The sequence below is a fragment of the Microcebus murinus genome, chromosome 20 (assembly GCF_040939455.1).
Source record: "Microcebus murinus isolate Inina chromosome 20, M.murinus_Inina_mat1.0, whole genome shotgun sequence".
Taxonomy (NCBI): domain Eukaryota; kingdom Metazoa; phylum Chordata; class Mammalia; order Primates; family Cheirogaleidae; genus Microcebus; species Microcebus murinus.
This window is the reverse complement of record NC_134123.1, coordinates 19,664,191-20,707,354: the sequence shown is the minus strand read 5'-3', so window position 1 is coordinate 20,707,354 and position 1,043,164 is coordinate 19,664,191. Positions and strand designations below refer to the sequence as shown.

The 1,043,164-nt window shown below is 45.2% G+C and overlaps 21 protein-coding genes, 1 non-coding gene and 4 pseudogenes across 43 annotated transcripts; 14 read left to right on the top strand and 12 right to left on the bottom strand.

Moving 5' to 3' along the window:
• Window positions 1-13,790: 13,790 nt before the first annotated feature.
• On the bottom strand, window positions 13,791-46,541 carry UTP4 (UTP4 small subunit processome component). Of its 4 annotated transcripts, none has more exons than XM_012742401.2 (17): window positions 46,358-46,541; window positions 45,424-45,584; window positions 42,871-43,062; window positions 41,920-42,004; window positions 39,951-40,040; window positions 36,269-36,480; window positions 31,180-31,351; window positions 30,983-31,074; window positions 28,909-29,005; window positions 26,724-26,788; window positions 25,497-25,619; window positions 24,849-25,005; window positions 22,583-22,689; window positions 20,502-20,597; window positions 17,500-17,685; window positions 15,488-15,598; window positions 13,791-13,992 (listed from the first exon to the last, which is right to left on the bottom strand). In XM_012742401.2, exons 1-17 carry the CDS (start codon window positions 46,539-46,541, stop codon window positions 13,876-13,878), a joined length of 2,247 nt encoding a protein of 748 aa, XP_012597855.2. In that variant the 3' UTR covers window positions 13,791-13,875. The 4 variants fall into 4 exon arrangements, with proteins under 4 accessions (XP_012597855.2, XP_012597856.2, XP_075851861.1 ...); XM_012742402.3 differs by lacking the exon at window positions 46,358-46,541 and adding an exon at window positions 46,225-46,340; XM_075995746.1 differs by lacking the exon at window positions 46,358-46,541 and adding an exon at window positions 46,225-46,242 and having other exon boundaries at window positions 45,424-45,530.
• Window positions 46,472-55,452, top strand: CHTF8 (chromosome transmission fidelity factor 8). Its single transcript, XM_012742412.3, has 4 exons — window positions 46,472-46,546; window positions 54,375-54,432; window positions 54,698-54,815; window positions 55,219-55,452. The coding sequence occupies exons 2-4, from the start codon at window positions 54,410-54,412 to the stop codon at window positions 55,450-55,452; spliced, it is 375 nt and encodes a 124-aa protein (XP_012597866.3). The 5' UTR covers window positions 46,472-46,546; window positions 54,375-54,409.
• Window positions 55,449-57,932, top strand: DERPC (DERPC proline and glycine rich nuclear protein). Its single transcript, XM_075995747.1, has one exon. It carries the CDS (start codon window positions 55,449-55,451, stop codon window positions 57,093-57,095), a length of 1,647 nt encoding a protein of 548 aa, XP_075851862.1. The 3' UTR covers window positions 57,096-57,932.
• Window positions 57,798-70,405, bottom strand: HAS3 (hyaluronan synthase 3). Its single transcript, XM_012742404.3, has 4 exons — window positions 69,907-70,405; window positions 65,576-66,211; window positions 62,535-62,636; window positions 57,798-61,616 (listed from the first exon to the last, which is right to left on the bottom strand). The coding sequence occupies exons 2-4, from the start codon at window positions 66,209-66,211 to the stop codon at window positions 60,693-60,695; spliced, it is 1,662 nt and encodes a 553-aa protein (XP_012597858.2). The 5' UTR covers window positions 69,907-70,405; the 3' UTR covers window positions 57,798-60,692.
• A 13,887-nt stretch (window positions 70,406-84,292) lies between these two features.
• TANGO6 (transport and golgi organization 6 homolog) lies at window positions 84,293-256,323 on the bottom strand. 2 transcript variants are annotated; one of them, XM_075995744.1, is made up of 18 exons: window positions 256,172-256,323; window positions 246,867-247,507; window positions 244,461-244,577; window positions 242,498-242,639; window positions 239,988-240,124; window positions 236,446-236,608; window positions 233,703-233,785; window positions 219,131-219,243; window positions 216,869-217,045; window positions 213,276-213,408; window positions 210,363-210,551; window positions 201,357-201,491; window positions 188,683-189,198; window positions 185,826-185,883; window positions 148,187-148,327; window positions 126,292-126,443; window positions 117,139-117,252; window positions 84,293-85,054 (listed from the first exon to the last, which is right to left on the bottom strand). In XM_075995744.1, the coding sequence occupies exons 1-18, from the start codon at window positions 256,266-256,268 to the stop codon at window positions 84,878-84,880; spliced, it is 3,285 nt and encodes a 1,094-aa protein (XP_075851859.1). In that variant the 5' UTR covers window positions 256,269-256,323; the 3' UTR covers window positions 84,293-84,877. The 2 variants fall into 2 exon arrangements, with proteins under 2 accessions (XP_075851859.1, XP_075851860.1); XM_075995745.1 differs by lacking the exon at window positions 210,363-210,551.
• Window positions 256,324-260,917: 4,594 nt separating this feature from the next.
• On the bottom strand, window positions 260,918-332,491 carry CDH1 (cadherin 1). Its single transcript, XM_075995743.1, has 16 exons — window positions 332,325-332,491; window positions 331,396-331,510; window positions 285,642-285,868; window positions 282,185-282,328; window positions 281,907-282,062; window positions 281,030-281,174; window positions 278,969-279,144; window positions 278,574-278,702; window positions 276,816-276,998; window positions 275,011-275,255; window positions 271,429-271,574; window positions 269,062-269,286; window positions 267,949-268,176; window positions 265,812-265,942; window positions 264,431-264,574; window positions 260,918-262,675 (listed from the first exon to the last, which is right to left on the bottom strand). The coding sequence occupies exons 1-16, from the start codon at window positions 332,370-332,372 to the stop codon at window positions 262,466-262,468; spliced, it is 2,652 nt and encodes an 883-aa protein (XP_075851858.1). The 5' UTR covers window positions 332,373-332,491; the 3' UTR covers window positions 260,918-262,465.
• Window positions 332,492-356,494: 24,003 nt separating this feature from the next.
• Window positions 356,495-399,027, bottom strand: CDH3 (cadherin 3). Its single transcript, XM_020282516.2, has 16 exons — window positions 398,869-399,027; window positions 398,538-398,658; window positions 374,644-374,729; window positions 372,290-372,415; window positions 371,907-372,062; window positions 371,660-371,804; window positions 370,513-370,688; window positions 369,735-369,863; window positions 368,318-368,503; window positions 366,678-366,919; window positions 365,490-365,635; window positions 364,612-364,836; window positions 361,331-361,537; window positions 359,116-359,246; window positions 358,581-358,727; window positions 356,495-357,311 (listed from the first exon to the last, which is right to left on the bottom strand). The coding sequence occupies exons 1-16, from the start codon at window positions 398,914-398,916 to the stop codon at window positions 357,102-357,104; spliced, it is 2,481 nt and encodes an 826-aa protein (XP_020138105.2). The 5' UTR covers window positions 398,917-399,027; the 3' UTR covers window positions 356,495-357,101.
• Window positions 358,635-678,333, top strand: SLC7A6OS (solute carrier family 7 member 6 opposite strand). The gene is made up of 6 exons (XM_012742364.3): window positions 358,635-358,639; window positions 670,601-670,801; window positions 670,923-671,201; window positions 673,719-673,925; window positions 675,219-675,339; window positions 676,632-678,333. Exons 2-6 carry the CDS (start codon window positions 670,610-670,612, stop codon window positions 676,760-676,762), a joined length of 930 nt encoding a protein of 309 aa, XP_012597818.2. The 5' UTR covers window positions 358,635-358,639; window positions 670,601-670,609; the 3' UTR covers window positions 676,763-678,333.
• On the top strand, window positions 410,255-410,365 carry LOC142863025 (uncharacterized; annotated as a pseudogene).
• On the top strand, window positions 410,631-410,739 carry LOC142863026 (uncharacterized; annotated as a pseudogene).
• LOC109729770 (large ribosomal subunit protein uL5-like) lies at window positions 414,914-415,537 on the top strand. The gene has a single exon (XM_020282518.2). The coding sequence runs from the start codon at window positions 414,952-414,954 to the stop codon at window positions 415,483-415,485; it is 534 nt and encodes a 177-aa protein (XP_020138107.2). The 5' UTR covers window positions 414,914-414,951; the 3' UTR covers window positions 415,486-415,537.
• ZFP90 (ZFP90 zinc finger protein) lies at window positions 453,875-476,263 on the bottom strand. Of its 3 annotated transcripts, none has more exons than XM_075995734.1 (5): window positions 475,984-476,263; window positions 475,751-475,818; window positions 462,167-462,293; window positions 461,725-461,820; window positions 453,875-457,583 (listed from the first exon to the last, which is right to left on the bottom strand). In XM_075995734.1, the coding sequence occupies exons 2-5, from the start codon at window positions 475,781-475,783 to the stop codon at window positions 455,929-455,931; spliced, it is 1,911 nt and encodes a 636-aa protein (XP_075851849.1). In that variant the 5' UTR covers window positions 475,784-475,818; window positions 475,984-476,263; the 3' UTR covers window positions 453,875-455,928. The 3 variants fall into 3 exon arrangements, with proteins under 3 accessions (XP_075851849.1, XP_075851850.1, XP_020138106.2); XM_075995735.1 differs by having other exon boundaries at window positions 476,006-476,263; XM_020282517.2 differs by lacking the exons at window positions 475,751-475,818; window positions 475,984-476,263 and adding an exon at window positions 472,606-473,018.
• On the top strand, window positions 547,260-628,398 carry SMPD3 (sphingomyelin phosphodiesterase 3). Of its 2 annotated transcripts, none has more exons than XM_012742357.3 (9): window positions 547,260-547,523; window positions 602,513-602,581; window positions 614,310-615,851; window positions 620,621-620,696; window positions 620,791-620,946; window positions 622,863-622,952; window positions 623,056-623,119; window positions 624,963-625,119; window positions 625,452-628,398. In XM_012742357.3, exons 3-9 carry the CDS (start codon window positions 614,526-614,528, stop codon window positions 625,551-625,553), a joined length of 1,971 nt encoding a protein of 656 aa, XP_012597811.1. In that variant the 5' UTR covers window positions 547,260-547,523; window positions 602,513-602,581; window positions 614,310-614,525; the 3' UTR covers window positions 625,554-628,398. The 2 variants fall into 2 exon arrangements, with proteins under 2 accessions (XP_012597811.1, XP_012597812.1); XM_012742358.3 differs by lacking the exon at window positions 547,260-547,523 and adding an exon at window positions 602,318-602,408.
• PRMT7 (protein arginine methyltransferase 7) lies at window positions 629,479-670,570 on the bottom strand. 3 transcript variants are annotated; one of them, XM_012742352.3, is made up of 19 exons: window positions 670,435-670,547; window positions 668,704-668,838; window positions 666,268-666,445; window positions 663,563-663,599; window positions 661,542-661,691; window positions 654,847-654,955; window positions 647,944-648,056; window positions 644,292-644,533; window positions 643,887-644,067; window positions 639,409-639,536; window positions 638,944-639,079; window positions 637,866-637,949; window positions 637,462-637,509; window positions 636,678-636,767; window positions 633,030-633,191; window positions 631,822-631,896; window positions 630,803-630,963; window positions 629,935-630,031; window positions 629,479-629,693 (listed from the first exon to the last, which is right to left on the bottom strand). In XM_012742352.3, the coding sequence occupies exons 3-19, from the start codon at window positions 666,360-666,362 to the stop codon at window positions 629,523-629,525; spliced, it is 2,079 nt and encodes a 692-aa protein (XP_012597806.2). In that variant the 5' UTR covers window positions 666,363-666,445; window positions 668,704-668,838; window positions 670,435-670,547; the 3' UTR covers window positions 629,479-629,522. The 3 variants fall into 3 exon arrangements, with proteins under 3 accessions (XP_012597806.2, XP_012597807.2, XP_012597808.2); XM_012742353.3 differs by having other exon boundaries at window positions 668,704-668,813; XM_012742354.3 differs by lacking the exon at window positions 668,704-668,838 and having other exon boundaries at window positions 670,435-670,570.
• Window positions 678,334-678,944: 611 nt separating the features above from the next.
• SLC7A6 (solute carrier family 7 member 6) lies at window positions 678,945-712,824 on the bottom strand. Its single transcript, XM_012742361.3, has 12 exons — window positions 712,696-712,824; window positions 710,892-711,011; window positions 707,644-707,696; window positions 701,713-702,271; window positions 690,336-690,461; window positions 687,729-687,873; window positions 686,908-687,031; window positions 686,580-686,683; window positions 683,277-683,373; window positions 681,449-681,598; window positions 681,163-681,346; window positions 678,945-680,756 (listed from the first exon to the last, which is right to left on the bottom strand). The coding sequence occupies exons 4-12, from the start codon at window positions 702,233-702,235 to the stop codon at window positions 680,662-680,664; spliced, it is 1,548 nt and encodes a 515-aa protein (XP_012597815.1). The 5' UTR covers window positions 702,236-702,271; window positions 707,644-707,696; window positions 710,892-711,011; window positions 712,696-712,824; the 3' UTR covers window positions 678,945-680,661.
• A 2,534-nt stretch (window positions 712,825-715,358) lies between these two features.
• On the bottom strand, window positions 715,359-734,766 carry PLA2G15 (phospholipase A2 group XV). Of its 2 annotated transcripts, none has more exons than XM_075995742.1 (6): window positions 734,683-734,766; window positions 722,969-723,125; window positions 720,361-720,479; window positions 720,017-720,115; window positions 719,336-719,560; window positions 715,359-717,175 (listed from the first exon to the last, which is right to left on the bottom strand). In XM_075995742.1, the coding sequence occupies exons 4-6, from the start codon at window positions 720,096-720,098 to the stop codon at window positions 716,664-716,666; spliced, it is 819 nt and encodes a 272-aa protein (XP_075851857.1). In that variant the 5' UTR covers window positions 720,099-720,115; window positions 720,361-720,479; window positions 722,969-723,125; window positions 734,683-734,766; the 3' UTR covers window positions 715,359-716,663. The 2 variants fall into 2 exon arrangements, with proteins under 2 accessions (XP_075851857.1, XP_012597802.2); XM_012742348.2 differs by lacking the exon at window positions 734,683-734,766 and adding an exon at window positions 727,067-727,269.
• Window positions 734,767-734,968: 202 nt separating this feature from the next.
• ESRP2 (epithelial splicing regulatory protein 2) lies at window positions 734,969-745,771 on the top strand. Of its 3 annotated transcripts, none has more exons than XM_012742331.3 (15): window positions 734,969-735,403; window positions 735,493-735,621; window positions 737,190-737,303; window positions 737,415-737,529; window positions 737,898-737,996; window positions 738,226-738,280; window positions 738,353-738,460; window positions 738,538-738,670; window positions 738,752-738,794; window positions 738,946-739,247; window positions 739,362-739,574; window positions 739,679-739,877; window positions 740,028-740,214; window positions 740,520-740,685; window positions 740,765-745,771. In XM_012742331.3, exons 1-15 carry the CDS (start codon window positions 735,212-735,214, stop codon window positions 740,852-740,854), a joined length of 2,145 nt encoding a protein of 714 aa, XP_012597785.2. In that variant the 5' UTR covers window positions 734,969-735,211; the 3' UTR covers window positions 740,855-745,771. The 3 variants fall into 3 exon arrangements, with proteins under 3 accessions (XP_012597785.2, XP_075851853.1, XP_012597784.2); XM_075995738.1 differs by having other exon boundaries at window positions 738,350-738,460; window positions 740,112-740,214; XM_012742330.3 differs by having other exon boundaries at window positions 738,350-738,460.
• Window positions 741,809-859,486, bottom strand: NFATC3 (nuclear factor of activated T cells 3). Of its 5 annotated transcripts, XM_012742321.3 has the most exons (11): window positions 859,080-859,482; window positions 826,728-827,862; window positions 824,461-824,623; window positions 801,028-801,227; window positions 800,140-800,312; window positions 795,739-795,879; window positions 789,370-789,425; window positions 787,792-787,918; window positions 776,171-777,178; window positions 755,551-755,654; window positions 745,237-745,335 (listed from the first exon to the last, which is right to left on the bottom strand). In XM_012742321.3, the coding sequence occupies exons 1-10, from the start codon at window positions 859,180-859,182 to the stop codon at window positions 755,554-755,556; spliced, it is 3,207 nt and encodes a 1,068-aa protein (XP_012597775.2). In that variant the 5' UTR covers window positions 859,183-859,482; the 3' UTR covers window positions 745,237-745,335; window positions 755,551-755,553. The 5 variants fall into 5 exon arrangements, with proteins under 5 accessions (XP_012597774.2, XP_075851851.1, XP_075851852.1 ...); XM_012742320.3 differs by lacking the exon at window positions 755,551-755,654 and having other exon boundaries at window positions 741,809-745,335; window positions 859,080-859,481; XM_012742329.3 differs by lacking the exons at window positions 745,237-745,335; window positions 755,551-755,654 and adding an exon at window positions 747,746-749,127.
• Window positions 765,380-765,543, bottom strand: LOC142862968 (U1 spliceosomal RNA). The gene has a single exon (XR_012913861.1). It is a non-coding gene; the product is annotated as a U1 spliceosomal RNA (small nuclear RNA).
• Window positions 833,150-834,313, top strand: LOC105858923 (protein farnesyltransferase/geranylgeranyltransferase type-1 subunit alpha pseudogene; annotated as a pseudogene).
• A 5,300-nt stretch (window positions 859,487-864,786) lies between the features above and the next one.
• DUS2 (dihydrouridine synthase 2) lies at window positions 864,787-935,340 on the bottom strand. 5 transcript variants are annotated; one of them, XM_075995740.1, is made up of 18 exons: window positions 935,218-935,340; window positions 920,971-921,150; window positions 920,363-920,448; window positions 892,807-892,948; window positions 887,563-887,608; window positions 885,178-885,269; window positions 883,976-884,019; window positions 882,461-882,521; window positions 880,831-880,878; window positions 875,289-875,354; window positions 875,037-875,107; window positions 872,980-873,066; window positions 871,504-871,672; window positions 869,256-869,377; window positions 867,868-868,017; window positions 866,631-866,718; window positions 865,582-865,655; window positions 864,787-865,354 (listed from the first exon to the last, which is right to left on the bottom strand). In XM_075995740.1, the coding sequence occupies exons 4-18, from the start codon at window positions 892,930-892,932 to the stop codon at window positions 865,117-865,119; spliced, it is 1,482 nt and encodes a 493-aa protein (XP_075851855.1). In that variant the 5' UTR covers window positions 892,933-892,948; window positions 920,363-920,448; window positions 920,971-921,150; window positions 935,218-935,340; the 3' UTR covers window positions 864,787-865,116. The 5 variants fall into 5 exon arrangements, with proteins under 5 accessions (XP_075851855.1, XP_075851856.1, XP_012597793.2 ...); XM_075995741.1 differs by lacking the exons at window positions 920,363-920,448; window positions 920,971-921,150; XM_012742339.3 differs by lacking the exons at window positions 920,363-920,448; window positions 920,971-921,150; window positions 935,218-935,340 and adding an exon at window positions 904,794-904,932 and having other exon boundaries at window positions 892,807-893,059.
• Window positions 904,931-906,791, top strand: DDX28 (DEAD-box helicase 28). Its single transcript, XM_012742334.3, has one exon. The coding sequence runs from the start codon at window positions 904,946-904,948 to the stop codon at window positions 906,575-906,577; it is 1,632 nt and encodes a 543-aa protein (XP_012597788.2). The 5' UTR covers window positions 904,931-904,945; the 3' UTR covers window positions 906,578-906,791.
• On the top strand, window positions 922,218-934,185 carry CES2 (carboxylesterase 2). The gene is made up of 12 exons (XM_012742332.3): window positions 922,218-922,392; window positions 927,757-927,961; window positions 928,867-929,008; window positions 929,590-929,723; window positions 929,805-930,063; window positions 930,790-930,885; window positions 931,166-931,306; window positions 931,429-931,509; window positions 931,773-931,917; window positions 932,323-932,460; window positions 932,978-933,050; window positions 933,487-934,185. The coding sequence occupies exons 1-12, from the start codon at window positions 922,317-922,319 to the stop codon at window positions 933,671-933,673; spliced, it is 1,677 nt and encodes a 558-aa protein (XP_012597786.3). The 5' UTR covers window positions 922,218-922,316; the 3' UTR covers window positions 933,674-934,185.
• A 1,563-nt stretch (window positions 935,341-936,903) lies between the features above and the next one.
• LOC105858924 (eukaryotic translation initiation factor 2 subunit 2 pseudogene) lies at window positions 936,904-938,118 on the top strand (annotated as a pseudogene).
• Window positions 938,119-947,195: 9,077 nt separating this feature from the next.
• Window positions 947,196-963,572, top strand: CES4A (carboxylesterase 4A). Its single transcript, XM_075995578.1, has 12 exons — window positions 947,196-947,479; window positions 951,838-952,039; window positions 956,486-956,627; window positions 956,709-956,842; window positions 957,128-957,281; window positions 958,757-958,861; window positions 958,949-959,279; window positions 959,417-959,430; window positions 959,529-959,669; window positions 960,170-960,250; window positions 960,623-960,776; window positions 963,388-963,572. The coding sequence occupies exons 1-12, from the start codon at window positions 947,422-947,424 to the stop codon at window positions 963,477-963,479; spliced, it is 1,608 nt and encodes a 535-aa protein (XP_075851693.1). The 5' UTR covers window positions 947,196-947,421; the 3' UTR covers window positions 963,480-963,572.
• Window positions 963,573-979,764: 16,192 nt separating this feature from the next.
• Window positions 979,765-1,035,829, top strand: CBFB (core-binding factor subunit beta). 2 transcript variants are annotated; one of them, XM_012742621.3, is made up of 6 exons: window positions 979,765-980,134; window positions 980,375-980,461; window positions 986,164-986,280; window positions 1,012,200-1,012,316; window positions 1,019,973-1,020,068; window positions 1,033,798-1,035,829. In XM_012742621.3, exons 1-6 carry the CDS (start codon window positions 980,057-980,059, stop codon window positions 1,033,864-1,033,866), a joined length of 564 nt encoding a protein of 187 aa, XP_012598075.1. In that variant the 5' UTR covers window positions 979,765-980,056; the 3' UTR covers window positions 1,033,867-1,035,829. The 2 variants fall into 2 exon arrangements, with proteins under 2 accessions (XP_012598075.1, XP_012598076.1); XM_012742622.3 differs by having other exon boundaries at window positions 1,019,973-1,020,099.
• The last annotated feature ends 7,335 nt before the right edge of the window (window positions 1,035,830-1,043,164 follow it).

Below are 1,043,164 nucleotides of genomic sequence, written 5' to 3'. Positions count from 1 at the left end.
TACCCCACAGCCCCCCGAAAAAAAAAACCTCCTGACCTCTACCGTGCAATTCAGAGGAGGTGCCCGGGCACAGAAAGCAAAATCCGCTCGGAGAAGCACTTTGCAAGCCTGCAAGCCTGGGTGGCACGTTCGTTCTTGCATTGATTGGTTCATACTGAGCGCTCATACTGCACATACTGAGCGCTCAGGCTCCTTTGAGGTCCCGGAGATAAGCTGAGTAATATGTACCACAGCTGAGCGCTTGCGGTTTCCTAGGGAAGGAAAACGCTGAACCAACCAGCTAGGTGTGATACTATGTGGTTAAGTGACAGGTAGGAGCCACCCCCAGCAGAATAAAAAGAACAGTTGGCTGGACCTGAGGTCGTCTTCACAGAGGTGACAATGGAGAGTGCACAACTCAGAGGGAATCTGTATCAGTCAGGGTTCTCTAGAGAAACAAATCAATAAGATATATACAGATATGTAAATGTATTACAAGGGATTGGCCACAAGATTATGGAGAGTGAAAGGTCCCACCATCTGCAAACTGGAGCCCCAGGAAAGCCCAAAGGCCTGAGAACCTGGGGAGCCAAGGGTGTAAGTCTGAGACTGAAGGCCAGAAAAGGGGTGGGAGTATATGGTGTAAGTCCTGGTCCCAGTGCCCAGACCTGAGAACCGGAAGCACTGAAGTCTGAAGGCAGAAGATGGATGTCCCAGCTCAAGCAGAGTGAATTCACCTTTTCTCTTCTTTTTTATTGTATCCAGGCCCTCAACTGATTGGATGATGCCTGCCCACATTGGTGAGGGGGATCTTCTTTACCATTGAAATGCTAATCTCTTCCAAAAACACAAACACTGACACAATATAAAAGAATGTTTTGCTAGTTATCTGGGCATCTCTTAGCCCAATCAAGTTGACACATAAAATTAACCATCATAGGCCAAGACGAGTTGCTCACACCTGTAATCCTAGCACTCTGGGAGGCTGAGGCAGGAGGATTGCTTGAGCTCAGGAGTTCAAGACCAGCCTGAGCAAGACCAAGACCCCATCTCTACTATAAATGGAAAGAAATTAGGCAAACAACTAAAAATAGAAAAAATTAGCCGGGCACGGTGGTGTATGTCTGTAGTTCCAGCTATCCGGGAGGCTGAGGCAGGAGGATTGCTTGAGCCCAGAAGTTTGAGGTTGCTGTGACCTAGACTGTCGCCACGGCTCTCTAGCCTGAGCAACTGAGTGAGACTCTGTCTCAAAAAAAAAAAAAAAATTAACCGTCATAGGTGGACACTTAAGAGGATGCCAGAATTCCAATGGGAACAGAGCATAGGGTCAGTGGAAGTGGCAGGATATGTGAAAAGCCTCATATAATAAAATATCGAAGAGTTCAGAATTAACTTTGGAGATCTGACTCTACTTTTTTTAGAGACAGGATCTGTCTCACTGTGTTGCCCAGGCAGGAATGCAGTGGCTGGCTATTCACAGCTGTGATCCCACTGCTGATCAGCACATAAGTTTTACCTCTTCCATTTCCCACCTGGGCCAGTTCATTCCTCCTTAGGCAATCCGGTGGACCCCTGCTCTTGGGAGGTCACCGTATTAATGTCAAACTTAGTTCAGACTCCTGATCGGCATAGCATACTAAAGGCCATAACCGTTAGGCTCAAGCGATCCTCCTGTCTCAGCCTCCCAGGTAGCTGGGACTACAAGTGTGCACCACCATATCCAGCAATCTGACTTGTGTTGGGACAAGTGTAGATGGACATCCCCAGAAATTGTATGGAAAGTTCCATCTCTAAGGTAATTTTTGGAGCCTATAACTTTCATCAATTCACAGAGAGGTCCCAGGACCAAAGGCCATGAGCCACTGCTGTGCACACTACAGAGCCTGCAATGGCTTTTACCCAAGGACATTGGTGATGCAATCTATCCACTCCAGGGGCTGGAAGAGCTGAGGAAACCAAGGGCCATCCGCATTAAATAGTGGTGAGAAAAAAAAAAAAACAAAACTGAGGGCCAGAAAGCCAAAGATTCTGGCGCAAACCCCTAGTGAGAAAGGAGAGACAACTCAGGTCTCCCAGCCTCCTGGCCCAGTGCCTTTTTTCACTATACAGCATATCTCAGACCTCCAAAATGAGGGTCCAGAAACCACACTGCAGAGAAAGCAAGCTCTCAGCAAACTCATGAGATCACGGTGTTCTCTAATTTTCCTTCCACAGTAAAATCAAAATTCCCATGTTTTCATTTGGGCAGGTTTGGGGACAAACAGAATGTGCACCAATTCCCATAAAAGGGGCTGCATACGTGCTTGCTGATAAAGTACACGTTGAGGCTTGGAAACCATGGCCATGTACCACTCTGTGAATACACATTCATGCGCAGGCAGAAACTTCTGAAAAGCCTCCTCTACCAGGAGTTAAAACAATAAAAATAGACGCTGGGAAGCATCCAGGGCCCAAATGAAGAAAGAATTCAAGATGAGAAATGTATCTTACCAAAAAAAAAAAAAAAATCATTGCAGCAGAATCCTCTTTGCAATTAGTAGAGCAGGATTTTCCAAGTTGCAAATGCCAGCAAAAGCTCAACCCTCCAGTCCTCTCCTAAATCATCTGCCTACAGTGAGGCCAGCCCGCTGTTCCGGCAGGTCCCAATGTGCCCAAGTGCACCTGCAGTCACAGATGTTTCTGGCTTTGCTCCAGCTGAGGCGTGAGCCCCCAGAGGCCTGAGTTATGTGAAATTTCTGCTTGTTAGAGAGTATTTCACAGCTGATTCCTTAGAGTATGAGCACTATTTTTAACACTTGTGCATTCGTAATCACCCAGGGGTTGGGCGCTCGAGGACACCTTTATTAGCAGAAGGAAAGTGTTGGAAATTCTTTCCAGGAGTATCAAATCCTTTCATCAAGAGAGTTAGAAAAACTCACAGATCTTCCAACTAATAGTAAGTGAGGGCACTTACATAAGATAGCAAATTATATAAAATATTTAACCCTGGGAGTAGAGAAGACAATGGAGATTGGTATGTGGATTACTTGGGAATTTTTCCTTTAAAAATTATTTTTAAATATATCCATTAAAAAATTCCCAGATTATCAAGGTGTATTTATAAGGCTCGCCATCAGAACTCAGGTGAGCTTTTCAACATTCTCTTTCATCAGTACTTTCAGATGGGCCAAACTCATCCAGTGTTTCCCAATGATGCACATTGTCTAAGTCAGGCGTCCTCAAACTACAGCCCGTGGGCCACATGCCGCCCGACTAGGACATTTATCCGGCCCACCAGGTGTTTTTGCCACAGCTGCCTGTCCTGCTTAGCAGCCCACTCGTCCCAAGCCCACAGTGCGCACTCTCCAATAGCCTGAGGGACAGTGAACTGGCCCCTTGTTTAAAAAGTTTGAGGACCCCTGGCCTAAGTCCTTCTTTGCAAACACCTTCTGTTCCCTTTGACTACTTTTCCTTCCCAGCTAGCAAGATCTCATTTCAGCTTTCTGAAAAACCAGGTTATTGAGATTTTTCCTTTGAACGATTTCATTCTCTGTCTAGCTGGTCTGCCCAAGTAGATTACAAACGACAGGAGGACAGGGACCACCCATCAACTTCTTTTTATTTCCCATTATTCTAAAAATATTGCCTTGCAGAGAAGGAACTCATTAAACCTGTGATTGATTGAAATACAGTGCCTCCCGCACTGTAGTCCTTTCAAATAATCCCTGCGAAGGTTATTGGTTTCTTGCAGAGTGAAAATTACCATCTAGGAAATCTCAAGTAGTCAGTGGAAATCTACTTACTGTGGATAATGAAATCTGAAATAAAAAGAGTACACATCTGTTTCCACGGTTTCACAAGGACAGCAAGACAAGCTTCGATAATTCTTTGAACTGGCATGTTACTGTATCTGCCTCTAAAAAAAGGAAATGGCTGAGATAATTCCTAATCACCTTTTGTTCCTGTCACTTATCAATATCTATTGTCCTTTGCTCAAGCTGTCACCTTACTGTTTCTCAGAACAGGCAGGGATCGCTGCTACTGTAAAATGAGGAGATTGTATTAGCTCTCTTGGTTCTATAATTTCATCCTACAGTTCTGAGATTCAAGTTCTGATTCTGTGCTCTCTCAAAACCCAACGGTCTTTTTTTTTTTTTTTTTTCTTCTCCCTCGTAGTAAATGTATAGTATAGCATGATAATTAAGAGCATGAGGTTCAAATACAAGTCTGGTCACTTTCTAGCCATATGACAATGTTCAAGTCAGGTCACGGGCCTTCATTTCTTTTTCAGAAAAAATCAGATACCTTCTAAGACTGGTTGTGAGGGTTGCGTGGGACGAGGTATGAAAAGCATTTAGCAACACCGTACCTGTCACATGGCAAGAGTTCCAAACAAAATACCCGTTCCTGGTATTATTACCTGTTGACCTTCAGCAGGAGAAACAATAAAACCTTTGGTAGAAACTCTCTAACTGAGAATCTATACTTTATCTAGGAATGAGTCTGCTATAATACCACTTGTTTCCAGGCTTAAAGGGCAAATGGCCAAATTAATTTCGGTGACAAACAGATCTTGTATAAAGCTGCACTTCAGTTGAAAGGGAGTATATATTGCCAAGAGTCCATCAAAGGAAAGAATTAGTGGGTCTGGGGCTAGTTCCAAGGTTTGAGTGTTGTGTAATTTCATAAGGAAGGAGGGCCTCAGGCAAAACTGCAGCCCTTAGCAAGCCTGAAGGTCACTGCCACAAAGGCAGCCTGATGCCAAGGAAACAAAAGTGGAGCCACTCAATTACTATTTAAAAGAGGCCAAAGGGAGAAATAAGCTTGTAAGATAACCAATCCGACTTTCACCTTTGAAAATGGATCCATGCATAACTCTCCTCTAGTTAGAAGACAGTGAGATCAGTTATCCCTTTCAATGGATAGTAACGACTTTGCCTTCCAGGAGAAATAACCTATATTTCCTCCCCAGGACAAACATGCAGTTTAAGAGGGAAAGGTGCACATGTCCTTTAGCTGATGCAAGCATATTTTTAAATTCATCCCACTAAGATAAATCACTATCCATCTGAAACCCGCAAAAATGGATTAACCATCTCATGCCGTACGACTGTGAAAACCCACATCTGCTAACCACATTCCTAATAGGAAGCAGCTGGTGACAGTTTTGTAGCGCTGCGACTTTTTAAGGAAAATATTAGCAAGGACATACTAAGCAGAAGTTTAGTTTCATTGAATCCACTTAGTTATGGAAAATCACCAATGTTTTTTATTGACGATCATGGAAATTACATAATTTGCCATGAAATTCAAATAAGGTCTGACAGTAAAAGTCCACTCTCTCCCAATCACCAGTTCCAACAGAATTTCCTGTGCCTTACAACTTTGTAGTCTTTAACTCCCATTCTTCATATACCATCGAATACTAAATCGTGTTTCTTGACACCTATGCTGTATCTAGGCTTTAGTCCTACAGCTTTAACTCCCTTCTGAGTTAGTTAATTAGTTAGTTAATGCAATTGGGGGCCTGGGGACCCCTTTGGAATCAGCCACATGATGTGGACATGTCTCAGACAGACAGATACTTGGGTATAGATCAGCACTGAACCTTGGCAGCTCACAAAGTTCCTGAAGCCCTTCCATGGGCTTTGGTATGGGCTGAATTATTGTGTCCCTCCAAATTTGTAGGGTGAAGTCCTAACCCACAGTACTTTCAGAATGTGACTGCATTTGGAGATAGGATCTTTATGGAGGCAATTAATTTAAAATGAGGTCATTGGGGTGGGCCCTAATCCAACATGACTGTTGTCCTTACAAGAGATTAGGACACAGACACATGCATACAGGAAGACCATGTGAAGACATGGGGAGAAGATGGTCATCCAGAAGCCAAGGAGAGAAGCCTCAGACCCCTTGCTCTCGGATGTCTAGCCTCCAGAACTGGGAGAAAATAAATTTCTGCTGTTGAAGCCATCCAGCCTGCTGTACTTTGTCCGCGGCAGCAGCAACAAACTAATATAGACCCCCGGCTGAGAACCTACACAACAGCCTGCTTTTTACCTCCCTAACTTCCAGTCTCTTATGCCCCTTCCTTACACAGATGGGCATTTTTACCGTCATTCCTTTCAATGTGTCAGTGACTCACAACTATGTTTTCCACTGAATGAAAATTCTTAGCCACAGATTGTAAGGCCCACCCCAACTGGTCTTATTTCTCACTACATGTTGGCTTAGCCTTAGAGACTCTGAATCCAAATCGACTTGTCTTTTCCATACACTTTTAACTGTTTAGCTTCCTTCCCTCTGTGGAAACTGCTCTTAATCTTTTCTAGGGACCTCACCAGGTTCCTAGTTACTAACAATTAGGGAAGCTGTCACCCTCCTGATTTTGAGAAATGTATGCTCTCAGCCCTCCGGTAGGCCCTGCCTGCTCTTTCAGCCTTGTTTCCTCCATTTCCAATACTTCCCGTGTTTCAACCACACAGCATAGACTCTGCTCTATTGCTTCAGGCCTTTGCACTGGGAATGCTCTAGGAATTCATTTTTTCTCCTCCCTTCTCCGTGGCTAATTTCCACCCATCTCCAAAAGTTATTAGCTCAAGGACCACCTTCTGCCTCCAACCTCATCTAAGCCTACTGGTTAGAAGTCCCCACTCTGTGCTCCTCTCTAATATAGCATCAGTTGGGTTTGGCCAATGGGAAGCAATAAAATAAAAAATAAAAAAATAGGCCGGGCGAGGTGGCTCACACCTATAATCCCAGCACTCTGGGAGCTGAGGCGGGAGGATCCTTTGAGCTCAGGAGTTCGGGACCAGCCTCAGCAAGAACGAGACCCCCATCTCTACTAAAAAAAATAGAAAGAAATTAGCTGGACAACTAAAACAATATATCTAGAAGAAATTAGCCAGGCATGGTGGCGCATGCCTGTAATCCCACCTACTTGGGAGGCTGAGGTAGAAGGATTGCTTAAGCCCAGGACTTTGAGGTTGCTGTGAGCTAGGCTGATGCCACGGCACTCTAGCCTGGGCAACAGAGTGAGACTCTGTCTCAAAAAAATAAAAATAAATAATAATAATGTAGCATCATGGATCTACTTGTTTCTCTCCCCAATGAGGCTGTGAGATTCTTGAGGGCCAAGAGCATATCTTTCATCTGTTGTTGGTGCATAGCATTTAGTAGGCAATCAATAAATGTGTGTTATGTATTAAATTCTATAACTTCCTAAAGACTAAAGACTGGCACAAAGCTAAGCCCGAATATCTAGATCTGTACTGTTCAATATAAAAGCTATTAGCACATATGACTATTTAAAATTAAATAAAAAATTCTGTTCCCTCTGGGAGGCTGAGGGTGGAGGATCGCTCAAGGTCAGGAGTTTGAAATCAGCCTGAGCAAGATCGAGACCCCGTCTCTACTAAAAATAGAAAGAAAGCAATTGGCCAACTAAAAATATATAGAAAAAAAATTAGCCGGGCATGGTGGCGCATGCCTGTAGTCCCAGCTACTCAGGAGGCTAAGGCAGAAGGATTGCTTGAGCCCAGAAGTCTGAGGTTTCTGTGAGCTAGGCTGATGCCAGGGCACTCTAGCCGGGGCAACAGAGTGACACTCTGTCAAAAAAAAAATTCTGTTCCTTAGTTACACTAGCAACATTTCAAATGCTCAGTGGTCACATGTAGCTAGTAACTATCTTATTGTATAGCACAGATACAGAACATTTCCATCACAGAAAGTTTATTGGACAGTGCTAATCTATACTATAAAATATCTTAAAGTATGAAAAAGAAAAAACTAAAAAAAAAAAGGAGAAAAGGTTATGAATATGCAATTTATGCAATTAGCCAAACACATAAAAGAGTGAGCCACCTCATTACTAACCAGGGAAATGCAAAATTAAATGAGATGCTATTTTTTACCCATTAGATGGGCTAAAATTAAAGTCTATTAATACACTGGTGAGGTGTAAGGAAATGAATGCTTTCAAACACTGCTGATTGGAAAATAGCCAGTTTGAAGGGCAATTAGAAGGGAAAGAAAATGGGCTAGTATGAGCTAGCACCGCCACACCCACAATTAGCCTGAGAAACACTCAACCTGAGCACTGGGAGACAATGTTCTAGGTTGTTCATTACAATACTATATATTGGGCCAGGCATGGTGGCTCGTGCCTGTAATCCTAACACTCTGGGAGGCCAAGGTCAGAGGATCAATTGAGCTCAGCAGTTCAACACCAGCCTGAGCAAGACAGAAACCCCCATCTCTACTAAAAATAGAAAAAATTAGCTGGGTGCAGTGGTGTGCACCTGTAGTCCCAGCTACTTGGGAGGCTGAGCCAGGATGATTCTGCAGCCTATGAAACGAAAAATCCTGTGTGTACTATGCATTTGTGTATCATGCCATGATAATTCACCTTTACGATCAAGTCCCTACAACAAAGAGAGAACGAGGGAAGAACCCTAAGAATGCTGCCTTGGCCTCTAACAAATCACCGTGTGACCATGGAAAAAGTCACCCCTTTTTCACTTGGTATCCATTTCTACCACTATAGAAGTGAGGCCAAAAGTCACGTGTGTTTTCTTTTATAAACCTCTGTTTCTGCTTCTTCCCACTCTAATAACTAGAACAGCTTCACTTTCATCTGTAGCACATATTGTGGTTCAGAATTAAGTTCTATCTGAAGGTTTTTTTTTTTTTTTGAGACAGTCTCACTCTGTTGCCTGGGCTAGAGTGCCGTGGCCTCAGCCTAGCTCAAAGCAACCTCAAACTCCTGGGCTCAAGCGATCGTTCTGCCTCAGCCTCCCTAGTAGCTGGGACTACAGGCATGTGCCACCATGCCCGGCTAATTTTTTCTCTATATATTTTTGACCAATTAATTTCTTTCTATTTTTTAGTAGAGACAGGGTCTCGCTCTTGCTCAGGCTAGTTTTGAACTCCTGACCTTGAACAATCCAACCGCCCTGGCCTCCCAGAGTGCTAGGATTACAGGTGTGAGGCATCATACTCGGCCTGAAGTAAGTTTTTTTTTTTTTTTTTTTTGAGACAGAGTCTCGCTTTCTTGCCTCGGCTAGAGTGAGTGCCATGGCGTCAGCCTAGCTCACAGCAACCTCAAACTCCTGGGCTCAAGCGATCCTCCTGCCTCAGCCTCCCGAGTAGCTGGGACTACAGGCACAAGCCACCATGCCCGGCTGATTTATATATATATATATATATATTAGTTGGCCAATTAATTTCTTTCTATTTTTATGGTAGAGACGGGGTCTCGCTCAGGCTGGTTTTGAACTCCTGACCTTGAACAATCCGCCCGCCTCGGCCTCCCAGAGTGTTAGGATTACAGGCGTGAGCCACCGTGCCCGGCCTGAAGTAAGTTTTTGATGCTCAAAAGAAAGCTTAAAAAATCCTAAAACTAGATGGCTTCCTCCTTCCACTATTCTAAGATATTAGGTTTTTTTCAGTCTAATTAGCTATATTCTCCACAGTAAAGGTGAATTATCCATTCCAAAATCAGACTACGACTATTAGATTATTGAGTATGAAATGTCCGATTTCCTTAAGTACTACATTTGACAGTTGATCTGACATTTCATTTTGACATTTCTTGTTTTATTTTTATTGTAAAGGTACATCTTCATTCTTTCAAATGCACGTTTGGCTTGTGATTATCTTCTAATTTTTTTTTTTTAGAGCAATTTTTGTGAAACCATGGGTAAGTCAAAACTTCATGTTATTTTCAAATATGATTTCTGTCGTGCAACCAATGCAGCACAGACAGCTCGAAATATCAAGAAAGTGTTTGGAAAGGATGTGGCTAATGAATGCACAGTACATTGACGATTTGAGAAGTTCTGTTCTGGTGATTTCATTCTTGAAAACAAGCCACGTGGGTGACCAGAGACCAAGGTGGATAATGATGAGCTGAAAGTTGTCATGGTAGCAAATCTGTCTCAACCTATGTGTGAATTAGCAGCAAGGTGTGATATTACTATTCCAACAATATTGGACCATTTGAAACAAATGGGCAATGCAAACAAGCTGGACAGATTGGTACCACATGAATTAAATGAACATCAGAAAAGAAATCATTTCAAAGCTTCACTTTCTTTGTTGTCATGACATAAAGGTGAACCATTTCTACACCATATTGTTATGTGTGATGAAAAAAGGATTCTTTTTGATGATCTTAAGTGTTTGGCATAATGATTAGATAAAGATGAAGTGCCAAAACACAGTCCAAAACTAAATATTCATCAAAAAAACCTAATGGTGTCTGTTTGGTGGTCCAGCACTGGTATTATCCCCTACGGCTTCATGAAACCTTAGATCAATTACAGTGGCTGTCTATTGGAACTAATTGGATGAAATGATGAGGATGTTGTGATTAAGTAGCTGAGGTTGGTCAATAGAGACAGGCCAATCCTCTTGTAAGACAATGCTTGACCCACATGTCACACAAATGCTGCTCAAACTACCGAAGCTGGATCTGGAAACTCTCTGTCATCCACCAGACCTTGCACCAACTGACTACCACTTCTTCTAGGCTTTGGACCACTTCTTGCAAGGAAAAATATTCAATTCTCAACAAGCTACTATTAAGATGGCAAAACCGTGTTGGTAGTTTAGGCACATACTTCAATTGTACTGCTTCTTGTTTTAGATATAATAAACTGAACTTTTGATTAGAAATCATATATTTCATATTTAATGACCTAATAGCTAATAAATTAGAAAAGTGATTTTTTTTTAAGAGATGGGGTCTTGCTATGTTGCCCAGGCTGAACACAAACTCCTGGGCTCAAGTGATCCTCCCTCCCTAGCCTCCCAAAGTTCCAGAATTACAGGTGTGAGCCACCATGGCCAACCATAAGAATTTTTAAAGCATTTGAGTCTACCGTAGGCAAAAAAGACCTTCCCTAGGCTGGTTTCAAATAAAAAATGTTCCACAGAACCCAAGAATGAGCAGGGGTTGGCAAAACGCCCAAAACAGAAACATAATACCAAAGGTGAAACTATCTTAAACATCCAGTTTAGGCTGGGAGTGGTGGCTCAAGCCTGTAATCCCAGCACTTTGGGAGGTCATGCGTTCAGGGGCAGCCTGGGCAACATAGTAGGACTCTTGTCTCTACAAAAAATAGGAAAAATTAGCCAGGCGTGGTAGCACGAATCTATAGTCCCAGTTATTAGGGAGGCTGAGGCGAATGGACTGCTTGAGCCCAAAGGTTTGAGGCTGCAGTGAGCTATGAATTCTACCATTGCACTTCAGCCTGGGTGACAGAACAAGACCCTGTCTCAAAAAAAGAAAGATAAATAAATAAATAAATATGTCTAGCTCACAAAAATCTCCAAAATAAATATACCCTGAAACACAGGTACTTAGGTGTTATTTGATATTTGTTTGCCTTCCCTTCTACCAATTCTCTTAACTTGCCCTAATCAGTTTCTGTTTCATTTGTATTCAAAGTTTTCTACTTAGGAAGAATTTCAAGGCCCAAGCACTTACTTCCCATACCATTTAAGGAAGTTCACATCACTGGCTGGAAATATGGCAAAGGAATGCTTTCTACTTTCAGAAGTTTTACTTCTTTATTCAGACATGCCCTGTCAGAATTACATCCTTCACAACCCAGAAGGTTTTAGAATATGTTTAAAGATAAGTAAGTCACGTTGTGAACTAGATTCCAATTAATAAGGATTCTCTGAATTATAGCTCTACAACCAGTGCAAAGCAAGTGAGTTAATATTTAAGGCATCCTGGCCTCCATCTGTTCACAAAACATTCCATGCAGACTAGTGACTTGAGCTTTGGTTTCAACTACACAAAAGACCTAAAACACTTTTTAGGAAGGGCAGGATCTTCTAACTCATTGAAAAAAAAAAAGGTCATTCAGAGTCTAGTTGAATACAGATTGCGAAAATATGCCTGACTTACAGATGGAAATTTATCTAATAAGAGGAAAGTTATTTTACATAGATGACCTAAAAAGTTGTAGCTATTTGTTTAAATTACTCCTATAGGGCCGGGCATGGTCACTCACACCTGTAATCCTAGCACTCTGGGAGGCTGAGGGGGAGGGGAGGATTGCTCGAGGTCAGGAGTTGGAAATCAGCCTGAGCGAGACCCTGTCTCTACTAAAAATAGAAAGAAATTAATTGACCAACTAAAAATATATATATACAAAAGAATTAGCTGGGCATGGTGGCTGGTGCATGCCTGTAGTCCCAGCTACTCAGGAGGCTGAGGCAGTAGGATAGCTTGAGCCCAGGAGTTTGAGGTTGCTGTGAGCTAGGCTGACAGCACAGCACTCACTCTAGCCTGGGCATCAAAGTGAGACTCTGTCTCAAAAGAAAAAAAAAATTACTCCTATAAACAGGTGGGGCAGAGGAGAGGTAGCATTCATTAGAAACCTTGTTGTATCTGTTCCCTCTGATCAAACATGAAATAGTCTATCCTTACGTTATAAATTACTGGGCTGTGTTTCTCTTATAACCTCTCTGTTAATTCTTCTCCCATACATCTACCTTAAATTTTCATTTAGTTCCCCTTTCCAGATTGAAGGGTGGGGTTCATCCTAGCAAAAATGTTTTTCACCAGTACTTCATACGTGATGTCATCAGAACCCACATAATTCTCTGTCCATACCTAAGCCTGCCATCCAACAAACAAACAAAACCACACATACTGGGTTTCCACAGGCTTGCAAAAGAATACATCCAGTGAGATGGGAAAGAAATCTAGAAATCTATCTGCTTAGTTCAGGTTAACTATAATTCTTTACTTTCTAATTTAAAGATCATATTAAAACTGGTTAGTTAATAACACTCATGGGAATAACAATGTTAAAGCAGGTAGAAGAAAACAGGAAAGGTGACATATGATCAGCTCACAGGTCCTTTCCTCCACTCCCATTCCCTAACAAAATCCTGCCCAATGCCTCCTTACTTTTTTAGAGACTGGGTCTTGCTATGTTGCCCAGGCTGGAGTGCAGTGGCTATTCACAGATATGACCATAGTATAGCTCACTGCAGCCTCAAACTCCTGGGCTCAAGTGATCCTCCTGCCTCAGATTCCCAAGAAGCTGGGATCACAGGCACTGGCTAATTTTTCTAAAGACCGGGTCTCCCTCTTGCTCAAGCTAGTTTTGAACTCCTGGCCTCAAGCCATCCTCCCACCTCAGCCTCCCTAAGTGCTAAGATTACAGGTGTCAGCCACTATATCCAGCCAGGTCAGCTATTATCCCCATCCAGAATCCTAGAGACAACTGCTGAGTTGATTTTCTGAATTGGATGACTTGAAGACTATCTATTAAAAAACAATCCAACCCTAAAAGAAAGAAAGAAAAAAGAAAAGACTGTTAATGGAACGAGTAACTCAAGACTTTTTTTCCTTTTAAAAAAATTAACTGCTGACCCTCAAAGGTCGAAGGCATCTGTTTGTTAGGTGGCACATTCCGTCCCTTATAATGCTGCAGTTGAATTCTTCCTTGAACCCTGAGTCTGAGCATGGCTATTAGTGTCAGGTGGTCTTGAGTATATAATCACGGTCCCCTGTCCTCTCGGGCAAGGCTGGGCAGGTTCCCGTGCCTTTGCCCAGGCTGCAGGCTGCAGATAGGGAAGGTCATCAGTCTTCTGAAGCCTTAGTTGTATGCTAGGGAATAGAGGGCAAATATCTTTTTTTTCTGAAAAAAAATCATGGTCTACGGAATAAACCCTATAAAAGCTGGATGAGTTTGTAGTTATGTAGAACACTATCCCAACTGCAAATACCTCAGAGCTTCCATTCACTTTCATTGAATGAAAGGAAATTACTGTCCGTTATTTCGGAAGATAACATGTCTAATGACTTGTTCTCAAGAATAACTGTTTTATTACCATGATTTGTGAAAAGTAATAAGGTAGACAGTTCAAGGAAGGACACAGTGCCCTGTTTTAGGTTCCAAATTTCTTCTTTTTGATGGGTGGTGGGAGCTGAGCGATGATGTCATCCAGGGGTCGTTCTACTGCTACCAGTGTTCTTTCATCCAAAAGATCCAAGAAAAGCAGAGGCTGCAGAGATGATAATGATTACATCAGGAGTTAGGCTCCAGGGCTAGTCCAAAATAGAATAACTAGAGCTAAAAGTTTAGCCTAGTTCATCAGAAGCTGAACTACTCACCAAAAAAGATGAAAAAAAAAATTTAGCCTAGTTCAAGGCTGAAGTGATCTAAATCTCTGACAATATTTCTTGCCCTCGAACTTCAAATAGCCAGAAAGGCTGGAGCATGTATAGATGCATTTATTCATCCATTTATTTAGAGATTGGGTCGTGGTATACTGCCCAGGGTGGAGTACAGTGGCTATTCACGGGCCTTAGGGTCAATCAATACATACTACAGCCTCAAACTCCTGGGCTCAAGTGATCATCTTGCCTCAGCCTCCTGAACAGCTCCAACTACAGCTCAAGGCTGGGGAGCTTTTAACTGAGTTCATTCATAAAAGTTTTCAGGAGGATTTTTCATGTTTCTTTGGACAGAAAATCTGTCATTCTCTTATTATCTTAGGTATTGATGTTAACTGAGGGCTTTAAGACCTAAATTCTTGACAATTGGCAGGTTACAAATGCATCAAGAAGCTAATCATACTTGAATAATTTATAGATTCTTCTTAAAAAAAATTCCTGTAGACCCCTGAGAAAATGTTCCAAGACCCAAAAGGAACTTCAATCTGAGAAGCATGACTATGGAGGCTTCTTTCTGAGTTGGCCCAAATAGCTAAAATATCATAAGCTCAATAGATATTTGTTTGTTTGTTTATTTATTTATTTATTTTTTTCAGACAGAGTCTCACTTTGTTGCCCAGGCTAGAGTGAGTGCCGTGGCGTCAGCCTAGCTCACAGCAACCTCAATCTCCTGGGCTCAAGCGATCCCACTGCCTCAGCCTCCCAAGTAGCTGGGACTATAGGCATGCGCCACCATGCCCGGCTAATTTTTTGTATATATATATATATATATATATTTTTTAGTTGGTCAATTAATTTCTATTTTTAATAGAGATGGGGTCTCGTTCAGGCTGGTTTCGAACTCCTGACCTCGAGCAATCCACCCGCCTCGGCCTCCCAGAGTGCTAGGATTACAGGCCTGAGCCACCACGCCCAGCCCCCGATATTTGTTTTATATACAATGAAAAGCCTAGCCCAGAAAGAAGACAGTCATGACTTCTGTTTGCTGGAAATTTATCATATGGAACATTCTCCAACTGGAAGTCAAATTTAAGAGCCAGTTTTCACACTAATAAAGGTCCCACTTGAACATCATCATTTCTCATTTAGTTAAGTATGATGCATTTTAGTTAAGTATAATGCACCTGCCTCTTACCTAGTGAGGCAAGAATAATGAAATACACACAAGGGACAGACAGCCTCAGAAAGGTCACTTGTCTCCCTCAAACCAGGTTCTCTATAAGTAAAATGAAGGTGCTCTTATTTTCCTATTATGGAGCTCATTACATTTTCATAATATTACAAAGGAACCAACTGTCCAGAATACAACACACCATGTTTTACCTTATATATCTTAGAAATTTTAAAGGCATGGGCCGTGCGCCTCCGGACGACATCTGATTCATTCATGGGAGGAAGTGGATTGTAGAGTAAGGTTTTGTCACTTGGAAGGGGCTAAAAAGAAAAAAGATACACTGTTTATTTTTTATTTTTTAAAATATATAATTATCTTTTACTTTTTTTTTTTTTTTTTTTTGAGACAGAGTCTCGCTTTGTTGCCCAGGCTAGAGTGAGTGCCATGGCTTCAGCCTAGCTCATAGCAACCTCAAACTCCTGGCTCAAGCAATCCTCCTGCCTCAGCCTCCCGAGTAGCTGGGACTACAGGCATTCGCCACCATGCCCGGCTAATTTTTTCTATATATATTAGTTGGCCAATTAATTTCTTTCTATTTTATAGTAGAGACGGGGTCTCGCTCTTGCTCAGGCTGGTTTCGAACTCCTGACCTCAAGCAATCCGCCCGCCTCGGCCTCCCAGAGAGCTAGGATTACAGGCGTGAGCCACCACGCCCGGCCTATCTTTTACTTTTTTTTCTTTTTATTTTTCTCTAACATTAAAATATATAGCTGATGAAGGATATACTGTTTAAATCATAACTTTTATTGGTCTTCTATAGACCAAAGGGCTGTGGTGGTTTTTCAGGCCAACACCATCTTCCAACCATCATATCACATATTCACTACCTTCCTGACTGTCCTTACTTCGGGAAGAGAGCTACAGCCACTTTTCAGCCACGCTGCAGAGGGCAGGAGTACAAGGCAGGAAGAGAGCTTGGTGCTCCATGCTGGCAAGATCAAAGGGCCCAGCTGGGGCTTCTGGACAGTCTCATCAGTCACACTTTGTCAGAGAGGAAAAAATGGCATGTGCAGGAGCTCAGCCCACGCAGGCTCTGTGCTTTCTAGACTCTCCCCTAACCAACTCACAGACTGGCTAAGTGACTGAACTTCTCCCCAGGCGAAACCTCAACACAAACCACCCCCGCTGATGTCACTGACACCTTGAGAGATGGCCTCTGGCTAAACAAATGATATTTCATCTCTGACTTCCTTGGGAAATTGCTCTGCCCAGTGTAAAGAAGTGATGGGCTTAAAACCAACGCTTGGGAAAAACGATCTGGGCTGAGTTACAAAGAGGCAAGCGAGTGGGAGGGGCCCTTCCTGTATCACTCGTCACGCAGAAGGCACTTGTCAGCCAGCTCTGCTTCCCACACCCAGAGGACGTAGGGCCCATGGGATGATTCCAATGACACATCCCCATGCACACCTCTTTGGAGCCATCTGCTGCTTTCCCCATGTTCCTTCCACCCCCACCTTCACAGATACACAATACGCTGTGTTGGTTGTAATCTGGGCCCAAAGTGCACTCCAGGCGTGGCCACAATGCTCTTAGGAAAGAAAGTGCCTGCCCAGAAAAGACATAAATTCTCGGTGAATCCAAACAGAGGCTGGCAAAGAGGCTGGGATCTAAAACCGAAGAAAACGCTCACATCCCATCTAAATCCCAGCCATGAAGAATGGAATTTTCCCAGCTGCACTTTTGTCAAGACATTAAGACCAACTCCTCAAGCCCACAAATAGTCTTTCAGTATATTCAGCCAAGAAGTACGGTGGTCAAAACATCAGCCTGTACCTCCTTTAATGAAGCCATGTTACTGAGGCATTCCAGAGTTCCAAGACGAAAGCGAGTCAGGCAAATCAATGGTGCTCCCTGACAAGGGTCACCTTCTACATACAGAACGAATCACTTTCCTACATAAGCTTATGTACTCATCGGAAAAGTAGAGAAACAGTCAAATCAACAAAAAACCAGTACACAAAGACCAGCCCTTTCCCTGAGAGCCTCTTGAGCTTGGGAACACAAGTGAGGAAATCTATAAAACAAAAGCTCCTCTACTCCAAAGAGTATACTAGGAACTTTATTCTGATTCTCCTCCCTCGATCTCATTGTACTTGTTGCTTTGAGAACTTAAAGGTTCCAAAGTAAAAAGGATGCAGTGAGGTAGCAGGGAAGAACTCACCAAGGACTTGTCAATGATGCAGAACATGTAGGCGTCATGGAGGAGGATGTGCATTGGTCTCTTGGGATGAAAACTGATGTGTGTGATGGGAGTGTCCCTTTGGAGCCAAAGGTGGTGGAACCCCTGCTTCTGGACAGCCCGGCTCCACTCTGTATACTGCTTGTCTGGGATGCTATACTCGAATACCTGGGAAAGGACATGACGCAGTAAAAGTGCAGGCTGGTACCCAGAAAGAGGAGCATTACCCAACAAACCCTGACTGTATCTTATTCACACTTATGCTTTTGCACCATTTTTTTTTTAAATAAAAAAGTGTTAGGCCGGGCACGGTGGCTCACGCCTGTAATCCTAGCACTCTGGGAGGCCGAGGCGGGCGGATTGCTCGAGGTTGGGAGTTCGAAACCATCCTGAGTGAGACCCCGTCTCTACCAAAAATAGAAATAAATTAATTGACCAACTAAAAATATATATACAAAAAATTAGCCGGGCATGGTGGCACATGCCTGTAGTCCCAGCTACTCGGGAGGCTGAGGCAGGAGGATCGCTTGAGCCCAGGAGTTTGAGGTTGCTGTGAGCTAGGCTGACGCCACGGCACTCACTCTAGCCTGGGCAACAAAAGTGAGACTCTGTCTCAAAAAAAAAAAAAAAAAAAAAAAAGTGTCAAATGGAAATTATAGAATAAAAGAGAAGTCATCCTTCAATCTTGACATCCCTCTTCCTCAAGATTTTTTTCTATTGTTGTTTATTTTTTAGAGACAGGGTCTCATTATTTCACCTAGGCTAGAGTGCAATGTCACAATCAGAGTTCACTTCAGCCTCGAACTCCGGGTCTCAGGCAATCTTGCCTCAGCCTCCCAAGTAACGGGGACCACAGGTACATGCCACCACACTTGGCAGATTTTTATTTTTTGTAGAGACAGGGTCTTGCTATGTGGCTCAGGCTGGTCTCAAATTCCAGGGTTCAAGTGATCTTCCTGCCTCTGCCTCCCAAAGTGCTGGGATTAGAGGTGTGAGCCACTGTGCCTGGCCTGTTTACATCTTTTCAGAAATATTTTATATACACAATACATATTATTGTGTATCTTGCATTTTTTCATTTTGTGTTATATCATAGAGACTGACCCTTATCCATAAGTATAAATAGCTCAATTACACACCTTTTCAAGAACACATAATAATCCATTACTTTTATGGATGTATCATACCGATTAATGCACATCACACTGTTTCCGATCTTTGGCTACTACAAACAAGGCTGCAATGAATCATCTCTATGTAAATGTCTTTCTGTACAACTGAAAGAATAGATGGAGGAAGAACTCTTAGAATCGAAACTTCTAAATCAAAGACTATGTTGGTTTTAAATTTTTAAATGTATTGCCAAAAAGTCCTTCAAAAGGCTTACACTAATTTACACAATGTGTCAGAGTGCCGCTTCCTTACACACACACATAATACTGTGTATTATCAACTCTTTCATTTTCCTAATCTAACAGGTATAAAAATTTCCCACCAGATTTAATGACAGAAGCACGTGAGGGACCAACTGACAGTAAAAGATGTCAGGTGCACATTATCATTGGGTGTGATAAGGGCAAGGATATGGCTTCACTAATCTTTGAGTCTTTGGTCAAGGACTCAAATCTATAAGACCGAAATGAGAGATTTCCTTTTTTGGATAGAGTGTGTATGTGTGTGCATGTGAGTGTAAAAACTGCTCATAAAAGTAATAAGCACCATTTGCCTAGCAGTCAACTTAAAAGTGTTTCCTAGATCACATTTAATCTTCAGTGGCTCAGCGAGGTAGATGTTATCATCCTCACTTTACAGATGAAGATATATTTGCTATTGATAACTTCATAATATGTTCTCACGCTCACGTATTTTAAAGATCTTCCCCTTACAACTTGGTGTGGCAAAAAGCCGATGAAGCTGTAATTTTTGGCTAAGATGAGGTACCTGATTTCACTAGGGCCTGATTTCCTCATCTGCAAAAGTGAAGGTGAATTATTTCACCTTTTAGTCAGTCACTTTCAACTCTCAAAATCTTTTTTTTTTTTTGAGACAGAGTCTTCCTTTGTTGCCCAGGCTAGAGTGAGTGCCGTGGCGTCAGCCTAGCTCATAGTAACCTCAAACTCCTGGGCTCAAGCGATCCTGCTGCCTCAGCCGCCCAAGTAGCTGGGACTACAGGCATGCGCCACCATGCCTGGCTAATTTTTTCTATATATATTAGTTGGCCAATTAATTTCTTTCTATTTATAGTAGAGACAGGGTCTCGCTCTTGCTCAGGCTGGTTTCGAACTCCTGACCTGGAGCAATCTGTCCGCCTCGGCCTCCCACAGTGCTAGGATTATAGGCGTGAGCCACTGCACCCGGCCTCAACTCTCAAAATCTTATTCCACCCCATATCCAGTTTAACACCTGGGCCCAGGACACCTCTCATCTAAAGTACTCAGAAAAAGGAGTACTTCTAAATTCTTTTGTTGTTGTTGTTCCCTTTCCTGGGCTTGGTATCAGGCTGATACTGGCTTTGTTGTAGAATGAGTTAGGGAGGATGCTACGCAACAGTTTCAGTAGGATAGGTACCAGTTCTGCTTTGTAGATCTGGTAGAATTTGTCTGTGAATCAGTCTGGTACTGGGCTTTATTTTTATTATTGTTGGGTGGCTTTTTATTGCAGATTCAATCTTGCTACTTGAAATTGGTCTGTTCAGGATTTCTATTTCTTCCTGTTTTAAGCTTGGGAGGTCAAAATTCCTCTATCCTCTTCTGCTTCTTTACTCTAAAACTTCAGTGCTTCCCCTTTCAAACTGTGCCCCAGCAAACCAATGGATACTGCTGGCCTACAGTGAGCCCAGGCTATGCATAAAGCTTTGCTTTATACAGGAGAAAAATACCTTTATATCCTCTAACACCTTCAAAGAAAAGTTCCTCTAAAGTTGTCCATTATCTCAAGTTACAATCTGGCAGCAAGAAAGTAGAAAACACCAACGCCTCTCTTACCTGCTGGTCCGAATGAGCGATGACAAGGTTGTTGGTACTGGGGGCAATGGCCAGAGCAGTCACTGGGAAGTTGTAAGCAGGCACTGTGCAGTGAAGCTGGGAACAAATAACAGACACAAGAGGCAACTCTGTATGATACCTTCCTTGAAAGACTGAAGGTCTAGGTTAGTTGTTTTTTAATAGCATTTCTTGGCCAGATGTGGTGGCTCACGCCTATAATCCTAGCACTCTGGGAAGCCGAGGCAAGAGGATCGCTTGAGCTCAGGAGTTCAAGACCAGCCTGAGCAAGAGTGAGACCCCATTTCTACTAAAAATAGAAAAAATTAGCTGGGCGTGGTGCTGTATGTCTGTATTATCAGCTCCTCAGGAGGCTGAGGCAGGAGGATCACTTGAGCCCAGGACTTTGAGGTTGCTGTGAGCTAGGCTGACGCCACATCACTCTAGTCCAGACAATAGAACGAGACTCTGTCTCAAAAAGAATAGCATTTCTTGGAACTCAAAAGAGTGGTAGTGACCTTCCCATAAACTTCAAGCACTTCTCCAAGCAATAAACTTTAATTTCATCTTTTATAAATAAATGCATGTTTGCTTACAATACTGAGAGCATGTGCAGAGAACTCAGAGTAAAGCTTTTCCCTCAGAGCAAATCCATCTCTATGAATTGTTCATAAATGTCATTGAACAGGGAATCTACAGCTCTACACTGGGTTTAAAAAAATTAAGGCCTAGGCATGGATATTTATGTATAATTGCACAGCATATGCACATTACACACAAATACTTTGTATTTTATTTTATTTTTTGAGACATTCTCACCCTGTTGCCCAGGTAGAGTGCAGTGGCATCATCATATCTCACAGCAACCTCCAACTCCTGGGCTCAAGAGATCTCAGCCTCCCGAGTAGCTGGGACTACAGGATCATGCCATGATGCCTGGCTAATTTTTCTATTTTGAGTAGAGACAGGGTCTCACTCTTGCTCAAGCTGGTCTTGAACTCCTGAACTCAAGCAATCCTCTCACCACCTCAGCCTCCCAGAGTCTACGATTACAGGCGTGAGACACTACACCCAGCCACAAATACTCTTTAAATGCTAGGCAAGGCTCAAAGACAAGAGCTCAGCACAGGCTCCTGCCACAATATAATAAAGATTAAGTTAAACAGTAACAGGCAAACCCATTAAGTGTTGCAGTTTGGGATTGTTCTGTAAATTTTTAATGCTTACTGCAAATTTTGGGTAGTTCGCATTCTGATTTTTATGATGAAGATGAGGACTTGTAAAAGATCATTAGTGACTCAATGTACGAATGACAGTATCATTACTGATTAGTAAAAAGTTTTCCAGGCCGGGCGTGGTGGCTCACGCCTGTAATCCTAGCACTCTGGGAGGCAGATTGCTCCAGGTCAGGAGTTCGAAACCAGTCTGAGCAAGAGCGAGACCCTGTCTCTACTATAAATAGAAAGAAATTAATTGGCCAACTAATATATATAGAAAAAAAATTAGCCTGGCATGGTGGCGCATGCCTGTAGTCCCAGTTACTCGGGAGGCTGAGGCAGTAGGATTGCTTGAGCCCAGGAGTTTGAGGTTGCTGTGAGCTAGGCTGACGCCACAGCACTCACTCTAGCCTGAGCAACAAAGCGAGACTCTGTCTCAAAAAAAAAAAAAGTTTTCCCAGTAGTCCTTTTTCAAATGTCTAGCTGTTTAATGTAGAAACACCTTAACTTTATAAGGCAAGCCATGAAAGAAACACTTATTACCTACAACTATTTATCTGTGTATTTTCCTACCCAAAATATAAACATAACCTAGATGTGGATTCATCATCCACAAATCCTTCATTTCAAATTTATAGGCATAAACGGTTTCACTCTTTGTTTCATTAACTGATTTTAAAGTTACAGAGTGTATACCTTTTGGGTTGCAAAAATGTAAACCAGGATTCTAAAACTGAAAAAATTCTTTGCTAAAAAGAAAAAAGTCCAGTAAATTTCCAGGTCCCACCAATCTGCTCTGAATCGTGTAACTGCAGGGTAACTGTCTCCTGTACAATGATTCACACTTCTATGAAAGCCTAAGCTCACCTTTAGCTGTTTCACATTGTAGACGTGGACTCCAGCACTGGTCCCTGATGCAGCTAGCCAATTCCCATCTGGACTGACTGCCAAAAGACACATGGCCTCCACGGTCCCTGTGAGGATGGAAGAACAGTTAGGTCTCTCAATTCATTCAGTGTCCACAGCCAGCCCTGCCCTGGAGACGATGGCAAAAGCCAGTGAGACCCTCAGAGTTTAAAACCACTGACAGGATAATTTGTTGATACCTTTGCAAGTTAGTTTGAGATGATAACCTGCCTACCTTTTTCATTTAATTAGCCACCCCTCATGTAAAGAGTATGCAAAGATAAAATTGAAGGTATCACTTGCTCAGGCTGGAATAACATGGTGCCTACTATGGTAACAAAGAATCAGAACTGCATCCACCACTAAAATCTATACTTAAAACTTATTGTTTCAAACCCTTTCCTATAAAATCTTTTTAAAATTTTAATTTTGTAAATTGACTTACAACAACTGTATATATTCATGGGGTGCATAGTGATGTTTGAATACATATAATGTATGTTGATTAGATATGGGTAATTATTAATAGCATATCCATCCTAAATGCTTTTTTAATCAAATTTATGAACAGATAGCAAGTTCAACAGATATCTTTGATTTACTAGGTACCTGGTGTATACTTAGCAGTAAGGGAAGATGGGCAAGTATGAACCATCTTTGTCATCTAGGGACTTTAAATCAGTCTGGCAACAAGAAGACTAGTGTAGGATAAAACTTGGACACTGACGCTATATGCCAAAATACATGCTGTATATAACGCCCCCGAACACTGAAAAGGCTGCTCAAGGATGAGCGGGGATGGGTAGAAAAGGGTGGAGAACAGTGTGAGCTAAGTGAAAAGGACTGGAATATGCAAGTTTAGAGGCTAAAGAAACCAGCTGGACTTCAAGGGCAAGTGAGATCAGAAAGGAGGAAGAAATAAAGTCAAATCCATAATGCAGAGCTGAATTTTAACAAATACTAACTGTAAGGTAAACAGTCTTAAATAAAAACATTTACAGTTACTCATTAAAAATTGTCAGTTTAATTTATCTGACCCCTAACTTGTGGGTTTCTTTTTTATGCTTCTGTACCAGCTTATGAACAGTGACAGTTGAAGTTTTAAAGAGTTGACTTTCCAGGCCGGGCATGGTGGTTCACGCCTGTAATCCTAGCACTCTGGAAGGCCAGGGCAGGAGGATCACTTGAGGTCAGGAGTTCCAGACCAGCCTGAGTGAGAGTGAGACCCCTGTCTCTACTAAAAATAGAAAAAACTAGCCAGGTGCAGTGGCATGTGCCTATAGTCCCAGCTCATCAGGAGGCTGAGGCAGGAGGATCACTTGAGGCCAGGAGTTTGAGGTTGCTGTGAGCTAGGCTGATGCCACAGCACTCTTGCTCTAGCCCAGGCAACAGAGTGAAATTCTGCCTCAAAAAAAAAAAGAAAAAAAAAAAAGAAAAAAAAAAAGAAAAAAAAAAAGAAAAAAAAAGAACATTGACTTTCCAGGTTGACAGAGTCTAAATGACAGGGAAGCAGATACAATCCAGGGCCAGAAAGAAGAAGGCAAGGACCATGGGAAGTATCCAAAGAACTACCAGCTTAAGCTGGATACTAAGTCTAAGTCCTCATCAATAAGCAAGTTGGCTACACACAGTCACATTCGTTCATGTACACGCATGTTCTCCAAGAACACTGAGAAAGCATCATGAACACTAAATGAACACAGATAATGAAATTAAATGAACATAGGTGATGAAACTGAATGCCTATTACAACACAGGTAGGCCTATGGCCTATGGAAAAAAAATTTTTAACATAAATAAGAATTTGTATATATAAACACTTTTATATAAACAACCAAAAAAGTAACATGCCCACAAAATACATACAAACACATACTGTAATATATCGAAATATTAATGGCAGCTATTTCTGGGTGGCAAGATCACACATCATTTTAACTTTCTTTTTGTTCTGCTAACAAAACTAAGGATGATGAAACTTCTCTGGTCCCAAATAAGGAATCAAAAACTCAGTGAGAAAAGAGTAGGTGTGAGGAACATTTCAGATCTCATCTAGTGTCTTCATCTGCCAGATATGTCCTCCTACTTCAAATTGCAAACATGTGAGTGAATGTATTTGCAGAGTGGGAAGAACATGAGGGAACCCCCGACAGTGAGGTTTAAAAGGGGAAAAAGTCACATATCAGACACAGATAACTCTCCCTGTGGCCAGTTACCAAATTCCCACCTGACAGAGGCTGGAAAGCGTGCAGGTGCTTGAAGCTTCCTTCCACCAGCTGCATGACATGTAGAGACCCTTGATTTGATGCCACAAATAGCTTTGTTGAATCTTCAGAAAACAAGATCTGAAGGGCAGAGCGAAGGAACGCTGGCATTTTGGAAACCTTTGGGTGGAACAACGTTAGAAGCTAGTGAGAAAGGAGTCAAAAATCATCCCAGCCAGGTTCAAACTACATTAATGCTTCCTGTCCCTAAGCAAGCCAAATGACCCAGGACCCAGAACACTGGCATGCCCACAGTAACCTATATACCCCCTTTACATCTCTTCAGTAAATACCAAATGCCCTATCGTGGAAATGACTAAGACACGTACGAAACCACTAAGAAAAACCTAAACTTTACTGCCTCTAGGGCACCCCCTGCCCACTCTCCTAAATTGATTATGTTAATTCTAAATGGGAATATAAGATTGTTTTGTAACAACTGTCTTCAAATAGCTTTTCACTGAGCAAGGATTCGCATCCAGTTCATTTCCACTTCTCTCTCTCTCACACACACACACACACACACACACACACACACACACACACACACACACAGATCACACATTTAGGAAGTTTCTTCTTATGTGACCAGACGTTGGGCCATTACTCACTCTTTTGAGGCTTATGTTGTCATGTTCATAATTCAACCGACAGAGAAAAAACCGAGAAGCTGTAGAATAGGCTATCCAACTTCCGCATGGAGAGATAGAGCTGCAAATAATGTTCTCAGGACCCTGGCAAGATTAAGAATCATGATGAATGTTCAAGTAAGACTTCATATGACGAGGCTCACTATGACATGACTCCTCAAGCTCTTACCACTCTGGACATATCCACAAATACCTGCACACAACCCCGACACTCACATTCTGTGTCGCTACAATTATTTCAGAGGCAGAGCACCTAAATGGTGTGGGGCTTTGGAAATCCAAGAATGAAGGTCTATCTTATCTTGGCCCTTTTGGTACTTTATAGATAGTCTCATACCAAACTTCAACCTTAGAAACATGAGCAGAGAGGCATTTAATGCAGGAAGGCTTGGAAGGCTAGATGATTTGTAGTTTTGTTTATGACAACCTTCTTTAAAGAAATAGTACTTGAAAACATTTGGAGAATAAAGAAGAAAGTTCAGTGTATCAATTATATAATTAAAAAAATTCACAAATGAAAATGATGATTTCTCAATATATATACAACTCTGTCTCACACACGGACTGGGGGCAGGGAGAGATACAGAGTATAGAGGAAGCTACATAACTAAGTAAATAACAGTAATTTCAGGATAGGAGATTAGAATTAAAGAGGTGGTCGAGTACATAAACTGTCAATATTGTTTAAATTCTTTACAATGAAGACTGTATTCAGAAATATTTGTGTAATTAAAATAAAAAATGTTTTAGAGAAAGATAACTGTTTTACAGCATTAATGTAAAAAAATATAGACACATACACACGGTTGGAAATTTTTTCTTGGAAGGGTATACAAGAAACTGTTGGCAGCAATTATATCTGGAGAGAACAGAGGAGGGGGTATAGGGTGTGGAGGAGACTGATTTTTGATTTATACTCTTTTGTACCTTTTGAGTTTTTAAAAATATGCATGTTATTTTCATAATAATATCAAAAGAAGAAAAACCAATTTCCTGTATGCATTCATAATAAATTCTAATAAACTCTGCCCAATTTATAATCACAGGAAACCCAGTTCTGGTGACACAGCTCTGCATTCAAATGGTTTTAGAATTTATACAGTTTATGATGTGAAGTAACCCTGAAAATTCAGAATGTGAAAAATGTTCTGGATTTCAGGGTCTGAACACACAGTTAAACGTCCTTACCTTTGTCTTGAGGTGCAGTAAATGATCTGCATTTTTAGAGAGTGGAAGGGTATCCCCATTCTTGCCTGAAACAAAAAACTTTCCTTAGTGTTTTCTTATCAAAGAAAGATTATTTGCACATTTTTTCTTGTAAAAAGTCACTCCTTGGTAGAATGGATCTCTACCCAGTGGGAAATCAGAAAAATGGCTTTACTTAGAAAGCTCACAATTTTTGAGGGGGTATATGAAGAGAAAAGCAGTGAGTACTTCCTTAGCTTCTATCCTACGATATATCATGAATTCTCTGAAGCTCTACCCCACAGCCAGGCATGCAGGTGGGTGGAAAGAGTTTGCATGGCCTCTATTTTATTCCACTACAAACAAGAGGACACAAACATTTCCTTAATAGGTCACATAAAATGCCACTAGGCTGTCATTCAGAAAGATTCATGTGACTACCTTTTTCATGTAGGACCATCACTACCATTACATCTTGTCACTTTTTTTTTTTTTTTTTTTTTTTTGAGACAGAGTCTCACTTTCTTGCTCAGGCTAGAGTGAGTGCTGTGGCATCAGCCTAGCTCACAGCAACCTCAAACTCCTGGGCTCAAGCAATCCTGCTGCCTCAGCCTCCCGAGTAGCTGGGACTACAGGCATGCGCCACCATGCCCGGCTAATTTTTTTGTATATATATTAGTTGGCCAATTGATTTCTTTCTATTTATAGTAGAGACGGGGTCTTGCTCTTGCTCAGGTTGATTTCGAACTCCTGAACTCAAACGATCCGCCCGCCTCGGCCTCCCAGAGAGCTAGGATTACAGGCGTGAGCCACCGCGCCCGGCCCATCTTGTCACTTTTTTGTTTGTTTGTTTTTTTTTTTGAGACAAAGTCTCGCTTTGTTGCCTAGGCTAGAGTGAGTGCCGTGGCGTCAGCCTAGCTCACAGCAACCTCAATCTCCTGGCTCAAGCAATCCTTCTGCCTCAGCCTCCCAAGTAGCTGGGACTACAGGCATGCGCCACCATGCCCGGCTAATTTTTTTTTTTATATATATATATATTAGTTGGCCAATTAATTTCTTTCTATTTATAGTAGAGACGGGGTCTCGCTCTTGCTCAGGCTGGTTTCGAACTCCTGACCTCGAGCAATCCACCCGCCTCGGCCTCCCAGAGAGCTAGGATTACAGGCGTGAGCCACCACGCCCGGCTATCTTGTCACTTTTTAACAGCCTGTTTTCATCTCAGCCAAGCTAGGGCAAACCATGATTCTTCAACCCTCCCCTCAACTATATCCTGTAGGACACAGCATAGAATCTTTTTTTATTTTTTGAGACAGAGTCTCGCTTTGTTGCCCAGGCTAGAGTGAGTGCTGTGGCGTCAGCCTAGCTCACAACAATCTCAAACTCATGGGCTCAAGCAATCCTCCTGCCTCAGCCTCCCAAGTAGCTGGGACTATAGGCATGCGCCACCATGCCCGGCTAATTTTTTCTATATATATTAGTTGGCCAATTAATTTCTTTCTATTGACCGGGCGCAGTGGCTCACGCCTGTAATCCTAGCACTCTGGGAGGCCGAGGCGGGCGGATTGCTCAAGGTCAGGAGTTCAAAACCAGCCTGAGCGAGACCCCGTCTCTACCATAAAAATAGAAAGAAATTAATTGGCCAACTAATATATATAATATAAAAATCAGCTGGGCATGGTGGCTTGTGCCTGTAGTCCCAGCTACTCGGGAGGCTGGGGCAGGAGGATCGCTTGAGCCCAGGAGTTTGAGGTTGCTGTGAGCTAGGCTGACACCACGACACTCACTCTAGCCTAGGCAAGAAAGCGAGACTCTGTCTCAAAAAAAAAAAAAAAAGAAATTTCTTTCTATTTATAGTAGAGACGGGGTCTTGCTCTTGCTCAAGCTGATTTCGAACTCCTGACCTCGAGCAATCCGCTCGCCTCAGCCTCCCAGAGTGCTAGAATTACAGGCATGAGCCACCACGCCCGGCCTGAATCTTAAACTTTTACAAGATGATCCAGTATCCTGCTAAAGATTCTAACACTCTAAATAACTTGTTTGCTTTATCTAGTGGGTGGGAAAACTGTAAGTTACAATGGACACAGAAAAATCTACTACAATTTTTCTGTAAGCAGAACTGTAACTACAATTCTGATTTTTGGCTTCTGTCTCGAGTCTTCTGATTGGGAAAAACTTTCTCCCACATTACCTGTTGCAACTGTGGATCCTAGTCTCCAAAGTTCCAAGTGATGAGCAAACTGGAAGAGGAGAAGCTGCCTTTTCTTGGAACAGGAAATGAGACGTCGCTGTATTCAAGAATTGAAAAGTTGAAAATAAGCCAGTGTCACCTATTGCCTCAGTACTAGATATACCAGCAACATCTTAGTACCAGCAACATTTTGTTCTGTTGAAATCTATTTCCTTCATAAGTATCTCCTAAGTACTACCGTATGCCAGGCACTATCCTAGAATCTAAGAACACAAAGGTAAATAAAAACATAGCTACTGCTCTCAAGAAGCTTCTAGTCTAAAGGGTGACACAGAATTAAATATCAATTACATTTCAGTATGCCAAGAAATTTTAACATGGCAAAACATATGTAATGAAAAAAAGCAGAAAGGACGTCTAGCTTTGTGGGGGGCAAGACAGAAGCTCAGATGAAGTTCACTAATAAAGACTAATCAGGCAAAGAAGGCAGAGCAGGATGTTCTAAGGAGAGAAAAGGCATGTGAAATAGCTCAAAGCTCAAAGAGCATTCAAGATAATAAGCAAAGTCTTTCCAAATGGCTAGCCTGGATGGGGTGCTGCAAGTGTGTGAAAGGAGAGGTGAGAGAAGCAGCTAAAGGGCCAGGGATAGACCGAGAAAGGTTCTGTAAGCCACATGAAAGAATCGGTGTACACTGCAGGCAACAGGGATAACCAGAGGGGCATTGAAGCATGGAGTGATGAACAAAGCTGCTTTTTTTGAGACAGGGTCTTGCTCTGTCTCTGTTGCCCTGGGTAGAGTGCAGTGGCATCATCATAGTTTACTGCAACCTCAAACTCCTGGCCTCAAGCAATCCTCCTGCCTCAGCCTCATGAGTAGCTGGGACTACAGGCACCACCATGCCCGGCCCAAAAGTTGCTTTTTAAACAGATCAATGGAGAATAGGCTGCAATGACACAAATGGAAATAAAAGATGACCATTAGGAAGCTACTGTAAAGGAATTCAGATGAGAAAAGACATTGATCCAACTGGGACAATAAAGCCAGGCACAGTGGTGCACGTCTGTAGTCCCAGCTAACTGGGAGGCTAAGGTGGAGGATGCCTTGAGCCTAGCAGTTTGAGACCAGTCTGAGCAATACAGTGAGATCCCATCTCAAAAAGCAACAATAGCCAGGCATGGTGGCTCCCGCCTGTAATCCTAGTACTTTGGGAGGCTGAGGTGGGAGAATTGCTTGAGGCCAGGGGTTCAAGACCAGCCTGAGCAACATAGTACCTCATCTCTACAAAAAATAAAAATAAATAAAAAATTTAAAAAGTTAGCCAGACACGGTGGCATACACCTGTAGTGCCAGCTACTCAGGAGGCTGAGGCAGGAGGATTGCTTGAGCCCAGGAATTTGAGGCTGCAGTGAGCTATGATGACGCCACTGCGCTCTAGCCTGGGCAACAGGGTGAGACCCTGTCTCAGGAGCAAAAGAAACAAAAACAACAAAACAAAACAAAGACAATGGCAGTATAGACAAAGAAAAATCATTCAATTCCAGAGATAATGAGGATTATGTCCAACCTCATCAAAGTATATACATTAAATATTCACAGTTTTTATATATCAAATATAATTTAGTAAAGCTGTTGAGATATATGTACATGTATAAATATATATGACATAAATGAAGAGGCAGGCTCAGTAAGGTTTATTGGTTGAATGGAATATGAAGCAGGTGTAGGGGACAAGGTTTACTAGCTTAGCAAGATGGTACCACTTAGATTGGAACACTGAAACCCTGTTCCCACCCAGAATAATAGGACATACCTTAAAAACAAACAAACTTCCCCATAAACCACAACTATGTAGAAAAGGGAATGATTTCCTCAGAGAATGAACTTAGGATGGTGATGCAAATCTCATGCCCCCCAGAAATGTCTGCAAGAGGCTTGCCTTGGAAACAGAAGGAAGACGGTAGCTATGGAAAGTCTCACAAATTTGCCCAGTAAGTGTGAGCTGTGTTCACAGTCTAGTGGGACAGAGGGATGAGGGGATGGGAGATGAGGGGCTGGCAGGGGGGTGATACTTACATGGGGAAAGGTGATCTTTCGGAGAGCAGCATCATAATTCTTTACTTCTACCTTCTCCATGAGAGGACGAATGACTAGATGGGTGTCGGTGCCTAGGGCAGGGGAAGGGGAGAAGGTATGCAGAATTACAAATCCTGCATGAAAATAACCAGGGACAGATAGAGCAGAGAGGCAGCCTCACAGGAAGTGGAACCCACCTCCAGATATCAGAGCTGTCGGGCTGTGGGCCACAGCACGCACGTCGTGAGTGTGATGCTGGAACGGTTTTGTCCGCACCCACTGCTTCTCATTGCTGTTGGAAGTCACAGGGACCAGCTGAAAATGGAATACTGTCCCCTCGGCTGTGCCCACCACGAAACTGTCTTCTTGCTGAGGAATTAAATCATAAGGGAGGTACATGTGATCAAAACAGGGTGCAGCTGGAAAAATATTCCCTGAGGTTTTCTGTCTGGGCAGCTTAAGGGGAAACTTATGCCCAGAATTAGAAAAGAGGTTATAGGGGTCTTTTCCCCCATAAGCTAACAAATCCAACAGCCAAGCAAATTCAGACATAGACAAGGCGCACTCTACTGACAAAATTATTAATAACAATAGATAACTCTAACTGTTAAACTTCACATATAACTAGACCTCATTAGAATAGCAACCAAAGAGATAAAATACCTAGAAGTAAACTTAACAAGAAATATACTAGACCTATCTGAGAAAAAATTTAAATCCTCCTAAAGGATATAAGAAATGACATAACCAAAGAAATCCATACCATATTCTTTAATAGGAATATTTAATACAATAAAGATATATTATCACTTAGGAAATGTGTGAGTTTTACACAAATCCAATATAAATACTGATAGTCTTTTATTTGGAACTAGAAAAGGTGTTTCTTGGCCGGGTGCGGTGGCTCATGCCTGTAATCCTAGCTCTCTGGGAGGCCAAGGCAGGCGGATTGTTTGAGCTCAGGAGTTCGAAACCAACCTGAGCAAGAGCGAGACCCCGTCTCTACTATAAATAGAAAGAAATTAATTGGCCAACTAATATATATATATATATATATATATATATATATATATATATATATATATATAATTAGCTGGGCATGGTGGCACATGCCTGTAGTCTTAGATACTCGGGAGGCTGAGGCAGAAGGATCGCTTGAGCCCAGGAGTTTGAGGTTGCTGTGAGCCAGGCTGATGCCACGGCACTCACTCTAACCTGGGCAACAAAGTGAGACTCTGTCTCAAAAAAAAAAAAAAAAAAAAAAAAAGAAAAGGTGTTTCTTTAATTCATATAGAAAAATAAAGAAAAAAAAAGTCCAAACCCACAATACAAACAAAAAACCCCAACAAGAATAGTAATGAAGGTATTGAAAGCAGGAACTCAAACAGATACAGTGTGAGCATCCCTGGATATGAAACCCAAAATGCTCCAAGATGTGAAACTTTTTGAGCACCAACGTGAGATCTCAAGTAGAAAATTCCACACTGGACCACATAGTCAAAAACATTTTCTTTTTTTTGAGACAGAGTCTCACTTTGTTGCCCAGGCTAGAGTGAGTGCCATGGTGTCAGCCTAGCTCACAGCAACCTCAAACTCCTGGGCTCAGCGATCCTCCTGCCTCAGCCTCCCGAGTAGCTGGGACTACAGGCATACACCACCATGCCTGGCTAATTTTTTGTATATATATTTTTAGTTGGTCAATTAATTTCTTTCTATTTTTGGTAGAGAGGGGGTCTCGCTCAGGCTGGTTTCGAACTCCTGACCTTGAGCAATCTGCCCGCCTCGGCCTCCCAAAGTGCTAGGATTACAGGCGTGAGCCACCGAGCCCGGCCCATATCTCTTTTTTTGTCTTTTTTGAGACAGAGTCTCACTTTGTTGCCCAGGCTAGAGTGAGTGCTGTGGCATCAGCCTAGCTCACAGCAACCTCAATCTCCTGGGCTCAAGCGATCCTACTGCCTCAGCCTCCCAAGTAGCTGGGACTACAGGCATTCGCCACCATGCCCGGCTAATTTTTTGTGTATATATTAGTTGGCCAATTAATTTCTTTCTATTTATAGTAGAGACGGGGTCTTGCTCTTGCTCAGGCTGGTTTTGAACTCCTGACCTTGAGCAATCCACGTGCCTCGCCTCCCAGAGTGCTAGGATTACAGCGCCACATCATCTCTTAATCCTTCAATAAGTTACAAGTAAATATAATTTGCCCTATCAGGAAAAATTCAGAAAGACTTTGAAATGAGCAAAGAAAAAAAAATACTAGCGTCCTTGTTTAGTGAGCCTTTTGATTGTGTTAGAGCTATTTTATTAATATAACTGTTGTACGAGTTATAGAAAATTTAGAGGATGCGAGAAAGATTCTTTTCCACAGAAATCCACAGAATTTTGCCTGGTAGAAAGCAACTGATTATTGCCCTATGGACACAGTTTTGCAACAATTTGTAAACTCAGCATTCCTGATGGCCTTATATAAGCATGTTCTTTGACTTCTCTTTTGAACTGCCTGAAATATCTTACCAGTTTCCTCATTAATGAATTATAGAAAATCTCTGAGACATTTTCAATTATGTTTGTATGAGTCAGGATTTTAACTTTCTTTCCCCTAATCATCATTTAATAGCCCTTTACACAGATAAAGAAACTGGAGCTACATAGGTTTAGAAACATGACAAAGAAATAAAACCATGTGCTTCCAAAGCCTGTGCTCTGGGCACACCACACTGCCCCAACTTTCTGCCAGCTCTCTTGAGGTCCCTTGCAGGTACAAGATGGTGGAGAAGAAAGGTAACCATATCTGAAGGACAGCACATAAGGTGACCCTGACCCACCTGTCCCTCAACTCTAAAGATTCTATTTGAAAACCATTAGCCCAAGATGAAAGTGGAGATACAAAGAAGCTTAGGAACTCACTCTCCCCCACCTCCAACTGTTAGTTCATTTAATTTACAAAAAATAATAATTTAAAAAATGGCAGTTTGTTTACAGTCCCACCCACAGAGAGGGATTTGGAAGGCCTCTATAGGTGCAATCATAAAAGAATTGAAAAGGAAACAAAAGAAAAGAAAGGGGCTCTCTTAGGATGTCGCAGGAAGGAAACAAAGAAAAAATCAAACCTGGAAGTGGGGTGGGGAGTTTCCCAAATTAATCAAAGAGTAACCATTTCACACAAAGAAAAAAAGTTACCTCAGGACTGACCTCTAAATGAAAGCAAGTATTTCCTTACAACTCCCTGCAGGAATCAGTGCTCACCTCCTAGATGAAGGTGAAAGACATCTAAGAAGATCAAAGGACTGGGTATTTGCCACAATTCACTCTTTAGCCCATGAAAATCCATTAAAAATAAATCTAAAAAATAATCAGCTGTTCTGGCAAGAGAGTATAATGGAGAAAAAGCCTTGAAATTAGAATCAGCTTCAAAAAAGATGTGAAAATGATAATGACAATAGCACACTCACTCTGTCAGACAACACTTAACACTTCACATGCACTGTCCATTTAATCCTGCCCCGAACTCTACAAGCTATGTATTTTTTTTTAAAGAGGAGGAAACTGAGGCTTAGAAATAAGTAACTTAAGCCAGCAAGACATGTAGCTAAGACTCAGCTTCAAACTGGGACTGAAACCCAAGTCTACCTAATTCCAGAATATGTGATAGGCACTCTTGATGGCTAGTATTTGTACAATTGTATATTTCAATTAAAAAGAAAATAATGGGAGGCCGAGGTGGGCGTATCACTCAAGGTCAGGAGTTCGAAACCAGCCTGAGCAAGAGTGAGACCTCGTCTCTACTAAAAATAGACACAAATCAATTGGCCAACTAAAAATATATATAAAAATTAGCAGGGCATGGTGGCGCATGCCTGTAGTCCCAGCTACTCAGGGGGCTGAGGCAGGAGGATTGCTTGAGCCCAGGAGTTTGAGGTTGCAGTGAGCTATGATAACACCATTGCACTCCAGCCTAGGTGACAGAACAAGACTCTGTCTCAAAACAAAACAAAACCTGTCAGTTTATATGTTTATAAAATATAAATTTTATATTTAAAAAAGCACAGTGTCATAGTTTAATTGGCAGTGTTTTTTCTTTCCCATGATGACAAAATAGTGTCATGTCTTACAATTATTTGTTTCTAAGATTCAAGGCAATACAGTAATGTAAGGACATTGAATGAAAAAAATCAAATGGTATACAGTACAAATTAAGGCTGAATTCCCAAATTCCCTCTCTGGAAATTATCATTAGCAATTCTATCTTTTCAAAGATATTCTATGCATATACCAGTAAAACTGTTTATACAACTCTGCTCCTCCTTTTCTTATATACTATCATGTGCTGTATTAATACACTGTAATACTGTTTTACCTTTTCCCCTTAACAATATATCTTATAAATTGTCCCATAGCAGTAAATATACATCTTCTTTGTTCTTTGGAGCAGCTGCATACATAATATTTGAGTAGGTACACTTTAATAACTAAGTCTTACGTATAATTACAACTGCTTTGGATTAAAACTCTTTTAAAGAGGAATTTCTCCCACTCATTTTAACTTAGACCACTATATGTGACACCTAAATACTTTTACAGGGCTTTAACATGTATCAAATTGTTCTCATAGAAAACCTGTGAAATGGGCTAGAAATATTTACAGGCAAGAAAAGAAGGCATGAATGAACTCTATACTAGAAAATGGATGTCCACACTTAGGATGGTACATAATTCTCAAACTATGTAGGTAAAGAATAAAAGATCTAGTTAACAAATCTCAATACCACTTTCTGTGGCTCACTGCTAAAATACCCAAAGGTTTCTGAATTAGAATTCATGTGACCTAAAGTAAAGAGGCACACTTGTTTCAACACAAAGCTACCTGAAGCTTTTTCAAATAGGAGAAAAGGAATATTTTCAAAATCACTATAAAGTTATTCTCTAACATCCCAAAATTGTTAGGAAACAGAATAGCAGTTGTACAGAGAGGGAAACAGGGGTTTTCAAGATTCTTCTAGGCTACTTGTGCCTTATCTACAATCAGACTGAATGAACTCTGCGTGAGGAGTATCTCAAAAAAAATCCCTCTGCTAACTTATTTTTTAGAGAATCCTGTATTCTCTAACCAGTTGTTAGATACCATAGAAATGACATGGGTTTCAGATGCATTTCCCTAAACTAATCTTCCCCCAGTATTACATCAGGATGTGACATCTAAGTATTTTTACAGGGCATGTGACTAACCCTGCTTTCTCTACTCACCGCCTAGGCTGTACATCGATCACTGAAAACAAGGGCTGTACTCACGTCGGCTACGGCAATGGACTGCACGTCAGCATTTGTGATGAGATGGCTCTTCACAAGCGTCCCAGTAGCTGAATCCCAGAACTGCACTTTTCCAGCAGAGTCTGCACTTATGACGGTGCCATCAGACAAGAAGGCAACAGCCCACACGATACACTTCCGCTTAGACACGCCCATGTACTGCCTGTCCACAATCATCTTATGAATAGTGCTCCCTGAAAAATAAGAAAAATACACATTTGGATGATACCTATTTCTCCTTTAGCCTTTTAAAAACTGCCTGTGGTGTGCATAATATGGTAAGTTAGCTGACCAAACACAACCAGCCAGCAAAAAGGTAGTTCCAGTCTCGGAACTCCAAAGTGGCTACCTGAATAAAAGTGGAGGTGGAGCTGGATGTGGTGGCTCACGCCTGCAATCCTAACACTCTGGGAGGCTGAGGCGAGAGGATGGTTTGAGCTCAGGAGTTCAAGACCAGCCTGTGCAAGAGCAAGACCCTGTCTCTACTAAACACAGAAAAATTAGCTGGGCATGGTGGCATGCGCCTGTAGTCCTAGCTACTCAGGAGGCAGAGGCAGGAGAATCACTTGAGCCCAGGGGTTGGAGGCTGCAGTGAGCTACGATGATACCACTGTACTCTACCCAGGGCAAAAGAGTGAGACTCTGTCTCAAAAAAACAAAAAGTGGAGGTGGGGTGACACGAAGAGGGTTAAGTGGGGAGAAGGGACAGGGAGGGAGGGAAAGAGGGAGAGAATGAGAACAGACACTCCTTTTGGGGAGGTGAAATGGAAAGACACATTTGGGACATTCACTCAAAGCTGGACAACCGCACAAACATATTACACTCTGCTCTTTCACAAAACCCCAGAGGAAAGGGAGAGAAGACAATAGTGACAAAATTTTGAGAACTGGAAAGCAGACATGAAGTGGTAACTGACTCAGCAGAGCCCTGAAACTAAGTCCCAAGTCAGCAGTGAAGAAAGCCAGGAAGCCACCTGATTTATACTATGGAATCCTCAAATGACTCAGGAGTTGGGAACGGCAGATACTCTAGAAACATAGGGAAAAGTGGGGCTTCAAAGGAGGGATCAGTTGAAAACAAGTTTAAGAAACTGTTAGACCCATACCACAAGAAACTGGGCAGCTCCCCAAACCCACCTCTACAGAAGGCTGGGACTTTCTCTCTGCAGAGGGTTACCAGGCACAACCGAGGGTGGGAAAGTGATATGAATAACAGAATCAAGTGCCACTTTCTAACTGAATGTTGAGAACTCCAGTTTTCTTTTCCTTAGAATGCCAGGCTTATACTCACCACCCAGGGAAATGAAAAAGCCTTTGTGGGCATATAACTGGCAAAGAGAAAAGATCTAAAGATCCTGGCTTCAGAGGTTCCCCAGATACCCAGTCTAGCCAGGTCATTCTTACTGACACCCGGCTCAGTAAGCTCCACTGATGTAGTCATGAGAGTGATCACCAGACATGTGAGGAAAGCCTTTAATGGGAAAGGCAGAGGCCAAGCAGACTAACAGAAACAAATCAATGAGTAACAGGGAGGGAAGAGGCAGGGTGAGGAATGCTTGACAAACATTAGTTGCCTCAGAAAGAGAAGAGTTTGTGTATAATGAAACAAAAGATAATGCTATAAAAAAGAAGATTTAGGAAACAAAAAACCTCTGGAAATGTCAGAATGAAAAAACTCAAAAGGACTGAAAGGTAAACATGCAAACTCTCCCAGAGGCATAGTAACAAGCCAAAGAGACAAAATATGAGAGTGAAAAAAGGAAAGAAAATTAGAAGAGCCAACATCCAAATAATAAAATTCCAGAAAGAGAAAATGGTGAGAAATTTATCTTCAAAATAACCATAAGAACTTGCCTCAGAACTGAAGGATATGGGTTTTAGATTACAAGAGCCTACCGGGTGTTCAGAACAATTGATCCACAAACCAGGAAACACAATTATTAAATTTCAAAACAGTAAGGATAAAGGGAACATCATAAAAGCTCCCAGAAAAAAAAAAAAAAAATCCCAGGTCCTACACAAAGAATTGACTCTGAGAATGACATCGGACTTCCTAACAAAACTTGAAGCTAAAAAGACAGTGAAGCTAGAGCTTCAGAATTCTAAGGGAAATTAATTCCCAACCAAGAATTGTTCCTCAGAATCTACCAAAGGAATAAACTAAGAAAGGGAGTAACAAAAATGAGGGATCCAACAGAAAAGCAAAGGCCCAGAATGACTGAAAAATCAGGGCTTCAGATCTCACAGTGGTACAGCAGACTAGAGTGGCTAAGCTAGATGGGAGTAGACCAGAAAGCTCTGGCAGAGACTTATTCAAGAAGATAAAAGTGGCAGAAAGAAAACCAGATGCATTTGAACCTTATTTACACAACTGGAAGAATTTGGGGATAAATCAGTGAGACAAGAGACAGACATAGAGACAGTTTTAAATGGTAAGTCTAGGCCGGGCGTGGTGGCTCACACCTGTAATCCTAGCACCCTGGGAGGCCGAGATGGGAGGATTGCCTGAGGTCTGGAGTTTGAGACCAGCCTGAGCAAGAGCAAGACCCTGTCTCTACTAAAAATATTAAAAACTAGTTGGGCGTGGTGGTGAATGCCTATAGTCCCAGCTACTCAGGAGGCTGAGGCAGGATTGCTTGAGCCCAGGAGTTTGAGGTTGCTGTGAGCTAGGCTAATGCCTAGGCACTCTTAGCCTGGGCAACAGAGTGAGACTCTGTCTCAAAAAAGAAAAAACCCCAAACAAAACAGTAAGTCTACAGGAAAGAAAAGGTAATTTACTATATAAGTAGTATTTTTGTAATCTTAATAATAAAAACATTGACTACTAATCTGAACAAAGTTACAACATAACCATACCGTGAGAATCAGGAGAAAGTGTGAATAAGAAGGTTAGGTCACAGAACTCAGTAAATAACGGTCTGAAGCTAAAAATCAAAATGCACAATCATAAGCATGGTAGGTACTGTACAGGGTTAAATACCAAAAGAATCAGCTAAGAATCACAAAAGGCTGTCTTTCAGGAGTGGGGAAGGGACAGAGGGACTTCTGCTTTTCTGTAATAAGCCTTAAGGAATTCTTTCTCTTTGACTATGTGCATATATAATAAAATAAAAATGAAATCAAAAAGAAGGAGGGACATGTCAGATTCCTCAAACTCCTTACCTCTGTATCTTAGATGGGAGTAAAGACATGTCCACCTAACAAGTTGAGATGAACTTCATCAATGAAGGATTTTATTAGCCAGCTTTCCAGGCCAAGAACAGAAAAGGTCATGGCTCTCTACTTTTCTGATCTCATGTCTCACCTATTATGTTACCAAGATTTTATGTTCCTCAGTGAAAGAAGCCCATTTTCATCAAGGACTAGGATATGTAAGTAGCTATTCTACTGATCATTCATAGTAAACATAGTACTGGTCGAGTTTAAATTTTATTGTGAATTCTTATCATGAGGAAAAATACCATATCCCATGGAAGAACCAAAATTCCCTTAAAAGCAGCAGTATTCATCAAAGAAAGAAGTGAAATTCACTGCAGACATTTCAGACGGTTAAAGACAGATAAGGCCCTAAGGGTCACTGAAAGCACGACAAGGGCTCAAGCTTTTGAAAACCCAGAAATGAGAATCTGACCCATACCCCAAATGAACTGAGAAAAACAGTCACCTGATTTGACATCAAACACACTAATGTAGTCTATGGAGCCAGCTGCAATGTGGGTACCAGAGGGATGCCAGCTGAGACTCAGGATACGACCTTGGGAGTTGTACAACAAAAAAGAAAGTGACATACACATGAATATACAGCAAAGGGTAACTGAGCCATCCTCCCACCAATTATCCGCACGGCTAGCTAGTGTTCTACAGTCTGGGCTCTCTCACCTACTGACTCCTCTGATGCAATGTTTTTTAACAAACGACCAACTTTACCCCAAGATTCACAATGAAGCATTTGATATTTACTTTTGTAACTTACAAATAGTTGAAGGGAATGTAAATAAATACAACCTTTTGAGGATGAGCTGGTAGTAATCTAATCAAATTTAAATGTACATGTGTTTTGGCCCAGTAATTGCACTGGGGATTGATCAAAGAAAAATACTGGCATGAGTGTCCAAAAATATGTAGATACAAATATTTACTGCAGCACTGGTTATAGTAATAAAATAAAAATTAACATCTATCAATAGGAATTAGATTAAGTAAATTATGGAACACCAAAAAATGGAATGCCATGCAGACTGGCATATCACAAAAAGGTATCTGGAATGGATCAAATGAAGAAACAAGCTGAAAAACAAGGCACAAGAATTCCTCTGTATTTGTTTATGTGAATATACAAAAAGCCTAGATTAGTTTCAAAATGTTGCCTACAGAGTGGAAAGATACTTATTTTCCATTTTCATCTCATTCGCTAAATGTATGAAAAATTAAAAGTATCATTATCACCTCTGTAATTAAAAAAGAATATGCAAAGGATACTAAAAACAAGAATCTGATTAGCAAGGGATAAATATTATTCATGGACACAGGGAGTACACAGGATAGTTACTACTCTCTAGAAGTGAGGTCAGCAAAACATGGCCCACAGGCCAAATCAGGTACACTGCCTGTTTTTGTAAACAGTTTCACTGAAACACAGCCATGCCCATTAATTTAAGTATTGTCTATGGTTGCTTTTGCACTACAGTGACAGAACCAGCAGAACCTATGTGACCTGCAAAGCCTAAATTAGTTACTACCTGGTCTTTTATAGAAACAGTTTGCCAACCCCTGCTCTCGAGGATCAGTTTCAATTCAGGTCAGGTGGAGCCCAGGTATGGACAACTGTTCACAAAACTCCCCCATTCAATTATTTTTTATATATTATATATATATATTTTTTTTTCCCCATAAACACTATTGGCCCATATACCCCCATTCAATTTGAATGCACCCAAAGGATTAAGAACCATAGTTCCAATGATGAAATTCTAGTCTCAAGACTTAATGTACACTTGGCCGGGCGTGGTGGCTCACGCCTGTAATCCTAGCACTTTGGGAGGCCGAGGCGGGCGGATTGCTCAAGGTCAGGAGTTCGAAACCAGCCAGAGCGAGACCCCGTCTCTACCAAAAATAGAAAGAAATTAATTGACCAACTAAAAATATATATACAAAAAATTAGCTGGGCATGGTGGTGCATGCCTGTAGTCCCAGCTACTCAGGAGGCTGAGGCAGTAGGATCGCTGAGCCCCGGAGATTGAGGTTGCTGTGAGCCAGGCTGACGCCATGGCACTCACTCTAGCCTGGCCAACAGAGTGAGACTCTGTCTCAAAAAAAAAAAAAAAAAAAAAGACTTAATGTACACTTGTTAAAACTTCACAAAAATAAATGATAACAAACTGACTTCCACAGAACACTAGCTTTCCTATTTTGGATTTTTGGTTTTCTGCATTATTACTTAACCAGGCAGTCACAACTATCCTAGACAATGGGTAAAGCCTGGGCTAGGGATGGCTTCTCGCACATACCCTGTACTCAGATAAAATTAGCATAGAGATAAAAATATTACCTGGACCAATGGGAAAAATCCCATCCCCAGTGGCAAAGAAATATAACTTCTTATTAAATACTGCCCCACCAAAAACAACCCTTACTTTTCTGCCGATCAAAATTTCTTTCAAACTGGATTTTGTCTGGAGTGATTTGAAATAGCTTCACAGATCCATCTTCACAGCCAACCTATTAGTGAAAAAGAGGTAGAATAACATTAAACATTTTATAAGACTAATAGGACTAAACATACATACATACACACATATAAATACATTACTCCCCTAAAGCTACTACTTGCCCTGAAAAGGGAAAACAGTTTGTGAGAGAAAAATGTACTGATATCAACAGCCTTCACCTTCATAGTCTACCCAGAAAACAGGCTGATATTAGGAGTTCCAATTAGTGGCCCAGTTCCTGCATATGACATGGAATAGAAGCAGGATTTCACAGCATGCCTCTCCTAGATATGGCCTAAATAAAAGACCTATTAACCTTATAACCTAAATAGTGATGTCTTAAGATATTATACAAATTAGTGCAAATTTAAAAAAGAATCACAGACGCATCACAGAAAATTAAATCTCTGAAAGCACCCATTCTAATGGAAATTGTACAGGGGGGAAAGTCCCAGACTGTGCTCAAAAATTTTTTGAGAAACACTCTGCTGAAACAGTTTTAATATACTACTGTGCATTATGAAGCTACAGAGGAATTTCATATGCTGTATTTCTGAAATGAAATTTATCACAGAACACAAAGAATATCAAAACAAAAAATAGTCTCTACATCTTCCAATTCCAAAGAACATAGTTTGGGCAATGATGAGCTGAACTAACCCTTCCATTTCCTGTATGAATAAACAAGGCCCAAACTAGCAGCAAAAAGTATATAAAAGGACAAGGGATTTTTAAATCCTTGATATCAATTCCAATCTTGTAGTTGGGGTTGCTACATGCCATAACACAATTTTGTTCTCCTATGAACACAGGGAAGGCAGTCTTAATGGGCACAAGAGAAGTCTCGGTATGAATTACCAATACTTGCTTACTGACCAAAAGTTGAGAGCCACTGGGGTTGGTAGTCATGCTCCAAATAGGTCCTCCAAAGGCATCCACAGCATACTTGATGTTTAGTGCCTGTAAGTCATACTCGATAATCTCTCCATTGAGCCCAGCACTAAAGAGTCGCTGTCCTGCTGCCCAACACAGAGCTTCTGTAGCCCGAGATTCATGACCTGGGAAAAACTACAGAAACACCACAATTTCTCAACCTACCACAAATTCATCAGCTGCCAGTACTGAGTCGTCACATGCAACACAGTGAGAAGTACTTCCCCATAAATAACTAGCACAGGATTTTGGGCTATCAGAAGATCACATCTACTGATACTTCCTTTTTATTCAGATTCAAATTTCAGTTACTTTTATACAGTTGTTTTTTTTTTTTTAAGAGATGGGGTCTTGCTTTGTTGTCCAGGCTGAAGTGCAGTGGCATGACCATCGCTCACTGTAGCCTTGTACTCCTGGGCTCAAGGGATCCTCCCACTTCAGCCTCCCAAGTAGCTGGGACTACAGGCATGTGCCACCATGCCTGGCTAAATTTTTTTCCTTTTTTTTTAGTGAGAGGGTCTAGCTAGGTCACCCAGGCTGGTCTCAAACTCCTGGCCTCAAGCAATCCTCCTGCCTCAGCCTCCTGATTTGCTCAGATTTACTCGGTCTTGTTTCTTTTACTAAGACTAGTTCAGCAAAACCTTTACAGCTGAATAAAGTATATATTCAAGTTTAGTTTGATGTATCTAACGGAATTTGATGCATCCAGTTTTCCAAAAATTAATGCAACTATCTTGATTAGGTAATGCATTCACAGGTATGTATACATACATGTGAAATGATATTAATGTGTATACTTTAAATACATGGACCTTCCTGTGTGTCAATTTTACCTGTAAAAATTTCCTAGCATTCAAAAAGTTTTCCTATCAAGGCATTTTATTATTATACCTGCTTAACACAAAAGGGACTAAGTTGGTATAATTTTTCCTATTTGAATGTGAAAAGGCGGAGATACATATGAATTCAGCGGTTTCCCCAAATCACCAGTCAATGGTATGAGGAGAATGTAGGTCTCCTTATTCCTATCCCCTACTCTTTTCACCCTAACATACTCATTTTTTTTCTTGCTCTGAGAGAAATTAACAGAGCTGAGCAATCTTAACTCATAGGGAAGGGAAGAAGGAGAAAGCAGACGATTAGACCAACTTAATTAACTGTTGAAGAATAAAGAAAACAGATGAAAAAGACAAGAAAATGAGGGACACTAGGTGAAGAATGGTTGACTTATTCATTCATCAAGCATTAACTCAGCAGTGGCTTTGGACTATGCACTTGCTAAATGGAGAATACAGCTATAAACGTCACTGACATGGTTCTTGTTCTCATAAAATTTGAAGTTCAGCATGGAAGAAAGACATGCAACAAATACACAAATTACATAATTACAACTGTTATAAATGACAAACAGGAAAATCACAGACAGCAGAGTGCAGCAGAGCATGTTTTTCATACTACAGAAGGTAACTTGTTTCTGGTAGGCAATTTTTAAACTCCTATTAGTTCTTCAGGGGCCAGCTCAGAAAGTCATCCCTTTCCAAGTTTACTAAACCCACATCTCAGGTAAGGTAGCTCTCCATTAAGGTTCTATTCATGTGCTTAGCTTTATCATAAAATTTATTATACTGGCTGGAAACTGTATTTATCTTTCTGCCACTGGTCTTTGAAATCTCTGAAGGTAGAGTCTCTGACACTTGTTTTAATGCCCAGTATTTGCCACTTACTCATTTAGAAACATTGATAGAATGCCTAAATTCCAGATACCAGACTGCTGGGCACTAAATTCACTCATTTACCCATCTGTGCATTTATATCACAGTGCCTAGGGCATATTAGGAATTCAATAATCGTGAATTGAATTAGATGTTGCACCTGAAGAAAATCAGTAATCAGTGGTGGGGGCAGAAGGGGGGGGAGTGCTGTCTAAAAGCCCTCTGTGTACACCCAAAGGATATTTTACCAAATTTAAAAATCTCTTTTTCTCCCAAATATAGGCACGTAGGTCTACATTCTCTCAGACAGATGCACTTAGGAATCCATCCTCCTGCCATGACATCACCAAAAAGTTTCTGATATTAAAATGTTTCATTTTTTTCTAAATTGGCAATGAAGTGGATACTGATACTCCCAACAGGAAATGCTGCCTTATCAAAGCTACATAGGTGCTGAGACTGATAATATGTATAGCAAATGGTCCTGCCAACTTTCCTTCTTGTTGTGACTGAATGATCCAGCAAACCTCTGTTTCCAAATGACTGGCAGTGAGATGCCACAATTCCTTCTAACCAACATTACACAGATCAAAACTCTGGGCTTCTCTCATCAGTCAGACAAGAGATCTCATATTTGCTATAGAAGTTCGGCAGTACTAAACAACTCCATAGGGGGTGACAAGTCATTTCATCACTTTGAATACAAAAGACATACAAGTTTTTGTACAATTAAACTTAAAAAATTAACATCAGAAACTGCACAACAGGCTCCCAAAAGACTTACTTTCTCCTGAAAGTAGTTTGCTGACAAGTTATAAATTTCCACAGTCCCATCTGTTCGTGAAACAGCCAATCTGTTTGACTGGTTATTGTAAGCCACACAGCGGATCCCTGATGGAACATAATTAAAGAAACGTACTCGGTGGACCTTAAATTCTCCCATTCCTAGGGGGAAAGAAGAGTTTCACTGTTAAACGTCAGAAGTATGTCACATGCAGTATTCGTTTCCTCATTATCACTGCTCTGGAAGGAAGGCTCCAACTATTACCTCACTGAAGTTCATTCCTAAGTATCTAACTAATGATACACCATACAAAAATCTATCAATCTTCAGAAGCTCAGAATGGTTTGAACAGTAAGGAGGCTTCAGCAAAAAATAAAAAAGGGTCCTTCTCCATAGCTCAAGAATTCCAATCGTAGGGGGCCTAACAATCTGCATTTTTGCAAGCACCCCTACCTGGCTCTATTGCATGCTAAGTCTGCAAATCACAGACCTAAACTAAGGTTTTGACAGTGGGGCGGATGGGGCGGACAGGACCGAACTCCTACAGAGGAGGAAGCAACAGGACCTGGTCTGGCGTCTGTCACCTACCCTACTGCCCTCCTCCCAGCCCGCCAACACGTGCTGGGCGAGGGTAGAGACCAGGTCAGGCTCTCCTTCCCATTCACCCACCTTCAAGGTGAGGAAGCCGCGGGCGTTCGGTCTAACCTGGCCCGGCGCGGCCGCACTAAGAGGGCATACTGCAGCGCGCGCGAGGTCTTTGCCACCCCTACCCTCTCCCGGGGTCTAAGGACGAGCCCCCACCTGGCCTCGGGACAAGGGGATGGACGAGCTCCGCGGGTCGCCGAGTTCGGACGGTCCGCACACCGTCCGACGCCCCTCCCCCACACACGGTTCCCACTCCCCTTCCCCAATCCACCCTCGGCCCCGCACTTGCCTCTCGCGGCGCCAGCCTCTCTCCGCCCCGGCCACACGTGCGCGCGCGCTCTCATGCTCTGCCCCGGAAGTGCTCCTGGCTCAAGGCCGGAAGTGCGCAGGCAGTGCTCGCGGCGGCGGCGACGGCGGCGGGAGGTTCGGTTGTCGCCCGTTGGCCGCGCGGCGCCGCGTTCGGCGGCCGCCATTGCAGGTCAGGCCGCGGGCGGGGGGCACGGGAGGCCGCGGGGAGCGAGGGGCGAGCCGGGGATGTGGGCGAGGGCGCGAGGGAGCGGGAAGCTAGGGAGCTGGGGCCGGGCGGGGCGCGCGGCTCCGGGAGAAGAATGGCGAGCGAGGGGCGGGGAGCGGCGGGGCGGGGGAGGGGCGGCCGGGAAGGGGGAGGGAGGTGGGGAGGACGGCGCAGAGGTGGGGGCGAACCCAGCGGGGCCCCCGGGGTGGGAGGGCTGGGAATCGTGGGGGGGGCGGTGTGGAGACGGAAGGCGGAGGGAAGGAAGGGAGCGAGCGGGGCGGAGTGGGAGAAGGGCGGAAAGGGTGGCCGAGCTCGGGCGGAGGACGGAGAAGGGGGCGGCGCGGGCCGAAACCTCGAGGTACGTGTGGGAAGGGGCTCTTCCCCGGGTTGGGAGGGAGCCCAGCCCGCGAGGGTTGCGGGAGCGGAGTAGAACTGGAAACAAGGGAGTAGCGGGAATAGCTGAAAGGGACTTTGGTGGGGGTGAGGGTGGGACTATGAGGTTTGTTCCAGGGAACGTTTTAAATCAAGGGAGGAAGGCTTCTGGGAGAGGAAATTTGGAGGGTGATTAGAGAGTGATTCCAGGTTCTTTTGTGGGTGAAGCCGAGAGTGAGTAGGGTGGGGTCCTGCAGGAGCGAAGTACTTAACCGGGAACAATTTGGAGAATGAGGGTGGTAGGGAAAGGACATTTAATCTTTGGGAGGAGGGTGAGTGGTTTGGAAGATAACTTCAGTGGGGGGTGTGGAGGAAGGTAGTTTAAAGAGTAGTTTCCTTGGGAGATAGGAGGCGGGGTTAAACAGCTTGTAACCTGGAGGGGGTTGGAGAAGAAGGGGGTAAGAGGATGGAGAAGTCCCAGAAAGTGGGCGGAACTAGAAATAGGAAGTGGCTCTAGTTGAAAGGGTGGGAGGGGGCCAAGGGAGAGGGTGGAGAAGATGGGGGCGGATGGGAGGGGAATTTCTTGTAGAGGGAGACCCCAAGCTGGGCTAGAAAGGAAGGGGGGTTGGGGAAGATAGAGGGCCTTAGCAACGAGAGGAGGAAAGGTTTAGATGGGGCTGCAGAGTAGCAGAAGATGGAGAAAACTGCAGTAACTCAGATCGACTGAAGCCATCTTTTCCACCCATTGTCAACAAATACCAGTAATTGATTCCCTCCGACTTGGGAATCCTAAAATGTGATGGGAAGTACGACGTGTATGCATAGCATCCACATACGTTTTTGAACACACTTCACTAATGAAAAGTTTGGAAGCATTCAGTTCCACTGACTCTCAATAAACCCCTTTTTGGAGGGGAGCAAGGTTCTCATTTAGAAACAGGATTTTAGACTTAAAAACCCGTGAAGAGACAACATCCTCTTTGAAACTAAGACCATCCGTTTCAGTCAAAACCACAATAACACTGCAAATAAAATTAATCTGTATTCGGTTGCATATAAAATGTTTTGAGTTGTTTATTTGGTGGAAAGGCACATAGAGAAACTCATATTTAGAGAAATGACCTTCCAGAACTTAATCCCAGAAGCAGTTTGGTGAACCATGACTGCCATGTTTAAATTCTTCTCCCATTATGTGAACTTGATTTTATTCTGATGACTTGCTGCTTTAATAGGGTATTTTAGTCCACTATAAGCATTAAAATAATAGTGTAGTATTAAGACATTCTGTTGGAGGTATACTAAGAAAATACGTTCCTCTGGGCAATCAGTAGCTTAACCCTGAAGTCTTACCTTGTGTCAGATACTATGCTAAAAGCTTTATATTCATTACTTCATTCTTAGAACAACCTTTTGAGATAGGTGTTTTTATGCCTAACTTATTGGTAGGAAAACAAGCTTATGAGGTTAAACGACCACTGTCACACATAGCATAGGTGGGAGAATCGCACAGTCCAGGTCTGACATGTGAATGCTTCACTGCATCCCTAAACAAAATGTAGACCCTGGGACCAAACAAAAGCTCAGCAAATGCCAACTGTTGGCCTAAAATCTTGCAGATGTATTTTGTGTCAGGTATTTAATTTTTAAAAATAAAAAATAATTTTTACACTTTAGCATAGTTAATTGTTAAGTAATTTCAGCCCAATATAAAAAATAATGAATTTTTTTTAAATTGGGGATTGGGAAATTGAAGCCTTGATTTCTTTAAAGAGAAGATACAAAATGGAAGGAAAGGTTTTAATGAAAACAATTTATGAAACATTGTCTAGCTTTATTAAAATTTATTCATAGTGAGGTTAAACCATTGAGTCAAAGCTCCTTGTTTTGTTACAAACTATATGTTTTGTTTAACTGCATATGTATCACACTTCTGGCACTTTTTTTTTTTTTTGGAAGGCTGTTACCATTATGAGGATCATTGCTCACTCTGTTCTCCATAAGAGATTAGTAGTCTTTAGCAACTGAATTTTTAACAATTCAGAGACCATAGGATAAGATAATTAAATTTTGTTGAAGATTAAAATGAACCTATGACAAAGAATGTCCTGTATTCTCCTGGCTTATTTTTCCTCACACCTAAGGAACAGAAGTTTAGGGTACAGTGAATCCTGGAGGTAGCTTTGAGTAGATTTCTAAAAGTTTTTAAAACCTTAGTATTATCAATTGGATATGCTAAAAAGTGAGCTTGTTTTTAACTGCCTACCCCACATGTACTAGCTTGGTGGCATAAGATCTTAATAGATTACTTATGTGCCATTTTGTAAGAGATAATGTGAGAATGAGGCTAATACTTGTAGAGCACAGGGAAGTTCTCATACAGAAATGCTCTATGAGAGGGGGCTGTGTAAGAAGAGAACTGCAAGAGGGGCCATATTTTGGAAGGGTTAGGGTTCACATCCCAGCTCTACCACTTATCTAGTTGTGTGACCAGTTACTTAATGTTTAACCTCTAAGCCTGTTTCCTCATCTGTAAAATGAGAGTGAGAAGACCAAGCCTACATACATCAGGTTGGTTGTCAGGATATAGTGAGAGAATCCAGATAAGTTTAAAAGAGGTTGGCTTTGAGAAATGAAACTTTTTGTATTGTAAAGTTAAGGCTCCCTGGACTTTTCTTAAGAAATCAAGTGGTGCTTTGATTTGTCAGGTTCTTTACAATAATTGTAATATGGTTACTAACTTCAAAGTAGAGAGAAACCAAATGATAGTTAAATATTAAGTATATCCCCAGTTGGTCCAATTCCAGCCAAAGCTTTTTGGGTTTTGTTAGGGTTCCCCTTATGGGTCTGGATTGGTTCTTTGAACACTGGTTCCTTTAATGCTCTGTGATTTGTTCAGGGGCCTTGAAATCATCTATACCACTGAGAAGCAACTGTTTTGACTTTACTTGGGTCCCCCAAACCAATCCCAGGTCTTAAGACTAGGGATGATCTGGGGCAAGCCTAGATAAGTAACATTTCTAGAAAATTTGAAACCAAAAAAAAAAGGCCCCCTTTTTTTTAAAAATGGGAGTTAAAAATGTATGAAGTGCTTTAAAAAAAGGTTTACATAGTTCAAGTCATTTGACTAATTATGTACTACAAAATTATTTAGTACATTTAAATGTGTAAAGGCCCAGAAAGATGGAATAGAAAACTTTTTCTCCCTTTTATGAGATTAGGGACAGAGGACATAATAATTTATTGCAGGGGAAAGAAGTGTGGTTTTCTTAAACCTTCCCATCTCCAAGGATACACACTAGTTGTGGCCTGTGAGACTGGTACCACTCTGAAATATAATGAACTTAACCTTTTTGAAAAGCTACATCACAGAAGTTTCTCCCTCGCTCTAATCAACCTGGTATTATTGTTCCTAACTAAAGACATGTTAGTCCTATCCAAATCTGGGATTGAAGTTGGCTCTTAAAGAGTTGCTGGGAGAGCTCTTCCACCGACTTCCTTTTGGTGTCGTGTATTTATTAAATTTCACATGTTGCTCTTTATAGAGCTGCAGTGTCTCTCTAAAGCCAATGTTAGAACAAACAACTAGAAATTGCTCTAGCTGTCTTGTAGTGTTATTGGAATGAGTTGAAACTGAAGACTTAGCAATCTTTTTCTTATACAGAGAATTTTCATTGTAATGTTATTATATTTGTTAGGACTTGGGTTATGCTTCTTCCCCACCTCTATGTTTTTCTGCTTTCTCCCTACTCAAGGGGATGGGAACAGATTGGGCTGCATGTTCTCATATGCTTTTTAATCAACTCCACATTAATGGAAATACATATTTCCTGCAGCCTCCATCAGGTGTGTCTGCAGAACACACCTGAAGCACCCAGGTATCCCTGCCTACCCTGGCCCTAAGAACAGTTGCTTAGAGTAGAAATCTCAAGGAGCAAGAAAAGGAATAATAGAATTCAGGTGTTATAGGGTATTTTAAAGTGCTAACATAGAACTTTTTTATTTTAAGATAGGGTCTCTGTTGCCCTGGCTAGAGTAGTCACATGATCATAGCACACTGTAACCTTGAATTCCTGGGCTCAAGGAATAGTCCTGCGTTGGCCTCCCACGGAGCTAGGACTACAGGTGTGCACTACCACACCTGGCTAATTTTTTTTTTTTTTTTTTGTAGAGCTGGGTCTTGCTATGTTGCCCAGGCTGGTCTTAGACTCCTGGCATCAAGGTATTCTCCCAAAGTGCTGGAATTACAGGCGTGAGCCACCAAGCCTGGGCTAAAGTAGAATTTTTTTTTTTTTTTTTTTTTTTTTTGAGACAGAGTCTTGCTTTTTTGCCCAGGCTAGAGTGAGTGCCGTGGCATCAGCCTAGCTCACAGCAACCTCAAACTCCTGGGCTCAAGCGATCCTCCTGCCTCAGCCTCCCGAGTAGCTGGGACTACATGCCTGGCTAATTTTTTCTATATATATTAGTTGGCCAATTAATTTGTTTCTATTTATATTAGAGACAGGGTCTCACTCTTGCTCAGGCTGGTTTCAAACTCCTGACCTCGAGCAATCTGCCCGCCTCGGCCTCCCAGAGTGCTAGGATTACAGGCGTGAGCCACCGTGCCCGGCCTAAAGTAGAATTTTTAAATTCACTGAAGGGATGCCCTCCCCTACATTTCTTACATACTAGCTGGTAAATACACCCTCATGTACATAAATTGCGTAAATGTAGCCAGATCAGACCATCTAGTGGTGGGAACCTGTAGTCTTAAGGCCATATGGGGTCTTCTAGGTCCTTAAGTGTAGCCTTTTGACTGAATCCAAATTTTACAGAACAAATCCTTTTATTAAAAGGGGTGCAGGAGAGAAAGATGAAGCTTTTCTTGCCTCCTTTGGTTCTTAAAATAGAACAATCTTGAAATCAGAAGGCCTACCCTGCTGGGTTTGAACTTCATTTGTATGTACATTTGCAGCATCCCAAAAGGTCTAGCACAAGACAAGTTTACCAGCCTGACTGGGTATAGAGCAGGATGGTGAGGTTGTAGGCCCCAGAATTCTTATTTTCAAGAGCATGGCTAGATGTCTGCCAGTATCAACAGGCAGGCAGGGTCTCCTGCATCCATGTGTAAATGTGTGTGTGGTCACTGAAGCTAGGGGTTGGTGTGCAAGTGTAGCTATTTAGTCCTGGTAACCAGACATCTATTTTCCTTTGCCCACATAGGCTACTATTCTGAATTCCTGTTCCAGCAGGAGACTGTCCAAGAAATGAGGAATACACTGGAAATATTTCTGCATCCTCTTTTCTTGAATGGTCCACACGTGCCCGTTTCAAGCATGTGGTCAAAGGGCTTAAAGATCGATTGTGGTTGTCAGGAAATAGGCTCTGTCTCCTTCTCTGTCCTGATCTTCCTAAAACATGTTGCATACCTATGTGAACAACCTTATTGCCTTTATAAAGCCACCTGTATTTTACTATGACTTACAGTCATCCAGGAAAATAAACTACATCATCAGTCATCAAGAGCTTATTTGCAAGAACTTCTCAATCTCTGAATTATTGAGCTGTTCTAGATTCCTGGCTAAAACATACCTACCATTCTTTAAATTACAGTCAAAATTATGGTGATGAAATGCTGATTTGCTTATCCCACCCTCTAAAAAATTAGCTCTTCAGCTCAATAGAACTTAGAGTCTTTAAAGCAATTTTGCATATATTATATTTGGTCTTCAGAATAGTTTACTAAGTCATAATCTAGGTCTCGGCCCCATAGTCATTAAGTGACTTGTGTATGATCCACTCAACAGTACACACTTATAGGCAGGAACCTGAATTTAGGCCTTATAATTTTGAAGTGTTATCCTTTCTTCAAGAAACCTTAGAAGGATTTTAAAAGTGCTTTGGGTTCTGTTGATGGTAGTGGTTGGGGCCTCTCTATTTGAAGATCTTTGCCCTCTGAACTAGTATATTACCCCTTCTCTGGTGGTACCACAACCTTTGCTGCTGCAGAAAGTCTGGCTGATTCAGGGCCAGTTGATTTCCTGTTGCCCTTCTGCTCTTGCATGTACTCAGTGCCTGCCTCATGCCTTGATTCCTTTTCATTCACCTTGGCATTTGGTTTTCTCCTTTGGGAAGGCAGAATTGGGTAGTGATTATGAATGTACATAAAGTCAGGTTGCCTATGTTCCTATCCTGGCTCTACCACATAACAGCTGTGTACCACATACAAGCAAGGGACTTAATCTGTGTGTACCTCAGTAAGCTCATCTGCAAAATAGGGATAAGTACCTGTATCATAGAGGTGTCATGATAGTGCAATGAGATACCACCAGTACCTCACAGCATCCACTCCATAGTAAAAATTCAAAACATGTTAGCTGCTACTTACATTGGGATTTGAAGTCCAGTAAGTTGACCAGTCAACTTCACGTTCCCAAAGTGTGTTTGCTGCTCTAGGAGTAGAGGCTCTGCCATACTATAAGGCTGCTGGCAGTGTACTTCTCCCTGGAGATCTAAAATGAAGACTAACATACCAAGAAAGAAACCTGTTTATATTTTAATCAGGTATTTGCTAAAGCTTGAGCACAATTATACTTTCCATACTATACAGTTGGTAAACACTGGAGTAATAACCTTCCACTAAACTTCATATATACATTGGAAAGACTTAGCCAGAAGTTATAGTTTGGTTTGCCATCCCCTAATCTCCCCTGAATCTATCCTTACCAGGAAGACACAAGTGTAAGGGGAGCCAGTTGTCTTCAGGCAAAAATGTCCCACTCTAGTCCCTTCTTATAAAGTACTCCAAACTTGCCACCAGGTGGTGCTGTTGTATCAAATGAAAGTATTTGAAGTGTTGGGGTATTACTGAAGTGAAAAATATGAGAGTCACTTCAGAAGTCAGCTTGCCATTCGCTAAAGTTGTCTGAAGGACATTTCTAGTTCTCTTGGCCTTTTTTTAGGTTAAAGGGAGGCCCTTTGAACCAAGAGATACAAGATAACCAAAGTGGTGGACTTAAAGTCATTAACAAAAAAGCAAAATCTAAAAGAATTCATTAGTTTTTTAGACATATGCAGGACACAAAATAGGGTATCCTTGAGAAAGGCAAGTTAAAGAGCATGCATGGTCTCTGCAGTGTAAGTCTTGGGTTCACATCCTCTTTGACTTAGTAGCTATGTGACCTTGGACACAATAATGACACAAAAATGTTACCTTTTTTTGCTACAGTTGCTCTAAAGCAACTAGCTAAGATGATCTTAAGAAACCGTAAATATATAATATATATCTGTAAAAGAAAACTTCCATCATATGGTGCTGTTAGGGGACTAAAGCACTGAGAAAAGTACTTAGCACCCAGGAAGTAATATATAAGTAATATATATCAGTTGTCATTATGATTATCCTAAATCATGTGTTTTTTTTTTTTTTCTTTTTTCTCTACAGCTTATTTTCAGTTGCTTTTTAAAGACAGAAAGCTCATGGTGCAAATTGTTATTTCTAGGTAAGTACATTTTGAGATTTTTAAAATTTAGTGTGAATTAATTAGGGGTATATAGGTTTGACATTTTTGGGGAAGAATCAGGGTCCTCAGGTGCATCTTGCACAAATCCTTGCATTTTGATTTCTAGTTCAGTGCCTAGCACTGCCCAGTTTCCCAAGTACTTACATTTAACACAAGAGTTCGTTTGGGCCTTGAATGGTGGTGTAGGACACTACTCATCCTTCACCCCTCAAAAATATTATAACCACCAGCCCTTTGCTTGCAGTGCGGGGGCTGGAGGCCTGGCAGAATGGGTGCTGATGGAGCTACAGGGGGAGATCGAGGCTCGCTACAGCACCGGATTAGCTGGAAACCTCCTGGGAGACCTACATTACACCACTGAGGTGAGGGGGCTTTTCTTTCCCTGCCTAATGCCTCAGAAAAGCAAGCTACACCAAGGTGGTGCTCCCAGGACCCAGAGTGAGGACTGCCCTCAGGTTTGTTATTCAAGATCTAGCTAATCCGCAAAGCTATCTGCTTGTTCTCCCCCACCTCTGCAATAACAGGGAAATTGAGCTTTGAGAAATCTGGAAAGGTCACATTTCTAAAAGCAGAAATTCTCTTACATGGGGCTAGAAAGAGTAAAAAGGACACATGGGTGGGTTGTCCAGTGTGGCTGCTCAGAGAGGTTAGAGCCAGAACAGGGAGTGGAGGTGCCAGCACTGCCTGCCAAGAGCAGCTTTAAAGGCACGTGAGTGTTACGGCCTTGCCCTGAACCTCAGGCATCTCGTTCTTGTTCTGCCAAAGGGAATCCCTGTGCTGATCGTGGGGCATCATATCCTGTATGGGAAAATCATCCACCTGGAGAAACCTTTTGCAGTTCTTGTCAAACACACTCCTGGGGACCAGGAGGACCAGGACTGTGATGAGCTTGGCCGAGAGACTGGCACCCGGTACCTGGTGACAGCACTCATCAAAAACAAGATCCTTTTCAAAACCCGCCCCAAGCCCATTATCACCAACGTCCCCAAGAAAGTATGAAAGAACCCCGGATTTTCCCTAGAGAGCGGCCTACTCCTTGGACTCGTGCTCCACTGCCACCTCGAGGACGGCTCGACGGTTCCCTGGGACCACAGGGGGGTCCTGCTCTGAACACAGGCCACCCACTGGGTGTGAACTCGGATCCCTTTCTCATGGCAGCCGGTTCTCTTGGTGGAAATTTGGCCCCATTTCCAAGGAACCCATCTCCTTTTCCAACTTCATCAGGCTCATTGGCTTCAAATCCAGCACCTTTCCCTGCTGGTGCTCGTGACCCAGGCATGGCTTCTTTTCCAAGAGGGATGAATCCCACTGGCACAGGTGCAGTTTCTTTCCCAAGGCCAGGTGGCCTTTTGGGCCCAGGCCCAGGCCCAGGCCCGGGCACGGGCCCAGGTCCAGCTCTAAACCCTAGAACAGGAGCTCTTCCAGGTCAAGGGCCTCTGTCTAACCCCAGGTTAGGAGGTCTCCCAGGCCCAGGTCCTATGCCCAATCCAAGGGCAGGTGGTCTCCTGGGAGCAGGTCCTGACCCCAGAAGTGGCGGCCCTATGGGCCCTGGATCTGGACCCAACCTGAGAACAGGTGTCCTATTGACCTCTGGGAATGGTCCTCCTAATCCTAGGCCAGTTGGCCTGGGCCCCGGACCAAGTCCCAATATGAGATCAGGCTTTTTAGGTACAAACCCTGCTCCCAGGTCAGGTATGTTTCCAGGTCCAGGCCTTGGGCCCAACCCAAGATCAAGTGGCCTAGGTCCAGGTCTTGGGCCCAACCCAAGGGCTGGTGGCCTGGGCCCAGGCCCTAATCTGGATGCCAGAGCAAGTGGCCTCTTGGGTACAGGATCTGGTCTTAATTTAAGAATGGCTGGACCTCAAGGCCTAGATCTTGCCCCCATTCTAAGAGCAGCAGGTCTTTTAGGAGCAAATTCAGCTTCTTTTTCACAGGCTTCTGGAAACATGGGCACAAACCCATCTTCCATGGCAAGAGTACCTGGCCCCATAGGCCCGAACTCGGGTCCAGGCTCTAGGGGAATGGGCCTTCCGGGGCCAAATCCCTCTCCCATGTCAAGGGGCCCTGGCCCTATAGGCCCTAATTCAGGTCATTTCTCAAGGCCAGCTGGCCCCATGGGAGTAAATGCCAGTCCCTTTCCTAGGGGGGTAGGTTCTGGGGGACTGAACCCAACTGCCTTCTCTCAGTCTTCTGGCACATTGGCCTCAAACCCAGCTACCTTCCAAAGGTCTGCTAGCCTCCAGGGCTCAAGTCCAACAGTTTTCCCAAGAGCCTCTGGGCCACTAGGCCCCAACCCAACTAACTTCCCACGGGCCACTGGCCTGCAGGGTCCAAGTCCAGCTACTTTCCCAAGGTCTACTGGCCCATTAGGCCCTGGTCAAGTTGCTTTCCCTAGGTCAGCTGCTGGGCACCTGGGCTCTTCTCCAGCAGGCCCTGTGGGTATCAACCCAGCTCCTTTTGCAAGGCCAACTGGGACCCTGGGTCTCAACCCATCTTCCTTTTCAAGGATGAATGGCCCTGCAGGCAAGAGTTTGGTCCCATTTCCTAGAGTGGGGAGCCTCCCTGGCACAAACCCAGCTGCTTTCCCCAGACCAGGGGGTCCAATGGCTGCAATGTACCCAAATGGAATGTTACCCCCTTAAACACTGTTTTCCCTCCAGGACCACCTTGGTTTCCAGGCCCTGTGGTTCTGGGCAGGGGCTGTCTGTTAGGTAAAAGGGTAGATTGGAGCTACAGTCTGAACAACATAGCTGGGGCTCAAGTTCAGATGAGCCATCTTTTTCCTCTGCTTTTTTCTTTACTGAAGGTGAAATGTTATTTGTGGGATGTGAACTGCAGCAGGTGGGAATAATCCTAGCCTTGAGAGAAAGGATCTCCAGCCTTCCAGAAGCCTGCTGTGCTTTTGTCCCACAGCTTTCTGCCCCTTGTTTCTTACTAGTTTCTTGAATTGTTCTTGTGGACTTTTCCTCAGGGATACATGGGCCTGCAGGTCCCAATTCATATGTAGTCCCCTGCTCAGCACTGGAGAATCAGCTCACTGCTCTCTAGAAATGTTGCATTGGTGAATGGACCATGCTTCGGTAGCTCTGACCTGGGCAGCTTGGACCTGGTCATCCTCTACTGCCATACTTTTCCCTGGGGGCCTACACACAGAACAGGGAGGTGGACAACCACTTTAAAGACCCATCAAATGCAGTTTCTGCTTGACTGACTGGGCCTGCAGCTCCCTTCTCCTGGGACTTAAGAGACGGCCAGATTTGAGGCTCCTCTACTCATCCAACTCCCTCTTCACTGGTATTCCCAATCAAAGAACCTCAAAATTTAAACTGATACGGATGGGAATATGGGAATTGGGGTGGGGGTGGGGGATGAAGGGAAGAAATCACTGTGCTTCGTTCAGCCTGACATAAAAGGATGGTTGGTGTTTTTCCTGCATTGTATCTTTTCTTACTGTTTCTTTAATAAATGGGACGAGAGGGCTGCTGCTGTCACTCCATTTTGTTACCTGTTCTGTAGGGAAGGAAGTTTACTCTGGCTTTTCATTGTTTCAGCTTGGCCGCAGTCTTACATTATCTGCCAGTTCAAATGCTTTTACTCCAGGAGAAAGCAAGCTTTGGTTTTTAGCCTTAGCAAGGGCGCTCTCATCTGCCAGTTATTTCACCAAAGACTCTGCCTGTACAATAAAAGTTAAACCAACATGAGTATGCAGGTATCAGGGTGGGCCTACTGTATCCCCCAGTCCAGAGGCAGCTGTCACAACTTTTCCTACTTTTAAGTCCCATTGACAAAGCTGTTTCTACCTCAAGTCCCTCTTTTGGAACTAGAATAAAGAGCTAGCTTTTATTAAGCACAAAGGAGATAGCTCAGATACCAGTGTTATGTGAGAATCTTTATTTTGACAAATAAGTGCAGTATAAAAAATTTGACCTGAAAAGTAAAAAAAAAGCAGGTAAAAATAAATATGTTTACAAATTGTAGAAACAATACAAAAGAGGATTAAAATTCTCAATGAGGAAAACCCAAAATGTGTCCAATTGTATAAAGGCTCTTCCCTTGCAAGAAATGGGGATAAAGCTGAAGACCCAGTTTGGTTTTGCTGCTGAAAAATGTACAAAATAACTTAGAAAAACCAGTCGAGGTCAAACGTTGTGAGCCCACTACCTATACCTGCCTATTTTTGATATGAGAGGAAAGTTGATGACCACAGTGCAAGGCAGAGCTGGCGGTAGGACAGCCAGGAGTTCTCCATCCAGAGTCCATCATCCTACATTAACTTTCAAGTAAAAGCTGAAGAAAAACAAGCCCTTAGTGAAGTCTGAGCTCTGCAGTTGGCTGACCGGATTTCCTCCATTGTAGTGCTCAAAATAGTTTACTTCTTGGCCAGGAGAAGTGCCTTTAGCAAATGCCTGTTGTCTCCCAGCCTTCATGGGTTGGGTCTGACATCAACTCCGGGCCTGTGTGATGTGGCAACTGCTGGCTACACCTGGAAAACCCTTGGGTTCAGGGGAGATGAAGGAAAGCACCAGGGTTTGCCCATCTGTGGCTCAGAGCACACTTTGTTTCTTTGTGGGAGGCACCTGAGTACACTGGAGGCTTGACCCCTCAACTGCTCTCCCCCTTGGTGCTGGTTCTGAGGGGTTAGCTGGCCCCTCTGAAAATGGATGTTTTGAGAGAGAGAGCAAGCAATCCTTAAGTCAGAGGCTTATAGTCAAGATCCCAGGTTTTAAACTCAAATGCTGATAAGTCTGTGGGTTGCAAGTCAATAGAAAATGGCTTTTCCCTCACTGTCCAAAAGTAGCAGAGGGAAATCAAACAGCTTCAACAGACACGAAAAAGCAAGAAACCTTAGGTTGTAGGAACCAATTCCATCTCCGAGTTTGGTTTCTGGAAGGATGCTTGCAGACCGAGTGACTGTCTGCAACCTGGCTGTAGAATTCCCTGGAGAAGCCACCGAGGAGAATGGACAGTCTCAAAGATAAATAGCTTGAATTTGAGGGTTCGATCTGGAAGCACTGGAAAGCTTTCCATTGGAGTTGATTGTCAAGAACAGTAGCCTGAAAGTCATGCATGCTAACCCAGCTGCCAAGGACTCTGTCCAAACAGCTCCAAGACTATAGCCAATTTGATCAGAAGCTCTGAGCATTTCCCTTATGTGCTGAGAGCAGAGGATCTTGTAAGAGCCCAGGCTCTGCTCCACTTGCCACCTTGAAAAACTTACCCCTGATGACAAGGATGGAAGAGGTGACTACAGTTACACTAAAAAAAAATGTGCCTTTGAAGAAAGTGAAGTGAGGAAAATCTCTTTGCTTCAAATCAGAGCTGAATTTGAGAGGAATTCAGGAGTATACAGGTTAACATACTTAAGACCTTACTTCCTTTTTAAACATGTTGGGGTTTAATCTTCCTGATGGATGGCTAAAACAGTTTATCTCCCCAGCAGAGATCACAGACAAGCTAAGAATTCATCTAGAAGTCTGAGCAATTTCCAAGTGGAACACCCAAGGCCTCCATATAGCCCATGGCCTTTAGCACCACCTCTTTGTTCTTCCTGGCAAACTTTTCTTTTTAATATGTACTTTTAAAAGCAGTTCAGTGCTAACTGCCTGCTGGTTTGGTTCATCCCTGGGATGTTGAGATGTGGAGTGGGGTACATCACATCAAAGCACCATTCCTGGACCCTGTTTTCTGATGCCCAAAGATCAGGCTTTGGAGCCTTGCATCTCAGGCGCAATCTTATTGCATTGATGACTGGGGGGTGGGGGGATACTAGCTGGCCTAGACCTCAGTAGAAATTCTCTTACCACCTCTGGTTGCATTCAGATTGGTTGGGAAGGAGAACCTCTTCCCACAGGCTGTTGCTGCCAATGCTCATGTACCTATCAGAAGTTGACACTGAATCGAACTTATTTGGTTTAGCACACTTCTGAGTTCCCTCTGGATCCCAGGAAAAGTAGAGTCTTTCCCAGAGGCCATTGCTTATGTGCAGATGCAAGCAGACAGGCAGCCTGAAACCATACAAGCCCCCTCTGCTCTTAGCCTGAGAATTCAGTGTTGTCTCCTCTAAGTAGAGCTGCCCAGGCCATACTACAGTCACCATTCTCTTCGTTTTAGATTTGTCCTTTGGACCGTTAAGAAATTAAAATACAACACTCCCTCCTCCCTCCCACCCCATCTTTTTTCTTTCTTTCCCCTTCCCTCCCTTACCCATTGCACTTTTCCCGCTCTGCTTGGGGGCTGGGTCACACCTCAGCAAAAGCCAAGCTATACTGCTCTGGCTTCTTCCCGCATCTCCGGGCAATGATGGCCAGATACAACATGAGGAGGGCCACCCAGTAGCAGCCATACAGGATGGCCCCGGAGACAAGGAAGGCTAGCTCCGTCTCGCTGAACAGGTCCTGGCAGTAAGCTGTATAGGCCAGCCCACCCAGAAGAACTGCCACCCATATGGACACAGGGATGAGGCCAATGAAGTTCACCACGATGGTTTTTCGGCCAGAGGTGCCCCAGCCAGACTTGTTGATAGTAGCAATAGCAAAGATCTTGGCTGGCAGGAGGCTGGACATGTAGAGAAGGGAGTAGAGGGACATGAAGATCATCTCCGCATTGCCTCGAAGGAAGCAGGCATAGGTAGCCTTGATAATGCCCACCAGCTGCACCGTCAGCAGGAAGAGGAGGATGTTCCAGATGCGGCCACGGTAGAAGAGCTGTATGACCGTGGCAATGAGGAAGAAGGGGAAGAAACCTGTGACCACTGATTCGTAGGTCATCCAGAGGTGATGCTTATGGAACCAGAGAGAGTTGTAGAGCCACTCCCGGAAGTAAGACTTGCTCCAGCGGGTCTGCTGGTTGAGCCACCGGAGGTACTTAGTGGGGGTCTCTGTGAGGCACTTGGAGCGTGCTGTATACTTAGTTCGGTAGCCAAGGCTCAGGACTCGGTTGGTGAGGTGCCGGTCATCCCCAAAGCTGCACTTGCTGCCTAGGAACTTCTGATGGTACCAGTCCTCCAGGAATTGCTGGAGGAGGCTGTTGCGGTACATGCCCAAGGGCCCACTAATACACTGCACACAGCCAAAGTAGGACTGGCAGGCCCGCTCCACGTTGAAGGCCATCCAGTACCGCACACTGCTCAGGAAGGAGATCCACGAATCATACTTGTTGAGGATCTGCAAGGGAATAGAGATGCTGGGCCTCCTTACCTAGGCATATAAGCCCCAGAGGAGACAGATGCCAGGGACCTTGAGGCCTCCCTACCCTGGGTTCTGTGGCCTATTGCTCAAATTCCTGATCGTCAGTCCTAGCCCTACTGGAGCTGGGAAACCTGAGGCTCAGAGGAGCCAACTACACACATACTGTCCCCAGCACCTGTTCCACTTCCCTAGTGTGTCATCTGCACCGATTTTCCCAGCTGAGTTTCTCTGGCAGTCAAAGCCATCTTCAGTTTCAGGAGGCAGCTAATGGTGGTGGCAGAGAAAAGGGCTTGAGAAAGATGCACTACCCCAGCCACATGTCCTGACCCCCGTACAGTTGGAAAGCTTCTAGGGAAGACATGGTACGTTGTCTGCAGTATGCTCTGGAAGACCTGGCCCCTTATCCTTACCATACTGCCCACAGCTCTTCAGCCTATCTCTAAGTTTGGAGCTACTGTTGTCCTGTATCTCAGGCACAATCTTATTGCACTGATGACGAGTTGTTGGGGGTGTGAGCTGGGGAAGGACACTAGCTGGCAGAGACCTCTCAGAACTTCTTCACCACCTCTGGTTGTGTTCTGATGGAAGACCAGCCAGAAAGAGTACCCTCTAGGATCTATGGCCTTAAAATGCTCTGCCCCTCCCTGCACTATAGGCTCTCTCCATACCTTCTGATTCCCCCCCCCCACCCTCCATATATGGAAAAGTAGGGAAGGGGTTGGGTGGCAAATGAGCTGAACCCTTTGATACCACTGAAAACTGTCCAAGGGGAACCTTCCCCCAAATACTAGGAAGAGGAAGACAAGATGCCCATTTCCCAAGCGTATCCCTGTTGGATTAGGAAGCAGGAAGAGTTCAGACCCCTACCCCCAGAAATCCCTGGTTATTTCTTACTTGGACATCTCCGCCAACTCCCCCTACTTGGGGATCCTCCTCCAGGACTCGAAGCATCTCGATGGTGCAGGCTGGATCCAGCACAGTGTCGGAGTCGCATACCTGCAGAGGGAGCGGTGCACGGTCAGCCCATTTTGACCTCAGGCCTGCACTTCTGTGTGCACACCCCCCACCACTAGGCTGCGCCCTGCCTGAGTGACATAAACCCCTCTTACATGACTCACTTCCAGCCACTAGCAGAAGACCTATGCCAAACAGAAGGGGCCAGAAGAAAAACAGGAAAGTAAGGAAGAGTTCCAATACCAGGCTTGACAGCCACTAGGATCAGAGAGAGAAACCCAGAAGACAGGTGCTAGGCCTGGAAATGGATAAGTGCCTAGCACTGGGCAAGTGTTTAGCTTCTACAGAGCCAGGCTCCACAGAAATGATCTCCAAGTATTTCTTTGGGGTCCTTGGACAGGGGGGACCAAGTCACTGACATCAGATGATAGGCACAGTAGGCTAGACCATGGCTAGCAGACATTCCTCAGAAGGCCAAGAAATGGCTCCTTCAGAGGCCACTGCCTGAGAGTATCCCATAGGGTTATTAACAAGGTCCCCATTTCAGCCTCCAGCCTCTTGGACAATCTGCAGCCTAGTGGTGAGGCTGTATCTACTCACAGGCACCTCTGTGAGACCACAGCCTGGCTGCCAGGCCTTCTGTGCGCCCTCCACACACTCCTTTGGCCGACTCTCTGAGCCCAGGGCACAGTGTGCCCAGCGTTGCTGTTGCCTGGAATCTGCCCTAAATGGGCACAGACACTGGCAGCAGCTGCCTCCAGTCAGCCCCAAGGCTCGTAGTCCGATTCTAACAGCGATCCTATTATCAGTTGAACCTGGGCTATGAATGCTTACCCTGGTGGCTGTCTTTTCTTGATGAACCTTGTCTGTGTTCTAAAAAATTACTTGAAGTAGTACAAGGAATCTAGATAGCCATGGGGGCAGGGTGGTTTACAGACCCCTTATTGAGCTCTGTGGTCACTATTCTCAGAGCAGAGGACATTATCCAGAGATTAACCAAAACCCTGTTCTGCAAAAGCCTAAAATCCTTTTACTAAAGTTGCTGAGTAAGAGTCCATCAGCCTGCAGGAAGGAGACTGCCTCCAACTCTCCCCAGTTTTCTCTCTCCATGTTAGAAGGCTACGGGGAAGTCAGGCACAGCCATCAGCACCAGGCTGGGTCCCTCACATGTGCTCCCTATCACCCCACCAGATAGATCTTCATGTCCCAGTCCATGCCTGGGAAGGGCTCAGGGAGCCACCTTGGCTTACAGGCCAAGCTTCCCAGTGCTCTGGTCTCACTGCCACTCAACAACCCTCACCCAATCTTCATATGCTGCTTTGCTTCCTTCACTCCAGGGAGGCCTTTCTAGCTGAGGAGGGCTGGGGAAGGCGTTCTTATGCTGCCTGGGCACCCCCACTGGCCAGAACAAGGCTCTCCCCCACAGAAGGAACGATACCCTCATCAAGGCTGCTGGAAGACAGGCTGAAATCCATCAAGTGTTCACTGGCTGTAGCCCAGGGCTGCCTCAGGCAGGATTCCAGGGCCATAAAGAGAATGGCCTGGCTCAGGGGTGTGAGCCTGTTTGCTGCTCCACCAGCACACACAGATGACACAGAAAGGGACATGTGTGGCAGAGGTTTGGGGGGATCCTGTGCTTCAAGAGACTAGAAGACAAAGTCACATGCCCACTTCGAGGCTTGAGCATGTGCAAGGGCTCAAGGGATTTTCTTTCCCTAAGCGTTTAGGTCCCCAGGAAAGTTTCAGAGAGGCTCCCCACAACCCAAAGTGAACCAAAGAATCAAACAGCTCTTTTAGGCTCTCATCCCTCCCTACAGGGCTGAGGAGGTCCTCACATGAATACAACTTTCAAAAAAGCCACCACCTCCCAAATCTGTGCAAGCTAATTTTCGGTGGGTACACTACAGAAAATGTAAATGGCATTAGAGGACCCGACATGTTACCAAGATGGAGTTGGTACACAGGTGGGCTACCAGAACAGTCACTGTGCTTTCAAGCATTTACCAAGTGATGGGCAAAACCCTCCCCTGGCAGGTGTGGAGAAGGGCAGAGACAGGCCGTGTAGATGCTGGGAAGAATTCTGGAGCAGAAATCTGGGGTCCTGGGTCTTAGTTTCTACTGAAATGTGTATTAAATTTTGTACCAAAATGTGTGAGCTTTAATCACCATTCTAAGTTTCATTATTTGAAAACTGAAGCCACGTTAACCTTGTCAACCTAATAAAACGTCCAGGTGTGTGTCAGTGACCACCTTGACCAGCAGCTGGGCAGGATTGGTTCAGGGACACAGCCCTGCCAGTGTTGCCGCAAAGTGAAGCTGGTGTGTCATTCACACCTTGTGCCTCCATCTTCCACCTCCCAGACATGATTTTGACACTAGGAAGAGGGCGATTTTGGGGCCCATAATTAACCCATTTTGAATGCTTTGGAGCCTGACTTCTTTTGCTATTCACCGTACTTCTTTATGAAGAGGTTCATCCCACGTTGTCCGTGGTGAGGCAGTATTGTACCACGGACAAGAGCAGACTTGCTGCAGGCCATCTGGGCTCAATCCTGGTTCTGCACCTTACTAGCAGTGCGACATCAGGCAAGTTACTTAGCCTCTCTGTGCTTCGGTTTCCCCTTTGGTGAATGGAAATAACAACAGTACTTATCCTCTAAGAGTATTATGAGGATTGAAAGAGCTAATGTTTGAAGTGCCTACATCTGCACCTGGTGTGAAGCGAATGCTGCGCACCTGTTTTATCACTGGGACAGCAGTGAGAGATCTCTGTGACCAGGGTCACAGAGCTACATAACAGCAGAACCAGGATTCCAACCCAGGACCGCTGTTCAGAACCATTATACCTTGTTGCCTTCAGTGCACAGGAAGGGTATAAACAACACAAGGGACCCAAATTGCAGCCCAGATTCCTGGAGGACAGTATGCCCGGCTGGCTGGACATGTCCCCATGTACACACATCCTAGGGAGACACCCTTACCTGGATGTAGTCCACCGAGTCGCCAAGGGCCTTGAAGGCGGTGTACATGACCTCGCGCTTGCCTCCCCACTTCTGCATGATGCACGAGAAGGTGCTGGCCCGCACCACGTCCCGCACGCGGTCCATGCCCTCCTGCAGGCTGGCCTCTGTCTCACCCTCACCAGCCTCGTGGAAGTTGCTGCGCCACACAAAGAAGCCAGCTTGCTCGGTGCCACCTAGCACCTCATGGAAGATGTCCAGCATGTAGGCGTCCTCCTGGCGATTGCCATCTACCACCATGACCACCTTGAGGTCAGGGAAGGCGATGCGCTGGGCCGAACGCAGGCACTTGCGCAAGTAGTCAGGGTCCTCCTGGTACGCAGCAATGCAGAGCGCCACTGAGCCCCGCCGCGGAGAGGGCAGCTTGAGTGGCCGGCCAGCCCGCCGCATGCGCCTGTGCTCCAGGAAGGCAAACAGGCTCTGGATGAGCAGGTGCAGGCCCAGGATGGCCCCGTAGAGGCCGAAGGACAGGTAGTGCTTTTCTGTGTGGATGAACTGGTAGCCTGTCACGTAGGCTGCCAGGATGCCACCCAGCACTGCCAGGGCAAACAGGCTGGTGCCCACCACACGCAGGGCTGTCGTCAGCTGCACCGGCATCTGGCAGGGGAAGACAGGAGAAGCGGGGTCAGGCAGGCGGCAGCAATTCCAGTTAATGGGAACTATGGGTGTTCTCTATGTCTGGCCTGGAACAGGGGAAACAACCCACTAATAAAAACCAATTACCACTTACTGAGCGTGACTAAGACTTGTAGACTCAAAGCCAGACTATTGGAGTTCAAATCCCAGCTCTGCCACCGGCTATCTCTGTGACTGCTTAGTTATTTCATCTGTAAAATGTGGATTGAAATACTAACCTCACAGCACCTTTGAGGGTTAAATGGGTGACATGTGTAAAGCACTTAGACTACCACTTATTGTGAGACAAGCCAAAGTCCCAAAGTGAGTTATGTGACACCTGGTGGCAGGTAAATGGAAGAACTGGCATCTGCCTGACGCAAAGCTCTTAAGAGGCAAGCTTCAGTGGGGTGCACCTGCGCTGCAGCGATGGGGGAGGGGCAGGGAGGCGGCCAGGGGCCTAAGAGTGTCTCTGTACCCTGTACCCGTCCTGCGACGACAGGGTAGTCACCAGTAAAGCACAGCTACCCTAAGGCCCAAGAAGAAAGTCGGGGAAAAAAAGAAACTGCAGGAAACAAAGGGAAGGGAGAAGTCTTCCCTTTCTCAAGGCAAAAAATCAATAAGAAACTTTCCCCGGTGTCTCACCTTTTTCTCGTTTACTTGGGAGGCAGGAAAGAGAAGGAAAGGATGCGGGGAAAAGCAGACAGGAAAAAGGAGGGAATGAGAGCTGGGGGTGTGGACAGCTTTCCCGGAAGCCCAGCTCTTTAGAGCACCAGTGGGACTGCAGCCACCACTGCAGCAGCCTGGAGAGGTGGCTGCCTGGGGAACCCCAGCACGGCATCTGTGTGTTCATCCCCTGCCCGGCAACGCTTGTCAATGACGCCAGGTTTCTGTCCGCAACCAAGTCAGGGCTCCTAACATCTGCCCTGTTGGAACTGGCTGTGTTTTAATGAGAAGAGCCCAAGACTTGGCACCAGAGACTTGGCCTTGAGACAAGCTCTACTACTTCCTGGTTGCCTGACCTTGCCTGGGCTCTGAGACTTAGTCTCCCCATCAGTGCAGTGGGGGCTCTAATGGTTTCCTGCTTCACATCTCAGGTAAATCATTTCCTGAAAATGGAAACACTTCAGCCCTGAAGAGCTACCCGAGTGGGGAGGCTGACTGTGGTTTCCACCAGAGCCGGTGGGGAGGAGGATGTGGAACGTTGGTAGGGGGTAGACAAGGCTGACAAGGACTGGACTGCTCCCTGCCCTCCATTCTGACCCAGGCCTTCTCCCTGTCTCTTCTCCTTGTCCCTTGCCTGACCTGGAGAACCCCATTTCCACCCCAGGTCTACAGACAATAACATCTCACTTCCAGAGCTTTGCTCCAGCTCTAGGTCTCAGGAAATCGAGCCCCCAACACAAGCACGCCTTCCTGTCAGGGGACACCTCTCACATAGGAGTGAGGAACACGCAGTCACTGCCTAAGTCAGCCTGAGACTCAGGCACCAGCAGCCTTCCAGCAGCTTCAGTCCGGAAAGAGCTGTTTGTTGGCAGCCTCGCCTCTCCGGGAAGCACGGCCCCCGGCGCTCTGCCCCGCCATCCCCGGGAGCTGGCCGCGAGCTTCCTCTGCAGAACTCCCAGCCCTCCCTCATCCTCCCCCACCGCATGCGCCTGCAACCCAGGGGCCCCCCAAGCCTGCGTCCACGGCCCTGAAGCGCCCTGTCCCCCTCTGGAGCTTACGCGGCGAGGGGGCGCTGCGGGGCCCCCGCTACCAGCCTGCGCTCCGGGAAGGGGCAGGGGGGAGCGGAGGCCAGCCCAGCAACCTGCCGGGTGCAGGCACCCCGCCTCGGCGCAGTGCCGGAGGCGGTGCCCACCAGGTCAAAGCAGCTGGGAAGGCACTCGCCACGCTTCTCGCCCCCACTTGAGCCTCACCTTTTGGCAAAGGCGGCGCCGGCCACACCCACGTGCCGGTTTCCCACGACCCAGCCGGGAAGGAACGGAAAACCCAAGAAATCACTGTCGGACCAGGCGTTGCTTATCTTTCCGGGGCCCCAGCTACCTTGGCAAAGTGTGCCTGCAGACAAAGGCAGCATCCCCGGTGTCGCCGGTCCCCTCCTTCCCCGGGCGGGACCCCTCCCCCGCAGGAATTAGAGACATTACCCCCATTCCCCAGCCTCCCCGCTAGAGGACCCAAGAAAGTCCCGCAGCAGGATACCCCACGTGCAGTCACGCGCTGGTTTGGGCTCTGTTTGAGGGTCCCCCTCCCCAGACGGGGGCTGTGTCACCCCAAGCCGGCAGAGGTGAGGAGCTGATCCTAAACCGTGGACTGCCTTTCGTCCCCACACGCTTTGCTCATCCCGGGGAACGCGGCCCCCCCAGGCTAACACGCAGTCGCGATTCAAGGGCACGAGGTTGGGGGCGCTCCTCAAGACCGGCCCCCGGACGACGAAAGGAGAAAACCCGCCAAGGACGCACGCCTGTCTATCCACACACACACCCAACTTTGAGGGGCCGCCTGGTCCGCAGCGCCTCTCGAGCTGACAGGTGCGCCCTGCCGCGGGGCCCACGAGCGGCGGAATGGAAACTTGTGCGCAAGGCGGGGGCTCCTTCTCTAGCGCCCGGCAGCCCTCCGGCCCCTCCGAGCCGGCGAGGGAAGGGGAGCCCAGGCCAGCAGAACAGCCTGCCGTGGCCCAGCTGACCCGCAGGAACCGGGGCGCCAAGTATCTCGGTGCCCCGACAGGTGCCAACCCCGGGCGAGCGCGGAAGGCGGGGGGTGGGGGGGGAGGGGCACTCCAGCAGCCTCGTGCCCGCACTGTCCACCTCCTAATTCATTCACTAACCGGGACTGCAGGGGAGAGGGGAGGAGAGACCGGAGGAGAGGATGGAGGAAGAAAGGGAGGAGGGGTCAGTGGGGAGGGGGCTGCAGGAACCGCGCCGGGAAGCCTGAAGCCGCCGCAGCCCCCAGCCCGCCTCCCAGCGCCGCACGCGGCGCCCGCAGGGCAGGGAGCCGGTGGGGGTACGGGGCTCGGCCAGAGGCACCCCGAAGCCTAGCGCGCCCGGGTCTCCAGCGCAGCCCCCGTGCAGCCCGCCCCTCCGAGGTGGCGGGCCGGCGAGCCGGGCCCGCGCTCACCGTGCCGCCGGCTGCCCGCGCTCCGGTGCTCAGCAGGCCCGCAGCGGCTCCATGCCCCTCCTCCCGCTCCTCGCCGCCGCCGCGCCTCCCGCCTCGGTCGCCGCCGCCGCGCGCTCAGACTGACGAGCGCCGGCCCCGCCGAGCCGCCTTTAAGTACCGAGCGCGTCCCCGCCGGGAGAGGCGCCCTCCTCCGGCCCAGGGACCGGGAAAGTTGGCAAGAGTGGGAGGGCTCCCGAGGGCGCATCCCCTAACCGGCTCGGTCCGAGGAGCTCCCAGAGCCGGCGCTCGGCGGGGACTCCAGGTCCCGCGTGGACGCCGCTCCTCTGACTCGCAGAGGTTCGCATTCTCCGCGCCCTCCTGGAAACTGGGTTCCGCCAATGGGGCTGAAGGCCGAGCTGCTCAGCACTCGCCCCGGGGCCAGCTGCCCAAGGGAGGTGGTCATTGTGCACAACCTAGAACCTGAAGCGTGGTTAACTTTAAAGACAACACGTTGGGACTTCCAAAATTCTTACTCTCCGTCCCCGCCCCCACGCCCCGCTTTCTAAGCCTCAAAACCTACTCACCCTGCAAAGCGGGCGAGCCGACAGAAATCTTCCCCGACTTCTGCACGTGAAGGATCTGTTCGCTGTATGGGGTTCCCTACAACCAGGATAGCAGAACCTTCCTGCTGGCAAGGAGAAGAGAATAATTGTCAAATATAAAAAGGCTGGTCAAAGAAGGTGTTAACAATTTTGACAGCTTAGCTTTGAATTCCGCAGTGGGGCGCTGATGACTTTAAGGCTGTTTGCAAAAGCTGCAAATGGTTTTGCAGGAACCTTGGGTGTCTTAAAGCCAGAACAATTCCTATTCCTCCTCCCCCTTTTTGCACCTTTATTTACGACATGCATGACCCCTAGATTCCCAGCTGACCTTATCTCCTGTAGATTCCAGGTACCTAAAACATGGTTCTAGACCACAGTGAGGTGGGGTGGGGTCGGGAGACAGGGGAGTTTCTATTAGAGGAAGGAAGGGTAGAACCAGCTGAAGACACTGACTTTTTTACATCTCAAACTTTTTTTTTTTTTTTTTTTTGAGACAGAGTCTCGCTTTGTTGTCCAGGCTAGAGTGAGTGCCGTGGCGTCAGCCTAGCTCACAGCAACCTCAAACTCCTGGGCTTGAGTGATCCTTCTGCCTCAGCCTCCCGAGTAGCTGGGACTACAGGCATGCGCCACCATGCCCGGCTAATTTTTTTATATATATATCAGTTGGCCAATTAATTTCTTTCTATTTATAGTAGAGACGGAGTCTCGCTCTTGCTCAGGCTGGTTTTGAACTCCTGACCTTGAGCAATCCGCCCGCCTCGGCCTCCCAAGAGCTAGGATTACAGGCGTGAGCCACAGCGCCCGGCCTACATCTCAAACTTTTAAGAGAAATTCTAATTAAAGACTAGTAAAGAAATGAATTCACATGTCCTCCAAACACCCCTGAGATAATTTCCATTACTTCCCAAGTTGTGATGAATCTGTACGCACCTGGGTTGCCATCTATAAGTTGCTCCTCTCAGAAGTCTTAGGGACTGCCCACCCTCACTCTGGGCCACTGAGCTCACTCCTCAGTCCCAAGCAAGCAAAGACCCCAAGCACACCTACTCTGTCCACTCCCATCTTGCATTACAAAAATCAAATTATTTCACACTTTTGCTTGAGAAAATCATTAATGCGCTATAGGGTTTAAGGATGTATTTTTCAAACTAGTATTGAATCCACAATGGGAATGTTTTGACCTTCAAACAACCTGAGGGGCCCTACTAGAGCCCCTCGTTCATAAAAGTACACAGAGATGGAGAGAAGGGCTCTGCAGTCAGACAGCCAGTCCTGCCACTGGTTGTGTGGCAGTAAGCCCCAGGGTGTTCATCCCAGAAATGGGGTTGTTAAGAGGATTGTTGCGAGGTTTGAGAGGTTGGCTGAGAGTGAATGCTCAGTAAATGTTAGCTCCAGTTAATCTCAACCAGAGAGTGGCATGTGTGTCCATGCTATGGATTCTACACGCCCACTCTTCTAGAGCTGCCGTCCCTAGCTCTGGCGCTGCCCTCCCCCCATGAAACCGGTCCCAGTGCCTGGTGCCAAAAAGGTTGGGGATTGCTGCAGAGCACTCAGTGACAGGAAGTTCAGAGATCAGAGTCTGAATATATGAAAAATGCCTTGTGTCTATTGCATTAGGGACTCCCAAAGCCCTGGACCACTTCCTCCACATCCAGAAGCATCACAGAGCCTAGAGTTGCCGGAGACTTGAAGATCTATCTGATCCTACCTCTCGCCCACATTTGCAATCTGCAAAATTTTACAGTTGGGAAAACCACCAGGGGCTGGGCAGGGGCAAAAATGAGTGCATGTGTCTGGTGGGGAGCCAATGCCCCACTTAGAGGACCATGTCCCTGTGGAGGGAGCGAGGGCCCAGCATGGCCAGCTGCTGTGTTGCTAAGAGAAGCCAGAAATCCAGATTTTTTACGGGAAATCTCCTAAGTTTAAGTGTTGGCAATTAATTCAAATGTTGAAGGGAAAAAAACTCACTCCGTAGGCCAGGCAAAATGTGTCTGTGAGTCATATTCAGCCAACTGGCTGCTTATAAGTGACCTGTTTTGAAGCTCAAGGAATGGAGCAGCCAGTTTGGAAAGATCCTTTCTGTCCTCAGCACAAGAGCAACACGACTTCTCTGGGCGCCCATTTATTTCCCTGGGGCTGGTCCAGGATCATCTCATGCTTAGTTTCTAAGGTTCTAGTGTCCCATAGGCTTATTGCTTGTACTACTTTGCTGCCTCCAGGAAGTTTCCCAGGCGGGGCTGGTTCAGCACAACCTCACTAGTCAATTAGAACCTCTGAAATGAACAGTAGGTCCAGATGCAACATCAGGACAATAAGCGCTCTGCCCATGCCAATTGGCTTTGCTCCCTAAATGGCTTCCCCTGGGGAGCAAACTCCCTTTTTCTGATCTGCAGGGCCAGGGACCTGGTGTTATCAGGCAGATAAGAGAGTCTTTACCTTTGTGGCAGTCTATGCCAGGGAGGATTTGCCCATAATTAACATCCAGTTTGGTGCCCTATTTGCATTCATCCCTGCAGGGGTAGGGGGGTAGGGGAGTATTTAAGGGACTGATACAATAAAGCTCCAGTTTATCTCTGCTTACCACTGGGGATTTAGAAATAGGACTAATTCCATACCCAATCACTTAAAAATGTGAATTCAGATGTTGCTGAATTGGCTTTTACACAAGTTCCAAAGGATAAGCCTCCCTATTTGGCTCAGTAGTAGAAGATTCGCACAGCACTTCAACATTCATTTGCAAATGCTGAAGACCTGCTCTGAGCAGAGAATGGTGCCTGGGTGCCCAGAGATCCCAGGCTAGCCCCTGCCATCTAGAAGCTTATCCATTTTGAAGACAAAGTTGAAAAATTAAGTCCCCATACAAGACAGTTTATGATTAAATGTTGATGAGAGAATCCAACTAGAAGAGTTTGAGAATTTCAAGAAAGAGATCTCTGTGAGGTGGAATGAGCTGGGTGGAGTTTCATGGACAACTCTTCTAGAAAGGTGAGAGCACTGTAGGTAGGAAGCATGGCTTACATACAAGAGTGGGTATAGGAATGGGTGAGGGGGGGGGGTTTAAAGAACAGCCAAGAGAGGCTTGGATGAAATAAGAAATTTATACTAAAGAACTTCCAACGAGGCCTGCTGTACAGGAAGTGCCTGATAAACTCTAGCTACTAGGAGGATCTGGGGACAGACTGTGGAGGGCCTTGAGAGCCCGAATTGCATCTGGCAGCTGATGGAGAATTACTGAAGATGTCAGAGCAAGGCAGTAACAGGTTACAAGTACTGTTCTTTGGGGATGGCTGAGCTGGTGGCATTTTGGGGTGAGGGCTAGGAATGGGGTACAGGAGATCTGTTAAGAGGCAGGTAAAGCAGCAAAGGCCAAGAAGCTGCCATGAGAATTGTGGGTGCAGTCTCCAGGAGGTGAAGGTGAAGAGGGCAGGCAGTGCCAGCTGCCTTGAGCACGACCAAAGAGAGGTGGAGGAATCATCGAGAGAAAGGGACTTCTACAGTTTGGAGAGTTGAAAGGGCCTTTCTCAAAGCTTTGGAGGCTTTGAGGTAACCGAGAGTTGACAGTTCCACAAACAAAAGATTTCACCTTTCAACTAATTTTCCAAATCCAAACTCATGAAATGCTCAAATACTTTGCACCAGTAGGAGTCCGCCCTTCAATCTCTCTGTCATCACTGGTGCTTGAAGCTGCAGAGCAACCTTGCCAGGGCCCAGGTGCTCCATCAGTCCCACTGATCCGCTCTGCTGTCCCCTAGTGAGTGGCTTGAGCAGGGAGGGGGTGGGAGAGGAGGGGCACCGAGCTGGAGCTTGCCCCTCACCCTCTGCCCTCACGCTTCAGTGCTCCTCCCTGGCACCCAGCCCGTGACTTCTAGCAAAGCCAAACAGAATGGGGATGGCAGCCAAGCTCCCCGGGCCTCCCCATCCCCTCCAGGCTTCATCCCAGCCACTTCCCCCAGGGCTGGCCACTGTGAAAACCTCTTGAAGCTAATGAAGGTGACTTTAAAATGGCTTCCCAATAATAGCAGGTATGTTTCCCCCAGCTGACTAAACAGGGCTTTCTCTTCAAGGCAGCTTAAGCTGCAGTACTAGTTAATACATAATTCAAAGTGGAAAGTGTGTGCCTTGACTACAGCAAGGCAGCTCCTACCAAACAAAGTTGTCCTTTCATAACTTTCCCCTCTTACTGACAAGCACTCTGCAATCAGCACCATTTCTAGGTGCTATGTTTGAAGAAGCGGGCTTAAGGACTTTCTGTGCTGCAGGTACAATGGTTAGATTTTTAACTCCAGTCTCTCTCTTTCCTTTGATGGAAGAATCGTTTTCATTTCAAATTAAGGGGCCTCTGCTCTGCTGGAGGCAAAGCGGTCGGGTTCTTTTATGCTGGCTTGAAGGTCAGCATTTGCAGGGCACGCCAGACTGATAACCGAATATCAAACCAGACCTGGAGATCCTTTTCTTGGAATCCTAAACAGAAAAAGCTCTTCCCAGCCATGTTTCTTTTCTCTCCCTCTCCTCGGAGAACATAGGAAAAAAAATCCAGAAGGCAATTTTCAACCACAATCTACCTTCTTGGTGAAATATTGTACAGCTACTAAAAATTCTGTTCATGAGGTAATTGGAGGAATATCCAAAAAGAGTTATGATGCAGTGTTAGAAATAAACAGGATACGAAATTGTTACATATGAATAACTACATTTGTTTTCTTTACAATTCTATAAATTATTAATAAAAGGCATGAGAGAAATTTATCCAAATATTATGATCAGGTTTGATATTAAGATCAGGTTTAGAGCCAGGCGCGGTGGCTCACGCCTGTAATCCTAGCACTCTGGGAGGCTGAGGCGGGCGGATTGCTCGAGGTCAGGAGTTCGAAACCAGCCTGAGCAAGAGCAAGACCCCGTCTCTACTATAAATAGAAAGAAATTAATTGGCCAACTAATATATATATAAAATTAGCCGGGCATGGTGGCGCATGCCTGTAGTCCCAGCTACTTGGGAGGCTGAGGCAGCAGGATTGCTTGAGCCCAGGAGTTTGAGGTTGCTGTGAGCTAGGCTGATGCCACGGCACTCACTCTAGCCTGGGCAACAAGCGAGACTCTGTCTCAAAAAAAAAAAAAAAAAAAAAAAGATCAGGTTTAATAGTATATTAATAGGTTTGATACTATATTAAGATTAGGTGATAGAACAATGGATTTTTTTTTCCTCTTTACCCTTTTCTCTGAAGTCTCTGGATTTTCTATTAATAAGTATAATTTTGTAATAAATGAGTATTTTAAGGCCAAGTGTCATGGCGAGCTCCTGTAGTCCCAGCTACTTGGGAAGCTTGAGGAAGGAGGATTGCTTGAACCCAGGAGTTTGAGGCCAGCCTGGGCAACATGGTGAGAACTCTTGTCTCTTAAAAAAGAAAGAAAGAAAAGAAAAAAAGTATTTTCAATGGCATGAATTTTGAGCTCACAGAATTTCCTTTTAAGCTGGGGCTGGGTGTGGTGCGGCCTATATCACACGTGGGTTCATGTGAAAAAGGTTTGGCAACCTCCATCTACAATGAAAGCAGTAAATAAAGTTGGGAGGGCCAGGATATAGGATTAGTGGTAGCCCAAACACAAGTGATTTGCTTTATTTAAATCCCTCCCACTGTTCCTTTGAGAGAATCTAGCCTGGAAAGGGGGAGTATGTAGAGCCGTGCCAGCTCCTCCGGCACCTTTGAGTGAATTATAAAAGGCACATGGCTTGGCTGGCATAGCCCAGCCGGTTACAGCCACCACTCGCTTCCCCAGCCAGGATCACGGTGATCCTGGGTAAGGGAGGGAGGTGCACGGTAAAGATGGGCTCTAGGAGCCCCCCTAAAAGGATGCTTTTCCTGAAAAAAGTATTTCCAAGGATGATGATGTCAACAGCAATGCCTTCCTGCCCAGGGAACTCCCAGGGACAGGTTCTCTCCTTTGGGTGTTGTCAACCTACCCCCACTCAAGTACCCATGGGCATGTCTACCCAAAACGCGCACATCACTCACTGTGACATACTTGTGTGCGACACACTTCCCCAGACCTTGGCGGGACACAATCCTAGTCTACATCCAAGTTGCTAGATCAGCAGGAGAAGAACAAACCGCTTAAGGTAATGTTGTTCCAAATTAATTTGGCTCTTGTTACAGTAACTTAACCACAATTCTTAAGTGTGCTGGCACTTCTGCTTTATGTCCTCTTTCTTGATTAAAGACATCATTTGTCACTGTCATAGAAGAAGTCCAAAGCTGGACCCTCTATAAAAGCAGGCAGAGAAGAGCCGAGGGTGGGGGCAGTTCCCATCAGAGCCTTTGTGGGGAGGGACCCCCAAAGTAAAAGACTTGCAGAACTTTTATTTTTTGGCTAGGACACTCCCCTGCAATGCGAGCGAGCGCACACACACACACCCTTTTCTCATCAGATGAGCCAATGCAGCAGCAATGTAGTGGTTCTCACGTCTGGCTGTTGGACATTAGACTTTGAAAACCTGGGGAGCTTTTTGAAAAACACTCAATGCCTGAAACTCATCCCAGATCAATTTAATCTGGAATCATCAGGGGCGGGCCCCAAGCTTGAATTTAAAAAACAAGACTCCCCAGGCAATTTTATTGTGCATGCATTTGAGGGCACACCCTGAGGGTTGTCTTCAGCTGAGATGTGCAAGTGCATTTCTGGCATGGAGAGCCCAGTGGCGGGCCAGCAAGTCAGGCAGTGAGCTCCAGAGCTCCCAAGCAGAGTGTCCATTTCCCTGTAGCACCAGGCCTGCCACAGTACAGGCACCTCTTTGAATGAACTGACCTTCAAAACTTAACAATGATCCATCAGTCTTCCTCATATTAAAAAACAAACAAACAAAAAAAAAACTTAACAATGAAATAATGAGCTAGCAAGCCAGAAGGAACAAAGGAAAAGGAGAAGGATATGGATTTGAACTGGAAATGAGGTGGGAAAGCCAGGGAGAAACACAAGAGAACAGGACCAGATGGGCACGGTCAGTGCCCAGGTCTTTCCAATGCACCTGGAATTGGATTTCAACATCGTTTTTCATTGACAAAGGTGCTGCCTGCTTTTTTGCAGGAGAAATGGGAAAACCCCAGCCAGCCCTTGTCAGTGGGAGGACAGAGCTGTCAGAATGATGAGCTTTCATTATCTCAACCACAGCACTTTTGCACTCTGGGGGCTTTCCCTGCTGCAAAGGATGGGGCAGGGTAGTCTCTAGAGACTCCAGAGGGGTCTGAGCTGCTCTCTTTTGGGGAACAGAGTCTCCATTACTCTCTTTTACACAGCCATGGTCTTGGCCACAGAGAAATACCCACATAACTGATGGCGCAGCCTTGTTCTTTGAAATTTCTAAACACCACCACCACTGCAGCCCTTTGAAACATCAGTATCACCATTCTCTTCTCTTAGCAGACAGTGTAATCCCAGGCTGGCCTTTCTCTAGGATTAATACAGTAGCCACAGGTTTTGAAGTTTTGCAAGTGGTGTGTGGTCCAATAAAGATGTGTACGTGGAGGGGGCGGGGAGCTTGTGCTTGCCGCTTCCGAAATGCAGAGCAGGCGGCTTTGTTCTCCCCTGCCCAGGTGGCTACCAGTGTGTGTGATGACTGGGGCTGCGCCTTAGGAAGGCCCCACCCAGGCGCTGTTCTGAGCTGGCTCGAGCTCTCCAGGCAGACAGTGCAGATGAAATCTGATGTCACTGAATAAACCACTCACAGGCCGGTGAGCTTTCCTACTTCCCCAGGGGAGAGGTGTTCCTGGGGCTCTCCAAAACTGCCCTCTCCTCAAAGTGACAACTCCTGTCCTCAGCCCTTCTGCAGCTCTGTGCTGGACACAGGGGCTGGCCGCCTGGTTGATAGAGGAACTAGGGAGTGAAGGAAGGAGTTTCTCTGCAATCCTGCACTTACATCTTCCCTCTTTGCTCTGCTTTCTCTTTCTAAGATTTTACCTCTCTGGGCCTTATTTTTCCCTTCTCCAAAAGAGGGCCATTAATCTAGTCTCTTTCTCCTCTTGCAGGGATGGTAATGGATAGAGTTTTGTTTTGTTTTGAGACAGGGTCTTACTCTGTCACCCTGGCTAGAGTGCCGTGTTATCATCATAGCTCACTGCAACCTCAAACTCCTGGGCTCAAGGGGTCCTCCTACCTCAGCTTCCCAAGTAGCTGGGACTATAGGCACATACCACCATGCCCGGCTAACTTTTTAATTTTTTGCAGAGATGGGGGTCTCACTATATTGCCCAGGCTGGTCTTGAACTCCTGGGTTTAAGGGATCCTCCCACCTTGGCCTCCCACAGTGCTGGGATTACAGGAGGGAGCCACTATGCTCAGCTGGGAACAGAGCTATTAATGTATATATGCTTTGAGCTTCTTGGAAGAAATAACAGTTAAAATAATACACTGTTATTCTGAAAATGAAGCCCTGTTTACAGAAAATGAAAGGGTTAAAACAACAACCTTCACAGAGGACATTTCTGGGCTCTGGAGTTCATGGGGAGGCTTGTTAAATTTTCTATGTTGCACACTTGCGACATGGCTCTCTGCCTCCTCTGCTCCCAGGAAGGCAGTCTTAGATGTTTCCGACCTTGGCCACCCTATAAAAGAAGAATAAGCCTTTCAATAAGCAATTTACCAAAGCTGCCAAAGTACAGGATCAAGTAGACTGGGGAACTTTAACAAAACCTCATCTCCAGCTTCTGGGCAAACTATAACGTAAGGTCAAACACAAGATGTGAAACAAGTTCTAGTGTCTGAGATTGGGTTGTGATGGGTTTTTGTTTTGTTTTTCTCCCCCCGAGACGAGGTCTATGCTATGTTGCCCAGGCTGGTCTTGAACTCCTGGGTTCAAGCAATCCTCCAACTAGCTAGGGATATAGACATCCACCTTAAGCCTGGCTTAAGGTTGGGTTTTGATGCACAAGGACACTATTTTTAGAAAATTAGGGGTGAAGTTTAACTTGATGTAGGTAATCCATTTATACAAGGAAGGAACCACTTTCTTTATCTTCACTTACACTAAGAACAGATTTTACAATTTGGAAACAGTATCTATTGGGTAGCAGCAGCATAGTGGTTAAAAGCACAGCCTTTGGAACCAGTCTGCCTGGTTTGGCCACTTTTTACCATATAATAGCTATGTAATCTGGGACAAGTAATTAGCCTGTGGTGTGCCTCATTTTTCCCATCTGTAGCACAGGAATAATAATAATACCTATCTCACAGGACAAGGTGAGGATCAAGTGGATGAATATGTGTCCAGTGCCCAGAAGAGCATAATAACTTCTTCACAGTGTTCACTGCAATCATGATTACGATACAGTGGTGGAGAGCTACAGCCACCATAGGTCCCAGGCTTTACAGGATGCACCCAATACTTTGAGGGGCCCTCAGGTCCCATGTTCTGAGTCTGGTTTGGAAATGTGGCTGCTACCTCAGGCGTCCTCCAAACCCCATGAGAAGGTAGTCAGAGTCTTGGAGATGAGCATCTGGTAAAAGCCCTTTTTAATAGCACTGTAGAGGATAAGGACTCCTCTCCAGGGTGAGTACTTGTAAGTCACTAACTAGTCCTTGTAGCAGGGGCATGGCTGCTGGTGAGAGAATTTGCAAAGGGCATTTGTGCCCCTGTTGATTTCCCAGTCCTGATTTATTCAGGGAATGGTATCAACATTTGCTTTGGAGAATGAAGTTGCATTTCATGGGTATTACAACAATGTCACCTGAGGATGGGGGAATATACATACTGGCACAAACTTTTGAAGGGACATTTTGGTACTTGCATTTAAAATTTATACCTTTGGATCTGGCATTTCAATTTCTTAAGATTTAATGTATAGAAACACTTCAGTGTCTCCAGTATGCAGAGCTATGTTTGGGAATCATTGGAAATTAGAAACAACTCAGCTGACCATGGGTGGACAAATGCTTAACCAAGCTGCAGTTCACCCAACACTGGATGACGAGCCATCGTCACCAAGGAGAGGGTCTGTAAGTGCTGATATGAGTGTTTCCAAGTTATGTGACTAAGAAAAAAACATACAGAACACTTTGTATGACAGTAAATAAAATCTGGAGGGATTATGCACCAGTTTGCCAGTGGTAATCTTGGGGTAGGAGTTGAGATTGTGGGAAATTTCTTTCTTTGGAAATACGGTAGCTATTGGGTAGCAGCAGCATAGTGGTTAAAAGCACAGCCTTTGGAGCCAGATTGTCTGGGTCCAAATACTGGTTTGGCCACTTCTTACTAGCTATGTAATCTGGGGTAAGTAATTAGCCTCTTGTGTGCCTCAGTTTTCCCATCTGTAGAACAGGAATAATAAGACCTATCTCACAGGCCCAGGTGGGGGTCAAGCAGATGACTATGTGGCCAGTGCACATATTACAAGGTACATAATCATTACATGTGTTATAATTCATATGACATATATCACCTGTACACACACACGCATGTACACAGCAGCCAGGGCACCGCACCTGAGGGCTGTGCCACTCTTCGCCCTCACGAGGAGCAAGGGGCCAGCTCAGGGGAGCAGCAGGCAGCCTTAGCATGTGTCAGTGGAGCTCAAGTGACTTCTTTGTGGGCCCCACGTGCTGGGGTTCATGTGTGCACAGGAGCACCAAGTCTGCACCTCAAACTGGACTCTGCTGGAAAGGCTTTTACTTCTATACTAATTTTGGGGGCAGAAGCGCCACTGTATTCAGCAGATGTTCAAAATAGTTCATGGAGGGTCTTCCAATGTGGTAAAGAGGATCCTGGCTGGGGCCCAGGAGACTTGGATCCAAATCCCACCGAAGGGGGATAACAATAGCTCGCCGCCCTGTTCTGCACGGTTGCTGGGAGACTCGGACAAGCTTGAGGATGGAAAATGACTTTCCAACCTAAAGGAAACACAGAGCAACCGATCTCGCTACTCTGTGTTCCACAGGGACTGCAGCATGTCCTCTGGGGGAGGGGCACACAAACTGAAGCCTCCTGATAGCAGGGAGCGACCGAGCCACTGTGAAGAACTCTGGAAGGGACAAGGCAAGACCCCTCAAATGATACGTTTCAGCCACTCCAGGACTGCCAGTGAGGGTCACCTCCCTGCTTCCCCTTGCTGGCTGTGCAGAAGGCACTGAGCACAGCCTGAGCCCCACCAGCAGGGAGGAGGCAGCAGCGGGTACCGTGAGCCCCGACACAAATCCCCAACCCCCAAGCAGAGATTCAGTTCCAAGCAGAGCGGCGCGTGGAAGTCAGAGGTGCTGCAGACTGCAGTGAGGCTGCTGCATGTGACTGCAGCACGTCTATGGCTGCAGAACTTGCCGGAGGACACAGCCAGGCCCTCAGAGGTCAAGGCTGCTGCTGGGGGTAGGGGAGTGTGCAGAGAAGACCCTCATGGTCGGGGAAGAATGGTTCCCTCTCACAGCCCACCCTGGAACTCTGCTCCTGTTTCTAACGCTCTCCTCCTGCCATAGAAACGCCAGCTGAGATTTGGATTTCTGCGCAAAGACTGCAGAAGCCTATCTGGTTTTGTACAGGTCAGATGAATCATCTCCCAAATTATTCTTATCGGTTGATCCACTTTCAGAGGTTGTCGCCATCCCTCCAATGCGGCAAACCGGTGGCGAGAGTCACAGGCAGGTGGCAGGCAGTGCTTCGATCGGTCACCTCTCAGACAAAGAGACAGCAGGTGCACGGACAGAGGGCAGGTCCACACAGTTGCTTTCCCCTTTCTCTTTTAACCAATGAGGAGAAACTGCTGCCGCTGGAGAAGAGGAGCTGTGACAACGCAGGGCAGCCGGGGCCAGGTTGGGGGGTGCTGTGGAAAGGGATGGGGCTGCTGCTTCCTTTTTACTAAGGAAGAAAACAGTGCCTGGGTTTGGTTATACGCGTTTCCTATGTCACAGCATTTATCATCTTGGCCTTAAAGCACTTTCCAAAAACAAGCTGAAAGGGCTTCAGGTAAAAATAGGTCTGTGGGCCAGGCACGGTGGCTCAAGCCTGTAATCCTAGCACTCTGGGAGGCTGAGGCAGGAGGATTGCTCAAGCTCAGGAGTTCGAAACCAGCCTGAGCAAGAGCGAGACCCCGTCTCTACTATAAATAGAAAGAAATTAATTGGCCAACTAAAAAAATATATATAGAAAAAATGAGCCGGGCATGGGGGCACATGCCTGTAGTCCCAGCTACTCGGGAGGCTGAGGCAATAGGATTGCTTGAGCCCAGGAGTTTGAGGTTGCTGTGAGCTAGGCTGATGCGACGGCACTCTAGCCCAGGCAACAGAATGAGACTGTCTCAAAAAAAAAAAAAAAAAAATAGGTCTGTGGATGCGCCACCTTGCTCACGGTGGCCCCCAAGGTTTGATGGGATCACCCCTCTCACCTCATCCCCTCCCTTTCCTCTTGCTATGCTCGAGCCACTTGGCCCCACCCTCCCAAACCTGCCGGACCCTTGCTGGCCTCTGGGCCTTTGCACTTGCTGCCCCCTCTACGTGGTGTCCTCTCCCACGAGGAATCCCTGTGGCTGCTCTGTCACCTCCTGCTGATCCTCACTGGAGTATCAGCTTCTCTATGAGGCTGTCTCTGGATAACCTGTCTCGACTTGCAGCCCGCACCTCACATGATCCTCATTCTCCTTCCTGACTTTATTTTCTTTATAGCATTTGTCACTTGACATTCTAGCTTTTTTGTCCTGTTTAGTGTCTGCCTCCCTCCCCCTGGGGTAAGGGTTTTGTCTGTTTTGCTCACTGCTGTGTTCTCAGGGCCCAGTGCAGCATATGGCACATAGTAGGTGCTCAATAAGCTACTGTCGTTGCCTGTGACTTGCTTCCTGACCCTCCAGTCCCTGGCCCGCTGGCTCTTACGCGTGCATGGGTGGGCAGAGACGTAGGACAGTAAAGGAACAGAGGAGAGCGGGGGGAACAAATGGAGCAAAGGGTAAGGGGGCTGTTAGGAAGTGTGGAAAAGTATGTGTGTGGAGAGACGATAAGGAACAAAGCGAAAATTAAGAGATTTCTGATTGCTAACAGAGGACTTGTAGAAGGGCAAGTTTGTGCCAAGGAGGAAGAAAAACAAAGCAGAAGGGAAACTCTCCAGAACGTTCAGGAAGTCAAACCTGAACAGGCAGCAAAGCTAGGGCAGAAGCTGGGGGTTTGGCTATAGCCAGGGCTTTGGGCCCCTGCATGTCCCTGCTATGGACAGTGGGCCTGGGAAGAGGAAGAAGAGACCAGGAAGGGAAAGAAAGGAGGCCAGGAGGGCTGGGGCTGAGCACAAGTCCGAGTGAGTGTTACAGGGCAGTCTGGGTGACAGGCGCTGGGCAGAGGAGGAGTTGAAGGGGAGGGGCCGGGAGAACCTAGAGAGCACAGTGGTGGAGAGGAGGCAGAGGGAGAGGCAGAAGGGGGCTCTAAGGAGATGAGATGGGTGGGGGTGGCAAGTAAGGCATGCCTCTTAGGCTCCATGGCTCACACCTGTAATCTCAGCACTTTGGTAGGCTGAGGTAGGAGGATCGCTTGAGGCCAGGAGTTAAAGACCAGCCTGGGCAACATAGCGAGACTCCATTCTACCAAAAAAAAAAAAAAAAAAAAAATAGCTGGGTGTGGAGGTGCTCACCTGTAGCCCCAGCTACTCAGGAGGCTGGGGCAGGAGGATTGCTTGAGCCCAGGAGCTTGGGGTTCTAGTGAGCTATGATGACACCATTACACTCTAGCCTGGGCAACAGAATAAGACCCTGTCTTTAATGAAAAAAAAATCTTAATTAACTGGTAAATGGCTATGTTGTATATAAATCCTTTAGTCACTTGAGTTTTCAGAAATTGCATTTTGGTTTCCCTGGTCTGGTCACTTCGGAGAGGATAAAATCCTGTAATAGAATTCTGTACTGAGCCCTGCAACGCTGAACCGATCAAGGAGCTCTGGGTGAGCCTTGTCAAGGTGTTGACAACAGGGAAGGCTTATCTGGAGCAGCCAGCCAGTTTCTTGTTTGTGTTATCTCTTTTAGCTGCAATCAAAATGCAGTGGCCAAATATATATATATAAATAAAGCGAGACCACAGTGCTATATCTGAAACTGTTTCACTAACCCTGGCATCGGGCCACCACTGTGCAACATACTTTCCATCCTGCCATTAGTGCTAACCATTGTCTAAGCATTCATCTTTCTAAAAAGGAGCAGAGGACGGAATGCAGGATATAAACTCTCTGAGATGCGTGTGGCTCTTTACTCCTGATAATCAGGACAAGTCTAGGCAAACAGGAGACGGAGGAGTGAACAAAAATGGCCCAGGAGCACAAACAGGGCTTACTCTTCTTCTCTGGAACATTCTTTTTGGGGATCAAAGCCTCTTCCACTCCATAGCTTTCCATCTCAACACCAGAGGGCCAGATTCAGACCTGCTGTCCTTTCCAGCCAAGATAATTTTATTCCATTTTGCATGTGCTGATAATTCTTCCCTTCCCCTCCCCACCGCCAACCAAGCCAAGGCTGACTAGCGCTGTCTGCTCCTCGTTAATACAAGGAAGAATAATCTCACCATGAGAGCACATCGAGATATGTGACATGTAGGTGGCCAACCTCTTCTCCTCAGGTTGCAAGAGAATGGCCAATTTATCAAATCCCACTGGTCATGTTAAGATACACTTCCATCAGGTAGATGTCCTTCCTAGATTGCTACAGGATCTGATCTTCAATGCAATCAGGAGAAAAAAAATGCTATGGGACAGTGAAGAATGTGTAGATTAATGAGATTTGTAATCTTTTTTCTTTTACCTGCATACTCTTCAGGCTAGATGCAGGATGGCTAAATAGATGTTTTAGGAAGGTCAGCCTGAAGACCCAAGTGACTGGCATCATAAGGCCACCTCCAGGGTCAGCCATCTTGCCAGCTACAAGGAGGCAGCAGGGCCACCTGCTGGAAGGCCTGGGCACTGCTATGGCTGCTGCTTGGTCCCTCCCTGCCTCCTCTATGTCCTTTGAGACACCGTCTAGGGCAGGACCACGATCTTTTTCTCCAGCTTCTGGGGTGGGAACAGGAAGTTTCTCATTATCTCATCCAGCTCTTCCAAGGCCAGCTGGGCATGGAGCTTGGCCACGTCATCGGGCTCCACACACACCACGTGCTTCAGCAGGTGGTAGAGATCCGTGAGGACATCCTTCAGCACCTGGGGAGAGAGACAGTCATGACCATCTATCTACTGTCCTGTGCCAACATCTCTCGTATGACTCAGTTGCATTCTCCGGTCTGAAGAGTTCTGTGAGGCAATACACAGGCTTCCTTGAGCACTTGTACTGAGATAACTTCCCATTGTGTTTCTCAGTCACCCCGAAGCTGCACCATGTGGCCTTTGGGGCTGCTGCTTCCCTTCTCTCTCAGGCCCACTTATAGATCCCAGGCCCCTTCCTGCAGTTCCAAAGCACAGCAGTGACCTCAGGACCACAGACAGGCAAGACTGACCAGATACGGTTGTGCCCGGAACAACCGATTATCAGCATTTTCCTTACTAGCTCCCCATAAAGCCCTGTGCTGACACCCACAGAACAGGCATCTATCTTACGAAGCCCAGGAGGCTACTTCTTCAGCCATCATGCCTTTCCTTGCCCCTACTTTTAAAATTTTCCACCCATTTCCATTTCCATGCTCTTCCCCCACTCACTATATATATATTTTTTGCAATTGCAACTCTGCCATGGGGAGCGAGAGGGGACTTCGGAGACAGGCCCACACCCATTCCTCACGACCAGTGCTCTGATGTTACATTCTGATACGGAATAGGGAGGGTGCCCAAAGTATCGGCTCCCAGGCTCTCCTACTCCTCCTGGCTTGGGAGCTAGAACCTCTAGCAAGAAAAGGGTTCCAAAGGAGCAGGGAAACAGGGTAAGGGGACATACGGACTATCTGGTCAAACTAAGGACAGAAGACAACTGGGCCACAGGGAGTCACATGTCTGTAGTTCCTTGTGAAGTTACTCCTGGTTTAGGGGTTTTTACCTCAAAAATGACTATTTTGGGGGTCAGGTACTATACTAGGTGCTTTCCATATAATATCTAATTTTTATGCCAATCATATAGAGGAAGGTTATTAGACCCATTTTATAGTTGAGGAAACTGATGACTGAAGAATTAAAGTTTCTCAACTAAAAAAAAAATGGTGGAGCTGGGTTTCTACCATCCAGAGCCTGTGTTCTTATTTTTTATTTTTATTAGAAAGATAATACAGTACAACAAAGCATGTATGAAAAAGTAAGGCTCTTCCTCCTCCAGGCTCCTAGTTTCCTTTCTCAGAGGACATCGTTCTTAATTGTAAGATATATTCTCAGTTTTTACAAGCATATTTGTATATATGCTTCTTTTCTCTCTCCTTTTTTTTTTTTTTTTTTTTGAGACAGAGTCTCACTTTGTTGCCCAGGCTAGAGTGAGTGCCGTGGCGTCAGCCTAGCTCACAGCAACCTCAAACTCCTGGGCTCAAGGGATCCTCCTGCCTCAGCCTCCCAAGTAGCTGGGACTACAGGCATTCGCCACCATGCCCGGCTAATTTTTTGTATATATTAGTTGGCCAATTAATTTCTTTCTATTTATAGTAGAGATGGGGTCTCGCTCTTGCTCAGGCTGGTTTCGAACTCCTGACCTCGAGCAATCCGCCCGCCTCGGCCTCCCAGAGAGCTAGGATTACAGGCGTGAGCCACCGCGCCCGGCCTCTCTCTCCTTTTTAAAGCACAAAATATAGTTTATACTCTGTTATGTACCATGATTTTCCCCCCACTTTACATATTTTGGAAATTTTTTGTATAATTGGCACATATGGAAATAACTTGTTTTTTTATGGTTGCAGACGATGAACGTAACACAATTTATTTACCTACTCTCCCAAAGAAAGTCGTTTGTTTTTTATCTTTTTCTATTGCAAATGTCACTGCAATAAACATTCGGATACCTAAGTCTTTGCAGACATGTACAAGTGTCTTTATAGGACAGGTATCTGGAAACAGAATTTCTGGGCCAAAGGGTAATGTACATTTAAAATCTTGATAGATATGGCCATAAAGGTTGCAATAACTTACATTTTTTCTAATACTATGAAAATTCTTGTTTCCTCATATTCTCATCAGTGTCATGTTTTATAAACTTTATCTTTGCTAATCTAGTAAATGAAAAATAGCATTTTTCTGTTTTTAATTTGTACCCTTCTAATAAATACATAAAGTATTCATATTTTTTTCATGGTATGTATAACTGAACTTCTTGTTGATTTCTAAGAGCTCCTTGAAGATGAAAAAAAGAGATCTACTATGTATCGATTGTAAATATTTTTCCTGGATTGGCACTTTTTCTTTGTGAAATATTTTTTTCCAATGAAGAAACTCACATTTTTTCATATAATTGAATTGATCAGTTTTTTTACATTATGGTTTCCAAGTTTTGTATTTTGCTTAAAAGAAATAGGGCCTATAGGCTGGGCGTGGTGGCTCACGCCTATAATCCTAGCACTCTGGGAGGCTGAGGCAGGTGGATCGCTCAAGGTCAGGAGCTTGAAACCAGCCTGAGCAAGAGCGAGACCCCGTCTCTACTAAAAATAGAAAGAAATTAACTGGCCAACTAAAAATATATAGAAAAAATTAGCCAGGCATGGTGGCGCATGCCTGTAGTCCCGCTGCTCGGGAGGCTGAGGCAGAAGGATCCGTGAGCTAGGCTGATGCCACGACACTCTAGCCCGGGCAACAGGGTGAGACTCTGTCTCAAAAAAAATAAATAAATAAAAGAAATAGGGCCTATAATCTTAGCCACTATACTATGCAATGTTCCTTCTATTTATTAATCATTCTACCTATCTGCATCAAGTTGGGTTATTTCACTACATGCAGCATCTCTGACACTAATTGGTTCAAGCGGGCTTTAAAAATTTACCTCCCACTATTTTGGAACTTCCAGAGTTGGCTGAATATCAATGCCTGTGCCAATGTATAATTTTAAAAAGAAGGAAGATCAGAATAAAAGCAATAGGAAAATATAGACATTAATCAATAATTTTATATAAAAGCCATATCATTATTATATATGTATATTTATTATGTAGAGTATCATATATAATAACCTATATACTATAGATATAGACTGTCTCCCTCAAAATACATTGCCCCCTGAGGGAAAAACTATGGAAGGGGTGGGGGGAATCATATACCCTTTTGTGTCTTTTTTTTTTTTTTTTTTTGAGACAGAGTCTCACTCTGTTGCCCAGGCTAGAGTGCCATGGCATCAGCCTAGCTCACAGCAACCTCCAACTCCTGGGCTCAAGCAATCCTACTGTCTCAGCCTTCCGAGTAGCTGGGACTACAGGCATGTGCCACCATGCTCGGCTAATTTTTTTCTATATATTTTAGTTGGCCAATTAATTTTTTTCTCTTTTTTTAATAGAGATGGGGTCTTGCTTTTGCTCGGGCTGGTTTTGAACTCCTGACCTTGAGCAATCCACCTGCCTCAGCCTCCCAGAGTGCTAGGATTACAGGCGTGAGCCACTACGCCCGGCCTGTGTCTTTTTAATATTGTATGAGTGTATTATCTGTTAAAAAATAAATAAGTTTACATTTAACTGAATTAACTACTAGGTAAAGGTCATTTAACAGGTTAAACAGATGTAGAACCTACCCTTACAAGGTTTATGGTGTGTCAGGAAGATAAGAAGACATGCAGATAAACACAGACAATACATTTTGTTAATCTAATGAACTGATGGGCACCTGGATTTATTCCACATTTTGCAATTGTAAATTGTGTTGCAATAAACATTCAAGTGCAGGTGTCTTTTTGATAAAATGGCTTTTTTTCCTTTGAGTAAATACCTAGTAGTGGGGATTGCTGGATCAAATGTTAGGTCTACTTTTATTTGTTTTCTTTTTTTTTTTTTTTGAGACAGAGTCTCGCTTTCTTGCCTAGGCTAGAATGAGTGCCGTGGTGTCAGCCTAGCTCACAGCAACCTCAAACTCCTGGGCTCAAGCAATCCTCCTGCCTCAGCCTCCCGAGTAGCTGGGACTACAGGCACGAGCCACCATGCCCGGCTGATTTTTATATTATATATATTAGTTGGCCAATTAATTTCTTTCTATTTTTATGGTAGAGACGGGGTCTCACTCAGGCTGGTTTCGAACTCCTGACCTTGAGCAATCCGCCCGCCTCGGCCTCCCAGAGTGCTAGGATTACAGGCGTGAGCCACCGCGCCCGGCCTAGGTCTACTTTTAGACACAGAGGAATGTAAAACTTCGTGGAAATCAAGCAGAAGGGAGGGGGGGGAGAGGGACAAAAACCTACCTAATGGATACAATGAACTCTATTTGGGTAATCGACACATGACTCAAGTATTACAGAAGTGATACACGAAACAAAAACAATTGTGCCCCCTTAATATTTTGAAATTTAAAAAAAAAGAAAGACAATAAGAATAGGATAACAAAATACCATAGAATAAAAAAAAAAGAAAAACAAAACAAAACAAAACAAAACAAAAAGAATAGGACATGGTAAGGGTCCCAAAAGAACAGAGAGATAGTGTGTGATGACACGTCAGAGGAAAGAAAGGTCACATTTGAGGAACAAGAAGTGAGCTGGCGATGGTGGATGGAAGTGATGGGAAATGGCCAGTGTGGTAGGTATCAAGCATGTGGACTGGGCCCAGGGTGCCCTGCGTGTTCCACCCAAGTCCACTGAGCATGTAGCACTACATGTCTTCGACTTGCTACAGGAATAAACAAAAAACCTTTAACAGACTTAAACCTAAGGCATGAAACTATAAGAATTCTAGAAGAAGAGCTTGGAAAAACTCTTATAGACATAGGCCTAGCCAAAGAATTTATGAAGAAGACCTCTAAGGCAATCACAGCAACAACAAAAATAAATAAATGGGGCCTGATTAAATTAAAACAACTTCTGCTGCACAGCCAATATACCATGGAATATTACTCAGATATATAAAAAAAAAAATGGTAAATTAATGCCTTTTGTAACAACCTGGATGGAACTATAGACAATCCTTTTAAGTGAAGTATCACAAGAGAGAGTGTGTGATATGGAGAGTGTGTGAATGGAAGAACAAAAACCACAAGAACTCACAACACTCATGCACACGTGTGGTAGTAAAATTCAATGGAAATCAAGCAGGTGGGAGGGGGAAGGAGAGGATGGGTAAATTCACACCTAACGGATCACAGTGCACACTATCTGGGTGACGGACACACTCATAACTTTGACTCAGTCTGTACAAAAGCAATTCATGTAACTAAAACATTTGTATCCCCTTTAATATTCTGAAATTAAAGAAAGAGCCTTTCCATTCTTCCATATTCTTGATCAGCACGGTACTAGGGAGTGGGAGGAGTAAGGCAGGAGAAAGGGCCACACAGAACAAGCTCCTGGGCGTGTGCCTTTCCCACAGCTGCCCACCCTCTGGCTGCCAGGGCTCTAGGGCCACCTTTCTTTCCTTGTCTCAGGAAGCTCCTTGCCAGCTCAGGCCTTTGAATATGCTGTTTCCTCAGCCTGGGGGAACTATTTTGCTTCCTCTTTAACCCAGGGTTCCTACCTGTCAGCCTAAAATGCTACTTCCTTAGGGATTCTTTCCCTGACTCCCCACCTAGCCAAGGCTCTCGCTCTTCCTGTAGTTCTGTTTGTAACACCATTCATTTATAATTTAAATAGTTATTGTATAATTTAAAAAATGTTTTCCTTAGGAGATCATAATAACTATTGACAACAAGGCCACACTTGCCTTTTTCACTCTGGTGTGGCTTGCGTGCCTCATAAAGTGACTGGCACGTGGCTGATACTGAAAAAAATTTATGAATGAATAAAGGCATGCATGCATGCTACTCTTGCCCAGTCTCTCACTTGGTAAAAACCAAAAATTCTAAGAATGACTATTGAAGCAATGCCAGACAATCAGAGCTGGCTTCATGGGTATGTGAGCTGTGCAGTCACACAAGGTCCCAAGCTTAAGAAGGCCCATGTTTGTTTGGTTTAATGATCTGCTATTCCCATCTTAAAATTCTTTTTTTTTTTTTTTTTTTTGAGACAGAGTCTCGCTTTGTTGCCCAGGCTAGAGTGAGTGCCGTGGCGTCAGCCTAGCTCACAGCAACCTTAAACTCCTGGGCTCAAGTGATCCTTCTGCCTCAGCCTCCCGGGTAGCTGGGACTACAGGCATGCGCCACCATGCCCGGCTAATTTTTTATATATATATCAGTTGGCCAATTAATTTCTTTCTATTTATAGTAGAGACAGGGTCTCACTCTTGCTCAGGCTGGTTTCGAACTCCTGACCTTGAGCAATCCGCCCGCCTCGGCCTCCCAAGAGCTAGGATTACAGGCGTGAGCCACAGCGCCCGGCCTTAAAATTCTTTTTTGTTGTTGTTTTTTGAGAAAAGGTCTCATTCTGTCACCTGGGCTAGAGTGCAGTAGCATCATCAAAGCTCACTGCAACCTCAAACTCTTGGGCTCAAGTGATCCTCCTGCCTCAGGCTTCCAAGTAGCTGGGACTATAAGTGCACGCTATGATGCCCTGCTAATTTTTCTATTTTTTTGTAGAGCTGGTTTTTTTTTTTTTTTTTTGAGATGGAGTCACACTCTGCCATCTGGGCTAGAGTGCTGTGGTGTCAGCCTAGCTCACGGCAACCTCAAACTCCTGGGCTCAAGTGATCCTCTTGCCTCAGCCTCCAGAGTGGCTGGGATTACAGTCACACGCCACCATGCCTGGCTAATTTTTCTATTTTTAATAAAGACGGGGGGTCTCGCTCTTGCTCAGGGTGGTCTCGAACTCCTGACCTCAAGCAATCTTCCCGCCTCAGCCTCCCAGAGTGCTAGGATTACAGGCGTGAGCCATCTCGCTCAGCCTGAGATGAGGTCTTGCTCTTGCTCAGGCTGGCCATCTTAAAATTCTCAATAATCTTATCTTTGAACTTGTGTTTTTTTAAATGAAGGCCAATGGGACAATGGAGCATTAATGTCAGCAGAGGAGATGCTGCAATTTGAGCCTAACGTTCTTTGGCGGCACATTTGCACATAGTGTTCACCTTGTCCCACAAGCACAGAATTCTGGTGGATTCACAGTGTGTGGGAGGCTTGAAGCAAGTGCAAGGTAAGCGTGTCGTTACATTTATCACAGCACAAATGGAGGCCATGCCAGGCCCGAGAAGCCACACTTCCCATTGAAACTAGAATGTGCTTCGAACACAGAAAGAAGGCAATGACTTCCTAGGAAATACAGATGGCCAAGGAACCCTACCGCGTCCTTTCTTCTCGTTTACTTCCCTGTTTTCACCAACCAGTTACACTGAAGATGATAACAGAGCAGGGCAACCTACAGTTCTTGCTCCTTTCAGTCCTTTCTTACTCATCAGCAAACCGAAGGTAGAGCGTTGGTAGAATGTGCATATATCAAGAAGTAATTAAATAAAAACGCTGAGCCCATGTTGCGTGGAGTTTCTACTGCTAAGCAGGAAATACATATGCATGTACAAGCTTCAGAATACATATTGTGTAATTTCAGTGATTCTGCAAATGTTCTCCTATTTGCATTTGAAATTGGCATTGCACAATACAAAGATGAACAGCAAAATTCATGCTAATAATTTAATATTTTAATTTTTCTCTAGCAAATAATGAAGACCAGGATAAGTCAAGAGAGATGCTGTGAAAGGAAAAAAAAATGTATTTTAATACCATTAATGGTACTTTTTTCCTTTTTTATTTTTAACAAGGAAACCTGCATTTTAATTTTGTACTGGGCCCCATACATTATATAGTCGGCCCTGCAAACAACCCTCAATGTTCCTTGCTCAGTGTCACCATGTTAAGTGCCTGAGTCCTGTGAGCAAACCTCACAAAGATGCTGCTCAGTCTCTGCTGGGCAGTTATCTCCTGGGCCTTCTCAGAGCTTCTGAGACACACGGGAGTCAGGTGCCCTAGGCCAGCCATCTAACTCTCGGACATCGTCCCCATTACCCTTTCATCACCTGTCTCTGGGTGAGGAAGTCCAATCTTTCCTTGAGGCTGGCAGCGTGAAAATGAGATGTTTCCGGAAAGATGACGACTCCCCGCAGCGGCTGCCTCATGCTTACTCACCCATCCGATAATCGTTATTAAGGCCTGACAGCGTGCCCAGGCAGTGTGCGGGTGATAAAGAAGATGAATAATGCACGAACCCGCCCCTCTGGCTGCGGCCGGTGGGGACACAGGCACACACACCCCGCGTGGAGCAAGCTCCACACGCGTGATTCTGCGGAAGCGGAAGTGAAGGAAGTCATTTCTGCCTTTGGAGGTGGCTGGGGGAAGAGGAAATCTCCCTGATATGTGAACGGGCCTTCACTGTGACATTTATTTGTAGCCAAAGGGTGGCTCCAAGGAATGGCATGAGGATGCTTTAGCGAGTCCCCTCAGCCCCAAGCCACCTCGCAGAAAGGCAGTTGCTAATTCAAACCAGCATGCCTGCCATGCAGCTCCAGCTTAAAGCCATGTCTCTTAACACTCTGTCCAATGGGTTACAGCCCTGAGCGTATCATATACTATAGAAATTCTAGAAGTGTCACTGTTTATTACAAGGTCATCTTCTTTTTTTCTTCTAGAAGAATCTTTCACCTAGTCAGATATACCTCAGAGATTTTTTTTTTTGCTTCAGCTTCCTAACAGTCACAGTAAGGTTAGCTTTTACGTGTTAAAAAGGGAAGCTCTGAAGTATTCCTGGTCTGGGTAGGAATTTTCCCCTGGGCACTGCTGTGTCCTTAAAATAACAATAGTGCTTGTGCAAACACCACTTCATACTTGTGGGGTGCTGAGCCTCTTGTTATCAGTTACAGGATCTCCTTTTCTGGTAACTGAGTGTTAAGCAAAGGCTCCTTCTTAATTAATGGGTCTATTTTAGCAACCCACCCTGGTATAGCTTCTCCCCAAACCCTGTAACTCTCGGGATCCCACACATCACAGGACTTCCTCTGGACTCCCCGAGGATCAAAGCTTCCTGCCAGCCAGGGATTCTCACCAAATCCCATGGATCAAGGGCTGAATACAAGGAGAGTTCAGAGGTAAAGTTATTCACAGGAGCCGCTGTGGTGGGCAGGATATAGGCAATCCCACGCGGAAACCTCTTATTAAGAGTTCAACACACCTGCCATTCATCCCCCAACTGTATCAAGGCCCAGAGACTCCAGGGAAAGGTGGAGGGGGTATTGGTGTGAGTGGGGCGGGTGGTGTGTTTCACCCAGAAGAGAGCTAGCTTAGCTGATTGCAGCAGGTGGCTGAAATAAACACATTCTCCATCTGAGAAGCTCTTAGGCCACGGATATTTTAAAGTATAATAGTACCCAGATTCCTAGTCTGAAACTCTTTGGAAGGGGTAGGGTTCGGGTTCTTTATCAAAAGAATTTAGAGAGCACATGTGACACACACAGGTATACACACTCTCCTTTTCTCTCCTCCCCCCTCCCTCTCACCAGATGCCACGTTCCAGAAACACACAAAAAGCTGATGCTTCAGGGACAAGGGCAGTCTTTAGGGTTAGATGTGGCTGAGAAGGGACCAGAAAAGGCATGGCAGACGGAAAAGGGAGCAGGACTGCCTTGGGCACACAGGTGCTTGTTCAATGCAAAGGCAGGAAGACAGTGTTTGTCTCTTTCAATGAGCTTGGCCTGGAACATCCGTGCAAAGGGGTTGTTCTTTGAGTTAAGAACAAAAGAAGAAATAAATGACAGATGCCTTTCTTCTTTTTAATTCCTAAATTTCTTTGTTTGATTTTAAAAGCCACAGAACCACAAGCCAGAATATCTGGAAAATAGAGGAAGGTAAAAAAAAAAAAAGGCTCCAGTTAGACCACCTCTTCAACATAAGCTTCATTAGTAAAGACATTTAGGAATGAGTAGATTCATTTACACTTTACATATTATTTTAGTATTTTAAAAGTCATTTACATTTCAAGGTGATTTTACAAATGGAACTTAGGTGAATGAAATTGCTATCTATCTATCTATCTTCTATCATTATTACATGGAATCAACAAGACATCACACAAATGGTCAGAAACATGACATTTAAAGAAATAAGGTCTCTGGAAAGATATGCTCTAGCAGAGGCTTTTCAGTCTATAATTTCTTAATACTTAAGGGGAAAATGCCTTGCTAAGTATAAAAGGCTAAAAAAGTTAAATGCTAGCATATACTGTACTTAGAAATTCAATCTTCTACAGAACCAATAGATGAGGCAATAAAAAGATCAAAAGGAAAGAAAACTGAATTCCATACAATCCTATCAACCCTCAATTGTGGCTCCTTTTGTGGCTCAGAAATAAATAAGTATGAGGCAGAGAGACAAAGACGGGAATAACAGGGAAGTCAGACATGAAAATAGAAGGCAGGGCAAGACTGGGAAGGATGTGAACTGGAGTTAGTGGCTGGAGATTATCCCGGCAGAAAAAAAAGATTCTCCAGATTGGGGCCCTGAGGAGGAGAAGACCCCAGAATCCAACCAATTCTGTTTAAAAACATGTTGGAATAAACAATAGGTGTGGTATGAACCTGTCAGAAAGCTACAGTCCAACTTCTAAGCACCCTAATTTTGACCACTATTCGATTCCATGGCTGAGGTAAGCAAGAACGAACAGTTATTGAGACTAGTTATGGGGCAGAGAGTCAAGGATCATCAATAGAGACCAGGTCAGCAAACATCTCCCCTACTGTGTACAGGGGAATAGGCTAAGTGCTCTGAGTGAAGAGGGAGCTCACATTGTGGGGGCGGGGCAGTCCTAATGGACTGAAGGCAGGTGAACTGGGAGAAGTGAGCCCTGGAGCTCCTAAGTACTAGGCAAGGAAATTGTGAGCAAACTAATTCACCTCTTGGAACCACTGATCTCATCTGTAAAATGGGGAATTAATATGGCCTCCTTTTTTTTTTTTTTTTTTTTTTTTGAGACAGAGTCTCACTTTGTTGCCCAGGCTAGAATGAGTGCCATGGTGTCAGCCTAGCTCACAGCAACCTCAAACTCCTGGGCTCAAGCAATCCTTCTGTCTCAGCCTCCCAAGTAGCTGGGACTATAGGCATGCGCCATCATGCCCGGCTAATTTTTTGTATATATATGTTTTTAGTTGGTCAATTAATTTCTATTTTTAGTAGAGATGGGGGGGAGGGTCTCGCTCAGGCTGGGTTTGAACTCCTGACCTTGAGCAACCCGCCCACCTTGGTCTCCCAGAGTGCTAGGATTACAGGCGTCAGCCAACACACCCAGCCACCATCATGGCCTCCTTTTAAGGTTTATGTAAGAATTTATGTCTAGAAGCCAGGCATGGCGGCTCATGCCTATAATCCTAGCACTCTGGGAGGCCAAGGTGGGGGGAATCATTTGAGGTCAGGAGTAAGAGACATGAAGAGCGAGACCCCGTCTCTACTAAAAAATAGAAAAAAATTAGCTGGGCGTGGTGGTGTGCCTCTGTAGTCCTAGCTACTTGGGAGGCTGAGGCAGGATCACTTGAGCCCAGGAGTTTGAGGTTGCTGTGAGTGAGGCTGATGCCACTGCACTCTAGCCTGGGCAATAGAACGATTCTGTCCACCGCCCCCCCCCCCAGACGATTGATGTCTATAAAGATCTAAAAAGAAGGGCTTGCAAATGGTGGGTGCTAAGAAAGTGCTGGTATGACAGTCTGCTCCAGGAAGACTGTGATCTCTGTGAAGGACAGGACTGTGCCCATCTTGTTACTCTTAACATCACTAAGGCCCAGAACAAAGCCTGGCACATAGCAAATCTTTGAGGAATGAATGAATGATAATGGTAGTTAATCCTTATATAGTACTTGTTATGTGCCAGGTCTGGTTCTGGCCATTTTATCTACATTAAGTTACTTAATCTTCACAACGACATGAGAGAGGTGCTATTATTACCTCCAGTCTGTCCAGGGTCACACAGCTAGTCATAGGCAGAGCCACGATCCAAGCCCCGGCAGCCTGACTCTGGAGCCAGGGTTCCTTATTCGTCATGACACTCTACTGCCTCTCAGAGCGCTTATGATTTTCACGCTGTGATGTGGGGAGCGTGAAGCACATATCCTACCTACCTTACAAGTTTGGTATGGGCATTGAAAGAGATAATGTAAGTGAGGGTATTTTACGATCATTAGCAAAATGATCTATAATTCAAAGTATTATTATTAATTGTTATTACCACCACACTGAGAAAATGTGAGTTGCCATCAAGGGGCTAAGAACATTCGAGGAAAGAAAGGCACAGCTCTGAAAACAAAGAACAGAGAGCAGAGGCAAAAGAGGAGTCATCAAGCAGATGAACGTAGACAAAGGGGAATTATTATAGAAGGAGTGGGAGGTGGTGGACAAGAAGGGAGATGGATTTAATGCAGTCTGAGTGCAGTTCCAGGGCCGGCGTGGGTCAGATGATGGTGGCATCTGGAACACTCTGATCGTGTTACTGCGCAGAACGCAGAGCATCAGGGAGAATTCTGCTTGGCCAGCAGAAAGGAGCCAGACTCTGAGGTCTTCAAGGCCAGGGGCCTTTCTAAGATAATGGGCAGAAACAAATTGGGGAAGCAGAATGCAGCAGACAATCCAGACTCCATTCAGGGAGCTGTGGCCTGAAGAAGAATGCTTTAATGATAAAACCCAAACTTTCACTTTGATGGGCCTATGTAAAAGAAATTAGGACCAATTCAGACCCAAAGACCCGGCTTTTGAGACACTTCACTGAAAACCTCGGGGAGGTCAGCAAAACAAGGCAGGATTACGATTGTCTAAGAGATTTCTACCCATGCCTGACGGACAGAGAATCTCAAACACGCTGAAGTTCAGCGCGGCATTTTTATTAACCAGAGGTTATTGAGCTTTTCAAACACCTTTTATTTTCAAAGTATTTTTCTCTGCTAGACCTGGAGATAAATGCCATTTTTACTTTTTCTGGATTGTGTCTGGCTGTTAAACGCAGATAGCATCTCAAGTGCAAGTTGGAGATGGGATGGGAAGGGGATGGAGGGGGGGGGAATCATGCATGATTTTTGCTGAAGAATAAGGGAAAAAAATTTAACTGGTTGAATGCCAAAAATGCTACAGGGACGGAGACCTACTAGGTAGTTTAGGGACAGAGATGAAGGCTGTGGCTAGAGGTTAAGCCCTAGGAGGGATGATAGCTCAGGGCTCCTACACAAAAAGTAGGCAGCCAGACTTCCTGACACCTAACTGTGTGTGCTCCTTGGCTAGCGTGTGCTGAGGCATGCTGCCCCGGCTTCCAGGATTCGGTGACCAAGCAGGGACTGGAGTGCCACCCGCCGTGGTGGTAGGAGCAGCAGAGGCAGCATCTTTCAGAAAGCCTTTAAATAGCAAACTGAGGACGGCGGCAGCTTTCCCACACCCCCGCAAGCCCTGAAATAGAACAAAGGCATCAGGGAAAATGGCCAGAGTGTGTGCAAAGGCAGCAGGCTGCTGCTTGCGGGAGAAGAGACGGGGAGCGCCGTCCTAACAAGGTGATTATAACCCGGCTTTGAAACTGTACGTAATTACCACACAGCCCTGTGTCCTTTCTGCACCAAAAGCCACCAGCATGAGACCAGAAAGCACCTGAAAATAGCTCACTACTACCATTTCGGTGTTTACTACCTTTCAGTCGCTGTGCTAAGCCCTTCACACACATCATCTCATTTAATCCTACGAGGCAGGTATTATTAGCTGCAGTTTATGAATTAGGGAAAGAGGGTTTAGGGAGGGTTAGAGATTTGCTCAAGGACAAATAGCTTAGAATTCAAACCTGCATTGGTCAGGTTTGACTCCACAAACCTTGCTTTGAAATATGTGCATTAAGAGGAAATCCAATATACAGGAGGATACCATCCAGAGAATTTGATCTTTCTCTTGGGCCAATTTAAGTTGTTGGCTGGCGAGAGAGGAGGAGGAGCAGCAGATGGGCTAGTGGCTAACTCCAAAGTTTGGGTTTCCTTTGGGGTGCCAGTTTGCTCTGGGGACACCCTGAATCACCCCAGGCTTACCCTGGTTACACAACTGCAGGTCTCGCTTGAGTCAGCCATGCCTCTGTGGATCTCTATGGGCAGGGGGAGTGAAGGACACAGTCCTTGGGGCATTTGCTCAGGGGAACTCAATGCTCTGTGCAAGATGATTCAGAAACATAAGGTAGATCAAAGGGCAGAAAAACCAGAGTCACGGACACATTGGAGGTCCTGGCAGGGTTTGCATTATGTGCTAATACATATGTGGCATGGACCAGACTGGAAAAAGCAACCCCCCACCTGTATCAGAAAAGTACAGTGACACTGCCTAGGGTGGTGCATACCACTGCCTCTGGGCGATACCATCATTCTAGTTAGTGAGTCTCCACCTTTGTTGCTCATTAAAATCCACCAGAGAACTTTAAAAATGCCTGGGTCTCATCTTGCACCTAGGAATCAGAATCGTAGGGGTTAGAGCTCAGGCTTTTAAAAAAATTTTCTTTTTATGCTGCCCAGGAAACTTTAATGATCTAATCATAAGGATGTGGTAGTGCAGGATGGTAGTAAAAGCAATGGATAGGAGACTTAGTAAGAGACATGCCACGGTCTCACAAGGAGAGGTCACTGTCATGGCTCTTTGCCTATGAAAAAATCTAAGCATCATTGAAAGGCCAAAGTGATTTAGACATAACCTATTACATTTGGAATTTTATTTTTTTGTTTTTTTATTTCGGCATAATATAGGGGTACAAATTTTAAGGTTTCAAAAAATGCCCTTTTCCCCCTCCCCCCACAAGTCTGAGTTTCCAGTGTGACCATCCCCCAGATGGTACACATCTCACTCATTATGTATGTATACACCCGCCCCCCCCCAACCTGCCCAATACCCTATTACTGTAGTTCTTATGTGTCCACTTAGGTGCTGCTCAGTTAATACCAGTTTCCTGGTGAGTATATGTGGTGCTTGTTTTTCCATTCTTGGGATATTCACTTAGTAGTATGGGTTCCAGCTCTATCCAGGAAAATACAAGATGTGCTATATCACCATTGTTTCTTAGAGCTGAATAGTACTCCATGGTATAAATATACCACATTTTATTAATCCACTCTTGGATTGATGGGCACTTGGGCTGTTTCCACAGCCTTGTAATTACGAAGGAATTTTCTTAATTATCAAGAATAAGGTTTTTGTTTTCTAGAAGGGGGATAGTCAGAATAATTTTTGACCCACAAATCTTTCCCCCAAAATATTAAAAAAAGTTTTTTCTTAAACATGTGTATATGAGTATGATTCTGAAGACAGAGAATTTCATAGGCTACTGACATGCATTATGTAGGAAAATGAAGAGATAAGATAAATGCAGCTACCTCTTGCTAGGGCAGCTGCCATTATGGTAGAAACCTCTGCTCAGATGGCAGGAATTAAGGGAAATACATGTGCTAAAATTTTGACAGCTAAATATATATATATATATATATACACATATACACACACACACATGTCTATATATATAGTGTGGAAGGAGCTAAATTTTGAAATGCAGACTGATTCTGGCTGCACATCAATATTCATTCTGTCACTCTGCCTCAGGACTCCTTCTCCCAGCTGATTTTGGGACAGCATGTCTACAATCCAACTGCAGCAACAACAACAAAAAAACTTTAGGTGTTTCCAAGTAAGGAAGCAAAATTCCCTCCTTAAGAGAACATGTTTAGACAAGTTTGGCTCTTGGGAAACCTCATACTGGAGGAGTTTGGAAGTCCCAGAATTCCCAGTTTAAGATCTAAGGAGTCTATTTACCGTAAAGGGAGGCACAAAGAAATTCAAGAGAAATCTTCCCTGCCTCTTATAGAAATGATTTCACACACTCCTAAACGAGGCAATGTGCTAGAGCTGGGGAATGTAGAAGTGAATGGAGTGTTCACAGGGACTTATGGTTTCTGGGTGACACCAGACATGTGAACAAATCACTACAGCATCTACTCTAATCCTGGGCCAATATGTGAAGGACTGTGGAGCCTGAGGAGGCAAGGACTAATTTTATCTGTGAAATCAGGAAGCTTTTCATAAGAGTGTAACATTTAAGTTGAGTCCTAATGGATGAATAAAACTCATCAGATGGGTGGATGGAGAAAAGAAGGCATTTGAGGCATAAGAAACAGTATAGAGCAAGATGTGCCAGCAAGAAACAGTATGGCAGGTTATTCTGGGTCTGCCATGCAGTTCTCAGGGCATAAGAGGGGAAGTGTGGGAGAGAAAGTCATAGAAGGCAGGTGGGGCCAGATTATGAATGGACTCATCTTTATCTTATGGAGCGCAAGGAACCATTAAAAAAAAATATTAATACCAGCTGGGGACTGGACTTCAGCAGATTTGCATTTCAGAAAGGTCTCTCTAGTTGTAATTTTCTTACCATCCTGGGTAACCAAATACCTGTTAACCTGGGAGCATTAGAGAGTAGAAGGAAGTCTGGTGGTTAGGAAGAGGAAGTCCTAGGAGCTCAGGTTTGCCCCAATACCTCTGTAACGGTTCACCGCTTCCTCAAGTACCAGCCCAGGCCAGTTCTGATCAGTTCTTTTGGAACAGCTACGCTGGCAATTATGACAGCCTGGTGTGCACTCAAGTTCTCCCGCTTGCTGGCTGTGTGACCTGAGCGTCCAATGTAAACTTTTTGCACCTGAATTTTCTTATCTGTAAGTTATTAAGAGTTAATCTGTAAGAGTTATTAAGTTTATTTATTTCACAACGTTTTTTAGGAGGATTCAGTGAGATACAATGTAAATAATTTAGCACTTTCCTTGGCATACAATAAGCCCTTAATAAATGTTAGCTATGTTATTATTAAGGGCCAACCTCAGAGAACACGGAATTTAGTTGGCGCAGATTTGCTATGAGCAAACCAACTGTGGGGTGATGAGCAATGGGCTGGAACGGACTCCAGAGCATCAACCCAGACTGTCATCTCAAGTCACTCCAAGGAGGGCACAATTAGTCAGAACTCCTCCCTTTCAGTTGATGGAGTAAAAATAAATGGGTTTTGTAACCCAGAGGCCCATCTGATTATCAGTATAATGACTTTCTGAGGAAGAAGTAATTCCCGAATCAGGCTGCAGGGCAGGAGGAAAAGTTCCAAGACTTTGGGACTCCCCAGCTTGGCAGCCTTAAAGGTGACTGTTCTCCTTCAGTCCTTTTCCGCTCCCTGCTTTTCCCAGTTCTGTGTACATTACGGGAAGTTTCCGGATGGTGTAGTCTGTGGCTGGACTGTGCTTTTGGCAAGAGATAGGGGAACATGAGGTAAGGCAGAAGAAGCAGCTGAGGTTGTTTCCTGCCTCTGCTCTCTTAAGAGTTCACATTGGCAGGTCCTGGGAAGTCAGGTCACCTGGGTCCAAGGTTAGCCCAAACAGTGACTCTCCTGTCAGTGTGCTGCCATTCTCCTTGGTAGACGCAAATATGCCATGAGGATGCAGTCTGGCCTGTTTGCCTTTTGGATATCATGGTTTCCAGGATCTGAAGCAGCCTTCTGTTAGCCACGATCTGTGCAGGGAATGCCCGTATGATTGAGTTTGAGTCCCCCAGGTGAGAGGGACATAGAAGATGTGAGTATGGCCACTCTGCTTAAGCCTGGGACATCCATCTCCTCTTGCCCTCCATCCCCCCGACATTGGCACTCCTGGTTCTCCAGCCTTTGGACTTGGGCCAGGGCTTACACCATTGGCTTCCCTGGTCCTCAGGCCTTAAGGTTTGGCTGGAACTACACCACTGGCTTTCCTGGGCCTCCAGCTTACAAACCGCAGATTGTGGGATGTCTCAGCTTCTGAAATCATATGAGCCAATCCCTCATAATCAATCAATCCATCAATCCCCTTGGTTGTGTTTCTCTGGAGAACCCTGACTAACACAGTACCACTGGTGGGGTATACAGAAGCTGTGGCATCACGGGCGCTGACAGAAACACAGAGGCATCACCACAGCATGACAAAGCCGGAGAGAAAGTAGCCAGATGACAACATGGTAGCAAAAGCAAACACCCTCTTATAGCCATCATTGCAGAAGAAATAAGGGACACCCCCTGGGGGCTCCTAGAACCAGGTGGGGAGAAATTTGAAGGGGCTGAAATTAGTGTAGTGGGGGCCTGTGGAGGCAAATAGGGGAAACAAAGAAATGTTGGTTTTTACTATTTTTTTCAGCTTTACTTATTTTTTTAATTAAAAAATAAAAATTAGGCTGGGCATGGTGGCTCTCGCCTGTAATCCTAGCACTCTGGGAGGCCGAGGTGGGAGGACTGCTCAAGGTCAGGCGTTCGAAACCATGCTGAGCAAGAAGGAGACCCAGTCTCTACTATAAATAGAAATAAATTAATTGGCCAACTAATATATATAGAAAAAATTAGCCAGGCATGGTGGCGCATGCCTGTAGTCCCAGCTACTCGGGAGACTGAGGCAGCAGGATTGCTTGAGCCCAGGAGTTTGAGGTCGCTGTGAGCTAGTTGACGCCACGGCACTCAGTCTAGCCTGGGCAACAAAGTGAGACTCTGTCTCAAAAAAAAAAAAAATAATAAAAATTGTATATATATAAAAAAGAAGATGCGAGTATGAGCTGTACTGCCTAGGCTCATCTGCTGCTCTGCCGCTTATTAGCTGTTGGACACGTTACTGATCTACTTTGTCCTAGTTTTCTCATGTTTAAAATGGGGACATTAATCGTAAGTAAATGAGATTATTATGAGGATTAAATGAATTAATTCATGTAAAGCACTCAGGTATAAATGCTATCATATAGTAAATGCTAAATAAAAGTGTCTTTGTGTGGTTTTAATTTATACTCTATTTTTCAGGAGTGCAGCTACCACATAAATTGAGAGAGAGAGGGAATATTTTGATTTGTTTAGAATTTTCAAAGAACAGTTTACCATTTTGGAAAATTAGACTACTCAATATCACCCATGGTACCCCTGAGTTATTAGCATAAGAAACCTGAATCAATTTGTATTTTCAGCTATTATATTCATGGTGATTTTTTTTTTTTTTTTTTTTTTGAGACAGAGTCTCGCTTTGTTGCCCAGGCTAGAGTGAGTGCCGTGGCGTCAGCCTAGCTCACAGCAACCTCAAACTCCTGGGCTCGAGTGATCCTTCTGCCTCAGCCTCCCAAGTAGCTGGGACTACAGGCATGTGCCACCATGCCCGGCTAATTTTTTATATATATATCAGTTGGCCAATTAATTTCTTTCTATTTATAGTAGAGACGGGGTCTCGCTCAGGCTGGTTTTGAACTCCTGACCTTGAGCAATCCGCCCGCCTCGGCCTCCCAAGAGCTAGGATTACAGGCGTGAGCCACAGCGCCCGGCCTCATGGTGATTTTTGATATAAGAGCAACTGAATCATTCATTATGTCTTAGAGGTGGCCTAGACAGTTTATACATTAAAATACATATCATTTTATTATAAACTATTATCCTTTCATTTCTCCTTTATATTACAATTGGGGTATTATATTGATTTAAAAATATGAATGCAGGCCGGACGCGGTGGCTCACGCCTGTAATCCTAGCACTTTGGGAGGCCGAGGCGGGCGGATTGCTCAAGGTCAGGAGTTTGAAACCAGCCTGAGCGAGACCCCGTCTCTACCAAAAATAGAAATAAATTAATTGACCAACTAAAAATATATATACAAAAAATTAGCCGGGCATGGTGGTGCATGCCTGTAGTCCCAGCTACGCGGGAGGCTGAGGCAGAAGGATCGCTGAGCCCCGGAGACTGAGGTTGCTGTGAGCCAGGCTGACGCCACGGCACTCACTCTAGCCTGGGCAACAAAGTGAGACTCTGTCTCAAAAAAAAAAAAAAAAAAAAATATGAATGCAGGTTAAGAAGTTATAAATTTTATTTCAGGAGAATAAAGGGAGCACTACAGAATATGTAAGAATGATATGTTATAGTAAAAGCGCATTGGGTCTAATGTGGGGAAAGGAAGCTGACAGAGTAAATTTTCCAAATCCTGGTGCCTACTTTGTGCCCCACCTCACCTTAATGATAGTACCTAAGATACCTAGGAGAACAAGACAAACCTTGTTCCTGATGAACAAGATGAATGAGGGAACGAAATAAGAGGAAGAGGAGGGAAGATACTATATTTCATTAGCACTTGGCCAACACAAGTTACCAGTAATAACTGGAAATGGGTGCTAATTCTTCCTGGCATTAGCTTTGGAATATTATAACCACAGTCTCTTCATGAGCTTGGGTTTCCTCATTCATAAAATGAGACTGCTGGATCGTTTCCCAAAGTATCTTCCATGGAACGTTATTACTTGGCATGCTTATGATGACAAAAGGGTTCCTCGGTCAATGAGTTTAGGACATTGCTACAGGACTTCTCAGACTCCTTAATAGGCTACCATGCCCTGAATCTCTAAGAGGGGAATATATAGTTGTATGCAGCATAAGCAAATTTTTGTGAAATAGAAATTAAACAGTCTCTAAGGCCTCTTGTAGTTCTAACATCCTAAAATTCTGTAACTCTGATTGTTTAAATGAGAGGATTTTCTTGGCCATTTTAGGTCAGAATAAGAAGGGTAAGGAGAAAGCTATCCTACAGAAAACAGAATATCCTAAGTCTGATGCAGAAGAGCAAGACAAACCAAGTTCTAACATATGTAGATCTATGTAAATGATTATGCAGAAGAGGCAGAAAGGGAGCAGTTTTAAATGTTAGGGTTTCCAAACTGTCACTTATGTTATCACTAGAAAAGGTTGAACGTTTATAGTTTAGCTATCCTCGTAAGGTAGTGAGTCCTAATCTTTACCATCACTATCGTCATATGGATGTGGCCAAGTGACTGTTGAGGAAATCTACGGGCTTATTTCCTAGTCCTATGCGCTGACCCCAGCCTGACCTCTCACAAACGGCTACGGTGGAGGCTGACCATGATTTTTTACGCAAACCTGCAATCCCATATGCCCCACCCGGCCCTGCCAAGTTGGTTGATCTGGAGATAGACATGTGATCTTAGCTGGAACATTAAGTCTCTTCCCTGGAATTTTTGTATTTGGGGCCAGGGAGAGAATCTGAGTGTTGGATGTAAGATAAAAAAACATGGGGCCACTGACAGTGGTAATATTGCTGCCATAGAAAGAAAGCTGGGCCGGGTGCGGTGGCTCACGCCTGTAATCCTAGCACTCTGGGAGGCCAAGGCGGGTGGATTGCTCGAGGTCAGGAGTTCGAAACCAGCCTGAGCAAGAGCAAGACCCTGTCTCTACTATAAATAGAAAGAAATTAATTGGCCAACTAACATATATAGAAAAAGTTAGCTGGGCATGGTGGCACATGCCCGTAGTCCCAGCTACTCGGGAGGCTGAGGCAGAGGATTACTTGAGCCCAGGAGTTTGAGGTTGCTGTGAGCTAGGCTGATGCCATGGCACTCACTCTAGCCTGGGGAACAAAGTAAGACTCTGTCTCAAAAAAAAAAAGAAAGCTGGACTCCAGGACAGGTGAATAAAGCTGAAATACAAGAGGGGCAGAGATAAGAAATGGAATATTTGTTGGTGATTCTAAGAATCACTGACCCCTCAGCTCTATCTCTGCTCTTCCCACAACGTGGTTGTTGAGTCCTTCTTTGGAAGAAACAGGCTAACATGTTCCCTTTGCCTACGCTAGTTCTGACTAGGTTTCTGCTGCTTAAAACCAAAAGAGCTCAGACTATAGTCACACGGGCCCTTCATATCTACTTTCTCCACCAGTAAAGAGGGAAGAATGGAGGCCACCTCCCAAAAGCTGATGGACTAAACATAAGTGCACACCACTGCTCTCTTCTAAAACCTCACCAAAATGACAGTAAAGGGATAAAAAATGGCATTAAGTTACCAGAACAACAAAAAAAATAGAAATAGCAATAAAAGTTTCGAAAGCAGTTGGGTGAATCCTAGAGTTATAGTCCTGATTTGCCCAGAATAGTACATTTTATTCCTAATGCTCTGATATAATTATTAATAGTATTCTTTTTTAAAAGTGTCCTGGTCTGGATGCTAAACTGACTTATTAAACCTAAGAAGCCCAGAAGCAAGCCTGATATGCCATAGAAACTCAGAAAAGTTCAGGAGTTGATGATGCTGTGCCTCTTAAAATAGGGCTGACAGAAGCCCTAGTTGAAAATGTATCTCTGCCTAGTGATCAGGTGCCCTGAAGCCTCTTCTAGTCTCTGCATCCAGGTGACTACCCCTCCCAACCACAGCAGAGCCTGGAGTTTTATCCTTTGGAGAGTAAAACCAGAAAGACTCTTTTTTTTTTTTTTGAGAGACAGAGTCTTACTCTGTTGCCCGGACTAAAGTGCCATAACATCAACCTAGCTCACAGCAACTTCAAACTCCTGGGCTCAAGTGATCCTTCTGCCTCAGCCTCCTGAGTAGCTGGGTCTATAGATGTGTACCACCATGCCTGGCTAATTTTTTCTATTTTTAGTAGAGATGGGGTCTCGCTCTTGCTCAGGCTGGTCCTGAACTTCTGACCTCAAGCAATCCTCCCGCTTCAGCCTCCCAGAGTGCTAGAATTACAGGCGGGAGCCACCACACCTGACTCAGAGAGACTCTTGATAGGGGGACATCAAGTACAGGTACAGATGAGAGTGCCACATTATAAACAGGAGGATTAAGTGAAAGTTTACATACTGAATGGTGACACCTCTATCCTCCTTCCCCTCATCTTTCAGAACCCTGTAGCCAGGCTTCTCTACATAGGAAACTAGAAGATTCTTTTACACCAAGGCCTCCCCAAAAGACTTCAAGATAATCATAGTATGAAGTCTCCCAACAAAAGGACTTGGCCAGCTTGCCATCCTCTTAAAAAGTCCACCTAGGCTAGGCGTGGTAGCTCATGCCTGTAATCCTAGCACTCTGGGAGGCTGAGGTGGGAGGATCGCTCGAGGTCAGGAGTTCAAAACCAGCCTGAGCAAGAGCAAGACCCCGTGTCTACTAAAAATAGAAAGAAATTAATTGGCCAACTAAAAATATATAGAAAAAATTAGCCTGGCATGGTGGTGCATGCCTGTAATCCCAGCTACTTGGGAGGCTGAGGCAGGAGGATCCCTTGAGTCCAGGAGTTTGAGGTTGTTGTGAGGTAGGCTGACACCACGGCACTCTAGCCCGGGCAACAGAGTGAGACTCTGTCTCAAAAAAAAAAAAAAAAAAGTCCACCTAGTCCATAAATAAGTACTTATACACAGAATGTCATCAGCTTTTAAGTGCTCTGTCGTTAAATCTTGTAGTAGGCTTAGAAAATAACCAGTCCAGACAAGAGTGAGTGGGTGCAGGAGACGTGGCTCCAAGAAGATGAAGCTGTTAGTTTACTTGATGTGTCTGAAACATTTAGGAAATTTATAAACTTGTAGCAGAGATTGGGGATGAATTGATGGTAGGTTCATAGAAAGGTAACAAATGTAAACATGAAACAATTGCTAATTTCGGAGAAAATCAAAATTCATCCAAGAAAGGAAGTGTAACCATAGTATATTACATAGCTGTAGATAATAGTTATAGTTATAATATAGACACTGAATTCTGACAAAATAAAAACTATAATGTAACTAAATAAGAGAAAGTAGGGAAGGGGAACGTATATATTTGTGGGGGCATGTTAGTTAATCATAATAACTAACATATATTGAGCTTTTAGAACCTACACATTCTAAATGCTTTCCATAGATAACCTCATTTAATTCTCACAACAACCCTATTAAGTAGTACTATTAAAATTCCCATTTTATAGACAAGGAAATTGAGGCACAGAGAAGTCAAGCTATTTGTGCAGGGTCTGCCTGCCAGCAAGTTGCAAGGCTGGGATTCGATCCCGGAACTGCTGGCTCTAGAGTCCACGCTCAAAGCCTGAGCTACTAGACTCGGCTGCTGTGTTCAAAGGTTGAATGAAGGCCAGTTCTCCCACTTTAGGATCAGAACCACTGAGGGGGTGACTTTTACACATTAGATCTAGTAGGAAGTCATTAAATGAACTGAAAAACCAAATAAAAGGAAAGACACTTCCCATGCATTCTGTCCCTTTACCTCTGACTTCCTGTCTGTGCTGTATCCCACCCTGCTCTGGTCCTAGTCCCCATCTGGCCTGGACAGATAGGCACAAGGTAAACTAGGACACAGGCACTAAGTCTTCTGTAGTTGGAAAGGGACGGTGTCATGCACAAACCGTTTCCTTTATTTAGCCATGCTTTGCCTTCTCTCGCACAGGGAAGCAGCAGAGTAATCTCTGACTGCAGAAATGTCAGTGAGACCAACATTCATCACATCACTAAGACAAGGCTTCTGCCATCAGAGTTCAATACTGAACTTAAAAAGAAGAAATTAAAAATCATTCCTGGGTGGAGGCTTAGCTTTAGCCCAGAATCTGACTAGGCCATCAATTAATAATGAATCCCAAACTCCTCCCCTGACGATGCTTCCAGGTTTTGCTTATTTTTGAAGAAATGACCTGAAGTTAAAATTTTTTGTCACCTTGAAGGAATGAATTCTAAAGCCTACTACTGCCCTTTTGTTACAACAGAGGCGTCTGTTTGTTGTTCTAACATATTTTGCTCCTACTCTGCAAACTTATATCTTGCTCTTGCTCTGTAAAACTATCTTGTCTTTCGTCAATAGACTTCGTTTCAGGCTTCTCTTACTTTTGGTGTGTCTGGTCATTCTTCAGCCAAGAGCACACCAGGAATTGAGAACAAACAAACTACAAACCCACATCTTGAGTCCAGGAGTTAGAGATGGCTCAACGTAATTGTCTAGACAAGGGTCACAAGCTTTTCCTTACCAGAGATAAGGTGGACTAAAACTATCAATTATTGTTAAACAACAAAAGCCTGAAACCATGACGTATGACAGACATACTGGTCACGTAGACCCATGCCTAACTGCCAACCTACACCTCTAAAAAGCCCTTTTCTGCTTAAAGGCAGGATGATGGTCTTTTGAGACACTCATCTGCCCCCCTCCCTGTTTGCTGGCAAATTAATAAATTTCTTTTTCCTTTTCCTCAAAAAAAAAAAATAAATAAATAAATGAAAGCCTATTACCAATCTCCCACTAGACAGAGTAGAGAATAGATTATTCTTTTGTCATCTAAAATTGGGATTAGATGGAAGAAAATCTGCTCTGGTAATTAATTACCTTTTAGCATTAAAAAGGGAGAGAGTTTCAATATAAAATGCTGCCATACTTAGTCACTTTAAACCCATGTGCAAAGTTCTGAAGTACTTCACAGTTTTTTTTTTTTTGAGACAGAGTCTCACTTTTGTTGCCCTGGCTAGAGTGAGTGCCGTGGCGTCAGCCTAGCTCACAGCAACCTCAAACTCCTGGGCTCAAGTGATCCTCCTGCCTCAGCCTCCCAAGTAGCTGGGACTACAGGCATGGACCACCATGTCCGGCTAATTTTTTGTATATATATATTTTTAGTTGGTCAATTAATTTCTTTCTATTTTTAGTAGAGACAGGGTCTCGCTCAGGATGGTTTCGAACTCCCAACCTCGAGCAATCCGCCCGCCTCGGCCTCCCAGAGTGCTAGGATTACAGGCGTGAGCCACCGCGCCCAGCCCACAGTTCTTCTAAGAAGTCAACCTTTAATAATGTTTTGTCTGTCATTTGTTTTGGTTTTTGAGACAGAGTCTTGCTCTGTCTCCTGGGCTAGGGTGCAGTGGCATCACCATAGCTCACTGCAACTTCAAACTTGAGCATTGCTTGAGCCCAACTTCCTGGGCTCAAGCAATCCTCCTGCCTCAGCCTCCCGAGTAGCTGGGACTACAGGCATATACCACCAGGCCTGGCTAATTTTTCTATATTTTGTAGAGATAGGGTCTTGTTGCTGTTCAGGCTGGTCTCAAATTCATGGCCTCAAGAAATCCTCTCACTGTGGCCTCCCAAAGTGCTAGGACTACAGGTGTGAGCCACCACGACGGGCCAACTTTCAATAAACTATGTACAGGGCTGCAGCAATAGTCACCTAGACAAATCTAAAATTACAGTCAACCTCAAATCACTCATTGTTTTTTTTAAGATATAATTTTTTTCTATCATATATATAGTCAATTCTCATTATTCATTGTAGTTATGTTTTATAAAGTTGTTGTGAGCTGGGTACAGTGGCTCACAACTGTAATCCCAGCACTTTGGGAGGCAGAGGTGGGAAGATTGCTTGAGCCTACGAGTTTGAGATCAGCCTGAGCAACATGGCAAGACCTTGTCTCTACAAAAAATTTTTAAAAATTAGCTGGGTATGGTTGTATGTGCCTGTAGTCCCAGTTACTAAGGAGGCTGAGGCAGGTGGATCACTTGAGCCCAGGAGGTCATGGCTGCAGTGAGCCATCATCATGCCACTGTTCTCTAGACAGGGTGACAGAACAAGACCACTCTCTAAAAATGAATAAATCAAGTCACTGTGAATGCTGCATCAGCAGATATTGAACCATTGTTCCTGGGGAAAATACAGGGTTTGGTTTCTGAGAACCTCTGGTCTTACCAAATCACCTTTTTTTTTTCCTTTGGAGACGGGGTCCTTCTGTGTTGCCCAGGCTGGCCTCAAACTCCTGGGCTCAAGTGATCCTCCCGCTTCACCGTTCCAAGTCGTGGGCCCTATAGTCGCGTGCCACTGCACCCAGCTTTACTCATTTAAAAAAAATTTTTTTTCTCTTTGTTCTTCACATTAGATAATTTTTATCACTCTATCTTCTAATTCACTTATTCATTCTTTTCTTGGTCATTTCCATTTTACTTTTAATTTCATTCAGTGATTTTAAAAAAATTTAGATAATAGGGCCGGGCGCGGTGGCTCACGCCTGTAATCCTAGCACTCTGGGAGGCCTAGGCAGGCGGATTGCTTGAGGTCAGGAGTTTAAAACCAACCTGAGCAAGAGCAAGACCCCGTCTCTACTATAAATACAAAGAAATTAATTGGCCAACTAATATATATATAAAAAAAAATTAGCCAGGCATGGTGGCGCATGCCTGTAGTCCCAGCTACTCGGGAGGCTGAGGCAGCAGGATCGCTTAAGCCCAGGAGTGTGAGGTTGCTGTGAGCTAGGCTGACGCCACAGCACTCACTCTAGCCTGGACAACAAAGCGAGACTCTGCCTCAAAAAAAAAAAAAAATTTAGATAATATAGTTTTTAGTTCTAGAACTTCCATTTGGCTTTTTAAATTCATCTCTATTTCTCTTCTAAGATTTCCTTTTTATCAATTGCAAGAATATTTTTCTTTTACTACACTGAGCATAATTATAATATCTGCTTTAAAATCCTTTTCTGGGCCAGGCATGGTGGCTCACACCTGTAATCCTAGCACTTTTGGAGACAGAGGCAGGAGGATTGCTTGAGGCCAGGAGTTTGAGACCAGCTAGAGCAAGGGTGAGACTTTGTCTCTACAAAAAATAGAAAAATTAGCCAGGTGTGGTAGTGGCACACCTACAGTCTCAGCTACTCAGAAGGCTGAGACAAGAGGATCACTTGAGCCTAGGAGTGTGAAGCTGCAGTGAGCTATGATGACACCACTGCACTCTACCTGGGGCGATGGAGTGAGACCCTGTCTCAAAAAAATAAAAAAGATCCTTTTCTTATAATTCCAACATCAGGATCATCTTGGGTTGGTCTCAGCTGATTCTTTTTTTCCTTCTCGCTTGTGAGTATGTTCCATTTTCCTGGTTTTTCATATATTGAGTAATTAGGACTTGTGTCCAGGACATTATGGATGTTAAATTATAAAGACCCTGACTTCAGCCGGGCGCGGTGGCTCACGCCTGTAATCCTAGCACTCTGGGAGGCCAAGGCGGGCGGAATGCTCAAGGTCAGGAGTTCGAAACCACCCTGAGCAAGAGCGAGACCCCGTCTCTACTATAAATAGAAACAAATTAATTGGCCAACTAATATATATAGAAAAAAATCAGCCGGGCATGGTGGCGAATGCCTGTAGTCCCAGCTACTCGGGAGGCTGAGGCAGGAGGATCGCTTGAGCCCAGGAGTTTGAGGTTGCTGTGAGCTAGGCTGATGCCACAGCACTCACTCTAGCCTGGGCAACAAAGCAAGACTCTGGCTAAAAAAAAAAAAAAAAAAAAAAAAAAGACCCTGACTTCTGTTCTTTTCCAGTGGGTGGTCTATTTTTGTTTTGAAGCAGGCAATTATCTTGCTTGGTTCAGAGGTTAGCTAGAGAAGTAGGCAGACGGAGTTTGGAATCCTGTCTGGACTATTCCCTTCCAGCATTGCCCCTATTTCTCCTGCAGCTATAGTTTCCTCAGATTCAATCTTTTGGTTTCACAGGCCAGAAAGAGTGGTCTTTCCACCCCAGTGCCCCTACTGTATTGTATGCCTTGCCAAGTATACCTGTCTCTAGGTTAAAAGCCAAGACAACAGAACTCACGTGGACATTACCTCTCCTCTAAGCACAGACTTGAATAAGCATTTGCCTGCTTCTAACCCCTCTCCAATGATTTCAGGGGGCCCTTCATAATATTATGTCCAGAGTTTATGGGTGTTATTTGAAGGAGGGCCAATCTGATAGGCCATCGCTCAGTGACTACTGCCCCAATTATTGTCTTTGGAATGAATTTATGAATATGGATGCTCTATACATTTACGATACTTAAACAATTCACCGTGCAAAGCTCTAACATGGTCAGAGCTGGGTAGTTATGCATAATTTCTTCACTCTGTTGCTTAGCTCTTCTCATGTTGAGAAGGGCTTTTCTCAACTCTGAGGCCAAAAGAAAGCACAGGTCTGACCATATCTCCTCTCCTGGGTATTTCCTAGTAAATTTGTTTTTCAGCAAGGGTGAGGCAGAATGGGTTTAAAGGTGGGGATGGGTGGGAAGTGGGGAGGTGGGGAGAGTGGGGTTCCTTTTGGCTTCTACTAGGCTTTAGGCTATGTAACAGATATGGTCACAGGCCGAAATGAGGCTAAGCAGAGAAAATAAGTTTTTCAATAAGAAAGTGATCACAGCATTTCCCTCCAATGTGGATATTGTGTTGACTGCACAAAACTCTGGCTACTTGCAAATGGGAAAGAGGTAAAAAATACCTCGTGAGTTAAGGGTGGTATTTTCCCTCTCTGATCCCAATTTATCTCCTGATCTTCTGAACCTCTACCTCCTTTTCAAGCTGCCATAACCACAGAGGTCCTTGGCAGGCACAACTACAAGCAACAGAGAATTCCCCACAACCTGGCATTATCTTTTGGTGCTCTATAGTCTGAGAGATGATGATTAGAAGGAAAAAAAAATATGTAAAACTTCATCAACAAAGTGGCATTTTCATTTCAGCTGTTCCTGGGGGCAAAACAGAGCCATAAAGAGAAATCCCAGATTGGAAGCTTTGTGGTTATCTCCGCTTCTCATTAACATGCCCCTGATTATAATCACACCTAAGATTACAAGATTTAACACACCTGGTCTCAAGGATGCACCGGGAAAGAGGAAATCATATATTCATCCCATCTCATTTCCTTTTCTTTATTCCCTGAGTAAGCACAATTTACAAGTTTAAGTGAGTGCACACTAGGAGTGGATTGGAGAATAGGAGGCTCTTCATTCACATGGCTTTTTGAAAATGACAAGAATCTTCAATGGCCACAAATTATTTTCATACTGGTGAGACAGACGAGCAATGCTGCGTTCATTGGCTACAGGCAGATGTGAGAAATCTGGATACAGTTTCTATTTCTTCTCTGACTTTACTAAGGACATTTTCCTCTGCTTTACATACACACTGTCTCTCACTCTCACAGTAAGGGTGTGTGCACTTACGCAGTTTTGTAGATTTCTTTTAATAGGGTTGTAATTTACATTTTAAATAAATTTTTATTTTGAAATAATCTTAGATTTACAGAAAAGTAGCAAAGACAGTACAGAGTCCCTATATACCCCTCACCCAGTTTCCCCTATTGTTAACAACTTGCACAACAATGATATATTTGCCAAGAGTTTTGTAGATCTTAACAATAGATGAAAAACGCTGATCCTTCTTAACTCCCTCTTGCACAAGAGCATCTCAACAAGAGCAGTGTGTACCCTGTATCGACTTATTTAATTATACAAATCATACACGGTCGCTCATCCCCATAAGGTCCTAGGATCTAGAAAATAACCTGGAACCTCCAACCCCTCCAGGTGAGTGGTCCCAGTTCCTGAGCAATTCTCTCTCTACAGAAGGTTTTATGAGTCAGTCAGGTCACTTTCCCGTTCCCCTTTGCATCACTATTACTTGCCTATCCAATGTCCATTTCCTGCCATCTTCCTTGCTGACTAATATTCATTTTGTTCAGAGTAGCAATATGTCAGCTAAATTTCCTGTCGGGCTCCCTTGCAGCTAGTAATTATGAATAAAATTATGTGAGACAGTTCTGGCCAATAAAATAAAGTAGAAGTCTGGAGGGAGGGTGGTTCTGAGAAACTTTTCTAGTTTCCCCAAAAAGGATTCAAAAACATCTAGGGCTGCCCTTCTCCCATCTTCTTTCTTACTCATTTAAATCAGTCCCAATGATCAGAGCTTAAGTAGCTATTTTGTAGTCATGATACAAAAAGGCCATGAGGATTACAGAAATATCAGTGCTGTGGACACTGAGCTGCTAAATATCACCTACCTACATATTTCTTGTGATGTAAGAAAAACAGATCCTTATTTTTTTAGGCCATTCCAGTTGGAGTTTTTATAACTTGTAGTTAAACATGTTCAGATAAACTCGTTCAATCCAAACCTTAACCTACACAAGGCAGAGGAGAAGGGAAAGAGATGTAGCTGCGCGTAAAGCACAGGAAAGTGGCAATTTGGAAATTCAATGGCCCAGCCACTGAGCTGCAACAACAGCGGGGAGGTGTTTAAACACAAAATGTGGCTGTGTCAGGAAGGAAGGGGATAACTAACGAGTCCATGCTTGTACAAAAATGGTGTCAGAAACCTGATATGGTGAAATTCTAGCATAAAGAAAGCCTGTGTGTATGACAAAACAATCATTCTTAATAAAGGCTTCACTGACACTTGGTTAAATACCAATGTGCCAGCCACAGACGAACATTGTGGATGCTGGAAAGTGAATTATTAATGCAAACTCTCGGCCGGGCGCTGTGGCTCACGCCTGTAATCCTAGCTCTTGGGAGGCCGAGGCGGGCGGATTGCTCAAGGTCAGGAGTTCAAAACCAGCCTGAGCAAGAGCGAGACCCCGTCTCTACTATAAATAGAAAGAAATTAATTGGCCAACTGATATATATATATAAAAAATTAGCTGGGCATAGTGGCACATGCCTGTAGTCCCAGCTACTCGGGAGGCTGAGGCAGAAGGATCACTCGAGCCCAGGAGTTTGAGGTTGCTGTGAGCTAGGCTGATGCCACGGCACTCACTCTAGCCTGGACAACAAAGTGAGACTCTGTCTCAAAAAAAAAAAAAAAAAAAAATGCAAACTCTCTGCATGAAGTCAGCCGGGAATAAGATTCCATTAAAATCAAGAAGAAAATTAATTTAGAGGTCAGTCACACTTAGCACACATATGGATATATACACTTTCTTCCTGCACTGGCCATACACTGGGGAGAAATCCAGCCAGACCTACTTGAAGGAGGAAGAAGGTTTAATTTATGCAGCAACTAAAATCTCATGGATTGAACTCAGCTAGAAAGGAAACATCTTATAGGAGACCCTTTATTAATTCAGTATGAAAACTTAAATGAGTCAGGAAGAAAAATCACTAAAATTCAAGCTACAGAGGCAGGGTTAATGTGTTCCAGCCTGCTCACCTTGGAGCCTGCCCTTATGAGGAGAATGCCAGGATTCAGGACCTCAGTCTGTAATAGGTGTCCTCAAACTATGGCCCGCAGGCCACATGCGGCCTGCCGAGTACATTTATCCGGTCTGCCGGGTCTTTTTGCCTCTGCTGCCTGTCCTGCTTAGCAGCCGACTAGTTCCAGGCCCACGGTGTGCATGTGTGGAATGTGCACCACACTCTCCAATGGCCCTCCAACGGTCTGAGGGACAGTGAACTGGCCCCCTGTTTACAAAGTTTGAGGACCCCTCGTCTATAACCTCATGCTCTGGTTTCTCTGCAGCAGTTAGTGTGTAGTTTGTGCACTATGTTAACAGAGGAAATAGAGACTCTTATTGATGATGCAAACAATACCACTTCCTGTTACAAAATCCCTATTGACTGATTCATTTGCATGAGCCTATTTAGGGAAAAGGTTTGAAGCTTTCCCAGGTAAAAAGAAGACTTACAAATAGACAAAAAGCAAAGCAGTAGAGAGAGAAGTTGCAAATGGTGAGAGACTGACTTACCTCGGTAGCTTTCTGGCTGAGTCCGCGAAGCAATAGCACAACCACGTGGACAGCAGCTCTACGCACTTGAACTTCACGGTCTGTTTTAGCCACAGCGATCAGACAAGCTGTTACCTAGGAAAGTGAGGGAAGAAGAAGTCAGTAAGAATCAGGGTTGCACAATTTCCTATAGCCTTTCCAGTGTGTTCCACTTATTACACATTCATCGAGAGCAACGTGGCTTAGAAAGGAGTGGATAGTTTCCTTATCCTCAATAAAGAGGGTGAGATCTAGTGGTAGACATCTTGATGCAGTCGGGCTTTTCTGGAAAAGGACAAAATCTGGCTTGGAATTCAGGAGGGAGATTAGGGAGTGGGAAGGAATATGTGTCCTGTATAGAATATGTATTTTTAAAAAGGTACGGTCAAATGCAAATATTTCCGCAAAAGTGGCAAGAATTGTTACTTGTCCTCCTTTAAAAACATTGAACGATGGAAAAAAGATGGTCCAAAAGAAAGATGCTTCTAGAGACTGAGGACCATGGGGACTTAGCAAAGGAGGCTACAGAGTACAAGGCCTGCCATGAAGATGAATGTACTGTCAATGAAAGTTTCAGCCCAGGGATACAGAAACACCGAAATATTCAATGTGATCTTCTTCAGTATGTCCAGACATCCCAGTCCTACAAATCTAGTGTACACCCACGTGAGTCAGCAGGGGCCAATTTCAGAAACTCTCTGCCTGGGCTTCTTCATTTGTGGAATAGGTCTTTCTGTGCTCAATTACTTTGAAAGACAGTTCTATAACAGCAAAGAAAGACTAGAAATTACTTGCAAAACATGGTGCCGTTAGATATATAGCTAATAATTATATGTCATAAAGTGATACAGGTTGGGCGTGGTGGTTCACACCTGCAATCCTAGCACTATAGGAGGCTGACGTGGGAGGATCACTTGAGCTCAGGAGTTTGAGACCAGCCTTAGCAAAAGTGAGACCCTGTCTCTACTAAAAATAGAAAGAATTAGCCAGGTATCGTGGTGTGCACCTTTAGTCCCAGCTACTCCAGAGGCTGAGGCAGTAGAATTGCTTGAGCAATTCTGAGGTTGCTGTGAGCTAGGCTGATACCATGGCACTCTAGCCCAGGTGACAGAGCAAGACTCTGTCAAAAGAAAAGAAAAGAAAAGAAAAGAAAAGAAAAGAAAAGAAAAGAAAAGAAAAGAAAAGAAAAGAAAAGAAAAGAAAAGAAAAGACCAAAAAGATACAGTTTCTATACCCTGTACCAGCCACTCTGCCCCTGCTTGGCTCCTGGTAGGCACAAAAATATTCTAAAATCCTTTTATTCCATCTAGATCATGAAAAAAATAAATAAGATCTTAATAATAAGATACAATAAAAACCAATAACGACCAGAACAAACCCTTCTGAAACATTCATGCAAAATTTAAAAAGAAAATATAAATTTTGAAAGTGTGATAGATGGCAGCAACAATGTGAACGTACGTCTAAATTATTCAATTTGTCTATCACAAACTTTTGTTATTGGATTTACTGTGTGAGTGTATTTCTTGGCCAACAGTACAGGAATTTCTAACCATGATAAGAAAATAGCCAGATTGTGTGTTTGGAAACATGTATAAATACATATTATGTTTAAAGAAAGGCGAATACAGGCACAAATGAGGAAATAGGCTTCTGCAGTAATATTAACTATGCGGGTTGTATTTTTCACAGCTTTCAAACAGTTGGGCATAGTTCAAAGTGTTTAATTAATCAGTGATGGCAGAGAGATTAGAAGTAGCTTGTTCTTAAATATAATTGCATCTGTGATATACTGGCATTTAATCAAGTTGTATATCTATTAGACAAACTTGCAGCTTGCAAGGGAAATCCCAGAAAAGCTTGACTTTTGGGGGACTGTTTTCAAAAAGACTCAGCGAGCTACCTCTGCCTTTGACCTGGGCCCCTCTGACCCCAAGGGCCAGTAGTGGCTTCTATGCCTCTGGCATTAACAGTAAAAACGATTCAGTCCTAAGAGGAATTCCTTGGGTGACCTCCAGACAGGTAACAATATAATAGCTACCTCCACTTTCAGGCTTAATATTTACAAGGTAAGGGCTGAAACTGGAGAAACAAGTTAGAGCTAGGTCTGAGTCCTTCTCAACCCAGGGAAGTGGAGTTTATGCAGTCTGATAACCAATGTATGAAAGCCAGCCCAGGGCCATGAACGAACAGAGGCTCCCAGGCATTTTGCCTGTTCTCTTGTAGGTTTAGCTTTGGACTCATGCTTTTTAGCTTTGGACTCATGCTTCCATGTTTGGCAGACCAAGCCTTCCTGGCCTCGAACCCTGTTGGAGTCTGCCTTTGCCACCTCTGCTGGTCCTTGCTATGCTGAGTGGGGTCATGCTTGCACCTCAGCTTACACCGAGGACAGTTGGGCATTCATTCCACCATTGGGATATCCAGGCAGAACATCTGGGTTGGAAAAAGGATTTCCTTTCAAGGTGAATTCTTGGATCCCTGTGCCACCTTGAAGGTATGACTGAGAGGAGCTGGTTATGACAAGCCCTGCTGAGATCAGCTGGAATATAACCTCTTGCTTGCTACAGTCTGTTAGTGACTTATGTGCCAGATGTACCAAGCTCATAGGCAGTCAGCCATCCAGGGCAATCAGGAAGAGTGTTGGTGAATCTTCCTCAACACCTCTGTCACAGGACCAAACCCTGTGACATGTATAATGGTTGGTCATGCAAAATGCTTTGGAGCATCAGAATTTTAATATAGTCTTGCAGATACCATCAAGAGATAAGAACAGCCTTCTTTAGTTCAGGACAAGCTCCCATAGCCAGCTCACAATGCTGCCCTCCTGCAGGCCAGAGGGACAGTCCCCTCATCCAACACTGGAAGCAGGGAGGATAGATACATGGCCACTCTCTTCTGTCTACCCAGCCTGGAAAAGTCACTCCACGGCTGGTCTCTCACCTCCAACCCCAAGGACATACTCAACATTGTGTTCCACCTCTAAAAGGACTTGGTGAATGACAGATAGATGATGTAAGGTCTTTACTAATTTATGAGTTGGTGTAATATTTCTATTCTCTGTGTCTAAGTCCTCCCAGAGGGCAGAAATCCATTCGATGTGATCTTCATGTCACCTGCCCTGAGGGTCCATGTACCTATTCTAATAAACCCTGCTATGGAAGGCTTTCTCTTCACTGGCTAAATCACGTGAATCATAACTACTTCTAAAATCCATACAGGAGAAGCATGATGATTGCTTTGGAAACACTAAAGGTCAGTTTAAACAATTTAACACTTGACGGGAGCCAACAGAAATAAGGAAAAACATCACTCTCCAAACAGCTGGCACGCACCAAACATAACCAGAACTATGTCAATAAAGATAACACAAATGGTGAGATTACCAAAAACTGACTTTGGAAAATTCCAGGCGAGAAGGTAACCCAAGTTGAGGTATGTAGCCAGGAAGCATGACTTCAATTTTCCAACTGTAGCTGTATCCCTTTTCCTAAAGCTTCATTTGTCAAAGTTCAGCCAGTCTGCTAATTGTTCTGAAACTAGACTATCTGTAAACTAAGAAACCTTCCCAGCAAAGGTGGTGTGACCACTAATTATTATGAGCTGGGCTTACTCACTCAGCCTGCCATGAAAGAAGCCATGGCAGCTACTCTAGCTTTCTTGGGGTTTGCCAGAACATCTTCCTACATGCTCATCTCAGGAGTTTACAGATTCTCAAATTGTATGAGCCCTGTCACTTAGAAAATCATACTGATCATGACAAACCTGGTGATAAATTCCTATCATTCAGTGGGATCAGAAGCAGTAGCTTTGTACCAGGTCTCAAAGCTCAGGTGTGTGGAATTCTGGGCACCACATTAAAAGGAGACTGTTCCATGGTCTTGTCATCTGGGACGCAGCTTATCTGCTGTACTGAGGATATACCTCTTGCTATGGTTCACCTAAATCATATTTACTTCTCATAGAGAATGATAAAGATGAAAAAACCAATCAAGGCCAGGTGCAGTGGCTCACGCCTGTAATCCTAGCACTCTGGAAAGCCGAGGCAGGATCGCTCAAGGCTAGGAGTTCGAAACCAGCCTGAGCAAGAGTGAGACCTCGCCTCTACTAAAAAATAGAAAGAAATTAATTGGCAAACTAAAAATATATAGAAAAAAATTAGCCAGGCATGGTGGTGCATGCCTGTAGTCCCAGCTACTTGGGAGGCTGAGGCAGTAGGATCACCTAAGTCCAGGAGTTTGAGGTTCCTATGAGCTAGGCTGACACCATGGCACTCTAGCCCAGGCAACAGAGTGTGACTCTGTCTCAAAAAAAAAGAAAGAACCAATCGAGATTTAGTTTTGAGCAACAGAACTCTTGACAAGAACAAGGAGAAATTGGGAAAAAAATAATAATGCTCTCTATACAGGTTAAATCTTGACATCAACAGAGGGGGAAAACCTGAAATCCCAGTACGAAAACTGGAAGGGTTGAGCCTACCTTTCATGTTCCTGCCCCCAGCTGCCACCTTCACAGCACAGACAGCGCCCAAACCTGGGCCACCCGACAGTCAGGATCACTTTCTCCAGGGGCCCAGGAGCTGCAGCCAGAGAGGAGGGGCGCTGGTGCCCCAGATCAGATCCTATTAGAAGGGACTACAGTGGCTGCTTTAATTTTATATCAAAATAGATTATGCTTCTCCTCTGCCTGGCTAACACTTGATCAACATGCTCTTCTTGACACCTTGTCCAGTGTTGGCTCTGTCTGATCCCTCTGGGCCATTGTCTATTTGCTCCTCTGTGTTTCACACTCTACTGAAATTTCCTTCAGGGAAGAGATTGGGTCGTTTACCTGTGTCTTCTAGCATAGCCCGCCATGACAAATGCTCACGAAGGAGAATTCCTTCAGTTTGCAAAGACAAGCGTCCCCAAAGTCAAAGTTCCTACTCCACCTGTACACACTGGGGCTAAGCAATTTCGAGACTATAAAAGGGTTCAAGAGCTTTCATGCAACACTGAAAGAACTGTCACAGAGGAAGCCACAGTAATCTTATAAAAGAAGTTAGATCATTTCGTTCCTTTGCTCTGACCTCCCATCTTACACGTAGGCAAAGCCAAAGTCTGCACAAGGCCCCACTCGGCCACTACCTTTCTCATGCGAACTTCTGTGATTGTTCCTCTTATCCTCTTCTCTCGGGCCACACTGGCCTTGCTGTTCCCTGGCATGTGCAGCCTACACCCGCTTCCGGTTCTCTGTATTCGCAGCTCCCTCCACCTGGAATGCTCTCCCCTAGGTATCTGGATCAACCACTTGCTTTCTCAGGTCTTTGGTCAAATGTCACTCGCCATCTGAGTCATGTATAATAACAAGCTCCCTTTGAGCCCCTTCTCTAGTCCCAACTGACACAGAGTAAGTATTCAGTAAATATCTGTGGAGTTAATTAACAAAGGAATGAACTACTTAAGAGCCATGCCAAATACCCCACTCTTTCCATGTGAAGGAACTGGAGTTGTTGGACTACAGGAGGACTCAATGGCTGCAATACTGAGACTGGCAGGTTCATACTTGCCACCCAAGGTAGCTACCACCCAAGGTAGCTGGTTTGGCACTGATGACAAGGGAAGCGTGGGATGCTACATAAGAAAGAACATCTAAAAAGAAGAGACAGAAATTATATGGGATGAAAACTCTCGGTTTTTCAAATCAGAGGGAATATATTGCCTTCTGAAGTCTCACTGCTGAAAGCAAGCTCTATTGAGACAGAGCTGTGTGACTCTTCCTGTGTGTAGCTTTTCTCCTATGGCAATTCTCTTCAGTTTCAAGGGCACCAAAACAATCTTATAACTGAACTGGAAACAGTTATTGAGAGATAAGATAGGAGTGGTTAAGAGCAGAGATTCTGGACCAGCCGTCTGCCTTCAAATCCTGGTCCTGCCATCTGCACGACCTTGGCAACTTAGTGAATTTCTCTGTGCCTCAGTACCTTCTGTGAGGACTGGATCAGTTGACATATCTAAGGTACTCAGAAGAGTATTAACACTAGGTGCCGAGGCTCATGCCTCTAATCCCCACACTTTTTGGGAGGCTGAGGTGGGAGGACTGCTTGAGGCCAGTAGTTCAAGACCAGCCCTGGCATCATAGTGAGACCCTGCCTCTATAAAAATAAGAAAAAAAAAAAAAAACAAAATAGCTGAGCGCAGTGCTTGACTGTAGTCCCAGCTACTCAGGAGGCTGAGGCAGTAGGAACCCGTGAGCCTAGGAGTTCAAGGCTGCAGTGAGCTATGATTGTGCCACTGCACTCTAGCCTGGGCAATAGAGCTAGACCCCTGTCTCAAGAAAAATAAAAAAAGAATATTAAGTGCTTGCTGTGCTCTTATGACTATTTTTTAAACGTGTAGGGACTGGCCTTCCCAACCAGCATTATCCTCTTCATTCAATATTGTATTAATCACTTAGCCAACATTTAGCACCCACTATATGCCAAGCACTGGGATAAACACTAGGGGGTATGGAAAGGTGAATCAAGATTGGTTCTAGGCCAGGTGTGGTGGCTCACCCTGTAATCCTAGCACTCTTGGAGGTTGAGGTGGGAGGGTCACTTGAGCTCAGGAGTTTGAGACCAGCCTGAACAAGAGCAAGACCCTGTCTCTACTAAAAATAGAAAAATTAGCTAGGCGTGGTGGCTCGAGCCTGTTGTCCCAGCTACTCGGGAGGCTTAGGTAGGAGGATCGCTTGAGCCCAGGAGTTTGAGGTTGCAGTGAGCTATGATGATGCCACTGCACTTTACCTGGGGTGACAGAGCGAGATTCTATTTAAAAAAAAAAAACCCCAAAATTGGTTCTGCCCTTGTTGTGCTTACAATTTATTAATGACCATGAACACTGCTGGGACTGAAGCTACTGACACAGTCCAGGTCTCCAGGAGTGGGGCAGGGTCAGTGGACAACAGGTTCACCAGGTGGGTCCCCCATAGCAGCATCTCCTTGCCTCATATTTATGGCTGAAACATAAAGGAGCTCCCAGGGTCACAGGCGGTGCTTCTCTTTCTGTTGGCACCCATGGGAGGCTAACAGCCTACTACCTATTTGCACTTCATTCCCAAAGGTTAAATAAGCAATGCTTGACTCTTGCTGTGAACCCGGAAGTAATAAAGTAACAAGGTCCTTCATAACGTGGCCACTGCCTGCCTCCCTTGCCTCAGTTCCCGCCACCAACTCATGCCCCACCCCACCTCTTCACTCTAGCCGTTGGCATCTTCCTGTAGTTCCTCAAACACATGGGGCTGTCCCACAGCCTTTGCAGGAGTTGCTCCTTCTGCTACAATGTTCCCCTCTGGCTTCTCGGCCTACCTAATGTCTACTTGTTCTCCAGATTCAGGTCCAAGGGTCTCTTCCTCCAGGACATCTTTGTCAATACCTAAATATGCTCTCCCAGCACCTATCCCAATGGACTGTAATTGTAATTATTGATTTCTGTGTCTTCCACCAGACTGCCCATGCCCAGAAAGCAAGGTGGTATCTGATAGGGTTTTGTATTCCCAGCCCCTAACAAAGGGCCTGACATATTGCAGGTGCCAGAAAAATGACACTTCTTGAATATTACAAAAATTGTTTTAGCTCAATCTTCTTAATCAACCAACCCAAAAAATTTCTCTAATACTTTGGAGAGTAAATCAGACACTGCCACTGTGCTACAGTTTCCTTGAGAGAGAGGAATGGAAGAGTTTAGGTAGTTAAAAAGAAATACAGTCTCAGTGTTTGGGTTCAGACATCACAATATTCAGGTACTGTGCAGGTTCATTAGTTTTAGAAAATGTATGGGTACCATCAGTCTGAGCTGATCCACTTGGAGATCTTGGGGAGATTTTTCTGCAGTTCATGGCTATGTTTAAGAAATGTTTTTGTGATGCTGGCATAACTCTGAACATACTAAAAACCATTGAGTTGTATCCTTTAAATGGGATTATAGGCATGAGCTATAATAATTGTATAGTATGTAAATTATATCTCAGTAAAGTCATTAACAAAAATAATCATACTTGGGTTTGGTTCAGATCATGGTCCAGCAGTTTGTTTTAGCTCATGGTTTATGGTTCAGTTTGCTTTGATACATTGAAGAAACCAAGAAAATACAGGGAAAAAGAAAATGTGGGAACTATTTTAGTATTTGCCCCAGAGAAGTTATATTGAGGCCCGGCTGGTTGTTCACACCTATAATTCCCACACTTTGGGAGGCTTGAGGCCAGGAGTTTGAGACTAGCCTGGACAACATAGCAAGATCCATCTCTACAAAAAATTTTAAAAATTAGCTGGTGTGGTGGTACCTGCCTGTAGTCTTAGCTACTTGGGAGCCTGAGGTAGGAGGGTCGCTGGAATGTTATAGTAAGTTGTGATCCAGTCTGGGTGACAGAGTGAGACCCTGTCTCTTAAAAAAAAAAAAAAAAAAGATATATACTGATATACTGATGGTGAAATAAATACAAGGTTGCAAGGCAAAGGTAAATTTTAAGAGGCTAGAGAAAGATACTCACAGAGGATAACAGCAGGATGCACGTTTCATTAAATCATAAACTCTGAAGCCAGGAGGAGCTTCCAGCCTACCACCTTATATGGCTGTTACTTTGGCTGTGCATGCATCCTTTTGACTGTCATTTATGGAGTACCTACTGTATACCAGGCACTGGGTCTAGAGTGGTGACCAAAATCTTTTCTGGTAAACAGCACCACTCCCTGAATACAGGGTGCCGGTGACCAAAGAGGGCCGATTAGAGTCTCTGCCTGAGAGTTTTCTGTGATTAGAAAGATAAGACTCACATACGGCCCAGAGGTCCAGGGTAAAGTTCTGTTTACCCTTCCTCAAGGGTTCTCCAATTCTGTTAATTACATCGGCATCTTTGTAATACATCATCTTTTATTGCTTAAGGTAGCGTCAAATGACTTCCCGTCATTTGCAGCTATCAAATTCTTACTAATATAACTTTCAAAACACATATACAGAGACCAATAAAGCCCAGGGAAGTCAAACAACTCCCTTGCCCTGTCTCACGGGGAGGTAGCAGCAGATCTGGAAAAGGAACACAGGTCTCCCGACTCCCAGTGCCAAGCTGCGTCATAGGTCTAAGTGAAAATGAGCTTTAGATAAAGGAATCCACACACGGTACCTCATGAACCACGGAGCCCAGCAGGAAGTCCAGCCTCTGGCACAGTTCTCCCAGGTTGGCCAAGCTGCTGGCCCTGTGGGCGCTATCTGGATCTCTCACTCCCCGCAAGAAGGTGTGGATCAAAGGTTCTCGGTACTTTGAGACCATGTCTCCTATAGAAAGAAGGAAGAAATACAAATCTTTTAAAACAAATTTTTAACTTCTTAAAGAGGGAATAATAATGATACTTCCATGGTACATTGCATGATGTCTTATTCTTTTTAAAGTACTTACGTAACCATGCTCTGGAAGAATATCTCATAACAGGGAAAAATATTCATGATATATGGTTTGTGAAAAAGTAAGTAGAACCCCAGTTTCAAACTAAAAATCTACATAAAGAGATAAAAGATATGAAGAATATATTTCTCATAATGTTACTATCAGTTGTCTTCAGAGAGTCAAGATTATAGAAACTTAAAAAAATGTACATATACATACAAGAAAATGTATATCTCATAAATACATAGCTGGATAAACTTTCACAAACCCGACTCATCTGTCTGCTGACAGCCCATGGAGGCACAAATAGCAAGTGTGGCCCCTGGGCTAGACCCCAATCATCAGCCCAGCACTTCTCCCACACGATCACACTGCCTGCTTGGATAAGCAAATTGAGTGAAAGATGATCAAGGCATCTGGGGTCCTTGTCAAAGAAAGAATTATGATTTATTCACTCATTTGACAAATATTTATTGAAAGTCCTAGTATGTGTTATGTACTGTTCCAGATGTTTAGAACAGGACAGCAAATAAGAGACAATGATTCCTGCCCTTGTGGAGCTTACATTCTAGTATAAATTACATAAAATGTTAGAGGGTAATACATGCTATTGGGGGAAAAAGCAAAGAGGTAAAGGGAATAAGTAATAATAGGAATGGTGGCAGGCAGACTTCAATTTTTAAAAAGGTGGTCAGGGTAGGCTTCATGGAGCCGCTAACATGTCAGGTAGAAAGAAGACTAAAAGTTGATCATGACATTGAGTAACAATCTCACCGCTGACTTTGACAAGAAAGGTTCTGATGGACAGGTGGGGATGAAAGCATGATAGAAGTGGATTTAAATCACAATGGGAGAAAGAGAATAGCACACAGAAAGATTGCTTGAGATCTTCTTTTGGAAAGCGGAGCAAAGAAATGAGGTGAAAGCTGGTTGAGGAAGTGGGGTCTGAGATGGTTTTGTTTTGTTTTTAAAGAGAGGAGAAATAGCAACATGCTAAGACATTCAGAATTGGACTTCTTTTACATATGTATTTCTGTGTATGGAAGCAACTTCTTCCTCCATCAGTATGTCAAGAACTCAAGCTGTTTTGTGGCTTAATCTTGGTTCTGAAGCCCTAGTTTCAGAGCCCATGTGTAGAGCACTCCACCTATAGCCTTTTTGTGGCCCTAAGGATACAGGATGTCTATGTGGTGACAAAATGGTTTCTGAAGAATTTGTTTAGTCACCTATTATTATTATTATTGTTTTGACACAGGGTCCTGGCTCTGTCACCCAGGCTGGAGTACAGTGGCTTCATCATAGCTCACTGTGGCCTCTAACTCCTGCACTCAAGCAATCCTCCTGCCTCAGCCTCCTGAGTAGCTGGGACTACAGGCATGCACCACCACTCTCTGGTAATTTTTCTATTTTTTGTAGAGATGTGGTATGGCTTTTGCTCGGGCTGGTCTAGAATTCCTGGCCTCAAGCAATCCTTGTGCCTCAGCCTCCCAGAATGCTAGGATTATAGGTGTGAGCCACTGTGCCCGGCCTAGTCACCTATTATTAATCGCCAAAATGACAGCCTATACTGAACAGTCACTGACCTGTCCAATCAGGCCCAGTTCAAACAACACTTCCTTTGGGGAACCTTCTTCATCCTCTTAGTCACCTTCAATCAGTCCTCCTTGAAAGTCCCTGTACTTAAGTCACTTTGGCTTAAATAACATTTGTCATTAATACCTTGATTCCTGAATGTTTTAAGCCTATATTCTTCCCACAAGACTATAAATTCCTTGAGGGTAGAACTTAGACTGCTTCATCTCTGATCCCATCAGTTCTTAGCAGTCTTTGTATATATTCAGTCCTGTGCGGCATAAAGATGTTTCCGTCAATGGCGGACTGCCTACATGACAATAGTCCCATAAGATTATAATTGTGCATATATAGAAACTCAGTATGTGGCACTTGATACTGCAGATCTGCAGATCAAGTAGGGAAAATAACTGATGTTCAGTAATGATGCTGGGACATTTAGTTTTCGATATGAAAAATATATATAAATAAAAATATATATAGCATCTAGGTTTGTGTAAGTACACCCTACGATGTTCACACAATGATAAAATTGCCAAACAGACACGTTTCTCAGAACGTATCCCTGTTGTTAAGCAACACAGGACTGTACTAGGTACACAACAAATGGTAATGTTGAATTGAATTCATTCATTTATTCAGCCAAACATAATTATGTGCTAGGTACCACGTTGATTTTCTGGGTACACAAAAACTGATAAAACATCACCTTTATACCCTTTAAGAAGCCCGGAGTTTAGGCGATGTGTATAGACACAGACACACTGACAGTGATAGTGCTGTGTGTTAAATGCCATCATAGGGTCAGGTAGGGCTTGCTTAGACAGCATCACTTCACTAATCTCAGCTCCTTGGAGGGAAGAGGAGAAGGTTGGTTTTTTGTGTTTGTTTCTGTTTTCCCCTCGAGGTCAAGAACACAACGTACCTTCCATACAGTATAAGAAAAAGGTGAAGGAGTAATTTCTTCAAAGTGCACCCAGTTCCTAATACCCTACGTGCAGTCATAAGCCTCACCCTCTGCCCTGTTAATATCAACATATGTTGCCAAGATTGAATCAGTGGTGACTCAGCCACAGCCCATTTTCAGAATGGAAAAGAGGGGACTTATGCATACTCTAACCCACTCTTCACATTCCCAGCTTTGGTTTTTTTTTTAAGACTGAGTCTCCCTCTGTTGCCCGGGCTAGCGTGCTGTGGCATCATCATAGCTCACTGTAATCTCAAACTCCTGGGCTCAAGCAATCCTGCCTCAGCCTCCCAAGTACCTGGGACTATAAGTACATGCCACCGTGCCTGGCTAATTTTTCTATTTTTAGTAGAGACGGCGTCTCACTCTAGCTCAGGCTGGTTTTGAACTCCTGAGCTCAAGCAATCCTCCCACCTGGGCCTCCTAGAGTGCTAGGATTACAGGTGGGAGCCCACAATTTTGGTTATTTATCCTAGAGAGGTAATTACATATATGCACAACGGTATCTGCATAAAGACTTTCCTACAGAATTGTAAGAGTGAAAAATGAGAAGAAATAAACTAAACATAATGGAAGTGGTTAGATAGCCACGGTTTACCCATATTATAGAATACTACGCAGTCAGTTGTTATAGGGAACAGGGCAGAATTAGATACACTCACATGAAATGTCTCCTCAAGACACTGTCAAGCAAAAGAAACTAACAGAACCAGTATATTCCATTTATGTATGTAAAAATGCATACACAACTTCTCCCACTATTAACAAACCAAACTTACAGATTTAAATATGTAAATTAAATACACAAATACAAAGAAAAAAAGAAAGGATATACACTAACACAGAGAACTTTAACAACTTGTCTGAAGAGTAAATAGAGCTGGGCTCAAACAAACTGATGATTAACACCTACAATATACTGCATTTAAGATACTTTCAACTAAAAGTAAAATGTACTTTTCTACGTTTGTTGTAGTACATTCTATGTCTGGAGTTAGGAAGAGGCTTGCTTGCTCTGCAGCGGGATAAGTGGGTCCTGAGTTAAGAGATCTGTGTTCTCACTTTGGCCCTACTGCCAATGAACAGGGTGACCTTGGTCAATCCACTTCATTTCTCTGGAGCAAGTGGGAGGAGCCAGTTGGACAAGATGACTTCTCAGGCCCCTCCCAGTGGGAAGTCTGAGTTGATGAGTCACTTTTGGTTTGGTCATGGGGAAAATCAGATTTTGGAGACTAGGGAAGAAAAGAAAAAGCATACATTCAAGAGCCCTGGAGTGGGAGGCTGTTATGGTTAAAGGAAGAAGGCTCCTTGTCAGGAAGGAAGGGAAGGAACATAAAAGAAGTTTGGAAATCCGAAGAGAAGGGAAATTACAGGTTGAGAGTGCCCGAGAAACAAGTTCATATTACTAATGTAGGTATTTAAAGTTAAACATAAATGGAAAGAAAACACACATTACGTTAATTTATCAAATATTGATTAACTATATATACAATGTGCCAGGTGCTATGCTAGGCCCTGGGGTGCCAATTATAAACAAGAAAGACACAGTCCCTGTCTCCATGACATCCACAGCCTGATGGGGAAGAGGAAAAAAACTGACCACACAATAACAATGGAGTGGGATTTGCCAAAACGATACAGAGGTTTTTATGAGTAATGTTTGATCTGGTTCCTATGCTATTAACAACAGCTCCAGTACTATCTTGTTCACTCAGACTCAAAAGCATGCTGTTCTTTTTGATGCCTCCCTCTGTTACTCTTGAATGAGCCAGTTCACTTATTATTATTCAATCCTCATTTACTTCCGTATAGGACTTGAGGCAATTTGTAATAAGTAATATTGAAACCATGTATCATTAAAATAAAGTATTTTAAAAGCTCTACAGTAAGTGAGAGGAGGGATGTAAAAATGGTTACTGCAAATGAACCCAAAATTTAGTTTAGCAATTCCTGGTAGCTACGGCAGAAAAGGAATCGGAACACAGCTTTGATTATCCAATAAAAGGAGGAATATCAACGCATTAGGAGAGAATAGCTTTAGGAAGAACATGAACAGGTATCTCATTCCTTCATCCAGCAAATCTCGAGTGCCCAACAACATTGCAGGGTCCCAGTGTTCTCAGTACTGGGTACAATACAGCATGAAGAAGAAAGCAAACTTCTCATCGTCATGGAGCCTCCTTCTCAAGGGTGAGGAAGACAATAATAAAGAAATAAAATTTCCAGCAGCAATTAAGGCTAGGAAGAAAGTTAAGGAAGGTGGGAGCTTGAGAGCAGGGCGGGCGTGAGGGCTCAGGGAAAAGCTCTCAGGAGAAGACCTCAAGGAACAAGTTGTGTGAAGACCTGGGGGAAAAGCGAAGAACAGAATGGACAACAGAAGTTTTATATTCAATATAGAAATCACTGGACTGTTTCTTATACTGACCTACCATATAAGTCTAGAACATACCAAGACATTAACAACACCACAGCTTAATGTTCCATTTATGTAAATTCCTGCCCTGAGGTTCATTACTTATTTCACAATGAACATCCATTAAACTATATGCTCTACCAACTCACCCCCCACTATACTCAAGGAGCCAGTGGGAGGGTCAGCCTCTCTAGACCCTGCACTGTGCCCAGGCAGCTGCCTCTGGGCCCACTTGCTGTTGGACTGGAAGAGCTGAAACACTCACTCCATCCACTCTGAATTTCTCTAAGTGCCTTGCCATCATCTTCTCCACAGTCTGGATCTCCAGTAGGCCTCACATACATAGCCTAGATCTGTCAAACCTGGTCTTCTTTGGGTATTTATAGCTTTGTCCCCATTTCCTGGGGCTCTGTTAGCCTCTGACTGATCTTCCCTCCCCTTGCTCCTATCATGCCATGTGACTTAGGTCTCAAGACTGTATTGTATCTCAGGCTTCTCCAGGTGGGAGTCAGCCAGATCAGCTTTCTATGGAGAACAAAATGAATGCACGTAGTCTGCACGTAGTCAAAGGATATAGCTTCCAGGGTTGCAATTTGACACAGGCATTGAATTTAAAGATCCTGCATAAGGGGTTCTTAATTTGAGCTTTAGGACTCTATATATGTCAAATTTTTTTGTGTGCATCTCATTGGCATTCTTCCATTCTTCTTTGCAAACAGCACTCTAATGCTATTCAAATACCCACCTTTTGCCACCTTTCCCCATGTGATTCAGGCTATGGTCTTAACTGGTCTAAGTGAATCATGGTGGACACCTCCTTTGGATTGGTCTAGGTATGGGCATATGACCCAGTTCTGGACAATGAGGTGTGAAGGAAAGTCTTCTGGGAGACTCTGAGAAAACTCTTTGCCTTTGACTAATACAAGGATATTAGAGTTGCCTTGAGTTGCTGCAGCCAACTTGAAGCCATGAAGGACTACAGGGTAAGGCCTATAAGCTGAGGCTGGCAGAGCAGAAAGATAAAAAGAATATAAGTCTTGAATGCTAAAGTCTTGAATGCTTCATTATGCTAAAGAATTACCAATCCTGGACTTTTTGCTATGTGTGATAATTCATTCCTTATTAAGCCACATGAGTTGGGAATTTCTGTTACCTGCGGCCAAAAGCATTCTAACAGATATAATATGAAAACTGGAATGCTCTTTAAAGTCGTAGAACACTTCTATGTCAGTTCTATGCCTATCAATATGAAACACCAGAAAAGTCAGATTTGTCAAAACAAAAGAATTTAAGACAGTACATATTTTTTAAATGACTTGAAAAGTCGGTTTTATAACCAAAGTATAACAAAAGAAAGAATTAAACCCAATACTTTTCTTTCTTCTAATACAATTTTAACTGGGACAATAGTCTGTTGTACAGTATGATTCTTGTATCAGCATATATACATATGACTTTCCCAAAGAGCTAAGTCATCTTTATACATTTGCCAACCTATTTTTAAAAAAAGATGAGTAACTATTTACAGTAGTAGCTTGTGTGAAGGGGTTATATGTTGAGTATATTTCCCAACTATTGGTTAATCCATTTGATTATGAATTAAAATCTGGGGCTCTGGGATGCCTACTACTATTCTTTAGTTTGTGATTAAGCATACAAAACCACAATTATCCCACGCAGGAGGGTTTTCTTGGCTTTTTTTTCCTTCGTATTTTTCTTTACTCAAATGAGATATTCTTATTGCTTTAGTAGAAACTTATTTGAACCACAAGCCTCCAATACCCTAATTTACTTTTTGTCTGGAAGATGGCATACATTTGCCCCCTGACAAGGGCAAAAATTCATTACTATCTCGTTGTTTCCTAAAAAATATGCATATTATATGGCTTTTACAAAAAATGGTATTAATTTCCAAATTCCCCCACCCCCATTTTCAGAAAGTACTCACCACAGACTACAGTATTTAGACTAAAAGATATCCATGAAACTGAAGTTGGAGAGTTTACCATCTTTTCCTCAGGCATTTCCAAACAGCTTCAGGGAAATGAACATAGTAAATCCAAGCCCACTTTTACACACTTATTCAAGTATTCTAGTCAGTGGGGTTTATCTTAGTCTCACTCTAATGGCTTTTACTTTGTGCAGCAGTAATGACAACACCTGGCTCTTTGCATCTCCGTATTCTTTTCAGGAAGCCAGAGATAATCAACCTTATTGAGAAGCAAACAGCTGTGTGTTCAAGAAAGCCAGTGAAGGATCTAGATTTGTTGGAATAAACATGATAAAAAGGAGCTGCTGTAGAGGGTGAAAAATCAAACGCATATGAAAAGACAGAGCTGAAAAAATTTTAACCTGCCTGCGATTTGCCTGTATCAATTATGGCATTGTGAAAAGATTCTTTTAACAAATTAGGATTTGGAAGATTTTTCATCAAGCTTTTCAATGGTACTTTGAAGCATAGATTTCATTTATGTATATCAAATCCCCCCTTCTTCCATAAAGGATGTGAGATACTTGCAAGCAGAGACAATTACATAGTGGAGGGGTGCTATCAAATCTGAATTAACACAATAAACTTTTGGAGTCAGGCGATCTGCTGATTTGAAGGGCTCAACCATACCTGTAGTTCACTGAAACCATTCATAAAAGTAAAATTGAGAAAAATCAAGTGAGAAGAAAAATTCCACTCTTGGCCAAATTCTTACACCATCCTTTTAAAACTCTATTAATGAATGGGGACCCTCTTCCTTCTTCCTTCTTTCCTATCTCCCCTATTTCTTCTTCTTCTTCTTCTTTTTTTTTTTTGAGACACAGAAATGAACACAGGTAAAACCATTCCTAACCCTCTCTTCTGTCTACCAAGAGTACGAAGTAACTAGGGAATATCCTATGCTGTTGGTAAAGAGGCTGCTGGGTAAAACCAATTATATTTTCCAAAAATTGAATGATCACTTACAGCCAGCACTGCTCTGTAATCAGAAGTTTACATATATTCTGAGTGATATTTTATTCCAATGTTTCTCAAACACAAACATGTGCACAGAAATTGTGCAGTGCAACTTGATTATAATGTGGATCCATCATTAAAATAAAAACACAAAATTTTTAAAATGCTTTTAAAGAATTCTCAGACCTCTGAAAATATATCAGAAATTAACCCCTAAACTCCAGTTTAAGAAATATCCTTCCATCTAGCCAATTCAGTGAAAATATTTAATGTGTACTCACTGTGTACAAGGGACTCCATGGGGCACTGAGATTTAGAGATGAAGGAGCTGTTTTTGTTTGTTTGTTTGCTTGTTTTTTAAAGTAAGTTTTGAGGCCGGGCGCTGTGGCTCACGCCTGTAATCCTAGCTCTTGGGAGGCCGAGGCGGGCGGATTGCTCAAGGTCAGGAGTTCAAAACCAGCCTGAGCAAGAGCGAGACCCCGTCTCTACTATAAATAGAAAGAAATTAATTGGCCAACTGATATATATAGAAAAAATTAGCCGGGCATGGTGGCGCATGCCTGTAGTCCCAGCTACCCGGGAGGCTGAGGCAGAAGGATCACTCGAGCCCAGGAGTTTGAGGTTGCTGTGAGCTAGGACGCCACGGCACTCACTCTAGCCTGGGCAACAAAGCGAGACTCTGTCTCAAAAAAAAAAAAAAAAAAAAAAAAAAAAAAAAGTAAGTTTTGAGAGTGAGAGGGGAAGAAGAGGACTGAAGAATCTATTTTTCAATAAAGCAGGGAAAAAAGAAGCCATATATAAAAATATTCACATACTAGAAAAGAACAGGTCTACGTACATAAGCAGAAACTGCCTTCCAAAATTGCAGAGACTAATTAGACTTGGGGCTATCTCATAGATGATTCACAATGGTTGCTCCCCTCAAACACGAAGAGGCAGGAGATCTGGATTCTTTGGTGATGTGCCCAGTACAGTAACCAAGTCCTGCCTCCACCACCAGCTGAGCATAGCCCAGAGCTTTCTCACTGCCTTGACAATGGCATTGCTCCTACAGGCTCTTCACTCCCTTATTTGTCAGTAAAAGATGGTGCTGTGAGGCTGAGGAGGGAGGATCTCTGGAACCTAAGAGTTTGAGGTCAGCCTGGGCAATACAGTGAGACCTTGTCTCTTAAAAAACAAAAAACCTTCTAAATTTTCATTTCTTCTGTTTTGTTTTTAAAGATCAGTGTAATTTAAGTCTCTTAACAGAGGCAAGAAAAATATTGCAGATTTAGACTCTTGGAGGTCCTTACGTATAGTGAGCCATGTGGTCCAATATCCCATCTCTGGGTACGGCTGTGTCAAACCACACTTGACAAATATTAACCCAGGGATAGTTAAGACTTCTGCCAGAATTTAAAAACCTTTGTGCTCCGTCCGGCCTTTTAGTTTTGGCCAATCCAAATCTCTTTTGCTCTTTATTTCATTTCCTCTTATGGACCAGTGAAGATAGATATCTGCATAGCTGTGACCCTTAATCTTATCTTTCCGGACTCCAGATCTCAATTACGGTGTTTATATCCCCCCTGTAATCTTACTAGTTCGAGTATGTTCTTCCTTTCTCCGGGACTGCACTTTCCGTACTTGCAGTTTGATATTAGATATTTTGAGGGGAACAAAAGGTAAAGGTGTAAAATGGTCAAAGGATACAACACATATTTTTAACCGGCTCCATGAACCCTGTTTTATAATCCTCTCCCTTAAGCAACTACTTGACCCTTTGCGTTGTTTCCTAGAAATGATGGACTGGAACTCTTAGCCTCAAGTGATCCTCCCCCCTCTGCCTCCCAAAGTGCTGACATTATAGGCATGACCCACCGCACCGGCCTGAAATGGTGAATTTTCTACAAGGCAAAGGAGTTGACATTCTGAAGGCTCCAGGGCAGCTTTCCTGATGCCAGCACTCACCACCTCCCTCCACCTGCTCCAAGGCACGTGGCCCCTCCTTAAAAAGCCTGTGATTTCCCTTAGTGGAAGAGACTGGATTTGAGGCAGCTTTTCCCGTTCTCCTGACAAGACATCTATCTGTTGCAATCCTGGTTGTCTCAATAATTGGATCTCTGTGTGACTACATGTTTCATTTCACCAAATCAGTTACTGAAGAAAGGGATCCATGGGTGGGGGGTGAGGGCTAAAAATGTACAATGTCCACTATTTTGGTACAATGGTACAATGTCCACTATTTTGGTGATGGGTACAACCCAAAGCCCTGATTTCAGCATTATACAATTCATCTGTGTAACAAAAAACACTTGCACCCCCTAAATCTACTGAAATTTTAAAAAGAGAGAGAGAGAGAGATCCAGATGAACTACTTTTCCTCCCATCTTAGCTTCCCATTCATTTGGGAATTAGAGTGTGCAGGTCCCTAGAGGAGACACCCGGAGGACCACGGGCCCTGGCAGCAATACTCTTGCTGATCCAGGCCACGAAGAAACAGGAGACACAATATAGATCTGACTCTCTTCATCTTCTTCATGTGCCTTTTTTTTTAAAGTCAGGAATAGGAATCTGAGATGTGCCCTTTTTTGTCCTTGCTAACAACAGCTCGTTTTTCCTGCATTTCAAGGCCTAGAACTCTCTACCTCACTACCAAAAGAAATACAGTAGAAGAATTGACTGGTTTCTTGCAACATCTCACAAATAACAACTTATTGCCACGTGTGGGCCAGAGTTGACAGAGATTACAATTTCTGTCAAGGTCAGAAGGAAATTAGATTGACAAAGCAGATCCAACAGGCAGGATTTCCTCTCCAAAAGCCATTTAGAGAATTAAGTAACTTAAATGCAATTAATTTTTGATGACATCATTAAAAAATTCACAGGTAAATTTTGATCTATTAATAACAGTTACTTTTGCAGCCTTGAATTTTCCCAGCAGCTTGGGGGAATCATCTCTTCTCTAACCGCAGTTTCCCTCTTTCTCCACATAGCCTTTTATGAACAGGAGGGACATCTTAATTAATATAAAATAGGCAGATCCAGTGCAGCCCAGAAATAAAATGCTGTAGAATAAAACAACGTTGTGTGTGTTTATAAGCCTCTTTATCTGCAAAGTACTTTTGTGCCTATCATCTTGTTTGAGCCTCACAAGAATGTGAGGTAGGTAGAGAAAAATATAATTAACCCTGTATCACACATGCAAAGTAGAATTTGAAAGAGCCCTATCCTAGGTTTCTGAGAGGCAGGCAAGTTCTCAAAACCAAACTCCTATTTCCCAGGCAGAGGGCTCTTTCTACAGCCACCAGGACTTTTACTTGGCTCTCCATTAAGAACAGCAGGAACTTCCGTTCTAAAACAAAGGACGTAAGTGTGGCCAACAGATTGCCCCACATCTATGACATTTCAAGGTCTTTGCAATTTTCATCTTTCTTTGTTTAACTGTATAAGGCATACACAGAAGAGAAGCCAGTGACTTAAGTCTTAATATGGTGCATAAACAATACGGTACAATGGGAATAAGTGCCTCTAGTCTATGGGCAAACAGCAGAATTATCACTTAATAGTCTTGGTGAAGGGCTGGAATCCTATTCATTCTAGCCTGAAGAGAAGGAAAAATTCCCCTCTTCTTTCCCATTTTCAAAAGTGGAAAGAACTGAACACTTCCGATTTCCTAATCACAAGAGATGACTGATAAATGGCCTTGTGAAAGCTGCTAAATCCCTGTACTGATGCACATATTAGGCCACCACAGAGTGTTGGAGCCAAAGCCATCTTCTGGTCTTGATGGGGCTTGCCGGGCAGGCAGGTCACAGCAGTCACTGGGCAGGAATGCTGGGTAGTCCCCACATAGATTTCCCCCTACCGGTGTCTACATGTCAGGACTCATTTTCCTCACCGAGGCTAATTATTGATCTGCTACTTTTGTTTTTTCGTTCATGCTGTTATCCTCTTTAAGGTAATGTAACCAAGAGGTGATCCTGAACTAGCAATAGGTTAGCAAAGACTTCAGGGGCTAACCTTTCATGGTCACACACAGACCACACAAGCAGAAAGACTTGGATGCAAATTGCATGCAGACACTGTACGAGGCTTAGATATGACCATGGGAAAATCCCCATGGGATGAATTATTAAACAATAACAAAAAACTTATTACTGGGACTACTGTTAGAGCAAGTAACCTACCAAGAATATTTTGAAGAGTGAGGCTTTCTTGCCTCTGAATATTTCTTCTATTAGCAAACTGTGTTGCCTCATATTTTATTTAATCATTTGAACTTCATTCCTTTAGATAGCCTTCTTATTAAAAATGCAAAATAATCCCAGGAAAAGCAACACAATATGAGGCTGCCATCCACCCCTTAGTAAATATTAACATACTTGCTACCTCCTGATTGTAGGCCAAGAAAGTGTGAGAAAGATTTGAAGGTAGAACAATTTCTGAAATTTCGAGCAATGGTCAAATTTGGGTAAGGACCTGCAGAGGGAAGTTTTAAATGATGGGAGAAGTGCAAAAGAGGCAAGCACTACTTTATACTTCAGCTTGCAAAAGGATGTTTTCTTTCTTTCCATTTCTTCAGAAAACAGAGTGATGTGCAAATAACCACCACAGATAAAAATACCTTTTAGAGTAAAACAATGTACAGGAAATGCTTTGTATCAGTGGATTTTTGGCAACTCAATGAACTAAAAGTAACACAGCAACAAAGTTTGAAACAGGAGATGCCAAGACCTCTACAGTTATGTATTAACTAGGTTACTCATTCCATCTAAATAGCTCATTGGAACTCCAAGGTTAGTTTAATTGGTGAATAAGCTTTCAGTTTACACAGTCACCCTACCAGGAAAATCTACAATAACTGACTCTACCTCCTGTGTTACTGATAAAACAAACATATTAAGTTTTCCTGAAAGGTGTGCTCCAGACAGTAACAGTCTCCAGAAACTTTCTGGAAGGATGAAATTAACAAAGTCAAGTCTAGAAATGTGATCTCAATGAAGGAAAAGTTCCAGGTTTGTGGTAAGTTATTTTAAAAGATGAAAGAAGAGAAAATTTAGATATTCTAAATGAAGGAGACTCTCTTTACAATTCTGTAATCATTGAAGTATTAAAACCATTCCAGTGATTTAATTAATTTAATTTGCCACATAAATGTTCAAACTCGTTAAAGCATGCCCAAGAGTTAGCTAGTCTCATAATATTGACAAACATAAATCAGGAAGCCTGGGTCTGAGACTGTAACTTCATGTTTAAATTATTAACAGATCAGCCCTCAAGTGCTGTAAGTCAATTCCTACTACATCAAATCCAACAAGAGGGAAATTAAGTTCTATTTTCTTCCTAAAGGGAATACTATATTTCAATTAGACTGTTGGTTTACTCTCTTGCAAGTCCATAAGTTGAAATGAATGCAAAAATCTATTTCAAAACCTGTAAATGAAAGAGAAAAACCAGGTGCTTCACTATCCAGTGTTCTTTCTCATATATACTGAAGTAGAATCCAGATGAATGCTTTAATTTATTCTAAATTGGAATAGAGGAGTGAGATGAGAAGAAAAAAGTATGAAGACACTGAAAATAAAAATAACAGCAGAATAAAATGCTGAAACATCTCAGTATAATTAGTTATCTTTAAAGAAAAGACCCCTTGCCAATGGCATCTTGTATCTCCTGAGCCAGGGATTCTTGCAGCTGGTGATTTTTAGAAAAGAACTGCAATATCTATGCGAATCTATTTAAAGAGATCTAATTATAAAAGGTAAAGATTTCTGCTTCTTAAAGTAGGATACAAAGCTTGATTTGGGGGGAAAAAAGGACATAAGAATGATTTGGAAAGATGAATAACTCCTAAAGCAAAAAACGAAGGGCTGTCAAAGAAACATATGTATGTACTTGAATCTTTGTCCTGGGGCAGGACAGGATGATCACACTTTTTACTGGATGGAAAGGCTACTTACTAGGGTTGGCTTTTGCCTTGGTAAAATGAAGGAATATGATGTACTCACTCAAAATAACAATAATAGCAACCAATATTTATTCACTCCTTACCATAAAAGATACTGAATACTTTATCTACATTATCTTATTTCATTTCATAACCACCCAATCAGGTAGTTACTATAATTACCTCCACTTGGAACAGAGAAGTTATTAACTTGTCCACTCTATTAAATGTTAAGAATCAAGATAGGAACTTAAGGAAGTTATGACTATAGGGTCACAGTGCACACCTCTGATACAGGTAAAACGCACTCCAAGGTTAAGTCCATATGTCAAATTCTTATTTATCTGCCCAATGGCTGCCACTGTAGATGGTTCCAGCTCTCTAATTTGGTATCTGGCAACCCCACCACAGGAGTTAATATAGTGGTAAATATATCTCTATAATGATATTCATATATTTATAAGTGACTTCATTTATATTATTCCATTTGAGCCTCTCAATAGCTCTATGAAAATAACAGTTGCTGGGTGGATTATAACTCCATCTCCACTAAATGTTAAAAAAATGACAGTCTCTCATTTCTTCCTCTGAATTGCCTATAATATCTACCTTTTCTCACCATTCTCACAGACAATCCTCTAATCAAAGTGCTCCTCTCTTTGTGCCAAGGAATACCACAACCACCCCCTAGCTATCTCTCTGGCTCCAGCCTCTCCTTTCCTCAGCATCTTTCATGCCCCTGCCAATCACAAACCTACACATCTTGCAACACGCTACTTCCTGCAGGAATCTATGGTGATTCCCATATGCCCATCACGTCAGTCTAGACTCTCTGTGGTACTTTCCTCCATCCACCCCCATGTAGCTGTACTTCCCCAAAGTAGGTAGCCAACACAACCTCTTCAGGGAGACAGGTTAAGTCTCAGTTCTCTATCCTTGTCACATGATCCCACTTCTGTTCTGTTCTCATGTTTCCTTTCTTACCTGGGGACATCTTCTTTCCTTCTTTCTCACATGTAATCCTTAATTTGAGATTCACTGTCATCTATTGGCCCAACAACATCCTAATAGGTCTCTCTGCTTTGAGATTTGTCCCATTCTAAGTTGTCCTTCAGAGTGACCAAAGAGATTTTGCTAAAACGTAATTATGATTAATTACTCCCTCCCTAAAGTCTTTCAATGGTTCCCATTAAAGTCAACCTAGGCTGGATGTGGTGGCTCTGGCTCATGTTGGTAATCCCAGCACTTTGGGAAGCTGATCCAGGAGGATGACTTGAGGCCAAGAGTTTGAGACCAGCCTGGGCAACATCGTGAGACCCTGTCTCCACAAAAAATAAAAAAAATTATCAAGGTGTGGTGGTATGCACCTCTAGTCCCAGCTACTTGGAAGGCTGAGGTGAGAGGATCACTTGAGCCCAGGAGTTCAAGACCAGTCTGGGCAACATAGGCAGCCTCTAAAATGGCACCCATTGATCCTCATCTCCTGGTATTCATGTTCTATGTAATTCCCTATCCTTGAGTGGAAGCTGAATTTAGCAACTCATTTCTAACAAACTCAGTATGACAAAGGTAATAGGAAGTCAACCTTGAAATTAGTTTACAAAGTTACATCTTGCTTGCCCTTCCTTTCTCTCTTGCTTGATTGCTCTTGTGGAAGGCAGAGTTCATGTTGTGAGCTGCCCCGTGGAGTAGCCCAGGTGGCAAGGAATAAAGGGTGATTACTGGTCAACAGTCAGCAAGGAGCTGAGCCTTCAGTCCGACAGCCTGCAAAACAACTGAATCCTGCAACCAAGACAGTGAGAGCTTGAAAATGGCTCTCTCCTTAGCTGATTCCTCCATGTGACTACACCTTGACTGCAGCCTTGTGAGAGACTCTCGGAGCAGAGGAACCCAGCTAAGCCATTTCTGGACTCTTGAATCTATAAAGACTGTTATATAGATGTTTGCTGTTTTAATCTACTACATTTTGAGGTAATTTGTTCTGCAGCTACAGATAACTAATAGAGAATGAAGTATTAAAGATAAGGAGGGAAAAATCAAGGAAACAGAAAACTAAAAACAATACAGAAAATTAATTAAACTAAAAGCTGGGTCTTCTAAAAAGAAAGTTAATGTAATTGATAAACTCCTAACTAGATTGCTCAGGTAAAAAAATAAAAGAGACGAGGCATAAATTACTAATATCAGGAATGAAGGAAGGGGATATACAACACAATAAATCCTATAACCATTAAAATGATAATAAAGGAATACTATGAATAATTTTATGCTAATAAATTTAAAACTTAGATGAAATATATAAATTCCTTAAAAAACACAGATTAACAAAACTGACTCCAAAAGAAACAGAAAATCTGAATAACCCTATATCTTCTAAAGAAATTGAATTTAAAAAGTTTCACATATAGAGGAACTACCAGATGGCTTAACAGGTGAATTCAATACAATTTTAGAAATAAACATTACCAATCCTATATAAACTCTTCCAGAAAATAGGTGAGGAGCCACTTTTCAAATTGTTTTATGAAGCCAGCACTGCCCTAATACCAAAAGCAAAGATATTAAAGGAAAACATATACCAAAAAGAAGCAAAACAAAAAGGAAACAAAACTTTTCCTTGTAATATCTTTGCTTTTGGTGGAGGATGAAGAATTGATCATTGGTTTTGTTAATATTTAGTTTGGTAAGAGAATGTTCGGGATGAAAGTCCCATTACAGTGACTTGGGAAGAGCATGGGAAGGGAAGAAGCAAGTATAGACAACTTCTCTTTTTTTTTTTTGAGACAGGGTCTTGATCTGTCTCCTGGGCTAGAGTGCAGTGGCATCATCATAGCTCACTGCAACCCCAAACTCCTAGGCTCAAGCCATCCTCCTGCCTCATCCTCCCAAGGTGCTAGAATTACAGGGGTGAGCCATGGCACCTGGCCACATACAACTTTTTCCAAGAGTTTTACTCTGGAGGAGACCAGAGAATTAGAGCTAGAGTTGGAAGAAGATATGGGGTCAAGAGAGGTTCTACTACATATAAGAAATCTTACAACTCAATAAAATAAGAGAAATAGCCAATTAAAAAATGGAAAAAGATCTCAACAGTTACTTCACAAAAGAGATAAATAGAAAATAAGCATATGAAAAGATGCTCAGTATAATTAGTCATCAGAAAAATACATATTAAACCCATAATGAATTGCTTTGATGAAAGTACACTGAACACTTTTCCATCTGGTAACCGAGGGGGAAAAAAAAAAGAAAGAAAAAAAAAAACCACAATGAGATACCACTATTGACCCATTAAAATGGCTAAAACTGAAAAAAACTATTGATACTAAGAGTTAGAGAAGATATAGAGCAAGTGGAACTCTCATACACAGCTAGTCAGAATGTAAAATGGTACAACTACTTTGGAAAATAGTGGCAGTTTCTTATACACCTACTATATGACCCAGCAATTCCACTCCTAGGTATTGACATGAAAATATATATATATACATTCACACAAAGATTTGTACCAGCACATTCGTTCATAGCAGCTATACTGATAATAGCTCAAAACTGGAAACAACCTGAATGTCCATCCATAAGCAAATGTATGAACAACTTCTGGTATATTCATTCAAAGCAATACCATTTAGGAATAACAAGTAGTGAACTACTGATATAAGGAATGTGGATAAATCTCAAAAACATTATGCTAAGGAAAAGAAGTCAGACACAAAAGGGCATATACTGCATAAATCCATCGGCATGAAGCTCTAGAAAAGACAAATGTGATCTAAAATAACAGGAAGCATATCTCTGGTTACCTGGAGTGGGATGTGGAATGGGAGAATAACAAGGTATAATGAAACTTTTTGAGATGATGAAAATGTTCTATATTTTGATTATGGTGATGGTTACATGGGTTTATACCAAACCTCATTGAAATGTACACTTAACAATGGGACCATTTTATTGTATGTAAATTATACCTTGATACAGTTGATTTCAAAGAAAGCAAATTACATAGTAATTATAAATAAAAAGATTCTGTTTTTGTAAAAGAGGGGGGGAAAGCCCATATATGTTTGTATATATCTGTATGAGTACAAAGAAAGGTATGAAAGATACATACCAAACTAAGTAGAGACCAAACCCGTCTCTACTATAAATAGAAAGAAATTAATTGGCCAACTAAAAATATATAGAAAAAATTAGCCAGGCATGGTAGTGCATGCCTATATGGGAGGCTGAGGCAGAAGGATCGCTTGAGCACAGGAGTTTGGGGTTGCTGTGAGCTAGGCTGATGCTATAGCACTCTGGCCAGGGCAACAGAGTGAGACTGTCTCAAAAAAAAAAAAAAAAGAAAAGAAAGAAAAAAGAAAAAAAAATTTCTGGTAACCACCTAATTAGAATGCCCTTGAGGTATTTGATTATGATCCTGTGAAACAAATTTTGTTGAGTAAGATACTTCTAAAGGTGATTTATCTATTTCATCATTCCTTGACTAGACTTTTAAGTTAATAGAAAAATATTTGTTTTCTTAAGACTTCCTTTTCCCCCATTGCAATCAGGACAAATGACAAAAGAACGCAAAAAAGAGGACTTTCTTAGCCCATTCAATTTGAAAGAACATAATTCTCAAGATTTTTTTTCTATTTGACAACGGACATAGCAGATGGCTTAAAAAGCCCTATGTCACTCACAATTTTAGGAAATAATCTGCCAGTATATAAACAATTTAAAATAGAAATAGCCTTTGACCTAGTAATTCTACTTTGATAAATAACAATCCAACAGAAATAAAGGTTCCAGTGCTTTAACATGTGTATATATACAAAATAGACATACGTATACATTTATATAAAATATGTTTTTATTAGCACACATACATGAGAATTTATACTGCAGTGCTGCATACTGCAGGAAAAAATAGAAAAAAGTGAATGCTCATCCACGGAGGAAGATTGTATAAGTGGTGTACAAATTGTGGTACATCCATACTGCAAAATATTATGTGGCTGTTTAAAAACTCCTCCCCTCATTTTAATTCCTAGGCTAAGCCAATTGGAACTCACAGTAGCCCACTAGACACATCCAATTATTCAACTTTTCCTTTGTTTTCTACAAGTGGCTGGAAGAAGGTGGTTGTCAGAGCAGAATTTGGGACTAAATTTGTTCTTCTTTGGACAGACGACAGGCTTTCTAAAGTCAGATACGGGCTTCATCCTGGAGCTACATGGGCGGGTAGAGACCTGGGATCATGGGTTGATTACTGCTTGGATGAACTTTGAGCAGGACAGAGTTGTATACTGTGTAACTCCAGGGCATGCCATTCATACAAGGATGACCCTTGGAGTCTGTACAACTGTGAACAAACTGCCTAGCTGTATGTTGCAGCCTGGGATTTACCCAACACATCTGAGTGATATTATAAAGCAGAAATAGGCCGGGTGTGGGTGGTTCATGCCTGTGATTTCTAGCACTTTGGAAGGTTGAGGTGGGAGGACTGCTGAAGGCCAGGAGTTTGAGACCAGCTTGAGCAAGAGTGAGACCCCGTCTCTACAAAAAAATAGAAAAATTAGCTGGGTGTGGTAGCATGCACCTGTAGTCCCAGCTACTCGGGAGGCTGAGGTAGGAGAATTGCTTGAGCACAGGAGTTTGAGGTTTCAGTAAGCTATAATGATACCATTGCATTGTAGCCTGGGTAACAGAGAAATTCTGTCTCAATCAATCAATAAAATAAAATTTTTTTTTTAATTTAAAAAATAAAAAGCAGAAACAGAATGGTCCATAAGGCTTTAGAACAGAGTATCTCAACAGGGCCCTTATTGACATTTTGAACCACATCGTTCTTTGCTGTGAAGAGAGATGTCATGTGAATTGTAGGATGCTTAGCAACATTCTGGACCTGTTCCAACTAGGTGCCAGTAATAAGCTCCTCCACCCAGTTGTAACAACCAAAAATGTCTGCAGATATTGCCAAATGTCCCCTGGGATGCATTTTTGAGGGATATTTCTCCCCTTACCCCCTATTTGAGAACCACTGGTCTAGAGGAACAAAGAAGAACTAGGTAGTGTTTGTCTACGTTTGCCAAAGAAAAAGATACAGGTTGAGTATCCCCTATGCAAAACACTTGAGATAGAAGGGTGTTTTATTGTTGCTGTTTTTTGCATTTTGGAATATTTGCTGAATACTTACCAGTTGAGCATCCCTAATCCTAAAATCCAAAATCTGAGATGCTTCAATGAGCATTTTCTTTGAGTGTTATGTTGGCGCTCGAAAAGTTTTGGATTTTGGAGCATTTTGAATTTCAGATTTTTCGATTAGGGATACTCAACCTTTATTGTATACGTGAGAAAGGAGTGTAGTTTACTGTACATTAGAGTAATTCCCCAGGTAATCTTACAAGGAAATATCCCCACAGGTTTATTCCCTTTTCCTTTAATTCTATTCACCAAGTAATATCTCAATTACTTATTCAATATCTTGAGCACAGTACTATTAGGAAAGTATTACTAAAGAGTAAATATGTTATGGTTTTAAAGAAGTTTTTAACAATATAATACATACAACAGTCAGTCCAGAGGTTATTGTCAACATTGACGTTGGACCCATGTGAGGAAACAGATGGAAAAACATTTGGAATGATTGGTAATTTAACAATGTGTTAAGATTACATTTCTAGAAGTACAAAAAACCCCTGAATCACTCCTTAAATAAAAGAGACTAAACCAAAATCCTTCCACAATATTTTCAACATTGAAAAGTAGAGATAACAATATATAAAGCTGGGTGCAGTGGTATGTCCCTGTAGTCTCAGCTACTTAAAAGGCTGAGGTGGGAGAATTGCCTGACCCAGGAGTTCAAGTCCAGCCTGGGCAACATAGCAAAACCTCGTCTCAAAATTATATAGATGGATAGATTCATAGTTACATAATTATGGTTGGGAAAGCCTTTCTATGTAAAGAGAGAAACCATAAAGGAAAAGATAGAATTACCTACATCAAAATAAAAAATTATTTCAAAAACAAAATGAGAGCCGGGCCTGTAATCCTAGCACTCTGGGAGGCTGAGGCGGGAGGATTGCTCCAGGTCAGGAGTTCAAAACCAGCCTGAGCAAGAGCGAGACCCCGTCTCTTATACTATAAATAGAAAGAAATTAATTGGCCAACTAATACATATATAGAAAAAATTAGCCGGGCATGGTGGCGCATGCCTGTAGTCCCAGCTACTTGGGAGGCTGAGGCAGGAGGATTGCTTCTGCCCAGGAGTTTGAGGTTGCTGTGAGCTAGGCTGACGCCACGGCACTCACTCTAGCCTGGGCAACAAAGTGAGACTCTATCTCAAAAAAAAAAAAAAAAAAAAAAAAAAAAAAAGGCCGGGCGCGGTGGCTCACGCCTGTAATCCTAGCACTCTGGGAGGCCGAGGCGGGCAGATTGCTCAAGGTCAGGAATTCAAAACCAGCCTGAGTGAGACCCCGTCTCTACCATAAAAATAGAAAGAAATTAATTGGCCAACTAATATATATAATATAAAAATCAGCCGGGCATGGTGGCTCGTGCCTGTAGTCCCAGCTACTCGGGAGGCTGAGGCAGCAGGATCGCTTGAGCCCAGGAGTTTGAGGTTGCTGTGAGCTAGGCTGACGCCATGGCACTCACTCTAGCCTAGGCAAGAAAGCGAGACTCTGTCTCAAAAAAAAAAAAAAAAAAAACCAAAATGAAACAAAATGTGAATAAAACTAAAAGACAAGGAACAAACTGAACAAAATACTTACAACATAAATGTCAATGGTTCAAGATATTTAAATATACAGGAATGGGAAAACTCACCTAACGCCCTGACAATTCGCATCAGGACTTCTCCAACTTTCATTCTGGTCTCTGGCGTGTGCTTGTCTTTTCCACCATCATATTGAGCCAAGAGGTCTGGCAAGATTCTCTCAGGGTACACATCTGAGAGCACGGCAACCCCTGGGGTTGACAACAAAAAGAAAGGATTCATTACTGTTTAGGATTAAAAGGCAAATAAACCCAGACATCCTGTGACGGGATGAACACAGAAACATTGAGACCGCCTCTGTAATCCTACCAGCAAGGGCTGCCCTTTATTTGCAGAGATGACATATGGAGTGGAAAGAACACGGGCCTGGGAGTACAGGCTCCTGGTTTTCTGCGGTCTAGTCCAATATGATCTCTAAGGTCACTGCCAGCACTGACATTCTATGATCTATGGATTATAGACTCTTGAAGCAGAGGCTAAATGATTATATATCATGGCAGAGATTCATTCAACAGCAAGGAAAGACTGTATGGAAGGCCCTCTAGGGAACCTACTGATTCTGGGACTCTCAGTTTGTCCCTGCCAACAGGGACAATACTAGTCAGCAACCAAGACTACCAAAGCACAGCAGTGCCTACTGCCTTGGTGGCAGCTCTCCATGCCAGTATCATTTCTCTCCATAAAACTGCCAACAATGAGAGCCATTTCCACAAGGAAACATTTTCAGAGCATTCTGGGCATGATCAGTACTAGGCCTAAGCTTATGGCTGAGTTCCCAGATCAACAAAACCAGGGAAGATCCTGCCCTTGAACCCCTTTCCTAGGACTTGTTGATCCCTGGTCCCATCCATGCTAGCACCTCCTAAATGTGTAAACTGCAGCAGTGTTGTCATGATCTGAGCCAAACTCTGTACCGAGGAAGCTTTAAATATGACCCAAGATGGAACCAGAACAAAGCCACTGGTCTCCAAAACTATATAAATACAAATTTTATTATTCAGGGGTGAGGGAAGGGGTTACATACTTTAAAGAGAACAAAACAAAGTAAAGAAGGAAACGGGGGTTCCAGAACGTATCCAGGCCAAGGATGCTTCTCACTACCTCTATCTCAACCACTCTGGTGCACATCTCTGGTCTGGACTTTCCCAATAATTCCCTAATTGGTTTCCCTGCTTCTACCCTTTACCCTCATTGCAGCTGGAACAACCTGGTTTAAATCATAAGTCAGGGCCCTTCATTCTTCTGCCTCACTGTTCTTTAAAATATGTAATCCCCGTACCCCCCTCTCCCGTGGTTTCCCTCTCCCCTGAACATGAGCGGTCCCCATCCCCCATCTGCCTTTGTTCTCTCCCTCACTCACTGTCTCCAGCAACTCTGCGGCCTCGGCCTCGCTATTCTGCAGGAGACAGAGATCTGCTCCTGGCCCATGTCACTGCCTCCCTGCCCCTCTGCCTGGCTGCTGCTCCTGCTCCGGGTAGGTTTGTTCCCAAACCCCCATCATGTCTCTGTTGACAGGTCACATCTATCACACATAGAAGTGCAAAGCCTCCTCCCCTGCCACTCTTTATCCATCTCCCCCTGCTTCATTTTTCTTCTTAGCACTTCATGTTATGTGACATGTTATGTATGTCCCTATTTTTTGTCTGCTTTCCTCCTTGGAATGAATGTGAGCTCTACAAAGTCAAGGATTTCATTCCGTTTCCTGCTGTATGCCCAATGCCTTGAAGAGTGCCAGCACACGGCAGGTGCTCGATAATTACTTGATAAATGAATGAATGCCTGAATGAAAGGGGTGAAGATACAGTCATGATATAAATTTCAGGAATTAAGGAAGAGAGGCAGCGGAGGGAGTAATATAAATGCTTCAGAAATCTATAATTATTTTCACCAGAGTTTACCATTCTCCTGTTTAAACTGACAGCCTTGCAGGCGAAGTCGACATACTGTTTTCTATGTCACAGGTTGTGATTCCATTCCCTTATAAATGACATACATGCTCGCTCCTCAGTGGGCTCCTTAGCCGCCACATCTGGTGAGCTGTGAAGGCAGGGCGCCTGCTGAGGGCTGCACCTGTCTGCCCATCTTCTTTCCTGCTCTCCCCACTGCCCCCCTTTTCTTTGCTTCCAAAGAGCACGGCATGTGGCCCTAAGCCACGCCCTGCTGTATGTGGGCTCCATTTTATACAAACATAAGTTCTGCTCTTTTATTTATTTATTTATTTTTTTTGAGTCAGACTCTCACTCTGTTGCCTGGACTAGAGTGTTGTGGCATCAACCTAGCTCACAGCAACCTCAAACTCCTGGGCTCAAACAATCCTTCTGCCTCAGTCTCCCAAGTAGCTGGGACTACAGGCATGCGCCACCATGCCTGGCTAATTTTTTGTGTATATATATATGTGTGTGTGTGTGTATATATATATATACACACACACACACATATATTTTAGTTGGTCAATTAATTTGTTTCTGTTTTTAGTACAGATGGGGTCTTGGAAGTTCAAGGTGGAGTAAGTGGCTTGACAAAAGAGTAAATGAATTCTATACTGAGGGAGAGAAAGGAAACAGCTTCCACATTCTAAAAGAGCCCCAGAAGAAAAGTGAATTGGTAGATGGTAACTGCAATTCTGGCAGGTGTTGTATCACTGATATATTATAAGGCCTGGCGTATATTATAGATCTGCAGCTATCATAACCACCTTCTCCTCAGAAGTTCAGGAATTTGGTAGATTTGTTTCCTTTTAGGAATATACTTGTGACTTTATAATGGAGACGGGATTTGCTTTATAAATCCCATTTTTCTTTTCTTTTTTTTTTGAGATAGGGTCTCAAAAAAAACCTGTCACCCAGGCTGGAGTGTAGTGGTGTGATCACAGCTCACTGTAACCTTGAATTCCTGGACTCAAGCAATCCTTCCACCTTAGTCCCCCATGTAGCTGGTACTACAGGCATGTACCACTAAGCCCAGCCAATTTTTTGAATAAATGGGGCCTTGCTATGTTGCTCAGGCTGATCTTTAACTCCTGGCCTCAAGTGATCCCCCCACCTCAGCCTCCCAAAATGTTGGGATTATAGGTGTGATCCACCATACCCGGCCTATACCTAGCTTTTCTGAAATCCATCCATTACCTAAGTCCCTACTACTGTTGTTTATTCCTATCTTCTCTCATTAATCCTTAGCAGAGGACAGTTATTTAGTTATATGAACACATTTGGCCAAATGAGCTCTTAACTTCCTCTCTGCAGTGGACAGACGTGTGGTTGCACACAGCATCGACTCTTCTGATAACACCACTCTGGTGTTCCTTTGGAGAAAGATCCCTTCCCCACTCTCAGTCTGTGTGGTTTGAGTGGGCTAACTAATCACTTTCTCTCCCTCTGGGTGTAAAGTTATATCCTAGGCTGGCCAATTAGGATATTCCATCCCATCCCCACCACAATGGTTGGATAAGGAGCAGGCAATGAGACTGGGTCCTGGAGCCCATATTGAAACTACTGGGAAAGATAAGTGTTCCCCCTGGTCTATGATGAAGATATTAACCTGGAGCTTCCAGTGGCCACCACGTGGAAAAGCCCACCCAAGAACGTCACCCAAGCTGGAGAGTCAAGTCAAGAGAGAGAGGGAGAAAAAGGAAGAGATCTGACAGCATCCTTTGAGCCCCTGGATCCACCTGTACTTCTACCCACTGGACTTTCTGGATACAAAAGCCAATAAATACCCTTTTGTGCTTATGCCAGTTTGAATTTTTTTCAACCAAAGGAATCAGATTAAACAATTTTTTTTTCCAGATTTTTTCGTTTTGCTTTTCCCATACTGTCAAACTTTAAACTCAACCAGGGAGTTTAAGTTCTCCCAACCATCCAGAAAAATGTTGCCAATACAAAGTACAGTTTCCTTGCTTCCCACAATCCCAGGTATAACAGCAGCTGTTTATCTTCCTGTTGGGCTGCTCCACAGACTGCTGCCAAATGGCCCGCCACTGTTTGAGTTTTACCTTCTAGGATACAGTTGCCACCTATGAGTTCATAAAATCCCTACAGGATAAGGGAAGTTCCCTCCTTATCCACCAGGCAGGAAAGAGAATCATATATCATGCTTAATACCCTACAAAAACTAAAGGGATGAGATTTTGTGGGGCTGTTTTAGTGTCTTATTTGAAAAGTTTTCTAAACTTTGACACGCTGGAGAAGCATGGCCATCATTTTCATGTGACCCTTGGCCCCTCACGCCGGATAATTTCTCTGTTATTTGAAAATCAGGTAATTTCTGGGCCCGAACAGGCTTCAAGGAAACATGACACATCAATCTGGCAATAAGAATGAAATGATGGTGTAAGGGAGAACTCTTCCTGCTCTGATCGTGGGAAGGTAACTACATATCTCAGGATATGATGTAACAGATGAGACATACAGAAGGTAAAAGTGAATGCAAGCTAGTGAGAGTTCACAAAAGCATTCTGACCTGTGTTTGGGGGCAAAGCATAGGATATTGGAAAGTCAATGCAACTGAAAAATTAATATTAAAAGAACTTCATGTAACAAAGCATAGACAATCAACTTTGTAAAATAACTGTTTTTCTCCCCGAAGACTTTCATTATAAAGCCAGGAACATATTTTGATCAAAACAGTGTTGACTTCAGGATGACCCTCAGCATGCAGACCTGCAGCAGTAAAAGCAGTTTAGGTGTCGTCTCCTTATAAGTAGTGCTCTTGCATTACAGAAAAGATAATCCAGCTCTAAATGTCTTTGCTGACTGGCTCTATCCCAGGAACATGTTAAGCCATCCGCACTTCAGAACTAACATGCCTCATTCTTCCTGGGTAGATGACAACCTCCCAAATACCTACGTTAACCTGGAAAACCACCTACTCGCTCAAACCTCACACGTATTGAGAAACCTAAAAACCCACAGAGATTGTATAATTCCATTTACATGAAATATCCAGAATAGGCAAATCTATATAGAGAACAAGTAGATTTAGTGGTTACCTAGGGCTGTGGGAGTTGGGAGAAATAAATGGGGAGTAATGGATATGAAGTTCCTTTCAGGGGTGATAAAAACATTCTAAAATTGGCAGTGTTAATAGTTATACACCATGAAAATATAGTAAAAACCACTTAATTGTTCAATTTAAATGGATGAATTATATGGCATGTGAATTACATCTCAAAAAGTTGTTATAAAACATATGAAAATATATTTCATATCTACCCTTTTAGGTTTTTAGAATAGAAGAAAAAGGGAGAAAATAGAATAATATAGTACATCTTAAATGTAAAGGGAAATCCACGGCCAAGAGCAAAGTATAATATCAGCTTTCTTTTTGTATCCGAATCGTTTTGGTTGTCCCTGCAGAGTGAAAATAGAAAGAAGGGGAAAATGACTTGTTATTTGTGATTTGAGTAAGAAAAAAAACCAAGTATTTCCCATTTCATAGAAGGTCTTGCATTTATTTGTATAAACATGTTGCATTACATTTAAAAATCCTAAATTCTGTAGTAAGCCAGAAATTCAACTCTAGAAATTTATCCTAATAGATATCTAGCATATGTAGAAAATTACTTATGTACAAAATCATCACTGTAGCACTATTTGTAATAGAAAAGACTGGAAACAAAGTATATGTTCATCAATAGAAAATTGATTAAATTATGGTCATCCATACAATGGAATATAAAGTATCCATTGAAAAAATGAAGTTTTTAAAGAACTCTTACGGAATGAATTCTAAGATCTATTGTTAAGTGAGAAGCAAGGTACAGAACAGTGTATACAGAATTCAACTATTAGTGTACAACAGGGAAATACTCATCAAATATTTCTAAAAGGATACACAAGAAACTAGTGATATTGGTAGTTTCTGGGGAGGGAAATTGGGTGACCAGGGACAGATATGAGAGAGACTTTTTATTCTGTATCTTTAAGTATGTTTTGAATTTTTATTTTACTTTTAATTTTGTTTTTTTTTTTTTTTTGTTTTTGAGACAGGGTCTCGCTTTGTTGCCCAGGCTAGAGTGAGTGCCGTGGCATCAGCCTAGCTCACAGCAACCTCAAACTCCTGGCCTCAAGCAATCCTGCTGCCTCAGCCTCCCGAGTAGCTAGGACTACATGCATGCGCCACCAGGCCTGGCTAATTTTTTTAAATATATATATTAGTTGGCCAATTAATTTCTTTCTATTTATAGTAGAGACAGGGTCTCACTCTTGCTCAGGCTGGTTTCGAACTCCTGACCTTGAGCAATCCGCCCGCCTCGGCCTCCCAGAGTGCTAGGATTACAGGTATGAGCCACCACGCCCGGCCTAATTTTGTTTTTTTATTTGACAAATAATAATTGAACATATTCATGGGGTAAACAGTGATGTTTCAATACATATAAATGTATGATGATCAGATGACGGTGATTAGCATATTCATCACCTCAAACATTTATCATTTCTTTGTGTTGGGAACGTTTTGAATTTTGAACCATGTAAATGTATTACCTATCAAATATAAATAAATAAAACAGAAGTTTTTAAAACATCTGTGATAAAGGTCGTGGTCATTTAAAATAGAACAGCCTCTTCTAGAGGTGAAAATATAAAAAAAAATTTGCTTCAGTTCTGTGATGTTCCATGAAACAAAACAGTAAACAATAGACTAAATTAATAATAAAAAAAAATTTGCAACCACACACGGCAAAATGACCAGAGACATTTTGGAATCATCTTCTTCCTAAACCCCACTAAAGTGACAGTTAAGATACAAAAAAGGTATAAACCCACCAGCAAGGAGAAAGAGAATGGAATAGGGTTCAAAGGCTGAAGTCTGGTAAACAGAACAAACCTGGAGCAAAATAATATGTGTTTAATAGAGCTGTTGGATCATTCGGAAAAATTTAGCAATAGGTACATAGAAAACTAAGCAAATGTACAAGAAAGACTGATCACTGTGCTAGGCTCAGGAATGAATAACAATCCCATAGTCAGCAGTCAATGCTGCCCAATGATGCAGCCAAAAGTTGTTATGGGAAATGGCAGGAGAAGGAGTCTGAGCACGTGTGTACCTGCTACATGTGTACTAAGTCCACATCTAGGCCGGGCATGGTGGCTCACGCTGTAATCCTACCACTCTGGCAGGCCGAGGTGGGCAGATCGCTCAAGGTCAGGAGTTCAAAACCAGCCTGAGCAAGGGCGAGACCCCGTCTCTACTAAAAATAGAAAGAAATTAATTGGCCAACTAATATGTATAGAAAAAAATTAGCTGGGCATGGTGGCACATGCCTATAGTCCCAGCTACTTGGGAGGGTGAGGCAGGAGGATCGCTAGAGCCCAGGAGTTTGAGGTTGCTGTGAGCTAAGCTGATGTCACAGCACTCTAGCCCAGGCAACAGAAGTAAGACTCTGTCTCAAAAAACAAAACAAAACAAAACAAAAGTCCAGGCCGGGCGCTGTGGCTCACGCCTGTAATCCTAGCTCTTGGGAGGCCGAGGTGGGCGGATTGCTCAAGGTCAGGAGTTCAAAACCAGCCTGAGCAAGAGCGAGACCCCGTCTCTACTATAAATAGAAAGAAATTAATTGGCCAACTGATATATATATAAAAAAAAAAATTAGCCGGGCATGGTGGCACATGCCTGTAGTCCCAGCTACGTGGGAGGCTGAGGCAGGAGGATTGCTTGAGCCCAGGAGTTTGAGGTTGCTGTGAGCTAGGCTGACGCCACGGCACTCACTCTAGCCTGGATAACAAAGCGAGACTCTGTCTCAAAAAAAAAAAAAAAACAAAAAAACAAAAGTCCACATCTAACATACAGAAAATGAGTAGATCATGTCCAAAATTTTTTAAATCAAGACAAATCTGTGTAAGCATTTTATTTAGAAATGGGGAAGTAATTACCAGAAGAAACTACATTAAAAAGGTGTGTGTGGCCGGGCGCTGTGGCTCACGCCTGTAATCCTAGCTCTTGGGAGGCCGAGGCGGGCGGATTGCTCAAGGTCAGGAGTTCAAAACCAGCCTGAGCAAGAGCGAGACCCCGTCTCTACTATAAATAGAAAGAAATTAATTGGCCAACTGATATATATATAAAAAAAATTAGCCGGGCATGGTGGCGCATGCCTGTAGTCCCAGCTACCCGGGAGGCTGAGGCAGAAGGATCACTGGAGCCCAGGAGTTTGAGGTTGCTGTGAGCTAGGCTGACGCCACGGCACTCACTCTAGCCTGGACAACAAAGCGAGACTCTGTCTCCAAAAAAAAAAAAAAAAAGGTGTGTGTGTGCATGTGTGTGAGAGAGGAAAAAAATGGTAATATCTGGGGATTTGAACTGGGGGGTAAGAAATAGGGCAAGGGACAAGCTTTTTGACTCTTTAAAAACTATGTTCAAAGTAACTAATAAGAATAAATTTGTTTAAAAATCTCTAAAGAAGATAAGAAAATGTATATTAATCTATAGTGGAGGCTCTAGTTCCAAAGAAAAATGAGTGACAGGCACAAAAAAATTTTCCTTGTGATTAAGAAAAGATAATCACCAGTCTGTGATTGTCCTCCCTTGCAGCTCTAAGTCACAAAGATAAGAAAAGAAGAACTCTGAAGAGAAGGAAATACCACCCTTTAGCGGGACACTTCAGCTGTTACATTTGAGACCTCTCATTATGATGGAAACTAACAATAATTTCAGCTCTAAGAATCCAGGAAGTTACACAAACTGGGGAAGTTGGTTATTAAATCAAGGAAGTATGGGGAACTCGACTGAATAGCTGGGCTGTCTTTGTAATTAGAATAAATGATAACATCTAGCATGCCAATTTGATGTTAGTTTCTCTGCTCCAAAGCTGTGTTAACTGTGGATAAGCCCCAACAAATTTATAAAGGTTCAGGATGAGTAAATGTTACTCAGGCCTGAGGAAAACACAGGGTTAGACTAATGAGCTGGGACGGCTAACAGTGGAGGATTTGTAAGAGCCATACCCAGTGTTTATCTCTTTAAATCAGGGTCCAAATAACCTATTAGAACACTAAGATAATGCAAACATATATGCTTCAATTGTTTTCTAATTCCCATTATGGAGGGAAAAAAATAAAAATGTGTGAATAATCTATATTTATTGATAGATGATAGATTTACTGATAGATGATATTGAAAGCTATTTGGATCATAAAATATTATTAATAAATAAAAACATAACAGCAAAGACACGGTTTTCAATATGCCAAGCAGTGTCCTAAACACTTTACATTAATTTATCCATTTAATGCTCCTAAGAATCCTTTGAAGTAGGTAATGTTAATATTCTTTGAGGGAGAAACTGAAGAACAGAGAAGTGAAAAATATGGCCCAAGATCACAGAGCTGTCACATGGCAGGGCAGAATGGCAAATCTACCTGTCTAACCACTCTGCTACACCACAGCCCTCCTGCCAGCAGTGCCTAGCAGAAAATAACTACCACAACAGTACTCGCTTTGCAAATCCTACCCCTAAAGATAGCAAACCTTACATTTTCAAGGACATAACATAAGCCTCACTCCATAAAATTTCCTTTCTGATGGACTCCAGCATATGGAGAGGGACTCCGCACTCTGCAGCCCACAGGAGCAGCCAGGCATCCTCCACTGGGTCTGGCTGGGCTTCATAGGGATTGCTTTGTTCCTAGTTGATATCTTTATTTAGCGTGTGAAAAAAGGAGGTAGAAATGCTGATGAAATTCAGAAATGATTCTAACTTGAGGTGCTGCCTGCCAACATTAGTGATGACAGTAAAGTCACAGAAAAGAAAACGGAGCCAGGCTTGTAGTGGCTCACGCCTATAATCCTAGCACTCTTGGAGGCCCAGGTGGGAAGACTGCTTGAGGCCAGGAGTTTGAGACAAGCCTGAGCAAGAGCAAGACCCCTTCTCTACAAAAAACCAGAAAAAAAATTAGCCAGGCGTGGTGGCACATGCCTGTAGTCCCAGCTACTCAGGAGGCTGAGGCAGGAGGATAGTTTGAGCTCAGGAGTTCGAGGCTGCAGTGAGCTACGATGATCCCACTGCACTCTAGCCTGGGTGACAGAGCAACAGAATGAGACTATCTCAACAACAACAACAAAACAAAAAACAAACAACAAAAAAAGGAAAACTTGGATTTTAATGAGTTTCACCTTTTTAACTAGTGACTCTCAAACACCTCCACTCTACAGCATCTTTATGGGCTATTGCAAGTCTCCTAACTTTCTTATTCTACTCCCTTCCCAAACAAATCAAATCAAATAAAAAATAGCACTGAAAAGCGTATAGTCAGCCTCATTAGGGCTGCCTCTATCAAATACTGGTAGATCATTCCAGAGAGGAAGGAGTAAGAGAGCAGAGGTCAGAAAAACTGTGCCTCCACAACACTATGATGATGGAGGCTTCTGTTGTATGCATGAAATAAAAACAAAGCTGCCCTAGTACTCACTGAAGGCATAAGGAAGGAAGGAAAAGAAAACAGCAATTAGCGCAGCTTTGAAAGTAATCACTGTCCTAAGGATTCAGAGAAACTTACATATCAGCTGATCTTGAGTGAGAAATAAAGAGGAAAGATGTCATTCCTTTAATTCACTTTATGGAGTTTTCAAATCATGAAAAGCACATCAACATTCTCTTTATGCTATCAAAAGAAACGTTTACTGGTGAAAAGAAAAAGGGGGGGGGGCTTCCGATATCCAAGAAAACTACAAGCAGTTCTCCATTCCCCGAATCTAGGTAAGAAAATACATCACTTTTTTTTTTTTGAGACAGAGTCTCACTTTGTTGTCCAGGCTAGAGTGAGTGCCGTGGCGTCAGCTTAGCTCACAGCAACCTCAAACTCCTGGGCTCAAGCAATCCTATGCCTCAGCCTCCCGAGTAGCAGGGACTATAGGCATGAGCCACCATGACTGGCTAATTTTTTGTATATATATTTTTAGTTGGTCAATTAATTTCTTTCTATTTTTAGTAGAGATGGGGTCTCGCTCAGGCTGGTCTTGAACTCCTGACCTCGAGTAATCCACCCGCCTCGACCTCCCAGAGTGCTAGGATTACAGGCGTGAGCCACCACGCCTGGCCTACTTTTTACATCTCCTCGAAATCCTGGGATGAGTAGTCCTGGTAGAAGGAGTAGTACTGCCTGAACTTCAGGTTCATTTTTTCTGTAAGTTTTCTACTGACATTTCACCTCAAGCCTATGCAAAGAGAAGCTGCAGAATCAGCAAAGCTGACTGAGGCGTCAAGTTCTCACTAGTTTAGAGACAGCCAAAGACTCCTAGGGGAGTTGTCACCTGGCCTAAAGCTCTGGCAATAAAGGCTGATCTTTCACATCCTCCAGTGTCCTGAGAAAAGCTAGTGGGCTAGGAGACCTGCCCTGATCCTGGGGTACCAGCCAGGGACAGAAGCAAAGGAGAACTCTTTCTAAATTTTCCTTTTTTTCCTTAATTAAGCCCAGCAGATGCCCTGATGAGATGATTAGGCAAGTCTTTGTGATAGGTGCTCCAGGCTAGCACTAGCTTAGAAAAAGTAATTGTTGTGAAATCAGCAACCATGACGTGTAGGACTTAAAACTGTAGTGTCATATTGAAACCAAACAAAACTACTATTAAAAAAACCCCAAAGGTTTTTTTTCTCCTAAAACACACACACACACACACACATAAACGCTCTGCCTATAATTTCAGGGGCTTACTAGACCTACTCACACAAGGGTCCACACAAGGGTTAACTTGAATTTAACCCCTTAGGTTAAAATCCTGTGCTAAGTAGTGAGTACAGGACACCTATACATAGAGGGGGAAGGAAGGCCTTTAAATAATTTGCTTCCATGATCAAAAGAGCTTGACTGGTTTATTCTCTGATGATATAAATAATACATGGTCATCGTAAGAGATTCAAATACTACAGAACAGTGAAAAGAAGAAAATAAAATAAAAATCACTTACAGGGGATATGGTAGGATAGAGGAGTGAAAGCTAAGGAGAGTAGGTTTCTTTTTAGGGCAATGAAAATATTCTAAAATTGATAGTGGTGATGGATGCACAGCTCTGTGAATATACTAAAAGCTACTGTATTATATATGTTAAAAGAGTAAATTATATGGTATGTGAATTATATCCCAATAAAGATGTTTTTTTAAAAAAAAAATCACCTGAAAATTGCACCTGTAGTCCCAGCTACTCCGGAGGCTGAGGCAGGAGGATCACTTGGGGCCAGGAGTTCAAGGCTGCTGTGAACTATGACCCCACCTGTGAACAGCCACTGACAACAGAGCAAGACCCTGCCTCACCAAAAAAAAAAAAAAAAAAAAAAAAAAAAAAAAAATCACCTGATATCTGAAATCAACACAAACATTTCGATGTGTTCTTTCATAGACCACACTTTGAATAAATATACACACACATACTGTTTTTACTGTGGACTACTTTGTCTTATTTTAGCATCCTTCTTTTTTACAGAGGAATGAGAGAGGCTTACTCCCCCAGTTGGCTTGGCTTTTACATTAGATAATCTGAGGTGGTCTAACGATGACACTCAGAACCTTACAGTAATATTATGACTTGGGGAGGCAAGACGCATAAAGGCTTTCTTTTAAAATTGACTTCAGTTAAAGAGAGGGAAAGGGGTCAATTTTTAAAAAGCAGTTATATAAGAGTATATAGAAGTAATCTACAGCTATGGCATCAATCATAAAGTTTGGAAAACAGCTTTAAAATGCAGGCAACGGAAAGAATTCTTTCATGCATTCATGTATTTATTGGGTGCCTGCCATGTGCCAGGTTCTATGACTAGGTAATGTTACAAATGTAATAGGACAGTGCCCGTCTAGGGAGAGGAGACGAATTAGTCAATGATTACAAGATAGCGTGGGTTGATACTGCGTGTTCTGGCACAATGAAGGCACACGGATAGGGGAGCTTCAGAAAGGGTGTGGAATAGGATGGGGCTACCTGGAGACCAACAAGTGAGCCGTGTTGCAAAAAGCACTCCTCACCAGAAAGCTGCCACTGGGACCAAGAGCCATTTGCAGAATTATTCAGTGTGGAAAAAATCTCATAGGCTTTCTTAAACAGAACTACTATACGCATCTACCTCCAATGTATAACCTTAAGGTAATTGCTCAAAAAGAAATAACTGGCCCTAAGGGTACAAACATTTCCAAAGCCACATTTCAAAAATGTTCTAATTAAATTTCTCACCAAGAGTGCTCAAGAGTACCTCTTTCACTACACTTGGCCAGCACTGGCTATTCCCATAAAAAAAAAACACAAAACCAAAACAACAAAAATCTTTGTTCTTTGAAATGGCACCCAAAATTGTATTAATAAAATAACAATATGTTATTTTAATCTGTATTTCTCTGCTATTGGAAAAGTTGAATATTTTCTTAAAATTGTATTACTTATATGAATTCCTCTACCAGAAATTGCCTATTTATGGTTTTTATCCTTTTTACCTACCAGATATTTTTCTTATCAATCTCTATGAGCTCCAACAAGCCATGATTCTTGGATGTATAAAAAAAAAGAAGAAAAATCTCTATGAGCTCTTATGTAGTAAAGACATTAACTGTTTGCTTGTCCTTTTAAAACAAACCAAAAAAAAGTTGAGATATTATTCACATACCATAAAATTCACCCTTTTAATGTGTATGATTCAGCAAGTTTTAGTACAGTATATTCACAAAACAAAGTTGGGCAACCATCACCACTAACTAATTCCAGAACATTTTCATCACTCCATAAAGAAAACTTCCACCCATCAGCAGCAGTCACTTTCCCTTTTCTGCTCAAACCCCTCAGGCCTAGGCAACCATGTATCTATCTCTATAGATTTGTGCTTGTCTTTTTTTGCTTTGTTGCCCAGGCTGGTGTACAACAGCCCAATCATAGCTCACTGCAGCCCTGAACTCCTCAGCTCAAGCAATCCTCCCACCTCAGCTTCCAGAGTAGCAAGGACTACAGGAGTGCACCACTACACTCAGCTAATTTATTATTATGTTTTTTGTAGAGATTGGGGTCTTGCTATGTTGCCCAGGCTAGTCTTCAACTCTTGACATCAAGTGATCCTCCAGCATCAGCCTCCCAAAGTGCTGGGATTATAGGCATTAGCCACCAAGTACCCAGCCCTATGCTTGTCCTTTTTGTTGCAAATCTTTTTTCTTTAATTACATTTGCATTTTAATTAAGGTTGTTTTTCATATAAATAAGCTTTAAAGTTTTAGATAAAATCTATTAATCTTTCTTTTCTGTCTTCTCTATCTAGAGACTAAATACTGTGTCTCCGTGCTGCATTCTCCATAATTTCTTCCTTTGTACTTTCTGGTCCATTAAGTCTCTCTTCAGCTGTGTCTGCTACAAAACTCATCCACTGAGTTTTTATATAAAGTTATTTTACCTTTTTTTAGATGTTCCATTTGGTTTTTCAAATCTGTTAGATCATTTTTTGTTGTTTCCGATACCCTGAAGATATTTTCAAGCTTACCTTATATTTCTTTAAATACAGTAAGCATGTTTACTTCATAATTTGTGTGTCATATTTCCAGCATCTAACATCTTCTGGCACTTCGTTTTCTTGTGCTTTGTTATTTTGTGACTATGTACTAGTTATTAGCCTTAAATAATTATTACAGGGAAAGGGCAAAATGGGAAGTTATTGCTTAATGGCTACAGAGTTTCTGTTTGGGGTAAAGAAAAAGTTTTAGAAATAGTGGTAATGGTTATACATTATGGATATAGGCCAAGCATGGTGGTGTACAACTGTGATCCCAGCTATTCGGTAGGCTGAGGCAGGAGGACTGCTTGAGCCCAGGAGTTCAAATCCACTGTAGGTTAACACAGTGACACCACCGTCTCTTAAAAAAAACCAAAAACATGGATATAAATAATGATACAGAACTTCGCATTTTAAAATGGCTAAGATGGCATATACACATATATAAAAAACCACAGTAAAAATAGTTTTAATTAAAAGATTTAAAAATAAAAATAAAAAATGATAATGGGGATTCTTTGGAATCCAGGATGAAGGTGCCTTCTTCCATAAGAAATAATGCTTTTGTTTCTGCAAGACTCCTATAGACACTACCAGTGTAGAAACATTTAAAACTCTAATTCTCTCCTTGAGATTTCCTGAATCCCAATAATGCAAATCTGCAGGAGAGGTGGTTGGTTTAGTGATTACAGCCTCCCGGGGATAGGTTTTCTTTCCTTATTCCCTCCTGCTCTGCTCAGTGCCAAGATAGGTCTACTCTCAGTGCCCTGGAGTGAGGTGAAGGTACCTTGGATTCACCTGAGGGTGATTCCTTTGGGGTCTAAGCTTAATGGTGGGAGGGTTTTCTATGTTAAAGTGTTTTAAATATGTTACCCTCTAAGAGGGTTGTTTTTAGCTGAGCTATCTGATCATTACTGTAAGGGGAAGACAGAGATCCATTTTCTTATAGAATATGTATAGTTTGAATTTAAGATTTAATGTTTTAATTTACCTGATAACTATGGTGCATGTTAAGGTTTCTGTGTTCTTAGTAGCAGTTAACATATCAGATTTTCCATTTATAAACTGTCATCCTAAACAAGTATTTTCACTTCTGAGTTCTTCCTTTACATTGTTGTTTCACTGACTTCAACTTGGATTGATTTTCACATTTTCATGTACAATTTTTTGACCCAGTGACCCAACCGATCCTCTCAGCAAGGTAATAAGTGTTACATGCACGAGCTTCTAATACATGCTGGTGAAAGATCAAACACCACCGTGCCACTGCAGAATCAGAGTTACGAGTAGAGCAGGGTAGCTCCATGAGCTGTCCTTTCCCTCGTATGTCCCCTGTTATGAATAGCATCTGGATAGACACATGCTAGAGGGAATTCTGCTGTTAATTTAACCATTTGGTTGCTGAATTACAAGACAAGAAAACAATAGATACGTTCTCTGACTTAATAATTTTGCAAACTGAATCACTTTACAAACTAAATATAGAAAAGTTATTATTATGGTCTGGTTTCTAAGCAACCATTTCATTAAGAAAAGCTCCACTTGGGAAAAAACATCTGTTTGTCAGCAAGGTTTCTGCTGTGATCATATATTTCACGGTGAAAAAGCCATGGTCACTCTGTGCTGTAGTAATCCCCAGTTGTGAAAAGGTCAACAGGGGGTACTACAACAGAGGGAGCCATCTGTTTCAATCTGTACCTTGTTATCATGAAACAATTCGGTTTCCCTAAACAGCCATATAATTTAAAAAACATGCTCTTCTTAGTGTAAAAGCAGTAACATGTTCATACTAGAAAATGTGAAAAAAATCTAAGAGAAAAGGCACAAAGGACAATAAAAGTCACCTTAGTTTTTTGATACCTTCATATTAGATCTCATCTGAAGATGGATCCATAGCTAAAAAATTACTTGAAGACCATTGGCCTAAAATAACTCCACATGTTTTTACCATTTTCATTTGCAATCAGGAGGATGTTTTTCATAATGGTTAAGTGGTATATGTTAGACAACCAGGTTCAGAGGCTTGTACAGATATCCAAACATTCTCATTGCATTTCTTGAATATAGGCTTAACGACAGAGTATTCTCTGTCTGTGGTGAGGTAAGGAAGGGTGTATATACTGCAGGGCACATGACATTGTATAAAACTTCCTCAGAAGGCAGTAGATGGCCTAAGACAGTGAGTTTTTAAATCCTTTTTTTTTAAAGCAGCAGAACCTTGTTTTTACGTGATATATTTAGAGGGGACTCAGTGAAAGAGAGAAAAGCAGAGCCATCTGGTTAGAGTGGGCTTACATGGTGCCCGAGACCACTCACAGGTTTCCTTCCTCACTGATCCTAAGGGGCTGGAGGGCACAGGCATTCATGCAGGTATTCCTGTCTGCCTGCTCCCCACTGCCACAGTCCTGCTGCTTTGCTGTGTCTGGAACACTCTTCCTTCCCTTCTTTTTTTTTTTTTTTTTTTGAGACAGAGTCTCGCTTATTGCCCAGGCTAGAGTGAGTGCCATGGCGTCAGCCTAGCTCACAGCAACCTCAAACTCCTGGGCTCGAGTGATCCTTCTGCCTCAGCATCCCGGGTAGCTGGGACTACAGGCATGCGCCACCATGCCTGGCTAATTTTTTTTATATATATATCAGTTGGCCAATTAATTTCTTTCTATTTATAGTAGAGACAGGGTCTCGCTCTTGCTCAGGCTGGTTTTGAACTCCTGACCTTGAGCAATCCGCCCGCCTCGGCCTCCCAAGAGCTAGGATTACAGGCGTGAGCCACAGCGCCCGGCCCTTCCCTTCTTAACTATGTTAATTCTTAACCATCCACCAGATCTCAGCTAATGTGTCACATCCTCCTTCCCCTCTCTTTCAGGTAAAATGTCCCTAACACAGGCTCTGTAGCACCACATATCTTGTCTTCAGAGCACCTGTCTAAGCCACACTTTACATTTGTTTGTATGGTTATATGATTACTAACTGTCCTCTTCCAATTGTAATCTCCATGAAGGTGGGGCATGACTGTTTTTCTCCATGATATACCTAACACAGTGCCCTTGAACACAGTAGTGCTCAGTCAATATCTGTGAAATGAATGAATAAACAAATTTTTTTTTCTTAGAGACAGAGTTTCACTTTGTTGCCCAGGCTACAGCGAGTGGCATGGCGTCAGCCTAGTTCACAACAACCTCAAACTCCTGGGCTGAAGCAATCCTGCTGCCTCAGCCTCCTGAATAGCTGGAATTACAGGCATGTGCTACCATGCCCGGCTAATTTTTCCTATATATATTAGTTGGCCAATTAATTTCTTTCTATTTTTAGTGGAGATAGGGTCTCGCTCTTGCTCAGGCTGGTTTCGAACTCCTGACCTCAAGCGATCCTACCGCCTTGGCCTCCCAGAGTGCTAGGATGACAGGCGTGAGCCACCGGGCTCGGCCTGAATAAACAATTTAAACCATTAAGAAAAAAACTCAATGGACACAGATAATATTTTATAATTCTCTTTTTGTTCCTGTCTAAAGTCATGTTATCGATAGTGGACACACTGGCCAGGCCCAGTGGCTCGTGCCTGTAATCCAGCACTCTGGGAGGCCGAGGTAGGAGGATTGCTTGAGCTCAGGAGTTCAAGACCAGCCCAGGAGTTTGAGGTTGCAGTAAGCTATGATGATGCTACGGCACTCTACTCCAGGTGAAAGAGCAAGACTCTGTCTCAAAAAAAAAACCTGAACACAAAGCACAAAAGTACTTCCAAAACAAACAGCCTTCTCCTAAGAAAGAAAACCTCGGCAACCATGCCCTGGCAGGTGGACAGAAGAAATGACCCCATCAGGTCTTTGGTAGCTCAGTGTCTGTGATTCATGCCCTTAGGGTCAATTCATTCCCAAATTTCAAGCCTCTTTAGGGACAGCAGATATACCTTAAGGTCAGGAAGCAAAACCAACTGTAAAAATCTAAAAATGAATTGCCAAAACTGTACAGACACCATTTAAGTATACTCTCCCACCACTGTCCAAGATCTCAACGTGACAAGAGAGGGGGAAATTGATGCTTCATTCAGTAAAAAATGTTAAACATATGATTCAGCAACAAAAGGAACTATGTCAGGATTAATAAAAAATTATAAGTGGGCTTACTGTGTGTGTGAATGCCTTTGGTGATTGTCTTAATCACTTCTGGTGAGATTTAAAAATTTTAATTTGTATTCGAAGTAAAGGGTAATGTAGGCTGCTTGCTCTTTAGCTTGGGGAAAAGCAAAAGCAGGGTACCTTGTAACAGAGGTAAAGGTCTGAAAAAGGGGAACAAAAAGAGACAAGTTGTCTCTTTAAAACCCCCCACCCTTTTTGGGAATCAAAACCTGCTTTCCTTTCTGAGGCCAGTAATCAAAGGGGCAAAAAGTTGTTCTTTGCTGTTTTTTTTTCTAGTATCTTAAACCATAGATGGCTCAACAGAATTGTTCAAGGGTCACAAGATCATCCCCACCAGAAATAAGGTCCACGGAAACCACCAATTACAGTGAAACAACAATATCTTGAAGCCATGACATGTGACACAGGTCACATAGCCCCCAGCCCAACCTCTGAAAAATCCCCTTTTAAAAAGCACTGTTTTTCTGCTTAAAGACAGGATGGTGGTCTTTTGAGAGGCTAGTCTACTGTCTTCCTCATTTGCCAGCAAATTAATAAACTTCTCTTTTCTTTTCCTCAAACTACTTGTCTTCATTCTCCATTTTTACTGATTCAGCCTTGGGGACGAGTACTGAACTCTGGGTAACAACCCCTCCTCTCATTAACATCCCCTCCAGCTGAACACTCAATGTAGCTCCAGCGAACTGGATGGATTCCTTGAAGAGTATGCGATGCTGTGCTTAAAGATAAGTCTAAAGAGTAACTTGCTATTTTACTTCGGAGCTCTCTCATCTACCTAACTTGTCTTCAAATTCAACTTTACTAAAGAAACGGTGGCTCCAGGGCAAAATTTAAATAGCTGTTCTATAGGGAAGGCACTGAGACCTTCTTTTTCTTTTCTTTTCTTTCTTTTTTGAGACAGAGTCTCACTTTGTTGCCCAGGCTAGAGTGAGTGCCATGGCATCAGCCTAGCTCACAGCAACCTCAAACTCCTGGGCTCAAGCGATCCTGCTGCCTCAGCCTCCCAAATAGCTGGGACTATAGGCATGCGCCACCATGCCCGGCTAATTTTTTGTATATATATTTTTAGTTGGTCAATTAATTTCTTTCTATTTTTTTTAGTAGAGATGGGGTCTTGCTCAGGCTGGTTTCGAACTCCTGACCTCGAGTGATCCGCCTGCCTCAGCCTCCCAGAGTGCTAGGATTACAGGTGTGAGCCACCACACCCAGCTAAGACCTTCTTAGTACCTTGTAAAGTAGACATTTAAGCAACCATCCCTTTACCCCAAGGTTATCTCACGGTTACCTTCTTGGTCATGAATGCTGCCTCTGTGACAGCTAGTCTACTTGAATAGGAGATGAAGGAGATGATTTGAAATGAGCCCTGGAAACCATGAAATTAAGACATATTTAATTGCTTCCCTGAAAATGTCAAGATCTCCTGGTTCCATGGCTTAACTCCACTGTCTGCAAGAGCAGAGGCCATGGAGTTTTGAGAAAGGTGAGAAAATGAAATGGAAAGATGAGGGAAGTACAGAATGGTGTAAGGGCCTTGGCTGTGGAGTTGAATCCAGACTCCATCACTTGTTGGTTGGCCAAGTAACAGCCTCTGGACCTTGGTTTGTGTCTGAAAAATGCGGGATGAAGATACTGACTCTCATGGGATTGGGGTGAGGAGTAAATTAAGGTTATATCTGATATATAGGTGGTACTTAATAAATCATTAGTGAAAATAAGAGCCAAGGAAATATGAGTCATAACCATCCATAAATGAGCATGCCACTTTGAAATCTAGGAGGCCCATCACCAAGACATTACTGGTGGGCTGGTAACAACAAAGGCTCCCTAGAGCCCACACAGAAAAGCCCAGATGCCTTGACCTGGCGTTCCAGCAGCTTCCACCTTCCAGCCCAATCACATTCCTCACCTTCATGCCCACTTCGCTCTGCTAACAACTTGAGCTGCTGACCCTCCTTTATACTTGATCTGCTCTTGAACATCTTCCTCCCTTTGATTTTCCTTCGACTTCAACCCTCCCACCCAACCTCTAATGTCTACATCCTACCCATCTATCCTTTCACAGTCCTAAGGGCTCCATGAAAAACTACTGTTCTTAATTTTTTAAGTTCATTTTTTTGTTTTATAAAGTATATAATTAAGTTACTTTTCGTGTATTTATAAGGTCATACAATGATCACCACTATCTAATTCCCAAATATTTTCATCTCCTCAAAAAGAAACCCCATATCCATTAGCAGTCACTCCCCATTCCTCTGTCCCCTCATTCTCTTAGCAACTATTACTCTATTTTCTGTATCTACAAATTTGTCTATTCTGGACATTTCTTTATAAATGAAATCATACAATATATAGCCTTTGTATGTGGCTGCTTTTACTTATCACGTTTTCAAGGTTCATCCATGTTGTAGTATAAATCAGTACTGCATTCCTTTTTATTGCAAAACAATACTCCATGGTTTAGATATATGAGATTTTATTTATACATTCATCAGGTGATGTATATTTAGGTTGTTTCTACTTTTTGGCTTTTTTTTTTTTTTTTTTTTTGAGATAGAGTCTCACTTTGTTGCCCAGGCTAGAGTGAGTGCCGCGGCATCAGCTTAGCTCACAGCAACCTTAAACTCCTGGCCTCAAGCAATCCTTCTGCCTCAGCCTCCTGAGTAGCTGGGACTATAGGCATGCACCACCATGACCAGCTAAGTTTTTCTATATATTTTTAGTTGGCCAATAAATTTGTTTCTATTTTTAGTAGAGACGGGGTCTCACTCTTGCTCAGGCTTGTTTCGAACTCCTGACCTCAAGCAATCCACCCGTCTTGGCCTCCCAGAGTGCTAGAATTTTTCTATTTTTTTTTTTTTTTTTGGAGACAGAGTCTCGCTTTGTTGCCCAGGCTACAGTGAGTGCCATGGCGACAGCCTAGCTCACAGCAACCTCAAACTCCTGGGCTCAAGTGATCCTACTGCCTCAGCCTCCCAAGTAGCTGAGACTACAGGCATGCACCACCATGCTCAGCTAACTTTTTGTATGTATATTTTTAGTTGGTCAATTAATTTCTTTCTATTTTTAGTAGAGACGGGGTCTTGCTGAGGCTGGTTTCGAACTCCTGACCTCGAGCAATCCACCTGCCTCGGCCTCCCAGACTGCTAAGATTACAGGCGTGAGCCACCACTCCCGGTCTACTTTTTGGCTATTATGAATAATGCTTATATGTAAGCTTTTGTGTGGACATATGTTTTTATTTCTTTGGGGAATATACCTAGGAGTGGAAGTGGTGGTTCATATGATAACTATGTTTAACCTTTTGAGAATAGGCAGACTATTTTTCAAAGTAATGGCACAATTTTATGTTTGATGAGGCTGTAGAGAAATCAGAACCCTCGGTTCTGATTTCTCTACAGCCTCATCATTTGTATTATTATTATTTTTTTTTTTTTGAGACAGAGTCTCGCTTTGTTGTCCAGGCTAGAGTGAGTGCCGTGGCGTCAGCCTAGCTCACAGCAACCTCAAACTCCTGGGCTCCAGTGATCCTTCTGCCTCAGCCTCCCGAGTAGCTGGGACTACAGGCATGCGCCACTATGCCCGGCTAATTTTTTTTTATATATATATATCAGTTGGCCAATTAATTTCTTTCTATTTATAGTAGAGACGGGGTCTCGCTCTTGCTCAGGCTGGTTTCGAACTCCTGACCTTGAGCAATCCGCCCGCCTCGGCCTCCCAAGAGCTAGGATTACAGGCGTGAGCCACAGCGCCCGGCCACATTTGTATTATTAAGTAAGTTATTTTTAAATGTCATTTATTGACATCAGAAATACAAGTCTCAGAATTTTAAAAAAGACAAAAAGCAAAAACAAATAAAAGATACATAAGTCTCAAAAGTTCTATCCAGAAAGCTATATGTTTCCCTAACTCACACTTTCAGGAAACTGCATAAATCCCAGGATTGAATTCTGAACCCTCTTTCTCAATGCTCCTAAAACAATGCTGATATCCTCAGTACTGAAACATTAATGACCACCAGCAGGAAGAAGAGTGGGCAGTGTGTGAGGTAACACATACACTGAGTCCACCGTGGAACATGAGTTTCATTGTATCATCAAGATACACACAGAAATTGCTTAAAAATTAACATTTGACACATTGCCAAATAAGCAAAACAAAACAAAAATCAAGTAAGTATGAGATCAGCATATTTATTAAGTCATACAAAGGATTGATTTATAGTGAAACCATTTTCCACAGGCAGGCCTGGTTCTCCTATAACTAAGACTATGAGGAAACTCATCTCTTATACCTTGGAAACAGGAACAATGTGGGCACTATGATTCATTATTCTTCCCTGTGGCAAGAGCATAGTCATCAGAAGCAGAGAGAATTAAATTCAAATCCTGATGCTGTCACTTAGTATCTGTGCCACTTTGGGCCAGTTAACCTCTATGAGCCTCAGTTCCCTCATCTGTAAAATGGGGATAATAATTCCTAACTTGCAGGGTTGTTGTCACTGGCACATAATAGACACCCAATACATACTAATTTCTATATTACTTACTACCATTTCCCTTACATCCAGGAAAATCTTAGAAAGTAAAAATAACTAATCATGAAGTAGCCAGTTCATCTTACATGGGAAACTACTAAACTGCTAAATATTCTGATGCAATTTGAATGTATCAATCTTTGATCGATAGAGGAAACCACTGGACAGATATTCCAAAAATGAAGATAGTGTAAAACTCATGTGTTCTGTACTTTGAAATGCAATCTCTAACTTGGGAGAGGGAAAGGAGACACCATATATCACCTGGACTGTAGTAAAATAAGGTACAAGAGACTGGGAATCCCTGCAAAACAGGGTGGTTCCAGTTCTACCATTCTCCCAATTTTTGTGACTGTGGGCAACTCAATTCCTCATTTATAAAAGAAGTATTATAATAATATCTATTCTTACTACATTTCAGGCTTGTTGACAGAATAAATGATTTCTATATGATTAAGCATTATTCAATTTTAATAATTACTGACAATCAGAATCATAATATATCTTTTTATTTTAAAAACATAACAGTAGGGCCAATTTCTAACATTATGTGAAAAGTTCAAAAAAAATAATACAATATACTAGAGGGAAAAAATACGATTTAGTGGCCAAGAACAAAGCTCAAATTACTTGCTATGTAATCTTGGAAAAAAGACTTAACCTAAGTTTCAGAATCTTTAGCTATAAAATGGAGATATCTCACACCATACCCAAAAATTGACTCAAAATGGATCACAGACCTAAACATAAGAGTTAAACCTATAAAAGTTTTGGAAGAAAACACAGAAATAAATCTTCATTATCTTGGGATAGGTCATGATTTCTTAGAAATGAAACCAAAAGTACAAGCAACGAAAGAGAAATTAGACACCAACAAAAGTAAAAGCTTTTGTGCTCAAATGATACCATTAAGTAAAAGAAAAGACAATCCATAGGATGGCAGAAAATATCTACAAATCACATATTTGATAAAAGACTTGATATATTTAAAAACTGTTATAACTCAATGATAAAAAGACAAATAATCCAATTAAAAATTAGGCATAAAATCTGAATAGACATTTCTCTAAAGATGATTTACAAATGGACAATAAGCTCATAAAAAAGATGCTCAACATTATCAGTCATTAGAGAAATGCAAATCGCAATGTGACACCACTTCACACCCATTAGGATGGCTCTGTGAAAGTTGATCATATGAACTGGGTCATTCTTATTATATGCAACTACAATAGAGTCAAGAGACTAGGGGAAAAAAAGCATTCAGAACATGTAACATTACTCCCAAAATATAATTCTCTACAAGCCTGGCTGATGAATCTCACTGTGGTAATCTAAAACCAGTTTTATCCAACAGCTACTGAAACAACCTGCGTGACTCTAAGACTAGTTTTACCCACCAATTGCCCTCACTCACCAATCAGAGCTTGCTAGCTTCCCAAAACTTTACTATTGTCAATGAACTTTCTTTCAGAACAATATGTAACATTTCTCCTTTTTATAACACCTCCAACTTTCTCTTTGTTCTTCAGACATACCAAAGACCACTTGTTCTATGTGTATGCCCCAAATTGCAATTCTTGCTTTCCAAGTAAAACATTTTAAACTTGGAGATTTGTCTCTATATTTTATTTGACTTTGACATACTTGGTGTCAGAAGTGGGATTCCAAAGCCGATTCATCCTCAGAGAAAAATCACCAGCCCTTAGAACTATGGCATGAGGTACACACACTGAGGTCCTCCAAGCCCCCCACTTCTGTGAGTTGCTTCTTTTCCCCCTCTCTTGGACCAAACTGATTTCGGTCATGTTCTGTCTCATTTGGGATTTGTTTAGAGGGATCTTCCCCCCGTCCTGTCTGAGAGGGATCTTTTTCCCTCTGGTTGGGAAATCTCCTGTTGGGAGAGGACTCTACCTCCTGGCAGACCTCAGCTGGGAGGTATGGGTGAAAAGATTTTTTTTTCCCCTTTGCATTGAGGCACTGGTGAAGAGATTTTTCTTTTTCCCTTCAGCTGTAAAAGGTGGTTTATGGTTCTTCTCAGTAAGTATGTACTTTATTTTCTGTTAGCACTTGTGTTTAATTGACTTTTGTATATTCGGCACTTGTGTTTAATTGACTTTTGTATATTCAACATTAAGACAAATCACCTAGATAAATTTAAATTTAATTACAAATGGGCTCTCAAAGTTCATAGACATGCTGTCTCAGCATGGTTTGTGTTGCTATACAGGAATACCTGAGGCTGGGTAATTTATAGAGAAAAAATATTTATTTGGTTCATGATTCTGATGTCTGGAAAAGCTCAACACTGGGCATCTGGTGAGGGCCTCAGGCTGCTTCTACTCATGGCAGAAAGCAAAGGGAGCTGGCATGTATGAAGGTTACACAGCCAGAGAGTAAGCCAGAGAGCAAGGAGGGAGGTACCAGGCTTTTCAAAATAACTAGCTCTTGAGGGAACTAATAGAGTGAGAACTCATCCCCATTCCCAGAGAAGGCATTAATCTATTCAAGAGGAATCTGCTTCCGCAGGGGCCCCACCTCCAACAATGGAGATCAAATTTCAACATGAGATTTGGTGATGACAAACCAACCATATCCAAACTATAGCACATGCCAAGATACTTTCTGGGACTCCAGCTGGTAACATGTTCAAACATTACAGGGATCATTCAAACAGTCTGTTGTTCTTAAAACTAAACTAAAAGACTGCAGCTATAAAATCACACACTGCAAACAAGACTCATGTCTCAATTAAAGAAAGAAAAAAAAAAAACAAACCAACATTCAGGACTCTAAGACTGCCTTGCTACACAATACTGTCCCAAAGTTAGCTGAGACTCTTTCTTCTCTGGGGCTTTTCCCTCCCCTTCTTACAATTCCTCCTTTTTATCCTTCTCTAAGTTAAACTCTCTTTTTCTAAAACTCCTCAGCTATTCTGGTATACTGACTATTTGAGTAAAAACACTTAAAAACCAGCAGATATTTAAAAAACCCACCTTGACCTTTATGCTGTTTCTTAAAAGAAATTGAATACCCATATAAAAGATCCTCTCTCTTTATAAAAAGGAATGACAATACTCTTTTTTTTTTTTTTTTTTTGAGACAGAGTCTCACTCTGTTGCCTGAGCTAGAGTCCAGTGGCATTATCATAGCTCACTGCAACCTCAACTCTTGGGCTCAAGCAATCTTCCTGCCCTAGCCTCCTGAGTAGCTGGGACTATAGGCATGCACCACCATGCCTAGCTAATTTTTCTATTTTTTGTAGAGATGCAGGTCTCACTATATTGCCCAGGCTGGTTTTGAATTCCTGACTTCAAGTGATCATCCCACCTTGGCCTCCCCAAGTGCTAGGATTACAAGCATGGGACACTGCTTCTGGCTAAGAATGACAATGTTCTTATCTTCATGGACAAAAAGTTGAGACCAAGAAAATACTGTACAGAGCTTATTAAAATAACTTTTATATTTTGGGGCCCTTCAGATATTAAGTCACATTTTTACAGTCATCTATTCTTTTCTTTCTTTTTTTTCTTTTTTGAGACAGAGTCTCACTCCATTGCCCCGACTAGAGTGCTATGGCATCAGCCTCGCTCACAGCAACCTCAAACTCCTGAGCTCAAGCAAGCCTTCTGCCTCAGCCTCCCAGTAGCTGGGACTATAGGTATGCACCACTATGTCCGGCTAATTTTTTCTATATATTTTTAGTTGTCCAATTAATTTCTATTTTTAGTAGAGACTGGGTCTCGCTCTTGCTCAGGCTGGTTTTGAACTCCTGACCTTGAGTGATCCGCCCACCTCGGCCTCCCAGAGTGCTAGGATTACAGGCTCAGTGAGCCACCACGCCCGGCCTCATCTATTCTTTTCTAATCCAATATATTGGTAAATGACTCTAACTGAATTATCCTAAATTTGGTTCACAGCCTTTATAAAATTGCTTATTAAAAAAAATTTTTTTAAGTTTAGCCTTATCCTAATTTGTCAAAAATTTATATTCACCTATTTTTTTATAAGTTCATATTTTACTATCTCATGACTAGAATTCTAAAATAAAGCTACAAGATCTTTATATATATTTGAATTTGTTTTTACATATATTACACACATAATAGTATATGTTGCATGTTATATCTACATAATATCTGATATAGTTGACCCAAAATCCCTTAAAATTTTTTTCATTTAAATAAATGGGAGCTTATTAAAATATATAATAATTAACCCTCATTTCTTTTTAGTTCACATCACTTAAATAAATTTTGAATAAATTAACTGGTTTCAAAATTGTTAATAAAATAAAATTAAAGTCAGACACAGTGGCTCATGCCTTTAATGCCAACACTTTGGGAGGCCAAGGTGAGACGACTGCTTGAGGCCACAAGTTAGAGACCAGCCTGGGTAATACAGTGAGATGCTGTCTGTAAAAAAAAAATTTTTTTTTAATTAGCCAGGCCTGGTGGCACATGCCTATAGTCCCAGCTACTCAGGAGGCTGAGGTGGGAGGCTGAGGCGGGAGGATTGCTTGAGGTCGGTCAGGAGTTCGAGACCACCCTGAGAAAAAGCAAGATTTCCATCTCTACTAAAAATAGAAAAACTTAGCCAGGCATGGTGGCACATGCCTGTAGTCCCAGCTACTCGGGAAGCTGAGGCAGGAGGATCGCTTGAGCTCAGGACTTTAAGGTTACAGTGTGCTATAATTATGCCACTGCACTCCAGCCTGGATGAAAGAGTGAGACCCTGTCTCTAAAAATAAAATTAAATTAAAATTAAAACATCTTTAAAATTGCCAATATACATTTTTACCTGGTTTATTGGTGAGTTTTATATTTCCCTCTGCTAACTGTTTTAATGTCATAAAGCTAAATACCCAGGCTATACCAAAATGATCTTTATTTATGCAATTCTTTGATAAATAAGATTAATTTGATATTGTTAATTTAATAAAACAGCTACATCTTCTGAGTTAGCAACAAAATATCCATGTATTTAATTTGTAATCACTTGATATCTAATAGGCTATAAAATTAGTTTAAAAAAATTGTAAGACTAAGACTATGGGTTTTAAAAACTGATAAGAAAACTAAACCAGTCCAAAAGATTCATAAAAATTAGGCCTCGTAAAAAAAGTTTTATGTGTGATTAGGCTGGGTGAGATTTTTAAAAATTATTTATGTGTTTTTCTAAAAATTAAACATTAGTGTCAGGGGTATGCTGATACAGTACCAGAATCTGGTCCTCTGTATTTAAAACAAGGTTTTCTTGAAATATTAATGTGCTCTTAATAAGATTATAAGAGATTTTAATTTTTAATTCTAAAATCTATCTCTTTAACAGCTATCTTCTAAACTACAGAGAGTTTCTGTTTCTGCCATTTCTTCCTGAAATTGATTTAATTCCCTAGTTTTGGGTCAAAAATGCTGTCCTCTTCATTTAAAATAGTAATTTCATTTCTTGAGGTATAGTTTTCCTGTTAAAATTTCTCAGATTCATATCTCAGAGGTTCAGCTTTTTCTGTATCTCACAACATGTGATCTTCAGATCATACATCACTGCCTTCAGCTTGTTCTACCAATAAAAAGGCCTGAGATAGTAACTCTCTCCTTCAACTTTGTCATTAGCTCCTGTGAATTTTTTCTGTGCTTCTACCTCTCTGCTCTTAAGGTCTGATACCAAAATGTTTTTCTTAAAGGTCTAAAAAAACCAATGTTTTCCTCCAATACAATTTGATCTATACTCTTGCCTTGCTTTGATGTATGTAAATTGTTATACTCATAACCTTAGACACATTCTTCCTGTGTCTGATTAAATTCAAGTAACCTCTTCATCAAGTTCAACTTCCATGTTATTTAAATGTGCTTCCTATGACAAAAAAAATTTTACATTTTTATCAAGATAATTTTCTGCATTGCCTCTATTAGGTTTTCGATTATTTAAAAAAAAACTGAGCTTTAGCCGGGCGCGGTGGCTCACGCCTGTAATCCTAGCACTCTGGGAGGCTGAGGCGGGCGGATTGCTCGAGGTCAGGAGTTCGAAACCAGCCTGAGCAAGAGCGAGACCCCGTCTCTACTATAAATAGAAAGAAATTAATTGGCCAACTAATATATATATAAAATTAGCCGGGCATGGTGGCGCATGCCTGTAGTCCCAGCTACTCGGGAGGCTGAGGCAGCAGGATTGCTTGAGCCCAGGAGTTTGAGGTTGCTGTGAGCTAGGCTGACGCCACGGCACTCACTCTAGCCTGGGCAACAAGCGAGACTCTGTCTCAAAAAAAAAACAAAAAAAAAAACTGAGCTTTAAAAGGGTTAATGTTTTTACATACACGTAAATTTCTATATTGCTTTTAAAGTCTTCTGATTATCACTCTGGTTAAACAAATTACTATTATTTGACAATGACCTGTAATTCTATTTTGATCAAGTGTTTTGAGCCTTTTAACATCTCTAATGAAGTCTTCCTCACAATCAAACCAAGTCTTTTTGACCTAAAATTAACTCCAAGATTTTCCAGTTGTCTCCCTAAAAAGCCTCAAAAGATAACATCTCTCTTCTTAGAAAAATGTTAAATGATTAGATTTCTTTGGAAAATTATATTTAAAAACATTGTCAAATAGTTAGTGATCTAGATCTTCTTCTAGTTACATTTATATATACATTGTTGATAGAAATGTTTCAAAAATTACATAAATCCATAAAAATCTGTTATGAGTCAAAATTCTAGTGGTTACCTTAAAATGCTACATATAATAAAAATAACTAAATTTCCTTGTCAATTATAAACTTTTGTCAATTTTTTGACCATGGCTATTCTAAGTTTTTGTCATCCACAGTTATTGTTTTATTTTATTTTTTAAAGACAGAGAGAGAGTGTCTGGCTCTGTCACCCACGCTGGAGCCAATTGTAGCTCACTGCAGCCTTGAACTTCGGGATCAAGCAATCCTCCTGCCTCAACCTTCCAACGTAGCTAGGACTCCAAGTGTGTGTCACCACACCTAGCTAACTTTTTTTAAAAAATTTTTTGTAGAGACAGACTGTTGCCTGGGCTGGTCTTAAATTCTTGGCCTCAAGCAATTCTTCCACCTTGGCCTCCAAAAGTGCTGGGATTACAGGTGTGAGCTGCCACACCTAGCCACACACAGTTACTATTTTAAATTCTTCTCTAAAAATATTTATAATCAAATTGATAAAAAAGTTAATTACATGAGATTAAATAATAAAGATGTTTTAATAACTTTTATTGAAAACACTGTTAAGTTCTTTACTCAAATGTTTATCTTCTAGAATTAAAAAAAATTTTCTCTTTTAAGCAATCTATAATTTCCAACAATTTGATAAAGTGTACCTTAGTAAACAAAGACAAAAACATTTCAGTTTTTTTCTCCTTACTTAATTCCTCTAAAATTCAAACACTATTTCTAAATATGCTTATGACAATATGGTTATTTACATAAGTCCAATAAAATTGTGCTCTCTCTTTATAGAAAAATGCAATTAAAAATATTGGTTATATTACCAAGGCTTTGACTAAAATGTCATATTTAAAAATATACATGAAATGCTTGACTTCAAGGGTTCCCAGCCTTACAGTGAGTAAATAAAAACTGTCACTTCCTGGCAGGCCCAGAAACTATAAGACTATAAATAAAACCTAAAGTCTGCCTTGGTCTGGCTTCCTAATCTCAAGAGGCTTTTAAATTTTAATATTCCTATATGATCAATGTAAAAAAAGGTATGTTTCAAAAAAAAAGCTATAATACACCTTTATTAGATTATAACTCTGTATATTTTGTTTTGAGTTCTTGTTATCTGCCTATAGATTAGACTAAGTCCTAAATTCTTCTAAGTTCCCACAATCCAATTTTCTTCCATAAAATTAGTAAAATAGGAACTACTGTTTCTAAAGCCTTATAAGTTAAAACTAGATAAATTTTAAAAAACAAGTCTTATGCCTGATGTATGGGCCACTCAGAAAGTTCACCAAACTGATACCATAAGCAGAGGCATTCACACTACAAACCAGGATGAAAAGTTGGCAGTTTGTCAAAATAAGACCCTATATCATAATGAGACTCTTACCCCTCTTACTGATACTTTTTTCATTTGATAATGAAAGATAATGCTATCATCAAAATTTCATAATCAATATCTGCTAGAAGTAATTTGACAAAACCTGACCTAAAAATCCTTTTAGTCCATCTAGTGGACAACTTGGACAATACTCCTAACACAAACTTTTGTTCGAATTCTCCTGGTGGTCCATTTATATGAAACGTCTAAAATAGGCAAATCCATAGAGACAAAAAATAGATCAGTGTTTGCCAAGGGCTGGGGGAATGAGGAATGGGAAGTGACTGATAATGGGTATGAGATGATAAAAATGTTCCAAAATGAGATAGTGGTGATGGTTGCACAACTCTTTAAATATACTAACAACCATTGACTTACACATTTTAATTGGGTAGATTTTAGGTTTGTAAATTATATATCGAATGAAAAGTTTTAAAAAGTAGGGATAATGTCTACTTCCCAGAACTACGTCAAGAATTTACTGAGATAGCACATATGAGATACATTCACTAAATGCTCATTTGTTAATTACGTAGTATAGAAACCAGGTCAGGACATAAAAGAAATCTTCCTATTTCCAGGACATAAATGGAGATGATGAATTTCACAGGACTGCATTCCAAATTTCAATGCCAGATGCAATTATATGATCCTTCAAGAGATAGAATTATTTTCAGTTAATGGTTTCTCAACTTTATTTGAGGTAGAAATCTGAGAATGAAATAGAGAGTTCAGTCCCTGACAAGTTAAGACTTGTAGTCCTGCTCAGTTTGAAACTCTGTAAAAACAATTTCATCTTGTATCTACCTTCCCCCTTCCAGGCCTTTTGCCTTCCCTCCCCTTGGCTTTTTTTTTTTTTTTTTTTTTTTTTGCCAGAAATGAAAACTCTTTTCTGAAAGGAAAAGGGTGGAAGAGCTAGTGTGATTTGTTTGGGCCTGTCAAGATGTCTAGATTCTCTTCACTCTACACACACTGGCATACTTTCACCTCCCATGCTTGGCTCAGAGCCCAAGTGGGTTTTTTTTGTTTTTGTTTTTTTAATGAGCCTGATAGTTTTATCCAAAGATCCTTTTGACACTTAAAGGGATCATTTGGATCCCCCAAATGCAACTGTTGCTTTCAAAATACCCTTTAAATAGCTGAAAGTGACTGAGAGGACACATAGCAGAAAAAAAAAAAATCTGGCTATAATACCTTATTAAAGAATAGCATTTATTGATGACATTTTATTACTGAACATCTATTTGAAAACTGAAATGTGAAAGGTACCCAAACATATAATATACATTATGTGACTCTCAAGGACACATTTTAATTTCCATTTTGGAAAAGAGAAGGACTTCTACCTTTTACCTTACATACTTGTCATTGAAATTTTCAAAAAAAACAATGAGAATGAATTACTTGTATAATAATGGTAAAAACAATGAAAAAAGAATATACAAGGACTTAAAAAAAAAAAGGGAGACATTTAATCTTGGTCTGTTTAAGACTAAGTCCTCTATCTGTAAACTCTGTATGGTAACTGGAACTCAACAACGTTGTATCTAATCCTCTAATTGAAGAAGTTGCTACTAAGAACCTGGGAGCACCTGCTAGAACAACTAAGTCAATCACCACATTCTCAGTAGGAAGAAACAGATACACACACAGTTTTTCAGAAGATTAACATTTAATTCATAGGGCATTTACTTCTTAGATTGTTGTAATGAACAGATAATATATACATCAGAAATTCCTAAGTCGGGCATCAATAAATACCTGTTTATTTAATTCTCCTCTAGTCTCTGCCTAGACTACAGAGATAGTTGGTGAAAATTTATAAAAGAAATCCAGAATATCAATTAATTAAGCAAAAAACATACTGCAACTTTCACACGGAGCCATTTAGTCAGCCTAGAAAAGGAAAACTTTAAACACACACAGTCCCCACAACTACATGCTACTCAAACCACAGCCAGGCATGCCTTGTACTGCAGGACAAGTGGCTGGTCTTATCTGCCTGGGAGTCCAGAATGGCTTTGTTCCTGGAGTGCTTTTGGCCTGGGCAAACTACATTGGTGATGCAGGTGGGAAAATTCATTTCTTTTCTTTTTTAATGGGAAATTCACCTAAGGCCTTGGCTTTTAAGTGCATGGTACAAATACCAAAAACATCAATTAGTTCAAACTTGTCTATCTGGGGGAGCTAAGAACAGAAATTATGCCTCTACCTCCCATGTTCTTCATTGCCAAATTAGCTACTAACTGATTTGCACACCAATTAAAATTACTAAAAACAAACACAACACCAACAGTTGCGATTTTATAGCAGACCCTAGAGGCTAATGAGCTCCATGGGTTAATCAACTAAGGCGTTTATTCCAAACAGCAATGTTGCCAAATGAGAATGACATGCCACCACTTCTCGAAAACCCAGTCCTAAAAAAAAAATCAGTGAGAAACATCTCCTTGATAGTATTCTAGTTTCTTGGGAAAAGTGCAGGATGACTTATTTTCTGAGACTTACTAATTATAGGCATAGGAGGCTCTTGCTTCGTTGATTTTATCTGAGTATCACTCATGGCCATATGGTCCTGGGTCCTGTGAGCCCCAGGGCCTATCTCAATTCCTGACCTCTTCAACCTCTCCGCGGCAGGTAATATTTTCTCTCTTAAAACCCTTTAATCTTAGGGATTCTGCTTTTACCTAGCTGTCCTTTTACCTCTTTTGGGTGGTCATTTTGTCTCCTTTGAAGAATTCTCTTTTTGGTTTTTAACCTAATCACAACAGTTAAGCTGAAGTGTTTTGTATACAGAAGGTATACGATAGATGCTTGTTGAATAAAGAAAGAATCCCAAGGCCCAGGCCTTCATCACTGTATGCTTTCCTCTCTGCCTGCTCTCTTAAGCTTCAAATACTAAGTCTGTATAGAGCATACCCCAAATTAAACCCAGAAAGAACTAGCCAGTACGAACTCCACGTGCCTCTGTGCCCTGTGAGAACTTTGCCTTTGAAAAGTAAACAGAACACATCAGTGTGAAGAACTGTATTACTGGTGTCAATTCTTTACCCCTCCCTACAGCCATGCTCTTTGCTATGTGACTTGGCAGTTGTCCCACTGAAGCAAGAGAGTATATTTCTCCACTCCTTAGACTTTTGAGTTGGCCCACATGACTTGCTGTAGCTAACATAATAAGGCAGAAGTGACAGATGCTGCCCTAAGCTTAGGACTACGGAAGCCTCTGGTGTACACTTCTCTCTGACACTTCTGCCATCGCCATGAGAATACATGCCCTGGTATGTCGCTGATCCAGGGAGGATCAGGCCCACATGCAGCAGAACCACTGCAGCTGGCCTGCTAACCTGCGGTGAGAAGCAGAGCTGCCTAACCAAGCCCAGCCAAGAACCTTACTGGTCTACAGATATGTGAGTGATAATAAAGGGTTGACGTTTTACACCACTGACTGTTGGGGTAGTTTGTTAAACAGCAATGACTCACTGATAGAATTAGCCTACTCAAGCTTTAGATTTGAGATGTTACACAGATCGCTGCATTATTGCCTAGTAATCTAACAGTAGAAGTAACAGTGACTATTATGATGATGACAACACTAAAATAATATTTGCTAACACGTATTGATCATTGATCACTATGTGCTAAGCACTTTCAAGGTTTTAGCTCATTTAATCCTAATATTAGCCCCCCTTTTATATATAAACTTTTTATCATAGATTACAAAATTATTGAGAAGATAATACAGAGAGTTTCTATATACAGGCAGTCCGGGGTTACGGATGACATAGGTTCCTAAGAACGTCTTTAGATTGGATCTGTAAGGAACTCGGATCCTTGATGAACAGTGCACATATGGTAATGACAATAACAATAATAATACAGTATAATACTGTAATAATAACACTACTCCTGTACTGTAATAATAAGTTACAGAAACTATTGTGCTCTTTCTTTCAATTCAAGCAAACAGAACATAAAAAAAAACTTATACAAAACATTTAGGCCAGGCACAGTGGCTCATGCCTGTAATCCTAGCACTTTGGGAGTCTGAGGCAGGAGGATCATTTGAGGCTAGGCAAGAGTGAGGCCCTGTCTCCACAAAAAATAGAAAAATCAGCCAGGTGTGATGGAGTATGCCTGTCATCCCAACTACTCCGGAAGCTGAGGCAGGAGGATTGCTTGAGCCCAGGAGTTTGAGGTTGCAGTGAGCTATGATGATGCCACTGCACTCTCGTTCAGGCAACAGAGCAAGACCCTAGCTCACAAAAAAAAAAGTTTAGATAGGAATATGAGAAATTTCAAAAATGAATATTAAAAGTTAACATCTAATGTTGCATCAATGTCTGCTTACTGGAAGGGGCATTTTGGAGGCAAAAAGGTAGCTAACATTAATCGGAAGATGATGATGGAGATGGTGCTGGAGAGGTTGGAGCGGGAGCTGGGGGATCAGGATCTGATTCTGTCGCTGGAGGAGGGAGCTCACCACTGAAGTCAGTTTCTTAAAAAAGGTAGCTAGGGTTATTTGCACAGCCTTTTCCTTTTTTTCATCATAAATGGCTTTGCAGCAGCTGATGTTCTCACTAACTGCATGGTAAACCTTTGTAAACTGCTCAATGTTAGGATCTTGCTCCTCAAGCTTAGCAAATCCTGCTTCAATGGCGCAAAAGGCTTTAGCTAATTCCTTTGTCATAAACTTTCTTGGCTCTGGATCTTCTGATTCTTCATGTTCTAGTGTTTCTATCGGCTGCTCCTCTATCTATCTATGGGACTAGCCTTAGTAGAAAGATGCTGCACCAACGAACCACTTACTCCATGCAGGTTTGTTTACAAGAAGAAACTAGTTTCTGAATTATTAATTATTTAATCATAAATCATCCTTCTGGGAGCCCTGGGAACCCATTTGTAAATACAGAATGCCATAAGTTGGGTCATCTGTAACTCGGGAACTGCCTGTAATCCACACCCAGTTGCCCCTATTACTTACATCTTACATTTGTATGATATATTTGTCACAATTATTGAACTAATTGATACTTTGTTACCAACTAAAGTCCATAATTTATTTGGATTTCCTGGATCTAAATGTCCTTTTTCTGTTCCAGGATCCCATCTACCATGTTACATTTAGTTATCCTATCTCCTTGGGCTCTGACAGTTTCAGCCCTCTCCCTTCTTATTAAATTTTATGATTTTGTTTAGTAACAGCTTTATTTAGGTATAATGCATATATCATACAATTCACCCACTTGAAGTATACACCTCAATGGTTCCTAGCAGAGTCAGATTTGTACAACCATCACAATCAATTTCAGAACATTGTCATCACCCTCCAAAAAAATCCCATACCCTTTAGCTATCCCCTCCAACAATTACTCCCTTACCCCCAGCCCTAGGATATCACTAATTTACTTCTGTCTCTATAATTTTGCCTATTCTAGACATTTCATATAAATGGAATCATACAATATGTAGTATTTTGTGACCAGTGTCTTTCATTTAATATGTTTCTAAGATTCATCCATGTTTTAGCATGTATCAGTACTTAATTAATTTTTAAAGCTGAATAATATTCCATTGCACATATACCACATTTTGTTTAGCCACTCATCAACTGATGGATGTATGGGTAGTTTCCACCTTTGGCTATTATGAATAATGCTGCTGTGAACATTCACATACAAGTTTTTGTGTAGACATATGTTTTCATTTCTCTTGAATATATACCTAGTAGAAGAATTGTTGGGCCAAGTGGTAACTCTATGTTTATCTTTTAGAGGAATTTCCAGATTGTTTACCAAAGTGGCTATACCATTTTACATTCCCATTTCGTCCCCTTTTCAGAGATAAGAAATTAAAGCCCCCAGGGAGTAAGTACTTTTCCAAAGTCTATACAGCTGAGAATCGGGAGAGTGGGGCGGTGCACCCAGGTGGTCTGCCTCCAGAACCCCAGCTCTTAGCGACCATGCCACACTGACAGAACCAGGGAAACTGAGTTAATTCTGACTTCTCACCATGTCTGGGGAGGGCACCTAATTCTCTGCATGCTCTCTAGATTTGGAATCCACAAACTAATGGGAGATGTGGAGAACAACAAAGAATCATAAAAAGAGAAATAAAATTATCGCAAAAAATTTTTGATGAAAAAATATTATTAAATACCCTGAGATTTCTTGAGCTTAAAGTGAGAGCAAAGGTGTAAACAGACAGTAGTCAAGTAACATAAAAGGTTAATGTAATAAGAGCTCATGTGTGAGCCATTCTTTACCTCCTTGAATTAGAAAAAATGGAATTTGATCTACAAAATTATAAATAAACATTAATAAAAACTTCTTCATCATTATAAGACATTGAAACTCTACAGTGATCATTTAGGAACCCTCCAGGAATATTATAATTATGACTTAAAGTGTCCTAGCTAGCAGGCAGAAAGATGGATAAATTGACCAGCAGTGGGTGGCTCTATGATTGTAGAGATTTTGTGCAAACATGACTCAAAGTCTTTATCAGGACTAACTTACCCTGAATTGCAGACAGATATACAAAAGTGTCTTCATGTTCCAAGTTCTCCAAGAATATCTGGAACGACAAAATACAGCAATAATAAGATTCACAAAGAGCAAGGAAGACTTAAGAGACCCTCTTATCAGCAGCCTCAAAAGAGTAAAATGCTTTTCTTCTTGTTTGTCTTAGCTAGAAGCCAGTCTGACTTAGAGTCTTATGGGGAAAATGGTACATGTGCTTGAAGTCCCAGTTTTATAATAGTTTAAAAAAGGGTAAAAATTGAAGGAGATACTTGTATTCTTGAAGTAGTCAAGTATATACCAGCAGTAGTTATGGAAACGAATGGAAGAACAATCCTAAACATTTTTCCACTACATCCATGGTGAACAACATTCCCACATAAGGCATGAAAGCTACAGGCTGTGATAACACACACCAGGCAAGGCTTGGGGTTATGTGCAAATGATAGCACATTTGCTACAATTGGATCCTTTTTTCTTGCACTCACAAAGCATATGGAAATGCAAGTGAGATAGAGATGTTGTTACTGAGATAACTTTGAATCTATTCTAATTTATTGTTTAAAATCTTGCAAATTTCAGCACTTCGATTGACATTAGTAACAAACTACTCTCATTATCTCTCACAATTTAGTAACCCATCAGGGAGTGTCAACTGCAGTGGGTTATCTAGTGCTTATCAAGAAGATACTACAGTGACATGTTAGGCTTAGGCCCCAACATGAGAGCCAAGAAAGGCAGTGGCCCTGTGCCCACATTCCTCTTGCTTGGTGTCTAGGGGAAGGAGAGGTGTCTGCGCCATAAATAATGCCATGCCTTTTGCTGGCACAGTGATCCTTGATATTAACTTGATGCTGCTGGTCTCTACATCTTAAGTATGTCAGGGAGAACCTCAAATTAGTTCAGTTAGAAAGATGGCCAAACTGGAAGGTGTGGGGATCATGTATGGAGTAAGGGAAGCTAAATCCAGGGCAATGGCCATTGGAATAAAGAAGATGAGATACATCTGAAAGACTTCTTGGAAAAAATAATTGACAGGACTTAGTGACCAATTATATATGGCAGATGAAGATTAAATGAAATTAAAGAAAATTCTAAAGATGTTCATAGCATTCACTTTCTAAATACGTGAGTCAAAGGATATTTTTAATAATTATTCAAAGAAGATATGTATTTGAGGTTTTCAGCAATATATATATATATATGTATATATATATATATATATTTTTTTTTTGAGACAGAGTCTTGCTCTGTTATCTGGGCTAGAAGTCATGGCATCAGCCTAGCTCACAGCAACCTCAAACTCCTGGGCTCAAGGGATCCTCCTGTCTCAGCCTCCCAGTAGCTGAGACTACAGGCGTGTAAAACAATGCCTGGCTAATTTTTTCTATTTTAGTTGCCAGGCTAATTTCTTTCTATTTCTTTAGTAGAGATGGGGGTCTCCCTTTTGTTGAGGCTGGTCTTGAACTCCTGACCTCAAGCAATTCTCCCCCCTCAGCCTCCCTGAGTGCTAGGATTACGGGCGTGAGCCACTGCGCCCAGCCTTCAGCAATATTTTAATGACAGCAAAACCTTGGCACATTTCTGTGCCTCAGTTTTCTCATCTACAAAATGGGGGTAATACCAATATTGTAGTTGTTGTGAGGATTAGAGACAATATAAGGTATATGGCCTGGCTCAATAAATAGCAGTTATTATACAATTGGTTCTAATACTTTAGTGATTAAAAATAAATGTTTTTGATTAGAATTGTAATTCTTAGTCTAATAGCTAAGGCATACAAAAGAGGTTGTTATCAACACCATCATCATCATAGTTGAGGTTCAGAAAGTTGAAGTGACTTGGCAGTAGTCTTTAGAACCTTTGCTCTTTCTTTCTTTCTTCTTTTTTTTAGAGACAAGATCTCACTCTGTTGCCCAGGCTGATGTGCGGTGTTGCCATCATAGCTCATTGCAGCCTCAAATTCCTGGGCTTAAATGATCTTCCTGCCTCGGCCTCCCGAGTAGCTGGGAGTACAAGTGTGTGCAACCAAGCCAGGCTAATTTTTTTTTTTTTTTTTTTTTTTTTTTAGAAACGAGGTCTTACTATGTTGTCCAGGCTGATCTCTAACTCCTGGCTCCAAATGATCCTCCCTCTGTGGCCTCCCAAAGTGCTGGGATTACAGATGTGATCCACTGTGCCCAGCCTCCCCTTGCTCTTAATCTCTAACCTATACTGAAGTCAGGAAAATTTCCACAAAAGGGAAAAGATCCCCAATTAAGCATATATTAATATGCTCCCCCATAATTCTACAATTTATTATTTTTTTTAATTCTATAATTTAAAGAGCAGCTTTTCACTGTGATGAAGTGAAAAGGAGGAGGAGACCCAGTTCTGTCCAATGCCCCTCTCAAAAAGGACCCAGCGAAAACACGTGACTTACCTGGGCAAGGTCACAGTGCTGAAAATAGACTTATTTACCACAAAAGGCACTCTCCTATTGCTGGGAATTTGCTCATGTTGTCCCACCTCCCTTTCTATCATCTGCTCAAACTTTACCAGTTTGTTAAGGCCATGCTAAGATCTACATCTTCCAGAAGGTTTCAACTCTCTCTTTTTCTTGACTGCCCACAGCATTTCTTGCATGCGAAAATGTTGGCAGTTTGTTCATGTCAATTAAGTAGTCTCATGTGGTCATCTAATCATTCCTCTGTCTAAATGTTACCTCCTCAGAACAACTGTAAGTTTCTAGAGGATGGTAGAGGACAGTGCCTGACACTAGGCCAAGGCTCCAAAAATATTTGAGTTGAATTAATGGCTCCTGGACAGCTGCCCCTGTCTGAGCCCATGTGTCTTTACAGCACATTCTACTTACCTTGAGAAGCTTCTCTTGCATCTCAAGGGCTTTTGCTTCTCTCTGTTCTATCCAGCGGGAAAGAGTACGCAGGGCAGCAGCCCGTGTTGGAATCTGAGGATCATAAGCTGATAAAAGAACCTCTTGGAGCTGCTCTGTGGTTATGCTTGCAGGTTTCTGGTTTGCTGCACTGCTGGGCTCACTGACCCCCTTGGGAATGAATGGAGCACTTGACGGCAGGCCAGTTTGGGGGGACTTCTCATGGCTTTGCTGTTGTTTGACGTGGCTCTGAGCTACGTCAGTGTAGCTTTCGTGACTGGTTTGCTGCTGCTGTTCTGTTTTCTCTTCTGGATCTTTTTTGTTCAGGGTGCTGTGGGCGGCCATGCTGACGGCCTCAGTGGCAAAGGCTCCGTGGGTAGAGATGGTGATGCGGAGATCAACAGCGAGTTCCTGGATGACGGGGTCAGGGTACGTGTGGGACACCTTTTCCAACAGAGGCAGCAACTGCTTCAGGACAGCAAAATCACTTGATTTCAACTACAAGATGAAATAAAAAATGCCAAACTCAAATGAATATAGCAAATGTTAATATGACCTAAGTACCAGGAAACCTATTCTGAGAAAAAGGGGGCAGGGATCAAATCTTGTTCATGGTGTAAACAGCGTATTGCCTGGGTCTTGCACTCAATAACTCTTTATTGAATAATTATAGCTAACATTTATTGAACACTTACCATGTATAAGTTCCTTTTTAAGTTAAGGCACACATATATACACATTCATATCCCTACAATATGATTACTTTTTTTTTTGAGACAGAGTCTTGCTCTGTTGCCCAGGCTAAAGTGCCATCAGCCTAGCCCACAGCAATCTCAAACTCCTGGGCTCAAGCGATCCTCCTACCTCAGCCTCTCAAGTAGCTAGGACTATAGGTGTGTGCCTCCACACCTGGCTAATTTTTTTTTTCTATTTTTAGTAAAGATGAGGTCTCACTCTTGCTCAGGCTGGTCTCAAACTCCTTAGCTCAAGCAATCCTCCCACCTTGGCCTCCGAGAGCACTAGGATTACAGGCATGAACCACTGTGCCTGGCCTGATAACTATTATTAACTACATTTTAAGCATGGGGAAACTAAGGTACTGATCAGTTAAGTAATATGCCCAAGTTCACAAACTAGAAGATAGTAAGATGTGAACTCAAGAAATCAGGATCATATACACAACCACAATGAGTAAGATGTGTAACATTTGGGGGATGGACATGCTTGAAGCTCTTACTCAAGGAGGGCATGGGCAATATATGTAACCTTAACACTTGTGCCCCCATAATATGCTAAAAATAAAAAGATTAAAAAAATAAAAAAAAAAAAGAAATCAGGATCAAAGCCCATACTCTTACTCAATAAATAAATAAAGCAGTTCTAAATTACATGATCTAACATGGCCAGTCAGTGTCCACGCACCATAGATCTGGAAAGGATTTTGAGGACAAGTGGCAGAAGGGGATTTCTCTAAGAAAGAAGGGGTTAAAATTAGGCAAGATTTTATTCTCTATGGAAGCTTTGTTTGAATAATGTCATATGCCTTACTAAGAAAGGTGTATGTGTAGTTAATGACAAGCAAGAATCAATAGTAATACTTTTCTGTTTGAAAATACTAGAGAAATAATCACATGAGGTTTCATTAGGCCCTGAAAATTTGAAAACCTCTTAAATCCTTTTTGGAACAAGGCAAGGTATTTACTACTTAATGATTCACTCACTTCGTTATCCAACCAACCAACAATTAACCAATTAACCATTTTCATAGAATATATTTAACGTTCTTATTTTACTCTGTAAGTCTAAAGAATTATTATTGTTCATCATCCTCACCACTGTCTTCCAAGTAAATGCAAATTTGAGGTATAGGTCAGGTTTGTACCTATAGAATGTCACCACACACCCAGATTCTTTTTTTTACACATTTAGAAACTAATGCAAAATCAAGATAAGGTAGAATTTCTAGCTGTGTAACATGTTAGTTTATCTTCATGTGTAAGGTGATTGACATTCTGATGTTACTACATCTTAAGAGAAGAAGAGAATAGGTATGTACAGAGTAAAGGTATATGATATCTAAGAAAAGGGTCAATTTTTTCTGTAATCTATGTGGCACAGAAAAAGACATTTTAGAACAGTTTTACTAGTGTCATTATGCTAAACTTTATTCACTGCCTTTGTTGTATCGTGGACTTTTTTCTTTTTAAGCATCTGAAATGAGAGTATCTGCTTCTATCTACAGTCTATTTGGCCTATTTTTCATTTCTATTACATGTAACAATTTCTTCTAAAAAAACTACCAAGACAAATAGATCAATGGAACAGGACAGAAAGTCCAGAAATAGACCCACACAAATACAGTCAACTGAACTTTGACAAAGAAGCAAAGGCATTCCAATAGAAAAAAGACAGTCTTTTCAACAAATGGTGCTGGAACAATTGGCATCCACACACACAAAAATGAATCTCGATACAGACCTTACACCTTTCACAAACATTTACCCAAAATGGATCATAGGCCTAACTGTAAGACACAAAACTATTAAACTCGTATAAATTAACATAGTAGAAAATCTGGATGGCTTTGGGTATGGCGATGACTTTTTAATTAACCACACCAAAGTCATGATCTATGAAAGAAATAATTGATAAGCTGGACTTCATTATAATTAAAAACTTCTGCTCTGCAAAAGACACTGTGAAGGGAATGAGAAGACAAGCCACAGAATGGGAGAAAATATTTATAAAAGACATATCTGAAAAGGATTAACAACCTTAAAACTCAACAATCAGAAAATGAACAACCCGATTAAAAAAATGGGCAAAAGATCTGAACAGATACTTCACCAAAGAAAGCTGGGCGCAGTGGCTCACACCTGTAATCCTAGCTCTCTGGGAGGCTGAGGCAGGTGGATTGCTCAAGGTCAGGAGTTCGAAACCAGATGGAAAACAAGCATACAAAGACACACTCAATGTCATATGTCATTAGGGAACTGCAAATTAAAACAACAATGAGATATCACTATACATCTCTTAGAATGGCCAAAATCCTAAACACTGACAGCACCAAATGCTAGTGAGGCAACAGGAACTCTCACTCATTGCTGATAAGAATGCAAAATGGTACAGCCACTTTGGCAGTTTGCTACAAAAACTAAACTCACTCTTACCATATGATCCAGCAATTGTGCTCCTTGGTATTTACCCAAAGGATTTGAAAACTTATGCCCACACATGGTTGTTTATAGCCGCTCTGGTCATGATTGCCAAAGCTTGGCAGTAACCAAGATGTCCTTCAGTAGGTGAATGGATAAGTAAACTGTGGTACATCCAGACAACAGAATATTATTCAACACTAACAATCAATGAGCTATCAAGCCATGAAAACACATGGAGTAACTTTAAATGCATATTACTAAGTGAAAGAAGCCAGTCTGAAAAGGCTACTTACTGTACGATCCTAACTATGTGACATTTTGGAAAAGGCAAAACTATGGAGACAGTAAAAAGATCAGTGGTTGCTAGGGGTTGGGGGAAGGGAGGGATGAATAGGCAGGACACAGAGGATTTTCTTAGGGCAGTGATTTTATGTACCAGAATGGTGGACACGTGTCATTATACATTTGTTCAAACTCCTAGAATGCAGACCGACTTCTAATGTAACTGTGGAATGTAGGTGATAATGATGTGTAAATGTTGGTTCATTGATCATAACAGATGTACCATTCTGGTGAGGGATATTGACAGTGGGGGAGGCTGTGCATATGTGGGGGCAATGGGCAGATGAGAACGTTCTGTACTTTCCACTCAATTTTGCTGTGAACCTAAAACTGTTCTAAAAAATAAAGCCTATTAAAAAATCTTTTCTCCCTGTTTTCAAACTACTTAGTCATTTTGAGAGTCATCTTATTCAATGGGCAGCTTCTCTTATCATCATGAGCAGGTAGCTGGATTCTGAATCAAACAGTTTATAAAGCAATTAAAATTATACATTCTTTCACCTTGATAAACCTATAGATTTCCCACTATCAAAATAATAAGGGAAATCTAAGACTAGAGGTGCCTACTATTTGTTGGCTATGATATGAGCTATGATAGTGTCACTGCACTCCAGCCTGGGCCTATCTCAAAAAAAAAAAAAAAAAAAGAAGATATGGAAATGCAGATCTTTTTAAAAAAATGATGAATTCATCAAATTAATCACAGCCAATATAAAGTAAGGTCCATGAGGGCAAAAAGGTACTTGGTGTATATTTATTGAATGAGTTAATTCTAAGACACTCTCAAACAACGTGGTATGATAGAGGCAAGCATTGGGCTGTGGATCTCGGATTTGTACTCAAGTTCTAGCCCCACAACCCTGAGCCTCGAAGGCCTTACCAGTAATAAAATGGGACTAACACTTGCCCACCCTGATTGGCTAACTCAGTTCCCCCTCCTTTGCCGTCTCCCACTGGAAAGCTGGGTGCTCACTGCACTAGCCTTCCTTGCAGGTAAGAGTGGGCAGGTGACCCTATTTTGACCAATGAATATACAGGCAAATCTGCTGGGGAGCTTCTGGGAACACTTTTGTTTTCCCTATGAAAAGGACAGTTGTAACTAGTGCCATCCTTTCTTCCTGCTTGTTCTGATCTCAAATGTAATGCCTGAAACTATGAAGCCATCTCACAAACAGAAGGCAATTAAGTAGGATCAAGCATAGCCAACGTGCCAAAGTTGAAAAGACAAAAAAAGTGATGACAAAGTAAAAAGACAGAAAAATCTCAAGTCCTTGATGATACAGGAGTAGCTGAGTTGCTAGACCAATACCAGCAATTGCTTAACTGCAGGCTTCTTGTTAAGTGAGATTATGAAACCATATTTGTTTAAGCCACTGTTAGTTGAGTTTTTGATTACTTGTAATAAATACACTTCTGATAATACCTACCTAGTAAAAGGTTAACTGTGAGACTCAAATAAGAATTTTAAAAGCTGTAAAACCTTACACAGATGCAAGAAAACCAAATAGCAATCACAGTATACAAAGTTCTTTCACACACTTTATGCACATGGTGGTTGAGTAAAAACTCACTGTCCGTGTGTTACATTAAGAACACTAGAAAGGTCTTAAGGAAATAAATAAATTAATCTTTGTACCTATAATAGCAATGTACTTAGCTCCTCCCTAGTTTCAAGTCCTAGAATGTACCTAAGAAAAGAAGTTGTATGAACCCTAGAGTAAAGCTCAGATCATAGGAAAAGATAAAATGAAAAAATAATAAATTATCATAAAAGTTATATTTTGGAATAGAATGACTAAATCTTTGCCTAAAATTCATCCTTTAATATTGATTCCTGCCATTGATGTCACAGTTGTCTTCTGGTGGTCCTGGAGGATTCTGGACCTTTGGAAGCATTAGGATCAAATGCTTCTAATGATTTAAAAGAGACGAAAAACCTTTTTCACAGGCCACTGGTGTCAACAGAAATCACTTTGTAGAAATTATATAAAGCTCTGAAAATCTTTAATAAGGTGTACAAATGAACACAATGAAGACAATTCTAGAAACAGATGGTTTAATCTCCAAAGCAAAAAGAGGCTGAGCATGGTGGCTCACACCTATAATCCTAGCACTCTGGAAGGCCAAGGTGGGAGGATCGCCTGAGTTCAGGAGTTCAAGACCAGCCTGAGCAAGAGTGAGACCCCTATCTCTACTAAAAATAGAAAAATTACTAGTGTCACATGCCTATACTTCCAGCTACTCCGGAGACCGAGGCAGGAGGATCACTTGAGCCCAGGAGTTTGAGATTGAGGTTGCAGTGAGCTAAGATGACACCTAGAGCAACAGATCAAGATGCTGTTTCCAAAAAAAAAAGAAAGAAAGAAAGAAAGGCTTAGAGGGGTCTTTAGTTAACTGGAAGGTCATAAGGTCATTTTTAAAAAGTAAAATTAGAGGCACTGTACTTTTCACATGAGGGGTTTTTTTTTAGCCAGTTTAATCACCTATATATAAGTGATTGAACCTTCCCTCCACCTCAGGGAAATTCTGAGAAAAGTTTAGATCACCTAGTGGATAAGCAAGCAAATGCCTGTGGAAACAAGAAGCCTGGCTTTCCTCTTCCCCTCGCCACACATGACTAACATTTACAGCACTCCCTTGGGTGTACCCGGAGCTGAGGGTTGCTCACTCTGTGTGAGGACAGTGTTTCTGAACTTTTCAAAGCCCCATGCCCTTTGGATAAACAAAAACTTCCAAGCCTTCTTAGTTAGAAATTCACCTTTCTTTTCTCCCTTTTATTCTTTCTTCCTTCCATTTATCCATCAATCCAAAATCTGTTTATTAATTCGTACCGTGGTAGATTTACTAACTATGGCAAAAAGTGAGACATCTCTGAAGTCGGCTGCTTGAAAGCAACAGTAATTAAGAATCATTGCTCTTTGAAGTTCTATAGAATAGTCTGAAATATGGAAATTTTTCCAAGCTGTCCTATAGAACACCATCTCTAGCTAAGTGGAGGAGAGAAAGGGCAGCATTCCAAAAGGAACTGAGTCAACCACTTCACCTTGGTCAGCATGCAAAAGGTTTCCGTGGCTCTTCCCTCTCTCCCTTTCTTCCACTCTGCAGCAGACGTCCTAGTTTGCTTACCACTACTTCCATCCACCCCAGTCTCTAAGCATTTGGGAGGATTCTGATATACAAGCCAACAACACCTAAAACACACCTATGCTCAGGGCAAAGTTTTTACCAAAGAGTCTGAGCAATGGCCTTTGGTTAAAGACACAACCTAAGCTAAAGACCCCTGCCCCTTTACAGGAGAGATGTACCTTTTGTCTTCCAGTAATGGACTCCCAGCCCAACAGAATCTAGATTTAAAGAACCAGAGCCCAGCTTTTTTTTTTTTTTTATTTTTTTTTGAGACAGAGTCTCGCTTTGTTGTCCAGGCTAGAGTGAGTGCCGTGGCGTCAGCCTAGCTCACAGCAACCTCAAACTCCTGGGCTTGAGCAATCCTTCTGCCTCAGCCTCCCGAGTAGCTGGGACTACAGGCATGCGCCACCATGCCCGGCTAATTTTTTTTTAATATATATATCAGTTGGCCAATTAATTTCTTTCTATTTATAGTAGAGACGGGGTCTCGCTCTTGCTCAGGCTGGTTTTGAACTCCTGACCTCTAGCAATCCGCCCGCCTCGGCCTCCCAGAGAGCTAGGATTACAGGCGTGAGCCACCGCGCCCGGCCTCAGAGCCCAGCTTTGAATTGGTAGGCTCTGCTGCCTCCCTGGAACACTATGGTTTTGTTTTTTTCCTAAAGAAGGTCTAGAATGGTCTTCTCAGCTTTGTGTAGCAGTGCTTTAGAGTTGTGGACCCCAAGCCCCCACCCGTGGCCTGTTAGGAACTGGGCCCCACAGCAGGAGGTGAGCAGCTGCGAGAAGCTTCATCTGTATTTACAGCCGCTCTCCATCATTCGCATCACTGCCTGAGCTCCACCTCCTGTCAGATCAGCTGCGGCATTAAATTCTCATAGGAGGTGGAAACCTACTGTAAACTAAGCATGCAAGGGTTCTAGGTCACACACTCCTGAGAATCTAATGCCTGATGATCTGAGGTGGAGCTGGGGAGCAGCTGCAATGCGGATTATCATTAGCAGAGAGGTTTGACTGCACAGAGACCATAAGAAATCAATTGCTTGCACACTCATACCAAAACCCTATCAATGAGTAGCAAGTGACAATTAAACTGCAACTGGTGGCAGGCTTTATAGTGGCAAGAGAGTTGAGTTACTTCAATTGTACAGCTGCATCTGGTGACAGGCTTTAAGTCAGAATCTGACACTTATTTTAGTCCATGCATGGCCTGCCCATTATTTTATTTACCACTTCCATCCGCACCTCTTTCCCACACTGCACTCTTGTCTCGGTCACAGTTTTGGTAAGCCCACAAGATAACCCTAGCAGAAATTAGTAAAAACAAATGTCACTAGCGAGCTCCTTTGAAAAGGAGGAAAGACCCAATGATGAGACACCAGAAGACTCTAAGACTGCCAACTAAATGAAAGCTGCATTTAAAGAACATACCAAGAGTCCTACTTAAATTATAGGTTCATTGCAACAGGTGATTCACATTCTCCAAGCCCATTTTGTATGATATGTGGCGACTAGCTAGCCAACAAAGCCATGAAACCTTCAAAACTGCTTTGCCACATAGAGACCAAACCCCTTGCATTAAAAGATAAGCCTTTGGAGTTTTTTGAAAGAAAAAAATGTGAACACAAAGAACAGAAGCAATTATTAAAGGCCACCACTTCATCAAATGTGTCTGCACTGAGAGCATCACTCCTAGTGGCTAATGCATTGCCAAAGCTAAGAAGACCTTTCCTATTGGTGAAGAGTAGATCCTGCCTGCTGCTAAGGACATTTGCCATGAACTTTTAGGAGAGGCTGAAATTCCAAAGGTAGCACGTGTTCCTCTTTCAGTTAGCACCATAACTAGACAAATTGACGAAATAGCAGAAGACACTGAGGCACAATTGTTAAAGAGGATTAATGAGTCACCATGATATGAAATCCAGGTTGATGGGTCTACCAACATTGACAACAAGGCAACAGTGCTTGTTTTTGTACGACATATTTTTCAGGAGGATGTGTATTAGGATATGTTATGTGCACTTTTGTTGCCAACCAACACCACAGCTGCAGAACTATTCAAGTCTTTGAATGGTTTATGTTCAGGAAATTCAGGAAAACTGAATTGGTCATTTTGTGTTGGTATATGCATGGATGGAGCAGCTGTCATGACTGGACGGCTTTCTGGTTTCACTACTCGGGTCAAGGAGGTTGTTTCTGAATGTGAGTCTACATACCATGCCAAACATAGACAAATGCTGGCTAGCCAAATGTCACCTGAACTAAACAACATTTTGCAGGATGTGATTAAAATCATTAACCACATTAAAGTACATGCCCATAATGCACATCTGTTCATGTGAGGAGATGGTCGCAGAGCACACGTCTTCTCTTATACATAGGAGATGGCTTTCTAAAGGTAGATCACTGGCCAGAGTTTTTGAGTTATGAGAGCCATTCCAAAGATTTCTTTTGGAAAAACAGTCACCACTGGCAGCACATTTCAGTGACACAGAATGGGTTGTAAAACTTGCTTATTTGTGTGATGAACTCAATCTGTTACTTCAGGGAAGAAGGACAATTCTGTTCAACTCGGCAGATAAAGTGGCTGCATTCAAAGCCAAATTGGAAGGCTGGGCACAGTGGCTTATGTCTGTAATCCTAGCACTTTGGGAGGCTGAGGCGCTCGAGGTCAGGAGTTCAAAACCAGCCTGAGGGAGACCTCGTCTCTACTAAAAATAGAAAGAAATTAATTGACCGACTAAAAATATATATACAAAAAATTAGCCGGGCATGGTGGCGCATGCCTGTAGTCCCAGCTACTCAGGAGGCTGAGGCAGTAGGATTGCTTGAGCCCAGGAGTTTGAGATTGCTGTGAGCTAGGCTGATGCCATGGCACTCACTTTAGCCTGGGCAACAAAGTGAAAAGCCAAACTGGAATTATTGGGGTGATGAGTGAACATTGGGATTTTTGACATGTTTCAAACATCAGCAGAGATTTTGAAAGAGACTGAGCCAGGGCCTTCTTTCTCCCAGCTGGTGCATGATCACCTATCTCAGCTTTCAGAAGAGTTTGAGCATTACTTCCCAACCACGAAAGACCCCTGAACTGGGAAGGAATGGATCCTCGACCCATTTGTAAATAAGCGAGGTAAATCGACTTTGTTCATGCTGTAAGAGGATCAACTGCTTGAGATCACAAATGATGGTGGGCTTAAAAGTATGTATGAGACAACTTCAAATCTCCATACGTTCTAGATTAAAATCAAGGCAGAAGATCCTGAGATTGCCACAAAAGCACTGAAAAGCCTGCTTCCATTTCCAATATCCTATCCTTGTGAAGCAGGATTTTCTGCAGTGATAGCAACCAAAACAAGATTATGGAGGAGTCTGGACATAAGCAACACACTTTGGGTGTCACTGTGTCCCATCACCCCCTGATGGGACCATCTAGTTGCAGGAAAACAAGCTCAGGGCTCCCAATGATTCTGCATTATGGTGAGTTGTATAATTATTTCATTATATATTACAGTGTAATAATAATAGAAATAAAGCGCACAATAAATGCACTTGAATCATTCTGAAACCATCCCCCACAACGCCCCACAGTCCCATGGAAAAACTGTCTCCCATGAAACTGGTCCCTGGTGCCAAAACGGTTGGGGACTGCTCTTTAAAGGACCCAGTGGACCCTGTAGCATCATGCAGACATTGCTTCTTGAGGGGACACAGAAAAGTTACTAGCATAATACTTTTACTGATGACCAGCCCTGAAATTTAGAAAGAGTTTGGAATTACAGTTGCCTTGGTAGCAGTCTTAAACCTACACTTTTTCCAAATTAACTCTTCTTCCCAGACACAATGTTATAATAATTGTCTTAATTAGATAAATTACAAAGAAAAGGAAAAAAAAAATGTTCAGATGCTGTTAGATTCTGTTTCATTACCCAAAATGACAAGTCCTGTTAGGGGTTAAGTACAGTATAATGTTCTAGACTAAAGCAAAAGATGTTATAGCCTGACAATGATCAACTGAAAACAAAATTCAGAATCATAACTTTCTTTTTTAATATAAAGACAAAAAACTCAGCATTATATTATACAGCCACTTATATAATAAATCCATGAATCAAATAGGAAAAAAAATTAATAGATCTACGGCAAAAGTATAGGAGGTGACGTGTTTATGTTCACTTAATTAACTGCAAAGTCAGAGGAAGCCAGGGTGTAATCAGTGAGTCAGGATGGCTCACAGAAAGGCAGGGACAAGCAGGGGATCCACATTTACATCAGTCAGATGAGTCTCCCTGAGAACACGACTAACGTACATGGCCGGCCCCCCAACAACGGGTGTCTAGAAAGGAAGATGGAGATTTCTGTAATCTATTTTCCATTTGGGATCTGGTGTAAAATGATAAGCGTTAAAGAAAGAGAACAAAAGAAAAAAAAAAAGCACTCTAAACTAATGCAAACAAAGACTATTCAAATTAATACTCAACCAGAAAAACAAAATCAATTTAACCAACTAAATCCAATAACAATACATCTTAAGAAAAACTATTCCATTGGTGGTCAGGTGTGGTGGCTCACAGCTGTAATCTTGGCACTTTGGGAGGTCAAGGTGGGAGGATCCCTTGAGGCCAAGAGTTTGAGGCCAGCCTGGGCAACACAGCAAGACCTCATCTTTAAAAAAACAAACAAACAAAAAAAACTATTCCATTAGAGAACCCTTCCTTGCTAATTCTAACAGCAGGGATATAATATGGCCGTAGAAACTGAACCAAAAACTTTTTAAAAAAATTACATGGGGAATATAAAATTAATCTACCAAAAGATGGGCCTCACATTAACAACAGGGTCAAATAAAATTCCTTTTCCTCCTAAGGAATGCCATAGAGAGGCATATTCTTATATATCAAGAATCAGATCAGATTCGAATCCTCGAACTCAAAAATCTATTTCTAGAGGGTTCTCTACCCATTGCTAAGGGTTATGAGCAGGCTGATTTCAAGCTGGATTTCATAATACTTGCACTAAGCCTTTTTTGCTCTCTTGCAGTCTCCCAACTTAACATGGTATGTAATTAACAAGTCATACTCACGCATGACCTAGCCCTTGCCTATCTTTTTCCCTTGCTGGCACTACTCTTCCCTTTGGTCTCTACAATTCAGCTACACCAGCCTTCCATCAGGGTCTAGTATACCAAGCACTTTCCTGCTTACGAGCCACTGAAACATGATGTTTTCTTTAATTGGGAGAGCTTCCTCCATCTGTACTATACACACACTTAAATTCCTATTAATCCTTCAAGTCTTAGCTTAACCTTACACTTCCTCAGTGGAAATCTTCCCAGCCTAGGTTAGAGACTATGTTCTCTTGCTACCTTCACTTCTCTTAGAGGCACTTGATTCAGTTCTAAGTATATTTAGTGTCTCGCTCCCTTACTGGACTATAAGCTTCATGAAAGTAGGGACTCTGTCTGCCCTGCCCACTGCTATAATCTCCGCACCTTAGCTCAGTATCTGGCACATAACAAGTAGGTAGTAAATACCGTTTAAAGGAATAAACTTAAAAATTACAAATAAAGTATATAAAAGACATATACACTTCAAAGTGGGTAGAAGCAAATTTTCACATGCTATGTGATATGGGTTGAACAATGGATCCTCTGCTACAATGGAACTATTCAAAGTAGATGGATCTTAAGCAACCAGCAGGTTACTAAAGATTTCCCCCTGACTACAGTAGTAGAAACAAGGACTGTGCTTTGGGGCAATCAGGATAGAGAATCTGCTGTTAATATTTGCCTCAGATACAAAATACCATGCTAGATGTTTCCAAGCTTGTATCAGGTAGGAAAGGATCCTGCCCTTTTGACAGTGAAGTCTATTCAGTTGACAGAGTGGAATAATTTTCTTGTCCTCTACTTTGGAGATAATTCTAATTATCCTATGTACGATATCCATTCTTAATTCTCCCAAGGATACGGAAGAGAAGAAACAGGTATTTTGCTTCTCTTTTCCCTCCATTCAAGTTTGGCTCATGTCTACAACTCACCTGGACAGCTCCTCCTAGCATGACGGCCACCAGCCCCATGGACATGCTCAGTGTCTGTGATTCCACAGTACTTTCTGTCTGATGGGCCAAGCTTGCACATGCTCTCTGCAGTGTTGCTGCTACAAAGTCCACCACCTACCAAAGAAGAGAATTTAGAATCAGTGATGAGCAAGAAAAAAAAAATTTCAAAATTCTCCTTATATCTTATGTCTATGTACTCATCTTCTTCTTCAACATGATTATAGCAAGAACTATCAAGAACAACTGCTACTGTGTAGCAGGCATAATGTTGGATTTTTCCCCCCACATTTACAGCTTCATTACAAAGGATACAGATGAACAGCCAGATGGAGAGATGGATAGGACAGGTGTGGGGGCAGGAGTGCAGAGCTTCCATGTCCTCTCTGGGCTAGCCACCTACCCAGCACCTCCATGTGCTCAGCAACCTGGAAACTCTTAAGTGTTTTATAAGCATGATCTCACTTAATTTTCACGTCAACTCTATTAAGTCAGTACTATCATCCTCATCATGAAATGAAGAATCTGAGACTTAAAAAAAAGGTTATTTGTTCGAGACCATTTAGTTAATAAATAAGAAAACCTACTTATACTTTCTCACATGTTTTAATGTACTAATCCAATTTCCTTTACTTTTCATGAATTTTGCCAGGAAATTAAAGATGAAAATGATTTATACATCAACTCAAAATAGATCACAGACTTCAATGTAAAATGCAAAACTATAAAACTCCTAGAAGATAACACAGTAGAAAATCTAGATGACCTTGGGTATGGCAACAATTTTTTGGATACAATACCAACACCAAAGGCACAATCCATGAAAGAAAGAAATGATAAGCTTGACTCGATTGAAATTAAAAATTTTTGCCTGCAAAAGACCCTATGAAGAGAATACAAAGAGAAGCCACAGACTTGGAGAAAATATTTGCAAAAGCCATATATGACAAGGGACTGTTATCCAAAATATACAAAGAATTCTTAGAACCCAAGAATAAGAAAACAAAGTCTAATTAAAAATGAGCAAAAGATCTGAAGACACACCCCTCAACAAAGAAGATATACAGATGGCAAATAAACATATAAAAAGGTGCTCCATGTCATATGTCATTAGGGAAATGCAAATTAAAACATCGTGAGATACTGCTGGACACCTATTAGAATGTCTGAAATCCAGAACACTGACATCACTAGGAATGCTGGTGAGGATGTGGAGCAACAGGAACTCTCATTCGTTGCTGGTAAGAATGCAAAATGGTACAGCCACTTTGGCAGATAGTTTAAAAGTTTCTCACAAAATTAAACATACTCTCCCCATACAATACAGCCATTGTACTCCTTGATATTTACCCAAAGAAGTTGAAAACTTATATCCACATAAAACCTGCACATGGTAATTTACAGCAGCTCTAGTCATTATTGATAAAACCTGGAAGTAACCAAGATGTCCTTCAGTAGGTGAATGGATATATAAACTGTAGTATATCCAGACAGTGGAAGATTTAGCACTAAAAAATGAGCAGTCAAGCCATGAAAAGACATAGAGAAGCCCTAAATGTGTATGACTAAGTGAAAGAAGCCAATCTGAAAAGGTACATACTACTGTATGATCTCAGCTACATGACATTTTGAAAAAGGCAAAACTATGGAGACAGTAAAAAGATCAAGGATTGCTAAGGTAGGAGAGAGGGAGAGAAGAACAGGTGGAGCACAGAGGATTTTTTAGGTGGTGAAACCATTCTGTATGATACTATAATGGTGGATACATGTCATTATAAATTTGTCCAACCCCATGGACTGTACAACACCAAGAGTGAACCCTAATGTAAACTATGGACTTTGGGCGACAATGTGTCAATGTATTACAGGATCATCAGCTATAACAATGTACCAATCTGGTGGAGGATGCTGCTAATGGAGAAGGCTATCTATGTGCGGGTGCAGGGGACAAAAGGGCAATCTCTGTTCTTTCAATTTTGCTGTGAACCTAAAACTGCTCTAAAAAAGTAAACTCTATTTATAAAAAAACGATTTTTGCTTTCTGGCCATCTCAGAGAGTCCTAGATCTGTTTCTCAAAAGGTTTCTTCCTCAGGGATTTATTTTCCCCTACATTTTAACAGTCTAATTGCAGTAAGCAAAGAATAGGGTAGGAGGTGTTCAATTTTATCTAGAAGCAGGTGTCCTCAAACAATTTCAAACAGATGACTAGACTCATTTTTTAAAGTATAAAATATTTTAGAGTATTAAGATTATTTATATTCAAGATGTTACATAGCATTTGGCTAACAACTAAGCTTTAAATGGAATTAATTTGGTCAGCATCATTTTAACTGCATTTGGATTAATCACCTTAAGAAGAAACACCTTTGAATAAATGACTGCACACACATACACACACACAGGTACGCACACACAGATGAATATTTAGGATTAATGACTCAAAAGAGAGAAGTCATCTTGGAAATGGGAAGACTCACATAGGTCATAATAAGCCTCTAAATACCATGCAAGCTTGCATGTTTAACTCTCTGGACAAATCACATGCTGTGCTAGAATCTTTATTGCAAGCTTAAAGTCAGAAGAATGGCTTGTTAACACTTGTCCTTGGAGGAAGGCAGGAAACTACAAAGGTTATTAAAAGTTCCATTTACTGAAATGAACAGTTCTGGTTATGGCAATTTTTACCACCCTCTCCAGGCCCAAGACTTTATTGATACTAGAAGTTAAGGACACTGGTCCTTTCTAGAGAAACTAGGTAGAAACTGTTTCTACCTGCCAAGAGTAGAAACACTCCTGGTTTATATTTAGTTTCTGTTTCAGCACAAGTTGTGTTAAATTACTAGAATTAGTACTACCTAGCCTTCCAAATTTTTCTAAGTTCTTCTGCTCTATATATGTATGTATATTTTTAAATGTTGTCAAATAAGAATGATTTTTTTTTTTTTTTGAGACAGAGTCTCACTCTGTTGCCCGGACTAGAGTGCCGTGGCATTAGCCTAGCTCACAGCAACCTCAAACTCCTGGGCTCAAGCAATCCTTCTATCTCAGCGTCACCATGCTTGGCTAATTTTTTCTATATATTTTTAGTTGGCCAATTAATTTCTTTCTATTTTTAGTAGAGACAGGGTCTCACTCTTGCTCAGGCTGGTCTCAAACTCCTGAGCTCAAACAATCCACCCGCCTCAGCCTCCCAGAGTGCTAGTAGAATGATATTTTTTAAAAAGAAACTTTGTATGTTTGCATGTATGTAAAAAACAATTGGGAATTGCTAACTGTAAAGTGAGAGCCAGCTGTGACTTTTGTCTATGAAGTACCCTTTCCCTAAACATTCTTGTAATACCAAACCACCCTTCCCTACCCATTTGGTCAGCAGCTTCCCACTACTACTCATTTCCTGTAATTTTGATGGGGCTGCTAGCCATAAGAACAGGTACGTGACTAAAGCCTGTTCTAGAATTTATGCATGTTGCAGGGAGTGGAGAGAGACTTTCACTTTTTACCTAGAACTTTTTATAAAGGTACATAATTTAAAAAGCCAAATAGTCCTGAAACTTCATTATGAAAAATAGCAGTGCCCTCCCTCATTTCTTCCCACCTGATTCTGGCTCTACCGAGGTAACCACTTTTCATTATTTAGCTGTTTAATTTAATAACAACATTAAACATTAACTCTTACCAGGCACCATTCTGAACATTACAGGTATTAACTCACTTAATCCTGACAATAATCCTATGAGGATGCATAAACCTGCTGCCAAAAATACTGACAGCTGAGTAGAAGGGGGCTAGCGGCCTCAACGTGATCGTTGAGGATATAGACTTCAACTTGAGCCCCTTGTTTTTCAGTTTGCTTCTCCCACTCATGCTCAGAGTCCCTTGGGTTCAGTGTCTCTAAAGGATAAACCACCTTTCAGTGGGAAGAGGAAGTAGCTGTACATAGTGGAGGAAGGAATGAAGGGGTCTACTGAACCCTACCCAGGCTTTCCCGCTGTTTTAAGCTCTAAATGCAGCTCCATCTTTAGAACTTATCTGATGCCTCCTGTCCTTCCAGGCTCCTGCAGTGTGAAGTAGCTTGCTCCTTTTTTCCTTTTCCTTTTGTTTTGTTTTGAGACAGTCTCACTCTGTTGTCCTGGGTAGAATGCAGTGGCATCATCATGCTCACTGCAACCTCAAACTCCTGGGCTCAAGCGATCCTCCTGCCTCAGCCTCCCAAGTAGCTGGGATGACAGGTGCATACCACAACACCTGGCTCATTTTTCTATTTGTAGTAGAGACAGGGTCTCACTCTTGCTTAGGGTGGTCTCAAACTCCTGGCCTTGATCCTCCTGCCTCTCCAAGAGAGCTAGGATTATAGATGTGAGCCATCACGTCTGGCACTTTTCCTTTTTAAAAAAAAAAAATATTTTAACAGCTTTAATGAGGAATAGAGGTTTGCTTCTTGTTTTGCCATGCAGACACCAAGCTTCCCAATTTCTCAAGTTGCTAGATCACCTACTATTTTCCAGTTTCCGAATTTTGCTATTCCCTTTTATATACTGTTTCTTTTCTCCTGCTCTGTTGGTCCTTGAGGTTTCCAGAGAGTTCAATACTCTGTCTTTAATCAGAAGTACCTATGTTTTTACATTATGTACCTCTGTGTCATTTAAGTGTTTTTACAATGAGCATGTGTTACTTATGTTTAAAAAATTTTAACATCTGAAAAAAGAATTGCAGTGACCCAATTATAGAAGGGAGCAGAGGATGGTAGTTTTCTGAAAGGACAGAGAAAAGAGAATCTCACTCCACTGCATTGACACTGGCCTCCCTGCTGAACCTACCACATTCCAGGCATGTTCTATATGAAACACTCTTCCACTAGGCACCTCAATGGCTCCCTCCTTCCCTGCCTTCAGATCTTGGCTCAAAAGTCCCGTTCTCAGTGAGGCTCTCCATGACCACCTATTTACCATACTCCTGTTACCATCCCCTTTCCTTGTTCTATTTTTCTTTCTAGAAATTATCACCATCTACTATACTATATGTTTTGGTTTTTTTTTTTTCTTTTGAGACAGACTCTCACTCTGTTGCCCAGGCTAGAGTGCCGTGGTGTCAGCCTAGCTCACAGCAACCTCAAACTCCTGGGCTCAGCAATCCCCCTGCCTCATCCTCCCAAGTAGCTGGGACTACAGGCATGTGCCACCATGCCCGGCTAATTTTTTCTATATATGTTTCACTGGCCAATTAATTTCTTTCTATTTTTAGTAGAGACAGGGGTCTCACTCTTGCTCAGGCTGGTTTCGAACTCCTAACCTTAATCGATCCTCCTGCCTCTGCCTCCCAGAGTGCTAGGATTACAGGCGTGAGCCACCACGCCCAGCCTATACTATATGTTTTTGCTTTCTTGTTTCTCCTTCCCCCTATATGACTACAAGCTCCATGAGAGCATAGATATGTGTCTGTTTTGTTACTGCTGTGTCCCTGGTGACTAGAAGAGTACATGGCACAAGTTGATACAGACTTGTGAAATGAAGTTGGTGCAGGGCTCTGATCAACACAGATCAACCACTGCACGCCTCACTCCTCTCTGCACCATCACACATACTAATGTGCCATCTCCCAACCCACTTCATTGAATATTTAATCTTTTACCCATAAATACCTCAACATGTATTTCTAACAGATAAGGAGATTTATTTTTTATATAACTAAAATACCAGGATTATAGGCAATAAGAATTCCTCAATATCTTCTACTCAATGGCTCATGACCGTTGCAAAAATGTCTTTATACAATTGGTTTGTCTGAATGAGGATCCAGCTTCTTTTTTATGCCATTTATTTCATGAAGCTGGGTTGTCATTTGTACTAAAGAATTTCCCACATTCTGGATTTAGCTGATTGCTTTCTCACGGCACTGTTTAACTTTCCCCTCTATCCCCTGAATTTCCTTGATTGATTAGATTCATGTTCAAGTTTATGTTTTTTGGGTTTTTTTGGTAAAAATCTATCCCAAGTGGTGTAGCATACTTCCTACTGCATTACATCAGAAAACACATACTATCTGCTTGTCTGCTTATGATGATGATGATGCAAGATCATTCCATGCTGAAATATTTAGGAAAATATATGCTGATATCTACATTAACACTGAAATGTACTAAAAATAAGATGCATAGAAGAATGAAAACATAGATAAATATGTCATAAAGCAAGTATAATAAAAGACTAATGGTAATATCTAGGTGGTAGGTATACAGGTATTAACCATAAAATTCTTTCAAATTTGAAATTTTTCATAATAAAATAGTGGGGGGAAAAGTATCAATCAGTTGGCTTTGGCATTTTGGCCCTAATACCTTCACTATAAAGTACTCCATCAATAGTCCATCTGCTGGTTTGCACAGACATTATGATTGTTAGCAGATCTGTTATTTCATTAGAGGGTTGTAAAATGTAATTTTCTAGTTTCCCTTTTGAATTTTTTTACCCGTTATTCTCCTATAAAGAAAAATTTTCATTGAGTATTTGGTTGCACTGAAATACAGTTCCCACAGGAAAGACAAGACAAATGCTTTATTCTTCCCCTTTATTTATCAATTTATAAAATAATGAACTGATCCCCTCACAATCTCCAAAGATGTCCTATGAAGGTTGTTTTCTTTTTTGACTCAGATTTTTATATCTGTGTTTCAAGCCATTGCAGGCATTATTCTTTTTAATGATCATAAGTTGTCCTGACTATGGCCAATGGGAGACCTTTCAGGATGGCTCCTGAGTGCTATTGACATGACCCCATTAATCTCAGTAGCTTCCTTGCATTAAGGCACAACAAGATGCCTGGAGGCTTATGATGTATGATTCTTGCCCCAGACCTCAAATCAACATTTACTCCAAAGAACTTTGAATTCTTTTAGTAGAAAATGGTATTTAGAAACTATAATCTGGCACTAAGGATGCTTATTGCTACTAGGTTGTCTTTCCTTCTTGGGATTTACAGTGGACTGAGCTAGGAAATATCTATAATACATCTTAAAAAGAGAAAAATAAATCTTAACTTCATACTAATACTTCCAACTGATGTATTAAATACTATGGAGTTCTAAGCCAGGCATGATAGCATGTGCCTGTAACCCCAGGTACTCAGGAGGCTGAGGCAGGAGGATTGTTTCAGCCCAAGAGTCCAAGTGCAACCTGGGCAACATAGAGAGACCCCATCTCTTTAAAAACAAAATTATAGGGTTTTTACTCTAGTTCTCTATTTTATAATTCTTTGTTATGCTAAAAATAGTGATTTCTAATATTAACAAAATTACTTATAACTTATATTTTTATCCATATGTGTTGTGTGTGTTTCAAAATAATATACCAATATTATCACTAGAAGCAAGATTACTAAATGCAATTTAATATTTCCTTGTGGCTCTGTGGCTCTTTTTATCCTGATACATTTTAACCTTAGCTGAAGGATAATTTTAATGGGACAAATCATGTTTGTACCAGCCTGAACCATTGTTCCTTAATTAGGAGTAAACGGAGATAATTGCACAAGCTCAAGTCATATCAGTTTTGAGACCATTTCCCCTTCCAACTAGCATCCTGAGACAAAGACATAAGGTCTGGATGAAAGTCTTCAGGGAACAGATATAAATGCAGGAGAAACAAATCACCCTACTGAGTAACACAGGGTCAGTGAACTGAAGGAATAAGAGGCCAGGAAAGAAATCATGAACATAATTCTCATTAAACAGGCACGACAAGTCAGAGCTGACAGGCAGCTGCAAATTTTCTCAGCAGGAGCTATAGCGAAATGCTGCTTAGCAACACCCGAAGGCTGATGACAATGACGACGATACAAAGAGCTGGAGAATTGGATTTAAGCGTGACAATCATACCATCTTACAACTGACTATTCACCAACCGAGCAACATGAAATTCTGGTAAAGTGGTAAAATATGGCGACCACACTGCCTTTGCTTTATGACTTTTATTTCCGATGTTTTTAAAAGGTGGTAAAAATAATGTCTGAGCCAATACCATTCAGGCACTGATTCACAGAGTTATACCATCCTGAAAGCATTTTTTTAAAAGCATCTTAAAACTTCACAGGATATTGTAGAGATAAGCTGTGAGTTAGAGCACCTATAAAATTCAAGGTGATCTGGTTATCATCAGTGATTTTTTTTTTCCAAATTTGAGTTCCTAATTCGTCTCAACTTTTGATACACATTAGAATCATCCATAGAGCTTTTTTTTTTTTTTTTTTTTTTTGAGACAGAGTCCCACTTTGTTGCCCAGTCTAGAGTGAGTGCTGTGGCGTCAGCCTAGCTCACGGCAACCTCAAACTCCTGGGCTCAAGCAATCCTCTGCCTCAGCCTCCCGAGTAGCTGGGACTACAGGCATGCGCCACCATGCCTGGCTAATTTTTTCTATATATATATTAGTTGGCCAATTAATTTCTTTCTATTTATAGTAGAGACGGGGTCTCGCTCTTGCTCAGGCTGGTTTCGAACTCCTGACCTCGAGCGATCTGCCCGCCTCGGCCTCCCAGAATGCTAGGATTACAGGCGTGAGCCACAGCGCCCGGCCCATGGAGCTTTAAAAAGAGAAAGATGCCCAGGCTGTAATGCAGATATGCTGAATCAGAATCTCTAAAAGTGGGCCAGGTATCGATATTTTGAATAGGTAATCTTATTTGCATTCAAAATTAAAAACCACTGTGATATAAAATAAAAAATTTTAAAACAGTTCTCAAAGCATTATGTGCAGGAGAACCACCCCTGGAGCTTGTTGAAAACGCGGATTGCCAGGACCTAAGAAAGTTTTAGATTCAGTTGGCCTGGGGCAGGCTCAGTTATTTCCATGTTTAACCAGCATTCCAGGAAATACTAATGACGATGTCATCAAACCATATTCTGAGCAGCATTTTTGAGTATTTTTTGGAAAGAATGTAAAGAAACCAAAATAGACAAATACCACCAGGCTGGGGTCCTGGATGTGGCAACCACTGACCTGAGTGATATTTGTAAATATCTGCTCGGACACACTCTCGCACAGAACAGCCATCAGCTGCAGGACAAGCAACTTCCGCTCCTGGCCTTCCACAAGAGTCTGGTGTTGCTCTAATTCCAAGAGGCTTTTGTTGGAGAAGGGCTTAGTTTTTAACTCTGCTTCATTTTCCGTGGCCACGTGAGTCAATTCCTACAAGCATGGCAGGAAAGAAAAAGTGAAGAAAAAGCGAACGGTACTAAGGCCTTCACAAACATTGCTAGAAAACTCTATTTGAAATGCATATTTAAAGAAATTGGCTGGGCCAGGTGAAGTGGCTCACGCCTGTAATCCTAGCACTCTGGGAGGCCGAGGCGGGCGGATTGCTCGAGGTCAGGAGTTCAAAACCAGCCTGAGCAAGAGCGAGACCCTGTCTCTACTATAAATAGAAAGAAATTAATTGGCCAAGTAATATATATGGAAAAAATTAGTCGGGCATGGTGGCACATGCCTGTAGTCCCAGCTACTCGGGAGGCTGAGGCAGTAGGATTGCTTGAGCCCAGGAGTTTGAGGTTGCTGTGAGCTAGGCTGATGCCACTCTAGACTGGGCAACAAAGCCAGACTCTGTCTCAAAAAAAAAAAAAAAAAAAAGAAATAGCCTGTTTTTGTTGCAGTGTTATCTGTATTAGCCCAGAATAGGAGACAACCTAAATGCCTAGCAAAAGAAAATAAATAAATTGTGATGTATTTATTATATCACAGCAGTTTAAATAAATGAACTAGATCTATATGGACATCAATATAGATAGATCTCAAAAATACTGTTCAGTAAAAAATGTAAATTGCAGAATAATATGTACAGTATGATACCATGTACTCAAAATTTAAAAATTTCATAATAAGGCTGGGCACAGTGGCTCATGCCTGTCATCCTAGCACTTTGGGAGGGTAAGGCAGGAAGATTGCTTGAGCTTAGGAGTTTGAGACCAGCCTGAGCAAGAGCTAGACACGTCTCTGAGAAAAACAGAAAAATCAGCCAGACGTGGTGGCAAATGCTTGTGGTGCCAGCTACTTGGGAGGCTGAGGCAGGAGGATCCCTTGAGCCTAGCAGTTTGAGGTTGCAGTGAGCTATAATGATGCCAATGCACTCTGGCTGGGGCAACAGAGTAGACTTTGTCTCGAAATAAAATTTAAATAATAAATAAAATTTCGGCCGGGCTTGGTGGCTCACGCCTGTAATCCTAACACTCTGGGAGGCTGAGGAGGGCAGACTGTTTGAGCTCAGGAGTTCGAGACCAGCCTGAGCAAGAGCGAGACTGTTTCTACCAAAAACAGGAAAACTTAGCCGGGCATGGTAATGCATGCCTGTAGTCCCAGCTATTTGGGAGGCTGAGGCAGAAGGATTGCTTGAGCCCAAGAGTTTGAGGTTGCTGTGAGCGAGGCTGATGCCACAGCACTCTAGCCTGGGCAACAGACTAAGACTCTGTCTCAAAAATAAATAAATTTAAAAAAATAAAATTTCATAATAAAAAACACATACACACACAAAGAACTAGTATGACAAACTTTTTACTTTATCAATATTTTTATGATCTCTGTCAATAGCCTTCCTTGAACTGAGACCTCAGACTACCTCACATCCTCAAACTCCTATTAGAGGCTATATGATGACTTTGGTACAACACTTTTCCTCTAAGATATTTGGAACTAAACTTCTAATCAATAATTTATTACTGTGGGTTTGGTAGGCTTTTCATCTGTGCTTCAATGTTGTAAATTTCCTTGGGAAATGAAAACTTTAAGTGTCCTAACAATTAGGGCTTTACCAAAGTAACTTACAATTTGGGGCAGTGGTACTCAACTGTGCCTGGGCAATTTTGTTCCCAGAGGACATTTCACAATGTCTGGGGACAGTTTTGGTTGTCATAATTGGAGAGTAATCTAGTTAAGAGAGGTCTGAGATGCTGCTAAATCTCCTACAATGTACAAGACAGCCTCCCCACGAGAAAACATTTATCTACTCCAAAATGTCAATAGTGCCAAAGTGGAGATACCTTCTTTTAGAACAAAGCCCTTTGATCTGTTAGTTTGTTTTTTTAAAACAATCTTTTTTTAAAAAATATGAAATTAGGAGCACATCCCCTTGAAATGTCATTTCGAATGAGTGAATGGGCATGGGGATAGATGTGACCAAGGAGGAAAGAAAGCATGAGAAGTGTCCTGTGCTTTAAGTTCTAGAAGTGTTAGCTCTGCTTCCTTCCTTGCATTCTCCCATACCCCTATCAACCTTAAACTCCACAGACAGTCTCCTAGAGCAGACGCTTTATTTAGGGGAAAGAGTGGAGAATGCAGAGCTGGAGGTCACCACCTTATGATATCAGATAGTGCAAGTAAGGAGTAACATTATGGGGTACAAGTTGTACAAGTTTCCATTGGAGACGAGGGCAAAAGGAAGCACAACCACTCGCTCTAAGAAACAAACCTGGAGAAGGCTTAAAGTGGCTACAAAATGAAATGAGGGAGGCAGAATTGCTAAATCTCCTTTCCAAATACCTGACAAAACAACAGTCAGAAAGGATAAGGGATTACCCTATGGCTGTAAAACCTGCTATTAACTTCAAAAGAGTTCTTACTGTCAACATGGAGCAAAGATTAACCCTTTCATAGAGCAACAGCTCTCCATTGTTCATCTCTACAATTTCAGCCAGTCACCTTGGAAAGTAGTTGGATCACATGAGTACCAGTGAAGATAAATTTCTTCTTTCTACCAACCCAAGGCTACTAAAAAGTAAATTCCTGTTTGTTCTCTGATCGTTTTCCCTAAATTATGACCTAAATTTTAGGACCCCAAATTATGAATGGACCCCATGAAAATTTTAAGGGTCTCCTGGAATTACCCCTGAATAAAGCTGATCAGGAACTATATGTAGTTCCTACCTTCAAACAGAAGATGAAGAAGTCTCCTGCCAAACCACATTCCTGGCAGTGGGACAACAAGTCCCCAAGATGTTCCATCTGGCCCTGCTCTGAGGACACTTTCTGGTATAGGGCTTCATCTTCATCTTCATCACTGCAATGCAAGGTAAGATTTATCTTGGCAGTGTCACCCAGAGATACATATTTTTTAAACCCCATAACAATTTTCTAAATTAACATGTCATTTCCATACAGTTAATCATTAGAAAGATCTCAGAAAATCTGTTTAACTTATTTTTCTATTTCTCCATGCTGAAATAGTATTTATTCTAAGAAACTAGGCTATTCTGTCCTGCACAGTCAGTTGCTCAAACAGGGAAAGATTCAGGAAGAAAGTGACTTTTAAGATGGATGTTAGCCAGTGGTGCATGCCTGTAATCTCAGCTATTCAGGAGGCTGGGAAAGGAGGATCGCTTAAGCCCAGGAGTTAGAGGTTGCAGTGAGCTATGATGATACCACTGCACTCTAGCCAGGGAAACAGAGCGAGACTCTATCTCAAAATAAAAATAAAAACAAAATAAAATAAATTTGTAAAAGATGGATGTTGAAGAAGTACTATTATTTCATAAATCACAAAAGGAAGGAGAAGTTAAAGTAGAAGTTGCATACAGATATTCTAGTTCTTGAGGAAGAACAGAAAAAGAGAAGGCTGCAAAATGAGGTCACATCACGGAGGACCTTGGATGTCATTCAAAGGCACTTGTCTTTTTTCTAAAGGGTTATGGGCAGTGAAAAAAGACACGATCATCATGGGCAGAGATGCAGTCAATCTTAACTAACATGAATCAATTAGTTGAGATAAGAAAATGCATAAAGGTTCAGAAAAATGAGTAGGTCGAATGTGATTGCCAAGTAATAAAATTTGGCTGAAACAGTGCTATGATTACTGCAAAAAACCAAGAAACTTCTCAAGATGTGCTATGGCTTTTAGTGTTAACTGCATCTGGTAAGTGAAGAGACAAAGACACAATATTATTATACCATATCATGTAAACAAATATAAAGGCATAGAAGATGTACTAAAAATCAAGACACGAAAATAATATAAACAGTGAATAGGATAGTGGTTGATTTTTTCTTCTTTATGTGTTTTTGTATTATACAAAGAACATATGTCGCTTTTGTGATCAAAGAAATAAATTTTTTTCAGACTAAATTGAAAAACGACAGATGTTGTTTCATCTCAATGAAAAGTACAATTATTAAAGTTAATTTGGCAGACCATCTCACTGGGCAAGATGTCCCAATTTGTCAGTTTACAAATAACATGGCCTTCATACTACTCTAGTAGAATGAATAACCTATACATTTAGCTTAGGATCATTTCCTATATTATCCCAGAGTCTCCCAGAGTCCTCCGGATCAGTCATGTTTTCTTTACCACGTTGTATGTTAGAAGAAAAGTTGAAATGTATAAACAACACTTCTAAGTTTCTGTGAGCCATCCTGATCATCAAAAAGAAGTATTAATACTACGTTCAAATACTCCTAAAAAGACATGGCAACAATTATCTTAAGAAGCACCATTTTACTAATGTTCACTCTTAAAATTTCAATGATAGTCAATTCCAAATAGTTATACTTAGTTCCATAAAGGTAAAAACTCTGGATGATCCAAATCTAAGCTGTTCTTATAGAGTTTCTTTAATCAAACTTTTAATGGATAACTGGCACGGGGCAGAATGGTAGAATGAAAGGTAAGTGGTGATTCAGACCTTGACCCTGGCCTTGGGGGACTAGGCAGGACCCTTAGAAAAAACGGTAATATCACATACACACTATTCTCTGGCGTAATGGTTGTCAACTTTTCGGAAACAAGCTATGGACCGAAAATAGCTATGGACAAGCTATTTTCAGAAAAATCCATGTGTGCATGAAAACATTTTTGTGTATATAATTTCAAGAGGATTTTAGACCCTTAGAAGTCCATGCAGAGATCCCGGCCTAAAGACCCATTGCTTCTGGCAGTGGAGGGAGATTCATTCAATCATGGCCTATTCATTTCTTTTCCTACTATGAAGAGAAACTATAGTTTCAATAAGAAGTGTGGATTTTGACATACAAGCACTAAAAACTGCACTAGAGATTTATTAAGATAAGCAGTAAGTTCTAATTATTAAGTTGGATGTTGTAAAATTATATAGTCACTAAATTGCAACCAGGTAAAACTCATTCCAATGTGTGTTTTTTTTTTTTTCTGAGTCAGGGTCTCACTCTGATAATTCTGTTTGTAGCTATGTGTTTTCCTATTTTCCTCAAGTCCATCATCTTAAGAGGGTGTGTGAAAACTTTACGAAAGTTAACCATGAACATAAAATTAAATTTGAACACTTCAACAAACAGCAGCACTTTGAACGTGATGTGAAATCCAAATGGAGCAGCTGCCACCAGTTAAGTACTGTATGGGCTATGATCAACAGGAATTTACATCCTTGGGTGATAACATCCTACACAGATCACCCAGAAAGTGGAAATAATTTAACACATTGACTGCCACACTAGTAAAAAAAAAATTTTTCCCCTGGGACCTTACTGTTTTATTAAAACAAAATGATCCTTTCTAATTTGTCTTTTTGTTTTGAGACAGAGTCTTACTCTATTGACTGGGTTAAAGTGAGTGGTGTCAGCCTAGCTCACAGCAACCTCAAACTCCTGGGCTCAAGCAATCCTCCTGCCTCAGCCTCCCAAGTAGCTGAGACTACAGGTATGTGCCACCATGCCTGGCTAATTTTTTCTATTTTTAGTAGAGATGGGTCTCACTCTTGCTCAGGCTGGTCTCAAACTCCTGACCTCAAGCAATCCTGGCTCAGCCTCCCAGAGTGCTAGGATTACAGACGTGAGCCACCGTGCCTGGCCTAATTTGTTATTTTTTATTGTTTTCTGTGCATGAGTTATATGCAGTGCAATCCACATTTTTAGAATTAAACTGTCAATATTAATTATAACAGTAAGAACAGCAACAAGTAAGATTTTCACAAACTACCTTCAGGGTTTTGCTTCATGAGGCCCCAGACTCAAAACTAGCCTGAGTTAAACACAATTTACATGACAGTCAATGTGTTAAAATATAAACCTATGCGATATCAGAGAAATAAATTATCCACTCCACTAACATTTATTAAGCACTTTCTAATCGATCCCTGTGAGAAACAAACTCCCATCATAAAATAAACTATCAGACAATTTCCCTTGGGAATAAGTCTGACTATGAACACACATACACCATTTTGAGAGTCAGAAGGCAAACTGGATTATTATGATGTTAAAGGGGAACATGGGTCTGCCTTTTGCTCTGATTCCCTGGTAACGACCTGACGTGATGCAAACCTGTGAGGCTCCAGTACACTGCACCTACTATTAGCTGGCATCTTGGAAAAAAACCTGGAGGATTATTTAAGACTCACATTTCATTTAGGGATTATAAATAGCAAGTGCCTGGGCCGCTTACGGTTCTGGTTTCTTTTCTGTCAGCGCCCCCTAGTGGTTGAGTAGCAGAATGGCCTTTCAGGTAGAAAATCAAAGAGAGACAGACAGTAATGGATGGGTGGACTCACCTAATGGCCTCTTTGACTGTAATCATAATGCCACCATGAGTGGCAGCTCTAAACTGACACAGAGAATGGAGAGAGGGCACAGCTTTGTCCAACCCTGCAAGTCCTTTCAGGCTGGCAATTGCCTTCTTCCTTTCCAGCTTTCCCAGAATCCATAATAAGATCTCTTGGCAAAGTGACCTGGCAGAAAAAGCAGTTATGAATGAGCCTGTCATCTCACTCTATGTATCTAACAAGCTAACACAAAAAAAGAGACTGTCAGGTTCCACTGCATTCTAAATGCTGGCATGATCTCCTGCTACTGAGATGCAGGAGTGGAAAGTATGCTTCTTGCGAATTTCAGAATGCAAATAACCTGAAATTCAATGAGTGACTGACTAATCCTTGGCTCAGAAGCAACCCTGATATGCCGCATGAGCCCCACATGATTTTTTTTTTTTTAATTCCAAGTGTACTACTGCCTTTGGATAAAGCACTGTGAAAGAAAGCATACATGGATACCAATCGCCTACTATCAGTGGAACCAATAGCTGGTGACCAAAAAACAGCATACCAACAAAATGCTACTGATTCCTCACCTCCCCCTTATCTGTGCCCATCAACTAGGAGAGGAACGGAATCAGTGTTCACATCTTCCCTGTCAGTCTCTGATGAGGATATGACAGTAACTATGAGGACTTGGGCTTTAAAACTAAAATAAGTTATTACATGGACTGTCCTTTGTATCCAAAGTCACATAGGCATAGCCTCCACCTCCCACTGCATTCTCTCGTCACTGACATTGTGGCTGTGGGCTACATGATGTGTTGCCCCAAAGGTGAAGAACCAAAGGCAATACATAAGCTTTAAATAATAAGTAAGATCAAATGTTTTCCTTTACCACTGAGCAATGGTAGCTACCATTTACTGAGCCTCCTATTTGCCAGGGACTGTGCTAAACACTGCAATGCTGTGGTCCCTGACCCCCATGACACAGAACCGGTACTGGTACATGGCCTGTTAGGAAGGAGGTGTGCAGGAGGTGTGCAGGAGACACTGAGCAAAGCTTCATCCCTATTTACAGCCACTCCCCATCACCCCATCACTTGTGTCACCCCCTGAGCTTGGCCTCACAAACCCCCCCCTCAATAGGTGGAAAAACTGTCTTCCATGGAACCTGTCCCTGGTGCCAAAAAGGTTGGGGATTGCTGCTTTAATGCATGTCTAGCCTTCACAATAACCCTGTGAAGAAGGTACTAGTATTGTATATCAGGTTACATGTGGAGATTTCCAAACACCAAAAATCAGAATTCTCGGCCGGGCGCTGTGGCTCACGCCTGTAATCCTAGCTCTTGGGAGGCCGAGGCGGGCGGATTGCTCAAGGTCAGGAGTTCAAAACCAGCCTGAGCAAGAGCGAGACCCCGTCTCTACTATAAATAGAAAGAAATTAATTGGCCAACTGATATATATATATAAAAATTAGCCGGGCATGGTGGCGCATGCCTGTAGTCCCAGCTACTCGGGAGGCTGAGGCAGAAGGATCACTCGAGCCCAGGAGTTTGAGGTTGCTGTGAGCTAGGCTGACGCCACGGCACTCACTCTAGCCTGGGCAACAAAGCGAGACTCTGTCTCAAAAAAAAAAAAAAAAAAAAAAAAAAAAAAAAAAATCAGAATTCTATAGGACTCTAGATAGGATATAAACTCTTACCTGGAAGAAGAAATGACATAAATTACTGTGAAAATAGAGCTAATACATAATGAGTCCTACTTAAATTCTATTATAAAAGAGTATTTTCTGGATGACTAAGAAATATTTTCCTTCTAAACAACACCCTTCATCACCAACACTGAATCCCAGGCTAAATTACAACGTGCTACATTCAGATCCAGATTTCTCAAACTTGTTTTATAACTCCTCATAAGGTCATTATGATCCCTCCCCTATTTCCTCCTTTCTAGACACGTAATTGCAGTATTTCTCACTGATCAAACAGTGGCATGCTTACACACGTCAACAGAGATTTTGTCTCTGATGTCTGGGACAGAGGCGGAGGAAAGTCATTCTAAAAACCGTATCCAATCCCCTGCTATCTACAAAATTCTGGTTTTTTTCAAGAGGAACAGAATAAGAATGTCCCAGTGTCTTCCTGATTTTGAAAGAAAATAATTTTAAAATGGCTTAAGTCTTATATTCAAAATAGGAACAAAAACAACAGACAAAAAAGACTTCGCAATTTATAAACAAGATTCTATTTATAAATGAATAAGGTTCCTTTGATGGTTTACCTTATGTGCGACACACTCTGCTTGGTGAAACAGTAGAGAAGAAAGAGCAATCCCAGGACTGGAAGCAGGGAATCCAGCAAAACTGTCAAAGGTTCATTCCCGACAACGTACACCTAGGGAAAAAGGAACGGTGAGAAATACCATGACTGCAAGGCCACAGCAATGGGAATCACTCACTAGACACTTAGCAGGGCTTGCATCTTATCTTAAGCAATACCCTCCTCCTAAAGTGTACACTTTTATTAATAGCTCTAAGGATGTGCTCGGATATGGCGATGAACCCATTTAGGTGGCAGTTTGGTGGAAACAGAGAGGCTGTACTGGAGCAGCAGCCTTTCATGTGTGCAGCCTGAAGAACTGCCCACAATGGGTAAATTAACCCATTTTCTGACTTCTTTTTTTCCTACTTTTGACTGAGTCACCTAATCTGCCTATTATTGGCCTATACAATAACTGTCCTATAGCTGAAGGCTCTGCTGTTAGAAACTAGGGAATAATTACTACCAAATAGAAAAACTTATAACTAGATTTGAAATAAAACAAAACACAACCCAAAACGTAGCACTCTTAAGATGTGACTGCCACGTGGGTAGGTCCTACTCTCTCCAATTCAATAAATCTTCAAAGAAATTACACTGTGCACCGAGATCTATGCTGGCTTTTACATGGTTAAATGTGTGAAGATGCTGACTTTTATTAACAATAACTGGCCAGGCACGGTGGATCACACCTGTAATCCTAACACTCTGGGAGGCCGAGGTGGGCGGATCGCTCAAGATCAGGAGTTAGAAACCAGCCTGAGCAAGAGTGAGACTCTATCTCTACTAAAAATAGAAAGAAATTAATTGGCCAACTAAAAAAATATATAAAAAGATTAACTGGGCATGATGGCGCACGCCTGTAGTCCCAGCTACTCAGGAGGCCGAGGCAGAAGGATCACCTGAGCCCAGGAGTTTGAGGTTGCTGTGAGCTAGGCTGAGCCATGGCACTCTAGCTAGGGCAACAGTGTGAAATTCTGCCTCAAAAAAAATTAATAATAGTAACTATGTTACATATTTTATTTGTACCTTTCAATAAGGCTAGTCACAAATGCATTCAATTCAACAAACTGTTACTGACCACTCACTGGATTCAAAGCACTGTTCTAGGTATTGCAGTGAATATAAAAATGAGTAAGAGTCATTATCCCTTGCATTGCTTGTGATATACAGGAAGAATAAAACAAGTAAACCAATTATAATAATCAAAATAATAATTCAAAGCAGATAGAGTAACTTAAGAAGGGCAAAACGTTATTCAAAACTCCAATCAAACACAATAGGACTTCAAAAATGTAATTCTGTTGTAATAATCTAATTAAAACCTGATAGTATGGACAGTAATAATGATAAAAAGGAGAAAGAATAGGAACTGACAGTGATTACACTCTTAGTACATGTTTCAAGAACTATGCTAGATTTTTTACAGGTACTATGCTAGATTCTTTAAAGAGCTCATTAAAATTATAACAATTTCACAAAGTTGGTATTAGCAGCCCCATTTTAAAGATGAGGAAAGGAAAGCTTAAAGAGGCTCTTTGTTATAAAAGGAATTTTGAGGTAGAAATCAATACTGTTTATGGGAAACTAAAGGTTACTGGAGGCACTTTTACAAGCTGGAAAAATCTCTGTGCTTTTCCAGAGAACCTTGTCCCTTTAAATCAATTCTAATTTTTCACACCCCTTAAGCCTCCCGACTCCTGTGTGGAACCAGCTTCCTGTGCATGATCTAATCTCCATAAGCTCGGCTGAGTGAAGTGCCTTGCAAGGCAGTGTTCAGAAGTAATATGCAGGCCTAATCACCATAGCACCAACTGCAGGAGGTAACAGAAGAGATTCCCCCAGATAAGGTAAGGGCCTATTGTTTGGCTCTGGATCCTGTGTTCTCAGAGGTAATCCCTGCGGAGCCATCCTTCCTTCCCAGCATCTTTTGTAAAACAAAACAAAAACCCTTAAAAATAAAAAACAACAAAATATAAATGGAACTAAAGCTTCATTCCTTATTGACTTGATAGGGCCAAAGCACTTCAAACTTTAAAAAAAAACTCAATCGTGCACATTGCTCAGGGTAGTATATGTTGCTGTTGATGAATTCCTCCAATTTTTTTTCTCTTCTTCCTTACACTTTTCTATAAGTCTACACTTTTCTATATTTTTTTACAAAGAACAAGCACTACTTTTATATTTTTTTAAAAAACTGGCTCTGTGGACAATGGTGAACAAAGTACCTGCTTCAAAGGAGCTTGCATTCTAGGCAGGGAGACAGGCAATAAATAGTAACTATATGATCTCAGGTAGCAACAAGTGCTAAGAAGAAAAATAAAACAGGTTAGGCCAGGGTTGGTGGCTCACGCCTGTAATCCTAGCACTCTGGGAGGCCAAGGCTGGAGGTTCGCTCAAAGTCAGGAGTTCGAAACCAGCCTGAGCAAGAGCGAGACCCCGTCTCTACTATAAATAGAAAGAAATTAATTGGCCAACTAATATATATAGAAAAAATTAGCCGGGCATGGTGGCGCATGCCTGTAGTCCCAGCTACAGGCTGGGCAGGAGGATCGCTTGAGCCCAGGAGTTTGAGGTTGCTGTGAGCTAGGCTGACACCCACGGCACTCACTCTAGCATGGGCGACAAAGTGAGACTCTGTCACAAAAAAAAAAAAAAAAAGAGTGAGACCCTGTCTCTACTAAAAATAGAAATTAATTGGCCAATTAATATATATAGAAAAAAATTACTCAGGCATGGTGGCACTTGCCTGTAGTCCGAGCTACTCGGGAGGCTGAGACAGAAGGATTGCTTGAACCCAGGAGTTTGAAGTTGCTGTGAGCTAGGCTGACACCACGGCACTCTAGCCTGGGCAACAGAGTGAAACTCTGTCTCCAAAGGAAAAAAAAAAAAAAAAAAAAGAATAACCTTCATCAATTCACCAACTAATAAGTTCACAGATAGGAATACAGACATGGGAGGGTTTTTTCTCCCAAAGTGGAAAGATTTAGAGATAAGGTCTCCTTTTAGTTCAATTTGATAAATGATTTTTTTCTACGATAATTCCAAACAAAATTTCAATGTTTTCTCCTTGATACATACACAATTGTCACTTCCCTTCCAACACTAAGAGTAAATTCCTCCTTGCAGTGAGCCCAAATCTACCTCCCTTTAAATACAGTCCAGTACTTTATGTATTATAGGGAAAATGTATCTAAGAAGCATATCACTGAAAGTTTCCTTTTTAAACAGTATAACTATTGGGTATGCCTCATATAGGGTAATTTGTAAATATTTCCACTGACCAGTTGTGTGATTTAACACAAGTCAACTGACTTCTCTGAGTCTTAGCTTACTGTAAAATAAGAAAGTCAGACTTGACTGCAAGTTTGCTCATTTTCCTTAGACCCTTTTGGTATCTCAGTCATTAAGAGATAAGACTAGGCCAGGCATGCCTGTAATCCTAGCACTCTGGGAGGCCAAGGCGGGTGGATCACTTGAGCTCAGGAGTTCCAGACCAGGCTGAGCAAGAGCGAGACTCCGTCTCTACCAAAACCAGAAAAAATTAGCCGGGCATGGTGGCGCATGCCTGTCGTCCCAGCTACTCGGGAGGCTGAGGCAGCAGGATTGCTTGAGCCCAGGAGTTTGAGGTTGCTGTGAGCTAGGCTGACGCCATGGCACTCTAGCCAGGGCAACAGAGTGAGACTTTCAAAAAAAAAAAAGAGATAAGACTAATTGAAAAAAATTAACCACTCCTGCAAAAAAGTGTGAAACAGCTGAAACTTCAACTTGACCAAGATGTAACAAATCTGTAACCCTTTCTCACATGCTTTCTGTTCTTCTATCAGTCCTGAAGTTAGCACTTTAAAGATGAAATCCCATTTAGCCGAAAGGTTTTCTGGTTACTTGCCATAGCTGTACAACTAAGGATCACCAAACAAAGTACTGAGAGAGGGGAAAGCTGAAGCAGGGAAGGGAGAGAGAGACTCTGAAGGTATGGTTTCGACTGTTTGGCGTGAGGGTAAGTGAAAGGGTGCTCTGAGGAGAAGCTGAACTTCCTTATCTACCTGTGGTTTTCCTAATATCAGCAGGAAGGAAGAGCTGAGGGGCAAAATAGGAGTGATAACCACGGTGGCTCAGAATAATTAGACAAAGCTATAGACTGGTACCAATGATCCAGTCTGGGGATTTCCTTGTTCCTTTGTGAGGATTTCCTTATTCTTTTCTGACTGAATGTTGGCTTTCTCTCACGGATTCAGCCACGATATGAGGCGTCTGTGGTTAAGCCTCACAATCCCTCTTCTAAGCTTGGAGGATCGCTCTACAACAAAAAATAGATCCATATTTCTGGATTTTCTTAACAATGAATCACACACTGCTCGAACTCTTTGTCTACTTGACTGGGAGCTCCCAAAAGGCAGTAGTTGGCTCTTAAACACTTCTGTATTTGTAAACCTGGCAAAGCATCTGCATTCAGTAGGTACTTTGTAAATGTTTTTATGACTGGCTGAATCAAAGAATAAATGAACAAAGTAGATTGCTGTTTGTTTTCCCCAAAGCTCTATTATTGTGAAGAAGATACAATGCCTTATGCATTTGCATTTTTTTTTTTAAGCTGTAGCTAAAGACTATTCAGTCAGTGCTAATTAACTGAACAGAATCATAGAACTTCAGCCATGGAAGGGAGAGCAGACGGAACAAAAGAAGGCTGGGTTTTATATTGGTTTGTGCAGTAACTATCTTCAATATCTAGAGGACGGAATTATTTTTCTGGAAGGATTAAGTAGAGATTTAAAAGAGAAAGAAAAAAACTCAGAGGAATAAAAATGGACAAAAGCACTAAGAATAAACATACGTTTCTGTTTCAAAGCAAACAAAACAAAACAAAAAGGAGTCCTCACATGCTCCATTTCTCATCTTGTAGATTTTCATTCTGTTGTTAAGCACGTCTCTTAGAGACCATTGCAGAGTAGATGAAAGAGCACCAGGAAGTCAACAGGCAGGAAAGTGGGGTGTGAATTTTGTCTCTGCCACCTTTGTGATTGTCCCAAATCACGTTATGTGAGTGGACATGGATGAGACATCTAAACCTCTCTTGATCTCAGTTTACTCATTTATAATGTAGGCATTAAGCAACTGTCATAAGGATCAATTAAGATAACTCATGTTAAGTATTTTGTAAAATACATAGCCTTGTGCAAATGTTAAATTTACTCCTAAATATTTTATTATTTTTTGAGGCTACTGTAAGTGAAATTATTTTCTTAATTTATGGCTCTGGGCTGAGGACAGGTACCGGTCTGTGGCCTGCTAGGAACCGGGCTGGACAGCAGGAGGTGAGCAGTGGGTAAGTGAGCAAAGCTTCATCAGTATTTACAGCCGCTCCCCATTGCTCTTATCACAACCTGAGCTCTGCTTCCTGTCAGATCAGTGGCAGCACTAGATTCTCATAAAACCACAAATTCTCCTGTAAACTGTGCATGCAAGGGATCTAGGTTGTGCACTCCTTATGTGAATCTAAAGGGCCGGGCGAAGTGGCGCATGCCTGTAATTTGAGTACTCTGGGAGGCCGAAGCTGGAGGATTGCTTGAGCTCAGGAGTTTGAGACCAGTGTGAGCAAGAGCGAGACCTCGTCTCTACTAAAAATAGAAAGAAATTAGCCAAACAACTAAAAACAGAAAAAATTAGCCAGGCATGGTGGCACATGCCTGTAGTCCCAGCTACTCGGGAGGCTGAGGCAAGAGGATCGCTTGAGCCCAGGAGTTGGAGGTTGCTGTGAGCTAGGTTGATGCCACAGCACTCTAGCCCGGGCAACAGAGTGAGACTCTGTTTCAAACAAACAAACAAAAAAAGACAGAGAGAATCTAAAGCCTGATGATTTGAGGCGGAGCTAAGGAGGTGATGCCCCTTCCATCCCAACCCTCCCACCCTAGTCTGTGAAAAAACTGTCTTCTATGAAACTAGTCCCTGGTGCCAAAAAGGTTAGGGACCACGGTTTTATAGGGATGTATTAATACATGTGTGGAAATAGAAACATGCCAGTCCTATTTGGAATCAAGCTGACTGAATCCTAACACTGAAATTCAGTACAGGCTGGAACTTGATTTTACCCCTATTAAAGATTCAACTGCCTTCTAAAACATTACAGTGATCCTTTTGATAGTAGTGTTCCAGAACTTCTAGTGTACTTGCTGAGTGTAATTAAGACTTGTGAGAAGAAAAAGAACAAGGCAAGTTACCTAATATAGCAAGTATTTTGCACTGTGCATGCTTTCAGAACATATTGCATAAAACAGTCTTTTTAAAATTGAGTTTCCGTGAACCAAAAGGGAATTGACAGTTTTTCGAGCACTTATGTGCTACAGTATGCTATGAACCTACCAAAAGTTACCTTATTTCATCCCTACAACTCATGTGTTAAATAAGTTACCTAAAGTCACATGGAGGCCAGTATGGTGGCTAACACTTCTAATCCTAGCACTCTGGGGGTCCCAGGAGGGAGGATTGCTTGAGGTTAGGAGTTCGAGACCAGCCTCAGCAAGAGTGAGACCCATCTCTACTAAAAACAGAAAGAAGTTAGCTGGGCAACTAAAAAATAGAAAAAATTAGCCAGGCAACTAAAAATAGAAACAGAAAATTAGCTGAGGGTGGTAGCGAGTGCCTGTAGTCCCAGCTACTCGGGAGGCTGAGGCAGGAGGATCGCTTGAGCCCAGGAGTTTGAAGTTGCTGTAAGCTAGGCTGATGCCACAGCACTCTAGCCCAATCAACAGAGCAAGACTCTGTTTCAAAAAAAAATAAAATAAATAATGTCATATGGACAGTCAACTTTGGAGCCAGATTCCAACACAGGTCTGCATGGCTCTTAGGTCCAGGTGCTTTCTGCTGCAGTATACCACAGAGCCTAAGCCCTACTAGCATTCAGAAAAGCTAACATCTGCAACTCTCACAGCTTTGAGGGGTACTTCTTTTGGTCCTTTGCTTATATTATAATTCAAGGCCACAGTTCAATTATACACGGAAATTTCCAGAAAAAAAAATGATTGCCATTAAGGAGAGGCCAAGGTGAGAAAGAGACTAACTTTTTGCTATAAAGCCTTTGTGCTTCTTAAATTTGTACCATGTGCAAATACTATCTTTTGTAAACACAGAAAAGGAGAGTGAGAGAGAGAAGGAAAGACTGGACTAGCTCTGCCACTCAATGGCTGTATAATTTTGGAACAAGTCACTTCACACAATCTGTTGGATTTAGTTTGCTTTACTATAAAATGAGGGGTTAATTTGTCAAAAGCCATAAAACGTAGAGCACCGAGAGTGAACCCTAACGTAAACCATGGACTTTGGATCCTATTGATGTGTGTGTTGGTTCATCAACTGTAACAAATGTACCACTCTGGCATGGGATGTGGAGAGTTGGGGAGGCTGTCTGGGGACAGGAGGTATATGGGAACCCTCTATACTTGCCACTCAATCCTCCTGTGAAGCTAAAACTGCTCTTAAAAAAATAAAGTCTGGCCGGGCGCTGTGGCTCACGCCTGTAATCCTAGCTCTTGGGAGGCCGAGGCGGGCGGATTGCTCAAGGTCAGGAGTTCGAAACCAGCCTGAGCAAGAGCGAGACCCCGTCTCTACTATAAATAGAAAGAAATTAATTGGCCAACTGATATATATATAAAAAATTAGCCGGGCATGGTGGCGCATGCCTGTAGTCCCAGCTACCCGGGAGGCTGAGGCAGAAGGATCACTCGAGCCCAGGAGTTTGAGGTTGCTGTGAGCTAGGCTGACGCCACGGCACTCACTCTAGCCTGGGCAACAAAGCGAGACTCTGTCTCAAAAAAAAAAAAAAAAAAAAAAAAAAAAAAAGTCTGTTAAAAAAAAAAAAAAGGAGGGGTTATCCTAAATTATTTCTAAAGTTCCTTCCAGTTCTAAGATTCGAATTTACTCTGTAAATCTAATTTAAAATTCAGAAAGAGGAGTCAAATGCCCAATCTGACAGTCACTGTAATTAAAAATCCATTAAGATTAGATGGGGGAAAAGACTTGGATAATTAAAGTCAAGATTCCCTGAATCTGGAAACAGAGAGATAAAATGGAAATGAGAATGTAGAAAATAAACTAATTAAGTATCTTCTAGTCTTTCTCATCCTAATATTGCTTCTGCTTTTAGGAGGAGTCTCGAGAAAGTATTGTGAAGAATACTAAAAGGGAATATTTTCTCCCCATTTCAGAATTTGGCCAGTCCTCTTAATAGCAACAAAATGTCCAAATAAAAAAGAATCGCAGGCCGGGTGTGGTGGCTCACACCTGTAATTCTAGCACTCTGAGAGGCTGAGGTGGGAGGATCACTTGAGCTCAGGAGTTCCAGACTAGCCTGAGTGAGAGCAAAACCCCGTCTCTACTAAAAATAGAAAAAATTAGCCAGGCGTGGTGGCACATGCCTGTAGTTCCAGCTACTCAGGAGCCTAAGGCAGAAGGATAGCTTGAGCCCAGAAGTATGAGGTTGCAGTGAGCTATGATGATGTCACTGCACTCTAGCAGGTAGACAGAGGAAGACTGTCTCAAAAAAAAAGAAAAAGAATTGCACCTGTCTTACCCTGTCCTACCACAACCTATCTGTGTATAATCCAGGCCTCTGTTCACCTCTCTAGGCAAAGAAACACCCCATAAATCCCTCTCATACCAGGGAAGACAAAAGAATTTATACATTCTAGGGATTGGGCCCCAGGCAGAGTCAGAGAGGAGAGAAGGGAGCCTCTGGCCTCAGAGCTATCTGAGCTGCATATTCTCTTTTTTTTTTTGAGACAGAGTCTCACTGTGTTGCCTGGGCTAGAATGCCCCGTGGCATCAGCCTAGCTCACAGCAACCTCAAACTCCTGGGCTCAGGCAATCCTTCTGTCTCAACCACCTGAGTAGCTGGGACTACAGGCATGTGCCACCATACCCGGCTAATTTTTTCTAATACATATTTTTTAGTTGACCAATTAATTTTTTTCTATTTATAGTAGAGACGGGGTCTCACTCTTGCTCAGGTTGGTTTCGAACTCCTGAGCTCAAATGATCCGCCCGCCTCGGCCTCCCAGAGTGCTAGGATTACAGGTGTGAGCCACTGCACCCGGCCTGCATATTCTCTTTTTGATTTAGCTAATTGACCAGGTGTAGGGTACATATTTAATACATAGAAATGAGGAGAATTATTTGTGCAGATGAAGAAAAAGTGACTATGCCAAGTTTTCAGTTCAATTTAACTGTACCTACATATACACCTGTATATGGAGAACTTTCCCCCCAGCCCAGCAGAGCTATCATAACCACCTGCTCCACTCCCTGCCGGCACGAGGGATATGGGTGCAACAGGCCTTCCCTTGTCATAGTTCCCACCATAAAATTTTCCTTCACAGAGTTGAGGGTTTACTCCTATAAATGCTAAGACGTATTTCTATTTTAATGCTTTCAGAAGGAAGTATTTCTAATGTGCAATCCCTCCTTTTAAAACAGAGTATCTTGAATATACCAGCCCCAACAGACTTTGCTTTTCAAATGAGGATGGCTTTTTTGGGTAGTTTTTCTGTGTCTTTTTTCTTTTTCCTCTCTGCTAGCATTCTCTTGTAATTGTACCTTAGCCTAACTTCGAATTTGTTACTTCTAATTCTGCTGTGGTTTTAAAAATCAGATAACTATTAATAGTTTGATCGGGGTGGTGTAGAACATAAAGATGACACTGGCTGCTCCACCCGGTAGGCAGCAGTGATAATGAACGTGACACAAGATGCCGAATTGGAAATGTCAAGTGAGGTGCCAAGATAAAATAGATCCAAAACTCCAAAGTAAGACACCAGGGTAAGATGAGAACTGGTTGGGGACTATAAACACTCCTCTTCCAAGAAAAGTAAAGACAAGGATCAAAGTGTGGGGATTAGGCTGACCAAGAACGAGACTCTGTCTCTACAAAACATTTAAAAATTAGCCAGGGGTGATGGTGCACACCTGTAGTCCCAGCTACTTGGGAGGCCGAGGAGGAAGGATGGCTTGAGCCCAGGAGTTTGAGGTTATAGTAAGCTATGATCAAGCCACTGTACTGTAGCATGGGCAACAGACTGAGACTCTGTCTCTTTTAAAAAAAAAAACTACGCTAAGTGAAAGAGGCCAATCACAAAAGACCACATAATGTACAATTATATTTATATAAAACGTCCAGAATAGGCCAATCTAGAGAGATGGAAAATAGATTAGTTACTTAAACATTTGTAACCCCATAATATTCTGAAATTCAAAAAAAAGAAAAAGAAAATAGATTAGTAGTTGCCTAGGGCTGGAGGAAGGGTGGGGAGAATGGGGAATGATAGCTAATAGATATGAAGTTTCTTTTAGGGGGGACAAAAATATTCTAAACTTACATTGTGATGATAGTTATACAATCCTAGGAATATACTAAAACACTGAACTGTACACTTTAAATGGATGGACTGTATGCTGTATGCCATATGAATTTTATCCCAATAAATCTATTAACAAGAAGAAAAAGAGAGAGAGAGAGCAAAAACAGCTGGAAATGTTCCCAAATGCTTCTCTAAGTTTAAATACCCTCTTGTTACCCAGTGAGCTGCTGGATCAATTCACCCATCCCAGATATTTTCCTTATTTCCTGCCTTTGAGCTGTACTCTATAATTTAGCATTAGCAAAAAGCTAATAAAGACAACACATCCTTTGTTGCTAAATTTCACAGTGTTTACCATTTTCCTTCAACATACACATTTCCTCTGTTTCCCTACTGCAGCTGGGCTGCCAAAGCCTTGTGCAGAATAATTACCCTCCTCCTACATCTCTCCTGGTTCCACTGCAGCCCCAGTCCTTGGTGCATAATCAGCGACTACAGCAAACTGATGTTTTGCATGCCTCTCCAGAAGGTCTTAAATTCACCAAACTGTTCACCAAACTATGAGTGGTTCCTCCTCTACTTTTGGGGGCAAGAATAGGAGAAATGGCAGGATTCACTATTTCCAGATTTCTGTCTCTATTTTTCAGTGGATAACTCCTCTAATAGAAATTCTCTGTTTTGTGATTTTTTTTCACCTCTAAAGGAAGTTTATTGACTCCCAAGGAATCCTATGAGAGCTTTGTATCAAAGTTTAGTTACAATTAGTCCTACCCCTGCCATGACAGTACTTTCAAATCTTTCCAACATTCCATACCTAACCATTTAACAGTTTCTTATCATGTCGTTCCTTAGATGGGACATGATCATTCCGATAGTTAGTAGGGCATTGTCCTCTAATTCAGAACATTTGCTTTCTAGACTGCTCTATGTAATTTCTTACCTTTCCATAGTCTGAAAAGTTCTTGCCTGCAAATATTCAGAACAGAATATAAGACCCACCTTCTCAAGAGTTTATAAATGAGGCATTAAACAATAACAACAGCATGATATCCACACAGCTACCATGTCATATTTTATCTGTGAGCAATGTAGGTTCATATTCATGTGTCAGGTCAACCCTGTAAAGGGTATACTTCAGTTTTTTAAAATAGTAAAATTAAAGGGTAGTAAACATTTCACTTTAGAAATAAAGTGAGTGCTATGGAGAGTGAGTTTACATTTTATATCTGTGAATTTATTAGTATCATTTAGAAGGCTTAAAACAAAACAAAACAGAAGCATCTGCCTTCTTATCTGAAAGAGCATGATTTCAAGATTCACTATATATCTTCATATACTGCTGGTGGGATATGAAATGGTGCAGCCACTTTGGAAAATAGTCCAGCAATACCTCAAACAGTTAAACAGAGAGTTACCATATGCTCCAGCAATTCCATTCCTAGGTATGTACCCAAGAGAAATGAAAACATAAGTACACACAATAAATTGTACATGAATGCCCACAACAGCATTATTCATAATAACCAAAATGTGCAAATAACCCAAATGTTCATTGACTGATAAATGGATAAATGAAATGTGTTATGTTACTATAATGGAATAATACTTGGCAATGAAAAGGAATGAAGTATTTGCAGCCACCAAAGCAGGAAAAAAAAAAAGGAGGTGATATCAATATTTTAAAAAATAAAATAAAATAAAATAAAGGAATGAAGTAGTGCTTGATGCTCCAATATGGATGAACCTTAAAAACATCATGCTAAGTAAAGACCACATACGGTACGATTCTATTTACATGAAATCTCCAGACTAAGCAAATCTACAGAGACAGAAAGTGTTACAGATCAATGGTTCCCCAGGGATAGCAGCTGGGGGAGGATGGTGGAGGGATCCAGGAGTGACAACTACGTGGTGTGCGAGTTTCTTTTTGAGTATGAAATGTTCAAAAATTAATTGTGATGATGGTTGTACAAACCTATAAATATACACAAAGCCAAAGATTTATATACTTTAAATGGGTAAACTATATACTTTAAATGGGTATGTGAATTATATCTCAGGAAAGTGGTTAAAAAATCTACTCTATATCCAAATTTCCATCAACAGATGAACAAAATGTGGTACATTCACACAATGGAATGTTACTTAGCAGTAAAAAGGAACAATATTTACAACCACCTGGATGGACCTCAGAAACATTATGTGAATAGACAGAAGCCAGACCCAAAAGAGCACATACTGTATGACTCCCTTGCATGAAGTATCCACAAAAAGGCAAATACACAGAGGCAGAGAGCAAATTAATCAGTGGTTGCTGGGGATAGGACAAGGAGCAACTACAAATGGTACAAGAGATCTTTTTGAGATGAAAGAAATGTTGTAAAATTGTATTGCAGGCTGGGCGCGGTGGCTCACCCCTGTAATCCTAGCACTCTGAGAGGCCGAGGCGGGCAGATTGCTTGAGGTCAGGAGTTCGAAATCAGCCTGAGCAAGAGCAAGACCCCGTCTCTACTATAAATAGAAAGAAATTAATTGCCCAACTAATATATATATAGAAAAAATTAGCCCGGTATGGTGGTGCATGCCTGTAGTCCCAGCTACTTGGGAGGCTGAGGCAGCAGGATTGCTTGAGCCCAGGAGTTTGAGGTTGCTGTGAGCTAGGCTGACACCACAGCACTCACTCTGGCCTGGGCAATAAAGCGAGACTCTGTCTCAAAAAAAAAAAAAAAAGAAAAAAGAGATATGCTAATAAAAACCATGATGTATCCAACAGATTGTCAAAAATTCCCCAGAAACAACCCAAATGCCTATCAATAGAAGAACAAATCAATAAGTGGTGGTATAGTCATACAACAACATTGAGCAGTGAAGACAAGTGAATGAGAGTTACCCATGCTATGATACCATTTAAATAAAATTTAGGCTGAGTGTGGTGGTTCACGCCTGTAATCCTAGCATTCTGGGAGGCCAAAGCGGGAGGATTGCTTGAGGCCAGGAGTTTGAGACCAGCCTGAGCAAGAGGGAGACCCCATCTCTATAAAAAATAGAAAACTTAGCCAGGTGTGGTGGCACATGCCTGTAGTCCCAGCTACCCAGGAGGCTAAGGCAGGATGATTGCTTGAGCCCAGGAATTTGAGGTTCCAGTGAGTTCTGATGACACCATTGCACTCTAGCCAGGGCGACCGAGCAAGACTCTCTCTCTCAAAAAAAAATTGAAAGCTGTTTACTAATGTAAATTTTTTTTTTTTTTTTGAGACAGAGTCTCACTGCATTGCCCAGGCTAGAGGACCATGGCGTCAGCCTAGCTCACAGCAACCTCCAACTCCTGGGCTCAAGCAACCCTTCTGCCTCAGCCTCCTGAAGAGCTGGGACTACAGACATGCGCCACCATGCCCAGCTAATTTTTTCTATGTATTTTAGTTGGCCAATTAATTTCTTTCTATTGTTAGTAGAGACAGGGTCTCACTTTTGCTCAGGCTGGTTTCGAACTCCTGACCTTGAGCGATCCACCTGCCTCGGCCTCCCAGAGTGCTAGGATTAAAGGCGTGAGCCACCACGACTGGCCTAATGTAAATATTTTCAATAGTAAAATATTGTTATAAATTTATTGAAATAAACTTTAAAGAAGAATATTTAGCCCAACTCCATCTAGCCCTAACACAATGGATTTTATTTTTTTCTAAAAATATATATATCACATATATTTATAAGATTGTAGTCATAGAGAACATACAATTTACATTCTTATTTTTCATTTTCATTATATATTTAGGTAGTCATTTGTAGGATTCATTTATTGAGACTTCTTTATGATGGTGATTACTATCAAAAGTTATAAAGTAGATTCAATATTATCTTCTACTTTTCGGAAGGCTACAGTAGTGAAAATGCTTCTATCAATTTCTTCAAAAGACATGCTTCATCAGGGGTATGTGCCAGTTGGACAATCTAAACTGTTTCAACATTCAGAGTAAAAGATGAAATTAATAGGGTTTCAAAATATATCTGTTTTTTCACTTAAAAAGGTCAGCTTATAGTTTCTAGTTTCCAAAGTGAAAAGATTTTGACAGTGAGGAGCTTAAGATTAGTCATTACAAGTCTTAAAGTACCAGGTAAAAGGCAAAATTATCTTAAAAGATTAAGTACAAATATTAGCTAAAAACATTAGTGACTTGAATTACCAACCTTAAACACATCCTCAATACATCTACTAAGTTCTTCCTCTGTCACCAAAATGGTCCCTGGTCCCATGTCACTCTCTGGAATCTCTAGAGAAGAAAAAATAAAAAAATAAAATTACTCATATTTAAGCACCTCACTGAATAGAAGAGACCAAGCCTAAGGAAGAAAGTTTTACTAGAAAGATGGTTGAGTAAGTAACAGCTAAGATCAGAAAACCAACATGGTTACCATCACACAATACACCATTCATATACTACATTTCATGGAATCTATGATGCCACTGATTTCCTGATCACTTGAGTTAGGGGCTGCAGTGAGTTACGATCATGCCACTGCACTCCAGCTTGAGTGACAAAGAGAGACCTGAACTCAAAAAAAAAAAAAAAAAAAAAAGAATTGCTAGACTCTTAACACTAAAGGCAAACAGAAATAATACTTCTGTATCTGTGTGAACATGTTGAAAATAAAAAAAATAAAAAAAAAAGAAATAATACTTCATGTTTTGAAGAATATACTGATTCTAGACTAGATTTCTGTCACATAAATAAGGAATTTTAATTATTTACTCAAATATTATGCTTATCATGTCTGAATAATCATAAATTTCACTTTACCAAGATTTGCACAAGAGCTAGACTTCCTCCATCCCCACCCACCTTACCCATCCCACCCTATACAAACCTAAGAAAAATCTATACTACAAACGACTTCTATACGAAGCCTACATAGAACTAAATTTGGTTTAACTATAACTTTTATTTCTTCCTTTTTAATATTACAAAACTACTATCTAGACAGGTTTTCTTACTCACTAAAAATACTGAAATGATAGTCTGTATCCCAGTATTAAATTCAATGAAGCATGAAAACATACTGAGGGAAGTAGTAAAAATGTCAATCTTTTAAGAAATTAAAACCTAGCTAAACCTGCTGGCCAAATGTGGGAAAATTTGAGCATTAAAATGAATGACAGGAAGGTTTGGGAACGTAATAATGATGCTGGTTTTTTAAAAGGGATGAGGCAGAAAGAAAGAAAAGGTCTTCTTTATAGGAGAATACCAAGCAACAAATTAGAAAGAATAAAAGAAACAGAAAGTCACCATTTTTAGGCAAGAACCATCAGTGGATACTAAACCTCAGTATGAAAGACTATTGGGAAACAGGATATGCACACAGTCTCAGACTATCATCCCACAGATTACTTATTAATTTATTTTAATTAATTAATAATTAAGGGAGGGAAGGTATTTTCAAAGTGAAAAAAATCTGGCTGCTACCACCTTAATTAAATGATCAAATTTAACATCACTAATAATGGGATTAATTGATAATATATGCCTCCTGATATGATGCACTAAGGAAAAAAACATCATATATGTAGTATTCCTGCCAAAATGTTTAACCTGGATCTAATTTTGAGGAAACAATTAAACAAATACAAATTGAGAAACATTCTACAACCTGGACTCTTTAAAATGTCCTTGTAAAAGACAAACAAAAGACTAGGGAACTGTTCTACATTAAAGGAGACTAAAAAGACATAACAAGAAAATGCAATGCATGATTCTTGATTGGATTCCAGATTTTAAAAAGAAATAGCTATAAAAGAAATTATGGAAACAATTATAGAAATTTGAATAAAATTTGTATATTAGATGACAGTATACTATATCATTGTTAAATTTCCTGAATGTGCTAATTGGGTTGTGGTTATGTAGGAGACTGACAGCTTTCTTTGGAGATGCATGCTGAAGTATTTAGGCATGAAGTATCATGATGTCTGCAACTAACTCAAATGCTTAAGAAAAAATATGTTTGGGTGGGGCATCGTAGCTCATGCCTGTAATCCTAGCACTTTGGGAAGCTGAGGCAGGAGAATAGCTTGAGGCCAGGAGTTTCAGACCAGCTTGAACAACATAGTGAGACTCCATCTCTACCAAAAACAGAAAAAATTAGCCAGGTATGGTGGTGTGTGCCAGTAGCTCCAGCTATTCGGGAGGCTGAGATAAGAGGATCACTTGAGCCCAGGAGTCTGAGGTTGCAATGAGCTATGATGACACCACTGTACTCTAGCCAGGGCAACAGAGTGAGACTCTGTTTAAAAAAAATAGCCAGGCGCGGTGGCTCACGCTTGTAATCATAGCACTCTGGGAGGCCGAGGCGGGCGGATTGTTCGAGGTCAGGAGTTCAAAACCAGCCTGAGCAAGAGCGAGACCCTGTCTCTACCATAAATAGAAAGAAATTAATTGGCCAACTAATATATATATGGAAAAAAAAATTAGCCGGGCATGGTGGCGCATGCCTGTAGTCCCAGCTACTCGGGAGGCTGAGGCAGCAGGATTGCTTGAGCCCAGGAGTTTGAGGTTGCTGTGAGCTAGGCTGACGCCACGGCACTCACTCTAGCCTGGGCAACAAAGCGAGACCCTGTCTCAAAAAAAAAAGAAAAAAAAATATATATATATACACACACATATATATATATATATGCATATATATATATGTTTATGTGTATACAAAGAGAGAAAGAAAAGGCTGTGACCAAAATGTGAACAATTGGTCAATCTAAGTGGAATGTTTATGGGTAGTTCAATGTACTCTTCTATAAACATCTCAAAATAAAAAGTTGGGGGAAAAAGGAAAAACTAAAGACATGGAAATGCCACAGATTTAAATTATGTAAATCAAAATACTGAAGACGGTCCTTTGTCCTTTAGAAGAACACCAACCACCAGACTTGCCCCTTTACCTGCTGTATTCAAACATCGATGGAGAGGAGCCAACACTGGCTGAAGCAAATACTTTGCTGCCAATTGTGGGCGTTCTCTTGACATAGTTAGAAAGGTAGTGGTGGCAACTCTCTGAAACTGGCGTGCTGTCAATTTATCTTGAAAGTGAAATAAATCCAGAATCTATAAGAAAAACTACATGACGTAAATACCACGCTCTTTGCAAAGGAACATGACATTAGCTAAAAAGGAAAAGCATTAAGTTTTTTAAGTCAAAAAATAAACTCACTGCAATAACACTGATGTGATAGAATCGTTTTCTAACTTTAACAACCCAGTATCAAAGGGTAGGAGAGCTAAAGAGGTGGTATTTTATATTAAGCCAGTCTGTTGCATTAAAAAAAAAAAAAAAATAAGAGGTGGTATTTTTATTAAATAATTTTATCAAATTTATAAAATATATGATGATTATAGATAATTGGAAAACAAAGATTTAAGAAGAAAACTAAAATCTTCCCAAATCACCATAAACATTTTTGGTATGCTTTTTCTAACATATATATTTTCTGTATAATTCCTTTTTATTTTTTTATTTTTTTGGAGACAGAGTCTCACTCTGATGCCCAGGCTAGAGTGCCGTGGTGTCAGCCTAGCTCACAGCAACCTCAAGTTCCTGGGCTCAAGCGATCCTCCTGCCTCAACCTCCTGAGTAGCTGGGACTACAGGCATGCACCACCATGCCCGGCTAATTTTTTCTATATATATTTTAGTTGGCCAATTAATTTGTTTCTATTTATAGTAGAGACGGGGTCTCGCTCTTGCTCAGGCTGGTTTTGAACTCCTGACCTTTTTTTTTTTTTCTTTTTTTCATTTTTTTTTCTATTTTTTTTTAAGACTAGTCAAGTGCAGTAGTGAGGAGGGGGGAAAGTAGTAGAACAAGGAGTTCAATCTGTAACTGACAGTGAACAATCACGTGAGATAACTCACTACCTTCGGACCAGCCTGAACTCCTGACCTTGAGTGATCCTCCTGTCTCAGCCTCCCAGAGTGCTAGGATTACAGGCGTGAGCCACCATGCCTGGCCTCTTTTTTAATTAAGACTACACACACTCTGGGAGGCCGAGGCAGGAGGATCGCTCGAGGTCAGGAGTTCTAAACCAGCCTGAGCAAGAGCGAGACCCCGTCTCTATTAAAAATAGAAACAAATTAATCGGCCAACTAAAAATATATATACAAAAATTAGCCGGGCATGGTGGTGCATGCCTGTAGTCCCAGCTACTGGAGAGGCTGAGGCAGGAGGACTGCTTGAGGCCAGGAGTTTGAGGTTGTTATGAGCTAGGCTGACGCCACGGCACTCACTCTAGCCTGGGCAACAAAGTGAGACTATGTCTCAAAAAAAAAAAAAAAAAGACTACACAATTCTCAGTATGGTATATTGCTGAAACTTTCTCATATTGCTATAAATTCCTCAAACAATATTATATTTGACCTGTAAAGATTTATTATTCCCTAATTTCCAGACATTCAGTTTTTAATTCTAATTTTTAAAATTCAGTTTGTTTTTTCTAATTTTGCTATTAGAAATAGCATTGCCAAATGAAATTACTGGCTCAAGGCATATAAATATACTTGGAATCTGAGGAGTCTGCTGTGTCTGAAATATCTCAGACAAGAATCTATTTTATTCTCAAAAATAAACATTTATCCTCAGCGCTTGTGAGTGGGCAATCCCAGTATTATTATAGCAACCAGTAGAAGAGTTCATTTCTGATTGCTGACTTAAAAGTGAATCTTGCATTTTTTGCAGACAAGAGAATCTTCTGCCTAAAAACAGTATGTGATCTCAGACACTGCCCAAGATTCAGCAACCCTGAAACCTGTGACTTAATTTTATTATTTTGTTAAGTACAGATATTATAGCTATCAGTTTTAAATAATATTCGTCAATGCAAGTGATAAATATATTTAGCATTTTTCACTGTAAGACTGTGATATTTTGTTGCCAGCCATTCTTTGGACTGTACTCGAAGAGATATATCTTACATCTAAAATCATAGGGAGTAATGATTAAAAAACTCCTTCCACATCTTTCATCTATCAGATTAGTAAAAATCAAAAAGTTTTGTAATAGACTGTATAGGCAAAAGTGTGGGAAAACAGGTACATAAACCATATCTATCAAAAATGTAAATGCATGTACCCTTTGAACCAGTAATTTCAATTTTAGGAATAGTAATTCTTCTATGTGTGCACAAAGATTTATGGATATTAACTGTAGTATAATTTGTTACAGCAAAAAATGGAAACAACTCAAATGTCCATTGAGAGTAGGTTGATTTAACAAATTATGGTACATTAATAGGATAAAATACTATGTACCCATGAAGATGAATGAGTAACCCTACTCGAAATGACTATATATGAAGTGATCTCCAAGGTACACTGTTAAGTGAAAAAAGCAAAATGAAAAACAGTGTGTGCAGCATTTTATCATTTGGATAAAAATTGGCATATATATACACATGCATTCACATACACACATATAATAACATATGCATAATGCAAGAGTATCTCTGGAAAATAAACAAAACATTAATACCAGTGACTGCCTGTGAGGGACCAGAGAACAGGGATAGGAGGGAGACTTACTTTTCAGTTTACTCTTTTGTGCTTTTTAAATGGTGTATCATGTTAATATACCTTGTTTATTTTACTTTCATTTATTTTTTTTAGAGACAGGTCTTGCTCTGTCACATAGGCTGGAGTGCAGTGATGTGATCATAGCTCACTGCAACCTTGTACTCCTCCTGGCCTCAAGCGATCCTCTTGCCTCAGCTTCCCGAGTAGCTGGGACTACAGGTGCATGCGACCATGCCCGGCTAATTTTTAACCTTGTTTATTTAATACCTACTTTAAAAAAACTAATTAAAAACACACAGAAAAAGACAATGAACAAGATGAAACCTTAGTTTCATATTCCATCTCTGAGAGCAAGCTGGGCTACTTAATAAGGGTGAGGCATTCTTAAACTGAACAGTTAGTCTCTTCCACAGGTTTTTATTCACTTATGAAGAACATTCCTCACTGAACAATAAACAACATTATACTGTTTTTACCTCAATGTTAGAGGAACATTAAAAGTCCTCTTTTGGTCAGGCGTGGTGGCTCAAGTCTGTAATCCTAGAACTCTGGAAGGCCAAGGTGGGAGGACTGTTTGAGCTTAGGAGTTTGAGACCAGCCTGAACAACAGCAAGACCCTGTCTCTACTAAAAATAGAAAGAAATTAGCTGGACAACTAAAAACATGTAGAAAAAATTAGCCGGGCATGGTGGCACACGCCTGTGGTCCCAGCTACTTGGGAGGCTAAGGCAGGAGGATCGCTTGAGCCCAGGAGTTTGAGGTTGCTATGAGATAAGCCGATGCCATGGCACTCTAGCCTGGGCAACACAGTGAGACTCTGTCTCAAAAACAACAACAACAAAAAGAAATTAAAACAATAAAATTCCTCTTTTAGTAAATAAGCAGATAATCCTCAAATGGTCAAAAGAAACAAACAATTTACCTGGGGACAGATGTCCCTGTAGTAACTTTCTGGTGAGAGTGACTGTTGGGGACAAGAGGCCAAAATCTTTGCGATCTGGTCACACTTCTTCCAGTCGGCAGCCGTCGCCTCAGCATCACGCCCGCCGGCTGCCCCCGCTGGCACAATGGGGAGAGAATCAGAAACTCATGGCAGTGCCCCATAGATAAATCTGCCTTAAAATTTAGGGTAAAGAGCATTTCTTTTCTCTATTTAAAATGGTTTATGTTTTCTATAAGATAATCTACCCCTCCATACTTTCCTTTTGACGCTAGTTTCTAGGAAGTTCAGACAAAAACTAGCATTTAATCATCGTAATGATGTTATTCATATGACTTGAATACTAGCTTCTCAGGGTTTATTATTATTACTATCATTATTCTGTCTGCTTGTATGTATCATTTCATTTAAATTGCCTTAAACCACAGCCATAGAGTGGCAGGGACCAGATTTACCCTACCATCTTAAACAGTTATAAAACTGGAGAAAATATATAAACAATGTTTTTCAGACATTGGACAACAGGCAGCCCAGGGTACTGATCCCTGAGAGAAGGGCAGCAAACAGGGTGAGCCCTAAGACAGCCCTAGCTCACAACCTGAAAAGAGGTTTCAGGCACACCAAGAGAAGCCCAAACAAAGCCGAGCTTCTTGTTGAGTTGAAGAAACATAGTTCAGAGTTCAGGGCAAGATACCAGAGAGGAGGAAGTTATGGAGAGAGTTCCGAAGATTTGTAGAAGGATCTTCTCTCAAGTCTTTGGTAGAGTATGATCTGTGTATATGTGAGAGCAGAATACCCAAGGCTGGGGCAAGAACCACTAGAAAGGAGTAGATGGAACACCTCCCAGAGTTTATAAAGGGCTGGGAATAGTTTGTGTTCCCACCAGCCATCATGGGAAGAACTCCCAATATACAGGGTATCAAGCAGAATCCTCAAAAGTGTATTGCTGGCTGGGTGCGGAGGCTTACGCCTATAATCCTAGCACTCTGGGAGGCCGAGGCGGGCGGATTGCTCGAGGTCAGGAGTTCGAAACCAGCCTGAGCAAGAGCGAGACCCCGTCTCTACTATAAATAGAAAGAAATTAATTGGCCAACTAATATACATATATAAAAAAATTAGCCGGGCATGGTGGCACATGCCTGTAGTCCCAGCTACTTGGGAGGCTGAGGCAGAAGGATCGCTTGAGCCCAGGAGTTTGAGGTTGCTGTGAGCTAGGCTGATGCCACGGCACTCACTCTAGCCTGGGCAACAAAGTGAGACTCTGTCTCAAAAAAAAAGATACAACTATATTAAGGGGATGGGAGGATGGGAAGTACGTGAGGGGGAATGATGGCAGGGTTGTGAAAAAGAACAAAATCCTCTTTCCCACATAGTGAGAAATTAATATATGACACTTAAAACTAAAAAATTAAGAAGCTGCTGTATATTATAGTTAGAAATATAGAGATATAATATCATTCTTGCCTGATGTCTGTTAAAAGAATATATAAATTAAAAGAAAAATATATATATATATATATATAATATCAGAAGGAAACCTGCTAAAAGAATTGAAAATGCTTGCTTCTGGAAATGGGAAATGGATTGGAATGCTGCCAAGAACTGCTATTTTTCACCAGAAGCTTTGTAGAGCTATTTGACTCTTTTTTTTTATTTTTTTTTGAGACAGAGTCTCACTTTGTTGCCCAGGCTAGAGTGAGTGCCATGGTGTCAGCCTAGCTCACAGCAACCTCAAACTCCTGGGCTCAAGTGATCCTCCTGCCTCAGCCTCCCAAGTAGCTGGGACTACAGGCATGCACCACCATGCCCCGCTAATTTTTGTATATATTTTCAGTTGGCCAATTAATTTCTTTCTATTTATAGTAGAGACGGGGTCTCGCGCTTGCTCAGGCTGGTTTCGAACTCCTGACCTCGAGCAATCTGCCCGCCTCGGCCTCCCAGAGTGCTAGGATTACAGGCATGAGCCACCGCGCCCGGCTATTTGACTCTTTAAACTGTGTGCATATCTAATTTTGTTTTAAAAATCAAACAAAAAATATACACTAAAAATTACCTCCATGTTTACCATGATAATTAACGTTTTTCCTATTAATAAGGACAATATATTAATAATTGGGGAAATGACTCTAAAGCTTTATCTCGAAGTTTGCATCTCAAAGGTACCTCCAGCTTTAAGAAAACTATTTTATATTTCACATTTTCTTTAGGGTTTTTACTTCAACTTTCTGTGCGATGTTTTCCTCTGATAGCATAAATTATTTGAAATGCCTTACAATATTGCTCAACAAGACTAGCAGCGCATCACAACTATTTTAGAAAAAATAGCAAGAGAATGAGTTTCTTTGGACAAGAAGCTCCAAGTTTAACCTCCTCAAGCTCTGCAAAGACATACTTTAGTTTCAGTCAGGTAGATACTAAAGACCAATAATTCATCTCGGACTCTGACTCAAAGGAAAATGATACCAACGTAACAGAAACATTTTATGTCTTACCACCTGCTCCTTCCAAAATGCCCCGGACCACTGCCTGAACACCATTGGGTCTCAGTAACCTTTCCGAGAGCAGCTGCCCACATAGACGCCGAAGCCAAGCTGGAGCCCGACACTTGACCTGTGTCTTCGCATCGGTGCAGGACTGAAAAAAGGAAGAAGGTACGAATTCTGAATGTCAATGAAATAGATATGATACATAGATGTTATTTTAAGAACTACTGATTCATACTGACAACAGTGTGCTATTCAGACTTGAAAAGAGCAACATTTTCTCCTCTAAAAAAAAATCCTCCTTTACAAAATGTTCTTTAGCATTCCTTTTAAGAAAGTAGAAATATAGTGAAGAATCAATGAAGTTTCAAACTCAGACTATCCTGAGCAAGAGCAGGACCCTGTCACTACAAAAAATAGAAAAAATTAGCCAGGCGTAGTGTTGTGTGCCTGTGGTCCCAGCTATCCGGGAGGCTGAGGCAGGAGAATTGCTTGAGTCTAGGAGTTGGAGGTTGCAGTGAATTGTGATGATGCCACTACACTTTAGCTGGGGCAACAAAGCAAGACTGTCTCAAAAATACAAAAAAAGAAAAAAGAAAGAAAGAAATAGACAAACACATCAGTGAATAAAATGTAGATCTTGAGAACACAAATTTAATGCAACCAATCTCTGAATGCAGTCCTGCCAATCAAATCCAGCTTCCAAAGAAGATTCTCATGAATGGGGGATTCACAATAATGAGGGAGCACGCCAGCCCTTGCCTCTGGGAGTCAGATTCCTTCAAGGGCTCCTATTTGAAAGATCTGTGGAGCCACCACGAACAAAACAGACTTCTTGTTCCTTATTTTGGGCTAGAACATTGACCATGTTGCTATCAACGATTGTACTTAACTATATAAGCATCAAAATTAGTGACAGAAATATTTAACCCTAACTTGCCTGTCCTTTCTCTTTCACTGGAGGATTAATAATTCCCATTTACTGAGGGGATTATGATATGCCAGGCACTGTGCTAAGTACCTCCCACATAATCTCAAAAGGGGCACTGTGATTATTTCCATTTTATGTATAAGGAACCTAAGGAATAGAAAGGTTTACAGACTCATACGTCCGCATGGTGGGCTTGAATCCTCGTGTGCTGAACCCCAGGACCTCTGATTTTCACCATGCTCTTAGAATACATTCAGTTTAATCTGGCAAACTGTGAACTCATTCATAATAGCGGAATGTGAGGCCAGAGAGGTCTAATGGAAGGTTCCAGTAAGATTCCAGGAATGAGATGAAAAATGACTCAACTAGGAGATGTCTTTGTAGCCAGCTTCAGCTGGTCTTGTTCCCGACCTACAGCAATTCCTTTGGCACCCTACTCTTTACACACCTAGATTCATAACTAAAATTTAGGTACTAAAAGCAAACAGACCATTCCATCTAAATCATCAAATTAAATCATTTAAGATCATTATTTTTAAGGAAAAAGAGAAACTATCTTATGCCTAGTAGAGTATATACTATTATGTTTTCCAAACAAAGGAGCAAAGAATAGAACCAATAATAGTTCAAGTTCTAATTTCTTGACTTCGAATACACACTCTATTCAAAGAATAAGGTGCCCAAATACTTCTGCCAAAAGAACATATTCCCCAACAGCCAAATATTAGTTTAAAAAAAATCAGATTTAGAATGCATAAAATATATCATATCTAAAATTGCCATAAGCCTTAAAAAAGTGATCACAATATTTCTGGGAGAAGTATCCATTATTCTATTAAAGAAAAGGTCTTTTAAATTATCCTAAGCATCAGTGTCACTTAGTTTTATAAATACCATTGAATGATCTAAAAGATGAAATAAGGCTCAACTATTAATAGATCATTAAACTGGGAACTAAAGCTACCTAATTTTCCAGGAGAAGACAGCCCAGCACATGTTATCATTGATGATCCACCCACAAGAGTCCCTGGGCCTGAATACCTGGGGTGGTCCTCCCTGGAGGATAAGTAATTCTCGGACTGCTAAGGGCTGATACACTTGATCCAACATGTCTCTCAAGGCCTCCGTGGATAGGGTTCTTTCTTCTTCAGTTAAAACCTAAAAGACATATGTACCTGGCTTTAGTGGAGTACAAACAAGGCAGGCAATAGAAGGTAATGTTTTACAACAGTATACAAAAATGCTTGTGAGGGGAGAGGAAGGAAGGCTTCTATCCACTCTTGATTTCCTTTCACATGGAGGACGCTGTGCTACCATAATGAAACAGCCCTGGCTCTTTCTCCCTCCCTCACTCACTCCACTTCTAGGGAGGTTATGTGACTCATTAGTGAGCATGGAATAAACTCACTTGTTGAACAAAGATGGCATGCACCGCTCAGCTCATTCCTCTTCTTTGGGGAGTGAGTACACATTCTGTTCAGCTCTTCCTTGCTGTGTGTTTGACAGAGGCCTATCCCCTGCTAAGGGGCAGAAGGCACTGCAGTTTTCCAGTGCTCCTTAAACTGAGTGAGTAGTGACAGTATCTAATTCTGGAGAGCTCTGTTAGGAAGATCTGCTTCCATCCATAAGCTGTACCCTCCAATTTTGCCTTTATGAGCAATAGAGGTAACATTTCGACTTTTCATCTCTCTCACTCATTTTAATTCATTCAGAACTTAGGCAACAAAAAGGGGTGCTATTTGGGAAGCACCCTGGAGCCCCAACAGTGCTATCCCCTTTGGTAATTACGAATCACAGTCAAACAGTCAGGGTCCTGCCTGTTACCACTTCACACACTGAGTAAGGGTGCTACTCAGAGCAGCAGTTACTGGTGGTTCTTTGTCCAGCTTCATTAACACAAACCCATCATGTTTCCCCCCTTCTCCTAACTCTTCCTTCCACTTTCCCACTTGGTTCTATCTGTGTGTTTCCCTGCTCTTTTCTCTCTCCTGCCTAAGACCCCCGGAGCACTGCTCAGCCTCAGTAACAGTACTATGACCTGTCAACCCAGATCCCCCTACCTTAGGGAAGTGCAGGCAGCAGGCATTGCCAAGACACACAGCCTTGTAGGAGAGATGAGGCATTCTGTTGCTGTAACATAAAGGCACTGGGAGAGCTCATGATTTTGTGCCACTGCATGGGTGGTAATGGCTGTCGGGAAATTGTTTATGAACACAGGCAGGAGAGTAAATAGAAAAGGAGAAGAAGCAGAAAAGGAACAAGTATGAGGGTGACAGAGAGATGAGGGCATTGTGAGACCCGGTGGTGGTGGCTAAGGAATCACCCTGCATAGGAGCCACACTCACCTCTGATGCATTTATGTCTTAACCCCTTCTTCTGGCTAGTTCCTATGCTGATGCCAATGGTCCTCCTATGCAGGAGGTAGGTATGGGTTCCTGTTCTGTCATATTTATAAGTCCTAGCTCCCCAGTCAGTGTGTGAGTTATTTGAACAAAAGGACCATGTCTTATGTTTCTGTGACCTCCACAGCAACTTTTGCAGTCCAGGAACTCAACTGCTTACTGAGTGACAGCAAAAAACAGGCATACACCCCTAACACCTAAAAATAACAAGGCACACAGAGTTATGCAGTGTACCAGGTACTCTACACACCTTATCTCACTTTAATCTACCCAAGAACTGAATGAAGGAGATATGGATGGTTTGATACTAATATTAGTGGTAACTGCTTTTTGATAAGCACTACTAGGAATTAGGTTACTTTATACACGTTATCCTTAATCCTCACAACCACCTTCCAAGGTAGGTATTAATATACACATATTATGAAAGAAGAAACACTGGGAGATCGAGGCGGGCGGATTGCTCGAGGTCAGGAGTTCAAAACCAGCCTGAATAAGAGCAAGACCCCGTCTTTACTACAAACAGAAAGAAATTAATTAGCTAACTAATATATATAGAAAAAATTAGCCGGGCATGGTGGCTCATGCCTGTGGTCCCAGCTACTCTGGAGGCTGAGGCAGAAGGATTGCTTGAGCCCAGGAGTTTGAGGTTGCTGTGAGCTAGGCTGATGCCACGGCACTCACTCTAGCCTGGGCAACAAAGTGAGACTCTGTCTCAAAAAAAAATAAAAGAAGAAACAGAGGCTCGAAGAAATAGCCTACAATAGCTATTCTACAAAATGATAAGGAACAGGTGAAATGGGCTCTCCATTTCTGCACAGCTCTCTCCAGGTGTGCAGAGGACTAGCACCCAACAAATGAAACCTGCAACCATCTCCCAAAAAAGATTCATTTACCCACTGGATACACTTTGGCATTCAACAGACATTCTAGATCTAATCAGCCCTTTTCCAAAGAACTAAGACTTGTCATTCATCCATAAATATATACACATACTCACACATGCATACACACACAGTCTCTTTCTCTCTCAATGTAGATGTACCTCTTCCGCAGGTGTTAGTGCTTGTCTTTTGGTTGGGCAGAATCCCAGTTGGCACAGACCTGCTGCAATGTCCCCGAAATGGCGGCAGAAAATCAAGCTCCCCAGAGACGCATGCTGAGCAACATTCAGAAGGACCCTGCAGCTGGCGTACAGTCTCCGAGGTGCAGCAGGGGCAGCATCGAGACATACCACATCTTGAACGACGGCACCGAACTCAGTCCTGCATCTCAAAGGGACTCCAACACCAGGCAAGAGATAGGGACAGACACCTAAGGTGACGACGAACTGCAAAATGGACTGGACTGTCTTCTGCTGTGAGACGCTAAGTGCATCGGGGCTCAAGGCAGGAGCAACTTCCGGAGTCCTAGGGTTGGGTTTACCTGGATTGAAATCAGCTGCAAGGCAGAGCATGGTTTCCTTCAAGCACAGCAGCAACAACAAGGTTTGAGAAGTAAAATTCCAAGTGACATCCTCAGAGTTTTGTGGCCACTCTGCCTTCCTGGCAATTTCATCTCTTAGAAGTTTCAGTTTCTTCCACTGAGGATCCTTCAGAAACTTGTCCTCCAAAGCAGACAGGTTAGATTTTAAAGTAGCCAACAAGACATCATGTTTTGTGATCTGTAGTGAACTTGAGCCTGATCCTTTTAAAGGAAAAAAAGGTCTTTTACATTTATTTTATTATACACATGGAACACAAACTGTACTTCCCTCTGAGTGAAATGCCTTGCCCACTCAGTTCATCCCCTAAGGCCTGGCTCAGCTGTCACTGGCTCTGGAAAATTTATCTGGTCTGTTTCCATTCCCCACATATTTTGAAAGCAGAGACTTCCAAAATATGTATTTTCAACAGATACCTATTTTCCTACAGAGTATGTTCTCTGTTCACCATGGCATTAAAACAGAAAGCATTAACAACAAAATATCCAAAAAGCCTCAATGTTTAGAAATTAAACAGTATACTTCTAAATAATCTACAGATCAAAAAAGAAATTGCAAGAGGAACAGAAAGGATTTCAAACTAAATGCTAATGAAAAACATCAAAATTTATGAGATACAACTAAAGCAGTGCTTAGAGAGAAATTTATAGCTGTAAAACTTACATTTGAAAAGAAGAAAGGTTTAAAGCATAACTAGGGAAATTTATGAACATTATGCTAAAAATTTAACAATGTAGATGAAATGAAAAAATTCCCTGAAAAATACAACTTACCAAAAACTGTCATATAAGACAAAATAGGACATCTAAATAGCCCTATATCTATTAGAGAAATTAAATTTGTTATCTAAATATCTTCCAAGAAATAAAAGTCCAGGCCTAGATGGTTTCACTGGCAAACCATTTAAGGAAGAAATAACATTAGTGTTACACAAACTCTTTCAGAAAATAAAGGCTAAGGAAATGATTCTTTATTTTAAGAAGTCAACCCTGATACCAAAACCTGACCCTAAAAAAATCACAAAAAAGAAAATTACTTATTAATATCCCTCATGAACCTAAACTTAAAAATTCTTAACAGTATAGATGGCAAATAATCATATGAAAAGATGCCCAATATCATATGTCATTAGGGAATTGCAAATTAAAACGAGACCCCCATAATATGCTGAAATTAAAAAAGGATTAAAACAAAAACAACAACAATAAGAACAGGCATGGTGGGAGGCCAAGGGGAGAGGATCACTTGAGCTCAGGAGTTCAGACCAGCCCGATCAACAGTGAGACCCTGTCTCTACTAAAAATAGAAAAAATTAGCCAGCATGATGGTGGGCACTGTAGTCTCAGCTATCAGGAGGCTGAAGCAGGAGGATTGCTTGAGCCCAGGAGTTTGAGGTTGCTGTGAACTAGGCTGATGCCACTGCACTCTTGCCCAACCAACAGAGTAAGACTCTGTCTTAAAAAAAAAAATGAGATACCACTGCACCCCTATGAGGATGGCCAAAATCCAGGACACCAGGACACTGACAACACTATATGCTGGCAGGGATATGGAGCAACAGGAACTCTCATTCACTGCTGCTGGGAATGCAGAATGATATAGCCACTTTGGAAGACAGTCTGGCAGTTTCTTAAAAAGTTAAACATATGATCCAGCAATTGTACTCCTAGGTATTTATCCAAATGAGTTGAAAACTTATGGCCACACAAAAAAACTGCATATGTATGTTTATAGCAGCTTTATTCATAATCACCCAAAACTGGAAGCAACCAAGATGTCCTTCAAAAGGTGAATAAATTTTTTAAAAGACAACATAGTGAATAGATAAATGAACTGTGCTTCTTCCAGATAACAGAATATTATTCAGTGATAAAAAGAAATGAACTATCAAGCCACAAAAAGACACGGAGGAATCTTTTTTTCTATTTTTAGTAGAGACAGGGTCTCCTTCTTGCTCAGGCTGGTCTCAAACGCCTAACCTAAAGCAATCCTCCCACCTCAGCCTCCTAGAGTACTACAATTACAGGCATTAGCCACTGCGCCCGGCTGACAAAGATTTTTTTTATAACATAAAAAGCATAAAACATAAGGGAAAAAAATTGGACTTCATCAAAATTTAAAACTTCCCTTCAAAAGATACAATTTAAGAGCCAGGCATGGTGATGCATACCTATCATCCCAACTACTCAGGAGACTGAGGCAGGAGGATTGCTTGAGCCCAGGAATTCAAGTCCAGCCTGGACAACACAGCAAGAATAGCAAGACTCTGTCTCTAAAGAAAATAAAGGAAAAAGATATAATTCTAAAATTGAAAAGGCAAGCCACAGATTGGGAGATATATATGACAAACAAATTGATTCAGAATATACAAAGAATGCTGGCCAGGCACAGTGGCTCACACCTGTAATCCTAGCACTCTGGGAGGCCAAGGTGGGAGGATTGTTTGAGCTCAGGAGTTCAAGACCAGTCTGAGCAAGAGCAAGACCCCATCTCAATTAAAAACAGAAAAAACTAGTCAGTGTGATGGAACACGCCTAAAGTACCAGCTACTCTGGAGGCTGAGACAGGAGGATCGCTTGAGCCCAGGAGTTTGAGGTTGCTATGAGCTAGGCTGACACCATGGCACTCTAATCCAGGTGACAGAGTGAGACTCTGTCTCAAAAAAAAAAACAAAAAAAATGTTTATAGCTCAATAAAAAGACAAGCCAATAAAAAATGGACAAATTATTTGAACAGACTCTTCAGAAAGGAAGATATTCAAATGACCAAGTACATATGAAAAGATGTTCAATATCATTAATTATCAGGGAAATGCAAATTAAAACCACAATGCGATACTGCCACACACACACACACACACACACACACACACCAGAAAGGCTAAAATTTAAAAAGACTGACAACACCAAATGATGTGAAGCAACTAGAACTCTCATACATTGTTGTAGAACTATGGCATAATTAGAGCACAGTTGGTCTGGTAGTTTCTTATAAAACCACACTATTGCAGCAATGTGTACAGCTCTTGACTGGGGAAAGAACCAAGTGTCACACAAAGAATCGGAGAACAGCCTTTTATTCTTCCACAGCAGGATCAGCACACCTACTGTTACAGCTCTCTTGCGGTCTTCTGGTCTTCTTCCCTTCTGCCCCCCCCCCATTCTCCTCCTTTTATACCCCTGGTAGGGCTCAAAAAGCGTCCAATCAACTACAAGCTTTAACATCCAATCAACATCAAGCTTTAACATCCAATCAACAACAAGCTTTAACATCCAATCAAAAACAGTGGGATTCAAAAATTACCCAACCAGGACCACGCAAGCAGGGTGGCCGGAAACAGGCAGACCCACGTGGGCCTGGCCACATTCCAAAATGTGGGGCTGCAGCGGCATGCAGCGGGGCTGCTCTCTGCCCCCGCCTGGCCCCAGCAGAGTGACCTACAACTGGCCACCCACAGCGCTGGCCAGTGGGGATGGGGAGCCGCAAGTGGCTATGTCCCGGTGCCCGATATTTTCCGTATCAATACAAACAGCTACCCTGTAATCTGGCAATTCTATTCCAACATACTTACCCGAGAAAAAGTAATACCCATGTCCACAACAAAGACTTAAACAGGCAATACTAATCTATGGGGTAAAAAAAACAGGACCAGTTGCATATAGGGAGCAAGAGTGGGAATGATTAGGAAAGGGCAGGAAGGAACTTTCTGGGGTGATAGTAATGATCTGGATCTTGACATAAGTTTGAATTACACAGGTATATGTATTTTGAAAACCCACTGAATGGGATAGTTATTATTTGTGCATTTCACTCTATGTAAATTTTACCTAAAACAAACAAGTAAACCACAAAAAAATCCAAATAAATGTTGAATTCTAGCTGATGTTATAATGCTGAAAGGTAAGGTGTACTCATACCTGCAACTCACTTTGAATGCATCAAGAATAAAAGAATAAAAAAGAGGAAGTGATAAATGGCTAGAAATGTGATAAAGCAAATATAATAATATTTGGAATATTTGGAATCTAAACGGTATGCTGAAGGGTTTTCACTGAAGGGTTTTCACTATACAATTCTTTCACTATACAATTCTTTCAACTTTTCTATTTGTTTATAAAACCATAAGAAAAATGTTGAAAATATAAATAAGCACAAGAAACAACACACCTCAAAACTAGTTAATATACCTTCTAAGAAACAAATTAGAAGGAATCAAAATGTAATTGATGATAACTATGTTCAACACTGCATTATTTATAACAGTATAAAATTAGAAATGTATATCCAATAACAGGGTTGGCTGAGTAAATTATGGTCTACTTGTATCCAACATACTATAGGTGTGAGGTACTTATTTTGTTTAATGTCTTTCCACTGACTAGAATAAAAACACCTTGAGAACATGGATGTTGATTTGTTCTATTCACTGCTGTAATTCTCTTTGCCTGGAACAAGGCCTGACACAGAGAAGCTGTTCAATAAATTGTTGTTGAATGAATGGATAATGGGTTATTTTGCAGCCATTAAATGATGTTGAACATTATTTAATGACATGTTCATAATATATTCTAATATGAACAAAGAGTATATGAAACACTATATGAGCAAAAGATAACGAACAGTTTATAGCAAAAGAAATGCAAATGGCCCTTAAACATGAACATATGATCAATCTTGCTCATAATAAGAGAAAAGTAAATTAAAACTATACTGAAATACCACTTCCCATCTACCAAACTGGCTAAAATCCAAAAGTTTTATAACACATTCTTTGGCAAGTCTGTGGGAAAACACACACTCTCATACATTGTTGGTAGGAACTAAAATGGTACATCCCTAAGGAGGGAAATTTGGCACTATCTAGCAAAATTACGTAAGCATTTCTCTTTGGCCCAGCAATCCCACTTTTAGGAATCTATTTGATAGAGACACAGGCAAAATGCAAAATGACATATTCACAAGCGTGACTCTGTCTCAAAAATAAATAAATTAAATTAAATACAAGTGATGATCTTTGGGTGATAAGGTTATGGATCTTTTTTTTTTTTGCTTACTTATATTTTTATTTTTTTCTACATTAAACAGGTATTGTTTCTATTCTAAAAATTATAAAACAACATGTAATATATGAGTCCAATTTTTACAAAAATAAAAATAATATTTTCTAGATTGCCAGCAGTGGTAATCTCTGAGTAGTAAGACTCAGGTAATTTTAATTTTGGTTTCTGGGGTTTTTTTCTTTTTTTGCCTTTACTACGGTAAACATTAACTACTCCTACTTTTAAAAAAGAACAATAATATTGTTCTTTAAAAATAAGCATCAAAAGAGTAAGAATTTTCCACTACTTCTCTAGGACTTTCCAGGGCAAGTGTTCTGACCCACTGGCATGACTATCTGGTCCCTTTGGCTAATATATACCTCAGAAGGAAATGAGTGCTCTATAGCTTGTTGCTACTAACCATTAAGATCACTAACTAACCTCTGACTTCCTGTGACTTTATAACATCTTTGAACCCAAATTTGGGACACAAAGAAAGTAACTTAAAAGCTCTTAGTGAAGTTTTTCAAGAGCCCCTTTAATGAAGTAGTCTTCTCTGCCCTCTACTGGTGATGAAATAAAATCCACTTGAAAACAAATAGAGTCATTGCCTTAAAGCAGCAGCTCTCAAAGTGTAGTAGTGGAGGGGCCTGGGTTGCCAGGGGGTTCCCAAGATCCTCTCAGGGGGTCTGCAAGGTCAAAACTATTTCATAATAATACAAAGTCAGTGCCAGGCACAGTGGCTCACACCTGTAATCCTAGTGCTTTGGGAGGCCAGGACAGGAGGATTGCTTCAGCCCAGGAATTGGAGACCAGCCTGAGCAAAAGCAAGACCTGTCTACAAAAAAAAACCAAAAACCAAAAAACAGAAAAAGTTAATTGGGCATGGTGGCTCATGCCCACAGTACCAGCTACTATGAAGGCTGAGGCAGGAGGATTGCTTGAGCCCAGGAGTTTGAGGTAGCAGTGAGCTAGGCTGATGCCACAGCACTCTAGCCCACGCAACAGAGAGAGATTCTGTCTCAAAAAAAAAATGAAGAAAACAAAATGGGCAGTCTGGCTCCAGTACCTGAGTCCTTGGTCAATACACTATACTACCCTGTTCAACCTCAGAAAGTACCATCTAAAACCATCTGTATCACACTTCAGGAAATACTGCCCACAGGAACAATATTACCTATTCTTCCCAATTACCAATTTAAATGTCTAGGCTTCGTGACATTTAAAAGCAGATTTCACACCTTATGTGGTACTTTTTATTAAGTTTAGGGTATACTTTTAATTAAGTTTTTATTGCTTGTAAAGCAATATGGTGTGAAAATATAAGTGTGACACAGCTTCATTATTTACATGTTATTGGGATTTTCAGCCCCTTCTTCCCCATGTAATTCAAATTTCATAAAAAGGTTAATGAATCTATATTTGGTATGGAAAGCTATTTTTTTTAGCAAAACTATTGCTGAGATGGCTGGCATTTTTAATAAATAAAACTTCACTTTTTTTTTTTTTTTTTTTTTTTTTTTTTTTTTTTTTTTTGCGACAGAGTCTCACTTTGTTGTCCAGGCTAGAGTGAGTGCCGTGGCGTCAGCCTAGCTCACAGCAACCTCAAACTCCTGGGCTTGAGTGATCCTTCTGCCTCAGCCTCCCGAGTAGCTGGGACTACAGGCATGCGCCACCATGCCCGGCTAATTTTTTTTTTTTTATATATATATCAGTTGGCCAATTAATTTCTTTCTATTTATAGTAGAGACGGGGTCTCGCTCTTGCTCAGGCTGGTTTTGAACTCCTGACCTTGAGCAATCCGCCCGCCTCGGCCTCCCAAGAGCTAGGATTACAGGCGTGAGCCACAGCGCCCGGCCACTTTTTTTTTTTTTTTTTTTTTTTTGAGACAAGAGTCTCCTTCTGTCACCCCAGGTAGAGTGCAGTGGCCTCATCATAGCTCACTGTAACCTCAAACTCCTGGGCTTAAGCCTCCTGCCTCAGCCTCCTGAGTAGCTGGAACTACAGATGTGGGCCACCACATCTGGCTAATTTTTCCCATTTTTAGTAGAGACAGTGTCTCACTCTTGCTCAGGCTGGTCTCGAACACCTGAACTCAAGCATTCCTCCTGCCTTGGCCTCCCAGAGTGCTAGGATTACAGGGGCCACTGAGCCTCTGTCCATCATGGACATCTGAGTACTCATTATGTACAGGTATTTTTCAAATTCTCTCAGTAGTTAATACAATAAAAGGAAACAGCAGGCAGACTCATACAATATATAATAGACATGTAAAAAATAGTATAATTTTACCATACTAAATTATTATTTTTCAAATAGGAATGATCGAATTCCCATAAATTCAATGAGTACATGTATATAAGTCCACCACATACTCCTGGAGATTAGAGTGTATTCTATAAATGAAGTACATTATATGTGCTTTGTGATAGATGATTACTTCCAGGCTTTTTTTTTTTTTTTAATTTAATCTTGTTCTCAGTTGTGTTGCAGATAGTTGCAGTTGCTAAACAAGAGACCTCTTGATTAGCAAGTTAAAACTGTATTTTGCAGTTTGACCCTTAGTTGGGGCAACGTATTTATCATACTTTTAGTGGAAGAAACCTAAGTTCAAATTCTACCATTTACTAGTCTGACATCTAGCAATTTCCAATGTACCTGGCCCTTGGTTCCTTCATCAGTAAAAATGGAATATAAGTAATACTTATCTCATGAGATTGTTAGGAGGATTAAATGATATATACTAAAACAGCATACAGTGGGGACTGATACTTAGTAGGCACTCATTTACTTTTTTTTTTTTAAGAGACAGTCTCCCTATGTAGTCAAACTCCTGGCCTCAGGTGATCCTCCTGCCTCAGCCTCCTGAGTAGATGGGATTACAGATGCAAGCCACCCCGCCCATCTCATTTACTATTATTAATAATTTCTTTTCACTTCCTACCGGTGTGGTGTAAAGTCTGCAGGAGTTTTTGCAGTTTGGGGTATATCTCAAAATTGGAGACTGGTAACATCACCTCATGGCCTTTCACGTTCCCTTACCTTGCTAATCCTACAGGTCTCTTCCCCCAAAATATACACTCCAATTATAAGTAGGACTCCATTTCTTGTGTCCTTTCTCAAAGCTCCAGATAACATCAGAGACTCTATACTGAACAGTTTGCCTTAGTCTGAGAAGGGGGTTCACTAGATCTCGGTCCTAGGTCCGTGTTCTGCCCCTAATTTGACCACAAGGTTTGGGGCAGGTTACCTAATGTCTTCAGTGAGCCTCAGGTGTCCTCAGTTGTACAAAGAGAATGAAAGCCTCATCCACTCCCAATGTCTCTTCAGATTCTGAATCCTTAAACACTCTCCCTAAACCCAGCTTAAACGTCACTGCTTACGATTTCTGGACTCCTTGCAATTTTGCACAAATCTCAAGCGTCTACATTAACCCCTGCGCTTGGGAAGCGGTTGGGACGTCACTTTACACACATGATGGGCGCCTAACGCTCTCTGAAAGGGTTTCCGCAGTCCCTACCTAACAGAGTTGCAGTAGGGACTGAATGAAATAATGACCCCAAGGCGCTTAACAGTGCCTGGCACAAGGCAAGCGCTCAGGAGATGGTGGCTACGTCAGTATTCAACGGACCTCGTGCCCTCCATGAGCCTCGGTTTCCTCAAGGATGAAATGAGGCCGGGCACACAATGCCCAAAGCCCCCCAGTGGCGGGGCAGAGGTCCCAGAGAGGGCCCGAGGTGCGCACGCTGTGGGAGGCTGGAAAGCCCTGGAAGCCTGGCGGCCCTCAGAGTCCCGGATCCAGCCTGGCGCCGAGATGCGTCCTCTCACCTCCCGGGCTCAGTAGCAGCTTCAACGCCTCCAAAATCTGATCCAGACTGCACGTCTCCAGAGCCCCGCTGCCCACAGCCTTTCCCGCGGCCGCCATGACTGGAGTGGAACTCGTCGCCTGCGACCAGCTCAGGCACCTCAGCGGGCGGGCGTCGGCGCCATGTTGAGTGTGGCAGGAGGTGCCTCCGCGCGCCTGGGCGGGGCCTGCGGCGTGGGGCGGGGCCTACTCGGTTGGGAACACCCCCTTCACATCCCAATTTTTTTTTCCGCCCCCCCTTGACTCCTCTGGTAGGGGGAACCCCCAAAATGGCTAACATAACCTGCCTACACGAACAGAAACTCAATATGATTTCAGAAACTCAATATGATTAACTGCTATATAAAGGAGAATGAAGAGAGAAGTAGTTTATCATAAAATAATATGTATTTCAGCATGAAAATATTCAGGTACCAAACACTGGCAGACATAATGAAGTAGATAGATGTTTGCACCTACTTATAGTGAAGTATGATTAAATAAAACAACATTCAACTGAATTTGCTAAATTTCTTTATAAGCGACATTTAAAAATAAATACTAAACATAGACATACACGCATACATATCCATTGTGTTATGTACAATAGCTCCAAATGTTACTATTGGTAGTGCGACTTTTTTAAATGGACTCGGTAAAATTCCCATTAAAAGTTTGGTCTTGGCCGGGCGCGGTGGCTCACGCCTGCAATCTTAGCACTCTGGGAGGCCCAGGTGGGTGGATTGCTCCAGGTCAGGAGTTCCAAACCAGCCTGAGCAAGAGCGAGACCCCTGTCTCTACTATAAATAGAAAGAAATTAATTGGCCAACTAATATATATAGAAAAAATTAGCCGGGCATGGTGGTGCATGCCTGTAGTCCCAGCTACTCGGGAGGCTGAGGCAGCAGGATAGATTGAGCCCAGGAATGTGAGGTTGCTGTGAGCTAGGCTGATGCCACAGCACTCACTCTAGCCAGGGCAACAAAGTGAGACTCTGTCTCAAAACAAAAACAAAAACAAAAAAAACCGTGTTCCCCAACATTGTGTATATGTAAAACAGAACGGGATTGAGATTCAGGTCATCAGAAACAGATTTTTCATCTACATAGATCCTGGCAGGACAGGTTGTGTTGTGTTGTCTGTAAGTCATGTTACAAACACAGGATAACGTTTCTCAGAGCAGGACTTTCAATATGCCTGCTTCTCCCCTCCTTAAAAGTCCATCATGCTCTCTTGTCATTGTCACTACCAACTAAGATTACTGAAAGTCTTGGGAAGCAAGATGCGCTCCCTACGCAAGCCCAAGCCCCTGGGGAAAGAAGCTGTTCATTTACTCCTTTCTCAACGCCCACACTCCCCTGCCCCCTGTCACTCACGTAGTAATGTAGCTTCGCATACAGCTTGGAAAGCACACAGATGTCAAAGGCACTGGCTTCAGAAATGTCCCTGACCGCAGTAGCCTCTACCACGTTGCAAAGAGGATTTTTTTTTTGGTTATCTGGGAAGCAACGACCGAAAGGGAAAAACGTTCTTGAAGGTGGAATAAATGATATACAAAATTACTACAGCGCTCATTTCTTTGTGCGTATTCCCTTCCAGGCTGTGTCATTAGACAATTTTTGCTCCATTGTGTATGGGCACAAGTTCCTTTTGGAAATAAACATTTTTTTTTCCTCCTCAATTTTCTTCATATGGAAACAAAAAATTTTAAGGTTATTTTGAGATGCTAAGCATTTAGTGAAATGGGCAAAAAGGACTGTGTGGGAAAGGCCCACGTCTAAGGTTTGTGGGGATTGGGCAAAAATACAAGTGGAGGCCCTTACACGGTAAGTGTAAATATTTCAAAGTTAGAAATCAAACTAATAGACAGTTAAATAAAATGTTGTTTATCTTCCTATGTTGAAAAGTATATTGGCCTGGCATGGTGGCTCACGCCTGTAATCTTAGCACTCTGGGAGGCCAAGGTGGGCCGATTGCTGGAGGTCAGGAGTTTGAAACCAGCCTGAGCAAGAGCGAGACCCCGTCTCTAATATAAATAGAAAGAAAATTAATTGGCCAACTAATATATATATAGAAAAAATTAGCCGGGCATGGTGGCACATGTCTGTAGTCCCAGCTACTCGGGAGGCTGAGGCGGGAGGATAGCTTGAGCCCAGGAGTTTGAGGTTGCTGTGAGCTAGGCTGATGCCACGGCACTCACTCTAGCCTGGACAACAAAGTGAGACTCTGTCTAAAAAAAAAAGAAACTAGAAAAGTATAGCAGGTTTGATCTGAGAATTCTGACTTAGACTCAGAGCTCCACGCTGGCCGTGGCAGAATGCGGGGAGCTAGCCCCCCTACTTCTGGCCTGGCCCTTCTCACCATGCCTCCATCCTGCACCGGGAGGGTTTGGTGTGGGCACCCCAGCCCTGTCCATTGAGGTTCTGTCTACACTGCCCCAGCCCCAAGCAGAGCACTTGGCTGCTCCGAGGCTAGCATTGCAGACTCGCAGAGCACTGGGCACCTTCCAAACCAAGTGGAGAGACCTGCATAGCCCAGGAGGGAGGGCTAGACAGGGAATTCCAGGCTCTCAGACTAGAGGATGAGGATTTGGGGTGGGAAAGTCCCCCAGGCCTGGCAGATTTCTTGCTCTGGGGTAGAATAGTGCAGGAGGCCATACGGAGCCTCCAAAGCTTGGGCCCGGGGTGGAGGCCTAGCAGCCCAAATCTAAGGGCAGTGCTGGTGTGCGATTTATTTACAAAAGATGATAAGAGGATTTCCTTATCCTGAGAGCTGAGAATCCTTTTATCCCGAAGTATCACAGGATGTGGATGTCATTGCTTTTATCTTTCAGGCTCTATAGGCTCAGGCACTACAAATTCACATGCATCATCTCAAAAACAATGTCATAAGATCCCATAAAAATTTTTACAGCAAAATAATATATCCCACGAGGAACACAGTGCCTTTTACTATGTGTGACAGGATGTTGGAGGGCTGTGTAGGGCCTATGAGGTTGCAGGGTAAGTGGGACCTGTGTCTGAACAAAAGGAAACATTCCCAGCCTTCTTCAGGCCTCAAGTCATTCAAATGTACCCTGTTTTCTTAGAATTTGTTATTTAAGTGAACGGAATTTTAGTTTATAGGCCTTGAACCCTGGTAGCCCCTTCCTGGTTGCTCTGGGCAGCTTTGTTAAAACACAGAAGTACAACTGGGGGACCCCCTGTAATATGTTGTGAAACACATTACAACCAATACCCACAAGAGCTGAATGTTAGGAGACGGGCTGCCCCTCTGCAAAGAACCAGATGAGGATGTTTAGGACACACACACAGAGGTCTGTATTTGTGTAAAATGTGTTCCCTTAATTTGAAGTCGGCCAACAAGGAGCTCAGAACCAGGATCTCAAGGCAGGCAGCTTGGCTCCCGTGTCTTGGCATCTAAGGAACCAGCTAGAGGGGGGGCAGCCTTCTGTCTCCCTGGCCTCCCACGCTCCCAGGCCCCCACTGGGTGCAACTGTTTTCTCCTTGGCCCCTTTCAGAAGTTAACATTTTCCTGCTGGTACAGTCCCTTGCACATCATAGATACTCTAAACAGTTTAATTTTTATTCCATATAGAACCATTTTATTTACTTCTACTTGTCCTCATTCTAGTTTCCCTGACTTTTAAAAATTGTTTTCAAATATAAAGTTTTACCAATTTTAAGTGTGCATTAAGTACATTCACACTGTCAAGCAACCATCACCACTGGTCATCTCCAGAATTTTTTTATCTTTCCAAACAGAAACTCCGTACCCATTAAACAATAACTCCCCAGTTCCCTCTCCCCAGCCCCTGGTAGCCGCTATTCTATGTCTCTATGAATTGACTATTCTACCACACGTAAGTGAGATAATACAATATCTGTCACTTTGTTTGGCTTATTCCACTTAGCATCATATTTTCGAAGTTCATCCATGCTGTAGCACATGTCAAAATTCCCTTCCTTTTTAAGACTAATATTCTATGTATGTACACATTTTATCTATTCATTCGTCCCCAGTTTCAGCTTCATTTGGGGATGATGAAACAGTTCTGAAGATGGATAGTGGTGATGGCTGTACAACAATGTGAAGGTCCCTAATGCCACTGAACTGTACCCTTAAAAATGGTTAAAACAGTAAATTTTACATTTTACCACAATAAAAAAATTATCTAAAAAAAAAAAATTCATACTGCTCCAGAAGAGAAGGTGTAGGCCTACACTAGGGTTTCTTTACAGTGGCGGTATGACATTTTGGGCTGGACAATTCTTTGTTGTGGGGGCTGTCGTGTGCATTATAGGATGTTTAGTGACATGCCTGGCCTTGATGTGATGACAGGAGCACCTCCTCAGGTATCTCCAGAATTGTCAAATGTCCCCTGAAGGAGGGGCCACAATATTCCCCACAGAGAACCACTGATCTGCACTAACTTCCCTGACGAGGTGGATATTGTGTGAAACTTTGTCCCTCAGCTCAGCCCACAGTCATCTCCCATTGACACGGGAATTTTCTTGGTTTCACATGCCACATGGGTGGACATTCTTCAAATAAAATTACTTCGTGAATGTAGTTTCTCCCACTTTTCCCCCAGGAGGACAGAAAGTTCTAGAGAAGCCATTTCGGCATGAAGCTTCTTTCTCCATATTTTGACTAAGCTCATCACCCTCATCTATCTATTATCTTGCCTGCAGCTGGGGTGGCATCAAATAAAACAAGTGTGACAACGGTTTAACAAAATTCTTTAATAAAATTTATAAAAATGTATTTTTCAGAGTCATTTTCTCAGCCTGCATTGTTTTCCTTTTCCATCCCCAAAGAAAATATAAAATTATTAGCACCCACACACATATACATTCAGAACTACATGACATTCTCTATACAGAACTACGTCAGATACAGTTTCAATGGAGGATAAATCAAGATAATTCCAAGAAGTGATTGCAGAGTTGATTCTTTTCTTCAAACACATCTGACAGACAGTAAAGCTATTTCAATAAAACTCTTCCTGGCGGTTGTCAAAAACTGAAATTTGCATTTTGAATTTTAAAAAATTCCAAATTAAGATCCTCTCTACCCCCCACCCTCCCCCTGCTTAATACCATGAGAGCAAGGTTTTCTTCCTGCTCCTAAGAAAAAAATTGGAATTTCTAAGATTCTCAGTTTTCTATGTGCACTTGGAATTGGGCAAGTGTGTTCAGATCAGCGAGCATTTTCTATAAACATGATCAAAGGTAGGCACTTGGGGGTTCTGGGCTCCAGGAACAAACCATGCTACAAGGATCCTGGATGGCGAATACATGTTTGAGAGTCCTCCATTCTTCCAGAACTTTCAGAGATGAGGTAGATCCACCTCAATCATCTTGAGCACCAGTTTGCTCAACTGCCAGGCTCGAGGACAAGGTCTCCTGCCACGCCTAAGCCCACATTTCCTATTTCCCCTCTGTCTTTGGCTGCAGCACTTTAGGCACTATTCTGTGTCTCGGAACATATCGCTCCTTTGTTTCAAACAAACATTGAAAATAAAGTGGCACCTGAAAACTCACCACCTTTTCTGGCCGTGCCTCCCCATTTAGAAACAAAGTACCCCATAATGACATTCACATAATAAACAGTCTTTCTCAGAACGAGTCGATGAGTACCACGCCCAGCTCGAGTTCTGTACTCAAGAGATGAAAAAGGGAAACCATGAAAGGCCTTTGGAGTATACAATATCCAGTCAAGATGTGGCCAAAGACACAAGCCTGTTACCCTAAAAGGGCTCGGTAATTTCTGCACCAGAGAACTCCCATCTGGGTGAAGCAACAGAACTCAGGAGTAAGAGCGGATGTTAGAACACGGGACACCAGTGCAGTGATGGGGGAGGGAGGAGCAAATGAAAAAAAAATTTTTTTTCTTAATAAACACAAAACAACAGAACTAAATTTCCTTTTAAAAATGAGGCAAAATCCCTTAAGGATATCTGCAAGTTGCTGGCAGAACCTTCTAAGGCTGAAGTTGTCCTTCTGAAATATTAAAATTGGGGGGACTAGGACTTCATCACCATGCAAGAAGCGATGAAAAAAAAAAAACAAAACAGGTTCAAGGAATAGGTCAAACCCTTTCTAAAACACACAGATCAGAGATAATAAAGTGGAAATCAGAACTATCCTAACTGCACCACTGATCAGCCTCTTGTCCCCCGAAACTCAACTCCAGGGAAGAGAGCTGAAAACCCACCAGCAACATCATCTCTGCATTTTCATCACCTAGGTCTAGGGACCCATCTCTCGAGTCCCCTAGTCATCCTCGCCGCCACCGTACATGTCTGCCAACTTCTTGAAGCGACTGCCCCATTCATTCAGGTAGTCGTAGTCCTGGTCCCGGTCTGACTCCTCAGAGTTCAAGGAGCTCAGACTGGCAGCTTCAGAACCGCTTCCTTCATAGTCAAACACGAGCAGAGAGTCGTAAGGGGGCGCCGAGGGGTCGCCATCAGCCGCCTTCAGATTCTAAGGAAGGGGAACAAAAGGGTCTTTCAGGAAAAGGGAGGGGGGCACACCTGTCATCTCAGGTGAGAAATCTTCCCTCGCTGCTTCAAGGAACATGTAAGACGTGGCAGCGCACCCACGCTGTAGAACACCACGGGGCAACCAAACGCCAGCATGGTACATTTATACAAACTGGCACGTGGACATGACTTGTTGTTTGATGGAAGGGGGAGGTCAGAGGAAAATGTGCAGAAGGTTTCCCCCTAAACCAAAACGGTAAATTATATGTAAGCAGGGGAGCTACCAGCACCAACCAATCGGGATGAACAGAGGCTGAAAACAATAAGAACAGGTACACTAGTACACACAGGCTGTATTTCAGCCCAGAAAGGTCTAGAAGGATGAATGCCAAACTGTTAACAGTTAATTCTGGGGAGTAGGGGTGGAGGAATTGAGGAAGAACGTGTATTTTTTTAATATGGATATTTTCATAACTCATATATTTAAAATAGCATATTATTTTTATAATTTAAATAAAAACTACAAATAAATGTGATCACTTGCAATGAATGTGAATGGAAGGAAAGGACCTAAATCCAGATGTATCTAAAAGGGATGCTTAGGCTGGGCACAGTGGCTCAAGTCTGTAATCCCAGCACTTGAGGAGGCTGAGGTGTGGGATCACTTGAGGCCAGGAGTTCAAGACAAGCCTGGGCAACATAGTGAGACCTTATCTGTACATACGTACATACCTAAATACATAAATAAATGGGGATCATTAAACTGGTCCTTTATGTTCCTTGCTTTCTCCAAGGATCCTGTAGCTAGAACAGATGTGGCTCGATCACTTCTAACACTGCTGTGTCTCGTATAGTTCTTAGTGACAATAACTCCCATAGGAAGCGCTCAAGTAAAACCAGTCCCCACCACGAAGAGGCACCGGGAGTCTCTGGATCATCACACAAGCTCTAAAATCATTCCAGTAACTGAGCAAGTGATTAGGTAACATAGTTTAAGAAAATAGATCCTGCCAGACTATTTCTTTTTACTGGGTTCCTTCTCATCTTACCCTAAGCTAATTAATTTAATGATTTATTGTTCTCCCTTACAGATAGGGATGATCTTGTGGCAGTTCTGGCCAGTAATATGTTGGACAAACTTCTTTCTTGAATAAAAAGACAGTTTTTGCTAGAAGAAAAGTTTTTTTATGCTTTGCTTTGCCCTTCATAATTCTTCCTAACTGGAATACAGACCCAAGGCCTAGAAGTTTGGCAGTCATCTTGTGATCATGAGACCACAGGCATGAGAACAAAGATCTACATGCTAAGAAAGGTGGAACAGCCTGATGCACCAGCCTAGACTACTTGCCGCTCTTCTTATCTGCACAAGGTAAATCTATTCCTACCTGTTTCAGCTCCTCATATTTAGAACTGAATGCATTTCTGGCATATACAATATGGATGCTATTGTTCTTGCACTCAGGTAGATCTGTGGTACACATTTAACATTATACGGGAACACGAGGGAAGCCATTAGTGAAACTAAACTGAATTTATGAATCTCTTAGTTTCATTTCTAGATCTACTAAATTATTTCAAGCAATTTTTGGTTTTTGCCATACAGACTTTTGCAAATTCACTAAGACCAATTCAAAGTGCTATTACAGTTTCGAGACTCGGATGAGACATAAAGACTCCTTTTCTCATTTTTGACGCAATTGCTCCTTTCTGAGTTTAGGGATGAGTTAGTTGTGCCTTGGTTTTTGACTTTACTTACTTCATCGATAAAATTCCCAATTTCATCAGGATTGGCAGGGCGGGGACGATACTGGGGCACGCTCATGAGCGTTGGCGCTACATCATTGCGAGTCACTTCAGGCCGAGCATCCAGGCCCCTGTGCAACTGGCTCAAGTCAAAGTCCTTTGGAGCAAAAGACAAAAGTGTCACAAAGAGTAAGAATCAGTCACCTACGCAAGGCTCTGTTTGGTTTATAGACTATATGATTGCATCATGCCTTAACTGCCAACTGTACATTTACCAGCACGTGCCCAATTTAATGTGAAATGACCATTTTAAAACTAAAAGTCTTCCAAGCAGCACTAGCTTGCTGGTACAAAGGCGAGACCCAGACACAACTTACAGCTTAGGGCCCTTCCGCTAAGCTCTGCCTAGACCCGCTGAGCCTTAGCCATCATGTACATTCTCGTGAGCCTATCGGCCCCCGCTAAACCACGAACGCACGAGAAAGACACGCATGTTGTGAGCCACTGAGATTCTGGGATTTTTTTTGCTGTATTGTATTGTAAATAGTTAAAACTGGAGGGTAGGTGGCTCACTCCTGTTATCCTAGCACTCAGGGAGGCCAAGGCGGGCAGATTGCTCGAGGTCAGGAGTTTGAAACCAGCCTGAGCAAGAGTGAGACCCTGTCTCTACTATAAATAGAAAGAAATTAATTGGCCAACTAATATATATAGAAAAAATTAGCCGGGCATGGTGGCGCATGCCTGTAGTCCCAGCTACTCGGGAGGCTGAGGCAGGAGGATTGCTTGAGCCCAGGAGTTTGAGGTTGCTGTGAGCTAGGCTGATGCCACGGCACTCACTCTAGTCTGGGCAACAAAGTTAGACTCTGTCTCAAAACAAAACAAAACAAAAAAACTAGAGGGTAAGATGAGTTAAGATCATCTCCAAATTCAGGGGAAATACATAGGGTCTAAAGAGTTCACACCCACAAGCCAGAAACATTTTAGTCCAGTTAAAAACTTAAGAGAAACAAGATATTAAAACAGATCACATGCTTTAGGTCAAACAAAATTTGACTGAGGTTCATGTCTTGAGAATAGCAGTGAGGAGGGCAAGCTGTGGAGCCAGACGACTTGGCTCTACCGTTCCCCAGCCGGGTGACCTTGGGCAAGTTACTGAACTGTTCTGTGCCTCATTTCACTCATCTGAGTGCAGAACAGCAAGTGATCAATAAGTGTTAGCTGTGTTGGTGATGATGATGGTGGCCAATGACAATGTCTATTTTCTTGGGTAAGGCCTTAAAAAAAAATAGTACACAAAGTGATGCAGAGCTATTCCAATCGTCTGCCATCTCCTAGTCACTGCTTCTTCCAAATAAAGAGATTGCCATTGAGCCACCATCATTTTAAGCACCCACCTGGTCCTCTTCTCCGCCTCCTTCTTCATCATAGTAATAAACGTTGTCCCGGGTGTCATCTTCGGGGGGCAGTAAGGGCTCTTTGACCACTCCTCTCCTCCGAAGAAACAGCAGGAGCAGCAGAATCAGGACTGGGGTGGGAGAGAGTGATGAAAGAGTGATGAGAGCCACAGGAAGGCGAGGAAGGCGGAAGCAGCGCTGCCGCAGAGCACCCTGCCCCGCATGCCAGGCAGGCGACAGTTACACAGCCACCGGCTGCCTTCAAAACACTTGCAGATGCCAATGCGCACGGTGCTCACGTCCCTGAAGTTAATACAGATGCAGTACGACATAGTGGACAGTGACATGTGAACTCAAGGGTGGTATTTAACTTGCAAATGGATCTTAAAACCAATCGCTGTCGTCTCTTCACATCTGTGGGAACATGTATCCGGCAGAGGAAACAGTATGGGCCAATCCCGGAGGCAGGTGCATGCTCGGTGTGACGGAGGGATGGTGAGGAGGCCAGCGTGGCTGCAGCAGGGGGAGCCAGGGGGAAAGAGGTGCAGAAGAGGTGGGGGGGGGGGGGGCGGGAGGGACGTGTGGCCCACCGTAAAGACTTTGAAGCCACTGAAGGTTTGTGAGCAGGGCTGCTGGGTCAGCCTAAATGTGACTGACAAATGCATATTATTCTTAAACAGTTGGGGGACACATACTATAAAATTACCTGGTATGTTCCTTATTTCCTCTTCAGATAAAAATCATGTAAACTAGCTTTAAAAGGTTTAGTCCTGCTGCTTCCTCTGTCCTACAGAGCCCACTGGGGAACCTTCCCGAATGCCGCTCTGCCTGTCTGAACTCTATCAGCGCCCCTGGCCCATCTACTTACATCTTCCACAAGACCTTCCTTGAGGCTGAATTGTAGCCTTTTCTGACTGCAAAGGCACTTACTTATGAGCGGCACCACTCCTCGCAGTCCCTAAGTACATATGGTCTTCGAAGGCTTTCTAATTGACTTGCTTTTAGAAGCCGTGAGGGCATCTTTGTCACCCTAGAGCTCCCTCCCACCCTAGGGCTCCAGTTACATCAGCTTTTCCCCAGCAACCTCTTTCTCCTCATACTTTTAGTCACTGATACTCACTGCTTACCCCACAGTCCACCTGACCCCTGCCAATTGTTTGTTTTTTTTTTTGAGACAGAGTCTCACTTTGTTGCCCAGGCTAGAGTGCGTGCCGTGGCATCAGACTAGCTCACAGCAACCTCAAACTCCTGGGCTCAAGCAATCCTCCTGCCTCAGCCTCCCCAGTGGTTGGGACTACAGGCATGCGCCACCATCCCCGGCTAATTTTTTCTATATATATTAGTTGGCCAATTAATTTCTGTCTATTTATAGTAGAGACGGGGTCTCGCTCTTGCTCAGGCTGGTTTCGAACTCCTGACCTCGAGCAATCCGCCCGCCTTGGCCTCTCAGAGTGCTTAGGATAACAGGCGTAAGCCACCACACCCGGCCCCCCTGCCAAATTTTAATCAGGCACGTGGTCACCCAGTTAGCATGGGAGCTCCCAGGCTCCCGTGCAGCTAGGTGTGGCTGTGTTTGGGCCAATGGGGTGTGAGTGGAGGTGACGTGTGCAATTTCCAGATGTGTGGCTTCCACTTCCTCTCTCACTCCCCCTCCAGGATGGAACACAGAGGTGGTGGTGGTGCCCATGCTGAGGAGGACAGCACTCCAAGGCCTGGCTACTCTGCATGTGGCCCACAGGCCTACAGCATCAGCGTCACGTGGGAGCTGGTGAGAACTGCAGAATCTGAGGCCCCACGCCAGACCTCCTGGATCAGAATTCTCATTTTACCAAGAGGCACGGGTGATTTGTATACACTCAAGTTTGGGAAACACAGACCCGAAGGATATAAAGAAACAAAAGAGAAGGAACTTGGGTCCCCTGTTGACTTCATGGCACAGGGCTGCCTTCTAGTGTTGGACCACTTACCTCTGAAACAGACAAACTTCTATTTGATTTAAGCCACCGTACTCGGGAGTGTCTTTCTTATGCCAGTTTAACCTGTATGCTCACTAATGCAAGAGCAAAAATCGTCTGTAGCAAACAAACCTCCCCCATTTTAAAAGTCAAAGGCTGAAACACCTGCGAGCTGCACTTACTTAGCAAAGCAAGAATTCCTCCAAGAATCCCCAGAATGGCAGGAACTTGCATTCCTGCTGCAACATATGGCGACTTCATACAGTTGCTGATGGCCCCCTCGCAGTCGCACACAGAGACATCCAAGGTGGTCACCTGGTCTTTGTTCTGGCTGTCTGAGAGCCTGAGATTGATTTTGTATTCACCGATCCCCAAGGTTTTCTTTGGCTTCAAAATGATAGACTCTTGGGCTGGAGAATGAAATAAAAAGAAGTGATGGGGCCAGAGGAAGGAAAAAAAGCTCATTCTGGGATAAAATTAGTAGGGAACTAAAGACATTTCGAAGCTGGGTGAAGAGAACAGAGCTGCTTGGGTTTTAGACTCCTGGGAAGTATGCTACAAAAGATGCCAGAAAAGGAAAGAGACCTTTGGGTTTCTTTTTTTTCGAGACAGAGTCTCACTTTGTTGCCCAGGCTAGAGTGAGTGCCGTGGCATCAGCCTAGCTCATAGCAACCTCAAACTCCTGGGCTCAAGCGATTCTCCTGCCTCAGCCTCCCAAGTAGCTGGGACTACAGGCATGCGCCACCATGCCCGGCTAATTTTTTGTATATATATTAGTTAGCCAATTAATTTTTTTTTCTTTTTTTTTTTTTTTCTTTTCTTGACTCCAACGTTGAGACGTGATAATTTCTATTTATAGTAGAGACGGGGTCTCGCTCTTGCTCAGGCTGGTTTTGAACTCCTGACCTGCAGCAATCCACCTGCCTCGGCCTCCCAGAGTGCTAGGATTGCAGGCGTGAGCCACTGCACCTGGCCTAATTTTTTCTATATATATTAGTTGGCCAATTAATTTCTTTCCATTTTTAGTAGAGACGGGGGTCTCACTCTTGCTCAGGCTGATTTCAAACTCCTGACCTTGAGCGATCCTCCTGCCTCAGCCTCCCAGAGCGCTAGGATTACAGGCGTGAGCCACTGTGCCCGGCCAGGAAAGATACCTTTGATGCGATGCCTCAAAGGCAGAAGGGACAAGGAACCAGACATCAAACGGAAAGGTGGCGTCTGGAAGTTGAGAAGTGGGGCAAGGGGGAGCCAGGGCAGCCAGATCGATGTTTCCGAAGTTCAGCTCAAGTACCCACCTGCGTCACTGTACTCGATGGTCCAGTTGACACTTGCCCCGTGTGTTAGTTCCGCCGTGAAGGGGGAAGTATTGGGGGGAAGGTCTGGGTCGATGATGTCTATGACACGAGGCTCTGGATTCCTGTGGCAGAAGGACATAATCCGAGGTTCTGGTACGGGGGCGTTGTCATTCACGTCGGACAGGATCAGGAGAAGTGTCCCTGTTCCAGTAGCGACTGGAGAGCCTGAGGGAAAATATAGAGGAAATGTCACAGCTCAGGAACGGTATGCCCCCACTGCCTTGTCCTGGCGTCAGGGGCCTCTCATCAGGCCCCCTCCCCCCTGGCAGCCCTGGAGCCTCCTGTCCTGCCAGTCCCAGGCGCCCTGCACTGCCAGGTGGCCAGGCTCCTGACGGTCTGAAGTAGACAAGGTTATTCTCCACTTCGATAACAATTATGCAAGTTACTCCTCACACCAAGGACACCCTCCTTCCTCTTCTTCATATTCATTCAACTTTAACTTCTCCCAGAAGCCTTTATGGCCCACCCTGCCTCCATTGTTCCCCTCCCCCCACCAGTTTTCCTTTTTCTGAACTTCTGTGCCATTTACGGTCATTATCAAAGGGGCTGAGCCTTTTTAAATCAGGGCAAGTTGCTTTTCAAAATAGATTCGGAAGTTCCCACACACACTGTTTGCGTTTCTTTCACATCCTGACACAGCACCAAGCATATGGTGGCAGGAAAAATAGGCACCCAAGGGACCGCCATCGATATTATTACATGACAGGGAAATAATAACAGCAGAGGAGTCTATCTCAAACCTATACATACTTCTTGCCTCCACAGCAAGACTGCTGTTGTTGTTGTTTTTTTTACCTTTTTATCAAGTGAATTTCTTTCTTTAACAATAAGCATGTAGCATTTAAAATGAACTTTTAAAATGTTTTTTGATGACCTAATAGATTCTTTCTTTGCTCAAGCAATCCTCCTGCCTCAGCCTCTCAAGAGTGCTGGGATTATAGGCACGAGCCACTGTGCCAGGCCCTAATAGATTTTCTGAAGAAACTTCATTCTCTTCTTAGACATTACATTACAAGGCACGCACAATCCAAGTAATCATTCAGAACCACCACACCTTGGCTATGGTTATTTAGGCCAGAGGGTCAGCAAACTAAGGCTTTCTGGCCAAATTAAACCACAGCTATGCTCATTCTTTTACAACAAAGACTGTATGGCCTGCAGAGCCTAAAATTTTTACCCCCTAGTCCTTTATAGAATAACTCTGTCTACTCTTGGTTTGGGTGCCACTTACCCCAACTTACTCCCAGGCCAGGCCAAGGAATCTCCATGTAGGCAGAGGCAGCTGGCCAGGATAGCATGGCAGGCCGAGGCACTGGGCTAGCTTTCTTTAATGCAAGGGTGCTCTGCAAACAGAGCCCCACTACGGCCTTGCTTGCCTTGTCTGCCACATTCTAGGTTGTCAAACCTAGAGTTACTACTTCGTGAGGTTGGAGAGTGAGAGAGGGGAAAGAGAATTACCCGTGGGAAGCTAGCAGGTCTCCTTAGAAGTGGTTCTGATTCTGGAGATCTATCCAAGGGAGATACTCATGCACAGAGGCATGCACAAGGATGTTTACTTATCACGCACGAAAATAATGAACCACTGGGAACAACCCCAACGTCCTTTAATATGTGAATGATTAAATTGTGCTATACTCAGATAACATCTTATTAAAAAGAGATCTCTAATGTGCCACAGTACAGCTCTATGTCTTAAAGGCATACTGTCAAGTAAAAAAATAATAATAATAATAATAAATAGTATTTTAAGACAACCTTTAAGACAATGGTTTCTATAATAAAATCAGATAAAAACAGCTCTAAACCAGTTTCATAATAAACTATATTTCTATATGTATATAAATATATTTAAACACAAAGTAATAGTCTGGAAGGATCCACACCTAACTGATGATGCTGATAGTGGTGATAAAAGTAACGACAGCCCTTATCCAGTGTGTACTATGTGGCAGACGCTATTGTAGGTGCATTTACGTAAATTAGCTCATTTAATCCAGATGGGGTATTATCACTTTGTCAGATAAAGGAATATAAAGGGACATAAAAATTAAGTAGTAAATCCAGGGTCACGTGGGTGTAAAACTTTGGACCTGAGACATAAACCGCAGTGGTCAGTCTGGCTCTCATGGGGAAGGCATAGGGCTCATGATTAGAGAGGGAGTGGTGAAAAGGAACTTCTACTCCACCCATTTTATTTGAATTTTCAACAATGAGAATGCCTTTGCCTAAGAATAAAAGAAAAAGAATGACCTTCCACCTCCAAAAGGGTGGGGGTGAGGAAGGAGCTAGCCAGCAGGGCGCACCTACCGTTGTCCGTGGCTATGATGAGGGCCGTGTACGTGCTGTTCTTCACATGAGTGACGTTCTCTCTGTCCAGCTCATGCCGAGTGGAAATGGCACCAGTTTCCGGATTAATCTCCAGCCAGCCGGCAGTGTCTCTCCAAATCCGATACCTGAGCAAGCATGAGCTCTCGTTTAGAACAAGAACGGTCAACAGCATGTAGCTGAAGGCGGCTAAGGTTCCTTTTTGTTTACAACGTTTTTATTTTGAAAACCAACAGTTCTAAAGAAAAGTTGCCAGAATAGTATGACGACCATCCACACACTTCACCTAGATTTACCCATTGTTGATATTTTGCCACAGTTGCTTTCTCTCCATATATGTTGACATGCACATCATTTCTTGTTTTGCTGAACCATTTGCTAAGGAATTGCAGACATCGTGTTCCTTTCTCATAAATACTTCAATGTGTTATCTCTTAAGAACAAAGGCATTCTCTTACATAACTACCATCTGATTTTCAATTTTAGGAAATAAGCCTTTGGTAGAATACTATTATTGAATATACAGAATATATTCAAATTGTCAATTTCTCCAAAAATGTCCTTTTTTTTTTTTGAGACAGAGTCTCACTTTGTTGCCCAGGCTAGAGTGAGTGCCGTGGCATCAGCCTAGCTCATAGCAACCTCAAACTCCTGGGCTCAAGCAATCCTGCTGCCTCAGACTCCCAAGTAGCTGGGACTACAGGCATGCGCCACCATGCCCGGCTAATTTTTTTTTTGTATATATATTAGTTGGCCAATTAATTTCTTTCTATTTATAGTAGAGACGGGGTCTCGCTCTTGCTCAGGCTGGTTTCGAACTCCTGAACTCGAGCAATCCGCCCGCCTTGGCCTCCCAGAGTGCTAGGATTACAGGCGTGAGCCACCGCGCCCGGCCCAAAAATGTCCTTTTAGCAACCCCATATCCTGCCAGATTCAGGATCCAGTGGAGGACCATACATGGGATTCAGGGGCATGTCTCTTTAGTTTCTACTAATTTGGAACCATTCCTTGGGCTTTCTTTTCTTTTTTGACACTGACGCTTTTGAAATGTGCAGGCCAGTTGTTTTGCAGAATGTCCCTCAACTAAGGTTTGTCGGATTTCTCCCTCATAATGAGATTTAGGTTACCCGTTTGTGGAGGGGACACGAATACTACAGAGGTGGTGCTGGATCCTCCTCAGTGCATTTCATCAGGAGGCACGTGATGTCTGTCCTTTTATCGGTGATGCTAACTTTGATCATGTGGGTAAGGGAAAAGTCACCAGATTTCTTCATAGTAAAGGTGTCTTTTTTGCTTTTGTGATTAATCTGTAATCTGCGGGGAGATCATCTGAGAATATCCTGTTCACCAACTAACTGTAGCATCTATGGGTAATTCTTGCCTGGAGCAATGATTACTACAATTCTTATTTATTTTTAAAAGCAGAACTCTCACCAGCTCCCCCAAAGAGTACAGCAGTTTTCAAATGGTGGCAACATGCCAACTCTTCTCCTGCCACGAACATTTGGAGATTTAGGTTGATGCACTGACTTAGGGGTGGGCTGCATTACTGGCATTTCGTGGGAGGTGCCAGAGAGGCTAAGAGAGATGTACTGCCCTATTATCTACTGGAGTCACAGAAAAGCTCAGAAAGGGAAGGGGCTCTAGAAACCTGTGGGCTTGACCCCACTTTGTTAGAAGAGCAAAGCAGTGAATTACATAAGGTGCTCTTTGTTCCAGGGGAAAGGGCCTCTATAAACACTTTTATATATGGTCTCTGAACTGGTCCCAGTAGATGCTTTGAACTATTTGTTTCACTACTACAAACTAAGATATCAACCCAGCCTGGGAACCAAGGATCCATCACCAAACAAAATCCTACATTACTGTCTGTGGCTTTTCACTATTCCTTTAAACTCTGATTACCAGGCCTAACAGTTTAGACCACCTAGAAATATCCCCTGGCTTCTTTTTTTTTTTTTTTTGAGACAGAGTCTTGCTCTTTTTGCCTGGGCTAGAAGGCAGTGGCATCAGCTTAGCTCACAGCAACCTCAAACTCCTGGGCTCAAGCGATCATCATGCCTCAGCCTCCCGAGTAGCTGGGACTACAGGCACGCGCCGCCGTGCCCAGCTAATTATTTCCTATTTTTAGTTGTTGGGTGAATTTCTTTCTATTTATAGTAGAGATAGGGTCTCACTCTTGCTCAGGCTGGTCTCAAACTCCTGAGCTCAAGCAATCCGCCCACCTCAGCCTCCCAGAGTGCTAGGATTACAGGCGTGAGCCACCGCACCCGGCCTATCCCCTGGTTTGTGACCAGTACATTGACCGCATGTATAAAATTAGAGTATTTCCAAGCAATCATTATGATTGGTTGGTTTGTATGTGTTTTCTGCATCTGTGGCTATGATTTACATTATAGAGGTGTCTTCAGTTTTAGAAAGAGAAGAAGGGGGGTGGGGAAGAAAACAAAACAAAATAAAAAGAGAAGGAACAGGCCGGGCGCAGTGGCTCACGCCTATAATCCTAGCGTTCTGGAAGGCCACGCTGGGAGGAAAACTCAAGGTCAGGAGTTCGAGACCAGCCAGAGCAAGAGTGAGATCCTGTCTCTACTAAAAATAGAAAGAAATTAGCTAGGCCGGGCGCGGTGGCTCACGCCTGTAATCCTAGCTCTCTGGGAGGCCGAGGCGGGCGGATTGCTCAAGGTCAGGAGTTCAAAACCAGCCTGAGCGAGACCCTGTCTCTACCACAAAAATAGAAAGAAATTAATTGGCCAACTAATATATATATATATAAAAAAAATCAGCCGGGCATGGTGGCTCATGCCTGTAGTCCCAGCTACTTGGGAGGCTGAGACAGAAGGATCGCTTGAGCCCAGGAGTCTGAGGTTGCTGTGAACTAGGCTGACGCCACGGCACTCACTCTAGCCTGGGCAACAAAGTGAGACTCTGTCTCAAAAAAAAAAATAAATAAAAAAATAAAAATAAAAAAAAAAAAAATAAAAAATAAAAAAAAAAAAAAAAAAGAAATTAGCTGGACAACTAAAACAAATATATATATAGAAAAAATTAGCTAGGCATGGTGGCACATGCCTGTAGTCCCAGCTACTCAGGAGGGTGAGGCAAGAGGATCAATTGAGCCCAGGAGTTTGAAGTTGCTATGAGCTAGGCTGACGCCGCGGCACCCTAGCCTGGGCAACATCTCAAAAAAACCAACCAAATAAACAAAAAAACACAATAAAACAACAAAATAAAAGAGAAGGAACAGTAAGCTGCTTATAACACCATGTATGTAAATTCAAATCACATTCCTGCTACACTACATGAGCTCAAGGAGAGCAGGCACATTAGATCTAGAATAGTTCTCTGTGGAGGGACAGGAAAAGGTATAGGGAACAGGGGTAAAAGAGAATAAAAAATAAACTAAACAAGAGAAAGGTCTTGCAAAAACAAATGATAATAAAATGCCTATATGAACTATATATTATTCATATATATATATATAAATAATGACATATTTGTTAAAAAATTATATATACATGAAAATACCCAGTTGCTGCAAGTCAGTTGCAAAATCCTCACACTCACGTTATCTTCTGCTCCATAAACCTGTCTGGCTCCAGGGCTGTGTAGGACGTGATTTCCAGGCCCACACCAAAGTCTTCAGACACTTCCACTCTCTTCTCCGGGGGCACAAAGATGGGGGCTTCATTCACATCCAGCACGTCCACGGTGACAGTGGCTGTGGAGGTGGTCAGAGTGACCACAAAAGGGGCCACATTCGTCACTGCCACGTGTAGGATGTACTGCTGCTTGGCTTCAAAATCCAAGCCCTAGAGAGCCGGGGGGGGGGGGGGGTAATAAGATTAAAAACAAACAAACAAGCAGACAGGTCGGGGCGCAGTGGCTCACTCCTGTAATCCTAGCACTCTAGGAGGCCGAGGCGGGCGGATTGCTCAAGGTCAGGAGTTCGAAACCAGCCCGAGCAAGAGTGAGACCTGGTCTCTACTATAAATAGAAACAAATTAATTGGCCAACTAATATATATAGAAAAAATTAGCCGGGCATGGTGGCACATGCCTGTAGTCCCAGCTACTTGGGGAGGCTGAGGCAGGAGGATCGCTTGAGCCCAGGAGTTTGAGGTTGCTATGAGCTAGGCTGACGCCATGGCACTCACTCTAGCCTGGGCAACAAAGCGAGACTCTGTCTCAAACAAAAACAAACATTTTGTGTTGGTTAAAAAGGAAAAAAAAAAAAAAGAAATCCTTAACTGTTGCTTTTTTTGGTCAGTAATATACCGGTGGTTCTCAAATCTGGGTGCTCACATGCTCAAGAGGAGGTCAAAGCTCCGGGGCTATTCCAGAATCTATTAGCTCTTTGACTAACTGCAACAAGCCACTCCCCCAATTTATTAGTTTTCAAATTTTCTAAGACATTTTCCAAAAACAGCAGCCCTATTTGCCCCACTTCTGAAATAATTCAGCAAATTTGAGGCCAGGCACCATAGTTCACACCTGTAGTCCTAGCACCCTGGGAGGCCAAGGCAGGGGAGGATCGCTTGAGAACAGGAGTTGCAGACCCCCCTGAGCAAGAGCGAGGCCCTGACTCTATCAAAAATAGAAAAAATTACCCTGGGAGGCCGAGGCGGGCGGATTGCTCGAGGTCAGGAGTTCGAAACCAGCCTGAGCAAGAGCAAGACCCCGTCTCTACTATAAATAGAAAGAAATTAATTGGCCAACTAATACATATATAGAAAAAATTAGCCGGGCATGGTGGCGCATGCCTGTAGTCCCAGCTACTTGGGAGGCTGAGGCAGGAGGATCGCTTGAGCCCAGGAGTTTGAGGTTGCTATGAGCTAGGCTGACGCCATGGCACTCACTCTAGCCTGGGCAACAAAGTGAGACTCTGTCTCAAAAAAAAAAAAAAAATAGAAAAAATTAGCCGGGCATGGTGGCATGAGCCTGTAGTCTGAGCTACTCGGGAGGCTGAGGCAGGAGGATCACTTTAGCCCAGGAGTTTGAGGTTGCTGTGAGCTAGGCAGATGCCATGGCACTGTAGCCCCGGCAACAGAGTGAGACTGTGTCTCAAAAAAAAAAATTCTCTCTCATTTGCAAACTGGAAATGGGGGAGGGCGAGGCAAATGTTTCTGGGAAAGAGCCTATTAATAGCAGGCAGTACTTAGTCTTCAATTTTAGGATCTTATGTAGGAGCTTTTTGACTTCTCACATGAGCCTCATGACCATCAGCAAATGCCACCTGATCCATCATATTGTGGGACAGCCACCCCACCCCCACCCTGCCAATGGCAATCGACTTCTCAAGACACTAGGGGACAAGGGAGTGGACCGTTGCCAGGGTGGGGGTTTCTGCATCTTGCCAGGCACCACACAAACCTTTGCTGTTTTCAAAATGCCATCGTTGGTTACTGGGTCTGTGGTGACAACAAATTGTCCCTCTTTATCATTCAATATGGTGTACTGGGCCTCCCAAGCCGGAGTACCGGGGGCATCGGCGTCAGTCACTTTGAGGGTGGTGATGACGACATTGGCCTCGTTCTCAGGCACCTGACCCCTGTACTGCAGAGAAAAGGAAACCACGGGTCATTATGACACGCTGAGACTGGGCATGGAGCGGGGTCTCAGGAGGCTGACGGAGTCCTTTCTGAGCCCGGAGTCCTTTCTGAGCCCCAGGCTTTGAGGAGAAGAGGTGACGAAGAGAAGCCAGGGTGTGGGCACAAGTCTCGGAGGCAGTGGCCACTCCATGAGCAGCCCCTTGTTCCATGCCAGTGAAGCAGGTAGTACTAGAGAACCTTCCTCCATGAGCACCACAAACCGCTCTCTAAGGCCCTGGCCACCAGAGCCCCTTAGCACACACCGGCCCAGGTGCTGACTGCGATCTTAGTCAAGTGCAAGACACTGTGGTTTAACCATTGTTCACCCCAGCCCCTGCCCCCATCTGCTCTCTTACCAGCTATCTTTATAAAATAGAAGTCTGGTCATTACAATCCCCTGCTTAAAACCCTTTCATGACATCCCCTTGTGTTCAGGATAAATTCTAAAATTCTTAACTCGGCCTACAAGGTCCTGTAGGTCCTGCTTTAAGTTGGTTACTACACTTGAGTGGCGCTGGCTGTTTTTTCATATCTTCCTGTGCATCAAGCTTTTTCTCGACTCAGGGCATTTTGCACATGCAGATCCCTCAGCCTAAAATACTTTTCCACCTTCCCCGGTCCCACATTTGCTTGACCTTCTTTCAAGTCTTACTAGAAATGTCACGTACTGTCTTTGTGAAGCTTTCTTATACTCAGTGATTAGGTTAGGATGGCAGATGCTGCAAATTGCCCAATAAATATCCATTCTCTCCTTCACTTAACTATACTGTTGTCAGCAGCAACGTGTCCACCTCCGATACTTCGCTTCCCAGTCTCCCTGGGAGATGGCAGTTGCCAATGAGATGTAAGTGAAACTTGCAGAATGGGTTGTCACAGAAATATGTCTTTGATCAGAGAACCTGGCTCGGCAACAATGCACTTTGTGCCCCATGCCTCCTTCCTACAGAGCACAGACAGACCGACTGGGGCTCCAGAAGCTCTTTTGGGTCACAAGGTGACATTGAGGATAGAAGCCTTGTGCTAAGGATGATGGACCAGCACGGCAAAGGAGGCTTGGTCTTTACTGACAGGGTAGACCATGTAGCTCTGGACATTTTGTGACATAAGTATTCATTAACTCTCGTAAGTTGGCTAACATCTCCCTAGCTAGACTGTAAGCTCCGTGAGAATGGAATCCTTGTCTGCTTTGTTTGTGATTCTATCTCCAGTGTCTAACACACTGCCTAGTATAAATTTAGAAAGTATTTGTTCGATGAGTACATAAAACCCGGTAATATCTGCTACAAAGATGTGCAACATGAGGACATGGATTCAGCAGGTGCCATGGGCAAATTCACAATCCTGTGGCTCCAGATCAAGGACGGAACAAAAGCATTCAAAGACAATGGCCACCCCAGTATGCTTGCTTCTGAGTTTAAAGTTAACATTCACTAGTCTGGGGAGAGTTTTCAGAGAGTTCGCCCAAGAGCAGTCATGAAACTCGGTTCATGAACAAAAAAAGGCCTTTCCCTGGAAACCGCGTAAGGAGTTGCAGAATTACCGTGGTGGGATTGAAGACGGGAGGGTTATCGTTGGTGTCGGTGACTGTGATCACAGCTGTTGCGGTTGTGCTTAAGCCGTCACCTTGCAGGTCAGCAGCTTGAACCATCAGGGTATACGTGGGAAATGTCTGCGGAGAGATGGACACACCCAAGTGAGGACCAAGACTGCTAGCCACCTGAGGCCCAGCCCACTGCACGGATTATGTGATCATCTGATTAAATGTCAGCCTGCCTGCCTTCTAGGCACAGAACCTCTGGGCAGATATTTTAGGTGCAAAGCGTAGACCACCACCACACTAACAACTGGCCGCGGCAGAGTTTGCATTGTCTACGGGATTTAACTAATACGCATCTGCCTCCAACACCCTCCGTCTGGGTCCTTCTGACGCCTGACCTCTCGGTCCAGCCCAGCAGTGACCACGCTGATGACTCCTGTGTCCCGGTTGATGGTGAACATGTTTTTGTGAGGCAACTTGGGCTCTTGGTCGAGGATGGTATAAGCAATGGCGGCATTGTAGGTGTTCACGTCGTCGTCCGCGTCTGTGGCGGTGACCTGCATCACGGAGGTCCCTGGAGGCGTTGGAGGACAAGGTTTAGTCAGGCTGTGCTTTGGGACCTGGTCAGTACTATCAGCCCAACTCTGCCCTGAGTGAGAAAGGAGGGGACCAGGGGACGGTACCAAGTCACAGTCTCTCCGTTCTCCAATTTCTAAAATTCTTCCCCAAGTGCCAGGGGAGGAAGAAAGCATTACACAGAATGTGCAGAAAACTCCGCCTTCCCAAAACACACTGGGTGAGGGTGAAGTGGGCAAGGGTGTGGGGCATAAACAACCTCGAAATATAACATTTTACTGTCTCTTATGTTGAGGGAATGGTGTGTAAAATTTTTTTTAATTCTAGTATTTTCTGCAGTTGGCTTCTCAGCCACAGGTTGCATGAAAAACAATGGTCATTTGAGGCTGGGCGCGGTGGCTCACGCCTGTAATCCTAGCACTATGGGAGGCCGAGGCGGGTGGATTGCTCGAGGCCAGGAGTTCAAAACCAGCCTGAGCAAGAGTGAGACCCCGTCTCTACTATAAATAGAAACAAATTAATTGGCCAACTAATATACATAGAAAAAATTAGCCAGGCATGGTGGCACATGCCTGTAGTCCCAGCTACTCGGGGGGCTGAGGCAGGAGGATCGCTTGAGCCCAGAAGTTTGAGGTTGCTGTGAGCTAGGCTGATGCTATGGCACTCACTCTAGCCTGGGCAGCAAAGCAAGACTCTGTCTCAAAAAAAAAAAAAAAAAAAAAAAATGACAATGGTCATTTGAGATTAGTGCCTTTAAGGTGGAAGAAAACATTCATACACATGTGACTGACAAAGGACTAGAACTCAGAACATCCAAATAACTCTTAAGACTCAATAGGTACAGCTGTTATATATATTTCAAAAAAAAAGAAAGAAAGGAAAAGAAAACAAGGGCAAAAGACTTGCATATACAAGTCATAAAGAAGAAAAACTCAAATGCCTGGCAAACATATAAGACGATTGGCCCGTCAGTAATTACAGACACACAATTTTAAATTGCACTGAGATATAACTATACACTCAACAGATTGGCAGACCTATAAAGTCTAACAATTCCAGGATATATATTACTGGTGGGAGTATAAATTAGTTCGACCACCTTGGGAAAGTTTGTCACCATTTATGATAGTAAAGTTGAACACATGCATATCCTACAAATGAGCAATCTACTATTATGGATATATATCCTAGGGAAATTCTTATGTATCTGCACCAAGAGACATACTTATGAATGTTTGAGAGCACTGTTCATAACAGCAAGAAACTGAAACAACCTCAATTTTCATCAACAGTAAAATAGGTAAAGTATTTTACATAAATATTAAAATAGCCATGTAAGAGAATACCATGCAGCAATGAAAATGAATAATCAACTGCTATGGGCAACCACATAGAAGAACCATATGTGTATAAAGTTGAATGAAAGAAGTCACAGAAATATACATATAGTACCATTCTGTGTATATAAAGTTTGAAAAGAGGTAACACACAAATGGTAAAAGATAAAGAAAAGCAAGAGAATAATTACCCCAAAAGTCAGGGCAATGGTTTCCCTTATGGAGGAGAGAAAAGAAATATGCTCAAGGAAGGTGATGTAGATGTTTAAGGTACCAGCAAGGATCTATCTCTTAACCAGAAAGGTTGTCCTTAAACTGTTCTTATTTTATGTAAGTTTCTGTAGGTAGAATGTTACACACACACACACACACACACACACACACACACACACACACACACACACAACAATGGCTTCCAAGCTCTGTCCATTTGAAGCATAACTTCAGTGACTTAACCCCAAGCTCCAGCCTTTGGGGTTGGACAACGCTTTGGGGTCCAAAGAATCTAAGGGTCTTTCTGGGTATTTAGCTCATGATTGGATATACCTGGAAGAGCACCCTCCATGACAGACCCCTCAAAGACCTCCTGGGTGAACTCGGGCCTGTTGTCATTCTGATCTGTCACCGTGATCACAATCTCCATCGGGTCTTCGACTGCCTCCCCATTCGATGACACAGCATGAGATAAGAGCTGAAAGAGCCAAGTGGGGGTGACTTGAGCCCTGACGAGGAAGAAGAGGCAGGAGAAGGGGTCTGGCCAGAGCAGAGTGGGCTCTCCTTGGCCTCCACTCCCTCCCCCTCTCTGAGACACCCTGGCAGAGAACTGCTCCCACAAATGAACTGCTGCTGCTTCAGTGAAGTCATGACAAAGGAAGACCCATGGGCTAGAGAACACGCCCACTAGGTCAGCCCTCCCAATTCCCACCTGAGGACCGGGACACCGAGCCTAGAGAGAAAGGTGGAGGTCTAAAAATCTCTGACTTACTTTATGCAGGGTGAGACTTGCTCTGTCTACCCCAGTCTGCCGCTTCCCCCAGCTATCTCTGAATTTGGTGTCAGAGCGTTACCTCCTGGCTTCCCTGAGCTCATGTGGCTGCCGAGTCCCAGAGATGGGTTTTCTCCCTTATGTCATCACTGTCCTCTTCCTTTAGGTCAGAGGCTTCCAGCCCCCAGAACAGGGTGACACCGTGGGTCTAGACTTGTGCATGACGCATGAGGGCTCTCCTCCCTTTTTTCCCAACAAGGAAAAAATTAACAACCCCAAATTGTCCCAGGTACTCCTGTCATTTCTCCTTAGCAACAGGTCAAGAGGTGTCAAGCTCCTCACATTTCCAGAGCCTCTGATCTGGGGATCCACATGGGTTGACCAAAAACCAATGGATGGATGTTACCCCATTATCACAAGCTTCTGAGAGATACTCACCGTGTAATTGGCGATGTTTTCTCTATCTAGAGGCTCCGTCACCATCAGCCATCCTGTTTCTCTTTCGATAATGAACACACCAAGGGGTGGTATGTCGGCTCCTTGGCCGGTGATGCTGTAGAAGACCTTGGTTTCTTTGTCCCTGTTGGATTTGATCTGAAGACAAGAAAGAAAGAAACGGAATTGGCAAAGAAGGGTCCCAATAGTGGGTCTTTTCCCTCCTTTCCTTGGTCCTTTTCTGCCAAATCCCTCCCACAGAAATAGAGAGCTTCTCTTACCTGAACCAGACTTTTAGGGAACGGGCCTTTTTCATTTTCTGGGCAGCTGATGGGAGGGATGACCCAGTCTCGCTTCTGTCTTCTGAGACCGCGGCGGGAGCCGGGAAACGTGAGCACTTCCGCGTGGGCGCCAGAGGCAGGGTCCTAAAAGGAAAGGAGACGTAGAACAACAAACCAGATGATTCAGGAGAGATATGTGGGTTCTAACAGTCCAACCTGTCCAGCCAGTGTCCCCAGTCTAATGAGGGCAGCGTTTGGTTTTTTAACTCAATGACACATTCTCTTATCAATGACAAATTATGTATACCCGCCAAAGTGGACAGCCAAAACAAAACCCAATGAACTCCTCTGCTATCTAATGAAGACCATGTTCTCCTTTTATCCTTCTTAGGATCTAGAGTTCAAGTCAGTTTACATACACCAATTACAGGTTTGAGGGGTTAATATTATAATTTACAAGTTATTTCAAGCCTATACAACATGCCTTTTTTTTTTTTTCTGAGATAGGGTCTCAGTCTGTCACCCAGGCTGGAGTATCATCATTAGCTCACTGCAACCTCAAACTCCTGGGCTCAAGTGATCCTCCTGCCTCAGCCTCCTGAGTAGCTGGGACTACACTATGTACAGGCACGTTACTATGCCTAGATAATTTTTAAATTTTTTTTTTTTTTGATAGACAGGGTCTCCCTATTGCCCAAGCCGGTTTCGAAATCTTGGCCTCAAGGGATGCTCCCACCTTGGTCTCTCAAAGTGCTAGGATTACAGGCGTGAGCTACCACGCCTGGTCAATCTGTCATTTTTAATAGCAACATTACACATAGATGATTTAATATCAGAGCTTATTCAATAACTCGATATTCAGGTGTTTTCTACTTCTTTTATGCTTTTCCTGGGGATATAGGTCCCCAAAGTGGAGTTACCAGCCAAAATGAGTATGTTTTGGGAATTGGTACTAAGAACTGCTCTGTGATCAATACAAATCTCTCAACGTCATTGTATCTATATGGTTTCCATTTGTTATAACAGAAGCTGTTGAGATGGGAACCAAAACACCCTTTGGGACTTGTATTGAACAGTTTTTGTTTGCAATAAAGATAACCTTATGCACATGCAGGGAAATAAGAGAGCCGAAGAAGAAATGAAAATATCTTCCAAATTGTTTAAGTGTTTTAAAGTAATTACCGGTAACGCAGTAAAGCTTCCAGAGGAAAATTCCATCTCCCACCTGCCACATGAGAATACTAACTCACAGTTATTGACCACTGTTTGCCAAGTTCGACTCAAGCCCTGTTTCCTGGCTTTTATAAAGTTTCAAGACGCACAAATACATGTGCGATGTCACCAGGCATTATCACAGACCCCTTCCCCAATCCTGCATGCTGGCCACATGTGCACATGTGCATACACACACCTATGCCTTCTCTCCCCTCCACATCCTGGTGTTTGTCTCCAAGGGCGGGCTCTGGAGCTAGGCTGCCTGGCTTTGAATGCTCACTATGACACCCCCTTGTCCACAGTAGATTACTTAACTTCTTTGTACCAAAGTTTCCTAGTGTCTAGAATGGGGATCATATTAATTAGTAGCTACCTCGTAGAATTGTCGGAAAGATTAAATGAGATGTTGGTATTGCATATAAAGCACTGAGAATAGTGCCTAAACATAGTAAGTGCTCAATAAATAACGAAGATGATTGTTGGACTAGTGGGAAAACAATGATTTACGGTTTTATTGGGATTTGACCCCAGCACTGGAACAAAGTATGAAGCTGACCATCAACACTGTACCCTAAGCCTGAAAATGGCCATTGCGCACAGCCATGGTGAGCAAACGGGCATTGATGAATGAATGCAAACTCATGTGCTATATTGAAAAGGATGACAAACAGCACAGCATGCCTTACTGACATCAGGATGGCAGGATATTTTCAGTCAATGATAATAATGATGAATGTTGTGCTGGTGAAACATAACACTAACATTTTCATGTGTGAAATTGTGGGGAATCATGCCCAAACACACTAACATGGAATTCATCCCTCAGAAAAGCAGGATACCAGACTGAGAAAACTCACCTATACAAAGTGAAAGAATTAAAAACTTGGATCTATTTTTATGCAACTTAAAAGAAAGGTAAGATAGATTTCTACCCCCTCTTCTTCTTTATTTTGCATAAATCACTATAACTTGGGGTTTTATATAATATGTACTTGAACCCAATCCTGATATAACAGATATGGAGACAGAGGCAAAATTAGTAGAAGTGGGCAGGAAAAATTGAAGACCCAAGTTGAAAACTGTCTCTTGGTCATAAGAGACGCACAGCTGCCCAGCAAGAACTCGCTGTGCTGAGCTTATTCACATGAATGATGATCAGTTGGAGACTTGAGTCAGAGGGCTATGTTAATACAGTTCTGCAGTACTACGTTCCTCATTTTTCTGGTCTAATTACACCAGGGAGAAAAATCAGATCTATCAGGAGGACTATTAAGTTCCAAGAATCTCAAGAGACTTTGGGCGGAAAAATAGACGCCAACTTCAAAGGCCTTAGCACTTACATACAACACATTCCACACTTCCAAGCCAGTGAACTGGATACAATTAGAATCTCCCCCAGAGACACATTTTAGTAGGAAGCAGCACAGAAGCAGTTTGGAAACTGGCAAAGGCGTTTGGCTTTGGCAACAACCCACTGAAACATTCTTGCCAGGAACCTAGGCAGATATACATGCTTCCATTCCAGACCTATGGCCAGGCCCGGCACATGCAACGGGGAAGGATCTTATGGAGGTTATGGTCCAACGGGGCCAACTTCTTTGCGGAGACCCTCCCCACTGGAAACACGAACAGCAAAACCATCAGAGACTCGGCCTCTTGTGCATTCTTCCTCCAAGAGGAGCGTGATCAGAACTAACAACTACTGAGACTCATTATACGCCTTGCATATTCCTAGCATTTCACATGTATTAATTCATCTCGTGCTCACTGTCACGTCCATTTCACAGATAAGGACATTCAAGCACACACCTGTTAAGTATCCCCTCCAAGGTCACTCGGGTGGTAAATGGCAGGGCTGAGGTTCAATCCCAGACAGTGTCCAGGCCTTTGCCCATTCTTCTATACTACCTGATCCCCACAACTCAACAACAACCCAAACAAAACAACCCAGCAAAAATTATCTCACTTAGATCAACACTTCTCAACGAGGGGTGATTTCCTCCTCCCCAGGGGCTACCCGGCAGCACGTGGAGATATTTTTGGTTGCCATAACTGGTGGAGGTGATACTGGTGTCTAGCCAATCAAGGCCAGGGATGCTACTAAACATCCTATAATACACAGGACAACTCCACACCACAAAAAAATTATCCAGACCAAAACATCAATGGTGCCAAGGCTGAGAACCGGGATTAGACAGTAGACTAAAACAACAGCAAACTTCTAAGAAACATTCCAACGTACGTGACGGTCACGGTCATGGTTGCGGTGGTGGTCCACTGGCTTCAGCGTAACTTTGGTGGAAAACTTCCTGTGGGTGGAGTCCCAGGCGTGGACGTGAAAACTGGTCTCTGGATTGTGAAGTTGGAGGGGCCGTTTGACTGTGATCTCACCATCCGTGCCCACTTTGAATCGGGAGTCGTCGGAAAAATAGACTGTCCTCGGCCGACCAGTGCATCCTTCAAAACTCACTGCAGGGCAGAAATCACAGAGATTAGGAAATTGGGCAGGTTAAAGATGTCTCCAAAGGGCGACCTTAATTCACCCACCAAAAGCCTGACACAAAAAGCAAACACAGGCAAAGCAAATCATAATCTGGCGACAGAACAACAAAGCTATCAAAGGAGTCGTTATCACCAGCATATGCTTCACAATTACAGGCCATTGTTCACGGTGGTCTGATTTTTTTTTTTTTTCCTCATCTACTTGTCAACTGAAAACAGCATCTTGTATAGAAAGGAACTTCTCTTTTTCAGTATCAACAAGAGGGGCCTTCCCTTTGGATGCCTCTTGCCAATATGAAAACAGACCATTAAAGTAACAGAGACAGAGCTGGCTGCAGTGGCTCACACCTGTAATCTTAGCACCCTGGGAGGCCAAGGCAGGAGGATCACTTCAGCTCAGGAGTTCGAGACCAGCCTGAACAAAAGCAAGACCCCTGTCTCTACTAAAAATAGAAAAAGTAGCTGGGCGTGGTGGTGCTTGCCTATAGTTCCAGCTACTAGGGAGGCTAAAGCAGGAGGATCACTTGAGCCCAGGGGTCTGAGGGTGCAGTGAGATACGATGACACCATCACACTCTAGTCCAGGAGACAGAAACAAGATAACTATTGTGTCCAAAAGTTAGAAAGCTAGAGTTCAACGTACAGTGAGCTGCTATGGATAGTCTACATTTAAATAAATCGTTTAAATTTAAACAGTGACAGATAATAAGAGAGAGCCAGCATGGCACAACGGTTAAGAGTAGAATCTGGACCAAACTGCCTCAGTTCAAGTCCCAGCTCTGCCTCTTACTAGCTCTGTGACCGGGGGCAAGTTATGTAACGTCTTTGTGTTTCAGTCCTCTGTAGAATGAGGTCTGTGATAGTATCTATAAGGGTTGTTTTAAGATACATAGAACAACATCTGGCACGTAAGAAACATTATTTAACCTTTATAAATAAAACAAATCTAACTTTGAATAATCATTGATTCAGCCACCATAACTATTCCACAAAAGACATTGATAAAAGTCAATAGTTACTGAGTGCTGATTACAAGCTTAGTATCTGGGTAAGGGTACTAAGGGTACCCTGTACTAAGGGTACTAAGGGTAATACCTGTTTGCAACCTGAGGCATAGAAGAGAAACTGATCACTGTCAGTTTAGCGAGATAATGAAGGTTTCATAGGAAGCAGTCTTCAACCTGACCATACAGGGTGGTAGGACAAATGCTAAAGACAGAGAAGGACTACTTAGGTGGAGGAATATGACCAATGGCTCAGAGACAAAGCAACTTAAAGCTTTATAGCTACTGATATTAAAGTATTAAAACTTTAAAAAGTATTAATACCCAAAGCTGGAGAAGCTATGGTAAAAAGAGTCTACACTATATTTCAGAATTCCAAAGGACTCATTCAATAGGTAGCCACCAAACTATATATCAAAAACACTGTGTTGAACTATAAAGACAAATTATAAACAAGACAGATAAAGCACCTGCTCTTATTGAGCTTACTCTATTGAGGAAAAGATAGACAAATACAGAAACCAGTACTTTCAGGTAGTGATATGTGTTAGACACAAAGGAATTAAAATATTATGAAAGAGGATGATACAAGAGTGACAAGGGGAGAGTTTCCTGAAGCCATAACTTATGTTAAATGTTGAGGGCAGGCCTTTCTGAGGTACAGGAATCTGAGCTGGGACCTGAAGGAGTCAGTCTTACAGGAATCTGGCTCGAGAGACTTCCAGACAGAAGGGAACAGTTGGCAAGACAGTTCATTCTAGGAAATTCTCAACTTGGCCTGTTTTCCTCCCTTTCAAATAATTGTCCCTCATCTCTCCAGTGGAATTTCTATTTCATCCAAGTGTTCTTTTGTAAAAATTCCAGCTGTTACACCCATTTTACAATGCTAGACACCTCAACAATCATGAGGATCAGTTTTCTGCCAGAAAGCCCTGAAGCCACCTGTGATAGCCGGGCTGCAGTTTTCATTAGTTCCACCAGGGGTCACTCTTGCAAACATTTCTTGCAAACAAGAGAACAGCACTGCTCTGGCCAGAGAAAATAAGACCAAATACTTGCCCTTGGGGTGAGAGGGTAGGTATTTAAAACCATCAGTTGTCTTCATTTTTAAGGAGACACTGAGGCTCAGACAGGTTAAGAAATGTACCTAACATCCCAATACTAATAAATAGCAGAGGTGGGATGGGCCTGTAACAGGGGTTACTTAGTCTCATGGGTGGCTCTCTCCCACTCTCTTTCTCTGTCTGGAGAGACCCTGTTAAGGCCTTGGCTATTTTTAGAGGATTCTGCCTCCAAACTAAGATCCTAAGGGTGGCAGAGATCTTAGGCCGCTCATGTAGTAGCTGGGAGTCTGCTATACCTGGCAAATAAACTGAGCAACTAAACCAAGAAAGTTAGTTCACAGGAAGGGAGCTTGGTCCTTGCCTGACCTTCCCTCACCTAAATTTGTTAAAGGAAAAAAAAAAATCCCCTCCAGGCCCTTACTCCTACTATCACCCTTTAGGCTGGGTCTACAAGTCATTTCCCAAACTGGAGAGGAGGAAGATAGGGTGAACAAAGAGCAGCTGTAATAAATGGCGGGAAGATAGGAGACAAGAAAAACAGGCTGGAGCTGGGCGTGGTGGCTCACACTGTAATCCCAGCACTCTGGGAGGCCGAGGTGGGAGGATCCCTTGAGTCCAGGAGTTTGAGATCAGCCTGAGCAATAACTGAGACCCTGTCTCTACAAAAATAGAAAAATCAGTCAAGTGTGGTGGTGCAAACCTATAGTCGCAACTACTCGGGAGGCTGACGCAGGAGAATCGCTTGTGCCCACAAGTTGGAGGTTGTAGTGAGCTACAAAGAAGCCACCGCGCTCTAGCCCAGGCGACAGAGTGAGACTGTCTCAAAAAAAAAAGTGTGTGGGGGGGACTGTTCGCAGAGTCTGCAACTGGATTATAAACCCAGATTCTGCAGTGTTCTTGCTGAGTGGCCTTAAGCAAATTGCTTTACTGTATGGTCCTCAGTTTTCTCTACTGGAATATGAAGGACTCCAGCAAAGGTCGAGCCTACCTCTCTGGGTTTTTGTGACGATCACCCAGGACAGTGAATGTGATCACATCCTGTGAGCTGAAGAGCGACACAAGTGGAAGAGATGACTATTCTTTCTGTGCACTTGGGTAGACAAGCTAGAAGACAAGTTCTTGCTAAATGAACAGATGAGCTGTAACATGACAACAGAAGCAACAAAAAACACAAAGTCCTTAAAGGATGGGCATTTTGAGTTTCAACTAGGAATTTCTCTTCAAACTAGCAAAACTAGATGCTTTTCAAAGAACCCTCCCCCAGCCCCAGCAGAAGTAACGGGGCAGCCAGGCTGTGTCTGGGGGCTTGTCAGGTAAGCAGAGAAGAAGAGCTGCCCTGAATTCCTTTCCCTAAACGGCCCAAATCTGGGCAGTGAAAGTTGAGACAAGCATGATTGGACTTGCCAAGTGTGGAGGCCTAAAAAAATGTAAATGGTTTTGCAAAATAACTTGATGCAAGGCACTTAACCTGCTTTGGGGCATCGTTAATGGTTGGCTAAGCCCCACCCTTTGAGAAGTGACAGGGAGCCCCAACCTGAATTTCCAGGTGCTCATTAAAACTCATCTCTTCATGCAATCTGATCCTCCGGACTGATAAATCGGAAATTATAGGAAAGATTGAGGGGCTCTCCAGCCCCAGGAAGGCTCTGGGAAGCCCACTTCAATCCTAGCAAGGGATGAGTTATCTCTGAGCCTCAGCAAACTCTAAGGCCAGCAAGTAGGAGGAAACCAGACAGACAAAATGTCAAAATTAGAGGATCAGTACATGGGGACTGGGTATATTTGAACATTGTCATGATAAAAAGTTAAGGGCCAGGTGAGGTGGCTAACACCTAAAATCCCAGCACTTTTGGAGGCGAAAGTGGAAGGATTATTTGAGGCCAGGAGTTCCAGACCAGCCTAGACAACTTAGCGAGAACTGTCTCTACAAAATATTTAAAAATTATCTGAGCTTGGTGGCATGTGCCTGTAATCCTAGCTACTTGGGAGGCTGAGGCGGAAGGATGACTTGAGCCCAGGAGTTGGAGGTTGAAGTGAGCTATAATCGTGCCACTGTACTATCTAGCCTGGGCAGTAAAGCAAGACCCTGTCTCAGAAAAAGAAAAGAAAAATCAAAACCATCTCTTCCCTGTAGTCTACATAGCAAAATAATAAACTTTCTAAAAGAAATTAAGAAAAAAAGAAGCATCTGTTCATGTCTTTACCCACTTTTTAATAGGGATTTTTGTTGTTGTTGCTTATTTGCTTGAGTTTTTTAAAATTTTTTATTATTTTTAATTTTTTTTTTATAGCCTTCCAATTCAGCTGCATGCTTGAGTTCTTTATAAATTCTGGTTATTAGCCCTTTGTCAGATGTGGAACTTATACATATTTTCTCCCTTTCTGTAGGTTGTCTATTCGCTCTGTTGACTGTTTCCTTAGCTGTGCAGAAGCTTTTTAGTGTAATCAAATCCCATTTATTAATTTGTGTTGTTGCCAGGATTACCATTGAGGAGGTCTTTTGCATAAATTCTTTGCCTAGGCCCGATATCTAGAAGAGTGAGCAAAAGATATAAGAGAAGCTTCTCAAAAGAAGAAAGGCCAAATGGCCAAGAAACATATGAAAAAATGCTGAACACCACTGTACTAATTGTCCAAGAAATGCAAATTAAAACCACAAAGAAGTATCACCTTACCCCAGCTAGAGTGACATTTATCAAAAAATCCCAAACCAATAGAGCTGGTGTGGATGCAGAGGGAAAGGTACACTTACACATTGTTGGTGGGACTGCAAATTAGTACATCTCTGGAAAACAGCATAGAGATTCCTCAAAGAACTAAAAGTTGACCTACCATTCAATCCAGCAATCCCACTACTGCGTATTTACCCAAAGGAAGTCATTTTATCAAAAAGACACTTGCACTTGAATGTTTATTGCAGCGCAATTCACAATTGTAAAGATGTGGACTAAACCCACATGCCCATCAATTCATGAGTGGATTAATAAAATGTGGTATATGTACACCATGGAGTACTACTCAGCCATAGAAAAAGACGAATTAATACCTTTTTGTAACAATCTGGGTGTAACTAGAGACCATTCTCCTAAGTGAAGTCTCTCAAGAATGGAAAAACAAACTCCACATGTACTCACTATTAAACTGGAACTAACTGATGAGCACACATGTGCACAGAGGGAAGTCAAACTCAGTGGAAAGCAATGGGGGTAGTGGGGGGACAAAAACCTACCTAATGGGTACCATGAACATTATTTGGGTGACAGGCACACCTTCAGCCAGGACTCAAGTATTACAAAAGTGATCCATGTAACCTATAACATTTGTGCCCCCTTCATATTTTGAAATTAAAAAGAAAGAAAAGACAAAAACACCACCACCAACAAAAAGACAGTCTAGAACAGTATGAACTGTACAACCAGAGTTAACAGTAATTGGGGTGGAGGTGAGGGGAAGGTTGAAAGAAGTGGGGTTGATGTAGTTATGGGAGGCAATTTTTTTGTTTTTGTTTTTTTTTTTGAGACAGAGTCTCGCTTTGTTGTCCAGGCTAGAGTGAGTGTCGTGGCGTCAGCCTAGCTCACAGCAACCTCAAACTCCCAGGCTCAAGCAGTCCTACTGGAACTACAGGCATGCGCCACCATGCCCAGCTAATTTTTTCTATATATATCAGTTGGCCAATTAATTTCTTTCTATTTATAGTAGAGATGGGGTCTAGCTCTTGCTCAGGCTGGTTTCGAACTCCCGACCTCCAGCAATCCGCCCGCCTCGGCCTCCCAGAGTGCTAGGATTACAGGGATAAGCCACCATGCCCGGCCTTGGGAGGCAGTTTTTTAAAAAAATGCACATTTTCCTTATACATCTTTGTATTATACTGTTTGTTAGAATTGTTTTTTAAATGTGATTTAAAAAAAAAAAAAAAAACTAGGCCAGGTGCGGTGGCTCACGCCTATAATCCTAGCACTCTGGGAGGCTGAGCCGGGTGGATTGCTCAAGGTCAGGAGTTCGAAACCAGCCTGAGCAAGAGCGAGACCCCGTCTCTACTATAAATAGAAAGAAATTAATTGGCCAACTAATACATACATTAAAAAAATTAGCCGGGCATGGTGGCACATGCCTATAATCCCAGCTACTCGGGAGGCTGAGGCAGCAGGATCGCTTGAACCCAGGAGATTGAGGTTGCTGTGAACTAGGCTGACGCCATGGCACTCACTGTAGCCTGGGCAACAAAGTGAGACTCTGTCTCAAAAAAAAAAAAGAAAAAAAAACTAGTAAGAATGACTTTTTAACACACTGTGACTCTTGAATGTTGTGATTCATCATTCTAGCCTGTCTAGTAGTAGCTTTCAACAGAGGGCCCTGGAAAAGAGGACTGAAGTTCAACGACAAATTAAACTGAAGTTCATGGGAAGTTTTTGGTCCTGAAGCAGTCTTTGAGCGCTCAGCAACTTTCCTTGCTTGGAATTGCCATCACGCTGTGCGACAGTCCCCACCGATAGTATCCCATTTTTTCTCCTCCTCCCACTGGCCCCAGAACTGGAATGTGAGTGGGTAGACAGTCTCAAAAGCATCTACATATTTCTAGAAGGTGTTGGGATTGAAGGACAGGGGCCTGCTATCAAAGGCAGCTAACCGTAGTTGAGTTATTCGGTAACCAGCGGGATAACCCCAGTCTCTTAGAAGCAACTGCTTGACAGTAGCGTTTTGCCCACAGCACACACAAAGGGGCACATTATGGACTGTCTCCCTGTCATCAGACACGCATTCCCCGCAGCTGACAGGAAGCACACTGCATTTAGCTTGATTGCAAGGACCATTTGAACTGGAGCGCTCAGCCTCAGGAAGAGAAAGTCCCACAATACAAACTGGAGGACAAGATCAGAGAACCTTCTGGGGCTCTTGGTGGCCATGCTGCCACTGGGTACCCCCAAACTAAAGGCTTCAGTTTCCTTCCAACTTAAATACTGGGGATAAAAGACAAGAAGTTTAACTTGATGGATGAGAGGTGCCCTGGGGCGACAGACAGCCGCATTTAGCTAGCTGGGAGGTTTTGGTCTCGCAAGTTAGGAGCATTGTACAAAATATCTTTCTAGGTTGACCATTTTCTTAGATGACACTGGGTAATTCTTGAATGTGTTTTTTTTTCTTTTTTTTTTAAACCCAAAGCCTTGGAAGAAGCATGTGTTCTTTTTTTAAACATTTTTAAATATATATTTATTTATTTATTTTACTGATAAGGTTTCACTCGGTCACCCAAGGCTGGAATACAGTGGCACCATCATAGCTGACTATAACCTCAAACTCCTGGGCTCAAGTCTTCCTTCTGCTTTAGCCTCCCCCAAGTAGCTAGGACTACAGGTGTATGACACTAGGCCCAGCTAATTAAAAAATTATTTTTGTACAGATGGGGTCTCGTTATGTTGGCCGAGTCTGGTCTTGAACTCCTGGCCTTAAGTGATTCTCTCGTCTCAGCCTCCCAAAGTGCTGGGATTATAGGCATGAGCCACTGTACCCAGCCCATGTGTTCTTTTGTTTGATGTTGATGAAATTGGTGAGCATTACAGGTTTATTGAGAACCCATGCTAGCAGAAAATGTAATTTTACATTTAAAACAATGTGAGGGAAAGGACAATCAGGCCTCTGGTTTGTTCCCATTTGGGACATGTTGAAGAGGATGTTCAAGTTCCACTGGGAAGACTGACCGTCTCTTCCGCTCTCACAAGTTTTTAACTGTACACGGGTCCTTTTGCTACTGAGAACCATGGGCAATAACAGCAATCTAATGTCCTCGTTACATACAGCAGCCCTGTGAGGTATGGATTTAGCATCCCTTGTTTATAAATGAGGAAACCGAGGATCAGAGAGGTGAAAGGACTTGGCCAAGTCACACAGCGATGAAGTCAGAGAGGCTGTATGACTGTCAGGACTCAACCTCCTGGACTAACCACCAGGCAGCCGGACTCTTAATTCTGATGAGCCATTTGTGAGACTGCTAGCTGCATAGACACCAGGAAGTCAGTTCACAAAAAAAGAACGGGACAGTTGGAGAGCAACTAGAACGAGAATGGTATTATAGCAAAAGCATCGTTGTACACACTCACTCCCTGTCTCTCCTCTGATGAACAGTTCCAGGCCCCATAAAAAGCTTAGGATATTCTACAGCACGCAAAGGAGGACGTCTTGAACTTCAGATTCAAGAATGTTCTCCTTTATGTCATCACTTTGCGTAATAAGCCAAAATCAGTCAGAGTTCCTCTAAACAGCCAGCTTCAACCCCAAGCATTTTTCCGGGGAAGATAAGCAGCTTGGAACATCACATTGCACAAGTACGGCTCCCAGCGCGTAGCCCAGGGCAGCGGCTGAGCCACCTGCACCCCTTGTTGCCAGGCAGCTCCTGGGGGATCTGCCTGCATGAGCTTATGAGGTGTTTTTCTAATCACCCCTCCAAAACATCCTTGCCCAGAACAAATCATACATGGTCTCTGTCTTCACTAACTTACACCCTGAAGACACATGTCAACAATGAGCATTTCTTAAGCAAGAAGCAGGAGCGAAGTCTCCTTGGCTTCTGTTTCCATCAAAGCAAATGAGGAATTGGGGGACCATGGGGAGGGGTACAGGGAGAGAAAACAGTGAGGTCAAAGATTAAAGAAAAATTAGCCCAGGCCCATTAACCCATTACTTCCCAAAGGGGAGTAAATAAAGCCAAAAGGGGAAATCGATCTATCGCCCTTGACTTTTCCCCGCTTGTTTTAAGGTTACTCCTGCTCCGGGTCATTCCTGCAGTGGCAGTGAGTGTCTCTTTCCTTTCCAGGTCCTGATTCTGCTTGGGCTAATGCTGTTTCCTTCTCTGAAGACAAACACCGTAAATATTGACCAGAACCAGCCAGGGGCAAAGGTAATAAATGGCACTTCTGAAGCTGGTTAAAAGCCAGTGCAAACATGTTTACAGTTTCACATTTGTGTGAGTGGGGTCAAACTAAGGTTCAGATCCCAGCTCTGTTTCTTAGGTGCTACCTAATTTATTTTAACCTCCTTTGAGCATCAGTTTCCCTACTCTGCAAAAGGGAGACATCCCTACCTCATTCCTGAGATTGGCCCAACAATTCTTTCTTCAGCAAACCTTTCCCAAGCCCTTACTCTTGGCCAGGCATGGTTCTAAGGCCTGAGAGACACAGCAATGAGCAAACAAGTCCCTACCCCCATGGGGCTTGCATTCCAGTGGAGAAGAGACAATTAACAAGTAAATTAGTAAGTATCAGGAATGAAGAGTGTCATAGAGAAATATAAGCAGGTAAGGGAGTCCCAAGGGCTTTATGCAAAAGACAGGATAACTTAATAAACAGCATTTAGGGACGGCTTCACAAGGCATTGGAAGAGCCTGCCCCAGCTTCCAGCTGCACCCAGGAGTGAGGGGACAGCCATGCAGCAGTGTGGGCGGAAGCATTCCTAGGTTCTACTCGAGGACTGACACCTGTTGTGTGCCTGCTGGAATCACTAGTGGGTGTTCTAGTGGAATTAAAGTAACTTTCGCACCAGGGCCCCACACAGGCCTGTGGGCAGGGGTAGCTCCTGCCCCTTCAGTCCAGAAGAGCCAGAGGGCCTTCCCATTTCCCATGCCCTTCTTGACAACACGGCCAGAAAATAACTCAGTTTTATATCATTTTCCTTTGCAGGCCTCTCCCAGACCGTACAAGAACAGCCAGTGCCCATTGACAAAAACCTTAAAAAACTCCTGCCTGGCCAGGGCTCCAGCGGGCTGGGCGAGGGGGAGAAGCTGGGCTACTTGTCTGCTCAATTCCAGACCAAGTGCTTGGTTTCATTTTTCCAGAGTGGTGCACTAACTGGCAAGGAATCGCATCTCAATTCGTTTTAAGGGGGCGAGGGGCAATTGAACTCCATAATGGCAAGCAGCTGGCAGCAACATCTGGCCTCCTGCAGAGGTGGAGGTAGGGGGGACTTCTTCCCTTCCTGGTTCGGGGAGGGAAACTTGTTTGGTTTCCTCAAACAGAACAAGGAGCACGGGGAGGCCCTCTGGCTCCCACACCACGTCGGGAGGGCTTCCCTGTCCCAGCTCTGGCTGCGTGCTAAATACACCCGTTCCTGCCTGCCTTAGTACGGAGGCCATAAATGATCATTCTCATGGGCTGTGGCCCAGGAAACATTCCTGTGGCCAGGAATGTTTGGGCAACTCCAGGAACTGTTTGCTTATCGATTAGAAAGAAAAGGCTCCTGCTTACCTCGTGCCTGCCCACTTTTCCTTTCTGTCGGGTTCCAGAGGCCAGGGAGGCCCCATGTACTGAATTCCAAAGCACCTAAATCCTTCCCCTACCAGCCTCCTGCAGACACCTCACAGAAAAGGGCAGCAGACAGGCCCGAGAGGTGGGGGACTGGGTCCAGGGCCCTGATGTGGTGCCGAAGCTTAGATTTCCACTTGTGAAATAAAGCACTCACCAAAACACTGCCTAACATGGTTTCTGTCCAGGGTCTAACACGTGCCGCACATAAGACTCTCCTGGGGCGCTTTTTACAAACACCCAGACCAGGGCCCTGCCTCAGATTAACTGGATCCAGATGTCCAGGGCTGGGGCAGTAGCAGCTAAGGGGGAGGGGTTTATTTTGGGGTGATGAAAATGTTATAAAATTGATTATGGTGATTTTGCAAAACTGTGACTATACCGAAAGCCATTAAATTCTACACTTTAAATGGATGTTATGTATGATATGTGAATTATACCTCAATAAAGCTGTTACCAAATTAAAAAACGAAAACCAAAAGCACAAAATACTCATGAGCCCATCCACACAGAGAAACCACGGCTAACACCGATTATGTGCTCTTCAGAGCGTCGGATCCTAGTCCCTTTCCTAACTCACTTACTCCCCGTCCTCCATCCCTGGATATCCTGTTTCTCTAAAATGAGGGTCTGGACGTTATTATATTTTTAAAGATCTACCTGTCCAATTTGCTTAATTTTTCACATTTATTCATTCATCCTAATAACTATAAGGTTATTAGGATGAATATAATATGGCATAGCTACTCAGCAAGAAAAAGGAACAAAACACTAATAAGCCATTCACAAAAAATTACAGAGCCCGTTTATATGAAAATTCTAGAAAACTGGAGATAGAAAACAGATCAATGATTGTCTGGGGCTGGGCTGGGCTGAGCTTGACTAATGTGGGGCCCAGGGAACCTGGGAGGTGATGAAGTGCTCTAAAACTGGTTTATAGTGATGGTTGAACAGCTGTATACATTGATATAAATTATCTAACTGCACATTTACAGTGGGTACATTGTATGATAAGCTACATCTCAACGAACCAGTAATAAATACAGTTATTAGGGTCTCTTAAGGAGGACTCCATGAGTCAAAGTCCCATAGTTCAAAAGGGACACAATCCAGGCACCCAATAATGGCAAAACTATGAAAAAGTGGAGATGGAAAAGAGAGGACATAATAATTCTTATTTTTTTAGACAGAGTCTCACTCTGTTGCCCAGCAGCCTAGCTCACAGAAGCCTCAAATCCCTGGGCTCAAGTGAACCTTCTGCCTCAACCTCCCAAGTAGCTGGGACTACAGGCATGCACCACCATGCCTGACTAATTTTTTCTGTATATTTTTAGTTGGCCAGCTCCTTTTTTTTCTCTTTTTTATAGAGATGGGGTCTCCCTCTTGCTCAGGCTGGTCTCAAACTCCTAAACTCAAGTGATCCTCCCACCTTTGCCTCCCAGAGTGCTCGGATTACAGGTGTGAGCCACCATGCCTGGCCTAGACTTATTCTCTATAAAAAAAACAACCCAGATACAAATAAGTACCAATTTAGGGCCATAGTCCCAAGCGATGGCTGACACAGGAAAACTGTTGCGGAATTCGGAATCTTTGAATCATTCAATAATTCAAGAACAAGATCTGGAAACCTCTTCTACAGGGAATGAATATGCAGCTTGCACCACATCCAAGTGTGGGTTGTGCTGAAAAAGCTGGGACCCTCTGCCTCTGACATTTGGAACAAAACTCCTAAAACAGCCCGAAAGAACAGCTGGGAGCCAAAGCTGCAGAATTAGGCATTTCCCACAGAGTCTCCAGGTCACATGCATTTGCAGATGACTCCACAACAAGTGCTCGCTTGTCTGATAGAGCTTACAAGAGGAGGCCTTTTCCTTTTTAATGGATGCTAGCATCATTTTTCATTACCGAGAACAAGTAAGCATTGATGGGAAAGGCAGCTGCTTCCAAGAGTGTTTGCTAAATCTACTCTGACCGCTTGTCAAGGTAACTGCTCAGCCCATATGTGCCTCTGCTCGGGCAAATAATAAAACAAACCCCACAACCCATGTAGCATCCCTCCAAGTGCCAAAAAAAAAAAAAAAAAAGAGGCAGAAATGTTGCAGACTGGAGTACTTGAGCCAAGAATTCCAAGTGGGAAAAAAATGATGAAAATTAGAAAATAAAATAACATGAAGAAGACCAACCCACAGATACCAGATGCAGAGTTTGGTACGTGCTGGGGTACAGCCACGGGTCACTCGCAAGGTGTTGTGACACCCGTCTCAGGAGTGGCTCTCAAGCTCTTTACTTTCCTGGTTGCAGCTCTTGCAATAAGACTCCATGGCCCCTTTACCTGGCCTGTTCCCATTTTCCACTGTGAAATTGGAAAACCCACATGCGTGCAAAATGACGTATGTAAAAGGTTATTCACTAAGGCATTGTTTATAGTAGCAAAACATGGGAGATGACCCAAATATCCATCAATAGAGGATTAGTTAAATAAATTATAGAACTTCCTTACAATGAAATACTCTGTGGCTATAAAACAAATGAGAAAGCTCTTTACTCATCGCTGTGGAATGCACTTCAAGACATATTGTAAGGTGATAAAAGCAAGTACAAAACAGCACTATGTTTTGTGTAACTAAAAAGAGGGGGATAAGAATAAATGTTCATATTTGCTTATATGTGCATACAGAAACTTTAAAAGAAACTATGTGAGATTATAGGTATGGGGGAATGGTGTCATTGGATCAAAAGTAGGGGAGGTGGGAGTAGAACTTTTCAATGTATACTTGTTAGATTGTTTGATTTTTTTCCCCAGCCATGTGAACACATTACCCATTCATAAAGTTAAAAATAATTGTTCTTGCAACCACAGTCAACAGGCATGAGAGTGAAAAGTCATCTGCTTGAAATGATGGCACAAGAGGGCGAACGGGCCCGGGTACCCTGATGACATTGTGACACTGCTGGACCAATCCTGGGCTGCCTACCTCTGGGTAGGGTGTTATACAAAGAAAACAAAACCCTTAAACTGTTTAAAAAAAAAATTGTAGACCATGTGGAAACTACTTACTATTTACTTTACAGGAGAAGAATTTATATTTTTGAAAATGTTCAGAGGACATGGGGAGTGAGTAGCAGGCCGATCAGAAGTCCCCTGCCAGGGGACTGCGACCCCTCTGAGAATCCCTGCAACACACGATGCAAGAGACCAGCGGGAGGGGCCCCTGTGGGTGCTGGGAAAGAGAGTGACGCACACGTGACTGGAGGAAGCAAAGGTGCTGCAGGCAGAGGCAGTGGTCAGCTGGTCTAGAAGAAGAACGCTGGATGCCAAGTCAGGTGACCGGATTCTCTCTGCAGCGCGCCAGGCAAGCCCCTTGCATTCTTTCTGGGCTTGTTTTCTCTGTAATGCACAGAGGCTGAACTGTACCAGCAAAAACGTGCAGCTCAAAGGCCTTCTTAGCTATCACGGCAAGTGGGAACCAGTATGACTTTTTGGGAGGACACTCTGACCACGTTTACGGATTTTACATGCTTGCACCCTTTCTTCCGGCAAAGCCCATTTTTAGGACTCCATCCCGTAGACGGACTCCCACGTGCAGATATACAAGGAGAGTGATGACAGGCTTGTTTGCAGTGGCAAAAGATAAACACAGCACTGACAGAGGACCAGTTAAATAAATGCTGGGCATCCACTCAATAGAAAATAACGCGGACATTAAAACAGATGAGGTAGCTGTTAAATAAGAATCTTATATTCAAAAAAGCAAAATGGGATAGAGAACAGGCTTAGCATATCTTCAGAAGGATACCAGAAGCTGGTGACACTGTTTGTCTTAGGAGATGAATCGCTGGTAGGAGGGACACTTACTTTTACACTCTTTTGTACCATTTAAACTGGTTTGTGTTTGTTTTCCTATCTTAACATAAACATTTTTCTTTTCTTTAATGAGAGGGCTGAACCGAAGCAGGGATGGATGTTTAGTTGACTGTAACCCGTGTGATGTGGCTTCCAAAACCCCCAATGCAGACTTCAGTTGCATTATCAGAAATGAGATACTCAGGATGTGGGAGACGACATGGTCCTGTTCTGTCTGAGTCTATTTGTGGTTTGATAAGTACGTTCTCGGGGCTGCAATCTAATGATCTAAGTGATGGATGCTGTTTTTCCTTCCAAGAGTCATGCTTTAAGAGGGACACTGACCCATGGAACTGGTCCAGGGGCAAAGGAGCAAGGATGGTAAGTGGCTCTGGGTGGAGTGAAGGTCAGACTGGGAGAGGAAACTGGCTCCTTGTCAAGATTTCCGGGGGTCTGGGCATGGTGGCTCACGCCTGTAATACCAGTACTTTGGGAAGTGGAGGCAGTAGGATCACTTGAGGCTAGGTGTTTGAGCCCAGCCTGAGCAACACAGTGAGACCTCGTCTCTATTAAAAAAAATATATAGAAAAATCAGCCAGGCATGGTAATATGCTCCTGTAGTCCCAGCTACATGGGAGGCTGAGGCAGGAGGATCGCTTGGGCCCAGGAGTTTGAGGTTGCAGTGAGCTATGATGATGTCACTGAACTCTAGCCTGGGTGACAGAGCAAGACTCTGTCTGAAAAAATACATATAAGATTTCTAGGGCTGACTCCAAGAAGGATCAGTCACAGTGGCACCAGGGGGTAATATACGAGCAAGCAGAGAGTGGAAACAGTAGACAACCCGAGAAGAGAAAGATGTTTCTTATGCTAAGAGCTGACCCCAAACAGACCGAGACTGCCAGCCTCCCGAACGCCCCTCCCTCAAAGTATGGGCACAGATGGCTTCGCCAGGTGCTGCCTCCTAGAGCACTGACAGCCAGTGTGCAAGCTTGGAGTCTAAACACATCTACACTTTAATCTGAATTGTGCCTCTGACCAGCCACGTGACTTCAGGTAAATTAACTAACCCTTGAGTCTCCGTTTCCTCTTTCTAAAATAGAGAGAATGGTCACTACATGCCATAGGTCATTGGGGAAATTGAGGAGAGTTTCTATGTGGTGAGCCCTCTAAGTGCTACTGCTGTTGTTATGGTACTATAGGTAGCATTTGTGGAACTGGAAACTTCTGCAGCTGCCTCGGTGGCCAGCCTGAGGACAGGCAGGGCCCCCCTCCACCCTACCCTCCGTGGGTGTGTGGCCTTGGGCATGGCAATGACCCCAAGGGACTAAGATCCTATCAGTGCCTCCCTCTGGCCTCAGTCTGCACCCTCAGGATTTGCCACTCCTGCCTTTGGGCGTGGTGGCCCCTTACCAGTGGGGGGCGCCGGTGGAGCCAGAGGGATATCTGAACTTGGGAAAGTCGATCCTTCTCCACCCTTCCCGATCAAAGCTTTGGCGCTTTGGCGTCTGCTCACGCCAACCACTCCCTTCTCAGGCCACCTGCAAACATCTCTGTGGCCATGAAAGGAAGTTTCCCAGGTTGTTGTTCTGCTTTGCCTGACCCCAGTGCTGCTTGAGGCTTAGCAGCGAGCACCTGGACCTGGGCCAAGGTTTGGGTCGGCGAATGGGCATGGAGGAAGGCGTGGGCCCCCGAAACTTGGGGCAAAGGTGTGGGCACCTGTGGGAGGCGCCACAGCCATGGACAGTTTCTCAAAGGGGACTCATCCCAAAAGAGGGTCTCTGGATCAGAGACACACTTAGGGGTTAAATGGGTAGCGATGGGTGTTGGGGAGGAGGGTGGAGAATGAAAGGGAGTCAACTGAGGCCACAGTGGCTGGTCATTGCCAAATCCCCCACCCCCTGCTCAAACCTCCGACCTGCAGATAAACAGCTCCAAGTTTCCTGTGGGCGAGCTTTGACTGTTGTGAATAATAAAATACAAAACGCAGGTGGGGAGCGGGGCAGGGTGGTTAAGATGGGGGATGAGAGGAGTCGTGGAGACAGCCAAGCATCTGACGCGTCTTTCTCCACAGACCCAATTCACCTCTGGGCTGCTGGACGTTGCGGTCGCTTCCTCACAGCCTTCCGGCTCTGCACGCAGCGAGCTGCTGCAAACCAGCCTCTACTCTACGCAGGGCCCTCCAGAGGCTCCTCGTTTCTCCCAAGACACTCCCTGGAGTCAGGCCCCAGCTACTTGTGACTTTGTCACTCTCTCTGCTCCAGCCAACACCGGGATACGGCTCCTGCCCCAGTTTGTATTTGCTGTTCCCTACGCCTGGAATGCTCTTCCCCAGGGGACCAAGTGGCGCGTCCCCTCCCTCCCTTCCAGGAGGTCTCAGGCTTACCAATCTTTGCTCCAAGGTCACCTTCCTGCAGGCCCAATCCTTGACCTTGAAATGGCACCCCTCTGCCTCCAGCACTCCCCCCCTTATCCTTCTTCCCTGCTTGGTTTTTCTCTCTAAAGCGAGTTCCGCCCAGCAGAAGAGGGGCAAGGACGCCCGTGAGCAGCAGCGCCCACCAGAACTTCCTGAGTGTTTGTGAGCCGCCCAGCACGGTGCCTCATCCTAGGGCTTCCTGCCCACAGGTTACCCATAACCCGGGAAGCCCCGTGCACAATCGCTCATTAAATCTTCACAACCCCCCCTGGGGAGCAGGCACTGCCGTAGCCCCACCTTACAGGTGAATAAAGCCAGACTCACAGGGGTGGAGTGATTTGCCCAAGGTCACACGCTGGCAAACAGTGGAGCTGGGAATTGAACTCAGGCCTGCCTGACCCCAAAGCCGGTCACCTTGGCCTCCACCTCACCCTGCCGCTCTCACCTCTTCCCTATGATGTGCGTCCCCCTACCATTCTCTCTGCCTCTTCGCTCCCTGCACAAAGTCACCAAATGGGGGTGGCGGGCTCCAGATGGGAACAGTTGGTTCTCCAGACAAGTCACCGCCGCCCCCCCTGCCCCCCTCCAGCTGCAGGTGGAGGGCTAAAGTGCTGATGGGGCAGGCCTGCACTGATATCCAAGCAGGCCCATTTAGCCGGAGCCCTTGGGGATGTCAATAGCACAGGAACTGGTTCTAAGAGCTGTAAATAAGTTGACTCAACACCTTTGGCTGGTGATAGGGCTTGTGGGCCCTGGCCAAACCTGAAAGGCCACCTGGCCACTCCCAAAGGCCCTAATTTGCTTAAATAAGAGCAAAACCTTTGGGTGTTAACTCCCAGAGAACTTCCTGCCTTCCCACATAAGGGGGCACACGCCTGGGGAGCCAGGAAGGGAAAAAGCTCTCTGCCCCTCAATCAAGTTTACGAGAAAACTGCTCATTAACTAAATCAGGGGGCAAAAACCTGCCACGGATGCCAGCTTGAAATATTTTCCCTTTTCATTCTTAATGTGCCGTTTCTGCTGACTGGGCAGGAGTTCGGACCAGTCAGGCTACAGCTTTCTCTTTTATTAAACACCCTTTTAGCCATTAGCTCAGGCTCTTCTGGAAAGCCCGCCTGCGCTGCTGGATTACACAATACATCACGCTTATCTTGGCTGCCCAAGTGCTGCAGCAGGTAGGTAGCTGTGGTTTCCCAGAACCCCTTCTGCTGATGAGAAGGCTGCAAACCAAGGCTTTGCACAGAGGGCGGGGCCATGGGATCACCCGGGCTCAGGTTGTTTACTGAAAGCTCAGGACAGGAGCTCTACCAGCCCGAACAGGAGTCGTTTCACTCATGATCATGTTTTTCCCCTTGGCATTTTTAAAAAATTGAGATATCATTAACATAACACAAAATGCACCAACTTAAAGTGCACGGTTTCAGTGGTTTTTAGTATATTACCTATATTATGCAACATCACCACTTTCTAATTCCAGAATACTTCCATCACCCCAAGAAGAAACCCTGTACCCATCAGCGGCCAGTCCCAATTCTCCTCCTCCCCCAGCCCCTGGCAACCAGCAATCTACTTTTTCTTGTGGATTTCCCCATTCTGGATATTGCATATAAATGAAATCATGATACGTGGCCTTTTGTGTCTGGCTTCTTTCATTTACTGCAATTTTTTCAAGTTCATCCATGTTGTAGCAGGCATCAGTGTTTCATTCCCTTTTATGGCCAAATAATATGCAATTGTATGAATATATCACTTTTTGGTTTATCTGTTTATCAGCTGAAGAACATTTGGGTTATTCGTACTTTTCGGCTATTACGAATGATGCTGCTTTGAATGTTCACGTACAATTATCTTGGGTATATACCCAGGAGTGGAATTGTCGGATCTCATGGTAATTCTATGTTTCACTTTTTGAGGACCTGCCAGCCTGTCTTCCACAGCAGCTATATAATTTTGCATTCCTACCAGCAGCGCGTGCTCCAATTCCTCCATGTCTTTGCCAACACTTGTTCTATTTGGTTCTGTTTTCAAATGATACCCATTCCTAGGAAGGGTCCCTCATTGTCTTATTGTAGTTTTACTAATAATCTTTTAAGGAAACAGGTCCCCTTTTCTAGAATATCTCCCTCAAAACAAACACTGCTTTGAAGGCAACCTTGGGTAAGGCCTTTGGTGGTGGCAATAACGATCATCATTATCATCATAGCAACAGCTAACACATGCTGTGGCATCCTACATGCATGCTCCACTTGACAGTACTATCATCTCCATTTGACAGATGAGAAAACTGAGGCACAGAGGGGTCAAGACACTTGTTCAAGGTCACATAACTTGTAAGTTACTGGAATGACGGTCTTGACCACTGTGCTTCATGGAGGGTTTTCTGAGGATTAAGTTTGTTGAGAAAGCCTGAAACACAGGAAGCACCAGGCCAACACACCTGAAGGCCACCCTAAACTCACCCAGGGTAGCTCTGGTTTTCTCTCTCTGAAGCAGATTGTGATATAAGGCTCAAACGCACCACCGTTACATTTGTGACAGGACAACAAATTTGGGAGGTGTCTGACAACTCTGAAGTCAGACCTGAATTGGACTTTCGGCTCCACCACCCAGACCTACTTGAAGGTAAGTCACTCACCCTCTCTAAGCCTGAGCTTTCTGTCTACAAGATGGGTCTAATGGCAACCTCCAAATCATAGGATTGTCATGAGGATTAAGTGAAAAAATATATGATGTAAAGGGACCCGCACAAACCTGACAAACAAGCCTGTTGGATTTTATTCATGGGCTGTTTTGCTGAAAACCGTGCATAACTCAAAATGAGCTTAAGTTTTTCTGCCTCAGGAACGAGCCACCACACCCAGCTAATTTATTTATTTATTTATTTTAGAGATGGGGGTCTCACTATGTTGCCCAGGCTGGTCTCGAACTCCTGGCCTCAAGTGGTCCTCCCACCTCCAGCCTTACCCTCCCAAAGTGCTAGGATTACAGGCATGAGCCACCGTGCCTGGCCCCCTTTTCTTTTGAAAGCAATATGCTGACACCAACAGTTTTGTTTGCCTTAGAGGCTTCAGATGTAGAAATGCCAGCTATGCCTTATTACAGGGAAGGGAAATATAATGTCTTTTAAAATTACAAACTTGAATTCCATGTAGCTGGTGTGTGCATGCATAGAGTTTATGGGAAACCCATGTGCTTATAAAAACAGAAACTTCTGCCTGCTCCTAGAATCCAACAGATGCTTCAAGCTCTATTCCCAAAGCGGGAGAACAAAAGGAGGGTGGAGGTTAATGGAAAGCGAGACCACCACCCTCTCTTCTCATGTTCCCTACTGCGTACACAGGGCCGGGAGAAGCAATGTCTGAAACGGCTTGCATTTGAGAGTCTATAATAAATAAAAGACATTCTTGGAATAGTTGGGCACTTTTGAAAACACAGTAAATGTTAGATGATATTTCAAATTTTCTTAGTTATGATGATAGTATCACGGTTCAGAAGGAGTGTCCTTATTCTTAGGAGATGCAGGCTGAAGTATTTAGGGGTGATAACATGTCATCTGCCATATATTAATACTTGCAAATGGCTCATAAAGTGTGTGTGTGGGGGTGTGCACAGATAAGCAAATATGACAATATTAATTATAAAATGAGGGCGTTGGGAGGGGGGAGGAGAGGATAGGCATATACACACCTAATGGGTGCGGTGCGCACCATCTGGGGGATGGACATGCTTAAAGCTCTGATTCAGGTGGGGCAAAGGAAATATACATAAGCTAAACATTTGTACCCCTATAAAAATATGCTGAAATAAGCCTATGACTGTTCTCTCGCTCTGAATGCAGACAGAACCTGTTGCATAAAAGATGCTCAGTGGATATTTATTGGATTTTCCTTGAAAGGTCTATGGCTTATTAATCTTAGTGGACTTATGAAAGAGACTTATCCTTTTCTCCCAAGAGGCTGGGGAGGGGCAACGATTGCCAGAACCCAAACTGTAAATTAGAAATGAGGCTTCAAAGTTCTACTGGAGGCCGGGCGCTGTGGCTCACGCCTGTAATCCTAGCTCTTGGGAGGCCGAGGCGGGCGGATTGCTCAAGGTCAGGAGTTCAAAACCAGCCTGAGCAAGAGCGAGACCCCGTCTCTACTATAAACAGAAAGAAATTAATTGGCCAACTGATATATATATATAAAAAATTAGCCGGGCATAGTGGCACATGCCTGTAGTCCCAGCTACTCGGGAGGCTGAGGCAGAAGGATCACTCGAGCCCAGGAGTTTGAGGTTGCTGTGAGCTAGGCTGACGCCACGGCACTCACTCTAGCCTGGACAACAAAGTGAGACTCTGTCTCAAAAAAAAAAAAAAAAAAAAAAGTTCTACTGGAGCCCCACCCTTCCAGGCACGGCATGAAGGGGATAAGAAAGACAGGACTCTGTCCACCAGGAGCCACCTGATTAGGTAGTGAGCAAGGCAAGGACATACACTATTGGACATTGTGGGGCAACAGGGGGCCAATTCTGAGATAAAGAGCCTAGACCCTGAGTCCCTGTGTTAGGGCCACAGTAGAGTAGTAAGTGGTTAAGAGACCCGGGCCAGAGGTCAGCTAACCTGAGTTCAAACCCCAGCTCCACTTATCAACTATGCCACTTTAAACACATGCCTCCACCTTCCCTGCCTCGATTGTCTGTAGAACAGAAATAGTGATGATCTCTATTTCCTAAGGGGGTGGGATGATTCAATAAGTTAATCCATGTGTCAGACACTGAACAAAAGCTCAGTGGACATTAGCTGCTATTCCAGGGTTGGGGGGAAAAAAAGTCAGACAGAAGCTGGAGCAAGAAACCACAGATGTACGTAGCAGCCAGAAAAGGTCTGGTTTAGCTGGGCTGAAAGGCAGGACATTACAGGCAGGAGCCAATGTCCACCAAGCAGCCATCCCGAAATCCTTTCTGACACAAGAGCACCGCTTAGCCATGGCCACTGAAGAAAGTGAGACCTATTGTTCCGGTCTCCTACACATCATTTCCGAAAGACAAAAGGCCTCCGAGTGATGGGCAAAATTCCCTGTTTCACCAGAAGGATGAATCAGCTGAATGGACTGGTGTGCGCTGCTTCATCTTGCGGGAAGCTGGCGGATGCAGGGGCATTTATCTGTCCTTCCGAAAACACCATCTAATCCAGAGACAAGATCTGGCCTCTGCCCACGCCTCCCACCTTGTCACCCACCAGGCCCAGCCACACTGGGTCTCTCGCCCCTTTGGCACACTGTGCTCCTTCCTGCCTCAGGCCCTTGGGCCTCACTATTCCTCTGCCTGGAATTCTCTTCCTACTGTGCTCAGACCACCAGGGCACAGCACGCACTTCCTCAGTGCGGACTTGTTAAGGGCTAGAGGCGGCGCCCACCGTCCCTCCCACCCCAGTCACTCCCTACCTCATGTCTATGCTTTATATCCTTCCTAGAATGTGCCACTCTCAATCCTTATTTATCTCCCTGTTCCCTGAAAGCACAGGCCTGGGGTACCACCCTCGCTGCAGTGTTCCACAACCCGGCCCCAGCAGGCTCTGAACAAACATGGCCTGACTGCTGTCTGCCTGCAGGCAGATGTGGACACATTCATCCACCATAAACATTCCTTGAGTGCCCGCTGTGTCAGGTACCGGGCTCCAGGAAGGATGGGACCCAAAGGAGATCAAAGTATTTATGTCTGAGGTCCTTCCAATCCCAGGAGAAGAGTAGTCAGAGGGTGCTTGGCAAGGGACATTTTTAGGCTGGGAGGTAGAGTTCCCTGGAGCACACATCCGGTGGTAGCCAGTAATGCTCTCAGGTGGCAGGTAGCAAGCTTACCAATATAGGCCAGAGAGGGGCCTGGGCCAGGAGGCCCAAGAGCCCTTCCAACTCTGAAACTTTATGATTCTGAGGCAAAGGTGAAGGAAACAACACGAGAGGGGCCAAGAAAGGACACAAAACTGACAGGGAGGAAAGATCTCCAAGATGGATCACTACCTGGGAAGAGCCAGGTGCATGACAGGAGACATAAGATGCTACCATTTTGTTTTAATGGTGGGGGTGGGGGAATGAATAGTATTCTTATTCATTTATTATATATTTGGATTAAAAAAATTTTCTGGAAGAATGTAAGAAACCAATAATAAGGGCTACTCATGGTGAGATGGGGCAGTGGTGGGTAGGGGGAAACTGAACTTGATTAAACCTGACTTCCATTATGTGACTGTAATGGATTGCCCACTCCAAAAAAAATTAACACCTTTAAAAAAATGTTTTATATGGTGGCTCACGCCTGTAATCCTAGCTCTCTGGGAGGCCGAGGCAGGTGGATTGCTCAAGGTCAGGAGTTCAAAACCAGCCTGAGCAAGAGCAAGACCCCGTGTCTCTACTATAAATAGAAAGAAATTAATTGGCCAACTGATATATATATATATAAAAAAAAATTAGCCGGGCATGGTGGTGCATGCCTGTAGTCCCAGCTACTTGGGAGGCTGAGGCAATAGGATCGCTTGAGCCCAGGAGTTTGAGGTTGCTGTGAGCTAGGCTGACACCATGGCACTCACTCTAGCCTGGGCAAGAAAGCGAGACTCTGTCTCAAAAAAAAAAAAAAAAAAAAAAAAAAATGTTTTATAGAATAAAAAAGGATGCCTATACTCTCTATGGTGACTGTGATGGTATCCTTTGAACCCTAAACGTGGGAGCCAACAGGGCAAAATATGTTAATCATGAAATTACATTTGCAGAAGGTTTTCTACAAGCCCCTTGATAGGCTGTGGTGCAATTTAGACACATCTTATCAGAAGCAGCCAACAGACATTTAAGTAGGTATGGAAAGATCATGGTCTTGAACTATACATAATGTACATACATCCAAATCTATCTAAGAAGCATTTAGATTGGCATATATTCATAGTTGTTATTGACACAGATATATTCGTAAGGAATACAGAAATGAGAGAATCAGCTATGCATAGGCATTCATTCATTCCAATATCTGAGGACCTGCTGTGACATTAAACACAATCTAAATCTCTTTTCTTTTAGTTATCTATATTTTCTAATGTTTTCCCCGGGACAAACATATATTAGTAGTATAATAAATACAAATGGGAAGTCTGAGGTATTAAGAGGTGTTTATTATTCCAGAATTACAGGGAGGCAAGAGCTCTCTGGAAAAACTGGATCCCCTGCTAAGGCACAGATTTATGCCTAATACATAGAAGCCTAATCATGCAGTGATCTTTTTTTCCTATTTGTTTTGACTGGTAGGGAGCTCACAGTCAAATTTGCGGTCTGCTTTTAGCAGAGATCTAGGTCTTGTGGCAAACATTTTGCTACTCAACATTCTTCCTGTCCTCGTATCTTTTAACCTTATTTTTCCTTTGTCCATTTCCTTATCCCTATCTGAGATACAGACATAGATATTATGTATGTGGGTGCCCCACACCTTAAAATCCTTCGCACTCAGCAGAGCGAGGTTGAAATAAACAAAGCAAAGAAACAGACCAAGAAAGACAAAAGGTTCATAATAAAGGCTTGAAAAAGGAAAGTTCTTGTTAAGGAAATCAGATAAAAAAAAAAGGAAATTTAAAAAAAAAGGAATGTTGTTTAGGGAAGCATTGGCATCGTGGGAAAGAGAATCCTTATCTCTAAGCAATCCCAACTTTCCCATTATTGGAACATCACAGTCTAGAATGGAGCAAAGATGGTCGAGTTCATCAGGTTCCATCACGAAGAGGATAAAATAGCCTTGAGACTGTCTAAATAGCAGATCTTCATGTCACAGTAGACCACAAGCTATATGAACCCCTGCGGGCCTCAGTTTCCTCATATAAAAACAGAGTCTACAACTCACTACTCCCACAGAGTGACTGGGAGAATTATATGTTACCATATAAATCCTTTGGGCAATGCCCAGCATATAGTAAGAGGTATGTTAGTGTTAATAACAATAGATCTTGTATTTTGCAGTTATTAGTAATAACCACTAGCATTTCAGAGAGCCCACTGCACGCCTGACATTCAATATTGCTCATCTCATTTAGTCTTTCCAATAACCTTATGAAGTAGGTCTTGCTGATCCCATTTTGCAGAGGAAAAAAAGTTTTAACAGAAAGACAGGATGACTTTGAAAGAAATCCTACTATTGGTCCCTTGAGTGTTTGAGCAGTCTGAGCCCATTTTCTCAAGGAAGGGAAGCTGTGCGTCCCAGCAGTTAGGTACAAGTTGGGAATCCTTGCCCTGCCACTAAACAGCCAAGGGGGCCTCCCTGAGCCGCAGTGTCCTCATCTATAAAATGGGACGATATAAAATTATGATAGAGTTGGTGTGAAAACTAAATGTTCTTACATCTGTAAAACCAAGTGCCTATCAATAACTGAAGGGTTCTTGATTATGACCTTTGGTTATTTGACACATATTGAAAAGATTACCTGAAAACAAGGCACAAAATACAAGAAGAAACTAGATCTGACTACAGCAGGGAATTTTTCTATGAGAGGAATATAAATCTTTAAAAATCATTAAATACCTGAAAGTCACGATATGTTCAGAAATACTTAAAAAAAAATTAAAAAGCAGATAAATCACCCGTCTGGGGCAAACTTGTTCAATAACAGGCTAAGACAACCTAAAGGGTCCTCAGGTTCATGATTAATCACCCTCTCTAAAATTATGGGAATGCATTTAGAACCAAATAACTGAAGTGCTTCATACATTGGCTGGATCTGTTACCAAACTCCAGATGGATTAATCATAAACCAGCCCTCTACCACCAAAAAAAGATGTAAAAAGCAACTTAACTCCCCATCGACAGCAAGGAAAAGTCCCGAAAATTCTTCCTAGGCCCAACCTAAAACTGAAACTGCAGCTGCTTATCTCCACGTCAGATCTGTTTTCTGCTCCAGGTTTCAGGCTGGCTTTTCCCAGACAGCAGTGGGATTTGGGATACATTTTAATTTTGGGCTGGGCAACTCGTAAATTAGGGAGTTGTGTTTGCAGATTTATCAAAATGATGCCTGAAAAAACAAAAAATAAACAAAAAAAAAAAATGATGCCTGAGTCCAAAGCCAGGTCCAGTCCCCCTCTGGGCTGCACTGTCGGGACCCCCCAGGCCCTGGCAGCCCGGATGGCTGAGGATCTTGAACACAGCAGGTGCTCAAGCGTGATCTGAGTGGAAGAATGAATAGTGGCTGAGAGGCTGAGTGGACAGACGGAAGGGACGCCTTGGCCACTCAGCTCTCCTCTCCAGACACACTGATTCTCCCCCACTGTAGAGTTGGCGCTGTCTGTCTTTTGCTGGCACGTATCTGCTTCTTCGAGAACATGGGGGGAGAGTACATGGCCCTCAACTTCCCTCACCTCTGCCTTCCTTGACAGACCCTGACATTGGTTCCCCTGTTAGACTGGTAGTTCTTATCAGAGCTGAGCCCTAAATGCCTTTTAATTTTTTTTGAGACAGTGTCTCACTTTGTTGCCCAGACTAGAGTGAGTGCAGTGGAGTCAGCCTAGCTCACAGCAACCTCAAACTCCTGGGCTCAAGCAATCCTGCTGCCTCAGCCTCCCGAGTACCTGGGACTACAGGCATGCGCCACCATGTCTGGCTAATTTTTTCTATATATATTAGTTGACCAATTAATTTCTTTCTATTTATACTAGAGATGGGGTGTCCCTCTTGCTCAGGCTAGTTTCGAATTCCTGACCTTGAGCAATCCACCCAATTCCTGACCTTGAGCAATCCACCCTCCTCGGCCTCCCAGAGTGCTAGGATTACAGGCGTGAGCCACCGCGCCCGGCAAGATGGACTTTTAAACTCTGGATGCCTGGGAGTAGGGGCACGTGGGGGAGTAAAAAAAAAAAAAGGAAAAAAATGTGAATTCCTGGACCCAGCCCCAGATTCATACGTCATAATCTGTAGGGCTACCGGCTGCATTTTTACTTAGTTACACAGGTGGTTTTCAAGCACATTAAAGACAGAGTTCTTCCCCTCCCCTCTATAGCAGGGTTAAAATGTTAGGCTGAAAGTAGCAAACAATTGCTAATTGATGAATCTGCATTTCAAAAGACGGAGCTATCTGGGGTCCACATTCCTAGGAGTAGGGGAGGAGCACGGAGGATTTTTGTCCGCCCCCTCCCCAGTGAGGTTTTATTTCCTTCCTCCACTTCTAGATCTAGCATTCTTCTTCCAATTCCCTCACCTTTCCACAGCTGCTTCCTCAACTGCCCCAGCACCCTCTGCAAAGCCAGTTGTTCCTCTCTCCGAACCTCAATCTCTTCCCCAGTAGAATGGGAACGGGGCAGTAACAGAATGTGAGCTGCAACCCCCACGCCTAAGACTCCCGCGTTGAAGCCAGTGGCAGGGCTCGCTCGGTAGCCCAGAGTGAGTTGAAGTTTTGGGGTCAGCGCCTGGCTGGTACTAAGCACGCAAAAACACTAGTAGCTATCAGCATCGCCTCTCCTCAATGTAAAACACAGAGGAATTGGACGCTTTAAATTAAGCTGCTTTTTACAATCGGTTATATTCAGGAAGCAAATGGGGAAAAGAGAGGAATCAAACTTTTTAAAGCTCCTTGACTGTTTCAAAAGATGGCCAGAGAGATCCCATCTAAGCTTAACTGCAGGGGCTTTTTTGTTGTTGTTGTTTTTAAGAGGAGGAAGAACAAAATCTGACTGAAAAAAGTAGAGTTTTGGGACTCAGGCTCCCTCCTCTCCATGACAATGCACTGCTTGGAAGTCCCCAACAGAAGGAGATAAGCCACCACACCCTGGGGACCCAGTAGCCAAATCCTCCCTCAGCAAAAAGCCCCTCCTCAAAGGACTGGAGGGAGAGCTACATGCCAGGCACTGAGCCCCAGGCAACTCGGCCGGGCCACACCCCTCCCTCTCTGCAGGGAGCGGGAGGAGGACAGGCCACCCCTGCTCTCCAGGCTCGCCCAGCTTGCTAGCCTGGGGCCACCAGGGCCCGGCCCAGCCAGCCACGTTAGAGTCCCTCGGTGGCCCTGTTAGGCCCTGTTGGCCTCAAAGGCCAAGCAGAAAGGGCCGAGGGGGAGTTTCCTCATAGCCCCCTCATAGTCACTCTCCCGTAGTGACTCCAGGGCCCACAAGCTTAGTTTCACCCCTGCTATCTGAGTCACCATCCACACACAGCCTTCGTCATAGTCCCAGCCGCGGGGATCTGCATGGGAGAGGTCGAGCCCCACCCGCCTAGACTTAGGGCAGCCCCCTCTAGGGGCCGCCTCCCCTGCTCTCCTGGCCCCCCACAAGCCACTCACCACCTCAGGCCTGGCCTCCCCACTCCTGTCCCCCCCCCAGTGGGAGCCTGGCCAGTTGTGCCACCCACACAGGTCTTACCCCACCTGGACTCTGAACGCGCCCATTGTCTGATAACTTGGCATCACAGCGTTTTCCACCACCCCTGGCTCGTCTCCAAACCCCTCAGGGACAGGAGAAGGTTTGCCACTGACTCGGAGCACACAGCAGGCACCCAATCACCGCGCTGAGAAGGCAGTCTGGGTTGGCTTTGAGGTGTTTGTGGTGGTCTGTGATACTAAAAACACCTTATCGGCCCCTGCAACGTGGTTTATGCCTGTAATCCTAGCACTCTGGGAGGCCGAGGCGGGAGGCGAGAGGATCGTTTGAACTCTTCAGGAGTTCAAGACCAGCCTGAGCAAGAGTGAGACCCCATCTCTACTAAAAAAAAAAAAAAAAATAGAAAGAAATTAGCTGGACAACTAAAAATATATTTAGAAAAAATTAGCCGGGCATGGTGGCGCATGCCTGTAGTCCCAGCTACTTGGGAGACTGAGGCAGGAGGATTGCTTGAGCCCAGGAGTTGGAGGTTGCTGTGAGCTAGGCTGATGCCACAGCACTCTAGCCCAGGCAACAGAGTGAGACTCTGTCTCAAAAAACAAACAAAAACAAAACACTTTCTACAGGTGAAAGAGAATGAGTGTGTGGGGGGGGGGGAGTTCCATGGACCCATGGGCGAGTTATCAAGGAAGGGCAGGAGACAGCATATGTTACAGAACAATTCATATTTCTATTTATGGAAAACTCCAATTTAATAAACCCACAAATACTGGCACGCATGTTCTATAAACGCATAGAAAAATGTCGGGAGGATACACACCAAATTGTCATAACACAGGCACTTGAGGAGGGGAGGGCATGCATTTGAGTGTCTGAATTTTCTATTTCAGATCATTACTCAGGTTTTACCTGCCAAACAAACGGCAAACACATCTAAAGTAGAAAAATAATATGAGTCCCACATACTCGGCATTGTCTTATTCCATCTATACCTGATCTCCCCACCTATCCAGACACCTCTGTTTCCATCTGTAACCACGTCGGTGTGTGTATCTGCTGGATCAAGACACTCACCCCTTTTTTAAAACATAACCCCAGTCTATTACTACTATTATGACGTTTTTAAAAACCAAAATGCTTTCCTCAAATCCTGTCTGTGGCATTCACAGAGTTAACTGGTTTGCCCTCTGCCCCACCTCCCATTCCCACCCTCAAAGTGATGACGGAAAAATCCTTAGGTAGTAGTTTGGAAAAGGAAAAAAATAATAATTAAAAGGAGCCCATAGGGTACGGCCTGTAGTCCCAGCTACTCTGGAGACTGAGGATGAGGTGGGAGGATCGCTTGAGCACCCGGGAAGGCCAGCCTGGGCGACACAAGGAGACCCCACTCCCCTTCCCCCCAACACACACAAAGGAACCTAAGAAGCTCTGAAAGGGCTACTTGCACACTTCTGGCCCTTGCCTCAGTTTAGCCATTCAGATTTTAAAAGGAGCCCAAGGGAACCAGTAGCACCCTTTTTATTCTGGGATTTCAAAAGAGGGGACAGGATCTTGAAATTCCATTTACCCAAAAGCCCAGAAGTGCTAAAGAGCTTTGAGGCTGCACAGGTCGACATGAGGTGAGATTCCTTTCCAGGCCCAAGTGATGGATCTAGAAGGAGGATATTCTCAGACATGGAGCTGCTGAGCACAGAGGGGGGAGGGGGAGCTGGCCAGGCGGGTATGGGACAGCTGGGACACACGCCTTTTCCATTCCAGCTCCACTAGGTGTGGGACCCTAGTTAATAAACAGCCTCCAACCAGTCCGAGCAGAGCGAGACCTCGTCTCTACTAAAAATAGAAACAAAGTCATTGACCAACTAAAAATATATAGAAAAAATTATATTTGCGGAACCCAGGAGCCAAGAAAAAAAATAAAAAAATAAAAAAAAATTAGCTGGTCAAAACCAGCCTGAGCAAGAACAAGACCCCGTCTCTACTAAAAATAGAAAGAAATTAATTGGCCAACTAAAAAAAAAAAAAAAAAAAAAAATTAGCTGGGCATGGTGGCGCATGCCTGTAGTCCCAGCTACTCTCGAGACTGAGGCAGGAGGATTGCTTGAGGCCAGGAGTTTGAGGTTGCTGTGAGCTAGGCTGACGCCATGGCACTCTAGCCAGGGCAACAGAGTGAGACTCTGTCTCAAAAGAATAAATAAATAAATAAACAGCCTCCAGAAGCTTCTGTTTATTATCTGAAAACAGAATTGTCATAGCAGCTACCTCTCAGGTTTGTATAAGGGTTAAAAAAGCAAGATCATACATACATAAACAGTTAAGTACTCAATCCATAAATGTTGCAATGAACATTGTGGTTATTGTTTAACAACAATATTATTATTCTAGTTCTGACACCTACCAGATGTCACCCAAACTCACTGAACCTGCCAATTCATGTACAAACTAAGAAACTAAATGATTCTTAAGGTCCGTTCTAATTCAGACCCCAAAGAATGGATTTTTTAAAATGTACTTTCTCTATGAGTTTAGTGCTAAACTTTCCTCTAGAAGGGGGGTTCTGTGAGGGCTGCAGAGACCTTGGAATTCAGTCTCTAGAACAGGGTTGAGGCAGCAGGGACTACAGTGGGGGAGGCAAGACAATACTGAGGTGTCCACCAATGGTCCAGGCGGCAGATGTGGAAAAGGGCTGTCAATATTCAAAAAACGCCTGGCCAGTGCTTCAACCCCTGCTCAGAAGTCTTACCCAAGTCCCTCCTGCTGCACTTTCTGCTCCATTTCCTTTTTATGCTATTCTCCGGGGGGTCGCAGGACACCCTTTACAAGAATTTAAAAAAAGATTAATTGGCTCTCAGCTGTCTCAAAAGGCCAGCAGCAAAGTCAGCCACCCCCTAAAACTCTGGGCCCAGGGAAGGCTTAAAGGATCCTGAGAGGGTCCTTTAAATGGGGAGCTGGGCGGGGCCACCTGCAGCAACCAGCTCACCAATTTTGGTGAAAGAAGCTGCCTGTGGCCTGAGACTAATCCTCATCCTAGTTCATGCATCCTCAGCAAACCTGAGCACCTCTCCCAGTGGCCAGGACTGGCTGGGGGAGGAATCTATCCCATTGGTAACTATCCCAGAGCCGCAGAGACTTCCATATCTACAGACCTCCTGCTCATAGCGTCTAAAATGCTCTTTTTTTTTTTTGAGACAGAGTCTCACTTTGTTGTCCAGGCTAGAGTGAGTGCCGTGGCGTCAGCCTAGCTCACAGCAACCTCAAACTCCTGGGCTTGAGTGATCCTTCTGCCTCAGCCTCCCGAGCAGCTGGGACTACAGGCATGCGCCACCATGCCCGGCTAATTTTTTACATATATATATCAGTTGGCCAATTAATTTCTTTCTATTTATAGTAGAGACGGGGTCTCGCTCTTGCTCAGGCTGGTTTTGAACTCCTGACCTCGAGCAATCCGCCCGCCTCGGCCTCCCAAGAGCTAGGATTACAGGCGTGAGCCACAGCGCCCGGCCCTCTAAAATGCTCTTGACATCACCTGTGACAGTAAACGATCAAAAACAGCCACTATCCATTGGGAGCTGACTATACAATAGAATAGTATACAGCAGCTAAAAATAATGAGGACAATCTCCAAGATACATTGAGTGAAGAAAACAAGGTACAGAACAGTGTGTATGATGTTCTAACTTTTGTATTAAAAGTTTGGGGGGGGGGTGAGGGGATAAGAATCTACATTCCTAATTCAAAAGACACTAGAGAAATATATAAAATAATAACAATGATCATGAGGAGATCTGGGCAACTGGAGTTCTCCAGAAAAGCACCAGCCAGGTACAGGTACACAGGTGGTAGCTTTGGGGTCAATAGACCTGGGTTCGAATCTCTGCCTGCCACTTCCTAGCTCTGTGGTCTTGGACAAGTCAGTAACTCTGAGGTTAGGTTTCCTCTGTAAAATGGAAAAAAATGCTAAAATCACGTTCATGGGCTGGTTCACCCGAACAGGTTGTGACTGTCAACTGGCGTAGATTGCTGCATGACGGCACACACAGTTAGCAGCCCTTGACGGGTGTTTGGGCCAAAGGGATGTCTTAGATTTGGGGAGTCAAAGAGCAGAGAGAGGAGGGGATGTAGCTCTTCCTCATCCTCACCACTCTTGGCAAGTCTCAAGCAGAAACATCTAATAATAACAACTAATTTTTCTTTTTTAGAGAAGGGTCTCACTGCGTTGCCCAGGCTGGAATACAGTGGCACAATCATAGGTCGTTGTAACCTTGAACTCCTGGGCTCAAGTGATCCTTCTGCCTCAGCCTCCCAAGTAACTGGGACTGCAGGTAGACCCCACCTCACCCGGGCCTAAAAATTAAATCAAGAGTGTTTGCATCTGGCCGGGCGCACTGGCTCACGCCTGTAATCCTAGCACACTGGGAGGCCAAAGCGGGTGGATCACTCAAGGTCAGGAGTTCGAAACCAGCCTGAGCAAGAGCAAGACCCCGTCTCTACTATAAATAGAAAGAAATTAATTGACCAACTAAAATATATATATACAAAAAATGAGCCGGGCATGGTGGCGCATGCCTGTAGTCTCAGCTACTCGGGAGGCTGAGGCAGAAGGATCACTTGAGCCCAGGAGTTTGAGGTTGCTGTGAGCTAGGTTGATGCCATGGCACTCACTCTAGCCTGGGCAACAAAGTGAGACTCTGTCTCAAAAAACAAGTGTTTGCACCAGGTACGGAAAGCGCTTTACATATGTAACTCACTGAAACCTCATTGCAAACCCGTGCAGCAGGGACCTCGTTGACCCCCTTTTTACAGGGGGGAGAACCGAGGCACAGGAAGATTAGGTAACTTGCCCAAGGTCGCATGGCAAGTGAGGGTCCAGATGGGATTGCAATCCAGGCAACTCTGCTTGCATGCTGCCTCCCCAATGCATCTCCGCTCTCTGGGGGAGCCTCAGAGAGACTAGTTCTTTCATTTCAGAGGGCAAAAGAGAAATAAATGCCAAAGAGTCAAATCTCTGTCAAAACCAGAAATAAAAGCTCACACCTGGCAAGTGATATGTGGTTTCCTACGTTGAACAGCCTCCCAGGTCTTTAATTCCCAAAGTCTTAAATACTCCCGTGGCTCAGGTGAGAGGATTAGCAGCAAGAAGAAAAAGAGAGTGAAAAATCATAACTAAATTCCAAGTCCAAAGAAAAATCAGCACAACTTCATCGGAGTTACAAAATCAAAGACTCAAAATGACAAGCTCTGAAACGCCCAACTGCAAGGAGTAGGAGAGGATTTCTTTTTAAATGCAGACTTGAGGCAGGAAGGCAAAAGGTACAGAAAGTACACCCACAAATCCCATTTTCTCCGGAGAGTCTAGTCATGATTACAAGCCTGGGAGTTGGGGGAAGGGAGTGGTAATGCAATCGGCCATGTGAACGTCACCACACAGCTGTGAAAGCCGTCATTTCTCCTAAACTCCTTAGTAGGAAGCAAAGAGGGAAGAGATCTAGGGCCAGTATCTCCCGGGACTGATGAGTAAGAGCTGGCACCTAAGTACCTGTTACTATGAAAGGGTGATGTCACGGCTGATTCAGCCTTTGATATTGAAAGACCTCAGTGAGACAGGCCTCTGTCCAATGGTGGTGACTCAGGGGCCCGCCCCACCTGTCAATAAATTAAGTGCCCAGGTATTTGTCCCGCTGCTGATTCAAGGGGTGACGTTCTCTGATATGAAAGCCACTTTTCCCCACAAACAAGTTGGTCATCTTGTTCCCTTTGCAAACACTCCCACACAATCATGGTGAAGAATTTGTGGGGGAGGAAGCCTGCGGTCTTTGAAAGTCCTCAATGCCGAGTCCAGGCTTCTTTCTAAGCAGCGGTCCCGGGACGCTGGCGCACACGCTCCAAACGAGCGAACAAAAGTATGCCCGAGAGCTCATGATGCCCATTTGGGACAATCTCATCCCTCCGCCATAAGCAGCTTTGGAAAACTAGAGTCAGATTCCTCTTGGGCAACACGCCAAGGGGTGGGTGGGGTGGCTTGAAAAGAGCATTAGATTCTGGTTTGAATCCAATACCTATTTAAGGAGATACGGTGACAATTAGCCCGCAGGATGATTCCTCTACGAAATGCCTGGCCAGACAAGAGCCTTTTTCAAGGGCACAAATAAGGACTTGAAGAATATGGAAGTCTAGTCGCCTCAAGACACAGTCCAGTTCTAATATCTACTGAGCGCCTCACTCTCTCTTTCAGGTTTTTATTCAAATGCCATTCTTCTTAGAGATAAGCCCCGCAAAGTCTCTCCCCCACAACACGCATAGTCTTTATCACTCTTTCTGATGCATTTTTTCTTCCATAGATCAATGTCCCTTGTCCCCTGCTGTCCCCTCAATTAGAAGAGAAGCTCCATGAGGGCAGGACTGTTATCTGTTTTGGCTCCTGCTGTATCTCCAATACCTAGCAGAGAGCTTGGCAGGTGCCAGTGAATGGACACTTGAATGCCCCTGTCATCTCAGACCTTCAGAGCAAAAATGATCCATCCCCAGGCTGGGCTTGGTGGCTCACGCCTGTAATCCCAGCACTTTGGGAGGCCAAGGCAGAAGGATCAGCTGAGGCCAGGGTTTCGAGGCTGCAGTGAGCTATGACTGTGCCACTGTACTCCAGCCTGGGTAACAGAGCAAGACCCTATCTCTAAAAATACATAAATAAATAAAAATAAACTATAGGATACAAACTTTCTTTAAAAGAAAAAAATGATTCATCCCCTTCACCTGGCTGGTCTCAGATGCCTTGTTAGTTGCCTTTTCCTGCTGTAAACAGCACAGCCCTTATGGCCAGGCATGGTGGCTCACACCTGTAATCCCAGCGCTATGGGAGGCCACAGCAGTGGGATCACTTGAGGCCAGGAGTTCAGTACCAGCCTGGGCAACACAGCAAAGACCCCCGTCTCTACAAAAGAAAAATTTAACAACAACAAAAAAGAGCACAGGCTTTGGGGCCCAACAGCCACTGAACACACAGCCAGGCTCTCCTACTTCCTGTCTGCCGGACACACCCGTGCTGTCCACAACTCACCTCTCATGAGGCTGTTGTGGGTTTAAAGGAGACAGCATAGGAGACAGCATACGGAAAGAGTTCAATACTAGTAAGTACCAGTTAATACGTTGTTGTTTATAATCAGAAGAGAGGATAAAACAACAAATAATTTTTTTAGTATGTCTCAACTATTGCACGAGACATACTTATACTAAAAAATTAGCCGTTCAGAAGGATCACTCGAGCCCAGGAGATTGAGGTTGCTGTGAGCTAGGCTGACGCCACGGCACTCACTCTAGCCCGGGCAACAAAGTGAGACTCTGTCTCAAAAAAAAAAAAAAAAAAAAAAAAATTAGCTGTTGTTTATCTGACATTCAAATGGAACTGGGTACCTTGTACTTTTATTTGCTAAATCTGGCAACACTACCCATCAGGCAGTATCTTCCCCAAGGCAGAGTGATCTATCTCACAGAAAGATTTATAAGGCCGGGCGCGGTGGCTCACACCTGTAATCCTAGCTCTCTGGGAGGTGGGCGGATCGTTTGAGCTCAGGAGTTCGAAACCAACCTGAGCAAGAGCGAGACCCCGTCTCTACTATAAATAGAAAGAAATTAATTGGCCAACTAATATATATAGAAAAAATTAGCCGGGCATGGTGGCGCATGCCTGTAGTCCCAGCTACTTGGGAGGCTGAGGCAAGAGGATCACTTGAGCCCAGGAGTTTGAGGTTGCTGTGAGCTAGGCTGATGCCACGGCACTCACTCTAGCCTGGGCAACAAAGTGAGATTCTGTCTCAGAAAAAAAAAAAAAAATTTATAAGCTATGGCCCTACACTACTCTCTCAATGAATATCTATTGATCAGATGGAATTTGGAGCTGTGAGATTTTTATTTTGGCTAAGATCTGATTCAGCTGGCCTTAAATATTTGTCCTGGAGTTTTTTTGCATCTCTCAACAAGCTCCTTCCAGGCTCCTCTGGCCCTGCCAAGAACTGGAAGAATGAACACCGGGTCTTGAACAATTAATGGGCCTGGAGGATGCTGAGATGCCAGGTGGGAGGTGTTGGGTGTTTCTGGGAGCCTTGCGAGGAAGGTGTTACCCAGACACTGGGAAACCAGATGGCCCTGGCGGCTCAGATATCCGTGTAGATTTTGATCTGGTGCTTCCTTACACCCAGAAGTGTGGGGCAGAAACGGCTCATCCGACCTTTACACTCCGGACTGCAAGCTGTTTTGTGACAAGACAATTAGGTAAGGTTACACCAGGGGTGTGCAGGGCTCGGAGAAACTTGGGAGTGCCAAGCAGAGACACATGCCCTGGGAATGTCCCCTCCTCCTTGTGTCCCTGCCTATAGAAGAAAAGGCCCCAACTTTAAAAAAAAAAAAAAAAAAATCACTACAGTGAAATATCCTCTAGAAAGAAAAGATGCACAAATCTGTACATACATCCTGAAACATCATTCATTCGCTCATTCATTCATTCAACAGTTGCTTACTGCACACCTATTATGTGCCAGGCACTGTTCTAGCTGCAATACAGCCCAAGCACGACACAAGACAAAAACCCCCGGCCTTTAAGTTCCATTTCTTTAAAAAACAAAAAGTTCAAACCCCATCACTCTGACTGCAAGGTGGAGAAAAGACTGGGCTGGGGGCGGGGCAGGGAGACCAGAGAGGAGGCTGCTGCACCGATGAGGGTGAAGACACAGAAACTTCTCTTTTGGGAACAGAGAAAGTGCACGGCATTGTAGAATGCCAAACCACAGAAACAGGTGCTCCTCTTCTTTTTGAACTTGGCTAGGCAAAATAAATCTCAAAAGCTTTTGGCTTGTTATGAGCTCTCCTAATTACAAAGCCAGCTAATTATTATCTAGAACTCGGCCAATTATCCCACGGGGTCCTGAGCCGGCCACTGTTTATGATCTTGTTCATGGGGAACAGGTTCAACCCTTCCAGGGTTGCCCTATTAGGTCCCGGCAGTAACATCTGAGCTCACAGGGATCCAGGCATGTTCTCCCTCGTTGGCCAGCAAGATCCATCGCCAGATGTCTGCCTGGCTCAAGCACCTTGCTTAAGTCCCAGTTGGAACATGAGTTTGTGTGGGATAGTTTCCCTGTCGCCATACCTCCAAATCTTAAATGCCAATATAGGTGGATTTTCCAGAACTCAGAAAGTTGAAAGAGACAGAAAGGAAATGAAGTGCTGTTCAGCTCACGTATATTTGGAAATGAAAGTCAAGAGGGAAACAGGCAGAAAACCGCCCATAAGCAGAAGAGGCTGAATTCTAGCATCATAATTAAAATTAGTGAGATGCATAAGGTATAAAGGCAGCTTTTCCAAAGTGAAGGAGGGAAATCCTTCTCTGCAGAAAGGTGAATCAGAACCCGCTGGAGGTGCTGAGTTTGGTACAAGGCAGGAGAGGGGGGCTGGATAAAACACAGGTGTTGGAAGATCAAAGTCCTGGGCGGTAGCCCCAGCTCTGCCACTATCTGGCTGGATGACCAGGACAAGTTGTCCAGCCTCCTGTTTCCTCTTCTAGAGTGGGGGATAAGGACAGTTCCCACCTTGCCACTGTGAGGATTAGCTGTCAAGACTTCAAGGCCCTGGGCAGGACCCACCCTCTAACACCCAGTAGATAACAAATATTTGTTTTTTATTTGTTGGCTGCCTTTAAGTAAACACTCTCCAAATAAACACCTATAAAGTGAGGATATCACTTTATCCTCATTTGTAAAGTCTCTAAAAAAAATCTCTATCTATTGACACAAGATTAGAGAAGAAAGACCATGGTCCTATACAAATTCTTATTTAAACTTAACATTCTCCAGACTCCAGATCTGACATTTCCAAATGCTTCCTTGGTAACTTGGTAACTCCATGTCTGGGTCCTTCAGACACTCCAACTCAACAGATTCCTAACCAAGAACTAATTTTCTCCCCTCAACTTGTGCCTCTTTCTCCTCTATTCCCACTGTCGGTACAAAGAAACATTCTAGAAGCTGCTGGAACTACTTCTTGGTTAGAATCAGTTAGGTGCTGAAAACCTTGAAGTCTTCTCCCACATCAAGACTATTTTGTCTTCAGAGAAGCAGGCACCACCAACCACCTCTCCCAACCTCTGGCTTAAATCATCCACTGGGACAGTGGAAGACAGGCTGTCTCTAGATGCTGATGGTGCAATTAACAGTCCTTGTGGAGGGCAACATCTGTCAAAATTATAAATGTACAAACACTGAACCAGCAGGCCCACCGTGGAAATTCATCTTGCAGAAACACTGGAATGTGTAGAAAAGGACAGTACTGCAGGTCATTCCCCGCAGTACTGTTTCCTAAAAGACAGGACACAACCCAGTGTCCACCTATCAGGGACTGTGGCGCATTCATACCATGCAGCCACAAAAAACAAACAAACATGGAAGTGGTGTGTGTGGGAGGAGGGGGAGGGAGAGAACATGCAGATATAGATATATTGTTGGAAGAAAAACAAGATACAGAACAGTGTTGTCATATGTCATTCATTATAAAAAAAGGATCCTATATTATGAAACATACATTGGCATAAAGAAATAAGACCTTCTTTTTGAGACAGAGTCTCACATGTTGCCCAGGCTAGAGTGAGTGCTGTGGCATCAGCCTAGCTCACAGCAACCTCAAACTCCTGGGCTCAAGCAATCCTGCTGCCTCAGCCTCCCAAGCAGCTGGGACTACAGGCGTGTGCCACGATGCTCGGCTAATTTTTTGTATGTATTTTTAGTTGGCCAGTTAATTTCTTTCTATTTTTAGTAGAGATGGGGTCTCACTCTCGGTCAGGCTGGTTTCAAACTCCTGGCCTTGAGCGATCCTCCTGCCTCGGCCTCTCAGAGTGCTAGGATTACAGGCATGAGCCACCGCGCCTGGCCAAGACCATTTTTGTACCTCCATAAAGAAATCCCGAAAAGGGCCGGGCGTGGTGGCTCACGCCTGTAATCCTAGCTCTCTGGGAGGCCGAGGCGGGCGGATTGCTCAAGCTCAGGAGTTCAAAACCAGCCTGAGCAAGAGCGAGACCCCATCTCTACTATCAATAGAAAGCAATTAATTGGCCAACCGATATATATATATATAAAATTAGCCGGGCATGGTGGCACATGCCTGTAGTCCCAGCTACTCGGGAGGCTGAGGCAGAAGGATCGCTCAAGCCCAGGAGTTTGAGGTTGTGAGCTAGGCTGACACCACGGCACTCACTCTAGGCTAGACAACAAAGCGAGACTCTGTCTCCAAAAAAAAAGAAAAAAGAAAAAAAAGAAACCCCGAAAAGGATACACAAGAGAGGAATAAAATCAGTTCCCTGGGAGGAAGTAGTTAGTTACCTGGGCCTGGGGAAGAACTGGATAAAGAGTGGACAGGGTGGGAAGGGAACTTTCCACTGGCCATAGAAGACATGTACAATTTTTTTATCTATATGAAAATATGTATGGAAGCTTGCTGCAACTGCCTTGTCCTTGGACCCTCTCCCCACTACCCTCATCCGCCACTCCCACTTCCACACGGCCTTCCTTATCTAGGAAGGCAGCTCCAGCCTTCTGCCTCCAGCCACACCTTTAGGGACCCACTTCCTCTTCCTGTAGTGCCCTTTCCCTTTCTGTGCCTGATTCTGAGTCACCGAAGCCCCGCAGGTGAAACTGACCACTCCTGATGTCTTCTGAACATTGTCCCACCTCAATGGCATTCTCAGATGTACTGGAATTACCTGCTAGGGGCGGTCTCTTGCAGAGGCTTTCTGGACTCTCCCTGAGGGCAGGGGACAAGTATTATGTCTGAGGACACTAGCTACTTCTCTGGGTCCCCCATCCCCGTCCACTTCACTAGCAGCCACAGAGCTCTCCTTCGTGGGCACAGCGAACCACCAGCCTTATCCTCGCTGACCAAGGGTGCCCTTGGATCCCTAGCCTCCAGGTGCCCAGACCCTGGCTGGCACCAGGTATTTACTCATGCCACATCTAGCCCCTGGGCTTGTCCAGGGCAATGAATTGGGTGGCAGCAGATACCTGGAGAGCTTTTAAAAATGCCAAGGCCAGCACCCCACCCTAAGAGAGGGCTCAGTGAATTGGCAGGAGGGCCAATCTACAGGTACAAAGTGTCCCAGGTGATGTGATACTTAGCCACCTGGGTGAACTCTGTCTCAGGGGTTGGGACAGAGCATTTTTGGCAATTGGGGGAACAAACAAGTAGCCTTAAGTATGTGTACTACGAAATACTTTTAAAAACCAAGCAGAAGTTGGCAGGCTCAAGGTCATCCTGACTTCCCCAGCCCCAGCTACTCCTTGCCCCACTCCTCCCACCCCGGTTCTAAACACCATCCGTGAGCAAGTCTCCTTTCCAAGCCTCGGCAAACCCATTTCAGCCCACCGTGGGCACCCTGCACAGTGGCAAGCAAGAAAAAACACCAGTTTCCTCCTTTTCTAACAAAGGCACTCAGTCTAGTCACTGTTTGCTGGGCAGAGTTTGCTTAACACAGAAGCAGGCAGAGAGAGGAAACCGGTTTGACTGGTTTGCTGGGTGGGAGGGAGGCTGAGTAACTTTTGAACCAAAGGTAAAACGTGGGAGAGTCTCAGCACCAGGTCCTGCAGAGACTCCAATATTTGATATTCATGGGCACTTGACACAACACCCTATGATGTCTCAGCACCATTATGCCCATTTTACAGATGGGGAAACTAAGGCTTAGTGAGGAAAGTCCTTGGCCAGCATTCCTACGCTGGCAAGGGACACTACCTGGATTTAAATCTAGGCAGTCTAACTCAAGAACCTTCTAAATTTGGGGGGGAGATGCTACCAAAAGCTTGAGGGGAAAGTGGAAGATTGGAGATTGAGGCAGACAAGAGGAAGAAAGGGGAAGAGAAAAAGTACAGAAAGGGAGGGGGCCTAAAGCCCTCCTAACAGTAACGAGTACAAGCTGGGGCATAGAAAAATGAAACTGAAATTAACAACAGAGAGCTAGAAGGGAGCACCACAAATTTCTTTTTAATTGGCCAACACTTATAAAAATGACTAGCTACCCTCCCATTTCCAGATTCCCTTTTGAGGTCTCCCCTCTCTGCCCTCCACAGCTTTCAGAGGGAAGCACCGAGAACACGCTATCCCCAGGACACGCTCAGCGCTGCAGCTTGGCCTCAAGAGCCACCGACTGGGTGCACAGCCTTCGCGAGCATTTTAGAAAGTTCTAGCAGAACCACCTCTTCCCTGTCCGTTTACAATCAACATCAAGGGCTGGTTGGAGAGCAGAGAGAGTTTGAGAGGGAAAAAAAAATAAGCCAGGGCGGTGATGTATTTGTGTGTCCATTCATTCGTTCAAAATAGTATTTGGAGCCTCCCACATTCTGAAGAAATATTAGCCACCATTCAATGATTCTTTCTGCTTCCTTTCTTTATGTTTGTTCTCTTGCATTTACGTTCTGTATCTGCTGCTAACCCATAATGGGCACTCACATTTGTGAACTCAATGAAGGAATGTGCATATTTAATTCTCACTACAAACCTGTAACTATTACCGTCCCCATTCTACAGCTGGGGAAACTGAGGCTCATCAAAGGAAAATGCCTTATCCAAAGTCACATTATGTCGTACCTGAAATTCAGACCTGGCTCTTTCCTGTACTTCCTCACCGGTCCACCCTAACCAGCCATAAATTACTCATTGCTTTCTTTCATGCCCCTCCTTGAACGCCTCGTGGCCTCAAAGGAGAAGGGGTTGAGTGAGGAGGGCTGGAAACCCAGCAAGGCCAAGTCTGGCTTGTGACAGGTGCCTCTCGGGGATTTTAGGGTTTTGGCAGCTTCTGGAAGATGTGAGGGCTGATTGCTTCCGCGTCTGGCTTATCTGGGGCTACTCTTGGAAGGGAATGTGTAATGGACACTAAGGTGAGCCTTTCAGAAGAAAAAGCTCGCCCAATAAAAAGCCGTGGAGAGCCAACAGGGATTTCCATAAACACCTGGCAGAGAGGGCGGCAGCCTTCCTTAAGTGGCCTTGCAGGGCCAGGGACTTTTCTGCCTCTGCTCCTCCTGAGACACAAAGGCAAGGGCAGGAGGGTGGCCCACTATCTCTTTCCCAGTAAGCTCTGCATCACCCTTGTCACAGACATGAGTAATCGGGGGAAGTGAGTTGTTTAGCAGGGGGGTGGGAGGGGTAGGTATCTGATGATGTAAGGTGATCCCCAAAGCCATTTCCCTGTTTGCTTTTTTAACGTCCCGTTTAATTAGGGAGCCTGCATACTAGTTTTCACCACCTTTCAGCACATCCTTTAGCAGAGAGGGGAAATGGGCGTATTTAATCCACACAGGTGGGTGCCTGGGAACTAGGTCAGCCCATCGAGCAGCCAAAGCTCAAACCCGAAATACAGCACTGTTTGTCCGAAGCCAGATTGCAGAGGAAGCAAAGGCAGGCCACCGTCACTTTAAAAGCCTGCCAGCTTGTCTTTTGTCCGCACCTGAATCAACTTAAAGCTGTGGGCCATAGGCTTAAACTTCTCTGAGCTGCGAATCAGTCTAATAGCCCAGGTTTCTCAGACCAGTTGTGCTAAGAAAAAGGAAAATGAAGGCTGGGCGCGGTGGCTCACGCCTGTAATCCTAAAACTCTGGGAGGCTGAGGCGGGAGGATCACTCAAGGTCAGGAGTTCGAAACCAGCCTGAGCAAGAGTGAGACCCTGTCTCTACTAAAAAATAGAAAGAAATTAATTGGCCAACTAAAAATATATAGAAAAAATTAGCCGGGCATGGTGGTGCATGCCTGTAGTCCCAGCTACTTGGGAGGCTGAGGCAGTAGGATTGCTTGAGCCCTGGAGTTTGAGGTTGCTGTGAGCTAGGCTGACGCCACGGCACTCTAGCCCAGACAACAGAGTGAAACTCTGTCTCAAAAAAATAAAAATAAAAAATAAAATGTTCCCCATTCTAGATTCAGGAGAGAAACCAATGGAATAAATTAAAACCCTCTTTGTGCCTCTACAGCTACCTGTGACAAACATGACAGTTCCATGTTTTCAAATTCCCACGAAGCAAATTCGTCACACACACACCCCCATTTCCCTGCACTGTCCAAAGAGATTGGGGCCACCTTCCCAAATCCCCACTGCCTTTTGAAATCACAAAGCCAGTTCCTGAGGGGGAAGAAGGTGTGGTTTTACTATCGGGACACTTCCGTCCTGGGGCGATTCCACACTGGACTGGTACAAAGAGACCGCATAGTCCAAAAATGCCAAAAAAGGTAAGTATCAGGAAATCTGTTGAGTGAGGGTGGGATCTTCAGACATAAAGGGAACTGGATGCAGCCACAGGAGAAGCCTGTGGAATCTGCGTGGAGGCTGCCTCTCCCACCACAGCCACCAGCCACACCCCCAGCCCCGACCTGGTTGACCTGGTTTGGCCCATCTCCATCACCACCACCCCCTCTCAGGGGTCCCATCCTATCAACACCTCTGTTCTCTACTTCACAGGGATGCTAATTCCCCAAACATCTTTTTTCTTTGTTTTTTTTTTTTTTTCAGACTATGGAAGAGGAAGAGAAGGGGAAAGAGGAGGAGAAAGACCAACTGTGGGTCCTTCAGCAGATTAGTGAACTGCTTTATATGCCTCAGTTTCCTCGCTTGCAAACAGAAATAATAATTAGGCCCGGCTCGGTGGCTCACACCTGTAATCCTAGCACTCTGGGAGGCCGAGGTAGGAGGATAGCTTGAGCTCAGGAGTTTGAGACTAGCCTGAGCAAGAGTGAGACCCTGTCTCTACTAAAAATAGAAAGAAATTAATTGGCCAACTAATACATATAGAAAAAATTAGCTGGGCATGGTGGCGCATGCCTGTAGTCCCAGCTACTCGGGAGGCTGAGGCAGGAGGATCGCTTGAGCCCAGGAGTTTGAGGTTGCTATGAGCTAGGCTGACGCCACGGCACTCACTCTAGCCTGGGCAACAGAGTGAGACTCTGTCTCAAAAAAAAAAAAACACAAAGAAATAATAATGATGCCCACCCTCCAAGGGTTCTTGTAAAGATTAAATAAGATAAAATATGTGAAGCATGTACCCCACATTCTGGTGCAAAAGTGTATATATTAGGCACTGCTATTAGTAATAATCATTATTCTACAGGATTATTATTAATAAGTCATAATATTATTATTGGTTAGACACAAGAGCTTAGAGGGGGGAAAAATAAAAACCAGGCCAACCCACCCTCGGCACCGCCAAATGCCTTGGTGCAGGAAAACAAAGTGGCCAGCACTTGTATTGGGACACCTCATACACACACTCAAACATATGCTCTGGTTTCTAGCCCCTGGCCCACTCTCCAAGGCCGGATCAAGTGTGTTTCCTCCCAGAAGCCAGTCCTTGCTGCCCACTGAGGCACCAGAACATCCCAGGCCTGGGATGGGCAGGCTGGGCCGAACATCGAGTGGACACCCACTGAGTAATGGCAGGGCCACCGTAATGTCAGGTGGACAACTATTCCTTTCTGGTCCAATAGAAAGCTCCGCAGCACACAGACGCATCTCAGAAAAGCAAATATGTTTCATCAATCAAGCTGCAGTTTCTCTTTGGAAAAAAAAAAAAAAAAGGCCACCCACTGTTGGAACAAATTCCAAAGTTCAAAAAAAAAAAATTCTAAGACAACAGCATGAATTGCTGCTGATTTTTCACATGGCCAAAGACTGGAAGAATAAATACAGTGGAAGTGTTCCCTCGGGGGAATTGTGGGTGATTTCTTTGTTTAAAGAGTATTTCTTTTATCGTTATGATACTCCCCCATCAACCAAACTCATGAGGGAGGAGGAGAAAGCGGTATGCTACGAAGTGAGCACCTGCGAATCAGCGAAACCAGAAGAGAAACCTACCCCTTCCCTGGCTCCCATGCCTGGGCAACAATGAAGGGAAACAAAGCAAACTCTAGATTATCACAGCGATAAGCCTAGAAGTACATGAGGTGTTTGTGTGCGTTTTCATCCAGAGTCTGAGCTACCATGCTTCTTAGGGGGGAAGGGAGGGATCATTATTCCTTGGGGGAAACAGTACCTGTATCAAAATGTTTTCATCTATGAACAAAAGCCACATCCCTGGAAACTAAGAGAGAGCTCCTCCTCAGTCACCCAGACATGGGGCCTGGGAGTCAGATGCCAGTTCGAATTCCTGCTCTGCTGACCCTGGGCAAATGGTCGTCACCCATCACCCTCCGAGCCTCGATTTGCTCATCTGGAAAACGGGAATATTCCTGCGCCACCTTCCCACCCAGCAGGTTTTTGCAGTCTGAAATGGACTGCCTCTAAAGTGGCCAGGGCAGGATGAGAAACCCAGAGGGCCTCTAACAAGTGCCTGGCACCTCTGCTCCTTTATAGTATACTTAACCAGGCGGGGCTACCCGCTCAACCACAGTGCTCAATCGTGGTAAAAGTTTAGATTCCTAAACCTGAGTAAATTCCAGTGGGGTGTCGTTTGAGCCCCGGAAGGAGCTGGCCCGTTGCAACCCACGGGCGTGGGAGCGCAATTTCTCGACCCGATCGCAACCCCACCCCACTCCGCCCAGGGACACCAGCGGGACGCCCTCACCTCTGCCCAGGACGCGCCTTCTCTCCAGGTGCCGCCGGGGGACGGTAAATGTGTAGCTGTCGGCGCCAAAGCCGGGTTGGCAGGGCTCTGGCTCCTGGCACAGCCACGATGAGACCTGGCGGGGGGTGGGGAGAAAGGTATGGAACTGGGGTGACCTGGGGGGCCCCTCCTGCCCACACCGAAACCAACGGCGCCGCCCCTCCCTCGCTCCCGGCGCCGGGACTGTGGGAGGAGCCCCCACCCAGCCCCGGGCGGGCAGCGACCTCGTCCTCCCCGGTCCCGGGACCTGCGGCCGCCGCCCCCCAGGAACTCCAGGAGCCGGGCCCGCCGGGTCACCTCCTCCGGACTTTGCCCACCTGCCTTCCTGACTCCTTTTCGTTGGAGACTACTCTTCCTGCCCCCACCTTCCTTAGACCCGGCACACTCCCACCCCCAAGTCGATTTCCTCATACCGAGGGGCGCTCCGACCGCCTAGGACGCCGCTTCTTATCCCGGGGCCCCCGTTCCTGTTTACCCGCCTTTCTCTACACGGCAGGTGCCTTTTATCTCTGCATGCCCCTTTCCTTACCTCGGGATCGTCCCTACACCTGGCTCCCCCTTTACTTGCACCGGGGCGCCCCTTTTCCACACCCCGACCCCCACCTTGTCCGCGCCCCACCGCCCGCCCCAAGCACACACGGCGGCCAACCCGAGTCCCCGGAGCCCGCAGCGAGGCGCCCCAGCCCGTAAGTGCCGGAGGGGCGGACACCCCTCCCGCTCCCACCGCCGCGGGGTCCCGAGCGCGCGCGGCTTCAGGCCGTTCCGGCCCCTTCGACCCAAACTTTCTAGGAAGAAGGGAAGCGGCGAGGCCGGGAGGGAGGAAGGGGCGCGCGGCCGGGCGCGGACAGCGGGGCCGGGAAGCGTCGCGCGCGGCCAGGGGCCCGCCGTACCTGCAGCAGCAGCAGGAGCACGGAGAGGCTGCGGCACGCGGGGCCCATGGCGGGCTGGGGGGCCGGGCGCGGGCGGGGGCCGGGTGCGGTCGGGCCGGGCCGGGCTGGGCCGGGCAGGAGTCTGAACGGAGTTCCGCGAACCCACAGGTGCTTTGCGGCTCCGGACGCCACTGAGCCCGGCTGTGCCGCGGCCGCCAGGTGAGCCTCGGAGGCACCGCCCCCGGCACCGCTGATTGGCTGAGGATGCACCTGCCGGCCGCAGCCAATGAGCGGCGCGGCGCGGCCCTCGGCTTCCTCCGGCGGGCAGGGGTCGGCCCGCCCACGGCCCCGCCCCCGCCTCGCGCCGACCGGGTGACCCACTGGTCTGCTTTGGTAGGGTCAGGGTCGGGCGATGGACCAGGTGCATGATTCTGATTCCATCAGGTTCCAGAATCCCAGGCCCGCCGGTGGCTCACTGAGACCTGAGATCAGAAAGGACTTTACCCTTTATCTAGTTCTTTAAAAGCAAACAAACAAAAAACCAACTAAGTCTTTTTAACTTTAGGGCTTCATGGGTTAGTGAATCAGCAAATCGATCCATTGGGTCAGGACCACCTATGGAAACCTCAACTTCTCCACAGGCCACACGGGAATAATGATCACAAATGCCTCCCTATGTTGCCGTCAGGCTCCCATACAGTTAATAAGACCAGTGTTCTTCTTTCTTTCTTTCTCTCCCTCTTTCTTTCTCTCTCTCTCTTTCTTTCTTTCTTTCCTTCCTTCTTTCCTTCTTTCTTTCCTTCCTTCCTTCCCTCCTTCCTTCCTTCCTTCCTTCCTTCCTTCCTCTTTCCTTCCTTCCTTCCTTCCTCTTTCCTTCCTTCCTCTTTCCTTCCTTCCTTCCTTCCTTCCTTCCTTCCTTCCTTCCTTCCTTCCTCCCTCCCTCCCTCCTTCCTTCCTTCCTTCCTTCCTTCCTTCCTTCCTTCCTTCCTTCCTTCCTTCCTTCCATTTCTTTCTTTCTCTCTTTTTCTTTCTTTCTCTCTCTCTCCTCCTTTCTTTCTTTCTTCTTTTCTTTTTTTTGAGACAGAGTCGTGCTCTGTCGCCCCAGCTAGAGTGCAGTGGTGTCATCATAACTCACTGCAACCTGGGCTCAAGCGATCCTCCTTCCTCAGCCTCCCAAGTAGCTGGGACTGCAGGTGTGCACCACCACGCCTGGCTAATTTTTCTATTTTTTATAGAGAGTGGGTCTTGCTCTTGCTCAAGTTAATGTTTCTGGAGCCATAAAGGCTCTGTACAGACATGAGGGAGTAATAAAAGTAACAATAGGTGCTGGGCATTGAAGGTTACTGTGACAAGCTCTATGCTAAGCATTTGACATTGGCCATCTCGTTTAAGCTCAACTCTAAACAACCAAGAGCTGTGCTGTTATTCCCATTTGATAGACGGGCAACTAAGGCATAAAGAGGTTGAGATCAGTAAGAGGTGGTGTAGTACTGGAACCCACCTCCCTCCAATTCCAGGACCCTTTATTCTAAAAATTAATTAACTTCATCTCACGATGGCCCCAGAGAGTCTTTCAGCTGGAGCTGCAGTTTTCAATCTGTTTTTTAATGATGACCTGGAAGAGACCTTTAGAGATCCCCCAAACCTGTTATTTGCAAATAACTTGTTCAATGTCATATAGAAAGTCAATGTCAAAGCCAACACCAGAACCCAAGATCTCCTGACCCCCAGATTAGGACTCTTAATGTCAGTCACACCACATCTACCACCATCTTCTCTGGAGAATTCTATCCTCAATAACATAATTTTGGTAGCAAAAGCAGAATACCCAGCTACTCAGGAGGTAGGAGGATCACTTGAGCTGAGGAGTTTGAGGCTGAAGAGAGCTATGATCAGGCCACTGTACTCCAGCTTGGGCAACAGAGTGAGACCCTATCTCTAAAATATATATATATATATATATATATATATATATATGCCAAAAAAAGAAAAAAAAAAAAACGAATGACAGGGACTGGGAATCAAGGGTCCCGGGCAAGTGGCCCCTGACACCTGTTGTCCCCCATTTAAACAAAAAGAAACAGAATAGACAGACAAATGTTAGGTCAGACAACTTCCCTGCCTGACTGCCTGGGACCAGCCACATGGGTGCAGTTTGGTTACCCTGACAAGGACGCCTTCTTTCCCATCATCCTCCAAGCGTGATCAGAAACACAGAACAGAATGTGGAGCCAGCCACTCCCTGGCTATGTGACCTTGGGCAAGTCAGCGTTCTCATCTGCATAAATGAGTTGACAGAAGCTAATGCAAAAACAATCGCTAAGCAGGGTTCTTGGCCTGTAGTAGCAACTGCTCAATAAACATTTGCAGTGGAAGTTGTTCTTTTGAAAGGCCAACCTCCTATTTCCCTTCCCTATGGGGAAGGTCAAGTTTGGAATATTTTATTCGGAGCTAGAGGGGAATGTGAGCCGATTGAGGGCACATTCTCAACCGCAGAGGAGAGAGATTGCCTCCAACCCAGGCACTGTTTCCCGTTAGCCTGGCCCCCCCTCCAACCTGTGCCCTCAGTTTTAATGGGTTTCCAAGCACACACCCAGGCCTTCGGATTTCTGCTTCTTGGCTCCTTCTGTCTCTTAACCCACCAGGAGGCTCAGAGGGAAAAGGCTCCGGCATTTCCTTTCCCACCAAGACTCCAGACTGTGCATTAAACAAGATAATGGAAATTCAGAATGAGGCGTTTCCCCCAGGGGGCAGAAGTGTCCGTTTACTTTTTTCCTCCCAGTTATGTAAAAAAAAAAAAAAAAATTTTTTTAAGTACATCAAGAAGGAACAAAAATACATATTTTATACCAGCACTGGGCCCAGGGAGCCTTTCGGGCTTTGCTTTCTTCCACCCAGCAAGCCCTGGCCTTGTAACTCCACAGTGACTCGCATCGACTCTTCCATTACTCTCTGATAATTCAATAAAAAAGGATTTTAGAAAACAATTAGGGGCACTGAAGCCAGGTCAGGCCTGAATAGCTCTTCAGACTTCTGTGCAAGTCCTTCTCCAAGCTCCAGGGAGAGTCAAGAAGGGATGACACCACCGCCACCACCGCCAGAGAGGAGGGAACACAAAGGGGCTCCCTGTGGAGGCGAGGCTCTGTGCGACTGTGGGCAACACAGCGATGGCCTCAGTTTCCTCTTCTATCAAACGGGGACACCTTGTTATTGTGAAGATGCAATGAGCCAGTGTGGGTGAGCCTGTGCTGTTGATGTGGAGCTAAGCTGCAGACAGCCATCTCTGCAATGAGTTGTGCCACGTAAGTTACTTTATCTTCCTCGGCCTCAGTTTCCTCATCAGTAAAATGGGGATTTTTTTTTTTTTTTGAGACAGAGTTTCACTCTGTAGCCCGGGCTAGAGTGCCGTGGCGTCAGCCTAGCTCACAGCAACCTCAAACTCCTGGGCTCAAGCAATCCTCCTGCCTCAGCCTCCCGAGTAGCTGGAACTACAGGCATGTACCACCATGCCCGGGTAATTTTTTCTATATATATTCGTTGGCCAATTAATTTCTTTCCATTTATTGTAGAGACAGGGTCTCGCTCTTGCTCAGGCTGGTTTTGAACTCCTAGGCCTCCCAGAGGGCTAGGATTATAGGCGTGAGCCAGGGCACCAGGCCGGTCATTTGCATTTTGAAGAGGGCTGAGGGGACAGGCCTTGCTTCTTTCAAAGGAATGACAGCTTTGGAGTTAGTGAACTTGGTCCGGGGCTCTTAACTTGGAGTCAGAGGATGGGCTTCTTGGGGAACAGGCGAGGGGGAGGGCAGAGGGAGTATCTATGAACACCCTGAGATTGGACACAAACCTGTTGGTGCCAGGTGACAAGGCCCATTGCTTTCCTTAGCTTTTCAGCTGGGGAGAGGAAAAGGCAAAATCCAAGAGTTGAGATCTCTACTCTGAGAGGCCGAGGTGGGTGGATCGTTTGAGCTCAGGAGTTTGAGACTAGCCTGAGCAAGAGCAAGACCCTGTCTCTACCAAAAATATAAAAACTAGCCAGACATGGTGGCGCATGCCTGTAGACCCAGCAACTTGGGAAGCTGAGGCAGGAGGATGGCTTGAGCCCAGGAGTCGATGATGTCACTGCACTCTAGCCTGGGTGGAGCAAGACTCTATCTCAAAAAAAAAAAAAAGGAGGTGGGGAGGTAATAAGAATGCCACACTGAGAGGGGTGCCCCTCCCCAGGACTCTGCCCAACTCCCAGCCGGCTGGGGAAGGAATCCCCCGGGACATTGGAATTGCTGGGCTGCAGCCAGATCAGGCTCCCGGCTGGGTGCGAAGAGGAGGCTCCGTTCCTGCAGCTCCTGGGGGCGCCCACACCTCTGCCCGGCTGGGCCGCCTGCCAGCGTGCAGGGCGGGAACTGGATGGGCCGCTCAGCCGCCGGTTAAAACGGCGGTGACTGATTGACAAGGGCCCCGCCCTTTGCGTCTCAGCCACTCCCATCTGCAACGAGCAGTTTTATTTCAAACACAAAGTAAAGACAGCGGTGTAACGTACACTGTGTAGACTACAATGAAACCCCATGGATCTATCACCCAGGGCCAACAATTGTTTTCTGTAATTTTTATAATTTGTAAACTTTGTACCAAATCTTGTTTCATCATTCTCCCCTTGCATTTTTATTTTTGTTTATACAGAATATTTTAAAACTAATCCCAGAAAACATGTGAAGTCCCCTGTAAATATTGTGGTCTGCGTCTTGAGAAAGACATTTTTGTAAACATGACCCTCATACCATTGGTAAAGCATCTAATAAAATCCATAATAATTTTTCAATATGGTTGAATGGCTAGGACATATTTTTCTTAATTTTTTTTTTTTTTTTTTTGAGACAGAGTCTTGCTCTGTCTGATAGAGTACAGAGGCATCATCATAGCTCACAGCAACCTCAAACTCCTGGGCTCAAGTGATCCTTCTACCTCAGCCTCCAAGTAGCTGGGACTACAGGTGCACACCATGATGCCCGGCTAATTTTTCTATTTTTAGTAGAGATGGGATTTCACTTTTGCTCAGGCTGGTCTCAAACTCCTTAGCTCAAGCGATCCTCCCAGAGTGCTAGGATTACAGGCATGAGCCACCACACCTGGCCTTATCCTTCTTTTTATTCTCTTTTTTTGAGACAGAGTCTCACTCTGTCACCTGGGCTAGAGTGCACTGGCGTCAGCCTAGCTCACAGCAACCTCAAACTCCTGGGATCAAACCATGCTCCTGCCTCAGCCTCCCTAGTAGCTGGGACTACAGGCATGTGCTACCATGCCCGGCTAATTTTTTCTATATAGCCAATTAATTTCTTTCTATTTTTAGTAGAGATGGGGGGGGGTCTCGCTCTTGCTCAGGCTGCTTTTGAACTCCTGACCTTGAATGATCCACCAACCTCAGCCTCCCAGAGTGCTAGGATTACAGGCGTGAGCCACCCATGCCCAGCTGTCTTCTTTGTTTGTTTCTATTTTGATATGATTTCCAGACTTACAGATTTTTTTTTTTTTGAGACATTCGGTCATTTGTCCTGTAGGATGCCCTACATTTTGTATTTGGTGAAATGCATCCTTGAAGTGTCATTAAATGTGTTCTTCTATCCCATATGTCACATACACTAGTACTCAGACATAAAGGCTTGATTTGATTCAGATTCAATTTTTTAAGGCAAAAATAGTTCGTAAGTGGTGCTGGTTGCTTCCCAGCACCCAAGAAATAGGTTAGCTGACTTTTAGGATGCTAAGATTCAGCCGGTGTCAGCAGATCCCTCCCTCATCACGTTCTCCATCAGCCCTGCACCCTGTGGCTTCAGCACTGTGCTGATGGCTGTTCAGATCCATTATCTCATTAGGACAAACAACAAGCTTTTATTAATCATCCCATGGGCCAGCCATTCTGCTCAACACCAGGGACACAGAAAGAACCAGAATATGGTCCCTGCCCTAAGAAGCTCCAAAGGTAGTGAGGGATGCAGACACATAACCATTCACCCATTTATTGGTTTGTTTATTGAATGCCAATTGTGTATCAGGCATTGTGCTAGATGCCAGTAATCACATTGCAGTGTGTGATAAAAGTGATAGCTACTTGGGCCGGATGCAGTGGCTCACGCCTGTATTCCTAAGCACTCTGGAAGGCCGAGGCAGGTGGATCATTTGAGCTCAGGAGTTCAAGACCAGCCTGAGCAAGAGCAAGACCCTGTCTCTACTAAAAATAGAAAGAAATTAATTGGCCAACTAAAAATATATAGAGAAAAAATTAGCCGGGCATGGTGGCACATGCCTGTAGTCTCAGCTGCTTGGGAGGCTGAGGCAGGAGGATGGTTTGAGCCCAGGAGTTTGAGGTTGCTGTGAGCTAGGCTGATGCCACAGCACTCTAGCCTGGGCAATAGAGTGAGACTCTGTATCAAAAAAAAAAAAAAAAAAAAAATTGGGAATTGCTTGGGAGGAAATCTGGGAAGCCCGACAAGGACACTAAATTCTTCATTTTCCAACAGATATTTCTGTAGAGGGGGAGATTTGGGCCGAGTGGGGAGTTCATAGTTATTCATTACATTATGATGCCTTATAACTTACATATGTGACATATTGATTCTCTTTATATTTCCACTAATATCTTTTTAAAAGATAAAAAAAGCAATGAGGGCAAAAGAAAATTGGAGGCACACAGTGAATAGACAAAAGAAAATAGATGTAGCAAAAATAAAAAATGATTTGGTCTCTTTCTGGACAAGTGCCCACTTGCTCTGACTACAGTGAGAATTTAACCCTTTGGGATCTGCCTAAAATGAGGGAGGAGGGTCTGGCAGTAAAAAGTTCTGCTATTTGCCACAGTACGGATGATTCTTGAAAATGTGATGCTAAATGAAAAAAGTCAGTGACAAAAGACCGCATGTTTATGCAGAATTGGCAGATCTAGGGACCGGAAGGAGATGAGTGGTTTCCCAGGGCTGGGGAGGAAGTTGGGATGGAGGGAAATCGTGAGTGGCTACTAATGGGTAAGGGGCTTCTTTTAGAGGGTGATGAGTATGTTCTAAACTTAGGTTGTGGTGATGATTGCACAACCATGTAAAACACCAAAAAACATTAAACTGACCACTTTGAATGGGCGAATCGCATGGTATGTGAATGATATCACAAGAGAGCTGTTTTTGCTTTTGTTTTAAGGAGGAAGAGTCTTGCTAACTGCAGGCTAAGTAGAGAGGTGACTTTTGTAGCCCTCTATCTGCCACTATTTGTTATTTGTTTCACAGGCTGAATAACCTGGAAGCCTTTCTTCCATGTTCATGTTGTAATAACAACAATAAAAATAATAACGGTTCTCATTTGTATATCCAGGTGCTATGTTCCAGGCCCTTTTACTTGTATGAACTCAGACATCTCTATGCAGAAGATGCTATCCTAGCCCCACTTGAGGAAACCCCAAGGTGATGTGATTTTCAGTGGCGAGTAAGTGGCAGAGCTGTGATGAGCCCATCATGGGCCAGGGACTGGCCAGCACCAGCAAGGCAGAAATCTATCCTGAAGGTCACCATCCCCTCCACCGTGCACAAAGAATGACCCAGCCAACCCAGTGCTAGGGCGACAAACCATCCCCATGTGCCCGAGACCAAAGGCTCCTGGGACGTAGAACTTTCAGTTCTAAACCCAGGAAAGTCCCAGGTAAACCAGGATGAGTTAGTCCCCTTACCAGTGAGCGAGCACTGATTGACTGCCCACCCCTACAAGTGTGTGTGTGTGTACACACGTGTACACACATGTGTGCTCACCTGCTCATGTATACATGGAAGGGCCATGTCTTAGCCTTGCCAGGTTTTGGAGGAGAGGAGGGTGGAGCTGGCCAGGCTGAAACCAGACAGGCAGGTGGCAGGATCTTGCCCCCAGGGTGGAGACCTCCACAGCCATAAAACCTGGGCAAAGGGCAGGGTTTCCAGTGCAGGCCTAGAAAGTTCCAGAGTCCAGATTCAGAATGAGGGGCCCATAGTTTTCCAAAGTGATTCATTTCTTCAATTACTCACTGATTCCTCCAGTGAACCCTCATTTGCACCTGCCACATACTGGTACTAGTGCTCCTCCAGGAGCTTTTGCTCTACTGGAACAAACAGACAAGGGAACCCGGGATCCAGGAACCAGCGATTTATAATCCAGGGCAATAGGCAAGGGTGATATCTACAAGGGCGGAGCCTGGGCCCCAGGCCAATCAGAATGAACGCCAGCCAGTCACGCCAGAACAGCGGCCCAGGCCCCATGCTCTGCCGGAAGCAGCTCTTTACCAACTGACTTGGAAAAATTCCAATACAGTAATTTAGCAACTAGAATAGGTGTTTCAGTGGTCCCAGTTGGGGACTAGCTCTGGTGATGAGTGAGTTGGGATTAACCAGGCTATGTCATGGAGAGGCACCGGGAGCTCAGGGAGACTTCCTGGGAGAGGTGACATTTAAGCTGAGTTAGCCAGAGTCTTATTAGCAGTGGACGCCACCTGGGCAAAAGCCCAGAGGGGAGAAGTGCTCAGGCTACCTGGAAAAGGCAGAGGCGGGAGATCAGACTCAAGAGGCAGGTTAGGACCAGGTGGGGGTAGGGGCGAGGGCTGTGTTAATCATGGTCCTGGGAGCAATAGGGAGCCACTGCAGGATTTTAACCAGGGGGTCACCAGATCCAGTTCCCAACTACCCCCAGGGGACATCAAGGGATCTTTTTTTTTTCAAAGACAAGAACCTAGGCTCAGAGAGGTTAAAACACCTGTTGGGTATCACACAGCAAGTTACACTTGGCATAAATGGAACTACTCACTTCTAGACCATCTGTTCCACTACGTATTGTATGCAACAGAAGCTGCCTGCTTGTGTATGGAGCCTTAGAGTTTGCAAAGCACTTTACAGACGACAAAGCACTTTCCCATCCACGCTCCGTTGATTTCGCACAACACCGTCACAGGCAGTGACATCCTTGCCGTTTCACTGGGGTCTTGAAAGTAGTAGTAGTGAAATCCTGATTCAATTTCAAGTCTTTTTTTTTTTTTTTTTTTAGTAGAGACCGGTCTCGCTCTTGCTCAGGCTGGTCTTGAACTTCTGAGCTCCAACGATCCACCCGCCTCGGCCTCCCAGAGAGCTAGGATTACAGGCGTGAGCCACCGCGCCCGGCCCAATTTCAAGTCTTAAGACTCCTCCTTCATTGCTCTTTCCCCTCCACCATGCTGTGTTTTGGCATTTATATTTGTCACTTTGGGTTGTAAATACCAGAAACAGAAGTGCCATGAGTCAGATGTGGTGGCTCATGCCTGCAATCCCAGCAACCTGTGAGGCTGAGGCAAGAGGATCATGGTGCCTTAGCAAAAAAAAAAAAAAGGGGAGGGGCGATGGAATTTGAATTTGATGGCTCATGTACTAAAAAATCCAGGGATAGATGGACTTCAGGCATGGATGGCTGTGTTGAATAAAAAAACTGGTTCTGGGAGGCCGAGGTGGGCGGATTACTCAAGGTCAGGAGTTCGAAACCAGCCTGAGCAAGACCCCGTCTCTACTAAAAATAGAAAGAAATTAATTGGACAACTAAAAATATATATATACAAAAAATTAGCCGGGCATGGTGGCGCATGCCTGTAGTCCCAGCTACTCGGGAAGCTGAGACAGGAGGATCGCTTGAGCCCAGGAGTTTGAGGTTGCTGTGAGCTAGGCTGACGCCATGGCACTTACTCTAGCCTGGGCAACAAAGTGAGACTCTGTCTCAAAAAAAAAAATAATAAAAGTATACACTATTATTTAAATCATATGTATATAGGTGATACATTATACAAAAGAAGCAAGGGAACAACAACAAAAAATCTTGTGATTACCTTGTTAAAACACTCATAAGTATTAAATCACTATGAAGAACTTTGGAACAACAACAAAAAAGAACCAAGGGGAGGAAAAACACAAACATCAGAAGGTGGTTAGATCTTGAGGAAGGAGGGGTGAAATAGGGAAGGGTCCCATAGATAATATATCATTATGTTCTATTCCTTGCATTGGTGAAGAGTTAAAAATAAATGAGTCATCAATGATGTCCAGTTTAAAAAAAATAAATGAGTCTGTGAATGAAACTGAAAACAGAGCATGCACAGACCATGAGAGAAATGTACTATGAATCAGGGATTATGATTAATTCCATACATACGAAGTGCGTTCAAAATTAAAAAGTACAACTTCCTCTACTGTCCCCCAGCAACCCTCTTTCCATCCCCGGAGGCAACTACTGTTATCAGTTCCTGCATATCTTGCAGGAATAAACTACCTTACTCACTCTATTCTAAAGAGTAACCTGAGTTCTGACCCAGCAGCAGTTCAAGGTCAGCCGACCACATCAGTAAATAGAGATCCTCAATAGCATTTTAATGGCTGGATAACTTCCCGCTATTTGGATGCCTATCATTTATTAAATCAATTTCCTTTTTGATGGACCTGGTTTTTTCCCAGTGCTTATTCATCTTTTTTCCTTTTGGAGACAGGATCTTGCCCTGTCTGTCGCCTGGGCTACAATGCAGTGGTGCCATCACAGCTCACCGCAGCCACGAACTCCTAGGCTCAAGCAATCCTCTTGCCTTGGCCTCCCAAGTAGCTGAGACTACAGGTGCGTGCCACCACGCCTGGCTAAGTTGAAAAGGTTTTGTAGAGATGGAATCTCACTATGTTGCCCAGGCTGGTCTCGAACTCCTAGCCTCAAGTGATCCTCCCACCTGGGCCTCCCAAAGTGCTGGGATTACAAGCATGCCTGGCCTAATGCTTATCCTTATAAACAATGCTGTGATGAACTCCTTTGTATACACAGCTTTGAGGAATTACATGGATAGGTCTTTAGGATAAATTTCTCCAAGTGGAGTTGCTGGGTCAAAGATTACACGCATATTTCGGTTTTTCAGAGCCATATATTGGGCCCACCAGCCAGGAGAGCGCTGGCAGCAGGCCTGGCACTGTGAGGTCTTTTGTTTCTAAAGCTCCTCCGGAGCTCATTCATCAGCAAATCAATGTCAGCCATTCCCAGGACCTCCCTGCGGGGCAGCAGGAAATGGGGTGGCTTCTCAGGGTAGAGAAGAACAACAAGTCTTTATTAAAACGCTATTCACCAAGAACGCTTTATTAATACAGACCTTGGCCTTGGTCTTGGGCAACTCCCTGCAGGCTGGGCTGGGACTGTCTCCTCAGGGAAGATGAGCTGGAGTCCTGAGCGGGGCCGGGGCTCCTTGAGCTTCCGCCCGAGTTCCCCTCGCTCAGTTCTGCGATTGACCCCGTAGAATGGGTAGCAGCTGGGTTCTGGAGCCAGAGCACCTGGATTCTAATCCTCATTCCTCCACTGCGAGGAATGCTTGGGAAATGCCCGGTGTCTTTGAAGACGGCGAAATAACACTGAAAGTAACGATTTTTTCCAACACTGGTGCTAGCTACTCCTCGAGAAAGCTGTGTAGCTTTGGGCAAGTTTAGAACCTCTCTGGTTTCAGTTTGCCTCTCCGTTAAATGGGGCTAATAGCATCCCCCTCATGGGTTGGTCTTGATACTTACGTGAGTTAATACACATAAAGCACTCAGAGCGCACATGGCATGCTGAAAGTGCCCTACGACTGTGACCTACTGCCAGGTACTTTCTGTGGACCAGACCCACAGCCCCGGCTCTCACGGTGTCCTCAGAGTGGCGGGGAGATGGATGGGTGACGAGTGCATGAATGCAGGTGCTAAGGAAACTCTAGTAGGAGGGATGCCAAACCTGGAAGGCTTCCTGGAAGAAGTGACATCTTGCAGGAAACATATCGTTTATACTCAAACGCAGAGAAAGAGTTGCTTTGAGAGCCTAGTGACCAGCCATTAACTCCCTTTACTGGGAACATGAACATGGGACTCAGAGAGAGACTTCAGTTCAACAGTGCCTGGGTCCCAGGTGCTCGGTGCTTGTGGGGAGGGTGGGGACTGGAGGTAACAAGGCAGAGGCCTCAATGAGCTTAAGGTCTACCTGGAGAGAGGAGCACGAAACCATGAAAACTGGCCCCTGACGAGATCTACTGGAGGAAGGAACAGAATGGCGGGGGAACAGCTCATGGTGACACTCCCGGGGCCGTGGAAGGCTCTGCAGAGGCAATGCTTATACAAATCAGCCAGATGCCGGGAGGGACGGGTGAGCAGGAAGGGCACTCCAGGTAGGGGGAAGCGTGCTGGCAAAGGTGGGGCAGCAGGAAGCCATATCCCAGGAAGGGGGGCTTGTCCCGTGTGGCTGGGTGACCTACACCTGGGGACAGGGGACCGGCGGGCAGGAGCTAGGGCTACAAGGTCATCTAAGGCCAGGATCCGAAGGGCTTCCAATGACATGCCACGCCATTTGGCCTTCGTCTTGTAGGTCATGGGAACGGAAGAGAAGCAACAGAAGCGTTTAAGCAGAGAAGGGGCACAAGATCTGTGTCGCAGGAAGGTCACTCTGGCGCAGACGGGGGAGGCTAGTCCTCGGGAGGAAGGGAGCACAGCTCAGAGGCCCCTGACACGTCTCTGTAGGAAATCTGGGGGTCTGGCCCAGGCCAGGGGAAGGAGGCACCAAGAGGAGGGTGGAGTGTCTGTAAGCATGTCCGAAATGCTGGAAATCAAAATCCTTACCTTGCTCCCTAGTGGTTCACAAGTCAAGCTAATATCCCTGGAAAATAAACCTGCCCCTACCCCAGCCAGCAGGAACAAGACCAACACGACATGCTTGCTGATTAGCATTAAACTTTTCCCCTTTATGGAGGGTCAATTGAATTATTAGGCGGAAAGAAGAGAAAGACATATAAAAGTGAAAGTGATTTAATTTTATAGTTTTTCCTTAGTGGAAACAATGCATGGGATAGGTCAGCATTTCAAATGTTTTTCATGGGTCATAAAGTGTGATCCACTGAAAACAATCTATTTTTTTCTTTTCTTTTTAAAATTTTTCCCCCTGCCTCCCCTCCCCAGCCCCCCCACTGAAAACAATCTTGACTTCATTTCTACAGACGGAGAGGGAGGGTAAGGGGGGTGGAAGGAGGGGAGGTCACAGGAGGAGGAGGAGGAGGGGAGATTGGCTAGAGACAGGCGGGTGCTGCCCTGGGCCAGAGGGGCTGCTTGAGAACCTTGCAACTGACAGATCCAGAGTTTGACTCTCAGCCAAGGTCCTCGCTGCTCTCAGCCTCAGTTGCCTGGCCTGTCAAATGGGTCTCATCACCTCCTTCCCGTTGGCACAGAGAAATGTTAGTGGATCCACACCTCGGAGAGATCAGGTGGCTCTGGCCACCCGACTGGAGTCAAATGAAAGAAAGTGTCCAGGCTGGGCATGGTGGCTCACGCCTGTCATCCTAGCACTTTGGGAGGCTGAGGCGGGCGGATTGCTCGAGGTCAGGAGTTCGGAACCAGCCTGAGCAAGAGCGAGACCCCAGTCTCTACTGAAAATAGAAAGAAATTAATTGGCCAACTAAAAATATATGGAAAAAACTAGCCGGGCATGGAGGCGCATGCCTGTAGTCCCAGCTACTCGGGAGGCTGAGGCAGGAGGATCGCTTGAGCCCAGGAGTTGGAGGTTGCTATGAGCTAGGCTGACGCCACGGCACTCTAGCGTGGGCAACAGAGTTAGACTCTGTCTCAAAAAAAAAAAAAAGAAAGAAAAGAAAAGAAAGAAAGAAAAAGAAAAAAAGAAAGTGCCCAGCAGACTTCCAGGCACTTAGAAGGCTCTTAAGACAAGGGCTGTTATGATTGTTGTTATTATTATTCTAGCTTTATGGACGATGCAATTGTTGAAACCTCCGTGGACTCCTTGCTTCACGGGATGGCGCAGGGTGGAGGGTGCTCTCTCGGAATTTCCACGCAGGGCTGGCCCAGTGGCACCCCCAGTCCGTCACCGAGCTCCGTCACTTCTGGGTCCCCACCATCTGGTGCCCAGGCGCTGACACAGCAGGGCCCCCTGCTCTCTGCCCCTCAGTGCCCTCCACTGAGGCCTGCCCCCTGGCTTTTACTTCTCTTCCTGGGAAACCCCCAGGGGAGGAGGAGGAGGAGGAGGTGAGGAAGATGCAATTCAGGATGTGAGTTCCCTGTGGGGCCACCACTTCTCCTTTGTTCTTCCTCTTCCTTCCTCGCTGGCTGCTGCCAGCTTCCCTCTCCTGCCCCAGCAGTGGGCGGCGGGGCAGAGGCTGTGGGAAGCTGGCACCAGTGCGGTCCCCGGCCCGGGTGCAGCCCAGACCCGTCTCCGGCAGCCACACCTGGGTGTAACCTTGCTGCGGCTCCACCTCCGAGTCCCGCAGGCACCTCCACGTGTCCAAAGTGCTCAGAACCTGGCACTGCCCTTCTCCGACCTGTCTCCTTCGTTTCAGCAAATGGCACTATCATCAGCCCAGTCGCCTGGGCCGGACACCTGAACAACATTGTCGCTGACTTCTTCCTCCCTCACTGCCCACGTCTGCTCAGCCAGGGAATCCTCCCAAATAGCCGGGAATCCAGCCACTTCCTCCCCGACCCACCGTCCTCCCCCTCTCCCTGCTCCCGCCCAGGGGCAGCCCTGGCTCCCCTGTGTCTGGATTTGGCTGGCAGGAAGAAGGGGCTATGGGAGCATCAGTCCCCCAGTTCCCTCCCTGCCAGGCTGTGTGGCAGTGCCACATCCTGTCCTGCACTTTGTCGTGTGGACCCTCCTCCAGGCCTCCAGCCCTCCCTGGGGTCCCAAATGCCATTTCCTCTCTTGCCCCGTTAAGAATAGGGCTGTCCTGGCTTCCCGTCGGCTAGTCCGGGGTTGGTCACCCCAGCAGAGTGCTTCTCGACCTGGGGCAATTTTGCTCCCTGGGGACATTTGGCAATGGGCAGAGACATTTGTGATTGTCACCACTGGGCTGGTGTCAACACTGGGGTGCTATTGGCATCAGTGAGTAGAGGCCAGGGAGGCTGCTAAACACCCTGCAGTGCACAGGACAGCCCTAGCCCAAAGGATCATCCCTCTGAAATGTCACAGTGCCTGCGTGGAAATCTGCAGCCCTGCCCGCCAGTGTGGCCAGTCCCTCCGCTGCCCCCGGAAGCTCATCTTCCCGGCTTGTCTCTGCCTCTTGCCTGTGCCAGACAGGTCGGGACTCCCTCTCCCCCGGCCCCTCTCAGATCCATTCTCCGCACAGAAGCTGGAGGGCTCTCCCCAACCCTTAACCACTCTCGTGACTTTCTCTCCTATTCTTCTAGACTTATGTTGTCTAATAGGGTGGCCACTAGCCACATGTGGCTATCTAGATTTAAATTTAATAATTAAGTAAATTAAGGGACCTTGCCAGTGGTTCAATGCCTGTATTCTTAGCACTCTGGGAGACTGAGGCAGGAGGATTTCTTGAGGCCAGGAGTTCGAAACCAGCCTGAGCAAGAGCAAGACCCCCATCTCTACCAAAAATAGAAAAATTAGCCAGGCATGGTGGCAGAATCTTGCTCTGTCACCCTGGGTAGAGTGCCCTGGCATGAGCCTAGCTCACAGCAACCTCAAACTCCTGGGCTCAAGGGATCCTCCTGCCTCAGCCGCCCAAGCAACTGGGACTACAGGTGTGCACCATCACGCCTGGCTAATTGTTTTTCTATTTTTAGTATAGATGGGGCTCACTCTTGCTCAGGCTGGTCTTGAACTCCTGAGCTCAAGCAATCCTCCTGCCTCAGCCTCCCAGAGTGCTAGGATTACAGGTGTGAGCCGCTCTGCCCAGCTGCAAGAAATTTTTTTTTTTTTTTTTTTTTTTTTTTTTTTGAGACAGAGTCTCGCTTTGTTGCCCAGGCTAGAGTGAGTGCCGTGGCGTCAGCCTAGCTCACAGCAACCTCAAACTCCTGGGCTCAAGCGATCCTCCTGCCTCAGCCTCCCAAGTAGCTGGGACTACAGGCATGAGCCACCATGCCCGGCTAATTTTTTCTATATATATTAGTTGGCCAATTAGTTTCTTTCTATTTATAGTAGAGACGGGGTCTCGCTCTTGCTCAGGCTGGTTTCGAACTCCTGACCTCGAGCAATCCGCCCGCCTCGGCCTCCCAGAGAGCTAGGATTACAGGCGTGAGCCACCGCGCCCGGCCAAGAAATTTATTTTAAATAAAAAAACATTAGCAACTTATAAATGAAAAACCTGCATCATTTGCTATCACTACAAAGTAAAAATACGATCACGACATAACAATGTCTTCCAGTTCTAAGCCTTCTTTCTCTGGTTAAAACAAAGAATGAAAGTTATTAAAGACTCAGACTTGCTAAGTGCAGAAAAAGGACTCTTTCCTCAATGCAAGCAGGACTGAAAGAAAATTGAAAAGGGAATAGCCTTTTTCTCTGTGGGATTCAGTGCCATTTAGTATATTAAAACCTTGCTCATGTATCACCTAAAATGATCTCACATCCCGCCCCCTGGGACGGAGCCCACCTTCTAGGAAACTGTGGCCCTGTGGCCTGGCCAGGACAGACAACACGGACTTCAGCTCCCACCGGCTTCAGTTTGCCCCTCTGTAAAATAAATAATCCAAATGACGCTGACAGCTGCTGCCAGGGTTAAATGAGATGTCACATGGTGTCCCTTGATTGTCTCAGCTCTGCTGCTTACCATCTGTGTATGACCTCGGGTAACTTTACTTTACCTCCTGGGGCCTCGGTTTCCTCAGGTCCAAAATGGAATCTGCTTTGGAAGGTGGTAAAGCACCTTTATTGGATAAATATTTATTGAGCACCTACTATGTGCCGGGCACCACTCTATGAGGTGGGGAGACAGCGGTGCAGAAAACAGACAAAACCTCTGCCTTCACAGGGTTTATATTCAGAGAGAGGAGGAAAGGCGCCGAGCAGGACAAACTAAAATAGAAAGTACAGTCTGGGCCGGGCGCGGTGGCTCACGCCTGTAATCCTAGCTCTCTGGGAGGCCGAGGCAGGCGGATTGCTCAAGGTCAGGAGTTCAAAACCAGCCTGAGCAAGAGCGAGACCCCGTCTCTACTATAAATAGAAAGAAACTAATTGGCCAACTGATATATATATAAAAAATTAGCCGGGCATGGTGGCACATGCCTGTAGTCCCAGCTACTCGGGAGGCTGAGACAGAATGATCGCTCGAGCCCAGGAGTTTGAGGTTGCTGTGAGCTAGGCTGACGCCACGGCACTCACTCTAGCCTGGGCAACAAAGCGAGACTCTGTCTCAAAAAAAAAAAAAAAAAAAAGAAAGTACAGTCTGGTGAGAAGTAGAAAAAATAAGGTGCAATTCTAAGGTGGGCAATCAGAGATGGGACTACAGGCATGCACCACCATGCCCAGCTAATTTTTTGTACATATATATATATATATTTTTTTTGGAGACAGAGTCTCGTTTGTTGCCCAGGCTATAGTGAGTGCTGTGGCGTCAGCCTAGCTCACAGATTTGAAGAAGATTTGAAGAAGTCTTGAACTTTCTAAGCCTCAAACTGCTCATCTCTAAAATGGAGTCAATCATATTCATCCTAATATAATCTTTTTTTTTTTTTGAGACAGAGTCTTGCTTTGTTGCCCAGGCTAGAGTGAGTGTCGTGGCATCAGCCTAGCTCATAGCAACCTCAAACTCCTGGGCTCAAGTAATCCTTCTGCCTCAGCCTCCCGAGTAGCTGGGACTACAGGCATGCACCACCATGCCCAGCTAATTTTCTATATATATATCAGTTGGCCAATTAATTTCTTTCTATTTATAGTAGAGACGGGGTCTCCCTCTTGCTCAGGCTGGTTTTGAACTCCTGACCTCAAGCAATCCGCCCGCCTTGGCCTCCCAGAGTGCTAGGATTACAGGCGTGAGCCACCGCACCCGGCCTGTACATATATTTTTAGTTGGTCAATTAATTTCTTTCTATTTTTGGTAGATATGGGGTCTCGCTCTTGCTCAGGCTGGTTTCGAACTCCTAACCTCAAGCGATCCACCCACCTCGGCCTCCCAGAGTGCTAGGAAGAGATGGCGTCTTGAGCAGCTGGTATTTGGGTGCTACCTGAAGTAGGTGAGGAGGGCGAGAGACATCCACAGGGCAGGAGGCCCCAAGGAAATTTGGTTTTGACTTGGAGTGAAACTTTAGCATATTGCCAGGCACGTGGAAAGGGCTTAATTCACGGACACTCTAAGAATTATTATTCTTGTGATTAGTTAGCCTCGTGTTCCGGGGGTGCCTTGGTCGTCGGTCAGGTTGCCGGGGTAACACACAGTGGCCTCTCCTGCCCTGCCCCGTCAGCAGCCGGCCCTGGGTTACTGGAAGGCAGCAGGGACAGGCATGGCTGGACCGGAGCCAGGCATTCCTGACCCACCCACCCTCTCAGATTCCCCCCACACCCGCCACACCCCTGCCGCTTGCTGGGCAGTGGGCACAGGGAATGCTGGGGCAGCTGAGGGGACGGGAGGCGCCCCTGCCCCCCTCACTTGGGGGCCGAATGAAAGCCACAACAATAACTCTGGCAGTGACCGCTGACTGAACCTGAACCGCATGTCAGGGCCAGCGCTGGACGCTGAGAACCTCTGCAGCACCCGCAGGGCCTCCTGTAGCCTGTTAGAGAGGTCATGCTGGCGAGTCACCCCTTGTCTGTGACCTCCAGGGGCTATGCTCTTAACCAGGGCTCTGCTCTGCCATACAGGGGGGGTCCTCTCTGACAGGCTCCCAGGCCAGTCCCCGGCCCCCAAGAGAGGAATCTTGCAGGTCCTGCCACCAGCTCTGCCGCAGCGGCAGGCCCAGGCAGGCCTGCTCGGTCCTCCTCGGTGACTGCGATGCCGCAGAGGAAGAATCAGGTTTCGCCAGCCCCCAAGCAGCTGAGTCAGGCCTTTTCCCAGGACTGCGGGACTGGGCCTTGCCCTGAACTTGGCCTCCAGCCCCGGGTGGGCACCTGGGCCCCAGTCCTCACCTAGCCGACCTCACCTCCAACTGCGCTCACTCCCTCACTGTGCTGCAGCCAGGCTGGCCTCCCTGGGGACCCTGGGGACCAGGCCAAAGGGCTCCCTTCTCCCTCGAGGCCTTTGCACTTGCTGTTCCTTGTACCTAGGCGTGGTACCTGCACACTCGCTCACCGATACCCTCCAGTCTCTGCTCAAATGCCGCCTTCTCATCCAAGCCTCCCTCGGCTACTAGGACTGAGCCCCCAGCCCAGCACTGTTCTCCTCCATAGACGCACCCAATACTCTACCATCTGCTTTACTGCTTCGTCTCATTTAAGGTCCGCCTCCTGGTGAGGACCTCTCCCTTTGACTGGGCAGGAAGGGCCTCTGCCCTGCCCTTCTGCCTCTCCCCATGGGGCTAAGGAAACCTGTCCCTCCTGCCTGCCCTCTAGACCATTCTCTGCCCTCCCCAGGTCTGTCCTGAGGGCAGCCAGCACCGCCCAGGTGCAGCCCAGGCTGGTCTCGAACTCCTGGTCTCAAGTGATCCTTGCACCTTGCCTTCTAAAGTGCTGGGATTACAGGTGCGAGCCACTGTGCCCATAGAATATCTTTTATTTAACAGTTTATGACCTTAACACACAGAATATGTGGGCCCTACACATATTTTTGCCCAAAGGCCCCATAAGTTAGGGCTGGGATTTTTGTGTGTTTTTTTTTTTTTGCATTTCTGTCTCCCTAGCACCTAAAACAGCACCTAGCATAGAACTCGTGCTCATTAAATAGTTGTTCAACAAGTGAATAAAAGCCCCAGGGTGGTGGCCATATATTTAAGGGGACCCCAGAAGTGGCTGGGAATGCTGTGGCTTTTCTGTGTCTGGGTCACAGAGGCTCAGGATGGGGGGGGGCCCCTTCTGCCCTGGGGAGGGCTGTAAGTAACACCTGAAGGCGTCCCTACCGCCTGCCTGCCAGGCCCCACCCGAGCTGGAGGGTTTTATTCTAATAGTACAAAGAGCCCGTACTTGGGAATCAAAGAGACCTAGATCCCAAAACTGTCTCTGTTGCTTCCTGGCTATATATGGCCATTAATCTGACTCTCAATGTGCTTTAAAAAGAGAACCATACTGTAATCCTAGCACTCTGGGAGGCTGAGGTGGGCGGATTGCTCAAGGTCAGGAGTTTGAAACCAGCCTGAGCGAGACCCCATCTCTACTATAAATAGAACTTAAAAAAAAAAAAAATATATATATATATATATAAATTAGCCGGGCATGGTGGCGCATGCCTGTAGTCCCAGCTACTTGGGAGGCTGAGGCAGGAGGATCGATTGAGTCCAGGAGATTGAGGTTGCTGTGAGCTAGGCTGACGCCATGGCACTCTAGCCTGAGCAACAAAGTGAGACTCTGTCTCAAAAAAAAAAAAAAGAGAGAGAGAGAACCATAAAACTCTCCCCCTATGGTGGTGACTGCCTCCACGTATGTGACAGGCATGGCCAGTCATAGTGCAATAAACATCTGATGGCTGCTACTGCTGCCACCACCACCATGGTTCCTTACAGGGCACGTGGCAGCTAGTGCGACTGTCCCATCCCAGGAGGCACACTGGCGGTAGCTGCAGTTCGGGTGAATGGCGCCCTCTGCTGGACCTTTGGGGAAACCACAACCACCCTGACCAAGGATGCTCGCAGAAGTCTGGGAATCTCCAGAAATTCCTCGTGCGGGGCAGTGCAGTCTCCGCCCAGGGTGTGAATGTACAGGCAAAGGAGCCATAGCTGGCCCTGCCAGCCCTTCAGCCACCACAATCGCAGTAATGACAACCATAATGCTTGTAGTGCTTGTAGACAGGCATACCCTTCTGAGCACGTTCCATATTGCTCCCATATTTTACAGAGAAGACTGAGGCACAGAGAGTTTAAGTGACTTGTCCAAGGCCTCATGTCTGGAAGTGCCAGGACTTGAACTTGTGCCCTGCCCCACACCTCCTTGCTGGATTATTTTGGTGGGAGGCAGGAGATAGGTTCTGCCTTAATCTGAAGGGAGTTGGGCCCGTGGAATTTCCCAGTGAACCTGGCACTGCACACACGGTGTGGGCTGTGACAGGGGCTTCCCAGGGTGACAGCCCCCACCCTTTCAATGGCAGGCTCACTGCCCGGCTGAACTCAGGGCCCCTCCCTGGCCGGCCACTCCCTAGCAGTTCCCTGGCTGGGCTTCCTCCCTGTGTCCCTTTGGGGGCCTGGGGTGGGTGAGGATATCCATGTCTGGTACCATGCCTGGCACAGGGGCTGGCAATTCAGGGCCTCCGCTCCTCACCTACCTTCCAGGAGTGAGAAGGACCCAAGGTCCTTAGGCCTCGTGAAGGCCTGGGCAAAGCCCATCTGGGTAGACAGGTCCTATCTACAGCCCTTCGGGAGGAGAAAAGGGCTTTGGGGTTAGTGACAAAGGAAAAGGCATGGTGTGAGGTGAGGCCTGGGCGCTGAACCATCTCTGTCCCCACTGCAGGGGACCGAGGGAGTGCTCTCTTTCCAGCCTGTCACTTTCCATCTGTAAAATGACAGGGCTGGATTGGGGCAATTTTCAAGCTTCCCCGCATTTGGGGTCCATAAGGAGACACACTGGGAGGCTGAGGCTAGAGAGAATCTCTGGGTACCCCCACCCCCTTCTTCCAGCAAAGCTCCATTGTTATTAGCTTTTCTGTTGGACTTGGGTTCTGGGACTTTGACTTTTAAAAGTCTGAGAAAAAAAGATCACTTAGTAGAATGAGCTTGAGGGATCCTTTGAGGACCAACCAGTCATCCAAAACTGACCCCTCCACTCAAGGCAGCCATGACTTCGACCGGGACCATGCTCCCCCTCTTGCACCCCCAGCAGATTGGGGAACTGGCTTTGAAGCTTCTGCAAAGGTGGATATTCCAGGGTGTTCGACATTAAGGGCAAAAAAATAGAATTACTGATGTCCATGGATGGTGGTGAGAGTAAAATGACAACACGTCCAAGTTGCATGCCCTGGGGACAATAAGGCAGTCCCATATGCCCTCTTATGGAAAGGTTTAATGCAAAGTGTGTAATGCATGAGGCTAAAAACACTGGGAGGAGGCACACCCAGCTGTTGAAGCGCTGCACGTGAAGGGTTAGCAAGTCACGCATTCAGGGGGTCCTAGTTAGTACGTTAGGCCACATGGCTTGTTTATGGGCAGTGTCACAGCCACTGTGACTGGTCAGCACTGGTGACTTCTCACTGCAAATATTCTGACTTCTTGTTACAGGCCCTGAAGACCAGAGTCCCAAGATTCTACGTGCAGATGAGAAGCAGGCCCAGGGCGAGAGAGTGACTTAACACGGTCCCCATCACAGAGCCCAGGCCCTTCTTTCCAAGCTACTTAAGAGGCTGGTGACTGGTTCCACTGCCAGGGGAGTCTAGATCCATCAACAGAGGCCAGGCTAGGCCAGGAAAGGCTGCTTTTCCTCCAAAAATCTCAGGGGAAAGCCAATCTGAGCAGGAGTTGTTTGCTTTTATTATTAGCCTCAGCCGAAGATGGGGTTTCCTGCTTTACTCAGATTTCTCAGGGGGGAAGAGGAAGAAGATGAGGGGCAGCAGGTGTCTACTGGCAGAGACACCTAATCCTCCCACAGCTCTGTTATCAGCGAAACTAGCAGGAAACCCAGGCTGCAACTCAGTGGCAGGAGGTGGGAGTGGCAGAAGGTGGCTTTGGTCCAAGGGTGCTGGGGACCAAGGACAGGTGAGTTTTCTTATCCTACTTCATTCCCTTTTTTTTTTTTTGAGACAGAGTCTCACTTTATTGCCCAGGCTAGAGTGAGTGCTGTGGCGTCAGCCTAGCTCACAGCAACCTCAAACTCCTGGGATCAAGCAATCCTCCTGCCTCAGCCTCCTGAGGAGCTGGGACTACAGGCATGTGCCACCATGCCCGGCTAATTTTTTGTATATATATTTTTAGTTGTCCAATTAATTTCTTTCTATTTTTAGTAGAGACGGGGTCTTGCTCAAGCTGGTTTTGAACTCCTGACCTTGAGCAATCCGCCCGCCTCAGCCTCCCAGAGTGCTAGGATTACAGGCTTGAGCCACCACGCCCGGCCTTCATTCGCTTTTGATTTCCCCATCTCCAGGGTCTGAGGGTTCAGGGCACCCTCAGCTTCATCCTTCAGCCTGGGCAGCAAACTGGAGTGGGCATGACAACCACGCTGAGGGCTTGCTGAGGCCCCGCAGGGCCCCGCCCCGAGTCTGAGTCAGCAAGCGATGCTCTGGGCGCAGGGTCTGTCTGGGAGCTCCAGGGCCTTGCAGAATGAGACACTCTTGTGGGGAGTAAACATTTATTTCCGTGGCAGCGGTTCCTTCTGCTTCACTTCAGATTCTTTTCTTTTGATTAATTGCAAAGAAAGTCTTGCACTTCACATTAGCAAAGATACAAATGGTCTTGAACTCCTGGCCTTGAGCAATCCTCCTGCCTCCCGAAGTGCTGGGGTTACAGACCAGAGCCACCACGCCCTGCCTATAGACACTAATGGAATTGTTCTAGCGCTGCTGCCACTTCATCCTTATTTCTGCATTCGTGCCCTCGCATTGTCAGGAATGTCCCGATGTCGCTGAGATCCTGGTTGGGTTCTCTAATTTTCTGTTTTGCTTGATTTTGATGACCAGGTGTCACATACGGCACTGCGGAGAGGGAGCAGCCACTGTTGCGGGAGAGACCTCACCTGGGCTCCGGTGGGGCTCAGCCCGAGGGTGAGGAGGTTAACGGTTCTTTCACACAGGAGGGCAGCTCTGACTTTGCAGGGAGGAGGGCGGAAGTTTTCCCCAGTAAACCGGGGCCTGGAAGCTAATCCTGCACTTTCTCTACCATCTGGAGGATGCTGGGGTGAAGCCAGCAGAGTTAAGAGAGCCTCCTCCCTTTTCACAACTCTGGAAATTCTAAAAACCATTGAATTGCACACTTTAAATAGATGAATGGTATGGTATATGAATTAGATGCCAATCAAGTTTTTTTTTTTTTTTTTTTTTAAGACAGAGTCTCACTCTGTTGCCCAGGCTAGAGTGAGTGCTGTGGCGTCAGCCTAGCTCACAGCAACCTCAAACTCCTGGGCTCAAGCAATCCTGCTGCCTCAGCCTTCTGGGTATCTGGGACTACAGGCATGTGCCACCATGCCTGGCTAATTTTTTCTATATATTTTTAGTTGTCCAGCTAATTTTTTTTTTATTTTTGGTAGACACAGGATCTCGCTCTTGCTCAGGCTGCTCTTGAACACCTGACCTTGAGTGATCCTCCTGCCTCGGCCTCCCGGAGTGCTAGGATTATAGGTGTGAGCCACCATGCCCAGCCTAAAGCTTTAAAAAAAGAGTTTACTCCTCTGGCACCTCTGGGAAAAGTTCCTTTAATAAAAAAGTTCCGGTACATTTACACGATTGTCATCACCCTTCATCTATAGCACACGATGGGGAAAATGAAAAAGGACAACCTAAACACGCTCAGTATAAAAAACGTAGTGATCCATCCGAGTAGGGGGTCTCGGGGCCTGGAAATCAGAGCGATGGCGGAGCGGGTGACCCGCCTCTAACTCTTTGAAATCAGCATTGGAAATATTCATGTTGTACTAAGAGGTGGCCTCTTTCTAAGGAGAAGGGTCCATTCCAGAGACGAGGTCAGCCCGGGTCAGAGCAGGCCCAGGCCCAGGCCACGGGGCTGAGCATTTGGTGGCAGAAGAGAGACTCCCGGAAACGGCGCCTGGGGCGACCCTGACCCAGACGGGAGGTCCCAGCGTAGGCTGCCCACACCGTGCACTGTGAAAGGCTCGGAAACCAGCCCCTCCGAGACCCACAGCCTCTCCCCTCCGAGTCGCTAGAGCCACTTCCCGACAAGCTCCAAAGGCCTTGGCTGACGGGTGGGGGGACGGAGACCCCCTCGGAGATGCCGCTGTGGCCTGAAGTTTGGTCCCCTGCCCCGAGGCAGGTGGGCGGGCGGCCTAGTTGTCCTCGCCACCGCCGTACATGTCCGCCAGCTTCTTGAAGCGGCTGCCCCACTCACTCAGGTAGTCGTAGTCCTGGTCCTGGTCCGAGGCGGAGGAGGTGAGGGAGCTGAGCGAGGCGGCGTCCGAGCCGCTGCCCTCATAGTCGAACACGAGCAGGGAGTCGTAGGGCGGCGCCGTGGGGTCCGTGTTCGCCGCCTTCAGGTTCTGCGGGACAGAACGGGGTTAGGAGTGGCGAGGTCTCAACTCTTCCCAGCCTCGGGCCTCTGTGTCCTCGTCTGTGACGCCACCTCCCCTCCTTTAAGGTTTTTTTTTTTGAGACAGAGTCTCACTTTGTTGCAACCTCCAACTCCTGGGCTCAAGCAATCCTCCTGCCTCAGCCTCCCAAGTAGCTGGGACTACAGGCATGCGCCACCATGCCTGGCTAATTTTTTCTATATATATTAGTTGGCCAATTAATTTCTTTCTATATTTTATAGTAGAGACGGGGTCTCGCTCTTGCTCAGGCTGGTCTCGAACTCCTGACCTTGAGCAATCCGCCCGCCTCGGCCTCCCAGAGTGCTAGGATTACAGGCGTGAGCCACCGCGCCCGGCCTCCTTTAAGGTTTTGAAAGTTGAAATGAAACAATCTGCACGGAGTACTTAGCGCAGGGACCAGCAACGTAGCAAGTGCTCAGTGAAGAGGCCAGTGGCCAAGGGCAAGGGCTCTGCGACGGGACAGGCTGAGAGCCAGAGCTCAGACCCCACGTGCTAGTTTTGTGACCTTGAGTGAGTCTCTTAACTCTTCTATGCCTCTGTCTCCTTGTCTGTAAAACAGGGACGCTTCATATAGTTTGACAGGAATATGTAAACATATGCAAATACATGTAAAGCACTTATTAGAACGGTACCTGGCTATCACGGCTATCATTACCTGATAAATGCTACACGCTAGGTCAGTAGTTCTCAAACTTAAATTACCTGCAGAATCTTTTATAAATTCTGAAGCCCAGGCCACACCCAGAGCAATTAAATGACAACCTCTGGGGATGAGGCAGAGGCATCAGTGGTTTTTGGGGATCCCCAGGGGATTCCCTTGTGCGGGCAGGTTTGGGAAGCCCTGTACTAGCACTGTTCTAGATGTTGGCTCATCTACTCCCTGGAGTGACCTGTAAGAGGTCCCAAGCTTTGCTCCCTACTGGAATCACCCGGATCTGTAACAATTCAAACCCAGGTTTGGCTCGAGTATTCTAACAACTACTGCTACTTTTGTTGAATAAATTAGTCCTAATTGTTCTAAAGCACTCTGCAAGTTAGGGTTTTCTGGAAGAAGAAACAGAACCCTAGAAGTTACTCAAATATGCCAGAGGTTGCACAGCCAGTTGGCGGAGTCAGGATTTGAACCCAGATGTGAGACTCAAGCCCATACTTATTCTCTGTGCTGCTGGTGCCAGGCTTGAACAAAGGGGTGCCCAGGGCTGGCCTGCCACGCCTCACCTCGATGATGAAGTTGCCGATTTCGTCTGGGTTGGCTGGCCGAGGACGGTACATGGGGGTGGGGATGAAGGTTGGCGCCACGTCGTTGCGGAGAACCACCTCGGGCCTGGCCTCCAGCCCCCGGTGGAGCTGGGTGATGTCGTAGTCCTTTAGGGAAAGGAAGGCGAGCGTGGGACTGAGAAGGACACCCCTCCCCACCACTTACATCGCACCCCGCCCCCACCCGTGGATGCTCCGGTTCCCGGGTGGGTCTTAGAAGACATGAGTTTGGTGGTTTCGGGAAGCCCTAGTTTCCACCCTCCCTGTCCTCCTCAAATTAAGCACAGGCTCGAGGTTAACCTGCCTAGGGCCAGGGAGACTGCAGCGATGGGCCAGCCCCCTCTCAGAAGGGGAGCATCGGGGCTCGATCCTGCATGGAGACTCCACGCCAGGGTGTGGCCAGCACAGCTAACGCGATTAGTTGATTGACCCAACCGTCTCTGCCAGTGGCCTTGGGGGCACCCACCTCCCGTCCCCCAGACCACCCATACCCCACCTGGTCCTCTTCGCCGCCCCCTTCCTCGCCATAGTAGAAGACGTTGTCACGGGTGTCATCTTCTGGGAGTAGAAGGGGCTCCTTCACCTTCCGCTTCTTTCTCACCAACAAGAGGAGCACCAGCAGGAGCACTGAGGAGCGGGGGGATGGGTATGAACATGACACACAGGGCCAAGCCCCCCAAAGCCCTCTGAGCCCCACCTAACTCAGACACTTCTGCTCAGTAGCCAGAGCTCAACACTACCTGCACCTGCCTGCACCTGCCTGCACCTGGGAGACCCCAACACCTCCTGAAGGCTGAAGAGCTGGCCCCGGCCTGTGTCTCCCCTTCCCCATCCCCCAAGTTCTAGCAGCTTCCACTTAGGAACTTTTCCTCGCCAGGCACATTCTGGGCATATACATGGCTCTCACCCTTTAGGTCTCAGCTCAACATCACACCCTCCTAGAAGTATTCTGACTTTATTGCCCTACCTACAATGCTGTCGTCCCACAGTGGTGGCACTGAATCTTAAGCAAGATAATGCAACTTGATATGGAGCCCTAACTTGAACTTAGGTGTAAATGCTACGTTGGAATTTTAAGACAGGGACTGGCTTCTAGTGACGTGGTCTGAAAGGCTGGCGGGCTATTTGGACACGAGGGGACTGGCTGCTTTCCCTGTCCTGACTACACCCAGTTAGCCACATATTAAATTCAGAGGGCACCCCCTGGCCTTGTCGCCACGGCAGCTCAATGTAAGAGGACACACCACATTGCTCAATGGCGTTACTTTTGTGCCTGTTGATGGAACCACTGTCTCTGTCGGGCCAGACGAGACTGAGCTAGGCTTCCTTGGGAGTCCAGGATGTACGGCCCTGTGGGCGAGGCTGTAACCCCCTCTCCTCTCCACTGAGGCCGGGGCCCGTGCGCCTAGCTGCCTGCTGCCATCCCCACCGGGACTGACAACCCTCTCCCCACTGTCCCTCCCCAGCTGGGAGATGGAGCCTCCACGCTTCCACGTGCTTAGGCCAAGAGCCCTGGCATCACAGGTGGCGCTCTCCCTTGTGCCACAGACCAACCTGAACTGACTCCACCTTGAAACAGGACCCCCTCTCGCCACCGCAACGCTGCCGTCCTGGTCTGGGCTGCCAGTCCCCTTCCCACCCCTGGTCACCGCAACAGCCTCCTAAACATTTCCCTGTCTCCTCCCCTACCCCAGAGTCGGGGAACCTTGCAAAATTTCAAATTCCATCACTCCTCTGCTCAGAACCTTCTGATGCTGCCTTTTGCACCCAAAGTCCTGACAATGGCCCGCAAGGCCCAATGTGATGTCCCGCCGTGCCCTCACCTCAGTCACCTCGTTTCCTAACCCTCATCGCTCCCTCATCTATCCCAGGTCTTCACCTGAACATCCCCTCTCAGCAAGGCTTGTCCTGCCCAGACCCCCTACCCCATCCGGCCACTCCATCCCCCTCCCCGCTTTCCTGTTCTCCATGGCAACGCCCATTCCTCTGCCAGACTGTCTGCTGCCGGCTCCCTGTGCCACCACCACCGGAGTGTGAGCCCCCACCAGGGCAGGGACCAGTTCTCGTGCTAAGTGCTGTCCCCCAGTGACTGAGGCAGTGCCGGGCGCACAGTACACTAACTAAAGCTCGCTCTTCTTGTTGCGTTTTTATCTGACACGTGTCTTCTACGTAAGGACCAAGTCAAAGTGGAAAAAGCACCTGTGATAGGTTCTACCTTTAGAGCAAAGAAATTTATTTTTAACTAGACACGTCTGCCCACTGGACCAGTGGTTCTCAAACTCTAGCGTGTGCTGGAACACCCTAGGGGCACTCATTAAACACAGATGCCTGGGCTCTATCCCAAGGTTTCTGAATCAGCAGGTCTGGAGTGAGGGCTGAGAATTTGCCTTTCTCTATTCCTGGCAGTGCTGATGCTGTTGGTCTTTCAGAACCACTGCTCGGGCTCTAGATGACTTAACAGCAGGGCCACATCTGTTTGCTCACCAATGTGTCCCCAAAGCCTGGCACATTCCAGAAGCTCCAGAAATCCTACTGACCAAAAAAAAAAAAAACCCACGAAAAAACCTACTGACAGAATACTGCTCCTAGAATTAAGAGTTTAAGGAACAGATGGGGAATATTGGTGGCCCCTTAGTCCCAGAAGTTCAGGGGAGAATCAGACATTTTAACTCCGCTGTCCTCAGAGAGAGGGGAGGGCGCCAGGTACTCACGTAGCAGAGCCAGGATAGCCCCGAGGACGGGGAGGATAAAGCCCCCCTTCCAGGGTTTGGGGCAGCTTTCCACGTGGCCGTGGCAGTCGCACACGGTGGCCCTGATCACCGTCAGCTGCTCCTTGCTGCCGTGGTCAGACAGAGAAAGGTGCACGTCATATGTGTCTTGCTTCAGGAACTTCTTCAGGGACAAAGCCACTGTGTCACCTGGGGTGGACAGATCACGTATTAGCCACGGGATACTCGGCGGTGGGAACTGAGTGTACACCGTGACGAAGGACTGAGAACATGGGCTCTGCGTGGGCAACAGCGAGAAATGTTGCAAAAGCACACTTTGGCCAAGTGATAAAAATTATTATTTGGCTAAAGCAAAACTCACCGTCATGGAAAGACTTACTGGGATAGAAAAATAAATTATTTTTGCTGTTATAATACCAAATATATTTATACCTCAACTATATCATTGAATTGCAATATACACAACAGCTATATTTCCAAGTGAGCACTCAATTATCAATACATCCAAACACACGTGACTTGGTTGTGTGGTTGGTGGAGCTAAACAGAACAGACAGGATGGCAATCCGTGTCATCACAGCACTAGTGACTGCACACAAGTTCAGGGATGTCAGAAATGAGGCTGCAACAGGCACTGGGCTAATTGGCCTGCACAGGCCCAGGGGCAGCAGGGTAAGCGCAGAGCAGAGACAAGGCCTGGTGCAGCCTGCACAGTGGCACCTCTGGGGAGACCGTGCTGGGGACAGGGTCTGTGTCTATAGGTGAGGAATATAGGGTCGGTGTTGTTTTGCAAACAGGCCTTCATTGTAGACCTTTCACAAGAGGGGAGCCGTTAGCTTGGGTGGAACATTTTTCATCACATAGGATTTCCCCCCCATGTTGCAGGGTCACACATCTGTGTAGTGCAGTCACCAGGGCGATCAAAAACAACCCCTAAGTTTCTAACCCACCTGTCCCAGGCTTGCCCGCCTACTTCAGCACGGACATACGGTCATTTTCAGTTAAAATGCTCTGCACACTCGCTGGCTCCTCTTAGTGAAAAGACCAGAGGCGGAACTGACTCTGTTCCCACTCGGCACTGGCTGGCAGGGGTGGCTCTGTGGACTGAGTGTTTGGTCTACCATGACCGAGGCCAACAGGGGACATGCCACCAAAACATCCTACCATGCTGTACGGCTGACTTCCAAGTAGCTGCTGCTGATGGTGACAGCGACTAAATAGACGCTTATCACATGCCAGGCCCTAATCCTCACCACGACTCTAAGAGGCAGCTACTGCCATTATCCTCATTTTACAAATACAGAAATTGAGGCTTGGGGAGTCAGGTGACTAGCACGAGGTCACAAGGGGTAGAGTCTGGATTAATTTCCCTAAGAACAGGACAAGGGCAAATAGAAAAATGAAATTAAAACCAAGAACCAGGTATCAATACTCTTATCAGACATTGGTACCACTGGGATTTGGCCACGATGCTCACACTCGAACAGAGCCACCAGGTCTGCAGCTGTGGGAAACAATGGTGTGGACGGTGGCTGCTCTATCTACTGAGCAGTGACACACCAGACAAGATGCTTTTAGTGTATTCACGTATTGATGATCTTCACCTTAACGGTATGGAAGTAGGTACAAATATTGAACCCATCCTACAGATAAGGAAACTGAGGCACAGTGAGGTTCAGTAACTTGCTCACAGTCACGAAGCAACTAAACGGAGGAGTCAGGTCTTAAACCGAAGCAATCTGGCCCCAGAGTTCACGTTCTTATACGGTATGTTCAAAGAGGAAAAAAGTGGCTTCTAGGCCACAAGGGGTGACGGGACCAACCTGGGCTTCTCAAGAGAAAGGTGCTGGACAGATTACCCCCCAATTACAAAAGTCAGAAAAATGAGACCACGTGGGTGTCTGAAGCAGGTCTCCTGCTCCTTTCTGGGCTGGCCTCGGCAGCAATGACAGAAACTGGGCATTTGGTTTCTTTGGTAGGAATCTGAATGTACTGACACCCCATTTCCCTTCTTCTGGGAGACCCCAGTTCCAGAAGGATGGGGAAACACTTTAAACCAGGGCAAGGCGGTGCTTCTCCAAGAGCTTAATTGCCACATGAGGCTGGACCCACCTTTCTCTTGCATCCTGGGTCCTCACCCACTCGATACCAGTAAGACCCTTCTCCAGGTCTCATGACAACTTAAAAAAAAATCACTGAAGGCTAGAAGCTCTGAGCTGGTGGATTGGTAAGAGCCAGGACAAGGAGGCGGATGGGAGCAGTGCTGTGCGGGGGGCCAGGTCCCTGGAGGCAAAGCCTGGCTGCGACTTCTACTACTCACCTACTCTGCGCCCTTGGGCGTGCTATCTAACCCCTCCAAGCCTCATCTCATCTGTAAGTAGGGATTAAAATACTGACCGCAGAGTTGGGTAGAAATATTAAACAAGGAAAAGAGGAAAAAGCATTTTATATACCACCAGGGCTCAAAAAATAGTAGGCAGTAGAGCATTACGCTAAGACAGACTGCCTGCATTAAAATCTTGGTGAGGCCGGGCGCAGTGGCTCACGCCTGTAATCCTAACACTCTGGGAGGCTGAGGTGGGTAGATCGCTCAAGGACAGGAGTTCGAAATCAGCCTGAGCAAGTGGGAGATCTTGTCTCTATTAAAAATAGAAAAAAATTAATTTGGTCAACTAAAAATTAGCCGGGCATGGTGGCGCATGCCTATAGTCCCAGCTACTTGGGAGGCTGAGGCAGAAGGATCACTTGAGCTCAGGAGTTTGAGGTTGCTGTGAGCTAGGCTGACGCCACAGCACTCACTCGAGCCTGGGCAACAAAGTGAGACTCTTGTTTCAAAAAAAAAAAAAAAAAATCTTGGTGACACCATTTCTTTGCCATACAGCTTCTGGCCAGATATTTAGACTTTAGATTCTATAAGCCAGGGTTTCCTCACCTGTAAAGTGTGTGTGTGTGTGTGTGTGTGTGTGTGTGTGTGTGTGTGTGAAAGAGAGAGACAGTAGCAGCCTCTTTGCAGGTTGTTGTGGGATGAGTCAGTTTTTCCACTGGCACAGAAAGGTGACTGGGCTGGAATGGTACTTTGGGGTCCTGTGGAATTCTAAAGGTTTCCACTAGGTTGTTACAAAGCATCTATTGAAGCTCTGGAGGAGACTGTTACCTCTGTGACCCACACGATGCTGGACAGGAGCGTGTGCAGGGTCCTGGTACAGGGCAGACGCCCACCCGGCAAAGCTGCCACCCGCCCGCCACCCCCACCCGTGAGCTACCTTTCTCATTGACCTCTGCCGTCCAGTGGATGTCCGAGTCGTGTGTGAGCTGGGCCTGGAAAGGGGAGGTGTGGGGGGACAGGTCCTTGTCCGTGATGTTCAGCACTTGGGGTACGGGGCTTTGGTTGCAGATGGTGATCTGCTGGGGCTCAGGGACCGGGCCGTGGTCGTTGACGTCGATAAGTGTCAGCAGGAGGGTCCCCGTGCCCGTGGTGGGAGGACTCCCTGTTCACAACAACACATGACCTTTCAGCACCTGCCCTTGGTCGGGCTGATGAATCAATGTTAAGCTCCCCGTGACCGACTCCACCAGCCCCAGGAGACTACTTACCGCCCACCTCTAAGCTCGCAAGACCTTCCATGCCTTGGCTTTCAACACACAGCAGATACTTGCCGATCAAGCCATCATTCTCCCCACTAATGGCACCACCACAGTCACATGGTGAAACCAGTCATCCTCAGGACCAGTCCCTGCACTCTGCTGCAACAGGTCACCTGCCTGCAGGCCTTGTGTCACTACGGCTCAAGTAAAACCACTACGGTGTGATGTCACTAATCACTCATGGCACTTTCCAGGCAGCCCCTATCTGTCAATCACAAGGGGAAGCTGACGGGTCAATTCAGGCTCAGTGAACCGAAAACTCAGGCTACATGGAATCTTCAGAACGTGTCCTAAGTCTTGGGTTTTAAAGAAACTGGAATCATGGCCAGTAATCTGAGGCCTGGACTTAAAAAGACTCCTCTTAAAGACCCCTTTCACCCTCTGGACGGGTCTACAGCTGCTTCCCTGACACACTCTGCCTGTGGAGGGGACACGCTGTGTCATGTCACCTGGGAACCAAAGGTGGCCTCTGTGAAAGGGTGGAGGAAGCTCTCACCATTGTCCGCGGCCAGGACGATGACCTCATAGACGTTGTTCCTCACAAACTGCTCATCCTCGCGGTCTAAGGTGCCCGAGGCAGTGACCTGCCCGCTGTCTGGGTCCATGGCCAGCCACCCGGCTGGGTCTCTCAGGATATGGTAGCTGGAGAGGGAAAGTTGAGAAGAGTCACACCCGGAATACTTGGAATTCTGGTGTCATCATTCAAGGCCTCCTTGTACTGCCTGGCAGATGGACTCTGGGCTCCTAGGCAGGATCGTGTGGAAACTGCGTCTCACCTGTGACAGGCGCCTAACACAGCGGGGAGGGGGGTCCCAGCAGGGAGATGTGAGAGAGTGAGGAAACACCTGCGTGCTGAGCCCCTCCTTAAGAGTCTTCAGCCTCAAGGAGGGTAGGAAAAAGAGGTCCTATGCAGGGGTGACATTCGAAATATCTAACCATCAGCCAGGCACGGGGGCTCACGCCTGTAATCCCAACACTTTGGGACGCTGAGGCGAGAGGATCACTTGAGGCCAGGAGTTTGAGACCAGCCTGGGCAACATAGCAAGATCTTGTCTGTACAAAAAATTTTTTAAATGAGCCAGGTGGCCGGGCGTGGTGGCTCACGCCTGTAATCCTAGCACTCTGGGAGGCCGAGGTGGGCGGATTAACCAAGGTCAGGAGTTCGAAACCAGCCTGAGCAAGAGCGAGACCCCGTCTCTACTATAAATAAAAAGAAATTATTTGGCCAACTAAAAAAATAATATATACATATTACCATGCGCCGGGCATGGTGGCGCATGGCTGTAGTCTCAGCTACTCGGGAGGCTGAGGCAGCAGGATTGCTTGAGTCAAGGAGTTTGAGGTTGCTATGAGCTAGGCTGACGCCACGGCACTCACTCTAACCTGGGCAACAAAGCGAGACTCTGTCTCAAAAAAAAAATAAAAAAATAAAAATTAGCCAGGCATGGTGGTACATGCCTGTAGACACAGCTACTCAGGAGGCTGAGGCAGGAGGATCGCTTGAGACCAGGTTGCAGTATGACGGTGTCACTGTACTCCAGCCTGGGCAACAGAGCAAGATCTCGTTTCAAAAAAACAAAATATTTAACCATCTTTTTGGCAATTAGAACAAATGCTGCCCATAATAAACCACCCATCTGGCTGTACCAGTGCGTCTGGCTGACTGAGGCCAGCTCCCAAGTACCTGATCTTCTGATCCTCCTTGTCAGGATCCTGCGCAGTGTAGACGCACACAGGCTCCCCGGTGGAGACGCCCTCCTGGACCTCGATGACTTTGGAGGGTGGGACAAACACGGGTGCCTCATTCACATCCTCCACATGCACCACTACGGTGGCCGTGGAGGTTGGCAGCTTCACCACAAAGGGAGCCTCGTTGGTCACTGCAACGTACAGGGTGTGCTGGTGCTTGGCCTCAAAATCCAAGCCCTAGGAGAAGAGGCAGGAGGACCTGAACCGCCACGTTGACCGAGAGGAGGTCTCACGCAGCGCAGTGGGTGTCAGAGGAAAGACCCAATACTGGGGGCTTGAGGTCCCCACCGGCAACAATGCTGCCCCCTCCTTGTCCCATAATGCCTCCTGCGTTTCCTGCGTGGACATCTAAGGGGACCTTCAGATCATCCCAAATGTAACTGGATTTGTGAGCCCTAGAACATTGATTCCCAGTGGGGTGGTGACAGCCCCCAAGCGGTGTTTTAGAAACTTGTGGAGGCATTTGTAGTTGTCATCATGACTGAGGGATATCACTGCCATTTACAGGCTGGGGCAGGGGTGCCACGTCCCACAGCATTACAGACATGCAGCACTGTCCCAGATCTTACGTGACTTGCCAATATCCCCCTGAACATTCATACATTCGTGGATGTGAAAAACCTGTTTATAATTAGAGTCTGGAACAGGTTTTACACGTGAACAAAGTTTTGGGTGTGCTTTTAATATATACTTAATTTTCTCAGGAATGTAACTTCTGAGAGCTCATAATTAAATCTGTTCACGACTTTCTCAAGAGTTGTTTATTCACTGTTCTGAAAAGACATCAAGACCGCTTGCAGCGTGAGTCACCGGGGGACACATGGTACCCACTGCATTTGGATGATTCTACAGAGAGATGCAGGTAACCGACCACTTCATTATGTTTTCCAGTGTAGTTGTGCCCAAAAGTTGACATACCAAAATATTTTAAATGCAGTAATTTTTTTTCCTGTAAATTTCTCTTTTCTTTTATGGTTAGGGCATTCTATTCTTCTAGAAATTACGAGTTAGGTTAGTTACATTAGAAATGAACTCCACCAGCCTGAGCAAGAATGAGACCCTATCTCTATTAAAAATAGAAAAAAATTAGCTGGACAACTAAAAATATATAAAAAAAATTTAGCCGGGCATGGTGGCGCATGCCTACAGTTCCAGCGACTCGGAAGGCTGAGGCAGCAGGATTGCTTGAGCCCAGGAGTCTGAGGTTGCTGTGAGCTAGGCTGACGCCACAGCACTCTAGCCTGGGCAACAAAGTGAGACTCTGTCTCAAAACAAAACAAAACAAAAAAATGGACTCCATTTCACAATGCAAAAGAGGCATAAAGTGTTTGTTGCAAAATATGGGGGAGTGAATCTGAAATAATCTTTAAAGCATTATATAAAATACTGCTTTATGAACTAGGCCATGCTTCATAGTGAAGATTAGGCCAATTTTTTTTTTCATTCTTTTTTTTTTTTTGGAGAGTCTCACTCCGTTGCACAGGCTGGAGTGCAGCGGGCTATCATAGCTCCCTGCAGCCTCTGACTCCTGGCTGCCCCGGGAATGGCCCTTTACTACAGGCCAAACTGACTCACCTTCCTGGTTGTCAAGATGCCCTGGTTGCTCTCAGGGTCGGTGGTGATGGTAAAACGGTCACTGTCGTCACCTCCCACAATGCGGTAGGTGGCGTGCCATGCCGGTGAGTTGGGGGCATCCAGATCGGTCACTGTCAGCCTCTGCACCTCGTGGCCCACTGCATTCTCTGGCACACGGGCCTCGTACTGCCAACATGGGAAGCACAGCACAATCAGGGCAGAGAGAATGACCATCCCGAGAGCCTGTTCCTCTCTGCAGCATCCGGGAATCCTCCATCCAACTCCAGGGGAGCCCCACGTCCTGTACCCTTTCCTGCACCACAACCCACTGAGCGGGTTTTCAGGGCATGTACAGGCGCAGAATGTCGCGGGCATCAGCCCCACAGGGGCTGAGACAGACCACCCCAATCTCGGGCCAGCTGTCCTCACACGAAGGGGCCCAACTCAGGCATCTCACTGGTCTGTGTGCCCTGCCACAGGTAGCTACCTAGCTAGCCGAGATCAGAAAGGTAGAAAGAAGGTGGCAGGAAGGGTTAGGTGCCTGATCGTGCTGGGGCACTGACCAGGAACTTCCCTGGAGGTTCTGGGACAGATGGCAAAGACTGGGAAATCGGCTGCTTAGAGCAAAATTTTAACCTGGGCTAAATATGTTCAGCGGCCAGAGCAATCTAAAGATGGAAGGAGGAGTGTCACCTTGGTTAGCACTGAGTCCTTACCCACTAGGTGTGCAAGCATTCACTGGGAGAAGGCCGGCAGGTGTAGGTGGGAGGCAAGTAAGTTTTCATATCAATATTTTCACATCAAGCACATATTTACAGGGCATTGTGTTAAGAAATGTACATAGCTTATTTATTTAAAACTTGGAACAGGCCAGGCGAGGTGGCTCACGCCTGTAATCCTAGCACTCTGGGAGGCCGAGGTGGGCGGATTGCTCAAGGTCAGGAGTTCGAAACCAGCCTGAGCAAGAGCGAGACCCCGTCTCTACTATAAATAGAAACAAATTAATTGGCCAACTAATATATATAGAAAAAATTAGCCGGGCATGGTGGCGCATGCCTGTAGTCCCAGTTACTCGGGAGGCTGAGGCAGCAAGATCGCTTGAGCCCAGGAGTTTGAGGTTGCTGTGATCTAGGCTGATGCCACGGTACTCACTCTACCCTGGGCAACAAAGCGAGACTCTGTCTCCAAAAAAACCCCAAAAACCTCAGAACAATGCAGCAGGCATTATTGTTACCTCCTTTTCACAGACTAGGAAATGGTGCACAGAGAGGTTAGGTAGTTTACCTAAGGTCACACAGCTAGGAAGTGGTGAGACGGGGACTTGAAGCAGTGCAGGCTGGCTCCAGAGTTTCAAGAGAAAGGAAGAAACTCAGTCCATAATTATCTGATGAGGGAAGAAGGAAGGGCGGAGCATTACCTTCTGGGGGTCAAACACGGGGGCGTTGTCATTGGCGTCGAGGATTTCCACTACTGCCACTGCCGTGGTGGTGGAGCCATCCCCGTCCATGTCTGTGGCCTGGATGGTCAGCGTGTACTCAGGGACTTTCTGGGGAGAAAGAGGGGAGAGGGAAGCCCCTTGTGAGTGCTGTGTGAGGGGTCCCTCACTGGGCTCCGGGAAGCACAGCCTTGGGGGGTGTGGACTGGAGGGTGTTTGTCCCTCTCATGATGTTCTCTCGACCCCCTGACCCACCCCTGCCCACCGCCAGAAGGAACGGGAGCAGAGGGTGGTGCTGGGGAGGGGCCTGCGGGTCCGAACAGTCCTCCTGGGCCTGTCCTGGGGAAAGCTGGGCACTGCCCCCGACCTCTGGCTGCTCTAGAATGACAGCTTCCAGCGGGTGTTTAGGGAAAGGTGTTAATTAGGAAACAGGAGGCAACTCCAGTATTTGTGGAGCTAATTCTACTTTATAGCACACAAGGGACAGGTTTAGGCAACGTGCACGCTAAGCGAGCCATTCCAAGAGGAAATGAGAAAACCTCCAGAAAACATCAAAAGTCTGCACTTTGCAGCTGCCTCCTGGGCCTCAGAGGAGATGCACGGAGATTGCCTGGCAGCTTGCGAACACAACGGCGGCCACCCCAGCTGACCTTCGTCCCATGGTTCTGCCTGCACTTTGGGGACAGGGACAGGAGTTTCTGCTCTCAGAGCCAGGCCCTAGCCTGAGTAGGCAGCACTCTCGCTCCTAAGGGCTGCTCACCTCCCGGTCCAGGCCACTGGAGACCACGCTGATGCTGCCTGTGCCCCGGTGGACGGTGAACATGAGCTCATGCGGGTCCTTCGGTTCCTGGCTATGGATGGAGTAAGCGACCACCCCGTTGTAAGTGTTGATGGCATCGTCCTCGTCCGTGGCCGTCACCTGCATCACAGAAGTGCCTGGAGAGGAGAAGGGGTGAGTGAGCACCTCTCCCTCCCAGCTCCAGTTCCAGCCTCGGCTCCTGCTGGAACTCGGAGAGGCTCCGCCCTGCCGGTCAGCCTGGACCCACCTTCTGATCTTCGGCAGAGATCGCTAGGTGGGGCCTGTATTCTAGACTCCCCTCCTTTCTTAGAACACAATCCTCATTTCAGGCTGGGCAAAGGCCCACCTAGGACAAAGACCATTTCTCATCCCCTCTTTTTTTTTTTTTTTTTGAGATAGAGTCTTGCTTTGTTGCCCAGGCTAGAGTGAGTGCCGTGGCATCAGCCTAGTTCACAGCAACCTCAAACTCCTGGGCTCAAGCGATCCTCCTGCCTCAGCCTCCCAAGTAGCTGGGACTACAGGCATGTGCCACCATGCCCGGCTAATTTTTTTCTATATATATTAGTTGGCCAATTAATTTCTTTCTATTTATAGTAGAGATGGGGTCTCGCTCTTGCTCAGGCTGGTTTTGAACTCCTGACCTCGAGCAATCTGCCTGCCTTGGCCTCCCAGAGTGCTAGGATTACAGGTGTGAGCCACCGTGCCCGGCCTACAAGTTATTTCTAATTCTCACGATTCTTTAAGGTTGATATCCCTGTTTTTAGATATTAGCATTGGGGCTCATGGGTCAAGAATATGCCCAGGGTTGCAGCCAGTAAAGAGGCCAAGATTCAACCTTAGATCTTTGCAGCTCTGAAGCTAGTGGTTCCCAAACTTGGGTGATCGTCAGAAGCTCAGGGGAATTTTCAAATATATAGATTGCAGAGCTCTACTCTGCGATCATTCTTATTTAGGAATCTTGGCATGGAGCAGGGAACCTGGATTTTTAAGAAGATCCCGGGTAATCTGATGCACAGCCAGGGAAATCAGGTGTGGTGGGATCTGCCAGCACTTGAGGGTCTGGGCCTTAAGTGCGGCCCCAGAGCAGTCCCTTCCCCGGCCCTCTTACCGGGCAGTGCCCCCTCTAAGACGCTCCCTCTGAAGACGTCCTGGGTGAACTTGGGCTTGTGGTCATTCTGGTCCGTGACGATGATGGAGATGTTCATGGGCTCCTCCACTGAAGCACCATTCTCCGACACGGCGTGGCCAAAGAGCTGTGGGCACACAGGTCGGGGGTCAGCCTGGTGCTAACCTCACCCCAGGCCCCGGGCCCCACTTCTGAGGGGCTGTTTACACAGATGCTGAAGGCTACTTGCCTCATACTTGGCAATCTTCTCCCGGTCCAGCGGCTTATTCAGCAACAACCAGCCCGTCTCTTTCTCTATGGTGAAGACACCCTCAGGGGGGCTGTCTGCCCCGGGCCCCGTGATGCTGTAGAAAATCTTGGTGCCTCTGTCCTTATTCGATTTGAGCTGGAAGCAAAAGAAAACGGCAGTTGATGGAGTGACAGATATCTCATGATGCAGCAGAGAATCTTCTGCGGAGACATGGGGAGGGACACTGGCTCATTAGACCTTGCTCCTATGCGAAAGAGGCTTTGCTCTGTAGGCCTGGGCACTCAGGAGCAAGAAACCGCACACGCAGGCCTTGGGATGGGGCCTACAGCCGCCAGGGACTCCCAGGGAGAAGGCAGCCTTACCTGGTTCAGCTTCTGGGGGAAGGGACCCTTGCCGTTCTCAGAGACAGATATCGGCGGGACCACCCATTCTCTCTTGCGTCTTCGTAAGACACGTTTGGATGGGGAGATCTTCAATGCCTTCTTCTCCTGCAAGGAGAAAACACCCCTTAACCCAGATGCACAAATGGCTGGAACAAGCCCAATACCATCTCACCTACCGGAGCTAAGGATTAGGAGAGAAATCCAGATGGGCCTATTGCAAAAGGAAACTTGGAAATAATCTAAATGTTCACTCATAGTGGAATACACTGGAATACACCACAGCACGTCCATCTGGTGGGACACTATGCAGCTCTAAAAATGAGAATGAGGACACCGTCTGTGGACTGACAGGGAAAGATCTTTGATACATACTGTTAAATGAAAAGATCAAGGTACAAGACAACTGAACATAGTTTAGTATGTTCTTTAACAAATACTTACATAGTACTTAATATGTGCCAGGCACTGTTCCATCTTTTGTGTAAAAGGTAGGAAATAAGACTACATAGTCATATCTTCCTATACACAGATAAGTCTGGGAGGAAACAGAAGAAACTAGTAACAGTGGTATCTGTGGAAAGGAGGTGGGCATTGTACTGCTATAATATACTGGTAAGCACACAAAAAGATACAGACATGACTAATATGTTAGTTTTTATGTAAAAGAAATGAGGGGAAAAGGTTTTTTAATATCTGCATATATACAAAATATGTAACATATATACAATATAAATAAATATGTAATATATAAGTATATAATATAAACTCTGGAAGGAAAGAAACTGGCAACAGTGAGAGAACACCCTTCCCTTTGAGGGGAGGAAAGGGCTTTAGAAGATGAAGACAAACAAGACATAATTTATTGCATAAATTTTTTTTTTTGAGACAGAGTCTCACTTTGTTGTCCAGGCTAGAGTGAGTGCCGTGGCGTCAGCCTAGTTCACAGCAACCTCAATCTCCTGGGCTCCAGCAATCCTCCTGCCTCAGCCTCCTGAGTACCTGGGACTACAGGTATGCACCACCATGCTCGGCTAATTTTTTCTATATATATTAGTTGGCCAATTAATTTCTTTCTATTTTTATAGTAGAGATGGGGTCTCGCTCTTGCTCAGGCTGGTTTCCAACTCCTGACCTCAAGCAGTCCGCCTGCCTCGGCCTCCCAGAGTGCTAGGATTACAGGCGTGAGCCACCGCACCCGACCTTTTTTTTTTTTTTTTTTTTGAGACAGAGTCCGGCTCTGTTGTCCCAGCTAGAGTGCAGTGGCATCATCATAGCTCACTGCAGCTTCAAATTCCTGGGCTCAAGTGATCGTCCTGCCTCAGCCTCTTGAGGAGCTGGGACTACAGGTGGGCAGCACCACGCCCAGCTAATTTTTCTGCTTTTTGTAGAGACGAGGTCTTATTCTTGCTCAGGCTGGACTCAAGCAATCCTCCCGCCTCAGCTTCCCAGGGTAGCTGCTAGGATTACACAGATGAACCCCCACGCCAGACGCCGGGCCTTATTGTATAACTTTTTAATATTTTTTTATTTTTGAACCATGCAGTTATATTAGCTATTCAAAAAATTAAAAGAAACAGGCCGGGCGTGGTGGCTCACGCCTGTAATCCTAGCACTCTGGGAGGCCGAGGTGGGCGGATTGCTCGAGGTCAGGAGTTCGAAACCAGCCTGAGCAAGAGCAAGACCCCATCTCTACTATAAATAGAAAGGAATTAATTGGCCAACTAATATATATATATATACAAAAAAAAAAAATTAGCCGGGCATGGTGGCGCATGCCTGTAGTCCCAGCTACTTGGGAGGCTGAGGCAGCAGGATTGCTTGAGCCCAGGAGATTTAGGTTGCTGTGAGCTAGGCTGACGCCATGGCACTCACTCCAGCCAGGGCAACAAAGCGAGACTCTGTCTCCAAAAAAAAAATAAATAAAAAAAATAAATAAAAGAAAAGAAACAAAAAAGTGTGGCCAAGTGCTTCGGGTCCATCCTTCTAGAGGCTCGTGGGACTAGCAGTCCTGTGTTGGAATTGCCCTCACTTTTGGTTAACCTGGATACTACAGGAAATGAGGAAAGGGCAGTAGGAGAGGAGCCCCGAGGGATGAAGGACTCTATCGATTCCTCACAAGGCAGCCCTTTGCCCCACCGGCCTGACTCTCTGGTGCGCCTGCTGGGTGGTGAAGCACTACCCTACTTAGGGAAGCATTCGCTCTCACAGCTGTGGGCAGCTGAGGGCTAACACCCCTCCCCTGAAGGGTTAATTGGGCTGTGGCTCACGGCGGCGATCTAGGCATGCACAGAGAACATCTTTCTTTTGTCCTGCAGGTGGACATGGGGTTTTACCTGGACCGTCTCGCTGTTTAGCACAGTGAAGTCGTCGTCACCAGTGCTACGCCGAGCTGACTCTTGACCAGCGCAGCCCAGGAATACTGTGGAGAAGGGAGAAAGAGTAATTAGGAAGTGGGTGGAAGGCTTCTGGAAGTTACCAAAGGGGAGACTACGATCAAGGATTGTTACCAAGTGGCTGAAGACAGGGGACCTGCCTGACTTCCTCTAACCAGCAGTGTGACCAATACAAGTGTCAGATGGGGCTTCCAAGTTTGGTCTCAAGAGGGAGGACCACCTCGGGGTCACTTTGTGAGCCAAATCCCTCTTTGTCCATGAGGCCAAAGAACCAAGATCACAGACATTCAGCCATATCAGCCCCAGGCGGCCTCATAGGACATAGGGTTGACTCTAGGTCATAGCTAGAGGCAGAAGATTTTCTGAAGGCCACGGGTCTATCTACACACAATATACATCCTGTGGCCCGCACAGATCGCTCTGGACAACCTTTGATTGTTTCAGTTTTGTCATGCTCCTTCCTTCAGAATCTCCTCACTTGCCTACCCTAAAAGGAGTACTCCGAATTAATAGCTACCATTCCCCAGCCAGAGAATGGGCCCATTTCATCCTTATAACTACCCCAGCAAGGTCGCTCTTAGTCCCTTTTCAAAGATAAGAAAACAGGTTCAAAAGCCAGGTCTGTCTAACTCCGAGACACACACTAGAAAGTATTCACAATCAATGTTCTTACCTGCCCTTCCCTGTGGCCCAAGCATGAAATCAGGGAACCCGCCGGGAGCCACACCCTGGGCCCAATCAGCGCCACCCTCTGCCGGGAGCTCACGCCCTCGCTACGCTGCAGCCTGACAAGGACCACAGGACAGTATTGTGCCTGCCCGTACAAATGCCAGTGTGAAGGCTCCCAGCTGTCCTTTTGGAAAGGCTGTCCTTTAGTCTCCAACTATTATTATTTTATTTAAAAATAATCCTTCCTTAAAATAAGAAAGAATAACAGAGGAGGGTTTTTTGTTTTTTTACAATAAAAGGAATGTGGACATGATAAAGTACTCATATAGTATGTTAGAGTATATACTGGGCATAGTGGCTCGTGCCTATAATCCTGGCACTTTGGGAGGCCAAGGCAGGAGGATTGCTTGAGGCCAAAAGTTCAAAACCAGCCAAGGCAACTTAGGGAGACCCTATCTCTACAAATAAAAAATTTAAAAAAATATTAGTCATCTATAGTCCTAAATATTCAGGAGGATCACTTGAGCCCAGGAGTTTTGAGATTACAGTAAGTTACAATCCGGCCACTACACTCCAGCCTGGGCAACAGAGTGAGACCCTGTCTCTGAAAAAAATAAATAAATAAAAAAATAAAGGATTTATATCCAGAATATGTAAGAACCCCTAAAGCTCAATAACAAAATATAACCCAATTTTAAAAACAGGCAAAGAAACTGAAAAGACATTTCTCCAAAGATACAATGGCCAATAAACACATGAAAAAGATGCTCAATATCAGTAGTCATTAGGGAAATGCAAAGCAAAATCACAACGAGATATCACTTCATACCCACTAGGATGGCTATATTTAAAAAAAGGAAGATTAAAAATGTTGACAAGGATCTGAGGAAATTGGAATCCTCACACAATGCTAATGGGAATATGAAATGGTACAGCCACTATGGAAAATAGTTTGGCAGTTTCTCAAAAAGTTAAATATAGAATTACCATATGACCTTGCAGTTCTACTCATATGTATACACTTAGAAGAACTGAAAGTAAGCACTCAAACAGATATTTGCATACAAATTTTTATAGCAGCATTATTTACAAGAGCCAAAAGGTGGAAACAATTCCAACTGCCCATCAAGAGATGAAGATGTGGTAGTACAAACACACAGGGGAATAGTATATAGCCTTTTATTTTATTTTATTTTATTTTATTTTATTTTATTTTATTTTATTTTATTTAGAGACAGAGTCTTGCTCTGTTGCCCAGGCTAGAGTGAGTGCCGTGGCGTCAGCCTAGCTTATAGCAACCTCAAACTCCTGGGCTCAAGCAATCCTGCTGCCTCAGCCTCCCGAGTAGCTGGATACAGGCATGCGCCACCATGCCTGGCTAGTTTTTTTCTATATATATTAGTTGGCCAATTAATTTCTTTCTATTTATAGTAGAGACGGGGTCTCACTCTTGCTCAGGCTGGTTTTGAACTCCTGACCTCGAGCAATCCGCCCGCCTCGGCCTCCCAGAGTGCTAGGATTACAGGCGTGAGCCACCGCACCCAGCCTGTACACAAATTTTTATAGCAGCATCATTTACAACAGCCAAAAGGTGGAAACAATTCCAACTGCCCATCAAGAGATGAGTAAACAAGATGTGGTACAAACACACAGGGGAATAGTATACAGCCTTTTAAAGGAATGAAGTTCTGACACATGCTACAACATGGATGAACCTGGAACACATTATGCTAAGTGAAATAAACAAGTCACTAAAGGTTACCAGTTTCCACTTGGGATGAAGGAAAACATTCCAGAGATGGATAATGGCGATGTTGCACAACACATTCCAGAATGTACCTAGTACCTGTTTACTTAAAAATGGTTAAAATGGTAAATGTTATGTTATGCATATCTCGTCACATACACAAAGCTAGAAGTCTGACGTGGGAGTGTAAAACGGGACAATGGCTTTGGAAGACGGTCTGGCAGCACCTGCTGATATATGCAGTCCCCAAGAACCAGCAGTTCCACTGTGATGCACAGACCCAACAAAAATACATTCACCGAGAGACACGCACCGTAATGTCCACAGCAGCGCGGTTCATGTAATGGGCTATACTCACATAATGAAATGAATCAACTAGAGGGACATGCAGCAACATGGGCGAATCCAAACAACTTAGGGTGGAATGATAAAGCCAGATACCAGAGAGGACATATGCATGCGTGTCCATGATTCCATTGATATGAAGTTCAAAAACAGGCAGAGCTAATCTGGGTGAAGGAAGACACTGGCCATCTTTTGGGCTCAGTGAAAGGAAGCGGGAAGCAGGGCTCAAGGACCGTAAAGAGCTGGCTTTGGTTCCCCAGAGCCCAGGAGCTCACGTACACAGGCGGGAGCCTCTGTGGGAAGGTAGGAATGTGCCTGGCAGAAAGAGAAGATTGCTTAGGAACCAGCCCTGCCTCCTTGACGACATCCCCACTGAGGAGTCCTGGGCTGTGTCACGCTTGGCCAGTGGGAAGGGAAAAAGGGATCTAGGCCTGATTCAGTTCCAGAGGGTCCCAGGGGCCACAAGATCCGATCCCCAGGGTGGCCACGCCCGTTATCTGCAGCGCACAGCTCTGTAGTTTCATCTTCTGAGGGATCTTGCTTTGCCTTAGCACTAGAAGGACCAGGAATGACATGTGGCAAAGGCTAAATCATCTTAAACGTAGGGCAAATGTTAATCCATGGGGCACTCGCACCATGGGTTATTTATCCAGCCGTGCAAGGTGACACTTACGGAGTTTCAAAATAGGGAAGTTCTTATGCTAACAAAATATGTAGAAGGCAGAACTACATATAATATTAACCTATAGTAGCTGTGCAAAGAAAAAAGCCAGGAAGAAAACGAACCTTCCCGATGATTAGTTATCAGCTACTTATTTTCAAATCTCTTGCTTTAACCATTTGGCCATGACTACCTGCTAGCAACTTTTCTTAACTTTTCTTTAGGTCCAAGTCTTCTCTTAACATGAACTGTGTCCCCCCAAATTCATATGTTGCAGTCCTAACCCTCAGTACCTCACAGTGTGACTATATGTGAAGACAGGGTCTTTAAAGAGGTAATTAAGTTAAAATGAGATCATTAGAGTGGCCCTAATCCAGTATGACTGGTATTTTTAGAAGAAGAGGAAATTTGGACATAGTTACAGAGGGAAGACCATGTGAAGACACAGGGAGAAAATGACCATCTGTGAGTCAAGGAGAAAGGCCTTAAAAAAACCCAACCCTGGCCGGGCGCTGTGGCTCACGCCTGTAATCCTAGCTCTCTGGGAGGCCGAGGCGGGCGGATTGCTCAAGGTCAGGAGTTCAAAACCAGCCTGAGCAAGAGCGAGACCCCGTCTCTACTATAAATAGAAAGAAATTAATTGGCCAACTGATATATATATATATGAAAAAAAAATTAGCCGGGCATGGTGGCACATGCCTGTAGTCCCAGCTACTCGGGAGGCTGAGGCAGAAGGATCACTGGAGCCCAGGAGTTTGAGGTTGCTGTGAGCTAGGCTGACGCCACGGCACTCACTCTAGCCTGGACAACAAAGCGAGACTCTGTCTCAAAAAAAAAAAAAACAAAAAACAAAAAAAAAACCCAACCCTTCCAACACCTTGATCGTGGATTTCTCGACTCCAGAATTGTGAAAAAGTAGGTTTCTGTTGTTTAAGCCACTTAGTTCACAGTACTTTGTTATGGCAGCCCTAGCAAATGTGCACCCATCTCAAGAGTCAGGAATCCCTCCCCTCATGAATCATTACTAATAGATAACATTTATATACTTTCTTATTTAATCTTTACCAAGCAACCTATGGAGTATATTTTTTAGTGTCCATTTTTTTAGATTGGGAATCTGAGAACTTAAACAAATTCATTCCAGTTACACGGCCAGGAAATGGAAAAGCTAGAAGTAGTACTCAGATCTGTCTGAAGCCTGAGTCATTTTCTTACCCACTATAGTTATACGGTCATTCTGATATACCTGAGAGCCTTTTAATTTCTCCGTACCTCCCCACTACCTATTCTCCACCTCCCCCTATGGAAATAACAGAGATTGATTTTTAGGTGCCAAGTGAAGCAGTGTGATATTTAGAGAGAAGCAGTAGAGGTGTGGGTAATAACAGTACCTCCTTATAGGGTTGTTGTGATGATTAAATGAGAATAAATGTAAAGGGCTTAGCATGGTGAATGGCCCATCAGAGGCATTTTGGAAGGGTTTCCTGTTCATAAGATTAATGGAGACAGAGACCCCATTCTTATGCAGGTGCCGATATTAACTTGATCCTGGGTAAGATACTATAATTCTCTGGGCCCCAGAATCCATTGTTTGCTGGAGCTTTGAGTCTGAGGCCTGCCTTCCCTTGGTTTGAAAGAAAGAAAAGCATGTTACTAGGTGTTTATGATGTAGTGGGACCAACACATCTTCTTGATGTATTAATAGTAAGAAGAGTAAGAAAAGCATAAAGGAAACAGCTAAACTTACTAGATGATTCAGCATTTAAAGCTGTACCAAGGACCCATGTAAAAGTCCCTCAAAGATCTGTTAGTTGGAAACATCAGTGTTGATGTGGAACTTGAATTAACTTATTAGGAATTTATATTTTCTCATTTGGAAGATGGAAATTAGAACTCACTGAGCCACCATGAATATCATACAAGACAAAACCCAAGCATGGATTTGTAAACCCCTAGAAGTTCATACGGCATTATCCGCCATTTACCACGTGCGGAAACTGGGGCCCAGAGGTGAGAAGACTTGCCCAAAGTCAAATAGTTGATCAGTGGAATCAGCAGCCAGGATGGTCAGGGTCTAAAGCCACGTGATCCGGAACAGCTTTCATTCAAGAACTTCTTAAGTGCTTCCTATGTGACTATGACATTCTCCTAGATATACTAGGGACACCCTGGGAACAAAAGTGTCCGCTCTTGAGTATCTTTAAATCCTTACAGAATATTCCAAATCACCTTTCCTTAGCTATCTACCAAACTAACCAACAATGCATCATTGTAATTCATGTAATTGTAACTGTAATTACAATAGCAAAAGTTAAGATACGACCTACATGTCCACCAATAAGGGATTGTTCAACTTTGTGCTATGGTATCGCCTATATAAGCGAACACTAAGCAGGCATTAAAAAAAGCTAAAAAAAAGATGAGGACGCTCCTATTTCACATCTATATGAAGAGATCTCTAGTATATATTAATTTTTATTTTTAAAAAGGCATAGTAGAATGTATTCTGTGCTAATGTTCGTATTTTTAAATTGTATTTGAAAAATACCTTTGGAAGGCAACCCAAAAAACTGGGCTTATGAGTAGAGAAACCAGCAGCTAGAGACAGGGATGAGATACTTTTTATGGTATATGCTTCTGAATTCTGACCCACAGGGCTGCATCAGTTATTCCAACACTGATAAAAAATGAATAGTCACTTTTCCCATTCTTTTTTTTTTTTTTTGAGACAGAGTTTCGCTCTGTTGCCTGGGCTAGAGTGAGTGCCGTGGCGTCAGCCTAGCTCACAGCAACCTCAAACTCCTGGGCTCAAGCGATCCTCCTGCCTCAGCCTCCTGAGTAGCTGGGACTACAGATGCACACCACCACATCAGCTAATTTTTTCTATTGTTAGTAGAAATAGGGTCTCACTTTTTGCTCATTGCAAATGAGCAAATGTGGCTGGTCTGGAACTCCTGAGCTCAAGTGATCCTCCCGCCTCGGCCTCCCAGAGTGCAGGATTACAGGCATGAGCCATTGCGCCTGGCCTACTTTTCCCATTCTTAAAATAGTCCTCTTCCTAAGGGAAGGTCTTCAGCGAGCAAAGGGCTAGCCAGATAATTCTGTCAATGATTTCCTTTAATGATAGACTCTCAATGAGTTCTCCAATCCTCTCCCACCAGGTTCCCCAGCAGGAGGCTAATGGATTGACTCCCCTATTACTTAGATCAGGCGTCCTCAAACTACAGCCTGTGGGCCACATGCGGGTGTTTTTGCCCGTTTGTTTTTTTTTTGTTTTTTTTTTTGAGACAGAGTCTCGCTTTCTTGCCCAGGCTAGAGTGAGTGCCGTGGTGTCAGCCTAGCTCACAGCAACCTCAAACTCCTGGGCTCAAGTGATCCTCCTGCCTTAGCCTCCCGAGTAGCTGGGACTACAGGCACGAGCCACCATGCCCGGCTGATTTTTATATTATATATATTAGTTGGCCAATTAATTTCTTTCTATTTTTATGGTAGAGACAGGGTCGGTCTCGCTCAGGCTGGTTTTGAACTCCTGACCTTGAGCAATCCGCCCGCCTCGGCCTCCCAGAGTGCTAGGATTACAGGCGTGAGCCACCGCGCCCGGCCTGCCCGTTTGTTTTTTACTTCAAAATAAGATATGTGCAGTGTGCATAGGAATTTGTTCATAGTCTTTTTTAAACTACAGTCCGGCCCGCCAACAGTCTGAGGGACAGTGAACTGGCCCCCTGTTTAAAAAGTTTGAGGACCCCTGACTTAGAGCCTTAATTCCCAAAACTCTAAGAGCTGCCAGTCCCCCAAGGTGCCAGGAAGCCAGAAATCCTCTTCTTTCTGTCTACATAATCTGCCCCCCAGGAGTATACAACACTGCTACTCTGTCTGCTGGCACATGCCGACTATTACATGGTTCCAAACATTTGTGGCACAGTCATCTGGGCTGCCCATCTATTCTTAGAAGGACAGTATTGGCCAGATGTGGTGGTTAGCACTCTGGGAAGTGGAAGCAAGAGGATCGCTTGAGGCTAGGAGTTAAAGACCAGCCTAAGCAAGAGCAAGACCTTGGCTCTACTAAAAATAGAACAATTAGCCAGGCGCCAGTAGTCCCAGCTACTGGGGAGGCTGAGGCAGGAGGATTGCTTGAGCGCAGGAGTTTGAGGTTGCTGTGAGCTAGGCTGACGCCACAGTACTCTAGCCTGGGCCACAGAGTGAGACTCTGTCTCAGAAAAAAATACTTGGATTCAAATCCATATAATGCTGCCAGTTATCTATTGTGTGATTGAGCAAATTATGTGAGCATATGGCAGCACAGTTTGCTCATCTGGAAAATGGAAATAACACCTACCTTCATAAAGTTACTGGGAGGAATAAGCAAGAGAGTGTTCACGCAGCACTGAGCACCATGCCTGGCCCCAAGTAAGTCCTCAATAAACAGTACCTTTAGCCTACTCACAAGTAACCTAGGTTTCTGACTCAAGTCCCAGCCTATCTATCTATCTATCTATCTATCTATCTATCTATCTATCTATCTATCTATCTATCTATCTATTTATTGAGACAGAGTCTCACTTCTGTTGCCCGGGCTAGAGTGCCACGGCATCAGCTTAGCTCACAGCAACCTCAAACTCCTGGGCTCAAGCGATCCTCCTGCCTCAGCCTCCCAAGTAGCTGGGACTACAGGCATGTATCACTATGCCTGGCTAATTTTTTCTATATATTTTTAGTTGGCCAATTAATTTCTTTCTATTTTTAGTAGAGACAGGGTTGCACTCTTGCTCAGGCTGGTCTCAAACTCATGACCTTAGCGATCCTCTCACCTCAGCCTCCCAGAGTGCTAGGATTACAGGTGTGAGCTACCAAGCCCAGCCACCCCAGCCTTTTTATACAGCACAGAAAACTCCCCTCTCTGGGAAGGAGCTAGCTACAACCATATGCTCTACCTGCTGGAGGAAGCAGGTGAAGGGAGAGGGAGACACGCAGACCCAATGAGCAGGATAGTGAGCTGGCTCGGTCTGCACTTGGAGAGGGCTGTTTTGCAGGGGTGCTATGTGGTTTATTGGGGGAGGCAGGGGGTGGAGATCTCACAGACAAGCTGACCTTTCTAGGGAAACTTGCTGGGGCACCTGTAGGAACATGAGCAGTCTTTTCTGCAAGCTATGAGTCACAGAGAGGCTGGTAAATGCTAAGCCCCGAGGCAGAACATTACAACTTCCTCCCAGAAGGTTCCTGGCGCCGCTGGCTAGTATCACCGGATTCCAAAAGAAATTGATCCGAAACCAGGTCTCATCATCACTCACCCCTCTTCTATTCCACCTTCTAATAGCCAGTGAAGTAAACTGATCCCTATTACTGACTACAGCCTGGTTCCATAAGGCCACACACCTTGGCCAAGTCATGGAGGCATGAATGGGCTTGTGTCAACCTCTTGCTGGGACAAACTGATGAGCAGTGATGAATGCATGGAACAACAGTTCCAACCTTAAAGCTGGAAAACAGAGGCCTAAGCATGGCTATTACTTCCACACCCACCTGGGACCTCAGACAAATTCATTTGGCTTTAGCCTGGGTTTCTCCCACAGGGTTCTGAATCACAAGGTCAAGGAGCCTGATGGAGAGGTACCTGTTGTACCAATATAAACTGACAGCTTTCAGCACTGAGCCTAAATGCATAAATCCTAGCATATTATTGAGGAAGGTAAAAAGGGAGTCAGTATCCTGAGACTGCTTCTAGAGAAATTAATAACAAGAAAAGTCAGAGCTCTGCATATTTGTACTAAACAGATGACATCCAATGGAACCAGCAGTCCCTGGCCTATGTTCAAAGTTCTTCTCTTAAGACCATCCTGCCCAACCTAGCCTCAGATCCTGAACTGGTACCACTGTAAAACCTGGGCAATTGGGGGGGGGGGGAGAGCTGTGTGTAGGGGGTAGTTTTAAAAATAGACATATAAGAATTGATGGATACTGGGCTGAGAACCCATTCTTCTTATGTTCCAGGCCTGCTTTGAGGTTGGAATTGCCTAGATACATCCAAATTCCCAAGGGAACACCCTTGACGGTCAGGAACTTGTCTTCTCAGCCATGAATGACATGGCTGTAGCCCAACGTCCAGCCTTAGTGGAAGTTAAATTCTGGCAAAATAAAACCACCCATCTCTCTGGGGACAAAATATCCAACAAGTGATCAATCTCAGCCAGTTTCTCTGCTGATCACTGGGCAATTTGACTGGAAGGGAAGCTTGAACATGTTGCATCCAAAAGGTAGATGAGGGAGTGGAGGGAGAGATTGCCTAGGAAGTCTCTATTCTAGCTTGGTTTAGGGACACATTTAGCTCATAAAGCAAACAAATTAGTCCTGATAGCTACTACTTCCTTCTGTTAAGGGACTGGAATAAGAAGGTACAGGGGGAGGTATGTGCAATTGACTTGAGAGAGGATTCTGGGTAAGAATGGTGGTTTATGCTTATAATCCCAGACTTTGGGAGGCTGAGGCAGGAGAATCACTTGAGCCCAGAAGTAGGAGACCAGTCTGAGCAACATAGCAAGACCTCTGTCTCTACAAAAAATTAGCCAGGCATGGTGGCACGCACCTGTAGTCCCAGCTACTCGGGAGGTGAGGCGGGAGAATGGCTTGAGGCCAGGAGTTTGAGATTACGGTGAGCTATAATCAAGGCACTGCACTCTAGCCTGGGTGACAGAGTGAGACCCTGTCTCAAAAACAAACAAGCAAATAAACAAAAAGAAGATTCCGGCATTTTCCTCAATAAAACTAAAATTATGAAAAAAGTTCACCTACTAAGAAATACAAATTAAAAGGACAAGTACTATGGAATAATTAGGAACTAGGTGCTGCTATATATTGCTAGGGGCAGGGGAATGTAAATTGCCACAACCTTTCCGGCAATTAAGAAGCCTTAAATAAGCCTTAAACAATATTAGGAATTGTTCCAAGATATCATCCCAGATATAACAAAACCATACCTGCAAGAATGTGCATGACTCTTGCTTAAACAGAGTAAAAGAAAACAAGGTCTCACCAACCTAACTTTCAACAGAATAGTTATTAATAATTATGCTATGCTACAGTTGTTCAAATGTCTAATCTACACAGCCTTAAATATCATAAAACCTACCCAGGAAAAAGTGCTCTGTGGAGAGGGAGAAAAAAAAGCAGGTCACAAAACAGCCATTTATAGCATAAGCCCCATAATTATAACATAAAATATTAATAGTTTTATACTTGTACCAAAAAAAAAAAGAGAGAGAGAGAGACAGACCTGGGGAGAGATTGGGCTGGCCCCTGGTACCAGGAAGGTGGTCTGGCTGTCCCCAACCACCAAGTGGCTTCCAGGCATGAGAAGACCAAGATGGCGGCTAATGAGCAGAACCTGATCTGAGGGGCCAATGGGGAGAGCGAGGCTGCAGGCAGCAAGGCATGCTGGGGGAGCCTGCGCCTGCTGAGAGGTGCATGCTGGGATCCCAAGGAGGCTCCGGGCTATTTGATTCACAGGGAACCACCGTGGGGCATGCTGGGATTCCATTTCCTTAGCCAGGCAAGCTCCATCCACTAGGGCCTGCAAGAGCCCCGAGTGTCCCTCACAGGGGCCCAACCCTTCTTCCCCAGAGCTGCAAGCAGAGAAGGTGGAACCGCCACCATGGAGGTGGTCATCACCAGATCACCACAATCAGGGACACTTAAGGAGTCGAGCACAGTGCTGGAGCTGAAGTGCTTAGTCAAAGGCATTCTCAAGTGGCTGCCCATGGAGCAGCGGCTTCAGCCAGCTCCTGGAGGACAACAGCACCCTGGCATAGTGTGTTTACATCTGGCAGACGGTCCCCATCCACACACTCTTCACACTGGACTGTCTCGAAGATGAGGCCCTAGGCTTGGAGCCCTTCTCCAACTCACCCAAGTGGAAGCAGCTGGATTACTAGAGAGGCATGGCTGGGCTCAGGCCCTCTGCCTCAGCTCAGACTTGGGTGGAAAGATAGCGAAATGGAGTTGGAAGGTCTATTTAAAATATTCGTTTGAAAATGCAAAAGCCCTGTATGGGCCATGAGCCCATACACATTGGCCTTATAGCCTTGGACAAGTTATTTAATCTTTAAACTATAACAGTGAGCACTCAATAAATGTAAGCCCTTATTATCCGGTCTCTAAAATGGGAACATACACATGCCCAGGTGCTGGGTAGGGCCAAGCAAGATGTGTTGTGCTTTTAAAAAGCACAATGAAGTATTAAAAATCAGGTACAGTGATTTTAAAAAGTAAAACAAAAGGACAGGACGGTGAAGGCCATTCAGAATCCTGATGTAAGCACAGAGTTTAAAAATGGGATCAATGTGCCATCCAGGCAAGCATTGGAAATTGAATCCAAAATACCATGCTGCTTTCATTCACATCCTACCTGTTTGCTCCTTTCTATACATTTAGCTCTTCATAGTGGCCTTAATAAATGTCACAGAGCAATGATTTCCACACATGTCTGATGGAATCATCTGGAAAACTTTTCAAAAATACAGATTCCCTGCCTCCCACCCACCCATCACCTCTAAGGAATTGGTTTCTGGGGATGGATCTGGGGAACATTGTTGGGTTTTTTTGGTTGTTTTTTTTTTTTTTTTTAAGTTTTGATTCTCCTATTTCTTTTTTTTTTTTTTTTGAGACAGAGTCTCGCTTTGTTGCCCAGGCTAGAGTGAGTGCTGTGGCATCAGCCTAGCTCACAGCAACCTCAATCTCCAGTACTCAAGCAATCCTTCTGCCTCAGCCTCCTGAGTAGCTGGGACTACAGCATGCGCCACCATGCCCGGCTAATTTTTTCTAAATATATTACTTGGTCAATTAATTTCTTTCTATTTATAGTAGAGACGGGGTCTTACTCTTGCTCAGGCTGGTTTCAAACTCCTGACCTCTGGTTTCAAAATCCGGACCTCAAGCAATCCGCCCGTCTTGGCCTCCCAGAGTGCTAGCTAGGATTACAGGCGTGAGCCACCAAGCCCGCCTGATTCTCCCATTTATTTCTTTTGAGTAGGTAAACTGGTATGGCTTTTTGATGGCCATATATCAGAGCATATATCAAAATTTCAAATATCCAGATCCTTCCTCTGGCCAGCACATATATCAGTCTATTCCCAATTCTGTCTATCTACTGGATGCTTTGAAGGTGTCTTAAAATCAATATGTGAAAAATTAAATCCATGATCTTCTTTGCCCTTACCCCAAATATGGTCCTTTTCTAGCATTTCTCTCGCAGAGAAGAGTATATCATACACTCAGCTGCTCAAGATGAAATCTTGGCCTCAGAAGCAGCCCAGAGTCTGGAGCTGGAGTGCATGGGCTCAAATTCCAGTTCCACACTGACCTTGGGCAAGTTTGCTAACTTTTCTGGACCTCTTTCCTCAGCTATGAAATGGGGATGATATTAATAGCTACCTCAATTAAATGAATTAATACTTAGCACAGACTGGCATATGGTTAACTGGAAGCAGCATCCTTGACCTTAGACCCTCTCTTCCCAGCCTATCACCCAGACTCATGAGAGTCTGCTTTAAGCATAGAAATCAACTTTTTTTTTTTTTTTTTTTGAGACAAGAGTTTCCCTTTGTTGCCCAGGCTAGAGTGAGTGCCGTGGCGTTAGCCTAGCTCACAGCAACCTCAAACTCACTCCTGGGCTCAAGTGATCCTTCTGCCTCAGCCTCCCAAGTAGCTGGGACTACAGGCATGCGCCACCATGCATGGTTAATTTTTTCTATATATATTAGTTGGCCAATTAATTTCTTTCTATTTACAGTAGAGACTGCGTCTCACTCTTGCTCAGGCTGGTTTCGAACTCCTGACCTGGAGCAATCCGCCTGCCTCGGCCTCCCAGAGTGCAAGGATTACAGGTGTGAGCCACCGCGCCCAGCCAGAAATCAACTTTTATTCAGCAAAATGCTTACTAACAATATATTTTTGCTTTGACTGAATGATACATTCTCAGTCTCTCAACACCAAGGAAAGTAATGCCAGTGTGAATGTATCTCTTAGTTTTCTTCTGAGTCACTCAATTTAATTTAAAAATTTTTGATTTCAAATACTTTTGAAACATTATTCAGATAATTAAAGTCATAAAACAATGGTCAGTGTAAAAATTAATGATTTTTAAATGGTGTATAGTAACCTTATCTTAAGCTTACAGCACAGTGTATCTTAAAGGTATTGTTTAAACATAAAAGCTTGATTTATCTGGATGGGGTTAAAATGAGCAATTCACTCGATCATCTTTCCACAGCAGTCTTTCCTAATAAGGCAGTTACTGATAGTTAGATTTCTAAAAATCCAAACACTTTCCAATTTTTATGTTAACTCCTCCCTACCACCACATCTGTAAAAGATAAAAATAGGAGATTGGCTAAATAAATCATGGTAGATTCACTATGTAGAAGACTATGGAGCTGTTAAAAGAAAAAAATAGATGTGTATTTAACGGTCTGGAAAGATGCCTGTGATTCTAAGTTTAAAAAGTAAATTGCAGAATAACATTTATACCCATGATATAAATGTTTTTAAAATTCCTATATGCATACACGAGTTATTTGTACAGAAAAAGGTCTACAAGGATTCATATTAAACCAATAACTGGGCTTGCCCTTAGGGAGTAGAACTGGGGAAGAAGAACTTTTATGTGTTTATTTCTTTTTTTTTTTTTTTTTTTTTTGAGACAGTCTCACTTTGTTGCCCGGGCTAGAGTGAGTGCCGTGGCGTCAGCCTAGCTCACAGCAACCTCAAACTCCTGGGCTCAAGTGATCCTTCTGCCTCAGCCTCCCGGGTAGCTGGGACTACAGGCATGCGCCACCATGCCCGGCTAATTTTTTTATATATATATATCAGTTGGCCAATTAATTTCTTTCTATTTAAAGTAGAGACGGGGTCTCGCTCAGGCTGGTTTTGAACTCCTGACCTTGAGCAATCCGCCCGCCTCGGCCTCCCAAGAGCTAGGATTACAGGCGTGAGCCACAGCGCCCGGCCATGTGTTTATTTCTGATTTGCTTCTATGACAGGTAGTAGCATTCAGTGGTGAAAGCTTGGGCTCTTAGATTGGATCCAAGCTCTACTACTTACTTAGCTGTGTGATCTTATTTTATTTATTTAATTTTTTTGAGACAGAGTCTCGTTTTGTTGCCCAGGCTAGAGTGAGTGCCGTGGCATCAGCCTAGCTCACAGCAACCTCAAACTCCTGGGCTCAAGCGATCCTTCTGCCTCAGCCTCCCAAGGAGCTGGGACTACAGGCATGCGCCACTATGCCCGGCTAATTTTTTCTATATATTTTTAGTTGGCCAATTAATTTCTTTCTATTTTTAATAGAGACGGGGTCTTGCTCTAGCTCAGGCTGGTTTCGAACTCCTGAGCTCGAGCAATCTGCCTGCCTCGGCCTCCCAAAGTGCTAGGATTACAGGTGTGAGCCACTACGCCCGGCCAAGCTGTGTGATCTTAGACAAGTTACTTAAATTATCTGGCCTCAGTTTTCTCACCTGTAAAATAGGGATAATAATAGTACCACTCTCAAAGGATATTTGAGAATTAAATGAGCTAATAATTGTTATCTGTCATAAAGTGTCATATTTTATTTTAAAAATTTGCCTTTACAGTGAACATGTATGCATGTATTAATTTAAAATCCCAACCAACCAACCCTACATAAACAATAGAAAATAGCATATATGCAGACAATTCTAGGGTGAAAAAAAAAAAAAAAAAAAAAAAAAAGAAAATAGCATATGGCTGTCTTGGTGGCTTGTGCCTTTAATCCTAGCACTTTGGGAGGCCGAGGCAGGAGAATCACTTGAGCTATGATGATGTCACTGCACTCTAGCCTAGACAACAGAGCAGGACCCTGCCTCAAAAAAAAAAAAAAAAAAAAAAAAAAAAAAGAAATGAAAAGAAAAAAGGGTAAGAGGGTGACAAAAAATAAAAAGCTCCCCAGGCAATTTGATCGTCAGCTAAGCTTGCAAACTACTGACTCACATGCCAAAGGCAGGGGTAAACCAGTCAGGAAGGAGGTAAGTCCCAGCTGGAGAATGCAGGAGAATTTTGGAAGCCAAAGACGACCATAAAAGACAAAAAAAAACCCCAGCAGGTCTTGAAGCCTGGTGGGAAGCCCGGCTGAAGTGACTCCACAGGGAGAGGGCAGGGCGTGGGCCTGGTGTCCTGTCCTGGCTTGTGTGGGGAGAGCTCACAAGGAGTTGTTTTTCCCCCTGCCTGAAGCTACAACAAGATGGGGCTCGCCGTGCAAAGACAGCTCAGAAGGCAGCCAGCCCTCAGCAAGACGCCCGGGATGGCAGCTGAGCCCTCCACCTTGGCCTCTAACCGACCAACCAGCAGTGCAGCCCGCTGCCCACTTCCTCCTGGCTGTAGGGCCACAGAAGTATTTCCCCCACATAGGAGAGTTAGAGCCTCAAGGCTAAGGAGCTGGGAACTCAGAGTAACACGCCGCAGGCCGCACTGTCTGGGATGAGAAACCAGGCCTAGGACTCCCTTGTCCCTCGCCTGTGCCTGGACGTGCACCATCAGGTCTGTCCCTACCGCTGGGTTTGACAAGAGTCTGGAGCATTTCCGAGTGACCCACGTAACAAACCATTTCTCTGGACAGGATTTCTTGCTTCTTTATAAGATGGCTGGAGTGTGGGGGTCTCCTGTGGTCTCCAAATCTGGGGGAGGAACCTACTTAGAAAGATGCTCATACACTCTTAAACACAACGAATTCCAGGGATCAGAGACTTCCTAGAGCGAATGTGAGACCCTAAGGTCAGAACCCCTGGGCAAAATAAACCTTCTACTCCTAGTGTATGACATAGGTTTCCAGGGTCTTCTGGTAATATACAGATAACTTCAAACTAACTTTATGTGGTCTTAAACAAGCAAAAGGTGGTTACTGAGATTTAGGGGGAAGAGGAGGACAGGGATTGTACCTCCTCAGTCCCCATCTCCCCCATTTAAGCCCTGGCACGCCTGAGTCCTAGCAGGGAAACAGCTCTCTCTAGGGTTGGTATAGCCCAGAGAGGCTCTCAGGAAGTAGGTGCACCCCACCAGCCCTCCCTACTGAGTCTGGCCTACCCACCTGTTGGCCATGTGGCCCTGGCTCTGAACCCTCTCCTCAGATGGTAGCCAGTGACACAGCCAAAAATTGGGTAAAGGGAGAAAGGAAGACGTTTGTTTGGCTTTCTTTCCCAGGATGAGGCATTTTGGTGCAAAAGACTTCAGCACCCTGAAGTTCAGCAGGACCACAGCAGCTGCAGCCCAGTGGGGATGCCATCAGCTGGAAGAATTTGCAGACCACTGGGGCTCTGGCAACCCAAAACCTCAAGAGTGCCCAGATTAAGCTGGGGGAGGGGGCAGGAGGGGGGCAGGGTTTTCCAGGCTCCTCCATTCAGAGCAAGGTGGAGGGAGGTAGCAGATGGGGGTGGGGCGGGGACAGGCAGAAACAGATTCTCTGCAAGGACTGCAGGCATGTGAGTGCCATCAGGCCTGGGATCTCACTCTCCCTATCCCCCCTACATCCTCAAAGGGAGGCCAGAGGCCCTGGGCAGAAGTGCCCCCAACCCCCACCCCTGCTCCTGGTGATTAACAGGGGCCTGTGGAGGGGACAGGAATTCAAAGCTCTTGGATCAGAAGTTAACTATTTTCAATCTTCCTCTAGTGTGGCTGCAGTCAGGAGACTCAAGATCTCTTTCCCTCTCTCACCCTGACTCCCAAATGGTGAGTACCTCACACTTACCGGGTCAAACCTGGGTTCAAATTCTGACTCCACAATTTATTTGCTGGTGACCCTGGATAAGTTACAAAGTTACAAGCCTGAGTTTCCTGCCCAGTTAAATGGGGCCAATCCCACCCAGCCCATGGGGCTTTTAGGAAGATTAAAGGGGCTTATTCCGTAAAGAACATAGTGTGATTCTGGAATTCAGTAAGCTCTCAATAAATGCAATTTAGGTGGTGGTGGCAGTTTTTTAGAGCCCTTCCTTGCCCTCCCTGCTGCCTGCGTCGGCAATGCCAGCAACCAAATGAAATGAGAAAAGTCAACCGAGGCAGACAACGTCCTCCGGTCTGAGAAAAATCAGGAAGGGGCGTCGAGAAGGGATGCTGGAGGTGGGTCCCAGGGTCCTGGTTCCAGAGGAGACTTCACAGACGCTGACCTCCCCAGGGGTACAAAACTGGGACTGCAGCTGTATCTCTGGCCTTTCCCAAACATCTTGCTGCCCCTGTTAGGGGGTGAGACAATTCCAAGCTGGGCTGGACCCTGCCTGCTTGTCACTTGCCTCTCCCTATTGTACACCCTGTGATCCAGCCAGATTAAGTGTATTTAAATCCCCAGAACACATCATGTAGTTCCCCAGCCAGAACACCACTCCCCACACTTCTCACACCTCCACTCCTTCGCCTAATTCTCCCTCAGCTTCCGGCCTGGATGTCACTTCCTCCAGGTCCCTCCAAGAACATGTCAGAAACCATTCCTAGGTGACTCCATTTTTCCTTGCCCACCTCCCCCTCGATCGCATGTATACATAGATTGTACTTATTTTGTCTGTCTCTCTCCACTTGCAGGAAAGTGGCCCTTGAGGCCTAGGTTTCTTACACATTTGGTTCACTAATGTGTCCACGGCACCTAGAACAGTACCTGACACCTAGTAGGAGCTCAATAAATAGTTACTGAATGAAGGATTCATTATTAAAATTCCCTGATAACTGACCTGCTTCCTCCTCTAATCGAGAGCTCATCGAAGTTAAGGAGCTGCTTACGTCTGAGTATCTAGCGCCTAGTAGGTATTCTGACATTTGTTGGCCTGAATGACCATTTCAAGTTGGCCTTGATGTATGACACCTACTTCTATAATAAGGTAGAAGCTGGATTTGACCAGCTCATTTGGTCAAATGAGGAGGCTGCTGCCACCCACATACTGGTCAGGATAAAAATCTTCACCCAGGGCCAGGCGCGGTGGCTCAGGCCTGTAATCCTAGCACACTGGGAGGCCAAGGCGGGTGGATTGCTCGAGGTCAGGAGTTTGAAACCAGCCTGACCAAGAGCGAGACCCCATCTCTACTATAAATAGAAAGAAATTAATTGGCCAACTAATATATATATATGGAAAAAATTAGCTGGGCATGGTGGCGCATGCCTGTAGTCCCAGCTACTCGGGAGGCTGAGGCAGCAGGATTGCTTGAGCCCAAGAGTTTGAGGTTGCTGTGAGCTAGGCTGATGCCATGGCACTCACTCTAGCCTGGGCAACAAAGTGAGACTCTGTCTCAAAAAAAAAAAAATCTTCACCCAGAAAGACCATCTCACCTAAGAAATTCAGGGTCCTTTGTAAAAAGAAGAAAGAAGCAAGCATTAGCTTAAGAGCAAAGAGAAGGGGGTAGATTTTCTGCCCCCAAGACAAAAGATGTGACCAAGTACATAATGAAGACTTGCTGTCTCTTAACAAAGGGCCAGATGAGAAGCAAGAAGCCAGAAGGAGAGTCTGGCAAAGGAGATAAGGAATGTCCTGGTATGAGATTCCAGAAGGGACCCAGCTACTTCTGGACAGAGAAAGGCTGATTCTCAGTACAGAATCCTGTACTGCGATGCTCAAGTGGTCCTCAATTAATCCAGCAATCGTGCTTCCAGGTATATACCTAACAGATACGGGCACATAAGTTCACCCAAAGACTTGTGCAAAAATGTTTATAGAGCACTATTTGCAATAGCCAAAAAATGGAAACTACTCAAATGCTCATCAACAGTACAACTGTGGACGGTCACATAATGGACTCACATACAATGAGAGTCAAGTACAACTACACCCAGAATTATGTAAGAATCTCACAATGGGGAGTGAAGGAAGCCAGATCCAAGAGGCTATACCTTAAGATTCTGTTACATAAAGTTCAAATGCAGGCACATGAACCTATGGTATTAGAGATCAGAATGGGAAGGGGCATCTGTGTGCTGGGTACGTGGGGGCTTTAGGCGTGTGGTATTCATTGAGCTGCACACGTACTGGCGCTTTTCTCTACACTTTCTATTCTTTAGGAACAGCAGAAGAACAGAGGACTGGCCCAAGGAGCAAAACCACCACACCTCCTTCTCCTCCACCATCCTCCAATGTTTTGCAGAGCTATGTAGTTTCTGGGCCTAGAAACTCACAGCTCATCACGAGCGATGCCTCCCTTACCTGGCAAGGGAGGTAAGGGCACCTGCACTGGGTAACCTAGGAACAGAGTGCCATGCGCGGAGGTGGGAAGGGAGACTAGAGGTTTGAGACCTGATCCCCAGGCACAAGCTAACGTAGGACAGAGTCTCTGCTGCCAGGCCAGTTTCTGCTCCCAGGCTCAAAGCCCCAGTTCCCATCTGTTCCTCAGAGGCAGATTTACTGGGGGCTGTGGAATCCCCCTGGGCTGCAGAGGCAGACAGCAGGGTTTAAATCCTAGCCTTACTGCTGACCGCCCCAGTGACCGCTCACTGAGTTCCTTCACCTCATTTTTACAGCTAAGTGGAAGTTATCACCAACTGCTTTGCCAGGCAGTCATAAGCATAAAAAATTACTAACCTTAGACTGTAAGCATCCCAAGGGCCAAGACTTTGATTCATTGCTTTAGCTGCAATTCTAGAACAATTCTAGAACAGTATCTGAGGCATGCAGATGCTATGTTTACTGAAAGAATGAAATGTAAATAGAGGGTGTAGCCTGGAGTAGGGGCTCCAAAATAAATGGCAATTTTTATGCTAAAAGCTGAAATAAAGCCATCTTGATGTTAACTCATGCTCAGATTCATTACTGAACTTTGAAGTTTCCTCCCAAAGCTGACAATGGTTAGTTTTTAATCTTACCTAAAAAGCTAACGTTCAGCTGAACCTGCTGAAGGCCACAGTGACATACTGGATTGGTTTTATTGCCATTAAGCTGTCTCTCTTAATTATCTACCATTAAGGATGGGTAAGCCACTATAGGCCACTCATTTTTTTTTTTTTTTTTGAGACAGACTCTTACTCTTTTGCCCTGGCTTGAGAGCCATGGCATCAGCCTAGCTCACAGCAACCTCAAACTCCTGGGCTCAAGTGATCCTACTGCCTCAGCCTCCCGAGTAACTGGGACTACAGGCATGCGCCACCATGCATGGCTAATTTTTTCTATATATTTTTAGTTGGTTGATTAATTTATTTCTATTTTTTTAGTAGAGACAGGGTCTTGCTCTTGCTCAGGCCGGTTTCGAACTCCTGACCTTGAGCGATCCTCCGGCCTCGGCCTCCCAGAGTGCTAGGATTACAGGTGTGACCCACAGCATCCGGACTCACTCACTTTGGACTCACTCACTTTTAGTCATCATACTAATACTATGCAAGTTCTCACCTTCCACCTATTATCTGCTTCCAGATCAACTTGAAGGAAGGTGTATCCCAGCGGCAGTGTGGTCCCTAACCTGAGGGCTGCAGCCTGGTACTGTCTGTGGCCTGTTAGGGACCAGGCCACAGAGCTCCACCCTGTCCCCCATGGAAAAATTGTCTTCCATGAAACTAAGGGGGGTGTGTACAGCAGGAGGTGAATGGTGGGCATGCATCAAAGCATCATCTGTATTTACAGCTGTTCCCGATCACTTCCCCCTGCCCCCCACCCCCACCGTCCATGGAAAAATTGTCTTCCGTGAAACCAGTCCCTGGTGCCAGAAAGGTTGGAGACTGCCGTGTACACGTAGATAGTAAAAAATGCCATGATAGCAAAAAATGCTATGGAACTTGGGAGTCAGAAACTTCCAATCGAATTCTAGCTGGTCACTGCAATGATGACTTTGGTGAAGCCACACCTCTTAGGTTTCATCTGTCAAAAGGGCTAACCTTCACAAGGTTGTCATAATTCATGCAAATACCTCCTGGGCATCCTATTAAGTACCAGGTCCTGGGCATATACCGAGAGGTCAAAGTCATGTCTGTGATCCTCAAAGAAGTTCATGAGCTATTTAGCCTAGTGAATTGGATCCATTAAGCTGTGCCTCTGTTTCTCTGCTTTTAAAAGCTCTGGCAGGGCTAGGTGATGGGGTTTCTGAAGTTCCAACTCTGAGATTAAAAGCTCAAATTGCTTAATATTTACCTTACCTGCTTCAAGGGAATGTCAGGAGGATAAAGCAAGCTCAGAGTTGTAGAAGGGCTTTGAAGAGGAAGATGCACATACAAACAAGGTATTAATTACATCAGATAATTTCTTTGAGCTTGACTTCATAGACGCCCCTGATATTCATAACCCGGGGGCAAATAACAGGGCAAATTGTTTCTTAGCAATATGAAAACTGCTGTCTGCTTGGCCAGACCTAAGAGTTTGTACCCGCAGGACAACCCTTTCAACATGGCTGAATCCTGTGTTTTGAAGATGGGGGACTAGGCTAGGTATGGGGAGGCAGAAAGGTGTGAGCAGCTGAAGACCAAGAGAAGAAATACCAATGTTTTTTGTTGGGGACTCCCACCTTAATGGGACCAACTGGGCCTAGAAACTCGCTTTTAAAATTAAAAAAGAAAGCAGCCCCTCGTCTGGGGAAACCTACTGTAAGAACCAGTTATGTTGCAAGGTGAGTGAAGCACATCGACCCACTCTGTTTTATACCCCAGGTGTACTCTTGGCGCGAACCCACCCTTTTCGCAACCATAAAGCAGACATCCGAGAAAGCTGAATTTCCTCAAAAGGTTTAAATACCTGACGTCATTGGGGAGTACTCGCCAACCCGACCATGAAATCGAAAACCTGATCACTGCTTCCCTCCAACAGCCTCAAGCCTAGTGAAGTGACAGCTAATCTGATATTTCTTGCTTCAGTAAGAAAGATAAGGCACAACTCTCAAAGCCACAGGCTGCTTTTGGAGCCTGTAGTCAGAGAACTTGACAATGGGGTTGGGGGGGAGGAGGGTAGATTTGGCAGAGGTCTGGTTAGCAATAAAGCTTCCTCAGGGAGCCGGAATTGGATTTGGGGCCCTGCCCGAGTTAACATTTTTACAGGTTGGCTGAGTTGCAGTTTGTTAGCCAGCCAGTAATAAACCCATACGCAAGAATTTAAAGTTTATGAGGCATGGCCTCTTAATGCCTTCTCCTCGGCTCCCTACAGCCAAGGGTTTAAGGAGCCTGGCTAGCTCGCTAGCCTGGGTGTTAATTGTTTTGTCAATCTGCAGAGCTATTTGGGAAAATAATTTTTTTTTTTTTTGAAAGAAAAGGCTTGCACAGACTCCAAGCCCCTTTTGGAGACACAAAGGAGAGAGCCATTCTGTCCCCTAGGAATTGATATCCCCGCATTCAAGCTGTAGGAATTTGTACCCAGAGTGAGGGTATGCTGATGGAGGCGTTAGAAAAATGCTCGGTGGCAAGGGTTCTCAGAGTTTTGAAATCCCGGTAAAGTATAGAGCCTACCCACCCACTCCGAAAAACGCACACACAAGTTCTCAAACAATTTCAGTTTAAGGGTCCTCTGGAACTTCAACCACGAACCCAGGTTACGCTCCTGTCCAAGAACTTAGGTTTGATCCTGCAGAGGAACCCCCATTGTCCTCTCCACCTGAAGGGAAGGAGCCCCGACCAGCTGGCAGCTGCCTGGGTCTCATAACACATCGGTTCTCCTCGCCAAAGTGACCTCCACTCACAAGTTTTTGAACTGGGGGTGGGAGGGAGGTTGGGGGGAAGTAATTGGGAGATCAAAAACGTGCTTTGATCTCCCATCCACCGCCCCCATCGCACAAGGCCTGCCGGCTGGGGACACTCCCCCTGCCCCTGAGTGACCTAGCATCCCAGTCCCAAGACGCTGGTGGGGGGCGGGGGGCGCAGGAGTGTCCCCCGTACGAGATGGCCCCAGACCAGGTGTGCCAGAGCACAGTTTCCAGGCAGGCTGCAGGGGCGCAGGCCCTCCGGGAAGGGCAGGGTTAAGAGTGCATTCCAGCTGCCGGGGAAGAAGGGGGGCGGGGGAGGGGAGCGCGGAGAAGAGAAACAGACCCGGTCTGTCGGAGACACAAAGCACGGTTCACAAAGGGGCCCGAGAGGGGCGAAGGGGGCTGCCCAGGGCACGGCTCATCCCCACACCTGCGCGGGGGCTGGGGGAAGAATGTGGACCGCGCATTCCTCTGCAGGGGCCAGCCAGGGAGAGCTGCCTACGTCGGGGCTGGGTGAGGGGCTCAGCCGCCCGGCACCCCAAAGGAAGGGGTCAAGGTAAGCAGCGGGAGGGGCTAGACGTCAAAGGGCGCCACGGTATAGGGCCTTCTCCTCCGTCAACCATCGCCCCCCATCCCAGCCCCCTTAAACGCTTTCTGCGCCTCCCGGGGACCTGAGGTGGCGCCAGAAGTCCCCTGCCCTGGCCTGAACACCCCTCGCGCGGGCCACACGGAGCGGACCACGTGCGGCCCCCGCCCCGTGGTTCACCCGGGCCGGCTACTGGAGGGTCTTACCTGTCCCCAGTGCCCGGCCGGGCTCCAGCTCCGCGCCTCCCGCTTCCAAGGTCACTTCAGCCTCCCCGAAGCCCTCCCGGCACGGCTCGGAGGCCGCGCACGGCAGCCAGCAAACCTGCGCCTGAGGGCGGAGGGGGAAAGAGGGAGGCTGGGTCACAGGGGCGCCCGCCCCTGCACACCCCCGTCCTGGGGAGTCCTTACGGGGCCACTGGGACTACACTGGCCTGGCGGAGCCCAGCCCCGCGCTCTCCCCGACGCCACCGCCGCGTGCGGACCCCGCCCGCCCTCCAGGGAGCAGTCCCGACCCGGCAAGGGGTGGACAGTGGAGTACCTGGAGGAGGAGGAGGAGGGACGCGAGAGGCCCACTGGGGAGCCCCATGGCTGGAGAGAGAGGAGCGAAGAAGCTGGCGCGACGGCTGGCTCGTGCTCCGCTAAGCTCTGCGCGCCCCTTTGAGCACGGCGGCCCGCGGGCGCTAGCGGGAAGAGGCCAGGTGAGCGCAGGTAGGTGCTGATTGGTCCAGCGCCACGAGGTCCCGCCCCCTCGCAGGTGGGGCCGCGGCTGGAGCGGTGCAGGCACCCGCGAAGCCCCTCCTGTCCCCCCCGATGCCAGCCCGCGGTCTCGGGGCTCTTCCGAACCTGCTCCCCGCAGGGACTCAGCCCTGTCTCGCGGGTTCTGGGTTCGAGGGGAAAATCCCCACCCCTGTCCTCAGCCTCCGCAGGTCGGGAGGAGAAATGCGTGTTTGCCTTGCAGCTACAAGCGGGGGAAAAAACGGAGACGCATCTGAACCCGACTGAAAACAGAGGCTCCTCATTCATGCTCCCCGGAGGCGCCCTCTTGCCCCAAAGCTTTGATCCACCCCACACCCGGCGACAGCGGGGGCCGCCCCCTGCCTCCTTCACCACCTCCCGTACCAGCCCGCGGTGAGGATGCGGGGTTGAATACTGGCAGTGACGTCCCGAGAGACCTCCTTACAGAATCTGAAACAACTTGCTGAGAATCATGACCTTTCACAGGTTAGGAGAGAAGTTCCCAGAGTTTGGAAGCGGTAGTGGCGCCAGAGGTTGCGAGGTAGGGGGTGGTTATTAGCCCCATAATCTCCAACGCCCTTCCCCCCAAATGTAAATAACCCTCTCTCAACTATGTAAACAAAGGCAATTTTTATAAACGCAGTTGCTTTTATTAGTCTGAAATACTGCATACAATCAAAGTAAAAACTGCGTGCTGTGCAAAGCAGCCTTCAGTGATTCTCCCTTGGAAAACAGCTCTCCTACACCCTTCTGCGAGACAAGCGCAGCGCTGGGATTCCTTCCTCTGCATTACCCTCATCCTACTACAGTAGACGTGAAGCGCGCTTTCCTCTCCGCGGCACACAAGTGGCCCCCGGGCACAGAAACGGCCCTGAGACCCAATCGCTCCACCCTGCATCCCTTTCCCCAGGGAGCCGAGCTTCCCGGGCCAGTCCCACTCCCTTGTCCCTTCTCCTGCTGCCTGGAGAACCCAGGATGCCACCTCCTCTGCCTCACCCTCCCCAACTCAGATTTACGGGGGTTGAGGGAGGGACTAGAGTTGTACATTATAGATTCTTTGGCCTTCAAAAGCTAACTTGTTAACCTACCCGTCAGCGGGGTCTTGAGCTGTGCCCGTGGGAGTCTTTCTCACGCCCAGCATCAGCTCTGCGTTCAAATCCGAGTCCCACCACTCACTAGCGCTGAAGGCTCTGGCAAGTGAAATAACCCCTCTGGGTCTCAGTTCTGTGTCTGTCATCTGGGGTTATTAAGACACCTACTCTCTAAAGGTGCAGTCCCCAGGCTGCGGAATGGTACCAGTCCCTGGCCTCTTAAGAACTGGGCCACACAGCAGGAGGTGGGGGCGGGCTCGAAGCGTCGTCTGTATTTACAGCCGCTCCCCACGGCTCATGGCTCGCTTCACCGCATAAGCTCCGCCTCCTGCCAGATCAGTGGCAGCATTAGATTCTCATAGGAGCAGGAACCCCACCGTATACTGCAAATGCGGGGGATCTAGGTTGCGCCTCCTATGAGAATCTAATGCCTGACGATCTGCCGTGGAGCTGCGGCGGAGATGCTAGCGCTGGGGAGCGGCTGCAAATACAGGTCACCATTAGCAGAGAGGTTTGACTGCACAATAAATGTAATGCGCTTGAACCATCCTGAAACTATCCTCCCCCGCCCCCTGTCCGTGGAAAAAATGTCTTCTATGAAACTGGTCCCTGATGCCAAAAAGGTTGGGGACCGCTGCTCTAAAGTACTAGGATTAAATGAATTAGAACATGTAGGCGAGGATTAAAGAAATGCACACATTCAAAACGCTCAACTCAGTACCTGGCGCAGAGCACGTGCCCGAGCGTTGCCTGGTGTTATTGCTCTCAGATCCGGCTCATTTGGCCGCCTCCGCCTGGAGAGCCGTTTCTCTCCTCCCTGGCACCCCCACGTCCCCCGACTAAGAGAGCGAGAAACGTGGTAATCCTTCAATTTCACGGCTGAGGGTAAAGCGAGCAGTCGGCGGCAGGCATCGCGGGAGCGCTCGGTTACCGGGCGGGGTGGGGGGCCCCTCCGCAGCCGGGCTGGGGGTGCAGGAGCAGCCCCGCGCCGCCCCGCCTCGCCACCCCGCAGGGCGCGCTCTCCGTGCCGGACGGGAGGTTAGCACGGTGTCCGCGCTGCGGCGGGGCGGAGCGGCGCGGGCCCCACGCGGGGCAGGGTGGCCCGGCGCCTCCAGGTGTCCCCCGCCCGCTCGGAGCCAGACGCAGCCATTAGGCGGACGGTTGCACACAAACGAGCCCCGGGCTGCAGGCCCTAATTAAGTAAACACCGGCTGGAGGGCTGTTGAGCGCGCTCATTTCCGCCTCCTTCCCGGGCACTCAGCGTTCCAGGCGGGGGCGGAGACGCGAGGGGAGAAATTGAGAGTCAGCTCTTCCGCCTGCGACTTGGACCGCGCCGCTGCCTTCTTCTTAGCTCCTCCAGTCGGTCGTTCACACGTTCATTCATTTAACAGAGACTTGCTGGCGGCCTGCTCTGCGCCATGCACTGAGGGTGCAACAGAGAACAAAACAGACAAGCATCCCCGCACCCCTGGACTTGCCATCCCAGAACGCGGAGGGTAGAGGAAAGTAAAGAGAAATAAGTAAATACATCATACGTGAGCTGGCCATGTGTGCCGTGTGGAAGAGCAAGGACAGACCGCGAAGTGCAGATTCACTGGGCAGGAGGTGGGGTTGGAAATTGTAAAGGAAGGGACTAGAGCAGCCGTCCCCAATCTTTCTGGCACCAGAGATTGGTTTCATGGAAGACAATTTTTCCAGGGACCCGGCTGGGGGATGGGGTGGGGGTGGTTTCAGGATGATTCAAGAGCGTTACCTTTATTGTGCACTTTATTTCTATTGTTATTACTTTGTAACATATAATGAAATAATTCTACAACTCACCACAATGCAGAATCTTACGCTGCTGCTGATCTGACAGGAGGTGGGGCTTGGCCGGTGAGGGGAGCGATGGGGAGCGGCTACAAATACAGATGAAGCTTTGCTCACTCACCCACCGCTCACCTCCTGCTGTGCAGCCCCATTCCTAACAGGCCACATACCCATACTGCATACTGCATACCGCATACTGCATACCGCATACTGCATACCGCATACTGCATACCGCATACTGCATACCGCATACTGCATACCGGTTGGGGATGGCAGGGGAAGGACTAAAAGAACAGGTGGGATTCAGGAACGGGGGTGTTGAGGCACCAGAAACAAGCAGGAGTGGGATGGCATTACTGCTTTGAGGACCGAAGTGCAAAGAGAGGAAATGGTGTTACTGAAAGTCCAAGGATAAGGGCACCCTCCCCCACGCAGCTGTGGTTGGGGCAAGCACCACCATTGCAGAACAAGAAGGGTGCAAGGGAAAAAATACTCCAGCATCTGTCTCCTCTCGCCCTTTGCCTCCTAGTGGCGCCTCCCATTCACCAAACCTACCAAGAAGCCTGAGGGTGAGAAGGCCCAGGTGATGGGGTCTCTAGGGCTCATGTTCCCCAGCCACAGGGCTGGACACAGAAGACAGAAAGTGGATGGGGGCTGGGGGAGCAAAGAAGGAAGCCCAAAGGCCTCTCTAAGAAAGGGGCTTTTGAACAAAGACCTGAAAGAAGGAGCTATGTATGGCTAAGCATATCCAGAGAAGAGTATTCCAGGCAGGCCAGGCGAGGTTGCTCACGCCTGTAATCCTAGCACTCTGGGAGGCTGAGGCGGGCGGATTGCTCGAGGTTAGCAGTTCGAAACCAGCCTGAGCAAGAGCGAGACCCATCTCTACTATAAAAAGAAAGAAATTAATTGGCCAACTAAAAATATATAGAAAAAATTAGCCGGGCATGGTGGCGCATGCTGTAGTCCCAGCTACTCGGGAGGCTGAGGCAGGAGGATTGCTTGAGTCCAGGAGTTTGAGGTTGCTGTGAGCTAGGCTGATGCCACGGCACTCACTGTAGCCTGGGCAACAAAGGGAGACTCTGTCTCAAAAAAGAAAAGAGTATTCCAGGCAGAGAAAACATGGCAAAGACCCTAAGACAGATTACCTGGAACAGCAAAAAAGCAGGTGTGGCTGGAGACCGGAGTAGGAAGAGAGTCTGGGAGGGCGAGGGGGCAGATCTTGCAGAGGCCTCCCTGTAAGGCCCTTGTTAGAACTTTAGCTTTTACTTTGAGTGGGGAGGGGAGGAAGCCACTGTCGGTTTTGAGCAGAGGATTGATATTGAGAACAGATTATAGGCCACCAGGGCAGAAGCAGGGGTCTCGAGGGAATTCTTGTAGTCATCGAGGTGAGAGATGAAATGGCTCAGTTCAGGTTGGTCATTGTGGAGGGGGTAAGAAATGATAAGACTTAAAAAAAAAAAAAAAGCCTGGGAAATAGCAAATGTTGGTGAGGATGTGGAGAAATCGGAATCCTTGGGCACTGTTGATGGGAATGTAAAATGGTACAATCACTGTAGAAGACAGTATGGTGGTTCCATAGAATTGCATATACATATCCAGCAATTCCACTTCTGGGTACATATCCAAAAAGAGTGAAAGCAGGGACTTGAAGAGATATTCGTACCCTTGTGTTCACAGCAGTATTATTTTATTTATTTATTTATTTTTGAGACAGAGTTTCGCTTTGTTGCCCAGGCTAGAATGAATGCTGTGGCGTCAGCCTAGCTCACAGCAACCTCAAACTCCTGGGCTCAAGTGATCCTGCTGCCTCAGCCTCCCGAGTAGCTGGGACTACAGGCATGCGCCACCATGCCTGGCTTATTTTTTTCTATATATATGTTAGTTGGCCAATTAATTTCTTTCTATTTTTAGGAGAGACGGGGTCTTGCTCTTGCTCAGGCTGGTTTCGAACTCCTGACCTTGAGCAATCCACCTGCCTCGGCCTCCCAGAGTGCTAGGATTATAGGCGTGAGCCACCATGTCCGGGCATAGCGCATTATTCATCATAGCCAAAAGGTGAGAGAAGCCTGTGTCCATCAACAGATGAATGGGTAAACAAGATGTTTAATAGGTACAGAGTTTCCAAGTTTAGCAAGAAGGAAAGAGTGGTGATGGTTGCACAATGGGAATGCACTGAATACTGCTGAAGTAGACACTTAAAAATGGTTAAGATGGTAAATTTTACATTATGTGTATTTTACCTCAATCTTTCTAAAAAATTACTAAAGGAAAAAGTGATCAGATTCTGGGTATATTTTGAAGGTATATTTTGCCCAAGAGATCAGCCATGGGATCGAACATGGAGTGTGAGAGGCAGAGCGGGTCAAGAATGACTCCAGAGTTTTTGGTGACAGGTAGGATGGCAATGCCATTTCTAGAGATGGGGAAGGCACGTATAGTGGGCCCTGCTCAGATCCTCTGGGATCATTTTTACAGTTTCTGAGCTGGCTCCCTCCTTTGGCTTCTGTGTGCTGGTGCTCCTAACAGCCTGCGCCTGTGACTCTCTTTGGTCCCTTTGCCCTTGCAAGGGAGTGCCCAGGAGTTTACTTCCCCAGCCTGAAGGCAGTGACCAACTGATGCAGGAGTTTGGACACCCAGCTTCCTTCCCTCTAGTCAGACAAACTCCAAGATGTAATTAACACTCCAGGGTTCCCCTGCAGGAACTGAAGCCACCCTCTTTGGGACTTGGCCTGCAATCACACCCCTGCTTGGCTTCCTTCTCTTCTTTATCCTGCTTTTCCCACTCATTTTCCAGTTCCTCCTGGGAGCACTTCCTTAATTAGTCACTTCAGACACATGAATTCCTGTTTTGGGATTGGTTTCTTGGCATCCCGTTGCAGGTAGAGCAAGCTTGGGGTTGGGTGAAGATCAGAACTTCCATTTGGGGTATGGTCAGAGGCGCCTACTAATGGCACATTGAGGAGGCTGTGGTGGTGTATGCCAGTTCAGGGGAGATATTTATCTGTCATAGTGGGAAAGTACCAATTCTGGGACACTCTGTAGAGAAAGACTTGCTCAGGTAGGACCCTCTGGGCTTTCTTCAGCAGTCAGAATGTTCACACGGTCTCCAGTGTCCTCCACCTACACAGGGCTGTGACTCTTCCACTCTTTTTGCTCTTTCCAAAAGAATTACACCCTCCCGGGTTTCTGGTCTGCATTTCACATGTAAACACATGCTCCTCGCTGCCCTGGGAAATCTCTGGCACTGCATGTTCCTGAGTATCTGCCTCACTCTCCACTGCTTCTTTCCTCCCTGCTCAGAAGCGCCTTGGAGTCGGGGATCAGGACTGCCAGACTCTAACATCTCCAGACTTCCCCGAGGTGCCCAAACAGGAAATGCCCATGGCACCGAAGTTAGAGTCTAAGGACCTGAGTGTGAATCCTCCCTCTGAAAGTGACTGCCTGGGTGGCCTGGGGTGGGTTACTTAAGCCCTCTAAGCACTCCCGAGCTAGTGATTACCACTTGATGGGTGATGGTGAGATTTTCCCAACCTGAACTCCTGACCTGCCCCACAGACTTGGCTCTTTCCCTCTCAGCTACAGGCACCTGTGTCCCTGCAGGGGCTCAGGTTGAGCCATCTTTCACTCTGCTACTGCTGGCCTCCCTGCAGCTCCCTAGCACTAGGGGAGGGCAGGCCTCTGGTCTTCGCACTTGCTCTTCCCTCTGCCTGGATGCTCTTCCCCTGACATCCACCCGCCCCTCTCCCCCACTTCCCACAGGGCTCCGCTCCCCAACCACGCTGCATAGACAGCCCGCTCCCATCGCCCTCTTTCCCCCCTTTCCCTGCTTTATTTTGTTCATGGCACTTATCCCACCTTGATTTATTTGTATATGTGTAATTTTTTTTTGAGAGGCAACATACAGTAATGATTAAGAGCAAGGACCCTCACGCTGCCTGGCTTTGAATCCTGAATCCAGCTCTTCTTAACCGTGAGACCTTGGGCAAGTGATTTTCAACCCCTTGTGCCTCAGTGTTCTCATCTATAAAATGGGAATAAGCACAATAATACCTTCCTCATGGGTTCAGAGTTAATATCTATAAAGCACTTTAGGAGAAAGTAAACATAAGAGATCATCAGATTGTACTTATTGTTCCCCCCCTCTCATCAAGTGGATTCTCTGTGAGAGGCAGGGATTTTTGTCTCTTTTGTTCGCAGCTGTATCCCCAGTGCTTAGAACAACCCGGCATCAAACAGATACTCAAATATTCATTTTTTTTAATGTCTGTATTTTCTTTTTTTTTTATTTTAGCATATTATGGGGGTACAAGTGTTAAAGTTATGTATATTGCCCATGCCCCTCCTGCCCCCTGAATATTCATTGAATGAGTGAAACCAACAAGATGATAACTGTTAAGCATTTGGTGTGTACAAACTGCACAGTAGAAGGAAAATCAATGTTGGTTCCCTGGCCCACCTCACAGAGCTGATATGAGATCCAATCAGTGCTATAAGGGAAAGCGTTTTACAAAGTGTCATACAAATCATGCAAGTCATAATAAAATGAACTGCTAGCATTTTCTGATGACTCACTGCATACCAGACTCTATGCTAAGCACTTTCATGCATAATCTCATTCTATCCTCATAACTCGACAAAGTAGTTCATATTATTCCTATTTCACAGACAAGGAAACTGAGCTTAAGTCCCTTGCCCAAGGCTACACAGCCAGAACAGAGGCAAAGCCACAGGCTAGCCCAATTCTACCTCACTTCAAAACCCACTTGACTGGCCGGGCGCTGTGGCTCACGCCTGTAATCCTAGCTCTTGGGAGGCCGAGGCGGGTGGATTGCTCAAGGTCAGGAGTTCAAAACCAGCCTGAGCAAGAGCGAGACCCCGTCTCTACTATAATAGAAAGAAATTAATTGGCCAACTGATATATATATAAAAAATTAGCCGGGCATGGTGGCGCATGCCTGTAGTCCCAGCTACTCGGGAGGCTGAGGCAGAAGGATCACTCAAGCCCAGGAGTTTGAGGTTGCTGTGAGCTAGGCTGACGCCACGGCACTCACTCTAGCCTGGACAACAAAGCGAGACTCTGTCTCAAAAAAAAAAAAAAAAAAAACCCACTTGACTGACTTAGTTGCCATCCTGCCATTCATAAAGATTTGCTGGAAGAATCATTGTGGGGAATAAGTCTTTGGTATATTTGGAAGAATTCCACAATACCCAATCTTTTCTCTAAGAACCTTTCAAAATAAACATATTTGCCTTTGGTCCAAGGTTAAATTCTAGGTCCTTGAAGAAACATTTAGAAAAAGCATTTCTTCCCATTTTTGGTAGTAAAATTCCCAGAGCTTCAGTCTCACAGAGCACACTTACAGGGCTGTGTCCCAAAGACGTCGGGTGATTTCCAGCCCTATTTCTAGGAAGTCGCCTTAAAACTGGGTGAGGCCCTATTTCCTGGCACCTTCTACCCAGTGCCCTGCACAAATGACTCCACAATTTTACTTCCTTGTGTCTGTTCCTGAACTCCCTAGGACTCTCCTTTTTGCCCAGTGAGCCAGCTACTGCGATGTGTCATTTCTGAATCCTTAAAGGTGCTAAGGCAGCCTGTCCCTGAGGAGAAACCTGATCCAAATACCTTCCGTTTCCCTGAATCTTGGGTGGGGCAGTGCTGCCTTCAGCGCTGGTGAAGTTTTGCCAGGCCCTGAGCTGTCAGTTTCCAGAGCTCAGAGGCCCAGCATTTATGTATGTGTGTACGCTGAGGGCAAGGAATCGATTAATCAATAAGCACTCACGCACGACGCCCTGAATCCCAGTAGTTATCTGAGGTCTAGAGTCTATGAGAACTTTAGGGCCAAAGAGGACCTTAGAGAAAATAATAATAACAACAGAATAATAATAATCTGCCCACAGAGCCATTCTTCATCCTTTCCCTAAAAGACCAAGGCGACCGCTGCAGACTGCGCTTCCCAGGCTTTCTTGAGAGACACTGTCTTGCCAGGTTTAGCCAAGGGGAGGCACTCCTGGGAGGCTGGGGGTGGAGCACAAAGGAGGAAGCCAGAGTCCTTCTCCTCCTTCAGCAGTGTCTTAGAAGTGGCTGTGTCATCTGAGGCTCCAGCTCCTGTGTGGGGCTGCCAGGGGCCCCCAGACTCTGGGCTCCTGTAATACCACCTTCCCTCCCTTCTTGCTAAGGGGTAGATGACTTTATATGCCATCTAATCTCTGAGTGGCATCCCTGTCCCCCTGTTTGGCTTCTCAGCCTCTCCATTACCTCTGCATTCAATTCCTTCTGGTTTAAATACTCACCGTGGTTTCTGTCTTCCTGATTGGACCCTGACTGACATAGAACAGTTAAGACGTACACAGTACGTTCTATGCGCCAGACACTGTTCTATGTGCATGATGCAAGTCAGCTTATTTAATTCTACCATCAGAGGAGAGGAACGATTACATTTTATAGAGGAGAGAACTGAGGCACAGAGAGTGTGATCTAGCCCAGGGAGATCCTAAATCTGGATGCATATCAAAAATTGCCCAGGAAGCCAAATGCATATCAAAAATTGCCCAGGAAGCCAAAAACTGTGACGGATGTCATCCTAGCTCTACTGAATCGGACTCTCTAGTCTATAGGGCCCAGGAATTTGGATGTTTAATAAGCGCCCCAGGTGATTCTGATGCAGCTAACCCAGCAGCACCCTTCCATGGACTGGGTACTATTCGGGAATCCCTAACTTTGTTTTGGTGATGAGGCCACCAAGATTTAGATCCAGGAATGTGACCTGTCTGTGGTTGCACAGAGCAAGCTCAGTAGCAGACAGAAAGAGGGCCAAGGTCAGTGCTTTCTGTCTCTCCACCACCTTCTCATTCAAGGTCATATGGCTGGTTCTGATGTTTGGACTTGCTCCCCCTGTGAGCTATCGGAAACCACTTCTTATTAGAAATGTTTTGGAAAATTCAGTGTATAAACAGACATGTATGCGGGATTGCTGAGTGGTTGATCAGTGTTTGGGAAAAGAAAAAGGGAGGCAGTTTTTAATCCACTTAATCTCTTATTTTCCAGCTGTTCTGAATAACTTTAGAGAGCTTGTTAACCCTTCCCCCACACTACCTTCCCCTTACTGACTCAGTAAGACTGTGGTCCAGCCAAGAATCTCTATTTTTTTTTTTTGAGACAGAGTCTCACTTTGTTGTCCAGGCTAGAGTGAGTGCCGTGGCGTCAGCCTAGCTCACAGCAACCTCAAACTCCTGGGCTCAAGCGATCCTCCTGCCTCAGCCTCTTGAGTAGCTGGGACTACAGGCATGCGCCACCATGCCCGGCTAATTTTTTTTATATATATCAGTTGGCCAATTAATTTCTTTCTATTTATAGTAGAGACGGGGTCTCGCTCTTGCTCAGGCTGGTTTTGAACTCCTGACCTTGAGCAATCCGCCCGCCTCGGCCTCCCAAGAGCTAGGATTACAGGCGTGAGCCACAGCGCCCGGCCTAGAATCTCTATTTTTTAACAGGGGTCCAAGGTGAACTGACAGTTTTAGAGAATAGGATCAAAATCCAAAAAGCCCAGAATCTGAATGGATTTCAATAAATAACATCAACTCCACAAGGATTGGATTTTTCTCTTTTTTCCCCCCATTGCTGTATTCCCAGTATCAATAATAGTGCCTGGCACACTGTAGCTACTTAATGAGTATATATGGAATGAAAATATCATGACTTTTTTTTGTATTTTGAAACTATTTTCTGTAGAGTTATTCAATGATCCTCACAATGGATCGAACAGATATTACAGTCCCCAATTTATAAAAAAATGAAACTGAGTTCAGCGAGATCAGGTGACTTGCCAGTTCACAAAGCCAAAGGAGGTGTCACAAGCTCTCTCCATGAAATTCTTCTCTCCCAGCAGATGGGATGAAAGTGGTAAGAAGGAACACGGGCAGAAGCATGCAGATATGAATGCAAAATAAACTACCAGGATAAATAAAATAACTTGGTCAGGATGAGGAATTCTAGTATTTCTCACTTATGGAGGAGATTGGAGGCTTGTTAGTCTGTGAACCATACGAGGGCAGTTTAAGTGTTTATTTAGTTCACCATTAGAGTCCTGGCAGTCCAGTTAGCAAACAGTAAGTGCTCAACAAATACTTATGAAAAGAACAAATGGAGAATGGACACCAAAATCACATTTCTAAGGATGAAATTTTGAGTAATTTTGTTGTCTGTCTCTCTTTCTTTTTGGCATATCTATATCTTTTTTCTTCTAGTTTTCTATTTAAAAGAGTGTTATTTGTGAGTTAAAAAACGGTCCCTTGCATGTGGAAATGTCTGCTCCTCATTCATTTGGGAGCAAGAATTCACTCATAACATGCTACATTAAAAAAGGCGTTCTTGGCCGGGTGCGGTGACTCACACCTGTAATCCTAGCACTCTGGGAGGCTGAGGCTGGTAGATTGCTCGAGGTCAGGAGTTCGAAACCAGCCTGAGCAAGACCGAGACCCTGTCTCTACTATAAATAGAAAGAAATTAATTGGCCAACTAATATATATAGAAAAAATTAGCCGGGCATGGTGGCGCATGCCTGTAGTCCCAGCTACTCGGGAGGCTGAGGCAGGAGGATTGCTTGAGCCCAGGAGTTTGAGGTTGCTGTGAGCTAGGCTGACACCACGGCATTCATTCTAGCCTGGGCAACAAAGTGAGACTCTGTCTCAAAAAAAAAAAAAAAAAAAGCAAAGGAGTTCTCAGGGCTGGCAACCTTACAGTAGAGGTTGAATAGTAGAATATTTCTCCTACATAAAAATCAAAAAAAAGAAGAAGATGAAGAAAAGAAAGAAAGAAAGAAAAAGAAATCTAAAAAAACCCAAAACCCAATTTTATCTGAGTTCTAGTTTTCCAGAGTGTCAAATCCAGAACCTATAGATCAAACCAGAACAACCTCAGGGTCTCCCTTTGGACACCAGGCTGGGAAGAGAGAAAAGGGCCGGAACAAGAATCCAGCAACAATTCTGTTTGAGGTGCTACCAATTCTCCTGCTTCCCAATACAGCTATCTAGGCCGGGCGCGGTGGCTCACGCCTGTAATCCTAGCTCTCTGGGAGGCCGAGGCGGGCGGATTGCTCGAGGTCAGGAGTTCGAAACCAGCCTGAGCAAGAGCGAGACCCCCGTCTCTACTATAAATAGAAAGAAATTAATTGGCCAACTAATATATATATAAAAAATTAGCCGGGCATGGTGGCGCATGCCTGTAGTCCCAGCTACTCGGGAGGCTGAGGCAGAAGGATCACTCAAGCCCAGGAGTTTGAGGTTGCTGTGAGCTAGGCTGACGCCACGGCACTCACTCTAGCCTGGACAACAAAGTGAGACTCTGTCGCAAAAAAAAAAAAAAAAAACTAATATATATAGAAAAAATTAGCCGGGCATGGTGGTGCATGCCTGTAGTCCCAGCCACTTGGGAGGCTGAGGCAGAAGGATTGCTTGAGCCCAGGAGTTTGAGGTTGCTGTGAGCTAGGCTGATGCCACGGCACTCATTCTAGCCTAGGCAACAAAGCGAGACTCTGTCTCAAAAAAAAAAAAAACCAATACAGCTATCTAGCCCCCAGGCTCCTCCCTCATCTGAATTTGGTAGGTGCTTGCAGCAGCCTTGGCTTTCACGCTCTCAGACACAATAGTTAAGGACACTGAAGCCCATTTGTCTGCCCTCCATAAAATAGTGACAGCAAGACAAAACATTATCAACACAAGTCTTTAAAAATTTAAAGAGCTTGATAAAGTCCTCCATTCGGCATCTGCCACGGAAGGAAATGGCCTCTGGCAAGTGCCTCTGTCCCCTACCCCCACCCCACACCCCCCAAACACCTTCCTAACAAACACCCCACCCCTCCTCCTCTTCCAGCTGCCTGCTGGAGGGCACCAGTCCCCCTGCCAGAGGAGCTGGAGGATGGGGAAGCCTCTTGTAGTCACATGGGTGCAACCAATGAGATGGTGCTCTTCAAGCATTTTGAGGATCAAAGCCTGAGATCTGAGGCCTTGGCAGGAAGGTGGAGCCTGCAGGCATGGGTGGGCCCAAACCATGAGGCCCCATCACTCCCATGAGGTGCTGTGCACACTCCGCCTGCAAACAGACAGGTGTGAGGGCCGGTGAGCAGGTCAGGTCCCCAAGCTGATGCTGCAGAAAAGGAAGGATGTGGAACCATTGTAATTAAGTTAATACAGGAATCTGGGAGGGACAGGGGGAAGTAAAAAAACAAGGAGGAAGAAAGAAAACAAAACAACAATCACTCAATCTCACCAGACCAAATTAGCCTATGTTAGAATTTTAGCTAATTTGGTCCCAGTCTTTTTCCTACGTATAACATTTTTTTTTTTTTTTTTTTTTTGAGACAGAGTCTCGCTTGTTGCCCAGGCTATAGTGAGTGCCGTGGTGTCAGCCTAGCTCACAGCAACCTCAAACTCCTGGGCTCAAGTAATCCTTCTGCCTCAGCCTCCCGAGTAGCTGGGACTACAGGCATGTGCCATCATGCCCGGCTAATTTTTATATATATATATATATTAGTTGGCCAATTAATTTCTTTCTATTTATAGTAGAGACGGGGTCTCGCTCTTGCTCAGGCTGGTTTTGAACTCCTGACCTCGAGCAATCCGCCCGCCTCGGCCTCCCAAGAGCTAGGATTACAGGCGTGAGCCACCGCGCCCGGCCTAACATTTTTAAAATTTATGAAACTAGTATCCTTTTTGTAGAATAAACAAAAAGGAGATCGTGATTAAAGCCAAACTATTTCTTGATTTCTATTCAGAAACCCATTGCCATCTTTGCCTCAGAATAGGCAAACACTCTAAAGCGGTGGTTTATGTCCTTCCTGCACTTTTAAAGTATTTTTATGTAAATATTATAGTTCTACAACTGACTCTTTTCCACACAATAATATATTTTTGAGAATTGTCCAAGTCGATATACATGAAATTTACTCCTGTATCGCCTATAGAGTACACCAGCACAGATATGAACCACATTTGTGGGTGGTCCTGTAATACCAATAGCTGACACTTAATAGCCTTCCTCTCTATAAGAGGTTGTTCTAAGTTTTCTCTGTACATTAACTCCTTGAATTCTTTCTTTCTTTCTTTTTTGAGACAGAGTCTCACTCTGTTGCCCGGGCTAGAGTGCCATGTCATCAGCCTAGCTCACAGCAACCTCAAACTTCTGGGCTCAAGTGATCCTCCTGAGTAGCTGGGACTACAGGCACATGCCACCATTCCCGGCTAATTTTTTCTATATATATTTTTAGTTGGCCAATTAATTTCTTTCTATTTTTAATAGAGACAGGGTCTCACTCTTGCTCAGGCTGGTTTCCAACTCCTGACCTTGAACAATCCTCCTGCCTAGGCCTCCCAGAGTGCTAGGATTACAGGCGTGAGCCATCGCACCTGGCCTACTCCTTGAATTCTTATAAGGACCTGGGAGGACAGAGGGATAAGTCAATTAAATTTCTCATTGTCACACAGCTGGTAGGTGGCAGAGTAGAATTTGAGACCCAAGTCTGGGGCCTCTTACCCACTGCCGTACCTGGCCTGCACTGGGCTTGTGTTCCAGTTTTTGATAATGCAAGAAAGGTGTCAATACTGTATCAGGTAGGTATTGCTGGGTAACAAACCATCCCAAAATGTAGTGGCTTAAAATAATAACTACTGGTTTATTATTTCTCAAGGTTCTATGGGTTGATAAGGTGGTTCTTCTCTTCTTGCCTGGAGTTACTTAGTGGCTGCAGCCTGCTGGCAGCCTGGCTGGATGGAAGTGAGCACTGAAGCTGCAAAGTCTCCTAAAGCCTTAGCTCAGAACTGGACAATAATCATCTCTGTAGAATTCTATTGATGAAAGCAAGTCACAAGACCAGCTCAGGTCTAAAGGCTGGGGAAATAGACCTCACTTCTCAATGGGAGGAGCTGGCAAAGAATTTGTGGTCATTTTTTTTTTTTTTTTTTGAGACAGAGTCTCGCTTTGTTGTCCAGGCTAGAGTGAGTGCCATGGCGTCAGCCTAGCTCACAGCAACCTCAAACTCCTGGGCTCGAGCGATCCTTCTGCCTCAGCCTCCCGAGTAGCTGGGACTACAGGCATGCGCCACCATGCCCGGCTATTTTTTTTTTTTTAATATATATATCAGTTGGCCAATTAATTTATTTCTATTTATAGTAGAGACGGGGTCTCACTCTTGCTCAGGCTGGTTTTGAACTCCTGACCTTGAGCAATCCGCCCGCCTCGGCCTCCCAAGAGCTAGGATTACAGGCGTGAGCCACAGCGCCCGGCCTCAGGCTGGTTTTGAACTCCTGACCTTGAGCAATCTGCCCGCCTCGCCTCCCAGAGAGCTAGGATTACAGGCGTGAGCCACCGCGCCCGGCATGTGGTCATTTTTAATCAACTAAAGTAACCATCCTTATATCGTATATACTCCTGGTGCACAGAGGCAGGAGTGTCTTTACAGTGTATACCAAGAAGTAAAATTGCTGGAACTGTACTTTTCAACTTCAGTTTTTAAATCACACAAAGTTTTATTATTATTATTATTGAGATATAAATCATATGCCATAAAATTCACCATTTTATTTTATTTTATTTTATTTTATTTTATTTTATTATTTTATTTTATTTTATTGAGACAGAGTCTCACTCTGTTGCCCAGGCTAGAGTGCCATGACGTCAGCCTAGCTTACAGCAACCTCAAACTTCTGAGCCCGAGCAATCCTTCTGCCTTGGTCTCCCGAGTAGCTGGGACTACAGGCATGCGCTGCCATGCCTGGCTAATTTTTTCTATATATTTTTAGTTGGCCAATTAATTTCTTTCTATTTTTAGTAGAGATGGGGTCTCGCTCTTGCTCAGGCTGGTTTCGAACTCCTGATCTGACTTCGATCCGCCTGCCTCGGCCTCCCAGAGTGCTGGGATTACAGGCGTGAGCCACCACACCCGGTCAAAAATTCACCATTTTAAAATGGTGAATTCCTCTTCCTGTTTCCCATCATGGCGGATCAAGGTGAAAAGGAGAACCCCATGCAGGAACTTCGCATCCGCAAGCTCTGCCCCAACATCTGTGTTGGGGAGAGTGGAGACAGACTGACCCGGGCAGCCAAGGTGTTGGAGCAGCTCAGAGGCCAGACTCCTGTGTTTTCCAAAGCTAGATACACTGTCAGATCCTTTGGCATCAGGAGAAATGAGAAGATTGCAGTCCACTGCACAGTCAGAGGGGCCAAGGCAGAAGAAATCCTGGAGAAAGGTCTAAAGGTGCGAGAATATGAGTTAAGAAAAAATAACTTCTCAGATACTGGAAACTTTGGATTTGGGATTCAGGAACACATCGATCTGGGTATCAAATATGATCCAAGCATTGGTATCTACGGCCTGGACTTCTATGTGGTGCTGGGTAGGCCAGGTTTCAGCATCGCAGACAAGAAGCGCAGGACAGGCTGCATTGGGGCCAAACACAGAATCAGCAAAGAGGAGGCCATGCGCTGGTTCCAGCAGAAGTATGATGGGATCATCCTTCCTGGCAAATAAATCCCTGTTTGTATTTAGAAGGCCAATAAAATAAGTTTTCAATGAAAAAATAAATAAAATAAATAAAATGGTGAATTCAAGAGTTTATAGGTTATGCAACCATCACTATTATCTAATTTCAGAACATTTTTATTAACCCACAAAGAAATATCTTACCCATTAGCACTCACCCCCTCACCCCTACTCTTAGCCCCGGCAACCACGTATGGATTTTTCTATTCTTCACATTTCATACAAATGGCATCATATGATATGTGGTCTTTTGTGTCTGGCTCTTTAAACTTAGCCTAATGTTTTCAAGGTTCATCCACATTGTAGCACATATGAGTACTTCATTCCCTTTTATGGCTGAGTAATAGTCCATTGTATGTATATATCACATTTTGCTCATATATTCATCAGTTGATGGACATTAGGATTGCCTCTGCTTTTTGTCTATTATGAATAATGCTGCTATGAACATTCATGTACAAGTTTTTGTACAAACACGTTTTCAATTATCTTGGGTATATGCTGTGGAGTATAATTGTTGGGTCATAATGGTAACTATCTTGAACTTTTTGAGGAGCTAACAAACAAACTGTTTTCCAAAGTGCTCCTCCATTTTACATCACCTCCCCAGCAATGTATTAATAGAAGGTTCCAATTTCTCCACGTCCTTGTCAACACTTATTATTGTCTATTTTTGCAATAATAGCCATTTGACTTTGTATGAAATGGTATTTCACAAGTAGGGAAGTAAGTGGTTTTGACTTGCATTTCCCTAATGACTAATGATATTGAGCATCTTTTCATGTACTTGATGGTCATTTATATACCTTCTTTCCAGGAATTCAAATCCTTTGTCCATGTTTAAAATGGGTTACTTGTCTTTTTACTGTTGAGTTGTAAGAGTTCTTTTTTTTTTTTGAGACAGAGTCTCACTTTGTTGCCCAGGCTAGAGTGAGTGCTGTGGCATCAGCCTAGCTCACAGCAACCTCAAACTCCTGGGCTCAAGCAATCCTGCTGCCTCCGCCCCCCAAGTAGCTGGGACTACAGGCATGTGCCACCATGCCCGGCTAATTTTTTCTATATATATTAGTTGGCCAATTAATTTCTTTCTATTTATAGTAGAGACGGGGTCTCGCTCTTGCTCAGGCTGGTTTCGAACTCCTGACCTGGAGCAATCCGCCCACCTTGGCCTCCCAGAGAGCTAGGATTACAGGCGTGAGCCACCGCGCCCAGCCTGTAAGAACTCTTTATATATTCTGGATACTAGACACTTATCAGATATATGATGGACAAATATTTTCTCCTATTTTGGGGGTTGTCTTTTCATTTTCTCAATAGTGTCCTTTAAAGCACAAAAGTTTTGTTTTTTTTATTATTTTGATGAAGTCCAATTTATCTTTTGTTTTTTGACTGCTCATGTTTTTGATGTCATATCTAAGAAATCACTGCCTAATCCAAGGTCCTGAAGATTTATACCTACATTTTCTACTAAGAGTTTTATAGTTTTAGCTTTTACATTTAAGGCTTTGATCTATCTCGGATTCATTTTTGTATATGGTATGAGGTAGAGTCCAGCTTCATTGTTTTGCATGTGGATGTCCAGTTGTCCCAGCACCATTTGTTGAAAAGACTATTCTTTTTTTAAGACAGAGTCTGACTCTGTCACCCTGGCTAGAGTGCACTGGCATCATCATAGCTCACTGCAACCTCAAACTCCTGGGCTCAAGTGATCCTCTTGCCTCAGCCTCCCGAGTAGCTGGGACTACAGGCATGTGCCACCATGCCTGGCTCATTTTTCTATTTTTAGCCAAGACGAGGTCTTGCTCTTGCTCAGGCTGGTCTCTAACTCCTGAGCTCAAGCAATACTCTGGCCTCAGCCTCCCAGAGTGCTAAGATTATAGGCATGAACCACTGTGCCTGGCTGAAAAAACTATTCTTTCCTCATTGGCACCCTTGTAGAGAATCGGTTGGCTACCATTACAATGTTAAATAGTAAGAATGATAGCCAGCATCCTTGCCTAGTTCCTGGTTGGGGAATAGTTCTATTATTTTACCATTAAGTATACTGTTTGAAATGGATAAAAGAAATATATGTGTATGTAATATTATAATATGTAAAATATCTAATATTTTAACCAGGAACAGGAATTTCCCTTTAATTTTGGTTCACTAATGTTTAATCATAAATGAGTGTTGAATTTTATCGGGTACTAACTTTTTCCTGCAGGTATTGAGATGGTCACATTTTTCTCCTTGAACCAAATAACATGGTGCATTACATGAATAGATTTTCTGGTGTCTAAATGCCCTTGCATTCCTGGAATAACCAATTGCAATTATTTTCTACTGTGAGTTCCTTTTCCACTTCCCCATCTCAGTTCATGCCTTGGAGGGGCAATGTCATTTCCTGTCTTGGCCCCTTGTCAAAAACTCCAGTTTCAAAAAAAAAAAAAAAATTCCAGTTTCTTAGTTGGAATGTTCTGGAGTTGCCAGAAGCTTGGACTTGCTCATTAGTGATGTGGTGGGAGTGGCCAAGAGGCTCCAGGGGAAACCCTGCTGCTTGAGGCTGTGTGAGTATTTGCTGCAGAGAGACCAGGTGACAGCCAGATTGTGGTGGGAAATAACAGTCTTCCAAAGTTACCTACTTTTGCTTTTTAGCAATAGATTCAAATTCTCTGCCCTTGTCTATAAAGTTTATTCTGTCTCATAGACTTTTTTTTCTTGCAAAAAGTGTAACTCTATCATTTTGTGTTTTGAGCACTTCTTATGTACCAGACACTATGCCTATGCTTTATTTATTAATTTATTTTTTATTTTTTTGACAGAGTCTCGCTTTGTTGCCCAGGCTAGAGTGAGTGCCATGGTGTCAGTCTAGCTCACAGCAACCTCAAACTCCTGGGCTCAAGCAATCCTCCTGCCTCAACTTCCCAAGTAGCTGGGACTACAGGCCTGCACCACCATGCCCGGCTAATTTTTTCTATATATATTAGTTGGCCAATTAATTTCTTTCTATTTATAGTAGAGATAGAGTCTTACTCTTGCTCAGGCTGGTTTTGAACTCCTGACCCTGAGAGCAATCCACCTGTCTCAGCCTCCCAGAGTGCTAGGATTACAGGCATGAGCCACCGTGCCCGGCCTGCCTGTGCTTTATTATTAATAATGCCAGCTACTATTTACTGATCCCCTCCCTGCTTCTAGGCACTGTGCTAATTTTTCTACAAGGAATATTTCATTAAATCCCCTTAATGACCTATGGGGTAGGTATTAACCTCAACTCTACACATGAGGAAACTGAGGCTGAGAGAGGCGAATGTGCCAGTGGCCCTAAGACAGACCCCAAGTTCAAAGTTAGATTTGTCTCATTGCAGAGCCTGTCCACTGCTGTACCTGATCTGGGTAATTAGCTTTGTCCGCACAAGCGTGGCATTTATAAAATCGCCCTTAACTCCCATGATCAGTATTAAGTACTGGCAGCGCCGTGTGACCGGTGCGTGACTGAGCATTGCCAAGCGTGATTGGCTGCAGTCATTTGTGGTCTGATTGGTCTCAGTGTTGGCTGTGACACATGCTCACATGAGGTGTCTGCAGTAACAGCTCCCTTAGGGAAATTGTTATGTATGGCTGTTTTTTTTAAAGCTTGAAAAAAAAAAAAAAACGACAGCTTTATTTGAGATGTAATTTATCTGCCACACAATTCCCCAGTTTAAAGTGTACGATTAAATGGTTTTTGTATATTCACAGCTTGTACAACCATCGCCATAATCCATTTTAGAATATTTTCATCACCCTAAAAAGAAGCTCTGGATCCATTAGTAGTCACTCCTCATTTCCTCTCAAACTTCCCAGCACCAGGCAAACACCAATCCGTTTTCTGTCTCTATAGATTTGCCAATTTTGGACATTTTATATAAATGGAATCATACAATAAGTCTTTTGTAACTGGCTTCTTTCACTTTAAATAATGTTTTCAAGGTTGATAACATAGCATGCATCGGTATTCATTTCTTTTTAATGCCCGGTGTTTTAGTTCATTTGGTGTTGCTATAAAAGAGTACCTGAGACTGGGTCATTTATAAAGAAAGATTTCGTTAGCTCACAGTTCTGCAAGCTGAGAAGTTCAAGGGCATGGCCCTGGCTTCCGGGGAGGGTTTTATGCTGCCTTCCAACATGGTGGAGAAAGTCAAAGCAGGAGTGGACACGTGAGAAGAGGGGAAAACCTGAGGGGTGTCCTGGCTTTATAACAACACACTCTTGAGGGAACTAACCCAGTCCCGAGAGAACTAATCCCAGTCTCGTGAGAGCAAGAACTCACTGACTACCAGGAGAACAGCACCAAGCCATTCATAGGTACCTGCCCCCATGACCCAAACACCTCCTGCCAGGCCCCACCTCCCAACACCACCATTTCAACTCAAGTTTTGGTGGGGACAAACAGACCATATTCCAAACCACAGCACCATGTAATTTTCTATTCTATGGATACACCAGCTGTTGTTGAGACATACGAGGGCTGTCCGGAAAGTATCCAGCCATTGGTAATAGGATTTTCCATATTACATGGCTGGATACTTTGTGGACTGCTCTCATACTTCACATACATCCACATGTAATCTACTCACTGAAAGTGTAAAATTCAATAGCTTTTTTTTTTTTTTTGAGACAGAGTCTCGCTTTTGTTGCCCAGGCTAGAGTGAGTGCCATGGCGTCAGCCTAGCTCACAGCAACCTCAAACTCCTGGGCTCAGGCAATCCTGCTGCCTCAGCCTCCCAAGTAGCTGGGACTACAGGCATGCGCCACCATGCCCGGCTAATTTTTTCTACATATATATTAGTTGGCCAATTAATTTCTTTCTATTTATAGTAGAGATGGGGTCTCGCTCTTGCTCAGGCTGGTTTCGAACTCCTGACCTCGAGCAATCCGCCCGCCTCGGCCTCCCAGAGTGCTAGGATTACAGGCGTGAGCCACTGCACCCGGCCTAAAATTTAGTAGCTTTTAGTATATTCACACAGTTGTGCATACATTAGCACAATCAATTTAAAAACATTATCATCACCCAAAGAGAAAAAAAAAATACACAACCCTCTGTCATCAGTCCTAATCTCCACATGGTCCCCAGCCCTGGGTAAGCACTGTTCCACCTTCTGTCTCTATGGATTTGCCTATTCTGGGTGTTTCCTACTGATGGAACCATGCAGCATTTGGTCCTATGGGACTGGCATCTTTCACTTCTTACCGTTTTCAAGGAGCATTCTCTGTTTTTTTGTTTTTTGTTTTTTGTTGTTTTTTTTTTGAGACAGAGTCTCGCTTTGTTGCCCAGGCTAGAGTGAGTGCCGTGGCGTCAGCCTAGCTCACAGCAACCTCAAACTCCTGGGCTCGAGTGATTCTTCTGCCTCAGCCTCCCGGGTAGCTGGGACTACAGGCATGCGCCACCATGCCCGGCTAATTTTTTTTTTTTTATATATATATCAGTTGGCCAATTAATTTCTTTCTATTTATAGTAGAGACGGGGTCTCGCTCTTGCTCAGGCTGGTTTTGAACTCCTGACCTTGAGCAATCCGCCCGCCTCGGCCTCCCAAGAGCTAGGATTACAGGCGTGAGCCACAGCGCCCGGCCAGCATTCTCTGTTGATACTAAAAATGTTAGATTCTTGCTGTTGGAGAGAAGGACAGTGTGGCAGAAGGTAAAGGCATCAAGGGATGGAGGGGACAGACTCAAGTCCTGTAGCTGTTGCTGTAAGGAGGGAAGCGCGTGGCCCAGTCTGAAGCCAGCTGACGTAAAGCAGGGTTTACTCCAGGGCACACGACAACAGAAGATGACAAGGCTGGCTGCCAGCAACCAGAGCCAGAGAGTCAAGAACGAAGGTTGTGCTCTCTAGGGCCCCAAGGGCTCTCACTTCCGCCTCCGCCAGCCCTTGCCTGTCTCTCCTGCAGCTGGCTTCCACTTCCTCACCTGTCCCCATGGCCTCCACAGCTCCAACAGCAGGCAACCTTGCCCTTCAACTTTCACCTAACTGACTTCATCTCTGCCCCAAATTTCTAGGACAAAGAGCCTGATTGCACCAGTCTACCCTAAGAATTGGTGTTCCCTGGAGTCTGTCTGTTGTCCACTCTCAGTTCAGCCAGCCATGGCCCGGGCGGTGTGGTCAAGTGGCTCAACGTGGCAGCCAAGGCCGTGGCTGAGACTCTCAGGGCTGGACGTGGCTGGAGGGACATGGAGTAGCCTCATTGGCTGCCCAGGATACACAAACACCAGCAAACCCAGGAGGAGGCAGGGCAGCTGTGGTTGGGTGTCCCCCAGGGGTGCTAAGAGGTGAGGTGCTCCATGTATCCCCCGCCATGCTGGCCTGGGGCAGTTTCTGGCTCTTCAGCCCTCTTTGTCTATCCTGGTCAAACCCTCAGGGTCGCTTAGGGTCAGCTGGCCAGACAGGATTCTGCCTTTCGGCCTGAGCAAGCCTGACTGATACTCTCTCCTCCCGTGCGGGCGGATTTCCTGGGACTTTTTCTCTTTTCACAGAAGTTTCAGGAGAGAGAACTTTTGTCTCAAGAGATTGGCATGAGCCACACCCTTCTGAAGCCCCTTAATTGATTCTCGTGGGGGAGACAAGAGAGATAAAGAGGCAAACGAGAGCAAGGAAAAGGACTCTCTAAGATCCTCTGAATTGTGGGGGAAATGAAGATGATTTCATTTTATTTTACGTATAGAAAGTATTATGATTAAAAAATACATGCACTTGGTAAAAACCATCAAAAGGTTCAACAGGTTCATGGTGAAAAAAGTAAGTCTCCTTAGTTCCCTTCCCCTGGGGCAACCAATGTCACCAGTTCCTTCTGTGTCCTTCCAGAGATATTCCAAAGAAGGAATCTTCTGCAACTTACATTTTTTACTTAATATAGCCTAGAGATTGTTCTCTGAGCAAGCTTTCTTATTCTTTTCTCCCCATTTTTAATTGCCGCATAGTATTCCATCAAAATGGATGCCCATAATTTACTTAGCTGATCCTCTATTGGGGAATATTTGACTTGTTTCCAATCTTTTACTACAACAAACAATGGTGCAGTGAATATCCTGTGCACACATTATTTCACACATATCAGAATATATCTGTAAGATAAGCTCCTAGAAGTAAAATACTGGCTAAGAGAGGTATGTGCATTTTCAACTTTTATAGATTTATCTAAACAATGCTATATATCAATCAGAGTTCCATGAAAGAAACAGAAACCACTCTAGGTATTTCAAGCAGAAGGAGATTTAACAGAATGAATTAAGTGCTCACAAATTGTTGAAAGGGCTGGAAGAGAGGGCTTTAGCCTTGACCTCCAAGGAGGCCCCCAGGTCAATACAGAACTAACCCTCCAGGGAAGCCACTCCTCTGAGGTCACCCCTGGGCCTGCAGCCAGAAGTTGGGATCAAAATTTCACTGTTTCATGCAGGATGTGGTTGGGAAAAAAAAAGAAAGACAGAAATGTCACTGTTGACACATCTGCCTCTTGACACCCAGGAAGCCAAAGAATGGACTCTGAATGTGCTGTGGAAAGATCTCAGTTCTCTATAACCTTACTTGCCAGCAGAAACAGTAAAAAAAAAAAAAAAAAAAGGAAAAATGGACATCATCTTTCTGCCACCTACCATATCTCTCATCAATTCATCTAGTTGGCCAGGCGCAGTGGCTCACGCCTGTAATCCTAGCACTCTGGGAGGCCGAGGCGGGCGGATTGCTCGAGGTTGGGAGTTCGAAACCATCCTGAGCGAGACCCCGTCTCTATTAAAAAAAATAGAAAGAAATTAATTGACCAACTAAAAATATATATATACAAAAAATTAGCCGGGCGTGGTGGCGCATGCCTGTAGTCCCAGCTACTCGGGAGGCTGAGGCAGGAGGATCGCTTGAGCCCAGGAGTTTGAGGTTGCTGTGAGCTAGGCTGACGCCACGGCACTCACTCTAGCCAGGGCAACAAAAGTGAGACTCTGTCTCAAAAAAAAAAAAAAAAAAAAAAAAAATTATCTAATTGGTAGGACCTAATTAGTGTCTGAAGCCCTAGCTGCAAGGGAGTCTGGGAAGTGTAGGGTTTAGCTTTCCAATGTCTCTGCTTAGAAGAGGGTGGGGCAAGTTGGACTAAGAGAGCCAGTCTACAGCATTCACTACACCGGCCAGAAGAGTGGTATCACATTATACTCCCACCAACATAGGATCTTGTCAACTTTTTGAGCTTTGCTAATCCAATACATGAAAAACAGTACCTGACATTTCTCTTATGAGAGGTTAAGCATCTTGTCTCACAGTCATCAAAATGTACATCTCCATGAATGGAAGAATACAATGTGAGTGCGCCCCCTGGAGTTGTGCAGCATGGTGACCCTGCAAAATAAATAAATGCCATTTGAATTTTTTCTGTGAATTCCTTATGCTCTTTGCCCATAGATGGTCTTTATTTTTTCATGATGTATTTAACTGGAAACATACATGAGGCCTAACTTTTTTTCCTTAGGGTCATCTCCCCCCAGGGTATGGTCCCAGAGAGGGGTGGGGAGGGGCAGCCTCTACTTGAAATGTCACAAGCATGTCAAGTTCTGGAGCTTTAGAACTTCGAAATCAAATTGCATTCAAAGTGTTTCCCCAGTGCCGGTTTATACAAAATTCTAGTTTGCCTCCTTCCTGCCTGCTGCAGATTTAATTACGAATCAGGCTGGGTGGAGGGCTGAGGACCCAGTGTGCCTGGGGAGCTGGGCGGCCATTCCTGCCTGCTGGGCTTGCGTTCTTGTGGTTTATAATGTCTTCTCGAGTGAATAATAACCTGGAGTTCATGCCAGGCCTTTTGGTCTTTGTTGATGACCTGTAGGGACTGGGAGGCTCAGATCTCAAATTCAAGAACAGGCCTTTTAAGGCTGGTCAATCAATCAGGTTGCATAGTCCGAGCCACAGAAAGCACAAGCTGCTGATGCAGAAAGACCCAAGTACTCAGAGGAACACACCACTTGCCAGGAAGTATAGGGTTGAATTTTTTTTTTTCCTCTTGAAATTGTCCAGTTGCTGGTAGGTTTCAGGTGCTCGGTGGCAGGGCCAGCCAGCAAGGGGTGCAATCATGGACTTCCCTATAAACCCCAATCTGATGAACCAAATTCCATCATTAGGTATTCACTCCTTTGGCGCAAACATTCCCCTAGTAACCCAGCACTCCCTTCTTGACGGACCAATTATTTTCCACTTGGTCAGGCTCAAAATGTCCTAGTCATTTTTCATCCCTTCTCCTCCTCCCCTGCCCCATCCAATTAATCATGAAGCCTCTTGATTATTCCTTCAGAGTGTCTCTGGGGAAGGAACGCTGGAGTGATAAGAGCCCAGGCTGTGTGACCCTGAGCAAGTGATTCAAACTCTCTCTGAACCTCAGTTTCTCCATCTGTAAAGTGGAGGTAATAGACTTGTCAGATGAGGAAGTGAAACTGGATTCAAATGCCAGCTCCACCACTACTGGCAAGGCCGTTGGGTGAGTTATTCCATCTCCCAAACTTCGGTTTCCTCGCAGGTTGATGTAGGGATAGAGGAGGTGAGGGATGGAGGCGCTGAGCACACTGCCAGGCACATACACAGAATATTCGACACTGGAGACCATCCTTACAAACGTGGCCCATCCTGGGCTTTGCCTAGTCCTGCCTCTGCTTCCCAAGGTGGAGATGAGAAGGAAAACAGGCCAGGCAGGACTGTGATTTCAGCTGGGGAGCCATGAAATGGCAATTACAGAGTAAGAGCTTAATTATAGTTCTTTGCAAAAAGAAGTGAGGAATGCAATCTGGTGGGCAGGGAGGAGGGGCAGCAGGGAGGGGGCTGCAGGGGAGTGTCTCGGAGGGGTGAGGGATGAGACAGAGGCCCAAGAGGAAAAAGCTGAGCCATTGGGCAGGAGTGTCCCCACATCCCCTAAAATGATGTCAACAACATTTTTATTTGATGTTTTGTTGTTGCTCTGATTACGAAAGCACTGTGTGTTCACTTTATGGAGCTTGAAAAATACAGACTGTTTCACTCATAACCCCACCATCAAGATTTGATAGTGGCTGGTATCTACATGAGCCTCGGGGCGTGCCAACACTGTCACAGATGTTTTACCCTGTAGTGTCTCCCATAAAGACCCTACGAGTGGCATTACTGTCCCCACTGCACAGGTGAGGTGAGGAAATGGTACAGAGAGAACATAAGTAGCTTGTCCAGTGCCACACAGCTAATAAACAGCAGTGTCTGGATTCAAATCTGAGCTACCTGGTGCCTAAACCTCGCACATCACCAAAGGGTCGCAGCCCCACCTGGGCACAGCTGACGCTTGGTGTATTTTCCTTTGTATTTTTTTCAGCTTTCAGGAATGTACACCATGATTTTATTAGTTTTTAAAAGGCTATTTAGAAAATTTGTACTTATCTTTCTCCAATTTCAGTTTTTAGTACTGGTGCTAACAGAGTGAAACTTTGTGTATCGTACCCCTTTCCTTCCCTTTTTTGGTAATTTGTAATTTTGGTATAATTTCAAACTGAATGAAAAGTTGCAAGAATAGTACAAGAAACTCCCAGAAACCTTGACCCGCATTAATCAGTTGTTCACCATCTACTTTAAAATGTTCTATCTGATATAAATATTTATATATGTGTATTATATATACATTTATATGTATTTTTCTGAACCATTTGAGATTAAATTAGAGACATCATGTCCTTTAACCCCTAACAATGCTGGTGTGTATTTCCCAAGAACAAAGATATGCCCATGTACAACCACAGTGTAATGATCAAACTCAGGACATTTAACGTTGCAACAATACCATTATCTAATTTATAGTCCTTATTTAAATTAATCAATTAGCTGTGTGTGTGTGTGTGTGTGTGTGTGTGTGTGTGTGTGTGTGTATTTTTCCCAGTCCAGGATCTAATCCAGGACCTGCATTGCATTTAATTGTCATATTCCTTTAGCTGTCTTTATACTGGAACAGTCAGCCTTTCTTTATCTTTCTTTTCTTTTCTTTTTTTTTTTTTTTGAGGCAGAGACTCGCTCTGTTGCCCAGGCTAGAGTGAGTGCTGTGGCGTCAGCCTAGCTCACAGCAACCTCAAACTTCTGGGCTCAAGCCATCCTTCTGTCTCAGCCTCCCGAGTAGCTGGAACTACAGCCATGCGCCACCATGCCTGGCTAATTTTTTCTATATATATTAGTTAGCCAATTAATTTCTTTCTATTTATATTAGAGACGGGGTCTCGCTCTTGCTCAGGCTGGTTTCAAACTCCTGACCTCGATCAATCCTCCTGCCTCGGCCTCCCAGAGAGCTAGGATTACAGGCGTGAGCCACCGTGCCTGGCCCTTCGTCTTTCTTGATTTTGACATTTTTTTTTTTTTTTTTTTTTTGAGACAGAGTCTCACTTTGTTGCCCAGGCTAGAGTGAGTGCCGTGGCGTCAGCCTAGCTCACAGCAACCTCAAACTCCTGGGCTCGAGTGATCCTTCTGCCTCAGCCTCCCGGGTAGCTGGGACTACAGGCATGCGCCACCATGCCCGGCTCATTTTTTTTATATATATATATCAGTTGGCCAATTAATTTCTTTCTATTTATAGTAGAGATGGGGTCTCGCTCTTGCTCAGGCTGGTTTTGAACTCCTGACCTTGAGCAATCCGCCCGCCTCGGCCTCCCAAGAGCTAGGATTACAGGCGTGAGCCACAGCGCCCGGCCGTGATTTTGACATTTTTAACGATATGGTCCTGTTATTTTATATCTCTTTTTTTTTTTTTGAGACAGAGTCTCGCTTTGTTGCCCAGGCTACAGTGAGTGCTGTGGCGTCAGCCTAGCTCACAGCAACCTCAATCTCCTGGGCTCAAGTGATCCTTCTGCCTCAGCCTCCCGAGTAACTGGGACTACAGCCATGCGCCACCATGCCCGGCTAATTTTTTCTATATATATTTGTAGTTGGTCAATTAATTTATTTCTATTTTTAGTAGACACAGGGTCTCGCTCAGGCTGGTTTCAAACTCCTGACCTCGAGCAATCTACCCGCCTCGGCCTCCCAGAGTGCTAGGATTACAGGCATGAGCCACCATGCCTGGCCTGTAAATATCTCTTAATTTAAGTTCCTTCCATACTTTTTTCTATGCAAATGTATACCTACATATTTTTAAAAATTAAGATTATATAGTACTAACATGTTTTTAAACTTTTCATTGAAGTATGACACAAATACAGAAAAGTGAACAGACCCTAAATGACAACTCAGAGGTAATACTGGATACGAGCATTACCAACACTAAGAACAAGGGACAGAACATGATCTGCCCCCAGAAGCCTCCGTGTGCCCCCTGCCAGTCACCAACGCCCCATCCCAGGGTAACCAGTATCTTGGCTTTTAAAACTGAGACGAGGCCAGGCATGGTGGCTCACGCCTGTAATCCCAGCACTCTGGAAGGCCGAAGGTGGGAGGATGGCTCAAGGTCAGGAGTTCGAAACCAGCCTGAGCAAGAGCAAGACCCCATCTCTACTATAAATAGAAAGAAATTAATTGGCCAACTAATATATATAGAAAAAATTAGCCGGGCATGGTGGTGCATGCCTGTAGTCCCAGCTACTCGGGAGGCTGAGGCAGGAGGATTGCTTGAGCCCAGGAGTTCGAGGTTGCTGTGAGCTAGGCTGATGCCACGGGACTCGCTCTAGCCTGGGCAACAAAGGGAGACTCTGTCTCAAAAAAATAAAATAAAATAAAACAAAACAAAACTGAGACGAGTTTTGCCTAATTTTGTGCTTTATATAAACAGACTTGTAGAGTGAGTAACACTATTCTTGAACCTGGCCTTTTCACTTAAAATGTTGTGAACACTTTTCTGTGTGCTTGAAAGTTCTTTCCTAGCATCATATTTAATGGCTTCAGAGTTTGTCCAAAAAGTACAGCAGAATTGATCAGGCCAGCGCCCTGCTGTTGGACACGTAGCTGGTTTTCCATATGATAAACTGCACTGCAGTGAACATCCTCCAAAGTGAGAGGCAGCACTGAGTAGTAGTTAAAGCCCAGGTCTCAAAGCCTCTGTGTCCTGGATCCGACACTTGCTAGCTATGTGACCTCAGGCAAACCTCTTAACAGCTCAGTGCCTCCACTTCCCCATCTGTAAAATGGGGATGATAATGAAAATAGTAGTCTGGTCACCTGTTGTTGTAAAGGTCTCAATGTGGTGATACAAATATAGCAATACTTGGCACAAAGAAAAAGCTCAATAAATGTTAACCACTCTTACCTGTCATTTTTTTTTTTAATTTTTTTTTTGAGACAGAGTCTCACTTTGTTGCCTAGGCTAGAGTGAGTGCCGTGGCGTCAGCCTAGCTCACAGCAACCTCAAACTCCTGGGCTCAAGCAATCCTCCTGCCTCAGCCTCCCAAGTAGCTGGGACTACAGGCATGTGCCACCATGCCCGGCTAATTTTTTCTATATATGCATTAGTTGGCCAATTAATTTCTTTCTATTTATAGTAGAGACGGGGTCTCGCTCTTGCTCAGGCTGGTTTCAAACTCCTGACCTCGAGCAATCCACCTGCCTCGGCCTCCCAGAGTGCTAGGATTACAGGCGTGAGCCACCACACCCGGCCTCTTACCTGTCATTGAGAAAATTTTCTAGAAGTTAAAAAGAATGTATTAAATGGCCCTAAATGGCAATTGATGCTTTTTTTGTATGCTATTTGTTGATAAAGCCATTGAGTATGACTTGTGTCACAGTATGATGACGTGAGAAAGTCACAGACTGGAGGGACAAAATCTCAGGTCCCAGCTTTGGCTTGGTCAAGCAGCTTTGGTGTGATCTTTAAAAAGCCCTTGATGTCTCTGAGCTCCTGTTTTCTCATTTGAAGAACTGGGATAACTACTGGAAACTGGATAGTGTAAGTCTGGCTTTTGGGTCACACAAAACTGAGTTTCTATTATATTCTGCTACTTACTCTCCTAAAAGCCTTGGGTAAATTATTTAACCTCCCTGAAGCAAACTGGGGACAACCAAACCCGCTCATATGGCTGCTATGAGGATGTGAAGGAGAGGGGGCCTGAGAAACCTCTGCAGAAGGCCTAGCACATGTATGTTCACTATTGCTGTTATTAGTAATGTTGTCAATCTTTGCCCCGAAATAAAGTATGAAAAAATCATAAACTCTCAAGTGCCATGTATTATTATTGAAGAGAATCAGTTCTTAAATAGAGGGGTCTTTGGCAAAGAGTGGCAAGTCAGGATGAGACAGCAAACTATAAAAGTTTAAGGGTTTGGCTGGGTATGGTGGCTCCCTCCTGTAATCCCAGCACTTTGGGAGGCTGAGGTGGGAGGCTCAGTTCAGGTCAGGAGTTTGAGACCAGCCTGGGCAACATAGTGGGATCTCACCTCTACAAAAATTTTAAAAATTTAAAAAATTATCCAGGTATATGGAGTACTATTCAGCTCTAAGAAACAACGGTGATATAGCACATCTTATATTTTCCTGGTTAGAGCTGGAACCCATACTATTAAGCGAAGTTTCCCAAGAATGGAAAAACAAGCACCACATATACTCACCAGCAAATTGGTATTAACTGAGCAGCACCTAAGTGAACACAAAGGTACTACAGTAATAGGGTATTGGGCAGGTGGGAGGGGGGAGGGGGCCGGGTATATACATATATAATGAGTGCAATGTGCACCATCTGGGGGATGGTCATGCTGGAGACTCAGACTTGTGGGGGGAGGGGGGAATGGGCATTTATTGAAACCTTAAAATCTGTACCCCCATAATATGCCAAAAAAAAAATTATCCAGGTATGGTGGGAGGACTGTCTGAGCCCAGGAACTTAAGGGTGCAGTGAGCTATGATCATGCCACTGCACTTCAGCCTGGGCAACAGAGTAAGACTCTAACTCAAAAAAAAAAAGAAAAAAAGAAAAAAGTTGAAGGGCTTGTGGGGAAGGCTATAAATAAGAAGCAAAATGACTTCAAGTTGGATCAGCCTTGTTTGGTTATAGGACTCACCTGCAGAGTTTTTAAAAATATCGATTCTGATCAGCTGGTCTGAAGTAGGGCCCTGGAATACGTAATTTTGACAAATGCTTCAAGTAATTCTTATGATCAGGCAAGTTTGGGAACAACAGGATTCTATGGAGGATGGAACATGCTATAACCCCACGTGGAAATAATCATCATCATTTACTAAGCATCTACTATGTATCGAGTACCAAGCTCATCATGTTCCTACAATATTAATTGTCACAACAATACTAAGAGACAGGGATTATAGTCCTAGTTTTACAGATGGTTAAATTAAGGCTCATAGAGTTAAATGCCTTGCTTGAGGTCTTGCATAACCTGGGATCCGAGTGTCTCTGATTTCAAAAGCCTTAGAAACTACCCTAAACTGACTGGTCACAATACTGAGCTCCATCCATTAGGAATATGATCACAGGTTATGCATATGAATTTCACTGTGCTCATCACTTTATACTTTTCAGAGCACTTTTTAAAAATAGCTTTATTGAGGTATAATTTACATACTATAAAATTCATCCATTTAAGCATGCAATTCAATTGTTTTTAATATATTCACAGAGTTGTGGAATCATCACCACAATCAATTTTAAAACATTTCCATTGCCCCAAAAAGAAACCTTGTGCCCATTTAGAGTCATTCTCCATTCCCTCCCCAGCCCTAGGCAACCACTAATCTATTTTCTGTCTCTATAGATTTGCCTATTCTGGACATTTCATATAAATATAATCATACAATATGTGGTCTTTGTGTCTGGTTTCCTGTACTTAGTGGAATGATTTTAGGTTAATCCACATTATAGCACGTTATCAGTACTTCATCACTTTTTATAGCTGGATACTATTCCATTGTATAGATATATACTTTTTTTTTTGAGACAGGGTCTTGCTCTGTCACCCAGGCTAGAGTGCAGTGGCGTCATCATAGCTCACTGCAACATCCAACTCCTGGCCTCAAGTGATCCTCCCGCCTCGGCCTCCCAAAGTGTTGGGATTACAGGCGTGAACCACTATGCCCAGCCTCAGAACCCTTTTATAAATATAAACTCACAGCGATAGTCCTCACAACAACCCCAGAGATAGGTAGGCATAATTACTCGGATCTCCCAGACCAGGACAATGAGGGCAGGGAGGGGACATGACTTCTCAGGGGACACCAGCAATGAGGGCTGGGGCTCCCACCCTGAGTCTGCATGGTTTCCTGCAGGAAGCCCAGCTTCCGGGCTCAGCAGCAAGCTTTAGGCCTTTGCAAGGTGATGGGGCGATGGGCAGAAAGGAGGAACTTGCAAGTCTGAAAGTCTTAGTGTGGACATTCCCAGTTTTAGAGGCCAAGACAACATAGCCACTTCTGTTTTTGTTTTATTGGACAACAGGGGAGCCAGGTTCTGACTAATTAATGATGATCAAAGTGCTCTGACAAGATGGAGTGCTCTGCAAACCTCAGCCATGAATTATTCACGGACAAATCTTCTTAACTGGACAGGAAGAGGCTGCCCAGGAGTAGGAGCAAGCTAAGCCCTCATTTCCCCTTGAGTCTGCATGAGCCTGAGCAGTCCCTATAGGACTCAATTTCTCAGTCCAGAAAATGGGACCAGGTGTGACCTTCCATTTCTTTATGCTACCAGGCTGGGACCCAACAGACAGAGGTTGGTGACCTGGGTTCTGTTGCCATCCAACCCAGAGGCAGTACATACCCACGCTGCCCCAACCAGCTGGCAAACAAAAATTAGAGGTCGGTAAACCTTTTTTATAAAAGGCTAGATAGTAAATATTTTGGGCTTTGCAAGCCAGATTGTGTCTGCCACTCTACTCAGTTCTGCCACTGCAATGCAAACGCATCCACAGACAATACCTAAATGAGTATGTTGCTGTCCAGTGAGACTTTATTTATGTACGCTGAAATTTGAATTCTATGTAATTTGCATGTGTTACAAAATACTTTTGATTTTTTCCCCCAGCCATTTAAAAACATAAAAACCATGTTTAGCTCCTGGAATGTATAAACCCAGGTGTTGTCTCAAAATGTTAAACATAATTACTATTTGACCCAGCAATTCCACTCCTAAGTATATTCCTAAAAGAAAGGAAAACGTATATTTACACAAAAATTTGTGCATAGAAAGTTCATGGCGGCACTAGGCATGATAGCCAAAAAGTGGCTCAATCCCTGTAATTCCAACCCTTTGGGAGGCTGAGGTGGGAGGATCACTTGAGGCCAGGAGTTTGAGACTTGCCTGAGCAATACAGCAAGACCTCCATCTCTACAAAAATAGAAAAATTAGCCAGGCATGGTAGTGTGTGCCTGTAGTCCCAGCTACTTGGGAGGCTGAGGCAGGAGGACTGCTTGAGCTCAGGAGTTTGAGGCTGCAATGAGCTATGATGATGTCACTGCAGTCTAGCCCTGACGACAGAGCGAGACCCTGTCTATCACACACACACAAAAGAAAACACATTATGGAATAATTATACAGCTGTTCAAAACCATGAAATGTAGCAGGGGTCAACACTGTGAACCAAATTTTTATCTGTTGCCTGTTTTTGTACAATTTGGCTCATGATCTAAGAACGATTTTTTTTTTATTATTTTTATTTCTTTTTAAGTAGAATTTTGCATTGTAAGAACGATTTTTTTTTTATTTTTTATTTTTATTTTTATTTTTTTTTGAGACAGAGTCTCGCTTTGTTGCCCAGGCTAGAGTGAGTGCCGTGGCATCAGCCTAGCTCACAGCAACCTCAAATTCCTGGGCTCAAGCAATCCTACTGCCTCAGCCTCCCGAGTAGCTGGGACTACAGGCACGCGCCACCATGCCCAGCTAATTATATATATATATATTAGTTGGCCAATTAATTTCTTTCTATTTTTATAGTATAGACAGGGTCTCGCTCAGGCTGGTTTTGAACTCCTGACCTTGAGCAATCCGCCTGCCTCGGCCTCCCAGAGTGCTAGGATTACAAGCGTGAGCCACCACGCCCGGCCGATTTTTATATTTTTAAATGGGGAAAAATCAAAAGAATATTTTGTGATACATAAAAATTATATGAAAGTCACTGTAGTCCTAGCTACTCGGGAAGCTGCGGCAGGAGGATTGCTTGAGCCCAGGAGTTTGAAGTTGCAGTGAGCTAGGCTGACGCCACGGCACTCTAGCCTGGGCCACAGAGTGAGACTCTTCCCCTACAACCATCCAACCAAAGTAGTGGGAGGGAGGGAGAGAGAGATTGAGAAAACAGGTTTCTTGTCCAAGGTTACAAGAACCCAGCCTCCCCAGTCAAGTGGAGCTCTCTTAACCTAACACATCCTTATGAGATTCATGGTTGACCTGCAGGGTCTTCGTAGAGCTACTGTTCCCAGCTTAGTAAAGAAAGTTGTGCCTGCGGAAAAGGGGTGTGGAGACCAGCATAACCAGCCAGGGAGGAAAATGCTCAGTTATTACCCAAACAGTGCTGGCGGGTTGCTCACGCCTCCTCTCCGGAGACAAAGGGCCTTTAGATGACAGAGTCCTGGGAATGCCCCCAGGTCCAGCCTGTTGGTGGGAGATCAAAACTCTTATTTCTTTAAAAATATATCCTCACTGGGGAACATTCCAAGTGAAGTATCTCAGGGATGAAACGCCACAGGTTCTCACTGATAAGTGGGAGCTAAGCGATGGGTGCACATGGCCCTAAAGTGGTGCAAAGGACATTGGAAACTCAGAAGGGGGAGGGAGGAAGGGGTGAGGGTTAAAGACTGACCTATCAGGTACAATGTACACTATTCTGGTGATGGGCACACCAAAAGCCCTGACTTCAGCATCACACAATTCACCCACGTAACAAGAACATTTGTACCCCCCAAATATATTGCTTTTTTTTTTTTTTTGAAACAGAGTCTCGCTTTGTTGCCTAGGCTAGAGTGAGTGCCGTGGCATCAGCCTAGCTCACAGCAACCTTAAACTCCTGGGCTCAAGCAATCCTCCTGCCTCAGCCTCCCAAGTAGCTGGGACTATAGGCATGGCTAATTTTTTTTTCTATGTATATTAGTTGGCCAATTAATTTCTTTCTATTTATAGTAGAGACGGGGTCTTGCTCTTGCTCAGGCTGGTTTCAAACTCCTGACCTCGAGCAATCTGCCCGCCCTGGCCTCCCAAAGTGCTAGGATTACAGGCGTGAGCCACCGCACCCAGCCCCCCCAAATATTTTGAAATAAAAATTATAAGAAATATATATCCTATGACTCTGGGCCTTATTACTTCTTTTATGTATTTCTTCTAACCCGCATAAGCTCAGAGTAATGCCCAGAGAGGTGAGTTGAATGGATTGGTTTTAACTGTTTCACCTCCTCGTGAAGTCATTCATTCATTGGGCAAATACTCATTGAGCAACTACTGGGTGCCAGTACTGGGGACACAAGGAACAAAGCAGGCAAAGCCCCTGTCCTTTTGCAGAGTGGGAGTAGTGAGAATGGACATGGGACAGTAAACAAAGGATAAATAAGAAAGATAAACCAAAATGGGGTCGAGGGACAGAAAGTCATGTTATAAGGGATGATCAGAGAAGACCTGCATTTGAACTGAGACCTGGAGGGGGAGAAGCAGCCAGCCCACTAGACAGCAATTTGGGGGAAGAAACAGCAGATGTAAAGACCCTAAAGTGGGAATAAAATTAGTGAGTTAAAGATTAGGGAGGAAGGCAGGGCCCAGATCAGGCAGATCATAGTAGCTATTTGTCAAAAAAGTTTGAAATTTATCCTGAGTGTCAGATGGAACTGACCTCACCATTATTAGCTATGTGATCTCAGGTAGGTTACTTCACTCCTCTGAGCCTCAGTCTACCTGCCTGTAAAGTGGGGTTAGTAATCATTCATTCATTGTGGTAGGCAGGGTCTAAGTGGAGTGCCCTGGTATTCATACCCTGTGAATGTGGGCTGGGCTTGGTGACTCACTTCTAACTAATAAAATATGGCAGAAGTGATGGTGTATTCATTTCCTACTGCTGCTGCTAACAAATTACTACAAACCTAGGGGCCTAAAACACCACAAATTTATTATTTTGCTGTTCTAGAAGCCAGATGTCTAAATAGGTCTTATACTGAGTTAAAATCAAGGTGTCAGCAGGGCTGTGTTCCTATGGAGATTCCAGGGGAGAATTTCTTTCCTTACATTTTCTCCAGCTTCTAGAGGCTCGTGGTCCCTTCCTGCATTTTCAAAGTGCCTCATCCACCCTCTTCTCCCATCATCACATCACCCTTTCATCACAGACTCTCTGGCTCCCCTGGTCATCCCCTTTCCCTCATAAGGCTCCTTGTGATCACACTGGGCCAGGCACAGCCTTCTGCCTCTTGAAATCCTTAACTTAATCACGCCTGGAGGCTGGGCACGGTGGCTCACGCCTGTAATCCTAGCACTCTGGGAGGCGAGGCAGGCAGATCACTAGAGGTCAGGAGTTCGAAACCAGCCTGAGCAAGAGTGAGACCCCATCTCTACTAAAAATAGAAAGAAATTAATTGGACAACTAAAAATATATAGAAAAAATTAGCCGGGCATGGTGGTGCATGCCTATAGTCCCAACAATTTGGGAGGCTTAGGCAGAAGGACTGCTCGAGTCCAGGAGTTTGAGGTTTCTGTGAGCTAGGCTGATGCCACGGCACTCTAGCCCAGGCAACAGAGTGAGACACTGTCTCAAAAAAAAAAAAAAAAAAAAGAAAGAAAGAAAAGAAAAAAAATCACATCTGCAAGTGTCTTTCGCTATGTAAGGTAACATAGTCACAGGTTCTGGGGATTAGGACATGGACATCTTTGGCAAGGCCATTATTCTGTCTAGCACAGATAAGCTTATTATTTTGTGATTAATAAAAAGATGTGGTTTTTTTCTTGGGTGTTCTATTTCTCTTTCTTTCTTTGTCTCTCCCTTTATCATCACTTTGGGGCAAGCCAGTTGCTATGACATGAGGTAGCCCTGTGGAGAGACCCATGTGCCTAGGAACCAAAGCTTCCAGCCAACAACCACGTGCATGAACTTGGAAGTGGGCTCTATAGGCCCAGAAAGCCTTGAGAAGGCTGTAGCTCCGGCCAGCAACTTGATTACAGACTCCGGGAGGAAACAGAGCCTAAACTGCCCAGCTAAGGAGCTCCCAGATTCATGACCTTCTGAAATCATGTGAGAAAATAAATACTTGTGGTTTAAGCTGCTAAACTTTGGGGTAATTTACAATGCAGTAATAGATAACAAATACATTTATTCAGCAAATATGTCTGAAGTGCCTACACCATGTGCTGAGTTTTTGTTGTTGTTGTTGTTGTTGTTTTGAGACACAGTCTCGCTTTGTTGCCTGGGCTAGAGTGCCGTGGCCTCAGCCTACCTCACAGCAACCTCCTGGGCTCAAGCAATCCTACTGCCTCATCCTTCTGAGTAGCTGGGACTACAGGCATGTGCCACCATGCCCGGCTCATTTTTTCTATATATATTAGTTGGCCAATTAATTTCTTTCTATTTTTAGTAGAGACGGGTCTCGCTCTTGCTCAGGCTGGTTTCGAACTCCTGACCTTGAGCAATCCACCCGCCTCGGCCTCCCAGAGTGCTAGGATTACAGGCGTGAGCCACCGCGCCCCGCCCCATGTGCTGAGTTTTGTTTGAGGTGTTGGGAATACAGCGAGTAAAACAGAGGAAAGTCTCTATGCTTACAGAGTTTACATGCTACCAGAGGAGACAGACAGCAAACATAATAAGTAAGTAAATTACACGGTATGTCAAAAGGTGATAATTGCTATGGGGAAAAAGAAGAGCAAGGTAAGGGAGCTAGGCTACTCAATGAAGGCTTTGCTGAAAAGCTGATATTGAGCAAAGACTTGAAGGTGAGGGAAGAAACTATCTTTTTCATGAGAAAGATCACTCCAGGTGATGGGAATAGCAAGTGCAAAGGTACTGTGGCAGGAAGGTACTCAGATTTTTTGAAAGGCAGCAGTGAGGCCAGTGTGATCATGGATTTGTTAAAGAAACTGGGCTATTTGTCCCACGTTCTGGACTTAGCTGGTTGCTTCTTGTGGTGTTAGATTCAGTTTTTTTTGGGGGGGGGTGGTTGGAGGCAGAAAAAAGGAAGACAGGAAATGGTTACAGATGACCTAGGGATAAAACTTAGTGTTGCAAAGTGGTACAAACCTACATAATAGGCTGCCTGATATGATGTAATGGGAAATCGATAACATGGCCTATACAACATTGTTACCCAAAGTGACCTGGCTGAATATAATTATGTTTTTTTGTTTTGTTTTGTTTTGAGACAGAGTCTCACTTTGTTGCACAAGCTAGAGTGAGTGCCGTGGCGTCAGCCTAGCTCACAGCAACCTCAAACTCCTGGGCTCAAGCAATCCTCCTGCCTCAGCCTCCCGAGTAGCAGCGGGGACTACAGGCATGCGCCACTATGCCTGCCTAATTTTTTTCTATATATATTAGTTGGCCAATTAATTTCTTTCTATTTATAGTGGAGACAGGGTCTCACTCTCGCTCAGGCTGGTTTTGAACTCCTGACCTCAAGCAATTCGCCCGCCTCGGCCTCCCAGAGTGTTAGGATTACAGGCGTGAGCCACCGCGCACAGCCTGAATATAATTATGAAGACTAAATAGGACAAATTCAGATTATGGGAGCTTCTATAAGACAACTTGCCTGGACTCTTCAAAAAAATGTCATAAAAAATGATGTGAACATTCATTGGATCCTAGATCACAAATAAAACCACAGCTATACAGGATATAAATGGTAAATGTGAGTATGTGACTGTGTGAGATAACAGTGGTGCATCAATGCTGAGCTTTTTAGGTGTGATAAAGACATTGTGGGTGTGTAGGAGAAGGTCTTTGTTCTTAGGAGCCACAGGCTGAAATATTCACAGGTGAAGTGTCAGGATGTCTGCAAGTAACTTTCAAATGGTTCAACCAAGAAAATAAAAATACAAATGAAATATGTGTGTGTGCTAATAATGTGGCGAAAAATGTATTGACAATTGGTGATTCCAGGTGAAAGGTATAAGGGTGTTTGTTTTCCTTCAGAGTAGAGAAGGGGGGAAAAAGGGTGTTTGTTGATTGCACAGTTTAAAAATGTTTCCTGTGGGTATGAAATTTTGCAGAATAAGAAGCTGTGAGAAAAAACGACGCTTTGCTCATGGAGATGCTGGGCTACTTTCCGCACATGGGGCGTCTGGGACTTACTTGCAGATGTGCCGGTCTCTATTTCGGACGCTGACCCGGATCTCCGCCATCCCCGGGTGCCCCAAACTTCTTCCTCTCGGATGCAGGACTCCGGAATGTAGGCCGCCCAGAGCAGGCAGCTCACCAGGAAAGGCGAAATTCCACCAGCGTTTCAAGGACGGAAGGGAGAAAAGCAGAGGAAACTGGGCAAGCCAGCCTGGTGCAGGCTCCGGACTCTTCCGTCCCCGGCAGCCCTCTGTGGTGCGCCACCGCCCCCTGGTGGCCATCAGGCGTGCAGGCGGCGCCCAGCCCGGGGATGGGCGGGGCCCTGCAACCCTCGCCCCCGAGGGGACGCGTCTGGGGAAAGCTCCTGGCAGCCCAGCGCCAAACATTTTAAGAAGCACCTACTATGAGCAAGGCAAGGTGCCAAGTGCTTTATAGATATTAACTCATTTAGTCCTCCCATCAGCCCTAACAGGTGCGACTATGGTTGCCCCATTTTACAAACTGAGGCTCAGAGAGGGGAGGCAATGTGAGCAAAGATTGCACAGCTGTTAAGTGTCACACCTAATTCCAGGTCCGATGCTGTGCCCACTCCAGCCCACCTGCTTCTGTGATGATGATAATAACAGTAAAATAATAGCAAGAAACTATAGTGGACCACACATAGTGCAACATATCAACTAACTGAATCCACAATAGCTCTACAGGGCAGGTTCTACTAATACGCTCATTTTATTTTTTTATTTAGATATGGGGTCTTGCTCTGTGGCCCTGGCTGGAGTGCAGTGGCCTCATCATAGCTCGCTGCAGCTTCCAACTCCTGACTCAAGCGACCCTCCTGCCTTAGCCTCCCGAGTAGCTGGGACTACAGGTGCAGGCCAGTACACCTGGTTTAACATGCCCATTTTACATTCAAAGAAACTGAAGTACAGAGAGATTAAGAAGGTCACTCAGAGAGCAAGGAGTACTGACTGGAAAAGCATTGAGCAACCTTGGGATTGTCTGATTGCTTTGCCCATAAATATTTATGGAGCACCTACTGGGTTACCATTCTTCTGACATTTACCCTTTGAAGTTAGTGTCTTTTCTCTAGTTTTTTGGTTAGCCTACTGCTTTTTAGCATTTTCTAGTCCTTTAGGGGTTTTTTTTGGTTGTGTGTGTGTTTGTGTTTATTTTTTGCTTTTATTTTTTTAAGAGACAGGGTCTGACTCTGTCACCTGGGCTAGAGGGCAGTGGTGTGACCGTATCTCACTGCAGCCTGCAGCCTCGAACTCCTGAACTCAAGTGATCCTCCTGCCTCAGTCTCCCAAAGTGCTGGATTACAGGAGTGAACCATTGCAGCTAGCCTAGTCCTTAGTTTTTCCGCTGTTTAGGATGATGTCCCTAGATATGGTTGCCTTTGTATTTATCCAGTCTGCTTACGTTCATAGAACTTTTTGAATCAGTGCCTTAATATCTCTCTGCAGTTTTGAAAAACATTCAATATCTCTTCAAATATTACTTCTGTTCCATTTTCTTTTTCCTCCTCTTCTGAGTCCAATTATACTGTGAGTCATGTTTCTTATGCTCTTTTCTGTACTTTTTATTCTTTTATCTCACTGTGCTTTCAGTCTGAATGTTTTCTTCTGACCTTTTAGTTCACTAATCCTGTCTTCTGCTATGTCTAATCTGCCATATACTGGGTTCTTAATTTTCATTTATAGTTTTTATTTTTAAACCCTCTGTTCAATTCTTTATATAGATTTCAGTTCTCTGGTGAAATTCTCCATGTTGTCATCAATTTTCTTAAACCTATTAATCACAGTTATTGTACTGTGTCTGATAACTCCAATATCTAGATCACCTATGAGTCCCTTTCTATTGTCTGTTCTTTTTCCCTTGGTTTTATTTCTTGTTATGCTTTGTTTTTTTAATCTTCATTGAGGTTCAATTTACTTATAGTAAACTCTATCCAATTAAAGTATACAATTCAATGAGGTCTGACAGATGTTCATCTGTTCATCTGTATGAAACAACCACCATAATCAAGTTATCAAACATTTCCATCACCCCCCAAAAAAAGTTTCCTGATGTCCCTTTGCAGTCTCTCTCGCCTTCTGCTCCTGGACCTAGGTGACCACTGATTGGCTTTTGGTTACTAAAGTTGCATTTTCTAGAATTCAGGGAATTTTATATAAATGAAATTATGTAGCGTGCAATCTTTTGGGTCTTCTTTCACTCAGTATAGAAAGTCATCTATGTTGTTGTATGTATTAATAGTTCATTCCTTCTTATTACTGTCTAGTATTCCATTGTATGGAAACACCATGATCTATTTATCCATTTACCTCTGATAGACCTTCGGATTGTTTCTAGTAGTTCTTGGCTATTGTGAAAAAAAAGTTGCTATGAACATTCATGTACAAGTCTTTGTGTGGATATGTTTTTATTTTTCTTGGTAAATATGCTCTGGTTCTTTTTTTTGGTTCTTTCTTTTAATGGACACTGGAAATCATTTTTGAAAATTTGTAGAGCTCTTGGATATTTTTACCCTTTGGAAAGATTAACTTCTGAAAGGCAATTTGAGAAGGAACAAATCACCTCAATCTCAAGGCTATGATTCTTTTTGAAGAACTGACCCTTTTATCATTATAAAATGTCCTTCATAACAAATTTTTTCTTAAAGTCTACTTTGACATTGGTATAGCCACTATAGCTCTCTTTTTGTTACTATTTGCATGGTACATCCTATCCTTTTACTTTCAACCTATTTGTATATTTGCATATAAACTGTGTCTCTTGTAGGCAACATATAGCAGCACTGGGTTGGTGTGAGTGCAGTGGTGTTTACAACTAATTGATCACAACTAGTTATAGATCTTTGTTTTTTCTCCACTCCCACTGCTTCACTTGACCAGCCTTTAAAAAGATAAGTAAATAAAAATAAAAAACATATAGTTGTGTCATGTTTTTAAATCCATTCTGACAATCTATGTCTTTTGATTGAAATGTTTAATCCATTTACATTGAATGTACTTACTGATAAGATATGGTTCCCATCTGCCATTGTGCAATTTTTTTATATCTATGTCATATCTTTTTGATATGTCATTATGGCCTTCTTTTGTGTTAAACAGTATTTTCTAGTGTACCATTTAATTTGATTATGGTATACCTAGGGGTGGATCTTTTAGAGTTTATCCTATTTGGAGTTGTTTGAGCTTCTTGGATATGATTTATGTTTTTTATAAAAATCTGGGAAGTTTTGGCTGTTATTTCTTCAAATAGTCTTTCTGTCCCTTTCTCTCCCTCTCCTCTCCTTCTGGGACTCCCATTAGACATATGTTGTTCTCTGGGGCTCTGTTCTCCTTTTTCATTCTTTTTAAATCTTGTTCTTCAGACTAAAAAAATCTCAATTGACGTAGCTTCATATTTGTTGATTGTTTCTTTTGCTTGCTCAAATCTGCTGCTGAACTCCTCTAGTGAATTTTTCATATCTATTATACTCTTCAATTCCCAAATGTTTTTTTTTTTTAATCGCTTCTACCTCTTTATTGATAAATCACTATTTGGTGAGATATTGTCCTCATACTTTCCTTTAATACATATTTAAAATAGCTGATTTAAAGTCTTTATTTAGGCTTCCTCAGGAAGTTTCTATTGACTGCTTCCCCCTGGTCCCATGGGCCATACTTTCCTGTTTTGTTACATGCTGCTTAATTTTTTGATGAAAGTTGAACTTTTTTTTTTTCTTTGTTTTTTTTTTTTTTGTTTTTTTTATTTTTTTTTTTTTGAGACAGAGTCTCACTTTGTTGCCCAGGCTAGAGTGAGTGCCGTGGCGTCAGCCTAGCTCACAGCAACCTCAAACTCCTGGGCTCGAGTGATCCTACTGCCTCAGCCTCCCGGGTAGCTGGGACTACAGGCATGTGCCACCATGCCCGGCTAATTTTTTTTATATATATATCAGTTGGCCAATTAATTTCTTTCTATTTATAGTAGAGACGGGGTCTCGCTCTTGCTCAGGCTGGTTTTGAACTCCTGACCTTGAGCAATCCGCCCGCCTCGGCCTCCCAAGAGCTAGGATTACAGGCGTGAGCCACAGCGCCCGGCTGAAAGTTGAACATTTTAAATATTACGAAGTAGCAACTCTGGAAATCAGATTCCTCCTCCCTTTCCTAGAGTGGTTTGTTGTTGCTGGCTGTTTTGCTGCTGTTGATTTAGTAACTTTCCTGAACTAATTCTGTAAAGTCTGTATTCTTTGCTATTTGGCCACTGAACTATCTACACAGTTAGCTAGTAGTCAGCTAATTATTGGACAGAGATTTCCTTAAATGCCTAGAAATCTCCCGGTCTTTGCCAAAGGCAAGAGGCTCTTGTGTACATTTATGGCACACTTTCAACACTAAGCCAGACAGTTTACTACTTTGCCTTAGGCTTCACTTCCTGCTTGCATAGACTCTCAAAGTCAGCCATAAGCTACAGCTTAGTGTCTTTCCTGAACACCTGCACAGCCCTGTGTATGTGCAATTAGAGAAGGAACATGCCACACAGCCCTGTGCACATGCATAACCTTCTAGATTCCCCGGAATATGTTGGAGTTTTTCAAAGCTCCCTATGGACATCTCATTAAAAGCTTTTCCTTTTAAGCTTTTTGGTTAGCCTATTGTTTGCACTGACTGTTACCTATGGCCATGATGTTAGACAAATTGCCCTGATAATTTTCAACAGACACCCCTGAGGAAAGGGCTATTAGCATTGGGCAAGCTCCAAGTCAAGTCACATAAAGACAAGTCTTCTGAGTGTAGTCTTACAGGAAACCACCATACAGGTCAGATAATGTCAATACCCTGGACATGAGGCTTTGAAGAAGCTCCTACCCTGCTCTGCTCCTTCCAGTGATTGCCAGGCTGTTGGTTTTCAAGGGTATTGAGGAGCAGGGGTGAAGCAAATGAGAATGGGGCTTGTTAAAATGCCACAAATTTCACCATTCTTACTGAAATGCAGCTGTTTTTCTTGAACAAGTGCTCCCCAGATTGCTGCAAGACTTTAATCTCCAGAGTTCTGAAAAAAGCTGATTCTGACAGTTCTTGCCAGCCTTTTCATGGCTCTTATGGAGTGGAGAACATTTGTAGGTCCTTACTCTGCTATTCTTACGGACATCACTCATATTTCTCTCTAAGTTTTCTGTTTTCTTTTGGTTTATCTAAGCGAGGGCTTTTCTCCAGTTCAACATTTTCCTGAGGTTGTCTTCTGGGGTGCTAGGTCAAATATGGGGTGATTATTGAGTCCACCAATGTCACAATTGGGTTTCATGGGTGTCTCTTTCCATCAGAAAAATGCTTTCAGGCAAAAGCAGTTTTGAGATCTGGGATTAGGAATTGTTTCTTGCTTCCCCTAAAGTTTGATCCCTAATTCTTCACTCTCCTTAGCTCTTTGATGCTTTTAGGAATTATTTTTTTTTCTTTTTTTCCTGCCAGTGCATTAATCTTGGATGAATTTTTTTTCTTTAACATTTCAGCCAGTTTAAGTTACTTTCTGTGGACAATTTAGACCTAATCACCTAGACCATCATTGCTGGGAGTGTAACCCCTTACTCAAGGCTTCGTTATTCTCCCTCCAGCCTCTATGCACAAGAGGGAGAAGGAGGCAGGAAAAGGAGATGGTGTCTCTGTTCTTTATGGCCATTTAAAGGGAGTCGTAACTTACGACTTCCTCAGGAAAAGCCACACTTTTTCAGAGTGCCCTAGAGTTTCTCTGCTTACCTAGACAATTTCATATGGTCCAATCTTAACTTCTGTCCAATAGGTCACGTGATAGGAGACGACGGTGCCCTGCTATCCAGCAAAGCGCAGAGGAGGGAGGGGCCTGGCCCACGGTGTCCCGGCCATGGGGCACGAGTGGCTAGTGGCGGCCACGAGGGGACAGTGACCTGGCCCCTGGCACCAACAACTTGGCAGAGGTCGCGCAGGCATGCTCATGTCCACTCAGCGCCGCCCAGAGTGGCCACACGCCCGCGCAGACCCAACCCGAGCTCCAGGCGGAAAATGTCCTGTCCAAAAGCGGAAGTGAGCCGCCGCTGAGGCTTTCGGGGAATGTAGTTTCCGGCAGTCACACGAGTCCTGGGGTGAGGTAGGCTCCTCCTCAACGCACCTGGGGGGACTGCACATCACACCCACAGATGATAAAATGTCTGAGGACACCTGTGGGACTCTTTGGGACACCTCTTTAAAAGGCACACCCGGAACTTTTATTATTAATTCTAGATTGGTGGCATAAACCTTTCTAACCTGTGTGATGTTACCATTAAAAGGCCTTCCCACTCCTCCAGGCAGCACGAGTCAAATCCCGAGTTATGAGCAAATCCCGAGTTATCTGAGCAAAAACAATTTTGTGCTTATTTTCGGTTATTATGCAGTTTTTTTTTTTTTTTTTTTTTTGCGAGACAGGGTCTAGGCTGATGTCTAGATAGGCTAGTGTGCACTGGCATCATCATAGTTCACTGCAACCTCCAACTTCTGGGCTTAAGTGATCTTGCTACCTCAGCCTCCCCAGTAGCTGGGACCACAGGCCTGCGCCACCACATCAGGTTAAATTTCGTATTTTTTGTAGAGATGAGGTGTGAACTAAAATGAAATCTTAACCTCCACACCCTGCAATGGGTGTGGAGGACCCTGAATGGACCTGAATGGACCCCTTCTTGGCTAAGGGTACCCTCCCCCAAAACCCCCCAAAAAATCTGAAAGCAGAGTTGCTGGCCATGAGGAGAAGGGAGGTCAGACATGCCCAGTTATGTCCTATCCCTTGTGGAGTTATTTTTTGTAACAATAAGATACAAAATTATTAACAAGCCTAAGGCCATGTAAGACAAAGGTTAAACCCACCTATAACCTGTAATCCTCAGCTTCAAGAGGTCCTGCCTTTTTGGGCCAAGCCAATGTATGCCTTCCACGTATTCATTTATGACTTTATGTGTAATTTCTGCCTTTCTTAACTGTATAAAACCAAACTGTAACCCAACCATGGTGAGACCACTTCCTCAAGGCTTCTTGAGTATGGCTCTCCAGGCCATGGTCACACATATTTGGCTCAGAATAAACCTCTTCAAATTATTTTAGAGTTTGGGTTCTTTAACATTGACACAGGTCTCGCTATGTTGCTTAGGCTTGTCTTGAGTTCCTGGCCTCATGCAAACCTCCCACCTCAGCCTCCAAAAGTGTGAGCCACTGTGCCCAGCCAGTCCAGCTATTTTTAAAATGCTAAACCCCTACCTTATCTCACATCCCTCCTTGCCCACCCTTCTCTACCCCACCCCAGACCATGGGTTGGGAGAGGGGAGAGAAGACAGGTGCTGTGTTGGCAATGAGGCAGAGAGCTTTGGTGCCTTGTCTGATAGTCCTGAAGCCTGTGGCCTACTCCCTGAGTTCAGCTCCTCCCCAGCTGTGTTGACTCACAGCAGGGCAGCCTAGTTTCTCCTTTGGCCCCACTGCTGTCTTTGCCTCTAATCCCTCTCCAGGTGAGTTATCTCCTAGTTTGGCTGGGCAGCTACTGGGACATAGCCCTGTGGCTCCTGCCTACCTGTCCTTACAGGAGCTCCAGGTTTTCCAGCATAGTCTGAGCTTCCTGTCTGGTCAGCCGCCCCTTCATCCTCAGGGTCTCCAGTTTGGATGATCAGTTATATGGTCATTCTGTCCAGGAGCCACTGAACTCCTGTCTCATGATCTCTGATGGCAAAGAAAACAGATGAGGTGGTCCTACCCTGTTCTTTCCAGGGCTTCCACTCTGCTGCTAGGAGCTACTTAACTAATACAATCACTACCTTTCCGTTCATACACAATAAGATAGGTCCAAATTGCTTGGCTCTTTCATCCATTAACATATATTTGTCAAGCTATATGTTTGCCAAAATTAGAGCGGTTTCACTGAAATTTATTAGTAGAAACTAGTAATCTCCTTCCACCAACTCCTGCAAATAGTCACTTATATTCCTTATCTATAAGAGGCCTTCTGCTCCCCTATCCTCTTTTTTTTTTAATTGGTCCCTCAGAAGGCATCTATGGGGAGTGGCAATGCTTCGTTTGATTCTGACAGTGCCAAGACCCTCCTTTCTTTTCTTTTTTTTTCTTTTTAAATTATCTTATTAATCATTTAAATTTTTATTATCTATTTTTTCTTTTTTGTTCAATAACCATTGGGAACAACCTCCTTTCTTTCTTGAGCTTAGATCAGCTTCTCACCCTTGGGAGCATGAATATCCATTATTCCTTCACCTAGATCCTTCAGATATGCTGGGTGTGCAAGTCATCTGGGCTCCATGCTCTGAGAGGAACTGAACAAGTGGCTTTGTGAGACAAAAGACCAGACAAGAGCAAGAAAGCAGACTTTAACTGTAAAAGAGTTTAAACATTCAGAGTCACATGCAACAAATACCTATGCACCACCTTCTTTTAGCAAACATTAATGTTTGGCCATATTTGCTTTTTTTTTTTTAATAAAATGTGACAGTTTAAGCCTTCTTTTATTCCTTCCCATTCTGCTCCCCTCTAATTCCAGTGGAAACCACTGCTCTGAAGCTGGTATTTTAATACTTTTCTACTTTTGCTTCATATGTGTCAATTTAAAAAATATGTTATAGATTTTTTAAAAGTTTTATCACACTATATGTATCCCTCTGCAACTTTATTTTCAACCTTTATTAATATTTTAGCCTTACATGTAAATCCAGTTCAATTATTCATATTTCTTGTGCTGGAGACACAGCACTGAACAAAAGATACAAAACTTGCTGCCCTCAGTCACCAAGCTGTTAACTTGCTATTTGCACACTTTTCTGTAAGCATGTTCTGCTTCAATAAAAAAAAAATTTTTTTTTGAGACAGAGTCTCACTTTGTTGCCTGGGGTAGAGTGCCATGGCATCAGCCTAGCTCACAGCAACCTCAAACTCCTGGGCTCAAGCGATCCTGCTGCCTCAGCCTCCCAAGTAGCTGGGACTACAGGCATGCGCCACCATACCAGGCTAATTTTTCTATATATTTTTAGTTGGCCAATTAATTTCTTTCTATTTTTAGTAGAGATGGGGTCTCACTCTTACTCAGGCTGGTTTCGAACTCCTGACCTTGAGTGATCCTCCCTCCTCAGCCTCTCAGAGTGCTAGGATTACAGGCGTGAGGCACTGTGCCCGGCCTGCTTCAATAAATTTATCCTCCTCTCCCCTGCCTCAAATCCCTATTCTCACGGAGCTTACATTTTAGAGAAGGACATGCAATAAACACGTAAAATATGTAGGTTAGGTGGCAGTAGGTGTCATGGAAAAAATAAAGCTAGGGAGGGAGCTGGGGCATGCCACTGAAGGGTCTGCTGTTTTGATTGGGGAATCAAAGAAGGGCTCTTTGGTGAGAAAATAGTTGAGACCAGGCACGGTGGCTCAGGCCTGAAATCCTAGCACTCTGGGAGGCTGAGGTGGGCAGGCTGCTCAAGGTCAGGAGTTCAAAACCAGCCTGAGTGAGACCCCATCTCTACTAAAAATAGAAAGAAATTAATTGACCAACTAAAAATATATATATACAATAATTAGCCGGGCATGGTGGTGCATGCCTGTAGCCCCAGCTACTCGGGAGGCTGAGGCAGCAGGATTGTTTGAGCCCAGGAGACTGAGGTTGCGGTGAGCAAGGCACTCACTCTAGCCTGGGCAACAGAGTGAGACTCTGTCTCAAAAAAAAGAAAAGAAAGAAAAGAAAATAGTTGAGCAAAGATCTGCAGAGGAAGAGGGAAGAGCTGAATGGAACAATGGAATGTAAAGGCTCAGAAGTGGAAGCTTGCTGGGTGTGTTGAAGGCACTGCAGGGATTCGTGGGGGCAGAGCCATTAAGGAAGCAGAGTGGTGAGTCAGACAGATAATGTGACTCGGCAGGTGGTGCCAATGCTATGTGAGGCTTTTCCTTGAGCTTTTATTGAGTAAAATGGAGAGGTTTTAGAGGGCTTTGAGCAGAAGACTGACAGGATCTTAGAGTTCTACAGTATCTCTCTGGCTGCTGAACTGTGAACACAGGGAGGCAAGGATAGAAGCTGGGAAATCAATAACAGGGCTACTGCAAAAATCTGGGCCAGAGAGAGGGATGGTGACTTGAGCTAGGGTGGTAGCAGGAGAGGCAAAAAGAAATGGCCATCCTCTTGTATCCTGATGGTTAGCAGCCAGGACTTATTGAAGCTTGGTTGTGGGGTGTGAAGAAAGCAATCAAGAATGGTTCCTAGGTTTGGGCCCTGAGCAAAGGGAAGGATGGGGTTGCCTTTTTATCAAATGGGAAGACTGAAGAAGGAACATGCTTATGATAGGGCCAGGAGGGGGAGATCATTAGTTCTTTAGATATATTAAATTTGAGACATCTGTTAGACATCCAAATGGAGATGCTGGGTATGTAGCTGGTTATATGAGTATAATAGAGGTAAGTGTCAGAAACAGGGCAATGGAATGTTTTACAAGTTGTCTCTCTAACCCCCCCCCATCCCTAATCCTTTTTGGGAATTAAAACTTGCATTCCATCCTGAGGCCAGTGATCAAAGGGGCAGAAAAATGTTCTTTGCTATTTATTCTTTATTATCTTAAAACAGGATTGTCTGCACAAGGACAAGGACTACAAGATGGTAGTCACCAGAGATAAGGTCATGATGGCCCAAGACCCAAAATGGAAAACACGAATTATAGTTAAGCAGCAATAGCCAGAGGCTGTGACATGTGACACTGGTCAAGCAGGCCAGAAGCATACTGCCAACCCCCCCCCCTTTAAAAAGCCCTGTATTTCTGCTTAAAGAGAGGATGGCAGTCTTTGAGATGTTAGTCTGCTGCCCCCATTTGTCAGCAAATTATTAATAATATACTTCTCTTTCCTTTTCCTCAAACCACTTGTTCTTTGTTCTGATTCAGCCTTGGGGGCAAGTACCAAACTTCTGGTAACATGAGTATGGAATCCTGGGCTGGAGATATTAAATTTGAAGTTGTCAACAAATAGATATGTAAAGCCATGATATAGAACAAGAGTCCCATGGAGATGATTACAGAAAAAGAACAGAGGTCCAAAGATTCCTTGGAATCCCCATGTCTAGAGTAAGGAAAGATAACTTGGGAGAAGCCACTGTCAGTGAAGAATAAGGAAATCTAGTTAAGTGTATCCTGGAAGCCAAGTGAAAAAAATTGGTCAAGGGTGAGGAAGTGATCAACTAATGTTGAAGATCAAGTATAAGGACTGAAAAAAGATCACTAGATTTAGCCACATGGAGTTGATCAACTACCTTTGACATGAGTAGAAACAAAGACCGGATTGGAGTGGGTGCAAGAGGTATGGAGGAGGCAGCAATGGGGACAATGAGTATTTCACATCTCTACTGAGGAATCTTGCTATTAAGTGAAGCAAGAAATGGGAGTAGTAGGTAGGTGGAAGTGAATGTAGAATATATTTGGGATGAGAAAAATTACACCTTATTATGCTCACGGGAAAGATCCAGTAGATAAGGGGGGAAAAAGATGTTGGAAAAAGGACAATTGTAGGAATGATGCCCTAGTTTAAGGATGGGATCTAATACACCAGGGGAAGAGCTGGTGTTAGGTTAAGAACACAAAGTGTCAACTATAGCAACAGGAAGGAAGAGTGCAAGGATGAGATGTACACAGGTGAGGAGTTATCTTTTGATTGCTTTTATTATTCTCCCTTAACTCAGAAATAAGGTCACCAGCTGAGTGAGGAGTAGCCAAGTGCTGGAGGTTAGAGAAAAGAGTAGGTATAAAAGCACCTTAGGAGAGCAGGGCAATGACTGGACTAGGGAAACAAGTATGGGAGGTTAGCAGACAGAAATTAAGTGGGACTAATCATCATGGTTTTGTTTTCCTTCAGTCACATTTAGCTGCATGGGAATAGAATAGGCAGAGCTAGACTTTGTTTTGGCAGATACTTTGGCTCCTAAATTTAAATGCTGTATATTAAATTATAAGAATATGCCACAATTTATTAACCCATTCATTTACTAATGTTTCTGTTGTACCCTTATAACTATTCTTTCCAACACTGCTGCAGTGAACATCCTCGTGTCACTTTGTGCCTACATGGGGCCAGGCGCAGTGGCTCACGCCTGTAATCTCAGCACTCTGGGAGGCCGAGGTGGGCGGATCACTCAAGGTCAGGAGTTCGAAACCAGCTTGAGCGAGACCCCGCCTCTACCAAAAAATATAAAGAAACTAATTGGCCAACTAAAGTACATATATAAAATTAGCTGGGTATGGTGGTGCATGACTGTAGTCCCAGCTACTCGGGAGGCTGAGGCAGGAGGATCGCTTGAGCCCAGGAGTTTGAGGTTGCTGTGAGCTAGGCTGATGCCACGGCACTCACTCTAAACTGGGCAACAGAGTGAGACTCTGTTTCAAAAAACAAAAAAAAAAAAAACAAAAAATTTGTGCCTACGTGGGAGAATTTATCCTGCAGCATGAGGTATGCTTAGCTTCAATGTTACCGGATTTTGCCAAATTACTTTCCAAAATGATTATAATTTACCCTCTCACACTGGTGAAAGTTCTCATTTCCCCCTTGCCAGATTTCTAATTTTTTGCCAGCCTAATTGGTATGAAATAGTATCACATTGTTTTATTTTGCAACATTCTGACTTCAAGCCATTTCCATTTATGAGCCAATTGTCTTTATGAATGAATCTCCACTTGATTGCCCACTTAAAATACTGTCTTAGGTACCTACTACATGCTTGGTATTTTGATAAGCAGGGGAACAAACAGACGTGGACTCTGCCTTCCTGGAACTCACAATCTAGTATGGGGAAAAAGAATATCAAATAATCACAGATACAAATTGTGGTAACATGAAAGACATTACTAGTAATCTATGAAAACTTAAAAGGAGACCAATTTAGTTTAAGTGGCGGTCAGCAAAACCTTTTCCGAAGTGCCAACTGCATTTTAAAAGATGAGTAGGAATTAACCAGCTTAGTTACTATTTATAAAAGCCCATTACGGCCGGGCTCGGTGGCTCATGCCTGTAATCCTAGCACTCAGGGAGGCCAAGGTGGGTGGATTGCTCGAGGTCAGGAGTTCGAAACCAGCCTGAGCAAGAACGAGACCCCATCTCTACTATAAACAGAAAGAAATTAATTGGCCAACTAATATATATAGAAAAAATTAGCCGGGCATGGTGGCGCATGCCTGTAGTCCCAGCTACTCGGGAGGCTGAGGCAGGAGGATTGCCTGAGCCCAGGAGATTGAGGTTGCTGTGAGCTAGGCTGATGCCAAGGCACTCACTCTAGCCTGGGCAACAAAGCGAGACTCTGTCTCAAAAAACAAACAAACAAACAAAAAAAAACAAAGTCCATTGCAGCTATAAAGATCTGAGTATCACCACCATTAGCAAGTGTAGATGTATTTTTCTTATCTTCCATACAGGTGTGCTAGATGCTCTGGCAGATATAATGGTTGCCCTGGGGCCCTTCCCCAGACATCATGAGGCAGAAGTGGGAGACCGGTTTTCTCCTGCCTCCCTTTTGCAATTTTGAGACAATTACTCCTGCACTGTCTTACCAAGCTTATTCTTTTATGAATCCCACACCAGCTGGTTATACCACCCTATATATGCTGACACAGTAATCTCATTTTGGATATTTTATTTAATCTCATTTTGGGTATCACCTTTTAATATTCAACAGGAAAAAAACGTGGGGTGCTTAAAGTATTCAATCTCATTATTAAAAAAAACAACACCAAAAGCAATCCAAATATTGTCTCAATAGTAGGAGACTTGTGTAGCAACATGAAAAACATTTATGATAAAGTTAGTTTTTTAAGTATAAGATTTTATCTACAGTATAGGCAACTGTAAATAACTGATATATTAAGGTGTGAGCGTTGTGGGTGAATTTAGCAGATTTAATTTACTGAAATAGTCAAGAAAAACATTGCAAGGCTCTTCACCATGCTGTCTCCCACTCAGTCTCAACTTAAAGTGTCATCATGTGCCTTCAACCACTCATCCCCGGCTGGGCGAGGTGGCTCACGCCTGTAATCCTAGCACTCTGGGAGGCCGAGGCGGGCGGAGGCGGGCGGATTGCTCGAGGTCAGGAGTTCAAAACCAGCCTGAGCAAGACCCCGTCTCTACTAAAAATAGAAAGAAATTAATTGGACAACTAAAAATATGTATACAAAAAATTAGCTGGGCATGGTGGCATATGCCTGTAGTCCCAGCTACTCGGGAGGCTGAGACAGGAGGATCGCCTGAGCCCAGGAGTTTGAGGTTGCTGTGAACTAGGCTGACACCACAGCACTCACTCTAGCCTGGGCAACAAAGTGAGACTCTGTCTCAAAAAAAAAAAAAAACAAAAACCACTCATCCCCAAATGACATTGAGTTACATGCAGCATCTTGAACAAAACATGGTTCTGGAGACATTGGAGTTAGAGTAAGAGCTATCCCTTTGGGGTTAGACAATTCCAATTCAAAGACTGAATCTGGGAAATATTAAATACTACCTTGGGTGAGTTTATGTACTTCTTGAGACCCCCCCCTTCCATTATAAAACAAGGATATAATACATGTATTAGGTTTCTTTAATGCAAACAACAGACACATAAAAAACTAGCTTGCACAAAAAGGAGGATTTGTTGGACTAATAGTGGGGAGCTCACTGAATCCTAAGGAGAAGAAATTAAGCTAGGTCCTAGGACCTCAGGGAATAGAAAGGAGAACACCATCATGTCAGCCTCATCTCGTCCTATACAACAGACCTCCTATCTCTGGTAAGAAATTGGACTCCAAGAACCTCTAGCTCTTTAACTTTTCAGCATAGCAACCCCAAAATAAGGCAAGTTCTCCTTCCAGCTCTACTTTGAAAATATTCTGGCAAAGGACTCCAGTTGGCTGAACTAGGTCACAATCCTTCCCCTAGAACTATCACTGAGCCCTGGGGACATCCTGACTTGTGTTTTTGTGGTCAGTACAACAGGAATTGCTACAAGAGGAAGAGAATGGGAAAGCTGGGCAAACAAAGACAAGAGCAACCACAACACCTCTAATTAGGAGTTGTAAAATTGAACGAAATGAAACATTAACATAATGTCTTTTAAATAGTAAGCATTCAATAAATGGTAGGCATTATTATTAACAACTCACCTGGATACGATGAGTTTAGCAGTGAATCCTTTCTTCTTGATGTGCCATTCTTAAATCTTAGCCAAGTTCTAAAAATTGAAAAAGACAAACTGACTCCCATTCAACTCAGAAGGCTATTTATTGAAAGAATACATTGATGTTACAAGGATGCAATTCCTGTAGCTCTGCAAGGGTATGTATAAGTGTACGGTGCACGGCTGCTAGGACTAGGAAATCCCTCTGCTCAATCAGCCACACGTACATCCTGGGCTCCCTCCTGTCAGTGAAGATGTACTGAAATTCAGAGTAGTGGCTGGATCCAAGCCAGGCTCCAAAGACACACAAGTGGTCTCCTTTAAGTCTTCTGGAACTAAGTTTTTATAAACCTCCGTAACAGTGGAACAGCACTCAGTTACAATTCATGCCATTCCTGGAAGTAGGCCACTATGGGGACCCTCCAAACAACCAGCAGTAAAATAAGATCCTGACATGCATCCCAGCCAATCAGTAGGGGAGGGTCTGAGTAGAATTACCCATTGTCAACTACATATCAGACAACACAAGCATGGTCTTGGCATTGTGTGTGAGCTAAGCATGGAGCATCATAAACAAGGGTTTCTTTTTTTTTAGTGGTTAACATCTCAGAAGGGCAGATCTGCTATGGAATAGCCCATCTTGCTTCACAGGTGATAGACTCAATGGTCTACACATACATTTCAGCCCCCATGCACATTTTTCCCTGCAGAGGATGAAGAATGCTTGGGAGCTGCCTCATGCCATCCAGGATGAGAGAAGGGTGATGGATGCTGCTGTCTGGCACAAAAAGAAGCCAGTAGGAAAGGTTAACCATCAACACCAGTGACATCATTTCACTCCATGATTTATAATTAGGTATGGAAAAATTTGCCTATCTTAAGGGGAGAAGAGGTTCTTGTGTGAAAGGGGCCAGTGTCCACAATTGCTTCCAAATTTCTCTGCTCTGTCATGAACCAACAAAGGTTCTAGAAATTTCTTTAGGATAAACCATTAGGGGATGGAGCAGGCCATGTAAGCTTAGCTCATGCTTTACTGATGCAAAGGCACCACAGAGCTAAAATTAGTAGACTTTTTTTTTTTAACGGGGAAATATTACCTTTGCACACAAAATGCGTCAATACATAGCATTTCTCTGAGTCAAAGACAAAACTGATGGCAATGGGTAATTAGACTTATATTTTTCTACAGTAAATTAACTGGGAAAAAATTCTCTTAGTTTTGTGTCATTTTCCCACTGATCTGATATAGGAAGTTTGGGGCAGTGCTTTTTCATGAGTATGCCACAAAAAGCACAGGATTTATTAGTGCTATGAAACCAATGTTAGCTGGAAGAATAATTATAACTGGGAGAAGGAAAAATGTCACCAGTAGTTCAACTATCTACAGTTTGTTTTTTGGTTGTAAGCTTGCAAGAAGTTGCTACAATGACTCCACTACACTCTAGCCAGGGCAACAGAGCAAGACTCTGTCTCAAAAAATTTTTTTATTTTAAAGCCCTCTGAATTCCAAAATACCTTTTCAGTGGCAAGGACATGGAGCTAAAGATCCAGGAAACCTGAATTCTGAACCCAGCTTTGCCATTTAGGTTGTATCACACTGTGCAAACCACTTCACATCTTTGGTTTTTAGTATCTTCATCTGTACAATGAAGTGGCTAAGCTAGTTGACCTAATTCTTTGAATGGTGAATTCCCGGAGGTGGAATTAGTTTCCATGGCGAAGTTAATGTAAGAGCTGCAGTTGAGTGCAGCTGTCAAACAATTTTAAAATAAGCGTCAGTTATTATAGCAGGAGTTCTATGTTTTTAAAAGGCTGTCAACAGTGGGAGTTACAAGTCAAGCTGTTGAAACTTGGTGATCTCCTGCATATATTCAAAAGCTTTATAAAGTCCAATATATAGGAATATTTCCAACTGCTACATATGGTGTTTGTAGTTGTTTTACAACATTCTGTAATTAGATCTGAGAATGTGGCTTTTATTTATTAAACAAAATTCTGTTGACTGGCACAGAGTTTTCTCCACACTCAACATAAAAACACATGATTCATCACATTCTCAAGCTTCCTCTCCAGTAAGAATCCTCTGATACTGAATCAGAACAGTATTTTAGCTAAAGTGTTCTGCACCTTCAATTTCAGGGTTTTTAAAGTTTATTTCGTGCATGAATCCTCTGGTGTTTAGTAAGAGCTGAGCTTCGGCTAAAGTTTTTCCCACATTCCTTACAAGAATAGGGTTTTTCTCCAGTATGAATTCTCTGATGATCGTGCAGGTTAGTTTTCTTTCGGAAGGCTCGTCCACATTCATTACATTCATAGGGTTTCTCTCCGGTATGAGTTCTCTCATGCTGAATAAGAGATGAACTTTGACTGAAGGCTTTTCCACAGTCTATACATTCATAGGGTTTCTCTCCAGTGTGGGTTCTCTCATGTTGAGTAAGCGATGAGCGTCGACTGAAGGCTTCTCCACACTCATTACATTCATAGGGTTTTTCTCCAGTATGAATTCTGTGATGCTCTATGAAACTTGTACTCCTTTTGAAAGCTTTTCCACATACATTACATTGGTATGGTTTCTCCCCAGGATGAGAAATAGGTTGTTGACTAAACGCCTGCTCACAGTCATAGGGGTTCTCTCCAGAATGAATCCTCTGATGGTCAGTAAAGTCTGTAATGTGACTGAAGTCTTCTCCACAGTCATTACAATGATAGGATTTCACTTCAGTTAGAGTGCTTTCATCTTGTGTAAGAGATAAGGTATGCTTGAAATCTATGCTGTAGTTATTGCTTTGGTAAGGTTTGCCTCTCTTATGAATCCTCATATGTTTATAAAGGGATGGGCTCTGACCAAAAGCCCTCCCACATATGCTACATTCAAAAGGTTTCTCGCCAGTATGAGTCCTCTCATGTTGGACTAGGGAAGAACATCGACTGAAGGCTTTCCCACATTCTTTACATTGGAAGGGCTTCTCTCCACTATGTGTGACCTCATGTTGAGTAAGGGATGTGCCATGCCTAAATGACCTTCCACATAGATTACATCGATAGGGCTTCTCTCCGGTGTGAATTCTCTGGTGTTGAACAAGGGAGGAGCTGCGCTGGAAGGCCTTCCCACAGAGACTGCACTGATAGGGTTTCTCTCCTGTGTGAGCATTCTCATGTTGACCAAGGGATGAGCTGTGCCTGAATGCCTTTCCACACACATTACATTCAAAGGGTTTCTCCCCAGTGTGAATTCTCTGGTGCTCTGTAAGCTGTGTCTTCCAGAGGAAGGTTTTCCCACAGTCAGTACACTCATGGTGTTTCTTTCCAGGATAAATTCCCTGATCTGTACCATTGGGGAAAGCTCCCTCTCCCTTGTGAGTTTTCTCATGTTTAGTAAGTGACGATCTATGAATAAAAGCTTTTCTACATTTATTACATTTAAAGGGTTTCTTTTTTGTAAGGATATTGCTCTGATTAAGTAAGTCTGAATTATGTTCCAAATTGTTTCCAAGTGTCTCACATTCACTAAGCCCTATTCTAAAAGGAATGTTCAGTTGTGTAACCAGGTCTGTGTTCAATCTAGAGTTTTCACCAAATTTATTTTGCTCAAAATTTTCTTGTGGTGTGATTATTTTCTTCTGGGTGGGTGCCTCTGGCCCCAGATGTCTCTTCCAGTTTTCCTGGTGCTTCTCTAACTGGCTGTCAACATCCCAGGAGTCTTCTAATGTGGAATGTGAGAGATTATCTGTGCTATGGGATATTTCTGATACACTCTGCTGCAGATATGATGATTTGGCTTCAGGCCTGATCTTCCAGTCTGAAAGAAATCCAAAGTACAAAAGTCCCCTATTCCTTTCTGTTGAAACAAACTGCTACAGTAGGAATTAGGAAATGAAAGAGATACAAATTATACATGACTCTGTTTTGAAATTAGTCCTGTATCCTGGGGAAAAGACCCAAAATGGAGGAAAGGAAGAGTGAAGAGAGATAATAGTAAAGACTATAGATCCAGACTGTGTGGTAAGTCCAGAGAATGAGGAAAGCTCATTTAGGAGAGATGGTTAGGGAATAAGAGAATAAGTGAGCATGAGTGTGTCAGGCATGGATACAAATGGAATAGATCATAGTCTACCTTGCAGGATATTATCTGCTCTCTATGTCTCCTATCATTTCACAAACCACCATGAAATCTATTTTCCCAATATATCCATTTAATAATTTATTTAAGGTCCAGTCTTTAAGGTTCCAGGGCTCCAAATGCTGCAAAGAAAAATCTATACCCAGTTAGCTAACCAAAATGGTTCTGACATACTTGGGAGATCAAAGGCTATACTTTACAAACTGAGGAAGAGTAGTATTTCAGGAGGTAAATCATCTTTGCCCTTATAAATGGTGCTTTTGGTCCATTTGAGCTCTGGATCTACACTAATCACTTCTCTTGACCAAGGAGGATGTATTTCAATCAGCCTAATAAATTGATCTCTAAGTCCCCATTTTTACTTCAGAACACCAATAGCAGAGAATTAATTAATACCTAGGTTCTAAGAATGTGAACTTTTAAAATCTAAGGGCAGAAGGCTGGGTGTGGTGGCTCATGCCTGTAATCCTAGCACTCTGGGAGGCTGAGGCGGAGGATAGCTTGAGCTCAGGAGTTCGAGACCAGCCTTAACAAGAACAAGACCCTGTCTCTACTAAAAATAGAAAAAAAAAATTAGATGGGTAACTAAAAATAGAAAAAATTAGCCAGATATGGTAGTGCATGCCCATAGTCCCAACTACTCAGGAGGCAGAGGCAGGAGGCTCACCTGAGCCCAGGAATTTGAGGTTGCTGTGAGCTGGGGTGACACCACTGCTTTCTAGGCTGGGCAACAGAGTAAGACTCTGTCTCAAAAAAACCAAAAAACAAAAACAAGAAAAACTAAGGGCAGGGAGCTTTCTGGAGCGATGAAAATGTTCCATATTGACAAGAATTTGGGTTTGATTCATCCATACATTTCTTGAAACCACCTAGATGACACATATAAGGGTTATACATTTCACTATATGTAACATTTCCTTAAAACATACAACTGTAAACAAATATTGAACTCCAGTTAATGATATGCATGCTCAAGTGTATAGAGGTAAAATGTCCTCATGTTTGCAACTTACTTGGAAGTACATCAAAAAGATGAATTGATAAATGGATAGATGAAGAGATACCTGATAACACAAATGTAACAAAATGTTAACGACAACAAATGAAATAATTTTGGTGGTATGTATGAGGTGTTGGTTGTATAATTTTTTCAACTTTTCTATATATTTGAAAATTTTCATAATAAAATGTTGGGAAGGAATAAAAACAACAAAGGGGCCCTAAACCTCAAAATTCCTTACCCTGCCACAAGAATCAACTCTGAAATTCTGAGGGCAGACAATGAGATATATATATATTTAAGAACCCTCAGTGGGACATTTGAGAAATGCTTGTAGAAATAACTAATGAGGAAGTTACTTCCCCAACCAGATTTCATAATAATCAATCAAGTAATTTCTGACTATTTTCTATAGGCTCTTCAACACAGATACAATATATAGAAATACTATAATAAATAGATTCGTCCTCCAGGAGCCTGAAATCTAAGAATATAAGCAAGACTCAATCTTTTGACAACTAAAAAAAAAAGCAAAATCATCAGATGATATTATTATTATTGAGACAGTCTTACTCTGTTGCCCAGGCTAGAGTGCTGTGGCATCAGCCTAGCTCACAGCAACCTCAAACTCCTGGGCTCAAGTAATCTTACTGCCTCAGCCTCCTGAGTAGCTGGAACTACTGGCATGCGCCACCATGCCTGGCTAATTTTTTCTATATATTTTTAGTTGTCTAGCTAATTTCTATTTCCAGTAGAGATGGGGTCTCACTCTTGCTCAGGCTGGTCTTGAACTCCTGAGCTCAAACGATCCACCCACCTTGGCCTCTCAGAGTGCTAGGATTATAGGCGTGAGCCACCGCACTCAGTCCAGATGATATATTATTAATCTGAGTTTGTATGGTAGAGATGACATAAATGGTATTTGTAATCAGGGAAGAAAGATATACATATATTATTATATATTATATCATGGATTATATAGACTTTGAACTCCAAGAACAGATAGTTTTGAATAGGCAGAACTTATTACCTAATGAGGAGGAAGTATATGCTACTTAGAGAGAATATTAACAGAAGTTCAACCTAAGGAAAGCTTGTTTTAGCAGAAAAAGAAAGATAATACTGCAAAGTATGGCAAGGGACCTTTCAATCAAGAGCATTTCTATTTCCTATAATGAGCTATACAGGGAGTAATAATAAGGTTTTGTCAGCGGTTTTAAGAAGATAAAGCATTAAAATCCAGTATGGTCCATCAACTGATGAATGGTTAAACGAGATATAGTATAACCATGCAACTGAATAAAAAGGAATGAAGTACTAAAAAATGCTACAAATGAATGAATCTTACAAACATTAGGCAAAGTGCCAGAAGCTAGTCATATATGACTCCATTTATACAAACTGTGCAGAATGGCCAAATCCACACAGATAGAAAAGTAGATTAGTGGTTGTAAGGGGCTGGAAGGAGTGAGGAATGGGGAGTAACTGTTAATGGATAGGAAGTTTCTTTTTGGGGTGATGCAAATGTTCTGAAATTAGATACCAGTAATGTATGTTCAACTCTTTGAATATAAGAACAAACACTGACCTGTACACTTTAAAGGGGTGAATATTATGGTATGTGAATTATATCTCAATAAACCTGTAATTTTAAAAATCCAATATGGATTATAAAAACAAAAGACTAAGTGAGAAATTCTAACTGACAATGATAATAATCTAAACCCAGGGCCTGGTTTAGGATGTTATCAGTATAAGTTAAAAGGCAGGAAAAATCTAAGCTACTTCTCAAAGGAAGAAAATAATCTACATGGAAAGAAAAAGGATTAAACTGATTATGATGTCTGGCTTGAGGGATTGATTAGAAATTCAGTGGATTCTAACAGACAAGGGTAGAAATGGGCAAGGTAGCAAAATGTGCTGGTTGGGGATAAAAGATGATGAATTTAGACTTTATGTATTCAATATGAACTGTGTGAAATGTCAAGTGGAGAGGTCCTGTGAGAGAAAAAGAAGTGACCAGGGTTAGTAAGTAAGTTAGTAAGTAAGGGAGATTTCTAAATCCACTGCACAGAATAAGAAGTTGCAACAACCAAAAAGCAAGACCCTTTTAGGGAGGTAATTGAAAAAGTCTAGGAGTCTGGAGGGCAGATTCCTTAAGGCAGATCCATTTGAGGGGAAAAGCAAGAAAAGCCAAAGACCTAAAGCCAAGCAGCACTTAGCAAGCAAGAAGACTAGGAGAGGATGATACTCCAGGAACCATGGAGGAGCAATGAGTCAATTAGCACAAATGTGGGATGGAAGGAAGATGCTGTTGCTCCCCAGGCAGATGTTTTAGACATGTGGTCAGGGAAAGGCATCTGCAGATAGGTTATAAAGGAGGGAGAATCAAGGCTGTGGGTGTTTCCTGTGAGTCTGGGGCATCTGACAGTGAAAGCAAAAAGACAGAACAAGAGACTAAGGGTTTCAATTCACATCTGAATGAGTAGAAAAGGGATCTCTAATTAATGAAGAAAGTTGGAGGCCACCAGGATAACCCCAATAAGTAAGGGTACAGGATAGGCAGAAATGGTACTCTGAGTGTAGGGCAGAAGCTACTTTTAGAAAGAAAAAAGGGGTCCCCCTTTGCCTCTAAGACCTACTAACACCCTTTTGAAAAAGAGAGACAAAAGAGAGACATAATGAAGTGTCACCCAGATGGCTTCAGCTTCCTATGCAGGTCTAGGGGCCCCCAACCCAGCTGCTGAAGAAGCTTCCCCTTCCTAAGCTATGCCAGCAACTGCATTCCTATATACCTGAGTCTCACTCATTCTCATTTACCTGGACAGAAACGTCTTTGGATTTCTCCCTCTGATATCCATGGCTCTTCTCCTTGCTCCAATTTGAAGATCACCTCTGGCTTGGAAACTTGATATCCTGCTCATGGGTAAATACACAAGATTTGGTTGTTTGTGCAAGTGGACAAAGAACCCTCCTAAGGACAAGTCAGTACTAGTCCTTGATCCTCAGGAACTCTGAAGGAAAAAAAAGGTGCAACTTAAGGAGTCATGCAATCGAATTGCCTATATCCAGTTCTGCAAAATAAAGACCTTTTACCTAAAGAGTAGGCTCAAAACCTGGTAAAGCTGAGTCCCAATGAGATTAACAAATTCTGACCCCTGAACACCCTGCACATGGTTACCTAAGCTATGAGCACCACAACCTTAGCAACCAAGGAAGGAAAGACCCACCAATAGGCAAGACACTCAGAAGCGGTCCTTACCAACAGAGACCAGGTGGCTGTAGTTCTCCAGCATCACATCCCTGTATAGTCTCCTCTGAGCAGGGTCGATGTGGTGCCATTCTTCCTGGGTGAAGTCCACAGACACATCTTTGAATGTCACTGATTCCTGTAGGATCACATTCCTGCTCAACTAGGGACCAACCCTACAAATGTTCCCATAGCAATACTGGGAACATATTGTAGGATCTAATAGAAGCAGTGACCACACATTTGTCAGCCTGATGGGGTAATGTTAGGTTATATACACTAGTTGTTTACATCAATTGTTAAAGGATCTAGTAGTGTCAGGCAGGAAAGTCACGAGAGGTAGTTTGTCCTGCAAAGCTATGTTCCCACTTAGCTATCTTCCTAGATTCCTTCAAAGCCAAGCCTTTTTATACAATCTCCAATTCCTTGCTGCCCATTCATTTCCTTTGTTACAAAATCCAAACACAATGGGTAGTAAAAAGTCATGGCCCTCTTCATCCCCATAACCAATCCCACTTTACTCCCCAGAAATAATCTCTTGACAGTTGGCTGTATACACTTAGAGCCCCTTGTCCACGTTTAACACACACACACACATCCAGAACCACACCCATACCTACAACAGAGAATCCTGTTTTATGAAATATCATACACATTGTTCTACAACTTACTTTTTACATTTACCTATGTCTCTTGGAGATCTTTCCATAGTAATATATATATATGTATATTTCCATAGTAATATATATATATATAATTTCATCTTATTGCTTTGAACTGTTTCATAGTATTCCATAGTATGGTTGTATCATAAAGTACCCACTGCCTAAAATTAACAGAACCCCACTGTATTAAGAATAAAACTCAAATTCTCCTATAGCTCACTGGGCTGGAGCACGCTGGTCTTTGTGTTGCTTGACTAGATCAAGACTGCTCCCACCCTGGCCTTTTTGCTTGCTCTAACCTCTTGATCTCTTCATGGTTGACAACTAGTTACTCTGTTGTCATCTCAAGCATGTTCTCCTTGGAAATGTCTTAGCACCTCCCTCTAACTTACTCTCCATCACATTACCGTGTTTAATTTTCCTCCTAGCCCAGGTATCTCCCACTGCCCAAATTCTTGACACCTGAACTCAGAAACAAAATAGGTTCAGAGAGAAAGGCCACTTGTACTTCTAACAATTATCTGAGATTAGCTTGTTAGCTTACTGTTTATATCCCTCTGTAAGCTCCATGAGAACAGACTTTATCTATCTTGATCACACTCAACATCTGTTTCCTGAGTTGGGCATTAAGGAGTTGGGTAAGATTTGAACTTTAGAGAAGAAAGGAGTGGCTCCTTCTAGGGACTGAGGTTCATGACCACATCCACACACAACACTGGCTCATCCATACATATTCCTGCTCAGCAGTGTGGCCACGTCCCTGCAGGAGCAGAGCAGGGTTGAAATGGGCCATTTTTCTGACCAAGGCCAGGGATCTGACTGACTAGATCTTTCCCAGATGCCTGGCTTTACTATGTATACTGTGGCAGACTAAAAATGCAAAAGAAAAACACTGCAGTCCTTGCATAAGTTTCAGTTTATTTTAAGAAGTGTTATTTATTAGCACACACTATGAGACAACACATAGTAAGGCAAGGCGCTGCAGGCACTCAAAGCAGGAAAGACTGGGAGAGGGACGGGAGACTTCAAGGCAGGCTCTGCACTGGCTCCTAAGGGGTAAGTGCCACTTGGACAGCAGAAGAAAATGTGGGAATCCAATCCAAGGACTGGGAAGCCTGAGAGGGAGGCAGGTCTCAGGCAAGGCCTGAGAGAACAGAAAGGAAAAGGGGGGTGGACCAGACACTTTAAGTTAGGTGGCAAGAAGTAAAGCCTTCTCCCCATTGCCTGTTCTGCCTTCTACACAGACCATCTCTTTGATTTAGTCATAGTTTTGGCCAACCTGAATTCCTTTGCTTGACTGGCTGCCTATATTTCATACATAGTCTCCTGGTTTTATTCTGCTCTTCTCAAAAGTCTGCCCTAATAGTAAAGAATGTGCTAACTAGCAACAAATATCTATGCAGGCGATTCACCATTTCTTGTCTTGACAGGGCAACCACTGGCCTCTGTTCTTCAACTTTTGGATCCCACCAACTCTTTTTTTCCTGGGCATTATCACAGTCAATTCTCTAAAACACAAATTTGATCATGCTTACAAATGCTTCATTTTTTTCCCACTTTTCCCTCACCCTAGTGAGGTCCTGTCCCTCTCCCGTCCCTAGTCTGTGCCATCACCTTCATCTTGACTATTGCTACAACCTCCTAGCTCATCTCTCCTTTTCCACTCTTGCCCTCACCCAAGTCCATTTCCCATATGAAAGCCAGGGTGAACTTGTTAAAACCTGCTAGATCAAGTCACTCTGTTTCAGTCTCCAATGGCACCCCGATCCAGATCCACTCCAAGTAAAGCCAAAGTCTTTACAGTGGCCCACACGGTCCTTCACAATCTGGTGCCCGGCTAGCTCCCCCGTTTCATCTCAAGCCTCCCACCCTGCCCACGGCTCTCCCTGAACTCCTCACGATTCCTGGAAGACACTAAGCATGCTTCTGCCTTGGAGCCTTTGCTCCAGCTGTTGCCTGGCCTTGGAAGCCTCTTCCTGTACATATGACTATGGCCCCCCACCCACCTGCTTTAGCTCTTTCTTCAAATGTCACCTCATCATAGCAACCTTCCCCCACCACCCTATATAAAATAGCACCCCGTCCTGAACTGTCACTGTTTTATTTTTTCCTTTTTCATAGACCTTACCACCTGACATATCGTAGTTTTATTTGTTTACAGTCTGTATTCCACAGCACAATAGAAACTCCAGGAGAGCAGGAATACTATTTATTTTCTTTATTGCTGGATCTCCATTGATTGATTCTCCTAGAACAGCTCTAACATACAGTGGATTCCCCATAAATATTTGTCTTAAGATTAAAACCTTCCCCCCCCCCAGGGGTGTGGTGGCTCACGCCTGTAATCCTAGCACTCTGGGAGGCCGAGGCAGGTGGATTGCTCCAGGTCAGGAGTTTGAAACCAGCCTGAGCAAGAGCGAGACCCCGTCTCTACTATACATAGAAAGAAATTAATTGGCCAACTAATATATATAGAAAAAAATTAGCCGGGTGTGGTGGCGCATGCCCGTAGTCCCAGCTACTCAGGAGGCTGAGGCAGCAGGATTGCTTGAACCCAGGAGATTGAGGTTGCTATGAGCTAGGCTGACGCCATGGCACTCACTCTAGCCTGGGCAACAAAGCCAGACTCTGTCTCAAAAAAAAACACAACAAACAAAAAACCTTTCCCCCTGTGCCCGGTTCAGGTTCATTCTTCACTAATACTCAGTCAAGTTCTCTCCTCTGGGGCTCTACTCCTACCCCCCGGTTCATATCTCAGCAGCTCCTCCCCACCCCGGGCCTCTCTCCAGCACAGCTCATAAAATACTATGACATTTTTCTGCTTGTTACCTCTTGGTCACTTCTACCAAACCGTGTTCCTACAGGGTCAAGACCTTGGCTCAGGTACCTTCAAACCTCCAGAACCAGTGTGGTACATGAAAGACAATCAAAAATATGCAAGATTGCATAGGTAAGATGTATTCTCAGATCCTTGGCATGAGTTAGCCACTTTAAGTCACATCAACAGCATTCCCAACGCTGCAGATCACACCTTGGACTGTAATAAATGATCCTGTGACATCTTTTAGACAGCTGCTTACCCTTCTTCCAGATATAATGGGACCTCATCAACCCCACTTAAAGGCTAGCAAAGCTATCAAGAAGTATCAGATGTTCCCTTTCCTCCGGCTGTCATAAAAAATGCCATGGCCAAATGATGGCGCTGAAAGCAAGGAACTAGAAATGGCATATCCTAAGTTGAGAAAACTCAATTCCTAAACTAGTAAATACTATCTTTGAGCCAATTTCATATCTCCTGGAGATCCAATTACCTCATCAATCACATGGGTTCTCTGAACTGGAGAAACAAGAGCTTTACAGCAGACCAGGTGACAGGGCACTTCCAGAAAGAAGAACATGTGCAACTACAATTCCCACATACGTGTGCAACTACTTTTTCCCTCCAATTCCCGCATATACCAATTCTGCAGGAGAAATTGGCTGAAATTTTAACTCGGGAAACTTTGTAACTTTGAATCTCTACTAAGCAGAAAAAAAGAGAATGGCAGCTGGTGAATAAAAAGTATCTAATTTATAAAAACTGTTCCCTCTAAGACCCAAAATAATCTGCTCAATTAGAAACACTGAATTTACAGTATGTGTTTTCAATTACTCAGTGTCCTCTGAGACCAGACCAGTAACAGTTCACAGAGCTGACTGTGTACCTAACAACTGAGTACAGAGAGGAGCACCATTATTACTGTCAACCTTTTTTTTTTTTTTTTGAGACAGAGGCTCACTTTCTTGCCTGGGCTAGAGTGCTGTGGTGTCCGCCTAGCTCACAGCAACCTCAAACTCCTGGGCTCAAGCAATCCTTCTGCCTCAGCCTCCCTAGTAGCTGGGACTACAGGCATGTGCCACCATGCCCGGCTAATTTTTCTATATATATTAGTTGGCCAATTAATTTCTTTGTATTTATAGTAGAGACAGGGTCTTGCTCTTGCTCAGGCTGGTTTCGAACTCCTGACGACGTCGAGTGATCCGCCCGCCTCGGCCTCCCAGAGTGCTGGGATTACAGGCATGAGCCACCGCGCTCGGACTACTGTCAACCTTTGTACACATACACAGCTGCCCTAACTCCATCACCATCCACAGTATCCCAAGCTGGAAACCTGGACCATATCCACGAGTCTTCGTTCTTCCTTTATGCCCTGCAGTCACCAAAAGCCTCAGAAATGTCTCCTGAATTCAGGTTCCTTCCTCCTTTAAACCAACTCAAATCTTCTTCACCAATGACAGCATTAAGACAGGTAACAGCAATCTAGATCTATGCAGTCTAATATGGCAGCCACTAGCCATGTGTAGCTATTCACTTGTATTTTTTAACTAAGGATTTAGATGTTCCCCAGTCACAAACTGGTTTTAAATATTAGGGGGAAAAAAACAAACAAACTTGCAATGAGGCTAGTCCAAATTGACATGCATGGTAAGTATAAAATACACACCAGTCCTTATACCAAAAGAAGAACGTAAAAATGTCTCATTAGTAATTTAAAAATATTGATTATATGTAGAAATGGTAGTATTCTAAGCCGGGCGCGGTGGCTCACGCCTGTAATCCTAGCACTCTGGGAGGCTGAGGCGGGCGGATTGCTCGAGGTCAGGAGTTGGAAACCAGCCTGAGCAAGAGCGAGACCCCGTCTCTACTATAAATAGAAAGAAATTAATTGGCCAACTAATATATATATATAAAATTAGCTGGGCATGGTGGCGCATGCCTGTAGTCCCAGCTACTAGGGAGGCTGAGGCAGAAGGATTGCTTGAGCCCAGGAGTTTGAGGTTGCTGTGAGCTAGGCTGACGCCACGGCACTCACTCTAGCCTGGGCAACAAGTGAGACTCTGTCTCAAAAAAAAAAAAAAAAAAGAAAAAAAAAAAAAGAAATGGTAGTATTCTGGATATATTGGGTTATATAGTATTATGTATCACTAAAAGTAATTTCACTTGCTTCTTTTCACATTGTGGCTATATGAAAATTTAAAAATACTTGTGGCTTGTATTTCTTTTGGATAGCATTGCTCTAGATTGTTCTAGATCTCCACCTCCAACCATCATCTTTCTCTCAAACTTTGCCTCCTGCCGTACACCCATGCTTCTGCCACGTGGACTCTTCCATGATAACATCATTCTTTTTTTGTCTCCTTGCTTTTACACATCTTTTTCTGACCATAATGTACTTTCTTCCATCAGCTCTACAGGAAAAATTCCTAGTCATCTCTCTAGAACCAGTTCAGTGGTCCCTTCCCTACTGAAGCTTTTCCAGAACCTCCCCATCCACCTTTAGCATCTGGTCCACATCTCCAGCTCAGAACTACACTACAGCCATCTATTCACATTGTTCTTCCTCAAGAATTTCTAAAATTCCTTTTCATTTCAGTATCTCCAACACCAAGTGTGTTGAGATTGTCCAGAATCACCTGGAAGACTTTTCTAAATTGCCCATGCATGGAAGGCCCTGGCAAGCATCTTGTAAAACTTCCTCAGGTGGTTCATTATGAAAGAGCAACAACTAAGATTTATTGAACACTCAATGCAAGCCAGGCACCGAGCTCGGTCATTTCTGTGCGCCTTCTCACTACATTTCCTCATGGAAGCCTTATCACCACCCCACAGGAAGCAGGTACCATTTCCTGCTAGTTTGAAAGCTTGACCCTGGTTTGAAAGAACCCCTGCCTGGCACAGAGCAAGCACTCCCAAAACATCTGCTGAGCGAATGAATAGAGTCTGGATAATTCTCACTGAAGAAAAACAAGGAGTCATTTTGAGGCTAAAAAATGGGCTACTGAATTAAATTTTTTGATTAGAAAAAGCAAGGGCAGGCCAGGTATGGTGGCTCATGCCTGTAATCCCAGCACACTGGGAGGCTGAGGTGGGAGGATCCCTTGAGGTCAGGAGCTAGAGACCAGCCTGAACAAGAGTGAGACCCTGTCCCTACTAAAAATAGAAAAATTATCTGGGCATGGTGGCAAGTGCTTGTAGTCCCAGCTTCTTGGGAGGCTGAGGCAGGAGGATCACTTGAGCCCAGGAGTTTGAGGTTGCTGTGAGCTAGGCTGACGCATTGCACTCTAGCCTGGATAACAAAGCACGACTCTGTCTCCAAAAGGAAAAAGAAACCAAGAACAAACTGAAAATCAATGGCATTAATAGCCAAATCTAAAAGCTGGTTCCTCTTCGGTATCAGCCAAACAGAAAAACCTCTGATAAATCTAGTAAAAAGAAATTTTAAAAAATGATCTTAAAGATAAAGGGATAAACAAAACAGTAAAATACACAATAGTGTGTTAAAAATGTGAAAAATCTTAATTAAGTGGATAATTTTTAAATTCTATATTATCAGTGTTGACACAAAAAAAGTAGAAACCTTAATAATTGAGGAGAAAATTATCCCCAAATCATCCTCTCTATAAAACATCCTGGGTCTAAATGTTTTATTATTTTTATATACTATACAAAATTTATGCTTATAAATATATATTTATATTATAAAATTTATATATTTTTGTATATAATATTTGTATTATATTTTATTCTGTCTTTCAAAAGACAGAAAAAAAAGCACTCTGAATGTTCTACAAATTAAAGATAAGCATGACACCAAAATCTGTTACAGAGATCTCTTTTAAAAAATGTCCAGTTGTATTTTGGAAGAATTATCTACTGTAACCAAATAGGATTTGATCCAGTATTATTTATACTGGTAACATTTTAGAAACAACCTAAATATAAGAAATGGTTAAATAAATTTTGGTATAGTTATGCAAAGCAATATAATATAGTCATTAAATCTGATTAAAAAAACAAAAGAAAAATCCTCATAAAAATGATATGAAATTTAAAATATGCTATAATTAAAAATATTTAAGGGTAAAAACATGCATAGGGAGAAAAGGAAATGCATCAAAACAAATACAGAGATCCTAATGAGGAGGGATCATAAATGAATCTATAGTGAAGAGATTAATATCTGGAATTGATAGAGAATGCCTAAAACTCAACAACAAAAAACCCAATTCAAAAGAGGGCAAAGGACTTGAAATAAAAATTTCTGTAAAGAAATATACAAATGGCCAAAAAGCACATGAAAGATGCCCAACATCACTAATCATTAGAGAAATGCAAATTAAAACTATAATGAGGGCCGGGCGCGGTGGCTCACGCCTGTAATCCTAGCACTCTGGGAGGCCGAGGCGGGCGGATTGCTCAAGGTCAGGAGTTCAAAACCAGCCTGAGCGAGACCCCGTCTCTACCATAAAAATAGAAAGAAATTAATTGGCCAACTAATATATATAATATAAAAATCAGCCGGGCATGATGGCTCGTGCCTGTAGTCCCAGCTACTCGGGAGGCTGAGGCAGGAGGATTGCTTGAGCCCAGGAGTCTGAGGTTGCTGTGAGCGAGGCTGACGCCACGGCACTCACTCTAGCCTGGGCAAGAAAGCGAGACTCTGTCTCAAAAAAAAAAAAAAAAAAAAAAAACTATAATGAGATACCACCTCATACATGCTAGGATGGCTACTATCAAAAACCCAGAAAATAATAAGTGCTGGCAAGGAGGTAGAGAAATTGGAATCCTTTGTGCACTGTCAGTAGGACCGTAGAAAGGCATAGCATCTATGGAAAACAGTATGGCAGTTCCTCAAAAAAATTAAAAATAGGATTTACCATGTGATCCAGTAACTTCACTTCTGAGGATACCCCAAAGAACTAAAAGCAGGGTCTCAAAGAGATATTTGTATACCCATGTTCAACGACTCAATGCCTCAAGTTCATGTCCAATGCCACAGCAGCATTATTCACAATAGCTAAAACATGGAAACAACCCAAGTGTTCATCAACAATCACTGGGTAAGCAAAAGGTGGTATAATATGTACAACAGAAATATACTCAGCCTTAAAAAGGCTTTTATCTTAAGATGTTTTATTTAGCCTTAAAAAGAAAGGAAACTCTGACAACTCCTACAACTTAGCTGAACCTTGAGGATAAGTGAAATAAGCTAGTCACAAAAAGAAAAATACTGTGTGATTCCACTAATATATGAGTCAAAAATCATAGAGACAGAAAGTAGAACGCTGGCCGGGGCACAGTGGCTCACGCCTGTAATCCTAGCTCTCTGGGAGGCCGAGGCGGGTGGATTGCTCGAGGTCAGGAGTTCAAAACCTGCCTGAGCAAGAGCAAGACCCCGTCTCTACTATAAATAGAAAGAAATTAATTGGCCAACTGATATATATATATAAAAAATTAGCCGGGCATGGTGGCGCATGCCTGTAGTCCCAGCTACTCGGGAAGCTGAGGCAGGAGGATCACTCGAGCCCAGGAGTTTGAGGTTGCTGTGAGCTAGGCTGACGCCACGGCACTCACTCTAGCCTGGACAACAAAGCGAGACTCTGTCTCAAAAAAAAAAAAAAAGAAACTAGAATGCTGGTTACCAGGGGCTGGGAGGAGAGGAATATGGGGAGTTATTGTTTACAAGATGAAAGACTTCTGAAGATGGATGGTGCTGCTGGCTGCACATGTGAATGTATTTAATACTAGCGTACACCTTAAAATCTGTTAAGATTATAAATTTTATTGCGTTATATGTATTTTATCACAATTTTTAAAATTTGAAAAAAGATATCGAAGCTAAAAAGTCTGTAATACTATATTATGCTCACATACGTTAGTAAGATATATTCCAATAAAATAAAAATATTAATAACACAAGACAGAGATTTAGGAAAACAATTATATTTTTGAAACAGGTCTTACAGGAACAGATTTTGACATCCTAACATTATCTTAAAGACTATTTCTTAAAACTGTTCAGTGGAAGTTACATTGTCATGTAATTATTTTATCAGAAAATTTGGGTCATGGCACCTGAAAAATACAAATCTTGCTACATTAGAAGCAGAAAATGCAGGAAGTGTAAAATTGCTGCTTGGGCTTAAGTGGTTATGGATGTACATTCATGTGAGACCCACGACCTTGTGTTTACTCTAGAGCAAGGGGTTGAAAGGAGGCCTTGCCCTAAAGAAGTTCAAAGCCTGGTACAGAGACAGCTGGGTAAACACACCACTCCATACTTTAACAGGTATGCACAGGTGCTATGGGAATGCACAGGAAAGGCACCTAACCTAACCTGGGGGAAGACCTGTGTGAGCTGAGGCTTAAGGACTAGCTCCAGTCAGCTCAGGAAAAAGCTGAGAAAGAGACCTCTGGGATAAAGGGAACTCAAACATCCTTGACCACAAACATCCAGAGCTGATTCAGCAAGTGGCTTAGCCTCCCCTGGTGGCCCAGGAGCATCTTGTCTGAGTTGGAGTGAACTGAGCCAACCTTTGCTGGGTCTGTTCATCCTGATGATCTAACCACAGAGCTCTCAGGATCTGGAATGGACAGAGACCAGGCCCCAATCCCTCCCCATGTCCTCCCCATCAAGGCACGACACCAAGAAACCTGGTCTCCACATGCAAACCAGTTTTTTTTAGAAAACTTCTCTTTATTTCTTACTGTTCTGGCAGCTTCAATTTTATTTTTTTATAATTTTTTTTCTCTTTTTTTTAAATTTTTCTCTTTTTACCCAGATTCTCCCTTCAAGGATTCAAGGAAGCTTCAACTTTAAAAATGGCAAACACCTTTCTTCACCCCTAACTAAAAATGCAGTACATGTGTAATGAAAAGGTGAACACAAGGATGCAGAGTGTTTACACAGATAAAGCTACCAACTATTCTACAGACCTTAAGGACTCTAAGGAGGGGTCTCCCACCTCTTCCGTCTCTGCTCCCAGTCCCATCCGACTTCACGTGGTACCTCTTCCGGTATTTGTTAATTATGCTGGAGGGGGGAAGGTCTCTCCCATCAAAACACGTGTCCATAGGAGCTCCAACTATCAAATTCTTTCTCCTACAATTCATCATTCACAGCAATCTTTACATACTAAGAAGTCCATACTAGCTCCCTGCCCAAAATCATCAGCTTGAGCTACACTGGCCTCCTTGCTGCTCCTTCAATATGGCAGACACACATCCTGCACAAGACCGTTCCCTCTGCCCAGAGCTTTTCTCCCAGACATCTGTGGCATTAACTCCCTCACCTCTTTCAGGTCTGCTCAGATGACACAACACCATCACAATGAAGAAAAGGCTTACCCTGACCACGCTATTTAAAATTGCACCTCTTGGCCGGAGCCACCCGCCTGTAATCCTAGCACTCTGAGAGGCCGAGGTGGGCGGATTGTTTACGCTCAGGAGTTCGAGAGCAGCCTGAGCAAGAGCAAGACCCCATCTCTACTAAAAATAGAAAGAAATTAATTGGCCAACTAAAAGTATATATAAAAAATTAGCTGGGCATGGTGGTGCATGCCTGTAGTCCTAGCTACTCAAGAGGCTGAGGCAGGAGGATCAACTGTGCCCAGGAGTTGGAGGTTGCTGTGAGCTAGGCTGATGCCACAGCACTCTAGCTCAGGCAAGAGTGAGACTGTGTCTCAAAAAATAAAATAAAATAAAATTGCACCTCTACCTCCCACTCAATCCCCCTTAGCTTTTTCTACCTTTTCCCCCTCTTCAGGTACTATTGCCTTCTAGGATACTGTATAATTTACTTATTTACTGAATTCTTGTTTCCCCTTTCCAGAATATCAGCTCCTTGAGAGCAGAGTCCTTTATAAATTCTGTTCATGGAAGTATCCCAACAGCTTAGGAAAGTGCCTAACACATCACAGGGCTCCAAGACTATCTGCTGAATGAACAGATGAATGAATGATGACCAATGAATTACAAGGTCAAAAAGAACAAAGTCTAAACTTCTACTCTCATCTACCCATTGCCCGAAGCCTACAGCTGCTGTCACACAGGACAATGGTTTAATAAATATGCCCCCTCATCTTGCCTCCCAACTTCCCTGACCCACAAAGTCAATGAGCTCTGTCTCCTTCCCCTTCTTTTTCACCTGCTTAGACTGTGCTCCTACTCAAAGGTAACATCTCTACTGACTCCTTCCCATGGGCAAATTTTCTGGCCCCTCTCTGAACTCACAGCAGCCTCTGGACCTCTGCAACAACACTTGAAAGCACCTATCTTGTGGTGTACTTCTGTATGACGCTGTCTACTTCCACCAAATTCACTTTCCAGAGAAGCAGTCACATGACTCATTACTCATCTTTGTATTCCCCGAGGGCCAACCTCAGAGAAGGGGAACCATTGACAAAGGGAAATTTCTGCCTAAAAAGCCCCACTGTAGAGTCAGTGTTCTGTTCTGTCCTGGTCATCATCCACAGTTAGATAATTAAAGTGGACCATCAGGCCATTCCATGGGAATATAACTGAGCCAGAGTGCTGGGGGAACATAGCTTTTCTTTTCTTTTTTACTTTTTTTTTTTTTTTGAGACAGAGTCTCACTTTGTTGCCCAGGCTAGAGTGAGTACATGGCATCAGCCTAGCTCACAGCAACCCCAAACTCCTGGGCTCAAGCAATCCTCCTGCCTCAGCCTCCGGAGTACTTGGGACTACAGGCATGCGCCACCATGCCCGGCTAATTTTTTCTATATATATTAGTTGGCCAATAATTTATATATTATATATTAGTTGGCCATTAATTTCTTTCTCTTTATAGTAGAGACAGGGTCTTGCTCTTGCTCAGGCTGGTTTCGAACTCCTGACCAGGAGCAATTCGCCCGCCTGGGCCTCCCAGAGTGCTAGGATTAAGGCATGAGCCACGGCGCCTGGCAGGAACATAGCTTTTAAAAGAGAAGTTTAAAGCAGTCCCTAAAATTCACTGCTCAGAACATATATCCACTGTCACCATTAAAAAGGCAACTCCCCTTTGGAAAGTACCATAGACCCTGATGAGGTGTTAAGTCATCCTAACTCTCACAGTCTACAGAGGCATCATTTTGATGTAAAGGTGATAATGATCATGGTTTGCTCTGGCTCTCCTCAAAACAAATTAACTGTCTTGTTCTAGTGTTGTTACTTGTCTTACTTTTTAAGGCTCACTCCTGTAAAACAACCATATAAGAAGTAAAAAAATAAATAAATAAAAGCAGTATAAGATTATATGCTTAATTTACTGTAAACTGCTTTTAGAGGACATTACTAGTTGGTATTTTCATTTGGATTGATCTTGATCCTCTCATACCCTTAGCAACCACAATCTGTCACTTTTCCTCCATTCTAAAGAGAGTGTGGATTGAAAGATCCAGAGACGACATCAATCTTATTTTTGCCAATATACTCCGTAAATCAATGGATAACCTCACAGTGTGACGCTTCTAGAAAGTGGTCCCTCTGCCACAAGAATTAATGGGTTCGCACAACAACTTCATGTTAAAGTGAAGGCTGGACTTCTGGGGGTGGTGTGCGCTATTATACCTTTGTTAAGGCAGAAAAGGACATGGAAAGCGTGGGGCAAGTCAGCCCTGGTTTTGTTTTTTTTGCCTACTAGCCCAAGAAAACCCCTCTCCAGCCTCCTCCTTGACATATTCTGACCAGGCTTCTTGGTCCTTTTACCACCTCTCTATGGGCCCAGGCCAGAGGCTGGGACTCCTCTCTCCTCACTCAGAGAGTCACATCTCCTCCTCCACAGTTTTCCATCCTGTCTCCCCACCCTCTCCATTCCTTACTGACAAGAGTTCAAAGAACTCTCTACACTGACACTTCCCAACGCATCCAACCTTAATTCCTTCCACAAGATCGCACCGCCCTGGTCCTCTCTACCCATCCGTGCAGCCCTCCCTTTGGGAATCTAGCTCCCCCGGGTCTGAACACCTTGGGGTTTCGCAGGGGTCGGAGGCTCCAAAGCGACAGAGCCACGAACGGGAGTCGCCAAGCGTAAGACAGCGACCGCTCCAAAGACGCCCGAGGGGATAGGACAGGTGGATGGGATGCCCGGACGGTTACAAACGTGCTGCTCACCTGAGGCGCAGCCGCCGGCGGTCTCGGGGCCATTCCTGCCTCGCCTAGGCCCGGCTGCCGGACAGGGGCTGGGGAGAGAGGACGGGGCCCACTCACCGGGCTGCAACCACCGGCCCCGCCTCCGCCCCTCAACCACTACTCCAGCGGGACCGGTGGGAGCACCGCGACCCCGCCCAGGCCTGTCGCTCTCCTGCCCCTCAAATTAAAGGCTCGGCCGCCTCCCCGGCACCCACCTCCGGCCACGCCCAGCCCCACCCGCAGGATGATGGGCGAGGCCCGCAGACACCCGCCAAACCCGTCAGAGGTGCCGCCCGGATCCGCGCTCTCGGGATCGCCGCCTTCGGGGGCGGGGGAGGGGCCCGGATTTCGCGACCTCCGGCCAACCCAGGGCCCTGGGTCGGCTCCTCCCACCCCCGCGGCGGGCTCGGTTCTCTCCGACTCTGATCTGCTTGTGGGCTGCCCAAAGCGGTCTCCGCTGCACTGGGGGCCGGACAATGGCCGCAGAGGCTGAGCAGAGCCGGAAGTGCGCCTGCGCACGCGGAGGCTCGCTCCCCGCAGCCCCAGGCCGCGGCGTGCGCGCGAACTACATTTCCCAGAGGGCCCCTCGCGCGCCCCGCAGAGGCGCTCCCCCCCCAGGGCGCCGCGCACTCTCTGGGCGCAGCGGTGGGGTCCGCTCTGCGGGGCCCAGCGAGGCCTACAGTGAGGCTAGAGTGTTCGCGTGAGCGTGTAGTCCACACGTAGTCACTGAGCGCCGCCTCTGCGACAGGGCCAAGCTGCTAGGAGAGGGGTGCATGGGTTGCTCGGCCAGGAAAGACCCCGCTTTCAGGAGCCCGCGGAAGCTCTTGTGGCCAAGGCGGACAATGCAAACATAAACATAACAACAGGATAATTTCAGGTCCTGATTTAGCTATAGGAATGAGACAGGAAGGGAGTGAGGCAGCATTAGGGAGTGGGGAACGTTGCATCTTCATCAGGAGACAATTTCCATCTCCTCTTCTATGCCATTGTGACTTATGGGTCATTACCAAAGTCTTGGACACACTGTGACTCTCCAGGCTACACCTACCAAGAAACATTTAATGATACTATAGGAGAGAAGAAAACTTAGGATAAATCTGTGGCTTCGAGAACAGTGTGCAAGAGCGAACGGTGCAAGAGCGAACCACGTTATTTCATTACTTGGTATCCCATTGCTTAGGATTTTGTGCTTGGGACAAGCCATGAGTGATGGAAAATTTCAACACAAAGATAGGTGAACTTTTAGATACAGCTAATTAGGTTTATATAATCGTTGCCGAAGCTCGGCACTTGTTTGCAAGGCCACGTAAGAAGAAGAACGAGGACAGGTGGTTGAGGAAAAGGAAAGAGATTTATTAATTTGTCAGCAAATGAGGAAAATGGCAGACTCCCGTTTTAAAGTTCCAATTCCTAATCATAGGCGGAAATACAGAGCTTTTAATTGTTTAGTTTCTATTTTTTGGCTCAGATGAAGAAATACAGAACTTTTTTTTTTTTTTTTTTGAGACAGAGTCTCGCTTTGTTGCCCAGGCTAGAGTGAGTGCCGTGGCGTCAGCCTCGCTCACAGCAACCTCAAACTCCTGGGCTCGAGTGATCCTTCTGCCTCAGCCTCCCGAGTAGCTGGGACTACAGGCATGCGCCACCATGCCCGGCTAATTTTTTATATACATATCAGTTGGCCAATTAATTTCTTTCTATTTATAGTAGAGACGGGGTCTCGCTCTTGCTCAGGCTGGTTTTGAACTCCTGACCTTGAGCAATCCGCCTGCCTCGGCCTCCCAGAGAGCTAGGATTACAGGCGTGAGCCACCGCGCCCGGCCAAATACAGAACTTTTAAAGGGAGAGTTTTCAGTTTCAAGCTATTGTTGAATTATAATTGGTGATTCTGGTACGTCCCATTTTCAGTGAAGACAAACTAGTGACCTTCACCCAGACCTCCGCCTGCCCCAGTCCCCCCAGAAGAGTTCAACTGAGCCATCTCTGGTGAAACAAATAATAAAGGACACTGCCCTACCCCTCCTGACCACTGTCCTGAGGCAGGGATGCAGGTTTTAGCTCTCCACAAGAAGTGGGAGAGGTTTTAAAGAGACAGAATATATTTTTACCCTTTTTTCAGGCCATTCTCTCTGTTACGTAATGATATCTTATATATCACAAATAACCTAAATATCCTAGACTTAGACTTGATTTCTTAACATTAGGGTATCACATGGTCACATGGTAGAAAACGACTGCAACTAAATCTTCCTGATGCTACACTGCTATATCAAAAGGATGAATGATAAAAAAAAATCAATGTTTTCTTTTTACTGCTGCCTGAATATAATGCTCTGGAATTAGCAGAGAGTGTAATTTGGAAATATGAATTACAGTGGTCTGGGGAGGCCTCTCTGAGGCAGTGACTTAGTACCTGCAACTTAAGAAGGCAACTGCAGGAACACAAGGGAGGAAAGAATAACAGGCCGAAGGAAATGAGCTTTTGCACCAAAAGCCCTCAGGTAGGAACAAGGTTGATGTGTTTTAGGAACCGATGCCTGATGCAGCTACCACAGAGTGAGGGACTGGAGAGGTTGGGGCTTGATGGAGCAAAGTCTTGTAATAGAGTAGTCGCCCCTCCTCCCATAGATGTAGAAGCATAAAGTTGAGAGTGGGGAGTTGGTCCAAGTGCTGTGGTATTTACAACTAATTGATCACAACCAGTTACAGATTCCTTTGTTCCTTCTCCACTCCCACTGCTCCACTTGACTAGCCTTAAAAAAAAAAGAAAGAAAGAGAGTGGGGAATATATAACAGGGAATAACCTGGGGTGGGAGTGGGGGAAGGATTTTCTGTCACACTGTCTCTTTTTATTTTTCTTTTTTGAGACAGAGTCTTGCTCTGTTGCTCAGGCTAGAGTTCTGTGGCATCAGCCTAGCTCACAGCAACCTCAAACTCCTGAGCTCAAGCAATTCTTCTGCCTCAGCCTCCCAAGTAGCTGGGACTACAGGCATGCGCCACCATGCCCAGCTAATTTTTTCTATTTTTGGTGGGGAGTGTGTGTGTCTCCCTCTTGCTCAGGCTGGTCTTGAACTCTTGAGCTCAAACGATCCACCCGCCTAGGCCTCCCAGAGTGCTAGGATTACAGGCGTGAGCCACCACACGCATCCAGCTGATTTTCTGTCTCTTTAAAAAACTTCCCCCTTTTAAAACTCTTTTGGGGACCTGCAGCTTGGCCTGCATCCCTGAGGCAGGTTAAGTCTTGTTAAAAATCCCAGGTGGGCTGGCGGAGTTCACAGGCTTTTTTTTTTTGGCAGAGATGGGATGATTTGAATAGTTAATCACAGTAATTGCCTGAACTGAGAACCCTCCCTTTAAAAGATCTATATTTCTGCCTATGTTCATGAAAAATTTGTATTTTGAGATGATAATATCCATTTTTCCTCCCTTTGCTGGCAAACTAATAAAAATGTCTCTTTCCTTCCTCCCCAAACTGCTTGTCCTCGTTCTTCTGATTAGGCTTCGTGGACAAGTGGCTGAGCTTTCTGTAACAGTTTTGGAGGTCATGATAAGCACTGTAGATTTTACTTTGAGTGTGATGGGAGCCATTGGCTTGGCAACAGCAGTGGGGTCGCTTGTTACAGAGGCGACAAAAGGAACTTTTCCTGTTGTCCCAGAATTGGCAACCAGGACTCAGAGTTGAGGATTAAGTTCTTCTGTATTCTAAACAGAGATAAAAACATGTGTGGCTAGACACCCTCAGATCTCACAAAAGGGGGGGCCAGGTGCTGAATTTGCCCTACTACTGTTAACCATGATATCAACGTGACCCCTCTTTCCTGGGCTATATAAAGAGAGTAGGATCAGAATAAAAGGGAAGAATTCCTCAAACAGCAAGCCCTCCACCTGGTGGAGAATGTGGTATTCCACACCCTCCAACCCCACCCCATGAACGTAGAAAGAGAAGCACTCAAACGTTGAGAATACCCAGAAGGGGGAGGGGTTAGAAACTACCCCAATGCCTCTCAGAATAAGAGAGAAGGGAGTTAAAGAACAACACCAAGGGTAAGGAGAGCAACCTGAATGTCCAATGATTGTGTAGGGAATAGATGCATTGGAAAATAACTGGGCTTTAGTTCCTGGGGATTGTGCAGTTCCTAACAGTCAGAGGCTGTGGAAGGAACTGAGGAAATAGGAGGAGAGCCAGATCTCCAAATCAGGTATCCATTGGTTTCCTCTAAGGAACTCACAAATACACTTCTGTTTCTGGCACTGTGGCTCAACAACTTTAATACTGGATAAAATATTTTTTAAATCAGCTGGGCATGGTTGCTCATTCCTGTAATCCTAGCATTCTGGGAGGCTGAGGTGGGAGGATCCCTTGAGGTCGGGAGTTTGAGACCAGCCTGAGCAAGAGGGAGACTCCATCTCTACCAAAAATAGAAAAAACTAACTGGGTGTGGTAGCTGAGGCAGATATATCACTTGAGCCCAGGAGTTTGAGGTTGCAGTGAGCTGTGATGACAACACTGCACTCCATCTTGGACAATAGAGTGAGACTCTGTCTCAAAAACAAAACAAAACAAAAAAAGAACTGAATAAGAATTAAATAGAACTTTTAAAAATGAAAAACTGTAAGTGCTAAGTTAAAAAGAATGTACAGGGTTAACAACAGCAGAAGAGAAAATCAGTGCACATAAGGTAGATGCCAGGAACTTACCCACAAATAGAGATAGAAAAAAATGAGAGGAAAAAAAAAAGCACAGAGGTATAACATATCTAATCTGGATTCCAGAATAAGAAAAGAAGGAAACAATATTTGAAAAGATAAAGGCCAAGAATTTCTAGAACTGATGAAAGATACAAATTTAAAGATTGTGGAATACTGACATCCCACACCAGATAAATAAATTTACACAGAAATAGATCATAGTGAAACTGTAGAACACCAAAGAAGATTTAAAAGTAGCAAGAGAGAAAAAAAGATTGTCTTTGAAGGAACAAAAATCAGAAGAAAGCAACAATGGAAGCCAGAAGACTGTTGGAATAATATCTTTGAGAATGAAGATTAAATAGAGGCATTTTTTTTTTAAAAAACCAAAATGTCATCAACAAAGACTCATTGAACTTGGGCGTCTTTCAAACAAAAGGAAAATGATTCCATATGGAAGGTCATATATAAATAAAGCAACAGTGAACAAAGAAAGTGGTAAATATATGTGGAAATCTAAATTAAAATCGACTGTCTACAGTAATCAATTTTGTCTTGTGGGCTTATGGCCACCGTGAACCAAAAACATGATACAGGATCAATGAAAAATTGAGTTTAAATAAGGACTGGTTCATGTATTTAAAGACATAGATTGACAACAGTAAATAAATAAATTGTGGTATATTCAAGCACCACATATAATGAAAGGAAGAAAATGGATTAGAGCTACATTCTATTTTTTTTTTCTTTTTTGCTTGTAAAAGATGCAGACATAGAGCTACATTCTAAACATGACAAACCTCACAAAAATAATGTAGAATGAAAGAACATATTGAGAAATCCAAATAGAATGATTTCACTTATATAAAGCTAAAAAATAGGCAGCCTTTAAGTATAAAGCTATGAGATACACACTCTTTGGAAAATCTATAAAGGAAAACTAGGTTTCCTATGAGGAGAGGGAAAAGTGTGTGAGCAAAAGGGTCCCCTGAAGGGGGTTTTGGGTCTGGGCAATGTTCCATTTCTCAACTAACTGATGGACTGCACAGAAGGTGAGACAGGAGAGTCATGCAGGACTCTGGTTTTGTGGCCAGCTCAGTTAGGTTCACTGTGCCATCTACTGAGATGGAGAAAACTGAGGGGAAGGTATGTGTGGAATTTAGAGTTCTATTTTGGCCACAGTGAGTTCCAAGCAGAGGGATTCAGTAGGCAGTTGGCCATATAAGCCTGGAGTTCAGGGGAGATGAAAATTTGGGCATCAACAACATATAGATGATAAAGTTATGGCACTGGCTGAGATGAAGTGTCCACAAAGAAAGATTCCATGATCTGAATCCTGGAGCTCTCCACTGTTTAGAGGTTGAAGAGATGGAGTGGCCAGGAAGGTAGGAGGAGAACTAGGAGTATGGGGTCTTGGAAGCCAAGTGAAGAAAGTCAAAGGGGGCTGGGCATGGTGGCTCATACCTGTAATCCTAGCACTCTGGGAGGCCGAGTTGGGCAGATCGCTCAAGGTCAGGAGTTCAAGACCAGCCTGAGCAAGAGTGAGACCCCGTCTCCATTAAAAAAAAAAAAAAAGAAATTAATTGGCCAACTAAAAATATATAGAAAAAATTAGCCAGGCATGGTGGCACATACCTGTAGTCCCAGCTACTTGGGAGGCTGAGGCAGGAGGATCGCTTGAGCCCAGGAGTTTGAGGTTGCTGTGAGCTAGGCTGATGCCACGGTACTCTAGCCCGGGCAACAGAGTGAGACTCTGTCTCAAAAAAAAAAGAAAGTCAAAGGGTCATTGTTGTTTGTAGATTCCATAACCCATAACCATCCTCAGCTAGAGCTTGGGGCACCCAGTGTCTCTCAAGTACTCTCTCCAAATCTCACTTTGACCAGTTTTACTTTGGCATCAGGCTTCAGGGTTAAGTCCTCCACTAAGGACACAGCCTTCCTGTTGAGCTGCAGCCGCTAAAACACACTGTCACACTTGTCTCCCTAGGGAGTGTGGCCCGGGGGCTGTACCGACACTGGCCGCTCCAGGATCTGCTCCTTGGCGTGGGCCTCGGGCTGCTGTTGCACAACCCCCTCCCGCCTCCAGCTGGCTTCCACTAGATGAGACACAGTCACATCTTGCTACAGAACCACTTGGTCCTGTGCTAAGTGCCCCTCCCCAGGACCCTGCCTCACTCTTACCAGGCTGAGAAATGCCAGGCAGGGCCATTGGCTCTTTCTGGACACAAGTCATCTCCAGGACTGAAGCTCGCTCTCTCTGGGCACTGGCAGCAGCACAACTGGGGCGCTCGAAGGGGTGCACAGCGGGGCGCTCGAAGGGGCCCCAACCCAAGGTGTGGGCTTAGACCCGAGGGAGACCTGAGTCAGACTGGAGATGAGTGTGCATGAGCCTTCGACACTCAAGAGCAATACAAAAATGGGGTGAAGATACTTTATTCATTGCTTATATAAGGCTGAAAAAATACTTCGGTTGTCCATTTCAAAGATATAATTTCTACTATCCAAGTACTAACCAGGCCTGGCCCTGCTTAGCTTCTGAGATCAGATGAGATTGGCTGCGTTCAGGGTTGTATGGCCATAGACTAAAGGTGTTATTTCGAAAATCTGGGGTTGCTATGGGAGAGGGGCCCATTCACGGCACTGGAGTGGTTGGCTCGGATCTCTGCATAGACGGGCGTATGGATGCACACACCCAGGGATTCATCCGTTCCTCCTCTCAGTTCTTATATGCCGCCCCTTAGCCCTAACCAGGACTACCCCTAGCCCCCTAAGGTCCCGGTTGTCCCAGAGGCGGCGGCGGTGTTACTTGTGCGGGTCCACTGACTGCAGCTCCGGAGGCAGCTCCCCTGGGCTCTGGGCCTTGGGAAGGATGCCAGGCCCCTGAGGAATGGGGATGTGGTCCCAGCGGAGTGGCCCGGGAGAGCAGCCCGAGGACGAGGACGAAGCGCAGGCCCCTCCTCTCCGCTCAAGGTCTGTGCTCTGGGGCGGAGGAGGGGGGAAGCGGCAGGCCAGTCGCAGGGGAATCGCGGCCCTGCCTAGCTCGGCTCTGCCGCAAGGAGTCAGGAGTCGGGGTCAGCCCAACTCTATCCTGGCCATTGTCGCCAAGGCGCAAGGCGCAGGACATCCAAGCCTCTGACAGCACCCCCGGCCACTCCCAGCAGATGGTCCACACCCGCAGTTTCCCCGATGCCGCGGGCACGGGGCGGGGCGCCAACGAGCCTCCCAGCCAATCAAGAGCCACATAATTTGACGCTTTGTCTCCATGACAACGGCCTGGGCGTGTGCCCCACTGGGCTTTCTGAGGCTGAAAAGATCACCCGGCAGGTGCAGTGGAGTTCCAGGGGCAGGGAGATGACAGAGGCCTCCGGTGCCCTAGTGGTCCCCCAAAACCTCTTCACCTCCCGCCCCTGGGGGGCCAGGGGGCGCCCCTCTGCTTGCGGACCAGAGGATGAGGGACGCAGCACGACCTTGTCCCTGCCAGGGAGAGCTGAATGGACCCGTCGTTAAGACCAAATGACTTTCTTGTCGCCTGCTCTATCTTTAACATCCACAAGCATTGGACCTTCAATTCCTCCCTCGGCCCCGCGGTGGCTCCAGCCTTCTGGCTGGGGCCTCCCCCAGAACACAACGACATCCAGGTCCCAAGAACTTAAAACGTTCCCCAAAGTATCCCACCCTATGGTTTCCACGGAAACCCGCGAGAAGAGATGGGACCCAGCGAACGTAGCTCGTCCAGGTCCGATAACGTTAAGCCAGAGAATCTGAGATTCCTGGAGCACCAGGGAACCGGGGTCCCCTGACGGGGAAACAGGACTGGGGCGCTGAGCCGCGGCTGCGTAGCTTCCGCCCTCCTCTTCTAGGTCTGTGGCCGAGCTGCGAGTCCACCCCGCGTCGACCCCGGGAAAGCGAGTCCCAGCACGCGCGTACCGGTCCTGAAATGGGACCAGGCGCTTGCTTTGTCTGGACCTTCCAGGGCGTCGGTTTCCAGACCCCTGGGCTCGAGCGCCACCTGCCGTCCTCTGCGACGCACTACTGCTCTAAAGTCATCCGCATGGCCGCGATGATGCGAACTTAACAACGCCAAATTAAAGTCTGGCAGTTTCTGCCTGCCAGGACCGGACTAGGAAATTCCCATACATTATCTCAACTGCATTTAACCACCTGTGAGGTAGATACTTTCGTCCCTATTTTCCATGTGAAGTAACAGGTTGAGAGAATTTAAGAGACTTGTGAAGGTCACTCAGCTACCAAGCGTCAGATCCAGGATCCAACTGGCCTCTGTCCCAAGAGCTGTATACCTTCCCATGTTACAGTTGAGTCCCTGGTGATTCCGTCCTGGAGGATCCTCCAAGGGCCCTTCTGGCTGGCCTCGACCCTGTAGGCTCAGCACAGTTCCCCAGCGATCTCGTGCCCCTCTGCAGGCCACCCATCAGTCTTCAGCTGACAGCCTGGCTGCCACAGACACTTGTCTGATGACCAACAGTGTGCACACAGCCACCACAGAAGTACCTTAAACTGCACCAGAAAATGGTTTTCTTTTTCTTTTCTCTTTTTTTCGTGTTTTTTTTTTTTTTTTTTTTTTTTTGACAGTCTTGCTATGTCACCTGGGCTATAGCAGTGGCATCATCATAGCTCGCTGCAAACCTCAAACTCCTGGGCTCAAGGGATCCTTATGCTTCAGCCTCTCGAGTAGCTGGGACTACAGATGCACGCCATGACCCCCAGCTAATTTTTGTATTTTTTGTAGAGACAAGGTCTTGCTCTTGCTCAGGCTGGTCTTGAACTCCTGGTCTCAAGCGATCCTCCTGCCTGGGCCTCCCAAAATGCTAGAATTACAGTCATGAGCCACCACACCTGGCTGCAAATTGTTTTCTTACACGAAAAAGATTCAGGGCCCAGGTGCAGTGGCTCATGCCTATAATCCTAGCACTCTGGGAGGCTGAGGTTGGCAGATCATTTGAGCTCAGGAGTTCGAGACTAGCCTGAGCAAGAGCAAGGCCCCTTCTCTACCAAACATAGAAAAAATTAGCCGGGCATGGTGGCACATGCCTGTAGTCCCAGCAACTCAGGAGGCTGAGGCAGAAGGAGCCCTTGAGCCCAGGAGTTTGAGGTTGCTGTGAGCTAGGCTGATGCCACAGCACTCTAGCTGGGGCAAGAGAGTAAGATTGTCTCAAAAAAACAAAAAAAGATTCAGGAATTAATTTCCATTAATTAATATATGTATTTATATGTTATAATGGGCACCTTCTCCCTTCCCACCCCACAACATCCCTTCCTCTCAGAAGTAGCACAATCTTCCTTTGGGGAATGTCTTCTCCCTCCTCTATGAAGTGCTGGTGACGGACCAGCCTTCCATGTTACTCAAACCAGGACAATTACATTCTTCTCCTGGATGTTTTAGGCAGATGCTTAGAGGAAGCCTTTTCCCTTGGATTGTAGCAGAGCTGTGAAAATTTCAGGCCAACATACAAAGAGGAGTCCAGACTGTAGGCTGAGAGAGAGGAAAGGGAGGAAGAGAGAGCAGATGGAAGAGAGGATTAAGGTAGAAGGATGGGAGGAGGGGAGGGAACGGATATGGAGACGGAGAGGGGGAGAGGGAGTGGGGGGGGAGAGAGAAACAGAGGGAGAGAGGGAGAGTGAGTTCTCTCTGTGCCAGTCCTAAGCTAACTAGCCCTGCAAGCAGCTCTAGCCCTGATGTTTCATAGTTTAATTACATGCACCAATAATTTCTTCCTGTTATGTCCTATGTCAGTTTAAAATGGGTTCTCTGACTCTTGCAATCAAAGAGTCCTAGATAATATTCCCATTACACTAACCATCCTCAAACTCAAAATAATCAAAACAGAATAAAGCCTGCTCCCAAGTACAGTTTAATTACACTTTTTATTTTAAGTTAATTATAGACTCACACGAAGTTGCCAAAGTAGTACAGAGAGGTCCTGTAATATGACCTTGCTTCGCCCATGGTGGCATCTTACATAACTCTAGCATATTATTAAAATCAGGAAATTAATATTGGCACAACACACTTAACTAGTCTATAGAACTTACTTGGGTTTTACCTATTTTGCCTGTACTCTTTTTTTTTTTTTTTTTTTTTTTTTTTGAGACAGAGTCTCACTTTGTTGTCCAGGCTAGAGTGAGTGCCGTGGCGTCAGCCTAGCTCACAGCAACCTCAATCTCCTGGGCTTGAGTGATCCTTCTGCCTCAGCCTCCCGAGTAGCTGGGACTACAGGCATGCGCCACCATGCCCGGCTAATTTTTTTTATATATATATCAGTTGGCCAATTAATTTCTTTCTATTTATAGTAGAGACGGGGTCTCGCTCTTGCTCAGGCTGGTTTTGAACTCCTGACCTTGAGCAATCCGCCCGCCTCGGCCTCCCAAGAGCTAGGATTACAGGCGTGAGCCACAGCGCCCGGCCTGTACTCTTTTTTTTTTTTTTTTTTAAATGTCTTTGTGTATAATTCTATGGTTCCTTATCACATGTATACATTCATATAACCATCATCACATTCAAGATATGAAATTTCTATATCATCATAAAGAAACTCCCTCGTGCTACCCTTTTATAGTGATGCCCCCCTGCCTCCTTCTCTAGTCCATGACAACCGCTGATCTATTCTCCATCTCTATATTTTTGTCATTTCTAGAATGTTATATAAATGGAATTATACAGCATGTGAGCTTTTGATATATTTTTTTTTCACCAGAATAGTGCTCTTGAAGTCTGGGTCCTTGTGTGTATCTATAGCTCACTCCCTTTCATTGCTGAGCACTATTCTGTTGTAGGCAATACAATTGTACTGTATGGAAAACTGTACCTCAATTTGTCATTAGTTCAATCTAATGAAAGTTTCTTGTTCAGATACATGGAGGGGGGTAGATTAAAAAAAAAAAAAAAACTAGACAGTCTCCCAGATCTACACAGTGAATTGTGAACATCTGGGATCTTATGATAGATATATTCAATAGGTTTGCTTTTGATCAGATTCCTGACCATTACTGGCCATTTGTCAGGTAGGGGTGAGGGTAGGCAGGTGGCATGGACCAATGATGATAAAGAGTAGAAATCACAACAGCAGGAACTTAAGGTTAGGAACTTTTCCCAACCAGGAGCATGCATGGAAAGTGGAGATTATGACCTAAGGTGAAATTTTCACCTACTTTCCCTCATTAGCATAGTAAAAATCACACCCCCTAGCACCATGACAGTTCTGGAGCCAGCCACACAAGCACAGAAAAAGAAATGGGAGGGTACATGATTCTGGGAAATCTCCACCCACTTCCCCCCCAACATGATATTCCACCCCAGCTTAACATATAATTAGGGATTAGCATACAGGACAGACCCTAACCCTGGGATGAGGCTGTTCCTTATTGGAGCAGTCTGCTCTCTACTGACTTTGAGAGTGTACTATACTGTCTACACTCTGTCTTTAAACTCTAGGTCTTCTCCACTTACAGGGACAGACCTGTTCCTCTCTCTGGAACTTACTTTCACTTTGCAATAAAAGCTGCTTGTGTGAAAGTGCTTCTCATCTGTGATCACTGCGGCTCAGGCCAGAGCCAAGTGGTGTCACGTGAGGGGCAATGTAGTCCCTGCAGGTAACAAGGGCCAGCTGTCAGGAGCCCTCACTTTGGGTTCTTGCTCAGCCATCTGGCTCTCCCTGAGAGGCCCTCCTTAGGCCAGCCACTTGCCCCCTTGTTTATCCTGCCTACTTGTTTGTCATTTAATGGATGGGTCCCAGGAGCGCCCCTGCATCCCATCTCTGCCCTGCCTTGTGACCTGTTCTTTTTTATCCCAGCTTTCCTCATTGGCTTGGGGTCATGAAAAAAGTCTACCCAAGGAAGGCTTTCCCCAGATACCTCTGTGCCCCCAAGACAAGGATGTTCAATGACCCTGGGACATAGTTGGCTGTGGGGATAGTATTAATCCCACTGGGCCCTTCAAGATGCAAATGACACTCGGGGGCTTTTGCAGCCAACCAAAGGACTCTGCTTAGAGATCAGAAAGTGGATACAATGAGACAAAATGAGCCAAGGACAGGATAGAGAAGGAGGGCAGAGAAAGAGTGAAGGGCTAGAAATTAAAAAAGATTATTCTTACATTATATTTATTGAATTAATGATGTTTATATTTGACTTTTTAAATAAACTTGCAAATTAATTGTCTTGCAAATATTCTAGTTGAGGTGACCTTTGATCATGGCTAATGTCCTCCAACAAGATACATGAATCCAAGGGGCCTGGGCTAGATTGTTCCAAGGCCTGAGCCTGGCAGGGACACAGTTATGGAGACATCTGACCACCAAGCAGGCTCTACCCTGGGCGAGGATATCACCCACCGTTCATGTACCCAGTAAATGTGTGCAGATTTAACTGGGCTGAGTTTATGAAATAAAGGCTTTGCTTTATTATAAAAAGACTAATGTGTTTTGAGATCAGCTAGGCCAGATCCTTCACTTTACAGATAAAATAGAAGCCCCAAGAGGAAAAGGAAGAATATGGCACAGGAAGAAAAAGATGCACGTGATCAGCTGGAGGGGATTCTTAATTTACCTGATAGCATTATGTTTTTTAAAGTTCTGCTGGGTGTTGTGGCTCAGGCTTGTAATCCTAACACTTTTGGAGACCGAGGTGGGAAGATCACTTGAGGCCAGGAGTTCAAGGCCAGCCTAGGCAACATATTGGGATCCCATCTCTACAGAAAATTAAAAAAAAAAAAAAAATTAGCAAGCCCTGTCTAAAAAAAAAAAAAAAAAAAAGAACAGTGGAAATTTAAAAAATTGTTAGACTGGGCTTTGGTCATTTGCATTTTCTTCCTTCCTTTTCCACTTTCTCTTCAGCTCTATTTCCAGGTCGGCTGTTGTGTGATCTCCAACAAGTGTCTTTCCCTCTCTGGGTGTCTACTTTCAGCTGGTTCTTCGTCTCTGCCTGGACCTTTGCTTGGGCTCACGGCCTGGCACAAACCCGCCACAAACCTGCCAGCATCCCGGACGGACGCCGCGCCCGGGGCGTTTTCTGCACTTCCCCGCGGAGGTCTGGGGACTACGCAGCAAGATGCAGCTCCGCGGTTACCATGGCAACCCGCCGGCTGGTGTAGCCTCGGTTGCCCCCTGGTGGATATTTTGGGAACCTGCAGTTCCGTCATTTCCTGGGGCTGTGTGTTCCGCTCTCAGCTCGGTCCAGAGAGGTGGCCCCCCACACCCCCCCATCCAGGTACTATCCTGAGCCTCAACCCGCCCCAACTCTCCAGCCATTGTGGTTTCTCCGCCTGGGACCGGCTTCTCTGGCTTTGTTGCCCAGGCCCAACAGTCCTAAGCGCCCATTTATTCCAACCAGGGTCCTGGGGACTTAAGAAGGGCTGTCACCCAGAGCAATTATGGAGTCTCTCTAGAGCTCAAAGATCCGATGTGATATGGACTAAAACACCCTTCACTGGGTGAACCCCCTAGCAAACGTTGATTGAGACCTCATCTTCTGGAGCCACTTCCCCAGATGGGCTGTCTCTCTCCTTGGAATGAAATCCCACAGGCAGTGCAGCCTGGCCGGAATCCAGGGAGCCACTAGTGCGCTGGGTGGGTGGATGGGCGGGACACAGGAGCTGGGCATCCCAGCCGCAGTGGGGAGATGGGCATCGCATGCAGATAAGGCATCCCAGCACGGGACTAGGGGTGCTCAGTGATGAGAATGGTGGCACAGAGTGGGCTGGGAGCACCACATGGGTGATCCACCCATCTGAGCTGGGCAGAAAGGCTGCCTGGAGGTGAGCCTTGGAGCATGAGCAGGTGGCTGGGCTGGGGCAGAGAGTTCAGTGACAGCTTTAGGTGAATGTGCTGGGGGGATTGTCATCAGAGGCTGCCTTCCCAAGAGTGCTATTCCCCATCAGGTATCCTCTTTGCCATTGTCACATGCAGTCCCTTTTACCCAGATGGCTCTTTTTTCTGAGACAGGGTCTCCTCTCACTCTGTCACCCAGGCTGGAGTGCAGTGGTGAGATCACAGCTCACTGCAGCCTTGAACTCTTGGGCTCCAGTGATCTTCCTGCTTCAGCCTCCCAAGTAGCTGGGACCACAGACCTGTGTCACCATGCCCTGCTAATTAAAAAAAAAAAATTTGTAGACACAGGGTCTTGCTATGTTGCCCAGGCTGGAACTCCTGGCCTATCAGAGTGCTGGAATTACAGGCGTGAGCCACCAAGCCTGGCCCAACTTGGCCTGCTCTTAGCTTACTTGCCTACCTTGTGAATTTATTCATCTTTCAAGACCCAGCTTAATGTTCACTCCTTTCTCACATTTTCCTAGAACTACCCTTTCAATCATGCATTTATTCCATAAACTTGTATTGAGCACCAACAAGTGTGAGGCCCAGGGTGTAGCCCTATGTTGCAACTTGCTGTTCACTTGTCTTCTCCCCAGCTGACCTGGATCCCCATCAAGGCAGGGGAGGCCACGTTGTGTCTTTTATTAATTTTTAGGCTTTAACATTCACTCGCTGAATGGATGGATGAATGAATATGGGCACAGCTTCTTCTTGTAAAACACCAAACAAGAAACACCTCAGTTAACAGAGCTGGTGCTCTCTGACTCCCAGTTCTGTCCCCTGCCACTGTCCCAAAGGTACATTTGGCTTTATGTTATTACATTAAAGTGAATTAAAATTTGCTTGAAATAACCACAGACTCCCCCGCTCTCCTGAGCCTGCAATGGCCAGATTACATCTCCTCCAGGCACAGAAGTTTGACATTTCATTGCAAAGTCATTTTCTTCTCATTTCCTTATGTTGCTAAAATATTCTATTTCTCTTCACTTCCCCTTTGTATCCCCATTACTCACGTTTAGTTAAATTTATCTGCTGCCATTTAATCATCTCAGATAGGTTTGCTGGCGTGGCTGTTCCTAGGGCACTGGCTTGCCTTCCCAGACCATCTGTGTCCTCCTGGGCCACCCTGAGAATAAGATCCGGACCCCTCCCCCAGGGGACACTGTTTTGGGGCAATAGGCTCCCCTTGGACCCTGGGTTTCTCCCTAAGGCAGCTCTGACTTCGGGGTCCTCCCTCCGCTACCATACTCACTGCCTTCCTCTCTCAGCCCCCTCCTCTTCTGTTTCCTGGGACATGGTTTGCATTCTGCCTCTAGACTTGGCGGTTCTGTGGTCCCTTTGATCACACTGAACAAAGAGCCTCATAATTCTTCTCTTAGTGGGTTCAATGAGTAAATCCTTAAGGGTCAAAATATTTAGCAGAGTAGCCAACATGGGAGTTGTTAGGTGCCTGCTTGGGACACTGCCACACCCCTCCCATTCCTGGGGCTGACTGGGACACCTTTCTCCTCCTCACTGGCCCACCTGTTCTCATAATATAAAAGTGGGGGCTGGCACAGTGGCTCACGCCTGTAATCCTAGCACTGTGGGAGGCTGGGGAGGGAGGATTGCTTGAGGTCAGAAGTTCAAGACCAGCCTGAGCAAGAGCAAGACCCTGTCCCTACTAAAAATAGAAAAAGAAATTAGCTGGACAACTAAATCTTTTTTCTTTCTTTCCTTCTTTCTCTTTTTCTTGCTTTTTGAGATAGAGTCTCATTTTGTTGCCCTGGCATCAGCCTAGCTCACAGCAACCTCAAACTCCTGGGCTCAAGCAATCCTACTGCCTCAGCCTCCTGAGTACCTGGGAGTACAGGCATGCGCCACCATGCCCGGCTAATTTTTCCTATATATTAGTTGGCCAATTAATTTCTTTCTATTTATAGTAGAGACGGGGTCTTGCTCTTGCTCAGGCTGGTTTTGAACTCCTGACTTAGAGCAATCCGCCCGCCTTGGCCTCCCAGAGTGCTAGGATTACAGGCGTGAGCCACCGCACCCGGCCGAGAGGAATCTTAATGGTGGGAGACAGGCTGGCCAGATGACTTTGCGGTACAGCGAGGAAGACAGCCACATTGGGATCTGCCCGTGTGCCCAGACACCATGAGGGCAAAGGATGCGTGTATGTTTCCAATGGGCCAAGACGCAGCCACTGACATGAGACAGGCAGCGTGGGGTCATCTTAGTGCCTGATCAAGAAAGCCTCCTAGGTACAATGACGCCACTGCACTGTAGCCCAGGCAACAGAGTGAGATCTTGTGTCAAAAAAAAAAAAAAAAAAAACCTCCTGGAGGTACAAAAAGTTAGCAGCAGAAAGAAGCTGAAAGTTCCCACAGGGCCAAGGGATGAAGAAGCCATCATCAGGGGACTTAGCTTAAATTTCATCGAGGGGCAAGGGAAAAGTAACTCCATAGGGTAAATTTAAAGGACAAAGGGGGATAAAGATAAGCTGGTTTATAGTTACATTTTATGAGTCATGTTTGTAGGTCTACACATACATTATCTCATTTAATTTTTTTTTGAGACAGAGTCTCACTCTGTTGACCGGGCTAGAGTACCATGGCCTCAGCCTACCTCACAGCAACCTCAAACTCCTGGGCTCAAGCGATCCTGCTGCCTCAGCCTCCTGAGTAGCTACAGTCCTGAGTAGGGATTACAGGCATGGGCCACCATGCCCGGCTAATTTTTTCTATATGTTTTTAGTTGGCAAATTAATTTCTTTCTATTTTTAGTGGAGACGGGGTCTCGCTCTTGCTCAGGCTGGTTTCGAACTTCTGAGCTCAAACGATCCTCCCGCCTCAACCTCCCAGAGTGCTAGGATTACAGCCGTGAGCCACTGTGCCCGGCCCTAATTTTTTTCTTTATATAAATGTGCTTTATTCTTGTGCCATTTCAAAACATATTCATCTTTCTAGAACAAGATCATATCTCCAGTCTACATTCATCTATATTTTCTATGATCTTCTGATCTCCAATTGCATCTAAATCAAAAGATTATCTTTATTATTTCCCAAATAGTTTATGCTCTTGAACTCTTTTCTCATTTAATTTTCATGACAACCCTGAAAGAGAAGGGCACCCTGTTCCTTGTCTGAGGATCAGAAATTAAGAAAGGGGCCTAGGAGTAAGCATAGGAGGGGGCATAGGAGTAAGCAGCTGAGCCAAGGTTGATTGGAAAAGTCAGGTCCAGGGTTGGGAGTGGGGGTGAGAGTAGAGGTGGGGGTGGAGTGTAGGCAAGTGGTCGTGCCAATGGGAGGGGTTTGAGGGGCTTCAGCAGCTGCTATGGACTGAATGTTTGTGGCCCCCCCAAGATTCACCTGTTGAAACCTAATCACCAATGTGACAGTATCAGGGGGTCTTTGGAAAGTGATTAGGTTATGGGATGGAACTGTCATGATTAGTAAGTACCCTTATAAAAGAGACCCCAGAGAGCTAGCTTGTCCCTTCCACCATATGAGGACAAAGAGAGAGGGTACCATCTATGAACCAGAAAGCTGGCCCTGACCAGACACTGAATCTGCTGACACCTTGATCCTGGACTTCCCAGCTTTCAGAACTGTGAGAAATAAATTTCTGTTGTGTATAAGCTGCCCAGTTAATGATATTTTGTTATAGCAGCTTGAATAGACTAAGACAGCAGCCCTCCCCCAAATCTCCATCCCCCTCCCCCATTCTTAAGTAAGGGCAGTTGCTTAGATGCCCTCTGAGGAGGTTCCAGCTGGGGCCTCCTGACACATGGCTGTAGGACAGTGGCCCTGTGGCTGGCCAGGACTTCCACAAGGATGCATGAGCCACTCTGGTGCTTGAGGACCCCCACGAAGGGGCTAGAAGGGGTCTCCTTTGTTGGTAGTGGCTCTCAACCTACTGGGTCAAGTATTATGACCAGAATTAATGAAGCCAGAGCCTCATTTTTGTGAACTCAAGTTTGGGGGGCAGCAAGACCCAAGAGTCCGTCTGCAGAGGGAAGGGTGCCCAGAGCCGGGAGACAAGTGAACAGGCCCAGCGCCAGGGGATGCCACCCACAACTGGACAGTTCCAGGAGGCCTAGCAAGGTGGTCACAACTGGTTCCCTCCCAGAGATTCCCCTGGGTCCTTGCAGTGACAGCTTCCCCTTTGTAAACTTGGCTATTGATGGTTCTATTTCCACATCAACACATCCCTGATCAAGCCAGAAACTCAAAAAATCTGGATTGTGTGAAAATTCTCTGCATGATCTGGATTCTTCCTTTCTCAATGCCACTGATGCATGGGTACTGTACCTCTAAGAATGCACGTGTCCCCAAGAACCAAGCCCATGGGTACAACATGGGCCCCCAACCCCTTTCCTGCCATTTTGTTTCTTTGCAATAGATGGAGGAAAATGGGCAGGCAGCCTAAAAGCATCCCCCTGGTGCAAATATACTGCTTGTCATTTGCAAGAGGCATAAAATGAAATCCCAGGGGCTTCTCTCAGCCCAGCCACACGTGCCTGGAGGTCAGAGATGTCTGCCAGCGGCTCCGATGCAGCTGATGGTGGACTGTTTCTGAAGGAAGAGTCTTGCATTTGCTCTTTACTGAGACTTCACTGGTAATTCAATGCGACTCTGACAGAGGCCACATCAGGGCTGGCTGGCAGGTGTTATTTTTCTGAAGCTGCTCTTTCATTCTTTCCAGCGAAGGGGTTTCAGCAGGTGTTGAAAAGTCTGAGGCAGCAGGCTGCCATAAGACAGTGTATGTCTGGTACCTAATTCGATTTGACTTGTTTTCCTGGCCATGAGAACCTGGAGCCAGGAATAAAAAAGCCCAGGCAGGGGAGGTGACAGCTCCCTGCCTCCTGTCCTGGCTGTCTCCACCCCAAGGGCTCTCTCTAGAGCCACACAGACCTAGGAAGGGAGCATGTCAAAGAATTCATGTCAGACACACACAGCGTGGGAGATTGTTTTTGATGATTTTTTTGAAAAGTCCTAGAAAAACCGTTTCTCTAAACTTGCCACGTTCAGGCAACGGGGTGATTTATTAAGCATGAGTTGGACGGGCCCGGCTCTCCTGGTCGGCTAAAATTGGCCTGAATATAAAGTAATCTGTGGTTGTCAGATCCTAAATTAAATGATTCAAATACTACTGCGGCTGATTAAAGGGCTTTATTCAATTTCCTCCTGACCACATGCTCTCCTACGAGAGCAGGAGATACTGTTTCTGGAACAAATGCAATATTTGGAGACCGTTGATCTAATCGAATGGATGGTGTTTATTAAATACGGTCCCCCCTGCCTTCCTTATTTTTTTTTAAAAAAATGAGAGGTGCATCTAAAGAGGGAGGAGGAAATGACTGTGTGTTTAACCATGAATGATGCTCTCCTGCCAGGCTTCCGGGTAGGAGCCTCCATAGTGAATTAGGCTGGTTTAAAAACCCTTAAAATACCTCTAGGCAACAATAACCAAAGTCAGCAAATGAAACTCAAGCATGAGTAAGCAGGAAAAAGGAATCTGGGACTGTAGTAGACAGTCCAATAGTGATGGGCGCATCACCCATGGCACCCATGGAAGGGACAGCCTTGTGCCCACCATCTTGGCCCCGCCTATCAGACCACAAGGGGACCAGGACCCAAGGCAGCCAATCCAGAGATACATGATGTGCCCTGGGGAAAAACAGATGGGCTGGCTTGGGAACATGAATGAAGAACTCCAGTGACGAGGCAGTTAGGGGCTGGTCCCCCGCATTGAAATGAAAGAGCGAGGTCAGACGGAGACCACGTGACTCTGGGAGAGCACTGGAGTGGCCAGCTGGCCCCCGGGGTGGGCCCTACTCTCAGCTGCCTTCTGTTCCAGGCTCTGCCCCAGTTTTCACTCATCTTGAAAGCAAGCTCAGCCCTTCTTAAGGTGGCCTCAAAGGAGCTCAGCTGGACGCAAGAATCAACGGAAGTGTTTCAGCACAAAACAACAGGGCGGTTCACCACCACGCGAAACATAAGTGGTTTTTACAAAGTGAGTTATCTAACTTGCAAGGGCTGTCATGAGACCAGACCAGTGGGGAAGGGAATGGCCTTTTGGCCACAGCAAGAAGGAGGGAGGCAGGCACTAGGGACAATCGGGTTTGCCTCCCTGGGGCTGCCCCTCCCCCTGACTTTGCTTTGGGCTTCTGTCTCTGGAGGAAAGGAGGCCATGTGGACCACAGCCCTGGCCTGGCCCTCCGGACAAGGAACCCCCAGAAGTGACACCTGCTTTGAATTTTAAGTACCTCCAAGATCCCGTGAGACAGCGAGACCCCAGACCTGGGAAGGGTACACAAATGCCAGAGCGCCCAGGATCCTGCTTAGCCCGTGCAGAATGCACTCATCTGGGATTCCCTCAGTTTACTGAATGAATTGCTGTAATTTACACTTCGGCTTTTTAGCAAGAGTGTACATTTTTCATATGCTGAGAATTGGTCTTGTGTGGTGAGAAAAGCCAGAGACCTGGATGAGAGGCTGCTGGGTCAAATACTGGCCCTGCCACTTACTGTGTGGCCTTGAACAAGTCACTTAGGCACTCTCTGTGCCTCAGTGTACTCATCTGGAGATGGGAACACTCTGCCCCTCCCTAGCAGCCTTGTGAGACTGAAAGGAGGTGCTGCATGTAACAGACCTGTTGCTTGCAACAGAGCCTGCCTGAGTCTACATCAGCTTGGCGTTTTATTGGGCATTTGTGTTTCATTTCTAAGGTTTCTGTCCCTGCCCTCTGGCCATTTTTATGGGGGATATTTTTTCTAGCTGACCCGCAGGAAGCTCTTAATGCCAGAGTGCGCCTCAGTCTGTGCTGCCTGCAGGGGGCGCTCGGGGCCTGCGCTGCCCTGACGATGCAGCCCGTGGACGTCTGGCCAGAAGGCTCCGGACCCAACTGGTCTCCCTGGGGTTTGCCCCCTTGGTCCCTGATCCTCTCTCCGCTCCCCTACCCAAGTTTGGTGAGCTGGAGAGGGGCCCTGGGGGACACATCACACAGGGAGCACAGCCTTGGGGATGGGTCCCCTTTCGTCCCAGCTTTGTATGAGAACTTGGGCTTCCAGAGCAACGTTGGATCGTACATTTGTCACCGGAAATTTTCACCGCCCACCTCAAACCTGTGGTGGCAAGCGGGTCTGCTCTCCGGAGGGGTTCAGAGGACGTCCCCTGCCAGCCGCCTGCATCTCGAGGGTGGGGGGATGGGGTGGGAAATGAAGTCTGGTTTTGCACATTAACCTGTCTTCACTGGTGTCTTCCTGTGACTGTAGGAACTGGGGACAGAGGACAGGAGTGGGGGTCAGGGAGCAAGAGGCTGTGGGGTCAGGCTTCCCCCCCCCAGACCAGCTAGTGGGGTCACCAGGCAGCAGCCCCCTGCCAAGCAGAGTCTTAGATGGAGGGAATGAAGGTACAAAAACTCCCTGGGGCTGCAGACCAGAGGCCTCCAGGGGCAGAGGGTGAGGGAGACACAGCGTGCCAGGTGTGGCAAAGGTGTCACCGGCCTCATGGCCAAGACTGTACAGAGCTGGACGTGGCAGATTGGATGTGGCAGGGGATGGAGAGGCACCAAGAAAGCTGGTGACCTGGACAGGGAGATGGGTCATTCTCACCTATCAGAGTCACCTGAGATGAGGGTAGGTCTTTGAGGTAAGGAAGGGGGAGCCAAGACCTGGAGCCAGGGCTGGGAAGGGGGACAGCATGCAGGAACCTCAAAAGCTGGGTGGGGGTGGGGGTGGGGGTGGGGCATTGTTCAAAGGCACAGGAGCAATGGTCTCCAGGGATATTGGGGTGTCTGGAGAATGAGCAGCACCCCCAGGGGCCGTGGGGAAGCTGTTGGCCAGCTGGGGGCAGCTCCAAAGCAGGAGGTGACAAGAGAGGCTGAGGATGTGTCTATGGCAGATGACCCTGATTTCCAGGGCGGGAGGATGGCAAATGCAGAGTAGGTGAGGGGACATGGGACTTCAGTGGATGGGATGACAGGATGGGGTGACCAAGGATGAGAGGGTGGCAGGCTGGACAGGCCGCAGGGCATCGTGTGGGCCACTGGGTGGAGCCAGGGCCCCTGCTTGGAAGGACCTGTCTCCTATCAAGAACCCCCTGCATCATGACAGGTCCTTAGAGGAGTGAGTCATGGGCTGTCACTGCATGCCAAGGAGCCCCACACGTGAGAATGCTTCCAGAAGCATTGAATGCTGTAAAGGCCCGCTGCTGGGCATGTCAGCCCCATTAGCAGGAACATTTTATCACAACAGAGGTACAAGTAGGTTGTTGGATGGTAACTGTTTTCCTAACCATAGAGAAAATGCATCACAAACCCACTACAATTAACCAAAGTGGTCATATTCCTCTTTGGGGATTTAAAGCTGTTTAAAAATACTAACAATTGACTTTGCTTCCAGGTTGTTGTTGTTGTTTTTTCTTCCCTCAATTGAAACTTTTTTTTCTTTTGAATCCCATAAAATATTCTAAGTACACCAGGAGGGAAGAATGAAAAGATGTTTGTGTTTCCAGCTCTGCTGCCAACTATTGTTCAAATAATACCCTCCGTGTGTAACCTGGGAGTTTAATATTCTCAAATATTTAGAATTATGCAGAAATAGCCCTAAGGAGTGTGAGGCTTACTCACAGCTGGAAGGGTATTCGCATCTCAGAGTTCGGGACATCGTATGTGGGATGGGGGGAGCAGATTCCTAAGGGGGCAAAGAGATGGCATGTAGAGATCACAGCACTCTCCCTGGGACACGTTGCACCCCCTCCCCTGCTAGTTCCCTTCCCCTTCCCCAGAGCTTGCACAGCCCAGGCAAGAAACGCTAAGGGGGCCCAGCCCGCTGGCCATGAGGAAGGAAGAGCGGTGCGTGGTACAGACACACACTCAGGGAGACGGCTCAGTCATTCCCAGCAAATCCGTTCGTCAACACATGGATGAGGCCCCACGTTGAAGAATCCCTGCAGGGGTGTCCCATGGGGTCCCAGATGCCACCCCCCCCCCGCCCCCAAGAGGATGCTGTGGTCAGAGAAGTGCACAAGGCATTGCACTCTCTCGTCTGCCTTTGGAGAGGCACGGTGCACGCCCTCTATTCACGCATTTCCCCTTTCCTGTCGTCTCTCCCTCTGCACCGTGCATATTTCCAGAAGAATATCAAGAAAACTACTTTTCCTGCATAATTACCCGCCTCCTCCCCACCCACCTACACTCATCTTTCCTGCTTTGACGTGGCAGCTGCTGTGATTTCTTTAAGTGGACCTCACTCTGCATTTCCCAGGCAGGTGGGGTTAGATTCAGGGAGCCTCCCGCCCAGCCTGGGGGCAAGGACCCTCCCCTGGCCAGACCTGCTGCTCCCCTATATCTGCATTGAGGTCCCCTTCCCACTGCTGCTGTTAGGCTGGGAGAGTGAGGCTGTTGGTTCCTAAATGGGCCACCAGCCAACTGCTTGGCCCTTCCCCTGAACCCAGGCTGCCTCAGTCCTGGCCCTGGGACCAGAAAGCAAGTTCCTCTTTAGTGAGGTCAGCTAGCATCCGCTCAGCTGCAGCTTGCAGAACACCCAAGTCAAACTACCACGAACAATATGGAGAGTGGGGTGGCTCGTGTATTGGAAGAGTCCAGAGGTGGTCGAGGCCCAGCCACGGGTCAGGCAGGGCATTGAGCCTCCTGCTCTGCTACTTGCTCCACCTGCCGGCCTCTGGCTGTGGGCTCACCCATGCTCAACACAGTAAAGGGGGCAGGTGCCCCCAATCCGCGTCCCAGCCAGAGAGTCAGAGGTCTTTTTCTAGTTGGCTTCACAGATGATCAAGAATGCTTCTTCCCAGGGGCTTATCAAAAGTCTCTTCGGTCTGGCGGATCCTGATTGGATCTGGTCCCCGTTCCTTAGCCAATCACTGTGGCCCTGGGGGAAGGATGGACCCCGAAAGAACACGTGGAATACTGTACTGAGGGAAGCGGGAACAGAGGGCAAAGGACCCCAGCAGCGAACGTTCACTTCTCTGGGTGACTTGCAATTGAGTCTCTTCCCTTTCACTCTCTGAGAAGCGAAGACCACAGTCTTTCTCTTTTGAGCAGGGTCCTGTCCTGCCTCGTGCACTGGCTGTGTCCCCAGCACCGAGAACACTGGCTGGCCAACCGCTGCTCCACCGGTACAAATGGAAGGAAGGAACCAAAGCGAGAGAGAAATGGGAAAGCCGGCTTGGCCGCGGGCAGGGCTCTGGCTGAGCTGACAGATGGAGATGGTCCTGGGATCGATGGAGCCAGCTGGACAAGGGGACGAGAGCAGAGTGGCATGTGTCCTCCTCCCCAGCCCTCCCTGTCATCTAAGTGTTTCACTGCATGAGGCCGCAGAGACAATTCAGTGAGGTCCTGGAACCATTTGTGGGACGTGCCAGGCCTGGGAACGGGCGCTGTAGAGCTACAAGTGGACAAGGCACAGCTAGTGCCTGCCCTCGGTCACAACAAACCCAGGACAAAGACAACAGGAACCCTGTCATCGGAGGTGGGTGGCATCACTGCCAGCTTGGCACTCAGCAACCAGAACGAGCCCCTAGGTGCCTTCACACACGTTTTAAAAATAAACATACGATTTGTGGCAAATCAATCCAAGCTTGCATAGTTCTACCTTAGACGCTAAAGCTTAGAGGAAAGAGCCCCTCCCAAATTTTCCCTATAAAGAAGTTGGTACCTTGGACATGATGTTCTTCTCCCTTGAGGACTTTTCTTAGAAAGCAAAGTTTTTTCTTCACTAAAAAAGTCTGTTGCTCCACATTTTTGAAAACTGGTTTAACGTCTTTCTTGTTTTAACCTCCCTGTCCAATTCCAGAGGCACAAACACCTGGCTGGAGTTTTCTCCTCCTCTAGGCACAACCCCCAGCATTGCCTGGGACCTTCCTGGGGCATCACCTGAGCTCAGATACATCTGCTGTTTCTCAGCCATGACACTGTCTCTGCTGCCAGTGACCCTGAGGTGGCCGCTCAACCCAGCACTGCCGGCCTCCCTGGTCACCCCTGGGGCCCTTTTCTGGCTTCCAGAAGGGATTCTTTCTGCTTAGGATCTAGAGATCTGTCCTGACAAAGCTTGTTGGCAGATGTCAGGGCTTCTAAAAGTCATCTGGCCTGGAAATGGCTTGCCTTTGCCCACTGCCACCGCCTCCCCTGTGACAGGCCCTGGGTGCTATTACTGACCCCTCCCAGCCATTTGTAGCTGCCCAGTGGGGCCTCGATGATCCAGTCCCCTTCTCCTTCCTGCCTCAACGTGGGCACATCAGTCCCCAAGCAGGAACCTGCCAGATGTCGGCCTTGGGCAGCCAACTGTCCCACTGCACCGGGGGCTTGCACCTGCCCGTGAGCAGAAGCAACCCTTTGCATCTCTCTGAGGGAAAGGCTGTCCTGCAAACAACCTCCATTTCTCCACGCCATATTCACCTCCAGGGCCAACTTCTAACTCCAAAAAACACAAGGACATCAACTTTCTTGTGGTTTCCCTCCACCCCCTACACCTAGGTTAAGATTGCCTACAAGCCAAGTAAGTCCCTGCGGTAGGTGACCAAGCTGTGCCCAGCAAGTTACAAAAGAAGTTTGCAGTTCAGGCTTCTCCCTGGGAATGCTATGTTGCCAGCACACGTGTGGCCTTTGCTCAAAGACAAGTCCGGCAGGAAAATGCATCTATGGCACCATCTATATTCGAGACTGCCTTCCCAGGCCCTGGGCTGAATAAATCACACACGCTGGGAAAAATCCCCAGCGACTCTCAAGTTTATCTCCTTTATTTGATAAGTGAACAGACTAAGGCCTAAGGAGGCTGAAGGGTTGCCCAGGAAGCTGTTAAAAAAGCAAGATGGAGACAGAGTGGTAAACTGAGTCCTGGACTCCTGATCCTCAGGGCAACATTCCTATCTAACCAATTAATTAGGGAAAAGAGTGACAGTATCAGCTGACAGTGAAGGGACCTTGATAAACTGCCTGCACTGGGCTGCTTTCTGGTCACTGTGTCACTTACTAGGGTGACCAACCATTCTAGTTTGCCCAGAATGGAGGGCTTTCCCGGGACACAAGCCTTTCATTGTGAAACCAGGAAAGTCTCAAACAGGAAGAAGTCGTTTCACCCTACATTTAACCCTCTCGGGAACTTAAGAATGAGTTGCGATTGCTGTTTCCATTTTAAAGGTAAGAAAACCGAGGTTTAGAGAAGTTGTGACTTGTGTACGGTCTCATAGCCAGGAAATAGTAGATAACAGCTTCGAGACCCAGGAAATTCAACACCAGGGGTCTCCAGCTTCAGCACCAAGTTATAACAGGGAACTTTGCTAAAAGGTAAGGAATCTTGCAAAATTGGGCACGTGAGCAACGTATTTGGGGAAAGTTTTTTTTTCTGGGACGAGAGTTTGAGGTGCTCATCGATTTTCAGAGGGGACAAGGACCCCACACAGGTTGAAGAGAAGGTCTAGGGGGTGGCACGACTGAGGCCCCCACGCTGGGCTCCCTTCCCGATTACTGACTGTGACATCAGGACTTGAGTGCAGCCAGAGGGTGGGGCCCGGCTGGAGTGGCCCCTGCGGAGTTGGGAAACTGCCTTCCCTGGAAGTGTTTGTGCATGGGAGGGTCCCTCATTCCGGTGCCATGACTGGAGGTTGACCTTCCAAAGCTCTGGGAATGTGACCCCTTGAGGACCCCCACTTGGGGAGGCAGGAAGCAGCTCGAGGTTTACGAGCTCAGTGAGGCCACGTCCTCCCTGGCCTGCCTTCCCGATATCACACACCAGCTAATACTCACCGGGTGCTTCAGCGCTTCGTGTGGAAGAATGTAGCCATTTCTCCTAATAGCCCTAGGAGACAGATGCTATTGTCATCCCCATGTTAAAGGATAAATGGAGCCTCGAAGATGCTAATGGGCTTGCTGAGCGCACCCAGTGGGCAAGAGCTGGCTCTGAGATTTGCACCCTGGCAGTCTGCCCACAGCCACCCCTCTGTCAAGCACTTGGCCACTTGCTTCTTCAGCCACATCGGCCTTTGTGACCTGGTTGACTACCCCTGCTCCTCCTGTTGGGTACCAAGGGGCACTCTGAGTGTCCCTCCTCCTGCTTGGTGCTTAGCCTGTCTGTGGAGCCCCTCTGGGGATGCTGTGGCCATCAGCATAGTGACAGAAACCATCATCCCTGCATTAAGGATGGAAAGTGAGAACAGAGAGAGAAAATGAGGCCTCTTCACTCCTTACCCTCTGTGCCCCTCTGCAAGACAAGGCTAAGGAGACCACGCTACTCAGCCCTGCAGGGAAATAAGGGCTTTGCCTGCAGGAAGAGAAGGGAAGCCCTGGCTTTAGAAAGGAAGGACTCCCAGCCCACGTAGACAAACCTCTGGTCCTTCCTGCCCTCTTTGTTTGGTGGAGTCGCCATGCCTATAGCATCCAAATAAGCATCCTGCAAGCTATTGGTTCTTCTCCAGTCCCTTTTTCCCCGGAGCTCCAGAATGGCACATCTAGGCTACCATGCACAGTTGTATAGCTTGTTGACTGCACAAGGGTGCACGGCAAAGGGGACTAACAAGGCTGAGGTCCGGCTGTGCTCTACCCTGGTAGGGGTCCACATTTACTTGAAGGAAGGGATGCCTTTTTCTCATTTGCACAAACGCGCCACGTGGGCTGCTGGAATCCTTGCCTTTATCTGGCTGCTCCACTAGGCATCTGACAAGCTTCTCAAAGTTTGCATGACCAAGACTGATTTCTGCCACACTCAACCAGTGCCAACCCAGACCTACCCTTCTCAACGATCAGCACCTCCATTCACCCAGTTCCTCACCCCGCAACTCTGGGCTCTTCCTTCATGGTCCTCACATCCAAGCCAGTCGCAAGTCTGCCAGCTCTACCCCCATCTGGACAGTCCCTTGTCCTCCACAGCCCGCATCCAAGGAAAAGCCACCGTCACCTTTTGCCTGGATGGCTGCAGTGGTCACCTATCATGTCACTCCCATGTGTCACACCCTCCTCACATTCTTAGAATGCAAATGTCCAAATTCTCACAGTGGCTTCCAGATGCTTCCAGAGTGTGGGTCCCATACCTGCCTCCAACCCCCGACAGATGGGAGCCGGCTGGAGTCATCCCAAAGAGGTCTTGCCCAAGAGAGCTTCCCTCTGGTTGTGGTGACAGTGACAGAAAGGCCGGGGTGGGTTGCAAGCAGCCACCTGAGGACATGAAGCCCCTACCAGAGAACTACACTTGAAGGCACCAAGCCGAGAGTGGGTGAGGGACATCCCGGAACCCAGGAAAGTGCCCAGGTAAGAAAGATCCAGAAGTCGTACCTCTGCCATGGAAAAGGCCAAAATGTCAGATCCTGGCCCCTCACTTCTCTCTCTGCCTCTCCCCTGCCCCATCTACCCCTGAACTGATGAATAGCTCTTCGGCTACCAAATGGAGGATGAGTTGTAGCAAGAAAGGAGAAGGGGCCCAGCGCAGCCTCCTGTCCACACTGCAGGCTTCTTGGGTTGAGGTGGGATGAAATTCTAAATAAGACAGATTTGTGATTGTGTTCACCCTGCTCGTGATTATGGCTGGACGAGCTGTGGAGCCTGGCAGTTTTTCCAATAGGTGAGAGTTGGCGGAGAAGGAGGTTTGCAGAGGCTAAGCCCAACTTATTCCACACTCTGAATAAGGGAAAGTTTGGAGATAGGAGGGTGCAAGGCACGTTCGGGGAACAAGTTGCTCTGTGCAGCTTTTGCATGGAATGTGCTGGGGGAGGTTAGGGAGTGGTGGTGAGTAGATAGATTACATTGGCCTCATGGGCCAGGTCAAGGAATCTGGACCTTACCCTGAGGGAAATGGGGAGCCAGAGATGGTTGTAGGCAGAGAATGCAGCGATCCAGTTCATGCATGCTAAAGTTCATCCTAGCTGTAAGTATGGAAAGTGGAACGCAGGGCTGAACAGAGGTCTGGAAAGGCGAGAACAAGGGCAGAGGTGATAGGGTTGGCAAAGGGGGTGAATAGTGCAAAATTAAGGAAATGAAACTGCAGGGCGTGCTATCTTGGTGCCAGGACCCTTTGCTGCCCCAGTGAGTCACTGAGGGCTGTGGGAGGAGCTAAGCACCTGCTGCACGCCAGGCTGCGTGCCGGGTCTCCCACGCGTTCTCCCACCCGATCCTCACATGACCCTTGGGTTAGGAATCATCGTGCCCATGTGGTCAGCGAGGACGCCGCCTCGGAGAAGCCCAGTGACTTGTCAGAGGTCACCCATCTGGGCAGTGTCGCCGCCGGGACTAGACCGGGCAGGGGCACAGTCCTGGGTCTGCAGACAGCCGGGGCAGCACGCTGCATGGAGAGCACCACGTGTGGCTCTGGGGGCAGCCAGGCACACCCTGGGGACATTCAGGGGACATTCAGAAGAAGAGCTGAAGTGCCAGGGGGTTCTGAGGGTCCTGACATGGTGCATGCCGACGAGCACCCCAAGGGCAAGGTCATGGGGAAGCTTAGAACGTGGCCAAGGACTCTTCCTGAGCAAAGTGGGCAGAGGGGGCTCGAATCCTACCCGTGCCCACCACCCGACCAGGCAGAGCCACAGCGGCTGGCTGCCTGCACTGCCTCACTGCCCGTCTCTGGTGCTGGGACTCTTCCTTCCCTGACATTTACGGTGGGGTCACAGGTGACCGACTGCCCTCTGTCTACTCACAGAGGGCCAGGACTGGGCCACAGAGGGCTGCAAAGTCCCAGGCACGGTTCTAAGTGTGTCACACTTAACCCCCTCGATGATCCTTGCTACAAGCTACTGTTATACCCATTTTGCAGATGAGTAAATGGAGGAAGAGAGAGGTTTGGTAGCTTGCCCATGGTTATAGGATATCTGGTAACTGACCAAGCTGGGGCGTGAACCCAGGGTGTCCGGCTTCAGTGTGACCACTGTGTACCTACACCCACCCAACCCTCCCACCTGTCCCTCCCCAGTCTTCCCCAGCTGCACCTTCTCCCCACATTTGTGATCTTGACAGATGCTTCCAGTGCCCGGCCTGAAGACTGGGGTACTGACCAGGGCCGAGTGACCTTGACCTAGCTGGACACAACCTTGGCTACCCACTAGCATCGGCTATGCCCTGCCCACCCACCCTGCGGGGAGTCAAGCCCGATCTGTAGGGTGAAGAACGGGCACCCTGCAGGCAGGCTGAGCCGCAGGAGGTCAGACGAGGGCCGAGAGCTAGGCCCACTGGCGTCCACCCTACCGCAGCCTCGCCACGTGCACAGACTGCGGACCACAGACTCGGAGCCCTCTGTTCCGCCCAGTTTAAAATAAGCCGGCCTTGCTGTGCAGTGAGAAGTGCCAGGCCACCCCCCTAGAATGGCCCTGTATGGAGGAAGATCTACGGAGGCAACGTGGTGACCCACTGTGACCACATTAACCCCTGCCTCTCCACGGGGGCTCCAGGGTAGGCCCCATGTCAGACACGATTGCTCCTCTCATCTTGGCCTGGCCATTCTGGGCTCCCCTGTCCCCCAGACCAGTGGTCACTGCTGAACAGAAGTGGAGGGAGGGACAGCCATTCCCTGGGCCCTGAGAGGCATGAAGTCACAGTCTTGGGAACTAAGGGCAGGCCAGAGCGGGCCTCAGCCTCTCCTACTCTTGCTGCTAACCTGTTCCTTGTCACCTCCATAGGGACCGTGCATCCCAGCCCACCAGCATGCTGGCCAGCCTGTTACTCTTATTTTAAAAACAAGCCAGGCGGGCGCGGTGGCTCACGCCTGTAATCCTAGCTCTCTGGGAGGCCGAGGCGGGCGGATTGCTCGAGGTCAGGAGTTCAAAACCAGCCTGAGCAAGAGCGAGACCCCGTCTCTACTATAAATAGAAAGAAATTAATTGGCCAACTAATATATATACAAAAAATTAGCCGGGCATGGTGGCGCATGCCTGTAGTCCCAGCTACTTGGGAGGCTGAGGCAGGAGGATTGCTTGAGCCAGGAGTTTGAGGTTGCTGTGAGCTAGGCTGACGCCATGGCACTCACTCTAGCCTGGGCAACAAAGTGAGACTCTGTCTCAAAAAAAACAAACAAACAAAAAAAACAAGCCAGGGGATGGGGGGGTGGCTGGAAAGGTAGGACCAGCCTGAGGTCACCCAGAGAACCAAGCACAAAGCTTGGACTCAAACTTTAGTCTGTTCCTACAGCTGTGGGTGCCCTGCCCCGTGAGCAACTCAGAGCCATGGCCACGAAAGGCCATTTCTGGTCCTGACGCCCTGGGACAGCCCAGACATGCCATCATGGCAGGGGACATGAAGCCCTCCATTACCCCTGGTAGTTTTGCTTAACCACAACACCTACAATTTTCTCTTTCATTTATTTTCCCACTGATCAACATGAAGAGAACATAAAGAAAACATAATAAAAGGCCTCCTAAATTAGAAATGGACCATAATGGCAGAGAAGGTGAACTATAGATAGAAGCTGCTCGTGGGACGGTCTGCCGAGGCCTGTGCCCTCTCATCAAGCAGCCTCGCAGCCGCCCTTGGCCCTGGGAGGCAGCTGGGTGGGGCGTGGGGTGCGGGGAAGGTTGTTAGCAGGGCTGGGAGGATATTTGCTGGGCGAGTTGCACAAACTTTTGGGGAGGGAGTTTCAGCATCCGTCTGTTGTGGACAACATTTCCCCCGATGGGGTAGGGGGCTGGGGGCAGGTCGTGGACAGGGCCCACCTGGGCTTGGGCAAGATGCCTGCCTGCCTGCTCAGGACACATTCTTAGACCTGGATGATGGAGGCAGCTGGTTCAGCACCATTCTCAGCTGACCTTCTCTAGCTTTTTTTTTTTTGAGACAGAGTCTCACTTTGTTGCCCAGGCTAGAGTGAGTGCCGTGGCGTCAGCCTAGCTCACAGCAACCTCAAACTCCTGGGCTCAAGCGATCCTTTTGCCTCAGCCTCCCGAGTAGCTGGGACTACGGGCATGCACCACCATGCCCCGCTAATTTTTTCTATATATGTATTAGTTGGCCAATTAATTTCTTTCTATTTATAGTAGAGACAGGGTCTCACTCTTGCTCAGGCTGGTTTCAAACTCCTGACCTCAAACGACCTGCCCACCTCGACCTCCCAGAGAGCTAGGATTACAGGCGTGAGTCACCACACCCGGCCCTTCCCTGGCTATTTACTGTGTGCCAGGCCCACACGGGGTCTCATTTAACCCTCACACTAACCTTGCACAGTGTATTATGATTGTCCTTATTTTATACATGGTGCACAGAGAGGTTAAGCAACTTGGCCAGGTCACACAGCAGGGAAGAGGTAGAGACACGGTTTGAACCTAAGAACATGTCTTGACTGGTACCCATGGAAGAGGGCTTGGTTAGAAAAGCCCACGTATCAGATGCTACCCAGGGTCACAGGCCCCAGCATCACAGGCACTGGGGTCTATAGGTCTCCTGGATTGAGGACACCAGGGCCACTGGTCCCGTGGGCTGCAGATCTTCAAATCCATGGGTCTCCAGGGTTCTATATTGAAGGACCTCCAGCCCCAGAGCTGAGGGCTCCTGGCGGGTGCCTCCTTCTATGTCCTCCCTCCCTGGCCAGAGAACCCTCCCAGTGGTTGCACACGGGTTTGTGGCCACAGTACTCGAGGGCAGCGAGGCTCTGCTGGGGTGGGGTGGGAGAGGGTTCTACATGGAATCCAGATGTCCCACTATATACGGGGGCCCCATGGCTGGTGTGAGGAGCTCTTGGGTAGGTGGCCCAAAGGATGATGTGGTTCAAGGCTCCAGGCCTGGCAGGACGGTGCCAGAATGAAGGAGAAAGGCTAGGCCATGTGGCTTTGACAGGGCCCAGGACCCTTCTGGGAGAGGGGGTGCCTAACCAGAGCAGGAAGGCGCCAGTGGGCAGGAAGGACGTGGGCGAAGGTGCACTGGGGACGCCGCATACCCTGGGCCACTGCTCTGGGCTGAGGGGCAGAGCGAGTCCTCCCTGCAGGGTCCCAGAGAGCCTGGTGGCGTTTAATCCAAGGTGGCACATGTAACGCAGGATTGATCAGCCTGGCCTGGGAAGGTGGCAGGCACCCTCACTGGAGTCCTTCTTTGGGCCTGGAGGGACAGTCACTGAGTCACTGAGACTGCTTGCTGTAGGGTGTCTACCTGGGTCCCCTCTTTAGACCCCCAATGTGGAGGTCTTCTACTCAGTCTACTGGGAGCCTGGCACTCAGGGTGGCCGCCCTGGAGCTCCCAACCCTAGGAGTGGCCTAGAAGGCAAGACAAAGGCCACCAGAGACAGCTCCAGCCTGGCCTGGCCTCCCTGGGACCGGCCTCTCGAGGGAGCTGAGAGAGCCGCAAGGTAGCTGGCTTCTTTCTCCCATGTAATGCGTCGGCGCTAATAAGGCCAGTGTTGTGCACATTTAGGGAACCTTTGATTTCACCACCACCGCGGGCTTGCAAGTATTAATTAACGCTCAAAACCCCTGGAGCCTGGAGCAGATTCTCATTAACCTCATTCTGCAGAGGCTGCGACTGCGCTTCCCTGCCCGGCCCCGAGCATGAAGCAATGGCTCCTGCCCCCGGAGCCCGGCTGGCAGAGTTCCCACCCCGTGTCGCAGGGTGGCAGGGGCGGGGGGAGGCTTTGGGGCTCCTGATGACCTCGGGACACTCACAACGGCGCCAGGTTCAGGCTTCTAGTCCAGTGGCCGCCAGCCACCGAGAGGATTTCCCCTCTTCGGCAAAACAGCGTAATCGAAACCTAAGTCACATTCTATACACTTCACCTATCGAAAGCGTTCAATTCAGTGGCTTTTAGCGGATCCGCAGAGCTGTGTATTCACCGCCACAATCAATTGTGGAACATTTCATTACCCCAGAAGGAAACCCTACACCCCTTGGCCATTTTCCTGGCATCCTCCCCAGCCCTCGGCAGCCACTAATCTACTTTCTGTCTCTATAGATTTGCCTAGGCTCATCTGTTTTTATTTATTTTTATTGCGGTAAAATATCTACAGCACAAAATTTAGCATTTTAACCATTTCAAGTTCCCAATTCAGTGGCATTAATGCAACCATCATGACCATCCATCTGCAGAACTTTTCAGCTTCTCCAACTGAAATTCTGTACCCTTAACCAGTAACTCCCCGGACCCCCTGGCCCTGGCCCCTGGCCCCGGCCCCTGGCCACCACCATTCTACTTTCTGTCGCTATGAATTTGACTACTCCGGGACCTTGAGAGACCCCAGGATCCTTCTGGAAGAGGGCACTGGACCAGAGCAGGAAGGAGCCAACAGTGGAATCCTACAGTATTTGTCCTTTTGTAGCCAGCTTATCTCACTTAGTGTAATGTCCTCACGGTTCATTTTTTTTTTTTTTTTTTTGAGACAGAGTCTCGCTTTCTTGCCCAGGCTAGAGTGAGTGCCGTGGCGTCAGCCTCGCTCACAGCAACCTCAGACTCCTGGGCTCAAGCAATCCTCCTGCCTCAGCCTCCCGAGTAGCTGGGACTACAGGCACGAGCCACCATGCCCGGCTGATTTTATATTATATATATTAGTTGGCCAATTAATTTCTTTCTATTTTTATGGTAGAGACGGGGTCTCGCTCAGGCTGGTTTTGAACTCCTGACCTTGAGCAATCCGCCCGCCTCGGCCTCCCAGAGTGCTAGGATTACAGGCGTGAGCCACCGCGCCCGGCCTCTCACGGTTCATTTTGGCTTGTTTTAAAATTATGAAATATTCCAACCAAAAGGACAGAAAACAATATGCAACACACCCTCTTGATGTAACTCAGACATCTTAGCTTTAACAAATAGTAACATTTTGCCATCATATCTGCTTTATTTTCTTTTTGCTAATGTCCTCCCCAGAACTGATTTAGTTCTGATGTTAGTATATATCTTTCTTGTTCGTGTTTTTTGTGTTACAACCTAAGTTTATACCCATAACCATATATAGCACTATTTTGTGTTTTTAAAACATTAAGACAGTAGTCCCTAGGGTGCTGGGAGCCCCCAGGCCACCATGAGGCCTATACAAGGACAGGCAACAGGCCCAGGGCTCTGCCAGGAGCTCCCTGTGCTCAAAATGGGCCCCAACCACCATCCCACTGTGCTCAGTCCCTCACCTGTGATGGGCCAGCTGGCTGGGTGGTGACTTGGCTCTCCCAGTTGTCACTGAGGACACCTCCAGCCACTGCAGGAGTCCCCTTGTGGCACGCATGCACCTGTGGTATAGGAGTGGAGTAAACGACAGGTGGAGCCCCCAAGCCCCACCTCCACCCCCTGCCAAAGGCCCAGGTCGAAGGTGCCACAGCTGCCTCCCATGAGTTCCACGCAAACCTGTCAGGAAAGCGGTGCTGCCACGTTGAATAGGTGGGGCTCCCCAATGGGGGTGTCTGCCTCTGCACCCAAAGTCACCTCTCCAGGGACTCCCTACCAGGTCCTTGGCAGGACCCCTCCTGGCTCCTGCTGCCAAGAGTCCCAAGGGAGGTCGCACATGGTGGGGCCTCAGGCTTCACCCTGGGCCAGGGAGGCCAGGGGCTGAGGACCCATCTGTCTGGCTTTCCGCCCCTCCCCTCTGTCGCTCTGTCGGCAGGCAAAGGCCAGGGCCATCTACTCTCCTCTGCACAGGGCCCAGGTTAGAAACACCCGGAGGCACTTTGAGGGAGTGACTCGTGCCTTAGGGCAGGGCCACAAACCCTGGGCTGTGCACCCCACGTCTGCAGCACCCAGGTGGCGCCCGGACGCCTGGGGGAGTGTTCGCTGCACAAACACGGCGCGGATCACAGCCTCCCCCCACCAGTGCATGCCCTGCCTGGTTCTTCTGCATTCCTCTGCACCCGAGGCAGGTGGCAGCCACCCCAGCGGGCCCTGGCAGGGCTGCAGGAGATTTAGGGGACACCCCTCTGGCTCCACCTGGGTCACTGGCAGGACCCATTCCCTGGGTCCATTTAAGAGATGCCCAGCCTGAACCACCTGGCCTGTGGCCAAATGCTCCTCACTGAGCCTCCTTCTGGGCTCCTCAGACAGGTCCCTCTGGTGCCTGGCTCCGGTCTTTGCTGTCAAGGCCCCAAGGGAGTGGCCTGGACTGAACTACACGGCTCCCCACACGATGCCAGGCACCACCCAGCTCCTCACAGTCTCATCTCCTGGCTTGCCATCAGAGTCCAGCGTCCCTCTCTGCCCCCTTCCCTCTGCCTCCCCACTCTGGCCTTGGACTCCTCACCTTCGTCATCTGAACCTAGATCTCTGGCCCCAGCCCTGCTGCTGGGAAGGCCTCGCTCACCCGGCAGGCCTGGCTGGCAGGCTCTCCCCTCTCAGCGATTTAATGGACAAGGGCAGGAGAGCCCCGCTGGTGGTGCCGCAGGGCACAGGACAGGCCAAAGTGGTAGCAGTGACCAGGGAAGTGACCAATGGGTGCCCCAACAGCCCAGAAGGCCAAAGCATGGAGGGCCCGGGAGCCCCCCGAGCCCATGCGGACCAGCGTGGCCACTTCTAGCCAGCGCCCTGGCTCTGCCTCCCTCTTACAGCAAAGCAAGGGCCAAGTGGATGCCTCTAAGTGCCTTCCCAGGGCTGAATCCCCAGGTGTTTCAAAGGACTTGAGAGAAACTCGCATGCCGGGAGCCACGGCCAAATAATCACACCCCTCCCAGCTGAATCTGATTCTCCCAGCGGGGCGGACTTAGATCTCGGGTTGAGAGTCGCTCATTCTAAACACGTGGCATCAACTGGCCAACAGGTTGCAGCCTGAACCGGAGAAGCAGGAGGGAACAGCGTCCGTCTGTCTTTCCAAACCCAGCGCAGAGGGTCGTGCCCAGCATCTTGCCCTCAGGGGCCCAGACCAAAGACGAGGGACACAGACACAGCCCGTTGTTGTTTCTTTTTTTATTATTTATTATTATTATTATTTTATTATTTCAGCACATCACAGGGATACAAATGTTTAGGTTATATATACTGCCCTTGCCCCACCTGAGTCAGAGCTTCAAGTGTGCCCATCCCCCAGACAGTGCACATGGTACCCATTAGGTGTGAATATACCCATCCCCTCCTCCCCCCCACCTGCCCGACACCCGATGAATGTCACTACCATGATGAATGTCACGGCCACTAAACAGCCCGTTGTGATCGGGGACTGGCGTGAGCTTGGCGAGGTGGAGGGATGCTCTCCCACCCGCCCCCAGTCGAGGTGGCACAGGGGCTAGGGACCCGGGCCTCCAGGTTTATGGGCACATCCCCAGCACCCTCCCCTCCACACAGACCGGAGGCCCCTGCCCACGCCTCCTCCCGCCTCTGTGCACACTGTTTTGATGAATGCCATTCTGGGTCACCCACGGGTAGAGCCTTCAGCGGGTCAATCTGAACGACAGAAACGTGCCTGGCCGGTGCTGTACTTGCCATGCGTAGCCAGAGAATGGCATGATGCAAAGGGCCAGCGATCACAGCCAGGACCCAACTCCTCCCCACCTGGCTCTGGCTCCCCCCGCCACCCCCCAGCCCCTGAGGATGGGGTCTCCAAGGGAAACTGAGTCCTCTCTTTCCTAGAAGTTCAAAGTCATGGCCCCAGGGAATCCGTCGCTACCTGAGGAATTTGGGTCAAGAAGGGATCACCGTGCCCTTGTTTCACAGGTGACTGGCTGAGCCTCTGGGAGTCATCCAGGCTGAGAGCCATCAGACGTGAGTCAGCGGCTTCCTGCCGGGCCAGGAGGACACCTGTGTCCCCACCTCCACCTGGGAGAAGGATGCTGCTCCACACCGGGAAGGGGAGGGTGGGCGGGGACACACGTGTCCCTCTGTTTACTACTCATGCACTCAGCGTCTGGTGGGGACCTGCGTGAGCTGTGTCACTGCAGCCAGGAGAGGAAAGAGCTGGCGTCGCTGGGGAAGTGCTGACTCCTCTCTGCCCACGTCCATCCTCCCAACACACCGCCCTGTGCAGACCCTGCCTGCCTCTTCCTAACGACCGCCCTGCCCACGGCCTGTCCACGCTCTGATCCAGCCTCCATGTTGCCAGCCAGCAGATCTTTCTAGATCTTTCTAGACCTGATTTCATCACTATCTTGAGGAGAAATCGGCGCCACTCCCCTTATACATGGTCTAAATCCCTTGAAACCGGAGGGTTTCACAACCAGATTCCACCTGTCTGAGTCACCGTGGGTTCTGAGGAGGCCCTGATAAGCGCTAGTCCGTGAGTGAATGCATAGCACACCCCAAACTCTGGAGGGGCTCACACCCTGCAGATTGTATCTGCTGTAACATCAGGGCTCCAGAGTCCCAAGCAGGGCCAGCCAGCAGGGCCAGGCCCTAGCAGCGGTCAGCAGGGACACAGACTTTGACATTGTCCTGTAGTCCTGGCTGCTGCTCCACAGCCATTTCTGGCAGGAAATGGGCCCAGATCATCACCCCTGCACCTGGGAGAGTCCTCAGGGCTCTGGAGCCCTTGGTTCTGTGGCCCCATCCTGGGGGGCAGTCTGGCTTGGGGGTCACCTCCCCGGCACAGGCCTCAGAACCAGGGACCTTAGCTGCTCCCACAACTTATGGGGACCCTGACACCAGCTCAGATACTTGTTTATGCAAAAACCAGTTTCTGTGACATTTGGGCTGTAATATGGGACTGTGGCCTCTTCCGATCCAGAGGGATTTTCTCAAATGCGGAGCTAGAGGTCCCCTCAGGTCCTGCTCAATTCCTCCAGCCTCTGGGGCAGTCCCAGTGCCAAGAAGCCTTTGGAGAGAATGTAGAGTCTCTAGGATTTGCCGGACACCCCTCCCTCCTTGTCCCGGGCCCAGGGAGTGCCGGTGTCAGGGCTTCGGTTGTGGTCACCAGCCGCGCAGATCCAATGGAAACTCAGTTCTCAAGGTTCCCCAGGCAGTTTGTAGCCAGTCAAGGAAGGGCAGGAGGAAGCCTCATCCATGCCGATGGGGGAATGTAAGATAGAACAACTACTTTGGAAAACAGTTCAGCAGTTCCTTAAAAAGTTAAACACACCTGGGTTGGGCACGGTGGCTCATACCTGTAATCCTAGCACTCTGGGAGGCCAAGGTGTGTGGATCGTTTGAGCTCAGGAGTTTGAGATCAGCCTGACCAAGAGCGAGACCCATCTCTACTAAAAAATAGAAAAAATTAGCCGGGCATGATGGCCCGTGCCTGTAGTCCAGCTACTCAGGAGGCAGGAGGATCGCTTGAGCCTGGGAGTTTGAGGTTGTGTGAGCTAGGCTGACCCCATAGCACTCACTCAGGCAACAGCGGGAGACTCTGTCTCAGAAAAGAAAAAAAAAAGTGAAACAGCTGTCTATCAGATGACCCAGCCATTCGACTCCTGGGTATTTTTTTTTTTTTCGATTTTAATCATAACATTTATTAAATTAAAACTTAATTCAACCAAGTTTTCATGTACCAAACACACAGCATGTTTATAAGGCCCTTTCTTTTCTTGACTATTTTTCCCCATTATTTATTTATTTATTTATTATTTTTTTTTTAATTATTTTTTTTTATCCTGGGTATTTTTTATTTTTATTTTTTTTGAGACAGAGTCTCCCTTTGTTGCCCAGGCTAAAGTGAGTGCCGTGGTGTCAGCCTAGCTCACAGCAACCTCAAACTCCTGGGCTCAAGCAAACCTCCTGCCTCAGCCTCAGTAGCTGGGACTATAGGCATGCGCCACCATGCCCGGCTAATTTTTGCTATATATATTACTTGGCCAATTAATTTCTTGCTATTTTTAGTAGAGACAGGGTCCCGCTCTTGCTCAGGCTGGTATCGAACTCCTGACCTTGAGTGATCCTCCCGCCTGGGCCTCCCAGTGTGCTAGGATTACAGGCGTGAGCCACCTCGCCCGGCCAACTCCTGGGTATTTACACACAGCCATGCATACAAACACCCACAGCAACTTTATTTATTATAGCCCCAAACTGGAAACAACCCAAATGTCCACCAATGGGTGAAGAGATAAACAAATTGTGGTCTAATCCACAACATGGAATACTACTTAGCAAGGAGAAGGAATTAACTGTGAATATACACAACAACCTGGGGGAATCTCAAAATAATTATGTTGAATGAAAGAACAAAGATAGTACCTATTAGATAATTCCATTTATTTAAAATTCAGAAAATGCTAACTCATCTCCAGTGTCAGAGCACAGATGGGTGGTTGCCTGGAGACAGTGGGGTTGGCAGGGAGAGATCACAAAGGGACAGGAGGAAACTTCTAGGGCTGATGGATGTGTTCATTATCTTGGCAGTGGTGGTGGTTTCACGGGTGTACACACATGTTAAAATTCATCAGATTGTACACTTTGTTTAGCTTATATATATCAATTATACCTTAATAAAGCTGTTTTTAATTTTTTTCTTTCACCTGATTCTTAGTGTGCATAAAGCTGTTTTTTTTTTCTTTTTGAGACAGTCTCGCTTCGTCACCCCAGGTAGAGTGTAGTGGCATAATCATAGCTCACTGTAACCTCAAACTCATGGGCTCAAGCAATCCTCCTGCCTCAGCCTCCTTAGTAGCTAGAACTACAGAGAGACCCATCTGTACTAAAAAAAAATAGAAAAATTAGTGGCACCAGTTAATTTTTCTATATTTTTAATAGAGACAGGGTCTTGCTCTTGCTCAGGCTGGTGTTGAACTCCTGAGCTCAAGTGATCCTCCTGCCTCGGCCTCCCAGAGTGCCAGGATTACAGGTGTGAACCATTGGCTCAGCCATGTTTTTTAAAGAAAGAAGGGGCAGGATCCCCTTGAACCCACATTGCAGCTTCCTTGCATGGCCTTCAGAGCACAGTCACTGGCTGGGTGCAGTGGCTCACGCCTGTAATCCTAGTACTCTGGGAGGCTGAGGTGGGCGGATTGCTCGAGGTCAGGAGTTCAAAACCAGCCTGAGCAAGAGCGAGACCCCGTCTCTACTATAAATAGAAAGAAATTAATTGGCCAACTAATATATATAGAAAAAACTAGCCGGGCATGGTGGCGCAGGCCTGTAGTCCCAGCTACTCGGGAGGCTGAGGCAGCAGGATTGCTTGAGCCCAGGAGTTTGAGGTTGCTGTGAGCTAGGCTGACGCCATGGCACTCACTCTAGCCTGGGCAACAAAGCGAGACTCTGTCTCAAAAAAAAAAAAAAAAAAAGAACACAGTCACTGCTTGGCTTGGTCTTTAGGGTCTTTAAGCAGCCCAGCTGCTCTCTCCAGCCTTCTATCTTGTTTCTCTCCTGTGTGACAATCAGTACATTAGCTGTAGCTCCCTGAATGTGCCACGCTATTTCACACCTCTGTGACTTTGTGCATGCCACCCCTCCACCAGCTGGGCCACCTTCTGCCTCATCCATCCAAGGAACTCCTCCTCTTCTGTCAAGGCCCTGCTCCGTTGTCCCCTCTCTGGGGAAGCCTTCCTGACTCCAGCAGGTTACCATGAAATGTCCCTTCCATGGTTCTGGTACATAATCGGCTGTTAGTATCTGCCTGTCCCAGCAGACTGTGGGCTCCTTGAGGCTGGGGACAGCATCGTGTGTACCCTTGTCTTGGCAGAGCTGGGCATATGGGCATCCATGAAGCTTTCCTCAGTGGATTCCATGTGCCTGAGAAGACAGAACTGATCAGCATGGGGTGGGGTGCGACGGGTTTGGAGGATCAGGAGCTAAGAGGCGGGAAGAGCCAGGCAGGGGAGAAGGCACAGCCTCCAGGCAGACACAGGCTGCCTTCCTGGGAAGGAAGAGATAAAACAGTGCTGATCACTGATCAGGGTTCAGCTAGTGCCTTGGGTGCATGGGAGTTGGGTGGGGTGTGCCCCTTCTCTCCCCATACAGAACATGTAGGAGAAACCTCTTCTTGGCAGAGGCAAAGGGCTGGCCCTGCTTCTCCTCCAAAGAGGGGACATGGCTGAAGCCTCCACCTCAGGGTTCATCAGGAAGTTACAAAGTCTGTTTGCTCATCTGCATTCCCCAGGTCTGGTGGGAAACAGCAGAGGAGACTCCATCTGCAGCTAGCAGCTTTGGGGGGTGGAATGGGTACAGGCTCCACAGTGATCCCCAGACACCACGAAGGGAACCACGTGAGCTCCTAGGCCTTCGGTGACTGCCTGGCAGTCCTGACCTCCTCCATGGGTCAGGGGTCCTGAGCAGGTCCCTGGCCTGATGACTGTGCAGGGGTGACCCCTTCCTCACCCAGCCCCCCAGCCTCAGCCTTCCCATTCCGCTGCAGCCTTAGATGAACGTCTCTCTCTGCTGGGAGCCGGGTGGGGCAGGCAGGCGAGCACTCCCACGCTGTCTGCATCAATCAGCAAACATGCAGAGGCCAAGTATGGAGGCCCAGAGGGAAATCAGTCTTTGGGGATCACATACGGGAGGATAAATACCCAGAAATGACGCCCCGTAAGCTTCTATGTTGGTAACTAGAGACGTGTGTCCCAAGGGCCAAAATCTCTGCACCATAGCAGCACATGGGGACATAGGCAGCCAAGAGCCAGGGGCACTGCCTAGGGGCAGCTAGGCTGGGACCAAGGCAGAAATGCTGTCCAGCCACTGTCCCCCATCTGCTGATGCCACAGGCAGATGATCATTTATGCAACAATTCTTTCGAATCCTGAGTGAAACCCACAGGAACTGCTCACCTTGTTCACCCTTGGGCAGAACCAGCCACGAGCTAGTGGTTCTTGGATCTCATCCCAGCTGGATTAGTAACTAGTTTCCCACCAAAGGGCTCCTTCAAGTTCAGCCTCTCCTGGAAGGTACCCCATGCCACCTTCCTTGGGAATGGGCCCTCTAACATCACATGGCATTAAAATTTCTCAAGGTGGCACCCCAAAGTGATGACCTAGAAACTCATTCTCATCTTTTTGTCCCCCAGGTGGAGGCTTGCTCAGATACTCACTGATGGCCACAGCCTGCAGATCCAAGCCCAGCGAGGGTCCCCAGGGACATGGAGAGTGGGTGCAAGGAGTGGGGGGTCTCCGAGCTGCTCTCAAAGAGCTCACAGCCCAGTGGGGACAGCCAGAGGACAACGCAACTCAGAGTGCTCTATGAACAGATCAAAGAATGTTCCAGAGCAGGTACTCTGGAGGAAGGTGGGAATAGCACCTGTTTTTTGTTTTTTGTTTTTTTTTTTATCTCATTCTTAATCATATCTGCCTCTCCAGCAGAATTCATTGAGCTGGTCTTTCTGTTGGGAGGGTCAGCGGTCAGGACAAGCTTCGTAGGGAGGGGCCGTTGAACAGTCTTGAGTCGTACACCAGGTTTCCCTGGCTGATAGGGGAGATGGGACAGACCAGGCCAAAGAAACAACATGAGAAAACCTCAGAAAGCATCTTATGATGTAAGATAAGAAGTGCCTTAAAAGAAACACAAGCTTTGCCATGGGAATTCAAAGAATTCCAGAGAAATTCCCAGATTTCAAGAAAATGCAGTGATGTTTGCCTCTTACTACCAGAATGTGTATCTCTGAGTCTGGCCCTGGCCTAATTCTCCTCCTTCTGCCTCTGTAGGGAGTTTCTTTGAGACAGCTCATGCTAAAAGCCCTCAGTAATGTTTTCCTCCGAAGACACACCGATTCCCCATTGGATAATTAAGAAGCAGCTGAATCTTCCGAGAATGGTCATGATCTCTAAAGGCTATAACTGCAGCAGCCCAGGGACTGGGGCTCCTTAATTGATACATTTTATCCACATTTCAATCTCACCTTTCATTTTTGTAAGGGGATGCACCTTTTTCGCCCCACCTGGATGAGCTTGTTTAAAAAGCAGTCTATTTCATGCATATATACATGTAAAATGGCCAAAGTGCTGCATTTGATTAGAAGGTGGTTTCATTCTATAATGTGTTCTTTTGGAGTTGTCCCCTACCCCCAGAGCATCCTGACTCTCTCCTGACACAGCACTCGGCACTACTTGTCTACTGCACTGGTCTGAGCACCACCAGGCTTTGCACCACACCCCTTCCTCTGACTTCTCTCAGTGCTGGCATCCCTGAGGCCAGAGACTCAGCATATGACAGGGCCTTATCCTTGGGCATGAGTTGATGTCCACGTGAGGCCTACTTAGATGCCTCTACTCTTGCCACAGTCACCTGGGCTTTCCCCAATCATGTCCCAAGGTTTGATACCGGTTAGTACTGCTAACCCACACCCCTTTCCTCTTTACCCCAGTTTTGCCAGCACCTGGCTTCAGAACTTTTAAGCTCTCAGCTGGGCCTTTGCATCTGACTGATGCCACCTGTCTCTTCTAATCCACACTTTAAGTCTGCTGAGACATTGCTGCTCTGTGGCTTAGAAACTACCCATCCCTTTGAAAGACCTGCAGAGTCTCAACCAATAACATTAACAATGATTATTTTTTGAGCACTTACTATAGGTAGGCACATACTGTGTGTATCACAAGCAGTATCTTTATTTACTCCTTATACTTCCTGCCTCATGAGTTAATTTTAATATCATCCTAGTTTTATTTCTTTATTTTTTATTTTTTTTTTTTGAGACAGAGTCTCACTTTGTTGCCCAGGCTAGTGTGCCGTGGCGTCAGCCTAGCTCACAGCAATCTCAATCTCCTGGGCTCAAGCGATCCTCCTGCCTTAGCCTCCCAAGTAGCTGGGACTACAGGCATGCGCCGCCATGCCCGGCTAATTTTTTTTTCTATATATATTAGTTGGCCAATTAATTTCTTTCCATTTATAGTAGAGGCGGGGTCTCACTCTTGCTCAGGCTGGTTTCGAACTCCTGACCTCGAGCAATCCGCCCGCCTCGGCCTCCCAGAGAGCTGGGATTACAGGTGTGAGCCACCGCGCCTGGCCACCATCCTAGTTTTACCAAGGAGGAAACTGAGGCTTTGAGAAATGAACTAACTTCATAGCCCAAGGTTGCTCAGCTATGAAGCAGCAAAGCTACTGTCTGACTCAGAGGTCATGCCCTCCAATTGCTAAGATGGCTTTCAAGGAGCTTTATAAATTGATCCCAAGCTAATGTCTCAGCCTCCTCTCCCTTATACTCACCTATACTCAGGCAAAGTGGGCCACTTGCAGTCCCCCGAGCATGTCCTGGGTCTCCTCACTCCCACCTTTGCTCACATACAACCTCCTCCTGAAAAGTCCTTCTCTAGGCCCTACCCTTCTGGAAGTCTCATCCTAAATGTCTCCTCTCTGCGAAAGATCTCCTTCCTTTAGTGACTGTTAGAGACTTGCCTCATGCTCAAGGGTGTTCATGTGTCGCCTTGTCTGCTAGATGGCAAGTTAACTGAGAGCCAAGACGATGCCCGGTTCATCCGCCAGCCCCCTGGAAGTACCCTGTACAGAGCGTGGTGCGCCTGTTTTCTGAATTCTTTAAATGCAGTTCAAGCAGGTGGGTAGAAGCTTCACACGAGCAGATCCTCTCCCGAGCAGCACAGCTTGGAGGACGCGACACGTTCTCCTGGAGTTGGAGCATGGGACATGCGTGCGTGTGCTGTGTAATTATCCTCAGCCACATGTCCTGGCTGCATGTGAACCAATGGCGGTGTTTCCGTGCACAGGGGCACTCCCGGGTGGTGTAAGCTCTCAGCTTAGGCCCTCTCTTGCCTGGACACTCTTTTTTTTTTTTTTTTTTTTGAGATGGAGTCTCACTCTGTTGTCCAGGCTAGGGTGCTATGGTGTCAGCCTAGCTCACAGCAACCTCTAACTCCTAGGCTCAAGCAATCCTCCTGCCTCAGCTTCCCGAGTAGCTGGGACTACAGGCATGCGCCACCACGCCCGGCTAATTTTTTCTATATATCTTTAGTTGGCCAATTAATTTCTTTCTATTTTTAGTAGAGACAACATCTCACAATTGCTCAGGCTGGTCCCGAACTCCTGACCTTGAGTGATCCTCCTGCCTCGGCCTCCCAGAGTGCTAGGATTACAGGCATGAGCCACTACGCCCGGCCTGGACACTCTTATTTCTGTCGCCTTCACCAGCTTTATTGACCCCGAGCCTGTGGGAGGCCTGCGTCTCTGTGTCACCACTGCCTGTTTTCTTCCCAGAACTCATAGGAAAACCGTAAACTGCAGCTTTCAAACCTCCCCTGTTCCTGCCAAAACTTGGTCCTGGGCAGATGAGACTGAAGCGACCCATACAGATGTGGACTGCATGGCAGATCCCAGATGCGGAGGAGATGTGAAGGAACGAGGAAGGACCAGACCTGTCCGTGCGGGAAGGAGCTTACAGTCTAGGTGGGGAGATAAGACACATGGGAAAGCTATGCAGAGGGAAATGCATGAGGCCTAATTACCAGTTTCAGGCCACAGGGGAAGAGGTTTTGCAAGACTGAGCCTCAGAGACGGGCTTAGCACATGTGAGGAGGCTGCGCTTGAGGGGTGCCTGGGCAGGGAGTAGCCCTGTCAGATAGGAATTGGGACCTAAGCTGGCTCTTGGTCTGCAATAGGAGGGGCACTGGTGCATGCAAAGCTAAGGGACAGGAGATGGGTGTGCACCAGATAAAGGGTGTGGCTGTCCCTTGTCCCTGACAAGTCTGGCTGGGTAGACAGAGCCCCAATGAAAGAGTCAGAGAAAAGGCTGGAAATTGGCCAGACTGAGAATCATGGGTCTTGATGGGGACAGTGAGACATTGTGGAGTGCCTGATACATGCAGAATTGAAAGAAGGGACATTGGGCACCGCCTCAGTGCTGTGAACTGACACCCAAACCCTACAGGAGCACTTCCTTTATGGACCCAACAAAGGGTAGAAGAAAAAAATAAAACCTGGATCCATTTGAAAAAGGGAAAACCAGCCTCTCCCAAACCCAGTTCTTTGACTTGCACCTAAGACCTTAAATATACCCTTTGAAACTCCTCATCCATTGAAGTGGATTTTCTTTGAAACCACAAGAGAATGTGGGGCTGCCTTGGTGGTAGGAAAATTCCACATGCAACTTGCAGCATTTACAGGGTAGGAATTGCTGCTAGCCTGGGAGTAGGAGGTCTGAGCCTGAGTCCGTTCTAAACAGTGACAGCCAGGTGCCTGGCAGTGTGGCCCAGGGGTTAAGGCATGCTCTGGAGTCAGGCAATCTGTGATCAGCCAGTTGGGTTACCTTGAGCAGGCCATTGAATCTTGGGAAACCTCTATTTCTCACTCCTGGAATAAAGATAACACCTGCCCTCCCTCCAGAAGGCTGCCCACCTGCCTTCCGTGCACAGGGGTTTCTGTACGTGCCAACAAGGTTGTCAGGATAGTTGACATCTGCTTGGTTTTCTCTCCCAATGGAAAGTTCCAGACTCTTTGGCTGTCACTGCAGCAGATGGACACCAGGGAAGATTAATTGTCATCAGAAATAAATAGCCATCAAGAGTAGAATAGCCCCAGAGGGATGCTGTCTGATCTTTTCCTCTGTGAGCAATGCCAGATGGTGGTCCAGGGCTTCCATGGCAGGGTGAGGGGTCTCTGTCCTCACCAAGTGCTTAAGTGCTCAGCAGGAGGTCAGAGGCTGAACTAGCCGAGGTAGAGATAGAGACGTGGTAGAGGGGAAGGCAGAATATTGACTCGGAGCACTCAGAATCTTAAAAGCAAATGGCTGATCTAGACCCCTACCTCACACCACATGCAAAAATTAACTCGAAATGGATCAGGGACCTAAATGTAAGAATTAAAACTAGAAAATGACTAGAAAAAAAAATAGGAGAAATTCTTTGTGGCTTTGGATTTGCCAAAGATTTCTTAAATAGTACATGAAAAGCACAAGCTATAAAAGATAAACAACAATACATTAATCTAAAAATCTTCAACAAGATTTAAAACTTTCATGCTTTGAAATGCACTGCTATAAAAATGAAGAAGTAGGGGCTGGATATGAGCAATGGCTCATAACTGTAATCCTAGTCCTCTGGGAGGCTGAGGCAAGAGGATTGCTTGAGGTCAGGAGTCCAAGATCAGCCCGAGCAAGAGTAAGATGCCCATCTCTACAAAAAATAGAAAATTTATCTGGGCATAGTAGCACATGCCTGTAGTCTCAGCTACTTGGGAGGCTGAGGCAGGAGACTAGGTTTGAGCCCAGGAGTTTTGGTTTTTGTGGTGAGCTGTCATGATGCTACTGAACTCTATTTATCCCAGGCAACAGAGTGAAGCCCTGTCTCAAAAAAAAGAAGTAAATCATAGCTTGGGAGAAAATATTTGCAAACTGCACATCCAACAAAAGGCTTATATTTAAATATATATATATTTGAATTATATGTATAAAATATAACCTTTGTTGGGTATATAATTTGCAAATATATATATATATCCAATATATGAATATATACACCTTACAACTCAATCATAGATGATGAACAGCCCAACTTAAAATGGGCAAAGAAGATGTATGGATGGTGAATAAGCACATGAAAAGATGCTCACTGTCATCACTCATCAGAGAAATGCAAATTAAAACCACAGTGAGATGCTACTACACACCTACTAGAATGGCTAAAATTAAAAAGCTGGCCATACCCAGGGTTGGCAAGGATATGGAGCAAGTGCAACTCTCTTAAACAGCTGGTGGGGATGTAAAATCATTCAACTACTTTTAAAAACACTGGGCAATTTTCTTTACAAGTTAAATGTACACCTGCCACATGATCCAGTCATCCCACTCCTAGGTACTTACCCAGGAGAAATAAAAGCATGTGTCACACAAGCACTTGTACATGAATGTTCATAGCTTGATTTGGAGCAGCCCCCAAACTAGAAACAACTCTAAGGTCCATCCACAAATGAATGGAGAAACAAATGGCGCCATATCCATATAATAGGATACTATTGAGCAAGAAAAAGGGACAAACTATTTATACAAACAATGTCTTTGGTGAACTATAAAATAATGACATTGAGTGAAAGAAGACAGACAAAAAAAGTGCACATATGTACATAAAATTCTAGAAAACGTGAACTAATCTGTAGTGACCGACAGCAGGTGGGTGGGTGGCTGGGAGTGGAGCAGGAGGGGCAGAAATGGGGATTCCATGGGCGCAAGGGAATGAGTGATGGATACGGTCATTGTCTTGACTGCGGTGATGGTTCCACAGGGGTAGACATATATCAAACCCATCAAAGTGTGCAGTGTACTCTACCAATCATGCTCCAATAAAGCTGTTCCAATGAAGAAGAGGGGAGGCCGTTGGGGTGGACCGGTCACCCCTCAGCTCTCCTGGTTGGGTCTAGGTGTGGGCTCTGTCTACAGAATCCACAGACCCAGTCTTTTCTGCCATCCACAGTCCTTTACCAACTCGGCTGCACCTCCCCAACTTGTCCGGGTCCCTTGAGGGCAGGGACTGTGCCTTCTGCACCGAGTCTCTCCTGTTGAGGAAGAGGATGATGGCGATGATGAAGCAGCTTCCGTGGGGAGGAGCAGAGGGGCTGGGACCAGTGATGATCACACCAGGATTCTGGGGAAGTCCTCCCAACTGTGGGGCAATAACGCCACGCTCATCCCTGCCTTGTTTATGGAATGCACGGCGACTCACTCTGGGAAGACTCCGGCATTGCTGGGAACCGGATGAGGCAGGGGACAGATGCTGAGCCACGCTTGGCTCCTGGAGGAACTGCACTGCCAGGGCTCACCCGTCAGGTCGGGGCTGTCGGACAAGACGGTCCTTATGTAACCTGCAGTGAACCATGACATTCTGGAGCCAGGAAGCCAATGCCAAGTGCGAGGTGCTCCTTCATGCCTGCTGGACCCAGATTCCAATCTGCACCACGCTGACCTGATTAAAGTCTCTGTGGGCCTGTGTCAGTCTGTTGGTCTGGCTGAGGTACCCAGAGGGTGGTGACCTTGCTATGCCAAATCCAGAGCTCTCTCCCTTCTAGAAGCCAGGCCAGCAATCCTACCTGTCTTGACTTTCTGAATGAAACACTTGACTGTGCATGAAGTTGTTAATTTCCGTTGCATTTGAGCACCACGAGGCCTTCAGTGGTGATGGGTCCATAGATTTGTGTAAACTGAGGCACGCATGAGGTTATAAATAAACTGACCTCGCATGAGGTTATAAATGCAGACCTTCACCCGCTTGCCAGTCCTGCCAGCCTCTGTGATCCGCCCTCAGCGCCTGAGGGTTTTCCTTGATAGCCCGAGCCTTACCAAAGGAAAGCTTGGCTCAGAAATCCAACCACAAAATGGACATATGTGCTGGGTTTACTACTAACGTGACAAAGGAATGAGTCACCTAGTGAACAGGTGTAGCAAGCGTTCCCTTAAATCATACACTCTCTCATGAGCATTTGCAAAATAACCCGGTTTGTGACAACTGCCTGCATGTACATTTTCAGGTGTGTCTGGGAAGTAAGATGATGCTTCCGGCAGAGCCATCCTGTCCTATGGGCCCTGCTGTGGCTCCATTTCCTCAGGAAGTTCACCCTGACGTTGAGAAGGGCCAGGCTGCGGTGGGGGGAGGGCGTGTGCCTGGCAGAGAGTCTGCACTTTCTAGGCCATTCTCTGTGCCTATTGACTCTACTGACACCACTGACCTCGCTCTGCCCTCTAGCCTGGCCCAGTGTCCCTACACACTCAGAGCTTGGAAACGCCCCCCACCTTCCCAGGCATTCCTGAGTTCAGCCCCCAAATGGTGGGAAAGGCCTACTTTTTAGATCTTTCATCCAGAAGACACTAGGTGACAACTCACCACTTGGCCAGGTAACTCAGGAAATCCTCCTGCTGGATTTAAATTGAAATCATGAGCCCAGAATGGCCACCCCAACAGAGTGGCCGCTCCCCTGACTAAGCACTTGTTCAGCATGTGGCATGTTGCCACCGCATGTGTTTCCTCAATATGATGCACTTAGATTTGACAGAGCACAGTCTTGCCAGGAGAGCCCTCGAGGCCATGGACACATGGGGAAACAGGGCAGGGCACTAAAGCCAACTTCAGAGTCAGAGGGAGAAGGATGCGGGGTTCTGCGATCTAAGGCCTAACCTCGGAGCCCTGCCACAAGATCTCAAACATCAAGGAAACATGGAATCAACTCCCAAGGCGAATGTGGCTCCAAGGCTCCTAACAAATGAGACAGATGCTAAGATGCCAACACCCCGAAGTCCTCCCAGCGTCACCTACGACCATCTGCAGCTGCATGGCACATGCTGGCTACAGTAGAATTCACGAGAAGCCTGGCTCTGGAGCCAGATGCTGCCACGATTTCCTGTGGGATCCTGGCCAGGTCGCTTCTCCCCTGGCCTCAGTTTCCCCAGCACGTCATGTCATGCTGCACGGGGCTGTCCTGCCCACAGTGCACGGCTCGCTCCCTGGGGCTGAGCTCTGGGTGAAGGCTGTCAGGGCCACTTATCTTCCAGGGTCAGAGAAATTGAACTTCCTCTAAAGCTCTACAGCTGGTGGGGGCTCAGCCAGTTCAGAGCATACAGGGGCCTGTCTCCGAAGGCAGCCGGTTCTCTCTACGTGGCCCAGAGTGACAAAGGACAGCTGAAAGGAGAACAGAGAAAGGAGAACTGGGCTGGAGGCTGGCAGTGCCCTTGGAGAACACTCAGCTCCCTCCCCTAGACACAGGGCTCAGCACCTCCGGTTCCCTGCTGTTCTTGAAAGCAACACAGTGGTGTGAGCCTGGGCCAAGTGACTGCCCTGCTCTGTGCCTCAGTTTCCCCACCTGTCAAGTGGCATGGATTAAGTAAGAACATGTATTAAACAAGGGGCACATAACACACACCCCATAAATACAACTTCCCTCCTGGCTTCCCTTCTAACCACGCCATCACTCCATCTATAAGCAGAGCCAGCAGCCGCTCCATTGCTCTGAATTTAACAGAAGGCAAATCCGGAATCAGACTCCCCAGGCTGTTGGGTGAAATGGTTAAGGACTAACTTAAAAGTATATAGCTGTGGCCGGGCGCGGTGGCTCAGGCCTGTAATCCTAGCACTCTGGGAGGCTGAGGCGGGCGGATCGTTTGAGCTCAGGAATTTGAGACCAACCTGAGCAACAGCGAGACCCCATCTCTACCAAGAAAATAGAAAGAAACTAGCTGGACAACTAAAATTATATAGAAAAAATTAGCCGGGCATGGTGGTGCATGCCTGTAGTCCCAGCTACTCGGGAGGCTGAGGCAGGAGGATTGCTTGGGCCCAGGAGTTTGAGGTTGCTGTGAGCTAGGCTCACTCTAGCACTCTAGGACGGGAGACAGAGTGAGACTCTGTTTCCAAAAAAAAATAAAATGTAGCTGCATTTTGAATAAACAAAAAACGTGTGTGTTCCATGTTACTTCTTTTACCAATTATTATTTTTTCTAGCAAATGCTACCACTAACCACACAGAACTCAGTATTTCGGAAAATTTCAGTGGATAAGGGATAGCAAAAAACTATGTCAGCCCCAATAACTTTTTGAAAAGAAGAAAAAATTAAATTAAAAGAAAATAAAACTAAAACTGTTTAAAAGAAAACAAAAACAAAACTGAAACCAAATTTCTTTTTAGAAATGCCTGTCTTCGGGCAAATATTTATTTTAAAACAGCAAGAATATTCACACATACACCCAAACAGGATTTTTCCTGGAACGTTTTTAGCTACTAAAATCTCAGGAAATCCTGGAATTCTTTTCAAATTTTCCATTCTGGCCCAAATCCAACTTCAGTTCACATTAAGAAGAGATAAATAGAAATGCTCATATTTAAACATAATATTAAATTAATTTTTCTATTCTTAATATTTGTTGAACAAATAGTCTTACAGCTTGTAGAACAAATTTGTCCAGAAATATTTCAAAAGTAGTTTTACACTATTTCTGATCATGCTTTATTATTACTTTGATTGGAGTATAGTATTGTTAGTTAAAAATCGCCTTTACTTTAACTGGTGATTATCATGTTGAATTTATATTTCACTAGATTAGACAAGAAGCCACACATTGGATTAGCCAAAGAGCTTTAGCTGGCTTAGTCTCTAGCAGGAGTTTCTGAACTTTTCCATTGAATAGCTTTAAACATTATTTTGGTACATGTAGCCTTAATGACTTGACTGCAACCATAGTGAACAAAAACACTGCCCACTACAAAAACAAAGAGAACCAAGAGAATTAGGTTAAGTGGCTGAGGCCATTGAGCAAGAGAGAAGAGGATGAGTGAGTACAAACTCCAAATCGACACGATCCTGACAATTTGGAGATCTTTTTTGCAGAAATCGTGATACCTGGGCCAATAAAACTCAACACACTCTCACTAGGTCCTCCAGAGCATCTGAGACATGGCAGGCGAGGGGGTCTTGGGCACTGGATCTCAGGAGGACACCAGGCAGGGCCAGCGACCAGTGCAGCTACGCAAGGCCCTGAGCTCCGGGTTTAATGCTCTGCAGTTCCTATCTCAAAATCCTTAATACTTTTGTCCTTGAGTTTGTGTACTGTACATATAACCAGACAACAGAGCACGTGCCAGCGGCTGGGAGCCTCCATTTACTTATGGTCCTATCTCCTTGGGACAGGTTCTGGGCCAACTGCATCCGCTCTGCGGGTCTGGGAGCAGGAAGGATTGGGGTTGGGCCTGTGTGCCAAGGGGTGGGGGAGGGTCTCAGGTGCTGCAAGGATCTGCACTCCAGCTATGAGGGACCTTCATGCCTAAGGACTTCCTTGCAGCATCAAATAGCAAATAAAAAACACCATTGCAGGTCGAGAGAGAGACGGTGGGGAGAAAGGAGAAAGCTTTTTCCTACTTTGTGAATAAGGGGCTCCACGTTTTTGTGTGCACTGGGTCCCACAAATTCTATAGCCAGCCCTGGCAGCACAGGCATGCATAGGGTGCCTGAAAGTTCTCATTCTGGAAAAGTTGGAAATTAGCCTCCCTGTGGAGCAAGGGGACTTCTCCCAGCGGAGCACAAGCAAGATGGCTGCTAAACAGCACTGAGTGCCCAAGTGAAGCTGGAACCAGACACCAGGGTCTGGCACGGTTTCCACATGGCCATGTTGGGTGTTCCAGCAACACGTAGCAGCCTGGGAGCAAAGAGAAGGATGTGGGTGGCTGGATCAAGCCAGATGGGGCTTGTGCCTTTTCCTTTTGTTTAGAATGTTGGGGACTATGATGCATGCTGGTAGGAATTTACACTGGTACAACCTTTGGGAAGCAGCTTGGCATTAACTAGTAAAATTCAAGATGCACATAGACCCTAGAGAAATTCCTGCACGTGTACACAAGGAGACAAGCATGAGAGTGTTATGACAGCACTACAGGAAATATCCAAAAACTGGGAACAATCCTGAGGTTTATCAAAAGGAGAAAGGATATGGTAGTATATCCACGTGGCGGGAAACTACAGAGCTGGGAAGACAAATGAATCAGAGCTACATGTGTCTATGTGGAAGACTCTGGAATGTAATATGGAGCAGCCCTTTGGGCACACAACTTATGCAAGCCATAGTTCTGTGTCCCCCAAGTTGGCTGAGTCTTGGAGGAGGAAAGGGTCTGGCCTTCTATGGGGTAATATAAGAGTCACCTATAAGACTCCGTGCCCCCAGACCATCAAGGGTCCAATGCCTGAATTTCCTCTATGAGACATTCATTCCTCTGGGTCAAAGCTATGTGCTCCGTAGACAAAGAGTCCCAGTGATTTTGGGTTCTGCAGAGCCCTGCGTGGCAGCCACTGGTCATGGTCAAACCTCCTCTCCCTAAAGCTCATGGAAGGAAACCAGAATCCAGGGTACACTGGTATTTAACCATTGGCCCGATGATGAGAGGTCAGAGGAGGCAGCTGCAAGGCATCAGGAGATAAGAAATGCTGACAAAATCATAAGAGTTTTTAAGAAGGAGTTATAGAAATATCAGGGGTAGGTCTATACAGGTGAAGGGTAAAAGATGTCATTTAATAATCTGACAATTAAGAAATCATTGGTGACTGGGCACAGTGGCTCACACCTATAATCCTAGCACTCTGGCAGGCTGGGGTGGGAGGATCGCTTAGGCTCAGGAGTTCAAGACCAGCCTGAGCAAGAGCGAGACCCCATCTCTACTAAAAATAGAAAAATTATCTGGGCATGGTGGCACACATCTGTAGTCCCAGCTACTCGGGAGGCTGAGGCAGGAGGATTGCTTGAGCACAGGAGTTTGAGGTTGCTGTGACCTATGATGACACCACTGCATTCTAGCCTAGCCAGGGTGAAAAAGTAAAACCCTATCTCTAAAAAAAGAAAAAAGAAGAAGTCATTGGTGACCTTAAGAGGGGCAGTTTCCATGGACTGGTGGGGATGGAATTCAGACTTGGTGGGAAGTGAAGCAGCTGAGGAAACAGAGGCACAAAATGTGGGCTCCTTTCTAGAATTTGTGAAGGGCAGGGCAGGAGCTCCGAGGGGAGAGAAGGTGGAGGTAAGGTTTCCTAGGATGGGAAATAGTCGTGCTTGTAGGGTGAAGGAAAGGAACCAGACACAAAGGAAGGATTTGAAAATCCAAGAAAAAGAGGGTAATTTATTGAACTGGTTTCTGGAAGAGGGGGTGGGAGGGAGAGCCTTATAGGAAGGTTGGTCTTAGAAATGCCATGTGGATCCATCTTGTTAGAAGCAAAGAAGAAAAGAGCTGGGAACCTGATGGGCTTCACTCTCCCTGGGAGGCAGAAGTTAAGGTCACTGAAGACAGAGACAGTGGTGGGTGAACAATTTGGGGACAGTTGGACAGGTGGGAAACAGCCGCCATGTGGAATGGAATTAGAGCCCAGCCAACTGTGAACAAAAGGACTGACAAAGGGCTGGCCATGTCGGAAACCATCTCTGCAATGGTGATAATTTTCTTTTGTCCCAGTGGAGCTCGACAGCCTTGAAGCCCCACAGAGAAGATGAAAGTCTGGATTATTCCAGGCGGGGATAGGCAGAGAAGGTACAGCTGGACATGGGGCTTCCAGCCACTGAGAGCTCTGGTTATACGACAGCAGCTCTGGGGACAGCTGGGGTTGGCAGACAGAAGGGACTTTTCTGGTTTTCTTTTTCAAAGAAGATCATAATCTGTTGTAATTTCAAAGATATTAAATAGAAAAGCCATCTGAATGGCTGGAGTGGATGTTTTCAACATACGTCAATGTATGTTGAAGCAACCTACACCCCACCTTGCTCTGAGTCACTGGCCAGGGTCAAGTGCCTTCCATGGCCACATGGCCTTGCTGACCTGCAGCTCTCAATCATGGGTCTGCTCCAGGAACTCAGGGGTAAGTAACAAGGGCATGAGATTCTTGTCTTTACTTTCCATCCCCACCTGCATGCAGGTGACACGTGCTGTAGGTGCTTAAGAAGAAAAGTTTGCAAGTTCCTAAACATGGTATTTTGGTCAACCTGTTGACCTACTGAAAAATTAACTAGACTGAAAACTGTTACCTTCAGTTACTGCTTTTTGAAAAGGGACCATGCTTCTGAAAACCGCTCAAACGCCTCTAAGCAATTTCTTCAGTTTTTCAGAATTTAGGGATGGGTCTATTTTTGTGTGTGTGTTTTATAATTTTTAAGCCCGTTTCAGCCAATTATTCCTGCTCCGTGCTGTTTACATTTATAAAAATTCAGAATTGCTTAAATATCCAATGATAGGATTTGTTCATAGTTCCTTTTTTTCTTATTAGCAAAGCAATATATGTTTAAGACAGAAAAATAAAAATGCAGATAAGCAAAAGGAGAAATGAAGGATGTATGTACTCCTTCCCAGAGAGGACCACTGTTACTCAACACCCAGAAACACAACTTCCAGCTCCTTCTCTAAGCCAGTAAATAGTGAATTCACATCATAATTTACTTTTTGCAACCACTTAGAATTGCCTTCAGGTATCTGGCTCTCCAGGGTTCACATTCCCACCTCCCTCCCCGCCTGCTCCGTGCCCGAGGGAAGGGGTGTTGGAAGCAAGAGTTGAGAGTGCCGAGCAGCCAACGTGGGAGGAAGAGAAGACATCGTGGGCTCCCCCATGGAAGGAGAAGTGGCCACATCTGCTTCAAGGACTGCAATGCCCTCACTGAATACCATGCTAACAACCACTCCTGGACATCTGTGAATCATCTGGAACCTTGTAATTTGTGGTTTTTTAAAGAGATTTCCAGAAAGCCACGGTGGCTCCCTCTACTAGGGACACTCAACTCATGGCTGAGTGAAGCCAGTTTGAACTTGAACTTGAGCCATAAACAAACTAGGAACAAAGTTTGAAAGATTAAGCAAGCTAAAATACCAACAACCATCCTGAATGTTACCCTGAAATAACAAGACAAGGGTGTCCCTTTCCTCAAGGAGCATCCCCAGGTGACCCCAGCAATAACAGTGTGGGTGGCCAGCTGTCCCTGGAGAGTCTGGGGCAAGAACTGGACAAAGATCAGTGAAGAACATCTAAACCAGGGGTCCTCAAACTTTTTAAACAGGGGGCCAGTTCACTGTCCCTCAGACCATTGGAGGGCCGGACTATAGTCTTAAAAAAAACTATGAACAAATTCCTATGCACATTGCACATTATCTCATGTAGTTTGAGGTATCTCTCGTAGTATCTCTCGTAGTTTGGGGACACCTGATCTAAACCAGCCACCGCTCAGCTCACAGGGCTGCACCGGGGGTGGGCGGCAGTGATGTGGGACAGAACCAGAGTGGGCATAGTTGTAGCACTGCAGACTAGGGTCAAATCAGTAGGCATGTCCCAAGACCAGTGTCTCTGAGGGTCCTGCAGCCTGGAGAATACTGTCTGGGGACAAAAGAAAAAAAAGTCATGTGCCCCTTATACAATGAGCAGTAAGGGTCCGCTCTGGGTTGGGAGAGACCACATTATACTTTATGCCCCTAGCTGCAAGTCCTGCTAGGGAGACAAGGTTGCTGGAAAGTTCTCCAGAAGTCAACTGGGGTGTGGGCCAGAAAAGGACCAAGACAGAGGCTATAGGACCTCAGACAGGACAAGAGATTCAGTCTTCACCAAGGTCCCAGGAACAGGACAGCTTTTTTTTTTTTTTTTGAGACAGAGTCTCACTCCATTGCTGGGGCTAGAGTGCTGTGGCTTCAGCCTCGCTCACAGCAACCTCCAACTCCTGGGCTCAAGCTCAAGCGATCCTCCTGCCTCAGCCTCCCGAGTAGCTGGGACTACAGGCATGTGCCACCATGCCGGGCTATATTTTTCTATATATTTTTAGTTGGCCAAATAATTTCTATTTTTAGTAGAGACGAGGTCTTGCTCTTGCTCAGGCTGGTCTCAAACTACTGACCTTGAGCGATCCACCCACCTCGGCCTCCCATAGTGCTAGGGAGCCACAACACCCGGCCTAAAATCTGAGGATAGAGATCTTAAGAGGTTTCAATGAGCTGTGGGTCATCCAAGGGAATCTCATCTACAAGTAGGTGAAAAAGATGAGACGAGGGACTTGCAGAAATGAGGATGGTGCAGCCTCCAACTCTATCCACCCCTTATTCTGGGGGATGAAGAAACTCATTGCCCAAAAGATCCAGGGGGAAACAGGGCCCAGTGAGCCCCAGGAAGAGGCAGGGGTGGCAGTAGAAGGGAGAGAGAGGCTTTAGCTCCACCAGGCCATACATGGGGTATGCACTTGAGTGGCAAGGGGTAATATAAACACATTCCAAGGCTCTGGTTCTCAGGGTGGGTGCTGAGCTCGGCACCCCTGATTTGTTGGACCAGCTGGATGGAGGTATGCATGTGCTTCAGAGCTCAAGATGTACAGGTGGGGTGAAGCTGGGCTGACTCCATCATCCAGGCAGGGCTAGAGGTCAAGGCTCCACAGGACCAGGCTGCTTTCCTGACTTGCAAGGCTGAGGACAAAGAGGGTCATCATGGCCCCCATCCCAGCTCCATCTGAGGTTCCAGCCCACCAGCTTAGGCTCCAACCAAATACCTGAGACTGGGTAATTTATAAAGGAAAGAATTTATTTCTTACAGTTCTAGAGGCTGGGAAGTCCAAGATCAGATGGCTGTATGTGGTTGCTTTTTGGTGAGGGCCTCATGCTATGTCATGACATGGCGGAAGGGAACACAGGGCAAGAGGACTGCACTGAAAGCCAAACTGGCTTTCATAACAGACCCACTCCTGAGATAGTCCATTAATTCGTTAACTCATTAATCCAGAGCCCTCATGACCCAATGACCTCATAAAGCCCCCGCCTCTTAATACTGTTACACTGGGGATTAAGTTTCCACATGAGTTTCAGAGGAGATAAAGATTCAAACCATAGCAGGCTTCCTCTACTCCCTTCCCACTCTTGCCCACCAGAGTTCATTCCTCTTCTGCCTGCTAGGCCCACTCAGGACTGAGGCGATGTGCTTGCTCCAGACCCCCAGGGGTGCTGCCTTCCTGTGCCCATTGTCAACTCCTGTGATCCCTGCCCTTTCAGCCTTCAATAGAGCTCCTTTCATGAGAGTTGCTTTCATGCCCCAGGACACAGCGGTGGGCCCTAGTCCCCATGCAGTCTCTGAGAAAATTGTGGGTAACCGGGTCTCAGGGGACCACATGGTATAGAGAGACAGCAGAGCTCCAGACAGACCAAGATTTTCATCTTGGTTCTACCCAGATCTCAGAGAAAGTTACCTCATTTCCCTGATTCTCCAATTTCTTATTTATAAAATAACAATCCTTGAATGCTATGAGGATTATTATTATATTATTATTATTTGAGACAGAGTCTCACTCTGTTGCCCAGGCTAGAGTGCCATGGTGTCAGCCTAGCTCACAGCAACCTCAAAGTCCTGGGCTCAAGCGATCCTCCTGCCTCAGCCTCCTGAGGAGCTGGGACTACAGGCATGCGCCACCATGCCCGGCTAATTTTTCTCTATATATTTTTAGTTGGCCAATTAATTTCTTTCTATTTTTAGTAGAGACAGGGTCTTGCTCTTGCACAGTCTGGTTTTAAACTCTTGACCTTGAGCGATCCTTCCGCGTCAGCCTCTCATAGTGCTAGGATTACAGGCATGAACCATCACACCTGGCCAGGGTAAGAGGATTAAATTGAAGCTATGTAGGTAAAACACCTTACCAGGCATATAGGTGGTGCCCAGGGAATATTAATGTCTTTACCTTCTAGCCCAGTGGGTCCATCACACCTTTTCAGACCTGCCAGGACCTAAGCAAGGCATCCTGGAGATGGGGCTGAACAGTATTCATTCAACCAACATTTTTACAAAGTGCCTGTACACTGAGCACTCTGGAACATTAACTTCATTTAATGATTTTTAAAAAATTATTGTAATATGAAGATGAATATCATAGAGAAGAATGCAAAGTTTTCATTCACTTTAAAGAAAGATATGAGCCATTTTGCCCATGGCCTAGACTTCTCTGGGATCCCATGCAAGGCAGCTTGAAGATACTACAGCACACAAGGACACGAGCTGAGGTTTGGTTCATGAGGTTTGGTCCCCAGCTTTTCCCGTAGTGAGTCATGAACTGGAAGTGCCATGGTCCCTTCCCAGGAAGTCAGGGTGAAAGAGAACTGGTCAGAGGACAAACCAGAGCACACAGTGAGTCCCCCGTGCTCTCCATGCTCGCTGTCCCCGGAGCTTTCCTTGCACAGGCTGTGTTTGTGTGACTTAAGAGCCACACAGGAGCAAAATCTTCCAAGATCATCTTGCCTCCAGTTCTCAGGAAAAGGCACTCCCATTTCTAGGGAAATTTCACGAAATGTGCTGCATGTCAGATCTGGGGTTTTCAGCCAGGTCCAAGTTGTTTTCCTTACTCACACCCCATTCCAGCCTCCTGCCACTTCTGGGGTCACCCTCCCAGGTCAGATTCTGGGATGTGCTTTGCTACCTGTGGCCTGCTGGACTCAGATCTGTGGGCTCCTCTTAGCTCAGCTAGACCTGGGCTGAGAACCAGATCTCCTATGTTCACTTTTTCATCAGCAAAATGTAGCTCCTTCCTTAAATCATCACCATGTTAGCTAATTTCAATATTTGATATAATCAGAAAAAATGGTAGCAGTGACTATCTCTAAGTTGTGGGAATATAAGTGGTTTCTATTTTCATCATTTGCTTATATATATATTTTTCTCATTTTCAACAATGAGCACGTATTATTTGTGTATAAACAAAGAAAAACACATAAGGACTAACATTCATCTTACTTAGATGTTTACTAATAATTCTACATTCTGAATTCAAGTTCAAAATTCAAATCAGATAGTCACAGAATGTACTTGGGCCCAGGAGTTCGAGACCAGTCTGGGCAACACAGTGAATCCTGTCTCCACAAAAAATTTAAAAATTAGCCAGGTATTGTGGTGTGCACCTGTAGTCCAAGCTATTGATGAGGCTGAGGCGGGTGGATCACTTGAGATCAGGAGTCTGAGACCAGCCTGAGCAAGAGAGAGACTCTGTCTCTACTAAAAAAAAAATAGCTAGGCAACTAAAAATAGAAAATATTAGCCAGGCATGGTGGCACCTACCTGTAGTCCCAGCTACTTGGGAGGCTGAGGCAAGAGGATCGCTTGAGCCCAGGAGTTTGAGGTTGACATGAGCTAGGCTCGTGCCATGGCACTCTAGCCGGGGCAACAGAGTGAGACTCTATCTCAAAAAAAGTAAAATAAAATAAATAAATAAATGAATAAATAAATCTGTGGTTGCAATCTTAACATCACAAAAGTCAGGGGCTATGGTACGGACAGAGGATGCCTCTGAATGATGCTACTATATTTCTGATGTGAACGTGGTCCAACCCCAATACGTGACCCCTGCTGATTTGAACACATCGTGATCTTGGCCTCCCTGAAGGTGTGCCGGCTACTGGACAAAGGCAGGGATCAGTCCCAGTACCAGTGTTCAGTGTACCCTGGGATCAGGGAACACCCTAAGGCAGCAGTACCCTCTGCCCAGACACATGCCACAGCAGGGATGATTTGGGGGTACTCTGGGCTTCAAGACAGGAAGATCCCAGAGAGGCTATGCTCACCATCATAATTCTTCCGAGAGCCCATTACTCTCCTGACCAGAGCAGCAGTGCCAATCTCAGCCCCGGGGTTGATGGACCCAGCTGGCAGCCTAGGAGGCAGGACTCTGGAAGTACAGCCGGGCTGGGCGGAGCCAACCATAGCTCAGTGGGATGAAGGGCAGCCCAAGGGTGGCACAGGATGGAATTCTAGCCCACCTATGATGGCTCCTGTGGTTCCTTGGGGTGGAGGGCATATCCAGGCAGATGTCCTCTTCCACCACAATGAGAATGCCCCAAGGGCAGCTGCAAATCCCCAGGTGACCTGCTTTATAGCCTAGCCCCACCTCCTGGACCAGGCTGATTTGGCTACTATAGCTTTGTAGTATATTTTGAAGTCAAATAGTTGTGTATTTTGCTCAGGATTGTTTGGATATTCAGGGTCTTTTGGGTTGATATAATTTTAGTATTGCAATATAAACATCAATTCAAATTCTACTTAAATGCCTGCTATGAGCCAAGAATTACGTTTGGAATTTTCTCATATTTATTTTGAAGACCTAAATCTAGTTATATTTTTGAAGACATATTAACTAATAATTAAGTCAAACTTGTGTTTTTGCAAAATAACCAGGCATGGAAGCACACAGCCAGGAACAATGCCCCGAAAACTCCAACTCAGCACCGGTCTAAGAAGACATCATTGTGACCACCGTCCCCATACAGACACCATAGACAACCGCTTGCTGGATGCTGCCCATAAAACTGCTGTCACTGGCAACTGAGATGGGACCTATCAAGTGACTAAAAAGGTTGCTAAGCAGGCCCTGCTCCTTCGCTGTCTTTGGCTCCCAGTTCAGAATTGGTGAAGAGGCCATGGGGGGAGGGTTCGTCTGAGTGGAGGAGCCTGAGCCTCAGGCCCACCCCCCAGCTGCAAAGGATAATGGCCCCAGCTCATGGGACATGGGATTCCTCAGGCACACACCAAAAGGAGGCTCAGATGCCAGGCAGCCGAAAAGAGTGACAAATGTCTAACCCTGCACCTCATTCGATCATCACATGTGAAGCTGTCGGGATGACTCTTATTGTCCCTCTTTTAGATGGGAGGAATGGAACCAGGGCAGCTTTTCTACCAACAAGTTGAAAGAAAGTAGGGAGAAAAGCAAAGTCTTGCTTTCAAGTTTAAAATGAACAACTGCAGAAGCGTAGGGTAAGAAGAAATAGGTTTGGCTGCAGGTCACATAAAGAAGATCTCAGAATCTCCGCTTACCGCAAGCTTCACACGAACCCAGATGGACAGGCTGTTGGCATGGCCACTGCAGAGACTTATGGGCAGGACAGCGTCCTGGCCTCTGGGCCTGCCGGATTTCACCTGAGGTTGAACACTCTAGTCTTGCCACATATGTGCTGAGATAGGCTGTCATGGTGGCAAGGTTCTGTAACATCTGGTGTGTGTGCCCTGCTGCTTCAGAGGGCAGAACTGGGGCCCTTTGAAAGCCACAGGGGCCAGATACCAGCTCGACACCTGAAGAGCAGTGCAAAAACTAGACGGGCTGTCCCATGAGGTGGTAAGGTCCCCATTACCAGGGCATGTAAGCAGAGGCCCGAAAGCCATCTGTCAGAAATTTTAGTTGAACTAGATGATGAATGCAGTCCCTTCTAACACCAAGATGCTATGATAAGCTTCCACTGTGTGCTAAACATAGGGCACGATATACAAAGTAGGATACTGCCCCCGCCAAGAGCCTCCTGGGGATCTCCTAAACAAATCAATGACAAATAAAAGAGAAAAATGTGCATTCTTATTAGACATCAATTATATGCAAAAATCAAAGGAAGGACCATTTTATACTCTACATTAGGAAAACCTTAAGGTAATGCCGAATGTCGGTGAGGCTGTGATAAAGCTAGAACATTCATTGGTGATTAGGCAAAACAGGCACTACCCTTTTTGAAAGCAACAGGGCAGATGGTATAAAAAAATTTTAAAACCATGTTTAATTCTTCAACTTAATAACTGTTTGCTTGGAAATTTACCTTAAGGAATGATTTGTAAAAGGCAATTGCTATAAACTCAAAAATATTCATTAAATTATTATTAATAATAGATAAAAATTTTAAATAGGGGAGAGGTTAAGTATAGTGTAGTATATGAAGGAATATTAGGTCATTGTTACAAAGGGTGTTTATAAGGAATCGATGTTCCTTGAGGGCAAGTCTTCTGTCCTGTTCAGCACTGTAGCCCCAGCACTGTTTGGAACAAAGAAATGTCTCATTAACTGTTTGTTAAATTAATGAGTGAACAAACAACTGGACAAAATAAAGTGAGGGGAAAATGCTTGTTATGTGTTACATTAAAGTATAGAACTAAAGTTATACCTAAAAGCTATGAGTTCCAAAATATATAACATTACATACACATGTGCCCTAGGTATAGGCTGTGATGTGGGAAAATAAAAATTAGATCTTAGGTTTACATAATAGGGATGATGTATTGTTGTTTTGACTCACTTAACATGTTTACTGAGTAACTATTATGTGCTAGATACTGTTCTACATTTTGTGAGTATAGCAGTGAACAAAACAGACGGGGCCTCTACCCTAATGGAGAGCTTATTCTGGTCACCAGAAGGATGGGAGTGGGAGAGAGATAGGCAATAAAAAAAAAATAAGAGATTGTATATATCAGATGGTGATGAATGTATGTATCAGATGGCTACTGAAAAAATAAAGCAGGAAAGGGGGCTAGAGAGTGCCAGGAGAGAAAAGGGTGCCATTTTATTCGGCTGGCCATGAGCATATCTAGGGAAAGAGCTTCCAAGCAGAGGGAACAGCAAGTGCAAAGGCCCTGAGGCCAGTGTGTGCTTGGTGCAATCAAAGAATAGCATGGAAGTCAATGAGCTACGGCAGAGAAAGTCTAGGGGACAACGCAGTGAGGCTAAAGGAGTCAAAGCACGTGGTCTTGTGGGCCATCATGAGGACATCAAGGTTTGCATTCAACGACACAGAGAAGCTACCAAAGGAGTTTGAGCAGAGGTGTGACATGATCTGACTTAGGTTTAAAAAGAGTCAGTCCTCTTACAAGAATATTTTACGAAAGTTTAAGATGAAAGGAATAATTTTAAATGATGGCCAGATTATCATAACATTCAGGAACTGATTCACTAAACACTTTCTGAGGATCTCTCTCATTTCAAGGGGCTGGACTATCAGTCCTACTTCAAGATTACAAGGACCTATCAAGCATACAAAAATGTTTTTAAGTAATATTCTTTTTTAAAAAGATAGAGATTTCTTAAAGCAATTAACTGATTTTGTCCTTTTTTCTTTAGACATTATGGAGATAGTTTTTCTCAATTATAATAATGTTTATGTAAAAGATGCACATTTCATATTCCATACCAAGTTCTATAATATCATTGCAAAGTGACCCGCTGCTTGGGAAATCCTACAGTTGGCTTCTTATTTGACTTGACTTAGATATCCCACACACAGCACTTCTGCGACATCACTCACAATCCTACGTTACTAATAGGAGACCCTCGTGGGAAGTCTGAATGTGCTGGCAAGATTATTTGAAAAACTAATAAAATCCTTGTAATCCCTTTCAAGGATGCAGAAAGGAAAATGGCTGCATTTCAAATTCATGGCATTTCAAAGGCATGAATTAAGCTCTAAGCTCTACATTTGGAAAAAAAAAAAATCAACACAAGTTCTCTAATTCATGTTCTAAACTGAGAAAACAAATCATTGCTAAGAAATGAAATTTGCAAAAAAATATTCAAATTTGTTTCTTAAACACATTTTCTAGTTGATATGCACATACTTAAATCTACAAACTATACCAAAATATAAATTACAGGAATCACTACTGCTGAACTTGGTTGATACAACTTCACCGTGAAATCTGGAGTCGCTTTTTGGTTGGGTTAATTTTATTCCTAGACATTCTGCCTTTTAGGTATTTATAAAACTGATCATGTATAGAAGATGTTGACACAATATTTCTGTGAAAAATGTCTAAAAAAGCTCACTGCCTTTCTTCCTCCTCACCTTAGGCAGGAGGGTTTCTTACTGTCCCAATATCTTGGTCTGTGTGATACTCCTATCAGAGGGCTCAGCACCCTAGGCCTCCTCCTTGCCATGCTCTAACTTCTCACTTGCTGGAAGAGTCGCCAGTAACCCATCCAACAAAGTTGCCTTTCAATCCCACGACCTCCTCTGTCCATTCCAGCCACCCTGTGCTACCCCTGCCCAGAGCTCCTCCATTTCTGATCAGCACTGCCTGCCCTCCCTGCTCTTCCCTGTCACCCACCATACCTGTCCTCTCACTCCACTAAGAACCTTCCTATCCCCATTTGTCCACTCCATCCTGGCTTCTCCTTCCCCTGGGAGGACCACTATTTCACCTCTCTTGTCAGTATCTCCCAATCTCTTGCTTTCTTGTCTCCTGTGTCCAACGAAGACCAGCCTGCATCAGCCTCACCAATAGCCTCTCCATGCCCAATGGGAGGCTGGAGAAAGGGCCGATGGGAGGCTGGGAGAAAGGGTTCAGGGCCAATGGGAGGCTGGAGAAAGCCCACAGCACCCACATTCTCCAACCTCAGGAGGCCCTCACCCCTGCCCTGCAGCCTCTGTGGATCACTATTAGCTTTTTCTCTTCTTTTCCACAGCAGCCATATTGAACCTTTTCCTCTTTCTCCAAATTTCCCACCCCACCCCACCCTACCTCCTCACACTGAGCATATATCCTGGCTTATGACATCAGAGGAAAAGCAATGGCCATTGGGTGTGAACTCCCTCAATTTCCTGAGCCTACGTGCCTACATCCCCAACCCCTCTCTGCTGCTCCCTCTCCCATCTTAGAGGGAAAGTGGGTCCTCCTCCTGCTCGAGGCATGCAACGAACCCTACCACTCCTTCCTTCAATCCTCTCCTTTATCTCCAACTGCCCCTCTACTGGCTTCTTCTCATTATTATTATTTCTTTTTTTTTGAGACAGAGTCTCAATTTGTTGCCCAGGCTAGAGTGAGTGCCGTGGCGTCAGCCTAGCTCACAGCAACCTCAAACTCCTGGGCTCAAGCGATCCTCCTGCCTCAGCCTCCCAAGTAGCTGGGACTACAGACATGTGCCACCATGCCCGGCTGACTTTTTGTATATATTTTTAGTTGGCCAATTAATTTCTTTCTATTTATAGTAGAGGCGGGGTCTCGCTCTTGCTCAGGCTGGTTTCAAACTCCTGAACTCGAGCAATCCGCCTGCCTCGGCCTTCCAGAGAGCTAGGACTACAGGCGTGAGCCACCGCGCCCGGCCCCCATTATTATTTTTAAATGGCCCAATCTCTCCCGATTTAAAACAAAATTGTTCCTCAACTTACATTCTTTCTGGTTTTCTCTCTTCTCCCCTTCAAAAACAATCTACCCCCAAGAGTTGTCTACATCTACTCCCATTCACTCAGACCTATGCCCCTGCTACTCCACTGACCTTCACCTCTCCAAGGTCATCAGTGAGCTCTTTGTTGCTAAATTTGGTGTTTGTTTTTTCAGACCTTGGCTTGTCTGCACCATGTCACCCCTCTTCCTCTCTTTGGCTTCTGTGGCACGTCATTCTGTGATTTTCCTCCAATCTTTCACCTTTTCTTCTGGGCTCCTCTTCCTCTACTTGTCCCCTACATGTTGGTATTTCCCAAGGAACTTTGCTCTTTTCTTTGACCCTCTCTATTGAAGGATTTCATTCATTCCCATGGCTTTAATTATGATTTATAAGCTGATAGTTTGATAACTTATGACTGTATCTCCTGACCAGGTCTTTTTCATAAGCTCTAAACCTCCTACTAGACATCTCATCTGGTCATACAACATTCAACTCATCTCCCCCTTCCTGACTATTCCATATCTCAGTGTAGGGCACCATCATCCATCCACCTACTTACCCATGGCAGTGACTCAGGCATAAGCTTTGACTTGCCCACTCTCCATGCCCTCAGCTCTTCACTCACAAAGTCCTCTGAATATTCACTTCCTTAACATAGTATTTTTTGGATCCACCCCTGTTTTCCACCTGCTACACTGGATCACTGTGGTGGCTTCCCAATCCACATCCCAGCCTCATCTTTTCCTGGCCAGGCCATTCTCCAAAAACTCCCTAAACCTTTTCAAATTGTGCATCTTCTTAAAAGCCTCCACTATCTTTAGATTAAAGTTATATCCTCAGCCTAGTAGTATACTGGGCTCTTCAAGACCCAGCCCTGGTCAATCACTCCAACCCCTCAGAGTCTGAGATGTTAGTTAATCCCCTCTTTACTTAATTAGAAGACCTATGGAACTTCACTGAGACCTTCCCCCCCCCTCCACTAAGAAGGTAGGAGGCTAGCACAATTTTCCCCTGGAATCTTTCACAACATATTATAGCTTCTAAGTATCTAGAATTCCATTCATTCCTTTAGAGTTCTGTGCCCTAAAACCACCCCTAAAAAATGACAAAACAAATATATTGAGCATTTTCTCATATGAGTCAGGCCCTTTATCTCATTTTATCCTCACAACCCTGAGGAATACATCATTTCCATTTCACAAATGAGAAAACTGAGATCCAGAAAAATTAAATATTAAACAACCTAGCCAAAGTCATAAAACTACGAAGAGCAGGAATGGGGATTTTAACTCAGATTACCTAGGACATTACCTCCTGCCTGTTTATTTGTAGTCGAACCAATTTCTGGTAATCCAAGATTTTAAAATGTGGAAAGAGACTACAGTTTTATAAATGCTTAATATTTCTGAAGTACTTTACATAAGACATCTCATTTATCCCTTACTACATTTTCAAATAAGCAAACTGTAGATCCAAGAAGGTAATTTGTGCAAGCTCACACAGCTAGTAAATAGGTTTGAATTTCTCCACCCTACCCTTCTTAGTAACCCCCTAACACTAATAAATAGCATTTTATAACTGAAGAAACAGGTCTAGCCCAGGGTTGCACATCTAATCAGAAGCAAAGTCAGGATTAGAACCCAGGTTTCCTTACTCTACTTGGTTGGACAGGTGCTATGTTAGTCCCTAAGTGCTGGGAGAATTGTGGAACCCTGATTTTTTTCCTATTTATAACAGTTTACTTCTGAAGGGCTAAACTGACCTCCAAAGGGTTTCAGCACTGACTCCAGGCAGGCTTCTTTGGTAGCCCTCTGACAATACTCTGCTGATACTCTGCCAATGCCTGACTGGTCGCATGGTCCTCTCCCGACCTGCTTTGCCAACAGCCTCTGCTCTCACTGCCTCCACAGAATGAGGCACTCTGTGTTAGCACACATCCCATTCCCCCTGCCTCCTTGCAGTTTTCTCATCTTCAGTAATGAGGCCCCATCTGTTCACCCAGCTCCAGTTGCCTTCCCTCTTGGTTTAGCCAGGATCAAAGCCCCTCTGCCATGCCTCTTAGAAGTCCTGTTAGTTCTTCCCTAAATGCCATCTGTTTTACTCATTCCCCCGTCCTAGCCATCCCTCCCTGGATGTAACCAACTCAAGGATGACAGAGCTGCTTTCTCTCAGGCTCTGTCTCTTTGGTTTGAATTAGGTCCAGGTTAATAATCTCCCTGGTTACTTCCTTTTTGGTCATGAATTAATTATTCCCATATATTAATGCATTCTCCCCAGACTGTTGGAGGAGGAGGTGACAACAGAAACGTGTGAATTAATCAGACCATCTAGCCAACACTAGAACGTTTAGTGGGGAAAGGCTCAGGAAAGATGCTACCTAGGAAGGTGGAACATCACAAATGGGGCTCTATAATGCTGAGCAAAAGGTTAAAAGAAAGGCAGGAATTCCAGGCTGTCTTACTTCATAACTGACAGGGGCAGCAGATCTTTCCCAGAAAGGGAGTGGGAGGTAGGGCATTTAGGCACAGGAAGAAGTAGGGCCAACAGCTCGAAATAGAGGAACATGAAGAACTGATGACATTTAGGGGAGCATTGACAGGAATAACAGCTATGAATCTAACAATCCCTAGCATTGTAGGATTGGAAAGGCCCTCAGAGCATTCAGGTAAAATTCCAACCCACTGTACAAATGACATAAACATTTCTTCAAGGGGATAACATCCCTCTAGTTGAACACCTCTGGCAATGGGAAATGCGCAACCTTGGGAAATCAAGATTTTGGAAGTATATGTGAATGAGGTTCAATTGAACTTCAATTCATTTTCAATTCAACAAATATCGACATCTCAATATCTATTAAGTGCCTACTATGTGCCAGACACTATAGGCACTGGGCTGTGTGAATACTATAGACATAGCCCCTACTCTATGAATCTTATAATCTAACGAGGAAGATGGGTACATAAACGTGCAAGTAGAATAGGGAAAATAGAGGGTGCTGCTCAAACACAGGGTAGGAAGCCTAACAGAGCCAGGCATCTAGGAAGTCTTCACAAAACAGGCTGCATCTAGGCTGGGGCTTGAAGGGTGCTGAGGGGTTAGCTGAGGGCAAGTTGGAGCGACCCACGGGAGTGAGAGAAAACGGGTGCTTAAGATTTCCCAGCTTCCAAAGAAATTCAGAGTGTTGCAAGAAGAAGGTGGAGTCTAGATATCGACGAGCCTTTCCAGCCATGCAGTGGGGTGTGGGCTTAATTCCAGGGGCAGTGAGAAGCCTGTGAAAGGTTTCAGGCAGGAGAAGCGCCCTCTGTCTGCTACGCGGTGGGGAGATGCTGCGGTATCCGGGGGTGGTTTGAAGGAGGCCAGGACCTGAGATGGGAAGGCCCTGGTGGCACAAGGGATGACCAAAAGTAATGCGCTCCTCTATAACAAGATCGAGACAAAACCAAAGTGATAAAGTTCCTCCCTCACCTTTCCTGGGCAGGAACCAAAGCGGCTATCCCTACGTTTGCCCCATCACAGCCAGGTGTGGTCAGGGGGATGGCTCCTTGCCCCTCTTCCCAGATAGGAAAGCTGAGGCTCAGGGTCCCGCGTTAAAAATCGAGGAGAAAAAAAAAAAAATCGAAATGGCCTCCCAAGAAGCTGCCCGAAGTCTCGCACGATCCTTCGAGGGTCCTGGGGCCTGCCCCACTTCTCTGCCAACCATCCCCAACGGGCCTTCTTTGCTATGGAAACTGTCCTCCCGCCCTCCTCCGCGCCTCCATTTCTCCAATGGACCCTGGGAAATGCAGTGCGCCTCCACCGGCCTGCCCGCGGCGCGAGCCCACTCCTCGTCCTTAGAGGACTACAAGTTCCAGGAGGCCGTGCGAAAACGCCGGCCGTCTCTGGGGGATGTGGTCTTGACGGAGAGACCCAGGAACCAGCGGGCGGGGCCGCAGAGAGAGGGGACGACGCTCCCAATGGGCAGCCTTCTGGGCGGGGCCCGGGTCGCCATTGGCTACGGCGGCGCGGGGGAGGCGGGGCGGAGGAATGAAGCGCGGAGCTGTTCGCCGCTCCAGGTGCTGAGTCCGAGGGAGGCTCCGGATGCGAGAGCCGCGGTCTCCGCTGCAGCTGCCGCCGCCGCCGCCGCAGCCTCAGCCGCCGCAAGAGCCGGAGCTGTGAGGAGCCGGGACCGTGAGGAGCCGGGAGGAGCTGGGTGCGCTGCCGGGCGCTGACCGCCCTCCCGACCGCCGTCAGAGGTCGGTGCTGCTGAATTCGCTTTTGTTTTATTGGGGAGGGGCTGGACTGAGGCGCGAGGGGACCTGGGGAGTTGATGGTGGGACCTGTTCTCGCTGCTCTCTAGACCATCTGTCCCGGACAGCTGCTGACTGCCCCCAGGCCTCCCGTGGCCCGGCGCCTAAGGTCGGAGCAGCTTGGGTTCGTTTTTGCTTTGTGGTGGAGAGAGCTCTTGAGCGTGAGGGGCGAGGGCTGGGGGACCCCCCGTCTCTCCTGGAAGAGCATTCACGCTGGGAGCCTCCCTCCCCCGGTGCCTGGGGACGAGGCTGCTGGATTACTGTGCATGGGAGGGGTGTTCTGGGATGGGAGGTTCAGAGGCGGGGGGGCCCTTCCCCACAACACCTCGGCTGCTTGAGCTTACAAAGGGGTCTGCTGGTGATGGATGAGATCGCGGACTCCTCCCCTCACTCAGACCCTCCTGGGGTTATTGAGCAAGGGCTGTTGGGGGCTAAGGAAGACCCTTCCCCATGCCTCCTCCGCCTGCAGCCTAGGGTTCTGTCGAGAGGAGGATGGAGGATAAGGATGGAGATGGAGGACTCTTATCCCTCCCACTTGGACCCTCCTAGGTTACTGGGGGAAGGGACTGGAATATGAGGAGGAAAGGGCTGAGAGACCACTCCCCACGTTGCTCGGAGTCACGGGTAAAGGAAAGCACTGACTGCGCTCGGAATCCTCTGCTCTCGTCCTGCGCCTAAGATCGGAGTGGCCTGGGTGTGGGAGGTTGTGGGGGTTAGTAAGAGGAGCTGAGGGACTCCTCCCCACCTCTCTCCACCCGGACCTCATCTGCCAGGCCCTCTCTGCCTGGACCCAGGCCAAGGGATCCGACTATGAGTCGAGAGGACCCTCCCTACCCCACCACGCCTCGGGACCGGGACCGCAGCGGGAGACCAGCCCCAGACGGGCATGGGCGGGGCGGGACAGGGCAGGTCCCCTCTCAAGCACATAGGAGCTCCAGGCAGACGCCCCCCACACCTGCAGATTCCCGGGTGCTGCTCCGCTCCCTGCAGGGCACGCCCCAAGTCCGGGCATTGGGACCTGGGTCTGGGACGCGCGGAGGCAGTTTTGGGCGCGGGGCTTTCGCGCTTGGCACAGGCATCCGCGAGAGGACAAAGCGGCGGTCGCCGCACTGGCAGGCCTGCGCCGCGGGCTGGGCGGGGGGCGCGGCCAGGGGAGGGGGGGCTTCGGGCGCGGCGCGGGTAGCTTCCACGGAAACGTGCCAGGAGCAGGGCGGGAGACAAAGCGCTCTTGCTCCTCACCGGCCAGCGCAAGCTGGGATGGAAAATCCCGGGGAAGCGGCAGCGGAGCCGGAGCAGGGCACTATGCCCCACACCCTTCTCTTTTCCTGAACCCTCTACACTAAGGCTAACCCAGTACCCGGGGTTCCATGTGCCCCATGACGACCAGGGCCCCTTCTGGGGGGGATTCAGGACCTGTGGCCACGAGGACAAGGCACAGGCGGGGACTCCACCTTGTGCGGAGGGACTGGAGCTCAAGGGACATGAGTGGGCCAGGGACTGGAGGGGCATCCTGACTGGACCTTCCCACACCCCATCAGCCATACTAGGTCAAATTTGGTTCTGGGACAGGGATGTGTTTAAGTGTGTGAGGGTTTGCACAGGTGATGGTGCAGGTCAGAGTGTGGGTGTGAATGCATGTGCTCCAGTGTTCGTGTGTGTCATGGCTGTGTGTGTGTGTGTATGTGGAGATAGCAACCATTTATTGCTGGGCTTTGATGTTGGGAGGATCAGTGTAGTCACCCCTTAGACTCTCAAGCCACAGTAATGCCCTAGGGTCGGAGTGATGTCCTCAGGGCGGAGGCAGCTTCAGGCTGCCTTGCATTTATCCTGCATACCTGGGTATTCACAAGTATGTGGAGCTTTCTTCAGCCCTTCCTCAGGTCTGACCCTAAGAGACTCTCCAGTCCCCTGCCCTGCCCTCAGAAACTATGTCCTGATACACTGGGGTGCCCTGAGGACCAGAATTCTGCCCCCTCCCCCACCAGCTGCCAAGTGAGGTTTTGGGGGGATCATGGACAGAATCATTTATGATGTGAGTTGAAGATTGTGTGGCAAGGCAACTTTTGTCACTTTGGCCTCCATGTCTGGAAGGGCCATGGGGCTAAGGTTGCTGGTCAGTCGCAGATGGTGTCTCAGAAATACTAGTACACTCAGAGAGAGGACATGAGGGTAACCGAGATATCACTACAGGGTAATGCCACTAGAGGATGAGCACAGCCCTCCCAGAGCTGTCCACCCCCAGCAAGTGACTCCAATTTCACAGTACTTTTATAGCAAAGGTACTGTGTGGATTCGAGATAATCTCCACAGAGCTCTCCTTCCCATTGAATGAGGGGTTAGATTGTGGCTAGCAGAACAACAAAAAGAGCAGGTACCAGACAGTGGAGCTACCATCCATCCAGCCCAGCCTGCCTGGTCCGGTCCTCACAAGTATCCATTGTCAGTATCGACAGCGACCTCTGCTGGGAGGAAGTTAAGCCACGGTGCAATTTGGCAACTAACACTTCCCCATGGTGGGCTCAGAGTGGGTGTGGGCATTGTTAGGTAATACCACAAACCTTTCCATCTGGGGGTTCCCCGCCTACCTTCAGAGTCCTGAGTTGATGTTCTTCTCTGCAATTCCTTTAGGCTAGTTCAAGCAGTAGAACTGCTGCTGTCTTTGCCCCTGTGGAAATGTTTAAAGGCAGCCTGAAGGCCTTTGTTCAAGTTTCTGTCCATTTGAGGGTGGGCATCAAATCCATTTTTGATGACAATGCATGGAAAACATTTATCAAGCTCAGGGAAGTTCAGGCATCTTTCTGGTCTTGCCCTCTACTTCTAATATTGCCTTCCCCCTTTCCTATTCCATGTTTATCCTCTTCTCTTTCTTATTATTATATTAGTCAATAACATATTTTTCAGAGACCCTCTTTTCCTCAATAACAATATGGCCCAGAAAGTACAGATATCGGGAGGCTATTACTAAAAGCAAAAATCTGGCAAACACTGGCTCTTCCAATCCTAATGACAGGAGTGAGGGAGATGGATGAGACATAGTGAGTCCTAAATGCCCACCTGGTGACATGTGTCTCTTCTTCTGGAGTTACTCTGAAGGGATTTCATGCAGTCACAAAATCTTTAGAGCTCCTCAAAGGAAAAAAGGTATTTAAATACCTGGTATTGTTCTTACTTTGGCATCCATGTGATTTGCATTGAACTACGTGACTCAGTATCATAAAGTAAAAATAGGACTTAATCTCTTCCTTGCCTGTTCGGAAGGTGACTGCATATGGTGTGTTGTGCTCTGCATTGGAGAGTGAAAAGCTAAATTACCTCATAAATTGAACCACCTGCTTATTCTGATTAGAGAATGGTGCTTAACATCACCTACGGGCAATAACATTATTTTATGTTTCTTTTAGTTCATACCTGAATCTTTGTCTTGTAAAACATTTCCTCATGTCCATCCATTATTACTTTTACTTGAAATTAATCAAGAATGTTTAATCCTTGTACTGAAGCCAAACAAATTAAATATCAGCAGATACAGGAAGATGTGGGTGGTGTTTCTGTTCTTTTTGGGCTCAAAAAAAAATTCTTGGAGTTCATAGGAAAGAAGAAAGGGCCTTAAGATGCAGTAAATCTTGTGGGTGGAGTTACAGCTTTCTGACGAGAGGCTCCTTAGAAATTTCCAGGAGGGCTGGTCATGTTGAAGAATCTGAACATGCATGCAAGTGGCAACGTGCTGGGAGTGAGACTGCAGTCCCTGGGATTCCTAAATCCCCGCATTAATGCAGCCTTTCTGGGAAATTTTTCCAAGTCCCTCCTGCTTCCTCAGGCTGCCAACTGAGTTGCTAAGAAGTGGAGCTGTCCAAGGTTCTGGAGAACTGGCCTCAGCCCCCCTGTTGGGGAGGGAGGACTTTAGGGCATGGAGCAGAAGCAAGAGCTGAGGGCCATGGCCTCTGTGAGAATTTCCTCAAAGCTGATCACAGAAAAAAAACAACATGAAAAGGGCTGTGGAGGCAATCCTGTATAAAGAATTACGAGCTAATAATAAGAGGAAAATTTTCTTGAGTCAGGCTCTTCACATGCAAGAATGTATTTAATCTTCACAGTCCTATGAGGTAGGTGGCGGTGTTATTCCCACTTTCAAGATGAGGAAACAAAGCTTTGAGAGGAAAAGGGATCTCCCAAGGTCATACAGAAAGGGCAGCGTTTAGGTTCCATCCTTAAACTCCAGAACCTCTTCCTTACCACTATTTTTTCTCGATTGCTATTATAGAAACAAAATTGAAGCACTGGAGTGTCCTATATAAGGCTCTAGTATTCTAGAGGCATTTGGGACCGACTAGGATTCAGATACAAATCACAAAGTCTTTTCAAGCTGAGCAAGGATAGTACCACCCACTTTACATCTTATTCTGGCAAAAGGTTTGTTACCCAAACTTGGGTTACTAAAGAAGGAAGAGGGCAGTGTAATGATCCTCATAACCAATAGCTCAGGCTTTTTGTTTCCAGAGTGGAAAATTTTCACAGGAAGCCAAGCCTGGATGGCAGCAAAGTATTGTTGTTGGTTTTTTTTCCCCCCCTTTTTAAGAAAGGAAGGAAATAAATGCCCTATGAGGAGACTATTATTATTTGACAAAGAGTGCACATAGAGCTAAAGAAATAGGGCTTATCATTATTTTCTAGCATCCTATTTGAAAGCTGAAGACATCTGGATATTATTAAAAGATTCCCTCTACCTATTCCCATTCTCAGATTTTCACAGGAAAACATCTAACACTTAAATAAAAGTTTCACTGTTGTGGGCCTTAGCATCACATTCCTATCCTTATGTCATCCCAGCCAAAGCTCTACCTTCATATGTGGCTGCAAGATTCCTGAGGGTGGACAGGTTTGGGGCTTGGTGGACTTCAGACTGCATGTCCTCTGGTCCTCCTAAGATGGCCCCAATCTTGCCACACACACAGGGGCCTGTTCCTGAGAACTCCCCATTCAGTAAATATAGGTTTGGGTATCTAAAGGGGTTAGAGAGGAATAGACTTGTGCTTTTTCTCCTCTCCCTGGGCCTCAGTCTGCACAATACCCAGAAAGGCAGCCTGGCCTTTTAAGAAAATGCCTCTGGCCAGGCATGGTGGCTCATGCCTGTAATCCTAGCACTCTGGGAGGCCAAGGGGGAAGGATTGCTTGAGCTCAGGATTTCGAGAGCAGCCTGAGCAAGAGTGAGACTCCGTCTCTACTAAAAATAGAAAGAAATTAGCCAAACAAAAATAGAAAAAATTAGCCGGGCACGGTGGCATGTGCCTGTAGTCCCAGCTATCTGGGAGGCTGAGACAGAAGGATTGCTTGAGCCCAGGACTTTGAGGTTGCTGTGAGCTAGGCTGGTGCCACGGTACTCTAGCCCAGGCAAGAGAGTGAGACTCTGTCTCAAAACAAAAAAAAAAAAAAAAAAGAAAGAAAAAAAGAAAATGCCTCACATCAAACTGGGTCTCCATTCCATTTTGAGTGATTCCCTCCCCTTCCAGTCTGGGGCTTTGCAAAGCTCTGACGAAAGGAGCAAAGGCTGCTATTGCTTTTCCCGAGGGCACTTGCAGGCCAAGGACCCGGTTCCCCATCTGGGTCTGCTCTGACTCATATGACCGCAGACAGATTTGATTGTTTTCTTATTTAGAGTCATTAATTAACTCTCCTCAGCATCAGAACAGTATGTAATAGGAGGGAGGCCATTTGTGAGGGTCTCTATGCAGCCATGCCCAGGGCTGAGTACCATCTCCTTTGCTAATAGGATCAGGAAATGGTTTTAATCCTGGCTATAACCCTTCAAAAAGCTTAGATTGTCAAGATTTCAGTCCAATCTGAGAAAGGAAACAAAATTAATTGCTAAGGCTGCTATAGTTATTCTGGCAAAAAGTGGGAGGCCCAGGGATCCCTCAAAGGAAGACTGGATTTTAAGTCATTCAACAAATATTTCTTGTGCCTGCAATGTGCCAGTCACAGAATGGGGCATGGGACACAACCCCAACATGGAATAAGTCCTGTCATATAGAAATCTTGAAAGGAATGAGGAAACAAATGTAGAACCCCTAAAAAGGGTGTGTGCTATAAATAGAGTTTTAGAAGTGGAAAAACCCTTAATAATCATAATCCATGATGTCTCTTGTAAGATGATGAAAGAGGACCAGGGAAGTGGAGGGTTGCTTTGGCCACAGCCCTGATTAGCAGCAAAGATGGGGCTTAGAACCCATGTTCTATAATGCCTAAATCATGTTCTTTCCACTGTCCTAAATGGTTGCTCTGTTCATGAAATTATCTAAAGGCATATTTCCATTAACATAGCCTTCTTTGACCCAACATAAACCCAAATTTAAAATTGAAGTAGAAATAAATAGATAAAATAGAACAAATAAAATGTCCATCTATATCTGTGTTGTCAAATATGGTAGCTGCTGACCACATGTGACCATTGAGCACTTGAAATGTGGCTAGTCCCAACTGAAATTTGCTGTAAGTATAAAATGTTAACCAGATTTCAAAAAATTAGTATGAAAAAAGAATGTAAAATATCTCAATGATAATATTGACTCCATTCTGAAATAATATTTTGGATATATTAGTTAAATAAAATATATTATTATTAAAATTAATTATACTTATATCTTTCTACTTTTTTAATGTGGCCACTAGAAAATTTATAAGTGTATATGTGCCTTACATTTATAACTCACATTATATTCCTACTGGACAGCGTTATTCTAGAGTGTTTCCATTTAGGGAGACATTTTCTTTATAAACTGAGGCATTTAGCAAAGTAGGTCTGTAATCAATTAATCTGGGGTTGAATGCTGGCTCTGTCATTTGGGCTGTGTGACCTTGAGCAAGTCATGCTTCTGTTTTCTCCCCTGCAAAATGGGGATGATAATAGAGCCTGCCTCCTACGTTATGAGCTAAATCACTTAGAACAGTGACTGGTCCACAGTGAGTGTTCACTTAATGTTAACTATTGTTATCAACAGAAGAGGCTCATACAATTTTACAAGATGGGGCAACAAGGCAGGAGAACAAGCGGACAATTTTCAGATAAATCAAGCAAAAAAGATTACTAGTTGAAGCATGATTGAAAACACTTGCTAAGTATAAACTCATGTATTACCATGATGTGGCCCCTATTTTCAGGCAGATAATGATGCTGAGGAAAGATATCAAGCCATTTACATAGCATACAATAAACAAATTAGCTAACTGCATTATGCACAGGTCTTGACTTCTGCTAATGGGTTGAGGAAGAGGATGATTAGAGGGTACTTGTACCAGATAACTCAAAACCTCTAAGTCTCTTAGACTCCAAGATTCCTCAAGGAAATGAGAGCCTTGTGCTCTGGGAGAAAGATTCTAGACAGGAATCAGACATACCCAAGGTCAAAGCCACTCACTGGACTTAGTCAAGACACTGAGTCTCAGTTTCCTCTTCTGTAAAATGGAGACAGTACCAACTCTCACAGCTTGCTGTGAAGATTAGATATTGAAAATAAAATATCTGGTAAATAGTAGGCACTCAACAAATAGTAGTTATGACTAATGGTATTTCAGGTGTTTTTTTAATAGAGAACTCTCTGTTCTTTAATAGAGAATTTGCTGTTCAGAATCTCCAGAGCCTTTCCTATAATTCCACTGCTTCATTCCCTATCTTTTCTCAGTCCCTGAAGGGGTTGAAAGGACAGTTTCACCTGATTGTGTGTGTCTACACCAAAATGGAGGGTCTTGGTAGCTTTGGGCACACTATACAATCTTGCATGTTCTTTGCTGTCCAATTAACACACGGAGATTCTTTCCCTGAGATAATGAGGCAAGCAGCAAAATGGGCATTGTTCTCCATTATGTTTATCCTCAAGTTCTGCCCTTGTGTTTAGAGAACTTTATGTGCAGCTTTGCTTTAGAAAGAGGGGGGACCTAAATCCAGAAGCCGAGCCCAGGACCATGTTCTCCTGCTCCCCAGGGCAGGCCCAGCTCTGAGGGGTACATTGTTGCTGTCCTTGACCATCTCTTCCTGTTCTAAAAGTTTGCCTTCTGGAAAGGAGATGACGGGGGGGGGGGAATATATATATATATATATATATATATATATATATATATATATATATATATATTAGATTAGTCTCACAGGAAGTGTTTTAGCAAGAGAGAAACTCGGTCAGATTTCCTGGCTCAAAGTGTGGTGGGGGGACTGAGGTAGGGAAGAGCCTGGAGGTAGGCTCACCCCTGATTCTGTTGACAGGGCCCATACTTCTAGGAACCAAGTACCAGTGCTGTGTTCTTTTGGGATAGTCTGGCCTTGAAATGCACATTTTCTCACTCATTCATTCTTTCATTCCTTCAGTAAATGCTGAACAGTGCTGGGCTGGGTTGTTTTGAGAATCCTTGCTGGGAGGAGCTAAGGGTTGGCTGGGGAGCAGAGAGATGCCCACGAGTGAACTGGACCAAGGAACAAGGGCGGAAGGAACTATAGGAGGTGGGTTGGCTATGGCAGAGACAAAGCTGTGGATCCCAACCAGACAGACTTGAGTTTGAATCAATCTCTTTTTCACTACCAAATATGTGGCCTTGGGCAGGTGCTTTAACCTTTCTGAGCCTCGTTTTTTTTCATCTGGGGCAATAAAACCAACTTTTCCTGGTCTGTCATGGCAATTACATGGCAACATATAAGACAATGCTTAGGGGTAATACTAATCTTCCTTTAGTGAGTGCTTACAGTGGGTCAGGCATTGTGCTCAGCAATTTATATGTGTATATGAGCACCATTATTATCCCTATTTTATAGCTGAGGAAGGCAATGCTCAGAAACTTTAGGTAACTTGCCCAAGGTTGCATAGACAGTAATAGGACCAGGACCCCAACCCAGGCAATCTGACTGCAGAGCCTTGTTCTTAATCACTGGGATCACTGCTTCTCAGGTTCAAAGTCAGCAGGAACCCAGTAACTATTATTTTGAAGGTGATTTGTGGTTCAGCTTGTGGAGAGGTCTTCTGCCTGGTCTTTAAATGTGGGTACAACATTGGAGGGGCTTTGAGGAGTGAGTGGGGTAGGGAAGGAAGGCAGGAAAAAGCTGTGATCAAATGAACAGGGGTAGAAATGCCACTGGCATGTTCTAGGGGTACTGAAATGGAAGGGAGTTGCTGTAGGAAATGGATGTTTGGAAAGCCTTGAATGTCAGGCTAAGAAGTGTTACCGTGCCAAAAATGTTCATAGGCAAAGAAAGAGATATGGAATCTGAAACTATGAATTTGGGGCATCTCACTGAATTGGGGCATTTTGTTACAGTGTGAGTGTGCTCACCAAGCATCTCAAAGCCAGAGCCTGTGGAGGGCGTGGCCAGATAGCACCAGGGTCCAGCATTCCTGCCAGTACTCTTTACTTTTCAAAGAATTTGCATGCCATTTTCTCTCATTTGGACTTCACAAAAGCCCTAGGCAGAAGAAGGGTGGCAGGTCTGCTACGAGGATTGCTGCCTTGTCAAGTGTCAGGCAGAAAAGACTGCTGGACAGTACAGATGCCAAGCACAGTTACAGTGCCCAAACCCAGGTAAAAGCTTAGGAGAGGTCTTCTTGGTAAGGGAGGAAGCAGATTTGCTCCCTGGGCTGAGACCTTTTCCCTGTGCTTTGGGAGGCAGACAGTATTATCCTTTGGTTCATGATTCCCCAGTGACACCACTGAGTGGCTGCCTCCCAGGGTGGCTGCTGTGAGGGCGTGAGTCAAGGTTATTGCAAATGCCATAGCCCTTTCTGGATGTAGCACCCGGCAGTGAGTGGCCCCCTCCCATGCAGAGAGCTTGTTCCACAAAAGGAGATTTTTCTGGACTTGCCATATTGAATTCATTCTGTTTATTTCTCTGTAGGCTGCAGGGGCTGAAAACCAAATCCCATCCTCCTCAGGCTGGTTAAAAGGAAAATCTATCTTTTCTAATGGCTGCAGTCACAATCTACACCAGATTTCTCTCCATGGCTACGCTTGTAATGACAATGGAAAACAAAGGCAGGAAGGGAGAGGGGCATGAACACAGCACTTCTTCCAAGAGGCACCTGCAATTCTGTGGAGGACGCAAGGCAGTGGGGAGGTAACTTTCACAGCTATGAGAGAGTCCCTTGATGAGTAAAAGAGTTTTGATGTGCAAAATGATAAAAGAAGATAAAAGAGATCATGGTGCCTCACTGTGTTTTCTTTGAAGAGTCATGCTAGGATTCCAGATGCTCTCCAGAGTTCTGGAAGGATGAATACAAGGGTGGGCAAGGCCTCGAAGATTTTGACAAGTTGTCGTGGGATAAGTGGCTAGTGATTGTAAATGTATCACAAATGAGAAATGACAAACACTTGGATATGGAATGTTAAGGGCTCATCTGGCCATTGACACCCCCCCCCCCGCCCCCGGAAACAATTAATGTGTGTCAACACATGCTGAATTCAGCAGGGTTGAATGATGACTTCTGAAGAATAAAATCAAGTTAGAAATAAGAACCAGTCAGAATAACAATAATAAAGGCACCGAAGGTTGGAATAGTCGGGCATCAGAAAGCAGGGCAGTGTGGTTACTTCAGAGCTACGTCATGAGCCAGGCCTCTTATACCTGATTGTTCAGACGCCAAGGCTCTGACATACCAATTCTTTGACATTTCTGTGATGAGCTCCCAGCACAGGGCCTGGCACACAGTAGGTGTTCAGCAAGTGTTCATAGCTTGCTCACACACCTGGTTCCCACTCCGTGGTAAGTAAGCCCTGTGCCAGGCAGTGGAGAGATGGAAATGAATGAGACATAGTCCCTGTCCTCGGGGAATTAGTCAATTCTAAATTAGAACAAGCTGTTCAGTGTAGGAAATATGCAAATGAATATGGCCACCTCGTGATATTCCCTTCTAGGTGCTTCCTCCTGCCTCCGGAATAACATAACCAGGTGAGGCAAATGGGGATTTTATAAATGCTGCCAACCTTATCTCACGTCAGGTCTGAGCAGGCCCAGCTGTGGAACCTGGGGTAGCAGACACAGGCTGATGTATTGCGGAAGCTTGTTGCATGCAATGAAAATGGTTTTCCTACATGCTTATTTGAAAGACCAGCTCTTGAGACCATTTGCCTGCAATTAGAGCACGCTGCCACAAGGGGCGCCATGAAGCAGTGTGGTTCAAGCAGCCATGCTTCCCACAGGCATGGTACGCTGAGCAAAGTACAGTTTTTCAGTGGTTAATCTTCAAAAGAACAGAATTTTAAATTAATTGATCATAAAGGAATTGCACACTTAATAGGGCCAAGCCATGATAATATATATATATATAGTGAGTGGAGAGCTGTGAATTCATCAACATTAATGTAACAAAATCTATTGTGTGCCTACTGTGTACAAGTAAAACACAAAGTCTCTGCCCTTAGGTACTCAGTCCTCCAAGGAAGACAGACAGAGGCAGATAATTACAGTGCAGCAAGATACGTGGTATAATGAAGGGAAGAGCAGAGAGCACTAGGAACATAGAGGGGTGACTAATTCTGCCGGAGGGAAAACACACACACACACACACACACACACACACACAGTCTTGTGTGTTGGGTCCAGACGTTAACCCCTGAGTCAGAGGATTTACGCCAACACTCACAGAAGGGGAAAAGCCAATGTGTTGGAGTACTTTGAGTTGCTGTAAGGAATTCAGATTGGTCTGTCAGGTGACTGGACATATAACTTATGTCTCTCTAGACCTCAGTTTCCTAATCTGGTGCTCTGCGGGCTTGGTAGTGGCCATCTTGACCATCTTAGCTGGAGCAGCATGAAGGTTACAGCAATGACTTTGATCTCCAGTGACCAGCCCTGGCCTCGTCCCCACGACAAGGCCTCCTTGGCACCTCTTTGGACCCTGGTGGTGCTACCACTTGATCATGAATGAAATGTTCCAAGGGATCACAGAGGATCAGCTATGATTCTGGCCCCAGAGGAACTTGGTGTTTGTGAGGTGTCTGCCTTTGGTGTCCAGTGGAAATGGTTTAGCTCTCCCAAAGAGCTGTTTGGTTTTAGCATTCTCCCCAGGCACCAGGGTGGCCCAACTATAGCGCTGACCACCGCACACACTGCCCTGCCTCCTTCTCACCAGCAGGTCTTCTGACCTGTGGCCCATCCCTGAGGCTACTCTCGGGAAAGTCTTGGCCCAGTCGAGCAGAGGACTGCTGGCAGCAAGCCAGTACCACCCCTGCCTCTCAGGCCCCTCAGAAGACAAGACCCTACCTGGCCTGTATCTCTCTCTGGAAACCTTCGTGGGCCCTAGCAGGCTATCTCCCTCCCACCCCCCAAACAAGCCCCCACCCTGCCTTTCCAAGGCCCCAGCCCTTCCCAGAATTGGCAGCTCTGTGTTAGAGGATACAGAGGCACAACCATCTTGAATAAATGAAAAAAATACCAGAGTGTTTAAATTTAAACAAACCATTTAAAGCTGCTAATTGCCCTGTAGAGAGTTTTAATAGACAATATATTAGACCAATACCTGGTTAAGAGAGCAGACAAATGGAGGCATTGAAAAAGCCTTCACTGAAAGTCCATTTATGAGTCTTAAAACAAGATCTTTGAAAATAATCCATGCTGGGCGCGGTGGCTCACGCCTGTAATCCTAGCATTCTGGGAGGTCAAGGCGGACGGATGGTTTGAGCTCAGGAGTTCGAGACCGGCCTGAGCAAGAGCGAGACCCCCGTCTCTACCAAAAAATAGAAAGAAATTAGCTGGACAACTAAAAATATATATATAAAAAATTAGCTGGACGTGGTGGCACATGTCTGTAGTCCCAGCTATTTGGGAGGCTGAGGCAGCAGGATCACTTGAGCCCAGGAGTTTGAGGTTGCTGTGAGCTAGGCTGACGCCACAGCACTCTAGCCTGGGCAACAGAGTGAGACTCTGTCTCAAAAAAAAAAAAAAAAAGAAAGAAAGAAAAGAAAAGAAAAGAATCCGTGTGCCCAGGAAATTTCACACCTGAGACTAATAGGTCCTGAGCCACCTGTCCAGGTCAGAGCCAACTCAGGTCTCCTACCCCCCCATCCCCCCTCTCTCTGCAGAGAGCTCATCCCTGCCAGCTACCATCTGATCAACTCAGGCTGCCTGATGGTAACAACATTTCCTGCCTTGCCCACCACTACCACAACCTCCACCAAACACACGCACCCTCTGACCAGGGCCTGGATGGTCCCTTCATCTTGCAGGAAGCACTAGGGCACATCCCAGGAGTGGCCTGCCAGCTCTCCTGCTCCAGGCAGGCAGGACTCCCTTCCTGGAGTTAGCAAACAAAGAAAAATCAACATAGGGCCTTTAGAAACCATTCTGCAGAGGATATCTCCAGCAGAGGAGATGAGGACAGGCTGAGATAAGCAGAGCTACTTAGAAACCGAACAAAGACAAATTAAAACATTCATTGGAGGCAATAGAATGCAGATCAGTGGAGTGAGAAACAAGATGTCTCCCTTCCAAGTCACTGCAGAAAAGAAAAGAAATCACGAGCTATGGCTCAAAAGTCAGAAAAGAAAGGAAATGCAGAAAACATAAAACAAGATGACAGGAGGCCACCCGGAATGGTTATGACAATACACGTAAGCATTGACATTCCCTTGTTAGAAGACAAAGGTTCCCAGATTAAATTAATACAAGAGACTCACCCCAAATTAAATGGCTCCTAGGTAGGCAAAGCTATCACAGGTAAATGCAAACAAAAGAAAAAGCGTGAGTGGCTATATCAGACAAAGCACAATTTAAGGCAATAAGCGTCAAGCAAGATAAAAAGGGTAATTTTATATTCATAGGAGCAATTGTGAAAGCATAACTGTTCTGAACATTTGTACACTCAGTACTTTAGCATGGAAATACAGGAGGCAAAATCCGTTACCATTAGAAATACAAGAAGAATCTGGCCAAACGACAGTTGTGGGCATAAATTTACATACTACTTTCAGTCTCTGATGTCAAGTAGCCAAAGCATATACAACAGAAAGGACTAATAGAGTGAAGATTGAATTAAAAGGTGGGTACTAAATATGCCAGCCTGAATGATGTTTGCCATGTTTTTTTTTTTTTTGTTTGCCATGTTTTTAAAAGCCATAAATTGATGCCTGTGCTATAAATGTTAAATTTAGCACACATTTATATATACGGTATAATTATAATTGCATTTTTAAACCCCTAAACCACTGAAAAGCCACTGAAAGAAAATATACCCAAATGTTAACATTTGGTGTGTTTAGAAAGGTTGAAATTTAGGTCTTTAAAATTTTTCTTTCCATATTTCCTCCAGTGGTCTTTAATGATCATATATATTCTATGACTTAAAAAATGAACTGAAAAAAAAAAAAAAAAGATAGAGTAAGACTCATCCCCATAGCATAGGGTTTAGAATTTCCAAGATTTGAGACCATACATTCATGGGGCACTCATGTGGAGGTTTCACAAACAAGGGCAGCAGACAGGAATCCCAGCAGGCCCACAAAGCTAGGACCAGCTGGCTCTTCCAGGGCCTCCTGGGTCAATCCCTGCCTGAAACCCTGTTTGCCCCATGGTAGTACATTCTCCCAACTCAGCTCCCACCCCTCCTGCTGTTACATTTTCCACCCTTTCATCCTCTACTGGCAGCTCCAACGTGATTGTTCTGAGACATTCCTGGGTCTCTTTGCTTACCCCCCGCCCAGCCACTCTTACACAGGGACATAGCTTCCCTCTATAAGCTAAGGACTCCCAAACTCATCCCTGGCCCAAAACTCATCTCAGGGTTCAAAGGTGTACATCAGCCTGCAGACTGGACAACACCCTATAGATGTGGGGTAAGATGGTGGACATGCCTGCAGTGAAGTCCCTCGAAGCACATGGGGGGGGGGCAAAGGGACGGGGTGTGAACCAGGGATGCCCCAGAGGGTGGTGACAAGAGCATGTGGGCATTCACAGTCCGATGTAGAAGAAGGTTCCCATGAAAGAATCAGAACAAATCATCACCTTAAGGATGGCTCACTCTGTGCCATGTGAAAATGAAACCTGTGACTGTCTCTGACATACAGGATTAGGAACTGTGGGTATTGCAGTAGTCAAGAAAAAAAAAAAAAACAAAGTCCAATTTTAAGAACCAGGCCCAGGCTTTCCTGGCACTTGGAATGCTCACCCAGTACTCCCCAAATTTTCTTCTTCCCGCTACACCCAGCCAGCCCTCCCCCAGTCCCGTGGACACCCTCTGCTCCCCCACTGAGATCTGATGGTCAGTGGTTTCTGGTCTGGCCTCCTCACTTCTCAGGGCAGAACAGAAAGTCTATAAATTCCCTAAAGTTTTGAACCTACCAGTAAAACAAGTGAGGATGAGATCAGGTTTTTAGCCCACTGATGTGGTATGTTAATTTAAAGGCTTTTATAAGTACAAGGTCCAGTCTCTTTTGAAAAGGGCAAAAATAAACGTAAGTACTAATTCAAAATGTATATTCTTATCAATTACAGCTCTAAGTACATACTCTCATTGGAAAGTAAATTACTTTAAGAGAACTTTCTAAAATTATTACATATAATTTCTCTTATATTCCTAGGTCTGAATTGCTATCTAGTTACCATTTTATTTTGATGGCAAGCATGCATGAAGCCACTCCTTGGAAAAACAGTTTTATGAAATACTATGCAGCTATCTGGTTTTGGAGAAATAAAAGATGCTGCTAAGTAACCTCTAGGAAGTCACTTAATTTTTCTAATTCACAACCTCCTCTTTTTTTTTTTTTTTTTTTTTTTTTTTTTTGAGACAGTCTCGCTTTGTTGCCCAGGCTAGAGTGCCGTGGCGTCAGCCTAGCTCACAGCAACCTCAAACTCCTAGGCTCAAGCAATCCTCCTGCTTCAGCCTCCCGAGTAGCTGGGACTACAGTCATGCACCACCATGCCTGGCTAATTTTTTCTATATATATTAGTTTGCCAATTAATTTCTTTCTATTTATAGTAGAGACAGGGTCTCATTCTTGCTCATGCTGGTTTCGAACTCCTGACCTCGAGCAATCTGCCCACCTCGGCCTCCCAGAGTGCTAGGATTACAGGCGTGAGCCACCATGCCCGGCCACAACCTCCTCTTTTTAAAGTGAAGAAATAATACCTAACATAAAAGACTATTGTAAAGAAAACCCTGTTTTTTTGTTTTTTTTTTTTTGAGACAGAGTCTCACTCTCTTGCCTGGGCTAGAGTGCCATGGTGTCAGCCTATCTCACAGCAACCTCAAACTCCTGGGGTCAAGCGATCCTTCTGCCTCAGCCTCCCAAATAGCTGGGACAAGCATACACCACCATGCCCGGCTAATTTTTTCTATATACTTTTAGTGTCCAGCTAATTTTTTAAATAGAGATGGGGTCTCGCTCTTGCCCAGGCTGATTTCGAACTCCTGACCTTGAGCGATCCTCCCATCTCAGCCTCCTAGAGTGCTAGGATTACAGGAGTGAGCCACCCCGCCTGGCCCAGCAAACCCTGTTTCTTAATGCCTAGTACAGTGTCTGTCTCGCAGCAGAAGCTCAGTAAACATAGCAGTCATTATCATTCTCACTTCAGACAGTGGTTTTCAAGCTCCTTACTCCTGCCCCCATGCACATGATACATCAGAGTCAACGAAGGAAAACTCCCAGGTTTCGTACAAGTCCCAGCAGGATGGCTATGACTCCATATCCCTTCTCTCACTCTAGAAACATCAGAAGGCACTGATTTGACTGCAATTGACGTGATTATAGGAAAATTCCCTAGATTCTTTGCTTATTTTTAAAGAAAATTAGTCCTGAACTTTATTGTTTTATCATTATTTACAAATAAAGCAAGACACACTAATGTCTAAAAGACAAGTCTCAATTAGTTGAGCGCCTATTTTTTCACACCCGGGCATGGCATCACTTCCTTGGGCGTTAGCACCCCCAACGGCCCCTTCATTATGTGGGATCTGGGGGCCTGGCTTCTTGCCTTGGTCTGACTCTCAAGCAGCTGGGTATCTTGGGCCACATTTTCTTACTCCCTTAAACCCTGTCCTCTCACTGGTACGGTGCCTTTAGCTAACAATTCATAAATGCTTCATGAATAAGTGCACGTGAATTCTGCCCTCACTTTTGCACCTTCCTGCACTGCAACCAGCAAATGTGCTTTAGAGGCCAAAATCGGGTCAGATGACCTGGCTCCCAGCAATAACACGCACAGAAGGCAAATGATTAAGTAATGCGCGTCTACCCACTTGACACGACATTCTGCAGCCACTGGAAATGATGCTCTCGAAGACTCAAAGGCCACATGGAGATGCATCTAACATTAATTGAATAAATAGACCATAAAGAGAGTGTCCTGGTTCAGCCATCACACGCATGGACCTAGACCGAAGGGGAAGGCTAAACAGAATTCGCTCCTATGTCACGGGCGTGATTCTGCATGATGTGTCTCCAAATTCTCTTCCATGTTGTTTGGTTTTTACAATGAACAGTAGGGTGATGGGGGGAAAAAGGCCCCCAAGGTTGGAAATTAGCCCAGGGCTGCTTCACAGGCACGTGGCCAAAGTCAGCATGCTGAGCTCAGAATGAAGGCTGAGGAGCCGAACCAGGGGAAAGGATGGGTGAGCCAGAGTCCATACCGGAATGAAATGTGGACTCGACCCAAAATAGCTGTCATGCTCAGCCTTGGAGTCTGAATTAATCCTCCTGTTAGTTTATTGACATCTATGAAATTGATTCTCACCACAGAATACCAACCCTCAGCCCTGGCATTGCAGGCGATAAAAAGCATGACCAGGGAGGCAGCACCTATGCCAAGATCCACAGAGGGGCACCGTGGTGGGCTTTGCCAAGGCTTGTGCATTATCCTAGGCATTCCTAGAGAGGAAGAGAGGTTGTGGTGGGGGGGGGGGAGAGGAGGAGAAAAGGGGAGGATATTGGTGACAGGGGCAGGGGGATGGGGAGGAAGGGTGGCTTCTAATGCCATCAGGTCAAAGCTGGCCTTGGGTGCTGCCTCCTCTATGCTCGTGCTGGAAGCCTGCCCTACTTTAAGTGAATGTGCCCCTCTCCCCACTCCCACTCCACCCCGCAGATCTGGGTTGGAGCGGCAGCAGTAGCAGAAGGGCCTGGACAGCTTGCTCCAAAGGGGAATCCTCGCCCTGGGCTTTCAAAGTCGAGAGTGGTTTTATGGGTTTATCCTTTTGTCCTCATACTGTCTTGAGGTTGGACTTTAAAGGGCAGAAGGTGGATAGTAGAACCGGTCACAGGAAGAAAAAAGCTTCCCAGGAAGTTATGCTGGGAACCGGAACATCTAAACCCTTCCTTCCCTTGCTGCAGACCTAGGCTTCAGTCCTATCTCCTGAGACAGGATCCACTGCTTAGTCCCAGGAACAGGTCCCTCCCTTGGTCCTCAGGCCCTTCATTTGGAATAGAACAGGGAAGGGCACAGCCTAAAGGGCTCATAGAGACTCACAGCTGATGAGGATAACTAGGACAGGCCGGTGTCAGCCCTGGGCGACACAGCCCCACTGCTTCCCAGCTGGGCTACAACTGATCACACGATAGTGCAAGTCAGGGAGGAAGGGCCTGTGGTGCCCGTCGTCGCATGTGCTGCATGATCCTTTCTTCTGCCCCTAAGCTCCTGCTGAGAGTAGAAACAACCGTTCTCCTGGAATCAACAGACTCCTTGAGGCTCAGTGCCCCTAAACCTACCCAGATCCTTCTAGGGAAATCCAGCCCAGCACCAAGGTTTCCATGGCAGTCAGAGTTCCCTTGTTACTGGACAGAGAGAGCAAACCTTCTCAGGCACAGGGCACTAACCAGCCCTCATGCAGCCCCGTCAGGGTGTGGCCCTGGCAGCCCCTACTGCACTGAGATGTGCAGGGTTTGGCAGGCAACTGCACTGGACTGGAGCCCAAGGTATCTGGCAAAAAGGCAGACAGACCTCAGCTTTGCCCATATTAGAACCCAGACCACCAACACTCCAGCCCTGGGCTTTCCACACACCACACCTCATGGTGGCTGGTGGGCCAGGACCGACTCCAAATCTATAACCCTGCAGTGACCTAGCCCCTTACCCACATCCGCCCAGCTGTGGCACCCAATGTGCAGCCATCAGTCATCTCCCATGGGGCAGCCAGGTTTGGTCATATCACTGAGATGCTCCCCTGGTTTGGCCAGGCTGGCCTGCCCTGACCATAGTCACCAAAGTCTGCTGGGATTTTTTGATGTGACCATAGTTTCCAGACTCCAGAACCTAACTAGTCATGGTCTCCTCTTGGCTTTCTGCATACCTTGTTATGGCATGACCATCTATGCCAAGTCTGCCTGTATCCTCCAGGGCAGGGACCAAGTGTGACCCCTCTAGCTCCTAATCCAGGTTCAGGTGTAGATGGAAGGTTCTAAGATGTGGGGACCTCAGGAACCGCCTCTTACAAACCTCCCAAGCTCACCTTTTCTCTCCCTTCCATAATCAGACATGGTAAAAAAGGGGTTAGGCCAGGCACAGTGGCTCACGCCTGTAATCCTAGCACTTTGGGAGGCCAACGTGGGAGGATTGCTTAAGCCAGGAGTTTAAGAGTATCCTGGGGAACATAGCAAGACCCCGTCTCTAAAAAAATTTAAAAACAAAATTTGGCCGGGTGAGGTGGCTCATGCCTGTAATCCTAGCACTTTGGGAGGCCGAGGTGGGCGGATTGCTCGAGGTCAGGAGTTCGAAACCAGCCTAAGAGCGAGACCCCGCCTCTACTACAAATAGAAAGAAATTAATTGGCCAACTAATATATATACAAAAAATTAACCGGGCATGGTAGCACATGCCTGTAGTCCCAGCTACTTGGGAGGCTGAGGCAGCAGGATAGCTTGAGCCCAGGAGTTTGAGGTTGCTGTGAGCTAGGCTGACGCCATGGCACTCACTCTGGCCTGGGCAACAAAGTAAGACTCTGTCTCAAAAAAATAAATAAATAAAATTAGCTGGGTGTGGTGGTGTGCCTGTAGTCCCAGCTACTGGGGAAACTGAGGCAGGAGGATTGATGGAGCCCAGGAGTTTGAGGTTGCAATGAGCTATGATGACACCACTGCACTCTGCCTTGGGCAAAAGAGACCCTATCTCACACACACAAAAAAGAGTGGGTTAGATGTTCTAATTCCCAGCATGACTTCCTGGGAATCTCTTTTTTCCCTGAGACCAGTTCTGCTTTTTACCTCCTGCCCTTTGAAGTCCAGACTCAAGACAGCATGAGGACAAAAGGATAAACCCACCCACCCCTTTGAAAGCCCAGGGTGAAGAGTCCCCTCTAGAACCAGCTGTTCAGGCCTTGCTGCTGCTGCAGCCGCTCCCCCCAGATGTGCAGGGCGGGCTTGGAATGGGGCACATTCAATTTGCAAACCAGAGGCAGAGCGGCTGTTTGAGGCAGCCTGTGTGGCTTTTCTATTTGAAGTGCTGCCTGTGACACACCCGATGAGGATTTATCCTAGTAGGCTTTTGGCTCATATACAGTTTATTGGCCTCTGCTTCCTAATGTCTTTTTCCACGGCCAAATCTCCTCGGGAGATACTCGCAGAAGCAAAAGGGCCTTTGAGCTGGAAAATCTTGGGCCGTTAGCTGCTATAAGTGGAGTCAAGTGAGTTTGTCTCCACGGTGATGTTTATTTCCCTGCTCCAGGAAAGAGACATAGGCTGCTCAGACGCTCCAAAACAAACAAAGAAATGGGAGGCGGATGAAGGTGGACACAGCTCACGGGAAGTCTGGGACGGCTGGCAGAGGCACAGGAAGGTGCTTTCCTGTGGGCAGATGCCCTAACTGGCATGGAACCCTCCCCTCTCCCAAGGCCTCCTCTTTCCTTTCCTTTTCTGGGCCTCTGGCACAGGGAACAAGGGACTGGATCCTCAGGTGAACCTGGCTTGTACCTGCCCCCGAGTTCCAAGTCCCTCCCCTTCCCTCTGTCCTGCCCACTCCCTCCCTCCTTCCTTTGTGATTTAATGTCTCACCTCCCACATTTGGAGGTTTCTGCTCACGGTGTATCTGCACCCCCCATTTTCAACTCCCCTTCCCACTCCTCTGACCCAAATACAAGATGTTACATAGATCCCAACCCAGAATCATCCTGCTCACTTCTGCCCATAGTCCCAGGGTTGTGCTGTCCAATATGGGTGCCACTAACAACATGTAGCTATTTACATTAAATAAAATTAAAAATTCATTTCTCAGTCACTCCAACCATATTTCAAGTGCCTGATGGCCATGTGTGGCCAGTGGCTACCATACTGGACAGCACAGAAATGGAACATTTCCATCATTGCAGATCAGTCTATTGGACAACACTATCCAGGACCCTGAGATATTTTAGGGTGCTGATTCTTCTACTAAATGCATTCACTATTCCTTCCAGCTCTTCCCTGCCAGCTGCGAGCTTGGCGATACAGACCATCTTCAAAATCAGACAGACCTAAGTTTAAATCTGATTTGAAATCTGGTTTGCCGAGTGAACCTGGGAAGCTTCAACATCCTCATCTGTAAAATGGGAATAATCGTATTGACCTAGGGGGATTGATGGGAGGATTGGAAAGTGAGTACAATGACAGAAACAAACATGAAGAATATAGATTCCTTGGCCACTTGGGGGGTATTTCTATTTTGGGTGCTACTTCCTCACCATATTGATTTTAAATCAATTGTTAAGAACTGTTCATTGTTTCACAGTTTTCAGAAGCATGTCTCTCCCTCAGATATTCAGTAGCCACCCTTGGCAAATTCCTTCAAGAAGTCACTTGCATAGAAGCCAAGCAGTAGGGGTGAGCTGCTAGACCCGCCGGGGGGCAGCTCCAGGCTGCCATAGGAGACCCACAAGAGCTTCTTGGCATGGTCAGGGACTGGTTGTCAGTGTGACCCGGGTCAGCCAGCTCACCACTCTTTGTTTCCTCTTCTTCCATTGTCCAGTCCCCATAATGACATAATGAGTGGGGTTGGCAAAGACCAAATGAGGTTATTGAATCAACATTCATTTCCTTGTGGGTGCACCTGTGTCTGGCATCCACGGGGCCTGGTTCTGCACTAAACCTTAGTGTACACTCGGTACACATGTCACTGGATGCCCGATCATGTAAACATACCATTTAGAACTGTGCTGTGCACTTCGCAGAAGCGGGACTCGATCATTAATACTGCAATAGATAAGATGGTCCAAAAGGGAGCCTCTATTTTCTTTTCACCTTTGTTCTGTCTTAAGTCTGAAGTATATTGGCCCGTGGTCAGCACCAGGGCTCTCTGCTCCTTTTGGGTCAAACCCATTCACTCAGCTCCCCCTGAGCACCCTTCACATGCCAGGCTCGGTGCTGGGGGTACATCGTCACCTCAGGGACACACCGTGATTGACATCCTGCAGCACAGCACAAGGGAGGGGGGCTGACAGACCTGGGTGCTGTCCCTTGTGGGTGCTATGCCTCTTCCTCCCTGTCAGTGGGACTGCTGGCCCTCCTACTGCCACCTCCCGGCACCAGCCTGGGCTGGCCGGAAGCTACATAGCTTGTTGAGCTTCCTGCCATTTCCCCTGCAGAGTCCCCCATCCCCATCGCCTCACAGCACTAACAATGACCTGAGGGGCGTGGGGTCAGCTCCAATGCTTCCCAGGAGGCCACCACCCTCCAGCCTGTCCCCACAGTCTCCACAGTTTCTGTCCTTCCTTCTTCCCATGCTGGACCTGCTCCATGGGCCAGCGGAGCCACTCTGGCTCCTCAGGGACCTCCCTTGGTCCTCATGGCATCCAGTGGAGTTGGCCTCCTGTGGTCCCCACACCCCAGAAGCCATGGACTCTCTCCAAGAGACAAGGAAGCTGGGCCCCTCCTCCCCACCCCAGGGGTAAACCCGGCCACCAACCCTCCACGTGGAATCGTATCGCCACCGGCTGGGGAAGGCCGCCTTGGCACGCAGGGCTCTTGCCCCCTTCACCCATGCCAATCAGTCTATTTCTTTGGAATGGGAGAGATTCTCCCTCACCAGTCCCAGCCTTGACTGCACCTCCACAGACATCCATGGGGTTCGCCTTTTATGTCCCACGTATTAAGAATTGACAGCCACAGGTCTGAAGCCAGAAGTTCTGATTCCGGCCCTTGCAAGCTCCCTGTCTGGTCACTGGGCACCTTCCCATCAGCTGAGGCCTGAGCCTCTCTCCCACACCTGCGGGAAGATTTCTGCACTGTTTCCTTAAGAATGTTCTTTTGGTTTATAATAGAGTCACCACGGCGTCTACGGAGCATGCTCCTGCCCGGCCCGGTGCTAAAATGTTCTGTCCGGGTTTTCTCATTCCACCCTCTCAGCTGTCTCGTGATGGGGTACTGTGATTACCTCCATTTTACCAATGGGACACTTGGGGTTCAGAAGTAAAGTTACTTTACCCTGGTCACAGTGGAGTTCAGGCCAAGCTTGACTCGAGGTCCCGCCTGCTTAACCATGAAGCCACATGCCCCGGCACACAGGACCAAAGCAGTGCCCAGGAGCCACAAGGGCCCCTGGAGAGGTTCATTCCTCCCGCACGCCCCCTCCCCCATGGCGCAGGGGCGAGTGAAGCGGGCAGAACAGCAGACTTGGTGCCCTGGGGAAGCGCTCAGGATTCCATGCCTCCCGACAGCATCTTCAGGGTAATTACATCCTGTCGTGTACACACAGGTGTAACGACACAGCAGTCCCCCTGGCCAAGGAGAGGATCCAGGAGAGACTGCCATCCCCGCAGCCAGTGGCCAGGACAGGGAGGGCTGCAGTCGCCCCTGGAACCAGACACCACCTGCCATGCTTCTGTGTGTGCTGGCCCAGCACCCCTCGCAGCCGGGTGTCCCTCTGATGAAGCCAAAAAAAGGGCTAGTGACGGCAGCTGCACCCAGATCATATGTAACAAGGTCCTCTGGCCTTACGCAGGGAGGGCCTGCACCGGGCAGGCCACCTCCCAACCACGCCCTTGGTCACCTTGGGCCTCTCTCCTTGGGCCATGCCCACCCTTGGTGTAAGCTGCCCACCCCTACGGAGGCCTCCAGCCCTCTCCCCAGCACTGCTCTGCTGGGTGACATCACTGCCACCTCGGCCACTGCCAGGCTCCAGAGCCACCCCTATTGGCCTCCGTGGCTTGCTTTACCTGTGCCAGTCTGTTCTTCATGCTCAGAACACCCCACAGCATGTGGAATAGTGCCCACCTTAGGACATACCTGTCAGTGGGCAAACAGCGAGGTAGCCCAAGGCCCCTTGTCTAAGCCTGAAGCAGAGGTCTGGGTGCAGGAACAAGACCAGTAGGAAGAAGACCCAACCCAGTTTGTGGGTGTCTTACTCTGGTTTCTGTTGCTGTAACAGAATACCTTAGACTGGCTAATTTAAAAGAAAAGAACTGGATCTCTTACAGTTCTGGAGACCGAGAAGTTTAAGGTGGAGGGGCTGCATCTGGTGAGGGCCTTCTTGCTGAGTCACATATGGCAGAAGGAATCCCACAGGGAGAGATGGGGAGTGTGCCAGCTCAGGTCTTTCTTTCCCTTCTTATAAAGCCCATCACAGGGCCCCACCCTGACAACCTTATCTTATCACCCAAAGGCCCTACCTCCAAATGCCATCAATGTGAACTTGAGGATTTAAGTTTCCAACACATGAAATTTGGGGGACATATCAAACCATAGCAGCTGGTAACTCCCTGGGGAATCCCAGGAAGGGACTTCAGCCTCGCAGAGCAAGATCCCAGGATGGGGATGAACAGAATGATCTTGGAGATCCCTTCTGTGCCATAGGAGGTGACAAGGAGCCCAGAAAACCTGGGTCAAAATCCTGGCTCTGATACCAACTCGAACCAATTACTTCACCTCTCCGAGCCTTAGTTTCCTCAACTGTAAAATGGGGAGAGGTCAGTACCTGCCTCTCAGGTTGTCGTGACCATGGATGAGTTAATAACTTTGAAAATGACCGTGAAGTCCCCCTGAGGACTGTGTGAAGGTTAACCGTTATCACTAAAATGCCATAAGCTGGGCTGGGGCCCTGCACGCGTACAGCGGTTAAGGAAACTGGTCCTTTTTCAGGAGATTCCCACATTTTTGCTGAAAGGGGCCTCAGAGATCCTGCATTTAAGGAAGAAACCAGTGCAGCCCAGCCCAGGCTCTCCCGGCAGCCCCCGCACCACCTCCCTCCCTGTGCCAGGTGCACCCACAGAAGGCAGAAACTCACCCACTCTTCCCTGGAGGTTAAAATAAGGAGACAACAGAGGAAGCAATTTGCAGTCATCTCAGATCTGTGGCTAAGGAGAAAATTCCTTCCCTTTTCTCCCCAAACCCTCAGCATCGTCAAACTACAACAGAACCCCTCAGTAGGAGGTGGGATTCCTCTCCTGCACTTCTTGCCTGCCCAGAAGCCCTCAAGCAGCTGGGCCCGGACTGCTTCCTATTTTTGCAGCAGCAAAACACTATCTTCCTCTTCCTCCTCTGAGCGCTTTCCTATTCTCTTCCCGCACATTCTCCCAGCTCCTCTTCAGGAGGCTCAATCCTCTGCCTTGCCCAAGCCCCTGGCCCAGGTCACAGCTCAAACAAGGACCAGGCCCAGCGTCTGTTGTTTCCCTGGCTCTGAGTAAGCGAAGAGGTTGGTTTTGATTCTGTGAGAACCTCTTCCCTCGCCCAGAGCACATTCCCCCTCTTACTGAGGAGTTCGGCTGTAGTTAGATGACGCCCAGGCATTTGTTACCTTAGATTTTCGGAGGTCAGAAGTCCAAAGTCAGCTTCACTGGGCTACATCAAAGCGTCAGCAGGCTGGCTAGTGTTCCTTCTGGAAGCTCTGTTCGGGGGACGGGAGGGAATCCATTTCTTTTTCTAACTCCTAGGAGCTGCTGTATTCCTGGGTTCGTGGCTCTGCCCCCATTTTCAAAGCACTTCCCTCCAACTACTGCTTCTGTCGTCCTTCCTTCCCCCACCTGTGGCGTTCCTGCTGCCCTCGTGTAAGGACCCTTATCGTTGCATTGTGCCCACCTGGGTAATCCTGTCTCCCCAGCTCAAGATCCTTAACTTAATCACACTCACAAAGTTCCTTTTGCCACTTAAAGTAACATATTGACGAGTTCTGGGGATAGGGGTGTGGACATCTTTTAGGGGCCACTATTCAGCCCACCATAGACAGGTCGCGGAAGCCAAGAGCCTTGGTTTCAGAAACAAATGCCACCTCCAGCCCCAGACTCGTGTGGGGGACAAACTCAATGGTGCCCTGGAATGTGGATGGCGCAGAAATAGAGACTGAGCTATGAGCCCAAGCCAGGAAGGTGTGCCTGGGAGGTAGTAGAGTAGAGGGAGTGGGGTTTGGACTTGGTTGTTTTAAGTGACATGGCTTCTCCAGGGGAGCAGGTTTGCACTCACATTGCCAAGTTGGTCATGAGTTTCCCAAGCCCAGTGCCTGACTAAGGGACACAAATGCACAGCAGAGTGGATCTCTCTAATGGCCAGGAGGTAGCGAGCTCCGTCCAGGGCTCCTCCTTCTCCCTCATACCCACCTCCACATAGTCACCAAGTGCTTTGATCTCCTTTCCAAATGTCCCTCAAGCCGTTTCTCCCCACCCCACTGCCACAGCCCAGCTGGGCCCCATCTGTCCCCCTGGCTCACTGCCATGCTGGCTCCTGGCCCCTCTGTTTTAGGCCTCCCCCATCCCTCACCCCACACACATATCTGCCTGTACTGTCATTCCCAGAGCACACATGTGACCATGCCCCTCCCTTCGGTGGCTCCCCCTCATCTTGGGTGGAGGTCCAAGCTCTTTACCCTGAGCTCTGAAATCTCTGCCCACCTCCCCACAAACTCCAGGCAGTCAGAGCCTCAGCAAGCGGGCGGCAGATGTGCGAGGGCAGAGCTGGGCACGGGGCGAGGCAGATGAGGGAGGGAGGATGGGGGCCTGTGCAGATGGTGCCGCAAGGGCGGGCCTGACTCCAGAGGCCCCGGGTGCCGACGCAGCAGCCCTGACGTGCTGGTGGGCACGGACCGGGAGCTGCATCAGCCCCCAGCTGGCCCAGGTGGGCACCAGTAGGGCCCAGCCACTGAGCTGTTGCCCTGGTCCCGACTCAGATGGCTTCTGAGTGCTGGTTATCCCTTTGAAGTCTGGAGGGACAAGAGGGGACGTCTTTTCTCTGCAAACGATCTTGGCCATACTCCAAGGCCGGGGACTGCCCACTGGGACCTGGCTGGGGTAAAGGCCGTGGCTTGCTGAGGGAGCAATTTGGTCTCTTTCTGCATCAGCTGAAGACATGTAAAGTGGGTCTGGGGCCCCCACCTACCTGAGTCACCATCATGAAGCTAATTAGTGCTTGCAAAGTGCTCCGAGGCCTTGACTGAGAGGCCTCATGTGAACACAGAATATCCTTATTAATCACTGTGACAGCACCAAGTGAGGTGGCCTATGGGGCAGTCGCCGCCACGCATGCAACAATGGATGCAGCCGAGCAGTTCAATTGTGATTTTGAAGTGGTCCTGATCAGCTGGCTCAGAAGTAGAGTAGCCGGAGGGGGCAGCCCCACCCGGGAGCCACTTCACTCCCCTGGCCTTATCTCCCGTGCTTTAAGCTGGGAAATCAAACCTCCCTCCCTGCCGGGCAGGGTTAATGGGAGAACTGCCAGGCAATGGTGATGCGTCCCTTTTAATCATGGGCAACCCAGCCTTGCAGTGGGGAGCCAAGTAGAGCATCATACGGGCTCCACATCAGGCTGGGTGTCTTTGGGCAAGTCCCTTTACCTCTCTGGGTCTCAATTTCCTCGTCTACAAAGTGGGATAATAATCACACCTTTTCCCTTATAGGATTGTGAGATTCAAATGATGTGGACAGGAAAAGGTCTTGGTGCCCGTAGTAATGGTAGCAGTAGTAAGAATAGTAATAGCACCAGCAGTAAGGACTCGACCACGCACATGCCGGGCACTCTTCCAAACGTGTTCTAATGACTAACTGCTCTGATCCCCATTTTATAGATGAGCAAGCTCAGGAACAAAGTAGTCAGGCGACCTCCAAGTTCCCCCAGCTCATGAAAGGTGGAGCTGGGGCCCCGGCAGGCTGGCTCCAAAGTCTGTCCTCTCTCTGACGCTGCTTTTCATCATTAGCTCATTTGAGGAGTAAGGCTTCATTATGACTGTCATCATCATCATCCTCGTCATCGCAAGGGGTAAACGAAGCTGGGCCCTGGGGCATCCGTGCGATGTTGGGGATGGGGGTGCGCTCTGTCTTCCGTAGGAAGGGAAGAAAGTGATTGTTGTCAAGATGGAGGTGAAGTGTGTGGGTTTGGGTTTTCTCACTCATCAAAACTCGGAGATGCAAGGAAATATGTAGCTAATATGTTTTTAGGAAAAATAGGCCATAGATGTCAGAAGAAACTAAAATTGCAGCCCTATCCTGCCCCCTCCCTCAGGCTATGTCTTCACATGCAGTAGACAAGGGGCTCCCTGTGGGTGATAGAGCAGGAGGTTCCTGGTCACCCAGGCATGACTGTCCCTCTTGCACTGGCCAGTCCTGCAAAGGAAGGTTCCTGCAGCCAGACCCCAAATCCTCACTCTGGCTGATATGCTTAGTCCGTGTCCCAGAACTTCAGCCGGTCCCTGACCAGGACCTTGGCTCAAGGGCCATTAACCCTGAGCCTGCCCCTGTCTCACTGGAGGCCACCGCAGCTCTGGAGCCACTTCATCTAAGACTGTCCCAGCCTCAGAGGGTGAGGCCCCAGCATCCCTCACCCCTCCAGGGCTAGATGGCTCAGCCAGATACTTGCTGTGTCCCCCAGTCACCCCCTACTTCTTCACTCCTCTCACCCCTCGTGAGGTCCCCTCCTCCAAACACAAACAGACTATTGGGGGCCTTCTCCGTGCCCACCTTTGCCCTCACACCACCCCCTCTCCACCCTGCCTTCGTGCCCCCTTACTCAGCCTCCTGCACGCACACCTGCCTTCCCTCCTTCCTAGGAGTATGCACCCGGCTGCCCCACTCTGGCCCCAGCACTGGGATGGGACGAGGAAGTCCCATTTCAGACCCTTCTTTGGACAAGCACAAGACTATGGTTCAGGCCCATCTGGCATTTCTGAGGGGCCACGGCCAGGTTGACTTTGGGATTGAACAAAAGAAAGACTTTCCCAAGCCACTTCCTCTTTGAAATGGGGTTCTCTGTTTCCATACGGGCTCCAGACTGGTTTGCAAGGTCACGTGTGGTATATGGGGAGCTCGTGGAGACCACAGAATGCATAGAGGCCTCCTCAGCCGCCCGCAGGGGATGCGATGCCAACGTGGATGTTGTTCGCCTTCCCCACGTGCCTTTTGGGGAACACGTCCCTACCAGGAAAGTGAGTCTCTCACCCCAGGAAAGTGCTCAGCTTTAAAAAATTTAGTGCAATGCTTTTTATATCAGATGGTTATATTTAAAGTATTCAAAGGCCTAGATTTGCATCGTCTTAGTTAAATTACTCATCACCCATCTCTCATCTACAACCTGTTTTTCATTTGATGAAGGCTTCGTTTACATAAAGAGTTTTTAGTTTTCCTCCAGGCAAGGTGGTGCTCATTTCTCTCGTGGGTATTTGAGTTGTGTATGCACCTGCCTACACGGACATGGGCGGGCATCTCCATAAGCCCTTCTGCTGCACCGTGCCGCCTGGGTAGGCTTCTGTCTCCCGCAAGAAAGTGAAACCCAACATGCCAGAAATGCACCTGGGCCGACAGCGAGCACACAACAGGAAGGTGGCGGGGAGCAGATCCAACCACGTGATAGGGCAGTGTCTTGAGAGCAGTGTGATTGGATGCAAAATTATTGTGCATGTCTACCATTTATTGAGCACTTGCTGTGTACCAGACACGTGCTTATTGTATCTGCCTTCAAGATAATTCTGCGATGCAGGCACCAGGCCCACTCCTTGGCTGAATAAACTATGGTTCAGAGAAGTTGTGCCTTGGCACATGTCCCAGAGCCAGTATCCGGCAGACAGGTCTGTCTGACGCCACACCCGCATGGCTGCATGTGTGCGTTCACTTGTTTCTACTCTACCGCAGTCCACACGGGGCTTGAGGCAGCTCAGAGTGAGCGGTGCGATGCAGCAAAACAACACAAAGAAGAACAGCAAGGAAGGCACGTGAAGGAAAATCAGAAGGTGCCAGGGTCTTCCACTAGCAGCGCATAGGTCTTGGACTGGGGCTCCAAGCTTCCTGGCAGCCAAAGCAAAGAAAGCCCAATCACTTCCCCAGTTATTGGTGTTTGTAGCATAAACGCAAATCAAGCACTGACCCAAAGCCCAAAGAAGCACGGTTTTTCTTAAGTCCAAGTCCAAAAACAAATGTCTCCCAAGTGACTTCTTAGGGAGACTTGAATGCAATAAAACAGTTTAGCAATAGAGCAACTGAGGGGTTTTGTCAGCCGTCCAGCACAGCACGGCCAGGGTGGCTCTGGAGGTGGGGGAGGGGCCCTATTTGCTGGGGAGTGCAGGGAGGTAAAGGAGGCAGGATCACGCAGCGGGAGAAACAGACTCTGGCAGTGGTTACATCTGAGGCCTGGGAAGTTCTACAAGGAGCTCAGGAGCTGAGGGGGCCCCTCAGAGTTGTCCCCAATGGAGGCCATGGCCTGGCCTTGGTACCCCCTCCCCAACTGCCAGCCATTGGCCACAGACCAACTCTGGGAGGGGGCTTGATCTTGGGTGAGGCCGTTTCCCTTGGCTGAGGGCAGTGCCCGGCGAGGGACATAGCTGTGAGATGTCCCCAGTATCCAGGGGATGGCTGCACCAGCCCTGAAGATGGGGTCTAGGCAGAAACCACAGCAGCCACTACAGAGAGCCTTTGGGTTCAGTGCTGGTAGAGTGTGGCAGCCTTCTAGCCACAGAGCTCTCAGGGGTACTGAGGCATCCTCCAAAGACACAGGCCTCCCACCTGGACATGACAGGCCCTAGGACCAGCCAAGGCACCCCTGGAATACGACATCGCCTGTGCTGTGACACACCTGTGCTCTGACACACGGGGCCCGAAGCCTCAAAGGCTGCCCCTCCTTAGCAGGGGCAACAATAACTTCACCCCAGAAACTGTAAACACCCCCCCAAGACACGCCTACCTACACTCACACAACTTTAGAAACGAAAGCTCCACAAAGCACCTGGCTGTAGCAGTATTATTACTTCCTGGTGAACCTGCCAAAGTAAACTGTTTGCTGAGCATACAAGGATGGGGCAGAACAAGGGGATGAGTTGGGTGGTGCAGTGAACAGGGATCCTGCCAGGGTTAGGAGAAGACCACAATGGCCTTGGGCTTGGATTTTTTACAGTTTGCAAGTGACAGTCAGGACAAAGCATCGGGACAAACGCAGCTAGGCAGCAGCAGTGACTTGCGGCAGGAAGAGTGGGGCGGGGAGATGGGAAGGGGCTGGCAGGGGACGGCAGGGAGAAAGCAGGGCCGAGAGACCTAGAGTGGGGGAAAGGGTATGAGCCAGGCCCCATGGCAGTTCTCACGCCCAGCGAGGAGTTCTCCCTGAGGAGGAAGCGTGGGCACAAGCCTGATCACAGGTAGTGGCAGCAGCATCCTGTTTCTTTCCTTAACAGAGGTCTGGGCACAGAGTCTCAAGGAAGGCAGAGCCCCCAGCTCCACCCAGATTCTATTTGGTTCTGCCCAGCTCTGCCTAACTGCCTGGCGGTAGCGCAAATGTTGCTGGTTTGAATCTGATGCGATGAGCTCTTTAAATAGCTACCCTAATGGATAATCAATCATTTCCGAGCTTTAATACTAAATCAGGCTGTTGGACACATTTGGGGGCAAAGCTGTTTGTATCTGAGCCAAAAACTGCCCTTTTCTTTTTACTTTACGAAGCAGAGCGTGTCACATTAAATACCTAATGGTCTAAGACAGGTCTCTTGTGACCTAAAAACAAAGGCTGAAGAGGTAGACTCTCCAAGAGTCTGCAAATTGCATATGTAATTTTTAAATGAAGCTCTTTATCTGAATAGTACAAAGGATAGTAAAATAGAACCTCATGCTAGCATTTAAAATAAGCATCTGCTATATATATTTTTTGCTATATTTTTAAAGTCAATATTAAAATAATATGAGCACAGTTGCCATGGTTACACTTGTCAGGTTACCTAAATTAAAAAGGTACTGGCACAGGGAACATTTAAGCTGTAGGTTCAGGTTTCCATAGACAGATCTCCTGGAAACCCCTTAGGAAGCCCACTTTGAACCTTCTCTCCAGGAAAACAAGCCACCTGCTAAGCCGCAGAGCTGGCTCAAGCCGCAACTAGAACCTCGGTGGAGTTGCTGCTGGGGCAGAGTCCCTGTCAGCATCTCAGCGTCCTCCTGCTGCCTAAATCCTGTGTGCCCTGTCCCTGAGCCCCCTGCCAGCTCTCCAGCCACCCCCTGCCCACTCCTGGGGCTTCTTCATACAGTCCATTTCCTCAAAGTCAAATGTCAGTGACACCAGGAGCTTCTTCCTGCCTCTTTTTGGGTGTCACCCTGAACTGTCCCTGTGGGATTGTGTCCACTCTCTGGGTTTGGGTTACCAGCCACCTGTGGGCTGGCTTCGTCCACTTTTCCATCTCTGGCTTGACTCTCTCCCTAACTGCGCATTCCATGTCCTGCATGCACTCTCATGGATGGGCCCACCTGGATGTCCCTCAGGCACCTCAGTTGTCACCAGCCCGTCTCTGCTGCATCCTAGATGCCCAAACCTGCAGCACCCATCCTATCTCAGATGAAGTCCCAGCATCCCTCCCAAGTACCCAGACAGGCCTGAGGGGCCTCCAGCTGGGCCCGCCCCTCTCTTGCTCTCACTGTCACAACAGGCATTGGCCCATCAGTCTTCCAGATCCATCACCTTCCAGATCCCACCACCACCCTCCCTGCCTCTGAGCCTTCCCCTCCCAGCAGCCATGTGACCTATGCAGGACACAAATCAAGCGTGGCATTCCATCAGATGTCTGTAGGGTCTGGCTGCCTCCTCATCTCGCGCCATGCCCCGTGGGCCAGACCCCAAAAGACAGCACTTTCCCTACAAGTCTTTGCACACGCCACTCCTTCTGATCCTGCTTGCACCGAATCAGGGAATAAAGGCCAGCTCCCACCTGGCCCAGAGACCCTACCAGGAAACCTGGCTGCCACACCCAGCACTAGGACCGACTCCACTCCCAGACCCCTCCCCTGCCCACCAGGGTGCAGGCTGACGTGCGAGGGACCGGGCTGGCCTGCCCACAGGGATGCTGCACACAACTGAGCCTTGATTTGGTCAAGAGGAGGGGACATTAAAGCCATTCTTTATCTTAAAGCCATTAAAGCCATTCTTTATCTTCCCAGAGCCATTCTCAAAGATTTTCTCCAAGTTCTTGATTAATAAAGAGGAAAGTGAGGCCTTTACTGTCCCTGCTGTGCTTTCAAAATACTCTATCATCTCCCCTTCACTCACTCTGCTTTACAAACACAGCGAAGTTCCCAAGTGCCCTTTTAAAATGTCCCCGCAATGGGGATCTCACAGGGACTTGTTTATCTTCCAGCTGCAAGGGCTTCACAGGTCACTCGAGTCCATGCTTGGCAGAGTCCCGTCACACCAGGATCATAGTCAGGTGGCCGAGGTGGGGAAGGAGGCCAGAGCAGGGGACCCGTCTCTGGCTGTAGTCTGGCAGTGCCTACTTAGACTCTGTAGAGCCAGCAGGCCGAGCCAGCCTCATCTGTCCACACCTCAGGTGGAAAGTCAGTCACAGGTAGGATGGGGGAAGTTCTCAGTGTCCACCCCCCAGACCTTGACAGGAAGACACCAGACCCTTGAGGAGCTCACCAAGACGGGTGGAGCTCACCCATTTTGCAGAGGAGAACACTGAGGCTCAGGAGGTCAGGGTGCTTGTGGTTTCACAGTCGGTGTGCAGCAGCTGGGCAGAGATTCTGATCCAGGACTCCTGATCTGGGCTCTACTCATTAAAAGTCACTGACTTTGTGTCCTTAAATCTAAAAACAGGAATTTAACACCCACAGGGGAGAGTAGAGAGGGGATTATTACGAGCTGTTTCCAAAGAAGGATTAAACCCTTTTCTGGATCCATTTTAATGCCCTGCCACGTTTTCATGAGTAGCCTAGTGCTCTCTGAGTCCACTTATCTTTTTCATAGTTTGACCTTTACACAGGAAAAACCTCAATGATTTTCTACTATTTTGAATAAACCGAAATGGATGTGTTTTTCTGGATGATTAAAGAATGAGAAACAGAGCCCGTCATCATCCAAGTCCTTCAGAAATCATTTTTCCTGGAGGACGAGGGTCACAAAACTGTCTCCGAGGTGAGCCAACGCCTGTCTCGTGATGGGGACCTTGCAGTGATTGGCTATCTTCCAGCCGCAAGGACCTCGCGCCTCCTGCTCTTCCTACAAGAAGAGGGGAGCTTTGTCCTGGATTCAAAGGGCTGGTCCCCCACCCCCCACAGTGGCCAAAGACAGGGAGGCCAGGGCAGGAACATCGAGCCCCACAGTGAGCTGATGGGAGTGACAGCCATTGCCCAGCCCTGGAGGGCATCACTCAAACTCAGGCCCCGGGCACCCGGCCAAGCCCCGCTCACCTGCTATCAGAGAGCAGGTGCTCCGCGGGGAACGGACAAGCCGGGGCGAAAACAAAAAAGCATGGGCAGGGTGAGCTGGGATACATCACTTCCGCTCTCCTCCTATTTTCTTTTCTGTAAAATGATAAAGATCATAGTTACCTATAGGATTGTCCAGGGGTTAATGTGTTTAAGATGACGCGCCTCCCTCCTTCTTCAAATGCCTAGCGTTCAAAAGCACAGCTTCCCGACACATACACTTGCTTCTTAAGCAGAGGAGACGGAATATTATTTTGCAATGTCTTGATAACGTGAGGAGCCTCGTTATGACAATATGGGAGTCGCAGAGTGTGTGTTGAGTGGGCGTCGAGAGCTGGTCCCGGCCGATTCCTTGCTGTGACAATCTCGCACGTTGGAGATTGGCACAGCCACTTACCTTGTGGTTTTTCCTCTTGGGTTTGATTTTTTAAAAAATTAAGTCCAGGTAACAGTGCTTATCGGAACTGCGTGTTCAATAAAGCAGGCAGGCTGTGACGAGGGTCTCCCGGACAGAGCCAGCACGCTGGGACTGGGACTGGGCGCCGGGGACAGCCATGTTGACTGCTCAGAGAAGCTTCCTGCTCACTCCCAGGTTCACTGCTGTGTTTGGGGAGGTAGATGTGGCTGGAAATCTGTTGAATTTGCTGATCTGGACCTTTTATGTTTGGTGTTAGGTGGTTTGGTCACTTGAGGGTCTTGGGGGCTGTCATCCCGGCTGGGGGCTTCCTCGGATACGGCCCTCGTATCTGGCAACCAGGCATGGCCGTGGGTCTTGGCGCTGGGCATTGGCTGCTGCGGGGATCTTGACAGTGAGATTTTCTTCCGTGTCCTCACCACCCCTTCAATCCTTGTCATCTGCACCTCAGGCCCTCCCCTCCTGTTCCTTTCCCAGGAAGTTGCCCCGGGCTGGGCACAGCCCTGCCCAGCAGCTGCCTCCCTAGCCTGGGCACTGCACTTCCCCAGCACCCCCCACCCCCCTCGTCCTTCCTGTCCCCTCAATGGCACCATCTTATCCGACCTGCAGCTGGGTCCAGAGGCTGCATCCCTACTCTGAGCTCCTTTCTTGGGACACAGCTGTAGACCCCCACCTAGACCCAGCCCATGTCGGGCACATAAGACTCAACGTGGCTCTGCCTTGACCACAGGCAACGCTCATAGATGTGCCCTCCCCTGGGGGCTCGATGGTCAGGCCTTCTGCCCTCCCAGCACCCCGATCCCAGTGTCCTGACCTCTCAGGAAAGGCACTCTCTGCTGTGGCCCAAACCAGCCCTCTAGGGGGGATTTTAAGCAAAATGGCGAAATGTAAGAGAGCTTTAGAGCAGCAAAGGAATCACACTGAGTCACTGAGGATGAAAGGCGGCCGCAAACCAGCTGGGAAAACGCAGCGCCTGCTGTAATTCTACCCTTGAAGCCTGTTGGGAGGATAGGTAGAGACAGGTGGGCGTTGTCACTGAGGGTCCTTCCTCCACTGCACCATCAAGACTCAGCCACCTACAGGGCGTTTGTGAGACCTGACACAGCTGCCCTCCATGGGCACTCCATCCATCAGAGGGGCCAAAACAGGTTCTTCAAAAGCGAAGCTGCAATTGTAGCCACTCACCCAACGCTCCGTAACTGCCCAGCTGCAGTGGACCAGGCACCGTCTGGGCAGCCCAGGTAAACAGAACACAGCCGCTACCCAAGGGCAGGTCAGATTGCCAAATGCCTACGTCCGGGTCTGTGGCCTTGACCATTCATCCAGCAATAAACTGATTCAATTGGAGCCATCCCCGTTCACCCAGATCTTAATGGGTGTGCCTGTCCTCATTGCCCAGGCTTTGCCTCTCACCAAAACATTTCAAAATCAATCTTTTCTAAATATTTTAAAAAGTATCTCCCCCATTTTCCCAGACGTTGCCCCTGCCTCTCTTACTTTCATAAATTCACAAATAATTAAATACTCATGAATGGGCACACTCGGTCTGTGTTAGTAGCTGGAGCTAGGTAATTGGTTATGTTTCCCTTTTCACTTTGGATTCCAGGAAGCTCAAAGATAAATTGAGAACTTGGTCACAGAACTAAGATTAGCCATTTGTGGTTAGAAAATTTGTATTCTTTTCTGACTGGGTTCTAATTTCCCATTTCTACTTTAATCATTTCACTGTCATATCTTTTGTTATAAGCTTCACCAATCTTTTTTTGATCAGAGGGGAATACATGAAGTTAATTTAAAAAAATACTCTTAATCTTTCAAAAGAGGTTATTGATCATTTCAATGACCCTTTTCCAAAGAAGATAGCTTTAAGGTGTGCCTATGAGCAGGGTTGTCTGCTCTTCCATGACACTTAGACAGGAATTTTAGATATTGATAGGGACAGTTCTAGTTTCCTAAGTTTGGTTTTCCTGAAATGCCTTTAGCAGCCTACGTATAGATCAGCGCAGCTTGCCCAGCTTCGCTTATGGTTAAGCCACAATTACAGTGTGCCTAGATGGAGACCTCGAATGTTCAGCTCAAGCAAGATGTATTTCCCCTTTAATAGCCTCCTGGGCAAGCTCCTGCCCCATTTCTGGCCCCCGCACCCCCCAATCTTACTGGGCAGTAATCTGAAGACCACATTAGAGAGCGAACAGCCTGGAACACCCATCTGATCTCACAAGACTCCCCCAGGCAGGCATGAAAGCCTCAATCTGCACCGCCCCACCCCCACGCCCTGATGCGCTTGCTGAGGGAGCTTTTTCCTTCCCGCCAGCTGATTGTGTTCAGCAAATGTTTGTAAATGTCGGTGGCCATGTCTCCTCCACGCTACGGTGAGCTTCCGCCCCCTGAAACTGTGTTTTCGGAGTCTTTTGTGTCTCCTAATGGTGCCTGGAACATTTTGCACATGATAAGGAACTCAAATAAAATGAACAATAAGCGTCCCCAACCAGCTAGAGCCTTTTTTTTTTTTTTTTTACGAGGCTCTCAATGAAAACTCTGAACCACGTCGGCGTCTGATAAAGGCAAACATCTGGAGATGCCAGTGGCAGATGCCCAATTATGCTGAGCCTAATGAATGGGCGCCGAGTTACGTGGGCTCGGTGGCATCGCTCAGCTGGGCCTGCTGCCACCGCAGGCGACAGGCTCCCCGCTTCCCAGGCACAGTCCTGGCCCGGAGACCAGGAGAGGGCAGGACAAGGTCTGCAGCCCCATCCCCAAGGAGGAGGAGGGCCTGATTAATTTATTTTCTCATTCCCTTTTTATTTCGCAAAAGCATCCTATTTTCTACGAGAAAGTGTTAATTATACCATAGACACCATCAAATGGTACTAAGCGATAACTAAATGTTCAGGAGGTTGACATGTACATTGTTTCAAGTGGCTCTGTGATTTATTATCTAATTTAGATAAAGGCAAATAGTGAGATCATAATAGCCCCCTTTTACTCTGGTTTACGCCTCATTGTCTCCGGGTCTAGAATGAGAAATGAATCATCACGCAGGCCCCGCGGGAAAACCGGCTGGTTAAAAGCATAGGCTGGAGAGTCAGACCCTTTGGGGTTCCAATCCCGGCCCTGCTGCTGACAATAGCGAAAGGAATGAGGGCTAAGGGCCTCTCGGAGGGGACAGGGTCAACAAGGAAGTGAGATAAACGAGACAAACCGCTTGGCACTGAGTGGGCATAAAGGATGTGTCCACCTGTGTCCCTTGTCACTAAGTTGGGAGCAGATGACGAGTCCGGATTCCCACGCTGGGGGCAGGCCCAGCTGAGTGAGGGGCACTTGCCCGCATCAGTGTCCCAACTGTGCCCAGCGAGGGCTGGTCTTCGCTGTGAAGGGCCAGCGACAGGGGCATGCCACGCCTCCCCAGGCATGCCGTGTTAACTTACATTTCTGAAAGAGGAAAAGGGCTGTCAGGCTGCAGTTTTTACCCCAAGAAGTCATCGTTTGCACCTGAGTGTAGCTGGCTTCCTCATGGCAGAGGAACGCAAGGTCTCCCAGACAAAGCGATTCTGTGCCTCTCTCTTAAGGAAACCTGCCGAGGAAGCCGGCAGAGGCGCGCGAACCGTGTGATCCAGCTAGCGGGACAGAAGACGCAGGGAAGCCCTGAGTCCCGAGGCTGTGACCCCAAACCCTCCTCAAAACACCTGCCTTGGGGGAAGAAACCCTGCCGCCCGCCGCCCCAGGAACAAGTCCCTACCAGCAGCCCTGGAAGCGGGAGATTCTAGGGAACAGATTTCACGAATGATAAAACCTCAGCATTAAAAATCAAATCAGCACAGGAGGAAAATCCCATTTTGCCAGAGCTACCAAATGTCTGGGTCAGAGCCAGATGCTACCCCCGCTTGGCCCACAGGGCCTGGCAAGTCTGGACACATGTGACTGGGGTCACAGAGAGGGAACTCGGGGCTGTCCCACTTCTGCCCTTGCCAAGAACAAGGTCTCCCACGCAGCGTTCCAAGTCGCTGGAGTAGATCCGACAAGTACCAGTGGCTTTTGTTTCCAATTTGGACGGGAAGCTTCCTTTCCCTTGTTGTGCTCTCGGAAACAGTGTTTTGGGCTGTCGTGCGTGATGCTCTCAGATTCTGGACTTGGTTGGGCTGCGCTACAAAGACGACAGCCTCTGAGGGCCAGTGCCTCGATGGCAGGTGGGCCAGGGGCACTGGAGAGCCCCCTATCTCCTCCCTGGGGGACCCCCGACATGTCCCTTCAGTCCTGCTACTAAAGGCTGCTTTCCAGACCCTCCTGGCGCCTCACCCCTCTCCACCCACCCCCGTGGCTGCTAAGCTGAGGCCCACTCCAGGCTAATCTCTGGGATTCCAGGACACAATAGAGTCAAGGCCAAGGTTACCATTCTATCCACCACCCCACTGCACTGCGACCTCCCTGCGCCTTGGCGTTCCCTGCAAAATAAAGTGCATGGGCTTCCAGAAAGCTCTTCTCTTCAAGGGCCTGGGCCCTCTGACTCCCATGTGGCAGTCACCCCCTCTAGTCACACGCTCCCAGTGAGTGCGGTCACAGGAGAGTGAGGTCGGCTGCCTTCCATTGCAGGAAGGTTCGTCAGAGTCCTCTTCAAGGCGAGATGCCCAGTCCTGGTTTTGAAACAAGCTGGGGTAAAATTATTGTGCAAACACTCAGACCTCAGCAAATCCATTCTAATACACTTCATTTAAAACTTGCGTTTTCCATAAAGGATTAGGCTAGGAAAGAATTTAATCACACCAAATCCACTTCGAAAACGGTTACAGATCCCATGATCAAGAGAAACGATTAGAAGAAAAGACTAAAAACCCCCTGGATGTTGAGAACTCATGTTTAGTATTTAATTGATCAGACCAGCCTTTCTGACACCAAGAAGTAGCCCTCTTCCAGGACCGGGGGAGCTGTCTGCAGTGATTTCAGGCATGACAGAAGACAGGGGTAGAAGGAAGCCCAGGTCAGGCCATTTCTCTTTACACAGAGCTCAGTTCTGACCTGCAAAAGTTTATGATGGTGTCTGCTCTGAGCCAGGCACTGTTTTGGGTGTCACAGATCCAACGATGAACATAACAGACAGAATCCCTGCCCTCACGGAGCTTTATGTTCCAGTCGAAGAAGACAGAAAATATAGAAATGCACAACGTGGGCCAGGCATGGTGGCTCACGCCTGTAATCCTAGCACTCTGGGAGGCCGAGGCGGGAGGGTCATCTGAGCTCAGGAGTTAGAGACCAGCCTGAGCAAGAGTAAGACCCCATCTCTACTAAAAAAGTAGAAAGAAATTAGCCGGACAACTATATATATATATATTAGCTGGGTATAGTGGCGCATGCCTGTAGTCCCAGCTACTCGGGAGGCTGAGGCAGTAGGATCGCTTGAGCCCAGGAGTTTGAGGTTGCTGTGAGCTAGGCTGACGCCACGGCACTCTAGCCCAGGTAACAAAGTGAGACTCTGTTTCAGAAAAAAAAGAGAGATGCACAATGTGTTAAGTGGTGACATTTTGGAAAGAAAATGAATCGGGGAAGTGAATAGTGTGTGATAGAAGGGGGTGGTATTTGTACAGCATGGTCAGGAAAGGGTATCCGAGGAGGTGATGTTTCAGCAGGGACCTGAGCAAAGTGAAGGAGTGAGCCACATGGCCATCTGGGGGCAGAGCGCTGTAGTGGAAACAAAGGTCCCGGGCCAGAGGGGACATGGCGTCTGTGTGCTGCACCGTGGCGCAGGGTCCACAAAGCCATTCTACAGACCCAAAAGGCAAGACTAGCTCATCACTATTACAGACACAAAGCCTCCTCGCCAGCAAGTCAGCAGAGCGCATCTTAGTCACAACGAGCCTTTCTCAGCATCTTCCTGGGCGTTTCTAGCTCAGCACACTCCAGTTTCCCAGGGGAATGACATTGTGTTTGGGGGTTGCGCTCCTGACTGAGACACGAGCATGCAATCGGGAAAGGCTCTGACCAGCTGTCACCTGCAGCACTCGGTCACAGCCCCCACCGTGCTATATAACCAACCCCTACCAATGAGACCACGGGAGGGACGCCCCACTCCTCCCCCCACCGGAATAAATGTGTCCACTGACCTCACGTGGGCCCTGCTCTGTGGGACTCCTACAGCTGGTGCCAAAATGAAAAGCCACGCTGAGTCGTGATTCCAGCCTAAAGCTTAGCAGCAGATTATGACAAATGTGCACCCCACAGAACCAATGGCTCTCGGATGCAACCTCCTTCCTGGGGCTGTATGTCTCACACCATGCCCATTTTACAGGGCAGAGAAACTGAGGCCTGGAAAGGTGGGGTGCTGTATCATTTGGGGCTTAGGCAGGGAGGCAGAACCACTACAGCATGATGGAACAAGGTGTTTATTCTAGGAATTAGACCATATTAATCACAGGGGGAGCTAGGGAAACAAGGGTCTAAGAGGAAGGTCGCCAGCCAGCCCCGGTGTGAGAGAGGGACAGTCGAAACTTGCAGGGAGGTCTGGAAGGTGTCACGTCCTAAGGGAGACTGTGCCTACCGCCTCTGTGAGCTTGCAGAGAAGTGTCTATGTGGGCCTGGGGTCACTGTTAGTCATCTGGGCTGGCAGCCAGGAAGGAGAGCTAGACATAAATCCATGACAAGCAGGGACAAACTGGAACCTGCCAGCCTCTTGGCCATTTGGCATGTTTGCCTTGCTGGGAATCTAAAGGTCTTTGGGGAAAGCGTTCATATGGTGCTTCGTGCTCTAAAGAAAGTTCCCAGAAAACCTGGCTTGGCAGCCTGCCTGGTACCTGCAAAATCGCCCTGTCCTGGCCAGCACACTGCCCTAGAACTTCCCCTTGAATAAGAATACTGTCACTCCCAGTACCAGGCGTGGGGGGCCCAGACAATGACCTTTCAGGTAAGGCCTAAGTTCAAGAGCATGGACAGACAGAGCCGGGTCGGAAGGTTTGAGGCTGGAGTCCTGTAGGCTGCTTGGCTTGCTCTGCCCACATCTTTCCTCACCCCACCTCCACCCTGTCCCCTAAGAGTCCCTGTCCCCAGGGCCCTATCTTCAAACTTGCTCCAGGTGATATGTCACTTACCCTAGGGGTCCCCAACCTATGGTGAGTTGTATAATTATTTCATTATATATTATAATGTAATAATAAAAGAAACAAAGTACACAATAAATGTAATACACTTGAATCATCCCCAAACCATCTCCCCTTCCCCCACCCTTGGTCCATGGAAAAATCGTCTTCCATGAAAATGGTCTCTGGTGCCAAAAAGGTTGGGGACTGCTGATACCCCATGGCCCCTGCTGCCCCCTGTCCCCTGAGCACACCCAACACTTCTAGCCCAAACTCAGGCTTTGCGTTTTCCCCGCCCCACTGGGCATTGCCATGGCGCGTGCAGCAGAAACCTAAGGAGTTGGCTCAGAGAACCCCCACTGGCTACTGGCTGCCGGTGACATCCAGTCCAAATGTGCAGGCTACATGCTGGGGTGTCCCCCTCAACAGGATACCTTGACCCTGCCGCTCCCCAGCCACTGTGTGCCCCTCAGGGTGGCTGGGGCAGAAAAGGGGTGAGATCCAGGGAAAGAAAGGACCCAGAGTCTGGAGCATGACAAATCAGAGTTCAAGTCCCAGCTCTGACACTCACCAATCGATGCTGGCCTGGGTGGTTCCCTCGAGACTCTGAATGCCCGTTTCCCTGTCTGTGTGATACAGGAGAGTTGCAAGGATTCACTCTCAGCCACTCGGAGTAGGCGACTGTGGGGGTCAGGGAGCGAGGAGACGAGGGTGCCGGGCAGAGTCCCAGGCCAGGCCTCTCCACCTGCCTCTCTGCTCGGCCCACCTGCCCCCTCCCAGAACACCCCTCCCCTTCCACCCTCAGCACCACTTCCAGGAGCTTCCCTAGACCCAAAGACCCTGCTCTGCCTCTTCTGAACTTCCTCCCTGGCGCAGCCACCTCCTGGTGACAGCTGCCCTGGGCTGAATTAACTTCTGCAATCTTGGCTCTGGGTCCCAGCACCTCACAGAGGTGGTCCTGGCAGTGATCTGAATGGGGGGGGGGCAAAAAGTTCAATCCAATGCAAAAGCAACAGATCCAATAATCTGATGATTATTTGGCCCCCACCAGTTAGAAGAGATATTTTCCCTCACTCAGAGCTGGCCAAAAGTTTGCTACAGACCCCCACCCAGTTGCAATCCTCAGGCTCCAGCCCTGCACACTGGCCAGTCATCTTGGTGTGGCTTTAAACAGGGCAGTTGTATCCAGGCATCTTTATCGGGGCTTGGGAGACACAGCCTGGCAGACGAGGCTGCAGGTGTGCACACGGCCACTCTGCAAGATGCCCCCACCTGTGCCTGGGACATATGCGTTTGTGTACCTGAGTGGGTGGTACTGGAAAAGTTCCTCTTCACTTAATTTTTAGAAAACTGCCAAAAAGTGCAAGTTGGGTCTTCTTGTCTGAGTCTAATCCGACCACCACTGTTGTCTAAGCCGTGGCCCAGCCGCTGTACCTTGATAAATGTGACTTAGAGCCACCATATTGAATTAGGAGCCGATTATATCTGATTTACCCTGTAACAGGGTTAGGTCTATTTCCTGGCTTGTAGCAGAAGGGCCTGATGGTCACCAAGCTAATCTGTAATTATTGTTTAAAAATACAGCCCAAATGGGTCATGCTGACAAGGCCCCCCAGCTTAGGGGGACACCCCAGCAGAGCTGGGCAGGACTCGACAGACACACCACAGCCCCTGGCCCCTCCACAGAGCCTATGACCCATACCCAGGATCATGTCACCCTTGACGCACGTATCTGAGGGTGTCTCCTTGCCAAAGGCAGGGAGCAGGCCCAGGAGCCTCTGTGGCCAGGTGGGTTGAGAAGAACACTGGTCTTGTCATGTATGTCACTGGTGCATGGCATTTGTAAGAAGGGGCTCCTCTTTGGACATGCTCACTACAGAAGCAATATTGCTACCTGGCCACTGGCCAAGGCTTGCAATTGATGAGGACAGGGCCACCCAGAAGTCCGGGAAAGAAGCGGCTGATTGGGCTCTGAGTCTTTAGGGCAGAATGGTCAGTGGGGGTTCTGCCCCCCCCTCCCGTCACCCCCACACTCACCCTCCACATTGCATCAGCTGCTTCTGGAGGAACCTGGGCTGGCGGGTCCTTCCGTGTGGGTTGCACAAGATGGAGTGGATGGCACTTGGCTCTTCGGACCCCAAGTACCTAGAAGGAGTCCCTACTCCCTTCCATTCCAGGCAGCAGACGTATGGGGGGACAGGGGGGACAGCACTGGTTGTTGTTCTGTTTACATCCGAGGCCTGTGGGACCAGGGACTGACATTCATAAATGAAGCAAAGTGGTGACCGGATGTGCCGGGGGTGCGGGGGTGTCAGGCTGTGGGGCAGTGGGAGTTAGATGGTGGCTCCTCCTGCTTCACCCCTGACGTCCACCTGGAACCCAGAGCCGGGGGTAGTAGAGAGGCCAGAAGTCCCCATCTGGGGATGGCGGGACCTCCCCGTGCAGCCTGGCCAGGCCTGATTTTGAATCCTAAAGTGACCTCCTCCACCCCCACCCCATCCCCAGAGGGACAGTTCCTGGCTTCAGCATTTGAATGGGGACCCAGAACCCAGAGGCGCAGGGCTGGGGGACGGGCTCCGTTCAGAGCCAACAACTACAGGCTCAGTGTTTAAAAACGTTCCAATCAACAGAGGAACTGTTTATCAATATTTAAAAAAAGAAATGTAATTAGAGGTTAGCGAAGCCCCAGAGCTCCTGGCCACGGATGTCAAAGGCTCCGTTGAGCTGGAGCGGGAACAGCATGCGAAGCGACCGCAGACGGCTCTGCCACCAACGCCACTCGCCAGCGCCCCCGCCGGGGCGCACGGAGGACCCTGCGGGCTAATGGATGTCGTCTCACACAGGCCCCGTTCTTTCATTCCTCCCTCCGCCTCCGCCGCTTTTCTTTCCAAACTGAGGAACGTGGAGATGCTATTTTAAGAACATTAATTACCGTCCAATTTTAATGAAACTAGCGTGAACAAAAAAACCCCAAAAAAACCAACTTTGAACCGAGGAAAGGAAACAAAAGCAATTTATGGGGCAATTTTGCGTTCACATCCCTCAAGATTGCCTGAGAACATTTGTCGGCTGCATTTACGTCCGGTCAAGAGAAGTGAACAGCCAGCTTTCTGGTGGTTTCTGGAGAGCGAGGTGAGGGCTGGCCACATCTGCCTGGAAGACGCCGGCTCGGGCCACCTCAGGCCAGCAGCCCTCCTCGGCGCTCAAAGAGGTAGTGTCAGGAAGGCAAAAATAGAGCGAGGCGTTTGGCACCAGCTTTGACACATGCTTTTCTCGGCCCAGGGACTGCCACGTAGGGCCCTCCTTTCCCAGCTATTCTAAGTGAAGAAGAAAAAAGTAAGACTATCTGAGAACTAAATAAAAACAGTGCTATATTTTAGCCCCCTTCGCTGTGATCTTCCTCCTTTCCCAAGGGCTCGCTGTGGCTCTTCCTTCCTCACGGAGCCAAAAGTGGGGTGAGGCCCAAGCTTCTGTCCTTGACCCCTTTCCCCTCTGCCTGCCGTCCCCAAGGGCAGGCACCCACATTCCAGGCACCCACATACCTCTTGGCCTGTCCCCCCTTTCCCCCCATGAGGCCCCCAAATCCCAGAGGCAGATTCTGGGTCTCCCTCTGGAGTGTCAGTTTGGGGCATGTTCCACCCCATGGTTGTCATCCCCATCACCTTGCCTGTCCTGCAGGTGGCCGGGACTGTCTGATGTGTGAGCCAGCTCCCAGCCCTTCCAGAGCCTGCCTCTGGGGCGGTGCTGGCAGCAACGGATGCTCACTGCAGGGGCCCTAAGACTAAACACCAGGGGAGATCTGGAAGCTTCCCTGAGAAAGAGACTTTTCAGCTGAGGCCATCCAGGACAACAGCTGAGGGACCAATTCACACTCAGGTGTTAAGGACAAATAATGGCAGCATCCGCCTCCACTCCCTGTGGATGCTGCCACCCTCCCAGAGGAGGGTGGCCGAGAGAGGGTGGTAACTAGCAAGCCCTCCCAGCCCCCGTGGTGCTGTCTGTCCTCTTGCTGTGGGCGCCCTCTGTGCGCCCGTCATCTCCATCCCAACCAGGATGGGGCCACAGAGTGAGTCTGTGCCACTCTTTAGCTGTGTGGCTCTGGACAAGTCCCTTAGGCCCCCTCCAAGCCTCAGTTTCCCTCTCTGAGTATGGGGACAATAACGCCTGACCTCAGGCTGTTTAGAGGATGGAACCGAGGTGGTGTGTGCAGTGCCTGGCACACAGTGGGTGCCCCAGAACATTGATGATGATGATGGTGATCTGAGCAAGGTGTAGGCGCTCACACCACACATGTGAGTTCACAGTCTTTTAACCTTTGAGGCTCCATGTTTGTGTATTTTCCTTTATGACAAGGTAGCCTACTTGCTGCACTAGTTCGAACAATCGGGAGCAGCTTCTCCCAGCTCCCACTGTGCCCCCTGGTGTGTACAAAGGGAATGGAACCTTCTGGTGATGGACATTCTGGTGTGGCTAGAAAGCACGTTATTCATTCAACCAAGGTTCCCCTCATGTCCTTCAGGGACTGGGCCCTGTGCTTGGTGCTCGGGGGCTCCAGGCTGCCTGTGCAAAGCCCAGGGGTGTGCAACTGAGGGAAGGAGGTGGCAGCTTTAGAGCTGAGCCTTGGAGGATGAGTGCCAAGTGGACCAACTGGGGAGGGCGTTCCAGACCCTGGAGACAGCATGTGCAAAGGCACGGAGGCATGAAAGAGCATGGCATGTTCCAGGAACGCTGAGAGCTAGAGGTTGGGGCTGTCAGAACAAACCAGTGTTTGGGGGAGGAGGGCAAAAATGAGGCTGGGGAGGGCAGGGCCTGGTCACCGAGAGTCCTCAAGCTGGGCCAGCTAGAGGGATTGACCCTGTGAGTAGAGGGAGACCTGGACATGCTGGACAAGGGCAAAACGAACTCAGAGCTGCTTGTGACGGGGATCAGGGCCTTGGATCTGGAGTGTGAGGGACAGGGCCAAATGCAGGCTTGGTGGTTGCGGGACCGACCAGCCGTGCAGGCAAGACATGACGAGGTCTGGAACAAGGTGACACCGAGGAGGGGTGGGAGCAGGGGCTGGAAATGGACTTGGGAGCTGGGAAGCAATTGGCCTTGACTCTGGACAGGACAGGGTGATGGTGAGGGAGGGGACAAGGACAGTGTCGCCTGCTGGGGGGCTGTGCCCGCTGCGGCTGGGAGGGGAGAACACCTTCAGTCTCTCTAGGTTTTTCTGTCTCCTTGAACTGCCACAATAGGCAACCAAATGCTTTTAAATTGTTTAATATGGTTTCTTGTTTTCAATCTTAAAAGTAAGTGAAATGTTTTCTACTTCTCAAACAGAGAGGAAAAATTATCTATACGTGGTCTCTCATGTATATGAATCTCTAGATTTTTATTTTCCCTTGATGTTTAAAAAAAAAAAAAAAGGCATAGGCATCAGGGTGAAGTTTGGAGATGGCCGGAGGGCCTGAACTCACCTGTTCTGTCCCAGGCGCGTCACTCAAGGGCTCAAGTTAAACTGGGACATGGCAGCTCTTTACCTGTGGGACCAAGATCTTCCCTCAGAGGGCACATTCTAAACCCTGGGACCGTGACATTTTGATAAAGTTTTAAAAAACGATTTCACTTTGCAAGACAAACAGCTAATAAAATAGATTCTTTTTTGGTAACCACCCATACACCAATCAATCTGTCACTCGAAAAACTGGTTCCCCAGAAGTGTGAAACGAGGCCACTCTGGAGTTCTGTGGGAACAGAAAGCCCCCAAGAATCCGTCCTCCCAACCAGATTACACTTGGCACCCCAAACAGGGGATTTCTCTGACTCAGAGCACAGGAAATACACAGCTAATTAGCTGCTCAATCAATACTGGCTCTTGGAAGGTGAGCCGGGAGCCGGGATGACTGTTACACTAAAGCCACCAGCCCACACTTTCACCTATAATCTCGCCTCTGCTTTTTTTTTTTTTTTTTTTTTTCCAATTCTATCCCCATTGGAGGAAAAAAAAAAACAAAAAACATTTCCCACCTGGGGAGGAGGGGTCTGGCCAAGCAAGTCATGCCATGGGGTTTCAATCGAGAACTTAAAACAAAGGGTCATTTCAACACCACCAACAAAAACCAACAGGACAAACCTCAGTCATAAGACACATCCCCTCTGTGCCCACCTGAGGCCACCATCAAAATAATGACACACTCACTGACTCACTCTTTTTATCTCTAGCTCCGTCTGGCTGCCTCCTATTTATTCTTCCTTTATTTTCCCTTAGCTCTAATTCCCTTACTGTTAAAAAAAAAAAAAAAGAAAGTCTCATATTGTACAGAGAATATAGTTTAAGTTATCTCAAATCTTTTTTGGAACAAGATGGAATCAATGAATTAGTTAATGAGAACCCGCCCCAAGGTAGCTCTAACTGAAGAATTCTGAATCCTGCTGCACTAAACTTAGAAGGGAAGCAGAGAGCTACAAATGCTAAATAACAAGCAGCAGTATTGCACACAGTGGGCACTCAATAAATGTCAACTCATTTGTTTTCCTAAATGATGGCATCTGAAAGGCCTCAAGAACAAATAAGACAAACTGGACAGTAACTCCTTTGAAAGCAAAAAATTACCAAAAAAAAGATACTAACAGGAACAGATCAGACAAAATAATAGCTTTAATCCCATAGTGAAAGTTACAAAAAAAAAATTGAGAAACACCTGGAAGTCGTAATTGGTATAACAGAAACAAAAGAACAAAGAAATCAGTGATAAAGTAAGGATAAAGTAAGATATCAAACCAAAAATATAGACAAAGAAAACAGAGGAACAAATAACAGATTTGGAAAATGGGAAATGATCTCAAATACCTAAAATAGACCTAGGAAAGAGAGATGAATGGGATGAGGCACACAGGAGGGAGACATCAGGAAAGAAATAATACAAGAAAAGTTTCCAGGTTTGAAAAAACAGCTGTCTAGAACTAAAGGACCATACTGTGCCTTTCAAGTTTAGCTCTGAGGGAAAGAAATAAGCATTTGTTAGTTAAATTAATATAAATTAGCCAACAAGCTGAAGTAAAGGGAGATAAGTTCTGAAATTGGATAAGAATGACAAGAGAACTGACATCACAAAATATTGAAGACAAAATGGGCCTCAGGAAAAAAGATGCAATTTTAACTACACAAGTGGCTTCTAATCACATATCAATTATTCTCCTAAACAAGACTTATTCTGTACAAGTAGGAAAAAACAAAGTCATGTAAAAATTGGGGAAGGGGAGGAAGTTGTGCATAATTATACTTTTTAAAAGCAAAGGAGAATGTCTGACTTTTTACAAAAATATAAAAGACAAAAGCTATCTTATATAACAAGAAATTAGAATTAGAATGGACCAGTTGAAGAATAAAGAAAAAATGATCTGACAAAATATAGTCACTCCAAGACTTCACCTACACTCTCATAATTCCCAAATTCAGCTCCAGCGCAGATCTCAACTCTGAGCTCTGGATCTGAATACCCCACTGCCACCTGAACACATCCATGCAAATGTCACACAACACTACAAATCCTGCCTTCACCCACCTCACCCCTGGCCAGTGAGCAACTTCACACTGTTGCCTGAACTGGAAAACTTCTGAATTAATTCCTGGTCCATTTTCATGCTACCCAACCACCCTTCGGTCCCATCTATCTGTATTAGTCTGCTCGGGCTGCCCTAACAAAAGACCACAGTTGGGGTGGCTTAAAAAACAGAAATTTATATTCTCACAGTCAGCTCCTGGCAAGGGCTCTCTTCCTGGCTTGTAGACAGCTGCCTTCTTGGCTCTTCGTGTGGCCTTTCCTTGGTGCCTATAAGCGCTCTCTGACATGTCTTCTTATATATAACAATACTAATTTTATTAGATCAGGGCCCCACCCTATGATCTCTTCTAACTTTAATTATAGATGTTCCTCAATTTACAATGGAATGACATCCCTATAAGCCCATTGTAAGTTGGAAATATCCTGAGCTAAAAATGTTTTTAATACACCTGAACTACCGAATATCATAGCTTAGCTTAGCCTAACTTAATGTGCTCAGAGGCCAGGCGTGGTTGTTCACACCTGTAATCCTAGCACTCTGGGAGGCTAAGGTGGGAGGACTGCTTGAGGTCAGGAGTTTGAGACCAGCCTGAGCGAGAGGGAGACCCCATCTCTACTGAAAATAGAAAAAATTAGCTGGGCGTGGTGGCACATGCCTGCAGTCCCAGCTACTTGAGAGACTGAGGCAGAAGGATTGCTTGAGCCCAGGAGTTTGAGGTTGCTGTGAGCTAGGCTGAACTCACGGCACTCTAGCCTGGGCAACAGAGCGAGACTCTGTCTCAATAAGCTCAGAATGCTTACGGTTGGGCAAAATAATCTAACACAAGGCCTATTTTATAATAATAATAATGAAAATTTTCAATAAAATATCAAATTCAAAATTGGAAGTATGGTTTCTACTGAATGCCTATGGTTTTCACATCATCATCAAACTGAAAAACCTTAAATCAAACCATTGTAAGTCTGGAACTATCTGTACTTCCTCACAGACCCTCATCTCCAAAGATAGCCACGCTGAGGGTTAGGGCCCCCACATGGAAATTCGGGAGGGTGCACGAGCATTCAGTCCGTAACACCATCCTGTGGTCTTAGATGTCCCCCAGGGACATGACCCCTCTCTTCCCACCACCTTGGCCCTGTCACCTCCCTGCTTCAGCCACTGCACTGGCCTTCCTGCTCTGCTCCCCGCTGTCCTGCCCATGCTCCCATACAATTGTCCCATATAGTTGTCCCAAATGGACAACTGATCACTGAATGCCTCCTGAGGGTTTTTACCAAGATCATCACATCTAATTCTCCCAACAACCCTGCAAAGTGGTAGAAACCCATGGCTCAGAGAGGCTAAGTGAAGGGCCAGGGTTGCCCAGAGCCGCATTTACACCCAGATTGGGCCCTAAAGTGCATCCTCTTTCCATACACGTCTCTGCCGTCACAGTCCAAACTCCTGGAAGGGTGTCAGGCCCACAATACACAACAATTCACAACTGGCAGATGAACAGGGTTTATACATAACGCTAACTTCAGCCTCTCCATCAGCATTCATAGTAAAGTTGATCCACTTTCAGATTCCAACGACAAGATCTTGGCCTTTGTTTTGCTGCCTCTTTGGTAGAAATGAGAGCTAACATTTTGTTCATCAAACTCAAAACGCATACTTTTCCTGCTAAGGACAGGTTCTCGCGTGTGACTTCAGTTAAATCTACTAGCAGATTTAATTGCAGTTTTTTTTTTTTTTTTTTTTTTTTTTTTGAGACAGAGTCTCGCTTTGTTGTCCAGGCTAGAGTGAGTGCCGTGGCGTCAGCCTAGCTCACAGCAACCTCAAACTCCTGGGCTCGAGTGATCCTTCTGCCTCAGCCTCCCGAGTAGCTGGGACTACAGGCATGCGCCACCATGCCCGGCTAATTTTTTTTTTTTATATATATATATCAGTTGGCCAATTAATTTCTTTCTATTTATAGTAGAGACGGGGTCTCGCTCTTGCTCAGGCTGGTTTTGAACTCCTGACCTTGAGCAATCCGCCCGCCTCGGCCTCCCAAGAGCTAGGATTACAGGCGTGAGCCACAGCGCCCGGCCTTAATTGCAGTTTTAAGGGTAGAAATTTTACAAGCATAAAATGACAAAGTAACTACCACTTTGTCTCAATTCCTAATCTTTGTTCACTGAGGAGGGGGCACTGCCCCACGCACTGGAAGATCAAGTTGAACCAACCAGGTGAGAGACTCACCTCCCTACAGTGTTCCTCTCACCAGCCATCCTTAGTAGTCACTTTGCATCTTCCTCCCAAGGTCTTGGCCAAATGCAGACAGGAGGGTTAAGTCAAGACCTTTCCCCAAGGCAAGCAGCTGCTTCCCACCCTCACCCCAAGCTTCAACTGAAGGGTGAGGCTGGGCGTTCTCAGGTCTGCATGAAGCCTGACCCTGACACTCAGCTGAAAGACTGTGTGATTTTGGGTATATTACTAAACCTCTCTGGGCTTGAGCCTCATTGAAGGTACCTGGTCCCAGTATTACCACGTGGATAAATAAATCAACTCCCTAGGTGTCAGGCCCTTTGCAAACATTCTTTCTGGACCTGTATAGTCAGTGTTATCCTCATTTTGAGAAGGCAGAAACTGAGGCTCAGAGAGGTGCCCTGCCCAAGACCACTGCTGGTTCTGGGGAGCAGGTCCATCCAACTCAGCAGCAGGTTTTGCTACCAGGAGAGGCAGAGGCGTCAGGAACCTGACCAAACTTGGTGCGTCCAGGGACATGGTCTCACCTGGAACTGCACGTCCATCAGGGGTCACTCCAGGTGCTGGTCTGCGGTCTTGGGGCCTGTGGGCTTGAGGCCTCCTGGTGGACAGGCGGGCGGGCGGGCGCGTGCTTGGGACCACTGCTGGCTCCACAAAGAGTGTCTTGCTATGCTGGGTAAACAGCCCACTTTCCATGCCCGGCCCCCAGGCCCGCCCGCCCGGCTCCCACTGCCTATTTAAGCCAGAGGCCCGACTCGGCCCTGGCACAGCAGCTGCCAGAGCCAGGAGAGCAGCCCTGCAGGCCCCACTCGGCTGGGGATGAAAGGTCCTTCTGTCTCACCATTTCCTACCGGTGCGTTTTGAATGACGATTGGCGCGGGAGCGACGCTCGCCTGGGAGTATGTTGAGATGTGTAGCTGGCAGAGGGAGGCTCTGATTGAATTTTTCCCATTTCTAATCCCTGACTTGATGTGATCTTATTTTCAAAGAGGGAGAAAGGCTGCAGTTTGGGAAAGGATGGAGGGAGAATATATTTCAAAACAAGGTCTGGCTCAGAATATCAATGATCTGACATGTTTTTCTTTGCTTTTGAGAAAAGAGAAGGGCCTATAATTTCAAGGTTGTAGATTCCATTTCCCCTCAGGAACCCCTCCCTGAATAGTCAGTTCTTGTCATTTAATTCTATTTTGAAAAAACATGCAGGGGATTTTTCAAAAGAGTTGGTGGCAGGTGGGGGGCGTGAGGGGCTGTGCAGCTGGTGGGGGGACTGTCTGGGAAATGGCAGAGGCCAGAGACCCTGCTGGGCAACCTTCTCACTGAGAGGGGAGAGGTGAGGATCTCCCCACTTGGAGAGAGGACAGTGGGTACTGGGAGTCACATAGGTGGCTCAGGAGAGGCCTGTCTCCTTTGTGTGCAGTTCCAGATACTTGCTAGCCCGTGGTCTCGGCTCAGGTGAGCCCAGCAAGAGGGTGAAGGACAGAAGCCCATTGCGGGTCGTCGCCTACTGTGGGTAAGGAGGCAGGTGTTCCAGGGACATGGGGACAGGCCAGGACAGCAGACCACCCTCTGACTTCCCGGCAGGCTGGACTCCCCAGGCTATGGGTGGGAAGGGAAACTTGCCAGGCACTTAGCTGAGAGGGCACAAGCCAGGGTGTCCACATAGAAACAAGGGCCTCTGGGGAACCCAGGTCCGAGAACGGACCTGGAGGCTCTGGCTTCTTTCTTCCCACCGTGATCTGGCAACATCAAGTACTGATGCTCACTTGGTCCTGGGCATGGCCATCCGAGATCCTGCAGGGGCCTCAGTGTTGCAGGGAGGGGCAGCTGAGGCTCTGAGATTAAGGGACTTGCCCAAGATGTTCAGCTGCTGGAGGGCCGGTCTGGCCTGGACCCAGGTCTCACTGGAGCCCACACCTCTTCCCTGTGGATTCCTAATGACAATGGAGCCAACTGTTTGCCATGGAGGAGACACTCCTGCCAGCGCCTCTGCAACCTCTTTGGCTGGGGCAGGGAGAATGGATTGGGACTCAGCTCACAGATTCTTCCAAAACACTTGGTTTGGGTAGTTTGCAAAATAAGTGTCTATAAAGGATGGGGTATGTTCCAGAAGGACCCTGAGGAGTGATGGTCGCCCTGCTTGGGACGTAGGGGTGGTAAGAGGGCTTTGGGCCGGGCCTCGGGACTGGCTTGAGAAGGTGGAGGGTGCAAGGAGAGCAGCACAGGGCCGCGCTGGGCAGGGAAGGGGCTGGACTTGGAAGCCGGGACTGGGCACGGACCAGACACCGGAGCCGTGAGCCAAGGACGTGGCTGGTCAGCTGGGGGCGGGGCCAGGGGCGGGGCCAGAGACGTGCACTGGGCCAGAGATCGGGGGCGGAGCCAGCACCTGAGGCCAGGGGCGGAGCTAGAGGGGCAGGGGCAGGGCCTGCGACCTGGGACTGGGGCCCAAGTGTGGAAGGCAGTGTCCCTAGGGCGTAGAGCCAGGATCCCTGGCCTGGGTTAGCAACGGGTGCAGGGAGCAGACGGCATCGTGTCCAAAGGCCTCCGCTCACACCAGTGCCCTCCCACTGTCCCTTCCAAGGACCCTGTTGGGTTCACGAAGTGTCCCGGCAGAGCCTCCCCTCGCCAGCCTGTCTACCCTCCCCCTTATCTGCTGCCTAACCTCAACCCGCCCCGGCTCAGAGGCCACTAACCATCTTCCCAGGCCTGAGTTCAGCTTTCCCCACCCCCAGGTATCTTGTGAGACAGCGATTACACACAAGGCTCCGGGAGCTCTGATTGTTCTGGTTCTCCTATCAGATCAAACCCAGGCCCTGCGGCTGGAGCTTTGAATTCACCTATTCCCCGCCCCCCACCCCACCACCGCCCAGCGCCGGCCCCGCCCTGCCTGGGTCCCACCGTCCACTTGGAGTCCTCCCCACCTGTCAACCCTCCTCGCCCTGCCCCCTTCTCCGTCCTGGTCACGCAAACCCCGCCCCCACCCCCTCCGGCTGCACTTCGTCCGCGCACAGACTGCCCGAGCCCACACCCTCGCCCTGGCGACATGGAGGGTGTGGCGGTGCTTCCAGCGCAGGTGGGGCCCTTTGGTCTTTGTACCTGGCTCACCTGCTCTGGGCTGCTTGGTGGCAGTCTTTGAGTTCCCTTCGGGGCACTTCTGAATTGGTCATCTCCTTTCAGGTTTTGACTCTGCGGTGACATCCCCTCTTCGGAGAAAAGGACTACAAGGTCCGAGTGGCCCCTCCTCAGGTAAACAGGGCTTCTGGAATCAGGAGGAGAGGGGTGGGGGTGAGGCGCTGCACCAAGCCTAGCCTCATGTACTACTTGTGAATGTTTTCATATAAAGAAATGCTGTGTGAGATTGTTTAAGAAAAGGTTCTCCTGCTGGATAGAAAGTTTGAAAAACGCAGTTCTGGGGTAGGCAGGCTGGGGCGGACCTGGAGTCCCATCCTAAACCTGTGCTCAGGAGGGGCACAAGGCCAGCACAAAGGGGTGTGTCTGCACACCCAAATCTATGGAGAAAGTACAAATTCCTGCTCCTTCAGTACAAATTAAGTGTCCTGGAAAATGTAACCAGACATCATTGCTTACTAAACTCTCAAAAAAAAATTTTTTTTAATGCAAAAGCACAGAGCTGGTAGAGATGTTGTGAAATAGGCATTCTCAAACAATTGGTAAATTGACATAACCTTGGTGGAAAGCAGTTTGGCAATAGGTATCAGGAGCTTTAAAGTTTACTGAGTAATTCTACTATTGAATCCATCCCAGAGAAATAATTCACACTACTGGGCCATTCTCAGGAATAAAAGCAGAAACCAGTGACTGCCTTACAGTCAGGAACTAAAGACCAGGAGCCAGAACAGCAAGACCATTATAAGAACCCACCCCTTCCCAAATATTGGTAAATTAAATGTTTTCAGGATTGCCAGGGAGGTCACCAGACTGGGGGCAGGGAGATGTAGGGGTCCAGGTGGTGGCGACTGAGTGGAAGAACAATAGGAAGTAGATGAGGCTACAAGAAAAGATCTCTGGCATCTTCACTAAGGGCTCAGAGGAGGTAGTGGGGCAGTGATCTTGTTTTGTGGGTATTGAGGGAGAAGGGCACATGGGGGGGGGGACAGAGTAGGGACTATGTTACCCTTCCCCAGGAACTTGTCCTGGAGGTAAGAGGAGATTGGTGCTGGATGGCGCTCATTTACATATTTTTGAGTATGCTTATGTATCATTAATATTCAGCCTTGGTGAGAAAGGTAGAGAGAAAAGGGACATTGGTATCAGGTGACCTGGCCTATACCTCTCAGGGACTGTCATTTACCTGAGTCTCAGTTTTCTCATCTATAAATAGGGCCACTACAAGTACATGAATGGGCCTAAGGAATAAAAAAAAAAAAGGAGTGGTATAATATATTTAAAAAAATAATAATTAGGGCCGACTGTACCTCTTTGGGATGGTTGTGAAGTATAGATGCACCCTCAGTGTGAAGAGCACATTCATGGGTGCACTGTGTGACATGAGCTGGGATGTCCCAAGAGGTCGATCCAATATTGCTGCCTTTCTGATGAACATTTGCAGTCTCCCTCAACTCTAAGCAGAGACTGGCGCCCACAACTCAGCAGGGAAAGAGAAAGAAAGGAAGGGAAGGAGGAAGGGAGGGAATGAGTTTGAGTCCTGAGCAGGTGGCAGGTGGCCTCAGATGAGCTGGACTGCAGGGGGACAGGGCTGCCACTTGTCAGTTAGCTAGCAAGGGCTCCTAGTACTTCATACACGGCTTGGGTCAGGTGATGAAATACCGAGTGCCCACGGCGGGTGCAGAGGGGCACAGGCCTTGTCCTCCTCATCTGGCCTCAGGAAAAAGAAACCCCACTCCCTGGGACTGGAGGTAGGGTGGGTGGGTGAGCACAACGCCCCCCGCCCTCTGGTCCTACTGAGACAACCCACGTGGCCACACTTGCAAGGCCCTCCCTCCTGCTTTGACGGATGGAATTTGCTGGCCAGGCTCTAGCCTCCTGTCTTTCGGTTCTCTTTCCAGCTTGACAGACCCAGCATGTCACCTTTCTGGCATGCGGACTGCAAACTTGTACAATACATGCACAGAAATAATCAGCTGTCGAGAGAGAGATGGCCTGTTTGACCTAGGCCAAAGGTCCTCTAGTTATCCCTGGGGCCGTGGGTAGGCTGGCTGGGGTCTGGGGGAGGGACCATGGCTCCTGAAGCCCACGCTCCTCTGCTGGGGCCACACCCCTTCGCACACACAGATGAGGGCCACAAAGAATAGCAAAGGGGACCGGGTGTGGTGGCTCACGCCTGTAATCCTAGCACTGTGGGAGGCTGAGGTGGGAGGATCACTTGAGGTCAGGAGTTCGAGGAATAGCCAAGGCGTGGAGGCCAGGAAGGGCCTGGTGGGCAGCTGCTCAGGTCTGGGCCCCTGGGGCTCCAGGAACAAGAGACACAGAGCAATCGGGCCACTGGGCAGAGCCTGCCCTTCCCTGCCCAGATGCTCAGGCAGCCTCCTGGGGTCAACGGAAGCCACTGAAGGGTCACAGGGGAGCAATGTGGTCTGCTGTGTAATTTGGAAAGATCACACCTGGTGGCCAGAGGAGGGAGGCCAGGCACAGGGAGACCAGGCAAAGGCTGTTCCAACATCTGGGTGGGAGAGGGTGGGCTTGGGTACAGATGCAAGGGGTTGGGGGGGGCGGGAGGAGGGGGGGGGAGGCCCAGGGCCCCAGGCTACTTGGGAGACACAGCTGGTGTGGGGAAGCAGGGAAAGGAATGGTGAACTTCTAGTGGTCAGAAGTCAGGAGGTACCTGGGTTGGCTGTCACCTGGGAACAGGTGATCCATGAGGGATCAACTGAGAGAAGAGGGAAGCAGCAGGGGAAGTCCAGGTCCTGGAGGTGGGCAGGGGAGGAGGGACACCAGAGGGCTCTGAGAAGGACAGTCCCACAAGCAGGAAGAGAGCGAGAGGGTGGTGGCCCAGGACCTAGTGTAGAGAGAGGAGAAACAGATGTGGAATTAAGCAGCTTAGACCTCCAGTTGGGCCTATTTCTTAAAGCAAATGTGGGTGAAGCTGCAGGGACTATTTCCTCATCAGTGCTGACCTCTGCCCTGGACATTGTCTTTCCAGAACTTTCCCAGAAAGCCTAGTGAGACACCTTGTCCCCCTCCTCTTGTGGTAGGGGGCAGGCAGCCTCACACTGGGTCACCACCCAGACCTCCCCGTGGGCCACCGAGCCCTCCTGGAGTGCAGGACACTGACAGGGCAGCATGCTCTGAGCAGAGGGGTCATCACACTGGCTCGCTTGGCCTGGGGTAGGTGGGATGCTATCGGCACAGTCCAAGCACTTAAGCTAAACGAACCTAACTAGGGGCGAACTCAGTGAATACATCGGGCCCTCCCCTCAGGCCCAGGGTCCCCAGGTCCCTCCAGGTCTTTTCCTTGCCTGCAGTCCGGGTCAGCACCTGGCAGGCAGGACCCCCTGAGCACCTGCACTCCCTGTCTCAGCTCTCCCTGGCCCTGCGCCCCACCTGCCTCTCCCTGCTCGCTGCTCACTCCACCCCACGCTCCTCCCTTCCAGCTCCCAGCCTCTGTGGAGGATGCCCCCACCGCAGACACACAACCTAGAAGGCAAAGTCTCTGCCACCAGAAATCCTAGGCCCTTGCGTGAAACACCCCTAGCGCCCCAGCCTCCCTGCTTAATGCCGCTGCCCAGGCCCTGTCCTGTCCAGCCCTGGATGTGCCTGTCACCCCGTGCCGGCTTCCCTCTTAGGGGACCTCCAGCACCTCCTGCTGCCCATCCCCTGCAGCGCCCTGCTCAGCCCCGGGCCGCTCACTGACCCCACAGGGGACCTCTTCCCCATGTCTGTGGCTTCCTTGTGCTCCCCTGGCCCCAGAGCACCTCTGGGCAGGTTGGAGGCCTTCAAAAGCAAGCGGCCCTCAGTCCAGTCGGGGCTGTGGCCTCCTCTCAGGCAAGGGGCTTCTGGCTGGTTCTCTTAGAGCCAAGGGCTCCCACAGTGCTGTGTGCAGAGGGAGGACTCGTGTACAGCAGTGGCCTGGGGTCAGAGGTCTCTGAAAGGGCTCAGGACAGGGGCCTTAACACTCAGGGGTTAGGGAGACCAGCCCTCAGGCCCAGCCGCCCAGGGCCACAAGGAGGGCGGGCGAGACAGGGACAGCTGATTTCATTTACTAGTTCTCACTCATTTGCTTTCTAAGCGCTGCATACATTTTCCTCTAGGACTCAGTTTGTTAAATGTTCTTTGCTTAGAAAACTTTAGGCTGAATGTGAAATGCTTCCCTTCAGAAGAATGCTAGCAAGTCTGCTCTGTTTTAGGAAGGTTTTGTCGTCTTAATCTGTGTTCTCTGGTGCCCTGAAATGCCCCACGGCGCTCAGCCGGCCAACCCATCCCGGGAGGAAGCGCTGTGCGGCAGGCAGCTCGGGGTCTAAGCCCAGCATTGGTGCGGACTTGTGTTTCAAATTCTCCTCCCACATAAAGCATGCTGTCATTCCTCCTCGAGCAAAGTGTTCCGAGCCATGTTCGGCTCATGAACCATTAACATCAGCCTTGGTGTCAGGGAAGCGGGGACTTTGCTGGGACAGAAGCCACATCAAAGGAGCCCAAGAGAAGCGAGACTCCTCTGGCCTCCGTGCTAGGGAGGGTCTCCTGAGGGTGGCAGTGGCGCCGGCTTGCCGTGAGCGTGCTGGGTCCCCGTGGGGCCTGGGCAGCCCGGCTCACACAGCCGACACCACCGAACTCACCTGACGCAGGTCACATGAGCTGCTGGGGACTATCTGAAGGCCTAGTCCAGGCACAGACTTCGGCACCCAGGCAAGCTCAGAGCACTTGAGGTTGGAGGCCTTGTCCAGCCAGATGCTCAGCTGTTGGCTGGTGGCCTCCTGGTTCCAGCCGCTCCAGTTCCGCCCTGCAGCGCCCCACGTAGAGGAGGCCCCGTGAACGGGGTGGAGGCCTCAGGCTCTAGCTTCATCCTGGTGGAAGCCTTCACCCTCAGCCTCCCTGAGGGCACAGGAAGGTGGCAGCCCCGTGGCCTTCTGCTCCAGCCCATGCTAGGCAGGCAGACTTGGTCATAGGCAGGTTCTTGAGTAAAACGTAAGGGAGAGTGGAAATAAGGGAGTTGCCACTCCGAGTGGCTCAGGCGTGGGTCTAGGTGCCAGCCTCCATCCAGCCTTTTCCTTAATGGTGCCGTTTGTGGTCACTAATAGATGACTCTGGGTTGCAGGCAGTAGAGCCAGGTCTCTGAGACTCAGCTGCCTCCCTGGGATGGGGCCACCGCCTGTGTCGCAGCAGCACAAGGGCCCGGACGGGGCTCGTGCACCACCATCCTGGCCTGAGATTTGCTTTCCAATCACGCCCGAATCAGCTTCAGCTGGGCTTTCTGAGTCCTGCCACGAGAATGCCGAGGCTGGCCGGCCGAGGGAGCGCTCCAGAGCTGCTCGCGCAGCCTGTTCCTATTCTCAGAAACCACACGATGCAGTCATAGCACCTGTGGGAAGTTTCTTTTTGAGAATTGTATGGCCCCTTTGCCTGCACGCGGCTTCTGCAGAGGCCTGTGACTCGGGTTTGCACAGGCAGCCCACACAGACAGCTCTGATCAAGTCCCGCTAGGAGACGGAGGCCCCAATGTCCTCCCCCTGCACCGTCCCCACCCCTCCTCCGGGAGAGCAGGGTACGCTGTTCGTGAGGCTAACCAGCCTCATGCAGAGGAAACCTCGAAGGCTCCGGCTGGATCCCGAGGCCCTGTGCAGCATGGGGATTCACAGTAGTAGCAGTGACAACGGTGACCATCATAGTGATGAGGCCAGCACTGCACCCGGTGCTGCACATGCGCGGCTCTGGCTCCTCTGAGACCCCGTTGCTGCCTGCGCTTGATGTGTGAGGAAACTAAGGCTCAGAGACAAGGCTGAGCAACATATCCAATCTCTAGCAGGAGGACCCGACTGCGCACATCTGACCCCACAGTCCGTGCTCCTAACGTCTGCCTGCTCAGGAGGCACCCGCTGGAGGCGCCAGGTCCTGCAGGGCCCCCCGGGACTCAGGAGGGAGCCTCCACTGTGCCCGGTGGGGAAGCCCAGGGGAGCCCCAGGAGGTTTGCGCGGGAGAGGAGCTGACAGAACGGAGCTTTAGAAAGATCACGTAGCTAGTTCATATTAGACAGGATCCCTTCAGTGGCAAGTCACAGAAACCCAACTCAAAGTGACTGGAGCAAAGGAAAGGGGAATTTGCTGAATCATTAATTAGAAAGTCTGTGAGTTGTGTGGGCTTCAGGCACAGAGAGATTACAGCTCAAAGATGTCACTAGGACTTGATCTCTTTCCTCAGCCCCAAGGTCTATTTTGAGACCTTGGATTCACTCTCAAGGAAAGCTCCAGAAGCTTCAGGCTCTTAGTGCTTTCATCTCAGAGAAGATGCAGGCCTCTTTCCCAAGGGGTCCAGAGAGTTCCAGGGGGGGGTTAGACCAGTTGGGTTGTGTGGCTGTCCGGCTTGGGGTAGGGGCATTCCCCGGGGAGTGCAGCAGGGTGGGCCTCGGGCCCGTGTGGTGCAAACAGACGCAATAAGGGTGACAGTCACGGGCGTGCAGGGCAGGGAGGGCGTTGGCAGGGTGGGGAGGCCGGGGAGGGCTTCAGGGAGAAAGAGGCAGTTGCTCTGGACCTAGGAGGATGAACAGGCATTCAGCCGCCACACGCCATGTCTGTGGGAGTCACTGAGACACCACACGTGTTCCCGCCGGGCCCCAGGCCCCAGTTCTGCCTGGGATGTGACTTCCAGGGGTTCGCCTGGGTTTGTCTCTCCCACATCACTCAGAAAGGCATCCTCTTCAGCCTTTCTTTCCGTCCTCCCAGTGACAAGTTGACTCTAAGTTTCGCAGCCCAGGGCTCTCGTTGCCATGCCAACCCCTCCTCCGCAGGCATCCAGGCAGAAACCGGCCCGATGCAGGTGCCGCCGATGGATGCCGGCACGCTCAGGTAATTGGATTGGAGCGATCCACGTGGCCTTGTCTGCGGAACCCTGAGGCTTGGCCCACCCCGGTTTAGACGTGGGCCTGTGGGCACAGCAAGGACGCGGACGGGGTCTTTGCTCCAGGACTCCTAGAGCAGGCCCAGCAGGCACGAGGGCAGAGCAAAGGGCAGTACAGGAGGGACAGCCCCGCCGGGCCCCACACTGGGGCAAGCCCCACCCTGCACCACTTTGCAGAAGCCCCCCAGGGATCCCTAGGAGATGGTGTAGGCTTCCTTAGAGGGGCCAGGGCTTGCCTCGGCCAGCAGAACTAAGTGGTCTGGTTTGCTCACTTTCCTGCCACAGGAGAAATTCAAATTCAAAACCAGAGTCCACCTAGAACCCTTAAAGCCTCTGTGCAGGCGGAGCCCGTGCCCCGCAGGCCTGCCAGGTCCGCTTCCCAGGGAGCTGGGGCGGGATGTCTATCTTGGTGCCACCAGTGGTATCTAGCATCCCGTAGCAGCAGTGGCCAGGCCCGACTCCTGAGGGTGTCCTCCTGCAGTGATGGCAGATCAGCCCTGCACTCTCAGCTCAGGCCTCTGGGCAGCCCCAGTGGCCCCCTGCCCTTCCCCACTGCAGGACCCAGACCAGCAGCCAGGTGTCTCGGTGCTTGGTGGGTTAACTGCACACGTCAGGAAGTGGCGCCATGCAGAGCTGCTTCCTGGCACTGCCCCACGGCTACCAGGCGTGGCCGGGGCTCTGGTCTCCTGGGTCCTGCCCAGGACTTGTCCACCTCTCCCTCTCCCATCTAGACTTAGGGTTGTGTGGGTTTCAGAGCCCAGGCCCCAAGGAAGCACATCCTGCCCCAGCCACCACCCTTCTGAGGACTGGAGGATTCCCTGAGCAGTTGCAGCCTCTAATGTCTAGCTCTCCTCTTTCATGAGGAAAGCGTAGATCAGACTAATTAATGTGTTGTTGACTGTTTACCCTCCTTCCATTTCCCTGAGACAAAATAATGAACCACAGAGCTTTAGAAACTGGCTCCATCGGTGGCAATCCCTTTTGTGTCTCCTGTGTCGGCAGCTTCCATGTGTAGTTGTGGGGGCCACACGTGGGAGCAGAGCAGGTGGGCAGCAGGGCCTGGAAGGGCGCCTCCTGTCCAGGGGGTCTGCACAGGGCCAGGAGGGCAGCAGGAAGGGCTGGGGTGCTTGGGTCTGCCACAGCCTAGAGGATCACGGTGGGGCCACCTCAAGTCCCATCAACCTGGATGGGGACCAGAGACATTCCTCTGTCCAGCCCAAGAGAGGCAGAAAGTTCTGGCCTGGCCACTCACTGCCACTGCAGGCAGGATAAAAGGGAGCTTGCCCAGGGGGTTTCTGGGGTCAAAGCAGGAGTGGGGGGCACATGGGGCAGCCAAGGAGGAAGTCTCTCTCCCCTACGCTCTCCCAATAGCCCTGTCCCAGCTAATAGTAGATCCCAACCCTGATTGGCCAGTGTTGGGGACAAGCCACACAAGAGAATGGGAGGTCTGAGGATGTCCTCCAAGGAACCCTGTGATGAAGTGAGGCCGCATCTGCCTCTGACCCATGACAAAGCCCAGCCGCCCTGTGGAACCTGGGTCAGGTCTGCTTGGATGGCAGCGTGGTGCAAACAGGACAGACACACCCCTCCAAGCCCTTTCTCCGCAGATGTCACAGCTAGGGCTCCGCCTGGGCAACCCACGCCACTGCCTTAGACAGGGCCTGACTCCTGACGCGGTGGCCGCAGCTCCTTGGGGCCACACAGCCCCCCCTGCCCAGCCTCTATCATCCCTGAGATGACATGTGTCCTGTTGGCGCCCATGGCCCATTAGGAGGTCCAGACATTAAACAGTCCCCAGGTCTTGGCAAGATGACAGCACAGTGTGGACAGGGTTTCACAAGCTGCCTTGGGTGGGGTCAAGGAAGACCTCCCTGAAGAGGAGGCACCTTGGCTGAGCCCTCAGCGTCGAGAAGGGCTGACAGGGGACAAGGGGCGAGGAGCGTTCGGCAGCGAGCCCGGCAGGTGCACAGGCCACCAGGGTGCTGGAGCCCCTCCTGCCGCTGGAGCGCAGTGGAGGGATGGGGGAAGAGCTGGTGGGGCAGGAGCACAAAGGGCCCCTGCACAGAGATCAGGAGACTAGACTCTGTCCCCTGGGACACCGGGACCAGCAGAGGGAGAGAGACTCAGGTGTGTTTAGGAAGCTCCTTCTGAGCACTGGGCAGCGGGGTTGGGGCTGTGGCTGAGACTGAGGACAGTGGCACGGTACTGGGTGGGGAAGACAGTGGCACGGTGCTGGCCAGGCTAAGCTGGTGACCTCAGGCCACAGAGATGAGGACGACTTGGGAAACGGTCTGCCCTGTGACACTGGGGCCACATCCAGGTGGCCCAGGTGTCTGGCCTGGACCCCTGCCTTAGGACCTTGGTGCCAACTGCAGGGACCACTGGGGGCTAAGGAACCTTAGGAGACCCTGTTCTGTCTCCCCTGCCCCCATTGTCCTGGCCACAGCTGGCCTGGCAGAGACAGAGGTCCCTATGGGCCACCCTGTGTCCTCTCACTGCAGCCAGCACCACACACGAGGCTGCGAGGCTGCCGAGGGCGGCTGAGCCCCAGCCTGGGTGGGAGAGTGAGTCGGCTGTCACTCCCACTGCAGGCTTGATTCTCTCGCAGCAATCGCTGGGGTTTGACAGAAAGAACCAGGGAGTACGACGTCCTGGAGTCTTCCAAGCCGGATGGCAGGCAGGGAGGGCCTTGACTCCTGTCCCTGCTGAGCACTGAGCCAGGAGCACTGGCCATGGAGTGAGATGGCACAGGTCCCAGATTTCACCGAGGTCCATCAAAGAGCTTAGTCCCCCCCAGCTCCGGGTGGCTCACTGGGGTCTGCATAGGCACTCTGCTGCCTGGAACTGTGACCTTCCAGTGTTCACGTCAAAGTGATTTCCCCAGAGAAAGCAAGATCCTTGTGAAACGCGTGCGTCAGAGCCAGACGCAGCCCTGGCTTAGGTTCATCTTTACACACTGAGCCAGGGAGATAGTGGCCGCAGGGGTGTGCTCTGGCAGTGACAGGCCTCACAGCTCAGGCTGGCAGAACAGCCACCTCCTCTCTGGCCAGAGGCACCAGCCCCACCTGCCCTCTTGTCCCCTCCAGGGCGCCTCTGCTGCCCTTTCTTGCCAGACGCTCCCGGCCTGCTGGGCAGGTGGACACGTCCCGAAGCATCTGGGATATACACAAGTGGGCCACTCACAAGGGGACCGGCTCCTAGTGGAGGCACCTAAGCCACCTGGGAAAGGGGGAGGACCAAGGTCCTTTCAGACAGAGGAGGTGACTTCTAAGCTGAGTCTTAAAAGAGAAAGAGTGAGCAAGGCCGGCAGAGAGCAGAGGGCCGGGACGGCGGATGAGGACGGGACGAGTTCCCGGAGGGGGACCAGGGGTCCCAGCCGGTATGAGGCAGCCTGGATGTGGCAGACAGACAGAGGATGTCCCTCCAGCCATCGTGGAGGCTGGTGGCTGACAAAGTTGGTGAAGCGTGCCACAGGCCTGGGCCAGCATAGGCAGCAGGGACTGATGGGGGGAGGGAGAGGAGGAGGAGGAGAGTATGTGGGGCAGGTGCCAGGGCAGGACCTGGGCTGTGTCCAGATGGTGGGCGGGAAATGAGCAGCCCACTGCCTGGGGCAGGGAAAGTCTAGTTACGCTTATACACACTTCCACAGTGTGACTCCCACGGGCCCCAGAGGCAGGGCAAACGCTCCAGACTCTTGTCTTTATTGATTTTTACATTCGGCACAATAAAGGCACCTGGTGGCCTCAGCTGGGCAGAGCTCCGTGCCTGCTCTGAGACCCACTGTGGCTCCTGGGCAGCCGAGGACAGGGACCCAGGGTGGACTTGCTCAGGTGGCTGTGGGCCTCGCTGGGCTGCATCTTGGAGGTCACGTGGGAGAGTGGTTAAAGCTTGAGTCAGACCCGCAAGGCCCCAGGGACCTTCTCTAAAAGTCATGGGGACTGTCCTGGCCACTCTGCCTGGATCCTCTCTGGGGGTTGGGGGTTTCTGCCCGGGGTCAGAAGGGTGGGCGTGCCCAGCTTGGTGCTATAGGCGGGGCCACAGCCAGAGCCAGGCTATATGGGGGAAGGGGGGCACCGTAGGGCCCTGACAGCCACACTGCCCTCTGCTCCAGCACTCTGACCCCTTATCTCTGCTGTGTTCACACTCTGTCATGACCTGGATGGCACTCAGTAACAGGTGGCTGCAATCGTGGCCCCTCTAACCCAGGGGCCCATTCTAACCACAGCCCTGGCGCCTGATGGGCAGCCTCTAGGGTCTCCAGCCCAGTCCCCATGTGTCCACAAAGCTGTACCCCTCTGAAAACCAGGGCCATTTTTCAAGCAGTTAGGTTATAAGGTAAAGATGGTCAGTCAAGGCCGGGCGCGGTGGCTCACGCCTGTAATCCTAGCTCTTGGGAGGCCGAGGCGGGCGGATTGCTCAAGGTCAGGAGTTCAAAACCAGCCTGAGCAAGAGCGAGACCCCGTCTCTACTATAAATAGAAAGAAATTAATTGGCCAACTGATATATATATAAAAATAATTAGCCGGGCATGGTGGTGCATGCCTGTAGTCCCAGCTACTCGGGAGGCTGAGGCAGAAGGATCGCTCGAGCCCAGGAGTTTGAGGTTGCTGTGAGCTAGGCTGACGCCACGGCACTCACTCTAGCCTGGACAACAAAGTGAGACTCTGTCTCAAAAAAAAAAAAAAAAAAAAAAAGATGGTCAGTCAAGAACAGTCGTGCCACCAAGCTGTTTACTCCCAGAGAACAAAACACACACAGGAAACGGACTGAGCTAGTGCTGTCTCCTGGGCCCCAAATGCCCGTGGGAGCCCGCCGGCTCCGGCCTAGTCTCAGAACAGCCCTGTTCACCTCGGAGGAAGCAGGAATGGGGTGAGCTGGGATAATGGCCCCAGTGTCCTACCTGCTTCTCTGAAGATCACCATAAGCCCCTCACTTTCTGTCTCCGCAGGTTCTCCGGCAGGCCTTGGCGGCCCAGCATGGCCCACTGAGGTGAACCATGACGGGCTGGCCCCCACGCACCGCTGACCATCCAGAGTCACGTCTCACCAGGAGGTGACCCTTCCTCCGGCTGCCCCCCCCAACTCGCCCACCCCCGTCAGGAAAGTGCCCGCGGCTGCCACGGACACCATGTAGTAGGGCCGGCCGCGGCGCCCAGTGAGCTGCGATGGTTTTATACACGACCCCCTTTCCCAACAGCTGTCTGTCCGCCCTGCACTGCGTGTCCTGGGCCCTCATCTTCCCATGCTACTGGCTGCTGGACCGGCTCCTGGCCTCCTTCAAGCCCACCACCTACGAGAAGCGCCAGCAGGCGGACGACCCGTGCTGCTTGCACCTGCTCTGCACCGTCCTCTTCACGCCCGTCTACCTGGCCCTGCTGGTGGCCGCGCTGCCCTTCGCGTTGGTCGGCTTCCTCTTCTGGTCACCCCTGCAGTCTGCGCGCCGGCCCTACATATACTCACGGCTGGAAGACAAGAGCCTGGCCGGCGGGGCAGCCCTGCTTGGTGAATGGAAGGGAACAGGGGCCGGCAAAAGCTTCTGCTTCGCCACTGCCAACCTCTGCCTCCTGCCAGACTCGCTCGCCAGGTACAACAACCTTTTTAACACCCAAGCACGGGCCAAAGAGATCGGGCAGCGAATCCGCAACGGGGCCGCCCGGCCCCAGATCAAAATCTACATCGACTCGCCCACCAACACCTCCATCAGCGCGGCCAGCTTCAGCAGCCTGGTGTCTCCGCAGGGCGGAGACGGCGTGGCCCGGGCCGTCCCCGGGGCTATCAAGAGGACATCCTCTGTGGAATACAAGGGTGATGGCGGGCGGCACCCTGGTGACGAGGCTGCCAATGGCCCGGCCTCCGGGGAGCCGGCTGACGGCTGTGGCCTCGAGGACGCCTGCATCGTGCGCATCGGTGGTGGTGGCGAGGACGGGGGCCGGCCACCTGAAGGCGACGACGCTGCCCCTGGGAGCCAGGCCAGGAATGGCGCTGGCGGGGGCTCGAGGGGCCAGACACCCAACCACAATCAGCGGGACGGGGACTCGGGGAGCCTGGGCAGCCCCTCAGCCTCCAGGGAGTCCCTGGTGAAGGCGCGAGCCGGGCCGGACGGCGGCAACGGGGAGCCGGGTGTCAACAGCAAACTCCTGTACAAGACCTCGGTGGTGAAGAAGGCGGCCGCACGCAAGAGGCGGCACCCAGACGAGGCCTTTGACCATGAGGTCTCAGCCTTCTTCCCCGCCAACCTGGACTTCCTGTGCCTGCAGGAGGTGTTCGATAAGCGGGCAGCCACCAAGTTGAAAGACCAGCTGCATGGCTACTTCGAGTACATCCTGTATGACGTCGGGGTCTATGGCTGCCAAGGCTGCTGCAGCTTCAAGTGTCTCAACAGCGGCCTCTTCTTTGCCAGCCGCTACCCCGTCATGGACGTGGCCTATCACTGTTACCCCAACGGGCGGAACTCCGATGCCCTGGCCTCCAAGGGAGCTCTGTTTCTCAAGGTAGGAGGCCTTGGCCGGCCTGAGGACCATGTGCCAGCCGGTCCCAGAGCCCTGTAGGGAGGCGGGCTGAGGCTGGGAGTCCTCACCCTCGGGGGGTGGGTGCTGGAGTGGGAGACCAACAAGGCCTTGCAGGGAGCCACACAGGAGGGACCCAATCGGGGACAAGGGAAACACAAACGTAGGGACAAGAACACAGCTCTGGGCACAGACAGACCGAGCTGGGTAATCTTGGGCCAGGTCCTCAGATCTCTGAGCCACCATTTCCCCATATGCAAAATGGGGACAGGGTGGGAGTGGACCAGAGCAGTGAGGCCTCTGATAGGCCAGGAGGCACTAGTGGCTGTGGCAGTGGTGGCCATGATAAGGAGAGGAAAAGGAGGAGGAAGGGACCCTCTCGGTTCCCAGGGAGCAGTGAGACTAGCATGGAGCAAGTGCAGTAGGCAGAGAGACAGGACTCCCAGTCCCCTGGCCCATTCCCACGCCGGTGTTGCTGAGGCCACCAGCTTCACTGGCCTGGACACCCCTCCCTCCTGGCTGTCATGCAGCTGCCATGCCAGGCTCTCTGCCCACCAGCCTGTGGCTTCACTTCCATAGTCACTAATTAAACTGAATCATAATTATTTCTGCTAATTTGGATGCAACTGGAGGAGTTTTTAGACCGTGGTAATTTGGTCATTACACACTGAGCCTGAGACACTGAGTGTCGACTTTTGTTCTCTATCCAAAAGCCGCTCTTGATGCTTCCAGAGTTTCCTAAAGCATCATTCGGCAGCGGAGGCAGAACGGGGCCTTCTGCCCCCAGAAGCAGCAGCTGCTTCGGGTGGGGGTTCTCTCCCTTTGAGACACGGAACAGTGGGGGCTCAGCAGGGAGGGCTGTGGCTTTGGGGCCTCCCTGGGGCAGCGGGGGGTGCCCTCACTTCCCAGCTCCTCCAGGAGCAAACGTGCTCAGCCTGCCTGGGAAACGCTGGTGTCTGCCCAGCATCTGCCAGGAGTGAGGGCGTCTCGCCCAGGCAGGCTCTTGAGGACCCCAGCCCCCTGCTTCAGGGTGCTTGATGGCTCTCATGTGGCTCTTGCCAGGCCCAGAGCTGGGCCCCTGGCTCTTCATTCACAGCAAGAGACGCCGACATTGAATTAACTCCTCTGACAGATAGATCCAGCCTTCCTATTTTGGCATATGGTTCGTTGGTGTTCTGTTCCATGGGTGTATTTTCGTCTCAGCGGCGGCAGTGCCTTTCTGGGGAAGAAGGGGATGTGTTATGAGGCCCAGGGTGGGAGTGAGAAGCCGTACCCTCCCACCCCATTGCTGACTGCTCAGAGGCCAGGGACGTCCCTGGGCCCCCAGCCCCCCTGTGCAGGCCAATACCCACGTCCACCCCCCATTCCTGGCACCCTGCCCATTGTTCCCACCAAGGTCAGTGACAGTCTCCTTGGGACAGCCCCTCCTCTGCAGCTCTGCCCTGAATGTTCTTTTTCATCTTCTTCTATCTCCTGGGTCTCAAACTGGTCTGCAGCTATGTTTGAGTTGGTGCATGCCATTAAACACTTTTCTTTGTATTGGCCAATATTTAAAAATCAAGATATTCTACATAAAACTCAGTCTGCAGCTTCTCTTGGCAGCTCCAGGCCTGCTGCATTTTGCAGTGACCAAGAGTTGGGGGTTGGCCATGCCACTCAGCCAGCTCTCTTCATGTGCAGGTAGTCACAATGGCCCCACTGAGTGCAGCTCCATAGCCCCCACGTCTGCCCATGTCGATGGCCCTCAGCCTTGTCCCAGCCCAGATCCCTCCCCTGACCCCCAGCCCTGCATCTGTTGCCTCCTAGACATGTCCCCCACTCACTCCAAACCAAAGTCACCATCTGCCTCAAGCTGCCCCTCTCCCAGTTCTGCCATCCCTAAGCCAGCAGGACACCTTGGCTGCTCTGTGGCCCAGGCCCAGCCTGTCCATCCCAGCCTTTCCTGTCACTCTCCAGACACCCAGGGTCCACCCCACGTCTCCAACTGCACCATTCCTCTGCGTTGGCCCAACTATGGTTTCGGTGTCCCGCCCCTGCCACTGGCTCTCCACCTCCCATGCCAGGTCCAGCTCCCCTCCACCCTCAGCCCGAGCCCTGCACCAGCCACACCCCCTGCCAGGGCCCCCACACCCGAGGCCCCTGCTTGTCTTGGTCTCACCCTGGGCTCGGGCAAGAACCTCATGGAGCTCTCCTCAGTGGCGCCCAACACGAGCCGGTCTTCCCCTCACAGGCTCCTCGGCCCTGTGCCCGGGTGTCTTGTTGCCCGTCTGTCCCAGCAGACAGAGCTCCTCGAGAGCAGCACTGACCCAAACGCGTCTCTGTTGGCCGAGCGTGTGACTGTTTCTCCTGCTGAAGAGGAGGCCACAGCAGGGACAGGCCCAGCTGGAGAGGGTCCAGGACCTGCGACTGCTCACTCACTGTGCTGGAAGCCAGCGGTCCCTGCCCCCTTGGTCACTGTGTGGTATTTCAGGTCCTTTAGGGAATGCGGCTCTGCGCCGGAAGGAGCTGGAACCCCTTCTGCCCCATGCGCAGCCTAATTCCAGGCACCTGCTCTGTTGACAGTCTTTGCCCACCAGGACTGAAAGGCACAACCTCTCAGTGTGATTGTTTGTTTTTGCAAGAGAAACACAGGACTCTGCGGCTCCTGAGTCCACGAGCCAGGAATCGATAAGTTCCAGCAAATAATAAAGTGGCTCTTGGCGAGATCACAGGCCGATTAGGAGGGAGAGGTGGGGGTGACAAGAGGCAGCTCCTGCCTGTGTGTCACCCTCGGGCGGGTCCTTCTCGCTGCAGGGCAGAGTCCACACAGGTCCCTGCCCAGGACTCAGCACAGGGAGGTGACACTCAGTACTGAGAGGGGGACACGTTAGGACCAACAAATGGACGGGGGGGGAGAAGCAAAGATGCCAGCGGCTCGGAAAGCAGCGTGGGGCACCACATGGCACAAGATAGATCCGATATGAACCTGCCTTTGGTACCATCAGCCTTGTGACTTTTCTTGTGGCCCCAATGTGTGCATCTATAAAAATGGCATAAATCAAGCATTATCTCAGTTGTCATAAGGATCTATCGAGGTAATGTCCCTGAAGCATGAGGCACATGTAAGTGCTCCCGGTGAATATTATTATTATTGAGGAGGAAACAGGCCTGCTGTCTGATGAGCGCAGGGCGTGAGAGCGCCATCATGTGGCCTTTTTGAGCATTGTGGTTTTAAGAATGTTTTGTTTTTGCAGCAGGATACAGCGATGGTATGTGACATCACAGCACCATTCTGGGAAGGGGGGCAGATACTATTTGACTGAAATTTGGGTCTGGTACATGGGCCAGAAGTGAATGGTGAACCTGTGGACTTAGAAACAGCCCCAAATGCAGGCCAAACAGCCCATTGTCAAATAGCCAGACAGTCACCCCCCAAGGTGCTGGAGAAGGAGAGGCTCACGCCTGGGCCTGGGAGGGCAGGAGGAAGGACTGGAGAGCCGGGAGTGTTTGCTATGAGAACGTCCGGGTGGAAAACACCACCAGCGACTTTGGCAGCAAACAGAAAGACAGAGGCGACCATGCAGGCCGCTGTGAGTCCACACGAGCAGGCTGCTGCCTGCTGCGTGGCCCTCAGCCAGCAACTGGGACGGGAGCCTGGCCTCACAGGCCACCTCCTCAGAGAGCACCCTGGGTCTGGGGTCTCCAGTCTGGGATGGATTAGCAAGGTCTAGGGACGGAAGCCTACAGGGGAGGTGTCGAGGGCCCAGCAAGGACCTCCAGCAGCTATGCGACGACCCGAGGGCCCAGGAGAGTCCTCACGCCCAGGGCCATCGCTTTGTGACCACCCCCAGTTCCCACAGCTGCAGTGCTGACAAGGGCTAAGCCTTGCCCTGGGAGTCCCACCCTGGGAGGCCAGTTTAGAGTCATCTGTGGGGTACAGATGACTCTACTCTAAATGAGCAACTCTTGAGTTGCTCATTTGTGTTAAGCCAAACTTTGGAGACAGCCTTCCAGGGCCACCTGCCAGCTGGGCAGGGGTAGGAGCACCCTCTTTGGTGAAGAGGTGAGCAGAGAGTAAAGACAGAGTCTGAGGACAGGGGAAGCCAGAGGGCTGGGCTCAGGAGGGGGGCCGTGGGTGTGCACAGGGCCAGCCCAAGACACGGGGCCCAGAGCCCCAAAGACACTGGCCACAGCTCTCGCCCAAGACTGGGGACTACAGGGCCCACAGCCTAGCAAGCAGATGAGGCCACTTACCATGCGTATGACTTACCACACAAATAGAGGGGCCAGAGCAGCAGGTGGCGGTGTCTGGAGGGAGGTGGTCCCACTGAGGTTTCAGAGGGAAGGCACACTAGGGTGTGACCAGGTCTAGGCTGTGACAGAGGGGGTAGGAAAGAGTCACCAAATAAGGAATGGACAGGAATGAGGGTCACACATGTGGACGCCCTGGTTACCTGGAAATGGCAGGGGTTGGGGAGGAATTCTGCCATGGATTCTGCATTTTCCCCCAGGAGGCCTTGCACGGGACGCCACTGGCACTCACCATGCCATAGGCTGGTTTGTTTGTTTGTTTGAATGCCTCTGCCTCCCACACTGGGCTGTCAGCTCCTAGAAGCAGGACACATCCTGTCCTTACCAGGGCTAGAGTCTGGCCAACAGCCTGGCACAGAGCAGGGCTTGTGAGGGTTTGACCCAGTGAGTGGTGCCAGTGTCCCTTTGCACTCAGGGCAGTGGTCACTGGTGGGTGGTGGCACTGACCCCTCCCCTTCCTCCAGGTGCAGGTGGGAAGCACACCTCAGGACCAAAGAATTGTCGGGTACATCGCCTGCACGCACCTGCACGCCCTGCCAGGTAGGGTGGCTGACCCGCGGTTTTCTGGGGGTGTGGCCTGGCCGGGGTCTGGCCGTGAGCGTCATCGGTCGGTCCCTGTGCTTCTGCCCTGCAGAGGACAGTGCCATCCGGTGTGAGCAGCTGGACCTGCTTCAGGACTGGCTGGCTGATTTCCGAAAATCTACCTCCTCGTCCAGCGCAGCCAACCCCGAGGAACTGGTGGCGTTTGACGTCATCTGCGGAGATCTCAACTTTGACAACTGCTCCTCTGGTGAGGTCATGATCCTCCCTGCTCCGGCCTGCTGCTCAGGAGGGCGTGGGCTCCAGTCACAGCTAGAAAAACTTGGGTTAGGCAGCTCGAAGAACTTCCTGCTCTTCATAAGAATGTGGGTGGGATATTTAGTAAGACTATGATTTCTCTGCCCCCCCAAAATCCTGGAACAGGAATTGCCCACGCTCTGCCTAGAAAGCTCAGAGGCCTCCTTGCTGGAGACAAAGAGATGGCTTAAAAATGACCCTCTGACAAGGGAGGCTTGGGGCCTCTGACACTCAGACTAAGGGAGAGTCCACTAACAATCCTCATCAAGTTTGTTTTCTTTGTTTTTGAGACAGAGTCTTGCTCTGTCACACTGGCTAGAGTGACATGGTGTCAGCCTAGCTCACAGCAACCTCAAACTTCTGGGCTCAAGCGATCCTCTTGCCTCAGCCTCCAGAGTAGCTGGGACTACAGGCATGCGCCACCATGCCTGGCAAATTTTTTCTATTTTTGGTAGAGACAGGGTTAGCTCAGGCTTGTTTTGAATGCCTGACCTCAAACAATTCTCCCACCTTGGCCACCGAGAGTGCCAGGATCACAGGCGTGAGCCACTGCACCTGGCCCTCCACAAGTATTTATTCAGCTCTTAATTTTTGCCAGTCATGACTCTAACTGCTGTTCCATTTAAGTCTCACGACAGCCCTAAGAGGTAGGCACTGCACCATCCATGTGGTGTGGAAGAGCAGGCCGAGACCCAGAGAGGTTGAATGCCCAGCCCAAGGTCATCACAGCCAGTAGATGTCTGCACTGGGATCCAAACTCTGGCCACCATGCCTTAAACCATTTGGCTAAAAGACTCTAAGTTTATCCTCAGTGCAATTTTAAATATTTGATTTAAATAACTGGCCTGTGAATCAAATGACTGTGCTGATCTTACAGAGACTTCCTGGGGGTTTGAGCAGCTCTGAGCCTCCTGTGACCCGGAGGAGCTGGGTGTTAGGGAAGCCCCAGCCCATGGCTCCTGTGCTCCTTCTCCATCGGCCACAGCCCCCAGGGGACTGCGGGTGGGCTGGGATGATGCAGGGGCCTCGCTCAGGCCCTAGACCCCAGCAAAGGCTGGACACTTGAAGGCCTTACCTGGATCACAGGGTGGTGGCCTCACCTGGGGGCAGCAGGTTAATAGCAGTTCTGTTCATAACCCGGGAGGCATCCCTGGACAACAGTGGTGACTCCAGGGTGAACGGGAAGAACGGCGCTCCCACCCTGGAACACGAGGGACCGCCACAGAGTGTGGAAGACTTTCCACTGGAGCCATGCGGGGCCGCAAGGCTGTCAGCCCCCACACACTGGCTCCTGCCCTGGCACCATGTCCCTGTGGTCCTGTCACAGTCCCATGCCTGATGCCAACTCCAAACACTGGGCGCTCCCAGATCCTCCTGCAGCAAAGTGGGGACCCAGCGCACACAGGAAGAAGCTGTGGGGATGAGGGGGTCCCAGTCAATTAGGCCCCACCCAGGACCCTCTGCTTCCCACCCTCCTCAATAAGTTGACAGGACAAACAGGAATCCTGGGCAGGTGACCTCCCTCTCTGAGCCTTGTGGGGTCCACTCCCCTCGGGCCTGGGCACCCAGGTCTGTCAAGGGGGCAGGAGCCCCCCGCAAGGGGCTCCACAGGATCAGAGAAGGCCTCAAGGTCACTGTCCCTGGAGCCCCAGAGGGAGAGGTGAAGACCAGAGTGTGTGTGTTGGGGGGGCGTATTTCTCAAGGACGTGAAAAAACAGCGACAGATGAGCCACAGGCCCCACCTAGAGGCAGTTACCTCAGGGACAGGGCCCTGGGAATGTCTGTAGTAATAAGTGACTGGAACTGAGGCGGGAGGACCTTCAGGACAGCCCAGCTCCCCTGAACGCCACAGCATTTTCTTCTGCACAGATGACAAGCTGGAGCAGCAGCACTCCCTGTTTACACGCTACAAGGACCCCTGCCGCCTGGGGCCGGGGGAGGAGAAGCCGTGGGCCATCGGTAAGCGGGGGCTGGGGTTGGGGGGGTAGAGTACCAGGAGCCACCCTCCTCCAGGTTGCCTGGGCCTTGCCTGCAGTGACCCCTCTCGTCCCCTCCTCCCCAGGTACCCTGTTGGACACCAATGGCCTCTATGATGAGGATGTGTGCACCCCTGAGAATCTTCAGAAGTAAGTACCGCACTGCTGCAAGCAGGTGGGGGACGTCCCATCCAGATCAGCTCCCAGGTTGGGGACAAGGGACCTAAGCCCAGACTCAGGCAGTGGAGAGACAGGAGCTGGGGTGGGAGCCAGTGAGAGCCTCTATTGGGCGGGAACCTGCCCCTCATCTTGGGAGAGCTGGGAGCTGGGCCGGCAGGCGGACCTCACGCCCCCACACCCACCCTCATTACCCAGGTGCTGGCCTTGCTGAGACTTCTCCAAGCAACCAGGGGTCTCCAGGGGTTGTGTCCTAAGCCAGCAGCCAGTCTGGGTCACTTTGCAAGAGCCCACCCTGCCCTAGGCCCAGCCAGGTACAAGGAAGGGACCAGAATTTCCCAGGGCCAGCCCAAGGGTCAACTCCTGTAGATAAGCCATGGGGTATGGCATCTGTTGAAGGGAGCCCAGTGGCTCGTACCAATTAGGCAATAAAATACCAGCAGAGATAACACAAGCCAATCATTCTCAAAGGAGAGACAGTTCCATCCCAGCCACATTTCATTTTGAGCCCAATGAGACTTCCATAAAGGACATATTTGAGGCCAACAGCAGAGCCAATTTATAATTCACAGCCCAAGATTGCACAGAGTCACGGTGATGGTTCTTTGCAGCTAATTTGAGCCAATTAATTAGATTATAGACTAAATTTGAAACATCATCCTATGCCGAGAAAATTATCTTTTTATGAGATGATTAAAAAATGACTATCAGTAACTCTCAGATCATTGATGCTGGAATTAATTATCAAAGGCAAAGGACAGTAATGGATTATATTTCTGGGCTGTAACAATGTCTGAATGTCATTAGTGTATTTATCTGAAGGCTGATAAAAAACCTTGTAGAAACCGTGTTTGCCGGCCATGCCCTCTGGGCGCCCCTTTCAGTCTGTCCAGGCATTAACTCATCTGGTGGCCTGTGTGGTGACTCTGGTGGCTGCACCTCCTGCCCCAGATGCCGGCCTGAGCCTGCCCTCTGTGATGGGGGCTCCCACAGGGGTCCTAAGCCACCTCCCCAATGGTGCTAAGACCCCAGGGGACAGGCCAGCCAAAGGGAGATGGGTACACTGTGTGTCCCAGGGCAACAATGCCAGAAAGAGCGTCAGAAGACCTGGATTCAGGGTGTCGCATGCTCCAGCCAGCGCTTCATCTCCCAGCAGAGCCTTGCTCGGCTCTCGGCACCCACATGAGACTGCTCACTCTGAGAATGGGACAGCCTGTTCCCCGACGTCTTGAGGCCCACAACCACCATTCTAGTTTCAGAGGAGGGAATGGAGGCTTGGGGCAGTAACTGAAGGACAAAGCCACACGAGACTTGAGCCCTCGGATGGGGCATGGGCACTCTCCTGGTTCCCTTAGCCCCCTGCCAGCAGGAAACTACCCTCATGGGGGCTTCAGGGGCTTCCAAGAGAGAAGGGTCCCCAAACCTCATAGCAAAGACCAAGTTCCCCCAAACAGGCCCCTGTTGGCTCAGAGCAGAAGCCCGTTCTGGAGAGCAGGCAGGGGCTGTCATGTCTGATCCAGCCAGGGCCAGGAGAGTTCGGAAAGGGAAACTGAGTCCTGGCCAGCCCAAGGTGGACACAGGACAACCTGTGAAAGGCCCCAGAGTGCCCGAGTCAGCCAGGGACTTGCAGGTTCTGATTCAGCTTCTCTCAAGGTAGGCCCTTTTGGACCCACACGGAAGACAGATCTTATACCCAGAGGTCTGGCCTGACCCCTCTGCCTCCCACTTTGGGAAGAGACCAGGGCCCCACACATAGGACCTGCCAGGCCTGCGAGCTGGCTCGGGGGCTCACCTGGCCGCGCGTCTGTATGCACAGGGTCTTGGAGAGCGAGGAAGGCCGCAGGGAGTACCTGGCATTTCCCACCAGCAAAAGCCCGGGCCAGAAGGGTCGGAAGGACCTGCTGAAGGGCAATGGCAGGCGCATCGACTACATGCTGCACGCCGAGGAGGGGCTGTGCCCGGACTGGAAGGCGGTGAGTCTGGGACGGGGCCCAGGCAACCAGGACTGTGCCCAGGGATAGCAGGACCCCGGGCCTGCAGCTCGCCATGGCACTGAGTCTCCCTTGAAACCCCGCCCCCCAGGCCACTCTCTTTGAAAACGAGACCTGTCGTCCCTCCGACCTGTAGGGCCCTGGGATCCTCCAGGTCCTCCCCTCACCCCACCTTCAGAAAGATTCATGCCAACCCCAGACCAGAGGCCTCACACCCAGGAACCCCAGGCTGCCACCCCTGAGCTCCAAGGCCCCCATTTAGGATACCCTCTGGGCCTAATCAGGATGCTTCTCCCCTCCCCCACTCAACCCAGGAGGTGGAAGAATTCAGTTTCATCACCCAGCTGTCCGGCCTGACCGACCACCTCCCAGTGGCCATGCGGCTGATGGTGTCTGCAGGGGAGGAAGAGGCGTAGACCAGCCACGTCGCCGCCGGCGTCCGGAGCTGCGGGGCCTCTGACAGCCCTCTGAGCCGCAGCCCATCCCTGGGCCACATCCCCTCTGTGGAATGCCCAGTGCTGGGGGGAGGAGGGCATGGACCGGGAGGGAGCCGGTCAGGGACCAGGAGCCTGGAAGCAGCGCTGCTCTGGGCCCTCACTGCGGACAGACGAGTCAGGCCGGCCCGGGGAGCACCCGGCTGCCTAACCAGTGCCATTCTTTCAAAACGTGATTTTCTACAAATCTACAGCACAACCTAGTTTGTAACCCATGGGTTAGTATAAGGACCGGGTTTATGTACTCTTTGTATCTCTTCTTAAGCTTCGTCCAGGGTTCATTATTTTTGTCTGCTGCCAATGTTGTCTCGCATGCCTGCACCCTCGCATGCACGCTGCCCGCATGCCACGTGCCACGCTGTAGCCACACAGACCCCTTGCTCGGGCCTCACCCAAGGCCAAACTCCAAACACAATCAGAACCAGCCAAAGAAGCACTTCTTGGGCACGGCCGCCAGCTCTCCCAGCGTGGCCGCCAGCTCTCCTGCTCCAGCCCCGACGGCTCACTGCAGGGACCTGAGGGCTGTGTCTCTATCGCCAGCCCAGGGCTCTTCCCAGGGTCTTGCATTCAAGGGCGATTACATTTTAAAAAGAAAAACAGATTAAGTTAAAAACACAATCAACCCTTTACTTCAAAGGGTCTGCAAGTCACTCACAGAACTTTTGCTCTTCCTGATACAGGGTCCCTTCCCGCCCAGGCATGCCGGGGTCCAGCTGGCTCTGGCCGCCATAAAGCCTCCTCCGGGAGACTCGGGCCTGGGCAATGGAGCCATAAACGGGGAATCTGAGAGAGCACCTGCTTTTTTTTACAGGAAGAAGGGGACTCAGCATAAAGGGGGGTGGGAGGGCCTCATTTTGAAAATGACAGATTTATAACTTCTCTTCTATCAAAATCAACACATCCTCTTCTTTCTACCCTCCGGACACCTCTCTGGTTCGGGACCAATCCTTCCCTGGGGACTGTCCCCACCCAGTGCCGGCTGAGCTCAGGAACCGCATGCCTGCCCCCAGGTGGGGCTATGGCTCTGGCCCCCCAGGCCCATCCTCAACAGCTACCCCAGCCAACGCCAAGGCTCTGAAAAGGCAGGATGCCAAGGAGAAGACGGCCTGTTCCCTCACCAGTGTGCAGGCTGGGGTGGCAAGGCCGACAGCCACTGCTGGGCAGGGAGTGGTACTGGTTGGTGTCCAGGCACAGAGCCACCCTGCTACTGGGTCCCCTGGCTAAGCGTGGCAGAGCTGGCCAACAGCCCACGGTCCCCCATCTGCCTCCAGGCCTGGGGGAGGCCTGCAGCTCCCAGGCCCCCTCGGCAGCACTGCCTCTGCCCACCTGCCTTTAACAGACAATGGGGGCTGCTCCCCAGTCACGTGGCGAGGGTTTTGTCTGTTTCAAGGTGTAAGGCTCCAACTTGAGGGACTTTTTGACAACCCCAACTGGTCTCCCCTCCTCATAGCACCCCAACTTTATATCCAGCCTGGCTCAGAGCCAGCTCTACCTAGTGAGGCTGGAGGGAGCACCAGGGCCTGCTGTCAGCCTCCTGGCGCTGGTGCACTGACGCTGTGCCTTGTCACCCACTCAGCTGCAAGAGGGACTGAGGGGGCCAAGCAGCCAGCCAGACGACAGGCCCTGTGCCGGAGGACAGTCCTGCAGAGCCTGGTTAACTTTGCAAGGACACGCATGCACAGTGACACTGGTTTGTCTGAACCCACCTGACCTAGGGAGCACCCCCAGTGCCAGGCCCCTGCTCCCCAGCATCAGGAGCCAGGAAGGGGCTGCTCACGATGAAGGCACTCCTGCCTGGGCACTCTGTCCTGCCCCAGAGCCGTGGCAAGGCTTGGTGGCATGGAGGCCCCCACCCCAGGGTAGCCAGGACTCTGTACTCACAGGCTACAAGGGGAGCAGCCAGACCCATAGACCAGACCCCAGTGCACCTCCCATCACCCCAAGCAGCCTCCCCTCCTGGGAGTAGCAGGTGTGGGAGGCGGCCACATGCTTCCCTCCTCCCAGCTCACAGGGCGGCCTTAGGCAAGTCATACTGCCCTGTGCCTCAGTCATTCTGTCATCACAGGTCGCCTCTGCCTATCCAGGTCCTGGTGTCCAGAGCAGGGACATCCCGTCTCCCTGCTCCTCTCACACCTCCCTTATCACCAAGGCCACGACCACCCAACCACGTGTTCCACGTGATGTGCCTGTGGCCTCCCAGGCTTGTGTACAAGCCAGGATTTTCCATTTTGATTTTTAAAAAAGACACAAAACATCGCCAGGATCTCAGTTTCTGTGGCATCTAAGGCCTGGGAGGAGGTGGACACAGGGTCACCCAGCTCCTAACTGAGGCTCTGTGCCTGCCCTGAGCCATCTCAAGGGAAGCCATGAGGTGGGGGTCCACTAGGAAGGCACTGTTCATTTCATTCATCCAAAACCTCAAGTTTTAAGTATGAATATTAATCTTGATGCTTTTTAACTATTGTATTAACTTGCTGAGATTTAGAAATACTGTTATAAAAAAGAAAAAAACCCAACTTTTTAAATTTCTGTATTTTTTTTCTGTATTGTATCCTCATGGGACATTAGGGGTTTTCTATGGTAAGCACACCTGAGGTTTTGGTAAACACATTATCAAATATATATCCAGATGACTCTTCCCTAGAAGAAAAACAATCTTTACACCTGATAAAATATTTTGAAAAGAGAGGTCTTTTGTTTTGTTTTCCTTTATTGGTGCTGAAAGGAAGGATGGATACTGAGGTGAAAATAAAACTGTGAGGCTCAAGGCTGGCGTCCTCCAATTATTTTTGAGCTACAAGTGGGGGCTGGGCCCTGCTCTGGCTCCAGACTTCAGGGGCTGTGGGGAACTGCTGAGGGGAAATGGCCTTTCCTGCCAGAAGGACACAGCCCAAGAGTGCCCTAAAATGCAAAGACACCAGGCCATTTGGGGGTCTCTTACTAGGTGTCTCCTATTTCCTCTGAGCTTTGGGGCCTAAATGACAAAAAGGCACTTGTGTGGGAGAAACAAGGCCACAGCCTCCAGGGTTCTCTGGCCATCCCTGTGAAGCAAGACTGGGCTGGGCAGGGCTGGCTCTGCACTGTACCCATCTGCCCGGAGACTCTGGTGGGGTAGGGGTGGGATTCTGACCCACAGGAAAGGGCTGCACCTCCTGGCTCCCTTTCCTGACAGCTGCTCTCCTGGGTCTGCACCTCAGGAACTACCTGGAGACAGCTCCTCCCTATCCTCTGAACATCAACCAGCCTAGTGCCCAGGCCTGAATCCTGACAGGCCACCAGCTGTTGCTACACTGGGGCCAGAGCCCAGATGTCCATAACTGTAGCCTGGTGAAGTTACCCACAGGGCAAAAGGGCCAGAACACAGTCCTCTCAGCCCCCGCCCTGTCATTCAAACCCTGGGGACCCAGCCACGACTCGGCATTGCCACCCTCCACAAGAACCTTCCTAGCTGGAGCCAGCCAGGCAGGGATTGGTAGATTCCAGAGAGCGAGAATGCAAGGCAGGCTCCTGCCACCGCTCTGCCCACCAAGAGCGCAGCATGGCAGCCCTGCGTGCGGCCCCAGCAAGACGCCTGAGCTTCATTCACTTCCAGGTAGGGCGGCAGATATCACTGCCTTGGAGCTTCCCAAGCACCTCAGAACCACAAGCAGGGAGGTCTGGTCTCCCTGACCCCTCCAACGGCTCCGAATTTAGTCACCAGCCCATGTTGCCCACCACACCTGGAGCCAGAAGCTGGCAGTGCAAAGATGCAAAAACGGAAGGGGTCTCCTCCACGCCCTGAGGCCGAGCAGGTCCCTGGAGAGAGAGGAGCACGGTCCACCTTTCTTCCCCAGAAAGCCACGCACCATTCAGAGCCCGCAGCCTTGGGCTACTTTATTTCTCAAGTGAGGGTCAGTCCAAGGTGTCTGCGAGCCTGAACTCCATGGTGACATCTCCGGTGTGGGGGTGAAACTCCACAGTGTAGCTGACTGTCCGGGGGCCACACGGTGGCACTGTGGGATCTGGAGTGGCGCTGAAGAAGTACACGGCCTGCTTGCAGTGGGGGTTCCAGCGGCAGTGTCCCTGTGAGGGAGCAGCAGGAGGACGGTGAGGGCTCCCGGCAACTGGGCAGCCTCCAGCCCAGGCACCTTGCAATGGGGAGAAGCTGCTCAGGGGCCAGGTAAGCCAGGGCCACTGGGGGCTTATCATCTGGCCTAAGAACTTGTGACAGGAACACCCAGAGCACAAGGGGTGGAGAGGCCTCCCAAGTGGCACCTGTTCTCCGGGACAGCACACACTTGGGGCCTGGCGCACACAGCACTACCTTGTCTCCCAGAGGCTCCAGGAGGCCGGTGCTGAGCATGCTGCTGGGCGCCAGCTGGTACTCCATCCACAGGACAGCCCCATGGCTACTCCCAGGCCTGCAGGTGTTGGGCCAAATAGAAACAGTCACACAAGAGACTGGGGGGGCACAGCCACAGCTCCCTCTGCTTTCCAGAAACCCCTGGTCTTTCTACTTCCTTCTCACACAGTCAGGAGGTCCCAATACTCTACCCAACACAGAAAAAGCTATGGAAGAACCAGTGCCTCAGGCTGAGGTCTAGAAGGCTTGAGTGCAGCCCTGGCTCCAAAGGCTGAAGACCCCTCCCAGACACCCCAGATGGCAACCCTGGCAGCTCTGGCTCTAGGCAGGTGATGGCATTTGCCTGTGCTGCCTGCCCCTTGCCCAAGGAGCCCTAAGGAGCTCTGGGCTCAGTTCCCCCAACCCCAACGCCAGTTAGAAGGTGGTTCTTCCTCAGGGAAGACACAACTCCTCTCCATGGAGGGAGCTGGAGCTGAGCCTCACCCGTTCCTAACCTGCTTTCATTCCCAGGAGAATTCGGGGAATAGCCCACTAGGTAGGCATAGTAACCAAGTTCACATGTCTCTGCAGCTGTGATCTGACAAGGGGGCCTCAGATGTGGGGCTGAGCATGGCCCACTCTGCTCTCCCTCCTCACACCCGCACGCCCAGAGCTGTGGGAGCCACTACACATGCAGGGCCACTTCTGACAGGGACAGGCAAAGACAAGGCAAGGAAGTGTCATCTGCCACTTGTCAGCATCTCCCAGGCCAGCTGTGCTTCACCACGTGGGTGGTAACTCCTAGGGCGCCCCCTTCCTGTCCCCCACACTCTCCGGAGCCTACACTCACCGCCTCAGTTCCATGGCGCCCTCGGCACGCATGGGCTGTTGGGGGACAGGCTGCTGGAAATCAAAGGTCAGCACATGCTGGGGCTCGGAGAGGCTGCGGCAGGGGTACTCCCACAGTGGGTGGGGCTCGGCCTCCTTGCTCTCTCTGAAGTCCAGGGCATGCTGAGAACAGAGATGGGGACTCAGGGTGTGCAGAGACAGAGTGATAGCCAGCAGGAAGAGGCCCCGCCTGGCCCAGGCGCCCAGGGTAACTGCAGTCATGTGGGTCAGGGGGTGCTCACAGAGGTGCTGAGCTTTGATCAGACCAGCGGGCTTCTCCCCTTCCTGCCACCGGTCAGCCAGCTCCTGGGCATCACTTCATTAAATTGCATCACTTCCATTTAAAAATGGATGACAGTGCCTCTTAAGCTATTCTGAGGACCAAATGTCTACATCATTATGAGAACACCTGGAACCTGGACACTTACCCGCAATGACTGACCACTGCGGCTGTAAGACCCACCACCAGGAAACACCTGACAGGGCTGGGGCAGGTCAGAGGTGGACAGAGAACATTGCCTGTAGGAGGTAAGCTGCCAGTATCTACTGCACAAATGACCTGCAGGAACACTTCTTACACACCCCTCCCTTGGAGTGGAGTGCCCAAAATGAAAATGGCCGCCTCAGAAGGTCACCAAAGTGCCTTTTGCAAAGGTTGTCCCAACAGAAAACAAGCTGCTGGCACGGCAAGAGAAGTCCCAATGATGTGGTGACATACAGACCCCAAAGATCCCAACTCAGGGGTAAAAGCATGGGGCCAGGAACAGGCCTGGTATATACAGTGGCTCTTGGGCTAATGCTCATGGTGAACTAACCAAAATGGCAGCACCAACCTCACTGCCGCACACAGAAAAGCTCTCTGCATGCTGCCTCTGCTGGCCAAGCTGGGCCACTCTAGGGAAGCCAGATGTCCCTGTCAGAGGCCCGTGGCCATGTGGAATGGGTGGGTGGGGCACTGCTCAGAGCTGTGGCCCTGCCTACCTGAATCATGTCATCCATGATGTGCATGTCGAAGCCTTCACAGTCACCACAGGGGCTCCGGATCCGCCACAGGTCCTGTGAGGAAGGTGCGAGCCCTGTCTACACCTACCATGAAGACACAGCTGGCACCCACGCCTGCCTCAGGCGCAGGCAGTGTGGCAATGAGAACTAGAGGCACAGCATGCTGCCCCTACACACCTGGAAAGGAGACCCCTAGGCTGACGGGTGTCAGAGATGCCAAAGCCCCAGGACAGTTTCTGTAACAGACTATGGGGGGAACTGCAAATCCTGGCATGGCACTGAGCCTTCTAGGAGGGCTCAGTCAGCTGGAGCACCCAGGCTGGGCTTTTACACTTCTTGCCCAACCCCTCTGAACACCATCTCTTTGGGAAGAAATTTATAAACCAATCCTCTGAGGCTCTGAGCCTGTAAACAGAGAACCAGGATGCTGGAAAGAGAAAAAGGTCCTCCAAGGGAGGAACCCAAGTACACTCAAGCCAGGCGACCTTCCCTCCTTGCTGCCTGAGACTTATGCTTGGGAATAGATGTTGATTGCGACACAACATCCCCTCTTTGGCCATGAAAACCAGAATTCATGTGGAAATCTGACTGGGTTAATAAATAACACAAAACAAATGCCCAGAAATTAAGCTTTAGAGCCATTAAACTACCAATAGTAAAGCCATTCTTATAAAAGAAATATCAAATGAGATTCACTCTACATTCCAGGTTAAAAGCATTTCAAAATCCTTTTAATAAAAAATGCCTTTCCCAAAATGACTTTGTGACTGTGGTTCTGCTTTGATGAGCAAATTAAAATGAAGCTTTTCAATTTTTTCCTGCATAAAGAAGCTGACTCTCCCATCTCAAAATGCTTTTAACAATTGGAGCCTCGGCTCTTAATGAGAGCAGAGAAAACTGCACAGCGTGTCTTCTGAAATGCTTAATTTATACTTTTTAATTATTCTGATAAGCCACAATTGTAAAATGTCAACACATAGCCATTTCCATTTCATATGTCAAATGGCTACATTTCATTTTTTTAAAGGCAGGTTTCTTCTATTCAGCCCACAGTGCACTGATCAGAAAAGAAAGGCTCAAATCATCGAGGCCTGAGTTGCTCTATCCACACCCAAGGTCTCTGCAAGAAAACAAGGTTCCCTACCCCTCCTGCTTTTGTTTTCTATAAAACGCTCAGGGTGGCCTACCCTGAACTCCACGACCACAGCGTGCAGCGAGGCAGCCTGGGGCATCACCACAGCACCGGGCTCCAGGTACCGGTCCACGGCTGTCCGGACGTACCAGAAGTACAGGTTGTGCCACGGCAGCAGGCTGGTGGTGAAGAACGGCTCCCCCAGGAGGAGAGAGACCTAGTGGTCAGGGCAAGAAGCAAGACCCAGGTGTCAAAAAGGCGAGCTGAGCAGTGAAGGACAGGTCCCAAGTTTCACAGGAACCTGGAAGTAACGGGCCATTCATTCGTTCACTCACTCGGTCAACAAACAAGCATGCCACATGTGTACCTGCCCTTGAGGACACAAAGAAGAGAAATAGATACGAGTCCTTTGCTCAGGAGTGCAGAGGGGAAGAGGGAAGTAGACAGGATAGGAGCTGTCCTCACCTGACAGACAGAAAGAAGGGGTGCATGGAGGGACCCCAGAGATAAAAGCTCCAGAAAGGGCTTCTAGAACGGCATCCTGTACATCCCCACTCAAACCTTTATCATCACAACTTACCAGTGCTTGTCTGTGTCTCCCTCACCAGGCTCTGACCACCACCAAAGTGGGGACACTGGCAGCTCCCAGCAAGGCACCCGACCCAGAGCAGATGTTCCGTGAAAATTTACAAATAAATGAACAAATGCAAGACCAGGGGGCAGAAAAGCCAAGGAGTGGGGAGAGGGTCCTCCAGGCAGAAGGACAGGCGAGGCAAGAGCAAGGCCCTACGGGAGCTTGTCACGTGGCTGTGAAGAAGGTGGACAGGAGCCACACCACCCAAAGGCAGCTAAGGACAGGTTAAGGGGGCTGGACTTGCCCTGGAGACAAAAACGGAGCCACCAAAAGCATTCACCAGGAGTTCAGAATAGGAAGGAATGTGATGTGGAAGATCCCTATGAGGACCGTGATGTGTGTGGAGCTGGGGATGGGAGGTGACCCAGGTGAGCACTGTGACAGTCCAGTCAAGAAGCAGGGAGTCTGCAGAGAGAAAGGAGAGGAAGATGTGGCAGGTACTGAGGAGGAGGCCGACTATCCAGGGCTTGGGCTTGGGCATGAGTACAGGGCTAGGAAGAGATGACAGAGACGCAGCAGCAACACTGGAACACAGCCAAGGGCTGGCCCTGTGCACACCCCGCCCCCTGCCCCCAGCACTGGGCACAGGGCAAGAACACCTGCTCTTACCAATTGTATTCAATAGGGACCTGGAGTCTAGCCAGGGAACCACATAAATGACTTGCAGAATTTAATTATCTTCTATACCCTCATCTACGAGGGAAAAAAGAGCAACTTGTAGATAAATATTTATAGCAGCACTACTTACAACAGCCCAAAAGGAGAAACAACCCAAATATCCCTCCACTGATAAATGGAAAAATAAATGTGGTATATCCATACAATAGAATATTATGCAGCAATAAGAAATGAAGTACTGATTTATGCTACAACACGGACAACCTCTGAAAACATTAAGCTAAATGAAAGAAGCCAGAAATAAAGGACCACATACTGCACAATTCCTTTCTCATGAAACGTCCAGAATAGGCAACCCTATATAGACAGAAAGTAGAACAGTGGCTGCCCAGGGCTGGTGGGTTTGGGGACAAATGGGGAGTTGACTGTTAATGCATATGAGTTTCTTTTAGGGTAATGAAAATGTTCTAAAATTAATTTGGTGATGGTTATACCACTTCACTAATATACGAAAATCATAATTATACATTTAAATGAGTGAATTGCGGTATATGAATTATATCTCAATAAAACTGTTATTTAAAAAAAGACGTGGGAAAAAATGGGCAAAATTAAATAGACATTTCACCAAACAAAATAAACAGGATAGCTAATAAGCACATGAAAAGATGTTCAACATCATTAGTCATTAGGCAAATACAAATTTGAACTACAATGAGACATCACTGCACACCCACTAAAGTAGCTACACTAAGACTCAGCCTGAATGCCATAGTGAGACCCCCATCTCTACAAAAAAATTTAAAAATCAGCTGACCATAGTGGCATGCATGCATCTTAGTCCCAGCTAATCAGGAGGCTGAGGTGCCTCTCTTGAGCCACCACTCAAGACAGCTACTGTTTTGAGCCCAGGAGTTTGAGGTTGCAGTGAGTTGTGATGACACTACTGTACTCTAGGCCAGGTGACAAAGCAAGACTCTCAAACAAAAAAAAGACACAATACCACGTGTTGGTGAGGATACCAAGAAACTGGAAACTTCATACGTTACTGATGGGGGTGTAAAATGGTACAGCCACATTAGATAACAGTTTAGCAGTTTTTTTAAAAGTTAACCATAATTACCATACAATCCAGTGATTCCATGACTGGGCAACTGCCTAAGAAAACTGGAAAATATATCCTAACACAGGCTTATACACCAATGTTTGTAGCACTGTTATTCAATATAGCCAAAAACTGGATGGAAACAATTCAAATCTCCATAAGCAAGTGAAGGACAAACCAAACATGGCACAGACACACAATGGAACACTGTTCAACATTAACAAGGAACAAAATACTGACACATTTTTATAACACGGATGAACCTCAACGACACTATGCTCAGTGACAGGAGCCTGACACCAAAGCCCACATGACTCGTTATTTCACCTGTGTGAAGGGTCCAGAAAAGGCAAATGTATAGAGACAGAAAACAGATCAGTGGCTGCCAGAGCCTGGGGTAGGTGTGCTCACTGACTGCAAAATGGCTCCAGGGAACCTTGGGGGTGATAGAAATGTTCTAAAAGGAGATTAGGTGACAGCTGTATAACTCCATACATTTACTAAAAATCACTGGATTGTACACTTGAAATGGCTTCATTTTATGGTATGTCAATTACATCTTGGTAAAACTGTTATTTAAAAAAAAGGATGGCTAGAAGGATGAAAGATAACAGGCCACTTTGGAGAAGTCCAGTTTGAAGGGCCTGTGGGATATTCAAGGACAGACAGGCAAGAGATTTGAATCCAAAAAAGTAAAGAGTGAAGATCAACTCTGATGTCACTGACTGCTGTACGGGCAGGGATGTGATACTGGAGAGGCTCAGCTAGAGAGGAGGGACAGGAGAGAGCACCACGGAACAACATGAGGGAAGGACCAAGTGAAGGGGAGATTGACATCGAGGAGCACCAGCCAGAAAGTCTAGAGCAAAGGAACCTGGGGAAGAGTCTCTTGAGAGTGGAGAGCTCCGCAGGGCCACGAGGGCCAAAGGTGGAACAGACGAAGCCTGCAGGGAGGTCGTGGCTAGTAACAAGGTTCCTGGTGGAAGCAGTTGCAGGGCCTGGAAGACCAACTGAGTGGGAAGGCGTAAATGGGACAATGAAGACAGTGCAGCGAAGGGAAAAGGGGAGAGGGACGTACTCTTCTCCCACAAATCCCAACAGAGCTGCTCGGCCTAACCTTGAAGGAGCAGAGAGGAGCCAGAGTTAAGAGGAGTGCAATCATTTGCTTATTGCGCAGCTCTGTGAAAGCCTCAGCACACCCTGAATGATGGCGACTTCCTGGCTGGCAAACTATGTGGGGGACCCACTATGAGACCCAGAGGACAGAGTGGTGCTCGGGTCTATCTCAGTCAGCCCTGTCCATGCTGACACAGCCCCAAGGCCACTGCCCGTCTCCTGCTACTCACCTTTTTGCCCTCGAGGTCTGCATTCGTTAATAACTCAGGCCGTTTCTCTATGATATTAATTTTATCTTCCAATTGGTTAGCCTTGAAGATCTTGGAAAAAAAAATGAAATTACTGTATTGATACTTAAGTATTGTTTTTGTCTAGGAAAAAAACCTCTCAAAGTTACATTATCTGCTTCAAGTTTTCTGGCCAAACAATTCTGGAGCACCACATTTACTTGCTTTGTGGAAATTTCCCCTGCACCACCCTGAAGTGCAGCCTACAGACCAAGGATGAGAGCATGATTGCAAAATGTAGCAACAAAAGAAATTTCTACTGCAGGCTCATAGCAGGACCTAGCCCAAGCCTGCAGTTCTGGGGGAGGTAGGCTCCCCTTTGGAGAGGAAATCAAACCAATCACTGGCTGGGGGAGAAATAAATACCATCTTGGATTAGAAGCAGTGATTTCCTGGGCACTGGTGTCACAGAAATGCATCATACATTCAGTTCTACCACTGCAGAGACTTCAGTTTTCTTAGTTTTATGTGAAGAGAAAAGCCTGAAGTTCTTCAGCCACAAAAGAGTACAAGCATTTGTGTCTATTTCAATGACAGCCCTAGCTTCTGAGCCGTTCTCCAGGCAGGAGCCAAGACAACGGAGAGCAGTTCTCGCTGGCGGCTGCCACCCAGCTGCCACACTCCATTCTCTCACTGCTGACTCTGCTTCAAAGCCAGCGATCCCAGACTCAGAAAGGAAGGCCCCCCAGGTCCCCTCATTATTTCAGTAACAACAATTATCACTTACTTTTTTCATCAGTTTATGAGAAGCTGCTGAATTTTCAATTGTAAATACCTAGAGAGAACACCACACTATCAGTTCTAAGAGATTCACTTAGTAGGGGAAGAAATTAAAAGATTCAAACGTGGCAAGATCATTCAAGGCAGAGGACAGCACCTAAGCAACGCTACCCGTGCTCAGTCCCTACCTGGGACAGTACCTGCATTGTGCAGGGGCCCCATAGAACCTGAGCTGCGGCTCCATGGCAGCACTATGGCCCGACTCCTGCCTGCACACACAGGTGATAAAACCCCTCAGCCCCGAGCCACGCATGCTGCACACACAACGGTGGCATCTGCAAAGAGCTCCAACTGCAGGACTGCATACAGGGACTGCCTTAGGAAGCTGACAGAAGGGTATAGGCCCAGTACCTGCTCTGCCCCAAGGTGATGGGCCAGCATGGGGAGCAGACTGCCGTCGCTGACACAGAGGCACACGCTGCCTGGCTTCAGCATCTGCAGGGGGAGAGCAGTCTCAGCACAGGGCTTCTTCAGGTTTGTCAGGAGATTCCTGTCAGAGCTGACAGAAACACCTCCCTGCTCCTTGACCACTCGCCCAGACTCTGGTTGTGAAATCTGATCTTCCCCTCAGCCCACCCTTCCACCGCAGGGCTGGATCCTCCTGTGCCCCCGTGTGACCATGCTTACCTCCCAGGCCCCTGCAGCAAACACCCTATCCTCACAGCCCTTGAGAATGTCTCCCCACACACCCTACTGTCAGGAGAGACCTTCAACACAGGCCAGAAGGCCCGGAGGTAAGCCTGCCCTACCTGCCTGGAGGAGGCCACCTCCCAGTCTATGACAGGCTTCTTCCCTGTCTGGTGACAGCACAGACAGCTGTGGACCACTCAAGGCTTAAGTGACTCTTCAAAGGAAGGGATTTTTTTATGGGCCCCAGACTCCTCTGAGACAACCTTTGGAGGGCTTGGATCTTTCTCCACCACCCAAAATGCATGCATGTGCACGTGTGCACACATATTTCTGTACACAACTCCAAGGAGCCCAAGAGACCCACCTCTACTCCTGTCTGTGGTCCTCAGGCTGAGTCCCCTGCTATAGGTAGCAGGGAGCAAAGGTTTATAGGCAAGAAACTTGCATGATCAGATTTACATTTTAGAAAATTTTATAAAGTTAGCAACAGATTAAAAGAGGAGAGGTGGTAGCTGAATCCACTGGGATCACCCACACCAAGTACTAGTGCCCACGAGGGCAAAGGCAGGGCAAATGCAGGGGCAGGGGGAGGCTCCTAGCCAGAGGCTGTCACAGAACAGCAGAGCAAAAGCCCTTCAGGAAGTCCAGTAACAAGCGCTCCAGCAAGTGCCCACCCCAGGAGGAACTCGCTGAATCCACTCACAGACAAAGGAACACAGAAACCTAAATTGGCATAATAAGCAGAGTGCTGGGGCCCTGGAACAAGCTCCTTCTTGCCCACCGTAAGCCGGACACTTACAGTCCTCAGGGCCTGGGTGTATTGATCAGTTCGGTTCTGATCATTGATCTCTCCAAAACGAGGCCGGGTCCAGAGCAGGTGAGCCTGGCAGTCACACACGGGGCGCATCTGGCGGACTCTCACGTTCTTTTCAGGGCTAGGCCAGGAGATGAACAGACACAGGTGACAAACACATCTTCAGGACTCCAGCAGACATGAGTCTGGACATTGGTTCTTGAGTAAGCTTTAGAGGTTGGAGGAACCTCCAACTGGAAACTTTTCACATGTGTCTACTCTAAACGGAGTCCAGAGACTCATGACGACCTTTTTGTACACACAAATGGGCACTGACACACCCAGTCACAAACCTTTGCTCTTATTTTGTTCTTTTCAGATACAAGTGGGCCCATTCACATCTCTATGGGGAATTTACATAAATGCAGTCTCAAAGGCCCAGTCCTCCACCCCTACGAGGCTCGGGCATACCTGGTCGTCTGCAGGCTGTACCATACACAGTAGTCATCATGGTGGGCTACCAGGCAGAGGGCTGAGCCCTGCACAACAGGCTCCTCTTGTGGCAGGAAGTACACACACTGCATCCAGTGGTCCCGCCACTGAAATGGGGAACAGAGAGTCAGCTGTCAGGAAGCTACAACAAGAGCAATGCTTCTTATCCAGTAGCCAAATATCAGTTTTCAGGGAGACCATGATGTATGCTACAGCTGGCTACTGTGGCCAAAGAGACATTAAAAAAAAAAAAATTCTCAAGTCAGACCAGCAGCCCAAGAGCCTGCTGGAACACTGCTGGCTTTAGGAAGACACAATGTGGCCAAGGGCAGTGGCCTTTCAGGGTTTCTCAGGGGAATGGACAATTGCAGTCTCCAGCCCCTACCCAATCAGAGCAGCAACAACGCTCTCTCTTCGCCATGAGGGTGTGCTTAGTGTTTCACTTGAAGGGAAAAAACAAAGAGTTTAAAGCTCGTGATCTGGAGGGGACCCGATTATGTATAATCCCATGGCACACATTCCAAAAGCTTTAACAACTAGAATTTTGCCTTAGAAGTGATTTCAAAACACAAAAAGATCAAATGTAATACATTAAACTTAACTGGATCCTAGATGGAGGAAAACAAAGGCTACTAAAGACATTTGGAGAAAATTAATGAAATTTTATTTTAGACCATATGTTAGATGATATTATGGAATCACTGTTAATTTCTTAGGTGTGATGATGATATCCTGCTTATACTGGAGACTGTTTTCATTCTTAGGAGATACATGTTGAAGTATTTAAGAGTAAAGTGCCATGTGTCTGCAATTTATTTGCTTTTTCTTTTGTTGTAGAGACAGGTTCTCACTATGTTGTCCAGGCTAGTCTTGAACTCCTGGCCTCAGGTGATCCTCTCGCCTTAGCCTTCCAAATTGCTGGAATCATAGGCAGGAGCCACTGCACCTGACCAGCAACTTACTTTCAATTTAGCAAAAAACTGTGTGTGTGTGTGTGTGTGTGTGTGTGGAGAGAGACGGAAGAAGTGGGGGAGGAAGCAGAGAAAGAAAGCAAATGTGGCAAATGTTAACAATTGACAAATTTAAGTAAAAGAACTATTGGTGTTCATTTTTACTTATTATATAGATTTACAATTTTTCAAAATAAAAAGTTGGGAAAATAGTATAGAAAGGTTTTGTTTGGTCTATTCCTTGAATTAAATGAAGTTTTCAAAGAACTAGAACACTCTAAATTGTGAGACATGGTTTATGAAGAACCCGAGTAAACTTTTAATAAGCTGTGCTGATCCCTACTACAAACCCTATGTATAGGATTCTATCCTAAGAAAAACCACACAGAACAAAAAAGGAAAAAGCTATATTCACATAAATGTACAAATCACAGAATTATTTATACTAGCAAAAACTGGAATCAACCCAAATGTCCAGCAGCTCAGACATGGATATATACATCCTCCTGTGGAGTACTCTCAGACATTTAAATGATGACTGTGAAGGCTATGGAACAGCATGAAAAACACAGAGAAAAACATTGACACAACCCACTCATTTGGAAAGACATCAAAGAAAGGCAGTTATTTTGGGTGGCAAGACCACAGTGATTTTTAACTTATTTTTGTTTTATATAATGAAGTTTATTACTCTTACAATTTTTAAGCCTCTTTTTAAAAAAGAAAGAACTGTTCTAAAAGGTAGATGCCTGGCTCAACTCACGAGACGACCACCTACACATTCTCTGTCATCTTCAGGAACTAACGAAAGAAAACTTGACCGCAGTAAGAAAGCAAGGGCATGGCTTAGCACATAAGAACATGTCCTACCCACATGGTCTTGAATTTAACAAAAAGACAGGTAAATAACATTTCCATGTATGTTCCTATTTGAACATAACAGGAAGAAAATGCAAACCCAACCAGATATACTCTGAAAAAAATAAGTAGAAACAAGGAGGATAAAACAGGTTCTCTTAAAAACAGTTATTCATCCCCACACTATGCAAATTTAGCCTTCATGAACCCTCCATGCTCCCATGGTGCTTCCCTGTCATCAGTTCTCCCCACACTCCCCACCACAGGAGCCTCCTGGGGCCTAGCGCTAAACAGCTGGTGACAACCCACTGTGCCAAAGCTAGACAGGCTAAATATATTTAAGATCAAAAGGGTTTCATGAATGCATGAGGAAGATTCATTAGCAGTTTTCAAATTCCTAACAATCTAAAAGTCATCACTGGTAGAGAAAGGACACAAGACCCACTCCACTACTTCCTAGACACAGGCCCAGCTCCAACCCCTGGAGCCTGCTGGGTCTCAGTTTGGGTGCTGCGGTGGTTACCCATATGTCTCACATGAGGATTCAAGGAGAATACACATACACAGTAGCTTTGAAGATATGTAAAGTACTAATATTTAAATTATATTCTTTTGCTAAATTTGCAACCATCATACTCCTGGAGAGGAAGAATGCAATCCAGTGCCAATCTCAACTCTGTGGGTGAATTCTGAGTGACTCACTCACACCACACACACAACAGAGGCCTTGCAGGACACCAAGGCGGTAGAGGGAAGTTGGCACACACTGGCTGGATGTCCACCTGCCCACCTGGGGCCAGGCAACTGGAAGGTAAAGTAGAGACTGAGTAGCTCCCGACCTGAGTAGTAACTCAGGGAGGGGCTGCAGGAGCTGCAAAGGCCTCCCACAAAGTCATTATTATGTGCACCTAGAACCGACAGGTAAGCAACGAAAACAAAAGCCAGTGGTAAACACCAGGCAGGCTGGAGACAGAACACACAAAGGAAAGTGCCTAGGACATTTTTGGGTAAAGAGAGGAGGTTTTATTTCTCAGCCTTGAAACACCTTTCCTGCTTTTTGTTCTTTGAGTATGTGTGTTGGGGGAAAGGAGGCTATGTAACATGCACATGAGAGGAAATTCAAAAGATACAGGACATATAGTGGAAAAGAAGTTTCCTTTCAGCCAGGTGAGGTGGCTCACTCCTGTAATCCTAGCACTCTGGGAGGCCGAGGTGGGAGGATCGCTTGAGGCCAGGAGTTTGAGACCAGCCTGAGCAAGAGTGACATCTGATTTCTACCAAAAATAGAAAACGTTAGCCAGGCTTGGTGGTGTGCACCAGTAGTCCCAGCTACTCAGGAGGCTGAAGCAGGAGGATCACCTGAGTTCAGGAGTTTGAGGTTGCAGTGAGCTGTTATCATGCCATTGCACTCTAGTTGGAGCAACAGAGCGAGACTCTGTCTCCAAAACCCCTAATTTCCACTCCTCTTCCCAGAAGCAAGCATTTTTACCAATTTCTGGGAATTCTTCCAAAGATATTCTTATATACACACCACATATAACTATACACTCATAAACACATACACTCTTAATTCTACTAATACCAATGTTGGTATACTACATATAGTTCTACACCTTTATTTTTGTTTTACTTAATAATACATCCTGGTGATTGTTCCACATCAGTGCAGAGAGAGCCACCTCATCCACTGAAAGGATAATGGACTTAGTCCCTACTAGTGGCCTTTAGGTTGTCCTTTTTCTTTAGGTTGTCCTTTTTCTACTAAACCAGGGCTGCACACACATTCATTCTGCACGTATGCCAATCTATCCAGAGCCCAACATCTAGAAGTGGCATCACTTTCCAACCTGACAGAATGGGCCACCCTGTGCTCCATGAATGTCCTGGCAATTTTCTTTCCTGCTCTTTCTCCAAGCTTTACCAACACAAAGTGCTATCAAACTTTTAAACTTTATACACTAATAGATGAAAATGATATCTCATTGTAGTTTAAAGTTGCGTCTCTCTCTCTCTCTCTCTCGACAGGGAATCACTGTGCTGCCCAGGCTGAGGTGCAGTGGCTGTTCACAGGAACAATCAGCACACCATTGCCTCAAACCCCTGGGCTCAAATGATCCTCCTGCCTCAGCCTCCGGAGTAGCTGGGACTAGAGATGCACACCACTGTGCCTGGCCAGAGCTGCATTTCTCTTTTATGAGTACTATCCCACGTACTCTGCATCTCCTTTTCTGTAGTTCATGTCTCTGCCCGCTTTCTATTGAGCTGGAGAAGGTGGATGTTGAGGCTACAGAAAGTGAGGCTGTGGTTCTCCATTCCAAGCTGATGTGAGCCCCCTGGGATTGGTGGGGTGGAGGGGAGAGTGAGATCTAAGAGTGGCTCTGCCAGCACAAGGGAGAGACAGGAGCTAACTCACCAGAGCTTCTCTGTTGCTCACCATGTCCACGAGTGCTGACTATGAATTCGCCCTGAGAGGGCTGCCTTACCACAGCTAGCCTTTGCTTTCTTTTTAAAAACTCTTCTTGGCCTTTGATTCTGACATAGTACATTCTGTCTCTAAATTCTTGACTCTAAGGTTCAACTGCTACTTTCCTACAACCATGGACAAGTTTCCTGATTCACATGAAAACATGCTCAGCTCCTGCCTCTTACCTGGAGCCCATCTGGATCTGAGTGTGCCCAGAAAGGGGCCATGGTGCACTTGATCTTCCCCTCAGGGTCCATTTCAATGTCCCACCACGAGAGAACCACCTGAGCTTGGCCAGATGCCAGAGGTTCAAACTGCCTGCTATGGCAGGCTGCTGAGCTACTGACTTGCTTGCTGAAGTCCACACTGTGGAAGAATATTCAGGAACTTAAGCATATTTTAACCTCACACACTCCATTTTTAAGCTTTTACTGTGACCTCAACAGTAACGATACTTGGTTGCAAGGGACTATTTCTTTCAGAGGCAGGTGACATCAGCTACGTTTCCTTCCCACTCAGAAAGAACCTCCAAAGATCCAAATTCCATCAAATGTCTCAAAGTGCCAGCATCAGGGATGGCTCCTTGGTACCTGAACATAGGCAGCACATCACTGAGGACTGTGAAGTCGGCTAGTGACACCTGGTTCAGCTGAATGTCATAGACGGAGGGTGCGCCAGGGCACCTTTCCACTTCCAAGGGAGGGACGATGACCTGCTCTCCAAGGCTGGTCTGAACACGGATAGGAAAGAGCTTGTTCCACGACCACATCCTTCTGGACTCTACCAGCTGTGCATAGACGGTTGCTCGGTGAGGCACTGCCTCACAATTTTCCTATGTTTATATTAAAAAACAAAAGAATAACAACAAAAAAATTAGGTACTCAGACCCAGAGTGATTCCTATTGATCAAAAGAGGTTTATTCATTAATATTAGGTCAGTTTGATAACATCTAACACCTGACTACTATTAGGATAGTGAATTGTTTTCTGCCCTGAGCCCTCAGGAAAGAAAAATAAAGGAACCAGATTTTAAAAAGAATACACATGATGCCTAAAATGATTTGTCAGATAAGTTCCTAGCTACCTGGCACTCTTAAATACTTCAAAAATAAACCTTAACTGTCATCACACTGATGAACTCCCACACTGACATCAAAAAAGAACACAATTCTGACTGCTAAGCAGTCGTGTCCCTTTCAGTGACGCTCTGTCCTGGCACCAGAACCAGAACCAGAACCTCCTCATTGCAAAGCCCAATGGACAACTGTCCACCCTCAACTGACCTGACCTGCTGCCATCACCCAGCACTACTGAGCGCTCATCTCACACAGCTGTGGCTCTAGCGCCTTGTCAAAATTTCCTTGTCAAAATACTTCGTTCATTCATTCTACATCCTCTAATACATCAGGCACCAGGGACCCAGTGGTGAAGAGGACACTTGCAGCTGCTACCTGCATGGAAATTACAAGTACCAAGTGTCTCTACCTTGGCACTACGGGCCTCTTGGGTCAAATGACCTTTGTTGTGGCTGTTCAGGCACGGCAGGATGTTTAGCAGCATCCCTGGCTACTCAGTTGCTTCCTTCCCACTCAAAAAGAACCTCCAAAGGCCAAATTCCATCACATGTCTCACAACCACTGCATCTCCAGACCTTGCTCTGGTGCAGAAGCGCCCCTGCAGCCAAACTCTCACTCCCCATCTCCTGCCAAGGCTGGGCTTCCTCTGCCCACCTCATGAGGGGGCTCCCCAAGAGCTGGTCTGGACCTTCTTTGACCCTCCACTCTCTTCCCGCGGTGACCTCAGCCACTCCCTCTTCATCTACCAAATCCATGGTCTAAAGGCCTCTTGGTCCTCTCTACTTGGCTGAGCTCAGTAGTTTGAGTTTAGATAGCTCAAACTCTGTATGTCCAAACTGGCCAGCTCACCCTCCCTCCTGCTCACCTTCCCAGTGCTACTCCTTCTACTGTACTCCTAGTCAGCAGGGAGCACCAAATTCCAACCCAGATGCCCAAGCTCCAAACCCTTGCCCCACTCTCAATGCCTCCACACCTAAGTAACTGCCAAGTCCTATGACCACTTCTCAGGCCTATGTCTATGGCTGTGGCCCACTTCATCTCAGCACCGGCACGACTCCTACAGCCTTTTAACTCACCTACAGCCTCTGGTCTTGCTCCCAATGGCTCTCTCCAAGACTGCCTGCCTAAATCTGCCTTTAATGCCCTGCTTCAAACCCTCCCACCACCACCCTGCCTTCTGGATGACACCCACCCACCACCCTTCTCGACCTAGCCCCCATGCAGCTCCCTGGCCTCATCTCTACAACCTCTCACGCCTCCCACGCTATACGAAATCTACTGCACCAATTTATGATCACACCTTGTGCATGCTACTCTCTGCTGCCAGCAACACTGGCCTCTGACCACTTTTTTTCAACACCAACTCAGCTCAAGCATCATCTTCCTTGATGCCCTCTCTGCAGCACGGGCAGGACCTCACCTGCACCAAGCACCATCAAAGTGTATCCCAATCTGCACTGTGATGACCTGTTCACCTAGCTGCCTCCCCCGAGGCTCCCTTCACAGTCCTGCTACACAAAAATGGGCCTGGCAAGATAAAGGTGTTCAATAAATGTGTCTGCTGAGATCGATTGCTGGGTCACTTCAACAACCATGGGGACAATGTGTCTGATACCCAAGCATCCTGGTTCCATGACCTCCAATAAAGTGGGAAGAGGGAAGTCTTCATGGACCAGCTGTAACTCCTTCAGACTCTTAGGGTGGGAAGCCCAGGCTAGCAATCAGAGTGGACAATGGACGCCAGGCATCCCATAAGGGGAAACTGAGGATGGCTGCCTGCACACCTTTTAAATAAGATCAAAAAAAGACAAACTGGGCACCATGAACAGAATTCTAAATAGCCTTGTTTTCTGTTTTAGGGATTCCTCTAGTGGTTTTTTTTTTGAGACAGAGTCTTGCTTTGTCGCCCAGGCTAGAGTGAGTGCCGTGGCGTCAGGCTAGCTCACAGCAACCTCAATCTCCTGGGCTCAAGCAATCCTGCTGCCTCAGCCTTCCAAGTAGCTGGGACTACAGGCATGCGCCACCATGCCCGGCTAATTTTTTCTATATGTATTAGTTGGCCAATTAATTTCTTTCTATTTATAGTAGAGACGGGGTCTTGCTCTTGCTCAGGCTGGTTTCGAACTCCTGACCTCGAGCAATCCACCCTCCTTGGCCTCCCAGAGAGCTAGGATTACAGGCATGAGCCACCGCACCCGGCCACCTCTAGTGGTTTTAATGTGGAGAAACAGAGATTCTTACTACTGATGCTGATAGCTAAAAATGGTTGATTGTACTGTCGAGTCAATGAGATATCCAGCACAGTGTGGGGTTCTGGAGAACAGTCCACACCACAAGTTGGCCTTGTGGACTCTGGCCCTGAAAGGAACATCCCCTCCTTCACTCCGGGGACACCCAGGACTGCCACAGAGGGTCTGGCTGGGACAGCTATAGGCTCGCATGGACCATGCCTGCCATGCAGACACCAACAACGGAAGAAGCAGATGCTCTCCCCTCTCCAGCTGGTATTTGCCCTCAACCTCCACCTCCAGTTTATCTCCATAAAAAAGACTCAAAAATTGTCACCGTTCCCTCACCTGGAATGTCCTGGCAGTCAAGGCCTTCCAACCTCACTCCATTCTCCACCATCAGCCCACAAGGCCTCCAGGCTGGTGTTCTCACTGACCTACCAAACAGGCCCTCTACCTAGAACACTTCTCTCTCTTCAGTGCCTTTCCAAATACCACCGTCTCCATAAATGCCTGAGCCCTGACCTCTTCTGCCAGTCCCAAACCAAAGGTCTGCGGTGTGTCCGCCTAGCCATTCAGCCATTCAGCCCTCACCACCACTGCTACTGTGGGTCTTAGAAGCAAGACAGTGTCTTAAACTCTTCCCTGGATACTAGAACACCTTATACACAGTAGACACTAGAAGAATATTTGCTGAATTTAAGGATTCAGAATCGAAAGAACTGCCTTCCAGCTCTAACCTATCAAGACTTACCATTGAGAGGACACGAAAGTCACAATGGAGAACCAGAGCCTCCCAGGATTTGAGGGGTGCTCCAGAGTGCACAGAGAGGTACTGAGGGCTCAGGCTGTGCTGAGCATAGTGCATCAATGAGTGCTGTGTGAGCCGGCTAAAACCACAGCAACAAGCCCAAGGGCAGCCCTGGCCCATTCATTACCTGCACGAGATGCCTGTGTGCGTGCTCATAGGAGGGCAGTGCCCCCTCCCCAATCAGTTCCGTGTCAAAGAGCTCTGTGACCAGGATGTTGGCACGGCACGGCATGTCACCATCTGAAAAACACAAGGAAACAAAGTCAGAAGCAAGCAACACACTAGGAAAAATATTTACAGCAAATATGTGAAAGATAAGAGGTTAACAGGTCATTACACCGAAAGTACATACATATGTTCAAGTACTCAGTAGTGTCGTGATGTCTGCAATTGACTTTCCAATGGCTCAAAAAAAATCTATATGTATGTATGTATTGCAAAATGCTACACTGGTAATCTAGGTTAATGGAATATGAGTGTTCACTGTATTATTTTTTTAACTTTTCTGATGCACTTCTAGTTATCTGCGGTATGTCCAGCTGTTAGTCTGGCTATCCTTCCCAGAACTGAGATCTGTGATTTAGAACCCCCAGATTCTTCATAGTATATCCCCTTAATTAAGTTAGTGTCTTGCAACCAAACAATCTCCCAAATAACATTTGTTTTAGGATAGTAGGATTGTGGAGGGTTCTTTTGTCAACTCTGTTTTCTAAACCTCTATAATGTAATGGTACTTCTACAATTATAATTTTTAATGAGCCAAGAGACAAAACAGACTTTGGAAAGGACTATTCATCATGGAAAACCAACTGTAAACACTTTAAATGGCTCATGAATTATAATTTGACAAAGCCCACTCATCTTCCCTACAGAGGACAAGTCTCACAGATGATGCAAGAAAAGAGAAGCCCTAAAGTGGTTCAATGAAGGCTGTAACAGAGAGAGATCAAACCTCGTGTACTGGAGACCTGGGCCTGAATCTCACTTTCTAGCCCTGAACCCTCAATTCTGACCATCAGTTGTCACATCAGTAAAAGAGGGGTAATGAGCTCTGTATCATGTGGTGGAGGTTAGGATAACAAAGGTAAAAATGTACCCTACTCTTCCTATGACATACACTTGTGCTCCACGGCAATATAAAGTACAAAGGAAGTTAGAAAGAAACTTTTGCCTCCTGGCACAGAGACCACCATCCCAAGTGCCCTGCCCACCCTCTCTGACATCATGCCAAACTCCATCTGAAACGCACTGTCCACGACCGACCCCACCCCACCCCCACAAACCTGTTTCTGACTCATTGAACGGCATCACCAGTTACACCGTCTAGAAACCTGGGAGTCATTTACTAGCTCCGGGAGAGCAGTGCCCCTGACTGCCTGCTCACCACTACCCCAGTGCCTAGAACAATGCTTAGCACCCAGTTATGGTCTACAAACACTACTGAAGTCTTGACTTCTCCCTCTCTGTCACCCTACAGCTAATCAGCCCTGCCAATTCTACCTCCTGAGTAATTTTTAAGCCAATTATGTCATTTTAAATGATTTATTGTCCAAATTTGCTTCATCAACAAAAACAAAGCTTTATGATCCAGTGAGTTTTAACAAATACTTCCTGAGAGCCTTGTGTTTAGCACATGAGTGCTAGTGTATACAGGTGCAGAGAGAGCCCGAAGAGGGCAGGTAACCCAGGTGCTTCTTAAGTCTTTGCCAAATGTATGAAAAGGATGGATGAACAAATGCTGCTCTTGGAGTCGGCTGCTACACACGCCTCAGTGTGCACTGTAATCCATCTCTGGGGAACAGGCAATAAACTTAGATGCCATTTTTTTAAAGGCTGGGAATAGAACCTTGGAGAACACACATTTTGGGAGCAGCAAGCAAGCAACACAGGAGAACCAAGATTAAAAGATATCACTGAGGCCTGGGGAGGGAGTTCCAGGAAGGACTGGATGGCATAAGTACCAAAGCTGCAGTGGTTTGAGAGGAAAAGCAGAGGGAAGACCACCCAACTTGGCAATGAGGTAGTCGCTTGCCAAGCTGCAGGACTGGAAACAAAGTCCCATTCACAAGTAGTCATAGCCCAAGCAAGGTTGACAATCTACTCACTAAACAAAGATAACTGAATTCCTTTATGTGCCAGGCCCTGGGCAAATAATGGAATGGAATAATTAACAAGATCCACATAGTCCATGACCTGATGCTGCCGCAGCTGTGTGAGAATATAGACATTCAATACATGATTATATAATTATTTAATTATTACAGTGATAAGCACTAAAAGGAAAAGTATTAAGGAAGTAAGAGGGGGCTGGCCAACCCTCAGTGGTTGCTCACTGGGTATGTGTGAGCAACCCAGCCTAGAGGAAGGCATGGGGCAGAGAGTCACAGAGAGAGGGCTGCAGGGCATGGCTACTCTGCAGGTCAGTCTCGATGCTATTAAAACATATATTAGGTCATTAAATATGAATGTCTGATTTCAAATCAAAAGTGTAGTTTAGGCCGGGCGCGGTGGCTCACACCTGTAATCCTAGCACTCTGGGAGGCCGAGGTGGGCTGATTGCTCGAGGTCAGGAGTTCAAAACCAGCCTGAGCAAGAGCAAGACCCCGTCTCTACTATAAAAAGAAAGAAATTAATTGGCCAACTAATATATATATAGAAAAAATTAGCCGGGCATGGTGGTGCATGCCTGTAGTCCCAGCTGCTGGGGAGGCTGAGACAAGATTGGATTGCTTGAGCCCAAGAGTTTGAGGTTGCTGTGAGCTAGGTTGACGCCACGGCACTCACTCTAGCCTGGGCAACAAAGCGAGACTCTGTCTCAAAAAAAAAAAAAAAAAAAAAAAACGTGTAGTTTACTATATCTCAAACAAGAAGCAATACAATTAATCAAAGAATGTGCCTAAACTATCGACACAGTTTTTCCATCTTAACAGTATTTTGCTTATAACAGCAGTGAAGAAGGCTAGAGAGCCAGTGGTGATGAGATCGCAAAAGGTATCTTCCTCAGCGTGTTGAGAATTGAATATTTTTCCTTGCAAGAAGTGGTCCAAAGCCTGGAAGAAGTGGTTAGTCAGTTGGTGCAAGGTCTGGAGAATACAGTGGATGACAGAGAGTTTCCAAGTCTAGCCTCTGTAGTTTGAGCAGTGTTTTTTTTCTTTTGTTTTGTTTTTTTTGCAACGTGGTCTTGCAAGAGGATTGGCCTGTCTCTACTGACCAATCTTGGCTGCTGAATCACAAGCATCCTCATCATTTCATCCAACTGGTTGCAGGAGACGTCTACTGTAACCAACTGACCAGGTTTCATAAAGCTGTAGGGGATAATACCAGTGCTGGACCACCAAACAGAGACCATGACCTTTTTTTGATGAATATTTGGTTTTGGACTATGTTTTGGCACTTCATCTTTATCTGACCATTGTGCTGAATGCTTGTGATTGTCAAAAAGAATCCATTTTCATCACACATAACAATGCTGTGTAGAAATGGTTCACCTTTATGTCAGAACAACAAAGAAAGATTTAAGATTTCTCTTCTGATGCTCATTTAACTCATGTGGTACCCATTTATCCAGTTTCTTTACCTTGCCCAGTTGTTTCTAATGGTCCAATATCTTTGAAATAGGAATGTCAAACCTTGCTGCTAATTCACATGTAGGATTCATTTCCACTACAGCTTTCAGCTCGTCATTATCCACCTTGGCCTCAGGTCACCCACATAGCTCATTTTCAAGATTAAAATCATCAGAATGGAACTTCTCAAACCATCAGCGTACTGTACATTCATTAGCCACATCCTTCCCAAACATTTTGTTGATATTTCAAAGCTGTCTGTGCTGCGCTGGTTCTATGGCAGAACACATATTCAAAAGTAACATGAATTTTTGGTTCACAAAAATTGCTCTAAAAAATTTTTGAGGCTGGGTGCGGTGGCTCACGCCTCTAATCCTAGCATTCTGGGAGGCGAGGTAGGAGGACTGCTCGAGGTCAGGAGTTCGAAACCAGCCTGAGTAAGAGCGAGACCCCGTCTCTACTATAAATAGAAAGAAATTAATTGGCCAACTAATATACATAGAAAAAACCAGCTGGGTATGGTGGCGCATGCCTGTAGTCCCAGCTACTCAGGAGGCTGAGGCTGCAGGATTGCGTGAGCCCAGGAGTTTGAGGTTGCTGTGAGCTAGGCTAACGCCACAGCACTCGCTCTAGCCTGGGCAACAAAGCAAGACTCTGTCTCAAAAACAAAACAAAACAAAAACAAACTTGTGTATGAAAAAATGAGGATGTACCTTCACAATAAAGAAAAAAAAAAGTGTCAAAGCGAAATGTCAGAGATATCAACTGTCAAACTTAGTACATAAGGAAATTGGACATTCCATACTTAATAACCTAATAAATCTTCAAAAATAAATAATGATCTCCACTTGTGGCCACAATGAGTAAGTAGGTCAGACTTATCCTCCCATAGTCATCAACTAGAAAACTGGGCAAAATACATGAAACAAGTTTTTCAGATGTGGAACAAGCAGCAACACAGTTTGTTCCCAAGAAGGGAAATAAACCAAGTGAACCCAACCACTGCTCTGGCTGTCGGCCAGGAGGCACTTTCCAGGCTGCAGTACAGGGGCAGAAAGTCAAGCAGAGCATGGCAGTCTTGCTGAGTTAAGTAGACAGAAACTGGAGTTCAGGGAAGTGGAGGTGGCTGGAACTTTCCAGGCAGAGAACCAGAGAGGAAGCTACATAGGAAAAAACCTTCAGAACTCTGCACAGAGTTCCCTATAAACCTGATTTTTGTTTTGAGTCAGGGTCTCACTCTGTTGCCCCAGTTAGAGTGCAGTGGCACTAGCATAGTTCACTGCCACCTCAAACTCCTGTACTCAACGATCCCCTTGCCTCAGCCTCCCGAGTAGCTGGGACTATAGGCACATGTCACCACACCCGACTAATTTTTCTCTTTTTTGTAGAGACGGGGTCTTGCTATGCAGCTCATGCTGGTCTCAAACTCCTGGCCTCAAGTGATCCTCTGACCTTCACCTCTCAAAGTGCTAGGATTAGAGGTGTGAGCCACCACACTTGGTCCCTGTTGTTGAACATAATCCCATATACACAGGGTAAGACTCTGTAAGGCTGAGCAAAGGATGACCGTGAGCAATGACCTGAGCAAAGGATGACCTGAACAATTTCCAGAGCTCTCAGAGGACTGAGAAACATTCAAGTTCTGATCAGCCAGACCAGAGAATCCTTACTGAGCACCTAGACCACTCAGCAGAGACCCCAGAGAAGTCTTGCTGAAATAGTCTGGCTAAATAAACTTAGAGTGGTGGCTCAATAGGCAGCAATTTTGACCCCCACCCCACCCAGCGACATCTGGCAATGTCTGGAGACATTTGGTTGGCATAAATGGTGAAAGGGAGAGGAGTGCTACTGGTATCTACGGGGTAGAGGCCAGGGATGCTGTTAAACTTCCTATAAAGCACAGGACAGCTTCTCACAACAAATAATTATCAAAATGTCAAACACAGTGCCAAAATGTCAATAGTGCTACTGGTGAGAAAACTGACCAAAAGCTACCCTAATCCTGCTCCAACGAAGCTTCAACAAGCCTTGAAAGGATCGAACTCAACTGCAAGTAACCCAACCGCATGCCAGACAAAGTTTTTAAAGAAAAAAAAAAATCCAGCATTCAACAATGGAAAATTCCCAGTATCTACAGCATCCAAATAAAAATTTTTAGATACATGAAGGAAAATGTGACCTAGAACCAGGATAAAAAGTCAATAGAACAAACCCAAAAAAGACAGAGATGGTGGAAATAGAAGACCAGGATGATAAAACAGCTAAAATAAATGTTAAGTACATTCATATTTAAGGAAAATATGAACATAATGAGAAAAACAGAAGTTATGAAAAAGAATCAAATGGAACTTTTAGAGATAAAAAAATACTGTATCAGGTCAGGTGCGGCGGCTCACGCCTGTAATCCTAGCACTCTGGGAGGCTGAGCCGGGAGGATCGCTTAAGGTCAGGAGTTTGAGACCAGCCTGAGCAAGAGCAAGACCCTGTCCCTACTAAAAATAGAAAGAAATCAATTGGCCAAATAAAAATATATATAAAAAATTAGCTGGGCAAGGTGGCGCATGCCTGTAGTCTGATACTTGGGAGGCTGAGGCAGGAGGATCACCTGAGCCCTGGAGTTTGAGGTTGCTGTGAGCTAGTCTGACACCACAGCACTCTAGCCTGGGCAACAGAGTGAGACTCTGTCTCAAATAAATAAATAAAATAAAAATACAGTATCAGAAATAAAAAGTTCACTAGATGTACTTAAGAGCAGATTAGACACTGCAAAAGAAATATCAGTGAAGCCAGGCACAGTGGTGCATGCTTGTGTTCCCAGCTACTCAAAAGGCCAAAGCAGGAAGATCACTTGAGCCCAGGAGTTTGAGTCCAGCCTCGGCAACACAGTGAGATCCCATCTCTAAAAAATTAAAACAAAAAATAAATATAAATAAAATACTGCATTTTAAAAAACTGTGGTGATAGCCATAACCTTACCACAGAAACTTTTTTTGCAAATCTTTCAACTGTGCACTCCATGTATCAGCGACGTGAAATTTTAGAAGTCCAACTCAAAATCCTAGACCATAAAAGATATTCTGGAAACCCTGAAAGAATCATTCATGTTGTATGCTAAGGCAGGATGTCAGTATACAACCACTTTCTGCTATCTTAGTTTCACTTCTGTCTGACGAAACTCAGCCGCTGGGTCACACAAGAATTCCAACTTGCTTAAACCAAAAGGAGGTTTCATTTGTGTCACTGCTGTTGCACTTGATTAGCTCTAGTTTACTCAGTATTTATAACTTTTAACCAGCAGAGAAATAAACATCAAGAAACACAAAATGTTTACTGTCAGAGCTACCCCACACAGAGACCTCATTCCTCTGTAATGACCTGGATCTATTCCAGGTAACTGGAATAAACCTTTTCCTCTCTCACATAAGAGCAAATAGAGCTTTAGACACAGGATGTGTAGCTCTCACCTGGCCCCACGGTCACCTCAGTGGAATGCTTGTTGATAACCTTAATCTTATCACTGAAGCCATTTTTCTCTACAATCTTCACAGCAGCATCAGCCATAGGCTTGAAAACCTAGGAATCAGAACCAAAACCCAAAGAAAAATGAGCAATAACTTAAATAATATCCTAACACCCAAGGTTAACAAGATATTCTTTGATTCTGGTCCTAAGATTTGTAACTTAAATACTTTATTCTCCAAATGTGTGTCATGAAAATGAAGGTAAAGTTAGGGTTAGCCTGTGGTCAGGAGTTCCTGCTGCGGGCCAGGCACGGTGGGGATTCCAGGGAGCCCGAGGAGGCTGCACTACCCAGTAACGGCCGTAGGTGTCAGTGCCACATTAATGGGATGCCAAAGACCCAGGAAGGGGACTTACCACACAAAACACACCTGGGACTCTGCTGTCCTCTCTAGAGAAAAGTGAGACTTACTGCAAGCAGGTCACCCTTCTGGCTCAAAATTGTATCAAATCCCCACTGCGGGCAGAACACAGCCTTTTCTTATGGTACAGTAGTCCCCACAGGGGACTTATCCATGGGGGATACATTCCAAGACCCCCAGTGGATGCCTAAAACTTCAGATAGTACCAAACACAATACTACTGTTTTCCAATAAATAATACCTATTGATAAATTTTAATTTACAGATTAGGCACAATAAGAGATTAACAATAACTAAAAATAGAACAATATTGAGAATGGCACACAATTTAAAACCAATGAATTATTTCTGAAATTTTTTAATTAATATTTTTGGATGGAGGGCAACTGAAATCACAGAAAGTGAAACCACAGACAAGGGAAGACTACTGTATCTAAGGCCCTCCACAATACAGACCATCTTACCTTCCCAGCCTCACTTGCCCTGATCCCACGACCAATACTCCAGCCATGCTGATCTTTTACTGTTCACTGCATAAGCCTGAGCTGTCCCACCTGAAAAATCAAACCCAACTTCCCAGGGTAGCACAAACTTCCCCTCTCCAGAAGTCTTCCATGAACATAACCCCCTCTAACTCTTAGTTTCCAATCTACCCACAGTGTAGATCCCACAGCTCCAACCACTTTAGTATATAAAACAGATTCTCATGTGGCCCCACACAGAGTGGAAATGTAACAAAATAACCTGACTAATCATGACGACAAGATTTTCCATTTTTCTAAATCCTTTTCTGTATTTTCCACATTATCTACCAACACTTTTTTTTTTTTGAGACAGAGTCTCACTTTGTTGCCCAGGCTAGAGTGAGTGCCATGGCGTCAGCCTAGCTCACAGCAAGCTCAAACTCCTGGGCTCAAGCAATCCTCCTGCTTCAGCCTCCCACATAGCTGGGACTACAGGCATGCGCCAACATGCCCGGCTAACTTTTTCTATATATGTATTAGTTGGCCAATTAATTTCTTTCTATTTATAGTAGAGACGGGGTCTCGCTCTTGCTCAGGCTGGTTTCGAACTCCTGACTTGGAGCAATCCACCCGCCTCGGCCTCCCAGAGTGCTAGGATTACAGGCATGAGCCACCGCGCCTGGCCTACCAACACTTTTTTTAAACTAATAGTTAAAAATTTATTTATAAAGAATACATATGTGGGCTGGGCGCAGTGGCTCACACCTGTAATCCTAGCACTCTGGGAGGCCGAGGCGGGCAGATTGCTCAACATCAGGAGTTCAAAACCAGCCTGAGCAAGAACAAGACCCCATCTCTACTAAAAAATAGAAAGAAATTAGCCAAACAACTAGCAATAGAAAAAATTAGTCAGGCATGGAGACACATGCCTATAGTCCCAGCTACTCAGGAGGCTGAGGCAGAAGGATTGCTTGAGCCCAGGAGTTTGAGGTTGCTGTGAGCTAGGCTGACACCACAGCACTCTAGCCCGTGCAACAGAACGAGACTTTGTCTCAAAAAAAAAAAAAAAAAAAAAGAGGCCGGGCGCAGTGGCTCAGGCCTGTAATCCTAGCACTCTGGGAGGCCGAAGCGGGTGGATTGCTCGAGGTCAGGAGTTCGAAACCAGCCTGATCAAGAGCGAGACCCCGTCTCTACTACAAATAGAAAGAAATTAATTGGCCAACTAATACATATAGAAAAAATTAGCCAGGCATGGTGGCACATGCCTGTAGTCCCAGCTACTCGGGAGGCTGAGGCAGCAGGATCGCTTGAGCCCAGGAGTTTGAGGTTGCTGTGAGCTAGGCTGACGCCACAGCACTCACTCTAGCCTGGGCAACAAAGCAAGACTCCGTCTCAGGAAAAAAAAAAAAGAATACATCTGTGCTTGGTTAGATAATAAATAATTCATAATATATTTCAAATTATTTCTAGGATTTGGCTTGATGATTTTAGATGTGGTCTGAGGGCCTCAAAGCCTAGTTCTCACCAATCACTTTGCCTCCACTCCTGAAAGTATCGCAAGCTCAGTGAGACCTCACTCCTGCTGTCCTGTGACTGTCCCTCATCTCTTCTTGAACCTGCAGGTTCTTACCACGTATAGCCTCCTTCTCCTCGCCCACCAAGTAGCTCAAGGTCTCACCCAAAACACTACCAGAAATAGCCACTGAGGTTTACTTCCCAGCATCCATTCTGTGGTCCTTTCATTCCCCTCAAATCAGGTGCAGGATGTAATGTGGGGAGGTGACATTCTTTCCAGTGCTACACCTGTCTGGTCTAAGGGTAACCGAATCCATCTTGCCAGGGTTGAGGTGAGGAATGAGATTTAACCCTAATTCTGGTCAATGATACCTGAGGATAGGTTTGCTAGAAATTCTCAGGAAAGTTCTTGCTCTTAAAAAAAAGAGAAAGGGGCCAGGTGTGGTGGCTCACACCTATAATCCTAGCACTCTGGGAGGCCGAGGTGGGAGGATCACTTGAGGTCGGGAGTTCGAGACCAGCCTGAGCAAGAGTGAGATCCCCATCTCTACTAAAAATAGAAAAAATTAACCTGGTGTGGTGGTACATGCCTGTAGTCCCAGCTACTCAGGAGGCTGAGGCAAGGAAGATCGCTTAAGCCCAGGAGTTTGAGGTTGCTGTGAGCTCAGTTTATGCCACAGCACTCTAGCCCAGGGAACAGAGCAAGACTCTGTCTCCAAAAAAAAAAAAAGAGAGAAAGGGAGGCCAGGCAGTGGCTCATGCTTATAATCCTAGCACTTTGGTATGCCAAGGCGGAAAGACTGCTTGACCCCAGGAGTCTGACACAAGCCCTCGGGAGTCCAACACCAGCCTGAGCGACATAGCAAGACCCTGTCTCCACCAAAAGTAGGAAAAGTTAGCCAGGTGTGGTGGCACGCACCTGTAGTCACAGTTACTCAGGAGGTTGAGGCAGACGGATCACTTGAGCCTAGGAGTTTGAGGTTGCTGTGAGCTATCATCATGCCACTGCCCCCATGCCCAGGCAACAAAGCAAGACCCTAGCAGAAAAGGAGAAAAGGGGAGGTGAGGGCAAGGGGGGGGGGGGAAGGGAGGAGAGAGAAATCAGGCATGGTGGCACATGCCTGTAGTTCCAAATACTCAGGAGGCTGAGAAGAGAGGATTTCTTGAACCCAGTAGTTTGAGGCTGCAGTGTGCTCTGATCATGCCTATGAACAGCCACTATACTCCAGCCTGGGAAACACAGTGAAACTCTAAAAAAAGAGAGAGACAGAGAACGAGGAAGTCAGAACCATGTTTTCCTGTTGGATATGTCTCCAATGACTCTTAGCAGCCTTCTTACTGCCAAGAATGGCTCCAGCCTTGGGAGGAAGATGATGTGTGAAGAGCAGAGCACAGAGAGAGAGAGAGAGATTCTAGACCTCAGACACCCCTAAGCTTATGAAGGAACCAACACAAGCTCTGGACTTCCAACAAGCCCTGGACTTACCAACAACATCCCTGTCTAAGCCAGTGAAAAGTGGTTTTCAAGGCACTTGCCACAGAAATCATTGTAACTGATACGTACCTTTCCCAAATATTCCTTCCTTTTCAAATGTACTAAAAGCGAAGTCTATGGTCATTGTGTTTCCCTCCTCAATCTTACTCTCTCCTGGGAGTATCATCTGAAGGAGGTCCCTAATGACCTCCTAAGTGCCCGCCCAAGAGCTTCCTCTCAGCACTCATCCTGCTCAACTTCTACTCCTAGGTTATGCAATACCATAGCCACATGGAGCTATCTAGATGTAAACTGATTAACACTGAATAAAATTAAAAATTCAATTCCTCAGTCATATTAGCCACATTTCCAGGGCCCGGTAACTACCTGGATCTAAGGACCACAGACAGCACAGCTACAGAAGATTTTCATCCTCACAGAAAGTTCTGCTGGGCAGTGCTGCTCTGTACCACTGCCACCTGCTGACCACACCCTCTTTTCCAGTTTCCATGAGGTCTGTCCCCTTTGCTTTCACAGCACTCTGCTCTCTAGGGTCTCTTGTCTGAACTTGACCTTACTGGCTACTCTTCCTTCTTCAGTCCCCTGACCACTGGCATGTTTCTAAGGTTTGTTCTTCTCATTCTACTGTCTCTCCTTGAACAATCTTCTACACTGCCAGCTTCACCTATCACATCTGGGCAAGTGAGTCCCAAATCTGCTTGTATATGCCACTCTCTCAAGGTTCAGACTTCCATCTCTAAGGCCCACAGCTCCTTCTTCATTCTTCCAGACCTGGCTTTCCTGTTGTCGTGCAGCTCAGGCACAGCTGAAAACCACAGGTTTGGTGGTCCACAGCCAGAAAGACTAAGATTCAAATAGGTGGTAACTAATGAAAAAACTGGGAGGCCTCCTTAAGACGTCAAAAATCACAGGTAAGAGATGCTGAATGTCACAGGCCAAAGCAGAAAGCAAGAATCAGAAATCCAAGTAACTGAGACGGGAATAAAGAAAAAGCCCAGGGCACAGTCTTAGCAATTCTGTCAAAAAATGTGTTTTCCCCTATTGACTTTAATGAGCAGTCCACACAGACACCAGCCTCTCCCAGACTCAACACACCTGACACCAAACGCACGATCTTTCCCACAAAGCAGGCATCTTCCTCTGAGTTCTTAACAGTCAATGGCATCACTTGCCTTCCCAGACACTCATGCTAGAAAGCCATCACATACACACACGCACACACACACATTCTCCCATCAAAGCTACCACAGCAGAGTGAGCCCCTGAGCACCATAATTAGGATCCAGAAGGCCAAGGCTTCAGATCTCACTCTCCTACTTATTAACTGTTGGAATTAAATAAGTCTTCAATTTCTCTGGGTCTTAATTTTGTTTCTTCATTTGTAAAATTAGGATAATGAAATCTACTTTGAGGCTATCAAGGCAACCTAAAGGATTTCTTTGTATGTGCTTGAAAACTCTGTTGACTCCCCAGTGGGTAGAGAAGTGGCTGTTAATCTTCTCTATGAAATCCTGAGACAATTGCTGAGTCTCTCACACACACGTACATACAACTCTCAGGACTTTCACAGAGATCTCAAGTTCATTTCTCTTTTTCAGTTTAAGAACACCTAACTCAAAATTTTAGAGTTAAAACAATTTACTGTGGCACTCAGGTCCTTGACAATCTGGCTGCGATCTACCTTTCTAGATTTTTCTACCATGACACTTTTTGCCAAGACTCTGGATGACTGTTCCCCAAACACACCAAGGTATTTCCAAAGCCTAAAATGCCCATCTTTCTAGACCACGAGTATGAGGGCCATACTGTAGGGCAGATGTCCTCAAACTACAGCCCGAGGGCCACATGCAGCCCACCAAGGACATTTATCCGCCCGCCGGATGTTTTTGCCGCAGCTGCCTGTCCTGCTTAGCAGCCAACTCGTCCTGGGCCCACAGTACACATGTGTGGAATATACGCCAAACTCTCCAAAGGCCCTCCAATGGTCTGAGGGACAGTGAACTGACCCCCTGTTTAAAAAGTTTGAGGACCCTTGCTGTAGGGTGGTGGGGCAGGGAGCTGGAAGGAGCTTGGGTAGAACACCCTAGACTGCTGACCTCTGGACTTTATGTGAGAAAGCAAAGAACTTCTACTTTGTTTAAGCCACTGTTACTCTAGGGTTTTGTTATTTCTAACTCAATCACCACATGCACCCAATTTTGTAGGGAAAAATATTTAAATATTAATACATGATCCCTCATCCTGCCCCCAAAGCTTGAAAGACTATACACCAAAACTGTAACGGTGGTTAACTTTGGGTTAACACACTATTTTTATTTTGCATTTTCCAAATTTCCTACAATAATATGCATTATTTACATTATCAGAAAAACAATGTATGTTTAATGTTTTATGAAAGAAAGAAATGACAGATTGATAAACACAAAAAGAAAGCTGGCTCTGTAGGAACATTGAAAGTAGCAGTCCTCAACCTTGCTGCACATTCAAAAGTCTCAATGCCCAGAAAAATTAAATGAAAATCTTGGGGAGGGGACTGTTAGGCATCAGTACCTTTTAAAGCTACTTCAGTGATTCTGATGTGCAGCCAAGGCTTAGAGCCACTGTTTTCAGAGGAGAAAACTAGCTCCTGGAGGAAGAAATTGTGTATGATTCATCTCTACGTGCTCAGAACCCAGTCCTATGCTTAGCACGAAGTGAGTACTTCACGAATGTGTATGAAAGAACAGACGGTGAAAGTGCAGGGACATAGGAGATTTCCCATACAAGACGCAGGACACACACTTGAAGAGTGTAGGGGGGCTCACCTCGATGGCATAGCAGAAGTCAGCACCTGCTGTGACCGCCATCATCGACAAGAGTCCCGTGCCAGTGCCAATGTCAAGAACCAAGGCCTTCTGTCCTCTGTCCTTTACCCTGCTCACAGCAGCCCGGATACCATGGTAATATTTCACATTCTAAGAGAAAGGGTGAAATAAATGTCACTTCATACCAGTTATAAGTGAAAAGTGCTTTGTAAAGTTCTAGAGTCACGGTTGACAGCAGCATTGTAATTCATGACCCTGTGGCCTTTCTGGCCCTTCAAGGAACAGCACTGGCTATCTGAGTTGGGCAGAAAGAACCCTCTCTGTAGGCAATGCTAAAATCAGAGAAGAGGCCCAAACTCCCTGGCTCAAGTGATCTGCTTCCCTCAGCCTCCCAAGTAGCTGGGACTACAGGTGCATGATACCACGCCTTGCTAATTTTTCTATTTTTTGTAAAGAACTTCTACTTTGTTTAGGCCACTGTTACTCTAGGGTTTTGTTATTTCCAACTCAATCACCACATGCACCCAATTTTGTAGGGAAAAATATTTAAATATTTTCCCTTCACTATGTTACTCAGGGTGGCCTCAAACCCCTGGCTTCAAGCAATCCTCTCACTTCAGCCTCCCAAAGTGCTAGGATTATAGGCATGAGCCACCATGCTTGGCCAGTCTGTGATTTTAAAATCATGTCTCCTAGAGGTCACTGGGGACTATTAATTTGTAAAGCACATTTTGCCTTCATTGCAGAATTTCATTTTAGCTTTTCTCTTTCACATTTGTGTTTTTATCTGAGTTTTCTTTTCCTGTATGAATTATGGAGCAGTGCTGTTCTGGTCTTACTATGGTTAGCAAGCAACCCAGAATTTCCTGGTCTGCCAGAGTACTTGACTGGTTTGTTCTATCCAGCTGATTCAGAAGCCGAGAGGGTTGAAGGAAGAGGATGCACGGTGAAGCCTAAAAGTTGAGTGGCTCAAGGCAGGAGAGGGATGAGGGCGTGTGGCAGAGTTGGTCCTATGGTTGAGCTGGTGGTGGTGTCTCCTTCACCCAGCCCTGGTTAAATCTGCTCAGATTACCTTCCTCTTGGAAGCACTCTGATAGAAGGACCTTCTTAAGTAGACCAAAGGGTCTGGGTGACACCCTAATTTTCATCAAATATCTGAGTACCTTTGCTGAGCTGTCAGGGGAATTATAGAATAAAATGTGGAAAAAGGCCGGGCGCAGTGGCTCACGCCTGTAATCCTAGCACTCTGGGAGGCCGAGGCAGGCGGATCGCTCGAGGTCAGGAGTTCGAAACCAGCCTGAGCAAGAGCGAGACCCCGTCTCTACTATAAATAGAAAGAAATTAATTGGCCAACTAATATATATAGAAAAAATTAGCCGGGCATGGTGGCGCATGCCTGTAGTCCCAGCTACTAGGGAGGCTGAGGCAGAAGGATTGCTTGAGCCCAGGAGATTGAGGTTGCTGTGAGCTAGGCTGACGCCACGGCACTCACTCTAGCCTGGGCAACAAAGCGAGACTCTGTCTCAAAAAAAAAAAAAAAAAAAAAAAAAAAAAGTGGAAAAAATACCCTTTTGACTTTTTCTCTCTAGCTGAATGGTTTTCGTTTCTGACTGGACTCTTGAGGCTGTGGTCTTCTCTGATTTTCTTCCTCTCTCTCTCTCTTTCTCTCTCTCTTTCTTTCTAGACAGGGTCTCACTCTTGCTCAGGCTGGTCTCTAACTCCTGAGCTCAAGCCATCCTCCCGCTTAAGCCACCCAGAGTGCTAGGAATATAGGCATGAACCACTGTGCCCAGCCAATTTCTATTTGTCAATTATATCATAAGAAAGCTGGGGGAGAAAAAAAAGTAAGGGAAACAAATAAACTAAAAAAAACAGAGCCAGAAGTAGGACCCAATTTCCTGAATACAACACCACACTGCCTCTCAGCACCATTATAATGTTGTCACTCCTGGGGGTTTTTAAATTCGTAATCCAAGATTTCAAGAGACCACATCAAGGTAATAGTATCCTTTTACACTTACTCTGTCTTTGTCATGCAGCATATCTGCATAGGATGACCTAAAAAAAAAAAAAAGACAGGTCAGAAACCTTTGCTAATAACAACACACATTAACACATAACAGTATTTACATATATAAATGCATTCCTAAATCAGACAGAACAAACGTGTCATCCACTTTATCTTTTTTTGTTTTGAGACAGAGTCTCACTTTGTTGCCCAGGTTAGAGTGAGTGCCGTGGCATCAGCCTAGCTCACACCAACCTCAATCTCGTGGGCTCAAGCGATCCTCCTGCCTCAGCCTCCCAAGTAGCTGGGACTACAGGTATATGCCACTGTGCCCAGCTAATTTTTTGTATATATATTTTTTAGTTGGCCAATTAATTTCTTTCTATTTATAGTAGAGACGGGGTCTTGCTCTTGCTCAGGCTGGTTTCGAACTCCTGACCTCGAGCAATCTGCCCGCCTCGGCCTCCCAGAGTACTATGATTAGGCATGCACCACCGTGCCCGGCCCGTGTCATCCACTTTAAATTATTTTTTGTCTGTGATGAAGTCTCACTACATTGCCCAGGCTGGAGTGCAGTGGCTATTCACAGGCATGACTGTAGCTCACCACAGCTGCAGCCTGAAACTCCTGGACTCAAGCAATCCCCTCACCTCAGACTCCAGAGTAGCTGAGTCTACAAGCTCGTACCCCCACAGACAGCATGCCCACTTTTGAGAGGCATTTTCACTCACCACCTTCCTGGCCTCATCACCCACTCACCCATTGACATGACTCTCAGTAAGCGTCAGCAGCTCTCTCCTGCAGCTAATGCCAGTCATCAGCATCCGGGACTTTCTCAGCCGCCCCTGATCCTACTGGACACTCCTCCTTTCCACGATGGCCATTCCCTCCTCGTTCTCCTTTTGTCTTCTCAGCTATTCCAGGATTCCTTCTTTAACCCTCTACCTTTCACATTCTACAACCCCCTAAGCAACTGCAACCTCTCCCAGCTTCAACTCTCACTAACAGTAGCAAATTCTCTGTCTCCACCCATTCTTCCCAGCTTCTTCCTCTGAGGTAACAGCATTCCATGAACTTCACCATTCGAACCAGAAAATCTTGGTGCTTCTTGAAATTTCTCCGTCCCTACATCCAGTGGGTTACCAAACACAAGCTCCTTCAAGCTGTCTCCTCCTCTCTCTACCTCTGCTGCTGCTCCCCTGAGATTGCAATAATCCACCCAAATGGTCTCCTCTCCCTCCAACCCATGCTGCTCTCGGTTAGTGTTCTCAAATGCAACCCAACCCCCTTTCTCCCTTGTTTAACATCTCAATCGCTCAGAAAATGTCCAAAATCTTTAGAAATGAAGTAGTATTTTTGTACTCCTAATGTGTGCCACTGTGTTATATCCCATCATCAAACAACCCCAAGATAAAGGTATTACATGTTGAGATATATATTATATTGAGGTATATATTATATATTATTATACTAAGACTAAGTAGTTTGGCCAACAGAGCTAAGAAGTGGCACAGCCTAGACTTAAACTCATGCTCCTCTTCCTGCACTTTGCCACAGCCCTTCACACCACGCTGCCTACTTTTTCAGCAGCCTCTCTCGTCACAGCTCTACTTTTACACCATATTCCAGCCACACTAAACTGCTAGCCACTCCCCAAAATGCCCCTCCCCCCAGTTTACATGTAATCCCTGCTGCTCAGAGTTTAATTTTCATCCCTTTAGATTCAAGAAATCACTCAGACGGCCAGGCACGGTGGCTCATTCCTGTAATCCTAGCACTCTGGGAGGCCAAGGAGGGTGGATTCCTCAAGGTCAGGAGTTCAAAACCAGCCTGAGCAAGAGCGAGACCCCGTCTCTACTATAAATAGAAATTAACTGGCCAACTAATATATGCAGAAAAAATTAGCCGAGCATGGTGGCGCATGCCTGTAGTCCCAGCTACTCAGGAGGCTGAGGCAGCAGGATCGCTTGAGCCCAGGAATTTGAGGTTGCTGTGAGCTAGGCTGACACCATGGCACTGACTCTAGCCTGGGCAACAAAGTGAGTTGGTCTCAAATTCCTGAACTCAAAAAAAAAAAAGAAATCACTCAGACATCACCACCCTTAAGTCCAGAAGTTCTTGTTGCTTCTGTGACCTTTGTGCCCATTTCCAGTGGCCTTTCTCTTACTGTGCTGTAATTTTCTATGTCTGTCTCTTCCACAAAACTACACGGTCCTTTAAGATGGGAACCAGATCTTCTTCATCTTGGTATCCACAGCCCTAGCACAATGCTGGCATGCTGAATGCATGTAATGACTGCTAATTAACAACTCACATATTTTTAAACATTTCTTCCAAAGACAAAAGCATTTTTCACTTTTTTCATTCACGAGAATTTAACCATATGATAAACGTGCCACCATATCAATAAAGAAAGTAAACAATTAAATTTTGTAAACTTTATTACTATTGAGCCTTGGGTCCTCTTTGCTCCACTAAACAGATCCTCTGAGACACTAGCCAGGCTGCTACATGATGTCTGATGCTCCAAAGAGGCATGACACTGCCTAACTCCCACACACACTTACCGGGCTGAGCAGATGTGCTGGAGACCAACACCTGCCCTGATCGTAAGCAATGGGTGACAGCCTAGTCCACACTCAATTGGATTTCAAGGCATCTGCTTTAAGATCAAGTGCCCCAATCAGCTGCAGCTGATCATGAAGCAACCCTTGTTACCTGGCAATCTCCTGGTGGTAATCATAGTGTTCATCCTCCTCCAGCCACTCCACGGACCCCGTGGTCGGGTTGGCCCGCCCGCAGAAGACCTTCATGGTACCAATCCACTCTCCAGTTTTAAGACAGAAAAGCAGCCTTGCCAGTGCACTTCTTGTGGACAGGTCTGACAGTCAGAAATCTATTAACATCATGATGCCCAAAATGTGGAGGGGAGAAGGGGGAGACAAGAAAAAAAAAAAAGGAGGCAAAAAACAAAACAAAACAAATTGACAAAAATATCAAAGCCACAGAAAGTATTTGTTAATCAGTATTTTAATCTGTCCAGCAAGAGTTATTTGGTTTTATATTCAGCATGTAACATCAGAAACTACAACACATTCATTAAGATGTCTGGAAACTTCTGCAGTCCTCAGTGCTTCTAACAGGGTCAATGAGCCTCACAGGTTCAGCTGTGTGAAGGGCTCAGGTAAAGGCAAGTGAGAAGGGGAAGTAGAGCACAGTAAACCACTATGAGAACAAAGAGAGATGGGGTGGTGCTAAAGAAATGCCACCAATACTGCCTCAGGACACTGAACATCTAGCTTAAGAAAAACTACAAAGATAAACCAGGAAAACCTTCATATAAATGATAATAACCACTGCCATACACAAACATGGATAATCCCGGGAATATGATGAGCAAAAACAGTAAATCACAGAACACAATTTATTTATATGAAATTTATAATCATGCAAAACAGAATAATACATTCTTCAGGGTTTATACTAAAAAGCATAGCAGGGAATCAGGTAGTGGTTACTTCCAAGAAGGAAGGGAGACAGATAGGATCAAAAAGGGCCACATAGCCAAATTCAAAAGTATTAAGGGTTTTTTTTTCTCCTTCACTTGGGTAGTGAGAACACAGGGTCTCACTGTGTTGGCCAGGCTGGATTCAAACTCGTGGGCTCAAGCAATTCTCCTGTCTCAGCCTCCCAAGTAGCTGGGGATACAGGTGCATGCCACCATGCCTGGCTAAGTTTTCTATTTTTAGTAGAGACGGGTCTCCATCTTGCTCAGGCTGGTCTCAAATTCCTGAACTCAAGCAATCCTCCCACCTGGCCTCTGAGAGCACTAGGATTACAGACGTGAGCCACAATGCCTGGCCATAATTTAATTTTAAAAGCAATTTTAAAAGCAAGTATAAGACAAACATGTTGTCAGTGGTGCTGGCGCTGAGGACAAAGGCAGTGGCCCTGCTGAGCCCTGCCAGCAGGACCCAAGTGCGGCCCCTTGACCTAATTCAAACTTCACAGAACAAATCCCTTTATTAAAAGAATTTGTTAGGCCGGGCGCTGTGGCTCACGCCTGTAATCCTAGCTCTTGGGAGGCCGAGGCGGGCGGATTGCTCAAGGTCAGGAGTTCGAAACCAGCCTGAGCAAGAGTGAGACCCCGTCTCTACTATAAATAGAAAGAAATTAATTGGCCAACTGATATATATATAAAAAATTAGCCGGGCATGGTGGTGCATGCCTGTAGTCCCAGCTACCCGGGAGGCTGAGGCAGTAGGATCACTCGAGCCCAGGAGTTTGAGGTTGCTGTGAGCTAGGCTGACGCCAGGGCACTCACTCTAGCCTGGGCAACAAAGCGAGACTCTGTCTCAAAAAAAAAAAAAAAGAATTTGTTCTGCAAAATTTGGATTCAGTCATAAGGCCACACTCAAAGATCCAGAAGGCCATGTATACCCAAGGCCACAGGTTCCCCACCTCTGCATGGCTTTCAAACTTTCTGACAACCCAGTAAGAAATATACTTTACAATGAGACTCAACACACCTGCACACTCACTTATAACTAAAAGTTTCATAAAACAATACTTAGATATCCTATGAGCAAGACTCTCTGGTATGTTTTATTTCATTTTGATTTGACTTCATTTTTTTAGAGACAGGGCTCTCGCTCTTTCTTAGCTGGAGTGCAGTGAGTATTCACAGGTGCGATCACACTGTGCATACTATAGCCTCAAACTCCTGGGTTCCAGTGATCCTCCTGCCTCAGCCTCCCAAGTAGCTAGGACTACAGTGCACACTTCTGTATCCAGCTTCATTTTTCACTTTTTAAATTGCTGGTCATGATCCACCAAACTGATTTCATAACCTGCCAATGGGCTTCAATCTACAGTTCGAAAAGCATTGCTATAATCCACTCTATCTCCTGTACTAGTATTTAATTCAAAGACAGAGCATCTGGAACTACCAGAATCGGTAATATCCTTTAAAAAACTGTGTCCAGCAAATGCTGTAGCAGAAGTAGAAATGATCATGTTTGGGCTGGGTATGGTGGCTCACATCCAGAATCCAAGCACTCTTGGAGGCCGAGGCAGAAGGACTGAGGCCAGGAGTTAGAAGTACGGCCTAAACAAGAGTGAGACCCCACCTCTATAAAAAAACAGAAAACTCACCTGGGTGTGGTGGCATGTGCCTATAGTCCCCAGATACTTGGTTTAGACAGGAGGATCACGTAAGCTCAGGAGTCTGAGGTTGCAGTGAACAATGATGATGCCACAGCACTCTACCCAAGGAGACAAAACAAGACTCTGTCTCAAAAACAAACAAAAAAGAAATGACCACATTTGGCTGAAATGTTTAGAGAAGGCTTAAAAGATGGATAGGATGGTGGGAGGGATAAAGCATTTTATTAGATTAGAAAGGTTTAGATAATCACACACACTTAATACACTGAATAAATCAGTTTCATTTGTTCATTCAAAATTCATTGAGTGGCCCGACCCATCAGTTCACACCTACAATCCTAGCACTTTAGGAGGCTGAAGCAAGACGGTTGCTTGAGGCCAGGAGTTGGAAATATGCCTGAAAAACATAAGGAGATCCCATTTCTACAAAAAATAGAAAAATTAGTGGTCACCAGGGCACGGATCTGTAGTCCCACCTACAAGGCAGGCTGAGGCAGGAGGATGGCTTGACCCCAGAAGTTTGAGGTTGCAGTGAGCTATGATGATGCCACTGCACTCTAGCACAGGCAACAGTGAGAATCCTGTCTCAAAAAAAGAAAAAATGTTATTAAGTAACTTCTATTTTCCAGGCACTACGTTAAGGACTGGGGCCACCACCACAAACAAAATAGAGAAGGTCCTTCTCCTCTAAGAGTTTAGATTCTAACTGAAGAAAGACAATCATATAAACAATGACAGACTCCTAGCTACTAAGAAGGATTTTGAACCCAGCAGTTGGAGCATGCAGTGAGCTATGATCAGACACTGCACTCCAGCCCAGGTGACAGAGCCAGACTCTAACTAATTAATTAACAAAACAATTACAAACTATTACTATATAAAAAATACAAAGGGCATTATGAAAAGAGAAAACACATAAGAAAAGAAATACACAGGATATTATGAAAACAAAAAACATGGTTATGGAAGGACTCTGAGGAAGGTGGCATCTGAGACCTGCAAGACAGTGGTTAAGAGTTGGGCAAAAGTAGTTTTTATATGTCAAGAAAAGGCCTGAACGTACAAAGAACTCGGCAAATAAGCAAAATGTGCCCAAAGCCTGAGTAACTAAAGCACTTTGAGCGGAAGAAATGATAGATTAGAAGTGTGCTTCTGAAATCAAGCTGGGCCTTGTAGGCTTCAAGAAGGGTGTTTGGATTTTGTTCTAACTGGCAGCCACCCAAAGATTTTAAGCAGAAGCATGTGTACGTTGGGTGTATACTTTTGCATGACCACTCTGGCTAGTGTATAGGGAATAGTCTAGTTTCCAGTTACTCAAAACAGTGAGGGGAGAAAAGCAAGCAACCAGCAGTTCCGTGAACTACAGAACCGTGGCCCATTTACGGGTGTGGTGGTTGCAGCCTCTTACTACGGCAGTCCGCTCTACGTGGCTGAGCGGAGGGGCCAGGCACAAGTAATGAGACTCAGCCCCACAAACAGCAGTCACCCCACTGCACTGCAGAGCCATGGGCAGCCTGGAACCCTGTAGCCAGGATGTTCCGAGCCGCCCCACGCATACTCTAGAAAGATCCCTGAGAGTCCTGAAGAGACGCTTACCCTGGCGTCCGAGAACGCCCAAGCCAGGACCCTGAGCCAGAGCCCTGGGCCTGAGGATAAGATGTTGGCAGCATCCAGGACTCCAAATGCGACCCCACATCCCCAGCACACCCAGCACCTCACCTGCCGCCGGAACGACTAGCTTTGCCTGAGCGGCCACCGCCACCCAGTCGCTGCAAGCGTGTGGGGGCGGGGACTAGCTGCACCGCAGAGCGTGCTGGGAGCAGGGTCGGGGGCGGAGCTTGACGGCTCTACCTTAGTACCCCGCGCGTTCCCACAGTGCTCCGCGACAGCCGCTATGGAGGCCGGGAGGACAGCTGTGCTCCGAGTGAAGCGGAAGCGCAGTGCGGAGCCTGCTGAGGCTCTTGTGCTCGCTTGTAAACGCCTTCGGAGTGGCGTGGTCGATTCGATTGCCCAGAAGGCGCCAGAGGGTCTGGAGAGAGCGGCGGAGAATAATGTCTTCCAGTTGGTGGCCACCGTGTGCTCCCAGGTATTGGGCGAGGATGGAGCCGGTGGAGAGGGGATCTCAGGGTGCAGCTGGGATTAGACTGGATCCCTGACGCCGTCACCAACCCATGTTTTCGCCGCCTCCCTTCTCTCCCTCCCCCCAGGAGGAGCCAATCCAGCCACTCCTGCGAGCTGCTCTGCACCCATCCCGGGGCAGCCAGCAGCGTATCCGCAGCGATCTCCGTGCGTCGGCTCGGGAGATCCGGCGGGAGGGCCGCTACCGGGTGGTCTCCAGTCGCCGATCCTTGGGGTCCACCTCGAGCTGCCTGGAGTCCGAGTGCGCGGCGGAGAACCCAGAAGCCGCCAGAGACTCAGGCTTCCAGCTGTTTGACCTGATCCACGAGGAGGGAGAACCAGAGACCGCCTCTGCGGACCCCTGCAAAGTGAGTCCGCACCCAGAGGTGGGTGGCGGGCCTCTCGAGATGATAATGCCAGGAGTCTGGCCCTGAGAGCAACACACAGCTTCACCTTAGGGATGGATAATCCATCTAGCTTGACAGCCTCATTTTATAGATTTGGCCTACTATGTATTAACTGAGCACCTACGTTGTGCCAGATATTGTTTTTAGATGTTATGGATATGGCAGTAAAGACCTAACATTCAGGTAGAGAAGAGAAACAGTAAACAAGTAAATTGAATGTCAGATGGTGATAAGGGCTGTGGGGGGGGAGGTGGGAAAAGTAGGAACAATGGTGCCATTTCTCAGTCTCACTGAGAAAATGACATTTGAGTGAAGACTTGAAGAAGGTGGATATTGACAGGACTTCCAGGCAGAGAACATGCAAGTGCAGAGGCCCTGAAGCAAAGTTTGGTTGTTTGCTAGGTTAGTGTGCCTCCAGCCCAGTGAGCTGGAGGAAAGTAGTGAGGGATTTAGGGTAAGGATGCCTGCTAGACCCTGTAGGTACTATGCCTACCATCCTGATTGAGATGGGGGATCTCTGGAGCAAAGCAGAGATAGAACAGATGAGAAAATTGACCAAAGGGATGTTAAGGGACTAGTTACCTGAGTAGTATATTAAGTTTGAGGAAGATTTAGGTCTAGAATGCAAGTCTTCTCACATTTAATCCAGTTCGTTTTCCACTACATTAACTAAGTTTGTACTCAATTCCCAAAAAAAGCCTATCACGTGCAGCAAAACCACAGAAAGAGAAAACTCAACGTAAGGTATGCCCACGCTTGATAAACATTTTTTTAAAACTCATATTAATCATTTTTGAAGTTTAAAAAATTAAATGACAATTTTAAAAATTAAATGACAAGTTTAAAAAATTAAATGAATCAGCAAGCAAAAATATTTAATCATGGTGCTAATTAACTGTATAGCACTTTGGGCATGATGTCCATAACCACATCTTTCCCCAAAACCAATTCCAGACTATTCATAAGTTATAAATTTTTAAAAGTAAACCAGTATTCAGTGGAATCACGTCAATTACATTGCTCATTCAGTTTTATAAGCAAAATTAGATAAACTGATGAGAGATATGAACAGAGATTTTCCCAGTAAAGCAATACAGACTCTAAACACATCAGAAATGTTTGCACAGGGTAATTTAAAAAAAAATTGTGGATTTAAGTTTAAAGCATGCTTGAGGTACTTTACTACTAGACTAGCGCAGAAAAGATGGTTGATAGCACTGCTAGCAAGGCTGTGATTTAAAGGGTACACAATTATAGGATTAAAACTGAGGCAAGGCTTTTGGAAAACAGTGTGGTTTTAATAATTTTAAATGTGGTTTAATAATTTTGTGGTTTAATAATTTTTCTTTTATGAAAATATATGATTATAGAAGATTTGAAAAAATATTGCAAAGTAAAGGTGGAAAAAAATCACCCATTTTATCCCCAACCCAAAGGTAACTGTAGTAAACCTGGTTTATTTACTTCTGAGTATAAAATTCTGTGATATTTTCTATATTGTCAGACTTATATGTATTTTAATGCTGCATAATTTAATGCCTGGGCTGAGGGTGAGAACTTGTGAGTTGGAGCTAGAACTTTCCTCATAAACAACTTTGGGTTTGCTCAAGAACATGCACAAAAAGTAACATCTCTAGTTCCTTTTTGATTTTGGAAAAAGGAAGAATTCCTTTTAGCCTGTAAGTGATAGATTTGGTCTCCCCTTGTCTGCCTTGGCCATGGGACATTCCTCACTTTACCATGTGGTGTCTAGTTTGAGGTGCGTAGCCTCCTGTGATGAGTCTGTCGAGGGGCCATCTGCACCATGTCTCCCTGGTCTCCAAACTGACCTATGCTACCAGGGCCCTGGATGACACAGCCTGTTAGCACTAGAGCACATCTTACCTGGGCTAGTTCTATTTTGGGGCATTCCATTTAAAGCTGTTTTTTTGCAGCAGAGAGATTATAGGGGACTCTACTTCCAGTTTGTGGTTAAAAACCAGGATGTCATAGAGGGCAAGTCAAATGATGGGTAATGGTAGGGGTCCCAGGAATCACCTGCTGGCCTTTTATAAGAGGCTGCACAAAATGTAGACCCATTTCAGGGTCAGCCAAAGGTGCTGGGGTGGGCCTATTGATCCCTATAAAGAGACTATATTACCAAAGGAATGTGGACAAAACCTATAGAAGCAGGTCTCAATCAGAGCTTGGGGAGCAAGACTAGAGGTCAGTCTTCCTGTAGGCTCTTTTGTATCAGCCAAGCACAAAAGAGTAAGAGCTATTTTGTACATTTCTATGTCAAAAGAACTACATTTTGATTTTACAGAGATTCTTGATTTTTCATTTTCATAGCTAATTAAGAACATACTAGTAGTTCATGGGGAAAGAGTCTTGAACATGACAGAGAACGCTAGGGAGCCTTCCTTTACCCGACTCTTAAGTTCCTCTTCTTGGAACATCATGTTTTGAGTCATACATGGATAATCTGTTTCCTTACAGACATCTGACCCAGATGTGATCCTCTGCAATTCTGTCAAGCTGATCCGTGAGCGGTTGACTATATCTGAGGATGGACCAGGAGTCAGGCACCAGGAGGAGCAAAAGCACGACAACTATGTGTATGACATTTACTACTTGGACATGGCCACTTCAGGGTGGATTGAGAACATCCTATCTGTGCAGCCGTATAGCCAAGAGTGGGAGCTGGTAAGGGGGCCCATGGGGATGGGGGCTTGAGGTGTCCTAAATTCTTTTTCTAGTCAGAGTGCTTTGCCTCCCTGAGCTGTAGTCCCGATCAACTTTGTGCTTAGTTCTTGTCTTGCTTAAAAGCAAAAATTTATTCTTAATCCCATTAAGGAAACTGGGTTTAGTGCAGAGAATTCTGGAGATAAGTATCTACATTGATAATTTGTGCTTTTAATGAATCTTTTACAAGGTTTGCAACATCATCTTTATTGTTTATAGCTACCCACTAAAAAATATGCATAGGGACTTATTTAATAAGATAAAAAATAGAACCAGAAATTCTTAACATTAATGACAACAAAAGCTATTTCTTAAATTGCATCTTAAAAGAGGATAAAACCTTGGATGAAGAAAGCTTAACGTCCTTAGCCCAGGCAGGGTGTCTGACGCCTGTAATCCTATCACTTTAGGAGGCCAAGGTGGGAGGATCCCTTGAGGTCAGGAGTTCAAGACCAGCTTGAGCAACATAACAAGACCCTGTCTCTAAAAAATAGAAAAATTAGCTAGGCTTGCTGGTACATGCCTATAGTCCCAGTTACTCAGGAGGCTGAGGAAGAAGGATCACAAGAGCTGGGAGTCTGAGGTTGCGGTGAACTACAATCACGCCGCTGCCCTCATGCATGTGCAACAAAAACCTTGTCTTCAGAAAAATAAAAAATATAAATAAATAAAAAGAAAGCTAAAGTCCTGACACCATTATTCTTAAATTCTAAAATATTAACAAAAAAAGTTGAGGTGAGACCTGTGATACTCGCATTATAAGAGAAGCACTGGATCCTGTACCTGCACTGGAACCATAGATTTGCAGTCAGGCACCCACCTTGGACCACTGTATGGCCCTCCTCCTGCTTTCTTGCTACTGGTTCTTGACTCTAGCCTTTGGCTTCACCCTATAATCCCTCTCCCCCTGGCTGCCTCCAGGAATTTGAAGATAACTGCCATCACTCATAGAAAGAACATCCTGTATTTAAGCGGGAATTGACTGAGATGGTTCGGAGCCATCATTCCTCTTTACCTGTGTTCCCTTGTGGTGGACTCCAGCCTATCCCACCAGGAACGTGGTGTCTGGAGCTTGACCCTGGAGAAGCGCTACTATTAATATCTCCCTGTATAGCCTAAGATTATTAGTCTCTTGTGCACCAGGAGTCCAACTAGCTCCTAATCTGCTCCCCAAGCTGGTATGCTAAGAGCTTCCCCCAAAGAGCATAACCTTAGAGGTTTTGACTTAGACTCATGTTGTGTTTATGTGTGCAGGTGAATGATGATCAAGAACCAGAGGATGTTTATGATGATGAAGATGACGAGAACAGTGAAAACAACTGGCGCAATGAATACCCAGAGGAGGAGAGCAGTGATGGAGATGAAGCTTCCAGAGGTGGGTGGCAGCCCTGGATGGGGAGGGACTGGTAGTATAGATGACTGAGGTATAAGCATAGTTTACAGGTACATCTTAATGGCTTTTCTGCTATTCAGTTGCTATAGCTCATCCACACAAGTTGAACTGTAAGAAACACAAAGGCCAGTGTTTCCAGGGGGACTTCTGGGTGTATAATGTCTCTCAGGGCTGGGTTTAAATCCTTAGTTCTGTCATTGCCCAGCTATGGATCTTGGGCTAATGACTTCACCTCACTGAGCCTCATTTTCTATCTAGAAAAGGAAACAATACTACACCTACTTTAGTGGTTGAGGTTAATAAAATATGTAGCTCATTCATTATCTCTTTTCCTGCTCCAATCAAGAAGTATTGGAGAAAGAGGTTCACCAGTAGGAATGGGCCCAGGGTTTTCATGAATCAGCTATCTAACCTTTGAGGAAACTGCTCCATTTACAAATGTTTTCAGAAAGTTGCAACACAGACCTGGTACCTCCGGGAAGAGAAAGGAAAGATGCCTACCAACATAGCTCTTTTGGTGACTATGTTCTTCTAAGTGCCAACAAAAAGAATTTCTTGGTGTCTGATAACAGAGGAACAGTTAATGTAATATCATATTGGGGAGATGCCAATCATACCTTGAAAGGGGAAAAGTGCAAAAATATTTACAATATGACTACAACTATTATTATTTATTTATTTACTTATTTATTTATTTTTGAGACAGAATCTCACTCTGTTGCCCGGGCTAGACTGCCGTGGCGTCAGCCTAGCTCACAGCAACCTCAAACTCCTGGGCTTAAGCAATCCTTCTGCCTCAGTCTCCCAAGTAACTAGGACTACAGGCATGTGCCACCATGCCCAGCTAATTTTTTCTCTATATTTTTACTTGGCTAATTAATTTTTTCTATTTATAGTAGAGACAGGGGTCTCACTCTTACTCAGGCTGGTTTCGAACTCCTGACCTTGAGTGATCCTCCCACCAGAGTGCTAGGATTATAGGCGTGAGCCACTGTGCCAGGCCATGACTGCAACTATTATAACAGAAAAAGAAATCCTGTATTTAGGGGGGAAGTGACAAAATAGTCCAGATTTAAAGGACTTGGGTTAGACAGTAGAAATATGACTGCTTTAAAAAAAATATTCCATAATCTAAATTTTCTTTACTGAGCAAGTATTTTATAATGTGGAACAAGAAAATGACCTTTATGAGAAGGGAAGAGTCTTTTTTGATAGCCTAAAAAATCATATATACACTCTACAGTTAAGAGACCACTCCTGATATCTCATTCTAGGCTCTGATGAATATAACAGCCTCAGTGAGGAGGAAAAGGGCAGCAGCAGACATCAGATGTGGAACAAATACCCTTTGGATGTACAGAAGGAGTTTGGATATGAGAACCCCCACGACTTGGATTCGGACTGATGGTCTTGTGATATCCATGAGCTTCTACCACAGGCCCTGTGACAATGTTATCTGCTGTGGTAACTTCCTCTTAGGTTTCCTAGCCTAACACATGGAAGGGAAGAGTCTATCCAATAGTACCATCCCACCACAGTGAAAACTTATGCTAAGGGAGTAAGTCTCTTATACTAATAGTAGGGCCCCTTTGCCTCAAAAGTGACATACGGTCTGGGAAAAAGAAAGTAAAAACGAAGGCTAGTTTCCTGGCGCAGGCATTACTCCTGGCATTCCAGCTGTCCTATGCTGAACCCACAAGGGAAGGAGAGGCTCCTGTTTCACTGGCAATAAGGTTCTGCTTTCCCACACCACCAGGCTGCCTGCCTACAGTAAAAACCTATTCCTTTTAATAGAAGGACTACAGTGGTTCCCTTATACAGCACAGACCAGATATTAACGGCCATTGGGGCAAGAAGTAGAATCTCTGTGAGCTGTGGGAGATTTCAGGTAACAGCTGTCTCTCACTCCCTGCTTCTAGACTCTGAAATGGTTATAAAGAGTGAAGTCTTTCTTTGACCACGGTGCCAAGGAATAGAATATGTAAGAATGTGATACACTATGTTTAGTAAAAAACAGCTTTGACCATGCAAGCAAGTGAGCCCTTTAAAACCTTTTAAATTTGAATATCTTAGGTGTTTTCTCACTGTAGACAAAAGGGGGGAAAGGGTGGTGAGACAGAATTGATGATAGACACTAAGGACTCAAGGCAAGTGAAAAAGAAAGCACATTCTGAATATGGCTTTCCATCGAGAAATGGTTAGTATTCACAGCACTCACCCAAAACAAACCATCATCAATAAGACCAATTTCGTTACCAGAACTTGTATCTCCCATGAGATCTGTCCCTGTTCCTCCCCAAACCACAGCTGCCTGCATTCTGACTGGGTTGGTGTTTATTCTTCTAGCGCAAAATTGTCCACTAGAATTTCCTGTGGTGATGAATATGTTCTGTATCTGCACCATGCAGTAGTGCTACTAGCCACGTGTGGTTGTTGAACACTTGCAATATGGTTAGTGCAACTCAGGAACTGAGTCTTTAATTTATATTTCATTTTAATTTAATTAGTTACATGTGGCTAGTAGCTACTGTACTGCACAGCACAGGGAAACCACACAGAATGTTTGATTCAAGGGGTATCCTGCCCTCTGACAGTTTGACTTAGTATCCTGTGGGAAAGTGAATTACATAGGGACATGGGTTCTTCCCACCTCTTTTAAGATTTCATAATCATCTCTCCTCCATCCTACCTCCACCCATTCTTTGACTTTATGTCATTTTATAAGCCTTTACATTAGTTCCTATCTGCATAGAGTTGTTAAACCTACCAAAGTGATTAAATTCTGTGTGTGTGCTCATACCCTACTCTTGTAGCTAATTAAACCATCAAATAGACTATTAGTTTTCTCATCCTAAGTATCCACAAACTCAGTGTTATAATTAAGAGGCAGCAACTTCCATGTCTAATACTAGTCATCTTAGTTTCCTTCTATAAGCATAGAAATGAAAGATTAAAAACCAGTCTGTGCCGTTATAATGTGCTCACTACTGTTTATGTACTCATTAAAGTTTCCCCAACATTAAAGGGCTGACAACGTCACACACTGTACCCACTGTAGAAGGGATTAGCACACCAGGAGAAGGACTTAAGGAGGGAAACAACAAAGAACTGGCAGAAATTAATTCCACTATGAAGCCTGAGTGCTGTAGGGAGTCTCTGGCTTTGCGCCCACAGAAGGATTCCTGGGAGAAGTCTGGATCCAGCATAGAGAGGAAAATGCTTTCATTGTCCAAAAATGTGAAGGGGATGACATGGCTCACTAAGCAAGTACTGGGGTACCTGGAGTGTGAGGCCCTTTCTTCCCTTAGGGGCCACTGGGGGGCAGCAAATTCCTGGGATTAGCTGGTTATTGGGTCAGGAGTCCTGAAGATAAGCACACATTGCTTCAAGGATTAGCTCCAGAGGAGCCCTGTTAGGTGCCAGCTTGGTTCAGACAGGAATCATGTTTTTATAGTTTAGGCAAGTCAGCCTTGCACAAGACTCCCTGTCGTCAGGCAAGAATTTGCTGTATAAATCCTCAACCCATGACGGTAGGAATGTCCTCCCATGTTACCACAGATGCAAGCCCTGAACCCAAGTGATCATGCTCCCTTCAATCTTCTTTATTGAGCAGGTGTATTATCAAGTACTTTGTCTGCGACTGGGCAAGTTTGTGGAGAAGAATGCTCAGAAAGGAAGACTGCCTCATAGTTCTTGACATTACCGTTGACCAATTCCAAAACGTAAGGATCAGAGAGGCCCATGAGCTGTGCCAAGTCAGCTGGTTCTTCTGGGCCCAGGATGACAGTGGGGGTATCACAAAACAGTTGTACAAGCCAATGTAGCTGCCCTGCCCATGCAGGAAGATCCATTAGGCCAGACCTACTACTCTGGCCCATCCAGGGTGCCAAAGCCTAGCCTGAGCACCAGAATTAGTTGCTTCCATTCATGCAGTCTTGTTGAGCAGCCAGATTGAGGTTGAAGTGGCTTTTCTCTCAGTCTTCACAGATCTCCACAGGGAGAAGACAGAAGTCGCCACAAGTACCAAGCTCTTCCTGAGACTGAAGCCCACCATACCTCAGAGGCACAGGGAGGTCGGCAGGAGAGGAGTGCATTATCCCGAGGACCCACACCAAGGCAGCTCCAAATGTAAACAAAGCTTTGTGCCAGAGACAGAAGAGGAGGATGCAGCCTGATGTGAGGTTTTCAGAGAAAGACAATGACCTCTTATAGCACCAGGGTAGGCTTGCTTGGGTCTGCACAGCAGTCCCTCACACTGTCCCTTAGAGAGAAACAAGTTATGTGATGATTTGGGCCCATGAAATGTTATCCGAGCCACTGACAGCTGAAAGAATTCAGGCGATTCACCTGATTCCAAAACAGTTTCAGCCCTCTTAAAAAGTTCATGCCAGAAACCTAGAGATTTACTTTCTATCAACTAGAACAAAGATTCATGGTCTCGATTAAAATAAAGGATTATCCTTTACGTTGTTACCAGGCTTCTGACTCAGGAATTTGTTCATTTGCCCTTGTTGGATCTGAGCCAGGGGCTTTTAACATGTGATCTATATACTAATGTATAACAGGTCCATGAGTAGAAAAATCTTTAAAGTTCACTGTTGCAGATAATACTTAACCGAAGATTGTGCTAAACGGACATAAAATCTGTGATCAGAGTCTGGCTCACCACCGCATAGGGCAGAGGGACTCAGTTTGGGGTACTTTTTTAAGTACCTGTCAGCCTGTTGCATCTTGTAGATGAATGAATGCTAATAACGCTTTCTTAGAACTAGCGTTCTGGACTAATTAATATCAATAAATAATGGAATATAACTCTCTCCTCATAGAAGGATTTTGAGCCAGAGGAAGAAATGGTAGCATTTCAGGCGCTAAAGTCAGATGGTTAGTTGGACCTGGTTAGATGAAAAATTTCCATAAAGCAGCCCCACTGTAGAGACTCCTGGTTCAAACCTCAGATATCAAATTCAGAAGCCACCAGCCATAGCTAGCAACCTAACACTCCTTCCCCCACCACAACTTACCAAGTAAGAGCTGTACATACCCACCAAGAGTAAAACAAAATGACCATTCCCCTGTCCCCCACCCTCTGAAGTCCCCTCCTTGAGGCTGGCCCCAGAACCTGAGTGTCTTCTGGGAGCATGCCAGTGACAGTGAGCATTGCCCTGAGACCCTTCATATGATGTGGGTCAACAGGCTCCTTTAATTTAGGAGAGTTGGGCCCACACAGTCTTGTTATCAGGACTTTGGTGGCCATAGCCACCTGCAGTCAGCTTTCTGGGCTTCAGGGGAAGTCACCTCTGGCCTCTAGTCAGTTTTCCTCTCAACCTCTCTCTCTTCAGCTACATCAAGCTCAGTCAGGACACAAAAGCAAAGCTTCTGGGTGACTCTGGTGATTGCAGCTAAATGAAAATAAAGCAGCACAGAATTCAGTAAATACATCTAGCTACAGCCCCCATATAAACACAAGGCTGATTAAAGCATATCTGTCGCTCCCTCCCCACAAGTCCCTTGGGGACTCTAAGCCAGGTTCTGTCCCTCCCAATAAGCCTCACTCTCCTCTGTCCCATGCCTAACCAGAGTGTGATACATGACTCCTCATCTTCCCAGGTAGACTGCACTGTCAGGAAGTAGTGCTTTAATCCCTAAGTAGGACACTAAAGTTAGAACTAAAGTCATAGCTGCTCAAGAAAGGGAAGTCCTGAGCAGCCCAGTCTCTTGGCCTCCAGCCAATCAAAAGTATGGGAGGGAAGTTATTAGCATAAACACACACAGAGCCACTGACTGATGGGGCAAAGAAAAACTCACCCAGGACCTTCCGAATAAAGGCTGGCCTCCTCGACTCTGGCAGGTAAACACCCAGGAAGTAGACAGGGATCCCAGAGAGGGCAATCCCGATGCCAATGAGGGAATTAACAGTGTCACTGAAGAGGGGCACAACCACCAGAAACACGGAGCATATGCAGAACACGATGGGAAAAATCAGGCTCAGCTGAAAGGGAGCGAGGTGAGACATTAAGTAAGGTGGGATGAGGAACAGGGCACGGGCAAGAAGGCACCTTGAGCCCCTCCCAGTCTGCCCAGAGATGCTGACCTTGAGAGGCCGGGGCCGCTCGGGCTCTTTCCAGCGAAGGTAGAGCTGTCCAGCAACAGACAGGCCCACGAAGAACCAGTAGCTGAAGCTGAAGTAGTTGATGAGCAGGAAAACATCCTCCACGATGAGGTAGATGAGTGTCATGGTGCACTGTGGGGAGAGGGATGGGAAAGAGGAGAAACCATCATAACCACCAGCCCATCCCAGGAGACTCCACCATCCAGCAGTCAGTGCTGGACCTGATGTGGCTTCACTAGAGTACCTCCAGATCTTTTTAGTGACCCCTTGGCATCAGACAGGTCCATTCTCTATATGAACCTTCAAGGCAGCATCTCTCTCTCTCTTTTGTTGGAGCCCTTCCTCCACTCAATGCCTCCCTTCTTACAAGCACTTTAGTAACAAGCCAGACTGCTTTCCCCTCTGGTGGCAGTGAGGCCCTCCACGCTTCAATGCACCAAACTCAACACGGAACACCTGGGTCCCAGTTACCTGGCAAGCGAATAGAGGAAATGCCTCCAGAACCATCTCATCGTGCTGGGGCCTTAGATATGCAAATTATCAAAATGGATCTATATAGGCCAGGCACATTGGCTCACGCCTGTAATCCTAGCACTCAGAGGCCGAGGCAGGCGGATCAGATCGCTCAAGGTCAGGAATTCGAAACCAGCCTGAGCAAGAGTGAGACCCCATCTCTACTAAAAATAGAAATTAATTGGCCAACTAAAAATATATAGAAAAAATTAGCCGGGCATGGTGGCGCATGCCTGTAGTCCTAGCTACTCAAGAGGCTGAGGCAGAAGGATCGCTTGAGCTGAGGAGTTTGAGGTTGCTGTGAGCTAGGCTGACACCACGGCACTCTAGCCCAGGCAACAGAGTGAGACTCTGTCTCAAAAAAAGAAAAAGAAAAGGATCTATACACCTTCAAAATAGGGTTATGATAGAATTTGCCCTCTGGAACAAAAGAATCCTAGAGGACAGGGGTCAGGGACTACAGTCTGAGGACACGGTCAGATTTGCTTAAACTTCAAGAATGTAGAATCCCTCCTACCTATCTTTTCACCCCGAATTACCAACAAAGGGTTTAAAACAGCCCATTCTGTGGAGACAAGGGAGGACCCTGTATTAAGAGGCGAAAAGTAAGATAAAAGTAACTGACTTATAAACAAGAGGTCAGATTCCCTCTTAAATTTTTTTATTTTTCCCCTCCTAAATTTATAAATTCAGTGTTGTCCCAGTCAAAATAATGAGAGGATTTTTCTATGATTTTGACAAAATAATACCAGCCTTCATGAAGACAAATGTGAGAATTGCCAAGAAAATTCAAAGGAGAATAAAATTAAAGAAGAAGTACCCTTATTCCCTTTTTAGTTTTCAGATATGCAGAATAAAGCTAAACTAATGAGGCTTGGTGCTGATAGGGAAGAATAGTTGAGATAATGATAAACTGAAGAGGCATACCACTGTACTTGATACATACTAAATACCCTAAAAAATTACTTATTATTTCTTTCATATGTGAAAAGTTAAAAAACTGGAAAAATTGATGATTATTCAATAAATGATATTAGTATAGCTGGGTAGCCATTTGAGAAAATTAAGTGAATCCCCACCTTACTCAATATATAGAAATATAAATAACAGAAGAACCCAAAACTGAAACTTAAGTAGTAAAACCATAAAAGAACTACATAACAAAAAATGAACTGTTTTTCAAATCTTGAAGTGAAGTCTTTCTCAAGGTTCCTATGACATGTTTGTAACAACTTAGCATAAATTAGGAGTACTGCACAGATCCGCCCAAGCCTCACACTCCCCCAGCAAGACTTACATTGAACAGTAAAGCAGGGATGGGTGTAAACCGTTCAATGTGGATCATGGACAGAAGGTCTGGGAGGTGGCCCTCACGGGAGCCCACGAAGAACAACCTGGAAGGATAAGAGAGGATAAGCAGGATATTTTTGCTCAGCCATACACCCACACTCCACACTCAAACTAGGCTCAGAGGCCCAAGGAAAAAAGGACACTCTCAGGAGCATCCTATGTCCTCAATCTACCCACAGATGTCTCCACTCTCTTCAAGGATGGGCACCTCACCACTCTCAGGAATACCCCACCCATCCCACAGTTACCCATTGATAATCCCAGGCCCCCAGCCATGGAACCCACTATCACTCACAGATACCTCACTAATATCCAACACATGCCTCACCCTGCATCACCCACTGGTATCCCCACTCCACCCCACTAGGAGTACCCCTCTTGTGTCATCCCACAAATTCATAGCTAACACAATGCCTTTGTAAAGATGACCAGCCAGATTTCTGTTTGTGCCCTCCATATATCTTCGCTGAGCTGATGTATCACAGGCCAGGGTGAGCCTGGGGGTCACAAAGACAACCCAGCTTCCTCTCTGTAACTAAAGAGCTCCACTGACTGGGAGAAAGACTGGCAGAGAAATGAAACACCACCCAGGGTAGGCAGCAGCATCATGGAGCACACAGCACTCACTCACTCACTAGGCTTGAGGAAAGGCTGGAGGGTAGGCTGGAGGAGCAAAAAGCTTTGCAGGAGATGACCATAGCTGTGCTGTGATGAAGAGCTGCTGGAGTGTGCCAGAAGCAAGTGGGTAAGTGGGGAACGAGTATGTGTAAAAGCAAGAGGCTTAGCGGCATGAAAGAGTGTGGCCTCTTTGGAGGCTGATGCTAGGATATCTGTTGTCCCAGGATAAGGAGTGCGAGAACAGGGTATTTAGAACAATCTACATACAAAGCCATGCTGTGGAGTCTGAACAAACACTGGGAACCATCTGTGACTTTGAATGAGGGTGGGCACCCTGGCAGACGAGAGAACAAGACAGATATGATAACCTCAATCATGTCAGATTTGGTGATCGTGTGTATGTGTGTGCACAGGTTTGTGTGTACATGGACACATCTGAGCCAGGGGAAAGGGTAGACACCAAGGGAAAAATCAAGAGGCCAAGCAGGGAAGACTGATGGACCACGACAGCACAACTGGAGACAAATCTCATGTGGGGTGTGTAGGAAGTCTGAGGTACTTGGGTGCCATCCAGGTGGAGCCACAGGGATTCATACCATCACCTGGAAAGCTGTCTAGAGCAAAATGTCAGAATTGGCTCATGAGGTTAATAATTTGTACTAGGTAGAAGAGAAATATGGTAGAAAGGATGCCAGAAGGGGAAAGGCGGCAAAGATGTTTAGCACAAAACCAAGAGTAGCTGCTTGGGTAGTAAAGAAAACATGAAGATGGTAATACAGGCAGAAACAATTGTGCTCTATCTTGACATCACTGCAGTCCCCTTTATGTGCTACTATAGATTCTTTGTCTCCAAGTCCTCCCCCTGGCCCTCACATTGTCAATGTGACAAGACATCTGAGTGAGGGAGGAGGGCGACTACATGCTAAGTATTTATTTGGGGACAACTGGCAGAGCCAACTGAGAAGTCTTAGAGCATCAGAAAGGGTGGGGCTATCAGAAATACCATTTTGGGTGGGCCAATCTATGAAGAACCATGTCAGGTACAACCTTGGCCGTACCCTGCTCAGGTGAGAGTACATGATGCTGTATTCTTTTACAAGGCCTCAATCTCTCTATTTCTCTGGTTGCTCCAGGGAACATGGACTGGTTTGTGAAAACTAGTAAGAAGAATGAATGGGACAAACTATTTCCTTTATTGATTTATCTTTCTATGTATTCAAGTGGCAAATATTTACTGAAGGGCTATTATACTCCTGGCCCTGAGGATAGCAACATTTATAGAGTGAGAAGAAATCAGGAAAGAAGCCTTCTTCTCAGGTATCAGGTATCACAGAAGCCACGAGAATAGTTTCAGACTTAGAAGGTGGTCAGCCTCACTCCCTTCAGAGGTCTAGTAAGCTAAGGACTAAAACAAAGACATATCTTAACCCTCTTAGTGCAGCGGGCTGAAATGTCGGCTTTTGTGTCTGGGCCGAAAAAGCCAGTATTTTGGCCTGCCGTACTAAGAGGGTTACTAAGAATATTTTTCAGGTAATAGAAGCCAAACTATAATGGGTAGAAAAATGAATGAAAGGTGAAATGCAGAGTACTCTCTCAAGAATTGCATCCAGTAAAGACAAGAGGGAGTGGGAAAAGCTGTTCAGTGAGTTCTGTAAGTGCAGATAAGAGAAACTTGGAAAAAGCTGGCTCCACGTGAACTTCCACCAAAGAGAAGGACCAACTGATCATGCAGAGTGCGGGAGAAGAGGGACAGGACTGGAAACCTGAGACCAGGTAGCAGAGTCAACCAGAAAAGGCAGACCTGATCCTTCCTCTTCAACAGCAGGAAGGACAATTGCTCTTTTTTTTTGAGACACAGTCTCCCTTTGTTGCCCAGGCTAGAGTGAGTGCTGTGGCATCAGCCTAGCTCACAGCAACCTCAAACTCTTGGGCTCAAGCAATCCTACTCCCTCAGCCTCCAGAGTAGCTGGGACTACAGACGTGTGCCACCATGCCTGCCTAATTTTTTCTATATATATATATTAGTTGGCCAATTAATTTCTTTCTATTTATAGTAGAGATGGGGTCTCACTCTTGCTCAGGCTGGTTTCGAACTCCTGACCTTGAGCGATCCACCCGCCTCGGCCTCCCAGAATGCTAGAATTACAGGCGTGAGCCACCACACCTGGCCGACAATTGCTCTTATAGAAAAGTCTCTATAAGAGAGGAGAGCAGACTACCTGATGGCCTTAGTGTTTTCTAGGAAGTCAGGGGCAGAGTCATCCTGTACGTAGCACCAGTACCTGGTACACAGCAAGTTCCCAGTTATCATTCACTGAATGAATGAATCTTAGGGCTGCAGCATAACCCAGGAGGAGTCTAGAATCTGGTCTGTGCCAGGATAACTACTCCAAGCTATTGCCTTCCACCTCTACACCCTTTATCAATCTGTCCTCACTTCAGACAGAAGCATGAACCACCAGCAGACATGTTTGCAGAAAACCAAGCACATGTTCACACACACACACATACACACATACATACACACCCTGTATGCCCATGAGAGGAAAAAGGGAAAAAAGGAGCTCTCATACCTAGATCCCCAGACAATACAACACTGCAGTCCACTATCAGTGATGCAGAGGTACAGTACCTTGATGAAGCAAAGATAGATGCGTTGAGGCCCCCGAAGCAGGACAGGGCAACAGCAATGGGGATGGTCCAGCTGAACATGCCAAATGTCTGGTCAGCAAATGTCTAGGGGCAGAGCACAGAAGGGGAACTCAACAGAGGACAGGGTTTACTCCTGCATCTATGATCTCACTCAAGACAAATGCAGTCACTGCTGAGTGGCCCACCCTCTGGCCTAGACACATGACCTCATCCCTAGAGAGCTGAAGGGGCCACAGAAAGAGGGACTGGGCCATTCAGGAGGGCAAAGTATGATGACATGATGAGCAAACAGGGATCAACAGACTCACCACAGCCACGGCATCACTGTTAAGGACATCCGAAATGCTCAGCACTGTGTAATAGGCCACGTTGGTCAGGATGTAGATGAGCGTCACAATTGGCATAGAAATCCCAATGGCCAAGGGCAAATTTCTGTCAGGACAAGTGAGATAGAACTACCTAGAACCAAGCCCTCCGTGGGATCAAAGTTCATCTCCTCTGGAATCTAACAGAGGAGATTCCAAATCTCCTCTGGAATTTAACAGTTCACTGCCCTCCAAGTCTTTGAGCCAGACTCATCTTCCCCTATGGCTTAGAATGGACAAGCGTCCCACACCCTGGGCTACTTCTGAGAGCAAAGAGACCTTTCTCATGAAGATAGGTCATGATCAATACTGGATCTTGCCATAGTAGGGCCAATGGTCCCACAGGCTTTCACAATCCTCCTCCATCTCAGGACAAATGTAAGGAACTGTGTCCTCTGGGGACTAGAGGCCAGGCTGGGAACCCAGCTGGCCAGAATAAGCTCTGGCTATGCAGGCAGCAGTCTCAGCATCAGGGTGAAACGTCCTAATACCTTAGCCCCAGCTGGGTCTGCTGCTCCCCACTGAAGGACCTCTTCTTCAAGAAGGACTCTGGGGACCTTGCAGTGTAAACATGTGGGCCAGGACCCAAAGGCTTCCCCACCTTCACTCACTCCATCCTAGCCCTCAGCCCCTCCTACCTGGAGAAGGGGGAGTAGGAGAAGAGAGCATGAGAGGCAGAGGGAGAAGGGGGAGAGGGCAAGCATGCCCACTATCAGCAGGAGTTCCAGCCAAGCTGGGGGGTGAGAGTGTGATCCCGCCTTTACCTTTCTGGGTTTTTGATTTCTTCTGTTACAAAATTAAGGGTGTCCCAACCTGAGTAAGAGAAGAGGGCAGAGTAGAGGGCAAGAGAGAGGTCTCCCACGTCCCAGGAGGAACCCTCAAAGGCGTCCTCAAAGTGCTCAGAGTGTCCTGTGAAAGCAAAGGCAGGTGAGGGGTTCAGGGAGAAGTGACAAGTAAGAGGAGAAGGGGTGAGGACAGATAGAGGGTATAAGGAGAAGAGGAAGGATGGGAAGGGACAGTAACAAAGAGGAAAGGAAGATGAAAACAAAGAAACGGGGAGGAAGACAGGGAGGGACAAGAAAAAACAAGAGGGCAGGGGAAAGAAAAAAACACAATTTAACACCAAAAGATCAACAATTACTAGCTCCCTGTACTTTACCACCCCACCCACTCCCTCAGGGAAGTTCATATTCCTTTAGTAAAACTAGACAATCTCAGAAAAACAAAGGCAATCCTGGTTGCCCTCTGATGTGACAACTTTTTCCAAAACCCTAAAGAATTTCCATTTCCTCCATGTGACCTTGCAGCAGGCCACAGCTCTTCTTCCTATTTTTATCAAGGACCCGGTTTCACATAAAGCAGTTATTTTTCATTGATAACTAATAAACTTCTGTGGAACTACCTCTCTTTGCCCAAACCACTACAGAATTTGGTTCAATGGGTTTATCAGTCTCATGGCAAGAACACTGCTACTCTACTTGCAGTGGCTATGGTTTCAGAGAGCAGGAAATCACTGGCTATAGGAGAACTGGGGTCTTCTTAGCTTTCCATGTGCCTGGGCTATGTCTGGGCCATCTCTGACCTTCAGGGAGCCAGCCCGGGCCCAGGCACCTGTCATTCTCCTTGGAGGTCTCTGGAGACTACAGACCTGAAAGCACAGGATTAGCACTCAGCTGCCCACAACAGAGATCTTCTGGACACACTAGGGTTTTTAACAAGATCCAGACTTCTAAGGCAGCCTATTTTCATGCCCTGGATAAAACCTAGACCCAGCTATCAATGTGCCAAAAAGGGCCGAGTGTGCTACAAGAGAAGGGACAATAGAGACCCCATCCTTCAGGAGTGTCAGTCATCACACACAGCAGTGGTTCCCTAAGGCACAGACCTTCAGGGGAGGATTACTCAAGAACCCAATTTGACCCCAATATGCTTCTGAGCCACCAGGGTACTAAGTTGGTAAAAGTGCACAAAGGTGCTGGAACAGCTGCCTAAGAATCACTAAGGGCACTTCTTAAAAGCACAGCTTATATGATAATAAACCAGCCAGCATGTAATCTAATAAGTCTGGGATGAGGGTCTCAGCTCCCCTAATGACTATAAACACAGTCACATTGAGGGGTTTTTTTGAGACAGAGTCTCTTATTTTGCCTAGGCTAAAGTGCCATGGCGACAGCCTAGCTTTCAGCAACCTCAAACTCCTGGGCTCAAGTGATCCTCCTGCCTCAGCCTCCAGAGTTGCTGGGACTACAGGCATGCACTAACATGCCCAGGGAATTTTTTCTACTTGTAGTAGAGATGGGGTCTCACTCTTGCTCAGGCTGGTCTCAAACTCCTGAGCTCAAACAGTCCTCCCTCCTCGGCTTCCCAGAGTGTTAGAATTATAGGCATGAGCCACCTCACCCAGCCACATCTGGGGACTGATGGCCTAGAGAACTGGGTTGTAAAATAATTGAGATATCCTTGGTTAAAGACACATCTGGCCCGATGCAGTGGCTCATGCCTATAATCCTAGCATTCTGGGAGACCAAGGCAGGAGGATCACTTGAGGTCAAGAGTTTGAGACCAACGAGAGCAAGACAGACACACCGTCTCTCCTAAAATCAGAAAACTTAGCTGTGTGCAGTGGTGCACACTGATAGTCCCAGATACTCTCGGAGGCTGAGTCAGGAAGATCACTTGAGTCCAAGAGTTTGAGGTGGCAGTGAGCTATGATCACACTGTTGCACTCTAGCCTGGGCGACAGAGAGAGACTGTGAAACAAAGACACCTCAGGACTTCTGTAAGGGCTCAGGAAATTTTGGAGGCCTGTTACCCTCACTGCCAGTTGGCTCTGATCCAGGAATAAAAAGCTTTCTAAAGCCAACATGCAGGAAAAACAGTGCAAATTTCACAATATTTTCATATTTTGCCAAGAGCTGACTTTGAGAAGGAACGCTGAATGCGAGTTCAGATGAAAAGTAAAGGCTGAAAAATAACCACCCATTTCCATTCCCACTCAAGGAGGGCCCAGACTTCCTACTTGCTGCCTAGCAGTCACAGACCACAAACAGGAACCACTCTGTCCCCACAGATTACTTTTATGACCGAATTATGACCCAAGCGTTGAGAGCTCCTAGGGACTTGGCTGGTTTCCTGCAGTGCTCCCAGCCTCCATAGGGAAAAGTAGCCCTGAGGGAGGAGCTGACTAATATCCACCTGGCCCAAGAAGCCAAGGAAGAACTTTATTCTCATCTCTTGCACTCACTGACACATACTAGCATGTACACAGAAACAGCTGAGTGGTAAAAGCTAACCGAGTCCCCATGTCCTCAGGGAATCCAGAGGACCTCCTGAAGACATCTACCCCCCTTCCCACCCTGAGCCCTTCTTACCCTGGCACAGTTTAACAAGGCCCATGACAATGATGGCAATGAGCGCTAGGACCTTGGCGTAAGTGAACGTGTCCTGCACACGTGTGCCCCACTTGACATAGGCACAGTTCACAAATGTCAGCAGACCTAGGAGAAAAACCATAAAATCACTGGCAGGTTTGCACTGAGAGAGCACAGAGGCCCAACCTCTCTTTATAGACAACATCACTTTGGCCCTTCCCGCCTAAGGCAAAGGGGCCAATGGATCTGTGAGAATCAGGAGAAAAAGAAAATAAGGGGAGACACCCTCCAACTGCCCCAGCTGAAAGCAAACATGAATGTCCCCCATCACTATTGACATTCAAACATACGAAGGCTGCAAAATAACCACCCATTTCCATTCCCTGTCATAGAGGGCCCAGTCTTCCTACTTGTTGCCTGGCTGTCACAGACCACAGACAGGAGCCACTCTGTCCCCACAGATTATTCTTATGATCCAATTATGGAATCCAAGCTTCAATGAACACATATTCATACATTGTGAAAGCCAGCTACATTTCTGGAAATTCCTCCCAGGCCCAGGAATGGCTGACTTTACTCACTCTTCCCCACTTAGACTCCCAAAGTTCTAAACCACAAGATACACAAGATCTATCTACAACCACATTAAAGAGTGGGGACAAAAGACACCAATCAATAAATAAGGTAAATTTGAATGCAGATTGCAGGTCATCTAAGGAATTAGACAATGTTTTGCATGTAAGCATAAACAAAAAACTTGTTTTGTGCCTGACAATTTCACATATATTCTCTCTACCAATTCTAATAAGCCCAAAATATAGACATTCCTATTCTCATTGTATAGGTGAGAAAACTGAGGCTGAGAGACAAACATTTCCAAGCCCACTGCTCACCCCTACCCTCATTCCAATCCAAACCTCCCAATTCTCAGTGAGGTCCATGGAGAATTGAGACCACTAGAATGTTTCCCAGGCTCATGTCAGCACTGCTCACTTTAAGTTACAGCTCCTCGCACACCTCAGTGACATCTGTGCCATGTGTTGAGTGTCCTAGAACTTTGCCACTGCTAAACAAGGATGGCTCTGACCCCTGGGGAGGATATAACAGCAATATCCAAGGGGTTCTACGGCAAGAAGGAACACAGTGACACTTCTAAGTACCACCTCTAGCCTCCAAAAATAGAACTTTTTTGTGCACTTCAAATGTCATTGGCAAATCCGCCGGGTACAGTGGCTCATGCCTGTAATGCTAGGACTCTAGGAGGCTGAGGTGGGAGGACTGCTTGAGGTCAGGAGTTTAAAACCAGCCTGAGCAAGAGCAGGACCCCATCTCTACTAAAAAAAAATATATAGAAATTAGTTGAACAACTAAAAAAGTATATATGTAAAAAATTAGCCAGGCATGGTGGCTCATGCCTGTAGTCCCAGCCAACTCAGGATGCTGAGGCAGAAGGATTGCTTGAGCCCAGGTGTCTGAGGTTACTGTGAGCTAGGCTGATGCCACAGCACTCTAGCCCAGGCAACAGAGTGAGACTCTGTCTCAAAAAAAAAAAAAAGTTATTAGCAAATCTTTTGGGCCCATTCTCTAAGCCACTTCCACCTTCTCCTACTCATTTTCTACTCTCTCCTTCAGCCAGACTCTCTCTTCCTTTTTCATGCCAGATATACACATAAAAGAAATGTTGGGTGGGAGCAGTGACTCACACCTGTATTCCTAGCACTCTGGGAAGCCAAGGTGGGAGGACTGCTTGAGGTTAGAAGTCTGAGACCAGCCTGAGCAAGAGCAAGACCCCATCTCTACAAAAAATAGAAAAAGTAGCCAGGCATGGTAGCACCTGCCTGAAGTCCCAGTTACTTGTGAGGTTGAGGTAGGAGGATCACTTGTACCCAGGAATTGAAGTTTGCAGTGAACTATGATGATACCACTGCACTCTAGCTACAGCAACAGAATAAGACTATCTCTAAAAAAAAAAAAAAAGAAAAGAAAAGAAAAAAGTCCTCTCCCCTTCTCTTTCTGCCATAGTCAATAGCAACTCCTACTTTCAAGGTCTAGCTCAGCCCCCACTTCCTCTTAAAACCTTTCCCAAATATACCTACCAGGCCCTCTCTGAGCTCTCTTTCCCCTGAACTCCACAACATTCCCACTTCACAGCACAGCATAGTGTCTAATGCTGTGGTCATATGGACATTTGCCTCAAGTAGGTCTCTCCTCTTTGCCAAGCAAAGAGGAGAAATGATGAACCCTGGCTGGAATCAAGGTGGTGATGACTTTTATTTAACCAATTCCCTAAGGCAAGGCAAATTGTTAGAAAGTTGGATGTTCCTCCACTCCAAGGAAAAGAAGTGCCCAGAGCCAGCCTGTGGAAATACAGACAGCACAGCCTTGATGGCCTTTCAAGAGCTTTCACTCAGTATGCTAGCAAATAACATGGGTGCTTACCACTCAATCATGAGGCCGGGGTCTCGGGGAGAATGGTCAACAGGCAGGAGAGACACTCAAAGGAATGCATGGTGCTGGGACTTCTTCCCAGGGACAGCCCCTGCTGATCAAAGTTCTCTGTGTGGGGCTAAGCCTAGATCAGCTAACATAAGGATTCCCTAGTTAATAGCCACCTGTAATCCACAGAATACTGTGCAACACATTAACCATTATCTTGAGGCATCTGCCTAGTTCCTTCCTGAGAATTGCTTCCCCTCCTTTCCTATTACAGCCTATCAAGCCAGACATTGAACCCAAGGTGAGCCTAATAGATTGTCTCTCCCAAGAACATAGAGTTGGAAAACCAAGAAACTAAATATAAGAGTAGCAAGCAAAAGAGTTGGAAGCCACAGCCAGTCCAAGTCACATATAAGCCTTAGTAATAGAGGAACAAAAACCATAAATAAGCAGAGGAAAGGACCACAAAAAGCAGTGGAAGCAAGAGGATGTGTGGCTTTGAAAGGAAGACTGACAGAAGCCAGGCAGGGGGTGTGGTGGGGGTCGGGTAGGGTTGGGGGCATGCAGGCCTGTAGTTCCAGCTACTCTGGAGGCTGAGGCAGGAGGATTGCTTAAGCCCAGGAGAAAGAGACTTTCTGATCATATTCTGGCTGTACTCACTGTGCCTGTTTGTAGCCCCAGGATGGGGAAGAGAAGTTGAGACATTGCTATCACTCACTGACAGGCACTCCTCACTTCTGCCCCTTCTCCTTCCTTCCATCCTGCTACAGATTTCCCACAGGCTTGGTCCTCTCTACACACAAGCAAATATTACACACAGTGGAAATTCAATGACTATGTGCTAAACTAATGAATGCAGCCAGCTTTCCTGGAAGTCCCTGTAGAGCTCATTTCAAAGACCAGCAGGAAGGATACAAAACCACCTGGTCAGCATAGTTGCCTTTAGGGAGAAAGATTAAAGATCTGGGCCTAGCATTCTGGGAGGCTGAGGTGGGCGGATCTCTCGAGGTCCAGAGTTTGAGACCAGCCTGAGCAAGAATGAGACCCCGTCTCTACTAAAAATAAAAAGAAATTAATTGGTCAACTAAAAATATATAGAAAAAATTAGCGGGGCATGGTGGCGCATGCCTGTAGTCCCAGCTACTCAGGAGGCTGAGGGAGCAGGATTGCTTGAGCCCAGGAGTTTGAGGTTGCTGTAAGCTAGGCTGATGCCACAGCACTCTAGCCTGGGCAACAAAGCAAGACTCTGTCTCAAAAAAAAGGATCTGGAGAGAGAGGGAGACTTTTTCCACTGTGTACCCTTATATATTTTGACTGACTTACCATGCACATATGCTTCTTTCTAGATAAAAATAAACATAGTTCACTAGCAACAAAGTACAGCCAGAAAACAGAGCCAGGGTCACGGTGAAGCTAGTAGGTGCCTAGAGTACAAAATTTAAGGAGGCACTCACTCTCAGGGGACCATGAGCAGGAACCTGAGACCTAGTACTTCCTTAAATGCTGGCCCCAGGCGCCTCCCTTGCCTCACTCTACTCTCAGCCCTGCCAGAGAACAGAGAGCTCTCAAAACAGTCTATCAAATAGAAGCCAGTGTGACTGTTTTCCTGATTCTAATTAAGAAACAAAATTGCACCATCTGATTCCCACCCCTCCATCCCTCCCAGAACCCCAGCCCTATCTAGCTCACCATAAGCTCTATCAGAGTTCAAATAAGACAAGCCTCGACCTTAAGGCCAGATGCTCAAATTCAGCTACCACACTTAAAACATCCAAGCTTTTCCTCTTCTTCTAATCTCATTTTCTTCCTGGGCAAGTCTGCACCAAGTAGCATAGAACCCATGGGAGGATCTTCAAGGCTCTCTGGGAACTTGTTGCTGAGAAAGAAGTACTCCAATAACAGTCCAGACCCAAATCCAAGCAGAAACAAATCCCCAAAGTCTCTCTGTGGCAGAGACTACTAATTATCTTCCAATATCTGTCCTTCCCTTTTTCCTTAGTAATAGAAATTTTAGCTGAAGTCATGGCTGCTCAAAATAAAGCTGACATTCTCTAGCCTCTCTTGAAGGTAGATATGACCATGTAACTAGGTTTTCCCCCAGGAATGTATGCAAATGTTTTATATAAGACCTCAGAAAGTGTCTTTAAAGGGAAGGATGTGCCTTTCTTTGTCCTTCCTGTTAGCTACAATGCAGACATGACACTGGAGCTACAGTAGTGGTCTTGGACCATGGGCTAGAAGTCACATACTGAGCTGGCAGGACAGTAGGACAGACAGAAGAAATGAACCTGGCTCCCTGAAGAACTGAAGTCATCCAGGCCACACTGCCTACCTTTAACATGTGAGAGAAATAAACGTCAGTATGTTTGAGCCATGCTGCTTTAGCTTTTCTGTTGTTTGAAACCCAAGCTAATACTGAATAATATGTATGCATCCTCTGACACAACTGCCTCTCATACTCTCTTCTGATGAAGAGAAGGCCTAGCAACCTCAAGCTGTAGTCCCAACTATGGTGAAAGTCACAGCTCCCTTTGCACACAAGCAACAGGGATGGGAGGGAAATCTTCCTTCCACAAATAGGCTAGGTATTATAAAGGGGCATTCAAGGACACACACCATGGCACTCTGCCTAGGTGACAGAATGAGATTCTGTCTCAAAAAAAAAAAAAAAAAAGTCTATTAGAAGTGAAATGCTCTGTAATAGTCACAGTGCAGGGGAGGTGAATCCTTCCAAATGAAGATCCATAATCAGGAGCTAACTGCTGGGATCTGTATAAATATGGAGTGTACAAACATGCCTTTATAAAAAGTATCCTTGTCTTTAATTACACATTTAGTCTTACTATGAAAACATTCAAACTATACATAGGCTTAGAGCCTTTGAGCAACTAAGATCAAGATCCAGTCCTCCTTAGGCCTGTATCACTCTCAGAACATGAAAACTGTCTGTCCATAGCCAACAACTGACCAAAATAGGTCAGAATATTTTTCTACTGGGCCCCTGATGAGGCCTGAATCCAAGACAACAAGAAACAATGGAAAGATATTCAGGGATCATTATACATTGTTTCTTCATTCTAGTCTCACCCTTGGCAGTCTTCTTCCTCCTCCTCCTCCTCATTGTCAGCTTCACCAAACTCACAGGAGGAATAGAGTCTATGCTGTGAGCAAGCCCTGGGCTTTGATACCACTGTGTCAGCAATGACTCTCTTCCAGCAATGAACCTCTTCCTTTGTAGTTGACTTGAAATCTTCAAGTCAACTACAAATACTTTACAATGATGTGTGTGATCCTACACAACAGCCAGGATTCCTAAGTCAAAGCCCACAAAGACAAACAAATGGACCAACACCACCCAAGCCAGAAACATCACCGTCTGCAGTCAAATTGAGTACTCTTATAATACTGGGCACCCAGGTTAGCAAAAATACTGCTGGTCACTCTAGCTAAAGAAGGGACCATATATACCTCAAGAAACAAAATTTCCCTCTTACAGTCCCATAAGTGAATGTGAGTCCCTAAGCTTACTGAATTCAGTCACCAGCCTGAGGCCCTACCCCAACACAGAAGATTCCAAAACCTGAGAACACATACAAACAGAATGTATCTTTAGGACAGAGTTTGTCAACCTTGGCAGCATTGACATTTTGAGCCAGATTATTGTACAGGGCTGTCCTGTGCATGGTATCGTGTTCAACAGCAGCCCTGGCCTCTACCCAATAGAGGCCAGCAGTACCCCCTCCCAGTTGTGGCAACCAAAAATGTCTCCAGACATTGCCAAATGTCACCTTGAGAACCACTGCTCTAGGAATTAATGAGTAGCTAAGACAGCCTGAAATCCCAGAAAAGCTGTCTAGACCTCCTTGCCAGTGCAACCTGGGAATGAGGTGTGGTGCAGCCAGAAAGCCAGGATCTGAAACACAAAATGCCTCCAGTGGCCAAGAAAGTAATATGAATGAGCAAAGGCAAGAAAGCCTGGGTAAAAAGAGGAAGTGGGGAATTGTAGTGGACTGGGGAGTATATACTCCATTTAAAGAGAGCAACCACTACTTAAATCCAACTCATTTTATCAGACAAGAATTTGGGTACAAGGTTGCCAGAACTTTTACTTCTTCAAGTGAAAGGACAGGTCCTGATTTTCAAATGTTGGCAACTAATTTGAAATTATTTAGAACACTATATAGGCCAAATAAATCTATGGGTCACCAGCTAGCAGCCTCTACCCAGTGTTGGTTATATGGAGATTTCCTGGGCCCTCCATTCTAGGATGGAACTTTGCCTAGCCTGGCACAGCTTTAATTTCTTTACGCAGTCTCCAAACCAATAACATGGACCCTTCTCATGTCTCAATTTTAAGACTAAATTCCTCCTATCCTACCAAAGCCTCATTCTGGATTAGTACAGACCTTTGTTTTTATTTTCCCTACCTATGACCTAATTGGTCTCTTCCAATTTATATCTCTTGAAACCAGGCTGCACCCACTGCCACCTCTGCTCAAGGAGACTCCCTCTTAGCATATCCCAGCTGTTGAAAGCCTGATTCTAGAACTTAGGTTCCAAGAAAGGAAGTAAGTTGACCCTGAAGCCTAGTCAGTTAGACTGGAACATGGTTTTATCACTTGCCCCTATCTCTGACAAGTTCCTGCCCTCAGATCTGGATTCTGGAAAAGCCTGGGCTTCAGGAATTCAGATCCTGAGGAATCTGGGTAAAAGTACATGTTGAGTGAAAGTAGCCAGGAGATACCACAACTTTGCATTTCTATAAGGAGAGGCCTCTCCTCCAATCAAAAGATCAGTTCCTGGTATGGGGAGGGGCTCCTTATGCACAAAAAATATGGGAAATATCATAAAGGAAAAAAAATATTTAACAAAAATCAAAATAAAAATCTTCTGTATCTCAAAAATTATATATACAATAGTGCCCTTTAACTTGTTTTTTTTTTTTAATTCATTGTAAATCCATCACCAATGCCCAGGGAATCTCAGATGCTCAGATAGGAGCACAAACTCACAAAACTTTCTAGAAAGTGACTAACATATGCAGAATCTTGAAACAGTTTATTTCCTTAGACACAGGGATTTCCCTTGTATAATTCTATCCTAAGGAAATATGCAGAAACTCTAAAAATGAGTTATATATTATACAAAGATCTCCACAACAGGATTATTTATAACAATAATATTATACAGCACTTACTATATATTCCAGGCAGAAAGAAGCATTATATATGTCTTGGTTCATTTATTCCTTACAACATCTTTCCAGATAGGTACTATCAATATTCCAATTTTAGGCCGGGCGCGGTGGCTCACGCCTGTAATCCTAGCACTCTGGGAGGCCGAGGCGGGCAGATTGCTCAAGGTCAGGAGTTCAAAACCAGCCTGAGCGAGACCCCGTCTCTACCATAAAAATAGAAAGAAATTAATTGGCCAACTAATATATATATATATAAATTAGCCGGGCATGGTGGCTTGTGCCTGTAGTCCCAGCTACTCGGGAGGCTGAGGCAGGAGGATCGCTTGAGCCCAGGAGTTTGAGGTTGCTGTGAGCTAGGCTGACGCCACGGCACTCACTCTAGCCTAGGCAAGAAAGCGAGACTCTGTCTCAAAAAAAAAAAAAAAAAAATTCCAATTTTAAAAATGAGAAAACTGAGGCAACAGTTAATTAACTCCCCAAGGTCAATAGCTAATCAATGGTAAAGCTGGAAATCAAATCTAGTCTGGTATGGGGGCCTGTGATCTGAACCACCATGCCACATGCATCCCCAAACCAGGTTTTCTAAGGATATTTGATAAAAGAGATTATATATTAAATTTTAAAAATCATTAGCCAGGTATGGTGGTATATGCCTGTAGTCCCAGCTACTCGGGAGGCTGAGGCAGGTGAGTACTTAACCCCCAGAGTTTGAGGTTGCAGTGAACTATGATGATGCCACTGCACTCTAGCACAGGCAACAGAGCAAGACCCTGTCCCAAAATAAAACAAAACAAAAACAAAAAAACCACAGAAAATGAAAATCAATATAAACCACAAGGTGTATCTCAAGGATACTTATATGGGGTGAGGCATGGTGGCTCACCTTAACCCTGTAGTCCCAGCTACTCGGGAGGCTGAGGCAATAGGATTGCTTGAGCCCAGGAGTTTGAGGTTGCTGTGAGCTAGGCACTCACTCTAGCCTGGGCAACAAAGCGAGACTCTGTCTCAAAAAAAAAAAAAAAAAAGTGCCTGTAATCCCAGCACTTTTGGAGGCTGAGGCAGGAGGATCATTTGAGACCAGGAGTTTGAGACCAGCCTGGGCAACATAGCAAGACCCTGTCTCTACAAAAAATGTAAGAATTAGCTGGGCATGATGATACCACCTGTAAACTTAGATACTCAGGAGACAGAGGTAGGAGGATTGCCTGAACCCTGGATGAACTTCGAGGCAGCAAGGAGCTATGATTGCACCACTGTAGACATAGGGAAACACTTTCTCTATCTAAAAAAAAAAAAAAAAAAGGTAGATATGTACACACAAAAAAATACTGGAAGGTATTTTACCCAAATGGTAACCACAGTTCTCTGGGAGGTAAAATCATGAGCAATTCTAATTGTCTTTATTCTATTTTTCTACATTTTTCAAATTGTCTATAAAGTCCATGTTGTTATTACCTTTTAATTAAAAAAACACTAAAAAAATGTTGCTTTTGAAGAACATTTCAAGAAATGGGGAAAAGTCCATGATATACTAAGTTTAAAAAGCAGGATATGAAGTTATAAGCAAAGTATAATAAGCCAATTCTACAAAAGAATAATGAAGACACTATCCAACTATTAAAAATACTCTTCTTTTAAAAAAATTAGCCAGGCATGGTGGCACCCACTTGTGGTCTTGCTACTTACTCTGGAGGCTGAGGTAGGAGGACCACTTGAGTCCAGGCATTCGAGGCTGCAGTAAGCTAAGATCACACCACTACATTCTAGCCTGGGCAACAGAACAAAACCCTATTTCTAAAAAAAGAGAAAAAAGAAGAAAAAGTACTCTTCTCTTGGTAGTAGATTATGGGTGGTCGGAGGATAATTTAATTTTATCCTTAATAAACATGCTTTATAATCTGAAAGTTATCCCCTTTTTTTGTTAGACAGGGTCTCACTCTCTCAACCAGGCTAGAGTGCAATGGTAGTCATCATAGCTCACTGCAACCTCCAACTCCTGGGCTCAAGTGATCCTCCTGCCTCAGCCTCCTGAGTAGCTAAGACCACAGGCTCCAGCCACCACATCTGGCTAATTTTTCTATTTTTTGTAGAGACGGGGTCTCGCACGCCTAACCCCAAACAATCCTCCTGTCTCAGCCACCAAAAGTGCTAGGATTACAGGCCTGAGCCACCAGGCCCAGCCAACAAAATTATCCCTTTTTTTAAAGAGCTCAGTCAGGCCAGAGTCTGCCTGACCAAATTCTGTCCTATCTAGCCAAGTCCCCATATTCCCTCCTCCCAAGGCTACCCAGTCCCCCTCACTGTCCCAAGAAATATGGAGGAGTTCCCTTATGAGTTGTCTTTAACAAATTCCTTCAACTTAGGAGGCATGGATATTGTACAGTCCTTTAAAGCTAACTCCAAGGTACTCTCAATCTATTTAAAACACTGTGGATAAACTACATATGCTGCCAAAGCTTTTGCAAACAGAGATATGGAAAGAACAGAGTGTAATTAAGTGCTTCTGGCAGCACAGTGCTAAGAAACACAGGAAATTCTGAGCCGTTTCTCAGCTACACGCTGGTTCTGTAAGGCTTGATAAAGTCACAGCAATCTTCTCTCCTTACTACCCCATAAGAGAAAAAGGAAAATAAAGCGGGAGGCACTGGGATCTCTCAGGTTCTATCATTAGAAACTCAAATATGGGGTAGGAGCCACCTTCCTCTCACCGGCTGCAGGCAGAGCTTGTTTACAAAGTCAGTGTAAAGAAATCTGAAACAGCAGGAGGAAAACCCCATTTTGGTGTGGTGCCTGCTGCTTAGAACAGGCCACAAAGAGTGGTAGTGGCAGGAAGGAGGGGGTCTTGAGGGCCTGAGGTATAACACCTTAGGACTCTCACAGGCTAGAGAAGCCTGTTTTCTCACAGATGCCTTTAAACTGCTTTAAGACGAAAAGCTGGGTGTAAAACACTTTTTTTTTTTTGAGCAGCAGAATAAAGGCTACAATACTTATGGGTTTTTCTGGGTTAAGTTACAACTGGTGATGTCGACTCCAACCAAAACACCTGACAAAACAAATGTGAGATGTGTATCAACTTGTCACACAGACCAGGGAACAGAACTCAGAGGCAGCCAAGAGAAGAAGAATATGACACACCAAAAGCCACGAAGAGATTCAAACTTCTCCCACCTCCATCCTTTATGTTTACTTGTCTCTCAGGATCAAATGACTCTGGTGAAATTACTTCCTCACAAGAGAAAATGCAGCCAGGCCAGGGTGTGGCTCACCCCTGTAAATCCTAATAGTCTAGGAGACTGAGGCAGGAGGATCGCTTGAGCTCAGGAGTTTGAGACCAGCCTGAGCAAGAGCAAGACCCCATCTCTATACTAAATATAGAAAAATTAGCCTGTAGTCCCAGCTACTCGGGAGGCTGAGGCAGGAGGATCACTTGAGCCCAGGAGTTTGAGGTTGCTGTGAGCTATGATGAGGCCACTGCACTCTACCCAGGGTGACAGAATGAAACTGTCTCAATTTAAAAAAAAAAAAAAAGGAACCCTCCTTCTTACCACCCCACAAAAAAAAAAAAAAAAGAAAATTAAACCCCCCCTTCTTACCACCACACTAATAAATACAAAAAAAAAAAAGTTTTTAAGATAAAATGCCTCCCTTCTCCCTAGACAGTACAAGATGCTACTCAAAAACAAAGTACCATTATTACAGTACCTCAAACCCCCACACATGCTCCCACCCTCAACCCCTACTTACATACACAAGCAGCAGCAAGGAGACGGCAGGCCAGGTACGGGGGTTCGCAGGTGGGGAAGGAGGGCTGGATGATGTAGTTGGCGAAGGTGATGGCGATGATGGCCTGACTGGTGGGCTCAACAATGAGCAGTGAGGCCCACAGGCGGATGAAGGCAATGAAGCCCCCAAAGGCCTCGAGAATATAAGCATAGCTGGCCCCCGACTTGGTGATAGTAGTCCCCAGCTCTGCGTAGCAAAGGGCACCCACAACAGAGAAGAGCCCACCAATGGTCCACACGACCAGCGACATCCCATAGGAGGCAGTGTATACCAGCACCCCCTTGGGTGACACAAAGATCCCTGAGCCGATCATGTTGCCCACCACCAGGCTGACTCCATTCAGCAGGGAGATCTCCTTCTTCAGCTGCATAGTTTCCACGGAGTTTTCAGGTGGTGAGTCGACATCTTCTTCCATCCTGGGTTGGCTGGCCCCAGGGATGAGATGGTAGGTGGGTGTGGGGCTCCCAAGCTCCCTGGATTCCATGCCAAATGCTTCCTGCACACCTATGTTTACTGTGGCCTGGCAAAGGATACAAGTATGTCAGTCTATGGCAGGAGCTGGTGAGGCTCCTGTTTAAACCAGGTTTCTCTGCCAACCTCCTGCTTAGGAACAGCATGCCATGCACACAGCCCTAAATACAACAGGCCTTTCTCAGTTCTCACCACAGGACATAGGGAAATAGACCTTCATTGCTCCCAAGAAAGATGCCATGAGAGTGCAGGCATTACGTGATGGCAACATCCAAAGAGAGGTACCAGTCTTGCTGCCCACCATTGGCTGGCATTAGGTTTGTTCATAGCCTGATTCTCCCTGAGGTGACTTCTGCTCTGTTCTTACAAGCTTAAAACCTACAAACCTGACTTGCGGAAAAGACCAGAGTCCCTGCACCAGGTACACAGCCCTCACGAGCCTGAAAAACTTCTCACTGTCCATTCCCAGGTAATCCCGCCACTCACTTCAACCAAACACAAACAGAGACTTTTTCAGTGTCTAGCCACACGTGGAGACATCCACAATTACTCTCACATGGGTAAAGAACATCAGTAGGTTGTGGGAAGGGACAGGAAGCTGCTGAGACAAGAGCATATCACTATTACAGAGACTAGAGTAAGGACAGGTCCCTCATGAAAATACACACCTAGGAATCACTGTGTCCACTACACTCGCCTTGGCCCCACATTACTGCTTGTCCAGTCAACATCTTTCTTTCCCCAAACTACCCAAAAGAAAGGGATTACATACCCCTCAGCATGCTCCTCACCACTATCTGGAGTTGCAAAGAGATTCTCCCAGCACAGGACCCAGGAGTCTTGCCACCCAACCAGGACTATAAGGCTTCTCTTATCTATAGATCTGCTGAAGAAGCCATCCTGTAGAGAGCTGGCACACACACCACCCCCACCACCACCTTTGGATTAGTTGGGCCAGTCCAGAAACTGCAAGGAAGTTGGATTCCACATTAACTTCCCTATGAAGGACCCCGAATATGTCAAAGGAAGACAAGCAACTTCCTGATCCCACACCCAGAGTAACCTTCTCCTTCCCTTAATTATCATGCCACGCAAGCTTCAGATCCCCTGATCCTACTTCATCTGCTAGACGAAGGAATCTGGTGGGCCGTTTGATTCCCACTCAGGAGTCGGTCCTTTAAGGTCACAAGGATAACTATCAGGGATAAGACCAGGATCAGTACCTCATGTTCCCAGAAGTCTCTCATCTCCTCAACAAAGTTGTATGTGCCAGAACCTGGCCTCATGGAGCTCAGAACAAAGGAACCACAGGGACACCAGAGTCGGGAGTTCTCAGGGAAGACTCCAATCTCCATATGCCTCACCCAAGCCTCCTGCCTTACCTACCCCAAACCCCTTCCAGAATCTGGAACTGAGCCCAAAAGAAAAAACTCCTCTGGGGACCCAGTAAGTCTTCCCCCAGTCCCAGAGGGGTTGAGGCAGCCTACCTCTGCTTAGACAAGACAGCTTTAAGGCAGCACCACTTTTCCTTTCACTCCTGGCACCAAGCCATGCAGCTTTCCCTATGCAGGCACGTAGAAACATATTTGCTTTCACATGTCTGTCAGGTGAGCCCGGGCACGCATGGGAACAAAACCAGTAAGCAGCTGGGAAGCCTGCATGCTCATGTAAGAGTCAGCTGCAAAGAGACCTAGGCTGTCTACCTAACTCAACACAGAGACATGCAGAGAAACCCGACCCCAGTGACCACTCCACCTTCCTCTAGTTCATCAGACCCTAGCTGGTATGAGGGTCTGAGGCTACTAGGTATTCATTCCCTTTGTACTTGTACAACCCAGCACTGCTGTCTGATACGGCTTTATCAAGTTTGTCTATTACCCTGGTGAAACTACCAAGTGGCCTTTTTCAGAGAACTTGAGAATAGTCACTGTCCCTATACCTGAATGAGAGATAAGGTTCCTACTGGAATGTTAAGAAGGATACCTCCTTCAGCCAAGGAGAGAGGCAGAGTCACTGTACAGCTGAGGGAAGATAAGGTCTCTTTCTTTTCAGTCAACAACAAAATGCTACTGTCATCAATAGCCTGTCATTGGTCAGAAGTAATTAAAGTCCCTATCTCTCTGCTAAACACCCAAGAACAGAGTGGTAATGTAACCCCAGCAGCTCCCTGAGGGCAAGTAAATGAGTCCCAGGCTGGCTTGGCTACACAACTCCAAGGCCACCCCTCAACTCCCCTATACATCTAAACCTCACGTCACACACCTCTACAAACTCTGCCAAGAACCTACATCATGCCAGGCTCTGTGTTGGTTCACAGCAGTGAGCAAGATTGGTATGGACCATGCCCTCATGGAACACACAACCATACAGTATGCAGCATGCAGATGAGATGGACATGAGATCAGAAGCCCCACAGGCAGAGAGACTACAGCTCACCAGCTACCTGTACCTCACCCTTCTCTGACCTTTACCTTTTCCAGAGGTAAAAGTAAGATAATAGCTACCTTCCAAACAGCTTTACAGATCTTTTGTGAGCAATAAATTACAGATAACAAAACTTCTATAAAATGTGAGGCCTTTCTCAATGAGGTTAACGTTGCTGAAAGACAAAATTCTTAAAACAAGGAAGAGAGGAAGGGAAGAAAAGAGGTAAACTCATTTTACTGGAAGTTAAAATCTAGGATAAAACTAAAAGTCTCCAACTTCTAGTTTCCACGGAACATGTAGAAAGCTGGAGAAAGCATCACTCTCACTCCAATGACAAAAAAGGCTAGAGAACCTATAAAACCATAATTTTTCTTTTTTTTTTTTTTATTTCGGCATATTATGGGGGTACAGAGTTTAAGGTTATAATTTTTCTTGAAGCCATCAGCAAGCTAAGGTTACAGGGTAACCAACTAGACTGAAACTGATGGAAAGACAGGTACCTCCAAGAGAGAGAGATACAAGCTCTAGTTCACCCGTGGCGGTGGGAGCAAGAGGGGACCCACCATACAGGAGGGTCAGAAGAATTCAGGTCCAATTTTAACAAATTACCAAATGTCAAATACAGCTTAGCATGAGCCACAAACACTCGGAGGTTTTTCTCCAGAGACCTCAGGGGGTGCTCACAAGAAATACTGGACAGAAGACCAGAGAAAGCCTTTCTCAGTAGTGCTGGCCTGGAGGAGGAAAAATACAAGGCCCTTTCTCCTCTAAAGACTAAAACTTATAACCCCATGGGGAAAGGGCAGCAAACACTCACTCCCAAGGCAGCTAGGGCAGAGTAAAAGGAAGAAAAACCTCTATGCCTGGAGGAGGGGCAGGAAATTCTGGTCAAGACCCTTAGCAGTGTCCTACCTCTGCAGGAATAGCAGGATCTCTTAGAAAGACACACCCCTGAGACCCAAGGAAACAGGGTCTGCCTAACACTGAGGCTGAACCAGAACACCAGAGAAACCCCTTGCTACTCACCAGGTTAGCAAACACCCAGGAACAAGCAACAGCAGTGTACTACTAATGCTGTGGCAGACTGCACCGAGGCAGAGGCACAGAAAGACCTAAAGCTGAGGGTGGAGCATAAATAATGAGAAAAAGCATCCCTCCCGCAAATCAACCCTAAGCTGGCCAGGAAACACTAGAGGAATTTGAAGCCATTGGTGCACCTAAGTTAATCATAGTAACAACAAAACCCAAGCACAATTCATCTCCTGACTAATGCACTCAAACTCCCATACTAACAGCCTAGCAAAAGAAGAGTTGTTCCCATTTCCCAGAATATCATATACCTCAGTTTCTGCCGTTCTACATACTTTGTCTAATAATCAATAACAAATTATAAGCAACACACAAAAAAGCAAGAAAACCCACCCACTATCAAAAGAGTGACTAAACTTAGAGATGACCCAGATATTGAAAACATCAAACAGGTAATATAAAATAACTATGATTAATACATTAAAGGCTCTAATCAAAAAGCTAGCTGGGCACGGTGGCTCATGCCTATAATCCCAGCACTTCGGGAGGCCAAGGCAGGTGGATGTCTTGAGACCAGGAATTCAGGACTAGCTGAATAGCCTGAGCAATATAGTGAGACCCATCTCTACAAAAAATACAAAAATTAGCCAAGGGTCGTGGAGCATGCCTGTAGTCCCAGCTATTTAAGAGGCTGAGGCAGGAAGATCACTCCAGCCCAGGAGTTTGAGGTTGTAGTGAGCTCTGATGATACTGCACTCTAGCCTAAGCAACAGAGCAAGACTCTGTCTCAAAAAAGAAAAAAAAGTTGGACACCATGCAGGAACAAATGTGGAATTTCAGCAGAGCGATGAAAACCGTAAGAGTGGAAATGGAAAAAAGTAAAAAAAATAGAACAGAGCATATAAGAGGTGTGGGGCAATATCAAATAGTATGAGGCAAATATAAAAAATACATTTTTTGCTTATTTTTAAGTACTTTAAAATATAATTGACTGCCTAAAGCAAAACTAGTAGCAAAATATTATGGACTTACAGTACATGTAAAAGCAAAATGTCTGATAACAATAGCACAAAAGAAGAACTGGGAATATACTCGTATAAGGTTCTTATATTACATATGAAGCAATATACTTTTTAAAGGTAGATATTATTAAAAATTCATATTGTAAAACTAGGACAACCACTACAAAAATTAAAAGAGGTATAAATAATAAGCCAACAGTGGAAATATAATACACAATCAAAAAGTATGCAGAAAAAGAAAAAAGCAAAAAAGAACATATAGAACAAATAGAAAACACAAACAAGATGGCAGATTTTAATCCAATTATACCAATAATTACATTAAATATAAATGATCTGGGCACAATGATTTAAAGATACTGTCAGATTAGATAAAAAAGCAAAGCTCAAAATATAGTCTATAAGAAACCCACCCTAAATATAGATATAAATAAGTCACAAGTAAAAGGGAAAGTATATGTAAACACGTACCAAAAGACAACTGGAGTCGCTATACTAACACAATAAGTGCCACACTATTAAGTGCCATACGAAAAAAAAATTTTTTCTTTGGGGCCAGTGTTTTCTTACAAAAATAGAATAAAAACTTTGAAAACAAAACGATCCTTTCCAATTTAATGAAAAATTTGTTATATTTTATTATTTTCTGTGCTTGAGTTACCTGCAACTTAAAAAAAAAAAAAATAGTTTCACATGGCTCAAGGTAAAGAGATGTGTGAGTAACATATGCTTCACCAGGCCCCGGGCTCAAAACTAGCCTGAGTTAAACATAACTCACATGCAGTTAATGTGCTAACATCAGATTATTTTCTTCAGGTAACAGTTGATGAGAAGAAAAAATAATGACACTAAACTACTATGACTGCAGTAATGGTTTTGAATTATTTTGCATTTAATTAGTCACAACAATATCTGTAGACATATCAAAAAAAGCAGTCCATACCTGTGTGAGAGGCGTTGTCTATCCTGTTCCCACAGAGTAGATCTGCAGACCCTCTGCAACAATGGAATGAAAACTGGTGATTCAAGGGGCCAATAATTAAGACATTACCTCCAGCTGGCCTGGTATTACAAGAGGGTCATCAAAATTCTACCAGATCACCCTCCTGAGTTGGCTATCCTTTTGCCTTCAATTTTTACTCAATTGATAAGAGAAAGTGGTATGTGAAGATAACACACAATATCAGTCTCTCAGACTCTAACACTAAAATCTCTGAAATCACTGTTGGAAATAATTTCTATTAAATAATTTAATGTACCCTATCAGGTCCTGTCTTAAAAAAAGACAACAATGTTAAGCCCTACTTGTAAAGACACAATGCAGTTTTCTAACAGGTTTTCATCCTATTTTCCAGCTCCTGTAGCAGATAGTAAAGGAATTTAACAGACCACTAAAATTTCCTCATGAAAATTTAACCATGAAACTGTCATATGCAATTTTTAGAAAAAACAACAACAACAACAAAACAACTAATTGTCAAGGGAAAAGAAGCCAAACTGTAAAATATTTTTTTTTCCAGACAGAGTCTCCCTCTGTTGCCCAGGCACTCGGGCTAGAGTGCCCTGGCATCAGCCTAGCTAACAGCAACCTCAAACTCCTGGGCTCAGGCGATCCTCCTGCCTCAGCCTCCAAGTAGCTGTGACTACAGGCATGCGCCACCATGCCCAGCTAATTTTTTCTATATATTTTTAGTTGGCCAATTAATTTCTTTTTATTTTTAGTAGAGACGGGGTCTCCCTCTTGCTCAGACTGGTTTTGAACTCCTGACCTTGAGTGATCCTCCCGCCTCGGCCTCCCAGAGTGCTAGGATTACAGGCGTGAGCTGCAGTGCCCAGCCTGTAAAATACTTTTAAAGAGATTTACTTTAGCTGGGGGCGGTGGCTCATGCCTGTAATCCTAGCACTCTGGGAGGCCGAGCCGGGCAGATTGCTCCAGGTCGGGAGTTCGAAACCAGCCTGAGTGAGGCCCCCCCCCCCGCCCCCCGTCTCTACTAAAAATAGAAAGAAATTAATTGACCAACTAAAAGTATATATACAAAAAATTAGCCGGGCATGGTGGTGCATGCCTGTAGTCCCAGCTACTTGTGGGAGGCTGAGGCAGGAGGATTGCTTGAGCCCAGGAGTTTGAGGTTGCTGTGAGCTAGGCTGACGCCATGGCACTCACTCTAGCCTGGGCAACAAAAGTGAGACTCTGTCTCAAAAAAAAAAGAGATTTACTTTTAGCCAAATTTGAGGACCATGACCCCCCAGAGCCATGCCCAAGAATCCTTGAGCAAGTACACTCACTGTGGCTGTTTGGTTTTACACATTTCAGGGAGACAGGGGTTATAGGTAAAGTCATAAATCAATACATGGAAGGCATATACATTGGTTTGGCCTGCAAAGGTGGGCCATCTCAAAGTGGGGGGGGGACACTACAGGTTATAAGTGGGTTTAAAGATTCTTTGTCTTGTAATTGGTTAAAAACATGAAGCTTTGTCTAAAGGCTTGGAATGTTTTAAGATAAAGAGGTCTGTGAATTCAGAGACAAGCCACCAGACATATATGTAAGCATCTGCAGGTTTATCTTGCATACCCTTAGGCCAGTTAATGGGTTACTAAGGATGTCTCCAAGAAGGGAGGGGGCATGATGAGGTATGTATGACCTCCCTTCTCTCCTCATGGCATGCAATTTAGTTTTAGGATATCCCCCTGGCCTAGAGGGGAGCCAATCAGTTAGCCGGTGGCGGGAAGCCTTAAGATTTTATCTTAGTTCACAGAATTTATCAAAGTTCAATTACAAAGAAAGTTTTACAAACTGGATTTACAACCTCTTTGATAAACAACTATAGAAAAAAATGCTATTGAGATTGTTTGGAAAAACTCAGACCATTCTTCCTCTGCTTTCACACAAACCACAACAATCAACACAGAAGACTATGATCAGTTGTGTGGAGGTTTTTCCCCACCAACAAGCAAGCAATCAGTTCTGCAGTGGACACCAGCTAGAGTTATCCAATTCAATTACAACACTACCTACCTGGAGATAGCATCAGATCCCACAGGTTGAGGGCTCAGTCCCCAAGACTACCTCTCCACCCCACTTCAGACACCAGTCACAAGTCCAGGCCTCCAGAACTTTTCAACCTGCTTCGGTTTGGGGTTCCCATAACCTTTCCCCTTTGGGTTTGCTATAGCAGCTCACAGAATTCAAGGAAACACTTACTTACATTTGTTGGTTTATTATTAAGGATATTACAAAGGATACAGATGAAGAGCAGTCAGCGAGGTATGGAGGAAGGGTCCTAGGAGCTTCTAGGCACTCCCTGGCCCTCTAGGAACCTCCACATGTTCAGCTACCCAGAAGCTCTCCAAACCCTGTCCTTTTGAGTTTTTAAGGAGGCTTCATTACATAGGCATGACTGATTAAGTCACTGGCCATTGGTGATCAACTTAACCCTCAGCCTCCCCCCTCTTTCTTCCCTGGGGGTGGGGTTAAAAGGTCCAACCCTCTAATACAGCTCCAGTCTTTCCAGCCCTCTACCAGTAGCTACCTAGGGGCAGGCAGCCAGAAGTCAACTGATTAGCATACAAAAAGACTTAGATACTGAGGATTTCAGGAGTTGAATGCCAAGAAAGGGAGAGGAAAACCAAATATATATTTCACAATATCACAGAGGAAATATACCAAAATCTTAACTGTGGTGAAAACATAGAGGACTTATTCTTATTTATGCATCTGAGTTTTATATTTCCCACAATGAGTATGCATTCATTTTTTTAAATGCTTCAACTTAAAAAATAAATATATTATTATTTTTATCAAATAACAAAAATTTTCTGGCCCTTTAAGTTTGTTTTTCAACCTAGGATACCAGGAAATTCCAGATTAAATTCAGCTCCCAATCACAGTAAATAAGATATCCTCACTTCCACAGTATTTGCCATCTAATCTTCTCCACAGCTTTGGTTTTTTATCTAACAACCTCATTTCAAGAATCTTTAACTAAAAACCACTATGGTTGCTTTTTAGAAAGCAATGTAATATAAATGCATAATTTGGTTTTTAGTTACATAACATGTAAATCTAAAAAACAGTTAATTATCTGTGAGCCATTTTCTTTAGTAGTATTGTGTACAGATTATATACACACAACAAAAACTCTTTATAAATCACAATGATAAAAGAAAGCTAATAGAAACAATATTTACCTGTCAAGAAATAAGCGAACATCACAATTTCACAAGCCACTTCATCATAAATGGGTCAAGTACTAAAACAAAGTCTCGGCAGCAAGGCCTAATTCCATTTGCATCTTGGCCATGTAATCTCTGCAACAGAGAGAGAGAGAGAACTGATCAAAAAATAGACTGATCAAGCAGCAAGGTATTTCTCTTTAAAAAATCCATCTTTTCCATGCCCGGCAGGGGCAGCCCTAATGCATAAGAAGTTCTATCATACCCACATGGGAGGTTAACTGAAGCAACCAGCCCAAACTTGTCAGAGAACTAAACTTGTCATCTCAAATCAAGCATGTTTGGGCAACTCTGAGTCCCTGAGTCCCCGATGAGTCCCCAGTCCCAGGTCCCGTGACAACGGTTTGCATAACTCCTGTAAAACAGACCTGCATCCTAAAGACTACAGCAGGAAGGACAGAGGTCGGGAAATTTCCTCTACCAAGAAGTTCCAAGGAGATCAGTCACATAACTGGTGTACATGTTTGGTTTGCAATAAAAATATGTAACAGCCAGATAAGGAAGGAGGACGAGGGGAGGACGAGGAGGAGAAAATCAGTCTGCTGGCTTTCCACATGTTTGCCAGGAAAGGAAAATCTTACAGAACAACTTGAATGACAGTCTTGAGACCAAAGTTGGGAGGCAAAAGCAATCAGTGCACTACCACATGGGCCCTTAGTAACCTGGGGCAGCCTGGGCACTTTCCTAAAGGGCTCACAGCCAGCAAAAAGAGGGGGAGCTTTTCAAGTCTGTTCCTCCAAGATCTGAAATTAGGGGGCAGCTCTCAGAGATAAGGCACCAGATGGCGGGCGTTCTGCTCAGGCCGGAATGCCGTCCTGGATGAGCTGGCTCTGATTCCCACCCCCCCCCCCCCCCACATCAAAGGGCAGAGACTGAATTCTTTTTAACTGTATCACCAAGTACATAGCCCGGAGCACACGAGAGGTCCTCCAAACCACGTTAAATTCAACGCTGATTCGCTGATTCCTATTTATACGGGCCATTACACAACATGTTTGCTTAGTGTTCAGCAAAGAATTTTCAGAATGTTTTGCACATCTCCCCTGGCATTTATGACAGGAGACAGTTGTAAGACCAAGAAGAGAGGACACTGGAGACAGTCAAAAGAGCCATAACAGAGGCACAGCAGGCCCCAGCCCCACAGTCGGCCACCGCACAGACTCCCGTAGCAGCCCACCAAGCCGCTCCGCGCCCGCGCGTGTCTCCCACACGCCGGCCGCGCGGCCTTCTTCCTGCCAGGTCCTCCTTCCTGTGCTCCGACCGCACACTGTGAGTGGCTCGGTCACAGTCTCACACTCAGGGCCATTGGCAGGGTCTCTCACACTCATGGAGTCGTCGTCACACTCACACTGAGTCACCCTCACACCTAGAGCTTTGCTCTCTCTCTCACGCGCGCGCGCGCGCGCGCACACACACACACACACACACACAGCCTCCCTCTTACGGCCTCACCCTCACCCTCCAGTCACGCACACTCACAAAGTCACCACCACACTCAGGTCTCTCACACACAGGGTCTTTTTTTACACACTCGGTCTTATACTCAGGGTCTCCCACACTCCTGGAGTCACCCTCTAGCTCCAGCTTCACTCTCTCGCCCGCCCGCAGCGTCTCTCTCGCGGCCCCCCGCCCGCCGCCCCGCGCCGTTTCCGGCCCGCATCCCGCTCGCGGCGGCGGCGAGGACGCAGAGACGCGGCCCCTGCCCCGGTCTCGCTCCGGGGAGCTCCAGCACCCCGCCCGGCCCAGCTAGGCCCGTTACCTCCGGTGGCGCCGCCAGGATGCTCCGTCGCGCTGCCGCGGCCGCCGCCGCCACTCAGGCCCCGCCCCGCCACGTCACCCGCCGCCGGATCGCGACAGCTCGTGCCGCGTCGGGACAGGGCTCCGCGGGGGTCCGCTGTGGCGCCGCTTCCGGCCTCAGGAACGCTGCACGCAGCCTCCGAGATCCGGGACCCGAGGGCCCAGCCTTTGCATGTAGTTATGAGGCAGCCCCCAGTCGGCCTCGCTGGGGCCCCTGAGGGGGCCCAGCCACTCTTGCCACCCTGGAGTCACAGAAGGCCTCTGAGGGCGTTCCCAAGGGGAGCGCTAAACAGCCCCCACGACCTCCCCATTTATATTTGGCCTCTGGCCTGGGCCCCACGCCCAGGGCCCCCTCCACAGCCCACACAAGGAGCTCCAGACAACCTCCACACCCAGGTCACTGCTGACCCTCTGCCAAGGGACCCCAGGGAGACACACACGCTCAGGACTTGTCCTCCCACACTCAAAGCTCAGACTCACAGCCACTGAGGTCCCCACAGACTTTGCCCGGCCTCCTTAGCCAACCCCAGGCCTCCCTGGGGCTCTGTCCTCATCTTCCCTGACTCGGCTGACACCCCTCCTGGGGGAGCTGCATCCTCCTGGCCCCTTCGCCTTCTGTCTGCTCCTTCTCCACTTCCCCTGGGGGCTCCGTTTCCTCTGGCAGCTCTGGGGCTCTGTCTGGGGCCTCCTGACCTCATGGGTCCCTGAGCCCTCCACCTTAGCATCCCGTACACAGCTCAAGCACTGACTCTCTCGTGGGACATGGAGTCTTTTTTTCCCAGCTGTGTGTCCACAGCTGCACATCCTCTAGTTTCAGACCACACCCAAACCTCTGTTCCTCACACCCAGTGACCCCACCAGAGATGGGCAGCAGCCCAGACCCTTCCTCCTCCGTCTCCGCAGGGCCTGCATCCCATGCTTTGCCTCTCCCCAGCCACAACCGCCTCCCAATCCCTATCCCACTCGCTCCAACCCATCCCACAGGGGATCTCCTAAAAAAGACAGACTAGAATGACTTTGTATTTCTCCTCCCTAAAAACCCTTCCATCCTCTTCCCTATAGGCCTGAAATGACAACCCTGAGGAGTCCTCACTAGTGCCACCCTCCTTGTGTCTTCTGCTTGGAACATTTTCCATAAGTGTGAATAAGCATGTGTACATTAGTACTTGCATCAGTAGAGTTTAACCCTTTGCCTCCTAGATCAGTTCCTCCAGCTTTCCTGGCTGGGCAGGGCGACAGCTCTGGACACTGAGTCACTCAGTAGCAGCCAGTCCACTTGTCCTTGCAACGGCTGCATGCAAGATCTGCTGGCTCCCGGACCTCTGCCTTTGCTGTCTAGTTGTATTAATAGCACATCAGCTGAAAGCCCACTGTGCACCGGGCACTGAATCAGATGTCCTCCAACATCAGTGCTCCTCAAGACTACCCCTGAGAATTGTCCCCATTCTTCAGATTAGGAAACTATGCTTCAGGAAGACCAGGAGGCACCCCAGGCTACTTGGCAGGAGCTGGTAGAGCTGGGATTTGCACCCAGGTCTTCTGGTCCTGAAGCCTGCTCTGACTCCATGTCTTCTCTCTGCAGCTGTGAAGCCAAGGGTGGCAGTTGGGCTGAAACAGGTGTGTGTGTGGGGAGGGGCAGGGGGGTGAATAGCTCTGAGGCCACCACAAATGATGCTAGGGGTGGGTGGGTATCAGGGCTGAGCTGGGAGTCCGGCTGGGCAGAGATTGCGGGTTAGGCTCCTCTTCATGTCATCCTGTTATTTAGGCCAGAGCTGCCCGTGGACCTGTGTATTCACAGGCATTCTCAGCCCCTCTGGGCCACCGCTTCCTTCCAGGTTTGGCTAAGAGCTGGTGTGGTGAGAGGGTTCCGAGCGCCCTCTAGTGGTCTGTGGTTCATAAACGCCTAGGGACCAGATGCGTGGGGCTCAGTGGAAAAGAGGAACCGCGGCTCCTACTACCTGCACTGCACTAGCCCCAGGCTCTGGACCACGAAACTCAGCCCAGGACCCCATCCCTATCCATGTTTCCCTGTCTCCATCTCCCTCTGTTTCTGTTTTGTCTATCTCCATTAGCTCCCTAGTCTCTCAGTCCCTGTCTCTGCCCATCTTGGTTTCTGTCCTTACCAGTCTCCGCCTAGTCTCTCTTCCTCCCTCAGTCTCTCTCTGTCCCCATAGAGGGACGGATGGGAGGCAGATGAACTAGGAAAGCAAAGGACAAGGGTAGCATTCTAAAGAGAACTCTAGGTTCAAAGGATGCTTAGACCTGTAAGCTAAGGGAGGACACAGGCTGGGAAGGAGAGTCTAGCTAAGGTGACTTGGAGGACTGTCCTTGTCCCCAAGCACAAGGGGCATGTGGGGCCTGCTGACCAGGCAGGAGCAAGGGGAGGACAGGGACCCCATTGTGACAGGAATGTTTCAGGTTCTGGTTCTTAGTCCCAGGTGGAGAACTAGATTCCAGGAGAGCAGCAAGATGAAACCCAAAGAGCACAGGAGTCATGCTTTGGTGCCAAGAGAACTCATCAAAGCCCCAGTAAATGTCCGGCCCTGGTTACCTGCCTCCCTAGCCCCTCACACCTCCACCACCTCCCTCCTCTTGTACTCAGAGCACAGCCTAGGCCAAGGCCCCTTACAGCATCCAGAATACTTTTATTGCCAGAATCGAGGTATAGCTTGCTCAGAGCCCCCGCAGGGCCCACCATTCAGGAACAAAGGGAGAGTCAGATGCCGGGCATGTACACAACAAAGAAAATCCAGCTCAGCAGAAACCTTGTGGGAAATCAAATCAGTTCAGCCTGAATGTGGCTTTGGGACCCCAACTCAGAGGCTGGACCCAACTCCTGGCCTATAACCAGTCACCCACTTGAAGCCCATTGTTACCAAGGCAGGCCCAGATTCTTCCTGCCATCACAGGAAAATCCAGACAGTACCTCAGGGGAGACAGAAAACCCCTAGGGGGCCGCAAGGCACCTGGCTCCCTCAGGGGCCCAACCAGTTGCCTGGTGAGAACAGGTGCTGGGCAGCATGGGCCACCTCTCAGTCCTGTGCCAGGTCACTTGGGTACTATAGAGACCCCAGGGGCAGAGTGGCAGTGTGGTAGTGGTGTTAGCAAGAGAGTGGCTCAGGGTAAAGATAAACAGCCTTGGCTGCTTCTTTGAGTTCCCTTTCTTCATGGGTACCTAGAAGGCCATGGCACTAGCCACTGCCCTCATCCTGGAACCACCGTCCCAGGTTGGAGCTTTAATACTAGGGCCAACAGCACAACTGAGGGGATCAGGGCTCCTGGGACATGGCCTCTGGAACCGGGGGCCCATGTGCTGCCCAATCCAGAGCTAGGCTGCTCTTGGAGGTGAGGGAGATAGCAGTGGAGTGAATGTCCCAGGAACTGGGTACCATAAAGAACAAAACAAACTGCCTCTTCCTGCAAGGGACACTTGCTGCCCCCAGGAAGCCACAGGGAAGCCAGCAGCTCCAGCCACCCATGGCCAATGGCAGGCCTACCTGTGGCATGTGGAAAGGGTCACCCAAGGGGCCAGAAGCCCATCCCTGAGACCTTTGGGGACAGGACCACAGCACGGTAACATCCCTCACAGGAAGGCTGAGGAGCCAGGGCCCAGTGGGTGTGTGTGAGAAGGCCATAGGAGCAGGAGGAATGCATGGCCCAGGCTGGGGACCAGGGCCAGCGGCTGGCCAATCCACCCTGCAGAGCCAGTCCTGAGGTTACAACAATCCCAATCAGCAGTCTTTCTGTCAAGGGTCCCTTGAGTCCAGACTTTCATTTCTTCCTTCTTTGCTGCCACAGAAGGATAAGAAATAGCACTTCCCTGTGGCAGGTACTTCCCAGCTCAAGACCCAGGGCCTTGAATGACTGGTCACAAACTATGCTAAACTTGGTGGGCCATGACAGACACAGAGGCCCTGACTGGCACAGGAATCAGAGCCCAAGAAGCAGGCGTTTCAGATAGGCCAGGGTAGTGGCATTGGCCAGCATCTCAAGGTGCTCGCTACCTGGCAGTTCCTGCAGTGACACCTGTTGTTCCTGGCGGTTGTGCCAGGCCCTGCACTGCAGGGCACTCTGCAAGTTCACAGTGCCATCGCCATCCCCAAAGTAGATTTTAGGGTCTCGGTCAGGGAAGCTGTCATAGTAGAAGGAGTCTGGTGTGGGGACACCAGTGCCATAGAGGCAGTGCAGCCGCACACCAGGTGGCATCATGGCATCAACCAGCCCCTCTGTGTCCTGCCGCATGAGCCAGCCATCTTCAAAGCCAATGTCCTGGAAGAACTTGTGGTAGTCCCGAAGTGTGTAGTTGACCGTGGGTGTGTACACGAGCACCTTCTCAGATGACCAGGTATAGTTGTAGGGCAGCATCCAACTAGTGGAGACGGCAGTCCGCTGCTGCTCCCGGATCTTCAGGGACTCAATGACTGGGATCCGGTTGTTGTCCCCTGCAGGGAGAGGGCTCTGGTCAGTCTGTGCCTAGAAACGCCAGCTGGCTAGGCCCCCACCAGACCCCAGCCAGGGGCCCAGTCAACATTCCTGCATGTCTACACTGTTATCATCATTATAACTCCTATCCCTGCATTGGCTTTTACTGTTTCACTTTATTTTTGCTATATCTGGGAAGCACACGGCCAAGACTTTTTTTGTTCTTTTGCACTTCCTCATCCTGGGCTTAGGTAGCACACACCCACAGGGTGATTTATGTTTCCTCATCTGTAAACAGTCACCTCCTCCAAGTATTTATCACCAGGCCTGTGTGCACTGACCTCATCTAAGGTGAATCAGCAGGTTGGTAGACCACACACATTCCTGTTTCTCTTTTTTTTTTTTTTTTTTTTTTGAGACAGAGTCTCACTTTGTTGCCCAGGCTAGAGTGAGTGCCATGGTGTCATGGGCTCAAGCGATCCTCCTGCCTCAGCCTCCCGAGTAGCTGGGACTACAGGCATGCGCCACCAGGCCCGGCTAATTTTTTCTATATGTATATTAGTTGGCCAATTAATTTCTTTCTATTTATGGTAGAGATGGGGTCTCACTCTTGCTCAGGCTGGTTTCGAACTCCTGACCTCGAGCAATCCGCCCACCTCGGCCTCCCAGAGTGCTAGGATTACAGGCGTGAGCCACCACGCCCGGCCCTGTTTCTCGTTGATTACACTGAACTGTGTACCTATTTTTCTTTTCCTAAGCTCAGATTGGCACTCTCAGCCAGCTCTGATCTGGTCCCACTCACTTGCCTATGCACTGACCTGGGTAGCCAGGCCTGCTGGGAACAGGGCAGGAGGGAGGCTGCAGATGGAGTCAGAGTCCTTCACACACAGGCATGAGAACAACACAGACACACCTGCCACCCAGTGAGACCTCCAGGGCATGAGCTGCAACTTGGGAACAGGGACCTCTGGCCTGTTCAGGCCCCATGGTCACCCATCACCCCAGCCTGAAAGCAGGGAGGTTTCTCCATCTGACCACAGGGTCTCAGCTCTGCCTGCTGGGGCCTGGCTCTAAGGTCCCTGAGGAAAGGGAGCCCCTAGGGTTCCATGGACTTCTACCTCCCCATACCACACCCCATTCCTGGACTGCCAGGGCCTGACAGAACAGTTTCCCAGCGTCAGAGACAAAGCTCTAAGGGGACTCATAGGGAACGGTGTAAGGTGCCAAGCCCAAAACCACCAAGGCTCCTTGGCCAAACTCAGGGTGTACCCATGTCTGTCCCTCCAGGTCCAGGCTGGACAGAGTAGGTGGCTGTGAAGGGTCCTCACTATATCTGAATGTCTGAGCCATGGGCTTACTGTCCAGCCAATTCAGGATCACTATAGGGAGAGGTGCTGGGCCTGACCTGATCGCAGTACCAGTTGACCAAGCAGGTCGGGCAGTGCTGGTGACTCGAAGAAAGCTCATGAGAGGCTTGGCACAGCCCTAGAGCACAGCTCCCAAAGTGAGGGGCCATGAGTCTCCTGGCCAGACCTAGAGCAGGAAGCTCTACCCTACGGCTACAGCTGGCAGGTTCTGACACTCATGAAAAGGCAAGTGGGTTGGGGAGGAACCAGAATGTGGGGTGGCTTTCCCAACCGCCAGGCAGGCAGGCCCAGCCAGATCTGCACCTGTTTCTTCCCTGTGCTACCCACAGATGGAGGTGCAACTGTTAAAGAGAAAATGGTAGTTTAGTCTCCCTCCTCTGGGGCAAAGGTGGGGATGAAAAAGTGAGGATGCGGGTAAAAGGGAGGGAGGAGTTCTTTGGATCAATCCAAGTTAGGCCAGCCAGGCCTGAGCACTGTACATGTATGTGTGCACGTGTATGTGTGTGTGCGTGCGCACATGTGTACAAGCAAGTATCTGTGTGATCAACAGTTATGCTACTCCATCAACATGCTATAAGAAACTTACACGGATTATAAGGGCTATCACCTAGAGAGGTGAAATTAGGAGTAGTGTTAGATTCTGTTTTGGAAAAAAAGATATTTGAAAAAGAATGTCACTCTGGAGACAGAAGAATGTTGACCTGGGATAATAGACACGAAGGGTGCTGGCCTGGCAGGACATTGTGGAAGCAAGAGAGGTGGCATTCCTGATACCAGCCTCAGCCCCTCACTCTGGGCCAGGTAGCATCTTACCTGAGGCCAAGACCCGCAGGGTCTTGGCCACGCCCCCCCAGGGCGCGCCCAGTGCCACGAAGGCATGGATGTACTTGTCTTTCCAGGCCTGTGGCTGCTGCTGTAGAAAGTAGAGGGTGTACATGTTGCCCATGCTGTGGGCAACCAGCACCACAGGGCCCCCATACAGCTGGTACATCTCCTCGATCATCTTGCGGAGGGCCAGGAAGTAGGGCCCGTTTTCATCTGCAGGCCAGAGGCGGAGAGCGGTCAGGTGGGAAGGGTCCTAGGGCCTGAACCACTGACTGTTTCTTAGGCCAGAACCAGGACCAGGCGGTAGGGAGGCTGCTAACATCCAAATCGGAGCATCAGGTTTTCCCATAGTTTCCATGAAGGGAGGAAGCCAAGGGGCTTCTTTTCTCCTCCCCCCCCCCCCAGCTTTATTATCTCTCCCCAGACCTCAGAGTTCCAGAGGTCCTGGGGTGAAGGATGGTGAAGAATGGTACATTCTGATCAAGGGTGGTGACTGTGACCATTGACCCCCAGAGGTAGCCTATCCTTTCAGGCTCTTCTGAGCTGGATGCCAGAGTTCTGGGGTTAGGGGATAGCCCAGGGCCAGGGGAGAGCCCCAGCCTGTGGTGGCTATACTATCTTGTCCCCACCTCCCAAGACCTCAGGGGAGGAATGAGGGTGATTGCTTACTTGGGGCTCGGCGCCAGTCATAGGGGGCCCCTCGGACATCCTTATCCCGTGTATAGCCCCAGTCTACAAGGCTCTCCACCATGGTGTAGAAATAGGAACCTACAGACAGAAATGCATAGGATTAGAGAAGATATAGCTAGTACCAGCCACCCACACCATGCCCGCCACAGGGACTATGACATCTAATGCAGGAAGGCCCTGGAGGAACACTACAGGGCTCTGTGCCCACCCTGATCAGAGACAGTTCACAGGCTATCCCTTCAAACCAGCAGAGATCCTGCAACTCCAGTCCAGCAGAACCCCCCCTCCCCATCCCCCAGAGGCCTTGCATAAGGGCTACGTACCCACACTCCTTCTGTTGGGGTCCAGGAACTCCAATGAGAAGGTCTTCCCAAAGCCAGGGACACGCACATCCACGCCATCGGGAAACTGGGTGGTTCTGGACGTTTTGTTGTAAACCAGCCTGTCAGGAGAGGATATTGAGCTGGTGACCCAGAGGTGACACTGAGCTTGGTGTGTCCCAATACTGCATCATGTCCTGAGCCATACTCCCTTCCCACCCCTGGGTTGGGTCAGATGTACAGGGGAGACCAAAAAGTAACAAAGCAGGTTTATAAAGCACAGATCAGAGTAACCACATCCAAATGAGGACCCACCACGAAAGCTCACTTCCAGGGCCCTTGTCAAGGCACCATTCCCTTCTCTGCAGTGTCACCAACCCCAAATTGAGGATCTTGGACCTGGCTGGGAGAAGGCACTGCCATGAACTTCACACTTAACCCCAGAGGCAGCCTACACCTTTTAGGCTCTCATGGTTCCATCTCCACAGACCTACTCCTGCAACTCACAACATATCACAGGGCAAAGGAGATGGTGGCATAGCACACAACAGGACCAGACAGGGACGCTGCCTCAGGGCCTGAGCTCCAGTAGCTGCTGTGTGGAAGGGCAGGTGAGAGGCTGGGCAAGGCCCAGAGAAATGCTGGAGGGGCGGGGTGGTGAGGAGAGGCAGACCCAGGTAGATACAACTGCACTGGACCCAGCAGCCAGCCAACCCTCAACGGGGCATCCCGGAGGGTTGGAACGGAGGAAGGGAACCTACCAGGCCCATATGACCTGCTCAGTATCCCACGGCCCTAGCACCTGCCAGGCTGGGACTACAACACCCAGGGCTTGGCCAGCAAGTTCCTAGGGGCATGACATAGCACATGGCTGACCAGCTACAGCCCTTTATTTGTTTTCTATTGCTGTGTAACAAGCTACCACAGACTTAGCAGCTTCTAACGCCACACATATTATCTCCTACGTTCCATAGCTGCAGTGCAGAACGGAACCAGACAAGAGAGACCCCACCTCAGGGATGATAACATGGTTGCTATGTCACCTCCTTTGGGAAGAGGGTCCTGGAGAAATGACATAGACAAGTGGAGGAGACAGGAGAAAAGTCTTGTGCCAGGCCAGGAACCCTGCTCTGGTCTTGCCTCACATCAAAGAGGCAAATGCGCCCAAGAAAACACAGGAACCTGAACTTCTTGGTGGTCCTGAGTCCCATCCCCCCTTAAAGATCAGCTGCAGAGAGCTGACAGTATCAATCCAAATAATAGGTCCTATTCTCTCCAGGGCAATCTGTAGATGATCCCAATGGCCACCCAGCATAGTGCAGAAAATTGTTCTGGAAAGCCAGAGCAGTTCTCTGCTGGATAAAAATTAAACAGGTCAGGGCCGGGCGTGGTGGCTCATGCCTGTAATCCTAGCACTCTGGGAGGCCGAGGCGGGCGGATTGCTTGACGTCAGAGGTTTGAAACCAGCCTGAGCAAGACCCCGTATCTACTAAAAATAGAAAGAAATTAATTGACCAACTAAAAATATACATACAAAAAATTATCCAGGTATGGTGGCGCATGCCTGTAGTCCCAGCTACTCGGGAGGCTGAGGCGGGAGGATTGCTTGAGCCCAGGAGTTTGAGGTTGCTGTGAGCTAGGCTGATGCCTTGATACTCTAGCCTGGGCAACAAAGTGAGACTCTATCTCAAAAAAAAAAAAAAAAAAAAATTAAACAGGTCAGGCTGGGTTCATGCCTGTAATCCTAGCACTCTGAGAGGCCGAGGCGGGTAGATTCCTCGAGGTCATGAGTTCAAAACCAGCCTGAGCAAGAGCGAGACCCCGTCTATTCTATAAATAGAAAGAAATTAATTGGCCAACTAAAAATAAATACAAAAAATTAGCCAGGCATGGTGGTGCATGCCTGTGGTCCCAGCTACTCGGGAGGCTGAGGATCACTTGAGCCCAGGAGTTTGAGGTTGCTGTGAGCTAGGCTGACGCCATGGCACTCACTCTAGCCTGGGCAACAAAGTAAGACTCTCAAAAAATAAAAAAAAAATTAAACAGGTCAGAGAACCAATGAAGGCAGACAAGCCCCTCTCAGTGTCAGCCCACACCTCCAATTGGCAGTACCTGAGCCATATCTCCAGTACAAAAATAGAAACACAGACCAACAGCCCAGAAATAACCCCAATCACACACAGAGGAGGAAACAGTCAACAAAGCAGGCATCATAAACAACAGCAAGGGCAAGGTGCCTGGGGAACCGGCTGACATGTAGAAGTAGATTCCAGGGCTAAAGAACAGCATGTGTGAAGACAGGGAGACATGGCCTGTCCTCAGAAGCACAAGTCACAGGCACATGAAGGGGTGGGAGCTATGCTGGGCCTCTGAATAGGGGTTGAGACATAGCAACTGTGTATAGGGCCTGAGAGACAATAGCAGCAGAAACGGGAAGAAAGTTCTTCTCGGGAGAGTATGGAGGGAATGCTGACCAGACCAGACCACAACAGGATGTGGGGAAGGAGAGAGGTCAGTGACTTCTCGAGGTGGGGATGAGAAGGAATGGGTTCTGGAGGCCTCTCTGGTCCCCACTGGCGAGCGGCACCCCATCTGTTGCTCCAGCCCCAACCTGATGTTGTCAATCCAGCAGTCAATGGCGACAGGCAGCAGCAGTTCCAAGTTCAGCCAGAGTGTGAAGTAGCTGGCAGTCTTCTTGGAGCAGACATAATGCACGACCGTTGGCTTGTCCAGCTTTGCCTCCAGCTGGTTGCCCAGATCACCAGGCACTGCAGGGAGGCACAAGACATGCATGAGCCCTGAGCTTGGCAGGCTCCAGATCCCTAAGAACCTTGAAGTCTGCAGCAGAACCCCCAGGGGCCACAGATACCATCCATGGCAGACCTCTGCAGTTCCACACCTCAAATTAAAGCACAGCGCCAGAGGCAGGAAAATCAGAGAGCAGGGACCTTGATTAAGAGGCCATGCAGAAAAGCCACTACTGCCACGTGGTGCAGAGAAGCCCGCAGGGATGTCTGGGAGAGGCCTGCCATGTTTTGTAGAAGACTTCTAACACTGTCCCCAACTCCAGATAAAATAAATCCCTTGGTCTTCACTGGCACATCCTCCTGGGCCATTTAAAGACTATAGGGAGGGGGATCAGAGTGAAGTCACTTCCCTGTGATGGGCCTCAGTTTCCTTACCTGTTAAATGAGATCTTGACCTGAATTACCCCCACAAACATACTCTTCTACAACACGTATTAATAGTTTCTATGGGCTGGGTGTGGTGGCTCATGCCTGTAATCCTAGCACTCTGGGAGGCCAAGGCGGGAGGATTACTCAAGGTCAGGAGTTTGAGACTAGCCTGAACAAGAGTGAGACTCCGTCCTACCAAAAATGAAAAGCAATTATCTGGACAACTAAAAATATGTAGAGAAAAAATTAGCCAGGCATGGTGGCGCATGCCTGTAGTTCCAGCTACTCGGGAGGCTGAGGCAGAAGGATTGCTTGAGCCTAGGAGTTGGAGGTTGCTGTGAGCTAGGCTGAAGCCAAGGCAATATAGCTGGGGCAAAAGAGTGAGACTCTGTCTCAAAAAAAAAAAAGATCCCTCAGAGGGCAGGCACAGTGGTTCATGCCTATAATTCCAGCACTTTGGGAATTACACTTTGGGAAGCTGAGGCAGGATTACTTGAGGCCAGGAGTTTGAGGTTGCTGTGAGCTAGGCTGACGCCAAGGCACTCTAGCCGGGGCAAGAGTAAGACTTTGTCTCAAAAAAAAATATATATAGTTTCTATGGTTAATGGGCTAAGATAAGATTGGTTAATGGGCTAAAATAAGAGTTCCGACAGGGACGGGCTTGGAGACCCCTCCTAGTTCCAGAACCTCCAAGTTTGGCCAAGGCCCTGTCATTAGATACATACCCTGAAGGCTTGAACCCCAAAGCCTTCCATCCACAGCTGTTCCAAGCTACAGACAGAGCAGACAGGGTCTTGTTCACCCTTAGAGAGTGAGTGGGAAACAGGACAGAGCACTGGGCCACTCAGCCAGCCATAATTGAATCCAGAGATGGTATTCCGGGACAGGCTTGTAGGAGGGAGGTGACGAACAGAAACACAGCTGAGAGAAGCTTACACTGGCAAGTGCCAGCCTACCAGGGTCCCCAGGCTTTACTGAAGGCCAGACCCCAATAAGGTTCCAGAGAGCAGATCATCTGGAAGGCCCTAACATGGCTGGGAGCCTGTGTTGGAGATAGCCACCCTGAAACAACACAGCATTCTAGCCACAGCCCAGATGGGCAGCATGTGACCAGGCCCTAAGGATGACTTCTCTCCACCCCAGCCAGCCTGTTCAGGCCAAACAGAGTCCTGGGGCCGTTGGGTCACCCAAACCCATCCCCATTACTTCATAGCCCTTCACAGTCTATTTACTCCCAATGACCTTTCAGGCCTCACTGGCTCTCACATACCTCAACAGCTCCTGAACACGTCTCCATTTAGGATTCATGATAACTGAGTAAAACCACCAGTGTGGGGCTCTCCTTGGCACTGACTGGGAATCCAGCCCTGCACACAGCGTGCCCTCCCTGTGCAGCATCCCATTGTCTATAGGGCACCATAGAAGGCAGGTGTGGCAGCTGCCTTCACCTCCCTTCATGATATGGGTACAGAGTCGGGGAGTCCCCTTCATAATAGCCTCTGGATGACATGCTTGTGGGTTGAGCAGGGCAGTGCAGGGACCTTGCTCACTGTTTCCACCAAAGAGGAAATGGCAGAAAGAGGAAGTCACCAGATCTGCTTTCCCTGATGTTCCTTGCCCTGGGCAGGCTATGCGGCCTCTAAAAATAGCAGTGGCCACTTCCTGAGCCCCTCTGTGCCTGGTAGGAACTAGGACAAGAGCCATCTGTGTGCTTTTCACCTCAAAGAACATGGAGAGGGAACATCTTTATTATCTCCACTTAACAGATGAGGAGACTGAGGCTGGAAGAGGTAGAAAGAGCCTTGCCCAGGGTCTTCTGAATCACTTCTCTGGTCTGTTTCCTCCACCACCAAATTGGAAGCCACACCTAGAGGAGTCTGATCATCTGATGGCCAAAGTCAGATCCCTGCTTTGTGCCTAGGAGCAGCTTGTCCACTGCTCACCATGGAGTTTCCCAGGACTTATGCCAGTAGCCTCACTCCTTGAGAAGGTGGGCAGATTAGGAATCTAGCTGCTCTGTGACTCTAGGTGGGGCCTGAGGCTCTGCTGCTGTGACCTAAGATAAGCAAAAACTGTCTAAATTAACTAATGCAGGTGGAAAGGCTGTGTGCTAGCCATAGACCACAAGCTTCCCAATGCCTCACCCCACTCACTCAGTACGCCACAGGCCCACTCATGCATGGTTCCCTGAGGCCCCCAGGATAAAGTCCAGATGATCCAATCAGTCAGGAGCCTTGCACAATCCACTTCTCCCTGGACTCGATTCCAGCCAGCCTGGACTGCTCACCTCCCTTCCTCTGCCTGGAACTCTCTCCTGGCCTTAGCTTCAGCTATATACTCCAGGAAACCTTCCCTGACACCCACCCACCCAGGCTGGGTTAGTGGATTCTCTGTGCTTACCCAGTACAGACTTCATCTCTGCAGATCATGTTAGTCCTATCATGCAAACATGGGGAAGACAGGGCCAAGTCTGTCCAAATCCCATGGTGAACCTGGGCCCAGCATTCCCCTGGAGCATTTACTGGACTGGAACTCCTGGTGGGCCTCCCTAGGACCACCCTGCTCGCCAATCCTATCCTTCTGTGATCTATATCATCCCCATTAAAATACTCTTAGCAGAAAGAGCACAGGGGGTCAAGCTGTAGCAGACTAAGCATACAACTTATGCCTCAGATGCCCTCTGCCCTCAGGACTCCTGGCTGGCCACCAACGTGCCAACTCTGGATAGGAATGACAGCCTGAACAAGGCACTCAAGACCCCTGAGATAGAGGTCTCATCCCTGCCCATCACCACAAGGAAACACTCTGGCTCCTGTACAGTTGCTCGAGTTGTGACCAAGGAGGAGGTGGGCAGGGGAGGTCACCCAGCCCCAACATAGTCTAGTCCAACTAGGTCCGGCAGGGGTAAAAGTACAGGCATGTTCCCCGACACCTGTTCATGGCTGTTGCCAGAACCCTTTGCCCTGTCTTCAGCCACCCTGTTTCCCTTAGGTGTCCTTCCTCAGGCCCAATGCCACCCATTTGATAAGCTGGGGGTGGGGGGCTGGTGGCCAGCTAGGAGAGCCATGCTTTCCCCAGAGAGCTTCCTTTCAGTAATGCTTGCAGAAACATGTGGGGCCAGAAGGATAAAAGGTGACAGTCTCCTAGCCAGGCCCAGGTCGACATGGAGGCCAACACTGAGGCCACTCCACCCACCCGCACCAACCCTCAGGAGTGGGGCCCCACCAAACAGTCTTTCCAGGTAAAAAATGGTGATAAGGTGAGGCAAGGCTTGGGACTGACGCGGGACAGGTAGAGATATGGACAACCGGATGGTTAACTCTCCCATACACCCTAATTTTCTACCAGAGCAGGTGTTGGGAGGCTGACCACACCCGCGGCCAGCATGGCAGGAGGACCCACCGACCTAGTGCACAAGCCAGACACCAAGACGCTCCCCATCCTGTGCTTAGAATAGATGCAGACTAGGAAGACAGCCCCGCCCGCACACAGCCAGCAGGACCGACGGACCCACCACCAGACGCGCGCCTCACCCAGCACCACCGGGGGGGGACGTCGGACTGGTTGCGCCGGGTGTGCAAGCAGCAGCAGCAGCAGCAAGAGGAAGACCAGGCCACCTGGGAGCAGCGCCGGGCGGTCGGGGCTAACGCGGATACCCATGGCCGCGCGCGACCGCCGCGGTAGGTCCTAGGTGCGGGTTCAGCGCTCTAGGCTCGCGCCTAGGCAGGGGCGACGGCGATGCGCTTAACCCCGCCGCCTGCAGCCGCCCGGCCAATCAGAGCCGCCTCCCGCAAACAGCCTGCCAAATGGGGACTCACCGCCAGGCACATCCCTCCCAGTCGGAGCTAGTCGCCCCGCCCTGGCCCCACCCCCGGCCTGCTCCCTCAACCACGTTGCGCGCCGAGCGCATCGATAGATCCGGGTACAATCTGGCTCCCAGGCTCTCAGCCGCCCGCAGGGGAACCCAGCTCGCGGGTGTGTATCTAGCCTAACTCTGAGTACCTGAGGTCCACGCTGTGCAACACTTACCCCCGTTTCCTGGCGCCTCCCTGACCTGGAGGATCTGGAACGGACCAGGCCGAGGTGGGGATAGGGGCGCTAGAGCTCACCGCGGCAGAGCGACTCCGGTCAGAGCAAGAAGAGGGGAAGTGAGTCCCGGACAGTTCTTGGAGCTAACTAGGACTTTTGTGCACTCCCCGCAACGGCTCTTCGCACTCTGCATTTGAGGGCACAGAGTGTGGTGTCACCTGGGCAGGTCGGGCGCAAGGTTGGGAGTGGGCTTGAACTTCTACTCTGTGCCGTGCTCCATCTGCAAGTTCCCCTGCAGAGCGGGAGGGGCATTGGGAGCTCGGGATCGACCCGCACGCCCATTCCGTGCAAATCTGAGGATCCAGAGAAGACATAGACCCCATGCGCCAGTAATCACGGGTGAACAGAGTGAGCAAAGACCTGACAGCCGGTGATATGCCAGCACCATGGGCCACTCTGGGATAGAGGAACCAGCGTGTTTGAGAAATAGATGTCTTGATCCTACAGACACACACCCACTTACAAGGGCCAGCTGCACTCTGGTCATACTGACCTGGTCCCAAGACTTCTGTTCTGCCCCTTCCTTCTTTCTTGGTAAGCAGCTGACCCCAGGTTAGCCGTTCATTATCTTGGCCTGCCCTTCTGAGCTATTATAGTGAGATACTTTAGTGATTGAGGTACCACCCCCTCTTAAGGTCCAACTATCTCCCACCTTGGGCCTTGGCTCAGGGCCCCCAATCCCAAAGCCCCTGCCTCCCCCACCTTCACCCCTGGCCCCAGCAGAGGGTTTCTAAAGATTCATCTGGTGAAAACCCAGTGAGGGAGACCTTAGAGACACTTCTGCCAAGGGGTCCAGAGCCAAGGGTTTAGTTGGGGAAAGTAGGGATCAGTAGAACCTGGGCCACCATGGACTCTGGCCACCGTCCAAATGCCTCGCTAGCCCAGCAGCATCAGGTGACCATAGACTCCTAGAAGGCTAGCCCTGTACTCAAGAGTTCCCAGGTGTCCCACCCCCACAGGTCCTACAGGAGTTAGGAGCCATGTCCGCTGGGGGAGGGGTGGCAAGGCCTGGCCAGCAATGACCTGTGCTAGTACTGTGGAGAAGAGTGAGGTTGCAACAGAGGGAATGGCCTGGAAAAAAAATGGCAAAAATATTTTCTGTCTCTTTAAAATGTCCTTCACTCCTTTTAAAGAACTAAAACCTGCATCCCTGCCTCAGGCCAATGGTTGGGAGGGGCAGGGTAAGTCTTTTGCTATTTGTGCTAAAGGAGATGGCCCAGCTCAACCTGTTAAAGGGAGGTCCTAGGCAGAGGTCACAAGATTGTCTTCAGCTGAGATGAAGTTTATATAGTTGAACAGTAATTGCCTGACGCCAAGAACCCATCCTTTATTATTAGGATGATGGCATTTCAGACAGGAGTCTCCATCCTCCTCTTTGCTGGCAGAGTAATAAAATGTCTCTTTCCTTCTCCTCAAAGCACATGTTCTTTTTTTTTGAGACAGAGTCTCACTTTGTTCCCCAGGCTAGAGTGAGTGCCGTGGCATCAGCCTCGCTCACAGCAACCTCCAACTCCTGGGCTCAAGCAATCCTCCTGCCTCAGCCTCCCAAGTAGCTGGGACTACAGGCATGCACCATCATGCCCAGCTTATTTTTTATATATATATTAGTTGGCCAATTAATTTCTATTTATAGTACAGACGGGGTCTCGCTCATGCTCAGGCTGGTTTCGAACTCCTGAGCTCAAGCAATCCACCCACTTCGGCCTCCCAGAGTGTTAGGATTACAGGCGTGAGCCACTGCGCCCAGCCAAAGCACTTGTTCTTGTTCTGATGCAGCCTCAAGGACAAGTGACTGAGCTTCCAGTAATAAGACGAGGGTCCTCCCTTTTCACAATGACCCTACCATCCATCTGATCCCGCAAGCTGCAGACCTGGGGTCATCCTAGACTCTGGATGCCTTGGAACTTCCCGGGCCCACAAGCCAAGTGGTCACTAAGTCTTGCCAGTTCTACCCACCCAAAACCAAACTACCTTCATCCCCATAACAGCCTCTTCACTGATGTCCCAGTTTATGCCTCATTCCTATGGAATGTTTTCCACGTGCCATTGACACCATTAAACATTGTCAGGTGCCGTAACTTTCCTCTAACCCCACTGGCAACCCTTCCGTGGTATGCATCTCACTCATAGTGAGTGAGGACCCTGCGAGGTACTCTGGCCCTGTCTCCCCAACTTCCACTCGCTGTCTTCCTCAGCTGCCTCATCTCCAGCTTCAGTGGCTTCCTGGTACAGACAACCTTTTTCCCCTCAGGACACCTGCACTTGCTCCACCGAGACCCCAGTTCTGGGGACTCGATTGAGCTTTGCATTTAGGCTTCAGCCCAGACATGACCATTGAACTTGAAGCAGCCCCTGCCTGGCTCTCATTTAAAATGTAATGGCTACAAGAGCAAGCTTCTCACCTGTCCTGTTCCTGTCCCATCCTCAGTTACTACCTAGCACAGTTCCTGGCACACAGCACATGCTTAATAGATGTTGAATGAGTGACACACCCCCTTTTCTACAACCCTTCCCCTCTAGGACTGGGGTCCTGGTGCCTGTGAGACCTAGAGGAGGAGATAAAGGGCTGAGAGGTCAGCAGGGCTGGATGTGAGTTCCGGAAAAGGTCAGGAAAGAAGGAGGGTATTAAATCCAGAGAACTGGCTGGGCGTGGTGGCTCACACCTGTAATCCTAGCACTCTGGGAGGCCGAGGTGAGTAGATTGCTCAAGGTCAGGAGTTCAAAACCAGCTTGAGCAAGAGCGAGACCCCGTCTATACTATAAATAGAAATTAATTGGCCGACTAATATATATAGGAAAAAATTAGCCGGGCATGGTGGCACATGCCTGTAGTCCCAGCTACTCGGGAGGCTGAGGCAGAAGGATTGCTTGAGCTCAGGAGTTTGAGGTTGCTGTGAGCTAGGCTGACGCCATGGCACTCACTCTAGCCTGGGCAACAAAGCGAGACTCTGTCTCAAAAAAAACCAAAAAACCCAGAGACTGAAAAGCCAGGCCAACTGTGCTGTCTTCCCTCAGGTAAGCATACAGCCAACAGCCTTAGTCCCTCCTGTTTCTGGTCCCTTTGCATTTCCTCTCATTGGCCTGAGCTCCAAGCCCCCCTACTTGGACCAGATAGGTAGCTGGGCTTGAGGCAACCAAACTGAGACCAAGGCTTCTGAGCTGGTGTGGTGGCCGGAGCTGAGCCCATTTACAGGCTAGTGGATTCTCCCTAAAGCTCAAGGCTGAGCAGGCCCCTATCCCTCTGATGCCAGAGTCTCCCAGCAGTCACAAGAGGCCAAATTCCTATGCACTTATCATAGAACCCTGGAGCCTAATGGCCCAGAACTCAGCTATGAACCTGGCCTAGGTATGAAGGAAGGGAGAAGAGTCATTAGGGAAGGGTCTTAAAAGATAAGCAGGAGCTTTCCCTGAAAACAATGGGATAAGTGAGTAGGTAAGTGCCCCAGGCAGGGAGCTCAGCCAGCAGCAGCAGGGAGACCTAAAGAATCACTAGTATGTCCAGAGCACTGGGTGGGGCAGGCTGGCTGAGAGTGGAAGAGAAGTTGAGGGCCTGAAAACCAAGGTTAAAAACTTGGGCTGGGGCCGGGCGCGGTGGCTCAAGCCTGTAATCCTAGCACTCTGGGAGGCCGAGGCGGGCGGATTGCTCGAGGTCAGGAGTTCGAAACCAGCCTGAGCAAGACCCGTCTCTACTATAAATAGAAAGAAATTAATTGGCCAAATAATATATATATATATAATTAGCTGGGCATGGTGGGGCATGCCTGTAGTCCCAGCTACTCAGGAGGCTGAGGCAGAAGGATTGCTTGAGCCCAGGAGTTTGAGGTTGCTGTGAGCTAGGCTGACTCCACGGCACTCTAGCCTGGGCAACTGAGTGAGACTCTGTCTCACAAAAAAAAAAGAAAAAAAAAAAAAAAACAAAAAGGCCCATGTCCAGGGAGTCAGGAGCCACAGGAAGATTCTAAAGCCAGGGGAGAGGGGGGTCAAGGGCAATATATATAATCTTAACATTTGTACCTCCATAATATGCTGAAAATAAATAAATAAAATAAGATTCTAAAGCCAGAGGAAACTGGCCTGGGGATTGCATTGAGGTCCACCCCCTTTTCACCTCTGTCCTGGTCCCCTACTCGCCCTCCTGTGCGCGCTCCGCCCCTTGTCCCTCACCATCTGGGTCTGGCAAGATTCAGCGCGCCCCCTAGTGGTTACTCAGCGGCAGTTCTGCAAAAGCCCGGAGATCGGAAACCGCGACAAGCCCAGGGCGCTGGCTTGCTACTCTGGTGGCCCGGGAGCTAAGCAGAGGTGGTAGTGGGCTCTCGAGGGTGAATCCCCGCAGTGGGCCCCAACGTCGAATGCTCTTCCACCGCGGGATCAGTTCCGGCCGGGAAGCGAGGAGGAGGACGCTTTTACAGCAGTCCTAGACGCCCTGGAGGTTCCACGAGATCCGCCACACTCCCCCGCGAGTGCCCCCACCCTCTCTGTCTGCCCCAGCAAGAGCGCCCGCTGCCCTGCCTCGGAGGGCCGAGGTGAGGAAGGAATTTTGTGAATGTGCCCTCACCAGACCCAATCCCTTCTTCCAGATATCTGGAGGGCAGTTTGGGAGGCCTGGCTTGGGGTGGGCTGGATTGTTGTGCTTATCTCCTACTTATTCATTTATTCACGATTCATGATTAATAGGGGTGGGAGACATTTTTCAGTGAAGTACAAAAATCTCAAGCTACGCAGGGAGGTGCCTCAAGAAGAGAAAATCTGGAGGAAGAGTTGAGGTTAACTAGAGCACGGGCAGGGTTGGAGGGGAGGAAAAGACACAGTTGAGACTCTACTGCAAAAGCCCTGTGGCCAGATGGCGGCTTGCCATTGCTGAAATATCCTAAGAAGAAGCCTTAGACGACAATTCATTCATTCAGTGCCAGGTCCCATGATAAGAGATGGGGGATGAGCCTCTATCTTCAAGGACCAGATGATGGGGGTGAGGGCAATAATGACTAATAAATCATGTTAGAAGTGGGTTAAGTGGGGTGGGACGTAAAGAGCAATGAGAGCCGGTTGGGGGAGAGGAGCGAGGGCTGTTTAGTACTGATGGGATCATCTGGGAGGACCCAACTGAAGGAGACGAGTAACAGAGTTCAATGGAGTTCAGGCCCCCACGTTATTTGAACGAATAGGTTTTTTCAAGAACCCAAGGGTTAGCGGGGCATGGTGGTGCATGCCTGTCCCAGCTACTCGGGAGGCTGAGGCAGAAGGATTGCTCGAGCCCAGGAGTTTGAGGTTGCTGTGAGCTAGGCTGACGCCACGGCACTCACTCTAGCCTGGGCAACAAAGTGAGACTCTGTCTCAAAAAAAAAAAAGAACCCAAGGGTCGGGAATTGTCCTGTGATGGGGACAGCGGATGGGCGCCAGGGAGTTTGGGGGAGCCGCTCTGTGCTGCCAGATCGGTGCCTCAGGTTCACCACTCAGCTGGCATCTGAACACGCATGACTGCGTCTCCGGTGGGAATGCGCTCAGGGCTGCCGGGGTGCCACAGTAGGGAGGTCACATCGAGAGGGAGGCCTCCCAGAGGATCGGGCGCCGGGACCCGCGCTCAAAGAGTAAGTAGGAGCGCGAAGGTCTAGAAGTTGAACGTTTGCGGTCACCAGGAGCGGCCAGACTGAGACCAGGTAGTATCTGGGCCTCCCGGCAGGGGCGCTAGGACTCTGTTCAGGAGGAGCAGCAGCCCAGACCGGAGGCGGGAAAGGGGCGACGCGGTTCAACTGAGCTTTAGAAACGGAGGGCGGCTGGGGTGAAGGGGAGTTAGCTAGAAGAGCATGGCCCGGATGAAGTCCCAACCCCGCGCGGCGCAGGCGCGCTCCCGCGAGGCAGGGGGAGGGGCCTTACCCCACGGTCGCGCCCCACCCCGCGAACAAATATTTGACATTCCAGGCTTATCGTGGGGGCAGGGCCAGAGGAGTGACGTTCTCCCCTCCCCCCGCGGCTGATTCGCTTAGCGCTTCCGGGGGGTGGGGACAGGCAGGTGGGCGCCGGGTTGGGCGTCTGGAGAGTAGCTGCCTCCACCGTAACGCGCAAGTGGTAATCGCTCGAGCCCGCTGGGCCATGAGTGCATCTCCCACTCTCTTCCAGTCGCTATGTCCCAACGCGAGTCACCTCCGTCCTGGGCGCCTGTTTCTTCAGTTGCCATGTGGGAACATGCTGCTGCGGGACAAAGCCTCAGAGGGGATCCAGCCATCCTGAGCTCTCAAACCCCCAGGAAAACCCCCTCCCCACCCCGGCATGAGCTGTGGGTGCGCCCGGGTCCCCTCCTCTCCCCTGTGGTCCACAGGCCCGGACGCAGCGCCCTGCTTGTCCGGAAGCACGAGGTGCAGCTCCCGCTTGGGTCTCGAGTCGGGCTTGACAATCCCTTATCTCAGCTCCAGCCAGCTGGAGTCCCTCCTTCCCGCCGCATTATTCAGTTTCTTAATTACGTAAATGGGAGAATTTGGGTAAGTACGGGGCGGCCAGGAAACGCACCGTAAAGGAGCCTCACCAAGCTGCGCGGGCGAAAGGGGCGCCGGGAGCGCTCCACGCGGGCCGTCCGAGCTGGGTTGTTGGTCCGGGACGGAGGATCCGCAGCCTGCACGCGCCCGAAGGCACCGCGAGCCCCCTGCCCGCCAGCAATCTCCGAGCAACAGGCCGGTCGCCACGGAGCGACGAAAACAGGCTGGCGCCCCACGTGGGGTAGAGGTGAGGCTCCAGGCCCAGACTATCCTCGCCTGGGATGCAGCTCTCAGGAATTGGGGGAGAGAAGAGTGTATTCCTCTTTCCCCAGCATCGAGGCTTACGCACCTCCGGCCCACAACGACCACGCTTTGGCACTTCCCAGAGCTGGACTAAGGCCCTGGCTCCTGTGTGGACGGGCCCTTCCCTATGATCTCGGGTGACCACCCCACAGCTCCATGGACCCCTGACGATCCCTGCCGCCCTCCCCTTCCACAGCCGACCTCGGATGATACCCCCCAAAGGCCTCCGGGTGATACCCGGCAATTTCCACCGCCCCCTTGACCCTTGGTGACTTCCACCAACCCCAGACCTGCTGTCGTGACCCCCACGATCCCTAGACTGCCTCCTGGTGACTTCCACAGGTCCCGTGTGACCCTCACGGACTGGAGAAGGCCCCTGGTCTTTGCACGTTTCTTTGCGAAGGCCTCGTGGTCCGTGGGGGCGGAGGTAAGCAGAAGAACAGGTTCGCGCCAGGAGTCAGGCGGACGGCCCGGGAAGCGGGAGTCCGGATCCTGAGAGCGCGCCAGGCCAGGAGTGAGAGTTCCAGCGTCCTGGGCTGGGTCTGGCGGCCCTCCCCCAGGGTTCCCGGGGCCGCCCCCAGTCACGTGACCGGTGGGGCCGGCAGGTAACTCGCCCGGAGAGGGCGGGGGCCGGTAGCCGCCCCGCCCCGTGGGGCGCCGCGGGCGGGTCTCAGCGGCGCCCACTGCGCCAGCCTGGCCGCAGGTGCCGCCCCCGACACACTGTGTCCCGCCCAAGCTGATCTGCGTCTGTCTGTCTGTGCGTGCGTGCGCCTCGTCGGTCCGCGTGTGTCTGGGCGAGCGCCCCCTTCCTCTGCGGCCATGACTCCGCCGCCGCCCCCGCCCCCAGGCCCGGACCCCGGGGCAGACTCCACCACGGACCCATGCCCAGAGCCTGGATCACTGGTCGTCCTGTTCGGAGCCACAGCCGGTGCGCTGGGGCCAGACCTGGGCTCCGACGAGACTGACTTAATCCTTCTAGTATGGCAAGTGGTGGAGCCGCAAAGCCGCCAGGTAGGGTGGAGAGGAGACGGCGGGGGTCCCGGGGGACCTGCAGGGCCCGAGGGGCGCCGCAGCTGATCGGTTTCCCCCGCCGCTCGCAGGTGGGGACGCTGCACAAGTCGCTGGTTCGCGCCGAGGCAGCAGCGCTGAGTCCACAGTGCCGGGAGGCAAGCGGCCTGAGCGCCGACAGCCTGGCGCAGGCCGAGCCGCTGGACAAGGTGCTGCAGCAGGTGAGCGCCGGGGCCGGGGTGGGTGGCGGCACGGCCGGGCTTCGGGGACATTTCTGGGTGGGAGAGGCGGCAGGAGGCGAAGGCCTGGCGCGCCACCACCAACTGGCCGGGGCGGTAGGACGGGGTCTTGTTTGAAACTTCGAGCGATTCCTGCGTGTGCTGGCCATTCCCGGGGTGCCTTAGTGTCCAACCTTTACAGAGCTCCACTCCTACTTAGGGGTGGGGATGCAGGCTGCGGGATCCATCCTGAGTTCCCGGCCTGCGTAGGGAGCAAGGCTGAGACGCCGCTGGGAACCTACCAGGTCATGTCTCCCAGAGCAGCAGCCGGAAGCGGGACGGTCACGCCGCCCAGATTTGGCCATAGGTCATCGGTCCTTGCCGCCTGCGTCCCCGGCCCGCCTGGGAGCCGCTGAAGCGGGGGCGTAGGGCGGTGTCTGCCCCAGAGGCAGACGCCGCCAGGTGTAAGCTGCTAGTCTAGGCCTGTCCTGGCCGGCCAGCCCGGCGTGGGCGCTGTCCAAACCTCGCCTGGGGGCTACCTGCCTGCTGAGTGCAAAGGCCTGGGGGGACTCCCGTGCCTGGCTGAAGTGCGAGGCAGTCTCCACTGCTATTTTCTTATCCTTATCTGCTATTTTCTTATTCTTATCTTCACTACCGTGCTCACCCTGTGCCTGACTCTTCTCCAGTGTAATGAGTGCAAATCCTTCTCATGCACAAATTCGTTCATCTTCCAACAACTCTGGTGGTTCCTGATGAGGAAACACAAAGATGCTGAATCTGAGTCCTGTTCAGAAGGGCTCCTAGCCCGGCCCCGCCTTGGGGAGTTTGCTGAAGAGCTGAGTTGCCCTTGCTCTGCCAGCCTGAGGTTGTAAAGTGTCACAGAATTGGTAGGGGTGGGAGTAGGGGGTTCCTGTGTCTGTGATTAGTGCTTATACGTCTTATTCAGTGGGAATGGATGCTGGGGGAGGGGCTGGGCAGCCTCAGGAGTGCCACCCACTCTATGAACAAACAGCTCGGTGCCAGCCGGTCGATAGAGTGTGGGTCAAAGCTCATGCTGCCCCTGGTGTCCGAGTGTGGAGCTCTGTCCTTGGAGTTTCTCTGCCCCTCGGTTGGTTGGTTGGACCTAGAGGCGGGGCTGCCATTGACCATGAGCCTTCCAGGCTTCAGGCAGGCCTGGGCCTCCCCCACCTGTCTGAGGGTGGTGCCTGGTCAGGGACAGGTTTAACCTGCTTTGCCCCGCCCCTTCCCACCTGCTTGTCCCACTCGACCAGGTGTTTGCTCTGGCCCCACTCCAGGCTCCTGGAGTGTGTGTGATGGGGGCTTGGGTTATGTGTGACTGCCCTCATTTGGCCTGGAGGAGTTGACAGTGGACTGCGACGATGGGGGTGGGGTTGGGGGGGATGGGACACAGGGTCAGACCCAGCGGGCGTGGCCTCCTCCTCCCCAGGTAAGGTGGGGCTGAACATCTGGCTGAACCAGCTTTGCAGCCTGCTGCCTTCCTCCTCCTACCCGCCCCTTCCTGCCTGCCCAGCTGTGAGTCTGTTTCTGTCTCTCCCCATTCCTATCCCCAGTTCTCCCAGCTGGTGAGCAGGGATGTGGCTCTGCTGGGCGGGGGCCCCTACGTGCTCTGCACTGATGGGCAGCAGCTGTTGCGACAGGTTCTGCACCCTGAGGCCTCTAGGAAGGTATGCCACTGAGGGCACAACAGGGGATAGGGCTTCCAGGACCCCTGGTGTCATGGGGGTGGGCAGGGCACCTCAGTTCCCCCATTGATTCTCACTCGTGTGTGCTCCCAGAACCTAGTGCTCCCTGACGCCTTCTTCTCCTACTACGACCTCCGCAGAGAGTTCAACATGCAGCACCCAAGCACGAGCCCTGCCAAGGACCTCACTGTGGCCACCATGGCACAGGGTATCTGTGACCCAGCAGCATTGGGCGGAGGGGTGGCTTCAGGCTACGCGTGTCTGAGTATGTGCATGCTGGTGGGTGGGTTATATCAACACATGCAAATTTGCATTACCTGCTGAGTCCTGGAGTGTAGCCCCCGTGTCTTTGTACTAGGTTATGTTTGTAATGTGGGCATATGTCTACATATGTTTGGGCTGGGGACCTGTAAGTACACACATGAACTAGGCCAAAACAAACATGTATGGCGGGCTTCTGCATGTGTCTGCAGAGGGGGACTTGAGCCCAGGTGTGAACAAAATTAGCGCTCATGCTGGGTACCCCAGGGCCTCTCATGCTGGGATTTCTTCATTGTCACTTATCTGCCTATATAGACTTGGGACTGGAGACAGATGCCACAGAGGATGACTTTGGGGTCTGGGAAGTGAAGACAATGGTAGCTGTCATTCTCCACCTGCTCAAAGAGCCTAGCAGTAAGATTCCCCTTACTGCCTGTCACCTGTTCTTGGGATGGGGTGAATGTCTGGCAATTACTTCCTCAAAGTCCTCCTCTCCAACTGTGATCTTCTCTAAGAGACTGCAAGATGGAAGCCCCTTTGTCACCTCCTCCTCTCCCTCAACTGTCCTCTTTTTGCAGAGCTTGGTGGGGAGAAACCCCCGCCATCAGACCCTGCTGATGCCCATGCCGTCTCCTCTCACTAGGTCCATTATTTTTGAAGCCCGAGGTGATCAAGCAGAAATACGAGACGGGTCCTTGGTGAGTGCGGGAGCAAGGGCGGGGGTGAAAACAGCTGGACAGCTCTGACCCTGTGCTCTGGCCCCACAGCAGCAAGGCTGATGTGGTGGACAGTGAGACTGTGGTACGGGCCCGTGGGTTGCCCTGGCAGTCATCAGACCAGGACGTGGCTCGCTTCTTCAAAGGGCTCAACATTGCCAGGTGAGTGTGGCAGGAAGGGGGGGGGGGTCCAAGAAGATGGGCCTAACTAGGAGGCACTAACAGCACTGGCTCCACAGGGGTGGTGTAGCGCTCTGCCTCAATGCCCAGGGTCGCAGAAATGGTGAGGCCCTCATCCGCTTTGTGGACAGCGAGCAGCGGGACCTAGCGCTGCAGAGACACAAGCACCACATGGGCGTCCGCTATATTGAGGTGGGGCTTTGGGCTGGGAGTGGAGCAGGGCAAAGCCGAGCCAGACCTGAGACCCACGGGCTGTTCCCTCTGTACCCACAGGTATATAAAGCCACAGGGGAGGAGTTTGTAAAGATCGCAGGGGGTGAGTGTGCCCCCAGCAGAGCCTGGCTCCCCGGGTTCTTGACCCATCTCCCACTTCCCCACTGGCCCTTGCCTCTCTGCTCCCCTGTGTGGGTGGGTGTTCGGAAGAGCAGGGGTGAAGTCAGCAGGTGACTCCCATGTCCTCCACCCAGGTACATCACTGGAGGTGGCTCGTTTCCTGTCACGGGAAGACCAAGTGATCCTGCGGCTGCGGGGACTGCCCTTCTCTGCTGGGCCAACGGACGTGCTAGGCTTCCTGGGGCCAGAGTGCCCAGTGACCGGAGGTGCTGATGGGCTGCTCTTTGTGCGCCACCCTGATGGCCGGCCAACTGGTGATGCCTTTGCCCTCTTTGCCTGTGAGGAGCTGGCACAGGCTGCGCTACGCAGGCACAAGGGCATGCTGGGTAAGCGATACATTGAACTCTTCCGGAGCACTGCAGCCGAGGTGCAGCAGGTGAGCACCCAGGGCTCCGCACCCAGCATGTACTGATTCTCCAGGGTGGCCCTTTGGTCCTCTGTACCTCTGCTCCACTTGGCATGACCAGCCTGTTGCTGCCTTCCTTACTAGGTCCTCAACCGCTATGCATCCAGTCCACTTCTTCCCACACTGACTGCCCCACTGCTGCCCATCCCCTTCCCACTGGCAGCAGGGACCGGGAGGGACTGTGTACGCCTTCGAGGCCTGCCCTACACAGCCACCATTGAAGACATCTTGGGCTTTCTGGGGGAGGCAGCGGCAGACATCCGGCCCCACGGTGTGCACATGGTACTCAACCAGCAGGTGAGGCTGCTTCTGATTGGGGGACACACATAGTTAGGAAGCAGTGTGTGTTAGGGGTAAGGTACTCTTGCAAACGACAAAACTGCTCAGAAATGTGTGCACAGGGCCGGCCGTCAGGTGATGCCTTCATCCAGATGACGTCAGCAGAGCGCGCCCTAGCTGCTGCTCATCGTTGCCATAAGAAGATGATGAAGGAACGCTACGTCGAGGTGGTCCCCTGCTCCACAGAGGAGATGAGTCGTGTGCTGATAGGGGGCACCTTGGGCCGCAGTGGCATGTCCCCTCCGCCCTGCAAGCTGCCCTGTGAGTGCCCCAGGGACTGGGGAAGGAGGAGGCCTATGGGGGTCAGGCTGTTATAAGCCCCTACTTTCTATAGAGGGGACTCCTTTCTAGCTGCCCAACCCAGGGCATTGCTGGGCTCTGTGCAGATGCACTTTCTACTTCTGTCTCTAGGCCTCTCGCCACCCACCTATGCCACCTTCCAGGCCACCCCAACCCTCATTCCCACTGAGACAGCAGCTCTGTACCCCTCTTCAGCACTGCTTTCAGCTGCAAGGGTGCCTGCTGCCCCCAGCCCTGTTGCCTACTATCCAGGGCCAGCCACTCAACTCTACATGAACTACACAGCCTACTACCCAAGGTACCTTGCCACTAAGAGAACTCCATAGTCCTCCCTGTCCTAGTTTTGGGGAGAGCCATAATCCCCGTTCTGGGCCAGATACCCAAGGTCTATTGGAGATTGGGCTTTATCCTGAGATGAGAGTTACAGGTGTGAGGTAGTTAATGCCATCTACGAAACAGATTGGAGATGACTCTGTAGAGGCAGGGTCTTAGGGAGGAGGAAGAACTAAACTAAGCACAAGGCAAAGGCGAGGGAGGAGGGAGGCAGGTCTTGGTCTAGGCCACAGGTGAAATCCACTACTAAACCCATTTCTCTCACCCTAGCCCCCCCGTCTCCCCTACCACTGTGGGCTACCTCACTACACCCCCTGCTGCCCTGGCCTCTGCTCCCACCTCAGTGTTATCCCAGCCAGGAGCCCTGGTCCGCATGCAGGGTGTCCCATACACAGCTGGTATGAAGGATCTGCTCAGCGTCTTCCAGGCCTACCAGGTGAGATTATGTGGCTAGAGGGCTTGAGGGCTTGGCTGAGCCTAGAGCTCTCTGCCTAAAATTTGTGTCCCTTCTGCAGTTAGCCCCTGATGACTACAGCAGTCTGATTCCTGTTGGTGACCCTCCTCGCACTGTGTTACAAGCCCCCAAGGAGTGGGTGTGTTTGTAAGTGAAGAAGCCAGGAGGTAAGAGCTAGCTGATGTCCTCAGCCAAGATGCCTCTCCTACGTCCAGAGGATGAGTGCCCTCGACCTGGTAGCTTCTTTCTAGCTTGTCAAAGTTCTCTGAAGGCACCTAGAGGATCCCAAGGCCCAGCTCCATCCTCTACTTATTCCTCTGCCTGTTTACCCCAAAGATGATGGCTGGACCCTGCCTGCAGGGCTAGGGGTGGAATGGGGCTAACCTGCTCCTGATGGCCTGAGCTGCGCCTCTTGAGTGGCACCTAGAGAGCCCTTTGGTCTGTCCTGGCTGTGGCTCAAGCCCACAGATATTGTGGGGCTGCCAGGTCCACAGCAGGCTTGCTTTTTTTTTTTTTTTTTAAATGTAAGCTCTGGTACCTTCAATGTATGACTCCTGGGAGAATCAAGGGTCCATCTGAGCCTCTGAGTAAAGGTCCTAATGTTCTACCTCCCCCTGTAACTCTGGGTAGGGTAGGAGGCAGGCCAGCCTCCACTCTCAGGATACCTGGACCTCAGAGACCATGTTGTGCCAGGTGGTCCCACCAAAGGATGCTAGACCTCCTCTAGCACAAGGAATATTAGATGGCAAAACTGGCAAGCGATTTTGATGGACTATGCTGCAGTATCCTCAGAGGACACTAGGGGGCAGGAGGACCCCACACAAAAACTCAGGCTTGAATTTTAAAGGGGACTTTCTACCAACTTTTCATGCACACCTTGGGCGGGCCAGTTGTTCTGAACCCAGAAGACACTGTGGAATGTCCTTTGCACCCATTAAAGGGTGAAGAACTGAAGCCTCGAGAGGAATCTGGAATTCTATCCTCTCCGTAAAAGTTCCTGACCAAATGGACTTTTTAAAAACTGCGGTATCCTTAGCTTTGCCCCCAGAGTGAGGGGGATCTACACCAACCCCAGGTGTGGAGGAAAACTCAGACAGATTAAGGAGACTGTTGATCTGTCACCATTTATTATTTCAGCACTATTAACTGTGGAGCCTAAACTGCTGGCTCTTCTTCCCTTTGTATTAATATTTGTGTAAGGAGCACTGCACTCCTATAAAAGGTTTTGAAATACAAAATGTACAAGAAAACACAATCCCAAATGCTGTAAACATAACTGAGAACCAGTTCCTTTACTAAACATCCATTTTATAAAATACAGGGTTTCAATTGAGCCCATGTGAGCCTTAAAGATCTGTTCTGATCAAAAATAGGGCTTCACAGCCAGGCCCAGCAGAGGTCTGGTGATAGTGGCTGGCCCAGGGTACGGTGGTTTGCAACCCAGGCAGCAGCACCACGCATGAACCCGAAGACATCTGTTCCTTTTAAAGCTGTTTTCAGCCATGTTTCTCTGTGCATCTCCAGTAAGCAGAAGGCTGCTCATTCTATTCCTCAACCCAAGATCTAGCACGGGTTGCAAAAGGAAGGGGTGCATGTTGCTACTAGAAATCATTTGCATAGTACAATGGATGTGTGCTTTAATACCACTTGTTGCACAAAAAAGTAAGTCTTTATCTACAAAGCCAAAAAATATTGACTCTTACACCAAAGCTTTTACAAAGCTGATATAAAACTGCTTACATAGTATACAAAGCTCTATTTTAAAATTTAACTTTTATTTTAAATAGGAAAGCATTTCTAGTGCTACAGGCATCAAGGTATTTAAAAGGCATCAAAATTTGGTGCATAGCAACTCTGGATCATCGAGGCTTTTATTATGGAGGGCAGCAAAACCACCCCCAAAGGGTCTTGCAAAGGGGAGCTCTTGCAGAACCCCATGTGAGGCAGCTACACCAGGGGCAAAAGGGTAGAGGCAAGTCTGGCCATGTCTCTGGAACTTCACCTGAGAGGCCAACTTACTGTCCCTCCAAAGGAAGCTATGAACTTCCAACCACAGGCCCTGAAACAAATCTTATTACCTACATTCTGTGACACAAAACACACTTTCAAACTAAATTTGAAAACACCCATCTCCAAGAGGGATCAGAGTGATTTGCTGAAGGACAGATGTTTTTAGGGAAGAAATCCAAAACATGGTTGGTTTTTTTCTTAAAGACCATACTTGTCATCATGGGTCAACAGCTCCTACCCCACTGACAACAAGTGGTGGGCAATGGGCTACTCCCCTTGCCCAGGTCTCAACTGGCCTCAGTAGAGTGAGTCTTGGTATCTAGGGCCCGTAATGGAATAACAGCATCAAGCCTTCAATCAGCCTAGTGTACTGTCTCACAAATAGGCACTCAAAAAATCTGCTTCCTGAATAAATGAGAGTACATTATTTCATTTGAAAACATAATACAAACTTCAGGGGCTTTGAGATAGGCCCAGGAAGTAACAAGTCTCATTGAGGGAGGAGTATGGACAGGCTTTTTAAAAAGCACCCAACTTGGGCATCTCCTTTGGTACACAGCAGGCTGGAGCTTCTGCTGGCCCATGCCTTGGATGCCAGTCTCACCAGTAGCAGCACCAAGGTGTCTTTGGTGTGGAGGGTCAGGTCATCGTTTTTGGATGTGCTCGAAGCCTTTTGGAGAAAAGGCTGGTTTTTAGGTCATACAGATAGGAAAACGTAGGCCAGAATCAGTTCAGGCTGTAAACAGAGTTGGGGATACACCTCCCGTGTGAATTTTTTTTTTTTTTTTTTTTTGAGACAGAGTCTTGCTTTGTTGCCCAGGCTAGAGTGAGTGCCATGGTGTCAGCCTAGCTCACAGCAACCTCAAACTCCTGGGCTCAAGTGATCCTACTGCCTTCAGCCTCCCAAGTAGCTGGGACTACAGGCATGCACCACCATGCCCGGCTAATTTTTTTTCTATATATGTTAGCTGGCCAATTAATTTCTTTCTATTTATAGTATAGACTGGGTCTCTCGCTCTTGCTCAGGCTGGTTTCGAACTCCTGACCTTGAGCAATCCGCCCACCTTCGCCTCCCAAAGAGCTAGGATTACAGGCCTGAGCCACCGGTGCCCAGCCTGAATTTTTTTTTTTTTTTTTGAGACAGTCTCACTCTGTCCGGGCTAGAGTGCTGTGGCATCAGCCTAGCTCACAGCAACCTCAAACTCCTGGGCTCAAGTGATCCTCCTGCCTCAGCCTCCTGAGTAGCTGGGACTACAGACATGCACTACCATGCCCAGCTAATTTTTTTTCTATGTATTTTTAGTTGGCCAATTAATTTCTTTCTATTTTTAGTAGAGACAGGGTCTCGCTTTTGCTCAGGCTGGTTTCGAACTCCTGACTTTGAGTGATCCACCCACCTCGGCCTCCCAGAGTGCTAAGATTATAGGCGTGAGCCACCATGCCCAGTCACCAGTGTGAATCTTAAAACCTTCCCATCTGGAGTCCTGCATTTTCTCTGCCTGTCCTGATGCTCAACTGTGTTTAGCTCCTGACATAGCCTGGCCTGTATGTAGAGAAGAGTTAGAACTGCAAAGCTGTCTAAACCAACAGGAGACTGTGGCTTCAAAGGTTACAGAATACCCAAAGACAGATGCTCCTGTTTGGAAATGGTTCTGGGACCAGAGGATGCAAAAAAGGAAGAGCACACCACAGGCTACTAATTTTTAGGATGGCAGGAAATGAAAGTGACCAAGCTAAAACCCCACCTTTCAATGTCACCTTACATGTATCATCTTACTCAAGGTCCTGAGGGAAAAAAGCAGTTTCAACATGGAGCTAGTATGGAGAGATTGCAGGAAGATTACCTAGAAAGTTACAAAAGGCTATGCTCTGGAATGTCTTTTTATATTCCAACACTTCAACGATGGAATGGTCTCTTCTCATTTTATCTAACAATAGTTTGCTTTTATAAAGAGGTATGGGCTACATTTGGCTTTATTTCCTATGAATCTATGAAAGTCTTCAGGACACATGCTGAGTTTCTGAGGCATAGGTGTGGGCTTGGGGTAATTTTTTTCTCTTTTTTTTTGTTTTTGTTTGCCTCTGGAAGGTTTTATCAAAAGTTCCTATTTTTAAAATATCATCAAAACTAAAGGGCCCTTCAAATGACCTCAAAGCAGTATAAATCACCAATCCTAGCTAAGTAACCAGGTCACCTGCAAAAGCAGCACCTCTGAAATGGACAGCCTGCTGCATTCACTCTCAAAGCACCCATCATATAAAAGTATCCTATTTAAATATAAAAAGCAAAGCTCATTTTCCCAAGCTCAAACAGCCTATGCTGTTCCTGTTCTTTTACAAAATCTACCCAAGGCCTGAGGTGGAGGAATGCTCCTTTCCCCACAATGGCAAGTCCAACTTCTGATGCCAGTCCTGAAGGCTGCAGAGCTGGAAACTCAAGGTCCAGGGAGAGAAACACACTGAGAAGTTGGTGGTAGAAACAAGGTTGTAGTGAGCACTGTTAGAGCCCGACGGATCTTCCTAAATCCAGGGATTCGGGATCCGGGAGGGGAGCCTGTCTGCTCACCCCTGTTCCTTGGGAAACAGAAATCTGGGACATATCTCTCCCAATTATCTCATTCACTGAAAAACAAGAAATGGGAGAGTGATTAGTGACCTCTGAGTGACTAACCATACAATGCTCAACACTGAGCTCTACCTCAGCCATTTCCCTTCTCATGACTTTCTATAAAGGTAAAGGCAGCTCCTGAAGCCTGCTCCCCAACTGAGTAGCATGAGAGATGGAAACATCATTCCACAAGCTGCTCCAGATCCTTCTTTCTCTCCCTTTCAGTTCAATCTGGGTTGCGAAGGAGGGTGGCTGAGAGAATAGGAAACATTCTTGCTCTTGATCTAAAGGCCCATGCTCTAGAACAGAGTACTTTCAAAGAAGGGTCCATCTTAATCTAACTTTTCTTTAGTTTGCATCCCTTTTGGGAAATTTTTCTGATTCCTGCAGTGCCACCCCTCATGTAAAGTGAATGAAAATAAATGCTTTGGTCAGAGTAAACCACTGAAATTTGGCTAATGTTGTTATTCTATCCTAATAAAAACATCCTTTATGATGTAGGGGCATTTCTGTTGCTTGTGATCCTGTTTGACTGCAGGCTCTTGCTTTTTTGTTAGTTTCTGTGATAGGCCAAGTACCTCAGGGAGCACAGTGCTCTGTGAGGTCCATTTCAAAGAATTTCTACCTTACGGAACTAAGAAGGGAACATCCCAAATCCCCCAGATAAGAACTTTTAGTTTTCCCAACAGTTCATTCCCTACTAATTCCACTACAAAGATTCCCTAGTAATTCCACTCCTACACATATATACAAGAGAAGTGAAAACATATATCCACATGAAAACTTGGACTCAAATGTTCACAGCAGCATTATTCATAACAGCTGAAGTGGAAATAACCCAAATGTCTACCAAGTGATGAATGGATAAACAAAATGTGGTCTCTATCCATACAATGGAATATTCAGTCTTGAAATGCAGTGAAGTTCTAATACATGCTACCACATGGATGAGCCTTGAAAACAATATGCTAAGTCAAAGAAACCAGACACAAAAGGTCATATATTGTACGATTTCACTTGTATGAAATGTCCAGAACAGGCCAATCCATAGAGAAAATAGATTACTAGTTGTAGGGGGGGAGAAAGAGGGAGTGATTACTAGTAGGTATGGAGTTTCTTTCTAGAGTAATCAAAATGGAGTTCTAATATTAGACAGTGGTAGTAGTTACACAACTCTGACTATACTAAACCCACTGAATTATATACTTTCAAGGGTGAATTTTAGGGTATGTGAGTTATATCTCAATACAGCTGTCAAACAAAAATAGACCAAGACAAAAAAATTCTATACTTAGAATGTGATGTGATCATAGAGCAAAAAGACATTAGCAATCATTTAAAAAATTTTCAAGTATTAACATCTAATCTTTTTATAGTTTACATAGATAAGAAAAGAAATTCTTCAAACTCATGTACTCATATGGTTATAAAGAGAAGGGAATTAACATTTATTCATCCCACAAATATTTGCTGAGTATCTATAGATTAGACTTTACAACTGAAATTAAAATCTTATTTCAATCAACACTTTTTATGTTTTGTTTTGAGAGGCAGAGTCTCACTCTGTTGCCTAGGCTAGAGTGCCATGGTGTCAGCCTAGCTCACGGCAACCTCAAACTCCTGGGTGCAAGTGATCGTCCTGCCTCAGCCTCCCAAGTAGCTGGGACTATAGGGATCCACCACCACACTGGTTTAGTTTTTTGTTTCTATTTTTAGTTGGCCAGCTAATTTTTTCTATTTTTAGTATAGATGGCGTCTCACTCTTGCTCAGGCTGATCTGGAACTCCTGCCCTTAAGTGATCCTCCCATCTCAGCCTCCCAGGGTGCTAGGATTCCAGGGGTGAGCCACCAAGCCCAGTCCAAAACACTTTAATATAACTATTATCCTACTTTACAGATGAGTTAATTGAAGCTTGACAGGTCACAGAATTTGCCTTCAGGTCACATGTTTAGTAATAAATAGTAGACTAGGCCTCAAAATACCTATCATATTCATAGAGAGGGAGAGAAATAATTTAGACAAGGAAAATGCAAAGTACTTGGGCAAAATGTGGTGATCCTAGGGTAAGAGGAGCAAGTATGGTGATGGTGAAGAGGAGCAGAGAGAAAAAGAATGGTGCTGGCTGGGTGCGGTGGCTCATGCCTGTAATCCTAGCACTCTGGGAGGCCGAGACGGGCAGATTGCTTGAGATCAGGAGTTTGAAACCAGCCTGAGCAAGAGTGAAACCCCGTCTCTACCATAAATAAAAAGAAATTAATTGGCCGACTAATATATATAGAAAAAATTAGCCAGGCATGGTGGCACATGCCTGTAGTCCCAGCTACTCGGGAGGCTGAGGCAGGAGGATTGCTTGAGCCCAGGAGTTTGAGGTTGCTGTTAGCTAGGCTGATGCCACAGCACTCACTCTAGCCTGAGCAACAAAGCAAGACTCTGTCTCAAAAAAAAAAAATAAATAAAAAAGAATGGTGCTGTCACTGTTGGAAATAAACTGAGAAGTTTAGAGAAGGAAGGTGGTAGGCTAGGTCTGGAATTGGAATTAGAAAGTACAATACCCAAATGGAAAAATCAGTAGGCAAGAGGCTGTAGTGAAGGGTCAGAGTAAGAAGAGATTTACACATATTCACATTCTCACTAGAGACCTGGAAGCATGGAAGAAGTTTTGTACTGAAGGAGTTAGTTCCATTGAAAAGCAGAGGCTGAAAATAATGAGTTTTCATTTTTTTAAATTGGGGATTGCATTGTGCTCAGACAAGGAGGACAGACCTGGGAAAGCAAATATTTTTTTTCTTTCTATTTATAGTAGAGACGGGGCCTCGCTCTTGCTCAGGTTGGTTTCGAACTCCTGAGCTCAAATGATCCGCCCGCCTCAGCCTCCCAGAGAGCTAGGATTACAGGCATGAGCCACTGCGCCCGGCTTCAAGTCATCTTTTCCTATCACTTATCCCTTCCACAGGTGGAATCATCAGAGATGTTTTGGGATGCTATGAAACATACCTTTTTCAATTTTTATTTCATTGTTCAAGTTTTAAAACTTTAAGCTGATTAAAAATGGTGCTTTATCATCAAAACCCATGATATGTTGTTTTTTTGTGTCTTTATAAGGAGTCAACACTTAGATTTTCCTGAGGATAAGGGTCCATTATCCAGCACTATCCATCCACTTACCAAGTACTTATATAAGGATGAAAACATCATTTTCTGAAGCAGGCAGGTGGTACTCTTTATAACAAAAGCTGGATAATGTTGTGTTATTCCTGCTCCTACCACATCAAAGCTCTGCTGTTCTTTTCACGTGGTATGCCTAATCTCACTTAGCCAAAGCAACCTGGAAGGTCCCTAGCTGAATACACTCAAATATACATTAAACTACAGGATTCACTTACTTGTAATTTACCAACAGTCAGTAGATTTAAGTTCCAATAACTGAACTCCTGACCTTGAACTTGTCTGTTTTGTTCTCCACTGAATCTTCAGTGCTTGTACATATTGAGTACTAAATAAAATTACTTGGCAATTGAATCTCTAATACAATTTGGGGACTTAGAACAATGACAACAAAAATCATGCTCAAGTAATCACTACAGGTGAGCAAGTCAGAACTGCAACAAAGCCCTTTCACAAAAACTTGAGCCCAGTGTTAATTAATGCAAGTCCTCTGCTTTCTTTGCTCCCCTCACAGTTCCCCCAGGTTGAAGGCTCTGGGTTCCAGCTCCTACCTCTAGGTTCCTGACAGATGTTTCTGCTGACACTGGCCCAAACGTAGGTGTCAACTGAAGCAAGTCAAAATTATTACTGGTAAACAAATCTACGATGTAATGTAAACATAAAATCAACAGCAAACTTGATAAACACAATACTCAAGTTATTTCTTTAAAAAAAGTACTAATGCTTGCAATTTCATTTTTTACTTTTTTTTTTTTTTGAGACAGAGTCTCCCTTTGTTGCCCAAGCTAGAGTGAGTGCCGTGGCGTCAAACTTCCTGGGCTCAAGCAATCCTACTGCCTTAGCCTCCCAAGTAGCTGGGACTACAGGCATATGCCACCATGCCTGGCTAATTTTTTCTATATATATTAGTTGGCCAATTAATTTCTTTCTATTTATAGTAGAGATGGGGTCTCGCTCTTGCTCAGGCTGGTTTCGAACTCCTGACCTCGAGCAATCCACCCGCCTCGGCCTCCCAAAGTGCTAGGATTACAGGCGTGAGCCACCGCGCCCGGCCTTCATTTTTTACTTTTTGAATGTAGATATGCATGAATTTATTGATTTATTTAAACTCTAGTCCATTAAATATTTGAGGTGGCTTTTTCTTTTTTTTAACCAATTTAAGATACTACAAAGAGTTGTTTATGGCCCTAATGTACAATTTTATCATTTTCTTCCCTTTAAAGAGTAAAGTAAATTAAAAATCTAGAGCAACAGCCCTCAACTCCAGTGCTACCAGGTTATGTAGGTCACAGCATCTGGCCTACTTTTGGAAGCCACCATCCTCAACTCCCACTACCACAATACCTGAATTTGCCCGTGCCACCACAACAAAAATAGAGTCAGAGCCATCAGCAATATTTGCTTCAAGAAAAAACTTTCCTATCCAATAGATGTTCAAATTAGCAGCCCACTGGAATGCTATTTCTACACACAAGAATGAGTAGCAATAGGTCTCTTATTTAGAATTATTTTCCATGCTTAAGGATTCAAAGTTAGAGCCGACAAGGTATGGTATGAAATCTCACAAACAGGTGGAGAGGGGCAGGGTAACCAAGGGCACTGCCTCTTTGGAGAAGGCAGACTCAGACTGCCACATACACAAAAGGCCAAAGGGAAGTTGGTCCAAGAGTTGTGGATTATTAAGTTGATTAACACTGTCTCCCCCCCAAAACCACACTTGACTAGCAAAAAACAAAACAAAAGGCCAAAGGGTCTAACTAGCAATTTTGTAAGGAATTTTGGGGTATAAGAGATTCCATTTATGTTATTTCCTCTTGAAGCTGCAATGAACATTCCCCAAAGTTCAGTTGAGTTTACCTTTTCTTTCTTTTCCTACATCTCAAGATTAAAGGTATAATTCATTTTCTGGGTAAATAATTATTTTATGGAGATGTTATTTTCGTTTTTTTTTTTTTTTTTTTTTTTTTTGAGACAAAGTCTCGCTTTATTGCCCAGGCTAAAGTAAGTGCCGTGGCATCAACCTAGCTCACAGCAACCTCAAACTCCTGGGCTCAAGTGATCCTTCTGCCTCAGCCTCCCGATTAGCTGGGACTACAGGCATGTGCCACCATGCCCGGCTAATTTTTTCTATAAATATTAGTTGGCCAATTAATTTCTTTCTATTTATATAGAGACGGGGTCTTGCTCTTGCTCAGGCTGGTCTCGAACTCCTGACCTTGAGCAATCTGCCCGCCTTGGCCTCCCAGAGTGCTAGGATTACAGGCGTGAGCCACCGTGCACCGCGCCCGGCCTGTTATTTTCTATAAAATGAAAGTTACATGTAAGTGCATCCATTTCCTAAATTTTACTTGAAATGAAAAAATAAGAGAAATTTGCAAGTAAAGGGAAATAAATGATTTTAAATGGATGAGAAATCTAGGATCACTTTATAGTTTATTACCCTGAAGCAGTTTTGCTGAAATTTAAGGTTATTCAATAAGTCATAAGAACACTATCTAAATTGGCATGCCCTAAATAATTTGCATTTATAAAAATCTGATTAATCTTCCTTCTTGAGCCAAAAATGAAATAAGTTCCTGAAAATTTGGAAGGTATCCATGGTAGGCTACTAATTGTCTCAACTCATTCTTTTTTAGTAATTGAGGTTTAGCTAGTCATATGGACACCTAGCTACGGACTATACTTCCCAGCTTCCCTCTTGTAGCTAGACATGGCCATGTAATTCATTTTCTCCAATGAAATGTAAGCAAAAGTGATGTGCATATCTTCCTCATCATTTGCTTGGCTTCTCTCTTGCCCTCCTACCCCTACTCCTTGCTTTGGGCTAAAACTTAGTCAAAGTGGTATCTCTGCTTTGGCAAAAACCTAAGGAGAAGGGGAAACAGCAAGTTGAAAGGAATCCTGATCTTTGAATTACCATGGGGCATGAAAGAAACTTCCAGTGTGGTTAAGCCACTGCATTGGGATCTCCATTAAATTAACTTATTAATAATATTAATTAACAAAAATAAAACTCACCATCATAATGGTAATACAGAGAGAATGTTTAAGTATTTTAAGCAAGGATCAAAATAACTAGCTTGGCCTTTCTCATGCTAGGTTTTTAACTAACTTAAATTTCACTCTGGACTCTAGACAGCTTCCAACCACTGGAGAGATTGAAAATACATACACAGGCAAGCAGAGTGGCTCATGGCTATAGTCTCACCTACTCAGGAGGCTGAGGTAGGGAGGCTCACTTGAGCCCAGGAGTTTAAGGCTGCAGTGAGCTATGATAGTGCTACTGTACTTCTGCCTGAGCAACAGAGTGAGACCCTCACTCTAAAAAGTGAAAATTAAAAGAATATATATGTATAATGCTCAGATGATATCCTTCACATTTAACATTTAACACACATTTAACATTTAGCTTCACATTTAACATTAGCTCTAATATTAAACATTTAACATTAGCTCTAATATTAAATACTAGTAAAGGAAAATTATTATATATAACACATTTAACATTTAACATTAGCTCTAATATTAAACACATTTAACATTAGCTCTAATATTAAATACTAGTAAAGGAAAATTATTATATATATTTTTCTACCACAACTGATTGAGGGGGAAAAACTCAGTCTTGTTAAGACTCCTATTTTTTTTTCTCCTGAGGAAGAGACTTGCTCTGTCAAACTGGGTAGAGTGCAGTGGCATCGTCATAGCTCACTGCAACCTTCTGGGCTCAAGCAATCTTCTTGCCTCAGCCTTCTGAGTAGCTGGGACTACTGGCGTGTGTCATGGTGCCCCGCTAATGTTTTTAGTAGAGATGGGGTCTCTTGCTCAGGCTGGTCTCCAACTCCTGAGTTCAAATAATCCTCCTGCCTCAGCCTCCCAGAGTGCTAGGATTACAGGCACGAGCTATTGCACCCTACCTCCTTTCTTTTTCGTGTGTGTTTGTTTCTTTAGAGACAGGGTCTTGCTCTGTCACCTAGGTTAGGTTGCAGTGGTGTGATCATAAAATACTGTAGCCTCCAACTCCTGGGTTTAAGCAATCCTCTTACCCCAGTCTCCTGAGTAGCTAGGACTATAGGCACATGCCACCATGTTCGGCTAAATTTTTTTTTGTAGCGATGGGGTCTCCCTATGTTGCCCAGACTGGTCTCAAACTCATGGGATCAAGTGATCATCCCACCTCGACCTCCCAAAGTGCTGGGATTATAGGTGTGAGCCACTGCACCTGACCAAGACTCCTTTCTTTTAAAGAAAGCTCTATTGTGTATGACGCTGTACTTAGTGTCACAGAGATCTTTCCTCTAGAAAAGTCTGTAACTCAAAACATTCTACAAAGACAAACATTAAATCTCCAGCTGAGTAAACAGTACACAGGTACTTGAAAGTATATTCAAGTATCAGCATGTACCCTTTTGTATCAGCAAAAACCGAAATGTGAAAAAATAAACACTTCTCAATTTGGGTTAAGATGTGGAACTCAGAAGCATTTCAGAATTATCAGAAGAATTCCTTTTCCCTGTTTTGTTTTCTCACTTTGTACATTTTTTTCTGAATAATCTTGTCCACTGCTGACTCCCAAATCAATTATTTCTAAAGGCCAAACCTGAGCTCTAGAGCCATAAATCCACACAACCCATTCTACCACCTGTGCTCTGGATCCTCTTTAAGACCTTGCTCCATCAGTCTTCTTCACACTCCAAATCTGTTTTAGTTTTTTAGAGACAGAGTCTTGCTCTGTCACCCTGGGTAGAGTGCAGTGGTGTCATGGTAGCTCACTGCAGCCTCTAACTCCTGAGCTCAAGCGATTCTCCTGCCTCAGCCTCCTGAGTAGCTGGGACTATAGGCACATGCTATGATGCCAGGCTAATTTTTCTATTTTTAGTAGAGATAGGGTCTTGCTCTTGCTCAGGCTAGTCGTGAACTCCTGAGCTCAAGCAATCCTCCCGCCTCAGCCTCCCAGAGTGCTAGGATTACAGATGTGAGCCACCGCTTCCAGCCCGCTCTCCATATCTTTAATCAGTCTCTATCTGCCCATCTCCCTTCTTAGACCCTTCTCATCAGCACTTAATATGGATAAGTCTTTCTATCTCAAAAAAGCAAGCAAGCAAACAAAAACATTAGAACCCATATTCTCTTTCATATCTTTCTATTATGATTTAGCACCTTAATTAAGGGAGTTATCTATACTACTCATTCTGTACTGCTCATATCTGATTCACTCAGCCACCCATTGAGCCCTTCACTCCACAGAAACACTTCTTTCTTACCAAGATCACTAATGACCAACCTGTTGCTTCACACATAGGAAGAACACTGGGCTAAACACTAGAAGAAATAAGCTTTAGTTTTGGTTTATTTGTGATGTGACTAGGGCAATTACCTCATCTTTCTACAAGCGATTTGCTTATCCACAACATGAAGAAATTATTTTAAATCTTTCTGGTTATAATTCTCCTAAGTTTTATATACACTCATGCAGAAATTAAGTCACTACTCCTCTCATGATTAGATGAGAATGATGAGAGACCAGGATAGGCCCAGCATCTAAGAGAAGTCAGGGTTTTTTTGTTTTTGTTTTTTGTTTTGAGACAGGGTCTCAATTGTTGTCTGCGCTAGAGTGCCCTGGCATCAGCCTAGCTCACAGCAACCTCAAACTCCTGGGCTCAAGCGATCCTCCTGCCTCAGCCTCCCAAGTAGCTGGGACTACAGGCATGCGCCACCATGCCTGGCTAATTTTTTATATATATGTTTTTAGTTGGCCAATTAATTTCTTTCTATTTGTAGTAGAGACGGGGTCTTGCTCTTGCTCAGGCTGGTTTTGAACTCCTGACCTTGAGCAATCCGCCCACCTCGGCCTCCCAGAGAGCTAGGATTACAGGCGTGAGCCACCGCGCCCGGCCGAAGCCAGGGTTTTGATGTCTTGTTTGATGGGTCACCAGGAAGCTTCAGAATCCTAAATATAAAAAATTGGGATAGTGAACAAGATTTCTAAGGCCCCTTCCAAATATAATTTTTTTTTTTTTAAGAGATGGGGTCTCATTCTGTTGCCCAGGATGGAGTGCAGTGATCATAGCTCATTATAACCTTGAACTCCTGGGCTCAAGTGATCCTCCTACCTCAGCCTCCTGAGTAGCTGGGACTACAAGTATCCATCACCGCCACTAATTTTTTATTTTTTGTACATATAGTCTCGCTGTGTTGCCCAGGCTGGTCTTGAACTCCTGGCTTCAAATGATCCACCCACCCTGGCCTCCCAAAGTGCTGGGATTACAGGTATGTGCCACTTAAATTCATTCTAAAATGAAATTCAAATGGAATTTGGGGAATTATGCTCTGTATGTTTATAATTTCTGTCACATACTTTCTTTTTTTTTTTTGCTAAAGGCATGTCTGTGGAACTGTCACATACTTTCTTAAGTGGCTTTGAGAGTCTTTGAAGAATGAAGCCGATGTGACAGTGAGGAGAGGCTTTGTCCCTGGTTGGCTAATGAGTCCAGAGACCTATAAAGCCTAGCCTTTCCCTCATAGACACTGGGTCCATTACTATAGTTTCCTTCCAAGTGGAGCCCCAGATGAACTACCAGGAGTGTAAAGAAGAGCCTACAGGTCAAGCAGGCCAAGGATAAATATTCTGGGTTACCTCTGAAAAATAGATAAAATTTCCTTCTTTACTTCTATTCCATACTGCCTCACATTAAACCTTAAGAGTACCTGATGACAAATGAGTAAGCTTATGCAACTGCTCAGCAATCAAATTTACTCATTACCGAAGCCACAGAATTCATATATATGGGACTTCTCTCTACTTTAGCTTAGTAAATCTAATTAAACTCTTGCCTTTCATTCAATCCCAGACTAAAATTATAAGCAAGGTCTGAGAGCCTAGTGTGGTTAGATTTAAAAAGGAGAGTCTTACAGTTGAAGAATAGCTCCAAAGATAATGGGTGGGCCTACCAAGAAGGTGCCCGTGCATAACCCCTCCTCTGTAGCACATGCAAATCCAGCCACTGCATGCAAATACCAGACTTGGGCACAAAAACAATGACACATTTCAATCAACACTCACCCTCTAGGTTCTCCAGAAAGGAGCTGGACATGAGAGCACACTGTGGTTAGGCCATTTCTCTGCTGAACCTGATGGCTGGTGTTCCAAGTCAGACATAAACTGGTCTGTGTCAAAGAAGACAACATCACTACCGAATGGAACATACCAGAGGGTGAACTTAATCTACTACAGTGCCCAGCCTGTTTTTTTCTATAATCAATAGGAATTTAATTCTCCTTTACTTCTCAATACTGCATAAGATGGCTCCCCACATTTTATTAGATAATATGAATACTGAGTCCAGATAATTTAGGTTATGGATGATTTTTTTTAATTAAAAGGGCAATAACTCTTCTGGAAAAAAAAAAGGGCAATAACTTTCAAAGAGTTACAATTATAGTTTTCAGGTATAAATTCAATTTTAAGTAAACTAGTTTTTATTAGATTAGATCCAATAGTAGTTTCCAAATAGTTGGCTATCGCTATATCAGAATTAACTGAACACCTAATAAAAATACAAACTCCTGGGCTCTTGATAAAAATATAAACTCTGAAGACCACAAGTCAAACTCTGTGAGGGTAGCAGCCCAGAAAATGATCTGTATAATCAAATCTAAGGGTCAAAGAGGAATATTTATTAAACTAAAGTTCACATCCATTATAAATTTATGAAATCAACTGAGCAACTTGAAACCAGTATTTTTAAAAAGAGAAGGAAATAGAACAAAATAAAAGACAGCAGGCTGCATTCTCTTTAAGAGGTTAAGAATTGGTTTGTGAGATTCCATGTTAATAGTATATATGCTTTTGTGTGTGTGACTGGGTCATATTATAAAGCATTTCTTATTGTGGGAAACTGTCAAAAATGTTCAAAAGTGGGCTGGATACAGTGGTTCAGGCCTCTAATTCCAGCACTTGGGAAGCTGAGGCAGGAGGATCACTTGAAGCCAAGAGTTAGAGATCAGCCTGGGCAACACAGCAAGACCCTGTCTCTAAAAAAAGAAAAAAGAAAAAATTAGCCAGGCATGGTGGCACACACCTGTAGCCCTAGCTGCTCGGGAAGATGAGGCAGGAGGATTGCTTTAGCTCAGGAGTTTGAGGCTGCAGTAAGCTATGATCATACCACTGCACTTCAGCCTGGGCAATAAAGTGAGACCATGTTTCTTTAAAAAAAAAAAAAGTGTTCAAAAGTCACTGCACTCAGCAGAGTCACTATTGGTCAGTTTTGTGGTAGTGGCTGAAGCATTCTGTTGCCCACTTAGAGTCTAGGATACAATAACAGAAGAGAAACCCTCCTCCTTTTGCCTATAAGGAATTATTTATAGCATCAAACAAAAGGACCTAATCTTAGAAGGGAAAAATCTGTATGTAGTCTTTGTGAACACTAATTAAAACCCTCATTTTAAGCACATAGGAAAGGGAAAAATAAACAAGGAGACAATTTGTACAAACTGTACCCTCACTAAAAATAATACAAAATCCAGAAATATTTTGCTTAGGCAAAATTTTTCTGCCTTAAGCTTAAGAATCCTTTTTGAGGGTGCCCAATCTCCACAACTGAATCCTCCAAAATAGACTCGAAGGTACAGAATATGTGATTTCAGGTTAATGAACTTATAAAATAGAAGAAAGAATATCAAGAACAAAGCTAAAAGGTTAACAGACACTGTGGGGGCTTTTGTAAGTTGACTGATTTAATGGTAGATTTGACTGTGCTTAATGGAAACTTACAGTCCTATAGACATCCTTCTAGTTCCTTGAAGCACTGGTAACACTTCCAAGAAATACCTCACTCTTGATCACAAAAACTTTGACCAAACATTTATAAAAGAATAAACACCAATGCTTCTGAAACTCTTCCGAAAGATTAAAAAGGAAGGAACACTTCCCACTCCTTGTAAGGCCAGCATTACCCTGATACCAAAGTCAGACGAAGGTACTACAAGAAAACTATAAAATACTGTTTATGATTATAGATGCAAAAATCCTCCACAAACTAGCAAATTGAATTCAGCAGCATATGAAAAGGATTGTACATCATGACCAAGTGGGTTTTATTCCCAGAATGCAAGGATGGTTCAACATACAAAAATCAATCAATGTAATAAACCACATTAATAAAATGAAGAAAGAAAACCCACATGATCATCTCAACTGATGCAGAAAAGCACTTGTCAAAATTCAATGTTCTTTCAGGATAAAAACACTGAATAAACTAAGAATAGAAGGAATTTCCTCAACATGACAAAGGCCGTATGTGAAAAACTGACAGCTAATATCATATTCAATGGTCAAAGGCTTTTTCCCTAAGATTACAGACAAGGAAAGGATGCCCACTTTTGTCACTTCTATTCAATCTAGTACTGGAAGGTCTACCCAGAGCAATTAGGTTAGAAAAAGAAATAAAAGGCATTCAAATTGGAACGGAAGAGGTAAAATTATCTCTGTTCACAAATTACATAATCTTATACATATAAAACTCTGAAGAATCTACATATAGGTGGGGGCAGTGGCTCATGCCTGTAACCCTAGCACTTTAGGTGGCCAAGGCAAGAGACTCACTTGAGGCCAGGAGTTCGAGACCAGCCTGGGCAACAGGGAGACCCTTTCTCTACAAAAAAAAAAATTTTTTTTTAGAGACAGAGTCTCACTTTGTTGCCCAGGCTAGAGTGAGTGCTGTGGCATCAGCCTAGCTCACAGCAACCTCAATCTCCTGGGCTCAAGCGATCCTACTGCCTCAGCCTCCCGAGTAGCTGGGACTATAGGCATGCACCACTGTGCCCGGCTAATTTTTTGTATGTATATTTTTAGTTGGTCAATTAATTTCTTTCTATTTTTAGTAGAGACAGGGTCTTGCTCAAGCTGGTTTTGAACTCCTGACCTCGAGCAATCCGCCCACCTCGGCCTCCCAGAGTGCTAGGATTACAGGTGTGAGCCACTACGTCCGGCCCACAAAAAATTTTTTTTAATTATTTTATTTTATTTTTTGAAGTAGTATTTTAAAGCAACAAAAAATTTTTTTTAAAAAAATTAGCTGAGCTGTGCGGTGTGGCTCACACCTGTATTCCTAGCACTTTGGGAGGCCAAGGTGGGAGGACTGCTTGAGCTCAGTTTAAGACCAGCCTGAGTAAGAGCAAGACCCCGTCTCTACTAAAAATAGAAAAATTAGCCAGGCATCATAGTGCATGCCTATAGTCCCAGCTACTTGGGAGACTGAGGCAAGAGGATTGCTTGAGCCCAGGAGTTTGAGGTTGCAGTGAGCTATGATGTCACTACTGCACTCTACCTGGGGTGACAGAGTGATACTCTACCTCAAAAAATAAAATAAAATAAAATAAAATAGGAAAATAACATGGTTGGCAAGAATGTGGAGAAACTGACACACTTATGTACTATAAGTCTAAATAGTACAGCTGCCAAACAAAACAGTTTGGCAGTTCCTCAAAAAGTTGAACATAGGCCGGGCGCTGTGGCTCACGCCTGTAATCCTAGCTCTTGGGAGGCCGAGGCGGGCGGATTGCTCAAGGTCAGGAGTTCAAAACCAGCCTGAGCAAGAGCGAGACCCCGTCTCTACTATAAATAGAAAGAAATTAATTGGCCAACTGATATATATATAAAAAATTAGCCGGGCATGGTGGCGCATGCCTGTAGTCCCAGCTACTCGGGAGGCTGAGGCAGGAGGATCACTTGAGCCCAGGAGTTTGAGGTTGCTGTGAGCTAGGCTGACGCCACGGCACTCACTCTAGCCTGGACAACAAAGTGAGACTCTGTCTCAAAAAAAAAAAAAAAAAAAAAAAGTTGAACATAGAATTACCTTACCATATGACCTAGTAATTCTACTCCTAGATATACCCAATAGAACTGAAAACAGAGACTCAAACAGAAAGTTGTATACCAATGTGCACCAAACAGCAGCATTATTCACAATAACCAAAAGGTGGAAACAACCCAAATGTCTTTCAACAGATGAATATTTAAACAAAACATGGTATGTACACACAATGAAATATTATTCATCCAAAAAACATAATTCTGATGTATGCTTACAATATGAATAAACCATGAAAACATTATGCTAAGTGAAATAAGCCAGACAAAAAAGGACAAATATTATAAGATCCCACTTATATGAGATACCTAGAGTAGGGAAGTTCATAGAGACAGAAAGTAGAGTAGAGGTTACCATGGGCTGAGGTTGGGAGAAAATGAAGAGTTATTGCTAATGGGTATAGATTGTTCGGGTGATAAAGTCCTGAAAATAGATAGGGGCAGCAGTTACACAATATTGTGAATGTATTTAATGTCAGTTAACTATGCACTGAAAATAGTTAAAATGGTAAATTTTATGTTATATATATTTTACCACAATCAAAAATTTGTTTAGGCCAGGCGTGGTGGCTCACACATTTAATGCCAGCACTTTGAGAGGTCAAGGTGGGAGGACAGCTTGAGGCCAGGAGTTCAAGAACACCCTGGGCAACATAAGCGAGATACCATTGCTACTACAAAAAATTTCAAAGTTAGCTGGGCATGGGTGATGTGTGCCTGTAGTCCCAGCTACCCTGGAGGCTGATGCAGGAGAATCACTTTAGCCCAGGAATTCGAGATTGTAGTGAACTGTGAGCATTCTAGCCTGGGTGACAGTGCGAGACCTGGTCTTTTAAAAAAAAAAATTAAAATTTTGTTTAAAAACTAATAAACTTTGGGTTTTCTCATGGGAGAACATTGTGTGAAATGACTGAATTAGGTTTTCATAGCTCTAATCATTAACTAAAAGACCTGGAGGACTTTTATAAATCCCTCTTTTACAATTTCTAACTTTGGGTACAGAGTCTGTTCCTTTTGTTTCAAAGTTTAAAAAAATGAGTTAAATATTTACAAGTCCTGAAATATGTTTGGGGAAAGACAAATGAAATTTCCCCACTTGTCCAAGCTACTTCCTCAGTTGACCAAGCTGTTTACTTTAGCCACCTTATCAATATATAGATGTTTTTGGTTTATACAAACATGGCAATGACCTATGTATATGAAAATATAGGCTTTGGAATCTTTTCAACACTTACTGGATTGGGGACCAATCATAAATTGTTTAGCCCTTCTGAATTGGTTTACTTATTTTCTCAGAGGGGAGCATCTTCTGAAATATAGTATAGGTACTCTATAATGTTTCATAAAAATACAATTATTACTCAAACTGACAAAATAAAAGATTGATAACTTATATAAATGTAAAAAAATTCTCATAGCAAAAGCCATGACACATTGAGGGGAAAAATTTATAACTCATACCTAAGTTGAGCTAATGAACATAATAAAGGGCTTCTATAAATTAATAAGAGGAGGATTAATAACCTAATAGAAAAGTAAGCAAATAGGCCGGGCGCGGTGGCTCACGCCTGTAATCCTAGCTCTCTGGGAGGCCGAGGCGGGCGGATTGCTCGAGGTCAGGAGTTCGAAACCAGCCTGAGCAAGAGCGAGACCCCGTCTCTACTATAAATAGAAAGAAACTAATTGGCCAACTAATATATATAGAAAAAAAAAAAAAAAAAGTAAGCAAATAAAAACAGAGATAAAGGTTGGTGACCAAAGATTTTTCCCTTAAGCATATAAAAAGGCAAACAACCTTACTCATAAGTGAAATGTAAATTAAAACTATACTGAGGCAGGCACAGTGGCTCATGCCTATAATCCTAGCATTCTGGGAGGCCGAGGCAGGAGGATCACTTGATCCCAGGAGTTTGAGATTGCAGTGAGCTATGATGATGCCACTGCCTTCTGGCTTGGGCGACAGAGTGAGATTCTGTCTCAAAAAATAAAAAACAAAAAACCTCACAACTATACCAAGAAGCTATTTCTACTTATCCTACTGGCACATAATAAGACATTTGATAACAGAATGGGTTGGTGAAGGTACAGGGCAGGGGTAGGGAACCTTTTCATGTTGGAAGGCCACATTAATTCAGCTGCAATCAAATAAGGCCACATTCAAGAAATTCAGTTGGATATACTTAAAAATGTACATTATTTTATAAACATCTAACTACAATTTACTTAACAATTTCAAAAAATGAAAACTATTTGTTAATCTTAAAGTTAACTAACTTTTTAATGACTTTGTTGTGTCTGCTTTTTGTTAGAAACCATCTGAATATTCAGTTGCAGCAGGGAGGTCTGCAGTTTCAGTTGATCCTCTAGATGGGTATCAGACATTCATGACCTTAAGGGCATCTTGATTTGGGTTAGGTAGGAGAGAATACAGTTTTGCAGCAATCAGTGGTTGAAAAGCAAGAAAGCATTTTTCAGGTATGTTGTCAAAGGCGTGGGTATTCTACTACATTTTTCCACATTTCAACTGGATCTTTCTTAGCATCAAACAATGACTTTAAAATGTAATCTACTGAGAACTCAATTTCATCTGTAGTTCTTTAGATGCCTTGGTGATATCAACTAAGTGGGACTGAAATGCTAATTTGAGTGTGACACCATGATTCTCAAAGTCAGTGAATCTTTCATAGTATTCTCCAATTAATTGGTCTACAACAGCTGCGTATTCTTCAAATGATTCACATGTATCATCCTGCTCATTAATAACCTTTGCTAACTGGAGAAAATGTTCATCTGAAATTTCCTTTTGAAGAAGTGTTTTGAAAAAAGATGGCTTCTTTAGAAATGCTTGGATTCTTTTGCCACATACCATATGTATACTTTGTTTTACCTTGCAAAAAAATACCCAAATTGTTTTGATTTGACATGGTATAACACAGAAATGCTGCACTCCTATAGAAATCTTCTTTCACTAATTCACATCACTGATTCTGTTCTTCATAAAATCTAACTATCTGTTCTCACAGAGATAGTATTTTGGCTGACACCTGTCCCTGCAATAGTCAATGCACTTTAGAATGATAGGGCAAATCCACGCTGAACATCTCATGGTTCAACTTTAGCATGTTACAAAACTGACAATGCCATGTGCAAGTGTTGCATTAGCAGGAACATAGTTATATATGTTGCAAAGTGTCACTTAAAATAGTAGCTTTAGCACAGAGATTTTGCTGATGCAAGATACAATGAAATGAGAGCATCTGGATCTGTTAATACTTTTTTTTTTCTTTTTGAGACAGAGTCTCGCTTTGTTGCCCAGGCTAGAGTGAGTGCAGTGGCATCAGCCTAGCTCACAGCAACCTCAAACTCCTGGGCTCAAGTGATCCTACTGCCTCAGCCTCCCGAGTAGCTGGGACTACAGGCATGTGCCACCATGCCCAGCTAATTTTTTTCTATATATGTTAGTTGGCCAATTAATTTTTTTCTATTTATAGCAGAGACGGGGTCTCGCTCTTGCTCAGGCTGGTTTCGAACTTCTAACCTCGAACAATCCACCCGCCTCGGCCTCCCAGAGTGCTAGGATTACAGGCGTGAGCCACCGCGCCCGGCCAATACTTTTTTTTTTTTTTTTGAGACAGAGTCTCACTCTCTTGCCCAGGCTCGAGTGCTGTGTTAGCCTAGCTCACAGCAACCTCAAACTCCTGGGCTCAAGCAATCCTACTGCCTCAGCCTCTTGCATAGCTGAGACTACAGGCATGTGCCATCATGCCCAGCTAATACACACACACACACACACACACACACATTTATATTTATATTTTAGTTGTCCAGCTAATTTCTTTCTATTTTTTTAGTAGAGACTGGGTCTCACTCTTGCTCAGGCTCGTCTCGAACTCCTGACCTAGAGTGATCCTCCCACCTCGGCCTCCCAGAGGTGGATTACTAAAGGTGTGAGCACCTGACCAAATCTGTTAATACTTTTTTTTTTTTTTTTTTTTTTTTTTTGAGACAGAGTCTCGCTTTGTTGTCCAGGCTAGAGTGAGTGCCGTGGCGTCAGCCTAGCTCACAGCAACCTCAAACTCCTGGGTTCCAGTGATCCTTCTGCCTCAGCCTCCCGAGTAGCTGGGACTACAGGCATGCGCCACTATGCCCGGCTAATTTTTTATATATATATCAGTTGGCCAATTAATTTCTTTCTATTTATAGTAGAGACGGGGTCTCGCTCTTGCTCAGGCTGGTTTCGAACTCCTGACCTTGAGCAATCCGCCCGCCTCGGCCTCCCAAGAGCTAGGATTACAGGCGTGAGCCACAGCGCCCGGCCTGTTAATACTTTTTAAAATCTGTGCAAAATCTGTTCATTTTTTTCTGTCATGGAAGGCACACTGTACATACATTCACTAAATGTACCAAATGGATTCCAACTTCATGACATTTATCTTGAAAGTTGTTTAAGATATCCATTCTCCATGTTCTGTTCACAAGCGTGCCCAAAGTGAGTAACTCTTCATAGCAAAGAAAATCTTGTTATGACCTGAATGAAGTATAAAACCTGTACCAAGTCAGTAGTATCAGCTGATTCATCCAAAGCAATTGAATAATATGTATTTTCCTTTTGAAGTACTACATGAAGTTATTCCATTAAGTTGAAGGCTAATTCATGCTGCCGATGAGTTATGGTTCTCCTCAATAGAGGCATTTGTTTGTGCTTTGAAATGTTATCGGAGTCTAAGCATTCTACAACTTCAACAATGCATTCTTTCACAATTTCTGCATTACTGAATGGATTCCCTTTTTTTCCAAGTATATGAGCTACTTTTTAAGTTGCTTATTTCCAGTAGCATTATTTCCAGGTCTTATTACTGCTTGAAAGAACTGCCTTTGCTTTTGCTTTTCATCCTTTAATTTCTACAATACATCCTTTTGTGCCTCTCCCTCTAATTTAAAATATTTGTGTTCCTTATGAGTGTTATAATGCTGATGAACACTGAATTTTGTTAATGTTGATACTGTAGTATCACAAAGCAAGCAAATCATCTTTAGCAGAAACCAGATAATATTGCAATAATTCCCAATCCTCATTAAAAAATCTATTTTCTTCCTTCAGTGTTCTCTTGGTCATCTTTGACATGATGGGCTGTTAAGCAGACATAATTAAAAAATACTGTCGAACTATGCAACTAATCACAAATTCCAGTTCAAAAGGAAACACAGTGAGCTGCTGTCAAAAGCTGGTAACAGACTAGCATATTCGACCCCCATAAACTCTCACCAACCAGCCTTGCGCAGTACTGGCACCAGTCAGGCAGGGAAAGTTAGAACTAAATCATAAGCACAGCAGCCCTCAATTTAGCCTTTATGGCTTACTAATGTTCTATTTGTGCCAGTGAGTCTGGGAGGATTATTTGGTTGAAACTTATTTTATTCTTTGGTATTTTAATTGCATTCATTTTGAAAATTAAATAAAAATATAAAAGATGAACTAAAAAGTATTAATAAAAATAAAAGAATTTGTTCTGTAAAATTTGGGGTCAATCAAAAGGCCCCACTTAAGGACCTAGAAGGCCACATATAGCCTTAAGGCCGTAGGTTCCCCACCCCTGGTATAGGGAAATAGGCACTCTCTTATAATGCCAGCAACAATGTAAACTGATAAAACCTTTAGGAAGAACAATTTGGCAATCTTTCACTTCGAGGAATGTAAAGACATTCTGTAAATAGGTGTGAAAAGACAAATGTAAAAAGCTATTCACTGTACCTGTTAACAGGTAATGGTATATCTATACAATAGATCATTTTATAGAATATTTTATGGAATATTCATTCATTCATTCATTCATTCATTTATTTTTTGAGACAGAGTCTCGCTTTGTTGCCCAAGCTAGAGTGAGTGCTGTGGCGTCAGCCTAGCTCACAGCAACCTCAAACTCCTGGGCTCAAGCAATCCTGCTGCCTCAGCCTCCCGAGTAGCTGGGACTACAGGCATGCGCCACCATGCCTGGCTAATTTTTTTTTTTTTTTTTTTAAACAGGGGAAAGCGCGAACGCAGTCCCCCACTACCACAAATTATGCAGTCGAGTTTCCCACATTTGGGGAAATCGCAGCGGTCAGCACATCCGGAGTGCAATGGATAAGCCTCGCCCTGGGAAAACCACCTTCGTGATCATGGTATCTCCCCTGCCAGGTAAGTATATGCCTGGCTAATTTTTTCTATATATAATAGTTGGCCAATTAATTTCTTTCTATTTATAGTAGAGACGGGGTCTCGCTCTTGCTCAGGCTGGTTTCAGACTCCTGACCTCAAGCAATCCGCCCTCCTCGGCCTCCCAGAGAGCTAGGATTATAGGCGTGAGCCACTGCGCCCGGCCAGAATATTCCTTTAAATAAAGATTTTCTAGGCCGGGCTCGGTGGCTCATGCCTGTAATCCTAGTACTCTGGGAGGCCGAGGAGGGCGGATTGCTCAAGGTCAGGAGTTCGAAACCAGCCTGAGCGAGACCCCTATCTCTACTAAAAATAAAAGAAATTAATTAACCAACTGAAAATATATATAGAAAAAAATTAGCCAGGCATGGTGGCACATGCCTGTAGTCCCAGCTACTCGGGAGGCTAAGGCAGTAGGATCACTTGAGCCCAGGAGATTGAGGTTGCTGTGAGCTAGGCTGACGCCACGGCACTCACTCTAGCCTGAGCAACAAAGTAAGACTCTGTCTCAAAAAAATAAATAAATAAATAAAAAAGATTTTCTAAAGAAGTTCTTTTATATTAAAGAATAATCTCCAAGATTCAATATTACAAGGAAGAAACAAAGTACAGAATGGTATACATAATCTGCTAGTAAAAATAAGGGGAAACATATATGCAACTGTTTATAAATACACAGAATAGCTCTAGAGTGAAAGCCAAGATACTGGTAACTCCAACTGCCCATACAGAGGAAAATTGAGTACCTAGAAGAGAGATTTTTCACTATGTACCTTAGACATTTTGAACCATATGAATGTATTACTTATTCAAAAATAATGATTATATTAAAATTTCCATTCTACATAAAATCCACAGATGCTATTAAATACATAATATGATTATCAAGGACTTAATTTGTTTCATACTTTTCCTCTTGCCTAGGCTTTAGATATGTCTCCCCCTGCACCCCTCCAAAAAAGAGCCAGATATCTATCTTTTTAAACAGAGAAGAGCTGTTTGGGTATATTTATCTAAGTCTATCAAAAGTCAAGATCCAGCCGGGCACAATGGCTCACACCTGTAATCCTAGCACTTTGGAAGACCAGGGCCAGAAGATGGCTTGAAGCCAGCAGTTTGAGACAAGTCTGACAAAGAGCCAAACCCTGTCTACAAAAAATAGAAAAATTACCCAGGCATGGTGGTGTGCACCTGTAGTCCCAGCTACTTGGGAGGCTGAGGCAGGAAGAGCACAGGAGCCAAGGAGTTTAAGGTTGCAGTGAGCTATAATGATGCCACTGCACTCTAGTTGGTGCCACAAAGCAGGACCCTGTCTCCAAAAAAAAAAAAAAAAAAAAAAAAGCTAAGATCCCTGGCAAGAAGTAACCTTGGAAGGCCAAGCCAAAGAATTACCACCAAGCCACCAAACCACAAAAGCTTTAGTTTAACTACTGAGTCTAAAATTAAGTAATTTATCTCTCATTTCAAAGCTTAGCACAGTGGTGCATGCTTACAGTCCCAGCTACTTGGGAGGCTGAGGTAGGAGAATCACTTGAGCCCAGGAGTTCCAATATAGTATCCCTGTGAATAATCCATCTTCAAAAGAACTCAGAAAAACAGACACTGGTTTTGTCACCTTACACATGGCAGACATTAGAAAATTACTATACTATTTTCCTGTGTTTTTTTCCCTCTAAAAAAAAAAAAAAAAAAAAAAAAAAGAAAATTACTATACTATTGTGTTTACAGAGAAAATTATATAAATTATAGCTATTTTAGGCTCAGTGTGGTAGCTCACACCTGTAATCCTACCACTTTGGGAGGTCAAAGTGGGAAGATCACTTGAGCACTGTAGTGAGACCCTGTGCCTGAGCAACATAGTGAGACTCTGTCTCTACAAAAAACAGAAAAATTTGCCATGCGTGGTGGCATGTGCCTATAGTCCCAGCTACTTGGCAGGCTAGGGAGGCAAGAAGATCACTGGAGACCAGGAGTTTGAGCTTGCAATGAGATATGATGATGCCACTGTACTCTATCTACCCCAGGCAACAGAGTGAAACCCTGGTTCTTCCTTTAGTGAGAACTCCTGGTCTAAAAAAAAAAAAAAAACTATATATATATATATATATATATATACATATATATATAGAGAGAGAGAGAGAGAGAAAGAGAGAGAGAGAGAGAGAAGGAGGAAGAGTGCTATTTTAGAAGCCATTAATCACATGTGAGACATCTAAATTTCATATAGACCTGGATTTAAATGTCTACCCCAGTATTTGTGGCCATAAAACACTGGAAGTGCTTAAGCTCTCCAAGCCACATCTATAAAGGTATGACTAATAATTCACATTTCATAGATTGCTAGGAAAAATTAATGAGCTATTAGCAAAGTGTCTAGCACAGTGCTCAATAAAATGTTTTATTATCAAGAAACAGTTACCACAACTCATTAATTATTTTTAAATATACTTTTTAAGAAAAAGGGTCCTGCTGTGTTACCCAGGCTGGAATGCAGTGACATGACCATAGTTCACTGCAACATCGAACTCCTGGGCTCAAGTAATCCTCCTGCCTCAGCCTCTGGAGTAGCTGGGACTACAGGAATGTGCCACCACATCCAGCAAATTTCTAAAAACTTTTTTGTAAAGCTAGGGAATCTCACTATGTTGCCCAGGCTGGTCTTGAACTTCTGGCCTCACGCAATCCTCCCCACTTTGGCCTCCCAAAGTGCTGGGATGAGAAGTGTCAGCCACTGTATCTGCCCCTTAAATATATATTTTGAAGACTTTTTTTTTTTTGAGATGGGCTACAGTGGCATGGCGTTAGCCTAGCTCACAGCAATCTCAAACTTTGGGCTCAAGCAATTCTCCTGCCTCAGCCTCCTGAGTAGCTGGCATTATAGGCATGTGCCACCACACCCAGCTAATTTTTTTCTATTTTTAGTAGAGATGGGATCTCGCTCTTGCTCAGGCTGGTCTCAAAACTCCTGACATTAAGCAATCCTCCTGCCTCGGCCTCCCAGAGTGCTAGGATTATAGGCATGAGCCACTGTGCCGGGCCTGAAGACTTTTGATATGCTGGTTATTTAGTATTAACCTCTCTTGGATTTTCCTCAGCTTGTATAAATGTTAAAGTCAAATTGATTCAAAGAAAACATTTTTGTTCAAAAACACTCAAAAAATATATACAATTGTTTTTTTGAGACAGAATCTTGCTTTGTTGATCCTACTAGTGTGCAGTGGCATCATCATAGCTCACGGGAATCTCAAACTCTCAGGCTTAAGTGATCCTCCTGCTTCAGCCTCCCCCAAGTAATGGGGACTATAGGCATGAACCACTGCGCCTGGCTAATTTTTCTATTTTTAGCAGAGATCAGGGTAGGATTACAGGCGTGAGCCACCGCGCCCAGCCTGGATATAACTAATTTATATCTGTGAAGATAAACATACTTGATATATAAAAAATAAAAGATCTCAAATGCTTGCTCTTTCTTCACTGGGTCTGAAAATTAATTTTTCTTATTGTATGTTTATGATCCTGAATCTCCATCATGGTCCATCCTGCATAAGCCTCAATCCTAAGCCTACATGGGCACTTTACGGAACTTTTCAGCCTTTGGAATTATTTATCCTAAATATGTTTGAGGTATACGCATGCTTCCCAAAAGAGGATTCATGAGTTACCCAGTGTCCCAGTATAAAAGAGAAAGCTCAGTATTATCTACCTCCCTCCCCCCCAATGCCCATAAGTGGATTAATTATAATACCTCATTCATGACACACTCTCATGGCTTTTTTTTATTCAAATATAATAAACACTAGTGAAACCACTATCCACAGGTGCAACAGAACACTTGACAATAATATTTACCTCTCTGTTTCTCCTGTATACCAGCCTCCTGCCTACCTCATCCAGGTAACCACTTGAATGTTGTGTTTATCATTCCCTTGATTTAAAAAAGGCATACTTTAAAGCAGGCTTTTCTGCTTGTCATTTACATATAGAACTGAAGACGCTGAGGTCATGTCTAGAGTCCCTGTTTACTGTTGAATTAGCAATTGCCCTACATTCAGGATCAGCATGTCACTGCACAGAGCTTAGAAGTGGCAGTGTCAGTTTTCACTGCAGCAGCAGGTCAGGCTATATTTAACATGCATCCTGTTCTGTGCTGAAGAGCTACAGCTGTGGCTCTGTTAGTTTGTGAACAAAGGAAGACAAGTGGGAACTGGGGGACTCTAATGGAACATTGTAACAGGATTCGGTTAGCTCAATTACAAATTAAATGGACCTGTATTTAAACGTCTAAGACAGACTAGTTTCACAATACTATAATCTCCATCCCCTCTTTTTAAACAGAATCACTACCACACTGAATATAATCCCAATTAAAATGTTTAAAACACAGCTGTGCTAATTTCTACATTTGTCATAAAATCAGCTAATATAATGTTGAATCATTTGGTCTAAAAACTGGGGCATAAACACCATAAGGTGCAGAAATGTTTAGGAAAAATTGCAGTCCCAGGCATACAAACTGTAATATATGAGTAAAAACTCATTGATAATTTGATAGCTATAGAACATAAAAGCAAAATAGTCTTGAACTATGCCTTGGTTGAATAAGTATATATTACAACCTTCCAAGGGAACTACTTGAAAGAGAACACTGCTTAAAGGTCAGTGTTCTACTGCTGTTATTACCCCAAGGAAAATCCCCGTAGAGAGAACTCTGTACTACTCTGAGACAGAGGAATGCTTTGGGGACTCTTCTGAGCTTAGACAGTTGATATGCCAGGCCAACAACATGTCGATGTAACAAAGCAAGGGTAATTATAAAGTTTAGTCTTTGGTTCCCCTCCAAAAAAATATGCAAAAACCCATGGCAGGGAGTGGAGCAAAGATGTCACTTTGCACAATTATGACTCACTAAACTGAGAGTACAATGGAGCTAAGAAAATGCCCTGACCACTCCAGATATACTGATATACTAATAAAGTCTTCTGAACAGGGAAGGTGACAGTCCTAACCTACACTGAGCTGGCTAGAATGTGTTCCCTTTTGCATACTGCACTATGAAAAGAAATCTAAAAACATCAAAGTTCAAGCAGAGGAGAACTTCCGTGTTGGTAAGTGAAGGATAAAGTTGCTGGAGAGTTTTTAAGACTGGGAAAGAGATCAAGGTTTCACACATGTGAAGGTCTATTACAGAAGGAAGATTAAATCTGTTCTACATGACTCCAGAGACATCAGAGTCCACATAAAACAAGAAGGGCAGCTAGAACTCAAAAGACTCTGAGATGTTCCAAAGAAGCTAGAGTGGAAGGGACACACTCTTCTACAATATCACTAAGAATATGAGAGTGTGAACTCCAACATGAAAGAGGATGGAGTAGAGAGCCTTTGAAACTTCATCTAATACTGAGAATCTATAATCTTAAGATTGTTCTAGCCCTCCTCACAAACCAAGGCTCTATGGAAAAATGGCATTTTCTTTCATGTATTCTGTCTGTTCTATACCCACTGTAAAGCTTCAACCCAGACTGATTAGAAACATGATTGCAGATATTGGAAAAACTTCTAGAGTCAGGGAACTTGGGTTTTAGCCTTTATTCTGCCATTAACTAATTTACCCTAGATGAATACCTTAGGCTCTGTGTAAAACTCAGACTCTTTATCCATAAAATTAAGGAACTATATTAGAATATATCCAGTCTGTAATAACTCCTGCATTTCTGAGCTGAGGTACACTAATATTTTCTCTATCACATATCACTAAATTTACAATACAATTAAGATGTTAATGTCCACATTTCTTCTTCTTCTTTTTTTTTTTTTTTCATGCAATAGGGAGGGTCTTGATACATTGCCCAAACTGGGTGGCTTAAAGTCACATCTTCCTGCCTCAGCCTCCTGTATAGCTGGGACTACAGGTATGCACCACTGTGCCTAGCAATGTCCACATTTATAAATATAACAGTCAACTAAGACTTGAATGTTTCCTACAAGACTCCATCTTACTTAAAAATCTCAAAAATAAAAATAATTTTTTGTGTTTTAATTTTTAATTTGGTTAAAAGGGGATAAATAAACATAAAACAGAAATAGGATTAACAAAAGTTATCAGGATTAGATGAGAAGTATATTTAACTAGTATAGCACTCATTTTTTAAAAATTACTTATGTTCTCTGGTTGTAGAGTAAAAATTACTTTGGACTTAATATAGAAAAGTTAATATAAAACCTGCGCTCAGCCTAACTGCAAAGTTCATTTTAATTGCTTCTAATCCTTTGTGGTATGTAATATGACTTTAAAAAAAAGAGAGAGAGATGTGATCTCATACATTGTTGAGGCTGGCCTTGAAACCCTGGGCCCAGTCTCCTGAGTAGCTAGAACCACAGGCATATGCGACCACGCTCAGCTCTATGACTTACTATTAAAGTTAACCAGAAAGGACAGATTCAAGTGTTATGGAATTCAGGAACTATGAGATATGTGAGTTTTTGAAATTTTATTTTATGAATTTACACTAAGACTTTGCAGAACTTCAGGATTTTCTAAGCCTCTAAAAATTTTACCTTCAAAGGCAAATCCAAATACCATAAACAATGAATCAATTGGCAAATATCAGAAATTCATTTTGGAGCTCAAGTTAATCATCAAAAATTCAATTTGTAAAAATCATACAGTCGGCTGGGTGCGGTGGCTCACGCCTGTAATCCTAGCACTTTGGGAGGCCGAGGTGGGCGAATTGCTCAAGGTCAGGAGTTCGAAACCAGCCTGAGTGAGACTCCATCTCTACCAAAAATAGAAAGAAATTAATTGACCAAGTAAAAATATATATACAAAAAATTAGCCGGGCATGGTGGCGCATGCCTGTAGTCCCAGCTACTCGGGAGGCTGAGGCAGTAGGATCGTTGAGCCCAGGAGATTGAGGTTGCTGGGAGCCAGGCTGACGCCACGGCACTCACTTTAGCCTGGGCAACAAAGTGAGACTCTGTCCCCCCAAAAAAACCAAAAAAAAACATACAGTCGATAATCTGAGGTATCCAGGAGTAATGTTAATGTTAGTTCCCCCTCCCTTTATTTATTTATTATTTGTTTGTAGAGATGAAGTCTCGCTCTTGCTCAGGTTGGTCTTGAAATCCTGAACTCAAGCACTCCTCCCACCTCGGTCTCCCGGAGTGCTAGGATTACAGGTATGAGCCACCAACCCTAGCCCTATTTTTAAATTTTTTAAACTTTTTAATTTTTTTTTTTTTGAGACAGAGTCTCGCTTTGTTGTCCAGGCTAGAGTGAGTGCCGTGGCGTCAGCCTAGCTCACAGCAACCTCAAACTCCTGGGCTCGAGTGATCCTTCTGCCTCAGCCTCCCGAGTAGCTGGGACTACAGGCATGCGCCACCATGCCCGGCTAATTTTATATATATATATATATCAGTTGGCCAATTAATTTCTTTCTATTTATAGTAGAGACGGGGTCTCGCTCTTGCTCAGGCTGGTTTCGAACTCCTGACCTTGAGCAATCCGCCCGCCTCGGCCTCCCAAGAGCTAGGATTACAGGCGTGAGCCACAGCGCCCGGCCGAACTTTTTAATTTTTTTAGAGATAGAGTCTTGCTATATTGCCCAGACTGGACTTGAACTCCTTGGCTCAAGCAATCCTCCTGTCTCAGCCTCCCAAGTAGCTTGTACAGGCACATACTATCACACCCAGCTCCTTTCCTCCTCTTCTTTAATTACTGTTTAGCATCACTGAACTTCTATCAACTCCCCTGATGGGTGGCAATGAGAGAATTCAATAGCCAGTCCCTGTCCTCTGTGGGGCTATAATCTGGGAACTTTTCTTAATCCTGTGCCCCACATAATGAATGGAGCAAAAATGAAATTGCTTTTACAGCCACCCTCATCTCTCCATATTTTCTGTTTTTGCAACATATCTCTACATATTCAAAAGATTTCAAGTATTCAAAAAACCTTTCTAAAAATTCTAATTTGTTGCCTATCCCACCCCATACCCCCAAATCTCTCAATCCGTGGTAAATAAGAAAGAACAGGTTCTAGCTTTAGTCTTTTTTTAGAAGTAGAAATGTCTTCCTTTTTAAAGAAAAAGAGCTGAAATACCCTTCCAGACCTGCTCGATGAATCTCATATTTTCAGTTATATCACAAATGAGTGATAGGTCATCACTCAAGGTCTCACTCTTTGTTTCAGTGTGAAAAGTACTATGAATAGTTAGTACAACTGCCAAAAGAAGAAATAGGCAATATTTTAAAAACTGATGTTAAGGAAAAAAAAAAAGTCAAAGCGTATTTGGGAGAGTCTTTAGTTTTTTCAAATCTGATTTTCATAAAAGTAGTAGCCTCTCTACCTCCTGGCTTCATCATTAAGTAGACAGCAAAACTTATATCAGCTGTGCATAAAAAAAAGCACAGCAAGATATCAGAACTGTCAAGTATTCCCAACACAAGTATGACATATCAGATGCAGTGTGAACATGTGTTTATATTATCTAGGAATTAAAAAAAACCTTGAGGGATATCCTTTAACACAGGGTTCTAGCCACTAGGGCCTGCTGTTCTTGGGAGGCAGCTACAATGCCATAAGAAGAAGACTAGACTAAAAAAAAAAATCTGAATCCAGTCTTAGCTCTGCTGCTTACTAGTTGTGTGACCTTTGGAAAGTCCAATTCTGTAAATGTCACGATGTACCTCATAGAGGAATGGTTAAGAATTGGGTTAGATAATGAATAGAAAAATGCTATGCGAATTTCAGGTGTTACTCTAATTTACACATATACCTTCTGTTTACACACAAATGACTTCTTCTGTACCATTTGCACCCTACCCCAGGCACAGATAATCAAGCTTTCCCAGATACATCTCAGTTTCTGCACATATTGCCTAACTTGCCCTCTGATCCTCATTTACTGAAAACATACACAGTTGATCCTTAAACAACACAGGTTTGAACTTGAGGGTCCACTTACACGTGGGTTTTTTTCAATCAAACGTAGATTGAAAATGCCGTATTCTTGGGATGTGAAACCTGATTATACAAAGATCCTATGGAGGGCTGACTTTTCTTATACTCTACAGGACCAGCTGCAGGATGTACATTTGGTTATACGTGGGTGGTCCTGGAACATATCTCCCATTTTTACCAAGGGACAATTTCCCTCAGTATCTGTAGGAGATTGGTTCCAGGACTCCACCCCCACCCTCCCGAGGATACCAAAATACATGGATGCTCAAGTACTTTATAAAAATGGTGTAGTATTTGCATATAACCTATGCAAGTCCTTTTGTATACCTTAAATCATCTCTCAATTACTTATAATACCTAATACAGAGTAAATGCTATGTAAATAGTTGTATACTGTATTGTTTAGGGAATAATGACAAGAAAAAATGTATGCATATGTTCAGTACAGATGCAACCATTCATTTTTCCCCCAAATATTTTCAATCCGCAGATGGTTGAATCAATGGATGTGGAACCCACAGATACAGAGGCCCAACTCTATTCATCCTCTGAGACTCAGCTCAAATATCACCTATTCATGGAAGCCTTGCAGAATCCTTCCTGTGAAATGTTATATATCATTGATCTTTTAATGTGCTTCTTTTATACCTTTGTTGTGGTGACTCAGACCTCTTGCACTGTATAGTCTGTACTAGTCTGACTGGAAAACCCCAGGAGATAAGGTGCCACATCTTATTTACCTTCCTTGCTCCCTCGTGTTTGGCACTTGGGATTTAATACCAGCTTTGCAACTAAGTAGTGAACTCAGCCTGTCCAGACCTGTGATAGAAGATAGTTGGTCTTTAATTATTTTCCTACAGTAGAGGAATACAGAATCAGAGAGAGAACGAAAATTCTATATCCGTGTTTCAGAATCTTTAGAATTTTCATATTGGATGATAGTTATAGGTAGCTTTCACTGAATTCCTATTTAGACACAATTTCATGACCATATAAATGATAAAGCCAAGATTAAACTCTAAAATTGTTATATAAAAATCTTATTTGGAGGAATTTTCAATTATTGAGATGACTAATATTCCTGAGTTCTCAAATTAATTTCATAAATACTCAAATTTATATACCAACTTGCTACATTTACATAAATAGCCTCTTTTTATCCTTGTGCCAACAGCTGCAGCAGCAGCAACAGAACCAGTACCATCTTGTACCAACACCACTACTTGACTCAGCAAGCTGGCAGGGCTACAGGGGAGCAGGTTCTTTACCTGTGTAAATCTCCTCAAGGACAAGAACTCTATCTTAATGCATTCCTAATATTCCCAACATCTAGCTCCATGTCTTGCAAATGGATAGCATTCAGCAATGTTTACTGAATTAATGTCCCTTAATTCCATTCTCTAGATACTATGATTTCACTATATGTTCTGTAAGAAAAGATGCCCTGGTCAACAACAGATATTAGTAGTAAAATAGACTTTAAAGTATGGATTTTCATATCTATTCTCAAGGTTATACATTAACATGTATTTCTAATAACAATTTATTTAAAAGCCCAACCATATACCTATAAGCAATCCAATGGTAACTATTTCATGACTCTTAGAGAAGAAAGTTCCTGAGTCATCACTGTTCATCAAGAACACATAGATGAACTTACCATCATCTAATGTGATGTCCTGTAGACCAATGGTTGCAAAGTGAGGCTCCTGATCTTCAGGTTCAGGTTTAATGCTCACAGTTGCCCCATCAGGTGGAAATAAAGCTGGATCACACAAGCTTTGACATATTAAGGATGAAGATGCAGAAAGACCTCTCTGGCCTGTATTCTGTGCTTGAGTTGAGTGCTCTCCAGAATGCATTCTTGTGTCTGGAGATGGTGATGAGGCAGTTCCTGAGCTAGGAGATTGGTAAGGCATAGGCTGCAGTTGAGGAGATGGTGGCCCAGAGAGTGGTGAACTAGCCAGAGGATGAGAGGTTGCTGAGGAAGCTGTTGTAGCTGACCCTGGATGTGAAGGACCGTATGTAATAGGCTGTAACTGAGAGGAAGGCTGACCTGTGACCTGGTCAGCCACTGGAGAAGAAAGAGATCTTTGTCCTGTATTTGAACAATGGTATCCCATTGACTGCAGATGAGGCGGGGCATGCACAGAATGAGGTGTATGTGCTAAGAGATGTCCTGTTGCGCCTGAATTTGAAGAATGAAATGGTATGGATGACAGAGGTTGACAGCCAAGATTTACTAAACTAGGAAGAGCTACATCCTGCTGAAACAAAATTGGATCAAAATCTTCATTAGAGGCAGCATTAATAGGAAGACAAGTTGGTCCATTGTACACAACATTAGTTTGCATAGGCTGATAGGAAGACCCCACAGGAGGTGTTGGTGTGACTTGAAAAGGCTGGTGTACAACTGGAGAAGGTATCATATGTTGTTCTTTACCAGCACTCTCATCCCTACACTGCAACTGTGGCAGATGGGATGAGGTTACCATGGATGCATATGCTTGCTGGATGGGACACACCAAACTTCTGTGTGTTGACAGTACACTGTCATGTGGGTGCCCCGGATCAGAGGCAGGCCTCTGGGTTTGGGCAGGATGAGGCATAGGCAAAGATGGAACTGAGGTCAAATCAATCTCTTCTCTGCGTTCTTGTTTCATCAAAACTAGAAAGAAAATGATTAAAGCAGATGTTATTACATAATACATAAAATAATTATGATAGGCCTTCATTCTAGGCTACTCAACTATATGCATCCAAGCCAGAGGGGGCAAACTCAAACAACTTCAGGTAAGGCAGTTCATGTAAAATATTGTGTGTGTAGACATACATACATGTGCACACATGTCTTGTGAATACATAGGTATCTCTGGGAAGACTCACAAGAAACTGGTAAGTGCTAGATTTACTGCTGGGAAGGGAAACTAAGTAACTAAAAGACACAGACAGGGGGGAGATTCACTTTTACTCTATGTACTTTTTTGTGCCTTTTAAATGTTTTTAACTGTGTATGTACTACATATTGAAGAATGATTTTTTAACCCCCCCCAAAAAATCCTACAGTCTAATAAAGCATTGAATTTGGGGATCCCTGCTCCGAAACATTCCAGTCAACTGGTTTTGCATGTCACATCACATATATCAGAAATCACAAATTTGACATTCATAGAGCTTCTGGTTTACATGTATCTCATTTGATTCCACATCACCATGGGAGGATCAAAGGTAGGGCTAAAATCCACAAAAAGCTAATAAATTCAGCAAAGTTGCAAGACACAAAAATCAACATGCAAAAAAAAGCTGTATTTATATAAACTGATAATAAGCAATTCAAAAGAAAACAATTCCATTTACAATGACATCAAAAATAACAAAATACTTAGAAATAAATTTAACCAAGGAGGGCAAGACTTATACACTGAAAACTAGAACACTGCTAAAAGAAACCAAAGATCTACATAAATGGAAAGATCTTCCAGGTTCATGGATTGAAGACTTAATATTGCCAAGATGACAATATCTCAAAGTGATCTTCCGATTCAATGTAATCCCTATCAAAATTCCAGTGATGTTTTTTGCAGAAATAGAAAAACTTAGCCTAAAATACACACAGAATCTTAAGGGACCCCAAATAGCCAACACAATCTTGAAACAGAAAAACAAAACAAAGTTGGAGGACTCACACTTCCTGATTTAAAACTTTACTAAGGGCGGGGTGTGGTGGCTCATGCCTATAATCCTAGCACTCCGCAAGGCTGAGGTGGGAGGATCGCTTGAGCTCAGGAGTTCAAGACCAGCCTGAGCAAGGGTGAGATCCCATTTCTACTAAAAATAGAAAAATTAGCCTGGTGTCATAGCATGTGCTTGTAGTCCCAGCTGTTAATACTCAGGAGGCTGAGGCAGGAGGATCACTTGAACCCAGGAGTCTGAGGTTACAGTGAGCTACCATGATACCACAGTAATGTAGCATAGGTGACAGAGTGAGACCCTATCTCAAAAATAAATAAAACAGGCCGGGCGCTGTGGCTCACGCCTGTAATCCTAGCTCTTGGGAGGCCGAGGCGGGCGGATTGCTCAAGGCCAGGAGTTCAAAACCAGCCTGAGCAAGAGCGAGACCCCATCTCTACTATAAATAGAAAGAAATTAATTGGCCAACTGATATATATATAAAAAATTAGCCGGGCATGGTGGCGCATGCCTGTAGTCCCAGCTACCCGGGAGGCTGAGGCAGAAGGATTGCCTGAGCCCAGGAGTTTGAGGTTGCTGTGAGCTACGCTGACGCCACGGCACTCACTCTAGCCTGGGCAACAAAGTGAGACTCTGTCTCAAAAAAAAAATAAAATAAAATAAATAAAACAAAATAAAATAAAATTAGGCAGAAAAAATTACTATAAAGCTACAGTAATCAAAACAGTGTGGCACTGGCATAAGGATGGACATAGAGAACAATGCAGAAATAAAGCCTCACATATTTGGTAAATTGATCTTCAAAAACAAAGGTGCCAAGACCATTTAATGAGGAAAGAACAGTCTTCTTTAACAAATAGTGCCGGGAAAGCTAGGTATCCACATGTAAAAGAATGAAATTGAATCCATACCTTATATAATATACAAGAATTCAAAATGGATCAAAGACCTAAATTTAGAGGCCAAACCATAAAATTCTTGGAGGAAAACAGGACAAAACTTCATAACCTTGGATTTGGTAATGGTTTCTTAAATCAGACTTCACCAAAATTAAAAACTTTTGCATACCAATAGACACTATCAAGAGAGTGAATGCAAAAAATATTCCCAAATAATGTACTGAAAAGAGTTTAATATTCAGAACAAATAACAAATCCCTACAACTCAACAATATTAGAGCAGATATTTGAATGTGACCCTAGGATTGACTTAGAGGGAGATATACATGCATATGTGAATCTATGTGTGTGAAGATATGCTGGCTCTTTTCTCTAGGATTGCTAATTACAAAGACCAAACCTAGAGATGCCATCTAGTAAGAGCTTACCCCAGAGTAAAGCCAACAGAAAGAAATGCAGTGCTAAGAAGAGAAAGGGCTGGGCACGGTGGCTCACGCCTATAATTGTAGCACTCTGGGAGGCCTGTAATCCTAGCACTCTGGGAGGCCTGTAATCCTAGCACTCTGGGAGGCCGAGGTGGGAGGATTGCTCAAGGTCAAGAGTTTGAAAACAGCCTGAGCAAGATCGAGACCCAGTCTCTACTACAAATAGAAAGAAATTAATTGGCCAACAAATATATATAGAAAAAATTAGCTGGGCATGGTGGCGCATGCCTGTAGTCCCAGCTACTCGGGAGGCTGAGGCAGAAGGATCCGTTGGGCCCAGGAGTTTGAGGTTGCCGTGAGCTAGGCTGACGCCATGGCACTCACTCTAGCCTGGGCAACAAAGCAAGACTCTGTCTCAAAAAAAAAAAAAAAAGAACAAGAAGAAGAAGAGAAAGGCTGAGCCCTTAGACAACACTGTTTGAGCTGAAACCATGACTGAAATTGGTTTTCCAATTAACCTTCCAACTACATGGGCCAATAAATTCTCTTTTTGTTTAAGCTAGTCTGAATTGAATTTCTGACATTTGCAGCGGAAGATCCTAATTCACTTCAAGACAATCTTTATGAGGTTATTTTCCCTACCTTATAGATGAGTATATTGAAGAGAAGTTTAATGACACTAAGATCTCACAGCAGTAAAGTGGCATCAAAATGACTTGAACCCAGGTTTTTCTGCCTCCAAAGTCCACACTTTTAATCACTGCAGTACACTGTATTACAAAGGGAGATTCCACTTCACCATCTGTCATGCAAGCAGAGGCTATGAATATCAATCATTATCCTTTATCACATCAAAAAAGGGAGCAAATCCATGACTTAGGATGAATCTACCTGATGAAATGACTGCTCAAAGTAGGAATCAATGCATTTTGCTTATTTTATTTGATGTGCATATCACAAGAGAAACGAGCCATTAGTTAATTTATTAGGTGTCAATATAATCGATTTCACTGTTTCCCTTAGCAAATACTTCTATCCACTTTTCTAAAAAGTATCTACTTCAGCCTCCTATTGAAGTGCTATAACTCACTAAAAATTTTTTTCTGACTCACATCTTATTGTTCAAGTTGTAATAATAATTAACATAATTAAAAATTTCATGATCTTCACAAAATATAAGTACTTAATTTTATGTCAAAAGAAGATAACAATGACACCTAAAGCATGGTCAAATCTCATCTGACGATTTATTAAACTCCTGCCAAATCTCTCCACATAAACATGTTCTCAAGCTGAGGAAATGAAGGTTCTAAATGGTTAAGTACCTTATTTAAGGTCACTTGGTTAGTTCAAGTCTTTTGCTCAAGCTAAGAATTAAGATAGTCCTGATAGTGTATTTTATTGAGAGGTAATTAATAAAGCACTTGTTTAGAGGTGCATTTGAATTCTTCATTTTACTCTGGCTTCGTAACAAGAACAGAATGGGCTCATGATCCACCTGCTTTAACCTCTAAACCTGGCAATTGGTGAGCCCAGTCCTAACAATGAGACAACCCAAAAGAGAGAAAGGTTATTACCAATCCTCTTGCTGCTTCTAGAGCAATGCTCATGTTCCTGACTCAGGCCTCCACACAGGTTCTGATTCTTGCTCAGGTGTTTCAAGTTCACTCTTTTTACTGGCTCTTGACCTCCTGAATGTCTTCAGTGTATGTACTTTTCTTCTGACTTTTGGCAGAAACAGAACTGTGTCCCTGGACCACTAGATTCTTTTTTTCTCTTCTACTTCAGCTCCTACTCTGGTATCAGAGAATCCTATGCCCAGAGTTACAATTCTATATAAGGAGAGAGAATATCCAAGAAAGCCTCCTACTCTCATTGCTTAATTAATCTTGATGGAGGAAGTAGGGACCTTGGTTACATAAGTGGTGGGCTACCATGAACTAAAAAGTGGGACTAAAAAGAGGGGCTGAAAACGAAAGCATTAACAGTCACCTTTTTTTGCATGATTCAATCCTTATGTTCCTGACCCATATCCAGACACCCAAATCGAGAGTTTCACTCTGCTAAACTGAGTGTTATTTCCACTCTGCCAAATCCAGTCTCTCTCTTGTTGCTCATAAGAGGTTCAGACTCCAACCTTACTAAACCACAGAATTAATCAGTGCTAGTCCATCCAAGCTAATTTATTCTTATTTGGACAGAAATACAGTTAAAGGGACCTTACAATATCTAGAATAAGGTGAGTTTTAGAAACCCATGAACTCTATGTTTTTGGTTGCAATTGTCAGAGAGAATGAATTCTATCTTTTGTATTATACATGCTCATTCTCAAATTTAGGATGCTGATGCATGAAGAGATTCAGAAAAAAAAAATCAACTGGTCTAGTAGTTTTTAAACCATGGGTAGCCTGATGCTCCCCTCCAAGTAGCAGATGTGGAAGAGTAGGATCCAGCAAATAGATCTAGATTTCCTTTTCCAGTATAAACAGAACAGCTTAGCCACCTTTCATTCTTTTCTATACATTGGCTTTTACATAAGACTATATATGAAGAATATAACAATATGAACAGTATAAAAACCACCAAATTAGTCTTTTACTCTTATTGGGTACAGTCTGTGGCAGGGCTGAGACCTAATCTCCTGACAAAAGCAGTCTTTGTCCCATAATCAGAGCCAACACAATCCAAAAATCTCTGTCCAGTCAACTACTTAGAATATACTTTCTCACAGGCACAATGTTAAACATGAGAGTTTGGCTCTAATTTTGCCCATAAAAGCTACATTATTCCAAAACTAGAGCTCAGGTGGTACCTCCAGTGCAAATAACTTCTGCTGGGCTTCAATAGCTTCAGGTATGGTGGGGTGGGCGATCCCACATCAGAAGCTCTGAAGTTAGAGGCTGGGCAGAAGTTTAGGCAGCACCACTAGGGGAGGGTCTGCACTCCATTAACATGTGTGGTCAGGGGACTTTGGAAATTACATACATATGCTGGGAACTGTCTTCATTTTTTAAAGAAACTGATTGCTGGACAAATAATGCTAAATATGATTATCTAATAAAAATAACTTAAAAGAATCAGCCATGGCTGGGCGTGGTGGTTCACGCCTGTAATCCTAGCACTCTGGTAGGCCAAGGCGGGTGGATTGCTCAAGGTCAGGAGTTCAAAACCAGCCTGAGTGAGACCCCATCTCTACTAAAAATAGAAAGAAATTAATTGACCAACTGAAAATATATATACAAAAAAATTAGTCAGGCATGGTGGTGCATGCCTGTAGAGGCTGAGGCAGTAGGATCACTTGAGCCCAAAAGATTGAGATTGGTGGGAGCTAGGCTGATGCCACAGCACTCACTCTAGCCTGGGCAACAAAGTGAGACTCTGTCTCAAAAAAAAAGAATCAGCCATTTGCAATTAACGATCCACTGGGTATTGATATTGGCCAGATCCCTATTGCAAGAAAGTTGCCAAAAAGGTAATAAATTAACAAATCCTTTAATAATAAACAAGCGATGTATGAATATCTATACTTTTTATAAGTAAAAATTAAAAAGGAATTATTTGCCATAATCAAAAAGTTAAAATTTCTAATATAAAGGATTCATACAAATTAATATGATTATAAAAACCCACTAATAGGCCAGGCGCGGTGGCTCATGCCTGTAATCCTAGCTCTCTGGGAGGCCGAGGCGGGCGGATTGCTCAAGGTCAGGAGTTCGAAACCAGCCTGAGCAAGAGCGAGACCCCGTCTCTACTATAAATAGAAAGAAATTAATTGGCCAACTAATATATATAGAAAAAATTAGCCGGGCATGGTGGCTCATGCCTGTAGTCCCAGCTACTTGGGAGGCTGAGACAGAAGGATCGCTTGAGCCCAGGAGTTGGAGGTTGCTGTGAGCTAGGCTGACGCCACGGCACTCACTCTAGCCTGGGCAACAAAGCGAGACTCTGTCTCAAAAAAAAAAAAAAAAAAAGAAAAAAAGAAAAAGAAAAAAACCCCACTAATATACCAAAGACTGGGTCACACAACAAAATACTAAGAAGTTATCAAAATTCTGTAAAAATCTATCTGCTGATGAGGTAAAATAAAAATATTCAGTTATAAAATTATATATGGGCTGGTCCCATTTCCATTTTTAAAAATTTATGTTTTTATTTATGGATCAAAAGAATCTAGACAGACAGAATGACAGTTTCAGGACAGAAGAGAACTTGAATATTTTAAAATATTCCTTCCCCCTGTCTTTTTAAAACAAATTTACAGTAATATACTGGCTTTGGTAAAAATTTTATTCAAAATTATAAAACAAAAATGAAAAAAGCAAACTGTTACAAAGAAAAGATAGTAATCAACCAGAACAAGTACTATCCAAAACTCACTCCTGTGAGTCCATTCTTCTTTCTGTTAGTAGTATATGCCACTTGAATTATATTCTGTCAACCATAAAGCCAGTCATGACAATTATAGTCCAATCCAATGTTCCCTCTCCAGTCCTGGGCTCCACTGATTTCCATTCTCATATGTAATGCCCTCTAGGATTCTGCCTTTTATTGTCCTCCCAATTTATGAACTGGTAACATAAAGGCACCACATTCTCTCCTGTTTGCCTTTCATTTACTATCATTGGAGGGCAGTAATCAAAACCTCAAATCCACCAGTCCCACTGCTTTTTTAATGTAATTCCAAAAGCCCTCACCCTTCTTATTCAGATTAGTGTTTACAGTCCTTCCCATAGCTCACTGCAGCCTTAAATTTCTGGGCTCAAGCAGTCCTCCTGCCTCAGCCTCCCTAGTAGTTGGGACCACAGGCACACATAACCAGGCCCAGCTAATTTTTCTTATTTTCTAGAGAGAGAGGGTCTAACTATGTTGTGATCTTCCTGTGTCAGTCTCTCAAAGTGCTGGGATTATAGGTTTGAGCCACAATACTGGCCAAAACTCAATTCTTATAGACCTTTTAATACTCCATGATCCCACTAACCACAAGGTCTGCACATATGCTACTGCCTTTTACCTGGAATGTTCTTCCTCACTTTAACATAGTATTAATAATGAATACTATAGACTCTATGGTGAGACTGCCTGGGTTCAAATCCTACTCTGCCACTTATTATTACCTGTGTGACCTCAGTTTATTCATTTGTAAAATGAGGACAGCAACAGTACCTACCTCATAGGGTTATGGGAAGATAAATGAAATGTTATGTGTGAACCGCATCTTGCATACACTAAATGCTCTATATGTTTACTAAATAAACAAACAAACCTGAGATGTACTCTAGAATAACAGGAACCCAGATTCTGGAGCCAGAATGCTTGTGTGGAAAGTCTGGCTCTAAGACACACACACACACACACGCGTGTGTGTGTGTGTGTGTGTGTGTGTGTGTGTGTATATATTTTTTTTTTTTTTTTTTGAGACAGAGTCTCACTTTGTTGTCCAGGCTAGAGTGAGTGTGTGGCGTCAGCCTAACTCACAGCAACCTCACATTCCTGGGCTCAAGCAATCCTCCTGCCTCAGCCTCCCGAGTAGCTGGGACTACAGACATGCGCCACCATGCCCGGCTAATTTTTTGTATATATTTTTAGTTGGCCAATTAATTTCTTTCCATTTATAGTAGAGACGGGGGTCTCGCTCTTGCTCTGGCTGGTTTCGAACTCCTGAACTCGAGCAATCCGCCCGCCTCAGCCTCCCAGAGTGCTAGGATTACAGGTGTGAGCCACCGCGCCCGGCCTCTAAGACTTATATTGTATCGTGTGAAACCTTGGGCATATTATTTAACCACTTAGTTTCGTCATCTGAAGACAGAATAAAAACCTACCTCATAGATCTATTATGAAGAGTAAATTAATTAATATAGCAAGGACTAAGAAAAAGACTAAAAACATAGCAAATGCTATATAACTACAAACTATTACTATCATTTTCCAGTTATCAATTCAAGTATCATTTCTTCATGGAAGCCTTTCTCAACCTGTTAGCCTAGGCAAGGGTCCCTCTGTTATTTGCACCCCACAGCACTGTATACCTTTCCTTCAGAGTTGTAACCTCAGTTTCTAATTTCAAATTTGTTAATTTATTTAGCAACTTGTTAACTTCTATTGGTCCCTCTAGACCATAAGTCCCATGCAAGAAGAGACTGAGATAGGGTTTGCCACCTTGTAGACACACTCAAATTACTGAATTAAAAAAATGGCTAACCAAAATCTTTAGTTTTTGAAAGGTCTATAGTCTATATGAAAATGATCTGAAATATTTTATTACCAAGTAATATATTAACATTATCAAGTAATAATAATTTTCAGATTTTGGAACATAAGTGTCATTTAGAAACTATAAATGAAATATAACCAGGCTTTAAAAGATGAGTAACATTCTGTCTTACTGGAATAAAGGAAAAAAATAAAATAAAATAAAAAATAAAATAAAATAAAAAAAAAAAAATAAAAAAAAAAAGATGAGTAACAAATGAATAACCATTACTACTAATAATAACCAACACCCTCTCAAATACAAGTGTTTGTTATTTTCATTCACTATAAACTACTGAAAAAGTTTTTTTTTTTTTTTTTTTTTTGAGACAGAGTCTCACTTTGTTGCCCAGGCTAGAGTGAGTGCCGTGGCGTCAGCCGGGCTCACAGCAACCTCAATCTCCGGGGCTCAGCGATCCTACTGCCTCAGCCTCCCGAGTAGCTGGGACTACAGGCATGCACCACCATGCCCGGCTAATTTTTTGTATATATATATTTTTTAGTTGGTCAATTAATTTATTTCTATTTTTGGTAGAGACGGGGTCTCGCTCAGGCTGGTTTCGAACTCCTGACCTTGAGCAATCCGCCCGCCTCGGCCTCCCAAAGTGCTAGGATTACAGGTGTGAGCCACCACGCCCGGCCTGAAAAAGTTTTTTTAAGAGTAAGTTTTGGAGAGTAAAATTCGCTACGATTTTTTTATTATATGCCCTGGTGACTAGCACAGTGCCTAGCACAGAGAAGACCTCTATAAATATTTGTTCTCTAAGTATGTACTCATCAGCATGAAATACTGCATATATTTATGTATCACAATCAAAAACTGGAGTTGCGGAGAGAGAGGAACACTCCTACACTGCTGGTGGGACTGCAAACTAGTTCAACCTCTGTGGAAAGCAATATGGAGATACCTTAAAGCGATACAAGTGAATCTACCGTTTGATCCAGCAATCCCATTGCTGGGCATCTACCCAAATGATCCAATGACACTCTACAAAAAAGACACCTGCACTCGAATGTTTATAGCAGCACAATTCATAATTGCAAGGCTGTGGAAACAGCCCAAGTGCCCATCAATCCAAGAATGGATTAATAAAATGTGGTATATGTATACCATGGAGTACTATTCAGCTCTAAGAAACAATGGTGATATAGCACATCTTATATTTTCCTGGTTAGAGCTAGAACCCATACTACTAAGTGAAGTATCCCAAGAATGGAAAAACAAGCACCAGATATATTCTCCAGCAAACTGGTATTAACTGAGTAGCACCTAAGTGGACACATAGGTACTACAGTAATAGGGTATTGGGCAGGTGGGAGGGGGGAGGGGGGCGGGTATATACATACATAATGAGTGAGATGTGCACCATCTGGGGGATGGTCATGATGGAGACTCAGACTTTTGGGGGGAGGGGGGGAAATGGGCATTTATTGAAACCTTAAAATCTGTACCCCCATAATATGCTGAAATTAAAAAAAAACAAAAACTGGAAAGTTACAACACTTGAACTACTGCAAATAGAGGCACGGAAGCCTCCTTTGTTAGGGTGTATCTATAAAATCAGCAACTTCTACATCAACATCATATTCCCCACAGCCCACGTATGGTACAGATGTTGCTTGCCAAATGAAAATTCAATGAGAGATTTTTCACCTGATTGTGTATGGTTGAGATGAAGACACAATGAAGTAGGTACACTGCCTTTTTGCAGTGCCAAAGACACAAGGGGAGTTCATGACCCATAAGCACACACATACTCACAAACACCTGCCCCTCTGTAATGCTGGTGAGTTCTGAAAGCTTCTGAAAAAAGACTTTAAACCTACAGTCCATCATATATAACAACTGATAGCTAGTCTAATATTTAAAGTCAACACAAACTTTAGATTAGGTATATGTTGGCATTTTTATTGATTATAAGCACCCTGCCTTAAACACTCTAAAAAAGGATTCACTGAGTAACTTTTTACTCATTATAAAAGAAAGTTCTATAGCAAACCATCACAACAACTCATACCTGGTGTGTAAGTAAAACGTTGAGACTGGCTTTTTTTCCTCTTGCCATTGCAAAGATAAAAGTGCACCTGCACTGCAGCTGTAACTGCTGGGTTATGATATGGAGGAACTTCAAGGACAATGTGAGCCTAAGGAACATGGAAAGGAAGATTGTATTACACTCAGAACTAAAAATGAAATGCACCTGCTAAACTCAGTGAAACTCATGAGTCTTTAACTACAAGGGCTTTCCCATCATAGATAATTATGTACATCAACTGGTCAGAAAAGTCTTCTGGAGATTTACCATATGGATAGATAAGTCTTGACAGAGATAAGACTTTTACTCATTAAAGGGGAAATTGCTTTTTTACCCGTCCAGCTGTGTTACTAATTATAGCAGAAATAAAAACAGTCTTATATACTATGTACTGAGATATTTTGCTCTACTGAATAGTACATGTTACTATTAATCTTAACAGGAAGTCTGTTTTGGTTTTATTTATTTACTTTTCTAAGAGATGAGGTCTTGCTCTGTCTCAGTCTCCTGAGTAGTTGGGATTACAGGCAAAAGCCATCCTGCCTTGACCATTCTGGTTTTTAATCATGTTTGATTTTTCTCAAGTTGCACTATAGATTTATTTTTTTGAGACAAGTCCTCATCATTGCCTGGGCTAGAGTATAGTGGCATCATCATAGCTCACTGCTACCTCAAATGCCTGGACTCAAGTGATCCTCCTGTCTCAGCCTCCTGAGTAGCTAGGACTATACGCATATACCATTAAGCTTGGCTAATTAAAAAAATTTTTTTGTAGAGGCAGGATCTTGCTATGTTGTCCAGGCTGGTCTTGAACTCCTGGCCTCAAGGAATCCTCCTACCTCGACCTCCCAAAGTGCTGTGATTACAGGCATGAGCCACTGTGCCCAGCCTAGATTTCTTAAGCTTTATATTCAAAATGTCCTAAATTGGCATTACATAAAATCCATATCCATATTAAAAATAATTTTACACAAGCAGGGTGAAAACCTTTAGCTCCAAACCAAATGCAATCCTCAACCTAATTGCTCAGGATCTTTGGAAAGCACAGTGGGAAATAGTATTCCCTACTCCAGAGAAAACTTTGTCTCCATTTTAACCATAATGAAGGGACCCAGCTTTCAATGTGGAATCCTAGAAGACTTAATAAAGTAGCTGAGGAGGTAAGATTAGTGTGCTAAATACACAAATCCCAAAAGGCTTGTCTTCCTCCTATCTTTTGCCCACTATATATATTCTTTACTGAATTTGTTTTCATTTATTCACTGAATTCAGAGAAATAAATAATAATTTCAATAAGAACCTTCTGATAATCTTCTTTCATTTCTAATTTCTCCTTTCGTATGCACAAAAAAGAGAATACACCAATTGGTTATCTTTTCTAAACTTTAATTTTATTTTAATACCAGGAAAGTATCTCTCTTCCAAACTTCTAAAAATTCCAATTTACTTTTCTATTACTCAATATATAAAAGACCACTCATCTATACCATAAAGCATCATTCTTCAATTTTCTCATTAAGCTTCTTAAATATTTCTTAAGAATTAAGGTAAATTTCTTACCCCTTGACATTTTTCCCTGATTATTTTCCCTTCTACCTCCCACTGAGGTCGTCCATCTATTGAAAGAAACAATCTATGGTTAAAAGCAATTCATATCAGAAAGCATACAAACAAAATTGAATGCATGTAGTATCACAAATTCATTGGCAAAGGGAATCCTTTTCTCACTGACTTCCATTATGAAATAAAATGTGTACATGTACCAATGGGAAAAAATTAGGAGAATGATCTTGAGCTGCCCAGGTTAGCAAACGCCACAGAGTTCATTCTACCCATCTACCCAAGTGTTGTCTGAAAGTCCTGAGAGCACGCCCACAAAGTGTTGTCCAATTTTTGCTTGTGTACCTCAAGTGATGGGAAACTCAATTTCTCACCAGGTAACCCATTCCATCTTTGGATAATAACTGTTGCTAGAAAGCTTCTCATGATAAACAAAATCTGTTTCTATGGTATAAAAGACTACTCATCTATACCATCAAGTTGCATTCTTCAATTTTCTCCAATAACTGGTCTAAGTACTCCCTGAAGCCACTAAAAACCAAAAAATCTTGAGTGCTTCTCTGTAAGATAACATTATAGATGTTGAAAAGCAGCTATGTCTGCATGTGTTTCCTCCCTTGCTGGTTAGTATTCCCAGTTCTGCACCTATCCCTTATACAATATGTTAGCCTTCCTGATCACTCTTCTTTGAACATGCCCCTCCAGTGTGACCGTCTTCCTCCAAATGCACCAGGCCCAGGAGGACTGCATAGTCCAGGTGAGAAATGACCATGCACAGCAGACAGGCTCTTGCCATCCTATGTGGAGGTGCTGTGTCTGTTAATGAAAGCTTTCTTGGCAGCTGTACCACACTGACTCTCACACTAAGTGTGTGGTCAACAAGTGTCCCTCAGTCTATCACATTTCCTACTGCCAAGTTCCCATACTGTGCACTTAAATAGCTGGGGTTTTCTTTTTGCCTAACCCTTGTAACATTAATTTCTTCCAGTAGGGATATTTCATTTTGTTGGATTACTTGACAAGATCTTCTTAGATACTGATGAGGGTCTTTAAAAATATTTGTTAGGTTTTCCAGATTTGTGTCACCTAAAGGTTTGGCTAACACATTTTTGTCTCTTTATCCCATGTGAACTACTCACTTGGATACAGCCCCACCTGCTGATAAAAGTCTCACTCCAGACTGATGTGCAGCTATTCCAAAGCATTCTTGTATCATGGGCATTCATCCAGTGACTAAGCTATAAAAGTATCTTCACAGCTAGCATAATTAATTTGGTCTGTGAAGGTAACAGGAGAGACTTCATCAAACGCCTTCCAGGTTGTAACTATCATTTCCCAGTCTGGTAACTAGATAATGGCCATTCCTGCTGCACAAGAAATACTACAGACAAGTGCTAGGACAATATAGAATTATAACTTAGTTCAGCAATCATCTGTTTACTGAGATAACTGAGACAGGATGCCCTGCCATCAGTCTGTGGATGAAAGGCAAACACAAAACAGTTCATTATAATAAAACATGGTGGGTATAATAACTAATAACGGTGCATTCTGGTTAAACCAAGAGCAGAGGTCAGGGTCCTTAACCTAATCTTGGGATAGTAGAGGCTTCCTGGAGGAGCTCTTGAACTGAAACTAAAGAAGAGATTAAACTCATAATGTGGGGGAAGGGCAGGCAAGCCAGAAGAGACAGCATGAGCAAAGGCAAGATGACAAAAAACTGCAAGATACAGAGAACTGTAAGCATCTGTGTTGATGGAGTATAAAGTACGAGGCAGGGATCAGTAAGAAAGAAGGCTGGAAATACAGGCAGCAAATTATGGCCTGAATGCCAAATGAAAGAGCATATAAAATGAAGGGGATCATTGAAGGTACTTTTATTGATTGATTGATTGATTGAGACAGAGTCTCATTATGTTGCCCAGGATGGTCTTGAACTCCAGGGCTAAAGTGATCCTTCTGACTCAGCCGCTTGAGTAGCTGGGATTATAGGCATGAGCCACCACACCCAGCTTGAAGGTACTTTTAGAAAATGAATTATGTTTACAACTGCAATCTCATCTGAAACCAGTCACTATTTAACATGACTCAGTTTCAATCAAAAGTTTTTAAATGTGAAGTCCTAGATTAAATAAAATGAATTCAATAATGAAATAGGCTATATACATATTAATTGTATTCAGATACCAATTAATTTTTACAATGGAAAGGAACAGCTCTAAGACACTGTTTCTTCCTTATGCTTCTTGTCCACCTAATATGTGACCTCTACAGAAAAATATTCCTTGACCATTTGATATAAACAGTCCACCATTCAGTCTCTATCAACATATCCTTTTAATTCATAGCAATTTTATTTGGAATTATCTTGTTCAATTTTTTGTTTATATGCCTACTGTTTGTTAGGCCACCCCACTAGAATGTAAAGCCTACCAGAGCAGGCAACCTGAAGGTTTCATTCACCATTATACCCTAGACTAGTATCTATGTCACATAATACTGCTTCATAAACAATATCAATTAATCAATTAATAAATTATGGAACAGAACTGTTATTTCTTAAAAACAGGGCAGGGTACTGGTCAGGGTTGAGGAGGTTGAAGGGAAGTGGATTTTCTTTTCTTTTTTTTTTTTAAGAGATGGGGCCTGACTTTGTCACCTACACTGGAGTGCAGCGGCATAATTATAGTTCACTGCATCCCTGAACTCCTGGGCTCAAGCAATCCTCCTGCCTCAGCCTCTTGAGTAGCTGGGACTACGGGTGCACACCACCATGCCTGGATGATTAAAAAAAAATTTTTTTTTTTTTTTTTTTGAGACAGAGTCTCGCTTTGTTGCCCAGGCTAGAGTGAGTGCCGTGGCGTCAGCCTAGCTCACAGCAACCTCAAACTCCTGGGCTCGAGCGATCCTTCTGCCTCAGCCTCCCTGGTAGCTGGGACTACAGGCATGTGCCACCATGCCCGGCTAATTTTTTATATATATATCAGTTGGCCAATTGATTTCTTTCTATTTATAGTAGAGACGGGGTCTCGCTCTTGCTCAGGCTGGTTTTGAACTCCTGACCTTGAGCAATCCGCCCGCCTCGAGCAAAAAAAAAATTTTTTTTAGAGACAAGGTCCTGCTATATTCCACAATGTAAGATTACAGGCATGAATCACCATGCCAGGAGAATTTTAAGGGAGAAAGACAGCCACATGGTTTCCAGTTCAAGAATATCCTATTATTAATCAAATTAGGAAACCCAGTCAGATAAACTAGTTTGTGAAGTCAGACATGTTTTTATTAATACATGTTAAGTATCAGTGGGACATTTATGTAGCAATATCCAGTGGACACTTTTAAAGTTCAGGGTAAAGTTTAATAGAAACAATGTTGCTATAGAAAGATCTGGAAGTTAATGAAATTTCCCAGAAAGAAGAAATATAATGAAAAGACAGCTCAATATAAAACCTTAGAAAATACCTATTACTTAAGAGTCAGAAAAACTAGTAAAAAAGATAAATGGGAATAAAGATCTCCAAGAACTAGATAAAAATTACACAAAGCCAAGAAAAAAAGTGTCAATAACGAAGAGTGAGTACCTGGTTGTCAAATGGATTTTAGAAGGTTATGATTTCCATGGAGAAATGAATAAAGTTCTGGGAAAATAGAAATGAAATAACCAAAACTAACTCAAGAATAAATAAACTCGACTGGTCCTACAATCACAAATAGAATCACATCGGAAGTTAATAGCTCGACACAAAGACAGTACCCAGTATAGAAGGTTTCATGGGTGAGATTTGTTACATATTCAAGGGAAAGTAAGACTACTCAATATAGACAATTCAAAGAGAGGAGCTTTCAGTGGGAGCCACTATCTTCCAGTAATTTGCCAAAGTGACAAACACAAAGGGAAAGAGGAGAGGCATCCAATACATGTTCTCTAGGCCTTTTGGAAACATGGAGTTGTTCCTGTGGCCATATACATGTGAATCTACAAGAAAGGTGATATTGTAGACATCCAGGGAATGGGTACTGTTCAAAAAGGCATGCTCCACAAATGTTACCATGGCAAAACTGGAAGAGTCTACAATGTTACCCAGCATGCTGTTGGCATTGTTGTAAACATACAAGTTAAGGGTAAGATTCTTGCCAAGAGGATTGATGTGTGTATTGAGCATATTAAGCATGCTAAGAGCCGAGACAGCTTCCTGAAATGTATCAAGGAAAATGATCAGAAAGAAAAGGAAGCCAAAGAGAAAGGCACCTGGGTTCAACTGAAGTGCCAGCCTGCTCCACCCAGAGAAGCACATTTTGAGAGAAGCAATGGAAAGGAGCCTGAGGAACCTGATCCCTATGAATTCATGTCATAAGATGTGTTAAAAAAAAAACAAAAAAAAACCCTCCCAGACTGTAAAAATGTTTCTCTTTATTGCATATAAGTGTGATGTTCCCTTCCCCAAAGAAATATTTAAAGAAAAAAAAAAAAAAGAGAGAGAGAGAGAGAGAGAGAGAGAGAGAGGAAAAGGATGGGGCACGTTCCCAACACATTTTGATATCCAGAATATAGAAAGAATTCCTTTAAGTCAGTAAGAAAATGAAAAATGTTCCAATGGAGAAAATAGGCAAAGGCGTCAACAGTACTGCAAAACAAACAAAATATGAATGGCCCATAAGAACTTCAAAAGATAGCAGGGAAATTTGAGGCTAAAGTTCAAGATACCATTTTACCCCTAATAGACTTAACAAAATTTAAGAATTACAATATTCTTGAATATGTCCACTAGGTGGTAAGAACCAGAACATTCATAGCAGCATTGTTAGCTACTGTTTGTTCAGCACTGCCAAAAACTGGACAAAACCCAATTATCTGGTAAAAGAAAGAATAATAAATTGCAGTACATTTATACAATAAGAAAACTATACAGTAGTGAAAGCAAAATATCTTTAGTTACATGAATCAATATGGCTGGCTTAATCTTAAAACCTTAATTCTTGATCACTGAAAAAAGCAATTTTCTGAAGAATACATGCAATATTGTAGAAGCCCCACAAATGGGGGAAAAACTGTATAAAATAAAACTATAAAGAAAAGCAGGGATTGATTTAGGTGAGGAAGGGGCACCCAGAGGCCTTTAAAGGTAAATGTTATATTTCTTAAGCTGCGTAGTAGGTAAAAGTAATTGTTATATTACTCATAAAAATGGTATTAATATTCCACAATTTTTAAAATGTTTTAAAACTGAGGAAATAATTGATGGAAAAGCATTTTAAATATACTCAAGAAAGGGGCAGGGCAAGGTGGCTTACACCTGTAATATTAGCACTCTGGGAAGCTGAGGCAGGAGGATTACTTTAGCTCAGGAGTTGGACACCAGGCTGAGCAAGAGTGAGACCCTGTCTCTGCTAAAAATAGGAAAATTAGCTCAGTGTCATTGTTCACATCTATAGTCCCAGCTACTTGGGAGGCTGAGGCAGGAGGATCACTTAAGTCCAGGAGTTTGAGGCTGCAGTCAGCTATGATGATGCCACTGCACTCTAGCTGGGGCAACAAAGTGAGATTGTCTAAAAAAAAAAGAAGAAGAAGAAAGAAGAAGAAGAAAGAACGAAGCATACGAAGGGATAAAATCAAACACTCTGATAAACACTGGGTTCTTCTATTTTTTTAAAAATTGAGATATAATTCATATACTATATATTTCATTCTTTTAAAGTATACAATTCAGAGGGTTTTTGTATATTCAGAGTTGTACAACCATCACCACTATCTAATCTCAGAACATTTCATCACCCCAAAAAGAAATGGCCCCATTCACACTTTCCTCCAACTACTGGAAACCACTTATTTACTTTCTGTCTCTGTAGATTGTTTATTCTAACATTCTATATAAATGGAATCATATAATGTGACCTCTGTAGTTCTTTTCACTTAGCATGTTTTCAGGGTTTATCCATGTGGTAGCATATAATAATATTTCATTAATTTTTTTGGACAAATAATATCCCATGATATGGATATACCATATTTTGTTTATCCATTCATCAGTTGGTGAGCATTTGGATTGTTTCCATCTTTTGGCTGTTAAAAAGTTGCTATAAACATCTGTGTCTAAGTTTTTGTATTGACCTATATTTTCAATTCTTTTGAATTGAAATTCTATACCTAGAAGTAGAATTGCTAGGGGAATTTTTCTACTCTTAAGACATCTTTAAAGAGAATTTAACATTTGTATGAAAATTTAATTAATGTTCGGTTTACAATAAAATCAAGTACATAAATGCCTGTAGCTTTAGGAAACTATTTTGTTATTATCACCGAAACATCTTAATAATTTACTTCATCCTTTTGCCCCTAGATTGAAGTCAATCAACTCACATATTATTTACCTTGTCCTTTTTCAAGGAAAATGATTTTGGATTCTGGAAGAAAATTAGATCCAGTCACAATCATTTCATGACCTCCATTTACAGAACAGCTGTTGATACTGTACTTCTCAATATGAGGAAGTTCTTGAGCAGATCGCTGGGCTGGTTTGTTTGTTTTTTAAGAGTTGAGAAGAAACAAAATATTAGTTAAAAATCTTTCATACATAAATGACAAGCTGAAGCTACAAAATGAAAATAAAGAGAAGCAAATTTGGGGATTAGTTGATTCAACCTTTTCAAATTCAAGACAATGGTAACAATACTTAATAAAAGAACTAAGTTGTTTAGAAAACAAATAGATATATTTAGTTTATGGATTTTTACATTATTTTCTTATACTACAATTATTAAGAAACTAATAAAGAGAAGTTAATTAATATCTTCAATTTCATGTTGACTCCAACACATTTATCTCATCTGCTTTTTATCTTTTTAGCTTAAATCTTAATGTATTTCTTCCATACAACTATCTGTTAAAATTCGTAAATCTAATATAATTACAAAAAGCACATAAGTCCAAAGGTGTATAATTTTATTAAATACAATTAAGAGAAGACAAGTTTTAAAAAACTATTGTAGGGCAAACGCCAAGTAACCCTTTCATCAAGAGAATACCTAGATCATTGTTGTGACATCAGACTTTCATTTTGGACAATTTTCTAAAGTAAGTAACTGAAACATACATGAAATACACATTTCAATACTGAATTTTTAGAAATGGCTATAAATGTTTTTATAGTGACTGCACATTTCTCTGCCTTCCCAGGGTATAATGGAACACAACCTAATTTTTCTTAATGCGTAGAGTCATTATTTAAATCAACTTTTATAAATAGCATCCTTGGTGCCACCCTCTAATACTGACTGGTTCCAAGTTGCTACATTTTCTGGAGATCCTATTTCTGGATAGGATCTTTTCTTTCTTTCATTTTTAAGTGCTTGGGCTTCATGCTGTAGATATTTCTTTGGATTACTTAGGTTCTCTAATGATTTCTTCTTGCCAAATACCTAGATACCCAGGTTTCTCCGAGAATTAAAACAAATTTAAAAAGTGTTGATTATACTTTCTTTTTCACATATGGAAAACAAGTGTATTTTTAGTCCTACTGCATGGGTTGAAAACTGGTGGCTTTGAAGATCAGCTGTGTTTTGTTTGTTTAGCTAACACAGCCTTTTAAAGAGATTTAAACTTAAATGCCTTGGAAAACATGCACACCCACTTCACTATAGCTCCTATCGCTCCCAACTATTTAACACCTAGCCACAAAAAATACACCTGCCCCATTCAAAGACAATATTAAAATAGACCCTTCATAGGGAATCAGGCTGGGATTTAGGATCAACTACCACTTTAGGATCAACTACCAAGCACCAACCCAAATCTCAGAAAATACTCATATCGCTACTGTTCTAAATAGCTCACAGAGAACAGGCCTAAAAACAACACTAATTAGAGGTACAGTCTACATAACAACAAAAATGAGTTCAACAGATGGCACAACCATATTACTCATTACAAAATTACTCATGTGCTAAAAATAGTATTTTTGTAGAATATTTAATGATAAGGAAAAATGTCCATGACATAATAATAAGTGAAAAAAAGCAAAACAAGATATAAAACCAGGCCAGGCATGGTGGCTCACACCTGTAATCCAAGCACTCTGGGAGTCTGACGCATAAGGATTCCCTGAGGCCAGGAGCTGGAGACCAGCCTAAGCAACATAGCAAGATCCTATCTCTACAAAAAATTTAAAAAACTAGCTGGGCATGGTGGCACATGCTTGTAGTCCCAGCTACTCAGGAGGCTGAGGCAGAAGGATAGCCTGAGCCCGGAGTTTGAGGTTGCAGTAAGCTGTGATGACACCATTGCACTCTAGCCTAGGGAACAGAGACCCTGTCTCCAAAAAAGAAAAAGAAAAAAAAAAACGAGACATAAAATTGTATCAGGTAAACCCACTTAAAAAACTATTTTGTGAAAAAAAAAAAAAAAACTATTTTGTGTGTGCATATAAAAGATATACAAAAATATAAAAAAAGAAATCTAAAAAAGGTTAATAGTGACTATCTCTGGGGAGTCATATTACAAAAGATTTTAATACTGTACCAGTCTGCATTTTCTATATTCTCAATAATAATCACATACTTTATAAACAAAAAAGAAAAAATTAAAAATAATTTGAGTAACTTCATTCTCAAAAACTCAAACTAAAGCCAGGCGCTGTGGCTCATGACTGTAATCCTAGCATTGTAGGAGACCTTGAGGCAGGAGGATTGCTTGATCAGCCTGAACAAGAGCTACACTCCATCTCTACTAAAAAAAAAATGGAAAAATTAGCTGGGCATTGTTGTGCATGCCTACAGTCCTAGCTATTTGGGAGACTGAGGCAGCAGGAATGCTTGAGCCCAGGAGTTTGAAGTTGCAGTGAGCTATGATGACACCATTGTATTTTAGCTGGAGGAACAGAGTGAGACTCTGCCTCAAAACAAAAACAAAAGCAAAAACAAAAACAAACTCAACCTACTACATGAACTTGAATTATTTAACTACTTTGTTTTTAAAAATAGAGACATCTATGCTTATATAGGCATAGAACACTCTGGTAGGATAATTAAGAAGTTGGCAATGGTAGCCTCTTCTATGGGGAGGCCAGGCGCAGTGGCTAACACATATAATCCTAGCATTCTGGGAGGCCAAGGCGGGAGGATCACTTGAGCTCAGGAGTTCAAGACCAGCCTGAGCAAGAGCAAGACCCCATCTCTACTAAAAATAGAAAAATTAGTTGGCCATGGTGATACACGCCTTTAATCCCAGCCACTCAAGAGGCTGAGGCAGGAGAATCGCTTGAGCCCAGGAGTTTGAGGTTGCTGTGGGCTAAGCTGACACCACGGCATTCTAGCTCAGATGACAGAGCGTGACTCCATTTCAAGAAAAAAAAAATTTTTTTTCTATATAAGGAGAACTGGTTGACTCAGAAATTTACTTTGTACTCTACTTTTATGAATTTTGTACCATGTATCTATATTATCTATTAAAAATTAATAGAAAAATTAGTTTATAGTAAATTCTATTACCATAGATTTACTCAGCGATTCCCATAGTCAACTGGGAAACAATAAAGTATTAACTCAATTCAGCAAACAGAACAAGGAGGCATGAAAAGGATACACAGCAGGTGTAATACCAAACTAAGAATACATTTGGCTAACAAAATAAAATGGCAGACATGGCTGTAATTGTGTCTGTAGTGACTGCACATTTCTCTGCCTTCCCAGGGTACATGGAACATAATCTAATGTTTATGTTTCTAAAGGAAACATTTTTCCTTTTTAATATAATCAAGAGTACCAAGAAAACCCATGTTCTAAACACAGTTCTGTCACCAACAAGCAAATAACCTTGGATGAGTTCTTGAGATTTTTGTGCCTCAGTTTCCTCCTATGCAAAATTATAGCATGCAATTAGAACATTCCAAGACTATGCCCTAAAGATCTAAATACTAGTCATACCAGCCAACTTGCCCAAGATCCATAGTTTTACAAAGCCTAAGTAGATGTCAGGTTCTAGGGCCCTTTCTTGAGAGCTTGTTTGGAGGTTCTAGCAGGGGAGCACAGCTACTCGTATACCCTTGACCAAAGACTGGTCCTCCCTTAGCGGAGAAGGTCGTCCTTTTCAATGTAGTGTGCGTGGCTTTGGGAAGGACTCACATGGAGCAGTGAGGGAGGAAGGGGACACCCGGCTCGCCAGCCAGATCAGCTGAATCAACCCTGGCGATCAATGGGGTGACAGGAGTCGCAGCCAAATTGCCCTCCCATCCAAGGGCCCTTTCTTATACCCCGCCTTTGTATATGGAAGGAAAAAAACATTCAATGACTTAATCTGATGTTGTAAATAACTTTATGGTTAAAAAAAAAAAACAAACACTCCATAAGTCTTATTTAGCCAAGGGGTCAATTTGCAGAGACAATCATTTTCCAACACGAAGGTTAACATTTTAATAAAACAATGATGACTAAGTGACACTTAAAAATATTAGGATCATAGCTTCATGACTTGTTCCTCAGATGTCATCAGCCCACTTTTCTCATTTAAAGATAAGAAAACTGTAGTCAATAGAGTTTGTCTATAGTCACATAGCTACCTAGGGTCAAACTACTGTGAGAAGTTTTAAATTTTAAAATTCGAAGATCAGTACTCTTCCCACTTAAACATGTTAGCGTATTTCCATGTGAGAAAATCAAACCAGCAACCCAGACTCTACGCTTAAGTTTACACTTCTGATGCACACATTAAATTATAAACAAAACAGAAAATAAACCATTATAAACAAAATCTTAAAACATCATCACAAACTCACTTACAGCACTCCACAGGTATAGAAGCTATCTGTAGAGAAAGGACTTTTCCATTGGGCTGTGGGATGTGTACACGAAATACAAGTCGTACTCTAGTATTCTTTCTGCCAATATCAGTTTCTCCTTTTCGAAGTTCTATATCTGAATTGCGGAGTTTCAAAATACCTGCACAGTCAATACTAAAGAAAAAAAAATATAAAAATTTAATTTGCTTATTAATAATCATGGTTCTGGTGGGGCATGGTGGCTCACACCTGTAATCCTAGCACTCTGGGAGGCTGAGGCAGGAGGATGCTTGAGCTCAGGAGTTCTAGACCAGCCTGAGTGAGACCGCATCTCTACTAAAAATAGAAAAAAATTAGCTGGACAATTAAAAATATATATATAAAAAATTAGGTGGGCATGGTGGCACATGCCTGTAGTCCCAGCTACTTGGGAGACTGAGGCATAAGGATTGCTTAAGCCCAGGAGTTTGAGGTTGCTGTGAGCTAAGCTGACCCCAGAGCACTCACTCTAGCCCGAGCAACAGAGTGAGACTCTGTCTCAAAAGAAAAAAAAAAGTTTTCCTTAAGGAAACATAATAATCATAATTACACTGCAATTGTTTATTGTCTACCCTATTACACTGTGAGCTATTTGACATTCATATACTGTACTTTTATCCCTATCACCTAGGATGATACTTGTGTATGGTTCATAAACATTTGTTGAATTGAATTTTCTTTTTGGAAATATGCTACCACCCTTAGAGCAAACGTAAATTTAGTTATACAATGTCATTTAGTTAACTTAGAACAACGCAGAGTTGTATTTATACTTAAAAAAATACATTTTTTCTGAAAGGTGTTTCAGGGGAAAAAAGAATTGCCCATTTTAGGGTATGTTTCAAGATACCTGGCTGACATATTGTTTTCAGGAAGAAGTGGAATTTCCAGAACTTTTGTGCTGGCAATTATTATCTCTTGGCTTGCAGTAGCAACTGTCTTCCCAGTGATTCGATGCACCTGGTAAAATGCATGAGGTCGTAAATACCGATCATCTGCTGTTCCAATAAACATCTGTAGATTTATCGGCTTTTCACTGTAGCCCAGGAGCTAATTAGGAAGAACAAACACAGAAAAGCACAATTCATTATCCATGCATTTTACAATAAGCTTATCTGTATCATGTACCGTTGATACATAAAATGTTATTTCAAAAATGACAAAAAAAAAAACCCCAAGATAGAACGCTGGAATATGTTACACAAAGGATGTGGGGTTTTTGGTTTTGTAGATTTTTTTTTTATAAATATCTGGATCAACATAAATTTACAAGGCCTTCTGACTCTGTAGTACAGAACACAAAAGAAATGCTGATACTGTACCATAGGCAACATTAACCATTCAGACTACACCTAAAGACTTTGGTGTGGGATGGGGTCCTATAACAGGCTGTTAAAATCAGAGGTACATACAATTCACATGGCAGTTAAAAAAAAAAAGGAAAAAAGACATTAAAAAATTAAATAAAAAATAAAATGAAAATAGAAAAAAAATCAGAGGTACTTCGTTTTAGTAGAAAGAACCTGAAAAACTCTATTCTACACATTACAAACTTAGAATTTCAACTTGCTTAACAAGCCCAGGCTAGTTGACTTTTCTTGGTATCTACTTTTCACTATTGCTAGGTTAAGATGACTTATATGGGTCTGACATAGGGGAAGACCAGGAGGTCCTGGAGGCAAAAACTGTCACCACAAGAAAGGAGGCAATTAAAAGAAACAGAGCCTGAAAAAGTATACAAATAGCATTTAGGGAGAATTAGAATGGCTGAGCAGTACCTATATGATCCATCTTCATGCAGGTAACAACTATAAACTGGAACAAATGTAAAGAATGGCTTGAAAGCATGGTGAGCAATTACAAATAAGCAGATATTGATAAACTGACACATCTAAGAAGGAAATAACACAAGCTATGTTTCCTGTGTTGTGTTTTTTAACCTGAGGGAAAGACACAGTCCATGCCTTACACAGCAGCTGAAACTTCCATCAAAAAAACCTACGGTCTGAATTCAGGGCTCTGGAGAACTTAGGACAGAGTATGAGACAACCACAGCCTCTGGAAAGGAAGAGGGAAATCCCAGAAAGGAGACAGTCAGAGAACGGGAGCTCCAAACAATACATATAAACTCTGCCCAAACCTTTGGCTGACTTCTGAACCATGCTCAAACAGCACAGACTCTAAGTAGCCTAACTAAGACTAAAACAACTGAAATGAAATTTTGAGCTGCCACAAACCACAGGGGAGAAAGGTTTTCCAGGTTTCCACTCCAACCAAGTGCCTGCTTAAAAACAAATTCAACTTTGAAATGAGAGTGTATACATATGCGTTCTGCTGAATTGTAGGAGTTCTTTATATATTCTGAATACTAATCCCTTCTCAGATATATGATTTACAAATATTTTCTCCCATTCTGTAGGTTGCCTTTTCATGTTCTTGGTCATGTTCTTTGATACATGAAAGTTCTTAATTTTGATGAAGTCCACTTTATCTGCTTTTACTTTTGTTGCTTGTGGTTTTGGTATCATATGGGTAAAATCTTTGCTAAATATATCAAGACAATTTCCCTCAATGTTGTCTTCTAAGAGTTTTATAATTTTAGCTCTTAAATTTAGGTCTTTCATCCATTGAGTTAATTTTTATATCCAGTATAAAAGTCCAATTTCATTCTTTTGCATGTGGATATCCAGTTTTCCTAGCACTCTTTATTGAGAAGATTAGCCTTTCTCTATTGAATGGTATTGGTACCCTTGTTGAAAATCATTTGACCTTACCTGTGAGGGTTCATCTCTGGGCTAGCTATTCTATTCCACTGGTCAGTCTTTATGCCAGGACCATACTGTTTTAACTGCCGTAGCAAATTGGGAAGTATGAATTATCCAACTTTGTTTTTCTTTTTTAAGGACTGTTTTGGCTATTCAAGGTCCTATGCAATCCCATGTGAATTTGAGGATTTCCTTTTCCATTTCTGCAAAAAAGGCTGTTAACATTTTGATAGGTATTATATTGAATCTACCACTTTCAGAATATTGACATCTTAATAATGCTAAGTCTTCCTATTCATTAACACAGGATGTCTTTCCATTTATTTAGATTCTCTTTAACTTTTTCCAGCAACGTTTTGTAGTTTTTAGCATACAAGTCTTCCACCTCCTTGGTTAGATTTACTCCTATAATCTTTTTTATGCTATTATACATGGAATTACTTTTTTAAATTGTTTTTTAGCCGTTTCTCACAATGGAATAACTTTTTAACTTCCTCTTCTGATTGTTCATTGCTGGTATACAGAAATACAACTGATTTGTGTTGATTTTCTATCCTGAAACTTTGCTGAACTTATTTTTAGCATTAGTAGCTATCTTACAGATTATTTGTGATTTTCTATGTATAGAATCATGTCATCTGTGAATAGAGATAGTTTTACCTCTTTGTAAAATTTATTTTTATTTCAGAATATTATGGGGGTACAAATCGTTAAAGTTACATACATTGCCCTTGTATCCCCTCCCCCTCCTTGAGGCAGAGCTTCAAATGTGTCCATCCCCCAGACAGTGTGCAGCACACTCACTATGTATGTATAGACCCATCCTCTCCCCCCTCCTCCCACCTGCTCCACACCGACAAATGTTTTTCTTTTTTCTTAACATTTTGGTTACATTTTATATCTTTGCCCCTCCCTAGCAAGGGTTAGAGGTATGCCTTTCCCCACCACAATGTTCACCCCATCCCACAGATGTGGGACTACCCCTCTAACCCCCGAATCTCTGGTGAACACCACCACCCTTTCAGCACCATAGTGTTTATCGGTCAGTACCAATTTGATGGCAAGCGTAAGTTTTACCTCTTTATTTCCAATTGTAATGCCTTTTATTTCTTTTTTTTATTGCCTTATTGGTCTGGCTAGGACTTTCAGCATAACATTGAAAAGCAGTGGTGAAAGGCAGGCATCTTTGTTTTATTCCTGATCACAGGGGGAAAGCTTTCAGTCATTTATCATTAAATATGTTAGCTGTGGGTTTCTTATGAATGCCCTTGATCATTAAGTTCCCTTCTATCCCTAGTTTGCTGCATATTTCTTTTTTAAATCATGAAAGACTGTTGAATTTTGTCAAATGTTTTTGTGTCAACAGATTTTCAAGGGTCTCCAGCCCTTGAAACTGTCAGAAGACCTTTCTCTGATTTATTACCTGGTTGCCTGGTTTTTAATCTATGAGGCGTTCTCTATGCTCTTCAGTACTGCTCTTTCATTTCTGAGCCTCAGAATATTTCTTTCAGCCATTTCTCAACCTTTGAGAGTTTTTGCCTTTTGTGAACTTTTGGTCTTTTGAGAGTACCTTGAAGAGATTTTTCTCAACTTTCCTAATAATACTCCAGTCTTTTGTAAATAAGAGCCTAGAGTGCCTCAGGGTGCTTTACACCTTCAGTACAAAGTGAAGTGGGGAGCTCTCAGCTCTCCTGCCATGCCTCTTCTCCTTTGGGATGGTGGCTTTCTTGCACTTGGTGGAGTCTTGCAGGTGAATGTTTTATTCCCCTGTGCTTACCCTTCCCTGGCTTTACAGTGGCGTTTGTAACTAAGCAACTTTATAATTTATTGATTATCCTCCTCTACCCAGGAAAAGATATTAAGACTTGCCTATTATTAGATAATACAATTTATCCAGGATGGTTTTCAGTCCTCTCACAGTTATAGAGAAACACTTAAAGCCTAGGCAATAGCTTTATAACAGTTCTTGTTTTTACTCTCGTTCCCCTACGGCCCCATTCTCTGTCCAGCAGCCAGAACAAATTTATAAATTGGATAATTTTACCCCTTGCTTAGAACTTTCTAATGGCTTCCCTTCACATTCAGAATTAATTAAAATTCCCTATAATGGTTTTCATAGTCTATCTGATTTGTGCCCTGACTAACTTGTTGGCCTTAACTTTTCCCCCTCTTTCCCTTCTACAGTCTACTCTAGCCATACTGGCCTTACTGCATGAATCACTCAAGCTCATTCCTAACCTCAGGACTTTTATACTTAATATTTTATTCCTTAGGAATATTATTCCCTCTCATCTTCATGTTACTTCACTCCTTTGCCTGATTCAGTTCTGTACTCAAAGGTCAGCCCCCTCCGAGAAGACTACTACATCTAAAATATCACATCTCTGTCCCCTTATCTTGTGTTACTATTTTTCATATTTATTACTACCAAAATTATATTATAAATTATTTATTAACCATCCAAGTACCATATAAGTTCCAAAAAGGCAGAAACTGTCTTGTTCACCATTCTATCCTTTCCTCCTTTTATTGAAGATCCATTATGGAAATAGTCATATTCAAATGTTACTACATCAGCCAGTATTATATAGGTGATACTAAAAGAAAGACTGAAGTGCAATGTATTAAATTTTAAGGAATTACTGAAGCTCCTAAAAGGCAGAAATTTATTCTTAATAATATAAGATGTGGGCAAGCACATGACAGAAATCAAGTAAGGCTCTATGAAGGAGATAAAGGATAGAAGCATGGAAACAAGCTAAGAGGCTGAAGCACTAAAATCATGTATACTGAGAGTTTAAACTAGGGTGGAGATAGGAACATAAATAGAAAATAGGAAGAGAAAATAATGAATGGAATAAATCTTTCCTATGAGGCCTTAAAGAGATTTTTTTAACTGACTACATATAGAACAAAAGAGGAAACAAAGAAGTCAGAAATTCTGAGCTTTGGTAACCAGGAGAATGGGGGTATCACTAGCAAATAAAGAAATTAAAGAAGTGACTGATTTAGAAACAGATGTAAAGAATGTCCTTTATTAAAAAGTCAAAAAACAATGGGTGCTGGAAAGGATGCAGAGAGAAAGGAATGCTTATACACTGTTGGTGGGACTGCAAATTAGTACAACCTCTATGGAAAACAGTATGGAGATTCCTCAAAGAAACAGACACAGACTAACCATTCAACCCAACAATCCCACTACTGTGTATCTACCTAAAGGAAAGTAAGTAATTTTATAAAAAAGAAACCTGCACTAGAATGTTTATTGCAGCAAAATTCACAATCACAAGGATGTGGAATCAACCTAAGTGCCCATCAATTCATGAGTGGATTAAGAAAATGTGCTCGCTCGCTCGCTCACTCGCTCTCTCTCGCTCTCTCTCTCTCTCACACACACACACACACACACACACACACACACAACCACGGAGTACCATTCAGCCATAAAAAGGAATGAAATAACGTCTTTTGCAGCAACTTGGATGTAACTGAAAACCATTATCCTAAGTGAAGTATCTCAGGAATGGAAAAACAAACACCACATGTACTTTCTAATAACTAGGAGCTAATCAATGGGAACACATGACACAAAAAGATGTAAAGGTCATAGGAAATTAAGAAGGGGAAGGAGAGGAAGTTATAAAAGCCTACCTACTGGGTACAATAAACACTAATCAGGTGATGGGCACTCTAAATGCCCCGACTCAAGCATTATAAAAGGTATCCATGTAACAAAAACATTGGTACCTTCTTAATATTTTGAAATAAAAAATAATGAAAGAAATAAAGAAGGACTGGGCATCTGGAAACCGGCAGCTTTCTTTCTAAGAAAGAAAGAAATGGACAAAACTCTATAGCTACTATAAGAATCAATTAAAATTAAAAATTTATATATAAAAAAAGAACAGGTATAAGAAATATAAAGAAATGTCACATTGAAACTGGCTGTACTTAGACAAAGAAAAAATAAATAAATAAATAAAAAAAAAGAAATGTCACAAGGTAATAGATATCTGCATGCAAATGTTAGGCAAATAAGATGTCTATGCTTTCCAGGTTCCATGTGATAAAAAGAAGAAAAAAAAGAGAGAGAAAAAGATGTCTATGCTTTTAGTCCAGCCGTAGCGTTATTGCATAATAAGCACAATGCTTTGGTATGTAATTTGATAACAAGATAATACAGTTCACTGTGCCTTAAAAGAATGACATTTGATATCTGTTTTCTTTTTCTTATTTTGACATGGTAAATATACATTGATTTTTTTTAAGTCCCAATACAGCAATACTTGTGGCACTTGAAACACTGTTGAATTTTAACAGCATCATTGTAATTTGTACTGCACTAAGCAGTAGTGTAAAGCAATGTGAGCACATGTTCTCTCTTTCTCAACTCTGCCATTATACTACAAAAACAGCCAGAGTCAATACATAAATGGAATGAATGTCGCATGTTCCTATACAACTTTTATGGATGCTTAATTTTTAATTTCACATAATTTTTACATTATAATATATACAATACTATATAAAATAATAGCCATTTGGTTATTTTTTCTCCAACCATGTAAAAATGTATAAAAACAATTCCTAGCTCACAACCTGTACAAAAACAGGTGGACAGCAAGTTTTGGCCTATACAACCCTGGCCTACAACATTTTTTTTTTTTAAAGAGACATGGTCTCACTCTGTCACCCAGGGTAGAACACGACAACCTTCTACTTCTGAGCTCAAGTGAATCCTCTTGACTAGACCTCTGAAGTTGCTGGAACTACAGGTGTATGCCACCACACCCAGCTAATTTTTAAATTTTTTGTAGAGACAAAGTCTCACAATGTTGCTCAGGCTGGTTCCAAATTCCTGGCCTCAAGCAATCCTCCTGCCACCTCCTAAAGTGCTGGGATTACAGGATATGAGCCACGGTACCTGGCCTAGAAAAGAATTTCTTAACTTGGACAGTATTATCCTCTGCAGGGGAGATGGGGGGTGGGGAGGGTATTTTGAAATTTTGTGAAGGCACATAGTTGCCAACATGATAAGTAGGGTGCACTATGGACATTTAATGAGAAGGGGCTAAAGATTCAAATTCCTCTCAATGGGATAATCATAGTTCTTCAAAGTGAAGAACTAGCCATGTCACAAAGAACTTGAGAATATACCACCTCTAAACTAAAATAAAATCTTAAGCTCCCCAGCTAACTGAATGGACACCCTCTGGGCCAAGGGGACCTCAGAAATACCCTAAAGCTGAGTTGCTGGCCATGAGAAGGGAGGTCAGATCTGCCTCCTCATTCCCACCTCCCTTCTTGAAGATAATCCTCTATAACTCATTAACAGGCCTAAGGCTATACAAGACAAAACTTAAATCACACTTATAGGTCATCAATTTACTTAACAGATCACTTGAGTCTGGGTATACATGTATATCTGGTGGCTTGTCTCTGATTAACAGACTTAAAATATTCCAAGCCTTTGGATGACAAAGTTTCATTTCTTTCACCAAATACAAATCAAAGAATCTTCAAACCCACCTGTAATGCATCCTTTCAGATGCCCTGCCTTTTCCAGCCAAACCAATGTAGACCTTCTATGTATTGATTTAAGACTTTACATGTAATTCCTGTCTCCCTGAAACATATAAAACCAAACTATATCCAACTATGATGAGATCACTTGCTCAAGGCTTCTTGGGCATGACTCTCCAGGTCACAGTTGCACATATTCGATTCAGAATAAACCTTTAAATAATTTTACAGAGTTTGGGTCCTTTACTGTTGACACACCAGACATTCATGTATTAATATAACAAAATGTTTATGAACTTAGAACCTAACTCCTTAGTATACATAAATGCTAAAAATTGCAATTTTAACATATATAAATTTTTCGTGAATGCAGCTACCATGTAAAAAGTTCATCATTTCAAAAAATCATATCATTGCCAATAATGCCATTCATGGAATTTAGATTGTTGATCAACACACCTACCTGTGTACCTGCAACACTCACATTGATACTGAGGTATAAATAATTACTTTATTGTGTCATCTACAGTCATTACCAAGCCTTTTCATTTTGAAACATACTTAAAAAAAAAAAAAAATCAGGCAGCCCCTCCCAAAACCAGAATACGTTCAGAGAGACAAACATATTTTTTAAATATAGTTTATTGATTTCCTCTTAATATTTCAGTCTATATATATATATATATTTTTTTTTTTTTGGAGACAGGGTCTTGCTCTATCTCCCCAGGCTACACTGTCGTGGCATCAGCTTAGCTCACAGCAACCTCAAACTCAGTCTGAGTAATCCAAAGTAAAAGCAAACTCAATTTGAGGTTGCTGTGAGCTAAGCTGATGCCACGGCACTCTAGCCCAGGCAGACAAAGCAAGACTTTGTCTTTAGATAAATAAATACATATATACATACATACATACATATATACTCCTGGGCTGGAGTGATACTCCTGCCTCAGCCTCCCAAATAGCTGAAATAGCACTATAGGTGCAGGCCACCACACCCGGCCCTACACATATAATTTTAAGAATGTCGATATAACAGGCTGGGCATGATGGCTCACACCTATAATATTCGCAGTTTGGGAGGCTGAGGCAGGAAGATCACTTGAAGCCAGGAGCTAGAGACCAGCCTGAACAACACAGTAAGACCCCATCTCTACAAAAAATAGAACAATTAGCCAAGAGTGGTGGCCTGGACCTCTAGTCCTAGCTACTTGGGAAGCTGAGGCAAGAGGATTGCTCTAGTCCAAACGTTTGAGGTTGCAGTGAGCTACGATGACGCCACTGTACTCTAGCCTGAAAGACAGAGCAAGACCCTGTCTCCAAATAACAACAAAACCCCCAACCAAACAAAAAAATTATATATGCAGTCAATTATATTATCTTCGAATTTCTATTTCAAGTTAATAAAGTACAAAATATTTATTGAGAATCACTGGTCCAGAAGATTTGCAACTAAAGAGGCACAAAGACATAGGGGTACAATCACCAAAGGTTTATGACAATTTTTTATAGCAGGCAAAATTTCTTCTTTTTTTTTTTTTTTTAAGAGAGTCTCATTCTGTTGTTGCCCAGGCTAGAGTGCCATGGCATCAGCCTAGCTCACAGAAACCTCAAACTTCTGGGCTCAAGTGATGCCCCTGCCTCAGCCTCCTAGAGTGCTAGGACTACAGGTGTGAGCCACCAAGCCCAGTCTCACCTGTGTTTAACTGTGGATGAATGTCATGCAGCATTATCACTTACTCCATCTGCTGCCATATAAACCAAAAGAGAATAATTGCTAGACTTCATCTGTGTGCATATATGCATATAATACATACCCATGCAATTCCAATTTTTTTTTAGTTATTTATTTAGGCTTTGTTTTTGTTATTGTGATCATGTTGACATTTTATATTTTTATGAAATAATTTCCAATTAATTAAAGCTTTAAAACTTATCAATTTGCTATACTAAAACATGTAAAAGAATCACAAATGAAAATACTGATGGATTGCTTGACTGTATAAATATTAAAATATTTATAGAAAACTGTACCTTCCAGTTAAATGTAATAAATTGAACATGTGTTTACTAAATGTAAGACAGCTGCAACTTAAGCCAGCTTAATGGGAAGAAATAACCAGTAAGGAGCACAAGTCATTTTGCATCAAGAACCCTGGAAAGTCTCAGAAATTTGAGGCACTGGTTATCTCTGAAAGTGGGATATAAGGTCAGACTGAAAATGGAAGGGTTGGATGAAAGTCTACAAAGAAGCAGTTAGCTTTCTCTTATTTTTCTTTGTTGTGTGGTACAGCCAAGTAATAACCTCTGTCTTACTCTAAGAGGATATTGGTGATTCACTCTTTAGAGAGAATGAAATAGAGGTTGCAGATACTGGAAGAGCTCAAGGCAAGGCTTAATAGACTGTACTCAAAATGGGGTAAAGGTGGAAGGAGAGGCATAATCAAAGTCTTCATACTGAATAGTGAGGCCTCTGGCCTATTTTCTTAATTCCTACAATGCTTACAATAGGTTTATGCTCTCTAGACAGAAGACTGGAAGATTTACTTTAGACAAATTCATTAGTCCAACAGAAAAGACCTTCAGATACTGAGAAATAAACTTTACATTTAACATGTTTAAAAGTTACTTTTAGGCCAGGCGCGGTGGCTCACGCCAGTAATCCTAGCACTCTGGGAGGCCGAGGCGGGCGAATCGCTCAAGGTCAGGAGTTCAAAACCAGCCTGAGCAAGAGCGAGACCCCCATCTCTACTAAAAATAGAAAGAATTTAATTGTACAACTAATATATATAGAAAAAATTAGCCGGGCATGGTGGCACATGCCTGTAGTCCCAGGTACTCAGGAGGCTGAGGCAGCAGGATTGCCTGAGCCCAGGAGTTTGAGGTTGCTGTGAGCTAGGCTGACGCCATGGCACTCACTCTAGCCTAGGCAACAAAGCGAGACTCTGTCTCAAAAAAAAAAAAAAAAAGTTACTTTTACTTTAGATTTTTGTTATGTGCAACCAAACCTAAGCCTAGTATAAAAGGCTACTTCGGCTTTCTTTGGATGAAAAAAAAAAAATACTAAAAAGGCAGTTATTAACTCTAGCCAACCAAAAAGTTGTATGGAAAAGGAAATGTAATTAAAATACACTACAAGATTCAGCTGTAAGAGCATGCACATATTTATAATGCAAACATTGAACATTGATTTAACTTAAAAAGAAGTATAGCTTTACTGAGACAATGGGGCAGGAAGGAAAAGGTGTATGTGTTACATAAGAGCCAGCCTCTTTCATGGTAGATAATCAAAAGATAATACATCTAACCTTGGAAAAAATACATGAAATAGCAATATAAACCTGCTTTTTAGAAATATGGAAGTAAATTCCAGAAGAAACAGCAATAAGAGATAAAAATGGTTTCTTCTTGAGCTGAAACTGAGATCCAGAATCAGTGATAAATTGAAAAATGTATTTACAACTTGTAAGACAAAGGTTATTATCCTTAATATATATAAAGGGCTGATACAAATTAACACCACCAAAATACAAAGAAAAAATGAACAAATCATATAAATAGCCACAAGAGGGGAAAGACAATTGTCTGCATAGGCTATTATCACTTTTCTGTTCTTTGCTATTTTGATAGGTTAAAATAGGTTACTGAGCATTTTTCTATTTATTTATTAGCCATTTGTTTCCTTTCCTATATATTTTACTTATATCCTGTAAGAAGGATATTTGGAATTATGATTTGTCATCTTTCTTTTCTTTTTTTTTTTTTTTTTTGAGACAGAGTCTCACTTTGTTGCCTAGGCTAGAGTGAGTGCCGTGGCGTCAGCCTAGCTCACAGCAACCTCAAACTCCTGGGCTCAAGTGATCCTTCTGTCTCAGCCTCCCAAGTAGCTGGGACTACAGGCATAAGCCACCATGCCCGGCTAATTTTTTTCTATATATATTAGTTGGCCAATTAGTTTCTTTCTATTTATAGTAGAGACGGGGTCTCGCTCTTGCTCAGGCTAGTTTCGAACTCCCGACCTCGAGCAATCCGCCCGCCTCGGCCTCCCAGAGAGCTAGGATTACAGGCGTGAGCCACCGCGCCCGGCCTGTCATCTTTCTTTTCTTTGTTGAGACAGCGTCTCACTCTGTTGCTCGGGCTAGAATGCTGTGGAGCCTAGCTCACAGCAACCTCAAACTCCTGGGCTCTAGTAATCCTTCTGCTTCAGCCTCCCAAGTAGCTGGGACTACAGGCATGCGTGACCATGCCCAGCTAATTTTTTCTCTATATATTTTTAGTTATCCAATTAATTTCTTTCTATTTTTAGTAGAAACAGGGTCTTGCTCTTGTTCAGGCTGGTTTAGAACTCTTGACCTTGAGCGATCCTCCCACCTCAGCCTCCCAGAGTGCTAGGATTACAGGCGTGAGCCACCGTGCCCAGCCTAATTTATCATCTTTCTTGAATCTTGAATTGTTTCTGCAGTATGAATTATAATAAAGAATCCTGGCCGAGCTCGGTGGCTCACGCCTGTAATCGTAGCATTCTGGGAGGCCAAGGCGGGTGGCTGGTTTGCGCTCAGGAGTTCCAGACTAGCCTGAGCAAGAGCGAGACCCCGAGTCTCTACCCAAAAAAAAAAAAAAATAGAAAAAAACTAGCTGGGCATGGTGGCACATGCCTGTAGTCCCAGCTACTCAGGAGGCTGAGGCAGGAGGATTGCTTGAGCCCAGGAATTTGAGGCTGCTGTAAGCTAGGCTGATACCACAGCACTCTAGCACGGCAACAGAGTGAGACTCTGTCTCAAAAAATAAACAAACACACAAAGGTGAAAAAGTAAAGGCAGACAGTGGTTACCTACTTTGCTTTAACTAAATTAGCTCACTGAATACTAAAACTCCTATGGAGTACGTGTCATTTTTTCCCAGTTTACATGAACAATCTCAAGCTAACAATGACTTATGGCTATTAAGCAATTAGCCATTCCTTTCTGCTATATACCTGTTGCTCTTTTATGTCTAATCCTAGATTGAACAAATTATTCTATGGAACCAACTGTACATCTAGTGGAGAAAGTAACAGCAACAACTTTTACAATTTGCCTTTAAGTACCGTGAAGATGACAGCATCCATCTTGTTATCTCCAGAGCCTAGTAGAGTACCTAGCACATTACAAACCTTCAAACATCCTTGAATGAATAACTTTTGGAATAAGAAAGTACAATTCAGTGAAGCAAAGTAATTCATGAAGTTAGTCAATACAGTATTTAAAAACAAAAAGAATTATATGGGAGGCCGAGGCGGACGGATTGCTCGAGGTCAGGAGTTCAAAACCAGCCTGAGAGGCCAGGCGCGGTGGCTCACGCCTGTAATCCTAGCTCTCTGGGAGGCCGAGGTGTGTGGATTGCTCAAGGTCAGGAGTTCAAAACCAGCCTGAGCAAGAGCGAGACCCGGTCTCTACTATAAATAGAAAGAATTTAATTGGCCAACTGATATATATATATAAAAAATTAGCAGGGCATGGTGGCACATGCCTGTAGTCCCAGCTACTCTGGAGGCTGAGGCAGTAGTATCGCTTGAGCCCCGGAGTTTGAGGTTGCTGTGAGCTAGGCTGATGCCACGGCACTCACTCTAGCCTGGGCAACAAAGGGAGACTCTGTCTCAAAAAAAAACAAAAAAACAAACAAACAAAAAAGAGAATTATAGACAATAAAGTATCTGATCAAAATGAAGTAGTTAAATCTAAGATAGAAAATACAAGCTGGGCACGATCCCAGCTACCTGGAAGGCTGAGGCAAGATCACTTTAGCTCTGGAGTTTGAGGTTATAGTGAGCTATGATTATGACACTGCACTCCAGCCTGGGTGAAAGAGTAAGACACCATCAGAAAAAAGGAAAGCAGGAAGAAAAGAAGAAAGGAAGGAAAGAAAATAAGAAAGAAAGACAAAAAGATAGAAAATACAAATTAAAAATTTTATTGCTATTAATACATATTATGTTATCCAAACATCACATAGTATACTGGTAAGTACTACGTACCAAAGAATCTTAGTCTTATTAGATGACACACATTTATATCAGCTTGGCAAAGACAAAAGTCATCTATCCTTTATACTTTGATAAAATAAACAAGTTGGGGAAGGTAACCATGCATATAAGATTTCAAAGGGAATATATTTCAGCCAACATCTGCTCCAAATGTATACACTATAATATAAGAAAAATAGGGGCTGGGCATGGTGGCTGACCCCTATAATACTAGCATTCTGGGAGGTGAGGCAGGAGGTCAAGGTCAGGAATTCAAAAGCAGCCTGAGTGAGACCCCGTCTCTACCAAAAATAGAAAGAAATTAATTGACCAACTAAAAAATATATATATAAAAAATTAGCCGGGCATGGTGGCACATGCGTGTAGTCTCAGCTACTCGGGAGGCTGAGGCAGTAGGATTGCTTGAGCTCAGAAGATTGAGGTTGCTGTGAGCTAGGCTGACGTCACGGCACTCACTCTAGCCTGGGCAACAAAGTAAGACTCTTGTCTCAAAGAAAAAAGAAAAATAGGGCTACTCCTTTGCCATCTCAGGGATTTTAAGGGAAGATCAAATAAACTAATGAGACTACCATCTTATCTCATTTCCAGAGGAGCATTTAGGTTACAAGCAATAAACAAATTATTACTACTGTTAACAATATATTCTAAAAACTTCCATCTAGTATCTATCAGTATCCTTCTCTTCAGGCCACCCTCTTGCTTTGTAGGAGAAAGTAAGCCAAGTTGTTTGTTATGTTTCTATATTGTTTCCATAGCAAAGGTCTGTGCCTGCTTAATTTAACTAAAGCTGGAGGGTTAAAGCCTGAAGGTCACTACAGGACAGACTACAGCAACTTCAATAAAAGGAGTTCTATTACCAGTTCTGCTAAAAATTACTTGGGGGCAGGGAATCTGAATATACTAGAAACATGATGGGCCAGTCTTGGTGTTCCACACCTGTAATCCCAGTACTCTGTAAGACTAGGGAGAAAGGATTGCTTGATACCAGGAGTTTGAGACCAAGCTGAGAAAAAATTAGCTGGGCATGGTGGTGTCTGTCTATAGTCCTAGCTGCTCAGGAAGTTAGAGGTTGCAGTGAACTACCATCATACTATGGTACGCTAGGCATGACAATACATTGTAGAGATACTACTAAAAATGCAAAATTAAATTTTTTTTTATTTTTTGATAGAGTCTCACTCTGTTGCCCAGGTTAGAGTGCTATGGCATCAGCCTAGCTCACAGCAACCTCAAACTCCTGGAGCTCAAGCGATCCCCCTGCCTCAGCCTCCAGAGTAGCTGGGACTACAGGCATGTGCCACCATGCCCGGCTAATTTTTTCTCTATATATTTTTAGTTGGCCAATTAATTTCTTTCTATTTTTAGTAAAGACAGGGACTTGCTCTTGCTCAGGCTGGTTTTGAACTCCTGATCTTGAGCAATCCTCCCGCCCTGGCCTTCCAGCGTGCTAGGATTACAGGCGTGAGCCACCGCACCTGGCGAAAATTAAATTTTTACAACATAAATTGCTCAAAACTGGAAAATGTGTATATAGCAACATTGTATAAAGAAATAATCATCACCTGGAAATGGATCTTAGTGGTATATGATAAAATACAAAGTCTAAAAATGAAACAACACTACAAACTTCATTTTTCAAATTTCAGTAACTTTTGGGGCAAGACAAAAAATATTTATGCCTCAATAAAACTTATCATTGTCGGTGCAGTGGCTCACGCTTGTAATCCCAGGACTTTGGGAAGCTGGGTGGGAGGATAGCTTGAGGCCAGGAGTATGAGACCAGCCTGGGCAACAGACCCAGTTTCTACAAAAAAGAAAAAAATTAGCGGGACGTGTTGGCACAGGCCTGTAGTCCCTGCTACTCAGGGTGCTGAGGCAAGAGGATCACTTGAGTCCAGGAGTTAGAGATGTTACAGTGAGCTATGATTGTACCACTGCACTCTAGCCTGAGCGATAGTTCGACACCAGCAAGACCCTGTCTCTAAAACAAATTTTATTTATTTTATTTTTTTCTATATTTAGTAGAGACAGGATCTTGCTCTTACTCAGGCTGGTCTCGAACTGCTGAGCTCAATGGATCCTTCTGTGTTGGCCACCAGAGTGCTAGGATTACAGGCGTGAGCCACTGAGCCCAGCCTAAAAAAATATTTAAAAATTAGGTGGGTGTGATGGTGCATTCCTGTAGTCCTAATTACTCAGGAGGCTGATCCCACCACTGTACTCTAGCCTGGAAGACAGAGTGAGACCCTGCCCCACCACCCCAAATCATGTAAAACAAAATTCAGAAACCTAAGACCTACAAAATTCTCTTCCAATCCTAGTAATACAAAATGTGTGTTTTATCAGAGAATTCCAATAAGATCTATTGACTCCTTAATGAAATAGACAATTCTCCTATATTTGGATAAATAGTAAAAGTAAAATAATCTGATTAAATTCTCATTAAAGACTACATTAAAGTCATTAAAGATTAATTTCCCAGCAAAAGTACACAATTTGGTTTTGTTTTAGACTAAATTGCATCTATTTTTCACTTGTGCGTTCTAAAGACACTACGGAGTCTACCCTCCTTCCCCAACATAAAAACATTGTGAATATGTAAAACCCCCAAAAAATCACTGGGAACTTGGAAAGATATTCTTAACATTGCTACACAATTCTACAGTCCCTAACAATAAACTACAAAAGGAAATGAGACTATATATCTTTCTCATCTATCAGTTCAATTTACTTATTTTTTTTTTTTTTTTTTTTTGAGACAGAGTCTAGCTTTCTTGCCTAGGCTAGAGTGAGTGCCGTGGCGTCAGCCTAGCTCACAGCAACCTCAAACTCCTGGGCTCAAGCCATCCTCCTGCCTCAGCCTCCCAAGTAGCTGGGACTACAGGCACAAGCCACCATGCCCGGCTGATTTTTATATATATATATATATTAGTTGGCCAATTAATTTCTTTCTATTTTTTTATGGTAGAGACAGGGTCTCGCTCAGGCTGGTTTTGAACTCCTGACCTTGAGCAATCCACCCGCCTCAGCCTCCCAGAGTGCTAGGATTACAGGCGTGAGCCACCGCGCCCGGCCTAATTTACTTATTTTTATTTCATTATTATCATTTTGTAGAGACAGAGTCTTGCTCTGCTGCCCAGGCTGAAGTGCAGCGGTGCCATCACTGTTCACTGCAGCCTCAAACTCCTGGGCTCAAGTGATTCTCCCACCTTCTGGGTAGCTGGGACTACAGGCATGTATGTGCCTGTTTTTATAACAATACCATACTGTTTTGTTTACTATCACTTTGTAGTATATTATGAAGTCAGGTAGTATGATGTGATATCTCCACTTTTGTTCTTTTTGCTCAGTAATGGTTTGGCTATTCACAGGGTCTTTTGGGGTTCCATTTTAGGAATGCTTTTTCTATTTCTGTGAAGAATGTCATCAATATTTTGATAGGGGTTGTACTGAATCTTTAGATTGGTTTGGGTAGTGTGGTGCTATAAGATACATATATGTGTGTGTGTGTGTGTGTATGTTTGTGTAGTCCTAGCTACTCGGGAGACTGCGCCAGAAGGATCACCTGAGCCCAAGAGTTTGAGGTTCCAGTGAGCTATGAATGTGCCACTGCACTCTAGCCCAGGTGACAAAGGGAGACCCTGTCTCAAAAAGGAAAAAGGACCTGAACAGACATTTCTCAACACAAAACATACAAATGGTTAACAGGTATATGAAAAAATGCTTAAGAGCACTAATCATCAGGGAAATGCAAATTAAAACTACAATGAGATACCATCTCATACTTGTTAGAATAGCTATTACCAAAAAGACAAAAGATAATAAGTGTTGGCAAGGATGTAGAGAAAAGGGAACCCTGGAACACCACTGTAGAAATATATATTAGTATAGCTATCATTGAAAACAGAATGAAGGTTCCTCAAACAATTAAAAATAGAACTATTATATGCTCCAGCAATCCCACTACTGGGTATATATCCAAAGGAAATGAAATCAGTATGTTAAAGAGATATCTGTACAGCCTTGTTTTTTACAGCACTATTCACAATAGCCATAATATGGAATCAACTTAAGTGTCCATCAATAGATGAATAGATGAAGAAAATGTGGTATATATACACAATGGAATACTATTACATCATAAGAAAGAAGAAAATCCTGTAATTTGTGACAATATGGATAAACCTCAAGGACATTATATTAGTGAAATAAGCCAAGGATAAAAAGACAAATACCACAATATCTCATCTATATGTGGAATCTACAAAAAGTTGACCTCATAGAAGTAGAGAATACAATGGTGGTTATCAGAGGCTGAGACTGTTGGGGAAATGTTGTTCAAAGGATACAAAATTTTAGTTAGGAGGAATAAGTTCAAGATAACCATTGTAAAACATGGCAGCTACAGTAAACAATATACCATATTATTGAAAAATGCTAAGAGAGTGGATATTAAGTGTTCTCACCACAAAATTATAGCTATGTGAAGTAATACATATGCTAATTAGCTAGATTTAGTCATTCTACAATGTATATATACTTAAAAACAATAGGTTATACACGGTAAATACACACAACTTTATCTGTCAATTAAAAAAATGTTTTTAGGGCGGGCGAGGTGGCTCACGCCTGTAATCCTAGCACTCTGGGAGGCCGAGGCGGGCGGATTGCTCGAGGTCAGGAGTTCGAAACCAGCCTGAGCACAAGCGAGACCCCGTCTCTACTATAAAAATAGAAATTAATTGGCCAACTAATATATATATATATATAAATTAGCCGGGCATGGTGGCACATGCCTGTAGTCCCAGCTACTCGGGAGGCTGAGGCAGAAGGATTACTTGAGCCCAGGAGTTTGAGGTTGCTGTGAGCTAAGCTGACGCCACGGCACTCACTATAGCCTGGGCAACAAGCGAGACTCTGTCTAAAAAAAAAAAAAAATGTTTTTAAAAGAAAGAAAAAAACAAATTGGAAGTGAAGAAATCCTATAACCTAAGTATGCAGATTAAAATAGAATTTTTGGTAAATATATAAATGATCCTACATTCTGCTCCAGACTCTTTGACAGAGACAGAATAAGGGTCACTAGGGCTTACTCACTATCTTCCAGAACTCTGTATTGTACTAGGGGAACAAGCCACACTCATGAAAATATAACATACACGGAAATGCTTACAGTAGGCTGTAATGCATAATATTGTCTACTTTCTTTAGCCAAACCCAACAAGGACTATCCTAATCTAATTTTCTACCTCTTTACCCCAAGCCCAGCTGGCTATTAGACCAAGGCTGTCAAACAAAATGGAGACAAAAGGCATGGCAATTAGGCCATCATAATATAGATTTTTTGGTTTTGTTTTTATTTAATGAATAAAGTAACAAATTACACAAAAATGCATTTAAAGAACATAATTAAAAGGAAAAAACTCCTTTCAAAAGCTAAAAACAGGGCCGGGGGAGGTGGCTCACGCCTGTAATCCTAGCACTCTGGGAGGCCGAGGCAGGCGGACTGCTCAAGGTCAGCAGTTCAAAATCAGCCTGAGCAAGAGCGAGACCCCGTCTCTACTATAAATAGAAAGAAACTAATTGGCCAACTAATATATATACAGAAAAAATTAGCTGGACATGGTGGCACATGCCTGTAGTCCTAGCTACTTGGGAGGCTGAGGCAGCAGGATTGCTTGAGCCCAGGAGATTGAGGTTGCTGTGAGCTAGGCTGATGCCACGGCACTCACTCTAGCCTGGGCAACAAAGTGAGACTCTGTCTAAAAAAAAAAAAAAAAAAAAAAAACTAAAAACACACACACAGAGCCCAGGAATTCAGTGCTTATGAGTGTGCCACACTAAAAAATTTAAGAATATAAATTTAAGAAATCAAGAGAGCAAATATAATAATAAAATATCAAATGAGTAGAAAATGGAGCCAAAGAATTAAATTGAAATTCAAAACATAACTGCAGATTTAATAATAAATTAGAAGCACCAAGCAATAATCATTCAATAACATGGGAAGTAAGGCTAAAAAAAAAATCACAATAAATAATAAGAAAAGATATTAAAGCATCCAGAGAAAAGAATACAGATATAGAGGACAAAGACAAGTAAACATCTGAATAATAATTAGAGCCACTGAAGTAAATGACAAAACAAATGGAACAAGAAATACACAATATAGAAAAATTTTCTGGCATGAAAGAAGAAAGAATCTCAGACTGAAAGAGAACATCTTAAGTACTGGGAAGGACTAACAAAGAACCAGCAGCATCCAGACATACTGTGGTCAAGTTAATTCATTTCAAGTATTATAAAATAATTCTTCAAGCAACAAGAAATAAGAGTCACTCACAAGAATATAAAAATATTGATGACACCAGAAGTGTTAATCTCCCCTTGAGAAGGGAATCAGTTGTTTCTTTGGTTTTTATTTTAAGAGACGGGTCTCGCTATGTTGCCTAGGGAGGAGTGCAGTGGCTATTCTCGGGCATGATCACTGCACACTACATCCTCAGTAGCTAGGACTACAGGCAGGTACCACAGTGTCCAGCTCATTTTTTTTTGTTATTGTTAACAGACAAGATCTAGCTCTGTTGCCCATGCTGGGGTGCACTGACGCGATTATATCCCACTGTAACTTTGAACTCCTGGGCTCAAGCAATCCTCCCACCTCATCTTCCCAAGTGGCTAGGACTACATGCATGTGTCACTACTGTCAGCTAATTTTATTTATTTATTTTTTTGAGGTCAAACCACTTTATTGAGGGGAATTGAGGACAGGGAACACAGAAGGGAATAGGATGATGAGATCCGTCGTTTTCGGCCAGGCGGGGACCTCCCAGGTTTTGCAGAGGCGGAAAAGGGCTCAGAGAATTTTTAAAACATTTTTTGTAGAGACAGGGTCCTGTTATGATGCCCAGTCTGATTTCAAACTCCAAGCCTCAAACAATCCTTCTACCTTGGGTTCCCAAGCTACTAGGATTACAAGTATGAGCTTCCACGCCTGACCCAGCTCAGTTTTTAATTAAAGGAGAACTGTGGAAACAAATCATGTGGACCCCAAAACACTTTTCATTTATGTACTTGTAAAGAATTTCTCCCCTGGAAGGTAAAGTCAAAGAGACAGGAAACTGAGCAAAGAACTTGCTTCCTTAATCAAACTGAAATAAACTCATTTAAAAACAAAATATGTCAGCATCACCTTTCTTTCCAAAAAAAATAAATAAATAAATAAAAACAAAATATGGGGCCAGGCGCAGTGGCTCACGCCTGTAATCTTAGCACTCTGGCAGGAGGACAGCTCAAGGTCAGGAGTTCGAAACCAGCCGGAGCATGAGTAAGACTCTGTCTCTACTTAAAATAGAAAGAAATTAATTGGCCAACTAAAAATATATAGAGAAAAAATTAGCTAGGCATGGTGGTGCATGCCTGTAGTCCCTCCTAGCTACTAGGGAGGCTGAGGCAGAAGGATTGCTTGAGCCCAGGAGTTTGAGGTTGCTGTGAGCTAGGCAGACCCCACATCACTCTAGCCCGGGCAACAGAGTAAGACTCTGTTGCAAAAAAAAAAAAAAAAAAAAAAGAAATTAGCTGGACAACTAAAAATATATATAGAAAAAATTAGCCGGGTATGGTGCCATGTGCCTGTAATCCAAGATACTTGGGGGGCCGAGGCAGAAGGATTACTGGAGCCCAGGAGTTTGAGGTTGCTGTGAGCTAGGCTGACCCCACGGCACTCTAGCCCAGGCAACAAAGTGAGACTCTGTCTAAATATATATATATATATATATATATATATACACACACATATGACTCTAATAACAAATGGCAAAATTCCTATGTGTTGATTTCCTGACATTTCTTACTACAGATCATGGTAAAACCCATCTAAAATGTAAATCTTTGTAAAGAACTACGAAATATCGACCGGGCACGGTGGCTCACGCCTGTAACCCTAGTACTCTGGGAGGCTGAGGTGGGCAGATTATTTGAGCTCAGGAGTTCGAGACCAGCCTGAACAAGAGCGAGACCCCATCTCTACTAAAAATAGAAAGAAATTAACCAAACAACTAAAAACAGAAAAAATTAGCCGGGCATGGTGGCGCATGCCTGTAGTCCCAGCTACTTGGGAGGCTGAGGTAGGAGGATCACTTGAGCCCAGGAGTTTGAGGTTGCTGTGAGCTAGGCTGACGCCACGGCACTCTAGCCCTGGCAACAGAGTAAGACTCTGTCTTGAAAAAAGAAAAAAAGAACTATGAAATACGTTTATAAAATAATCATAAAAGCATGGCTCAGATAAAATATGACCATTCATAAATTGTATCTGTTGAAAATCACTTCCGTATAATTTGTTTCTCTACTACTATACTCAATGCCATAAGACAACAAGAAAAAATTTCTATGCAGTTCTGAAAGAGAAAAATAGGTGACTCAAGATTATTATATATAGCCATTCTGATGTTTGAGTATATAAAATGCAACAAACAGACATTCTCAAACCTCAAAGAATCCAAGGAATATAGAATCCAAAGCCCTCCTTAAACAAAAAACAACAAAAAAAATCTAACAATGAAATAGATAAAAAAGCACTAGTAGTAAGCATTGAATCCAGCTAGATACAGACTAAGACTAAACAATTTGGGGAGGGTAGTGAGTGGCTAGAAAAGGAAAAATAGTATATCAACAAAATTCAAGAGGTAGAGTAGAAAAGGGGGAGGAAGTTTACGAGAGACAATTACACCTTATTTTTCAGAGCAAGGAGTCAATTCATACCATCTAAATCTGAAACAATGAGTTCAATCTCTCAATAATTTATTTAATCTCTTTTTCTGGCCTTAGATCTCTTAGGAACTCTTAAAATGAAGAACGGTATTTAAGATTCAGCAGTTCTTACTTTTACTTTAGTTTCATTTTTCTATGTACTATTCAAGTAAAATTAAAGTTAATATTGTTATGATTAAAAACTTTATATAGGCCGGGAGCGGTGGCTCATGCCTGTAATCCTAGCACTCTGGGAGGCCGAGGCAGGCGGATTGCTCGAAGTCAGGAGTTCGAAACCAGCCTGAGCAAGAGCGAGACCCCATCTCTACTATAAATAGAAAGAAATTCATTGGTCAACTAATATATATAGAAAAAATAAGCCAGACATGGTGGCGCATGCCTGTAGTCCTAGCTACTCGGGAGGCTGAGACAGGAGGATTGCTTGAGCCCAGATGATTGAGGTTGCTGTGAGCTAGGCTGATGCCACAGCACTCACTCTAGCCTGGGCAACAAAGCTAGACTGTCTCAAAAACAAACAAAAAAACAAAAAAACCCACTTTATATATGACATATTTCATATATATCAAATACATAATTTTTAAAACTTCACTTTAGTTTTATTTTCTTCTAATAAATTCAAATAAAAATTTTATACTTTAATTACAAAAATGTTCAGTATAATCCTACTCTTAAAAAATTCATTCATTTTTCTAGTTATCTATTCAATCTTTCACTAAATATACACACAAAGAATATCTGGAACGTTAAATGTTAACACTATTTCGAAGAGGGTTAGATTGGGTAATTTATTGCTTTATTTTTTTCTACTTTTCTGTATTACTTAAATTTAAAATGAGCATATTCATAAACACAATAATCTCTCTTTTTTTTTTAATCAAAAAAACAGCTATCTCTTCCTGGAAATTGCTCTTCAAAAAAAAAAAAACCCAAAACAAACAAAAACAAAACAACAACCAAAAAAACCCAGCTATCTCACCAGTGTAAACTCTCCCTAGAGTTGCCTCAGCTGGAGTCTAGGAAGAATATCTTTTAGCCTAGCAAAGAAAATTCAGTGCAGAAGTGTGGCCATAACAACAAGCACACAAAACAAAAGAGGCTCTCTAGTTTTTGAGTTTTCTCTTTTGGGATCTGTAGTACCTAACTGAACAGACCTGTCTAACCATTAACGGGTGTATGGTATCTGCGAAACAAGCCCCAAGTCTCATACCTTCACAATAGGATGTCCCCCAGTAGATGCTTTTACTGCCCCTCGGCTACCTTCAGTTTCATAATGGGCTCGATGATGAGTTTTAGGTTGCACTTCTATTTTCAGTTCACATTGTCCAAAATGAGTTGGTAAAGGCCAGTCTAGTGGAGGTAATGAAGATGTGCTATAAACAAAACACACAAATACGCATTTCACCATGCTATATTATTGCCAAGCAGTGATTCAAATCACTTCTTTGCCAGCACCCACATTTCTTCCTGTGATCTTTGAAACAAAGTATTCCAAAATAAAACTTCATTTAGTAAATTATAATTCTGTTATGGTGAGTGCTTAATAAAATAATTCTTTAATCTAAATAATAAAATCTATTTTATTTATTTTTTGGTTTCCCTTTTTATTTTTTGAAAAGGGGACAAATTCTAACAATTTGTAAAACTGTTATTTTCTCAACTATTCGTAGGTAATTACAAAAATAACCAAAAGAATAATTTAATTTCTTAAAGCAAAGTTATACATCTCCATGTATGTGTATCGATATCTTTCCAAGTATCTAAATGTCTCTCTCTGTCTCAGTATCCCTCTCTCCCTCCCTAGCAGGTATCTGTGGGACTCAAGTCTATTGCACATGTTGCTTCCCCCACTTGCTCCTGATTGCTCTTTTCCCTGTATCTCTGAAAAATTGCTTATGTTCAGCAATATATTGCAATCTAAGGTAAAAATTTAGTTTCAGTACATACGGCTGAAAAAATAGCCCATCACTGTAGCATATCTAAAAGTCTATTTTTTAAAAATTGGTCAATAAGACAATTTAAACACCTTAAAAGCCCAAAGGTTCATTTATATATATTAACATTAAAAATAAGGAATAGAGCCAGGCACAGTGGCTCACGCCTATAATCCTAGCACTCTGAGAGGCCAAGGTGGGAAGATTGCTTGCGCTTAGGCATTAGAGACCAGCCTGGGCAAGAGTGAGACCCAGTCTCTACCAAAAGAACAGAAAAATTAGCTGGGTGTAGTCACCATGCCTGTAGTTCCAGCTACTCAGGAGGCTGAGGCAGGAGGATCCCTTGACCTCAGGACTTTGAGGTTGCTGTGAGCTAGGTTGATGCCACGGCACTCTAGCCCAGGTGACAGAGAGAGACTGTCTCAAAAAAAAAAAAAAAAAAAAAAGAATAGAAAAGAAACAACTTATATATATCTATAGGTCAAATAAAATTTCTAAATTATTTCATTGCTTCTTTCAATGCCCTCAGCCTAGCTCTAAGTCATTCTACTGTGACGCTCAAAGATATTAATTTTTTTATTATATTGGCATTATACAGAAAAAGGTATTAATTTTTATTAGTCTGAAACAACTCAACTTCTTCAGCTCTCATTTGATTCTGTACTTGTTCTGCAGGCTTAAGCAAAGCCCTAGAAAGAGTAAGATAAATTTCAGAAGCAGAGCAATGGATATAAAGGTGTCTTCCATACCATAACTCCACATTGTATTTTTCTGAAGATCAGCATTCAGAAATAGTCACGCTAATGAAAAGCATTAAAAAAAAAAAAAAAAAACCCTAACAGACACAATGCCATGTGGGAATTTAAATATATAATAAAAGCTGCCTTTTCTAATCAATTATAGACTGGATTCTTTTTTTGTTGTTTTGCTTTTAAATGGATAAATGTAAGTAATAGATTGATTCTTTAAATGGCATTTTGACAACTGATAAGCCATTTGGAAAATAATCATTATGTTCTGAAACGCCATAAAGGAAAAGACAAAATTTAAAATTTTTTAAAATTCCTCTATAACAAAAAACCCATAAACTTATAAAATCAAAAGAAAAAAATTAATTATGGAAAAAACGCTTGCCACAATATCCACAACACAACAAACTTCAATCATATGTTGAGCTCTTAAAAATAAAATAAGCCTATTCCCAATTAGTTTTATTAGTAATTTAAGTCATACTATAATCCACCTTTTACAAGAAACTTTTCTAGATAAGAAAATTCCTTCTAGGGATTTAAGTGTAATTTATTATTATCTATAATTCATTACTTGTACACTTTTAAAATTATATTTAGCCCATCTAAAAATACTTTTAAGATTTAAATGAAAATAAATATGAACCTTAAATTATTTGTCTGGCAGAAATTTTTTCTAAAAAAAAGGAAGAGGAGGAGAAATAGTCACATCATTACATATAGATAATATAGTAACACTCCACCAATGACCCGTAAGCATGAAAAATGACCAGCAGCCATTTCCATCAACTCACCGAAATATAGGGGTGTGGCCAGGCTTTGGTTTGCTCCAGGTAAAGGGTGAAGGAACTGAAAGAAATTGGTCACCAGATGAATCTTTCTTTAAAGGATACTGAGATCCAAGGGCATCATCTAATGAAGTTTCCCGGGATGGTGATAAACTCCCTTGGTCATCTGAACAGAGCTCTAATTTTCCTGGTAGTATGGCAGCTTGATCTTCAGAAGTCTTCCTTGTTTTCAGAGGGATATCAGTCTCTACACAGTACTGAAACGGAAAAAGCACAGGGCCAAGGCCTGATCCACTATGGACAGAAGTATTGAGCCAGGTATCTTCTGTCACACTTCCCCTGGGGGAGTGACCAGGAGAAGGAACGGGTGAGTGATGGGGTGAAAGGGACCCAGCATAACACACTTCAGCACTGGAGTGCCGCCGCTTCCCACAGGGAGAAGTGGGCCTTGATGAGGGTCCTGAAGCTGGTCTGGGGCTCAACCAATTCTCATCAGTGACACTGGATCTAGGAGAATGGCAAGGAGATTGCCTAGGTGACAAGGAGTGTCCAAGTCCATACTGTTGATGCCAGGATTCTTCTCCAGGGCAGCCTCCTGGAGAGCCACCAGGAGAAGTCAGAGGGGATCCAAGGGTAAACCGGGCCGCAGCTTCATTCAACTCCGAGTCCACATCATCATAAATGTGTGAAAGAGATTCACAAGAAGATGCATCTGAGAACCAGCTCCTAGAAGAGATGCTGCTGGCAGGACTAGGACTAAGGGAAGACTCCCGGTAGGATGGCTCAAGAGGAAGATAGAGATGATCTCTAGAAGGCCTTTCCAAATATTCCCTTTCTGGATCATTTATGTGTGGGTCATCTTCATGTGCATCTATTTCTTGATGACAGTTAGGAGAGATAGATGTAATTTGAATACTTGGGCACTCAAAGGGTTTGGGACCACCTAATGGGCTATACTTAGATTCAGGAATCTCACAAGTGCCTTCATAGTTTTTGTGACCTTGGAGCTGAAACGATGGTGACAAAACAGAAGAGTGAGACGGTAATCCATGATGTGGTAAGCAAAGTGGTGAGTTTAAAGTAGATGGAGGTGGATCTACATTAAAGATGTAAATGGATGCACAATCATCTGGCTCAAGATCTATGGGGAGGAAGGCAAAAAAAAAAATTAACAAAATAAGAAATTAGAAAAATTTAGATGTATGAAATATCAAACGAAAAGTAAATAATAATAATAATCTTGAGAGAAAAAAGTGGAACATAAAATGTATATCTCTTTAGCTCCACTAAAGAGTTGATGTGTTTTTTAATGCATATGGCTATTTCTATAGATATATGTAATTATTACATATTTATACACATAATTATGTCATTTTTCTTTATTTCTATATTTTCTAAAACGATAATCAGAAAATATTATAATCTAAAAACAATAAATGCTTTTATAAAAGAAATAATCATATCCATAATTCTAAATAATACTCATAGCACTATAAGATGATATAATCATATCAATTGGGCCTCATTTGGGATTTGCAGGTTAAAATGAAGTAAAGAATGAAACAGAGCCTTCCAAAGGCTATTTTAGTTATGTGTATACATACTAGGTTTATTAACAAAGAGGATTATAGACTCAAACTCAGGAGACCTAGAATCTAGTCTGCCTCTGCCATTAACTGAGTCCTCTTAGTCACATCATTTACCTTCTCCTGGCTTCATTTTCCTTCCAGTAAAATTCAAGATTTCTCCTTAAGGAAATTTTTTTTTTGTCTGTTTGAGACAGTGTCTCACTCTGTTACCCAGGCTGTAGTGCAGTGGTATCATACCTCACAGCAACCTTGAGGTGAACCTCCCAATCTCAGCCTCCTGAGTAGCTGAGACTACAGGCCCATGCCATCACACCTGGCTATTTTTGAAAATATTTTTTATAAAGACTGGGTCTCACTACATTGCCCATGATGGTCTCAAACACCTGGTCTCAAGTGATATTCCTGCCTAGGCCACCCAAAGTCCTGGGATTACAGGTGTGAGCCACCACATCCAGCATCTTTAAGGAAATGTTTATGATTAAACAGTGACAGCTCCTTTCTCCAAAATGACACACAATATCTTTGCTCACAGCAGACTAGGTTACAACACCCATATGATACTTTTGTGGTCCCTTTACCTCTATAGAAAATAACTCATCAGGGCTTTTAACTTATGATTGATCATTAAAGTAATCCTCATATAGACAGAACTTTTCAAATTCATCCCTTGGAATATTTAACACTAAGCAAGCCCTGCCAGATTACCTACTGAGAATGTTTGTAGCAATTAAGGGTATTTTGCAACTTCACTTTTAAGAAGGAATGATTATTATGCATTTTCACAAAGGCAGAGGCACTAAACCCTGGTATAAGGTGCTGGTTAAACACCTTGACTTTTTCCAAGGAGATAATCATTGGGAGACCAAAGACAAAACTGCTCATAGATAAAACAGTGAAAAGCATAAATCTTTAGCCTCTTCTCAAAAGCACTCAAAGAGATTATATTGTTTCATTACATTAGTATCAATGGAAAAAAGTGTACATTTCTTTAGGCTCCTGATGCTGCTATCATTAGCCAATATCCTTTAACTATCTCTATAAGCCCTAAATTTTGGAACTTTTAAGATGCTGTGTGGTTAGTGAACATATTCACTAAAGAGTTTCCACTTGTATCAAAACAATAAAACAAAACCCCCTAGGTTTAAATCCTGGCTATACCATTCTACAGCTGTATGAACTTGCACAAGTTATTTAACCTGCTTGAAGCTCACTTTTCTGGTCTATAAAACTGGCCAGAGGTAAACAGGGTATCATCTGAAAAACACAGGACCATTGTAAGACAAGCAACTCAACACAATGACTAATCTTTAGCAAGAACATAATATATCTCAATTCCTTTTTCTTTCCTGTTTTTTAATTTAAGATGAGGACGTTATATTATACTTTTCTTTGAACTCTGAAATATTTCCTAATAAACTGAAACACCTTTTTAAACCACTACTATCTCCCTCACTCCTCCACTTACTGAATCAGAAGTAGGATGTCAGACCTCCAAAGAAAACCCGTATGTGGCTAAAACAAAAAACTATTAAAGAAAATAACAACAAGAAGGAAGGGTTAGCCGTGGCTCACGCCTGTAATCCTAGCACTCTGGGAGGCTGAGGTGGGTAGATTGCTTGAGGTCAGGAGTTCAAAAGCAGTCTGAGCAAGAGTGAGACCCCGTCTCTACTATAAATAGAAAGAAATTAACTGGCCAACTAATATATATGGAAAAAACTAGCCGGGTATGGTGGTGCATGCCTGTAGTCCCAGCTACTCGGGAGGCTGAGGCAGCAGGATTGCTTGAGCCCAGGAGTTTGAGGTTGTTGTGAGCTAGGCTGATGTCACAGCACTCACTCTAGCTTGGGCAACAAAGCAAGACTCTGTCTCCAAAAAAAAAAAAAAAAAAAAAAAGAAGGAAGGGTTTGGGAAGAAATGGAGTATTCTGCTAATGGGTATTCCATTTCTTTTGGGGGTAATAACTGACTTAGAAAATAATGTTCTAAAATTGTAGTGATGGTTGCAAAATTCTGTGAATATACTACTTAAAATCACTGAAGTGTAAACTTTAATGGGTGAATTGTATGGTATGTGAATTACATCTCAATACAGCTATTATGAAAATACATAATAAATGAAACACATAATGGCAGACAAAATTCCACAGATAATAGCAACAAAGAAGATTAAATAACTGTACTAAGAAACATAAAAAAACCACAAGAGGAAATTTTTTTTTTTTTTTTTTTTTTGAGACAGAGTCTCACTTTGTTGCCCAGGCTAGAGTGAGTGCCGTGGCGTCAGCCTAGCTCACAGCAACCTCAATCTCCTGGGCTCAAGCGATCCTCCTGCCTCAGCCTCCCAAGTAGCTGGGACTACAGGCATGAGCCACCATGCCCAGCTAATTTTTTCTATATATATTAGTTGGCCAATTAGTTTCTTTCTATTTATAGTAGAGACGGGGTCTCACTCTTGCTCAGGCTGGTTTCGAACTCCCGACCTCGAGCGATCCGCCCGCCTCGGCCTCCCAGAGAGCTAGGATTACAGGCGTGAGCCACCGCGCCCGGCCCACAAGAGGAAATTTTAAAACACTGCTGACAGACACAAAAGTCAAACTGAATAAATGCAAAGATATCTGTGTTCTTGAATAACATAAAGATGACGGTTCTCCTTAAATTAATTTATAAATTAAATGTAATCCCAACAGAAATATCTACAAGCTATTTTGTGAAGTTAGATAAATTAACATTAAAGTTCATATAAAAAAAACATGTAAGAGTTGTGAAAAAGTACAAAGGAAGGGCCTGGCGCGGTGGCTCACACCTGTAATCCTAGTACTCTGGGAGGCAGAGGCGGGTGGATTGCTCAAGGTCAGGAGTTCAAAACCAGCCTGAACAAGACCAAGACCCTGTCTCTACTATAAATAGAAAGAAATTAAACATATATATATATATATGTGTGTGTGTTTTATATATATATATATATATATATATATTTTAGCCGGGCATGGTGGTGCATGCCTGTAGTCCCAGCTACTAGGGAGGCTGAGGCAAGAGTATAGCTTGAGCCCAGGAGTTTGAGGTTGCTGTGAGCGAAGCTGATGCCACAGCACTCTAACCTGGGCAACAAAAGTGAGACTCTGTCTCAAAAAAAAAAAAAAAAAAAAAAAAAAAAACCAGTACAAAGGAAGACTAGCCCTACCAGACATTAACACACATTCTGAAATCTCCATATAAAACAGTGTCTTACTAAAACACAATGAGACCAGAGAATAGTAAAAAGTCCAGAAACAGACCAACTACATATAGAAATTTCATATATTGGTAAAGGTGGTATCTCCAAATAACTGGGGTAAACAGGAACTCTTTAATAAATGGTAATGGATAACTGGGTGACTATTTAGAAAAAGATAACATTAATCTATATCTCACAAAATACATAAGAATAAACACAGTGGCACAGTCCGGCTCCAGCCTATAATTCCAGCCCTTTGGGAGGCTAAGGAGGGAGGATCACTTGAACCCAGGAACTCAAGGTTACAGTGAGCTATGATCATGCCACTGAACTCCAGCCTGGGTGACACAGTGAGACCCTATCTCAAAAAAAAAAAAAAAAAAAACCAACAAACTCAGATTAAGGATCAAATGAAACTATACAAGTACTAGTAGAAAACATAGAGTCCTCTTAACTATGGAACAGAGAAAGGTTTTCTATCACTCAAAATCCAGACAAAATAAAACAATGATGAATTTACATAAAAATAAAAAAATCTGTAAGGCATAAAACCCATAATGTCAAAAGAAAACTGACAAACTAGGAGAAAGTATTTGCAACATGTATCACAGACAAAGGGGTAACATTTCTAATATGTAAAAAAGTCTTAAAAATTGAGAAAAAAGACCAAAAACCTGAAAGGAAAATGAAAAAAAAAAAAAAAAAAGACTTGGTCACAAAATAAGATATAAAAATGCCTCTCAGCGGTTATGAAAAATCTCAAAATCACTCACAGAGAAATGTAAAATGGACACTGATATACTGTTTAGAGCTCATCAACTGGAAAAAATTATAAATACAACATTGTATAGACATGAATGTGGGGAAACAAGCACAATCATACATTATTAGTGGGAATGTAAAATAGGATGACCACTCTGAAAAAGTCTAGCACTTTCTTCTAAGACAAAACATACTCTTACATATGATCCAGCAATCCCACTTCTAGGTATTTATCCTTGAGAAAGGAAAAGTACTGTTCACACAGAAACCTGGAGATGAAATGCTTATACAATTCTATTCTTTCTTTTTTTTTTTTTTTTAGACAGAGTCTCGCTTTGTTGCCCAGGCTAGAGTGAGTGCCATGGCATCAGCCTAGCTCACAGCAACCTCAAACTCCTGGGCTCAAGCGATCCTCCTGCCTCAGCCTCCCCAAGTAGCTGGGACTACAGGCATGCGCCACCATGCCCGGCTAATTTTTTCTATATATATTAGTTGGCCAATTAATTTCTTTGTATTTATAATAGAGACGGGGTCTCGCTCTTGCTCAGGCTGGTTTCGAACTCCTAACCTCGAGCAATCCGCCCGCCTCAGCCTCCCAGAGAGCTAGGATTACAGGCGTGAGCCACCGCGCCCGGCTTTACAATTCTATTCTTAACTGCCAAAAATAGAAACATAGAGAAATGTTCTTTAATATGTGAATGGATAAACATGGAAGGCATACATATACTGGAATACTACTGAGCAACAAAAAAGGAATGAATACTTCACTAGTTAATAATGGAATGATTTAGATAATCTCAAAGCTATTATGCCCAGTAAAAGAAGACAGTCTCAAAAGGTTACAAACTGTATGATTCCATTTATATGTCATGTCCAAAGACCACAAAATGGGCGGCCACCAAGGGGGTCAGTGAGGCTGCGCAAGGCGGAGAGCCGGGTCAGCTGGAGCAGCTGCCGCCCCAGCCGCACCCATCACCTCCACAGCAGCAGCAGGAAGAGACGATGGTGGCCGAGGCCAGAGAAGTGGTGGTGCCCCCTATGGACGATGGGTTCCTGAGCCTGGACTCACCCACCTATGTCCTGTACAGGGACAGAGCAAAATGGGCTGAGATATAGATCCAGTGCCACAGAATGATGGTCCCAATCCAGTGGTCCAGATCATCTACAGTGAAAAATTTAGAGATGTATATGATTACTTCCGAGCTGTTCTGCAGCTGATGAAAGAAGTGAACGAGCTTTTAAACTAACCCAAGATGCTATTGACTTAAATGCAGCCAATTATACAGTGTGGCATTTCCGGAGAGTTCTCTTAAAGTCACTTCACAAGGATCTACATGAGGAAATGAACTACATCACTGCAATAATTGAGGAACAGCCCAAAAACTATCAAGTTTGGCATCATAGGCGAGTGTTAGTGGAATGGCTAAAAGATTCATCTCAGGAGCTTGAGTTTATTGCTGACATTCTTAATCAGGATGCAAAGAATTACCACGCCTGGCAGCACCGACAGTGGGTTATTCAGGAATTTAAACTTTGGGATAAGGAGCTGCAGTATGGAGACCAGCTTCTCAAAGAGGATGTGAGAAATAACTCTGTCTGGAACCAAAGATACTTCATCATTTCAAACACCACTGGCTACAATGATCATGCTGTATTGGAGAGAGAAGTCCAGTATACCCTGGAAATGATCAAACTAGTACCACATAATGAAAGTGCATGGAACTATTTGAAAGGGATTTTGCAGGATCGGGTCTTTCCAAATCTCCTAATCTATTAAGTCAATTACTTGATTTACAGCCAAGTCACAGTTCCCCCTACCTAATTGCCTTTCTTGTAGATATCTATGAAGACATGCTAGAAAACCAATGTGACAACAAGGAAGACATTCTTAATAAAGCACTAGAGTTATATGAAATCTTAGTGAAAGAAAAGGACACTATAAGAAAGGAATATTGGAGATATGCTGGAAGATCACTTCAAAGCAAACACAGCACAGAAAGTGACCCACCAACAAATACACAGCAATAGCAGCATCCAGAAGAACTTGATGAAATGCTTTTATTTTTTTAACAGACTTTAATGCAGGAGCTTACAACTAGAGTGGTCTATTCCCTTTGCCTGTGGTATAAAACACACATTGTACAGGTATTGCTTTTTAACAAGAACTAAGTGGGATGCTCCTTAGGTGCTGCTGCTATTAAGACTGGCTCTAAGTAACTTGATTATTTTAAAGCAAAGTAATTGGAAGGGAGGGGCAGAAAATTCCCATAAAGGAACTTACTCTAATCCCTTAGCATCAACCCCTCCCTAAATGATATCTGCATCAGGATTTGTAGCAGTAATGATTGCAGTTCACTTATATGTCATGGATATGAGGTAACTGGAGGTTTGGTTCAGTAAGCAGGGAATACAACTGTTACATCAGAACTGCTATGCCACAATCACAGTATCTTGCTATCATTGTAACCAATTAATGCTAAAAGTATGATTTTATAATAAAATTACAGATGTACCTAAAAACAACAAAACAAAACAAAACAAAAAAAACAAAGACCACAAAACATACTCTGTGATAGAGAACAGACCAGTGGCTGCCAGGGGTTTGGGAGGGGATAGGATATGGCTACAAAAGGAAGGAGTTTTTTAGGGTGATATAACTGTTCTGTATACTGATTGTAGCAGTGGCCACATGAATTTTTAAGTGTTAAAATTCACAGATATGTAGACCAAAAAAAGATGCCAATTTTATCATATGTTAACTTTTTAAATTAAATTTTAAAAATCAAAAAAAAGAAGAAAAAAGGATGAGGGCATGTCCTATATTTACATATAGGAACAAACCTGAAAAGGCTCCCAATAGCCAAACCTTAAAAAAAAAATTGAGAAAGAATAGATAGTACTGAATTATGACCCATAGAAACAAATATCCATGAGTCCATACTGATATAAACAATTGAGAAAATTAATGAATGAATGAGGCAATTCTTCCTTAGAGGAATTTCAAATAGTAAATATAGAAGCATGAGAAAAATACATTATCAGGCAAACACCATGACAGTAATTGTTGCAGCACGATCACTCAGGATACTAAAGTAAGTAAAAGTCTGAAAAGAATAAGGATACTAGCATAATTTCAAAGTCTCTCCCAAGATATTTATCAATTAAAAAGGGAGAATCAGAAACTTTCCAGTGGAGGAACTGGCAGACACCACCTTAACTAAGTGATCAATGTTTACATTACCAGCAAGATGACATATCAATATCATGTACTCCCTGATATGACACACGTGACACACCAGGAAGGCATAACATCATTTCTGTGGTATTCTTACCAAAAAAACACAACCTCAATCTAATGAGAAAATATCAAACAAACCAAAACTGAGGGACACTCTACAAAATAACTGGCTAACATTCATAAAAATATCAAGGTCATGGCCTGGCGCGGTGGCTCATGCCTGTAATCCTAGCACTCTGGGAGGCCGAGGCGGGTGGATTGCTTGAGGTCAGGAGTTCGAAACCAGCCTGAGCAAGAGCGAGACCCCGTCTCTAATATAAATAGAAAGAAATTAATTGGCCAACTAATACATATAGAAAAAATTAGCCGGGCATGGTGGCGCATGCCTGTAGTCCCAGCTACTTGGGAGGCTGAGGCAGCAGGATTGCTTGAGCCCAGGAGTTTGAGGTTGCTGTGAGCTAGGCTAACGCCATGGCACTCATTCTAGCCTGGGCAACAAAGTGAGACTCTGTCTCAAAAACAAAAAAAAATCAAGGTCATGAAAGACATGGAAAGAATGAGAGATTGTCACAGAGGAGACACAACACCTAAATGCAGCATGGGTTCTTAGATTGGATACTGGAAAAGAAAAAGGACATAAGTAGGGGAAAAACTTCAAATATAAGGTTTATATTTAGTTAATAGTATTGTATGAATGTTAACTTTCTAGTTTTGATCTATTATATTATGGTTAGTAAGCTGAAAATATTATAGAAGCTAGGTGAAGAGTATACATGAGTTATCAGTACAATTTTGGTAACTCTTCTATATAAGTCCAAAATTATTTCAAAACAAAAGGTTTTTAAAAAACTATTAAAGAGGTTGGTAAATAATGCAACATGTTAACCACAATGGAACATTAATAAGAAACAGGTACTGAGGAGCAAGAAGGGATAGAGTGAGGAAAGGGGGGAAAATCAGGTGGGTGAAAGAGGAGGAGAGGTTTGTAACCTGAACAGTCCTTGTGGATAACAATGACAGAAGCACTGAAAGAAGAGGCAGAATGGGGAATTTGTTAAAGGCAGTGAGTGAGATAGTAGAACATGGCCCAGGTATAATTTGTGTGGTACAAAAAAACATATAGAACAGTAAGATAATAAGTTTGTGCTATTTTAAGTCACCAGATCTGTGGCAATTTGTCACAGCCACAATATAAAACTAATACACCTGGAAACTTGTTGAACATACATACTTTTTGGGTTGTACCAGAGACAAACTGAATCACAACCTCTGGGTGTGTGCCCCAGAAACTGATGTAACAAGCCCTCCAAAAACCTCATAATACACAGTAAAATTTAAGGAACACTGTCATATAGAATAATCTCCAAAGTAGGATGTTAAGGGAAAAATTAAAAATACAGAATAGGGCCAGGGGCAGTGGCTCATGCCTGCAATCCCAGCACTTTGGGAGACCAAGGCAGGAGGATCACTTGAGGACGGGAGTTCAAGAGCAGCCTGGGCAACATAGCAAGACCTCATCTCTACAAAAAATTAAAAAAGGAGCAGGCATGGTGGCCCACCTTTAATCCCAGCCACTTGGGAGGTTGAGGCAAGAAGATAACTTGACAGTGCACCAGGATGCATAAAAAAAAAAAAAAAAAAGATCACTTGAGCCCAGAAGTTTGAGGTTGCAGTAAATTATGATGATGCCATTACACTCTAACCTGGGCAACAGAGCAAGACCATGTCTCAAAAAGTTTTTTTTTTTTTTTTTTGAGACAGAGTCGCTTGTTGCCCAGGCTATAGTGAGTGCCGTGACGTCAGCCTAGCTCACAGCAACCTCAAACTCCTGGGCTCAAGTAATCCTTCTGCCTCAGCCTCCCAAGTAGCTGGGACTACAGGCATGCACCACCATGCCCAGCTAATTTTATATATATATATATATATATATATATATATATATATATATATATATATATATATATGCCAATTAATTTCTTTCTATTTATAGTAGAGACGGGGTCTCGCTCTTATTGCGAACTCCTGACCTTGAGCAATCCGCCCGCCTCAGCCTCCCAGAGAGCTAGGATTACAGGCGTGAGCCACCGCGCCCAGCCTCAAAAAGTTTTTAATTAAATTAAATTTAAAAAATTAAAATCTGCTAGCACCTTAGTTCACACAGGACAGTAACACCTAACTGTATTAGTAGCCACTGTATTCTTCACCAGAATACACTTGCAGTTAAAAATGAAATCCAGTTTTACTTAAGAATGTACTCGAATAGGAAAAATTATTAATTTATTAAATCTCAACCCTTTTGAGTGAAAAGAAAGGACACAAAGTCACCCATGAAAGACTTCATAGTTCATTCAAATGTAATTTTTTTTTTTTTTTTGAGACAGTGTCTCACTTTGTTGCCCAGGCTACAGTGAGTGTCATGGTGTCAGCGTAGCTCACAGCAACCTCAAACTCCTGGGCTCAAGTGATCCTCCTGCCTCAGCCTCCCAAGTAGCTGGGACTACAGGCATGCACCACCATGCCCGGCTAATTTTTTCTATGTATATTAGTTGGCCAACTACTTTATTTTTTATTTATAGTAGAGACGAGGTCTCGCTCTTGCTCAGGCTGGTTTCGAACTCCTGACCTTGAGCAATCCGCCCGCCTCGGCCTCCCAGAGTGCTAGGATTACAGGCATGAGCCACCGCGCCTGGCCTCAAATGTAATTATTATACCAATGTCATTTCTGTGGTTGACTAATGCTGAAATCTACACCCTTCCCCAAAATAAACTGTAGATGAAGGAAATATATTCTACATCAGAATGATGTCTGGAAGTATTTCAGAGACCTGAACACAAAATTTGTGAGAGTGCTGCTTCAACTTTTTCCCAAATGCCACCAAAGTCCAAGGTTGAGAAATACGAGCAGCTACCACAATCTCACTATGATACATAGTCATAGGTATAGATTTCCAACTCTAGAATTCTCAAATTCATGGTGCTTCAGAAATTTGACCATGTCAAGTCTTTCTTACTCTATGTTCCTTCAACCACCAGGGGGCCCCATGAAAGCATATGGTAATCTGGACAACACAAATTGCCAATGAATAGTTTTACTTACGGAGTGAAGGAGGGGTTGGCAAAATACATTCCATGTGCCAAATGTGGCCTACCACCTGTGTTTCTACAGCTTACAAGCTAAGAATGAAAAGTTGCAACAGAATTTTGTTTAACTGTTCTATGACATAACATGATGTGATTCAAATTCTGCTATCCATAAATAAAGTTTTATGAGAACACAGCCATGCTCATTTATGTATGTACTGTCTAAGATTACTTTCACACAATAAGGGTAGAGCTAAATAGCTGTGAAAGAGACCACATTGTAGTACCCTGCCCCTACTGCTTCACATTGCTGCCTGGTACACTAACAAACTGCAGTGAAAAGTTCTAACTTCACCTCATTTCAAGTGCAATGCATATGGATGTATTGTGACTTTTATTATTATTATTATTTAATAGACAGAGTCACACAATGTTGCTTAGTCTGGACTCAAACTCCTGGGTTCAAGTAATCCACCCTCTTCAGTCTCCCAAGTAGCTAAGACTACAGCTCATCTGGTAATTGTAACTTAAAAAAAATTACCAGTGCATACCCATCACACTAAAACAGAAAAAGAAGAGAAAACTGGGCTTTGAATGTTGCTCGTTCAAAGCACAGCAGTGTGTGGGTTATTTATTGATATTTTTTATCAAATTAGATGACAAAGCATTGCGTTTATCATGCAATGACATTATAGCTATGCTAAAAGAATACACTGTATATCAGTATTACCACAGTAATGCATTCATCACAATACTCCTAACAGGAAACAAAAGAAAAATTAGAAAACTTAAAATAATATCTTTATCATAGCAGTATTTCTTCACAAAAACAAAAAATAAAAATGAGACTGCAATCACAGAAAGCTTCTGAATGGCTGGCTTATTTGCTAGTGAAGCAAAGAAAGCCATTTATTGACAATGAGTTATTTAAATTACATTTGATTACAGTAACCAAAGAAATATGCTCAGAGAAAATAAACTTATTCAAGACTATTAGCCTTTCAGCAATAACAGTTGGTAGACAAAATGAGGCACTGGTAGCAATATCAATAGATAATTATAGGCCAAGCATGGTGGCTACTGCCTGTAATCCTAGCACTTTAGGAGGCCTAGCATTTTGGGATGCCAAGGCATAAGGATTGCTTGAGGCCAGGAGTTTGAGACCAGTCTGAGCAAGAGCAAGACCCTGTTTCTACTAAAAAAAATAGAAAAATTAGTTGGGTGTGGTGGCATGTGGTCCCAGCTCCTTGGGAGACTGAGGCAGGAGGGGTCGCTTGAGCCCTGGAGTTTGAGGTTGCAGTGAGCTGTGATATGCCACCACTGTACTCTAGCCTGGGCAACAGAGTGAGACCCTGTCTCACGAAAACAAAAAAACAAAAAGAAAACCATAACAACCAAAACAAAAGAAAACAAAAAAACAATCTCAGCAAAGTAGGAATAGAAGGAAACTTCCTTAACATGACCGATGGCATTTATGAAAACCCACAGCTAACATAATACTTAATGGTGAAAGACTAAAAGCTCTCCCCCTAAGATCAGGAACAAGATAAGGATGCCTGCTTTCACCATTGCCATTCAACATTGTTCTGGAAGTCCTAGTCAGAGCAATTAAGCAATAAAAAGAAATAAAAGGCATCCAAATTGGAAGGAAAGAAGTAAAACTATCTCTATTTACAGATGATATGACTCTGTACATAATAAATCCCATAGGATCCACAAAAACTACTAGAACTAATAAATAAATTCATTGAAGTTGCAGAGTAAAAGAGCAACACATAAAATTCAGTTGTGTTTCTAAATACCAGCAAAAAAACATCTGAAAAGGAAATTAAGAAAACTCTATTTACAACAGCCTCCCAAAGAATAAAATACCCAGGAATAAATTTAACAAAGGAAGTGAAAGACTTATACACTAAAAACCGCAAAACTTTGCTGAAATAAATTAAAGACGACCTAAATAAAAGGTAAGACTTCCTGTGTTCATGGATTAAAAGACAATATTGTTAACACAGCAATACTTCCCACAGTGATCTACAGATTCAACGCAATCCCTACCAAATTATTTCAATGGCTTTTTCTGCAGAAATGGAAAGGCCAATCCTTAAATTTATATTAAACTGAAAGGGGCCTGGAATAGCCCCTGAATGGTCAAAATAACATTGAAAAAGAAAACAAAGTAGGATTCACACTCCAAAACTCACTATAGGGCCGGGCACGGTGGCTCATGCCTGTAATCCTAGTACTCTGGGAGGCCGAGGCGGGCGGATTGCTCGAGCTCAGGAGTTTGAAACCAGTCTGAGCAAGAGTGAGACCCCGTCTCTACTATAAATAGAAAGAAATTAATTGGCCAACTCATATACATAGAAAAAAAAAATTAGCCGGGCATGGTGGCACATGCCTGTTAGTTCCAGCTCCTCGGAAGGCTGAGGCAGGAGGATCACTTGAGCCCAGGAGATTGAGGTTGCTGTGACCTGGGCTGACACCATGGCACTCACTCTAGCCTGGGCAACAAAGCGAGACTCTGTCTCAAAAAAAAAAAAATAGAAAGAAATTAGCTGGACAACTAAAATATGTATAAAAAATTCGCTGGGCATGGTGGCGCATGCCTGTAGTCCCAGCTACTCGGGAGGCTGAGGCAGGACTGCCTGAGCCCAGGAGTTTGAGGTTTCTGTGAGCTAGGCTGATGCCACGGCACTCTAGCCTGGGCAACAGAGTGAGATTCTGTCTCAAAAAAAAAAAAAGAGGCCGGGCGCGGTGGCTCACGCCTGTAATCCTAGCTCTCTGGGAGGCCGAGGCGGGCGGATTGCTCGAGGTCGGGAGTTCAAAACCAGCCTGAGCAAGAGCGAGACCCCGTCTCTACTATAAATAGAAAGAAACTAATTGGCCAACTAATATATATAGAAAAAATTAGCCGGGCATGGTGGCGCATGCCTGTAGTCCCAGCTACTTGGGAGGCTGAGACAGAAGGATCGCTTGAGCCCAGGAGTCTGAGGTTGCTGTGAGCTAGGCTGACGCCACGGCACTCACTCTAGCCTAGGCAACAAAGTGAGACTCTGTCTCAAAAAAAAAAAAAAAAGAAATTAATTGGCCAACTAAAAATATATAGAAAAATTAGCCAGGCATGGTGGCACATGCTTGTAGTACCAGCTACTCAGAAGGCTGAGGCAGGAGGATCACTTGAGCCCAGGAGTTTGAGGTTGCTATGAGCAAGGCTGATGCCACGGCACTACAGACTGGGCAACAGAGTGAGACTGTCTCAAAAAAAAAAAAAAAAAAAAAGACTAGCATGAGAAAAGGTGAGACCACATCTTTGCAAAAAACAGAAAAATTGGCTGGGTGTGGTGGTGTGCACCTATAGTCCCAGCTACTTGGGAGGCTGAGGCAAGAAGATCTTTCAAGCCCAGGAGTTGGAGGATGCAGTGAGCTATGAAGACACCACTGTACTCTAGCCTGGGCAACAGAGGAAGACCCTGTCTCAAATAATAATAATAATCATCATATAAACAATAATAACCACAATTAAAATATAACCATACTGGGTAATAAAAACCATGGCTGTGTATAGTTGGGAGTTAAAGTGTGCTAAAATCTTCTTTTCCATAATGGGAAGTCAATAGATAACAGCTAAATTTGAAAAATCAAGAAATACCAGGAGAGTATGTTATCTAGAGATCTGAAAGCAAATACCAAAAGAAACTGCTAAAAGAATTTGAATGCAGCTGCTTTTAAGCAGAAGGGAAAGTAAGGTGAGGTAGGAGCGGAGTCAAAGAACTATTTTTTCACAATAAGTTTTATTGAACTATTTGATTCTTTAAACAAAGTGCACTTATAACTTTGATAATATTTATGACTAAAAAAAGATATACTACTTCGTAAGAAAAATAAGAGTTAAGTTTATCAATTGGCTAAACCCAAAACTTCAGAAACTTGGAAAGGAAAATGAGAACATTACCCAAAAGAGATGATTAATTTAAAAAAACAAAAACTATGCTGAAAATGAGATTAGATTACCATGGCTAGAATGTGAAAAAATAATGCAACAAAGAAGCAAAAGATGGATGACAGAGAACCTTGAGAGATTTAAAAAAAGAAAACAAACAAAAAAAGAAAACAAGCAGCAAAAGAAAGTGAACAAAGTGAACTAATTTATACCCCAAAATTCATTAAGCAAGGGAAATTCACTTCACTCAAGAACATACTGAAAAGCACTGTGATAGAAAGAATGTGGAATGCCAAGACAGGTATTCAATTCTACTGTAATCCCCTAAAGCAGAAAGAAAATACTTCCAAAGACAAGTTTTCAAAAAAGCAAAGGATTCTGATGACTTTAGGTTCTATCGTTGCTAGAAAAAAGTACTAATGAACAGTTGTTCAAAGGAATTCTCAAAATAAGTAGGAAAAAAAAATGTCAGGAGACTCATTCAGCAACCATTTTACTTAGCACAACTATGCTTGATAAAAGGGGCAAAACCAACAGCATAGTAACAGTGCTGCAATCACAGCTTAACATCCACATGCAGGAAAAAATAAATAAGGTCAATTTACAGTCATCTAAGAGAACACAGAGTAAGTACTAGTATGATTTTGTAAAAGAATAAAAAGCCAAAATAATTTAATTTTGTCTTAATATAGCCATACTAGTGACCTACATGGAGAAAACAATTAGGAGAAAATCACATCTACCCAAATTATACTAATAAGCCTTTGAGTTCATCCCATGTGACACTCTCACCAACAGAGAAGGAAAATGTGGCAGCAACTACGTAGGTAAATTGTAGTTTTCAAAACAGTGACCCATAGATGACAACATTTAGAATCTGTCCTTTTCAAGTTATTTATAAATAAATAATATAAAGATTTCAAATATATATCCATATTTCCAAACATAATACTATTTGTATTAATTATAAATAACAGCTGCTATTATGGAGGATGAAATTCAAAATGACCACAAGAAGCTTGCAGGGGGAAACCTTATAAGAAAGTAAACAACGAGGTAGTCTGGTTATGATTCCAACACAAATACAAAAAACAGTTAAAACCATGGTAGACCAAAAAACCGGATGGTGTATCATATGTAGGAGTATGCGACACCACAAGCCCAAGGGGGAGATCAGGGGAGAAAAATACAATGAAAAACACTGACTCTGGAGACAAAGGCACCACGTACTAACTACCTGAGTGAGCTTCATCAAGTTAATTAATCTGGGTTTCAATTACCTTATCTGTAAACTGAGGTTAATATCTACACTGAAAGGTTGTTGTGAGAATTCTAGATATTCTGTGTCAAAACCTATCATCATATCTAGAACACCGACACCACACAAATGTAACCCTCTAATACACCACATCACTAAGTTCTTTACTACATTGATATAAATACTAATCCTCATACTTCCAATGAATGTATAAGGATCATGGTTTCTAGGAAGCAATTTGTCATGTAATATAATCCCTCCACCTCTTCCATATGTCTTCCAAACCCAGCATCCTCTCTGAGACCTCATTTCTTCTCTTTCTCTCTCTCTCTTTTTTTTTTTTTTTGTTTTGAGACAGAGTCTCACTCTGTTGCCCGGGCCAGAGTGCCATGGCGTCAGCCTAGCTCAAAGCAACCTCAAACTCCCAGGGTCAAGCAATTCTTCTGCCTCAGCCTCCCGAGTAGCTGGGACCACAGGCAAGTGCCATATGCTCAGCTAATTTTTTCTATATATTTTTAGTTGGCCAATGAATTTCTTTCTATTTTTAGTAGACACGGGGTCTCATTCTTGCTCAGGCTGGTTTCAAACTCCTGACCGTGAGCGATCCTCCTGCCTTGGCCTCCCTGAGTGCTAGGATTACAGGCGTGAGCCACCTCGCCCAGCTCTCTCTCTTTTTTTAAAAAAAGAGGTCTCGCTATATCACCCAGGCTGGAGTACAGTGGCATGATCATAGTTCACTGTAACCTCGAACTGCTGGGCTCCAGCAATCCTGGCTCAGCCTCCCAAGTAGCTGAGACTAGAGGCATTTTCCATCATGCCCAGCTAATTTTTTTTCTTTTTCATAGAGACTGTGTCTTGCTATGTTACCCAGGCTGGTCTCGAACTCCTGGCCCCAGGCGATCCTCCAGCCTTTGCCTCCCAAAGTGCTGAGATTATAAACATGAGTCACTATGCCCAGCCCATTTCTCCTCTTAATCCCTTACTACTTTACTTTTTCCCTGGGCCTCAGACTACTAACAAGGATGACACCTCCCACCCAACTCTTCTCCATTCTAAAGCTCTTAAAAGGAGACTCCTTCCATCCCTCAAATTAAAGGCTGGTTGCCTCCAACACATACCGCTTTCCTGGCAGTCACTGGTAGCATGCAACTCATTCACCAATTCTTAAATTCATACTCTGGGGCTAAAAGATAGAGTAGGCATATTCTCAACTACTTCTTCATACCTCCCTCGCTTTAGGAACCATTTGTTAACCATTCTTTGGAAAGACCACACCATTCAGCAAAATCACCATCTATCTGCGTTACCACTATCTAATGTCCTCCAGGTCACTGGCATTTTACCACTGGCTTCCTTTCCACTCCAATGTCTACTTGGATCCTAAGCATCTTCAATATACATGTTCTTCATCATCACCTCACTTCAGCATCTAACTCCCAGGAACATACCTTGGACCTTGACATTGTCAGGGCACATTTGATTCTTATAATCTTAAAAGCCTAAAATCCCTATCTCTTAACCACTACCCCTAACTATTCATCACTCTCCCTTCTTTACTCTATTAAAGCCACTGTTACCTCATCTAGTAGTAGTCTCTTAATCCCTCCCTTTTCTCTCACTCTTTCATCTCCCGGCTTTATGTCTTTCCCTATCCCATCTAAATCTCAAATTCTATCACTTCAATTACCTCCTCTCTGGTAGCTCACTTCCATCTACTATTTGATCTAGCAAATCTCAGCCCAGGATCAATCCAATCATCTGTCTACTTTCTTACTATACACATAAGCAGTCAAATATTACTGAGATAGGGAACAACAATCCAGGATGATGGAAATACAAATTTTCAAACTGTACAATGAGCTGAGCCCTACATGCTACTCAGCAATATTTCTGCTTTTCTCTACTCAGCTCTCCCTCCTATTTCCCATATCCCCAGATTTCTCTAATCTCTTCAGTCATCCTCTCCATAAGGATACTCCACTTAACAAATGAACTTGACTCTTACTTGACAAAGATAGCTAAGAGCCACTGTCTCCTACATCACCCTGAAAAACATATCTCTACAAATATTCACATTTATCCTTTTTCATTTTTCTTTTTCAGAAAAATAAGCAACTCATCTCACAGATAGTCTCTCCATCTATGCTTTAAATTCCATCCCCTGGTTCCATCCATTATCTTCTCTTTCATATTTTCAACCTTCCCCTTCTTAGTGGCTACCTCCTTCTGTCTATCACTTCCTTTAAAGAGCTTCCCTGAGATATGAGTTCTTCTTTAAGTTTCTCTCTTTTCTCTTTCATCTAAAACACTGGTTTCTCAATAGGGGACATGATTTTGCTTACCAGGTGATATCTGGCAATGTCTGGAGGCATTTTCAGTTGTCATGTTGGATGGGGTAGTACTGGCATATAGTGAATAAGGGCCAGGGATGCTGCTAAAACATCCTATCCTGCACCAATCAGCCCCTCCACAACCAAGAATTATCCAACCCAAAATGTCAATAGTGCCAAGGGTAAGCCACCTTGCTCTTATTTAGAAAGAACAGTATACTGTCATTGTCTCTACACTTCCTCATTTTCCAATGATATTTGGTGCCAGATCACATCTATCCACTTAATTGTCATATTTAATGTATATTTTTCAGCCCTCGCTTCTATCGATTTCCCTGAAGCAGTAAACATTAACCAGTTCTTCTTAAAATCCTTTTCTCAAAAGGCAGTAATGAAAATCAAAGCAGAAAACAAATGAAATTAAAAACAATGGAGAAAAATCAATGAAATCAGAATACAAAGGGTTTTCTTTATTTTTTTTATTTTTTGAGACAGGGTCTCACTCTGTCACCCAGGCTGGAGCACAGTAGCATGATCATGGCACAATCATAGCTCACTGTAACCTCGAACTCCTCAGCTAAAGCAATCCTCCTACCTCAGCCTCCTGAGTAGCTGTGACTACAAAGGGCGTACCACCACATCTAGCTAAGTTTTAAAAATTTCTTTGTAGAGACAGGGCCTTGCTGTTTTGCCCAGGATGGTCTCAAACTCCTGACCTCAAGCAATTCTCCTGCCTTGGCCTTTCAAAGTGCTGAGATTACAGGTGTGAGAGCCACCATGCCTGGCCAAAATACAGCTCTTCAAGAAGATCAATTGGGCCAAACACAGTGGCTCACGCCTGTAATCCTAGCACTCTGGGAGGCTAAGGCAGGTGGATTGTTTGAGCTCAGGAATTCAAGACCAGTGTGAGCAAGAGTGAGACACCATTTCTACTAAAAATAGAAAGAAATTAGCTAGGCATGGTGGCACATGTCTGTAGTCCCAGCTACTCAAGAGGCTGAGGCAGTAGGATCGCTTGAGTCCAGGAGGACTCAAGGAGGTTGAGGTTGCTGTGAGCTAGGCTGATGCCATGGCACTCTAGCCTAGGCAACAGAGTGAAACTCTGTCTCAAAAAAAAAAAGGAAGAAGATCAAGTGAACTGAAAACTATGTTCACACAAAAACCTGTATGCAACTGTTTACAGATGTATTCATAATTGCCAAATACTGGAAGGATCCAAGATGTCTTTCAACAGATGAATAGATAAACTAACTGTATGTTAGTTACTGTTAGATAAACTAACGGTATGTCCATACAGTGGAATACTTTCCAATGATAAAAAGGAATTAGCTATTGATTCACACAATAACATGGATGAATCTTAAATGTATTTGCTAAATAAAAGAAACCAGACACAAAGGGAAAACAGAGTGGGTGACTACAAAGGACTAACCTACCCCATGGGAGAGTTTTAAAGGTGATGGAACTGTTCTGTATGGTACTGGGGTGACAGATACATAACTCTTTGTCAAAACCCATATAACTATAGATCACAGAGTGAACTTTAATATATGCAAATTTTTAAAAATCCCCTCAGGAGTTTGGGGGAATCCCAGGATTGAATCCACACAGTGAGAAAAGAATGCAACTATATTATAAACATATAACCTCAAAAAAAAAAAAAAGGAGCTGACCTAAGTAATTTTGGAAAATAAAGTTTTGATTAGAAACTGAAAGGCTAAAGACAAAAGGAACTGTACATAAACATTGTAACTGACAAAACTGTTTCCCATGGTGGTACAGGTTAACAATTTAAAAAGTACATGTATACTACAGTCGAACAAATAAGTAAATGGATGGTGGCTGGTAGAACTCAGGTTTCTCACTGCTGGAGAAGGAAGTTCGCAGATAAGCAACAGAGAAAGGTTAGAATGAGCTATGTGGTACTAGATTAGAATTGGAGACATCCACCTGAACTCATGTTTAGCTTATATTCAAACAGACAGAAATTCACAAACTACCAAACCCCACTCAATAAGAAATAGATAACCAGAATAAGCTCTAAATCTAAAAATCTTCCCATAAAGTAAATTCCAGGCCCAGATGGCTACACCGGTGTATTCTCCCAAATATTTGAGAAAGAAAGAATACCAATTCTACACAATCTCTTCAAGGAAATAGAAAGCTCTCTTACAGAAATTAGAACACTTCCCAAATCATTCTATAAGACTATCATTACCCTGTTCTCCAAACCAAAGACATTAGAAGAAAAATACAGACAATATCCCTCATGAACACAGATGCAGAAATTCTAAACGAAACTTTAGTAATGGCCGGGTGTAGTGGCTCACGCCTGTAATCCTAACACTGGGAGGCCGAGGAGGGCGGATTGCTCGAGGTCAGGAGTTCAAAACCAGCCTGAGCAAGACCCCGTCTCTACCAAAAATAGAAAGAAATTAATTGACCAACTAAAAATATATATACAAAAAATTAGCCGGGCATGGTGGCACATGCCTGTAGTCCCAGCTACTCGGGAGGCTGAGGCAGTAGGATCGCTTGAGCCCAGAAGTTTGAGGTTGCGTGAGCTAGGCTGACGCCACGGCACTCGCTCTACCCTGGGCAACAGAAGGAGACTCTGTCTCAAAAAACAAAACAAAACAAAAAAAACACTATGAAAAAACTTACCAAATTGAAAGCCAGGCACTGTTGTTCACACCTATAATCCTAGCACTCTGAGAGGCCATGGCGGGCAGATCGTTTTAGCTCAGGAGTTTGAGACCAGCCTGAGTAAGAGCGAGACCCTGTCTCTACTAAAAATAGAAAGAAATTAATTGGACAACTAAACATATATAGAAAAAATTAGCTGGGCATGGTGGTGCATGCCTTTAGTATCAGCTACTCAGGAGGCTGAGGCAGAAGGATTGCTTGAGCCCAGGAGTTTGAGGTTGCTGTAAACTAGGCTGATGCCACGGCACTCTAGCCTGGGTAATAGTTGAGACTCTGTCTCAAAAAAAGAAAAAAAAAACTTATCAAATTGTACACTTTAAATATATGCAGCTTATTATATGTCAATCATACATCAATAAAGCTATTTTTTAAATAAATAGATAAAACTCTTTCCTACCTTGGCTTTCACTACACCATTTCCTCTTGATTGTCTAACTTAACTCTCTGACAACACCTTCTCTGGCTTCTTCTCTTCTTGCCATCCTTCCAATACTATTGTTCCCAGGGTTCTGTTCTCAGACCCCTTTTTTTCATTCTAATCTACACTCTCCTGCAGTGACTTCATCCAGGCCCATAGCTTCAACTATCATCTGTATTTATAGTCAATGACTTACAAATCTCTTTTGTACAAACTTCTCTCTTGAGCCCCAAATTTATATTCCCAATTGCCTAATAAATCCAGAAACACCTCAAACATATACAAAACTGAACTCCTTATCTCTTTACCATATGCTCTCACAGCACTTTGTATTTCCATTGTTATAACACTGTTTCACAAAAAGTTACTAGAATATAAGGTACATAAGAGCAAGGAGCATGTCTTTCTTGTTCTTTATTTCCACAGGCTTTTCATAATGCCTGGCACATTTAACTAAACTGAATCATCTTTCCCCCTCCCCACCTCCAAATCTGATTCTCCTCCTACCACAATTTTCCCAAATTAGAAAAACAAACCATCCTAGTCTCCTTCCTCTTCTTACTCAATTGATACCAGGCCCTATTGATTTCTTTCCTTTAAATTCAACTCAGTTACATTCTTACCTTATCATCTCCACTGCTCTGCCCTTATTTCTCAAATACAACATGTGTACTCACTTCCATTCATGCCTTCCTCAATCTATTACCTATAGCTGCAGTCCCCAAGTCGTGGGTAAGTCCATGGCCTGTTAAAAACCACGTTGCAGGCCAGGCATGGTGGCTCATGCCTGTAATCCTAGCACTCTGGCAGGCCGAGGTGGGAGGATCACTCAAGGTCAGGAGTTTGAAAACAGCCTGAGCAAGAGTGAGACCCCATCTCTACTACAAATAGAAATTAATTGGCCAACTAATATATATATATAGAAAAAAATTAGCCAGGCATGGTGGCACATGCCTGTAGTCCCAGCTACTCAGGAGGTTGAGGCAGTAGGATTGCTTGAGCCCAGGAGTTTGAGGGTGCTGTGAGCTAGGCTGACGCCAAGGCACTCACTCTAGCCTGGGCAACAAAGTGAGACTGTCATTCATTCATTCATTCATACATACATACATACATACATACATACATACATACATACATACATACATAAATAAGGAGTTCGAAAAACCATGCTGCACAGCAGGAGGTTCATCTGTATTTACAACCATTTCCCATCCTTTGCATCACTGCATAAGCTCCACTTCCTGTTAGATCAGCAGGGGCATTAGATTCTCATAGGAGCATGAACCCTACTACAAACTGCATGTGCAAGGAATCTAGGTTGCATACTCCTTATGAGACTCTAATGCCTAATGATCTGAGGTGGAGCTGAGGCAGTGACACTAAGGCTGGAGAGCGACTGCAACTACAGATTATCATTAGCAGAGAGGTTTGCACAATAAATGTAATGTGCTTGAATCAAATCCAAAACCATCCACTCCCCGCCCCATCCCCATCCCTGTCTGTAGAAAAACTATCTTCCATGACACGATTCCCTGATGCCAAAAAGGTTGGGAACCATTGACCCACAGTGTAGCAGAGTGATCTGAGCCACAAATCTGACATTTCTGCAAAACTTGAAATCTTTCAATGGCTTCCTGCTGCCTTCAAACTAAAATCCGAACTCCTCAAAATAGTATACCAGGCTCCACTGCTCCAGCCGCATCTGGATACTACAGAACCCTGATCTTCTGCTTTTCCAAATTAAAGGACCATGGCTCTTTAACCTGTGTCTTCAGGTGTAGTAATCAATTGGCCTGAAATCTGTCTTCCTCTATCTACCTGGTGAACTCATTCTATTGCATTCAGCACAAATATATCTTTTCTCTGATCTTTCGACTCAGAGTTAAGCTCTGTGCCATTATGCTCTCAGAGGACCTTCTCTGTACCTGTATTATATTAATATTGCTGTATTTATTTACATGTCTACTCCAATAGACTAAATCATATTTGTTTTCCCAGTATTTGTCATATAATAATAATGACACTTCATAAAAATTGCATTAAAAGATTAAATGGTTTAGTATTAATATATTCACCCACCTAATGGAAAGGGACTTTCTTGAGATCCCTTCCAGTTTAATTACTCTAAGATATCATACAACGTTTCCCTCTGGTTACTACTTTCTCTTCCCAATGTATATTCTTCTATTTTACCCCTTAACAAAAAGCTAGCTCCTTTCAGACTAACCTTAAAAACATCTGGGAGGCCAAGGCAGGAGGATCGCTCAAGGTCAGGAGTTCGAACCCAGCCTGAGCAAGAGCTAGACCCTGTCTCTACTAAAAATAGAAAGAAATTAGCTGAACAACTAAAAATATATATAGAAAAAATTAGCTGGGCATGGTGGCGCATACCTGTAGTACCAGCTACTCGCAAGGCTGAGGTAGAAGGATTGCTTAAGCCCAGGAGTTCGAGGTTGCTGTGAGCTAGGCTGACGCCATGGCACTCTAACTGGGGCAACAGAGTGAGACTCTGTCTCAAAAAAAAAAAAAAAAAAGACTTTATGTCTATTATAGTGTAAATTAATCTCTACCAATTATATAGTATGAATAATAATCTTAAAATTAAGAACAAGTTCTCCAGCTTCATTTCATCATGAATAAATTTAAAAGTTCAAGCAAACTGACAACTCAATAAATATCAGACTGACAGATACAAGCAACATGACCAAACCTTAAAGTTTTTTTTAATTATCTCAAGTTCTTAAATTACTAAACATTAAGTTAATTCTTCAAACCCCATACAGTTAACTAAAAAAGATTTTAATAATAGAAAAATATCTATTCAAAAGCAGATAATAAGGTCAGTTTACTTTTTATTTACATATACCATTAACTCATCCCACCATCCCACTGCTAATACTACACAAAGGGACAAATGGTTTTATAAATCAGATATACCACAACTAATTTTTATTTTCTGTTAATTTGTTAAGCCAGTTTTTTTAAGTTACATAAAACAACAAATCCTATTAACTTCACAATGCTATTTTAAAAAGTGAACACTTTTCCTATCCTAATCTAGTACCTTAAAGAGCTTGAAGAGTTTTTGGATGTCATTTTTAAAACTTTTTATTTTAAAACATATACAAAGGGCAGAGACTATTATAATGAATCACCGCCCCATATCCATCATCTAGCTTTAACAAATCCTGAATGTTATTTTTAACAAACTTTACTGAAAGATTTTTAAAAAGCAATATTGAAAAATATTTACATTTAGGTATAACTCACACACAGGACATCAAAGTGTTTTTAGTCAATGATTACCTTGATGGGAAAAAACGCTTTTAGAAATATTTTACATGTGATACAAATCAACATCACTGAAAAAAGTTGTAAGAGAAAATAATCTGAAAGCAACCCAATTTCAGAGCTCACATAATCCTACCTATTTTCTAATTAAATTAAGCAGTAAAGGTGATGAAAACTTAACACAAAATTAAAAATATAAAATTTTAAAACATTAAAAAACAATTATATTCTAAAATGTTAAAACTCTCACCTGCTGCTGTAACATAAGACATATTGAAACTGTACATTTTGTAGAAAAATGAAACCTTCAAGTTACTTCTCCCATATACCTGGAATTTTCAGGCTTTCATAGACTTGTAGTTCCTTTTCACACACGAATACTAATATGTTAACTAGAACTTTCCCAACGATTAAATTTCAGCTTTGGTAAGCTATCAATTCATAGGCTTTATTACTTAAATCTTACAGCTCCAATTGTTCATCTCTCCTAAAGTTGCCAAATTCAGGCACAAACAGGTGAGAATCATACATTATAATTATATAAACATTACCAGAAAGGCTGAAAGATATGCAGACCCATGTTATGTTTGAGTTTAAACTATGGTTGTTAAAAAAAAAAAAGCTTGCTCCTGCCTGTGACTCTCCTAAGCCTCCCTGAACAAACTCACTCCTCTTAAATTCCACTGTTACTTGAACCTCATATGGCATGCCTGGGCAAATTTGATGACTTGGATTTTGTTTTAGAAGCCAGGCTTACTGCCAAGTCGGCTGTGTCTACTCCCCTGACCCACCAGGACAACTTTAGACAACACCTCCCTTATTTATGTTACCACTGTGAGCAGTCAAACTAACACTTACTATCAAATGAGGTTCAACCAACTCAGGTTTCCTATCTCTTAAGAGTAATGTGATTGCCTTCACTATATTATGGCTTCTTCAACCCACCCCTTATTTAATACAAAACATTACCATACTGAATGATCTACTATTCAACTAGCAATAATGAGAAGGAAATCAGCGATATAACTCATTTCTCTTAAATGGTCTCTATTTTATATATCACTATCTATGACTTTCTCTGAAGAAAAACGAATACGATATTTTCTCACCAAAAATGTCCTTATAATTATACTTAATTTTTTTTTTTTTTTTTTTGAGACAAGAGTCTCACTTTGTTGCCCAGGCTAGAGTGAGTGCCTTGGCATCAGCCTAGCTCACAGCACCCTCAAACTCCTGGGCTCAAGCGATCCTACTGCCTCAGCCTCTGGAGTAGCTGGGACTACAGGCATGCGCCACCATCCCTGGCTAATATATATATATATATATATAATATATATATATAATATATATATATAATATATATATATATATATATATAATATATATATATATTAGTTGGCCAATGAATTTCTTTCTATTTATAGTAGACACGGGTCTTGCTCTTGCTTAGGCTGGTTTCGAACTCCTGACCTTGAGCAATCCACCCGCCTCGGCCTCCTAGAGTGCTAGGATTACAGGCGTGAGCCACCTCGCCCAGCCTGATTATATTTCATTAAAAAAATAAATTCAGAGAACAAACCTCAAAAGCAGAGCTTGGAATGTGTCTTCAATGAAAATACATACTATTTTAGGCAGAGTTTACTGGTTGCCACAGAAAGGCAAGTCATAATAGTTTATACTATAACTTACTCTAAATTGATACCTTAAATGCCCTTAAATGCTTAGGATACAGGCCTTGTCCCCCACAATTTCTCAGCCATGTACATAATACCCAAGTTTTAAATTTTATATCATCTAATAAAACTACTACAGTGTTATCTCTACTAATAATAGTTCAGATATATGCCAAAATATCCTTCTGTATTGGCAAATGGAAAAATCTAAGACAGTGCAGGAGTAGCAACACTCTTACAACAATGAATGTTTTAAACCAACAATATGACATTGAAATTTTTGTTCTGGATTTCCCCCCATATTCACTAAAACAACACTAACCTCTATCATAAAATTCGGCCAATATCTCCAGGAGCACCCTTCAATTCTACCACAAAAGGTGTCAAAGAAACAATATAAAATTATTCTTCAGAGTGAAATGTTTATCACTGACTCAATCACCTAATACATATTCTCACTACATTCAAGCATACAGAAGTTGATCTATGGTATGAAAATATGGCTCAGCAGCAATCAAATCCTCCTTCACAGTACCTAATGGGCTGTACAAACACACCAGTACATTTCTACAGGAAACCATATAAGCAACTTCCCTTTTTTCAAACTGATTTAAATATCCAGTTATACTTAGTATGGTCAGCAAATCAACCATCTTTCACATTGTATTAAACCAGTAAACACTTAATTCAGTAAAGTGGAAAAATATAATTAAAAGTGAATGACCTTCAGTACTTGGCAAAATAGAAGAAAGAGGTAAGTAATATCAGAAAGAATAAAGACTAGAATCAAAAGGATAATATAAAATAAAAAGACCAAATATTCCAACTCAAGTAAGAAAGGTTTAAATTTCTGGATCTCTCATCTGCCCCTACTACTGTCTCTAAATGTTTTAATTTAGTGTATGCAGAAGAGTCTAGGAAAGAGAAGGAAGTACAAAATAGCCTATCAGTGAGGGAGGGAGGGGGTGTGTGTGTGTGTGTGTGTGTGTGTGTGTGTGTGTGTGTAGAAACGTTAACCACCACCATTTAAAGTGCACCAGGACTGTGCTAAGAGCTTTAAAAACATTATTTCATTTACACAAGATAAAACAAAAACCTTCAGTAAAAATGATCAATAAAAACTGAAAAGTGAGAAAATAAAATTATCAAGAGACAGTAAACTATAACACATGGATCAGAAGCACTAAACAAAGTAAAAACACTGTAAGACAATTATCTAGAAAGTTTCTCAATTTTACATATGAAAATATGTATTAAAATAATGTCTGCCAAAATTACACATATCTTATCATAAAGCAAATTTCTTACAAAAATACATATGGTATCTAAGATATTTCTCCGCTTTTAAAAAACAGCAGTAGATAAGATACTACACACAGTAGAGCATATTCCTCCCAGTGACTCTTGTTCATGACTAGAAAGTCAATATTTAGTAATGAACCCTGAGAATGAAACTTTGGATTTGCAAAGTAAAGACTGTAACATCAAACTAAACTGGAGATATGCAATCACTACACTAAAACAGAGTACCAGAAGCTGCCCTTTACAATGGCAAATAATGTTAATGGAATACATTTAACAGGTACCTAAATTTTCTATTTACTACTGAGGCATATCATCTATTTGAAGCTAAGTACTAAGCAAAAGAATGTTCAACAAAATAGTCTGATACATTTTTAACTAGAAAAATAAGAGATAACATTACATTAAAAAAAGCTAAAGACTCTAGAGTCTTCAATTTTCTTTAATGGAAAAATCTCAAAACACCTCAGAAAGCAATAATCTTAAAAAGTCAATCACAAATGTACCCAACGTTATCAGTGCACCTCAAATCACCTAATTTGTACTATTGTATTATTAGTTCATTCACTAAATTCAGCCCCTTGATTTGTCCTCACTCTCCATCCACTCTCCCCACCAAATATTTTTCAAATATGTTCTCCCAGTTTGGAAACTTAGATGTGATACAAGTACTCTCAAACCTTCAAAGAGATGTGAAACCACTGCAGCCCCAAGTTATCAATATCTGCTGTCTTATGGAACTCACCAATAAAAGTCAAAGAACTGAAACAACTCTCATCAACTTCCTCTACCACAAAAAACAGTGAGCACTGACTCGAAACTTAAGTGGTATGTATTCATTAATTCAACAAATATTGGAGGCCTACTATGTAAAGGCATTGTGCAAGGCACTGATAATATAACTATGAAAAAGATACAGATATAACCCTGCCCTCAAGGAACTTCCATTCCAGTGAGGAAGAGAATCCAAAAACAAGTTCAGTAAACACACTGATATAATCAAATAGTGATCTGAATTCTACCAAGCAATTTTATTCTCATGACCCAGTTTACTACATATATCATCCTAAAAGCATTTCAGTTAATCCACTTGGTTCTTTGAAACCACATACGCATAATTATGTTTATTTAAATGAAAACTAATTTTGTGACCAAATAATTCTGAAAACTTAGACTTGAATATGTAATACATCCTTTCCAACAGAATTAAAAAATTAGCTGCTAGGTATTCACAGCAGCACTATTCACAATAGCCAAAAAGTAGATAGCCCAAATGTCCATCAATGGATAAACAAATTGTGTGTGCGTGTGTGTGTGTATGTATGTATGTATGTATGTGTGTGTGTGTGTGTGTATATATATATAATTAAATATTCAGCCATAGAAAGGAATAAAGTACTGATACGTGCTACAAAGTGGATGAACTGTGAAAACACTATGTTAAATGACAGAAATCAGACACAAAGGGTCACACATTATATGATTCCATTTATATGAAATACCCAAAATAGGTAAATCCACAGATACAGATCCCATATTGGTGGTTGCCAGGGGCTAGGAGAGAGGTAGAGGTAATAGGGAGCAACTATTTAATAGGTACAGGGTTTTCTTTTGGGGTGATGGAAATGTTTTGGAACTAGATAGAAGCAGTCTTGCAAGCACAATACTGTGAATGCAATAATGCCGCTAAATTGTTCACTTTAAGATGCTTTATTTTATTCCTATGTAAAATCACCTTAATAAAAAAGACTTAAAAAAATTACCTGCTATAATATTTTAAAATGGCCTTTTTGTCACAAATAAACTGCTATGATTATCTTTGGGAATTTCAGTTATAAATCAAGTTACAAACCTTAACTCCTTCTACACCCATTTTAACATCAAAATGTTTTTTTTGTATATGGCAAAAATCATTTTTAAAAGCCATTTTCATGGCTTGTGTTATTGAATATGTTACACGTACATTTCAATTCCTACTTACATGATGACGCTCTTTTATTATTCACATACTTGGTTAACACCTTTATTCATCATATATTTGGTATACAATGCACTCTAATCAAGTTTGTGCCCAATAAAAGTTTGCTGACATCAACTGTTTATCTTTTTTACAATAAAAATATTCATTCAAACAAGTTGTTGTTAAGTCCCAATACCTAAGTACAATTCAATGCCACCCTCTCTACAAATGCCACTTTTCCCATTTCTTCTTCTATTATAAAATGCATCACCATTCACAGGATGTCTAGCAACATAGTTATTTGGGCTACGTGCTTCCTCCAACTATTTTCCAAACTCCTTGAAGAGACTCAGTTTTTTTTGGCATATCATAATACTACAAAGTGCCTAACAATAACTTCAACATAATAGGTGCTCAAATTATGTCAGCGGAACTGAAAATAAACGCAGCCAACACATAACTACTGTAAATTATTTATTATGCTGAAAAACACATCTAACATATAAAGACTAAAAAGGACTGATAAAACAAGTACCGCCCAAAGAACCCTTACGCCTCACGTTCAGACATGTTTCAACTCTACAGAACAGTCTACTGAACATGACCATGAACAACATTAAGTAATTCACCTAATACCTGGAAAGAATAAATAGGGATTACTCTTATCCATTTCCTTTTTGAAGTTCGCCTGCATATGTAATAGGGAAACTGAACTTAATGAACTACAGTATACCAAACGAGGTCACAAAAGAGCTCTAAGTCCCCAGTCATCCTGTTTCTATTTCCTGATTGGTCTGACCTGCAAGCATTACGGTGCCCAGCCTTCGCAATTCAAGATCTCCTTTAAAATATCTTCTGAAGAGAGCTTTTTCTTAAAATAAAATCTGCCATCCAGAACTCTCTAACGAATTATGAAAAAGGCACCTCACTTTGAAAAAACTTCTGAAACACTTTACTCAATCAAGGAAACCCAGTTTTCAGAAGAGTACCGTTACAGTTACACTTCGAATTAACTGTGGGCCGTAAACTTAAGCAGAAGTTAACTCAAAAGCATTACTCTCCCAGCAAGGAAAACTTAAAGAAACATGTGCATGAATTTTAGAAGGATCCTACAAATCGAAGAATAAGCACCTTTCAAATAAGGATTTTTAAAAACCACCTAGAATAGATGGAAAACCAAGGGCACTTACACTTCACAGGGACATTTTCTCTGCACCACACTGGCAAAACAGCGACAACCAGACGCCAATAGGGCACCGGCCCCGACCCTCAGCCTCAAAACCCCGGGGGTCCATCAGCCACAGGCGTCCCAGAGTCGCGTTCCCTGCTAGTTCGCTTCCAACCCCACAACCACTTCCACATCGCACGACCCACACGCCTCCTCACTGATTTAAATCCGTACTTCACTCACAGCACGAGCGCGCGCTCACGAACACACACACACACACACACACACACACACACACACACACACACACACACACACACACACACACACACACACGGGGTTATCAATCCTGGGGCAACGAAGCGAGGGAGAGGGCGAACTCGCGCGAGCGAGGAGAGGGGACGCTCCTCAGTCCCGCCCGGCACCCACCTGCAGGCCGCGAGCCCGGGGGCGGCGGCGCCGGCGCCCCTTCCTCGCCGAAGACGAGTTTGAAGTCGAGCTCGTCGTGGGCGCCACAGTTTGCAGTAGTCATCGGCGTGGCTCAGGGTGCTGCGGCTCCTCCTCGGACGGCGGCGGCACCAGTTCCTCAGCGCCGCTTCATGCCGGGCCGCGCCGGCCAGGAGGTCGCGGCTCCACGGCAAACTTTCCGGGTGAGGCCCGCAACACCAAGCTTTCTGTTCCGAAGCAGAGATGTGGCCGCCCGCCTAGCCGCACCAATAACCGACGCCGCCAGTTGCGGGTGCCTAAGCCGCCACTGTCGCCTCAGCCAACGTTCCCCGCCCCCCAGTAGTCGCCACCACTGCCGCCGCGGGTGCGCTCTCGCGCCGTGCTGCGCGCCTGGCCCCGCCCCCTACCGCGCGCCCATCCGGCCCGGCTGCGGATAGGCCGCTAGGGCCGCGGACCAGCTTAGAGGGACCCGCCCCCTCGCCGGCCTATCGCGTGACTCCCTCTCCCGGAGAAGGAAGTCACCTGAATACGGAAAACTAGACAGTCCTGCTACCTCTCGGGAGTTGTAGTTTGGCCCCCATTTCCTCTGCTACTCCTCCTAAGCTAGACGGATGTAAGGCCGATAGCCCTAACTGGAAGGGGAACCCACCATTGGCCAATCGGAGATCTCTTTCATTACTGGGCGGGGTTATCGTCGAGGAAGGGGCGCAGCAGAACCGAGGCTACGGGGTTGGCGATGGGCGGCGGTACTATGTTGCTCATGAGGGCTGGCTTTAGAGGAGGCATCAGGGTACCGCAGGATTATCTGGACGCCACGCACATCCTCATCCCCCCCCCCTTCAACCTTAATGGCGGTGTATTGAGAGGGCGGGTACCGGAGCGAGCTTCCAGCTAGGTTGGGGCGGAGCCGAGGGAGACAGGTTGCGCGACGAGTTGCGAATCTGAGCTCGCTGTCACTGCAGAGCCACCCCTGCGGGGCGGGGCCCGCGCCTCAGTGCCTATGTCTTTGTTCCCGGTAGCCGGGCCCGGCAGCTGCTCCCTTGAGAATAGTTTGCGGATTCGAGGACTCCGCGAAGCACGATGGGCAGGGCTTATTTCTTGCTGGAAGTTGAGCAGATAGAGCGGGAAAGCCCGTTGTGAGCTTGTGCCACTCAGCTCTGTGACTTCTGCATCCTGATGCACATCTATGAAAGCAGGAGGGATCCAGCCACCCAAATTGGGTGGCTGGCAGTGGGAAGGAAGTGACACTGCCTGTAAGAACCGTTTTCGCTCTTGCTCCCTCCCCAGCGAGGCTTCATTCCCTTGAGATGGCCCAAGAGGCCTCATCTTGGGGTCTGGGGTTGGAGACTGTGACCTGGGACTCTGGCTTGTTTACTTAGGCTTGTTTACTTAGGGCTCCGCTGAGGCACAGGGTAGACTGGGAACTGGGAGAGGTTGTGGTGACTGCCTCCCCTAGCTCTATGCCCAGGGCACAGGGCCCACAGGGCATAGGATCCCTAGATATGTGTTGCCAGAGGAACCCAGGGCACTGTCAGCGGCTTGGGTGCAGATGCGCCCAAGAAGGGCCGTCTCATAGGGCCCACAGCACATTCCACATTGCCCACAAAAGCCCCTGGGAGAAGAGGGCTAGGAAGAGCTCCTTGCAGAGGTCTCACCTGGACTGATAACCTGTTCTACCAGGGAGCCCTAAAGAAGGCCAATTAGGCCTCAGGTCAGAACAGGGAATGTCCACAGCATGTGAGATGTTCATCTTGCTCAGTGTTTGGTCATTCCTGCTCACTGCTCTGTAGCTGTACCTGTGCTGGACCTAGGAATTCAGAGATAAATTAGTCTCCCTTCAGGACTGGGGGAGAGGAGATCAGCAAGTCTATAATTACTGTACCTATTATTATAACCCTACTGAGATTAGGGTTGTGTCAGGAGTTCAGAGAAAGTTCATAACCCCTCTGGCTGCAAGGCCTCAACAGAGGTGAGTAGGAATTAGAGAAATGGGTAAGAGGTAAGGAAGGTTTGTTCCAGGCAGAGAACAGATTTCCAAAAAGTTGGAAATCAGAAAGTACCTGCAGTGAGCAGAAGCCAAAGGTGAAGTTTGATGAGTGGGCAGAGTGCTGCAGGCCACTGCAAGGTGTCTGGACTTTATCCTGAGGGCGGTAGGGAGTCCTGGAAGGGTTTAGAGCAGGGGATTTACATGGTCAGAATTCTGGATGGATCACTGGATTCGACTAGGGTAGGGGAAGGTGGGTGAAGTTAGAAGGAGGAGAAGACAAATGGTCAAGGAGAAGGAGCAAATGGCATTAGGTGGGTAGAACATCCTTTCCAATAAACTGTCCTGCCTTCAGAGGATCTACAACCTTTAGGGCCCAAGTGTGGAATTTAAAGCCCAAATGCCACATCACCTCTGGCCTGTCCACTAGTAAATACCACATGTAACACAATCCTGATATAGTATAAGTTCCCAGATGCTTGGCCAGCTCACCTCCCCCTCTCAATAAAAATTAAAGCAACTTCAGAGTGTGTTTCCCTCCCCACCAGGTTGTCATCTGGATTGAGAAAATGGCCAGTCCCTCTTCCCTCCAGATATGACTTCCCCTGAGTCAGGGACTCAGTCCATCAGGCTAGAGGGGAGGCAGGAGGGAGTCCCTGGGTGTCAGCCCCCTGCTGGGAAAGGACCACAGAGAAGCTATAGATGGCTTGAAAAACTCACCCACTGATCAAATGTTCAGTGATACATCTGTGTTCCCAGCCACTGAGCACCTGGAGAACACTTAGAAGAGGTCATGTTGTTGTGAGGTGGGTTTCTGGTCTGGGATAAACTGAGAATCTAGCATGGAATGATGAGGGCTGGGGCAGGTGTGGGCACCAACTGCAGGAAAAAGTCACCATCTTTGTAAGAAAGGCAGCAATGGCCGGGAGCTCTGCAGGCTATGAAGAAGCCGAAGGAGCCTGTCCACCTACCACACCAACATACATACTCTTTCTACCTCTTTTCCCCAGCTAGTGCCAGCACCTTCCCCTATAAGCTCTTCCTCAGGCCAGTTCCAAAGCTTCTGCGGGAGGTTATCTGGACCTGCCTTGAGCCCTTTGAGAGCCCTGTGGAACCAGGAGGCCCACAGGACCAGTGCAGTAGATAGAACCCCAGGGTAGACAAGGACTGTGTGGGTCTCTGTACACGCTCTCCCCTTCCTGTGTGAATGCCAGCCAGGACTGAGAATTAGAGGAAGCCACCCTTTTCATCAGCTGCCACAGGCCTGGCCCTAAGCTCCAATTGTCAAAAGCTCTGCTCATGCCTCTGAGGCATGGGATGGTATAGCTTAGCCCAGCCCAGCCCAGCCTCTTGTTCCACATCAGGGGACATAGGAGCCTTGGAGGAAAGTCGAAATTTAGAAAAATTCTTCCTCTCCATGCCACATCTCCCCAAGAATGAAAACTCTTGTTTGATTCATCTTCTGTGCCTGCTCCCTCCCTACCCCTGTGCAAAGCAGCCACAGGACATGAGAATTGCCCTTGAGCAGCTCCAAATCTGGGTGGAGAGAATAAGACCAGCCAATTACAATCTCAGAAACTTAGTTGCTGAAGTCAGCACAGGGTGCTGAGCTGAGAAGACAGGGTCAGCACTTTGTCCTCAAATGCCAGGCTGAGAAGTTGGGACTTGGTCCAGAGGGCAGTCTCAGAGAGCCAGGGAAGAGTTCTGAGCAGAAGTAACACCTGGAAGGACCTAAATGTGTGGGACTGTGGCCACAAGAGATTCTTTGCACACAGTGCAGTCTTCTTGCTGTGGCTTTGGAAGACCTGCCACCCTCTCCAGCCATACTCATCCTTTCCTCTCATGCTCATATCAGAACCATTTGTCCCCAAATGTGATGAGCTAAGGGGAAATCCTCAATCAAGCTGGCTGGAATAGATGGATAAGTGTTGCGGCTACTAGCCCAGGGAGGGGTTTGGGAGTCTAAAAGGTCTAGTTTGACATAGACATGGTGAGAACAGTGGGCAGAGCTCTCAGGCCTGACTCGGCCCTCCCAGTGGGCCCCAGGCCATGGCAGGTTACTTCAAGACCACAGAGGCACCATGGAGATGTGCTAAAGTGAAATCATTTGAGGACCAATATATTCAACCAGAATCTTTGCCAGATATCCTCAGTCATGGAATACACACAAGCCCCGCCCCACCGCCTACCCTGTGAAGGGCTCTCTTCCCAGGGCCCTCAGAGCCCCTACACTCCAGTCTCAATAAATATTACAGAAGAACTCTATCCCTGCCTCTGCTTCCCCGGAGCCCAGAAATCAACCTGACCCTGCCATAGGAAATGCTTCCCCAGGGAAACCACACTGGTGGGAGAAGTGGCCTAAGATCACACCCCAGGTCCACCAGGGAGGTGGATCTTAGGACTCAGTGCCTGGGGGATCCACTGGGGCCTCTCTGTCTGACAGTTCCAGTTGGAGAATAAGGAAAGGCAAAGAGGGCATTTTGATAGAGACAGTTTTTAGTAAAAAAAAATCAGAAATCAATTGTGCCTAAAGCTAGGGGGCTGAGACTGGACCAAGCTTCAGTCTTTCTTCTGGGTGGGACTCCTTCTCTGGGGACTCTGGTCTGCAGAGTTAGTTATGGCAGGCTGGCATGGAGTGACCCGATTAGCCATGTAGCGCCCTATCACAGGGCCAGCTTGTTATCCTCGGCCAGCCTCACACAGGCAGAGGACAACTGATCCTACTCTCAGAGGAGGGCCCTTGGGCCAGAGATGACTAGCAATTGCCCAAGGTCAAACAGCAATGGGCCCTGGGAGGCAGCTGGTAGTGCGGTATGCTTATCTGCACACAGAAGAGCAAGTGTGGGTGGCGGGGAGGGGCAGTGCCGGGATTGAGACAGAGGCCTCACCAGCCAAACCCTTGACTCAGAGGCCAGCAGGACCAGGGGCTGCTGGCTGGCACAAGTGTCTGACTCTGTGCCAGGTGGCCATACAGCAGAGAGTCTGACCCAGGGGAGATGTGGGAAACACGGCCTTGGCCCACAGGGGAGTCCCCCCCTGCCCCACAAACAGCCTGGAAAAGGGAGGAGAAGCAGCATGTTTACCTCTGAGGAAGCGGAGGCAGGGCAGGGACCTTTGGTCAGAAGGCCCCTCCCAGTAAGCGGGGGAGGCCCCAGGAGATGTGGTAGCCGTTTGTTTGCTTCTCACTGCCAGGAGGAAATTAAAGAGAATCTGCCACTTCCTTCCGCCCCAAATGGGATGCGGAAGGCGGGGGTGAGGGCTGGGAGGGCTGTGTGGTGTGATCTGGCAAATTGTAAGGGCCCCAAATTGCTGTCATCAGCAGCCTCTAGTCTCCCCACAAGCCCCAACGAGGGCAGGTACGTCATCCAGGGCAGGTACCTGAGCTCCAGCTGTCAGGCTTGAAGGCGACTCTGGGAGGGAGTGTTGGCCTGTTCAGTTGGTCCCTTACTGGGGCACCAGATTCCTTTCCCCAGATTCCGTATCACCTCTTATCGGGAAAGTCAACTGATGTCCAGTACCTCTAGTTTACCACCAAAAGAATGTGCCTTCCTGGCTCAGCCCAAGTCCAGTGAACCTGAAAGGTGATACCCCATTCCCCACCTCCACCAGACCCATAGAATGGGCAAGGAATATGCTTTAGGAAGCTCCAGCTCTGCACAGAGGATGAGAGTAGAACAATTATACCAGGACACAAGTCCATGTGTAAAGATGCCCAAGGCTGAAGCAACCAGCCGTGGATGAGGGTGGGGAGTGTCTTTATTGCACTGTACCAATGTCAGGTGGGGAAAGTATCACCTGAAAAGCTCCTGTTTTCAAAGGGAATATGGCCCTGCCGTTCAGACCCACAGGAGATGGGATCCCCCCCTTCCCAGGAACCCCCTGGTCCATGCTCCAGGCTGGTGGTCCAGGGCAGGATCTCTAGCTGCTGCCAGGCAGGGACAGCAAATTTTCCAGTGGCATCCGGTTCATGCTCTGGTACCTACAGCCACCTTAGGGCCAGGCCCATGGAGCAGGAGACCAGGGCAGGAACAGTAGTCACCGGCCTTCCAGGGGGGTCTCTTCACCATTTGCCAAGTCCACAAAGGGCTTCTTGCACAGTTCCCCACACAGTGCTGGCTCCTGAGCTCTGGGGCTCCCAGGGTCTTGGTCAGGGGCCTCCCTCTTGCGCTTGTGCAAGGAGGGGCTCTCCTCACCCAGCCGACCCTCAGGGAGGCCCTGGCTCCGCAGACAGACGATGGCCGCAGCCTGTTCCGCCAGTTTCTTGGACTTGTCCCTGGGCAGATGAGGCACAGGGCAATAAGGCAGGTGGGCACGTTGCAGGAATAGCGGCTAGGAGGCCTGACTCTATACACTCTTGGCAGAAATTCTGACAAAATTGAGTAAGGGGTCATTGTCCAGGGACACCACTGCCCCCGCACACCATCTGCCGAACCCTCCTAGGCCAATGCTAGATTCACATTCCCCACGCCATGCCTCATGCCCTCTGATGAAGAAACTCACCACAAGGTGGACTGGTACTTTTGCTCAGCAACAGTGACGACAGAGCAGAACAGGCGATCTAGAGGGCGTTGAACCTGGTGCAGAGAGAGCAAAGGAAACAGGGATGGCTGCACAGGAGCCAAAGGAATGAGCCCTGGAGGCCTCCCTGCTGGGGTCAAACCAAAGGCAGATAAATAATAGGTTGGTATTTCCAACCTAAGTCAAATGAAGACTACCTGTATCCCATGCTCCTCCCAAGCAAAAGTGCCTGGTGTGTCTTCTAGAGAAGACAGGCAGATATCCAATGTATCCAGAGCTCTGTCATGGACCTAAGCAAAGGGCCATCGAGCCCTTAGATGCATGTGACTATGACAGCCTCCCTATTGACATCTGGATACGCCAGGCCCCCAAAAGGAGGAGTTCACCAGATGGCAAAGAGGTGAGAGAGGACAAGGACAGGAACAGAGAAGGTCCATCTGACAGAAGGACAAGTGAATGAGACCTGAAGCAGCAAGACATGTGGGGGTCTTGTGCTCTACGCTGAGGTGCCGGGGCTTGATCCCATAGCCACTGGGGAGCTGATGACTTTAGTAAGGGAGATAGAGGTTAGATTTGTTTTGGAAAAAAATCACTTTGGCAGAGAGGGACAGACACAAGGACCAGAAGATACAAACCTGGAGGCCAGAAGTTCAGTCTAGAAGAGGTAGAACAGCCTAAGCAAGGCATGGCCACAGAGACCAAAGGAAGTGAAGCAAGACTATCTCAAAGTTTCTACCCCAGGGGCCCCACATTTGGGGCCCAATTCTGTTGACTGAGGCCTGATCCAAAGACATGTCTGCCAGAATTGGACAACAGGCCACTGTTAGAGGGGAGAGCTATCAGCAACTAACCTGGCCACCAGCAATCTCTGTGTGCCTATACAGTTGAGGCCAGGCTCCAGCTCAGCAGTCTGAAGTTGGGAATAAGCTGTGGGTGTGCTGGAGTGATGGCACCAGCTATGGGAGCACTGTGGCTGGCTGCCATGGGAGCACTGTGGCTGGCTGCACGGCAGGCCACAGCCAAGAACTTACCGTTTCATACACAGGCTGTGCCAACTTCTCCCTCCGGCACCACTCCAGCAGGCACATCTTGGGGGTGATCTGGGGTGGGTATGCTCTCCTGGGGAAAGGAGGGGAAACAGTCAGGGCCCACCCATTATCATCACTCCCTCCTCTCAACAAGGATCCTCCTCAGTTTCTGGTAGGAGCTGCAGGAACTGAAGGAATTATGACACCAGGCTGCTACCTTAAGGCTCTTGTACCTACTTCCCTAGGCTCCCATTCCTGTCCTACCACCGGCTTGAGACCCGGGTTCTACCTAAAGGGAAGGTGGGCTTTGGCGTGCTTGAGAAACTGGCAGGGGAGGAGGACTGAACTCCTAGCACTCTGAAATCCAGCCTGGAAAACAGCCTTCAACAGCCAGGAAGGAAGGCCCAGTTTGCCTCTGAAGACAAGATCAGTAAGGGGTGGGTGGAGGTAGGGAATGAAAGGGGCCAGACTATGGTCTCAGGGATCTAGTTCAATGCCCACCCTGATGATTACATGTGCCTAGTGCCAGGATCATCTGCTGCTGCCGTGGATACAATGGACTCTGGTTTCACAGTGACAGGGTGGGAGCTCTCCCTGGCATATGACTTCCCAGCAGCTATCCTCCCACTTCCACCCCTACCCCGAAGCCCTTGCCAGACAAGACTGGCTCCTAGTCTGGGCCTAGGGACTGGAGAAAGGCTCAGATCCCAGATGGGACATCAGAGGACATCCTTGCCCAGGGGACAGGATGAGGGAACTATTCAAAGCTGAGTCACAATCTGAGGCAACAATCAGCCAGAGGCTACTTCTGCCTAGAGCAGGCACCTCAGGGATGGTGAGGGGCAGTGGGTGTGGGCAGGAGCTACATAGCCAGAGGGGGACTAGGGTCCTGCTGCTGCTGAGGAGCTCCATGCAGGGCCCAGGAAAAAGCAGACTTCCAGGGACAGGAGATAAGACCACCCACCCTGAGTTGGGGTGGGCAGGAAAAAAGTAGAATTCAGTTACCCTTGGGACAACGTGCATACCATACAGCCCAAACTGTGCTGTCTGGGCTTTCAGGAACTATCTCCCCTGCAAGTTCCTTTTTTGGGATGCTAAAAATTGAGAATAAATATCCAAACCAAAGAGACCTGTGGGCCCTAAACTTAACATTAATCACATATAGTAGTCAGCTTGCAGGCCCAGTCAGACCCCAAGGACACTGGCCCTGCCCCCAGCTGAGGCCAAGCTGGAGACCCACCGGTCAAACCTGACAGCCATCTTAATGACACCAGAGGCATCTTCAGCTGGTTCCTCTGCCTCTTCTGGAGTCCTGGCTAAGAGCCTAGCCCGCCGGGCATCCAGCTGCTGTGTGGTCTCCTCATAGAAGGCACCAAGACCAAAGGCCTCACTAGGGAGAGAAAAGCACAGCAGGACAAGCACGTTGGTAGAGCCAGCATCCAGGCACTGAAGGAGTCCAGGGACCCACCACATACACCAAAATGTTATCGGGTCCTGGCCATCAGTGGGTACCTCCTGGACTGGAAGATGGAGGGTGAATTTGAACCTGAGCGTGGACACTGTAGGGAAGCTGGGCTGGGTGGAAAAGGTTCTAAAGGTCACCTCCACTACCTGCAGCCTTTCTCTCAAGAAGGAGTGCACAGGTGGTGTCCCCAGCCAGCTGTGACTAAGTTGACCTCCACTGACCAAGCATATGGGGTGCACACGGTTTCATCCTCAGGTGGGCCATGGGAGGAAGAGAAAGAGGCCTGACCACTAAGTGGCTCCCTACTTCCTGCCTGGCCACACCAGTTATCATGGGTACCCCCCAGAGCTACAGAGTTAAACTTTTTTCCTTGAGCTTACAAGACTCCTGGGTCAAGCTGATTAAGCTATGTGGGTTAGGGACAGAACCAGCATCACAAGTGAGGGGTTGGAGGATCATGTGGGCAAGGATTTTCCCTTCTAGGAAGCACCGTGAGGGCTGGAAGACTCCCAAGATGGCTCCCTGAGACAAAAGCAGTTCGGAAAGGCTTCTTTGGAACAGGGAGGATATAGATGGTCAATTCGAGGGGAAGAGAGCCTGCCAGGCAGAGGACCCAGTATGAACACAGGGTGGAAGTATGGAAGTGGAAGTGTAGACAGGGAGCAGTGGGAACAGGGACTAGGCCAGGTGATGAAGGGCCTCTAGTGTCAACTGCCTGAGATGGAGCTGCACCAGATCTAGAGGACCAAGGGCTGGCCTCCCAAACCACGGGGTGATGGGGTGTGGGCACAGGCTCAAGCCAGGGGCTCCATTTTACAGCCCCAACTCTCCTGACCATTAGGTCTCAGTGGCCCGGCATGCGACAAGTCTATTAATAGAAAAGCCCCTTCCTCCCCCCTAGGAAATCCCAAGCCCATCCTTATATTCCTCTGTCCTACTAGTGCCCTAGGTCCCAAAATTCTACAGCTAATCAGCCCAGGGATGGAACATTCCAAAGCTTTGAAAGTATCCCCTTTGTGAGACAAAGCTATACTACCACTCCACTCTTACATGACCATGTCAAGAAGCCGTGTCCCTGGCCCCCTAGAAGAGTCAACTTAGGGTCCAAGATCAAGCCGGGCAATATCTGCATGGACAGATGGACAGTCCATGTCCCCTCTTACCAAATTTCCTGGGAAGACTGGGCAGCATGGAGCAACCTTCCCTGGGGCGATTCCAACTGTTCTCGTAGCATCTGGCACAAGCAGTACTTGGTGTTGGTGTAGTGGTTGTCATACTGCACTGCCTGAGAGAAGAAATGCCATGAACACACCTGCTGCCCAGGCAAGCTCTAAGGCCTGAGCTATGCTCCAATGGCAGGGAAAAGGGCTCCAAAGGGGCATCAGAGGTATGTGTGCAGCCAAGGCCATGTGACCCCATAAGAAGAGCCACCTCCACCCTAGCCATCTACTCCTTGAGCTAGCAGTACAAAGCCTGAAGTCACAGCTGAGGCCCAGAGTCAGGAGCAGACTCTCCTAGAAAGCCTGACTAAGGTCCAGAAGTGCAGAAGCCTCCTCCTACTTCAGCCATCACAGACTATCACAGAGGACCTACTGCCAAGCACCTTCCAGGGCAGGGAGGGGAGAAACACCACATTCTGGCATGGCAGGTCCAGCCCTAGGACAGAGGTGAGATGCTTCTATTCCTTATAACTGAGATGGGCACCTTCCCTTCCCACATCTTGAATAGCCTCTCTCCAACTTCCCCCTACATAGGTAAAGCACAGCACCATTTACCAAGCATATTCGCATGTGTTACTTGCCACTTCATTTATCTATACAAGTGTGAGGTGCAACTGTTACCACCACTCCATAGACTAGGAAATGAAAGAAGGCAAAGGACTGCCCAGCAATACCCGGTGAGAACCCGCCTGCCTAGGGTAGGGTAGGGTAGGGCAGGACAGCAGCAGTGGGTGGAGGCTGCCTGCCCCAGCCCTACCAGAACCCCCTTACACCCCTTGTCCCCGACACTGTTCTAGTAGCTCCACCTGGGCCAATGTCTTCAGTGCCTGGGAAGGTACCATGGCACACTCAAGACAAAGTGGCGAATAAGTAGGTGATTCCTCCACCAGCAGCAGGGCCTTGATTCAGCTTGTTTGGGACAGAAGGCTGAACCAGAAGCAGTTCTATCTACACTTGAAAGCCGCTCCCTTTCTCTGCAACGATACACCCTCTTGAGGAACTGCCAAGGGACAGGCTGAGCAAGAATGACAGCATCACCTTTCACCCAGTAAGCAAGCACAGCACTACTGAACATGTCTTCTCTGCCAAAGACTTGTCAGCTGGCCAGAAAAGATGGACAGCTGACCTGGGCTGAGGCAAGCCCCCCTTGCCTCAAGCTGACCCAAACCCCTGGAAAGCTAGTGGTCACCAACCTGCCCAACAGGACACTCAGAACTAGAGCACACAGGCTGTATGAGGGCTGTAGCACTGAGCAAGAGAGGCTCTAGTGCACAGGCTGCCCAGCTCTGGACACAGGTCTCAGGGCCTCCTACCATCCCAACTTGCACAGCCATGAGACCACCCATATACTGTGGCAGCCACAAATGCCCAGGCATGGCCTTGGCTTGGAGAGGGCACAGGCAGTCCCAGGACAGTATGAACCCTAAGTCTGAAGAAAAGGGTAGAAGTCTGCTCTGTGCAAGGTCCAACTCACTGAAGAATTTGAGAACCACTCACTGTCTCTGCCCATAGACATGTGCAGCTGATCACAGAGTCCCACAGAGGTACAGGGCTGTGCCAAAGAGACAGGGCAAGTGAACTCATAGTTTCCTTTTATAGGGAAATGCCCTTGCCACTACCATCAAGCTCTCAGTGACAAGAAACTGGCTTACAAAAAGCTATTTCCTGAGGAGAAGGTTAAAATTAAGCTATTCCCTAACTCATAGGCTAAAGCATTCTGGGAATCAGGAACAGAAAAGTTTTAGAAGTGATTCTGACTGATGAGTCAAATCAGGTGAGCAGTCTCTATGGAGATAATCTGTCCCTAACAACAACAGCTACAAGGGCTCCTCCTGGCTGTGGCTGCTCCTATGCCAACCTATAGGCATGCGTGTTGAGTAAGTGTTGGGTATGAAAGAGAAGGAAAAAGATATTATGTGTTTGGGGCCCCTGCAGCATCCTGCATCCAGAGGTCCTTGCTATGACCTCCACTCCTTAAGAAGCTTTAGAAGGAGAAGATAGTAGGGGCACACATCCCAGCATCCTCTCTTCCCACTGCAGCTGGAGAGACCCAATACTGAACTACAAGAGCTAAAAACAAAAAGAGAGAAAAACAGGAGCTGCGGGAAGCTGGGGGCTCACACAAAGTGCTCTCTCCAGGAATGTGGCAGACAGTGAGAAATGTTTGTTTTGAAGAAGCACAGAGACATACATATCTGATGTACTTCTGCATGACCTCCTCCAGAGGCCGAAGACCCTCCTTGAGGAAGATAGATGGGTTCCACATGGCTGCTCGGGCCACCATCACTGAAGAGGCTGCTGTGGCTTGTCGGAAGTCCTCTATGTCCAAATACTGTTGGATATGGTCGTGAGATCCTCCACTGAAAAGCAACAGGAGAATTAGGGATGTTCCTGTCATGGAACCTAAAAGCATTTTCAGAAAAAGGCAACTCCCAGATCTGCTACTCATTAATAGTGTGGCTTTGGCCAAGTCCCTTCAGGTATAAGAGCTTTAGTAGAGATTATAGTGCATATCCCTCATTATGAAGTTAGGAGCACTAAGATGATATATATAAAGTAGCCCAAACAATGCCTGGCACCTAATAAGTATTCCAGAAAATTTACTTCCTCCCCCTCATCCGAAACAGTGGCTTAAGCCAGCCCACATCTGAAGACATGGGTCTATAACTGGGGTATTGGGGCCATAGAAAAACTCTGAAGCTGAGCAGGCCATCAACATGCCCACTAAGGACAGACTCAAAACCCTGAAGAACGGAAGAGACACCCTGGTGATCATGAGAGGAAGTAGGCCCAGTTAGGTCACGATTTCCCCTCCCTCAGCCCTGCTGCTCCAAGGACTCCCCCACAGAAACTGCTCTGTCCTCGTGCGTTTCATCAGGGGTCAGGTGGCAGCCTTAGTCCAGAGATACCCATGTAGAAGGGGAGGGCCTTCAGATGGCAGCAGAAACAACAGGGTCCAGTCTTAAGTAGCCCTGCTCTCTCCAAGCCACTTCCAAAACTCTTTGCTCCAGGGAAGGCAGGGCCTAGCCAGCACCCTCGTGCTCAGCTCCTCCCTCCCACCATTCAGGCATGACTTTCGTCAGAGCTGCCCTCTTCCCAATGTCCCAGGCTCCCTCAGGCTCTGTGCTGTCCTAAGGTGCAGGGCTGAGCTGGACTCCCAGCTGGCCTATATAGTCTCACATCCCAGGGCGACTGGATGCAGTCTTTGAGCTGCACCTTCAGGACCTGACACCAACCAGCCTAGGTTCCTGGGCCTGCACAGAATTCTGCCTTCTGCTTCTGAGAGTTGCCTTATGCTCCCCGAGCCACGGCACTATGAGCTCTGGCTCCCATAGCTCACATAGCTAACTCTGGGGGTAACATCACCTTCCTCTGGGCCTGCTTCAGCAGCCACCTACTTGCTCTCTCTCAGGCCCTGAACACTCCTACTCCCACCCCATCCAGCACAATGCCCTGGGCCCTGACCACTGCACCAGAGGCCAATCGGCCTGACATACATGTAGACATTTTTCAGCCTCGTTCCCACATCCATTTTCCATCCCACTCTTTTTCTCTTTTTCCTTACGGTCATTTTTGAGTGCTATCTCATTCCATTTTTTGTATGCCAGCTCAAGTCTCTTCTGAATGAGGTAGGACATAAAGTAAAAGATGAAGAAGGGAAGCTTACTTGGCTATGACAGGAATGGAGAGGACATCAGCAATGGCTCTGATGACATCACAGCTGACAGGGTGCTGAGGCCGCTCCTCCCGCTTCCTTGGAGAAACAGAGATGGGCCTGAGGACTGAGTGCCAAAAGCCAGGGTTACCTCAGCCACACCCTGCTGTCCTCCTTACTGAACCTCAGGAAGGTCAGGTGGCCATGTGGTCATCAAGGACAGGCTGCAGGGGCAGGCCCTCCCTGGGCTCTGGAGAAGGACTCTGTCCTAAGCAGCGGAAGCAGCACAGGTCCCTCCTGAGGCCAGCCCGGCTCCTGGAGGCCTGCAGGGGAGGCATGGCTGTGGCAGGCAATGTGGGCAGCCTGCCTTCCAAGGTCACGCTGCTTTTCCCTGACTTCCTCTCACCTCTGCCAGACATGAGGGACAGTGCCATAAGAATGCTGCCCCTACTGTCCCAGTCCTGCCCTCTCCAAGGGACTAGGAACAGCTGCTGCTGCTCAGACTGGCCACTCCCATGCAGCTGCCTATGCCGAGGCCAAGTTGCGCAACTGATTCTGGTGAGAGGCACCTGACACAGGGTAGGCCCAGTGCCCAGGGCAGCCATGACAGGCCACAGACCATGGCTGTCACGACAAGCCACAGGGGAGGCAGGACCACAAACTAGAGCCCCTCCTCCCAAGGTCAACTGCAAGAAGTATTTATGAATGAGTGATTCTTAGGGATGCTGAGGCAAAGCCTGACCTGAGTTGTGCTCAGAGGCAAAGCAGGAGATGTGGCTGACCAGATAGCCTTTGCTATCAGAGTATGTCTCCCCACTCTGCTCCTCAACAAAAAGGTCAAGGACCACAGCGCCTCTCTAGAAGGCCCTGTCAACCCAGCCTCCACCTTTACCTCCCTACATCCCCAGCAGCCAGTTTCAGCCCACCCCCAACAGCTTTGATGGCCAGAAAGTCCTTCCTCAAACTCACCCAAATCTGCTTAGTGTTCCCAAACCAGTAAAAGTAATAGCTTTGTTTATTAAGAGAATACTCTATGCAAGGCACTGTGCCAGGGATTAATATTTATAATCTCATAAAAGCCTCACAACCACCCTATAAAGCAGAAATTATCTTAACTTCCAAATGAGGAGTGTGGGGCTCAGAGAGGTTAAGTGATTTGCCCGAGGATACACAGCCAACAAGCAGCAGAGCAGGAATTTGAAACCAGAAAGTCTGAGTCCAAAGTATGTTGCCTCGGGAAGGAGCATATGTGTATGTGTGTGGCCTCTCACCTCCCCTTCCTGGCTTCAATCCAAGCAGCTCTGCTTTTCTCTGTTTTACAAGCTGGAGTTCTGGGTTCCCATCTTGGAAAATGCTATGATAGACACAACCACAATCTGGGCTGTTCCTACCAGACCCCTGAGCCCAAAGGAACAACACTCAGAGAAGAGAGGTCACTCTGGCCAAAGTCTACTAACCTAGGATTCTGTACAAAAGGACATTCTGGCCACAGGGAGCAAGTTTGATTGGGAAACCGGGGGTAGTCTTCAGAAACACCTCAGTTCTCAGCAGATAGCACAGTAGCTACAGATATAAGGACTGTTGAAATTAATCATTTTGACAGGTGGCAGTCCAACAAGGACAGACAAAAGAGGCAGTGCCTTTAAAAGAATAGCAATCTGCCTAGGGTCATTCAAGGGAGAAGCCATTGCTCAATGCAAGAGGAAGAAAATGAATTTCAGGGTCAGAATTCTAATTCTACCACTTACCAGCTACATGGTACAATTTTGAACAAATCACTCAAACTCTACCATTTACACATCCTGAGAGTGGGGGCATTTCTCCTTCCTCTTGGTCTCTCTGTGTCTCTAAAGCTCAGTGCCTACCACCACTAGGTGCTCAATGAATGAAACAAAGAAAAATGCAAGCCCATTCAGGACTCATGGGATATCTAAAGAGCAAGGCACAGCAAGGCAGAGACTTGCTGAATCTGTAGAAGAGAAGTTATTGTCACCTGAGGTCTGGGGAAAGATCATTATGATAGCTGGGGATCTCCCTACCAGTCAGTCACTAGAAAGGTGACCACTCACCTCCCATGAACTGCAATGGCAGCAATGCCAGTCCTCTCTATCCGCTTCACAAGATTCAGGGTATCTTCTAGCTGGGGAAGAAGACCGTTCAGTGTGATTACTGAAGCCCCAGAATAGCTGCCACCTCCTACAGTAGGCTCAAGTCCACCCTCTCCTCCAAACCTAATTCAGCACTTCAAGAATCATTCACATATCCCCAAATCCAACATCACCAGGGTGAATGGACCTTCAAATGTAACACACCATCCTTACCGATGGCAGGATGCGAATCTTGCAGGTCACAGGTCTGCGTGTCCCTTTAACAAGAGTGCTGAGGATCTGCAGAGAGAAGAACACAAGAGCACCTACCTCTTCTGAAACATACCACCACATTGCTTGTATTAATTAATTCAGCTACAGACCTGTGCATTCCAGTGGCATGAACAGTTTGCATACACACGAGTGCATGTATGTGTCTGCTGTGCTCATCTACATATAAGCTCCACAGGCAAGGGGTCTACCTTTGTTCTATGCTAGAGCCCCAGCACCAGTGATACCCTGCCTGGCACATAGTAGTGTACGTTTATTTGTTAAATATACATATGAGTGAATAAATCTACATGCTTATCTGTGTGGAACACAGTGAGCCTTTGCCAAGGCAAACATTAGAATTACCTGGAGAGCTGAAGAAATATAGACTCTTGGATTCTATCTACTCCATTATTTCCTGAATGGGTCTCTAGATACAGGGTTTAGGAATGTGTGTTTCCAAAACACTCTGCCCAACACACAATTTGATTTTGAGGTCTAGCCCTGGTTAAGAACACATGGCTGGCCGGGCATGGTGGCTCACACCTGTAATCCTAGCACTCTGGGAGGCTGAGGCAGGTGGATTGCTGAAAGTTAGGAGTTCGAAACGAGCCTGAGCAAGAGTGAGACCCTGTCTCTACTATAAATAGAAAGAAATTAATTGACCAACTAATATACATAGAAAAAATTAGCCGGGCATGATGGCACATGCCTGTAGTCTCAGCTACTCGGGAGGCTGATGCAGGATTGCTTGAGCCCAGGAGTTAGAGGTTGCTGTGAGCTAGGCTGACGCCTCGGCACTCACTCTAGCCTGGGCAACAAAGCGAGACTCTGTCTCAAAAAAAAAAAAGAACACATGGCTGATAGCTTCTTTCCTGGGTGAAGGCAATGTTCCCTGGGTGCTATCCCAGGACCTGTAGACTGAGGGAGCAGGAAGGCTTTTAAGAGCCTGGGGCCCTGTCTTCATGTACTCCTCTCTTTAGGGTAGTCAAATATACAGGAGTGAAACTGGCAAAGGAAAAGACAACATATTCAACATATGAAAAAGTGCTTATTACATAGTAATTGCAAAAGATTTCAAAGAAAGATCAAGTGGTCACACAGGAAAGTGTCAGGGAAGTAGCAAGACCAGATCACACAAGAATCAGAGATGAAGAGATCAAGAGAGGTATAGATGACACTGCATGTCTGTGGCATTGCTATCTTCTTCCCTCATCAAACATTTCAGGCCAGGAAAGACGGAGGGAAGGTGACTCCCAGAGCTCTCTTCCAAGAAGAGCAGGGGCACACCAAGTACTGCTGCCATTCTTGATTCCAGACAGGCGAGGGCAGCACAGAGCTAGGTTGCAAGAATAAGGAGCGGAAGGCTTTCTCTCAGGCACAGGCTGAGGCAGGCCACTGCAGAGGACATCAGACCACGAGGCTGGGCTGACAGGTGGACAGTTCATGAGCAAGACAGGACTTGCTGGCTCAGGCACAATTGCTAGGTTGTGGCAAGAAGAAACAGTCCCCAGGTGCTGCCCCAGGAGGTAGACTGGGCCTGAGGTCCTAGGGTCACACTGGCAGGCCTTAAAGGGACACTTAACCCTTAAGGGGAAGATTGCTAGGTCCATCAGGAAACAGAATAAAAATTCTCACTCTAGTCCTACCCTTCAGGTTTACAGCAACATCTCTGGAAGGTTCCCCTGCAAGTTCTCACTTAGAATGCTCTGATATTTGGTGATTTAAGCTGGTCTGATCCAATTCTCTGTCTTGCAGAACCTCCTTTTGGTGTATTTTATCCAAGTAGATCTTCAGTATTTCTGATCATTTCTGATGTGTTAAGGACTAGGAAGGAAATCAGGTAACCTAAAGCTGTAGCCACTGGCAAGGATCACACTAAGGAGAAAGGGCATTAGACTCTGTCTTCTGGCCAGGCTCTAGCATGAAATTCTCCTGGACACCCAGCTCTCCAGATAAAATTAGCACCCCATGTCTCTGTGATATGAAAGTCTCTGGGGGGGGAAAGGACCAGAGCCAAGCTCACATCTCAGTAGAATAACAGCTCACCTATCCAAGGCGGGCTTGCGCCACCAGATCCACTAGCCATCATAGGAAAAGCAGAACCTTAGCTCCCCAGGTTATAGAGGAGAGGGCAGATGGGAAAATGGTAAGACCTGCCAACTATCAGCCATGGCCCAAGTGCAGCATGCATAGGGGGATTCCTGGGGTGCACAGGGAATCTTGGGCAGAGATGAGACAGAGGATATTACTGAGTTATAGTATAGAACTGAGGTTCTTCCCGGGCACGGTAACTCACACCTATAATCCCAGCACTGTGGATCTAAGGTGAGAGGATCACTTGAGGCCAGGAATTCAAGACCAGCCTGGACAACATACCACAACCCCATTTCTACAAAACAATTTTAAAAATTAGCCATACATGGTGGCTAATTTTTAAGCATGCCTTTAGTCTCTGCTGCCTAGAAGGCTGATGTGGGAGGATCACTTGAGCACAGGAGTTCAAGGTCACAGTGAGCTGTGATCATGCCACTGCACACTGGCCTAGGCAACAGAACGAAACTCTGTCTGTAAAAACATTAAAATAAAATAAATAAAAACAAAATTGAGGCCGGGCGCGGTGGCTCACGCCTGTAATCCTAGCACTCTGGGAGGCCGAGGCGGGTGGATTGCTCGAGGTCAGGAGTTCGAAACTAGCCTGAGCAAGAGCAAGACCCCGTCTCTACTAAATATAGAAAGAAATTAATTGGCCAACTAATATATGTAGAAAAAATTAGCTGGGCATGGTGGTGCATGCCTGTAGTCCCAGCTACTTGGGAGGCTGAGGCAGTAGGATTGCTTGAGCCCAGGAGTTTGAGGTTGCTGTGAGCTAGGCTGACGCCATGGCACTCACTCTAACCTGGGCAAAAAAGTGAGACTCTGTCTCAAAAAAAAAAACCAAAAAACAAAAAAAACAAACAAACAAACAAAAAAACCAAAAAACAAAATTGAGGTTCTTCATTCAAGGACGATACACCACAGTTACCTAGTGGAAGTTTTTTCAAGAGAGTGATACACCTCTCTCCACCCCTCCCCATCCCAAGCGTATTCAGAATTCTCAACAGATAGCATCCCTTTTTAAAAATTGAGGTAAAATATATATAACAGAAAATTTGCCATCTTAAACATTTCTAAGTATATAATTCAGTGGCATTCTTTACATTCACAATGTTGTGACAAGCATCATCGCTATGTATTTCCAAAGTTTTTCATGACCCCAGTGAGGCATCTTTATTTGGAGAAAATTTCTGCAGGTGGTACTTAGTTGCTCTGAGGATGGAACCATGGGCCTAAAATACAAGCCTAGAGGGACTCACAAATCTGTCACCCAGGTCACCCAGCTTGTCAGCACAGTCTGGGCCTGAAATGAATCGAGCCCTCTATGCCTAAGTCACATCTTACTTTGCTGTGCAAGCCTACGCTTCCCATACCTAAGACACATCTGGCTTTGCTGTGCAAATGTACAACCTCCCATCTGGGGGGGTAAGCCCATCTCCAGTTCCACCTGGCCATCTGAGTGTCCAACCAGAGAAGCAGTAGAATGAGCTGAGCTTCTCAGGCGCAGTGTGTCTCTGCTGCCTCATGGATAAAATCTGCCTCATTCAAAGAGAGGCAGTGGAGAGCACAGAGCCAACAGCATCAGTCTGAGAAGCCAGGAGGCTGGAGGAGAATAGAAGTGCCTGTATGCACATGCTGTGAGCCACATCCCTCCTGCTGGGCTCCTCTCCCAAGTGTGGCAACCAGTCTGGCATCCACAGTGTGAACTTCTACTCCATCCTGCACAGAGGTGTCTGACTAGAGGTTCCTAAGTCCAGACACCTATTGAACTGTGGCCAGACACTTATAAACTACACTCAGGCACTTTAAACCTGAGATACCATCAGAGGGGGCACCGATGCTAGGTTAGGAGTCATAAGACTACGGCTCTAAAGCAGGCTCTGCCTGCTACTTATTTGCTACATGACCTTGAGCAAATTATTTTTATCTCTCACTGCTTTGGTTTATTGTTCTTTTTTTTTTTTTTTTTTTTTTTTTTTTTTTTTTTTTTGAGACAGAGTCTTGCTTTGTTGCCCAGGCTAGAGTGAGTGCCATGGCGTCAGCCTAGCTCACAGCAACCTCAAACTCCTGGCTCGAGCAATCCTCCTGCCTCAGCTTCCCAAGTAGCTGGGACTACAGGCATTCGCCACCATGCCCGGCTAATTTTTTGTATATATATTAGTTGGCCAATTAATTTCCTTCTATTTTATAGTAGAGACGGGGTCTCGCTCTTGCTCAGGCTGGTTTCGAACTCCTGACCTCAAGCAATCCACCCGCCTCGGCCTCCCAGAGAGCTAGGATTACAGGCGTGAGCCACCACGCCCGGCCTGGTTTATTGTTCTTGATCAGATGGATATAACAAATGCCTACCCTGTCTACTTCAAGGGGTTTAGGGAACAAAAGGCACATTATATAGGCACACTGTAGGCACATTATAGAGGCACACTGCATGCACATTACAGAGGCACTACAGGCACAGTATCTGTGGCTGCACATGGGAAAAATGAGGAGGCACTGAGCTAACACACACAGTGTTCTTCCCATATCCCAGAGACAGCTGGACCACAGGAATACACAGGGCTGAGCGGCTGACACAGCAGCCAGCAGAAACAATGGCCGCTCTTACTGGTGGTGCCTGAGTTCCACGTTGTTCTAGCCTGTGGAAGACACTGTGAGGCTTAAAGCCCAGACAAGGAAATGGGGATAGAGAATGAAAACAAATGAAAACAAAGGAGCTAAGAGGAGCGACAAGGAGAGAGCTAGTAGACTGGGAGAGAAAAGCGAAAGGTATATATGGTATAGCGGAAAATGTCATCCCCACGTGCCCTGGCAGTGCACAGCACTGGGTGGTAAATGCCAACCTGTCCTCAGGCCTTCATTAAGCTGGCCTGCAGAATCACAAGGGAAGGGAACAGAAGGAGACTTAACTTCAGCTTGCCTCATCTGACCCTGACCTGGCCTGGCTTGTTCTCAAAGGCTGGTGGTGGAGTCTGCCAGTATGCAGGGGATCTACTGCTGCTCTCATCAAGCCCCTGGGAGAGGCCAATGCACCCCCCACACCCTTGCCCACAAATACATACAGCCACTGAGGCTGTCCTCACCAAGGTGACCCAGCCTCTCCTCTCATGATCATTCCAGAAGGGAGTGAGGCGGTGCAGAGGCTCTGAATCCTCGGGACCCCCAAGCTCTCAGTTGCCACGTCCCTGGCTCTGGGCTTTTAAGGAACTCCAGGCTGCTGTAAGCTGGCACAGGGGTTCCCAAACTTGGCTGCAAGACAAACTTGCTGAGAACCTTTTTAACACATTTCTAGGCCCCAGGTGGAGAGACCAGGTGGACTCCAGTAAATCTGGAGATGGGAGAAAGGTGTTCTGGACAACTCCAGGTCATAGCTGTGGTTGAGGACTCCTGCTTTCATCCATGCAAGACTTACCTTCTCAATCCTGTCAGGGTCTGACAGCAGAGCAGCACCCATTCCTCCCTACGAAGAAATAACACACAGAGGGTCTTTGTACAGCTGGGGCAAGATCGCCCTCCCCACAGGATGGCAACTTGATATGGCAACCTGGCCCCACCCCAGCACTCGCCCCCAAGGGACCAAGGCCCACTGGCAATTGGCACATCTCCTAACCAAGGAGAAAAGCAGCAGCATCCATGTGTACAATATCTGGAACTGAAGTTTGATGAATTCTAGAAGTTATCACTCTCCCCTTGACAAAACCCACAGATCTATCTGGAAGTGGGCTCTACAAAATTTATTTATTAGGACTGCCACTCCCTACCCAAGTCTCAGTGTCTTAATAAACTAAATCCCACCATCTCCCAAGCCCTTAAAAACAATGAATCTGGCTAAGCATGTGGCTCACACCTGTAATTTGGGAGGCTGAGGTGGGAAGATCACTTGAGGCCAGGAGTTTGAGACCAGCCTGGCAACACAGCAAGACCCCACCTTTACAAAAAATAGAAAAATTAGCCGGCATGGTTGTGCATGCTTCTAGTCCCAGCAACTCAGGAGGCTGAGGCAGGAGGATCACCTAAGCCTAGGTGTTCAAGGTTGCAGTGAGCTATGACTGGGCCACTGCACTTTAGCCTGGGCAAAAGAGCAAAACCCTATCTCTTAAAAAAACAATAAAATGAATCAGTCTTTGTTTGAAAAGAGTTCAAATACACCTTCTTCCTATCATACCTAACACTCACTGAGATACCCCCACCACCAGCAAAGCCACTCAGAGGCACCCAACCTACAATGCTTGTCCAGACCCTTTTCCTCTGCCAGCAACAATGTCCCAATCCTAAGGACCCAAATCCATGCCAAACTCTAACAAAAGCCCCAGCCAATGGAAACCACCAATGCATGGAACCACTTAAATCTCAACAGTAACAATAATGGTTGTCTCTTAATGATGGGATTATTAGTGATTTTCCTGCTCTTTTTTATACTTTTACTCCTAAATATTTTAGTGTGTATTTTCTAAGAATGGGGTATTCTGTTATATAACCACAGAAGAGTTATCGACATCATAAATTTACAATTATACAGTATTTTTACCTAATCTACGATGATCTCTATTCTAGTTTTGCCAGTTCATCTAATAATATTGTTTGGTGCATTTTCCTATCTGCCACAGAATGCAGTCTGGAGTCAAGCATTACACTTCACTGCCTTGTCTCGGTAGCCTCTTTTTTTTTGAGACAGAGTCTCACTCTGTTGCCCAGGCTAGAGTGCCATGGCATCAGCCTAGCTCACAGCAACCTCAAACTCCTGGGCTCAAGCAATCCTTCTGCCTCAGCCTCTGGGGTAGCTGGGCCTATAGGCATGTGCCACCATGCCCAGCTAATTTTTTCTATATACTTTTAGTTGGCCAATTAATTTCTTTCTATTTTTAGTAAAGACAGGGTCTCGCTCTTGCTCAGGCTGTTTTCAAACTCCTGACCTTAGCAATCCTCCTGCCTCCGGCCTCCCAGAGTGCTAGGATTACAGGCATGAGCCACCACACCTGGCCTGGGTAGCCTCTTTTAATCTGCATCCGATTTTTGTGAGGACTATAAAGAAATCAGTTTACCTTGGTGGAATATTCTTTTGGGCAGCCCATGTTGACATCAATACCAGCTACATCATTTTCTCTGGAAAAGGGTGAAAGAGAAAAGGTAATAAATATTCAATTTAAGGCAAGAAGGTAGAGTAAAAGGCATGGATGGGTCTGTGCTCACGAAGATCCTACTGGGTCCCTGGCCCTGTGAAACACACCAACCCTCAATGACAGAAGATGAAAAAGGGAAAGAAATCTGTCCCTACAATGTGCAACTGCCTCATCTGGCCAGAGCCCCAGAGGAAAGACAATGTGTGCGCACATCTATAATGGGCTAGATGTAGAAGATTTGCTCCTTTGGAGTTGTATCAGATAACTCAAATACTGAGTGACGGGCACACTGAATTTGATCCCAAGGCTGCTGTTTTGACTGAGGTAGTAAAAGGCATTCATCAATGCGGAAAAGTGACATGAGCACAAGAGCCTTTTCCCAGAGCACCGCTTCTCGTGGGAGTTATGGACCGACTCTGTTGGCTGGGCTGCATGGTTGGCTTACTCCAAACAATTCTCAGATACAGAAAGGGCTTCGCTCCATCCTCTGGTACATACATAGTGACTGGTCTGAGATCAGCAGCAATTATTGCCTGAGTTCCTTCTCACTTTTACTGTAAATAATAACAGTAGCTAACACTAAGCACTATGTGCCACATTCTGAAAATGACAACTGCATGTACTATTTCATTTACCCTTTCCTATGCCAGAGGTTGGTAGTACTATTTATGCATTTATTTATTTATTCTTTGGAATGGAGTCTAACTCTGTCCTCCAGGATTGAATTCAGTGGCATGATCACAGCTCACTGCATCCTCAAACTCCCGGGTTCAAGTGACCCTGCTGCGTCAGCCTCTCAAGTAGCTGGGACTATAGGCTCATGCCACCATGACCAGCTAACTTCCTTATTTTTTGTAGAGACAGGTTCTCATTGTGCTGCTCAGGTTGGTCTTGAACTCCTAGCCTCAAGAGATCCTCCTGCCTCAGCCTCCTAAAGTATTGAGATTACAGGCGTGAGCCACCGCCCCCAGTCAGTAGTACTATTTTATAGATGTGGGAACTAAGTTCTCAGTGAGATTAAATAATGTACCTAAGGTCACACAGTTAACAAGGAGCAAAGCCAGAATTCCAGCCCAATTCTATCTTAACTTCAAGCCTATCACTGTACCGATAGTACTCTCCTGCCTTTGTTAATTTGGGAAGCAATAAGTCTTACATATACTTCATGAGAGTTAAAGCCTCAGGACTCATAGTCATAATAGTATCACAAATAAACACTAACAAACAAGACCCCTCACACACAAACAGTCTCTGGGATCTGGGCACTGTGGGTATAGCCTTTGGATGCCACAGAGAAGGGAATCAGGTACTGTCAACCTAGAAACAGAAGGTAATGGGCTAGGAGGCAGAAGGGTGGTCACCTCTAAGGTCACCAGTAACATTATAGCCTCACAGCTCACAGGAGAAACAAAGACAGCCCCAAAGGGGGGAACTTACACAAGCCTGGCCACGGCAAGGGCTCGCTCTGCATCTGATGTTCCCTGGGAACACAAGAGGCTATATCAACCACTACCCTGACACAGGTACACATGCACAAACATAGCCATGTACATCACACATACACACACATGAGGCTGGCTTTCTCTTTTATTTTTTTTTACTTTTTTTTTTTTTTTTTTGAGACAGAGTCTCACTTTGTTGCCCAGGCTAGAGTGAGTGCCATGGCGTCAGCCTCGCTCACAGCAACCTCAAACTCCTGGGCTCAAGCAATCCTGCTTTCTCAGCCTCCCAAGTAGCTGGGACTACAGGCATGCTCCACCATGCTCGGCTAATTTTTTCTATATATATTGGCCAATTAATTTCTTTCTATTTATAGTAGAGATGGGGTCTTGCTCAGGCTGGTTTCGAACTCCTGACCTTGAGCAATCCGCCAGCCTTGGCCTCCCAGCGTGCTAGGATTACAGGCGTGAGCCACCATGCCCAGCCTGGCTTTCTCTTGAACAGCTAGCTCACTGGATTAGCTCACTGCCAGCAGAAAAAGGTGGACTTGCAGGGCCTAGAAAATGTCATCAATGCTGTGATTACTTTCAATCATAAGAAAAGTTGAAAATTTTTATAGTGAACATTCAGATACCCACCACTTAGATTCTATAATTAATTTTGCTATGGTTGATTGAACACATGTCTACCCACTGTTACCAGTATTTTTAAAAAACCTAAACATCATTCAGGTGTTATTTCTCAAAAAGCATCAAGAAATGCCCAAGGCCAAGAAAAGAGAGCTACAGAGTCATTACAACTCTAACATAAACCTTAACTACTCTCGAGGAAACCAAATTTCATTCTATGGGAAATATATACAGATTACATAAAAACAAAGCCCATGTTCTGAAGAATCAATGCTAGAGATTAAGAAAATAGATATAAAAGTCATGCCAAATAGATAATGCCTATCATTCAGTAAATTAAATTTGAGACTAGAGACATGTAACAGACTGTGACAGTTTGATTTCCATAAACTGTCTCCGATAGCATAATCACTCATGGGCAGGTCTTTGGAAAACATTAAAGGAGTCTTCAGGAAGCCAGCGTTGTGCAACGTAAGCTCTGGCATCAACACTGGCCTGGCACAGGCATGAGTCAGGAAATTCCAGGGGACAGTGAGCCTCAGAAGGGTACTCAGCAATGGGGTCTCTTACCATCTGGAAGACCACCCTGTTCTGTTCTCTTTCGCAGGTGCGGAAGACCACTCGGTCATCAGGGGCAACAAAGTCTACAGTGCTGAGAGCTTCTGCAATAAAACACAAACACAAGGGTCTACTCAATTAAGATGCAAGTTCAACCTGGCCTAAGCACTGGAAGAAAAACAGCAAAAGCATAACCTTAAAGGGAAAAGAAGGGACTCTAGATATATACTATTCTCTCTCTCTCTCTTTTTTTTTTCCAGAGACAAGGTCTCACTATGTTGCCCAGGCTGGAGTGTAGCGGCTATTCACAGGCGCAATCATAGCTCACTGCTGCCTCAAACTCCAGGGTTCAAGTGATCTTCCCACCTCAGAATCCTAAGTAGCTGGGACTACAGGTGTACACCAACACACCTGGCTGATGTTTTAATTTTTTGTAGAGACAAGGTCTCGCTATGTTGCCTAGGTTGGTCTGGAACTTCTGGCCTCAAGCAATCCTCCCGCCTCAACTTCCCAAAGTGCTGGGATTACAAGCCACCACGCCTGGCTATGTCATATTTTATACATATACATTATGTACTATATGTGTAAAAAATATATACATTATTGGCCAGGCATGGTGGCTCAGCTCATGCCTGTAATCCTAGCACTCTGGGAGGCCGAGGCGGGCGGATAGCTCAAGGTCAGGAGTTCGAAACCAGCCTAAACAAGATCGAGATCCCGTCTCTACTAAAAATAGAAACAAATTAATTGGCCAACTAAAAATACGTAGAAAAAAAAATTAGTCAGGCATGGTGGCGCTCACCTGTAGTCCCAGCTACTTGGGAGGCTGAGGCAGTAGGATCGCTGGAGCCTAGGAGTTTGAGGTTGCTATGTGCTAGGCTGATGCCCCGGCACTCTAGCCTAGGCAACACAGTGAGACTCTGTCTCAAAATAAATAAATAAAAACATATATATATACATTGTTCCTCTTTGTGATTATCACTTTAGGTGTGGGATCATGGAGAGTTTTCTTTTTCTAGGTTATATAGATCTGGAATATTGAATTTTTCATAATACAAAAAAGAAAACATAGCCGGGCGCGGTGGCTCACGCCTGTAATCCTAGCACTTTGGGAGGCTGAGGCGGGCGGATTGCTCAAGGTCAGGAGTTCGAAACCAGCCTGAGCAAGAGCAAGACCCTGTCTCTACTATAAATAGAAAGAAATTAATTGGCCAACTAATATATATATATAAAAATTAGCCGGGCATGGTGGCGCATGCCTGTAGTCCCAGCTACTCGGGAGGCTGAGGCAGCAGGATTGCTTGAGCCCAGGAGTTTGAGGTTGCTGTGAGCTAGGCTGACGCCACGGCACTCACTCTAGCCTGGGCAACAAACGAGACTCTGTCTCAAAAAAAAAAAAAAAAAAAGAAAACATAGATTTAAAAACAATTAGACAAAATTCAGTCATAAGTTCTAGTGAAATTATATTAAGATTTCACAAATATAGGTACTTCAAAAACCTTGAATTCTAATCAATGCAGAAAGCAGAATTCTAATCAAAGCAGAATTCTAATCAAAGCAGAATGCACCTCATCAAAAAAGTATAAGCGTCCCACTGTAGAAATTCAGATTTTAAAAAAGTATAAGCAAGCCACCATTCATCACAATCACTTATATCTGCACAGAGCTTAAGGTGTGCAAAATAATTACACATCCCTTATCTTATCTGATCCTCACTCCATCCCCATGATTTAAGTAAAGCGAGAATTACAATTTTCACTTTACAGATAAAGAAACTGAGGCAGAGACAGGTCATGTGACTTGCACAAAGTCAAACACCTATTAGGAGGCCAAACCAGGGCCAGCACAGATGCCAACTCCAAGGTTCCTAGGGTCCCTCCAGTACAATGACACATGGCAATTTCTATGCCAGCAAGCCCATGGATAGGAGGCATTCTTAGCTTGTTTTAAATGTGGGTTTCTTTTTTTTCAAGAGATGGGGTCTCACTATATCAACCCAAGATGGTTTAAAACCCCTGGTTTCCCTTCCCAGTCTCCTAAGTAGCTAGGACTATAGGAACAAACCACCACATCTAGGTAACTTCAAAAAAATTTGTTTGAGATGGGGGTCTCACAACATTGCTCAGCTGGTCTTGAACTCCTGGCCTCAAGCGATTCTCTTGCCTTACACTCCTGAGTATCCCTGACTACCAGTGTGAGCCACCGTGGCTGGCTACATATGGTTTTTTGTCATGGCCTCTGGAGAGCAGTGACTGATCTCAAGGGAGCATGAGATCTCCAAAATTACACAATGCTGCCAAGCCAGGCAGGACACTGTCACCCCAAGCAAGGGCAGTGATAGTGCTGCCTGAGCCCAGCAGGGCACACACACAATCCCTGGGTCAGGGCTGCACTCACCATTGACAACTCTCTTGCACTGAAGCATCTTCAGGTCGATCAGCTCCTGCAGAGGAATCAGAGGACACTCGTCAGCCCTAGACATGTAGACCTTCAGCATGGGGGGAGGACATTCAATGGCACACCTGATGGGGACTGCTTGGCCAGTCATCCTACTACAAACAACAAATCACAGCTTTGGGGATATGTAGTGCTATCCACCCCACCCAATCACAGCAAGTAGGGGCCTGAGTGAGCCACGCTCAATTGGATACTCTTCACGGGGACCTTGGAGACACTTGGGGCCTATAAAGGATGAGCCACTCAGAGAGCCAAAGAGAAGATAGCCCAGGACATAGCCACCTGAACGTTTTCTTCATGTACTGGTCAAAGCTGAAGCCTACTCCCCTCAAAGAATATCCCATCTCATCCATAGGCAAAGGGCAGGCCATGATGGGCTCCCAAGAAACACTTAAGGACAAAACTGGGACCAGTGACTAAAAGCATAGGGAGGAATATTTGTGATGAGCAAAGGAAACAGTCTAAAACCCCATCCGAATGGGTGACACTATGTGGAACTAAAAGGGGTGAGCTCCCCAACTCTGGAGATAGTCAAAGACTCAAGAAAGAAAGGGAAAGGGGATTTATTCAAAATCAGTATCATAAACATGGAGGGAAAGCTTATGACTCCTAGAGGATTGAGATTCTCTAATTCCTAGTTGGAGATAGGAATTAGTGGTCTTCTTTGTTCAGTGATCCTTACTGCAGACGAGTAAGACAAGTCAGAAGAGGCAAGCACCTGTCACACTGCCCAGGAGCTCATGCCCAGGGAATCTGGGGGTGCAGAAGATGACAGGAAGAGACTCTCTCCCTGGTACTCATCCCCTTACTGACTCCATGCGAGCCTCAGCAAGTCACAACCTGAGGCAGGTGGGCACAATGACCTCTGCTCAGTCATGGGAGCATCAGGGCTAACATGCCTAAAAGTTCCTCAATGCCTCCATGGGGCTCCCCACAGCATACCCACCATCTAGGTCACTGCACGCTCTAGGTGTTTCTGTGGCTGTTCCCTCCACGAGGAACTCAGAACATCAAGTATCTAATGTCTACCAGGCCTGACCAAACAAATCACCACAACCAAGCAGTGTGGACACATAGTTGGCATCCAACCCCCAAGAATCAGTGTGGCTTCCCAAGGGATGGGCAAAGCCCAACTCAGAGTCTCTGTAGCCAGTGACCCTAGCTGCAGGGGCAGGCACAAAGGCAAGCAGACCTGTGGGAAAATTTGAATGGCCCGTGTTTATGAAGAGAAGTTCCGTAGCCAGGCTGAGCTTCAACAGGGACTTAAGCAGGAGAAAGCAAGGCAAGACCCTCAGCAAAGACTGGGAAATAAACTGGTTCCAAGCACTTATGGAAATCTCTGTCCAATCATTATTAGCTGACCATTACACTAACCAAATGGAAACTTTATTGGCCACACATGACAAAGAATAGAAACTTTACAAATTAGTTCAGAATAGCAGTCACTAAGCAAACAAACAACATCCACTAAGGAGGAGAGAGAATCTAATTCCCAGAGTTGCCACATTATATTATTTTAAATGTCCAGTTTTCAAAAAAAATTATGAGACATGCCAAAAAGCCAGGAAAGTGTGGTCCGTCCATAAACACACATACACACACACACACACACACACAAATCAATAGAAAATGCTGATGTATGCAAGGTTCTTGAGGCAGGAGGGGTGATTTGACAAGCTTTGCCCAATTAGAAGGGTCACATACTAAAAGTCATCACATAAATTCTGGGCCCTTAACTGCCAAAGGGCTTGAAAACAACCCTAAGAATTCTCAAAAAATTGGGATGGAAAGTCTGGAACCTGGGAGGTCAGGTCTGTTTCCTGTGGCAGCTCAGTTCCCACTGCCCAGCTTCCACAACCCCCATTAGCACAGACTGACCCCCTGGTCTACACACGAAGTGCGGCTATCTAGAACAGGTACTGTGCTGTGAGGGACTCGCCTCCATCCTCATGTTCCACTCTATGTATCTCCCAGTGAATACAAGCCCACTTTCTGGAGTCTCAGAAAAATGCTGCCTGCAACAGGAAAAGTGAAGTCCAAGGGAGGTGAATATGTTCATGTCCACATGACTGACTCTTCCTCAACTTTAGCAACCCTTAGTTAGCATCTTGCCCAGGACAGGTTTGAGCCCAAGTGAGCTGATGATTGTGAAAGCCTGAAGCCCTTACCACCACCTGGTCCAACAGGTGAAACCAGCAGGATGGCCACTGTCAGGGCATAAGTGAATTTGAAAACAAAGGGCTGGCATGCAACTCTTACTAAAGGCACAGGATTAGGGAGTTGTCTCCCTAATCCAAGGGACCAGGAGTGCCATCAGAGTAAGCAAACAGTCGATGGAGACGGTATGCAAAGGCCAAGTAAAGACGAGAAGAATCGTTTACCCTGAGCCTTTCACAGGAAAGTACAGCTGGACAGAGCCGGAGGGGGACAGCAGGGAAGAAGCTGCAGGCTCCATCCGGGGGTCAGTCATCCCACAGAAGCCTGTGGGTAAATACGGACAAAGTGGATGAGGAGCTAACATTGTTCTCTTTGGGGTGGAGGGTGGCAGGGGATCAACACATGCAAAGAAAGGTACCAACTGTCTAAGTTCCCTGGGATTTGGTCTTCTGTGGTCCCCTGTCCTCTGTCTCTGAGTCAACGATTCCTCATAGGCCCTCCTCCCCTACCCCTTCCAAGTCTAATAAGAGACTTTGCTAAAAGACAAGGAGAGTGCTGGCCAGGAAAGGCTACACCCAACCCACAGCTCAGCACCCAGGGACCCGAGTGCTGGCTCAGTGAGCTTCCCCACATGCCATAGGGCCTGGCCCCTGGGAACAGGTTCCTCCATGCCCAGGGCATGCTCTAGCAGCCAGGAAGGCTTATGGGCGTACCCTAACATTCCATCTCCCATTTCCCAGACTTTCCACCTTCATGTTGACAAACTACTTAGGAGTCAGCCCTCTGTGATCTTGAACTCTGGAACCTCCCTTTGTGCCTTTCACCTTATACCACTGGAAAATACATAGTCCCTTTCTCCCTCCCTCCCACTTCACCTGACCAACACCCTGCATACCTCTGCCCCTGCCCTGCTGCAGATACTGACACTCCCATCCCCAGCATGGACACACCCTCAGCCTGAGGCTTCTCAGCACTCCTTCCCAAGACAGCAAAGCAGCATCACAGTGCAGACCAGGCTGCCAGGCAAACTTCCCAGTCTCTAGTCCCCACAGGAACGGGACCAAATTCTCCATCTTCCTCAAGTCCCTACCTCTCTACTGCCACCCTCATTCCCAAGGGAAGACTGGCTTCCTACATATCAGAAAACAAGTGTCTCGGGCATGAAACCCCTTGGCTTCTCTCCCTTCCATCATTTTCACCCTCTCCGCCTTGGCCCATCTCAGAGGAAGGCAGGTCCTACCTCCTCATCAAGGATCTTGTCCCCTCCAAGCTCTAAGCCTTCCCCACTACTCCCAGTCCCACGATTCTTCCAGCCTCCCCTCACTTCTAACTCCTTCCTTCCTTTTATTCTACAACTTGCAAGACATCTAAAAACACCCTGCACCCTGCTTCCTCCACCTCAAGCTACCTGCCTATACTCTCTTCCTCCCTTAACCTCTTAAATTCCTGAAGCTGGCAGCCCTATTTCTACTTCCTTACCTGCTGTCCCCTCCTCAAGCCATTAACTCCATGAGTGTTCACATCTGTGTAACACAGCTGTCCTGAAACTGTCTGATTTTCAAATCAAATACCTACTTGGTCTTTTTGCAAATGGTTTTCTCTGCATCATCTGACATAGTTAACAGATCTGACTTTTGCCTTCCCTGGGGACACTATACTCCTTTTATTTTTTCCCCCTCATAGGCAGGGTCTTTGTTCTATTTCCCAGGCTGGAGTGCAGTGTCATGATCATCGCTCACTGCAACCTCCAACCTCAAGGGTTAAGTGACCCTGCTGCCTCAGTCTCCCAAGTGCTAGGACTACAGGCTTGTGCCATCATCCACCATGCCCAGCTAATTTTTATTTTTTTAATAGAGACAGTATCTCACTATGTTGCCCAGGCAACTCTTGAATTCCTGGCCTAAATGATCCTCTCCCCTCAGCTTCCCAAGGTGCTGGGATTACCAGTGTGAGCTGCCACACCTGGCCTACACTCTTCTTAATTTGCCTATTTTTGTCACTCTTTTACCTCTTCTATCATTGACTCCTGTCCCCTAACACACAAATCCAGTACATAAGGGTATATTTTCCCAAGTCCCTTCTTAAGGCCTCCCTTCTCTTTACCCAGTGGTTTTCTTTTTCATTAAATGTTTCATTTTAAGAACAATGTAGGTTCACATGAAGCTGCAACAATGTCAGAGAGATTCTGAGTATCCTTTACCCATTTACTCCTAATGGGAACATCTTACAAACCTACAGCACAGTATCGCAACCCAGACATTCACACTGATACAGCTGGTCCCATCACCACAAGGAACCCCTGTAACACCATTTTATATACACGTCACTTCCCCACCCGTCCCCTGACCAGTGGCTTTTACAGATGGAAATATCTAAAGCACTTGGGTAGCTTTGTCTTAAACTTCTCATACCCACTAAGGGAACACATCAGAATTGGAGATTGGAGGGAAGCTGCCCAGATAATTCCCACACACGCTAACTGACAACAACTGCTCACACTCCCTCATTATCCAGTATCAGATACTCCTCTAGTTTTATTTTTCCTAGTAGACGCTTGCTGAGCATGGATCTGAAGCCTTATGTTCTCCAGAGCAGCCGCTGAGTGTAGCTACTGGCCTACAAGCTACCACCACCAGAAAATCCCACAGCTACCAACACCAACCTCATCCAGCTTCTCTGGCCTGAACCTGGTCCTTTTCTGCTTCTAACCACTGAGTTCATTCGTTCATTTACTGGATGTATTTTTAACTCCTAGAGAGTCCAGGGCAGTGATGGGACATGATGCTCATTTACCCACTTGGCCCAGAAAATCCCAGAATACTCCACATTACCCAGATTTCTGGGCTTTAGCAGGGCTCACAGAACTCATCAATGCTACATGTGTCCATCTCCTCCAGCCTTCAGTGAGCCCCTGTAAAGTGAGTTCCCATTCTGTCTCTCCCGACTCCCCACCACTCCCACACACACATATGGGAAGGCCAGAGTATGGAAACACCCTCCCAGCAAAATCGGGAGCCCCTTACTCACCTCACAGTAAACAATGTCTGCTCCATAATCCAGGGCAAGCAGCCGCATTGGAAGAGTCCCTACCCGAACCATCGGGGCTAGGATGAGCTTGTTGCGGTAGCACAGAGAGAGGCTATTCACAATCATTCCTCCTCTGCACAGCCTGAACAAACGGAAACAAGGGTCAGAAATTCAAATGGAGAAAGTTTCTTCTGTTATCCAGGGCAGGCTTGCCTTTTTCCTTCCAACACACAGTAGTTTGTTTTCCTTTTCCCTGATGATAAAAAAGATACATGCATATTCATTCAGTTAAAAAATATTTATTAAGTGCCTAGTCTGTGCCAGTCACTGTCCTAGTCTCTTGGGATACATTAGAGAACAAAAAAGAATAAAATCCCAGCTCTGGCAGAGTTTTCATTCTAGCAGGAGAACACAGACAAAAAATAACAAGCAAAACAAATAAATGAATGATATAGTACATTGGGAAACTGGTCATGCTATAGAATAAAAAAGAACAGGGAGGGCCGGGCGCGGTGGCTCACGCCTGTAATCCTAGCTCTCTGGGAGGCCGAGGCGGGCGGATTCCTCGAGGTCAGGAGTTTGAAACCAGCCTGAGCAAGAGCGAGACCCCGTCTCTACTATAAATAGAAAGAAATTAATTGGCTAACTAATATATATACAAAAAATTAGCCGGGCATGGTGGCGAATGCCTGTAGTCCCAGCTACTTGGGAGGCTGAGGCAGGAGGATTGCTTGAGCCAGGAGTTGGAGGTTGCTGTGAGCTAGGCTAACGCCATGGCACTCACTCTAGCCTGGGCAACAAAGCGAGACTCTGTCTCAAAAAAAAAAAAAGGCTCGGCGTGGTGGCTCACGCTTGTAATCCTAGCACTCTGGGAGGCCGAGGCGGGCGGATTGCTCAAGGTCAGGAGTTCAAAACCAGCCTGAGCAAGACCCTGTCTCTACTATAAAAATAGAAAGAAATTAATTGGCCAACTAATATATATACAAAAATTAGCCGGGCATGGTGGCGCGTGCCTGTAGTCCCAGCTACTCGAGAGGCTGAGGCAGTAGGATTGCTTGAGCCCAGGAGTTTGAGGTTGCTGTGAGCTAGGCTGACGCCATGGCACTCACTCTAGCCTGGGCAACAAAGCGAGACTCTGTCTCAAAAAAAAAAAAAAAAAAGAACAGGGAGAGGGGAAAGTGAAAGTGCTGTGGATGAGCTGAAACTTTAGAGAAACTGAGGAAGGTGTCAATGAAAAGATGACATCACAGCAAAGATTTAAGTTGGCCAAGTTGGTATCTAGAGGGAGAATGCACAGCAGAGGAAATAGCCAGTGGAAAGGCCCTGAGGCAGGAGCCTGCCTGTGTATTACAGGAATAGCAAAGAGGCCAACAGGATTGGAGGATAGAAGGGAGGAGAGTAATAAAAGTCAAATACATGATGTAACAGCAGTGAGAAGATAGGACACAACAGTCAGATCACACAGGGCCCGTAGGACTCTCTAAGGGCTTTGTTAGCTCTGCATGTAGTGAGCCAGTAAAGGGTTGTTAAGCAGAGGAGTGGCATGATATGCCTCACATTGCCACATGATGACACTACAGCATTAGGAACACGCTGTGGGAACCAAAAATACATGCAGGAAGGCCAGTTAGAAGGTAATTCAGTAACCACTATGAGAGATGACGGTGGCTCAGACCAGTGAGCTGCTAATGAAGGCAGTCAGAAGCAGTCACATTCTAGAAATACTTTGAAAGTAGCGCCAACAGGAACAAAAAGAAAGAAAGAAAATCAAAATCCCATGTTCCAAAGAGAACTACTATTAATATTAATGTATTTATTCTAAGCAAATTTGGTATCATCTAAACTTGCAGTCCACAACCCCCAGCTTGCGAACTGGTACTGGTCTGTGGCATGTTAGGAATCAGTACACAGAACAGGTGAACAGCAGGCGAGAGAGCAAAGCTTCCTCTGTATTCATAACCGCTCCACATCACACGCCATTCCCACGGTGCCCCACCCACCTCCATCTGTGGAAATGCTATCCTCCATGAAACTGGTCCCTGGTGCCAAAAAGGTTAGGGCCACTGATCTAAAGAGTCACAAAGCTAGCTGGGTACAGTGGCTCGGGGCTGTAATCCCAGCATTTTGAAAGGCCAAGCCAGAAGGATCACTGGAGGCCAGGAGTTCGACACCAGCCTGGGCAACACAGTGAGAACTTGTCTCTAGAAAAAATTTAAAAATTAGCCAGGTGTGCTGTAATCCTAGCCTCTTGGGAGGCTGAGACATGACTTCTTGAGCCCAGGAGTTCAAGGCTGCAGTAAGCTATAATCACACTGCACTACAGCCAGGGCAACAGAGCGAGACCCTGTCTTCAGAAAAAAAGAAAAGAAAAAAAATCACAAAGCTGGACAAGGATTCTCTGCTCAGAGTTGGTAAAACTGTCTCCCCACCTCCAGCCTGGCTTCTGCCTCCACCACTCACCAAAACTGCTCTGATTAAAGATACCAATTACCTGAAAGCTGCTCAATCTCCTAGACCCTAGACCCTTATTTCACAAATAGCACATTATTTTGCTAACAGCATGTGACCTGGGCTCCCCTCACCCCACACTCCTGGTTTTCCTCCCACCTCTGTCCCCTCCTAAAAAGTCTCCTTTGCTGGCTTCATCTCCTCTACTCACATGTGGAAATTCCTCCTTAGTCTTTGGCCCTTTTCCCTTCTAATTCCACACATTTTCCCTTGCAAATTTATTTACTCCCATTGATTAAAATATCAGCTATTTGCTGGTGATCTCCAAAAGTATCTTTACCTAATTCCAACTGCTTACAACACACCCCACCCCAGATGTCTCATGGGGATCTCATATTAAAATATGTCCACAATGAAGTCTTAATCTTCTCTCCAAGCCTCCTTCTCTGTCATTTATTGATTCAACATATGCCAGGTACTGTGGCTAGCACAGCACATAGAATTGTGAGAGGGAAAAAATGATACAGTAGAAGACAGGGGTGTATAAGAGGAACAGACAAAGGTGTGCAACAGTACAACAGTGCACAGTTATGAAGGAGCAGGTGCATGAGGCTATGAGAGCTCATCTCAGCACGGAAGGGACTGGTGAGGGGTAAGGAGGGATTCTCTTGAGAAATAATCTCTGATCTAAGGTCTAAAGGGAGTGGTGTTACCAGCCAACACATGGGGGGACATCTCTCCCATGTCACTTATAGCAGCTCCATTCACCCTGTTACCCTTAACCCACACTCCCCACACCCAATCCATCACTAATTCCCATTGAAATAACCTTCAAACCTAAATTCTCGGCCAGGTGCGGTGGCTCATGCCTGTAATCCTAGCACTCTGGGAGGCCGAGGCGGGTGGATCGCTCGAGGTCAGGAGTTCCAAACCAGCCTGAGCAAGAGCGAGACCTCGTCTCTACTATAAATTAAAAAAAGAAATTAATTGGCCAACTAATATATATAGAAAAAAAAATTAGCCGGGCATAGTGGCGCACGCCTGTAGTCCCAGCTACTTGGGAGGCTGAGGCAGAAGGATTGCTTGAGCCCAGGAGTTTGAGGTTGCTGTGAGCTAGGCTGCCGCCACGGCACTCACTCCAGCCTGGGAAACAAAGCGAGACTCTGTCTCAAAAAAAAAAAAAAAGAAAAAAAAACCTAAACTCTCATCCCCCTGCTTTGCTCCATCTCCACCACCACCGCCTTGCACCAAGACACCTCATGCTCACCTCTTTTTTCTTTTCTTTTTTTTTATCATCTGGCAGCTGAGAACTGTGCTAACGTCCACAAATCAACCCTCGCCCCCTCCCATCCCTCTCTCGGCAAGAGGCACCTTAGAAAGGCAGCTCTGCTACTGCTCCCGGTTTATATCCTTCAATGGCTTCCACTGAGTTTAGGACAAATCCCCAACCCCTTCTAATTAATGGCCACAAAGCTCTGCAGGATCAGTCCCCACCCACCCTCCAGCCCCACCTTGCAACCGTCCCCCTCCGTGTCTCTGCTCTGACCACCCTGGCCACCTTTTATAGTCTCCCACACCAAGCTCTCTGCTGTCCTGGGGCCTGCCCACTTGCATGCAGTTCTCTGTCTAGAACACCTTCCCAGACTCAGTCACGCACGCCTACACTAGGGTCCCCTTGTCCTTGAATACCCCCTTTGTGAAGCTGCATCTCTATTAATATAATCAACTTCAGGTCCCTGGTCACACGTTCTCTCCCAACACCCTGTGCTGCTCTGTGGCTCAGTTACAATCCGTGTGTCCACACTGACTGGTGGGGTTTCTTGTTCACCCCCTAGCTCCCGGTCTAGACCACTAACAAGCTCCACAGGACAGGAGCACAGCCACTTAGTTCACTGCCAGGTTTCTAGCACTGAGTCCAGTACCTGGCCTTGACTGGCTATCTTGTGAGGTGTGACTGAACACACCTCTCTGGTGGCCAAGAAGACACTCACTTATTCAATGTTTCATCTAGGAACTCCTTCCTGCACTGTCAGAGATGTCTGACGTGTCTTGCCTCCAAGAAGTCTCCTCTCAGAAGAACTAGACAGCCCCCATGCCTTTCCCAGTAACTGTTACAGTCACTCACCCCTCCCAGAAGTCATGCCCAGATTGCCATTTTAGTCACTCATCCTCAGACAATCCCTTGTGCCTTTCCTTTTAAGGGCAGGTCTCCTCTGTTACTCCCAGTTTCTTTCCTAGACAGTAACCTTAATTTTAGTTATGGGGACACAATGTCCTGTCAACCAACAAAAAAGACATCACAGAAAAATATCTCCAAATGTGCTGAGTGTATTCAAGAATGAGAAAAGAGGATTACAATCCAGGATGCAAGAATGGCAAATGACACATGCATCAGGCAAGGGAAGGGTAAAAGGAAGATTTTATTGGCTAATGGGGGGAGGGGGGGTTGTGTAAGATGCTTAGAAACAGAGTTCATTGATTCCAGAGTCTCAAGGCCAGAATTGTCTTTCGTTCACAGGTAGAGATGGCATTACCAGACAAGTGTTATTTTGAGAGCATATCATTTGAATTACTGCAGTCGAGAAGAATGTCTAGTGATAAACCTTGCCATACAAATATACCTATATGTGCAAAACCTGCAAGCCATGCAAAGCAGATTTGTGAAAGATGGGACAGGATTTCTTGTGGGATTTGTACAAATCCCTTGAAAACAGTTCTTATCTCAGACACGTAAGCACAAGCCCCCTCTCCTTTGTGCCTTTGCAGACCTATTTTGTCTGGGTCTGATGAAATTGATTTTATCCTGGTATCTGCAAATATCACAATCCCATTAATTATAATGCTTTCAAGGCCCAGCGAGGTGGCTCACGCCTGTAATCCTTGCACTCTGGAAGGCCGAGGCGGGATGATCGCTCAAGGTCAGGAGTTCGAAACCAGCCTGAGCAAGAGCGAGACCCCGTCTCTACTATAAACAGAAAAAAATATATATAGAAAAAATTAGCCAGGCATAGTGGCGCATGCCTGTAGTCCCAGCTACTAGGGAGGCTGAGGCAGAAGGATTGCTTGAGCCCAGGAGTTTGAGGCTGCTGTGAGCTAGGCTGACACCACGGCACCCTAGCCTGGGCAACAGAGTGAGGCTCTGTCTCAAAAAAAAAAAAAAAAAAAATTATAATGCTTTGAGATTAACCATGACACTATTCAGGGAAGAGTAAGTGGAAAATACTTCAGTATTCCCTTCCATGTCAATTTCCCCACAGACTAAGACCCTGCTTAAAAAGCAATGCCTTGTAAGTTTAGAGATAAAATCAAGGTCAACTAGGATTAAATATTTAGAGAATTATCCAATCTCCCACTCAAAACATGTGTGAATAAGAAAAAACTAAAATGATCTAATATATATATATATATATATATATATATATATATATATATATATATTTTTTTTTTTTTTTAGACAGAGTCTCACTCTGTTGCCCTGGCTAGAGTGCCGTGGCATTAGCTTAGCTCACAGCAACCTCAAACTCCTGGGCTTGAGCAATCCTTTTGCCTCAGCCTCCCGAGTAGCTGGGACTACAGGCATGCACCACCATGCCCGGCTAATTTTTTCTATTTATTTTTAGTTGACCAATGAATTTCTTTCTATTTTTTAGTAGAGACGGGGTCTCGCTCTGGCTCAGTCTGGTTTTGAACTCCTGACTTGAGCGTTCCTCCCACCTCAGCCTCCCAGAGTGCTAGGATTACAGGCGTGAGCAACCCCACCCAGCCTGATCTACTATATTTATAAGAGAAAGAGGCAATATAGTATTTCATGGTTAAGAACCTGAGCTCTGGAATCAGACAGACTTTCACTGGAAACCCAGCTCTTGCCTGGGCAGCTTAATTAACCCAGCCGAGCCTCAGCTTCTCCTTCTGGAATATAAGGCTCCAGGAGAACCTATGTCAGGGCAGATGCCATGAAGAGTAAATTCCATGAATGCACAACAGTTCCCAGCACACAGTAAGTGCTTAGTAAGTATGAACTGCTCCAATCATCATGCTTTCACACTGTTGACACACTCCGATGTCTACCATCATATCAGCAAAAACATCTACTAGCTCTTTTAAGATCAAAGCAGTGTGTAAGATGCAAAGAAATGGAAAGAACTAAGCTCTTGACTTCAAGGACTTTCTCAGCTCTACTGCTGCCGTCTTCCATCGGCTGAACCAGGACAACAGTCTCCAAACCAGCCTCTCTCTGCCTCCAGGCTCATCACGCCCATCATGGCTCCTTCCAGCAGCAAGAGAGGACTTTCTACACACAAATCGGGATGTGATATTTCCATTCCTGAAAGCCTTTCCCACTGTCCTTAGATTTAAGTCTACACTCTTTAACACAGCAAAGGTCTGTTCCCTAACCTTCATTCAAACATGAAAGCCTCATCTTTCATCACTTGCCTCCTGCCCTCTTAACTCCTCCATGTAAGTTTCAGATAATCTAAATTTATTTCTACTTCCCCATCCTGGGCTGTTCTCTCAGTACAGATTTTCTGAACAGGCTGCCCCTGACTAGGAGCCACACCCCTCTTCCTCCATTAGCTGACTCCTACTAGACCAGGCGTCCTCAAATTACAGTCCGAGAGCCACATGCAGGTGTTTTTGCCCGTTTGTTTTTTTACTTCAAAATAAGACAGGCTGGGCATGGTGGCTCACGCTTGTAATCCTAGCACTCTGGGAGGCCGAGGCAGGCGGATTGCTTGAGGTCAGGAGTTCTAGACCAGCCTGAGCAAGACCCCACCTCTACTAAAAATAGAAAGAAATTAATTGGCCAACTAAATATATACATACAAAAAATTAGCCGGGCATGGTGGCGCATGCCTATAGTCCCAGCTACTAGGGAGGCTGAGGCAGTAGGATCGCTTGAGCCCAGGAGTTTGAGGTTGCTGTGAGCTAGGCTGACGCCACGGCACTCACTCTAGCCTGGGCACAAAGTGAAATTCTGTCTCAAAAAAAAATAAAATAAAAAATAAAAAAATGAGATTTGTGCAGTGTGCATAGGAATTTGTTCATAGTTTTTTTTAAACTATAGTCCGGCCCTTCAACAGTCTGAAGGACAGTGAACTGGCCCCCCGTTTAAAAAGTTTGAGGCCAGGCGCGGTGGCTCACGCTTGTAATCCTAGCACTCTGGGAGGCCGAGGCGGGCGGATTGCTCAAGGTCAGGAGTTCAAAACCAGCCTGAGCGAGACCCCGTCTCTACTATAAAAAAATAGAAAGAAATTAATTGGCCAACTAATATATATATATAAAAAATTAGCCGGGCATGGTGGCTCGTGCCTGTAGTCCCAGCAACTCGGGAGGCTGAGACAGCAGGATTGCTTGAGCCCAGGAGATTGAGGTTGCTGTGAGCTAGGCTGACGCCACGGCACTCACTCTAGCCTAGGTAAGAAAGCGAGACTCTGTCTCAAAAAAAATAAATAAATAAATAAATAAAATAAAATAAAAAGTTTGAGCATGGCCGGGCGCGGTGGCTCACGCCTGTAATCCTAGCACTCTGGGAGGCCGAGCCGGGTGGATTGCTCGAGGTGGGAGGTCAGGAGTTCAAAACCAGCCTGAGCAAGAGCAAGACCCCGTCTCTACTATAAATTGAAAGAAATTGGCCAACTAATATATATATATATATATATATATATATATATATATATATATATATATATATATAAAAAATTAGCCGGGCATGGTGGCGCATGCCTGTAGTTCCAGCTACTCGGGAGGCTGAGGCAGAAGGATTGCTTGAGCCCAGGAGTTTGAGGTTGCTATGAGCTAGGCTGACGCCACGGCACTCACTCTAGCCTGGGCAACAAGCGAGACTCTGTCTCAAAAAAAAAAAAAAAAGAAAAGAAAAGTTTGAGCACCCCTGCACTATACTTTCAGAACCTCAGTACAGACGTCACCTCCTCCAGGGAGCCTTCTCTCACCCACATCTTCTAAACACAGAGCAAAGGCACTGTCTCTGAGCTCACTCCTGTCCTGGCATGGAAAGTACAAGAGTGACTGTCAATCAGCCTCCTTCACCACAAGGTGATGGCAAGCACTGTGCCTTGTTCACCACCAGCTCCTCATCACAGAGCACACAACCTGGCATAAGGTAAATGCTTAATGTTTGCCATAAAAAGAAGTCAATAAGCCAAGAGCAAAAACAGCCATGATTCCCTTCATGCTTCGGTCACAGAAGAGCTTCAGCACAGCCAATGTGCACTGAAAGTGCCTCACCCTCTCTCGAGTTTGGTTTCAGAGGAGGCAAACAATTACTCCATTCCCTTCCTTGCCCAGAAAGGGACTACAAGCCCTTTATTCAACATGCATGAGAGTCACTACTTGAGTGAACAACATTCAGGTAAAGAAGCAGCCGGAGCTGAAGTTGGGCCAGATCTGGGCAGTGATGGGGAGATAATCTGCAGGCAACAGGGATTCTGCAGTGGCTTTGAGTCAGGGGGTGACATGACCACAGCTGTGCTTTAGTGAGATCGCTCAGGCAACAGATGATGGACTTGGGGGCAAAGACAAGAAGAAGGGGGTTGAGGTAAGAAGGGGGTCAAAGGGTCCAGGCAAGGGCTGAAGAGAGAATCGCCAGCACCTGCACAACAGTCCTGCTACAGGTAGGAAAATGGAGGAACAGTGAAGAAATACTAACAGCATTTTTTATTTTTGAATTGCCTTAAAATTTGCAAAGTGCTTCATTTATAACTGTGATTTTCAAGCCTGGCTACAGATTAGACTCATCAAGGGAGGTTTTTTTTTTGTTTTTTTTTTTTTTTTGAGACAGAGTCTCACTTGTTGCCCAGGCTAGAGTGAGTGCCATGGCATCAGCCTAGCTCACAGCAACCTCAATCTCCTGGGCTCAAGCAATCCTTCTGCCTCAGCCTCCCGAGTAGCTGGGACTACAGGCATGTGCCACCATGCCCGGCTAATTTTATATATATATATATTAGTTGGCCAATTAATTTCTTTCTATTTATAGTAGAGACGGGGTCTTGCTCTTGCTCAGACTGGTTTTGAACTCCTGACCTCGAGCAATCCGCCCGTCTCGGCCTCCCAGAGTGCTAGGATTACAGGCGTGAGCCACAGTGCCCGGCCAGGAGGTTTTTAAAAACACCAATTTCTAGGCCTTACCCCACACCAGAATGTAAACAGAATGTAAACTCCACGAGGGCAGGGATTTTGTCTGTTTGCTCTCTGTTGGAACAGTGCCTGGCACATGCATGATGCTGAGGAAATATTTGTTGAAGGAATGATTGTACAATTATTAACTGAGTTCCAAGGAATGTACCAAGCTCCTGTTGCCAGGAGCTTACATTTTTCTCACAATAAGTAAACCCTTCATATTTCTAAAGCACTACCAATAATACATGTCTGCATGACAACTGGAAGCTACTCAATGCAGGAGGAAAAGAGAGCGGCCTTAGGCAGTGTCAAATGAAGTGACAAGAAGAAATTTAGGGACATGGGCAGATGGACAGGATCAAACTCTACCCCTGTGAGATTGTGAGGTAATCACATTGTAAGGGTTCAAGTGAGAAAGCAGCTATAAACTATCCAGCTACCTGCCCTGAATATTTGAACGAAACCCAAAGACACATACATATCTATTATTTTTTTTCTGACAATTTTTTCAATGTATCTTTTCTAGCTTGGTGCTAAGCAATTCCTTATTTTATATCTGAAAAACAGTGCCACATGAAAATGGATGAAATCTATCAGGTCACACATCAAGGAACCACTTTATTTAGAACAGGGAGCCCTCAGTTCTTGGAAAGAATCACAAAAGTAGCATAGAATCACAAAATCTTGGGGTATCCTTTATATCAGCTCCCCTCAATCATATCACCAACTAGTGGTCATCCGGCCTATACATAAATTTTTCAATGACAGACAACTCAGCACTCTCAAGACAGATCTGGACAATCGTAGCTACCACAGTGGTTCTTTATATCAAGTTCAGAATCTGCCTCACTGTCACCATGGGTTCTAGCTTTGCCTTCTGGAATAATACACCCCACTGGGCTCATCTCATCCTTCCATCTGGCACATTCCCCAAATACAAGAGAACAGATTGTTCTTCCTAAACATTTCTTCTCCAGCTTCACCCACTTCAATCACTCCTTCTTGTATTTATGACTGTCAGGGGCCATAGGTTCCTGATCCTAAGGCTATGACAAGCATTTGCAGCACTGTCCCAACTATGGACTCTAGGGATGGGGCAGGGCCAGTGCAAGAATTTGACAAATATGCCTATGTGAAGTGAGAGTACTTGTGGTAACCTTAGCCTCTACCCGAGTTTCTCAACAGTGCACTACTGACATATGGGGCCAGATAAATCTTTCTTGTGAGGGGTTGTCCTGAACATTGTATGATTTGAGCAGCTTCCAGTAGCATTTCCCCATATGAGACAACTAAAAATGTCTCCAGCCATTGTCAAATCTGTATGTGGACCTGGGGGGGAGAGGAGGAAAGAAGGAGCTAAATCACCCTCACCTAGAACCACCACTATATCCAATGACTGTTCACTCATCACTACTAAAAACTCTCTCCTTCACTGGTTTAACTGGCAACTCTCCAAAAAGTTTACTCATGTATCACAATGGTACTTTTAAAAATCTGTAATCTTTATAACGCTATTTGACGAACTAAAACCCTTTCTCCAGATGTTAAGAACCTCCTAGGTAGTTAATCCATAAACATTTACCTTATCTCTCACCCCAAACACGACAAACTACAGAGAAGATCAGACACCCATTTTTCAGATCTGTTCAAGACGTACAAATGGTGTAGTTCTTTTTTTTTTAATTACAATCTGAAAACTTAAGTAAAATATTCTGCCTGACCAGGGCTGTGTGAGATAAGCCACATACCCAATCACTTCATAGGGGTAGCAGGACCTTCCTTACTGCTATTCAAACAACTTAGGTATCTCACTGGGAAGGTAGTGGAGGTGAGCGGGCTGCAAAAGTGGTGAATTCAGGATGAGAAGTTGGGAGGAGTGACAAGAGAGTGGAGAGTGAACCTTGGCTGAAAAGTAAGGACAACAGTGTGAAGAAGAGATGAGTCTGCTAGAAAGAAAGCCTTAAGACCTTACCTCTCACTTGTGAGAGAAAGTTGAAGGCCACCTGCTTGCACGCTTGGCTCTCAGCCAGAGGGGCGGGGGTGCGGAGCCTAGATCTCGGACTCTCCACCCTTATCTAAGCCCCTAGGCCTGACCCTTCATTCAGACTTTCAAAACGCGTATTACCCGGCCTTGTGCAGGAACCACGTCTGGAAAACACTGCCGCACCCTAGGAGTTTACTGAGAAGCCCCACACTGGACAGGCTATCACAGGGACAATGAGAAACGACAAAGAAGAATCGCAAGGACCAGGTACTCCATCGCCAGAGGCACTCCGCCCTCCTGGTCTATGGGGTCAAGACCCTACCGCTGCCTCATATCGCCGGCCCCGATCCTGCCTCCACCGCTCTCTCCCCTTCCCAAGGTTGGCCCAGGTCTGTAAGTCGCCATCCGGTGTACGAACCTACAGACTCGCAGCTGAACTCTGAAGATTTTCCCTCCTTCCTCACGCTTCTCCAGTTCCTCAAGCCTTACTGAGCCGCGCCAGCCACCGTACGCGAGGCGGCGGCGCGTCCGTAACGTCACTACTGTGCGCCTCTCCCTCAGAAAGCGAATATGGCTCTAGCACGGCGGTTGCGGCTGCTATCCCTTACGACTCGGTTGCTACTGGATCCCCGAAGGAACCTGGCTGTCCGCGGTCCCGACGAGCCCCTGCCGGTGGTGCGCATTCCGGTGGCTCTACAGCGGCGGCAGGAACAGCTGCAGAGCAGGCGGCGGAGCTGCCGGACGCCGGTGCTAGTGCGACCTGGACCGTTGCTGGTCTCGGCGCGGCGGCCAGAGTTTAACCAGCCGGCGCGCCTCACGCTGGGCCGCTGGGAGTGCGCGCCGCTCGCCTCGCGTGGCTGGAGGAGTCGGCGCGCGCGTCGGGACCACTTCTCCATCGAGCGCGCGCAATGCGAGACGCCAGCGCTGCGGAACGTCTCGTCCGAGGAGCGCAGCTTCGCGGACCTGGGTCTGGAGCCCCATGTGCTGCGCGCACTCCAGGAGGCTGCGCCCGAAGTGGTTCGGCCCACAACCGTGCAGTCGAGCACCATCCCCCCGCTACTTCGCGGCCGCCACATCCTCTGCGCCGCGGAAACTGGCAGTGGCAAGACTCTCAGCTACCTACTACCACTGCTTCAACGGCTTGTGGGCCGGACAAGCCGGAGAAGCCTGGACTCCCACCGTACCCCTGCTCCCCGAGGCCTGGTCCTTGTGCCTTCCCGAGAATTAGCCGAACAGGTGCGGGCGGTGGCCCAGCCCTTGGGCAGCTCCTTGGGCCTGCAGGTGCAAGAACTAATGGGGGGCCATGGCATGCGTAGGATCAGGCTGCAGCTATCCAAACCGTCTTCAGCAGATGTGCTAGTAGCCACTCCCGGGGCTCTGTGGAAGGCTCTGAAAGGTCGACTGATCAGCCTGGAGTGGCTCTCCTTCTTGGTGTTGGATGAGGCAGACACACTGCTGGATGAAAGTTTCCTGGAATTGGTGGACTACATCTTAGAGAAGAGCCATATAGCAGAAGGCCCAACTGACTTGGAAGACCCCTTCAATCCCAAAGCTCAGTTAGTACTGGTGGGAGCCACATTTCCCGAAGGTGTAGGCCAGTTGCTGAGTAAGGTTGCCAGCCCAGACTCTCTCACCACCATCACCAGCTCCAGGCTCCACTGTATCATGCCTCATGTCAAACAGACATTTATGAGGTTGAAGGGAACAGAGAAGGTGACTGAGCTGGTGCAGATCCTCAAGCATCATGACAAAGACAGGACTCAACCCTCAGGAGCTGTCCTGGTGTTCTGTAATAGCTCTAGCACTGTGAACTGGCTGGGATATATTCTGGATGACCACAAAATCCAACACTTAAGGCTGCAGGGGCAAATGCCAGCCTCAATGAGGGTAGGCATCTTCCGATGCTTCCAGAAGGGCTCCCGAGACGTACTTCTCTGCACAGACATAGCCTCTCGGGGCCTGGACAGCATACGTGTGGAGCTGGTTATCAATTACGATTTTCCTCTCACGTTGCAAGATTACATCCACAGAGCAGGGAGGGTGGGCCGTGTGGGGAGTGAGGTTCCAGGCACTGTCATCAGCTTTGTAACCCATCCCTGGGATGTGAGCCTGGTTCAGAAGATTGAGCTGGCAGCTCGCCGAAGGAGAAGCCTTCCAGGACTAGCATCCTCAGTGAGAGAGCCGTTGCCTCAGCAAAGCTGATTTTGGCTAGCTTAAAAGTGCTGCCGGAACAGGGATCTTTCCCAGTGTCCTGAGCATGTAAGCACATGTCTCAGTTGGAGGCTCCGGGCTGCCCTGTCACCTCCATGAGGGCCAGATGAGCTGGTATATGACTGGGAAAGGTAAGCTACTGAGCATGGCTCTCTGTAGTCTTTCACATGACACATGAAAAATAAACTGGATTTTTTTTACTTTGTATCATGTCATAATTTCTAATAATGATGTTTTTATGTATCTCCCCTAATAATAATTACCACTGGGGCAGCATTCAGTGGTTTCTAAGGATTCACACCCCAAAACTCCACATTTGGGATAGAGGCTTTTTTACTTGATGTTTTAATTTGTAAACATTTAGGTTTTATCTCCTGCCCTCCAAAAGGTATGTGTGTTAAGCCCCCAGGGGCAGGGAAGTGGGATGTGACTAACAACAGAATTTTTCCTCATCAACAATACGCAAGGCAATCTTGGGCACTCTTGGTGAAATCACTCTGAGAAGTACTGACACAGAAGTTTTGCTTGTGTACTTCCAGGTTCTGCCTTCTATCCCAACTCTCAGTGGTCGAGGAAGGGGGGTGATGATTTAACTGTTTTACAAAACTGGCAAAATAGCACATAGTATTCTCTTACTGTCTCCTGGCTGCCAAGGTCTGGCATTTTATAAGCTTTCCTTGGAGTAAAGAACAGTTGAGGGCTGGGCATGGTGGCTCACGCCTGTAATCCTAGCACTCTGGGAGGCCAAGGCCGATTGCTTGAGGTCAGGAGTTTGAAACCAGCCTGAGCAAGAGTGAGACCCCATCTCTACTATAAATAGAAATTAATTGGCCAACTAATATATATAGAAAAAAAAATTAGCCGGGCATGGTGGCACATGCCTGTAGTCCCAGCTACTTGGGAGGCTGAGGCAGGAGGATTGCTTGAGTCCAGGAGATTGAGGTTGCTGTGAGCTAGGCTGACGCCACAGCACGCACTCTAGCCTGGGCAACAAAGTGAGACTCTGTCTCAAAAAAAAAAAAAAAAAGAACAGTTGAGAATCAAATATATTCTACAACACAAAAATAATTTGCATGCTGAAAAGGATAAGGTAGCACAGGACAGAAACAGACCCAAGGCAGCATTTGCCAAAAGAGAATATTGCACTAAATGTGCAATTACAGTTCTTCTCATATGAAGATACTGAGACTCAAGGGATTAAAGAACATGGTCAAGATCACACAAGTAAGTAGGATTGAATCTTTGCACCAAATGTTCTGGTTTTTTTTTTTTTTTTTTTTTGAGACAGAGTCTCACTGTTGCCTGGGCCAGATTGCTGTGGCATCAGCCTAGCTCACACACAGCAACCTCAAACTCCTGGGCTCAAGCAATCCTTCTGCCTCAGCCTCAGCCTCCTGAGTAGCTGGGACTACAGGCATGTGCCACCATGCCTGGCTAATTTTTTCTATGTATTTTTAGTTGGCCAATTAATTTCTATTTTTATAGTAGAGATGGAGTCTCGCTCTTGCTCAGGCTGGTTTAGAACACCTGACCTTGAGCGTTTCTCCCACCTCAGCCTCCCAGAATGCTAGGATTACAGGTGTGAGCCACCACGCCTGGCCAAAGGTTCTGTTCTTAACTACCATGCTAGCTTTTCTCAAATATGATTCTTGTGTAAAATAACTATCCATCTCTCTTTTTCTTTTTTTTTTTAGCCTGGTGTAGATTTTAGTCGTGCCTGCTTTGACTCTCCCAATTTAGATAATTTGGTCACTCTATCCATGGATCACTATAATAGAACTGCCCAGGAAATAAAAGTGCAGATTCCTAGATCCCACTCCAGATGGGAGTTAGCTGAGAGCTGGACCAAGAATCCTATTTCTGTAAGCTCTCCAGGGGATTCTCAGGGCCTCCTAAATTGATAAACCATTTCTATGCTGTGCTGCTTTCACCAGAGTCCCAGTCAGGTCCTGGTGAGGTCTTAGTCCGGAACCCTCCCCCTTCAAATTTTACCTCCTACTATTCCCCCCAGACAGACTGCTCCAATTGGGCCTCAACTTCTGTTCTAACATACCACATTAATTCAAGCAACTTGTGCTATGGTGCTATGATAGGAAGCTGCTATGATTCTCAACCAGAGTTGCCCAACCTCCAGAATAGTTCGGGTAGTGTCTACTACCTGGGTGCATCCCCTTTGCAATACAATATTCCATGTTTGCTTTTTCAAGACCAGTAACAAGGAGGCCCCCTCTCTTTTTGCCAGAAAGTTCTTGGCCACAATGAACCAAAGGCCGCTCCTAGTGTGGGCCTGAGCAGGCTAAGGGCAGAATTGTCTGTTTCCTCCTGTGAGTCGGACTGAATGCTCTCTCAGTAACACCACTGCACAGTGTGGACCCCGCTCTCCTCATGGGCTCCTCCTGAGCCATACCTCATCCTGTCATGGTGAGGGGACTTCTTGATGTTGTTTGCCTTTTTTGAAGAGAGGAAAGTGTATCATAAGGTTGTCATTTTGTATTGTTAACTTGTCATGAATTTGTTTTGAATTTCATGTTTCAGGTTCACTAAGCCTAAGCAACATAGTTAGGCCCTATCTATACAAAAAATACATAAATTAATCATGTGCAGTGGCCTGCACCTGTAGTCCCAGCTACTCAGGAGGCTGAGGCAGAGGATCACTTGAGCTGAACAGTTTGAGGTTGCAGTGAGGTATGATGATGCCACCACACTCTAGCCTGAGCAACAGAGCGAGACTCTGTCTCAAACAAAACAAAAACCTCCATCATTCCCACCTTGTGAAGTCAAATTTGAGACCCTTGTTTTTGCCTTGGAGCACCTTTAACATCTGCCCCAGTGTTCATCACTTTGAAATGTGATGAGCTTGTCCTCACACTCCTATCACTTATAAGTCTGGACCCACACATGAAACCCTACTGTTGAGCACAATGCCTCTCTACTGCCTGTGTGGCCTTGGCAAGGCTCCCAACCTCTTGGGTTTTTTGAGACCTCAGTTGCAAAAATTTGATGGTTCTATGAATTTACATTTGGGGCAGAACAAGGTTGAGTAGAGCTTTCCTGTGCTTTTATTTCCCCCAGTGGGAATGTCTGCCCTCTCCTTTCCATGAGTCCAGATCTCACTTGCCCTTCAGGTGCACCTACAAGGAGCCTGCCCTCATCCCCCAGTCCATCTAAATCTCTGCCTCTTCAACTGTTGAATGCTTAGGGTGAGGGCCATGCAAGCTACCTGCCTGTTAGTGTAATCTTTCCTCTCTGGCCAATGTCAGAATTTGAGTGTCTCTTGCTCTCCTGGGGTCACTGGGGCTGTCCCTGCCAACCCACAGGTGTGCTCTACAGGGAGTGGTTACTTGACTAGGGCGTGGGTACAGAGGGCCAGATGTGAGGGCCCAGGCAGGGTTCCTCTCTGCCTCTGCCCTACTCTCCACAAAACTCAAGGGCCTAAAGCCTGCCCCCCCTACTCACAGATTGCTTATGTGACCTCACTGGGCAGTGATGACCTCACAGGCCTTCTCAGGTTCCATGTCAGGGTAACTATGGAAATGTGATACCCTTGGGGAAACTGCCCTCCCATTTCTCTTCGAGATACCAATCTGTTTGGTTGCCTGAGAGAGAATGTCTGACCGGATCTTGTACATTAACTCTAACTTGTCCTCTGTCCCCTGGGAGGGCTGCATGGCAGGTAGGCATCTGGACAGGAGGCACTGGTGTGCACACAACCTCACCTGGCTGCCACTTTTGGGTTTTCCCACCATGCCAGAACATCTCTAGCCATAAGTAGTAGCAATGGCCTGTGGCCCCCTCAGGGACCCACAGTGTTCTTGCTGAGGGCAAGTGAAATGCCAGCTCTGAGCCAGTGTTCCTAAAGGATCTCATCTTTTCAAATTCAGCCTTCCCTTTTGAACCACAAGATGCTTCCAGTCAGACCCTTTCCTGATTGGCCTCTTAGCAAAAGCCAAATGTGTTTTTGTGGGCAAGTGACAAATGAAGCAGTTTGAGGCAGAGCTATCAAGGGACACTCATGAACCTGCCCCCAGACCCAGGCACCTTTGCTGTGCTGTCCTGAAGACACATCCCAGTCTGAGCCCTGGGGACAAGGCTAACATCACTTAGCTGGGAAGAAGGGAGAGCCAAGGGTAGCGTTGTAGCACTGCTGAGACTGGAGGCCTGAGGAAGGGGTGTCCCAGGAGGTTGGGTAGATGTGACAAGGTTCTGTGAGCCTAGACATTGTACCCAGAGGCTGGCTTTGACCCTCCTGGTCACTCTGCCTCAGCATTTGGCCTTCAGACAGTGTGAGAAAATCTAGATAAAAGTATCCGAGGGCTGGAGTTCAGTGTGGGGGAAACAGGCTGTATGAATGAGGCCCAAGAGGAGATGGCAAGGTGGGAGGGGTTCTTGCCTGATTTGTATTAGACCATTGATCCAAAACATGAAAACCACTTCCATGAAATCCTCAGAAGTGACAGACCTTAAGAATGTTTCCTTGGTTGTGGAAGGGAGAAACCGAGGGGGTCCTGACTTCATTTATTTTGAGGTTCCACTGTTCTCTCCGGGAATGGGGAGGACATCCTGGTCTGCTGCTGCCACAGGCTCCAGAGAATTGCTTTTGCAGCCAGTGTCCTGTCTCTAGGGAACACATAGAAGTGACAGACTAAGGCTGTGTTTGGGATGCCAAGCAGATGAGAGGACTTCAGCCAGGTGGAGGAAGAGAGATGAGAGAGGGGACATCCTGGCAGCACAGTGTACACAGCAGACATGACTGATCAGTTCTGCTTTTCCTTTCCAGCACCACTGCCCCCCGCTTGTCCGCCTCTACATGGCTACTACCACCTCCTCTACCGAGGGTGTGGAGAAGCCCAGGTGGGCTGGCATGGGGAGACGTACTGCCTGGTTGGCGGCTACCGGCTCTTTGGGGATGCTCCTTTGGCCACACCAGCAAAGGCCGAAGCAGAGAAGCCAGCCCCCAGAGTCCCTAGCCCACCTCCCAAGAAACGCCGGGCTCCCAAGAGACACCGGGCTGTGAAGGAAGGAGAGAAAGACCTAGGCTGCCCTAGCCCCAAAATTCGGCGTGTGCAGCATCGCGCCAGGAGGCTGGCCCGTAAGAAGGTTACTGGCTGAGCTGCTCCATAAAAAGGGCAAATGTTGAGCTCCCTGAAACACCTAAGGCCTCTTCTGCAGTGACCTCCACATTCCACTACTGGAGATACAAGCTCAGCCATCTGCCTAAGCCTTTCTGAGCCAGGAGCCCCTTTCCATCCTAACTGGCCCTGCACAAGGAGCCTCAGAAACTGAGGCTGCTTTGAACATCCAGGGCCAAAGCTGACCTGGAAGAACATCTAATGGTCCTCTACTCAATCCTCTCGAGTTCCTCCTGGGGCAGAGAAAGAAAAGTCTGCACCCTGCTAGCCGAGGACTCAGGTGCAGAGAGAGGGTGCAGAGCAGCCCAGCAGGGGCTGGTCCACCAGATGAGCTCCTGCTCTGAGTCACTGCCAGCAACCACCAGCACAGACCAAGACGGATCAGACTTCCTGAAACTGGAAGAAGAAAATAGGGCTAACCACAGCAGGAGAGAACTTTCTGCCTGGGGTCTCAGGAGACAGAATAGAGAGATGCAGGGAGACCTGCTGCCTGGAGCAGGAACAATAGGGAGAAAGTCAAGCAACACCCTGAGGCTCACAGGCTCCTCTATTCCCAGCCCTTTATGGCCCCACTGGCCTCCCTACTGCTCAATAAAATTATTTTCTCTAACAGTGTTTGACTTGCAATTCAGCTTTGGTCCAAGACCAAGCCCCAACCAAGCCCTGTTCCCTTGAAGTACATTCCTACATGGAACACCTGGTCCTGTTAAGACCTTTGGCCTTCGAAGAGGACCCTTGGGTGCAGCTTCTGTATGATTCCTGCAATGACAGCAGAACCTGGACAGATTCTTTAAGAAATGGAGAGCCTGATGAATGCCTCCCACTGTGTGTGTGTGTGTGTGTGTGTGTGTGTGTGTGTGTGTGCACGCGCGCGCGCAGGCGTGTGTGGAGAGGAGGAACAAGACTAAGAATCTTCTGTTTCATCTATCAGCCACTCATCCACCCATTCATCAGTTGAAGTATCTATTGAGTGCCTGGTACATACCAGCCTCTGTGCTAGTTGCTGAGGATATATTGGTGAATGAGATGATCCAAGCCCCTCTCCTTAAGGTACCCACAAACTAAAGGAACAAACAAGTAAACAATATAATTTCAGGTGATTATAATTGCTATAAAAAATAGGCCGGGCACGGTGGCTCACGCCTGTAATCCTAGCACTCTGGGAGGCTTAGGCGGGTGGATCGCTCGATGTCAGGAGTTTGAAACCAGCCTGAGCAAGAGCTAGACCCCGTCTCTACTATAAATAGAAAGAAATTAATTGGTCAACTAATATATATAGAAAAATTAGCCGGGCATGGTGGCGCATGCCTGTAGTCCCAGCTACTTGGGAGGCTGAGGCAGAAGGATTGCTTGAGCCCAGGAGTTTGAGGTTGCTGTGAGCTAGGCTGACACCACAGCACTCTGTCTAGCCTGGACCACAAAGCGAGACTCTGTCTCAAAATAAATAAAGTAGAATAAGAGGATACAGTGATGAGGGCCATTATGACCACAAGGTGGTCAGGGACGGCTTCTCTGAGGAAGTGACATTTCAGCAGAGATGCAAGTGAAGTAGTCATGGGAGGAGCTGGAGGGAGAACATTCCTGGAGGAAACAGCAAGTGTAAAGGCCCTGAGGCGGGAATGAGACTGACCTGTTCTAAGACCAGCAGAAAGGCTAAAGTGGCCAGAGAGGAAAGATGGAGAAGGCTCAGGAGTGCAGATCTTGTTTTCAGTGAGATGGGAAGTCATGGGAGCATTTAAACAGGACAGGAGAGTGATCCGATATAGATGCTTAAAAGATCAATCTTGACTGCTGTGTGCTGTGGCAGTGAGGTGCTCTCTCTCAGAGCACCTCTGAGAGTCAGTGGAATGTCTCTCTCAGCAGTTAAGGGGACAGTTGGTCCTGGGGAGTGGGGGTGGGGGAGGGATCAGAGAAGAAACAGCACAGAGTTTGGGCTTGTGTCCCAGGCCCACCTGACCCAGCGGCCCAGAAAGAAGGTGGCTTTGTCAGCAACTCATAGCCCCAGGCCCCAGGTGAAGCCACCAACCATGTGGACAGCAAACTTGTCCTCAGGGGCCACAGCAGCAAGACTGTAGCTTCTCTCCCTGACATGCACACCCACAAGGCCAGGAAAGGTCCTGATAACGTCAGAAGTTTCCCTAACCTGGGTTCCAGGAAAGAGGCACAGGTCCTGGGGCTCCCAGGGTGTCCCCACTGGGAATCTGCACTAACCTACCACAGTTTCTTTCTGATATTTGCTGTGACTCAGGAAGATCTGTGGTTACTGGAGGGGTCACATAGCGTAGCAATTCCCAAACATGAGACACAGGCTCATCTGGGCTCTTAGGAAAGATCGATCCCTAACTCCCACACCAGTCCCTGTAAATTTTTAGGGTGAAGCCTAGAAATCTGCAATTTTAGAAGCTTCCCACAACTACCAGTATACAGGAAAACAAGGGAGAACATGTTAAATGACATGAAGGGATGTAATCAGAAAACTCCAAAACATAACTCTAAAGGACAAGGACATGATGTTTTTAACAAATAAATTGCAAGGAAAAAAAAGGGAAGAGGAACCTACACATAGGTGCTAACAACCACCTACAATGTGGGAGGTCTTCTCTCCATCATAATTCAAACAAATCAATTATGATATTGAACAGAGGGAGCCTACCCAGGACTTTCCCCAGTCCCCCAAAAATACAGGCAGGAGGTAGAAATTCCTCAATTATCTCCCAATTGGACCAGATGCCCAATGACAGCAGGCTCAGGTCCAAGTTTCTCACTCTGTACCCCTAATCCCTGGCCACCTCCAGGCTGTAGGTTAAGCCCACCTGTGGGCAGCCAGGGAAGTTGCTGGGAGCCAGGCTCTGGGATGGGTCTCTTCAGGAGCTCAGACATATCCTCCCTCCCAGGGAGGACTTAGAGTCCCTGTCTATGTAATGAGACTGGGCAGCTTGGTCTCATGCAGGAGGCTGCAGAGGTCTGGCTCTGTCCTTTAGGGGTGTTCATCCAGAAGGGCACGCTGGAAGGGGATAAGCTGGGCTTTGCAGTGTAACTAGGAGTTCACCTGTTTGACAATGCAGGGAAGGGCATTCCACATAGACGGAACAGCATGAGCAAAGGAAGGCCCTGCCCTTTCTTCTCCTTTTCCTTTCCCTACTGGCAATAAGCCACCTTCCATCTGTGGTAATACACCTTACATCATCTTGGCCGAGTTGTTTCTCCATTCTAAGTCTCAGTTTCTCTACCTGTACAATAAGAATGATGACAGTGATGATGATGATGACAGTAAAGAAGTCCAGAAAGAGTCTTGTCTGGGCCAAATTTGAGATTCTGATAGGCAGCATTAGGTGACTCCTGTACTGGGTCATCTGGCATCCCTGTTTTGGGGGAGTGACCAGGGCTTAATCTGGTCCACTACTGGGCTTTAGACATATGTAGACAAGTTTGACAAGTGACACCACATGAGGACAAGTGGGCGTCCTCAGAGGTTGGATCACAGAGTGAGGCCCAGGTCCTGGAGAGAGGAGGGGCCTGGTGTACGGAGCTGGCCCAGAGCTGGGCCTATGCTGGAAAGCAGAGATGGAAGTTCTGGGCATAGCCGGGCCTGAACTGACCTCCCAGCCCACAAGAGGCAGGAAAGGGCACCTTCTCAGGTGGAAGAATCCTCTCATTGTCCTGAGACCCTAGGCCAAGCGACTCCACTGTCACGGGCCCCCCTACCTGAGTACAACAGTATCAAAATGGGGGGAGTTACCCTTGTCCATTCCAAAGGTATCAAAGGCAGCAGCTGCAGACCCAGGAGAGTGTGTGTCTGTCAGGGTGATGCCATCAAGGAAACTTCTGGGCTTTCGTATCAACAGATTCACAGATGACCAACGCTGTGGAGGTCTAGAGGCCAGTTCCTGGATTGGGTGGGAGGGAGTGTAGCCAAGACCAAGTCATGATGGTAAGTACAGATAGGACCCTTTCTGGGAGGGACTCAGCCTGGGTGCTTGGCCACCTTTGTGTCCACATGTTGGTGTCATGTGGATTCAATGATAACTCTGAGAGCCCCTTCACACCCTGAGGCTCCCAAACATACTTCCTGGTGACTTGCAGGTGACTTTCAGTTCCCAGAGACACCACCTGATGGGTGTTCACGTGGCAGACTTCTCAGCCCCTCTCTTCTGCAGCCAGCATTGCTTCGTTACATGGGGACAGAAGGTCACGTTTGAAGCAAGTAGTAGTTTCCAATTCCCAGCCTTTTCTCTCCTCAAATAAAATCCTGTCCTTATACCAGGACTGAGAGGCTTCAGAAGATCACTCCTTCCTTCCCAGGCACACTGGAAGTGAGTGAGCTGGGTTTTGCAGGATAACTAGGAGTTCAGGAGTTCACCTGTCCCTCTTGAGACCCTCCATAGCTCAGTGCTCTGTCAGGAGTCACTCCTTCCCCAAAATTCTCCACCCCTTTTGTCTTTTCTTTTTTAGAAAACTTATATTGAAGCATAACATACATATAAAAAGGTGCACACACTGTACACATGGAGCTCAACAAATTCTCAAAAAGGGAACACAAAGTATGTAATCAGCACCAAGACCAAGAAAGAGACCACTACGAGCCCCTGGATGCCCCTCATGCTCACTCCAGTTATCCCATAAAGGTTTTGAGGGTTAGGGTCAAGACATGAGAACCCCAGGAGTGGGACAGGACTTTGCCAAAGAGCAACCTGTGGGCATGTCACTTCATTGAGCAAAAGCTGCCAACCTTGAGGGGGATATTCCACCCGATCAGAAAGGTCTGCAAATGGACTCTGGCATAAACCTGAGGGCTACAGCCTGGAAGTTTGCAAAGGGAATCCAATGATCAAAGGATCTCATCCCAGCAGATAAGAGCAGTTTGCTATTCTAAGCCTGAGGCAATGTTCCTATCTCTCTCCTGAGTTCCTGTCTCAGTAAATGAGAAACTAGATAAAGTAGACAGAAGTACCTGATCTCTTTTGTTCCCAGTTAGATTATAGGCTTTACTGCTAACCCACCAGCTTGTTTTTTTTCTGAGACAGAGTCTCTGTTACCCCAGCTACAGTGCCATGGCATCAGCCTAGCTCACAGCAACCTCAAACTCCTGGACTCAAGCAATCCTTCTGCCTCAGCCTCCCAAGTAGCTGGGACTACAGGCATGCACCACCATGCCAGGCTAATATTTTCTATGTATGTTTAGTTGGCCGATTAATTTCTTTCTATTTTTAGTAGAGACGAGGTCTCACTCTTGTTCAGGCTGGTTTTGAACTCCTGACCTTAGGTGATCCACTTGCCTCGGCCTCCCAGAGTGCTAGGATTACAGGAGTGAGCCACTCCATCCGGCAAACCCACATGAAATCACTGTAATCTATAACATGAAAAAGATAATAAAAACCAGTGCTACACTTCAGTCAGTACCACCTGGCTCACGGGAATGCTGGTGGTACCCTGATCTCCCCACATCCTTTCACCTTACTTTTTGTGTCCATGTCTCTGTCTCTCCCATCTCTTATATCAGAGGCCTCACAAACCCCAAATAAAAGGCAACCCCAGATTGAAAAATTTTTTGAAGATTTGTAGCAATTTGAAAAAAACTAGCACATGAGCCACCATCCTCTTCCTCCTCCTTAGCCTACTCAATGTGATGATGAGGATGAAAACCTTTATGATGATCCACTTCCACTTAATGAATAATAACCACATTTTCTCTTCCTAATAATTTTATTTTACTATTATTATTATTGTTTTAGAGACAGGGTCTCTTTCTGTCACCCAGGCCTGGGTGGAGTGCAGTGGCATATCATAGCTCACTGCAGCTTCAAACTCCTAGGCTCAAGCAATTCTCTTGCCTCAGCCTACCAGGTCAGTAGGAGGCACACGCCACCACAGGCATATGCAACCACACCCAACTAATTGTTTTTATTTCTTCTTTTTTTTCTCTAAGCCAGAAAACTTTGACATTTTCCTTTTTTATTTTTAAGAAATGGAGTATATGTTGCCCAAGCTAGTCTCAAACTTCTAGCTTCAAGTGATCTTCCTGCCTTGGCCTTACAACATGCTAGCATTACGAGTGTAAGCCAGAACACTCAGCCTGCCAGACTGTGTTCTAAAGTGACTGAATCATTTTACATTCCCACCAGCAGTCTATGAAGGTTTTGATTTCTACACTTCCTTGCCAACATTTGTTTTCTTATTCTAGCCATCCTACTGGGTGTGAGGTGGTATCTAGTTTTGGTTTGATTTGCATTTCCCTAAGACTTAATGATATTGAGCATCTTTTCATATCTTCTCTGACATTTCTATATATTCCTTGAAGAAATATCTACTCAGATCATTTTCCCATTTTATTTTATTTATTTATTTATTTATTTTTGGGACAGAGTCTTGCTTTGTTACCCAGGCTAGAGTGAGTGCCATGGCGTCAGCCTAGCTCACAGCAACCTCAAACTCCTGGGCTCAAGCAATCCTGCTGCCTCAGCCTTCCGAGTAGCTGGGACTACAGGCATGCACCACCATGCCCAGCTAATTTTTTCTATATATATTAGTTGGCCAATTAATTTCTTTCTATTTATAGTAGAGATGGGGTCTCGCTCTTACTCAGGCTGGTTTCAAACTCCTGACCTCTAGCAATCTGCCCGCCTTGGCCTCCCAGAGCGCCAGGACTACAGGCGTGAGCCACTGCGCCCAGCCCATTTTCCCATTTTAAAAATTGGGTTTTTCGTTGTTATTGTTGAATTATAAAAGCTTTTTTTTTTTTTGAGACAGAGTCTCACTCTGTTGCCCAGGGTAGAGTACCATGGCATCAGCCTAGCTCACAGCAACCTCAAACTCCTGGGCTCAAGCGATCCTGCTGCCTCAGCCTCCCAAGTTGCTGGGACTACAGGCATGCGCCACCATGCCCAGCTAATTTTTTCTATATATATTAGTTGGCCAATTAATTTCTATTTATAGTAGAGACGGGTCTTGCTCTTGCTCCTTAGGCTGGTTTTGAACTCCTGACCTTGAGCAATCCACCCGCCTCAGCCTCCCAGAGTGCTAGGATTACAGGCATGAGCCACCGCACCCGGCCCTATCTTTCTTAATATTCTTAATAATGGAATTGTTTTTCCTCAATCTCAGTTTTGAATTGTTCATTGGTAGTGTATTGAAATACAATTGACTTTTTTTTTTTTTTTGAGACAGAGTCTCGCTTTGTTGCCCAAGCTAGAGTGAGTGCCATGGCGTCAGCCTAGCTCACAGCAACCTCAAACTCCTGTGCTCAAGCAATCTTGCTGCCTCAGCTCCTAAGTAGCTGGGACTACAGGCATGCGCCACCATGCCCAGCTCATTTTTTCTATATATATTAGTTGGCCAATTAATTACTTTCTATTTATAGTAGAGATGGGGTCTCACTCTTGCTCAGGCTGGTTTCAAACTCCTGACCTCAAGCAATCCACACACCTCAGCCTCCCAGAGTGCTAGGATTACAGGCGTGAGCCACCACGACCGACCTACAATTGACTTTTTTTTTTTTTTTTTTTTGCGACAGAGACTCACTCTGTTGCCCAGGCTAGAGTGAGTGCCATGGCATCAGCCTAGCTCACAGCAACCTCAAACTCCTGGGCTCAAACGATCCTACTGCCTCAACCTCCTGAGTAGCTGAGACTACAGGCATGAGCTACCATGCCCGGCTAATTTTTTGTATATATATTTTTAGTTGGTCAATTAATTTCTTTCTATTTTTAGTAGAGACAAAGTCTTGCTCAGGCTAGTTTTGAACTCCTGACCTCGAGCAATCCACCCGCCTCGTCCTCCCATACAATTGACTTTTGAATGTTGATATTATATCTTGCAACACTGCTGAACTTCTTTATTAGTTTTAATAGTTTTTTTAGTGGATTCCTTAGGATTTTCTATATGTTAATCATGTTATCTGGAAATAAAATGGTTTTATTTCTTCCTTCCAATCTAGATGCCTTTCATTTCTTTTTCTTGCCTAACTACCCTGGCTAGAACCACAGTACAATGTTGAATAGAAGTGGTGAGAGTGGACATTCCTGTCTTATTTCTGATCTTAGGGCGAAATCATCTAGTCTGTCACCATTAGGTGGATGGTGGCTGTGAGTTATTCATAGACACCTTATATTAGGTTGAGGAGGTTCCCTTCCATCCATCACTTGTTAAGTATCTTTATCATGAAAGAGTGTTGGATTTTGTCAAATGCTTTTTCTGCATCTACTGAAATGATTGTGTAATTTTTGTTTTGTAGTCTATTGATATAATGCATTCCATTAACTGATTGTTGAATGTTAAACCAATCACACCTTCCTGGGATACATCCCGGTTGGCCATAGCGTATAATTCTTTTTGTATGTGGCTGATTCAGTCTAATAGTATTTTTGTTGAGGGTCTTTGCATCCATACTTATAAAAGATACTGGGCTGTAGTTTTCTTTTCTTTTTTTAAGACACAGGGTGTCGCTCTGTTGCCCAGGCTGTGGTGCAGTGGTGTGACCACAACTCACTGCAACCTCGAACTCCTGGGCTCAAGCAATCCACCTGCCTCAGCCTCCCAAGGAGTAGGGACTACAGGGGCACACCACCACATCCAGCTAATTTTTAAAATTTTGAACCCTTTATGACTCTCCCAAACAACTCGCTCCCACTGGACACTGGCAGTGACTCACCTAAACCCAGACTTGCTCTACTATGTTCAATTCCCCTAGCATCAGTGGATTCTCCCAGTTACTGAGGGAGCTGTTAGGTCCAGAGCCTAGAGGGAGACACAAAAGCCTCAGGTGTAGCAAAATGCTGTTTATTTGAGCATCTGGGTACAGATAGGTGGAAGCCAACAAGAGCGTCCACACCAGGAAGGGGAGAGCAGTGGGCTTTATGGGAGGTTGGGATGGAAGTTTGGGGAGGGTGAATTTTTTTCTGAACACTAACTGGTTCCTGCCAGTGCCGCCGCAACCATGTGTGGTCAGAGTTAGATTTACAACCTCCAGTCCTGCGGCCACTGTTTCACAAGTCTTATGATCCCTGTCTTAAGTTCTCCATCATACTGCATTCCTTCCTATACATACTTTCTGGATTCTCACCCTGCGCAGGCCTAACAGGAACGAATAAAATGTGGCCAGTGAAGGAAAAGGCATTCTGCGCCTTGCTCACCCAGAATCCTCCGCCAAATGCCCGGCCCGGATACTGCTCCACCGGACGTTAGACATCGCTTCTCCCCGTACCCCAACGCCATGCGAACCCGCCCGCGCCCAGCAGCAGCGGATATCGAAAATCTCACGTGCGTCGATGCTGTCGGGAACCTGCTCGTCCTCCTCGCCCGCAGTCACATCCCTCGCCTCGCCCTCATCCCCAGAGCGCTGGTAGATGAGGAGGTTGGCGTTCTCCAGAAGGCCGCCCACCATGGTCAGCATGCACTTCCGCTCCCGCAAGCGCACTTCCGGGGAACGGGAAGGAGGGCCTGGCCGGAAGGCAGGGTAGCGTGAGGGGCACGCAGCCCTGTGGGGACTTGTGCTGGGGTTTGAGGGAAGCGGTGACATCAGCGTGTTGGCTGCTCCGACCGACCGGGGAAAATGCTGATCACTCAAGGGAAGGGACCCGGGTGGTTCTGGGTCCTGAGAGCCCGTCCTTAGGGAGCCAGAACGCAGAGGCCAAGGCCGGTTCTCAGGGGGCACTAAAGGCTACTTCCTCCGGGAAGCCAGGCGGGCCGGGCGCTGCCATGCCCAGGCCGGGTGCCTCTAGCCTGGCAGGGTTCACAGTGTTCCCGGGTGACGCTCCTGCCCTACCTCTCCCACTGCACCATAGGCCTGGGAGTGCCGAGACCCAGTGCTCAGACTTGCAGACACTTGTTAAGAGTTTGTCAAGTGGATAAATGACGATGAAAAACTGACAGCTTGAAAGCTGTGGAGGTGGGGTAGGGGTGGGGCCCTTAGGAAGTGCCACAGTCATCTGTGCATTTCAAAAGAAGGACAGTGACCGGGCAGGGGCCCACGGAGACCCTCAGACCGTACACTGTGTAAGGAGATAACGGACCATGAAGGAGGATCTCGTAAATTGTGAGTCCTGAAAGAAGGACGAGCGTCCAGGATGAAGGGCACAGTCACACCTCCCTGCCTTTGCTCAAGCTCTTCTCTTCACCCAGATCGCAAGTCCTTCCCATTTCTCCATCTGTGGGGATCCTGATCATCACCAGCTCAGAGAAGCCCTCCTCTACTCACAGCTTATTGCTCCCTGTTCTCCATCTCCCAACACGCTAGTTGGGCCGGTGACTACAAGGACAGAGAAGGTAGCTACAAGGACAGAGAAGGTAGCGACTTCAGGTCTGAGAAGAGGGTTCCTGGTGTCGCAGAAGCTGGGGCAGGGGGAAGAGGCCACGCCTGCCCCTGCCTGCCCCTGCCTGCCGCTGCCTCTCCATGCGACCTAGCCATGACCTAAGTGGCTCAGTCTCACTCTCATGCCAGCCTCATCTTTCCTGGCCCAAGCCAGCGCGCCCCGCCTACTCCCTGCCCAGTCCAAACTCCAGGCCTGGGCGAGGCACTACTAATCCGTGGCTGCACAGACCCGGGCAGCCTCTCAGTGAAAAGCACCGTGAGCTCCCGAAGCGCAAAAAAGACCTGCGAGCGAACTATGCAGCCGGACAGACTCGGAGTGCGCCTAAGCGCTATGGCCTATGGGCTCCTGCTTCTCCTCTTTGGTGTTCAGGGTGAGGCTCCCGCCGGGGGAGACAGGGATCAGGGTCGGATATGTCCAATTCTGCAGAGGCAGAACCTGAGACTGCAGAAGGGAAGACGCTGGGGAGGTAGAAGTGCGTGGAGATGAGAGCGGGGGAACCGTGGGCTCCCTCCCACATCTCCCGCTGCCCAGGGTGGGCCCCCTGAGCGCCTGAGAGGGTCGGGCTGTCAGACAAAACCACGATGATAAGCAAGCCAAGTATGAGGGGCTCTGAGGAGTGCCCGGACAGGCCTGCAGGGTCAGCAACCACAGGACAAGAGGAATTGAGTACATGTCCCTCTTGTGTTTGTGGCTGGAGCTGGTGCTGCCCTCTGGGACAATGTCAACAGTAATACTTTCCTGCCAGTTTGGCTTTGGCTTTGAGTGCAGTCGTGTCTTTGGCAAGGGGGACGCCAGGCAAGCTTACTGACCCTGTGGGAGTACGAAAGCCCTCAGGCGCCACATCCTAAAACCAAGCTGAGAGGTGGCGCTGCCCTCCCACCAGATACTCTGCCCTCAGCAGGGCCATGGCTTGGCTTCCAGGACTCCAGGGCAAAGGTGACTGTGCTCATGCCTGCCAGGCTTCTCCAGGCCTTTATCAGAAGCTTAGGGCCAGCACTCTGCCCTTGATCCTTTCACTCAAAGTCTTCTTAGTGTGGGATCTGAATCTCCCTCCCCTTTCCCAATCTAATCTGCCCAAGGGGAGTCCACACTCCCTCCTCCCCTCCCCATGGCCCAAACCCACAAGACTTCCTCTATACCTGCCAGTTTCTCTCTCTCTCTCTCTCTCTCTCTCTTTCTTTCTTTCTTTCTTTCTTTCTTTCTTTCTTTCTTTCTTTCTTTCTTTCTTTCTTTCTTTCTTTTTCTTTCCTTTCTTTCCTTTCTTTTCTTTCTTTTTTTTTTTGAGACAGAGTCTCACTTTGTTGCCCATGCTAGAGTGAGTGTCTGGGCGTCAGCCTAGCTCACAACACAGCAACCTCAATCTCCTGGGCTCAAGCAATCCTTCTGCCTCATCATCCCGGGTAGCTGGGACTACAGGCATGTGCCACCATGCCCGGCTAATGTTTTCTATATATATTAGTTGGCCAATTAATTTCTTTCTATTTATAGTAGAGGCGGGGGTCTCACTCTTGCTCAGGCTGGTTTCGAACTCCTGACCTCGAGCAATCCGCCCGCCTCGGCCTCCCAGAGTGCTAGGATTACAGATGTGAGCCACTGTGCCTGGCCTACCTGCCAGTTTCTTTTCTTTTCTTTTTTTTTTTTTGAGACAGAGTCTCACTTTGTTGCCCAGGCTAGAGTGAGTGCCATGGTGTCAGCCTAGCTGACAGCAACCTCAAACTCCTGGGCTCAAGCAATCCTCCTGCCTCAGCCTCCTGAGTAGCTGGGACTACAGGCATGCACCACCATGCCTGGCTCATTTTTTCTATATATATTAGTTGGCCAATCAATTTCTTTTCTATTTATAGTAGAGACGGAGTCTCGCTCTTGCTCAGGCTGGTTTCAAACTCCTGACCTCGAGTGATCTGCCCGCCTTGGCCTCCCAGAGTGCTAGGAATACAGGCGTGAGCCACCTCGCCCGGCCTCTGCCAGTTTCTGAAGGTCACCAGGACCTGCTGGGGCTCATAGATGGCTCCCTTTTCGAACTCCTGACCTTGAGTGATCCACCCGCCTCGGCCTCCCAGAGTGCTAGGATTACAGGCGTGAGTCACCATGCCCAGCTGGCTCCCTTTGAAAATATTATTTTGGGTTGGATCCATGTCCAGAAAGAATGATTGACAAGCCTTAAGAGGGAATGGGAGGTAGGTCCCACCTCCTCTGTCCCACCCAGTCTTAGCTCCTTCACAGGGGCCATCAAGGTCTCCAGGGCCTTATACACAGTGCCCAGCAGTTTACCCAGGAGTGGATGTGTGTGCCTGTCCTTGCTTTTCACCTCAGTGGTCACAAACTCACCCACTTTCTGATGCCAGGCACAGGGGGTGACCTCTTTGTACCCCTACATGGTAGAGCTTCCTTATATCATTTAATGGAAGGGCTTCTCTTCAAGTATGAAACTTCCTTGATGTAACCCATCTCTGATCAGGGACATTTCAGCAGCTTTTATCATTTGCTGGAAGAAACATCAGGCATCAGTGGCTGGTGGCCACAGTGAGTTACATGGACAGACATCCCATTGGGCCAGGAATTATGTGTAGGCAGCATGTTACTGGGGAGAGGAGTGGGCCTTTTGACTTGGAAAGACATTGCTAAATTGCCCTTCAGTGCCTGTGAGTGGCTGCTGACCCTGGCCTCACCTACACCTGGTGACATCAAACATGTTGATCTGATAAGTGTAGGGTAGCATTAGCTCCCTGAGGCTGCCTCTGTTTTTGTTTTTTATTATGGAACTGGGCTCAGATTTCCCAGATTCTGCAAAGGCAGACCTGAGACTGCAGGAGGGGAGGAAGGTGCCAGGGAGGTGGGGGCTGATGGATATAATTAGCAGCAGGAGAACCTGTGTCCTGAGGCACAGAGAGGGTCAGGGCTGCTTAAGGGCTGCACAGCACTGAGAGGTGAACCTGTCTAAGGTAGAGAGAATGGTGTAACAAATCCAATGTGCCCATAATCCACCTTCAACATTGATAAAGACTTAGATAACTAAGTTTTATCTGAACTGCCACCTCTCCCTTGTACCATTATTTGAAGCAAATCCCAGATATCATATTATCTGCAAATTTTCATCATGTCCCACTAAAAGGAGTGTATGTATGTGTGTCTATTTCCACAATACCGTAAGTACTCAGTGTAATCAAATATCTAGTCAAAAGTATTTATTTACTATAATTTAATAAATGATATTTATACAGGGATTTTATTCTTTTATGTATTTTGTTTTGTTTTTTAGATGGAGGTCTCCCTGTGTTGCCCAGGCTGGTATCAAACTCCTGGGCTCAACCAATCCTGCTTCAGCCTCCCAAGTATCTGGGATTACAGGCATGTGCCACTGTGCCCAGCAATATAGGATTTTTTTTAAAAAAATCAGGATTCAGATGGGGTTCATACTTTCCAAATTCATAGAGATGTTTCTTTTTCTTTTTTCTAAATAACAGCTTTGAGATATAATTCACATACCACCCAATTTATCCATTTGAAGTGTACACTTCTACATTTTTTAGTATATTTACATAGTTCACAACGTCAATTCTTCCATTCCCCCCCCCCCCACCTCAGCCCTAGTCAACCACCAGTTTGCTTCTGTCTCTATGGATGTGCTAGTTCTGGAATCATACAATATGTGGTCCTTTGTGACTGGCTTCTCTCATTAAGCTTGGTGTTTTCAAGGTGTGTCCATGTTGTAGGCATGTATCAGAACTTCATTCCTTTTTCTTGCTGAATAATATTCCATCATGTAGAACTATCACATTTTATCGATCCATTCATCAGTTCAGGGACACTTGGATAGCCACATTTTGGCTATTATAAATAATCCTGCCACAAACATTAGCGTACAAGTTTCTGTGTGGACCTATATTTTTAGGTCTCTTGCGTTTATACCTGGGAGTGGAATTGCTGAGTCACAGGGCAACTCTGTTTGATCATCTGAAGAGCTGCCAGACTGTTTTCCAAAGCAGCTCTGCACTTTACCTTCCCACTGGCAAGGTATGAAGGTTCCACTTTTCCCACATTGGAAAAAACTCATTGTATGTGTTTCTTGAGCCTCTTTCAATCTTCAGATTTTCCCTCTGCCTCTCTTTTATTTTCTTTCTAATTCTATCGTTGTCTTGAAGAAACCACTTGTTTGTTCTGGAGAGGAACCCACCATTTGGGTTTTGCATCCTAGTGGTGTCTTTTAACTGTTCTTCTAGCCCTATATACCCTGTAAGCTTGTATTTATAGTCTACTGACTTAATCAGACTCAGGTTTTAGGTTTTGCTTTTTTGGCAAGACTACTTCATATGTGATGCTGTGTACTTCCACTAGAAAATATATAATGTCTGATTATCTTTGCTATTTTTGACAAAATAAGTGGTCAACATCATAATCAGATTTCGATGTACTTTTCTCTTACCATGAGTGAGGTTAACATCTCTTCATTTGTTGGAGGGCCATTTATTTCTATTGTTTATTCTGAATGTTTTCTTACACTGCTTATTTCTATTGTGTGGCTACCATATTTGTTTGTAGAAGCCCTCCATTAAGAATGTTGGAGCTGGTGTGGTAGCTCACGCCTGTAATCCTAGCACTCTGGAAGGCCGAGGTGGGCAGATCACTCAAGGTCAGGAGTTCCAAACCAGCCTGAGCAAGAGCAAGACTCCATCTCTACTATAAATAGAAAGAAATTAATTGGCAAACTAAAAATATATACAGAAAAAATTAGCCTGGCATGGTGGTGCATGCCTGTAGTCCCAGCAACTTGGGAGGCTGAGGCAGCAGGATTGCTTGAGCCCAGGAGTTTGAGGTTGCTGTGAGCTAGGCTGACGCCATGACACTCACTCTAGCCTGGGCAACAAAGTGAGACTCTGTCTTAAGAAAAAAAAAGAATGTTGAGGCTGGGCACAGTGACTCACGCCTGTAATCCCAGCACTTTGGGAGGCCAAGGCAGGAGGACTGCTTGAGGCCAGGAGTTCTAGACCAGCCTGGGCAATATAGTCAGACCCCTGTCTCTACAGAAAATAAAAAAATTAGCTGGATGTGGTGTTGTACCCTGTAGTCCCATCTACTCAAGAGGCTGAGGCAGAAGGATCACTTATGTCTGGAAGGCTGCAGTGAGCTATTGAGCTATTGAGCGACTATACTCAAGCATGGGGAACAGATCAAGACCTTGTCTCTGAAAAATAAAAACAAAAATGTTGCCTTTCTCCACTAAGTGACTTTCAGCTGCCTGCCCACAGGCAGCTGTGCTTTGTACGGCCTCATCACAGCTGCACCTCTCTCGTAGTTCTTCTCACCAAGATCACTCCTTGTTCAGAGGAGCTTTCTGTATATCATTTCTTGCCACCTGGACCATGAGTTCCCGAGGACAGGAACCTTGTCTGTGGGATTCCCACAGTAGTATTGCCTCATGTGACCTGGCACACAGTTCACTGAAAGAACACCCTTGCCCCATCACGTGTATGTGACCATTTGTTTCAGCTCCTAGGGCTGAATGATGGTGGCAAGCCCCAAGGAGCCTCAGTGAGCCTGGTGGGATAGGCTGGGGACAGGCCCAGGAAGGTGGGGTTTGGGGGCAGTGTTACAGGTAGGATGTTTGTAAAGCCAGTGTTTGGGGATCAGAGTCCTTGAGCTGAGCTGAGGATGGCAAGGAGGTGGCAATACCAACAGTCTGGAAGGGCAGCTGATCGGGCAGACCTAACCCTAGTGTCTGTCTCTCTGCCCACAGGTCAGGACTCTGCCAGCCCCATCCGAACGACACACACCGGGCAGGTTCGAGGGAGCCTCGTCCACGTGAAGGGCACTGATGTGGGTGTCCATACCTTCCTGGGAATTCCCTTTGCCAAGCCACCTCTAGGGCCGCTGCGGTTTGCACCCCCGGAACCCCCCGAATCTTGGAGTGGTGTAAGAGATGGGACCTCCTATCCAGCCATGTAAGTTCTCCCAGACTCCAGGGAACTCCAGGCCCTGGGGTGGAGTGGGGGTAGCCTGAGCTCAGCGAGGCTGCAGTTGTCACTTCACCAAAACCTACAGCCAGTTTTCCCTGTGAGTCTGGGGGGTCCCCACGTGCGTTACTTCAAGAAGCACGCTGAGGCTCTGGAGGGTGGAACAACTTTCCCAGACTCCAGGCTCAGGGCTTAGCACTCCAAGGGCATTAGCTCCAGGTGCTGAAGGGAGGAGCAGAGACATGTACCTCCGAGATTCTAGTTATGCCAGGTGTTCTCTGCCACCGGTGGGAGGCATCTCTGGGAGAGGGTTGGGTTGGTTCTGTGACCTTTATAGGAGCCCCTGACTCTAGTAAGCAGATACTGTAGACCCCTGAGGAGGGCAGCAGTGGTGGCTCCCTAGGGATCCCCACTCTCCACAGTCACTGTGTCAACCGGCAGGGCCAGGTGCCATTGGCCATGTGACACATGTGTGTTCTTACAGCTGGAGGCTATGTGGGAGTGATGAAGTTCCCTGAGAGTCTAGACTTGGGATAAGGGATATCCCACTGCAGATCTGAGTGGGTACAGAGACATGGTGGTGAATGTCAACACATGCACGGATACAGCCAATGGTTGTCACAGAGACTCCTAAGAGTCAAGGTTCCCCAGGTTCAGGAGGTGTGATAGCCAAAGCCCTCCAGAACCCTGAGAGCCAGGCACCATGGCCAAGCTCCATCCCAGCTTTCCCAGAGCCTTTGGCCTGTAACTGGGTGGGAAGGGACTTTAGAAGAGAATCACATGTAAGCAGGGTGTCAAGGAGAAGAGGGCTACTGGTGGCTGGGAGCAAATCTGGACCCAGGGTCTGGTTTTAGCCACAGCACAGCCCCTGAACTGTCTGCTTCGGCCAACAGGTGTCTGCAGGACTTCACTATAACAAATGAAGAGTCTTTGTACATGTTCAATATGACTATGCCTTCTATCCCCGTGTCCGAGGACTGTCTGTACCTCAACATCTACACACCTGCACATGCCCATGAGGGATCTCACCTGCCTGTGAGTGTCAGGCCACAGTCATCTGGAGGAAGGGAGGACATTTCTTCTGCAGTATCAGCTTGGGCCATGCCGCAGGCTGCACCTTATTGAGAACCCTTTCGCTATCAGGTTCAAGAAGTGCTTTTTACCCAGAGTGGGCAGCTGGCCTCTGGGCATAGGGTTGCAGATCTCTGGTTGCTCCCAGAGGTCAAAGGCTGTGCTTGGGATGGACCCAGGACTCACTCAATGAACCCACTCAGGTGCCTGAGGGCTGCACTTTGAGGTCACGAAAGACCCAGCCATGGATCTTGTGTTGGGCCTATGAGAACAGAGGACATTTTTGATTAATGTTCCTATGGAACAATCAGGAAGACACCTCTTTTGTTTTCACCTCGGTGAGGGTTCTGCGAGTAGTAGAGCCATGCTTTGGAACATAAGTTTGGGAGGCCTGGTTTTGGGTCCCTCCCTGTGGCCCAGGTCATGAGGTCTGGCTGCAGTTCTCTCTGTGTGGGGAGGTGGGCAAAGCAGTGGCTAGTCTGCAGCAGCCCTGGTGGGACATGGGCTGGGAGGGAGCCATGCGGTGTCTGCCTTGGTTTCCACAGGTGATGGTGTGGATCCATGGTGGAGCGTTTGTCATGGGCATGGCTTCCATGTATGATGGCTCCATGCTGGCAGCCTATGAGGACGTGGTGGTGGTCATCATCCAGTACCGCCTGGGTGTCCTGGGCTTCTTCAGGTGAGACTGGGGCTGGGCCGGGCCATGCGGGCTGAGTAGAGCCAAGACAGTCCTGTGATCCGTGTCCCTGCCACTTCCCAGCACTGGAGACAAGCACGCAACCGGCAACTGGGGCTACCTGGACCAAGTCGCTGCTCTGCGCTGGGTCCAGCAGAATATCGCCCACTTTGGAGGCAACCCAGACCGTGTCACCATTTTTGGCGAGTCTGCAGGTGGCATAAGCGTGTCTTCACATGTTCTGTCCCCCATGTCCCAAGGACTCTTCCATGGTGCCATCATGGAGAGTGGTGTGGCCCTATTACCTGGCCTCATCACCAACTCATCTGATATGGCCTCCAGGGTGAGTGCCCTCAGCCGTGGAAGTCCAGACCTGCTGCCCTGTCACCTCCCTCTCAGCACCTCTGTCTCTTAGACGGATAGAGCAAGGACCATCAGAGTGCCTCGGGAACTGCTACCTACCCGGAGATTCCTGAGGGAGTCAGTGGTTAAAACCATACAGCTCTGCCATTACTGAGGCTGGGTACATTCTGTGGCCTGCAAAGCTGCCACCCAAGGGGTTCCCCATCGTGGGCAGAACCATCGAGGAAGTTGGAACAATTTCAAAACTGCAGGAATCAGCTGGGCATGGTGGCTCACGCCTGTAATCCTAGCTCTCTGGGAGGCCGAAGCGTGAGGATTGCTCGAGGTCAGGAGTTCGAAACCAGCCTGAGCAAAAGCAAGACCCCGTCTCTCCTATAAATAGAAGGAAATTAATTGGCCAACTAATATATATAGAAAAAATTAGCCGGGCATGGTGGCGCATGCCTGTAGTCCCAGCTACTGGGGAGGCTGAGGCAGCAGGATTGCTTGAGCCCAGGAGTTTGAGGCTGACGCCACAGCACTCACTCTAGCCTAGGTAACAAAGCAAGACTCTGTCTCAAAAAAAAAAAAACAAAAAAAAAACTGCAGGAATCTACACACAATACCCTGTGAGATTTGGGGTGCCCCTGCCCCCAGCCAGGGCATTGGTCAAACTCCTCTCCCCTACCCGGAAGGATGAGCCACCCCTTGCCTGGTCCCTTTACAGGTAGCCAACCTGTCTGCCTGTGACCAGGTTGACTCAGAAGCCCTGGTGGGCTGCCTGCGGGGCAAGAGTGAAGAGGAGATTCTGGCTATTCACAAGGTCAGGCTAAATGGATGCAGGTGTGGACGAAAGGGCAGGTGAGGTATGGGGCAGGTGGCTGGGTGTCCTCGCACTGCCCGGGCAAGTTCCCTCATCTCCATGCCTTGGTGTCCACATAGTCATGGATGAAATGAAGGCCAGGACAAGCTAACCTGGTGCAAGATCTCCCGGGTGGACGTGAGCATCCTGGGATGAGCCAGGACAGGGCGGAAGGCACTCAGAGGGCATCAGAAAACGTCTGGGAGCCTACCTGGCTCCCTGACCTTACACGCCCCCTCAGGCCTTCAATATCATGCCCGGCGTGGTGGATGGGGCTTTCCTGCCCAGGCACCCCCAGGAGCTGCTGACCTCTGCCGACTTCCAGCCTGTCCCCAGCATCATTGGCGTCAACAATGATGAGTATGGCTGGATAATCCCCAAGGTGAGGCCCAGTCCTGAGGCCTCAGATGCCCAGGGAGCCCATCTGCTACAGGAGAAGGGCTCAGGGCTTAGCAGCTCCATGCCCACCCCACACCCAATTAACGACTCTCCTCCACCACCCAGTTCATGGGCCTCTATGACACCCAGAGGGAAATGGACAGAGAGGCCTGGAAGGATGTTCTGCAGAAAACATTCAAACAGATGGTGAGGCCCTGGGGTCCTCTCCCAGTGGAGAAGGGCTTTTCTCCTCCCTCAGGCAGGGAAACCCAGATGTCCTGCCCAAGCAGTGACCCCCTGAGCAATAGCCAGGGTATGTGTGTGTTGGGGGTGGGGTGCCACCTCAGAGCTTAGTCCTTTGCCCCCATTCCCTGTTCCATCCCATGGCCCATCTCCCCAGCCCTGAAGATGCTGCCTCCCTGCCTCTGGCAGCCAGCCTAGCCTGCCCCTTCCTGATCCACCTGGGGTAGGTGTCGCCTCATGAGTTTGCTGACCTGTTGATGGAGGAGTACATCGGGGACAGCAAGGACCCTCAGACTCTCCAAGCCCAGTACCAGGAGCTGATGGCCGACTCCGTCTTCGTGATCCCTGCACTCCGAGTAGCACATTCTCAGAGTGAGTATATTTGTACCTAAGGCCTGACTGGCAAGGGGGCAGCTCAGAGCTGGGGTCCCAGGTCTGTCGGTGTCCACATCACCACCCGCATCTTTCTTGGGCCCCTGGGAACCAGGCACTTGATATAAATCCTCACGGCTCATCTAAGAGCCAGACATTCTCCATTTTATGGGTGAGAAAACTGAAATTACTGACCTTCAGTGACTCTCCCAAGACCACCCAGCTAGGAAGTCCAAGGCCGTGATTTAACCCGGCCCTTCCCACTGCTCCTGCTCCAGCCCGGGGGCTCCCCATCCCATTGTTTAGATTCTAGCCAGCTTTTGACCTGGGTGTCTTGTCACCATGAGTGACATAGGAAAGCTCCAAGTGTGGGGCTGCCATGTCACAGCCTGTCTACCCCTGTAGGGTCCCGTGCCCCTGTCTACTTTTATGAGTTCCAGCATCGGCCCAGCTTCTTCAAGGACACCAAGCCACCACAGGTGAAGGCCGACCACGGCGATGAGATCTTCTTTGTTTTGGGAACCTTATTCTGGGGCAAATACAGTGAGTCTTTCTCCTTCCCCAGGAGGTGGGATGGGACCTGGGCTGGGTCCCTGAGGGGTGACTGCCCTCACTGTACCAAAGAGGAAACCAAGGCTGCGAGAGAGGACAATGGGATGACGTGTCCTAGATCTTACAGCTCCAAAGGCTGAGCCAGGATTAGAATCCAAGACTCCTTAGACTGTGGCCAGTGCTCCCCCCACCACTCCCCACCCCGCGATAGGTATCTGGCATGGGTGCAGGGCTGGGAGGGGTGTTTGAATCAAAGGCGTATTTGATTCTTAAATGACTCCCAGTGTGAGAAGGAAGAACAGGCCTTCTGGGCCAGCAGTGAGCCCAGGGTCCAGTCAGCCAGAGGCTGGGCTGAGTAAAGAGCGTGGGAGGGCATCAGGGGAGGGGCAGAGGAGCAGACCTGGGGGTGCCAGGGACAGCTGCACCTGGATGGTGAGAGTGGTGAGTGACCCGGCAGTTGGACTGGGGTGGGCCCTGACCTGGACACGTGTCCTCTTCCTCTGTGCAGTTGAAGTCACTGAGGAGGAGGAACTTCTGCGAAGAAAGATGATGAAATACTGGGCCAACTTTGCTCGAAATGGGTGAGATGGTGGCCCCACCTCCACTCCCCGGGGGGCTCAGCCATCTAGCACTCCCCTTGTCTGTGGTGAGCTCAGTAGCATACATGTGTGCCTAATCACATGATAGCTCCCCAGCTCCAGGACCCACTCACACAGCAGGGGCTCATAGGCGCAGGACACCCTTTCCATCCCCAGCCCCACCTGGAGCTTGGGCACAGTGCTGAGTTCCCACCAGGGTCTGTCTGGAGAGGCAAAACAGACCTGCCCTGCCCCATTCGGAGCTGACACTAGTGGGGGGTAGTTTCTTTCCTGTATCTAGAAACCTCCCCCTCCTTCCACAGGCCCACCTGGCCTGCTTGGCTGCCTTGCCTGACCCAGTCAGGGTGAGCGCTCGGGTCTGGGCTGGGCAGGGCTTGGAGTGACCTGCACACTCCCTGGTGGGAGTGCATGTCTGCAGGGACCCCAACGGCAAGGGTCTGCCCCAGTGGCCCGTGTTCGACCAGGAGGAGCAGTACCTGCAGCTGGACATACAGCCTGCAGTGGACAGGGCCCTGAAGGCCCACAGGCTCCAGTTCTGGACGGAGACCCTGCCCCAGAAGATTCAGGAGCTAACAGTGGCTGAGGAGAAGCACACGGAGCTGTAGCTCCTGTGTTGGGTAGTGAGGGGGTGGGCACCAGTGCGGTGGGGTCTGCCTCATGTGCCCACCCACAGCCACCGAGAAGCCAGCAGTTGATTCCATCCCTCACATAGCCATTCATTCATTCTTCCACGTGTCCACTCAGGAAACATTTATTAAGAACCTAATGTGTGATGTTAGTTGTCAAGCCAGCCACGAGTCTTCTCTTTTTAGACATAGTCAATGAATCCCCCAAGGAGCAGTGCAGGGGCACAACCTCGAGGAAGCCCACCTTCCCCAGCGCTCCACTGGGCTCTGGACTCCATCCTCCCCTCCTCTCCTCCACCTTCTCCCCACCCGCCCTCTCCTTTCCTCAGAGCCCCCAGGCCTGCCCCAGTTGGAAGGAGGTGCTTTGGGGAATGTTGCCCACACCTGTGTGTCAAAAGCTGATCTCCACCACAATTCACAATTGCAAAGATATGGAAACAACCCAAGCGCCCATCAATACATGAGTGGATTAATAAAATGTGGTATATATATACCATTGAGTACTACTCAGCCACAAAAAACAATGGTGATCTAGTACTTCTTGTAGTATCCTGGATAGAGCTGGAGCCCATTCTACTAAGTGGAATATCACAAGAATGGAAAAACAAGTATCACATGTACTCACCATCAAGTTGGTACTAATCGATCAACACTTATGTGCGCATATGGAAGTAACATTCATAGAGTGTCGGGCAGGTGGGAGGGGGAAGGAAGGGATGGGTAAATTCACACCTAATCGGTACGGTGCACACTGGGGGTGGGCATGCTTGTACCTCTGACTCTGGTGATGCAAAGGCAATACATGTAATCTAAACATTTGTACCCCCGTAATATTCTGGGAAATAAAAAAGCCGATGTCCACCTCTTCCACAAGCCACATGTGTCCTCATATCCATAAGTGGCCAACAGAAAACCTGGATACCAGAAGCCCTAATGTCTTGGTCCATTCAAGCTGCTGTAACAGAAATACCATACACTGGGTGCCTTATAAATGACAGAAATTTGTTGCTCACATTTCTTGAAGCTGGGAAGTCCAGGATCAAGGTGCCAACAGATCTGGTGTCTGGCGAGGGCTTGTTCTCCGGTTCATAGATGGCACCTTCTCACTGTGTCCTCCCGTGGTGGAAGGGGCGAACAAGCTCCCTCAGGCCTCTTTTATAAGGGCACTGATCCCCCTCAGCGCTTAACAGTCCCATCTCTTAAACCATCACATTGGGGATGAAATTTCAGCCTGTGAATTTTCAGGGGACACAGACGTTCAGATCATAGTATCCAGAGCTCCTGGATCTCAGCCACTGAGGTTACCAACCGCTGGAAATGTAAAACTTCCTGTCCCTACTTATTGTCCCCCTAGACTAAATGTCACCCATCATTGAAATGTAAAGCAACCCAGCCACTCCCCTGTGTCTCCCAGAGGTGACTGACCCTTTTTTGTGAGAAGTAGGACAGGGCTTGCCCACAGGCCATTGGGGCCAGGGCTGGCCCTGCAGAGGGCAGGATATCCAAGCAGGTCCCTCACTCACCCGTCTCCTGACCGTCGCTCTCATTCTCAGTGGTTCTGCAGACACGGTGGGGCCTGCACTTACTTGATTACAGCACACCCTGGAAGATGTTTGTCTGTCGGGGTGTCCTGGAAGTGAGATTGAGGGATCGGAAGGTCCAGGCATTGGAGAACACAGTTGTCTATATACTTATCCCCCTAAAAAAACACTCTTATATTTTATCTCAGTATGCAAAGGTGGCAAATTGTATCCCATCTGCCTGTTTGTTCCCCAAAATCACTTATCTCTGTCATTAAGTGGCTGTATCCCTTGTCCCATATATCCTAGCACCCTAGCACTGCCCCTATGCCCCTACTTCTGACCTACTTGTCCTCTCAGGGCACCAGTTTTGTTTTCTTTTCTTTTTCTTTCTTTTTTTGTGAGTCTTATTTATTTATTTAGAGACAGAGTCTCACTCTGTTGCCCAGGCTAGAGTGCCCTGGCATCAGCCTAGCTCACAGCAACCTCAAACTCCTGGGCTCAATCAATCCTTCTGCCTCAACCTCCCAAGCAGCTGGGACTACAGGCAGGTGCCACCATGCCTGGCTAATTTTTTCTATGTATGTTTGTAGTTGTCCAGCTAATTTATTTCTATTTTTTTAGTAGAGACAGGGTCTCACTCCTGCTCAGGTTGGTCTCAAACTCCTGAGCTCAAACGTTCCTCCTGCCTCGGCCTCCCAGAGTGTTCAGATTACAGGCATGAGCCACCGCGCCCGGTATCAGTTTTCCCAGGGGGAAATTCCTCCTTTCCATCCACTGCATTTAAGCTCAACCACAGGGCCTCATGTAGTCTGGGCTGAAAAGTGAAGTGTCCTGCATTGCCCACTCTGGCCACCAGGTGGCAGCCAAGGATAACGTTAAGCCTGGGATGGCTCGAATTAGAGAGAGGGAAGAGAAGCTCCTTTTAGTGACCACTGACTGGCACCTAATGTTTCCACTGCACCCTGAAAGTATTTATTGTGCACTTCCTGCATGCACAACATGCCTCTATATGTTTTTCATTTCTGCAGTTGCACAGTATACTTTCCTAGAGTGGGTTCCCAGGACTACTTTTTAGGCTTTTTTTTTTTTTTTTTTGAGACAGAGTCTCGCTTTCTTGCCTAGGCTAGAGTGAGTGCCGTGGCGTCAGCCTAGCTCACCGCAACCTCAAACTCCTGGGCTCAAGTGATCCTCCTGCCTCAGCCTCCCGAGTAGCTGGGACTACAGGCACAAGCCACCATGCCCGGCTGATTTTTATATATATATATATTAGTTGGCCAATTAATTTCTTTCTATTTTTATGGTAGAGACGGGGTCTCGCTCAGGTTGGTTTTGAACTCCTGACCTTGAGCAATCCGCCCGCCTCGGCCTCCCAGAGTGCTAGGATTACAGGCGTGAGCCACCGCGCCCGGCCTTTTTAGCCTTTTAATAGTTATTTTTTAACAGCTTTTCTGTGGAACAATTTACATTACAATTAAATTCCCCCGTTTTAGGTATACAGTTTGATAACTTTGAGTAAAGGTATAAGACATACAACCACCACCACGTCAAGTTTGAGAATGTTTCTATCACTCCAGAAAGTTCCCTCGTGGCTTCTTTGCAGTCAGATTCTGATCCCAGGCAACCACCAAGTTGCCTTCTGTTGCTGTAGTTTGCCTTTTCAAAAATAACCTATAGGTCGTTCCCTTTCGCTGATGCAAGAGCCTAGTGCGGTGGTGGGAGAGGTATCGGCAGGAGCCGCGCTGCCGCCGGGGCCTGGGGCTGACCAGTCCAACTTCCTGTCCGTGCCGAGCCCACCCGAGCCGCAGCCATGTCCGGGGACGAGATGATTTTTGATCCTACTATGAGCAAGAAGAAAAAGAAGAAGAAGAAGCCCTTTATGTTAGATGAGGAAGGGGATGCCCAGACGAAGAAACCCAGCCCTCAGAAACAAAAGAAGTGGAGCCAGAGCCAACTGAGGACAAAGATGTGGAAGCTGATGAAGAGGACAGCAGGAAAAAAGATACTTCTGATGATCTAGATGACTTGAACTTCTTTAATCAAAAGAAAAAGAAGAAAAAAACAAAAAAGATATTTGATATTGATGAAGCTGAACTAGGATCTAAAGATTGAAAGTGATGTTCAACAACCAGCTGAACCAGAGGATGACCTTGACATTATGCTTGGCAATAAAAAGAAGAAAAAGAAGAATGTCAAGTTCCCAGATGAGGATGAAATACTAGAGAAAGATGAAGCTCTAGAAGATGAAGACAGCAAAAAAGACGATGGTATCTCATTCAGTAACCAGACAGGCCCTGCTTGGGCAGGCTCAGAAAGACACTATACATATGAGGAGTTACTGAATTGAGTGTTCAACATCATGAGGGAAAAGAATCCAGATATGGTTGCTGGAGAGAAAAGGAAATTTGTCATGAAACCTCCACAGGTCATCTGAGTAGGAACCAAGAAAACTTATTTTGTTAACTTCACAGATATCTGTAAACTATTACATCGTCAGCCCAAACATCTTGCATTTTTATTGGCTGAATTGGGTACAAGTGGTTCTATAGATGGTAATAACCAGCTTGTAATCAAAGGAAGATTCCAACAGAAACAAATAGAAAATGTCTTGAGAAGATATATAAAGGAATACGTCACTTGTCACACATGCTGATCACCAGACACAATCCTGCACAAGGACACCCGACTCTATTTCTTACAGTGCGAAACTTGTCGTTCTCGATGCTCTGTGGCCAGTATCAAAACCGGCTTTCAGGCTGTCACGGGCAAGTGAGCACAGCTCCGTGCCAAAGCTAACCAATTTGCTAATCACCACCGATTTTGCAAAGTGTGTTGTGGAGATTTGGCTGGACGGTTTGCCATCAGAGTGGATATACCATTATATTAAAAACAAGATAAAAAGCTGCCAAGTTCTTTGGCGAGTGGTTGGTTGGTCTGAAATCCTTGCAAGATGCTGATGCTCAAGCTGTTGACATACTCATTGCCTACTTTAACACCTGTCAGAGAGACATGATATGGGGTAAGGAGGTGCTTTTTAAAAATCGTTCATAGACTTCTGTAAAATGCAAGATAAAGTTATTATAACAGTGAAAAAAAAAAACCTATAAATGGAATCATTTGTGACTGGCTTCTGTCACTTAGCATCATGTTTTCTGATTCAACATGTAGCTTCTTCCTTTTCTCACTGAGTAGTATTCCATGTATGAATATACTCCATTTCATCCATGTGCCAGTTGATGCACATTTGAGTGATTACCATTTTGTGGCTATTTTTAATAACAATGCAGTGAACATTTTCAGACAAGTCTTTGTGTGGACAAATGCTTTCATTTCTTTGGGGGTGGAAATCTGAGAGTGGAACTGCTAGATCATATGGCCAGTATGTTTAACGTTTAAAGGAAATGCCAAATTGTCTTCCCTAATGATTATATTATCTTTGCACCACCCCCCACCAACCACCTGTGAGGGTTGCACTTGCTCCATGTCCTCACCAACGCTGGGTCATGCTGGGTCTTTGGGGTCTTAAATTTGATTGTTTTTTGTTTGTTTTTGTTTATCAGATTTATTTATTTTTAAGTATTTCATGTTTTTTTTCCATCATATTGTGGGGGTATAAATGTTAAGGTTACATATATTGCCCTTCCCCCCCCCCCATCCAATTGTTTTTAATGGGTGTGTAATGGTATTTCCTTGCAGTTGTTTCCCTGGACGTTTAGCCTCTGCTTCCATCTTTCTGTCTGTCTGTCTGTCTCTCTATATATGTAGATAGATGATATATATGTGGTTTTTCCACACACACACACACACACACACACACACACACACACACACACTGACTCCTGAGACTCTTCCTTTCTCCATTTCACATTTGTACCACTGCCTCAGTCATCATCAATGTCAGGACCTCTGTTCCACGCGGCCACTAGGGGCAGAGCACACGAGGACCTGCACCCCAGCGGCTGTGAACAGCAGGCCCGGGATTAGGGAGAAGCTCTCTGTTGCCCAGTTAACACAAAGGAGCTTTGTACACACCCCTGAGCTGGGAGAGCTGGGGACCTCTTAGCACCCACGGCCCAGGTATTGATTAGGTCATGAGCGCTAAGGGGGCTGGAGCATGGCTCAGGCCCGAGTGTGTTAGGTGGGAGACACTGAACTGACAACAGGCCTTGCGGATGGGGTAGAGATCAAGAACAACTACTGGGAGAGACTGGAAGGAGAGGAAGTGGAGACAGCAAAATTGGATGATTTTAGCTTTGCTAGAAACAAGAGCAGAACAGTGAGTGCAAGGATAGCTGCAGTGCAAAGTGGGTCAAGGGAGGTTTTGGATGGTGTTGGTTTTGCATGGGAGCTGTGTTTGCATCTGGTGGGGGAGATGCAGCAGAAGCTGATGGCCCGGAAGAGACAGCCCTGAGAGGGGACCAGTGCCTGGTGCCCAGGGGTGGGTCCCAGAGCTGGGACTTGAGTGAGGCACACAAGAAGTGTAGGGTACACATTTAGGAGGTCCTCATTCCCAGGAATCCTCCCGCCCCCGCCCCTGCCCCCGCCGTATGACCAAGGGGGTGAGTGATGATAGCTGATAACTTTTACATCGTGGGTACCTTGCTGGCCTGTTTCACCTAGTCCTGGCCCAGGTAGGCCCACTCACAATTCTAGAAGGGAGGGTGGACCTGGCTGCAGGGGCTGGGAATCTTGGCTTTGGGAGCCCATGGACACTGTCTCCTGACAGCACCTATAGCTCAGAGGTGGGAGGAGAGGAGATCCAGGTGCCCTGGGGCAAGTGTTGAAGGCCTGCAAAGGAAGACTTGCTGGAAAGCAGCCAGAGCCAGTGCTCAAATCTTTAGGAAATGTTCTGGGGCAGGAACCTGGAGTGGAGGTGGGGCTGTGAGGGCAGCAAGAAGGGGAGGGTGGAGTAGAGAAAGACAAAGGTCTGGGGGCTGCCATAGAAGATTCAGGAAGCTGCCCTGGTTATTTATTTATTTTTTTAAATTATTTTCTTTTTGTAAGAGACAGGGACTCCCTCTCTTGCCCAGGCTGGAGTGCAGTGGCCCGATCACAGCTCACCGCCACCTCAAGCTCTTGAGCTCAAGCGATCCTCTTGCCTCAGGCTCCCAAGTAGCTGGGGCAAAAACCACTGTGCCAAACTGGGGCTGGTAATTTCAACAGAAGGGAAGCTGCATCCTACAGCTGTTTTCTCGAGCTCTGGGTGCCAGCTGGGACCCCAGAAGATCTGGCATATTGTGTAGACGAGATCCGCACCGTGTCCCTCACTGAGCCACTAAATATCCACCCATGTCCCCAACCCCCACTCCCAGCCACCCATGTTCTTGATACAAAGGCCCAGAAGTGAGTCCTGCCCTTTCTTGGGTTGGGGGTCTCCAAGCCAGCAGGGACACAGAGACCCTGATGGAACCCTGCCTACAGGCAAGAACAGGCTTTCGTGGGCCCTAGTTCCAAGGCTCATGTTTTCACACACACACACACACACATACACACACACACACACACGCACACACGCACGCACACGCACACACGCACGGGCACACATGTAACCTCATTTCGCCCCTGTGAGGTGGGTCCTGTTATCATCACTGTTTTGTAGATGACAAAACTAGGCCCAGAGCTGTGTAACGTGTACAAAGTCACACTTAAGGTCTTCCTACTGCCCACTCCCCATACTCCCAGACCTCAGTTTCCCTTGCCCAGGAGTCCTGGGGCCACTTGGGGTCAGTATCCTGCTTCTGCCCTGTCACTTGAGGACCCTTCAAGAGAGTGGCCCCCGTGATAAAGTCACCCCAACATACACCCTGGGCGCTCACAGTCCTGGGGCCCCAGGCCTTGAGGTCTATGGGAACATCACCCAGCCACAGTGGCAAACAGGCCATCAGCTTTCGCCACATTACAGACAGAATGAGCATGTGCTCCAGGAATCCGATTCCTAGACCCAAGAGAAACTAAAGCACAGGTCCACACAGAAACCTGTGCACATGTTACAGCAGTTTGCTTCATATTAGGCCAAAGGTGCCAACAACCCACGTGCTCAGAAATGAGTGCGTAGGTAAACAAATTACAGTTTTTCCACACAGTGGAATATCATTCAGCCATAAAAATTACCAACACATGCTACAATTCTGATGAACCTCAAGAATATTATACTAAGTGAAAGAAACCAGACACAAACTGTCACGTCCTGTATGATTCTTTTTACGTGCTATACCCGGAACAGGTAAATCCACACAGACAGAACGCAAATGAGTGGCCACCAGGAGGAATGGGGAGTCATTACTTTTTCATGGTTACAGGGTGTTTTGCCAGGACAGTGAAAGTTTTGTGGCTGGAGATGTGGTAGTCAAGTAACAGTGGGAATACACATCTGCTGGTGAATTGTGCACTCTGCGATGGTTAATTGTATGATATGTGAATTTCACTGCAATTTTGAAAAAATCAACTTCAGTTCCCCTAAGCCCACATCAGGGCTCAGGCAGGCTCCTGGCAGGCCAGAATGGACACCAGCCTCCAGCCCAGGCCTGTTGGCCCACTCAGAGTGGCACCCCAGGCTCAGTGGCCATCATTCCCTCAAGTTGGTGACATGGGCATCTGGAGATGAGCACACAAGGTCTCATGGAGGTCACCAAGTCAGGAAAGCTGGGATTTCAATACAGAGGGACGCTGTCATATCATCCCTGCCTCTGCAGGGCACTCACCCTGCCCTGCCCCTGTGAGGCCCCGGGTGCTGTGGGGCCTGGCCACCAGCCAGGTGGGACGGTCCACAGAGACTCTTATACCAAGATCTTCAGAGACTGGTAGTGCCAAAGGGCGAGGGACTCATTCCGCCATCTGCAGCTTCTGCCTAGTCACTTTTTTTTTTTTTTTTTTTGAGACAGAGTCTCGCTTTGTTGTCCAGGCTAGAGTGAGTGCCGTGGCATCAGCCTAGCTCACAGCAACCTCAAACTCCTGGGCTCGAGCGATCCTTCTGCCTCAGCCTCCCGAGTAGCTGGGACTACAGGCATGTGCCACCATGCCCGGCTAATTTTTTATATATATATCAGTTGGCCAATTAATTTCTTTCTATTTATAGTAGAGACGGGGTCTCGCTCTTGCTCAGGCTGGTTTCGAACTCCTGACCTTGAGCAATCCGCCCGCCTCGGCCTCCCAAGAGCTAGGATTACAGGCGTGAGCCACCGCGCCCGGCCTGCCTAGTCACTTTTAAGGAGCATGGGGACAGCGGTGAGAGCAGAGTCCAGGTTCCTGGTCTGGGTGGCCTGTCTGCTCCTGGTGTTCCCTGCCACAGCCACTGGAATGCACCACCATTCCTGGCTAATTTTTCTGTTTTGAGTAGAGACAGGGTCTCACTCTTGCTCAGGCTGGTCTGGAACTCTTGAGCTCAAGTGACCCTCCCACCTCGGCCTCCCAGAGTGCCAGGACTGTAAACCTGAACTACTGTGCCCCCTCCTAGGAGTCTTGTATCTTTTTTGTTCCTCTCTTCATCCTTTAGATCCTTTAGTGCTTTCTTTGCATTATGTAAATATTTTCTAATGAACTATTTAAATTTCTTTTTTGATTGTTTTCACTATATATTTTTTAGTGTTGTTGCTGTTTTTAGTGGTTGTTCTAGGGCTTGCCATATACATTTTATCTTATCAGATCAGCTTCAGATTTATACTAGCTTAATTCCAGTGAGATATAGAAACATTATTCCTATATATTCCTATTCCCTTTCCCCACTTTTTGCAGTATTATTATCATACATATTCTATCTGTTAATGGTATAGACCCCAAAATATATTGTATAATTATTACTTTACTGTTTTTATTTCCTTAGCCCAATACAGGTTCGCTTCCACTCACCTCCTCTGTGCTCTTACTGACAAATACATTACATTTCTATATATTATAGGCCAAATAGTACACTATGTCCGTATTCCTTCACGCAATTATTATTTAAATCAGTTCAGATTTTAGAAAGTATTTGTACTGTCTTTTACAGTTACACATTTCCTCTTTAAACAGTAAAACAGCCACAGATATGGGAAATTACACAAACATCACAATTGCTACCACACTATGGCGTGCCTAGTGCAGTCCTGCCCAATGTACTTAATAAGACCTTGTTTCTGAACTCAATCCTTCACTGACAATAAACAATAATTAAAACAAAAAGCAAAAAATAAAATAAAATAAAAATAAAAAATAATAATACTAACTTGTTTCATCCTTACAACAACCCTCTGAATCAGTCACTGCTGGCTCCATTTTACAGATGGGACAAATGAGCCTCAGAAAAATACTCTGGGACACATGGATGGTAAGAGACTATGTCAGCTTGGGACCCTCGTCTGTCAGACTAAGAAATCAATACTCATTCCATGGCATTACATCTTTTCCCTTTTTCAAGAAACTTAGGAATGTTCTCAAGTAAACTCTGCTAAGTGACTTAGGAAAATAACATCCAAGCTTTCTGAGAGCTGATTCTTACCCCTAAGATAGTGTTGTATCAGAGCCACCTAGTTGACCTGGCTGCCCATTCACTATCCTCTGTGCCCCATGTGAGCACATGTGTCCTGACCTGGCACAACTACATCCCATACGGGCTGGGTGAAATGTTGTTTCTTTTTCAGGGAGAGGTGGCAGGAGTAGAGCCAGCTGTTGACAGAACTGGTCCTTGATGCCCGCACAGAACTGGCCAAGGAGCTGCACAGCGGGGTGGGGAAGTGTATGTGTGGCTGGCCCCCAGGCCCAGCAGGTGGACTGACAACCTTGTCTGTCTTCTCCACCTGCCCCTCCGGCCCCTCACCGCACAGCTTTGAGTTACACCCTCCAGGGTACTTGGATTGCAGCTAAGCCAACTGTGTCAGAGCCTGGGCAGCAAAAGAAAGCAGCTTCCTCACCTTCCCCAGCCTGATATCCATATTCCTGTTGATGTGGCCACAGCCTGCAGGTAAGGCTGGTGGAATGAGGCTATGAGGAGAGGAAGGTGGTCAACACAGAGGGATGTTGTCCAGGCCAGATGGAGTTGCTGGTAGTCTCTACTTCCCTGGGCCTATCCTCTGTGTCCTTCCATCCCTGCCCCTTTAAACCTCACACTGACTGTGAACCTGCCACTTAATGTTCATTTAAAAAAATATGCAAAATACAGAAAAGTTTAAAAAAAGAAAATCTAGGTCACTTATGACCCTGTAACCCTAGGCCAACAAGGGACACCATTTTGGTATCAAATCTTGCTTGTCTGTTACTTTAGATTTCTTTGGAATATTTTTATTTTTCTCTTTGAGATGGAGTCTCGCTTTGTTGCCCAGGCTAGCTAGAGTGAGTGCCATGGCGTCAGCCTAGCTCACAGCAACCTCAAACTCCTGGGCTCAAGCAATCCTTCAGCCTCAGCCTCCCGAGTAGCTGGGACCACAGGCATGCACCACCATGTCCGGCTAATTTTTTCTATATATATTAGTTAGCCAATTAATTTCTATTTATAGTAGAGACGGGGTCTCACTCTTGCTCAGGCTGGTTTCGAACTCCTGACCTCGAGCAATCTGCCTGCCTCAGCCTTCCAGAGTGCTAGGATTACAGGCGTGAGCCACCGCGCCCGGCCTCTTTGGACTATTTTGACGTGTACTTTGCATAGCTCATCTGGCCATAGTCAATATGCAATTTCAAATTCTACCTGCATCAGCCTTTTCTCAAGTGCTAGTAACAACACTAGTGCAATGGGCTTTACCATGTTTAAAATGCTTTTCCTACAATAACCCTTTCAACTCTCACTCCACTCTGTGAGATAAGTATAATACTATTGTTAATAGTATGCAAATTTTACTGATGGAGAAACTGTGGTTCAGAGAGGTTAGGTGACTTGCCAAGGTCACATAGCTACCAAGTGGCAGCACTGGGATTCAAACCCCGACAGGCTGGCTCAGGACCATGACACTAAGCTGCCTGCTGCTGTAGAATTTTGTGGAACTTGCTGCTACCAACTCTGTAGCACAGATTATGTTCTATAGATGTCACATCCTTTCTTCACTCATCCCTTCCATTGTGTTGGGGTGAGGCTGTTGTCAACAGGACCATATGACACTCATGACATAAACGATTATCTAGTGTGCTTTCGACAGTCTCCCAGACCAAATTTCTTGGTCAAAGGATGCAGGCAATTTTAAGTCTCTTGCTCCATGTTGTTCAATGCCTTTAGGAAAGCCTGCATCATTCACACATCTGCCATTAGAAGACAAAGACACATACTTTGCCAAGAGCAAAGGTGTAACAAGAAGGAGACACTGATGTGTCATCCCAGAGCCCAGGATGTTGTAGACCTAAAGTCCGCAAGCCACTTCAACACACAAGAATTTTCTAGAAAATGGTCTGAGAACCATTTCCACAATTCCTGAGCCCCTCAGCCATTCTAGGCTTGAAGAGGAGTTAAAGTCTTATGCTAGCAAGGAGTTAGGGTGGAGATTTCCTTTGGAGAGAGCTGTTGCCTCACTGGGAATTCTTGCCCTACTGACTTCCCCTCAAACCTGTGGACATCTTTTTCATAAGACCATGGGTCAGGAGCAGTGGTGCTACCTGTCACAGGAGGCCCAGCCAGCCAGAGCCTGACCCCACCTAGCACAGTAGGGTGGGCCACACCCCTGCTGTGTAAATCCTGTAGGATGGGTGGCAGGGGCTCACATTGGGTTTGTCTCAGGCCTTCCTTAGAGGGGTATACAGCCCAGTCAGCATCACTGGGCAGTGAGTGCCACATTCCTTGGGACTGAGGAAGGATCACAAGGATGGAACTATGGGAGAAGTGTTCCAAGTAAAGGACATTACTAAAGAACCCACAAAATTGACTGAGAGAGGAGTATGCTTTAACTATCTGCCAGGTCTGCAGAGCAAGAGGCCACGGTCATGTGAGAAGTGACCTGTTCCCTGCCTTCCCCCTCCCCAGCACAGAAGCCCATCAGACCACCTTTTCACAAAGGTGGGCTAGGACTCCAGACTGTGGCAGGAGACAGGGAGGGGAACTGCCTTACCTTTGGTTGAAGACGGAACTACCCTCTTTGCCTCCACCCCCAACAAATTTGCTTCTGTGGCTCCTAACGTCAAGCAGGGTCTTCCTTTGCCTGGTCAACTCCCCCTCATCCTTTGCTTAGAAGATTAGATCTTCCATTTGGGGGATGGTCACGCTTGAAGCTCTGACTCGAGGAGGGAAGGGGGCATGGGCAATATAAATAACCTTAACATTTGTAACCCCATAATAAAATGAATGAATGAATGAATGAAGATTAGATCTTCCCACCACCCTGGGCTCACCAGGCACCGCCCTGGGCTCCCACATCTTTATTTATTTATTTATTTATTTTTGAGACAGAGTCTCACTCTGTTGCCCCGGCTAGAGTGCCATGGTGTCAGCCTAGTTCACAGCAACCTCAAACTCCTGGGCTCAAGCGATCCTTCTGCCTCAGCCTCCCGAGTAGCTGGGACTATAGGCATGTGCCACCTTGCTTGGCTAATTTTTTTCTATATACTTTAGTTGGCCAATTAATTTATTTCTATTTATAGTAAGACGGGGTCTCGCTCTTGCTCAGGCTGGTTTCAAACTACTGACCTTGAGTAATCCGCCCTCCGCTGCCTCCCAGAGTGCTAGGATTAGAGGGCTTCCACATCTTCGTAGCTCCCAGGTCTGGCTCTCCCAACTAGACCGTGAGCCTGTGAGACAGTGGCCATGTTAACTTCCATGCCTGACTCGCATAGCCCCTGCTCCATCGTGGTCCTGGCCAATTCAGTGAGGATGTCCAAGGAAGGACAGGTGAGAGGCTAGACTGGCAGAGGGGAGAATAGAGGCCCAAGGCCCTTAAATCCACAGAGGAAACGGTTGGCTGAGGGGCCAAGTTGACCAGGTGGTTGGCTTCAATCTTAACATCTACTGTGTGCTCAGAGCTTGACTCACACAAGCTCCACGTTAAGGCATTGCACAGACGAGCACACTGGGCAGGGATTATAGGCTGGTCAGTTTGTTTATAGTCAAAACTATCTAGGGTGACCTGTCGTCAAAGGAGGAGACAAGACTGTGGGCGGGTCCAAAGCTGGTTACAACTCCTCCTGCCCCAGTACCTGTTGGCAGGGATTAAGGGACAATAAAAGTGGGACTGTCTGGTGCTCACACACTACAGACACAGTTATCATCTGGCATCCACAGTGTTAACATCACTCCTGCCCCTGACCGGAGCTGGCCAAAGCATGAGGTGGACTCTGCACGTGAGCCTCGCCATCAGCCTGATGTTGCAGACAGCCCTGGGTAAGACCCCCAACCCTTCCCGACAACATCAGGCAAGGGGGGCACAAGGGACACAGGGACAGGCCTCTCTCAACTAGGCAGTGAATGCCACATTTTTGGGATTGAGGAAGGATGGGAACTGTGGGATAGGAGTCTCAAGTAAAGGGCATCTCTGATAAACCCACAAAATTGACCATGAGAGAAGGAGTGTGCTTTTACCATCTGTCAGGCGTGCAGAGCAAGAGGCTGTGGTCACATGAAAGGTGCCCTACTCCCTCGCCTTCCCCCCTCCCAGCACAGAAGCTCATCAGACCCCCTTTTCAAAAAGATGGGCCAGGACTCCAGACTGTGGTGGGAGACAGTGGGGGCAGAGACACTTAGACAAGGTCTAGGCACAAGGAGGGCGGTATTTCAAGGCACTAATCTACCTACCAGCTGGGAGTCTGGACAAGTACTTTGGCCTCTCTGAGCCTCAAGGCTGCTCTGCAAAGTGGGGAGTGTGTCTCCTGCCTCTCAGGACTGGGTGAAGGGATCTGAGAGCATGGCATGGCCATGTCCGTCCGTCCTGACTGCCTGCCTGCCTGCCTGCCTTCCCTCCATCCCTCTTCCTTCCTTCCTTCTCCCAAGCAGGAGGCCTGCTTCTGCCTCCCTTCCCCTAACATGGACCTCTTAACCACCTGAAAACAGCTCCCCAATGTCTTTTTTTTTTAAATTGGTATTATACTCTTTACTGTGAAAACAATATAACATATTAATAAAAGTATATTGAGGTATAAGATGTATATAGCAAGATGCACAGGCCGGGCAGGGTGGCTCACACTTATAATCCTAGCACTCTGGGAGACCGAGGTGGGCAGATCACTTGAGCTCAGGAGTTCAAGACCAACCCAAGTAAGAGCGAGACCTCGTCTCTACCAAAAATAGAAAAAAATTAGCCGGGCATAATGGCACATGTCTATAGTCCTAGCTACTCAGGAAGCTGAGGCAGAAGGATTGCTTGAGCCTAGGAGTTTGAGATTGCTGTGAGCTAGACTGACACCATGGGCACTCTAGCCGGGGCAACAGAGTGAGATTCTGTCTCAAAAAAAAAAGAAAAAAGATGCACACATTTTCACTGTATAATTGCATATATTATATATCATATTTTATACATATTATATATAAAGTAACCACCATGCAGAACAAGATCTAGAACACTGCCAGCATTCCATTCACCCCTTCCCAGTCAATACCTCAAAGTTACCAGTAGTTTGACCTCTATCATAAATGAGTTTTTACTTATACACATCCATTTTTTTTAATTTAAGGGAAACTTTGCTGAAACCACTTTTAGCATTTTGGTGCATTTTCGTTTTGTCTTTTTATTGCATATTTATATATAGCTATAATGTTAGAATGTACATAATTTTATACCCTGTTTTTTTGACTTAAATTCTTATCAAAGGTAGTTTATAATTTGAGTTTATAATTATATTTACTTTGCTTGGTCCCTAGATATAAATGATGCTTCCAGTATTTACTATGGTATAGATAACTATGGTTCAGAAAAGTCTTTGTTTTAATGTGTTTTGGTTATTTTCATAGGGGAGGCACCCAAAAGTGGAATTACTGAATCAAGGCTTGTGACATTTTTATGGCTATTTATACATTTTGCTAAATTATCTTCCGAAGGCGTTGTATCAATTTATCCTCTACCAACAGTATATAAGAATGTCCTTTCCACTCTATCTTCATCAGAATTGGGTGCCACCATTTTTTATTAGGTGGAAATTGTAACTCCTGGTTTTAATCAGCACTTTATGACTACTAGAGTAAGGCGGAATATTATTTTCATAAGTGCTCACATGTTGCCTCTGGGTGGCAGAGCTGGGATCTGGACCACTCCATGGGTGCCCTTGTTCAGGGGTCTAGAGCATTGTGCCACATGGTTAGGTGCCCCCACAGGCTGGGGAGTGGTAGAAAAACATCATAGTTTAGAGCAGAGCTCTGATGTGAGATACTTTCCGTGTGACTTTGGGCAATTTATATAACCCCTTTGAGCTTCAGTTTCCACATTTGTATACTCCTATAATAATAACAACATTTGCCCTTATATGTGTTTTAGAAAAATGAGGTGAGATAATGTAAAGTGTGGGCACAGTGCGGCGCTATAATAAAGGACCAGTGAATTACAGTTATTGACTATTCCATCATGAGTGGACCTGGATTCAGGGCAAATGCAGGTAATGTGACAGACCTTGGCCTCCTGGCCTTTGTCCTATGAGACCACAGGCTGGTCACTACCCCTCTCTGGGTCTCTGGGCCTCCCCAGCTACCCCTAGGGCTAGGGAGAAGCCCGTGTGAAAGAGCTTTGTAAACAGCAAAGGGCTGTACACACATGGGAGGTTTGAGATGGCCCTTGCCCCTGCTGGCCTGCCTCCATGCTTGGAGGGCCACCATTCAAGCCACCCCTCTGTGCCCAGATATTGCTTACATAAAACTTGTGGAGTTCTGGGGACGTGGGCAGAGAGGTATTTTTTTGGCTACCTGAAGCTGGGAGTGTGAGGGTGTGCTCTATCACATTGATTCCAATGCTATGCTAAAAACCAGTTGCATCAAAAGCTCCTGGAGAGGTTTGTAAATCTAATTTCCTGATGCAACCCCAGAGACTATGGGGTGGAGCCTAGGAATCTGTACTTTTGCAATGATTCCCAGATGATTCTTACGCAAAGCCAGGTTCAGTGATTACTTGTATCAGATTTGCTTTCTGTCACTTTACGGAATGAGCCCCAAAGGACTGGGGCACAGAACCATTCAGTAGTGATAAGGAAGGAAGGGGAGAAATGGACAAGGGCACTTCAGGAAGTGACAGTAGATGTGAGGCCTCAACAACTTTTTCTAATAGGAGTGGTGGGGCAGAATGGGGACCTAGAAAAGGAAGAAAGAAGTACCCATAGGCAAAAGGTTGGATTAAAATTGACCTATTTTATATCTGACTTATTTCATATCTATTCCAAGAGCTATAGATACCTATACCTATGGTATAGGTGTCCTTGTACTGTGTATGTGTATGTGTGTGTGTAACATGTATGCTACGAATGGATACATTGTAACCTATGTATAACTGCGCTTCATGCACATATACTTCATACACAGTGTATGTGTGTATATAGGCATGTACTTGATTATTCTATTTCTGCATATTTCCTTCTCTTTTTTTGGAGACAAGAGCCTCATTCTGTCATACCAGATAGAGTACAGTAGCATCCTCATAGCTCACTGCAACCTCAAACTTCTGGGCTCAAGTGATCCTCCTGCCTCAGCTTCCCAAGTTGCTGGGACTATGGGCATATGCCACTACACCCAGCTAATTTTTTATTTTATTTTATTTTTAGTAGAGTTGGGGTCTTGCTCTTGCTTAGGCTGTTCTCGAACTCCTGAGCATAAGCAATCCTCCTGCCTCAGCCTCCCAAAGTGTTAGGATTACAGGAGTAAGCCACTGTGCCCAGTCCATATTTCCACATATTTCTTTATAGATGAGCTGTGATCATGTATGCCATTATATGTACAAATTTGCACATACATGTATTTTGTTTTTGTTTTGTTTTTTGTTTGTTTTTGTTTTTGAGACAGAGTCTCGCTTTGTTGCCCAGGCTAGAGTGAGTGCCATGACGTCAGCCTAGCTCACAGCAACCTCAAACTCCTGGGCTCAAACAATCCTTCTGCCTCAGTCTCAAGTAGCTGGGACTACAGGCGTGCGCCACCATGCTCGACTAATTTTTTCTATATACATTAGTTGACCAATTAATTTCTTTCTATTTATAGTAGAGACAGGGTCACACTCTTGCTCAGGCTGGTTTCGAACTCCTAACCTTGACCAATCCGCCTGCCTCGGCCTCCCAGAGTGCTAGGATTATAGGCGTGAGCCACCACGCCTGGCCTGCACATACATGTATTGAAGCATATGTGTATAAGAATGAAAATGCATATATGTATGTGATTTCTTCCCAGAACTATGTTATTTCTTCCCAGAACTATGCCAGACAAATGTTAGCAATAAGGAAAGAAGTGTAGCCATATTAATATCAGACAAACAGAAATAAAAATAAATGACACATTTATTGACATTAAATGACACAGAGAAATGGCACCTATAATAAATACGAACTTCTTCTATGTTTTTGATTTAAGATTTCAACATGGCTTTGAAATCTTAAATCCAATAATGAAAGAAAAAAGTCTGAGAGAAACACAAGAAAAAGTGGGCAAATACACTATTGCTATGATCAATTGTTAGGGAAAGCAACAGCTTGTCCTCATGGCAGATGGGCCAGGGTCCCATCTGTGGCTGAGTCACTGAATTGCTGAGCTGGAGTGACCTTTCTCCCTTCTCTTTTCAGGTGCCTTGCACACCAAAAAGCCTCTAGCAGTCACCAAATATGGAACCCTCCAAGGAAAAGAGATGCATGTGGGAAAGACACCCATCCATGTCTTCCTTGGAGTCCCCTTCTCCAGACCTCCTGTGGGTGTCCGCAGGTTTGCCCCCCCAGAACCCCTGGAGCCTTGGAAAGGAATCAGAAATGCCACCACCTACCCACCTGCGTAAGAGCCACAGGACTGCCAACGGGGAGGTGGACAGACCCTAAGGAGGATGGTGGACCTGTGTCTGCCTCTGGGTGGGGCTTTGAACAACTCACTGAGAAGAACTCACTATGTGGCCGGGCACGGTGGCTCACGCCTGTAATCCTAGCACTCTGGGAGGTCGAGGCGGGCGGATTGCTCGAGGTCAGGAGTTCAAAACCAGCCTGAGCAAGACCCCGTCTCTACTAAAAAATAGAAAGAAATTAATTGGACAACTAAAAATATATATACAAAAAAAAAAAAAATTAGCCGGGCATGGTGGCACATGCCTGTAGTCCCAGCTACTCAGGAGGCTGAGACAGGAGGATCACCTGAGCCCAGGAGTTTGAGGTTGCTGTGAGCTAGGCTGACACCATGGCACTCACTCTAGCCTGGGCAACAAAGTTAGACTCTGTCTCAAAAAAAAAAACCAAAAAAAACAAAAAACCAAAAAACAAGACAAAAAAGAACTCACTGTGTGACCACAGGCAGGCCTGGGCCCCATTTGGGGCCTCAGTTTCCAAACCTATATAATGAACTGATTAGTGTTTAAGACATTGACAATGCTGTTCTGTTCTTAGTTTCTCACGGGAGATTCCCCAGGCAAGGGGGAGGTGGTCACTGACTGTGCCCCAGGACCTGCTGGGGAGCTGAGTTTTCCTAAATGTGCCTGAGGAGCAGTGCTCATTCCTACCCCACACTCCTGAGAGAGCCCTGAGCTCTTCCCTCTCTCTTGGGGATTGAGACCAGGGACAAGCCCCAAGGCACCACCAGACCCTCTCTGCAGGGGGAGCTCCATGTGGAGAACCCACCAGCTCAGTCTCAGTTGTTAAGTCCCTGGGTCTTGACGTCTCTTCAGCCAGGCTCAAGCCTTAAGTCACACCAGCACAACTGGGACAATGACTGCCTTTTGAAGCACTGGGCTTGGCAGTTTACCCAGAACAAGTATATTTACTGTTTATTCAGATTTTGAAATAACCCACTGTCCAGAACATTCTGTGGCAATCATTAACAACGTTCAGTATCAGTATCATAGCTCACTACAACCTCAGTGAGGGTTTAGAAAAATGTTGCTTTGAGAATTTGGGTGTCAGCTGATATTAAAAAAAACTACAAGTACCACCCTGGATGTCTAGTTGTTAAGAACAGGTTGTCCACTTTTAGAACATAACTGTTACTAGAATACCAGGGTGTTAACTGTTAGGACACTGGCTGTCACTGAGAGAACCCCAGGCATTCTGAACATTCTGTGACTGCTACTTAGAATCCGAAGGATCAAGTGACAGAACATGGGATGACTTTGTTACAACCCTGGGGATCAGGGGTTTGGAGGTTAGGGTGTCCACTGTACAGAAGTCTGGGTGTCAGTTTTTACAATGCTGGCCATGAGCTGTCAGAACAATGGCTGTTTGGAACATGGAGTTGTCAGGTGTAAGAATCTGTGCATTGTTGGCCGGGCACGGTGGCTCATGCCTGTAATCCTAGCACTCTGGGAGGCCAAGGTGGACGGATTGCTCGGGGTCAGGAGTTCGAAACCAGCCTGAGCCAGAGTGAGACCCCGTCTCTACTATAAATAGAAAGAAATTAATTGGCCAACTTATATAGAAAAAATTAGCCAGGCATGGTGGCGCATGCCTGTAGTCCCAGCTACTTGGGAGGCTGAGGCAGCAGGATTGCTTGAGCCCAGGAGTTTGAGGTTGCTGTGAGCTAGGCTGATGCCAGGGTACTCACTCTAGCCTGGGCAACAAAGCGAGACTCTGTCTCAAAAAAAAAAAAAAAAAAAAAGAATCTGTGCATTGCTTAAAACAGGCTGCGGGGTGGTGGTTAAAGGAGGAACTGTTGAGAGAGGAGGCTGTTGCAGGGAGGGTGGTTTCTACCAGGGTAGTTACAGTGGCAGTGATAAGATGCCAAATTTATTTTGAAGGTAAAGTTGACAAGATTTGCTTGAGAGAACTGGATGTGAGCCACAAGGGAGTAAGATGAATCATGGATAATGACTAGTTTTTGGCCAGAGCAGAGAAGGCAATAGGGTACTTTTTATCAAAATGGAGAAAACTAGGGCAAAGCAGGTTTGGGCAAAAGAAGAGTTCATTTGCGTGCATGTTAAGTTTGACATGCAGATAGACATCCGTGTGGAGAGGTTGTGTAGGAAGTTGGTTAAAGGGGGCTGGAGGCAAACTGGTCATCAGTGTGTCACTGGTGTGAAGCCCTGGGCCTGGATAAGAACAACATGGCAGAGAGAATGGTCAGAATAAGATGAACTGAGGAAAGAGGCCTGGGCACTCTCACACTTAGGCCTGGGAGAGAAGGAGGAGCTACCAAGGAGGTAGTAGGAAAATCAGAAGAATGGGGTGTTACAGAAACCTCGAGTTACATCTACTTGAAATTGCCTGAAAAAAAAAAAAGAAAAAAAAAAAAAAAAAAAAAAAAAAGAAACCTCGAGAAAGAAAGCTGTTCAAAAAGGGGAACATGGCCAACCATGTTGGGAGCTGCTAGGACAAGTAAGATGAGACAGACATTTAGCAGGGTGGAGGTCATTGGTGACCATGGCAGGAGTGGCTTTGGTGGTGAGATGGGGACAGAAGCCTCAGCTGTTCATAACTCCAATTCTTGGCTAGAAGAGAGCTGGCTCTCCTGGTAAGATGCTAGATGTGGTTTAGTGGACAGCATTTGAATATCAATGTTAGCTGCTGCCAAGAAGTCAAGCAAGGAAGACAAAAACAATCTGTAGAGGTAGAGATGAGCTGCCTACTAATGACTTTGGAGAGGCTGAGTGGAGGTGGAGGGGAAGACAATCTGTTAAAAAGTTTTGCCTGAGGGAAATAGAGATAGGACAGTTGCTGGGAAGGTGGGTGGGAGAGGGTAGCTTTGGATCTAGGTGTGTTGAAGTGTTGTTGGAAGGACTGATGAAAGTGAGCAGGTGATGCTCTGGGAACAGGCTGGGACAAGAGAAGGAAGTAGAGCAATAGGCGGACAGGTTCCCGGCACCCAATCAACTGTTACAAGAATAGTCACTTTAGGCCGGGAGTGGTGGCTCACGCCTGTAATCCTAGCACTCTGGGAGGCCGAGGCAGGCGGATCTCTCAAGGTCAGGAGTTCAAAACCAGCCTTAGAGAGACCCCGTCTCTACTAAAAATAGAAAGATATTAATTGACCAACTAAAAATATATAGCAAAAAATTAGCCGGGCATGGTGGCACATGCCAGTAGTCCCAGCTACTCAGGAGGCTGAGGCAGGAGGATTGCTTGAGCCCAGGAGTTTGAGGTTGCTGTGAGCTAGGCTGATACCACAGCACTCACTCTAGCCTGGGGAACAGAGTGAGACTCTGTCTCAAAAAAAAAAAAAAAGAAAAAAAAAGAATAGTCACCTTAGGTGTGGGGCCAGCAGAAAGAAAATATGAAGTGGCCAGACAGCCCATGCTCCATAAATACCCCAAATGTCCACACAGTCCAGACACTGGGCTGGGTGCCAGGACTCAGATGAATCTATCTTCACCCCTGCCCTCAGGGACTTTGAAGTCTCTTGGGGAGAAAACCAACCAATTGAAATAACTCCAACCAGTACTCTAGTCAACAGTGCACAGAGCTTTGGGAGCCCACAGGGGAAGTGAGCAGAAGAGAAGGCACCACTTGAGCTGGGCCTTAAACATGAGTAGGAGTTTGCTGGGCAGAGCAGAAGGCATTTGGCAGAGAGGACAGAGGCAGAGGGGCTTGGAGGTGGGAGGCAAGGGGCCATATGTAACTGGAGCAGAAGGTGGCTGGAAAGAAGATGACTTGATGGAAAGGAGAGTCTGGGTCAGTGTGGGTGAATCTGGACTTTATCCTGAGGTAGTGGGGAGCCAGGGAAGGTTTTTTTTTTTTTAATTGTTTGTTTTTACTGATACATCATAGTTGTGTATATCAGGGACAGTTTTAAGAAGGGAGTGACATGGTCAGCCAGAATGTGGTGAGCAAGTTGAAAAGGCGTGTGAGTGAAGAGGCTGGGGCACTGTCCAGATCAGAGATGCTGATGGCCTTGACAAGGCAGCGGTCCTGGAGATGGAGGAAAGGAGCCCTATTCTAGAGCTGTTTGAGAGGCAGAAGGGAGACTGAAGGGAGGGTGGGGCGTGAAAGACAGAGGCACCCGGGACTGGCCTTGACAGCACCAACGGTGTCTTCCACAGAAGCTGGGAATCTTTCCACAGCAGACCCATAGGGTGAGGCGCAAGGCAGAGGGAAGGTTCCCGGGGAAGCCAGGCTGCTTCCCAATCCTGGACCCTAAGACTAGTGGAGGCCTCTTGGACATGGACACACACCTGCCCGCACAGAGGCTGCCTGGATTTTGCTTTTGGTTCTATCTCCTCACTGCGGCACCGGGGTTGAAACCATTGTCCCCATTGCAGCCACCGCCGCTGCGGTGGCCTGGCCGCAACTCACATCGTGCCTGCAGGTGTCTTCAGGAGCCCCGGGGGCAGATAGCCTCCATATACTTTAACACGCGGAAACCATATCAGTGGCTGCGCTTCAGTGAGGACTGTCTGTACCTAAACGTGTACGCGCCAGCGCGCGCGCGTGGGGACCCTCTGATGCCGGTGAGTACTTGGTCTTTGACCACCTGCTGTCCCACTCTGCCACCCCACTGCCCCACTCAGGCCTCGGCCTTCCTCGCCTAGGTGATGGTCTGGTTCCCGGGAGGCGCCTTCCTCGTGGGCTCTGCTTCCACGTACGACGGCTCCGAGTTGGCCGCCCGCGAGAAAGTGGTGCTAGTATCTCTGCAGCACAGGCTCGGTATCCTGGGCTTCTTGAGGTGCGCGGGGGCATGGGCCAGGGGCGGGGCCACTTCTGGACCGCGGCTAAGGGCCGAGGTGGAAGGAAAGGGACGGGACCAATTGAGGAGCATGGCGGGGGCGGGGCCTGATGCTTGGTGGGTGGGGCGGGCGCCCCATTCCGTTTCAATGGGGCAAGCCTAACTCCAAGAAAGGAGGTGTGGTGGCAGAACTGAGTCTCAGAGGAGCAAAGCAGGGCGGGGTGGGAGCCCTACGCATGCCAATGTCAAGGCCCGGGATCTTGACCGTGAACCCCACGCGCCCAGCACGGGCGATAGCCAAGCCCGCGGAAACTGGGCACTGCTGGACCAGGTGGCGGCTCTGCGCTGGGTGCAGGAGAACATCATGGCCTTCGGCGGAGACCCAGGTTCTGTGACCCTGTTTGGCCAGTCGTCAGGGGCCATGTGCATCTCAGGACTGGTGAGTGCAATGCTCGGAGGGGCCCAGCACAGAGGCAGGCCACCGTGTTTCCACAAGAGCACAGACACATATGCAGAAATGCGTGAACATGCCTGTCACAGACCTGCCCTCAACCCTGCCAAGGCCACCGCCCCTCACAGCCAAGGGTGTCTGCTCTGTTTACCCATAACACTGATGGGAAATCCAGCCCCAGGAAAGGCAGGGCTGAGGCTTGAGATAATTGGCACCTCCTGCCTCCCATTTTCTCCCAGAGCTCTAGCTCATGGACATAGCCCACCATCTTCCCTCTGGACAGGGCTGGGCCCATAGGCCAGGCCTGAGAGTCAGGGTCCTGAGTTGGAGACAGAGTTCTGCTTCTGACTCTTGGGCAACTACTGACATGGAATGTGCCTGGAATGCAGGTTTAAAGTAAGGTGCTCTGTGAGGGCCACATGGCTGGGAAGTGAGCACATCACACAGGGCCTTGCTGGCCACAGTAATAATATTAATAATACACAACACCTGCGCACTTTCTGTATGCCAGGCACTCTTCTAAGTACCTTGTGGGTATTCATTCATTTAATTCCCTCAATAGTCCAAAAAGAAAAGTATTGTTGTTGTCCCCATTCTACAGATGAAGAAACAGGCCCAGAGAAGTGAAGCAACTTTATCCAAAGTGTACTGGAAAGCAGGGAAAGGTTTTAAGCAGGGAAGTGACATGATCAGATGTTCACTTAGAGAGATGGTTCAGTCTGCTGCATGGGACTGGGTTAGTAAGAAGCAGGAGCAGACACTTACAAACCAACTGAGGAGGGGTAGGGTATATCCCAGAGGAGTTCACAGGGCAGCCGTCCTGGGGACAGAGGAAAGGAGCTGGTTCTAAAGCAGAGACAGGAAGGATGAAGAGTAGAGCTTGGCTCAGAGTGATGCAGGAGGCGAAATGCATAGGACTGGGGCAGCTGGGGTCTGGAGATGAGCAGAAGAGATAGGGAAGGCCCCTAGGACTGAGTGGCTGGTATGGGGTAAGAAATGTTGCCCAGATAGGGATTGGCTGGAGCAGGTTTGGGGCACATGAAGTCTGAGTTATCCAAGGCACAGCATAGGAGGTCTAGGTTGTACTTGTTCCCCAAACTTGGGCAATGGAAATAGGCTAAGAGCTGTTAGCACAGGTAACTGGGGCTGGGAAAACCATGAAGTTCCTCCCACCTGCTCCTCATTTCTAGCCCCAAAGTAGAGAGAGACCTCTTCCCTACACTAGCAGATCCTCTCCCACAATCTCAGATCCCCTCTGGAAGCCCTGGGGCCCACTGCACAGACCAGAAAGCAAGAAGGCACTGGCTGTTGGTCTAGAACATCAGCCTAGCACTCTGGACTCCCAGCTGCTTAGCCTCCCTGGGTTCTCTCTGGCTGCCCAGCCATAGCCAGACAGATACCCAAAACAGCCCAAGTAGCCCTACATAGGCATTTCATCGGTGCTCCATTCCCTACCATTATAGATGATGTCACCCCTGGCCCAGGGTCTTTTCCATAGGGCCATTTCCCAGAGTGGCACTGCTGTACTCAAAATCTTCATCACTCCTGACCCACTGAAGGTGGCCAAGGTGGGTGCCTCTCCTCCCCCAGGGCTCAGAGGCAGGATGAAAGCACACCCAAACTTCTCTCACCCCTACCCATTCTTCTCTCTACAGAAGGTTGCCCACCTGGCTGGCTGCAACCACAACAGCACACAGATCCTGGTCAAGTGCCTGAGGGCACTCTCAGGGGCCAAGGTGATACATGTGTCCAAGAAGATGGTAAGTAAAGCATTCCAGCTGCCTGACCTGGCTGCCTGCTGGCCACCCTCCTATCCTGGTACCCAGCCATCCCCAGCTACTTCCCCAGAGACTTTGTCTCAGGAGCACATTGGGGAGACTTCCTGTACCTCTGATCCCCTCCTCTCTTCTACAGAAATTCTACCATCAGCACCTGAACTCCCAGGAAGACCCAAGAGAGGTTTGCAGGCCACATTCTGCAATTCAAGTTTTCTTTTATTTTTTCTTTCTTTTCTTTTTTTTAGAGACAGGGTCTTGCTCTGTCACTCAGACTGGAGTGCAGAGGCATAATCATAGCTCACTGCAACCTGCAACTCCCGGGCTCAAGCTGTCCTTCCACCTTAGTCTTAAACACCTGGGCTCTGGAAGGGGAACCTGCTGAGCTTGGTACCCAAGGTCACAGGGACCCTGGGAGGATATGTGGGAGGGCTGGCTGGAAATGCCCCTTGTTTTGTAGATTATATGGTTCGTGAGTCCTGTGGTGGACGGCGTCGTGTTCCCAGATGATCCTGTGGTGCTCCTGACCCAGGGGCAAGTTTCACCTGTGCCCTACCTTCTGGGTGTCAACAACATGGAGTTCAATTGGCTCTTGCCTTATGTAAGTGAGTAGAAGGGGTGTTCACTACAGTAGAGGTAGCAGAGGATGCCCCTTGGGCAGTGTTGGGCACCAAGTCAGATACTAGTAGCCCCTCTAGGGATGCTCATGTGTTTGGGAGCCTGCTATAATGAGAACTGGCCAGGAATGATGGAGGGAAGGAGTGTGGCCTCTTGGAGGTTTGGGGACCCCAAATTCTCAGATCATAGTTTAGATGGCTTATCACATCCATTCCCAAGCCTCTAGGCAATTGCAAATCCTGGGGCCCTCCTTTGCTCCTGGGTCAGGGAAGATGCCCCCCATCCCAGCCCTAGCCCCACTTCAGCTCTGGCCCAGGTGGTAGTGATGGACAGGATGGGAGCAGAAGGGCAGGAGAGGTCAGGGGCCCTTCCTGGGCTGTGTGCTCTGTCTGGGCAAGACCCTTGGGACCTGGTATAGCTCTGGCTAGAGTCCTTCCAGATGCTTGGAGCTGACTCACATCTGGGTCCTCATCTTGTGAACAGGTCATGAATTTCCCTCTAAACCAGTGTGCAATGAAAACAGAAGTCATCACCAGGATACTCTGGAGTACCAGCACTCTGTTGGTGAGGGCTGAGCTGGCAGGGGGCACTCAGTTTGGACAGGGCTGACTCCTTTTTTACCTAGTAGCTACTCTTTGCAAGGGGCTTCCAGCCAAGATAGGGGTCTTTCTTGGAAGGCCTGAGGTTTGGCATGGGATCAGATGTCCACTGATAGACAAGGTCCCCCAGGCATCCTCAGGGTCATGGGAGGCAGTCACATAGCAAAATCAGGGATAAGAATCAACAGAGAGGGAGATCTTCCCAGGAAGTCCCCCTTTCCCCCTCCTCCAGGCCAAAATCTCCTGGGTGGCTGAGCCTGGGTCCAAGTCACTGTGAGACCCACCTCTGGCCCAGCTGGTACCCAGGACTCAAGGTAGGTGTGGCCTCCCCACCCAGAATATCACCAAGGAACAGGTACCACTTGTGATGGAGGAGTATCTGGGTGACATTGACGAGTGTGACTGGAAGATGTTACGGAACCGTGTGATAGACCTATGTGGAGATGCCACCTTTGTGTATTCCACTCTGCAGACTGGCCGCTACCACCGGGGTATGTGGGGTCCCCAAGAGTGACTACACTGGCCCAGCCCACTCTACAGCTGTGCTGCTTACCAACTGGGCTTACCAACTGTTCACCCACTCTCTCTGCACTTCTAGGCTGGTGTAGGATTTCAAGATGCCACAGAGGAGGCAGCATGCTATTAACTGTAAGAGAGGAAGGGCTGTTCTTTAGGGAGAAGAGAAGAACCTCAGCCAGCCCAGAGGAAAAAGTCTAGTGTGGTCAGGGAAGCCTTCCTGGCAGAGAAGACAGGCTTAGGGGCACCTTGAAAGTCCTGCCCAGGCCAACTTGGGTTTGGGGAACATGTTGTTGAGAGGTCAAAGGTGGGGCTGGAGAAGGCAGACATTCAAGACCCTGAAATGCCAGGCCAAGAAAGGAAGGTTCAGAAGAGGGAAAAGAAGGCTTCCATGATCCTTGCCACAATGCCGTGAATTAGGTTTTAGCATTCTCAGTCTGCAGATGAGGAATTGCAACTCAGAGAGGTTGAGTAATTCACCCACGGTCACAAAGCTAATGAGTAGTACAGACAGGATTCAAGTCTGCTCCCTTCATTCTGAAACCAAAGCTCTTTCTCTTGCTTGATGCCAGTGGGTGGGATGCATGGGGTGGGTGGGAAGCCCAGGCTGAGGCTTTTCCTGCAGCCTTCCTCAGTTTCCCTCTTCACAGATGCTGGCCTCCCTGTCTACCTGTATGAGTTTAAGCACCGCGCTCCTAAAGGCATAATTGTCAAACCCCGCACTGATGGGGCAGACCATGGGGATGAGATTCACTTCATCTTTGGGAGCCCCTTCTCCAAAGGTGCTAAAGCCTCACCTGACACCCCCACTGGGATGTCCCCATTTCCCTACCTTTGTATGAAGACCCAACCTCACCATTGGCTGGCCACAGGGAGCTAGCCAGTTCCTAATCTGGGTTGCTTTCCCAAATGAAAGTTGGCCACAGAGGCAGCAGCATAAGAGCAGGGTGAGATGTCGGCATGCCTTGCTCTGTCCTAAATGCCACATCCCATTCTGCCCCTAGGCCCTTCCACAGGTGAAGAGAAGGCTCTTAGCCTCCAGATGATGAAATACTGGGCCAACTTTGCCCGAACAGGGTGAGTCTGACCCACTGACACATCTGGGCAGTCTTCCTGCGCGGTGCTAGACCTGATGGCTGGCTGCTTTGGATATCTGTCCCTGCAATTCCCACAGGAACTGCCCAGTCAGCCCAACCAGAGTGCCCCTCTTCCCTCACCTTTCCTCAGTCAGCCACCAGATCCTAAATGTCTCTAGAATGTGTCCCTCTCTGTCCATGATGCATATTCTTCATTCATCCAAGCATTCAGCAGCCATTCTCCGCTGCTATCTCTTGTGCGAGCCCCAGTACTGGGAGCTGGGATTCAAGGCTGTTGTAGACATGAGCACCATCCTCCAGCAGCTTGCCCCACAAAAACATGGAATGACAATCTGGCATACTGAGAGCTGTTCTGGGGGAGCACAAGGCACTTTGAGAGCAAAGAGGAGGTATCTGTTCCAGCCTGGTAGGCAGGGGAGGCTTCCTGGTGGAGGTGACATCTAGGCTGAGCTTTGGCTAGCCTTGTGACTATTCTCCTACGTCTGCATGCTCTCCTTTCTATCTGTCCTCCTTAGGACATTTGAGGGGTCTTTCTGAAATCGCATCTGACCAAGTCACTCACCTATTTTAAACCATTCATGGCTCCTCTCTGCCTTTAGGATAAAGTCCCAGACCCTTAGCTTGGCATGAAAGGCCTTTCAAAATCTTTCCTGTGCCACTTCTTTCCATATCACATCTGTCCCCTTCACAAACACCCTGCTTTTTTTTTTATGTCAGCATATTATGGGGGTACAAATGTTTAAGTTACATATATTGCCTTTGCCCCACTCTAGTCAGAGCTTCAAGCATGTCCATTCCCCAGACAGTGCATGCTGCATCCATTAGGTGTAAACATACCCATCCCCTTCTCCCCTCTCCCACCTGCCCGACACCTGATGAATGCCAATACTATATCATACACCCTGTTTTTACCTAATGCTATACTTGTGCTTCCTCCAAAAGCCCTGTTTTTTTTTATATCTTTAAAAGTGACACATACTGTTCTCTTTGCCTGGAAGGCCCCACCACACACTTTCCTACTCTTTCTTAAAGATCTGTCTAAATATCATCTCTGCTGCTGGGCATGGTAGCTAATGCCTATAATCTCAGCATTTTGGGAGACTGAGGCAGGAGGATTACTTGAGGCCAGGAGTTCAAGACCAGCCTGGACAACATAGCAATACCTTGTCTCTACAAAAAAATTAAAAAATTAGCCAGGCATAGTGATACACACCTGTAGTTCCAGCTACTCTGGAGGCCAAGGCAGGAAAACTGCTTGAGTCCAGGAGTTCGAGGTCACAGTGAGCGATGATCACACCACTGTACTTCAGCCTGCGTGACACAGCAAGACTCTGTCTCTAAAATAAAATGACAAATAAATAAATATCATCTCTGTAAAGTTCCCTGGGACCCCAGCTCCCCAGGGGGAAGTAAATGAGGAAAGGATGAGATTAGGAGGCAGGGTGAAGAAGAACATGAATAATCCTGTCTTCTTCCTCCTCTTGGATAGAAATCCCAATGGTGAGAAGCTACCCTGCTGGCCACGCTACGATAAGGATGAAAAGTACTTGCAGCTGGATGTTAACACAAGCGTGGGTGTGAAGCTCAAGGAGCAGAAGATGGCCTTCTGGACAAGGCTGCATCAGCCTCAAAGGCCAGAGTAGCAGAAGCAATTCTGAGGGTGGCTATGCAGAGGGAGCCAAGGGGTTTATCCCACCATCCAGGCCCTGGAGAGACTGGCCATGGATACATCTGGGGACAAGAGTCCTGCCCACCCTAATCTAGGACCTGCAAGAGTTCCCTACTGCCTTCAGACCAGAGCTGGAGCCTTAGCTGGTTGTTTGGGGCCCTGCACCCCCCTCCTCCAGCCTGATGCCCCCACCTCATTATGTACATCAGGTTAGCCAGGCCCTTTTGCCACCATACTATGCCCAGCTCCCAGCCTCAGGACAACCTCTTCTCTCCCTTCTCCAAGTCCTCCTACCCTTCAAGATCTACTTGTAGCTCCTTCTTTTGGGAAGTCCACCCAGACTGCCACTGCCCCGTCATTGCACCCAGCTTGTCATTTACTGTCCATCCTGTTCTACCTCATTCCTGTACACATTGGCCTTTGAGGCCTTGGGCAGGTTATCTGTGACATGGAGCAAAGCTTTGATAGCTTGTGATCTTCTCCCCCACCCACACTCATCTTCCCCAGGGCCCCTCCAAAGCCTGCACACAGGGATGGTCCTCAATAAAGACACGTTGACTTGACCTGAATTTCCCTGCCTATAAAATGGTTAGGTGAAGTAAATGGTATCTCAATTTGAGCCCTTGGAAGAGGGGAGTGTTGCTGTCGGCCCCTTACTGGGCTGTACCTGCTATGTACCTGCTCAGTCAAGGGGTACTGTGGCAAAGTTGCCTAGGTTGCAGAACATTTGGCTTTTTTTTCCCATGGTCTCAAGTTCATGCCTCAGGACATCAGGACAGTTACACCCCTTGCTCACTTGTCCATTGATTTAGGTCTTACTGCTGCATCCAGACTCCTCACTTTTGGGGGCCTCTCCTGCAACCCAACCTGGGCACATCCCAGCCTGTCCCACAATTCTTGTTTTGTTTTGTTTTTTGTGGGTAAGATATACATAGCATGAAATTTACCATTTTAATCATATTTAAACATACAGTTCAATAGCATTAAGTACATTCACATTGTTGCACAACCATCATCACTATCCATCTCTAGAACTTTTTTTATCATCTAAAACTGGAATCTGTGCCCATTAAATAATGAATCCCCCCCTCCCCCCAAGCCCCTGGTAACCACTATTCTACTTTCTGTCTCTATGAATTTGACTCCTCCAGGTGCCTCATTTAAGTGGAATCATTCAGTATTTGTCCTTTTGTGTCTGGGTTATTTCACTTAGCATAATGTCTTCAGGGTTTATTTACCTTATAGCATGTATCAGAATTTCCTTCCTTTATAAGGCTGAATAATATTCCATTGTATGTATATACCACATCTGGTTTATCCATTTATCCACTGATGGACATTTGGGTTGTTTCCACCTTTTGGCTATTATGAATAACGTTACTATGCACACTGCAGTGTCCCACAGGTTTTATGTCCCAAACTACAGTGTTGATTAGGCCCTTCATTTCTAGGGGTTCCTGAGTCTTGGGGGGCAACATAGACCTGTGGGATGAGGGACACCCAATCATCCATACCGCAGCATCTAAGCCCCAAAAGCAAAGGGATGGCTGGGGGAGAGGGGAAGCCCCTTTCAAGCAAATGTTTATCCTTACAACAACCCTATTATGTGGAGATTATTATTCCCCTTTTACAGATGAGGAAACAGAAGCACCTAAACATAAAAGGCCCTGCCCAAGGTCATGAGCCAGTGGTGGTAGAGCAGGAATTTGATCTAGTCTTATCTGACTCACCCTGCCACCTCCATCCAGACCTGTAGCAATCCCTGGGGAGGGAGGGTAGCCCCCAGAGGAGGTGTGGCAGCTCTTCTCTCAGGGGAGGCACAGCCAGAAGAATGTCCCAAGCAACCCAATAGCCACTCATCAGTGGGTGCTTGCATGAGGGCTGGGAGTCCAGCTGGGCCTGATTCGTCTGAATGCCCACAGGGGACATCTTGACCTAGAGGTCCTTGGATACTCACACTGTGGCCTGCTGGCACAGCATCCAGGCTGGCCCACGCCTGCCTCTGAGGGTTCCTCATTTCTCCCATGACAAGTTTCTCTCCTTGACCAAACTCCAGTCAGGCTTCTCTGAACTCTTTTTCAACTTGGCCTGAATTTTAACAAGAATACTGCTAAGTCATTTTAACCAGACCCCCTCTGCTGTCCATATCTGATCACCTTCCATAACCAATAGGATTCCTTAACCTCCCTCACCCCCCAGGTGGTGTCTGATCACCCTTGCCTGCCTACAGCAAGAATCCCACCTCTTATATCTGTCACTCCTCTTAGTAATTTTCCATCCACTGATCCCACCTTGCTCCTTGGCTATAAATTCCCACTTGCCCATGATGTATTGGGACTTGAGCCCAATCTCTCTCCCCTACTGCAAAACCCCACTGCAGCAGTCTCTGTGCCTATTTCCATGGTCCTGAATAAAGTCTGCCTCACTGGGCTTTAGCAAGTATCATGGATGATTTTTCTTGAACACCCCGCCTCAAGGCCTGGGGAACTGAGTTTCTCCAAACAGACACCTGCTAAGAGGCCACCCTCCCCCAAATTAAAGGAAGTCCAGCTGAGCAGGAACCAGGCTCAGTCTGGGGCCAGCTTGGCTGCAGCAGATGTGAGAATCATAAAGGACTCTGGGGAAACCCTGGGACCTTCCCTAGGAATCCAAGCCTGGAAGGACTCCAGTGGGCAGCCTGGCTCCACATCCTCCCCACTACCCAGGAAGGTGCCTGTCTTCCTGTTGGCTTCCTCCCCAGGTTGCACTGCTGGATGAGAGTGAGGGGGAAGGAAGGGCTACCTAGGGCCCCATTTCCCCACCTTGTCTTCCTGCTTATCCCCTCAGGGCCTCCGCCCCCCCCACGACCACCCAGAGTCTTTCCTAAAGCTGCTGCCAGGCCCCACCTCAGGGGAGTGGTTGGCAGAACTGACTGGATCTTGGTGAGGGCTCGCTGACACTTCTGTGGCTTGCCCCCACCCACTGGGTTTAACTCGGCTTGCCTGGGCCATCGCGAGGACGAATGCGCGTGGGTGCAAAGCCTGCGTGGGCCCCGTGTGGACACACGCCTCCTGCCGGCCAGGTGGCCCAAGTCAAGCTGAGCTTAGCTCCGGAAGCGGCGCCCCCTCCTCTCTCCCCGCCACTACCCCACCTTCCACCCCCTGAAGCAGCAATTACCGGCCAAGGCGGCTGGGAAAGGGCCAATTAGTGCGGGAGACGCGGCCTCTCCGCGGGGACCCTGCTGACCGCAGTCCCTGCAGCGCCGCTGCCGCCGCCTCGGGCCCACCCCTCCGCTCCCACCCCGGCTCCCGCCGCTCACCGGCTGCCCGCCCGCCGCAGCCCTCCCTGCCTGGCCGACAGCGCCGGCTGCCTGGGAGCCCCGGGGGACGCGCCGTCCGGCCTCCCGCCAACTGCAGTCATGGATCCAGCCGCCTGGCGCCGGCCCAGAGCCCAGGCGGACGTGAGGGCGCCGAGAGCTGAAACTCGCCGCCACTGGGTAGTGGGGGCCAGCGGGCTGGGACTCCCCTAGGAGGGCTCCTGTGCTTCGGAGCCCGCCATCAGTCGCCCCTCCAACCAGGGGCCGGCTCTGCCCAAGACCTCTTGCCTTCCCATGGCCCTCCTCACTTCTTCCGGACCTCCAAAGCCTGGGTCTGGGCTGATTCGTGGCTATGTCAAGGCCAGGCTTTGGAAACCCATAGCCGGTGCCAGATTGTGCTCTTGCGGCAGGGAGGTGGGCAGGAGAGTGGGTGGGTATGCAGGGCCACGGGCACTCATCACTGAGAGTGAATGCATGAACTTCCTCCCCTGGGTCCCTGCCCGGCACGACCTGACTTGCCCTCCAGGAATCTACAGTCCCTAGGCCTGGGGGACCTCAGCACTTACCCACTGAGACCAGGAAAGGCCACTAGAGGGAGTCCAGTCCAGGGCAGAGGCATAGACACGGCCGGGTGCTGCTGGGGAAGCCCCTTCATTACCCTGGCCCCTTGGAAAGCCAGTCAGGACAGCACTCTAACCTCCTATCACTAGACCTCCATAACAACAATGACTTCATGGCCATGAGGGGTTGGGTCTGGGTCTATCGTTTGGGAAGCCCATATGTAGGAGGAGGAGGGCCCATTCTAGCCCTGAAAGAACTGGCCTTGAATGGGGTGTGATCAGATGGTCCACAGAGCAAGGTGCAGCATACCTCCTTCAGGCCAAATTTGGGAGCTGTGTGTTCCTATCTGAGCCTGTTCCTCTGTGTGCAGGCCGCTTGCCTCTCTAGGCCTGCTTTCTTCATCTGTACATTGGGGACTGTCGCTGTAGTAGGACAGGATGCTGGTCTCAGCCCCCTCTGGCCATGGTCCAGGATTCCTATCCACTCCCAGCCCTTTCAGTCATAGGAGCTGGTGGAGGAGCATGTTGGTGACCTCATCAAGGAGCTACAAGTGATCATTATAGATCTCCTGCTATTAAGGAGCAAGAACCCTTTTGAGGGGCAGCCTGAAGGTGGAAAAACAAAAGCCTTTCAGGAAATTAGCACTAGTGGCAGGAAAATTAATCAAAAGCTGGCAGAGGCGCCTGTGGCTGATTCATGTCTCTTGCCCAAGGAGCAGCTCCTCTGGCCTGGGTGAAGGGCTTTTGAGGACCTGGCAGGGGCGCCACCATGGATTTGCTGCTCCTAAATCATAGGATTATGCAGTGCTAGGCAAGGCTGCTGATGGGCAAGGGTCTTGGACTTTAATACAACTGTTCCCTTTGCTGTATGATCTTGGACATTCACTTGGCTTCTCTGATCTTCCCTGCCAGGAGAAATCTTGATACTGCCTAGCCTCTAGGTGTCCAATATATCCACAATATTCACCACATCTGGGAAAAGAGTATCTTTCTGAAAAGTGAGGATTCAACTATACCCAAACAACCACTGGTAGTGGGAGACAGAAGTAGAGAGTAATGTCAGAAGTAGAGAGACAGCCTGGTTGTGGAACTCATTCTGGGCAGCACCCCCATGCCCTAGCATCCAGGTATGGCAGACAGAAGAGCTATTGCAGCACACACCTCCAGGGGGCACCACTTTTAGGGTTTACAGTCTGAATGAGGATGTAACCTGAGCTCCATGCCCTGTCTCCCCTAGAGTTGAAGCTCAGATTGCACATTTGCACACTCACAGGCACGCCTCAGAGAAATCTTTGGTTGGGTGATCACCTAGCCCAAAACATCCACATTGGTCAGTCTTGGTAGCCTGCTCTTCTACTCCAGCCTGTCCATGACTGCCTTCAGCTCTGGGAGCAGGTCCAGCCCCTTGGTCTAGCCAGATCATTTGATACTGAAAGAAGCAGGACCCTTTTGTTTCTTTTCTTTTTTTTTTTTGAGACAGAGTCTCACTCTGTTGCCCGGGCTAGAGTGCTGTGGCATCAGGCTAGCTCACAGCAACCTCAAACTCCTGGGCTCAAGTGATCCTTCTGCCCCAGTCTCCCGAGTAGCTGAGACTACAGGCATGTGCCACCATGCTCGGCTAATTTTTTCTATATATTTTTAGTTGGCCAATTAATTTCTTTCTATTTTTAGTAGAAAGAATTTTTAGTAGAGACGGGGTCTCGCTCTTGCTCAGGCTGGTTTTGAACTCCTGACCTTGAGTGATCCTCCCGCCTCAGCATCCCAAAGTGCTAGGATTACAGGTGTGAGCCACCATGCCCAGCTGGATCCTTTTGAAGGGGCTATGGATATAGTAGGCCCCAGAGGCTCAAGGAGTCCCTTCTGGGACCATACCCTGCTTCTGGAACTGCCACTGTTCCTTTCCTAGGTCAGCTACAAAAGGAGGCAGGCCACAGGCAGTTACCCTCTGCTGTAGGAGAGCATGAACTCCACAGGTTTGCTCTGCCAGGTCCTTTTCTAATGCCCCTTCTCAGCTCACTTTATGGTATTTTAGTTAGACCTTGTATGAGCTCAAAGTGTCACCCAGTGCTTCCTTTGGCTGCCAACATTTACATCTGGCTTTGTACCAAAGTATAAAGTGGTACAAATCCTGGAATTTCAGATCTAGAAATGACCTTAAAGAGTGTCATAGCCATCCTTCTTTGAGAGCTTATAACTTTGTGCTAAACACTAACCCAGGAAACTTCTGATGTTTTTGCCTGCAAAATACAGTACGGCCATTCCTTTTCCTCTGACCTCACTCTGTCCTTAGCGAATCACAGTGTCCACAGTTCAGGTCTGAGCAGGTAACCCAAACTTGGACTGTTAAAGTCAATCCCAAGATTTTGTGGAAATATCAGGAAAGAGCAGTCCTTAATGCTCTGGTAGAATGGCAACCACTTAAGAGTGAGTCAGCAGATGAATGAAGCTAAAACAGAAAAACAGAACCAAGAGACCAAGAGAGAGAGAAAGATTTCTGGCATCAGTGTTTGGACACCTGGATCTAGCCATGCCCGAAGCCAATTACATTTAGACTTTTCAGTTAAATGAGAGAATACATTCCCTTTTTCACATAAGCCAGTTTTAACTTGGTTTCTGTCACTTGCAATCAAAATAGTCCTGAGGGACACAAGTAGATGTCTTGTCTTCAATTTGTATTAATAGAAGAGGAAACTGAGGAAGCAGCTATCTCTGGGATCTTAGGCAAGTCACTAGAACTCTCTGACATCAGGTTTTGCCCTAATAAAGAATGAAGGCACTGAATTTCTTTAACTTCAAGACTCTCCTGGGATCTATTTCTCTGGATCTATCTGGCCATATGCCCTTGAATGAGTCAATTACCTAATCAGAGTCTCAATTTCATGAGTTGCACAATAGGCTAGTAATTCCTTCCCTCTTTACCTTGAAGGAATTACAGATAGGCTACTGAGAGAGTTTTTGGAAAATTTCTTTGTACTAAAGCAGATGTTATGTAGTGTCCATGTTTTGTAAATGAGGAATCTCAGCTCATACCAGATAACCATTATTGTCCAAAATGGCTCATATCTTTTCCAAAACAATTTTTAATAGACTTTAAAAAATAAAATGTAACACTTTGGGAGGTTAAGACAGGAGAATTGACTGAGGTCAGGAGTTCGAGACCAGCCTGGGCAACATATTGAGATTAAGTTTCTACAAAAAATAGAAAAATTAGCCAGCCATGGTGGCAGGTGCCTGTAGTCCTAGCTACTTGGGAGGCTGAGGTGGAAGGATTGCTTGAGCCCAGGAGTTCGAGGTTGCAGTGAGCTATCACTGTGCTACTGCACTCAAGTCTGGGTGGCAGAATGAGACCCTATTTCTTTTCTTTTTTTTTTTCTTGAGACAGAGTCTCACTTTGTTGCCCAGTCTAGAGTGAGTGCCGTGGCGTCAGCCTAGCTCACAGCAACCTCAAACTCCTGGGCTCAAGCAATCCTACTGCCTCAGCCTCCAGAGTAGCTGGGACTACAGGCATGCGCCACCATGCCCAGCTAATTTTTTCTATATATATTAGTTGGCTAATTAATTTCTTTCTATTTACAGTAGAGACCGAGTCTCGGTCTTGCTCAGGCTGGTTTCAAACTCCTGACCTCGAGCAATCCGCCCACCTCGGCCTCCCAGAGTGCTAGGATTACAGGCGTGAGCCACCACGCCCAGCCGAGACCCTATTTCTTAAAAAAAAAAAAACCCTTAAGATCCTAAAACACATTTGTAAGATGGGTTCCTGACAGCATCTCATTGGAAAGGATCTAGTGCTGGCCAGACTCAGGTAAAGTAAGGGAGATGGCACTGGAGGAAGCTCTCTTGGGAGTAATTCCTTATCCCTGTCACAGGTCCAGTTCTCTAGGAAGTCTTGCTTGTAAGATGTTTATTAAGGAGTGCCCTTGGGATCAAAACCTGTTGATAGGAGAGAAAGGAAGCAGGATTGGGTAGAAGGAAAAGTAAAGCTACACTGCAGGCCCAATGACAGACAGCCTCAATTAACCTCACAAGGCGCTCTGGAGCTAACATAGCCCATCAGCATTGCCTGGCCTGGCCCTTTTACTCCCACCTGGTCAGTCATTGGATGTGAGCTGCCCCAGGAAGGGCGTGATCTGCAGGTAGCTCTCTGCAGCTCAGAGAATCCCAAAAGGGGCTGAGAGCATTCCTAGACGCTAGTAACCCATACTTCACTGAAGGGAGTTCTAGATGGCTCATCTCTGTGTCTGTCTCAGTCACCAACACTGCCTAAGCTGCAAGGCATGCTCATGGGAGCTCCCCTGGGGCAAGAGGGAGCAAGATGAAGCTAGCATAAGGTGAAGCTAGAGAAGTTACCAAGACTGTGGGGTGCCAAGTCCAGTCTCCTTGGTGAGAGGATGTGGTGGGGCATTCTGTCCAGCATAGTTGAGAAAGGCTTCTTAGAGGACTCTGAATTACACTTAATGGAAGAATGTGAATTTGCCTGGCCAAGATAGGGGAGAAAGTCAAACTAGACAGAGGAAGTTAACTGGGGCTAGAACAGACTGAACCCGAACTCCTTGTCCATTCACTCAGAAGTGTCATCTAGAAGAAGAGAACTATTGTCTGCATTTTAAATTGCCCTTCTTGTCCTCCTGGAGGGCAAACAGGCTGGTAAGGTGGCCATGAGCTAGTAATTCTTTCTGCCTATTACAGAAAGAAGGTAATATTACAGCATGATGGGAAACCCTGCCTCTCTGAATGTTTTAGAGCTTGGGAAATTTGGGAAAGAATCCAAGAACATGGCAGGATATCAAGGCATCAGCAGCAGGGACACAAAAGGAGAAAATGTAAAAGAGGATGCGACTGGATTCAAGAGTCAATAATAAGCCAGAAGTGAGTGTTGAATTATTCAGCCTCCTTTATCGATCCATTGATCTCTATCTGCAGGTCTTGGTTTATTCTTGGTTGGCATATCCTGTGTCTGAGACACTGAGAAGAGATATGAGAAGAAGAGGAACAGATTTTTAAGACTCAAGAAGACAAACGAGGCAACGGCAAAGAGAAATTTGGCAACTTATATCACGAACCTTATAATATCCGTACCTTTTGACCTAGTGGTTCTACTTCTGGAAATTGATCCTTAAAACACTGTCTAGAACTTTTAAGAAAAATCCTTAAGAACCAAGATTTTCATAGCAGTCTTATTTGTAACAGTAAATAACAAGAAACAACCTAAATGCCCAATAAGAGGGAATCAGCCAGGTAACAGTGGAGCCACAAGATGCCATTAGGAATTTTAAATGATAACATGGGAAACTACTTACCCTGTAGGGTTAGGATGATAAACAAACATTCAAGGCCAGGCATGGTGGCTCACACTTGTAATCTTAGCATTCTGGGAGGCCAAGGGGGGCAAATTGCTTGAGCTCAGGAGTTCAAAACCAGCCTGAGCAAGAGCGAGACTCTGTCTCTACTAAAAATAGAAAGAAATTAGCTGGACAACTAAAAATATATAGAAAAAATTAGGGGGGCATGGTGGCGCATGCCTGTAGTCCCAGCTACTCTGGAGGCTGAGGCAGTAGGATCGCTTGAGCCCAGGAGTTTGAGGTTGCTGTGAGCTAGGCTGATGCCACAGCACTCTAGCCTGGGGAACAGAGTGAGACTTTGTCTCTAAAACAAAAAAACAAAAAAGAAAGAAAAGAAAAGAAACATTCAAAACTGTACATGTAGAATGCCATGACTATGTGAAAAAACTGTGGAAGGTATGAGGCCAAAGGAAACATGTTAGAATGTTAGCAATGAATATTTCCCACAAATATTATCAATTTCCTAAATTTTCTATAAAAATATGTGCAAGTTTTAAATAATTTTTAAAAATCTTAATAGGAAGAGGAAAGAGCCTCATAGGAAGACCTCACCGCACAGTAGTAAAATAAACAGAAATTAGTGGGGAGCCAACTGCTCCCAGAGCTGGGGATGCTGCTGTGTCCCAGGTGGGCTGACAATCTCCTTGGCACACAGCATGGAGCTAAATGATAGCATAAGTCGATACTGTGGGACAGTCATTCTGCGGAGGACAATCAGAGGCCCCTGAACTCATATGTAAAGAAGTATGAATTTTCCCAGCAGAGAAAGGGGAGAAAGTAATGCTAGAGGCATGCAGGAAACACCAAGTAGACCACCATGGCGGACTGTAGGGTGCCAGGGGAACAAATGATGGTAAATGAGATTAGAAAGGAAAGGAAGGATTGTCAGAGGGTCATGAACACCAGGCTGAGGGCCTTTGTCTTTTCTGCCACAGGCAAATGGGAGACTCTAACCACACTTATTTTTATTATTACTACCATTATTATTGTTATTACCATTATTATTATTCCCTAGACCCTTAGTCTAGTCTGTTTCCCATCACTCACCAGAAACTAAGAGAGTAGGGGAGGGGAGGTGGAATATTCTAAAGCAGCCCTGTAGGATGATCAGGCAGGCTTCCTGACCCCAGCCTGGCCCTCTTCCCACCACACCAACTCTCTCCTCATCCCCAGGCACCCAGACAAACCCCTCCACCCCCCATGACAGAGAGGCTCATTTGGAGCCTGGGCAAGATTTGCAAACGTCAAACTTATAATTACAAGGATGAAATCATCTGGTTCCTTTTAAGCAAACGGGTTTATTGATCCCAACACTGAAGAAATGCTATTCTGGGGAAACTTGCTTTCTTTTGCCTATGGGATAGCCAAGCTGGTGGGGGAGGGTGGCAAGGGAGCTAAGGAGGGGGAGAAGCCCCTGGGAGGGATGGGAAGTTCTTTATAGCCCAAGGGAGAATTTTATGGTGTATGAATAATATCTCAAAAAGAAAAAACAATTCTTTAGGGCCCAGGAAACTGCTATGCTCAGGCAAATGGCACCCTCATCCTGCATTTAGGCCCATCTCCTTTCGAAAACTAGAAGCTGAGTGGAGCCAGGGTTTTAGGCGCTGTGCCAGCCACTAATTTCCATTCTCTCCCACCCCTCTCAAGTCTCATTTGTGGCTCCAGATCCTATTTCAACTTCAAGATGGTACAATATTTCTTCAGTATCTGAAGGGAAACTGTTTCCTTAGAAAAAGGCACTTGAGGCTCAAAGACTTCCTCTGGGAAGAGAGGTAGATGTGGGTGGCTGCTGACATTCAATTTGGATAAAGCCATCCTTTCTGCCAGAGGGAGAAACAGGACATCTAGGCGTTCAAAACCAGCCTGAGCAAGAGCAAGACTTCATCTCTATAAAAAATAGAAAACTTAGTCAGATATAGTGGTGTGCCTATAGTCTCAGCTACTTGGGAGGCTGAGGCAGGAGGATCACTTGAGCCCAGGAGTTTGAGTTTGCAGTGATCTATGATGACACCACTGCACTCTAGCCTGGGTGACAAGGCAAGACCCTGTCTCAAAAAAAAACAAAAAACAAACAAACAAACAAACAAAAAAAACTCACAACCTTGGGGACACTCAGCCCCTTGAACCTCAGTTTGCTCATCTATAGACTAAGGTCAATAATACCAAACTTACAGGGTTGTAGTGAGGAGTGAATGAAGATGATGTGACCTAATGCTGAACCATTTTGTTATTGTTAATGGGTCAGGGTCTTGTCACTGTCCTATGGTCACTTATTTACCTTTTCAGTATTTATATCCTCATCTGTCAGGTGGTACAGGAAGACCTTACTTAGGTGGTTTTGTGAATTAACTGCGATAAGGAGCACAAAAGCACCAGATCAGAGCTTCACAGTTGGACTAGACAATTGAGGGTTCTCCATCCCCTGCTCAGCATTATTGTGTATTATCTACGTCCCCACTCAAGGTTAGCCTTGGGGTCCTGCAGGAGCAGCCACTCACCTAGCAAGGTAGGGAGATGCCCAGAGGAGGCCCTTGGCTGGTTGAAGCCTTAGGAAAGGAAAGTTCCAGACAACATGGCTTTAAATAATTTAGTCAGGTTTCGGGGTTTTAGTCAGGTTTGGGGGCTGGGTGTTTCTAGGCAACAAATAGATACCCCCAGGTTTCCATCTGTGGGCCTTAGTAGCTGGATATTAGCAAAGCCCTTCATAGAGTGGTATTTGGGCCAACTCTTACCCAACCGGACAGCTGCCAAAGCTGTTAGCAGCACAGACCTAAATTTACCTAACATGGGTGAAATTTCCCTTATAAATTTCCTTTTGTCCAGTTTTTAAAATAGGTGAAAAAAATTTAAACAAAAAAGGCATACAGAGGTCAGCTGAGGAGATGGCCTCTTTCAGCCTGTGGCTGGTTTCCCGGTCATCCTGGCTGGTTGGATGCCAGACTATGCCGAGTGTGGGTTACCCTGTGGCCTAGACTTGCCAAAAACTGTCTGTGGAGCTGCTGTTCTGGGTCTGCTCAGCAGGCTTTGCTGTCCCTTTCCCGTTGGACATTGTTCTCCACCTCCATGAGTCCGACAATTAGAGCACCGTGCCCTGCTCTGCACTCCCACCCCTCCAGGTCCAGCTCCCCTGACCCTGATCTTTTCCCTTGCCAAAGCTCATGGTGTCTGTCTGGGCATCTAGGCCACTGTAGAAATCTTTCAACTTTTTATCTACTCCACATTTCCCATGGCAGAAACAATTATTGCTAGACTCTAAAAGACAAGATCAGCTGCAGGTCTTTGAGCCCTACCTGGACCCATTGTAGAGTAAGAGTGCTTCCTTGTGGAGCATTTTTTAGAGACAGAAATGGAAAGTTTCATACCAATGTCGACCTAAGCAGAATGTGGTAGTGCTGAACCGCATCACACGGGATACCCCTGTTATAGATTTTACTCTTTTTTTCCTACCAGGAGGGCCACACAGCAGAAACCCCAGCAGAGAGTCCTGCTCCCCTGACTACTCGCCTTTGGACAGTCCTTGTCTGGGTACCAAGTCATCATCTTCTTCTCATTGAAACAATGGCTAGGCTGGGCGCAGTGGCTCACGCCTATAATCTTAGACTCTGGGAGGCTGAGGCGGGAGGATAGCTAGAGGTCAGGAGTTCGAAACCAGCCTGAGCAAGAGCGAGACCCCGTCTCTACTATAAATAGAAAGAAATTAATTGGCCAAGTAATATATATAGAAAAAATTAGCTGGGCATGGTGGCGCATGCCTGTAGTCCCAGCTATTAGGGGCAAAAAAACCCCCCAAAAAACCAATGGCTATGTTGTCCTAGTGCCCAAGGACACTAGACTAGGAGACTTGAGGAAAAGGCTGCAGATGTATGAAGGTTTCTATTCCTTGTGAGTGACTTAGTTCTGTCATACAGTCTGCCATACTTAACTCCCAATAAAAGTTGCAGATATTTAAGGCTGGTTTTTGTTTGTACTTTGCTTATGTTGATATGGAGTTCCCTACCAGTTTGACCAGAACTTTTACAGGTTTGTTTTTTTTTTTTATTTTTTTATTGAGACAGAGTCTTGCTTTGTTGCCCAGGCTAGAGTGAGTGCCGTGGAGTCAGCCTAGCTCACAGCAACCTCAAACTCCTGGGCTCAAGCAATCCTGCTGCCTCAGCCTCCCGAGTAACTGGGACTACAGGCATGCGCCACCATGCCTGGCTAGTTTTTTCTATATATATTAGTTGGCCAATTAATTTCTTTCTATTCATAGTAGAGACAAGGTCTCACTCTTGCTCAGGCTGGTTTCGAACTCCTGACCTTGAGCAATCCACCCGCCTCGGCCTCCTAGAGTGCTAGGATTACAGGCGTGAGCCACCGCCCCTGGCCCCTTTAACAGAACTTTTAAGGGGCAAAATAAAAATGACATCCTTTGCCAGATGTAGCTAACACAAACTGTTCAGTGGGGCTACAATGTACTCCTACTCACTCCTTTTGGAGAAACTGCTCTTCCCCTCTTTCAGTTATCAGATTCTCTCTGAGGCTTCCAAACACAGCCACCCCCACACACCTGAAGGGAAGACATGTGATACAAGCTGACCAATCATATCAACACATCTGCCTGGGCATAGTGGTTTGGCAGAAGAGAGGTATGTGACTTGGGCTGGGGAATCAAGGTTCTTTCCAGTAATTTTATGACTTGGAGATGGAGGATGGCTGCTCCTATCCTTTGCCAGGAAATAAATGCCATGCAAGAGAGCCTGAGATAATTAAGCAGTGAATAAAAATGGAGAAATAGAAAAGAAAAAGAGATTATTGTCTGGATCGTGTTCATCTGTCTTTCTCTGATCGGTTCATTTGAAATAAAACATACCCCTTTTAGTTTTAAGTTTGTTGGAATTGGGTTTCTGTCATTTGCAATGGAAAGAGAGCTGAGGAGAAGATTCTGAGATAGCTAAAGGCCCAAAGATAGTAGTTGGTGTCATCTACATCTATACGCTGTTTTTTCTTCAATGTTTTAAATTTTTTATAGAGACAGAGTCTCACTATATTTCCCAGGCTGGTCTCAAATTCCCAGCTTCAAGCAATCCTCCTAACTTGGCTTCCCAAAGTTCTGAGATTACAGGTTTTTATTTTGTTTTGTTTATAGAGACAGGGTCCTGCTCTGTCCACCAGGTTGGAGTGCAGTGGCCCATCATAGCTCACTATAACCTTGAACTCCTAGACTTAAGAGATGTTCCTGCCTCAGCCTCCTGAACATGTCTATACCCTTTCTACTGTGTATACATGTACATTTGCACAGGCTTGGTGTGCCAGGTGAACATGCCCTAGGCAGGAACTGATTCTATGTTTGCTATTCAGAAATACCATATATGTCAAAACTACCAGCCTACAGGATTGACTTCGCTGCAAACTCTCTCCCTGACCTTGGGCAATCCCTCTCTGGACCTTAGTTAGGGTGATCAACCATCCTGGCTTACTGGTGACTGAGTGGTTTCCAGGGTCATGAGATTTTCATTGCCAAGACCATATTTTCATTGCCACCAGTTCCTGGCCAACCAGGACAGCTGGTCACCCTACCTCAGTTCCATATCTGTAAAAACGAGATTGGACTGGACAGGGATGGGATATTCCGCCAAATCCTGCACTCAGGCAGACATTGCCAATTGACCTTGGCACTAATTCTTATGAGTTTATGTGCATCCTCACACTCCTTTGCAATATGGCCAGCTACTGTCAATCAGAGTTGGCACTTATTTGCCATCCTTGTACTGAATTTTTGACAAGCTGGAATTTTAAGGATCAAGATTTGAGGACCGGCGGGGCGCAGTGGCTCACGCCTGTAATCCTAGCACTCTGGGAGGCCGAGGCAGGCAGATTGCTGGAGTTCAGGAGTTCGAAACCAGCCTGAGCAAGAGTGAGACCCTGAATCTACTATAAAATAGAAAGAAATTAATTGGCCAACTAATATATATAGAAAAAATTAGCTGGGCATGGTGGTGCATGCCTGTAGTCCCAGCTACTCAGGAGGCTGAGGCAGCTGGATTACTTGAGTCCAGGAGTCTGAGGTTGTTGTGAGCTAGGCTGACGCCATGGCACTCACTCTAGCCTGGGCAACAAAGTGAGACTCTGTCTCAAAAAAGAAAAAAAAAGATTTGAGGACCAACTTAGAGTCAAACTCTGCCATAAAATGGGTTTCAGACTTTCTCCAGCTCTGGCTAAATGAATTCCCTAGAATTTACGGACCTTGTTTTTTGGATTTGATTGCATATTTGGGTAAATATATGGACAGGCAATGGATTACATATGTAATTTAGCTTGTTCTTCTTTAGAAACTTAAATTTATTGAGAGCCCATTACATGCTAGACCTACATAAAGGCTTTAACGCTAACACTGCAAGCTTATGAGTATATGCATTTTGGAAATAAGCAAACCGAGGCTTGGCCATCCGTTTCTTGTCTAAGGCCCCAGATAGGGAGCAGGCAGAGGAGCTGAGTGGAATCCCATCTAAGGCCCATCTGACGCCAACAGCCACAACCCTTCCACCATGATTCAGTTGGATTCTTGGATCTGTTTCCACCTTTAGTCTTCGGTATGCACACAGCCTACACCCCTCCCTGTCGGTTTGGGAGACAAAAGTCCCCAAGGACTTACGTTTCCTCACATTCGAGTGACAGTCTAGGGTTACTCAGCGCGGCTGGGGAACCCAGAAGTTCCAGATAGCCGAGAAAGGGCGGAAGAAAAGGCCTGCGCGGGCCACTCTGGTTGCCAAGGGTTGGGCAGATCTCCACAGGGTAGCTCCACACAGAGTGGCACGAGAGGTGGCAAGGGGAAGAGCTCCGCGCAGCGGAAGGAGCCCCAAGTCTCTGCAGCCCCGCCGCTCCGCAAGCTGACGGGCAGCGCATGCGCGGTGCGGGCCGCGGAGTTGTGAATGGTGCGTCTTGTTTGCTGGAGTTTGAGGCGGGCGGGCGCGCTAGGAGGAGGGGTGGGGCCGGCGGGGGCGGGGCGCGCGAGCAGGGTAGGCGGCGAGAGGAAGTGGCGGCGGCGGAGGCTGGGGGCGGCGAGAGCTGGGTCTGCGCGGGCGGTAGGCAACGGCTGAGGCGGCTGCGGCGGCGGCTGCGGCGTGGGCAGGGCTCGAGCGGGCGGCGGCACCTCAGACTGCTCGGAGCCGGAGCCCACACGGGCGGGCGCCTGAAACAAAGGGAAGCGGGAATCCGGGCGCCGCGGGTGGGCGGTCAGTCGGTCCGCGCGGAGCCGGCCAGTGGGTGCCCGCGCAAGCTCTGAGCCCGGCCGGCTGGCGCGGCCTTAGGGCGGGAAGATGCCGCGCGTCGTGCCTGACCAGCGAAGCAAGTTCGAGAACGAGGAGTTCTTCAGGAAGCTGAGCCGCGAGTGTGAGGTGAGGCAGGCGGGAGGGCGGCGCGGAGGCCGCGGCGCGCCAGGAGTGGGCCTGGGAGGAGAAAAGTTTGGGCGGCGCGGTCCCGGGGAAAGCCGGGCAGGCGCGCCCGCAGAGGGGCAATCTCGCCCGGGCAGCCTTCTGCCCGCAGACTCTGCTTGCTCTTATCGGCGCCACGCGGGGCGGGCGCGCGAGCGGCGCAGCGGATTTGGCTTGTGATTTCGGGCCGTCTCTGCCTTGCAGATTAAATACACGGGCTTCAGAGACCGGCCCCACGAGGAGCGTCAGGCGCGCTTCCAGAACGCCTGCCGCGACGGCCGCTCGGAAATCGTAAGTCTCCGGGGCCGGGACGCACGCGGGAGCCGGGGCGCGGGGACCGAGGCGCGCGGGTCACTTGTTGCGCCGGAGCCGCCGCGGTCCAGGCCGGTTCCCGACAGCGCCGCGGACGCAGCGGCTCCCGGAACTGAGCGGGCTGCCGTCTCACTTCCTACTCGGGATTCAAAATGCGAAACCAGACACTGGCGGGCCGGTCCTCACGGGGAGACGCTTTCCCTGTGGCTGTGGCACGCTGCGGTGGCTTATGTTTCCCAGAGCCGGCTCGGCGAACAGTTCACCGGGGATGGAGCTCCAACCCGAGCCAAACTAAACAAGGAGAGGTCACTGTATAGCCCGTGACACCCATTCAGGGGTATTTGTATGAATAAAGTACCCATTAGGAAAAAGGAATCCGGGCTTCATTCAAGGTCAGCGATAGTTTGTTTCTTAAAGCTAGATTTTGTGGTAAAACTACGTGTGACGCTATCTCCCTACCAGTATAGCCAAGAATAAATCTTTGCACCACATGTATTGTCCTAATAGAGGGGGGGAGGGAAAAAAGCCCTAAAGGATCTGTTCTCATCTTTTCTGAGAATATTAAGCCTCAGGAGAATCAGACCATTAGTCTCTTTTTTTTTTAAACCTAAACGTGTCCGGTTTAAGTGCTGTAGTTCCTAAAGAACTGCATGGATATTCGAAACCCACAGTGGATCTCCTGGAGGCCCCTGTTTTGGGTTGTAGATTTGGTGCCTCTTATCTATCTGTGGCACCTTGTGTTGGAAAAAAATCCAAGTTGTCCCAGTTCTCATCTTTTGGTTTGTCCTATTGGAGGTGCTAATGAGAAGTGAATGGTAGGAAGAAACTAAAGAAAAGAGGTTGATTATTTTATTTTTTTTTTTTTGAGACAGAGTCTCGCTTTGTTGCACAGGCTAGAGTGAGTGCTGTGGCGTCAGCCTAGCTCACAGCAACCTCAAACTCCTGGGCTCAAGCAATCCTTCTGCCTCAGCTGCCTGAGTAGCTTGGGACTACAGGCATGTGCCACCATGCCCGGCTAATTTTTTCTATATATATTAGTTGGCCAATTAGTTTCTTTTTTTTTTTTTTTTTTGAGACAGAGTCTTGCTTTGTTGTCCAGGCTAGAGTGAGTGCCGTGGCCTCAGCCTAGCTCACAGCAACCTCACACTCCTGGGCTCCAGTGATCCTTCTGCCTCAGCCTCCCGAGTAGCTGGGACTACAGGCATGCGCCACCATGCCCGGCTAATTTTTTATATATATCAGTTGGCCAATTAATTTCTTTCTATTTATAGTAGAGACGGGGTCTCGCTCTTGCTCAGGCTGGTTTTGAACTCCTGACCTTGAGCAATCCGCCCGCCTCGGCCTCCCAAGAGCTAGGATTACAGGCGTGAGCCACCGCGCCCGGCCCAGTTTCTTTCTATTGATAGTAGAGACGGGGTCTGTCTCTTGCTCAGGCTGGTTGCGAACTCCTGACCTCCAGCAGTCCGTCCGCCTCGGCCTCCCAGAGAGCTAGGATTACAGGCGTGAGCCACCGCGCCGGCCAGGTTGATTTTTTTTTTTTTTAATTTATATTTTTACTTTTTCTTTTTAAAGATTTCATGTCTAAGCTTATGATTATTTTTTTAAAAGTTCAAGCACTAAGTACTATATGTTCTGTGACTCGGGTTCATTGCATTGGCAGAAATGTGAAGCTGTGTGCAGTTTGAATTCAGGCTAACAGTAGGAAGACATATTGGAAAATTTATTCTTTCTGCCCCCTTTATAATTAGTTTATTTTTATTGAGATACAATTCACATACCATAAAATTTTCCCTTTTAATCCCAAAATCAAATTTATAAGGAACATTTTGATGTTTAAAATGAAATCTATTTAGAATTGTATAACAGGTAGTGAGAAGATAGTAGTTATGTTTATCTAAAATATTTGGTCATTAATACACATTATGGAAGAAAATTTTCAGCTTTTAGCCTACTTCCAAGTTTTTTGAGTAGTCGTAATACTTATGATTCAGATGTATAAAACAAATGATATTTGGTTTTGGCACTGAGTGGTAGAAGAATCATTCATTAGTTGGTCTGGTGACTGTATCATTCTTTGCCTCGGTTTCCTTTTGCAAAAAGTAGATGGGACACCTGACCAAAGGATTTCTTGGAGGTAACTGATGTAATTGTAAAAGATGGTATACAAAGTATCCTATCACTTTTTTTTTTAAGAGACAGAGTCTCACTTTGTAGCCTGGCTGGAGTGTGGTGGCTGTTCACAGGTGTGATCATGGCGCACTACAGCCTCAAATTCCTGGGCTGAAGCGATCCTCCTTCCTCAGCTTCCAGAGTAGCTGGGACTACAGGCATGCTAGCCACTGTGCCTGGATCCAAGTGCTGTCACTGTTTTTGAAAGCTGAGGTTTTTTGGAAATCTAGTGAATCATAACTGGTAGGGTATTTTCTGTCATATCAGACTTTGCTGCATGAAATTAAGAATTGGGAGGTATAACCTAATACGCAGTATATCTGAATTTTGCTGTATTTTAATAGTGTTACAATATTATAGCAGTGTTAATAGGTCATTTGTATTTGTCATAAATTTCTTTCCGGGATGAATTAGACATTCTAGGTTCCCCCATCTTACAAATATCTGATCCTGCAAATTTTAAAAGTTTTAGATTTCTGGTAAGTATTAAAAGTTAAAAAAGGTAGATTGAATTCTGGGTAAGATTTGCACTAAGATGGCACATGTCTTATTTTGTTGAATATGGGAAAGAATTTCATGCTTCCTTCTCTTAGTTTTCCCCCTTTAATTCAATGTTACCCACATTTAAGTTACAGTTTCCTTAGCTTCTAAAATGTGGACACTTTACATTAATTCTGTATACACCCCTACAGATACAGGTACTTTGCACAATGCCTTTTGCATTGTAGCTACTTGATTATTTGAATTTAGAGGTTACTTAATTTAATGGCTAAAATTTATCTTATGACTTATAAACAAGCTATGGTTTCTACCTTTTTGGTTGTGAAAAAGGCATTATTTTCCTCTATTTTGACAGCAGCCATATATGGTAAGAATATAGATAGTTCTCAAAATTATTCCTAACCCTTCTCCTGCCCCAGTTGCCATTTTTCCTCTTTTTATTTTGAGCATCTCGTTAAGGTATCAGTGAGGTTAATGAAGAATTTATTTTGCATTTAGATGTAAAAGAATTTAAGGGTTGTAATGCTTATCTCTTTTAACTAAAATTCAACTAGACTCCTTATCATAGTGTGAAATCAAAGTGATTATGGGTGAGAGAATTTGTTAGGTAAAATCCAATTTATTCCTCTTATGAATTCTTATTACAGTAAGAGTGTTGGAGGAGACTTCAATACTAATAATAAAAGAAAAAAATATTTACGAGAGGTATTGTGACTCTACTGGGAGAAGAGTAAAAACTTACTTTTTTTTTTTTGAGATAGGGTCTTACTCTATTGCCTGGGTTAGAGTACAGTGGTGTGATCCTAGCTCACTGCAGCCTCAAACTCCTGGGCTCAACTAATCCTCCTGCTTCAGCCTCCTGATTAGCTGAGGCTATAGGCACGTGTCACCATACCTGGCTAGTTTTTCTGTTTTTTGAGGAGACTGAGTCTCACTATATTGCCCAGGCTGGCCTTGAACTCCTGGCCTCAAGCAGTCTTCTCTCCTTAGCCTCCTCAAATGCTAGGTGTGAGTCACTGTGCCCCTGGCCTAGTATGCATTTTTAATTCTGAAGATTGAATAGTAAAAAGTATGTTGAGTGGCACAAAGTATGCCATTTGAGAATTTATGAAACCTGTAAAATGTAGTCAGGATAACCTGGAAATCTTGTATATAGACATTATAACAGTATACATTTTAATGTTTTCTGTCAGAATTCTTCCCAGCTCCTAAGTATGTGTAGGTGTTCCATTAAAAAGAGTTCTGTGATCAAATAAGTTTGGAAAATGCTATTCTAGAATGTGTTTTTACCACCACTTCTGTCTCAAAGAAGAATTTTTATGAGATAATGGGCATAAAGTGATGAAGCAGGAAATCTCTTCTGAGGTTGGCGTTCAGACAGAAGGTGAGGTCATAACATCTGCAGAGTGTCTTAGCAGAGAGCTGATTTGGGGTACACTGGAGGTGGTAGGATTTGCTACTAGGTGAATACTGAAGAAACATTCCTCAGGGATTTTGACACAGGGCATTCATTCATGGGCTGAATCTCTTACCTGCCATCTCTCTGCTCTGAGAGTTTCATTATCTGAGGCTGAATAAGTTCATTCTCTTGTTGAGCCCAAAGTTATTTCTCTTATATTGTTTAGCAGACACTTATACAGCATTTATTTGGTAGTGTTCTAATCACTTTGCAAATAGGAATTTGTGAGGAAACTGAGGTACACTTCAAGTCATGCAGCCTAGGCAGGTTCCCTCCCAGAGTCTGCTTTTCATTTGAATTAGTGTTGGTGGGGCTTTTTTTGATTATGCTAATAGTACATGAGAAGATGTTTTTAAAGGCTAATGTTGTAATATTGATGTTCAGTTTCTGTTCATGTAAAACATTTACCACGAGAAAACAGTAACCCAGTTGATTAAGGAAATGTTATCAAAGAAGTCTAGAGATTTAGCAATTTATGTTAACAAGTGTCCCTACAGTACCAGTAATGAGATAGGAAGTATAATTTTTACCTCTAAATAAGCTAAGCTGTTAAGCATCAAGGGAACTAGTGGATAGCTATATCAGCTGATGGCTTTAAACAGATTGCCCCAAATGTGAACCCCTTTTTTTCAGATGAAAATTCTATTCTCGGAAACAAATTATGCTTCAGAACTTAATTAGTAAAATAAACCAAACAAAAATTTTCTCTGGTTTCAGCAAAGAAGAATTTACATTTTAGATGATGAAAAATGTATTTTTTTCAAAAATGCTTTTTACTTATTTCTTTTTCTTGGGAAGAAGAGTAATGTTATTTTTGTTTTTCACATGGGGGAAATTTAGACTTAACTTGCTCAAGGGCTACATAGGATGACACTTTATCGAAATGACTTTAGATTGTTCTGTCTGTTGACCTGTACCACCCAAATCTTTTATAAATATTAGATGAATACTCTTCTCTTTGTTATAGTCAGATCTACTTCTCCTAAAATCAAATTTTAAGAAATGCATTTTTTTAATCATCTAAGGTTTTAGAGAGAAGTACTGTCATATCACATGGTAATACATGGTTCATCACAGGAGAGACAATCCCAAGTGCATTTTTTATGCACCACGTGCCATCTAGTGTTTCTCTGAGAAAGGAAATCAAAAAATTAAAACGTCTCATTTATACAACTTTAAATTGTGCTGTGCCTTAAAATTCAAAATGTTTAGATTTCACATTTGAAAATATAAATTTTTAAATGCAAGGGTGGTGGCTTCTGGTTAGACATTAGCAGTGGGAGATCCTAACATCAGCAAAAAATGACCTGAAAGAAAGTATTGATTCCAAGTCTGATTTTATATTTAAGCAGCCAATGGTAAATGTCCTCAAAATGGAATCAGATGTTTGTAACTTAATACTTAAGAAAAATGATGAGTGCATGTTTTTTACTTTTAAGTATTCTCAGTGCTGCCTGGCTTAAGACATAAACTGATGTAAAAATAAATGACTGCCTGCATAATTTATGTAATGTCCTGCTCCTGATCCTGTTTGTATTGATTTTTCTAAAAGGCTTTTGTGGCTACAGGAACCAATCTGTCTCTCCAGTTTTTTCCGGCCAGCTGGCAGGGAGAACAGCGACAAACACCTAGCCGGGAGTATGTCGACTTAGAAAGAGAAGCGGGCAAGGTAGGAAACATTTCTTTGCAATTTAAAATACTGTGGGTTGTTTTGTTAGAGATTATTTAATGATTTATATATTAATAAAGAGATCACAGATTTGATTACATAGGCATATGATCAGATTTGTTTTCATTCCATGTTACAAGGATGTACTATAATTTTTTAAAATCACTGTTAAACTTTATATCACTCTATTGCTAATTTCATGAACATTATATTCATCACATAAAGTTTTAGCCCTTAAATATAAGAAATGTGTTTTCCTACATTTAACATTCAAAACATAATTATTTTTAAAGTGTTGACAAGATATTTTTTGTTTACTAAAATATATGTAACTCCAGTGCTGTAAAAAAATAAAATTAAGAGAAAAGTGAAAAAGGCTCTGTAGGCTTCAAAATTAATAGTAATTTAGAAATATTTCATGGGTAACTTTCTAATTCTGTTAGCATAGTAAATTTAATTTTGAGAAAAACAATGTGAAAACTAACTTGGAAATGATTTGTTTTTAGGAAAAGTTTCTGGGAAAACAGAATCCTTATAATTTTGATCTTGTGTGCTTAGATTAAAGATACAAAAAATATAGGTGGAAATGTTCAAGCCAAGAGCCCTATTTAAAATCTAAGTTAAATATATTATATGGTTTTGGTGACATTTTAATGAACAGTATCTTGGATTGGTTGATCCTTGATCAAAAAGTCAAGGTGTTGACTTCTTGAAATAAAATTTTTTTTTTTTTTTTTTTTTTTAACCATTCGAGAAAGCAGGAAGAAATAAAATTTTTAAAGGAAAAAAAAAACTTTTTTAGATCCAATTTTATACTCGTTAGTTCTCCTGTTTTTTTGTAGTTTTTTTTTTCCATACCTCTTTCTGTCAACTTGCTAAATTACTTTTCTAAGTGTCTTCATGAATACCATAACCTATCACTTTATTTGTAAAACATAAATGTCTAAATATTCTGTTGAGAAAACCAAAAGATTTTTGTATTAGGTTGTTTAGGAAAAGGATTTCTAACCTCATATATATACAATGAAGAATTTTTTTGTTTTCTTTACTTTTTGAAATTAGCTTTGATCTTTTGTGGGTGACAAAACAACTAATCTTCAGATTGGAAGAGGGAAAAGAGATTATAGGATTTTAAAAATGAGTAACAATCAAGTGATTTACTTATCTATGTATTTGTTTGCTTGGAAATTTAAAGCAAATGTTCCAGGTTTTTCTACTTGATAATTGTCATACAGTATTTAAGGAAGAACTTGGGAAGTCATTGTAGGATTATTTTTTTGGTGCATGTATATGTGAAAATGAAGAAATTATTTTTTCCTTGTTTAAAACACTGCTTTATAGTTTAACATAATAGGTCAGATACTAAAGGTATAAACCAGAAAAATTTGTTTTCCTCTCTGCTTTAATGCAAAACTATTTTAAGACTTGAAGATTGACATCTCAATGTTACTGAAGTCTTCCAGTATTTAATAACTAATAAATGGGTTGTTAACTCTACTAGAAGGTATGTTTGCTTGAATTAATTTAATGATATCACTTCACCAGTTTAAAGACCACATTATCCTTGGACTTAAGCCATTGAGATGTTTTTAATTATGTGACCAAAAATAACAAAAATGTTAGGTGGCTTGTTCTGGTACAGTCATGTGTTGCTTAACAATGGGCATATGTTCTGAGAAATGTGTCACCGGGTGATTTCATCATTGTGTGAACGTAGTGTGTACTTACACAGACCTAGATGGTACAGCCTACTACACACCTAGGCTATATGGTATAGCCTATTGCTCCTAGGCTACAAACCAGTACAGCATATTATTGTGCTGAATACCTCAGGCAATTGTAACACAATGGTAAGTATTTGTGTATCTACACACACCTAAATGTACAAAAGGTACAGTAAAAAGTACAGTATGAAAGGTAAAAATGGTATACCTGTATGGCACTTAACCTCAGTGGAACTTGTAGGACTGGAAGTTGCTCTGAGTGAGTCAGAATGAGTGGTGAGTGAATGTGAAGGCCTGGGACATTATGTACACTACTATCGATTTTATAAATACTGTACACATAGGCTATACTAAATTTACCAAAAAAAAAAAATGTACCATGTTATGCTGGCTACAATGTCACTGGCAACAGGAATTTTTCAACTGCATCATAAATCTTATGGGACTACCATCATATGTGGTTGATCATTGACTGAAATGTTGTTATGTGGTGCATGACTGTGTTTAGATTTGTTTTTCAGATTTATCATGAAGAGTGATAGAACTGACTGATGCAAGCTGTTAGGAAATGTATATTTTATAAATATTGGTTTTAGAAATTTTTTTCTATAAAGGGACAAATTGTAAGTATTTCTAGTTTCGCACGCTAACAGTCTCTGCCACAGCTACTCAACTCTGCAACTGCTTAACTTTGCTATTGTAGTATGAAAGGAGCCATAGACAATATGTAAACGAATGAGTGTTCTCCAAGAATGGTAACACTGGCAGAAATCAGTCTTTTTTCCTCAGATGTGAACCTGTAAATGTGTATGTACAGATCATGTATTTCTCAAATACAATTTTGCTAATACTCCTACTAACAGGATCTAGAAGGAAGAAAATAGTTTAAAGCAAAAAATATTGTTCAGTGCTACTGGAATAAAGTACTCCAATGAATTTAGAGAAGAGGTACTGTCCTGTGTTTTCTCATCCATGGAGCTCAGACTGGGGGATCTCTTATTTCTTTCTCCCTTTTTACGTCTCTTTCTTACAACCATTAGATTTTATTTCTGTCCCCACTGGACTGGGACAAAAAGAAAATTGAAAGAATTTCTCCAAATGTTATTAATAATTACTTTGTTCCTTTTATTGGATCCCAAATCAGTGTCTTCCACATTCTCTCAGCCTAGTTACATCCTGAAACATCTTAGTTCTTGTCCAATTCATACCCAACTTTGAGGAAACTATAGTGGTTAAGGCTTTAGAGTTAAGTATAACTGAGTTAAACTCTGGCTTCTTCATTTACTACTATGTAACTTTGAGCAAGTTATATAACCGTTATGGTACTCAGTTGTAAAATGAGGTTAATGTATACTTCCCAGGCTTGCCCTAGTGATTAAATGAAATAGTATATGTAAACTGTTTAATCCTGTACTGTACCTGACAGAGTTATTAAAAAATTCATTCATTCTGGGCTGGGCATGGTAGCTCATGCCTGTAATCCCAGTGCTTTAGGAGGCTGAGGTGAGAGGATCACTTGAAGCTAGGAGTTTGAGACAAGGCTGGGCAACATAGGGAGACCCTGTCTCTACAAAAAATTTTTTTCAAAGTTAGCTGGGTGCATAGTCCTAGCTACTCAGTAGGCTGAGGTGGGAGGATCCCTTGAGCCCAGGAGTTTGAGGTTAAAGTGAGCTGTGATCATTCATTCAGAAGATCTTCCATAAGCACCTTTTGTGTACTGAGCATTGTCCTAGGCACTTGAGATACATCAGTGCACAAAACAAAGATCCTGCCCTAGAGGTGGTTTTTTTTTTTTGTTTTTGAGACAGAGTCTCGCTTTGTTGCACAGGCTAGAGTGAGTGCCATAGCATCAGCCTAGCTCACAGCAACCTCAAACTCCTGGGCTCAACCAATCCTCCTGCCTCAGCCTCCCGAGTAGCTGGGACTACAGGCATGCACCGCCATGCCCGGCTAATTTTTTTCTCTATTAGTTTTTTTCTCTATATTAGTTGGCCAATTAATTTCTTTCTATTTATAGTAGAGACGGGGTCTCACTCTTGCTCAGGCTAGTTTCAAACTCCTGACCTCGAGCAATCTGCCTGCCTCAGCCTCCCAGAGTGCTAGGATTACAGGTGTGAGCCACCGTGCCCGACCCCTAGAGGTGGTTTTATGGGGGGAATAGAGGAATAGATAATATACATGATAATATACATAATAAATAAGTTATATAATATGTTACAAAGTGATAATAGCTCCAGAAAAAAAGGAAAAGTAGTGTAGAATAAGGGTGATCAATGAACAGGAATGTTTACAGGGTTTTTTGGGTTTTTTTAAAAATATAGGACCTTGCTCTGTTGACCAGGTGAGAGTTCAGTGGTGTGATCATAGCTCACTGCAGCCTTGAACTCTTAGGCTCAAGTGATCCTCCTGTCTCAGCCTGCTGAGTAGCTGGGACTATGGCCATGCCACATGCCCAGCTAAATTTTTTTCTTTTTTTAAATTTTTTGTAGAGATGAGGTTTTCCTATGTTGCACAGGCTGGTCTCAAACTCCTGTTCTGAAGTGATCCGACTTCAGCCTCCCAAAGTGTTGTAGTACAGGCATGAGCCATGACACCTGGCCTGTAGTTTTAAATAGGGTGTTCTGGGGTAAAGAAGGTCATATCTGAACAGAGACCTGAAGGAAGTTAGAGAATGATGAGTCACACAGTATCTGGGGAGAAAGATGTTCCATGCAGAGGAAATAGCTATGGTAAAGGCCTCAGAGTGGGAGCTGGCACACTGTGTTTGATAAACAGCAAGCAGTCCATTGTGGCTGGAACAGACTGGGAAAGGAGGGGAGTAGTAGATGAAATCAGGAAGATAACAAGGAGCCAGTTCATCTGACCAAGGTAGGCCATTGTAACAACATGAATTTTTATTTTGAGTGAGATGGGGAGTGGTTTTAGGTTTTTGAGCAGATGAATGATATGATCTGTGTTAGTTTTAATAGTTTCCCTGTAACAGCTGAGTTAATAGTAGACTGTAGGGGCAAGAGTAAAGCAGGCTATTGCAGTAATCTTGGCAAGAGACTAGGGTGGTGGCAGTAGAGGTAGTGAGAAGTGGTCATAGTCTGGATGTATTTTAAGATAGAGCCAACAGGATTTTCCTGTGGATGGGATGTGCTGTGTGAAGAGAGGAGTTAAGAAACCCTCCAACTTTTTGCCTAGAGCAACTGGGAATATGGGGTTGCTGTCATCTGAGATGGGAAAAGCTGTGGATGGAGCAGTTTTGGAGGAGCAGGTTAGGTAAGTTTAGGGCATGTGAGTTTGTGGCGTAGCTTGTATTGCAGCTTCTTTTTCCTCATCACCCATCTTTAATTCCCGAAGTTATGGGCCTGCTTTTTCTTAAGTGGCCTTTTTAAAAAAATCAATTTTATTGATGTATAACTTAATACAATAAAATATACTAAATTTAATTGTATAATTTGAGTTTTAACAAGTGTATACACCCATATAAATGCTACCACAGTCAAGATAATGTTTCAGTCACCCCCAAAAGTTTCTTTGCACCCTTTTATAGGAATCTGGGAGTGGCTTGGCTGAGTAGTTCTGGCTCAGGGTCTCTCATGATGTTGCCATCAAGCTGTTGGCTGGGGATGTGCAGTCTCTGAAGATTTGACTAGAGCTGAAGGATCCACTTCCAACCTCCAAGCTCACTCACATGACTGTTGGTAGGTGGCTTCAGTTCCTAGAATGTGTGCCTCTCCATAGAGAGAAAAAGAATGAAGTCACCATGCTTTTTACAACTTGCTCTGTGAGTCACTTGTTTCTTTTTTTTTTTTTTTATTTTTTTTACTTTTCCCTGTTCAGTGTGAAGTCACTTGTTTCTTATTCTGTTCATAAGCTAGTCATTAAGTGTAACCCACACTCGGGGGATTACACATGGGTGTGAATACCAGGAGACTGGGATCATTGGGGCAATCTTGGAGGCTGGCTACAATAATATTCACTTAAGTTTAGTGAATTCAGGAAACATCAGAATGCTATTAGAGAGGAAACCAAAAACTCCTTATTCTCTTTTACTTGAAATATGATTTTATGATTTAAGAAAATGGACTCATAGAAACCATTCCTTTTTATTCATTCTTTTGCTTATGTGGTTGTAGGAATATTTTCAAACTAGGAGTCTTCAATAAGGAAGTTCTCTTAATGGTGACTGACCATAAATAGGTACTTTATGTAAGACCAGGTCAGAGCACAGAATTATATAATCTGCTTTTTAAAGATATTTGAAACTCTTGCACCCAGGTGTCTAGTGAGCTGTCTTACTAGACAGATAGTGTATTGGCTCTTAATAAGGATCTTTCTTAGAAGAGATTTAAAATGATATAGTGCCGGGCGTGGTGGCTCACGCCTGTAATCCTAGCTCTCTGGGAGGCTGAGGAAGGCGGATCGCTTGAGGTCAGGAGTTCGAAACCAGCCTGAGCAAGAGCGAGACCCTATCTCTACTATAAATAGAAAGAAATTCATTGGCCAACTAATATATATAGAAAAAATTAGCCGGGCATGGTGGCGCATGCCTGTAGTCCCAGCTACTTGGGAGGCTGAGACAGCAGGATTGCTTGAGCCTAGGAGATTGAGGTTGCTGTGAGCTAGGCTGACGCCACGGCACTCACTCTAGCCTGGGCAACAAAGCGAGACTGTGTCTCAAAAAAAAAAAAAAATGATACAGTGTAGTAGAAAGAGTTCTGGATTTGAATCAGGACAATCATAACTATTTTCCTTAACTATAAGTGAGAATCAGAATATGTACCCTATTCGTGTATCTCATGTCAGGATTAAGTGAGGTACCAGAATGTGTAAAAATGTGTTTTATACTGTAAACCCCTATCTAAAGTTAGGCTATTTGATGGTTTTGTAGGGTGACATTATAGCTAACCGATGGAGTTTTTTTTAGCATGCCTTAGGTAAGCCTCACTTTAGGTAGCTGAACAATGTTTTAACACCATATTGTTCCTAGTGGTCTGTCCTGGTGTATTCATTATAAATCCTGGCATCCAAAATGTTCTTTTTTTTTTTTTTTTTGAGACAGTCTCACTTTTGTTGCCCAGGCTAGAGTGAGTGCCATGGCATCAGCCTAGCTTACAGCAGCCTCAAACTCCTGGGCTCAAGCAATCCTTTTGCCTCAGCGATCCTCCTGATTAGCTGGGACTACAGGCATGTGCCACCATGCCAGGCTAATTTTTTCTATATATTTTTAGTTAGCCAATTAATTTCTTTCTATTTTTAGTAGAGACGAGGTCTCCTCTTGGTCAGGCTGGTTTTGAACTCCTGACCTTGAGCAATCCGCCTGCCTCATCCTCCCAGAGTGCTAGGATTACAGGCATGAGCCACTGCGCCCTGCTAAATCATTCTTAAGTTAAAATTTTATAGACCAAGCGACATTACGTCCTTTGATTTTTTTCCTCTTTAGGACTTATGTCCAATTACTTTTTATTTCAAACAAGTGCAAATGATTATGGTTGACAATAAATTATTAGTCTTGAGTAGTCAGATTCATGGTTTCTGTGTGTATTCTGTATTTCATAAAGCCTCATTGGAATTTTTACATAATGATTACATATGCTTACTATATGATCCCAGTTTGTGAGTATAAAGATGAAGGGTATGAAAAATACTTGACAAACTGAAAAATGAACTTTATAGTGCTAATTTTTCTTCACCATTTTTTCTATGGAAATTAAATATGCTTTCTAGTTTTATTACATTGACCTCAGAGAGAGGTTAAACTTTTTTAATGGTTGCTACACTCCTATTTATAACCTATAATTTTAATTGATAATCAGATAACATTAATATCAGACATTGAAAAGTAGTTATAAAGTATATGTCATTAGAGTAAGTACTTTTAAAAATTCTGGTAAGTTTAGTTTTTTCCTTTCTGGACTTTTTATACTTAAAACAGAAATATTTTTATCATTCATTTTTATGAACATAAAATAGCAAAGCAAAATTTAATAGCATTTGATTTAATGAATGAGGATAGAATCTTATTTTAAATGGCCTTTTCCAGAAGTCTGTGACTCTGCTTCTTCTGGAACCTTTTGCTTACTTGTCTGCACGATCTTTGTCCCAAAATAAATATTGTCTCTGTTTATATACCATTCACAATTTGGCAGTTTACAGGACTTCTTGATGTTAGCTTTGAGAAATCCTTATTTAAGATCAACAAGTTCCTTCTCCTTTTTAGATAGCTTAGTCATTCCAAGGAAAAGATATCTGTGGTAAAGCTTTGGAATGTGATTTTCCTCAAGAGAAATTGAGGCAACTTCACAACTAACTTGTCACATCCAGATTTTTTTTTTTTTTTTTGAGACAGAGGCTCACTCTGTTGCCTGGGCTAGAGTGCCATGACGTTAGCCTGGCTCACAGCAACCTCAAACTCCTGGGCTCGAGCAATCCTACTGCCTCAGCCTCCCAAGTAGCTGAGACTATAGGCATGTGCCACCGTGCCCGGCTAATTTTTTATTTTTATTTATATATATATATATATATATATATATATATATATATATATATATATATATATATATTCATTTATTTATTTATTTTGAGACAGAGTCTCACTTTGTTGCCCAGGCTAGAGTAAGTGCTGTGGCATCAGCCTAGCTCACAGCAACCTCAATCTCCTGGGCTCAGGAAATCCTACTGCCTCAGCCTCCCAAGTAGCTGGGATTATAGGCACGCGCCACCATGCCCGGTTAATGTTTTTTTTTTTTGTATATGTATTTTCAGTTGGTCAATTAATTTCTTTCTATTTTTAGTCGAGAAGGGGTCTTGCTCAGGCTGGTTTCGAACTCCTGACCTCGAACAGTCTGCCCGCCTCAGCCTCCCAGAGTGCTAGGATTACAGGTGTGAACCATCACACCTGGCCTATACTATAATACTTTAATAATAGCTAAATCATAAAATTTAGAATTGGAAGCTGTGGGCTTATATTTTTAAAGAAAAGATTTTATTTCAATTATTTTAAATCTAGGAGAGAAAGTTGACTGACTTTCTGAAATATGAGAATGTTTTAAAATTAGTAGGTCATAGTACCTTCCAGTTAGATTTACATGAATTTGTATATTGGTAAATGTACCTCAGAAGTGCTTAAAGATTGTGTACTCTCCTTTTTCCTTCTTTTGGATTGTATTATTTACATTTTAGCATAAAGGGGAAAATTTCAATCTTGACCTTATCTGAAGTATATATTCCAAATGAGAGTAAGTGGAAATAATATGTGTGAGAAGAGCATCCTTAACTCTTCCCCTCCTTGCTTCTACTTTCTACCCCAATATTTTTTTCCAGCAGCCATTAGTCAATATTTTTTAATGGTTAATTCAAATACGGCAAGGATAAAGACTATTGAAATATTATCAACTGAAGAAATTAATTTTTGAATAGGGTTGCAATGTCCTAGTTTTACTGCTCCCCAATTTCTTTTGTAATTGTAACTTTTCAATCAGCATTATTGAGGTATAATTTACGTAGAACACAATTTACCCGTTAAGTGTACAATTTAGTGATAAATATGTATAGTCAGTCGTGAAACCACAGAATATTTCCATAACCTTAAAAAGTTCCCTCATGTTGGCCGGGGCACAGTGGCTCACGCCTGTAATCCTAGCACTCTGGGAGGCCAAGGTGGGAGGATTGCTTGAGCTCAGGCGTTCGAGACCAGCCTGAGCAAGAGTGAGACCCCATCTCTACTATAAATAGAAAGAAATTAGCCAAACAACTAAAAACAGAAGAAAATTAGCAGGCATGGTGGCAGGTGCCTGTAGTCCCAGTTACTCAGGAGGCTGAGGCAGGAGGATCAGTTGAGCCCAGGAGTTTGAGGTTGCTATGAGCTAGGCTAATGCCACAGCACTGTAGCCCGGGCAATACAGTGACACTCTGTCTCAAAAAAAAAAAAAAAAAGTTCCCTCATGTCCCTTTGCAGATACTGTTCCAGTTGATACACACACACAATATTGATACTTTTATGATCCCCATTTTACAGATAGGAAAACATTTGTAAATTTTAATGCTGCTTAGCTTGACTTTGTTTCTTTGATAGCATTCTTTGATTTCTCTTTGATACCACATCTTTGATACTTAGTTTTCTACAGAGAATAAAAGGCCACAAGCTAACCTGATAGTGATATAATAGGGAGTTTAATTAGTATTACTTTCTTTTATGAATGTATACAATGTAAGCAGTTGGAAATTATAATCCACCATGAGCTTTTCTGTTTAAGCTGGGCCTTCTCAAATTGATGTGTCTTTAGGAACCAAGAATTTTAAATAACGTTTAAAATGTGCCTCTTGGCAGTATTACTGTGCTTTCGGGGCTCTGATGCAGTGCTGTACTGTGCATCCTAAGAAAGAAAGAGCTGAGTCTGGGAATGGTTGGCAGATTGTTTTTGTTGGCGAAAACCTTTTTTTTATCCATGTATGCAAGATGCTGAGTCCTTTAGCATTTTAAAACTTCAGATGTAAAGGCAGGTTAAGCTTTAGATTAAAACAAAAGGATAGCTTAGAAACATGTGATTTCAATATTCTCGTTAGAGGAATTTAGATGCTTTCAAACATATATTTTTCCCATATTGCAGACGTTCAAACTTTGTTCTGGGTAACACAATTGATAATTTCTAATAAGTGTCTGGCCTCACTTGGAGAACATTGTTCTGAATAATGAACCCTTTGGGAGAACTGTCTAAATTTTTTGTGAGTATTGCTTATTCATGGTGGCTTTTTAGTCCTGGGTTGCCATCCCTTTGCCATGCAGAACATTTCTGGGCCATTTTTAAAAATTGAAATAAAATTCATCTTAATTCACCAATTACACAATTGAGTGGTTTTTAATATATTCACAATGTGCAACCATTGCCATTATCTAATTTGAGAACATTTCATAACTCTGGGCCATTTTAAATACATTTTGACAACTGCAAACCAGTTTTTATGGTGATGACCACCACCAGGGACTGTGCTGGCTGGTTTACATTATCACTAATTCTCTTAACCCGCGCTATATAGTGAGGCCTTTTATTTGATTTTCGAGCACATCTCTCTGGTGATAGCTTGATTTTACAGCTGAGGAAACTGAAACCAGAGAGGCTAAGTAAAGCTTCAAAAGCCATGTACTCCATTTCCTAGGTAGAGCCAGAATCCAGATCCAGTTTGTTTTTACTGCAGAATCTGTGTTCTTTGCAGTGTACCACACTATTGCTAATAAATAATCATTAGGGGTGGTGGCTCACGCCTGTAATCCCAGCACTCTGGGAGGCTGAGGTGGGAGGATCGCTCAAGGTCAGGGAGTTCAAAACCAGCCCGAGTAAGAGCGAGACCCTGTCTCTACTAAAAATAGAAAGAAATTAATTGGTCAACTAAAAAAAATATATAGAAAAAATTAGCCTGGCATGGTGGTACATGCCTGTAGTCCCAGCTACTCGGGAGGCTTAGGCAGAAGGATCACTTGAGCCCAGGAGTTTGAGGTTGCTGTGAGCTGGGCTGATACCACGGCACTCTATCCTGGGCAACAGAGTGAGACTCTGTCTCAAAAAAAAAAAAAAATCATTAGGTAAGTTGCCCCAAAGTCCACATCCTTCCTTACAAAGCCTTATATCAAGTTATTTTGGGCCCACTAAGTTACTTCTCCCATTACCATTAATATATATATTTTTTATTGCCAATCAATTCATGAGTGGATTAACATCTTTTAATATGGTCTTTTTAGACTTCATTTTAATGTCTTCAAAACAACCTTTAACCTTCATTTTTTTCTTTTTAACCTTTAATGTGAATGGTTTTTCTAACTTACAGTGTGAATGTTTGTGTTTATAATCAGGGCTGCTGGAAAACTGCATATGATCAATTCTTTTGTCTTAATTTTCTGTTAATAGTTAAGTAAAGTCACCTGTAATATTTTTATACTATTTTTTTATTTTCTTTTTTTATTTATATAAATTTAAAATTTTAATTTTATTTAATTTTTTTCATTCTTCTTTTTTCTTTTTCACTTGCCAAGGCTCATCTAACCTATAATTTTTTTTTTTTTTTTTTGAGGCAGAGTCTCACTTTGTTGCCCAGGCTAGAGTGAGTGCCATGGCATCAACCTAGCTCACAGCAACCTCAATCTCCTGGGCTCAAGCGATCCTACTGCCTCAGTCTCCCCAGTAGCTGGGACTACAGGTGTGCACCACCATGCCTGGCTGATTTTTTGTATATATATATTTTTTAGTCGGGCAATTAGTTTCTTTCTATTTTTAGTAGAGACAGGATCTCAGGCTGGTTTCGAATTCCTGACCTTGAGCGATGCACCCGCCTCAGCCTCCCAGAGTGCTAGGATTACAGGTATGAGCCACCGCACCTGGCTAACCTGTAATATTTTAAAGATTTAAAATTTAAGCCAGATGCAATGTCTCACAATTTTATTCCTAGCAATTTGAGAGGCGAAAGTGGGAAGATTGCTTGAGGTCAGGAGTTCGAGACCAGCCTGAGCAACTAGTGAGATTTCATCTGTACAAAATGTAAAGAAAATTAGCCAGGCATGGTGGTATGACCCTGTAGTCCCAGCTACTCAGGAGGCTGAGGCAGGAGGATCACTTGAGCCCAGGAGTTTTTGAGGTTGCAGTGAGTTACATTGATGCACTGCACTGTAGCCCTGACAACAGAGTGAGATCCTGTCAATAAATAAATAAATGTTGATTCAGGAATGGACCATAGTAAATAACATCTGACTGTTTTATTTCATCATTTCTTTTTTATGAAACAGGAAACATTTTATAATTTATATTTTTTTCACTTAATCCTCATGTCAGAACATTTCATTAAGACTCCCTTAAATATACATTATTTACTTTGAATTATAGAATGAAGATGGCAGAACTAGTTAGCTCAGTAAGCTATCCTTCGGGGGTAGAGAATATAGATGCTGTGAATTTAACCATGAAATTGACTATCTAAGTCTCCATATATTCTTTAGGGAAGTACATACTCTATTTTCACATACCCTGAAATACTTACAAAACATTAAAAATACAGTTTATAAATGCAGCTGTGTTTGAGGTGGATGTTTAGAGTCAGGAGTTCTGGATATGGCTTTTACTGCTTATTAGCTCTGTGAGCTGCAAGTGAATTATTTAATCTCTCTCAGTTTTAATTTCTTCATTTAAAATTTTCCTTCCTGTTAGATGGTTGTAAAGGTCAAATAGGACTTAGAAAAGTTTTGAAAGCTGTAAAAAACCTATATAAACGTAAGATGGTTATGCTAGTTAAACCTGAGTGAAAAAGTATTAGGCAGAGAGAGTTAACAAATGAAGGGAGCTGTTCAGGGGTAGTGTGGGGGGCTTCTTTAAGCAAAGCGAATTCAAAGTAGAGGCATAGAGATGGAGAGAGGCCAAAAATAGCATTCTAGGTCTCAACAGTGTTCAAGCTTATAGTGGTCTGTGATGCTTAGTCTAATGGAACATTACATTTTTATACAGTGAGAAAGCCAGCAGATATTTTAAATATACCTTCATGAAGAAAAATTTTATGTAAGAATATAAGTCATACTGCAAATTACCCAGTTTTAGGGTAGACCAGAAATAGTCTCTGCTTAACAAAGCCATGTATATCTCAGAGTATAGGTGTAATTGGTACATAAGCATCTCAAATGGCTCATAGAAGGAATGGCTCTTCCAGACTGTGGACCACGAATGTTTGTAGGTGGAGTATTCTTTTGAAAAATGATGTGTAGTATAAATGATTCAACTTACAACACATGGATATTTGCAAGATATAGTACTGAACCCTCTATATATATGCTCTGGTTTTTTCCTATACATACATACTTACCTATGATAAAGTTTAATTTATAAATTATGTATAATATTAATAACTGATAATATAAAGTAGACTAATTAAAGTAATATGCTGTAATATAAAATAAGGGTTATTTGAACATAAGCACTGTGATACCACAACAGTTGATCTGATAACCAAGATGGCTACTGACTAATGGGTGGGTAGTATATATAGCACAGATACGCTGGACAAAGGGATGATTCATGTCTCTGGAGGGACAGAGTAGGACTGCGAGAGATTTCAACACGCTTCTCACAATGGCGTGCAATTTAAAACTTAGGAATTGTTTGTTTCTGGAATTTTCCATTTAGTATTTTTGGACCATGGTTGACAGTGGTAACTGAAACCACAGAGAGCAAGACTATGGATGCCAGGTGGGGGAAGACTGTTGGATTTGATACATTTTCGTCCTAAAAATTCTGTCATTTTTTGGCCGGGCACAGTAGCTCACGCCTGTAATCCTACCACTCGGGAAGGCCGAGGCCGGAGGATTGCTCGAGGTCAGGAGTTCGAAACCAGCCTGAGCAAGACCCCGTCTCTACTATAAATAGAAAGAAATTAATTGGCCAGCTAATATATATAGAAAAAAATTAGTCGGGCATGGTGGCGCATGCCTATAGTCCCAGCCACTCAGGAGGCTGAGGCAGTAGGATTGCTTGGGCCCAGGAGTCTGAGGTTGCTGTGAGCTAGGCTGACGCCATGGCACTCAGTCTAGCTTGGGCAACAAAGCGAGACTGTCTCAAAAAAAAAAATTCTGTCGTTTTTCATTTGTTAACTGTATCTTACAAATATAAGAATAGATATTACAAAACATGTTAAGTTTTAGGAATAATAAGAAAAGGAACATGCATGTACCTGCTACTTAAATAACATATCTAGTACGTTAGAACTGTGATGTCCAGTATGGTACCCACTAGTCACATATAGCTGTTGAATACTTGAAATGTGGCTGGTCTGAATTGACAGTGTGATATATGCAAAAAAATACAAACCAGATTTTGAAATCTGTAAGAGAAGCCCAAAAAGAATGTAAGATGTTGCAGTAATTTTTATGTTGATTACCTGTTGAAATAATATTTTAGATTTGTTGGGTTAAGTAACATTATTAAAATTAATTTTTTTGGCCGGGCGCGGTGGCATACGCCCGGCTAGTTTTTTCTATATATATCAGTTGGCCAATTAATTTCTTTCTATTTATAGTAGAGGCGGGGTCTCGCTCTTGCTCAGGCTGGTTTCGAACTCCTGACCTCGAGCGATCCGCCCGCCTCGGCCTCCCAGAGAGCTAGGATTACAGGCATGAGCCACCGCGCCCGGCCTATTAAAATTAATTTTAACTGTTTCTTTTTACTTTAAAAAATACCCACTAAGTAATTTATACTTATATATAAGGCTTGCTTTTGTGGTTTGTACTGTATTTCTGTTGGACAGAGATGCCTTAGAAGACCCTCATAGGCTGGGCACGGTGGCTCACGCCTGTAATCCTAGCACTCCGGGAGGTCGAAGTGGGAGGATCGCCTGAGGTGAGGAGTTGGAGACCAGCCTGAGCAAGAGTGAGACCCCCCTTTCTACTAAAAATAGAAAAAATCAGCTGGGCATATTTGTGGATGCCTGTAGTCCCAGCTACTGGGGGGCGGTATTGCTGAGCCAGGAGGACCATTTGAGCCCAGGAGTTTGAGGTTGCTGTGAACGAGGCTGACACCAAGGCACTCTAGCCTGGGTAACAGAGCAAGACTCTGTCTCAAAAGAAAAGAAAACCCTTATGCTTCTTTTCCTCAACCCCTCCCCACCAAAAAAATAATCACTACTCTGATTGATATATTTATTCCCTTGTCTTTATTGTTTTATTTCCTATGCATCTCTCTCTCTCTCTCTCTCTCTCTCTCTCTCTCTCTCTCTCTCTCTCTCTCTCTCTCTCTCTCTCTCTCTCTCTTTTTTGAAGCAGTCATAGCTTACTGCAGCCTGGAACTCCTGAGCCCAGGTGATCCTGCCTCAGTTTCTCCAGTAGCTGAGACTGTGGGTGTACACCACCATGCCCAGCTAATTTTTAAATTTTTATTCTTAGAGATGGTGTCTCACTGTGTTGCCCAGGCTGGTCTCAAACTCCTGGCCTCAGGAGTTCATTCTGCATCAGTCTCCCTAAGTGCTAGGATCATAGGCATGAGCCACTGCACTTGACCTATGTACATATCTCTAGATAACGAATTGTTTTGTTTTAAAAAAATGAAAACAGCAAGCACAAACTTCATGGCTGTGTAAATAAAGGACTGTGATATCACTTTAACATGAAGCTCCCTAAGCTGAATAGAATCCAGGGTCAAGTCTTGATTCAGCTTCCCTGTGAATTTTTAAGAGTCCCTCTGAGGAAGTTCATGAGCAGAGTCATGTATCAATTGTGGAAAACCTAGGGTTCACACTGGAGTTGGGATTTCTGGCACAGCATAAACTAGTGTTCACAGTTGGAGAGCTGGAGGAAATATGGTGAGAAGGAGTTACCTGTTCTGTATTTTCTGCTTCTAAGCTCACCGTGACCTACCTCCTTTTCACAGGAGTAGATTAAATCAGATCACCTCTGTGAGCTGGAATGAATGTCCTTAGCTGGTCCTAGCAGTGGGGCAAGCTTATGTGAGCATTCTGCCCTCAATATAAAAAGAAGTATCTTTCCCAGAACTTTGGGAGGGTAAGGTAGGAGGATTGCTTGAGCCCAGGAGTTTGAGGCTAGGGTGAGCTATGATTATACCACTGCACTCCAGCCTGGGCAACAGAGCAAGACTCTGCCTCTGTAAACATCTTGGTGATAACCATCCTCAAATTACTTATCTCTTGAATCTAAACTAATTGGCTTTTACATCTAATGTATGGCTGTTGTACTAGGTTCTTCTGTCCTTCATGAGGAAATTTTCTTGTATTTAGTTAGTGACTTCCTTTCTTATGTTTTCTCTGTTCTCTTAAAAAGGAACACATACTATTTGGATGTTAGACCCCCTAGACTAACAGTTATCCTGTTAATCTTTTCTCTTTGTCTTTGGTCTACCATTTGGAAGATTTCCTCTACTTTATCTTCAGAGCCTTCTATTGAGTCATAATTTCTACTATCATATATTTAATTTCTTTTTTTTTTTTTTTTTTTTTTTTTTTTGAGACAGAGTCTCACTTTGCTGCCCAGACTGGAGTGAGTGCCATGGCATCAGTCTAGCTCACAGCAACCTCAGTCTCCTGGGCTCAAGCGATCCTCCTGCCTCAGCCTCCCAAGTAGCTGGGACTACAGGCATACGCCACCATGCCCGGCTGATTTTTTCTATATATATTAGTTGGCCAATTAATTTCTTTCTGTTTATAGTAGAGATGGGGTCTCACTCTTGCTCAGGCTGGTTTTGAACTCCTGACCTCGAGCAATCTGCCCGCCTCGGCCTCCCAGAGTGCTAGGATTACAGGCGTGAGCCACCGTACCCAGCCAATATATTTAATTTCTTACAGCTCTTTTTTATTCTCCAAACATTCTCCAAATGTTCCTATTTTGGTAGCATCCTGTTCTTGTTTATTGGGTGCAGTATTTTTATCTGAGGATATAACTGATAGGTTTTTACTGCCCTACATAGCTTCAGAAGAAACAAGGGCTGCAACTGAAGCATAAAAGTCAGAATTTATCTTGGCTCAGTTTTTCATGTAGGAAAAGAAATATACAGGGAAATCAAATTGAAACAATTATGTAGAGAGCACATTAGTGACATAAGGTCCCATTCATTCTTGACAAAAGTCTGAGTTTGGTTAACATTCATTATTGAACATGTATTTATATTTGTATACACACACGCAATCTGTTAAGTTCCAGACCCATTCTGTAGTTTTCCATTTTATGATTTCTCTTTTGAAGTGTAAGAAGTAGATTGGTAAACTATATTGTATCACTATAGACGAAGCTATTTTTACACTTACATGCAATCCAGTTATGATTCAGAGGCAAAAGAGATTGAATGACTGTAGTGATTATCTGGCAGTCGAGCAGCTGACTTTGCATTTTTGAACAGGGAGAGCATGGGGCTAAAGGAGAATGAGTCAGAACCAAGTATCGTCTAAAGGAATCTGTTAAATAGACTACAGAAATGATAACAACTAAACAGCAGGGTACATACTTCTTCAGTGGAATATTTTGTTTGCTTGGGTGCCTGTGGCCATCCCAGTCTCCCTGATTCATTGGTCTGTGGGTAGGAACATTGTCTGAGAAAAAGTGGCTTCTTTCTCTTAGAAAGAAATTAGTGTGTAAAACATTGATAGAAATGTGTGTGTAAGCAAACAGTGTTGTTGTGCTGTTCTCCATGTTTCATAAGTTTTATGTACATTGACTTGTCACTTAGTATTCATCATCTATGAAGGGGGATATTATTTAACCCTGATTTTATGTTAGGAATCTGATACTTAATAAGCAAATATAATTTGTCTATAGAATTTAAACGCAGGTTTTATGTGATTCCAAAGCACATTTTGTTTTCACTGTTCCTATGCTATCTTAGAGTTAAGCACAGTGATAATATTCCCTTTCTTTTAAGAAATAAATACATATACATGGACATGTTTGTGAATCATTGTGGAAGCACCATGGGTATTGATTTTGGGGTTACAAATACATTTTAGTGAGTGGATGAATTCGCAGATACAGAATCCACAAATAATGAGGATCATTTGTGGTTATTTGCAGACATGTGCAGAGTGGCAAAAAAATGAGTCACATTCAGATCATATTGCTTGTTGAGGTTGGACAAAGGCGATGATGCTCTGCCTCTTGTTTCAGCTCTCATACTGTAAACAAGCATCCTGATCGAGTTCTATTTGGTGCCACATTTTCCACATTTTTATGCCTTTTCTTGGTGATTTCACTATTTAAAATGGCCCCCGAACATAGTGTTGAAGTTCTGTCTGGTGTTCCTAAGTTTAAGAAGGCTGTGATGTGCCTCATGGAGAAAATATGTATGTTAAGATAAGTTTCCTTCAGACATGAGTTATAGTGCTGTTTGCCATGAGTCCAGCATTAATGAATTGGCAGAAATGAATTGAAGAAAGTGTCTGAACAGAAACACACATAAAACAAGCTTACATATTGGTCAGTTGAGGAGGAGGTTAGGCTGGAAAGAGCCTAACTCTGTATTTCAACTAAGAACAGTGGTTTAGTGTTCTCCCATCCAAGTACTAACCAGGCCCTCCCTACCCTGCTTAGCTTCACGAGATCAGACGAAATTGGGCGTGTTCAGGGTGGTATGGCCGTAGACTAGTGTTCTCTAATTCAGTGTTCTCCGGAGACTTTGTAGAACATAACTGGCAAATAATGAGAATCAACTGTGTGTGTATGTGCGTAGGCTTAATGGTTTACTTTAACTAGTATATTGTCTGTTTTTCCCTTAATAGCATATTGTAAATATCTTCCCATGAAGCATGCTTTCTAAAGGTTAAATAGTTTCATTTGGACATTTATTTATTCAACTCATTATTGTTGGGCATCTGGGTTATTTCTAATCTTTTACCATTATTTAAAAAAAAAACTCTCGAAAGTGAGCATCCTTATAATCAAATATTTTGTGTATGCCTTTATTTAAGTTTTAGGATACATTTATGGACGTGGCATTGCTGGGTCAAAGGAAAATGCATCCTTATTTCCCTCAAAATGCTTTCCCAGAATCATTAGCCACCCACAGTGTATGATAATAGAACTTAGTTTCATTCCTGATAGACATTGTTAAAATTTTTTTCAATTTATTTTTGTATTTGTTTCAAAATAGTTCTCTAGTTCTAATTTAATATATTTGATTATTGTTAGTGAACATTTTTTCTTAAATTTTGGCCATTTATTTTGTTCTGAACTCAATTTTACCAAATGGTTAGCCAGTTTTCTCAACTCCACTGGTTAAATAAAATATCCTTTTACCGTTTATTTTAAATGTTGCCTTTTCCACACATTAAGTATTTGTATACTTGGTTTCATTTTGGGGTTTTTTGGTTCTCATTAAGTTGTCTCTGATTGCTGCAGCACTACTACACATTTATTGATTTTGTTGTTTTAATATCTGAAAGGGCAAAAAATTACTTTTTCTAATATTTCCTTGGATAGTCTAATTCTTTTATATGAGCTATTGACTTATTGCTCAAATTCCAGAAAACATTATTTTAAAATTTCACTAGAATGTCATTAAAATAAAGATTACTTTGGGACAAATTGGCATTTTTAGTCTTCCCATTCAAGAATGTCATCTCACTAGTAATTCAAATCTTTGTCTTTCAGAAATCTAATATGTTCTTATAGAGCATACTATTTTAAAATAAGTTTTTTCCATCTTTTTGCTAAATTGTTACTGTTGTAATATAGGAAAGATGTTAGTTTTATATATTTATTTATGACCAGCCACTTTCTTGAACTCATTATATTCCTTTGGTTTTTCAGAAGAATTTTATGGATGTTTTGGGGAGATAATTTTCAGATATTCCTAGTCATATTTATGTGTAAGTTTGTTAGATCTGTAATCTTTAAAAGGAGGTTGCAAAGCTTTTACATTTTCTTATATTTTACTGTTAATAGTACTTCTCATAACCATAAAATTCATCTTATATCCCCACTGCCTTTATGACCATATCCTGTACATAGTTGACAGGTAATAAACATTTGTTGAGTAGGTAGATCTTTTCAAATCAAAATTAGTGTAGAGAAGCTACAAGAAAAAAATTTTAAATTCTAACTGTTTTCTGCTCTTCTGTTAATTAGTAAATATTTGTTTGAGAGCCTAAGTCAGGGGTCCTCAAACTTTTTAAACAGGGGGCCAGTTCATTGTCTCTCAGACCGTTGGAGTGCCGGACTATAGTTTAAAAAAAACTATGAACAAATTCCTATGCACATTGCACATGTCTTATTTTGAAGTAAAAAGACAAATGGGCAGAAACACCCACATGTGGCCCGTGGGGCCGTAGTTTGAGGACTCCTGGCCTAAGGGGTAATGATTATTTCCTCTCACTATTTTCCTAATACATTTATTTATTTGTTTGTTTGTTTGTTTGTTTGTTTGTTTGTTGACAGAGTCTTGTTTTGTTGCTCAGGCTAGAGTGAGTGTCATGGCATCCGCCTAGCTCACAGCAACCTCAAACTCCTAGGCTCAAGCAATCCTGCTGCCTCAGCCTCCCGAGTAGCTGGGACTACTGGCATGCACCACCATGCCCGGCTCATATTTTCTATGTGTATTAGTTGGCCAATTAATTTCTTTCTATTTATAGTAGAGATGGGGTCTGTCTCTTGCTCAGGCTGGTTTTGACCTCCTGACTAGAGCTATGCGCCCGCCTCAGCCTCCCAGAGTGCTAGGATTACAGGCTTGAGCCACCACGCCTGGCCTACTTTCCTCTTATGACCAAATAATATTCCATTGTATGGATAGTGCCACTCTTGATGGTACAAGCGTGTTTTTGTTGAAGCTCTACTGCTCGAATGTTAGGGAATTTAAAGTAACCAAATGTGAAGATAAAGTAATATGTATAATTTGGATTGAATATAACATTGCAAATACCAATATTTAGAGCTTTAGTTGATTAAAAATTATGTTAAACTTTTACCTATTTTTACAAAAGAACACAAAATGTGAGTCTATAGTCACTTTTTTTTTTTTTTTTTTTTTGGAGGCAGAGTCTTACCTTGTTGCCCAGGCTGGAGTTTAGCAGCCTGATCAGAGCTCACTATAGCCTTAAACTCCTGGGCTCAAGGTATCCTCAGCCTTTCAGGTAGCTGTGACTATAGGCGCATGCCAGCACACCAAGTCTGTAGTCACTTTTGAACCTTTTGTGAAGTCTCAAACAAATTCTGTGATATTTTACTTTGGAAAGATAAGCTTTCTGTGTGTGGTTTTTGTGTATGATTAGCTGCATTTATTTACTCATTTTAAAGGCTTTATAAAATCCATTTTGTATAAAATATTTTATTGTTCTAGGACAATGGGTTTAATCCCTAGGTCATATTCTAATAAATTTTCTTTTCAAAGTTTGAAATAAGGCATCATCATTTTCAGTGAAAAATGTCTTTGTGTTTAAATGACATTATAGAATTACATTACAAAATGCCAAACTGTTAGGAGACAGAATTTTATTTTCTTTATAGTTTGAGGTTTGGTATTCATGAATGCATAAAAGCACCAAACATTTACTTTGAAGATCTACACATAAAAGTGTAATTATTTGAATAAGAACATCTAAATAAATCACTGGGATCATCTAAATATTATTTTTAATTATGATTCCAGACACTGGTCTTGATTAAAAACTGTAGCCATTTTCTGAAGCCATTTAGGAATTTCCCAAACAGATCAGTGGTTTTCTTTGTCATGAGAGAATGTTCATAAAGAACTAATAAATGGGCTTTTAAAAAATTAGTAATTTCATAGGGAAAATATTTTTGACGATGAACATTAATATAAATAAGCTAAGAGATTATGATATCTTCAATTCTAAAATATACAAATCATTATTAAGAATATAAAATCTGATTAAAGTGGTGTGAAGTTAACCTTTTTCTGCTATCAGCTGAGAAGAGTTCTTTTCATGATTAGCATGAGAATTTTAAATGAGGTGCATTAGTAGATGAAATGTTCTACTCTCCACTGCACACTCCCTCCTCCCCCTGTTAGGATAGGTGGAAATCTTCATGAGCAGTGTCATAAGTCAAGTTATATCGATATGAAATATAAAGGAGTATTGTTTTTAAGTTTTGTGAGATACAGAGCATGAGGGGATCCTAGTCATTTGTTTGACTAGGTGCACATTGGTGGAGTTTTAAATTTACAGCGTAGAAGGGAATGAGCACTTATCAGAACAGAAGGAAATATGTGGTTAAACGGTTGTCAGCTATAACTGTAGACTATTTCCCTTGGTCCAAATGGGAGGAGAAATGGAATTTTTTTTTTTTTAAGTAGAATTTGGTTCAACACGGTTTATTGAAGCCCTTAGCAAAAATGACTATGTTTAATAGTTAAGGGGAATGACATAAATATTTAGTAGGAAAGCATAAATCTTAGAAGTATTATTTTACAGCTATCTCAAGAGTAATTTTTAAGCATATTTGTAGTTATTGGCAGTCAGTTATTCTTATTGAACATCTCTAAAAACAAGAAGGATCCAAGACTGAAGAAACTGCTGAATTGAGTAAACAAAAAATGGCACTTCCAGCTTTTTCCTCAAAATGAGAAATCATCTTACAAATTACATAGGTAATAAATAATGGCAGTTTTTAGCTCATAAAGCACGGGGATTATCCAAAGAAAATAGGTTTGGTATAAGTGAATGAAAAACCTAATTGATAAAGATATATTTGATAACCTACAGTTTTTAAACTCATTAAGTCCTGCTTCCTCTGCATTTTAGAAATCTTTTCAAGGCAGTAAATGATAAAAGTCTATACTAATTTTTATTCAGAAGTTCCTGATAGGCTGGGTACGGTGGCTCACGCCTGTAATCCTAGCACTCTGGGAGGCCGAGGAGGGCAGATTACTGGAGGGTCAGGAGTCCGAAACCAGCCTGAGCAAGAGCGAGATTCCGTCTCTACTATAAATAGAAAGAAATTAATTGGCCAAGTAAAATATATATATATATACATATATATATATAAAATTAGCCGGGCATGGTGGCGCATGCCTGTAGTCCCAGCTACTCTGGAGGCTGAGGCAGTAGGATTGCTTGAGCCCAGGAGTTTGAGGTTGCTGAGCTAGGCTGATGCCATGGCACTCACTCTAGCCTGGGCAACAAAGTGAGACTGTCTCAAAAAAAAAAAAAACAGAAGTTCCTGATAAATGAGGTAGAGAATAATGATAATATGAGGATGTTGGGGGATTTTTTGTTTATCTGTTGCCTGAGCTGGAGTACAGGGGCATCATCATAGCTCACTGCAACCTCAAGTGATCCTCCTGTTTCATTATTCCAAGTAGCTGGGACTACAGGTGTGTACCACCACACATGGTTAATTTTTGTGTTTTTTGTTTTGTAGAGACAGGGTCTTGCTATGTTGCCCAGGCTGTTCTCATACTCCTGGCCTCAAATGATCCTCCTGCCTCAGTCCCCCAAAGTGTTAGGATTACAGGTGTGAGCCACTGCGCCCAGCCTAAAATAATGTTTTTACAAAATAACTGATAGGATAGTGTGATGTTAGTGTGGAAGAGATTGTAGGAACTGTCATAAATGTATGTTTTTCACTTGTATCACAATAAGATATTCACCTCAAGATAATATCATTAGCACTATCCTTTCTGAATGGCTCCTTAATTACTCTTGAGAACAATTATATTTTGAGCCAATATAAGAATTAATTTATTAATTTGGTAATCAGAAATTGTCTGAATTTGGCAATCATATCTAAAGTGATTTTTGCTGTAGGGTTATTTACTTGAAAAAGAATAGTGAATAAATTGGTAATTTTTTGCAAAAGAAAAGTTAATAGCACTCAAAAACTTCAATCAATTCCAAAGCACAAGGATATAAGAGTTTTCTGAGTTACAAGATGAGAGATACTTTTGGTTTCAGCAATTTTGAAGATCTAAAATCTATTGATATCTTTTTTTAACCTCAGTGCATAAAGTATAGTGAACATATTTAATTTGTCATTGACTTCAGATGTAACAGCATCCCAGGATGTTCATTTTAGATATTTCTGTAATGTATAAGCAGATATAGTTATTGGATATGATACAGGAAGTCTGGCTAATTTTCTCATCTAATATTGCATGTGAAGAATAAACATTCCCAATTCTTAAGAGTTTACGATGCTTGATTTTTTGGGTTTTTTTTTTGATGTTTTTATTAAGTTTTAATAGACTTTGTTATCATATTTAAGAATTTCAACAGTAAGTTGAAATAACAGATTTTGGGTTAACTTATCAGTTTTTAGACATATGAGTAATGTTCCATATAATTAAACCATGTGACCTTAAACTTTCTACTATATTTAAAAGACTGTGAAATAGCTTGAATTAAATTCCCTATCAAAGATAGCAATGTTTTTGCTCTGGATTATTTATGAACACCTAAGGATAAACCATACATTATCTAATGTGTTCTGATAATAAATATTATATCAGTTAAGGTTCTTTGGCTGAAAGCAGTAGAAATCAACCTTGGCTTAGGAGTGGGGAAAAAAAGAAGTATTAGGTATCAGGAAGCCCTGAGAAGGATGGTGAAACTGAAGAGAAATATAAAGAGCCTGACCCTGGTTGGCTGCAGGGATCCAAGTTGAGGGAAGCAGTGCATGCTTTCCTCCTCAGGGGATAATGGATTTCAGTTGTTTTCCATCTTTGTATCTTTCTACCCAAAATTCAAAAGACATGTCTGATTGTCCTAGCTACAGCTGGAAGAACAAAAAATGCCTACTTCAAGTATCACCTTACTAGTTTTTACAAATCCTTAAAACTTCCTTTTAAAAACAATATGGGCCGGGCGCTGTGGCTCACGCCTGTAATCCTAGCTCTTGGGAGGCCGAGGCGGGCGGATTGCTCAAGGTCAGGAGTTCAAAACCAGCCTGAGCAAGAGCGAGACCCCGTCTCTACTATAAATAGAAAGAAATTAATTGGCCAACTGATATATATATAAAAAAAAAATTAGCCGGGCATGGTGGCGCATGCCTGTAGTCCCAGCTACCCGGGAGGCTGAGGCAGAAGGATCACTCGAGCCCAGGAGTTTGAGGTTGCTGTGAGCTAGGACGCCACGGCACTCACTCTAGCCTGGGCAACAAAGCGAGACTCTGTCTCAAAAAAAAAAAAAAAAAAAAAAAAACAAACAAAAAAAACAATATGGAAGGTTGGGCGTGGTGGCTCACACCTGTAATCCTAGCGCTCTGGGAGGCCAAGGCGGGCAGATTGCTCGAGGTCGGGAGTTTGAAACCAGCCTGAGCAAGAGACATACCCCGTCTCTACTATAAATAGAAAGAAATTAATTGGCCAACTAATATGTATAGAAAAAATTAGCCGGGCATGGTGGCACATGCCTGTAGTCCCAGCTACTTGGGAGGCTGAGGCAGCAGGATTGCTTGAACCCAGGAGTTTGAGGTTGCTGTGAGCTAGGCTGACCCCACGGCACTCACTGTAGCCTGGGCAACAAAGCGAAACTCTGTCTCAAAAAAAAAAAAAAAACAATATGGAAGAATTATTTTTAAAATAAAATCCAAGTAAGTTGAATAAACTTATAGAATATGATCAGAGGCTATGGCTTATAGATACACTTTCCTATAATTCTTAATTTTATAATTGTATTCTTTTTTTTTTAAAGAAAACTACAGAGTTTAGGTAAGTAAGTTTAGTTGTTTGATTTTCATGTGTCTGATAGCTTTTCAGTGATTTTTGTCCTTCTTTTCTGTCTTAGGTATATTTGAAAGCTCCCATGATTCTGAATGGAGTCTGTGTTATCTGGAAAGGCTGGATTGATCTCCAGAGACTGGATGGTATGGGCTGCCTGGAGTTTGATGAGGAGCGAGCCCAGGTAGGGTGACTTCAGGCTTTCCTGAGTGTGATTCCTTTATTTAGCCCCTAATCTTGCTTCTGTCTAGAAACCTATTTACTTAATCTTTAAGAGTAAGTATAGAAAGTATTATGTTTAAGTCATACTGAAGAATCCTGAAGATGTTGAGACCCAAATTCTGGTCCTGATTTTGGGGAAGTTTTTTCTTCAGTACTTCTAAATTTCACTGTTTGCTCAGTGGTTGCTCCAGAGTCCATTTATTGGCTCTTTTTAATATCTCTTCTTGATCTTTAAACAGGATGAACACTTTTTGAATACCTGAGTGAGGAGCTCAGCAAGTTTTCTCCCCAAGAAGCAATTATAAAACTGGACCAAAAGTGTAAAAAAACAAAACACCCACTTAAGGTCTTTGGAAATTAATCAAAGGACATAAATTGAGAGGCATTTATTCAAACAAAGCTATTGAATTTTAGTAAGATCAGTGACGGTCTGTGATATTTTAGTCAAGAGCTGCTCCCATCCTTTTCTCAACTCAATGGTCCTTCATATTCTATTTTTTTTTTCTTTTTAAATGTTTTGAATGTTTTTTTGTTTGTTTGTTTTTGTTTTTGAGACAGAGTCTCACTCTGTTGCCTGGGCTAGAGTGCCATGGCATCAGCCTAGCTCACAGCAACCTCAAACTCCTAAGCTCAAATGATCCTCCTGCCTCACCCTCCCGAATAGCTGGGACTATAGGCATGTGCTACCATGCCTGGCTAATTTTTCTCTATATATTTTTAGTTGGCCAATTAATTTCTTTCTATTTATGGTAGAGACAGTGTCTCACTCTTCTTGAGGCTGGTTTTGAACTCCTGACCTTGAGTGATCCACCCGCCTCATCCTCCCAGAGTGCTATAGGCGTGAGCCACTGCGCCCTGCCCGGTCCTTCAGATTCTACCCTGGGCAGGCAGGGCAAGCCATGAAGGTTGGTAGCTCTGCTCTCCTATTAGAGAGAGCTGACTTTATTCAAAGCAGAGCTTGGAGAAAATCCATGCCCAGGAAAATCCATGTTGTCGAAAATGCTAGATGTCTCATTGGCAAACAATCTGATAAAGCTGATACTGCTGCAGGAAGCAACAAAATGGCAGGCCAGCCAGAAATTGATCAGGGAGATCCAGGGAAAGAGATAGCTAAAGTGGGCCCTACTTTATACTAAAGTGGTCTAGAAGACCATGCGCATGTGCAAGGCTCTAAAGAAAACACACAAGCTTCTAATTCCTGGCTGAACATAGGGTAAACTGGTAAACTCCCTGAACTTTGAGAGTATTCCCCAAGCTGCACACAAGTGTAATGGCAAAAGACAGAACCTACTGGCTCAAGGTGTTTAAGCAAAACCTCTGACCAATTATTGGTTGACAACTAAGCTATGCTGAGCAAGGGCAGCCTCCCAGAAAGCAAGACTAAAAAAACAAAAATTGAGCGGTGACATCAGAGGTTGCCCACTGCTGGGAAAAACAGACCACAGAATTAGTCCAGGCAAGTCACTAAACAAGTAAAATGCAACAATAAGTTGGAAGCAAGGATCAGAATTCAGATTTGCTACAGTATGTTATCTAAAATGGCCAGTTTTCAACAAAAAATTATGAGACATGGAAATAAACACGAAAAGGGTGACTCACTTAGGGGGAAAAAAGCAGGCAATGGAAACAATCTTTGAGGGGGCCCAACTCTTGATTCTTAGTAACACACACTTCATAGTAGTTATTATAAATATGTTCTAAGAACTGAAGGGAAGTTCGTTCTTATAATGATTAAAGGAGATTATCATGGCAATGACCCTTCATGTAGAAAATCAATAGAGGGATATAAATTTTTTAAAAAGATCAAAATAGAAGTTCTGGGGTGGAAAAGTACTATAACTGAAAAAAAATTCTCACAAACACAATAGCAGATATGAGCTGACAGAAGAAAGAATTGACTGAACAAGGTGGCTCACACCTATAATCCTAGCACTTTGGGATGCTGGGGTAGGAGGATCACTTGAGCCTAGGAATTTGAGACCAGCCTGGGCAATAGCGAGACCCCGACTGTACAAACAATTAAAAAATGGCCTGGTGTAGTGGGATGCACCTGTAGTCCCAGCTACTAGGAAGGCTGAAGCAGAAGGATCATTTGGCTATTATTAGTAATAGCCAGAAATTGTAAACAGCTGAAATGGCCATAGCAGAATTTAAGTGCATTTTATTTTTTACATAAATACAATGAGAATGAGAAACTTCAATTAACATACCTTATATGGGTCAATTTTAAATATACGTTGAGGCCAGGTGCGGTGGCTCACGCCTGTAAATCCTAGCACTCTGGGAGGCTGAGTCGGGCGGATTGCAGATTTCTTTTTTTTTTTAGTTGTCCAGCTTATTTCTTTCTGTTTTTAGTAGAGACAGAGTCTCGCTTTTGCTCAGGCTGGTTTCGAACTCCTGAGCTCAAACAATCGACCCGCCTTGGCCTCCCAGAGTGCGAGGATTATAGGCATGAGCCACCATGCCTGGCCTAATCTTTATATTGTTGATATAAGAGTCAGTAATTTTATTTTCATTGTACTTTTTAAATGACTTGACTTTGGCAATCACAAAAAGATGTCTCACCTTCAGTAAAATGGCCTTCGAAAGTTTTATTTGATTTCATGATTGAGTGAGAAAAACTGAACCATTATTAGAATTAACAGATTTTCTATAAATACCTGATGACACACTAATATAACACTAGTGGACTTTTATTTGCAAGGGTTTTCTGTTAATAAAGCCAACATATAAACAGCTTTGTGCTTTTATATGTACATGAAATTGTTGGTGAAATTAATTTAGAAGAGTCATTTGATTTAAATGAAAAGTTATGTCTGCAGAGTGGTGTGTTAAATGTACCGTTTGCAGCTGCACATATTGAATTGTTGTCTTTGAAGTAGATGCTGATGCTTTTTCAGCAGATTTATTTCTTTTGGTTTTCATGTGATCAGTGATATCATTCTGGTCCCCACAGAGAATAGTAAATGTCGATATTTTGTGCAAATTACACATTCATCATCAACTTCCTTGGAAATGAATTTAATTCTTAATTTTTTTTAAGTGTTAACTTCTAGTTTTTAAATTCTTTGCTGCAGAAAAGTGTTACCAAATTGTAAAATAAATATAGTTGTAGATGTAGACAATAAAATAAAGACAAAATCACTACAGCAAGAATGGTCAGAATATTCTGTATATGCTCTATGTGAGGACTGCTGAGCCTTTATTTCCCGTATGGATTTCACATACACTCAACCATGTTTTGTCATGACTCTACCTGGCTACTTTGTACAGGTTGTAGCATAGGCCATGAAGTAACAGACTAGTATAACAAAGGGCTAATGGAGGCCAGAGTGTTGAAAACCTCTCCTACTATCACCTGAGACTGGACGGAGGTCGTTGTGCATAGCCATTTGAGCCTACTTTGGGTGAGCATACGATTTTATCCTCAAGGGCCCTTGGTGTTACATATGTTGCAGTAGGAAAGGATCCGGATAACACTGGTAATCCCCGATCATCTTTCTGATTTTGCCATTTGTTAAAGTATGAACTCTGTTCACTGTATATACATCTCACATGTCATTAGAAAAGACCAAGACAGAAGTTCGAACTAGAAAGTGGAGGGCAACCAAATTTCTTCTGGCTTATTTTACTGCAAATGTTGGTAATTACTCTTTTTTTTTTTTTTTTTTGAGACAGAGTCTCCGTCTGTTGCCCAGGCTAGAGTGCCATGGCATTAGCTTAGCTCATAGCAACCTCAAACTCCTGAACTCAAGTGATCTTTCTGCCTTACCCTCCTGAGTAGCTGGGACTACAGGCATGCACCACCATGCCCGGCTAATTTTTTGTATTTTTGGTAGAGACAGGGTCTTGCTCTTGCTCAGGCTGGTCTCAACTCCTGAGCTCAAAGGATCCACCCACCTCAGCCTCCCAGAGTGCAAGGATTACAGGCGTGAGCCACCGTGCCTGGCCCTTTTTATTCTTTTAATAAAAGAAAAATCTATGACCATTGTGAGAATACACATTAGTGGCTAATAATTTCCTTAGGGAGTTAGATTACATCTCATGTTATATGCTCTCATTTCATCCTCTAATTTTCCTCTACTACATCACAATTGATAATTTTGTATTTATTTGTTAATTTTTTGTTCATTGTCCATGTGCCCCACTAGACCAGAATCTCTGTGAGATAAAACACCATTTGTTTTTTCATACCGTATCTGGGCACCTAGCACACTGACTTGGACATAATAAAGGCTCAATATTTGTGGAATAAATGAAAAGACGAGTGAATGAATGCACAGGACAGACTGGGTATGCTGTCATCGGCATATGTGTCCCAGTTGATAACTAAGTAAATAATATAGAAAACCCTTGGGAGTGAGGAACAGCATTCTTTTGCAGATACCTCTATAGCTTGTATAGTACATTCTGGGAATATAGTAGGTATGTGTGATGATGTTTAGTCAAATGTGTGAATTTTATATATCTATAAATGCTTGTAAAATAATAGCACTTACTAAATGCTGTCAGGTAGAATTAGTATAAATACTTTATGTATTATTTAATTTTTATAGTAATATTGTTATAAAGTATTACTATGCCCATTTTACATGTGAGTTTATTGAGGCTTAGAGAAATGAAATACCTTGTCCTGGTTTACAAAGCCAGTATGTGCACATGAGAATGAGAATTTGATCACATCTTTCAATTCTGTTTAAGTTATGTAGAGATTGTGTTGCTGAAAATTTTAAGTATTTAAAAACCCAGGCCAGGCGCGGTGGCTCATGCCTATAATCCTAGCACTCTGGAAGGCCGAGGCGGGCAGATTGCTCGAGGTGAGGAGTTTGAAACCAGCCTGAGCAAGAGCGAGACCCTGTCTCTACTATAAATAGAAAGAAATTAATTGGCCAACTAATATATATAGAAAAAATTAGCTGGGTATGGTGGCGCGTTCCTGTAGTCCCAGCTACTCGGGAGGCTGAGGCAGGAGGATCGCTTGAGCCCAGGAGTTTGAGGTTGCTATGAGCTAGGCTGACACCAGGGCACTCACTCTAGCCTGGGCAACAAAGTGAGACTCTGTCTCAAAAAACAAAACAAAACAACCCATCAGGCTGCTTTTTAAGCAAGATAAAAGTAAAAATAAAAAAAAAATGTAAACCTTACTAACAGTGACCAGTAAGGGATTTATCACACAGAGGAAGATATCCAGCAGCCCAGGTCTGGTATAGAACTTAATTATACTATCAGAGGCCCTGGGTCTTTACATGTTTCTTCTGTACCATGCTCAGCATGTGACTACATCCTCATTATTATGTTTGCAAGTTGGCTGCTGCATCTCTGGGCATTGCATCAGTTTCCAGGAAGGAGGAATGATGAGATGTCTCATAAACAACTTTCCTTGAGGCCCCATTAGGTGACTTGTGTTTTTGTCACATTGGATAGAACTAGAGTTAACATGGCCATCCTTTGCTGCAGTGAATCTAGGAAAGTGAGTATTATTGATGACATTTTTAGTATTGTTTTGGATCTTTTAGTTTCTTCAAGTATATCATTGAAAATCCTAGTATTCAGAATTGTGTGACTGCAAAGGTCAAGCATCCCATCCTGACAGCTTTTTTTAAGTTTGGGGACATTGTCAGATTGTGCTTTAGAGAAGATGTGCTCTGATGGTTGGCTGTGTGGTGAATTGGGGGGGGTACAGAATGGAAGCAGGAAGAGACTGTTAAGGAGACTTACAATGGTCTAGGTAAGAGCTCTTAAGGGCCTGAACTAGGAAAATGTTTATAGGAATGAAGAGGAGACTAAAAATTCCAAAAGGATGTAGGAAATCAAATGGATAGGTCTCAGTGGTTGATAAACTCTGGAGATGAGGAGTAAAGAGTCAAAGATGACTTGGGTTTCTAGTAGAAATGAGTGAATGGTGCCACCAACTGAGATTAAAGAAGAGTAGAGGAGAAAGTTTAAACTTGGTTGGCTTTTTAGATACAATGGATTTGAGGTATCCTGGGTTTTCTTTTCTTTTTTTTTTTTTTTTTTTTTTTTGAGACAGATCTTGCTTTGTTACAGCCCAGGCTAGAGTAAGTGCCATGGCGTCAGCCTAGCTCACAGCAACCTCAAACTGGACTCAAGCGATCCTGCTGCCTCAGCCTCCCGAATAACTTGGACTACAGGCATGTGACACCATGCCCGGCTCATTTTTTCTATATATATTAGTTGGCCGATTAATTTCTTTCCATTTATACTAGAGACGGGGTCTCGCTCTTGCTCAGGCTGGTTTCGAACTACTGACCTCGAGAAATCCGCTCGCCTCAGCCTCCCAGAGTGCTAGGATTATAGGCATGAGCCACCGTGCCCAGCCTGGGTTTTCTTTCATGTGCATATATTTAGCCACTGACTTGGAAAGGATTGAGATGGGTTTGTTAAATGTCACAAATAATTTTTTTCTTGATAATTTTTTTTTTTTGAGACAGAGTCTCGCTTTTTTGCCCAGGCTAGAGTGAGTGCCGTGGCATCAGTCTATCTCACAGCAACCTCAAACTCCTGGGCTCAAGCCATCCTGCTGCCCCAGCCTCCCAAGTAGCTAGGACTACAGGCATGTGCCACCATGCCGGCTCATTTTTTTTCTATATATATTAGTTGGCCAATTAATTTATTTCTATTTATAGTAGAGACAGGGTCTGGCTCTTGCTCAGACTGGTTTTGAACTCCTGACCTTGAGCAGTCCGCCCACCTTCGCCTCCCAGAGTGCTAGGAGTACAGGTGTGAGCCACTGCAACCGGCCTGATAATTTCTTTCCCTTGGATTTTTATTTGCTTTTTGTTGTCTACACGTTTCTAATATATGTATAGTCAATTCTGTTAATCTTCTCTTTTATATTTTTGGCTTTAGTTCATAGTTAGAGATGGCCTTTTTCATCCTTAAATGATAGAAATATTAATATTTACCAAATTTTTTTCTTATTCTAATATGTTTTACATACTGTATTGATCAGGATTTTATTCTGGTGAATAGGATGAGGTAAGGAAAGAACATTTTCAATTGTTCAGGGAAGAGCATTTTCTTTTTTTTTTTTTTTTTTTTTTGAGACAGAGTCTCACTTTGTTGCCCAGGCTAGAGTGAGTGCCATGGTGTCAGCCTGGCTCACAGCAACCTCAATCTCCTGGGCTCAGCGATCCTACTGCCTCAGCCTCCCGAGTAGCTGGGACTACAGGCATGCGCCACCATGCCCGGCTAATTTTTTGTATATATATTTTTAGTTGGTCAATTAATTTATTTCTATTTTTGGTAGAGACAGGGTCTCGCTCAGGCTGGTTTCGAACTCCTGACCTTGAGCAATCCACCCGCCTCAGCCTCCCAAAGTGCTAGGATTACAGGCGTGAGCCACCGCGCCCGGCCGGGAAGAGCATTTTCAATTGTTAGAATACTATTAATATGATTTCTCTTTCCAGGATATAATATAAAACATGAAAATACTGACTTTTTCTTTTAAAAATATCTCTGACATTAGGTTTTTTAAAATGGTGTTGCTGTTTTGAGAAATGCTCTGCTGTTTGTTTCTTTCAAAAAATAACATCCTCAAATTTAAAATTTTTATTATAAATCACAATTAAAAGAGGCGTTTCATGTATTCTGACAGCAGGAGGATGCTTTAGCACAACAGGCTTTTGAAGAGGCTCGGAGAAGAACACGTGAATTTGAAGATAGAGACAGGTCTCATCGGGAGGAAATGGAGGTGAGAGTTTCACAGCTGCTGGCAGTAACTGGTTAGTACTTTCCCCCAAACTCTCAGGCTGTGTTTGTGATGTTTGTGTATAATGTTTTTTAATAGTTAAATTTTGTCTTTTCAGTTTTAAAAAGGTAAACTGTCTGTCTTTGTACTTGTTAATTGTGATTGTCATAAAGAAATTTACTCTAATTTTAAGATTGTACATGAATTCCTCATTTGTTGGTTTTCTTAAAGATATTTAGATAACAAGGTATATTTTCTTTGAATTCATTGATCCAAGTATCTGACCTCTTTTTTTCCTTAATTATTTTTCAGATTATTTGTAAAAATTGCCTTATGTTAATATAGAATACATATTTTTAGAACATTATTAAAACTTGCCGGGAGTACTATTGCTTTCCATTTTTCAATGAATATTTGCCTTGATTTTGTAAGAGTATATTTTTAGTCATTTATGTTATCTCTGTATATTTTTGAACTACTCAAAGAATGGAATTAGCAGATTGTGTTTCTTTTAGCATTTTTGTTGTAAAGTAAAAGACAGATACAGAAATATACGTAATAGAATCCGTAGCTTAATGAATTATTATAAGGCTAATACCCTTAAAAGTACTATTAAATAGGTCAAAAAATAAAACTTAATCACCCCAACGATTACCTCCATGTGCATATCTAATCATGATCCTCTCTCTGCACTCAAAAGTAATCATTATCTCTATTTTTATAGTAATTGTTGCTCTGTATTTCTTTATAGTTTTATTACCCATGAGTCTAGTCTTAGACATTAAAGTTTAGTCTTGCCCAGTTTTTAAATTTGATGTCTTTTCATTGACATGGAATTTTAATTTTTTCTACATAAAACTGTACCCTGTTTTAAGCAGACCTCAATTACTAAAATTAATATTTAAAGCATATACAAATTGTTTAGGAATACAAATTTTATTAAAAAGTATATTCTGACAAATCAGAAATAAAGAACTAATGAGTTTGAAAAAGAATGTGATCAAATGTTAAAATTTATCTGTTGTGCTCCAAGTTTATAAACTTAACATTAGCCAACACAAACATTAGTATATCAACTAAACGGAATAATTTCCAAGTATTAAAAATCAATATTATAGGCTGGGCAATGTCATTACAGGTGTCGTAGCTCACACCTGTGATCCTAGTACTTTCGAGGCTGAGGCAGGAAGATCACTTGAAGCCAAGAGTTCAAGAACAGCCTGGGCAACATAGCAAGACCCAGTCTCTGTAAATACAGAACAAAACGAAAAAAAAAAGTAAAACAGAAAAATTAGCCAAGCATAGTGTTGCGCACCTGTAGTCCTCAGCTGTTCGGGAGGCTGAGGCTGGAGGATGGCTGGAGCCCAGAGTTTGAGGTTACAGTGAGCTATGATGTTGCTACTGCACTTTGTAGCCCAGGCAACTGAGTAAGCCCCTGTCTAAAGAAAAAAGAAATCAATATTATGTACCTATGGTAGTTAAATTCATAGACACAGAAAGTAGAATGGTAGTTGCTAGGGGTAATGGGGAGTGGTTGTTTAATAGATACAGAGTTTGTTTTGCAAGATGAAAAGAGGTCTAGAGATTGATTGTACAACAATGTGAATGTACTTAATACTACTGAAATGTACACTTAAAAATGGTTAAGATGGTAAATTGTGTTATGTATATTTTACCACAATTAAATTTTTTTTTTTGAGACAGAGTCTCACTTTGTTGCCCAGGCTAGAGTGAGTGCTGTGGCGTCAGCCTCGCTCACAGCAACCTCAAACTCCTGGGCTCAAGGGATCCTCCTGCCTCAGCCTCCCAAGTAGCTGGGACTACAGGCATGTGCCACCATGCCCAGCTAGTTTTTTCTATATATATTAGTTGGCCAATTAATTTATTTCTATTTATAGTAGAGACGGGGTCTCGCTCTTGCTCAGGCTGGTCTCGAACTCCTGACCTGGAGCAATCCACCCGCCTCGGCCTCCCAGAGTGCTAGGATTACAGGCATGAGCCACCGCGCCCAGCCCTTTTTTTTTTAGAGACAGAATCTTGATCTCAGTTGCCCAGGCTAGAGTGTCGTGGCATCAGCCTAGCTCACAGCAACCTCAAACTCCTGGGCTCAAGCGATCCTTCTGCCTCAGCCTTCCGAGTAGCTGGGACTATAGGCATGTGCCACCATGCCCGGCTAATTTTTTATATATATCTTTAGTTGGCCAATTAATTTCTTTCTATTTTTAGTAGAGACGGGGTCTCGCTCTTGTTCAGGCTGGTTTTGAACTCCTGACCTTGAGTGATCCTCCCACCTTGGCCTCCTAGAGTGCTAGGATTACAGGGCCACTGAGCCCGGCCTACAATTAAACATTTTTAACAAGTTTTAAAGTCAGTGTTATAATGCAGAAAATTTGGGTTTATATGTACACTGTGATTTAAATTACCATGTAAGAGTCTCCGCGCATGTGCGCGAGTATGTGTAAAGACAGTGGGTTAAGAGCCTAGACTCTAGAGCCAGACTAAGAAGTCTGAATCTGGCTCTCAAACTTACTTAACTATCAGTTTGGACAACTTCACTTTTCTATATTGATTGATTGATTGATTGATTGATTGATTGATTGAGACAGAGTCTCACTTTGTTGCCCAGGCTAGAATGAGTGCCGTGGTGTCAACCTAGCTCACAGCAACCTCACACTCCTGGGCTCAAGTGATCCTTCTGCCTCAGCCTCCCGAGTAGCTGGGACCACAGGCATGTACCACCATGCCCGGCTAATTTTTTCTATACATATTAGTTGGCCAATTAATTTCTTTCTATTTATGGTAGAGATGGGGTCTCCCTCTTGCTCAGGCTGGTTTCGAACTCCTGACCTCGAGCAATCCATCTGCCTCGGACTCCCAGAGTGCTAGGATTACAGGCGTGAGCCACTATGCCCGGCCAACTTCACTTTTCTGTGGCTGAATTTTCTCATCTATAAAATAGGGATAATAATCGTGGCTATCTCATAGAGTCATTATGAGGATTAAATAAGTAAATATATGTGAAAGCACTTTTAGAGTATGTGGTATCAACTAGATGTCAGCTGCTATTGTTATTTAAAATATTATGTAAAATATCCTTTTGTGTTAAAATATATTTATTTAGAATAAATTTAAAAATCAAGCCTATTCAGTGGTTAGTGTGTGAAATAAAATGCAGTTATCTTTTTATGATTGCTAGTTCCCTTTGTCAGTGAGTTAAGTTATCTAATGGACTGATAGTAGTTTAAGATGTCCCCAAGAATACTTTTTAGCTGGGAGAATACAGGAGGGATATATATGATACATTTCTTTGAAGCTTTTATAATCCTTGTGATTTCTATACATGAATACAAGACTTCCACACCATGTTCTTTCATTCTGTACCTATAGAATTTAGAAGTTTAAAAAGGTATAATATGCATTGTTATCTTATACTTCTGAATCCTTTTGCTCATGCTATTTATTCCGTGATGTAGAATGTACTTTTCAAGGCCCAGCTTATATGTTATGTCAGGTCCTTCCTCAGTCTTCTTAATTATAATTAGCCTTCTACCTGTAGTTTCCATAGTACTTCTTATTTCTATTAGTTTGTTGAAATAATTATAAATATGTCTATCCTCTACTTTTTGTGGTGCCATAAGATGGATTCCCTGTTTTTTTTTTTTTTGTTGTTGTTTTTTTAATTATTTTTTTTATTTTGGCATATTATGGGGGTACAGATTTTAAGGTTTCAATAAATGCCCATTTCCCCCCCTCCCCCCCTGTTTTTTTTTAATCTTCCGCATTACCCACTACAATAATAATTTGTAACTGTTTAGTTGTTAAATGGATATCTTCAAAAGAAAACAGCTCATAGCCTGCCTGTCTGAAAACTAGAATTACAGGACAGCCTATAGGATAGTTAAGGTAGATAGTACACATTAATAGTCTCTGGAAAAATTCTAAATGTTTATAATTTGTTGGTTTATATTATTAATTAGTTAAGTGAAATAATAAACCCCAAGTATATTGTGCCTGTATTTTGCATTAAGGACTGGGAAATTTATAGACGAAGATGCATAGTTTCTGTCCTTGAGCAGCTATCAGTCTTGAGGGAAGATGGAAGTATAAACAGATAATTGCAATGTACTTCAGCAGTCACCACACATAATGGAGGTTCAAAAGGGGGACAGTGGCAGTGTAGCAGAGGGAACATTGAAGTCTGCCTCTGCTTGGGAGACTCACAGGAGAATACACTTGAAGAGATTTGAAGGAACAGTGTGAGTTTGCCAGCTAGACAACCTGGGGAAAGAGTTCTGAGCAGGAGGAATAGCATATGCAAAGGCATGGAGGAGGAAGAGAGCTTGCCAAGTCAGAGAACATGGCTGGTCAGTTTTTCTGGACCTTAAATCAATGTAAAATAAGTGCTCTTCAAGTTGGGTGTGGTTGCTCACGCCTATAATCCTAGCACTCTGGGAGGTTGAGGCAGGTGGATCACTCAAGGTCAGGAGTTCAAAACCAGCCTAAGCAAGAGCAAGACCCTATCTCTACTAAAAAAAAAAAAAAAAATAGAAATTAATTGGCCAACTAAAAATATATATATAAAAAATTAGCCTAGCTCTTGGGAGGCCGAGGCGGGCGGATTGCTCGAGGTCAGGAGTTCAAAACCAGCCTGAGCAAGAGCGAGACCCCGTCTCTACTATAAATAGAAAGAAATTAATTGGCCAACTGATATATATATAAAAAATTAGCCGGGCATGGTGGCGCATGCCTGTAGTCCCAGCTACTCGGGAGGCTGAGGCAGGAGGATCGCTTGAGCCCAGGAGTTTGAGGTTGCTGTGAGCTAGGCTGACGCCACGGCACTCACTCTAGCCTGGACAACAAAGTGAGACTCTGTCTCAAAAAAAAAAAAAAAAAAAAAAAAAAAAATTAGTCGGGCATGGTGGCACATGCCTATAGTCTCAGCTATTCGAGAGGCTGAGACAGAAAGATTGCTTGAGCCCAGGATTTTGAGGTTGCTATGAGCTAGGCTGACGCCACAGCACTCACTCTAGCCCAGGCAACAGAGTGAGACTCTGTCTCAAAAAAAAAAAAAAAGAAAAGAAAAGAAAACTGCTCTTCAGCTACATTATATTTGAAGAATAACTATTTGACAATTAATGGAGCAATTATTTAGGAAGTTTTTGTGTATATTTTGCTTCATAGATAGTCTATTGATAGAGATATTAAATAATTTTCGCTCAGGTTGTTTCCAGTCATTTTGAGAATACGGGCTTTTTATAGTCAGGCCTAGTTGAGATTCCTATAGCATCACTTGTCAATCTCTTAAGCCCCAGTTTTCTCACAGAAACTATTGAGAATTAAATGGGAAAATACTTGTAAAGCACTTAGTATGGTGCTTAGTATATGTATGCCTGCAGTAAATAATAGCTCTAAAGTACTTCTGTGGCACTAAAAGCTCTACCACAATGCTGGTTCCAGTTAATTGAATTATTTGCCTAACAAGAACATCCTTTTCTCTAAAGTGTATCAGGGCACTTTCCATGCATTATGACTTAGAGCATAGAGAAAATGGTTAAATTTTCATCAATGATTTAAGATCCCTTAGACCCTTATGGCAATAATTTAAAACATCAGTTCTTGTAGAGAACTGTCATCTAGAAAATTGGACTGAAATCTGACTCCAGAGCATGCACTGGCAGTCAGTCACATAGAGGAGGTTTAGGTTCACATGTCTTTTGGCACTTTGTGTGTATATATTTTTCTTCTCTCTCTTTTCTTTCTTTGTTTCTTTTTTTTTAAAAGAGACAGAGTCTCACTATGTTGCCCAGGCTGTTGAACTCCTGTGCTTTAGGGATCCTCCTGCCTCAGCCTCCTGAGGAGTTGAGACTACAGGAATGTGGCACTGCACCCAGCTTCTCTCTCTTTTTTTAAACTATAAAATATTGCTAATGTCAGCTTATTTTCTTGGAGTTTACCTCCTTTTTCCTAAAAGGAGAATATCGGAGAAATATATTGTATTTCTCCTCTGTAATTAAAACATCTTTAGAGATTCAGACATCATCTAATCTAACATTATTATAGCTGATGAAACTGAGAGACTTAGAAAAATTGACTGGCTCTCTTTCACATAGTTAGTTACTAGAAGAAAAAGAGAGGACTTAAACCATAGTTTCCTAACCAGGAGTTCTCTACAAATATAGCTTAGCATTGGGAAATTAATTTTCACACCACTCATAAAGATGCTTAAGTTGAAGTTGAAAAATAAAATCTGCCAGGAGAGGTTACAAAACCTTTCGCCTGGAATAGAAAAGGCTGAGGCAGAGAATAATAATGGTTCCAGTGGGTGGTCCTGATGCCTGACTGGAGAGGAGGGCCAGGAGAGAGTGGTAACTCGTGGGTGGCAATAACCCAGTAAACAGTCCTTGGAAGCTTGAGATTGTGGCAGCACAGAGGCTTAGGGGTGTCCTCTGCTGTTTGGATAACCTCTGAGGCCTTTAGCCGTGCCATGCTAAACCTGTAACAGTGGTACTCATGAGCATTTAATGTAGGTGTAAGGTTAATGTTACTAACAGTGGTTAAGCAGAACTCCAAGTTGTTGGTGGCCCAAGGGGTTTTGATTTTTACCAGTGTTTTTTAACCTGAAATCAGTTATAAAACTCTGTGGGCACCATCTATAAAATTTAGAAAGTTTTCTATCCTTCATAGTAGGATTTAGCATTTTCTTTTTTTGATTTTTCTAGAAAAGACTATTTTAGTAGTACAATATTTTCTTTGCCTTTCAGAGGTAATGGCAGAGGATATTAATTTGGAAATGAAAAAGTATAGTGAAATGAAGAAATATTGTTTATTTTAGTTACCTCTGCCAAATACTGTTAACTTATTGGTATACAGTAAAATGATACGCAAAAGAGTTAGAATACTGTGTATAATATCTTACCCAGTGGGCATTTTTAAAAGGAATGTATTTGTTTGAATATATATAGTCACTCTCTACTAGGATATGTAAGAAGGTGGAACTGGAAACTAGAGAGGAACCAGGTAACTGGGTGCTGAAATGGGAAGGTTATTACTTTTCACTACTATATCTTTTGTACCTTGCTAATTTTGAATCATGTACATTACCTGTTTAAGAAAGAAGTAAAATTTGCTTTTATATTAACACAGAATAATGAAAACAGAAGATTCTAGAACTTACTGTCTGTATTCTGTGACACAGAGCCTATTAGAGATGAATCTTGCTCTCTTGCCCAGGCTGAAGTACAGTGGCACCATCATAGCTTATGGTAGTCTCGAAATCCTGGGCTCAAGTGTTCCTCCTTAGGCTATTCTTTAAATTGTGAAACCCTTCCTTCATTTGAAATTTTAAACAGAGCCCCAATGTATAAAATAGATTTTTTTAAAAGGCACTGCTCTGTGTAAAGCAGGGGTAGGGATTATTCTCCTTCTGGGGTCCCTGGGGTGTTTTCAGGTAACCCAGTAGGTGGCAGAGACTTTAGGACCTTTGATGTTGTAGAATGAGTACAGGGTTAGATTGCCTTGGTTTTGCATCCTAGCTCATTGCTTGTTGCCATGTGACACTGGGAAAGTGTTTTATTCTCTTCAAACCTCATCCCTGAAACCTACCTCACTAGTTGCTACCTAGCTCAGTATCTGATACTTAGAACAAGGGCTGAGTGGGAAACTAGTTTCTTTACCACCCCTGCTTTCTGTGTACTTGGCTCACAACGTATCTGGAGTGGCAGAAACACAGTAAAAGTAGACATATCCTGACTTTAGACTATGAAAGTCAAAGATATTATTTTGCCAAGCTATTTTAGATTCTGGTGTTGGTTGGTTGGTTTGGTTTTTGGACACGACCAATAAAGGATTTTGTACTTTTCTTGGCTCTGTTGGAGGCTGAGCTAGCAGTTACCTGGAGGTTGAGTAGTGACTGGGAAGAGGGACAGGAGGAGAACTTCCCACATCCTGGTAACAATATAGCTCTTGATCTGGGTGCTAATTACATAGGTGTGTTTGCTTTGTGAAAATTCATGGTGTTATATACTTAATAATTTGAGTAGTCTTCTATACTTTAATAAAAAAGAAGACTTTAAAAACGAAAAAACAATCACAGATGTTACTTCTATGAAGTGCCCCCCATTGGTATGTGTTGCACATAGAAGTAGCTCAATTCCTTTTCTGAGAATCTTCCCTCGATTTGAAAATGTTGACATGGGTCAGGTGTGGTGGTTCACGCCTATAATCCTAGCACTCTGGGAGGCTAAGGGGTTGGATCGTTTGAGTTCAAGAGTTCAAGACCAGCCTGAGCAAGAGCGAGATTGCGTCTCTACTAAAAAAATAGAAAGAAATTAGCTGGACAACTAACAACAACAATATATATATGTATATAAATTAGCCAGGCATGGTGGCACATGCCTGTAGTCCCAGCCACTCGGGAGGCTGAGCCAGGAGGATCACTTGAGCCCAGGAGTTTGAGGTTGCTGTGAGCTAGGCTGATGCCACGACACTCTAGCTTGGGCAACAGAGTGAGACTCTGTCTCAAAAAGAAAATAAAATGTTGACATGTCTCTTGGCAGTTCTCTTCCGGTTATACATCTCTATATAATTCAAATGTCTTACTTTTGTGAAAGAAGATTGAGGTTACTAAGGAGTAGACTTAGTGCTCTGGTCATGGATGAATTGGAAGGATAGCTCCGTTGGAGCAGTACAGTATCTGTTTCTAGATACTACCTTCAACTTGATTGGCCTCTTATAACTATAATATAGCACTTTTGGCTCTTAATTCAGCTCCAAGGTGACAGAGTGCTTAAAGAAATGTTCTCTATCATTATTTAGGAAATGTTTTCATTTGGTTAGATTATAAAGTGTCAGCAAATAACTGGTTGTCTTTAATGTTAGAGAATGGGTAAATAATTATTGCTTATTCAACTATAGGCAGTTTTAATACAGTTCAGCAAATCATAGGAGAATTTTATGTGGAAACTATTTGGAAATAAAAACAAGCAAAAAGCTTTATGTGGTTTTTATATTTGTTTTGCATGTTTTTGGAGCCTTCAATTCTGTGTGGTCCAAGAAAAAAATCTCAGCCTCTATTTATTTTAAATTTTCAAAGACTTCAGTTTTTAAATCATTTAACTCTACCAGCATTTGTTCTTGTGTAAGGACAAATCAACATAATATGTCTATACTGGGCCTTCTTCGGATGTGTCTTGGGTCAGGGCAGTGGATGAGAATGAACTGAGAATGTGAACTCAGCCTAAGCATGAGAATCAGAGGAGGATCAATGAGAGAGGAAGAGGATACCAGATCTGACTTTCTCCCATACTGAGAGAGGAAGAATCTTGGTTTGCTTTCTATCATAAGAGCTATCTACAGACTTTGTTAAGATTTATATTGTTTTGATCATGTTTTAGTTTATAAAAATTATTCTTTCTACCATTTGAAAAGTTAGTATATTTGAAAAGTTCATATAGGTAAATTGGAAAGTGACGAGCAGCTTCGTTATAATAACAGCATGAGTGCAGACTATGTGTCTCACAGTATACATTATAATTTTTTGCTTTGTACTTGATTTTTTAATGCTCATATAAGGTATATCTCCATTTTGAGGAAACGAGGCTGAGAAATGATAAGAAATTTGCCTGAGGTCACATAGCTAAAGTGGTAGGGCCATCCTGGTCCAAGCCCAGAAATGTAGGTTATTTTGGCTATTTCTTTTATTTTAAAATGTTACTTTATATTTAAAGTTTTCCTGAAGTTGCCTATTTTGTAAGACCTTTATTTATTTATTTTTTTTAATTATTTTTTTTATTTTGGTATATTATGGGGGTACAGATTTTAAGGTTTCAATAAATGCCCATTTCCCCCCCTCCCCCCAAAAGTCTGAGTCTCCATCATGACCATCCCCCAGATGGTGCACAAGACCTTTATTTTTTGCCATGCTTGTTTGACCAGCTTTTGCGGTCTGTTTATCTGACTGATGTTTATAATTGTCTGCTGTTCTTTGTTTTTTGTGTTTTTGGTTTGTTTTGGGGTTTTTTTTGTTTGTCTTTTTTACCTTTTTAATGAGTTTGGGGAAAGTATATTGCTTTCTCTCATTTTAGGACTTAAAATTTTTGCTTTATGTCTCCTCCAGATCCAGACTTAGCAATAGGGCGAAATAACAGTAACTAAAGGGGCTGACATTAATGCTAATTGTAAGTTAAAGGTTCATCTTTTCCTGGGGTCTGTCTCTGCCTCCTGCCAACTCTGTGACCTTCAGGGCATCACTTAACCTTCATGATCTCAGGCTTATCATTTGTACAGTAATAGTTGGACCACATCTCTGAAGAATTGATACTTTTCTACATAATTTTATTCTGTAATTCTGTGTTCTGACTTTTAGCCAAGTATCTAACATAAAGTGAATAACATAGTGTCTGGACATAGTACATGTTCAATAAAGTGTAGCTGTTCTTAATTATTAGGGCATATTCCCATGAGGAGTTTTCAGTAATCATTTTCAAGATTTCAATAATAGAAGAATAGAGGTAACCAAGAAGTTTTATTCATTTGGATACCCTTTCTCTAGGCTATTTTTTCACAGCCCTGACCAGTAGGAAAAACAGCTGCTAGTGACTATTTTTTGGCAGAATCAGACCCTGGAAAAGATGAACCTTTAACTTACAATTAGCATTAACCATTTGCACTCGGATGTTGAGTGTGACTCGACACGGTTAGCAAAAATTATAGAGATTAAAATTACTCTTTGAATGTGTCAATAATTTGAAATATTAAAAAATCCAAATAAGTTTGTATGAAAAGAAACTCCAGTTTTTTATTCTATTGCCGCGCTTTGTAAAATCTAGGGTATTTAAAAAATTAAATCCCAGGCCGGGCGTAGTGGCTCACGCCTGTAATCCTAGCACTCTGGGAGGCCAAGGCGGGCAGATCACTCGAGGTCAGGAGTTCAAAACCAGCCTGAGCAAGAGACAGACCCCGTCTCTACTATAAAATTAATTGGCCAACTAATATATATAGAAAATATGAACCTGGCATGGTGGCGCATGCCTGTAGTCCCAGCTACTTGGGAGGCTGAGGCAGGAGGATTGCTTGAGCCCAGGAGATTGAGGTTACTGTGAGCTAGGCTGATGCCACGGCACTCAGTCTAGCCTGGGCAACAAACCCAGACTCTGTCTCAAAAAAAAAAAAAAAAAAAAATTAAATCCCGAGTAGAATAAAGGAATTGAGGAAAAAAAGCAAGCGAGTGCAAAGGGTTAATGTAAGCCCCTTTAGTTATTGCTATTTCTTCCTGTCTGGAGAAGACATAAAGCAAAAATTTTAAGTCCTAAAATTAGAGAAAGCAATACATCTTCCCCAAACTCATTAAAAAGGTAAAAAAAAAAAAAATTATGCCTCCTAGCAACCATATTTGCCATGTTTCTAGGTGGTAATATACTAAAGGAGAAAATAAGAGAGCAACTGGTAGTAACTGGCCTGTAGTAAAATGTCTAGATTAATTCTTTATAAACATTAAAAACAGATTTGTGTTCTGAAGTCAGGCTCATGGATGTCTGCTTTATATTAAAACCCGATTCTATTCAAAGCACTTACTCTGAATTAATGTAAAAAAAAGGAAAATAAATAAATAAATAAAAAATAAAACCCGATTCTGAAATAACTGTTAACAAAGGTTAGAATCGAGGGCCCATGTGGATTGACTGGGGAAAAAGAAACTAGAAATTATAGACTTTATGCTTTTAGGATGATGGAGTTTAGAGTTTCTTTGGCATCATCTAGTCTAGCTAATTACCCATACAAGAATTCCTTCTAAAACATCCAGCCTCCATTAGAAAACTTCCCCAGTAGGAAGCACTACTTCTCAGGGCAGCTGCTCATCCAGCTGAAATCCAGCTCTTTGGAAGCTATTTCAGTGAACTTAAATCTGTTTCTGTATTTGTCTCCTCCATGTGACAGCCTGTATATCCTCCCTCTGGCATTAAATGTCCTCCCTGTCTCCCAGCTCTTTCATTCATATTCTATCAGGCTTCCCCTCTTTTTTGTTCCTACTCTTGACTCCCTTTTACAATGTCTTCTCTTACATTTTCCTCAGTTCCTTCACAATGTGAATAGAAGCTAAAACCACATCTCCTTTAGCTTTTTGGATTCTTTAAAAAAAAAAAGAGCTATAAAACCACAAATAATAGCAAACAACTTATTTTTACTCCTATTCTCCATGCTTTTAATCAAAAATATAACATTTTAAACAAATAAATCCATGGCTATTTCTGCACAGCCATGACCAGTAGGGAAAACTCCAGGTGCTAGTGACTGTTCTTTGTCATCCATTTGGAGTCATCCCATTATTATTAAAGTAATTTGAAAATTATTTTTGTCCCAAGACAAAAGCTGAAATATTCTTTTTTTTTGTAAGTATTGAAATATTCTTTTCACAAAGTATTACTGGTAGGTTAGTCATGATTTATAAATATATAATTAGGATTGATTTGTCTCAGTGTTTCTTCCTTGCTCAGCCCCTTTCTAACCTTCATTGACTAAAACCAGATGCTTATGTCATCATCTGTGATTTCGCAGAATTGATCTGTCCTTATACTACATTTAGCATTGATTGTGTATGGAGCATAAATTGTTTTTTGATGTATATGCATTCCATAGTCTTTCAGGCTGTGACCATGCAGCATAACTTTAACCTAATTGGAAGGAATGTGCTAAAATTTAGTCATTGTGAGGTCTGCTAACAAAAATAGTTAAAATTTGCTAAAGAAATATATCAAAATTTATATAAGAAAGATTAAAGTTAATGTTGGATTTTTTTTTTTGGTTTGTTTGAAAGTAAATAAAGCAATTGTTGTTTTTGTCTAACATAAGCCTCTCGAGAAATGATGGCATAGCTGGAGCTTCTGACTAAACTTAATCTTACAGTGTAAATGTGACTTATTGAGATTTTTTTTGTAGGTCAGGAATACTTTTCCTCTGTTTCAGATCTTAAGAATTGATATCAGAATGTGATTTTTGGTTGCCTTTGTTTCCAAAAGCTGACATAGACAGTGGAGAATCAGTTGGTGATATTAGTACACAATTCCATTTAGCTAAAGATGTTGTACAGGTAATTGCAATTAGTTCCAGCTGCTGGTTTATAACAGAGGTAGCTAAAAACAAGAATATCCAGGCTGGGTACAGTAGCTCATGCTTATAATCCCAGCACTTTGGGAGGCTGAGGTGGGAGGATCACTTGAGGCCAGGAGTTCAAGGCTGCAGTGCACTGTGATCATGCCTGTGAATAGCTACTACACTTTAGCCTGGGCAACATAGGGAGACCTTGTCTCTTTAAAAAAAAAAAAAACAATTAGTTCATTCATGGAAAGTACTTAGAATAGTCCTAGCAGATAGTTGCTGCTAATAAATGTCAGTAATTACTAAAAGGAAAAGTTTGCTTCTAAGGCAATTGGCTGATGTGTTAAACTCTCTAGTTCCAAAACTATAAACATAGATTTGTGGTTTTTTGTACATAGTATGTATTTATGATAATGATCTTTTGAATGGAAAGTTATTTTCTTGTTTTTTAAGGAAACTTTAGCAAAATATGCCATATAATTTTAATTGTTCTTTTGCCTATTCTTACAAGAGAATATATTGCTTGAAAAGTTTTTAGTTATGAATTTTTCTTATGTGCTACTGTCTTATATTTTATATATCTAGCATTTTGATTTTCAAAACACTTTTTGACCCCAAATTTTGATTTTTGTCATTGCAGGCAAGAAGACAACAAGACCCTAGTCCTGGTTCCAATTTAGGTGGTGGTGATGACCTCAAACTTCGTTAATTAGTAGCACAGCAGGTGTGCTGCCCATCTTTATATACACATTGCTTCTAGTTGGCAGTAATAATTGATTAAAAGACCAGAAACTGTGATAACTGGAGGTACTACGGTCTATTTCCCAACCTTAGGCAGTAACAGACATCACAAACTGCCATGGTTTTGCACTATGATTATAATACCTGCATTTCTAAGTTTTAAGCATGTAGCCAGTAATAATTTGAAATTTTTTCCTATGCAAGCTTACGTTGTTGGCATTATTTTAGAGACGTGTAAAGCTCTTTTTCTTCCATTTTAATTTAAAGGTTCATGTCATTTAAAACCAGGTCAAGACATTAAAATTTATATCAGAGGGTTTTCTCTAACCAGTTGCTCTAATTTTTTTGTACTTTTAGATGCTTCATTTTAGATAAACATTTTTGTTTTTGTTTGTTTTGTTTTCCCCATTTCCTTTTGTGTTTTTATAGTCTACAGCATTTTAAAACTGCTGTTTGCATTATTTACAAGCTAAAAACCTAGTAGCATAGAGCTGTCTGCCACAGCCTTCTAACAAAGTTTACAGTTATTAAAGTTGCAGTATCCTTTTAAATGCTAATAATCAGCACCCTTTCTTTCCTTTTTAAACATAAAAATTTTAAATTGGTATTAACTCTGTAATCTGCCCCAGATCTGTTTTAGATTCTGTTCTATAATCATGAGTTTGGGTGAAGATATTCTCCATAGATTATAATCTTCTACTGAAATGCCTAAAGAAGTCACAGGCTGGCTTCTGTTTTATTCAGGGATTTTTTTAAAAAGTCAATCAGAAAAGGGATACTGGAGCTTCTTCATGTATGTAACAGCATATTAAACTGGAGACAGTGATGAATCAGCTACAAAGGTAATATTGTATTAAATCATGTTTAAGATAGCTGCTTTTATGTGTATTTTATATCGCATGCTTTTGTAAAAACATGCTGGGTGATGAAAGGTTAGTCTTAGAGAGAAAATGTTCATCTGTGCAGAGGATACATTTTCTTCCATGAATTCTTGGAAAAACAGTCACAGTTATATATGTGGTATTTTGCAAAAGGACTATTAATAGAACCTTTTGAGATGAATTAGTGTAAGAATATTTTTAAATAGGCTTACTGTCAAATTGAATGCAACTTTTTTTTCTCTTTAATACAAGACTGGAAAAAAGTGCCAAGTCATTTGGCACCTCCTTACAAATATTTTTCATGGTCACATTCATTAAATGTTACTACATTTCTGAATTTTTTCAAAAATGTATTTTATCATAATACAATGGCATTATTTTAAAGAGTTTGAAAAACTGACACAGTCAATTCAGAAAATGAACTGAAGTCTGAATAAGGTCATTACATTTAAAAAGCTTTTAACTATACTTGATGAGAGAGGTGTGATTTTCATTGTATATAGGTCTTATAATTCACAAGTAAATATCCTGTATCTCAGAAATAAAATATTTGTTATATATTTGAAGTCATGCATGGTAAGGAGTGTGTTTAAATTGTTATAAACAATAATTCATCATAAAAGACCATGCTGATATTGTGTAACTATAAGTACTATGAATGAATTTGGTTGGTATTTGGTGTTGTGCAGCTCACATGTTTACACACTCAGTGCCCTCATTTCCCCCAAGGGAATCACTTTTTAAGTGATCCTTACAGTGGTGTTTTAAGGTTACTTTATCACAAAGCTCCTTGGTTTTTGACTTCTGCACTTATAAAATTTTTTTTAAATAACATGATGATGGTACATTTTTCTCTGTTGCTTTTAGCTAAGGGCTTTCAGTCCACCAGTAAATGAGATCAATGTTATTAAATGTTGCTGTTGCTATCCTTCTGTAAATACTGAATTTTTCCTGTCATTTAGCACTGTGCTGCTTCTGTCTGTCTTAATGCTGGCATTAAGATCATGAGCCCTTTTTCTCCAATATTGCAGGCTTTGAAACTTATTAAGTTATTGATGCAATTTGATATTTTTCATAATCTATATTTAAACAAAATTACATCATTGCATCATCTTTTCTAAATTCATCTCCATTAAAACTTGCCTTAAGCCACCAGATTGCTTTCGCCACCATTAGCCATATTGTGTGTTTGTATGTTTAACTTACTTTCACAATAAACTTCTGTGTAGTGAAAACAGAGTCTTGGTTGTTTGTTCATGTAATCGAACAGTTTCTGTTCTAGTGTATTTATGACATGAAAATTGATTGTTATTTCTGAACAGTTCCTTGATCCTGCTTTTTACCTGATTTAAAAAAAAAAAAGAAAGCATGACAACAGTGGCATCTAGTGGTCATTTATGCTGATTTAAAAAAAAAAAAAAAAGCTTTACTTTAAATAGATATCACAAGGTATACTAATTTCCCAACATATATTAATGATTTTCAAAAAATCTGGCTTGACTTACCCAGCCTGTGAGGTATGACCTTGTTGGGATCTTGGTGGGAAGTGATCTTGGTGGGAAGGAATAATTTTTTTTAAATTACACATCCAATTTAGTACCATCTTTCAAGCTAGTTATTTTGGAAATACATACTTATTTTGATTGTGCTGGTATCATATCAAACATACTTAGGATTCCTTCTAGCATTTTCCTACACCAGAAAATTAAGCATTTTTCTTTATTAATTTTTAATTTTTTTATTAATTAACTTTTAAAAAAATTTTTGGAGACAGAGTCTCGCTTTGTTGCCCAGGCTAGAGTGCCATGGCATCAGCCTAGCTCACAGCAACCTCAAACTCCTGAGCTCAAGCAATCCTGCTGCCTCAGCCTCCCAAGTAGCTGGGACAGGCATTGCACCACCATGCCTGGCTAATTTTTTCTACATATATTAGTTGGCCAATTAATTTATTTCTATTTATAGTAGAGATGGGGTCTCACTGTTGCGGAGACTGGTTTCCAACTCCTGACCTTGAGCAATCCGCCCGCCTTGGCCTCCCAGAGTGCTAGGCATTTTTCTTTAAAAGTATATGTTAAGCCTGTCAGAAGGAGATTAAAAAAAAAAAAGTAGGCCTTAAGCCTGATCCATAATGAACAAATTTACTTATTTACCACCAGACTTGCAGCAAATGACAAAAATTCATTTTAAATGCTGAATTGGCACCATTAAGGAAAATTCTAAAGAGTAGGTTTCATACCCTGAGGTTTAATTTAAAAAATTGAGCGATGTCTCATGCCTGTAATCCTAGCACTCTGGGAGGCCGAGGTGGGTGGATTGCTTAAGGTCAGGAGTTCAAAACCAGCCTGAGCAAGAGCGAGACCTCGTCTCTACTATAAATAGAAAGAAATTAATTGGACAACTAACATATATAGAAAAAAATTAGCCGGGCATGGTGGCGCATGCCTGTAGTCCCAGCTATTCGGCAGGCTGAGGCAGCAGGATTGCTGGAGCCCAGGAGTTTGAGGTTGCTGTGAGCTAGGCTAACGCCACGGCACTCACTCTAGTAGCCTGGGCAACAGAGTGAGACTCTGTCTCAAAAAAAAAAAAAAAAAAAAATTGAGCAGTAACAGCATGGTTTTAGTAATATATATCACTTCTAGGAACAGATATTTGAATATGCTAGTTCTGGACTCCTTGATGAAAAATATCTTATTTGATTTATGCCCCATTTGACAATGGAGAGCTTTTCAGTCTATTAAGCCATTGTATTTTCCATTGCTGCATAGCACATTACCCCAAAACTTAGCAGCTTAAAACAGTAAACATTATCTTACAGGTTTTTGTGAGTCAGAAATCTGGAAGTATAATAGCTAAGCTCAGTGTGGTTCTGGTTCAGAGTCTCTCATGAGGTTAGAGTCAGCCTGGCCTACAGTCATCTTAAGGCTTGACTGGATGAAGTATCCCCTTTCATGCCCACCAAGTGGTCCTTGACTGGTCTTGGTTCCTTGTAGCCTATGAGACAAAAGGCCTTGATTCCTTACTAGGTGTTGGACAGAGACCTCCTTCAGCATCTTCCATGTGAGCTGCTCATAGTGGGGCAGCTGGCTTCCCCCAAAGCAAGTGATCCAAGGGAGTATATGCCTAAGATGAAAGCCACAGTCCTTTTAATAAACTAATCTTGGGCTGCCATACTCGGTTATTTAATAGAATCAAGTCACTGGGTCTGGCTCACAAAGAGAGGGGTAGTAAGCCTCATCTCTTGAAGAGAGTGATGTCAAAGAATTTGTGGACATATTTTTTAAACCACCACAGCATTATTACTATATATATAAAACTTGAGTATTTAAAGGACAACTTTGGTGTTTTAATATCCCAAACAGTATTTAAAAGGTAAAATTTCAGTCTTTTACAGGCAGATTTCAAGGCACAATTCCTAGATAGCATTGCTTTTCTTGCATCACCATCATATATACATAAATGGCATTTCAAAATGTTCCAAGGTGAAAAATTTACAATTGCAGAGTGGGATCATGGATGGAAATGGCAGTTTAGTTCATTTTGATATAGGATACTATAAAACAGGTAAGTCATTGTATTAGTCCATTCTCAGCTTTTGGTTAGAACAATTTAAGCAACTTAGAGGTAAGGTCATTATGGACCTTATTCAGGTTTCAGAAATGTTGAGGAAATGTGAGTAGATAAAAAATAAGGAAGTTTTTGATTAGGTAAGATAACCTATATTCATACTGTCCAATATGGTAGTATGGCTACTGAGCACTTTAAATGTGAGGAAATGAATTTTTTGTTGTTAAAATTTTAACTTAAAAGCTGAGGCAGGCCAGGCGCAGTGGCTCATGCCTGTAATCCTAGCATTCTGGGAGGCCAAGGCGGGCAGATCACTCAAGGTCAGGAGTTTGAAACCAGCCTGAGCAAGAGTGAGACCCTGTCTACTAAAAATAGAAAGAAATTAATTGCCCAACTAAAAATATATAGAAAAAAATTAGCCGGGTATGGTGGCACATGCCTGTAGTCCCAGCTATTTGGGAGGCTGAGGCAGTAGGATTGCTTGAGTCCAGGAGTTTGAGTTTGCTGTGGGCTAGGCTAACGCCACGACACTCTAGCCCGGGCAACAGAGTGAGATTCTGACTCAAAAAAAAAAAAAGCTGAGGCAGATTTAAATATTTCTGTTAAGTAAAACTGTGCTTTGGGAGGACTGCATTTCATTTTAGCCTTTGAAAATTTAGTGTCCAAAGGAAATAAAATGACTTTTTGATGCTGATACAAAAACAAGTCCAATTAAATGCAAAGTGGTATCCCATCCAGATCCTGGAACAGAGAAAAGGATATAGGACATTAGGCAAAAACTAAGGCAATGTCAATAAAGTATTGATTTTTGTTAATGTATCAATATTGTATTAATACAATATTAATGTATCAATATTGACGATACAATTGTATCATTGTGACAAATACACCACACTAATGTAAGATGTTAATATTAGAAAAGTCATGTGATGGGTGGGAATGCTCTGTACTATCTTTGCAGCTTTTATGTACATCTAAAATTATCCCAAATAAAAGGGTTATTAAAAAAAAAATTTAGTGACCATGTTGAGATGTACTGTTAGTGTAAAATACTAGATATCAATGACCTACTACATGAAGAATGTAAGATATTAATTTTTTTGATTACATGTTAAAATGATAGCATTTAATATTGATATTTGATATAGTAGGGTTAAATAAAATGTATTTTATTTTTGAGACTGTGTCTCACTCTGATGCCCAGGCTAGAGTGCTGATCAGCCCAGCTCACAGCAACCTCACACTCCTGGGTTCAAGTGATCCTCCTGCCTCAGCCTCCCAAGTATCTGGGACTACAGGCACATGCTACCATGCCTGGTTAATTTTTTCTATATATTTTTAGTTGACCAATTAATTTCTTTCTATTTTTTAGTAGAGACAGGGTCTGGCTCTTGCTCAGGCTGCTTTCAAACTCCTGACCTCGAGCGATCCTCCTGCCTTGGCCTCCCAGAGTGCTAGGATTACAGGCGTGAGCCACCACGCCCGGCCCAAATAAAATGTATTAAAAAATATATTTTTCCATTTTAATTTGGCTTCTAAAAAACTTAAGTTGCAAATACTGGCTCATATCAATAGTAAGATTGTAAGTGGCTAAAAGACATAGCTACAACTAGAAAGAAAAATAATTTTTTAAAATGAAAGATATTGAGGCCCTATTACTGTTTTTTAAAAGAGACTAAAAGAGTATGATTATTTGTCTCCTAGGATCATTTAGGGGTTAAAAAATGTATTTCCAATATCCAAAATAGACATGGTTCCTGCCCACAGGGAACCTGAAGTCTAGACCAAATACTGCCCCAAAACAATAACAATGTTTAAGTTATATTAAAAGCACAGGCTTTTACAGTACATCTGATCTGGGTGGTCAAAAAAAAAAGAGGCCGGGCGCTGTGGCTCACGCCTGTAATCCTAGCTCTTGGGAGGCCGAGGCGGGCGGATTGCTCAAGGTCAGGAGTTCAAAACCAGCCTGAGCAAGAGTGAGACCCCGTCTCTACTATAAATAGAAAGAAATTAATTGGCCAACTGATATATATATAAAAAATTAGCCGGGCATGGTGGCACATGCCTGTAGTCCCAGCTACTTGGGAGGCTGAGGCAGGAGGATCGCTCGAGCCCAGGAGTTTGAGGTTGCTGTGAGCTAGGCTGACGCCACGGCACTCACTCTAGCCTGGACAACAAAGCGAAACTCTGTCTCAAAAAAAAAAAAAAAAAAAAAAGACTTCCCTGATGAGACATTTTAGCTGAGTTCTGAAGGATGGCAGACATTACACCAGCTAGAAAAGGTGACAGAAGTATGGGAGGTAGCCAGGCAATAGCTTGACAAGGGAGTGTATATTCAGGGCAGCTTGAATCTATGTTCCCAGGTTGCAGTCCTCAAGCTTGTCCCAAATAAACTACTTATATTTAAAAGGCCAGGCAATGGCTCATGCTTGTAATCCCAGCACTTTGAGAGGCTGAGATGGGAAGATCACTTGAGACCAAGAGTTTGAGTTATGATAATGCGACTGTGTGCTAGCCGAGGCAACAGAGTAAGATCCTGTCTTTAAAAAAAAAGAAAAAAAAAAACCAAAAGCTTGGCAAGTTTGAGAAATTAAGGAGCTAATAAGTATGACTGCAACATGGAATGGAGGGGGTCTACAGCAGTAGGATCAATCTGAAAGGGTCAGCAGAGGCCAGGGTAAGTGTCAAAAGCACTGTTGGACTAGCCTTTCTAGCCATGTTAAAACATTTGGAGTCTTGGGCCGGGCGCGGTGGCTCATGCCTGTAATCCTAGCTCTCTGGGAGGCCGAGGCAGGCAGATTACTCGAGGTCAGGAGTCCGAAACCAGCCTGAGCAAAAGCGAGACTCCATCTCTACTATAAATAGAAAGAAATTAATTGGCTAACTAATATATATAGAAAAAAATTAACCGGGCATGGTGGCGCATCCCTGTAGTCCCAGCTACTGGGGAGGCTGAGGCAGTAGGATTGCTTGAGCCCAGGAGTTTGAGGTTGCTGTGAGCTAGGCTGACGCCACGGCACTCAATCTAGCCTGGGCAACAGAGTGAGACTCTGTCTCAAAAAAAAAAAAAAAAAAAAAACATTTGGAGTCTTGGACCCTTCCTAAGGTGAACAGGAAGCCATGGAGAGGTTGGGACCTTGATAGAATGGGTGCTTGAGAAAATTCATTCTGCTTGATTGGAGAGAACAAGACTGGAAGCAGAAACTTGTTCCCTCTGATGATATGATAGAGTAACCCAGTAGGGAGATTAAGAATAGCCTAGTATTGGACTTTGTATATATAAAGTTTTTTTTACATTGTAATGTCTCGTGTGTTTTGAAAACTTTTATATTTGATAAAGCTTATATGATCCTTTTTTGCATTTTAAAACATGAATTTCAAACAATTTTATAAAAATAAAATTTCTAGAATTTTTTTGAAAAAAAAAAAAGAATAGGCAAGTGGGCATAGAGATATTTTGGAGCTAAGAAAAAAGTATAGGAGGCATAATTGACAATTTTTCCAATTTCTCTTACCAGTCACGATAGGCTGGTTATGTTACCTTAGAATATATTTGGCCTAAAGATTTATCTCTTACGTGCTAAATACCCATCAGCGGTTGACCTAGGCTGACAGAGCAGAAATGGAACATTGCCAGCTATTCTGACAGAGCCAAGAGAGAAGATAGTGTAATGAAAGGGGCACTGGCTTTGAAAATTGCCACCTGAAATGATAGCATGTGACTTCTGTTTTCACTGGACCAAGCAAGTCACAGCCATACCCAACTTCAGCTGGGCAGGAAACTCCAATCCTACTTTTTTTCCAAGAGAGTCTGAATATTTATCACTGGTTCCAATGACTACCACCCAGGTCACTCTTTCAATTACTGTTTTTTTAGATACAGAGTCTTGCTCTGTTGCCCAGGCTGGAGTGCAGTGGCATGATTACAGCTCACTGTAGCTTCCAATTCCTGGGCTCAAACGATCCTGCTGCCTCTGCCTCCCATTAAGGGGGGTTCCTCAGTCCACTGTATCCATGACTGTTGGCCCCATCCGTGATTTGCTGGACAAATTTACCTTTCATTCCTGCTTTCAAACGGTTTTTTTTTCTTTTTTTTTTTTTTTTAAATCTTAACAAATATAAACAATAGTAACTAACATTGTTTTCCCAGTTCTTCACCCAGGGCTTCATGGTTGTTATATTGCCTCCCTTCCAAGTTATTGCATGTGATAGCTTTACACAGGATTGGCATCCTTCCAGCCTCCAATGTCAGTTCCCCCAGCCACTTCCTGTATACCACCACCATTCTTCCAGCTACCCAGGCTGGAAAACGATGTCTTTATTCTTTTTTTTTTTTTTTTGAGACAGTCTAGCTCTGTTGCCCGGTCTAGAGTGCTGTGGCGTGAGCCTCGCTCACAGCAACCTCAAATTCCTGGGCTCAAGCAATCCTACTGCCTCAGCCTCCCAAGTAGCTGGGACTATACGCATGTGCCACCATGCCCAGCTAATTTTTTCTATATATTTTTGGTTATCCAGCTAATTTCTTTCTATTTTTAGTAGAGAGGGTCTCACTCTTGCTCAATCTGGTCTCAAACTCCTGAGCTCAATCAGCCCACCTCGGCCTTCCAGACTGCTAGGATTACAGGCATGAGCCACTGTGCCCCGCCTATGTCTTTATTCTTGACTCCCAATCTCCCACATCCAATCTGTAAATCCTACCAACAGATTCTATCAGTTCTCTGCCCCTATTAGATTTTTTAAAAATTTTAATTACACAGAAGTGCAGATCTGTGAGGTAGGTGCGATGATTTTACAGTTGAGGAAACTAAGGCATGGAGAGAA

Coding starts and splice junctions, on each gene's coding strand:
- SLC7A6OS (XM_012742364.3), top strand. CDS start 670,610: ATGGAGGCCGGGAGGACAGCTGTGCTCCGAGTGAAGCGGAAGCGCAGT. Junction 671,202..673,718: donor CCTCTGCGGACCCCTGCAAA/GTGAGTCCGCAC, acceptor GTTTCCTTACAG/ACATCTGACCCAGATGTGAT. Junction 673,926..675,218: donor ATAGCCAAGAGTGGGAGCTG/GTAAGGGGGCCC, acceptor TTATGTGTGCAG/GTGAATGATGATCAAGAACC.
- SMPD3 (XM_012742357.3), top strand. CDS start 614,526: ATGGTTTTATACACGACCCCCTTTCCCAACAGCTGTCTGTCCGCCCTG. Junction 615,852..620,620: donor AGGGAGCTCTGTTTCTCAAG/GTAGGAGGCCTT, acceptor CCCTTCCTCCAG/GTGCAGGTGGGAAGCACACC. Junction 622,953..623,055: donor GGAGAAGCCGTGGGCCATCG/GTAAGCGGGGGC, acceptor CCTCCTCCCCAG/GTACCCTGTTGGACACCAAT.
- DDX28 (XM_012742334.3), top strand. CDS start 904,946: ATGGCTCTAGCACGGCGGTTGCGGCTGCTATCCCTTACGACTCGGTTG.
- CBFB (XM_012742621.3), top strand. CDS start 980,057: ATGCCGCGCGTCGTGCCTGACCAGCGAAGCAAGTTCGAGAACGAGGAG. Junction 986,281..1,012,199: donor TAGAAAGAGAAGCGGGCAAG/GTAGGAAACATT, acceptor TTTCTGTCTTAG/GTATATTTGAAAGCTCCCAT. Junction 1,012,317..1,019,972: donor TTGATGAGGAGCGAGCCCAG/GTAGGGTGACTT, acceptor GTATTCTGACAG/CAGGAGGATGCTTTAGCACA.
- HAS3 (XM_012742404.3), bottom strand. CDS start 66,211: ATGCCGGTGCAGCTGACGACAGCCCTGCGTGTGGTGGGCACCAGCCTG. Junction 62,637..65,575: donor ACTCGGTGGACTACATCCAG/GTAAGGGTGTCT, acceptor CTCCCTCTGCAG/GTATGCGACTCCGACACTGT. Junction 61,617..62,534: donor GAGTTGGCGGAGATGTCCAA/GTAAGAAATAAC, acceptor ATTCCCTTGCAG/ATCCTCAACAAGTATGATTC.
- CES2 (XM_012742332.3), top strand. CDS start 922,317: ATGCAGCCGGACAGACTCGGAGTGCGCCTAAGCGCTATGGCCTATGGG. Junction 931,307..931,428: donor ATGGCTGGATAATCCCCAAG/GTGAGGCCCAGT, acceptor TCCACCACCCAG/TTCATGGGCCTCTATGACAC. Junction 931,510..931,772: donor AGAAAACATTCAAACAGATG/GTGAGGCCCTGG, acceptor CACCTGGGGTAG/GTGTCGCCTCATGAGTTTGC.
- CDH3 (XM_020282516.2), bottom strand. CDS start 398,916: ATGGGGCTCCCCAGTGGGCCTCTCGCGTCCCTCCTCCTCCTCCTCCAG. Junction 398,659..398,868: donor CCCTCCTCCTCCTCCTCCAG/GTACTCCACTGT, acceptor CTCCGCCCTCAG/GCGCAGGTTTGCTGGCTGCC. Junction 357,312..358,580: donor TCGGCAACTTCATCATCGAG/GTGAGGCGTGGC, acceptor TCTGTCCCGCAG/AACCTGAAGGCGGCGAACAC.
- NFATC3 (XM_012742329.3), bottom strand. CDS start 859,182: ATGACTACTGCAAACTGTGGCGCCCACGACGAGCTCGACTTCAAACTC. Junction 795,880..800,139: donor TTCTATACCTGTGGAGTGCT/GTAAGTGAGTTT, acceptor CAAACAAACCAG/CCCAGCGATCTGCTCAAGAA. Junction 787,919..789,369: donor TCAGGGAAAAATGTCAAGGG/GTAAGAAATTTA, acceptor CATGTTCCTTAG/GCTCACATTGTCCTTGAAGT.
- PRMT7 (XM_012742354.3), bottom strand. CDS start 666,362: ATGAAGGTCTTCTGCGGGCGGGCCAACCCGACCACGGGGTCCGTGGAG. Junction 639,080..639,408: donor TACAGCCTGCAGACGACCAG/GTATGCCCGAGC, acceptor CTCCTGGCCTAG/CCCTGAAAAGAACGTGAGAG. Junction 636,768..637,461: donor CTCATAAACTGATGAAAAAA/GTAAGTGATAAT, acceptor TTTTTTTCCAAG/ATCTTCAAGGCTAACCAATT.
- UTP4 (XM_012742401.2), bottom strand. CDS start 46,541: ATGGCGGCCGCCGAACGCGGCGCCGCGCGGCCAACGGGCGACAACCGA. Junction 31,352..36,268: donor AGTCCATTGCCGTAGCCGAC/GTGAGTACAGCC, acceptor TTAATTCCTCAG/CAAGAAGACAGTTTCGTGGT. Junction 26,789..28,908: donor AGGATCCACAGTTGCAACAG/GTAATGTGGGAG, acceptor TTTTTGTTTCAG/GCAAGAATGGGGATACCCTT.
- ZFP90 (XM_075995734.1), bottom strand. CDS start 475,783: ATGGCCCCGAGACCGCCGGCGGCTGCGCCTCAG. Junction 462,294..475,750: donor CGCCGGCGGCTGCGCCTCAG/GTGAGCAGCACG, acceptor GTGATCCTACAG/GAATCAGTGACATTCAAAGA. Junction 461,821..462,166: donor CAGCCACCTGGTCTCTGTTG/GTAAGGACCGCT, acceptor ACCCATGAGCAG/GATATCAAGTTTCCAAGCCA.
- LOC109729770 (XM_020282518.2), top strand. CDS start 414,952: ATGGCGGATCAAGGTGAAAAGGAGAACCCCATGCAGGAACTTCGCATC.
- SLC7A6 (XM_012742361.3), bottom strand. CDS start 702,235: ATGGAATCCAGGGAGCTTGGGAGCCCCACACCCACCTACCATCTCATC. Junction 687,032..687,728: donor GAAATCAAAAACCCAGAAAG/GTAAAGGCGGGA, acceptor TTGTCCTGACAG/AAATTTGCCCTTGGCCATTG. Junction 681,599..683,276: donor TCCCTGCTTTACTGTTCAAT/GTAAGTCTTGCT, acceptor CTCTCCCCACAG/TGCACCATGACACTCATCTA.
- CDH1 (XM_075995743.1), bottom strand. CDS start 332,372: ATGGGCCCCGCGTGCCGCAGCCTCTCCGTGCTCCTGCTGCTGCTGCAG. Junction 271,575..275,010: donor TTTATGGAGCAGAAGATAAC/GTGAGTGTGAGG, acceptor ATGCTTGCTCAG/GTATCGGATTTGGAGAGACA. Junction 265,943..267,948: donor AGGAATTCTTGCTTTGCTAA/GTAAGTGCAGCT, acceptor CTCCCACCCCAG/TCCTGATTCTGCTGCTCCTG.
- TANGO6 (XM_075995744.1), bottom strand. CDS start 256,268: ATGGCGGCCGCGGGAAAGGCTGTGGGCAGCGGGGCTCTGGAGACGTGC. Junction 247,508..256,171: donor GCTGCTACTGAGCCCGGGAG/GTGAGAGGACGC, acceptor TTCCTTTAAAAG/GATCAGGCTCAAGTTCACTA. Junction 240,125..242,497: donor CATTTTGGAAGGAGCAGGTG/GTAAGACATAAA, acceptor CCATTGTGCCAG/CGGGGGCAGCCGGCGGGCGT.
- DUS2 (XM_075995740.1), bottom strand. CDS start 892,932: ATGATTGTGAATAGCCTCTCTCTGTGCTACCGCAACAAGCTCATCCTA. Junction 887,609..892,806: donor CAGACATTGTTTACTGTGAG/GTGAGTAAGGGG, acceptor ATTCCTCTGCAG/GAGCTGATCGACCTGAAGAT. Junction 880,879..882,460: donor CAAAAGAATATTCCACCAAG/GTAAACTGATTT, acceptor ATTTCTTCGTAG/GGAGGAATGGGTGCTGCTCT.
- CES4A (XM_075995578.1), top strand. CDS start 947,422: ATGAGGTGGACTCTGCACGTGAGCCTCGCCATCAGCCTGATGTTGCAG. Junction 956,843..957,127: donor GGTATCCTGGGCTTCTTGAG/GTGCGCGGGGGC, acceptor CCACGCGCCCAG/CACGGGCGATAGCCAAGCCC. Junction 960,777..963,387: donor GACTGGCCGCTACCACCGGG/GTATGTGGGGTC, acceptor CCTCTTGGATAG/AAATCCCAATGGTGAGAAGC.
- PLA2G15 (XM_012742348.2), bottom strand. CDS start 727,193: ATGGGTATCCGCGTTAGCCCCGACCGCCCGGCGCTGCTCCCAGGTGGC. Junction 720,480..722,968: donor TGCTGGATTGACAACATCAG/GTTGGGGCTGGA, acceptor CTCTCCTGACAG/GCTGGTTTACAACAAAACGT. Junction 717,176..719,335: donor CCTGCGGGTCTTGGCCTCAG/GTAAGATGCTAC, acceptor CTCTCCCTGCAG/GGGACAACAACCGGATCCCA.
- CHTF8 (XM_012742412.3), top strand. CDS start 54,410: ATGGTGCAAATTGTTATTTCTAG. Junction 54,433..54,697: donor GTGCAAATTGTTATTTCTAG/GTAAGTACATTT, acceptor CTTTGCTTGCAG/TGCGGGGGCTGGAGGCCTGG. Junction 54,816..55,218: donor ACCTACATTACACCACTGAG/GTGAGGGGGCTT, acceptor GTTCTGCCAAAG/GGAATCCCTGTGCTGATCGT.
- ESRP2 (XM_012742330.3), top strand. CDS start 735,212: ATGACTCCGCCGCCGCCCCCGCCCCCAGGCCCGGACCCCGGGGCAGAC. Junction 739,575..739,678: donor ACATGGTACTCAACCAGCAG/GTGAGGCTGCTT, acceptor ATGTGTGCACAG/GGCCGGCCGTCAGGTGATGC. Junction 739,878..740,027: donor TCCGCCCTGCAAGCTGCCCT/GTGAGTGCCCCA, acceptor TTCTGTCTCTAG/GCCTCTCGCCACCCACCTAT.
- DERPC (XM_075995747.1), top strand. CDS start 55,449: ATGAAAGAACCCCGGATTTTCCCTAGAGAGCGGCCTACTCCTTGGACT.